Source organism: Thamnophis elegans, chromosome 1 (assembly GCF_009769535.1).
Source record: "Thamnophis elegans isolate rThaEle1 chromosome 1, rThaEle1.pri, whole genome shotgun sequence".
Classification (NCBI taxonomy): Eukaryota; Metazoa; Chordata; class Lepidosauria; order Squamata; family Colubridae; genus Thamnophis; species Thamnophis elegans.
Genome location: NC_045541.1, coordinates 110,480,685 through 111,519,416, shown reverse-complemented (window position 1 = coordinate 111,519,416; position 1,038,732 = coordinate 110,480,685). Strand labels below are relative to the sequence as shown.

At 38.7% G+C, this 1,038,732-nt stretch overlaps 13 protein-coding genes and 1 long non-coding RNA gene across 36 annotated transcripts in view; 5 read left to right on the top strand and 9 right to left on the bottom strand.

Moving 5' to 3' along the window:
• TMEM229B (transmembrane protein 229B) overlaps positions 1–32,588 on the bottom strand; it is a 54,047-nt gene extending 21,459 nt beyond the window's left edge. For both annotated transcript variants that reach the window (XM_032236621.1, XM_032236628.1), the window contains exon 1: positions 30,843–32,588. The gene's annotated coding sequence lies outside the window, so the exon portion shown is untranslated. The remainder of the gene's footprint in view (positions 1–30,842) is intronic.
• Positions 32,589–85,501: 52,913 nt separating this feature from the next.
• PIGH (phosphatidylinositol glycan anchor biosynthesis class H) lies at positions 85,502–90,980 on the bottom strand. The gene is made up of 4 exons (XM_032224852.1): positions 90,764–90,980; positions 88,271–88,480; positions 87,262–87,345; positions 85,502–85,995 (listed from the first exon to the last, which is right to left on the bottom strand). Exons 1-4 carry the CDS (start codon positions 90,941–90,943, stop codon positions 85,915–85,917), a joined length of 555 nt encoding a protein of 184 aa, XP_032080743.1. The 5' UTR covers positions 90,944–90,980; the 3' UTR covers positions 85,502–85,914.
• Positions 90,981–93,788: 2,808 nt separating this feature from the next.
• Positions 93,789–104,630, top strand: ARG2 (arginase 2). The gene is made up of 8 exons (XM_032227678.1): positions 93,789–94,189; positions 94,748–94,820; positions 99,059–99,236; positions 100,249–100,408; positions 102,694–102,788; positions 102,912–103,016; positions 103,164–103,300; positions 103,985–104,630. The coding sequence occupies exons 1-8, from the start codon at positions 94,073–94,075 to the stop codon at positions 104,188–104,190; spliced, it is 1,071 nt and encodes a 356-aa protein (XP_032083569.1). The 5' UTR covers positions 93,789–94,072; the 3' UTR covers positions 104,191–104,630.
• Positions 103,195–115,757, bottom strand: VTI1B (vesicle transport through interaction with t-SNAREs 1B). 3 transcript variants are annotated; one of them, XM_032227667.1, is made up of 6 exons: positions 115,526–115,757; positions 111,604–111,662; positions 109,746–109,937; positions 107,518–107,691; positions 106,582–106,643; positions 103,195–103,279 (listed from the first exon to the last, which is right to left on the bottom strand). In XM_032227667.1, exons 1-6 carry the CDS (start codon positions 115,641–115,643, stop codon positions 103,252–103,254), a joined length of 633 nt encoding a protein of 210 aa, XP_032083558.1. In that variant the 5' UTR covers positions 115,644–115,757; the 3' UTR covers positions 103,195–103,251. The 3 variants fall into 3 exon arrangements, with proteins under 3 accessions (XP_032083558.1, XP_032083542.1, XP_032083550.1); XM_032227651.1 differs by lacking the exon at positions 103,195–103,279 and adding an exon at positions 104,393–104,702; XM_032227659.1 differs by lacking the exon at positions 103,195–103,279 and adding an exon at positions 105,642–105,730.
• A 4,556-nt stretch (positions 115,758–120,313) lies between these two features.
• LOC116515511 (retinol dehydrogenase 12-like) lies at positions 120,314–136,650 on the top strand. 2 transcript variants are annotated; one of them, XM_032227621.1, is made up of 7 exons: positions 120,314–120,451; positions 120,864–120,982; positions 125,056–125,211; positions 125,789–125,893; positions 129,086–129,295; positions 132,947–133,136; positions 136,189–136,650. In XM_032227621.1, the coding sequence occupies exons 1-7, from the start codon at positions 120,435–120,437 to the stop codon at positions 136,289–136,291; spliced, it is 900 nt and encodes a 299-aa protein (XP_032083512.1). In that variant the 5' UTR covers positions 120,314–120,434; the 3' UTR covers positions 136,292–136,650. The 2 variants fall into 2 exon arrangements, with proteins under 2 accessions (XP_032083512.1, XP_032083502.1); XM_032227611.1 differs by having other exon boundaries at positions 120,316–120,514.
• Positions 136,651–136,731: 81 nt separating this feature from the next.
• ZFYVE26 (zinc finger FYVE-type containing 26) lies at positions 136,732–185,488 on the bottom strand. Of its 3 annotated transcripts, none has more exons than XM_032227599.1 (42): positions 185,392–185,488; positions 184,202–184,483; positions 183,381–183,459; positions 182,319–182,408; positions 179,797–180,337; positions 178,676–178,806; positions 177,793–177,957; positions 177,551–177,639; positions 176,665–176,825; positions 176,049–176,261; positions 174,027–174,680; positions 173,337–173,423; positions 171,926–171,994; positions 170,178–170,326; positions 168,986–169,184; positions 167,542–167,805; positions 167,304–167,414; positions 165,367–165,531; positions 164,833–165,060; positions 164,337–164,442; positions 160,909–161,648; positions 159,344–159,540; positions 156,279–156,383; positions 155,174–155,296; positions 154,031–154,207; positions 153,667–153,913; positions 152,508–152,606; positions 151,149–151,306; positions 150,780–150,949; positions 149,769–149,797; positions 148,865–148,998; positions 148,160–148,380; positions 147,297–147,444; positions 146,178–146,387; positions 145,142–145,360; positions 142,990–143,187; positions 141,909–142,111; positions 141,510–141,651; positions 141,108–141,167; positions 140,199–140,381; positions 139,577–139,621; positions 136,732–138,395 (listed from the first exon to the last, which is right to left on the bottom strand). In XM_032227599.1, exons 2-42 carry the CDS (start codon positions 184,390–184,392, stop codon positions 138,186–138,188), a joined length of 7,710 nt encoding a protein of 2,569 aa, XP_032083490.1. In that variant the 5' UTR covers positions 184,393–184,483; positions 185,392–185,488; the 3' UTR covers positions 136,732–138,185. The 3 variants fall into 3 exon arrangements, with proteins under 3 accessions (XP_032083490.1, XP_032083471.1, XP_032083480.1); XM_032227580.1 differs by having other exon boundaries at positions 148,865–149,001; positions 185,392–185,487; XM_032227589.1 differs by lacking the exon at positions 185,392–185,488 and adding an exon at positions 185,128–185,208 and having other exon boundaries at positions 148,865–149,001.
• Positions 185,283–199,263, top strand: LOC116515519 (galectin-related protein A-like). 2 transcript variants are annotated; one of them, XM_032227640.1, is made up of 5 exons: positions 185,283–185,361; positions 193,662–193,736; positions 194,928–195,016; positions 197,507–197,687; positions 198,549–199,263. In XM_032227640.1, the coding sequence occupies exons 2-5, from the start codon at positions 193,710–193,712 to the stop codon at positions 198,690–198,692; spliced, it is 441 nt and encodes a 146-aa protein (XP_032083531.1). In that variant the 5' UTR covers positions 185,283–185,361; positions 193,662–193,709; the 3' UTR covers positions 198,693–199,263. The 2 variants fall into 2 exon arrangements, with proteins under 2 accessions (XP_032083531.1, XP_032083524.1); XM_032227633.1 differs by lacking the exon at positions 185,283–185,361 and adding an exon at positions 185,540–185,700.
• Positions 199,264–201,782: 2,519 nt separating this feature from the next.
• On the bottom strand, positions 201,783–215,892 carry PLEK2 (pleckstrin 2). The gene is made up of 9 exons (XM_032233429.1): positions 215,845–215,892; positions 212,970–213,134; positions 211,553–211,734; positions 210,336–210,409; positions 208,917–209,104; positions 208,161–208,262; positions 206,460–206,543; positions 203,577–203,655; positions 201,783–201,910 (listed from the first exon to the last, which is right to left on the bottom strand). The coding sequence occupies exons 1-9, from the start codon at positions 215,890–215,892 to the stop codon at positions 201,783–201,785; spliced, it is 1,050 nt and encodes a 349-aa protein (XP_032089320.1).
• Positions 215,893–222,872: 6,980 nt separating this feature from the next.
• Positions 222,873–232,819, bottom strand: EIF2S1 (eukaryotic translation initiation factor 2 subunit alpha). Its single transcript, XM_032234304.1, has 8 exons — positions 232,704–232,819; positions 230,684–230,925; positions 230,357–230,436; positions 228,573–228,724; positions 228,156–228,262; positions 225,640–225,737; positions 224,794–224,937; positions 222,873–223,397 (listed from the first exon to the last, which is right to left on the bottom strand). Exons 2-8 carry the CDS (start codon positions 230,922–230,924, stop codon positions 223,272–223,274), a joined length of 948 nt encoding a protein of 315 aa, XP_032090195.1. The 5' UTR covers position 230,925; positions 232,704–232,819; the 3' UTR covers positions 222,873–223,271.
• Positions 232,820–233,396: 577 nt separating this feature from the next.
• ATP6V1D (ATPase H+ transporting V1 subunit D) lies at positions 233,397–243,948 on the top strand. The gene is made up of 9 exons (XM_032227568.1): positions 233,397–233,583; positions 236,223–236,340; positions 236,467–236,546; positions 237,837–237,904; positions 238,298–238,342; positions 238,900–239,003; positions 240,236–240,302; positions 242,189–242,267; positions 243,406–243,948. Exons 1-9 carry the CDS (start codon positions 233,543–233,545, stop codon positions 243,548–243,550), a joined length of 747 nt encoding a protein of 248 aa, XP_032083459.1. The 5' UTR covers positions 233,397–233,542; the 3' UTR covers positions 243,551–243,948.
• A 1,872-nt stretch (positions 243,949–245,820) lies between these two features.
• On the bottom strand, positions 245,821–298,693 carry MPP5 (membrane palmitoylated protein 5). Its single transcript, XM_032227528.1, has 14 exons — positions 298,451–298,693; positions 277,969–278,486; positions 265,645–265,853; positions 261,178–261,255; positions 260,097–260,243; positions 258,496–258,657; positions 257,067–257,144; positions 254,886–255,069; positions 253,160–253,231; positions 252,724–252,795; positions 251,145–251,312; positions 250,401–250,603; positions 249,570–249,680; positions 245,821–248,963 (listed from the first exon to the last, which is right to left on the bottom strand). Exons 2-14 carry the CDS (start codon positions 278,369–278,371, stop codon positions 248,787–248,789), a joined length of 2,064 nt encoding a protein of 687 aa, XP_032083419.1. The 5' UTR covers positions 278,372–278,486; positions 298,451–298,693; the 3' UTR covers positions 245,821–248,786.
• A 2,103-nt stretch (positions 298,694–300,796) lies between these two features.
• FAM71D (family with sequence similarity 71 member D) lies at positions 300,797–319,028 on the bottom strand. Of its 3 annotated transcripts, none has more exons than XM_032227555.1 (7): positions 318,572–318,823; positions 316,858–317,007; positions 314,024–314,226; positions 312,925–313,183; positions 310,512–310,759; positions 309,147–309,193; positions 300,797–303,122 (listed from the first exon to the last, which is right to left on the bottom strand). In XM_032227555.1, exons 2-7 carry the CDS (start codon positions 316,939–316,941, stop codon positions 303,076–303,078), a joined length of 888 nt encoding a protein of 295 aa, XP_032083446.1. In that variant the 5' UTR covers positions 316,942–317,007; positions 318,572–318,823; the 3' UTR covers positions 300,797–303,075. The 3 variants fall into 3 exon arrangements, with proteins under 3 accessions (XP_032083446.1, XP_032083436.1, XP_032083430.1); XM_032227545.1 differs by lacking the exons at positions 300,797–303,122; positions 318,572–318,823 and adding exons at positions 303,449–303,746; positions 319,000–319,028; XM_032227539.1 differs by lacking the exon at positions 300,797–303,122 and adding an exon at positions 303,449–303,746.
• A 6,675-nt stretch (positions 319,029–325,703) lies between these two features.
• On the bottom strand, positions 325,704–557,330 carry GPHN (gephyrin). Of its 10 annotated transcripts, XM_032227482.1 has the most exons (26): positions 557,155–557,326; positions 528,974–529,052; positions 486,672–486,729; positions 454,367–454,459; positions 439,680–439,718; positions 438,009–438,057; positions 425,468–425,562; positions 421,558–421,624; positions 413,159–413,431; positions 411,474–411,581; positions 406,048–406,182; positions 386,545–386,601; positions 361,787–361,829; positions 357,928–358,065; positions 353,446–353,538; positions 352,272–352,327; positions 350,497–350,616; positions 348,018–348,076; positions 347,720–347,873; positions 345,313–345,434; positions 336,626–336,713; positions 335,455–335,528; positions 331,365–331,429; positions 330,906–331,009; positions 329,612–329,708; positions 325,704–326,707 (listed from the first exon to the last, which is right to left on the bottom strand). In XM_032227482.1, exons 4-26 carry the CDS (start codon positions 454,378–454,380, stop codon positions 326,574–326,576), a joined length of 2,184 nt encoding a protein of 727 aa, XP_032083373.1. In that variant the 5' UTR covers positions 454,381–454,459; positions 486,672–486,729; positions 528,974–529,052; positions 557,155–557,326; the 3' UTR covers positions 325,704–326,573. The 10 variants fall into 10 exon arrangements, with proteins under 10 accessions (XP_032083373.1, XP_032083305.1, XP_032083382.1 ...); XM_032227414.1 differs by lacking the exon at positions 438,009–438,057 and having other exon boundaries at positions 557,155–557,327; XM_032227491.1 differs by lacking the exons at positions 486,672–486,729; positions 557,155–557,326 and adding an exon at positions 555,557–556,290.
• LOC116515450 lies at positions 556,419–640,519 on the top strand. Of its 5 annotated transcripts, none has more exons than XR_004256257.1 (3): positions 556,419–556,662; positions 617,148–617,284; positions 639,804–640,519. It is a non-coding gene; the product is annotated as an uncharacterized LOC116515450 (long non-coding RNA). The 5 variants fall into 5 exon arrangements; XR_004256255.1 differs by lacking the exon at positions 639,804–640,519 and adding an exon at positions 618,328–618,509; XR_004256256.1 differs by having other exon boundaries at positions 556,421–556,662; positions 617,148–617,271.
• The last annotated feature ends 398,213 nt before the right edge of the window (positions 640,520–1,038,732 follow it).

The following is a 1,038,732-nucleotide window of genomic DNA, read 5'->3' as shown; positions in this document are numbered from 1 at the left end:
AGGCAATTCCAAGTTTGGGCTATAAACTTTCTGATAACAGTTGATAATCAAATGAGTAATCAGCCGGAGCACTATGATTTGCCTTGAAATCTGAGTCATCAGCAGGAGAAAAGCAGAGTAGGCGATTACTTGCAAAAGTCCAGGGTTCAAGCATTACAGAACTCCACAAGCCTGCCCAAATGTCAAGTTGAAGGTCCAGATGCAAGGCAAGAAGCAAGAGAGTCACACAGATCTGAAGTTAGAGAGTTGTTTCCGGTAGAGGAACAAAAACCTGAGGATTTCTCTATGTAGTTTAAGATGCCATGTTGCCTATTAAGACATATTGCTTTTCCATCTTTTCAGCAAGACTTTTGAGTACGTTGGCTCAGCCCTTCATAGCTGATGGTTTGGGCTAGGATGCCCTGATAGAGGATCAGATCCGTGCTTATTAGAATAAGATTTCTCAGGTTCAATGTCTCCTGCAGTGGCTGCTGGTGTCTGATTGCCTTCTGACTCTTCAGGTTGTTCCTCTCTCCGGTGTATTTCTCCAGCCTCTAACTCACAAAATTCAGACAAGCCCATTATAGTAAAATGTCTTTCAAAATCATTATTCTCTCCCCCGGGACTTGAAGTTGAGGTTGCTAAAAGATGTAAAACCCACTGGAGGAAAATCTCCAAGTGGGTAACATCACTACCATCATCCAGCCAGGTCTAGATGAAACCTGATACCTACTAGGTCTATTTGCTCATCTACAATCAAGTCATGAGTGACTGAGGGCTTATTAGCAATAGCACTTAGAATTATATACCACCCCATACAGCTTTACAGCACTCTCTGGATGGTTTACAATGTCAATATATTACCTCCAATGATCTGGGTCTTCATTTTACTGATCTTGGAAGGATGGAAGGCTCAAGTCAACTTTTGAGCCTGATCAGGATTGAACTCCAGGATGTGGCCAGAGTTTGCCCACAAACTTGCATTCTCACCACTGTGCCACCATGGGCTTTTTAAAGAAATAGCCTTGATGTTTATAATCAGCAACTCAAGATCAGAGTTATCAATGACTCAGCCACCAATACCCAAGCTGGGACAGCTAGACCAGAAGTGGAAATACACTTCTAGCACATTTAGAGTCCCTTTTTTGTATCTAACTTTTTCCCTTTTGTAATCCACATCCCTCTGAATACTGTTGGTCAATGGCTCTGAGTAGCTATCACAGGGGGATTTAGCTGAAGCACAGCTGCAATGGGACAGCCCTGGAGCTTCAGGTAAGGAAAGCACACAGCTGCAGCAGCCGGTCAATGATGAGGAACTGCCTTCTGCACCTAATCCCAGAACATGTAGAACACAGAAAAGGCAGGAACAGAGGGGGGTCAACCTGATTACTCATGAGGAGGCAGCCTTGTCCCTCTTGACGGGCTGCATGTGAACCTTGCTATTTAGCACAGCAGATGGATGGAGGCAATGTTGGGAACAATGTGTTCATTTTCTACCTGTCTGTTTCCTGGTTGTTGTGATCCCTGCCCTGAATTGACTTGGATTGTGCCTTGTGAACTCTGGACGTTTCTTGTCTTGTGAATCCTCTTGTGTTGTAGATTTCATTTTGCCTAATGGGTTTATCTTGTTTGGGAAACTTTTAAATGCCATGTGGACTAGCGTTGGTCTGCTTTTGGCTGAACTTAATTGGGACAGTTCTGGGGTTTGGGGGAAGGAAATAGCTGGAGAATATTAATAAACCACTAAACCACTGCTTTGTGTGAGAGAGAGTGGGACAGCACAGATTAACCTATGATTCAGCTGTAAATGTTATCTAGAAACTGAAACCTCTTAAGAATATAGTAGCAAAGAACTAAGGATATAGTTTGGATAGATGTTGCTTCTGTTGCAGATAGGACAAGCCCTAATAATAAGATCATCCACTGAAGAAATCAATTAGGATCTCCATTTACATACCTCCTTCTTCTGTCCTTAGGTGGAGACTTTTCCTGCTCATTTCTCTACATTTGATGTGGAGGTTACCTGGACTCTTCTTTGCTAATGATTGTTTCTAGTCTCTTTTTCCCCCAGCCTTGCAAGCTTTAGCCCTCGCACATCCCAACACAGAGCAGAAATCAAAGAGAGAAATTGGGTTCTCGGGTACCTTTCTATATTCTGAAGATATATAAGAAACATCAGCCAGTTTAGAATAAGGACAGTCTAAGTATCCACAAAGTTAAAAGTACCAATTCACATTTTGTTATTTTGATTCTACCCAAGATTTTCTGATCTATGGACTTGCCATCTTACAACTTACTTGTGATATCCCCATCTCTCTCTGTCCAATCAGTGCATAAACAGATGAGCATACCAGAAGGTTGCCCGTGATTGTTGGTTTTCTTGATATATCACCAAACAGAAGCAAAAGAGAGCAGATGGGCCAATAAAAAACTGAGCATCTGCCTTCCTGCTTTAGAAACCTGGATCACCTCCCAACGTTTTCCCACTGTAAGTAGTAAACCTTCTGTGCCCTCTTCTCCTCCGTATATAGATAGATGTGGACTTCATAATCCCTCAAGACTGTGTGCAGTCGTACTTGGTTCAGTTATATTCCTATAGTTTCAGCTATTCCATGAGTCAGCCCCAGACCATTTATATGGAGAACAAAAAGGGGACAATTTTCCTGTGTCATGCATAGGAATGATCCCTACCCAAAGTAAATTTCCACATCTGAAATAATTACAATGGGTCTGTATGTTTCATTCAAGCAGTAAAATTAACCTATGAAAATGTAATTCCAAGATCTTTACAGCACTGTGGATTTCCCCATACATCTCTTTTTCCTGGGCCATTCATTTTCACGTATAAAAATGTTACAGTGCGGTAAGAAGAAAAAGGCTTGGACTCAAAGGCTAGTTCTTCGGAATGATACATCTTCCTAATACAAAGTGATTCACAACTAGCACTCATACTTCAGGGCTGATCGGCAATTTGATGCCTTCCTTGTTTGCTTTCTCGTAAGTGACATAAGAGAGTATTTTTGGGCATTGCTGTTGCTTCACAGGAGTAACACCCCATTTACATTTGCTGCAGCACCAAGCATGGGCAGGTCATTAGTGCAAGTTTGCTTACAACAGAACTGACTGGAAGCCTCAGGACTCACCAACTCGCCTGTTAAGATACTTGGGTGACAGATATTTGAACCAGTTGTCTGGAAGTACTCGCCACAGTTTTATCAAGGTCCTTTCGCCAACCCCGGTGTTAAATTTCCATCTCAGTGCATTTGCAAAGACAGCAGAAGTGCCAGCAAGTCTTTACAGAAGAAAACAATATTTGGAGAGGGAGGGGAAAGGGATAGATATTTGGCTTCTTTGAAAAGAAAAAGTCGTTCTATATTAACTCACAGAAACTGAGAATCACCCACTGATTATTTCTAATTGTGTTCTGATATATGCTGTTAACATTCAAAGTGACAGTTTTCAGCTGTTCTCTTCCAACCAAGAGTTGTTCTTTTTTATTCTTCCTGCTTATTATCTTTTGCAGCTTAATATTAACCTACCATTTTTTGTTCCTGATGCAGAAGACCAAAGGGAGATGAAGCCATAAACTGTCCATTACCAAACTGATGGCCAAAATGAAGGGGAAATTGAATGTGCCATTAAAATAGCCATCTAAATATTCCCAATCACAGAACAAAAAAAAATGATAGAGATGCTTAGAGTGTCATTTTCTTCCTTTATTCCCTGTTGTACATCCCTCGTAGTGGCGCCAGGACAGATCATCAGGGAGATGAACTTGTCGCTGAGAGACAATAATGACTTCATGGTACATAATCAATCAATCAATAGACCAGTGTTTCTCAACCTTGGCAACTTGAAGATGTCTGGACTTCAACTCCCAGAATTCCCCAGCCAGCATTCGGGGAATTCTGGGACTTGAAGTCCAGACATCTTCAAGTTGCCAAGGTTGAGAAACACTGCAATAGACTTTGTGATTCTAATAATGTGATTCTAATAAGGATTTTCTGTCACAATGTTTATCTGTCATGGTCCACTATGTTTTCTTTGGGGCCAATCCACATTTCTAGGTCCAGTTTTCTTCTGGGCTTCTACTTCCTTTCTCTTATAATTTTCCGAGATGCACCATCCCATTTAGTTAAGCACCTCTTGACACCCTTCGCCAGTTCCTTTTCCAAGCATGCTAAGGATTTCAGAGACTTCAACTCTGATGATTTAATCACAATATTAGCACCTTTACAAACCTATTGCCTTGAAGATTTAAGAAAGACCTCGGAGATCTGTTTCTGAAGAGAGAAATACAGCTAGTCTTCCACTTACAACAGTTCACTAGTGACCATTCAAAGTTACAACGGCACTGAAAAAAGTGACATGATTTTTCACACTTATGACCATTGCAGCATCCCCTCCGTCACATAATTTACGTTCAGACGCTTGGCAACTGACTCACATTTATGACTCTTGCAGTGTCCCAAGGTCATGTGATTCCCCTCTGGCAACCTTCTGACAAGCAAAATCAATGGGGAAACCAATTAACCACTGTGATACTAATTTAACAAGTGCAGTATTCACTTAACAAAGTCATAAAATGGGGCAAAAGTCACTTAACAAATGCCACATAAATTTTGGGCTCAATTGTGGATGTAAGTTGAGGACTACCTGTATAAGCAAAACTGTTAGGTTTCTATGTAGTTATTTGCCTTTCTCCTAGCCAAGGTAAGAACTGAAAACAATTTGCTAATGATGTTTAGGACTTCATACGGAGCATTGTTAAGCTTCTTCTTTTGCTCCCTTTTCTCCAGTTCTCTTTCTGGTTCTTATTTTCTTCAGATTCATTGACTTTTCAAGGAAGGCACCACTTCCCTGCCCTCTATGTATTTTGAGTTCTATTTTTGCAATTCCCTAAAAATAGCTTAGGCTGCTGCCAATTCTCTGTCAATGGCTTTGTTTACACTGAAAACTACCTCTTCTGAACATAGGATCATATAACTATATGGCTGGAAAGAACGTTGGAAGTCTTCTAGTCCATCCCTCTGCCCAAGGTAGGAGTCCTTATTCCATCACGGACAAATGGTTGTCCAATCTTTTCTTGAAAACCACCGGTAATGGAGCATCTACAACTCCAGGAGGCAAGCTGTTCCACTGACCAACTGTTCTCACTATCAGAAAGGTTCTCCTTTATTCCAGGTTGGATCTCTCCGTTTCTCGCTTCCAACCATTGTTTCTTGTCCTGCCTTCAGATACTTTGGAGAACAAATCAATCCTTTCTTCCCTTTGACAGCTCTTCAAGTATTAAAAGACAGTTATCATGTCACTCCCAAGCCTTCTCTTCGTTAGGACCTTGGAAGGCACCTTGGAGGTCATCTAGTCCAACCCCCTGCCTAGGCAGGAAATCCTACACCACTTCGGACAAATGTTTATCCAACATCTTCTTAAAAATGTCCAGTGTTGGAGCATTCACAACTTCTGGAGGCAAATTGTTCCACTGATTAATTATTCTGTCAGGAAATTTCTTAGTTGCTTCTCTCCTTGGTTAATTCCCACCCATTGCTTCTTATCCTGCCCTCCGGTGCTTTGGAGAATACTTTGACTCCCTCTTCTTTGTGGCAACCCCTGAGATATTGGAACACTGCTATCATGTCTCTCCTAGTACTTCTTTTCATTAAAGTAGACATACCTAGTTCCTGCAACCTTTCTTCATATGTTTTAGCCTGCAGTCCCCTAAGCATATCTAGTTCCCTTAGCCACTCATCATATGGTTTGACCTTCAGATCCTTTATCATCTTTGTTGCTCTTTTCTGCAGAGTTTCTAGGGTCTCGGCATCTTTTTTGTATCATGGGGAGCAGAATTGGTCATGCTGGCTACCACTAATCACCTTACTCATTTCTAAGTGCTCACAAATCCACTGCTTGGTTATCTTTTCCAGGTTTTCCCAGGAACTGATGTCAAGATGATTGGTCTGTAGCTGTGAACTGTGATGATGTTCCTATTCTGATTTTTAAACTCTTACTGTGAAACTGAAGTAGTCAACACCCTCCATGAAACTTTTAAGAAGTTGTGAATAGCTTGACAGTTAAATTATTTTCCTCTTTCAATAAAACATTATCAGTTCTAACAAGCTAATGTTAACTCTATTCAAATCTCAGCCAAAGCTGGGACACTTAAGTTTTCCCAGGGAATTTAAAAAATCTACCCCTTGTTCTTTGCTATTTTAACACTACTGTTTCACTCAACAAACTGAAAATCCCTCTCCCTATTTTTTCTTGGCCTGTAATAGCTACTCACAGTGTAAACTGCTATTTTTCTGCAAATACCCACAGTAAGAAGGTATTTCTTACTGCATTGTTCTTTAAGTTTCATCAGTTTTCTTGAGTGCATGTATGCACTGTGTCTAGTGTAATCTACCAAGTGTACCTCACTCAATTGCCAAATATCTTGGTACTTTTATGTCAGTTCAGTACATATTTACATTCAGGAGTTTCAACAAGAGGAGTGTTTTCTTCTTGCAAAACGTTTTAAAGAATATTGTATTATTCATTGTGCAGAGAATTAACACCAATCCTTATAAAAAAATATATGTTTAAAAACCTTTATACAGGTATCCCCCCAACTTACAACACAACTGGGACCATCCATCATGTAAGCAACACAGTCATTAAGTGAGTTGCACCTGATTTACAACCTTTGTTTCCACATTCATTAAGTGAATCACATGGCTGTCCCATTGTCTTTGTCAGAAGATGGTCATGAATGGCAAAGACATGACCTCATAATAATGCAGCCATTGTAAATACATGCCAGTTACCAAGAGTCCAAATTTTGATCAAATGACCATAGATACTCTGTGACAGTCATTAGTGTGAGGATCGGTCATAGGTAACTTCAAGTGTTAGTAAGCAAAGGTTCATAGGTTGAGGGCTACCTTTATTTGCTGGGACAGCTTAAATGATTGAACTACCATGCAATGCTCAAGAAATTATATTTTAATTATTTTCTCAGACAAATATTAAACATTTTGTGAATACCAAATTCCGTTGTTTCCCACTGTATTATAGTTAAAATATTTGTAATATAAGTGATCCAAGTGATCTTATCTTCCTCATTCCCAGCATGAGTAAGGCTTGATAATTTCTCTGCAAGACTGAATCATGAGAGTTGGCTAGTAATCAGCTATAAGAACTCCAGTATTTGAAAAGGAAAACATACCAAGTACTGTAACTTTAAAAGAGGGTTGCACATTTTAAGAAGAATATTAAAAGTCTAGGACCGGGATGGCGAATGTATGGCACGAGTGCCAGAGGTGGCACACAGAGCCTTCTCTGTGGGCACACGCGCCACTGCAAGCTGCTCCTCATGCGTGCCGGCCAGCTGGTCTTCACAATCTGAAAATGGCCCCAATAAAAGCTGTTTTCCAGGCTGTTTGGGGGGCTTTTTAGGGCTATTTTCAGGGTGTTTGGGGGCCATTTTCCAAGCCCAAACAATGGTCTGAAAATGGCCCGGAAAATGGCCAAAAAGCAAGCATGTGTGCACCAGTCAGCTGGTTTTCGGGTTTCCGGCATTGCAGCACGCCTCAATGCATGTGCGTTCCAGTTTGGTCACTCAGTGCTGAAAAGGTTTGCCATCACTGGTCTAGGATGTCATCGGGCATTGTCCCACTCTGTGCCCACACACACACACACACACACACAGGCACAAACATATTAAATTCACAAATAATGACTAATGACATAGGCCCAGAACATCACACGTATCGCTTGCTCGTCCTGATGTTCCAGACACCTCTCCATTAGAGAGGCAGGAAGAATGAAGGCAGAGAGTCACAAGTTTTCCAACAATGCTGGAGTGATGATAAAATGCAACCTCAAGAGCTGTCTAGAGAGGAATGGCATCTCAATTCTATGATGAATGACTAGCCAATGTGAGAAGAAAAACCCAAACAATACAGATATGATTCATGCATTGCAGCCCCAGCAAAAAAGTAACAATGGATAATTATGCTAGGTAGAAAAAAAGCTTTCTACTTTCACATTAGTCTCCACTCTGGAGTGAGCATTTTGAAGCACGAAGAGGTTTTTCCTACTATCATTAAAACTTTTATTTAACCGAATGTTAAGATAAAATCTTAAAGATAAGAAAAAACAACTAGCACAAAGTTCCTCTCAAGCTCATTCATTATTGGCTTCCCATTCAGTACAAGGTTACTAAAGTTATCCAGCATCCAGGTGCCAGATTCTCTTTCCATAGGGCAAAGTTTTAAATTTCAACCTTATAGAAAACAAAAACATTGTCTTACAATGACTAATTTCCTGTAAAACTTTCTGTGGCTGTAGCCTTGTGGCTAAGATGTAATGTCTATCAGGACCTGGAGAGAAAATGGGACTATTACAAAGAGACACCATAGCCTAGAGCAGTGTTGGCAAACCTTTTTGGCACAGTGACAAAACAGGAGTATGTGCATATGCCGGAAACCAGAAGAGCAGCCACCCAGTGTGCATGCACACCGTGGGAAGATGATATTCCAGTTTCCGGCGCACGCATGCACCAGCCACCTGGTCTTCCAGTTTCTGGCATGCATGCGTGTGCGAAGAGAAGCAACCCAGTGTGAATGCACATGCTGGAAACCGGAAGATCATCCTCCCGGTGTGCATGCTGCTCTTCCGGTTTCTAGTGCTCCCATGCACATGAAGACCAGCTGGCAAGCGTTCCAGAACCCGGAAGAGCAACGGGCAACGGTGCCCAGAAAGATGGCTCTGTGTGCCACTTTCGGCATCCTTGCTATAGGTTCGCCATCACAGGTCTAGAGGCAAGACAAGAAACAATGGATGGAAACTAATCAAGGAGAGAAGCAACTGAAAATGAAGGAGTAATTACATAAAAGTGAGAACAATTAACCAGTGGAAACTCTTGCCTTCAAAAGTTGTGGGTACTCCATTACTGGAGGCTTTTAAGAAGAGACTGGACAGCCACTTGCCTGCAATGGTATAGAGTCTCCTGCTTGAGCAGAAGTTTGGGCTTATGACTGTTGCAGCTTTGCCATGTCAATGTGATCAAAATCAGGTACTTGGCAACTAGTATTTATTTACAATGGTTGCAATGTCCTGGGGTCAAGTGATCATTATTTGAGAGCTTCCCAGCCAACTTCCCACACGCAAAGACAATGGGAGAAGCCAGATTCACTTAACAACCATGTCACAATTGTACTACTTCATTTAATAACCACGACAAAGAGGCCATAAAATCTGATGTGATTCACTTAACAAAACACCTTACTTAGCAATGTAATAAAATAACAAGAAAAAAATGAGAGATATTAGCAAAATGTACATAAGAACAAATTTATATTGAAGCAAATTTGAAACTGATATGCATTCTAAAAGTGTTCCTTCATACTTTAATGTAATAAAATCAAATTTGCTAAGTCTGATCATTTATAATCAATAATCAAATGGAGTGATTATTTCTTCAAAGTATTGCTCTGTGAAGTAGGTTAGATATTCTGCTAAATATAATTCAAACCAAATATATAAAATAGAAACAAAAACAGAAATTAAGGACAGAAAATAATATTGAATGGACATAGAAATGAAGCCCATGAAGATGGCTAATTAGATGAACTGAAAGCTACTCCAAAACCCAATCATTGCTTATGAATATAAATTTTCTGAAATTTGGCATCAAGACAACCTGAATTGTGATCTTTGTAATGGCTTCACTTGTATTTATTTACATTTTCTTTGCTTATTTTTCTTGTGTTATGAGAAATTAGAAGGATTTAGAAACATTCACTTTCTGAGATTTCATCAGCCATTATTCACGGAAGGATTTTTGAGTACAAAAGATTCAGATGTTAATGTTTAGCGTGTTTGCCATTATAGACAGCCTGTGTTCCATAAAAGATATTATGGAAGAGGAAAAAGAGAGAGACCGATTTCAAGGTGTATTTAAAAATAGTAGGCTATAAAAATGATAAGGAAAAAGATGTTACACTGGATATACAAATGAAACCATCTGATGTCTTAATAATTAAAAGGTGTATAAAAATAACAAACCAAAAGAGCAATCTGGATAACTTTCCCAAATTGGATTTACGAAAGGGACTTGTTAATATTTTGAAGATTTGTGAGAAGAAATGTGATGAAGGGAGAAGCCATTTTTCCCAAAATTTATGTGGTTAAGTGAGAAATTTGTTAAATGAGTTTTGCCCCATTTTATGACTTCTCACCACCTTTGTTAAGTGAATCACTGCAGTTTTTAAATTAGTAAAACGGTTGTTAAATGAATCTGATTTCCCCATTGACTTTGCTTGTCAGAAGGTCACAAAAAGGGAACACATGACACTGCAACGGTCATAAATGTGAGCCACTTGTCAAGCATCCAAATGTCCATCATGTGACTATGGGGAGGCTGCAATGGTCGTAAGTATGAAAAATGGACATGAGTTACTTTTTTCAGTGCCATTGTAACTAAAGTCATTAAATGAACTGTTGTGAATCGACAACTATTTCTATTCTTTTTCCTTTCAATTGTTCTTTCAATTTATTTCTTCTTTTCAGTACTTTTTATTTTTTTAAGATTTTTGTTCATATTTGTCTTTATCTTTTTAATTATGTTTAATGTTGTACATTTATTATGAAGAAGAATATAAGAGCAAGGTCTAAAAGCTGGCAGCTATAGAAAAGATGATCTCGTTGAAATTATTTTCGAATAGAATATGCCTAGGAAACACAGGAAATTAATGGGATGGGATGGGATGGGATGGGATGAAAGGGAAGGGAAGGGAAGGGAAGGGAAGAGAAGAGAAGAGAAGAGAAGAGAAGAGAAGAGAAGAGAAGAGAAGAGAAGAATTGGAAGGGACCTTTGGAGGTCTTCTAGTCCAACCCCTTGCTTAGGCAGGAAACTCTATACCATTTCAAACAAATTTCCATTTTAGGGAAGGGAAGGGGAAAAGAAAGGGAAAGGGAAAGATCTCTTTATTGTATCTATTTCAGTTGTGGACCTCAGATTTCCAATTAAAAATACAAAGTGGATACCTATCACTCCAAAGTGCAATTTTTCTGAGTAGTCAATAGTCTGTTTTTTAAAAAAAAAATCTGACTCATCCTAGGATTAAATTCTTACTTTGAATTCTTCTACAGAGCACTTTCTGTGATACACATTGGTGTTTGAATAGAGGTGGAAGAAGTGTGCAAACCATCTGGATAAAGGCTTCACTATAAATCAATAGCTGGCAATGAGCAAACAAAGGAGGAGGAAGAAAGAATATTCAGCAGAGACACTGCTTAACAGGTGCTTAGATAGATAGTAAAGGAGAACAAAGTTCAATTTACCCTTTTTATTTTATTTTTTCTCCAATCATGCTGGCTTACCCCACTCCTGACCTTAAAAAGTCTCCCACAGAAACAGGGAGAGAAATTCTCTCTGAAATCCTCAGTTGCCAGTCAAGATATGGACAACTTCTCATGTAAGTGACTCCATATAATTCATATGAATGTTTTAATTCATTTTTAAATTTTATATAGTTGCCTATCTCACAAAACAAGTTACTCAAGGTCAGGGACGTGCAGTCAGGGGAGGCGGGGCCTCACCAGTGTCATGAGGAAAAGAAAAGGAAAATTAAAAGGAAAAAGACTAAGGTAGTTGCTGCCAGACTCAAGAGTCACAGTGGATGACTCTGAGTCTGCTTAGTGCTAACTGCAGGGGGAGGCGAGAGAACTATGGGCCTCCTTTGCATAAGGAATTTTTCACCTTTTAACCCTTGCTCAGAGTTAAGCAAGGGTTAAAAGGCGAAAAATTCCTTATGCAAAGGAGGCACGTGATTATCCCGCCTCCTCCTGCAGAGGGCACTTTGTTTAGAGGCTTTTTTTAAACAGTTAAGCAGAGTCATCTACGTGGTGACTCTAGCAGCAACTATCCCAGCCTGGCTAGCCTAGAGCAGTTCTTGCCTTTTTCTTTTTACATTTTCATCGTGGCGGACAAGAGGAGAGTTGACACAGCTGGAAGGTATGTGGATCGGAGGGAGGGGGCAGGGGGGAGGAATTCAAAATTATTTGTAAGTAATTGTAATTTGTTTTATTATAAGTAATTTGTCTGTGTGTGTGTGTGTGTGTGTGTGTGTGTGTTTTATCCGCCTCTGCTGGCACTTTTTAATTTTTTATTATTTCTACGCCTCGCCATAGAGTGGATCACGCTGGCACCCAGCCATACAGTGGGTCCCATCGTATGGCTGGGGTGGCAGCATGCACTTTAAAGTGCCAGCGTGCCTCCCGCTCCCGGCCATAAAACAGGACATGTTTCGGTCTATGGCGGGGCAAGGCAGTATGCAATTTAAAGTGCTGGCGTGCCTTCCGGCCATTCAGCGCTGAATGGCCGGAAGGCACGCCGGCACTTTAAAGTGCATGCCGCCTTGCCCCATCATATGTCCTGCTTTATGGCCGGGAGCGGGAGCCACGTTCACACTTTAAAAAGTGCATGCCGCTGCATACAGTGGGGCAGCGGCATGCACTTTAAAGTACCAGCGTGGCTCCCGCTCCCGGCCATAAAGCAGGACATGTTTCGCTCTATGGCGGGCCAAGGCAGCATGCACTTTTAAAGTGCTGGTGTGCCTGTCGACCATAGAGCAGCTTGTTCTCTGCTTTAAGGGGGCTTTGTGTGGGAAGGGGGGGGCTCTGCTTGGCTTTCCCCCCTCTCCTCAGGTGCAGCGGGGATGGGGGGTAGATGGCGCATGCACGCGCACTATTCCGGCTGGCGGTAGGGGAGAGGCAGAATGCAACAAGGAAAATCCTGGCGCGCAAGGGCAGGCACAGGCAGGGGGCTCTGCCAATGCCAGCCGCTGCTGCCCCTCCTCAGTGCTTGTGGTGTGTGAGGCTGCTTCGGAGACTGGCTCGGGGAGATGATTCATTTCTTGTGGGGGAGGTGTTCAGACACTTGGCTTAACTCCCCCCACCGCCCCCCTCACCCAGCTATAGTGAGTGCGCACGCGCTCAGAGAGGTGGGCTCTGTGGCGAGCCTTCCGATCCTTATGTGGCGGGGAGATGAACCCCGCAGCTTGTCTTACCCCCCCCTCCCCAAGCGGGTGCCCTCCTCCTCCTCCTTCTGTCCTTCAAAGCAAGAGGCGGGCAGGGTTTTTTTCCGGAGCGGCTTGGAACGGATGCCGGAGGACACAACATTTGACCACCTGCCCCAGCGGTCCTCTTGGAAACTAGGGTGGCTGCGCGGCGCAGTGTGGCGCTCTTGGAAATGTGTGTCATTGAACTCTGGAGAAGGGCTCCTGGCTCTTGAGCAATCTGGCCCGGCTTTAGGACTGCCCAGGGGACTTTTCGACCCTGCCTAGATTGGAGGGGTGGGGGAAAGAGAATATAGAGGTCCTGCCCGCTTGCCTCACTGGCCGTGAACCTCACCGCACATCACTGCTCAGGGTAGCATATTTTCATTTTGCTGAACAATACTTTAAGCAGTTATGCTTCTTGAGATGAAGGCTCGGACAGAGTCAATACCTTATTTTTTTACACTGACAAAGTATCGCTGAAAACAATGTGTTGTTCTTTCTAGGCCCCCAAGAAGAGCTCCTTGGCACATCTACAAGACAATTTTCCAGTAGCTGCCCTCCCAAACCTGCCACACTTCCTGGTGCAATCAGCCAAACCACCTCTTCACATGACTCATCTAGGGTGAGCCAACTTTAATGGTTGCCCTTGATGCCAAACTTCTTTGACTACCACCATTAACGTGACAATTGAGGGCTCATCCTTCACTCTCTTAAATCCCAATCGTAGCAGCTGCTGAGTCTATACGTGATCAGAGTCTGCACAGCTTTAATCCCCAAGGCTTAGGAAATAAATCCGCCTGTATTTCAGGAGCTAAAGTCATGGGAGGCATAGTTTGTGGGAGGTGAATTATTCATGTTCTCATTCAGCTGCCAAAGTATCTATGTTCTTCAGGCTTTAATTTAACAATAATAGCAGGCATCTAATTTTCCTTTTATGGTTCTTGAGGGCACCTGATGAAAACTTGCTTTGTTCAATTCAACAACAGACAATTGAGCTGACAAGGGGGCTCTTACTTAGATCTATCTCTCCTCCAATGAACTGCTGCAATTACACAAAATTACATTGGGGAACTGGGAGGAGGTCGCTCATCATACTTATATGATGGAGAGAAGAATGGGAATGTTGTATACTATGGTCATGGTGTTTTTCCAAAATTTAATTATTGTTTCAATGAATCAAACCATGGTTAAATTTTGTACTGTAACAAGGTTAATTACATCCTGGTATCCACCCAAATGGCATCTCTACCTTATTTTTATTTAAAATCAAATCAAATTGTTATTTATTATGCATAAATCGGCATAATTTCTCTTTTAAACAAGACAAATAGTCTTTTCATTTACACCAACATTTCTACGGCATCTATACGAATTATCATTGAGGCAGCATTTATGACAATTGAAGTACTAACAATAACAAACTCAATTCCAAAAGCAAATACACTGAAATAACAGAAATCCAACTTTGTGCTTAACCACTATGTCTTGTTAGCATCTGGAAAGTGATTGCTCTCCTGGGAGGAGGAGCCAATGTCGTGACTATATGGTCGTGCGGGTCTCAATGCTCTGAGACCGCAGCCAATACTTTTGCCACTGGGTGGTCCAAACGGACCTAAACTGTCCCGAAGAGATGGTGAACCGGAAGAATACGTCTTGCTGATCTTAGGGATATCGCAAAATCCCTGAAAGAAGCAAGAGAAGTTATTCAAGCCGGCGACAAAAAATCCAGCCAAGGCTGACGAAGTCGGGGCAGCTCCAAAACGAAAGGATATGGAAAGTGAAAGTGTTTCTAGCTGGTGAGGAACTTTTACTGTTTTAAAAAGAGCCTGCCTATAAAAACTTAAAAAATAATTTAAATTGAAGAATAGAAGAAACAAGCGGCGGAATTAAATTTGGAATGGTTTTGGACAGTGGTTATCTTACTTTTTAAATGCTATCTTCATAGATGGAATTTATGCAAGCCTTTTGAAACGGATGGATTAAGTTTTCTTCTTCTACCTTTTCTTTATGATTCTCTGTAAACTATAGAGTAAAGTTTTCCTCTTTCATTACTGTGTGTATTTTTCTAATTCATTTAAACATTGGACTCTTTTTTCTAACTTGAAATACAAAAAAGATACAAAAGGAAACTTTTTAACAGTGTTACCGCTACTGGGAGGTTTTTGTTGATTGGAGTTTTGTGTATTCAAAACGGAACACTTTTTTTCTTCACGGATTGTTTTGACTTGGCACCACAATGTTTTACTGCTTGGCTACAGAGAGTGATAAGAAGGGAAGCACACAGATGTCCCTTTGAAGTATATTTCTAATCAGAAAAAAAGTGGAAACAACATTCTTTGTGAATCTATGCTTTAATCTTATTAACCTTCCAAGCTAGAGCAGCTATGTTTGTTAGAATTGCACAACTTCAAAAGAAAATAGAAGTCTCAAATTTGCAAAAGATACTTTCAGAAATACAGAAATTATCAAATATATATGAAAGAATAGAGAAAAAACTGGAATACTTAGAGCACATAACAATAAAATATGATGAAAAAATTGAGGATGTTTATCAAATACAAAACTGGGTGATTGAAACTCAAAAAAACGAAGTGGAAAATGAATATAAAGAGATTAAACCTCTGATATTTATGGCAATTGGTTTGTTCCTGGAAATGGAAAGAATAGAATACTGAAAGAGGAATTAAATGGAGAGGAAATCTATTCCAGAGGGCAAGATATAGAAGAAGATAAAACTAAAGAATCTATGGACTTAAAGAAAGAAATTCTATTGGCAAAAGCATTGATAACACTGCTGACAATCAAAGATAAGCTGAATAAGGAAACAGAAAGAGGGCATCAAGATTATATGAGAGATCTTACAAGCAAGGAGCTGCTAAGAGAAGTCCATACAAAGCTGATCAAGAAGATGATTAGAGGATTGGCACCACAAATGGCAGAAGATATGAGATTGTTTTGTTATTGGAAAGATACAGGTTGATAGATGGAAGAATATAATTTAAAACTAGTTAAACTTAGTGAAATTTATTGATAATAGATATAGCTTAAATAAATAACTGATAATGTTACTAATGTATACAATGTGTAGTGTTATGATGAGTATAATTGGATATGAATATTGAATGGTACCCATGTAAGGAAGATTAGCAATCCCTTTGGATTATACATAAAGGTTAATAATAACCGTCCGGAGTCCTTCGGGATTGAGCGGCCTATAAATTTAATAAATAATAATAATAATAATAATAATAATAATAATAATACTTTGCACCCTAAAAGTGATGATGACCGATTATATCTACCAAGAGCAGAGGGTGGTCGAGGACTCCTACAAGTAAAACAGACTTTGGAAGAAGAAAAACACAGCTTGAATGATTACATTCAGAAAAGTGAAGAACCAATGATTAAGGAAGTAAATAAAGGAGGCCTTTTAAAGACAACTAAGTCAAAAGCTGGATATATGAAAGAAGTAATTGAGAAGCGAGCTGAAAATTGGAAAAACAAAGCTATGCATAGCCAATACTTGAAAAATATTGAAGGCAAAGCTGACCAAAAGCTAACTTGGAATTGGTTAAGATCAGGAGCACTGAAAAAAGAAACAGAAGGCTTTATTTTGGCAGCTCAAGAACAAGCCTTAGCCACAAACTGCATGAAGGCAAAAATTCAACATGTTACCACCAACAGCAAATATCGCCTCTCTAATGAGAAAGATGAGACAGTCAACCACTTGATCAGTGGGTGCAGCAAAATTTCACAAACTGACTACCTACAACGCCATGACCGCGTTGCTAAGATCATTCACTGGAAATTGTGCCAAAAGTTTGGATTTGAGTACAGCAAACACCACTGGGAACATCAGGTTCAGAAGGTTTTAGAGAATGAGAAAGTCAAGATCTTGTGGGACTTCAGAATTCAGACTGACAAGCACTTGGCCCACAACACACCTGACATAACAATAGTTGAAAAGAAAAAAGTATGGTTCATCGACATTGCAATACCTGGAGATGCACGAATTGAAGATAAATAGCAAGAAAAAATCACAAAGTACCGGTACTTGCAAATTGAAATTGAGCGACTGTGGAAAAAGAAATCGTGTGTTGTCCCGATTGTAATTGGAGCCCTTGGAGCAATCCCTAAAGAGCTACCTTGCTATTTGGAAATTTTAAATTTATCAGACTTGAACATTCTGATTCTACAAAAAAACACCCTACTTGGAACAGCTTATATCCTCTGACGTTACCTTAACAGTTCCTAGGTCCTTGGTTAGGACTCAAGCTGTTGAGCTACCAACCAGCCCCAAAGGCTGTGAATCTCACCAAAAATTAACCACATAATAATAATAAAAAAGAAAAAAGAACTAAGTTAGATACAATTAAAGTTTTGATTATTAGGGGGAAAATGTTATGATACAGGATATAGCCAAATAAAGGAGGGATAAGAATAACAATGCATATATAGATATTGGTATAACATAAGGAAACTGGATGTAAACTTTAAACAGTGATTTGGAAAGGAGGATTAGAAAACTTTGTTATTAAATATTATGGATGTTTAGCTAGAACAGGACATAAGGATTTAGTGTTAGTGGAGGATTTTAGAAATAGTAATTGAAAGGCAGGTATGTGGTTATGTATTAAATTTTGGTATATTTTATGATGAAGGACGTTTAAACAATTATAGTCAAATGAAAATGGAGATATAATGTTGGTGACATGTATATTTGAGTTAAAATACTTAAGTTAATATGAACTATGTTTGTTGACTGTGGAAGAGATGCATGAAAGTTTTTTTTTGTAACCAACTGATACACTTTCTATAGCATGTAAAGAAGGATGATGTATTTGTTTTAAATTAATTAAAAAAAAAATATTTTAAAAAGTGATTGCTCTCCCGAGTAAGGTATATAAAGTGAAGCAAAGTTCTCAGAGATGCTTAAAAAAGAGAAGGCACCTCAAAGTATTCTGAATGCCAATATTTTAATGAAGAGGTAGGCAACCAACAATCAATTTGCTACATGGAATCCCCTTGCCCAGCTCCAAATTCAGCATAAAATTTATTTTCAGCAAGGAACTTTCCAAACAGTTCTGCTTAGAACAGGAATGTCAAGCTTTGAATCTATTTTATACATCCATTTTATCTTAAAACAAGTCCCAAACCACAGAAAAGCACCCAATGTTTTTTCCCTGTCCTTTAGGGTGGTGCCACATTATCAGCGGCTGCTTCAATTTTTTTTTTTAATATAGTACACAAAAAGACTGTCCATCCCCGATTTAGGGCTTAAAGGCACTTTGAATTAAGCCCAGGAATAAATTGGAGAATTGTCCAGTTGCTAAACAATCAGAACAAGGTCATCCAATTTGCTGGCCCCAGGCAGGCCTCCAACAGCCATATGATTGCACAGAGGCAGCTCCATTAATGAAGCTATAGGTCCACGTGCCAGATAGGCATATGCAGCAATCCTCCTTCAACTGCAGCTCTAAACTTTTCACCCACAGGCCCCAATCTGACCCATGGAAAACAAGATGAGCTTACGAGCAAGCAGTTCTGCAGCACCAAACTTCTCTGATGTTGGAGGTCGGTCAGACATATGTTAAGTTTGCTCACTCTATTATAACGAGGTTAAGCCTGAAGGTCTTGGACGCCTCTCCTGTGTTTTGAAAAGAAGAAGGATACCTTGACGCTGTTAAAATAGTGTTTTAAAAAATGGTGGGGGGAAGCATTGTCTGAGTTTGGGAAGTTGCAGTCCTTGTACGTATCTCTAAAATAAAATGACAATTTAACAATTGCTGAAAAATGATTGACTCCAGCAATATGTCTTTTGAAGGTACACCAAAGAGCACAACAGAGCATGCGAAAAACAATGTTCAAGAAGTTCTATCTGCTCTCATCTTTTGGAGCAGAAAATCTGATGCCACAATATGACCAAGCACCATCTATTCTTTATTTTTTTATTATTAGAAAAACTCATCAAATATTTACACAGATGACCAAAGGTCTGAACAGTCAGAAGCTTTTCATTTTTCATAGTAATCATATCAAAACTGTATTCAATAAGCTAAAAACTACAAAATAAAAAACCCTAAAAGAATAAAAAGAAAAAAGTGCAAAAAATGCATAAAAAGAAAAGAAAGAAAAAAGAATATAGTAAAGAAAAAGAAAAGAATGTGACATTGCTTATTGTGTTTTTTTTTAATGTTTCTCTTTGCACTCACACTTAGGAATGATGTCCTTTAAGACAGCCTTGCTTGAGAACTTTCCAAACCTGAGGAGGAATTTTAGTAAGAAGGATGCCTTTGTACTTTAAGGTGTCAGTTCTGCTATCTCCTTGGTTCCCGAAATAGTTCTGGAGCCTTGAGAACCAAGAATGCCTAGTATGGTCTCCAGCTTGAATCCTAAAATCAGAATCATAGAATAGAAAGGAGCCATGATCCTGGTGGTGCAGTAGAACAGTGTTTTTCAACCACTGTGCCGCGGCACACTAGTGTGCCGTGACATAGTGTAAGGTGTGCCGTGGGAAAATTACTTTATATATAGTCAGTATAGGCACAGAGTTAATTTTTTTTAACATTTTCTAATGGTGGTGTGCCTCGTGATTTTTTTCATGAAAAAAGTGTGCCTTTGCACAAAAAAGGTTGAAAAACACTGCAGTAGAATACAGTATTGCAGTCAAACTCTGCTCACAACTTGAGTCTGACCCTGATGGGACTCAGCCTTCCATCCTTCTGAGGTCAGTAAAATGAGGACCCAGGTTGCTGGGCGGGGGTCGTTGACATTTGTGAACCATTTAGAGCAGGGGTTCCCAAACTTGGCAACTTTAAGACTTGTGGACTTTCAACTCCCAGAATACTCCAGCCAGCTATGCTGACTGGAGAATTCTGGGAGCTGAAGTCCACAAGTCTTAAAGTTGCCAAGTTTGGGGACCTCTGATTTAGAGTATGCTAGAAAGTACTATGGAGCGGCATATAAGTCTAAGTGCTGTTGCTATTGCATTTACACCCTAGTTCAATTCTCTGATCAATGCAAGAATCCAAAACATGCCAGAGAGGTCTCTATCTAGCTTCTTGAACACATCCAGTGAAGAAAAACCTCCTGCTATTATCTGGATAATGGGCTTTGCTGTCAAACTGCTATTTGTATTAGGAAGCTTTTTTCTAACATTCATTCAGAATCCCCAGTCCCGTAACTTGTGCAACTTCCAGTTAGTAGAATCAGTTTGCTTTGAAGATTTAATCTACAATGATAGAAGCTATTATATGCATGCTGTTCCAAAGTCACTGAGTGAGCAAAATAGGGCACTGGATCTCTTATGAACAAGAAAAAAAAAGGATCCAGTTGTATAAAAACTATCACATCATCTCTATCATATTTTAAAGCAGAACATTTAATTCACTAGTTAAACTCACAGTGATCCAATAGGAATTAAGGTCAGGATGTAGTTGCTTAGCAACTTAGCAGATTAACATTTCCCAACTGTTACCTACTCAGTAGAAGGCAATGGGTGATTTACTGGGACACTTCAATTCTGTTCCAGGTTCCCCTACTGTTTTATGGTTTTATTCTGAACAGGGAATTGGACCTGTTATTTTATACACACTTCAGCTTAATGGGATTTACTCCACTTCTGAGATAAAATGTCTAGGTGGACGCAAGTGGTATCCAACCCATGGCCCATGGACCACATGTGGCCCAGGCAAGCCTAAAGGTTGGGACTCCACTATTAGTCGGTCTCATTTTATTAGCCAAGTCAGCAGATGAATGGGTACGAACTTTAAATATGTTTTAAATCAACTATCATTAATTTTTTTTCAAAAATTAAACGTGTTTGTTGCTTTTTATTTCATTCCACAAAGCAGTTGCATAAAACTGCAGAACAGACACAATACTGCTGCATCGATGAGAAAGGCAATGCCTTGAGATACAATGCACTATATTTTAAGTTAACTATCAGTACAACAGAGAGCAGAAAAAGTTTTGATTAAAGAAACACATTACTCAACTCACTTATCAGTTGAACCTTTTGTTTCTGGCTTCTTAACAGGTTGCATTGCTCAAATCCCTTGAAGATTATATAGATCATATAATTATTAGCTAAACATTTCTCTTCACTGATATGGAAACGTATATCAGACCCTTGATTCTGATCATAGATACTAGGTTGCACGGAACAAGCAACAGACTAAAGTGAAAGAAGCCTTTCTTAACTCTCAGCTAACATCATCAGTTTCTCAAGTTTTATGCCATATATAGAGAATAAGGTGCAATACGGAACGTGCTTAACAAATGAGGTTCTTTACTCAAATGTGTTTCTCATACAGACTCTGAAGACAAAATTGCACATGGAGAGGATTTATTAGGAAAAGTTCCCAATTACTGCAGTGGAGTTAATTCAATAGCAGTAGTCACAGCACAATGTCGTCCTGTTCCTTTCTTTCCTACCAAATTATTTTAAGAATAGTTTGCTAAGATGTGTTTCAAAAGAACTTTAATTTACAACTGTTACAAACAAGCACTCAGTGTGAAAAACGGAATACGTTTTTCAAGTTATTTCATTCCATACTGTGACTGCAGCGTGCAGAAGAGATAAGTATAGAAAACTGTTCTATCAGAATGGTCTATACAGTCTACCTTCTGTTCAGTACTCAGAGAGACAGAAATGCAGGTATTATATTACATCATCCCCTCCCAAGGTTTGATGTGACTTTTCTAGATACCCTTGGAAGGAAATGTCTCTATTTTTACACTGTGTGTATTCTGTGCAGTGTTTTCCATTATATCGATCATCAATAAAAGTGCCTCCTGGCACTTAGAAAAGTGGTAAGAGCTGGAAAAGCTACAAAATATAATTTGAATGGTCTGACTTTGAAGACCTACGCTTTGATGGATAAATATATCTCTTATGATAATACAAATCTGATTTTAGAAGTTGAATTATGAAGGGACAGGACTATATGTAACACAAAGCCAATATAACCTGAGGAGCATCTGGCATATGTTCCTCCTGTCTTCCAAGGTCATTCCCAAATATTGTTATGTGTGTCGGATTCTGGAAGATCTGGGATAGAACCATGAACTCCTAAGCGCCCTCAGAGCCCACTCTGAAATAAGACAGCTCCACATCCCCCAAGACCATACGTCTGGGGAACTCCACTGCCAACCCTGAAATGAAGTCAAGGAGTTCAGACAGGTTAGCCCTTTCATCAACAATTAAATCACAATTGAAGGAAGCCTTATTTCAGACTGACCTGACAATTAGAAGCAGAAGCTGAAAGACTAAATTTCTGAAGATCTGCTGAGTAGAGTTGGATACCGAGGAGCTAGAACTTGAAATTGATATAAGACATCAGTCCCACATTCCCCAAGAATGGCCAGCTCCCTGTCTTCTACCATATCTCTTTGTATCTCTGACCACCATAATATTTCAGCCCATCCATCCCCTCAAAGCACAAATATAGCCCACTCAATTCCCAACACCAAGAACCCCTCATCACCCTGAATTCCATACATCCCAGGAATGGGAAGCCAGACATGCCGAGGCATTTTAGTTTCACTAATTCTGGGTGCCCATTAGGTGGCCATCTCCACATTCCACCCACAAACACACTTCCACACACAGGACCCTTCTCCTGCTACTCTCACCCACCTCGTCAAGGACTCCCTTTCCATTCACGTCAATCCCACCCATCCCATCCTTTGAGTCTCACCCAGACAGGAAAATCAGTCTTCATAGGAAACCCACTGTCCACTGACATAGGCAGCTATCTGGTTGTTAAGACTCCATGCCAAGTGGTCAACAATCTCTGCATTGTTTTCTTCCTCTCTGGCAGAAAAAAAGGCAAAATGGCCCTTGTGGGGAGGGAGGGTGTACAGTAGCCTGCCACTCTACTGTTATCCCTAGCCCTTGTAGGAGCCAGGAAGGAGCCATGGTGGCACAGTGGTTAGAGTGCAGTACTCTGCCCGCTGCCGAGAGTTTGATCTTCACCAGCTCAAGGTTGACTCAGCCTTCCATCCTTCTCAGGTTAGTTAAATGGGGACTCAGATTGTTGAGGGCAATATGCTGACTCTGTAAATCGTCCAGAGAATGATGTAAAGCACAATGAAGATGTATATAAACCTAAGTGCGGTTGCTATTGCTAAGTGCTATAAAACTGTGAGGACAGTCTCTCCGTGGCCTCTTATGCTCTCTGTCATCTTTCCAGAAGATCTTATATACCAGCTGCACGCCCGAGCCTGGGAAAAGAGCAATTCTCCCCCTCAGGACAGAATCCTTGAAGGGCTGAGATTCCAAGTTCCTTTGGGGAGGTTCTGCAGGCCCCTCAGCTTGGAACACACAGGGAAAGGGACTAAATGCCTACCTGGTCACAGTGAAGCACCTGTTACCTTCACACTAGCCCCTCCCTAAGCACATAGGATTTTGATTCTTGAGATAATTATGCATGATATCATTGCCCTTTAAGATAATAATAGGCTTATGCTTTTTTCCATCTTCATGGTCTTCTTTTTCCCCAGAGTTTCTGTTGAATCTGCAATTTGATGGCAATTACAGTGCCGTTTATTTCAGAACTGTTTATTTGGATTTTGTTTTTATTTTTCATTTCATTGTTACTTTTATGTAGTTGTAATGCTACATTTATAATGTGTCCAAAAAAAATTTATAGGCTTTTTTTTCCATTTCAAGAGTTCCATTTATAAGAATTCCTCAGCAGACTTAATCCCTTCCCTTTTAAGTAATAAATTAGAATAGGCAAACTCAGATATGGGCACACAAATAAGAAGCTACATGTTAACATGTTACCACTACAGAATTACTACCTTCTCATACCACAAGATGCCGATTGATAGTAGAAGAAAGACGTATTTTCTACCGGGCTAATAAAATATGATTTATCATACTGATGCATCAACTGTATATTCTTTGGTTCATTCTAAATGAGATTCCTTATTTAGTTTAATCTGATATATCACAATTTTTCTAAAGAGCCTTTTCTCTGCATAGCAGAATACTATCTTTCCATTTCTGCAAAGCAACTTAGCTTCAAGTAGTCTCTGGGTTACAACTATCTGTTCAGCAATTGTTCAAAATTATGATGGTCCTAAACGAATGGTAATGGCCAACACTACAATGCTATTCAAAATTCGGGCACTTGGTGACCAGCCCACATTTACAACCAGGTGCAGCATCCCATGGTCATGATCTCCTGCTCTGCTTCAACTTCCACCAACTTCAAACTGACTCTGCTTCAACTTCCACCACCCATCTCTGCCCTTTTGGCCACCCTGTACTCTGGAGCCTACTTCTGCTTCTTGAGGGAGAAAGTGACTTGTGACTTTTCCTGACAGTTTCCCATTGATTTTTCTCATGGGAAATCAGCAAGGAAGGTCAGAAATTGTGGAAGTGAGATGCTACAACGGTGTAATTGCAAACTGGTTGGCAAGTGTTTGAAACACAATGACATGACTATGGTGATGCTGTAACGGCCATAACTTCCAGAACCAATGTTGCAACTACAAACAGTCGCTGAATGAATGGGTCGTTAAGCAAGATTACCTGTAGGATGAAATTTTAAGTAGGCTAAAATAATAGGATGAAATTTAAGAGAGACCAAATGGAACGCGGAAAAAAACAAGAAAAATGGATAGGTATAGGATAACTAGCTTGGTTTATAGTACTCTGTTCTTTCTCGATCCAGCCAAGTACAGATTTCAGTTACAAAAAAGTAGACTTGAACGTTACAAAATAATTTCTGAAAGGAAGACAAGAAGACCAATGGACAATGTTAGTTAGAGAGGTGATGGGCTTCCTTTCAGGGGACACGTTCAAGCAGAGGAATAGGCAACCACCTGTCTAAAAAGCTTCACTTTGAATTCCTGCTCTGAGTGAAGGAGAAAGGTGGAAATTTAGTAGCCTAAATAACCCTTTCCAGTTCCATAATAGGAAATGTTCTTTCCATGCTTACCTATGAAACAAAGCTGATGTGACAAAAGTCATTTGTTTAAAAAGTAGGCCAATTTTTTGTTTTGAGATTTTGCCAAGAGCTTAGTCTTATAATCTGTCCTAATTAATGCTGGGCAGACATGGGGTAGGATTAATGACACTTTCCTCGAACCAACCCAGCCAGGTTTGGTGACAAGAAAAACTTTTTCTTTCCAGAATATTATTCTAATGATTTTCAAAATTGGAAATGAAGTTAGGATATCACTAACTTAAGTATCACAAAGCTTGTACTAGCATATAGCTTTACCGGTAACTACTATTCTGTCAGGCTAGAAGTTTATTTGCTAAGCAACAGAATGAACAATAATAAACTTTCCATTTACAGAATTGTGCCAGCCATATTAGATAGGCCAGTCTAAGAAATCAATGTCACCTAAGTCTAGAACTATTTTTATAGTATAGTTATAACAACAGATTCTGGCAAGTCTACATTTGCTCCCTGTCTCCCTCAGTTTAATTTCGTACAAATTAGGGACGGGTGGGTTGCTCCCGGTTCAGCCCAGTTTGGCCAAACCGGTAGTGGCAGTGGCAGGAGGCTCCACCAACCTGCCCGGACGCTTCTGTGCATGCATAGAAGCGTTGCATGCACGCATAAGCACGAGCAAACCAGTAGTAAACTGGTTAGCAACCCACCATTGGATGGGCCTGTGTGAGATATTTGCTCAACATCTCAGTCAACAAATCATTTTTTTTTAATGAGTTCATGTCTGAACAATGCCTTGATAGCAGCACTTCCTCCAGTCCTTCCCACCCATTCCCTATGCCCTTACAAGTTACAAGAAATTACCATTTTCCTTTATCTTGAAGGCTGAATCCTGACGCCATATATTGACCTGCAAAAAATGACTTACCTCTATAACCATCATCTACAGATTAAGGGCCTTTCCATACTTTTCAGTTAAAGTGCTGTCCATTCATCCTTGAGTTTGTGGGATATATTTGCATGCAATTTGCTATCTAGCCTCTACTGCATTTGGTCCACCTATTGGTGCTTTCCTAATCATGCATGTGCAGAGCCTGGTAGAGCCCTCTAGTTTTGCTGTGTTCCCTCACCAATATGTCAACAGCTGGTGGAAAAAGATATTGACTGCATCGGATAAAGTAGGTCTAGATGCCTTCCTGTTCTTCTCCCACCCTTCCTATGCCCCACTTTGGTACAACTCAACGGTCAAGGGTAAAAAGATTGAATCACAAAAGGAGCTGAATTACAGGCAGTATTTCTACCTGGGATTCCTTTCCTTTTCTTCTGTCAGCTTCCAGATTCTACAGTGATGTTTCAGAAGGAAACATAGGGAGGAGAAAACAAGATTAGTCCTTCAGTATTGCATCATTTCAGCTTGCTACTCCAGTTCAGCCTTTTTCTAGGACATAGATGAAAGCACTTACGGTACTGGTGGCTGAACAGTTTTATGTTATTAGTCAATTCTGGAGAACCACAAGCACATCACTACTATATCTATTACGCAGGAGACAGGATGACAAAAGATTGGAAGGGAGTGCTTCTATCAGCCAGAAGTGGACAAAAAGTACTGTTCTAATCCCACCAAGTAATTATCCAGCTTCCCATTTCTGATATAAATAGGAGAAGATGTTGTAGCTGGGTTCATTGTTATGTCCTATCCCTTAACCTGCTTTTCCCAACATAGCACCTTCTATGACAGTAGCTGCACTCCAACATATTCTCAAAGAAGAAGAAAATAAAAAACCAATGGGAAGAGGTTTTTTTATCAAAACTTTTCTGGAACCATAGTCCAAACTTAAACAGACACTAAAGGACAGGTCGGTCAGAATTATGTAAAACATAAGCAAGAAAAGAAGAAGTTGCACCAAGTCTCAGTTTCTAAGATTTGGAAGATTTAAAGCTGTACCTATCAGGTGAGATGTAAATAAAAATGCTTCCTGTGCACTAGTTGGAATACTATATTGTTTCCCAGATATACTATCTGACACAATGAAATAAGAATATATGCCCTCTCACACAGCATTTTATTTACCAAATTCCTTTTCTTAATTTGAATGAGCAGCTTAGTAGCAATAGGAGAGAAAGTTTGCATTTGGCTAGAAATTAAAACTGTTGATATGCCGACTCAGAAAACGGAAATGTTAAACATTGATTCCCTTCTAAAAATCACTCCAGCAAGTTTGTATACCATGAAATTTTGTTGACTGAAAAGCTAATAGCATATTTTTTTACAAACACCATGCAGTAGTTTAAAAACTATTTCCTTTCATGGAGGATAGTTGTTTCCTTATTGTTCAAAGGGAAAAATGGTGAGTTTGCATTGAATGAAGTGCCTGATGCTACTGGATTCCATTAGAATTAGAATCTAGTAGATTCCATTGCAGGAGTTGCTTTATGATCACAGATAGTTTGTCCTTTTGTGTAGGTTTGTTTTAATATGTATTTATCCACTGGTTTATAGCAATATTTTCAAGAAGGTCTATAATTTTTATTACTTTGCTCCTCCATCCAGCTTTTGTCAATAAAGAACAACAATAAAAATCCCTGATATTTTTAACTTTAAAATACATTTACTGTGTGTCTATAAACAGGCTTCTGAAGTTCTGCAATTCAGCCATTATAAAACTCTCCTACTTCTAGGATTACATCATGTGTACTTCTAGTAGGAAGTGAGTTGTACTAACAATATAACACTTCTGGGTGTAAACATTAAGAAGTTCAAACTGTGTTATTTCTCAACTCCTACGGTTATAATCTAACGTTTTAGAGCTAGTCCTAGAAATTAAAATAGGTGCTCTCCAGCCAGAATAAAACTAAAAAGATATTAATACCTTCTGCTAAAAAAGCTTGAGCTTGACTGGATAAGCTCCTACATGTGTTTTATACACTACTCAGTTACTGGAGTCTAATAATTTTCTCCCCAAATTCCCCTGTTTCAAACATACATTTTTAATTACCCATTCTGCTTGTTGGTTCTATCATACATAATAACCAGTCCTTTTATTATTTAAAATATGTGAAAAGCAAGAACTACATCATAGATTCTGTGCAATTAACCCAGTCTCCGTATCACTTTCTTCCTTTTCAGTGTAGAAAAATATTGGCTTGTGGCATGCAGATTTCTAAAGTTAAGGATTTTTTTTTCTACATTTCAAGCAACATTGATCGTCAATAGTTTTTCCAAAGAAGTGCAGTACAATATAATATCAAAATTGCTCTTGCGTAGGTGACTAAATACGATCACGGTTCTGTTTAGAATCATGAGCGAAAAAACAAATAATGAAAAGAAAAAGAACAGAATATGGCAATAACTACTTAATCCAGTATTCCATAAATTTCATATTAATTTTAAAAAAATTCTGCATTTCCTAGCTATAACAAAGATTTCAATATGTCTTGTATAGGTCTATGCCTACTTAGACCTCATAAATTAAGTTATATGACTTAAAATAATTTCCTAAGGTTGGGTGTTCAGTTGCAATATCTCCATGAGAAATAGGAACAGAATCAATTATGCTTCAAATAAGAAAATACGAAGGCCTAATTAAGTTTCTTCTTTTTGCATAAATAAATTTTTCTGAAGAAAATTAAATTATCATGCTGTAGTAATTTGTTGTACTTAAGTTTTCCAGTTTACTTAGATAACTTGTTCTTGGAATTGGACATTTATTAAGTTAATGGCTCACAAAAATGCAACAATTTCATAGGGTTAGAAGGTTACTTCAACTGGAAGGACATCCAGTCTCTCGTCCAAGGTTCTGCTTATTCCCCAGTGCTGGAAATTATCATCACTATTTTAAAACCTTGGCTGTTTCAATCAATACAGTCCAACGGGTTTCAGCACAAGATTCTTGGTCACGAAATACAATACATTTTTCTGTGGGATGCTGATGTACATTTAGTGATGTTTTCCCCTTTAGAATTAATTAACTGGGAAAAATAGAAAAAGTAACACTTCTCGGTTTAGTCAGCAAAGGTATTTTTCAGTTTAAACTTTTAAAAGGAAGATATGCTTTTGTTTTACTGATCATAGCAAATGAGGAAAAACTTCCTGGCTTTTGGTATCATATGATATACTGCTAATGATTAAAAAAAACACAGCTTACAGAGGCTGTGACATATATTATTTAATGATTTCTACAGTGATCAGTACTGGCATATTTTTACATGTCCTAAACACAATATTCAATGCAATGATCCTGTTGATTACATAATTAAATATTGTTACTGATTACATAAATACACATTGTTACAATGATGTGCAAGATGTTAGATCAAACCTATCATCTTACACATCACGATACACCCATACCAACTGCACTTAATTTATATCACCCCCTGGGCAAGAATTTCTACTCACTGGATGTACAGAATGCTCTGTCTTCAGCAGCCTCCTTATAACTGGCACCCAAGATATGTGACACTACCATTCATATAATCTCTGGAGAGCTTACCAAAGCATGCTGGTTATGGAGTGCCAGGCATAATCCAACACTTTGGTGGGATCATGTTGGAAAAGTTTTCCCTAAAAATGCAAGGACTCATAGATGTTTCTGAACAATCTAATAAAACTTGCTGTAGGAGCTAACAAGAAGGACCATGGCTGATTTCAGAGGACAGGCTCCATGTTCTGTAACACCAAAATCCATTAAAAGTATAATGGCATGTTGGAGACCACTAACTGAATTATGTGGGCAACATGTGTCTTTATAGATTGGAGACAACCAAGGAAATGGGCAGCCTAGATAGGAGACATACACCATGTGAGGTGTGAGCTATATACTGAGGAAAAAAACCTGGCAAAAGCCTGTAAGTTTTAAGAGAGAACAATGCTTAGATTTGCTTCAAGAGTCACCTATCTTCTCTTCTAGCCTCGGCTTCCCATTTACAAAATGGGACTAACCAGTTGCCAGTCCATCTCAGAGTTTGACATGAAAATCAGTGAGCCCAATGCTTTTTTTTAACAAATAAGAAGTTTTATAAACATGATTTTTTTTAAAAAAAAATTCACGCTGAAGCAATAAGAGTAGGGTCAGAAGTAACAATCTTGAGAGCGGGAAGGCACATACTCCCTATATGGGGCTCTTCAGAATTTGGGGACCTGAAGTCGAATAATGTCAGTGAAAATAGAGGCGCAGACAATCTGAGGAAGCCCGAGGATTTAGCAATTGGAGTACACTCCTACAGCAGCGGGAGGTGACCACGCCGCCTGGGAAGGATGCTAGACAACTGGAGGGCACCGCGTTCAAGCAGACTCTTTTAGAGGGAGAGAAGCGAGAAATACCTAGGCGTGACTCGAAGCTCGCAAGTAGCTAAGCCAGCGTCCGAGCAAGAGGGTTCCCCGCTCCCCCCCCCCCCTTACACACGGTGAGCGCAGAGGACGCGCGGGGGAGTTCAGGGCTCCCACGGGAGCCAAAAAGAGAGAGAGAAAGCGCGCCAAGAAAGCCTCGGGGCGAACTTCTCCTAGCCCGCTCCAAGGCCAAGCCCACCACACAGGATGCAGCGGCTCAGCATCCTTCCCAGGCCGTCGGGGGCGTGGCGGATTGGAAGCCGGGAACCGAGGCAGGAAGATGGGAGGTTGGGGAGCGATTAAGGAACAGGATCCGGCTAAAGAAGGGCAGCCGGGGAAAACCGCCCGTTTGCCTTCCGCTTCTCTTTTAAGCACCTCCTCGCTTTGTTACGGGCTGAGCGCTCTTCCTCTCGAGCGGATCCCCGCGGAATTGCCCCTAGGCTGCGAGTTGCAGCGGGTCAAAGGCGGAAGCCCGAGCGCGCTCATCGCGGTCGCCCTAGTCCTCCGACTCCGAGCATCTGCGCGCACACGTTGCAGGGAGGAGGAGGAGGAGGAGGCCTCTGTGGCTGCACCTACCCGGGTGACGCTGGGCAGCGGGACACAAGGCGGGCCGGCCGGCGCAGGTGCCTGCTCACCGCAGCGCCTCGGCTGGGATCCGCTCACCAGCGCTTCATCCGCCTCAACTCCATGGATGGATCCGAGCCGGCAGCTGTTCCTTTTGTAGCCGCTCTTGCGCCGCGAAGATCAACTGTGCCAATGAAGAGGACCCATAGCGTGGATGCAGTTGCAATGCAAACTGCACATGCTCCTTCCTGACAGCCGGCCGCCTCCCTCGCCCGCAGCCCTTCGATCGCTTAACCCTTTCGCTGCTGCGCCCTGGAGGCGCAGGCTGGGCGGAGGGGAAGTCAAAGGGCGGGAGGGAAGGCCAGGCCGACTCCCTCAACTCGGTTCCGCCATCCCTGCGCTGCCGCAGACCCCCATCCCCGACGTTGCCTTCCCTCTCAGCCCGCCTGCGTGCTCCGCGCTCTGGACTGAGGAGCCGTAGCAAGTGAAGAGTTACTCCGTCCAGGTCCTTGGTTGGCTGTGTTCCCTTCCTGGTTTGAATAATTTACCTCCTGGCAATTTGCGCGCAGCCCGTGTGTTTTCTTCGGCAGTTGGCCCAGGCCCCGGGTCCCCCGTGACTCCTTGAGGTCAAGAGATGTGTCGGTTGGAAGGGAATATCTGTCGCTCAGGGCCGAACTGTGGTGCTCCTTTGAGCTGGGTTATATGCTTGCAGACCTTTCATTACCCCATTGATTAACGCCACCAGTGTTAGTGAATGTAGGGTTTGCTTCCTGCTTATATACATTAGCGTGGCTGCCAACGTTGACAGGTTTGTGGTTTTTTTTCCCCTTGGTAGCTCCTTGATTTCAAAATCAACATTTCAAAAATGTCCCTTGATGGAAGATCAAAGATCACAGTTAAGGCTAGATCCAAGGTGGCTGTAGAACAGAGGTCTTCAAACTTGGCAACTTTTAGACTCATCTCTTAAGTCTTAAAGTTGCCAAGTTTGGGGACCCCTGCTGTAGGAGGTAAAGTGGAAGAAAAGCAGACCTTCCTTCTCCACCTGGCCTAGGTTTGTAGTTGAAATAGACCTGACTGCTCATTACCTGCACCTGTTATGGGGGTGGGAGATGGGAAGTCCCCTCTTGGCTCCCTGAGCCACCACAAGAAGAAGTGCAAAATCATTTGGTTTCTACTTTAAGAATATCAGGAATATTTATCTATTTATTCAATTTTTATAGCTACAATCTCAAAGAAAGACTCTAGAATATTTACAGGTCTAATACTGTGTCTCTGGGGGAATCAGCACCCCAGTAGCTTCTATGCAGTAGGGATTGAATTGGCTGAATACAAGTCCCCTCAACCAACAGGAGCCCCAAGGCAACCCAGAATTGGCAGATTTTCAGGGTGGAAGCAAAGAGGTTCAGCATCCATCTATAACAAGGGTGTCATACTGGTGGGGCCGTGGGCCGGATGCGTCATGCACAGGCCACACCCACCCCATCTCTGCAACTGGAGAAAAGTCACGTGACAGCAACGTGATGTAGCGAGTTTGACACCCGTGATCTATAATGATATGTGGGAAAGACCTTAGGAGACAGGGTGAAGAGATGCTCCCTAGGGAATAGTCAGATAAGAAACAACATATCCTGTACCTGGAAAGTTCGTAGGTCAAGAAATTCAAAAGGTACCCTCCCTAGTTTCTCAGGCCATAAGGGAGAGGGCAGAAGAACTGTACTTTCAGACTTGCAAGATTTTGTAAATGTAGCTTTACAATTATGTAAAATTAGTTGATCTGAACACATTTCCTGTATTTTAACATTGAAATGGAAAATGCTGCATTGATGCCATATAACCTTGTTAAGTCCTGACCTTTTTTGAATACTTTTTGAATGTTGGTTACGTTCTAGTTCCTGATGTTTGGTTTTGACCAATAGATACCTGGAAACAGGGCACAAAAAAGGTGTGAATCTAGGTTCCGGAGTACCAATCCCTTCTACAAACAAATGTACTCTTTCAAAATTCAATATATTTCATTTAACATAGTAATGAAACTGTTTCTCAGATTAATTCCTTTCTGTGATAATATCTACTGTTAATTTGTTAGATGTAGGAATGGGTTTTACAAGACCAATCTTGAAAGTTTATACCGCAATGAGAGGGGTGCACAGGAATTTAAGAATATTTAAGGAAAAACATGAAATAAAGTTCTGTTTTCTAAATGAGATTGTTCTCCCTCAGCTACTTTTGTTTCAATAATTTATTAGACTTTTAGCACTTATTACTCTGCTATAAAAATTAAAGCCCTTGAATAACATTCAATCTATTTGCTGAAGTAATAAAAAAGAAATCAGTAAAATATTTCCCCTACATTTATGCAGATTATTAAGCCATGCTGTATACATAATTTTCACAATACTCAAGTGTCTTCCTGCTTTTGTTTCTCTTGTGTACGGCATCCTGTCAGGAGGAGTTCTGTGAATCAAGCTGGGTGTTTCCAGTGAAGAAAACTTCCAACTTCTTTTATTGAACTACTGACTTGATTTAAGAGACTTTTGAAAAAGTCCCAGTGTTATGTTTCCTCCATGTGAAATCTTTTTCTCAGTGTTTCTTTTATATATTTTTTAAATGTTTTTTTTCTTTTCTGAGAAAAAGTTGAGAAATAAATGAAATAGTGTACAGTTCCTTTTTCTGATAGCCCAAAAGGCCTTTGTCTAAATGCATCTATTGTACACAAAGAGAAATAAATTAGACTTCTATGACCTGTAATTCTGGTTAGGAGTACATGAGCCTCTTAATTGAAATATGAGGAAATATGAATCGTCTCTTCACAGAATACCTTTCAGCACAAGTAGAGCAGTTCATCTGTTGGCACCTGTTAGCTTGTTGCCTTCCAAAGGAACAAATGTTATGGATAAAATACCACTGTAGCAGGACCATCTGAGTTTTCCTTTCTGAAGATCTAAGGGTCTAAGTTGTGAAGTCTATTTCTGTATGTTGAGAATACAAATCTTAAAAACAAACATATAAAAATAGGACCAAGAATTATCATGTTTCTTTTTAAAAAGGTCCCCTAACATGTTTCTTTAGAGGAAAGCATAGTCAGGATGACACGTTTTCAAATAATGCAACATCTACATTTTTAATTTGCAGTAAAACCTTGTTATGTCTACTGGAAATTATTCCCAGATAATGTACAATGTTGTGGTTAAAAAATAGTTACCAAGAAGAAAGAATATATTTTTTATCTAATTATAAAATTACTTTTATAATAGGAGATTAGTCTTATATTATCCTATAATGCAATAATTGCGACAGATAATTTGGGTGGTAGTGTGGGAACTATCACAAATCAGAATCATCTTTCTTTTGGGTAAATATAGTAACTTGTCTTCTGAGGGACTGACGGATATTCAAGAATTCCTGTTGAATATTTTGCCACTCCCATTTCTTTTCAAATAATTTTCAGTTGAAGATAGGACCTTCAAAACTAACAATTGTCATGGTCCCTGACTGCAGTGGTGCTATTCTAGATCTCTAGAATAGCACCACTGCAAAGGTATAAAAGATCATTACTGAACAGTTACTATTGGAAATAGTTGCCCTCAGTTATGGAGCAATATTGAACTAAGGACTAGAGAAGGGGTGTCAAACTAGATTTCATCCAGGGCCAGATCAGTATTGTAGTCCTCTGTGGGCCAGCCAGAGGAGGTGGAGGGGAGAGACAGGATGGATGCCTCCTGCAGCACCCTGCCAGCCAAAATGGGGTGCGGGGGGGCACATGTGGCCCCTTCAGCCTGTTTTGGCTGCCAGAGGCACCACAGGCCAGTCCTTTGCTATTTCCAGACTGGAAGATTTAAGCACATCGTGGGCCAATTCCAGCCCACGGGCCTTTAGTTTGACACCCCTGAATTAGATCTTTGTACATTCTTCTTCAGGTTCTCTGAGAAGTCTATGCAACTCATTTTTAAAATGACAAATCTTCAAGCAGCGGTATTCTCTGGCATTCAAATATTTTTTTATCTTATGAAACTTGCACAAAATATGTTTACTCAAGGTTTTGTTGACATTTTATTCTCTCTCTTGAAAGGCAATGGAATTAGGTTTCAGTGTATCCAGTTATCCAGTTTAGGTTGTGCTTAATAAAAAGAAATTGTCGATCTGCGTTCTTCTGCTTCTCCGAGGGAGGAGGGGCTACCCCCTCCATCTTGCAGCCGCATGGCCAGCCGTTTGCTTTCTCCTTCCGCTTGTCTCTCCTCTCTTCCAAGCGCGTCAGGAAGTCCCGCCTTCAGAATCCTACAATAGAAATCTTGAGCCTCCGGAACAGAGTTAAGACGAAATCTTTGATTCTCAAATGTAACCGTGATGCCGGCAGGGGCCTCCCATCTGTATCGAATCTGTTGACTCCTAAGCTCTTTAGTTAAAAAAGTGTAGTCCCTTCTTGCTTTCAACATCTGGAAAGGTATATCTTTGAAGACAATCACGTCCTGGTCATCAACTCGGAGACTGTTATTATGAAACTTTTGCACAATCGCGTTTCTAGATTCTTTTGTAGAGAAATGTATAATTATGTCCCTCGGGAGCTGTCGCTGTTCCGCTATCAATGAGTTCTGGCGATAGATTTTCCGAATCTGCCAATCAAAGTTAAGTCCCGGGCTTCCCAGCGCATGGCTGAAGGCTTCAGCAAAGGTCTGTTTCAAATTCTCTTGCTCCTTTTCACGGAATCCTCTGACTCTTATTGAGAATGCCTTCCTATTAAAATTTAGCATCATAAGCTGTTCTTCGTTATTTCTAATTTTTTCTTGTAAAATTTGAATATTGGTAGTCAAATTAAAATTAGCCTTCTCCAGACTTTCCAATTTGTTCTCTATTTCAGCAGAGTAATCTGACAGGGCAGACACAGCTGCAAACGTATTCGCCTTCATTTGATTAACTTTAAATTTTAGATCATCATAAAGTTGCAATACAAATTCCTTAATTTCTTTCTTAAAGGCATTAAAGATTTTAAAGAGATATTCCTGTGTTAAAACTTCTCCAGTAGAGGGCGTAGGAGACAAAGGCTGTGTTTCCAAAAAAGATTCTTTAAATTCTTTAGACACATTTGTAGCAAGACGCTTCTTTGATCTGGGTGCCATAATAAATAAACAAGTAAGCAGCGCTTCGCTCCCCTCTATTTCCAAAGAAAAAGAGTTTATTTTGTTAAGGAGCGGTCTGCAGGAAGATAAACCCGGCTAAGTACATCCAGTAATCATCCACGGAGAGAAATCGCCATTTTGAAGTCTATTTAAACAAAGAAGTCTTTAAGACGAATGGTGCTGGTACTTAAGATAGTAATAAAAGCATAAATCTCACAGGGGTGGTACCCTCCCGTATCAAATCTAGCTTGAAAAAACTTTGTTTTGTCCTGGGGGGGGCTAGCCTGTCTGGGGCTGCCAAAAAAAAAAAAAGGCAGCTGAGAAGAAATGGCCGGAGATAAAAGCTCCGCTTCGGCTGGATCTAATCTCTTCCACAGCCAAAAAAAGAAAAAGGCTGTGGCTTACGAATAGACCCTAGTCTACGGAGCTATCCTCCCTGCCCCTTTCTTAGCCAAAAAGGGGTGCTATCTATGATCTTATTTAGATATACAGACCAGATCTCTGAGGAGCTCGGTGGAGCCCTCCTCGGCAACAGGCCACGCCCCCAGGAAGCTTCTTCCAGACTGGAAGATTTAAGCACATCGTGGGCCAATTCCAGCCCACGGGCCTTTAGTTTGACACCCCTGAATTAGATCTTTGTACATTCTTCTTCAGGTTCTCTGAGAAGTCTATGCAACTCATTTTTAAAATGACAAATCTTCAAGCAGCGGTATTCTCTGGCATTCAAATATTTTTTTATCTTATGAAACTTGCACAAAATATGTTTACTCAAGGTTTTGTTGACATTTTATTCTCTCTCTTGAAAGGCAATGGAATTAGGTTTCAGTGTATCCAGTTATCCAGTTTAGGTTGTGCTTAATAAAAAGAAATTGTGATGGAATGACAGACAATAATTTCAAGACAATTGCAATATTATCTTCCTGATTCTCACTTTGGCAATTATTTCTGAACATTTAGGGTTCCTTGAAAGAAGATATTTCTCATTGTATCTATTATTTAATGGATAGTTGAGCAGGTTTCAAAAGTTGCTTGTGATGCAAAGTCTGTAAAATGTAAAATTCATAATTTGCATGTGTAAATTATGGAGCAAACTCCATCTATTATTCAGACATATGCAATCTCATTCTAAAAAATGGTATGTCCATTTTGTTATGCATAGTTTGTGATCATTATAAAATTATCCCCCCCCCCCCAAAAAAAGTAAAGGGTAAGGACTTTCTGTTTTGGAAAAAAATCCTATTATTCAAATGCTACACAAAACAATGGATTTTATCCACTAGCAGAAAGCACAATAAGGTCAATGATTTATCGAAAATTTAGGCTCAAGGGGAAAACAAGTATGAAAATGTGCTATAATCAATTTCTATGGGGTTACAAGAACGGAAACTGCCTCGACAGTTAGATGAGAGAGAGAGATACATACATACATACACAATGTCTCAGCATGCAAATTTGAGTCTTAATTGAATTCTGTCTGTCAGAATAATAACTAAATAGCAATTAAATTTATTTTCAGAGGAGCTACCACATGACTCAGTTTCTCATATTGCCATCTTAAACACACATCCCAGTTCTATTAATCAGCCAACCATAGATAGAAAATAGCTATACAGGTAATCCTTGTTTAGTGGCCACAAGTGGGACCAATAGCTTAATCTAGGGGTGGAGAAAGATGGCCCCTTTATAACTTGTGGACATGGCTGGCTCAGGAATTCTGGGAGTTGAAGTCCACAAGTCAAAAGGGCCGTTGTTCCCCACCCCTAGTTAATCATTAAGTAAAGTAGTGGCTATGACTGCTAATGATCTCAGTTTCACTTTTCTTTGTTTTGCACACATAACACACGTGTGTAAATGTGAGGATTGTCCTCAAAATTACTTTTTAATCACTGTCATAACAGCAAATAATCACCAAATGAATCAGTTGTTAAACAACAACTACCTGTATATATTCCTCGTGTTCTAGGAAGTAATATTAACCAGTAAATATTGATATTATGTTGAATATATTTTGAATGTCCAAATATCAACTGACATTCTCTTAGGTTGTGAATTATTATCATTCAAAAAATATCAATAAATGGTGCTGTTTGTTGAATTTCTAACATTTGCTATAATATTTTCATTATCTTTTTCCATGAACTATAGATAAAAGAAATGCCTAGAATAGAGACTATTGCTGGGTGGGGAGAGGGTTGATGGATAAATTCAAATGTCAACAACATACTGAAATTTGTCTATGGGTGTGGCATCAGAAAATATCAATTTACCAAAAAATAAATTCAAGTTGCTCCCCATTACTATTCCAATACTACAGAATGCGTTGTATACCCGAAATTACAATCTTTTATTTTTGTCTAGTAGAAGGTATACCAAATGAAGCAGTCAGCTATAGCCTCTTGTCCTTTTTTATTTTCTAAGGCTTAGAGAACCTCCTTGAAGCTCAGAAGCATCCTTGAAAATAAAGTAATCCTAAAGGCTAACACTTAGCTATACAGGATTTCACTTTTTCTTTTATTTCCCATGCCCGCTTTAAAAAAAAAGTTACTTTAAAAGAGATAGGTAGGGCAAGGAGCTTGGCAGATGTCAAGAGAGATTTATCTGAACCAGGCATGAAATCCTATTATCTTTGCTACCGGTTTGGAACTGGCACTTCTGTGCATGCGCAGAACCTTCTGCACATGCGCAGAGCATTCGTGATGATGTCTGGGTGGGTGGGCGGAGCCTCCCACCGCCACCACTACCGGTTTGCCCAAACCGGGGCGAACCAACAGAATACCACCTCTGGCCTGAACATAGTACATGAAGCGAAAGCCAGTTGAGTATAGTAGTTGAGGGATCAGCTGGGTGGCCTTAGGCCAGTTGCTTTTTCTTGGGAAGGGCAAACCACTTCTGAAAAATCTTGTTAAGAAAACTTCAGGGACTTGTCCAGACAGTCTCAGAGAATTTGGAAACGATTGAATTGGGGGGGGGGGGGGAAATAGGAGAGCTACAATGAAAATTATTAGTAGCTAAACATCAGAAAGAGTTCCAGAGCACTTTGTGAGACTGGCATTTAATTATGAGGCACAACCTTTTGTGAACAGCATCTAATAAGGTCACCTACAGTTCATTAAAGCTTATACCTCATAATGAAAATTGTTATGCTTGACAAGTGTTAACCAGATTCAAGAAGGCAGAGGCAATGTTGGTAAAGAAATGAAAGATCCTTTGGCAAATAAAAAAGAGAGTAAACAATGTCTCAGCCCTGCGAATGGTGGGGGTATGAGTGACTCAGAATATCTGCCTGAATTTTATATGGTATAATTGGGGCAGAGGAAAACAGGCAAGTTTTCAGGATTCTACTTTTATACCCTACAATGATAAAATACGACTTCTCATTGCAGCATCTGTTGCACCTGACCTACCTAAAAGGACAGACAATGTTGATATTGATGGTTGTCATTAGCTATCACTGATCTTGGAGCAGTCCTAATTATTAAGGGTAGTAGTCAGTGGTGGGATTCAGCCAATTCGGACCTATTTGGGAGGACTGGTTAACTTTCTAAGCAGTTGGGAGAACCGGTTGTTGGATGAAATTTCCTTTTGTTTTTTTGCACTTTATAGGGCTAATCCTGTAAGGTAGGCAGGAAGGAAACATTCTGGTGTTGTTTCTAATCTAATCTTTATTGCCCTGCTTACAGAAACTGCCTCTCTGGTTAACCCTTATTACATTGTAACAGCTAAGGCAAAGTGCCCATCAACATGAGTGATGTGTTGGCCACGCCCACACAGTCACATGACCGCTGAGCCACACCTACCCAGCTGGTCATTAGGGCAGAGAACCGGTTGTTAAATTATTTGAATTATTCAAATATTCAATAACTGGCGATAGTCCTTTCTTCCTCTGCTCTGGTAGCACAAATGAAGCAGACTAGCAAAATTTATGATAAGGCACCTCTGATCATTCTGGACTTTTTACAGGATTCACAAATCTCTTGAAATAGGTCATTTTCACACATCCATCATGCCTGAAGGGGGATCTATGTAGCATAATCAAAGACAGTAAAGCTAAACTATGATATATATGTTCTATTTCCTAAATTCTGTTCCAGTTCTCAAATTTGTGCCTGATGCATCAGTTGTTGAAATATATGGTTACAGTTTTCTCAATGCGAAAACCTGCTCTGTGAAGAAATACATCATGTGGATCTTGCTTGACTAAATATTGGCCAGAGATTTCAAGAGAAGTGCTCTTTCTACAAAAAAAGACTGCCATTGGATTTAGCTTTCCGTCCCTTCATTTTAAATAATTCCTTATTTAAGTAGTCTGAAGGTTGAGTCTGCTGACTCATATTGTCATTGGGGCCGTTCAGTTTTGGAAAATGATAGCAATCTATAAATATTGATCCATACTTTAAATACGGCATCATAACCTTCATTTGCATCCATCCGTTGAACAGGAAGGGATTGGCATTCTGCAGAGGAAAGATATTGTTAAATGAGAGTTAATTAGGGTAGGATTACTTAGACTACACTTTTGGTATGTATGAGAGGCATTCAGCAATGGCAAAGGATAAATATGAACTGCTTAATATTGTATGACACTTTCCTTGGTAAGCAGTAGGGCATTCAGGAGAACTTTGATATGAATCAGTTTCCATGGGAGGAGGACATTATTATTTTTCAGTTCTGTATTTCAGTTCTTAGAAATAATGTTCTGACAATATGAGTGGATAAATACACCTACAAAATATTTATCTTGTCGCACTAAATAAATTGAGCAATAATACCAGCAAGGTTGAAAACAGATTTTTCTCTTAATTTATTAGCTGAAAAACTGCTGTTAATAACTTTCTAATTTGAATATATAACTTATATATTGCAAGTTGTATGTTGATTCACAGCAGCAACAGTTCAGGACAAAACCTAACCCTCTTCTTGTGAGCTGTTGAAGAGGTGATGTTTGTTCCAAATGCCAAGATTGCTTTATAGATATAATGCGGAGCAATGTCTCTTCTGTTGTGTTTACAACCAATACTGGTATTTCATGTTGTGAAAGAGGTAGGAAATATCCCGAATGTTTGTGTCCATTTTATAGCTTAGGTAATTCCTACCATTTCAGTTTGGTGTGTGTGTGTATAAACTGTATGCATTTCTTTCTTTCTACCAAAAAAATAGATTGCAATATTAGCTTCTGTGCTCATATCTTTACATCATACTCCCTTGAATGTTTTGGAGCAAACTATTGATCTTTTATTTATTTCTTATTTTAAAATGGAAAGGCATTATTTCTTAAATATAATAGTTTGTATTCAATTTGCAATTATCTCTTCTTTTTACTTTGCTGTTTCAAACATCACTTTGTTTTTGAAAACAGAATAGGTTTCCATTTTTTAACAGAGTTGTTAAAAGAGAGGGGGAGAGGGAAAGCCCCTAAGTGATAGCATTATCTTCCTTAGAGACATCAATATTTGTGAGGTAACTTACCTCAGGTAAGTAATGCAAAACAGGCACTGGAAGATGAGAGGGAGGAAATTAACAAAAATAATATTTCCTTCAAAAAACGTGTCCTTTGAATCATTCCACTACTAAGATATCAGGATCCTAGGAAACTTTAAAAATTGAGATTTTAATTTCATTCATATATCAAGTTTTTGAAATCATATTTTGCTACTTCGAGTTGAAATCTCAGTACTAGAGGAGAAGCAGTGTCAAGACATGACTATTTTAATCTCTGAGAGGCTCCTAGACCCGTGATGGCGAACCTATGGCACACGTGCCACAGGTGGCATGCAAAGCCCTTTCTGTGGGCACATCCCAGAGCCATCAGCCCAGCTCAGTTCTGCTTCGCAGGTGGGTGTTCCTCCCACTGGCCACCAGACATTTTCAGATGTCTGCTGCACATGCGCATAGGTGGGGTGCATGCAGGGGGTCACGCATGCATGTGCAGGGGTGGGGTGCACACTGGAGGGTTTCACGCATGGATGCACAGGGGAAGGACATGGGGGGGTCACACACATTGCATTAGGGGGGTGCACAATTTCAGCACTTGGTGCCAAAAACGTTAGTCATCACTGTCTTAGGCATTTATTATTCCCTCCGGCACCTTTGTGTTGCTTAGACGATTAACAAGTCCTGTTGAAATAATTAAGAACCAAACAAATCAAAATTTCCCAATCCTCCCCCATCTCTTTCCACTACCATCTAAATCAAGGATGTCAAACTTGCAACAACATGTCGTCATGTGATGTATCACAATTTCCCCCCCCTCTTTAAACCGGGGTGGGTGTGGCCATCGTGTCACACATCTGGCCTGTCGCGGGTTTGACACCCCTGATCTAAATTAAACAATATCCTGAAGTTCATTGCTGTGAATTGGTGACTTGTAATCAAAAGTCCTCTGAAATAAAATCACTGAGTTGGGCAAGAATGGATGATACAAATAATAAATCTAAACCAATGTAAGATAGTTGAATGCATTCCTGGGATAACATTGTGTGAAATGGTAGGATGACCAAATGACTTTGTTTTCTTTTTGGTATATGCGATACTTGTATTCATTCCTCTGTGATTCTAATCTAGTTTATCCTCACAATTGCCTATAAAATTGGATCAAGTCTTGCTACGTTCAGTAGAATTTAACAGTACAGAGGTCTGAAGCCTTATTCAACTTAATAAATGCAATTTTCAGTTTGCTATTCCAACTGTAAGATTCTCAATGCGCTTATTTAAATCAGTAATGTTTTTTTTTAAAAACCCTTTTTAATTTGGTAGTAAGGAAGTTTACACACTTGAAAACAAGTAAAAAACCATGATATAGGTAATGAAGAAGGAGGGATGTTGACAAGCAGTCCTCATTCACAAAAACTGACTGACAAGCAGTCCTCATTCACAAAAACTGAGAGCCAAGGTGGCGCAGTGGTTAAATGCAGCACTGCAGGCTACTGCTAGATCAGCAGGTCAGCGGTTCAAATCTCACCGGCTCAGGGTTGACTCAGCCTTCCATCCTTCCGAGGTGGGTAAAATGAGGACCCAGATTGTTGGGGGCAATATGCTGACTCTCTGTAAACCGCTTAGAGAGGCCTGAAAGGCCTATGAAGCGGTATATAAGTCTACTGCTATTGCTATTGCTATTGCTAACTTGAATGAGAACTAACTGAACAACATTACAGTAAGGAATCAAGGCATAGCTACATAAGTCCTCCTGGGTAAATTTCATCCTTGTCTCTGGCTGGCTTAACCACATTAATACAAAGGAACTCGGTGCCAGATATCTCCAGTACTTTGGCCTACCTGTATTTTTGTAAATGTTATATGTTCCTGAAAATGCTGGAGATCTAAATCTTGAAGTACTAGTACATGAGGGAAGGTATTGTATAGTTGCCATTACAGAAACTTGGTGGGATGGAACTCATGACTGGAACGTACTGATAGAAGGATACAAACTCTACAAAAGAAACAGAGCTAACCAAAGAAGAGGGGGAATTGCATTATATGTTAGAGATCACGTCTTCTTCACAGATAAGCATAATGCTAAGGATGAAAGCCTGTTAGAATGTCAACATAAAAGGAAAAAAAGAACAACATTGCCGTAGGTGTATACTATAGGCCACCCAACCGAGCAGAAGAAATAGATGAACTTTTTGCCAAACAGTTAACAAATGTATGTAAAAAAAAAATACACCACAGTAGTAATCGGAGACTTTAACTATCCTGGGAGACAAACTCTGCAGCAAGTGGGAGATCGAATAGATTACTGACCAACCTGGCTGACAACTTTGTCACCCAGAAGATAGAGGAGGCAACTAGAGGGACAGCTATACTGGATCTTATTCTTACCAACAAAGAAGAAGTGATAGGATTGAAGTTGCAGGAACTTAGTGGGATAGTGACCATGTCATATTGGAATTCAATATAAAACAGAGACAAGCAAAAGAACAGAATTAAACAGATTTTAAAAGAGCTGCTTTTGACTAACTCAGAGAATGCTTGGGAAACATCAGGGGTGGAATTCAGGAGGTTCTGACAGGTTCTGGAAAACTGGTAGCAGAAATTTTGAGTAGTTCGGAGAACCGACAAATACCACCTTTGGCTGGCCCCAGAGTGGGGTGGGAATGCAGATTTTGCAGTATCCTTCCCCTGCCACGGCCACCAAGCGATGCCCATAGAACTGGTAGTAAAAATAATTGAATTTAATCACTGGATCCCATGGATGAAAATCTTAAAGGGGAAATCAACTCAAGAAGCTTGGGAAACCCTGAAAAATATGATTCTAAAAACTCAGTCCAACTCAATACCATTGAAAAAGAAAAACAAGACAGCCAAGAAAAATCCAGCATGGTTTTTCTAATCAACTGAAAGAAAGAAAAAAGGATAAGTACAAAAAATGGAAAGGGCGACAAATAACTAAAGCAGAATACCAACAAGTTGCCTGAACCTGCAAATATAAAGTTAAGAAAGTTAAAGATCAAAATAAATTAAGACTTAAAACAAATGTCAAAAATAATAAAACAAGCTTCTTTCAATGCATAAAAACAAGAAAAAAGTCAAAGAAACAACCAGTCCATTAATGGGGGAAGATGGCAGGGAAGTAACAGACAATAGAGAGAAATGCTTAGTGCATTCTTTACATCTGTCTTCACACAAAAAGAAAATACAAAGCAACTTACCAAAAACCAAACTGTAAAAGACAGGCTAGGAATGCAAATTAAAATAAGCAAAAACAAGGTATAAAAGAATACCTGTTGGCTCTAGATGGATTCAAATCTTCAGGTCCTGATGGACTACACTCTAGAGTTTTGAAAGAACTGGCAGACATGATCTCAGAACCTTTGAACCACATCTTTCAAAGTTCTTGGAGCACAGCAAAACTACCTGAGCTGTTGTGGTCCCTATCTTCAAAAAAAGGGAGGAAAACAGATCCAGGAAATTACAAACCAATCAATATCTGGAAAAATCTTGGAGAAGATAATCAAGCGAAAAATCTGCAGACATCTAGAAACAAATAAAAATATAACCAGCAATCAATATGGATTCATCAAAAATGAAATGATGCCAAACAAATCTTACTCCATTCTTTGACAAAGTGACTAAATTAGTAGATCAGCGAAATGCCATGGACATAGATGTTCAGTAAGGCATTTGACAAAGTAGATCACAACCCACTTCTGGTAGAAAAATGTGATATGGACAACATCACCACCAGATGGATTTGTAACTGTACTCAATGTGTAATCCTCAATGGAACTACATCCACATGGAGGGAAGTAAGAAGTGGGGTACCCCAAGGTTCAGTTTTAGGCCCAGTATTCTTCAATATCTTCATAAATGATCTAGATGAGGGAATAGAGGGGAACTCATCAAATTTGCAGATAACACTAAGCTGGCAGGAATAGCCAATGCCTTATTTCTTAGAACTTACATTTCATTGATCTCAGAAGGCAACGTGTTACAGAACTTCAGGATAATTATATAGTGTTCTGTTTAAAAATGCTATCTAAATTGGAAACAATTTATTTTAAACAATATTTTTGCTATGATGTAGAATAAGACAATTGAATGCAGCCGTCTTACCACTCTCACTTCGTCCTGCCCCCCTCCCCCCCTCCACCACTGCCCCACCAGAGGCGATTCCCCCCCCCCCGAGGCATTCATACTCGGCTGGCCCTTTGCCGGCGCTCCACTCACACTACTGATCTACTAGCACTCTTTCCCCGTCCCCTCATCCCAGGCCAGTCATGGGCAGACCCTTGTCTCTGGCCAATTGTCTGTGTGGGACATTTAACCATGCATCCCAGCAGCCAATCCATGTGCTAAGAGGTGGGAAGTCTTGGCTGCCAGGGTGGCAAGGGACATGGTAGTTACTTTGCTATGTGCACTATGGGCTTGGGATCTAGTGGAGTGGGGTAACAGGATCCAGCCTAAGCAGGCTGGTGTTCTTTTTTTTCTTCCTATCTCCTTGCCCCCCCACTTTGAAATCCCAAATCCAAAAGGAACAGTCCCTGGCACCTTCCATGCGAACTAGCACAGCGAAGTTTTGCACATCCAGCAGAAGGAAACAAGCGGCGCCACTTCCCCCAAGCTATTGCTCAAGTGAAGAGGCCCAGGTGCTCTTCAAACCACCAAATTTCCTGCCATGCAAGATATCTGGCTCCAGGTGACTCCTGGTGCTCAGAGTGCTCGAAGCAAGGAGGATTAGAGTTTCAGGATGAGGGAGGACGAGGGGAACAGCCATTTTTAACCCCACCATGTGGGGGAGGTTTCAGTGCCAGTTTGCAAGTGGGAGTGGCGGAATTCTATGCTTGGCACTTATGGGAGTGACACACTTTCCTCAGCAGGAGAGGAGCACCAGCTGAGGGCTAGAATGAATGCCCACAATGGGTCAGCTGGGGGGGACTGGGGGGGGACTGGTAAGACGGCTGCGTTCAATTGTCCTAGACTAAGGTGACCAGATTTTCAGATTGGGAAAAGACCTTTGACCGGGGGGGGGGGTTTGATTAAAAATTTTATACGAAGCAACAAAAATTTTCATACAACGCAAAAATAGTATTGTAATATTTTTTTTATTTCAACATAACTACAATTTACAAATATAAATTGTAACTGTTGCCAAACATCAAAATTTTGATCACTTGACTATGAGGCTGCTGCAATGGTCGCTAAGTGTGAAAATGGTCGCTAAGTGTGAAAAATGGTCATCAGTCACTTTTTTCAATGCCATTGTAACTTTGGTCACTAAGCCCATTATACCACTTTTCTTGCCACAGTTCTTAAGTGAATAACTGCAGCTGGTATTTTGTATTTTGGATAGAATCTTTTTTTAAATAGCCTAAGACAATTTAAAAAAAGAATCCACACAGAATAAATTGAAGTAAAACATTTCAAACTATTCTTTCTATGCACAATATATTTCAAAGTATTGTGCATAGAATTTTTAAACATGGTTTCACTTCAATTTATTTTGGATAGAATCTTTTTTTAAATAGTCTAAGACAATTTAAAAAAAGAATCCACACAGAATTTTAAAAAATCCTATGCACAATAAATAAAATATTATTTTAAAATTCATTAAAAAATAAAAGAAAAAAACCCAGCTCACTTACCAGCAGGCTTGCACTACAAGTCAACCCAGAATGATGTAGATGTTAATACAAAGAACTGAGCAAATTGAAATGGTGAAATTAGTCAGGGAAATATTTTTCAAAGAAACTTTGCCAGCATTTTGGAGCATACCTCCAACCTCTGTGCCCCTCCCCTCCAGAAAATCCAGGAAGTAACACTCGTGACCTCTCTAGCCAAGTGTTTCCTGCAGCCCTATGGTACTTGGTCATTTTTCTTATAAAATGAGGTAAAAGGGGCACGGGGGGGTCCGTTTTGTTGCTTTAACATTTTAATATCTTCAATGAAAGTACTGAGACAGAGAGAGGGATTAGACAGGGTGTCTTTTGTCTTGCCCCGGTTAGGATTTCTTAAGCAAATCCACTGGGCTTTCAACATGAAGCCAGAAAATCGGGACTTTTTTAAAATGGCGCGGGACACGGGACAAATTGTTATAAAGCGTGACCGTCCCGCTGAAATCGGGACGTCTGGTCACCTTATCCTAGACCCATTATGATGTGCCATCAAGTCAGTGTCTACTCCTAGAAGTCACATAAACTTTTTTTTACAAGTTCTAAATTTAAGGATAGAATTTTAAATATAGAATTTGTTGAAAAGAAAGAAAAAACAATATTTGCCCATTAAAATGATTCAGCAGCATAGAATACAGGTAGTCCTCAACTTAAGGTCACAACTGAGACCAGAATTTCCACTGCTAAGCAAGGTGTTTATTAAGTGAGTCACACTCAATTTTGTCTTTTTTTGCCATGGTTGTTAAGTGAGTAAGTGTTGTTAAGTAAATCACACAGTCGTTAAGCAAATCCAGCTTCTCCCATTGCCTTTGCTTGTCAGAAGCCAGCTGGGAAGGACGTAAATAGCAATCCCATGATCCCAGGACTCTACAGTGTTGTAAATTCATGCCGGTTACCAAGCACCCAAATTTTGATCACATGACTGTGGGGTTACTGCCAAGGTCAAGTGTGAGGACCAATTGTAAGTAACTTTTTTCAGTTATCATTGTAACTTTGAACTAAATAAATGGTTGTACGTCAATTACATATGTGTGTGTGTGTGTTTTGAAGCTTTTTGTGAGTGTAGAACTCTTTCAGTTACATCTCAGACATTTGATCATGTCTCGTCAGTTATGAAATGAATGTCAATTTTTTCATCAAACCTGAAATTCTTGTGGCATTGCTACTTGGTCAACTTAATTTGATCAAAGGTTTTGCCCCTTTTGTGTCTTGAGATCAAGGAATTCCTCACCAGTTATTTATTTCCATGTTTAGGTATTTATTTACAAGAGTTCGTAAGCTGCCTCACTTTATATTTTAAGGAGCTTATAATACAATAGAAAAAGAGTAAATCAGAATAATATACAGTAATAAGGATATAATCACACTCGTCAACATCACTGCTCCTATGCAGATCACTAAACACGCCTAACCAGAGTCTGATATATAATGTTTATTTTCCAAAGGCTCCGTGTAAGGATATGAATTCTGGATTAGTCATGAAAGCCAGCTTGGTGACTTTAAGCCAGCCCTTTCCCTTAGCCCAACCTTCACAAGGTTGCACTTGCGGGGAAAACAGATAACAACAGTACTAGGTATATTTGCTGCCTTGAGGAAAGAAAGGGAGACAGGTATCAGATGGGGTAAAATGTTGCAATCCAACTGCAATTCTCTCTTGGTGGTTTGTTAAATGAGAGGCCTATGTTGCAGCAGTTTTTCCTTCTCCTATTTCCAAACTCTGCTTAGTCATTTTTTCAAAGTTTTGAGTGTTGCACTCAGTTGGCATTGGTGCCAGGGAGAAGGAAATGGTCATTTGCATCAGGGATGGGTTGCTGCCGGCGTTACTGCCAGTTCACAACCCGCACGCACCATGCATGCTGCACACACCATGCGTGCTGCACGCACGTGTGCTGTTCGATGTAAATTGTTCTGCACGCATGCGTAGAACAATTTACAGTGAAGTGTGCATGTGCAGTCACTAAAATCTAAAATGGCTGTGCCCAAGCGGCAGCGAGGGAACCGGTTCGGGGGTGTGGCAGGCCTGGGTTGCTGCCAGTTCTGCAACCCAGGCCTGAATTCCACGACTGGTTCGGTCGAACTGAACCGAACTGGCAGCAACCCACCTCTGATTTGCATCCCCAGCACCTATGCAACTATACATTTTCCCTCTGAAGCGCAGGATTTTTGAATTCTTTTCTTCGACTTTGTGATAGTATTCCATGGACTGATATTTTTCTTCTGAGTCATAATCATGAGCACAATGTTTCATTGTCTGTTGTGATGTGAAAAAATTCTTAACCTTCAGGTGTACTGACTGGTAATTTCGATTTTGGAAGCTTTCATATCTGTCCTCAGCATGTGAAGAACACATCTTGCATACCTCTGATATTGAAGAACATCAGTAATGTGATCCATACATTCCGTGAAATGCCAATCTTAACAATTTTCCTTTGAGTAATCTGCTGATTGTAGGTCATCAATCTTTCTCATGTGACACTTGTTTGTTACTGTCAAATGTGTCCACTCTGGATCACACATATCAGCTCTTCCCAGTTCACTCCTTTACATTTTTGGCTCCTGTAATACATCAACACAGTTATCAGAAACAACCTGCATTAAGAGATGAATATCTGTTAGAGAGATCCTTGTAACGGTCCAAAATTCAATCATGCACATTGCTTAATATACGTTAACAAGTACTCAATGCAGATCTCCATTTAATAAACAATAACAATACAACCTTTCCTCACAGCAGCTTCCAGCCAGCTGAAGTGATAGATGCTAAAGAACATGTCAGATCTTCTAGTGCATCAGTACCGCCATCTGGTGGTGACATATAGCACTGGAGGCATTCTTTTTTCATTCTGCACTTGTACATGACTCTTAATTGCTATTACTTGGAGAAAGTGTACTGGTGCGCTTGAAACATCAGAGCAGATACTCATTTGATCTCCTCAAAACAAATGGGCTGTTGGGAGCAAAGGATATCTGCTACACTCACCCTTATCACATCCAGGAAAAATGTGTATCTTGACATGATATAAGCAACACTATGTTACAACGCACAAATACATTCCAATCCTAATTTTTTGGGTCAATTATGTTTCTTGTTTTCTAGTACACAGCAGTCTGGCCAATACTCTAAAAAAATAAATATGAATGAGTCTTGGACTGAAAAAGAACAAATAATTCATAAACATTTTTTCAACATGCTTGGGGGTGGGCAATTTTAGGTATTCCTTATAAACAAACAATTTATAAGAACCCAGGTTATATAGACTTTCAGAGTTATGCTTTCCCCAACTCAGTAATTTATTTTTAGTTCCTGTGGAATCTGGGTGATGTGTAATTAGATATTGGTTAGGAATGTTTACCCATTGATGTCACTAGTTGTACATCATCACCCGTATTCTGCTTCAAGTTAAGTCTTCCTATTACTGTAATACCAGAAGGTTCAAAGCCAAAGTCTTTATTTGCTTAACTATAAGCCTTCACGAAAGCATAAACTTTCTCTTTCTCTTATCACCCCTCCCAGAAAAATGAAATATCCTAGGAAATATTGAAAAGGCAGAATATTTCTCTGGATGTGAAAAGAAAGAAACATGTTTTAAAAGACAGAATAGCTCTCTGTAGCTTCCTGCCCATCCCCACTTTGTCAATGGGCCATTAAGAAGGCCAAGCTAGTCCCTTTACATAATAAAGACTTCTCCACTTCAACTCCAGGGGAGAATGGGATTAAGGAACTTTACCCAACTCATCACATGGCATCTGAGAACTCAACCAAACCTGGATTCAAAACACAGCCTAGAGAGTTGCCCCTGCATGGCCCCATGGGAGTCTGACAACCAATCAGAATACATTTCTTACACAGGAACAGGAAACAGAGAGGTGGGACTGAACAGGTTATAAAAAGCCTAGTAAGCCCCTTCCTCAGCTCTTCTCTTCTTCTCCACCAATATTGAAGCATGTGATCACCTTTTCTGTTCAGGGCTCAAGCCATGTGGTCCTGTCCACCAATAAACCATCTTTCCAAGCAGCCTCCATTCTCCAGTGTCTTTTTCCCCACTTGGAGCCAAACCCAGAAGGACATTTCTTTCATCACGTCTATTCTGATTAAAACATTACTCAGAATATTTAAAGCATTACACATCTTGGGTGCCAAACTACAAGAAAACTCAAGATGGTATATGGAGAATTTCCTCCAATTTCTTCCTACCACAAAGGTAATTTGGGCTGAGAGACAGTGGCTAATCCAAACTCATCCAGTAAGCTTCCATGGGCGAAGGAGGACTTGAACCTCAGTCTCTCTGGTCCTACTCCAACATCTTAAAACTACATGAAACTAAGCTTCCAAAGCTTGTATTTATTTATTTTATTTTATTTTATTTTATTTTATTTATTTATTTATTTATTTATTTATTTTGTCAAGCATGTATTAGATTAGATAAGTATAAACATGATTTTGAATACATGAAATGGATATGAATAAAGTGAACATTAGGACAGGGATAGTAGACACGTTGGTGCTCTTATGCACGCCCCTTACAGACCTCTGTCGACAGTAGACAGTCTTAAGCTGTGCAACTCCAGCTATGTAGTTAATGTGTTTCATTATGTCATGGAATCCTATAAAATTGAATTAATGGCAAAACCAGGGTTAATCAAGATACAAATGCAGTTAGAGAGAATACAATGAATCTGATCTTGGTTTGAAGGTAACAAGTCTACATCTTTTTAAAGTATGTCCCATTAAACTTCATGGAGACTTAACTTCTGAACAGGAAGGGAGGATAGGTTTCTGTTCAGTTGCTAAGGCAATTGAGACACAAAAGAAAAGCAAGAGTAGGAAGGAATGGGAGGGAAATGCTTGGCTTTTGTTTCTAGGGGGATCTGCTTTATACTCATAAAGGTCACCTCACAGATAATGCCAGCCCCCTAAATCAAGAGTGTTCTTTAGTTCATTTAATTAGCTGACATCCAAGTAGTTCTCATTCTTCCTTCTCTGTTCTGATCTAATCTGAAGACATCCATAACCAGAGCAGCTGGAGTTGATTTTTGTTTTCTGTGATATATGATGTGTCTGACATCACCCGTCCAACATTTACCCCATAGCCTGTGGACTTGAAGAAAGATACAGAGAGGCCTCTGGAATGCAAAAACATACCATACCATAAGCAGCTCTATCTTAGCCACATAATGACTGTACAAAACTAATCTGCTTCAAAGCATATCCTGCTTTGCCTTCACCTTTCCACTCCTATATCTCTGTCCTCCATTTCTTATCTCCTTTATAATCAAGACAGTCTCGAAAAGATGCTGTCCTGATTATTTGAATGTTGGTTTTATTATATTGATGTTATTATAGGAATTTGCCAATCCCTCTGTTGAAGGCAGAGGGATGAAAACCAAATCACCTTGTTGCCTATTAAAGAGTTTAATTGTTAATTTGCATCTTATCTTAAAACCAAGTTTTTAAAAAGAAAAAAAATCAAATTTATAATAAACGTCTCCATTGTGTGTGCAGAAATGGGAGAATGAGTTATATAAAAGGATGGAAAGTTCAGCTGTTTGAAGTGACTATTATAATTTTAAAGAGGCATTAAATGAATAAATGCCATTGAAACAGAAAGAATGAAAGAGACAGTTTTGCATATTCTGAAGACACCAGTTACTTGGAAAATTACCACTTTTGTTCTGCTACAAAAAAAAAAACCTCACATTATGTTGTGAGTGGAGTTTAGCTTGAAGGCAAACTTTACCTTTTTTTTTCTTAGTTGAAACTTGCTAAAGATTATTAACAAAACCCACAGCAATTTAATGATCTTTTCAATCAATATGTTTTTTTAGGGCAGCTGGAGGTATTCACAGAAAATCACTGCTGGGGTGGATAGGGCTGGGGGGGAAATGATTTGTTTTGCTGCCACTTAGTTACTGTATGGATTTTTACAGCCCAGATCTGATACCCTAGTAGTTTAATCCTCCCAAAACAGAATCACTGATTCTCCATCGTAGCCAAATATCAATTTGTCAGAAGTCAAATGACCACCTTCTCTGCACCCGCAATAGTTCAACATCAATCCCCCTTCCTGCCTTTGTTTTTTCTCAGCTGGCAGATACTCCTTTGGGAGGGAGGAAATCAATAGTGGTTATTTTATTACTATATTTCAGTTAACTATAAATAATGATTAACATCAATAGAAAACTCACAGCCACAGCCTGCTGCCCGGCTATTCTCTAGAGATGGGGATCATTAAGAATGAGAATTTTTTCCTCAGACAGATAATTATTCCAGTATAAAATTCAACAAATATCTTGAAAAGGATCTTTTAGTAATATAGAATGGGGAGCTGAGGGAGAAGATGATTCTCCCAAAATTTAATGAAAGCACTACCTACTGTGATCAAGAGGTCATCTTCCTACTGAAGATGCTTCTCCCTGACTCTTGAGAATCATTCTTCAGCTTGTAACATTCCCTTCCTACATATAGGAATTGATGTTTTCATGGCAGGTGGTGGTAGTGTGAGGCTTGGAAGGAAATTCAAGTTCTGCTTGCTTCTTTCAGCATATCTTTCTCTGGTTCCAAACCATAGTTTACAAGATTCTATATCCTGGAAAATTACGAAATCCTACTAAATGCCAGAACAAATACAGGTAGTCCTCACCTTATGACCACAATTGAGCCTAAAATTTCTGTTGCTTAGTGAGCAATTTGTTAAGGTGATTTTGCCCCATTTTACAACATTTTACACCTTGTCACAGTTGTTAAGTGAATCACTGCAGCTGTTAAGTTAGTAACATGATTGTTAAGTTTATCTTGTTAAGTCTAAGTGCTACTGCTATCTGTCTTTCCCATTGACTTTGCTTCAGTGGTTGGCTGCTGCATGGTCACACGGGATCCTTAGCTGGATCGCTGGTTGGGCCCACCCACCCGCCCTTGTGCTATGCTTTCCATATATAAGTAACTTTCTGGCTCATTCCCCCTGCCCACGCTGCCCAGCTGAGTTCAACACCGCCCCTGCTGTACTCAATGGAGCTGCCTGAGTTGATTAGCAGTATGTTTGAAGCTCCGTTTCAGTCCCAAAGGGGCACATATGAACGAAGCGAGCATGCATGTGCGCATGTGCTCACACGCTCCCAACCAGCAAACCCATTGTGCATGTAAGTGCAGCCCACCTCTGCTTGTCAGGAGGTCACAAAAGGTGATCATATGACCCGGGATACTGCAGCTGTCATAAATATGAATCAGATGCCAAGCATCTGAATTTTGATCATGTGGCCATGAGGATGTTGCAACTGTTGTAAACATGAAAAACAGTCATAAGTCACTTTGTTCATTGCCATTGTAACTTTGAATGGTCACTAAATAAACTGTGGTAAGTCAAGGACTACCTCTATAGAGTATAGTGTGCAGTTTGGGTTCCTACACATGCAGGTATATCCACACAACACAGGTTTGTTTGGTAACAACTTCACTGTGAATGTCTGTTTCTTAAGCACATTTTAAAAAGCCAGTCCCTTCATTTTATTTTTAGATGTTATGTTGTCTTATATGGGGTGAAAATAGCCCAATATTGGCTTGAGAGCGAAACTGATTGTAGCAGATCCTACCTAGGAAAACCACTGATCAGTCTTTGTGCTTTTAGAAATATTTATCACACCATCTAAATCCTCAACACAGATGTTGATTTGATCATATGAATTGGTTTATCTATTGAAAGCTCTGCCTAGTTATGCAGAGAGGTAGAACTCACTGAAACCGCATTCTCATGTGTGTTATTGAACGTATTTATTGATAGCGAGAGCATCATTTCTGTTCTTTGCTAATTAAAACTGTAAAAGTATGGAAACTGGACACATATCAAGTAGACCAAGTTTTAAGACATGAGGACAATCCTATATTTCTTGCAGTTTACTGAATTGGGTCAGGCAGAATTGCCCAGAATTGTCTCTTCTGTAGCCAGTTGAACTATTTGGTTAATTATAATTATATAATAACAGAAATAATAATTTATATGATGTTATGATTCTTCAATGATTCAGTGAAGGGTAAGGAAGCCATCCAATGAACATTTAAATTTACAGGATAGTTTTGCTCAAGATTCACTGGGCTACTCTGACAGTTGCATATGTTTAGAGCAGTGTTTTTCAACCACTGTGCCGCGGCACACTAGTGTGCCGTGACATAGTGTAAGGTGTGCCGTGGGAAATTACTTTATATATAGTCAATATAGGCACAGAGTTAAATTTTTTTAACATTTTCTAATGGTGGTGTGCCTCGTGATTTTTTTCATGAAAAAAGTGTGCCTTTGCACAAAAAAGATTGAAAAACACTGGTTTAGAGTACAATTCAAATAAACATATAATTGTGTGTATTTTCCTGCAGAGGGCAGTAGCACATAACACTTAGATGTATCTATTGACCATGTTTTATATTAGCACTCATCAAAATATAAACATCTACCTAGTTTCTTCCTAAACCACTGCAATGTTCCAAAAATAAATTCATAAGAAGGAAATGGTAATATTCTGGTCTTCATAACTAATATTGCATTGTTGTAAAATGCCACCCAATTGCCTATGTCCTGAAAAAGAGATTAAAAGAAAAATAATAAAGTGTTTATACTGTTGTGATATCAGCAGCCAAAACGTGGGTATATAAGAAGCTACTTTACAATATAGTCCATCTAGCTGAGTAATGTCTTCCTAATTCTCAGCAGCATCCCAAACCTTACACTTGCCATTATTTTTACCCTGCTTGCTTCATTGAGCTCTAAAGAGGCTTCCAAAGAGAGTTCTCTGAAGCCTATGATAAAAGAATCAAAGAGGAACTTGTTATCTCCAGTCATTCATTACCCATACTTTCTATCTGTCTCCATCTCCCAGCCTTGAATGGAAGCTTTTATTGCCATAATGGAACTGTGAAAAAGGTCAGATTTAGAAAAAAGAAGTGTTCAATCAGTGCTGTACGTGCATGTTTGAGTGCAGCTCTTGTCATTTGCAAGACACTCAATATGCATTTCCATTAACTGCAAACATAGATCATAAGAACTAATGGGGTGTGAGTTGCTAACAACAGATATCCACAAGAGAAAATATGTGTCCATTCTCACCATGCACTTATAATGCATATGGATAAGTTGAATGGAAATTCATGAAAGTAAATTTTGTGGAAAATCAAATTCGCTGTTGCTTCAGCTATGTAGTTTCCTAATTTATTCTTTCGATTTGGCAGAAAACAGTCAAGCAAGAAGTATAATGTTAATGTCAGTTTCCTGTGCTTCTTTTAGAGGACTATGATATCTGAGCCCGGCTTTCAGGCAAAGGGTGGGAAGTGATGAATGGAAATCAAGCAAAGCCAAAGCCAAGATATTATATGCTTCTTCTCTTGGTTGCTTCCCCAAAACAACTGTCTGTTGCTTCAGGGGCTGGAAGAAAGCAGCAGGCAGATGGCTCTTGGTATAATCTCTTTCTGAGTAAAAGCAAGACAAGGTCAGACACACAGGGGGAAAAATGATAAACTCTGCTATTTATTTAACTCCCAAGGGATTTACTTGCTTCTGCTCTCAATGTTGCTAGGCCAGCCTGCAAAAGGTGAGATTTGGGGGGGGGGGGGGAGCTGTCCTTGTTTTTTAATTCCTCTAAACTAACTGAAGCAGAATTACAGAAATTTGGATGCCCAAAGGGTTTCAGTCTTCTTTTTTGTTACATTTCTATTCATTAACTTTGAGAGCAAGCAAAAAAGAGTTCCCAAAGACAATTAGAACAGACAAAATGACTTACATAAATAGATATGAGATTGAAATACTGAAGCGAAAGCCTGACGGATCCTGATGAATTAAGCTTTAGTTTGGGTCTCTCTCATTTGCTTTGTGGAAGTACTTTATTGCCAGAACCTCGCCACCAAAGACTTTCTGTCACCCCTGAGTACAAGTGGTATATTGTGGCTGTTGCCCATTCCAGTTATCTTATGGCACTCTAATGAAGCGAGGTATCAACTTTGAATTTTAAGTACTGTTTGTACTAAACCACACCTTTGTCCTTCCTGCTGTCACAGAAACCACATTCCAAGCCATCAAATACGTACTGACTAATTGCTGGAAGAAACAAAAAATTAGCTCAGTGGTCTGGATTATAAATTGGGCAACAAGACATATGAAAATCAAGAGGCTTATCACAAAGATCTTTTAAGAGGATATTCAGTCTGTTCAGTCTAGGCCAGTTATTAATTAAAAATGCCTAAGAACGTGGATGTTTGCTTTGATCTCATCTTAGATTTATTTGGAACTTTTAATTTAGTGGTGCCAGTTGTCATAATTTACCACTGAAACAAAACAGAAATACTCATTTCAAAATTCCTCAAACTTCAAAAGATTCAACATTAGAAAAGAAGGTTGTGTTACATTCAATCTTGGATGTCACAAAAATGAAATGTTGTAGTAATTTTAAAGACTCACAGAAGGAGCTTCTCTTTTTAAAATGGGTTTCTGCAAACTGCAACATGTTTTAAACTGAGTGAGAAGAATAATTTTGGTATATATTGTGCATTTAAACAAGTAACAGATCTACTGCAAAATTCCATTCTGTTTATCTTGAATCACATAAATATACACAGGAACTAGTTGTCTTCTAAAGTTCATGGTGTATGATGGTAGAAAAAGAGAAGAAATAGTAGAGGGTTCACATAATATGGGACTTTGATACTAAGAGTGTTGGGAAACCGAAGTGAGAGTTGGTAGGGAAGAACTCCATGAAGTGATAGAAACAATTAGAACTATAAAGTGATTAAACAATGCTAGTTGATTATCTTATCATACAAACTACAGTAAGCATTGAAGAAAATAGAGAATAATATTTAAGTTAAAAAAACCATAGCCCTCTTTGATACAGTATTTTTTTTAAAAAAAAACCACCTCTATTCCATGGAAATTACAGGAAATGAAAAAACTGTACATGTTATATTTTTAAATTCACTTAAGCATCTCAAAACAAATTATATTCTCCACTAAGTACCTACATACCTAAGTTGACCTAAGTCCATAATAATGTACACTATAATATATTTGCTAGATCATCAGGTGCCACACAACTTCTTTGTATTTTAGTTTTCTTTCTAGAAACAATTCAACCACAGAGTCACAGAGAGCTCAAAAACAAACTATCACACTTTACACAAAAATAACACAAAAGCTACAGAATTGACTCACACACAATCTCACGCATGATCAGCTGTGACAATCAGCTGTGCCACACAATCCAGAACCTTTTAAAACTTTTTGAAAGCATTTTTTACCACCTATTCTCCCGAACCGGTAGTAAAATAATAGTTTAAAAAAAGTTTTAAAAACGGTTCCGATGATCAGCTGTTTTGCTGATTCCGCCTGATTGTTGGAACCTTTTTTTTTACATTTTAAAGCATTTTTTACTACTGATTCCAGCGAATTGGCCCGAACCACTAGCATTTCACCCCTGGAGTAAACCTAGTCAAAGAATTTGTCCTCATGAATCAACAATCGTACATATTGACAACAAATAACACTCCCATAGAGAGGAACTGGACTACACAGGACAGTACACTGGTTTTTTTTTATTATTATAAATCGAATGTGGTGATTGAACTTAATATGGATATGTGGAAATAATGTAGCACAAGTGTCAATGAGATTTTCAGTCATCCAGGTCATGGTTATCCAAAAGGTGCTTTCCAAAAGGCAACTGGCCTTTTTTTTTTTCTTTGAAATTTTTTTGCTTTTCATCCAAGAAGCTTCTGAAGAACTGAAGAAGCTTCTTGGATGAGAAGCAAAATATCTTCAAGGAAAAAAACAAAGGAAGTCCATTTGCCTTTTGGAAAAAATCTTTGGGACAATGTAACAGAAAAATACCACAATTGTAGAAAGTACTATAGATACTATTAAAATGGATATTCCCCTGGCCCTTACCTGTAAGATTAGCATTATATAGTCCTGCAGTGGTACAGCTACAGTTATTCAAAAAGCAGAAAATGCAAATAGCACATATTGAATGAGGATGTAGCTGGCCATCTTAAACCTCTGGTATGTAAACCATGGCAAGGAAAAATGATTGAAACCAGTGACTCATGGTTTAATCACAAATGGAGTTATGAAAGAAAAGAACTGATTAGATTACTCAGGCAAAGTAAGATAAATCATTGGTAGAGGCAGTGAGGGATAAATGCCAAAATATATCAAGCACTGATAAAGAGGATTAAACAAGATTATCATAAAATCCAGTGGCAATAATTAAGTGTTATGTCTACAAAATAATTATGCATAATTCCATAGTCATAAACTTTAACATAGAAAACAGATATAGCATCAGCAAGAACAATGGCTAAGAGAACAATGACATCCATTAGCTCCTTCTTTGATTCAAAAGGAAGCCAGTTAGTATAACCTGTGCTGAAGACCTTCAAGGGAAATATTTTATAATATTTTATTTATATACTGCTCAGGTTCCTTCTGTGCGAGAGAATGGCAGTTTCAAATTTGAATGAATGGATGGATGGATGGATGGATGAAACAACCTCACAGTTAATAAATGGGCCCCCAAAATGGAATCTCATTAAACTAGAAGGATTAGAAGTGGTCCATGCATACCAGCATATATGTTGAGATTAGAAGTGGCCCTCCCATCAATTAATATAAGGATAAACACTAATATTATAGGAAATTAGTCCTCGTGTCCTTATTTGGCAAAGCAATGCCATCGTGTACAATTTAGCAGCAATAGATTGGTGAATTTGTAAAACTATTCTTATAATTTTCACAAATAAAGAACTGTTGAACAATGTAACATGTCACACTCTGTCGAGGGGCTACTTATTTTTAAAAGATTTTAGACAAGATAAATATCAAATATGTAAATCTAAGTTAGCCAAGCATTATTCATTTTTTAAAAGATGGACAAGGCAAATCATATTATTTATAATTTCTTATATTCTATTCCCTGAGACAAGCTGTCCTAGAACTTGGTTTTCAAATAATGTCAACACTGTATTTGGATGGAAAATATAAAGGATTACCAATTATACATTGTTTATGTATTTGTAATAATACACAGGCAGAAAATCTGATCCATTACTTATTACATTGCAAATTGTATCAGGAAGCTAGAACTAGATTCATCATGCCTTTGTTAACCCAACTGAAACAGTCTGATGTAGATGAACATGTAACAAAACCAGTTCATTGTTAGCAAATGGCTGTAAGGAATATACGAAAGCAGATTTTGCAGATAGTGTTACTAATATTAGAGGTCATGTAATGAACTTATGTAGATTGTTGCAATTTTATATGATTTTTTTTTAAACTCTGTGGTTGAAAATAAATGTATACACACACACACACACACATACACAAAACTTTTTAGAAACTTTATGAAGATAAAGAAGTATCTTGCCTTTGTTCCTCAAAGAATGGCAGAAGAGACACCATACAGTCTTAATAAGGTTGAAGATAAGGGGGGGGGGGATAAAGTCAGATATGAAGCAAGATGTAGTTTCACCTATCCAGCCATCAGATTGTCAGCATAATCTTCTTCATGCCTTAAGTTCTGTTGATCATTTATGGGGCTGACTGACTCCTGTGTAAATAAGTATAAAGTTGCAGCCTGCTATTATAACCTAATTTTTCCTAGTGAAAACCTAATTTTTGCCAGAGTTCAGGACCATCTGACATTCTACAGCAAAATGTGATACCTAGTCTCATTAATTGCATTAGAGGTGTCTACAGATGTGCTCAAAAGAGAGGAAATGACAAAAGCAATGTTGTGCCATCATGGTGCAAATTCTGACTCCTTTGGGTGTACACTACAACATCGCACACATCTATAAAAACATAGTTTCCATCACAATAGAGAGACATTACTTTTGTCATTTTGCAAAAGTTTTGGCTTTCACAGATGCCTCTGCACATTGGTAGCATTAGTTCTTTCTATATCTGCAAGCTCTGCATAAGAGAGACAATCCCTAAGGTTATATCTAATTAATTTACATTGCAACAGAGTAATTTAGCCTCCACCTTTAAGTTAATGTGGAGTAATCTATTCACTATATTTGTTCATTTAAAATGTTTATATCACCATAAATCTTTCAGCCAGCTCTGGGCGACTCCCAATCAGAATTAAAAGACATATAAAATTACATCTGATTCTTGGAGAGTTTATAGCATGGAAAGTATTTGTCTATAAAGCCGTCAAGAATCGGACACAAATGAATGGTTAAAACTATAAAATCACATTAAAGCTATAAAGTGTGACTTATTAAAACTTTAAAAACAACAAAAACCTGGTGCCAAATCAATTCTAATATGTAATTATCTAGCCGCCTCCCAACGTTTGGGAGAAAAGTCAGGTTTTCAAAGCCTTCTGTAAGGCTAAAAGGATGTAAGCTTGGCAAACTTCAGGGGGCAAATGTTCCGTAGGGCAGGGACTATCATAGAAAAGTCATGCTTCCGAGCTCCCATCAGATGACAATATTTAGGGGAAAGGACTAGAGCACATCTCCCCTATCCAACCTGATAGGAAAGGTACAGTAGATGTTCTTAGGCAAGGGCGATGTCACAAACAGCCTGCCCCTGTGCCATATAGGAATTAAAGGTGATGATCAGCACTCTGAATTGCACCAGGAAAGAAACTGAAAGCCAGTACAGCTTGCACAAAAGAGGTGCTACATGGGCAAACCTAGGAGGCCCCATTACTGTGAGCACTGCTGCATTCTGGACCAGTTGAAATTTCTGGATGGTCTCCAAGAGTAGCCTCATGTGAAGCACATTGCAAGAATCCAGACAGGAGGTGACCAAGGCATGAGGGACTATGAGCGAGGTCTCCTGACCCAGGAAAGAGTGCAATTGATGCACTAAATAAATATGTGCAGAGCCCCCCTCCGCACCCAAGCACAGTTGCCACCTACTCCTTCAGCAGGAGCTGTGAGTCCAGGAAGATCCCCAAATTGTGCACCAGCTCATTCTAGGGAAATACCACCCCATCCAGACTCAAGGATGAAGAGTCATCTCTCCTGGTTGGGCCTAAAACTCACAGCCACTCTCTCTATATTTATATATAAATATGTAATAAACCCCATACTGATGGATGACCTCCCTAGCAGTTTCATATAGATTTTTTTTAAGAGTGGTGAAATTTTGAGCTCTGAGGCACACACCCCCCCATTTCAAGGGCCTCAGCTTGACCTCTCCTCTCCTACCAATACTGACTGGAACTGGCTGTGGAAGTAGGACAAGAACCACCATATCATGGTGCCTCCCACACCCAACTCCTGAAGCCAATTCAGCAGAATACCACAGTCAATGGTATCAAAGTCCTCTCTATCTAAATACATGACTTCTGTTATTCAACCAGTATGTTATACCGCTATTTTTCTATCGTTCAGTAAATGTCAGCTTTTTGTTGTAAAGATAAATAGAAGCTGGATATCAGCTTTAATTTAATTTAAAACATGTATTTTCCGTTTTTCAAATTAAAATAACAGTTATCTATCTATCACATTTGACTGAAAGCTGAGAACATCTAAATCAGGGGTGTCAAACTCAAGGCCCGGGGGCTGGATACAGCCCATGGGATGCTTAGATCTGACCCACAGGGCCACCCTGGAAACAGCCCATTTTCTCTGGCAGAGCTCTCGAGCCACCACAGGCACCCCTGACTTGTCACTTGAGTGACGTATAGCTGGCCACCCCCACCCCGCCTCCTGAGGTCAAACAGAATGCTGATGCGGCCCTCAATGAAATCGAGTTTGACACCCCTGATCTAGATTAATTGGTAAAAGCTATTACAAGCCCAGCCATATAGCGAAGGATCATTCTGACCAGATATCCTGTTCCAGAAATGGTGTACTAGTCTAAGTCAACGAAAGATTCCTCATACACAGCACTAACTAACCTGAACATCAAACACTAAATCCTGGTTTCAGGATAGTGCTAAACTATAAACCCACCTCTTTAGATAGAGTACAATTTTATAAAAGAAAAAAAATTATATTTGAATGAATGTTATGCCATAGTTAATTAACCTGATTTAATTTCTGCCCATTAACCCCAATTTAGACATTGATTCAGATGTCTCTAGTCTCAGTTCTTTGTCAAATGAGATTATGAACTGGTCATGAATCAAAAATACATTGCTAGTGAATTCTTGCAGACTAAAATTATGAACATATAGGTATGAATCAGCCTGAGTAAAAGGTATCCTTAATTTATAGCACAGAACACAATTTGATGATTCACTACTGCTGTTTACTGATGTATTGTTTTTTAGTTAAACATTTAAAATCAGTTTCTGCAAAAAATGTTTGTTCTGGGAAATCAAGGAAAACCAGTGATGTATTTTAAATTTTCTGTCTTTTTAGTTTACCTTATTCATCTAGATCTCCTTAAGAAGTTCAGCTGGTGAATAAAAAGAGGTCAGATGGCAAAATTCCCTGAAAATGACAGATGCCTGGATTAGCATAAATGGTGCTTTGCATTAGAGACACAGCTCTTCAAATTCCTGTTGTAAGCCACTAATATCCATGAAGAAAATAAGGCAAAAACTATGTATGTGCAATGCATCCAGTGTTTTTCCTTACCAATCAGCCATACATAAAATAAATAAAGTTGTGGTTAGCCAGTACTATATTTTATATTGAGATCAAAAGATAGTATCTCTTTATCTCTCACCTTTTAATGTTTGCAATTTAAAATTGCTGTAATACACTCCATGGAAGTCTAAAAAAATATTATGTTATTTATTTGAATAAAGATTTTATTATACACCCTACTCCCTGAAAAAAAAACTCAAGATAATTAGTACAATCTAGAAAACGTTAAAATAAAAAAAGTTCTCAAAATCCCTTAAAAAATAAACCACAATAACAAAAGATCCTAAAATTGTATGCCATAAAATTATGCATTTTACCTTTGCTCTTTTGTTGTCTGTTTCTTTCATATCTCAATTTGTGCAAAGGTCATAGATGGAATATTTAGAGAAAGAACTGGACAATCTACATATATGACCCTTATTCTAGCAGTCTTGGGATATAGTCTGGCTAAGTAGATTTAAAAAGATTTAATTTGTATTTATTTAGCGTATGACATACAGTACATGGATAACAGTAATACAATTGTATAGGAGCACCTAATACTATGGCCTGCATATAATAGAAATATGTAGTCGGTTTTTCAAGGTTTGATGAATTCAATAAATAGTATATTAGTTGCATTGTAAAGTAAAATATTTTAAAACTATTAAATGCTTCTTTTAAAAGTTATTAGGATGTATAGACTGAATAAATTCAGTTCAGCCATGGTAGGTCACTGAGAGACTTTAGATCAGTTTTCAACCCATTATCCTTCACATAGAAGAGCGATGGGGGTGAGCATGAAAGAAGAAACATAATCTGTATTATACAAGGTACAAATAAACTGAGTGGATGTGCAATTTTAATGAATATTGTGAGATCTTAAATTAGAGACCCTTCTTTAAATCCCAGTATGCTGAATAATTTCCAGCCAATGTTTAATGGACAGGGCTTCTGGGCAATATATTTCAAAGTATGATATAACTAGACTCCAAGGATTGCAAATGATATTTATACTTATATATGTATATCTTGCATTTCTAGACTGCTGATCTCCCTCAATGAGGAAAAAAAATATTGCCTATTTTTGGAAATCTAATATTTATTCGATATGTAGTAGCCCAAAGGTTGATGAAAAAGGGCTTCATATTTCTTATTATATGATTGTAATATAATTTTTAATGCAGTGTCTGCGATACATCAGTCACTAGAGACTTGGCTCAGTTTCTTAATGCTGCACCAAATGATTTGTCCCCTGATTTAGGAATTTTATTAATTGTCGTGACTTTGAATCAATTAACTTTACAGATTGTTCTGCTGGTAGTGAAAAACACAGTATATTATTTCCAAATAAGCTGCTTATAATCAAAATCTTTTTGAACCCAATTAACTTTAGTACCATCTTAACCCATACCTTTAACTTTCTGAAACAAATCTGAGAACCTCCAAATTCATTGTCCCATCTTTGAAATCATAAACCATATTACTTAATATATGTATATATTGATTAATCTCAAAAATTGACTGTATATATCACAGTATATATCTTTAGTGTAAATATTCATTTAGTCAATGGTTTTAAAAAATCATTGCATCTGAATTGTAATTCAGCCATAAACTTGTCCCTTTCTTCTCATACCATATCTCTCACATATTCAGAGAATCCAATTTCTTGAAGATCCTCCTAAAAAGAGAGTGAAGTCTGCAGAGTTACTTACAATACAACAATACAATAGCAGAGTTGGAAGGGACTTTGGAGGTCTTCTAGTCCAACCCCCTGCCTAGGCAGAAAACCCTATACCATTTCAGACAAATGGCTATCCAACATCTTTTTAAAGACTTGCAGTGTTGGGGCATTCACAACTTCTGGAGGCAAGCTGTTCCACTGATTAATTGTTCTAACTGTCAGGAAATTTCTTCTCAGTTCTAAGTTGCTTCTCTCCTTGATTAGTTTCCACCCATTGCTTCTTGTTCTACCCTCAGGTGCCTTGGAGAATAGTTTGACTCCCTCTTCTTTGTGGCAAGGCCTGAGATATTGGAACACTGCTATCATCTCTCCCCTAGTCCTTCTTTTCATTAAACTAGTCATACCCAGTTGCTGCAATTGTTCTTCATATGTTTTAGTCTCCAGTCCCCTAATCATCTTTGTTGCTCTTCTCTGCACTCTTTCTAGAGTCTCCACATCTTTTCTACATCGTGGTGACCAAAACTGAATGCAATATTCCAAGTGTGGCCTTACCAAGGCATTATAAAGTGGTATTAACACTTCACGTGATCTTGATTCTATCCCTCTGTTTATGCAGCCTAGAACTGTGTTGGCTTTTTTCACAGCTGCTGCACACTGCTGGCTCATATTTAAATGGTTGTCCACTAGGACTCCAAGAACCCTTTCACAGTTACTACTGTTGAGCAAGGTACCACCTATACTGTACCTGTGCATTTCGTTTTTGTTGCCTAAATGTAGAACATTACTCTTTTCACCATTGAATTTCATTTTATTAGATAGTGCCCAATGTTCAAGTTTGTCAAGATCCTTCTGTATCTTAAGCCTATCTTCTGGAGTGTTGGCTATTCCTGCCAGCTTGGTGTCATCTGCAAATTTGATGAGTTCCCCATTTATTCCCTCATCCAAATCATTGATGAAGATGTTGAAGAGTACTGGGCCCAAAACAGAGCCTTGGGGTACTCCACTGCATACTTCCCTCAATGAAGATGCAGTTCCATTGAGGACTACACGTTGAGTGCGGTTGGTCAGCCAGTTACAAATCCATCTGGTGGTGATACTGTCTAACCCACATTCTTCTACTTTATCTAGTAGTAGGTTATAGTCTACCTTATCAAATGCCTTACTGAAGTCCAAGTAAATTATGTCGATGGCATTCCTCTTGGTCCACTAATTTTGTCACTTTGTCAAAGAATGCAATAAGATTAGTCTGGTGTGATCTGTTTTTGACAAACCCATGTTGTAATTCAAATTATGGACTGAGTATTGTTCATATTATGGAGCAAGTTGGCTCAATGACCAAGTTATTCTGTAAGTGGCTACCTAGTTCAGTGAAAATATGAGTATATGATTGTCTTTTCACAATAACAAAAGTCTAAAGAAGCACTTACAAATTATATCATGACAAAGGCTTGATAAATGCTAGCGATGGCTGGAAGTTTTGTTGTACTGTAGTCTCACATTTTGTTTGAAAGTGTTCTTTTTCCTTTGAAACTATGTAATCAAAAATATTAAAATCTAAGAGCCTGGAACATAGTTCCCAACCCTCTCTGTTTAAGTGTTTAAGCTCCTGTGATTTATTTGTCTGAAATAAATATTTTATTCTGGAAAATAGGAAGGAAGGAAGGAAGGAAGGAAGGAAGGAAGGAATAAAGAAAGAAAGAATATAAAGTAGATCATTCCATACAACAATATGTGTTTTCCGATAGTCTTAGGCAACCCCTGTGAAAGAGTCGTTCGACCCCCAAAGGGGTCCTGACCCACAGGTTGAGAACCACTGGTCTAGAGGACCAGTGCAAAGATGATTCTTTCTCAATGTGAATATATCTTGACATAATACATCTGAAAATGCATTCAAGAATCTCGTGTTTTTGCAGGCATTTGCTTCACCACTGTTCACTTGAGGGGAAAGAGCATTGATATTCTGCTGATTTGACTGAGTGTTACCATGGCAGCAAAATTGGACTACAGAGCAGGATTTTTGACCATCCTTCTCACTTTTGAAACTTTAGTCAAGTGGATCACATGAGCAGTCTGCCAAAGATCATCAAACATATCGTGCTTGTCATCATTCTTTATATGGCACCTGTGGCATTTGATCACTCAGAACAGAGTAACTGAATTTTGAAAATCCACATTTCTGTGTTTGTTTTGCAATGAATTAATATGGGGATCAATTGTTTCATCTGAATTATAGAAACAAATCTGAACACTCATTGTATTGTTAGATTACATGGTCCCTAAGACATCTTGAAGTATGCCTGAAACTCTGAAGGCACCGTGAAGTTACACTTTTACTTAATGTAAAACAAAAGGCAGCTGTTCTAATATTATCTAGCCAGATAATAAAATTGTAAAAATAATTTTAAAAATACTAGTTATTTTAGAATTTTTTTAGCTTTTACTTCCATGAATTCAAAGATTTGGCACATTGTCAAAAAATAGCACCTGACCCTTGATTAAGGTGACCAGATTTTCAGATTGGTAAAGAGGCACACCTTTGACTGGGGGGGGGGGTTGATTAAAAATTTTATATGGAGCAACAAAAATTTTCATACAACGCAAAAATAGTATTGTATTAATTTTTTTATTTCAACATAACTACAATTTACAAATATAAATTGTAACTGTTGCCAAACATCAAAATTTTGATCATGTGACCATGAGGATGCTGCAATGGTCGCTAAGTGTGAAAATGGTCGCTAAGTGTGAAAAATGGTCATCAGTCACTTTTTTCAATGCCATTGTAACTTTGGTCACTATACCACCTTTCTGGCCACAGTTCTTAAGTGAATAACTGCAGCTGATAAGTTAGTAACATAAGTGAATCTGGTTTCCCCATTTGACTTTGTCAAAAGGTGATTATATGACCCCAGCACACTGAAACCATCATAAATACGAATCTGTTGCCAAACATCAAAATTTTGATCGCGTGACCATGAGGATGCTGCAACGGTCGCTAAGTGTGAAAATGGTCGCTAAGTGTGAAAATGGTCATCAGTCACTTTTTTCAATGCCATTGTAACTTTGGTCACCAAGCCCATTATACCACCTTTCTTGCCACAGTTCTTAAGTGAATAACTGCAGCTGGTATTTTGTATTTTGGATAGAATCTTTTTTTAAATAGCCTAAGACAATTTAAAAAAAGAATCCACACAGAATAAATTGAAGTAAAACATTTCAAACTATTCTTTCTGTGCACAATATATTTCAAAGTATTGTGCATAGAATTTTTAAACATGGTTTCACTTCAATTTATTTTGGATAGAATCTTTTTTTAAATAGTCTAAGACAATTTAAAAAAAGAATCCACACAGAATTTTAAAAAATCCTATGCACAATAAATAAAATATTATTTTAAAATACATTAAAAAAATAAAAGAAAAAAACCCAGCTCACTTACCAGCAGGCTTGCACTCCAAGTGTACCCAGAGTGATGTAGATGTTAATACAAAGAACTGAGCAAATTGAAATGGTGAAATTAGTCGGAAATATTTTTCAAAGAAACTTTGCCACCATTTTTTCTACACTTCCAACCTCTGTGCCCCTCCCCTCCGGAAAATCCAGGAAGTAACACTCCCGGCCTCTCTAGCCAAGTGTTTCCTGCAGCTCTATGGTACTTGGTCATTTTTTCTTATATAATGAGGTAAAAGGGGGGCGGGGGGTCCGTTTTGTTGCTTTAACGTTTTAATATCTTCAATGAAAGTACTGAGACAGAGAGAGAGAGGTGAGTCTTTTGTCTTGCCCTGGTTAGGATTTCTTAAGCAAATCCACTGGGCTTTCAACATGAAGCCACAAAATTGGGACTTTTTAAAAACGGCCTGGGACACGGGACAAATTGTTATAAAGCGTGACCGTCCCACTGAAATCGGGACGTCTGGTCACCTTACCCTTGATAAATGCACAGGCTGTTTCAGTCAGGAATTAAGTATAGTTCTAGCATTCAAAATGAACATATATATTTTAAAGAAATATCCCTCTAAAATATTCCAATATATCAGAGGGAATAATGAATTACACAAGGACTGTGTCTGAGGGAAATGTTATTGAAAATATTGCCCATAATGGCTGTGAATATCATCCTAATATCATCCTAACACTTAACAGATAACAGAGTTAGACCATCTAGTCTAACCCCCGTCCAAGCAGGAGACCCTACACTATTTCTGACAGATGGCAGTCCAGTCTCTTCTTGAAAGTTTCCAGTGATGAAGATCCCACAACTTTTGAAGGCAAGCTGTTCCATTGGTTGAGTGTTCTCACTATCAGAAAATTTCTCATTTCTAGATTGAATCTTTCCTGGATCAGTTTCCATCCATTGGTCTTTGTTTCTGATTATTTAATTCCAGAATGAAGGGCATAAAACATCTTCCAAATCTTGAAGCAATCTTATCATTATTAGATTGATATCATCCAGGATTATCTTTCATGCTAGAATTTTTTCTAGAGATATTTATTTAAATCTTGGAACTGTATGTTTTTGCTAATGTAGCTCAAAGTCAATAATTGAATCAAGTCCAATTTACTTCAAGAATCAAATTGTGGAATTAAGAAATAAAACTGTTAGGATATTGCTAGCTTTAAGTATAGGAGCTATATTTTGTCATGATCAAATTAAGAGCCAGCATTTTGTTAGGTTTTGAAAATTCTCAAACTGCACCTTCACAATTAGCCAGATCGATCGATCTATCTATCTATCTATCTATCTATCTATCTATCTATCTATCTATCTATCTATCTATCTATCTATCTATCTATCTATCTATCATCTATCTTTCTTTCTTTTTCTTTCTTCCTTTCTTCTCTCCTCCCTCCCTGCTCCCTTCCTTTCTGCCTACCACCCTATCTGCCTGCCTGCCTGCCTGCCTGCCTGCCTGCTTGCCAGTGTCTCAAGAGATATACCATTTAATTGCCCTTCACTTTGTTTTTTATTTTTGGCCTTATATTAGGAGGTCACAGCTAAGCCTGAAAAGCAAGTAAGAGCTTGAAGGGATTATTGGCTCAGTTGCGATTATATGTATTAAATTTCCTTAAGAGTTCATAGAATGTGGAATAGAATTGCATTAATGATATATGACTAGATTTTTATAGTTCTATGGTGTAAGTTTTCTTTTGTAATTTTACAGAGAGAGATCCTTCCAGATATCAATATTGGGTAGCATATAGGTAATGTAAATATGTCAGTAAATTAAAAGATCTTGGACATGACATTATGGTATAGAACAGTGTGTCTCGACCTTGGCAATGTTAAGCTTGATTTCTACTTCCAACATTCCTCAGCCATCATGCTGGCTGGGAAATTCTGGGAGTAGAAATCCACACAGCTTAATATTGTCAAGGTTGAGAAACATGGGTATATGATCTATTAGGCTTCCCTGATAAAATTTCTCTGTTTACCCTGAGTAACATTAAAGATACAAAATCTTTGTAGCTTTTGGTTTCTTAATTTTGCCCAGTTTTGTGGGCCTTGTCAGAAATATTGAAAAGGAGGGTTTTGGTTTTCTAATATAAATGTCATAAACATGCTGACTCATATATATATATTCATTTATTTCTGCTCCATGTTTGTTTTTAGCTGCACCCAGGATTAATGAAGCAGTCATTATAACTTACAAAGAAAGGAGATTTACTTATAGGGATTACATTTGAGGGATAGGCAAAGGTCTAGTTAAGTACATCCTATCAGAAAGAGAAGCCAGGATCATGTGCTTGGCTGGAAGAGAAGAAAGGCAGAAGGAAGCTACCTCAGATTAGCCTTCTGTTATGAAAGAACAGCAGAGTGATAAACAAAGACTTGACACAGAATTCCTGTTTACCCCTTACCCTTGTGATCAAGAAATGCTTAAGATTCGGTGCCATTCAATTTGGATGTCAACAGTACTGAATCTCAGAGTACTCCTAATCTATGAAACTGATCCTCCAGACAAATACAACTCTATCCAGAACAGAATATACTCCATCTTGAATCTATATAATGCTCTGTTTTATCTGGATTGAGTCTCAATAGTCCATTTCCATTCCATTGTTGCATGGGACACAGCAGCCATGTGCTTCTAGACAAAGAAAACAAGTATTCTCCTGATGTTAAAAGACGTATTCTCCTGATGAAAGCTGTCTGTCTCCAATTTTGTACAGTTTGATAAGCCCTAGTCACCTCAAGGCTGGATTACTGCAACGCGCTCTACATGGGGCTACCCTTGAAAAGTGTTCAGAGACTGCAACTAGTCCAGAATGCAGCCGCGCGAGCGATATTGGGTGTACCTAGGTACACCCACGTCACACCGATCCTCCGTGAGCTGCACTGGCTACCTATTGGTCTCTGGATGCAATTCAAGGTGTTGGTTATTACCTTTAAAGCCCTACATGGCTTAGGGCCAGCATACTTCCGAGACCGCCTACTGCCACATTCCTCCCAACAGCTGGTGAGATCCCACAGGGTGGGCCTCCTTCAGATGCCGTCAGCCAGACAATGACGGCTGGCGGCTCCCCGGAGGAGAGCCTTCTCTGTGGCTGCTCTGACCCTTTGGAACGAGCTACCCCCAGAAATCCAGACCTTGCCAACTCTCATGGCCTTCAGAAAAGCTGTGAAAACCTGGTTATTCCGGCAGGCCTGGGGCTGTTGACCTCATTGTTGAGGTCCAGCCCCGATCGTAACGAATGTAAATGTGTTGTTTTTAACATGTTTTATATATATTGTGGGCAGTTCCTAGAAAATTAGGGCTCAGGGCAGAAGATAATTTAGCTATTGGTATTACATTGAAAAGGCCCCACCTATTTAAAAAGAATAGAAAAAAGCAAATGAGCTGCAATGTAGTACAGGACTTACTTTGGGAGGAATTTTACCAAAGTGAAGGCTGAAAGATTGCTGTTGCCAGGTACCACCAACTTCAATATCCAGGAAGAAAAGGGCATTTTTAAAGCAATGCTTTAATTAAATTTGACATAGACTTAACACACAGTGTGGCATTACCAGCCGACAGGCAGGTATGTTCTGACTAAGCAACAGACAGTGAACAATAAAGAGCTGCCTGCTGAGTTTGACTGCTTGCATTTTCTTTCCCTGCTTGAATTTGAAGATGTGGTTGATTCATTCCCTGCACCGCCTGCTGCTTTTGTCCTCAAATAAGGGAACCGCCTAGTCATATCCCTCCCTGGGTATTCAGAACCTCCAACATAGAATCAACATTCAAGAATCAGACAAGTGACAAAATCTTTCACTAGACTATAATTATCCTCAGCTCAAATAAAAACTCTGAATCTAGTTCAGCAGGCAGGGCTTTCTGGCTAGGACGTGTCGAGGAGTTTTGCCTTTTGGGAGTAGTGTTGGGAGAGGCTATTTGCTACAGCAGATTTGAATTAGAGGAGAGAACATGGCTTTCTTTGCCTCTTTGGAACAAAACAACTACCGATCCATAACTGAAACTATACAAAAATTCACATCCAGCCTATATTTTGCTCTAGCGGCCTGTAGTTTTAAAGCAAAAAGGCCAGACTAGTAGAAGAAATATCCTAAAAGGTCAAGGATATTCTTCCTAAATAACAATACCTCAGTTTTTAAAAGGGGTTATGGGAGTCTGCTCTCCCTTCAGTAGGGAGAAATTAGACTAATACCAGAAGTTCCACAGGAAAAAAAATGCCAAGGATCATCAAAAAGAGCATCCCAAAATGCTCCTCTCACAATAATCATTTGTGAGGTCAGAATAGTCCTGTCACTGCTGAATTAAATGGAGTAATTGGACTAACGCAGATCCTCTAGAAAACAAAAGATCCTTTAAGGCTTGTGAGTTTATGAAAGAACTCTTAACACTCAAAACTCTAAAACACCCCCCCCCCCTTTCATAACAATTACTTTCCCTTCTGAAAAACTATCAGAATACGGTGGACTCTTCTATCCAATGGTGGCTAAGAGTCCTGACTTACTTTATTAAAAGTCCACTGGATTCAAATAAACTGCTCATTTCCAGTTTTGTGTTGGTTATTAAAGGGGAGGGTTTATTGTTGGTGGCAGAATGTACAATATATAATCCTGATGCTAGTTAATAATACTAATTGTTAGGTGATGTACAAATCTCTGTGCTCTGAAATCCTATTGTATTGGATGCTTATGGATTCCATGTCAGCTTTCATGTTCGGAAAAAAGCCAAGAGAGAAAGAAGAGGAAAGAAGGGAAGAGAAAAAAGAGAAAATGGAGTGGCTGGGGAAAAAGGATAGAAAATGAAATTACATGTGTGTGCAGACCAGTTAAGATTTCTGGTCTGGAAGAGAGGGGAAAAATAGGTCCATGGACAGCTTGCCCGGAAGAATAGAAGACCCACAAACAGGACATCTATATCAAAGACCCAACACAGGAAGGAAGGTTTCACCAGCTGTTGGCAAAACCCTAGTCTCTCTGAAAGAACTGGATAGAAGACCTTGAGAGAGATTCTGTCTCCAGTGAAAAAGCAGTAGGTGTTTGGCTGTGCAGGTCCAGGAGAGTCAAGCTGTGCTGAGCACACTACAGTAAAAAAATCTAGCCCATTCCTTACTTTTCATTCTCTCTTAATAAGCTCCCAGGGGAGGAGGAATCAGGAGAGCTAGAGGGGGGTAGCTCTGGGAGGAAAAAGTAAGAGGAAATCTGACACCAGGTGAATACCAGAATTGCACTGCACAAACCTGTTATACACACTTTTTGTTAAGTAGCTTCATGTAAAGAGTTAAAAAGCCTCCTCTCTCTTTTTTCTGTGTCAATTGCCAAACCAAAGTACATTCTGGTTGAAAAAAACAACCTCATCGCTATGTGATATCTTGCAAAAAGTTCAATGCTATTGAAGTCTTTTATTGCTGCTACTTTATGGTATTTGTCTTGTATTTCTAACAGAAACAGCTAAACGCAGAAGAAGCCAAAATTGTTCAGGAAAAAGCTGTGGATGTTAAAGACGTGGTGACAACTAAATTAAGAGAGGTAATAGCCATACTTTGCCACACTCTTTAAAGTATATAGTTAGTCTGCAGATATACATAGATACCTTGTGTCAGTCTCGCAAAGAAGTCCAGATGGATGCACACCCAAAAATACTAGATCTAAGTTTATTGTAAGGTTAACAGAATCTTGCAAGTCTCCAAGTTCCTCCATCTCCACTTTTACAATCTCTTCTGAGACATTTGCTATGGCCACATTTCTTCTGAGGACTCAGTTGCTACTTACAGTTGTGTACAGTAGTTTGCAATTCTTCTTCCTGTCTCGCAAGGTCATTCCCTCATATTACACGTTGACACAAAACAGACTTGCATTGCCACTTCTAAGAAGCATCAAGGCATGTGAAGTTGTGGGGGGGGACTTTGATTGTGCAAGCACAGCTACTATCTTAATTTGTTTTTTATTCCCCTCTGGAAACACCTCAAGGATGAGGAACAAGGTGAACCAATAGTGTTTCCTTCCTGTTCCCTACAATAAAAATGTTGTTATTAAAATTTCACAGTCATGAATATTTTTGCTTATGCTTTCTCTGATCAACTAAACCTCCTACAGGATGTAGCTGAGAGAAACTCCATTGATCTTATCTCCACCTTTTAGTATTATTATTACCATTATTATTAGTTCTGCTCCCAACCTATTCCCCTCTCTTTAAGCTTCTATGTGATGAAGCCTAGGAAGAGTGACTAATTCTTTGAGCTCCCATTGTAAATTTATTCAAGTTATTGCATTACATAATTGAAGAAAATGTTCAGTTCTTGTCTTCCTTCTACGCTTCTACAGGCAATGATGACAGCCTTGTAAACATGCTAGTCTTTCAACTTAATTAATACGTCAGTGACTGATTAAAAAACTGCTTGGCTACAGAGAGACAAACAAAGCAATTTTCCTAAAACCTATGAAAGATTTTTAAAATTTCAATAAAGCTCCTTTATGGGAGGTCTAGTGTGTTAAACAACAATACTTGTAATTAGTTTTTTCTTTTATTGCTTCACAGCTGGAATTGGAAAAGTATTGCCACAATATGAAGCTGAAAGAGCAAATCAGAGCCTTACAGGAAGCTCTGAAACGTAAATGAGTATGTTGTTGTTGTTGTTGTTATTATTATTATTATTATTATTATATATTTTTATTCATTAAACATGAAACTCATTCAAGTGAACATTTAAAGATGTGTCACAATTACCATTGTCTGCTACTAATGGTTGATATGGGTTGTTGCCAAAGTCTTAGGTATCAACCAAGAACCTTCTTAAAATATATGATGTTCTTTGTAGCGCAGTTTTTTGCAGTTCCGCTGGTGTTATTGCAGGAAGCTGCACTTTCTTGATGTGTTTTGTAAAATTCTTGCACATGGTACCAAGTACCCCAATGACAATGGGTATCACTGTTGCATGTTTCACCCATAGCCGTGTAGTTTCGATGGCCAAGACGTGATATTTCGTGATTTTTTTCTAGTTCTTTTTCTTCGACTCTGGCATCTCCTGGTACAGCGATATCAATAAATTGTATGCTTTGGCCAACAACCGTGATATCTGGTGTGTTGTGTTCCAAATGATGATCCGTCTGTATTCGAAAACCCCACAAGATCTTTACCTTCTCATTTTCAATAACTTATTCCACTCTGTGCTCCCATGACTTTTTGGATACAGGTAAGTTGTATTTTTTACATAATGACCAGTGGATTAATTTAGCAACTTGGTTGTGTCTAGCTTTGTACTCAGTTTGTGCAATTTTGCTGCATTCAAATATGAAATGTGAAACAGTTTCGCCTTTGTTGTTGCAAAGTCGGCAATTTGGATTGTCAGTGGATTTTAGTATCTTCGCTTTGCAGTGCTTGTTCTTGAGCAGCCAGTATTAAACCTTCCATTTCTTTCTTGATGGTTCCCATCTTAAGCCATGTCCAGTTGTCATCACATTTTCCTTCAATGTTTTTCAAGTGCTGTACATGCAAAGCTTTGGTTTTCCATCTATTTAATCTGTCATCCAGCTGTTTTTCCTTGTATTCTGCCTTTGTTTCTGTTGTTTTTATACTGTTCTCCATTTTCACAGCCTGCAGCAACTTTTCTGTACTTTGGCTCACATAATCATTCAAACTTTGTTTTTCTTCTTCCACAGTTTGATGGATTTGAAATAGCCCTCTGCCCCCTATTTTTCTTGGCAGGTACAACCTGTCGATGTCACTTCGGGGATGTAAAGCGTGGTACATATTCAAAAGTGTGTGCATTTTCCGGTCCAAGTTTTCCAGTTCAGCCAAAGTCCAGTTGATGATTCCAGCTGAGTAGCATTTTACTGGAACTGCCCATGTATTAATGGCTTTAATTATGTTTCCAGCATTCAGCTTTGATTTTAATATTTTGTGGACCTTCCTGATATACTCCTTTTGCATTGATTCTTTGATTTTTCCATTCCAGATTTTATCTGCTTCCAATATGCCTAGGTAATTGTAACCGTCATCCTTTGCTAATGCTTTCACTATGCTTTCATTTCCCAGTTCTATTCCTTCTATTTTTTTCCCATTTTTCTTCACTGCATGGATAATATAGCACATCTTTCAAGTCCAAAGTTCATTTTGATGTCACTGCTGAACAGTTGAACTATGTTGAGTATTGATTTAAGTTCAGGGGGGCTTTTCGCATACATTTTAAAGTCACCCATGTATAGTAGGTGGTTTATCTTGCCATGTTGGCTTGAGATTTGGTATCCTAGTTTTGTTTTTTGTAGGATTATTGTCAGTGGAATTAATGCGATGTTGAACAGCAGTGATGAAAGTGAGTCCTTCTGGAAGATTCCTCATCTGACGTTGACTTCACCAATGTTCTCCTCATTTGCTATTAGAACTGTTTTCCATTTTTGCATATTTGCTTTCAAAAATACTTTGCTGATTCCAAAGTTTTCCATGCAGGTGTTAATCCAGCTGTGGAGTAAATGAGTCAAACACCTTCTTGTAATAAATCCACGCCATATTTAAATTTGTTTTTCTTCATTTTGCATTTTAGTACCATTTTGTCAATGAGCAGCTGATCTTTTGTCCCTCTTGATTTTTTTATAATTTTCTTTTTGTTTTACTGGATACAAACTGTTTCCCATCAAGATGATTGAATACTGAATTTTCCAGTATTCTTGTAAAAAGGTTGAACGTTGTTGACAGACAGTTAGTTGCTTGGTTCTGTGCCCTTTTCTGAATCTTTCATTATCAAGTATGATGATAATGATGCAAATGGGAAACAAGACACTTCAATTGTTTGTAATGCCTTTATGATTTTTCTGTATAGTGGTATAGGAGAAATAAGACTAATTATAGCTACGTGGCAGGTTTACTGTCAGCAAACTATACAATTTCATTATTTAGTTGTATTATTTTTAACAAACTTTCAGAGGCTGTCTGTACAATATATTTTTGCTATCGTAATGCTAAATTTAGCTTTTTCAGTCAGATGTAAAAACTGTTATTGATGTCACAGGCCAAGGCTAAAAGAAAAAAAAGTGTCCCCTTTTAGCTAATAAAAGAAGGGGAAATGGGCACCTTAAGGAGGAAAGGGTATCGTAATTCCAGCAACAGGTCATCTGTACTTATTTAGACCATTTTTACCACTTTACAATCCTCAAAACACAGAATTGCCTGTTGAAGATGGGATTTTAAAGATGTGTGATAAAAGGGATGATAGCTAGGCACACCCAAAACAGAAATTGAGGCTAAGAGAAAGTCAGGGCAACTAGATCTGAACTCCAAATTTGGAGAATCAGGAGCTGTCAGCAAAGTGGAAGAGTTTTCTCTTTCTCATGAGTGCCCTCTTATGGTGTCTAGAGTTTTGTAGCCAAGATTTGATAGATCTAGAGAAAATACGGTATCTGTGCAGGGAATTGGGCCAGTCTTTGAACACATTTAAAATAAAATCTAAAAATAAATCTAAATACATTCTAATTACTTACCTCCACTAAATCAGAGTGCATAGTTTTTAATTTATGGAACTCTGCAACACTCACATTCCACACTTTGTGACAAGATATTTTCTTCTCCTTCGCTTTCTCTTGCAAGAGAAATATCTTAGAATGGAAGGAGATGACATTATAATCAATTGGATACGTATGTTCTACTTTAACAGAAACTCTAAAATTTTCCTTGCTAGCTCCATTAGAGGAGGTTAAATGCATATGCAAAGTTCGCAGCATTTGAAGAAGAAAACACTAATACATATATTGCTGATAACAAGATTTGGTAGAATAGAAGTGAAGCTGTCTAAAATGTTAGGGAAAATACAGTATATAGATTATCTAGAACAGCTCAAATAATAGATAGATTTTCCCCTCTTGACATTAATACCTATATTGTAAAAGAGTGATGTGAACCATGTCTCCTGGAAAGAACCTGTAATCGTATGTAATGGATGCCAGACAGTGGTGGGTTGCAAGCGGTACGCCCCAGTGCAGGTGTACTAGTGCCGGGTACCATTCCGGTACAGTGCTCCTGAGGACCCACCTGCCCACCCATCATCCTTACCTGTCTTTAAACTCTTCGTCGCTTACGCGCACGCACACGACATGTACAGCACCTACGCAATGCTCCACCAAGCAGCTGGAGCGTCGTGGAGGCATCGCTGGAGAGTAAGATGCATGCCCGTGCTACGTGCGCTGTGCACATTCATGTGGAGGACATCGGGCCCCGTTGCAACCGTACCGGTTTCAACAGGATCAGGAACCCACCACTGATGCCAGACATATATGCTATTACATTCCTCACAGAGGTCAAATTTAAAGTATGTTTTATTGTGTGTTTTGCTATTTGCTTATTGCTAGGGTTTATATGACATACAATTAATATGTAGCCATTTCCTTATTTGGTTATAATAAAAGGGTAAAAGTAAAGATTTCCCCTTTCTAGTCATGTCCCACTCTAGGAGGGGTGCTCATCTCTGCTTCTTAGCTGAGGGAGCCAGCATTGTCCAAAGACATTTCTATGGTTATGTGAGTATACACCGAGGTGCACAGAACGCTTTTACCTTTCCATTGAAGTGGTACCTATTTATCTACTCACATTTGCATGCATTCGAACTGCTAGGTTGTCTGGTGCTGGGGTAAGTAACAGGAGCTTAACCCATCACACAGTGTTCAGGTCTTGAACTGGGGCTTCAGCTTTAACTGCTAAGCCATCATGCCCCTTTTTGGACTATAATAAGCAAATAAGCAAAGGTAATAAGCAAAAGGTAATCACCATAAAATATGGCTTACTAATTGTAGGGGCAGCTTACCTCTAAATTTTCTTTTTCTAATATGCCCATTAACTTGATTTTTTTCCTCAATGCCTCTAACTATTTACATTAGAGTAAAACCAAGGTAGAAGTGGATTATTCCTGTAATTTGAGGAAGATTATGAGGTTTATGATGGAGAGAGAGAGAGAGAGAGAGAGAGAGAGAGAGAGAGAGAGAGAGAGAGAGAGAGAGAGAGAGAGAATCACACACTCTTCTCTCTCCCCCCTCCCTCCCCACCCTCCTTGTGCAACTCTGGAGCTTTTCAGGGTTTGAGGCTAGACTGTTTTCCCATACATAAGAACCCTGCTTCCTACTTTCCTGTCATAGTGCATGAGATTGTAATCTTTCTAGTGTAGTGTTTTTCAATCTGAGAAACTTTAAGATATGTGGACTTCAACACCCTATGGGAATTATAGGTATTGAAGTCCATGTGTCTTAAAATAGCCAAGGTTGAGATACTCTGCTCTAATTAGAAAAGTATCTTCCAATTAACATCCATTATAGTCCAACTGCATTCTGAAATGAGATCTTCCACGGAAGCTATGTGTTATGTTTTACTAAATAAATAAAAACGTTTTAAGACCAAAGATATTTGTGAACTTGTACAAACATCTGTATTTTCTCAATTCTTTTGCAAGAGTTTCAATGTTTATTTGCAAGTTACCTTTTCCTGTGCTACTAAGTAAAGATTGTTTATTGGTTTCTTCTGTTCACTAATTTAGATTTTTCTTTGGGAAACATCTTCTGCTGTGTTACAGCAAGGGTGGCCTGCAGACATCTCTCACCACAGAGTCTTCAGAAGCATTACAAACAGAAGCCAGCAAACTCTTCAAAGAATTAAAGAAACAGTATGATTATCTAAATACACTATTCAAACATCAGAAAGAGGATAGGTGTCAAGGAAGTATCAAGAATAAAGCCAGAATAAAACCTGCATAATTGTTATTGTATTTCTTTTCTGTTTTGTAATCCAGAATAATATTATTTAAGCAAAATAAAATAAATGAGACCTACGTGAGTATGTATGCTGTTTGAAGCAGCTTTCCAGAATCTTCAATATCTCTTTTAATTCATTCAGATTCACCCTCTAAATACATCTTTTCCATGAAGCCTTTGGCACAACTCTCTAGTTCCCATAGTTCACCTACCGTGTTTCCTGAAAATAAGACCCAACAGGAAAATAAGTCCTAGCATGATTTTTCAGGATGCTCGTAATATAAGCCCTACCCCCAAAATAAGCCTCAGTTAAGATCATCAGTCAGATGACGCATTTAGTACTGTATTTCTCCAAAAATAAGACCTAACTGGAAAATAAGTGAATCTCTAATGAGTCTTTTGGAGCAAAAATTAATATAATACCCAGTTTTATTTTCAGGGAAACAGGATATAGCCATTCCCAAACTAGATTTGCTGGTTGCACAGATGAAAAGAGAATCTATCAACTGAAGGATATAGTAGAAGGCGCCTTATTGAAACTTGATCTAGAATCCAGCCCATGCATGAGCAACTGAAACAACTACAATCTGCCAATTTGGACAAAAAATATTTGATCAGTTTATCTAATTATTACCTCATCTAATTATTTTTGTTTCTGTTTTCCTCTTGCTCCTTTTTTTTCTTCCCTTGGGAAAATGGCTCTTTTCTTAATAGGTTTAAAGCACTTTGTATCCTGATGTTAGTTTTTGTTTGCATCTAATGTTGACTTTCTCAGTTCATGTGCTTCTCCTTATTCCTCTTCGTGTTTCAGTCAGCTGTTCATCAATGTCACAATGGAAGCTCCCTGTATTGATTACCATGTGACACTAACAGTATTACAGGTCTGCCTTATCCCTAATAAATTGCAGAATGAAATCAATTGCCAGCTAATTAAAAAAAACCAATTGAGAGGCTTGGAATCACACAGTCACCCACTCTGACTGTTGTGCCCAGCAACAGAAAGTAGCTTTTACATGCTGATGGTTCTGTATCAGAGTTAAAGACCTATCAGATGGCAACTTCTTCAGATGACACATTTCAGTACTCTAATGACAAGAGAATAGATTCTGACTGGGCTGGCCCTCTCAAGATAATGAAAGCATAGTCTCGCTTGGCTAACTGAAAAGAATTTGTACAAGTAATTCCTGAACAGGAACTTTAGGAGTTCTAACCTGATCAGTTTTCCATTAGTTTCATGCCCCTTTTAGGTTGCTAAGGTTTTCCAAAAAATAGCATGTTTTGTCATAGTTTTGGTTTTGTTGATGCTGAAGAAGCTGTTGGAGGATTCAACAGTCCTGAATAATTTTTGTTCAGTCTCCAACTTCCCTTCTTAGTGAAAATTGTTGAAATAATCAGGATGCAGCTTTAGAGTCCTGGAGGAAACTGATTGTTTTGATTTATTTTAGTCAGGTTTCAAACAAAGACACAGCATTTGGATGGTACTGGTTACACTTTTGGATAACTTTTGGCAGAGCTGAGATGTGATTATGGGTATGTGTGTGCAACCATTCTTCTTGATCTCTGATTTTGATACCTTCCAAAATGTTATCACTTTGGAGTTCTTGTGAGCCTTAAATTTGAGTGGCATGATGTTTCTCCTCTTTTTCTCCAAATCTAATCAGAAGTTAGTGGGAGATTGAGTTGGACGCCTTTGGTATATAGGAAGCTACAAACCTCAATGTTCTTTCCCAAATATAAAAGACTGGGTTAAGGTATCTCCAGTATGCTGATAAACACCCAGTTGTGTATCTGAATCCTGACTTAACCAAGTGATGCTGTGAAATGGTCACCAAGTGGCCTCCATGTGATCGTGGAGGTGCTGAAGTTGAAGGATAGCTGGAACTTCAAGAACTGATCATAATCACCACTCATTCAGCACTATTGTACCTTTGAACCAAATGTGCGGTCACCAAATGTGTGGTCATTAACCATACCAAGGATTCCTTGTATTTGATAGCCCACATACCATTATACTTCTCAGAGCTGCTGCACTACTGGGAAATCTTTATGGACTCCCAACTCCTGTTGAACAGGTGGCAGTTGTAGCCAAGGCAGCCCTTGCAGAGATTCATCTTGTAGGCCAACTTTAATTTTTCTGAAACACTTTGGGTAGTCATGCTTTGGTCATCCACATATAGAATATTGTTGTGTGTTGCATATGGGACTGCTGTTGAAGACCATTTGGAAGCTTGGGCAATTATGGACAACCCTTGGTTTGCCACATATCACCTCTGATTTAGGAACTGCACCAGTTACCAATAGGCTTCTGGGTGCAATTCAAGGTGCTAGTTACCATCTTTAAAGCTCTTCTGGGTCTGATTATTTGAGACCTATCTTCCGTGGCATCCTGTTTGATCTGACAGTCAATAAGTTCAAAGACTCATGGATAAAATAGTATAATCTTATAAGATCCAGGAACCTGCCCTCTATGCCACCGTTAATGCCCTTTGGAACAGTATTTCCCCCAAGATCGGTATTTCCCTGCCCTGTCCTTATTTTACAATGACCTGATTTCCCCCACCCCCCCACCAGAACCAGTATGTTCAAGCAAAAGAATGAAAGCCAAGCCTGCAATGCAGTGTACCCTTGAGGGTATGAGTTACTTACTTCAAATAAATACACATGACATCCAGTTGGACAGGATATACCTCGACAGTTTTATATTCATTTAAGCTATGTGCAAAGGATATACATATGAATCAATTACACATCTTGTGGACCAACGTCAGGAAACAATAGGTCAAGGCCACAAGAAGCTAAATATTTGGATAACGACAGTAAGAATCCAAGACTAGTGATAAGAGCAGCTGAGCAACAAAAGTTAGATAGGTTTGTGGAATGTTTTCTTTCGTAAGTTTTAAGGAAAGCAGGATGTTAGATGTAAAAGATGCTTAAATCTTAGCTCAAGTGTTCTACTGTAGGCCTGTGTATTGCTCAGATATTTTAGTGTGTGTGTGTTTGTGCATGCACAAGCGCACACACACACACACACAGAAGCTGAAATATATCTCACTGAAATATACAGTATCATTCCCACTGATGTATTTTAATGCATATGACAAAATAAAAATTGAATTTCATAAAATGCTTTGGGGATTTAGCAAAATTATGAACAAATCTAGATATATTGTAAATGACAGTGTATGACATTTACCAACCAGATAATCCTTTGGCTTCCACTGTATAATTGTATTTTCTTTTCAGTCACAAGTACATTCTTTGTAATATTATAATCACTGATTAATTTTCCACGTGCCCACTATTGCCATTAATCACTTCTAAATAAAATAATTTGACTTTTTGGTTATTTAGTTACTGAGATTAGCTTTGTACCAAAAAAAAAAAGTCATAGTGATAGTTATTTTCAGGTATCCTATTTTAGATAAGAGAATGGCTAGTAAATAAATATATTTAAATATATATTTTGCCTTAAATATCCTTTTTGCCTTCCTTACCAGTTAATGTTAATTCTGACCAACTAATTCTTAAATCAGAAACTAATATGTGGAAATTGGGATATCAATTTCCTGTCAAATAAAGGTACCTTTTATTACAATAGATCTGTTAAAAAGTGGAGCTAAATGTATTTAATCTGGCAAGCGTATTCATGATCTTTGAGCACTCCCAATGGTCTTTTATGCAGTAAAAGCACAGGAACTTGAAAAAACATTTGTTCCCAAAGGAGCAAGGATATTATATGTGTGGTTTATCTATATATACAAAAGTAAACCTTGATATGCATCTTTAGTAAAAAGCAACACAGCAGTCTAAAATAAGAAATATTTTATCAGCATGGCATGGTACAATTTATTTTTATATCGGGTTGAAAATTCTTCAGTTCCAGTTGTGTTTGTCATAATTATAAACTAATTTTAAATGCCCATTTTATAAATAGAAAATGGAGATTCCAATATGGAAGATGTTAGCTGGGGCTCTCTTCTGGTTCATACAAGTTCTCATATAAATAAATTATTATTTATTTATAGTTTGTTTCTTTTAAAGTATAGCAACTTTGACAGATATTTCATTTCAGTATAGCAAAGTTTAATACTGACCATGTCACTAGCCCTAACTGGACATTAGAAAAACTGGTGAAAAATTAGCTTTACAATTATGCTGTCCCATGCATAAAAACTGTGTTCTGTATTAAGATGGAAGTGGTGTTGATAAATGAGATTTTCACTACAATAAGAATATTTTCTTTCACCGTATTTTTTTAATAGGATGTCTTTAGAGATTCTCACTCATCCAGGTCATGGTTGCCCCAAAGGTGCTTGTTTCCAAGAGGCAATTGGACTTTCTGTTTTTTCTTTAAAAACGTTTTGCTTCTCATCCAAAAAGCTTTTTCGGAGCTGACGTTTTGCTTCTCATCCAAAAAGCTTCTTCAGAAGCTTCTTGGATGAGAAGCAAAATGTCTTCAAAGAAAAAACAGAACGTCCAGTTGCCTCTTGATGAAAAAGCAAGAGGCAACTGGACTTTCTGATTTTTCTTTTTCTTTGGGGCTTGTAACTGGAGCTTTGTTTCTCAGCTTTTGATGTAAAAATGCACTTTAGGTGTAGATGTCTGGACAGATGAAGCTATTGTTTAAGAAGCAGGTGTCTAATTTTCCAGGTTTTTTTTTTTTTGTAAAATCAAAGTGCATCCTCATGAAAAATCACTTTGCTTGTGAATTCCATAAATACAAATTATCTTAGCTAGCAACCAGAAACTACATCTACCATTATCCACTAATACAGTGGTTCCCAAACTTGGCAACTTTAAGACTTGTGGACTTCAATTCCCAGAATTCTCCAGCCAGTTCAGCAGAATTCTGGGAATTGAAGTCCACAAGTCTTAAAGTTGCCAAGTTTGGGAACCGCTGCACTAATACATACATACATACATACATACATACATACATACATACATACTGAACAAAATTAAGTCTGTAAAAGGAATACTATTGCCGATAGCATATAACTCAACATTATCAGAAAACAGATTCTAGTCTTCCATGGAACTTTATTTAGGAAGGGGGAAAAAACTTTACTTTCATCTTATTTCTGCTGAACTTTCCTTGTAGATTTCCAGTCATTTAGACAGGGTTAATTTTTGACAGGAAAAAGTTATCATTGAGCTTCTTACATCATGAGGTTGACCGAAGAAAATTTGGAACCTGGATTAGTAATTTTGTTCTGTGACATTTCTTCACAGCTGCACGTTCAATCCTTTCTCAAAAAGCCACTAGCAGTTTTCAGTTCCTCGGTGGATTTGAATCTAGTCTTACCTAGTTGTCAATCAAGTTAGGGACGTTGACATGGTTGCTTTGGAAAAGCTTCACCTAATAACTTGGGGAAAAGTTGTATTATTGTGGTTCTTCTGTCTTGATAAAAAGTTTCACATTAAAAGATGGTATCAAGATTTTTTCCTCTGCTCCAGGATTTCTTGGCAACTTTTGTATATGTCTACAAGGCAGTCTAGACGTGGCATGGAGCTCTATAAATAAAAATAATATTTTATGTGAATTTGCAGCTGAAACTGTATAAAAATGATACAGAATCACTATAAAATATGAATTCTTGGATTTTACAGGACAATCACAACAACCAATTGAACACATTTATAAACTTTCCCAAATTGGGAATTCCTTAATAAATCAACCTTCCTTCCTAGAGAAAGCTCCAAATGCACAACTCAATTTTAGTTCTCTGTACAAAATTGATTTACCAGTGTAGTCTACAGCTCATGATTCCACGGCAATGGTTCTTATTACATGTTTAACTCCAATGCTTGCATACTGAACACTGTATAAATTCCATTGACTTTAGATATACTGAGGATTTACTCCATATATATCTATCACTTGCTTTTCTAAGTTAACCAAAAAATAATAATTATAGTTTTTGTTCCCAAACTGCAAGTTCCTGATCTCAAGGGTAGTCTACCTGCAGATAGAATGGGAAGAAATAAATAGAGGGGAAATTTTTTTTGAAGGCCTGAATTCATCAGGTCCAACTGAATTATTCTTATTCAGGCTAGAATTCCATCTTTCTCAGAACAAGAAATATTATAACATATTGCTAAAGAATATATAATATATAATAATATTTACTGTTGCTGAGTTATGTAATAATTAAAAAACAAATTAATTTATCAATTATTTTTAATCTACTCAGTAATTTTCTATGCTCTGCTCGCTAGCTATTTTTTTTACTTCTGAAAGATCTTTTAACAGAATAAAGTCCATTTGGAAACTTTCTTTGCGGAGAGATACAGAATATCTAGAAGTTTCATAGAAAAAGGTTAATTTAGTACACTCCGTGATTATAGAAGTGTTTATAGACTCAGTGAGGTGGTAAATTGTATTCTTTAGAGTTGATATAACTGAGAAAAACAAGAACTTAAATGCATCAAAGGGTGACAAGGGTTACTACTCCACCTACCTGTGCAAAATTAACTATCTAAAAAGTTCAGCAGTCAGTCCATGCTCAGCTGAGCACATCACTGCTATATCTAAAGGCATAGTTATTGCAAGTCAGTAAGTTTCAAAGATACACATATTCTTTAACATGGGATTGAGAAAAAGATCACGTAAAACGCTGTTCTCTAATGTAAAAATATTTTTAATATTTTTACAATTTCTATGTATTTTCCACAGAAGAAATACTGAAAAGAAACAAATGGCTTCCAAGAAGCGTTTCCGCAAGAAAAGCATATGGTATGATAGGTCTTAACATCCTCAGCAATACACTTTGTACCTACCTGAAATAGTGGCACTACTTCAGAAACAGCATGAGGTTCAATAGGATCTTGGAGAAGGATGCACAAGTAGTAGATAACTTTTTGCTAAAATTAATAGTGTATAGATAAGATAGTAAAAAATATAATTATCACAGCTATAAAATCTGCTCTTAAAATAACAATCCTTCAGAAGAGATTGCTATCCACACTACGTTCTATGGACATAAAAATATACAGGTAAATAATATTTGTGTCAGTGGGATTCTTTAGAACAGCATTCAAATAGGAGTAGAGAAGCTTATAACTAAGAATAGACAACACAGAAATCTCCCTTTTTAAAAAGTTCCTTCAGTATCAGCTTTTTTTTTTAATAAACACCTTCTCATTTCATGTATCACCTCAAGTTTTCATTATTGACTATGGCTGGGTTCAAATATGTATTATACAATATAAATATTATATATTAGTATATACTAATATATGTACTAAACTATGATATGGTTTGCCAGATTGTGGTTTAACTTCCTGCAAGAAACAACATATTGTTAAAGAAGAGATTATTTACACCATTGTGGCTTTGCATGATACTGGGTCTCTGTATATTGCATTCTCACTCATTTTCTGATTGTTAAAACTGTTCCAAAGGTATAGTGATTTTTAAACAGAAAGCAACTTGCAATGAGTTATTTTTTAGAAGAAAGCAAACAAGTCTATTGCTCATATCGGTAGTACATATCTGCCAATTATATCTAAAATTTAACTAGTTCTCATGACTGCGCCATTTCTGGAATCATCCCAATCCTATTAAGTTCAATAGGTGGAGTGTCCTTCAGAGTTCTCCCATTTCAAAATTAATAAGCAATGAAACAGTATTTTACAATGTAGAACAAGCACATGAATCACTTCTTTTCCTCAGATTCTTTTCACTAGGAATATGAAATATTCAAGTTTTTCTTTCTTTCTGAGATATCTCTTGTTAATACAATTGTTAATAAAATTTCTTTGTAGTGTAGGAAAAGGATTTCCTTACCATATAAATGGCTTCGTTGATGACCACATCTTTGACCTGGTTCATCTCTATAAAGGTTGTGCTTTCTTTCCCTGATGCATAGGACGAGGTCATCTGTATTCCAAGCGAGTCAATTATCAGCAGAGACTCCTGGTCAATTTTCACAAAGTGCAGGTATACAAGTAGGCCAATCAATGTGATAAATATAGAAGCAGAGAGCACCATAGTGTTCTGTAATAGAAAACAAGTTCTCAAATGGACGAAAACAAAAGTCATTTTGTATTCTACATAATTATACCGTAATACTATGAAACACTTTCAAAGGAAAAGCTGCTTATTACCATTAAAATCTATATGAGCAGCTCATGCACTATATTAAAGAGTACAAAATGAAATTATGCAGACACAATAAATAGTTGCCTAAGCACAGTTGTACATCTGTTGTATATTTGTGTTTCATAAAACAGATATTACTTGTTCTTATATCAGAGGTAAAAATAGAACATCAAACTAAAAATATACATTTCTGGCAAAATAAGAATATGCTTATTTTTAAAACAGAGGTACAAGAGTAGAGTTGAAGACATGACACTGATAATTACATATAGTGCAGATAGAAGGTCCCAAACATCTTTGAATTGTTTTTATTTACAATAGTTGTTTTTCCTGGAAGGCTCTTAATATGTTTTTTTAACCAGTACTAAAATCATATGCAGCTTCATTTAGAAAGAGAACCATATTAATTTCACAAGACATGATGGATTTTATATTGACCTGCAGGTCTAGTTAAGAAACTGTAGATAAACAAATTTTAAGATATTTGAATTAATACTTAAAGACCCTCTTGGGAAAAAGGTGGTTCATGAACAATTTATCTCATTGCAGATAAAGAGATCGTTGAGATAGGTGAGATGAGCAGAAGGTGATGCGGCACTAGAAGAAATGTTTTAAAATACAAGGAAATAAATGTGAAAAAGAGTTGTGTTCTTTCCTCACTTTTGGGAACTTTATTTCAACCAAATGTGCTTTTTGAAGAGGCAAACTGGACTTACTTGTTTTTCTCATCCAAGAAGCTTCTTCAGCTCTAAGGAAACATCTTAGATGAGAAGCGAAACGTCTTCAAAGAAAAACCAGAAAGTCCAGTTGCCTCTTCAAAAGAACACGTTTGGGACAACCATGACCTGGATGGCTGAGAATCTTCAGAGACATTTTGTTCAACCATTGCTCAACTGAAAATCTTACAGAGCCACCAGACTTCACCCTATATCATGTGCAACCAAAACAGAAATGTTGATTGTGGATGATGGAAGATGAATTCTAGTGATTCTGAAGAGCATGTAGAGCAGTGTTTCTTAACCTTGGCAGCTTGAAGATGGGTGAACTTTAACTCCCAGAATCCCCCTGCCAGGCTAACTGGTGGGAGAATTCTGGGAGTTGAAGTCCACTGATCTTCAAGGTGCCGAGGTTGAGAAACACTGATGTAGAGGGAGAAAGCCTCAACTGTCTTGTTGCCAAAAGACAAATGGCATTGAAAATCAGTGACTGGGGACCAAGGCAAGCAGGAGGGATGGGGACGGACCACATGTCAACAATGGCCTCATGTCCCATTTCTAAATTGGAGGGAAGCTGGGTAGTAGCTACTATGAGGCAGGACTAGAATGGGTCAAAGACAAAGCTGTGTGTTAATATCCTGACAAACTCTATGGAAATTCTCAGTCATCCAGGTCATGGCTGTCCCAAAGGTGCTTTTTCAAGAGTCAATGGGACTTTCTTGTTTTTCTTTGAAGACATTATACTTCTGATACAAGCAGCTTATTCAGCTCTGACTGGATGGTGGAGAATACAGCACCAGCTTACCACAATATAGAAGCTACTATAGAAACTATTAAAATGAATCCCAAAGGTGCTTTTTCCAAGAGGCAACTGGACTTTCTGGGTTTTCTTTGGAGACCTTTCACTTCTCATCCAAGAAGCTTCTTCGGCTCTTGAGAAAAGCACCTTTGGGACATCCTGCCAAAGGGTTAGGAGGACCACACACATAAGGTGGCCTGGTGATAAACGTAGTACACCAGCTTGACAATAATAACCACTAAATTCAATGGTCAGTCTTTCTCTACCTTGACAACTTGTGTAGCCCAATGCTGGCTGCAAAATTCTGGGAGTGTAAGGCCACACCATTTAAAGCAGAGGTCTTCAAACTTGGCAACTTTTAAGACTTGTGAAATTCAACTCCCAGCTATGCTGGCTGGAGAATTCTGGGAATTGAAGTCCACAAGTCTTAAAGTTGCTAAGTTTGGGAACCCCTGATTTAAAGAGAAACCCTACAAGACACTAAGAGCCCATCAGCAATCTGAAAGGGGATGGAGGATTGTGGGGCTGCCTGTTCCCGCTGAATTCTTGGGGAGTGGGGTTCCCACGTAATGGCGGGCCATTAACTGCCCCTTCGCTCCCCGAGACTGAGCGAACTTCCGGTTTCAGGACCAACTTGAAGACGAGCGGCGACTCGACGGCTACCTGGATGACGACGAAGAGCCCATAAGCCACGAGCCAGACGCAGCACGTGACGGCACTCAGAGAGCCCAACTGCAGCCGCGGGGAGCGCACCTGCAGCTCCCGACAGGAGGCGCTGTGGTGGAGGGGCCGCAGCTTAATAGGAGCCCCGGAGACCGATAGGTATTCCCGCTCTTCCGCCATGTCGGAGTCGGGGAGCGAGGCGAAGGCGGTTCGCAGATGCGCAGAGCGGCTCTTTTTCTACGCTCCATCCTCTCTAGCCGGCTGTCGCTCGATGGTAGTTCCGCCTCTCCCAGCTAGGAGCTGTCTGTTGTGCTGGAAAGGTTGGAGAGACGGCGGGGAGGGCTTTCCTTGACTGCTTCAACCTCCCTCCCTTTACACAACCGGGACCGGAGCGTAGGAAGTGACAGCCCACCGCCCCCCAAAGAAAGATCTCCGATTCATTAGGTCCTCCTGGTCTTCTCTTTCTCGGGCAGCGTTGTGCTTGCTGTTCTTGGTTCTCAGTCCCGAGAAATCGAGATGATCCGGCTTGGATGGATTTTCTTTTAAATTCCGATTGGTTCCTTGTCCTGTGGTTTGCATAGACCCACAGAAAAAAAGAACCTTGTAAAAATTATCCCTACATTGACGTTGGAGAAATTGATGTCTTTGAATTTGGAAAAAAAATGAGGAAAAATTTACAGAAATGAAAAAAACCTCCTCTTGATGCTAAGAATGATATTATTTATTTAAAAGAAGTGGGGAAACACAGCATCATGTGATTCCCAGGGGGGATTGTAATACAATTTTATACAATGTATAATTTCATCTCATAGAATACTTTTTAAAAAAAGGATTTGCTTACAATAACTGATATTTTACTCACATGGCAGTTTCCTCAATACATTTTATTCATAATTACAAAGCTTACTTAATTGTACAGTTTAATTGTAATCAATCAATTGATTAATTGTACAGTTATAGTGTATTTTCATAAATGTGTCACATATCACACATATTTATTTCATTTATGTTATACTTGTTTTAATTTTTTTTAAAAGCAGACTGGCACCAAATACTAATCTCTGAAGCAGGTACAATTAAAAACAATAAAACAGTATTAATTTTTAAATATTTTTTTACTGATGTGGGAACTGAATCACTTGGAACTGAGCATTAGCAAATATGATTGCAAAACAGTCCTGTGTTTTTCCGTAATCTGGACAGTAACTTTCCATAAAGTGTAGAATCTCCTCAGAATCTGTGGTGGAAACTCGTCAGTACTTGTTCTGTTGTGGCTCAGACAAGTTAAATTTAATGCAGTCCAATCCTACCTTTCCTGTGCCAGATTTTATTCAACATGACTTTGGGCTAACTGGAAATTCTGAAAGTCTTCATTTTAGTACTGTTCTGATTGGAAGAGGTTGATATAAGGGTCTACAAAACAAGATTTCATCAAAATCACATGCGCTGGCTAAATTCAGCATTCTGAACTCAAGGCTTAATTATATCTTATAGACATAATTAATTGCATTTCTGGTTAACAATAAAATAGCCAGGCTATCTCTTAAGTGAGGAACATCAGAAAGACTAACCCCATGTTAAACACTGTGGAAGGAAGAAAGCAAGTCTGTTGTTTTATACATATGTGCCTAGTTGTGAGTAAGATCCAATGAGCACAGTGAGATTTATCTTTAAATAGGCATTTATAGCTTGATGCTGTTAATTCTACTAACAACTATTTGAGAACTATTGGAATGCTGGAAGCTAACAGTTCCACGCTGTATCCCATGACTCAAAGAATCCTGAATTTTAGCCTGTTAGAGAATTGGCAAGACCAGATTCTATTCAGCCTGTGCCTACCAAAATGGAGCTAGATATTCACCAGCACTTCATAACCTGATCTACATCAGTAACTTCTTTTCATCCTTACTTTTCTTAGAAAAACAATTGTGAAGCATCTTTCTGGAAAGATGGCAATGCTTTTAGATTGCAAAAAATTAAAACAGATAGTTCGACTCTGGTCAGCTCTGAGTTATTTCCAGAAATGGTAGTAGACACAGGAAATACGTGTGAGATGTAACCAGCTGACAGCTGACTTCTGTGGAAATGGTGTATGTCCAAAAATCCACTCTTAGATGTCTTGGGCTGCAAATGTGGCAAAGGGAACAGGTGGAACTCATGTGACTCCTCATTGAGGAGTCATCCAACATGTTGGGTAAGGTTAAGCCCTGAGTAAGAGGGGTCGCCCTTAAGATAAGCTTTTATTATTTCCTGTAGAGGCTGAAATAACCCGTCAGTGTGACATCGTTTCCCAACACTAAAATCTTACACCTCATAAATAAAAAGAAGAACTGAAAATGATGAAATTATGTTTGCGTGAGTCTCATCTGTACAGACGCTCATTTGTCTGAGCGGAGAATTCAGTATATGTTATCTTGAATAATTACAACCAACCAACCAACCAACCAACCAACCAACCAACCCTGTATCTTTAAATCTTCCACGAGAGCCACTAAAATAAATTGCTCTGAATTCAAAGGAAATTGTCCCCTCATCCCTTCTAGTCCAGTACATGTACTGCATTGATCTGTGAGCCCAACTTTCCTTTAAAAAAAAAGGAGATATCTAACCTGGTTTTAGGAATGTTGTGGGGGGGGGGTTTATGGAGCTTTTAGATTGTGTTGTTTCTCTTTGCCATATAATATATGTGGGTGTATGCATAATTTTGTATTTATTTATTTATTTTGTCATGTTTACATAGTGTATATTGGAGGTGGTGACACTTTGAGAGCTGTATGCAATGAAAATTCATTACATGTTTGACGATTAGTGTACATTCAAAGTGACATTAAAGTTATTCTTAAATTCTAAGTCTAAGGATGAAAGGGAGCGAAAACCTGAATTCAGATTTTTAACCGAGAAACAGGTAACTCGGCTACTCCTCACCTTAAAATAATTTGATTCCACAAGAAGAAGAAAAAAAGAAAACCACCCAGGTAGAAATGTCTTTGGGGAGTTGGGTGGGGGCAAAATTCCGGAACGACCTGTGAAAGCCAGAGGGAGGTCAAGAAGGAATGCAGAAGCCAGGAGGTCTCCAAGCAGCTTTGGTCACGTTCGCTCGCGTCTTCCGAGGGGCTCGGAGGCACGCCCTCGGCCAGCTCTACGCCGATTGGCTCGTAAGTGGGCCGAGGGCCAAGGGGCGGGGCCAAAGGCGCAGAGGCTCGACAAATCTGCTGGTTATAAAGCTTCGGGCTCAAGCGGGCGCCGGCGCCGGCGCGGTAACAAAGCTGCTACTTGAGCGAAGCTCTCCTTCCCAGACCTCTCGCCGCGATGGCTGTTCGTAGCAGTTTCTCTCGGCTCCTCCAGCAAGCGGGCTCCCCTCTGCGGGTCCCTCGGAAGCTCTCTCATTCGGTGGCCATCATTGGGGCCCCCTTCTCCCGGGGCCAGGTAGGTGGGCATCGCGGGCAGGGGATAGTCCAGACCACCGTTTTGTCCGTCCGGGAATGCGAGAGGTGGGGGAGAGAGAAGGGGGGAGAGGCGTCCTTTGGCCCTTTCCCCCCGGGAAGGGGGCGCGGCGGGGCTTGTGGACCTCCGCCTTCCCCAGCCAGCAGCCTAACAAAAGGAAGGGAACTTGATGCCGCGTGCTGGGCTGGGGCAAAGGGATGCTCCGAAGATGAATGATCTATTTATCGTTCGTGTCCGATCCAGTCGATCCGCGATGATGCTCCCTAAGCAGGAGCAAGGCTGCTGCACCACGCGGTCGTGTCGCAAAGCCTGCAGCGATGAGGAGGGGAAACGGGGCGGCGGTGGGTGTCGGAAGGCAGGAAGGAAAGGTTGGGATGGAGCTTTCTAGAGAATTTGGCTGGCTGGCGGGGAAGAGGGGTGGCGGCGACAGAGGATGCTCCTGGGAACTGGAAATTTCCAAGCGGCCTCGTGGGCTCATTGATGTCACTTCCCACGACTGTCGCTTGTAATCACGGCGGGGATCCCTTTTTTGTCTTGCAGAAAAAAAGAGGAGTGGATCACGGTCCTGAAGCGGTGCGGAATGCGGGACTGGTTGGAAAGCTCTCCAGCATGGGTAAATGGGAAGGGGAGGATGGGAGCCCCTATCTTTCAGGAAGGGATCTGAATTCTCTGTTTCTGGTCCTGCCCAACTTCCCCCACCCAGACGTTCACATGCTATGATTCACTATGAGTCTACCTTCTGAAACATTAAGGTTGTTGCTCAATCTGGTGTCTTCCAGATAATTTTGTGCCTATTGTTCTATGTTCTAATTGTTCTAATGTTGCCCAGCCCTCATCCAGTTTAAGGAAAGGAAAAATGTATGTTTGAACAATTATACTATATTACACTCAATCCACAGCCCATATCTTATGAATTCCCTGGCTCATTGAGGTGAAGATAGGAAACCATGGAAAGGCTTAGTCCAACACACTTGAAAGACATCATAGTGGAGATTGACTTATGAGATCCTACTCATTTTCAAGGCATAGATAAGGAGATCATCAAGCAAAAGGGAATAGATTGAAACAGACTTCAGTAAGTGATCGAATAATTTGAAACAGATTTAAATAATTCCAAAATATACTGTGCTATTCAGTCTTTTTTAAAACCACAAAGATTTCGAACTAAATCTTTCTAATCTCCAAGTTAAATATGAACTTAGTACTTGCCTCTTTTTGAAACCATCAGATTACCACAAAGATAACTAACACACACAGTAGAGGTTTTTAAAAAATCCGTTATCTTGAATTAAAGCACAAGTCACACATTTACACTAGCTGATATGTACTGGATCATCCAGAGCTTAGCTTTGTGGCAGTCACTAAAAATGATTAGTAGTTACAACATTCCAGAGATTCTCGAAGGAAAACTGCATTTCAGAGTTTAATAATACTTCAGTGTAAAAAGTTAATATCATTTTGTGAGGATGATGCAATACATGTCCATTATTAATTAAGAAGTTTCATCAAACATTTCAACTCCTAATTTCTTTTATTAGAGGGGCTGTTAAATGCCAGAGGATAAAAAAATGTTTATTCAAAAGTAGTGAAATAGGAAATTTTTCAAAAGTAGGAAAGATGAGTAAACTTTATCTGATGTTAAAATTGTAAAAATGCCCTTAACTGTAAAGTTTGATGAAACCTTGACGTTGAAAACTGAGTCATAATTATTGAGTAATAAAAATAAGGAAGTAATCTAAGAAGTATCTGTAGGAAAAAAACATATAAAGTATATGGAAGGAAGAAATACATAATATTTAGTTGAAAAATGAAACTTTTTTTTAAAGTAAACTAAGTTAAGGACTACATTAACAGTCTTAATGCCACTCGCCATATGCAGCATCCCCTGCTTACAGTGTCTTGATAATTTGGACACATTTTGATTACAAGCTCAATCTTCATAATGAAAAGGAATAATTAAGTGCTCTAAAAATGTTTAAAAGTAGTAAGGCTGAAGATTTAAATGAAATAACTGAAATTTAAATGTGGTTTTCTTGTGGAGGTGCTGTGTGATTTGTCTATGTGAGAAAGCTACTGCTCTGACTGATAATTGAAACAGTGCTGTTATTGTTCCTCTGTATAAAGGAAAAGTTAGCAAGAGTGAATACAAAAACTACAGAATTTCTTTGTTGTTAAAAGTGCCTGGGAAGATGTTTGAACTTTGAAAGTCTCTAAGAGATGATAGTCTGAGAAATGCAATGTAGTCCAAGCCTTTGTTTTATAGCAAGCCATGAAGAAATAGATGCATGCGAAAAATAAACATTATTATGCTTTGTAGATTTAAGGAAAACATAATAAAGCAAAAAAACTTGAAATATACAATATAGAGTTGAAATTGGCTGATGCATATACGTGCATGTACATCTATTCATAGAAGTAAAATGCATGAAGAGGAAAGATGCTTAGTGAAAGAGTTGGCACTGGACAAGGAAAAAGGGTTTGTAATGACTTCATGGATAGAAGAATTTATGGATAAACAGATAGAATGCTTGTAGTGATTGTATGGGTGTGTTACTTGAGAATTTGAATGTGGAGTAGGTGCAGATTATTTTGGTTGAGAATATCAAAATGATTTTCAGCATATGTTAAATGATGCAACAAGGAAAGTGAATTAATGCATTGTATCAATGTAGTTGGGCTTGACAGGAAATATAGAGCAATACACAAATTGTGAGAAGATGTGTAACTTGATAGTATATTTAATAAAGATAGGAGAATTAATGAAAAAAAGTAATGATGGTACAAATGCTGGTAGGAGGTAACACATGTTCAGTGGTGAAAAATAAATGTTTCTTCAAAGAAGGGGAAACTGCAGTGTATAATAAAGTACTTTTGTCCACTTCATTATTCCAGAGAGTTGGTATCAGTGGTGGGTTCCGGATTCCATTGCAATTGGTATAGTTGCAATGGGGCCCAGCATCCTCCACATGAATGTGTGCGGTGCATGTGCACATGTGCACAGTGCGCATGCGTCTTACCATCCAGCAATGCCTCCGTGACGCTCCAGCTGCTCGGTGGACCGTCATGCAGGTGCTATACGTGCCATGCGCATGTACAGAAGCGCCAAAGGGTTTAAAGACAGGTAAGGAGCGCAGGCAGGCCCTCCAGAGCACCATACCAGAACAGTACCTGGTGCTCCAGGCAGGCTCCGGTATGCCTGTACTGGGGTGTACTGCCTGCAACCCACTACTGGTTAGTATGCCTTATAAATAGGATACTTCAGGTGCATTTGTGGAACAAGAAAAAGTAGTGTTGACAAGTAATGGGTGTTGAATAAATGTAAAGTGAATACAATAAGTGACCAATATGAAAAATATGGTTTATTGATATGGAAGGAAGGAACAGGGGTTGACTTGCTCTTGAACTATGTGAAAGAATAGTGGTTGAGAGGAAGAGAAGACTAAAGAAATCATGGTTCGATGGAACTGGTTAGATCACAAAGAGAGAGCTAACAAACCTAAAGAAGAGGCAACACATACAGTGGAAGTGAGGATGGTAGGCAAGAGTATAAAGATATGCAGAGACGTAGATCATGCACACTTCATACTGGATCATTACATTGCCCTATACATGTGACACACTGGCCCGACAAATGTGTGCACGACAAAAGCATGCCGACAAAACCGTGGCGTGAAAACTGCGACGTCAACGCGCTGACAACAGTGCGCCGACAGAAGCACGATTTAAGTTAAAGTAAGGGTTAGGGTCAGGTTTAGGATTAGGTTTAGAGCGCGCTTCTGTTGGTGCGCTTCAGCGCTCATTTGTCAGCGTGGTTTAGAACTTGCGGTTTCGTCGGGCACACTTTTGTCGGGCGCCCTTTTGTCGGTGAACCATGTGACACTACAGATTAGCATCTGTATAGCAACCTTCCCCAAGTGCATGTGTGGGACCAAGATTTCCTCAGTAGCTGGATCTTTAGGAAGTCTAGGAATTGGTTCAACACATCTGAAGGGCACCGTAATGTAGAAGATTGTTACTTTAAATCAGTGGTTCCCAAACTTGGCAACTTTAAGACTTGTGGGCTTCAACTCCCAGAATCCTCCAGCTAGCTCTTCTGGCTGGAGAACTCTGGGAGTTGAAGTCCACAAGTCTTAAAGTTGCCAAGTTTGGGAACTACTGCTTTAAATAAATAGCCTGAAATCAAGCACACCTTGCTGCAGTATCTGTGATGACAAGGTAACCATCGATCTAATGTCTCCATGGAAACCTTTTTTCTGTCCCAACTGACTTTAATTCCTTAAAAGTCCTTGCTTTTTTTCAGTAGTTAGAGCAGTGCAAAACACCAATCGCTCTGTTATGTTTATTCCTGTTAATGTCTCTCTGAACTAAGTGTCACTAAATGTTCTTAGTAAATAAAATACAGAATGTTTGCAGCTCAGTGCTTTAGGTGATGGTTGTGTCCCATAAAAAGAGAAAAGGGTAAGTTGAAGTTTGTTAGTTTAAAACATTTGTATAGCCACCCCTCTTAAAACAACACTGGGTTGTTTTAATGCTTACAAACAGCAAGTATTAATAAGCATATTAAGTTAAGTGGATGGGGGTAATGCACCTATCTTCTGGCAAATGAAGTGCCATGATTGGCAATAGTTATCACAGCAGTTTGTGAGAGTGCTCTCATATTTTCACAATTTCAAGCATTTTCTTTGCCCAAAAAATTTCTACTTCTATGCCATAAGATTCACTTACAGTAACAGAACTCTTTGGGAATTATTCATAGGAAAACAATAGCAATTCTAAATTCCGTCATATTCTGTCACCAAACAAAGGTAATCTATACAACTCTGCTTTCTTCTCCATTCTGCTCTTTCCTAGGTTGTCAGGTATATGATTTTGGAGACTTAAGTTTCACCCCAGTGCCCAATGATGAACTGTACAATAACCTGGTCAAGTACCCACGCTCTGTAGGATTAGCTAGCCAACTTCTGGCTGACGCTGTGAATGGAGCTGTGACAGCTGGGCATAGCTGCATAACCATTGGAGGTGATCATAGGTGAGTTAGGAAAAGTGAAACTACCATATGACTTTTATATAAAGACCATTGATGTACATGTTTTATATTTACACCCATTAAATGCTTGCTTGAAAGTAACTCATATGAATAGTATAAAAAGAAGTGTTGAGCCCTAAAAATATTTTGGTTATAGCAGTTGGTGAAATTCCACAAATGGAATCTGGCAACACTAGATCTGAGAATGATTTGGGGGACTAGATGACGTTGTATCCATTTAAAGTTATACTGTAGGACCTACAGTAATGGTAGGTAGGTAATGGATATACTACTATTGTACTAAACAAAAAGTGCTCAGGTTATTTTAAAAAAAAAAACCTCTTTTACAATTAAAGAGAAACACACATCTGCTTCCATTACCATAATCTCAACTAGTCTAGAATAACCTTCCTATTTCAATCTAATCGTAACATTATTTGAGGAAGCCTATATTACCATAATGCCTCTAAAATTCCAGCTGTTGGAGAGCAGTGGGCTATGGTTATCATGCTTAGCCTGAGGATCTGGTTGACACTTTAAAAAAAAGATTTTCCATCTGATACATATTGTGGACACTTTGGACTATTGACTGTAAAACATGTACTTAGCATTTTACCATCAATGAGGACTCAAATTGTTGGGAGCAATATGCTGACACTGTAAACCGCTTAGAAAGGGCTGTAAATCACTGTGAAGCTGTATATAAGTCTAAGTGCTATTGCTATCTCGGCTATCTAAATGGTGCTGATTAAGCCGATGTAGACAATGCAATAGCGTAAAGTTATATACTGATTTCACATTTATCCCTTTAACCCCTCAGTGGCAAGGCATTGTGGGCAGTGCCTTGCATATCAATGCATGTATGCATGACATGCATTGATATGAATTTAAGCGCTGTTATCTTATACATTTGATTTCCAAAGTGATTTGGTTACCCACACTTATCAGATATCCTAATTCCACTTTCCCCAATTTAGACAAGGCTGATATAAATCTGAACTGTTTTCCCTTACAGTTTAGCACTTGGTTCCATCAGTGGACACGCAAGGCAGTATCCACATCTCTGTGTGATCTGGGTTGATGCCCATGCTGATATTAACACTCCACTCACAAGCCAATCAAGAAATCTCCATGGACAGCCGGTTTCATTTCTTTTAAGAGAACTTCAGGATAAGGTAAGTTGGGATTGCACAGTGATGTAACAAGGAATGGCACTTATTGAGCTTTCAGTACTTTTTTTTTTTAATTGGAAGTAAATTTTAGAGTTCAGAGGTAATATCATATTTCTCCTAGTTACTAGTTTGTAGGGGCATATGTCCTGAATATCCAAGAGTGGTTTTTCTTTGGGGTATATTATTGGGGGCATAATTCATAAAGATGCAAGCACCTCTATATTGAGTTACTCAACATGATTTGAGATTGGGTGGCTATGGGTTTATCATATGGCAGTTATGGCTAACCTTTTCCAGACCGAGTATCCAAAGCACACGTGCGCCCTAACCCCCCAAATGTCATGCATGGTGTGGCTCCTGTGCATGCATCCCATCTATGTGTGTGCGCCCCTCACATGCCCCCACCCCCACACATGCAGCCTTCCTGCATGTGCCTTGCCCCCTGAGCGTGTACAAGTGGCCACACACATGCACCCCATCCCACACATGCCCCCATGCATGTGCGGCAGGGACACGAAGACCAGCTGACTGGTGGGAGGCACGGGTGCATGTGCAGTGGAGATGAACGATAGCTCAAGTGTCCACAGAGAGGGCGCTGTGTGCCACCTCTGGCACGCATGCCAGATTCACTATCACGGCTATATGGCAATTCTATTATACAATCCTTTCAGAATAACACATATGTGCTTACATAGTCCGCATTTAGTGACTGCCTCATTTAGCAACCATTTGAAGTTATAATGATGGCAAAGCAAATTCCTCACATTTATGACCTTTGCAGGATTGTATATGTAAAGCAAAAGTAAGCTGAAGTAAGAAAGATCATACGCAGGGTCACATTTTTTACTTAGTGACCACTTCGCTTAACAGACCCAATTGTAGTTGCTAAAGGAGGATTGCTTGTATTTTCTACCTGTTAGGAATAGTCTGTTATTTGATGAATTGTAGCTGAAAGTTAATGGCTGTATATGCTGGTATTCCTGCAGTTTTCCTTCTAAAGGAGTGATCATCCATGGATTTATTTTCTATATCTCCCCTACCCCCAGTAATTTAAGAAGCACTTGTTTGATCACACCCATTTGAAAAGTACTACAGACTCAAGATATGGGGGAGAATTCGTTAGCTAGATTTACTTCCTGTTTTCAGCAGCTCAACATGGTTATCATTCTTATCCAAACTGAGAAAGTTAAAATAGCATTGTAGCTAAATACTCTTATTGCATCTAACTGTTGGAAAGTTATACAATCAGCTAAATCTTAATTGCCCTTAGGGCAGGGATAAAAGTAACTTGGCTTCATCTTTTTTTTAAAATGCTCATTAACCCTAGTCAGCTTGGCAATGGACTCAAAAGAGGTTTATTGAACAGCGCACACTCAGTAATCTGAAAGGGTACAGCGCGATCTGATGTTTTCATCAAGATAATGAAATTTCCAATTGTTTTGTATAGGAGTGCAATGACGTATAGGAAAGAGGCATCTTTTGCAGTGCAACACTGCTTTCCACCCCCACATTCCTTTTTTCACCTCCCCGTGGAGCCCTCTGGCCATCAATGTAGTTCATAATACAGGTAGTCCTCGACCTATAACAGTTCATTTACTTTGAAGTTACAACGGCACTGAAAAAAGTGACTTACAACCAATTTTCACATGTATGACCATTGCAGCATCCCCACGGTCACATGATCAAAATTCAGATGCTTGGTAACTGACTCAGACGGTTGCAGTGTCCCGAGGTCATATGATCCACCTTTTGTGACCCTCTGACAAGCAAAGTCAAGGAGGAAACCATCATGTTATTAACTTAATAATTGCCGTGATTCACTTAATAACTGTGTCAAGAAAGGTTGTAAAATGGGGCAAAAATCACTTAACTGTCTCGCTTAGCAACAGAAATTTGGGGTTCGATTGTGATCGTATGTCGAGGACTACCTCGACTATTTCAATATTAGAATGTTTTCAACAGCTTGTGTTTTGGAGTCCAGCAAATTTTATGAACGAGATCAAGTTCTTTTATTGGGATTGTTGATATCCGTTTGGTCTGGGCTGGAGAGAAAAAAAAGGGGAAAAAATGTGGTATCTTTAATCTATTACAAGTTACCGGTATTTTTGTGGAAGAGAAAATGTTACGACTGCAGCAATATCAACTAAAACAAGTCCTCTATAACAAGGTATTGGAGGTAGGGGCAGGAGGGAGTCTATACTAAAATCATGTTGAGTTGGCACGGTCATGGCATTCGAATATTTCCTGGACCAGATTTTGAAGGACCATGTTTTCCCCTTATTTTGAAGGTGCCAGTGCTTCCTGGATTTTCCTGGCTAAAGCCCTGTCTTTCACAATCAGACATTGTATATATTGGCCTGAGAGATGTTGATCCTGCTGAACAGTAAGTACATGATAGCTAGTTTAAATGAATACTTATTCCCTTCCTCCCAATTTGTGGCAAGAACATTGCTATAGTCTAGAGTGACTGCAAGGGTATTTAACTTTAATCTTTCTCTCAAAACAGTTATATTCTGAAAAATTATGGCATTCAGTATTTTTCGATGAGACATATTGATGAGCTTGGAATCCAGAAAGTGATGGAAAAAACGTTCGACCATCTTTTGGGAAGGTAATATGTTTTGAAGAATATTTGTTAGGCAATTAAATAAGCAAAAAACCTGATCATTAGTAACCATTAGCCATAACCTACCGATTACTAGGATAAGTGACCTATTGCAGGACAACTGTAAACACAAGTATTATCATCTTTTGTCAGAGGGCCAAGACCAATCCATCTGAGTTTCGACATTGATGCCTTTGACCCATCACTGGCTCCAGCAACAGGGACAACGGTCTTAGGTGGATTAACATATCGTGAAGGCATGTTCATTTCTGAGGAAATACACAACACAGGTAAAAACCACTTATGCATTTTTTAAAAAAAATGTGGGTTAAGGTAACAAGAATCACAAAAATTTTAATTATATGCTTGCAGGATATCTGTACTACAAAAATATTCAGAAATGTTTAAATCAAAATGTTAACAAAATAAATCTAATAGAAGCTTGGATTCTTTTATTCTCTCTCTCTCAATAATTCATGAGGCATCCTGGACTGAAGACGACAATAGCAGTGTTTTTCGAGCTTTCAGATGGCACCTAATTTAGTTTTCCTAGTTAATAAAACAAAACAAAAATTACAGGCTGTGCTGCCAAATTTTAGCATTAAGCTATATGGAAATGTAACTTCGAGAAGACAGCGTTCCCAGTTCATCCCCCAGTTGTTATCATTACTCCATTTTTTATTTGTGTATTTATATTACACTTCTCCAACCTTCTTGACTCAGTTTAAAATTATCAGGGAGTTTTAAAGACATATATCATATTTTAAATATTTAACCATTCATCTGCTCCTGGCAACAACAAAACATAGAAAAAGGAAATAAAACTATTGGAAATTTCTATTGCTCTGGATAAAAGGAGGGTTGAAGTACGATGCAACATGTAAGATCTGCTATTTGGCTGAAGAGATTTTTTTTTTTTAAACACTGCAAATTTCTGTCTCTTGCTAAATAACTCACTGCCTTCACTTTCTCAGGCCTGCTTTCAGCTATGGACCTTGTAGAAGTAAATCCATTCCTTGGAGCTTCACAGGAAGAAGTGAAAGCAACAGCTGGTTTGGCAGTAGATGTGATCGCTACAAGCTTTGGGCAGACGAGAGAAGGAGCACACATTGTTTTTGAAAATCTACCAACACCTAGTTCGCCGGATGAATCAGAAAATGAAGAGCAAGTTCGGCTTTAGGATCTCCCAAGTGGCAGCAGATGCCACACAAAGGGCATTATGTATAGTTCTGCTGATCTACTAAACAAGTGGACAGAACAAAATGAAGTGTACTACATTCTGAAGTCTTCACTCAGCTTTGGAGATTTTTTTTTTCAGTTGGGAAGTCAAACTGTGTCACAAATTAATCAATATCTTCAATATAAATGACTATCGTATTATATTGCAGATGTAGTTCAGTTTGTCTTTTCTCCAGCCACATCTCCTCCCAGTAGCACTGCACCATTCTCAGGACACGTCAAGACTGACAAGCCAGCACTACATTTTAAACGTAGTAAAATACAATCCATCTTTTCAATCTGTAGTCAAACAAGCTATTGCCAAGGAATGTCCATATAGTGGATTGAAGACAGCAAAGGAGAAAAGCTGCATCTCTTCAAGCCTTAGTGAAGAACTTGTAGTAGACAAGACCTCCCAAGATGATTACCTCCAGGATGATGATGACAGAGAGTAACAATTTATTTGTCATAAGCCTAGAAAAAAATAGACATGACCTTTGTTGGTTTTTTTAAACTGCAAGTCATTCCCTTTTATGGAGTTATGGTGACCACAGAGACCATCCAATTTCATTTTAGGTAAAGCAAACCCTTTGCATGTTTATTCAAAGGAAGATCCCTTTATGTGCTGCGGATTGTAAAGATAATCCTAGGTAAATAGGTACAGAGTTACAGCCACTGTGGAGAAAATTAATCATGGAGAAGTACAGTATTAACTATTTTTATTTAAAACATCATGGTTCCTGAGATTCCTTATAAAACATCAAAATACTCTTGCTAGGAATTATAGACCCTCCCTGGAGAAAGTATAAAAGAATAGAGGCAGAATTATACTTCATTCCTAACTGAAGAGGTAAAACTGTAATAATTCCAGTTTTTGGCAAATGGCACGAAGAACTGAAAACCTGATAATTAATGGCTTGAATATTGTTTTTAGTACTTCCCTTTTGTATAGCCAGTTCTTTCAATAAATAATAAACCTTACTGAATGGAAGCCCCTGAGTATTTTTTCCCCTGCTAGCGTGCTAAAAACTGCTGCTGTGGATGTGCATGTGGACATGAGGGAACTACAGAAGAATCCTTTGAGGTCTGACTGCTCAGACCTCTCTCCATGGGGCCTTAGTCTCCGAAAGTGGCCAATATTTGTAACCAGGCCTCTTGGAGAGCTTTAAAGAACAATCCAGCTAGTCACTTGACAAGATGTAGAAATTAGACCTTTCACAGCATTTTATATAGTACAGGCAATCCTCTACTTAATGACTACAATTGAGCCCCAAATTTATGTTGTTAAATGAGACACTTGTTAAATGAGTTTTGCCCCATTTTATGACTTGCCTTGCCATAGTTGTTACATGAATCACTCCAGTTATTAGCATGGTTGTTAAGTGAATCTGATTTCCCCACCGACTTTGCTTGTCAGAAGGTTACAAACCGTCATAAATATGAGTCAGTTGCCAAATGCCTGAATTTTGATCACGTGAACAGGGGCGGGTGCTGCAAAGGTCCTAAGTATGAAAAACTGTCATTAAGTCCCCCTTTTCAATATTCTTGTAATTTTGAACGGTCACTAAATGAATGTAAGCTATGGACTACCTGTACTTATATAGCTTATTTTCTTTTGTTTCTTCCATTCTGAGAGGTGAGAGGCATCTTAAATTTAAGGCATATCCTATTTTACTATTTTCTTCTTCTTCCAAGGGGAGGGGAGAGGGAAATCAACCTACAGTATCCACTTAAAAGAATATTATAGTTAGAGAAATATTTGTGTTCATGATAGGATTTTTATCTATCATATTCCTTTAGCTATCTGGCAATCACTTCCTGTATGTGCCGCATATGAAAGGAGGAACTTGCAAAAAAGCCTGCTCCTTCTCTCTCTGTAGCAAAAGCTAAATTACCAGATCTGCGAAAATCCAGATGACCCCTAGATGGAAACAAAGAGGTACATTCTTGCTGCTTTCTGCTCATTGTCCAGTGGTTTGCAGCCTAGACATGGTAGCCACAGCAAAGCTTGGATTTGTTTAGCATCCAACTCACTAATGCTCCTTCACTGTTGGACTTCATATTTAATGCACCAATGTCTAAAGGTGCACCAGCCATACAAATTATAAATCAATCAATCACTCACTCACTCACTCACTCACTCCCTCACTCCTAACTACATAGACCTACAAATTGCTGAGCTTGACCCCTGAACATTGCCATCTTTCCCACATCTATATATATAAAAAAGCCATTCTTTCATAGGGACATCGAAGGTAGGCCAAGCCTCTACTGAATGAATGAGCTTCACAAAAATCCCAAACATACGAAACATTCTGATTCAGGGCACATTTTAAAGCATCATTTCACCAACCTTCTTGACATGGAACGTAGGATCTTCCGACTTCTGCTTAAATTTTCATTTGTGTTTACTAACTGTAAAGAAGAAGGAAAACACAATGAACTCCCTCCTGCTTGGTAAGGGATTAGGGTGCCACTTTTGAAAGTTCAGAAGCATTATATGTTAAGCAGAAAGCCAAACTTAGAGAAGGATATTTGGCCTCTGCTTTAAATAAGATAATGACTGGAACATATCTAGTCAGCTTAACACAGAACGACCATAACATTCTGTAATAATAATTTTAAGAAGTATGACACACCCCAACTTATGTATTTCGGTATTTTTTCTTTTATGCTAATAATCTGAATTATGTTTCTGATAACAAGACCAAACAACACACTATCCAAGGTAAAATCTTGGTCTTTTCCTGAAGGAGGAAAATATTGATAGTGAATCACAAAGATATCAGATAACCAAGCAGCAGCATTTTGGGATTGGTTAAGATTCCATCTTCTGTGTCAGAGCACAGACCATGACTAAGTTTCATTATTGGACATTAACTATGTATTTATCTATCTAGTTTCTGAGATTTCAGCAGTATATTAAAAGAGAAATCTTATCTTTAAAATAAATTAAAACATATCTAAGGAAAATCAAACCCAATCTCAAAAAAACAGTATTTGATTCTTTAGAAAAAGTAGACCCGTTTTATTGCCAGAAGAAAAAATATTCTTTAACTATATTGTTACATTAAATAGTTGTCTAAGCTAAATATTGCTATTTCATTGCAGTCTCCCCTCAGCATTATCCCCATCATGAGAGAGAAAAGCCCCACAGAAAAGTGATACAGGAAGAGAGAATTGCTAGGAGAGTGCAAATATATATTTTTTCATAAAATCAGAGAAACCTATCTGTTGATAGGAGAAGAAAAACAGATAGTTCTGTTCCAGTGGCATTTTGAAAACTTACTCTGCCTTTGGTGCGTTCCAGCTGTTCACGCTGCCCACCTAGTTCTTCAATGATGTCACTACCAATTTGATCAGTTTCTGCGGCAATTTGGTGTGTCCGATCCAAGCTCTGAGTGGCTCGATTCAAGCTTTCTGTTCCCTGAAGCAGTAACACCCTCTGAGACTGCATCTGAGTCTAAGAGACAATTAAGACCTATTTAAAAAGGCAGAAGGGATATTTTACCTTTCAGTATGTTCTTCCCTGAGAGTGGAGTTTTAACTCATGCTAGCAATGTAATAGAATAAGTTTCCTATTGATGAGAGAAACAGCCTATTTTTTTGAGAAAATATTGGCAAAGACACCGAGGTGATCCCATTCCCTGTCCAAATTATCTCTGATGACACCTAAATTTTTAGTTTGATTCTGCAATCAAAAAATGTCCCCTATACGACAGCAGAAACTATGCATATAGGTTATTCACACACACACACACACAAACACACTGATTCAAGCAAATGCTATCAACATTTTCTTAGAGTATTTACAATCAGTTTCCCCCTCTTTCAATATAGATCATTCAGCTATTTTCTTAGGGGAGTGGCCCCCAACATTTTGGCACCAGGGACTGGTTCCAAGGAGACATTTTTCTGCGGACAAGAGAGAGCGTGGTTTTGTGTGCTTCTTGCATCCCACCAATGGGGCTTCGCTTGTTTATGTAGCCCAGTTTGGCATGCCACAGACCAGTGCCGGTCCACGGATTAGGGTTGGGGACCCATGTCTTAGGGGACATTGATTCAGACAGATATTAATAGTGTGGTGGACTTAGACACTATACAGTTTAAATGGCATTAACCTAGTAATTCGAATAGTGATGAACTGTATAAACGCTTGCAGTAATAGTCAAATGGCACAGAGTGTATTAAAAATGAAATTTTTGTCAATGTACTACATATTTGACTTAGTAATCTTCAAGATGTGTGACTACTTCATTAGACATTCCAAAACCTAGTGTGCTTACTACTCACTTCCCTTGAAAGGGAAAAAGAAAATGTTTATGTAATAATTTCAGTAGAATTTTTGAAAAATACCTAAATTAAAGTGTTTAAAAAAACAACAACAACAACAACAAGACTGCTTGTACTGAATCAGAAACAGAGAAAATGCTGGTCCTCCAGCTTGTGCCTTTGGTCAGTCACTTTCTCCACTCAATGTACCTTACAGGTTTGTTATTATGGGGAAAATAAGGGGGATTCTAAGACATCTTAAGTTGTACAAAATAAAATCAGGACACAAATCAAATCAATCAATTACAAATTAAAATACACCCCTGTTTAGCGATAATCAGCATATGAAAGACGCATCTATTCTACACGCTCACGAGCAGCACTGAACAGAGAAATAGCTTAATAAGCATTGCAATGTTTATATTATTTATAGTCTGCTGCATTTTATATATTACAAGACTGAAACAGCTGTCATAAATACATGCTAGTTGCCAAGAGTCTGAATTTTGATCATGAAACCATAAGGATGCTGCTATGATCCTAAGTGTGAAAAATGAATGTGAGCCACTTTTTCAGTGTCATTGTAAATAGTCCCTAAATAAATGGTTTTAAGTCGAGGACTACTTGTATTATCAATGATCTCTCAAATTTGGAAATGAGAACTTGGTTCTGTTTTCTCTTAATTTGCTAAATACTCCAATGCGCTTAAAAAGACCTTTACTATTTGCAGAATTTTATAAGCAGCAAAAATCCCTGAAATCCAGGAATAGCAATAGCATTTAGGCTTATATACCACTTCACAGTGCTTTACCAGCCCTCTCTAAGCGGTTTAGAGTCAGCATATTGCCCCCAACAATCTGGGTCCTCATTTTACCGAGGGATTTTTACTACTGCATTTACTTTTCAACTAAGCCCTCTTATTCTTTCTTTTCTTTATATCCCCTCATTTTTTCCAAGAAGAATCTAAGCTTGCTTCTAATCTACCGAGGCATTAAGGGCAGATAAACTTGTGTGTTTTAATAATTTTGTATTTTCTAATTGTTTTCCAAGTCAATTTGTCTCTTCTCCTATAACTCTTAAGTTTTCACCATGAGCTCAGGCACCAGAATATAAATAAGATAAACATTGCAATACTTATTAAGCTATTTCTCTGTCCAGTGCTGCTATGTACCCCTTCCTAAATAAAAACCTCAAGTATGTTGACATCAGAACAAACTCTAAAATAATTGTATATCTAGTACTTACTCTCTGCTCATTTTCCTTAGAGAAGATACCAAACTTTGAATTTCCCCGGGCACTCGGAGCTACTCCCAAATCCGTACTTTTCATTTTCCTATGAAATGTGCTAAGGTCTCCTTTGTAAGTTCTAATTTTAATCATCATTTGATTGCGGAAGGACACGGGGGCATATTTCAGTTCTTCTTCCATTTCCTTTAACTAGAATAAGTTTTAAAAGTAAACATTTATCAAAATCCTTGTTACATTTGTATTTGAAACATGAAATCAAGACTGAAAATTATTAATTTACCAGAAACATCACATCACAGACCTAATTAAAAAAAACTACCCAAATTTCTTATGAATCATATTTCACTAAAATATAAAATACAATATATATAGTAATTCACTTCTTTATTTCTAAAATATGTATCCTATGTTTTTATTTTAGAAAAGTTACCCTTTGCCTGACCAAAACTGAGCTTATTTAGAAATAGCATTCTGCCAATTTAAATACATTTCATGCAATGACAATAAAAGCCAAAAATGGAGAAAATGTTTTAAGTATTTTCATGTTACTTATACAAAGCAGTGAAGAAAATATGCTTCACAAAAGGTTATAAAAGGTTTATAAAACATATATCTGTTTCAAATGTAAAAAGCTACAGTGTGTAGGAAACCACCAAATACCTCGGGCAAAAGGCTAGATTTCAACCATTTCCCTATCTTTTTATGAAAAAAATTAACTACTTTGAAGTGGACACAGCTAAACACAGTGTTGTTACCATTCTGATAACAAAAACAAAGACCAGACTCAAAAGAATATTTCACATTGCTCCATAGCAAACTTCATTGTAAATAAATACAATGCAATCGTCTGTAATGCAATTATCTTTGTAGTGTTTTAAAGATAAATAGTTATCTTTAAGTCCAATTAAAAAAAATTAATATTCTAGATGAATTTAAAACTTTTTTTTAACAGAAAGCAGATTAATTTGTTCAAATGGGTATTGCAAATGCTGGCTTTGGCTTGTCTGAACAAATCATGAAATGGGAAGGAAAGAAAAGAAAATGTTTTTAAAACGAATTATTTCAATCAAGTGTTTTTCAGTCTTGGCAACCCAAGTTGAAGTCCCCATGCTAGTTGGGGAATTTTGGAAGTTGAAGTCCACACCTTAAAATTGCCAAGGTTGAGAAACACAATATTAAGCACTTTATTAAGGTCCACTGTGTTTAAATCACTCGGATTAGTTTCATATTCACTAGGACAGTGATGGCAAACCTTTTTTCCCTCTGGTGCCAAAAGCGTGCACGTGCGCTATAGTGCGTGTGTGCCCACACCCATAATTTAACACCCCCCCACGCCCCTGCATATGCGACCCACTGCATACCCCTGCGAATGTGCGCACGACCCCACCCCCCCGCGCCATATTTTGGGCCTAGCAGGCCGCCCTGAAGCCTCTGGAGGCCGGAAACAGCCCATTTCCCGACTTTTTGTAGGCCCGTTTTTTCACAAGCCCTGTACTTACTTGGCATTGTGTGGAGACTCCTTGGAAGGGAAGGGCAGCATAGGTGGGCCAACCATAAATCATCTTGCCAGTGCGTGCATGCGTGCTGAAGCAAGCTAGGGCAATGGCTCATATGCCCACAAATGTGGTTCCGCGTGCCACAGGTTCGCCATCATGGCACTAGGATCAATGGTGGGTTTCCATTTTTTTTACCTACCAGTTTGCTCGTGCACACGACACTTCTGCGCATGCACAGAAGGGTCCGGGTGGGTGTGCGGAGCCCCACACCACTGCCACTACCGGTTCATCCAATCTGAGCTGAACCGGGAGCAAACCCAGGGTTCTAAAGCTTTTTAAAGAATCGTTCATATTCTTACCGTTTCATTTGCTTCTTTTAGTTTTTCATCAAACTCTCGGATTAACTTTTTTTTCTCCTCTACAAGATAAATTTTTAAAAACATAAATTTTCACCAAAGGACAAAATATTAGCAGTACAAAAAGAATTCATACACTACCATGTTTCCCCGAAAATAAGACAGGGTCTTATTTTCTTTTGACACCCCCCCCAAATGTTGCTTAGGACTTATTATCAGGGGGGCTTATTGGTTTGGGGTTGCCAGGTGGCTGTTCTCTTGCGAGCGGGGTGCCTGAAGAGCCAGGCACAGCCTCAGGGGCAAACCGCTGTGTTGTGCTGTCGCAGCAGCGCAACAAAGCTGCTATGAGGTGACCATGCTCACGAACAGCCACCCAGCAACCCCCCTTTCTAGCCAGGTAAAGCACCACTTACCGACCCAGTAATCTCAAAGCACTACGCTCATGGTGCTCTGCCCGGCTGGAAAGGGAGTGCCTGTTCTGCCCCAGCTTGCGTGCTTCCCAGCCTCACCATGCCCTGGCCCAGCTTTCCCTGCAGGGCCAGGGCATCACCACCACAGCGCTGCTGCCGAGTTCTGAGCACAACTGGCTTCCAAACTCCGGAGATCCGCTGCTGAGTCTTCTGGCAGCGGCCACTTTTGGACTACGCTCTATTGTTGTGGGCCATCTGCAGGAACACTCTCTGTCCCACCCGAGTCTTCCAACAGCCAGCTCACAACCATAGAGCATAGTCCCAGAGCATCCACTGCCAGAAGACTCAGCAGTGGATCTCCGGAGTTTGGAGTCCTATTATGCTTGGAGCATGGCGGCGGCGGCGGCGGAAACAGCATGGGTGCCCTGGCCCTGCAGGGAGAGCTGGGCCAGGGCATGGTGAGGCTGGGAGGCACGCAAGCTGGGGGCAGAACAGGCGCTCGTACAACCTCTCTTTCCAGCTGGGCAGAGCGCCACGCGGCTTAGCGCCTTTGGGATATTACTGGGTTGGTGAGTGGCACTGTGCCTGGATGGAAAGGGGGGTTGCCAGGCGGCTGCTCATGAGAGCAGCTGCCCAGAAAACCCACCCCCTGCTCCAGCTGGGCACAGCATCACTCACCAATCTAGCGGTATCCCAAAGGCGGCAAGCAATGTGAGCGCCTTTGCTCCCTTTCACCCCCAGCTCCTGTGGCTTGGTGCTATCAGGCTATCGCTAGGTTGGTAAGTGGCGCTCCGCCTGGCTGGATGGTGTGTGTGTCCAGGGAGCTTATTATTGGGGGAGAGTGTATATTTTTGCCCACAGGAAAAATATGGCATGGACTTATTATCAGGATATGTCGTAGTTTCAGGGAAACATAGTAGATATATTATTTATACCTTTGTTGTGCTTGCTCAAGGTTTTATATTAATATTCGAAGCGTTTTCCACCTCTGAAAGTGGCAACTGTGCTGTCACTTTCAATAATTAGAGGTAGATTGTCATATATATATATATGGAGCTGCTCACTTTTTACTGGATCTCTGACTAAATGCCTTTATGAACTAAGATTTTTTGGTGTTGATCTCTAGGACAATGTCTCTGGAAATAAGTTCTCAAGCAGCATAACAAAATTATAAAGAAAAACCTTCTACCAATCATACATAGCGTACATATGTACATACACATATATGTATACGTACATTTGTGTGTCAAGGCTCCGACTAATGAACCCAAGAAGCTGACATTGTCAATAAATTAAAAAACCACAGACCACTCATTTTAAATAATGACTTATTTTTCCTATCATTTTTATTCAAATACATTCATGTGTCTCCAGAATTGTCATCTCTAGTTAAGCAGATCCCATACAAAATGACTGTTTTTGTACCTTATTAGATAATGGGCTACATTCAAAGATATTGCTCTGCTGAGGGAACAATATAGGCCCCAAAGCAATGATATTTTTTTTCTTCATACATATCCTGAATCTGTTCTGGAGGGTACATGCAAGGTGATACCTATTATATTAACCTGATTGGTTCATATAATTTTGTAAGCAATCCACAGATTTAGTTCATTGACACTATTCATGTCCTTTTATTGTCAGCTTTACTTTAAAAACTTTACACAGCACTCTTCCTACCCAACTAAATTGCCTGCTAAATAAAGGATCCTAAAAAAAAACCATGTATCACTTAACCCTACCCTTATCATGTACTCCAATCAGGACTAAATAAATTATTTTTAAATGTTGTTTTGAATTATTTTCAGAACAGATAAGTTTGGCAATACCTCCCCTCATCTCCCAAATTCCCAGAGATTCATGTAGCTTTTGTCTTTATGACATTTAGGATATTGATTTTCTTTTTTATATGTATGGTGGCCAGAGTCATTAGGAAATCAGGCAGCCTCAAAATTGGATAAATAAGCACATAATACGATAGTATGTAGCAGCTGCCAAAAAATAAAAGCAGAAGTCTTCCTAGGCTGCATTAATCAAAGTATTGGGAAAGGTCAAGAGAAGTTAAGATTCCTCTCTGCTTTGCACTCCATTTTAGAAAGCACACTGATAAATTTAAGGTGTCCAGAGAACAGAGACCAAGGTGATAAAGGACCTGAAAGGAAAAATAGTTGGCGGTGTTGGCCTGGAGAAGACTCTGGGATGATATGCTAGCTGTTTTCAAGTATCTGCAAGGTTGTCATGTAAAAGTCGAGGCAGACTTGGTGAATATCATTAAGGCATTACAAGGCATTAAAATTCATTGGGGCATTGAATATTGGATCATTGGGGCAAATAAGAAATGATCAATGGAACAATCTACCTAAGGAGGTGCAGGAGTTTCCTTCACTAGAGGTGTTTAAGCTGAGACTGGATGGACATGTATCTAGGATACTCAGCTTGTAGATTTATGTATTGCACAAGGGTGAATTTCAAGTTGTGTGAGGTTACAAGAGTACAGGTAGTCCTCGACTTAGGACCACAATTGAGTCCAGAATTTTGTTGCTAAGTGAGAAATGTGAGTTTTGCCCGTTTATAACTTTTGTTGCCACATTTGCTAAGTAAATCACTGCAGTTGTTAAATTAGTAATACGACTGTTAAGTGAATCTGGCATCCCCATTGACTTTACCAGAAGGTCGCAAAAGATGATCACACGATCCCAGGACACTACTTATATCTCTTGTGTAACTCTACACTGTCTATTTGTCTTTATTAAAACATGACAACCAGCTCTCCCCCTCTCTTTCTCACACACACACAATTACAAGAGATGTGAAGACTGTAATTCAATGCTGCACCATGCAATTTGTACCATGTAAACAAGTCAGCAAGTAAACAGGTTAGAAAGCAACTGCGAGAAGGGGGGATCAAAGGCGAAGAAAGAAGCCTAGCCCTGAATATGTGTGTTTTTTCTTTTAACCTGAATAAACTCTCTCTATATGGTGAAAATGCAAAGCTCTTTTGTCCTCCCCCAAGGGAAAGGGAGAACTTGCCACAGCCAATTCGCAGTGGGCACCCTGGCGCAGGACAACTCGCCACGGCCAAGACAATTCGTTGTGAGACAATTTAACAATTCTATTTAATTATTTAAAATAAATAAAAAATATTTTAATTTTTGCCATTCACATTTCATTTTGTCCCTCCTTTTGCATGCTTTCTTTAAATGATTCTGTTCCACCATTGTTCTTTGATATTAGTGTAACTCTTGTCCTGCAGTTGAGCTGTCCTGTGGCGAATTGTCATAGACCCCTCCCCGAATCATCAGCCTCCCGCTCTGGTATCTGAAGGGGGCACCGATTGGTTTCCGTTTTACCGGCACCCGATAACCCTCGAGCTCCCCCTCGTCACCTCGGGCAGCGACCTCCTCCCTTGTTTGGGAACCTCCGCGTCATGGCCCGGAGAGGCCCGGAGCCAACCCGGGGAGAAGCTCCCTCCCACAGCCACCCCCGCAAGACTGGAGCGCTGCTTTCCTACGTACCAACCGCCCAGTTCCCGCGCAGCCTCTCCGGGGCGCTTTGCAACTCCCCATGGAGGCTGCGAAAAATCTCGTGCAGCCGCTCCAGATGCTCCGAGGAGCCGATGCTGCGGTCCGCCATCCCGAGGAAGTCAGGAGACAACAGCTTCCTCCCCACCCCCCACCCCCGATCCGACGCCGCCCGGGGATAACTACCGCCTGGAAACCATCCTCCACCGGCACTTCCGGGATAAGGGGCGGAGCTTAGGCCACACCCTCATCCTCCGTCCCTAGCAGATCGTCCCGCTAGAGTGACTAAAGCAGTGCCTGGAAATAGTGCTGTCAATCGCAACAGCGCCGCCATCGTTGCGGCGGAGAAACAGCCACCTCTCTGAGACGCGGGGAGGGGAGGGGGAGACAATGTTTGTATTTGTTATTCATACGAGGATAGCAGCTGAATAGGAGAATAGATGCAAACCCCTTCCATATTGATGTCAGAAGGAACCTAGCTGTAAGGAGACAAAGTTAGGCTGCCACAAAGAAGAGGGGGTGGGGTGGGGGTGTCAATTTATTTTCCAAAGCACCAGAGGGCAGGACAAGAAACAATGGATGGAAACTAATCAAGGAGAGAAGCAAACTGGAATTAAGGAGAAACTTCCTAACAGTGAGGACAATTAACCAATGGAACAGCTTGCCCTCAGATGGTGTGGGTGCTTCATCACTGGAGGTTTTTAAGAATAGGCTGGACAGTCACTTGTCTGGAATGATATATGATCTCCTGTTTGAGCAGGGAACTGGACTAGAAGATCTCCAAGATCCTTTTCAGCTCTATTCTGATTCTGATTTATTGCCCAAATCTCCTCTGATCATTAGGAGGCAAAATTCTATAAAGAACATGGAAGTGGTTTGCATTTGTTCTCCTATTCAGCTGCTACCCTTGTCCAACCTTCTTTAACTTTTCAAGGTTAGTCATGGATCAGAGAGGTCAACTGGAATGACACAATAAATCTATTGTGCTAATTTAACTGAAAGTAAAGGTAGTCTTCGAGTTACGATCACAATTGAGCCCCAAATTTGTGTTGCTAAATGAAACATGTTGTGAGTTTTGCCCCATTTTGCAACTTTTGTTGCCATGGTTCAGAGGTGGGTTCCTACCAGTTCGCACCTATTCGGTAGAACCGGTTCGTCAAATCTACCGAACTGGTTAGAAGAGGTTCCACCAGTGGACCCGGAAAGCAGGCCGCACCTACAGAAGAGGTTCCAAAGAATTTTGAAACCCACCACTGCCATGATTGTTAAGTGAATTGTTGCATTTGTTAAGTTAGTTACATGGTTAAGTGGATCTGGCTTGCCCATTGACTTTGCTTGTCAGAAGGTCGCAAAAGCTAATCACATGACTCCAAAACACTGCAACCATCATATAGATGAACCAGTTGCCAAGCATCTGAATTTCAATCACGTGAGCATAGGGATGCTGCAACAGTTGTGTGAAAAATGATCATAAGTCACTTTTTCAGGGCCGTTGTAACTTTGAACAGTCACTAAATGAATTGTTGAGGACTACCTGTACCAGTGGATCCCATTAAATACTGTGTGGATATTTTTTAAGTAGATAATACATTTATATTCCAACTAAAATATGGTTGGTAGTGAAATGGGTTTTTGGGGGGGCCTAAAGCATAACTGTCACGCATGCTGTCGCCCCAGTCAGATCACTGTGGTATTTCTTTTGTGAGCTTCTGTTACCCTGCAAGCAACAAAACAAGCTCACGAAAGAAAAAGATCTTACCCCTTGTCAGGCTCTCGCTGTTGCGATGCCCTGCCTCCCGCCAGCCAGCTGGTCTTCAGGTCCCTGCTGCACATGCACACACATGTTCCCTCATGTCCGCACGCACCTTTCAGTTTGGGCATGCACATGCAGGGCACTCAGTGTCTAAAAGGTCACTGTCCTATAATATCTTTAGCATGTAACAAGTTTCCCTCATTATAAAACTGAGGGGTGTGTTTTTAAAATATGGTAATTAAGCAAAAGCACAAAAGTTTATTTATCACTGGACTGAATCCATGTGCACAGAGTCAGATACATTCCTCTCTTATCTTTGCTAGTGTGCAAGCAGAAATTTACAAACCTTCTCTTTCTGGTTTTTCAGGATTTGGCTATGGGTACTGCTTAATGGTGGGTTTCCATTTTTTTTTTTTTACTACTGGTTCACTCGTGGGTACATGCATGCGCAGAAGCATCCGGACGGGTGGGCAGAGCCTCCTGCCACCACCGCCACTACCCACCTTTATACTGTCACTAATGTCCTGTTATTTAAAGTGCTTATTTCATTTATGTTGCCAACATACCATTGTGTGATTATTATCATTTATTAGATTTAATGCAACCACCAACTACAATCAACTCTGGGTGGCTTGCAAAATACAGTTAATAATTAAATCAATTAAGAAAATAACACAAAACAGGACAAACCAGACCCAAAAACAACATTAAAAACAAGCAGAGCAGGACTTATTCCCTCAGCCCAAGCAAAGCCTGGTTTTAAAGGGCTTTTTCGAGCCCCAGGAGGGAAGGTAACAACCATACCTGGGAGCAGGGATACTCTTCTAGAGGGTCATGGCCATGGCAGAGATGGCATACTTGACAATATACAATATTTGGGCTCATTTCATCTCAAGTGCATAAACTTCTTTAAAAATCACAATAACTTATTTCTGAACTAATCTCTAGAAAAAAAATCATCTATAAACCCGATTTTATTTATTATCATTATTATTACTTATACTTTATATTTCTTAACCGTCCATCCTTCTTGGACACATTTTGTATTTTGCTAAGCAAAGTGAACAGACATGTTTTCAACATAAATCTAATTTGCTGAATGCCAGGCTTCCACAATTGGAACCAGAACTTCAGTCACTTAAGTGATGTGGTCATTGAGTCATGCCAGATTTTACCATCTTTTTTTGCCATTGTTAGGTGAATTTGGATTCTTCCACTGACCTGTTGTTGGAAGCTTTCTGGGAAGGTCATAAATGCTGATCCCCTGATCCTGGGACACTGGAATTATCATAAATACATGCCACTTCCCAAGTGCCTGAATTTTTTTATGACCGTAGGAACACTACAGCAGTTGTGAGGATCAGACATGGGTCACCTTTTTCAGTGGCATAACTTTAAATGGTCATTAAATGAATGGTCATACATCAAGGACTACCTGCATGGTATATATCCAGAAAAGGAGAAAGATCTTGTATATGAGCATACTCTTCTCATATTTCCCATATTTCGTTTTCACTAAAGTTGTTATGATTTTCTTCGTTTCTTTCAATTGTATCTGTTCGTTGTTCTTCTTGGTTACATTCCCTTCAATGTTTTCTCTATATACATACTGTATTTTACATTATCTTTTCTCATCCTCATTTTGGGAAGTAATCATACTCTGATATACATTTTTTTTTCATGCCAGGTTCTCTTTCACTTGATCATTTCACTTTAGCATCCTTCTTCATACTTTCCATTTCCTGGTCACCAGATGAGATCCATAGACATTGACTTCTACCACCCTTCATGATGCAGGCCAGGTGACACTTTTGCATAACCCTTTTTAGTAAGTTAAATATACAGTAGTGTAGGCTAGGTTGCCAGTTTAAATCATACACATACCATGTTGCATTCCCTGAAATAATAAGGACAATAGTAGTCAGTTTTGACCTGTATGACACATGCACAAAGTCCAATTTTACCAAAATTGTTGCTCATGGTATACCTCCTGTGCAAGCTAAGATCGCTAATATAGAGACTACTTTCAAGGATATCCTGGGGGTAGGGGTGGGCGGGGAAGGGAGGGAGTGTAGATGTCTTTTTTTTAAAAAAATGCATTATACCAGGAATTCATATTAAAAAGAGTTGGGGCTTTGATTACTTGGTCACAGGAGCCATCTTGACTTGTTTTGATATCTCTTGCCCCCTTCCCTGATGGATTCTCCTGATTCTCTTGCAAACCAATATATAGTTCTCTTATTATCCCATCAACTGAGAGTTACTTGTAGAGTCAAGGAAAACAAAACATTAGACAGTACTGTGCATACAATCCTTGTTGTGACTTAAAAGACCCACAAAGATGCTGAATTTCACATCGCATAAAGCGAATAGCACTTACTCCCACCCCCACCCCACCCCAATAGAAAGGAAGAGGCTACATATTCTCGAAACCCGGAAAAACTCTGGTGTTTTGCATCACCTATGGAACGATCTCCCCGCGGAGATTCGTACCCTCACCACTCTCCAGACCTTCCGCACAGCCATTAGAACCTGGCTATCCCGCCAGGCCTGGGGCTAAGATTGTACCCTCCCGAATGGTATGAATGTTGTGTTTTCTTTTAATTATGTGTTGTCGTATATGTAAAAATTTGTTTCCCCTTTCCCTTTTGGATGTGAGCCGCCCTGAGTCCCCCCAGGGAAAAGGGCGGCATACAAATAAACTCCTGAATCCTGAATCCTGAATCGCACTTTCCATTTTATATTTCAGATCGGCTCGTAGACCACACGGCCTCCTACAGCTCCAACCTTAAACCTTCTCAGGCAACGCCAGATGTAAGGGCAGACCTGCTCCTGCCCAAACCGAAACGTAGACGGCACATTATCACATTTCAGATAATGACATTTCTCCAGGGACAACGTTTTGTATGTGGGGGGGAGAAGAGAGAGAGAAATTGAGCATCCTTTCCAGCCCCGCAACCTGCAGCGGCTGAAGCCATTTCACCGGATATCCAGGCTGGTTCGCCGCCTCTTCAGTGCCCGCAGCGCCTCCCCTCCGAGGGACCTCAGAAGTAGCGCCTTTATTAGCCTCGCGAGGCCGCGCCTTCTTTTTGACGGAGCGATTCCACCCTCGCAAGAAGCGAAGCGAACGGATCAGACAAGTCGGCGACGATGCTGGGATTCCTGGGGTCCGTGTTGCCGCTCTTGGCCTTGGTCCCTCTTTCAGTATTTGTGCTAGTGCCGTATGTCAGGTTTGTAGTGGGGTTGATTTGACTTAACTCTTGTGGCCTGGAAAACTCTCGCCAGTGCAACTTCAAAAAGGAGAAAAAAGCTGATTTTTTTTTAAAAAAATCTTTAAATCGGTGAACTCTATAATATAATGTCCTATATTAGCGCTCTCTCGATTTCTGGTGAATTGGGCTTTTCCCTGTTGTATGTGCGGAGTATCCTCACCCCCACCCCCTCTGTGAGTGTGTGGATGTTATATGCATAAGAAGCTAACTTGGATTGCTATGACAAATTGCATTGCATTGCGAGTACTTCAACAAGGGACTGGATTTTAAAACCTCACCCATTTAAATGACTTATTATAATTTACAGGAAGTATTTTGGAGGAAGGGTGTGCAAGTCTGCAGCACAATTGAATGGGAAAGTTGTAGTGATCACTGGAGCCAACACTGGTATAGGGAAGGAAACAGCGCGAGACCTTGCAAGAAGAGGCAAGTTATTCATTTGTGTTTATCCCTTATATCCCCCAGAAATTGTAATAAAAGGAATTCAAGATGGGCAGGGAACTTTGGCTTTCACAGCAGAATCTAAGTTCATCATTAGTAGAATGTAATACAATTTTAGGAGATTCAGATTTTGCGAAAAATCTCTTTTTAAATACATTGTAATATAAAGTGGCAGTAATCCTGCATAAGATGAAAATTCTTATGCAACACAAGTCAACCTTCATGCTTGCATTCAGAGGTATGTCTTCTTGTCTCTAGCAGTCAAAGTCAATTAAGGTAGTTACATTGATTAGCTAAGGCTGCTGCAGCTTACAAGGTTTTTATTGACACGTACTGTGAGATTCCTCAAAATGTACAGGCTGTGCTGTTCACTTTGAATCACACTATCTCTTTTTAGCATGCAAGAATGTAGTTTAGCTCATGATAAAATTAAGCCACTTTTTTGTTCACTCAGTACATTATACCCTGAACTGAAATAAACAGGCTGAACTTGCACAAAACTCAGCTAAGATTTAGAGCTGACTTGGGTAAACACATTGTATGAACACAAGTCAGGTCTCCACAATAGTGTTCCCCTTTTTTGAAATAGACTTATTTCCATTAACGTCCTGCTGCTGATTTTGACATCAAGTGAACTGTACAATTCAAAGCAGGTAGTTCTTCTGTTAACAACAACAGTTGAGACTCAAATTTTCATCTCTCAACAATGCAGTTGTAAAATATGATGTCATGTGACTGCGTTGCTTAGTGGCAGCAGTCCAGGTATTTCCAGTGGCATTGAATTCCACACTGTCATTAAACAAGAATGGGTTGTGGTTCTATTTGCAACCTCCTGCTGGTTTCCCCATTGACTTGTTTGTAGGACACCACTAAAGAAGGTCACAAATAGTGACCACACAACCTTGGGATGCTGCGATGGCTGGAGCTCCTTCAGCACCACTGCAAGTTTTAGTGATTGTTGAATGAGTGGTTATTAACCAAGGACCACCTTTAATTCTGACCTAGTTTACCATTTACAATTGGTACTATAACTTGAGCTAGCTAGATAAGTTCTGATCTCCATTCATGAAGATGAGGTAAATGGAAGTAGTTGTGTTTTTTATTTTCTTCTTATTCTTTGTTTATTGTGTGTTATAGCTATACTGTTCTTCCCAACAAATGCATCAAAAGCTCTATATTTAAATAGTGAACTTATTATGGGTATGTGCATTGTATTTATCTGGAATTGCAGATCTTTGTCTTGGTTGGAGATCTCAGCATTTCCACATCTGATACCAGGGGGCTGCTTGCAATATTTATGTATGTATGTATGGAGCATATGGCACACAGTGTCAGGGAAATCTACACATGCTAGACACAATGCAATCCTGACAGCCTATATTGGTAGTTCATTCTGTTGGGCGCCTATGTGCCTATTCTTGGTGCACTGCAAGGGACTATAGGAAGTTATCACCCAGCCCTCTCCCAGAAAAATGAAATATCCTAGGAAATATTGAAAAGGCAGAATATTTCTCTGGATATGAAAAGGGAGAAACGTTTTAAAGACAGAATAGCTCCCTGCAGCTTCCTGCCCCCACCCACTTTGTCAATGGGCCATTAAGAAAGCCAAGCCAGTCCCTTTACATAATAAAGAGTTCTCTCCTTCAGCTCCAGGGGGATGGGATTAAGGCATGATAATGTTGGTCCTTTACCCAACTCACCACATGGCATCTGAGAACTCAACCAACCTGGATTCAAAATGCAGCCTAGAGAGTTGCCCCTGCATGGCCCCAGAACCCGCTCTGCTGGGATGCCTGCCATTGTCCCAGGGCAGATCTCCATGGCGTTTCTTTCGTGAGCATCTGATTCCCTGTAAATGACAAAACAGAAGCTCACAAAAAAAAAAGATCTTACTTCTTGCCGTGCTGCTGGTGTTGGGATGCCCCACTTCCCGCTGGCCAGCTGTCCGCGCACTTACATGTTCACACGTGCACACATGTTGGTGCATGCATGTGCACATGTCAGCATGTATGCATGTTCGTGCGCACGCACACACCTTTCAGTTTGGGCATACGCATGCACAGTTTGGGCACTTGGTGTCTAAAAGTTTAGCCATCACAATATAAATTAAGGTTAGGAAATGCAGACCTCTTTGTTTTAAGTCTTGCAAACTCTTGAATCTTACTCTTATTTTTCCCACTTCAAGTAAGTCTATCGATTGATGTTTGCCAGTCTGGCAAGCATTTTTATGAGATTATAATTTGTGCCATTTGGAATAGGGAGTTCATCTTGAGTGATTAATTTATTGGTATTACAACATAGAATCATAGGGCTGGAAGGGACCTTGAAGGTCTTCTAGTCCTGCTCAAGACAAAAGACGTTATATCATTTTGGTCAAATGGTTGTCCAGTCTGTTTTTGCAAATCTTCAGTGTTGGAACACCCACAATTCTGGGAATCAAGCTACTCCATTGATTAATTGTTCTCAGAACATTTCTCCTTACTTCTAGGTTGGATCTTTCTTTGTCCTGCTTTGTAGTGCTCTGGAGAATAAATTAATCTCATCTTCTCTGGGATAGCCCTTCAAGAACAGGAAGTTTTCATGCCCCCCTAATTCTTCGCTTTGATAGGTTAGATATACCTTACCTACCAGTGATGTGCAGTGAGGTTTATGGTTGGTGAGCCACTGACACAGTGGTGGGTTTCACATTTTTTTAGACTTCTGGACTTCAACTCCCAGAATTCCACATCCAGGCATGCTCAGTTCCGATTTAAAGCGACACCATTTGTTTTTCTCCTTTGCGAAAGAAGTTTCCTTCTTTCATTTTCTTTTTCTTCTCCTTTTCCCTCCTTCCTCTCTCTCTCCCTCCCTCTCCCCCTCTCTCAAACACACATGCACACACATACACGGAAGTTGGGTTGCACTATCTCTCCTACCCCCTTCTCTCTCTCTCTCTCTCTCTCTCTCTCTCTCTCTCTCTCTCTCTCTGTCTCTCTCTCTCTCACACACACACACACTCACTCACACACACACACACACACACACACATATGTTGGATTGGATATCTTTTCCAATGTCTTGAAAGCAGCTCCTCTGCCATCCCTCCCATTCCCCTGCTACCTTCCCCAAATACCTCCCCCATTGCAAATGCAGCCTGTTGTCTGAGTGGGAAATGGCTGGAACATAATAAAGCCCACCCACTCATCTCCTGCTGTCAGGCTGGGGTGAGAGGAGAGGCAGAGAAGCTGGAGGAGAGCCGATCCGAGCCTTCCAAAAGAAAGAGGCTGGAGGAAAGTGTGTGTGCTACAACATGGCTCTTTGCCTGGCTTCCTGCTTCTTCAGTGCTCGCTTGGGCTCTCCCTCCTCAAGTGTAGTTTGATTTCAGGCGGAGCCATGTTGCCTTTTCAAACTTGTAAACAGTGAAGCTGGGCTGGATTTTTATATAGTTTTATCCAGCTGTGTGAGTGTGTGTGAGAAATGGATGAGGGCCTGGGGAGGAAGTCATTACACTTGGGGAGGGAGAGCACCAGCGAAGAGACCACAGGAGGAGGCAGGAAGCCAGGCAAAGAGCCATGTTGTAGCACACACACTTTACCCCAGCCTCTTTCTTTTGGAAGGCTTGGATCGGCTCCCCTCCAGCTTCTCTGCCTCTCCTCTCACTCTCCTCTACCCTACTTTACTCTACACTACTCTACTCTACTCTCACGACCTTGATGTTATCCCTCTATTGATCCAGCCCAGAACTGCATTGGCTTTTTTGGCAGCTCCTAACCAAAAATGTTGGTGATTTTTTCCATTTAACCAATATTTATGTCTTTCCACAAATTATTGCAATTGTTTTGAATTATATCCTTGATTTAGCCTGTCAAGAAAAGTCCCAAGGTTTTTAAAAATTATTATTTTTTCACCCTCAGTCTCTTTTTTTTCTTAAAGTCGTATTCTTCAAGGATTATGTCTATTGTTATCTTTATTTTTGCATTAATTTTGTTTCTGGAAAATTGTCCCCAAATGATAATTTGGATAGTAACCCTCTATGCATGTAATTTCTTGTGCTATTTTTAGTATTTTAATGGTTGCAGGTGCCAGAGTCATCCTTGCTTGCAGAGATATGGCAAAAGCAGAAAAGGCAGCCCATGAAATCCGGATCCAGACGGGAAACCAAGAGGTTACAGCAAAAAAACTAGACTTGGCAGACACCAAATCTATCAGAGAATTTGCCAGTAATTTCTTGAAAGGTATGTCTCAGGCACATTGTTTTCTCGGTGTGTGTGTGTGTGTGTTTGTGTGTGTGTGTGTTACCTTGGGCAAAATGATACCTGATTATATTTGCCTAAAAATCCAGTAGACATGATAAAATTCAGGCATGCTTTTTATTTATTATGTATTTATTAAATGCATATATGCTGCCCATCTTGCTATCCAGAGCAACTCTGGGTGGCTTAAAGACAGAAATATAAAAACAATTCTAAATACCAAAACAGGTTAAAAACAGTTTTGGTTTTTGAAAACAACATTAACATGTCTACAGATTCTAAAATTAGACCTCTGCCGGCATAACAATACTTCAACTAGTAGGATTGCCAAAGCAACCCTAAAGGAAGTACTATACTGAATGAAACAGAAGAGGAGTTGCTGCTTCCGGTCCTGCTTTCTGGAGTGATTTTGTAGGACCAAATTTTACCTTGTCAAAATGTTCATGGGAAATCTGAAAGAAATTGAACTGTGACTATGTTTCCATGACTCCAGTTCCAGTATTTTTTTATCTTGGGATTCTTTATTCATATGACCTACGTGGGGTTTTTTTTCTTGCAGAGGAGAAAGCACTCAACATACTCATCAACAATGCAGGGGTTATGATGTGCCCCTATTCAAAGACAGCTGATGGTTTTGAGATGCAGTTTGGAGTCAACCATCTTGGTAAGGTTGCTGAATTTCATCTCTTTGATCAGTTTTTCTCTTAGAAAGATTTGTTTAAGCCCTTCCCCCCCACCCCCTTTTGTCTTAAAGTTCTATGAGAAGTTAGAGTTTTGGGCCGCACATAAAGATTGGAAAGATTTGTGTGCTTCTGCACGTGGACGCATGCAGGGAGCATAAACAAGAAAACGAGTGTTGCGATGTTGCAGTGCTAGGTCTGCCTCTTTTATATAAAAATTGCAAAGTTGCATCCACATATGTAAAAGACTGAGCTTACATTGCAATATTCATTTTATCTTTATGAAATGGTTGAACTCTGCAGAGGCTTTTCACGAGATTGTACTTGTTATATAGAGGAACAGATTTTCCTTAAGGCTCTGTGAGCCCTGATTGAGATAAGAGTTATTGCTTCTCATTTATTTAAATTAATAGTAATCACATTATCCTAATTATTCTCAAGGAGATTACTATTTTTCTTGATGACACTGTGAATTTTTATTTTTAATTTTCAAAACAAACACAACACATAAAATCTTCCTTTTTTACATACTGTAGAAAGTGTATCAGTTGGTTATAAAAAACTTCCACAGTCATCAAGCATAATTCATATTAACTCAAGTATTTTAACTCAGATATTTAAACATGTTACCATCATCATACCTCCATTTTCATTTGACTATAGTTGTTTAAACGTCCTTCATCATAAAATATCCCAAGGTTTAATACATAACCACATACTGGCATTACATTTACTATTTCTAAAATCCTCCAATGACACTAAATCCTTATATCCTATTCTAGCTAAACATCCATAATATTTAATAACAAAGTTTTCTATCCTTCTTTCCAAATCACTGTTTACAATTTACATCTCATTTCCTTATATTGTATAAGGAAATGCGATGTTATATAACATACATACATACATACATACAACATACATACATATAGTTGTATTTGTGCTGATAAATAAATAAAGGGGGACTAGTATAGATCTATTTCAAGCTATTTAGCTCTCATCAGCTAGCCATACCCTTACTGGGATTTGAACCTGGGCTATATTACATGCTAGACACACATCTTAGCCATTAGGCCACAGGCTCTTATCCGTTATCAGCGAAGCCAGGGTGAAAGGTATCCCATATTTGGTCATACCGGGGGTTGTAAAAATCTAATAGATACCTTTCACCCTGGCTTCGTTGATAACGGATAAGAGCCTGTGGCCTAATGGCTAAGATGTCTGCCTAGCATATAATATAGCCCAAGTTCAAATCCCAGTAAGGGTATGGCTACCTGATGAGAGCTAAATAGCTTGAAATAGATCTATACTAGTCTCCCTTTATTTATTTATCAGCACAAATACAACAAAATGTAACAAAAAGGCAACAGTAAAAATATTGGGTTTCTGCCTGGATGGTCTCTTGTGACGAGCCGAAGGACAGAGAATGGAAGTAGTGATCTTCCTCCCATATTTGGTCATACCGGGGGTTGTAAAAATTTTATATATATATATATATATATATATATATATATATATATATATATATATATATATATATATATATATATATATATATAAATCTTATATATATATATATATATATATATATATATATATATATATATAAATCATATATATATATATATATATATATATATATATATATATATATATATATATATATATATGTTACATTATCCCTCCTTTATTGGACTATATCCTGCATCATATCATTTTCCCTAGTAATCAAGATTTAACTGAATCTAACTTAATTCTTTTTTTATTATTATTAACCTTTATATGTAATCCAAAAGGGTTTCTAATCTTCCTTTCATGGGTGCCATTCAATATTCATATCCAGTTATTACTTATCATAACACTACACATTGTATACATTATTATCATTATCAATTATTTATTTAACTGTGTCTATTATCACTAAGTTTCACTAAGTTTAGCTAGTTTTAAGTTATACTCTTCCATCTACCAACCTGGCATGATCTGTTTTTGACAAACCGATATTGGCTTTTGGCTATTACTTTGTTTGCTTCTAGGTGCTCGCTAATTCATTGCTTGATTATTTTTTCCAGAATCTTTCCTGGTATTTTTTTTTTTTCGTTTTCAATAACATTTATTTTTGCATTGCAATCCTTTAAGACCTATTGTTTGCAATTTTTACATGCTAAACAACTCTTCCAGTCAAATAGGAAAGCCCATTTTAAAACCAAAAGCAGAATACATACCCTTATTCATGTAAGTTTACAAGATAATAGCCCAATAAAAGATATTATCATTTTCCCATTACAACACTGAATGTTTATAATAGAATGTTGAAAGAGTTTAATCCTACCACAAACCTCACCCTCCTCCCTCACTATTATTTCAACATTTGGCATTTGGATCTTGCAACTTCAGTACAACCTCCTCCACATTATATGCAGATTCTCCAAAACAGAGATTGTGGCTTCTCCTTTATCTTCCAGAAGAATTCCGAGATATTTCCTGGTATTGAGGTCAGGCTGATAGGTCTGTTGGTTCTCTGGATATGACTTGGTGGGCATGGCTTGGTGGGTTGCCTTGAGTGATGTAAAGTTGGCCATGCCCACTTAGTCACATGACCCCACGCCCACCAGGGCATGGCCACAGGGGAAAAATTGAATTTTGCCACTGGAAATTAGATAGATAGATGATAGATAGATAGATAGATAGATAGATAGATAGACAGACAGACAGACAGACAGACAGACAGACAGACAGACAGACTTTGAGATAGAGATAGAGATAGATATAGATATATAAATTGGATTAATTCCTTAAGGATAACTATTTCGTTTATTAATTATCAGCCATCTCTTGAGAATAGACCTCTCTGCCACACACATTTTTGCTTTATTTTTGACAAATTTTACAAACATATGATAGCTTATGTATCATTGAACACTAACAAGAATTGAGAGAAACAGTGTCATGAATCGCTATGAATTATGCAATATTGTATTTTTCCTTTAAATTTCACATATTTTTTTCTTAAGCAGCAGTTTTTCTAATACACTTGCAGATATTTAGTAGCATGATATGTTGTGATAGATATACGGTAAATCCTCATAACCCATATGTTTAATAAAAACTAATGCATGCAGATCTAACAAAGCAACCACAAAACTCAAATTATTGTTCATAATCTTTCCTGTTAGGCCATTTTCTTTTAACATTCCTGCTAATAGAACGCCTGAAACAAAGTGCACCGGCTCGTATTATAAATGTGTCTTCGTTGGCTCATCATATGGGGAGGATTCACTTCCAGAATCTCCAGGGTGAAAAGTTCTACTTTCGGGGCCTGGCATATTGTCATAGCAAACTGGCCAATATTCTTTTTTCACGGGAATTGGCTAGACATCTACAAGGTGAGCTGAAAGTTTACATTGTTTTTAATTGGCAATGTTATTTAGATGCAAAAACTAATGGAAAAATTGTAAGTAAGACCTTTTTAAAAAAAATTCCAGTTGTTGCTACCAATATTTAAAATAGAATGGCAAAAATTGCCCGGGATTAATCTGGATACCGTGACCACCTCCTGCAACATACCTCCCAGCGCCCAATAAGATCGCACAGGGTGGGTCTCCTCCGAGTACCATCGACTACACAGTATCGTCTGGCGGCTCCTTGGGAGAGAGCCTTCTCTGTAGCTGCCCCGGCCCTTTGGAACGATCTACCCCCTGAGATCCGGACTCTCCCCACTCTCTCGGCCTTCCGTAAGTCTGTTAAGACCTGGCTGTTCCGGCAGGCCTGGGGCTATTGATCTAGATTGACCTTCAGCCCCATTAAGATCGAATGCATGTTGTGTCCTCCTTTTAACTCGTTTCTGTTATATATTTTAAACTTTTTAAAATGCTTTTAAACTGTTTTTATGTAAGCCGCCCGGAGTCCTTCGGGATTGGGCGGCATACAAATCTATTAAAATTGGAAATTGGAAAATTGGATACAAATTTCATCTTGCAAACACAGCAGCGTGTTGGAACAACCTGCAAAAACTGATCTGGCATCAGATTAGGATAGTGAGGAGGTTGGGGAGGAATATGGGCTAGTCCTGGAGTCTGGGGAAGCCTCTGATGAAGGCTCTGTGTTGGAGGCAGAGAGGGGGCCTGAGCAGTATGTCAGTTATCAGCTGCCTTCGGAGTCAGGCATCAGTGAGGCAGATGAACAGTTGGAGCCTGTTCCCATTGTGTGCGTGCACGCAGAGTTGCCAGATGAAAGGAACCAGTCAAATACCCCGGGACACTGCAACTGCCATTAATACATGTCAGTTGTCAAACGCTCAAATTTTGAACACATGATGATTTGTTAAGTATGAAAACCAGTCAAATACCAGTCATGTATTTTTTAGGTTCTGTCGTAGGTTTGAACATGCACTAAAAAAATTGTAGCTCAAGGACTACCTGTATATATGCACAGAACAGAAATACCAGTGTTCTGACCTAGGCTTCCCAAGAGCATGAAGCAAACTCCTAGTCCCAACATAAACCCCTTTTATTAATTTACTGTGAATTCTGCGCATTCACATCCAACAAAGTCTTTCGAAGGAGGATTTACAGTCACAGACCTTATCTGGCTTGGAGAGCTGCCAGGCCAATATTTACAAAACTGGCAAGGAGTCTTGGAGAGTCACGAACCAATTAAGCGAACTAATTGTCTCCTGCAAACTCCACTCCCCTTTCACTCCTCCTTATATTTCCTCTGGGAGGGGTCAATCATCGTCCCCCTGTGGCCTTACTCCCAAGTCTACCCTTGTTCCTTAGCTGTTTTCATACTTAACAAATTGTTATGTGTTCAGAATTTGAGCGTTTGACAACTGACATGTATTTATGGCAGTTGCAGTGTCCCGGGGTCATGTGATCACCATTTGTAACTTTCCCAGCTGGCTTCCAACAAACAAAGCAAATGGAGAAAGCCAGATTCACTTAACAACTGCACAATTCACTCACAACTGCAGTGATTCACTTAACAGTTGGCAAAAATGTCACTTAATTCACTTAATAACTGTCTTGCTTAGCAATAGACATTTAGGCTCCCATTGTGGTTGTAGGTCAAGGACTACCTGCACTGAATGCTGTGGGACTAAGTAATAAGAAATAAACTAAGTAGAGAGGCTTCTACCATAGTTATGATTGTTTGCACATAAAGGAAGTCATGGTCACCTTTAGCCTAACTGTCATTGAATGGACTACGAATATGACTTATTTATTCTTAGTTTTAGCGTGCATGTATTTGATGTGGACACACAGGTGACATAAACTTTAACTGTATGGCGGCCTTGGTGTTTTCTGAACTTGGTTATATGCTTACAAGCATTTCATTACCCACCAAAGTAACATCTTCAGTATGAGTGGATGTGGGATTGCTCCCTGTTCATATTTAATAGTTTGCTCTTCCAGTTTGGGGTAGAAATGTGATTTTTTTTCTCCTTAGTTCTTTAATTATGGCATTATTTTCTGCTTCATTGTTTGCTTGGCATTAATCTATGCTTATCTGGGTACTGGGTGCTGGAAAGGTATGTTTTTTTTGTTTCCTTCTTAATTTTTTATAAGTTATTTGGCTAACATAATCGAAAAAATTTCAAAACAAGCTTTAATATCTCATCCTATTATACTGCCCACAGAAAACCAAAGACCTAAAAATAGAAGATGAAATTATGGTTTCATTTTATGTTATAGCACTCTTAATGTCTGTGGAAGTGTCCTTGGTTCCCAGGAGATAGTATTTTGTTTTGGCTACAAAACCCCATCTATCTCTATTTCCCCCTCCCTATCCCTCAGTTCCAACATGGCAACACTAAAGCCTCAAAATGGCTCTGGCCAGGTCAGATTCAGGGTTGACATCAGGACTCATATAGAGGCCATAATATAGCTTCTAAAAACTATACTAGTCCCACACATACAACTACCATGTTTGCCCAAAAATAAGACAGGGCCTTATTTTCTTTTGACCTCTGAAATATGCCCTTGGCCTTATTATTGGGGGAGGGGGCTTATTATTTTGGAGCCAGGCTCTTTGGGAACCCGTTCGTAAGAGAGAAGCCGCCCGGCAACTCCCCTCTCCGGCCTGGCAGAATGTCACTCACCGATCCAGCGGTATCCCAAAGGCACCAAGTCATATGAGATAGGGGGGCAGGAAGGGGGACCTGCACTTGCACGGCTTGGCACCTTTGGGATACTGCTGGATTGGTGAGTGTCTCTCTGCCTGGCCGGGGGAGGAGGTTGCGCAAGCACCTGTTTCCCCCTGTTTGTGCGCCTCCCAGTCCTGACCACGACCTGGGCCAGCTCTCTCTGCAGTGCCAGGGCCGCCACCATTATCCCAACACTGAGGATGGCTTCTTCTGAGAAGCCATTCGGGCCAGCTGCCTGCTGCCGAGTCTTTCAGGAACCGTGGCACTTCCCATTCTATGGTTGTGGCTGCTCAGACTCAGCATGAGGCAGCTAGCCCGACTGGCTTTTCAGAAGAAGCCATCCTCAATGTTGAGATGGCGGTACTGGGCCCTGGCCCTGACCCTGCAGGGAGAGCTGGCTCAGGTCGTGGTGAGGACTGGGAGGCACGTGTGCAGGGTTGGAATAGGCACTCGTGCAACTCCCCCTCCGGCCAGGCAGAGGGCCACTCACCAACCCAGCGGTATCCTGAAGGCACCAAGCCATGCAAGCGCTGGTCCCCTGGTGCCTTCGGGATACCGCTGAGTCGGTTAGTGGCACTCTGCCCGGCCGGAAATGGGGGGTTGTCCATTGGGCTTATTTGGAGGGGAGAGCTTATATTTTTACCCCAAAAATCTGGCATGGCCTTATTTTCAGGACATATCATATTTTCGGGGAAACATGATAAAAGTATGGCACCAAGGACTGCAGAGTTTAATCTTGAGTTATATATATTCTCTTCTATTCAAACTCTTTAGTTTACGCTGGCATCATCTTTTCCTTTTTGTAATTTGAACAAAATCCTCGTTGTTTGTTTACAGGCTGATCCCATTATCAGTGCATTTTTTGAATACATGCCTGGTTTATCTCCTACAGGTACTGGTGTCACTGTAAATGCTTTGCATCCAGGTACAGTTTTTTCTGAACTTGTTCGTCACTCCTTTACACTAAAAGTTTTGTGGAACGTATTTGCTATCTTTGTGAAGACACCTTGGCAAGGAGCTCAGACCAGCATATATTGTGCAGTGACAGAAGAACTGGAGACAGTCAGTGGAAAGTATTTCAGGTGGGTTGATGTGGAACGACTGGCATTGGAATGTGGTGAGAGAGAACAAAGCTTGACTCCAAACTTAGGAGAAAACATTCTTTTGGTTTTGCTGTAACCATCTGGTCACCATATAAGGCTTGGGATGGGGAAAGAAGCTTTGGATAACCACTTCAAAATAAACCAGGATACAAGCAGGAGTTATAATTCCTATTGGCCTTATTTTGAAGCATCAGTGAGGCTGTCCCATGGACTAAGTGCAAACATTGGGTATGGGACTTATCAAGCCTTTAATAATGAGTTACTGATGCATTCTTGTACCTTTAATAAGTAGAGAAATCATTCAGAAAGAATAAATCTCACCTGCTGATTCTAGCCTAACAGCACTAGTTGTCTCTTTAAAGCAACAGGTTTCAACCACTGTGCCATATAGGTGTGCATGGGAGCCAAACTACATGACAGGAAAAGTGCTGCACAGATGCACAGCAGAATTCCTCCCTGAGACAGGCAGATTGCCTCCATTTCTCCTCCTGAGTCCCAGCAACTTGTGTTGTGAGGGACTTTGTTTTGCAGCCTGAAAGTCCTGCCTTTGAGATGTGTGCTATGAGATGAAAAAGGTTACAAACTACTGCTTTAAAGGATTAGAAATGTGAATCTAGTCCCACTGCATAGAAATTCATGGTGACATCAGCCTCAATGGCTCCCTTAGCTAGTGCTAAGGATAAAGACCCAAGGTTATGTATGTGATATCCACATAACAGCCACTCCAGTTGAGTATGTGTTCCGTCGAACTATGGGCATGTGTTCTTCTAAAATCTGCCAGGATACTTGTGTAAAAGGAGATCCAGTAGTCTAAATTGTATCTTGATGCATTAAATCAATGATGGCATTGTACAAGGAATGTGCAAAAGAGTCTGGGTTTCCACAGATCAGTTATTTTACAGGTGGTCCATTCTTGAAACATGTATAATATGAACAAACAAGGTTGCTCTGGATACAGAATGAAATATGATTGTTCTGGGTGATTAAAAGAGTAGAAGAAAGCCAAGGCAGTGGGAGTGGCTAAGGGGATGCAGGGAAAGGAGTGAAGATGAGGGGAAGAGGGGAGAATGTTGTGGGGAGAGGGAAGGACAAATGCATGAACTGTGAAGTTCCCAGAAGATGACCTAATTAATTTACGAGCCTCGAGAAAAGTTCAAAAGAAATCCATTCATTTATTAGGATCAACATTCTGGCGTGTACTCTTGCAGAGCCAAAACTGATTTACACTAAATGGTGCCTGAACTTTACCCATGTCCTCTCCCCTCTGCCTTGGTCATAACTCACATTCACCAACAAGATGCTATGGCAGGTTATGGACATGCGCATTCACATTCTAATTACAAGAATATGAGACCTGACTCTAGCCAAAAGTATGCATGGAATTCCCCTCCCGTCTCTATGCCACTTGATAGTATTCATGGCAACACTTTACAAGTTGACATGAGCCTTACTGGTTTGGTGTGTGGGGAGAGGTCTTTACTCCTGGCAACTGCCTGGACAAGTCCTGCATTTTTCTTGGCAAGATTTCCAGAAGTAGTTTGCCATTTCCTTCTTCCTAGGGTTGAAAGAGAATAACTGGCCAAAGTCACCTAGTGTTGTGATCCACCAGTGGCCAGTGGAGTTGGCAGCAGATTCAGACAGTGAGGCGGTTGGAGAGGAACATGAGCTGGTTCTGGAGTGAGGCGGTTGGGGAGGAACATGAGCCAGTTCTGGAGTCTGGGGAAGGCTCTGATGAGTACTCTGCGTTGGAGGCAGAGATGGGACCAGGGCTGTCTGACAGTTATCAGCTGCCTTTGGAGTCTGACATCAGTAAGGCAGATGAACAGCTGGAGCCTGTTCCCAGTGTGTGCATGCACAGAATTGCCAGATGAACAGCTAACGAACAAGGATAGGCTTGGGAACAAGGCCACAGGTGGACGGTGAATGGCTCCTCCCATAGGGAATAAAAGAGAAGTGAAAGGAGATAGTTGTTTGCAGGAGACAATTAGTTCATTCCTGCATTCTTGCCAAGTATTGCGGCATCTGAAAGATATCAGCCTGGCCACTCTCCAAGCCTGATAAAGATAGGTAATTGTGAACTATCTTGAAAGATTGCGGGAGAGGAAAGACTTTGCTGGAGAGGAATTCACTGTAAATTAAATAAAAGGGGTTTATCGGACCAGGACTTGGCTTCGTGCTCTCTGGGGAAGCCTAGATCAGAACACCTAGCTGGCTTTGGGCCAAAAGCAGAACTAGAATCCATGGCCTTCCAAGCTCCAACCTGGTACTTTTAATCACTACACCAAATTGGCTTTCAGTCTTGATGAATTTGCCTTATGAAATTCAATATAGGTAGTCCTCGACTAACAACCATTTGTTTTGTGACCTTACGAAGTTACGGCACTGGAAAAAAGTGACTTGCCGTTTTTCACACTTACAACCATCGCAACATCCCCATGGTCACGTGATCAAAATCCAGCTGCTTGGCAACTGGCTTGTCAGTAGTGTCCTGGTGTCATGTGATCACTTTTGGAGACCACCTGACAAGTAAACCCATAGGGAAGCCAGAGTCTCTTAACAACCCTGATATTAAACAATGACAGTGATTCACTCAACAAATTTAGTAAGAAAGGTCGTAAAATGAGGCAAAACTCACTTAACAATTGTCTTCCTTAGCAATGGAAATTTTCAGCTTGATTGTGCTTGTAAGCGGAGGACTACCGGTATTCCTCTGGCTTTATTTTGGCTGAACTGCAGCTGTTCCAAAGGGGGATATGTGTGTGTGTTGTAAATCTACATTATATACTGTATATATAGTATAAATCCTGTGTTAGAAAAAGGAAGGAATGCCGATATCTTGTATTAGTAATGTCTATGGTTCAGGCATATGCCTCTTACAATTAGTATGCTTTATGGCCTTTTATTGGCTAAGCCTGAACATATTAATTATAATCATTTAATATAATTATGCTGAAATTAATATAATTAATTAGAATAAGAATTATTAATGCAATGGAACATTACTAATATACTTTCTTCCTTTATATCACAGTGATTGTAAACCAGCATATGTGTCATCTCAAGGACGTAATGATGAAACAGCAAAGAAGCTTTGGAATGTTAGTTGTGAACTCCTTGGTATCCAGTGGAATTGACCTACAAAGGCCAGCTGCACCTGAATTCCATATTTTGTATATGAGACTCTGGAAAAGTATTACTTTCATGGAATTTTCATAGATCGATATAGATCACATTCAATTAATTCAATTAAAATAGAATTGTTTAGTGGATGGAACTATCCACTCCATGCTGAAGGTTTCCTGATTCCCCCTACAAAAAAAAACAATCCTTAGTTTTCCTGGGTTTTCTGGCAGTGTGAATTATGAATTGTTTGATGTGGTTTTGTACAGCATTCTTGGCTAAAAGGTTGCTGGCTCATTTGTGATTCAGTATGGTATGGAAACATTGGTACAAAATTGCACCAATTATTAAAAAAAAAAGTTTTTAGATGGTTGCAGCATGGTTTTGTTGTCTTGGTTTCTTTCAGGTTGAATTATTCTGTAGCTACATATGTAACAAGAAACAATATTACAAATTAAGACAGAAAGTTGTCCACATTCTTTATTTTCTCAATGAGAGTTTAACACTTTTGTTCATTGGAAGTTTAGAATTCCTTCGTTACAGTTTCCTACAGGATAGGTCACAGGACAGGTTTTGCTGGTGAGAAAGGGATCTTTGAAAAATTCTAAAGAATCCGAGTAACAAACAATATAAAGTGCATAAAATGCAGTGCAAAGAGTGGACCCAACAATCGCCTCTATTTTCTCTCCCCCACCAGTCTTTCCTTTCTTCCCTTTGGAAGGTATTGATGAGAAGAATTTGGAGATGAAAGTACAAGCCATGTTACTTACTAAACTCAATAGGCAGTATAGCTTAACACACAGCAAATAATGAATCTTGTTCCTTTCTTAAGGTAGTAGTAGTAATTAGAGTCACAAAAAGCCCACTCAGATCTGGGACGCATGGCAGTTGAGCTTGATAGCAAAAGCAGATTTTATAACTCTTAGATTCCTAATAGGATAACTTCTAAGACCCAAAGGGTATGAAACGATGGAAGCTAAATATAGCCTTCCCAAGTTACTTAACCTCAAGGTTATTTCTGGCTGCCAAATCCAATAAATTAAGGATTACTACACTTGTGGCTGTGAGCTGTGGCTATTGTTTCCCTGAAAGAGCATAGCTTACACCATTTGCTAAAATTAGTAGGAAAGGATGGTTCATCTAATCATTGTTTTAAAAAACCCAAAGATTAAACCATCCTGAATAATTTCTTACAACTAATATTTTGATAACAGTTTGAATTTTTTAAATTAAAAACTTGTTATCAATTACAATCATATCCTCTTATATAGAGTGTGCTGTGGTCTCCCGTTTTCTAGATTATGTCACTGAAAGGACAATGAGAACTTCAGACTGCTTCAGGGAAAGGTATCAAATATGGGTAAAGGTTCCAAATGGGAACTACTATGCAATCTTTATCATTTCTTCCTCCATTTTCTGTGTTAACTGGTTATTTCCTTGCCTCAGATAGTAACTGGTGTAGGCTTACAGACCTGTTGTCTCTTATGGACAGAATTCAATTACAGCTCCGTGCTATGAAAAGCAATAGATCACTGGGCCCATCTCAAAATGGGCACGTTTCTTTTATTGATTTGGCTGTAGCTTTGCAGTGTCGGGAATCACAAGCAGAAAATCTTGTGGATGTGGGATTTGCATTCATAAAACAGTGAAGGAGAGAGATCTCCATGATCATAAAGTAAGACACAGCTGAAGCAGCACTGAAAATATGAAGTATGTAAAGAATAAACACCCTGAAGTAGAGGTAGTTGGTTGTCACTGCATCATGAGTGGCACTTTTAGGCAGTTGATCCTTTCCCTTTGAGTACAGGCATTCAAGCCACTTCTTTCCAGTTTGCAGCCATGATTGAATCTAGAACAATGTAATATTTCCCCTTTTTTAGAAACAATGACCCAAAATTTTTCTGGGAGTCATTTCTTGGAATTTTGGGTAAGCCAGCTTCTCGGCTTAGTGTGATGTACTGAAAGCCACTGGGTGCAGATGGCTTGCACTACATCATCCCCACCGTCCTCTGCCATTTGTTGTATGTGTTGAACCAACTGCACCGCTCTTACATTTTCTTGTTTTACAGAGATAAGGTAGGCAGAACGTAATTTATGGCATTTCAGGTATGCCTGAATCTGAAACAGAAAGAAAAACAATGTGACTTGAAATTCTATAAGTAGGATATTGATCTTGGGATGCACCGGTTTTCCTTCACTTCCTAATAGTTTCTGATATAGATTTTAACCTAAATGGTTAGTCTGTAGAAGACCGAGAGGTGTGATATAAAGAAGTCTGCACCGGGAAGCGAATATCTGCAAGGCCTGTTGCGCACAGACTTCTCTTTCTTATTGGAAGAGCTTTCCTTTGGGATTACTGCCAAAAGATGCAAAGCAGCAGAGACTGTGTATAAAGTTTGAAACAATGCATGCATTTAGAATGATAAGAGTTGCTTTGTGGGCCAGGCACTGGAATGTATTACAAAAGACTTACTGAGTTAGAAAACACAATGGGTTTATTTACCAACAGAAGAGAGAGAGAATCATTGTGTGGAATAACAACGGCCCAGAGTGCACAAAATGTTCATTTATCATTATAAATATATAGTTGTATTTGTGCTGATAAATAAATAAAGGGAGACTAGTATAGATCTATTTCAAGCTGTTTAGCTCTCATCAGCTAGCCATACCCTTACTGGGATTTGAATATATATATATATATATATATGCCTTATCAGTCTAAATATTTATGCCCCTGGGTTTAATTTTGTCAGATTCTTTTCATTGCTGGTAAAGACAGGGGGGAAATGGCATATTCAAAAACTCAGAATGCCATATAGATCTTTCATTTTCTGGATTTTCCAGTTGTACAATTTCAGATTGTACCAGGCTGAATAATCAAAGTCTTCATGTGACTGCACACCTTGATTTATCAGTATCCGTGCTCACTGATTATCATTAAATTGTAAAGTAGTATGTTACTTTACATGCATGCTATCATTTAATGAATCAAGATTTAGGGCAGAGATAAATATTTGCTTCCCTTTAATCTTTATATATTTTGGAAATGCATGGAACAACTCATTTCAAATTAACTTTCTAATAATGTTTAAGAAGAATGCATCACTATGAACATCAATGTTGGTAAAGAATTATCAGTAACCACATTCATACACTTTTGAATACGATAGCCCTAGAATAATACGAATAGATAAAAGATTGTATCTACAAGAATGAATGAGCAAACACACCATATACATAAATAAGAATTTCCAAAAATTACTTCATATCCAGGAGAAAAAATTCCTTGTTTTACTCACCTTGTTTTCATCACTGTCCATATCCTGGATTAAATTATCCAACTCCTAGATCCCAGCAAGAAAATAAAAATGGTAGAAAGATCATGAGATGAATTGTTAAGCATTGCTTACACTGATATGATTGCTTATAGATTGCTTTCAATTAACCAGAGAATCAAAGAAGCAATTATAAATGAAGTCCTACCCACTGAAAAAAAATACAGTAAGCAGCTATTTCATTAGAAGCTTTTATTGGACTATGTGAGCCAATTATGAGACTTAAAGGGATGCCCACAACTGTGGCATAAACATATATCCAACCCCTTTCCAAAATGATATCGTAACTCTCCTCATTTAAGCACTAGATGGGGTGCTTGAGTATCCTGTTAGCAAATTGTAGGTTTAAGACATAAGGATGACATAACTCACTTATTGGCTATGAAAGAATCAATAGCAAAGTGGACTTACGTTTGGCTTTCTAAATGTTCAATAATAATGTAAGATAGAAGAAAAAATATCTGTGTCTCTTCCCTAACACTACAAGAAGCACAACTAGTGTTTCCCTTTTTATGTTAATTTGTATTTTAATGTAAGATGTTAAAACTTAATAAAGATAATTTTTAATAAAAGAAGTCACTGTTACCTCAGCAGGGATAGAATCAAATTCATCCAAGCAACTGAGGATGACATTGTCCCCATCATTTTTATCTGCAGCACCAGATTCCTTGATACATTTAATGAGCTGCCTGATCTCACTGTAGCTGTGTTGCTTCACCAGCTGCCTAGCCACTTTATTGTATATAGCAGCAACATCCAGCTGGAAGTCCTAAGAAGATAGACAAAATATTACTTCGAGAACGATGATGTACTGTACAAAGAAATAAGCTAGTTGACATTTCAATCATTAAAAGGGACATACAAATAAAAACTGAAAGAATGATTTGGTTAACTTTTCTATACTGTATTCCCAAAAGACACCTGTTAAAGTTTTGAAGGGTTTTCTGAGAAGGACAAAGGAAAAATGAGAAGAAATCAAGTTCTAGAACTTAATGGAAGGGATTAAAACCAAGTTAAAAGTAAAGAGAAGGAATATAAAATTGGTTTATTTGATCAATATTAAAATAGATATGTGGTTAATCCTGGTAACACTTAATGGTCTTTTGCTGATAAAGAATGCATCATGAAGTTTTAAGATATTGTTTATAATTAAGAGATAAGATATGAGAAGAGAGCTTTTGCTCTATTTTAAGAGAATGATAAGTTACATTTGTGATGAAGGGCGAAGTTACTTCTTTACACATTTCTTTTTCTTTTCCATTTTCTTTTTTTTTCATTTCATTTTCCGCATTTTGTAATTTTTCTTTTTAACTCACACATATTCTAGTTTATATTAGTTTCTATCTTTTCAACTGTAATATTTAATAAAAGTATTATTAAAACTTCAAATGAATATCTAAAATTACATTAAAATAATGCAGTGGTTTGCTTGAACTATTTCAATGTCATGTGTAAAGAGTCAACGTTAGATATAAAGCTTCTTCGTTCAATATACCTGCAGTATTCTAAATGAAATCCCAAATCCTTCTTCAATGTTTTTGCCTTCCAACATGACCTGATGAAAAATTGCAGCCGCAGAAAAAGAAACAAAAGGGAAAATTGAGTGACTTATGTGAATGAAAAGCCATCTGGAGCTTTGGGAAAAGCTCCTGTAATAACAACGTATTATATTTTTTCCCCTGAATTTCAGCCATAGAATTGCCATGTTAAGACTACAATGAAATCTCTGAGTCACTATTCTTTCAAATCAAAATTCACAATGAAAATGCTATGTGACTTTTTGGGTTAACTTCAATAAACAATCTACATGTTTTTGGTGTGGAGTTCACCAATCTCTGTTCAGCCTTCCATTTCAATATGTAAAACCACACTAATAAATTTAAGTGGAATTCCATACCTTACAAGCAACCTCAATCTTCATTTGATTGTTTCCAAATAGGGTAGGCACAGGTAAATCACCTACAGATAAAGTTCCCGACTTTTCACAACGATGGAGGAATTTTGTTACTTCCATCTGAAGTTCAACTGTATTGATGTGCCTAATTTAGGGAAATATATTTTAGTGCATATTCTAATAAATAAATGCAGACCATTATTAAAAATAACATCCAAAAGAAAAATTTTAGATGAAATTCAAAACATGAATTAGAAACCTTAATTAAAGTGGGCCATTCAGGTAAATCTGTGTGCTCTTACAGAAAAGTCCTGAATTAAATGTTATTATATTACCACTAAATAGTTTAATAACAAATTGTTGACTGATAAAAACGTTGCCCAACTTTTGTTTTATTAATACCTTGATACATCCGGAGCAGACATTTTCTTGCGAAAAGAGCATGCAAACTTTTTTCTTGCTGAACTTCTAGAAACTTCTTGAAGATAAACTTTAAGATGGTCCTTGACCTTTAAGAGCCATTTTTGCCTTTCTTTCAGCTCAGTGTAAGACTTTGCCTTGTCTGTGAAAAATCTAATGCAGGTCATAGCAGCACGGACTTGATCCTGGAAAATAGATAGGTTTCTGAACACAAACGAAGCTTTCAAATTATATTATCTGATCAGTTGAGATAACATTTGAGCTTTATTCTTCAAAATAGGTTCTGGTATAATTCTGAGTTTGGGGAGCTACTGCTTAACATATTTTGCTATACAGTAGAATCTGAACCTGCTCAGAAAAGTCTGTGTATATTAGATACTTCATGTAATCCCGTCTCCATTGTAAATACTGAGAAAGAGAGAAGTGATACCAGAACTCTTCGTAACTCATTTATGCCTTTCCATCATTTTGTTCTTTCCAAAAAATCTATTTAAAGGGGGAAAATTCAACAAGACATCCAAAGGGGTGTCATTTGACTTTTATCGTTTCAAACTCAAAAGAATCCTCAAATATACAGGAATACATATATATGAACTTATGTCAGAAGTCTACCATTTATAAATAACTTCACCACATATTAAATATTTCTGAGGCCATGAGACTAGCCTTTAAATTTTTCTTCTGCAATTTTTCCCAAACCTGAGGTAACCCCGTCATCCACAGGTATTCTTTTTTTTTTTTAACTGGGAATAGCTTTGAAAAATTCTTCCAAATAAACAAAAGCATACCTGTATATCCTAAAAAACTGATATAAAATCCCAATTTTCTACAAAAGAAGGTGCTGGTGAGGTTGGTTAGGCTGAGATAGAGAGACTGGTTCAAAAACACCTAACCGGCTTTTATGCCCAAGGATGATCTACTGTAAAACTACAGTCTCCTACGGTAGTTACTCGGCCAGCAACTTAACTACTACAACAAACTGGCTAAGTACCACATTTTTATGTGTAAAGTTCTCAGTAAATTTTGCAATGCTTATGTTATAGGAAGACATTTCAACTCTTACTTTCATAAACTGCTGCAGTTCATACAAGATATGGTAGTAATTCTTTTTCTGCAAGTGTTTGCAGGCTGCAATGAGATAGATACCCCAGCTCTCTAGTCCTGGATCTATGGTTTCCAGCAAGTTCTCCAACATGTGAAGTTTTCCACTTTTATAACTTGGGGTAAAGATGCCTTCGATAAATACATCTGGTGGACTTTCCTTAAACAGTAAAAAAAAATCCAACTATTAAATCAGCTGGTACCATCTATGCCATTAGTCTGAGAAGAAAAGCTTACATGATCAGAATGTAGTTAGTTATATACTGCTATAAAACAGAACTTTATTTTTCTCACTATCAAAATGTTTTTTTTATGCGAAAGTGAACACAGCCACTGCAGAAACATTCTCTATTCAACAGAACCTTGGATTCTAAACAACCAATGAGTAAGTGTAATTCCAGGATATCTGCCGAGCATCAGGCAAGGGAAACCTAAGAGAGGCAAGCTAAATTGAACTTTCTCTTGGTACTCTGTGAATAGTTTCTGAAGAATCTGCAGTTCTAACAGTGAAAAATGAACTTCTCAGGTGATATGTCTCCGAGCACTCCCACCCTTTAGAGGGAGAGATATTTTTATGAAGTGATAGGTTCTCTCTAAGAAAGAAAGTAAACTGTCAGGCCTGGAAGCCATCTTTTGCATTGGTCCTTCAGGTCTGCCACATTTCAAGTTGTGGGAAAATGGGAGGGGGGTTATATGGAGTGTGGGAAATAAGAAAGTCACAATAACATTCCTTTCTCAGAGAGTCAAGGGCATTTTGCCCTGCACCTGGAGGGGCATGGCTGGGAGGCATCTCCAGTTGGGACGGTGCCTGATTGGGCCATGTGATGGACATGTGGTGTTGGGTAGTTTTCAGATTCGGATTTTCTCAGATGTGCCAATACGACACCTCTAGTAAAATGGAACTTTGAGGAATTTCAAACCTCGGAGTCTTCTTTAGTTGGGGATGTTACTTGAAAACCGACATAAATTGTAGGGTTTATTCCTAGATAATGACAACAAAATAACAAATAAGGTTGTCTATGTTCTATGTTCGAAGGTTCCAACAGTGACTAAGATACTTATAATTGTGGAAGAATTGCCTCCCACCATTTGCTAGTATAATGGTAACTTCATTTTATTGACAGCTATTTTAGATAGATTAGATGAAGCAAATGCAGCAGAGCTTCCCGCATACAGTTATGCCTCATATAAAAATATGAATCACAGGAAAGTTAAAACTACTTCTATTGAGTTTGGATTCATCAACTTGCAAGTCTGATTCTTGCAAGTTGCAACTCCTCCTGCTTATAGTTTGGTGACTTAGTGAGGTAGCTGCCTGAGCTGCATTCAAATGTCATCTCATTGTGAACTTGAAGAAAGCTCTAGCTTCTTCTGCCTAAGCCTTGAGGTTGCTATAAAAACAGGAATCTTATTGGGGAAGAAGATTTCCAGAAGATTCAACAACAACAAACTAAATCAATCAATTTTGTCCTTCTAATAGTATTCTTTATTCTATTCGCCAACATACTTTAACAGCTGGATTAGAGAAATATCAACAGATAATAAATTCAACACTAAGGGAAAGGACAGCGCCTACCAAGTAGTTTCTTAATTCAAAATACTCATTCAGACAAGCTTTTTAGAGATCATCTAAGAGTTTAAATTTACACATGTGTAGGATACCTGAATTATATCGAAACATACAGGTTTTAATTCAAGGAAAAGTGATATCATCCAAAGAACACTTTTACTGTATATCAATGAAGATTTGGGCAAACAAAAAGTTGGGTTAAAATGCACATTTTTGGTTATTTTATTTCAGTTTTCTTGTCATTTAGGTTGCTGTTTTAACAGGGGATACTTTAATTGTTTAATGATAGCTGTAATTGAAATTTTTAAGAGGTATTTTGATTAAGTTCTATAAATTAATAAATGAATGAACAAACAGTTGATGGACTTGCCGTCTCTCTCCCATTCCCAAGGACTATTCTCCAAGAAAAATTGCAAGGGTTAACAAAAACAAATTTATAACCAACAGAATATGAAAGTTATAAAACACGCTTTGGTCAATTTACAGACATGGACTTTATTTTCCAAGTCCTTGATCAGATTCCAGTAGAATGGAGTTTCCCTACCTTATTTAACAAATGCAGCAGAGCTTCCCGCATACAGTTATGCCTCATATAAAAATTAATGATTGCTAGATTGGTGCCATAATTGTGCAAGTAGAAAAGGCATTCCTGATAATAGCTGTTGTGTTGCATCTTCCCCTCTGGTGTCATCTCTAGAGACAGGCTTCGTGTCCTCAGTATCGCCTCCAGTTCTTTCAGAGTGGCAAAATAGTCATCATCCTGCTATTAAGGGTGAGAATCAGAAGTCACAGGCTGAATTCAGAACGTTTATCGACAGAACACTGAAAAACATTTTTCTCCTAGTGGAAATGGGCCACGTTACCCCACAACTGCTATTTTAGAAAAAATAGAGATTTGAAACTGTTTGTGAAACAGAACAGAAACTTTATGAGGAAAAAAGGGAGGAAGTAATTTCCTCCTTCCCAAATCTTCCGGAATGGGAGATTTCTAGTTACTTTTCTCTTAGGCAGGAAATCTGTCATACTTCGACAAAATGTGTTAGAAGCTGTGAGGACAGAGGAGGCGTGGAGAGGCTGAGGTAAATTAGAACAGCTTTTATTAACAGAATGAGAGTCAACGGTAACTATTTACACTCGCATCTTGCCCTGCTTGACAGTTATTTATACTAGAGCTGTCAAGCAGGGCAACCAATAGAATCAACAGAAACAACCTGAGCTTAGCCAGCTGCGCCTTAGCCAATCAGGTGCGGCTCAGCAGTTGCCGGCTGTCAGGACTTCAGACCGGTCGCAAGTCAAGGGCATAACAAAATGGCAGGTTTTAGTAATGAACCATATCTTGTTTTTATATTCAAGTACACATTCTACTGCAATTAACAATGATCAATAAGCTATACAGCTAATTAAAACAGACATCCCAAGATAATTTATTACTCTTTTTAATCACAGCTTTCTTCAAATAGTTCATAGAAGCATACACAAATACAGAGTCATTGTCCTGTCTTTTATCCTAACAACCCAGCGAAGACTAGGTTATTCAATGCCTCCAGTATTCAATGCCTTCAGCAGGAGTACAGCCTTACCACTGAAAGAAGGGGTTTCACTGTGGTTTCTAGATACTGAACCACTTCTTGGACCAGACGGGAACCCAAACTGAGTTGATTCAAATCAAGAGGGGATTTTAAGCATCGACTGAACTTCTCTCTGGCAGCAGTCAGGTTTCCAGCTTTAAGACAAGCCATGCCCCATGCATGCCATGCTCCACCGGGATCCAGACCAGTCTTAGTAGAAACCTAAAAATCAGGTTACCACAAAGAATTAAGATTTAAAAAAGATTCATTCTTACAATAGCTAAATTATTTAAAAAAATATAGACTTGCTATAGTTAAGTTATTTAAAAAATATAGACTAAGATAACTAAAAAGGGCATTTCATAAGTACTGTCCACATGCACCAGAGGTTTATACCACTATGGATATAACAAAAGCCTACTGACTGTCATTAGAATTACTGTTTGCCTAATAAAGGTTAGAAATATACACTTTTCTCTAAAAAGAAGAAAATCACTCTGAGAATTTCTGTTCACAATATAATATTTCCTTTTTATCAAATAATCATTTGTTTTACTGAAACTCAGATGGTAGAATACCTTTTTCAATACCTCAAAAAATGAGTAACTTTTTAAATAGCATTAGAGGTAAGTCACAGCTTATAGGAACTGAGTATAAATGATTATAAAGGAAGCTGATTAATAAATTATACCTGAATAGGAATAGCATGGTATCAGAAATTCAATCTTAGGTAGGCTTTTCAAATATTGAGGAGATATCGGATAATTTACCATTTTAAGATACATAGCTCAATCTTAGCAGCAAAAGTGGCATCTAATACATGTTACATTTTATAATGGGACAATGAATTTCTTAAAGAATTTACAGATCCAATAATTAAAAATAATATTTGATCAATTAATTATATTTGATTAATCTATTTATTACTTTGTAGTAATAATTAGGTTTTTCTTAATCTAGAATCAAAACCAAAAAAGATTTCCAAGGTTGAAAACTTAACTCAAAATCTTTGATAAGAAAGAGAATGAAGATAAAATTCTTTTCCATAAAGATGCCTTCCCACTAAAGACAGAAGTGTATTAAGGAATCCACAGGCTATACTTCACAATTACATCATTCCTATAGTGTTACCTCTACAGACAGTTGATAGTATTCCGCTTGCAAAAGTTGATTTCTTAGCCTACTAACTGCTGCAGGCTCTAATATCTGATCCAGAGATGGAACATGACGATAAGCAGCAGCTACTAAAATATTCAACACATCCACCTTGCTGAGGTAACTGTTGTGGGAAGAAAAAAGCAAAACAAATGAAATGCATTTGATTCATTTTACTCAGTTTGGTTCTTGAAAGCTTCAAATGTATTTTAATTTCAAGAGGAAACTTGCAATTCAGAGGAGGCAAGGGATCAATTATACTATTTTTTTCTTCTTTTCAGGTCGTCTCCTAAAAACAGCTCACAGTTTATCCAAAATAACACACAATTAGGGCCTCACATTTTGATTTTATTCTTGTGAGAAGAAACCCCAGTTGCAACATTTTCTTTCATATTGGCTAATTTTGAGGCAATAAGGCATTAAGACTTCTTGAGGCATTAAGATTCCTTCTTAAGACTAAATATAACAGGGTCCATTTTATAAGCTACATAGATGGTTCAGCTACGTATCTGTTCAACATAAATATGTGCTAAAAGTCCAGGATAGTTAATAGCAACTAAATTGGCTACAGTGAGCAAGTCAGTGGATTGTTTTCTTCTCTGTTCAAAAGTTTGCACAAATATATTCTGTCACATGGCAAGGCAGGTTTGGACATTCTTAAAGTATGTAAGTCATAAACTCTGCACATAATCCCTGAAATATAATAAACAGCATAAAAGAAACAAGGGCATTATTTGTGAGCTTGCTTGTGATTTATCTTGCAAAACTCTACAAAAAGATTAACTGAAGACAAATCATTACAATGGAAAGATTTTCCAGAAGGCCTACTGACATCTTACCTGTCACAAAGAGCTAACTCCTGGCTCCTCCCAGCTTTTACAAACATCATTTTGGCACTGAAAAGCAACTGTTTCATGATGTCTATGAGGAGACTAGCATCCACTTCAGGGTTTGCCAGGCTTCGAGACAATTTGCAGCAATAGTCTATCAACTGCTGACCACAGGCAATGCTGTCAGAATGCAGTTTGAAGATGGCAATACACAAGGATGCACTAGGAGCCTGAATATTAGAAGAGGGAAAGAAATAAAGAAAAAAAAAGAATGAAAGTGTGACTGTCTCTGCTGGTAGATGAGGCCAAAAGAGCTCCATATAGGTTAGGTGAAATAAGTCATGAGACAAAACCCAATACAGTTAAAGAATATTCTCTACTTTAAAAGGCAAGGAAGTAATAATTCTTCACTCTAGTTTCAGAGAGATGGTTTCTTTGTCTATCATCCATCCATCAGTCCATCCATCCATCCAGTTTACTCCCACTTCAGTTCAGAGGGACTTTAAGACAGTTTACAAAAATTAAAACATAACAAAGCAATAATCAACAATATTCAACTATTCTGCAATGCAATAATCTAGAGATCTGGCAAATCCATTGTCTACTGCTTGAAAGTTAGTTTCAGTAATTTTCTAAAACCTCAGTAATGTCTCTTGGTCTTTTCTGCCTGTCCTAGGAGACCATAGGAAAGACAATTTAGGAGAAGTTACTTACCTGTTCATAAAAGAATTCACTGCGCATCGTTTTATTGTCTTCTTCCATCAAAGAAAGCTGCCATTCAAATTCTGCTGGCTTCGGTATTTGTACAACTGCAGAGTAATCTGAGCGTTCATTATCAGAAGATACAACTGCTATGAAGAACAAAAAAAACCACTTTAAGATGAACTAAGTTTAAGAAACCACATAGCTCAACGATTTGGGGTAAGAATACACTTGATAGGAAAGTAACTCGGCATATGGTCTTTCTTTCCTTAAACATTAAACTTGTATATTTATTCACACATTGCAAAGGACATTTTTTTCTTATTGCATGTTTCCAAAAACTCCCCCAATCCCTCTACATAGTCTGCCTTTAAAAATATTTGGCTTTGACATAAGCATTGTATTTCTCATGTTATTGCAGGAATAAAACACTCAGAGGGACATGATGGCTAAATTCCTAGCAGGTTTTTTTTACTTCATTCCTGACTTTACTTATCTAGTGACAAAAATGCTATCCATTGCTATTTCTCTTGAATTTATTCTGATATTTTCTTGCACTGTTTTGTTTCTGGCAGCCTTGAAACGTTTGCAAAATTGTAGTATTCATTTGGTTAGTGGTCTCTTTATAAAAAGTATTTTTAAATTAAAGGATTTTTAACCAAGCCTAAAGAATCATGGCTCAGCTTTCTGATCTTGAAATATTTTTAGGAGGCAGCTAGTTTAATTAATAATTTCATCCGTGTTATTAGTCCTACAGCAGCACAGACTAGAAGGTTTACAATTCTACTACAATTGAGTTGTTGATTTCTTGTTAAAATGAAACAAGGTTTTTCTTTTTCTTTTTCTTTTAGGTTACCTATAGGCTTGTACTAGAAAGAGATCAGAATTATGAACATGGCCTATTATGTGTTCTTACCTTCTTGATTCTGATCCTCTTCATTGGAACTATTAAAAAGAAAAGAAAGATGCTTCACATCCATTCTAATAAGTTTGAAAAATTTATAAAATTTGAATATTGCAGCTAATAAAATTAAACCACACATTTTTCTTACAAACTGGTTCCTTCACTAAAGAAAAGCCCTAGTCATGAAGACTATATAAAACCCATCAATGCAGCAGCTCTCCTGGAAGCATCATAGGGATTGTTTGAAGATTATCCTCTAGCTGTATGCACAACCACTACTATAGAAGCCAAAGACATGTATCTCTCTTAATTGTTTGCATTGTCCTAGTAATAGTTTCTTCTTAAGTAGAAGGGGAAATGTTTGCAAGTTTGTTCACAGTAATCAGCTAATTAACTTCATACTATAATTCATTTTGCCTCAAGGTGAAGAATGTAAAGATGTTTCAGGGCAGATATGTACTTCCACTTTTGTAGTACTACTGTTAGAATATTTTCAGCATTGTTTTATAAATTAACCTTGTTAATTTGTAATTTTATGTCAACTCAAATTGTCTCAGAAAAGGCAAGATAAGATTTGTACATACATAAATGTATGCTGGGAAGAAGGGATCTTTTTTCATGATTCTAACATACTACCAGTAGCCTCCTAAAAAAAAGCCTCTAACATGTTCATTCTTCTTCTCTGCCAAGCTCTTAAACAATGTCATTTCATTCATGAACTCTCAGAATCAACATTCACAAACAAAACAAAACAAAAAAGGAAAAATGTGAAGAGGTATGTTCCCGCACAAAATGTAACCATTAAAAAAGTAAAAAAGAAAGCTAATTTTTATAGACAACAATAATATATTCATTTAATACACCTCCCCTCCCCCAAAAAACCTGGTGCCTTATAAACTAAAGTCTGAAGAATCCCTTGTCACTATAGCCATCAGGAATTATGGAATCTGAAGTAAAAATGCTTCTCCCACAAAGAACTATTATTTCAAGGAACAGAAGGTTGTGAAAAAATTCTTTACACACATTTCTGAGTCTTGGGATGTAGTTGTTGCATATTCCTTGTTGAAATAACTGTAGCACTGATCACACACACGAGCTGGGTTTTCCTTACAAGCTTCCACAACCATGTTCTTGGTAGAACAGGATCTGCACACCAGCCGCCCACAGCGTCTGCAGTGATGCCTTCTATTAAACTGAGGTATGAAAGACGACATTTGAATGAGCAACAGCATTCCTGCAGTTACTGTTTAATCCACCCAAGAAATCTAATCTTGGGATCTTTTGTAAGTAGTGAACAATTTGACTGAACAGTGCTAAATAAAGTTCTCCAAAGACATTAGATAAATACTCATTCAAGAGCTTTTGTTATACCCAGTTCTGGAATTCAATTACCATTGTAAAGCGTTCTGTTTTGCAAACCATGCATGTGTCTTCTGTGTCATCTGGAATCCACTGCTGTTTGGGTGGGGGCTTCTCTGGTGGCACGAAGTCCTGAGCACACGCAGCTTGCTGAAGGCTTTTCTCTTTTGGGTTGGAAGCATGTGTTGTATCTAAAAGATACAGAAAAGGCAAACCAGAGCCAATGTACAACTGAATTGCTGCTATCATAAGGACCAGATAATGCACTGGGTGTTCTATTGCAGAATACATCATCTTTAAAAAAATCTGTTCCTCCTTATTACTAACAAAAAGAAGGTTCAGCTCTCCAGTTATATAAGATTGTCTTGCAGACAATATATACAAAGATATGCTCCATCAGCATAGCATTCACATTTATTTGAACGGAAGAGTAGGTTTTCATCCAAATCAAGAATGTCTAAAAATCACAGGAAGAATGACAATAGAAGCAAACTATTTTTCTTTCCTCCCTAAACATTCTTTTTTGGAGAGTTTTACATTAAGGGAAAATTTGCTTTGATTCATCTAGTTTTTTAGAAAAGAAAATGCATGTTCGCATATGTACAGAAAACTCATACTGGCATATTGGAAAATGTTTCTCTTTGTCTTCAACAAAACTTGGGAAACTGCAATATTAATTTGTCATCAAGGTTTTGCTTGGAAACAACCCAACTGATACTTGGGGAATTATATGTTAACATATAGATGAAAAGTACAGGCTTCCCTGAAAAACAAATACTTTTAAGTGCAGCTATATTTGTTATTTACTGCATGGGAAATTAAGAAATGTACAAAGAATTAAAAATAGTTGCAGATGAGTTACAAGCTACTTAGATTACATCATGAAAAGAAAATTGACTTGTTGAGTTCTGAATAGCAAAACTGAACAATTGCAATGGTCTATGGAAATTCTCAATTATCCAGGTCATAGTTGACCTTTGGGATAAACAACTGCAACTTTATATATATTTAAGAAATAACATTAACAGTTTTTTATTTATTATATTGCTGCTGTTTTATTGAATTTAAATACTGGCTGACTCCGGATCAATTCTGGGTGGATCACAATATAGCAAGATAAAATAACCATGCAGTAAAATACAGAGAACAGAAAACAAGCTAGTGAATTCAACCAACATCAAAAACAAATAGAAACATACCCATCAAATGGCTCCAAATACTTTAACCCAAGGCCTGAGAGAACAGACAGGTCCATAAAGCCTTGGGATAGCAGCACCACTTTGTATAAATTGCTATATTTGTTTCCCTCCACAGTCATAAAACCAATTAGAAATAGAAAATTTTTTTAAAAAAGAGAAAGAAAAGAGTTTGGGTGTTAAATCTTTCTCTCACCAGGAGAACTAGCTGGAAAATGCTCTGTTGACTCTGACTTAGATAAGGTGTCAGATTCAGATCCCGGACATAAATTCTCTTGAATCGGAATAAGAGAATCTAAGACAGAAAGAAAATGCTGTTAAGAAACTGAGCAATTTATATTTATCAGTAAAGATTAGATAAACTGGGTCAAAAAACAATTGTTCAAACTTGTTCAAAAACTCAGGTGACAGAAGTGACAATTGATTTTGTACAGGCTGCAGATTATAACTTTTATTATCACTTCTTTCTGTGAACACATTGACACACCTTAAAAATAAAATTCTGATTCCTGCATTCAAAAGAATATAAATATATAACCACACACATACATGCACGCACACATATATATGCTATACAGACATGCATATACACATGCGTGCGGGGACACACACAAATAAATAATTCATCAAATCTGTGGTTCAGATCTGTCTCCAAGTAATAAGAGGAAAATTGATGTGTAGGGATTTGTATATACTTTTTATGTATTAGTTCCTAAACATTCTTTAGTTTGAACTTCTTTTGCTTTATAAATGCAGGCGTTGCTATATAAGGAGCAGTAGCAACAGTGACTTTCGTTGTAATAAAGTTAGCTTTTCAAAGAACATGAGATAGAAGAAGTATTAGTTTCCATATCAGGCCCCAGCAATTATTACAACTTTCTCAGTTTTCCAAGTAGCTCAACTCTCATAATTTATGTACTACTTAATTACTGTTGAGAGTTTTGTGCAATGAAGCCCTGCAAGGTTTTGAGATTGAGTTAAGTGGCTCTAAGCTATGACAGTTAAGGAGCATGTAGACCAATTGTTTTCCCACACGAGTCACATTTTCAGGATGATTATCTTTAGATTAAAGTGGGGGGGAGGGAATCTAAGTGAAGAGAAAAGTCTGACTCATTTAATTTTCTGCAATACAAAGCAGAAAATAGCAATACTAATGAAACAGAAAATTTGGAAAAATGAACCATGAGTATGGGAGAAACATAAATGTAGTATTTTCTGTTTACTCTCTTTATACATTAACAGTTCTAAAAATATTTTATGATAGACTGAAAAGCTATCTGTGGTTTTCCGGTGGAGCCAAAAAAAACCCTTGGTTTTTCACCATCACTGATGGGAGATTTTCAAAACATAGTCACCTGATCTCTTCTCTCTTAGAGAAAATGGAAAGTCAAGAGCTTTCCCAGCATAGCTGGATAGCAATGCATCAATGTCTCCTGTGCTGAAGCCTATCTTCTGACCAACCAAGAGCTGGTGCAACATCTGCACAGCCACAGCTGCCCAATCCACTTTCATGTTCATCAATAACTGTTCCAGCATGAGCAGCGGCTTGCAGGAGAGGTGGGAATAGTTAGATCGAGAAGGCTCAGGAAGAGTCAGCAGTACCTTGAAAAAGGAGAGAAAGGAATACAGTATCTTGACCTACCGAGAAAAGAACTTGCAACTCAAGAGTAGAAAACAACAGTCTTGCAGCTAGTTCTTGAAATCATCTCTGCTACTTACCTTGGATCCCACGTAAAGAGCTTGAATTTCATTCTGGCGCATAACTGTCAGGTGCTGGTTGAAGTATGTTGTGAGATAATCCGCAAGGAAATGAGAAGCTGCTAAGCTAGGATATCTATCAAGACACCGTTCACTTATGACAAACTGAATGTCTGGATCATCTATCCTTTGCAAGAGCTGCAAAAAATTTACATACATATACACTTTATATAGATTTTAATGGATCGTATCAGTTAGAACAATTAATCAGTGGAACAACTTGCCTTCAGAAGTTTTGGAACTTTTTAAGAAGATGTTGGATAACCATTTACCTGAAATGGTGTAGGATTTCCTGCCTAAGCAGGGGATCTCCAAGGTCCCTTCCAACTCTGTCTATTCTATTCTATTCTATTCTATTCTATTCTATTCTATTCTATTCTATTCTATTCTATTCTATTCTATTCCAACTCAATATATCGTGCTGCCTAGTCAGGTCTACCTTCTGCCTTTCTAAGGCAAATACTTTTCAAAGTCTTTCACAATTTAGACAATAATTTCTGCCTTAATCAGTTTGCTTCACCATGTCAGAACTACTTGAAGCAAATTCTTTCACCTTCCTGCATACATATTCTGTTAAGAGTTATGCTGCAAACTCAAAACACTTAATACACATTCAAAGCTTTTACAAAGCTTCTTTGTAAAATAATGTACTATATATAAAGGAAGTCTATCAAAACTGACTCTCTCTCTCTCTCTCTCTCTCACACACACACACACACATATGTGCATGCACAAACACACGGGTCATGGACTAAAACATATCTGCATCTATTATTATTTAACTGATTCCACAATTCTTTCTAAGGACACATGCCAAAATACGCAGAGTAAAACTAAGGATAGTTATTGTCAATAACTGTTGTGACTGGTCATCTAGCGTATTTCATAGTGTCATATGGAAATGTCATAGCCCTAACTCTTGCATTTCTCTCTGTCTATTGCACTACAAGTTCATAATCGCTGTCACTGTCACTGTCCTACTCCATACCCAAAGTCAAATATTTTGGCCTTTGAAGAAAAAAACAAAGTAGCACCCAATCTTCGAAGCATGTGTCCTTTTTTGGCACAAAAAAAGAATCCTGGAATATCTGAGAGACCAGTTACCTGGAGAGCCTTTTCCATATCTCCCATTTCCAACAAATGAAGGAGGTGTTCCTGGTGAAGGCTGATCAAATGATCCCTTGGGATAGAATACAAGCGGCCCCATTCTTCACATAATTCATAATCCTGCAATAAAAATAAACTTAAAGATAAAGGTTCCCCTTGCACATATGTGGTAGGCGTTCCCGACTCTAGGGGGCAGTGCTCATCTCCGTTTTAAAGCTGAAGAGTCAGCGCTGTCTGAAGACGTCTCCGTGGTCATGTGGCCGGCATGACTAAATGCCGAAGGTGCATGGAACGCTGTTACCTTCCTACCAAAGGTGGTTCCTATTTTTCCTACTTGCATTTTTACGTACTTTTGAACTACTAGATTGGCAGTAGCTTGGACAAGTAACAGAAGCTCACTCTGTTACGCGGCACTAGGGATTCGAACCGCTGAACTGCCGATCCCTCTGATTGACAAGCTCAGTGTCTTAGCCGCTAAGCCACCACATCCCTATAAAGAGCACTTAGAGACTATAAATTGAAAAGTTTAAAAATAAAAGCGTTTGGCAAGGCTATCCATTTATTCTACAGATTGCCTTCCCCAGGCTTCTGCCCTTCAGTTGTATCTGATGGGACTTCCTGTTCCAAAACAACATGTAGACCAACCCATCTGGATATAGAATGATGTTCTTTCTCTGATCGTTAAGCAAAAATCATGGTAAAGGTCAGAGTCTCTGCTCCTTGGCAACTGCTTGGTTAGGTCCCTGCAGTTTCCTTGCAAGGTTTTCTTGAAATTGGCTTTCCATTATTTTCTTCTCAAGGCTCAAGATAGAATGACTGGCTGAAAATTACCCAGATGACTTTGTGCCCAAGGCAGGACTATAATTCATGCTCTCCTGGTTTCTAGCCTAGTGCATTTAAACCACTACACCAAACTACTTCCTTAGTTCTTTTCTACTACAGAATTATAGTTGCATGGATTAAAGAAAAAGCTCCGCGTTTTACCTTTTAGAAATGGCTGACCACAGTAAAGAAACCAAATGGAATTATTAATTCTGGACAGAAAATACATGGGAACTAACCTCAAGAAGAAAAATATGAAACACTGCTGGAAATGTCCTACCTTTGCTTCTAAAACCATTGCCACAATGGACTGGGGATCTTCTGTGCAGGTCCTCTTTAGATCCTGCCAGTCATGCCAGATGTGGACAGCCTGTAGTCTAAGAATCTGAGAAAATAAAACCAAACAAAACTGAACAGGCACCGTTACGAAAATTATTCTACAAGGCTGGCCAGTACCTGAATTTCTTTACTAGTTAAGTTAGTCTCTACTTACAGCTTCTTCTAAGCGCTGCTACCTACGGAGCTCTCAGGCGCATGAGATAAGGAGCCTCCATTCTCTCCCTTTCAATGCAAATAACCTTTCCACTCTTTCAATGCAATTAACCCTTCACTAACCAGGTAACCAGCTTCCTCTTCCCATCAGTAGATTTATGAATTTTGGGAAGCAGAAGGTACTGTATTTTTCGGAGTATAAGACACACCTTTTTCCCTCAAAAAAGAGGCTGAAAATCTGGGTGCGTGTTATACACTAAATACAGTATTTTTTGCCTCCTGTCCTCTTTGCCAAAATGGCCGTGCATAGCTTGTAGGAGAGCTCCTGGGGGCTGGGAAGGGCAGAAATGAGCAAAAAATGGCCTGTTTTTTGCTCAATTTTGCCCCTCCCCCCAGCAGCCAGGAGCTATAAGCTTCCTAATGTCCTTTTTGTGACAAAAAATGGGCAAAAAACGGACAAAAAACAGTTTTTGTGAAAAACTGGCCTTTTTTGCTCGCTTTTGGCCCTTTCACACACCCCCAGGAGCACTCTACAAGCCTCCTAAGGGCTATTCATGACATTTTTTTTTTGAAAAAATGAGCCCATTTTCGTGAAAAACAGGCCACTTTTGGGAGGTGTGCAGAGTGCAAAAACTTTTTTTTAAAAAATTGCCTCTTCAAAACCTTGGTGCATCTTATACTCCGGTGCATCTTATACTCTGAAAAATACGGTACCTCTCATTCTGACCTACATGCTGTTACTCATATGAATTCACAGATCTCAGCCTCATGATCAATTGCCTTGGCACCAGGGGTGGGTTTCTCGCCCCGTTCCAACCGGTTCGGTTAGAACGGGGCCGCCAGCGTCCTCGTGCACGTGCGCGGTGCACGCATGCATACTAGCGTCTGCGCAATGCTCCAGCTGCTCCTGGAGGATTGCGCAGGCGCTGTATGCATCCTGCGCATGCGTGGAAGCGCAGAACTCGTCAAAACCGGGTAAGGACCGCGGGCGGGCGAGCGGGCCCTTCACCGTTCCCGGAAGTTACTTACTTCCGGGTTCGCCGACCAACCGGTTCGCAGGGAACGCCGCGAACCGGTTGAAACCCACCCCTGCTTGGCACTGTATCCTAGCTACAGATGCTGGGAGTGGAGGGGTGGGTGGGGAGTACTATTAATGTGGATACTAAAAAACCCAGAGTTACAGACATTACGATGAAGTGCCTGTCCTGCCACAGTCCGTCATGGGAAATGTGAATGAGAGTTCCCCTGTGTGAATATGCTTCTTCTGCTATTTAATAAAGTTGTATATGTTGCTGTAATCTTGGGATCATTTGTCCATTTTATCTACTATTTCCTGGTGAGTGGTTATTGTCTTTCCACAAATAGGCACTTAGGATCAAATTTTAATTTTTTTTCCAGGAATAATTCTAAATTAGAAGTGAGCAACCTTTCATAAACAGAAACACTGTAGTTATTACTAGAATTATTACTAGTATTTTTTTAGTCCCACCATCGGTTTATACTGCATTTTGCATCCATAAATATGTATATAAATTAAACCTGAGTGTAAGAAAAAGGGAGATAAGAAAATGAAGAGATAATAGTGGAACTGTCCCCGTCCCCTTCACTGAAAAAAACCCATCCTCCTAAATGGTAAATTCTAATCTTACTTTTCAAGTTGATTTTTTTCTAAAATGTAAAAATAGAAAAAAATTTAAAAGGTTATACATCTTTTTTAGAAAACTGTTTTAAACTCTCATATACTTTCTATGTGCTCTCACAATAGAAAAATCAATTTTTAGAATACCAAGATTGTACTACATAATATACATTTTTATTTGCAGAAAACCCAGGCAGCCTATCAAGTAATAACTAAGTAATTTCTACTATCCTTAAAGCTAATATGGGAAAACAAAGAAATTGCATCTTAGGGTACTTCAGTGTTCAAGAAAATAACTTATTGAAAGATGCATTAGGAGCGGTACATACACAACATTAGAAATTGGCATTCTGGCCAATAATACATTTAAGTACTGAAGTAATAACTTCCAATCACTTGACTTAATATAGTCAGTCACTCTCACACAACCTAGCCAACCTCACAGGATTGCTGTTGTGAGGAAAATCGGTGGAGAGTTTCATGACACCACTTTGAACTCTTAGAGAAAAGAGGCAGACATGCATAAATATACTAACACAGACCTTGTGGAGAGAGCTTAGCTAATACGTTTTCCGTTCAATAGGAAGCAAACAGTTTGTATAGAGTGGTAGTAGTAACTATATAGCATTGAAGAATTATTCTGAAGTAAATGCTAGTAGAGCTGATAACTTGATCCAGCCACCATAATCTCTCCTTGGTCAAACCCAGTTCACTTAAGATTATAATGTTTATTCAGTATACTGATGTAAGGAATTTCGTTGAAGAACTGTGTATGTTTATGCTTGGCTATTATTTATCAATTACATCAAAATTAGTTAATGAATGTGTACTTTGAAAACATACCTATTCTGTCTTTTTTTCTTTTCTACAGACGTGCTCAAAAACCATTCTCCTTTTTATGAAAATCAAGGAACATTTTATTAACTCTCTTCAGCTTGTTGGTAATTTTACTTGAGATATTTACTGAACCACCTCTTCTCCACAGGCTCTAGATAGTTTACACCCAACAAACAAAGAATGCCTTGAGTATTTTCCACTTTCATCCTAAAAAATGGAACAAGTGCCTGATAAAGAGCAGAAGCAGCTTTCAGGCATGCTTCCCAAAACTGAAGGAGGTTTGATGCACACAAAAAATGTTATTTCCACATTCAGCAAGAGAAAGGGACAAAGGAACTCAAGAGGAGTACTCTATTCCAAATGCGATGTCTCCATACCTTTTGATAAACTTGAAGCTCCTTGATTTTGCTTTGCAGATCAAATTTGAGTTCTTCAGTTACTTCGGGGTCACAGGCACAATAAGCTAATATTTCCAGACAGGCCTCCAGAGGCCATCTATCCAGGTACCGAAGGGACAATCTGCTCCTCAGCACGGCATCTCTCACTGGAAATAGGTATTGCCATCCATTCTCACCTGAAAAGGAGGTATTTTTCAAAGACAGAAGCAGTCAGTGCATTTTAGCTATGAGGGATAAACCTTGTAATGAATAACCTAGTACTAAGAAAGTGATAACTATGATTGTTGTTGTTAATTGAGAAGTCGTGTCTGACCCATTACAACCCCATGGACAATGTTCCTCCAGACCTTCCTGTCCTCTACCATCCTCTGGAGTCCATTTAAGCTCACGCCTACTGCTTCGGTGACTCCATCCAGCCACCTCATTCTCTGTCGTCCCATTCTTCTTTCGCCCTCAATCTTTCCCAGCATTAGGCTCTTCTCCAGTGAGTCCTTCCTTCTCATTAAGTGGCCAAAGTATTTGAGTTTCCTCTTCAGGATTTGGCCTTTTAAAGAGCAAAGTTGATCTCTTCTAGGACTGACCAGTTTCATTGCCTTGCAGTCCAAGGGACTCGCAGGAGTCTTCTCCAGCACCATAGTTCAAAGGCCTCAATTCTTCAATTGAGGCCTCACAATGATTAGGAACATAGAAAACTTTCTTACACAAACCACTTGCTCATGAGTTTAGTTTTGGATGCAGGAACTAACATCTCTATTCCTAAAGGTTTCTTTCCTAATTGTACCTGAAAATGCCAGATATTTTACCTGGGTCCCCAATGCAAAATATATGATCAATTGTAGCTTCCTCCTTCATTAAGAGTATGCCTCTCTCTTTTTATAAAACAGAAATAACTGAAGGAATGAAGGCAATTATACATGTTGCAGGATCCAATCGGGACCGGTCACCATGATCATGAGTTTTGTCTTCTGAGCTTTCGAACATGCGCTGGAGCCCATCCTCTGGGAACAACTCTCTAGCAGACAAACCCTGCTAGACAGATGTTCCCTGAGGTTGAGCTCCAGACAAAACCTCTGGTCCCTGTGACCGACCCAGATTCGATCCTGCATAATTGAAGGAATTTATTTTCATATCTCCTTTATCTTCTCCTCGCCACCTCAATCAGATCATCTGATAGAGAATGAGCCCGTTGCTAGATTTTACGGCTGAATGAATATAGAGCCTAAGTGGCGCAGTGGTTAGAGTGCAGTACTATAAGCAACTTCAGCTGACTGCTAGCTGCAGTTTGGCAGTTCAAATCTCATTGGCTTAAAGTTGAATCAGCCTTCTATCCTTCCGAGGTGGGTAAAAGGAGGACCCAGATTGTTGGGGACAATATGTTGACTCTGTAAAACACTTAGAAAGGGCTGTAAAAGCACTATGAAGGGGTATATAAGTCTAAGTGCTATTGCTAATGCATTTTCCCTCAAAAGCTAGAAGCTTAAATCACTCATTTGCAACTTTATATCCAAAACACTATTATTTACAGAAAGAGTATAGATTTTTACCATCAGCTGTGGCACAACTCAATACAGCATCCCGTACAGTGACCAGCTCTTGCATATCCTGGCTGTAGAAATCCAAGATTTTGAGGGCCCTGGACCAATCCCTTGCCGTGAGAGCTTGCTCAAAGGCCTCCATTAACACTTCAACAGCCATGGAGGAATGCAATCCCAGGAAAAGCAACGAGATATGTGACTGTCCACAAAGCTCGCTAGCCAAAAGGATTTCTTTATCCTGAGGATCCTGTAGAGGCTCGAACATAGTAAGGAGAAAAGTTTCTAGGAAGGGGAATTCCTGTAACAATATTTCACACTCTTTGGAAATCTGATCCATAGACAAGGGTGCTTCCCTTTTCCCTCGGAATTCAATCCATGATAAACTCTGTTTGGGTGGCTTTGGCACTTTTAAGGCAGTAAGACAAGCCAGGGTAGCTATGAGTTTTGACTGGGATTTCAGAAAATTGAGGGTGGAAGCGGTGAGTGAGTGTTGGTTAAGTTCAGGCAGAGAAGAGAGGGGATTGCTCGAAGTGTTCTCAGACTCCATGGCTGGATTATGCACTGGAACCTCAATATCTGGCAGACAATGATAGGCGTGCAAATGTGCTAGGCTACTGATGTTTGTCAAAAGGGATCTAGTCTGGTTGCTTTGCATGTTGGTGCAGAGAGGCAGTGGCTTACAGCAATAGTTGATAATCACTTGCTGCACATTTAAGTTCAGTTCTTCTTTAGCTAGCAGCAAAGACAACCTGCAGATTTGAGAACACATAAAAATAAATTTGGCCTTATATTATGCATTCTCTCTCTCTCTCTAACATTACACAAAAGGAAAAATGGTTATGGATGAGTCTATGTCACCAAATGAACATCAAACACCTCCAAATAATAATTAAACATCTAAACACATACCGTAATGATTGAATAAACAGGGGAATGTAGTCGAACTGTCTGTGATTAATCATAATTTAACTGGAACACTCTCTTGGGATTTTGTAAAATATTCCTTCAATCTTTTAAAAACAGGATTTCTTTTAAAAAACACACATTAAGCTCTAAAGACATACTCCGCAACTGTTACAAGTGGACTTGGGGGAAAATGTACATATTTATCTTCTTGTTTTAGGTGGAAAAAAATTAAATATTGAAAAATGTCAAACACAATTAATTAATCTTACAGCCTAGAGCAGATTCAGTGCTGATTTATTTATTTGTGATCTCCCACCCCTCTCAGGTTTAATACAATAAATTATAGAACACAATATGTGTGTGCAATAATCTGATTTTAACATTTCCCATCTTAATGATAAGTACTTCTATATTAAAGACTGACAGATCAGAGCGGGGATCATGCAGAAATGTATCTTTTTATTATGCTTTTTTCACTATGTCATAAAGATTATTTCAGAAGATTTTGTGCTATAAATAACGTATATTAATTAAGAAACTCATTTGATATTCTCTGCTATAATCCCTACTTTATCTAGTATACAAAAATAGACTTTGAAAAATATTTTATCTTTTATCATAGCATCTAACATTATCTCCAAATAACATAGTGACTTTAGTCTCAATTCTACATTTTAGGATTATGTACTAGGACATGTGTAAATTACTTTGTCCAAATCCCATACAGGAAAATCACATTAATGTTTAGAACAGTTAAAACAAAGTTACAGTAATCCTTGACTTATGACCACAAATTGGGATCGGACTGCTAAGCAATGCAGTCATTAACTGAGTCGCATCCAATTCTACAACTTTTTGCCACTTTAACAGGTGTTAAGTGAATCACCGTAGTTGTTAAGTAAATCACATGGCTATTATGTGAATCCAGCTTTTTCCATTCCCTTTGCTTGTCAGAAGCCCCCTGGGAAGATCAGAAATGGCAATCATGTGACCACAGGATGCTGCAACTGTTATAAATACAAGTCAGATGTCAGCAGGGGTGGATTCCTGCCGGTTCTAACCAGTTCGGTAGAAGAGGTTCCACAAATCTACCGTGCTGTTTAGAACTGATTCCAGCCGCTGCTCCACGCCCTCGTTCTCTTTACCTGCCCGCCCACCTGCCACTCGCTCCCCGCGCCCATCTGCATGATGCTTGCCCCACCCACCGCTCACTGATTGGCTGGCTCACCAATTGCCCCGCCCGCCTCTAAGAGCCCTATCTAAGCTCATTTACCTTTTTTCCTGCTTGGCTCTCTATTGCTGCCTGCTGACACCAAGGAGGCAAGTAAGCTGCAACTAAGCGCGGGGCAGGAGGCGGGGAGGCCAGCTGGAGCCACCTACCGCGGCCCTGCACTATAAGAGAGTCCGGTGAACTTTTGCAGCCTTGCAAGGATCCCGGGCTCGCTTATAGCACAGGGCCGCCAGCAAGCACAGGCATGGGGATGGCGAAGGGAACTTATGTGGCGCGGCTGGTGTCTTTGGCAAGTTCGGGGACCCCGCAAGGCCTTTGCAAGGTCCCCGGACTTGCCTAAGATGCCTGGCCACCAACAAGCACGGGCGTGGGGGTGAGGATGGCGGCGGGAGGTTACCTCCTAGGTGCCGGCCGTACCGTGCAAACTACTGCCCATCGCCCCACAAGTCCCGGGAGAGGAGGTCTGGCTGCCAGCAAAGGACTTCCACTGAGGCAGCCTGGGCGGGCAAAAGAGCGAGCGAGCGATAGAGGATCAGAAAGCTCTTTCGCATTGTGCGGACGGGCGCAGGGAGTGAGCGAGCGGCGACCAGATGGGCAGGAGGAGGGAGCGAAGGGGTGGGCAGGCACTAGAACAGGTTCTAAACAGCACAATAGATTTGTGGAACCTCTTCTACCGAACTGGTTAGAACCGGCAGGAACCCATCCCTGATTTGCAGTGAATTCATCTCCAGCAAAGTCTTTCTTTTCTCCAGCACAGTCTTTCAAGATAGTACACAATTACCAAACTTTATCAGGCTTGGAGAGTGACCAGGCCGATATCTTTCAGACCCCGCAATACTTGGCAAGAATGCAGGAGTAACCAATTGTTTCCTGCAGACACCCCTGACCTTTCACTCTTCTTTTATTCCCTTTGGGAGGGGCCATTCACCGTCCGCCTGTGGCCTTACTCCCAAGTCGACCCTTGTTCCTTAACTGTTCCCTTTGTCCAGCAACTCTGTGCATGCACACACTGGGAACAGGCTCCAGCTATTCGTCTGCCTTAGTGATGTCTGATTACAAAGGTAGCTGATAACTGTCAGGCGGTCCTGGCCCTATCTCTGCCTCCGATGCAGAGCACTCATCAGAGATTTTCCCAGACTTCAGGACTGGCCCATGTTCTCCCAACCTCCCCACTGTCCGAATCTGCTGCCAGCTCTGCTGGCTGATGACGGGCCACAACACAGTTACTAAAGAAGAACTACCTGTAATATTTCCAAAGAAGCATGTTCAGCCACTGAGCACCTAAATGAAAGACCTTTACCTGTCAGGAGCAATCTGTTTCTCAAATAGAAGCTGGGATAGCAAATGAGATGGACTTTGTTGGAGCAAAATGAATGGATTTCCAACTTGGATCTCTGCAGATTGATCTAGAAGCAAAAAAAAGTTATTAAAAAAAGAATGTATTGGTTTCAACTTTGTCTCATTCTATGTCCCCAAACTCATCTTCCACATTTCTTGCCATGCAGTAATGCTTAGAGTTTGTTATGATCTTTTTGCAGTATTCCAATTTCTGTTACACATCTGCAAATTAGTTTATAGATTTTACCAAACTAGCTTAATAAAATATACTTAAAATAGCAGAATAGTTCGGTGTGGACTCATATATAGGCAAAAATGAATGCAATCATTTGAAGTTCCTATTTATTAATATGCTATTTTTATCCACTCTTTTATTGATCTGCTTTCTTTCATTACTAAAAGTGGATCTTCTTGAACTAAACCTACATACCTTGCTTCAATAGGGTGCAATCTCTCACCTATTTCTGGTGTGAGGCTTCGAAAGATAATGGCAGCCAGCTTGTTAATATAATCAAAAAATATTTGTACATAGGCAGTCTGCCCATATCCCTCTGGCGTAGTCACAGCATATTGGTCCAAGATTTTTAAAAGATGTTTGATTTGACTGCAAACTGGATGTGCCTCTAATTCTGCTGGTTTCAGAATAGCTTGTTCTACCAAAGAAGCAAGCATGTTTCCCTTGGAGTCTGTAAAAACAAAAAGGATTAGATATTACAAATCTGAGAAATCCAACTCTTTCCATCAATAATAGATTTGCAGTAATATTGAACTGAAAGAATTAAGGAATGGCTATTGTATTTATATTTTTATATTGCAAGGATTTAACAGTTCTTTTATTGATTGAAATGTTAAATCCCATTTTAATTACAAATCTATTTTTGGAAGCTGCCTTGAGCATTGTGTAGGTCAGGCATAAATCTAAATACATTTCGTACCAAATAATAGAGTTAAACATTCATGAGCAAAAAAAGGTAATTCGCCCGCATATATACCTGAAAAACTATCTACGTGTGCCAGATTTTGCAGGATTTCATCCAAGCGTTGTGACAAAACAAGCTGATTAGTAATACAGTCCGCAGTGAGATCTGGGTAACAGGTCTGCAGCAAATCCACTATGCTGCAGTGGAAATTACAACTTATTTTCTCATCAGAAATTTCTGTTAGGAAACAATGGGAAAATTCATTATTATAAATATTTCAGTCTTACTTGTAGCACTAAACACATATGCAAAAACATATAAAATAAATTAAATGTCATGAACGGGGTGATATGATGGATTTTTTCAAACTGTCCTATAATCAGTTCTCTGTGTAGTTCATATACCAGAATTTACAGTTCAACACTGAGAGGAAGAGAAAGAGGAGGAGGAGGAGGGGGGGGGAGTTGAATCCACACATCTTAAAGTTGCCAAGTTTGAAAACAAACTTTCCAAAAAGGACTACTAAACGTTATCTTCCACTAAGTACCATTCTGGCAATTCCCCACTGGCAACAAGGGAACTAACGGGTAATCAAACAAACCAATCTTGGTGCTGAGTCTTTTTAACTGCTGAGCTTATATTTTTGTATATGTAAGCAAAGAATGGTTTTGCTGATACCAAAGACATCTATGTTTATAATATAGGTTGTAAACCAGTCACTGTTGAGGGATTCTTAATGGTGATCTTGAAGTGGGGATAAGCCTAAATATAACTGATTAATAAAATGGGAGGTTTGCATCTATCTATCTATCTATCTATCTATCTATCTATCTATCTATCTATCTATCTATCTATCTATCTATCTATCTACATCTACATCTACATCTACATCTACATCTATCTATCTATCTATCTATCTATCTATCTATCTATCTATCTATCTATCTACATCTATCTATCTATCTATCTATCTACATCTATCTATCTATCTATCTATCTATCTATCTATCTATCTATCTATCTATCTATCTATCTACATCTACATCTACATCTATCTATCTACATCTATCTATCTATCTATCTATCTATCTACATCTATCTATCTATCTATCTATCTATCTATCTATCTACATCTATATCTATCTATCTATCTATCTATCTATCTATCTATCTATCTATCTATCTACATCTACATCTATCTATCTATCTATCTATCTATCTATCTATCTATCTATCTATCTATCTATCTACATCTATCTATCTATCTATCTATCTATCTATCTATCTATCTATCTATCTACATCTACATCTATCTATCTATCTATCTATCTATCATCTATCTATCTATCAATCAATCTATCTATCTATGCATGCATGCATGCACGCACGCACGCACGCACACACACACACACACACTCTACCAAGATTCTATAATCCAGTTTGGCTGAATGCCTTTTAATTTTGTTGTCTTTTTTTGATGGCAGACAGAATTTTATAGGAGCTTGGGGCAGCAGGGAAAACAATGATGCAACACAATGTCCAAAATTAAGTGCTTGCATATGGTATCAGAACACAAGAGTGAAAAGGCAGGGGAAGTGTTGCCACATTATAGAACACATCCTTTTTCCATTGCCATGGCAAGCTATGGATACCTGTGTTTACGTCTCACTTTTGCTAGCATTTCAAAATATCTAGCAATAATGATAACTCAAATCTTACATACTGTAAGAGCAAGGAAAAAGAAAAACACCTTAAAAAGTAAAAGTGTTAAAAATCTGAAGAAATGAAATGAAACTAAAGTTAAAGGAATTACGCAATGAATACAATCAAAACAGATCCTCAGGAAGAGTAATGAAAAACAGAAGCAAAAAATAATTATTATTCATGAGAATATGGCCACTTAAAGTGGCCCCAATGAGCCACCTTATGAAGCGGTGCTAGAACACAGCTGTAAGAATGGAGAATAGTGTAAGTGTGAATGAAGTAATGACACTAAGCAAAAAAATTACTTGATTTGGGCTGTCCTTGTGGTATGTTGATAATTTTACTTATTTGCTGGAGAACTGCTGGGAAACCTTTCAAGCCATAAGGGTTCTGGTGAACGGAATCAAGTCTTCTGCCTGTTATTAGATATAAGACGACAACCCATGAAGACAATATATTAGAAGTATATACGCACTTTACTACTGTTTTCCTTATTTAACTTTTTTGAATTTTTAAAATACCAAACAGAATAGGGAAATTTACCTTTGATTTCAAGGCTATTCTGCAATTTTCTCTCTGCTGTTTCTAAGAGCTGCTTGCAAGTTTTCCATAAATTGCACTGAGTAGTTGCCAAATCGAATATGGCCATAGCAGAAGGACAAAGATCTTCCAGAACATTATTCAAAGGGTCAGTACATTCCATCTGGATGCTACTAGTCCAGAAGTTCTCTTGGAGCACGGGTTCAAGGCTTTCTGAAGGGGCAAGAAGCTTATCCGTAACATCTGAAATGGAGTAAAACACCATCCCTTGGGAAACCAAAAATGAAAGTTGCGTTAAAGGATTTGGAACTTAACTTATTACAGGTTTTCAGTCTTGAAGCCTTTTTTAGATTTTCCTTCCACTTTGCCTAACCTCACAAGTTCATTTGCATACAAAAGACAGTGCCATTGGATTTCTTCAGTTTCTAAGTCCTTACTGTACTTCTCCCATTTCAAACTGATTCGGGGATTCCTTTGATCTTATGGCAGGTGTGGATAGGGAATAAAACCCAGGAAATTCCAATAGCAACAATCTGAATTAAGTCCAGAGCTTTGATTTGCTTTGGTTTGTCTATTACTATTACTATTATTTGCATGCATATATACAGTATATACACAGAAGGTGAATGAGGGAAAAATGAGGAACAGATGCCAATGATAGAGAAAACATGCTTGAACTAATAACTTCTAAGATACAGTGATACCTTAGTATTCAACTGCTTTGAAACTCATCGAATTTGGTACGCAAAACATTTTGAGGCAAAACTTTTGTCCTGATACTAATCGTTTGTTCGGTACTCATTGCACAAGCCAGACTTGTTGGTGTTAGCTGGCATGTGACTCATTGTTAGGTAAGCTCCCCGTTGGGAGAGCGAGTACAATAGCTCATGGCACTCAGATCAGATCAGCCCAGCATCTAACAAACAGAGAGCTAACAGTCATTCTGGCTCCCTCTTATGGCCGATTGAGGAAAACAGCAACCAATCACATTTTACAGCATGATTTAAAGAAACAGATACAGCATTGTTACATGATTTATATATTGCCAACCCAACCGTTAGATTATATTCCTAACACTCATTACATGGGAAAATTTTGGTACTCATCATTTTTGGTACTAATTGTGCCTCCCGGAATCAATTAATGATGAGTACCGAAGTATCACTGTATAAAGAAGTAAACCTCTTCTTTACTATAATACTCACAATATCCCAAATCTGTCTTCCATAATCAATTGCAGGGAGAGAAAGAGATTCAACATTTATCTGTGCAACTTCTGTCATTAGACGACATACAGCTCACTAGCTATCTATGCTCACTTTATCATTCAATCTCATTTAAAAATAATAGATAGCAAATTGAAATTTAATTCTGCTGAAGTTACATATGTATCATATTTATGTGAAGCGTCATTTCCCAGGGCCTCATTTGAGTAACCACATTTTACCAGCAGCTGCTGCATTTCCAATAGCCTGTAGAGTGGAACGGCCACTGCCGGTCTGTTTTAGGATTCCAGATCCCTCCGATGACTGATGTTCAATCTTGTGTTCCACTTTTGCTAGCTCCCCAATCACTTCTTGGTAACGCTCCAGGAAAATTAGTTCACCGTAGGAAGCAGACGTTTCCAAATCAAACATAATAGCAACCTGATATTACAGAGTTAAGAGGCAAGGTATGCTTGTTAAGTAAGATTTTAAAACATATTTAATTCTTGACAAAAAAAATAATAATAAGCTCAACTTTATTCTAATAAATCTTTCTAATTTCTCTGGAAGGATATAGTCAAAGAAGTTTTATAAGGCATGTATAATATTTATAATTTATTAAAAAAAAGGTCTGCTGGGTAATTCAACCTTCCCCAATTGCCTTTAATTTTATTATAACATTAAAAAAAAACTTTTTTAAAACTTCAAGAAATTATTGTCTATCTGAATGGACAGATCTTTTTTTTCTGAAGAAACAATGCTAATAGGTTTTGAAATGTTCCTTTTCTGCCATCAAATACACACTCGTCAAAAATTCATCTCAGTTTTCTCAATTAGCACAGGTGAAAGAGTGCAGAGAAGAGCAACAAAGAAGATTAAGGGACTGGAGACTAAAACATATGAAGAACGGTTGCAGGAACTGAGTATGTCTAGTTTAATGAAAAGAAGGACTAGGGGAGACATGATAGCAGTGTTCCAATATCTCAGGGGTTGCCACAAAGAAGAGGGAGTCAAACTATTCTCCAAGGCACCTGAGGATAGAAGAAGCAATGGGTGAAAACTAATCAAGGAGAGAAGCAACTTAGAACTGAGGAGAAATTTTCTGACAGTTAGAACAATTAATCAGCTTGCCTCCAGAAGTTGTGAATGCCCCAACACTGGAAGTCTTTAAGAAGATGTTGGATAGCCATTTGTCTGAAACAGTATAAGGTTTCCTGCCTAGGCACGGGGTTGGGCTAGAAGACCTTCAAAGTCCCTTCCAACTCTGCTATTGTATTTGTATTTGAAAACAGACTGCTTGGAGTATATAATGCACAAGGAGTAGATCAGAATAATGGGATATTAATTTCTAAACTTTCTGTGGAGAGAGTAGAAATTTATAGTAATATTCAGGAATCCAGCTGATTTCTGTCGATTGAGTTTCTGTGCCATTACCTGATGAGCTTCGACGTAATTTTCTTTCAAGATGCATGCAACAAGAAGAGATTCTGGTGGGGAAAGCATGGCTGGGATGAGGGAATTCTCTGGAGGCTTTATCCAGTATTCTGCATCACTGCAGTCAGAGGATACACCAGCACTGCCTTCTAAAAACAAATTAACAAAAAACGCCGGATCCATTATTAGGTTCACTTCACTTCCCCAAGCAAAACACCAGTACAAGGAGGAATGGTTTTAGAGCAGTCCCTGTTGTCATCAGATGGTTGCAAAATATAATGGGAAAATGTAATTTTGTTTGTTTTGATTAGTTATAAAGTATAATTGTCACTTTTTACAGTTGCTGTTTCCATAATATCAATGAATGAATGAATGAATCTGTTAATTATATGTTTGAAAGCCACAATACCAAAACAGATTGAAAACTGAACTGACAAATTGTCAAGCATTTACAGAAGATGAAAAAAACAGCCATAATTTAGAAACCAAAGCTGCCATTGGAAATACAGGTAGTCCTCAACTTACAACAGTTGGTTTAGTGACTGTTCAAATTTACAATGGCACTGAAAAAAGTGACTTATGACCGTTTTTCAGACTTAAAATCTTTGCAGCATCGCCATGGCCGCTTGATCAAAATTCATATGCTTGGCAACTGACTCATATTTGTGATGGTTGCAGGGCCCCAGGGGTCACGTGATCAACTTTTGTGAACTTCCGACAAGCGAAGTCAATGTGGAAGCCAGATTCACTTAGCAACCGTGCTACTAACTCAACAACTGCAGTGATTCACTTAACAACTGTGGTTAGAAAAGTCGTAACATGGGGCAAAACTCCCTTAACGAACGTCTTGCTTTGCCACAGAAGCTGGGGTTGTAAGTCGAGGACTACCTTTATGCAAGAGAAAAGGCAAAGCCTCTGAAAGGAGGAGCATGGGTAAAGCATCTCTTTTCAAACTCTTAATGCCAGCTTGCTTGCAGGACTTGTTCACCTGGGCTGCAAGCTGCCTTTTGTCTATTTCCACAATCACACAATCTTCTTGGTTTCACTTTCTTCCAAGCAACTGTACGAACTTTGCAAATGAACAGGTGTTGTGGCCTGCCAGCAGCCAAAAATGCTGGCAGCAGATTCGGACAGTGAGGAGGTTGGGGAGGAACAGGGACCAGTTCTGGAGTCTGGGGAAGGCTTTGATGAGGGCTCTGTGTCGGAGGCAGAGAGGAAGCCAGAGCCGTATGCTAGTTATCAGCTGCCTTCAGAGTCAGACATCAGTGAGGCAGACGAACAGCTGGGGCCTGTTCCCAGTGTGTGCATGTGCAGAGTTGCCAGACGAGGGGAACAGCTAAAGAACAGGGGTTGACTTGGGAGTAAGGCCACAGATGGACGCTGAATGGCCCCTCCTAGAGGAAATAAAAGAGGAGCGAAAGGGGAGTGGAGTTTGCAGGAGACAATTAGTTTGCTTAATAGGTTCGTGACTCTCCAAGACTCCTTGCCAGGTTTTGCAGATATCGGTCTGTCAGCTTTCCAAGCCAGATAAGGTCGGTGACTGTAAATCCTCCCTCGAAAGACTTTGCTGGATGTGAATGAGCAGAATTCATAGTAATTAAATAAAAGGGTCAGAACAACGGGTTGCTTTAATGAGTAAACCTGAGTATTTTGTAAAACACATTTGAAGATTTTACAAGCTCTCTTAAGGTAAACGTTCCTGAGACAGAAGCAACGTGGGTTTCCATGATAAGAAAGCTCTTCCATACCTGATGTGCTGGTGACACTTAATTCACTGCTGGAGCTCTCCTGTGATGAGTTTGAAGTTCTTTTGTGTTCTGAAGCAGGGGGAAAAAATGGGGGGGGGGGGGAAGGTGAGTGAAGCATGTCACTTTATTTTCATTGCAGCATCTACAGACTAATTGAGAGATGAGTAGTAACACTAAACATTTTATCCAGTCTAGATAAATTCTTATATTATTACCTTGGGTTGGCTTAGAGAATTCGTATCCAGAGTACTGTAAATTGCTTTGTGTTAGGATAATCTATACTATTTTATCTAATTTGTACAAATTGTTATTTTATACCCTGGTCTTGTATATTAACTTCATGACAGCACAGCCATTACCCAAAATATCCAATATTAGTCTCCAAACTATGCAAATACAAGATATAACACAGGAGAAGGAATATTTAAAATAGTCTGCCTTTAAACAAAATGTTTTACAGCAACAGCTTATCTTATATTTGGAGGGCTTTGTTCTCCCTGATATTGTCTATACGACAGTATCTTATTATGTTCATGTAAAATATAATCATACACATGGAATCATGACTAGTTCCCACCCTGTTCTTTAACTACTGCAGGACTAAGTAGCAATTTTCTTATATCTAAGAAGCAAATTCACTTTAAAATTCAGCTGCAGCAAACACAACTTGGTTGTTTTGGACAAAGCAAGCTCCTTCTTAAGCATTGCTGAACGGTATTTCCAATCCAGCTATTCTGAATGTTTGGATTAATCAGAATCTTTTGCTGAATGAGAGATAGGGAGATAGGAGATCCCAAGAGTTTAGATCTAGAGAGTCTATTCGGAAGCATCCGTATTTTTAAATTTTTATTTGTCTTTGCATCTAAGTCTATAGTGAATACTAAATATAGTATATTTTTTCTCATTTACCCCCAATTTAAGATTGCAATTATGAACCAGCATTGGTTGTAAGATACTGTAGTGAATAAAGAATATGGTCTTGAAAGACAGTAAGGCAGGGCCCCTCCCCCTAATTCCTATGAAGTTAAAAGGGAGAGAAAAGGTAGCATGTTGAGGCTTGCAACATCCTTTTATTAAGGTTGTTCTAATAAAAGTAGGGTTAAAAAAAGCTTTAGGTCTGCACGGTGTCTGTGACTAGTTTGCCCCCTCTTTTATCTTCATGCGAATTAGAGAGGAGGAACGTCTAAGATGTTTTCGGAGACCATTTTCTTGGCCTGGGCACAAGTGTCATTTATCTGATCATGGCATTGGTAGTGGGTCTTCCCTCTGTCCTCCAAGACCATCTTCATTCACTACACAGTTATAATATAGATAAATGATCAGAGTCCAGAACCATGAAGTTCTGACTAGCAGAAGAAGCAATATATCTGTGACAGTGATATAAGACTCATAGCTATTTCTACCATTTTACCTGGCTTTTGTCTTTGAGACTGTGTGTGCTTTTTCAAGGATGCTTTGGTGAAACTATAGTTTATTCTAGTTGGACCACGATGACTACCTGCAAAAACACCATTAAGTTGTTGTATAATTGCCGTTTTATCACAATATACTATATGTTAGATGAAAGCAAAAAAAAGATATAAATATTGAGAGTGCTCTATCTCTATTTGGGTAATTCTCCTTACAGCTTCTTTGTTTTAAGCAGAAATATGGCTGCGTTGTGTGATGCATCTTAGCCAGAAGAATGAAAACTCATCATAATCAGGCTTGCACCAAGGAATACATTCTGATCCACAGCTGTCTTCTTTTCAGAGACTTCTAAAACTTAGTTACATTCAAATATATTTCGCTCAGGTATGCTTGGGGAAGACAAAATGAACTATTGTAACACATCATCCTCAATATCTGGAGTACATCATACAATAGGTTTAAAGGCCCACACAAGAGAGATAACATTTTGTAATACAATAGAAATACATCACGCTGCTGTATCTTCTCCCTGTTCTTTTCCAAACCAACTTTATTTTGTAGGCTCATCTTTACATGGATCTACTTCTTGACTTTCTGCACAGGATCTAAAATTGCTTCTTTTTAAGCTGTCACCAAGAGAAGCCCCTATCCTTTTTGATAAGAATGAACGAAATCTCTTAATAATTCTTACCTGTGTTTTTGTTGCTGAGCACTATTCTGTGCCGCCACTGAGCTTCAGAAAGATACTTGGAGAGTTGCTGCACACGGCTGTTAAAGCTCTCCTTATTTACAGATAAATTCAAGCTATCTAGCAGAGCCAATTCCACCGTAGGGATGTGTCTTGAATCCCACACAAAAGAATCCTCAATTTCTTTCAGATGCTCCATGAGCATTTTGAGAAATATTTCCAAGGCTTCCTCATCCACTAGAAATCCACATATATTACTGGTGAAATGTTTCAAATCCAAATAGCTCAGCCCAAAGGAACCACAATTTATGTTGCTTGATTCCAAATTGAATAATGCTTGGCTGCTCTTGGTTGCAGAGAAAGTGGGCGCATGGACTGTCATCTCAGGACTGACAGAGTGCTGAGGACTTGGCGTGGTGGATGAATCTTGGCTAGCACAACGCTCTGCTCTCTTGCCCAAATGGCTTTTTTTCCTGAAGCCAGCATCTTCTGCATTATCTTCTTCTTGTGGACTGACACCGTAGAGATCACTTGAAGAAACGAAGAGCAAAGAGAATATATTTTCCAGGAGTTCCAACCTTAGAGGAGAAGGTACGCTTCTTAAATAATTCTGACACTTGGAGAGATAGTGAGGAAAGAGACTTGCATAATCTGTATCTGTGAAGACAAAACAGTTAAGTGAACAGATTCAGTATTTTTCTCCAATCAACAACTCAGTTTGAGAATAGCTGAAATAAATTTGGCTGACTTTCCCATAATGTAGTTCTCTGTGATAAAAAAAACATTTTTTTGCCTAAATTGTTCTTGAAATTAAGGAAATTATATCCATTTCCTCATTTTCTATCTTGTATGAGAAAAATCCTACAGCCTTGGGATCCTGGAAGGAGCTATATCAGTGGTGGGTTTCACATGTTGTTACCAACTGTTTGCCCCACATGCACGCACTTCGCGGGTGCAAGCGCCCCTTCCATACATGCACCCAGCCTTCCGCGCATGCACCCATCTGCAATTTCTGCTACCGGTTTGGGTAAACTGGTCTGAACCAATTGAATACCACCTCTGAGCTAGGCTGCTTATGTGGACTAAGCTAAATAAACACAACCAGCCCAAATACAGCTCTGAGAATTATTCATAAGGAAGTGGGAAATTAAACTGTAGAACCTTCCTTGTTGTACCCTGGGAGCTGGGCCATAGCTGTAGTGGGAAAGGCTGATCTCAATATAACGAAGAATATTCTGAAATTCAGGGGAACCTGAGCCCTAAGCATCTGATTCTTTTACTGTTCTTATAAACTATATTTTCTGCAAAGCAGAAATCTCTTCTAAACTTTAAAAATTTAATGTTTGACCTTTTTATAGAAATGCCCATACATTTTAAAATTGAGATTTATAATTGATTAGACTAGAGATTGGGAATCTACAAGTTGCCATTTTAGTGTGCACCAGGTTGAAGAAAGTTGGGCTAAATAGTATCATTTAATTAGAGAATGCTACAAATGATGTGATCCATGATGTTTTTTCTGCTGAATGTGGTTATTTTCTAATTCTATAATTTAGTGTCACTCCCCAAAACTTTGGACACCCCACAAATACATAAGTTGGATAAAGGAAAGAAAGTACAATATTTGTGTACAAGGGAGCTGTGGGGGTGCAGTGGTTAGAATGCAGTATTGCAGGGTAACTCACTGCTCACAGTCAGGAGATTCTGACCAGCTCAAGGTTGGCTCAGTCTTCCAAGTCATTAAACGAGGACCCAAATTGTTAGGGCAATATGCAGACTCTCTAAACTGCTTAGAGAGGACTGTAAAGCACTATGAAGCAGTATATAAATCTATGTGCTATTGCTATCCAACGTTATCATCAGAATGTGCTGTAATACTAGAATAGATAATATTTGCAATGACTAACCCTGAGTTCTCACTGAATAAAATTCTGAACATTCAAAACAAAAAGTTCACTTCAAATAGAGCTAAAGGCAGGATGCATAAAAAAGCAGCGTAAAATTTAATTACAGGTTCTACAAGACCTGGGTAGAGAAGTTGACTGGGAAATTCATTCTTCTCCAGAAGTTTATGAGGGAGCTCAGTGACAAAGTAGTTTGCACAGTGTCTGCAATTTGAACCTCTGTGTGATTTGACACATAATGCATAGATGGCATACTTCATGGCACAAAATGCCTTGTAAAGAGTAAGATTATGCTGTTGACTCAGAAGGCGAACATCTGGCATCACTGCTGAATCTAAAATAAAAGAGAAGACACACAAAAGCAGACATAAGTTAACATTGGCATGCGTGATTTTTAAGACTCAACAGCTGATAGCTAATAAGTTCATAGTTTTAAAACAAAATCCTACAGCCTTCATCTCAAGGACCAGAGGTTTCTTTGGTTTTCTTCTGTGAAAAAGGAGAAGTAGTTTTGATTTCAAAGCGGGAAAGTTCATGTTTTACCTTCCACTATCCTTCATCATCCAAAGCTAGTGTTTCCTGGTAGTTTCCAAATTCAAGAAGGCCTCAAAAAAGCCATAGCAAGGCTAAGATGAGCAATACAACTTTAAAACAAGGGAAATAGGACCAAACATATTTAAGTAATAAAGAAGACATTTTGGCCAACCACATTACAATTTACAATTACATATATTTACCTTGAACTTTTGTGTACTTAGTTGGGATTTTTTGGAAAAGCTCAATTACTGCTTCCTCATTCAAGGCTAAGAGGTCTGTAAGTTGGTACAGAAGGTAAAGGGAAGAATGGCATTCCAAACTATGAAGATGCTGCAGAAGAACATTGTCCGGGATGCAATTACTATAGAAGGAAGCAAGCATAGTTTGAATATCAGCAAACGCTGATTTCACCTCTGGATTTTTTTTCTAGATAAAGATACACAACATTCCCAGAGTTGATTTTAGTTAGTCTGACTAGTGTCTTTTTTAGCCCTTAGCTTCAAGAACAATTTAGGCAACATGTAGAATACAAAAAAATATTAGTGACAAAGGCAGACCTATATATATATATCAGAACAGCCACATGGCAAGATAAGCAGCATATAAATTTAACAAGTAAATAAATAAATAAATAACATACTGCAGTTCTACAAAATCGTTTGTTCACTTAGCAGGAGCCTACAGAATACATATGATGCACCGACAATTTAACCCTGCAATACAACTACACCAAAGGTTGACCCCATCACATTACTTATAGGATACAAATTTGCTTAAGTAAGCAATGATGGAGATAGATACCTCCATAGATAACAGAAACAGAATAATTAAACCAGCATAGCAGAATGAATGCATGGAGGAATGGATGTATCTACTCTAGTAAAAAAGTATAGATGAGAATTGCAAGGATTGCAACTATACCCAAATACAGCTACTAGCCTTTTCCATTCAAAGCTACAGCCAGAGACCAAGCATGCACACGTGTTAATGGACAGTACTCTCATTGTGTTTCAACACCAATAGGTTTGACTGTGGGGGAAGATCTTTCACCAAAAAAATAAGCCAAATACTCCCATGCTGTGTTACCTATTCTGCTGTATGCACCACTCAAGAACCTCCACCTGGGCACACAACCCATCACAGAAGTCTTTTAATACAGAGTCATTGTAGAAACCCTGTTAAAAACAAAGGGGGGAGGGGGAGAAATCATCTTCTTTAATGCTTGCTCCGAAAAATGAAATAAAGAAGGAAATGAGCATGCTCTCTGACTTCTCTTTTGAGAAACAAACTGGGAGCAAAAGTGTACTTTCCAACAATGTCTGACTTGCCTGAGATTTATGTAGGGTCTGCAGCAGCATCTTTGCCGATTCTAAGCTGCAACACTGCGTCCAACCAAGCAATATCAGGAGGCGACTGAGGTAGCTGAATTCCTGTGTCAGTAATCTGCTGAGGCTTGAGAAGTCTTCCCTTTTCAGTAAAGTTAATGCTGTAATCTATAAGGGGGAAAAATGACTTCTTTATTCTAAGACTATGGAATGCTGGAATTATGGCTGAGAGATGAAAGTATAGGTTTAATATGCCAGAAAACGCCCTGTAGATAAAATCAAATTCACACATTCTGACATACATTTGAGCTCTTTTATTCATAAAATAGAAACTGGTATCACCTGCAAGATTATGTATGAAAACAGAAAAATTGGAGAGAGTGGAGAGAACTGCATGTTATTCTTCCATCGATGAATAATAATGGAAGATCTAAAGATGACCCTGGTGGAAAAACAGGATAATATTCTGAATGAAAATAATCCAGGGAAAGCATACTCTTGAGTAGCTTTGAAATGACTATAGGAATACAGGATATATGGAAAAAACTCATTTACAGACTTGTGTTGACATGTATGGAGCAGAGTCCATGAGTACCCACCTTAAGGCTGTGCAAGATTGAACAATTCTGGAATAATTTATGCCAGAGAACTCCAGACTGATCTTTTTTCCAATCTGGACCACGTAAACAGCCAACATGGGAGGTTTCTGGCCTATTTCTGGTTTAAAAAAATTATAAATACCACTGGTTCCTAAAAGTAGAATTAAGTGCACTGTCTTGCTTTTTGTTTCAGGCAGCAAAATATCTCAGGACAGGTTTAGCTCTGAAATAGTACTGTTTACACAATTAACTTGTTCAACGTTTCTTATGTCTCACTATGAATTTACCAGAATTTGTTCCAAAAAGTGTTTGTTGCTGCTAAGATAGTAGAAATAAGCAGCTTTCCAAGAATAAGCATGCTCATGATCCAAAAACAATGCCATCACTACCCGTTCAGCATCCGGATGTTCAGATGTACCTGGAATATTCAGAAGTATAATTAGTTTCGCATATAATCAACACACAGGAGATTTATACTGGCAGTGAAAGGAATTATTTTATAGAACTTTTGGTACTTGCAACGGCAAAAAGTACAATTTGCCCAAACACAAGAGGCAGGGATAAGAAGAGCAGCTGTTCTTGTCCTACTACATTCAGTTCTGTATTGTTTAATCACCTATGTTAGTAACAAAGACATTAATGATCTGTGGCTTATTCTATATACAAGTTTTAGCTATCAATAAACTACCCATAAGCACTATTCTTCCTTAGACCAGCAACTGATTTCTTCAGCTGATCTAAATATATTCGCTTCTTACTTTGTCTAAAGGACCAGAGTTTAGTCCTCTTCAAATTATTATATCAGGTATGGACCCCCTTAACTTTCATGAAGTTCTCCCCAGCATACTATGGTCGTCCCCTTGAAATTCAGGAACAAAATGGCCAATTTTTGGTATTGCAAGTTTGGGGTGTATGTGTGTATGTTATTCCTTACTAAAATAAGAATGGAAGTGAATAGACTCTGGGAGGTAGCATGCATCAATTAGTAATCTAAAACAATCTCAAACCTCAAAATTGTGCTATAAAAATTCAGTCATCCCCCCCCCTCCCCATTTTGGAGGCATAATTTTGAGCTGGGGTGTTTTTTGGGGGGAGGGATTACAGCATAGAAATTGAAATGACTTCCTGTCTATTCCATCCTTAATTCCCCCCCAAAAAATAGGTGGGGAAAAAATAAGCTCTAGCTCTTCCTGTGAAATCATCAAATCCTTCCTGTCATCCAGCTCTTCATCTGCTCACTGAATAGTGGCTTCTAATGCTCCAGTAATGGCTGCCGATTCGTCAGCCTTTCAGCATCAATTCAGATGATCTGGAGGGATGGGGACCACACAGAATCCTGGCGAGGGCTGGACAATGCCCCTTAGCCATAACGTGCAGTTAGAATTCAAGAGTATACAACCACACCAACCTTTGCCTGGTAACTTTTGACTCAACAGTTTTTCTTTCATCTTCTCAATAAATACACTGCCAAAGAGACTAAGCAAGGCATGGCTGTCTTTTCGTAACATGCAGCTGAGTAGCCTCTCCTCTCTAAGAGGACTCTGCTCAAACCAACAAGCATCCAGAAGTTCTCTGCAGAGGAGCCTTAACTCTCTCGTCTGATTGTCCACCTTCAAATTCAACATACTCAGGGCGTTATAGATTTCATCTGTGACTTTATTCCCCTCTCTCTCCAGTAATTCTGGATTTAGCTGAAGACGCTTCAAACATTTGAGTGAATCCCAAAGGAAGCTGACAAAAACGTTCTGTGGCAAGCCACTTTGTATTACTGAAGAGCTACATTCCACAGGATCACGCTGAAGTAGTTCCAGTATCGATTGCAATTTCCGGGGAGCCTGCAAGAGCATTTTTTGAAGAGTAGACATCAGCTCCACACCAAATTTCTGTACTGATCCATCTCTTTGTTTCCTATGCAACAAATGATTGTCCTCAAATGCTTCATAAAGTTCCTTAAGGGGGAAAAATAGCTAGATAAGAACATTTTCTTCCATAAATATATTATATATGAAAACTATATCAAATACATGTTAATGGTCAAATGCATTTTCTCAGTAGAAAGGAGAAAAAGCCCATATCATGTAGAAACCAAAAGTCTGTAGAGATTCTCAGTCATCCAGGTCATGGTTGCCCCAAAAGTGCTTTTTCTGGAGGCAACTGGACCACTCCCCACTATCGTGTCAGAGCTGAAGAAGCTTCTTGGGTGAGAAGTGAAATGTCTTAAAAAAAACCCAAGAAAGTCCAGTTACCTCAAAAAAAAGCATCTTTGGGACATGTAGAAACCAGTACCTACCTGTAAACACCTATTTATTTGGCAGTTGATAATGTTGCAGTTAGCTGGATCCCCTGGTCCAGCCCTATGATTATGAGACAGCCTCTGGTCTCCTTATTCCCAAAGGTACCAATACAATATCAAAGAGGAGAGATGAATTGAAAATTTACTTGATTCCCTCCAGGACAACAAGAAATCTTCATGGTACCAGACGGTATTACAAAGGGAACCACTTAGTTCTTCTACTAATTTTGCATTCATGGTTATTTAACATGAATGATATTGATAGGATGGTAGTTCTGAGTTTGGCACCATCTAAATGTGCTGGACTATAATATTCAGATAGTGGTTTGAAATTAATGAGAATTCTAACTCAATCCTTCAGGATATTACACTGTAGAAAACAACACTGTGATTAGATGTAGGGATATTGGGATAAATAATTGAGTATCAAACAAACACCCAGAAGAAAGTGGTGTCACTGTCCTTGCTGTGGCAATTAGTCACACTAAAATAATTCAGTTAAATGCTTAATAAAAGAGGTAGGGTTTGCTATTCTGCTGCATATAAGAACAGGAGAAGAATATTCTATAACCTGGAGAGGACACAGAAACAAATCCAGAAACATAAACTTCTGACTGTGAGAGACTATTGAAAAAGGCCTCTCTTGGTGATCTAAGTAACCAGGCAATCAATCCATCCTGATTTTATAGTTATTTCATGGCCTATCAAATGTAGCTGTCATAATAATCTTTCGCATTAAAACTTTGGATAGAATTGAATTGCTGTTGAAAAAGACAAATATGTTGAGGATTATTAGTTTAAGTTTATTTTATTGATTAGCCACTGGGCCATATTAAAGTGCAGAGTTCCAGAGACAAATGTAAAGAGTATTAAGAAAAGGAACAACAACAAAAAAAACAAATAGAACTGTCAATATAATTCCATTGTGCAACAGTATTTGAAAATTCTGATTGCTGCACTTTGAACAATAAAGTACTAAAAGTAAATATATGGAAAAGGCAATCAAAGCGATCAAAAGGCTAAAACAACTTCCTTATGAAAAAGACTTATATATGGAATGCAGATGGCATATAAGAAGATGTGTAATAGGTAACATTGGACAGGTAATGTTACACACAATAGACAAAATAGAAAGAAAAACATTTCTTTCCCTCTCTCAAAATACTAACTAGAGCTGTGGTTGAACTGAACTGTGGGAGATCAGAACAGAACAGATTTAAAAAATTACTTATTAACATTGTGCAGTCAAGGTCTATGAGTCACTATCACATGATATAATGTTATTTAACAGTTTGAAGAGTCAAGATAAATCTAGGGAGCCATCAGTTGCTGGTGATATGCAAGGTGGCCATAATTTTTTCCTGTATCAGAGGCATTGTATTTCTCAACAATGGATCCTCAAAGAAATATGTAGGAGGATCCTGATAACCTCAAAGCCTACAGTAGAAGGCTCCCTTGGTTGGTCACTTACATTTTTACAGTAAGTGTAACACTGAACAAATTAGCACTCTTGTCTATCCAGCAAAGTTCATATTATATTAGTGTTCTGAATTCACATCCAGCCTGTATGCACTATATACTGTGTTCAGACATGTCTGCAGTGGAAACAACCTGTTATCTTTAAAAAGGAACCACACCTTTAAAACACCAAATGGGACATCCTTTTCCAGTTCTTCTAGGAGAAGCAAGAATTCAGTTTCTCTTTGGAGAACTGCTGGGACAGTTTTCTAGAATTATTAAAGAACAGATAAGAAAATGTAAGAAAAATATAGCAAGTACAAATAAGAATTGATACATACATTGTGGTATATAGTTTCAGATGTTTAACACCCAGCAATATCTATCTACCGTGATATTTCTCTAAACAAATGGACTGCAGTTTTATTTGCAATTGCTCCCTCAACTACTTACTGGTATATGAACCCACGTTTGGCTCAGATTCAAGGGTTCCACTGATTTTAGGTATGCATATAGTTGGGGAAATTATGTTTGCTACTCCCAGATTATTTAATTAACTTAGAAAACTGCTCAATTTCTCATTAAGTGAAGAGGTGAATCTGCAATGGCAGCTTTGCAGTCAGGAATTGCACATTAGACTGATTTTCAATGCACAGGAGCAATACAATTTAAAAATATGAGTACCTTTGCAAAAATTCAAGAGTGTATTCTATTATGAGAATTACATTATAGGAGTATTGTATATTGATACAGTAATTATATTATTAGAGGGTATTTTTGCCGTTGACCTCTGGTGACTGCTAAAAGACCCTGAGGTTTTATGGCAAGAGTTTGGAAGTGATTTACCATTCCCTGCAAGGGAACCCAGCTGGCATTGTGTCTAAGGCTTGTGTCCATGGTTTCCTGGATACTAACCTGATGACTTAACCATTACACTAAATTGCAGCTTTTTAAAAAAAAAATGCATTTTTTTCTATTGAAGCAATTTAAGTAAGAATGCAATATGCCTATTTTGATTGCAATCCATTTTCCTTTGCATTGTTCAGAATTATTTGCTGAGCTTCTTCCTAGCCAGCACTAGTTTAGTTGACTTATTTGGCTTAGGGTAATTGAAAAAAAGTCTTAAGACTTATTATTGTAATTACTCCAAAGTTGATTCTTATATTTCATTGCTACTGCAAAATTTATTTCTATCTTGGATATAGTATTTTTCTACATAAGACTAAAATGTTTGTCTTTACCTGTTTGTGTGATAGCCATTCCTGCAATACAAGCAGCCAAAACCAAGCAAGTTTTTGAGGACTGTGCTTTGATTCACTCCTACAAAAATAACATGTAATCAAGAATACTATATGTTTTTTTTAAAAAATACTCTTAATCATGTTTTAAACTGCAACCATAGCAGGAATTACACAATAGTCCAGAAAACTGTAATTCCCACAATTTCACCGTAAGCACACATTGTAATCTCACTCTTCCTAACTTTCTACGATCTCAGTCACTTGGACTTCTTCCATCTGCCATAACTTTTAGAAAATCTGCAGCAATTGAGCCAATTTAATTCTGAGAATAAAATAATGGAAAATATTTTTCCAGGGTAACCACCAGGAAAGTGATTTCCCTATGTGTTCCATTAGCTTCCAAATTCTATATACTCTAAAAATGTAGTAAACCATTTAAAAGCTAACATGCCGTAGTATTCAAATCTTGTGAATATCAGTATGTTAGCACCACCAGCAGATTTAAAACTCTGGAGTTTCTTTAATTCCTGAAAAATATTCCACATTAGTGCTAAGCATCAGAAAGACTGCTCATTCTGCCTCTAACCACAATATGCACGTTAAATTCAAAATAAATTTTAGCTGGTCTACATGGAACAACATGAAAAATAATTTCAGGCTATATTACATTAAAAATCTACCTGCAAGATAAGCAATCACACTGAAAGCAATTAAAAATTACTTGTCCATATGCATGTACAGGATTGCATTATTACATGTTATAAATGATGAAATCCTCTTTTCACACTATTTTCACCCATTTGTGATTGAATATAACTTACCTCAAACGGGAAGGGCAGATTATCAGGGCATGAAGGATTTTTTCAACCTTTTCAGAGCCATCATCTTGCAACTGCTGTAACTGAGGGACACAGGCCCGTGCAAGTTCCCAGTCTCCCCTTTGCATACATTCAGAGAAGAACCAGAAGAGTCGTTCAAGTGATGCTGCTTCCTCCCTACCAAATGGATACATTTTCCTGCTTCAAAAGGCAAAACCTTGATTCATCAGCTCCTACTTTTAAATATATTTCATATATATACAGCTCTTGCTTACAGTGTATTTCCTAAAATGAAAAGATTTTGGAAAAAGGGAAAAAAGAACTTTAGTCTTTCTCAAAAGTTTTAGCCAGCTAGAAAACTACAGTAATTGTTTTTTTTTATTTAAAATTCTAAATTCACCACTCTCCCTTGTAGCTCAGCAGGTGGAGAAAAGTTTCTTTATTGACTGATTCCCCAGTCATTTACCAACTTTCCAAATCCTGACTCTGCCAAAATCTGCACCAAAAATCAATAATAACTTGCAAAAACATCCTTGTTTACATACTACTGATTTCCCTCAGCAGAACTACTTAGCTAATTCTGCTGGGAAAGTGTGTACAAACAACGTTTGCAATATTATTTTTGCAATTAGGAGAAATTGTAACTAGAAGTCTTCATTAAATCAAAATTTCCAGGCATCTATCCTTCCTGAGGTCTAAATGTATCCAATTCACATGGTTTCCACTTCTTCAACAAGTACTCTGAAATAAGTCCTCTAACTCTAGCAGACTGGTTAGCTCCCATAAAGACTTGTTTTTCCTCTGGCTCTTGGCTGCCATCTAGTGGTCGTCCAGACTCCGGCAGCCAGATGGGGTGGTCCTACACCTAGGCAAAGGAGGAATACTGTAGAGCTTTGACATTAAGCAATGCCCCACTGGGGTCTGACTACCTCAAAAACTTTTCGAAGCCGCACCCTCATGAGTAAGCCGCCGTCTGCATCACAGCAAACGCAGGAAATAACAGGGGAAGGTCTGCCCGTCTGGATTTGCTGATGGACGCGCCGTCTCTTTTGATGAGAGCAGCCCTTGCAAAACTTTCCCAGACATGAAAGTCGCTGCTTCGGTCTTGGAGTTTGATCTCTCACGGTCCCCTTGATCCCTCAAATCTCCGCCTTGTAAAAGAGGTAACTGCTCTCGCCTCCAGCCTGACTCACCTGGGAGAACCCCCCAAAATAGTTTTACTATTTTCTGCGCAAGCCCTCCTTCCCGATGCCATCGAGCTTGATGGCCGCAGCCATGTTGAACAGCGGGTCAGGTGATCTAACAGGCCAGTGACGTCACGGGCGGACTGGACGGGAGATACGCCATTGCTTCGTCGGGCAACGAGTCAGAGCAGGCGCCGTCATTCAAACGGGCAGGCAAAGCCGGCGCTCACGCTTTTCCTAGAGTTCTTCGTCGGCGTCTCCCGTCTTCCTACCTGTTCTGTCCTGTCCCGCGGAGGGTGCGAGTGCGGCTGCGCAAAGGTTCTTGGCTTTACAGTTATCCCGAGTTGCTCTGTACGAATCCTGGCCTTAGCGGCCGTGTCCGGCTTCCTACATCTGGGATCTCCCAACCCCGCGTATGGAGCAGACGCTGCTTCTTCCCTTCAGACTCTTATAGGAAAAGGCAGGAAAGCAGAGAAAGGATTTCTCTGAGTCCTGAAAGGTGGAGGCAAAGGCAGTGATTCCCCCTTCCCTGGTCTTTTCTATCCAACGTGTATGTTCCTGTGGGCACGCACAAGTCCATGAAATTTTGTTATAGTATACAAAACTGATTTGCTCCCCTCTTTAAATTTAAATTTCCTAGTCTGGTCTACGTCCCCGTGATTTCTTGGTAGTCTCCCATTCAACTACTAATCCAACTCAAGTTTAGTACTTTCCTCCAAGGCGAATTGGGGAGTGGAACCTGTGCTGTGAGGTCCTTCAATGAAAAAGAATTAGGAGTTACTTTGAGCAAGAGTCTCAACCGACATTTCCAAATGGCAGGTCCATTTTCTTTCCTAGTGAAAAAGCCCAACACTCTAGGACAGTGGTTCTCAACCTTTAGATTTAGATTTAGATTTTAATAGCATTTATAGGCCGCCCTTTTCCCTGAGGGGACTCAGGGCGGCTTACAATAACAAGGAAGGGGAGTGAAGACAAAACATAAAAAGAAATGTGCAATAACTGAAAAATACTAAAAACACAACATTCTCTCAGCATTCGGGAGGGGCGGAAGAGTTTATCCCCAGGCCTGACGGGCTAGCCAGATCTTGAGGGCTGTACGGAAGGCCTGGACTGTGGTCAGGGTACGAATCTCCACGGGGAGATTGTTCCATAGCGTCGGAGCAGCAACTGAGAAGGCTCTCCTCCGGGTAGTCGCCAGTCGGCACTGACTGGCGGATGGAATACGGAGGAGGCCCGCTCTATGCGATCTGATGGGACGCAGGGAGGTTATTGGCAGAAGGCGGTCTCTCAAATAGTCAGATCCACTACCATGGAGCGCTTTATGGGTGGTAAGTAAGACCTTGAATTGCACCCGGAGATCCACAGGCAGCCAGCGCAGCTCGCGGAGGATAGGTGTTATGTGGGCGAACCGAGGTGCGCCCACAATCACTCGCGCGGCCGCGTTCTGTACTAGCTGAAGTCTCCGGGTGCTCTTCAAGGGCAGCCCCATGTAGAGCACGTTGCAGTATTCCAGCTTAGAGATCACAAGGGCTCGAGTGACTGTCGTGAGAGCCTCCCGATTCAGGTAGGGCCGCAACTGGCGCACCAGGCGAACCTGGGCAAATGCCCCCCTGGTCACAGCCGATAGATGGTGATCAAAACTCAGCTGTGGATCCAGGAGGACTCCCAAGTTGCGGACCCTATCTGAGGGGTATAAATTTTGTCCCCCCAGCCTGATTGATGGTACGGTGGTCAAATTATTGGGAGGAAAACACAACAGCCACTCGGTCTTGTCTGGGTTGAGCACCAGTTTGTTTGCTCTCATCCAGTCTTTAACAGCTTCCAGACCCTGTTCCATCACGTCCACCGCTTCATTGAGTTGGCACGGGGCGGACAGATACAGTTGAGTATCGTCCGCATATTGGTGATACTTTATCCCGTGCCTCCGAATGATCTCGCCCAGCGGTTTCATGTATATGTTAAATAGGAGGGGGGACAAGACCGACCCCTGTGGCACCCCACATGTTAGGGGCCTCGGGGACGATCTCTGCCCACCCACCAACACCGACTGCGACCTGTCCGAGAGGTAGGAGGAGAACCACTGCAAAACAGTGCCGCCCACTCCCACCTCCCGCAGTCGTCGCAGAAGGATACCATGGTCGATGGTATCGAAAGCCGCTGAGAGGTCAAGGAGAACCAGGATGGACGCAAAGCCTCCATCCCTAGCTCTCCAGAGATCATCGGTCAATGCGACCAAAGCAGTTTCTGTGCTGTAACCTGGTCGGAAGCCGGACTGGAAGGGGTCAAGATAGTTTGCTTCCTCCAAGGTACGCTGAAGCTGGAGGGCCACCACTTTCTCAACAACCTTCCCCACATAGGGAAGGTTGGAGACTGGACGGTAGTTATTAAGAATAGCTGGATCCAGAGACGGTTTCTTCAGAAGGGGTCTCACCACCGCTGCCTTAAGCTCGGTGGGAAAATGCCCCTCCCGAAGAGATGCCACAGCAACCGCTTGGATCCAGCCTCGTGTCACCTCACTGCTGTTGGCAACCAGCCAGGAGGGACACGGGTCCAGTACACAAGTGGAGGTACTCACAGCTCGCATAGCCTTGTCCACATCCCCAGAGGCAACTTCCTGAAACTCAACCCAGAGATGGTTTGCCAAGTCTTTCCCCTGTGTCTCAGCTGGCTCTGCAAGAGTGGAGTCCAGGTCCGCTCGAAACCGGGCAACTTTGTCCGCCAAGAACTGAACATACTCCTCAGCCTTACCCTGTAAGGGGTCCCCCGTCTCCCTCCTATTTAGGAGGGAGCGGGTTATCCTAAACAGGGCGGCTGGGCGGGACTCGGCGGACGCTACCAAGGAGGCAATGTATGTTCTTTTTGCCGATCTTAGAGCGCGAGTATACTCCTTGGTGCATGCTGTTACAAGTGCCCGGTTCAATTCGGACCTGTCTAATCTCCACAGGTGCTCTAGGCGTCTCCTCCGGCGCTTTATCTCCCGGAGCTCCTCGGTGAACCAAGGAGGCCTCCGGGGGCCGCTGACCCGGAGGGGCCGTAGTGGCGCAATCCGGTTTAGAGACCCCGAAGCTGCCGAGTGCCAGGCAGCGACAAGGGTCTCAACCGAACTGTGGGCGAGAGTATCTGGAATAACCCCAAGCTCCGTCTGGAACCTAATGGGGTCCATCAGTCGCTTGGGGCGGAACCACCTGGTCGGTTCCTCCTCCCTACGGTGGGGGTTTGGCCTCCGGAAGTCTAGCCTCAGTAGGCAGTGGTCTGACCATGACAGGGGTATGATCTCATTACCCCTCAGACCAAGATCGTAACTCCACTGCTCCGAGAGGAATACGAGGTCGAGCGTGTGACCCGCTGAGTGGGTTGGGCCTCGAATTACCTGAGTCAAGCCCATGGCTGTCATGGAAGCCATGAACTCCTGCGCTCCGTCAGAGCGTTCACCGAGCGAAGGCAAGTTGAAATCCCCCAGAACTATAAGTCTAGGGAACTCAGCTGCCAGCTCGGCTACTGACTCGAGGAGCGAGGGGAGGGCTGCTGCAACGCAGTTGGGAGGCAGGTACGTAAGCAGCAGACCCACTTGACCCTTGAGGTCCAGCTTCACCAGCAGGGACTCACACCCGACAAGCTCCGGAGCAGGGATCCTACGAGGTACTAAAGACTCCCGGACTACAATAGCCACACCGCCACCCCTTCCCTGGGCTCTCGGCTGGTGTAGCACCTGAAATCCGGCTGGGCACATCTCTACGAGGGGGACTCCTCCCTCCGTGCCCAGCCATGTTTCAGTAATACATGCCAGGTCTGCGCCCTCATCAGTTATCAAGTCCCGGATGAGGGGGGCCTTATGAACCACAGACCTGGCATTTAGCGACAGCAGCCTGAGACCAGGGTCCTGATCACTCGCGCCATCTGACCTTGGAGTGGGACTCCTAGGGCCGGAAGGAGGGATCTCTGTAATATAGCGAACCCTCCTTCCCCAATGATGGCCTGCCCTAAAGTCCCCGCCGTATCTGCCTCTCCCTGTTATGACCGCAATGCTCCGACCCTCACCCGTGGATATAGCCCCCCCAACCACCCCAATGGCCCCCATATAACCCGCCAGGTCCTCCGAATCATTCATACTCAAACTCTCACACAAGCAGTCCTCACTAATAGAATAGAATTAAAACACAAATACAGCTAAATAAAGATAAAAGTGAGATCATTCATACAATCAGACAATCCCATGCACTCAACATACCAGTTAAAATTAGAAAATGATAGGGTTGCGCAGGTTCAAGATAGTATTAAGTTCGTAATAGTCCAACGTAATAGTCCACCCTCTCCTGAGGGGGGGAGGGGATCACACCCTAATGGGGGGCTCCACTCTTCTCCTTCTTCTATGCCCCAAAGAAAAGTCCACAGCCGGAAGGTCAAAGTTCGATGATATACAAGGTAGTCGTGTGTAATAAAGGGGAGGCAAAAATGCATGATGTTTATAAGCAAGAATTGTTCAATCTTATTCCCCTTAAAGTCCCAGTGAAAATCAGCGGACCACATAGGCGAAAGTCTCTTTCCTAGGGTTGTGTAATACCCATAGTCTGGTGGGCCAAGATCTAAAGCTGGCCCCAGCTGCTCAAGGCGAAGGGGGGGAAAGCGATGGTTTTCTTGATACCCAAACCTTGTCCCTACTGCTGCCATTATCTGTTGTTCCCAATATTCCTAATAACAAGGAATAATGATTCAGGCAGCTGCGATGGTAAATGGGACAAGGCTGGGGGGAGGGAGGGGCGTCCGGACCTTCTTCCTCCTCCTCAGATCGAAACGTCCTATTCAAGACTCCATCTTCTGTCCTCCGTTCAGTCCCCTAGCCAAGCAGGCAACGGCCCAGGGACCCTAGGAGCGGACAGGCAGCTGGCAGCAGTCAGCAAAATAAAACGGGAGGGGGATGTCCGGGGGGGGGGGGCTACGGGCTGGTAAACGCAGCCAATCACCCCAACCACAACTCCCGATAGTCCTTAACAGGTTAATCCTCGCCTTCAAGATGGTTAGATGGTAAAATAATTAATTAAACCCCCCAAGCTCTCCGTACAAATCCAAGTCTGTCCCGACCAGCAGGGGGGGGGGAGCGCCGAGAAGCCACAAAACGCTGAGTCATCAGCGCGGCGTCGCCTCCACGACGCCAAAAAGACGGCAAAAGGATGGCAAAAAGATGGCAAAAATCAATCAACTGAGCCCCCCCAAGCTCCCCGCACCACTCCAAGCCAGGAAAGGGAGGGAGCAGGAAGGGGGGGAGAGCCGAGAAGCTGCAAACGCCGAGAAGCTGCAAACGCCGAGATCAATATTCCCAATATTAAGACCCTTTAATACAGTTCCTCATGTTGTGGTGACCCCCAACCATAAAATTGGTGCCTTGGTTCCTAAGACCATCGAAAATATGTGTTTTCCGATGGTCTTAGGTGACCCCTTTGAAAGGGTCATTCGACCCCCAAAGGGGTCCGGACCCACAGGTTGAGAACCACTGCTCTCGGAACACTCCCAGAGTTCAAAACACCGTTTTATTTTAAACCAGTGGAATTTATACATAATTGATAATTCTACTCACTCACTCCCTCTCTCTCCCTCTCTCTCCCTCTCCCTCTCCCTCCCTCTCCCTCTCCCCCTCCCCCTCTCCCTCCCTCCCTCCCCCCTCTCTCTCCCTCTCTCTCTCCCTCTCTCTCTCTCTCTCTGTCTCTCTCTCCCTCTCCCTCTCTCTCTCTCTCTCACACACACCACACACCAGAGGTGGCATTCAGTAGGTTCTGACCAGTTCTGAGGAACCGGTAGCGGAAATTTTGAGTAGTTGAGAGAACCAGTAAATACCAACCCTGACTGGCTCTACCCCCATTATTATCTGCCTCCCGAGTCCCAGCTGATCGGGAGGGAATGGGGATTTTGCAATAACCTTTCCTTGCCCTACCCACCAAGCCATACCCACAGAACCAGTAGTAAAAATTTTTTAATACCACCACTGAGATAGATAGAGATGGGTGGATGGATTGATGGATGGATAGATAGATAGATTTTACATATAATTATATAATTATATTTGTGAAACAATAGGTTAGGAAATAAAAATTATTTGACAAATCTATCACTTCACAGATAATCCTGGTGTCAAAGAATGGACCATTTTATCAGAGAAAGGTTTCGTTCATGGTTGCTATCAAATCTGGCCAAGCAAGATGTAAAGCATTTGAAAGGAGAGCTATTTCATAAAGTTGGTTAGCACAAAAAAGTGCTAATGCCGCAGTTCTTTTGGGAAGGCTCCAGGGACTGCTTTTAAAGCACGTCATAGCTGTCAACACATGTATGTGCACGCCCAACTGCTTGAGATCATTGTCAATCCCAATGAAAATGATTGTCCATGTAAGCACAGCCAGCTATCTTTCCACATTATATCCTCTATAAACACCTTTTCCTCTTTTCGTATCATTGAGACTCGGATACTCAGTATAAGTGTCTCTGGAGATTCTCAGTCATCCAGGTTATGGTTGTCCCAAAGGTGCTTTTTTCAATAGGCAACTAGACTTCCTGATTTTTTTTTTCTTTGAAGATGTTTCTTCAAAGAAGAAGCCACCCAGAGTCCCTAGGGAGTGGGTGGCATACAAATTTTTATTAAAGTTGCAAAGTTGTAAAGTTTCACTTTTCATCCAAGAAACTTCTTCAGCTCTGACTGGATGGTGGGGAATGGAAAGATTTGTACTACTTGAAGACAGATAAGTCATTTGCATTCTTTTGGAGAGTAATCAAGGCCACCTGGAGGTTTATTTCTCATCAGGGTCACCCGAGTAGTGCAAATGGGTGTGGAGCCTTCTTGGAACTATTGAAAGGACTGTGTTATAGACTGGAAATAGATCCCTCTCTTCTGTTGAGAGAAGGCTACTCAATTTTGACATAGGTGGCCTCTTTGATTCCTCTTTCAAACCAGTGATCCTCTCTGTCCCAAATGTGGACTTTGCTGTCTTCAAAAGAGTGGCCTTTGTCTTTTAGAAGCAGATGGACTGCTGAATTTTGTCCTATACTGAGTTTAGTTTCACAGAATGTTCCTACCTTGCAACTTAAAGATGCTTGGGGGGGAAATGAAAGGAAAAGAAAGAGGGCATTTGCAGTGGGATGGGCAGTGGAGTGGGAAAGTAAGGGGAGTTTGCTTCTCCCAATCTGGGCAAAAATGGAAGCAGTGCCTACTGAGAGATTAAGGATTGAATGAAGCTTCTAGGGTTGAAGACTGAAAAATCAACATAAGATGATAAAAAAAACCCAGCAACTGCTGTCCAGCAGAGAACATTGTCCAGAAAAAATGGATGCACAGGGAAGGGGAATTGCCAGGCGCTGCAATGGATCTGAGGCTGTTAGATGAAGAGCAAAAAGAGTTGGAAGGGCTTAACACAGTTTGGGCCAGAAAAAAGGAATTTTGAACCAAAGCTGAAAATTCAGGTGCAGAGTCTACATGCAATAGGCTGAGTGTGGGAAGAGGAGGATGACATTACTTCCTCACACAGGAAGTGACCTCTACTGGCAATGGGTCAAACAGTATGTGCAGAATCTCCCCTAAGACCATTCAGTTTGCTCCAGGATTCTGTAATAGTTTAGTTTCCAAAACATTAACATTTCCAATTGTACATTCCATGAATATAATATCCGTTATTTATTTACCATTACATCGCATTGGTATTAAGCTTGTTCATCTTTCATCCATATGATTGCAATATCTGAAAATCAAGTTCATAAAGACATTGGAATTGTTGCTGGTTGATCACATATTTAATTATACTGTTTATTGTGTCCTGAAGAGAAGAGACCCTTTGTTGGAAACATGAATGTGTCTGAATGGAGACCACCAAAATCTTTCATTATGTGGCACAATATTCTCCAAGTATTGATTTATAGACGACATCATCTTCTCAGAGATTTTTTCTTGGATGGTGCTATGTTATGGTTAGAACCATGCAAAAACTACTTTTTAATTTTTTATATGTTCCCCCTTCCTGCCTTATCTGTAAGCCGCCCTGAGTCTCTCGAGAGTGGGCGGCATACAAATCCTAATAAACTAAACTAAACTAAACTAAACTTTTTGTTGATCCTTGGGAGAGAAGGCAAAGCATCTGAGCTTCCTTCTTACTATTCTGGTTGTGTTTTGAAGATACTGACTATTGTGACTCAGCTATATACAAGGGTGAGGTCTAGCTGGTGTTTTTCAAAGATTATGCTCTTCATGACATTCCCTCTTTATTCTTATCCTTTTTGTTTCTTATGTGAATGTATAAAAACAGGAACAAAAGTTTTTGGATCGTTTTTAAAGAACATAGCAAGCCAAAAAAATGACAGAAAATGACAAGTCCACAAATGTAAGTAAACAAAACAAGACCTACTTCTGAGTAACTTTGTTTAGAAGGGTAAAAGAAAAAGGTGTATTTTCTGTTTCATAAATTTGAAACTAACTAGAGAAAAACTATTGATGCCTTGCATTAATCATCTTTTGTTTTAAAATTGAAATTAATTAAAATTGCTTCTTGATATAACTATTTTATGGAAATGATTGGCAAAGTTAAGAATCAGAAATATTTGCATAGCCTGAAGTATTGTTCATTTGTGAGATTATTTAGGCTTCAGTATAGCCAGGGAAAACTACAAAATATGCACGGTTATCATAAACATTTAGAACTATAGATTTTGCAAAGAATTTAACTAAACGAGAGTTTCTAATGTGTGGGGGGATTAATGCCCAAAATGATTTTATATACAATATTTAAGTATGAATAATTTGCATTTGTATAGAGAGGGAGTGTATAGAATAGACATACATCCCTGTTCATTTGAAATACTTAGAAAGTATCTCTCCGTACTGTGTTCAGTGTTTTTCCATTGCTGAACAAGATCTGCAACGAAGTAATAAACAAGTTGAACAGAAAATGGAAAGGAAATAGTAATCTTGATTTACCAAAGCTGTGGAATATAATTAGTCTGAAATGAAATTCTGTGTATAAACTGTAGTATCACAGAAATTGCTCCAGGGGCCTAGATCATCTAAGTTGCACTATATTCCAGCAAACCACCTAAAAAATATAAGGGTTCTAATGGTGTGATGAATAACACAGTGTTGAGTTTATTCAAAGTAGACTTCAATGAAATCCATTTCACAGAACTGAGCTGTCTTTCCATTTTCTTCTTTATTGCTGCAAATTTTCAGAAAGGCATTTACAGATAGGAGAATAAAATCATTGCATAGATAGGTTTGTAGCTTAATGATGAACATGATTGTAATTGTTGCCTAGTTTTCCATGTCATTATGTACTATAGAATTCTAGAGTTGGACACCAAATTCAACCCAATGCCCCATGCAGGAATCTAAATTCAAGCCTTCCTTGTGGGATGGTTTTTTAGCCTCTCCTTGAATAAGTCTAGCAAAAGAGAGCTTAACATTTTTGTGGGTAATTAGAGCTATTATCGAAACGCTCAGAATCTTAGTAATTTTTTAATATTATAAATGTCATCTTTAACCACATATTTAGAATGTTTTTTTTTTAAACCGCATTCAGGTAGAGAAGTATGTTGGTGAAATTAAGGGTGGACTGAGACCAACTATGAAAATCACTATCATGGGAATGATATATCCTAAGCCCAAAAGGTAAGTATGTGACCTGGTATTCGAGCTGCAGTTAAATTGCCAAAACACATTATTTGAAAGACAAGACTGGCTGCTGGATTCTCTGATAAAAAGATTCTTTCCTTCTCTCTGAGAATATAAAAAGAATTGTGGAAGAAAAATACATTTCTTATTACTGAGCAAGGCATTTTATTTCCAACAATACTTTTTTGTAATGTAACTTCCAAATTGAGGCCAATGGGGGAAAATGGGGGGAAAGATGCATTCTGAATTGTAAATATTGCATTGAATAGAAGATTGGATTAGATCAGAGGTATCAAAATTTTAAGAGACAATGTGGTCATTTGGGAAAGGTATCCAGGGTGCCATCAAATACATGTATAAATGAATTTTGTGTGTACAAGTTTTCCCCCCTTTGGTTTTTCTCATTTTCTGAATTCTTCTGTCTTGTTCACTTTTCATCAAGAAAATACATTTTCATTCATCACTCATTCCGTAATTTAATATATATATATATATATATATATATATATATATATATATTTATGTAAATTTATATCCTTCTCAAATTCATGGCTCTTGGTGGCTCTCAACAGTTAAAATACCACAAAAATGTATAACAATTAAAAACAACACACACATAATCAGCAGCCAATGTACAAACAGAACAACCCACAATAAATCAACACAACCATTCCATGGGCTCTGCCACACATCTGGATCCCTGAGTTTGGTGACAAAATCTGTCTTAAGTACTTATAAAAGAACAGCACATTCATTTTATCATCTTTTGCTTGAATTGGAAGAACATTTTTTTAAAAATGACATTCCATGGGTAAATAAACTGAACAATGGAAGAATTCCTTTGTCACCCACACCTTTTCTGTCCATGGCAACTGTTAATGTAATTGCCAGCACCTATTTTTTCTTCATTTGCTCTAAACTCTATTTTTATTTCCTTCCTCAAACAATTTACATATCACTGAGACTCCGGATGCATCTGAAACATTCTTCGATTTAAAATCTATCTGTATTTGTACAACTTAAGGCAGTATACATAATGCTCTCTCCTATTTTTCCTACAACAGCCTGTAAAGTGAGTTGGGCTAAAAGTGTTATGAGCCCAAAGCTGGTTTCTGTGCCAAAGGAAGGGCTAGAAAACACAGTCTCCTGGTTTCTTGTCCAATGCCTTAATTCTACACAAACTAGAAAAATAGTTTTATATACGGTAGTATTTTTATATTAAAATACATTATAATAATGTATTTTACTAATACATTTTAAGCTTAGGATGCTGTGGATTTTGTTGGTTTTTCTACACCCAGACAAACAACATCATTAGTATTACTAAATCTAGCTGGCAAGAATCCAGCTCCATACCAGACAGCAGCAATGATTTAAAGCAGTGGTTCTCAACCTGTGATCCATGAATGCTTGGGGACTGCAAAGGCTTCAAGAAATATTATGATTTAAAACTTGAGTAAAGTCTTAGTTGGTTTGTGCCCATGGTCGATGGCCACAAAAGATATTTAAAGGCGGTCTGTGGTGAAGAAAAGGTTGAGAACTACTGATTTAAAGCATTTGAGAAAGCTTTACTGTCTTCTAGTGATTACCTGGATTTCTGCGGCCAAAGTCTGCTAGCCCACAAATACATGTTTTCAAATGACATACTTCTGGTGGGTGTAACAGGTTCAATTGATTTTTTTTAACCAAAAGGGGGTTATTTTCTGCTTCTATTACACCAAGAGTCAGATTTATATCATACTACACAAAATGATGTCACCATCCCACGTCTTTTATACTGTTCAATTTGAATTGTGCAAATTGTAATCTGTCTGATTGATAGAATCACATGGATAATCCAAACAATGTTGCAAATAAATATGTAAGGAGCTCTCTATTGTTGCCTTCCTCTTTATTTTCCAATTTCTTGTTTGTTTGTTTTTTTCAATTATTTTTTTCCAACTATTTTCTTTTCATACTCACCCACAAGTTAAGAGGAGTAAAACTAACTGAATAGATTTGTTTACTATTGCTCAGAGATTTTGATTTGGAAGCATCTATGCAAGACTTCGTTGTTTAATTGTAATCATTTTTTGGCTATGAGTTTCATTCACTTTTAGTATTATATTAACAAGGCTGAGTTAGGAGAAATATAATTGCTTTTTTATGGCTGGTAGAGTACATCATATTTGCTACTTATTGTAGAAATAAATGACTATGTACACATGGTTGGAAAACGTTTGGGGTGGAATTTCGTAATTTAGTGGTTGGGAAGATGCTGCTTCTTTTATAGATTCTTTATATTTGAGGGGTTATTTTATTCTATGGCAATTATAGTGTTTTATTGTACAGATTGTTTTTAACATTTGGTACATCCCTTACAGCCTAGTGATAATGGGTGGCATGTAATATTATGAAGGAGAAAGAGAAAGAATAGCTCTTTATAAAACATGCTGTCATTTTGCATTGCTAAAATCTGTAGTTATTTAATGCATTACTTTCTTGTAGTTTTTCAGTGACTTTGCTTTGTGACTCCAAGGATGATCACACAACCAGGGATATTGGATTATTACTTGTAGTCAGCTTTAGTGAGAAATCTATTGTCCGGAATTCACAAATTGCTGGGAAATGGGGCAAGGAGGAAAAGACAATCCCCTACTTTCCATTTACAGCAGATGACTCATTTAAGGTAATATCTTTCTCTCCCTCCCTCTCTCTCTCTTGGATTTGAAGTATTGTACATTCTAATAAGTTTATGCCTGGCAATCTGTTGTCCAATTCTTGAGCGGTTGCTGTGGCCTAGAGTGCAAGACGCTTGCCTCCCACTCGAAAAAGAGGCAGCGATAGATGTTTATGAGGCATAAGGAGAAAATATCTGTTGTGAACTCCACATCGGTGTCAGGAAGAGCATCTGGCCAGAAGATGCTCAGCTCCATTCAGTTGCCCTGACTCCATCCCAAATAATGTAAAAAGGGGGGAAAAACTATGTTACCTAATTCCCATTAACTGACAATCCTCCAAATCTTCAACAGCAACATTCTCCAGCTCTTCAAATCTTTTGACATTTCACTCTGCAAGAATTCTAAAATCTATAAACAAGGTCAAAAATATTGACAAAAAAGTATGGTTCCAAGCTGCAGTTACAACATACTTACAAGTTATGTTGTAAGTCACTCAGAATTATTGGATATGTGATGGGTAGCAACTAAATTTTAAAACAAACAAAACAGAAGTTGCCTACCATGCTTTAACCTGGAGTGACTGAATTTGTGACCACATTCATACAAAACATAGCCTTCTGTTTTACTTTCTACAGGAGCAAGAAGATAAACTAAACCAATAGTTTCCAGCCTGTTGTTTGTGGTAACTGGTAGTCTTTAAGAGTACTTGGTGATGGGTGCATTTGTACATGTAGCCCAAATCTTATATCTTAGGAGTTCACTGAAGATTGGAATTTTAGTGTTCTTGCTTGAAGTATTAGACACTTTACCTGCGAGATGTGTGCATGCCAACTTTCCAACAATTTCTTTAGCCTGTTGTTCATTTTCAGATGGAACTTTTATGTGAACATCAGCAGATTCGAATCCTGCTTGACGGACGTCAGTTGTGTAGTTTCAATCACCGTGTGCAGCCTGTGCAAAGGATGACTGGTTTGCAAATCTCAGGAGACCTCAAACTTACCAAGGTGGCTTGAAAAAAATAATAAATCCAAAATGCCCTTCTTCAATGTTGAGCTACCAACACTCAGCAGGTGTTAGGCAAAATGACCAACTGCAAAAGATCCTAGGAGTTTTAACCCAAAGCCTGAAGGGTCACACCTTCTCCATCTCTGTAATAAATAATCCCCTATCATTACAGCTGTTATTACGGCAATAGATGATTTTTCAATTTCTTCTTTCTTTTTTTTTTGCCTTTATGTGTGCATCTGGAAATGTTATGTTTTCTTACAATTCTACCCCCTCCTGCCAAAAGAATTTAAATGTTTTTTTTTAATTTAGTTCAGAATTCTGGGAGTCTTGCAGGTCTATTCTGTTACATCTGGTTGAAAGCTTTGGGATGAGAGAACTGCAGGTGCACAGAGATTTTATATTAATTTCTAAGAGGAAGACAACTATATGCAAAAGATGTTTTCAGCATATATTTTTTTAACATTGTGAAGTAAGCTACACTATGTTCATTGGAGCTTGTTTCCAGGGAAATTGTATGCTATGTTGAAAAAAATGAAAATAAAATAATTGTGTGTAACTATCTCTATTTTATTTAAATAAAAACAATATTTTTGTGTTGCACTGAACTTCATCTCACTTTTCTCTCCAATTACGTTCAGGGCATTCTCTTAGCAAAAACAAACAACAACAATATTTGATTTGAAGAGTAGATTCCAGTGCTGAATCAAGCTTGTGCTACAAAAATCAAACATTTTTATGTTATTGATGGTTACTGTGAAAATCATTTTATACACAATTGTCAAATGAGAGCATCTTTTCCTAAAAGTCCAGGCTCCTATTATGTTAACTGGGATGTTTTCTCCCAACATTGTCTACACATGGTTTTCTACACAAAATTTCTCAGCCCTGCCTATCTTACAGGGTTGTTACTAAGGGGATTGGGGGGGGGGGGAACCATGGGTGTTGCCTCAAGCTCCTGCACAAAAGTCAGAATATAAATTACATAAAAAATAAACAAGCAAGCATTTAGACATTATAAAAATGCAACTTTCATCTTGTGAAGATAATTAGCCAAACAATAAGATAAAATTGGCACTCTTATAATTTTAATGAAATAAATAAAATAATGACTGTATAAATCTGAGGTCTGAATCCAACTAAAAAACAGTTAAATTAAGTCAAATAGCAATGCTGTGGATAACTTTAGGGATATGCTAGAATAAATTTACTACATAACTTCAAGGATCTGAACATCCAGAAAATAATTATTTTGAAATTTTAGGGGTATGTGTTGACATCAGTATTTGAAAACACAGTCAGTCCTAAATGCTCAGTCAAAAGTTTTTTCTGTTAATGTTCCCTTTAAAGTTGTTTCCAATGAAGCAAAACAGAGTCTTTTCTAGGGTGGTTAGCAAATCTGCAAGTGGACCACAGATATTCATACAATTTTATATAGGCCCGTCAGGCCTGGGGACAAAGATAGCCGCCCCTCCCGAATGATGAATGAATGTTGCTTATTATTTTTTACTATATGTGTCTACGTCATTGTTTGTATTCCCCTTCCTGATTTTTATGTGAGCCGCCCTGAGTCCCCTCAGGGAAAAGGGCGGCCTACAAATGTTAATAAACATTCAAACATTCATTCAGAGTAACATATGTAAGAGACTTTTTGGAACCTATAACTACACACTTAAAAAAACCATCAGAAAGAAAAAAAATACAGATGCAAACAGAAACCATGTTCACATAGTACATTAGAATATACTGAATAGTAGACCTAAAAGCTTCCTAACACTGTAATACTTTTTATTAAATATAATTGCCAATGGATATTCAGAGTTGTTTTGGAATTAAGAGAAAAGGAATTTTGTTTGAGATGTAGCACTTTCCCAGAGAATTCTATATTCAGGAACATTAGACTCAGCTTTGAGGTATACTTATCCAGCTTTTTAAACCTAGTAGCACCGCTCAAAATGCTTTCACTTAGTGGGATCTCAGAGTCCTCAAATGATTACTTTTTAAAAAGAAATTTTAGGAAGCTAAGGAATACGAGAGTAAAAAAATGGTTTATTTTTTAAATAAAAATATGAACATCTAAATCACCACTCAGTGTTTACACTCATGCAGGATTATATACAATGAATGGAGGTGGAATTGGAAGGGGGGGGCATGGCAGCATCTGGAGTCCTCCATCACAGTGTTAATGGTAAAAATATAAGTGATCTTTCTAACACCAATTCTAGGTAAGTTTATGCTCAGATTATAAATACAAATTATATCTTAAAACATTTTTCCTCTCTTACTCCCACCCTATGAGAACAGCAGCCAGTTGACCGTTCAGCACATGAGGCTTCTCATATTGCCCCCCCTCCATGTATTTTATAGAAATGTCCCTTTTCCAAGGAACTCAATGTAGTACCCGGATAGCTGTTCAGTTCCATCTCTCATTACAGGAATCCTGTAGGGCAGGTCTGACTGACAACATAATTGATTTAAAGTCATGCTGGGTCTGGTTATGAGGCAAGCAGCAAACTTTGTTCTCTCAGGAAATCTAGAGCACTATGAGTTAGAATTCCATGACAATATTAATATGATGAGTTTGCTCCTGTCTTCAAAATGTAAATGCTAAGCTTTCTTATATCACAGAAACATTCTTGGTCTCCACCTTCCCGAATAATGCTGTCATTCTTGAAGCTTCCCACAAGTTAAATAGGAGGGAAGAGGCGCTGCAAGTATAGAGACATACAAAGACATACAGTAGATAATTAAGGAATTTGCATGAAATCATTTTGAAAGAGCCAGATTTGGTCCCAGGATGCTGGATTTGTTAGTTTCTCCTCAGCAGCCAATTTAGCTCTATTTCAGAGTTCTGGGTAGTATATTCCAAACTGCAGACTAGTGCCAAGCAATCAACATGCATATTGCAGAATTTATGGAACTTCTGATGAAGTGGATGTGCGTCCTTGCCTCAGAGAAAAAGCCTAAATATAGTAGATCTGTCAGGTACTAACTTCATGCCAGGCTAAAAGAACTTAACCAGCAATCTCAAAAAAAACCCAGTTCCTTTTTATGCCCCTGTATTAAATTGTCCCATAAATGCAACGTTGGTACATCTCCTATGTTAGTGGCTTGATTGCCTCAATCCAATTAGCTCTTTCCGCCTTGGAACTAGCCTGTATGTAGTAGTGAATGTCATTCTTTGTGATGATTTTGAAGAGGTTGCCCTGCACATTTCCTTTCACTCCTGCAAAAGAAAAGAAAGTCATTGAATAGGACATACGGACAGTCTTCAACTTACAACCATTCATTTAGTGAGCGTTCAAAGTTACAAAGGCACTGAAAAAGTGACTTATTAACATTTATAACATTGAAGAGCCGAGGTGGCGCAGTGGTTAGGGTGCAGTACTGCAGGCCACTTCAGCTGACTGTTATCTGCAGTTCGGTGGTTCAAATCTCACCGGCTCAAGGTTGACTCAGCCTTCCATCCTTCTGAGGTGGGTGAAATGAGGACCCGGATTGTTGTTGGGGGCGATATGCTGACTTTGTAAACCGCTTAGAGAAGGCTGAAAGCCCTATGAAGCGGTATATAAGTCTAACTGCTATTTTTCACACTTAGGACGATTGCAATACCCCCATGGTCATGTGATTAAAGTCCAGACATTTGGCAATATTTATGACGGTTGCAATGTTTGTAGTGTCCCAGGGTCATGTGATCATCATCTTTTGCAAACTTCTGGCAAGCAAAGTCAGTGGGGATGCCAGATTCACTTAACAAGTGTTAATAATTTAACATCTGCAGTAATTCACTTAACAACCATGCAAGAAGAGTCATAAAATGAGGCACAAGTAACTATCTCGCTTAGCGACAGAAACTTTGGATTCAATGGTGGTCATAAGTTGAGACTATCTGTAAAGAGAGCCAGTTCGGTGCAGTGGTTAAGGCTAGAAATTGGGAGACAATGAGTTCCAGTTCCTCCATGAGGCAAAAAGCCAACTGGGCAACCTTGCACCAGTCACTTTCTCTCAGTCCTAGGAAGGAGGCAGTGGCAAGCCACTTCTGAAAACCTTGTCAGGAAAACTGTGAGGACTTGTCCAGCCGGTTGCTGGGACTCAAAAACTTACTCAAAGGCACACACACGCACAAAAGACAAAGAGCTGCTGAAGTACCAGCAATCTCTCAGAGGGAGAATGTCAGAAGATGGTGCCATAGAAGACTCACTGAAGCTGCTTTTCCATTCTGCATTACATGTACTTTGCTTAAGTCATGCGTATATAAAATGCTTTCAAAAGTGAGACAAATGGGCCATGTGAGCAACTAAGCAATGCTGCTTACGTTTTTCATTTCTGCAGAGAAACCACAGCCATTTCTGCTGCTGTGATGGTCTTCCCCTAAGCTATCCTGGTGAAGTTGTGGTGTGTCCATGTGTGTGTGTCCCCCGTTTTCTCTTTTGGGCAGCTGCTTTTGCTACGGCTTTGAGAAGGGTGTGCTTTTGTTTGTGTATAATATGGCTAAAATGAGAGGGAGTTAGGGTGTGGAGCATCTGTATTTTAGGTAACCCCACTCCCACTTCTTTTAAGAACTGGCCCTAGCAGAAAATCCGATCCATTGGATGGGCTCTAGGAGCTTTTTATCACAAGCATTCCTTAGCAGAAATAGTTCTATGCTGGGTGATAAAAGGAGTTCCTGGCAAAATCCTGATTTCCATTTGCTCTCTTGTGTTTTGTGCTTGTCCTATATTGTGTAACACATGGTCTGGAAATGAGACAAGGGCAGAAGAAGGGGAGTGGGCGGGTAACATTGGCTGCTTCCAATGCCCCTGCAAGTAATGAACTCCAATCTTTATCAATGAACAAAAAAAGAAAGCTATCAAGATAACAGTAAAACTGCACCTTGCAAGGTAAAAACTTGCCTGTAGGGACTCCATTGTCTTCCAGTGCTGAAATAAGACAACCACGGAGAGAAAATCCCCCAACTGGTTTGTTATCTTCCTATAGGAGAAAAAAAAGTGGACCAATGTGAGTAAAGCAAATAATCAAAATGTTACATTCCAGAGGTGGGTTCCTACCAGTTCGTACCCATTCGGTAGAACCGGTTCGTCAAATCTACCGAACCGGTTAGAAGAGGTTCCACCAGTGGACCCGGAAAGCAGGCCACACCTACAGAAGAGCTTCCAAATTTTTTTGAAACCCACCACTGGCAAGGATCTTGTAACTTGACAGCTTTAAGACTTGCATGCTTCAATGTCAGAGTTTCTGAATAGCTACTTGGACCGACCTAAGTACTAATTCATAATTTCATATGCGGTCACATGGGCGGCAAGCCACTCCCATTTGATCACATGGGTGGCAAGCCACTCCCACAAAGGAGGCCACACCCACAGAGTAGGTTCCAACAATTTTTGAAACCCACCACTGTTACATTCCCTTCAACAAATTTGACATAAGCAGTTAAAGTTTTGCTTCAGTTTGCTTCTATTTAAGGAGATGCTCTACAGCAGGGGCGTCAAACTCCCGGCCCGCGGACTGGATGCATCACGCGCTGGCCACACCCATGCTCTGTTTAGCGAAGCAGGGGAAAGTTGTGATACGTCATGTGACACTGCCATGACGTGAGTTTGACACCTCTGTGATAAACCATGATAATGTTAGCATGTGGACACTGCCTTCTAAGCTCTGCCACATGTGATTCAGGACATCTTAACATAGTTGCCATTGTCAACTTGGCAGAAACTGAAACAGAAAAGTAGTGATCATGTTTTTCGTCTCAGATTTTAGTTTCAACAAGATGAGAATAGCAGCATCTTTATATTTGTGTGACACATTAAGCCTTAGGTATAATCTCCACAGTTGATTAAAGGGTTTCAACAACCTGGGGATTAAATGGCACTTTCACAAACACTTTACACTGCCTGAAGGCACTCCTATGCTGCCAACACTTCTATTTTTTTCAGTCCTTTAAAAAGCCGTCTGAAGACAGTCTGGACTTTACTTCTCTTCTGCTGACTCATAAGAACAAGTAGCAAAGAATCCCAGCCATGCCCTGAACCCTCACTATGGTTCTGGAGAAAGAGACATTCTTACCACCTATGCACAGGGAAATGTTAAAAATCTCTTAGGTTCCTCTCCCCAACCTACTCCAATCTTGATGTATTGTGTAACTATTTTGTCATATGCAAAATCTCAGAGTGGATTGGGGGGGGGGGTTGAGGCTATTTTGTTTAAAAGAGTGTTAGGGTCAGCTGATAGTTAGGAACTAGGAGTTGGGATAAGGTAAGACTTCCTACAAAAGGGTTTCTTCACAAACTTCAGAGAGTTGCAAAATTTAAAAGATGACTACAGGTAATGAGCATAACTGAGACAAGCAACTCTGTCATTAAGCAATGCGATCATTAAATGAGACATCGTGTTTTACTCTGGCTTCAAACATAGATGAGTTTGCCCAGATCTCGAGCATAAGCAGCATAGAATTACAGACTACAGGAAATGACTTGAGATCTAACCAACTCTGATAAACAGTTTATTTATTTAAAAACATATACAGTAACTGCCCATCTTATATCGAACTCTGGGTGGCTCCCACTCAGCAAAACCTTCCTAACACTTCTTCCTAACAAAATTATGGAATAACGTTGTAGAACTCTAAGCTGAGTAGCATTAAAAATCATTAGATTGCACAGAAATGAACAGGTTGACATTGAGAATAAAGGACAAAGAGGAATCAGTGTACTACAGGACATGGAGGCGATTTTACGAGGGGTTTGAAAAAAGGTATAAATAGAAAGAAAAAGGAACAAAACATGAAATAAGTATCTCAGATGACACATGATTAATATAAGGGGAGGGAAAATGAAAAAAAATATTAAAATGTAAAGATACAGGTGAAAAAATGATATGAATTGACATATGTTAAATAACAATTATAAAAATTTGAAAGGAAAAATAAAAATTTTTTTACAAAAAAATCATTTTATGTCAAATCTGACTATTTTTCTCCTGAACTGATTTTCATTCTCTAACTAGAGGAGAGAGAGAGGGGGGGAGGGAGGGAGGGAGGGAGGGAGGGAGAGAGAGAGAGAGAGAGAGAGAGAGAGAGAGAGAGAGAGAGAGAGAGAACAGGACTCCTATATGTATCGCATTTGCATGGGGGGAACCTTCAGCAATATGTATCTTGCTGAAATTCCATAATATAACTTGTCTCATCCCCAAACCCAATTGTGTTTTTTTCAATGACAGAAAGCAATAACCACAAGGTATATCTGTTCCCAAAGCAAATGAGTTATATTAGGCTACTTTTTATTTATTTTATTTTATTTTTATTTATTTATTTAGATTGTCACTCATGTACAAGATAACAGGAATAAGAATAAACAGGAATAAGAACACAGGAAATGGGTACAAATAAATGGGGACAGTAGGACAGGGACGTTAGGCATGCTGGTGCACTTTTGAACACCCCTACTGACCTTTTAAGAATGGGGTTGAAGCTGAAGTAGTCATTGACAGGTAGATTTAATTTAATACAGATTTAGATTTGTATTTAATTGGCACATCCATTTACAATTAATATGGAGACAAACTACAACACAGTGCAAACTACTCAACATGTACTCTAAGTATTATGGGCCATTTAGGATCCAGTGGAGATCTTAATGGATCTGCCCCCAGCCTTACTGAAATCCATTCAGAATTCATTCCTCCTACCCATCAGCAACAGTCTTAAGGCATTGGGGGGGGGGCATTCTCCAAAGGCACACATGCAGGGAGTTTCGAACATTGCAATGCCATTGTCTCACCTTTGTGGGGTCATAATAATGTAAGAAAGCAGGATCAGACCTCAGGACAAAGCGCCTGACTTTCCAGTTCTTCCTCTTGTGCCCCTGAAAGTTGGAAAATAAATTTAATTTTCTTTCTCCAAAACACGGATCTCTTGTAATTGTCAATAGTAGAGAAAGAATATGGCATTATCTGTTTACTCCCTTTTATCTTTGCAGAAGACAAGCTAATGGATAATTCAGGTAGTTCTCACTTAATAACCATTCGTTCAGAGACTGTTTGAAAGTTATGATGACACTCAACAAATGATACTTATGCCCGGACTCCAGAGTTACAGCTGTTGAAGAACTCTTGTGGTCATCGGATAAAAATTCAGGCGCTTGGCAACTTCCTCTTGAATTTGAAACCCCCATGATCAGTGGTGTGATTCAAATTTTTTTACTGTGGGCATGGCTTGGTGGGCGTGGTAGGGAAAGGATACTGTAAAATCTCCATTCTCTCCTCACACCTGGGGAAAGTTACTGCAAAATCCCTACTTCTTCCCAATCAGCTGGGATTCGGGAGGCAAAGAATAGATGGGGGCGGGGCCAGTCAGAGTTGGTATTTACCAGGTCTCCGAACTACTCAAAATTTCTGCTACTGGTTCTCCAGAACTGGTCAGAACCTGCTAAACATCACCTCTGCCCAGGATGCGCTTCAACAAGCCTCACCCACCTGATCTCCCCCCATTTTTTGCAGGTCCTTTTGCTCCTGCACTCCATGGTCCTTACCCTCCTGTCCCTAACTGATTTTCATCATCTTCTTACTTCTGCTGCTAATAAAACACACCTGGACTGGCTCTGTGAAACAGCTGCTGGCACTCAAGGCCACCTTCTTGAAGTTGTGTGTAGCACAAGTAATCTTGTGAGACCATTGAAGATGGTGAAGGTCAGTTAGGGGTGGTAGAGCACAGTTGATCTACTGATTTTATTATTACCAAAAAGCTGCCATAAATGAAATGGTTAGAAATATTTGATACATTGAAATATGTGAAGAAATACCATAATCCACCAAGTTGTTTGAATGATCCTAAATTTTTTGCCTACATTTTTTTTTGCCTAATTTTTTCAAGGGCCTTTGCATTCCCCAAATCAATGGCTGAATTTACAATAAGATTAGATTTTATTTAATTACATTTAACAAAAATAAATAAATATCATTAAATAAGATTGTTCTCCAGCATGTACTTAAATAATCTCCCCCTACCTGTCATATTACAAATTACAATTTGTAAATAAATGTTAGTGGCTTTTGAGGGCCATTCCCTAAGCTTTCAGAAGTTATGTGTGATCCTATTGCCTGCCTTCTGGTGTAGACTGTGCTGTGTAGAAATAACATTTTGCCATGCCAAAAATAAGACAATGATGCTTGCGTGTCACTTTCTGTATCAGACAGAAAGAAAAACTATGTGTTCATTAAGTCGCATATTGTGGTTAGAAGATTGCTTCTATTTATTCTCTATTTCTAACACTTCTTTTCAACAGAAACTTAGTGGGAAGAGTTTCAATTAGGTACAATCTAAATCTTGTTCATATGTTAATTTGTTAATTGTATATTAATTAAATTGTGAGGGTTTCCTATTAAAATGCCATTTTATTTCCGAAAGAGCTTTAGAAGATACCAATTAAATATTGCCTCATCCCCATCCCATGATTATCTTGAAATTCTAAAGTCATGGTTACCTGTTTTATCAAAAAGCCTTGCTTTAAAATTGTGCCACTCAGTTCAAGTATGTTAATATTGAGCTGTTCTTTAGTATTAATTTTTTTCTTATAGCTTTCAGCCTGCAATAAAAACAAAAGCATTGAACTATGTTACTAAAGAGTCAGTACAAGTTTTACAAATACTGATTTCATCCTTCAGCATGATTGATTTTCATTCATTTTTTCAAGCTTTAATCTCCAAGTTATTCTCCTTTTCCTCCACCTCCACCTCCTCCTCCTCCTCCTCAGCCATTTTAATTATTTTTTAATAATGGGAAATTAAAATGGAAGGCAAATCCAGAGCTGCCCATTGCAGACTACTTGGCTGTTGTTGCTATCTTTATCCAAAGTTAAGAAGATAGCTTATTAATATAAGATAGTGCCCACCAGGAACAATTTTGCAGTGCTTAGTTGTTACTCCTAAAGCACATCCTGACAAACAATCACAGTAACAAAAATGCACAATCCAAGGAGAGATTTCATCCTTGGGAGCTGTGTTCTCCAGGGTTATATTTACATCCAAATCTATGTAGGCCACACCTATGCAAAGTCCAATTAATATCATAGATGAACGCATTGAAAGTATTTAGAAAGTACAAGTCATTTATCAAGATTTTATCATTTGTTTGCCTGCTTTTTTTCTATTTGACTGTGCAAAGTAAATTGACACAGCTAACTTCTGAATCTCATCTGTATACAGGAGGAGATTAAACTTTCAGAGTTTGCATCACTTACAAATGCATACAAGGCAGTAGAGTCATCCAAAAATTGCTCAGTCAAATCTCCATTCCTTATGGCTTCAGTGCTGCGAACTCCCACAGGTTTAATAAAATTTTCATCCATCAGCACAGAGGCCAGTGTGACTGCTTCAAGCCGGGAAGCTGCAAAGCTACTGGAAATCAACCAATCCACCAGTATGGAGCCTGAAAGGAATAAATGGAGTTAATCAGACAAACAGTATCTACTGCCATCTGATCTCCAAGACAGGTAGAAGGGGAGACAGCAATACTATGTCCCTCTGATAAATTTTATACTGTATGTTGCTGCCAACATATATTTCCCAAGAAATGTCTAGTTTAAAAAAAATAGAGAAGAGCAGACACTCTTAAGATTAACTTCTGGGTCCAAAAATATCCATCAGTACTTTCACAGTTAAAATATGTTGCTCCCTTCTGTATTAATAGATTACATTTACATATTCTCCTTTAATTATAATTTTAATTCCTTCTAATTTCCTCTAGTGTCCAATTTTTAAAGTTTCATCATGTTTTTTGAAGAAAAAAAAAGAATTAAAAAACAAAAACATTTTTCCCATGGGAAGGATTCTTATCTCAAATTTATATGGACTCATAGTCGGTTTGTAATTTTCCAAAAGCAAAGTTTTGGAAAATGTCACCCTTTTTCTGTTTATTAAAAAAAAGTTGTTTTACAAAAAATAATCCTTAAACTCTATTCAAAATATCTTTTGCTAAGTATTGAAGCAAAATCACCCATTTTTTTCAAACTTTTCAATCCAAAAGTTCCTAATAGCTGAAAAGTTAACAAGGAATCTCTGAAAGTGATTAGAAAGGGATGCTGGTAAACTCAGTATCCTTCTGAAGAGGCTGATTCTGGTTTGACCAAGATGGCTGTTCTCTCATCTTCCAGAGCTCTAAACCCACTATTGTTTTGCAACCTACTCATGAGGAACAACTATATAGAATATGTATGTGCAATCTCAAGTCCACCATGTGTCCAGAGAAGAATTATGAAGAGGGGGGGTCTACTTGCTGGCTCTTCTTCCTGTCATGATTGTTGGCTCCACACTTAGTGGAGCTGTCTTCAGTTCTCCATTTTTCCCCACAGAAGTTCTTAGTGAGTTTTATAACTGATTAGTGAGATGAATCTGAATCTGTTTGATTTAATTTAGCACTCTAACCACTAACATGCTTGCTCTAGTAGCTTCATCTTCTAAAGCATATTTCCATGCAATTTCTGAAATGTGCCACCTGTTTTTTGTTTTTTTTTGCAAGCAATGGAATAAAAGAAATTGAAAATGCATTCTTTACTATTTTTCACACACTTGATAATTAAAACAGGTTCTGAAAATGTTTTCTGGTAGAAAATGTCTCTATGGAGGAGCATAATGAAGAATAAAGTTGATAACATATCTACCTGTAAAGCTTTCTTTATACAAACTGCCTTGTCTGATTCCGCTGCTGTTGTCATACATTTTGTCCACAATATGACTGGAGGAGAAAAAAATCAAGAGAGAGTCAGTGAGAAACAAACAAAAGAACCAGTTTTGTGAATTTATCCACATTCCACAGTTTTCAGCCATAGCATGCTTGCAATCAAAAAATACTCAGAACGTGTTGGGAATCCAGTGCTGCTTACATGCAAGTCGAATTAATCCATTTCTCTCAAGGGATGGCCATCCTCTATGGCCAGTAACCATGATCTCTGCTTTATTACATTGTGTTACAAAATGTTATGATGTAGTATGGAAGACTAGGATGTATTCATAGATGAGTTCCAGAGGAACTGCATCAGGAAATTTTGAGTGTATGTACAGGAAATTTTGTATACATGCAAAGAGGAGGCTGTAAACCTATTGTTGTGGCCCTCCAGCGCCCAGCAGAGTTGGTAGCAGATTCGGACAGTGAGGAAGTTGGGGAGGAACACGGGCCAGACTTGGAGTCTGGGAAAAGCTCTGACTTGTGCTCTGCATCAGAGGCAAAGATACGGCCAGGGCCGTCTGACAGTTATCAGCTACCTTCGTAGTCAGATATCAGTGAGGCAGATGAATAGCTGGAGCCTGTTCCCAGTGTGTGCATGCACAGAGTTGCTGGACAAACAGAACAGCTAAGGAACAAGGGTCAACTTGGGAGTAAGGCCACAAGTGGATGGTGAATGGCCCCTCCCACAGTGAATAAAAGAGGAGTGAAAGGAGAGAGGTGTTTGCAGGAGACAGTTAGTTCATTCCTGCATTCTTGCCAAGTATTGCAGCGTCTGAAAGATATCGGCCTGGCCACTCTCCAAGCCTGATAAAGATAGGTAATTGTGAACTTTCTTCAAAGACTGTGGGAGAGGAAAGACTTTGCTGGTGAGGAATTCACTGTAAATTAAATAAAAGGGTTTATTGGAGCAATGACTCGGCTTCATGCTGCTGGGGAAGCCTATGTCAGAACACCTATAACCTTTCAGATGTAGATGAGCTACAATATCAAGTATCCCTTGCCACTGGCTTGGAAGCCTAGGGTTCCGGAGATCTTTGGCTCAGTAACAAGAACTATCGCCTTCTCATTCCTAACATACAGAAACCATCCTTGCTGTTTTCAGTTCAAACCAGCAGCATGCAAAAACAAATTGAGAACATATTTACCACGTACTTCAAACTGATATTTGTAGGAAGTTTGAAGGAGTTTCTCATGAGATGAAGTTGCTGAACTTGCACTGGATTGCCAGCATGAATAGCACCCGTGATATCCAAAGCCCAAATGTCACGCTCTTCTCGAGAGCAACAGTCAAGGAAATAGTCTGTGTTGGTTTTTGTCCTTAGCTTAATAACTAACTGCAAAAGAACACCATAAGAAGCAGGGTTTATAGGAATAGCCATAAAAGAAAAGGGCCTTACAGCACACATCTACATATTTGACCCCAACCGAGAGTTATGTTTTATTGCTAAAAAAAGACATTCCCCCATTAAATAAATTAGCCAAATGAGCAAGAGAGAGTTAATGATGATGATGATGATGATGATGATGATAACAACAACAATAACAACAATAGTAACAACGATAATAATAATAAACATATGGGATCTCATGCATTTAAAGATCAGTAGGATAAAAAGCTCATCAGATTTGAAGAACATCATTAGGTTAACATACAAATTTCAGTATAGCATTCAATTGAATCTGAATGAGAAAATTATTTCAATGGTTCTTTCCCTGTTCCTGATTTTCAGCCTTGAAAACAATTCCCTGCTAAACTGTTGAAAATGTATCAGGTTGTCTACCTTTAATCTTCCATTTTACTAATCAGAAAATGCAACCCTACATTACCCAACAGATCTGCAATATGCAGGGAAGCAACACAACAAGTCTAAACTAATAGAGAACAAGTAGATTTTTGCAGCTTGGGGGACAATTGTATATTAAAATTGCATTAGGTTATTGGTTAGATTAGATCAGTTAGATTAAGCCAGCAAATACGATCACCTGAATTAGTGTAAGAACCTGATTAACTATGTCTAATGACTAAAGAGTGATTGGTTACATTGACTGGATTCACTAGGTTAGAATGATACAATTATAGAATTAGAAGTGCTCGTTGGGGAAATCCCAGTTAAAGCATTGCAGAGAGACAGATTCTGGCCTCTGCTTCACCACATCCAGTAAAAGAGTTCAATGTTGTTATGAGTAACTGGTTTCCCAGTTGTACTATTCCAACATTTTCCAACATTGCCCATTCTCCACTTTTTTTCCTGCCATAATATCATTTTGGAAAGAAAGCATTCCTCTTTGAAAAGAAAGCAGCTTTCTCAGAATATTATGCCAAGTCATTCCCAAAACCTAGGTCAGGGATGTCAAACTCGCAGTGTCATGGCGACGTCACATGACATATCATGATTCCCCCCCTTTGCTAAACCGGCCATGGCTGTGACCAGTGCATTATGCATCTGGGCTGCAGGCCGTGAGTTTGAAAACCCTGACCTAGATTGTTTTATTCCCTAATTGCTTTGTCTCATTTTAAAGTCAACTCAGTAGTAAGAGAACCAAGCAAAGAATCCAACATGGAACTTACCGGCCTATTCTCATAATCCAAACACGGGCACGTAATTGTACAGCCATCCAGAAAAATCTTTCCTTTGGGAGAAGACTCCTGCTTTCCTCCCACCACTTTATAATAGAGCAGCCTGTCCTGGAGAAGAACAAACCACCTTGCTTTCCAATTGGGGACAACGTGACCCTGCAAACAATAAAAAGAAAGAAAAAATAGTGGTTTCTGAAGCTGCTCAAAAGCAGCTCTACCTGCTACACTAATTACACAAAGCAACACGTTTATTCCAACTCATAAATTATTGCATTAATACATTTCTGATTGACAGAACTTTGAACAAAATCCTAGAGGCTGTTACACTTATTTAAGTTTTTTCCATTATGCTTCTATTAAAATAACCCAAGGGTTATTTTAATAAGATCTATATTTTAGAGCAGAACACAGATTCATAAAAGTAATTACAATGTTCATTAAAACCATAGAATAAATATAACCAATATTGCCCCACTCACATTTACAACCCATACAGCTATTTTTTTTTTAAATGCCTTCAAGTCTAGTCTTGTTTCCAGGTTACTGTCTCCACAAGCCCCTGCAGTTTTCTTGGCAACTGCATTTTTTAAAGGAATGATTTGATATTTCTTTCTACCTACAGCTTAGAGTGTCTGACTCAAAGACAACCAGTTGGCTTCCTGTCTACAACGAGTCTAGAACTTACGGGCTCCCATTTTTCAATCTTGCACCTTTAACCGCGATGTCTCTCTACTGTTACAGATGATACTATATTATAATAAAAACTAAAAGATTTTGAATAATAGAGGTATTTCATTCTGAAAGAAAAAAAGCAACCAGCCCATATTTACTGAAAATTAGGTAGAGTTGTGTTTAATCTGTTAAAAAGACTTTCAGATAAAATGTGAAATTGATAGTGAAATGGCCCTGCCCTCTTCATGGAATTTTACTAACAGTCCAGAAGGTAATATAATTTGTGGTATTAGCCTACATTTCCTCATTGGTTTTCAAACTGCAACTGGACAAAAATCCGAAACTCTCCCCTTGTGAAAAGTGTATTACATCTTCTTTCTCCTAACAAATCTGGACACCAATAAGACTGGGTGTTTTCCTTTCTCTATTCCTTGCTGTGTACTTCTTTCAGAACTTATAGGGAAGTGCTGAAGATGGGAGAGAAAGGAATGGCTTTGGAAGCAGAAATGGAAAGGTGAACCAGGTGAGAAAGGAGTGGTGCCTTCAGACCCTCATCCACCACTATCAGGAACAGCTCCTCCCACTGTATTTTAGACATGCATTTTCCTGTATATACCTGTCGAAAAATTGCACTTTTGTCCCGGTACATGTGCTGCATTATATAACTACCCTTCCTCATTCATAAGACTGCTGATAGAATTGTCATACCTTTTCTCTCTTTTTCTTTTACAAGTGATATCTATTTAAGGAAAAGAAAGCATGGCTTTCTGAGGTCCGTTTGATTGGTAGGAATAGAAGCTCTCTGGCTCAAAGCCCTTTTAATTCTCAGTGGATGATATATGGATGATAATTCTCACTGGATGAACCATGTAGCAGTGGGAAAAGCCAGCATTGTTTATGAATGGATCACAGTGTTTTTTGGACTTTCCATAAAGCTCTGAGAAATCATTAAATTCTTACAATATATTGCCATAGGTGATTTCAGAGAAGGCGTCTATTGTACAATCATTCTGTCTAGCTGACAGAATTTTATTCTGAGATGGAAGGTGTTAAAGCACAGATCATCCTTCAGATGTAATCTTTTCCTTTTCCCCCCTTTTCTCAAAAAGCTGCTATGGACAAAAAAATGCCATAACTCTTCAGTGCTTCTCATTTGGTAGCGTTAGGCACTATTTGCATGGCTCAGAATGTAGGAATCTAAAACATTAGGCTGTTACAGTGGAAAACTGTTTTTATGACAGAAATTGTGACAAAATGTCATAAAAAGCCACGATTGAAAGTACCTCTCAGGAGATTCAATTGCAGGTCTCAAAGTGACGGGGGGGGGGGGGGGGGGGAAGGGATGAGAGTTTAAGTGAAGAGCTGCTGACTTCGCATATATCAAACATTTTTAGGTTAATTCAAAAGATCTCAACAAACACAATGCACTTTTAATACATTCCAATTGTTAACTGATTAGGTGCTTGTGATCTCTCTCTCATGTAATCTTCATTTGCATAACCAACCTGTCCTTCCCTCTCCAACTCATTCCATCATTCTAATTGAAATCTTATATCAGTTTAGTTGCACTTTGCATTTGTTGAAGTGAGCTGACAAAAGTTTGCCTTTTATAAAAAGGGTTAGTTGGAAAACATGTTACCACACTCTTTCTGAATTTTTGCTACCAAAGATCAACACAGCTGTCCTCCTACCACACCTACTGTAAAGGTGGAAATATGTGTGCTGAGCCTCAAACTGCTCATCAAAATACTTGCTACATCATGCCCATTGGTGGTGCTCATTGGAAATTCCAAAGAAAAATGTTACATTTCTGAAAATGTAAAAGTCAACTGCACATCACTTACAATGGATCTACAATAATTCAAAAGCTGCAAGCCAAGGGCCCATCTAGGGGCTGCCTAAGAACATGAATTGGAAAAAGGAGGCAAGGCTACAAATGAAATTAGAACTACGAAAGAAAAGGAAGAGAGATCAATTTTGTAAGACATGTTATCCCAGTTCCATTCCTTCATCCTTGCCTATGACCACGGGAGAGCGTCCAGGATCATTTTGTTATTTCTAAGATTTATAACTTTTTTTCCTAGTCAGTTGAAGATTACTACTCGTAATCATTTAAACAATCATAAATAATCTTATTTAAACAAGGTGTTATAATTAAGCCTCCGAGTTAGAGATCAGGGGGAGGAAGTCTTACCTTTTTAACTAGAAAGCCCTCTTTCAGGATCCCCCTCCCTGCTTCCATGGTGGGCAAGAGAAGAAAGCGCCTGTTGAGAACCTTGCAGACAGCTGCAAACCGGTTCTTCTGAAAGTGAGGTTTTAAGAGGCAGGCTGACTTTCTTCAGCCCCACTCCAGAGTGACGCCTGGTCCCCTCCCTGCTCAAGGTAAAGAAAGCAAACACTGAGCTGGCAATGAGAGAACACCTGTCCTTATGGTGAACAAGGTCGCTCCTATTTACAGTTGTAAAGGCTCAAACCGATGAGTGCCTCAGGTAAGATGAATCAGCCATCTGATTACACATCACGGGAAGACATTCCTGTAGTACGTGGAAGCCAAGAATTTACCGCGGGCCACAACGTTTTGCTTGCTGGGAGTTTCCAAGGTTTGATATACAGTAAAATGCCCTGATTGTTAGTGTATTGCATATACTTCTGAGTCGGTGGGATGTGGGCAGCAGTATGTTAGTTTAGAAAATAGTTTCTAGAATAACAATCCTGGTTTGTGCGGAGTAGCCTGAACAACATGCTTGGGATAAAACTAACCTTTGGTTGAGGTGTTGTAGCAAAATTTGGCCAAAATTGATTGCACTGTTTTAATGTAGGAATGTAATGTAGGAATGTAGTGTAGGAAGTTAGTACCCACTCCGCTCCTAGAAGAATGAAACATCCTAGGAAATATTTAAAAGGCAGAATATTATATTTCCCTAGATAAGAAATGGAGAAACATGTTTTTAGGCAGGAAACAGACTCTCTTAATAGCCTCCACCTTTGTCAATGGGCCATTAAAATGCCTGAACCAGCTATTATGCTATTCTACATAACAAAGATCTCCCCTTTAGTGCTAGGGTGATGGGATTAAGGCATGATAGTATTAGCCCTTTACCCCTCTCACCACAGGGCACCTGGGAACACAACCAAGCTTGGGACTCAAAAGACACACAGGCTACAAAGTTAGCTAAGACCCCACCCCCCATCCCTGGGAGTATGACAACCAATCAGAAGACATTTCTTACACAGGAACAGGAAACAGAGTGGTGGGGATGAACACAGAGTATAAAAAACTCAGAAACTCTCAGCAAGCTCCTTCGCTTCTTTTTCTTCACTCAACATCTTCGAAGCATGTGATCCCCCTTTTCGCTAGGACCTCAAGCCATGTGGTCCTGTCCACCATTAAAACCATCATTCCAAGCAGCTTCCATGTGTCTTTTCTCCTGAACCCAGAAGGACATTTCTTCCAACAATAGAAAATGTTACAAATGGTTTGGTTGGTCACTAAATCCACACTTTCTCTGTCTTACTAAAATATTATGTTAAAGCCTTGATCAAAACCAATCAATTGGTTTTGATCAAGATCAATTTCTATGGTCTGGGGATGAATATGGAATATAAAAGGAATGCATGATAAAGAGCAAGAATTGGCAGATGACATGGAAGAAAGAAAAATATGTTATGTATCTGTGCAGTTAAGAAAAAAGAAGGATGTTATAAATCTTAGTAAAGGTGTCCTAATGTTGTGGAATACAAATGATGAATATGTGCAGGAAAGTGGAGGTATAGATTTAATTATGAGTGAAATGACTAGAATGAATGTCAGAAAGGAGAAGAATTGATGTCATCTAAATCAGGGGTCTCCAACCTTGGCAACATTAAGTCTGGTTGACTTTAATTCCCAGAATTCTGGGAGTTGAAGTCCGCCAGGCTTAAAGTTGCGAAGATTGGAGACACCTGATCTAAGTTGTTGTTGGGCTGTAGGAATGTAGAAACTTCTAAGTTGGTGTTAGTTGTGTATTACCTCCAGTGAAGGATAATAATGAAAGAATCAGAAATGTTTTGGAAAAAAAACCCAATGCAACATTTTGAATGAATGCAATTCAGGGGAAAAATATTTTGCTAGGCATTTCGAATGTATGAGTGGAAAGGAGATGAGACAGTACAGAAAAATTTATTGGGAGATTTGGAAACATAAGTAAGAGAACAATAAGTATCTGTTAGAAAAATATCTGTTTATTCCAAATACTTGGAATCATGGAATTATAGGGTGGTTGGAAGGGACCTTGGTTTAAGTGTGTTTCTTTATATGTAAACATGATAGAATAATTAATATAAACCTGAAAACATTATTTGATTATTAGGAATGGTTGAGGTAATTAACGAAACACAGTAAATTAATGAAAAGTTGTAAATAAAAGACAATTTTTTGCAAGCGTAAACAGTGGATTTTGGGGAATGTATGAACAAATATTAGAAGATAGATCAAATTTTTATTATAATGAATAGAAAACAGACATATGGAAAGAGGATGTGGAAGCTTCTTGGAAAAAGGTAACAAGAATTATGTTACATAATATTACAGAAGTACAGTATGCGTATTTGATTAATGGGAAGTGTGAAAAAGATGTTTTTACATGATGAAGTGAAAGAAGCTGTGGTTTAAAAAATGTATATAAGATGTATGCACAAATGCTGCAAATGAAGATGAGACAACAATATATATTTTTAAGAAATGCTTTAAGTGCTTGGTAGTAAGGATGTCTTGGTTGGAAATACATTTATACTTTTTTGTGCACATTATACCATGTTATTGGTAGAAAATCCAAATTATTTGCAATGAGACTTAAATTGTATAATGTAGTGAGATATATGGCTCTAAAAATTAACATATCAAAGTTTAATTTAGCTCTGTGCCATGGAGAAAATAGAATGAATGATTGCAATAATAGAGACTGTGGTATACTGCAGTTTGGTGTAGACTGCATACTGGGAGTTCATTAGTTCTACTTTCACTTTAGCCACAAAGCCAGCTGGGTAAGGCCAGTCACTCTCTGTCACCCCCAGGAAGGAGGTAATGGCAAATCTGCTTCTGAAAACTTGCTGCGAGAACTGAGTAGTCTTGTTTGGACAATTGCGAGGAGTTAAGGCACCAAAACAACAACAATAAATAAAAAGAAAGAAGTCCTATTTATATTATAGCCAGACATTTTAATCCAGATTTAAAATTAAAATATATACAAGAGATCTTTAAGGCAAACATGACATAACCTTGGAACAAATAGTAATTGGGTATTTCCAAAATTTCGATTTGCTACCGGTATTTTGTTTCCAGAATAGGAGACATTTATGAGGCTGAATGCTTCCTTCTGTGTCTGATAATGGGTAAATAATCATAACACCACCACCCCCGCCCCTGAAAAGGATAAAGATAGCATAAATTAAATAAGAAATGCTTCAAATGTTCTCTTTCTGGCAATAGATAACCAGATGTTTCCAAGACATCTACGGACTCTCAAAGGAAAGTGCATCTGAGCAATAAGGACAACATGATTGGACATATATGTAGTCCTTGACTTATACCCATTCATTCAAGAACTGTTCAAAGTTAAAATGCCCTGAACAAATGGTAGATATGACTAGTTCTCAGGCTTTTGACTGTCCCAGGACCCCTACAGTCAAGTGATTACAATCTGGGTGCTTGGTAACTGGTTTGAATTTATGACTAAATGCAGCACCTCATAACCATGTGACCTACATTTGTGACCTCCTTGTGGCTTCCTCAGAAATTTAGTGGGTTAGCTGAGGATAAGTCTCCCTGAACCAATCCCCCAACCCCTCTGCATTCACACCAAGCTGGCCACTTAAGTACTCCCATGCACCCTTCCCAAGTAGTCTTGCTGCACCTCCCTTCGGGATTGGGCTGCATATAAATGTGGTTAATAATTATAATAATAATTTTACTCTTGTGTACCCTCACACACCCTCTTTGACCCAGTCATGTGGTTATGAGGTGCTGCACCTTCCTTGCACATTCTTCCCCATCCAGCAGCAGCTGCCACTTACTGCTTGCCTGTGTGCAAGCCATCTGGGACTTGCCAGCTTCCCCCAACCAAGTCAGTGGTAGCATGAAGTTGCCTTACTTGTCAACCATGAGATTTTATTAATGAAGGCAATCAGTTCAGCAGGGAACTGCCATTTTGCTAAGTTGTGGAAATTTCGGTTCCAACTGCCACTGTAAATTGAGCATTACTTGTACACTTGCTCAACTTATCTTTGTAGGGGAATAAAACCATTTGTACTTGGGCCTACGTCTAGTTAAGAATGTATAATAATGTGCTGTACTTAACTTTCCAGAATAATAAGGCTACATTAACCTATAAATTTATATGAGTATTACTGTTAAGTAGATCCATGCACATTTGTTAAAAGTCAAGCCAAACCAAGATGTATAAATTGTTTTTTATTGACCTTTCTGTGAAGATCTCCACATGCAGGCAGTATCTCTGACAAGAAGTATAGGCAGTTTCCCTTTGTCATTCCCATAAGTCCTAAAAATTGCTCCAAAATATATGCAACCCTTTTCTATGGAAAACTTTAAGAACAGTGATGAAGCATTTTACACTCCTGTTTGGGTGGAAATTGATGCTTCTTATAGCAATTGTATCCTACCTTGAGACTGTAGTGAGTGACTCTATACTCTAGTCTAGAATGTTACAGGTATGGTGAAAGCTTTAAGGTTAAGGCAGAGGTAGTCAACCTTTTTATACCTACCGCCCACTTTTGTATCTTTGTTAGTAGTAAAATTTTCTAACCGCCAACCGGTTCCACAGTAATGGTAATTTTATGAAAATCTAATGAAAAATTTTAAATAATGCTATGAGTTTTTTTTAAGTCAATTAAATTAAAAAAAAGGAAAGTGCTTCAGTATCGGACAAAACCCCTACCGCCCACCATGAAAGCTGGAACGCCCACTAGTGGGCGATAGGGACCAGGTTGACTACCACTGGGTTAAGGTATCAGTGATACTTTTCCCTATTGTGAGATTTTCATGTTTTCTAGGGAAATACTTTTATGGTCAAAGCAAGATTTCAAAAAAAGAAAAAAGCATCCTGGAGATAAGAAAGTAGGAAGGAAACAATTGTTATTCTCACATATCTCCTGATTACTGTGCTTGCTAATAGTACGAGTCACAGACGATGTAGCATTAGTCACTAAATCAGCAAAATGTCAGGAAATCTTTGCAGACATAGTATTATTATGGAGTGGGTGGGGGACTTTATGACTGAGTTTTACAATACACTCCAATAGCTTTCTTCCTATTTTACATGAGTCAGCCCTATGTAAATATTATGTATCTAATATGTATTTATTTTTTAGGTCAGGCTAGAGGTGGTCTAGCTCCTGTATTCTTGGAGGCTCTCTGATCCAGGCATTCAAGTCTATTTACTGAACCGTTCATTGATGGCGAAAGTGTATCTAGCCAGATATACCAGACAGCTAGTTTGGTCTAGTGGAGAGTGTAAGTCCAAGCCCTGCCTTAGCCGTGGAAGCTGGCCAGGTGACTTTGGACCCAGTCACTCTCTCACAGCCAAACCCATTTCTCAGGGTTATTGTGTGGAAAATGGGAAGAGGAAGAGGTCTTAGATAAATCCACTGCCTTATTTGTAAAAATAATGATGGTATATGAATAATTATCAAAAATAGATCTGCCTTCTAGTTTCATGGGGTACTTATTTTACACCTTTGCCCTTTTAAACCTTTTGGTTGAAAAGCCATCCTTTTTTATATTCATCCTATTATCTTTGCCTGATCCCCAATTTTATTACTGTTCAATTTATAGTTTTCTAATAGTTGATCGATTTTTGTGTTTGCCCTGACGTTTCTGATGCCAACAATGCCTAATTAACCCCCACTTATATTTTATTTCCCAACAGCACTTGAAATATTTATGAACTATCCATTGTATGAAAATTGCTACTCTAAAAAAATGTACAGAGGGCAAACATTGTAATTAGTTCTTAAAGATACATGTCCTTACTAGTTTGCATTCAATCAACCTATACTTTACACAAAAATAAATTCCTAGACATTGGGGAAAATGGCTGTCTTCTCACTCTACAGATGTAAGGAAGGTTACCCAATCTATATACTATTTAATACTGAAATGTCCTTTTTTACTGCTACAAAGAACTCTTCAAATATTAAACACATCCCTATTGAAAGAAAACATGTAGGAACCTGTATGGATGTAAAACTAAACTCAGACAGTGATGTCAGATCAGGTAGGTCTAATCAGTTCTCAAATTACCCTATCTATCTTTAGGACTACAGATTCACCCATAGTGGGAGGAACTGACTGTAACAAACCATCTGTTGATGTTGACGTCAAAAGTTGTCTGTAACACTGAAAATTTATCTTGAGACAGAACTGGTTTTTCCTCAAAGAGTGCAGAAATTCTCATAAGGAGTTAGGAGGCCAGATGAAGAACTTTAGTAAGCAAGGATTTACTAAATATGAATTCAGGACAACATTTTGAACCCTTGTAAAATCAGTTTGTTGTGGTTGTATGACACCCAGTGGTAAGAAAAAAAAGTATACTATTATAAGCTACCATTAAAACATTTGTTGTTAATATTAGAAAAAAGTTGATTTAGAAGTCTTTACCAGCTTTTGATTTTGACATACCTAAAAAGATAATTCTTATATAAATAGCACAGTATTTAGGGAAAAAAGTAATGACATTTAATAAAAGTTTTATCACATATAATCACTATGATAGTATATAGAAAAGAAATTTGATGTGGCATATCAGCAAAAAATCAACACAAAATTTACCTCTCTCCTAATAAACTTATTTAGGCAACTGAATGCAGTATTTCTTTGTTCTATAAATGAGAGAAGATTATGGTTTACCTTGCAGAATAGGGAAAAATATTTTGTTCTGAGGTATCACATACTCAAAATGTAAAAGAAAAGCCTACAAAATAAGAAGAGGAAGACTAGTGCATTAATTCATCAGAGTATTAAAAAGGAGTATCTAATCTTGCTGACGTTGTACATGAAGTAGCCCTAAAGTTACTTGTATAATGACAACTGATTATAAACTAAGTAGAGATTAGGATTTATCGGTTAAAGACATGCGAACTGCCATCTTTAACAGCTAAAAGTCACTCTTTCCTCTTTAACTTTTTGCACTACAGATTTCTTAAAATGAAAATGAAACGAAACCCAAGTAAATATCCAATACATTTATTGAATGCTTCAGTGTGGTCTGTGGAGGAATATTGGTTTCATCCTCAGAAACTCGCTGATACAACATAGTGAACCAGTTGCCAATCTGAATGGATAAGACGTGAAAATATTAAGAAGAGTCATCAAAGTACGCTTGGATTATTTAGGGGAGAAAGGTTTTAATCTTCAGTGGGAAGTACCTTCCCAATGAGAAAATCAAGCAACATATTGTAGCAGATGGTTTCTTGTATGTTCAAAATTTGGTCTCATTAAAAACTTGAAAGTATTTCAAGTCTGTTCCTGTGGCATTTTTAACAATGAAATCTCATCAGTTGACTCTAAGTGTTTTTAGTTATTTGCATGAAGGCATAGTTTCCATCTATTTTGCCATGCCAATAAATTTAATCTTCAGTTTTTGCTTCCATCTCCTCAGCATCATCATCACCATCCACTTCAGCATTCTCCCGCTCCAACCTTTCCAACTGCCTTGCAAGTTCAGTCTCATCAGTGTCAGTTACCACCTTGGGCTGCAAAGACAAAGTGATCAATACATGGTTATCTTTCAGTGCAATTCGGCATCTGTTTAAGCACATGTACTTTTCATTAAACATGCAGTTGACTTGTCCAAATATAAAAGACAGCAATTATCAACCTGCTATATGCAGTCAAACTCATTTGCAACTGCAATGATAGCCCCTGGAAGGGACTGCCATCCAGTGATAAACAGCTGCTGCCTATTTATGGTTTAGTATATTTCATTTTTTTAATCAATGTAGATTTCATTGAACTCTTTCCATCTCCATCAATTAGATTGTGTATTCCTTGAAAAAAAGAGAGAGCTGTACATTCTAAGCCCTTAGGAGGAAATACTCCTGCTTGCTGTAAGAATGGACAGAAATATAATACTATGAAGGCCATCTACTGGAACATTTATTGAGATTTTATTGTCTAAAATAGGTGAAATGAACAAATACACATCATGAACAGATATAATGTCATATGAAAAGATGAACTTGAAAGTTATTTAGCATACAATCTGCAGTGCACTGTTGAATTAAGGAAAACAATCTTAAAAGTTACAATTACTACCAAAATTGGGGGACAAGAGAGGGGTGGATATCAAAAAGACTGCATTGAGCTGAATTCAGGAATGTTCATTAGAACATTAGATATTTGTTTTAATTAGTTGTATTCCACCTGGAGTAACTTCTTAGCCATATAAAGTTAACAAATAAAACTGATATTAAAGTAATTAAATATATCTTAGTTTCAGTCGGATAATTTTTTTTTGTTCTTGTTCGGTTAATTTTGGGAAATGCATGTTTTGGCCTCAAACAAAATTTATGAAAAACCCACGAAGAACAGTTCAGTGCTAGCTTTTACACCAGTTTGAGGTTTTGATTTTCCAGTAATGAACATTCCTGAATTCAGCTCAATGCAGTCTTTTTGATATCCACCCCTCTCTTGTCCCCCAATTTTGGTAGTAATTGTAACTTTAAATTAAAAATTTAAAAAAATTATTAAAAAAAAGAAAGTACTGTGACTAGAGCTTTAAGGCTTTCTTGTGTCTTTCCAGATTTCTGACTTATCAACACTGTGGTCAAACAGACCCAATAAAAATGGAGCCGAGCAAGCAGGAAGTATATGAGAAAGAGAGGAAAATATTTTTTTAGTTTTCTGAGGCACTTCTGCACTAGTAAAAAAGGAACATATGCTTTGAAGCATTTTCTAACAAATTAAGTACTTGCTCCTGTTTGGAGACTGCAAGAACCACTGGATCCTCCCCACAATTAGCCCTGAGGATCATAGACAAAGGTGTCTGCAGGGGGAGAGGGGTCAAAATGTCAAGATAACAGCTGCAGCATGCCTTTGTTTCACTGTAAGTGTCCCTGATCCAAGCCTAGCTGAACACACAATACTTACATCCATTTGCACATTAAAGACACCTCTTTTCTCTTCAATTTTTTCTTTAATGACAGCCATGGCTTGGCTGAGGACTGAAAGGCCTTCAGTCCTTTCAAGTGTTGTTGTGGTCATCACATATCGAGGAGGAGCTATAAGATTTATCTAAAAAAGAATGAGCTAGTATTAGTCTTGCTTTCACAAGTCTTAACCTGCTCCTCAAAGCTGCTGATAAAAGATGCTTTACATCATGAACAAATCCCAAAAGAACCCCAGGATTTATGTCATACAGCTCTTTTCCTGAAGGAGTCCATTTCTAGTATTTTGGGGAAATATCACAAGATAATAAACTTTTAAATGACAAGTATTCCATAATATACAGGCAAGCTGCATTAATTACAGGTTCTACATTTATCAATTCACTTATTTGTAATCCCCAAATAAGTACTCATGGCATTGTTGAGGTTATTTGTGGACATACAGAGCAACAAAATATTGGAATCAACCAAACCAACCACATTCCTAAGGTTTCAGCCAATTCAGCATTTGTAGCGTTTTAACAGAATGTAACTACCATTAATTTCCAGTAAATCTCTTTAATTTTCTGCCTTAAGGAAATCTTTTTTTTCCTAGGCTTTCAAAATACAATGGTTTATAACATTGGTAAAACAATTAATCCAACCGAGCCACTGTAAGATTGTAATTGGCTTTCTTGGATCAATTCAGAGCTCGCCTTTCCTCTCAACCCAATTCCTATACATTTACAGACTAAGCAGTATGACGATTAAGCCACAGGAGAATGTTATATTTTTTTTAATATATATTCAAGATTTTCCAGAACAACCATGTCATAGGTTATCCACTTACTTTGATTGGCATGCTCTCTGTAGAACAGCTTAGGCCAGCTCGCAGAGCTTCCTTTACTGCATCTATACCTTCATAACCATAACAGGCCACTTCAATATCTAAAAAAGCCAAAATTTTGATGTTAAAAATGTTTAGAAAAATTAAAATCATTAGCAACTAAATATATATAGTTCAATAACATTGCATTTTGAAGATTAATGCTAATGAAAAATAAAAATATTCCTAACTACCAAGAAGCCATAGGCTAAGATGATCCCAAGGAAAATCATGTTACAATTGTACTTACAATAGAATAGAATTCTTTATTGGCCAAATGTGATTGGACACACAAGGAATTTGTCTTTGGTGCATATGCTCTTGGTGTACATAAAAAGACAAGATACATTCCTCAAGAATCATAAGGTACAATGCTTAATGATAGTCATAAGGTACAAATAAGCAATCAGAAAACAATCAATATCAATATAAATCATACGGATACAAGCAACAAAGTTACAGTCCTACTGTACTTAATGTGCAACATGGTTAGGTTGGAATGTTTGAAGCAGAAGACACACGAGAAATTCAATTCTCTCTGTCTCTCTCTGTCTCTCTCATACACACACACTCTCTCTCTCTCTCTCTCTCTCTCACACACACACACACACACACACATGTTGTTAAGTGGTTTGGTATTTGAATAAAACCAATTTTCCCCTTTACCTTTCATATGGGCATTTATTTTTATTTTTAAAGAAATTAGTTGTCATGTTAGAAATAATTTGAGCTGCTTAAAACAAGTTTTTTTGGGGTGGAGAAACCTCATAAACCACCATTGGAAATTTTTGCAACAAAAGCATTTAACTTGTTATATAATTTAATCACTGAAAATTATAATTTGGATCTTATTACTTGGCAGAAATGTTCCACATTTTCCTAATAGGAAAATATGGAATATTTCTGATTAATAATGATAACAGAATCATATAATTTACATCTTTAAATTATAACAGTAAATTAGTAAGCTTCATGTAATATGAATCTATTGCCTAATATCTATATACTCTGAATTCAGATGATTCAATTAAGTGATAAACTCTTAGTGGCAATACTGTGTAAAACTGGGCAATCTTCTCTAGTTGTATATACAGTTATACCTCATCTATCCATTAAGATCTGTATGAGCCAGGGCTAAACATTTAGGCAGCTGGCTTAAGCCATTTTACAAATTTTCATCTTCGTCCTTTTATTAGCCTCCATTTGATTTCACTGTTCTGCAAGCTCTTTTCCTTAATTTCCTTCTTCATCTTTTAAGTGCTTCATCTTTCATAACATCTAATGAACACCTTTACATCTTCCTGCCACTGAATCTCTGATTCCTTACATTTTCAGACACTTTCCAATTCCCGTCTACTCAAAAACATGTTCCAGAAACCTATTTGAGAATTTCTGGTTCTTTTCCTTCAGAAAATTAAATAACTGTTTGGATAACTTATTCAACAAAAAAGTGTTATAGTTTGAAATATAACACTGTGAAATTCACTTTCCTAATCTATACCCATTCAAACATTTCCCAGTCATGCTTACTGTTCCAGTCCTCAATGAGCCCAAGATAATCACATGTTCAGATAACAATAGTTTTAGATTTACCATAAAGCAAAAAGCAGCATTTAAAATATCATAATATGTTCACCAATTGACATATTCTAGTGCAGTAATGGTGAACCTTCCTTGGCTCACATGCATAAGTGGGGGGAGCACAGGGGGGCAATAGCAGTAGACTTTATAGCAATAGCAGTAGACTTATATACCGCTTCATAGGCCTTTCAGGCCTCTCTAAGCGGTTTACAGAGAGTCAGCATATTGCCCCCAACAATCTGGGTCCTCATTTTACCCACCTCGGAAGGATGGAAGGCTGAGTCAACCCTGAGCCGGTGAGATTTGAACCGCTGAACTGCTGATCTAGCAGTAGCCTGCAGTGCTGCATTTAACCACTGCGCCACCTTGGCGTTGTGTGTGGGCGTGCCGCACCCATAAAGCAATGAGCGACACACACCCCTCCTGTGCGCATGCGTACACTACAGGCGTGACCCATTTTTTTGCATGCTTTTTTCGCCCTCCCCAGGCTCCAGAGGTTTTATAGGAATCGGGGGAGGGCGAAAACAGCCTCCCCGTCCCCCCCCCCGAAGCCCTCCGGAGGCTTCAGGGACCTTCGGAGCAGTTAAAACGACCCTCCGAGAAACCGGAAGTCCATTCCTGAACTTTCGGTTTGCCCATAGGGAAGCTCATGAAGCCTCCTGAGGGCCTCCAGGGCGGGGAGGAGACTCTTTTCGCCCTCCCCAGGCTCCTATAAAGCCTCTGGAGCCTGAGGAGGGCGAAAATGGCTTTAAAAAAGGGTGAACTCAGCTGGCCAGCACGCTGACAGGGCAGCGCCTTGCGTGCCCTGACAAATGGCTCCACGTGCCACAAGTTCGCCATCACTGTTCTAGTATATAGAATGTTCCAGCGACTTCACCTAGGCAGTTTAGGGGACCCACCTGCTCGAATTTTGACTGCTTGTGGTGTCAAACGTCTATTGATATTGTCAATTAGCACACGCTTTTCATCTTCTGTCAAATCCAGCCCATCGAGGATTGCGGGATCTCTGTATAAAAAGAATAATCAAAGAAAATCTTACCAGAATTTCCTAAATTATATAAAAGAGAACTGTCAAAACAACAAACTATGCAAATATTTAAACACATTTCTTCATCCTGAAAATTAGCTTTGCAAAAGATACAAGTAGTTTATAGATAGAAGCAGGTTAGCATGCTGCCCTATCTTCAAAATGCAGAAAACCTGACTTGTTGAGTAACAATGATAAGGGTACAGGAATATGCATAAAAGTAAGCAATGCACAAATTTATCCTCTAATTTCTAAATTAGTGAAATATTAGAAAGGCATCTTTACTTACGAGACAGCAAGTTTGAAGGCATCATATGCGCCATATCCAGGCTTTCTGTACTTGTCATCAAATACCCAAGCAGTTCTCTGAAACAAGCTCTCCAACTGTTCATCTTTTGTATATTCTAAAACCTCAGCAACATGGCGGAGGATGCTGTAAACCTGTGTAGAAGCATTGCTATATTTAATGCAATGAATCCTAATCCAATGAAACAATATAACAATATTCCATGAAAATTGAAAATTCCACAGAGGAGATGCCTCTTCTTAACATGTCAAATATTTCATCAATGTACTCACAAACAAATTTTCTGATCCAGATAAAATTTTCAGGGCCTTGTGTCCTGCCATGGTATGTTTTTAAAATCTTGGATATACCTGATATATCCAAAGAGATCAGAAGTTAAACAATTCTTTTAAAGCTAGGGCAACTGTGTTAAATATGAGGGTGAAGGTTAGTTTCCAAACATTTCATTACGATAGGTAACATCTTCAGTGGAGTTTAGGGGATTTCAGTGTTTGCCACAAAGCCCTTAGAAACAGAAGAACACTGACAATGACATACCCTAAACTCTGCTTAAGATGTTACCTAGCCTGGTAACAAAATGTTCAGAAACCAACCCACAAGCTTGGAGAACGAACCTTCACCCGCTTCCTACACTCGAGCTACAGATATGCACCACTTTTGTGTTAAATATATCCTAGATAAATTTATTTACTAAACGGTGTACAACTTTTCTTCTCTTTGCCGTGGAATGGATAAATTAAAAATCCAATTTTCCAAAGTTAATTTACACTTGCAGAACAAACAGAAAAAAAAGTAAAATTCTACCACTCCAGAGTTATTGACAGTATAATTGGAAAGCTCTGTGGTGTAGAAATGTTTAGGTGACACGAACTCTCTATAGAGACTCTTTGTACATTACTACATTCCTGATAACAGCCATAATTTGGTCACATTAACACATTATACTGGAAATCGGCTACTTATCAGTATACACTGAATACTGATAATGCTGAACTGGACTTTCCTATGTTTATAGCTAATTGGACCATCTGCACATATATGCAAGAGCATATATTGTCCAACACTGTGGTATGAAAATATATTGTTCATAATATATATGGCACAGGTAGTCCTCAACTTATAACTACTCATTCAGTCACCAGTTACAATAGTTCTAAACTTATGACCATTTTTCATACTTATAATTTAGAATTTAGAATAACAGAATTGGAAGAGATCTTGGATGTCTTCTTGTCCAACCCCCTGCTCAGGCAGGAAACGCTATACTATTTCAGACAAGTAGTTGTCCAATCTCTTCTTAAAAACTTCCAGTGTTGGAAAATCCACAACTTCTGGAAGCAAGTTGTTCCACTGGTTAATTGTTCTGTCAGGAAATTTCTAAGAAATGTCTTAATTCTATATTGTAGCATCCCCAGGGTCAAGTGATCAAAATTCAGATGCTTGGCAACATGTATTTATGAAATTAAAGTGTCTAGAGTCATGTGATCACCTTCTGACAAACAAACCTAAAGAGAGAAGCCAGATTCACTTAGGGCCAAAAAGAAAAGATTGTAAAATGTGGCAAAACCAACTTAACAACTGTCTTAGCAACTTAATTTCAGGCTCAATTGTAATTGTAAGTCAAGGACTACCTGTATAATTTTAGTTGTATGGCTCGATTTTGTTTGTCTTTATTTTAACAGCAAGCAAACAGAAACTTTTAGCAGAATTAAAATGTATCTCATTATTCAACAGCAGGACAACAAATGTTTCTTACAAAAACTTACAGTTTTTGATTTGGTGAATTTGTCTTCACATTTAATTGCCTCTTCTGGAGACACTCTTCTTTTTGAAAGGTCAATGTAACCTAAAATAACAAAAAATATTTTTAAATATATTAAGTCAACTAAAAAACTTTCTAAGTCTTCTCTCATTAAAAAGCTATGTATAATTATTAAGTGCAACAGGAAAGATCTGTTCTTCCAAATTACTGCATACCATCCCTTCTAGTAGGCTGTTCTACAACTTTAGTTCTCTCCTCATTGAATATGTTTGAAAACCATAAGTATATTCCTATGGATTGAAAAAGTTGCTGTATTTGTTATGTAACTCACCTTTCTCCTTATCAACTCTTATGACAACAACACATTCATTTCTGCCAATTCGGATGAGTTTATTTATAGAACGGATTCGTCTCCTGGACAGCTCACTGAGTAAGATCATGCCCTCAATGTTGTTGTATTCCAAAAGACTAACATAGGCTCCCATTTCTGCAATGGACCTGACATTGACCATGACAACATCTTCTACTTCAGGAAATTTATGCTGGTAAAATCTACAGCTTAATCCAGGCATCCTGCAATGATAAATCAGAAGTCATAAGTATAAATATGTTTCATAATCAAAACAATTAGTAATAGTGAAGTATAACTGAAAGCAGAGTAAAGAATAATATCTAGAGCTTCACAATGACTGGCTAGCAGTTGTGAACAATGGTCAGGAAAACCTTGTTTCTTTAATTTGTCATTAATTTCATTATTCATTAAAGAATAACTTACAGCTATGAAATCCAAGATTGTATCTTTGCAATAGATATAGAAAATATTTTAAATTAGATTAACACATAAGCTCACTAAACAGCCTTATAAAAATCACTCTCCCACCATTATGTCCAGATCTGCATTAACATGCAGAAATCTAGCTGGCATGTACATAAATGTGCATGCTGTCCTAAAAACCCTAGCACTGACTCAGGCAGAGAGATACAGAAGTAAAATATTTTAAACTTTGACACCCCTCTTCATGACTGTAACAGCTGTCTTCACAACTCCAGAAAGTTCTGGAAGTCCCTTTTCAATTCCAAAACCAGAAAGAGGAGTGTGCACCCTACTTGTCAGCTGTCTGCATAAAATCTGTGTTAAGCCAAATGTCACCTTAGAAACTCTCATCAGAAATTAAACAGGGTGGTTATAGTTGGTGGTAAGTGTGATCAGTGGAAAGGAAGACTTGTGTGTTTATTCTGTATCTGGATAACTATTATTGGTAGATGGACTGTAGTATCAGCAGCCTTCCTATTTTTTAAAATCTCTTACCTGGTCAGGCTGGTTAAGGAAAGGCAATCAAGTTCTGCCCAAATCATTAAGTTACTTATATACCAAATGGGAGAAGAAATAACAGAATGAGTTGGAAAGGTCCTTGGAGGCCGCCTAGTCCAATCCCCTGCTCAGGCAGGAAACCTTATACCATTTCAGACAAACAGTTGTCCAATCTCTTATTTAAAACTTCCAGTGTTGGAGCATCCAGAACTTCTGGAGGCAAGTAGTTCCACTGATTAATTGTTCTAACTTTCTCCTTAGTTCTAGGTTGCTTCTCTCCTTGATTAGTTTCCATTCATTGCTTCTTGTCCTGCCTGTAGCTGCTCTGGAGAATAGTTTGACTCCCTCTTCTTTGTGGCAGCCCCTGAGATGTCGGACCACTGCTATCATGTCTCCCCTAGTCCTTGTTTTCACTAGACATATCCAATTCCAGTAACCCTTCACTATGTTTTAGCCTCCAGTCCCCTAACCATCTCTAGAAAAAAAAGATCCTTAAGTGCTTGAGCCCGAGCAAAAGATCCCAACCGGAGGGGCTCAAACGTACCAAGCATGCCAGTTTGAGGACCGGCGCTTAGAGTCATCTTTATCCCTCTCTGCACCCTGGGCCGACATTGGCACCTGCGGCGGTTACATCTCCGGCGCTGATGAGTCCTTTTTTTTGCGGGCACCACCGCGCAGGCCTTCCCTCCCTTCTCTTCCTCCGCGGCCGGGCTGCAAGGGCGCGTTTGTGACCCAGCGGGGCACGGGGGTTGCGGGGCAGGGAGCCCTTTTGTGACATATTTCGAGGGCAGGCCGAGGGTCAGGGAAAGGCCCGAAGGGACACCACAGAAGCCCATCCCGCTGGTTAAGAGATGCTCTTAAGGCCGCCAGGCCTCTCACGGGTAGCCCAAGTGGCTCCTCGCGGTTACATTGGGGGAGTTTTCGACACAGCGACCCCTTTCCTTCCGCTTGCTGCCCGCAGCCCGGGCGAGGGAATCAACAAAGCAAGTCCCTCACGAGGCATGAAAGTCGCAGGGCCGCCCCACCCTCCCCGCCTTACCTGTCCGCTCTACAAGCCCCGAGCGCCAAACGCTTCTTCGGACCAGACTCTCGCCAGCCTCACGTAGCCGACTCTAGCTTCAGCGTGCCTCGCACAGCGCAGCCGCCGACCCGCCTCTTCCTGTTTCGGGAAGCCACAGGAAGCATTTTCACCAGCGGAAGTGGAAGTCTATGGGATATTCCGGGATAGTAATGTCGACTTCCGGTCTGGTCTATTCTGTTGGGTTTCCTCATGTTAATCGCGCTTTCTCAAGATCCACCAAGTGACCAACTTTACTAAGCTTTGAGACTATAATAAAAGTTTCTACCTTTAAAAAAGCTTGCCAGTATTTTGGTATTAATCCACGTTGAGCAATTTTAATTCAAACAATTCAAACGTCAGCAACTTCCCCCAAATTCCAGATCCACGACTACTTTCAAGTTTGCCACTTGATAGATTCTTCTCATAGTCATTCAGGGTTTAAGAAGGAGGAAGAACTCTGATCTTCTTCCAAGCAGTCCGCAATGTCTTTTCTGCACTAGAATCAGAAGGCTTTTTGTTTCCCTCTTTTACTTCCTGAAATCCCAATTAAGGGGTCGCTGAGACCCACCGCCTTATTCTCGCCTGCCTTATAAGTTCTTGACTTTTTTTAGCTCTATGTTTTTGACGTCAACGACACGCTGCGTCGCGTCGCGCGCAAGGACGCGGGGAGAAAAGGGGCGGGGCTAACCGCGGGAAGCCGAGTTGGAGGGCTTGGTGCCCTTGGTAAGCAGCGGGAGTCACGTGATCGGGCTGGTGAGCCGAGAGGGAGAAGGAAGTACTTTCCCGGTGGGCTCGGTCCGTCGCTCAATCTTGGCAAGATGTCGGGCAAGGACAGGATCGAAATCTTCCCTTCGCGGATGTGAGTTGCCTTCCTCTTCTTCTGCCCGGTCCCGTGGACGAGGATGGATGAGCGGCGGGGGGGGGGGCGGTTGTCGCAGGGCAGCGAGTTTTTATTCTTAATTCCTGAGCTCAGTCTGAATTCACGAATCCCCCCGCCCCCCTTGAAATCTCTTTCTCCTAGTGTGTGTGTGTGGGGGGGGGGGGGGGGGGGGAAGCTGCTCTGTTTTCTGCCTGCCGGTCGAGGGGAAGGGAATTTGCAGGAAGAGATGGCTGGGTTCGCTGTGCTTTGGTTACAAAAACCGGCCCGGTGTGGCAATTCGTTTGGACTATTTAAGGCTGAACTAAAATAAAAGTGGCTTTGGGATGTGTATAGGTGAATAATAAGACATTTTTGTCCTGCATCAACATTTCAGCATAGCTGCTATCATCATCATCATCACCATCATCATCATCATCATCATACCTTTATAGGGGTATGCATAAGCGCATCAGTGTGCCTAAAGTCCCTGTCCTACTGTCCCCATTTATTTGTACCCATTTCCTGTGTTCATGTTTATTCTTATTCCTGTTATCTTGTACATGAGTGACAAACTAACTAAATAAATAAAATATTGGAAGCTGGGGGACGATCTTTCAGCCTCCATTCAAAATCTGCAGAAAGAGAGTAAATGTTGATCTTCAGTGAGTCCTTGGAAGAAGAATATTTCTCATTCTCCTCCTCGACACTTCTCCGCCCCCCCCCCCTCAGTTAGGAGCAAAACAGAATAAACAGGTTAAAGAAAACGAAGAAGTGAAAAATACATACATCGTGTTGTCATAAAAATAAATGCCTTGTTGTATGGTCGTGAAAATGACTTTGTATGGAACAGGATTGTTGTCATTGAATGTGAACATTTTCAGGGCAAGGGCATTTGTTGAAAGGACTGAATTCAGCTTTGCTTCCTTTCTAATGTGTGGAATATAGGAATAAAGTATGACCTTGCCAGAAAGGGTTGGCATGGGAGAGAAAAATCTCAAAAGTAGTACTCTAAAATGTTCATAATAATAAGAAGGATGATAGTAATTCTGAAGTTTTTAAAAAAACACCTAATACTATATAGTTGTGTCTGCCTTCATCATCATTTCAAAGTAATGGTTATTCCACCAGTGTATTTTAAAATAAAATTCACAGATTATGTTTACAGATTGCATGTAATCTAATGTATGTAAAAAAGATTTGACAGCTACTTTGAGGGGATTTCATGTAGTCCAATTCTGTCGTGTTTTAGAAAACAATTCTACTAATTTTATATTTTTGCATTATACTGTCCACCAAATTATATTACTCAGAATCAGATATGTAGGTAATCTTACAATATTTCTATTAGTTATAATCTTGTGCCTATACCGGTAATAGAGTCATATCTATTTATTAATGGAAGTTTTGATCTTTCAAGATTTTTAATTCATATGTGCTGTGTTAAGTATCTGTTTAGTAAACTTTTAAGTTTTCAGTAATATTTTATTATTTAGAGAAAGAAATATCTTTCTCCTTTTAAAAAATGTAAGGTCCAGTAGAAAATGTCATTATTATTTACTTCTTCACTGCCCAACTCCATAATTGAGAGAGATATGGATTATAAAAACATTTTGCTGTGAGGAAGACAATTAAACGTATATGAACAGTTCTGAGACATGTCCATAAGTAAATATTCCTATTGGCATAAATCTTGCATAGATCAGCCATACTTACAGTACATTTATAGAATAGACTAGTGGAAGACACTGTTGACAGCAAACAGAATGATGTTGAAAAATCACACACAAAATCTTGTTCTAGCTAGTACGTATATCAGTCTGCTAAGTAGGCAGTGGTAAAAACTAGCTGGTACAAGAATATGAAATCTCTATTTTGCCTTCTTTTAAAAGGTACACTTCTGTTCTTGAACTTGCTTTCAACTTATTAAAACTCTTAAAAGAAACTACATTAATTCTCCTTGGACAGTACTTATACCCACCCCAATTATAGTTTACTGTTAGGGTACTAATTATTTTTCTTCAGTAGATTTGGGTACAGACAATTAGTAAACTAGTGATATTTTGAATTCATTGGAAACTTGAAGCATGTGGAAAACCAGTAGTGTCTAACCTCTAGGTGATTGGGGAAGTGTGGAAGCCCAGACATTGCATGTGACTTATTATATACTAATTTCCAAGAACAAATTTCACCATGTGTTATATTGCCATTCTTAGTCTCCTGAATTATTAATGATTTAGATCTTATTTGTCTTGCTCTGAATGATAGTAAAGAAATAATGCCAAATATGTCTTTGTTGAGAAATTTATTCATATGATGGAAAGATCATTCCTATTCTGAAAATTCTCCTGTCAGCACTTCTAACTTTTCTATAATCTCCTTACAAAAGAATTTTCCTTCATTGCTAATTTGGAGTTTATTCCCTTGTAAATATTTTGGGATTGTAATTAAGACTGCAATTCCATGCTTGCTTACCCAGGTATACTTAATAGCGTATTTATTTTAAGCAAAGGATGCTGCCCCAGGCCTGCGTTCTAAACGCACTCTCAGTTTCTATGTGCTACAGAATATTGTGGTTTATTTTCAGAGGCATCCATCTCAAGTGATAGAATAAAAAGTCTCACTTTTTCTGATTTCGATAGGGCTCAGACTATAATGAAAGCCCGTTTGAAAGGAGCCCAGACTGGTCGCAACCTCTTGAAAAAAAAATCGGATGCATTGACTTTACGATTCCGACAGATTTTGAAGAAAATTATTGAGGTAAGGAATTTTGCTTTGCTTTATTCTTAAGCTTAATATTATTAAACTATTTTTGTTCTTGCTAACATTTATCATTGTACTTTTTATGTTGAGTTCACAAGCTCTTCTTTTCTGTTATGTTTGCAGACTAAGATGTTGATGGGTGAAGTGATGAGAGAAGCTGCTTTTTCCCTTGCTGAAGCAAAATTCACAGCTGGAGATTTTAGGTGAAACTAATAAACTTGGGTGAAGGAAGTCCATGTGAGATGCCAGCCCTATGCCTATATATGCCTATGCCATCCAGCTCATGGTTGTCCCAAAGGTCCTTTTTCAAGGGGCAACTGGACTTTCTGGGGGCGGGGGCGAGGGTTGAAGACGTTTTGCTTCCCAGGTAAACCAGAAAAAGAAACATCTTCAAAGAAAAAAGAGAAAGTCCAATTGCCTCTTGAAAAAGCACTTTTGGGGTGCCAGCCCTATCTTGAAAAATGAATCGGTGAACTTTGGCGTTTGTAAATGGAATTATGAGGGAGTAGAACATTCTGTAGCAGATGCTTTAAGAAAGAATGAAATAAGTACACTCGTAAGAAGAATTATTTCAGAATAGGATTTAAGAAAAACAGGGCAAAACAAAAACAGTGAGGAGTTTGAATTTGTGAAAATTATTGGCTAGCAGAATTGTGGCTATTTTCCAACAAGGCAGGCAGCGTTTACTTGTGGGCTGCAGAGTTTTCCCTATTATGATTCAGATTTCCTACATGCAACATGTTTATATATTCAAACATTCATACACAAATGCTGCTTAAGCTTATATATACACCATATTTTCTCACCTCTTCCCAGCTTCCACTGTACTACTGCAGATTGCCTATTAACAGCAGGAAATAATTGATGTCAAGGTTCAGTTATTTGATTCCTGGCTATTAATGGTGATTGGAAATAGTGTTCTGTTTCCTGCTACACCGAAGGAACATTAGCAGGACTTTCATGGTCTGTGGTTAAGAGCTTTATGTTGTTCATCCATACTTTAAAACACATTCAGCAAACATGATGAACTGACAGTCATGGTTTGTTGTGGTCACCATCTTGAAAATTAAGTTTGCCTATATTACCATGAAAAAAAGTTATAGAAATCCACTTTATAAACGGAACTGTGTTGATTTTTCAGGTTAGATCATTCTGTCATTTTTGTTATAAAAAATACCACATAAGCCTTAAACATTTCTGCAGTTTTCACCATCAATTTGATTTTTAATATCTGAAAAAACTACACTTGCTATTTTGGCTCTTTTCTAGATTTTATGTGAATTAGTTTTATCAGTAAGAAATAATCATTGAGTAATAAGACATGCATTTTTGTCAGACATGCTAGCATTAAGTTCTCTGTTTTTAAAGTTCTACATTAGTTAGTTAAAACTGATACAATATGGTAAAAATCTTTTGGCAAATAATTTTAATGCACCTTTAGGGAAATCTGTTGTGTAGCTATGCAAATTAAAATTTCTTTTTCCCCCCTGTAGTACTACTGTGATTCAGAATGTGAACAAAGCTCAAGTCAAGATCAGAGCTAAAAGAGACAATGTAGCAGGTGAGTCATATAGAAGACTGTTTCTCAGTCTTGGTGCCTTGAAGGTTTGTGGACTTCAAGACCCAGAATTCTCCAATCAGGACTGGAGTTGAAGTGCGCACATTTTCAGAGTGCTGAGGCTAAGAAACAGTGTCTTAGATCAAGCTGTCCTATTATTTTAAGCACAATTTAAAATGCTGGTTTGGAATTCTGAGAGTTGAAGTCCACATATGTTAAACTTGCCGAGGTTGAGAAACACTGGCTAAATGCTCACTGCGGGCCATCACTGGGCCAACCAATTATGTCTCCTATAGAATTCAGTTTGGAATCACTGGAGAGAACTGGATGATGACTGGAATGGAAGTTGGGAAAAAGTGTACTTTTTACAATCTGTTGTTGTATGGCTTTTTACAGGTGTGACTTTGCCAGTTTTTGAGCATTACCAAGAAGGAGGAGATAGTAAGTTTGTATTTTTTTAAATTGGTGTGTTATCAATAAACTCTACTAAAATTTTTGATTCTTATGACATATCTTACTAAATAACAATAATCCCAGGTTTTAAAATTTATTTGTAAGAAAAAAATGTTTATTTAGTTTTTACATAACCAAGGAGATTTTAAGTTCTGGAGGAAGGTAAACAAGTGAAAGGAAATAAGAGATATTTGAGACTTTCTGATCATCTCTTGAAGCATCTGATACTTTTTAGTTATAATCCCAAATGTTGGTAATTTCCCAGAAAAGTCAGTATTAAACTTTATTTGTTTATATTTCATTTATTTAATTAAAATAGCTTTTATGCAACTTGCTTACTAAATTCTAAATTTATTAGATTTTAGTGAAAATTATTTAGTAAGAATGGCTTATTAAATTTATTCTTATATTATTGCTAGCAAGAAAAATGAGTCAGTTGACACTTTCCCTCCATATAATTAATCTCTTTCTGTAATGTCTTCTTTTGGCTTAAAAGTTTATTGAAACTTTAATGAATTAGCTAATCATCTAAATGTATTATTTAGGTTATGAGTTGACTGGTTTAGCCAGAGGCGGTGAACAGCTGGCCAAGCTGAAAAGGAACTATGCCAAAGCAGTAGAACTCCTTGTAGAACTAGCTTCCCTTCAGGTAGGTGGAGACAGAATGCTGTCAAAAAGACATTTGAAATCTTCACTTGGTGGATGATCATTCAAGGGATGATCTGAACTGCCAACTATTTTCATTAGGGTCTTATTTAATACTGTATTTTCAAGTATATCTAACAGCAGTTCTTTCCAAGTTAAATGACACAAGAAGCCACATGCAATATCCAAGCTAAAATGGCAATGTTTTAATGGTGCTGGTTTCATTGGTGCTGGTAATAGTAAAGGCTTTAATTTATATGAGAAAAACAGATTGCAACATTTAGGCTTGATTTTCAAACTGCCTATCTGACCATTGCACATAGTTCATCATCTTTCAGGTCCTAGTATGCGTGCTCACACTCCACCTCTCCAACGGGATGGGATCCCACCTTGGCTGGCATGCCGGCCCTCATTTTCACTGTATCCCCAAGCTTTTGTCTGCAGCCTCCTGTGAGCACCAGTTATCCTGAGGGAAATTCGAAGGGAACAACTTTGATTAGTCTGTTGTCCCTATAACGAGGTCAGATGACCGATTTGCGCATCAAAACTGCTACGGACCTCCACCAGAGTTTCCTCTGGCCCAGGCATAGTTCATTGCACAAATTACAAATCTGTTGTATCTGGTTTCCTGCTATATTGTCTTGTCTTTGAAACAAGCCTGTAACTTTATCTATTTTGTGGATGCATAGACTCTTCCTGAGATCTGTTAAGAGCACTCTATAGGCCATTATTTTGCATATTTGAGTAGAGTTCCACATGGCATAATCTCTTCTCCAAGCCTTTGTAAAGTTTTGAACTACAGACGAGTAGGCAAACTATTTTCCTTTTTGATGTTTTAAACTACATTTCTCATGATCTGACTCCCTGGTCATTCTGGTTGAAGGGCCGTAGGGATTGGAAGATTGGAGTGGGCAAACGTTCTAAGAACACACTTCTGCACCATTTAGATATCATTGGTAATGACATTTGGGAAAGGAGAGACTGTGTATGAGGTCATTTGATACCTGTCCCTTCATTTAAAGAAATGTGCCTATGAATTTAAACAAACGGGACCCAAGTATACAGAATCATTTTCCTCTTTATATGTGAAATGCCAGGCGAGTGACTATGTTGGTATTGTACCAGTTTTTAGGAACATACCTTTGGTTTGTCTGGAGCTAAATTTATGAAAGCCAATCTATCACTGTTAATCATGATAATATCTTATTTTCCACTCCATCTCATTTGCTTTTATAGACATCATTTGTTACTCTGGATGAAGCAATCAAGATAACAAACAGGCGTGTGAATGCTATTGAACATGGTAAGTAAAACGTGATGATATGGAAAGCTGTGGGTCATTTCTGTGCTGGTTGCACAATTGGTATCTACTCACTCCCTGAATCATTAGACAGGCATTGTTCCCTGATATGTTTCATAGTATCAGAGTTTTAATGTCCCCACTGTGACTGGCTTCTCCTCCAGATCAGACTGACATGCAAAAAGGTCTGCTCGATCGGCCAAAGAAGGCCCAGGGGAGCCTGCCATTGCAATGGAATCACCAGAGGAGAATTCCTGGCCTTCATTCTCACTCTCTAACATTGGAAGATCCTGACCAGGTTGAACCCTGAGCGAGTGATCCCCAGGGGAAGCAGGCCTGCCTGTCTGGGCCTGTAGATGACCCCTAGAAAAATGGCATCTCTGTCTAGGCCCGAACGCTGCTTAGTCCCTTGCCTAGAGTAAGGCTTGCTTGCTCTGAAGGCCTCCCTGGCTGCCTTGCCAGCCTGTCTGGTACAGGCCCTGCTGGTGGAAGGACCAACCTGCTGTTCCTCAAGGGCCCTGTCTGCCATGATTAAATGTGGGGATGTAAGGCCTGAAAGGAAACTTTCCCCCACTCACCACCTCAGACAAACAGCCTTAGCACTCTGGTGCAGAGGCACTGAAGGCAAGGGCAAGTGAAGCTCAACAGTCCTTTGATTGTGAAGGAGAATGGTGCGAGCTCCAAGCTCCCAGCACTCACGCACGTTAATTAATGTGGGGCACGACCATGTGGGCCACCAACCTCCGCTGCTGCCCTCAGCTGTGATGGAGCAGCTGTGAGTAGGTAAACCTGCCAGAAGTCCAGACAGGAGGCTTCTAGCGGCGACCTGCAAGAGACAGGCAATCAGGCTGCTGCAGCTGCTTTTCACGGCAAAAGTAGGTCAACAAAATGGTGGCTGGAACTTTTACCTTCTCAAAATGGCCACCACCACATGGGACCCATCTAAAATGGCCACCCGCCAACACCGGAGAGCTCTCAGGCTCCGTGCCAACATCCGGTTCACTCAGAAGCACGGTCAACAGCAACGGAGGGCTCAGCAGCGGGATCACTGCGATTGCGCTGGCATCGGCACTCCGACCTATGCGCCTTTCCCAACAGCTGCCTGCAGCCTCACGGTGCCCCAGCGAACCCAGGACACCAGAGGGGCTGAAATTGGTGAGAACCAGGGAATTAAATTCAAGGGAGACTCACCAAGCCTGCTCCAATAATCAGGAAGTAGAATAGAATCTTTTTGAAGTAAATAGAAAATTAGAGAGTCCAAGCAGCCAATTAGGAATGAAGAGAAACTGGAAGCGCGTCCACTGGACTCAGCTGAAAATCTGAAGTCTAATCGACACCAAAGGCATGGCTTAAAGTTTCAATTCAGTCCTGGGCAGATTGGCTGTATTTAACCCATGCTTGGACTCTCTAGAGCAGCGCCCAGGAAAAGAAGGAATTTACGTACAGATAGTCCTCAGCTTATGATCACAAAGGAACCTTTTCAGTCTTAAGTTGTAGTTGTTACTGGACTTAATTCTACAACTGTTTTTACACCATGATTATAGTTATTAAGTGAATAACATGCTCTATAGCAAATCATGTGATCGTTAAGCAAATTTATTCTTCCAAATGGGTATTGTTTGCTGGAAACTGCCAAAATACCGTCACTATGGTTTACTGCAAACTGGCTGTGAATGTGAGCCATGTGCCTGAAATGCAGTGACCAAGGGAGGCAGCAGCTGTAATTTCAAAGACGGGTCATTAGTAGCTGTTTTGAAATCTGCCATAACTTTGAACTGTTAAGGGATTGATCGTAAATTGAAGACTATTTGTATAAGCTTTCATATCCCACATAGCACAAGCTCTTCTTTTAAAATTGTGTGTGATAGTAACAACTATCTTTTATGCAGTGATTATTCCTAGAATTGAACGTACACTGTCTTACATCATAACCGAGTTGGATGAGCGAGAACGAGAGGAGTTTTACAGGTGAGTCAGCAAGTTAGATATTGAGTATTTTGAATCTAGGAATATTTTTGGATTTCTGATACAAAGTGCAGATCATCAAAAATGCCTGCATTAAAAATCCTGTAGAAGCCAGAGTTTATCATCTTTACCCTCCAATTTTGGCAACAATTAACCTTGGAGTGAAAGCAACATGGTCAAAGTTACTAACTGAGCTGTGATGGTTGAGGTGGATTTGAACCTGGATCTCCTTGTTCCTTATCCAATATCTTAAGACACTACACCATAGTGTCTACCTTAACACTTGCTGGGAGACTGAAGGGTGTTTTGTGAGGTGGTTAGTTTCAAAGCAAGGCTTTGTGGTCATGAAGTTGCTACATGTACTAGGTGTCCTTGAGAATTGCTAGAGGACCAGCAACTTTGACCTTAAAATCTAATCCAGGAGACTAGATTTTAAAGACAACTCCTTTTTGTGACACATGTAAGGGATTACAAGGTCCATGATTGGGGTGCCATTAATGAGAGGACCCTACTCCTAACCACATTGTGAACCAAAATCTGAGCACAGCCTTTCCAACTGATTTTAGTGGACACTTTGGATGGTATATAGGGTGATTTTTAAGTAGTTGGATATTACAATGCAAAAATTATTATTGCAAACTATTTATGGCATATCTCAGTACTGTGATGGCTTCTATAGTATTTTTTTTTGAAAGCTGTCTTTTGAGTTAGTTAATCATTGAAAACAGTTTGCCTTTGAGAAAGTTGGTCATTCCTACTCAGTTAATTTTGCGTAGGTAAAGCAGACTATGTAATTCAAAGCTTTGTTTGGAACAGACTAAGCCAGATTAACTAAGGGATACCTTCATTGTTTCTAAGGTGGATAATGTGAATGATATTTACATGTAATCCAAGCGAAATAACCCAAGATTAGATTCTTGTGTACCTTGATAGCCTCCTTTCCTCCTCCTTCAATGTATTCCTGGCCATTACAATAAATAAGAATCCACATTCCAGTTGAAAATAACTTTTAAGTTATTTTTCCCATCCTTTCTGTAAATGGGGAGGGAGGGGACTTTGGGTAATATTGTAATTTTCTTACATTTCCATTCTAAAAGGATGAATAACAAAATCACTAAAGTTGATCTCATATGCCTCCCAGGTTAAAGAAGATCCAAGAAAAGAAAAAGATACTGAAAGAGAAGAATGAAAAATTGCAAGAATCACGGAAGGCTGTTGGAGCTGGAGCGCAAGAACCTGCTAATTTGCTTGTAGAAGAAAAAGATGAGGATCTTCTCTTTGAATAGCTATGGATATAAAGTTGTGACTGAAATCTAAAAGCCGTGCTAATCTGTGGACCTTATTTATGAAGTTCTTTCTTTGATGTATTAGCTTGAATATTCCACTCCAGACCTATTCAAGGAATGTTCTTGTTGTGGAAAATCGCTGTTTAATTAACTACTTGCATGAAGCAGGATCCATTTCCATTTCCTATCTGTCTTCATTCCTTTGGTATAGTTTCCCTGTGTACTGCCAAATTCTTGTAATATTTTTTATTCATGGTCATAGATAGAGACTAGTGAGCATTTCAGAAATTCTTAACTTGGAATTATTTTTTTCACTAAAGAAGAAACATTCATTTTAAATTGTATATCAATTGATTGTACTGTAAAATCAATAAAGAAATATGGCTAAATGAAGCTTATAGGTGTTTGTCAAACTTCCTTTGAGTGAGTGATTCTCAAGAGTGTGGTCCTAAAAGTCTCTTGGGTGGTTTACCATTGCTATCCCTCATTCATCAGCCAGAAACCAATGGCTGCTTCAGTCTGCATCGGGTGCTAGTTGTCTTCTTTGGTATCATGTAGCTCTTGACTTAACAGTTCAAACAGTATCACCCCATTTAATTGAAAGACTAAGTGATCGTCACTAGTCAGTACAGTGCAGAACAGATTAATTGGATAAAAATGGATTACCAAAAAGTAATTTGTTTGCTCTTATACGCATTGAAAGCAATGTGATTGCATTGGCGGCCTGTTACAATTCTATCTTGAAATCCCTTTATCTCCAATCTATTATACAAGGGAGATGGGAAGAAAAAAAAGTTAATTTAGTAGACAATCTCTTTTTCCTTGAGTCCCTTCCCTATCGAGATTGGAGAGAAAGAAATTTCAAGATAATGTCAGCTAGATGCCTGTGGCAGGCTGCAGCATAATTGCATTTGCTTTTGATGAGTGCAAGTAAGCAGGTATTGGGGCATTCCAAAGGGAGGAAGGGGTAATTAGTTAAACGAAATTTGAATTTGTGAAACTGAGTAGTCTGGTTTCTTTCCAGTGGAAAGCACAGTCATGATTTCCTATTTAGCTGAAGTCCCAATTGGGGAAGAGTATTTGTATGTATGCTGATATCAGACTGACTAGTGGAAAATCCTGTCTTTATAGATCTTCTGCTTCTGCTTTATTTTTGGATACATACTAGTAACCAGTCTGTGAAATATATATCAGAAGAGAAGCAATGGAGGAAAATGCAAGAAGGGTAACAAACATTTAAGAGTTTAAGAAACAAGAATTTCTTGATTGAAAATAAATAATTGCATGGGACAAATAGAAATGTGAACTCTTGCTGTTCCCCTTCCCTCTAAAGGCAAATTTACAAATTTGCATAAGGCTCTCATGTATGCAAAACATAACTCAATGCAAAGTAAGAAAGAAGTGAACTTTATTTTTGGTAAGCAAATAAATGGTGCAAGATTTGCTAATTCTTTCTCAGAGGACAGTGAAAAACCTTCACAATTTAACACACAATATTCAAGTTTCATTTGTTTAGTCCGTACCTTACTTGTCATAAGGTTGTTACAAGCTGCATTTGAGCTGTTAAATCAGGTTGAAAATATTCTCAAACTTACTCAAGGATTAAGAGTTTTTATTTAAATACTTTTGGGCAAACATAACATATGGAAGAAATTACCATTGAGAATCACCTGTGTAGTTAGTAATCTCTACTAACTTACCTTTTTCTGCAAAGGTGGAGGGCGGACAATGCATAGAGAATATTGGTTATCATGCCCCAGTTTGCTTATCTGATGGATCTGAATTGTACTCTCACAGATAATGACTTGTGCCAAGATAGTTTCCTATTGAATCATTAGAAAAAAGTAAATTGGACTGATGCACTTGAATAGTGAAAGAACTTCAAGCAAGTATAAAAATCAGGTGGCTTTTGTCTCCATAGTACATTGTGGCTATAGGAAATGCCATTACATCTCTGCAATAGATGATATCCAATTTCATCTGCCAGCTGAAGAGATACCATTGGTAGAACACATTCTTCCACAACTGGTAACTCCGTGGGCACTCCAGAGTTTGGGGACTCCTTGGAACAAGTCTGGATAATGTCAGTGGAAATAATTTTGTACATGGTTAAATTCAATGATAGCTGAGAGGGGTACAGTAACTGCACTTTAAAGTGCTTGAGGCCTGTATGAATACAACACTTCCCTATTCTCTCTTAAAACAACCTGAGCTTTATCCAGCTTCTATAGGAGCCTGAATAAAAGGTAACTGCTTTAAGAATTTCACTAATTTTTAATAAGCAGATTCCTTTAAGTAGTGGCCAATCTTTTTTTCAGGTTTGCCAGAAAAACCTGAAACACTTTAATAAAACAGGGATGTTATGTTCACAAAAGGGAATTTGGAGTCACCAAAGCATGCAGAGTCCGAATAGCAAAACTTCCCATAATCAGCCTTCACCGATCTAGTACTTCCCATATCTCTTATGACTGCAATTCCAGAATTCTTTATCTTGGCTATGCTGCCCAGGAATTCTGGGACCTGTAGCCCCAAATATATCTGGAAGCACCAAGCTGGTATAAGAATATTTGGAACAATGCTGGTGATATTTATCACAACAGACTGCATTGCAGTTTTTATAATTCATTCCATACACTCATCTTTATTACAATATTTTGTAATAAGCCACTAAAATAAAAATATATTAACAGTTAACATTTACTTGAAGTCAGGAAATATACATGTTTACATTAGCATACAGTTTACAGCATTGGTGCATTGTCACAGTTACCTTACAAGCCTCTTATTGTCCTTATTAGACATGGTTACATTCATGCCAATGAAATAATGTTTACTTGATTAAAAATGTTCCTGTTTCAATAGCCAAGAAAAATCCAGTACACTCATTCAGCATATAGCAAAACACTTAAATAGTAATCAATGTCTCTATTTTTTTCTAATCATCATGCATTTTGAAAGACTTCAAAATGCATGCTTTCAGCAGCAGAATAAAGGAATAAATTTGTTACTACAACTGATCTATAAAATACAATTTTAACAATCTTAATACCATTATTTGGCTTTGTTGCATCTGTTTAACTGCCGTAAATATTTTCTGTAGTCTTTTAAAACCCATCTAATATTTAGTAATTTCTCTGTTCAGCAAACTCTAGATTCTTAGATATTAAAAGGGCAACAAAAACGTAACAAAGGGATTGTTTTGTGCATCTTAATATGTAATACACTCACTGCTGTGTCACATCAATATAATTAATTTATCTATTGCTCCAGAATTATAGCAGAATTCATTGCTCCTGGATTATACCAGAATTCAAGTATGATAGTGAAAAAAGTTGTAGGTTGGTATTCTACATACATGTAAATGTTACACCTATTGCAAAAAAAAAACAAATACAGATTTTACTATCCACAATGCAATCATTTCATCCTAATACTTTGTTTTAAATTGTGCTTGATTCTGGGTGATTTCATAGACCTTTGCTTGAAATATTCTTAGAAACAAAAACTAAAATGTTTCCCTGCCTTTTTCAACTTCTCAGTTTAATCTTTTTCTGATTATTTCCTATCCAAGACTATCCTTGTTAAATTTTTCCAAGATTAGCGTAGAGTAATTGAAATATGGTCATTTTGCAACAATAATTATGAAGAACAGGACATACATGTTCAAAGTTGTATGCCTGGTCTACAAACTTAATTATGCTTTAAATGTTCAAGATGCATATTTATGTCTCAGGAATTATTCCAAAGGCTTTACTGGATGAGGCACATTACTAGGTGATTATTTTACCATCAGTTTATAAATATAAGAATAACAGAATTTGAATGGGAGGGAACTGTTTTATATTTCCATTTTTTATTTTTTCCTCTTTTCTTGCTTGCTGAGGGATGCTTATAATACTGAACAATTTCAGTTCTTAAGCTAGTTTTTCCAAACAGTTGCTACATGCCATAAAGCATGTTCAACAATGAATAAAAAAGTATTATTCTTGCTGAGTTCTTTTCTATTTCATATATTATGAGGGGGGAAATGAAATAACATAAAGAAATAGCTAATACTTCACTTATTCAACTACACATTGAAGTAATTCCAGTGTAAGACAGTATATAAAAATAAAAGCTATGGTTGAGAAAAACATTTATTAATATTCACATTCAAGGGTGCCATGAACAATAAAGTAACAAAACTAATCTATTTCCAAAACAGCTATTACTGGAGAAGCCGCCAATATTTACCCAATGGACCTTTTCAGTAGGGATTTCTAGAAAAGAGAATAAGACAAGTTCCTAACATCCATATTATGTTACTGTTCCAGGGCTATAACCCGATTACTTAATACTAATTCCAACAGCCATGAGATGTCTTGTACCTACATATAAAAATACAAGAATATATGCTAATATTCACTATTCCCAACTCTAGTTTTCATTTGTTTGTTTATGAAAACAATTTTACATTGTAAGGAAGCAAAGCCTTGTAAAAAATCCATATAAGAATTGTCATAAAAATATAGCTTCCCTTCTAAAATGCTCCATAGTTCTTTGGGATACCAGTGGCTTCCAATCAAGTGATGTAGACAAAAGGGGGAAAATCCATAAAAATATCACATCTCGAATATTGACTTATACATAGAATTCACCTTTAGTGGAATCTCATTTAATAAGCTATCAATCTGATTTACAAAGTATCTAAAGACAAAAAAATGTTTAATTATTTACATTATACATATTTTAAAAAAATTACAGTGCTATTGGATAAAGGAATGTTTAATTTAAAAAATTAAAATTAAATTTAAAATTTAAAAAAATTCAAGCCTAAGGACAACTCCATATTAGTGGCCCCTTTATACTATGAAGAAGAAAATGTGCAGATTAGTTCCTTTTTCTTCTTGATTATTTCATCCATCCAATGTTTCCTAAAGGTATTTTTGAGAGCTACAATATTTTCATTAGATCATTAAGTTACCAGTGTAAAGTAACCTATATTAGTAATGATCATGGACTGTATAAATATACTTGCTTGAAGACCAAAACTCTAGTCTAGACAAAAAGAAGCTGTTAGAAAAACCTTTTTAAATAATTAAAATGTGGCTTGTTCACACTGTGTCTAATTAGAAGTAGAGAAAGCCAGACATTCTACAATCACAGCAACATAGTTGGATTTGAGGATTAAACAAATTAGTAAGGATGAAAAGGATGCAATTGGCAAAACCCTTTCTTCATTGGCGTGGCTCTGTTTTCATCGCAGCCAAGAGGATGGAACCCACTGAGGTTCTGTATCAAGTTTGTTAATTAAACGAAGCAATTCTTGATATGCTTTGTCAATATCAGAATTCACAATCGCTGTATCGAAGTAATGGCCATTATTTTGCTCCATTTCTCTGGTTTTCTCTATGATTTCTCTTAGTTCTTCTGGCTGAAATTGAAATGGAAAAAAAATATCCTATATCAGTAATATTTATCTTGCTTTATAAAAAAACAGAACTCATCTGCATAAGAGAAAGGAATATACAAGGCAGACAAATGTTAGGATAAAAACTACTGATTTTCTTTTTTCTTTTTAATCCAAATCATTTCTTACAAGTTTTAACAAACAGTGGAAATTTGTGAGGGGGAGTCCAAAGAAGTCTATCTTTGTTTTCTCCTCGCTTTTATTAAATTTACCTCCCTATTAACCTAGTAGAAGTCACTATACAAATTTAGGATAACTTTAAGAACTAGGGGAAATTATTTTGTTAACCACGAGATCATTAACAGAAAAGGGAAATCAATTAAGTTAGAACTAAACTCTAGTTGCGCTAGTAGATTAGAACATAAGCATATAATTTCACTAGTAGGTTACAACATAACTATATAATTTCCCTCTTTAAATATTACTAATGTGACAAGGGCACTCAGCCATAAGGGTAAATTGGGATGTTACTGGAAAATATAACAAGGCTGAAAACATATAATGATATACATTACAATGATAGGAGTTTTCCAAAAATTTAAACAACACAGTTGAAAACATTAATATTACCTTTGGAGTTTTGCCTTCTTTGGCCAGCAATGCACGAAGCCGTTCTTGTGAAGGAGGTGCAATGAAGATAATATATGGTTTCAAGTCTGAATTTCGTAAACTCTTCAATGACTAATGTAAAAATCAAATTTGTACTATTAATATCCATACCAAACAAAATGAAACTATCAAAGATTAGTCATAACATGATACAAATTGGAAACAGGAACTGGATTTGGGCAACTGAATTCAGGACTAGTCTTCTTAATATTAGCGTATTCTATTCTATTCTAAATATTGGAAGTGTTTATTGTGAGTTGGACTAAGGAGAAATTTCCTAAGGGTGAGACCAATGAAGCTCACCACGCCCATCCAGTCGGTCATTAGGGCAGAGAACCGGTTGTTAAATTATTTGAATTCCACCTGTGGTTCAACTATTAAGTTTTTCAGCGTTACTGCCACATAAATTGATTCTTAATACAACTTAGCCTTAAATGCAGCTAATATAATGTTTAAATTTCTTAACAAAGCAGAAAGCATTTCATGGTTATCAATCATCACAGTACAATAAAGTTTAATCAAAAATAGTCTGAAGCTGTTTGGTCTAAAGCTTAAGGCACCAGCTTAGAAAGACTATGAATTTGTCCCGCCTTAACCATGAAAGCTGGCTGGGTGAACTTGGGCCAGTCACCCCCTCTCAGTCCAACCCACCTCACAGGATTGTTGTGGGGAAAATAGGAGAAAGAAAGTGTGCTGGATAGGTTCTCCACCTTGAACTATTGGTAAAAATAGCAGGGACATAAACAAACAAACAAAATTTAAAACTTTAGAGTCCAAAACCTATGTCATTACCTGTGTATGAAGATTTAAGAGACATATCTTTCCAGAATTGATCACCTGCCGGACAGAGTCTATGCTGGTACCATACAGATTCTTCTCAAATTCACCATGCTCAATAAACTTTCCTGCTGTAATATCCGTCTCAAATACTTGCCGTGATACAAAATGATAATCCCTGGCAGCTACTTCATTGTCCCTCCTATTTCGTGTTGTATCTAAAAAAGATCAGTAAGTGGACTTAATAAATCTTGAGTAAGAAGGTACATAAATAGTATTATAATGTATCAATTTCTAAGTCTTTATGAAAAAGAACTGCAAAAACTATTTTTCAGTCAAGCGTCCTTGAGCTAAATTAAGAACTTTTAGTTTTATATTCAAAAGACTACAATTCTTTAAATGAGTTCAAAAATTGTTACGTGTTGTAACATATGACATATATTGTTATATATAACACACTTCCATACACGCAGCTGAATTAAGAACACTGCTGAACACAGGATGCAGAGAATGTCACATGCAATTGAAATTATTGAAACAAACATTCTTAAAAAATGAAAAATAACTAAATTGGTAATGTGAAGTTTTTGTGAATGAGATGACTTCATGTTTATTAATCACATATATAATAACAAATACACAACTATGTAAGATTAGACTAAAGCATCTTCCCTCAATACCACTATATGTCGAGTGTAGTGAGCTAGAAAATGACATGTTAAGAAATAGAACAGAGAGATGCCCATAATTTCAACTTACGAGGAACTGCAGAAGCAAATCGGTCAGCTTCATTATTCATTAATCTTTGCCACAGTTCATTTTGACCACAATTCTGGGGACCAATCAGGACAATAGGTCGTTTCCTATTTGCTGGCTGGTGATAAAGTGACATTTCTTCATAAGTCAAAATCTCCTCGTTGTCATAATCTTCAAAAACAAAAATCCAGAATAAATGTACAAATTTTAAAAGCTTATTCTATTGTAAAAAAATAATTCTTGTAGCAGTAACAGGTTGCTAAATATAAATTCTATTTTGCAAATATCAGAACTCTTTGGATTTTAACAATAATTTGAAGTTTTCTCTCATTTCTTTTGCTGCTACTCAGCTATTTTTTACAATTATAAAATGATAGATGATAAAGAGAAAATGATAGGTAGACAGATATCCTATGTATAATAATATGCATAGTGCCTTCCTAGTCAATTGAAAGTAGTACTTCAATTGACTACTTGAAAGTACTACCACGAAAGTAGTATGCATATTATAACAGGATGCTTATATAGTTAACCCAATGCAACATTTGTGTCATACATGCAATAAATGTTTCTGCATGTATTGTGAAGTGTTATATTACAAGTTGCTAATGTTGATACTAAATTACAATGTGCACATAATTCAAAATGCTATTTATTAGTAGTTATTAATAAACTGTGTTGTGTGGCTTCGAATATAGACACACACACAAACACACAAATATATTTGCTTAACAACCAGGGAAAAAGATCACACAGTCAGGCATGACTCACTTAAGGACTGCCTTAAGTGATGGAACTTCACTTGGAGTTCCATGGAACAGGAATTCTAGTGGTAAGTTGAGGATACCTGTAGCCCTGAAGATTAGAATCATTTCTGAACTACTATGGAGACACTGAACCCTCAAATAAGAGTTACAATTTGGTGGTAATCATGAATGTGTACAAAAACCAAACAAAAAGGACAAGAGAGAACATATATAAGATATATCTTAAATATTTTAAATGGTTCTGTATGACTAATTTATTTTTAAAGCAAGCAAGTGAGCTATCGTAACTATTGTACATTTTGGTAAACCCCCCCCAAAAAAGGGGGGGGAGAAAGGAAAGTTTTACAGGTATCCTCAACTTATAACCATTCATTTAGCAACCATTCAAAGTTACAAAGGCACTGAAAAAAATGATGTACAGCCAATCCTTGCACTTACAACCACTGCAGCATCTCCATGGTCACATCATCAAAATTTGGGCACTTGGCAATTGGTATTCATTTACTGTATAACAGTTCAGCATTCTGAGGTCATGGTTCACCATTTTTGACCTAGCCGACTTCGGACAAGCAAAGTCAATGATGGAAGCCAGATTTGTTTAACGATCACATGATTCACTTAATAACTGAAGTGATTTACAACTGTAGAACAAAAAAGTCCTAAAATTGGGTGCAATTTACTTAACAACCACTTTGCTTAGCAACAAAAATTTTGGTCCCAATTTGTGGCTGCAAGTTGAGGACTACCATATCCTATTAACACTTCATTCATCTAGAAAAAAAGTATTTTGAAGTTGGTTAAAACTCTTTTCTTACCATCATTTTTGTTGGCATTATACAGAACTTTCTTCCGTTTCTTTTTGTTCTTTTTTGCACACCAAAGTTTTCCTAAAAACAACCATAAAACAGTCAGTTACTCAACTCAGTCTTTGTAGCTGTTTTTTCTACACAATGCTTGTGAAGAAAAATTGCATATAAGAACTTCACTTAAGAAAGACTATGTTAAAGTTGATATATGGACTTCCAACTCTCAGAATCCCCAGGGCAGACATCCGGAAAGTTGAAGTCCACACACTTTAAAGTTGCCAAATTTGAAAAACATTGAGGTAGATGTTAAAAAAAAGGGGATACTTAAACCCGATCACCTCTCTTAAGACAAATCAATTGTCCAGATAGTAAATCCATCTATCCGCTACAACTATTAAGAACACTAAGGTTGCCAACAGAATTTTTTTTGAAGTTTTCCACTTGCCTGATTTTTCTGGCTCTTTGTCCTCTTCTATAGTTTGCTTCATTGCTTCTCTTTGCTGCTGAAAACTTTTTCCTTCATGAAAGAAAATATGTATAAGAATTAACACTGAAAAAAACATAACTTTCTTATTAAAAAATATGTTATTTTGAGAGCATTTCAAAATCGGTTTGAAGAAAACTGCCATTGTTCTAAGCATGTATCTTTCATAAAATTGTATGAAGAATATTCTTCACACCTTGTGAGCAATTTTCTTTCATCTATTTGGCTAGTCAAGACAATGGCATAAAATGGATTCATGTTCAAATTAATTCTAAAACCACTTCTTATTATGGGATTGGCTCATCTCACTTCCTCTGGCAGAAGGGGCTTGCTATGGATCCAGTTTGCTGATGGGGTCCAGAAGAACCTATTTTGGAACATTGTGCCCTGCGAGATGAGATCTGTCTCCACCCTTTCAGCCTTCTGAAAAGACCTGAAGAACTGGCTCAGCCAATTAGTCAGGGGTCCTGTGGGGGCATCCCTCATTGGAGATAGTAGATTGATTGAGAAGATCATACCTCCAGCCTGTTTATATATTGGTTCCTTTTTAACTCAGATTTTGTTAACTTTTAATGATGTTTTTAATGTTTTAATATTTTATATGTTTTATGATGTTGTAAGCCACCTATAGTCATTCAACAATAAGATGGGCAGCATATAAATTTAATAAACAGATGCTACTCTATTAATTTATGTTATGCAATTTTATTGTATTTTATGTCTACTTGTTTGTTTTGATGTTGATGCTCATATTCATTTAGTTGTGTCTGACTCTTGGCGATTCTTTGGGCCAGGTCTTTCAACATCTTCCGATCTTGCACTGCTTTGGGTTTTTTCTATGCTCTGGCTGGTGTCAGCTTTCATGCTGTCCAGCCACTGAGTTCTTTGGCGGCCTAACTAACTCTTCCAAATTTAATTGCTTTTTCTAGTGATTTATTAATCATAGGTTAATCTATTTTCATTGTAGTGTTCTCTCATCTAAAGGACTGATAAAAAGAGCTGTGATACTTTGCTAGTCATTAATATGGTACAATACTAAAATGCTCTCGTTCTTGTGAAAGAGTATAATTTTAGCAATTTAAATAATATATTCCCAAACTAATGTTTATTAATAGGTCCATTCTACCTCGCTGTATCTTAAGGAAGCAGTAGGATTCCTGCATTATGAACATGAATAAATTTAAATTTATTATTTGCTATATATATGGTACGAGACATTTAAGTTGCAAGCCTCTGCCCTACAGCGAATATTCCCTTTGTAACTTCAATACATTTTATACATATTTTATTTAAGACCAATAGCACACACATATTTTCTTCTAATTTCAATATTACTGATTACATTTCAAATATACATGAAAAACTAGTTTTAAAACATGATACTACTGTTGAAGATAAAACAATAAAATGAGCATATAACCAAACATTAAGTTTAATTATTAAAAACCTAGGGGAACACCAGGTCACTAAATTGCTGGTATTAACTGTGCTATTGCGTCTGCTTTTTGTCAACTCTTCAAAAAAGGAATAATGATTATATTATATTAGAAGGCATAATACAAAATAAAGAAAGTCTTTGCTCAAGAGACCAATATGAAGCATTTGAAATGTTGTCATTCCCAGCGTGGGTGGGTAGATATTTTATGAGTGTCCACATGAATTGTCTGCTTTTCTTAACATTAAGCACCTGGAATGAGGCCTGCCAAAGGCTGATTTTCTTCATCTCCATCTCGATAAGCCTGCCACCAATTTGGATCTTCCTGGCTGATCACATGAAGTATATCTCCTTTTTGAAAAGACAGCCCTAACTCTCTGCAAGGGACATAAGGGTCATCAGAAGGATCGTAGTCAAAGTGAGCCTTCACATGAATCTAGGACACAAAAATATACAAACACAAAAATGGATAGGCAATTCTAATGATTAACCTTACTTCAAAAACAGATTAAAACTCCTAATGGACACAACATCTGATGAGTTCAATAGATTCCTGGAATTCCCAAGGAATGTGGAAGGTCTTCTATTAGGTTCCTTGCTGAATACTGGAATATAGAGACGACTAGGGCGCTTAACAGGATAGGCCCTGACTAGGCACTTCCTGTCCACTACTCCCATGCAGTTCTTTGGTTTATTGAAAAGCATAGTGAAGTGAAGTAGGCAAAGAGACAGCTGGAACGATGCTCAAGAAATGACTGTAACCTGACATTGGTAGGAGCCCAGGTTCAAAGCTATGCTGTAGTGATAAGGGCATGGATAGCTCGGCAGCTAATGGATTCTTCTGGGGAAGGATAGTCTGGAAGGTAGTCAGTATAAGTTGCTACTGTCTGGATGAGAATTTCATAGATAAAATTATTTGCTTGTGTTCTCAATTAGACGATGGATAAGCAGAACTATAGAAATGTTAGAAATAACATACTATTATCTGGGATGCTTTTGGACTCACAGATCCCCCAAAGTGAACAGAGTGCTCTGCAATCTTAGCTTTGCCATTTGTGAACTGGATCTGTCCCTCATCTGATGAATTAAAGCAGTAAGGCAGGAGACTCGAAGTTGGATCTCACCTGTGATTAAGTGGGAGCTATCAGAAATCCTTAAAGAGGTATTTGTTCGCCCACTTCTCAAGAAACCAGGCTTGAACAATTTCTACTCTTTTACATTCTTTTTTTGGGAGGAGGAAGGGACTGGGAACATAGTGGGGTCAATACACAAAGGGCTCTGGAGGATATGGACTAACTAAGACCCCTGGCATTCTGGCTTCAGACCTGAGCAAAGGGTTGGAAAGTGCACTGGTTATTCTCATAAATGGCAGTTCTTGGATAGAGGAGGTTTGACTACCCTGATGTTTTAGATTTTATAGGATGCACTATTATAAATTTATTCATGTTAAGAAACAAGAAGGCTGCCAGCTCAGGAGGATTTTTTCTTCTCTGTTACTAGTCCTTGTACTTCTCCCAATGATTATCATGGGGAAGGGGCAACGGATACTAAGGAACCCACTAAAATGTGTATGTCCCAAAGGTGCTTTTTTCAGAGACAATCGGACTTTTTCTTTGAAGACGTTTCGCTTCTTATCCAAAAAGCTTCTTCAGCTACCTTGTTTTCCTGAAAATAAGCCCTCCCCGGATAATAAGCATAATCAGGCTTTTGAGCGCATGTGCTAAAATAAGTCGTCCCCTGAAAATAAGCCCACTCTGAAAATATTGCAATACAGCAGCAGCCACGAGGTGACCATGCTCGCCGCCTCCTGCACCTCAAAAATAATAAGACCTCCCCGAAAATAAGGCCAAGCACTTATTTCGGGGATCAAAATAAAATAAGACTCTGTCTTATTTTCAGGGAAACATGGTAAGATGTGGACATAACAATCCAGAAACCCTTTATTATCCTCTCCTATTTATTTTCTCCTGCCTGTTAGAAAAGAAACTCACTCTTCAAATTACTGCTCCAGACATTTGTAGAATTATTTAAGACTCAGAGTATTTTTAAATTAAATTTCTTTTTCTTCTCATAAAGCCTGAATACTTCTTTTAAATAATAAATTGGGGCAGGACTCTAAGTAAAATTCAAAATGTGAATTTTAGACTGCTATAACCAAGCATCAAGGAATTGCTTAGTTTTTGAAATGTCAAGTGACTCTGAATAACATGTCTTTAGATTTTAATGTTTGGTTTTAATTTACTTCTGCTTTAACATATATGTATAGATACATTTTTATCACTGTAAGCTGTCTGGAGTCCCCCTATGGTAAGATGGATGGCCAATAAGTTTTATAAACAAACAAATATAAATAAAGAGATTTTTTTTAAAAAAACCCCAGAGTTTAAACGTCAACTGTGAATCTCTGTTATGTGAAGTTCACATGTCACATACCACTGTCTCCTTAGTAGGTGGAGGCTTATTCTGTTGGCTTGGAATCAGCACAAATGTCAGAGTGCCATGCATATCTGCCTGTGAAGAAAAGCATTAGTGAATTGTAATTTAAATTAATCTTAGGTTTCTTGGTAAATTACTGTTCTTGCCCAACTGTCTTCTTTCTGTATGCTGATCCTACATTTCACAACTCCATTTGGACGTATTCTGATATAAAGTGTTGCATTCTTCTTCTTTTAAAAATCGGCCAAGTGTATCAGACCTAACATTACAAGCAGTTTAGCAATGAGAATAGTACCATTATTGAGGTTATACTTCGGAGACAGAGTATCCCCAGTTTTTATTTATGAATTAGCTTTTTATCAATATTCCAATATATTTTAATCTGATGGATTCTGACACTATAAATACTCTGCTATTATTTTCATTTCTTTATGCCAAAGAACTTTTAGAAGAGTTTTTCAAATAAAGAGTGGGATATGATTTATTATTTATTTGTGTTTATTTATTTATAATCTCTCTTTATTTTTTTTATAAATAATTCAAGGCAGTAAACATAAGTAATGCACCTTCCTCCTCCTATTTTCCCCACTACAACTTCACTGTACCAGTGAGATGCATGGCACAACTATTTTTAATTAATAAATAAACTCTCTTAGATGACCTGAGCTGAGCGAAAGGGACTGGGCCAAGATTACCCAGCTGGCATTGTACTCAAGGTAGGAAACTTGTTTTAAATGATTAGGAATGCATATGCATTAGGCTGTATCTCATCCATATCTTAATGTACTGTTAATCTGGATGTTTTCTGGGTTAATATTTGTTTATTGAGTTCAAACCAATTAAATTTATTTGTAATTGTGTTGTGTTCTCTACTGTTCCTTACTAACAATATGATAATCAGCCTTTCTTCGTTCAACATACAGATATTAAGCCATTCTCATTATATCTTAAGATATACATGGACATTTTGGTTGGTAAAATGTATTTAAACCAGAAATAGTTACAACACAGAGATTAAACATTCCAGAAATATAAGCTTAGAAGCTTACGTACGCCATTAAAGTTCAGCCTAAACAAAAATTTTGACTTCCATAAATGGGAGTTGATGAAGCTTCAATAACTGATTCTTTGAAACTGTTGCCATTTGTAATTGGCATGCTAAGGATAACATTAGAAGGTTTTCTTTGCCCCACCCTTTTTTCCCAACTGTATTGCCTGAACAAGTCCCCACAGTTTTTTTTGGCAAGATTTTTCATAAGTGGTTTGCCATTACCTCCTTTCTAGGGCTGAGAGAAAATGTCTGGCCCAAGGTCACCCAACTGGCTTCTTGCCCAAGGCAGGACTAAAACTCATGGTCTCCTGATTTCTGGCCCAATGCCTTAACTATTATACCAAGCCATTATATCAAATAAGTGACATAACATACCAGCAAGTCAAAAACCTCATTAACATCTTTTCCACGAATTTCAGTTCCATTGATTTCCAAAACTTCATCACCTTCATGTAAGAGCCCACTCTTTTCAGCAGCACCTCCCTTCACTATTCGACTAATGATGACAGAATCCATTTCATTTCGCACTGTGGCACCCTATGTAATAGAAAGTGAACATTTGAGATGATAATGAGAAATATCTTATTATTAAAATTAAAAAGTTTGATTTGAACTAGATTGAAACCACCACTCAGGCACCTTAAGATCGCTCTATCAGTCTATTCCAGTGTTTCTCTACCATGGTAAATTTAAGATGTCTAAAATTCTACTCTACATGCTGGGGCTGGGAAACTTTGAGAATTGAAGTCCAGACATCTTCAAATTGGTCTGTTCTATTCCACAGAGCAACACAGGAGACAGAAAATCTACAAAAGAACCATGCATATTTTTGTTTGTAAATGATATTCTGCAGTCTTTCAGGTATAGGCTAAAAATAGAAAGAAAAGAAAGAAAACCAGAAAATACAGTTTCTAGGTAATGTTTAGTTTCTATTATTAGCACAACAACAAAAACACAAAATGCCTTATGGCATCTTGTGCCAATCATTACAAAAAAATATTAAATCTACTAATAAATGTGCAACATCATACTTAGGTTTTGTGGCTCACAGAGCCAGAAAAAAATAACCAGAATTTTTTTTTTTCATTTTTCTTCAACTTATCATATGGATATAAAGTGACAAAAACAAAAGTATCCTTTGAGAAGAAGAGTTGTAATACAATGGTAAAGATGCATGTATCCTTTCAAGATATGGCAGGTTAGGAAACACATCACAGGTATTCCAGCAAAACTATTTTTATAAGGTATAATAAGCACAAGTGTGAAATGATATCAGTTTCTTTTTATCCAACCTTTGTGGCAAATAGAATCAAAGGGATTGTTTTGAGTTTATTCCTCAGGCGTTTCATTTTCCCAAATTGTGTCCCTTAATGACTCCTTCTTTCCAAGATCATCTCTACAATCATTTCTATATGCTGTGATGAATATGAGTGCAATTACAGAACTAGTGTACCGAGGCAGAGGAAAGCAATCCTGCTGTGTAGTTTATCCAAAGCACAGCAGTTTACTGAAATGCATTATAAAGATTCATAAAAAATTCTGTAAGGCCAATTTTTTTAGCATACTTTATATGGAAAACAACAGCAAACCTAATAGATGCCTTAAATTAGTCTTTAGCATATTCATATATTGGAGGAGATTGAGAGCTATGTCTTATAAACATCAAAATTATGTTCAATTTTCAATTCAATTTTGCAGAAAAATACATATGAGAAACCAGCACTTGAATCTGTTTAAAATAGATTAGAATTTTCAGGAGAATCTGAAAATGTGAGCAAAAACTCATTATTTATCAGTCCACAAAGCCAGCAGTAGAGTGGAAAAATGATTTATACATTTTTATATATCCGAGGGAGAGCATTTATATTCCTTTTTTTAGATAATGTATCATAATGTACTATAATGATCAGACCAAGTATTATGAAAAATATGGGAGTATAGTCAATGTTTCTCCAGATCACATTTAGTATACTTACCAATGGAATATCTCTAGCTTTCTCAATGCGAACAATTTTAACTGTTTCTCCTCCATACACCCCAACATTTTCATATATCTTTTCATCTGCCACTGATTCTGGTTGCATTTCCTGCTCAGCAACTTTATCATGAGCCAAAAGTAGTGCCTGGTGCAAAAAAGTAAACTTAAAATTTATTATAGTAAGTTGTACCACTGTGTTTATTATAGTATGTACCAAATAGTAAGCAAGAATGGGTAAAAGTACCACAAAAATTCAGTACTGGAATGCAATATTAATCAGAAGACACTTTTCTTGTATTTTCTTCTGATTCAATATGGGTGGACAGTCAAATTAAGGAATGGTACAAATACGGGCAGTTAACAACCGTAACTGAGACTACTAGTTCCACATATGCATGCAACAGCAGTTCTGGTTGCAGTTGTTATGCATATTTGTTAAGGGCATGCATGTTTGTTACATGACAGCAATTGCTGCCAGCTTGCCCACTGACATTATTTGTCAGAAGCCAGCAGTTACGGGCCAGTTGCCAAGTGCCTGAATTACAATCATGTGATCACAGAGACAGAACAAGGATCCATCATAAATTTCTCTTCAATGGCATCATAACTTCCAAAGGTTGCCAAATGAGTACTTGCTATGCAATGACTACCAGTATTTCTTGAATAAGGTATAAAAATTAAAGCAGCAGGAAATTATTTTCCATTTATTATTCCATTTTATTATTAATTCATGTTTTACTATGAAAAACAGCAAATAATTGTGCTGGCCATTATTGATGTCAAGTCTGATTCTGGTACCATTAAAAGTACTCACATGTTCATATTGCTAGCATTTTATAACTGACTCTTCAGAAATGTTTACAGTCAACAAATCAATTTGTTTTACATTTTGATTTTTCATCGTTACACAAATACCAGTAGAAATACACTTGTAGTTATCTCAATTATGTAATTACTATTTCTTTGAAATTAGAGTTTTACCATATGGAAAGAGGAAAAAAAGTTGATATCTATATATGTTGTTTACAGTATATTTTAAAAAACTGAATGTTTTATACTTTAAAACAGATTATTCCTACCTGAACATGAGGAGCATTCAATAAAGAATTAAGTTCCAGCCCATCTTTTTGATGGCTTGGTCTCAAAACATTTTGTACCTGAGAATTAGAACACCAAAAATTCGATATCAATTACCATCCATCATAAACAAAATACTATTTTACTTTTCACACAAGAACACCTTTTCTATAAATAGCGTAGTATATTACACATTGGTTTCCTAACAATTTTTTTAATACAGTAAATGGATAAAAGAAATCGGAGACCACATTCATTTTTAATATAACACTCCCTCAGAGTATTCAAAGATCAATATTCCAATTCCAAATGTCTCTGGAAAACAGCCATCTAAGTAGATCTCCAACTCCTAAGTGTTCCATCCTGAATACCGTATTTTCACGACTATAAGCCGCACTGAAAATCCTAAAATTTGATCCAAAACCGGCAGTGCGGCTTATAACCCAGTGCGCTTTATATATGGAAAAAGATCGAAAATCTCTCCCTCCTGATTTTACGCTCAAACTTGAAACTCGCAAGCGAATGACCGCGAGCAGGCACGCACACGTCCCTTGGGTCTCTCCCTCCCTCCTTAGCCGGGAGGCACCAAACTGCGCCCAGCCATCCTCACTTTGTCCTGGTTAAGGGTGGGAGTGTCTGAGACGCCGCTGGGAGAATGTCCACTTTGGGTTGCCGGGACAGCAAATTTTAAGGAAAAACGCAGCTGCTGGAATCGGTGCACCACCGAAAGTTCTCTGGTCTGGCTGCACCCGAGCTGGTGAAGCGCCCTTGCGATCGGAGCAATCGCGCGGCTCACCTGCACTGGCTGTCTCCCTGGCGATAGGCGGGCGGTTGCGAGCACTCCATCAGCTTGGGTGCAGCCTGACCGGAGCCCTTTCTCTTCTCAGAAATGTCTTCTCAGTGGAGCTATAGCAGCCTGCATGCCCCTTTCAGGTACTTTGACCCCCCCCGGGAGGGAGGGGGCCAGCCAGAGGGGCATAAAGGGAGCCGCAGCTTCTCTGTGAATGGAGGGGAAAGAGTTCGGCTTCTCTCTGCCATTTAAAGGCTGCAGCAGGGAGAATCCCAACTTTTTTCCTCTCCCTCCATTCAGAACGAAACTGCTCCAGCCTCCCCCACCCCCACGTTGCCCAGTAACCCTAACCTTCGCGCTCTTCTCCGCGTTCTCCTCGGGATTGCAATAGATGTCCAGAAGCGGCTTTTGGGGCTAATGGGGATTGGATTTCCAGCTCGATAGCCCCTGTCCCTTCTGGATGTCTATTGCAGTTGTGAGGAGCCGAGGAGAGTGTGGAGAAGAGCGCGAAGGTTCTTGGCGCTCCGGGAAGCGGGAGAGGCGCGCGGTTTGGTTTATCCTCCCTGGATGTCGCAGTAGCAGCCCTAAACTCACCGATCTCAGTGTTTTTCGCATCGGGGTGTGCTGCAAGAGGGAATGAGTGAAGAGTGAAGACCTTTTCCAGCCAGCGCAAAGGACTCCCCCGGACTTTTTTTGCTGAGCACAGGGCGACGGGCCCGCACCTCCACCACCAGCAATCCGGAAAGGTCTTCACTCACTCTCTCTTGCAGCATGCCCCGATGCGAAAAACACAGAGATCGGTGCGCTTGGGGCTGCTGCTGCGATGTCCAGGGAGGATAAACCAAGCCGTGCGCCTCTCCCAGCTGCTTTCGCGGCTTCCTGGAGCGCCAAGAACCTTCGCGCTCTTCTCTGCTCCTCGCGACTGCAATAGATGTCCAGAAGCGGCTTTTGGGGCTAATGGGGATTGGATTTCCAGCTCGATAGCCCCTGCCGCTTCTGGACGTCTATTGCAGTTGTGAGGAGCCGAGGAGAGTGTGGAGAAGAGCGCAAAGGTTCTTGGCGCTCTGGGAAGCGGGAGAGGTGCGCAGTTTGGTTTATCCTCCCTGGATGTCGCAGTAGCAGCCCCAAACTCACCAATCTCAGTGTTTTTCGCATCGGGGTGTGCTGCAAGAGGGAATGAGTGAAGAGTGAAGACCTTTTCCAGCCAGCGCAAAGGACTCCCCCGGACTTTTTTTGCTGAGCACAGGGCGACGGGCCCGCACCTCCACCACCAGCAATCCGGAAAGGTCTTCACTCACTCTCTCTTGCAGCATGCCCCGATGCGAAAAACACAGAGATTGGTGCGCTTGGGGCTGCTGCTGCGACGTCCAGGGAGGATAAACCAAGCCGTGCGCCTCTCCCAGCTGCTTTCGCGGCTTCCTGGAGCGCCAAGAACCTTCGCGCTCTTCTCCGCTCCTCGCGACTGCAACAGATGTCCAGAAGCGTCGGGAAACGTGCGGCTTATAACCCGGTGCGCTTTATATATGGAAAAAGTTTGAAAAATTAACGTTAATTGATACTGCGGCTTATAATCCGGTGTGGCTTTTGGTCGTGAAAATACGGTAAATGGAATCCAACCTATGTGTTTATCCTGAGGGCAGGGAATGCTGAAGTTCTCCATCCTATCTGAAGTAAAGGGGATAAGAGTCTAAGGCTGCTCTTTTTTGGTGGTTTCTCCCACGCTATGAAAATGCCTCAAAGATGCATGGAGTTCTCGTTCTGCTAGGCTTTTGCAAGACATCAAATGCTATTTTATATTATCATTGTTTTACCTCAAAGGTGCTTTTTGAAAAGGTAAACTATTCAGTTTCTTCACTTCTTGGATGAGAAGCTTAACATCTTCAAGGAAAAACGAAGTCCAGTTGACTTTTGAAAAAACATCTTTGGGACAACCATAACCTAGATGACTGAAAATCTCCACAGATACATCATTGTTTTAATTATAATGGTTTGGTAGGACTACCTTGATAGGCTAATTTCTCTTTGCTGCTGCTAAAGTTTGGTGGGCTGTTTTTCAGAGTGAAGTCAAATCTTTTTACTTATGTTTTTAAAAAAGATACAAATCTGTTAGAGAATTTAGTTCTTCTAAAGAAATGTTTAAGATGGAACATCTGTTTTCTTTTTAAAAGCAAGGTATTTCAATGCAGATAGTCCTTGCTCAAGTATGTTAATTGAGACCAGGAACTCCATTACTTTACTGCATGACTGTAAGTCAAAGGGAACAAAGAGAGTTCCAGTTGCTGTTGTTAAGCAGGAACTATGTAGATCATTAAGCAACGCTCTCACATGACTATGTCTTCCTGCTGGCTTTCCCATTGACTTTACTTGGGAAGCTGGCAAATCACCATCAGATGACCCAGGAAATTTTGATGGCTGGAAATCCAAGCACCCAGATCACAATTATGTGACCACAGGAGCACTGCAACAGTTGCAACTTAGAGAACCTGTAATAAATATCTCTTGTTTGGCTTAGTCACAAGTTCAATAGTTGCTGAAGAGTAGTCATTAATCAAGGACTCCTCTGACATACAAATCTGTGTTTGAATTTGTTATACAGTGCCTCAGTTATTTTGCTGCAACTATTTTACTTTAGCTTTTTGCTTTATTATATTTTTTGTGGGTTCTAGTTAATCACCTATAGTTATGTAGTTAAGATGGCAGCCATATAAAATCTCTAAATAAGTAAATGTTCAAAGTATTCAATACTCCTAATCTGGCAATATTGAAACATGCCAATTTCTTTACAGTGCTTCTAATAATTAATTCATAAGTGATAAAAGGGTTCGGATGTTAACACTGAAATAGCAAAATACAATGCAGATTGTAACAAATGTTTATCCAATTATCTGTAAATATTTGAAAACTTAAAATGACCGTAGGAGTTATGCAATTTTTTAATATGAAATGTATATACCAGATCTATATTTTTATTTAAAGAAGTTTAAACATTATTCAGTAATTTGGTTTTGCTATACAACCAAATTTAGAGAATGAAACACTACTTGAGGGCATTAAATTGTAGCTGGAAATCAATTATAACAAATTTGATATAAAAATAGAGATGTGTAATTTCTGTGAATACTATTGCATCTATTTATATCTTTAAATACTTTTAATTTTACAAAAACAGTTGAGTGCTAAATAGAATAGTATTTTCTCAATCTGCCCGAATCCCAAGAATTATTGGAGGATCCAAGCAGGATTGAGGATGTCTGGTCAAAAAGCTGCTGTGTCATGCCACAAGGGTTTTGGGGAACTTCTATTGTTTCAAAGTTTATTTGATGTTCCTATAATGATACAGTGCTATTTAAGAAACACATACATGTTCCCTTGGACATGCAGAATTGTAATCTTAACTACTGTATTAATGTAAAGAAATACTTTACATACTTTTATATTTCTTTAGAGAATGAAACTTCACATTTCTTAAATATAGTCTTTAAAATATGAAATAGTATCTTGCAAACCTAAATTATCATACATATTACTTCTGAGATCTAAAAAGCATTTTCTTCTAAACAAGGAAAAGCAAATACTAATTTAATTATGGAGAACTTTTAATGCCACACCTAAGACCACTTTGGAACAAAGTAATGACTAGTACTTTAATTACTAAAATAAGAATGTATACCATACATACCTCTTGTGCAAGTTCTTGTGCATTGGAGATAAGAGGATATGGGGGACTTGCTTTGTTCATGTGCACAGTAACAGCATTGTGTATCTTAAATGCATTTTGAAAGTCAGTATTTTGCACAAGCTGTAAAATGAGAGCAATTTCCTCCTGACTTTGTGGATCTATCAGCGTGTGTTGGACGTGTTTAAGAGAACACAGCAGCTCATCAACTTCTGCAAAGGGAACAGGTGCACTAGTAAGCATGGATTTACTAAATAAATGAAATACATTTGGTTAACTAGCATTATCTCACTATCTACAACAGTTATTATTTCCTACATGAAAACAGTCTGGTGAAAACAGTCTGGTGTTTATGGGATAATCTTATGATTATCCCATAAACAAACCATATAGAATCAGGTAAACAAAGTCTTATAACAAATTAGCTACAAACCAAACACCCTTAAAATTCATCTTTACTTGATAAAGTATGTTTATCAATAACACAAAATAATTCCATAATGTTTGACAAGGCCAAAGATAATTAAATAAAATATTGAGTTTGAAAATTGCCTGCATCCAGCAAAAATTACAAAGAAAAACATGTCCACCCTCATCCCCAGTGCATCCTTGTGGAAGAAGGATAGCCAGTGGTCTGAAAGGCTCTTGACCATCTAAACCCCCACCCTCTACCCCCTTGGTCAAAAAACCCAACAGAGAATATGGAACCCATATCCTTTCCAGTATAGCCCTACAAATATGCATAGATGGAAATTGAGAGGAAAGGAGAAACACACAGACTCCCAGATACAACCTGTGAATTCATTATGCAGAATAAAATACAGATGCCTCTTTTAATTATTGGGAAGAATCCCAAAAGTAATGCTTCACTTACCTTACCTTGTTAAATTTATATCACTTCCTTGGGCCTCAATCCTGAGTAAGTTATACTCGTTTTCTGATTTCCAAACTCATATGAGATATCAATGTAGGGAAAGTACTGTCATACTACAATCCCCATAACGATTATCAGGAGACAAGCTGAGAAGGGAATCTACTTCAGGAACTTCCTACCTTTTTCTGTATTTTTATATTACATACTTGGGAGGTTCTACATAATCTCAAGAACAATCTGCAGAATTGCTCTTATTGGTGCTACTAATTAATTATCCTGAACTTCAAAGTTTTTAATAGCACTGTACTGTGTAAGCTAGTTTACACCTTGGAAGGAAAATTATGCACATGTCAGCAATATAGTTGTACTATGTTTTTTAAGTGGCTGAAAAGTCAAGGAATTTAATTAGAGAAAGTGAAGAAGGGAGGAAACAGGAAATTCTGATTCATGGCACACCCTAAATTCTGAAAAGATAACAGAAGATGAAAACATTTTCTCATCAAAATAAAAAAGTTTTATCTCACTTCATTACTTTTGGAAAGCACAGCTTTAGACATCAATTGTTCACTATCAGGCTTTAAAATGGCTAAATCAATTCTAAAATTTGATATGAGGTTATTTAAAGTCAAAAGACTTGTCCCTGTCAAGATTAAAATACTGCAGTGGACATCAGATCACCATTACTTCTATCCTGCCTGGCAATTGATCTCTAATTTTCAATTTATTAAACTTAGGTCACTAACATGGGTTCTCTAATTGATTTAGAATAAAACTATAAATCTAAAAATAAACCCAAAGGTTTTTTTTTTAAAAAAAAAGTAAAGTCAGTGAAAGCAGGCTTAAAATTTAAGTTTTTACAGCTTTTTTAAAAGCATAGAAGCAAAGAAGTTAAACCCATCAATACAGTAGGGCAACCATTCTAAAGAACTAAGATGATTAAAAGTTTTTTCAAGAGAAGCCTAGGGCAAATGTAACTAAGTCTCCACAGATAACTGGGCTGTGAGGCATGGAATCATACAGTTACAGAAAGCATTGTCTCAAAGAGCTTGGCCCTATACCTTATAACATGGGTGTCAAACTCACAGCGTCATGTTGCAGTCACATGACGTTTCGTGGCTTTTTTCCCTTTGCAGAACTGGAGTGGGTGTGGCCTGTATGTGACTTTATCCTGCCCATGAACCACCAGTTTGACACCCCTGTCTTATAAGGTTTCTTTAAATAATAAGCAGCATCCTGTAAGAAGTCAGCTACAATGCAATGTATTGGGCCTGTATATAATGTAGTTCCTTTACATTCTAACTGCTGAGTTCTATCAATTTCTAAGTTACACACAAAGGAAGTACTTTGTGAAATTATTCATGGGTGGGCTTCAAAACTTTTAGCAAAGGGTTCTCTGCCTGGTTGCTGGGTGGGAGTGGCCATGGTGGGGGTGACCTAGTCAGCCTCCTGCACCATGGCAGGGGCAGTGGGTTTTGCCCTGCCCTGGGCTCTAGAGTCTTCCTTTGAACCTCTGGGAGGGCGAAAACTGCCTCCCCAGGCTCTGGAGTCCCTCTGGAGGCCAGAAATTTCTGGAGTCCCTCTGGAGGCCCTAACTTCCAGTAGGCCCATTTTTCACGCACGCGCCCCTGCACTTACCTGCATCCAAAATGGGCCACGTAGGGACTCCTGGGAGGGGCAGGGAGGGGCCAGCCAGGAATGTGATTTGGGGGTTCTCCGAACTGCACAGAATCTTAGCTAGAGGTTCTCTCAAACCCCTGTGAACTCCCAGCAGCCCACCCCTGAAATTATCCAGTAGCTATTTACCAACCCCCACTCCTCAGTTCATTATACAAATGTGCTTTTTAATTCATGAACATATGTTTACAAACACATACAATGAATAATTCATATTCCAAAGAGCAGCAGAGGACAATAAGGATAACACTACAAAAATAAGAGAAATAAGAGATTTCTTTTTCAGCATGACAGGAAAGTCTATTAGCTGAAGAGAAAGGAATGTGGCAGGATTATCATAAATAAATGTTATATAATACATCTCTGAAGAGCAACGCAGAAAATAAATCTACCATACAAAATGAAATACTTTCTTATTTTCAACATAATCAAACAAACATATAAAAGGTTTCTAATAGAGCGGATATCTCCACATCCAGGGCAATTACTGGCAGGACCTGAATATGACTACTGTCATGTGACAAATATGCCTTCATGAAAAGTTACTTCTATATCTACAATATACCTGGGATATATAGAAACCAGGTATTTTGGAGACAAATTCATTTTACTTATCATTGAATTAGAGTTCAAGCAATACACTAACATGTGAAATGATTCATTCATTTCAAATATGAAACTGTGAAATCTGAAGTGTCACATTCCTGATGTACATTAGCAATCATACATTATTCTCTTGCAAAATAAAAACATTGTAACTGTATGCTTACATAGTCAAAAATATTTTAAACAATAACAGCTTAAAGGAAGTTAAAATTTTATTTTGAATAACAATGCTGCTGAATGTTGAAAGATTCCGAAAGATTGAGAAAGAAGAAAATATACCTTTCAGATAGTAAATTATAATATAATCTCCTACAAAATAAAAACACCTTTTAAATGTAAAACCTACAAAGATAAATTATTGCTGTTTATCTGAATAGCAATATTGATTCTAAGTAGAAAAATGCTACATTTAACTTCTAGTAATTTTTATTAATATTAGAAATTATCTCAGTTGTTAAAAAATGCTCAATAAATGAAGTAAAGAAATGATAACACAGTTTTACAATTCACCTATGTTAGAACTTTTATCTTCAGAGGCCACCAGGATATTTTTTCTTCCATGTTCCTCTTTTTTCTTTTAAAGTCCTTCCATAGCATAGAATATAGACTGGCATTTCTAGACAATTTTTTCAAGACTATTTTGATACGCAAACACCACTATTATTGAAATTTAATAGTTAAGATTCTAAGATGAGCACAGATCTTCATCTCTGTAAACAAGAATATTTCTATGAATGTATCAGTCTGTTTTAGCTGCAAAGGACTAAGGACCAAACTGGAGTTATGCTAAATATTTCTCTGCAATTATCAAAAGCAAACAATATGGCGAAGGAACTAATAATTAGTGGAACCTTATCAGATATGGAGAAGAAAATGTTTAATTCCCTGCTAAATCCTTTTTCTTAGAGTAGTTGTACAAGATAAAAAAGTGGATTAATGACAAAGTATTGTTCTCAAGGCTCAAAGTTCTAGACCTATTGAAGAAAAAAATTAAGAGACTTTTCATACCACAGACTGATAGTCTACAAATACATTCAAAGGATATCTTTATTTTGTAACTAAAATAACTTTAAAGTCACTTTTTACTGCAACCATATGGAAATAATTTCACAATATTTCCCTGATGTTTGATATATCTTTACCTTTTATAAATGTAAGTCCTAATGTTATATAAAAGAAGTCTGAACAAACAAGTAAGACGGAAGTTTGAGACTTGTTGATTTTATATGGTTAACAAAGACATCCACTACCAACATCCCTTAGTGCAATCATTCAGTTAAGGGAATACCAAGGCGACTTGTTCTTAACAACTATTATTGATTTAGGCAAACCTTCCCCTATTTAAATCACTTTCTTTAAACTGATGTTTCTCCTATTCGGTTAAGAGTATCATGTCATACTCTACTCAAAAAAGGACTTTTCTGAAGCTCTGATAACCTTTAGTACATTGATGGCAAACTTTTTTTCCCTTGGGTGCTGAAAGCGCGCGCGTGGGTACATACCGACACCCATAATGCAATCCCCCCTGCAGGCCCCGTCCATGTGTGCATGACCCCCTGTGCTCCCCCCATGCATGTTCCCTTGACCCCCGTTTGGGTTCTAGCAGGCCTCCCTGAAGCCTCCTGGGACCAAAACCGGGGGAGGGCGCACCCCCCATCCCCCTTTTTTAGTCCCAGGAGGCTTCAGGGAGGCCTGCTAGCACCAAAATGGGGGTCGCACGTGCATGCACAGAGGAAGCGCACACGCATGCACACAGTTTTAGTACCCAGGGAAAAAAGGTTTTGCATCATTTCACTAAAGGTTATCAGACTTTCAGAAAAGTTTTTTTTAAGTGGAGTATGGCATAATTCTCTTATCCAAATCCGCACGACCCCTCCCCCACCACTCACGCATGCACACACAACTCCCCCACCCTGACACAGGCGCACGCCTCTCCCAGTAGAGACCTGAAAATCAGCTGGCTGGCGGGAGGCACATGTGCAGTGGAGCTGACCTGAGTGATGGTTTGCATGCCTGCAGAAATGGTTCCGTGTGGCACTGTGGCACGCGTGCCATAAGTTTGCCATCACAGCTTTAGTTGCAAAATGTTTTTAAAGGGTTGAGCAGCAATATTTTTTACAATACTAAAAACATAAAACAAAACATAAAAACATAAAAACAAAAAGCCTATAGTGTATTTTGAAAATTAGTACAGAAAATAATGTTTTTGACCTCTTGTCCATACACCCATACAACCCACCTGGAAGAGTTTTTCTAATTAGTAAAAGGACATGGAAAATATCTTATATCCGTCTATAATTGATATGGTGGATTTATCTATATTAGTATCCTCTGCATCACACTGAAACTTAAATGAACTGAATAGCGATAAAAGAAAGCAATAATGCAGAATCCAGAAAAAATATGCACAAAAATTCTTCAGGACTTATTTTAAAATCTTAAAAGGATGCTTGCTATTTATATAAACAGATAAATTTCCCTTGCTGCGCCATTTTGTGTGTCCGTGTGCATGCGCAGTTTGTCTTGGTTCTGGTAACGACCAAATCGAGTGCCTACTAAAGTCCTGGAACAGATTACGGTCAGTACTCACTGTATGTGATGACATGGCAAGAATCTTCAGCAGTATACAACTTATTTGACTATTCCTTTTAAATAGTTAGGACTAATTTTAATGTTTTAAGAGTCATTTCTATTTTTATTCCTTCTTTTTAATTCCAAGAACAACCTTCTAATCTTTTTTTTAAAATTTAGGATGTCATATTTCAAGATTCTCAATGCATATGTCATGTTTGCCTGTTGGAAAAGTTGCCTGTTTAGGGATCAGTTTTAATACTGTGCTTAATACAGCTAAAGATATATATAGAAAATAATGGATCTTAAACACGTCTTATGCATGAAAAGCCATAGGATTACCCTGGTTTAAGAACACCTAATAGTTATTTTTTAAAGGATTCCTGTTATTACCTTGGAGTAACTTAGCTATGCTGATGCAGATTTTAAAAATTCTAGAACTAAAAACTAAATTTGGTGTACTTGAGAATGTTTCTTTATTTATTAAAAGGATTGTTTCTCTGTTACGGCTTCCGTTCTTTGGGATGGCTTTTCTGTGTCAGTGAGATTGTCTCTATTGATAATTACATTCCAAAACTAGTTCGGAGATATTTTGGTGGATTTGGGAGTCAGTTGTGACACCATGATTGCAATTCATCTTAATATTGCTATATTTTATAATTGCGAAAGAATAGTGAAATTTGGCAAATATAAATTAAATTAAATTGGTAATTAAATTAAATTGGTATGAAACAATACCTAACATAGGAGTGGATTGCATATGTTTGACTATATTTAAATAAGCTGTATGAAAAACTGATTTCAAGCACTTCTTGAAGGAGGAATACTAATTTTTGGAAACATGGATAAGATTTTTTTCCTCCAAACATGCATAAATGGATAAATCTGCTTTATGTAAAAGTAACTCTGGATGCTCTCTCAAAATGTCTTAAACTACATGCTATTTCTATCCGTTTTTGCATTATGGTGACACAAATATTCTGCATGGAAAGAAATTACACAAGTAGGCACATACTAGGGAATACACATGAAAAACAATATGTTGGCAATGATAGTAGCAAGCACACTATGCAAACAGCCCAGTGTATTTCTACTGTGTGCCTGCTTACTCTCTTGTAATTCTTTCCTCTCCAACCTCTTTGCTGTGCTGTGGGAGGAAGAGTCAGACAAAGAAGAAATTGCTTACATGTTGCTTTCTTTCCTTCCCCACTCCTCTCTCACAAAGTAGATATTGGTTCTTCCCCCAATCAATAGTTTTACCACCACAGAACAATTTTACTAAGACTCTAAAGATAAGGGCATTTCACAGTTCTTTCCCCTCTCTATTCCTATTCTCGCTACATTAGACTTATCTGTTATCCATGCCATTTCTATATGCTGCTTGGTTGGCATCAGAAACAGTAGGAAAAAGCAAAATAAAGACAGATAACAATGTAGATTTGAAACTTCTGCTTCAGAGTATCTCTTTAAAGACAACAAAAATTGGGAATGGCAATGAAGAACTGCACAGGTGTTAGAGAACATCTTCATAAATATTGTTGCTTATAGGGAAGGCCTACATAAACATTATATGTTCAGAGAAAAAATGTTGCTGATTATTGCTTTTATATTTATGCTGATAAGGCATAACTATGAATTTCCATTGCCTGGTATCATTCCAATTGTAAGTATACATCTTTTTGCCTATTTTTATTCTCTTTGACCTTTCAAAGTTCATTTTATTAGTCACGAAGAAGGGTTTGTTAAGAATCTTGTTTTCTTACTTGCTCAGTATGGAATAACATGGATCTCATGTTCAAGCATGGCACGTACTTGCCCGTTTTCCCCAGTTGCTCTCTGGAGCTTAACTGCTGAAAAAAACCCCAGTGCTTTTGAATTTATAGAATTTTTCCAATAAATTACATGGTGGTTGGTGAATGGTTCATTTCTAGGTACTATACTGAAGATTTCAATATAAGAAGTCCATGCAATGCAGCTACATCATACATTTGTCTTTGCAGATCCCTGTAAACCTAATTAAATTTTTCTCAAGCAATAGATGAAAGCTCTGGTCTGCCAGTTGGGGGTCTTTCTGGTTTGGGATACTTTGCAATGATAACTCATGCCCTCATCATCTTATTAATGGAATTTACATGGGTTTTTAATGAATAGTAATTCAGGAGCTGCAACTAATTCAAAATGCAGTGGCCTGGGTGGGAGTAGATTTATTAGTGTTTTGCCTCGTGCTAAAGTCGCTGCCCTGAGTACCAAGACGTTTCTAGATTCAATTCAAGATGTTAGTTTTGTAGCCTACATGAACATTCTCTCCTGACCTGAATCAGCTCTTTGAAGATCTACTTCAGATTTCTTTGCCATCTAAGGTAAAAAGTGGGAGCCTGGAGTTTCAAAGTTTCCAAACATCCACATTATGGAATACCTTGCCCTCCAATATGGTGCTCCCCACCTTGCAACCTATTTTGATCAGTTTTGGTTCAGATGGTAGAGTTGGGCTACACTTGTAATTGTCTAATTTTCTTAGGTTTGGATGGATATTTTTTCAAGTGAAAGATCTTGAATGCTTCAGAAAGGAAAATAGAGTAACATTTTATCATTAAAGATGTATAAAATTGGTGGCGAAGTGCATAGTCCACCTCATTTATTCTTTTTTTTTTATATTCAAATGTTTTATTTTCATTTTTTCATTTTCATTTCATATAGTCACATATATACTGTGCATGATTGGGGCCATATAACATTGGGCAATAAACACAGCCATCCTTGTCAAAATTACTCCCCAAAATACAAAACCAATATACCACTTCAACCCTCCATACACCCTTTCTTTCTCCCCCCTCCAACTTTCCTTTCTCCCCTCCAACATTCCCCTCTCCTACTTCCCCTCCCCCTCTATCACTCCTTTCTCCCAATACACTCCCTCCCTTCCATCTCACCCTCCTTCCGATCCTCTCTCCCACCCTCTCTACCCCTCCCTCTCCTTTCCCTCTGCTCCTCCCTTCGGTGTATTTCTACTATCTATCGATATATTCAGCTTCTTATTTTTACACTAAAATTAAAAAAAGCAACAGTGTACAAGTGCAATCATGTTACTTTAAAATCTGGCACATACTATATTTCCCCCTCCCCCCTCCCCCCTATGACCCCACCTCCCTTCCCCTCTCCCGACTTCCCAGAGCCCGTACACGGTATAGCTTTTTATCAAACACAGTCTAAGATGTATTAAAACCAAGAAAATTAAAAAAATAATAATAATAAAGAAAAAAAAGGGAAAAGAAAAAAGAGAAGAAAAAAAGTCAGTAAAATCTCTGCGTTGAACTCAGCTTCTTACCATTACACAAACTTTAAGCAGTTGACATTGTTCCTAATCTTAATTGTTTGATTACCTGCAGGATTTCCCCAGAAGTTATTTGTTGATTCAGCTTTTGCCTGTACTCTTCTCTAGCTAGGGGCCTTATCTCTTTATCTAAGTATCTGTCTATTTCTAAACCCTTAATTTTGTCCCCTTTGTGCCTCCTTCCTCTATAACACAATTTGGATACATTTCAAATTTTTCTTTTGGTATCCTCTTCCAACTCTTTTCGTTTTTGCCCTTGTTTATGTCTATATATATTTTTTATATTCATCAGTACTCCTCTCATATATGCTTTACTTACATCTCCTACAAATTCCCTGAATATACCCTTATTCATATTCAGAACAAAGTATTCAGATAGCAATTTTTTACAATCATTAATATACTTTTCATATCAAAATAAACTCCCATTCGACCTCCAAGACCTTCTTGCCTGCACACCTCATTTATTCTTAAGGCACCTTAAGGTACATAAAATGTAAACCATTTACAGTATTCTAATTGGAAAATGATGGAAACTTTTTGTTAAGGTTTCCATCAGTTTTCAACTGGAATACTGTAAATGGGTCGAATTTTATTCCAGCAGAATGCAATAATCTCAGAACGTATTGAATACGGCTGTTCTTTTGAGTTTTTGGTATGATTTTTTATTTTATTTTATTCATGCAATGTATGAACTGGGAAGGATGCCTGCCATTCCTTGGTATTGAAGTATTGAAATATTTTTCATTGTTATTTTCTTTTTGGGAAAGGCAGATGTCACAAGCAGAAGTAATTAAAAGTACAAGTCACAAGCAGAACATTTCCACATATGGGAAAAATCCAAGTGAAATCTGGAGAGCTTTTGTCAGACAGCGTACACAATTTTGAAACTGACAGTTCAATAACCTGGTAATAGAGTTTCCCACACAGGAAGTCCTTGACTTACAACTATTTGTTTAGTGATTATTTGAAGTTACAAAGGTTTTGAAAAAAGAGACATAACCATTTTTCATTTACAACCCTTGCAGCATTTCTGTGGTCACGTGATCAAAACAGGGACCCTGGCAACTGGTATCTATTTATGAAAGTTGCAGTGTCCTGTGGTCATGCGATCACCTTTCCAACCCTCAGATGAGACATGAACTCATGGTTTCTTGATTTCTATCCTAAACCAAATATTATTTTGCTGATGTACAGATATATCATATTTTTCAGAGTATAAGACGTACTGGACTATAAGACGCAACAAGATTTTGAAGGGGCAAATTTTTTTAAAAAGTTTTTGCACTCTGCAGACCTCCAAAAAAAACCCGGCCCATTTTTTCGCTCATTTCTCCCCTCCCCAGCCCCCAGGAACACTCTGAAAGTCTCCTAAAGGCTATGAATGGCTATTTTGGTGAAAGGGGCGGGGTTTTGGGAGGCAAAAAATGCTGTATTCAGTGTATAAGACATACCCAGATTTTCAGTCTCTTTTTTGATGGAAAAAGGTGTGTCTTATACTCCGAAAAATACGGTACATAAGACAATTTTATTAAAATATAATTTTAAGATTCTTAGAGTGAATGCCTAAGCAAGCATTCTTTATCATAGAAATCATACAATTTATTTTGAATTTTCACATTAATTGTTTTTAGTTCAATAACTCGCTTTTTATTAGATAGTCCTCACTTACCAGGTGCTCATTCAGCAACTATTCAAAGTCCTGCAGTCATGTGACTGCCAAGAGCAACTTCACAAAAGACTTCAAAGAAGCAAAGTCAATGCAGAAGCCAGCAGGAAGTTGCAAGTCAAACATTTGAAGCTGTGCTTAATGACTACAGATGATTCACTTAATGACTGTAGCTGGAACTGACATCAGATGTGTGGCCATATTATGTTTACAAGAGACATTTCCTGCAAGGATTTTTTTTTTGATTGCCCCAAGGAGATTGCTACTACACTTCAAATAGAACAGTTAAAAAGATGGAAATCTCAAGTAAAACATCTTCATAATTGGATAGAACTGTCTGAGAAGCTGCTTGGAGGTGTGGAGAAGTAGAAAGTCTTGAGATGTTTAAACAGGCTGCACACTGGTCTGGTTAGAACTAAAGATTACATGGGGAAAAGGAAATTTCTCCCTGAAGATGGGGATATTCATGGCAAATGTGGCACTATTCAAACAACTATCCATCTTTTATACTGCTCTTTGGGACTGACTTGCACACAGAATGACTTGCTGATCAGAAATATCTCTGCCATTAACAGGGTTCAGTACTGGACTAGAACTATACTATTTATTTATTTATTTGGAGTTTTTATATGCCGCCCAATCCCAAAGGAGTCCGGGCGGCTTACAAGAAATATAAAAAACACATAACGACAAAACAATTTAAAACAGACACCCCTCATACATTCATTCTAATTGGAGCCGCACCTCAACAGTGAGGTCAACAGCCCCAGGCCTGGCGGAACAGCCAAGTTTTTACGGATTTCCTGAAGGCCATCAGAGTGGGTATGGTCCGGATTTTCGGGGGGAGCTGGTTCCAAAGAGTCGGAGCAGCCACCGAGAAGGCTCTCGTCCAAGGGCCCGCCAGCTGACATTGTTTGGCCGACGGCATCTGAAGGAGGCCCAATCTGTCGGATCTTACTGCCGCTGGTAGGTATGTGTCAGCAGGCAGTCTCGAAGGTATCCTGGCCTAAGCCATGTAGGGCTTTAAAGGTAATAACCAACACCTTGAATTGAGTCCGGAGACCAATGGGTAGCCAGTGCAGCTCACGGAAGATAGGTGTAACATGGGTGTACCTTGGCACACCCAATATCGCCCGCACGGCCGCATTCTGAACTAACTGCAGTCTCCAAATGCTTTTCAAGGGTAGCCCCATGTAGAGCGTGTTACAATAATCCAGCCTCGAGGTGACAAGGGTACGAGTGACCATTAGAAGCGCATCCCGGTCAAAATAGGGCCGCAATTGGTGCACCAGATGAACTTGGGCAAAGGCCAAATATATATGGATTTATATTTTATTAAAGTTTTGAATTTTGTTTCAATATTAAATTAATAATATCCCCTTTTCTAGTTTCTGCATTTCTGGCATGAGAGAGACAAGACAAGATCTTATGATTCACTTTATGATCACACTGCTTAACCAGAGTTGCTCAGTCCCCATTATGGACTGTAAATGAGGACTAGCTGCATAGACACAATCTCTCAAGCCTAAGTAAATATTCATTTAGAAGCACTAAAATTCCCATTGCATATAAAATAAATTGTTCTACTTAAAATATACATACCTAGGACTTTCACAGCACAATGTGGGCTCTCCAGAATTACTCCTTCTCCTGTGTCAAACATAGGGTTGTCTATTCCAGTCTTGGGAGGAATTTGTGCCAGCTTCTTCAGTCTCATAGAAGAATTAAGATCAAGTTCTTGTTTTTTCCCATCTTCTTCCCGCCTTCGCCTTAGGTCCTCTTGCTGTTGTCGAATCCGTTCAAGTTGAGCACTCCGCCGTAATGGCATCATGCGGTTGCCTAGATCACCTGGGCAATCCACAGCCATTTCCCTGTGTTTCTGAGATTCTTCAAGAGGTGCAAGATCCATAATTCTTGTTTCACTGTCTGAATCTTCTGTTACATGTCCATTCATATGAGAAGTTGTCATTGTTCTATGTGAGAAGCTATATGGCTTGTCAGACATAAATTTTATTATAACACTTCTTTTCTTGGTAGTTCCACTTAAAATCCATTATAATGTTAAATAATTCTTCTTATGCATGACCAGAGGAATACGAAAAAAATCTCCAGGAAGAAATCTGAAAAAAAGGAGATTATATCAAAATGAATAAAGTTAATGCAGAAAAACTAATGCTTGTATTTAATATTGTGTGTACCTTAATTTTCTAGAGGAAAACTATGTCATGGTATACAAAATTTCCTTGTTTCCAACTCTCAAGTAAAAACCTACTTCTGTTTAGTGGAGCCAATTAAATTAAAATTTGAAAAAAAATGAAATTACAATGGAGAAGAAGCCTCAACTACAAACTCACTTAAACTATGAAAATATGGAAATGTCTAGATGAAAATGCACGCAGACACATATTCAGGTCACCTATATTTGGATTAGGTATATATAGGAAAGTCTTATTTTTGTAAATGTCACTTTATCCTATCCATTTTGTTATTAATACATGCTGATTTGCAAAACAAAACCACCATGATGATCACTACAACATAAAAAGACTTAATAAAACAATTGCCTGTTTGTAGCAATCAACCTCTTTTACTCCCATTTTTAAAAGTTTTTCATTAGTTCAAAAGGGTGGTTTGTTTTGAAACTTATACTTGATCTCAGCACATCTTTTACTGTCACAAACTAAATTTAATTTATTAAAGGATAAAAATGCACCTCCCTGTTCATGTTGTCTTACATTAGATGAAAGGGCTATCTAGTCCACTGTTTGTTTTTAATAGAACTACCACATGTTCATGGAATAAATGTGATGGCTACTATCTGACTGTCCCTTGAGATCTGGCATGTGGTCACATTGCTCCTAGGCTTCTAGTTATTATGTTTGCTACTATAGCCAATAAATGCCGATAGCTTTTATCTAATATACTAAAACTCTCCTGCCTGTCTGGGCAAAGCGGTGAATTGCAGGACAACAATTTTAAACCAATGTACCTCAAATGGTCTACTTTCAAGAATGCATCCAGAACCCATGACTCCTATGGAATTAAAACTTGGCAAATTTAATACAGCATTTAATGACATAAAATTATCATAAAGTCTTACAATACAAAATATCCAAAAATATTTCCTGTGGCCAACTCTTGAGGTTTGACCTGCAGATACATCTCTGAATATCTCCATGAATTTTAAAGGAATTCTCCAGTACATTAGGTCAGCTATTCTTGAAGGCATTGAGAAATCTGGTAAGGAAACATCCCTCAAAAAGGGCTTCAAAACACCAAATACCAAATGAAATTAGCTTTTTCATAGACTGTCAAGGTTAGGCAGGTTAGCTAACTTCTAGCTGTCACATTATGTAATAACTATCTCTTAAAATATGTCCCTGCTGAAAAATAGTTTGCATCATTTCATGAGTGACGTTTATTGTTAAAAGTGAATATGATTATGTCAACAGATATAGCCATTTATTTTAATTCATTTATATTACACCTATTATTCTTGATGTTAGTTAAATTTCAGATGTTTTTGTAATAAAATTGGCTCAAGAGTATCCTCACTAAATAATTTAGTTGAAAGAACTAGCTATCAGAAAGGTTTTCTATTACTGTTTACAGCAGTGGAAAATGTATTTCAATATGAATTCTTTGTAAACTTCTGAGCTACATGAAAGGATTTCTTATTGCTTCACAGCAAATCATCTTCCTATATACTATATACATAAGATAATAAAGTGTGCTTATGCTAATAAAATTTGTAAAGCAATCACAATAGCATTTATATACAGCTCCATAGTGTTTTACAGCATTCTGAGTGGTTTACAATATCCACATATTGCCCCCAATAATCTGGATCCTCATTTTACCTACTTCAGAAGGATGGAAAACTGAGTCAACTCTGAGCCAGTAAAGATCAAACTCCTGGCTGTGGACAATTAGCCTGCAATACTAACACTGAGCCACCAAGCTCTTTTATTGTGTTAAGATCTAGTTATAAAACTGATGTATGTAAAAAGCCAAGGTTAACTAACCTTAACCAACATAAGTTCAACATTTAACAGTTCAGCTGATCTTCAGGTATAAGCAGTATTTATAGGAGTACCACATAGAACACCACAGGGCTTTAATTATATACAGTATTGTTCTTAGACCATGGAATTAACATTTTAATGTCCCTTGGCCTTCAAGAACTATAGCTCAAACATCCCTTGCTCTCATTGTAACGTCCTGACAAAGGTCCATAAAAAGAAAAAAGAAAAAGAATGCACACTGTTATCTTCATTGTAGCAAAGTCCTGGTAAATATATTTCTTTTAAAATAAAAGCAAAGTAATAGTCTTCCTACAAATGAAATGTTTCAGTTTTAAATTGATTCTATGCACTGAAATAGAAAAGAGAAAAAAGAGTGTTTATCTCCGATAAGCAGAATAAGAACCATGTGTAATTTTCATAAATCATTGTCATTAACTATTCAATACATGCAAGACCATAGTTTTTTATTCTAAACTATAGCTTGCATATTATAATCTTATGAGAGAAAACATGCTGGCAGTAAATGGAAACTTATGGCAAATCCCAAGAAAGGGTCAGAGCATTTGTACAATGAATAGTGATACCTCCGTTAATATGAAATAATAAGATTGATCAAATCAAAGAAGGTGCTATAACAGGAACCCACAATAGAAGCAACTGTCCATGAGAAGAATAATCAAAGGAAGAGCATCAAAGAGAAGTGTTGATGCTTTCCAAAAGCAAGTAAGAGGCATTCCAAAGAGGGAAGAAGTGCTGGTAGAGAATGTAAATAATCCTGTTACAGTAGAACCTCTGGTTACGAACGCTTCTGACCACGACCAAATCGGGTTCTGACCAAAAAATTCACACACAAATTTTTGCGGCCAATTTCCCCTTCTGCACCATTTTTTTTTTTTTGGTAAGTGCCAAATTTCCAAAATTAGGTTGAAGTCACAACCAAATTGGTTTGCGACCAAAGTTATGGAACAAATGATGGTTGTGACCAGAAATTCTACTGTATTTTGTTTCTCCAAACTCTGTAGAAAGTACAAGAAGATTAACTCTTCTTGACATGGTTACTGATGCAATAGGGAAGACAGTAAAAGATTTAGAAATTTCAGGAATATCAATGGAAAATTGCAATGTGATGATGGGATTCTTTACTTATTTTTGTTGAATTTCAAAAAGTAGATTTTAAGCAATAAGTGGATTCCATCACATGAGAATGGGACAAGAAGTTCAAGAGGGATGAGTCCTGGGACAATTTAAAAAAATCTAATGCAGAATAGAATGGAAAACAACAGAAGTCGTCAAACTAGTTATATGAAAAGCTTACTAAAATCTAAAAACAAAGGACACATATAGACAGTAGAAAAAGGTAAACTGACATGGCATGTAGCCCAGAACTGTAGGGGGAATCCTTAGCTGAATGTTATCAACTAAGTACTGAAGAAATACTTTGGCCAATAATTTTCTTGAGAAACCCTGATGGAAGAAATGAAATGCAAGATAAATGGATGACAGCAAATATCATTATCTTCAAGAGAGACAGGGCGAAAAGGATCCAAGGAACTAGAGATTTTAATCTCTAGAGCAGATTATAGAGATCAGTTTGTGAGCATCTTGAAAACAGAGCAATAATTACTAGAAGTCAGCATCAACAATGACAAATAAATTTGTCATGAACAAATTTAGCCACAGTAATCATAATCTGTTTTCTGACTGAAAATCTTTGAAAATAGATTGTACACATATTGTCAATATAGACAGTCCTCATTTACCAACAGTCTTATGCAGCAAACAGGTACAGCTAAAAAAATAAGTGACCAATTCTAGTATTTACGACTGTTGCAGCGTCCTGCAATCTTGCGACGAAAGACAAAGGAAAATCATAAATTGTGGTCACATGATTTTTTACTTAGCAGTTGTGTTGCTTTTCTTAATGACTGAAGTGGAAGTGAAGAACTTAAGTTTATCATGGTAACATGATTTTCCACATAGGAAATGAGTTATTGGTCTCTATTGTGGTTGCTAAGCAAAAACTACCTTTATATATTCATAGATCTGGAATGGGCTACAGAAATAATCTGGTCCAATCTACTAAGAGCACGATCTACTACATCTCTGCTAGATTAGCATCTAATCTCTGCTTGAGTTCTTGATGAAGGATTCACTACTTTATAAAGCAGCCTGCTCCACAGGCTGATAGTTTGTACAGTCAAGAAGATCATTTTAATATCTAGCCTAAAATTACTTCCTTGTAATTTGAACACAACACTGCTTTTTAAAGCAATAAAAATGTCTTAACCCGCTATACCATTGAGAAGTTGCTCAAAGGAACTGGTCAAGTTTATAAATCAGTAATGGGTCACTAATAATGTCAATAATATTTAGGCAAACAGATATGTAAAATTTTATAGGAGAAAGATTTTTGGATCCTATAAATAGTCAATAGAAACTGTAAGCATTCATACATAACACATTATTTGTAATTTGTCAAAAGTAGTTTAAAAAATAATTTTTAGCTATCTTTTAAGTATACGTTTCTTTTTAAAGTGTAATAAATATTTGGAAACAGAAAATAATTTGTAATATGTAAGATATCTCTTCAAAAAAGATTCATGAAAATTTTATTTAACCACAATATCATCAGCACAATCTGTCGTTAGCTATTATTCTAAGAAACACCATAGCAGTTTATCTATGGAAGATTATGTATATATGTAAAATAAAAAAGCATTAATTGAACTGAATCAAATGTAGTATTGATAAAAAGAGCCAAGGTCTTAATCAAATTTGTTTGCTGCTAATTTTACTAATTTAGAACCTGCTTAATCTGATGGTTAAGGCACTAGGCTAGAAAGCAGAAGAACATAAATTCAAGTCTTGCCTTAAACATAAAAGCCAGATAGGTGACTTTGGACAGTCACTTTCTCTCAGCCCAATCCACTTTACAGGGGAGGCTGTTGTGGGGAAAATAGGAGAAGGAAGATGTTCTGAATATGTTCACCACTTTGAGTTACTTGTAAAAATAATAAAGTAGAATATATAAATAAATAATCTAGAAATTGATTTACGTTTACATTGATTTAGGTGGTGAGAAATATTTAATTTAACAAGGATTTATTTTTTGCTACTAACAGTTTTTACTAGCAATATAAAATTCTTATGCCAGTATTGTAGAGTGTTGTCATTATGCAGAAAATAGAAGGAAGGTGCATTAGATATGTTTAGTGCCTTGAGTTATAAACAATGAAGGTGGGATACAGATAGATGGATGGATGGATGGATGGATGGATGGATGGATAGATAGAAAGAAAGAAACAATGGTGTGTGATTTTATTCTTTTTTCCCCTCTCTTGTCTTTCCACCTTTAGGCAGCAGCTGGAACTTCTCATTTAGGATAGATTAGCATTCCTTTGGCACTCTCTGCAACTGAATGTTTGTTTCTATAGCAACTGCTTTCCCAGCCAAGAAAGGGGGGGAAATTACATCATGAAGTTGTATCAAGCCATTCCTCTCTCACTACGGTTCTCAGGAGATTAACCTTTTAAACTAAAAAAAAAAGAAGAGTAGATGTTACACAGTACAGCATACTTCTAGCAGTTAACAGATCAGTTGGCAAATGGGTAAAACACCGTAGTATTGATACCAAAACCTCTGAAGAACAGCATATAAAAATATGCTTTATTTAGTCAGTCACTTGATATTGCTTGAATACTTTAAGGAATCAGGTGAGGATTAATTTTATGCTATACATTTAAAACTAGATTCAATCCAAAATAATGTATCAGTTATATAAATGCTGCATAGATATTACTGAAATCTTAAATAGGGAAGTATTTTAACATTTGGCTGTTTCTTTCAAGGAGATACTTGCAATATTAATTGTATATAGAATTTATCTATATATGCAAAATAAAAGATTCAAAACATTGACCAAATAATTTTCACTGCAAAGAAATGCCATTACAGTAATAATCCATCCTGGATAATTTGTATTTTAAACAGAAACAGACTAATTATGATTTTTCAATCTTTAGGAAAAAACCCAATGAAATTATATTTGATATTATCACAAACAATTTACATTGTTCTAGATAATTAAGTATCAAATTCCTTACAGTCTTTCAAAAAGGCATGTGAAGAAATATCTAGATCAGAAGGCAATGTAGTGCTCTCCAGATATTTTGGAACTATACTTTTTCATAAAATGTAGTCAGCATGGTCATTCCCCTCCCCCCGCAACTTATAAGTTCATTTAGTGACTTTTCGAAGTTGTAACAGCACTGAAAAAGAAGGCCATTTTTCACACGACTATTGCAGCATCCCCATGGTGATGTGATCAAAACTCAGACTCTTGGCAACTGACACATATTTATGACTGTTGCAGTGTCTTGGGATCATGTGATCACCTTTTGTAGCCTTCTGACAAGCAAAAGTCAATGGGGAAGTCAGATTCACTTAGTAATTAAGTTACCAATGTAAGAACTGCAGTGATTCACTTAACAACTGTGGCAAGAAAAGTTGCAAAATGAGGCAATCTTTACTTAACAAATATCTCACTTATTAACAGAAATTTGGGGCTCAATTGTGCTCATAACTATATGAACCGGATGCAATCAAATTGTTTATTATGAACAGCAGAGGAAAATAAGTAAATCTTCACAGAAGCAAAAGACACTTCAAACCTAAATTATATTTAGCAATAGCAATAGCAGTAGACTTATATACCGCTTCATAGGCCTTTCAGGCCTCTCTAAGCGGTTTACAGAGAGTCAGCATATTGCCCCCAACAATCTGGGTCCTCATTTTACCCACCTCGGAAGGATGGAAGGCTGAGTCAACCCTTGGCGCAGTGGTTAATTTATTCAATTATGGCTGAATGAAGACTCTAGAACAGGGGTATCAAACTTGCGTCATCACGGCTTTGTCATGTGATATATCACAACTTTATCTAAATGAATGCATCCTCAAAAGATGATTGCCTATCATCCTTTGAACGTATTATAATTGTGATTCCCTTCTTTTAACAAGTATAACAAGAATAGGGAATAACAGGAATATGAATAAATTTAACAGATTACTATTTCTCTTTCTGTATGAGTTTGGAAATTTAAAGAAATTACAATATAGTAAATTTATACTGTGAAATTTAGAAGGCTGCCCACTAAAATGAAGACTTTGAGTGGTAGACCGATAAAACTTGGGAAATAATTATGTACTTCTATAACTGTAAAGCAAAATAAAGAGCACTTTATTTCTTGGAACACTCCTGAATATTTTATAATTTCATAAGGAACTTTCAGCCATTTGATCACGTATCCTACTTCAATTAGGAGTGGCTTTTCTGAGTCATCAGTTTAGTTTCATTCAACCTGTTTTGCACTGAGTAGAACTTTCAGAGTGTGCAATGAGATAAATTATTTTGCAAGCCTCATCTCTTCTGTATTATTTTTTTCTGCCCCAGAGAAAAAGAACTTTGCTCTCTAGTAGTTCAATGAGGTCAATATCTAAAGCATTTCTTCTGAAATCAGGCTACAAACCCTTTGTAGATTAACTACAGAAAACTCCTTACACTGTATCTTTACAAAATAATATCAGAACATAATAGAACTTTCCTTCCCCAGCCATTCTGGTATTACAATGATAAATGTACTGTAACTAAAGAGAAGACAGAAGTCATACCCTCTTGAACCCAACACTCAGTGAGGGAACAAGCAGCCTGCCACAATACTAAGTTACTTCTAAAAAACAAAACAGTGACATAAAGATAGCAAAAAAAAAATCCCTTTATGACAAATAGCAAATTACACCTTATTCCTTCTCCCCTCCCACCATTTTTGCAAGTATATATGTATTATAATTTTTCCTGGGGCTATCAATGCAAGGCACATCTTACTTTTTTGGATATTCCTATAACAATATGATGTCTTAGAATCTTGTAGACATAGCTTACAGACATAACAGTGAACTAACATCAGTTACGAGGCTTACAGAAATAGGTTTGACTTCACAAATTTGAAAAAAACCAGCCAGTTGGAAATATGCTTTATATGTTTGGAGAAGTTACATGTGGAAAATCAAGTAACATTGTATACTAACTGCAGTCAAAAAATCTTTAGGTTGATATATATTTTAATTGAATTACATGGAAAAGTTATCATAACCATTTATCAGATAGCACGAATGGATTTTGCCAGCAAGATTATGTCTCCTTGAAGGTCTTTCCTTGAAAATGCAAGAGTCAAGGGAAGGGAATTTAGCTTTTAACCATAGAAGTAAAAGTCTACCAATAATCATTAAAACAAGAAAAGAACAATAAAACTAAAATAGAATATATTGACTGTGTTCAGTCTAGAAATGATCTTCCATATCTATTTTTGCCTTTACCCTCTTCACTGATGTAGAGATTTTCTGTTAGAGCATGTTGCTCTTACTGATATCAGCCAATATGACAGATTTCCAAAACTCAGAATAAAAATATAGTCAGTTAATAAGTAAAACATATTGAGGTACTGTATCTCTTCTATTCACTTCAATGGGATTGATTTAAATGTGTGGGAATGCACAACTTCAAGGTGTTGCCTGATGTATTACTGCAGGACCCTCCTAAATTTCCTCAGGAACCAGTCATGCCAGTTAAAAAATCATATGAATATTTTTGCATTCTATTTTGAAAAAGCCTTCAGGGCTACAAAGAATCTCAATCACCACACCCAAAGTGAGTATCAAGAAGATAATGTTATAAAAATCCTCACTGTAAGTAACTTATCTCAGACACTGCCGTATCTTTACATGCCACATATGAACCCACTATGTCAAGCAAAATATATCTTGGACCTACTATACTGACTTCAGAACTTTTCAGTTTTTGGCTGATCTTAGTAGATAGATCAAAAACCGCCAGTAAAAAGAATGTGAACTATTCGCAAACTGAAAATCAATTGAGAATTGAAAAATCTATTTATATCTATGTACAGTATATCAATACCAGCATTATGAAGTGGGATTTTCAATCTAACAAAGTTTTTGTTTTATATTTATATATTTAAATATGTACAAGTAGTCCTTAATTTATGACCACAATTAAGCCCAAAATGCAGACTTATATGATAAGCTTGATACTAGGATTGCCAAAACAAAGGACGATATGGTGGGACTTGTAACTGTATTGACAGAATATGTTGCTGGAATGGAAAATAAGCTAGAGGTTCTTGATGAAGCCAACACTAACTTGACATCCAAAATTGAAGTGGTGCAACAAAAAGTTGAAAACGCAGAAAAACAAATTGTTATGATACACTACAAACAGATGGAGCTTGCATTAAGAATCAGGGGGCTGCGTGAAAACGAACAGGAGAACTTGAAGCAGATTTTCTCAGAGGCCTTTAATCGTCTGGTGGGAAGACCGGGGATCAACTTTGACTGGCAGATCGAAAAAATTTATCGTATTAACTCTTGGGCGGCAAAACAGAGACAACTTCCTCGAGATGTAATTATATATTTTACTACAAGAGAGTCTAGAAACGTGATACTACAAGAGTCTTATAATACCAGGTTACAAATTGGCGGACAGGACTTGATTGTCTTGAAAGAAATACCACCCCAAATGCTAAGAGCCAGGAGAGATTATGCTTTTCTAGTGGAAGAACTCAGAAACCGTCAGATACAGTATAGATGGGATGTGCCATTTGGTATTATAATTACATTTGATAAGCAAAAATATCGTCTCAACTCTGTATGGGAAGCCCGAGATTTCTATCACAAGACCCTGAAGGTGGGACACCCTGAATCATCTGGATCTGGAGAAAGACTACGAGAAGGACAAGATAAACAGCAAATCATACAACTACCAGACAGAAAGCACCATTTCCTCCTTCCGGAAGGGCAAGGGACCAGAGAACAAGGACCTAGCCGTACGACTACCAGACGAATGGGAAAACAAGGCAGATTGCAACAACCTCAATAATCATCGGCCATTGATCAAGGAGTTATGTCTGAACTCTTTACAGAAGAGAAAGAAAATATTTTACTATCTCAAACAGTTCAAGAACGATATAACTTGTCTGCAAGAAATTCATATTAAATTAACTGATCCAAAATATCTGTTCAACCTCGAACTTGGTCAACATTTTGTGACCTCTGCTACGCAAAAGAAAAATGGTATAGTTGTATACTTAAGAAAAGACATTAAGGCTGAGTGAACTGAAGCAGATCCCTTTGGAAGATATATCGCATTAGACCTAATTCTAGAAGGGAAAAAGACTTGATGGACAACTTTGAATTTTATACAAATCACTAATGATTTATCTTCTAGGGTGAAGAAGACAAAGACTGCGGCGAGGGTTCTCTTGGATCATAACCCAGTCTGGACGGAAATGGGAAGGGTTGTGCAGGCAAGAAGGTCTTGGAGGTCGAATGGGAGTTTATTTTGATATGAAAAGTATATTAATGAGTGTAAAAAATTGCTATCTGAATACTTTGTTCTGAATATGAATAAGGGTATATTCAGGGAATTTGTAGGAGATGTAAGTAAAGCATATATGAGAGGAGTACTGATGAATATAAAAAAAATATATAGACATAAACAAGGGCAAAAACGAAAAGAGTTGGAAGAGGATACCAAAAGAAAAATTTGAAATGTATCCAAATTGTGTTATAGAGGAAGGAGGCACAAAGGGGACAAAATTAAGGGTTTAGAAATAGACAGATACTTAGATAAAGAGATAAGGCCCCTAACTAGAGAAGAGTACAGGCAAAAGCTGAATCAACAAATAACTTCTGGGGAAATCCTGCAGGTAATCAAACAATTAAGATTAGGAACAATGTCAACTGCTTAAAGTTTGTGTAATGGTAAGAAGCTGAGTTCAACGCAGAGATTTTACTGACTTTTTTTCTTCTCTTTCTTTTTTCTTTTCCTTTTTTTTTTCTTTATTATTTTTTTTTTTAATTTTCTTGGTTTTAATACATCTTAGACTGTGTTTGATAAAAAGCTATACCATGTACGGGCTCTGGGAAGTCGGGAGGGGGGAAGGGAGGTGGGGTCATAGGGGGGAGGGGGGAGGGGGGAAATATAGTATGTGCCAGATTTTAAAGTAACATGATTGCACTTGTATACTGTTGCTTTTTTTAATTTTAGTGTAAAAATAAGAAGCTGAATATATCGATAGATAGTAGAAATACACCGAAGGGAGGAGCAGAGGGAAAGGAGAGGGAGGGGTAGAGAGGGTGGGAGAGAGGATCGGAAGGAGGGTGAGATGGAAGGGAGGGAGTGTATTGGGAGAAAGGAGTGATAGAGGGGGAGGGGAAGTAGGAGAGGGGAATGTTGGAGGGGAGAAAGGAAAGTTGGAGCGGGGAGAAAGAAAGGGTGTATGGAGGGTTGAAGTGGTATATTGGTTTTGTATTTTGGGGAGTAATTTTGACAAGGATGGCTGTGTTTATTGCCCAATGTTATATGGCCCCAATCATGCACAGTATATATGTGACTGTATGAAATGAAAATGAAAAAAATGAAAATAAAACATTTGAACATCAAGCCCAAAATTTCTGTTACTAAACAAGACAGTTGTTAATTGAATTTTATAACTTTTCTTGCCACAACTGTTAAAGTTAGTAACACTGTGAATTTGGCCGAGGTGGCGCAGTGGTTAAATGCAGCACTGCAAGCTACTTCAGCTGACTGCAGTTCTGCAGTTCGGCTGTTCAAATCTCACCGGCTCAGGGTTGACTCAGCCTTCCATCCTTCCGAGGTGGGTAAAATGAGGACCCGGATTGTTGTTGGGGGCAATATGGTGACTGTAAACTGCTTAGAGAGGGCTGAAAGCCCTATGAAGCGGTATATAAGTCTAACTGCTATTGCTATTGACTTTGCTTGTCAAAAGCTGACCATATAACCCTGGGACACTGCTACCTTCATAAATACATGCCAAAGGCCAAACATCCAAATTTTGATCACATGACTACCAGGATGCTGCATCATGTGAAAAATGGTAATAAGTCACTTTTTTCCAATGCTGTTACAACTTCGAACAATCATTAAGTGAATTGGTTATCGAGGACTACCTGCATACTATTCACTTTTCTAAGATTAGCAATAGCCATTATCTTCTTACTATACCATGCAAACATCTATGGAAAATCACAAGCATGTAATGAATGCAAGAGTATCATCAAGTCCATTTTCTCAGCAAGTTAAGAGATACACCTTCTTCAGTTAAGAAGGCAATGCATAATTATTATTAGCAGGAATTCATAGCTTTTTCTTGCATATATTAATCAGTCCTCTTTTCAAATCATGTGGCAACGTATTTTGCAACTTATTTACGGTATGCACTGTATTTTATAACTCCTATAAATAGTATTTAAACTCTAACAAAAGAGCAGAGATAGTCTTCACTTAAAGATACTAATTGGGACTGGCAACTCTGCTGGTAAGTGAACCAGTCACTAAGCAGAAAATCAAATGAGTGCAAATGTGCTTTGTAGCTGGAAAGAGACAAGATTATTCAGTTTGGCTTTTATTTTCCTTCTAACCATTCCTGGCCCTTTGGCATTCTCAACTGCATGGTTACTGTCTTGTACACATCAAAAACAATGTGATTGTGCTGCAGCCTGGGGCTGGAACCAAAGACATGGTATACAAACAGCTTACTCTCTTGAAATTCCCTTTTCGTCAATCTCTCTTCTGGGGGCAGAGAGCAAGCAATTTATGTAGGCAATCTCTACTTTGCCTGAAAAGGTTTGCCTTCTTTTTGCCACTGAGGTTGCATTGCTTTTGATGTATACAACGCTTGCTCAATTTCTCCCTTCCTCATCTTGACAGCAGAATAGAGGAAGAAGACAGCCAGACACCAGAGATGTTCTGACTATAATGGTGATCACATGACTGAGAAATGCTGAGATGAATGGGCTATAAAGTTTTTTAAAGCACTGTTTTAACTTTAAACAGTCACTGAATGAATGGTTGGTAAGTAAGGAGTACCTATAATCAGAAGAAAAAAAAGACTCTTGGAACAGGAGACAAGACAGACAATCCTGAGAGGACAGAGGGAGTGTAGTGCCCCTGTAAGAAAAAGAGCCATGATAATTGATGACTTTGCTAATTTATTTCCCAGAGGTTTTAAAGAGATTGAAGTGCCTAGTCAATGGGCCCCTTGGCAAACCAATTCTATCTCCAGGGTTTGTCCTAAAATTTATTTCCATAAAACAGTCCTGAATAAATGAATGAAACATTTAGCACTGATATTTTAGAAAGATAGCACAGCAGGTTGTAATCCCCAAAATTTTTCAAGTTGTTCACAAGTAGTTCGTTCATAAGTGCATTTTTATTTATTTAAACACACGAGTTTCATTTGCTTTACTCATGTAAGTAAATAAAGGTTAAAGTAAAAGGAGAGGTGGGGGGGGGAAGGGAAAGAACAAATTTGCTTATTATGAATTCTTCTCTGGAGACTATAGTAAGCTATTAGCCCTCTCAGGTAAACCAAATAGAAAACACAACCAGATGATCTAATTCTATTTTATTATAAGACTACATTGACAGAATCTTGCAAGTACAGATCTCCTACCATTTCTTTTAACAGCCTGATCAATTAGAGAAGATTATTCCTGCAATTGTAGACTCCTTCTCCTCTTGTCTGGCTGTTCCCTAGACAGCATCTTTTACCCTGTGTCTCAGGATCGTTCCCACATACCACTACATAAGCCAAGCATCCATCCACTTTCCTTCTTTTCACGTAACTGAGTTGCATCCTATTTATGGCCAATTCTCTTGCAGTCAAAAACAAACCTTTTGTTTTAGCCACTGATAATTGGTAAACTCATTGGTTCAAGTTGTTTTTCTCAAGTTTTTATTTTATTTTGGAAGAACATTTAAAATATTTTTCAGGTCTCAGGGAAACCCTACATAAAAATCTAAAAAAACCCTGAAAACTTCACAATGCAACACACTTCTAACTTACACTGTAGCTTTGCAATGCTGATAACAAAACAAAAGAGCAGGCTGGCAGCTGAGTCCTGGTTCATAAAAAATCCCTATCAGTACAATTGCTAATATTACATAGCATGGGAAAATTAAAAGTTTTTCTGCCAATCACAAAGTCTCATGGAATCCCAGAGTTTTTTAATTAAGAAAAACTAGAACTGAGTACCAAACGTATACAACCAACAGACACTTAACCTAAGTAAATTTCAGTATATTATACATAACTCCTAGTTGGTGCTATGGAGACATGTTTGCTTGCAAGACAGACTCTAGTTTGAAGATCCTAGATCCATGATGGCGAACCTATGGTGGCACGCGAAGCTATTTTTGGTGGCATGTCAGCTGCCAGCTCCTGATTTTTCGCCCTTCCAGAGGTCCAGGGGAGGCTTTTTTCACCTTCCCCAGCCTTTAGGAAAGCCTCTGAAGGCTGGGAAAGGTGAAAAATGGCCCCAATGGGCCAACTGGAAGTTGGTTCCCAAACTTCCGGTTGCCCTATCAGGGCCATTTTTTTTTTTGCCCTCCCCAGTCTCCGGAGACTTTTCTGAAGCCTGAGGAGGACAAAAAAAGGCTCCAATGGCACAAGTGGAAGTTTAGAAACAATCTATTTCCAACTTCCAGGGGTCCTCCATGGAGCTGGGGGAGGCCCTTTTCACCCTCCCCAGACTTCAGGAAAGCCTCTGGAGCCTGTGGAGTGTTCATGCATGCACGCAGTGTGTGTGTGTGTGTGTGTATCACAAGCATATGTGCAGATGGGCGGGAAGGATTGAATGGTCAATTTTGAAACGCTGTAAGAAAAAGGTTCACCATCACTGTCCTAGATTGTATAGAATATTGTAAACATGCTGTGACTGAACTCAAATTACACTAGTGGCATATTGACCACAATTAGCAAAGGACACAAATGATCAGATGTTTTGACTAAGAGACAGATTATTGTTAGTGTCAAGAGTGAACTACAGAAAAATTGACATCGAAGAAAAGGAAAAACGGGAAAGAAAGTAGGGCTGAAGGGAGAGAAAGTAGGGCTGAAGGGAGAGAAAGTTTTCTTTGTTACATGTTAGCATTCTATAGTTGACATTGTTTTCCTTTTAGTTTAAAATTTCTAAAGCAGTTCTTCAAGTTATCTACAGCATCTTCAGAATATGGAATATTACAGTATCAAAGACTCAAACAGTTGTGTATGACAGAAAAAAATACAGGAAACATTGCAAGTTCACTTAAAATAAACAAAATACTGAAGTATGAAAATACTGGTAGAAAACTAGTGGTTCATTTTGAGGAATTAATGTTTGTTGAAATTAACTGAAAATAGTTGTTAACAACTGCTGTATTCACTTAACAACTGCTGCAAAAAGTCTTAAAATCAGTTTTACAACTATTACAATTTATGACTATAATGGGTAGGCTCTATTATGGTCATACCTCAAGGACTATCTGTACAGATTAAAATACATAAAGGACAGTGAATGGATTGAAAAGCAGAACATCAAAAAAGATATGTGGTTAAAGTGCATAAGATTCTCAGAAAGAAAGATGAAACAAAAGAAGATTAAAGAAAACCCATGATTTGAGATGTATGTACTGCATGTATGTGGTAGAAACAATCATTTGTAAGAACAGTCATTATAAATAAGGTAGACTAGATTTTGTCAGATTTCCTTATCTCTTTCTTTTACTTACTATCTCTTATATTTTTTTCTGCTCTTTGTATATTATGGATGAGTATGTAAGGGAATAATATGATGTATGTATGTACCTCAGAGGTCCCAAAACTTTCCGGCTTTAAGGACCAGCATGGGGAGGAGGGGAGAGATGGAATGGTTCTGCGTAAGTTTCGGGTGAGCATATACACACAGTTCCATTTTCACGAGCAGAGAGCATATTTGCCTGCTGCTCACGCAAATGAAGCTGCACGCCGCTTTTATGGCCTGTTTCCAAACTTATCTGCTGCTTGTGCAAATGGAGCTGCATGTGTGCACTCAGAGCCGCTGCTCACATATGTGGAGCTGAGCCTACACGTTTGCCCATTTCCATGATGTTTCCAAACTTGCCCGCTACTCGCATAAATTGAGCTTTCCGGGTACATGCTTGCCTGCTACTCACACATGGAGCTGTGCCTGCACATGCTCACCTGCCACTTCTGCTCTCTGGTTCCAAATGGGCTGCAGCCAGGTAGTGGGCTGTGGCCTGGGGGTTGAGGACCCCTGATGTATCTTGCTACCTATGGATTGGAAAATATGCTTTTTCCTAAACTGGAATCAGATAAAATATGGAATTTTAAATTTTGTTTCACACTGAAATATTTAAGCAGGGACAAATTAATAGCTTTACCTAAATATTGCTCTCAAATGCTAAGCAAAGAAAAAAGGAGATCTATAGTGCAGAAACATTTAGCTTCTGCTTCTTCAAGTATTCTGGAGGTTGTCCATTATATTAGAGAAAGGAATGAAAACAAATAACATCTGCTTTACATGTTCATCCCTGAAAGATACAGTCATCATCATAATCATCATTAAGTACCAATTCTAAAATTCATGTTTATTTGGATAATACTTCACAAGCATCAAAATTAAAAAAATAAATAATGTATACAACGTATTGCACAACATTTATTATTTATTATTTTATTTGAAGCTGATACATCAAAGCTATTATGGTGATACTATATTACTCAAATTCTGAGACTATTTTCAATATTTCCTTATTTAGCTATTTTACTTATTCTGACCTTTGCAATTTCATATTCACTGACAAGTACAATCAATGGGGAAGCCAGATTTACTTAATAATCATGTTATTAACAACTGCAGTGATTCACTTAACAATTGTGGCAAGAAAGGTCGTAAAATGGGTCACAACTCACAACAACAGAAATTTTGGGCTCAACTATGGTGGTAAGTTGAGGACTACCAATAAATTGTTTCAATGGTCACAGTTTGAATTATTAGATCATCCAGCAGGAACAGAACAGTCTAAGTCAGTGATGGCGAACCTATGACACGCGTGTCAGTGCTGACACGCGTAGCCATTTGGGGTGACACGCACAGGATTTCATGCGATTCATCCTCGGCTCCTGCACGGCCGCCGAGGATGAAAGAATCTGTGCTGGAGGAACGGGGGGGGGGGCGGGACGTGTGATCTCCCCGCCCACACTCACTTACTGTATCGCCGCCGCCCCTTTCTGAGCGCAGGGGCTGCTGGTAAGGCATGCGTGCCGTGCGCACACACGTCATCAGCGCGGCGAGGGAGGACCCGCAGGAGAGGAGCACGGGAACAGTGCGCGCCTCTCTCCAGTCAGGCCGGCAGAGAGTCTACTCCTGGGACTGTTGGTTACGACCGCACCACAGCAGGGAACAGCGGAGTGCCAACGGGAACTGTGAGCGCCATTATACATTTTTGTAGTTTAAACTATAAATTGCGCAAAATTATGTTTTTGTCGAAGTGACACACAACGCGAGTTATGCTCGATTTTTTGCCGATTTTTGACACACCACGCCAAAAAGGTTGCCCATCACTGGTCTAAGTGATCAGCTCTTACATCATCAATGTCAAAATATTGATGATATTCTTATTAAGGCATTAAATTTAGAATTAATCTTGTCTGACTGAAAATGATTAACTTTCCTTATTAAAATGGGAAAAGGAAAAAGTTATTTTCTTCCTTTTCTAATATGTATATTTAAAAAAGAATCTTTTTATGCAACTTAGAATCACAAACTGTGAATAGGCAGCCTTATAAATCTTTTAAATAACTAAGCAGTTAATTTCTCCCAAAAGCATTTCACATGGCAGACAAAACATTCCAAATTTGAGCTAGTGTTAGGCTTAACTTATCATTAGAACTATGCCAAACCACATTTTCAGCTAGCTCAGGAAAGTCTAACAACAATTCAGGAATGCAAAAGCAAACAAGCTATATTGGATTTTGATGTAAGAAAATTAGCCGCCTTTCCAAACATCATTATTCAAGCCAGTTAAAATATGACAGCAATAAAAATCACCATTTTTAAAACCAATGCAAATCACAATATGATCCATAAATTACTAAGTATTTTAATGAGAGATTTAAGCATATTGTTCTTAATTTATATTAGTTTTTCAAATGTTTTACTGTTTTCCAGAGTTAGGCATATAATATGTGAAACCATATAAATTAAACAAATGAGCATTAATAATATGGCATATTGATATCAAAGGAGGCAATTTTTTTAACCAATAAAATGTCTGCTCAGAAATATATTCTACTGATTTCAATGTAATTTATTTCTAGGTACGTATAAGATTGCCTTAACTATACTACTATAATATCTTAGTAACATTATTTGGGAAAGAACTTTTAAAAAAAAATCTCAAACCTATTATTTTAGAAGCAGCAGCTGAGTATGCCTAGCAAGAGATTTCATGAGAAACTTTGATGAGAGTATTAAGAATATGGCTGAAGTCCATTATTTGTTTACATTCTTGACTCACTGGTATGGAACAAATCATATGCACTGCTATTTCCAAATCATCTGCTTTTAAAGATTGAGATTTCAACAAAATGCTTTTTAATTAGAAAGCTTTTAACTATTAAACAATCCAGAATTGTTGATTGAAAAGGGATATTAATACTGCTTTATCCTGTCACTTCAGCAACAGCAATTCACCAGATAATTAACTGACTAATCAGTTTAAAGAAAATAAATATCAACAGACAATATATTATTTAAAAATATCCGTTAAATTTTTTTCCAGGTACATTTAATTAAAAAGACAATGCTCTATCTTGTTATTCTCACTTGCATTTACATTTGTTGGAGATAGCATCCTGTGTGATTAGAAACAAAGCTACTAAGACTTTTCACCACCACAAATAAGCCTAACCCTTACATTTTTACTCTTTTATAATAAAATATAGCTAATTTCCATTTAAATAATGTTAATCAAGTACTATAGAAAGAAAATAATTTTAATTCAAGGAAAACAAAATACATTAAGTGCAAATTTTTACTAGGACCTGTAACTTTTTGGAAATTTGTCTTAAAACAGCAAAGATTATGTCTATTGCTCTTTTTGCAAGACAAGATATAATGAAAAATCATTAATGTATAATAAAAACTCATCTACTAATTATGTCAATGCGGACATATATTAAGGAAAAGCTAAACTGCTTCAATTTTCTTGTATCTTGACACAATCAATCCAGGGAATAATTTGATGCTTTTGGAATTACCAGGATACAATCAGAGGCGCAATGCACATGTTCTTTGAGGTTCCTTCACAATAATTTAACTCTAGAAAAATCACAAAAACCCCTTTGCTGTATGCAATGTTGTTGGGCATACGGTCGTAATTCCTTTTGCAAAAACAGGTTAGGACTTAATAGCTTTACAAGGCCAATTCGCCAAACATAGGACTTCCAGTAGATCAGAGAAAGAAGTAAGGCAGGATTAAGGGCAGGACGCACAGAAATAGACTCTGGGCAAGGCAGCAATAGAAATAGCTGCATCCAGGAATCCTGAGAGACAGAAACTAACTCCTCGTTCGTGCCAGACACCCAGGAAGCAGCCTTTTAAACAAACAAACAAACTCTGAGTCCCACATACCTGGCGACCACTGCAGGATTAAACACTTGGATAGATAAAGACAGCCGCTAGTAAACATTCGAGGAAAGACCAGGACGTGAAAGAGCCCCCTTACAATTCCTACTCGGGAATGGAGAGCAAGAGAAAGAGAGCAAAACACAAACACAATCAGGAAGGGGAAAAAAAGGAAGATGGAAAAGGCGGGGCTGGGGGGCGAGAGTGCAGGAGGCGTCCAGGCTACACCGATGAAAGTTCGCGCGCGCACAGCACCCGGGGGGGGGGGGAGTTTGTTAGGAAAAGGAGCGCAGTGCGGGGGAGGGGGGGGAGAAGAGAGGAACAGCAACCTGTGGGCCCCCAAACTGAAAGCAGAGCCCTCCCCTCACAGGGACCATAGAGATTCCACAAAGGCGGCGAAGGAAGGTAAGTGGGGCGAATGCCGGGCGCCGTTGGGGGGTCCCTAGAGTCGGCGGCCTCGGCTGAGGCACCTGTCAGGTAGCAGCAGGACCAAAAGAGGAGACGCGGGGCCTCACCTTCACGCTCCTAACACCAGCACTGACGGACAAGGAGGCATAGCCAGGTGCGAGGCGAAAGCGAGAGCCACGCAGCTCCCGCGCCACTCCGGAGCTCTCCCAACCAGAGGCGACGAAGGGGGGAGGAGGGAAGGAAGAGAAGCTCCCCGGTTTTGCCTTCTGCCGAGCGAGAGTCAGTCAAGCACCGCAACTTCGGCCACCTCCCGTGCCGGATTCCGACCACAAAACCGCCGTCCCACTAGCCCCCACCCCTCCCACCCCGCGCGCATGTGCACAGCAGCTTCGCTCGCCCTCCGAGCCTCAAGCCCCGCCTCTCAAAGGGAGCGAGGCGTGATTGGGGAGGTGCGCCGCTCCTGGGCCGCGGAAATTTGCGTGACGTCGCGGCGGCCCCGAACGAACTTGCCCCGCCCTCGGTAGTCCCCCCCACCTTCTCTCTCTCCGGCTTTGCTTGATTGACCGGCGTCCTGCTGGGTGTCTTTAGGTAGCTGCCCCCCCTCACCGGTAAAAATAGGGGCGGTGACGTTTCTTATAGCTGTATTTCCTTGGTGAGGGCAGGGTGCAGACCGGTTTTACTTCTCACGCTTTTAAGTGGACCTGTATAGAGCAGCTTTGAAATGTTTGTCTTTATAACGTGTAGTCCTTTTAATTTGTTAAATGGTTTAATCAAGCATCACCTTTCTCAAAGAAGCGCCTTGGAGGATTAAAGGCAAAATGTTGTTTAGAGTACGGTGACATATTTGGGGCGAGGGGGGCGGTAAAGGACAAACCTGGAAAACGAGCAAATCTGAAAGAGGCTCAAAAGGATGTATGTATGTATGTATGTATGTATGTATGTATGTATGTATGTATGTATGTATATATGTATATATGTATATATATACATACATACATACATATATATATATATATATATATATTCACACACACATACATATACATATATATATATATACATATACATATATATATATATATATATATATACACATACATATACACACACACACACACACACACACACACACATATATATATATATATATATATATATATGTTGTATTTGTTCTGATAAATAAATAAAGGCACAAATACAACAAATGTAACAGTGTTGTATTTATCAGCACAAATACAACAAATGTAACAAAAAGGCAACAATAAAAATATTCTGTCTGGATGGTCTCTTGTGACAAGCCGAAGGACAGAGAATGGAAGTAGTGATCTTCCTCCCATATTTGGGCATACAGGGGGGGTTGTAATTCATATATGTATATGTATGTGTGTGTGAGAGAGTGTTTGTATGTGTGTGTGTGTGTGTGTGTGTGTGTGTTTATGTTTACTTTGAAGGAACATTCGAGAACAAAACAAAGGAAAAGTTTACAAAAATATTTATTCCAGCAAAATATCTAAAAAACATAAAAGGCTATGAAGTTATAAGTAAGCATCAAAGAGATTTTTTGTAATAAGTAAGTCTGCATTAAGTGGTATCATTTCTACAGGAATAGTAAATGGCAAAAAGGACAAAGGTGAGTTTCTGAAGAAAAAAAAATCTAAAGGACAACTTTCTGTAGTAAACAACTGCCCTTTGCAGTAATTGACATATGGTTATTGTAGTTTAAACTAATAATTAAAAGCTTATCACAATTAGGAAAGAAAATATTTTTTATTTTTTTTATTTTTATTCTCTCTAGCCATTTGTCTCTATTAAAATAGCCCAAAGAAGAATATGTGTCATCTGTGAATGTGGTAGTAGAGAAAACGTTGTCCTTCCAGTGTTCATGCACATTTATTTCAGAAAATTCTTTCAGTAAACTAGAGAGGAACTATCAGTCTATAACTCTCCTGCAACTGATTATGATGTAATAATTCACTTACTGCAGAATATTTCATAATGACACATCATCTGTGTTTTTTTGAAGTACAGTCTGGAGAATGCCTACAGCAAATACAATTTCTGTTTCATAGATGATTCATCCTGTTGCCTCTGAAGAATATTTTTTGCATTATGTTAGTTTTATGAAATTATTTAATACATGTAAAGTAAAGGTAGTGTGCTAGTCATTCCCGACTCTAGGGGGCGAAGTTCATCCCCATTTCAAAGCTGAAGAGCCAATGCTGTTCGCAGATATCTTTGTTGTCACGTGGCCAGCATGACTAAATGCCAAATGCGCACAGAATGCTGTTATCTTGTTCCCTATTTTTCTACTTGCATTTTTATGTGCTTTCAAACTGCTAGGTTGGCAGAAGCTGGGACAGATAACAGGAGCTCACTCCATTACGTGGTGCCACGGATTCGAACCATCGAACTGCCAACCTTTCGATCGACAAACTCAGCATCTTAGCCACCACCTCCCTTTTATTTTTTATTTAATCTATTGGGCATTAAATCACGAATCACAAAACATGACTTTCCCACAAAAAGTTAGGATGCGCATGATTCTGAGTTCAGTTTTCTTGGCAATAATATGTAAATAATCTGCTATTATTTTTTCTAGTTTTTAAAAAAAACTTTCCAGTCTAATATACAGTGCTGGTAGACTTCCTGGATATCCCCCATTCTAGACTTGATTTTGTCTAACTTTCAAACTTTGATAACATCAGCCTGCTATCTTTGCCATTTTGGGGAGAGAATACTTGTCAGAAAAAGTCTGCAGGATGTGAAAAAAAATGGATGGCAAAGAAGGGATAAATGGAGCACATGCATCCCTCGACTTCCAGCTGCCCACTGTTGAGTTAAACTTCATCAGGAAAATGCTTGCTCAGTAACCTGAGGGCCAAGGCTTTGTTGTATCCAACATTTAGAAAAAAAACAAGACCATTTCCTCTCTCACTAAATGCTTTCATCAGTTCAAGATGAAATTGGTCCTTAGTACTTTGGCAGCAAAAGGACAGGCAGTAAAGGAAATGAAAAAAATAGCTGATATTTTCATTTCAGCTTCTGGGGTTCCAACTACTGGCACTCCTATTCATATTTCAACTGCTGCTGCTACTACTCAGTATCTCTCTTCAGTTTTTTTTCAATGGAAGCAAATCTATATCCTGTTTGTTTTCATTGCTACTATTGTATACTTGTAAATATAGGTAGTCCTCACCACACCATGGCAATTGAGCCCAAAATGTAACAACTGTTGCCACAGTTGTTAATTGAATCACTGCACTTAGTAACTGCAGTGTTAGTAATATGGTTGATAAGTGAATCTGACTTCCTATTGACTTTGCAGAAGGTGGCAGAAGTGATCATATGACTCCAGGACAATGCAACCGGCATAAATTTGAGCCAGTTGCCAAACATCTGAATTTTGATTACTGACCATGGGGATACCGCAATGGACATAAATGTGAAAAACAATCAGAAGTCACTTTGTTCAGCGCCGTTGTAACTTTGAACAGTCACTAAACGAAATGTTGTAAGTCAAGGACTATCTGTAAAGCCATTAAAAATATTAGTGATCTTTCTTCCAAGTGATGCCTGTGCTGGAACTTCTTCACACTGAGAGACATTGAGAAAGCATAGCAATAGGTAAGCACTCATGAAATTACATGAGAAAAGAGGAGTAGCTTTTTGGGGGGGGGAAACAGGATACATAGCAGAAGTGGAAAGTCAGTGGCTGAATCATAGAATGGTTTAATTATTTATGGTCTCCTTTGTTCTGGAAACAAATATACCTTATTCAGTAAACCATGAATAAAGAAATCTTAGTTTATTGTATTTACTGGATAAATAAATAAATAAATAAATTTTATATATTTAAAGTGGGAAAATGTCTGTATGGTATACCTGTCTGGCTATTTACAAATTTGTTTGATAAATGACCATAAGCATCAGTAAAATATTTTTATTGGGCTTAAAATTAGGAATCAAGATTTTTCAGTAGAAAATTATAGAAAAATGATTAAGAAATTCTATGTTGCAAGTAGACTTTTGATTCAATCATAAATGTAAAGATATTTCCAAATAAACTATGTAAAATGGTAGGAAATATATTAAGCATGCACAAGTTTTATAGCAAAACTTTGCAAAGAAATCCAACAACCATCAATTGTAGATGATAGGAAAGAAACATTAACCATTGCCTTTAATATATAAAATAAAAGCATTTTTTAAAAAATAGATTTTTGCTTTGTTTAAACAATAAAAACTAGAAAGGCGCCTTTAAAACATTAAAAAGCTTTTGACATTAGAAAAAGGATACCAGAAAATGTGGAAAGAGATATCATGATTTTATGAAACAGTGAATAATGAATACATCTTTAATAATTAATTAAAAATATAGTTATTCATACATTTTGTGAAGGAAGTCTGATTTAATTTGTGTTTATTTTCTCTTGTATTTTTAAAGGTTTTTTTTTAGTTTTTGTATATTGTAGATAAATAATTTAATTAGAATGAAATAAAGAATTAACACCAGTCGTCAGGTACACGCATTTTTCTTGTGGGTAAATTATTTGTTTAAAAACCCAAAATGCACACTGATATTTCAATAGTTTTATATACTGGAAGAGAACACTCATACAGTTTCTGACTTTTACTCCATTTTCACATTGATCACGTTGTTTTCTTCTTTCATTTTGCATCTTCAGCTTAGTTTCTTTTCATATCAATTATATGACAGCACAATTTTTCAATATTATTTGTTATAAAGTAGTTCAGAGTGACTGATATTTTTTAGGATTCCTGTAAAAAAACAGGAGGAACATGAGGAAAATATAGCCCAGAGAAACAGATTAAAAAGTGTAAGAGAAAAAGAGAGAGATAGAGGAAAAAGCATCAAAAGGAAGTATGTGTGTATAGCCAGATTGGGCAGGGCTTTGAGGATTTAGACAAAACTGACTCGCTTTCCCAGCTTTAGTCAATTATCCATCTTTTAAAATTGTTAATTAATGTTTATAATGAGAAGTATACCTACTTACAGGCTAGTTTTCTTTCATCCATTTCAAAGATACAAGAGAGTTTTTAAAATCAGTTGTTTTATCCATTATAAATTGCTGCTGTGTATCTCAGTTATTTGGTATAATAAGAACATAGCTGTGATAGTTCTGTGAAATACAATTTTAAAAGTAGATCTTATGGATGTTGAAAAACTGTGGAAAGCACTGTTTGAAAACAAACAAACTCCTTGGCATGCATGTATTGAGAAGAATGTATCAAAGTAATGGGTGGGGGGTGGGGGAGATGAAGTGTGTTAGAGGATCTGAGGTACAAGAAAAATGTAAATTTTTGAAAGCATAGTGACTTAAAGCAGAAATGGGACAGAAAGGACAACCAGAGGGAAAACAGCTACAGCTACACTGGAAATTACTAAAGAATTTGAGAAGTCCAGGACAGCAAGAAAAAGCAATGGTGTGGGAAAAGGTTGGGGAAAGAAAAGAAAGATAATAAGGAAAGAGTCAGTTTTTACTATCTATAGAAGTGATCTGCAAATACAAATATATGTGTGTGTATACCCCGTTTCCCCGAAAATAAGACCTCCCTGGATAAATAGCCCAATTGGGCTTTTGAGTGCATGCGCTAAGATAAGCCCTCCCCTGAAAATAAGCCCTCCCTGAAAATATTGCAACACAGCAGCAGCCATGAAGTCACCACGCTCTCTACCTCTTGCACCTCCAAAATAATAAGACCTCCCCGAAAATAAGGCCAAGTGCTTATTTCAGGGTCAAAAGAAAATAAGACCCTGTCTTATTTTTGGGAAAACAAGGTGTATATATAGATATATAAAACTACATTCATTTATTTTTATACAGTGGTACCTCAGTACTCATTGTTAATTGGTTCCAGGAGGTGTGATGAGTACTATTTTTCTCAAGGGAAAATGTAGTGAGTCACAAGGCAGCCGAACATAGTTCTTAGCTTTTGTGTTGAGTACCAAACAATGAGTGGTTGTGATTTTTTAAAAATAGAATATTGTAAATATGACTATGCAATTTATGCAATAAAAATTAAATTACAAAGAATTAAAATTCTAATTGATAGCCCAGACAATGATAAAAAAGGTTAATGTTTCTACAACTTAGGCCCGAGATAAAAAGTGCCATCACCCCCATTCAACTTCTTTGAGCACAATGCAAATAGAGATCCTGACAATAAAATTTGAGTACTGGGATGCTTCTGACTAAGCAAGATACTAGGCACTTGACATATAATTCTATCAATATACATTGCTAGTGCCACTTCTTACCCCATTTGCATTATATACTTCCAATGTATACTGTGTATATAATCAGGAGTTCTATTTATGTTATAGATATTCTTTCATATGTTTGAAGGATTGGTTTCATAAAGATTTGCAGAGATACGTACATAGGAATAGGAATGTGGATTTGGATTACTGTTAGTCACAGAACATGAGTATTCAAAAGAAACTACTAAGTTAATAAAGGTCATTTTGATTGGTTTTCAATCAGCAACACAGTTTCAAATGTCAGTAAAGGTTTAAGGGTGCTTTATGTCTTCACTTGCTCTCCCCCCCCCCCCAACTTATCCCAGGCCTTTTCAGGAAATGCCTCTCCCATTCTTTCTTCCATCTAAATGTCAACCTGCCTCCTCATGAGGGGCATGTTGTAGTACTATGGGTTAGCTTCCACTATCTGATTGGCTTTTCATGAGCTGCTTGTGAGTCACTGACTGATTTGAAAAGTTGAGTTGGAGAGGGTTTTTTTTTTGGTAATTGAAAGGCAGACTTTTAATGCTTAGGAGTTTAAAATAGAATTTCTGATTAAAGAATTGATTTTTTTTCTGATTTCTTTGGTTTTGCAGAGAAAATGTGCTTGGGAATAATGAAGGTTGGTGACCAACCTCCTTGTCACTAATTATGATTTGCATGAATGAGCTTTTGATAGAACTAACCATTTTCTGTATACTGTATGAATACAGATCCTAAAGCATGGTTGTGGCCTGTGTAAAAACCTACTTCTGCTAATAAGTTATCCTCTCTGGGTTAGGTAAACAGGCTAGAAAGTAATTTTCAGTAATTCTGAAGAAAACAGCAGGAAAAAATGGGCAGAGTTTTAAAGAATTGGCAGATGAATGAAATAATAGAAAGAGAATGAGGGGCATTCTCTTCTATTTTAAAAGCTATTTAGCTATTATTAAATACTGTATATAAGTTGTTTCATAAGTTTCACAGAGAAATCTCCCATCTATTATATACAAGTGTCTGAAAGTATGCATGGCTCACATTAGATCAGTGTTTGCAACCTTTGTGTGAACTTCAACAACCAGCCAGCTTAATCATTGCTAAAAATTCTAGGAATTTAATGCATTCAAATCAGAGTTGCAAAGATTGTGAAATACTGCTTTAGATGAAGAGAAGCGCTGCTGATGTCATTCTCTTGAGTACACCTTCTGTGATTTTGGTTCAATTTGAGTTAATGAATTGGATAGAATCTACACTGTGTGTTCAGAAGCTTTCTTACTGAATCTTTATTGTTCAAGTTTTACAGATGAAAATAATACAAATTTGATTTACAACACTGGATAATGTGACGGTTCTCCCAAGTAGAAGCAAAATTCTAGCTATACTCTGTTTCAGAGTTGTGTATTGTAAGCACAACATATACGTTTACACGTATTCCTGTTGGAATAGTCAATCCCAGGTATGATCATTTTAAACGGGACCATTGATAATTGTGGAGAAAAAAAAATGAGGAAAAGCAGTCTTTAGAATTGCAGTAATTATTGGGTTTTTGATTTTTGGCTTTGATTGCTTAAAATGACTCTTATGCTGGAATATTGTGGAAAGTTTAAATAAACCCAATCTAAACTGTCAGGCAAAATGTATGTATCGCATGTCTGGGGATGTTGTCAGTTAAACCTACCATGCCTCTGGAAAAGCCCAAATTCAGCCAGAAATTTGAAATACTCAAAATGTCTGATGAGGAGAAGGACTTCAGAATCAGGTTGATTCTGCTCAGACTTAGGCCTTAAACCATCCATGTAATTATTAGTGGTTGCCTGGTTGCAGTTTGCAGTTAAGAATTGTGGTTGGTAGTGACAATGAAAAGGTGCAGGACATAATTATGGTATTACTTTGGTAATTTAATATACAAAGATCTAGGTAGTTTCCACAACCTGATTCAGTAGATATAAATTTTGAGATTGGGGAGAAATGGCTTTGTTCTCCAGATACAAAAAGAGAATAGTGAGGAGTTTATTGTTCCCAGTCTTGGGAGCATGGGGTTAAACTCGGTGGATAATTTTGGAAGAGAAAGTGATATACATCAGGCCTGAGCAGAATCAATCAGAAAAGAGCTGGAAGGGAACTTGGAGGTCTATTTCAATAGCAATAGCAATAGCAATAGCAGTAGACTTATATACCGCTTCATAGGCCTTTCAGGCCTCTCTAAGCGGTTTACAGAGAGTCAGCATATTGCCCCCAACAATCTGGGTCCTCATTTTACCCACCTCGGAAGGATGGAAGGCTGAGTCAACCCTGAGCCAGTGAGATTTGAACCGCTGACCTGCTGATCTAGCAGTAGCCTGCAGTGCTGCATTTAACCACTGCGCCACCTTGGCTCAACCCGCTGCTCAAGCAGGAGACCCTATCCAACAAGTGATTGTCCAATCTTTTCTTAAAGACCTCCAGTGAGGAAGCACCTACAACTTCTGAAGGCAAACTGTTCCACTGGCTAATTGTTCTCCCTGTTAGGAAGTTTCTCCTTAATTCCAGTTTGTTTCTTTCCTGGATTAGTTTCAATCCATTGTTTCTTGTCTTGCCTTCTGGTGCTTTGTAAAATAAATTGACCCCCTCTTCTTTGTAGCAGCCCCTCAAATACTGGAATACTGCTATCATGTCATCCCTAGTCTCTTTTTTCCTCTAGACTAGTCATACCCAATTCCTCTAACCACTCTTCATATGTTTTTATCTCCGGGCCTTTAATCATTTTAACTGGTTTTTTTTTTGCACTTTTTCCAAAGTCTCAACATTTTTTTTGTAATGAGACCAAAACTGGACACAGTCTTTCAGATGTGGTCTTACTAAGGATTTATAAATCTGTACTCATCTATTAATATTTAGAATTACTCAAGGCTGCCTGGGACACCAGAATTGGGGGTGTGGCAAGTTTTTGTGCCTTCTCAAGGTGGATAAGAGGGCTTCAGTGATAAGACGTCTGATAAAGGAATGTTATGTTAAAGGTAAAGGAATGATAAGTTCATGTAGAGAGCTATGTTTCATTTCTCTCTGTGAGTAAATAATGAGTTTGGGTGCAGAAACAATAATTGGTACTGATGCTGTAATTGTGATGATGAAATGTGCTGTGAAAAAGAATTAAAACCAGGAAAGACTGGTGAGGGAAGAGTGCATTGATCAGTGCCACAAGGGAATATTATGGGACTGGAATGATGAAAAGAATAGTAATGTAGAGGAATTTAAAGGATCTGAGACTTTCCACAGGTAAAATGGGTGGATTTCATCTGTATTAATATTCCAAGCCAATGCATGGATTGAGGAAGTTGGGACCAACTATTTAAAATGTTGTTCAAATCAGTAACTGAATATGTCCTCTTTAGTATACTTTAAGGTTTAGTAATCTTATTACTAGTAACGTTTATTTGATTTTACTCAGAATAAAATATACAGTCTGTCATGCAAAACACTTCTGGCTTACATGGAGTGTTAAATGTACGATTAGGTACGATAAAAAGTACAGTAAGAAATCATAAAATGTAATAAAACCAGTAGCCATGAACAATTTTAGAGGCTTCCTAAAATGCCAAAGCAAATTTAAAATTCATCATGTGTTTAAATTGTAATAAAGCCAGTGCATAGCCTATTCCAAGAGAGACTATTGTAAGAATGAGTGCCATAACAGAAAAAGTTTCCTGCTGATACCAAACATAAATTCACGGGACATTTCCCAGCAACAAAAGCTTCTAATGATTTCAGTGGCCTGTCAAAGATATATAGGAAGAAGTATTTTCTCCTGTGCGGAAGCTCAAGACTTTATAAATGATTAAGAATGCTTAAGGCTGATGCCTTTCACTCTAGCTGCATACTTTGCAGAAAGATGCCATACCAAATTGCATTACAGATAGTCCTCGACTTACAACTGTTTGTTTAACAACAGTTCAAAGTTATGGCCTCAGAAAAAGTGATTTATGACTAGTCCTTGCACTTACAACCATCACACCACCTCTGTGCCACATGATCCCAATACAGGCATTTTTGGAAGCCAACTTGGATTTATGACCAATTGCAGCATTCTGCAGTCATGTGATCATGATTTGCAACCTTTCCAATCTGTTTCAGGCAAGCAATATATCAACTGGATTGCTTGATGAATGTGTGGGTTGCTTAATGACCATGATAAAAATGGTTGTAAGCAAATCCGATCACACAATGCCTTGCTTTACGGCTGCACCAACTTAATGATGGAAATCCTGGCCCATAACAAGTTATGGTTGTAAGTTGAGGATCATCTGTAAATTTTTCTAATTTAAGTTACCACTGAATAAATCACTAGAGGTAAGTCAATCTTGTTCAGGAATTGATGCTGCATATAAGGCAGAGGTAGTAAAAATGCTCTTTATCGCTGCAAGATCTTGATATTTTCACAGTTACATAATTCTGAAAGCCGTTTTAAATTGAATATTAGTTCAATTATTTCTTTAACCTGGAAACTGCCTTTTCCTAAGAGCTTTCCAGTGTTTCAAACTTTGCCTGCTGGCCCTAATCCACTTTGATATGAAATTTATTCCTACCTGAAGAATGCAGTCGTTTTTCACTTCTGGAAAAAGATGCCCTTTCCCTGCAAGCAATAAGGACAGTCAAAACTAGTAAGGTTCTATGGTGAAAGTTAAAGCTGAATTATACACAGCAGCAAATAGATATTCCTTGCTTTTATTAAACAAAAGCAGGGACATTTGAAGTAGGTAACAAAATTGAAAGTTGTAATGGCTTTGAAGGAATCAAGCCCCATGTTTTGCCAGAAGAAGAGTTCATAGTGTGTGGGGAGCTGGCTTACTCATCTCCTTTCAGTGCTGTTTCCTTACAAATTTCCCTGGTTCACCTCAACAGTGTTGGGATCTCTCCCAAACCTATGATAAGGAATCAATTGTTGCTGACTTAAAAGTTTGTATAGCTGTTTATTTAGATGTTTAAAAAATTGTAGGCCTCTTTGCAGTGTGATAAACAGTTGCAGAAGAACACGAGGCTATTCATTGATATTTGTTCCGTATTAAAATGCTTTCGCCCAATTTACTACTTCAGGTAAGCTATATTTGGACAGGCAATTTTATCATTCTTTGCAGAATTAATCAATTTGTAATCAATAGAGAAGAAAAACCCATATCTTGCAGTTCCAAACTCCAATACAAATTCCTTCCTCTACAGAAAATGTGAAATTCTAAATTGTTCATGTCAGCTAGGGATTATGGGAGGTGAATTTCAGATAATTGGAGGCCATCAAATTGGGGACTGCTGCTGTATTTTATTGCATTGTTTGGGTACATTTTGTTTAATTTTCCCCCCAAATGCAAGTTAAAAGAATATTAAGAAATTTGAGATTGTACAACCAGAAAATGTTAGATGAGTGCTCTATTAAAATAGTCCTGTGTAATGCAAAATGTCCGTTGTTTAAAGTTGATAATAAATCTGAATATAAGCTCATCTTGGTTTTAGATTTATATTACTTTCATTTTAGACATTCAGATGTAGAATTATCTTTTGGTATTTTCTTCTTTCTGATCTAGATCTAAATTCGAAATTCTATGGTTCACCATCCCTTTGGTGTGCTTAATAACTGGGGTCTTAGGACCAAGGAATATGTAAAGTGCTTCAATAGCTGCATTACAAACCAGATGTACTGGTATAAAAACTCTACGCTGAAACAGAAGGTGGAAAATATATGTATTGTACATATGTCTGCATATGTCCGTATATCTATATGTGTGTGTATGCCGGTGGTGGGATTCAAATAATTTAACAACTGGTTCTGTGCCCTAATGATTTCTTCCAACAACCAGTTCACCAAACTGCTCAGAAAGTTAACAACCGGTTCTCCCGAAGTGGTGAGAACTGACTGAATCCCACCACTGGTGTATGCACATCGACCTATATTCACTTACCTAGATTTTTTCTTTCTAGTAGGTGTTCCCCTTAATTCTTGACTAAATTTGTTTTGTTTCGCTGAGTCTGCATGGGGCTGTTTCATGTAGCTGTCAGAAGATACTATTGTTTGGCTCTTGTTCTGAAATTCTGCAATAGAACCTACAACATCTGAATAGGTGACACGCTTGGAAGATGCTTTCTTACTCAGTTCTGTTGCCTCTTGACTGGCTCCTTGATTTTTAAAAGATTCTATTGTGTTTTTTTCCTGAGGAAGAAGGAATAAGAAAGCATACATCATCGTGCCTTATGTAGCAAAAACTGAAGACCTGGTATAAAACTCAGTACAGTAAAACTACCATTAGTTTCTGTGAATTTGCTATGGAGATGATTCAGAGTGCAACCTAGAAGATTTGACCCAAATATTTCCCTGTAGATTAGGAAGAATGAGAGGCACAAAATGAGAAACAGAAAAGAATATATGAAATCACATTATCGCAATATTTTAATAGGCTTAAAACTATTATTAGATTTGATGTTTTCTGTCCCAAAGGTGCTTTTTTAAGAGGCAATTGGACTTTCTGGTTTTTCTTTGAAGATGTATGGCTTCTCATTCAAGAAGCTTCTTCAACCGAGCTTCTTGGATGAGAAGCGAAATGTCTTCAAAGAAAAACCAGAAGGTCCAGTTGCCTCTTGAAAAAGCACCTTTGAGACAACCATGACCTGGATAACTGAGAATCTCCATAGATAAGTATGATTTATATTTAACTGTGCTGTCACTGATTTCCTTTAAATGATTTCTGCTGTGCAGCTTATTTTTTGCATTTTTCTTGTCACTACATGTAATAATTTCAGTTAAATATATATAACTGCACACTAAATCCAGTTATTTGGACTTAAAAGGTCTGTGGGTTAAGATTCAGAAGTTATTATTTTTCATTGTTTTTCAGAGATGACATGGTTTCTTTCACGTAGAAGTTAACCAAGTGTATGCAGCTAATTCTAGACTTTTCAAATACTTGCATTAAGGACAGCTCAATCTTATACTGAGGTCAGAGTGTCCTGATCTTGTATCATGTGTAAGCAGTCTGCTTGATGCTGTTTGCAGACTGACAGTAAAAAAGACATGGGATTGAAAAAAAAATCCTCTCCTATGAAACCTCCTTAGAATAGCTCTTGAGAAGTCTATATTTTTATAATATTTAAGGACATAATAAGCTGCAGAATTCTTGAGATGTAACATTTCAGTCTTTTGGTAGCCAATTTTTTGGTCATCAAAAGACCCTGGCTGCAGATCATGCGTGAAGTGTTCAGGTCTAGCAACACAAAATGTTTTTAATTGAGTGACATTTTTACTAGTGAGATGTGATGTATATAATGCTGGTCAAATGTCAATTTTGTCACTCTGGAAAATGTATTAATTAATTGAATTACTGAATTGAAATCTGGGTTTTCAAAAAATAGAATGTTTTTATTTATTCATCCACAACTTAAAATTTCTCCAGGATTTAATTTTTTTTCTATTACTTGTGATGCCTTTTATTGATGGAGATTCTCAGTCATCTAGGTTGTGGTTGTCCCAAAGGTGCTTTTTTCAAAAGACAATGACATTCCTTGTTTTTCCTTGAAGAACTGAAGAAGCTTCTTAGATAAGAAGCGAAACATCTTCAAGGAAAAATAAAGACAGTCCAGTTGCCTTTTGAAAAGGCACCTTTGGGATTGCCATGCCTTTGTGTTACACATGAAACACCTTAGGAGAATTTTTTTTTTAAAAAAATTGTACTGCAATTAATTGTGAAACATAAAATTGCCCAATATAAAATGTTTTTGAATTACCTCAGTGTGTATGATATATTGGTTTATTTTACATGTTTAATTGGTTTAAAAACAGTATGACACAGCAAAACGTGTAATTTGCTTTGGGTGACTATATTCTCTTTAAAGATTTCCTTCTGTCATAATCGTTTTTTTTAGGTAGGGATTCTTAAGGAATGAGTTATTTAGCATCTGACCATCTGTCTATCTCTTTATCTTAGTGGTTCAAAATTTTTCTTCTGCTTAAATAGGAATTTGAGCCAGGCCAACCCACTAACCAATACTTTTATTAAGTAATGCATGCTTATATTCCCAATCTTCTCTGAACACTTATAAGACCATTTCAGAGTAAAGCAATGAAAGCATAGCAAAAAGAAAATCTTCACACCAGTTTTCAGTAATATCAAAAAAAATTAAAGGTCAGTTTATATATAAGGTACTTTCCCTAACATGGTAAAGAAATTGACAGCGAAGTTACTTTTTAAAAAAATTCAGTTTTACAAAAGCACCAATTTTACTGAACAATTGATATATGTGGTGTTTGAATGCTCAGGGTCTCATTTCCGACAATATTCCTGATTTGTGAAGAAATGTTGGGTCCATCCAGTAAACACTCACTTGTATTCCTGTTTTACTCCTGATGGCTTTATTGTCGTCCTGAGTTTCAAAATCCTTGTAAAGAGTATTAATTGAAGGACCTTCAGATTTAGATTTCAGCAGATTGATGAGCCGTACCCACTGAGAGAATATCTCACTCTGCTTCTGTGGTGAAGCACAGAGTTCTAGGTAGTAGGCGCGACCATTCAGCAATTTAAGCTTCAGCCGTTTCTTATTAGCGGAGTGAATGGAGAGATCTACAAACTGCAAAGGCAAGAACCTGCAACAAAGTTGTCATATCAGTTTCAGAAAGATAATATTTTAACAATTCATTACTTTGTACAGGACAGGATAAGTTTCGGCAGTGGTTTCAAACAGATTTCATTATGATTTGGGTTGCCTAAAAACAGTACATTTTATGAAGGAAGACAGGCAAAGTGAGTGCATATAATAGAAAGAAGCCATTTAATAATAGACATAATCCAGACAGATCTTCCAACTTCTTGAATGATAAGAAAAAAGTAATAATGCAAAAATGCATAACATTTTTAAGGTACAATTCTAGTTTTGCACTATCGGGCAATCTGATTTTATAATGTTCTATGCACATCTTTCCCCACTTTACATTGGTGCCAGTTTCCGTTTGGGTGACATCTCATCAGCGCCATGTTGCTTGTTACTTACTTGGGCCATTTAGATACCATATCATCTAGACCAGGCCTGTCAAACTGGCGGCCCTCAGGCTAGATGTATCGTCCAGGCCACACCCATCCCACCTCCACAAAGGCAAAAAGTCCCGATGCGTCAATATGTCATGTGACACGAATGAGTTTGACACCTGTGATCTAGACTATATTTTTCCATTTTATTAAGAAAACCATCATCAGAAAAAAAAAATAGTTTGGAAGTGGTTTGCCATTGCCTGCTTCCTAAGTCTGAGAGAAAGTGACTGGCCCAAAGTTACTCAGCTTCATTTGTGCCTAAAGTAGGAATAGAACCCACAGTATTGCTTTTCTAGCCTGGTGTCCTAACCATTATTTTTATTTTATAACATAGTTTCTCCAAATCAACTTATGGTAAATAACTATATACCTGAGTATTTTTTTAGTAGTTAACTCACCTGGTGAGTACCAGTTCTTCTTTAGAATGTGAGGGTTGGGTAGATGGTGGATAGGCTGAAAGGTCTTCTTTGGAGGAATAGGGAGATGAATTGGCAAGCAACATGACATTTGGCTTTGACAATTTTGTGCTAGAGGCACATATGCCCACAGTCACATAGTTGGGACGATTATGAAGGTAAATTGATCCACCTTTCCTATTTACCTAAAAAAAAGAGAGTAAAGTTTGTTCCAAGCATAATAAAAAGTACAGTTAACAGAAACTAACATAATTTTGGCATGCAAGTGAATGATGAAATTTAAAAAAAGCATTCTAGCAGAGCAGGAAGAAGTAAAAGATGACAATAATGGTTAAAGTATATGAATGAACTCAAAATAGATACATTCTTAGAAAAAAACCATGTTATTAAAAAAATTATCAAGATGATGAAACAGTTACTCATATAGTCACCACAAGATAAATCCACCTCAATGACTTGTCAAAACAGAATTAGCATATGAAATGATTACAAGTTATAAGCAAGTGTTAAAGCACAATGCATGAAGAGAATTATTCATGGGAATTAAATAGTTATAACAAGGTCCGTTTGTTGAGTGGAGCTGAAGAGTACATTAGTTCCTGGATAAAACCTGCTTAGCTATTATACAACTGATAATTTATTTTTGATTGAATTAGAACTTTGGTTGCTTACCAAAACATTAGAATTATGTTTTGCTAATCACCCCAAAGAGCATATATATATATACAGTATAATGCTAAAGCTAAAGAATTGCAGCATTAGAATAGCTACGTGACTTTATTCTAAATTTTATACATAAACAGAAACATGTATCTCTTAGAAATTGAGTCTAAGTAATATATCACAGTAATTAATTAGTACCTATTTTTATTTAAATTCAGTCTTAGAAAATAGTACAGATTTACCACTGGTAAAGCAAATCTATACCATAGAGTTAATTTCTCTTAAGAGGGGTCATAGTTGGCACACCAATTTAAGCCAATACATTTTGTATTCTTCCTTGAAGGAGAAGGAGGAGGCTTGAATGGAAAGCCAGGAGATCAAATCTGAGGTCTTCAGTCAGAACTGATCCCTTAGCATCTAACACCACCACTTTCTCCAAGACCAAAGGGCTGAAAAGTACAGGGTTACCCTGAATTATGACATTATTCCTTGAGGTTAATAGGTTCCTTAAGAGTAGCCACTGGACAACTCTCATCAGCTTAGTCCAGTGGTATGTCAGCTGCCTATTGCAAAAGAGCCTGTGGCAGGCTAGTCAAGCTGCTGGAAGTAACAGTTGTGACAACCTCATTTTCTGTCCAGACACCCTGAGTATTGTGCTTATCTAGATTATGGAATTTTTGCTTATTTAGCAATGCTTTTCAATTGCATTTCACTCACTGACAGCTTGATCACTCTGTTTAGCACACTTTAGTGACACAAATTGCACATTTTCTGATCTTGGCTAGCTCAATATCTTTCCTTCCCTTCCTCCCCTGAGGTTATGGCATAGAAATTGAAAATTGTCCCCTATGCTAAAGCAGTCTCTTGAAACTTCAACCCATAGCATTGCATAATCCTTTTCTCGTAAGAGTTTGAAGCAATTAGTCCAACTCCTTGCATAAGAATTCAAAGGATCTGAGAAACCAAGCATGAAGATATGAATCAGATCCTCTATTAGGATCAGTGGTGGGTTTCAAAATTTTTTGGAACCTCTTCTGTAGGTGTGGCCTGCTTTCCGGGTCCACTGGTAGAAGCTCTTCTTACCGGTTTGGTAGATTTGACGAACCGGTTCTACCGAATAGGTGCAAACTGGTAGGAACCCACCTCTGATTAGGATTAATATAGTAATTTTAATATCTTTCCTGAGTTGATCAGCTGCTAACTGGAGAAGTTCAGTTTAATTCAGTTTTGACAGAATTTTGTTAATGTGGCCCAAACCAAAACAAATTAAACTTGATTCTGGGGAGCAATTTAACATTAAGAGTACTTTTGGGAGTTAAAGAAATAGTAATGTTGAGTGTTGCTGCTTTATTTTTTTTTATAGTTTTATTAAAAAAATGCAACCACTGCATATTCAACCAATTGTTATATGAACTGAGTAACGAGAGATGCATGTCTTGTAGACTAGGATATGCAAGCAAAATATTTCATATGCTTTACATAGAATGCAAACCCTTTGTGTATGTTGCAATTTTGATTTAATATATACAATGTCTGGATGACTTGAGCAGCTTTATACTGGGAATGAAAAGAAGGGACAGGAGGGAACCCTAGGAGGATCCACAGCTTAAAAGTTCTGGGGTTTAGTAATGAACCTTAAATTTGGAATGGACATGGTGCTTCAATAGGGAATGGAATTGCAGCAAAACTATATAACTACTCATAAAACCTACCCCCCCCCCCAAAAAAAAGATATTGCAAACATCTGTGAAAAAACATCTAGAAATTTTTTGGCATTATTATACTAGTAATACAATACTAGTATTATATTAGTACTAGTACTAATACAATACATTACAATACTAGACTTGAAGATCAATAAAAAATATTTAATCCAAATTGGTTGAATTGAATTGAATTATTGGAATTCTCAGTATCCAAAGTGATTTCTTAAAAAATTAGTTATTTCTTGTTTCAAGGCAGAAAAGAAAGAACGTTAAACAACTTCTCTGATAAAAGCTACTTAATCCTGCTGTTCTATATTGGTATTGAGGGAAAAGCCTGAAGGGACAAGTGGTAGGATAACTTTTCTATCTATCTTTCTTACTTTTTCAGTTCCTGTAATTGAAAATCTTTCTACCAATTAAACAAATGCACTTCAAAAAATAAATTACCTGAACAAATTTACTTTCAAATACAGGAGCAGATTTCAAGGGAATATATTCTCCTTTGTCAAGAACTTTCTGAAGATCTCCCATAGCAGGTTTGCTGATTTTGTAAATTGTGTTTTTAAAGCTTTTAAAAGTGACAGCTGCTTATTATACCTAAACACAAGACAAGAACAAATGATATTCTTACAGAAGAACTATTTACTACTGGATATACTGCTGCATTCACTATTTCAGACTATTGGTGAAAGTTCTATGAAAACATTGAATTTCAAATCTTTTGAATAGCATATCATGCATTGGAGTCCATTAATATCCTGAATGTTTAGTGGTGATTTCTGTACACTCTGACCTCTGGACAAGGTAATGTTCAGGCATGTTATTTTAGAGATATTTGCTGCCATTTTGCTCCATCTGGGCTAAGATGGAGTTAAGGATTCAGAGATGAGCCCTTTTGAGGGCTTTCAGATAACCACTTTTTAGTTTGTAATTTTAATCTCTTTATGTTTTATAATTGTTTTTATTTCTATATGTTTCTATAAGACAATAAACATTTGATAAATAAGTAGGCCACTAAAATTATCTAAGAAAGGTAAATTATTATATGAGGATTAAGACTTGGCAATATAAGAAGAGATTTTAGTAGGTTCTTCTGAAAAGTTTCAGCAATGTTGGAAGTGATACTCTCTGGGGAAGCCAAGCCCTGCAGTGTATGTATGTATGTATGTATGTATGTATGTATGTATGTATGTATGTATGTATGTATGTATGTATATGTGTATATATGTGTGTGTGTGTGTGTATATATATATATATATAAAAAAACATATATATATCTGTCTGGATGGTCTCTTGTGACGAGCCTAATGACAGAGAGTGGAAGTGTGACCTTCCTCCCATACTTGGGCATACCAGGGGTTGTGACTTTAAAGTATATACCTCCCACCCTGGCTGGCTGATAAAGGAGTCGTTCTCTGTAGCTCAAATGGTTAACTCCCTGCCTGGGAGGCAATAGAGCACAGGTTCGATTCCCAAAAACTTGGGTATGGCTAGCTGATGAGAGCTAAATAGCTTGAAATAGATCTATACTAGTCTCCCTTTATTTATTTATCAGCATAAATATAACATATATATATATATATATATATATATATATATATATATATATATATATATATATATATATATATATATATATATATATATATAATGTATTAGGACAGATACTCAGCAGTTAGATTGAACGGAATTCAGCAAATGGTCTTTTGGATAACTTGAAGCATCATTCACAGATAATTATAGAGCCATGCATTTTATAAAGCACATTTGGTTTGTTTATAGAGAAATGGGAAAATTGTTACTTTTAGATTATGCATTGTTTTCAGTTTACAGTGTATGAATTTCTCCTTAATATACGTATATTTGTTGAGACAGAGTTTTTACTTATGGTGTTTTCAAGTTCATATATTGATTTTTGTTGGATAAATTCACCTTAAAAAGTGTGCATGCCAAACACATTTTTAGCATTCCTGTTTTGGATTTAAGCAACTAATAAACCCATCCTCCATAAGCAGGTAAAGACATTTTCATTATTGAGTTTTAAAACATTATTTTTTAGCCTAGAATTAGAAAAATGGCAGGCCAATAATCAAACATATATGTATATATATCTGTTACATTTCAACAATGAAAAAGTTACCAATTTCTAATAATTTCTCACCTTAAAAGGAGTTTCCATTTGGGGAGAAGGGTGAAATATATTCAAAGAGGTAGGGAAAGCAACTGAAATCATATGATCAAAACTTTGACATTTTTAACCATGTGTCCCAAATGTAATGCACACAAAAAAGAGACTATTGCAAATGGCATCTTAAATTTTTGGAACCCCACACAGTGAATGGCTTGGCTACTAAATCTTATTTTTCTTTCTCTTTTTATAGGCCGTTGGATTTCTCAAGATGAACAGTTAAAAGAAAACCAACAACACCCTCCTCCCAACAGTTTCTAATGGTCCATTAAAGGTCCAATGGTCCAATAAAGGTCAAGAAGCAAGTGTTCCCTTATAGAATTTTCCAAACAATCATTGGCATTCAGAAGTGAAATAAAGTTGTGTCACAATAGGAGCATATGCAAAACAGGAGAGCTTACCTGATATCATGCAGTAAGGTGTAGCTAGAAATGACAGGTATTGGTAAATATAAGAATCATGGAACTGGTTGTTAGGAAATGGCTACATGTAACCTCTTTTTGGTGCAGTTGCTTTCTCGGTCGATGGCTTTTTAAAATTTGTGTGTGAGAAACTCCAAAAAAGCAACCTCACTGTTATCTGATATTATTCATTAGCCTTGACACAATATTTAATACAATGGTGAAATTCAATTTTTTTTAACTAATGGTTCTGTGGGCTTGGCTTGATGGGCATTGCAGGGGAAGGATACTGCAAAGTCTCCATTCCCACCCCACTCCATGAGAAGGATACTGCCAAATCTCCATTCCCACCCCACTCCAGGGGAAGGATACTGCCAAATCTCCATTCCCACTCCACTCCAGGGGAAGGATACTGCAAAATCTCCATTCCCACTCCACTCAAGGAGAAGGATATTGCAAAATCTTCATTCCCATCCCACTCTGCGACCAGCCAGAGGTGGTATTTGCCGGTTCTCAGAATTATTCAAAATTTCCGCTACTGGTTTTCCAGAACCTGCTGAATTTCACCCTTGATTTAATACTAATTCTTTATACATTCTGTTTCAGAACATACACATTTAGTTAAGAGTGAAATACATTAAAGAGCAGAATGGACCAAATATCGACATCATCAGTTGTTTTTGACAAATGCTAGAAATGAAGAAAATAAATACTGAAATCCTTGAGACAGCACATATATGGTCAGTAACACATAATAAGCATTATCCCTGCACGCTATCATAATTGGATTGCATTGTGGAATTCTTAGAAGTATACCAAGTCCATTGCACAGTTCAGAAATTATTACCAGATACAATTCAATAAAATGATCTGAATAGGGATGTGAGAAAAAACAGCTGAGGACATTTAATCTGTGGACTATCTTCAGCGTTGAAGATTACAGGCAATTATCTTGGCCCAAACTGATGATAGTATTATTTAGTGGCAACCTTTTAGTTATTAATGGTGAAGAACACAATGAAAAATTGTTCTTCACCAAGTCATTCAGGGTTCTAACTCCTAAATATGCTTGTAGAATTAAAATAGCTTGTATTCAAGCTATTTTGTTAAAGATGGGCCTTAATCAAAAATCTAAAAGTTCACAATATTAAGATTAACAGCATTTAGAATGTGTCATAGTAAAATTATTCAATATACAACAAAATTCTTACATAAAACTGTATAGATTGTCTGCATGTTTCTGGATTTTTCTCTGGACAGGAGCAAACAGTGGATACAAGGAAAAAAAGATTTGAAAAATAAACCAACCTATCCAGTCCCAGCATGTTCTGAGACAATAATGCCTTATTAGCATATTTATGTCAGACAAAGGAATCACTACAATGTTTGCTTAACCTTTTCATGGTGAGAGAAGCAAGTGTTTTCTCCAAGAATCATAGCAAAAATTAAGTTCCTGAGTATGTTTGGAAAGGTAAACATTTCTGTGTATTAGGCACAGAGTCAGCATCATTTGGCTGGGTAAACTTCAGCAAAAAAAGAAGTATCTTTAAAAGCAAATTGTAAGGTAACATAGCAGTTTGGTTCTTATTAAATTCATGCTATATAAAAATAGTTGTTAGATATTAAAATGCATGCTTGAAAAACAGTCTGCATTAATTGTGTGTTCATCATATCCTTAATTTGAGACTTCTGTGGAATAGATTCTCAATAGAAAGTTAGCTCGATTATTTTTTTAATATGATTTTGTTAAGCATACAGTTAAGATTTCCTAGATGAGCACAGAATATATTGTAATTATAGTGAATTGTGTGGTGGTCTTTGTTATTGTCCAGAATTTCAAGTAGTGTCTTCCAATCACAGATCGCTACTGCAAGTTTTTGCAAGACCTTCTATAGTTTCATTGATGTAAAATATAACTTTACAATTCTTCAACAACACAGCTAATGGAAAGTGTCTTGTTCTTGTAAGAAAGTTTCTTGTTCTTGTAAGAAAGACTTAGGTGAGAAATAAAAAAAAACTGACTATATCTTCAGTTAGCGTGAATTCCTGGGAGGAGTGGAAAGCAAAAGAGCAGCTGAAACTCTAAGATGGTTTTATGAAGGAATCTGATTGAGGAAACCTCAGTTTGCAGATCACAGATTGGGTGCTTGGAGTACATATATTGCTAACTTCTGTTCTTCAATCTCACCTCCTCCACCATCCAATTCTGCAAATAATAGTAATTTCATTTAAACAGAGTTGCTTACTCTGCTTTTCCACAGTGCTGTTGTTTGCTTCCACCTAACAGCACAAGTGTTGGTGTGAAAATGGAAGCGGGCAGTGACATTCAGTACAATCTTCATCCTGTATCTTATAGGTAACATACTACTTCCATCCAGCCATTTCAAGTGTTATAGAATTGACAAGATAATTTGTATTGTTGACTCTTCAAATTTCCTTTTCAATGGTTAAAAAAATACGTCTCTTGCAGATATTGATAGTTATTGATTATATCCAAAAATTGTAGCTCTAAAAGTAAGCCAATGGTTCTAAAAGGTTGCATTCTCAGCTTCCTTTCCATCTTCCATTTTCCATTATTTTCCAAGACCCCAAAGCGTTGCATAGAATACATCTATTTTTTTAAAAAATCTGTTTTTCCTCTTTCTATTTGTCTTAGAAAGGTTGTGCTAATAATTCCGATTCAAGGTTGTACAGATTTATATGTTGGCTCTCATGAGTGCTACTTTGTTTCTTTAGGTAAAAGGTGAATGAGAGCTATGCTGAGCGAAATTCAAAACTCATGACTAAATGGTTTTCTTGGTGCAAAGAAAGCTCCAAATGAAGGAAATTTCCCACAAAGCATAAATGACTAAGTTTGGTCATGTTTGCCTGGACTTACAACTTCCTCATTTTTCAGAGGAAAGAAGCAATAGTTAGCTTTGTAAATCATTGGCATTCAGGTGTGATGATGGAAGTGAGAATTGATGGAGAAGGACACTTTCTGCACATTAATATTGGAGGTGTTATACTCATCAAAACTATAGAAGATTAGTGAATATGATCCGTAACAAAGAGAAGTGAAATCTTTAATCTCATCAAGAAATAAAATAAAGATTTCAAAGGCAGAATTTGATCACGTTTATAACAAATATTTTAATATTCCATTCAAGATTATGGGTATTCTTAAGAATAAATGGTTAAGAGCTTTGCTTTCAAACGCAATCAACCACATTCTATTTTCACTTTTCTCTGACAGATGAGTTGAAGAGTTTATTATGTTAGTAATTTTCACAAAGAGCACTAAACCACTTTCAGATGATAATTTTCAGTTCTAGTCAGTTCCCATAAGGGTTGAACTGGTGACATATGAGAGACTGGCATATATTAGCAAAACTCTTACTGTAGCCATCCAGTTATCTTTTACATATGACATAAAGGCTGACAAAATTTAATGTCCTTCTGTAAGAGAAAATGAGAAATATAATTGTTATAATAATGCCTTAGAAATAGGTCTGGGGGAAAAAGTGATTATTCATTCTGTTCACACACAACATATTTATTTTTTTCACACATAGGTGACTTCTTTTGTGATCTAGAAAGGATTTTGATACCAACTGATCCATACACAGAGAGAAGGCACAGCTAAATTTCAGAACTGAACAAGGGATGGTGAAAAAGAACTCTTAAGAGAATGTAAAGACAAAAAATGTATGAAAGGACATGTTAGAATTACATTATATTATTTAAAACAACAACAATATACCTTATTCCCCTAAAAGCACATCATCTAGAAAACAGGTGGAGGACCAATGGTTCCCTACATATTGGACTACCATTCTGTTAAAATTGAACTATTATCAAAGTGTACAAAGGATAGCAGTATTTGAACATTATTTATATAGCTAGTCCTTGATGTATGACTAATTGAGCCCAGAATTACGGTTGTGAATTTTTGTGATTATAAGTCAATGCATCATGTGATTGGACCTGCTTTCCCTCTCCACTTTTTTTGTGGCAGTTGTTAAGCAAATGCCACAGTCATTAAGTGAATCCCACAGTCATTAAGCAAATCAGTTGTCCCCAATACTTCTAGCAACCATTTTGCTGGAAATTGGAAGTGAATGCCAGAAACCAGCCAAAAAATTACAACAAATTGCAGTAACGTGGTCATGGGATGCTGCAAACAGCTGTAAAGATGAGTCAGTTACCAAATACCCAAAACATGACTGATGGTAGTCGTGATGGTGGTGGTGCAGCTATTGTAACTGAACAGTTGTTAATTGACCAGTTGTAAGTCAAGGACTAGAATAGCAATGGCACTTAGACATATACCGCTTTATAGTGCTTTACAGCCCTCTCTAAGCGGTTTACAGAGTCAGCATATGACCCCCAACAGTCTGTGTCCTCATTTAATCCACCTCGGAAAGATGGAAGGCTGAGTCAACCTTGAGCCGGTGAGAATCGAACCGCCAAACTGCAGTAGCCCACAATACTGCATTCTTAACCACTGTGCCACTACGGATGTACTACTTATATTGACCTGTAGTTATTAAGAAATAACAAGGTCTTTCAGACCATTAGCTTGTTTGACATCTGGACCTTCTGCAAACTGTTGTTTTCTTCCAGAAATAATTTCTCTTGCTTCATTAGATCAGCATTTCTTAACCTCTGTAACTTCAAGATGGGTTAACTTCAACTCACAGAAGTACCCAGCCAGCATAGATTATTATCAGCTAACTATTTTGCTCCTCTCCCTCAATGTTACATCTTTCCTTCCATTCATATACAGTGTTTCCCTATATAGTTTCTCTGTATAATTTCTTTGTATGGAGTAATTGGCCAGTACATAGCTTAACATTATTTCATCAAATTTTTACTATTTTTCTGATTTTCCTGATGGCAGTTGAAATATCAAAGCTGATGTGAAGTTAATAAATAGTTGTTTAATATAATTAAGATATTAGTGATAGATGTCTCAAAGGTACTGTTTTTTTAAAAAAGGCAACTGGACTGTTTTTCTTTGAGCAAAGAGAAGCTGCTTTGCTTCTCATTCAAAAAGCTTCATCAATTGTGACTGTATGGTAGTGGGGGATGGAAGGATAGCTTCTGACAGGATGGTAGGGCGGAATGGAAGGATTACAGTCATTTGGTCATTAGCACTCTCTCTGAGAGCCATTGAGTCTACTTGGGAGTTTGCTGTGAATATATTCCTTTAGAACACAATACTCTATATATCTATTCAGAATTGAAGGAAAGGTTAAAAAAACTGCACAGAAAGTATAACCCGAAGAATATAGATATAAGGTGAAATATAAGATAAATTTCAGAGAAGAGATATTAGTAAGCATAAGGAAGGGACCTGTCAACAGGTATAGTATAGCAAAAAACTTACTTTAGCACAGGAAACAGTGAATGAACATGCCAGTGTTGGCAAATAATCTTAGAACACTGAAGTGTGAGAACTACAAAATACAAACAGAAAGGCATTTTTGGTGGAGAGCAGAAATTTATAGATATACACAGGAAAAAATCAGACTCAACAGTATCAACGACTGCCCAAAGAATCAATCTGGATTAAAGCCATTTGTAAAACAAGATTTTTGAAATACAAAATGAGATTAGGTAGTGATTTCTTTCCAAGAGTTATACAAATGTCTTTGTGCTATTATCAACAAGTGGTGATATTATCTTCATTCGTAAAAAGATGTTTTACCTAACTTAAACAAAAATGAAAAGCAATGCATTTTCTCTTAATCTGCTTTTTTTGTAAGTGTCCTGTTTAAGAAAGCACACTTTTATTTCTAATCTGGTTATGATGTTCAGTGAAAAGGGCAGATAAATCCAAGGAGTTATTAGAGGGCAATTATCTAACTCTAACTATTGACATTAAGCTAAACAGTGTTAAACTTTCATTACTCTACTTATTCTTCTTCTAGAGAAGAAATATTCACTGTCCTTGCTTGGCTTATTCCCAAATGGAAATAGGATTGCGGTCAGTCATGAAGTGCCATGGTCAATATCAAATCAGTTTTAAGCTCTACATTCTACATTGGATAGTATTTCTACTAGCCTTAATACTAGTCTAGAATAAAATGTATTTCTCATTTCACCATATTTTTTACAGCTTATTAGCAACAAATGTTAAGGCAAACTATAATTTATGTACCTCTTTATGGAATTTTAAAAAACAAGTGTTTTAAGCAGTCATGAGAGCAATAATGCTATGTGGGGGGAAGACCTAAACTCAAAATATTTTTTCACTATGCAGCATCCTAATCTTGCAGATTATCTCATTAGTTATTCATACTGAATTTATTTCCTTCACTTACTTAACACCTAGAAGTGTCACATTATGCAAATGACTATGGGCCAATTATACATACTTAACTGCAATAGTGTTCCTGAGGCATATAATTTTTAAAACATAGAAATATTCCATACAGTTGTTAAACAATTTCTTTTGCTTACGTCAGTTTCTTAGATGATTTAAATCCTATATTTTAAGTTAATCGGTATTGGTGATGTCCATAAATTATACTGTTAAAGTATCTTCCAAGGATTGCAGTTTTAAGATTACTCAAGAAAAATAACACAACCTTATTAAAACCTTTTAAATTCAAAATTTATGCATCAGCAATTTTTCCTCTCCAATATATTTGTGTTCATTTAATTTTTGAACCCTGTGTCCTTTCCCCAAGACTGAAAACAGGCTTAACACAATCACCTTTTAAATAATGATTCAGGATTTTTTTTATTCATTTAAATTTCAGTATCATTACAGAAAATGTTATGGTACAGAGTTGTTTAACATTAGTTTTTATTTCTTATTTAATTTCCACATGAATGCTGGTAACACTAATATCTGTACAAGATCAGTCTTTGATTTTTTTTTTTTAAAGATTTTAATTCTGTACATTTTAAATGTATTGGTTAAAAAGGCTGTCAGCACTTAAGGAAGCAATTTTTGTTTGTTTGTTTGTTTAAACAAAAGGTATCCAGTTACTGCCCAATAGTACTGAGCTGGGTGGCTGCTGGGATGACAGGTATCCCTGAACGCGCAGCAAGGAGGAAAACCTTGGGGCTTGATCGGGTTCCCAGGGCAGCCACTCTGCTTTTGGCACTGTGCACATCAACACGAGATACGATAAAGAACAAGCAGAAGCTCTTGGTGAAGCAGTTATGAAGCATACTAATAAGGGAAAATCCAAGTGTTGTCTACACTAGTATAAATAAGCAGACAGCCTTGTTTTAAGAGCATAAGTAGTTGAATCTTAAAGATGAGAAAAAACACAAGTTCTGCAGGCACCTACCGCTGTCTACTAAAAGCTACTGCTATTGGAACTAGCATTGAACACACAAAGCAATTGCAAGAAATGAAAAAGTTGCTTTGATATAATCAGAATAAATTCTTTTAAGATTTGTTTTTGAAGTTTTTTTTAAAAGGTATTTATTTAAATCCATTTGAAATATAGTTCAAGGTGTTTATACTGATCAACTTTTATCCAATTCAGAAAAACTAGCTGTGCCGTTGCATATTACAGGATACAGTCAATGATATGTGGACATGCATCAAAACTTTTCTCCTGCTGGTAACATCATAGTCTTCCAATGACCATGACGTCAACCACCTCTCCCTTATGAAGTTCCACATACTGCTCTGTCTTTGGAGGTAGCATCAACAGTCCATTGGCACTGCGCATACTCATCAGACGACTGCTCATCTGATTCCCTATGGAAAGCCAAAAAAATCATTAGCTATAGAACAAGAAATGAATTGTCAGCCTTTCCCCCATAATATTTACAGTACAATATTAATTTTCATTACCAAACAGCATTATAATATGGGGTGAACTATACCAATATTTCTTTTGTCAAAAATAATCTTTTTAATCTTAATGGTTTTCCTTTTAAATTATCATCTGAGAATTGCATACTGGCCACGGATATGATAAACCCAGAAGTTAATAGGGCCAAACTACAAACCACCTTTTCAAAGAAGTCTTCTGCAATAAAGCAAACAGCTTAAAAAGTACCAATTGTGGTTAACGCAGTCCTGTATTACTACAACTCTACTGCTGCAGCATGGAGTTTATTAGGGATCAGATACAGTATTCTTTCTCATTACAGCTGCCTAGATTTGATAGGAAACCAAAGCACAGTGCATAACACCAGAACTATTTCTCTCCTTTTAGGGCTATGCAATTTTTTAAAAAAATTGTAAGCAGCCTACAGATGTTACTGATAGCCACTGAGAAGCTTACATTATTTTATTTTGGTAACCCAAAGTGGATTAGGTTTCATGATTTAGTCTATTGAAAGTTAAACTGATACTTATCTCTTCAAAGGATTAATTATTAATTATTATATTACAGAATTTAAAACCAGATGGTGAATAATAATACTGAAAGTTGTTGTTATAATAAAATGACTGGAATGACATTTCTAAAATAATACTATCACAATAAATGTTCATGGAACATAAATCAACATTTAGATATTTATCTGATTTATTTCTAGGGTGCACTGGTGGTAATCTGACTTTTGCATTGGGCAACATGTCCAATTTTTCAAGGCGCAGCTCTTCTCTTCGCAATACAGTAATATTACAGCAAAATCATCTCTTCATCACTTTCAATTAAAGACTTTTCAGCTAGGCTTTTTTCTTTGAGAGACACTTGGAAAAATAAGGAAGCAAAACATGATTAAACTATTTTTCTTTTACATGGGAATATAGGAAACTTGTTTATTGAATCAAACCATTGGTCTGTCTTGTCTAATGCTGTCAATGCTAATGCATTTTTCTAGAATATTATGAGGATTCTTTTCAATTAATGGCAGGTGATGCTGGGATTGAATCTGAGAACTTTTGCAAAATGTGTGTGTTCTAGCTGAACCACACATCCTTTAAGTACAAACTCATTTAAAAGTATTCAAGGGCTGATGCTTAAAGTGCAATTTTTTTTAACATAAATGATCCATTACAGTAATTATATCACAATTTCATATGCTCCTAACAAGATTACTGAAACAGCTTTTCAGAGAAGAACTAGCAACAATCTTTTTGACTGCAAAACAGATTCCATAAATGTACAAAGAATAATTTATTATGTTTTATGGTGGAGGAGGCCCAATTAAAACTTTAAAAGGTTTACTGCAATGTTTGAGACTTTTAGTCCTTCTGAAGAGTCTTCTAACATAAATATGAGTGGGGAAGGTTAATATTGACAGTGAATCTGGCAATGAGAACATGCACACATTACATTGTTCTTACTTGAAGTTGCATTCTATACATACAAACATACATACGTGTATATTTCTAGTGTATATAAATTAAAAACTTACCGTGTTTCCCTGAAAATAAGACAGGATTTTATTTTCTTTTGGTCCCCCAAAATAAATGCTTGGCCTTATTTTTGGGGAGGTCTTATTATTTTTGAGGTGCAGGAGGCGAGAGCGTGGTCACTTCATGGCTGCTGCTGTGTTGCAATATTTTCGGGGAGGGCTTATTTGAGCGCACAGGCTCAAAAGCCTGATTGGGCTTGTTATCTGGGGAGGTCTTATTTTCAGGGAAACAGGGTAGCATTTTTATTTCGGAGAGGGAATTTTGGGTGAGGGTGTTAAATAGGAAGTTATGACAGCTACGGAGTCACTATTACAACCACTTGAAACTATTTCTGTGAGATTCTTACTGTATGGCAAGGCTGTGCAAATCATTCAATGAGGTGCTTTGCTTGTGGAAAAAATGTTCCTCTGCATCTACTACCTAACCCTGTAAAGCAGCCAGGCTCAACTTTTGACTGCCTGTTGGATGGTCTCAAGGATTAGATACAGAAAGATGTTTTATTCAGAAGCTAAGGGTCTTGTTGAATTATTTGCAATACCTACTAATAGTGATTGGAAAAGGAAAATATGGGATATAATAATATAATTGAAGGGTTTGCACCACAAGTTAAGCTTGTTTTAGTTTTAGTTTTAGTTTAACACAGCAAGTTAAGTTTTAGTTTAGTTTAACACAGCAAGTTAAGCTTGTTTTAGTTTTCAAAATGAACATTTTCTCCAAGTAAAGAATCCAGATGCAAAAGTAAAATACCTATTTCATTCCCTAGCCAGACATCTGGTTCATGAATTTTCGTATCAGGAAGCACCAATTTTGTTAATTACTTAGTACTTAAAGGAAATGATGTTCCCGACAGTCAAATAAATCTTTCAATTTTATATATGTAAATAAAATATGTTCTCCTCTCCCCCACCTAGATATTTTCTACATACAATGAAATATTTGATGTCAAGACTTCAAAAGGCAAATAGAAGACACTAGATCTAAGTTGCATCAAGTATACAGTATAATTATATATGCATATAATGGAGACTGAAACAATCAGAAGATGTTCATGCTTCTTGCTTATTTTATAACTGGGTGAGATTCATGAGCCTAATTTGAAGCACGAAAGGATAAAGGCTGGAGAGGGGAATTCCTTAATACTTACATGTTTTTGTTTATGGTTTTAAATATTACATGCTATTCAAAATTAGAGAAAATACCAATCATTTGTGTTTCGTTACATTTCATGTTTCAAACTTGTGAACTCAACAAAAACTGCCAAAGGCAGAAAAAGGTAGTGTAAGCACTAACCTGTACTTTGTGCCCAAGGCAGTGGTTCTTGGTGATGCCAAGTCAGTATGCACCGATGGTATTCTGGACGAGGGTCCAATTTTACATCACATGATAACTGTAGAAAACACACAAATTGAATATAATGACATTAAGAAATTTAAAATGCCCCTCTCCAAGGGCACATATTTAGCTCACAGATGCAAATAACGTGTATGAAATAAAGAGGTTAATTTGATTGGACTAGACCAAATACATGTATGTTGGTTTTGCCCCAAACTTCACTCTTAGTATCTCTATGAATTTATCCTATCATACGTCCTTGGCTCTTTCCCCAAACAATGTTGTTGCCAAAGCAACTTTTGATATTCTAAACCAAGGAAGGTTCGAGATAGAAAGGCAATGGAGTAGATACATTTCCATTAAAAAAGGTATTAAATATTTACCTATTATCAGTAAAAAAGCTATGCAATCTGAAATAGTACATTAAACTGATAACTGTAAAATACAGAAAAAAGGAATTTAGGAAGATTATAAGGCACTGGAACAAATGAATAGTTTTTCTGTCTCATAAAAAATCTGTATTTTTTTGGTGAAATTTGGATTTGTAGGAGCTGTATAAATCTTTATAAACTAAGTTCAAATTGCAATGCTATTATCACTTTGCAAACTAAATATTTTTATACTACAGATTCCTGTAAGGAAAGTTAGATAGGCCATAGGTTTTAAAAGGGTTGTTGGGGAAGAAACAGCTGTCCATTACTGACATTCCTTGGGCAAGAAACTGTTCAGGGATGAGCTGTTCTTTGCTTTTTATCAGCTATTCCAGGCCCACAGGGACTTTAATCTTCCTCTAGGCCTAAAGAGAGAAGATTAGGACAGGCAGGAAGGGACTCTTACTTTATGTCTATGTAAAATTCACTAATGCCTCATGTGGACTTGAAAATGGTGTCTAATAATGATTTGGAGGTGTAGAGATTAGCTGCATGACCAAGACTTTTAACTGAGCATCTTTCCTTAGAAGCAATTTTTTAAATCATATCCTTATTTTACTGACAAAATAGGAGCATCAATATTCTATTAAAAATAATACAAAAATCAATGGTAAAATCAATAGTTTACTGATCAAATACTGTCCACTCTCAATAGTTATGATTCATCTTAAATGCATTTCTGTAGTGCTTTCTCTTTTTACAATACCTCACCTGAATTCTTTGAGCTCTAGGCTATTTTAAGGTTATTTCTTCAGCTCTGAGATACTAGTGCAACTAAGCAGAGCACCTCAAAAACTCACCTTTTATTTGAAAACTCTTACCCTGGCTTTTATAATAGTTGGACGAGGATCCAGAATTCCTTGCATCTTCCTCAGTGCTGGGACAACAAAAAGATTGCAGGTAACAACTGCTGACACAGGGTTCCCTAAAGATTAAGAAACAGTTGTTCGATAAGTTACTTGAGAATTGTTTCAAGAATAAGAACATTTGTTACTTTTGAAATAAATTGTGCTTCATAAGCAAGAGTCTTTTCAAACCTTTTTAAAGGAATATTTGATGAACTGAAGAGCAAGAATGATTGCTAGCATAGTCGATTAAAAAACACTTTTGATTCAGAAAAATAAGACCATTGTGATTGTTACATATGGAAGATATAATGATTGACAGCATGACTAAGATATTTGCAGTAAGGAACATGACAATTTGCACAACATTTGGTTTAAAATTTATTTGGTATGTATGAACATAAATGAAGAGATTTATAATTTAATATGCCTTACCTGGGAGCGCGAAGATGATTTTTCTTACCCCATCAATATCCAAGGTTGCAAAGGTTGTAGGTAACCTAGGAAGTGATGCCAATTGTTAAAATTATGAACTAAAGCCTTAATTGTAAAATTTGTCAATAACTTTAAATATTTTTATTGCCTCATTTCTGCTATCTTCAACATTCTTGGAAAATGCAATGATTCTCTTAAAATACTACACAGGAAATAAATGTAAATTAATAGTATTTCACAATTCCATCATCTTTCCCATTAGAAAGCCAGAGTTCAGCTAATAAAACCCACCAAATTAGCAATATCTTGTTAATTGCATGACTGATTTTTTCAACATGAATTCATCTTTGTTATTGTACATCGAGTCAACTATTTTCATTTGTAACCCAATTATTTACCAGATGATTAAAGTGTATTAGTAATAATGTTCCAAATAGCTTGTTTGCTACATCCTCCAACTTCACTTTCCAATGCTTAAGAATTATGTTCCATTGTTCAATGAGATTCAATTAACATTCCAAAGATGAAGCACTTTCAAAGTATTTTACCTTTTTAAAAATAAAAATAAAGTGTAGCTGTATAATTTGGAAATAAATCAATGAGATGAACTCACAATTTACTGCAAAGGGATTTAGTTTTCAGTGGTTTTTATATGCACAATTAAAAGATTTATTATAGATAAAAAGTAATTGGAACTGAAAAACAAAAGGAATTTGAAAATGAATTGTGTACACACGAACATATGATTGTTAAAATGTATAAACTTTTGCTGAGGTTTGAAGCAAAAGAACAAATTAAAGAATGTATGATAAAATGGGCTAAGAATTCTGGTTTGGACTAATGGAAGAGAAGGTGATGGAAATAACTGAAATCCAAATGGTGTTACAATTTAAGAGAGAATTTTTACAAAACGAGATGGGATATGATATCAGAAAAATAACTAAGATGTATAAAGGTACTTCTTATCAATGCTGCAACTGTGGAAAACATAAAGGATCGTTTTACCATGCATGGTGGACTCGTGAAAAAGCAAAAAGGTATTGGATACTGTTGTGGCCCAGCAGGAGCCGTTGGAGCTGCCACCAGACTCCGACAGTGAGGGGCCCTATGAGTCGGCCCTGGAGGATGTGAAGGACCCTGGACAGGGTTCCGACTCAGAGCAGGGCGCAGAGAGACTGGTTGGCCACCAGGTGGCGCCTGAGCCTTGGACCAGTGGGGAGGAGACAAGGGAGAGTGATCCAGAAGCCAGCAGTGAGTTGTTCCTGGATGCACGCCATCGAAGAGCTAATCAGCGTCAGGAAATACAGGAGGTAATTGCGCTCAGCTGGTGGTCATTAGGCTCCTCTCCAGACTATAAAAAAGATTGCTTGTGACGCCCCTCTTGCAGAAGTCAACGCATTGACTAAAGAGAACGTAACTAACTTGGCAGGCTGGATTGCTGCCAAGGTTTGTCTGAATTGCTGCCAAGGTCCTTATCTGTTTGTTTGCTTGGCTTTCAGCAACCGAGATTTTGGCTTCTTGCTATTAAAAGTACATTCTAGTTAAGCTTGCCTCGGTTTTCATTACTGGATGGAGGAGGGGGTCAGAACAGGATACTAATACATATAATGATACAAAGAATTCTAAAGATTAACCATTCAGATAAAATAAGAAATGTTAGTACTAGGACTTATAATAACTAATTAGAAAAGATCTATGGGGGATTGGCTTTGCATATGGTAATTGTAATAAAAATACTACATGCACAAAGATGGAAAAATACTGAAACACCCACAACTGAGGAATGGATTGTAAATAGGATAGAATGGCAAAATTGACCTGTTTGATCTGGGGTAAGATAGCAAGTACTTTAATTAAAGACTGGAAAATTTGTTATGGATGTTTTGGTGTAAATGAAAAGAAATGAACTGGTGATTTATGGATCTGCTGATTAAAAAGAGTTGATTATGGGAAGAAAAGAATAATGCTGAAATTTTAATGAAGAAGATAATCATTTAATGAAGAAGATAACCAGAAGATCAAAAACCATTTCTTTATCTATTTTGTATTTCTTTTTACACTTATCTTATTTTTTCACTTCACTAAAATTATTTTTAAAAAAGGAAATAAGTTAATGAGAGCATCTTACCCTGTGTACGTGATTAAGATAACAGCCTGACTTCCTAAGTTGTAATCATGTGGTTAATGGAAAAGTGAAACCAAGATCTTCCTGCCCACTTTAAGGAAACAAGACCACCATACCAGCTATCTTTTGAGAGACCAGAGACATGTGGATTCTTAAATCAAACATTAATATGAACTCTGAAAAATGGCAGTATGTTTTGGATTAGTATGTTTAGCATTTGGATATTTAATATATGAGAACGCTATACGAAAAAATGCTACCTGTTGAAATTAATTACAGTAGTGTATAATTTCAACAGGTAGCAATATGGCTCTGCTTACTTTATGTATTTATTTATTCAATTTCTATAGCCACCCATCTCAATCAATGACTATTTTAGTGGCATCCATTCATTTTCTCCTCTATATTATTAAAGTTTGTTTTATTTAGTGGTTTCCATCACTAAAAAAAAATTATCACTGAATGTGTATTAGCACTAGTAAAGGAAGTTATAAAAATATTTGAGGCATCCCCGAAATGTCAATTTATATGAATTAGTACATCATAATACTCGATAAGCCTGAATGTGTAAGAAAAAAAGGGGAAGAGGGAGAAGCTGGAGGTAATGTTGCAAGAGGAGGAGAAGAAAATATCTTTTTCCACAACTAAACAGGTTATTATATTTAAAACAAATATGTGCAATGCAAAGCATACTTTGAAAAGAAAAGAAAATGACATCTACACCACTGTGTAGCTCTAAAATGCTCCATTTTTGGGCTGAAGCCACAAGTATTTGCTCTAATTTAAGAACACAAAATCCTTATATTTAGGTAAGATCATCATTCCTCCCAAGGGTGTGTAGTCCAGACATCAGACATTTTCATATCATCAATCATCTGAATGTTTTAATGAAGGGAAAGAGTGGGAGAGTCCAGTCCTTCCTGCTTCTTGTTTTGTTAAATAAATCTGATTCCAGATTGAAGTTTGTTTCTCCCATGATAAATTTTGAGCTTCCTTTGCCCCTTTCAGTTTTTCCTATTGCTGTCATCTGACATAGGCCAGAGCCACCTTGATAAACTTGGTATTTACAATATTTACTTAAAAGGAAGACAACTCTGAATTTAAAATGATCCTGCAAAGAAAAATATACCCAAAAACATTACAAACATAAACACACATCCCAATTCTCCCACTTTGTCAACCTCTGATTACCAACATCAGTTGAAACCAGTTATGGAGGTTTGAGGTTATCCTTTTTCATATATGTATAGTGTGTGGTGTGGCGTGGTTTGTGTGTGTGTATTTACCTTAACTGAATCATTGCTCATTAAAATGAATTGCCTATAAAAGTATCCTGTTTACAAAGCTGACTGATCCCTGTCTGCGTATACCAATCATTTTCTCAATTAAACAATTCCCAATTGTCAGTCGCAAGAAAACAAATAAATGCATCTCTTCCCACTGCTTTCTTTTGGCGTGAACAGCAAAAAAGAAGCAAAACATGCTACACATAGAAACAGAAATGAATGAAAAAAAAAAGAGGGGGCACAAAATTAAATGAAGATGAACTGCACTGACCACACAAGGAAAGACTGAGAAAGCCTTGTTGAGGTATTAAAAATGCTGAGCAGGCAAAGCCCTCTCAAACAATCTAAGTTAACATTCAAAAGCATCCATGCTTTTTAACAAGATCCTATCTGACTAGTACTCCTCCTTCATTCTTTTGTTTTCAACAGGTTCTTCTATCTTAACAGGAGTAAAATGTTCTTCTTCTGCACCATTTACAGTGAATTGTATGAAGATATCTTACTAATAATTAGCATGATTATTTAGCAGCACTTGTAATGGAATAATTTTGGAGAATAAAGTGGCAATGTAATATTTCTTATTAGAACATGGTTTCTTGGGTTATTAGGCAAAGCATTAAGCTCTCAATATTGTCCAGATTATATGCAAGATTAATGCTACATAAGAAATATTACTTACCCTGGTTTCATAAAAACCCTGCCAAAATGAATCTGGGCATGAAGATCAATATCCAGCACCTGTTTAAGATAGTCCTATTTGGAAAAAAAAAGAACCAAAAAGGGATTGTAGGGTATTAATTAATATATTTGTAAGATGAACCATCATCCAGTCCTAGAAGCTAAGGAGGCATAGATCAAAGACATAGATAATATATTTGTTTCAAGAATAGGCAACCAGAATTTTCAGGCTAAGATAATGCACTTGTAAATTCAAATTTCAAACCATCTATGCAAAAAACCACATCAAACATCTAATAAATGCTCTTTTCCCTACAGTTTGGGAGAGGGCAAAGTATCAGAAAGTTTTTTTAATTAAAAAAAAAACCCAACCTCACCAACTTCCCAATTTTGGTTCTCATTCCACTCAAGACTTCTTTGAACCCTACCAACAGATTATTCAAATCCTTGCAAATCTTGGCAAAAAGAGATTGCACACCCCAGTTTATTGAATTTGTATATAATTTCCTCCTCAAATGGTGTTAAATGATGTCAATATAAATGTCTCCATATAACAACGTAATAAAACTGTTAACAACATAAAAGAGCAGCACAAAAGTGTAATTTTGCAAGGACGGTAGAATGCTATTGTTCCTTTATTAAGAGGTATCAACTGCTCAGATGTTTCAGAACTGATTAGTATATCTGAATCTTTTTTTATTTTTGAAGTTTATCCAACATACTATTCCTCTAACAACAAATGGCAGGGAACATCATGATCCAGAGCATTTAGACTTTGCACAGATGTTGACAGTGTTTGAAGCAGGAAAGACTGCTTTGAATTTGGCATTACCAGCACTCTGTACCTGCCAGATGCTCCTTAAAGAAGCCACATCTTTCCCAGAGCTTGTATATATTTCTATGGGCTCAGAAAAGTTTACATTTGAGATAAGGAGATGGCAATAAGCTGTCCTGTAAGGAGAATCAATGACAAGACAAAGGGTACTCATGCTGAGTCTGAATACTGGCAGTGCTACAAGATTGCTGTCTTTTTGATGGCCTTAATATCAGGTCCTTAAGTTCAGTACCCGAAGATTTCCCTCTATTACTTATTTCTAAAAGAGTTTTCATCCCACTACTTTATTTTAAACTTAAACCATTTGCTTTGATCCAATACCATCCACCACACATACCTTTTCTCCCATTGACACCCCGCCTGATGTGATGATGACATCAGCACGGCTGATTCCTTCATTCAAGGCGTTAAGTAAATCATCTGGGCTGTATGATGACAATATGAAAATAGATTAATGGTAACATATGTGTAGATTTTTATGTACTTCAAAGGAAGAAGTACAAAAAGTTACAACTTTTATTTTCATCAGCAGGAAGAATATAAATTACAAGAGGAGGACAATCGAGAAACATAATAGGAGGCACAGAATTTTGTATGTTTACTGGGAATATTAATTGAATGCAGAAGAGATTTCTCTGGCCTGCAATAAGCTATTTCAGGCTGACTCCCAAGAGAGAAATATAGCTACTTCAAGGTTACTATACCACTATAAATTAAATTGATGGGATATAGCAGAAAGTTAAGCAGCATTCAGAAAAGGAGGAAAAGAAGAATTTTTTTTTTTAAAAAAAACAGTCTCCAAAAATCTCAGAATTCATACAGAGGCCATGAAATGAGATATATCCATGGTATTTGTGGCTTCTCATTCCTACTCCAGAGCTGTTACAAGACACAAGTATTCTGCTCAGACTGAATTATTCATGAAGTTCCTTCTTATTTATGGCTGCAGATTGGTCTTATCAGCACTTGACAAGATCCAATCCACAGCAAAGAGTCTGCTGCTGATCTACTAAGTCTCATAGTCCTATTTCTTCTCACTTGTTCCTCTTACATTATTAATCTTAAACTTAATATATAAATTTAATTCACTGTAATAGGCGAACTATACCTTAAGAGCTGTTTTGGTTATAATACATACTACTGCAGCTAATTAACAATAGGCCCTGCATTATGGAGGGGCCCCTTTAGGCAGACCATTTTGTATTTTCAGCCTTATGCACCGCATAACTGCCCTTTTCATACCGTAACTGCCGCACATAGTCTTTTCATTATGAGGTGGATGACAAATTAATTAATTAAATTAAGAATTAAAAATAAATACATTGGTTAGAACAGTTTTATTCTTGCCATGTTAATAGTGTAAAAGCAACAAAGAAAATGAAAAATAAATCTGTTAACTCTGATAAAAAATATGCTGAGATCCCACAATTTAACATTTTAATTCTTATCATAGCACTACTGGGACTACTGGATTAAAATGGGATTTGCTTTGGCTGTTCTGATAATGAAACACATTTCCTTGAGAATAAGCACAATTTGATACAAAGAAAGTAACATTTTCTTTTAATGTTATGGACATGAAATAAATGAGCCCATTTAATCATTTAGATTAAATCCATGTAAACGTTTTAAAAATAAAAATCCTGTGATAACTGTCTCCTTCCGTTAAAAGTATTCAGGAACTAATGCTGACCTTATTTGCCACTGACCCATCATAAGCAGTCCTCTGGGTGGTCATTTGTCCTTCCTCCTGAATTACTGAGACCTGGATGCAAGATCCAGATCAATAGTCTCCAATGATCTTTTCTTCATTCCATACATAATGTCAGGCTTCTTCTATCAGCCAGGACTGAAACTAGTTTATTACAAGAAACAACTGTCTCAGAGATCTGATAAATAAGATTTATTATGAAGACCATAGTAATAGCTCAGCCATTGCTCTCAGGCATTGCTCTGCTTCTACTTCTCTAAGATTCCTTTTTAGGCTGGAAGAAGCTTCACTACTATCTCAGTATAACTTCAGTATTTATTGGTTTTTATTTTGCTTTTGCTTTTCTTCAGGTTGTTCTCAGCTGTTTCTGCTTCTCTTTATTTGGTCCCCTGACGTCTCAGCTAATGCTCTTTGCTGTCGTCTTCTCAGACTTGTGTTTTCTTCCTTCCTGATAAAATTATAGTCTCCAGCCACCTACCTCAATTTCTGCAATAACTCCCAAACATGCCTACTTTATAGGGATAAGATTTTGATAATTCTGGTGATAATAACATGGAAAAGTAAGTATTCTGTCATATAAGTTAGTACCTGACAATTAGAGAATCTTCTGATTAGATTTTTTAAAATGTGAAGGAAGGGGAGAAAGAGACTTTATTTCAAGCATCTTCCTGGAAAGCCCTATTCAAAGACTGGGGCATTCCAGAATGCAGCACACATGTGGCAATCTGAGTTACAAGGGAAAGGACTGTATGCTGAAGCTTTCTCAAAAATCACATATAATGCTAGCTTTTTCTTTCTGTCATCACTGCCTCATCACATTTACTTCTGAATAAGACAAATCAGTAGATAGTTGTGAATTTAAATGGGATAGTTGTGAATCTAAATGGAAAAATCAGTAGATAGTTGTGAATCTAAATTGTCTGCTAGTACAAACTTTAACCTTACCGATATTGTTGCAAATGTTGCATGGTGTTCAGCTTACATACTTTTTATCATCCTTTACCCAGAATAAAACTATACTGATGAAGAGGGAAAGTAGGCAGCCAACTCAAAAGGTCACCTTAGAAATGTACTGAATTTCCAAACAGCAACATTAGTGATTGCTCCGCATAGCACAAAGCAAATAAAACAGATTGCTAATACAGATCGACATGTAATCCTTTGGTGGCTCAATTCTTCATTTAGTTAAAGTAGTGCTAGAAAGAATTATTTTATATGAAATATTATTTCTTATATTATGTACTGTTCATAGAACATATTTCCAAGACCAAACTGTGATACCTCTAGACAGACTATATCTGAATCAACAGTGATGTCATCACACCTAATCAAAGAGACATCATGTTTATTTAATTACTCTATTGTTCTCTACCCCTTAATTTGTAAATAAGACTATCAAGCAACACATAGTGAATTATAAATCAGCAGTATTATGAACAAGCAATATAGGTCAAAACAAACAACAAACTCTGAGACAATGATACAATACCAGAATTAGGTTAGAGAAGCTGGTTGTTATTTTCAGGTATCCAGAAGGCTGCAAAAGCAGAATAACAAGCCATCTTGTTCTCTACAGTTTCTAGCCTTCTCTCGTGAAGCATAAGATAACATGCAATCTGCTGTAGATGGGGCTACCCTTGAATTGTATTCGGAAGCTTCAGCTGGTACAAAATGAGGCTGCACAAACTATATTAGGATGCCCAGAGAAGGGCACATGGCTCATCTCTACTCCATGAATGCGAATGGGCACCAGTTTGCTTCTGGATCCAATTCAAGGTGTTGGTTGGAGCCTATAAAGCTGTACATGGCATGGAGCCAAATTACCTACAGAACCAGCTTCACCTCATTACATTAGCCTGCCACATATGGTCAGGCAGGGAAGGTGTGTTGCAGATCTTGTCAATTAAAGAACTCCAACTTTTCTGGCAGCCTTTTCTGCCATCCTGTGAAATATTCTCCCTCTGGGGGAGAGGCAGATGCCCTCACTGTGCTGACTTTCTAAAGAGGAGTTAAAACAAAGCTCTGAAGCCTCATGTGAGGAGCCCAAAGAAGCATAAAGCTATGGGGCTGGTTGGTGCCCTGAGAGCTACCCCTTCACATTTTTCACAGGATTTAATTGTTATTCTTGTCTCCTTCCAAAATTTTAATTCTAACATTCTAACGTTTGTATGCTGTTTTCGTATTTCAATATTTAATTGTACCCTGCCCAGATTCTTTTCGAAGAGATGGGTGATTCAAAAATGTGAAAAACAAGCAAACAAAAAATTAGGGATCCAATCTGGGACAGTCACCGGGACCAGAGGTTTTGTCTTCTGAGCTTTCAGACTTGTGCTGGAACCCATCTCCAGGGAAGTTCGCTTTCATTCGTGAAATAAAATTTAAGTATCAGCTAAGAACTTTCTCTGTGTGGCAAATGGATGTCAGGGGACAAAGTATTGGCTTGGCTTTTTCTTTGAACTTTAAGTTTCCAGCATGGCCATTCAGTTTCAAACATTACATGTTTAACAAATCAAGTACCGTATTTTTCAGAGTATAAGACGCACCCTTTTCCCTCAAAAAAAAAAAAAAGGCTGAAAATCTGGATATGTCTTATACACTGAATACAGCATTTTTGGCTTCCTAAAACCCCACCCCCTTTGCAAAAATGGCCGTGCAGAGACTTTAGGAGGCTTCCAGGTGCTCCTGGGGGCTGGGAAGGACATAAATGAGTGAAAAATGGGCCATTTTTTGCCCCCCAACCCCTAGGAGCACTCTATAAGCCTCCTAAAGGCTATGCATGCCCTTTTTTTGGGACAAAAATGGGCTGTTTTATGCTCATTTTTACTCCCCCCCCAGCCCTAAGGAGCACTCTACAAGCCTCCTAAAGGCTATGCATGCCTTTTTTTTTTTGACAAAAAGGACTCATTTTTGCAAAAAAAAAAAAAGGGCCATTTTGGGGAGGTCTGCAGAGTGCAAAAACTTTTTAAAAAAATTTGCCTCTTCAAAATCTTGGTGTATCTTATACTCCAGTGCATCTTATACTCAGAAAAATATGGTAAGTTTAGTCAACACAAGTCTTAGTTCAATAAGCCAAAGTAGAGCAAAGTTTTACTTGACCTTCATTTAAAATCTCTCTTGGTTAGATTACTTATTTCTGCTGATGTGCTTAATCCCATATGAGAAATTTTGCTTATTAAATCTGGCAATCACCCATATTAACCTGATTATATCACTAGTTTAAAAGACATAGCTATTATGAAACAATATGGCATGAGAGGATGTGGGCATTGGGAGCTGAATCAAGTACAGTTCCAATTTATTTCTCTACAGATCATTAACAAATTCCACAGATCACTCCTAAAATACACTCCTATAATATCTTCTTGCTTTAATCTTTTTTCTTCAGTTGATTTGGTCAACTGCTGAAATTAGTTTTTATCATTCAAAAATACAATTCTCACTAAACGAGGAGTCAGTAATCATAAAAGAGCTTTGGAAACTCTGTCTCCAACTGTAACAACAACAGAGTGCTATAATGCCCCCAACCAGTGGTGGGTTTCAAAAATTTTTAGAACCTCTTCTGTAGGTTTGGCCTGCTTTGTGGGAGTGGCTTGCCAGCCATGTGACCGGGGTGGGAGTGGCTTGCCAGCCATGTGAACTGAGTGGGAGTGGCTTGGCAGTCATGTGACTGGGTGGGCATGGCCAACTTGTAAAATGTGATGAAACTCACTTAACAATGCTCTTGCTTAACAACCAAAATGTTGGCTCAGAAACTCTGGCATTTGAAGCACAGAAGTCTTAAAGCTGTCAAGTTACAAGACCCTTGCACCCCTAACCCTTTAGAAAAAATCCCCCCAGGGGTGTTCAAACTTGACAGCTTTAAGACTTGTGGACTTCAACTCCCAGAATTCCTCCTCTGTCTCTTCATCTTGATGATGTGCGGATGGGCGGGGGGAGGGAGCTGGAACCGGTTCTAAACGGCACTGTAGATTTGTGGAACCTCTTCTATAGAAGAGGTTAGAACTGGCAGGAACCCACCCCTGTCCCCAACCCTTTCTGGATCTGTGGACTGGCAGTGACGGCGGTGGGGGATGTTTTTGCGTGCAAGGCTGCTGCTTACACAAATAGAGCTTCACTTGCATGTTCACCTGCTGCTTGTGCAGCCTGGTTCCCAGTAGGTTATAGCCTGGTACTGGGAAATGGACCAGGAATTGGGGACCCCTGCTATAATGAATTGTTTTAGAACAATGGTATCATGACGTTATACAAAACATACCCAGAAAAGATGGAAAATAATAGAAATCTGTAATCTATCTGAAAGTAAACAAAACAAAACAAAAACAAAAACAACCCTAAGCTCTGGGTTCAAGAAAGTTATCGAGGCATGAAAGCATTCTTCCTGCTTATAGTTTTGCAGTCAAACTCTTATTGTACAGCTGTCATAAGTAAGTTCTGAGCTCCATGGTGTAGAGGCAAGATTTTATATAAGTAGGAAAAAACCTGATCCTGTTCTTGACAGAGATTTAAAGAACTAGAAAGATCAGATTTACTGATTAACTTGTATATGTAACCTGCTAAGGAATCTTGAGTTCTAGCACCAAGAGACAGAGTGAATCAAGATTATGAGTAAGTAGATTGCCCATAAGCCCACAAAAACTCCAGTGTTGCAAACTGCAAAGCAGATGTATGGGACTTGAACTGTATTTTAGCTTAGCCAATAGAGAAAGAGACAGAGGCAGAATGCAATAAACTACAGACTTGATTTACTGCTTTGAAAACAATCTGGTTTCTGCTTATAACAGATTACCCCTTCCTTTTTATAATCAAGAAAATGAGAAATGAATAATGCAATATTCTCTCAGAGAAAATGCTGATAGTGTCTTAAACAAGTCTGATGGATGCAATGAAAAAGAGAAGTGGTGGAGTTGAATTTGTGTCCTGCTACATTCAGTTTCCATCCCTACTTGTTCAAACTGCAGGTTTGATTCCCAGATTTATGTTGAGGCATGTCAATTAATAGTAAATAAGGAGCCCTCTTGTTTTAGTTTACATTTTTTATCCTTCCAACTATAAATAAACCCTACTAAATTCAGTGGCTTCCATGCTTTAATATGTATACTCTGTAGTTTTAGACATATAAAGTGGAATAATGGCATATGGCTATAATTCCTAGCATGTATTTTTATATCTTGTATTGGGAGTCAACCCCACAGCACTGTGATTCTTAATTTGATTTTAATATTAATGTTTTGTTTGCTTGCTTAGAAAATTTAATCTGATTTCAAACTTACATCTGACTTTAAATAAACTAGACAGTGGACAAATGTTTAGCATAACTATTTAATTCAGGGATGTGAAACTGGATTTCTTCGAGGGGCCAGATCAGCACTGTAGTTGTCCTCCGCAAGCTGGGGGAGGGACGGGATGGATGGCAGATGGGACGGATGCCTCCTGCATCACCCTGCCAGCCAAAACGAGGTGCTGGGGGGGGCATGTGCAGCTCCCTGTGCCCGTTTTCACTAGCAGAAGCACAGTCATTTGCTATTTCCAGGCTGGCTCCACAGGCCAAATCTAAGCACCCAGCAGGCCGGATCTGGCTCATGGGCCTTGAGTTTGACACCCCTGATTTAATTGATTAAAATCATATGAATAACATTCAATTTACAACCGTTCATTTAGTGATCGTTCAATGTTACAATGCACTGAAAAAAAGACTTACGACCATTTTCACACTTATGACCAGCATCCCCAGGGTCACATGATCAACATTTGGACACTTGGCAACTGGCATGTGTTTATAACATATGCAGTGTCCCGAGGTCATATGATTACGTTTCACAACCTTCTGATCAGCAAAGTCAATGGGGAAGCCAGATTCACTTAACCTGTGTTACTAACTGAAGAACCACACTTTCACTTGCCATTCACTTACTGAGTGGCAAGAAAGAGCATAAAATGGAGGAAACTCACTTAACAACTGCCTTGCTTAGCAACAGAGATTTGGGGCTCAATTGTACCTGTATATCTTGATGTCTTTCCATAAAACATAGCTTTCTTTTCAAATTGTAGGAGATCACCAGGCTGAGCCCAAGGAAGAGGTCAAACAATTTTGAAATTTTAACTTTAAAAGTTTTTAAACACTCAGATTACCTTAATAAGTTCACATAATTAATGTAAAATTGATTGTCTTTAAAATAAATAAAACTCCCACTGACTCATCATTTATATGTTAACACAAGAAAAAGTAGACCTCCACAAAAGTTGTCTATTTACATGAAGTTCATTGCAGTTCAAGGGAATGTCCTAAACAAAAGCGATGACTATAATGAAGATGAGAAAAATTCCTGCTTCTAAAAATTGGGAAATTTAAGGGCACACATTTTCATATATAATCAAAGAAGACACAACGAAAATAGAAAAAATATTATAATACATGATATATGACATTCACCAGATTGAAATCTATAATCAGAGAAATTAATCTAGTCTACCTTATGTATATCTAAAAGCATTATTTAAAAAACAGCATGTTTTGACAGGGCATAATGTCACAGAAACCTTTTTACCAAACAGATAGTCCTTTATTTAACATCACAATTGGGACTGCTAATCTATGCTTTGATAAGTGAGTCTCACCCAATTTCATAACCTCTTTTGTCACCGTTTATAAGCGAATCTAGCTTCCCCCCATTGATTGTGTTTATTGGAAACCCCGCCGGGAAATGTTGCAAATGATGTTCACATGATCTTGTGACATTGCTGCCATTGTAAATACATGCTGGTTGCCCAAATTTTGTTCACATGGCTGCGGAACACTGCATCAGTCATAAGTGCAAGGACCAATCATAAAGCACTATTTTCAATGCTGTTGTATCTTTAAAAAGTTGTTAAATGAATGATAATAAGTTGATGATTACCCTGTATTGATATTTAGACAATCCAGTTATTCATGCTAGAGGTAGCCATTGTTGTATTCACTGCTTTATTTCTGCTTAGATTGTAGAGATGGCCAAAATGCTTTTTGCAAAGCAATGCATTAATGCAATAATAGAATTTTAACCAAATCTTGTTCTGGCCATCCAGAGCTACAGTCTTCAAAAGAAGCTAGTTTTGGAAAATTGAAGGATAAGAAATAAGATTCTTCCCATCAGAAGGATGAAATGAGTGGTAATAGTGATAACTACCAGCAATATACTGGTATGTCTTTCAAAGCAAATTAACAAAAATAACAGCTAAATAAACTTTGGTCCAATAGGTAAAAGGTGGCACAATTTAACAAGATATAAAAATAATAATAATGCGGTAGCAAAAGCAAAGAGTTATTTTGCACATACTTATCTCCTACAATCCCCAGGTTGATTGTCGGATATCCATGCTCTTGAATTGTTGCTAAAAGAGTTGAACGATTACTATCTCTAATCTTTCCTGGTAACAAGTCATCTTCAGGATTCAATAGCTATAAAAAATAGTAATAGTATTATGTGGGAAATGGGTCAAAATAACTAATTAGGAATAGATTATAGTCAAATTAATTGAACCGTGAAACCACATTTGTTACATAAAATAATCTTAAGACTGTGAACAGGTACTCACTTATAATATTTGTGTGCACCATTACAGTGAACAAACAATTTCTTGAAGATTTGTAAAAGTCTAAATTCAAGCACTTTCCGAGATATTAAAAGAAGTTGCTAAGATCTTCTTTGAAGTTGTTGAGAAGGAGAAATGTGTAGATGGAATTTTATTAGCAATATTTTATATGGTTGGGATGCATATAGCCTTGCATGATGCTTTCCTAAATTAAAAATGTCCCTTTTATCTCAATTATTCTTCTGCTACTTCTCTTTCGCATCATCATCCATTCTTCCTTTAATTTCCTACTGAGATTTTATCTCTGAAAGTATGCACGTAGCTTCAGTGATGATGTTACCTAATTTGGATAATGAAATATCTGCAAGCAAACAAGCAAGCTCAGAGAGCACCAAGGACCCCTGATCTCAACCCTGAGCTACAAATATTTTCCTTTATTGGCACAGAGTTTCAAATCTGCATATACTAGATTGCATCCAGCTATGTTTATCAATCATGTGATTTTGCTGATGAAAAGTCATTTTGTATCTTTCTGCACATTGTAGGCCTGCAAAGTGGCTTCGTGTGAGTTAAAGGACCTTTTGAAGCAGATTTGTAGACAGCATGATGGAGAGAAAATTCTACCACAGGGGCATAAAATCCATTTATGCAACATGAAATAAAAGTTATTCCGATTTTGTACTGCTTAACTGTTCAATGAACTGAATTCCATCTCTGGCCAGAATCACTGCCATTTCTGTTTCCCACTTCATAATTCACACCAATTTTGGTTTTTTTACTTGTGAGATTCATACAGTGATACATAAAAAAACTAATTCTTTTTGAGTTTTCAATATTTCAGCATAAATATTATCTAAACTTTAATCTGTCTTCCATAGAAGTTCTACAACTAAATAAAAAAACCCAATTAAATAAATGTATAAAAACATTGCACTTGTTCATTTATTTGTGGATGAAAATGATTCAAACCTAATATCTGTGTGGGGCAAAAGTATGTGAACCTTTGCTTTATGTAACTGTTTCCCTACCCCTCTCCTTGGGCAACAGTAACTGCAACAAAATCTTTCCTCCAACTGTTGATCAGTCTTGCACATGGGCTTGGAGGAATTTTAGCCCATTCCTACTTTCACAATAATTCAACTTGGGGATGTTATTAGCATTTCTCTTATATGCTCACATCAGGCACTTCCACAATTTTTCCAGAGGTTTAAGGTCAAGACTTTAACTTGGCCGTTTCAAAACATTAACTTTGTTCTGCTTTAGCAATTCCTTGGTCATATTACTTGTGAATTTTGGATCTTTGTCTTGATGCATGATTCACTTTTTCTTGAGCGTCAGGGCACAGACAGATGTCCTGATATCTTCTTATAGAGTTACTGACACGATTCAGAATTCATAGTTCCATTAGTTGAGGTAAGCTATCCTGGTCCATAGGCGGAAGAGCAGGCCCAAATGGCAATACTGCTACCATTATGTTTTACAAATTCTTTGGAATTATTTTTTTAACCTTTTCCTGCCTGATGAGCAGGAAGGTTGGAGGTCCTCAGAAATCTCGTATGGGGGCATACTTCCCCATTCCTGTGTTGTAAAGATAAGACTTTGATAGTGAACATACAGAATTCTGTTCTTTAAATAAGGCAGGATACCCAATCTGACACCTAAGAATCATTCAATTGATTGAAACAATTGACTTTTATTTCCTCTTCAAATGAACTGATAAACCTACTTTAAGATACTCATATTTTTTGTATCTTTAGATCATTTTCCTCCATAAATAAACTAAAAAGAAAGTTTTGACTCATTTCTTGGGTCTTCTTTATCTAATTCTAAGATGTGTGGAAAACAGATACATTTTTAGGAGGAATGCAGGAATTTTATGCAGGAATATTTAAAATTCAAAAGGGTTCAGAAACTTTAAACTCCACTATACATACAATGTAAATATACTTTCTACTGTTCTAAAACCAGATATTTTAAAGCAGTATATTAAATCTTTAAAATGTCTATTTTACCAATAAAGAGGCTGCAAAAACTGCAATCAAAGAGATTGCAAAACTATAATAAATATAGAACTACCGGTATAGTACCATTCTTTATGAAGAATTCTATCATGCTTTTTTGACAATTTATAAATATTAGATATTTTCTTACTTCATTCCCTGTAGACATTACAGCAACTACTGGAAACTTGTTAACTTCAACTTCGGTTACTCCAACAGTTGCTAGTAGACCTATCTCTGATGGGCCCATATGGGTTCCCTTGGCCAATACACATTCACCTCTTTTAATGTCGTGTCCTATAGGTCTGAATATGCCCCCAAAACAATAAGAGAGAAACTGTTATTAACAAAAAGAACACTTCCTTTATAACATTTCAAAAGCTATTAATATTATAGGTATTGAGTAGTTATTTTTCATTTTAAAATGTAAAGATAAATAATTAACTAACCTGATATCTTGACCCGGTCGAGCCTGCACCAGAATGCGTACCTCGAGTTCTTCAGTGCCCTGTATTTATGGAAATAAGAGAGATTCCAGCTTACATCACAGTATGGTATGAACACATTAGACTTGTTAATGTGGGCTAGAAGTTTAAATCTGTTAAAGGCAATGACTAGCTTTCCATAAAACAGTAAACCATAATATGGTTAAATTCTTTCTAGCTTAAAATGTTATACTGAATCCCTTATGGCGTATTTATCAAATACTGATTAAAATCCCAAGTCAGTGTTATTTGTGAATCAATATTAGCATTCAATTACAACCCTGAATATATTATGACATCAATAAACCTTAAATTAAATTAATAAGTACACTAATCTTAATACTCTATATTTCTAAATCTCATAGTAAAGATAGTTTAAAGGAGTTAAAAGTACAACAGTATTTCTCAAACTTGTTTAATAGACTTTATACTGTACTTTTTCTATATATCAAGCATAAGAAAAGACTGCAAATTTCATTTCTAGTATTTCTCTGAATGCAGCCATCAGTCTTTTCATTCCTCTTTCAAAACAATCAAGGCACCACTAAAATAGATTCGATATTCAATGCAGTCTTCTAGGTGGATGCACATTTTTTGTGGGAACAAAATATTCCAAATGTGATCCGATGTTCCAAATTTGAAATAAAGCACATGTGATTTGAGAGTTTTATTTCATGCTCTTTTGCTCAATGCTCAGAACAAAATGTAACAAGCATGACCAGCATTATTATTGGGCATTGTGATTGGGCTTTCTGGTGCTTGAATTTTTCTTTATTTTCTAGTTTTCTCCGTTGTACTATTATATTTATTCTGTTAATGCTTTATACTGATTGGGATACGGTAGGAACAATAAGTAGGCACACAACTCAGAGCTGAAGAGCCATTGTTAACTCAGTTTTATTGCCTCATCCTGCCAGTTTAAAAATTTAGTTCCTATAGGAAAATCAGAACTTATGTAGGGGGTTACATATTTGATTGGTGTTCTGATGCCATTCGCAGAAAAGTTGCCTATTACAGAAAGTAAATAAATAAAACTAACACTAGGTAACTAAATATAAAGATGTCTGGCTATATTTAATACAGTTTCACATACAGAGTGCTAATACTGCTGAGGTTTTAGATTATAAATATATAAAGACAAAGTACTATGTTGATGTTTTGGCTTGAGTTTTGATACTTATGCACTTTCTGTTCTGTTGCTATTAGAATTCAGGGTGTGTCTAAATGCAAATTTTGATTATTTGTAGAACCTGAGCAGTACAGAGCGTTGTTTTATTATTGGAATGTAATTATTTCATGAATGGAATGTAATTATTTCGTGCAAAGGTAAAAGAGCAACTTATTTTTTTTGCAGCTACAAAACACAAGCAGCCAAATAAGACTAGCAAAGAGCAATAAAGTAATTGTTCTTCACTAGACCTATTATGAAACAGGATGACTGCTAAATAGATAGGATAAAGTGTTAGACCATAATAAGTGCTAATTACCACTGAATTCACAAAACCTCCCAAGGAGATGATTTTCAATTTGTTAGGAAATCATTAAAAATCCCTTTTCTTTAATGTTTTTCAAACAATTTAAAAAATATCACCTTGTTCAAATATTCTGTACATTTAATGAGAGTCAGCATGAGCTGCCAACCCCATCGTTTCTTGTGTGCTGGGAGGGGGAGATAAGGGAAGAGAGGAATCACTTCTTTACCTTTCGTCCAAGACCAATTCCAATGTACAGAACTAGCAGTTGTTTCTGAATTCCTGTTATTTTCTATGGTTGGAATTTAAGCCATTTAAAATACAGCCAACTGAAAATGTTCTGAGGGAAGTGGGAAATGTTTTTCCTTTATCTCAAAAATGAACTTTATGCATATTTATTTATTTACGATTATTTATATGCGGTTTCTTCTCATATGTATGGTCCATAGCAGAGGTGTCAAAATGGATTTCTTTGAGGGCTGGATTAGCATTGTAGTTCTTCTCTGCAGGCCGGCTTGGGGGGGAAGGGATGGATACCTCCTGCAGCACCCTGCCGGCCAAAACTGGGTGCTGGAAGGTGTGCGCAGCCCCCCCCCCCCACTTCATGTTCGGCCTCTGCATAGGAGGCCAAGTGGTCCCTTGTGCTCCATTTTGGCAGGCAGTGTGGCAGAAGGCCATTCAGGCTAAAACATTTTGGCTGCCAGAGGAACTGAGGGCTGGTCCTTTGCTATTTCCAGGCTGGCCCTGCAGGTCAGATTTAAGCAGCCTGTGGGTTGCATCCGGGCTGCGGGTCTTGAGTTTGACACCCCTGGTCTACAGTCTCTAGAATGTACAACTGCTGACACTGTTCCTCATTTCAAATGTGTGAATGTAAATTTGTATCTATGTCGTGGGATTACAGACTGATGGATGATTCCTTGGAGCTGCCCTGCTGCAGATATAGCAAGAAAGAATGTTTTGGTAGCACTCACATCATCAGATTCCCTGATAAGCTCTGTGTCTTCCACTTGCACCACAGCATCAGCACCACAGGGTATTGGAGCACCAGTTGTAACTCGCATTACTTGACCAGGCATTACAGTTTGAGTTGGCTAAAAAAATACCAAAAAATATCAATTTATTTTTAAAAAATTATAAGAAAATTTTATTACACTTTGCAGTTCAATTCAGGATGTTAATGAATATACTACCCCCAAATTATGAGACTATAAGGTGGTATCAAGGGAGTTTGTTTCAAAGAGGAACTAAGAGAAGAAGTTTCTTTTGAGTCCAGCACTTTATTTCCGAGAAACACATATACAAAGTATTGTTAATTTATTCTTCTCTTCTATTTCATCTTTTTTTTTTAAAAAAAAATGACTGCAATAGAAGTTTTCAAATACAGTGCATAGAAAATAAACTTCAATCCCCTTTTATCCCCTGAAAAAATATCTCTGAATGATCAAGAACTGCCTAACTGTTGTCTCACAACAGTGCCAGTTCCTTGATTTCAAACTCAATTCCCTGTGAATGGATCTTCAGTGGTCTTGTCCTCTGGTTGCTGCTACTGACGGCCAGGTCAGTGTGTAATAGCCCTCCCCCCACATCTATAATTTGATTGTGGATGAGATGCCGACCTGTCATTATTAGCAAGGTCTGGATGTGAGCTGTCCTTTCTGAAATTTGCCAAGCTGTATTTTGAGTCTGGCATCAACCAAGACTTGAGTTGGGGTGGGGAATGGCATTTTTCAACAGGAAACCTTTATGGCTTTCAGAGGTCCTGCCAGAGGTCACTGATGGTGAGAGCCTGTTCATTAAGTTGACCTCTAAGGCTCAGCTGGGAATTGTTGCTGTTGCACCAACCTCCTTGCTGCATAGCAACCTCCCTGTCTGAGTTCCATTTCTGGGTTGGCAGTGGAGTTTTGGAGAAACTTCATGGCTCTAGGACTTTAATCTACCCTCCCTAGGAATGGCCTCTGAGGTGCTTGGGAGTTCATGGGTTCCATGACAGCCATGGATCTTTCCCAGATTATCCACAGTCTGACTCGAAACCGTGATCACACTTGGGATATGGTCTTCCTGTTGGAGCAGTGGCAACGTGATCTGACATTGGGGATCCTCACCGTGTCTCCTTTGCCTTGATTTCTATTGAATTCTCTAATACTACTAACCACTGGAAGAGAGGAGGACCCATTAGATTGATATGCTTGGCAACAATTTAAACTTGTTGTACTTTAAGAAATGGAACGTTAAAAGAGCTTAATGTTTACATGACAAGAGAATATTCATGCTATAGATCTCTCAAGAACTCTTTTTTTCCTACACTTCCAGTGAAGCCACAAATAAATATCCTACTAATTTGAAAGAGTAGGTATTGATTTTATTAACTTTTAATCTAGAGGCTCCTTATTTTGTTGTGTGATTTTATAATTGCTTTGTATTATTTAATTGCTTTGTTTATTTAAATTTTGGAATTTGTGTCAATGACTGTATTAAACATGCTAATTGCCTTTTTATTTCATGTGCATAGGAACTTAGTTATAGGCAAATGATAACTAAGTTTTCTATTAACTACTATTGCTAGATTTTATATGCATGGAGGAAACTATCACCACATTAAAATATGTAATTCTAGAAATACAATAATTCATATAGCCTTTGTGTTGTTTACAATAGTCATTAGAATGGTTTCATGTTATTTTTCAAGATTATTCTAGTTCATAATGAACAAAGAATAGAAAAGGGAAGCAAAATATATTGTACCTACCTGCTCACCAGCTTGGGATTCCCCAATAATGAAACGATCCCCTGGTCCATCAGCAGCTGAAAATTAATATAGGACCATGATAATTGATAATTACAGTTATCAATAAAATATGCATTATCAGGCTCTTTATTTTTGCTATGGCTATTTCTGACATTATAATTCCTTTTCCCACATATATTTTTGCATAACAATTTTGATTTGACCACTTTCCTAATATACAATGTAACTGTACAAATTAAGTTACTACTTAACATACATTATACATTCTGCTTTATGTAAACACCCTAGTGTCACACCCTAATAATATTTCTTATAGAAATATTCCTTGGGTTTACTTTCTGGGAGCAAAATTACAATTTTTACTTATGGCAAAAGGCAATGAATTATTTTATTGTGCCATTTATGTTTTAAAAAATTATATGTATGTAAAAATCTTGTTAGGGTATTATCGTTTTTGCCATATTCTTATTCATATGTCCAACCAATAAATCAGAAATGATCTGGGGTAAGGATGCCATGGAATGGAGCATATGTGGAAAATTTGATTCTTGCTCATTCCTCTTTTTACAGTACCTGAACCACATCCAATCTTTTCATGAGGATTTCTTATGTCTATGGAGAATGCTTTAGGAAAGCATTAGAGAAAGCATAGAGAATGCTTTAGGTGGTGGGAGATGAAAAGTGTGCCCAGAATGCTTCACTGAGAACAAGTCAGGGTGAAAGATCTATTGGTCATAGAGTTCTACTCTGCACAGGATATACTAGATATTTTTATTCAGCAACATACTTTTATCTGAATAAAATTATCCTGAAATCTTAAAAAAAAACACCTAAGGGCCAATTCAATAATAGCTAAAATCCTTTAATGGGATGGATGGATATTTTCTTTTATAGCACTGAAAATTAACTTTATTATAATTAAAAAACATATACATAAGCAAACTAACTGATTTGTAATATTACTTCCAATTTATATTGTGTAATGATAAATTAAGCTTACTTTAAATAGAGTATATATACTCTTAGGATGAATCAATGTCATTAAGATAAGGACTAAAATGCTGTTGAGGACTATTGAGCCTGTTTTTCCAGGCAACATACAGAAACCAGCACTCTGCTGTGATACTAAACTGGAGAAAAGCATCCTGGCATATTCATAATTGTTAACATTCACCTCTGACAGCGTAGCCATCTTTTACTGAAGCTGGAAAAGGTGGAAGGTTATCTTTTGCATAAACATCTTGGGCAAGGACTCTGCCCATTCCATCTAATACATAAACACAGGGGGGGAAAGAGAGCATACATGAAATTCTGATAGCAAAAACTTTATTTTCAAAAAAACTCTTTCAAACTTTATCAAAATTTATAAGGGAGCATTTAGAAAAATTTCCAAAGTTTGCCAGCCAGATTAAGGGAGATGTATGGAACTAAATACACAGTGCTAAAAATAGTAACTTTAATATAAAATGAGTTCTGACTTCTCTATTTAAGTGTGCCCATATTCCTTTCAAGGACATTTTGAATACTTCCCTTTTTAATTTTATTCTCAATAATCTGTGAAGAGGCACGGAGACATACCACAATAAAAATAATAATAATTGGGAAAAAAAAAACATTTGCAAAGAAGAACATTGGCTATTGTAATTAGACTAAGAATAGAACAGTAATATAATAATGTAGATTTTAAGGGTGATTATGTATTTGCAAAATATTTTGATCTCAAAAAATTCTGATCTTGAGTCAGTTATTTCATAAGTTCAAAGACCAAAATATAACATGCATCCTGAGAACTACCATTCTGTTGGAAGATTCTGTCCAGTTTCCTCCTGGAAGGCTTGGGCCTTCTCCCTGCAGGCCTACTTTCCTTTCCTTTTTGTGCAGCTACTGAGAACTGCAGTGAGGTGCAGCTACTGGAGAAAGCTAGTCAATGTCATATTTCTGAAGGTAGAAAGACCCTCAGAACATTGTGAAGTCTGGGGCTTGTCTTGAGAAGTTTCTGAGGCTCTTTCTAGTCATTGAAAACATTGTGAGGGATGTGGACAAGGCCATGAGGGCTGTAAGTGCCTCCACCTGTGTACTGGACCCGTGTCCCTCATGGCTGGTTGCTAACAGCAGTGAGGTGACACGAGGCTGGATCCAGGCGGTTGTTACCGCCTCTCTTCGGGAGGGGAACTTCCCCGCCGCGCTAAAAGCGGCGGTGGTGAGACCCCTCCTGAAGAAGCCATCCTTGGATCCAGCTGTTCTTAATAACTATCGTCCAGTCTCCAACCTTCCCTTTCTTGGGAAGGTTGTTGAGAAGGTGGTGGCCTTCCAGCTCCAGCGGTCCTTGGAGGAAGCAAGTTATCTTGACCCCTTCCAGTCAGGCTTCAGACCCGGTTACAGCACAGAAACCGCTTTGGTCGCATTGACCGATGATCTTTGGAGAGCCAGAGATGGAGGACACCCCTCCATCCTGGTTCTCCTTGACCTCTCAGCGGCTTTCGATACCATCGACCATGGTATCCTTCTGCGACGACTGCGGGAGGTGGGAGTGGGAGGCACCGTGTTGCGGTGGTTCTCCTCCTACCTCTCGGACAGGTCGCAGTCGGTGTTAGTGGGGGGGCAGAGATCGACCCCTAGGCCCCTAACATATGGGGTGCCTCAGGGTTCGGTCTTATCCCCCCTACTATTCAACATCTACATGAAACCGCTTTGAGAGATCATTCGCAGGCACGGGATAAGATACCATCAATATGCGGACGATACCCAGTTGTATCTGTCCGCCCCGTGCCAATTCAATGAAGCGGCGGACGTGATGAACCGAGGCCTTGAGGCCGTTATGGACTGGATGAGGGCTAACAAGCTTGTACTCAACCCGGAAAAGACCGAGTGGCTGTTGTGTTTCCCTCCCAAAAATTCGACCAGTACTCCATCACTCAGGCTGGGGGGTCAAATTCTACACCCCTCAGAGAGGGTTCGCAACTTGGGAGTCCTCCTGGACCCACAGCTATCCTTTGACCACCATCTGACGGCTGTGACCAGGGGGGCATTTGCCCAGGTTCGCCTGGTGCGCCAGTTGCGACCCTACCTGAACCGGGAGGCTCTCACAACAGTCACTCGGGCCCTTGTGACCTCTAGGCTGGAATACTGCAACATGCTCTACATGGGGCTGCCCTTGAAGAGCATCCGGCGACTTCAGCTAGTCCAGAACGCGGCCGCGCGAGTGATCGTCGGTGCACCTCGGTTCACCCACATAACACCTATCCTCCGCGAGCTGCGCTGGCTACCTGTCGATCTCCGGGTGCGCTTCAAGGTGCTGCTAGTCACCCATAAAGCCCTCCATGGTAGTGGATCTGCGTACTTGAGAGACCGCCTTCTGCCAATTACCTCCCTGCGACCAATTAGATCTCACAGATTGGGCCTCCTCCGAATTCCATCTGCCAGCCAGTGCCGGCTGGCAACTACAAGGAGTAGAGCCTTTTCAGTAGTAGCTCCGACCCTTTGGAACGAGCTCCCCGTGGAGATTCGTACTCTCACCACCGTCCAGGCCTTCCGCATAGCCCTTAAGACCTGGCTAGCCCGTCAGGCCTGGGGACAAAGATAATCGCCCCTCCCGAATGATGAATGAATGTTGCTCATTATTTTACTCTATGTTTGTCTACGTTATTGTTTGTATTTCCCTCCCCTGATTTTATGTAAGCTGCCCTGAGTCCCCTCAGGGAAAAGGGAGGCCTATAAATGTTAATAAACCTTCAAACCTTCAAACCTGCTCACCTTGCAATGTTCTAAAGTTCTTTCTACCTTTGAAACTTTGCAAGCACCAGTGGTAGGTTGGGGAACAAGTGCTAGTGGTGGGGCAGGAGATAAAGACCAGCTGTGAAGTGCTCCAATAGTGAATTGGAGAGAAGACCTAGATTTTCTAGGAGTGGTTGGGAGAGGGGAAAGCCCAAATGTTCCAGGAGGTGGGGCAGGGAGAAGGCCTAATTCTTCTGGGCATGTTACGGACGGGGGGGGGGGGGGAGAGAAATCTGTGAACCAGTGTGTCTATTGAAAGTCTTGAGGAAGCATATGTGCCAATGTCACCATTGCCCCTACAGACCTTCAAGGTCATGGAAATTTTTCTCAGGAAACACCCAAGTCCCTAAGATGACATCCAGTGTCCTCAGAGGAACTCCAAGGGCTCCAAGGGAGGTGGATAACTATTTCTGTACTTCTTTATCTTATTTAGAGTGTGCCAGCTTGTCTGGGTGAAGTGTGCCAGTGCTTCTGGGTGGAGAAGTGGACAATATAGCAAACATATAAATATGAGTGTCAAAATATGTTCAGGGTTCTCCCTTGCTAAGGAAGGCCTGTCTTTATTTAGCTGAATAAATGCATAAAGCTTATGAAGGTAAATACCTGGACCTAGTCTTTCTTTATACCAAATCTGAAATCGGCAAAATACTGGGACTGTGATTATTGAGCGAGGCACTCATATGGGCATCTTGTATAATAATTGACCTAAATTGTGGTCTCAATTGTGATTGTAAATTAAGGACTACTTGTGCAGCCTTTCAAAATTGTTTGCTTACATTGATTTAGGCTGATTTCTTGAGTTTAGGGGATGTGTGAGTGGGATACAGTACCTGATATATAGTTGTAATGTTAGTGTATGTAAAGTTATGTATGCAGTTATGTACTGGTAATCTGTATGTGTACAATATTATTTCATTTTTTGGTAAATATTATTACACAGATTGTTGGGAAGCGATTTCCTATAACATAATCATGGATGCCAAATAAATGTACAACTTACTCTCTTTTTTACTTGACATGCAGCAGGAAAAGAAACTGATGGTAAGTATGATTAATAACTGTGTTATTGTGATTATTCTTCAATCTGGATTTTTTTTCTGTGAAAGTACTATTACTGCACACTTCTGCTGACAAAAGCAAATGTTTTAGCTAAAACTTTACCAAGCAGCAACTAGATAATATATGTAGCTCAATTCTCATAATACAAATATAATAAATTACTGCTGCTTCTGTGGTTCTTTAGGTTACAAAACATTCTTTGTTCCAGATTTTAGTTTTTATTTCCCTATCTTTTTTTTAACGCTAGCCATTTTCCTGCTAGACTGAAAATCTAAAGTAAGCGACATTTTTGCTATGAATTTATTAGGTAAATTCCAGGCATTCTACAAACTATTATCTCTTGGATTCAGCTCTTTTATAATTAGTAGAAAAATATCCAGCCAAGAGAACTGTTGCTGTAAACAGTGAAGTAAGTTATGCATAACTTAAAATATAAAAACTATGGCTGTGCAAATCCTTTCAAACAGTTACTTTGCAATATATGCATAAAATACCTTTCTCCAAATCATTAAAGCAGCTACATTTTTTCCTAGATGCATGCAGCGGCTTTGTAAACTACTCTTGGCTGTTTCAATATAGAGGGCTGTTCTTGCAGATGGATAGTAAGCAGACAAACAAAACCAGTTGACATTACAGCTATGCAGGTCTAGAAAAAAACATGACTGCTTTAATGTTTGAGAGAGAGGTACTTTGTATGCATTTCTGTGGATTGTGAAGCACACCTTTCCAAGTATTTGCTCAGTCCTAATAAAGAAAATGTAAATGAAACTTAAACAGTTCTTCCTTTATTCTTCTTCTGGATGCCAGAACTGATACTAAATACCTCGATAATTGATTATTTCTGTTCCAAGCACTGGAGTCATCTCCAGAACTGTAATGAAGGCTTTGTCCATAGATGTTAATGGAAATGGAGACATACGATGTCTTCTTGCTACTTTTGTAATGTCTACGGCACTGTGACCTGCAAAAAAGCATTAAATTATAATTAATTTTTAGTAATAATATAATTAATATTTTCCTGGAAAGATTGATAAATTATAGATATAGGTAATCCTCGAGTTACAACTGATTGAAATTATGATGGCCTTGGAAAAAGCGAGTTACAACTTGTACCCGTACTTATGACTGTCACTATCTTCCTATGGTCACATGATTGCTATTTGGGTCTTGGCAACCAGCTTGAATTTATTACTGGTTGCAGTGTCCTGAGGTCACCTGATCATGATATGTGACCGCAATATGCTTGATTATTTTTTTTTTTCACAGAAAATGTTACCCTACTTAGGAAAGTTCTTAGGCTATGCATCAAACAGTTGTAGAACTCATTAGAAACCATGGTTAGCACATCAAACCAAAACACATATTAAAACAATATTTTTTACAAAATGATTTTTTCTAAAGTGGCCATTCTTATTCTACTATTGAGCTGAAAATACTTTCCAACTCTATGAGAAAAAAATCTTCTTCCTTGGAATTATATATTATTCAGATAAGATTGCTCTAACTTCCCAAATCTTGCTTAAATGAAACATCTTCCATTTATTTAAACTCTATACAGCCTCCTTGGCTTTTGTTTGTGTGTTTGTTAGATTTTTAAGCTCAAACTCAAAGAAGCAAACATACTTAACACTGCTTTCTCATTCTATTTTTCACACACCAACAACCCTGTGAGATTAATTGTGCCTGGCACAAAGTCACCCAACCTAAAACAGGAATAAAACTCATAGTCTGATTTGGTGCCTTAATTGCTAGACCAAACTGCTAATGTGATTGTGAGTTTCGGTAGCTTTATATAAGGCCGTGGTGGCAAATCTACGGCACGCGTGCCACAGCTGGCACGTGAAGCTCTCTCTGCGGGCATGCGAGCTGTCACCCCAGCGAACCTCCACTGCGCATGCTTTCTTGCCTCCCACCGGCCAACTAATTTTTGGGTCTCTGCCACGCATGTGCAGAGGAAAAGGCGTATGCAGGAGATTCATGTACATGCACGGGGGAAGGAGTGAGTGCGTGGTGGTTGTGCTCCCCTCGAACCCTGTTTTTGGTCCCAGGAGGCTTCAGAGAGGCCTGCTAGGCCCAAAATGGGGCACAGGGGGGGTCGCATGCATATGAGCATGGGAGGTGTCACATCACATTGCATTATGGGTGTGGGCAGACACATGTGCACTGTCACGCATGTGCGCACACTTTTGGCACATGACGACAAAAAGGTTAGCCATCACTGATCTAAGGTATCTATTTTCTTTCACTTTAGGGCACTCTGGAACGGCTTTCTCCTGTGTTTTTTTATCATATAAATAAAAACAATTAAAATTTGAGTGGCACATGCTTACTTTGTTGCCTGCCTATGGAGTTGCTTCCCCCCCCCCCATTCCAGGTACTCTGACCCTGCCTGCATTTTGGAAAAGGCTCTAAAGACCTAGTTTTGTAGACTGTACTATATGATCTCAAGTTGGTTGGTGAGAAACTTGGGTTTCAGTTGGCAATCTGTTAAAAATATTGATTCATGTAATTCTTAGCAAATGTTGATACCTGGCATTAGTTATCTGATTGTTTCAGATGAGACCATATTTTAATAAAGAAGTTTTGTCAGTGGGCTTTCTATACAGGCTGATTATTAGGTAATTATTTTCTTTAGTAGGAACAAGAGCCAGGAAGCTGTTGATTATTTTCTGTAAAACAATGTTGCTACAAAGCTTTTTTTTTTTTTTTTTAGCAATATGTAAAATTATTGAGAGATTCTAAATATTCTTCTCAGAGGTATTTATTACACCTAGAGGCTTATGTTATGGGTCCCTTGAATAAAATTATTGGACCTTTAAGGACATAATTTCTTTGATATTAACAAAATTAATAAACATATAAAACATTCATTATTAAAAATACAGAATCAGGATAGGATGATGTAAGCTACAATAATTGGGTCATCACAAGATCTCCCTGGTTTTCTGAGGCCTGAAGACATAGCCAGGTTTTGAGGAGCCTGCAGAATGGTAAGTGGAATGGAGTTAACCTTACTTTTGGGGGGAGTTTCCTTAAGACAGATTTTACAGCAGAGAAGTGATATTCCCTGACTGATGGGACCCACAACATGCCTTCTTTGTCAGATCTGGTGCGATGGGCAGATGTAATCAGGATGAGGCAGTGTATAGCAACAGCACTTATATAAAGCTTCATAGAGCTTTAGCAGCCCTCTCTAAGCAACTTACAGAGTCAGCCTATTGCCCCCAACAATCTGGCTCCTCATTTTACCCACCTTGGAAGGATGGAAGACTGAGTTAACCTTGAGCCTGGCAAGATTTGATCTGCCAAATTGCAGGCAGCTGGCAATCAGCAGCAGTAGCCTACAGTTCTGCATTCTAACCATTGCGCCACTGTGGCTCTTATAAAACATTGTTACATTGTAAGGCATTGATTGCTGGGTTTGTTATAATAAAACACTGAAAATTAAATTACATTTTCATTAGATGCATGATATCCAAATTTGGGAAATAACTCTGTCTAAAAAAAAACATAAGAAAGAAGTTTGAAAAACTTCTATGGTAAAATTACTCAAATTTAGTCATCTTCTATTATCTATATTAATAGTATTTCATAAATATTTTGAAAATTGTACCTACTTTATTGAAATTATATTTCATTGATTATTTGTGACTACTTTCTTGCATTTATTTATTAACATAAAAGATATCTCATTGTGTTGGTGCATCTGGTCATTACATTTCACTCTGTCAGCTGGATTTAAACTTATAACACTCAGATAATAATTTTATCTTAAGAATTCTATTCCTAAATATTTAACTTTCCCTTTTTTACAGTCAATCACTATATCTTTTATTATAGAGATTCAGCCGTCCAAGCTTCAACAATTTCATTCAAGATATTTATTATAAACTGATTTAATAAAAATAGAACTAAAATAACAAATTATAAAGCAACATAGTGAAAACAGAAGCATTAACTTAAGAATCAATAAAGCTAAAAAGATAATTAGTTTTATATAAATTATTTAATTCAATAATTTGGATTGCATGACTGTTTCATGGGTGCATTCTGATGTGTTCACCCACATATATAACTTTGTCATAGTTTATCATTCCAGTCACAGTTTAGCATTATTGACAACCTGTTTTAATGACTGCATTAAATGCAATAATAAAACAACAGTCCAGTAATTAAAATTAATCATTGTTAATACATATAATTAATATGCAGTTTACTGAATATAAATGTCAGGTTCTGGTTTGCGTGTCCAAGTTTTCTGCATGTAACCTAAAACTGTATTTCTCGAGTTCTCTCTAGCCTGAAAGCAGAAAACTGTTAACTGACTTCCTTTTTCCTCTTCCAGAAATTTCTGCTACATACATATCCCGATGGGCGGAGATGTCTTTACAAAATATTTATTTTACATTTTACTATATATATTTATTCATGGCTTTACAAATGTCATAGAACATCTGTCCATGACCACTGGATACAGTATTTTGCATATCTTTCAGTTTTGTCTACTAAGATCTCCTCATATATACCCATGTGTACACTGCAGACACAAAAGCCTAGAAAAATAGCTTTAAAAGAAGTTCATTTGCATCACTTTCTATGGTGTCACCAAAATCATCCCGGCAAAACTATACCTTCTCATGAAGGTATTATATTCCAGAAGAATACAAAGATGCAACACTTACTTGCTCGGAGGATGTTCTCCTTACTGCTGCACCTGGATTGGACCTGTAGAGAGAAGGACAGAACTGATAAAGCAGAACAAACATTATAAAGTGACTACAGGAATATAGTGGGCAAGCTCCTGGGACCTGAAGACAGAGGCTATTTTCATTTTTTAAAATCTTCTTACACAACTTATATTTAACAAACTGTTGATTAACAGTTTGAATTAAATATAAACAAGAGAAACTAAACCAATGTACAAATTTTGTTTAAAGCTGAACCATAATATATATATATTAGTTATGCTTTACCTTTACTACAAATATATTAATGAGAAAAATATAATGTAATCTATATTTTACTTCAAATATGAAATACAGAAATAAAATACTGTTGGAAGAACTTGAAGCTAATTGTAATAGATCATTTAAAACAGGACAAGATAAAAACATTGTACTTAGCATTTCTAGCTGTTTCATAATTTGATCAATTATTTCCTAAGCACAAATGTCTTCAAAACTTTGATGTTATTGTTTTGTCTTAAACATGATATCTCATTATACTATAGAGGTGGCTCTTGGTTAATTATCACTTGTTCAGAGACTGTTTGAATTTATGACAGTGCTGAATGAGTGGTACTTACGAGTGGTCCTCAAAATTCTGGGCAACACAATAACCCTGCAATCACATGATCCAGACACTTGGCAACTGGCCCAGATATTTTTTACTATCATGGTGTCCCAGAATCACGATTATGATTTGTGACCTTCCCTACTGCTTCCCACAAGCAAAGTCATTGAAGAAGCCAGTAGGAAGTCATAAGTCATGATCACATGAGGTACTCACTTAACAACCCACAGTAATTCACTTAATGATGTAACTGGGGATCTGCCGGAATTACTGTTTGTAAGCAACATGGTCACATGACATCATGCTTTATGACTGCATCACTTAGCAATGGAAATTCTATTCATAATTATTGCCCTTAAGTGAAGACTATTGTATTATTATTTATCAGAGGGTCTGTTGTAGGGAAATCAATCAGAATGTTTTTATAGAGGACTTTTGAGAAACATAACATCTTTTTTGTTTCTTATTTAATATACTGGTTGGGTTGCACTCCTGAAAACAACTTTTGAGTGGTTTTCAGAAGTGCTAGACTAATGAATAATAAAGGAATGCTGGCACTTGATTTATTCCGTTTCCAAGATTCTGCATATTATATTATCTGTTCTATACCATGTCTACAGTATGCATGAATATTAACCTAAACATATTCTAAACTGGTATGTTTAGCTTAAAGAAAGCATGTTAGCAAATACAAAGTACTATCATCAGGAAAAGGGTTTGGATTTATTTGAAAACAGGATAAGGATCAAGGTGTAGAAGTTTTGCAGAGGGGGATCCAAACTTGAAATCAACAGCAATGTTCTGACTGTGAGAGCTCTTTTAACAGTGAAGAACCTGATTCTTAAGTTGTGGGTACTCTACCATTGGACTTGGTGAAACAAAGATTGGGTAATAATTTGTCTAGGGCAGGGGAGTCAAACTCAAGGCCCGGGGCCAAATCTGGTATGTGGAGCTACCCTGGAAACAACAAAGGACTGGCCCGCGGTGTCTCAGGAGCCCTTGGGAGAGGGTTGTAGGAGAACGTCGCAGCAGAAAACGGAGCTCGGGGACCGATTTTCGCTGACAGAGTGCTTGGGCCACCAGAGGCACCTCAAACACGAGTGATGTTAAGCTGCGTCCCCTGCCCCCCATGGTCAAACACAACCCTGAAGCGGCCCTCAATGAAATCGAGTTTGACACACCCCTGGTCTAGGGTGATATAAGGATTCATGCTCTGGACAGGGGATTGCATTAGAAGACCAATGTGCCTTCTAACTTTATGATTCTATGAATCTCTTAGTTCCTTGACAATAAATCTAAATAGTGGTACTCAGTGGGATTGTTTCTTGCTAGGTTGTATTTTGTTGAGAGGAGTTAGAAAATATCACATTTTTCAAAGATCTCTGAATGAGGGAATATAACTTTTGCATGCACTATTAATCGCACAACCTACATTTCCAAATACTTGTTTCTTCTAAAAAGAAAAGAAGCAACTTAAACTATGATTCTAGATTTCAGATTCCAGATTCTAGTTTTATTTTGTTGTGGCCCACCAGAGGCCAGCGGAGCTGGAAGCAGATTCGGACAGTGAGGAGGTTGGAGAGGAACATGGGCCAGTCCTGGAGTCTGGGTGCAGTTCTAATGAGGACTCTGTGTCAGAGGCAGAGAGGGGAACAGAGCTGTATGTCAGTTATCAGCTGCCTTCTGAGTCAGACATCAGTGAGGCAGATGAACAGTTGGAGCCTGTTCTCACTGTGTGTGTGCTCAAATTGCAAGACGAAGGAAACAGCTAAAGAACAGGGGTCGGCTTGGGAGTAAGGCCACAGGTGGATGATGAATGGCCCCTCCCAGAGGGAATAAAAGAGGGGCAAAATGAGAGTGGAGTTTGCAGAAGACAATTGGTTCACCTAATTGGCTCGTGACTCTCCAAGACTCCTTGCCAAGTTTTGCAGATATTAGCCTGGCAGCTCTCTATGCCAGATAAGATCTGTGATTGTAAATCCTCCCTTGAAAGATTTTGCTATATGTGAATGAGCAGAATTCACAGTAAATTAATAAAAGGGGTTTTGCTTCATGCTCTTGGGAAGCCTAGGTCAGAACATACTTGTCAATGAAGAACATTTAACATGAAAAGTAATGAGGGAGCAAACAATTATTGAGGTTAAAATAAAGATACCTGTGTAGTTCTGCAGCTACCTCTGAGAACAAAATTGTATCTTATAAAATGTCTGTGGAGATCCTCAGTCATTCAAGACATAGCAGTCTCAAAGGTACTTTTCCAAAAGGCAAATGGACTTTTTTTCTTGAGAAAGAAGAACAAAATGTTTTGCTTCTCATCCAAGAAGCTTCATCAGTTGTGATAATGGGGGGAGGGAGTGATGGAAGGATAGGTTCTGACCAGATGATTGGGGGACAGACAGACAATAGAAGGATTATATTTCTTTGCAATCATGTAGTCATTAGCACTTTCTTTGAGAGCTCTTGAGGCCACTTGGAGGTTTATCTTTGCCTACAGGGTCACCTGAATCAGAGTGTGATTGGTTGTGAAATCTTCTTGAAACTGCTGCAATCTAGCCCTTGCAGCAGTTTCAAGAAAATTCTACAACCAATCACACTCTGATTCAGGTGAACCTCAGGGCAAAGATAAACCCCCAAGTGGCCTCAAGAACTCTCAGGGAGAGTGCTAATGACCAGATGACTGCAAAGAAATATAATCCTTCCATTCTCCCATCACCACCATCTGGTCAGAACCTACAGTTCCACCCCCACCCCCCCATCCAATCTCAACTGTCATACCTATTCTTCCATTCCCCCACTCCACCATCACAACTGATGAAGCTTGTGGATGAGAAGCAAAATGTTTTATTCTTCTTCCTCAAGGAAAAATCAATCCAGTTGCCTTTTGAAAAAGCACTTTTGAGGCACTTATATAATGATGAAACAATTATGGATTTAAACAACCCAAACTTCCCTCTTTCTTCTGTTCCACAGCAGCTTGCCCAAAGAGACATCTACCTTAGGCTGAATTTATACCTTTAACATAAATCTACTTATTGCAATTAAATAACTTAAGCCAATGTTCCAACCTATGGTGGCCTTTCCTGGAGAAATGTTACATTAAAAAAATAAAACAACAACAACCGAAAACAACACAAACTTTCCTACCATAATTATACAGTAATAGTTTCAATTTAAAAAGTGGCTCAGATTTCTTGTCCCCCCCCCACCTCCAACTTTCCCAGGATGATTAAAATCAAAGTAATAATAAAAGCTAACAGGTTGGTTTTTGTATCCTAGATCTACTATAAACAAAATTCTTAAATAATACATGTCTGCTGTGTATGAATGTGTTTGTTTGTGTCTGTGAAGCATGAGTGAGAGTGAAGATGGGTTGTTTTGGATGGATAGTGTCATTTTTTAAAAAAATGGCTTCATTGCAGAAGTGAAAACAATAATTGAGCAATATCAAAAGTGTTTAAGCCAAAGACCTATCAGGAAAATATAAGGATAAAACATGGAGTAATCTGGGAAATGATAAAAGGAGAAACAAGTATGATCATACAACACAGAAAATGAGATGATGTTAACGACAATAACAAAGTGAAAATCAAGAGTTTTGAACACAATATAAAAACAGAAGGATCCCCATACCCTAGAACAGATGTTTGTGAATGGAAACAATCCCTTAGAATAGTAATAATTAAATTAAGTTGCATTCTCTAGTCTGACTGATTATTGGAATTGCCCAGCTAAGCAGGGGAGGAATCAAGCGGGGTGTTAGCTTTGAGTCATTGAACAGTTGCAAGAAAACAAGGACTGATAAACCACCACCCTGCCTCAAGTTCCAAGGAACCTTATCTATCTGTTACCAAGTGAAGGCAAGCAGTCTGTAGCAATCAACTTGTAGTCAATTTGAACTCTTCACATGTTGACCTTTTGCTTGTATCTAACATTAAATTCACCATTAAGCCCATTTACAGTGAAGCGACTGCAGGGAGAAAATAAAAAAAATGTATAATAATAATGCAGCTGAAACTTGTATGATTCAACTATTGTTAAAATGACAAATCTGTCGACTGGAAGAACTTTATTGTAGAACTGAATTATCAGTTTACCACTCATAAAATTATTAGATTAATATTATGAAATTTTACCTTCTGTCCATAGAAGCAGTGATGAAAACTGCATGGGATAAAATGAGTTTCATAGATTTTTTTTTAGTGGAAACCCATCTAATAAGAAGCTGTTACTAGTTAGCAATTCCATTTTAATATATTGTATACCATTATCTTCGAACTTAGCATGGGTTTTATGTCAAAATAGTTACACATATATAAGAAACTTGTGGTATAGGAAAAATAAGTGCTTGCCTCCCACGTATTTCCAAATGTAATACATGAAAGAACTTTTTCCATTCTTTTTCTATCCTCATGGACATCCTAGGCATCTTACTGCAAAGCAATTGGCAAAACTTTATTTTTAAAAGTATATATTAAAGCACAAGAGGTAGAATATAAGAAAATAAAGTCTTTTATTTCCTATGCTTTTCTATCCAAAACATTATGAATCCTATATTAGCAAAATGATGCATGAACAACAATATGGCTGCCACTTATGTTATTCTACATATCTAAAGAAAAGTGATTATACAGATAACTGATATGATTATTTTTGTCTACATCGCAATGGTTTCTATTCTGAGACATGGCTGAATATAATAGAGCTTTCTTTAAAACAAATATATACAGGATTTTGTTGGCGCAACCCATTTTTCTATGCAAGTCTCTTCACAGAAAATAACATGTGCATGTCTTTTGTATTATGATTTCAAATATAATCTTTTCTTTCCTTGGTTCTGAGTTCCAATTAGAAAAGAGGTTTAGGCAAATTGTAGCTACATTCTGTTGTTTAGTGAAATATTTTTTTTAAAAAATGATCCAACTATTTTCATGGTTTTGAAGTTAAATTTGTCCAGTTTTGAAAATACTAATAACAACTCAATAAAAATGAATATTAAGTCACAGATGAAATTGAAGGAGATGGAAAATAATGCATATATGATACTTATTAACAAGAAGGTCAATTATGATACAGCTGAATTCTGCAACAGTGATAAATGTTAAGTTTTAAAAATCCATTTTCATCTTTCATTTAAAGTCAAAGAGCCTCTGAGTGCATAGTCATGAAATATTCATGTTAAACATAAAAATTAAAATAAAAAGTTTTACCAGACCAAAACCACAGTATAAGGAAGCTGAGGAAAAATGCTGAACACGTGCCTATAATCTTTAGGAAAGTTTCAAGAAATTACTTACCTTTACTATATTGTAACAAGATTAGCACAGAGTAAGTACAGTTAGAAGCTAAGAAGTCAAAGTGTTCTACAAAGATGGAATTTTTTAAACTTAACATAAAAAGCTAATTCTTATAAATAACTTTTAAGTTCATATGGAACACTAATAACAAAACAAGCCTCCCCACTAATTGAAAGCTATTTTTCAAGAACAGTAGAAATATTTAATTTACAGAAAGGGTTACTATTCATCATCAAAAGACATGCAATATGTAGAAGCATCACTAGAACTCTGAGAGGACCACTACATACATATTGTATATACATACAGAGAATATTAGCCAAGACTGAGGAAAATGTCATAGATTAGATAAGATGTAATGAAGGAAGCAAGATAAACCAAGCACAGAAGCAAATATGATGTGAGAGTTATTTTCTTCTAACTAACCTCAAAACATTAGATTTACTTTATAAACAGGCAATTCATCTATATAGCTCTCTTTCCAGGTTTGCATTAGCCCAGAACAGTTACTGCATCTATCATTTTGCCTGGGGTGAGAAATTATGAAGGGTCAGCTGTCGTTAGTACAGGATGGAATACCACTAGAAAATTCTAACATTATAGAATAAATTCAGAGGCCAAAAACTATCCTGGAAGAAGAAATGGAAAACTATTTCTATGACTATCTTAAGGACTGTGTTAAAGAATATTTTATCACACAAAAAAATCATGAATACTGAACTTAATAAAAATATAAAATATCTGCTAAAATTATAATATTTTTCCTTCAGCTTAAAATTGTTAATTTTAATATAAGAATTTCCTTTTGCAATGACCACATTCATGCTTCAACATATTAATATTTGGGACCACAGAGGACAACTGTTACAGGAAATGTTCCTGGAGAACTACCAGCTGAAATTAACAGTCCTGAATTCATTCAGCAATGATTTTTGCAAAGCACTCAATGTAGTGAAGAAACATTTCTCTAGATCTATTCTCTATGTATATCATGTTTGCAAATTTTGCAAAAAACTTTAAAACAAAGTGCTGCCAGTTAATTGGATAATTGATACAAATTATATATATGTATATGTTTGTGTGTGTGTGTATGTGTGTGTGTATGTATGTATGTGTATATATATGGTGTAGAGAAACTCATGAGAAACATGTTACAGTTGCTATTGAACAAGGTAACCTGTAATTTCTGCAAAAAAAAAGTAAGACCCATTGTTTCTTTTTTGTGAAATCCTACCCCCAAAAACATATATTGAAATTATTGAATTGTCTCCCAAAATTAGTCTCATATGGATGACAAACCAATTTTATACCCATCATCCACTGGACTAATGACAGCATTGCAGTCAGTGGCTGCTTTATATAGAGAATTCTTGCTGATTAATTATAACAAGATCAAGAATATGATCTTTAAAAATAAAGTCTAAGAAGACAAACTGGGTCATTAAAGAACATACGATCAAACAAGTGGTATTTTTAAAGCATTTGTACATGATTTATTAAGCTTCATGTAGGTGGCCTGAAACTGACGGTTACACAAAATGCTCAGGCAAGTGCTGAGTCTGCTGTCCTATGAGGCACATACTGTAGTTTATTCTAAGTTTCTGAGAAAGGTAGTTCTCAGTGGTCCTTCATATGAAGCAGTGATTACTTCCAATCAAAACTGCAATCAAGCATACAATATGACTAATTTCTGTTGTTAGATAATAGATAGAAAACACATGCTTCAGATTTAAGCTATAGTTAAACATCTTCTATTTAGTTAATTTTTCATTTTGATTAGATGTTAGACTAACTCTCCTATGCCATCAATGCTTTAGACACTACTGCTTTTTGTTATGCAGTATTTGCTGCATACCATGAGATAAAAGTTGATTACTTGATTTTAATGGCTGTTTTATGTGTGTTTTCTTGTCTGTCTGTCTGTCTATCTATTATCTATCTATCTATCTATCTATCTATCTATCTATCTATCTATCTATCTATCTATCCATCCATCCATCCATCCATCCATCCATCCATCCATCCATCCATCTATCTATCTCTAAGAGCCACGGTGGCGCAGTGGTTAGAATGCAGTACGGTAGGCTACTTCTGCTGCCTGCTGCCTGCCTGCAATTTGGCAGTTTGAATCTCATCAGGCTCAAGATTGACTCAGCCTTCCATCCGTCTGAGGTGGATAAAATGAGGACCCAGATTGTTGGGGGCAATATGCTGACTCTGTAAATCACTTAGAGGGGGGCGTAAAAGCACTGTGAAGCAGTATATAAGTCTAAAGTCTAAGTGCTACTGCTATTGCTAAGTGCTAGATCTGAGAATTTTTGTCTTACAAATCTGCTTATATGATGTTAAGTAAATAAATTATAAACTCATTACAAGGACATAAGTCAGTAGTGACTCTTATTTTGAGATGCAGACATTTTCACATGTCCACAAGCAGAATAAGATATAGACATGTTAGTGTTTAAGCCACAGTGTAACTTAAAGTAGGTAAACTGTTGATGGAAACAACTTCCTTCCACATAGAAATTACAAGCATAGATTTATTCAAATAACTGTAAGAAGTTTCAAGAACTTCCTGCTTTGAATCTGAAAGGGCTTAACAGGCCAAACACAGACTCATGGACCACCCCTCAAATGTAAACTCTGTATCAGTCATAGGATTACAATGTACCTTTTGGAGAGAAAATAAATATTCTTTACTTTTTAAAGTGTCAAATGATTTGTACGTGTACGTTCTTTAGTAAGTTGAAATGTAAAAAGGATTTCAGAAAGTGAGAGAGATTCACAGAAAGGAATGCAGAGTAAATAATTGACAGAAAAAAATGATAAAAGACAAATAGTTGATTTAAAAAATGAAACTAATGTTAGTTGCATAATAATTTTTCTTTTTAACAACTTATGGCATCTCCTTCCTCAAGGGAAATAAGGCATCACCTTCTTCATTTTATCATACTGTTACTTTATCCTTCCGAAGAAAACTAGCAGACACATGATTTAATAGCAAAAGAAATGACAGATAAGGAAGTTCAACTTTTACCCCGTATTAGACATGTTTGTAGATGAAATATTTGAATTCTGTTCAAGCAGCTGGAGAAAAGTTTTGATAACTTGTGTTTCCTTGTTTCCTTGTAACAGAGGTCTGCTAAAAAGTAATATAAGATGTTACAGAAAAATGTATTCTCTTTTGGGTTTCATCTTGGGTGCATTCAAACTATCTACTACAGAAGAAAAATTTGAATTGATACTGTGAAAAATTAATTGATGAATAACATGAAAAATGAGCTTGATGCAAAATAATTCTGCCAAAATTTACTAATATATTTCTTTAGAAACAGTTTTCAGATTGAAGCTTTAGTCGCTATTAGTATTTCCAAATGATATCAAAATTTAACTGGCATTATCAATGATTAGTAAATGATTCATCTTCAATATAAATAGATATAAAGTTAATGTTTGATCTCAAAAAGAATAACTTTTGAGATATGGACAGAAGTGAGACCAAATCTACCATAAAGCATAATTAAGATATGTCTTGGATTAGATGAATTGGCTAACATATATGCTAGATTTTTGAAGTAATCTATTATGAGAAGGGATGTGATATGCTAAACTTGTCTAAAATATATACCTAAAAGAATTTGTGATATAGAAAATAAATGTCAGTACAGTATTCCATAAACAGTATTAAAATAAAGTTCAGGAGAAACAATGTACAATTTGTTTGCTTCTGATCAAGCAAACCTAGGTTAAAGGCCCAAGCATGGAAAGACCAGAGACGTGCAGTCAGATGAGGCAGGGGAGGCACAGCCTCACCACTGCCATCATGAAAATAAAAAAAAAATGTAAAAGGAAAAAGGCGAGTGCTGAGGTGAGGTTAGCTAGCTGCTGCCTCACCGTGGATGTCTCTGCTTAACTGTTTAAAAAAGTCTCTAAAAAAGCGCCCCGTACCATGAGGCAGGAGAACTGCGTGCTTCATCTAGTCTGACTTTTTAGGCGTTTTATGATCGCTCGAGCAGAGTTAAGCAAGGGTTAAAAGCAGAGGTGGGTTCCTACCGGTTCACACCTATTCGGTAGAACCGGTTCATCACATCTACCGAACCGGTTAGAAGAGGTTCCACCAGTGGATCCGGAAAGCAGGCCACACCTACAGAAGAGGTTACAAAAATTTTTGAAACCCACCACTGGTTAAAAGCCTAAAAAGTCCAGAGGTAGGTAACGCACACAATTCTCCTGCCTCATAGTAGAGGGCGCTGGTTCTTCCTTTGACTCAGTGGCAGCAGTGTGATGAGTCCAGTGCAGTCATTGGTTCCTTCCCTTCCAACTCTGTCATTCTGTTTAAAGCTACAGGGTCGCGCCCGCTCTTCCTCTCTCTTTCTCCCTTTCTGACGCCCCCCACCCCCACCCCATGCTCCCTCTTTTCCTTCAGATTTCCTTTTTTTTCTTTTTTCTTTAATAAATGCAATGCCAGTTGCCATTTGGATTGAGTCTTCTCTGTTGAGTTAACCTTGCATGAATTGCAAAAGGAGGAAGATTGGGGGGGGGGGAATGCGAGCCTATACCAAAGCTTCCAACAAATAGGTGGGTTAATCAGTGGGGTGTTGGGGGAGAGGACAGAACGCCTGAGCTCCGCCATGGGCGAAAGAAAGCGCTTTATGCTAGTGAGGTTTCCCTGCGGCCCGGGCCAAGCTGCAATGGTGGATTGGCTCAGATCTGGCACTTCTTGGCGGGCTGGAAGGCAAAGGGAAAAGAAAGTGTTTTGCCATGCTGGGAAACAACATGGCAAAAGAAGCAGTTGGCAAGGTAGCCGGGAGAGAGTCCAGGAGGAAAGGTACGCGTGTGGAGGAGAGGAATCTAAGGCAAAAGCAGCACGTGGCTCTCCCCAGACGAGCTTCCTCTCCCCTCGCTGCTTTTCTCTGGTTGCTGCATTTTGTTGGAAGTTACCCTCCCCCGCCTGCTGGAGCATGGATGATAATAACGCTTTATTATCCAAGGTGGGCTAATAATAGAATCCAGTCATTTCTGCTGAGCTAAGGCTGCGCTTATTCCCTTTTAACTGTCTGAGGTTCCTTTGGTAACAGGTGGGGATGGCTGCTCCCCCCCCCAAAAAAGCTCCAGGAGGAACACATTTATTCTTCATTTTTTTCTACCCACCCCTAGCTAAATAATACCTGATGTGCAAAGCGGGGTGGTTGGTTGAGCAGACCTGGATGTGAATTACAGTTATCTGCCATTGAGGGCTTTAAGTATACTGCTGAGGGATACACTGGGGGAAAGAGTAGGAATTATTCCTCCCCCCTTGCCTTTCATCTCTCCTCCTCCTCCTCCTCCTCCTCCTCCTCCTCCTCCTCCTCCTCCTCCATTCCATTATGCAAACATCCAGTGCAGGCAACACATATTAAATTAATTATTAATATTTAACTTGCCTTGAATATATTCCAAAACTTCTATCCAGGGTTGTAGTGTATTCCCTGATAAACGTTATTACTGATAGCTGTTCATTTCCAAGTAGAACTGAAGTAGAATATTATTTCTCGCCATTTTCTATGCAATTGCAAAAAGATCAAAGATGTCACAGTCCTCCCTTCATGATGATCATTTGTCGTGTCTTAATAGGAGACAGGTAGTCCTGAACCTATGACCACAATTGAACCTAAAATTTTATTTTGCACAGTAAGACAGTTAAGTGAATTTTGCCCCACTCTACGACTTTTCTGATTGCAGTTGTTAAGTGAATCACTGCAGGTGTTAAGTTAGTAACACGGTTGTTAGGTGAATCTGGCTTCCTCCATTGACTTTCCTTGTCTACTGTCAGAAGGTTGCAAAATGTCGGATGGTTGCACAAAGTGATCACGTGACTCCAGGACACTGCAACCATCCAACATTTTGCCAAGCATCTGAATTTTGATCATGTGACCATAGGGATGCTGCAATGGTCATAAGTGAAAAACGGTCTTAAGTCACTTTTTCCAGTGGTGTAACTTTGAATAGTCACTAAATGAACAGTTGTACGTTGAGGACTACCTGTATGCTGTTGAAGTACTGAAATGTCTTTGTTATATTTTGTAAATGTAAAATGTTTCTGTTCCTCAGCATCTTGGGTGATGATGTCAGTGCCTCACCAGCCATAAACCTTACCGCACGTCACTGGGAAAGACAGAGTAAAAAGTGCTTCTCTTTAAAAAAAAAGATTTTCAATTTGTAAAAACAGTCTGCAAATAGTCAAATATGTTTTAATTAAAAATCTGTAAGATTCATTTGGTACCTTGCTGAAATGTTAATCAGTAAGATTAACAAAATCTCATTACAATCCCTTGTTTCTCACTGAAAAAATATTGGCCAAGTTCAAAGAACTATACAATAGTTCCATTTGTCTAAGATAGTTAATTTTGGTTAATACCACAGAGCAATGTTCCATCCTCATGAGCTCACTAAAAAAAGCAAATTCCTTTGAAATCAGGAGATGTTCAAAAGCATTTTACATGACACAGGGATGTGTTGCACAAGGTTAAAAAAAACCTCACATTAGATGTTTTTGTTCCCATATTGATTAAATATCAAATTAAAAATTTGTACAAAACAATAATGTATTTTTCTAAAAGAGAAATCTTAGTCATTCCTTTCAATTAAAACAGAACCATGTTATTGATTGCAGTTATAATCTTAAATTTCATTACACTCATGGAAGCATTCTTCAGAAAGAAGTTGCATTATTAAGATGATGTTGCAAAGTCTACATATTGGTTTTAGATAAATACAATTGCTTTGCATTGCAAGAAACACTGGATTATAAGGATCTTCATTTTTGGATCTTGCTTATTGTTTCACAAGGCCTCTTTTATAATGTGCTATACTTCACAATATTTGAAAAATATGTATTACCTTTTCAGTGAAAGATTTAGAAATATAGATCAAACTCCAAATTTTAAGGGCTCTCTGAATAAGAGGTATATTAGCACTTAAAAAAAGGGTTGTGTGCTCTTTATAATGTATTGTAATTAACATTCTTTATAAATGCTGCACTTAGGAATTGATGCACAGTGCCTACCATTTCTTTTGGTTTGCCTCTTTAATATGACTTTGAAAAACATTTACACTATGTATAATTTTGACAGAAGTCCCTTTTTCTATGCATTTAGGTAACTACTAAATTATTCAAGCATTGATACATATCTATAAAAAATTCTAATAACTACATAACACTCATACCCTTAAGTCCAACTGTTTTTATATAATTTATTATAGTATCCTACAATCTAAACTACAAAATGTTTAATTATGTAGATTAAATTAGCAACCAAGAACTTTTAATAACACAGCTTCTTATGCATTTGCATAAGAAAGTTACATTTCCAAGAATCTGAAAGAACTAATGAGGAAAAAGATCTAAGAAAAATATAAAAAAAGTAAGAATAAAGAGGAATATATGAAAATATAAGAAAAACTAGATGCAAAAGGTATGTATCTAATAATGCAAGTTTACATCTAGATTTCCTCAAATAATATTCATTAGATAGACAAAGAAAGAACATATGCATCATCAGATGTTTATAGAGAATGGGTTACATTTTAGATACATGACTCTTACAGAATGATAAATTTACATATTTTTAAATTATTAAAATATTATTTTTCTGTTCTAGTTCAAACAAAGCATGAAACTCATTTGAAATGCTTCTTTTCTTCCCAGAACTTAAGTTTCCAGGAAAATCATATTAAAAGATTTATATTCCAAATGTCAGGAAGAGAGGGGGGGGGGAGAGGGAGGGAGGGAGGGAGAGAGGGAGAGCTGGATTCAAATATTCACTCAAGATGGAACTCAGGTGATTTCTGGCTACTACTGTTTCTCAATGCCTAATTAATTAGGTGAGCTCACAAAATGAGAGGATATATTAAATATGTCATCTTGAGCCCTCTTGAGGAAAAGCAGGATGAATATGTAATTTTTGTTTATTGATACCGGCAGATCTGACATTGACTCTTGTGTCCTATTTAAAATACTGATCTGTCATATACTATTAAGCTCACTCAAACAATGTGTGTAGATTATGGTTTTCCAGTGTTTGTCTTTGGCTTCTATTATTTAGACATATATGGGCAATCACAACTGTAAATCCACTAGAGCAGAATGAAATACAACATCATGACCCTAGCTAAATTAATGATAAACTTCCTTTAATCTCCTCATATATCAGACAACCTATTATTAAGACTCTTAAGAGATTTTTAGGAGATATTTAAATAGAAAAATAAAATTTCAGAGTGACAAGATTCAAGTCTACTTTATGAATAAAAGCTGCATGATATACTATATAGCTGTCCAAAGATCGTTCAATTAAAACCAATACCTGCCCATCAAAATAAAAAAGGGTATTATGTGGTTTCTGCTCTCTACTAGCTGGATGCCAATAATGGATATTTTTATTTACTTAATGTTAGGGTCAAAGACTAAAGCAAATAAAGCAAAGACAGGAAGAAAACTATAGAATGAGACCAACATATACAATCAAAGTTATTAAGACAGCTGAACAGATGCCTAAGTTATTCAGTAATTTTCATAGAAATTAGCCATCTTTTGATCTCAGGAGGAACTTACAATAGAAAATAATTAATTATTTCAATTTCAATTGTTCACTGCAAGCAATGGACAATATGCATGTGATGTATGATTAAGCAGTGCATTCCCAGCCATGTAGATGTGTTTATAATGAGGTAAGGGTGTAAGTAGGACATTGGGGATAGAGGCTAAAATATTTTTCAAGCAGACGTTTACATTGTTTATGGGCCACTATTCTATACTTTGAGAAGAATGGTATAATGACTTTTTGTATTACAATTTGGTACATCTGCTATATCTTCAAGTAAAAATAATAGTATGCCACAATATATAACTAAAACTCAAGAAAACTAAGGGGAGGTGCTTTATTCTTCCCAAACTATTTATTATATAACACCACTAAACCTTTTCATAATGGTTGTATTAAGTATCCAACATATTTATTTTTATTTTATTTATTTGTATCCCGCTTTTATTATTTTTACAAATAACTCAAGACAGCAAAATATCCAATACACCTTCATCCTATTTTCCCCACATCAACAATCTTGAAATGAGGTTTCAACTGAGAGAGGGTGACTGGCTGTAACATGTGTCACTACTAATCTTATGATGCATACACCAGATATAATAGTAAAATTCAAGCACTGTAATAACTGTTGTTTTTATATGAGCATTTGAATTTCTATGTTGGAATTGGGAGCAAAAGCACTCAAGATATATAGTGCTATACCATGTTAAATGAAGAGGAGTTAACATAAATTGCCTGGTACTGAACACTGTTTTAATATATTCACTTATGATAGAAACAAATGAACTCATTACCAAAAGATTGCTATTACATCTACAATTAGAGTACTAAAATTAGTAGTCTCTGGATAGATGGGTTTGGTCTCATCTCAGTGGGATCCCAAAATGGTACCTTCCATTGACTCTTATGGACTACTAAATCATACTGGTAGACAATCCAGACATCTTTTTCTAGAGCTTTTCTAATTCACTGGGATTTTATATATTATAATATATCTGTTCTCCATCCTATGACCCTTCCTGATAATATGAAACCCCACATTTTCAATTCATAGTTACCCGGTGCATCTCCTAACCTTCTCTGTCTCCATAAAGAAATGAATAAGTGAGCAGATATTTAAACACGGGGTAGATTAATGGATAATTTATTGTGACATGGCTAAATATCTTGCAAGATGTCGAGCACGGCAGCAGGCTTTGTTAGAATGAAAAAAAAAGACTTGAGAATAATAACTTTGGAAATGTTCTCTGTGTTTGCAAAATTGCATGCAGAAAATATTTGTATACCTGAAAGGAAAAATGCAGCGAGATCTTAGACATTATTTTTATAGTAATCATTTTGTGACGATGTTGGGTGCATGATAAATTTGTTAGTACAAAACTCTTCCAGAACAGTATTAAATAAAAAAAATCTTTCCATCCTTTTCACTCCAATAATAGTTATCAGGGAAGCATGATTTATGGATCCTTCTAGAAAATTCCAGTTATTGAAAAGCTTCTTCTAATATTACCATTCCATTGAATAAGTGTAAATGAAAGAACAATCTTTCACTTTTATTCCACTCTCATTTATGAAACAGATAAAACTTCATACTCATACATGGAAATATAATTATTGAACTATGTGATCTATTTCTGAAAGACCTGACTATTAAAAAATCCTACAAACAAACATTTAATTAATTAATTTCAGTAAATTATGTGGCCACCCATCTCACAGTAGTGACTGTGGATGGGTTACAAAATTATATAGTACTTACTGACTTTCTGCATAAAAACTTTTCTTTAAAAAACTGCACAGAATTTTGGTTTGTATGTAATTATACAATATTATTATAAACTATAAAAATGCTGCAATTAAAAATTGTTCTATGATTAAGTGGCTGATTGGTATTAAGTTAGGCTGGACATGGTTGCAAGGTGAGCATGCATAATAAATCCCACAAGGTGATTTTCTCTCTCTCACTTCTGCATGGGGAAGACCAAATGAAATAAATTAATTAAATCAAAGGGTGATGAATGAAGAAACTGTACTATGAAAGAACACGTGCAAAGTATACCTCAGAAACACTATAGGTGGATGAGCACGAAGGGAGCCGAGCCTGGTTATGCAGTGGGGAAAAGAAAACATTGTTATAAAAGAGGTGATGACATAGTAAGGGTCTTAAAATGTTTTCTGTTTAGGTGGTTCCAGCACTGAGACATAGCAGAGGTTTTGTGTTTTCTACAAATTAGATTTCGGATATAAAAATATTTTGAAGATTAAGCCATTTAAGTCAGGAGTCTGGTAGCAGTTTTTCTGACAAACAATTGTATTAAAAGGCATACAATTTTCATGAGCTGCAGCTCACTTAATCAAACACATAAAGTGGTTAATTGGTACAATTAAATTGGAGTGTTTTTTTTTAAATCACAGACTAAGATGGCTTTCCATCTACAATGACATTTAAAGTAGAATATTTAAATATGAATATTTCAGGACTGTAATTATATATAATTCAATTGTTAATTCATAATTGTAACAAATATGGACTTTCAAAATGTGTGCTTAAGTCCATAAAATGTACTTTAAATTTTATTTGAACAAGTTGTGTGAACTAATCCAATTTTTTTTAAGAAGTGAGCTATCAGAAAACGATAAACGAATCTCATTTTTGCAAAAGCAAATCCCACTTATTTGACAGAAAGCATTTTTGGTAAATAGAACAGCAGTTCTAATTTCTCCATAAATTCCTCTTTATGAATCAACCAATGCATTTTATGTCTTCTTATGTTCAGTTCAGGACAAGGTTCACATAATCAAAAATGTTTTTTCCAATAATCCAAGCAACTTGGTTATATCATTGGCTGATGTTTTCTTTTATCTATTTGTGGAGTTAAATAAGTATATTCCAGTGCATACAAACTCAATTCATATATAATCACTGCTTACTATGACATGCCTGGAATTACCATGGTCACATTTTCTTACATTCACACTCGCACTCAAACAAATGCTTTCTGATACTTTGTGCCAGTTTGTTGATAAAGATAGAAATAATTCAGTTATCACAAAAAAGTTTCTCACAGAAAGAAAGGATGGGCTGGCTTTATAGATGTTGTGTTAAAGGAAGGATTCAGTAAGGACTCCCGGCAGAAGAAAAGAAGAGAAATATTGGAGGATTGGAATGAAGATAATAGTGAGTAACTAAATCAGATTAGACAACTCTGATTGTTGAAGTTGGGTTACTGATTTTTGTGAAGAACAATGAGCAAACACTATTTTGTACTACTGAGAGTTCTTGTTTGAGAGCAGTTCTGCTGAGGGGAGCAACTTCTGAAGGGAACTGCTGGGCACTATGTGGAGAATGATGTAGAAGACCAGAAAAGGAAGAACTTCATAGGGACAAGTCACCCAATGCAGGAAACTCTTGATGGAGGTAAAAATGAACACAAGGAAGCACAAATGTTTTACTAGGCAGAGAAAAGATAGTTACATGACTGAGAGACAGAAAAATTCCACCTATCTCTGGAAAACCTCCCTTTTTATGGAGCAGGCCAGATGGAGCATAATGCTTATATTTGTTTTATTTATTTGTCAATTTCAGGTATTTCCCATCTCACCCTTATTTTCATGTTAAACTGATACTATAGCTGGTAATATGTGTGTGTGTGTGTGTGTGTGTGTGTGTGTGTGTTTATGTGTGCGTATTTTGAGTTACTTTAGGGCTCCAATCTTGAATACAGAAAAAACCTTGCAATTTAAAGGGCTTTGTTGTTTCATTTTTTCTAAGACTTGAATGAAAGGGAAGAATTCACAGTGGAATGCAATTCTGTTAGATTGTTATCAGGCAAGACTAAGAAAATGAAACTTCTTGCCACATATTTAGGCTAAAAACCTCAAAGAGATTTCTTGTATTGAATTCTGTCAAATCCTATAAACCCAAATATGTTTCCAAATATGGAAAGGGAAGAATCATAATGACTAAAATTTACAAACATTATTCTGTGTATGATTTCACTAGGCAATATAGGAGTATTATTTTGTGAAGTCTGACAAAGTTTGAAGCCAGACTTTGTGAAGTTTGCACAAAATTGGTGTGACATATAAAACTATATACCAATTTCTGTACCTTTAATAAAACGTTGAGTAATTATATGTTATTTATTTGATCTATAAAAATGTTAAGTGACTAATATGTGATGACATACTTGAATTGAAAAGGAAACATTTTAAGAGATAAGGCCAAATGTAAAACTCACTACTAGAATAGAAAGGAGACATGCTCACAGTAATGCCTATCTATTTGGAAGGTATGTGTTTACAAGATAGTGCTGGGATGCTATGGCATTGTTGGATATCTTTCATGCTTGTGGATATCTCAATGTAGTCAGCAATGGATCAATGTTTGATTACAGTGTGGAGTGGGAGTGGCTGCAAGATCCTTCTGTAAAGATTATTTGAATCCTCAGTGGGATGAGAAATATAGGCTTTAAGTTGTGGGGGGGATATATTTCTATTCTGATAAGAAGGATAAGAGTGTTTTCTTTTTTTAAAAGCTAAGTAGCTGCAACTAACTTACAGCTTGGATATGCTTAGCAATCTGACTACTTTTCTATTCGTACATCTGAGCAAAATTCTATAGGAAAATTATTAAATAATGAAAGAGAAGAAAGGTAGTGATAACCAACTCCAGAGATGATTCTGATGAATTCATTCCTCTCCTGTCCACCCCACTCCACAAGATTATTACAACAATCCTATGGGAAGGATCCCTGAAGACAGAAAAGAAAAGGTAATGTCACTGATCAAGATATCTGCTCAGATAAACTCTTCCCATAACTCCAATAAGGAGTTTTCTTCTATATTCTACTATATTCTATATTTTTTAAAAAAACATTTACTCTATTTATAATTTTTATATTGAATGTTAGCTGTTTTGAGAGCTAAGAGTATCGTTATCCTGGAAATTGGAAGATAATATCAATCTACTGAAACTTCTGGGAATTTTGCTTAACCCCTCAAATTATTATTCCCTCACTCCTCTGTCTGTGAGGTATAAAGCTGCAGTGAATCTCTATAGGGAATAGCTGAGAGAATTCATTTTGAGAACTGGATAGAGACTTACCAACAGGCAAACAACAGAAATTTTCTAAATTCCATGAAAGTAAGGAAATTTATAACACTAAAGTTGACATTTTAGAATCCAGGTCAAACAACCTGGATAACAACCTGAATGAAGTGAAGATGGCTCATATACAGTTATCATTCCGGAATACAGTGTTGTTTATAAAAGTTATCTCAGTAGGCAAAGCATTCATTCATTCGTTCATTCATTTATTCATTTTACACCATAGTTCTGTTATGAACCTTGGAAGCAAACATAATAATAATAAAAAAATCTTGGTTAAGGATTAAAAGAAAAAAGAAAAAAAAGGAAAGAATAGATGGTAAACTAAAAAAAATCTCCAGTGAATGAGGTATATCTCACTTCCATTATCATTTCAGTCAACAAGATAGTAAATTGAGATGATGCCTTCTCAATTTATAAGTGCTCTTGGAAGGGCTTGGATTTAAACTACTCTCTAAAGATCATCAGCACATCTAATTTTATCTGGGAGGCTGTTCCAAATGATAAGTGCTGGAAACCTAAGGTAGTGTCTCCTAGTTCATCTCCTCTCATTTTCCAAGAAGGGCATTTTTAGCTATATTCTTAATTGTTGGCAGGCAACCTTCTAGTTAAGGAATGCTATTCCAGAATACCTAAGTGCCAAATCATATAGAAATCTGGAGTTATCTTAGCTTTATGCCTTAGGCAGAAAAAGGAGGCCTCAGTTATATACCTCTTAGATTACTGCAGAAGTGAGGAATCTTTTCAGGCAATTCATAAGTGTTAAAATTTAGTGTAATTTTGCAATCATGAAGAATTCCATTTTTTTAGAGGTATTTTTTATTTATTTTGTGGGGCTACAGGCTCTACTAAAGATACAAAATATGTCCTGGATCCAGATTGTCACTCCAGGACTATTGTGATGCTCTCTTCGATTACTTTTTCTTGAAATAATCTCCAAATGTAACCAAATAGATAGGTTTCCGTCACAAGTTTATTCACAATATTCGCAGACCTCTTACTGCCTGGTGATGATGATGTGCTTTAAAGTTGGTATTAACTCTTAGCCACTACATAATCTTTTTCAGGATCTAAATGCCTATACATTGCATAAAATTGTGAAGGATTTATAGCTCTATAAGTATTTTATTTATTCATTCATCAAATTTATATGGCCATTCATTTCACAAACAAGGGATTTTGGCCAGCATATTGCTGAACTACAATTCCTAGCTTCCTTGACCACTGGTCGTAACTGTAGTTTTGTTTCCAAATTACCTTAATTGTAGGGAGATGGTTTGCCACCATGTTTTTTCAAAAATTTAAATATAACTTTAAATCTCAAATCTCTGATCAAAATGTGGAATAATTTAATATCATTATTTTTATAATTGTTGCTATATACTCCTACCACATATAAGATTTTGGAGAAGTTCTAACATCAAAATAACATATGCCGAAAATCAGGATCAGTACTAAAATTTTCTGTTTCTGTTTATCAATACTATAAATATTAGAAAAATAATTTGAAAATTATATTTCACAGAAGAAATTTCTGACAGAGACCTTTATGATCACATAGTTAGTTCAATGTTAACAAATTAACAAATAAAATTATCTAACACTCACATATTTTCATTATGTTGCTATTCTAGACACAAATCTGTGATGTGATCAATAAATACACAATGAATAAATTGAATGAATGAATAAGATGGGCATTTTTGTAAATAGGAGGCATATAATTAGAGGAAATATGGTCCTGATTAGACTAGTTCTGTCCCAGTTTATTTCATCTATGCAGTTAAAATTTTAACTTGAAAGATTTGGGCCACAATGGTTATTACATAAGAGGTATGTGTTTCCTCCAGCCAGTGTTATTTTTCCAATTGATTGACCAATGGTAAACATAATAGACTCAAACTGCTTTTCCATTGAATAGGAAAAACCTATATAAAGGCTGGGGGGCAATAAAGAGAAATAAAATAATATAGTAGACATACTGTGTAGTAATCAGGCATGACATATTAAATTGTAAAGCTCTAGATGTGAAACAGAAATATGACAAAAGTGCATATGATTTAAGTTTACTTCTGAGATGTTATATGTTGTCTAGTATTCACATAATCTACTTTCTGTCTTAGTCCCAATCAATTATTCTCCAGATATCTTATAACTTATAACTTCAGGGGACGTGACTACTGCCACTCCCGGTTAGAGATTGGTTTTGGTGCAACGAAGCTGAAGGAAAGCAGATTCAAAAAAGCTGGGCTAGCTTATTTATTTTTGAATTAGGAAATGATTGCACACCACAGTTGAATTTGGAGACAAAAAGTGATTTTTTTAAATAGCAGTGAGCCCAGAAAGTAACTAACGGTCAATTATTTAGGGAAATAATAATCATTTTATGGTATAAAACCTGAATTAGAAAAGGAAACAGAAAAGGGGAAAGAAAAAGTGGAAGAATGATGGGATAAGAAAACAAACCAATCACATTTGGTATTACCAGCCAGCAAAAATTTATTAAAAATAATTCACCGAGTGAAATCGTACATTTACTCGGAGAGAGCATCCTTTGATATTCCCATCTAGGTGATCTCTGAGCTCCTCCAGCTTTCGATGGAGCTATATGTAAACATCAGAAAATGAATTGAAAAAGCCACCTATTGCCTTTTCATTTTCTTTCTTTCCATTTTTTTTTAAAAAAAGTGATGATACAGTGCAACACATTTGCCATAGCCTTTGTAATACATGTAGCATAATACAAAAAGACTAGCCTTTTGTTAAGATAAAAATCATTTGGTTAAAATAGCAACTATTTTTTAAAGTGTAGACGTTAATTAGCAAATACATATAGTTATTGCTACTGGTACTCTTCTCAATAATCATATATTGATTCCTAACCATCAGAGTGCTAAACATTTTCAGAACATTTTTAAAAGAGTCCTCATACAATTTCTATAATAATAAGATTTCTGAGTAATTATCTTTATTTCATCCTTGTGTTTTGGGTCTATGCCAATAATTCAAAAATAAAAATATGAACTTTAAAATACTTCATTCATATTTTAGCAAAAATGTATAAATGTCTAAAAATGCAATTTGGAGACTGAGTTCTCATTGGTTGTTTAATGTGGATTTATTTATAATGGCTAACCTATTAAATACACTGTTTGGCATTGTTTATTTATTTATATAAAGCATCAATTAATGTACACAATGTATACCTCAATTGCATTATAGTTTTAATTCTTTGAAAGAAGAATCCCTAGAGAAAGGCATAGAGGAATGTAATATTATCATTAGTATAAGTATAATAGCATTTTTATATTCATTTTCATTAGATTATTTTTTGGAATTGAATATGGGAAACAAATGCATAATTACAACTTTGTCTTCCCCCTCTTTATGCAAAGTGCAATGACACTTTTACAGAGAGCAACTCTATTGAGCAGTATTAAGAGAAATAGTAAGATGGCTTCTCTTGGAATAAAGGTGATACACACACACCACACACACAAAAGAAAATAATTTTCAAGACAGAAAGCTGAGATGGCAAGAAAGTGCAAAAAACAACAGAAAGAACTTAGTGCTCCATGTGGTGCAAAACACAGTTGAAGTAATAAAGTGAAACGCTTCAAAGTTTATAAATAATAATTACCTATTTATACTGCTGAATATTGTCAGGATAACTATGCTGTGAGCTTTCAGCATTTTTATAATCCAAGATATTAAACATTTTTCCACTACATTCACTGATTTGTTAGCCAGCTCTATAAGAATGTATAAGTTAACATATCTTAATATGATATACCACACAATACAATACAATAGCAGAGTTGGAAGGGACCTTGGAGGTCTTCTAGTCCAACCCCCTGCCTAGGCAGAAAACCCTATGCCATTTCAGACAAATGGCTATCCAACATCTTCTTAAAGACTTCCAGTATTGGGGTTTTCACAATTTCTGGAGGCATTTCTGATTAATTGTTCTAACTGTCAGGAAATTTCTCCTCAGTTCTAAGTTGCTTCTCTCTTTGATTAGTTTCCACCCATTGCTTCTTGTTCTACCCTCAGGTGCCTTGGAGAATAGTTTGACTCCCTCTTCTTTGTGGCAACCCCTGAGATATTGGAACACTGCTATCATGTCTCCCCATGTCCTTCTTTTCATTACACTAGACATACCCAGTTCCTGCAACCGTTCTTCCTATGTTTTAGTCTCCAGTCCCCTAATCATCTTTTTTGCTCTTCTCTGCACTCTTTCTAGAGTCTCCACATCTTTTTTACATTGTGGCGACCAAAATTGGATGCAGTATTCCAAGTGTGGCCTTACCAAGGCATTATAAAGTGGTGTTAACACTTCACATGATCTTGATTCTATCCCTCTGTTTATGTAGCCTAGAACTGTGTTGGCTTTTTTGGCAGCTGCTGCACACTGCTGCTGGCTCATATTCAAATGGTTGTCCACTAGGACTCCAAGATCCCTCTCAAGATGGAGATTAGTTTAGTAATGTCTAATATTTAATTTAAAAGGGAATTCATTCAAAGAAATATCACAAAATCTTTATTTTTCATTTAAATGAATATACAAACATGTGTCCGAGTTTGTCTAATGTATTAATACATAAGTACTCTTGAAGAATAAAACCTAAGAACACTAATAAAAAACAACAATTTAGTTGACTTTCGAACTGAAGAAAAAGTCTTGTGTCTATTTAGATACACTTGAAAGTGCATCCATTTAAACTATCTTTTTCCACTTAAAAGGAATCAGACTAACTCCTTCACTGCAATTATATAAATTTAAGAAGGTGGTAGATTATGCCTCAGAATCCTTCTCTACCTAGAATGAACAGAATTTGCTACTTTGCCATCTGAAGTGTTCATGATTCTAATCCAAAAATAGGTTAAGGAAGCTAATTTCTTTTGCAGAGGTACAGTATGATTCAGAAATAATAGTTTGGCAACTTTCCTTTAGCTAACTGAGTTATGATAGCTCTTGTATAGCACAGAAACAAATAAAAAGTGATCCCATAGTGATTAAAAAAAAGTGAAATAAAAATAAGTGGAATGGTGAGAAATATCGAAGCTCCACCCTCTTCCTTCCCTCCCCACTCCCTGTAAAAAAAAATGTGTAGGCTATAGAAGAAAACTTGCAAAATAAAATTTAGAAACATATTTACTTTGAGGGATCCAACTCTACTAGCAACTCCTTTGCTTTCATCCGGGCGTCTAATTTGCTACAATGAGGGAAGATGGATAAAAGAGACAGAAGAATAAAGAAAAAGTAAACTTAAAAAAATTTCCACACAATCAGTTAGCAGTGCATGCAAGACATTACTTTGACTTTCTGACAAACTTCTAGGGAACAAGGACACAGACTCTTATTTCTGGATCACATGATGACTCGTTTGCTGAGTTCTTTCTTTTTTCTAACGATACAGGTACTGAAATTGTACACACTGTACTTACTAATTATTGTTTTAATAACACATAGAATGTCGCAAGAGTCTGGATTTGATTCATGAAGCATTGACAGAAATGTAGCTGAAATGTATGAAATTGTGCCATATGCTATATAATTTAAGCACAGACCCGAGAAACCTGCTATTGTAGATTGAACACTTAGCCCTGCTAAATATGTGATAATTGGCAGAATAATATACAGCTGCCCCATGTTAAAAAAAAGAAAATATCAGCCACTTAGTTCCCAGTTAAATAATTTTGCTGCCCACCAGAAAATTTTAATGCCATACCAAATGCCAAGACACATCTATTTTTTTTACTACTAGCCTCATTGTATCCTACACTGTGCAAAACAATTAAGAAATGTTTATCAAGAGGTTGGATTTCTAACAAGAAAGTTGAAAACTAAATAGAAAAATATGCATACATACATCTATACATGCATACATACATACATACACACACAACAGCATAGAATTTTTATTGCATTTGTTTTGATAAAATTTTGGAAACAACCCTCCCCCTGCAAAGTCTAAAGTCTAACATTTTGTATGGTATATCACAACTTGACGAAGTTAAGTCTACATAAACATGGTGAAACATTCCCACTGGAATGGGATAGTTAACAAATAAGGTAGCATAATACCAAAGCCATAAGTTGACCTTGAATTCTAGAATTTCTGAGAATATTTTGACAAAATTACAACCAAAAATGAAATTCATATTTCATAAGAGGATAAAAAGAAAGCTGAACCAGTTTTGCTCACTAATAATAAATAGGGAGATAGGGACTCCAATCATTCAGCTAAAAAACTTATGTAGGATTTTTTCTGATTTAGTATTTCTGTGCCTTAATTCCTCATTTATAAAACTGAAGTATTTAATCATGTATATCTTGATTACATACTAATAGACTATGGATATATGCAAGTAATAAGATGAAAAAGAAATTCAGAAGTGAAAAGCTTCATTGTTTTATTTCAATACTACTTTCTTAATTTCTCTTGTTCAAGGATAATTATATTAAAGAATATAGAAAGGGTGTAATTCAATATTTATTTACAAAGAACTATACACTACAATTATACATGTACACAGTGGGACCCATATTGAAAGAATATCAGTTTTTAAATAAAAAAAAGTCCACTTGTGATAAAGAGATAAAATATATAGGTATTTGCACTGAAGCCTCAAAATATGAAAAGGCTGAAGATTGTATTCCAAAAGTAAATTGATCCATTAATGTACTATTTTCCATTACTAATTTGGATGTATGTCAAGTTAAAAGAAATAACACACCACCGTTTTGATAACACCAAGTTACAGGGCCTCAGATCTTGCAAATGAATGAAAGGCACATGGCGTCTGCCATCTAAAATAGAAAATAAAGAGGACCATGACAACTTTTTTCATCGGGTTAAGCCAGAAATATATTTAAAGGCATAATTAAGGTGTTACATATATTGTATTTAGATAGATGGAATCAGAGATATTAAGATTTGCCACCGTGTATGCCTTTGTACTTTCGTAAAATATGATTTGGAAAGCAGAGGATGAATTTCCCTAAATTAGGGATAGAAAATGTATTCATAATTTTCTACAGTTGTACACTTAAAATTTTACTCACTACAAATGTACATGAAAACATGAAACTCAGTGAAGGCATAGGGACAAGACAGATAGAGGAAAAATAATGTAAGAATTACTTACCTTTAAGATAAAATTTTATGTACATCTACTTCTGCATACCATAGCACTCCTTCATTTTGTATCCGGTTAACTGGTTAGTCTCGTTTATTAGAGTTGTAAACCATTGATTACCATTGTTTTGCTAGCTATGATCATTTGCTGCTAATTTATTCCAGATGCCACCCAAAAGACCGAAAACAATAGAAAAAGTTCAACCACTCTTTTCCTTCTCTGTTGCATCATCAGTGATGAAAATGGCAGTAAAATCATCATCTTTCTCTCCAAGGCAATGGATTTGAATTTGAATTTGAATTTGTGTTTATTTGTATGCCGCCCTTTTCCCTGGGGGGACTCAGGGCGGCTCACAATCAAAAGGAAGGGGGGAAACAGACTTTTACATATAGACAGTACATAATTAAAACGCAACATTCATACCATTCGGGCGGGTCACAATCTTTAGCCCCAGGCCTGACGGGATAGCCAGATTCTAAGGGCTGTGTGGAAGGTCTGGAGGGTGGTGAGGGTACGAAGCTCCACGGGGAGATCGTTCCATTGGGTCAGGGCTACCACCGAGAAGGCTCTCCTCCGCGTGGTGGCCAGTTGGCATTGGCCAGCGAATGGAACTCAGAGGAGGCCTAAATGATGAGATCTAATGGGTCGTGTGGAGGTGATCGGCAGTAGGCGGTCTCTCAAGTACCCAGATCCACTACCATGAAGGGCTTTATAGGTGGCAAGTAGCACCTTGAAGCGTATCCGGAGATCGACAGGTAGCCAGCGCAGCTCGCGGAGGATAGGTGTTACGTGGGTGAAGCGAGGTACACCCACAATCGCTCGCGCGGCTGCATTCTGGACTAGCTGAAGTCGCCGAATACTCCTCAAGGGCAGCCCCATGTAGAGCACATTGCAGTACTCCAGCCTAGAGGTCACAAGGGCACGAGTGACTGTTGTGAGAGCCTCCCGGTTCAGGTAGGGGCGCAACTGGTGCACCAGGTGAACCTGGGCAAATGCCCCCCTGGTCACAGCTGACAAATGGTGTTCGAAAGTCAGCTGTGGGTCCAGGAGGACTCCCAAGTTGCGGACCCTGTCTGAGGGGTATAATGTTTGACCCCCAAGCCTGAGAGATGGAATATTTGCCAAATTGGCGGGAGGGAAACACAACAGCCACTCGGTCTTATCTGGGTTGAGCACGAGTTTGTTAGCCCTCATCCAGTCCCTAACGGCTTCAAGTCCCTGGTTCATCACGTCCACCGTTTCATTGAGTTGGCACGGGGAGGATGAGGGTCTAAGAATGATTAATGCCCCGATTGCTTCTTTTCAAATGTCAGTCAATACTAAAATGTATGCAGTTCAGAACAGGAAATCTCAAGTAGAAAAACACGGGATTCTGACACATTCATAACATTGGAAAAAGCTAATGAGGTCTTGTAGACTTAGAATCTTATTCTTGCCATTTTAATTTGTTTATTCATAGATTAATAGAATGAACTTAACATGGTTGTCTGATCTGTTAGAGAAAATCTATAACAGGGAATATTAACCCGGCTAGAAGATTATCAACTGAATTTTGAAAGAGCAAAACATATTCTTTCCTCTCAAGTACTGTTGACAGGACTTGGGAGTTTCTCAAAACTAGAGAGAAAAGCAAAATTAAACATGATTAATCTTGAATGACTCTTCTAGATGATCAAAAATACATGTATAAAATAGGATGTTTTCTTATGAAGAAAAGGAACCTATAATCTTAGGGTTTTTTTTGTCTGAGATAAATAAAAATCTAATATAGATAGTTCTAGCTTACTGACCACTTATTCACCACCATTTGAGATTACAACTGTGCTGAAAAATAAGACTTACAGGTCTTCAAAGTTGATGCCATTGCAGCATCCCCATGGTCACATGATTGTGATTTGGGTGCTTGGCAACTGGCACACATTTACGATAGTTGCAGCATCCCAGTGTCATGTGATTGCCATTGCAAATTTTCACAGGCAATGGAGAAGCTAGGAAGAAGTTGCAAGTTGCAGTCATGTGATCTTGCATTATTGACCCAGGTGATTCGCTTAATGACTACAGCCAGAAATGATGTAATAAATTGGCATGGTCACTTTTCACTTAAGGAACATAATGCTTAGTGACAAAGTTGCCAATCGCAATTGCAGTGAATGAGTACTACCTGTATGAGATTAGATACAAGATATTTAAGATTCTATTGACAATCTGGGATGACTATATTTTCTACTGTCCATCAACTGTTGACATCTCTTGAATGCTTATATTATTACAGTATATCATTTTCAACAGAGTGATAGCAACTCTTAGTCCTTATTAATAGTGTGCTTTTGCTTACTTTGCAATTGAGTTTTTTAGAATATAGGATAGTCCCATTTTTTAAATGACATTTTTATACTGGTAGTGCTTTTTTTGTAAGATTATAAATACACATTTTTATTATAAATATAATATGACAAATCTTTTCTTTTTATTTATCAATGAATGTTTTATATTAATCTATATAGCTGAATGGTCAGAGAAATAAACAGATTTCTTTTTACCGAATGTATGACATTCAGATTGGTTATGTGCCATCAAGCTGTTATCAACTCTTAGCAATCACTGAGATAAATTTTGTCCTTGACAATCTATCTATAACCTAGTCATGATCCTTAGTGATGTCGTAACACAAGCTTTCTAACCTTCTTTCATCTTGCTCCAAGAAGCACTAACCGCAATTATATCTAATACATTTCCAGTAGACTAATATAAAAGCATGTCTATTTATTTATTTCCCACTTTATCGGGTATATATCATTTAAAATGGATTCTCTTGCCATAATTCTATGAGACCTTTGTAACAGTTTTTACTAATCTAGAAAAAGATCTGGTGTTCCGTTAGAATTACACTTACTGCCTTGATATATTTATGCTAAAATTTAACACCATGTTTAAAAACTCTGTTGAGTTTGCACTTCCCATTATTGTCCATCCAATTAAGTCACATTTTACATGGACATATCAAAGACCTGATAATATTAGACTTTTAAATAATATAATAGTGTTATTTAAGTTTCAAGCTGTTATTATTTCGTTGGATGAGAAAGCTTTAATATAAGTTTTTTGTTTTTTATTCTTATACATCTCATTTTGTGAATGGTTTGATTCCTGGGTTTCATACACTTCAATACATCTAGTCATAACAATATTATTTTTAATAATTACAATTCATTTTCATTTTTTATTCTACTAACACATAGTTTCTACTGTCACCTTTTATTCCTAAACCTTCTCATAATTCTACCATACTTCATAGACTCTTAATTTCAATTTTTGCTATTTCCCCCCTCATTTTTCTACCTCTATTTTAGCCCTCTTCCCCCCACCTTCCCTTGTCATTCTAGTAATCAAAGACGTGATCTTTCCTTTTCTTTTAGTTCATTTATTCCATCTACTTTTAGATCTGTATTTTGACTATGGCCTCTAATTTTCAATCCCCTCATCCTTTCCCCCCATTGTTTTATTCTATAATTGCTTATTATAACCTCTTTTTCTCTTCCAGTTATCTTCCTGTTTCTCCCATTGCCTTTTCACATCTTCTAAAATATTTTTCTCCTACTCTAATCCTCTTTTCACCATCAATTTTACTAATATCTTTTTGTTGTTATCTTCTTGTTGTTTCCCAATTCTGCTATCTCCTCCATTCTTTTAGGTACTTCCATTCTTTCTTCATTGTCCTGAGGAGTTGTTATTCTTTCTATTATTTTTTCCAGTTTTCGATCTATACGAACCATAGAGCTGGATATTTCCATCACCTCCTTACGCTGTTCTTTTGTGCAATCCTTAATGTCTTGGTATGACAGCTCCATATCATTATCTCCACTGATTTCCATTTTAGTCAATCCAATTTTAAAAGAAAAATCCAGGGGGTTATCCATGTCTTTTCCAATCCCTTTTATTTGCTCAACAGTATTGTAATTTTAGAGTTTAAAGTCAATTTGAGGTAAATCCTTATAATCCAACAAAGATAAAAATTCCCAAGGTTGCACAGTCCTCCTCTTAGCAGCAGATGGTGCTCATGTTTAGCTTCATATTGCCTCTCTGCGTAATGCTAATAATCCATTTTTAATTATTTTAGATTGAAAATTCAATTAATTGGTAATAAAATGTAATAGTAATAAAATAAAAACAAATTTCAGATCAGATTCCAGTATTTCTTTTTAATAAAAATACCTTTTCAATGTCACCTCTTCACTTTGAGAGTTCAATTTTTAGACTTAGTTTTATTTGACAAGTTTCTCTTCTTACATATTATGCCTTTTTTTAAAAATGCACTTATTCTGCTGTTAGCAAATACTTCAATTATGCTTCCCCTTTGTATTTCTTGGAGATACTTTCAAGAGAAATTATTCTTTTGCCCAGTTCACAAGCCACTTACTTTCTCTACTTCTGCTCCGTCTTGGGTATTCTGGTCATCTTTAGCTTCATGGCAGCCATGTTTGCTGCTGCTGCTCCTCATTGTCTGCTGAGGGTGCTTTCCAAGTCAGGGAGGGGAGATGCGGCACCCCTCTATCTGTTAGGCAGTCCCCCTTTGCTTCGCCTCCCCTCCGGAGTGGCTATGGTCCAAATTCGAACCCTCTGACAGGGAGAGTTTGGAGCTGGCTGCTGAGCTCGCACACCAGGCTTCCGATATCACTGGAAGTCCAATCGGAAGTTGGAGGAGAAAGCTTTTGGAGGTCCACTGGGAGTTTGAGGGTAAATTATGGATGATTCCTCTGCAAGGTGCTACCTCTTTCTATACTTTGAGTAGTAAAACATAAATGAAGCTTAGTATTTGTATTCTCTCTCTGCAAGACAACAGATTGGATGAGCCAAAAGAAAAAAAGAAGCTAAGTATTGGGGAATGGCTGATGGAGCAAAATATGAAGAAAAGATAACTGCAAAATAAGGCTGATAGGGAAATAGGAAAATATTATAACATCTATTAATGATAGTACATTCTTTAGGAAACTTAAACTGGATATCATCTATCTCCTTTCTTTCTGATTAAAGAACAGTTTGGCTGCAGAATCTAAGAGTTTGGGAAAAGGTCAGCAGTGATGGGATTTGATTAATTATGGATTTTTCCAAAGTACATGTTTTATAGTGTTAAAGCATCAGGATAGAAACTGGCATCCTCTTGAGTTCTACTAGTCCCTGGGAACAAAGTCAGCTAGGTGGCCTTGGGCCAGTCACTTTTTCCAGCCCTAAAATGGAGGCAATGGCAAATTATTTGTGAAAAGTCTTGCCAAGAAAACTGCAGGCTCTTCCACCTATATATTATTTAATTTTATGGTGTCTAATTTCATAGATGTTGAATGTTACGCTATGTTCCAAAAGCTGCAGTGGCTGAAAGTTTGTTTCTGGGTGCAATTCAAGGTATTGGTTATCACATTTAAATACCATAGCAGGCTATCTAAGGAACTATCTCCCTCATGCCAGCAGAAGGAGCATACTGCAGACACTGTTGGTCAAAGTGAGAAAAGCTAAGGCTCACAATGAAGAAAAGCTTGCCACAAAAGTAAAAAAAATAACAAAAAAAGCTTCTTCCAACATGTTAAAAACAAGAAAAAAGTCAAGGAAACAATTGGTCCATTGCTGGGAGAAAGTGGCAAGAAAATGACAAGCAACAGGGAGAAAGCAAAACTATTTTACTCATTTTTTGCATCTGTCTTTACACAAAGGGAAAAAACAGTCCAACCTACCAAAAACAGCACCACAAAAATCAGATTAGAAACACAAGTTGAAATAGGGAAGAAAATGGTAAGTGAGCGCCTGTCTACCCTAGACAAGTTCAAATCACCAGGACCAGATGGATTACACATCAGGGTTCTGGAGGAACTGGCAGATGAGATCTCAGAACCACTGAACTATATCTTTTAGAGATCCTGGAGCACCGGGGAACTGCCAGAGGACTGGAAAAAAGCTGATGTGGTTCCCATCTTCAAAAAAGGGGGGGGAAATAGATCTAGGAAACTATAGACCTATCAGCTTGACCTCAATACCAGGGAAGATTCTGGAAAAGATAATTAAGCAACGAATTAGCAAACACCTGGAAGTAAACAAAATAATAGCCAAAAGCCAACATGGGTTTGTCAAAAACAGAATATGCCAGACTAATCTTATTGCATTCTTTGACAAAGTGACAAAATTAGTGGACCAGAGGAATGCCGTCGATATAATTTATTTGGACTTCAGCAAGGCATTTGATAAAATAGGCCATAACCTACTACTAGATAAAGTAGAAAAATGTGGGTTAGACAGCATCACCACCAGATGGATTTGTAACTGGCTGATCAACCACACTCAACGTGTAGTCCTCAATGGAACTGCATCTACATGGAGGGAAGTATGCAGTGGAGTACCCCAAGGCTCTATTTTAGGCCCAGTACTCTTCAACATCTTCATCATTGACTTGGATGAGGGGATAAATGGGGAACTCATCAAATTTGCAGATGACACCAAGATAGCAGGAATAGCCAACATTCCAGAAGATATGCTTAAGATACAGAAAGATCTTGAGACACTTGAAACATTGGGCACTATCTAACAAAATGAAATTTAATGGTGAAAAAAGTAAGGTTCTACATTTAGGGAAGAAAAACAAAATGCACAGGTACAGTGTAGGTGGTTCCTTGCTCAATAGTAGTAACTGTGAGAGGGATCTTGGAGTCCTAGTGGACAATCATTTAAATATGAGCCAGCAGTGTGCAGCACGTGCCAAAAAAGCCAACAAAATTCTAGGCTGCATAAACAGAGGGATAGAATCAAGATCATGTGAAGTGTTAATACCACTTTATAATGCCTTGGTAAGGCCACACTTGGAATACTGCATCCAGTTTTGGTCACCACAATATAAAAACGATGTTGAGACTTCAGAAGGAGTGCAGAGAAGAGCAACAAAGATGGTTAGGGGACTGGAGGCTAAAACATATGAGGAACAGTTGCAGGAAATGGGTATGTCTAGTTTAATGAAAAGAAGGAGTAGGGGAGACATGATAGCAGTGTTCCAATATCTCAGGGGTTACCACAAAGAAGAGGGAGTCAAACTAGTCTCCAAAGCACCTGAGGGCAGAACAAGAAGCAATGGGTAGAAACTAATCAAGGAGAGAAGCAACTTAGAACTGAGGAGAAATTTCCTGACAGTTAGAACAATTAATCAGTGGATCAGCTTGCTTCCAGAAATTGTGAAAACCCCAACACTGGAAGTCTTTAAGAAGATGTTGGATAGCCATTTGTATGAAATGATGTAGGGTTCCTGCCTAGGCTGGGGGTTAGACTAGAAGACCTCCAAGGTCCCTTCCAACTCTGCTATTGTATTGTATTGTAGAATTTCGGTTGATTGGATCCAGGAGAAGGATATTTTCTACTGTGGCTCCTGCCCTTTGGAACATCCTGCTCCTTTGAACAAGAGTGTTCATTATGAAAGCTTCACAACATACAAAACCAAGATTTTAAAACTGCAAGAAATAATTTTAATTAGTGAGATGAATGCAATATAGCTGTTCTATTCATCTTGGAAGATAACAACAAATTATTCAAGTCAGCTTCCGTAAGGACAGCAACAAATATTAATACAGAATTTGATACACTAAGTCCAAAATTTAGTATTTCTCAAATAAACTATTCTGTATATAGTAAGTTTGTTTTCATTATTATCTCACTAAATATTATAATATCATTATAATTTCAGAACAATAAAAACACTGATAGTTTTTGTTATTATAGAAATGGCTAGTACATATAGTATTAAGTATGTAAAAGTAAAAGGTTGAGGTCATAATGTTGCTATCTTATTCTACTGCACTAAAAAGAGCTGGAAGTCAGTGTTTTTCTCCCCCCCCCTTTTTTTTTAACCCTATACTTCTTTTCTTTCCTTTTCTTCCCTTTTCCTTTCATTTTCTCTGGTATTTTATATCTTGATAAACTTAATATAATTATTAAAAGGTAAAAAAAAATCTTAACAGCTTTGCTTTTCATAAATAACTAATAACATCTGGAGAAATTTTATTTAATTATGATTGAAGCAAATACAAATTAAGATAAATTATAAGGGAATATATATTATTATAATTCATACATATTTGTATTTCTGAATTAGTACAGAATTTTTAAAAACCTATAGTTAAAGGAAATTATGTAAGAAATTAGATAAAGCAATATGTATGGAATATATGCCATGTAATTTCAGAAATCAATTAGAGATTATTGTCTCTTATTCCAGGTTAACATATTTTAATGTGACTTAAAAAGACTATTCAGAGAAATAATTATTAAAATACCAATACTCTTTTATACTTAAAAACACCTAATCATAAAATGAAACACTGTAATTATGTGTACAAGACAATACTGTTTTGTAATCAATGTTATAAAAAATGATATTCTCTGCATACATAGAGAGATACGAAGAGTATTTTAAAATGATTTAAAAATAAATGTTTACATTTATCCCATGCTTAATTGTATTTAGATTCAATGAATACAATAAAAAGATTAAATTCAAAAATGCAACATTCAATATACTGAATTAATAATTGAACATTTGAAAATGATTTCACAATTCCAAAATGGAAAGATTTTATAACCTCTCCAAAGTCTTTTATGACAGAAATATTTTATGATTGTTATTGGTGAGAGTTTATCAAAAAGTAATGCTAGGATGGATTTTTAATTTTCCTTTTTTGTCAAAAATAAGCACATAATTATTTTAGCAATACCAAGTGAGTAAGCATCATATCTATGTTTTGCCATCATAAGGAATAATTGTTTTGCTACCCCAGTGTATGTATATTGGATCAGTATTTGCAATAAATATATAAATATTTATTGAAATATATATTCTGTTAAGACTCAATAAATTTCTAAATGCAAATCTGAGCTGGGACTCTTAATTTTGCCATATTGAACAATTTAACTGCCATAGAAGCAGTTGAATATAGTTGCCAAGTCAATCAATAGTTTCTGTTTTGCTGATGAACATTTTCAGAACTCTCCCATTCCCCATCTCTAAAAAATACATGAAAGTAGAACATTTCTTTTCAAGATACACAATAATATTCACACATTTCACACCCCGAGCTTTAATTTGTACTTTTCTTAAAACATACTAAATAGCCTATGAGCAGCATGAAGGCTCAAAAGGAAAGTCATAAGCTGGAAACAGTTAAAAAGGGAAACAACGTAACTGTAAAATGGGTGCAGGTGGCACAGAATTGAATAATTATTCTTCTACAGCTGGAATTAACCTGAAGGCAAGTAAGTTAGCATTGTATTTTTAGGATGTTTTAGGAGGTTTAGAGGCATTTTAAGAACATGGAAAAACAACAAAAATGATTAGAAAAGTATTCTTCTTCCACCAATAGCACAGAGTCAATGAAACTCTTCTGTGGTGTTTGGAAGATAAGAGGCCAAAGTAGAATATCTAATAATTTACAAAAATATGGATAGGTGTCAGATTCTGAAATCCAGAAAAAGGCCAAATTAGCACCACATATTATCTGGACCTTCTAGAAATATATAAAAGAACTTGGATACCACAACACTATCGTTCTATGCTAAATATAGGTTTGGAAGCAGCTTATATGAATAAATATGTAAGTTTTGCATTTCAAGTGTCCTTTTTCAACTATGTTTCTATTTGAGGTACAAGTAGTCCTTGGGCAACAGAGGTAATTGGGACTTTGATTGCCTTTGGTAAACAATCTAATCAAAAAGTGCAATGTCATATGACTACAATGATTATCGATGACAATTCTGAGCAATTTAAATACCATCCAAGATTATTTTGGTATGATATACAGCGCGACAGGAACAACCTCATTTGGTTTATGCCAGGGGTGTCAAACTCAATTTCATTAAGGGCTGTATCAGGGTTGTGTTTGACCTCCGGGGGATGGAGTGGGTGTGGCCAGGGTGGGTGTGGCCAGATCATTATCACTCCTGTCGGGGGTGCCTGTGGGTCCGAGTGCTTTGCCAGAGAAAATGGACTCCCGAGCACCGTTTTCAGCTGTGACGCCCTTCTGCAACCCTCTGCCAGCGAAAACGGAGTCTGCGGCCCTTCCCAGCTCCATTTTCGCTGGCAGAGCTACCATGGGCTTGTCCTTTGCTGTTTCCAGGGCAGCCCTGAGGGCCATATGTAAGCGTCCTGTAGGCTGAATCTGGCCCCTGGGCCTTGAGTTTGACTTATGGTTTATGCCATAAACCAGAGGTGGTTTAACTTCAATTTTCAGATATTTGTATTTTATGAATTTCTCATATTTTATCTTCTATTCTACTGTCCCCTAATATTGCCACATCAATTATCCACAACTTCTTCTTTTCAACCACAGCCAAATCTGGTATGTTATGAGCCAAGACTATCAGTTTATATTCTCACAATATTTTTACCTGCTCTTTTTCAACTACTTTTTCAACTATGTATTCCCAGCAATTTTTCATTACTGGAACATGTTATTTTTTACAGGTGTTCTAGTGAATCCTTTTGGTGACTGTCAGGTCACTGTTTATAATCAACTTGTGCAATCTTCCTGCATGAGGTAAGTATTTTACTTATTGTTTCTTTTATTTCTTTCCACAGTTTGATTTTGAATTATCTGATGATTTTTTAATTCTGACCTTGATTCCATTAGTTCAAATAGTGTGCTCTTGAGCAGCCAAAATCAAACTTTTTTTTAATGTTCTAGTTGTAAGCCATTGCTAGATTTTATCTTTATTTACCTACCCTAAATCTTTTGTAGAAATTGATTGCACAGTCATTTTCCTTGCCAACATTCTGTTAATGATTTTATATTATTTAAATATTCATGTTTTGATACATCAATGCTTGTATTTTGATTGATTATTTTACATAATCAGCCAATACGTGCTTTTTTTCTTCAACAGTTTGTTTCTACAGAGCAGGAATGTAAAACATACAAGTAGTCCTCAACTTATCATCACAATTGAGCCAAGCATGTCTGTTGCTAAATGAAACATTTGTTAAGTACATTTTGCCCTATTTTATGACCTTTCTTGCTTAAGAGACCTTAACAGTTGTTAAGTGAATCAGTGCAGTTGTTAAATTAGTAACACTGTTGTTAAGTGAATCTGGCTTTCCCATTGATTTTGTTTGTCAGATGGTTGCAAAAGGAGATCACATGACCCTGGTACACTGCAGTTGTCATAAGTGTTTGAGTTTTGATCATGTGACCATGAGGATGCTGCAATGGTCTTAAATGTGAAAAATAATCGTATGTCAATTTTTCAGTGCCGTTGTAACTCTAAATGATCACTAAATGAAATGTTGTAAGTCAAGGAATACCTGTAGTGAATAGTCATTAATAGTCATTTTCTTATTTTTTCAGTCCTGATTGTTCAGTTCAGCCTTTGTCCAGTCGATAATTCCAGCAGTGTTTACTGAATCACAGGTATGGCCTGTGTATTAATGGCTTTGATGGTGTTTCCACCATTCAATTTTGTCTTTAGTACTTTTCTTATTTTTCTTACTTTTTTACTTGGATATATTTCTTTAGTAATCACATTTTTAACCTACCCATGCTAGATGTTATCCAACTATTAAACGCCCAGATAAAAGGTTTCATCTTGATAGCTCCTGATAATTTGACTATTTGGCATTTCAATTCCATTCCATTTCAGTTCCATTACTGTTCAATTTCATGACTGCTACTGTAGCACATTTCTCTAAGTCAAATTCCAGTGCTCTATCTATGCTAAAAATTCCTAAGATATTTGACAATGGATTTTGACTTCTGATTTTCCAAAAATCATTAGAGCATCCATCTAAAGCAAGTATGAGATTTTATTGATATACTTTGCCGTAGTACAGACAAGATCATTATTAGTATGTTGGGTCACAGAATCAGATGTTTAGATTGGATTTTGCATTTTAATCCACATATCGAGTTCTTCTCAAAGATCTGGAATAGGCAAATGTTATTGTTTGATGGTGTTAGAAGTATCATCATAGGATGTAATCTGTTTCAAGTAAACCAACTTTGCAATTGGCCAATTATGATTTTGTCAATGCTGAAAGTATTAAAGTGGTGCTCCAGATGTTTGGGAATTGCACGTATATTATTGGTATTAACTTTGCCTCTTTTTTTTGCCACAGATGTTCTACTTCTATTTGCAGATTTTTGTATTTTGTAATTTTCTGTAGTTCTTCTCTCTTTTACTCTTCAGATTCTGCAACATCCACTATGCAGACTTTTTTGTCTTTCTTATTAAAGATTAATTCTTGATGTTATGTGGAGGATACTTATTTGGTTAAATTCTAAAGTCCCAGAGCATTTAGATTCTTCATTTCACATTATTATTATTTATTATTTTCTATGGCTACATCTTTCATCCGTTTGTATATTTCAAAAGTTTTTTTCAACTAACTATTGGCACTTTTAATTAATTTTATGAATATTTGCCATACTTGACTTTACAACTGTATATTAGATTTTATTAAAAATAAACTTTTAATAAATCACTAGCAAGGTAAAAATAATTTCCCAAACAATGTAGATAGGATATGGAATTAGTAAAAGCAAAAAAGCATATATGTAAAGTATCAATTCTGACAAGTTTACTACATGAATCAACTGATCAAATATAAAGAGAAGAAAAAACAACGGGTTTTCAATTTGCTGAGCTCACATATCAGAATGCTCAATTTTTCATTTTATACCTAGTTAGAATAGCAACACTATGAAAAATTCAAACCTTTGGAAACTAAATACCCCTTTGGCTAGATTAATAAAATGTTTAACACTGAAGATAAAAGCTTAGTCATAATGACTTTTATTGCTGTAAACTATTTTTCCAGATGCACTAAATCTAAAATTTGTATAACAAAACCAAGAACATTCTTTTCCAATACAACTATTTTTGTACTCATTCAGCTTCTGTCACCTCCCCCCCTTTTTTGATGTTGTTTTTTTTGGAAGGAGACAAAGGAATGTCAATGAATGTGTAGGTTTTGTAGGATATTATGGCTTATGAGTCAGAATGGTTGGCAAATGTAGATGAAGGGATAAATTAATGGTACACATGGTATGTCAGATTTTATTAATTGCAGTTAATAATGTGATGTTTTTGTGTGATCTATTTTTGAACTGTGGCTTCAGACAGGTATGTACACAACACTTATTGGGAGAACACTTGGTTTCAGATAAAGCTGATAACCTGATATTAGAAGTGTTGGAAGCTGGACTCTGCATGAAATTTGTCTCTATTTATAATTTATTTTTTGTCTACTTTACTTTTGGGGAATTGTGTAAAATTTAGTGTCATAAAGGGAACAATGACGTCCTACAAATTCATTTGAAGGAATTGGAAATTTATCCTAATCTTATTTTTAACTTTCAGTGACAGGAGGGTTTTTTAATATATCTACTTGGAGTTTTAAATCATTTAATATTTTTATGAGTTACTAATGAATGGGAAAAAAGAAATATAATAAGTTAGAAAGAATTTCAAAAAATATTCAATACTTTAGCTCAATAATAATTAGCAAAAATAAATATTAGTATTGTTAGTAGCTAGTTAAGCAAATTAAATGTATTTTATTTAGCCCAATCTAAATTGTTTCGATGACTTGACATGTGGCATTCCCTGATAATAGTAAGGACACAACACTGCTCATATTGGGCAAATTTGAGCTAGTATGTCAGAAATGCAACCAAATTTTAGTCTAACAATGCACAAAACATTTCACAAAAAGCTAGGACCTTGTGATTAATTAGGAAGATACATGCAGTGAACTGAGACTTGTGAAAGCCCCAGTTCACCACAGCTGTAAATGGCATTCATGAGCTGATTTTGAAATGACTATGGTGTGTGAAAGATTATGATTTGGGATATAAGAGTATGTGATAAAGAACACGAATTAATGAAATGAAATGAAATAAAATGAAGGCAGGGTGTAAATCCAAGATAATGCTGAAGAAGGTAACATATATGAATGAAAGTTTGAACTTTCAAATAAAGTTAATATGTAGGCAGAAGTGAAAATACAAATTTAATTGGAAAATAAAAGGTCAAAAAGCATGAAGTCAAACAGAAATTCTTATGTTAGTGATAGTTCCATATTATGTTCCAGAAAGAATAAGAATTGAATTTTTGGGGGAAAAACTGTATGGAAAAAAGAATTATTCTAATAGATTACAAAGGTGATAGTGAGAATGAGATGACAGAGTACAGAAGAAGTGATTGAGCCCTTCAGAGCCAGAAGAATGAATGAGAATGATGACTGGCATGAATTTGCTTAGAAAAAAGGACAGCTCTAAATACACGGCTTAAGCATAAAATGAATATAGAAGTGTGACTGGTTTGACTATGATGAAAGGCAGAGAGGTGAAAGATAACAGGCTGACAAGAGGTTCTGAATGTGGGGCAGACCCTTTTTGGGATAATGACAAGTGTGGATGTGAGGAAAAAAATGAACAAGGAAGGAAAGAAAAAGAGGTGAAAAAAACTAGAGTGAGAATAGAACTGGAGAAAAAAAAAGTCCTAAATGAAAAGTATTGCAAAATATATTAATGTAAGCTTCCAACAGAATGAAAACAAAGTGGCCATAAGAAAGATGATATGGAAACTGATTTGGAAAAGAACAAAAAGAAATATGGTATAAAGTGCCACACAAGTGTGTGAGGTTATGCTAATTGGAAGTATGAAGGCTTGTAGGAAGATCAACTGAAAAAGGCTATTATGAGAAAAATGTCATTTAAATGAATTATTGCTGTAAAAAAGGTGAAAGGAGAATTACTGTATAATGCATATGGGGGGGTGCCATTAATGTTGCTCTATGCAAAGAGATAGGAAACAAAACTGTCTGTTTAGCAAAATTTTGCGTGAAAGTGTATGAGTAAGAATCATTATTAAAATTTGGAAGTGCATCACAACTTTATGCCAGGGATACCCAAATCAAATTTTTACTCTTCAGTAGGTCATTGAGAAATATGTGACCGTCAGAAAGGTTATAGTACATTTATCATTTTAAAGAAGGCATATGATAAAGTGAATTGAAAACATTTTCACATTCTGAAACAGAGATATAATATGTTTATTGGATTAACTCAGTATAAGGTGCATGAGTAGTGAATGAGATTGGGACATTGAAAGAATTTTTCAAAAATTTAACCTATCAATCTAGGGCAAGAGCATTTAAAACCCACAAAGATCAAACTATCAGGAAAATCAGGAACAGGGAAACTCTGTCAAGTGGGTTTTTAAATGAGGAGGGAGAAAGCCACATTTTGCTTCCTCTCTTTGCTCTTTATTCACATTGGAACACTTTCTCCAGGGCTTGCACAAAGCCACCTAAAAAAAGAATCCCCAATACATAATCTGGGTTGGAGGACAAGCAATTTTACAGCAAACTAAACTATTTAAAAGTTTGTAATTGACATTCAATCTAATTTAAAATATATTTGACTATGTCATGGGAAATCATATTCCAATAAAGTATGTATAAAAGTGTGGTTGCAAAGAATTCAATCATTACATTTTAGCTCATTTATATAATTTATATAATTTAATAATTTGTATTCCTTGAAGAAAAAATAGTATAGATTTTTTCATATTAGGTTGCAGAGCATAGATATCCATTTTATTTGAGTGTACATGCCCTGTACAATATCCAATTTCAAAATAACTACTATTTCAAATTCAAAAATAAATGTGCAACATCTACTTTTATAAAAAAGAGAAATTAAGGCACAGACCTCAAAAAGTCTACAATTTTTATTTATTTCGTTCATCCAAACTTAGTACATTTCCAGACATAGATAAATCCTCATTTTAATGGATTTTTTGTTTAGAGGACTTCAGATACAAAATTTCCCTCTAGAAAATCACTTGGAAAAAATGTCAAAAGCCATTGTACTTGAAGTTGTCCAGACAAATAATATTGATTAGGTTATTTGCATCTATTTATGTCATCTATATAATATGGTAACAATGCGAATTGAAGAACTGAACCAGATGAAGTTGATGAAAATTTATGGATTCAACAAATATTTGATTCTGAATAACCATTAAACTGAGGGTTTATTATACCATTATCTTGTAATTGGTCTTAATTAATTTTGAAAAGAAAAATGGATAATCTCAAAACTAACAAGAAAAACAATACAAAGCTCTAAAGGATCAATTAAAAGTTTTAACACATTTCTATATCAAGCCTACTTTTGCTATTCAGGAATATATGTATTATCCAACATATGAAATGCATCATAACATTGAAAAAATATAAATTAATAGCTTGACATACCTTAATACGGCTTGCAGAAATAAATAAATAATAATCACCAGAGATTTGTAATTTCAAAGAACCATGAACCAGGAAACATTTCATTAGATTTATTCTGTTTTCTGTTAAATATGCTAGTATTAAAATGCCAGAAATAAAGCCTTTTCATATAAAAGAGCAAACAGAAGAGAATTCATGTTCCAAGAGAAGCTATATATTTCACTAGATTTGCCATTTGTCCAAATTTGCTGTGGATATACTGTATTATGCCAAGTGCATTAGATCACCTGCAAAAGTCCTGAACAATCCATGTGAAATAATATCTAAAGCACAAACGTGTCATTTCATAGGCTGGCATTAAAACTTCCCATATAATTTAGAGTTTCCAAAGAGGAGGCAGCAAGTATCCAAGTTGGGGCAAAACTGTTGTCTTGAAAATGCTTGAAATACAGGTAGTCTTCGACTAATGGCCATTCATTTAATGATGTTTTGGCGTTATAACAATGCTGAAAAATGTGACTTATGATCTGTTCTCAAAGTTACAACCATCGTATCACTCCTGGGTTCATGTGATCACTATTTGGGCACTTGGCAACAGGCACACATTTATGACAGTTGTAGTGTCCTTATGGTCACATGATCATTGTTTGGGATCTTCCAGCCAGCTTTTGACAAGAAAATCAATGGGAAAAGCTTAATGACTCTGTAACTCACTTAACAACTGTGGTAAAATGGTTGTAAAACTGAGTCAGGTCATGAGATAACTTGCTTAATGACCATATTGCTTAGTGACCAAAATTCCAGTCCTAATTGTGGTGTTGGTTGATGACTACCTGTACATTAATAGGACAGTGAGGCAGAAAATGCCAGATCTTGGGTATAAATGTGTTTACAAAAATAAATTATTTCCTTAGTTCTCTTTTTCAAGAGCAATTTTATGGATTAATAGAGCCCTGCAAGAAATTCACAGCCTCATGGTTCATACTGCAATAAGAAAAGAAAGCACTTTAAAATATATCTTTAAAAATAGGTATGAAAATTGGCAAGCTTAAAGGAAATAAACACCAGTAATGTAAATATATAAACTTTTACACACACACACACACACACACACACACGTGTATATACAATATAGCACTATCTTCACCTTTTTGATGATTCTCAACAATATAAAATCTTCCATGCGAACTACCTTTTAGCAGCAGAAAACATTTATCAAGACAGTTCCCACTTCTGAATGCAGGCAAGCTGCTGTACTTACTTTTGGTGTGGGACAGGAAGCAGTAGAGAGACGAGAAGTAGCTTGGGCACGAGGGGATTCTGAAGGGGTAGTGCTAAGTGAGGCTGTGTCTCGTGGGAGCACCTGAACACCACGAGATATGATGGAATCTGGAATCTAAGCATGAAAATAAATTGAAATTAAATCTATTTGAAATTATGTACATAATTCAGAAAATAAAATGCTTCCATACCTCAATATAGCTTAAAACCTTTTTAGAGCTGAAATTAGTTCTCCCCTCCCTCTCTTTTTTCTTCAGAAAAGAAGTCAGAAACTTTCTTTTCAGTTAGCATTTTAGAATTAATCCGTTTAACTAGTTATAATGTGGAATACATTACCTAATAGGTGGGAAAATATACACTGAAGTAATAAATAATTAAAATCTGTTGTTCTCTGTTCTTTCTCAAAACACATCTTTCTTTAATTAACTTAGCAATCTACCAGGAGGCCTAAAAATCAGGCAGAAAACCTCATGATTGATTGGATAACTTGATTGGCAATTTTAGCCAAGATTGATTTTAATTGATAGAAAAGGAAAATCGGCTTTGTCTAAGAAGCAATAACTTCCAACTCCGCTTTATGTAAAAGCAGCAGCAACTTTTTAATTGTTTGGAATGGTAGCATTAAAAAAGAAAGAGGGAAAGAGAGAGAGCTCTTAGACCGTTTCATAAATTTCTAAACAGCTTAGCCTTAGAGGATTTTTATAGCAGAATATCCCACACATTTAAAAATGATAAATTAATCTGAAAACAGGATTGAAAATGTTTTTCTTAAAAAAACATGAAGTAAGATATTTTTAACTAAATTTGCTGATATTTCCATTGATAATCACTATTACCTAAAAGTGTTTCTTTCTGGTTGCCAATTTCAGAGCTTTGGAGGGTAGAGATACATAGATACCCTTAGGCCTCAGGATGAAAATATCTAGCATTTTCTGAGCCTGGTTGCCAGGATACTGTACCCCTTGGTGACACCATGCAACTTATTAATAGTATCTGATCCCTTCTGAACCAATAGCACTTAAAGTATTTACTTTATCATTTACTGGGAATCTTAGTCATCTATGACTTTAAAAATCGTTTTATATTTGCATAAATTTATTAATGGTTACAACCAGCTGCCTAGAAAACAATAACAAACATGGAACATAAAATATTTAAAATAAACAAATTAGGAAAATACATAGGACTGCAAACAATATAATTAAGCAGAAGATGTAATATTATTACCAAGTCAATTAAGAGATAAAGTGACAGTTCTGCTCTGTAATTAGTTCTATTTAGTTTATTAATGGTAATATGAGATACAGTCAAGAAATTTGCATATTTGACTCTTATCCTAATTTAATTAACATAGTTGAATCTATCTCCCTACATAAAAATATATATTATGAAAATATACAGAACACATTGTCACCTATAGTGGAAATTTTTACTCAAATTCCAGATTACTGAATTCTGCTTTGGTAATTAAAGTATGTTTTTAAGGGGTTCTTATTTTTTGTTTTACAAACGCTTTTAAACATTTCCCTCATAAGATGTTTTTTGTATCTATAAGCATCTTACTTACTTATTATATTTTATGGAAATATTTTTAATTTGGTCTGTGTGTATATCTAAGTCAGTCTGTCTGTCTGTCTGTCTGTCTGTCTATCTATCTATCTCAGTCTCTTTCCATCCATCCAAATATTTTTTTAAAAAAATCTAGGTTTCTATTTTAAAATTGAAATTAAAATTTAAAATTGTATTAAATTATTTAGCTGGTTATACCATGAATGATATGTGGAGTCCTTGGTGCTCTCTGAGTTTAGCTGTTATACTTTCTCTATTTCTTTCATGAGTTATTTGGATCTAGGTGCTTGTTTGGCAAAATAATTCTACTTAATGAATTTATTATCTTCCTTTTCTCATCTTCATCTTACTCCTTTTCTTCCCTTTAAATTTAGGATAACGCACCACAATATTTTCAACTCACATGGCTTATTCCATAAATACAAAAAAAAATGCAATGCAAGAAAGAAACAACAAACATAACTAACACAAGCAATATGCAACGTTAAAGAGAAATGTTGACAGACACTATATAGAAAGTTAAAGGGGAAAAATTGAAAAATATCTAATCATATGTCTAATGTAGCCAATAATATTAAAATGTTCAGGCATCCCCCCCCCCCAATTCCAGTTAGGCTATACTATATCCAGTAACCAAAACCTGCCTTATAAATTACAACTGAGAAATTACTTAGCCTTATTTTGGAAATATTAATCATTTCATGTTTTTCTGTGTTTTTATTTAAAAAGAAACCTTAACATCAATTGATCTTGTTCTTTTTCTCCTCTCAGGGCTCAGTGTCATCAATTTAATTTCTTATGTTACAGGTAAATTATAATACATGCTTCTCCCCAGTGATCCAAAGTGCTTCAAAAACGTGAAGATATAAATGTTCAAGAGCCTCCTTTGTTATTGAATTATTCTAATATTAAGTACTCCTAGAGTACAAAAAAAACCCAACCCAGGGGAAAAAGTTCGTATAAATTTATTTGAAGTCTTAAGATTACAAAAAAATTGGAACAGTATTTTGTTCACACATATTTTTAAATGCTGAGCTGAGTGGACTGAGGTCAGTAACTTTTAAATCTAACAATATGCAGTGTCTTTTGAAACCTAAAGTTAAAGAAACTTTGAAAGATCTGTACAGACTTTTTCCTATTTGCTATAAATAGATTCTGAAGTCTAAATCTGTCTCTTTAAAAGCAGGAAGATCTCCATTTGTACTTTTTCATGTTAGAGATTGTCAGCCTTCCCAAGTGGACCAAGCAGGAAACCTAAGCAGATGAGCTAATTTTACTTTATTGCAGGTTAACAGAAACTTGCAAATCTGATATTACAAATCTCCCATAGTCTCTTTTATAAGGTGAGTAGTTAGGGAAGTTCTTTTCTGAGTTGCTTCCTCAGCCTATTACACAGCTGCACACTATGCTTCCTCTTTTCTGACCATTCTCTAGGCAGCATCCTTTCCTCATCTCCCAAGATCATATGCACATGCCATTACAGAGACTTTGAATGTAAATAAAAATTGCTTCTTTAATGCTTTAAGAAATCACATTAAAAATCAGTAATTTCCTTAAAGCATGCACATCTTTTTTTAGGCTATCTCAGAAGCTTGCAAAAAGATACAATTGCTTTAAGTAAAGCTGCATTCTTAAAGCACCTTTTGAATAATTTCTGAAGCATACCCAATTCTAATATTTAATTCTGAAAGTGCTGCACCATTTTGATGGGATTTAGATTTAAATTCTAAATCACATTCAGAGAAAATATAACTTCATCAAGAATGTACAATAAAGCATAATTTTGTTTTATATTTATTTCAGAAATCACTTTTTAAAAAGTTTCACAAATAACTGCTTCTTGATGTAAGAAAATAGTCTAATTTTATTTAAGTGCAATTCTATTCTTTTCTTTATATTAGTATTTCAAGAATGATTAATAGAAATGTATTGATTACATAAAAGATATTCTGATGAAATAGACATTTTGTGCTACAACTACCAGTACATATTTAACAGTGATTCTATACCAGTAGGGTATTTCTTTTCTAAAAATCTTTTCAATGTCTGCTGAAGATATAAAAGATATAAAATAGAGAGGTTGAGAAAAAATTGAGTGCTTGTTTATGGATAAAACCTGGAATGGAAGCAAGCAAGCTTTCCCTTAAACATAAAACCTAGGAGTGAGATTATATAAACCTATACAAATATCCTTCCTCTAAACCAGGGGTGTCAAACTCGTGATGTGTTGTCATCACGTGATGTATCACAACTTCCCCCCCTTCGCTAAACTGAAGTGCGTGTTGGCAGCGTGTGACACATCCAGCCCGTGGATCGCAAGTTTGATATTCCTGCTCTAAACAATCACAGATATATCATGAGGAAAAAATCCCTTTCACCTTTCCAATCTAACCTGAGGAAGGATGGAAAAGGCAACAGGCTTACTGCATTTCATTTGTGTTTGTAAAAAACATAGCTCTTCAGTATTCAATCTGGATGTTTCCTTCTGCCAGATCAAAGTTCAATGAAGGCTAGGATGCATGGTATTTATTTATTTAGTGCTTGTAGTTGACAATTTCTTAATCAACAAAATGAATTCGTTACACATGAGTATGTTCACAGAATTTTTAGGATGATGACGAACTGATCAGCTATAACAATAGGAGTGGAACAACAAGTTTTTAAAAGCTAAAGGGACTTATTTTAGCTTGTATTTTACAAAAAGAAAAGAAAATTGGGGCTATAACCAGTTTGTTTTCTGAATCAGCATTTATATAAAAGAAAATACTATATTTTTTATTATAATGAAAATTATTCTTACGGATGTGCAAGTAAAGTCTAACTGTCTATTTCTTGTGAAGGAATTGTGTTTCAATTCCCATTCCTCCAATAATAAGTTAGGCTACTACAAGGAAATGGAGAGACCCCTTCACACAATACGTCTTTCCTTTATCCTCCTATATTTTGCAAGGGACTGGGAAAAGAACCTTCTTTCTGAATTGTAAAAAGGGGAAAGGGAAAAGAAGATACATACACCCGTCCCAGCATGGCTCTTCTCCAAATAGAAGCTGTCTACCTATAACAACCGTAGTGCAGACATGAATATTCTAGCTGCTTATAGGAAAAAAAATATTAGGGAGGCAAGCTTATTCATGGTAATTTTATTTAGCTAAGGATTTTTTAATGATACTCATAATCACAGCTTTCTAATGCTAGCAAATATAGGTTTTTCAGAATTAGAAAGGGGTTATCATTCAGATTCTAATTATAATGCAACACAAGATTTGATACTTGACCAATTTAGAAGGGAACAATGACAAATATATGCAAGGCAACTTAGATATTCTCTCTTCAGTTTCTATTTTGTGAGTGATAAAGTTTTTTTAAAGTATTGGAATATGATGAGCAAGTGTTTTTTTTTTTAAAAATCAGCATTGGATAATCAGTAAAAGCATCTACCAGAAATATCTGCATATTATCCAAAGCCAAGTAATTTGAAAATCCATACACCGTGACTCCTTTGAAGTACAGAAGAATATTTTAGTTTTATGGTATACAAATATGATGTTTAAAATTTCTGAGCAGTCTCCAGAGATAAATAAATCTAAACCAAAACAAGTCTTCAATCAGAGAGCAATAAAATTTAAAATTAATACTTCACAGCTAAAATAAATGTTAACTATTATCTATTTAATAAAAATTGACAGAATGGAAATTTAAAACTTGTTTGCTCAGAGAGCAAAACAGTATGTCATTGGGAATAAAGAAAATAACTGTAGCTCCTTGTAACATACAATGAGAAGGCAAGCAATCTGACTGAAGATATTTGTGCGAAACATTCTGGTAGGTGTGTCTTACCGGTTCTCCTGCACTGTCTGATGAGTGAGAGGGATAACAGATGAGACCAGGAATGGGATGTTCACCTTTTGCCATGATAACAGCAGAACTGGTATAGGATGGATGCTTCTAATGTACAATACATAATAACCATGAATGCAATGGCAGGAAAATAAGAAGCTAAACAAGCAAAATGGTGTACAGGAGACGAGGGTGAAAATAGGTGGCACACACCTAAATGCAATATATTTAAATTAGCACAGTTTAGTTCTCAGGTATTTTCCGTTTTTAATTAGAGTCTCATTCTATTAACCAATTCACCTCATATATTAAGGAAAGAAGGTACACATGTGTACCCCCTGGTCCCAATCGGGTTTTTTCCTGTTACAGAGTAAAGATAAATGCTGATTTCTTTGTGACATCCCTTTGAGTAAAAAGCCTTAACTAGAGGGACCCACAGTCCACATCCACATCCAAGCAAGGGGCTCACTGGATGAATTAGGGCTACAGGCCAGTCATTTTCTTAGATCAACCTACTTTACTAGATAGTTGTGGAATAAATGTGGGAATACCTCCACTTACACCAGCATAATATCTATAGCTCTTCATGGGAAATTATTACATATAAATGTAAAAAATGGAAACTAATACAGGTTCAAAAGAAACCTTCTGTTGCACAGACTTCAATGCCCAGGAGTAAGCTGATTTTTTTCAATCACTTACCTGTAGCATTTTAATAGGACATACGTTTGCTATCCTAAAAACAAGCATATGAGAATTTTCCTTGCCTGAAAGTGTAAAAGAGCTGTCTAGAATACTGGAGTTAGCCTGGGGAGACCATGATCTCAAATACTATTATGAACTATAAATAAATATTTAGCTTCTACTGTTGTCAATTGATAGGTTCCAATATATTAACATTTGATTAAATAATTTAATCTGGACATAATGGTTTCAGCATTTACTTCATACAGTGAGCTGTAACAGATATCATGACCCAAACAACTATACTACCATTCTGAATTTGGTTACTGGAAATAAATCATTTGAAACTTAGCTGAGATAATTTCCAAAAAATTATACGAAATTTAATAGTTTTAATGAAAGCTTGTCATTATGAAGTTTGAGCAGTGCTCTCAAAATTTATTGAAAATTTTGCAAAAGTAGCAGACATTTTTTTGGTAAATATATAATTAACTTGAGGATTTGGTACTCTACAAGATTTCTACTGCAAGATTTCCAGAAAATGATTATAAATGAACTAGTGCTAAAAAAGGCCCCACTCCCACATAATTGGTGTTTGACAAGACAAAGACATCACTCACAACCGTCTTTTATATACCTACAGCACATTCTCTCCTCTTTCTCCTTTCTTGCAATCCTGTGAACCTACTGAAATGTCACATTGTGTGACTATGAGAATATGGAAATGGCATTCAATGTGGCATAAACATTTCAAATGGAAAAAAAACTAGCAGCAATTGAGAATCCTACTTCCCCTTTTGATAGATGCATGACTGAATATCTTTATAATTCATTTTAAAAAGTGAAGGCAGCATAATATATATAGAAAAAATATGACTAATCATCTAGAAATGTTATTATTGTAGCTACAGAGTGAAAAAAAAATCAGCTTCACTCTTGATTGATCTCTGTCTATATGAGATAGAAACTTATGTGCTCCTTTTTACAGAACCTCAACTCACCTTTGCTGCAATGGCTGCAGCAGTTATATGCGAGGAGGAACTATCCTCTGTTGAAGCAACTCCACTATCTTTTTTCTCTTCCTCCTCTTCCTCACACTGTACACCTTTGTCTTCTGTCTGCTTGTGAGGGCTGATGGTTGGAGGAGGAGAAAGAGGTGGTGGTGGTGAAGGTAGATCTTCAAGTTCATCATGAACCTCTTTTACTTTTACAATGGCATCCCGTAAAAGATCAATGGCATGAGGTAGGGCTGGTAGTATAAATTGAAAGCATTCCTGTGCATAATGAGAAGAATGACAGTGAAAACTTACCTAGTATATATTGAGCAGTTATATTAAAATTGAATAAAGTTCCAAATTAGCATTCTTTTGATGTGTTTTTGTACCTTTAATGGAAAATTTTGAATTTACCAGAATGATGTTCTTTTTTAAACCCCACAATATCTAGGATTTCCTTTCCCCACTTTTTAAGCATATTTTAGATGGCTTGCAAAATAATAAACATGTTTTAGATGAAGCAAATGTTGCAAAAGGTTAGATACTATCCAATTTATTATTTAAATAGCATTATGTAATGTAAATTATTTTGCTTTGTAGCATATTTTTAAAAATATTAGTTCTTAGTATTTTTAGTATCCGTATTAGGAAAGATAAAACTCTAACATCTTAATTTTCAGATCCATGAACCATTTTTCCTTCTGGATTCATTTTGATGTTGTAGTGAATAAATCTTCTAATAAAAAATCTGTTATTAGAATTTCTTGGTTTCATCATTCCACATATTAAAAACTTGGAATCCCTGAAATTATTGCAGAAAGTTGTCAACAAAAATCTAGATAAAGAAGTACTATTGTTAGCAGTTCAAGGGAGTTGAAATTATCTCTCAGTTAGATCCTAAAAGATGACTGCCAAGCTTTATTGAGCATAGATTTATACAGGACAGGACAGTACTTTTAACACCATTATTTGTATTACTTGCTTTTAAAATTTAATATTTATTGACAGACATATTAAAGAAATTAGTTTAACTTGGCTTAAAGGACAAAGAAACATTTCTTTCATCATTACTGTGATAGGGCACAATAAAAAAACTAAAAATAGCCTGCTGTGGTTGTATTAAAGTCATAGTTACTAAAATTTTAATCTGATCAGCTTTAAATATTTTTAATTCTAATATATCACCTCAATTCTTCATTGGTGACAATTTTATTGGTTAGCACATATCCTTTTTTAAAAATTCTATCCCCTCCCTCCCTTGGTGGTGAATATATTAAATATTACTGCCTCGTATTTTTCTCCACAACAACAACCCTATGAGGTGGGTTGGGCTGTGAGAAAGTGAGAAAGTTAGCCAGCTGGCTTTCATGCCTAAGGGAAACCTAGAATATAGTCTCCTGGTTTCTAAGCCAAGATGTTAACCGCTACACTATGGTAACAATATCATACCAAACCATGGTATACCACACTGCACCACACCACACACTGTATCACGCAACACTACACCATTTCTTTCTTCTTATTTAACATTTTCTCTATTATTTACTGTACTTGGCCCGACTACTCTTATAATGCTATTGATGTTTCAGAGACATACTGCCACCTGCTCGCTATATTTGCTTTAAAAAAATCAGTTTACTTTGTATTACTAAAGGAGATTCGGTTTACACTCTTTAATTAAATGATTGGAGGGAGAAGGCTAGGAAGACATGCAATAACTACCTTTATTCCTTTTCTTTTTAATATATGTAGGGAAAAAAAGAATGAAAATTAAGTCGTTTTTCTGATCTCACAAAAATGTAAATAATCCAGCATTCTGTCTGATAGCTGTTGATAGATTGTCCCTTTTCAAACTACCTATGATTTCTTTATCTTACATTTGTGATTTCAGATTAATAAAAGATATATTAATAAAGGGAAGGTGGCAGAGGTAGCTTCAGGAAAAATCCCTGCAACAGTGTTTTTGGTGCTCTTTACTGACACAAAATTCTAAAAGTTCAAAATATTATATTTCAAAGATGATGATAAAAAAAATCAAACTGAACTCTTCTCTGCTTATATACAATTATAATTTATACTATAAGTAAAGAATTGGAATATATAAAGAAAAAGAAACTAAGACTCTAAAGATAGCCATTCTAGCATATCAAAGAAAAACAGAATTATGGGATTTGCCTTCTGATTTGATGAAAATACGTGAAATAATCATATAGAGTAATGGTTTCCAACCTTTATGGCTTGGCAGGGGTTGGGGTTGGGGAGAAGGGAACCTGTTTAAGTGGCAGGCTGGTGTGTGTGTGCACCAACCCTCCGCTTCCACAAGTCAAGGTGTGCAAGCACCCATGCCCCAGCTAGCTGCTCACATGGCCCAGTTCCAAAGAAGCCATGGTAGTAGGCTAACAGCCCAGGGGTTGGAGACCCCTGATATAGAGCATTGCTTGAGCTAAAGAATGAGGAAACCTTTGCCACTGTTTGCCAATGTATAGGTTCCATTTCATGGATCAAGTTCTTTTAATAGTCACCAGTGATCCATAAAGTTGACACCATCCAAAGTCAAGTTATCAAGAAAATATATGTCTAAATTTGAAAATTCACAGGTGTGCAAAATTTTTTTTTCAAGAGCTGTTTTGGTTATTCCACGTAATCTTTATGTTTTTTGGTGGCTGAATCCGAAAATGACCTCCATTTTGTCATAGAACATCACGTTTCCTGACAATTTAGGTAACTATGTTAAATAAGGCAATACCTTAAAATAAATGGAAATAGACTTATAAAATTAAAGTTTTATTACAATATTTTCATGAAATCCTTTTTTGAACTGAAATGAGCTCACCTACACACACTAAACTCGATTCTTCTTCCTTGTGAGGCTCCTCTTGGTGCATTTACGCTTGTGAGTAACATCTGGAATCTCTCTCTGAAGCATCCAACAGTAGTCTGCCATCATTGTAATGCTCCATTTTCCCTGGTATCTCCTTTCTATCTCTTTAATGTCTTGGTTGAATCGTTCACCTTGTTCCTCACTCACAGCTCCCAAATTTTCAGGAAAGTAGTCAAGGTGGGACTGGAGGAAATGCACTTTCAAACTCATCAGGCAACCTAAAGCTTGAAATGCTTTTAGCATTCTTCCGACGATCTTTTTGTAGTGAGGATCTTTGTTATTGCCTAACAATTTCTGTACGACTTCTTTAAATGCAATCCACACTTCTTTTTGAGGATCTGTCATGGTATTGACAAACTCTTCATCAACTATAAGCCTTTTAATGTCTGGTCCGACGAACACACCTTCCTTCAATTTCTCCTCTGACAAGCATGGAAACTTGATGACTAAGTATTTGAAGCATTCTCCATCTCTTGGAAGTGATTTTACGAATTGCTTCATCAATCCCAATTTTATGTGGAGAGGTGGTAGAAGAACTTTATGGGAAGGTAACAAAGTTTCTCAGAGGACATTTTTTTCACCGACTGTTAGCACCCTCGGCTGCCAACTCTTCTTGGTTGAGTGATTTTGTTGGTCTCGACTGTCCCATAGACACAGAAAACAAGGGTATTTGGTATACCCAGCTTGTTGCCCGAGCAGCATGCACAAGACCTTCAAGTCCCCACACACTTGCCAACCATGGTCTTCATATTTAAGTTTACGAAAAACCAATTCCAAGTTCTTGTAGGTTTCCTTCAAGTGTACGGAATGACCTACAGGTATGGAAGCGTAAAAACCGTTGTGGAGTAAAACTGCTTTGAGACTTCTTTTTGAAGAATCTATAAAAAGATGCCATTGCTCTGAATCATATTGGATTTTAAACTGACCCATCAGACCTTTGACATCGATGCAATAAACCAACTTGTCTTCCTGGGCGAAGTAAGGAATGGACTCCTTTTCACAATGTCTGAACCATGAAGATGACACTCCTGGCAACAATAAATTCCTGCTTTTCAGCCTTGATCCAAGAAACTCAGCGGCATCTTTGGGCAGATTAAAGTCTCTTATCAAATCATTCATCTCCTCCTAAGAAAACAATTTTGGTCTTGTATCATCTTCAAAGTCAGAACTTGATTCATCATCTGGTTCAGGTATGACTTCACCTTCATTGGAGCTAGGTATCTCTTCCAAGGTAGCAGGGGGCTTGGGTACTGGTATATCTGTGCCATGGGGGATGGGATGAATCGCTGAGTGAAGATTGGGGTATGAAATGGAATGCTTCCATTTGGAATTAAATCTTTTCACATCGCATGAACAAAAGTAACAGTCATCACTATGGTTCTTTTGCTCTCGCCATACCATAGGAATCCCATAACGGAAAGATTTTTCTTACCGTTGAACCAGTTTCGGAGGTCCTCAACACATTGTTTGCACACTTTATGAGGCGCCCAAACTTTATCTTGATCTCTAATTTTTAGTCCAAAGTATGCAAAGTATACTTTTTTCACAGTCTGTAATATTCTACTGTTGCTTTAATACTGTATATTCACAACAGATGAAACAGAAACTGTCTGGCGAATTAATACACTTTCACGGAGCCATAACATAACGGTTGAAGAATGACGAGCTAACATGAATTGTGATGAAAAAGTGTGAACAGCCTAGAACCAAGAACCTGATGATGATTCGTGCAAAAGTGTGGCATGCAGGAGAGAGCAGCTCTGTGTCTGTACACAAGATGTCACAGTGCTGGCCAGGCCCCCTGCACTGACCGGAGATGCTGCTATCTGCCCTGTGTCTCCCTCCCACTAGATTCTTCAGGAAAGATTAACCCCTTCTACCATTAGAAGTACAAACTTAAAACTTGCTTAGCTTACGTATATATTGCTGACCATCAGATTTACAGTGCTATATTTTTTACATAACTCAGACAAACTCTCTAAGGTTTTTTTGGCATATTATATCTTAAATGCACTTATGTGAATTAATTAATAGTAATTTGGACTTTAAATTTGGTTAAAATACCAAAAATTATTTTTTGGGGATAAATTTGAAGACAATTTTGCATGTTGTGGCAAATCATGACGTCTAGGAGTTTTTTCAATATTTTATTTGTTTTCAGCACACCAAAATATATGGAAATTAGATGAAAATAATCAAACAGCTTTTTAGTCGCAGACATGTGATATACTTTTTATACAAATAAAGATAAATTAAATGTTAGAATACCTTCACCCCATACAAGGAAAGTTTTGTTTGAAGGAAATATACCGTTTTAATATATTTCACTTAGACACACTAACAAATTAAAATAAAAAGTGTTCACCAAATATTGACGGCAAATTGTTAGGGCTTCTAAGAGTAAAATTGCTTCAAATCTGATTTTGGCTTGATAACTCACAATATCTAAGAATGTCTAAATCTTCTTAACTATACTGACAGACCTGAAAAATTGTTGGTGTAAATTGTAACTATGAACTGAATATTATCCACTCTATTGAGCTTACAATTTTGTGGTTTTCTAACTACACAAGTTTCACAGCTCTAATTGTGCAGGTTGTGCACACACAAAGAAAAATAGGAGAAGCACAATAAGTGCAACAAATTTATTTATTTATTTATCTATATAGAGTATAAATAGTGATACCTTCCTCAGAACAAACAAAATAACCTAGCCCCACCTATACGCATGATATTGTCTCATCCATTTTGTATCATCCTACCTTCCCCCTCCCCCAATTATATCCTGGATATGGGGAATAAACTTTAACTTTTGTGTTCTAAAAATATTATAAAAATATTTACATTCAGTTGGAAACTGTATGTTGCAGTGTAATCCTATAAATACACAGGTTTTAAAACAAAAATCCTACTATTTTTTATTATTTGAAAGTTTTATAATGACTTTCATGACAGACAAATGTTTACATAGAAAACACAGAAAATTTTCTTGACACTATTTAAATACTAAAAAATCAATATATATGCAGATTCAAATTTTAGATCAGAGATACATTTTACTGTTTATGTTCAACTTTCTATTTTGGTATTCTTAAATTTGTCTATTTAAGTGAATCCTTATATACTCTCAGGATGAAATTCCTCAAACAATTAACAATGTTGAGGGTATAGTTATACCAGTGAGGTGCGGTGAGGTTTATACCTGGTGAGGCTCAGCTGGGCATCCTTTTGCGAAACAGCTCAGCAGGGCAGCGGTCGGCCTCGGCGGGGGGGGGGATTTGCATCGCGGGAGCAACCAAGCGCCCGGGTCTGCAGCAAAGGCGCTTGGTGGCTCCCGCAATGCAAAGTGCCCTGCTGCCCCCTCCCCGCTGTCCCGGCCTGCATCCGCTGCTTCTCCAAGCTCCGCCACTGGAAGTCCCGGATCGCCTCTGGGGGAAGGCTGAGTGAGAAATGGAGCGAAGCTTCTCCGCGGCCTCCCAGCACTACGCAGAGGCTCTCAGGAGCGCATGCCAGAGGCCGGTGGCCCGGAGCGGCCCGGCTATGAGACAAGGGAGAGCTTAAAGTAGCTGCTGCCGCCACCACCGCCTCTCACCTCCTGCTTTGGTTAACACTAAGCAGACACCAAGCCACTGTGACCTGGAATCTGGTAGCAACTATCTTGGCTTTAATTATTTTAAAAAATATATTTAAATTTCTTTCTTTTTCCTGAGGAGACTGGTGAGGCTCCGCCTCCCTTGCCTCTAGTGACTGCACGTCCCTGAGTTATACTTATTTTAAAAATTACAGTGTTTAAATTTCTGAACAGAAGATGGAATTAATCAATTAACTAGAAACCGCCTACATAACATGGGAGGCTGTGAGGCTGGCATGTTATTATTGTTTGATAGTTAAATATATACTTATTTATTGCTTATTTGTTTTGTTAGAATATTCAGGTATGAAGAAGATAGATTGCAGAAAATTATTCTACAAGTTTTTTAATTCAAAAAAAATATTTGTATTGCGAGAATTGAATTCAGATGTCATTTCCAAATTATAGTTTGTAGCTGAGTTGGTTCTAAGTCTAAGATGATTCCAGAGAAACATAGAACAATGATCCCTTCTGTCTGGAGGTCACCTGAGCTGGTATCTAAAAAGTAAATAACTATGTTTGAAAGCCTCCCATAAGCTTTCACACTATACCCTAGAATTGCACTGTATCTGAAAGTGTTAAACAGTAAATAATAGTAAATAACTTTTCATACCATATCTACCAGCCAGTAGATAAAGTTGCAGACATATGTTGGCTGTCAGGCATTTATATCAATGAAGTTAATCCAGACATTCACATTATTATCCTCAGTCTAAGTATCCAGTATTTAGTATTTAGTTACAGAAGACTCAAAGATGCTAACGAGTGAATAATGTATATAGTGTATACTCTATTCTATTCTTATGTGCTCAATTTAATGTAAAATCAATTTACTGAGATCTGTGATCTGGTAAACTATGCTTTGAGTAATTTTTCTTAACAGGGAGTGAAAATTGTAATAAAATTCTGGTATGCAATCCAGTTTTGGAGAGATCACCCAAATCATTGTTTGCCAGTTTAGACTTCACAACAAAGCAGAAGGTGTACAGCTAAATACGGTTTATGAAAAGAATGAGATACAAAAATGTTATGGCTATGGTTTAAGGAGATTTGAATGTATTCAGTGCTTTAATTTTAAATAATGAATGTCACAAGATGTTAAAATATATGCTTTGCTAACTTTATTTCAAAATGGAAGTGAAAGGAACAGTTACTAATTAATTGGAGTTTAAAACCTTCAAATGCAAATACTTTCATTTAATAAGTGGAAGCAATGTTCCGCAAGTAAAAACACTGAGTTTGTCAGCTGGAAAGCTGACAGCCTGAGTTTGAGACCCAAGAACCACACAATATGAGCTCCCATTCTTTGCCTTAGTTTCTGCCCATCTAGCAGTTTGAAAGTTTGTAAATGTGAGCAGATTAATAGGTACCACTTTGGTGGGAACAGCATTCAAAGTGCCTTTGTCGTATAGCCATGCTGGCCACATGACCATAAAAATGTCTTCGGACAATGGTGGCTCCCTTGGTCAAGAAGCAGAGATGGGTATTGTGTCCTAGAGTCAGACACGGCTGGATAGGGAAACCTTTACCTTAATAAGTAGAAGTAGGATATTGAAGGTTTTACAGATTTTAATCCTAAAATGAGATCCAGTGTAGTATATGGATAAAGTGCTGGACTACTATTGGGAAATTCATGTTCTAGTTCATCCTCAGCAATGAAAGTTCCCTGGCTTTTGAGTCAGTCATTTGTTTCTTATCTCAGCTATCTCACAGAGTTATAGTGGGGAAAAATAGATGGAAGGAGTGCCTTGACCTCCTGAATGAAAGGTATTCATTAGAATAATGCTCATCTTTCCTGCTAATTACACTACATTAAAATATGTTTACTACTTATGGAGGTAAATTTTGTAATCATCAAAGTATCTTTAGTTCCTCATAAAAAACATTGCTTACCTGTGATCCTTTCTTGCTACCTGGAAGGTTAATTATGAGAGTTTTCCCTCTGATTCCACACACAGGTCTGGGGGGGGGAGGAGAAAAAGAGGAAAGCGATGAGTACCAAGTCACAGGAAATTAACAATTTTTTAAATAAAACAATTTTAATCAATCTCAAAAAAGTGAAGTATTAGCATTCATTCAGTGGAAAAAAGTTTTCATAAAAATAGAATTGATTAAAGAAACCTTCATGATCAAATTAGTTTTACTTAGCTAATCAATAAAATACTAGCCTTTTCACACATATGCATATAGGTAGTCCTGGACTTAAGACCATTCTTTTAATGACAGTTCTAAGTTCTGAATGTGCTGAAAAAAGTAACTTATGACCATCCTCAAAGTTACAATTGTTGCAGCAGTCCCACAGTCATATGATTGTAATTCAGGCCCTTGGCAACTGGCTTGCATTCATGATGATTAGGGCATTTTGCTGTCAGATGAACAAACTTATTGTAGGCTGCATGGGAACATTTAGCTGTGATACTAAGACAGTTTTGTGCTTTGCTGTAATGTTTTGTTTCACTGTTGACATATATTGCTTTTATTTTGGGTTTAAAATATGCAGCCATTTAAATGCTTTAGAAACAGCTAAATAAGCTCATTTCAATAGGCTTACTGTTGCTCAATGATGTTAGACCTGCTTATGTCAGCTGTCCATCCCTGCATATTGGTATTTTCCCTAAAACCCTCATCAAGTGAAAAAGATTGATAGTGGATATGAATGATCAATTGATTTTCAGGCCACTCTTATCAGAATTTATTTAGAACAGCTTTCATATCTATTTGTGTACATAATATTAAAAACTATGTCTAAAATACAAATAACTGTGTGTTTTTCAAATACAATGCAACAAAGGTTTTCTGTAAGCAGCACTAAATCCAAACGTAAAGTTGTTTAAATCAGTGTTTTTCAACCTTTTTTGTGCAAAGGCACAGTTTTTTCATGAAAAAAATCACGAGGCACATCACCATTAGAAAATGTTTAAAAAATTTAACTCTGTGCCTATATTGACTATATATAAAGTGTTTTTCCCACGGCACACCTTACACTATGTCACGGCACACTAGTGTGCCGTGGCACAGTGGTTGAAAAACACTAGTTTAAATGTCTAGGTATATACATATACATATACATACACATACACACACACACATACACACACGCACACACGCACACACAGCCTTTCCCCTCCTTGGATATCACTACAGCCTAGACATATATATATAATATATATAATATTATTCCAAGAACAGCCTTTCCCCTCCTTGGATATCACTACAGCCTGGACATTTAAACAACTTTACGTTTGGATTTAGTGCTGCTTACAGAAAACCTACCATACATCATGACCTATAGACTATATAAACAACACAGGAACTAGAGCCAACAACAAATCCAGCTCCCAAGTTAGTTTCTAAAATAATGACAATAATATCAATCACAAGTACAATAACTAATTCAGCTGGATCATTTTTCAATGTGATCTATCATTTACAAGCCACCTCTTTTGTTGTCCCTTTGTGTACTATATAGGAAAACAAACAATCCTGACCCCAAAGAATAAATATCTACGATTAAAATAGAATGAAGGAAATAATCAGCAGAAGAATATTCAATACTAAGTCAGTCTGTTACTGATCTTATAGAACAAAAAAGATATTTCATGGATGAAGTTCTGAACTATAACTTACCAACTTATTAATTCTATTTACATGAGAATGACTAGAATACATAGAAAAGTTTATCTTCTTCTTTTGTAAATTAAACATTTAGTGGAAAAGACTCAGGCAGCACTAGACTCCCAGTTTCTATCCTGATGCCTTAACTAGTACATCAGACTGGCTTTTCCACAAAGCTTCAATACACACAAAAAAGTGCTTAGTGAAAGAAACCAAAAAATAATATGTAATTCCCACTCGAACGATTTTGTTTCCGTCTATCCTTTTACAACATTGTTATCTAGTTTGGAACATACTTCACATGGCAGTTTGGAACATACTTCACATTAACATTATGTTAACTCATAATTATATATTGTATTATCTCTCCATCAATCAAATATTCATGCATGATGTACTGTTGTGGCCCAGCAGGAGCCGTTGGAGCTGCCACCAGACTCTGACAGCGAGGGGCCCTATGAGTTGGCCCTGGAGGATGTGGAGGATCCTGGACAAGGTTCCGACTCCAAGCAGGGCGCAGAGAGACTGGTTGGCCACCAGGTGGCGCCTGAGCCTTGGACCAGTGGGGAGGAGACAAGGGAGAGTGATCCAGAAACCAGCAGTGAGTTGTTCCTGGATGCATGCCATCGAAGAGCTACTCGGCGTCTAGAACAATTATGCAATTACAGGAAGTAACTGCGCTCAGCTGGTGGTCATGAGGCTCCTCTCCAGACTATAAAAAAGACTGCTTGTGACAGGCCCCTTTTGCAGAAGTCAACGCTTTGACTAAAGAGAATGTAACTAACTTGGCAGGCTGGATTGCTGCCAAGGTTTGTCTGAATTGCTGCCAAGGTTTGTCGGACTTGCTGCCAAGGTCCTTATCTGTTTGTTTGCTTGGCTTTCAGCCACCGAGATTCTGGTCTTGCTATTAAAGGACATTCTAATTAAGCTTGTCTTGGTTTTCGTTACTGGATGGAGGAGGGGGTCAGAACAATGTACTATATCAATGTCAAATATTTATGTAATTTCTTTCAAGACAAATGCTACCATTTTTTTCCATTACAGTCATAACTGAAGTTCAGTCAAGTGCATTACTTAATCACATTAACATGATAAAAATTATCGTGTTTCCCCAAAAATAAGACAGGTTCTTATTTTCTTTTGACCCTAAAAATAAGTGCTTGGCATTATTTTTGGGGAGGTCTTATTAATTTTGAGGTACGGGAGGCCCATTAATCTCAGCCTGCAGCCCATGGAGGGCCAGAAGTTCTGTCTCTGTTTCTGGCACAGAAGGGGTGTGGTATCTAGGGTTTGCAGGAGGGGCCTCTGCGAGGCCATTCCACATGGATGGCAGGTGCATGTGGAGTGCGTGAGGCATGTCCCCCCCTCCTTCCCAGGAAATGGCGGGGACAGACTGCTCATGCAGTTAGATATTTTAGGGAAGGGTTTATTTTGGGGGGATGGCTTATTTTAGCGGATGCGCTCAAAAGTCCGATTGGGCTTATTATCTAGGGAGGTCTTAGTTTCGGGGGAACAGGGTGGTTCAGACTCATTTAAACCTGAGATTCATATACATTCTTCACAATTCAGAAGTATTTTCTGTGAGCACTATGCACATTTATTTATTGATTTGCAAGAATTCTTTTAAATGTCTGCTAGTATAAGACCCTCATAGTGAAAACAGGGAAATCGGTGCTAACTGGGGAGAAAAAGAATTCTGAAAAAAATAATTGCTACATAACAGGCATTTTGTTATAGTGGTTAAGGTTGGACTGACACCAGGAATGCCCACATTCTCATCCACCTCAGCCACAGAAGTTCACTGGGTAATATGGATATCTCTCCCATATGAAAAGTAGGCTTTAGGCAAGCAGCTATCTCTCAGTGGCCGCACTATGGGATCGACAATATTTTAAAATATTGTTGTGTAATCTACTGAAGCAAAATATGCAAAATAGTTTTGAAACCACTATATAACTACACAGTTACTATGTGAAAATTTTGCAATAGAGATTCAATGTCTTTTCTTTCTGATCTGTCAAAATACTAGACAAAAAGTAAAAGAAATAAAAACCATAAAACTATAAAAGAAGCCATTTGGATATTAAAAGGAGGAAGGAATGATGAATTACTTTTGTTTATTGCAGCCATTCCACTACCTTAGGTTTTCTAGAGAAAAACTTTTTCATATTTTTGTTAGCATTCTTACCTAGAGAGCATGCCCAGAGGTGTAACATTAAGTGATCCCATCAGCATTGCCAAGGCCATCCCTGGGGCCTCCCGTTCTATTACTTCTTTAGTAGCCTGTAATCAAAGATTAAACAGTAGACTGAGTGAAAACTACAAAAATAAAATAAGCTAAATTAAATTTCACCATCCCTTTCTTAAAATCAGTGCAACATGGGATTTGATTGTGAATCAATTTGGGCATACAATCATTATATACTTATCTCACTAAAATCAGCTTATGCTGATATCACATTCTGCCACAATGTCTGAAATTTGTTCTGTATCAGAAACTGCATCTTTCAATCACTCACAGTTTTGCATTTATAAATATTAAATATTTTTGTCTGTTTCTTAAGATTTCTCCTGGAAATCCAAATATGCTGAACATTTCAGAAAATTATTAGAAAGGATTGGCTCATATGGTCCTTCAAAATGGAGATGATTAAGTATTTTCTTTTCATGGAAGATTTATATTCTGTCTTTTTCTGTTGTTTAATGATATAATAGATCTCTTTCTAATTGGAAGGCATTTGTATACTGAGGCAATCTTTGAGATTAAAATGATAGCTAGCTTTCAATTATACTGTGCTCTTATTTTAAAAAAGAAAAACCTAATTTAAAATGAAAGTTGTAGGTAATATAAATATATTTAAACAAAGTATAGAATTATAATCCCTGACTTTCAATCAAATGCACAACTCAATACAAAAAACATGGTTGGCTGTTATGGTATAAACTAATGCGAGGAGAAATAAAATCAGACAATTGCATAAGATTAGGCAAGAGAAAAAAAGATGAGTTTTAAGGCAGAAAATCCCTCCCTATATAGATGATCTTTATTTGTAGCAGGTTAGTTTTATTGCTAGATTCAGGTTCCTTTGCTTTGACTTTTCATGACAGATTTTCTAGAGCATTTATAAAGGATAGGAAATCTGAAATTTAGGTAACTGGAAAATGTACCAGCTACCACAAATTAAGGACAAGATTACTAACTGAAAACATTTGTTGATGACATAACAGCTAAACATAGTATATGGGCCTCATGGCCCATTTTAGCTATTATCCTGTACACGTTGGTCCCATATCTTAAATTTCACATCATTTATGCCCCTAAACTTCAGGCAGGTTTTAATGAGAATGCAATATTGGTAGAACATAAGCAGCTCTTAAATTGGGTAATTCTGGTTCCAACTCTAAATTACTTTCTTCCCACATGGCATTATTTCCTACTCCTTTCTTCTTTCACTACTTCACTAGGTGGAGAAAACCATGTTATTTAGATTCTGTTTTATAACAAAGAACAGAAACATTTTTTCTGCTTCTTTCTTTCTTTCTTTCTTTCTTTCTTTCTTTCTTTCTTTCTCTCTCTCTCTCTCTCTCTCTCTCTCTCTCTCTCTCTCTCTCTCTCTCTCTCTCTCTCTCTCTCTCTCTCTCTCTCTCTCTCTCTCTCTCTCTCTCTCTCTCTCTGCAAGTTTCTTCATTATTCCATCTTTGGAAATAAGAATACTACTTCAGAATTCTATGAACTGGACCAACATTGCTTGGTCTAATTAATTATTACTATCTATTTAATTATTATTGACAAATATATGAATCACTTTAGGAACAATAAATGAATGTTGTTAACTTAATAAAATATGCCTATATAATATATAAAATTATATAGTGAATAATAAAAAATTAATGAGAAAATTGAATTTTAAAGTAATGGATATTAAATACAATAAGTTTATAAAACTCAGATGAGAATTCATTTGCCACAAATAAATGATCAAATTAAATTCACTCTACTATAATTGGTTTTTTTACAATGTAAAGAAGCCATTGGGGAGGCAGATGTCCAGCATTAGGATAAATCTCTCCTTTTGTCCCACTTTCCCAAATTACCCCCTCCCCATTTTGAATTTTTTGTTTCTCTTTTTGTTTTTCTCTCTTATTTTTGAGGAAAATTTATAGACCCCAAATAGTCACAATCGAGCAGTCCTCTCTCAACAGAGGTGGAGGGATACGACATCATCTATCCAGTCTATAACATAGTCCATAGCTCCACACCCATTTGTACTATTTAGGTGAACCTGGTGACACAGATAAATCTCCAGATAGCCTCAATGACTCTCTAAAAGAATGCAAATGACCAGCTGTCTGCAAGGAGTATAAATCCTTCCATTCTCTACCACCCAGTCAGAGCTGAAGAACCTTTTTGGATGAGAAATGAAATGTCTTCAAGAAAAACAAGAAAGTCCAGATGCCTCCTGAAAAAGCACCTTTGGGACAACTATGACCTGGATGACTGAGAATTTCCACAGCCAACCCAAATAGTACTTGTATATTTTTAAGCATGAAAATGTAAAATGAATGTAGGACAATAGGCCGAAACTCACAGTTGTGGCTATAACTTAAAAACCAGCTGAACAGCTATACCGAAAGGACAAAAGCCACTCAGCAAATGATGTTTTCAGCAATAGACAAGAAGGAACCAAGTGATTAAGACCCAGAAGGAAAAGAAAATAAATGCCGGAACGATTCATGAAGCAAAAACTTTTTAGGGATTACAAAGGGTCCTGGGGCATACCACTTATTTAAATTCTTCTAGGTTAAATAAGATTTAGGTAAGTGAGGCCTGAATAATAATAACAGTTATTGAAAAGAAGAGAGTCTGGTTCACTGATGTTGCTTAATCCGATGATTGTAGGATTGAGGAAAAACAGTTGGAAAAAATTATGTATATAGGAAAATGCAGATCAAAGCTAAATGCTTATGGAGAAAAGAAATCCGTTGTTATACCGATCATGATTGGAGCCCTCAGAGCAATACCTAATACTTTCTTGTAATATGGATATATTGAATTTATTAGACCTAAACCCTAATTTTACAAAAAAACAAAACAAAACCCACAACCCCATCCTGTTTCAAATTTAAATGCTAGCTGAATAATTCTTAGATCCTTGGTTAAGACTTGAATTATTAAGTTTTAGACTGTGAAGCTAAAGTAAATTACTCCCACACAATAATATCCCAGTGAAGCATTACTTTGATGTGGTTGTGAAGTTTACATACTCTGAGGAGGACGACAGCTATGGTTCAACCATGTTTGTCAGAGTTCATAGAGGAGCCAGATGAACGAGACCTCTTCCATAAACAATAAGTGAAATGTAATTTACAGAAGCCTATACCAGATCGGCTATTGCCTGGATCAAGAAGAACCCTGTTGGATGTTGGAGTTCCTTGACATCTGGGGACAAGTGGGCTACAGAGTGCATTATATAACATCCCTTTTATCTATTAACATTGTTGAAATAAAGATCAAAATATATGTTTATTAAAATACATTGAAAAAGTTAAATTCAATGGGGTGAACTAATTTTTCACAATCAACAATTCAGAAAACTCTCAGACACTGAGAGAGAAACATAGCAAGGAGCTGAGAGAAAGGAATTCAGTTTTTGTTTGTTATGAGTATTCTTTTTGGGCTTATGACATTTGCAATTTGAAAAACATATTGTGACACACTTAGTACATCACTGCCATGGGATATTTGTCTATTTACCAAATGATTGGTATAGTGGATAATCGCTAATCACAAAATACCAATTTACAGAAGGCTAACTAAGAACTGATTGGCATGCCAGGTACTTCTTTGTGTCTGTGATTATTTTTAATTTATCAGTATGTCCCTTTACCCTCTACAGATAGTACAAGGTTTGTGTTAGAAAATTGTGCTTTGCCTTCGAGTATGCCAATTTTCTTTTAAAATACTTTATTGAAAACAGAGCCTAACAAAATTGAATCTAATATATGTCTCTGAAAACCAGGTGCAAAGGAATGTAAAATTAGGCCCTGCTATTCAAGAAACAAGTGGGAATTGTTTTGAAGGATTCCTTATATTGTTTAATCCCATTTTAAAAAATTGTCTCAGGATTAATGGAGATCTTTTCAGTTCAGTGATCTGGAAAAAAAAAAGTATCTATCTCTTACACCAGGGATGTCAAACTTGATTTCATTGGGGGCCACATCAGGGTTGTGTTTGACCTTGGAGGGTCAGGTGGGTGTGGCTGGGGGTACATAGCCATGGTAGGTGTGGCCAGTTCATCACTCATGTTGGGGGAACCTGTGGTGGCCAAATGCCAAGGCAGGACTTCCTGGAGATTCTCATTATAACCTTCCTTCCTTCCTTCCTTCCTTCCTTCCTTCCTTCCTTCCTTCCCTCCTTCCTGATCTAGGCTTCCCGAGAAAGCATAAATCACAATCTTAGTCCCAAAAACCCCCTTTTATTTATACGGCTGTGAATTATGTCATTCACAGCCTGCAAAGCTTCACAAACAGTCTATGAAGATTCTAACAGATCTCTGCTCGAGTTGCCACAGTCTTTCAGGAGAATGTTGATAAGCACCCACTTTATCTCTCTTGAAATGCTGCCAGAGACCTAAATGACAATTGGTTTTGTAAGGCCAAACTTATCACAGAGTCAAACTGAACTTCTCAAAGCTTGAAATGACCAGATGAACTAATTGCTTTATGCCAAGGCTCACGTCCCATTTATTCCTTTTATGCCTTATCGAAGGGGACAATCATTTTCAAGCCTTACTCCCACGTCGACCCTGTTTTCTTAATTGTTCTTGCCTTCTGGCAGCTCTGCGCATGTGCACACTGGGAACAGGTTCTCACTGTTCTTCTGCCTCGCTGATGTCAGACTCCAGAGGCTCCGGAGGCAGCACATAACTATCAGATGGCCTTGACCCCCTCTGCCTCTGACTCAGAGCCCTCGTCTGAGCCTTCTTCAGACTCCAGGACTAGTCCATATTCCTCCCCAACCTCCTCATTGTCTGACTCTGCTGCCAGCTCTGCGGACTGCCGGCAGAACACAACACCTTTCCTTCCTTCCTTCCTTCCTTCCTTCCTTCCTTCCTTCCTTCCTTCCTTCCTTCCTTCCTTCCTTCCTTCCTTCCCTTCTTTTTCCTTCCCTCTTCATTCTCCTTTCTTCCCCCCTTTCCTTCCTTGCTCGCTTTCCATCTTTCCTTCTTTTTTTGTCTTTCCATCTTCCCTTTCTCCTTTCCTGTCCCTTCTTGCATGCTCAAATGCAAAAGGGGAAATATTTCTCCTTCTGTTTTGTTTTTAGTTTGCCTGGACAGCTCTCTATCAGCAGAAACGAGGTGCAGGGGTGCTGCGTGCAACCCCCGAGCTCCGTTTTTGCTGAGGGACACCAATACCAATGGCCAGTCCTTTGCTGTTTCCTGTGGGCCAGATTTAAGCACCTCTGTGAGCCTTGAGTTTGACATCCCTGCCTTAGAAAAATGGATAATAAAGTATTTTTCTTAAAATACCAATTAATTATAATGAACTACTGACACAAAAATGAAATCTGATACTATTCTGTTCTTAACTGAACATGAATATAAACAAGGAACAGATAAAAGGTAACCAAGTATTAAAATCATGCAGCAGTTTAGATTCAGTTTGTTTTCAACCTTGCAGAAATAGGAATATGGCACCTTTCTGCAATGTGCTATATTCCTGTATATATAACTATAGATATGTACTACAAATACTGTATATCATTCAGCTGTATCAAATATTACCAACCATTGACTTGAGAAAACAAGTAGTATCCACATACTGACCGCTTATTCAGTAACTATTCAAAGTTAAAATGTGCTATAATAATATCATTTGAATAAAGTAAAGATTAAGATTGATAGAAGTAAAAGGAAGAAATATAAAGTTTGTTTCATCAAGGTTAAAATAATATTTTATTATTTCTGGTAACCTTTAATGGTTTTGCTGATACCAGGACTTAAATGACTATACTTATAGATAAGAGATGGGATATGGGAAGAAGAGATCTAAAAATTGAAATATTGCAGAATACAATATTCTGCTGACAGAGACAGCATCATAATTAATGCATAGATCTAGCCGTTACAATAGGGGTGTAAAACTGGCAACCTGAAGGCCAGATATGTCACGCACAGGCCACACCCATCCCAGCTGCGCAAATGGGAAAAATATTGTGAAACATCATGTGACGGCAATTTGACGCCGTGAGTTTGACACATGTGCTCTACAGTATTTTGTCCTTACAAATACCGTATTTATCGGCGTATAACACGCACCGGCGTATAACACGCATCCCCCATTTTAACACAAAAATTTGAGTAAAATTTTTTTTCATTAAAAATAAATGACTTGGAAGCTCGGAACTTAATGTTGGATTAAAATTTATAACATTAGAACATGAATTATAACATTAACTCCTCAACATAAAGTGCCTTCCTTCCTTCCCTCCCTCCCATCCCTTTCTTTATGTTTTCTTCATGCTTTCTTTTCTTTTTCCTCTGCTCTTTTTAAATCCCCCCCCCTTCTTCTCCTCCTCTACATTTAGGTTGGATTAGTTTGTACAACGGTCATCAAACTTCTGAAGTAAAAATAAATAAATAAATCATATTTAAGAAGAAGAAGAAAAAGGAAGATGTTTTTAGTTAAGTCAAACGTTTTAATAAAAGTTTCATCTTTTAAGATTTGTCCAACACATCCAATTGTAACCTTAACAGTAAAGAATATCACCCCAGCTGCTAAAGGTTCAACCAGTCTGAGAACCATTGAAAAGACAACAGTGCAAAATCCAAAAGACACAACTTCCTCACCGCCCTTGCTTTGGTACCAAATCTTTGAGGAAGGGGCTCCAGAAAGAAGGAGGAGGAGGAGGAGGAGGAGGAGGAGGAGGAGGAGGAGGGAACCAAAGAGAGGCTTTTACCGAGTCTGCGCCCCACAGCCAGGACCGTCCTTGCGCCTCAAGCCGCGTTTCTTCCCCGCAAAGCCCTTCGGGCAACCCGAGAGTTCCTTTTGGCGCCAGAAGGGCTTTGCAGGAAGAAACGCCGCGTTTCTTCCTGCAAAGCCCTTCTGGCGTCAAGCGGAACTCTCGGGTTGCCCGAAGGGCTTTGCAGGAAGAAACGCGGCTGGAGGCGCCAGGACGGTCCTGGCTGTGGGGCGCAGACTCGGTAAAAGCTCTCTTTGGTTCCCTCCTCCTCCCCCTCCTTCCACAGTTTGTGTGACGCTGCCGCCAGGCTGAGAGCTGCCGCTGAAACAAGTTTGGGGAGGTCCTTTGCAGGCAGCCAGTTCTAGCTGCCTGCAAAGGACTTCCCCACGTTTGCTTTGAAAGAAACCTCTGCGCGGGAGTTAGAAACCTCTGCGCGGGGGTTTCTTGCCATGTGCGCGGCCGCGCGGCCGCGCACCTTAGAGGGAACAGTGGACCCGGCGTATAACACGCAGTATCGGCGTATAACACGCAGGCAGGGTTTAAGCTTGCAATTTTAGTTTTAAAACTGCGTGTTATACGCCGATAAATACGGTATATGAAACTATAGATCTATAACTATAATCTAGATATCTATTAAATACCAACTTATAATGTCCTGGGTTTACTGTATATCTTACATTTCTAATACCTCTTTTTCAATTATTAATTAATGTATTTTACATTTTTATCACACGCTGTTAACAAAACAATTCTTAAACAAAACAGTTCTTAATTTAAAAAAAAGGTAAAATAAAATCAAAAGAAAAAAAAATAGAAAAACCCAACCCATAACAAAGAAACAGAAAAGAGGGGAACCTTTATATATTATATTTATTAAGAGTCATAAATACAGCATAATATAATAAATACAATATATTATTGTAAAGCATCAAAATGTCTCTGCCATATTAAGACATATTGCTATATCCTTCGATTAGGAAAAAATAGTGCTTTTTCCAAATAAATAGATGACACATTTCTGACAACCATTCCTTAACAATTGAAATAATATAATGTGCAATTTCTCAATATGATTCTTTTAGCACCCTCAATATTAATATTCTTCTAATCAAAATCTATCCCAATGAAATAGTTTAAAGCATGACTGTGCCAACTTACAACAGTTTTGGAAGCTGCAGTTGTTAGGTGAATCTTGTCACATGACTATCATTTGCAACTATATATATATACACACACACACACACACACACACACACACACACACATACACACACACATATACATATATACATACACATATATATATATGTCTAGTTATATTAAAAACTCAGTGTATGTATATGTATATGTATATGTATATGTATATGTATATGTATATGTATATGTATATGTATATGTATATGTATATGTATATGTATATGTATATGTATATGTATATGTATGTATATCTATCTATCTATCTATCTATCTATCTATCTATCTATCTATCTATCTATCTATCTATCTATCTATCTATCTATATCTTTGCCTCCTTGGACCACCAAGACTTAACTAAGATTTAAATCACAACATTTCTTAAAGCCTTCATGGACTTCCCAGTTATGATATTGTCCCGTGTCCCCGCCCCCCAGGAGTCCACAGACCACAGGTTGAGAATTAGATTAGGACAGGGATGTCAAACTCATGTCATCACAGTGATGTATGATGACTTGTTTCCCCTTTACTAAACTAGGCTTGGGCATGACCAGCATGTGACACAGTCGGCCAGAGGGCTGCAAGTTTGACAGTCCTGGACTAGGCAATCTCTGCTTTTATTTTCAGTTGTTTTATCTCACTTGCTATTTTATTGATATAGTTTTTATTTCTAGCATGGATGCTTTAATTTTTGTTGTTACATTTTTTAAACGTGTATAAGATTTCTGAGGGTCATCTTCTCTGCTTCTAAAAGAATCTGCAATGGAATGCTCAAGTTTGAAGCAGGGATGCATAGAATTAAATATAGGGTTTGAAAGTTATTTTTGTGGTACTAGCTATATACAAAAGAATCTCACTAAATAAATAGTAGCTCCATCTTCCTGGGGTTCAACCTAACCTGGCTCTTCTCATCTGTAGGTACCAGGACAAATCTTTCATTGCATAACTGGAGTGGTCTGGAGATGTAACATACAGTCGAATAACATCAACATATTGAAGATACCAATCTGAACCAATATACAACCTCTCCCAGTGGATTTTTACAAAAGTTTAAAAGTAAAAGAAGTCTAGCATTTTGTCACTTACAACCACCAATTGGAACCATCAATTGAAGAAGGATAAAAACAATTGTAGTGTCCCCAATCTCAATATAATCCAAAAATGATACTTAATAGATGTATCAAAGTCAGTTTAGAGGTCTAAAAGGATTAGAAGGAACCTATTTTCCCCATCTAGGTCTGAATCTTGACTAAAAGCATTCAATAACCAATGTCTCCAAGAGAGCTTTGAAGTTGCTTCCCTAGCACACTTCCAATAATCTTCCTAAAATGGAAAACCTGGAGACAGGGTTGTAGTTATCTCCTACAGTAGTTCCAATAGTGTTTTAAGGATGGCATAGCACAGCCTCTTTCAAGTCTATATGTAATACTCTCTCACACAATGATGCACTGATTATTTTGGGAATCCAGTTTACCATGCCCCTCCTTTTGTCCTCCAGGACAGCCAGAAAGGGTATACATCTAGTCCATAAGTGGTAAGGGTCATAATGAAAATCCTGCCTATAGCACTGGCACCCAAAGGCCTAAAGCTGTCCCAAGTACCATGGTCAGACATCAGCCTCCACTATATAACACCTTTATGCCAAATCAAGAGACTGAATTATTTTATTAGTGAAATATTATTCATAAAAGTCACAGCTGCCAAGTGTGCAACTTATTAGCATTTCCCTACTGCAAAGGGAATGACCACTCAAAACAAGGCAGCTGGCCAATAGCCCTCTGATGCAATAGGATTCAGGAAATAATATTTTATGGGTTACATGTATCTGTGTAGTGAGTAGTCATTGACATTATATCCCCTCTTTAGACTGGATTTTTCATATAATCTCAATTGTTGATACTTTAACTTTCAAATGAATCTTGAAACAATATTCTTTCCTCATTACTTCTCATCAGTGGTAGGATGCAAATCCTGTTCCAACAGGTACGGTTGGAACAGGGCCGGCAATATCCTCATGGATGTGTGCACATGCGTTCAAGCGCCTTCACGATGCTCTGTGATGCTCCAGCTGCTCTGCAGAGCGTTGTGCAGGTGCTGTAAGCGCCATGTGCCTGTGCAGAAGTGCAAAAGCCTTTAAACTATGGTAAGGAGCTTGGGTGGGTGGGTGGGCCCTCCGGAGCACCGTACCCGAACAGTATCCAGTGGCTCCGGTACGCGCGTACCGGGATGTACCGCCTGCAACCCACCACTGCTTCTCACCCTTTAAATGGCAGGGTTATAATGCAAAGGCTTAATAAAAATATAAAAGCTTTGCATCTGGTCATCTGTGCTTCAGGAAGATGCAGGAAATGAAAGCAACTAAAATGGAAAGGCTCTAGAAGCAAAACAGCGCTAATAATAGCATTATCAATAGATTAGGTTAACTTAAGGCAATATATATACCAAATGATTAAGAAGATGAACTTCAAGCAAGTTTTGTTAAATATATATAAATGCATCAAACCTTGGCTAAAACATGCACTGTACAAAATTGAACATAGTGAGAGCAAAGACTACACCAATTAACATGCCACTGGTACCATGAGATTTGCAGGGAGCAAACTGATAGTGACTGGAAGTCATGGCTTGGCAAAATTAGTTGTACCTAGTTAAAGAGGAAAGAACAGTCTATTAAATTTGATGTACAATTATTTTTATGTGTATTTTTTTTAATTTACAAAAGCTATTATAAATCTTCAGTGATTCTACTATTTATTTGCTTATTTATTAGGATTTGTATTCTACTATGCTCCTAAGAAAAAGTGGTTTACATGAAATAGTAAAAATGTAACTGACAATTAACAGCATTAACATCACACAAATAACAATAAATTCTAAAAATAACATCACATAAAGTTTAAAACCAATCCCATCCATGTTAGCATACATGTATTATAATTTTCTCAGCTGCTATCTATATTTCATTTTCTTTTGTATTGCGTTTGTAATTTGGTTTAAATAAATGTGATGGTTGTTCACCACCAAGAATCACTTGTTTGAGATGGCAGCCATATAAAACAAACAAAGATTAAATAAACAAACAAAAAAAAACTATAGGAATTAATTGACTACCCTATTATATCATTTATATGTACAAAAACACACTTTGAGAAAAAATTACAAACTGTACACATAAATAATATGGAATTCTGACAGTAATATAAAGTAATCTGAAGTATTAAGTTTGTAATTTCTGTATTGGCAAATCAATTTGCCTATTATATAGTGATCCAGTAATATACCAATTCTACACAAGAGTATAAAACTCAGTTTCAAACATACAAATTAATTTTCTAGATGTAATTAAAAATCCTTGCAAATGCAGTCTTGTGTGATTCTTAGACATTTAGCTAAATTGAATGGCAAAGCTAAAGATAAGGAGATTTTCTACTGGGGAATTTTTAATTTGTATTTCAAAAATACCAATTTAAAAATCTCAACTAAAATGGCAAAAGTCTAGAAGAAATTAATATACTGAATCCTTAATTTTGCAGTTCTTAAACTGAGGTGAGGTAGGATGAAGATAAAAAAATAAAAATTCTGCTTTAATGGTAAGAGAAAAATGTTGCAAGTAACTCAGTATTCTTGTTTTAGTTTTACTAGGAAGAAATTAATTAGAGTACTGCCAGCCTCCCTCCTCCCAAAATTAAAATCTTATAAGTATAATAGAGAAACTTCCTTGAAAGTGATGCTAAAAGATTTCAGATGAAGAATTGTAATTTAGATTTATCCATTTGAGCAACAGATTTAAAACACAGTTGAAATGACATACACAAGTCAAAGGGCAAAATGAAGTGTTTTTCAAATAGAAAAATCAAGAACAGAATTTTATTAAGAATTGAATATCACGAACAATGACAAAAAAGCTATTCAAACTATGAAAAAAGTTGCAAACAGAAAAAAATTCAAGAAATGATACATCAAAACTCAAGAATGTGTGTTTTATTTAATATCTGAGTTGGAACATCATTCTAGTAACTAGGAACATTTGTTAAAAAATACCTGCTCCTTCAGAACACATACATTTTCAAATGATAGAATATAGAAAATTTTATGATGCAGTGGCTGAATTCTAATTCTATCATAATGAAAGCTACCAGGAAAGCTTTGAATTAAAACCAAGAATTTTGATATTTGTGACTTAATTTAAAAAAAATGCTGCAGCAAACAGAAGATTTCTAAGAAACCAGAACAGGATTAGAATTCTTCAAGAGTGTTTCTCAGTTTTACTACATGGAATTTGTGTCCATTTCAAATTATTAATATCAGGGAAAAGCAAAACCAGATGTACAATAATTGTCTTGTTATATTGGAAATCACTGCTACTAGCAATTTAAATATACTTTAGTTAATATGATGCCATCAATACATGGTTCAGGAAACAAGATTCTCTATTAGTTGAATGACAATGTGAGAATGGAAATTTATGTCAAGTCAGAGATTATACTGTATTTTTTAGAAGATTAAGAGAAAAGTTCCCAGGCAATTTCAATTGTGTGAAATCTTAACATTGAGACTAAGGAGAAAGACCTACTTTGAAGTTGGGGTTCTTTCTCAGAAGGTCCTTGCATCTTCTTGGAATACTGCATGGAAAGTTGCCAGAAGATATTTTAAAGAGTTTGTTACTGTATTTTGAATAGCTAATGCCTTCTAGATTTTTTTCTTAAATAAAATAGAGTATTCAGTAAAATGTTTTCCTTACAATTCTCTTTAAAAAGGTATATCAAATGAAATAATATCCCTAAGAAAAAAATAGATGATATATGATGGGCTTACACCAGCTATTCCATTGAGAGCCCTTTCTAGCTTTTCTCTAAATGTATCTTAGCATTGCTGGACTATTTTTCTATATCTTATTTCTGTTTTTTTTGTAGGCTATACACTTTGTTAACCAGAACAACAATTAGGACCTGTTCATCTCTGTCACTCATGTTAGTCCAAGAACAGAACTGGCATAAACTGGACATGACAACATATTACACAAATACTAAAGCAAATGTAGTCAATAAACATTCCTTATCCTTTTTTTAATACAGCCCAGTGGAAAGCATTTTCACTTTGCTCTATTTCTAAACATCAAATCTCCCTGCAGCAAATCCTTATAGATAGTCTTATCAGTAAACGTAGCAAAGAAAAAGCTATACAGTAGAAGATCTACTCTAAACTTTGTAAGGGTAATATTCTGATTAAAATATAAATAAAGATACATTCTAAAAATCCAAGCATATGGTACTGAATAAGGGTAAACTGGAGCCAGATCAAAACATTTTTCTCTTCTTCACATTTTAAATTTTTTGATGGAAGAGTAAGCAGTATATAAACAAGAAAGAGCACACAATTGGCAAATGATTGGGATTGCATAGAAATGGCAGTAGTAATGTGCAGTCAAATTCTAAGGTATCATGTGATCAACATAAGCTAGTGGTCAAACAGACAAGGCAAGAAAAAAAAGGCAGACATAGCAAATTGACAGAGCAGGATCAATTAGCAGATGCACAAATCTTCAGGACGGCAATTCAATGAAGTCAGCAGATGCATAATATCATTGGAAACAGTGAAAAGAGGGGAAAGGTTTGACAAGAGGTAACTGGGAGTATCCATCAATAGTCACATACAAGTGGCAGCCAGAACTCATGGGCAAAATGTTAAGTGAATACTACAATCAAAGGTAAAGAAGACCAATTCCAGGCAATCAAGCAGCAAACAGTGCATTGCAATGCCAGGTAGCCAGCAAGTAGGCAAAGCAGAAAGAAAGCAATGAGAGCCATATCATTTTTTTAAAAAGCAAAGACTGAATGGGCCATGCCCATGTATGATTAGAAAAAGCAGCTGCCAAGGAAGAAAAACAAAGCTCTTGATTGGGGCTGTTAATACACTATTATTCTGGTAACTAAGATTACTGTAAGTAAAAGAACCCCAGAATTTGGATGCTCTTGTTCTAATAAATAATATAGGGCAACATAGCTATATGAAAATTCACAAGAATACAGAACACAAATGGAGATGAGGCTAAGCCTTAAGCCTGATGGAGATCTGGGGATCCTCCAATGAACAAAATTAAGAACATGTGACTCCACAAGGAAAGTTTAAAAATGAGTACGCATCTAAAATTGTTTTTGATAAATGATGCCAAAATAAAACAAACAAAAATACTAGCAATGAACTGGATTAGAAATCATTGGCTGGGATTGAAGATATTGCTTACCCCTCTCTGGAGCCCACAAAATGGGAATGTTGGGAATTTCTGCAGCAGAAAAACAGAAGAGAAAAAGGGATTTCTGACTCCCAGATTCAAGGAAAAGCAGATCAGTTAAGGGATGATGATGTGCTTATAGCATAATAAGAACTGGTCAGAACCTTTGCTCATTCCCAGATGCAAACATTTTCTGAGATTTGAGAAAGGTTTGAAAAGCACAGAGCATTTACTATTGTAATATTCCATCTCTATTCACAAAACGACACCACTTACCTGTAATTAATTTTCTTAGGAGAGTTGCCCCCATAAAACCTACACATGGAATGAGGCAGTATCTTTCAATGAAATATGCCACAAATACAAAACAAAACAGACTGTTCCAAATGAATAGACTGCACCAAATAGTAGAAATATTTTGTAAGCAAATCAGTACATTGGATTAAAGTCAAATTCACATTTTTGCTTTACAAAAAAAATTGGTGTTTTGCAATGAGACTTGCTTGCTGCAGTTAAACAATGTTTGCTTGCTTATTTATTTATATCCCACCTTTATTATTTTATAAATAATTCAAGGTGGTGAACTCATGCAATTACTCCTTCCTCCTCCTATTTTCCCCACAACAACAACCCTGTGAGGTGAATTGGGCTGAGAGAAAGTGACTGGCTCAAAGTCACTTTGAGCTTTCATGCCTAAAACGGGACTAGAACTCACAGGTTCCTGGCTTCTAGTCTGGTGCCTTAACTAATAAAACAAATTAGCTCTCCAGTTCTTCTGTATTGGATAACAAGGCAAACTTTTTTCATTAAAAGAATAGGAAATATGAACAAATTAAGTGTGAACCTTAAAAGAGGACTCAGGAATCCTTGAATTTAATATCACCTAAATATGATACATTTTTTAATTCAAAAGCAGTATAACTAATGAATCAGTTACCCTTTGTGATTTCTTTAAATGATAAATTAATGTGTCTATGTAGAAGAATGCAAAATAGACGAAACAAGAAAAATATACTAATGCATATTATTTTGCTTATGTTGCCCTGCTTTCCTGAAAATAAGACCTCCCTGGATAATAAGCCCAATCGAGCTTTTGAGTGCATGCGCTAAAATAAGCCCTCCCCTAAAATATTTAACCGCATGTGCAGCCAGTCCCTGCCATTAATAATGAAATTTGTATACTCTTCCACTCTCAAAAACTCTGGGCAGCTTACAAAAATTAAATGAATTGCAATAAAACATAAAAGATAAAGACAAAATATGGTAAGAGCAATGAAGTGATTCTCCCTCAACACAGATCTGGGTGAACATCATATAGTCTGTGTGTGTGTGTATGTGTGTATGTGTATATGAAACTGATATAAAAAGCTTATTGTTATTTGGATTTATATAGTAATTGGACAGAAGTATAAAACTATGTATGAATGTACAATGTTGTATCATCACTTTTATATAATTATATCTTATATTTTACTTTAAAAAGAATATTAAGGAAAACTACTGTGTTTTCCCAAAAATATGACATGTCCTCATAATACAGCTATGCCACATTTTTCTGGTGGGCAAAAATATAAGCCCCACCACATATAAACCCCCTGGACAACCCCCCACCTCTATCCAGGCAGAGCACCGCTCACCAACCTAGCAGTATCCCAAAGGTGCCAAGCCGCGGGAACCTGGGGGGAGGCAAAGGTGATCGCGTTGCTTGGCACCTTCAAGATACCACTAGGTTGGTGAGCAGCGCTATGCCCAGCCGAAGAGCGGAGTTGCCAGGCGGCTGCTCTCTTGTGAGTGGGCTACCAAAGAGCCGGGCACGGCCTCAGGGGTGAATGGCTGTGTTGTGCTGTCGCAGCTGTGCAACATAACAGCCATAAAGCGACTACACTCACAAGCAGCCACCCAGCAAACCCCCTTTGCAGCCGGGCACAGCGCCATTCACTGATCTAGGGGTATCGCCAAGCCGTGTGAGTCCCTGTTCGCTGCCAGCTGCCTGCAGAGCGTACAACCATAGAACATGCGCCCACAGCGGCTACTGCCGAAAGACTCGGGTTGGAAGCCGCAGAAAAAGCCAGTGCCCTGGCTCCGTAATGAGAACTGGGCCATGCATCGTGAGGCCGGGAGGTGGGTGAGCGAGAGCAGAACAGCCACTTGTGCAATCCCCCTCTCCAGCCATGCAGAGCGCCATTCACTGGCATTTGGAAGGTGCAAAGCCGCGGGAGCTGGGCGGTGGTGAACAGGCGCTCATGCGGCTTGGCGATACCCTTAGGTCAGTGAATGGCACTATGCCTGGCTGCAAAGGGGGTTTGCTGAGTGGCTGGTTGTGAGCTTGGTCGCTTCATGGCTGTTGTGTTGCGCTGTCGCAGCAGCGCAACACAGCCATTCGCCCATGAGGCTGTGCCCGGCTCTTTGGGAGCCCGCTCGCCAGAGAGAAGCCGCCTGGCAACCCCAAAACAATAAACCCTCCCCCCATAATAAGCCCAAGCCATATTTTGTAGGTAAAAAGAAAATAAGACCCTGTCATATTTTTGGGGAAACACGGTAGTTAGTAAAGTTATGTGCACTGTATTCATTAAAGAAAGAATTAAAGCATGTATCATGGATAAACATGAATGTGAGACAACAGATTACTTAGGAATGCATTATATATACTATTTACAAATAAAACTCTGAAAAGAAAAAAGGCTGTGATGTACTATATGGCAGGACATGGTCATGATCAAATATAATTTTCTCTTCCACAAGGAGTGCTGCAGCTACTGTAACTAATATGAGATTCTAGATTTAATAGTCTTATGCACTCTTAACATTTCAAATAAACATGCCTCCCTACTTTTGTTATGAAACACACATTTCTCTTATCCCCATTCCCTATCACTGGCATGCTTATATGGTACTACATCCTAGGTATATCAAAACTATATGCTTAACAATATGGTACTACATCCTAGGTATATTAAAACTGCTATAACAAAAGCTACCAAATTTGCTTTTGTTTCCATACATTTAACCAGGCTTTCTTGGACTAATAAACACATGCACACCCACACACTCATACCTCAAAAATGTGTCTAAAGAACAAACAAAATATGTAATCATATATGTTAGGAATGTGTTAATGTCCTGTTTCCTGGCTGTATTACTAACTGGTCAAAGTATCTTGTTCTGATATTCAATCGGGATATTTTTAGTATTTTTTATCATTTTTATTGTTTTAAAATGTTTTTTTTAAATATTTTTAATTATCATATTTTTTCTTTTTGAATGTTAAGCTGCTTAGAGCCATTGATTGAGATGGGCAGCTATAGAAATTGAATGAATGAATGAATGAATGAATGAATGAACAAACAAACAAACAAACACATAAATAAATAAGCATTACTGAAAATAAAATATTTGTATATACTCAAATAAATGTCAAGGCTGTTCCACATATATTCTACAACAGCCTTGGATTCCGGAATAGTCTGCAGAGTCAAAATGAATGGATCATCAAACAAATTAACCCAAAATTCTCCCTCAAGGCACAAATGATTAGGCTTAAATTTTCCTACTTTGGACTCATTATCTAAAGACTAGCTCTTTCAAGAAGGCTGTAACACTGGGAAAGGTAGAAGCAGAATGAAAAGGAGGATTACCAGCAACACAGCTGATGGACTAAGTTTCAGTTGTGATGAGTGTATGGTTGGAAGACGTGAAGTTTAGGAAGAGATAAAATCTATCTATGTGGTCGCTAAGAGTCAATACTAACTTGATGGTACACAATTCATCAATCAATTTTAGACACAAGGAATTTGTCTGCTTAATTTTGAATATCTACATCCCATTAACTAATCCATAACAATTGATTGGTATCTAGGGAATTGTTTGCCTAATACGCTCCAAAGCCGAGAGTGGCACTGAAATAAATGATATCAAAGTAGTAATAGCCATGTTAATGTCAAAGGTAGCTCTATATACATGAAACTCGATGTAATAACCAAACTAATAGAAACTGAAATAGTTTGATGATTTCCTCAATTGAAAGGCAAATTTAGCAGTTAGTAACAAGATGGACAGTCCAGAAATAGAGCAAGAGTTGCTCATGAGAGTTGAAAACACTGTTCACAGCATCTATCTCCATGAAAGCCTGCTTTTACAATGCAACCTGTACCTGGGATGAGCAACTTTATTATGTGCTGGTAAAAGGCTGATAATGAAAACACATATCTATTATACAATTCCACTCCAAGACAGAGGTGGCTATGGATATGCCAATTAACAATGGTAATTTGTTTCCCAATTGTTTTCAAAAACTGCCTGCTACACCACAGATGTACTGAAACAAGTGAAGTTATCCATTGGTCTACCCACTTTTAACTGATATGAAATAAAGGTCCCTGAAATTAGATAAATTAACACTGTTTACATAGACATGTCCATGAATATTCTTGGCAAAAAGTGGAAAGGAATAAGCAAAAAAGAAGGAAATGAAGGAATAATTCTGTATCTCAGAGGGAGAAAAAGCAGAGGTTCCTCCCTACAGTGACAGTCACAATGAAACTGAATGCAAAGGTGAAAACATGTTGCTTTCATAGTGGGTTACGACCATTTGCAAAATATCTTTCATAGATAACAAAAGTTCTAAATGTGCCTTTGTGGAATTGCACAGTGATGACAAAGAAGATCAAATCTGTTCATTTGAGGCAAAAATAGCTGACCTGTAAAAGTGATGTAGAGATTTCAGGAATGTGGTAAAATTAGTCAGCTTTCTTGTGGAAAGAACCCCATGTTCAGAGAAATAGGGAAGAACTTCATAGAAAGAATCTGTATCTTCAGTGGTCAGACAACTCACTTTTGTGCACATACACAAAAATACTTCAAGGAATTGACATTGTAGTTGCTCCTAATACCAATAAATATACACATAAACTGGGTTGTGATCAATCTGCTGTTGCAGATAATACACTTATTTAACCTGGAAATGAGAAATTAGAAAAAAGGGGTTAGGTTAGGCCTATATAATAATCTCACTAGCAATAGCAATAGCAGTTAGACTTATATACCGCTTCATAGGGCTTTCAGCCCTCTCTAAGCGGTTTACAGAGTCAGCATATTGCCCCCACAGTCTGGGTCCTCATTTTACCCACCTCGGAAGGATGGAAGGCTGAGTCAACCTTGAGCCGGTGAGATTTGAACCGCCGAACTGCAGCTAACAGTCAGCTGAAGTGGCTGCAGTACTGCACTCTAACCACTGTGCCATCTCGGCTCATAGAAAATGTGTTAGCCAGTGAAAAAGAAAATATCAAGGATTAAAGCAAAACATTAGAAATAATATTATCTGGATTATAACACAATAAATTAATGAATTAATATGGGGTTTTTTGTTCAGAAGAAAAATATGGATATTAGAGCTGTGCATGATGTAGAAAAAATATTTTATTTAATGTCTGGAAAAGATCACTGCATTCTACAAGTTCTGCTGAATAGTCTTGGGTCAACCATGGTTTAGCAGGTTGAAACACCTTTCTCAGTGACATTTGTATTTATTTACTTTTTATTTATTTACTTTATATATCACTACATTCCACATGGCATCATAGCTGTACACTATAAAAAAACCCAAATCATCAGAACTTAAAGCAGAGTAGAGAGATGATAATGCTTAACATCTCCAAAACCTTTCATAAATTATTCTAACCAGAAATATTCCAGTATGGCATAAACCCATGGCATGTCAGATCTCAATCTTTCCAAACCCCTTTCCTATTTGCCAACAAAATCCCAGCTTGGTGTATCTCATTAGCTTTCCTGCCTCTCCCATATTCCCAGCAATTTTCTTTCCATTCCTGCTGCAAAGGCACATAGGACCATAATTCATTTTAGATAACAAGAAAACTCAACAGGATTGACTAGCAGTCACTTAAGTAAAAATATATATATAGTCTAAAACAGACATTCATAACTGATACCTTCAAGGTATGTTGGACTATAGACTCCCTTATGCTCAGCCAGCAAGCCCATATTTAGAAACTGATATTTAATATCTGGAGACTGGAAAATACTGCTATAGAAGAGCTCCCTGCAATTTTCTTCAATGAATAAGTGTTTTAGTCAGTCAACAAAATAATAGAAATCATGTCCTAGATTACCGATAATCACTAAAGAATTTCTGTTATCACCTTAAGAAGAAGAAAAAAGAAATCTGAAAGTTCCCACAAATTGTGTTTGTCTACATAAAACATAAAGTGGGAATAAAAAAGTCTTCCTAATATAATCCCATTTAAAAAAATATATTAAGATCTCTCCTACCTTCCTTCCAACCCAAGGGAGCTATAAGTAAATAGGAAGTGCACTTGGAGAGTAAATGGTCAATACTCAACCCATGGAAGGGACAGGGAAGGACAGGAAAGACTCTGAAGCAGGATGGATAAAAATTGATGATTTAAAATAATAATATTTTTTTTTTAAATTAAATCGGATTTTTAAAAATTTAAAACAGATTTTTTTTAATCAAATTTATTTTAATAAAATGCTTTGGCAGTAAAGATTTATCTAAAGATAGTTTTCAATTTAAGATATATTAATAATTTAGTTTATTCAGCATGAATTGGAGCTTAGTTATGTAGCATGAGGCTACATATTCTGCAATATTGGGACTGCTGGTGAGTCAATAGTGGGTCAGAGGAGGAGCCGCTGCAGGACAGAGATGACAACTGCTCTTTAAAAATGATGATTTAAATCAAGTTGATTTAAATCAAGCCTTTTTACTAGTGATTTAAATTGTGAAGCATAGATAAGTGAAAGGCAATGGGACACTGATAGTAACTATTGGGGGCGGGGGAGGGAGGCACCAAGAAAATCAAAGGCTTGCAAGTTAATAGAATGTGCCCTGTTGGGAGCAACTGAAGGAAGAAACCTTTTTTTTCAACTGATGTCCTTGGCTGTGTTCCCACTCCTCCTCTATGAACCAGTGTTGCCTAGGACACCCTATTTGGACTTGGGTATTGATTAATCAGTCCCATTTTGTCCCATGCATAGTCCAAAGCATCCAAATTATGCATGCTTAGATTTGGGCGGGGAATAATTAAAACTGTTTTCCCATACACATAATGTTTTGTACATCCTTAATATCTGTATACTTGACAAAGCTTTAGAACCTATGCATGATTTTAATATATCCGCTTATAATTCTCATTGTGTTGTTGAGTCAACGACACTATGAGGATTATAAGCAGATATATTAAAATTACTCCTACTTGCTAGCTTCTTATTCTGAGCCATATAGCACCTCCAGCTTTACGAAGCCAAGGTGCACTAGTGAGACAATATAGAAAAATTACAAACAACTAACTTCTGCTGGTGCTTACTGACATTCCGCATTTATCAGTCAGAAGACTCAAATCCACTTTAATATCGATTCCCAATGGAAAGTCAAATGGGTTGCTGAATGCCCAGACATAGGAAGACATATAAATGACCCCACAAAAAAGGGGCCAGACTTTGAATTACCATATCAGCAATAGATAATCTTGAATAGGATTTGTACCTCACACAGCATCTACAGGGACTCTCTGTATAGATGGGGCATAGTATCCTCCCTTTAGTATGACTGTGGGGTCCTAGGTCAATCTGTAGATCACATTGTGACCAACTGTAAGCTGAAGACATAAATGAGTCCAATATCTGATTTTTTTGCTAATATACACATATCTAAATTCTTGTATGATTTTAGTGTGGTGTGATGGTGATTTTATGCCTGTGAAAGAGAATATGTAGAAAACTATTGCATATTTATTTATTTACACAATTTATAGGCTGCCTGATTCCCAATGATAATAGTTGGCTAACAATTAAAAATACAAAATACAAAACAGAAACACAAAAAATCATAAATGCCTTCCCCCAAATAATATATAACTAAACTCATCCAGCAACTATGTTAATCTTTACTCTGTCACAGAGTCTGTAAGAATAGTCATTTACAGCTTCCTAAATGTCACCAGGATGGGAGATATCAATCTCTGAGGAGATATCATTCCAGAGGGCAGGTGCTGAGACATAAAAGGCACAGTTCCTGAGTCCTGGGCACCACCAGTCTACCTAATCACACAGGACAGGCAGAATCAAGTAGAAAGAAGTGTTACATCTCAAATAACCAGGCACTCTGCCATGAAAGGCTTATAGGTGATAACCAGGACCTTGAATTGCACCCAGAAGCCAAATGGTAACTAGTGCGGTTTATAGAGTGATTATGTCACACTGGCATAATGCTCATGTCACTGCATTCTGGATCAACTGCAGCTTCAGCCTTTCCTGAGGTGACTAGAGTGTGAATGACCATTTGAAGAATCTTTCGATCCAGAATAGGAAAGTAACTAAGTGAAGGCAAATGTCAAGAAGTATGTTTTGCCTTGTTATGTTTGCCGCCGGGCAAAATCTGTTCCAGATGGCTTGCTGCAGCCTCTGAATTCCCCTTTGCAACTTTCCGACACAGTGCCAATGGATTTTATTACTCTGAAAAAGAAGTATACTACCATCCTAGAAGTGGTTGATTTGTTTAAAAAAACAATTCATTTCATTCCTTGCAAGAGCCTCTGATCTGTTCAAAAAACATTACGAACAACTTTTTAGGACATGTGTTTAGGTACAAAGATCTAATCAATCATATGATCTCATATCATAGATCTCAATTTACCTCCAGATTTTGGAAGGGCCTTTCCCAAATATTAGATATAAAAATCCATTTGTCATTTACTCAACATCTAGCGATGAACAGATAGGCTGAATTACTGAATCATATGCAAGAACAGCATCCACAGAGTCTCTTTATCAACAAGACAATTGGGGCAAGTTGGTTGCCACATGTAGAATTTGCCTACAGAAACTTTGTAATCCTTACATTGGCATGTCTCTTTTTCAAGTGACTTATAGTTTGTACCCAAATGAAACTCTTGCATCTGAAGTTTTTCATAATCCAGACTTCTTGTGGGAAAGGCAAACTATACCGCATCTCTTAAAGAACAGCTAGATTTGGTAAAGTTTACATACAGGTGAATTGCAGATACAGACAAGAGAAGCCCAAGAGGGATTTGTTGTGGCTCTTTATGAAGTTTTTGATTGACTCTTCAGAAGCTGGACTCAAAATTTAATGGTTCGTTCCCAGTGATTCAGTATCTAAATTCCAACTGAGCTTTCATTTCAAATTGCCTGCATTGATGACAATTGATCCCATTTTGTATCAGTTATTGTTTCTGCTGGGACCATATCCCTGCAGTTTATGCCTGAATTTAACTTCACATCCTGCTGTTCTGTTTATGGGGATCGGTTTGGAATTTCCAGAATGTGTTTTCCCTGTTGTTGGCAATCTCAGACTGATCCGGTGGGGGTGGCAGAATAAGGACTTTGACCCCCTCTGTATATGTATGTATGTATTCATGCTTGCTTATTTATTTATTACCTATTCTTAGGAAGGGATTTATTTTATTTATGAAATTATAAACTGTTTTAGTTTAGGCCTAAGTGGAAGCAGCAACCTCAGCCTAAGCAATAAGAACAAGAAAATGCCCCAATATAGAACAAAATATATAATTATGGTAAAATAAAATTAATAGAAAATTCCCAGACATCGGGGGTTTTACAGTGAAATCTGAAAAGGCTTTTTGTAAAGTCAAGTTTTTATGAGCTGTTGGAAGGTCATAAGAATAGGAACTACTCTTGCCTTGGTGACCAATTTTTTTAGAGGACAAGATTCTCCAGAGAGAATGCCCCTCTTAAGTCTCCTTCTGTAGCAGCACTTGTTCAGTGAGGACATTCAGTGACATTGTGTGTCATCTATGGGATGACTTGTCCCATAGATAAGAAGTACTGAAGCCAGAAAACTTTACACATTAAAGTGCATTGCACTTTGAAAGTATCAGTAAATAGTACAATGCCCATAATATTGTCAAGTGAGTCTACTTATAAATAAGTAGGTCACTGTATTTGGCACAAATGAAAGCTTTCAAATTATTTTTAAAGCCCATCATAAGTACTGCATGAGTTACCATCACCAGAACATCCTGACCCAAACTTTAACTGGCTCACCATTTGTATCTGGTGAACAGTTATTGGTCAAGAAGAAAAGGATAAGTGAGGGATTCCAGATTTGTACCTGAGGTCTGTCAGGGAGGTACAGGTAAGGGAGACCCTTGAGAAGGTCTTTTGTATGAAGCTGAAAGAAAGTCTGAATAAGTAATTAGGAAATATCTTATTTGAAGATAAGCTCAATTCCTGCAACACAGGGAAATAAAATATTAGAATACTTGTTGTCAAAAACTTTTAATTGGGTACTCAGATTATTAAGACTACTGGAATAATGGGTCCATTTGGCTGGAAATGAATGGCAATGCAATATTTAGACTGCAACTAGAAAGTCTATGAAATCCTGTGAAAAGTAATTGGGAACATTATCCATGCTGTTAGTTGAAGATTTTATAGATAAGATGAATACTTGTTAGCTAAGGCTCTTGGGCTCATCTCATTAGCTTTGGAAAAAATATCTTATTTTGGACTACTTATTTAATTCCTCAATTAGTTAACATATGGAAACTTTTTTTAGGATTACAGCTTGAATCTTAGCAGAAGAATAATGTCTCGAAAAGCTTATAAAAAAAATAGCACCGCCTTCCTCAAACAAAAAATGTCATTTATAGAAAACCTTCCACCTAAATACCCCAAGGAGTCTGAAACTTTTTTGAATTTGATGCAATTATAGAGAAAAGGGATATCTTTCATAAATACATGAAAAAGCTAAAGAAGATAGTTTCCTGAAACAAGGTGTAATCAACTCAAAACAGATAAAAATGTACAAAGAAATAATGGATTTCCATGATGAAATAGCTCAAATGTAAAGCGTGCTACTCAGAAATAATGTAAGAATATCATTTTTAATGTAGAGCAAGAAAAAGACTCTAGTGCTCTTTATGAAAAAAACCCACTTTTACATGATATTTTTTCATTGTAATCTTAATCTAGAAAATGGATATGCATACTGTTTAGATTTTTACTGTGTTTCAAAATTAAATCTCAGCATATTTGTAGTTAGTTTTCGCTACTTAACATCCAAAGTGGTATTCTGTAGCGTTCATGAAACATCTTTTTGGGAAAATACTGCAATACAGATAATAATTTTTCCTTATCTACATCTCAAGTTAATATCCTTAAACCATTTAGTGTGGAACATCTTGCAGGAAGATGTAAAGAGATAAATCTTTTTTAAAAAAAATCTGGCAATGTTATGTTTAATTATTTATATAAAAGATTTATGGCCACCCATCTTATGAATCATGACTCAAGGAACTTAACAGTTATAGTAAAAACAGAAAAATAAAACAATCCAACAAACAAGAAATATTGTTGCCAAACCAACAATATCTATCCAACTATATAGTTTCCAGGCTCCAACCTTGCTATTTCAGTGCCTGAGGGAAAAGCCAGCTCTTAACAACTTTCTCTAAAACTAAGAGGTTTTAGGAAAACCTTAGAGGAAAATATCTATAGTATACATATAAGAGAAAAATATCTTTTATAAAATAGATAATTTAAAATTATAAATTGCTAGGATTGTATCAATAGCAATAGTATCTTCATATAGAGAAAATACTAACTGGTCTTCCACTGTCTGATTACATGATAAGCAAAAGCTTATCTGAAAACTTGGTGGAAGAGCCAAAGTAATAATTACCTGGATCTGAATCATAAGGTAGAGAATATTCACAAGGGGTTGTGACGTGGTAGAGAAGTTTTAAAAACTTGCCATGATTCAGAGTCAGCAGGAAAATATATGTAGTTATTGTGCTGAAGAATATTGTGGAGTTCTACGGCACAAATCCAGCAGGAATGTGATTTGGATACTTTGAAATTATAATAAGAACACCAGTCAGTTAACCTCTTGGCAAACAAAAACAAAACTAAAGTATCAAATATGTTAAGAAGCATCACCAAAGAGGGGTGTAAACTGGTCTCACTCACTTCACTCACTCACTTTGGCTCTGGAAGCCATCATAGATGAGAGAACAGAGACTAAGTCTTCACATATGAAATTATATTGAATTTGATTCTCTTGCACATGTTTTTAGACTTCTGATGACAAATGAAGAACATCTCTTCTTTATGTCTGATTATTATTGTATTAGAGTATTCCGAAATATTATTTCAAATGCTTTTTTGATTATCATAGAATTAGATAGCTCTTCCAAAAATGGAAGAAGCACTGGAGAAGACAAAAATGGATTGCTAGAGTAATGTCTTGGTTAAAAACGGAAATGGCTTGGAAAATGTTGCAACTGAATCATGAGGTAAGCCTTTGGAAAACCTTGAGCATGATATAAGTACTGATTGTGACGTTACTAAATGTATTACTGGTGTGGCTGCCTAGGAAGTTAAGAAAGCTCTCTAAAGATGAAAGAATAGTTTCTTTGGCTTGCTTAACCTAGATTTTAGATGTAATATCTGAAAAGACTAGTTCAAGCTGTGGAATATTGGGAATAATAATTTAAGCACTTTAAAAAACAAACAAACAAGAGAATAAATGTGATTATCCGATTCTGCATCAAATTCAATAAAATAACCCATAAATATTTGTTGATATTTAATACATAATAATTTTTAAAATTGTTTAAATAATATATTTATTAATAGAAGCAAAAAAGAAAAAAGCCAGTTTGAAAGGTAAAGATAAAATCATCAATATAACTAATCAATCAAAACTTTCTTTAAGGAAAAAAGCACATTAGAAGACATCAGTTCAGCGGCCTTTTATTCACTTTAGGTTTACAATATTGGGTATTTTAAAACATTTTCTACCAAAGCACATATACTTTTATTCATTCATTCAGTATGATACTTTAAATCCATCTTTCACCAGTAATCCTTTGATTCCACCTTTTTTATGAAAAGAATACTGCTTTGGAAAAAATAAAATAAAAAATGGAAAATTCTCAAATTTCTCTCCTACTTCACCTTTATTTTTGATATTATTTTTAGCATTGTAAATATTGCAGTTTACTTTGGGTATATGTTATTTATTTATTTATTTATTTATTTATTTATTTATTTATTTATTTATTTATTTATTCATTCATTCATTCAAATATTTGTGTGCTGCTGTATTCTAGAGATTCTAAGCAGTTTGCAATTATTATAAAACCAATGACTAAAATCTCCAAACCCAATAAAACAGCAAACCTAAGTTAATCAACATTTCAGTTTAAATAATAAACAGTTTTGTGGTATCTTTAAACCTAATCAAGTCTTTATTATAATTATATTATAAGAGGTTTGGTGGTAGTAAGAGTATCATTCTCTTACTCCTACAATTTTGAATAAATCTAAAATTATATCACTGGAGCAAACTATCACAAAAATCATTTGATCTGAGACTCTCTAAATACATAAAAATTATGTCTGTTTTATTTCCCATGGATACTTCCACGCTGTAATTTACAGAAATGTGAAGAGTGGTATCACCATCAAACGGGTATTCCATCTACCTCCACCCAACAGGACAACATCAGTCTATCTAACTTTAAGTGATTTCCTTATCCAAATATGTAGGGCATTACAATATATAATTTAACTTCATAGAAACCATTAAACAACAAATGATAGATGTGCTAAAGAAACATAATTTTGTCACAATATGCATTAAGAAGCATCTAGAATGGTAATATACATAAGAAATATTACTTTATGGACCATGCCAAATATCTCAAATGAAAAGAGCAGTTGATCATCATACCATAAATATTTCTAAACAATAATATTCTGGTATGAGAGCAGAGTTTGCAAAAATAAAGTGAACGGTACCAACCAAATTAAGACCACAAATAGGAAGGTGAGGAACTTGCCACAAGGATAGCAGGGTCCTGTTTATAATTCCCCCAAGACACACTCTAATCTTCCCAATCATCTCTAAATTTGAGGGTGATAAATTTTAAATTTATTACTTTTTAAGAGATACTAACTCTACACTCACACACAAGGTGGTCATAAAGTTATATAATTATGCAAAACATTTAATTATATATGTTGGCATTGCCTCATTGTCCCTGTCCCCCACCCAATAACAAATTGTCATTAAATTGTTATTCAGTTGCTCAATTGTGTCTGATTCTTCGCGACTCCATGGACCATAGCATACCTGGTGTCCCTGTCCTCCACTGTTTGCCCAAATTCATGTTCATTGCATCTGTATTAAATTACCCTTTTCTTTTAGTGTATAGGCTGGTAAAAGATTATAATAGGACGTTTGATTTGATTTGCCCTAAAGATTTGCAATATTTTCTACCCTGAAAATCACTACCTAAGAAAAATCTCCATGTCTGAATTAAGGGTATATGTTACAAAAGATAAACAGGAATACTGCAAAGTAGCCTAGAGACAAAATAGAAACCTGTTGATGGAGTCAAGTAAAATAAATTCTATGTTCTTCAGTTGTTTAATAAAGGTATGTTTATTTCTTTAAGAAACAGAATATTCATAGTACATCAAATATACAAGTTCCAAAGCATGTGTATGTATGTATGTATGTATGTATGTATGTATGTGTATGTATATGTATATATATATGTGTACGTATATGTATGTATATGTATATGTATATGTGTATAATATATATAAATATATATTATTAGTGTTTGAGAAATATTAATGGTTTAAAATAGGAAAATGAACTATCTCACCTCAGGTGTGACATCTCTTGGTGCAAATCCTGTTCCTCCAGTTGTTAAAATCAAGTTGAGTTCTTTTTCATCACACCAGTCTATCAGTGTCTCCTGAAAAATGCAAAACAAAATTAGCAGCTGCTCTTTTTCATAGAGTTTTATTTATTGGTTTAATTAATTTAGAAAATGTATTTGCCATCCATCTCATACCCAACAACTCTGGGCAGCAGAGTTTTGCAAAGTTCTCAGGCAGCATGATGCCATGACCCTTTAAAATTGTATTAGTTTGTGTGATACCCTTCTAAGAATGATTCTGATAGTTGCAAAATGAGCTGAGTGTACATGTCATTTTTACCAGCAGCTACCCAAATGCTATATTTTGGTGCTATATTTTCTTCCTGGTTCAGAAATGCCCCTGTCCCTAGCTGCATCATGTTACCAGTGTACTATAGCATGTTATTCTTTCATCCTGCCTTTCCCAGATGTTAAAGCTTCAGAGTTACTGGGTTCCCTATCCACCTCCGTTTCAATCTACATGGCTATGAAGAGATATAGATACCACATGCCAAGTCCTCCCATAGATGGGCTGTTAGAGTTATCACATTGGTTAATTCTAGCCTTGGGTGCATAATGCATATGCTAAGGAGATCCAATTTTGCCAAAATTGAAAAAATACAGTTCCCCAATTCACACCCTAAATAAAATCTCCACGATAAACAGCAATCAGAATTTATCTCTGCTTATTTATCTCCTTTTTATACAAACAATAGGAACCAGGATTTATGCCTCCTTTGTTATTTTTATATTGTCATTAGCACTGTACCACAAACAATGCAATATCTTGCTAATTACTTTTTGCAACAATTGTATCAAAAGCCATCTATGTGAAATTTTAGCAAGCTGGATGGGGCCTCAATTCACTATTGTCATCCGAAACAGTCTTCAAAAATAGGATACATATTGTACTGAAATATACAATATACAGTATATTAAGGGATAGAGTATGTGATACATTTTTGGTTATAAACAACATAAGCAAATATATATTGTTTGTGGTTTTAAACCAGGCATCCTCAAACTACGGCATGCAGGCCGGATACGGCACACCAATGCAAAGTATCCGGCCTGCGGAGTGGTGGGATGAAAAGGAACTGCCAGCTTGTAAAATAGTGCTTTAAAAGTCTTTAAAAGTGCTTTAAAAACAGCCTTTCCGATGTTTTTCACAGCCACGTGATCCAGGGCTGGTGGGTGAGAGGAAAGGGGGTGGTGCTGGCTTACAAAGCAGCTGTCAGCTTGTAAAGTAGTGTATTAAAAGTGTTTAAAAGTGCTTTAAAAACACAGCCATGTGGTCCAGGGCTGGTGGGTGAGTAGGGAAGGGGCTGCTGTTAAAGTAGCACTTTAAAAGTGGGTGTGTGTGGGACATGTCTCCACATCTCCTAGCTTTTTCAAAATCAGCTGAAGTTGGTTAACACTAACTCAAATGCAACCACACTATAATGCCTGAAGGAGAATTCACCCACTGCTTTGATTCTTCCCATATATAAAGTACATCCACCAAATTGGTTGCTGAACAATTTTGTAGATATTCATATGCGTATATATACACATGCACAAGTTTGGCAAAAAGCAAATCAGTTTGTGAATTCTCCTGGCTTAAAAGACCTTTAGCCCTGCAATCCCAAATAAGCAGGCCCACCCTTCCCATTGAATTAATAGTATATTTATATTGGTTACATTTTTTCTTCATTTTAAATATTGTGTTATTTCATGTTTTTTTGCACTACAAATGAAGATGTGTACAGTGTTCAAAGAAATTTGTTCATGTTTTTTTCAAACTATAGTCCGGCCCCCACAGTCTGAGGGACTGTTATCCCTCTTTAATTCACCATTGGGGTGTGTTTGTGTGTGTGTGTGTGTGTGTGTGTGTGTGTGTGTGTGTGTTGATTCTCGCCTTCTTCCTCCTGCTTCCAATGTCTCTCAATGCCCATCTTGGAGGTTTTAGTTGCAGTCTTAATTGGTGCAGTTCTCAGTCTGGTTTATTGTGTGGTCATCTGATCAGGAGTTATTCTGAAGGAAATCCTGTTTTTTTAAAATGGCCTATTTTAAGGAGCATGAAGCTGCTGTTGTAATTAAGTTAGGCAAGTGGCAAGAAAATTTGCACTCTTTTTCCCTTTGGGGGCGGTCTTAAGTAAATAGATTCCTTGGGTTGAGCAAGTATAGCAAGGAGAAAGGCAAAATGAACTGCTAAATTGGCCACACCACCCAGTCACATGACCACCTAGCCATGCCCACCCTGCCGGTCCGTCCCCCCAACAGTCTGAGGGATCGTGAATCCGTTCCCTGTTCAAAAACTTTGAGGACCCCTGTTACAAACAATAATTGTATCTTTAAATATGATTATAAATATTACTTTATTGTGTTAAAGGATGTGACAGAAGTTATATTCTTCTAAAATTCCAAAAAGAACTTATGGAGGTTGAAAATGTCCTGATAGCAACAGCCCATCCAAAACTATCAATCTCCTTTGACTGTATAATGGAGCTATTGCTAAATTCCCAAGAATATATTCCTTTGTTAGCTAGCGATATGAGCCAATGTTTCACAGATGGGTAAGCAGTTTAAAGCTCTTGGGAATTCATAAGCCAAAGTGATTAAACTAGAGTAATAAATATAGAATTTCTATAAGAATCAAATGAATTAGATTTGGAGGCAGCTAGGAAAGTTATAATGGCTCCAATCTGAGTACCAGTGACATATATTGATTGACCGAATGGATTGTGACCTTGATATTATCACTGTCTTTCAGCCCAATCTATCTCACAAGATTGTTGTTGTATAATAAAATTAAGGGAAATATCCATCCACCTTTAGGAACAAATTGGCATATAAACCACATTTCAGAGATGTTGAAGAATTTCTGAACAGCATATTGTAAGTATCTCAGAAAATATAATACCTTGGGCCAAAAAAAAGTGTATATGGCAGAATTTCATATTGTGATGGCATATGGGAATGACCTTGGGAGACAGAGAAAGGAGACACAACCAAGGGGATGGACAGATAAAAGGCAGCTGAACCCACAGTAGGATTGTGGGTGGGGCAAGGGGCTCAAAAGAGACCCTATTTGTTATGTTATGGAAGAAAGTCCTTGAGTGATGAGGGGAAGAGATGATGCCAAAATAATGATTAGACAGGACCTCCCAGTGCCTTAAAGTTCAGAGAAATTATCTTAGCAAGGACTACTTAATCAAGCTGTTAAAAGTGATGGTTGGAGATTTGTACTTTCAGACTTGCAAAATTCAGTTAAAGTAACCTTATAATAATGTACAATTAGCTCATCTAGTTGTATTTTTTATCTGGTGAATCTGGGAAGGCTGACATTACTTTCTTGGGCTTTAAAGGAGAAATGAAGGAAAGATGTACTTTCAGACTTGTAAGTTTCAGTTAATATAGCTTTATAATAAAGTACAATTAGCTCATCTACTCATTTTTTTCTGTCAGATCTACGTATCTTGTTAGGCTGACATATACAGAAGAGGAAAAACAATCAGGAACATTCTACTTTTTCTGAAACTGTAATATAAACCCCAAGTTTTCTTGTAAGTAACAATTCTGCACAGAGTAGAATAAGGATTAGTAAAAGCACAGAGGAAGGAAGGAATCATGCTATTCCCTCAGAGAACTGAGATCAATGGAAGAGCTAGTGTTCAGAAGTGGTGGGTTCTCCATCACTGGAGATTTTTAAGAAGAGACTGGACAGCCATTTATCTGAAATGGTATAGACAGGGTCTCCTGCTTCAACAGGGGAAGGGGGAGACAAAAATACCTCCAAGGTTCCTTTCAACTCTGTTATTCTGTTAATGGCAGAGTTAGAAAGATGTACTGGTATGAACTCCCTTTAAAGGCAAAAATGTAGGAAGGGAGTTCATATCACTACATCTTTCTATCTCTGCCATTATCAAAATAACAGAACTTCATTGTCTTCACTTTTCTTTCTTTGATGATCCATGGCTGTGAAGTTATTTTAGGGTGCTTAGAATTGAAGAAAGAGTTCCACCTCTGCTACTAATTAGGAAATGTATTATTTTGTTTATGTAACAGCTCAAATTTCTCTTTCATTTTCTTTTTCCAATACTTTACAAAATATTTTTATAAACTCTACCATTTACTATTATCTGTTTCCAACTTTCTCTATTATCTCTGTCCTTGATTAAGGTAGTCCTCAATTTACAACCATTCATTGTTTAGTGACCAATCAAAATTACAAGGTCACTAAACAAAGTGACTTATAACTGCTTTCACCCTTACAAGCATTGTAGCATCCCCATGGTCACATGATCAAAATTTGGACAGTTGGCAATTGGAATGTATTTATGATGGTTGAAGTGTCCTGGGATCATGTGATCATCTTTTGCAATCTTGACAAGCAATCTTGACAAGCAAAATCAACGGGGAATACAAATTCATTTAAAAACTGTATTAACTGTAGCGATTCACTTAACAACAGTGGCAAGAAAGCTCATAAAATGGGGCCAAATTCATTTAAAAACTGCCTTACTTAGCAATGGAAATTTTGGGCTCAATTGTGGTCACAAGTTGAGAACTATATATATATTTTCGCCAAAATTTAAAAAATTCAACCCAAAAGTCTGCTTTTGATGGGGGAAATGCTTTTTTTTTGGGGGGGGGGAGAAATGGTATTTACATGCACCTATGCTAGTCAGAATTTAAGGAAATGAAGCTTTGCCTAGGTTTGCTTAATAAACATATTCCAGTCAAGAGGCAGGCCATGTGTATTTTAATACTACTCTGCTTGTCTTATCTCTAGTGTAGATTATCTAATTGTAGCAACTGAATTCTCAAAATGTATTATCTGTCTTTTAAAAACTGAAAAGAATTTTCTTTTACTTTATTTCTGAATGAAACAATTTATAATTAAAGAAGTAACACAGCATAGTGCACAAATTAAATTTATTATGTAGTCTTCAAAAGCACCCCACAAGAGAATGCATTGCAATAGTCTAACACTGAAAGATGCTGATAAGTGCAGCCAGCCCTCTTCTGTCTAGGAAGGGCTAGACAAACATATTGGCCAAACTGCCTTTTGGTGGAGCAATGGAAAAACCAATTTTAGAAACAATAAAATAAGTATGATCCCTGCTTGGAATTAGGCATGTGCCACGGGGCTAGCTTATTTTTCCTTACCATCTTTTTCAGAGAAAAGAATATGAAAAAACAAATTTCATGCAAATTGAGAAGGGATTGTCAAATAGTTATTAAAAATTAATTGCAAACTTTTTATCACAAACTCTAAAATTACTATTGCTGAAATGAATGTGTAAAGCCTAAATTCATATTCTTTTTCTAGGTCAATTAACTGTTGTATAAAAACAAAAGCAAAAACTAGAACTATTTGCAAAATAAGTTGTGCGTTTCATTAGTGCAGTAATATAAAACAGATTATCATCAGCTATTCTGGAGATGGCCACTCCTTACATTAAAATACATATATATATACCTTATACAAGGTATAAGGTATATACCTTGGTTCAGAGACTACTGTATCAAACCAAACATCACAAATTTATACAAAGTTCATATCTCCTATTTGGAATTTGATTTTCACAAATTAAAACTTAAATAAATTAAAAGACTCCTCCTTGCCAGTTATTTTTCCCAGCAGGGTTGCAAGCATTTGATATACAGCCCTATGATTATTCCCAGAACATTTAGGGCTAAAACAGCAATTATAGATTACAATGCACAAAAATAGCTAGCTTGCTTTTAGTTGGTAACAATTTTTTTCTTGTAAATTTGAGATGTTATTTTTTTATTATTTCAATATTTTAAGGATATGAGAATGGCTTTGTTAGAACTAAGCAAAAGTCTATCATATCCAGCATTCTAATATCCCACATATCCAACTAGATGCCTAAAAGAATACTACTAGTTTATACCATGTAAAAGTAAAAAGTGGGGGTTTGTTGCTGTTATCTTATTCTACTGCACGAAAGGGAGTTGGAAGTAAATGCCTTTTCTCTCTTTTTTCTTTTTTCCCTACACTATTTCTTTTGTATTTTATATTATAAATTAATAAATACTACCGTGAATGAATAATCACCCCATCACACTCTGGTCTTTAACAATTTACATTTAGGTTCAAAATACTTTTGACACTGAGGAGACTCTGCAGCATCATAATAGAACCTGATCAGTGGGGGGCTCCTGTGGGTTTGCTTCGATTCTCCCGAACGGTAATTTTCTGAGCAGTTCAGTGAACTGGTTGTTGGAAGAAATCCTTTCTCACTTTACAGGGCTAATCCTGCAAGGAACATAGGAAGGGAAGATTCTTGTGTGCCTGTATTTGTAGACTAATCCTTATTTTAATTGCTGCCCCTGCTGCTTTAAAGTGTTTTCAAAAACTGCTTCTGGGTTAAGCTTTGTTACATTGTAACAGCCTTAATGGTTCTTGGCAGTATGCCCAGACTTTCTGCCTGTAGCTGAACTTCTTGGGAGTGTTCTCCCCCTGCCCTTGAGTTTTTTTGTGGTACTTTTATTCCTGGGGCTTGAACAGCTATTTACAGAAGGGTTGGCATAGCCATAAAAGAAATGGCTGAGAGACAGATGCAAGCTTGGCATTGTGTCTGATTTTTTTTACTGCCTTTCTGAGGGCAGATTTTTCCTTAAATCTAGATCAGTGGTTCCCAAATTTTTTCAGTCCACCACCCCCTTGGTGCTACAAACTGATCCTCAGTGCCCCCCACTCAGTGGTGGAATTCAATTTTTACTACTGGTTCTGTGGACGTGGCTTGGTGGGTGTGGCTGGGGGGTGTCATGTGACTGGGCAGTTTGCACGACGAAAGGAAGATAGTAACAATAAAATTCAAAACTGTAACAATTAATTGCACATTTATTCAAAATCCAATTTAAAACCTTTTTAGTTAATGATAATTCAACAAAATTGTTGAACATGATCCAGTGATACTAGGTTTTCAAAGTCTGATAGTCATTTATCAAGAACCTTAGTAACTAGTAACTTAGTAAACTCAGTAAAATTAAGTAACTACTTCACTGTTCAGTAAATTCTTAATGTGATGGATGGGCTTGAGGAAGTGATACCAGTTTCCCAATGTCTGGTTTTAAGTCACTTAGCAGGAGTCTTAAATCACCACGTTCAGTAATCTGGAGTCAATTTCGTTGCTTGGAGAGAAGTTGGATGACCACACTGAAGCCACGTTCCACCAAATATGATGTTGGAAATGCAACAAGTAGCTTCTTAACCACTGTCCATAGTGCAGGATAGCGATCAGAAATTTATTTCTGTAACCAAAACTCTTGGTACGACTTCTTAAACTTTGGCTTCAGCTCAATGTCATTTTGCAGTTCTATGAGTTGTTCCTCCACTACCCCATCTTCCTCAGTATCTGAAAATGGATTTATTACCAATTTGGAATGTCCATCAAAAGAAGATCCTGATATCGCTCAGACATATCTTTATGCAGCACGTCCAAATGGTCACAAAAAACTTGAAGATCATCATCTTGTACCCCACATTTCTCTTCTAGCTAAGACAAGCTCGAAAATTGGTATAGCTCGTGACGGCCTATATTGCGCTTGAATAGAGTTAACTTTGAAATAAACGTAGAGATGACAGATTTGGCCTTAATAAGATTGACCAATTTCCAACTGCAAATTTACTTCATTGAACTTTGCAAATAGTTCTGATAAATAAGCAATGTCATGCCTGATCTCTTTGAGTTCACCACTGAGCAAAGCATTCTTGTCTTCAAAAAACTCCACAACAGCATCAAAAAGATTGTAAAAGCGTCTCACACAGTTGCCTTTTGATAGCCAACAAACTTCTGTATGAAGCAGCAAATGATCAAAATCTTCATTACTCTCAACATAGAGCTCTCTGAATAGTCAATCATTGGGAGCATGTACTTTAATTTTGTTAACTGCAGTAATGAAAGTGTGTAATGACTTGTGCAAGCGATCACTGAGGTTTTTTCCAACCAGATGCTGGCGATAAATGACAGAGTGAATGGACATTTAGCACTGCTTTTTTCAAATAAGCAACGCACCCACGGTAGCGACCAGTCATTGATGATGCTCCATCAGTTGCACAAGCTATATGTTGGTAAGTGGAATTCCCTTGTCTTTGAAAAACTGCTCAACAACATGAAATATTGACTCCCCTTTAGTATCTGTTTTTAGTTTTCTCGCAAATAACAACTTCTGAGTCAAACTTTCATCTTTAATAAAGCGCACATAAGCAAGAAGCAAAGATTCATTGCCTGGCAAAGTTGATTCATCCAGCTGTAATGCAAAGTCTGTTGTCCGTAGTATGCTGCACAATACACCTTCCACATTCTCAGCCATTTCATCTATGCGTCTTTGCACTGAATTGTTGCTGAGAGGAATTGTCTTAATTATATCATGTGGTGACTTATATAAAACAATACTCAGAACCTCACTAATGGCTGATAGGATGAGTTCTTCACCAATAGTATGTGGCTTTCCAGACTTAGCAATCAGCAATGAAATGTTGTATGATGCACACAAACCATCAGTGTTTTGTTGGGAAGCATTGTAAAACATGCATGACAGTGTTGGGCGCTTTTGCAAGTTGTCACAAAGTGATTGAAAAAAAGTTAGGTTCTTGTCTGCCTTGTCAGGATGTGCCTTCTTCAAATGTTCATTCAGTCTGGAAGGCTTCATTGCCTCATTAGAAAATACTTTTTTACATAGTAGGCACCGTGGCAGCTGCTGGTTTGATGATGCTGGTATAAATCCATACTTCAGATATTCCACACTATATTGTCTACATTTCTTCTTTGATTTTTCTGCTTTTGCCATTTCTCCTCTGAAAATCAGAATACTTATAATATGTGTGTTCGCATCTGGCTTAAGGCTTTGCTAAATGAATAAATAAACCCTACCAACTCCCTGTCTGCTTTCTCTGTGTAAATAAACCAGGATGTTGCTCTTTACTCTGCAGCAAAGCAAGGATTCTGGAGCTTGATGTCTACAGGGAGATTCTCAGTCATCTAGGTCATGGTTGTCCCAAAGGTGCCTTTTCAAGAGGCAACTGGACTTGGTTTTTCTTTGAAGGTGTTTTGCTTCTCATCCAAGAAATGTCTTAAAAAAAAATCAGAAAGTCCAGTTGCCTCTTGAAAAAGCACCTTTGGGATTTTGAAGCATGATGAGATGACCAATTAAATAATGTTTTGTTTTACAAAGTCATTGTGGGCACATTGTTTGCATTGGTTAATTAAGAAAGCACCAACATTTGCTTGAATTATTTGATGAAATTATTGCATGGTACCTAGGGATTCCCAATATGGAAAGTGAGAATGGGAACATTTTAAAAGATCTATATGTTCTTGGGTTATAATTTTCACTAAAGAATCATGGGGATGGAAAGGGAAATATAGACAATGGAGTCCAATCCCTTCCTCAAGAGATTGGAAGCAAAGAATAACTCTAGCAAAATGTAGCCTTTTACCTCTTTGGGGAATTATTTTCTTTTTTTTATTATTATTGTAATTTTTTTCCCCCAATACAACTCATGCAGGTACATTACATTTTCCACACTTTTAACTTACATATTTGTGATTCCTTATAACTTCTTTAAGCTAAACATTTTAGTACAAATCAACGCATTGACATATATATCACTAATGCAGTTTCCTATCTCTTCCATTGACATAATTAACATCTTTTCATAAGTAAAGTTCAGTTGTCTCTCTCTCACCTCTCTTCCTCCTCTCTTCCCCTTCTCTCTCCCTCTTTCTCCTTTCCTCTCTTTCTCTTCCTTCCGCCTTCCCCCTTTCTCTCTGTATCTTCTTCCTACTCTCCTTTCTTACTCTCCCCTCTCTCCAACTTTCTCCCTCTCACTTTCTTTCTCCCTCCTCCCCTCTCTCACTTCTTTCCTCTTTCCCTCTCACTTCCTTCCTCCTTTTCTTCCTCTCTCTCTATATGACTTCCTCCCTTCCTCTCTCCTTCTCTTTCTCTCCCTCCCTCTCTGCCTCCCTCCTCCTCTCCTTGTAAAAAAAGAAATAGCTTGGCAAAAAAGAAAAACTTTTCCCCCTCCTTCTGGCTGCTCTGTTGCCCCCCTCTCCCGCCCTGGATTTTAAACTGAATGCTAGGCTCAGCTCTGCAAGGGACAGCCCAGACGGAGGGAAATAGCTTGGGAAAAGAATAGATACCTTGGCTGGGGCATGGGAGAGGTAGTTAGAATAGAAGCAAAGGAAGACTCACCGGCACAGATCTGCTGGGCTGCGTGGTTGAGATAAGTAAGGGAACCAGGGAGCAGCAGCAGCACCTGTGCCTCTAGGCAGGCAAGGTACGAAAAGGAGTGAGTGGGAGGGACAGGAGGCGAGGGTGGAGCCAGTCAGTGGTGCATTTTACCGGTTCTCCAAACTGCCCATAATTTGTCCTACCGTTCAGGAGAACCGGTCAGAACTGGCTGAATTTCACCCCTGCCGGAAGTGCTCAGCTGACTGGCGGCCAACAGAGCCCCAGGCAGAATTGCGTCCTGTGAGGGGGGCACCTCCAGCACTCCTCTGCCACCTCCCTTGCCTCTTAGTGCCCGCTGCTGCCCCCCTTGCCTTAGAGTCCCCCTGCCGCTCCCCTTGCCCCTTAGCGCCCCCCTAAGTCATCCCACTGTCCCCCAGGGGGCGGTACCCCCCACTTTGGCAACCACTGATCTAGATGATTACCTTAGGACATGATGGCGATCCTTTTAGGCACTGAGTGCCCAAACCATGCATGCATGCCCAAACGGAAAGATGCTCATGTGCACAAATATGCACATGCAGAGACATGCATGTACACATGCAGAGACATGCACATGCACATACATGCTGAAACACACACATGTGCAGACATGTGCAAATGTGTGTATGTGAGGACATGCGCATATGCGCAGCAGAGCCCCGAAGACCAGCTAGCTGCCAGGAGGCGGTCATCCCAATAACAGCAGCGTGGCAAGAGGTAAGATCTTTTTTGTTTCATGAGCTTCTGTTTCCTTGTTTGCAGGGAAACAGAAGCTCATGAAAGAAATGTCACACAGATCTGAGCTCGGGCAACAGCACATGTGCCAGCAGAGAGGGTTCTGTGTGCCACCTCTGGCACCCATGCCATAAGTTGGCCATCAAGCCTTAGGAATATCTTGTGGAGTGAGACCAGCTGGTATCTTTAAGTGGTGCAAATGGATCTAATGATTGCTTCTCCTAGGTGCTTTGTCAGTTCACTGAGCACAGGAATCTCTTGTCTATGGGGATTCTTCAGTCATCCAGGTCATGGTTGTCCCAAAGGTGCTTTTTTCAAGTGGCAACTGGACTTTCTTGGCTCTTGAAAAAGCACCTTTAGGAGTCTCTTGCATTGCTTCAGAGTGGCCAAGCTACATGATTGCTCACTGATAATAAGTGGATCCTCCTTTGAATTTTTTATAGCCTGCTCTCATGATAATATGGCATAGTAACATGGCACTAATTGTAGAAAGTTACACACCCCCTCCTAGGAGAATGAAATATTTTGAGAAAATTAAAAAGGAACAATATATTTCCCTGGATGAGAAATAGAGAAAAATGTTTTCTCAGAGGGAGGAGCCATCACCTTCCTTAATAGCCCACAGCAGATGTCAGCACTTAGATAGGCAAAAATTCCCTGCAGGAAGGTCTGAACAAAAACAGAATGGAATTAGCCCAAAATGTTAATTTGTCTCTTTAGCTTGGCATTTTGTAGCCCAAACATGCCCACCCACTTTCTGGGGAGCTTAAACGACTTTTCTGCTAAGGGTTTCACTTTATGAGCAAGAGTTGCCTGTATTTTAACTATTTTAATTCCTCAATGTACTCTGGTGCCTGATTTGTAACTCTGGGTTGCAGGTATTGCTGAGGAAAAGGAAGGTATTCAAACAGAATGGTTTAGCTTTCCATGACAGCTGTGGCTCATTGATCTTCAGTGTGTATCCCCCCATTTCTAATCTACTGATTGGCATTTATGCCAGCTGAGTTCAGCCTTTTTTAAAGCCATTTTTCGCCCTCCCCAGGCTCCAGAGGCTTTATAGGAGCCTAGGGAGGGCAAAAACAGCCTCCCCCTCCCCCCGGAGGCCCTCTGGAGGCTTCAGGAGCTTTCCTGAAGCATCCGTAGCGCAAAAAACCCGCCCCTATGGGCAAACTGGAAATTCAGGAACAGACTTCCAGTTTGCTCGTAGGGCCAGTTTAAGCCTTCTGGAGCCTTTAGGGACCTTCCGGAGGTTTCCCTGAAGGCTCCAGAGGACAAAAAACAATCCAACAGACAAGCCAGAAGTCACACAGGGCCATACAGGGCCTCAGGGGTGAGGTTGTTTTTGCCCTCCCCAGGCTCCTATAAAGCCTCTGGAGCCTGGGGAGGGTGAAAAAAGCATGCAAAAAAAGGGGGGGGGGAGCGCCTGTCATGCGCCTGGGGTATATCACGCATTGCATTATGGATGCAGCACACCTGTGCATGACCCCCCGTGCTCCCTCTGCTTATGGCACGCAAACCAAAAATGGTTCACCATAGCTGGCCTAGAGTAAACCAGAGGCATTCATTATACTATAATCAGACTGCTACCTAAAAATCTCTGTCCCGTAGATCTATCAAATAAGGGAAGCAAGAGTAAAACATTTAAGTAGTATTTTGTGACACAAATGTAGTTTTCAGATCTTGCTCCCATCCTCATAAAACGTAGGGATGATGAAATAAAACTGAGTAAAAGTTGAATCCTCAGATCCCAGGTAGAAGTTATTTTATCACACACTTGAGCAACAAAGTCTGCATCTCGTTTAGTATGACTGACTTCTCTGACAGACTTATTCCTTATAGATCTGCCAGATATCTAAACCAAATTATTGTTGCCAAATTAAAGAAGTAGAAAATGCTTCCACCAGTAGAGGCGACACCATATAAAAGTATCCCATTTAAACTCAGACTTTACTCATGTTTTAAATAAGCCAGTAAATAACATGTTTTATTATATGGACCATTTTGGGTCAATACTCATCATGAGCTGTTAACTTCATGCCTAATTAAATATCCTGGTCATTCTAATCAATTTTAATTAACATTTTTTACTTTCAGACTCAAATGATTCAATTTCCTGAAGTGTGGCCAATTTTTTTCATGAAATAAATAGGTAAGACGCAGTTTGCTCATCTGTTTACCTAATTGGCTAATTCATATCACTTTTATGTATGTAATATGTTTTATGCACTGATCATAGCAAAGATTATTCTTTTGTGGGAGGCTGAAAAAATCACCACAGCTATCTTTGTGAAAAATTCTTTAGCCTGAGGAATTAATGAATTAGATGAAGAAATATTAATGGTGTATCAGAAGATTGACAATTATTTGCCACATTCAGTTACTGAAATACACAAGTTGGAATATTAATAGCATTAGAGTCACAGGTCTATCAATGGTACCAACAATATTTCAAATCATTCTCAAATTATCTGTTGTTTTCTTCATTTTCTGAAATTTGCCAACTATCTTATTACTAAAAACCTTTCCCTCACCACTGGAAAGAAGATCTTGTGGTTACAGTTTTACTAAGCCACTTTCATAATTCATGAAGTAGGACAGCCATGAAGTACTTCCTGAATAAGTAAGCAGCCATGTCTTTTTATAGTTTTGTACAGTTGATTCCGAAGCTGATCCTAGCTGTCTTTGCATCAGTGTAACATGCATATTGCAATAGTTTCTGAATGAACTGTATATGTCTAGAAAAAGATGATGCTGTTTTAATGAGTCAGAGAATCAAGAAGTGCTTCATATACACTCTTCCACTCATTTCAAAGGATTTGCAGAGCCCTATTCCTTGCCATTGTATGGCTGATCTATGAGCACCTATTATCCTGTATTAGGGTTCATTTAATAAATCAAGTGGGATAAAACAGTACAGAATCTAAAGCCACTAAAGTGTATTTATACTAGACAATAGGATAATGAAGTCTATATGTATGGTAACTTACAGTGACAAATATATTGGTGGTTTTTTTTTAAAGTATCAGCAATAAAGTGCTAATAGGTTCAGCAATAAGTCAGGAATTCCACAAAACTATGAAAGATTTGGAGACAAACACCAGTGTCAGATTGTCAGAAAGTTGTTTCAGAGCTCTGATGCTTTCAGGCAGACATTTAAATGCTGGAACCGCCTGGCCTCCACCTAAATATAATTGATGCTGAACAGAACTAAGTACAGAAAATGAGGTGTTAACGATAACTTTATATTTTCTGCCTTCTGATATTTGATACTTTAAGAAGTCAAATATCCTCCTTGTGAGAAAAAGTCATCTGGAGCAGATGTGGCTGGTCTCCTGTCCTCTCCTTATCTAGAGAGGTATCAAAAAACTGGTTTGCTAACTGGTTCTTTAGACAGTTGATGGTTCCACATTTTCAGAGACCACTTCACTTTGCCATACCTACTCTAGAAGCCTCAGAATACATTAACTTGTAATTAAACTATAATGTTAATCTATTTTTGCATTAAAATAAATATGTGAATGTAAACCAAAGCACTTTTTCTTACACTTTTTGTAGCACCCATATAAGCAACTACCTCAGAATTTAAAACTGAACACAACTTCAACTTTTAATTTCCCTCATTTTTTATGATTATGAAAAGAGAAAATCCTTTTCCAGAAAAGAATTGGCATTATTGTTGTAATTATTATCAGTACTGTAGTCCTTCAAAGTATCTCCTGTTTCACAAGTCTATTACACAAATCTCCAAAGCCTGTATGTATGGTAAAAAATAACGTTTATATATTAATTTTGTTTTTAAAAAGTTCAAATATGATTATGTTTTTAAAAAAGTTCAAATATGATTATGTTTTTTAAAAAGTTCAAATATGATTATGTTTTTAAAAAAGTTCAAATATGATTATGTAAATGGCTTAATGACAAACTAGTTCCTATCTGGTTCTTCCCACTCTCAACTATCACCTAATTGCATCTATTTTATTAGACTACAGCAGAAAGAAGTATTGAGAGAGAGCTATAACCTGGTAGGTTTTTTGGCTCTCATCTCGAATTGTTTCCACTGTGGGTGCTGAGGTTATCTTCTTTTCTTCACATCTTTTTTTTCTTTGCTTCTTTTATATTGTGAAACAGAGAGAAAGAAGAAAATTACATTTGTTGATCTTTACAGAAGTTGCTTTGGAATACTCCCAGCTTTATATAAATAAGCATAAATAATTATACACATTTGTTTTTAATTAGTTATACCATTTATGTTTTATTTATAAATATTCATTTACCTTGGGTGACATATTTGGCCCAGTCAAATGTAAAAAGACACAGTTAAACAAGACTTCTGCAGCTATTAGACTGATTAATTTGATTGAATGCCAAATGATTATGGGTTTGTCAATTGGACATAATCCTAATCAGATATAAAATTATTTGAATGATTTCATTAACATATTTAATTCAATAAAAAGTTAAACCATAGACTAATGAGGAAGCTGCAGTTATTTCATTATTTGACAGAATGGAATGAAAACAACAGGGATGGTAAACCCTTTGGAATATGTTGACCCTGCAAAGTCTTGATTTATTAAAAGAAAACTGTTAAAGGGATTCAAGGATTTTATGGCAGTACATTTTGAAATATTGCCTCTATATCATTTTGAGGACAGGAATAGCAAAAGCAAGATAAAAGACAGTACAGCAGCCTTGAAATTGTCCAGAAATGACTATATAACTAATACTCAAAATGCCTTATACTAACATTAAAGCAAGTACTGAAGTTTCTTGAAGAAGTGGGAAGTTATTAAAATTACTCTGATTATTATGTTTTCTGGGCTGATATATCTCTTAGTAAAACCCACTTATAGATTATTTGGGGAATATGCTCTGAAACATTTTTATATACTACTGTTTTATAATGTTATGCATACAGTTGTAGTATTTTATAGCATAATATAGTATTTTGTGTGTATTCATTGTGATATTATAAAAGACTGAGTTGGAGAAGTGGGAATCAGCATTTCTCCCATTAGTTATTGTATGTATTTTATTTATGTACAATTTATTTAGGTTTGACACACCTTCCCCAATCTCAACACTAGGGAGAGAATGGATAAATTTGGTCTCAAACAGGGGTGTCAAACTCGTGGCCTGCGGGCTGGATGCATCACACACTGGCCATGCCCACCCCTATTTTAACGAAGAGGAAAAAGTTGTGATATGTCACGTGACAACAACTTGACACTGTGAGTTTGACACCGCTGGTCTAGAACTTAGAATGCAGCTAGCTAGCTAAATAAAAATATTTTTTTCTGTTCTGCAGAGGCAAATGTTCTCTATATACATAACTTCTGTCTTGTCTGCAATAAAGTAGCTTGTTTACCTACATTCTGTCTGTGAATTTCTGCTGGAAACAAATTATGAATACTGGGTTCAGTGTCTAGAGACTTGGAATTTAGTATAAAACCTGAAAGAGATAAACAAATATCTGCATAATATATGCTAATATATGCAATAGCCTAACAACAAACAAACTATTTCAGATCTGTACAATGAATCACTCTGAACCTCTTTTACTTTCACTCTGCAAGTGAACATAGTCACACAAATTCTACAAGAAAAATAAGATCTCAACAGAAGAGCAGTACTTCCTCAAACAGTCCGAGAGATAGGTTTTATGAAGTGACAAATTCTCTGGCCAGTTACTCATGTCAGTATTATGCTGTCCATCACTCTTCCTCCTCCTCCTCTTCCTCAGCTTTGCTGATATTGGATTGAAAGCTGCAGCAGTGTTTGAGAGTCTGCAAACTCTGCAGGAAGTCCAGTTTTCAAAGTACCTGAATTTCTCCAAACTGACTTAGAAGCACACATTTCAATTAAGTCAGATCTCCTTGAAATTGAATCAGACATTTGAAGTTTTATATGGTACATTAAATGACACCTAAATACAAATGATACATCTTTATGATTTCTTATGTGGTCACTCATAAGAGTCTGTACACCTCTCAATTTAAATCAAGTCATACAGCTAGCCTACTGTCTTTTCACAAACTGCAGAAGGATACAGTTGGAAGGAGTCATTTAGGCCACTAAATCCATCCTCCTCCTCTGTACAGAAACCCAAATTAAAACATCTTTGACAGGTAGCTTTATATCCTTCTGAACACACTCACTGAAGAATAGCTGATCACGTCAGTATTCAGTATTCTCCTGCTCTCCTGACAATTTTTTCTTCACAATCTGAAACTACCTTCCTGTAATATTAAATCCATTATTTCATGTCTTGCATTCTGGAATGATAGAAAATAGTCTTTACTTTTCTTATATTTAGGACCTTTTCAGTTACTTGAAGATGGCTTTTGTAACCACTCTCAGCCTCTTCAAAGTATTCCCGATTCCATCAATATATCTTCACCAGTCTTCTTTTAATTCTATAATTACTCTCACTGTTTTTCCTCTTTCAAAGATATGCCACTTGATTTTAATTTGTGATACTCCAAATTTGACACAATTATTTGATGTGATGTAAGAATACATCACAATAGAAGTATTATGCAGGACATAAATATTGCACATATTAGTGAATAATAGAATATATACAGCATAATAAATCAAAGTTCTGACACAGATTCCTGACTGAAATACTTGTTTTTGTTGAAAGAACTACCTGAATTTCAAAGCAAAATCCAGGGATTCTTTCCCATGAACCTTTCCTAGTTTCTTGGGAAAATTTTAGCTGTTTAAAAGAGATGTCGGGGAGATAGAAAATACCTACTTTTTCCTGCTCCGATAAAGGAGCTTTTTGCTTCATGTCCATAGAGATGTGCTTTAATATAAAGAGTTCAAATCTCTTAAATTCAGCAAAAGGGAAGTATTGGGACATCTGCCTTTATGTGAAAGCAGTCATGGTTTCCCCAATGCTAATTCTGCTTGAGATGAAGAAATGTGTATTCCTAGTCTGGTAAGTAGGCTGTCATTCTTGTGAATGCAGGCTGGCATCACAATAATTGCATTTAAATGAGTCCACACTTTCCAGTGATTCAGAAGGCTTATTGCTGCTTTCTATCAGCTTCATTTTAGGTCTCTGTCATGGGCAATCATAGAGAACTACAACAAATAGACTAAAACAGCTCAGTTTTCACAGACACAGAAAATAGTTTTAAAGACATCAAAATAGGTGGACTAAAACTGAGTATACACTGGAATAACTAATGGGAAAATGATTTGAAAATAATTCCAGGACAGTAAAAAAAAATCACCAATAGTATAATTAACCTTGAATAATATTGATAATTCTAATAATAACAATGTAATAATGATCAGAATACCAGCAGTAGTTTAAATTTAAATGGTTAGGATTTGGAAATAAAATGTTGCCTACGTTTTGTACTTTCCTTTCCTGTTTTTACTTAGATATAATAATGAACTAAATACGGAGTAAAAATATATATATTAAGCATATCTTTACCATGTTAATTTCTGACAATACAATCACTGTCTCAATTCAAAACACTAACCAGGGCCACAAATGAAGTAAAATAGCTGCATGTGTACATGATGGCAGCGACAAATGGAAAAAGCTTTCAGAGCAATTGCATTAACCCTTCAAGAAAATGCAATTGCTTTACTACTTCAATGAGGAGTGCTTCACTCATGTCAACAGATGTTGCAAAGCCCTAATTTAAAATGCTTTTGCACAAATCTAAAACCCCGTTGTGGAGGAAGCATCAAGTATGGCTGCTTGGATACATGTCCAAATTAAAAGGTCAGAAGTAAAGTAAGAACTAAATAGCATGTATACATGAAAGTGGACAAAGGGAAATTCATATAGAAGCTCTTAACCAAACTTCACCCCTAGTTTGGTTCTGAAATTAGTATAGTTATTATTTTATGTGGTAACCAAAATGAATAATTTCAACTATTGCTGTGGTGTTGGGCAGGAAGTGTAAACTTGATTATGATTGCCAATGCTCCCTGCCAGCGTCTCACAAGTAAGGTCTGCGCTTATGGGAAACTGGCAGGGTAGGTTGCAAGTTGCTTGGGAAAGTCTCCAACCTGTGCTGTATCTCTTGTACATACTCTTATTGACCTGCAGCACATCCCTTGTACACCCTTCCCAATCTCCACAGTTCAACCCTGTACATTCTTCTTAACCCATGTCTTTCCTGACTCACATGAAACCACTCATGCACTCCCATCTACTCTTCGTGACCCGTATCATTCCTATCTGCTTTTTATGAGCAGCATCTCTTGTGCCTCCTTCTTGACCTCTGTGGGACCTGTGTACCGTCCCAGACTTGTGTATCACTTTTTGTGAACCCCTCACATAAGTCAATGGGGAAGCTGGAAGAAAGTCTAAACTATGGTTGCTGATGCTCCCTCCCAGATTCCCATAAGCAAAGTCAGCTTATGGGGAAGCCAGCAGAAAGTTGCAACTCTAAGGCCAGTAGGCACATAAATGGCTGCTGCTCGGTTGAGGAGGGAAGGAGGAAGGCAGAAAGGAAGGGAGTAAGGAACAGGAAGGGATGGAAGGAAGGAAGATTTCCAATGGCCCCTGTCAGCTTCTCACAAATAAAATCAATGTGGAAGATAGCAGGAAGTCAGAAATCACTTCTGCTCCCATTGATATTTTTTTACTCACCCATGGTCATTTTGTTTCTCTGTTTAGGTAATGAAATATCTCTGAAACAATGACCATGACTGTCTACTAGAGACATAAAATTATACTAGTCATATTCTTTTACATATTTAAGAGCTCTAATAGGTTAATTTGGTGAGTCATTACAAGTTCTTCCATCCAGGAAAGTGTATCTTCCTGCAAACAATACTCATGAAAAAAATCTGGAATAAATTATTTGAATTGCTAATTTTTGCATCTCATTAAGTTGCTCCCATATAATTCCTGTAGGGTGAATCCATGCCTTTAAAACTTTTTTTACGAAGTGCAAATTATCCTCCTGGAACATCACAGGTTTCAAAATACATGCTTTTCAAAGTGAATGGAAGCAATTGGATGTAAAAAAAAACACAATTCTACATCCAGTCTGAATGGATGTTTTCTATATTTAATGAAGCAAAGTTAACATTAGAAATTATTATATTATTTTTCTTCCAGTTGATAGTCCTATTGCAGGAGCTGACCAGGCCGAACTCAAGGGAGGGGTCCAAAGGGGCCATCAGTGTCGAGTCCCTTCGCATCCAAAAGAGATCTGAGTCAGACCACCTTGAATTCCATTGATTCTTATCTACCACTTCTTTGCCTTGACCATTTTAGTTCAGATTCTTGTAGAGACCATTAGGTTGCAATAAACTTATTTATTCTTATATATATCCTAAACTTTCTGGTTTTCCCATGCGTAACACCTATATTTAAGGCACATAAGAATTTAAGTCAGAAGCTGATTTAGCCAGCATTTTGTATTACACACAGCTCATATCCAGGATATGAGAATGATAGCCTTCTTCAAGTGTGGTTCCTTAGCAACTGGTATTTAAGGCATGCTTCCTTATTTAGGGGTTAGTACCGTATTCAGTCATCAAAACTAGAAACCATAATTATTGCTGCATGTTCCAGAATTTGTCTGGGCTCAATTTAAAATCACAACAATTTGCAGCTATCTCCAATAAGTGATTTCCATCGTTTTTCTAAGCATAACTTAATTTTTTAATAGATCCTAAGTTCTAATTTTTCTAAAACAAGGATAAATAGCAGGAGTTTTGAAACTGAAAAATCCTGGCAGCAAGATCAATATGCAATGGGCTAGTGACAGAAAATTAATAATAAAATAAAAAGTGAACTCTTTATTGTAAATGCAAAATTATCAACTTTCAAACAAAGAGAGCCTGTCTATTGTGTTTAAAGGCACTGCATTAGAAACTAAGAGATTGTGACTTCTTTCTCTTATCCCTAGAAAGAAGGCAATGGCAAACATCTTCCAAAAATCTTGCCAAAAAAACTGCATGGAGTTGTTCACACCACTTTGAATCAATACTGACTCAAAGGCACACATGCACACATAAAATACAAATAATAATAATAATAAAAATAAAATAAAATCTTGAATTTCATAATTATTTGGAACATTAATGCCTAACTAAACGAATCTATATTCAATTACTGGGATTGGGTTGTACTTTGGATAAAAGAACCTGGATCTGGAGCAATTGGTATTACGTGTAAATATAGATTTATTATTTAGCCTATTTCCACACTTGCTTTTTATTGCTGTGTAGAAAGAAAAAGTTCTCTTACAAAGATATGTTGTTGCAAATGGTATACCCAGTGCTAAAGTGGCAATTTCAGTACATCAGCTTTAAAAGCTCTTGCCAGCAATTAATATGTTCTACATTAGGAAATATTGTTTGCAGTGCAAAATCAGCTAATTTTAATTTCTTAAAACTTGTGCTATAAGAAGCAGCAACAATATCAGCAGCTTTTGCATTTATTTAGCTTTTTCTATTCCCCCCCCCCACACTTTTTCTGTACTATTTGCAATTGTACCATTTGTAACCAGTTATCCATATCTGGAAAAATATTCATATCATATACATATTTATGGGCCTCATAAAAAGCTTATATAAAACTGATATACATGCGCTGAAGGGCACATATCTCAAATCTGTCTTGACAACATGATTGTTTTCCATTTTGAATGCTTGGCCGAAACCACTTGAACACCCAATGAATGTTCTCCTGTCAGCTTTCCTTTGGCAATATGATTTCCAGAGGAAATTCAAAGTTAAAGAGATTTGAAACACACATGCAATTCTTTATTAATTCCCATTTATGTTAATGAAGTTTACTCCTAGGTAGGTGTACAAAAGAAGAGATCCTATTAAACAGATCTCTTGGAGACACACACACATAAACACAAATACTTTCTGCAGTGTGAAGTGAAGGAAATATTCCCCTCAATTGCTCTTAAGCGTTAGAACTTACAATGTTTGCTGGAGTTTGGGAACTGACAAGGGGGTGTGTTTTGTGTTTATGTGTGTGGCAACAGAATGGTAGCCAGTAGCCTCCTGAATGGATGCTTGCAAATGCTGCTACTGTATAGCAAGTGAGACAGGAAGATCAATCTCAAGGTAAGAGCAGATGGCTTACACTGTGTTTGAGGTTGTTGGATTTTTGTTTGTTTGTTTAATCCATCGTGAGATTTCCACCCCTCTTAGTCCCACAGACCCACTTCAAATCTTTGTGGAATCCGAGGGTTCCATGGATCGAAGTTTGAAAACTGATACTCTATAACTGTGATGGTGAACCTATGGCATGTGTGCCACAGGTGGCACGCGTAGCCATTTGTCAGGGCATGCGAGGCGTTGCCTTGTCAGCTGGTCAGCGCGCACGTGTGCCCTGGCCAGCTGAGTTCAGCTTTTTTAAAGCCATTTTTCACCCTCCCCAGGCTCCAGAGGTTTTATAGGAGCCTGGGGAGGGCGAAAAGAGCCCCCCGCCCCCCAGAGACCCCCCGGAGGCTTCAGGAGCTTCCCTGAAGCCTCTGGAGCGCAAAAAACCCCCGCCCTATGGGCAAACCAGAAGTTTGGGAACGGACTTCTGGTTTGCTCATAGGGTTGGTTTAAGCCCTCTGGAGGGCTTCCCCTTCCCCTTCAGGGAAGCCTCCTGAAGGTCCCTGAAGCTTCCGGAGGGTTTAAACCAACCCTATGAGCAAACCGGAAATTATTTCCGGTTTGCTCGTAGGGTTATTTTTTGCCCTCTGGAGGCTTCAAAGAAGCCTCCTGAAGGTCCTTGAAGCCTCTGGAGGGCCTCCAGGGGGGGCATCCAATTTTTTGCCCTCCCCAGGCTCCTATAAGGCCCTTGGAGCCTGGGGAAGGGGAAAATAGCATGCAAAAAATGGGGGGAGCACCTCTCATGCACGCATCCACACTGTGGGGGTGTGTGTGTGTCGCACATTGCATTTTGGGTGCAGCATGCCCACGCACAATCCCCCCTATGGCATGCGAGCCAAAAAAAGTTCGCCATTGCTGCTCTATAACATGCAGGTGTCAGGCCTGCAGTCATATTCCTTGCTGGATCTTTGGCTGGCCACATTCTCTATTATTTTACTATGCTTTTTCATAGTAGGGAATTGGGAGGGGGGATAGTAAGGAGTAGAATGTGTTGTTGTCAAAATAAATAAAATCCTTTCTAGAAGCCCAAGGTCATCTTTTGTTCTCTACACTTCTGAGCCTGACCGCAACTGGATGGGTGGAACTGCCAACATGGCAGTGGAACATTGGACCATATGATGGACTTGTGGGTGTGGGGCAAGATCATGAACTTTCAACTGGGTGGGAACCCCGGGAAGCTTTCAGATTCAGGTTTCCACAGATGTGCCAACATGTCTCTATTAATAAATTGGAACTTTGAGGAAAGCTCTGCCTTGGATTCTGATTTAATTTTGGATGATATTTGGAACACTGACAGCATAATTAACAAACAACACAGAATTTCTACCTATTCTGACATTTTGTCTGAAATATCATTTCTCAGTAACCAATATATCACAGATTCATATAAGAGCCCGGGTACATAGGCAGTTTTATTTTCAATTCCATTTTTGTGACTCCTAGTAACATACTGGGATAAGAATTGTCATTTTATTGAATTGTCATTTTATTGAATATGATGCAGAATAAAAATAAATGAGCCCTTTTCATAACTTCTTTTCCTAGTCCATCTCTTCTATTTAGACTCTGTGTATGTGAAAATTCAGACTTTTTGTTCAAATATATATAACCTAATGTAAAGTATACATTGCATTAAATTATATTTACTGGCTCAACTCTTATTCACCCAGTTTGGAAATATGCCTTTATAGTACTCTTCATGGTTGATTTCAAATGCACCACTAGAATAATTTGATGTCGCTAGAAAGCCTAACTAATTCATGTTCACCCTGATGTCAGATAATTTATAAGCAAATTAAAAAGTATTCGTTCCAATTTAGATATTTATGAATCTAAAGAAATTGTACTATGCAAATTATACTCTGTGATTTGGAAAACAGTTAAGTGTGTTCTTCAAATCAAGGCCCTAGTATGTGTAAGTTAATTTATCTCTAATGACATGATGCACTGATATAAACTGTGTTTCGCAACATGTCAGAAATAGTGTCCCATCACTGGTTACCTAGTTAAATATTTTGCAAATTGCAGAGGGTAGTTTGCAAATAACACTACTCCAGATATTGGCAAAAAGACCCATTGTGGATCTACAAACTACAGCAAACCAGGCTACTTTAAGAAGTTTGCAATTGTTAATTCCTGAATAATTTACTATTGAGAATTACATGAGCAGTTCATGCTTGTAAGCACTCTTCCATTATAAGCTTCTCATTCTATATCTGAATCTATGCTGTATTCTCATTTCATGCTGTTAATTTTCCATTACATTTGGAAACTTCATATAGGTCAAAATTATGTCAATGTTGGGAGAAGAGCAGTATGTGGGAGTTGAATTTCTAAATAGGCATATAGAGAGTCATAGAAGCAAATGTTCAGAAAGAGTTATGTAACAGAGCACCAAAACATTCCTTAAACCTAGAAATGCTGATAGTATTAAGAAAGAGACCAAAGTTGCAGTTTTCCTGATTTACTATGAGGTTAACAGGGAGAGGAAGGAAAGCATAATCAGATGTACAAGTTGTTATTATCGCCATAAAGTGTAGGTCTAATCTTCCTCAGAGTCAGGTTCCTGATCTGATCTACTTCAAAGGGCTGACAGGCTAGTATTTGGATCTTTAATCATCAGGAGAAACATATAACTTTGTTTTGATTCAATTATCATAAAGCATACTCCAATATTCTGAAAACCATTTTAGCACTGCATTTATTAATTTGGTTTGAGAGCCGCCTAACACTAGAACAACTTTGTACAGCTCATTTTTTATTAACATAAGGAGTTATATGTCCAGACAAACAACACCTTAAACAAGCAATCAGGTACTACAAGCAATAAACCTTAAGGCCAAGAAGAACAGTCAGAGTTTTAAGGACTTCTGGAACATTATTAGGGCAGTAGTACATGGAAATCTGGGCAAATATCTGTTCAGAAAACATTGTAATAGAATAATGCCATTCAGATAGTATTATTTAATTAAGTGGATCTGGAATATTCCAACCCTGCCAAATCTTATCATGGGAAAGAAACCCTAGGAATTAGATGGTACTTCCAATAATAAAGCTCTATGTCATGACAAGATTTATAGGTGATAAAGAGCAGTCTGAAATATAACTGTCCAAAATAGATTGCAGCTCCCAAACTAATTCTGAATCTGTCTAATGTGCATTAAAATCATTTGTCTAGACAAGTAATAGCATGTTCAGGATGACATAATCCTGAAAAATGCCATATCGTGCATTATCCCATCAAGCCTGAAACAGTATGCAACATTTGTACAATCACATTATTGCAATTTGCTGCTAAGCTGGTGCTTGGAGATCTACAGACAAAAATGCTTTAAAACAAAACAACCTGATAGAAAAGATAAAGTTAATATTTTGGTTTGGCTGAAGTAAATTTAACAATTTAATATTTAAACTGATAAAGTGATAATTTATTCAGACAAAGCTGCTGTTATTAAATCTGCCATATAAGAAATTTATTTATAACAAATAAAGGTATTTAAAATAATACTCTTGTTCTATATAATGTTATGTCCATCATTAAAACTATTTGTGCCAAAAACTCATACCTGAATAATTTCAGATTAGAATGAAAATGGATTATTCTAGATTTATTGTTAATACCAATCTAATGTGAGAATCAAGAAATACAGCCTAGTGATCTATTAGATTCAATAAGTCCTAGGGATGATAGAAAGCCCCAGAAAAAAGAGATATGAACCAAAGTTTTCAGCTAGGATGGTTTAAAAATTTACCAGAAATATTTGTAATCCTGCTGAGCTGTTGCTAACTGTGAAATATGTTTTTGCAAAATATGTACTTGGATGGATACATTTAAAACAGGAAGAACTAAAAGTAATGTACATAGGTGTTTACAGAAAGTGACAGTGAAGTTGTGAAGTGTGTATGTGGTTAGAAGAAAAGTATAAAGGATAGGGTTCAAGATCAGCTTGGAACATTGTAGGACCTGCTATACAGGTGAAACTCGAAAAATTAGAATATCGTGCAAAAGTTCATTTATTTCAGTAATGCAACTTAAATGATGAAAGTAATATATGAGATAAGACTCATTGCATGCAAAGCAAGATAGTTGAAGCTGTGATTTGTCATAATTGTGATAATTATGGCTTACAGCTCATGAAAACCCCAAACCCACAATCTCAGAAAATTAGAATATTACATGCAATCAATAAAACAAGGGTTGTACATAGAACAATATCGGACCTCTGAAAAGTATAAGCATGCATATGTACTCAGTACTTGGTTTGGGCCCCTTTTGCAGCAAATACTGCCTCAATGTGGTGTGGCATGGAAGCTATCAGCCTGTGGCACTACTGAGGTGTTATGGAAGAACAGGATGCTTCAATAGCGGCATTCAGCTCTTCTGCATTGTTCAGTTTCACGTCTCTCATCTTTCTCTATGGGGTTCAGGTCAGGCGAGTTTGCTGGCCAATCAAGCACAGTAATCCCATGATCATTGAACCAGGTTTTGGTGCTTTTGGCAGTGTGGGCAGGTGCCAGGTCCTGCTGGAAAATGAAGTCAGCATCCCCATAAAGCTCGTCTGCAGAAGGAAGCATGAAGTGCTCCAAAATCTCCTGGTAGACGGTGCGTTGACCCTGGACTTAATGAAGCACAGTGGACCAACACCAGAAGATGACATGGCTCCCCAAATCAACACAGACTGTGAACACTTCACACTGGACTTCAAGCATCTTGCAATGTGTGCCTCTCCATTCTTCCTCCATACTCTGGGTCCTTGGTTTCCAAATGATATGCAAAAATTGCTCTCATCAGAAAAGAGGACTTTGGACCACTGAGCAACAGACCAGGTCTGTTTTTCTTTAGCCCAGGTAAGACGCTTCTGACGTTGTTTGTTGTTCAGGAGCGCTTGACAAGAGGAATACGACATTTGAAGCCCATGTCCGTATGGGCATGTATGGTGGCTCTTGATGCACTGACTCCAGCTTCAGTCCACTCCTTGTGAAAGTCCCCAACACTTTTGAATGACCTTTTCCTGACAATCCTCTCCAGGCTGCAGTCATCCCTGCTGCTTGTGCACCTTTTTCTTCCACATTTCTCCCTTCCACATAACTTTCTATTAATGTGCTTTAATACAGCACTTTGGGAACATCCAACTTCTTTTGCAATTACTGTTTGAGGCTTCCCTCCTTACGGGGGGTGTCAATGATGGTTTTCTGAACAACTGTCAGGTCAGCAGTCTTTCCCATAATTGCGATTCCTACTGAACCAGACTGAGAGACCATTTAAAGGCTCAGGAACCCTTTGCAGGTGTTATGGCTTAATTAGCTGATTAGAGTGGGACACTTTGAGCCTAGAATATTGTATCTTTTCACAATATTCTAATTTTCTGAGATTGTGAATTTTGGGATTTCATGAGCTGTAAGCCATTATCAACACAATTATGACAAATCACGGCTTGAACTATCCTGTTTTGCATGTAATGAGTCTATCTCATATATTAGTTTCATCTTTTAAGTTACATTACTGAAATAAATGAACTTTTGCATGATATTCTAAGTTTTCGATTTTCACCTGCATATCATTGGATTCCATTGCGATTGCTTGTTAATACAAATGTATTATTGCTATTAATCTTTTATATCTATTCATTTCTTATGTTCCAAATTATTAGAAACAATAAACCTCTGATCTTAAAGTAAGAATTATTGCTTGTGTTGTTGTCTTTATTTCCTATTGGAATTTTCCTATGACACTAGTGGTTGTGGAATATCACAAGTTACCTGTGGGGCAAAATAGCAAAATATCTGAATGTTCAGTGCTAGATATTAAGATTACTTTGGTTAATTTCTTGATCAATAAGGGAAAAATTTGGGGAGAACTTTTTCTTGCCTTTTGAGATTGCCTCTCGATTTTTTTTTAGTCCTTTGTGTCATTTAATGTTCAGAAAACAATCAGTCAATATTATGATGGTGTGAGCATAAATCAGCCTTTTCCAAGATAATGCCTTTCAAATGATCTGGACTACAATTCTTAGTTGCAGTCCACTACACCTACAGGATGCCAGCCTTGAGGATTACTGGTTAGATTGTCCTTCTTCCATTTAAACCTACCTAAGTCTTAACACTGGGTGGGGGGGGGGAGCCTACTTCGATTTGTCATTAAAATATATCTGACAGAATTTCCTTTTGGCAACACTGATTTTTGATATGATAGTTTAAAACTTGGATAGCAAGATGGACGGCATATACATTTAATAAATATATAAATGAAAACAATTTTTTTAAATAATCTGCACATATAATTACAATAAAATAAAAAGAATTATAAAATTTGGGAGCATCAAATCAGTATTTAAAGAAAGTGAGATAAATATATGTATTAAATATTGTATATGTATGTGTCCAAAAAGGGGAAGAACGTTTAACATTCTTCCAATTATCAGGCACAGATACAATCTTCTCATGTTAAAGATGTTGTACAGCTATTTCATAAATAGGCCAGATTCATATGTTAATATGTATACAGTTACATTATCTACAAACTCAGTCACTGTTAATATTTTATTCAATACTTAGAATGTAACTGATATGGAAGTGTAGTCCAAGATGACATAACTTTAAAAAATATATGATACCTTGGACTAAACGTTTTGACAACTCCAAAAATATTACTCTTAAACATGTTGTTGGGATGGATGCCAATAATCTCTGGCAAGACAATATTTTTCTCATAGGAAGCAGTAATTAAACTAGTGTCAGTTTGTAAAAATAACTTTCCTGTATCATAAAAATAGATAGGGAGAAAGCACATTCTGCTAAATATTAATGCAAGTATGTTTCTACAGTCAGAGCAACTAAGATGATAATGCCAAATTGTTACATATCAGTATGTCTTGAACTTGGCCCCTCTTACTTTTACAAGTTTTTATCAGCTTAATTTTGGCTACAGTGCATTACCAAACACTCATTAACAAAATCAGTTAAAATCTAGGGTTGCATTTTATATAGTAAACCTGTTTTAGCCTTAGTTACTTTTAACTTTAATATTAAATATTATGGCTTAGTTTGTTCTATGAACCAAGTCTGTTCAATTAGCTCGCAATTTGGTTTACTGAGAAAAGCTCTTGAAAATAAATTAAGGCAGTAACCAAATCAAGTATATGGATAAACCTAGCATATCAAATTCAAGATGAGAAGCGTTAATAAAATGCACTACAAGTATCCAACTGCTAATCAATTATTTCCTTTAAATACTGTAGCCTGTTTCCATAGAAACAATACAAAACCCCAAAGTGAAAAATTGGTCTTATATTATTGTTGCTACTGTTACACTTTTCTGCCTGATAAAATTCTCTCAGTAGTTTACAAAGGTGTTTAAACTGTTAATAACAATAACATTAACATCAAAAGCCATATGAAGCAAATATTATTAAAATATAATATGTCAGTGAAATGAAGAAGCTTAAAATCAAAAACTAATTGCAAAACTGTTTGGAAGCAGCAGGGCAATGGCTTAGGTTAGCACTAAAGAAAGAGAAACAGATGAGCTAATTTTGAAGGGGACATTGTTCCATAGGTATGGTCCCACTGTTAGAAAAATATACTTCCCCGTATCGTATCCACTAATTTCATATATAGTCCTTTAATGGAGGTAGCAGGATCTTGTGCACACTTTAAATGTAAATTTTCCGGATCGTACCCACTCTCATGGCCTTCAGGAAAGCTGTTAAACCTGGCTATTCCGGCAGGCCTGGGGCTGTTGACCTCATTGTTGAGGTCCAGCCCCGATTGAACGAATGCATGTGTTGTGATTTTAAATCTGTCCTTTTCTAATTTTTTTTCTTCCTCTTCTTCTTTTTTGTAAGTTGCCCGGAGTCCTTCGGGATTTGGCGGCATATAAATTTTAATAATAAATAATAATTAAATAATAAATAGGTGTTGTGGCCCAACAGCGGCCGGCTGAGCTGTTGGTGGAATCTGACAGCGATGAACACTATGGGACTGCCCTGGAGGCTGAGGAAGACTCTGGGGGGTGTTTGGAGTCAGAGCAGGGACTAGAGAGGCCTGTTGGCTACCAGGTGGTGTCTGAGTCAGGGAGCAGTGAGGAAGAACAGAGGGAGGGTTTCCCTGATGTACGTATGTGTAGGGCTGCGAGGAGGAGGGAGCAGCTTTGGAAAAAGGGTCACAAAAGGAAATAGGAACAGGTGGCTACTGATTAGCCCCTCCTGGAGAGCTTATAGGTGGGGCGACAGGAGGGGAATTTTGCAGGAAACAACAATTTACTGATCCAGCCAAAGAGAAAGATTGGAAGAATTTCGTGAGTTCAAGCCTTGTTTCATAGAGAGCTTTCTGGGCTCCCAGCCAAGGGGTTGCTTATCTCCCTCCTTAGTTGTGGCAGACAGACAAGTCTGTGTCCATATATATTGTAGAGGCTTGAGACAGAACAAAAGGCAACATAATTTAATTAATAAGAATGTTTCCTAATTTCACAAATGTATATTTGGAAAATTTCTTAGAACTAAGTTTTCTATTCATAAGCATTTGTATGGATCTCTTTTTTTAAAAAAGCATTTTGATTAGATTATAGAACAAGATACAAAAAATACGAAAGCAAATAATAGGACATAATGGGGAGAAAAAAGGGGAAAGAAAATGAGGAGGGTGAGAAGGAAGAAAGTGTTGACTTCCGACTCTCTCCGTTGCAGTGTATTGGTATGGATCTCTTCAGCAACATGTACAGTATGCTATAAAATTCTATACATAGTTTACATTATATGTTATATTAGATTACTACTATTATATTAACACTGTTTTACTTGCATTAGCACTGTTACACTAGCATTGATGATGTTACCTAGTTTGGGTAATGAAACATCTGCAAGTAAACAACCAAGCTCAGAGAGCACCAAGGACCCCTCATTTCAACCCTGACCTACAAATATTTCCTTTATTGGTAATTTATGTTACATTTGAAGCAAATACATACTTATTTTGACTGATGTGTAATAGTGTGGACTTTATGGTGAAGACTAGTATTAAATATTTAATTTCAGAGAAAAGAAATTAATGCAAACTATATTACCTAAACTTAACTTTTAAGTTAGCTTACATTTGTTAGCTTACATTTGTGCTATTTAATTGAGTAAAAGGCACAATCCATGTAACTGTTTAAATGTACATCAATCTTATACTGGTATTCCAATTACAGGTAGTCCTTGACCTACAACTACAATTGAGTCCCAAATTTGTTGCTAAGTGAGACAGTTGTTAAGTAAATTTTCCTGTTTTATGACTTTTCTTGCCAAGGTTGTTAATTGAATCACTGTAGTTGTTAAGTTAGTAACCCGTTAAGTGAATCTGGCTTCCCCCTTTGCTTGTCAGAAGATTGCAAAAGGTGTTCACATGATCCAGGGACACTGCAACCATTATAAATATGAACCAGTTGCCAAGGATCCATATTTTGACTACATGACAATCAGGATCAGAAGTGGGTTGCTGAGACCCGGTACGGTCATACTGGTAGTTGCCTGGAACAGCTGAGAGTGTAACAGTACGGTGGCTCTTTTGGCCTACCTGCCCACCCACGCTCTATACCTGTTTTAATGGCAAATGACAAAGTGCGCACGAGCACACAGCGTATGTTGCCTGCGTGAGCCCAACAATCAGCTGGTTGTCGCAGGGGCGGTGGATTGCGCACGAGCACACAGCGCAAGTCAGGCGTGTATGCAAACAGAATGTGCGAGTGCGTGATCACTACTGGTAGTGACAGTAAGATCAACCCATGGGGATGCTGCAATGGTCATAAGTGGGGAAAATGATCATAAGTCACTTTTTTTCAGTGATGTTGTAACTTCAAACAGTCATTAAATGAACTGTTTTAAGTCAAGGACAATCTGGAGGAGGAGGAGTATAAATTGTATAAATAAGTTGTTCAACTCATTAATTGATATTTTAATCTAATTTTGCAGAAATATAGGTAAAATAAAGAATATTAACTCTTATAACCCAATATTATACTAATTGTTGAAAAAGCAATTTCATTAATGCAAGAGTCATTGTGATTTCATTAAAAATATCTTTAACAGTGTGGAAGTAAAATACATTCAAATACTAAAACATTTACTAGATAAATTAAGAATAGTGATATTATGTTCATAATTATATATTAAGATTTACTAATATATTAAAGAGTTGAGCAGTAGCATAATTAACACTATACCTTGATTTCTTCTATCTCATCTGGTACTATCTTGTATGCAGATACAGTTCCACCTAATCTGAAATTTGGAGAAGAAATATTCTCAAAACCAGTAGTACATATGAAGAAATAAATATGTTAATATTAACAACAAAAACAATCTTTGTGATTACATCTAGGATGAAACTTGGCTGGCCAAGGAATTATGCATAGCAGCAAGGGCATACAACATCTTGAAGAAAATAAGTGAGGCTTATTTATATGTTACCAGATGTAGTGGTGTTTTTTCACAGAAAAGTTTAATGAGGATCTTACTACAATTAGGTTTGAAAAGTTGAATATATATTTGCTGAATTGCTTATTTGCATATTACAAATGTTTCTTTACCATTTTCTTTTTAACATGTGCAAGCAGCAGATGTTAATAAATAGTACAAGCAGCTTGAGTATTATTTAAGTCTTATGTGTGAAAATACATTGTTTGCCATTCCACTCTAACAATATCAAAAAAATGGATGCTCAACTGTAACCTATTAATAGTACTAATAATACTTGAGTAGAATTCAATACCACTGAATGTCTTGAATGTCATGCCTTCTATTAAGAGGTCGTCCATATTTACTCTATAGAAGATTCATATTCAGATTGTTATCTTCTGTACCTTCTTGGTCAAAATTAAAGTGACCAGATTTTAACATTGGTAAAGTAGGAACACCATTGAGCGCCGGGGGGGTGTGTGTGTGTGTCTTGATTAAAAATTTGGGCAAAAACCAAAAGCTTCTTTCTTGACAGCGCTTTCAAGAAAGAGGCTATTGGCCGCTCTGGCGGTATGTCTGACACACACACACACACACACACACACACACACACACACACACACCAAAGAATCCCAGACAGAGAAATGTGATCCAAAAAGGAAAGGAAAGTATCTGAATTAGGACAGGCAAAGACGAGAATTCCCGCTTGAAGGAAACGAGAATTCCCACTTGAAGTTGGCCTGTTCTTCGTGGCAGCTGCCCTCAATTAGGGATCCCATCTAATTCAAGAGATCAATTGGCCATTTTTCTGGGATAATTGATCCCTGGGCCCCAACAACGTTGTCAAGTGCTGTCAAGAAAGAGGCTTTTGGCCGCTCCGGTGGTATGTCCGCCATTAAAATGGCCAATTAATGGATTAAGATCTCTTGAATTAGATGGGATCCCTAATTGAGGGCAGCTGTCCTAATTCAGACACTTTCCTTTCCTTTTTGGATCACATTCTCTTCAGCCGATCAAGAGGCGTGTTGGGAATCAAACCCAGTTTGGGGCTGAGGAAAAAAGTGCCGGTCATCCTCGCCAATCCCTTGTGGCTGCTGATTGCAGAATCACCAGATCAAAGCCCCCGCGTCTGCAGCCCTGGGATCCTCCGCTTCAAGATCTCCCTCGCAAGCTTCAGCAGCTCTGATGACAGCTTGGCACACTTCTTCTTCTCCGCACGCCCCCCTCCCCTCCATTCTTTTCCTCAGTTCCCATGCCCTGGCAGGTCCGCACAAGTTCCTCGCCTAGTTAAGCATGCCTTGGATCCCAGCCCCGGGGCTGAACAGCCTAACCCAGAAAAAAACATTATCACTTTTTGTCTTGCCCCGGTTAGGATTTCTTAAGCAAATGCACTGCGCTTTCAACATGAAGCCAAAATCGGGACTTTTTAAAAATGCCACGGGACGCGAGACAAATTGTGAAAATTGGGACTGTCCCGCCAAAAGTGGGATGTCTGGTCACTTTAGTCAAAATCTACAACTATTCTATGAATCTTGAAGACTTAAAGGATAACTTTCCTAAAATTTCTCCTATGCCACAGATACAGAGCAACATGAGACTTTTGAAGTACTTACGGATCGTTTAAGAGTTATAGCCAGCATCATATATACTGAAAAAGTTACAAGATCTGTTCTAGTATGTCACATTAAATTGATAAAGAGACTTGTTTTTCAGAATACTATGCAATAGCTCCAAAATACTATTAACCCATTGTTTATAACTTCTAGTAAGCCTATGCTAGTCTACTGGTCATACTCTCTATATGCCTATGTACTTTGCACCTGGAGTGCTATTACTTCATCCAGTTCACATGGCAACCATCTCTAGTTCTAAGAAACACTTTGTGTTCTCCGAATCAATTCTTGTTAAGTCTTCTTAGTGGTCTTATTCTTGCAATTTTCCATATGCTGAGCAACTTGAAATCTTCCAAATCAAATCTTTGTTCTTTACTACTTATTTTGAGTGAGTCACACATAATCTAAGTTAATACATTTCTTCATATCTTCACTTAAATACATAGCCAAGGCACACCTACCCCCCTTAAATATATATGATAAATACATAAAATAAATGTATGGTTTAATGGGCTTTGGAGTCTGCTGAATAAGGATATGCCATTGATAATGATGGTAGAGGAGAGTCAAAGGCTGGATAGACTGGGTAGTTCTGTCAATGGGATAAGTAGGGAAAAGGAATGAAATGAAAATGAAGTGACAGACTGAGGGAAAGAGAGAAAATGCCTTTAGCAAAATGGGATTGTCATTCATTGTAAGAAATTTGTTCAAGGATTGTGCTTTGCTTTGTAATCCTTTTCTTGCTAAGTAAATCTTTTTTTGGCCTCAAGTGATTGTCTCCTGCTGTTTATGTGATTATTTATTAGATTTTTATTTCATTTTATTTCTAGTCAACTCAAAGCAGCATGCATAATCTAATGCTTCTGCCCTTCTATTTTCCTCACCACATGGGAGATGATTTGGGTTGGATTGTGAAGAGAATGACTGGCTCAAAATCATCATGGTTTTTATATTCAAAGGAGGACCACAATTCATGGTTTACCTGGTTCTAGCCCAGCTCCTTCTTACTACACCATACTGGCTCTCAATGTTGCACTTGAGAGTTGATCATTTCATATTTTACTGATTAACTGTGGCACAATGCTATGGATGTTAATACTGAGTTGAAAATAGTTACACAGACTACCTGGTGGCAGGCACCAGAGACCAGTTTCATCCATTTTGGAAATGTCAGGTAGTCAGATGTTATTCTATGAGATTCAAACAGTCTATCATGAATTCAACTCAAGAAACTGTAGTTTAGATAGCCATACACAGTGTGTTGGTAGATTTATTTATTTGATTTACAGAACTGCCCATCTCACAGCAGTGACTCTGGGTCATGTACAAAGATTTAAACCTCCAGAACAATATAACACCTTATAAAAGTAACCTTCCAACCAAAAAAGTCACATGACCCTGTTTGATGATAGGACCTGGAGCATGCCTTCACTGCTGGATCTGGTGGGGTGGGCAAAAACAATGAGTGGCAGGCAAGCTGTCCTGCCAATAGGCTGATCCTTTGCCATGTGGAACCTCTTTAGGTGGTGTGTAGTATCTCAATTTAGATCTAGAAGCCAGGGTACCAAAGGCCACTTGGAGACCAAGGAGGGCTAGGACTGATACCTTAACCTCATTTTAAGCCTGCCAATGGGAATACTTAAGAAAGTCTCTTTATCAATGCTCAGTCAAGCTAAACCTTTGTCCTCCTCTAACAGCATTCTAGGCATTTCTATTCTGTTTCATCATCGGATTTCCTCTGGGGTAATTCACCACAAGCAGGATCCAGTCCAAGGACAAAAATCACCCTCTTATTTCTAAATAGTTACTTTAACACTTTAATACAAATAATAACATATATGAATATTTGATTGATCTTTATATAGAAGTAATATACATGAATAATAATTATTATAGGAATTCCAGTAAACCAAATAAATACCCAGATAGTAAAGGGTTTTATGGGCTTTTCTGGACAGAAGAGACAGCTAGAGGAGAAAGAAAACACAGACCCAAACTTCTTGATAAACATGGATACTATGTTGTTACAGAACAAGATCATGCTGCAATGAATAATTCTGTGATTGGTCTGAAGGGAAATTTAACGTGACAAACAATTATATGAAAAAAGATATGGACATACAAATAGAATTGATAATAATTTATTCCCTAAAGGAGATGTACAATCATTGAACCAGGAAATGGATTTGGATCATTTTTTTCTTACTGGGTATATAAAGAATTTGTTAAGGTCTTTAAGGATTTCACTGGAAGGATAAAACATAATGACAAACAAATCTGCTAAAGTTCTAAAAGATTTGTGGCTACAAAAACACATGAACATTTTATTTATTTAACATTTAAGTGTACATACTATCATTTTTAGAAAAGATATTATCTAGCGACTATCCAGTTTACATAATTGAAAACGCTTAGCGCTGTTTAAACCATCATATATGTTGTATTTGTGCAACAAACTGAGCCACTAATTCATTTTGAAAACCTTACTAAATGAGTCACCTCAATTCAGTGTTAACAGTCTAAAAATAATTTCATCCAGCTTTACTGTTGTCATTTACACTAGTCCTCCGATATCACTTCAATTAAATAAATCTTCCCTTGTTCATATATTTAAAGACTTTTTACTAAGCCAAAAAATGAAAGAGTTTTCCTCCTAAGCATAAATCTGGGATGGCGAACCTCTGGCACACGTGCCAAAGGTAGCATGCAGAGCCATTTGTCAGGGCACGCGAGGGCGTTGCCCTGTCAGCTGCACAGCATGCATGTGCGCACTGGGCAGCTGAGTTCAGCCTTCTTTAAGCCATTTTTCGCCCTCCCCAGGCTCCAGAGGCTTTATAGGAGCATGGGGAGGGTGAAAAAGCCTCCCCTGCCCCCCGCGGCCCTCCGGAGGCTTCAGGAGCTTCCCTGAAGACTCTGGAGCGCAAAAAACCAGCCCTATGGGCAATGTTCCCTCTAAGGTATGCGGTTGCACAGCGTGCACATGGCAAGGAAAACACCGTGCAGCAGTTTCCAACTGCTGCCGCAGTGATTTTACTGTCCAGGCTCTGGAAGCTGAGGGGCCTCAGATTTCGTCCTGTTGTGTTAGCACAGGCGCGGGGGGTACGGCAGCAGAGCTTACGTGGCCTGGCCGGTCTCCTAGGACCTCCTAGGTGCCGGTTGCGCCACTCAAACTACCATCAGTTGCCCCGTGTTCAGCAAAGCAAGTGCGGGGAAGTTCTTTGCAGTCAGCTAGAACTGGCCGTCCACAAAGGACCTCTCCGAACTTGTTTTGATGAGCACGGGGCGACTGACGGTAGTTTGTGCTGGTTCCGCCTGTTCAAACTACCATCAGTCACCCCGTGTTCAGCAAAGCAAGCCCGGGGAGGTCCTTTGTGGGTGGCCAGTCCTAGCCGCTTGCGCCCGGTGTGCGGCTGAAGTGAAGCACCAAAGTCCTTGCTGCCACCGGAATAGCTGCTGCCGACTCCTCCTTCTCCAACAGCACTGCCGGATTTGGCACCCACCGCTGCGGCTGAAGTAAAGCCACCAAAGCTCCCACCAGTGCCCCGCCCATGGCAACAGAGCCTCCCTCTCCGCTCGGAGCACCTGAGTTGGGTGCCGCGTTACCCCTGCCCTCCTCCTCTGCTGTGCTTTTGAGGAGCCATGATGCTTTTTTTACCTGCGGTGCGGGAGCTGGACGGCAGGTGTGGACCGACCGTGGGAGCGGAAAAGGGCGCCGGAGCACTGTCAAAGGTGAGGTGGCGAGGAGGAACCCGACGGCGGCACCATCGTGGGAGCCAGTAGGAAGGCGGTGGAGGGGGTGGGAGCAGGAAAAAAAGGCCTCATGGCTTCTCAAAAGCACGGCGGAGCAGGAGGCTGCGGCAGGGGTAACATGGTGCCCAGCTCAGGTACTCCAAGCAGAGGGGAAGGTGCCACTGCCATTACCATGAGCAGGGGGCGCCAGCGGAAGCTTTGGCGGGTTCACCTCAGCCACAGCGCCGGGGACAAATGCGGTGGTGCTGTTGGAGGAGGAGGAGGCAGCAGCAGTTACTCTGGTGGTGGCGGGGGCTCGGCAGCATCTTCAGTGGCGGCCCTGCCCCTGGTGAAAAAACCGAAGATGGAGCAGATCCAGGCTGATGATGTCACTGCAGCTGCCAGGTCCGCACGGAGGTAGCCAGAGGGGCGCCGAGGCGAAAGAGCAACATGACTGGAGGAGGAATTCTGGGAGTTGACGTCCACAAATCTTAAAGCTGTCAGCTTTGAACACCCCTGGATTTTTTTTTCTAAAGGGTTAGGGGTGCAAGGACAGCTTTAAGACTTGCACATTTCAATGCCAGAGTTCCTGAGCCAACATGACTGGAGGAGGAATTCTGGGAGTTGAAGTCCACAAGTCTTAAAGCTGTCAGGTTTGAACATCCCTGGGTTTTGTTTTTTTCTAAAGAGTTAGGAGTGCAAGGATCTTGTAACTTGACAGCTTTAAGACTTGCATGCTTCAAATGCCAGAGTTTCTGAGCCAACAGTTTGGTTGCTAAGCAGGAGCATTGTTAAGTGATATTGATATTATATAACACTTTTAATTAAGCGGGTACCTTGAATAAACATAACTTTGAGTTTCAAATAATACTGATTTTGTTGTTGTCTTAGGTGATATCTGTGAAAAAAATTCAGGTGCTCAGGCATGAAAATGTGCCGCTCAAACACTATACTTTTCTGCTCACACTGAAAAAAAATTAGAGGGAACATTGCCTATGGGCAAACAGGAAGTTTGGGAACAGACTTCCAGTTTGCTCGTAGGGTCGGTTTAAGCCCTACGGAGGCTTGAGGGACCTTCAGGAGGCTTCCCTGAAACCTCTGGAGGGCTTAAACCGACCCGAAATGGGGGAGGTTGCACCTCTCATGTGCACATGCACACTGGGGGGGGGGGGGTTGTGTGCATTATGGGTCCGGCATGCCCACTCACGACTCCCCCTGTGCTCTCCCCCTTATGGCATGCGAGCCATAAAAGGTTCCATTGCTGGCATAAATAGACAAAGCACTGCTTTGGATTTGAGAGTGCCTACAATCTGTTTGCAACTCCTAAAATCAACTGTATCTCTTTTCCTGAACAAAGACAAGTTTAATTCAAAGATCAAGTTTAATTCAAGGACTTTTAGATACAGGTTTTGGATGTAAGTTTGTGTGTATGTGTACCTAATCATTCTGAATCACCTTTAGCCTAAGAATTCAAAGAACTGCACAGCTCTAATGCATATAAATCTTATTTTTCCCAGATGTATCTTATATATGGCACAATCTCTTGTCTATCGTATTTAAAGAAAATTAATTTTTGAAAAGTTGGATTAACTCAGAACATTGCAACAATTAACTTAACTCAAACAATTCAACTTTATGGAAGATTAGGTGGAGGGTTAAGTAACCCAAACAGCAATTATTTCATCAGTACAGTACACTATGCTCAGTTAACAACCATAACAAAAGCTATCTTTGATGTAAAGAACCAGGGAATTAGTGTAGAAAATTATTAAAAGGGCAGTGGGAATTACTAAAGGACTTCATGATGGCTTTTGCAATCAAATTTAGTAATCTCTAATTGCTTCGTGGTCTGATTGAGGACACAGAGCTGCCACTGACCTAAATATGAAGATACATCTTATCACAGGAAATGGAAAAAAATATTTTCAAGGAAAAAAGATATAAATGCTGACAACCATGACTGTCTTAACCATTAGTGAACTGTGTTTATACCTGAAACAGCCATTTGGGAGCTTTCATAATCAGCAGAATTGACAGAAAAATGAACAGGAGAGACTCCATCTATGACTGATACAGACATACGGTTTCTAGCAAAGTCCTGCCTATGCTCATCCTGGAACATAAACTTTTGTACTTCAAATATGATTTCGTTTACAGGTAGTCCTTGATTTACAACAATAATGGAACCTGGAATTTCAATTGTAATTTGATGGTCATAAGTTGAAGCACCCACATAACCAGATCTGATTTTACAACATTTTTTGCAGTGGTCTTTAAGCATATGCTGCTTTTATTAAGTGAACACTGTGATCATTAAGCAAATTAATGAGTAAAAAGGCTGCAAACAACCAAAAAAGCCATAAAGATGAGCTGGTTGCTAGCCACCCAAAATGTGGTTGTGTGACTGCAGGGTATGTGCAACCCTGGGAAGTCTGGACCTGGGTCATATGAAGATTTAGAGACGGTCCACTGTAACTTTGATGGTCACTAAGCAAATAGTCATTAAGTGACAACCACCAGTAATGAACTTGCTGGAATATTGGTAATCATAGGAGGCCAACCTGCAACCAAAAGTAAGCCAGACTGGAAACAAAATGCACCACTGTCTTTGAATTCTTCAATCCCAGAGGATGCCAAGGATAGTTTTGGCGTGAGTTTATTCAAAAATATGTCTTACACATAGATAGTCCTTTGGAGTCAAAGAAGATGCAATATTGTGCAGTTCATTTGTGGACACAGGAGTGGCTCTGCAGTCCCAGTCTGGAATCACAGACTCTAGCACAATGGGGGTATTAGAAATCCATTGTTATAATAAATATGGGTCTTATTCTGTGATGCCACTCCCAGTTTTCTATCAGTTTTTGGCAGTGCCTATCTTCAAAGCCAGTGAAGGCTCTGTAGCACAAGGTTGACCAGTTGGTTCTGTCATCAATCACAGCTGCTAATTCTCACAGTGACAGAGGATTTCCTTCAGTCTTTGTAGCACTTGCATGGATTACCAGGAAGTCACTTCCCAGTCTCCAGAACAGAGCAGGTAAAGACATATACAGTATACATTATACATTATGCACACACACACACAGAGACACAGACACAGACACACACACAATATATATACACACACATCATCATCATCCATTCTGATGATGTGTCCCACCCACTGCATTAGGGCTCTGATTATTAGGGACACAATGCTGGTAGACTTCATACAATCTAAGACCTCCAGATTGGAGACATGGTGTTGCTAATGAATACCAAGCATAGAACAGAGAGTGTGCATGTGAAATTTCTCCAGTTGTTCGATGCATTGTTGATGCAGAGCCCAGGGTTCACAATCACAGCTCTGTAGATTTTCAGCTTTGTGTAGATATAGATTAGAAGTGTCAAACTTGCGGCCCACAGGCCAGATGCATCACATGCAGGCCACACCCCCCAGCTCCGGGAAGGGAAACAATGTTGTGAAACATCACGTGATGGCAACATGACACTGCGAGGGTAACCCCCGTGATACAGCTGTTAGGTTGATTGAGAATTTAAAACACAATTGTCCCAAAATGATTCCCTTCACTCAAAATGATGCTTCCCAAGTATTTGAAGTTGTTTGCATTTGTCAGCTGGGTGTTGTCAATAGTGATTTTTTTTTATTTTACCGGGGTGATACTGAGCATGGGCTGGTAAAGTACTTCAGTTTTGTTCAGGGTGCTAGTCTGGTCAAAGAGCATAGTAGTATCTGAGAATCGATATAACTGTAGATCACTATCTTTGCACACAGAAGTTTTTGTGGGTATTTCCAAATACCCTCCAAGAATAGTCCCATTGTAGAGCGCATTTCAGTAATCCAACCAAGAGATGACTAGGGAGTGAGTGGCCATGCACAGGGCCTCAGGATCCATATAAGGATGCAACTGATGCACAATGCAGTTGCATAAAGGCCCTCCTAGTGACAACTGCCACCTGCTCTTTGAACAGAAGTCATGTGTCCAGAGCCATTAGGCAACACTCTGCAGATGCAATAAGATTGGAAAAATAATAATGGTTCAGTTGGATTCATTCTTAGCTTTCCTCACATGGTGCTCTAGCCATCTTTGGAGCATTTTCAGTGCTCAATGGGACTATTCTTGAAGGGTATTTGGAAGCCGCAGTTGGTGCAGAATGCAGTAGCAGGCATAATCCTGGGAGCTCCTTGGGCTGCACGTGTAACGTTCTTACTGCCCAGGATGCATTGGTTACCAGTTTACTTCTGGATCCAATTCAAGTATTGGTTTTTACCTTAAAATCCTACATGGCATGGGACCTCAGACAACCCCCCCGCCCCGCACTCTTGCTATTGGAAAAGGCCTGCTATGAAGCCCATCTGTTAATTAAAGCAGGCGGGGTCAAGAAGAACGTTTTCTGCTATAGCCTGATCCCTCCCTCTGAGGTCAAGTCCAGAGATGACAGATTGACGTCCCCCCAGGATCATACTGTAAGTCTGGGGAACTTGATCAAGATGTCTTCCACATTGTCTTCGAATATCTGTAAGGCGTTTTGGTCTAGAGCTTTGTAGATCTCAACAGGAATGCAATACTACCCTGTAGCTTTATTTGTATTTATCTGTGAGATTGTTTCTTGATCTCATCAGTAAAGAATGGCCTGTATCCAAGACTGGTAGCTGACGAATCTGCTATAAGATGACATCAGGGTCAAATGTAGACAGGCTATTGAATAGGTTGGAAAAATGTTCAGTTCAGCGGTTTTTCAATCCTTCCTGGACTTTGATCAAGCTCATCAGAGGACAACAAAGGGGTAGCATTCTGATTTAAAAGGACCATAAATTACTTTTATAGTGCTGAAGAACTGCCAATATGTTATACCTTCTAAGTCTTTCCCTGCCACCACTTGCCTTCATTTCTTGCAGTTCCACCTGTATTTTGCATTGCAACTGTTTAAACTTAACTTTCTTTGAGATAATGATAAATCATTCTGCCAGTCTGTATAGGCCTTGTTCTTGGACTGAGGCTGCTGAGATGGTCATGGTTTTCATCCATCAAACCAGTCTTGATCAGTCCAGGTTTTCACTTGGAGTATTGTACAGCTGTCACACACTCTGTATGATAACATCTTTACACTGTGTATTTTTCAGAACAAGTTCCTACAAGCAGTACATTGCTAGATAATTTTTCATTAAATACATCTTAAAAACTTTGGACTCGGCCCAGGTCTTGCAGTCTGCTGATGCTGTGTATCTTTCAGGCTCTGATACCTTCTCTTGATCCAGCAACATGCAGGCATTTCAGGCTCCAATGATAAGTTTTGCTTGATTCGTTTTCTTGATTCTTGACTGATAAGGACATAAGGAGGCAAGCAATGTTTAGGGAACTTCTTCTAACCCTTTCTTTCGCCTCCTGCCAATTACCTCCTCGAGACCCATTAGATCTCATAGATTAGGCCTCCTCGAGTGCCATCCGCCAGCCAGTGCCGGCTGGCCACTACGCGGAGGAGAGCCTTTTCAGTAGCAGCTCCGACCCTTTGGAACGATCTCCCCGTGGAGATTCGTACCCTCACCACCCTCCAGACCTTCCGCGCAGCCCTCAAGATCTGGCTATCCCGTCAGGCCTGGGGGTAAAGATTATAATTCGCCCCCACCCGAATGCTGAATGAATGTTTTATTTTTTTAATTACATGTTATGTTATATGTCATTGTATCCCCTCCCATATAAGTTGTTAGCCGCCCTGAGTCCCCTCAGGGAGAAGGGCGGCCTATAAATAAACTTATTCTAATTCTAATTCATGTGAGGATAGACAGTGCTATCCTAAAAAGGGCTGCCGAATTACCCTGGATGCTGTTGGATGTCTCTGCTGCCCCAGATATGAAGACGAAGAACCAATGGTCCAATAGTCACCCATGTGCAAGTTTGTGACTACAACTACTGGTGGTCAACTGCAGTCATTGCTTTTACACACACACACACACACACACACACACACACACACACCACTGTTTGGAACTGAGGTGAATTGGGTTGTACATGAAGATGAATTGCACAACATAAACCTTGGTTTATGATGGTGTTTTAAGTCAGCCACTGACTGGATAGTCATGGCGTCTAAATGTTTGTCATGTTCTTAGTTCTCCACAATACCTGACGGGCCTGCTTTCTTGCTTGCTGGACTGTTGATCAGTCTCCTTGGCTCAATCTTCCAGGGCCACGGTTTTCACATTGGGATAGACAAATCCTTTAACTTACCAAGAATTGAAATCCTGTCAGCTACCTCACCTGGTTTAGCCTATCTGCTGAGATATTTTCCCATAGTGTGAATGCTGTGTATGTTATTGCTACTTGGAGACACAGGTGAGACATGAGCACGAGGGGGGACCAAAGCTGAATGAGCAGCCCTAAAATGGCACGACAGGCTGTTCCACACAATTAATATATAAAAAATATTATTTCAATGAAAAGAAACTGAATTATATTAGATAGAGCAGAAATGATTGCGCAAATCAAACTAATAAAATTTAGTTTGTAAACGAATAAATTTAGAGATGTTTGTTCAAAAGCAAACTCACTACAATTTTCTTTTCAAATTCATTAAATAAAAAAGAGCTTTGAAATGAATATATAAATGGCATTTAATACCGGTAATCAAAATAGTAAATGTTTGAAATACTTCATTTTAATGAATTTCACTTGATATACTTCATTTCAATGAGTTCACCATTCAATTGCAAAAGTTGTCTGTACACTGTATGCTTCTGTGAATGTATTATATGCCATTAGCTATTTTAAATGAGTAAAATGATTAAAATCCCCATGCATAAAGTCTCATTCACATCTAACAGTTTTCTTCCATCATTAATTTGTAAACTCAAGGATTTGCTTGTATGTTCAACAATGCTTGCTGATTGTTTAAAAATTTGTGGCAATTTGTTCCTCTCTATACAGATGATTTCAGTAACCTACTACTACTGAACTCTGGGAGACAATTCTGCATATAACTAGTGATAGTAACTAGTGACCCAAAATTGCAACACATTAAATTTTATTATCCATTTTTAATATGAAAAAATAATGAATCATAAAATCTTATTTTTTTCATGAACACTCACACAGAAGTTGCTTGCTATTGGAAAAAGTACATTCTAATAATGAATAGCTAAACAGAATAGGAAATTGCATTATCCAAAACTCTAAAAAATGAAGTGAAAAATATTTTAACCACACTTTTTTCAAATCTTACTCCTCCTACAACCCAGTGAACTGCGTGGATGACTTTTAAGTACTTATATTGTAGTTAAGGTTTTAATTCTAAAAAATTTCTAAACTCCATACTACTTGCAAATAAATAGATTGTTAAAATGGCTCTATCATAACAAATAAGAGGAAAAAAACACCTTCCTTTTGTTTATAAAGTAGTGATTTTAGTTTGCTCAAATGATTTAACTGTGGAAGTCACTAATTTAAACTGACAAATCGGAAGTTTAATTAGATTAAAAGCAAAAATTTTCAATGACTTTGAAAATCCCAACGAGTTATCAGATTTAAGTACTCCTTCATTACAACAACGTGGGACTGGAATTTTTATCACTCAGCAATGTGGTCACAAAGCATGATGTCACATGACCGCAGTGCTTAGCAACATCCCAGCAGTCCCAGTTGTCTTCGTAAGTCCAGATATGTGAGCAGGTATGCGGAAAGTAGAGGATTTTCCAAGGAGCTTGGGGCTACTGGAAAAGGAGACTCTGGGAGGTCCACCTCAGGCTGCACACAATTTCAGGGGATACTGCAGTGCAGTACGAATGCAGGGAGGCCTGGGAAAGAATACACTTCAGCTCAGGGGAGTCTTGACACAATGTAGCTCTGGCACTGCAAGAAATCCCTGAACTGCAATGCATAGCCACAGCCGCCAGTGGATTCCTCAGCCAGTCCAGCCTATGTGGTGCATGGCCGTTGTGGCCCAGAAAACACCAAATACCCAGAAAGTCCCAATAGTATGGTGTAAAATAGTTGCTCCAGGAAGTCCAAGCCACCTCAACCCAGTCACTTTGCTGCCCTGCACCTCAAGACTCCTGCCTCCCTCCCTGTGTGCAGTCAACTTAGTGACCTTCATTGTCTTTTTCATTCTGCCAATGAGGCAGATCCAACCTAGCCCTTTGTGATACAGCTGCTGGCCACACTAGGCTTTCTTCCTGAGCTACGCATTACCATTTTCCAAATAGTGTATGGATTTGTCCAAATCACATGCAGCCTTCTCATATGACTTTGGAAGGATTCAAAGCTTCATGAGAAGGTGACACACAATTTGGGTGAGTTGCCAAGCACCCAAATTTTGAACATGAGACCATGGGGATGTTGTAATAGAATTTGTGGACAGTTGTAAATCTCAGCACCATCATAATTTTGAACAGTCGCTGAATGTATGATCATAAGTAAAAGTACCTGGTTGGCTAACTCATTAAACAAGAAAATTAAGATAAAAATTCATAATAGAAATATGCAGAACTTGAACAGAAGCTCCCATAAAACATTAATGTATTGTACAGACAAATAATATATTCTTTATATATTTCTTTGTTTATAGATAAAGTTTTTGAGATATAGTTGGTGGAGTCATGACTCCCAGAAGTATAAATCCTTATTATAATAGAGACTAGACATAGTCTTTGTTTATGAACAGTTGATCAACACTTTCAAAGTTACAACATTTAATGAGGACTTAAGGACTGGTTCTCAAAGTTGTGGCCATTGCAATCTTTGTGCAGTTATGAGATCAAAATTTGAGTGCTCAGCAACTGGCTTGCCCTTTCATTGGTTGAGGCATGCTGTGGACACACAGCCATGGTGGTGCAGTGGTTAGAATGCAGTACTGCAGGCTAACTCATTGCTCACTTCAGGAGTTTAATTCTGAATGGCTTAAGGTTGACTCAAACTTCCATCCTTCCGGGGTTGGTAAAATGAGGACCCAGATTGTTGGGGTCAACATGCTGACTCTCTAAACTATTTAGAGAGGGCTATAAAACACTCTGAACTGATATATAATCTACTGCTATTGCTATAATCATAATTTCCTGATGACTTCACACAAGCAAAATCAATGCAGAAGCTGTCAGGAGGTCACATATCATTCCAGTAAGTTGTTCCACCTTCTACCACTTTTTCTCTCAAGGAGCCCTCAGGAGGCAGGATGAGTGTGGGCCCAGGCCATAGCACCTACACTCCCCACTGGCTGCAGTTGCACTGCAACACATGCATCCTACCCACCTACATTCGGTGGAACTCACTTGCCTGCCAGCCAGTTTGTGAACCATCCAAGAAATGTTTGTTGGGCCCAGGATTTGCAACTTCCTGTCAGATTCCTGTGATTCTCCATTGATTTGCTTGTTGGAAGTCATCAGGAAGTTGTAAGTCATGGTCATGTGAGGACTTAAGGATCTGTGATTCTCGTTTAACAGCCGGGATTGCCATCACTAATTGATACAATCCTGTGACATCACATTTTACGACCACATTACTTAGCAATGGAAATTCCAACCCCGATTGCCATTGTAACCTGAAGAATACCTGTAGATAATAAATTCTCCCTCTTACTTCAACCCTGAAGAGAATTCAATTGGAGATACAATTTCAAAATAAGCGCTCCTTTGGGATGCCCCAGAAAGTGTTTAGCAACATAGCATTCAATGAAGTACCATAAAGTTATTTCATCCATCTCTTGAAACTTCACTCAACTTGGCAAGCAAAATATTTTACAATGATTTCTTCTCCTATGTCTTTAGTTCTGTCAATTTATTTGTTTATGGTCCAAGAACAGTCATGAAAAATAAATCAAATACCAGAGAACAAATGAATGAATGAATGCACACATAATACAGAAAGAGAGGGTGGCAAACCTGAAACAATAATGTATGGAGGCACCAAATGGTATATTTAATCCATAACTCTTGACAGAAATTTTGCAACCTTTCTGGATGTAACTAGAAATTGGTCACAAAAAGGATGAACACTTAAAATATTTTTCACAATTAATACAATGAGCTTTAGCAGTACATGACAAGTTTACGCTACAGATACAATTGATTTTTGTAAAGGAGGCTAATATATCTACCAATTCTAATCCTAATGGTTAGAACAAGAGTTGAGACAAGGGAGAAAATACCCTATGTGGATAACTTAAAAATCTCTTTAAGAACTTTAAGGGATTGTCCAAGAGGAAATATATCTGTGATAAATAACATGTATCATTCATATGGATAAATAAAATATCATCCATAACTCAGCAAAATACAAATGTGATTTTTAATGGACTAGAACTCAGGTCTTCTTCTAGAACAGAGGTCCTTTGTCTGCAGGAGGAATTCTAATTTAGCTGGGATTTCCCTGCTGCTTCTGGTTGTACCCCGTTTCTCATGAACAAAACTGATAATAGCCTCCAAAACTGACAGATGATTTCATTCAGTGGGTTCATGTAGTTGTTAAACGGAAGAAGATTATTAAGCCTTGAGTCACTCTACAAAAAAAGGATTGCAGGTACAACCTCTCTCCTCTTGTTAACACCAATGGAACCAATCATGAAGGAAGAGAACCACTGTGAAACAGTGCATTTGTAAGCATCCACCCATCCTGCCCTAAAGGTCCCCATCTGATTAAGAATCACTCTGACCCCAAAGCAACAGAACAAATGAGCAAAACAAGCAAGCAAGCAAATAAACAAACAAACAAACATACAAGCAAACTTCAAGCCTTCAAGTTAATTTTCATCTTGTTAAGAAACTTAAGTATTCAATTAATAAGCATCCGATGAATGTACTCTGAATTAAGATGCATAGAAGTTAATGTTTTATAACTTCTTCAGTCATTGTAACAAAACCAATAAATCAGTAACAGTCTCTGATAGTTTGAATGCTGTCCAGGAATTTGCAAAACCTTTGACCAGAATATTTCAACATACCACCATGTCAGTAAGCATATTCCCCTTTTGGAAATAGTGTAAAATATTGGAAGTTAGGCACATTGACAAAACAATTTCTTTTATTATTATTATTATTATTTTATTTATTTTTTAATTTGTTTTTTTAATTGAAAATTTTTATTAAGCTTTTACAAATATTTACCTCCCTCGCCCACCCGAGCCCATCTCCCCCCCCAACCTCCCCCCCCCGACTTCCCAGATCAAATACAGGGTATAAATTTTAACAATCATATTCTAAAATAAACTAAAAGAAATGTAGCTTCATCTTTCATTTGTGCTTTAACTCCTCTTTTGTTAAGCTAACTATAAACAAATTATATCATTCCTTTCTTTTTCAGTCATAAGCTATCTGGAATTTCTTAGTCCCGTATTTATTTTGAATATAGTCAATCCATTCTCCACTCCAGTTTGTGTTTCTCATCTGAGTGATCCTTAAGAAATGCTGATATTTTAGCCATCTCTGCTAAGTTTGTTACTTTTAATGTCCATTCTTGACAAAACAATTTCTGATTGCCACCTAATATACATATTCTCCATGACAACAATGTACTCAATTCACATTAATCCCCAAAGCAGTACTATATTTTATTAGCTTCAATAAACTTTCTTACTCCACTGACTAAAGAGCAAAATTAAACCTGAGTTTTCCTTCCAACAACACTAAAGGCACTCGGACACCAACTGTCAAGACAGATATAAAAATAAATATGCATGACTTGAAATTGAAAGAGGCTGGTAGAGACCCAGAGGCTTGTCTCCAAACTTACAAGGCACATTTTATCCATGTACCCTACCCTACGACAACTCTTATTTGTAAGCATAAGCATCTCTTCAATGGAGCAATTTTTAAGCAAGGTAGCCTTTTACAATTTGTTCATTGTAAAACAAGCAAAGCATTAATTCTCCCTAATGCTTATCAGAAAACATCTTTAAAATTAGGAAAAAGAAAAGAACTTTAAAAGATTTTAAATGGGCTGTTAAATGAAAAACAAAGCTATTAAGCAAAGAACTTGGAATAGAAAGGATTTTATAAGGAAAAAAACCCATGCTTTTGTATATTTAGATGAGCAAACAAGATATCACTAATGTGACTGTTGGGAAATTGGAGATTTTCACACATAGTGCAGGCAACTCTTCCCCCCTCCTCCTCCCATCCATTTTTTAAAAAACTTTTCCTGGTGATATTCTCTGGTAAAGAGTGAGCTTTCTCCTGCAAACGTCCTGCAAGCAAAGAGTGGGAAGGTGCCAAGGAGTATAGCAGTATCAACAATCATATCAATTCCTTTTGGGTACCCCATTGCTTTTGGGAAGCTGTCAGGGAATGTTGAAAATGAGGATCATGTGACCATGGCTGACTGCAGCAGCTTGGTGGCGAGGCCAAACAGCAGAAAAATAGTGGTGCTGAAGCAGCAAAAAATAAAAATAAAAAATCTCCACATTTTATTGCCTTGGGAATAATGGGCCCCCGCTTTCCATAAGATAGCTCATTTCAGATATCTTTGTTGACAAATTTTTGCCCTATGATGCAGTATTTTGCCCAATTGATGGTTACAAAGTACCAAACAGACAGATATAGGTGTGCGTGTGTGTGTGTGTGGCGCGCGCGTACGTTTCAAAGCCTTCTTATTCCTGCAAATATATGTAACTTATATAAATTGCTGTAAGAAATATAATAAATAATTTCTAAAGCATTAGTGGCATTACCTTATGAGTTAGGAACATGGTGAACTGAGTTAAATGCTGGGTTTTTTTTTCTTTTTTTTAAGATATAGAAACATTGATATTAATGGAAATACCAAATGAAAATATATGCATTTAATAGATATAATATTTACTTTAATATATGCAATATCTCTCCAGAATAGTGTAATATAAAAGTGGATTTTCTTTTTCACCACATCTGACGATCAGTTTTTAAATAAGGAAATCTAAATTTGTAGAACTTTCATAGCATAGTTAGGTGTATCTCTTAACATACAGTGGTATACTTTCAAACTGTAAAACAAAAGGATGTGGCATTTCTAATTTAGCTAGTAAGACAGTACTAAAATAAACTTAAAACTATACATTATTCTGATAATTAATTTAAGTAAGTTATATAGCTGCCCATCTAACTAGGGTGACTCTAGTCTAGACAGTGTACACAATTTATAAAACAAATGACAAAAACCTTATTATACTGTAATAAGCCCCCGCTACCCCCAATTAAAATGTTATTTATTCTTAATATTTAAAACAGGTAGGATAGAATATTTCCCGTAAAAGAGAAGAGGAGAAAAAATCTTAACAAAGGCAGGAAGCAGTCTCAATCTTCCTGTCATAGGAAAACATCCTCAGGCAGAAGCTTGAAGAGGAACAGAGATTCAGAAGAGACTAGGCCAATGTATTCAAGCAAAGAGACTCCAAATAAGCAACACAATTAGGCAAACCAAAATTGACAAGATTAGCTCGGACTAGGATTTGCATTTCCCCTTTTACCTGTAGAGCCAGCCATGACCCCTACATGACCCCATGGCAACAGCCATTAAAATATTAAAGGGCACATTCTTACACAAGGACAGGCATCTCAATCACAAAGTACCAAAGAATATAAAAATCTACTACTCTCACAACCCCATTTTGGTCAGCGACCCAGAAACTTTGGTCACTGAAGTTCCTGGTGACCAAATAAACAGACTTCTTTTCCTGCAGCCTGCCTCCATTTTATCTCCAGTGTCTTTTTCCCGGCTTGGAACTGGACTGGATTTTACTTCCAACAATACCATATACTGTACCTAATGCTAATACCTACCCAGCTCCTGCTAAAATTACTGAAACAATAACCAAACCACCTGCCAACAAAGCTCACTTAACTTTGGAACATATGAGAATGGGCGTTGATCCTTACCTGATACGCCCATTCTCTCTGAAGTGGAGACAGTAGCCAGACTGGGTTTGCTCTGTCCAGTAACCAATGGGACTGGGTATACAATCTACGATGTCATCATGCACTGGTGCCTCCTCCCAGTTTTAGATGGAGACTGTAGACTCATGTGAGAATTGAGAAAAAAAATAACACTGCAGAAAAGCACTCTCTCCTTATGTAAAAAGCTTGGTTCAACTAAGACAAAAATAGAGTGGGGCTGCCTGCTGTCTCCATTTCAGAGAGAATGAGCGTATCAGGTAAGGACCAACGCCCATTCTCCTATGTCAGTGGAGATAGAAGCCAGACTGGGACATAACAAACGAAGGGCTCTCCACTAGGGAGGGGAAATGATGATAAAGTCTGTTAAGGCACATGTACTTGTTGCAGCATACTTGTCTAATTTGTAGTGGCGTATGAAGGCCATAGATGATATCCATGTGGCCGCCTGGCAAACTTCCTCGATGGACGCCTGAGTAGACCTTGCTGCTGTGGTTGCCGCACTCCTGGTGGAGTAGGCTGTAATGTTTTGTGGAGCGGGGGGGGTTGGTGTGGGGGGGGGGGGGGGGGGGGGGGGGGGGCTGTAATGACTGAAGTTATAGGTTAGTTTAATGCAGCCTCTAATCTATCGCCCCAGGCTTGATGGTGAGGTTTGGTCCCAAAGAGTCTGACAGAACAAGACGAAAAGGTATTCAGAACATCAAAGCGAGGCGATGCGGTTGAAATAAATTCTAAGAGCCCTGCGGACATCAAGAGGTGCCATTTGCACTCCAGCTGGCATGGAGGAGCTGGGCAAAAGTCTGGTAATGTCAATTCTTGGGGCCTGTGAAACCTGCTGTTGATTTTTGGTTGTAGGCAGGGTCAAGGTGTAGCACAACCTGTCAGGGTGAAATATGCATAGATCGTATCACACTGACAGGGCGGCAAACAGGCCTAGCTGATGTTATGGCTACCAGAAATAAAGTTTTTAAAGACAATAATTTTAAAGATGCGGATCATAAAGGTTCAAATGGCTGTGAGGTGAGAGCCTCTAGAACCTTAGGCAAGTCCGAGGTTGGGTACTGTGAATGACAGGAGGTCGGAGGTTAGAGACACCCAGAGGAATCTCCGTACCAGTGGGTGAGCTGAAAGGTATTCTGTAGAAGAACAGTCCAGAACTGAAAACAAGGCCACCACCTGTCGTCATAATGTGTTTGGCATGAGGCCCTTATCCAGCCCCCTCTGTAGGAAGTCCAGTATTGGGGGATGGAGGCCTTGAGTGGGTTGATAGATAGGGTGGAACACCAGCATTCAAATGCCGCCATGTGGCATCGTAAATACAGTTTGTTGAGTTTCTCCTGGACGCTTGTATGGTTGCGATGACGTTGAGGGAGAGATTGTCAGCGGTTAAGGCCTGCTGCTCAATCGCCATGCAGTTAGTTGCAACCACTGGAGGTCTGGGTGTTGGATTGACCCTGGTGGAGGGCGATTTGAGACTGGGGAATGCACAATGGTGGGGAGATCGAAAGGGTCACGAGGTCGGCGAACCAGGGGCAGCGTGGCCAGTGGGGCGCCAGAAGTAAGAGTTCTGCCTTCTGTTCCAGGATCTTGCAGATCACCGTTGGATAAGTGGAAAGCGTACAGGAGGCCCCTGGGCCACTGGCACCTGGGGGCATATACCCCTTCTGAGCATGGGTCCGCGAACCTCAAATAGTACCTGGGGACTTGATTGTGTTGTCCGCTGTTGCAAACAGGCCAAGAACTGGCAGGCTGAACTGGAGCATGAGTAGATGGAAGAGGTTTGGATAGACACTCCACTCTGCCTGACCTATTGTGGCTCGGCTTAGCCAGTCCACTTGGATGTTGGAGACAACCTGAGGCATGCTAGGTGAGCTTCCGCCCAGTGGCAAAACTGGTTGGCTTCCTGCATCAGAGGCCAGCTCCGAGGTGCAGGATGCGTGTCTCAGAAACAAGTGACTCTTTTTCAGATTCACCCCGAATCAGTAGGCCTGATGTGCTGACCTGGACAACAGCAGCATGTTGTCCAGGTAGCAGAGAATCCTGATGGGAGACGATCTGATGTGGGCTGCTAAGGCAGCCAACACTTTCATAAAGACCCTTGGAGAAGAGAGAGGCCAAACGGGAGGTCCGGTATTGATAATGCTTCCCCCCATAGGAGAACCAGAGATATCTTTGGTGGTCTGTGAATATGGGAATGTGAAGATAAGCTTCAGTCAAGTCTATCAAGGTGAGGAAATTGCCGTTCCTGACCCACTCCAGAATGGCGTGGAGGGAGTGCATTTTGAACCGCCGATAGACAATGTGGCGGTTCAATGATTTTAGGTCTAGGATCGCTCTCCAACCCCAGAAGCCTTTGGCACCACAAATAGGCAGGACTAATATCTCACTCCTCTCTGGTTCAAGGGAACTGGTTGGATGGCCCAAATATCCAGCAGATGCTGAATGGCCTGTCCATCAGAGCCCGTTTGTGAGGGAACTGCGAGATCGGGCATTGCTCGAAGTGCTCCTGAGGGGGTGGAGAGGAACTCTAGAAGGAGACTGAATTTGACAGTTTTGATGACCCAATTGTCTGATGTGGTCTCCTCCCACTGGTGAGTGAAGAACGCTAGATAGCCCCCGATTGGGAGCAAGTCCAGGTAGTCATTTTCCTCCTCTGGAATTGGCGATTTCGTCCACATTGATAGGACTTCTTGGGGGGGGAATGCTGGGAGTTTCTATTGGACCTGTCCTGATTTTGGGGTCTCTGTCTGGGTGGCAAAGACTGTCACTGTGGACTGGGAAAAGAGAATTCCCCATCTGCCCCTTGTAAGGGCGACCTCCTATAGAAAGGGGTAGGGCAGTTGTCCTGCTTTTTATATATGGAAGAGAGGACTTTACGCTTATCCTTGGATTCAGTAAGGCACGGATCCAAGGTGAGAACACGCAAATGGGGGAGGCTGCCAGGTGCCATTTGGTGGATGTCAGCTTGCCATGGTTTAAGCCATAGCAGCCTCCTGGCCATGACAGAGGATGCCATTGCCTTGGATGCAAAGCAGCTGCATTCAGTGAAGCATCCGCAGCATATTCAATAGCAGCCCTGATTTTATTCAGATCCCGATGATATCTGGTATCTGTGGTGGCCATTCTTTTCTGGAGCTGCTGGATCCACACTAGGGCCGCCCAGGAGAAAAAGGAGGTGGCTGTAGAAGCCCGCAAAGCCCAGGCACCTGCCTTATAGCCCTTCACTAGTGTCTGTTCTGACCTTTTCTCCTTGGGCTTGAGGACTTCTTCAGGAACTCCAGAAATTACCCTAGGCAAGGACAAGGCTACGACTGGAGCATCAACTAGAGGTGTCTCTAGGAACTTGGAGAGATCAGGAGGGATGTTGTAGAGGCGCTTGTCCAAGTTGGTGGGAAGAGGACCTGCTCCTGGAGATGCCCACTGCCGCTGCACCACATTCATGAAAAGTTTTGGAGATAGAATGACCTCTTGGTTCAGAGAATAGGGTGTTGGGATGTTCTGCAGATGTTGTGTCAGGAGTCGAAGCCTGAGGAGAAGAAGTCAGGTTAACTGCCTTTTTGGCTTTAAACAGAAGTGATTTAAAGCGATCAGGATTAAACAAAGCAGCAAATGCTGGAACGTCTGGGGTGATGCCCTCATCATTCGATAAGTCCGAGTCTCTGAGAGTATCCTGTTCTCCAAAATTGAAGCTTGACTTGCTGAGGTGGAAGGAGGAAGATGTCTTGACCCCTTGGAGGATGTGTCTGTGCCTGCCAGATGACCTAGAAGAAGGCCTCTGTTGAAGGCCCGCAACAATGCCTTGTTTAATTGCCTCAGAGATGATTGAGGCTATGTCAGGGGGGACTGCAGCTGAGGCCTGTGGGCCCGTGCCTTGGAGGAAATGAAGGGGACCTGATGGAGCAGAAATGCCCTGTTCGAACAAGCTATCGCTATTCAGGGATGCACAAAAAAAATCCCTCTCGTGTCAGGCTGCGAGAAGAGGAAGAGAGCTCCCCCTCAGAACCAGGAGACATCTCAGCCAAAGAGGGGCAAGCATCAATAGGAGACAGCTCTGGAGGATATGGTGCCACAATTGTGGGAGGGGAGATAGATCTGGCCCCTTGAGCCGTCTGCCTTTGGGCCCTTTCAAATTATTTGTCTCCTTTCCTCAGGCCTCAACAAAGCTGTTGAAATTTTGGCAGCTTTGCCCTTATCTCCATTACCCTTAGCCATACTTTTACGGCTGGTTCTGACCCCAGAAGGCCCTGACTCCTCTAGGTCTCTTTGAGGGGGTAGGGCCAGAAAGGGCATTGGAATCCCCAGATGAAGCTATGAGGCAAATGGAAGGGGCCACTAAGAACAAGGTTCCAGCAATAAAATGGAACAATCTCACCACAGCCGAGATGAAGGTAGCTGAAGGAAGCCTCTCTGTAGTTCCACTGAGCTCCGGTGAGGCTGATGGCCACAAAATGGCACCCGCCGCTCTCCTCACCTCAAACAAGCTGTTAGAACCCTCAAAATGGCCACTGTGGCATTTCGCGCCTTCCGTGGTTTCAGTGGTACCCTTTCAAGTCAGATCTTCAGCCGCAGCTGAGAAAAGCCGAAAGGAGGCAAAGCGGTCTCCCCGGGCAGCCTCTGAGCCGCAGCTTGTGAGCCTGGTGGTCAACACGGCTAGAAACGCAACTCCCTGCGCTCCAGAGCAAACTCGTGGGCACGCGAATCTGTGGAGCCATTGAGAGTTAACAGCCAGGCCGGAGGCTCGAGGCCAATTTTCAAATCTCCCGCTCAATCTGATGGTATGGAGAGCAGGAGAAAAAAAAATTAAAAAGTAATTTTTTGGGAAAAAGCCAATTAAAAGTACCTTTGTTGAAAAAATCATAAATTTAGTAAGGAGAGATCAATTCTCACAACTGTACAAGTTGGACTGAGTCTAGAACTGGGAAGAGCCACCAATGCATGATGACATCACAGATTGTAGACCCAGTCCAATTGATTACTGGACAAAGCAAACCCAGTCTGGCTGCTGTCTCCAGTGACATAGGAGAATACCCAGTCTTTAACTTCTAAAGAAAGGGCAACAGGGTCAGGCCCATCTAGATTTCAAGGGATGTAGTGTTCCACAGGACAGGGTCAGTAACCCCAAATGCTGTAGGGCAGGGCTGTCGAACTCAAGGTCTGGGGGCTGACCACCCCTCACCTCCCAAGGTTAAACACAATGCAGCCATCAATGAAATCGAGTTTGACACCCCTGCAGTAGAGTATCAGGGCAGTGGTATATTAACCATTAAGCAGGCTAAGCACATGCTTAGGGCACCAGTCCCAAGGCCCCCCCACAAAGTGAGAAAAAAAAACCCAATGAAGATTTGTACAGTATGTACAAAGGAGGGGGACATGGACATTGTCAGTGTTTAGGGCACCAGTGAACCTTAATCTGCCACTGTATCAGGGTGATGACTTTCAGGGAAAATAGGCATCATTATTGTAAGCAGTATAATCCAAGAGGACTAAAACATTTTTTAAATCTTGGGAAACAAATTACAGTACTATTCAGAAGAAATAGGCAGGCTCCTCCTTGTTTTACTAGGATGCAAGAGGGAAGAAATGCAAAGCACAATCAGACTTGTAAAATACCTTTATTATCTCAATAAAATCCTGTTTATCCTAGTCTTCCTGTGGAGATTGTTTCCTGATCTGGTCTATCCTTAAAATCTGATATTATGGTTGAGCTGATATTGAAACCAAAAGCTACTCCTGCCTGAAGATATGTACATTCTCAGTGAGCCTTGATGGTGAAGTGGTTAGAGTACAGTACTGCAGGCTACTTCTGCTGACTGCCAGCAATTTGGCAGTTCAAATCCCACTAGGCTCAAGATTGATTCAGCCTTCCATCCTTGCAAATTGGGTAAAATGAGAACCCAAATTATTGGGGTAATATGCTAACTCTGTAAACTGCTTAGAGAAGGCTGCAAAGCACTGTGAAGTGGTATATAAATATAAATGTAAGAGCTATTGCTGTATTCTCCAAGCATTTTTAAAAGCATTTTTTCACTTTCTCACTTTCCAGTATTTTCCCATATATTTCAGTATGTATTTAAAACTACATTGTTGCTTATTGTTAACATTGATTTATTTCAATGTTTTATAATAAATAAATATAAATATATGGATGAGAGAAAAGATTCATGACCATTTTGTTTTTCCAGCACAAAAAACAATACAGGCAGAAACCAATCTGTTCAATACCTGAATATATCTCATGTTTAACTCTAACTGAAGCAAAGAAATCTAGGTTAATTTTCTTTCCCTCCCACAAACCTATTCTCAACTGTTACATACAGAAGAACAAAGAAGCTTGGCATTAAAACAACAGCAGAGGAGAAATAATTTGGTTATTTTCTTTAAAAAGTTCTTGTGTGAATCCAGAAGCTGAGCTCTGAGGTAATAAAGCCTTGATATCTAACTTCAAATTAGACTCATGTACCGTATATACTCGAGTATAGGTCGATCCGAATATAAGCCGAGGCACCTAATTTACCACAAAAAACTGGAAAAGTTATTGACTCGAGTATAAGGCTAGGGTGGGAAATGCAGCAGCTACCGGTAAATTTCAAAAATAAAAATAGATACCCATAATGTTTTTGAATATTTATTTCAAAGAAAAACAGTAAACTAGCGGTGTATTCAATGAAATACTTCACTCACCTCATGATGCTGATGTCCCGCTGTGATGATGATGTCCCGTGCAGCCGCGGGAGCGATGTCCCGCCTCCTATGACACACGGCACAGTGATTCCTTTCATTGGATCACTGTACCAGAGGAGGTGGGACATCGCTATGTGGCTGCTTGCCATAACAAGGAGGAGGTGGGACATCGTTGCAGAGCGGCAGGAGGGGGAGGAAGGGGAATCGTAAGACAGCCCTGCATTACATTAGAACGTGAGGAGGGGGGATGGTGCGTGTGCGCGCTGCGCGGCAAACTGACACAGAGGGAGGGGAAACTCACAGGGGCACTGGGCCATTCACGAGTGTCACCCAGCGGCATGGCCCCGCCCCTTTTTCTCCTCCATTTCGGGCAAATTTTTCACTGACTCAAGTATAAGCCGAGGCGGCTTTTTTCAGCCCAAAAAGTGGGCTGAAAAACTAGGCTTATACTCGAGTATATACAGTACTCTAGAAGCAGAAGCTCTTGATTTATACACAAGCATGCCAAGCCTGTGTGACCCAAAGATAAAGTGTTATTATATGACAGGTTCAGAGACTAAAGTGATTTTTTTAGAATATCTGTGAAGTGGATTTTTCTCTTCCCTTTGCTGAAGGAGAGGATTTAATATATAAAAATAACTGCTTAGTTCCAAATAAATTGAGGACACAGAATTATAGGGATGGGAGGGACCTTGGAGATATGCTAATTCCTTGCTCGGTGCAGGACTCCTCATACTGTGCCATTATATAGTTTTCCAATATTTTCTTAAAACTTTCCATTGATGGAGCAGTTATAATACAGGTCACTGGTTGTTCAACTGCCTAATAGCTCTCACAGTCAGGAAATTCCTCCTTATTTTAAATTTGGATCGCTCACTAAAAAGCTTCCACTGGTTCTTGTCTTACCTTTTGGTACTCTGGAAAATAAATCCACAATCTTTGCCCTTTGACGTTATTTATGTATTGGAAGACTGCTATCATGTCTCCCCTTAGCCCTTTTTCTTTGGGCTAAACATGATGAGTTCCTTTAACCATTTTTCGTAGAATTTAGTCTGTAACTTCTTGCCATCTTTCTTGGTTTTCCCAGCATTCTTTCCATTTCCTCAGCAATTTTATTGTTTGTAATAACCAGGATTAGACACAATATTCTAGATGTGGTCTAACCACTGCAGAAAGTAGAGAAGACGTATCACTGTATTTCTAATGATGCAGCCCAACTGCATTAGCTCCTTTGACAGTTTCAGCACATTGATGACTCACGCTTAATCCAGAGAACACCAAGATACCCAGGTCCTTTCCATAAGTATCCCCTATCTTGTACCTGTACATTTGATTTTCCTGTCCAAGAACATAACTCTATGTTTTCCAAAACTGAACATTTTATTAGATAGAGCCCAATGTTCAAGCTTATCAAGATCCTTTTGAATTTGTATCATTACAAATTTTACGAGAATCTATTCTCTTCTACTTATTTAAGAAGATGAAAATTGAAATTCTGTTTATTTGGTCAATGACCAGCAAACATTTAAATTTAAAAATTTAAAAGAACTACAACTCGAAAGATAAAATACTAACATAATAAAGACAAAATAATATATAAAATGTGACATATACTACTATAACATCCATTACCTGTTGGAGCAAAAATCTAAAATATTAGAATCTATGAAGTAAAATACACATTATCTAAACACAAGATAGTATGTATTAAATTTAGAGTTTAAATTTTAAACAAAAGACATGATTATTTCTATAGCTAATTATGCCTTATTTTCATCATAGTTAACACAATTTGTTTATTGCACAAGTGATAAAGGGTTTCAAATCTTCACATAGAATTTTTCTGTCCTTCCTAGAAATGTACATAGATAAAAAGACCTCTGTACATACCAGTATATAAAAAGATATTTGATAAATTTACAGTATAAAATTCAATCTCCTTGTTGCCACACGGGTAGGTACACTTGGTTAATTAATCTTTGGAGTATGTAACTTGCAGCAGTGCAGATGGTAAGATGTTATGCCTGGCTTTGAAAAAAAAGTCAGATTATCTTACTGGTTCCCCCGTGTCCTTATTATCCAATTTCTGCCATATTGGGACAACCTATTAATTTCTGCCATATTGGGACAACCTATTAATTTCTGCCATATTGGGACAACCTATTAATTTCTGCCATATTGGGACAACCTATTAATTTCTGCCATATTGGGACAACCTATTAATTTCTGCCATATTGGGACAACCTATTAATTTCTGCCATATTGGGACAACCTATTAATTTCAGCCTGAAATTAAGTATCTTTTATTCTTTGGATGAACAGTTGTTTCATCATATTCTGAAAAAAATAGAAATAATACAGAAAGTCCATATAATGCCAATTCCTGCTCTATAGCCCATTTCAGAGACAATGAAAACTAAAACCATAGGGATCAGTCTGACTGGCAAGAATTGAATTTGGAACCAGTTGTTTATCAAAATCCACCAGTCACCTACCTGGATTGAAGACTTTCTTGTCGCAAACATTAATATTTGCTATTCCCTGCAGTGAAGATTGATCTCAAATATTTTAGAGAATTTTGAAAACAGTGCATCCTTCTCTGCATAAATTCCTACTTGTGCACCATAAAGAATTTGGATTTATGAAGTGGTGAATATCTACTTTATCTCTTTCAAATCTTATTTACTACAGTACATATTTTATGATATTGATGTTTATTGCTTTCTATGGTTTTTACTATGCTAATATCTATAAACTTATAAAAGTTTTTTGAAATTTTCTATAAATTTTCTTTCCCGCACTTTTCCCTTTTCTTTATAGACAAGCTTGAATTGCTCATTTCCACCTTGTTATCAGGGTATAAATATTCCACTGTCCCAAGCTTTGGAATGCCGAGAAACAAGTTCTTTTCGTCTCAACCTAAGGCATAGTTATCCTTTAGCATATCCACAGTTTGGACTGCCCTTGTTTTTGATTGCTGTTTTTCAGACTTTTCAGCAGATGTCTAACCTGGGTTGCTTGCTGCTGGGACTGCTAGCTGTTGGCACTGCTGCAAACTCTACTGGGACTGCAAACTTTGGCACTGCTGCAAACTTGGCATGGTTGCTAGCTCTGCCTCTCTGCTCACATTTCATGGCTGCTTGAATTTATAAATCAACTCCTGCTCCTCTGTAGATCCAGCTGCCCACTGCTACACTTACTCACTAAGCCAGTTTGTCCAGCTTTGTCCTGAATATCTTTTTGGTGAGCTCAGGTTTCCACTTCGGTGCATGGTTAAGGTATCAGGCTAGAAACCAGAGAAATGGTGAGATTGAGGCCTGCCTTGGGCATGAAGCAAGCTGGCTGACCTTGGGACAGTCACTTTTCTTACCTGCCAAGTCAGTTCTGAAAAGTGTTTGCCAAGAAAAGTGCATGAGGACAGTTGCCGGGAGTCCAATCACTTGAAGGCAGAACGTTGGATAGTATATGTAATATGCTATTATACATACAAATATTGTATGAACTACATATGCAATATGTAAATATTTTTAATATGTCACTATTACATGTATTTGCAACTTAAACTGTAGGGACAGATCTGTACTTAATCGGGAACAGCCACACAAAATCTTTTGCAGGATCCAATCTAGGTCAGTCACCAGCACCAGAGCTTTTGTCTGGGAGGAAGCTCAGGGTAGTGCAGGGAAATACATACACACACACACACACACCACACACACACACACACCACGCACGCACACGCATATACTGTGTTTTCCCGGAAATAAGATCTGGTCTTATTTATTTTGGGACCCAACATAAGCACCATGTCTTCTTTTGGGGGGATGTCTTACCCATTTATCTTAAGACCACTGCATCCAGGCCTCCCACGTGATTTTTTTTTTCATTTTATTAAGCATTTATAGGCCGCCCTTTTCCCCTGAGGGGACTCAGGGCGGCTTACAATATAAGGGGGGGGGAGTGCAGGACAAACACAAAAAGAAAATGTGAATAAAATAATTAGCAGTAAAAACCCAACATTCATTCACATTCGGGAGGGCGAGAGTAAAGTTCTTATCCCCAGGCTGACGGGATAGCCAGATCTTGAGGGGCTGTGCGGAAGGCCTGGACGGGTGGTGAGGTGTGTATCTCCACGGGGAGGATTGTTCCATAGCGTCGGAGCTGCAACTGAGAAGGCTCTCCTCCGCGTAGTCGCCAGTCGGCACTGACTGGCGGATGGAATTCGGAGGAGGCCTACTCTATGCGATCTGATGGGACGGAGGGAGGTAATCGGCAGAAGGCGGTCTCTCAAATAGCCAGATCCACTACCATGAAGCGCTTTATGAATGGTAAGTAGGACCTTGAAGTGCACCCGGAGATCAACAGGTAGCCAACGCAGCTCACGGAGGATCGGTGTTATGTGGGCGAACCGTGGTGCGCCCACAATCACTCACGCGGCTGCATTTTGGACTAGCTGAAGTCGCCGGATGCTCTTCAAGGGCAGCCCCATGTAGAGCACATTGCAGTATTCCAGCCTAGAGGTCACAAGGGCTCGAGTGACTGTTGTGAGGGCCTCCCGGTTCAGGTAGGGCCGCAACTGGCGCACCAGGCGAACCTGGGCAAATGCCCCCCTGGTCACAGCTGATAAGTGATGGTCGAAACTCAGCTGTGGGTCCAGGAGGACTCCCAAGTTGCGGACCCTGTCTGAGGGGTATAAATTTTGACCCCCCAGCCTGAGTGATGGAACGTCGGCCAAATTGTTGGGAGGAAAACACAACAGCCACTCGGTCTTGTCCGGGTTGAGTACCAGTTTGTTAGCTCTCATCCAGTCTTTAACAGCCTCAAGACCCCGGTTCATCATGTCCACCGCTTCATTGAGTTGGCACGGGGCGGACAGATACAACTGTGTATCGTCCGCGTATTGATGGTATTTTATCCCGTGCCTCCGAATGATCTCGCCCAGCGGTTTCATGTATATGTTAAACAGCAGGGGGGATAAGACCGAACCCTGAGGCACCCCATAAGTTAGGGGCCTCGGGGATGATCTCTGCCCCCCCCACCGACACCGACTGCGACCTGTCCGAGAGGTAGGAGGAGAACCACTGCAGAACAGTGCCGCCCACCCCCACCTCCCGCAGTCGTCGCAGAAGGATACCATGGTCGATGGTATCGAAAGCCGCTGAGAGGTCAAGGAGAACCAGGATGGACGCGTGGCCTCCATCTCTGGCTCTCCAGAGATCATCGGTCAATGCGACCAAAGCGGTTTCTGTGCTGTAACCGGGCCTGAAGCCTGACTGGAAGGGGTCAAGATAGTTAGCTTCCTCCAAGGTACGCTGAAGCTGGAAGGCCACCACCTTCTCAACAACCTTCCCCAAGAAGGGGAGGTTGGAGACTGGGTGGTAGTTATTAAGAATGGCTGGATCCAAGGACGGTTTCTTCAGGAGGGGTCTCACCACCGCCGTCTTGAGCGCGGTGGGGAAGTGCCCCTCCCGAAGAGAGGCGGTAACAACCGCCTGGATCCAGCCTCGTGTCACCTCACTGCTGTTGGCAACCAGCCAGGAGGGACACGGGTCCAGTATACAGGTGGAGGCACTCACAGCTCGCATAGCCTTGTCCACATCCCCGGAGGCAACATCCTGAAACTGTTGACACCTGTCAGGCTGCTGCCCAAATTCTTCTGCGGCCGCTTGTGGCCAGACGTCATGTGGCATATTGCACTGCTACGGCTGCATATAGCAGGCAGCTGTGTGGCATGGTGTGCCATTGCGTGCGTGAGTGGTGGCACAGGCGTGATAAGCCATGAGGTGCCCTGTCATGAGTGGAGGCACCAGCGCGAAGTGCCACATGGCATCTGGCCATGAGTGGCTCCAAGCAGCCGCAGAAGTCAGGCAGCAGCGTGAGAGGTGTCAGGAATGGAAGGCCTGGCTGCAGTGGTCCTAAGGAAGTGGGTACAGGGCGCATGCTTGATTTTTATGCATGTGACTCACCCCACCTTGTACAACCAGACCGAGGGGGGCAGTTTAACTAGGAGTTATTTTGGGTAGGGCTTATATTAGACACAGGCATGAAAATCGGGCTAGGGCTTGTTTTTGGGGGTACATTGTATTTTCAGGGAAACACTGTAAATGTGTGTGCATGTGTGTATACACACACACAAATATTGAAAATAAAGTGTCACATTCATAATATTTCTTTTTTATGTTTCAGTTATATTTAGGTCCTGATTGTCATGTTTATTTATTAGCAACAAATTGTGTGATTTTCAAAGTCAAAATGTAGCCCACAGTGATCCTGATTTACGGGTTAATGGCCCCCATTTCTATTTGCTTTTGACAATACCACTCTATACCACTTCGCCCATCAGAATCAATTTACCTTCCTACACGTAAAAACAGTCCGGAGAAATAATTACAGGCAACAGTTAATAGATTCATTCCATCCTCTCTTGATGTTAGCATTCCCAGAGTCAAAGGGCAAGTTGGCCTGTGGTGAATCAGAACTGGAAAGTTCCCCCTCTCATCTTATTGAAAGGCAAGTGTCACCATGGCCTCTAACATGGCAAGAAGAAAGCAATCTCTTTTCTGCCCTGTTGGACTTTTGATGCCAGTTGCCATACCCTTTGTTCTGAGACCCACTGCTTAGAGTGGCAGGCAGAAAAAGATAGAGGGGGCAGGCCACAGGGGCAGTTGTAGTAAACCACACTAGTGTGTAAAGGATGTAACATTACAGGAGAAAGACAGATGGATATGGCTTTCTCCTGTAACATCTCTGATTCAGAATTGCCTTTCCAATGTCTCCTCTTATGATAGAATTCCAGAAGATTCCTCACTGACAAAGGCAATTATAGATGAAAGACGATGGAATATTAATTTACTGTGTACCTATGTAGAAACAATAAACTTTGAGTTGAGCTTTATAAATGAATGAGCAGAAGACAAAAATGTAATAGAAAGCTACACTAAATCTATTCTTCTTGGCCAAATATAACTGTTCCATTAAGAGGACTTAAATAGCCTGTCTCTCTTATAAAAAATCCAAGACACAAGGAACAGTGGATGCTGAAATTCTGAGCAGCAAGATGCAGGGATGGTACCCACAGACTGACTATAAGGGAGACATGCCAGCAGTGGTGGGTTTTCAATTTTTTTTCCGAACCTACTCTGTGGGTGTGGCCTCCATTGTGGGAGTGACTTGCTGGCCATGTGACCTGGTGGGAGTGGCTTGCCGGCCATGTGTTCTCTCTCTCTCTCTCTCTCTCTCTCTCTCTCTCTCTCTCTCTCTCTCTTTCCTTCCTTTTGTCTCTCTGTCCCTTTTTCCTTTTTTTCTTTCACCTCTCTCTCACTTTTTTCTTTTTTTCTTTCTTTCTTCCTTTCTTTCTCTTTCTCTCTCTGTGTGAGTCTCTCTGTGTGTGTGTGTGTGTGTGTGTGTGTGTGTGTGTGTGGAGTTGTGGGTTTCAAAAAATTTGGAACCTCTTCTGTAGGTGTGGCCCGCTTTTCGGGTCCATTGGTGGAACCTCTTCTAACCGGTTCGGTAGATTTGACGAACCAGTTCTACCGAACTGGTGCGAACTGGCAGGAACCCACCTCTGCATGCCAGTAGAGGAATATGTTAACCACAGCAAGAATATTACATTTGTCTTATTGCTTAGTTTCAGGATTATACTACAGAGGAATGGAAATGGAAGATCATATTCAGATTTAGTGACATGCATCTGGTAGTCTGTTTTGTAAGCCAGGAATATATCTGGTATAAAAACTGAATAAGGATAAAAATGTATTCCATCTGATCTGATGTGAGGATTTCTGCTTTCTGTAAGCACTCCAAATACTTGTGAGGTGTGTGTATTACACAGGGTGGACTGATCCCTCCCCAAAAAATTGTCACTGCTGGAAAGCTGCTTTTATAGCAAACAACCCCTTATTGAAAATATAATTTCTTTCAGCTGAAAGTAACCATCTGAAATAAAATGTATCTCAGGGGTTGCCACAAAGAAGGGGGAGTCAAACTATTCTCCAAGGCATCTGAGGGTAGAACAAGAAGCAATGGGTGGAAACTAATCAAGGAGAGAAGCAACTTAGAACTGAGGAGAAATTTCCTGACAGTTAGAACAATTAATCAGTGGAACAGCTTGCCTCCAGAAGTTGTGAATGCCCCAACACTGGAAGTCTTTAAGAAGATGTTGGATAGCCATTTGTCTGGAACGGTATAGGGTTTCCTGCCTAGGCAGGGGGTTGGACTAGAAGACCTCCAAGGTCCCTTCCAAGTCTGCTACTGTATTGTATTGTATTGTATAAGGCATACGGCAGGAAATCGTTCCTTCTCTCTTCTGATGCTTGGAGAAGAATGCTCTTAAGGTGAAAGCCAAGGCATCCATTTGTACACAACGGCATAAGAGAGATTCAGATAATTGGGTACTGACTGGGAAAAGAAAAGCAGTTTCAAGCTTTGAAATGCTTCCTGGTTGTAGGTAGACTACCTGAATTTGACCTACCAAATAAAGGAAGAATTCTGCATAGAAATTAACGAAGTCCAGAAAATGCTGGTTATCTTTCATATTTCTAGGTGCCTACCCTGAGAGTATGAATTGTACTTTTGCAGGATGCATTTGTATTCCTACTGAAAAGTTTTGTATCCTAAATAGTCCAACTGGGGGAGATCAAACACACATCTGTCCACTAATCAAAGTGATTGTATATGAAAAGTAGTTCCAAAACATTTTTGCTGTTAGTTTCATGCAAAGTTGGTCTTCTGAGAAAAAATAAATCGTATACCAAGCACAGCACTACCTGTTTTTTCCCCCAAAATATTAGAAAATATTTGATTTATGAATCTAAAGAAGATCTTGACATAATTCGTCAATCAAAATCAGATGGATATACAGTATGTCTTATAAAGAGAGCAGCAGAGAAACATGTATGCTGATATAAAAGGTTATTTTTTATAACATCCCAATAAGATTGTCGAGGCTAGTGTGTCCTACCTAACCGTGGTAAAAGCCTGGAAAAAATATAAACTATAATAGAAGACAGACAGAGCAAAGGCACATTCTGACTTTAAAATTTTTAATAAAGAGTTGTAGGATTAGTTATTAGGTTTACATTACTTTAAAAATCAATTCCATATATACTTAAGAAGATACCCAGCAACTTCAAATCTTAATTAGTTAAGTTGACTTAAAATGGTCTCTGAGAACTAGTGAGGCCAGATCTACTTAGGGAAAAAATTAACTTTCAGCAGAAATTAGATAGATTTACTAAATTAAAACTCTAGCATCCAATTTGTCTCTATAAGTAAGGTAGCATTTTAAAAACATATTAGAACTACAAGAATAGTTCCAACAGACTTAGACTAAACAGCTTCCAGGGCTTCAAACTTTGTTGAAGTCGAGAAGTAACTCTTATGGTGTGCAGAAATAAAACATGCTCCTTTTGAAAAATCTGAAGACAGCTGTCCAGATATGGCCAATGGTGAGGGGTGACATTAATTTACTGCCTTGAACTCTGAGGCAGTCACTTGCTCACTGAAGCAAGTCATACTGCAATGAATTTTTGGATCATATCATTGAAGAAATCCACACTGGCTGATATCACATGAAACACCTAATTGTTTTTTGAAGTCCAAGTATCACTAGTGAGTGAGATCTGTATTGTGAATTTATATACTGTATTTTTCGGAGGATAAGACACACCAAAGTTTTGAAGAGGCAAATAAAAAAAGTAAATAGGTAGATAGAGGGAGAGAGAGAGAGAAATACAGTAGATAGGTAGGGGAGAGAAGAGAAATAGAGATAGAGAGAAATACATTAGGTAGGAATAGAGAGAGAGAGAGTAGGTAGGTTGGTAGGTAGAGGGATAGAGAGAGAGAAAGAGAGAGAGAGAGACTGAGAATGAGAAATACAGTAGGTAGGAAGAGAGAGAGAGCAGGTAGGTACGTAGGTATGTAGGTAGTTAGGGGAGGGGGAGAGAGAGAAATACAGTAGTTAGTTAGGGAGAGAGAGAAAATAGGTGAGGGAGGGAGGGAGAGAGAGAAGTACAGTAGGTAGATAGGGAGAGAGAGAGGGTAGGTAGGTAGGTAGATGTTTCCAGGTGTATTTATCCATGTGCTGGAGAAAGAAATCGCTGACAATCTGCAGCACCTAAAACTTTGTTTCTGCTGGCACAGCACTTGATCAATGTAATTCTCATCAATCAGTTAAAGAGCTTTCCGAAAAGGGGGGGGGGATTTTTGCACTCTTCAAACCTTCCAAAAATGGCCCATTTTTCACAAAAATGCCCCCCCCCCTCTTTTAAAAAAAGGCATGAATAGCTTTGGGGGCTTGCAGAATGCTCCTGAGGGGGTGGGGCACCAAAAATGAGCAAAAAATGCCAATTTTTGTGAAAACGGGCTTGTTTTTTGTCAAAGAAATTGCATGCATAGCCTTATGGAAGCTTATAGAGTGCAGCTGGGGGCTGGGGGGCATTTCTGCCCTCTCAAGCCTCCAGGAACTCTCTGAAAGCCTCCATAAGGGTATGCACAACCATTTTGGTGAAGGGGCGGGGCTTCAGGAGGCAAAAATGCTGTATTCAATGTATAAGACGCACCTAGATTTTTAGCCTCTTTTTTGAGGAAAAAGGTGCGTCATACTCTGAAAAATACAGTACTCCTTATAAAATCCAAGTTGCAATGCAATTTATTCATCATCCCTCCCGAATGGCTCCCCCATTCTCACAACCTCACTGCCAGACACATACATGCTCTGTGATGTTGTTAGTCTCCAGTTCCTGAATGTTTAACTTCAAGTGTATTAGAAAAGCAGACAGTAATTTTAATTGGTTAGTTTTTGGAATATTTGACTACTACGCTGTTCACCCTTGCAGAGTCTCTTGCACTCTTTTCTATGGATTTGGTAACGTCAGTATCTATTTAAAAATGTAAAAAGAACCTCTACTGTGGTAGGCCTGCTAAATTTATAAGTGAATGTTATTAACAGAACTTAATTTTCTTATGCGCTGTTGTAAAACAGAGGTGGTTAAATAAAGGCCGAATAAGAATGCTGTTAGCAGACTCATGTACTAGGCAAAGAGTTGGGTTAAATGATCTGTAAAATACCTTCTAATCTGATATTCTGTGATGGTTTTAGTGATGCAGAAACATGTTTGAAGTTTTTGATTTGATGATTTACTGCAGTTCTTCTGTAGCACTTCAAGTGTCAGAAAAAGTAAGTACATGACTAACTTTTGTTATGTACACTACAGAATACTCTGATGATAAATATAATTTATATTTAGGATGGATGGCAGCCAGGTTGAAATTTGTGTATATGTGTGCTTTTCCCAGAATGGGATTCTTTTTTTTTTTCCAGATAGAAACTATAATCCTATTTTTGGTGGGTAGCCCAAGGTGACCAGATTTTCAGATTGGTAAAGAGGGACACCTTTGACCGGAGGGAAGGGGGGGGGGCTTGATTAAAAATTTTATACGGAGCAACAAAAATGTTCATACAACGCAAAAATAGTATTGTAATATTTTTTTAATTTTAACATAACTACAATTTAAAAATATAAATTGTAACTGTTGCCAAACATCAAAATTTTGATCACGTGACCATGATGCTGCTGCAATGGTCGCTAAGTGTGAAAATGGTCGCTAAGTGTGAAAAATGGTCATCAGTCACCTTTTTCAATGCCATTGTAACTTTGGTCACTAAGCCCATTATATTATCTTTCTTGCCACAGTTCTTAAGTGAATAACTGCAGCTGATAAGTTAGTACCATAAGTGAATCTGGTTTCCCCATTTGACTTTTTCAAAAGGTGACTATATGACCCTAGGACACTGAAACCATCATAAATACGAATCTGTTGCCAAACATCAAAATTTTGATCGCGTGACCATGAGAATGCTGCAACGGTCGCTAAGTGTGAAAATGGTCGCTAAGTGTGAAAAATGGTCATCAGTCACTTTTTTCAATGCCATTGTAACTTTGGTCACTATACCACCTTTCTTGCCACAGTTCTTAAGTGAATAACTGCAGCTGGTATTTTGTATTTTGGATAGAATCTTTTTTTAAATAATCTAAGACAATTAAAAAAAAAATCCACACAGAATAAAACTATTTTAGAAAATCCTATGCACAATAAATAAAATATTATTTATATTATATTAAAATACATTAAAAAAATAAAGAAAAAAAGAAAAAAACCCAGCTCACTTACCAGCAGGTGCTTACAAGTGAGCACTCCAAGTCAATCCAGAATGATGTAGATGTTAATACAAAGAACTGAGCAAATTAAAATGGTTAGGGAAATATTTTTCAAAGAAACTTTGCCACCATTTTTTCCACACAAGCAGACCTCCAACCTTTGTGCCCTTTCCCTCCGGAAAATCCAGGAAGGAACATTCACTACCTCTCTAGCCAAGTATTTCCTGGAGCTCTATGGTATTGAGTCATCTTTTCTTATAAAATTGAGTAAAAGGGGCAGGGGAGGGGGTCCGTTTTCTTGCTTTAAAGTTTTAATATCTTCAATGAAAGTACTGAGACAGAGAGAGAGAGGTTAGACAGAGTGTCTTTTGTCTTGCCCGGTTAGGATTTCTTAAGCAAATCCACTGGGCTTTCAACATGAAGCCAGAAAATAGGGACTTTTTAAAAACGCCCCGGGACACAGGACAAATTGTTATAAATCGTGACTGTCCCACTGAAATCGTGACGTCTGGTCACCTTAGGGTAGCCTGTAAAGTACATATTTATATATTGGGGTGGGTGTTGAAAGAATTTAATGCTTCCCTCCCAGCAACCATTGGATGGCAGAAAAAGATCAGACTTTCTATCTTCTCTCCCTGCTGCCATCTGTGTTACACCCCATCTCAGCATTCTACTGTTTGCTACATCTAACCATGATATTTTAGATTTGCTTCTGATTCCATAATGACATAACTCAGAGCAGAAATTGGATACTGAAAATGAGCTGGAATGGAATGGAGCAACAAAAATTACAGAGCAGTTTATTTCATTCATAAAGAACACCATATTTTCAGTTCCATGCATACCTCTATCCAGCAGAACTTAGTAATACGTTCAAAACAGGCTTTCTCACCCTGAACCAAGATCAAAACGAACAGTGCTTATTATTTACTGACATTTAAAGTTGTTTAAAGTGTTTGAAGCAAGTGATAGTTCAATGGTTTTTTTTCTATTAAAATGACCAGTCTTCATTCTCCTACCCTATTTACTTTTGACTGTCACTTTTAAAACTTAGGCCATGCTTTTCCTCTTCCAATCCAAAACTCAGACCATGGATAATTATTACCCTACAGACTGTTTATCTACAGAAATACACTCTTTTTCAGAACACTGCACTTACTTCCATCGACTAAATATGTAGACATCGATAGTAATAACATCCTTACTATTATTATTACTACCATACCTGGCCCTCTATCCTAATATTGGCTGGCCTCAGACCCATCATGTCTATCATCTGGAAAAAGCCATATTGGAAAACACGTTAAAATTAATATGCCAGCAGTCTTATTCTAAACAACTCCTTCAAAGGGATGATTCTCTTTTAGGGCACTACTCTTACCTGTCAGATTTAATCCAAGACTTTTCTTGAGAAAGTCAATGTCTAGACCAGGGGTATCAAACTCAAGGCCCGGAGGCCGGATCCAGCTTGCAGGATGCTTAGATCTGACCTGCAGGGCCACCCTGGAAACAGCCCATTTTCATTGGCAGAACTCTCAGGCCACCAAAGGCACCCCTGAAAAAAGTGACATATACCTGGCCACCCCTACCCCGCCTCCCGAGGTCAAACACAATACTGATGTGCCCTCAGTGAAATTTAGTTTGACAACTCTGGTCTAGATGCTAATATTTTCTAGACCATAAACTAGAATGCAGCTGCCAACAAGCAATAGGATCTAGGGGCTAGGATAGATAAAGGCGCAGGAAGTTAATGTTACATTTATAAATATTGCTCAGTACGTCTCCCACCACTTTTCCTTTCCCATATCTGGATTATTTATCAAACCAGCCTCTTCCTCCTGGTCAAATCCTAGCTAAATCCTCCAGACAGAGATTAAGAATTACAAGAGAGTATTAAAAAGATAACTGGAGAGACACTCTAATTGAAGCAATATATCATAGAATTTCTCAGAGAAAATCTCAATCAGGAAATCCCCATTTTTCTTCTTGCTGACTTGATGCTCATGTGTCCATTGATAAAAATACTAAGATATCTATGTCCTGACACAGATGGTATGTACACGTCTATATTTTATCGATCTCAATAGATTGTTTGACCTGGATTCCCTTTCATGAAAGAACATAATTTTTCCCATTCTTTCCCTCAACCCTTTTCCTTTTCGTTCTCCATCTGTTCAGAAGAAACATTAAAAACAGAGGACACTAAAATGTTCTGTGATATTTTTATATCCTTTTATACCAATTTTGTGGTCACAAAAACACAACTGAGAACTTTTTAACCAATTAATGGGAAAGAAATAATGCACCCTTTAAAATGTAAACAAAGCAAACCCCTTAGAAATATGGAGTATGATCTCTCAGGAAACTGTAATTGCAGCTGTGATAAACCATCAGGTGAGTAATCATGGACCTTTGTCTCTTGTGTAAATGGTCCAAAATATACTAGTTAATCTTTCATTAATAGGCAACAAAAGAGTTACAGTTCCAATAAGCCAACTATGTTGGGTTCTATATTGACAAAGATACTTGGGGTATGATATTCTACTATGTGAGCCTCATTAAATTATATTACTGTATATTTAGTTAGGGTTAGAAAGAAGGCTGGTCAATTCTCCGTATAAACATTAGTTCTTGACTTTCCTGGTTTGTTGAATACCTTGTTGAAGAACCCCCACTTCTCTGTAGCTACTAGCTGTTTTCATATATTCTTTCAGCAGAGATCTTTCAGATTGAAATACTTGTTCTTTCTCACTTCTACTCCCTACAGCCATGAATTGCCATCCTCCATCAGCCAAAAACCAATTATCAGCTATATGTTTTGACCTTATATACTATTTTTTTACTATAAACAAGGTCTTAATATTGTAGGAAGAGAAACAGTAACAGAGTCATGGCAGTTCAATTCCCAGTACATTTTAGCAAAGCCAGATTTCTGACCAACCTGGTTACATTATAACCTAACTCAGGATTAATTGAGAATATACATATTACAAAAGAAATGTAAATAAGGCAATGATTTTGTACGACATCCAAGAAAGAAAAGGAAGATGAGGAGCAGAAATAAATGATACAAGAAAGTATTTCTTTAATCTCTGAAAATAACTTATAGTGAAAAGTATGCTTTTACAGATTTTATAAATTATGTATGGAATCTCATAATAAATTAGAATAAGAAATGTTTGCCAAGATTTCACTGAAAACCACGTCTGAGTAGCCAGGTGGTATGCATTCTACTAACTGCTCTTCTTGGCACCTCCCACTCAAGTTCTTTCTGTGATCTATTTACTGCTTACTATCATATAGAAATAATCAAGCTTTTATATCCTAGAATCTTAGCATTGCAAATAATTTTTGATGATTTAGACTCAAATATCAGCTAAAGTGTTCCATACTGTTTCAGCTCTATAATGCCTTGGAAAACTTCAATTTCTATGAGACATTCCATGCCATCATTATTTAACATGAAACATATTGGTTCAGATATCAACCTTAGCTCCCAATTTCATAACTGTGTGAAGCTAAAGTCAGAATGAAAGATTGCCTTAATTAAAGTTAACTCTGGAAATGTCTTATGGTGCTTCTTATTCTGAAAGTTCTACTGAAACTTGAACAGGAGATGATGAATTATTTTTACATCTTTGCATGTACCTATGTATAATGTTCTTTTGTATAAATATGAATCATGCAAATGTTTTTTTAAAAGGTTGCTTTAAGAAATGTGTTAACATCAGTAAATTTCCCCATTAAAGCATTAAAAGTAACCACATACTTCAGAAAACTCACTCAGCTGCCTGTATAAGCATTTCATGCTATTTTTAAGCTATTCAATTGAAAGTGCTGTCTATGTATACAAAAACACCCATAATTAAAGAACTTCATCAAAGCAGTAGCACAAGTTTTTCATAAGAAGTGATTGTTAAAGAGTTTGAGAAGAGCATTTCACTTTGGAAATCAACTTTTTGAATGTTCCACATAGGCTTAATATATGTGTTTATCAATTAGAAATCTGTTATTCACCCTTGAAAATAAATACTCACAAAGAAGGATCCTGGATGAGGTCTTTAAGGTTTATCCCACTGCGGTCTTCTGCAAGGTTCCTGAAGCAACTGTCACTCACTAAAAAGAAAATAATAAAGAGAAATATAAGAAATCAAAACAAATAAGTTTCATGACAAAACGTTAGCAAAGTGCCCAGGGTTCAAATACTGCAATATACTTTTATTTTAAGGTTTAAATAAATTTGCAGATAAGATTATAAAAAAAAAAACACCCAATGTCATGCCAAAAAACTGGGTAAGAAAAATAATTAGTTATTAGTTAAATGCTCCAAGTTTAACCCCTCAACCAAACCCCCCAAAGCCCACCCTACATTGTTTAATTCTGAACAAGTCACACAACTTCCTCAGCTATTAATTAGAAGACTATAAGTATGACAGTGATGTATCTGTTTTCTTTTTATTAAGCAACCTGCAAAACAGGCTTTAATGGTAAAATATATTCTGGGAAAATGTTATAAAATAGTACTTCGAGGAAATGACATTTATGCATTGTATTAATTTGTCCTTGTATTAATTTGTCATTGAATTATTAATAAGACAATGACATTTAATTACTTTCAAATAAGTGAAACAAATTACAATATTATACAGTCTGAATTTAACTCTTTGCAAAGACTAAATGCTAATCCATTGCAGTATTCTAACTGATTATGCTGCTTTGTTAAACTTTATTGGATGCTCCATCTGAAAAGATACCCATAGTTTCCAGGCATAACTAACAGACTATTTAGAGTTTGCAGAAGACAAAAAAGGTGAACAAATATACTACCATAACTCTATGAAAGATAAAATTACATTTCAAAATGTTCTAAATTAATGCCTGAAAACCAGGTAAATTATGTGGTGGCTAACATAACTGAAAATAGTAATTCTAGCCAATTGCAGAAATCTATCACAGCTAAAATAGAAGATGATCTATTCAGAGTTTACATAAGGTGAAATGAGTATTTTATCCAGATTCCATTACAAAAAGATGCTGCCAACATTTGCAAAAATCAGTATTTAGGCTTAGTTTCTACATTCCAAATTACACCTAAAGGCAACTAATATAACTGAACACTGAGTATTAAAATGAAACATAAGATATACATCAGAAATTCACATTAAAATCTTCAAGCAGCGGAAAGCATCCAGATATTTTTTCCATTATATAGTTTTTACATTTACAGGATTTTTTCAACTTATGACAACAATTGAGCCCAAAATTTATGTTGCTAAGCAAGGCAGTTGTTAAGTGAGTTTTATCCCATTTTACAACTTTTCTTGCCACATAATTGCTGTTATTAAGTGAATCACCGCAGTTGTTAAAGTTAGAAACATGGTTGTTAAGTGAATATGGCTTCTGACTTTGCTTGTCAGAAGATCGCAAAGGGTGATCACATGACCCCTGGAATTGCAACTGTCATAAATACAGAAGGGGGAGAGGCAGAGAGCAGGAGCAAAGCCAATCCAAAGAGAGAGAAAGGGAGCAATGCTGACACACACAAAGAGAGCAAGAGCGTAATCAATCCAGAAAGAGAAAAAGGGAGCAACATTGATCTAGAGAGAGCAAGAGAGCGAAGGTAAACTAGAGTGTCGTGTAAGAGACCGAGCCAGTGACCAGAGGGGCGCCAGCTACACCCAGGAGGCTGAACTGAACAGATGAATAGAGATGATTGGGTGAATGATCGGAACAAGAGATCCTGAGATTCTAGATCAGTGACTGTGAGCTGAAGGACCCAAACTATTGAGGAGAAAGGGAACAGGGGCAGTTGGATTTTTCTGGCCACTTCGGGGTTGGTGCTACATCTTGGTACTTGACTACTTTCAAACTTCCCTTATTTCAAATCCATCTGGACTTTTAGACTATTTGAAACTTTCCAGAATCTAAATTCTAATAGCTCTTTTGCTGTTTATTTTTTAAAAAGTGTCCTTAAACTTGTATTTAAAATGTATTTTGCTAAGGACTCATAGGAAGCTTACAATATCAAACTGTTGATCCAAAGGTTCCTAATAGCCAAAAAGCAGTTAGTTCCCCAAATAATGACCTTATGAAGCAGTATTGATCAAATTGACAGAGTTTATAAGCAAAGTGTGAACACCTCAATCCAAAACTATAAATTCACATTATTATTTTCCATGTTAAGGCAATAACCATTTATGATATATTGCTTTCAGATACCTAGATATGATGATAAATTCCATATTTTTGTACATACTTCAGAATTAAATTCATCTTTTAAATCATATTATTTCATAAACTATATACACAAAACATTCATGGAAATTAAATTACAATGGCACAATAGTTGAAAAAGTCTATATCACATGTGTTAGTATATCAGCATTTTATACTTCCAGCCTAATGAAGTTGAAATCCAGTTCCTGGGATAGCTAGTTCACATGAAATAAAATCTATTGAATTGTCCTTATCTTAAAAACATAAGAAATATAAATGTATTATTCAAATGAAACATATTTGATATTTTAAGACCCCCCTCCCATACCATTTATTTTTATTTACCTGAAACATACATTTTAAAGAATTAAAAAGAAGAAAAAATTGCAAAAAAATATGAAAACACTAAATAAAAAGATAAAATTAATAAAAATACAAAGAAAGCATTTGTGAGGGGAAACGATGGCACAGAGGCTTAATGATGCTGGAACTGCTCGCCAGAAATGATCTGCATTCTGACAGTTTGAACCCAGGTCCATGAGACAGAATGAGTTCCCATCGCCCAGTCCCTAACTCCTGCCCATGCAATATTGCCAGTAAATAAATGGGTACCACTTCGGTGGGTAAAAAAACCTCGCTGTGTTCATGTGTGTGTAGAACGGACGGCAGCACCAGACCTGGCTGGACAGGAGGCAATGCAACATGAAGCCAGGTGAGGTAAGACTGGTAGAGGAGCCCGAAGAGCCAGCAACCAGAGTGCTACTGGTTAATTGGTGTAAAGCTAGTTCGCCCCCTTCCTCCCCCGTGCACTAAGGATAGATGTGCAAGCCCAACAGAATGAACTAGCAATCTAGTCTGTCAGGACTGCATTGTGTCTAGATGTGTAGATTTCCCTGACACTATATGCCATATGCTAAATAAATAAGTATCTATGATCTTCTATAGGCAAAAGAATGCTTTTCCTAATACTGGAAAAATTTGACAGAACTTTGACAAGAGTTGCTGTTCTGTAACTGTAACAAAGGGGCCTGTATAAAAGACATATAATTAGCATTTAGCTCTTTTATTGTAAGAGGTGCTGAAAGTCTTTAACGGTTATTAATAGCCACTTGAAAAATCAGGCTCTAGATGCCATAATACCACTAAATTAGATTCTATGAGCTATCTAAAGATAAAATAACTCATTACTAAAAATATCTTTGTTGGTGGAAATATAATGAAGTCTCTAGCAAAAGACAAAATGAAAGCATTCAACTCTAGGACTACATCATACTCAAATCATGCATCATATACGTACGTCATACCCAGTTTGGGGTAGTGGTTAAGGTGTTCGCCTAGAAACCAGGAGAATGTGAGTTCCAGTCCACCTTAGGCATGAAAGCTAGCTGGGTGACTTTGGGCCATCATTCTCTCTCAACCCATCCCATGTAACAGAGTTGTTGTGGGGAAAATAGGAGGAGGAAGAGGCATTAGGCATATTTGCATCTTGAACTACTTATAAAGTAAGCAAGCTAACAAGGATTTTCATCACCTTCTCTTTGGGTAGATCCAAGCTTTGAAGACAGTATGCTTTATTATGCATCTGCCCACCCTCCTGCAGCACCACCAAACTCAGAAGGCAAGCAGGCATGGGGGACTGCCAGGAAAGCCACATGGAAGGCAAGCATGGAAGGGCCATGGGAAAAGGAGAAAGCTGTTAGCTAGGCTACTGTCTCCCAAAGTCACCAGCTGGGAAACTTGCCAGGCCACCTGCCCCTCTCTGCCTCATCTTCGTAATGCCGGCGGCTTTGGGAGACGCTAGCCTATCAGAGACAGAGGTGGTGGTCCGACAAGCTTTGCAGTCACACGACTGCAAAGCTTGCTGGGCCATCCCCTCTCCATGCCAGGCTAATATCTCCCGAAGCCAGCGGCCGTGAAACTTGCCAGTCTGCTCCCCTTCCCCACCTCCCCTTCGCAATGCCGGCAGCTTCGGGAACCGCTCACCTGGTGGGGACAGGGCCCCAACAAGCTTCACAGCCATGCGACTGCGAAGCTTGTTGGGCTGCCCCCTCCCTGCCAGGCTAACATCTCCCAAAGTTGCTGGCTGCAAAACTTGCCAGGCAACCCCCCCCCCCCGCCTTTCCTTTGCAATGCTGGAAGCTTCGGGAGATGAGCGTCCAAGCACGTGGATCAGTTCGGGGGCGTGGCCAACCAGCAATCATTACTGGTTCTGCGACCCAGGCTGGCATACCACTACCGATTCGGCTGAACTGGTCCGAACTCATAGGAACTCATCTCTGTCTGAGCTACACCACAAAGTCCTTTGCAGGGCAAAAATCAGCTCCAGCCTGTCCCAGAAGCACTGTTGGGTGAAGCTAAAAGCCACCATTATGGTTGAAGCTGCACCACGGGAAGCCGCAACCCCATAGAATGAAGCTGCCACTCAGCAGTGTGATGTGAACCCATCATCCCTGATACCCCGTGTCAGTTGTCCCTGCACTCTGCCACCATCCCTGTAGCTTTATACACTTTTTTCTTTTAAAAAACCCCACCTTTTGTAATTATGTATCTGTAAAGATTTGAATATGCTCATCGATATACACAAAAATTCAGCTGCAATTCTTCTGAAATTTCTGGCGCCCTCTTTGGTCTCTCTCTCTCCCTCTCCCTCCCTCCCCCTCTCCCTCTCCCTCTCCCTCTCCCTCCCTCTCTCTCTCTCTCTCTCTCACACACACACACACTATAAGAGAGGGGAAATTTCACCTTTGAGGCAATTTTTTAATGTTATTGCCCAGAATTTAGAATTTTCTGCTGTAGGCATTTTCATAACCATTTAAGGGGCAATTGAAATGAAATGCTCATTTTTTCACTCAAGGCTTGTTATAATATATTGTAGACTCCTGGTAAGAAACTGATTTAGTTCATACTTACATATAGACTGATAGTATCTGCCATTAGAACTTTTTATCAAGTGAGAAATATCATAAAATGTAAATTTTCTGGGTACAATCCGGACCACAAGCCTACAAACATGTAACTAGGTAAAAATTATCTATAGACTTGCTTTTTTACTACTTTGATATATAAATGCAGTATTTTATATAATTTGAAATATAATTGTCAAGGTTTCATAATCTGGCAGCCATTTTTACCTGCAGGCAAACCTATAAACATAATATGAAGGTCGAGTCTTATTTACTTAAATCTTTTCTAAATCTTCAGTTAGAGAATCTTCAGTTAACCTTGACACCCCCACCCCCACCCCTTTAAGATACTTAATTTTACAGAGATTTCTGTTGTTTTCTTGGTAAAGAAGATTGGATAGATTTAGTCCAATAAAATGTATGGTATATTTCCTAAATTTGTTTGCTGGTCAAGAATGTGATCCCTTTAAACAAGTACATAGAAAAAATGTACTTTTTAGCAAGGCTGTGGAAATGTTAAAAAGATGTATTTCAGGATGCACTGCAACCCTAACAATTATTTTTTAATCATTTCATTTATATAACAAATTTGTATGACGCCTGCCTCTCAATAATTTTGCGAGGCCCACAATTTAAAGAAGGAAAATACAACCACCACCATTAAAATTAAATTAAATTAAAACAAAATAAAATAACACAAAATATGGGGAGAGAGACAAAACTGAATAAGGACAAAGTAAAGGGCCTTAATTCTCTCCTTAGAGCCTAGGTCTCTAAGGTCCTTCTTAACAACAGAAGAATAGAGGTCATCTAGACCTCAAGGGGAACCTCATTGCAGAAACCAGATGCTGCCACAAAAAAGGCATACTTTTGTGCTCCTGACACAGTATATTATGTAATCAAAGGGATCTGCAGTGCATCGATCCTGTAAGATCAAATCAACTGGGGCAGATACTATGGGAGATAGATAGTTTTCAAGTAACCACACCATATACCATGTAAGGCTTTGGTATAGAATAGGTAAGAATAGGTAAGAATAGGTAACAGTCAGCACCTTGACTCACATCTGGAGCAAATGGGCAACTGGTACACCTCACAAAGCACACAACTTATATGGACATATTTAAGACATTCCCATCACTGCCTAAGCAGCTGCATTCCAAACCAGTTGCAGCTTCAAGATAGTCTTCATGGGAAGCCTCGTGTAAAGTAAACCAAACAGGAGGTGACTAAGGCATGGCCGACTGTAGGGAATGCTTCCTGGTCCAGGAATGGACACAATTAGCACACAAGATGATTTTATACAAAGGTCCCCCTAGCCATGGCTGTCACCTGTTCTTCTAGCAGGATCTGTGAGTCAAAGAGGAACCACATTGTGCACCAGATCTGTGAGGGGGAGTATTATCTCATCCAATCAAAAATATCAATTCTCCTGATTGGAGGGGGGGGGGAGATGGGGGATGGGACACTTTGATTCTTTCTTGCTAAGGTTGACTTGCAGCCAATTTCTCCCCTCCAGCCCCTTATAGCCTCCAGGCACTAAGCCAGCCCACAAACAGAATCATTTGCCTAGAATAGGGTAGTCCAACTCTTCTCCCCCATTAATACTGACTGGTATCCGTCAGGGAGAATGGAGAAGAATCACTGCAAACAGTGCCCCCTACTCCCAATCCCCAGAGTTGGTCCAGTAAAATACCACAGTTGATGGTAGCACAAGCTACTGTAACACATTTTGTCTCTTGATTTTACTGGACAATCTATAGTATATTTCAATGTAGATACCCCAAATCATTAATAACAGTTTTAAAAATCAAAATCTCCCACATTTTGGCAATTTTATGCAAATATTTTTTAGAAGCCAGTGTCTTTGTTCAAAAGTGAGCTTCAATGTCCAGAGCCAGAAAAATTTGCTGATTCTAAATTACTAATGTTCCCAAACTCTCTACAAATAAGCAAAGTTACATTATAACCTCTCTCCAAGGTTATATCAATATGCACACAAGACTTACTAAGAGTATTGATCAACACAGTGTTTCTTCACAATGACTCTTTGCTGTAAGAGCCTAGCTTTGGCTGCAGAACTCTTTTACTACCAATTCTGTTTGCCATGTTCTTCTGTGAACTTGCATTTTTCTCCTATACAAATTTCCTCTTTCTAATATCCTTTCTCAACAGCGGCAAAACCTTTTCATTCCCCGACACACACCCTCTTTCCTCGAGACATATCACCTTTTTTCCCGATAGATGTAACAGCTTGCATTTGCTGCAAATGTAATTTAGGTCCCTTCAAGCAGAAAAAAATGGCATATAAACTGTAGATTACCACGATAGCTTCTTTATGGTGCTAAAAGCTCAGGATAAAGCTAATCACCATTTTGAAACTTCCACCAACTTTGTTTCTAAAGCTTTTACGCAAAACTCTTTGTTGGTTTAGTTCAGCCCAGTCATTCATTCCAAATAAAATAAAAATATTCTCAAGAGCTGACCTGCTATGGCTATTGATATATTAATTGTGTATCCACCGAAATATCTCAGGCAAAATGGGAATACATAGAACCCTCTAAATAACAGGAAATCACATAACTTAGCAGTCAAAATATATGCAATGCTTCCTTCCATACCGTGAGATCAATGGCTCTTTTTAGTAGTATTTGGAAACTGAATTAGAGGCAGAATCACAAATTTCAAACCCATAAAAATTCATACAAATACATACACACATTTATAATGTCAAAGGCTTAGTATACAAGTACTATAGCACCATGCCAGCTGCTCACCCTCAGTTGCAAGATGTTAGCATACAAGTGTAGTGCATCATATCTTAGCTATATAATTTGTTACAGTTTGCTGTGTTTGAAAAAATATAGATAAGCAAGGGAGGGTGTTATTCATGTTCTCCCACAAATAATTTTTAAGTCTATCTCAGGATACTTCTATACAGTGGAAGATCTATTGCATTTGCAATCACATAGTTTTGCATATACACCTCAGAGGTGGGTTCCTACCAGTTCGCACCTATTCGGTAGAACCGGTTCGTCAAATCTACCGAACCAGTTAAAAGAGGTTCCACCAGTGGACCCAGAAAACAGGCCACACCTACAGAAGAGGTTCCAAAATGTTTTGAAACCCACAGGTACTTGGATATGGTTATTCTACACTATCATGCTCATATTTATAAAACTCAGTGCCTCTGTGAAAGGTAAGGAAGATTACTGCGTTTGTGATGCAATCAGAACATTGCGTGTGTTGAAGTTGTTTTAACGCAAACCAAAGATGCCTTTTAAAAAACAAGTTTACATCATATTCTTATGCATGCCAGTGCTGTGTGTGAGGTAATTTAAGGTGGTTCTGATAAGTGTCGTCGGCATCTTCATATCTGGTCATGTGGGCAGCAAGCCACTCCCATCCAGTCACATGGGCTGCAAGCCACTCCCACAAAGGAGGCCACACCCACAGAGTAGGTTCGAACAATTTTTGAAACCCACCACTGATACACATAGTGAATGAAGAATAATACTGGGTCATTTCTAGAGAGTGACAAAATTACCATAGAGAATCATAAACTTGACTTCCCAAATAAGGAAGAGCAAATCAAACTAATTAATAATTATAGTTTTCAATGCAGTGGAAGCATGATGAAGCAAGACACTAATAACAGTAAAGAAACACAGCAGAGATATATTTAATATATAGGAAGGCCTAACTTATTGACTGCCTCATGCAGCGACCATTCAAAGTTATGGCGATGCTGAAAAATAACTTTTGAGAAGAGAGTGCTCATTTATAATCTTTGCAGCATCTATCTCTCTCCCCCTCCCTGAGTGTATGTATATGTTTTTGGCCTGCCTATCTCCCTCAAGCAGTTAGTACATGTTGTTCTGTGCTTGACTCTTTTTTCTTTCTTCCCTCCATAGAGTCAAAAGATGCCTAAACAAGAGATTTCTTTAAGCAATCTCTCTTGTGCCTGATCCATTCACTGCCCCACTCCCAATGAAGAGCAGAGAGATTGGAGAAGAAGTTATTATAAGAGAGTAAGCAGGCACACAATGGCCAATTCACATTAAAGGAATGCCATAGCACCAGCAGTTTGCTTCTCTAATGAATACAAACAGAAACATTAATTATCTTATAGCTATTCACTGAATATTCCAAAGAGCAGAGGAATAGGGAAAAAGAAAAGCTGAAGTCTTAAGCACAGTCACGGTCATGTGATTTTCCACATAACAACCACATTTTAGTTGTTATGTGCTAGCCCTGAGCGCTACCTATACTAATGCTTCTATATTATGAAAACATAAACTATATATATATACCAATAAGTTTAATATAATAGACAGCCAGACAAAAAGAAAGACAAAAAGATAGATGGATGAATGGACGGACGGGTGGACATGGACATAGACGTATATTAAAGTTTCATCAATGATTATACTGTTTGGTAAAATAAAGTACATAAGCAGATTCTGGGAAATCAACAACAGTACACAGGTAAGAAACATATATCACAATCTGGAGTTTGGGAGAGAGCAGGTGCAGGAGAGACCCTAAATAATATGTTCTGTTAAGAAATATGTCTGATAATTCACCTCTTGTTTAAACATCATCTGGAAGTCCAAGTTTTTAACTTTGTTGGAGGAAAATATAAAAGAGCAACACACTAGAAAAGGCAAAATGTTTCTGCTCAAAACAGAAGTTCCTCAGAAGAAATACAGAGAGAGGGAGGGGACACTAAAAACATGAAGAAATGGAAGAATTTGACCCAGAGAAACTATAGGTCAGCAGGTATTTACTACCAATTGAGCTGTGAAGCCTAAATGATCAGACTCATACAGGTAGAATTCAAAGTAGCTACTTTATTGTTCTGCACCTTCACAAGAATCTTCCCAGACTGGCAGATTCCTCTAGGAAAGATTAGATAAGAGAGAAGACATTTGGGGAGGGAAGGGTCAGACCTCGCCCTCTTGTGTTTACATAAAGTGTCCATGCTAATTCATTTGAGATCTCCAACTGGGACATTTGCTGTCCAAAATCAGCTCAGGAAATAGTATGAGGAAACCTTACCAAATCTTGCTCCATGGAATAGGGCAGAAGGCACAGCCCCCCCCCCCCCCACCAGTTAAAGAAACACCTGAACCATTTTGTGGGAGAAGAGGGCCCAAGTGTGCTGACCTGACATAAGATAGCAGGAGCTGTTTTGTCTTCCGGATCTCTGTATCCAGATTACAACAGACAAGTTGCCAAAACTCTTGAAAATCTCATCAAAATTATCCCTTCCTACTACTTGACGACACAATCAAGAAAAAAAAAAGCAATACATAATTCCTCTCCCCCAGAAAATAAGGTTAGAGGCTAAAATCAAGGCAACTCAAGGAGAGGTTAGTCAGCTGGTGGAATTACCAAAGGCTACGAAGATTAAGAATAAGACTCCTGAAAAAAATACAAGGGCTTGACTCCATCTGAAGCCCTACAAACTCCTATGCAAAGGCTCATCACATTGGCTATCAGGCTAAGAAAATACACTAGAGAAGCAGAGGCCAAAAGGATAAATGCTGTGTTCTTTGAAGAACTTTTCAAGATGTACTCCCAACTGCAGTGCAACAACACAGAAATAGCACAATAGCATAAATTGAACAGTACTGGAAGAAAATATGGGAGCAAGAGAATGCAATATGGCTGTAGGACCTGAGAACAGAGCACAGCAATTATTTAAGACAAGTACTAGTTATCATCACAATAGCAGACTTATAATTGTGGGTCAAGAACATGAAAAGCTGGACACCTGGCTTGGACACCACCCACACCTGATTTAAAAAAACTAATAGCAGTACATGAATGCCTAGCAGCAAAGATGACCCAGCTGCTGGAAGCAGGTTCGCACCCAAAATGGCTAATTCAAGGAAGAACAGTGCTGATCATGAAAGACCCCACAAGGGAATAGCACTGTCTAACTATCAGCCAAAACCTGCTTCCATATAATGTGGAAAGTTCTATCAGGCATCATAGTCATCAAGCTACAGGATCATATGGGTCAGTACATGAGGTCAGCTTGGAAGGTCACTGGAAACAATTATACCATATATTCACACCATATATTCATTTCATATTTGAAATATGTTTGTCCCTCTCTTAGGCTATTTATAAAATGCAGATCTTTCACTCTTCATGACTAAGTTATAGCATATATCTGTGATGGCGAACCTGTGGCACGCGTGCCACAGGTGGCACACGGAGCCATTTGTCAGGGTACGCGAGGCACGAAAAACCGGCCCTACAGACAAACTGTAAGTTCGGGAACGTACTTCTAATTTGCTCGTGGGACTGGTTTTAGCCCCCTGGAGCCTTCAGGGGCCTTCCCGAGGCTTCCCTGAAGACTCCAGAGAGCAAAAAATGACCCTACGAGGAAACCGGAAGTCATTTTCTCCGGAAGGCCCCTGAAGGCTCCGGAGTGCTAAAACCAGCCCTATGAGCAAACCAGAAGTCCATTCCTGAACTTCCAGTTTGCCCGTAGGGCTGGTTTTTTGCACTCCAGAGGCTTCAGGGAAGTTCCTGAAGCTTCCGGAAGGCCTCGGGGGGGGGGCGGGGAAGGCTGTATTTGCCCTCCACAGGCTCCTACAAAGCCTCTGGAGTCTGGGGAGGCCGAAAAAAGCACGCCAAAAATTGGGGGGAGCGCTGGTCATGTGCAAATGCATGCTGGGGTCGTGCACATTGCATTATGGGTATGGCACGCCTGCGCACAACACCCATGCACTCCTCCTGCTTTTGGCACGCGAGCCAAAAATGATTCGCCATCATGGGCATATATTGAAACATAATTTAAGTAAAACACATTGTAATTTTACAGTAATTTCAGCTTCACAACAGCCCATATGGCCTTAGATGTTCTTGTCATACTATCAAAGAAAACTAGAACTGCTTTAAATTATTCCTTCAGCAAACATAACACAATCAATTTAATTACAATCAAAGCTTAGTAAACATACAGTTACTAAGTTACTATGTACACTTACAACTGTAAACCTACTGTTGTAAGAACATGAAACTATACATCAACGTGTTTCTTTTGTCTGTGTCACATGGAACTGTTCCACTACTTGAAAAATATATGTTTTGGGAGTATCTGTAGATTCAATAATAAAAAAATAACTGTGAGAAATCCATTAGATTTAATATATTTGATTATTATTATTCCAACATGAATTATGGCTGTCTTGTTTTGGCCTAATATTCACAGTAGCGTTAATATGATTTAAGGGAACGTACCGGTAGTCCTCGACTGACAACACTTAGTGACTGTTCAAAATTACAATGGCACAGAAAAAAGTGATTTATGACTGTTTTCCACATTTGCAGTATCTCCATGGTCACATGATCAAAGTTTGGATGCTTGGCAACTGACTCATATTTATGACAGTTGCAGTGTCCTAGGGTCATGTGATCTTTTTGCAACCTTCTGACAAGCTACATACATCAATGGAGAAGTCAGATTCACTTAACAACTATGTTACTAATTTAAGAATTGTAGTGATTCACTTAACAACCATGGCAAACAAGGAAGTAAAATGGGACAACATTCACTTAACAAATGTCTCACTTAGGAACAGATAGTTTGGGCTCAATTATGGTTGTAAGTCGAGGACTACCTGTAATACAATTTATCAATGTCAATCTGATGTTAAACAATATATAAGGAACGAAGAGCTTCGAAATTCTCCTTCTATAACAAATAGAATCTTGTGGTTGGAAAGAAATAATTAGTTCCATCATAATATTTTAGATGGAAGAAATGTGTTCACTCCCACTCTTTGAAATAGTCTTTTATTAACATAATTGAAAGATTGGTCAATATTATTCTACGTGGACTGGGTTTAATTTACGGTTAAAAACTCTTACATATCAATCCTTTTTTGAGGGATGAGGGAGTAGTGGGATTTATTGTAGCTATGGGGAGTTTCCTCCGCATTTTTAAAAACCTTTATTTTGAATTATGGCTACTGTCTTTTTCATTTATTTATTTATTTATCAAATTTAGATACAACCCATCTCACCCTCAGAATGTCTCTGGACAGCATACATATACTTTTATACAATGTATATACTGTATGTTTATACTTAGCTTCTTGGATGACAAGTGAAACATCTTCAAGAAAAAACAAAGGAAGTCCAGCTGCCTTTTGAAAAGCACCTTTGAGACAATCATAACCTGGATAACTAAGAATCTCCATAGATGTTTACTTTTATACAGTATTTGAAGGATTAGCAAAAGTAAGAAATCTGAATATTCACATTTCAGGAAAATTGGACATATAGATTCCAATAGAAGTAAAATGTTGAGTCTTTATTTTAAACTGCCCAGGTCTTTTGTTTGAAAAAAAAATGCAGGTGGGAAAGAAAAAAAGGTGCATTCTTAGCTAACACATTATGGAATTTTCTAAAACCATATTTAGATGGATTTTACAATCTCTCAATAGAATAAAAAGAGTAGCAATAGGGAATAATTTGCATATTTCAAATGAAGCAGCAACATTAAAACCCAGTTAGTTTACAAATATCAATTCAGAATGACTAACAGAAAAAAGACATAAGGTGAAACCACTATGATCCAAAGACAAAATAGAAGTCAGAAAATAGATACATATTCAACATAAGAACAATCAGGATTAAAAAAATAACTAACATTTGATCACATTTTTGTGACAGTTATATACTGATAAGCCAACAGTAAATTAATCTATAATATCATTAATATTATAATATCAACTTCAACCTGATCATTTTTACTATAATACCAACACAGGTTATTCCTAAAAATAGAAGTAAAATGAAGCTTAACATTTCATTTTGCCGTGTTGTGATCCAAAGTTTAATTTTTGTAATATTCAACACTTATAATGATTAATCATATATATGAGGTATTGATTTGTCTTTCAGCTCTGTAAGTCAACTTCCTTACAATATCAATTTTCATTTGAAAACACTAATTTCTGACCTTTATAGGGAAGCCTTCATATGTTTGCTAATTAGGACCAGTGCTTCTGATGTTTTGTTAAGATGTTGAAAAGCCCAAATATTTTTCTTTTACAAAGTCCAAGGAGATAAAATTGGAACATGTCTTTCATGTCAAGTTAACTCTGGAACAGGCAGATTAAAAACAGAACTTTGACAGTGAAAGCATATCAGTGTTTAATTAATTTTTCTCTTTCTTTCTTTTGTAATGCAGAAATTACAGCAATTCATCCCAACCAGAGATGTATATGTTTCCTAAACATTTGCCTGTTGGACTATGGCTCAAAGTAATAGAATGAAAGGTGATAAACTTGTTCACTATTACACTATTGCAGAGCATAAAAAATAGATTTTCCATTATTCACTGGTCTAAAAATAAGACTTAGTCAATTATAATCATCAACCTTAAATTAAAATAAGGCTACAGTTCTAAACGATCTTACTTGAAAAGTTAACATTATAAAAATCAATGGTCCTTTCTTTAGGAAAAATGTGCTTTGAATAGGAGCACTGTTGAGAATATAGTTATTTTATTATACAAATTAAACATGTCCACGTAGTCTATATTGCCAATGGAATTTGAGCAGCCACATACCGATTTGCCAGGTACTACAATCTCTAGAATCTACTAATTTGCAAAGAATAGTAGGTTTGGGTTAAAACTGGACTTTGGTTGCACCTGTGGCATACAAGACAAAATGACTAGCACTCTCCAAAATTAATTAAGAATGTGGAAATGTGGAAGTGGAGAATACTAGAAAGATTTTATTTATTTGTTTGTTTAGATTTCATATTTTTAAATTGCCCATCTCACTCAGAGAAGGGCTCTGGCGATGTACAATATGATCAGTAAAATTAGCATTAAAATCAGAATAATTTAAGATTAAAAAGTTTTAAAATTATAAAAATAAAAAATTCAAAAGATGAGAATGTATGTAATATAGAATATCTAAGATTGGTGATATACTATACACCTTCTCAATCCTATGAAAAATGTGAAAGTCTCAATCTTCCTAGTAATAAGAGAAACAACTAAAAACATAAGGAGATAAATATTTATATGTTCCTCTAGAGATAACCATGAAATATGGAAGATTGCAACTTGGTAAGTAAGATAAATAGATGGTGGAGTGGACAGGAGATGCGAAGTGAGATATGAAGAATGTCATACTTAACTTAGACTGGAAGACAAGAAGGCAGAGATTCAAGCTCACAACTCTTTGATATGTTAATTATATTACTAATACAAAATCCATAATTAAAGGAGAAAATAATTGCCAAACATAAACCTCACATACACATATACCCACATATTTCATTGTGCCATTGTATTATTAATGCAATTACTATTTGTGTTATTAGTATGTTATCATTGTCGACTACTATTTATACTTATTCTGGTGTGTGTATGTGTGTGTCCTTTTCCCTCTCTCAAATCTTTCAACAGATTTAGAGTTCATAGTTTCTCTGCAGGAGGTATAACAGACAACTGATAAGAAATCCTTTGGTATTATCAAAATATTTTTGAAGTACGTTTCATGTCACTTGAATATTTAACCCTTTAAATTTATCAATTTTGCAAGGTTTATTTTCTGACATATAATGCACCACAGTAGTCCTCGACTTACAACCACAACTGAGCTCAAAATTTCTCTTGCTAAGTGAGACATTTGTTAAATGGGTTTTGCTCCATTTTATGAATCTTGCTACAGTTACTACGTGAATCACTGCAATTGTTAAGTTACTAAGACGGTTGTTACTAACTTAACCCCTTTAACCTTGCTTATTAGAAGGTTGCAAAAGGTAATCATATCACCTTTGGACATTATAACAATAATAAATATAAGTCAGTTGCCAAGCATCTTAATTTTTATCATGTGACCATGGGATGCCTCAACAGTTCTAAGTGTGAAAAATGGTCATATCACGCTGCTGTAACTTCAAACGGTCACTTCTGCTTTAAGTTGAGGACTACCTGTAATTCATTATAATCAGGAAGCCTTTTATTCCAAAATGAAGCATTAGCCTTCAGTTCAGTGTAATTAAAGAAAATATTGATTTATGATTTTACATATACAAATTCATAAACTATATATATATATATATATATATATATATATATATATATATATATATATATATATACACATACATACATACATACATACACACACACACATACATACATACATACATACATACACACACACACATACACAAACTTTATTAGTCAGGTTTTACATTCATTTTATGTTGTTCACTCTTTCTGAGAGCGCCTGGCCCCGAAAAAGTACTTCAGCTGATTATGATACCACACATTGGATTATTTTCAGTCACTTGCACAGTTTTAGACTTTCAACAAGTAATTGGAAAGTCCTGGACCAGATCCAGAGAAACACAAGCAGAAGAAAGTAAAAAGAGCTACTTTCTCATTTAGCCTTGTCTTCCTTCTTAGAGACCTCTGAAAAGCCCAATGGCCTGCTGCGCTCTTGCTGGCAGGACTGAAATAAGAGAGAAAGATATTTCTCCCTTGCCATTTTTAGATAGAATTTAAAACTAGTTGAAATAGATCACATGCTGGTTGGGGGACATTCCAGGGAGGCAAGAAGATCTACAGCTCCTGTCACATATTTCTGACCAGCTACACAATTTGCATTTTTTTTCCTTCTGATAATACTTTTTACAATTTTGGGAGAAGGAAAGGGGGAAAGAAACTGAAGGATCAAACTAGAATGGGAAAACATTTCTGCTACCAGTATGATGTCACAGAATTACCACATACAAAGTAGGATCAAAATTTTCTTCCATTTTTTGCGAAAACGGGCCCATTTTTTGCCAAAAAAAAGGGTATGAATAGTCTTTAGGAGGCTTGTAGAGTCCTTCTGAGGGGTGGCCCCCACAAAAATGAGCAAAAATGGCCCATTTTTCACAAAAATGGGCCCATTTTTATCAAAATAAGGGCATGTATAGCCTTAGGAGGCTTATGGAGTGCTCCTGGGGACTTGGGGGACAAAATTGAGCAAAAAATTGACCTGTTTTTCACTCATTTCTGCCCTCCCCAGCCCCCAGGAGCACTTCCTAAAAGCTATGCACAGCCATTTTGGTGAAGGTGCCGGAGCTTCAGGAGGCAAAAAATGCTGTATTCAGTGTATAAGAGCATCCAGATTTTCAGCCTCTTTTTTGAAGGAAAAAGGTGCATCTTATACTCTGAAAAATACAGCATGTGTGAGTGTGTTGGTTGTTTTGTACTTATTAGGAATAGTACTTAAGACTTGTATACCATTTCATAGTGCTTTACAGCCATCTCTAAGCAGTTTACAGAGTATATTGCTCCCAACAATCTGGTTCCTCAGAAGGATGGAAGGCTGAGTCAACCTTGAGCCAGTCAGGATTGAGCTCCTAGCTATGGGCAGAGTTAGCCTTCAATACTGCATTCTAACCATTGTGGCACTATGGCAGTGATGGTGAACCTTTTTTGGCTCGCATGCCAAAAGCAGGGGGAGCGCAGAGGGGTTGTGCGCGGGCGTGCCACACCCATAATGCAATGAACACGACCCCAGCATGCATTTGCACATGACCAGCACTCCCCCCTATTTTTGGCGTGCTTTTTTTGCCCTTCCCAGGCTCCAGAGGCTTTGTAGGAGCCTGGGGAGGGAGAAAAGAGCCTCCCTGGCCCCCCAGAGGCCCTCTGAAAGCTTCAGGAACTTCCCTGAGCCTCCAGAGCACAAAAAACCAGCCCTATGGGCAAACTGGAAGTTCAGGAACGGACTTCCGGTTTGCTCTTAGGGCTGTTTTTAGCACTCCGGAGCCTTCAGGGGCCTTTCGTAGGGGCTCTGGAGGGCAAAAAATGACCCTACGGACAAACCGGAAGTGACTTACAAGCAGCCCCTGAGCAAACTGGAGGTACATTCCCAAACTTACGGTTTGCCAGTAGGGCCGGTTTTTCGTGCCTCACATGCCCTGACAAATGGATCCGCGTGCCACCTGTGGCCCACATGCCATAGGTTCGCCATCACAGCACTATGGTTTATTAGGTTTTCCAAAGTATATATTATATTTTCATTTGCATATATTAGCTCACACTACTTTATTATTATAATCATCTTAGAATAATCTCCCTCATTAGTTTAAATGCTGTGTGTGTGCTTGTGTGTGTGTGTTTGTGTGTGTGTGTGTGAGCTCTTATCCTGGCATTCCTCTGACACATCTTTAAAATATATACAAACATTATATTAAATCCACTTATAATCTACAAAAATATTCTAGGCAAATATTTAAAAATTCTGATATTTGGTATGTCCAAACATATGCAGCAATAAATTGAAATGAATATAAAATTTGAAAAACACAAAGTTAGGTGAAACTCAACTGACATACAGACCTTCCTTATTTTATATATTTAGGAGACCTTATGGGAAAAACTGCAATATTATTTCATGATTGGTAATATTCTATAAAAGCAAAATAAGCTATTTTATAAACATGCAAAAGTGTGCTGCAATATGCTTTACACTAACATTGGAAAAATTGCTTTGGAACATAAGGGAACATGATCACAGCATCTATTATCACTCATTGAAGGAGTTGTGCTTGTTTTAATAAATTACATGCTCATCTGTTCCAAACCACCATTTCCCAATCAAGTTCAAAGGACTGCACAGTCTTACTCTTATATTTACTATCTTGCAATTGCAAATGATGAAAAATGCAAAAAATGCAAAAAAACCTAGGCTGAGGCAAGGTCTAGGGATCATTCCTATTTATAACTTAATTATAACTTAAAGGTTAATTTATAACGTTTAAACTTTTAATATTTTATCACAAATCTATTGGATCACCTCTCCAGGCATAAAACTCTTCAGATGTCATGACCTGCAGGAAAATCCATTGTGAAAAGCCTATCTTTTTTGCATGTGGAAAAGAGCCACTCATGTATTGCTTTTCAGTTATGATTTTTTTTCTCAGAAATTACATTCACCTCCCACGTTTTGGTCTAGATGTAGAAAAGATGTAGAGATACATCTCTTTCATAAGCTTCCTATTGTTAATTTATTTTTATATTGATATTTTTATATTATTAATATTTATGCTTATATTTTGTCGTTATATTTGTTAGTTGCAAAATACAAATAAATAAGTCAATTAAACCCTCGGCCACTGTCACATCTGCTGTTTTATCTAGGCAGCTAGAACAGAAATCAGGCTACGTCTCGATTAAAGTGGAATTCCTACCACATTATCCATCACTTACAGTTCAAGTACAAAAATGAATATAAGTGTATACAAGTATACATGTATTGAACTGGCAGAAGTTTCCTTCAAACTAAAGAAACTACATATCATCACCTTCTAGCTAAGGTTCTGCAAGCAACTGAGCTTCATCATATCAAGTATCCAGATCATTCCCCCCTAAATGCCTTTCACTTCCCACTTCCCACAAAACTACTTGCAAATTTGCCTTCTTCTGTATTCCAGCCTATCTAAAGCAAGAAATTAGCAAAATGCTTTATTGAGAATTCAAATCAGGTGTTATTTTATGAGAAGTGTTTCTGAACCTTTTAAACTGAAAATAGCACTGTTGTGAGCGTGAAGCAATTCTGGAATAGCATTAGCACACTTCCAGTAAGGTTGAAATAACTGATTTCAAATTCAAAACTGCACAACTTTCTCAGACATCTACCTCTACCCTGAAATTTTACTTACCACAGCAATGAACTGAGCCAACCAGATGCTTTCTCTTAGGACACAATGTTAGGGCACTGATACAGCGGAATACTTACATCCTTAGTGCTTCATGGTCCTCACTGGATGTGCACTCACATTACAACATCTACCTGGACAAACTTGCTGACCAGTTCAGAGGCTTCTGTTGCCTTTTTTGGGTTTGAAAAACACAGCATCACTGACTGCAGGAAGTTTTGGAAAACCTTTAATCATTCTCAAAAGGCAAACCATATTTCATGTTTGCTCACTCTTTGTATGCATATGGAATGAACTGTATGGGGTATTTTTTAACGTTTTAACACAACTCCTGATTCAAATCTGCACTCAAATTATATTAATCTTATAAATCTCTGTAGCCCTAATTAGACTTCATTTTTTTTGCTGCAGCATCAAGAATATATATATGCTAGTTTTCCTATTCAAAGAAGAGGGTAGAATAAGCAGCAATGCTTCCACCTGTACACATTCTCTTTAAATAAAGATATTCTAATAAACGGAATAGCAAACTATTCCAATGCAATTAACTCTTTTGCTACCTGCATTTATTTCACATAATTACTATTGTTCCCTATATATCTGCCAACGATGAACAAGTTTCATAAAGCCATTACAAAAGGCTCCACGTTTTCAACCAATCCTGATAGCAATAATTATTTCCACCTCTTCACATGAGTCAAACAGATGCACCCAAACCCAAATCTGGACTATATGGCAGATGGGGGCAAGCTGGTGAGATCCAAGTTCACAATTAACTCTTTGGTGGCTTGTGTGGTAGGAACCCAAATGCAGAGCTTGTATTTCTGAACTCTGCTTGATCGTTGTTTAAAGTTTTGACTATAGCAGTATAATACTCTTGAGTAGATAGTGGTACCAAATTCAAAGAATTTTAGAATTAGAATTTAGAATTTTATTAGAATTTGTAGGCCGCCCTTTTCCCTGAGGGGACTCAGGGCGGCTCACACAAAAACTGGGAAGGGGGGGAATACAGCCAGTAGGACAACATGTAATAAAATAGCAAACAACATACATTCATCATTCGGGAGGGGCAACTATCCTATCCCCAGGCCTGACGGGCGAGCCAGTTCTTCAAGGCTATGCGGAAGGCCTGGACGGTGGAGAGGGTGCGAATCTCCACGGGGAGCTCGTTCCAAAGGGTCGGGGCTACTGCTGAGAAGGCCCTCCTATGTGAATCATACTATTTGCATCCCCCCCCCCCAAAAAAAAACCTTAACTAGGAGTATTCCTGGAAAAGCCTGGGTTTTGATTTTTTCAAATGAAGCTTTGTAATGATGTTCCACTGAATGATGCTTCCTTTCTGGATCATAAAGATAAGACAATGCTTGGTCAGTTGTCAATTTGCTGTGATTAAACTTCTCATCTTCGTTCTCAGAGAATGAAAACTGATGGTAAATTTCAGACCTGAATCCTATATTTCTGTCATTACCATGTAAGGATCCTATGTTGCACAAACATTCTGATAATAACATCAGAATTACACATTAATTTCTCATCGGTATGATAATTATTGAAGAGAAGTAATATCCTTTACAATCAAAAGCCAATAAATCACAGAACACTACATTACACATATGTAGAAAAGTGAACAGGTACTTATTTTAAAGTAGAAATGCTTCTCATAGCAATATTAACGAAGAGATTTTGGCCAGAAAAAAATTCTGACTAAATGTCACAGTATTATTTTGCTGATGAACTGTCTATTGATTTACAGACAATGTCACTGGTTTATACGTCAATTCAGTTATGAAGTGACCTCACAGTCTTAAGCAAAATATTCTCAAAATGCATTTGTTTCCTTCTCCGTGTATAATACTGAGAAAATGCAATCTTATTGGGTTGTCTTACCTATTTTGGAAATGGATTAGATATATTTTGAATATCTACTAGAGCACCTCAATTTCCTGTGAATGGAACTACTGTATTTTTTGGAATATAAGATGCATGGGAGTATAAGACGCAGCAAGATTTTGAAGAGGCAAATTAAAGAAAAAGTTTTTGACTTCTGCAGACCTCCCAAAAACGTCCCGTTTTTGCTGAAAATGGGCTCATTTTGTGTCAAAAAAGGACATACATAGCTTTTAGGAGGCTTATAGAGTGCTCTCTATAAATGAGCAAAAATGAGCAAAAACCAGCCTATTTTTCAACAAAAATGGGCCCATTTTTTGTCAAAAAAGGGGCATGCATAGCCTTTAGGCTCATTTTTCGCTCATTTTGCCCTCCCCAGCCCCCAGAAACACTCTGGAGGCCTTCTAAAGATTATGCATGGCCATTTTTGCAAAGGGGGTGGGGTTTCGGGAGGCCAAAAATGCTGTATTCAGTGTATAAGATGCACCCAGATTTTCACCCTCTTTTTTGAGGGAAAACGGTCCGTCTTATACTCTGAAAAATACGGTATCTGTACAAGGTAACTCACTGACAAAAAGAAAGGGATAATTTTGCTCATTCCTGTTTCCCTTCTAGAAAGCTGAAGAACCTAAAGCAGGGGTGTCAAACTCATGTCGTCATGGTGGTGTCTTGTGACATATCGGGACTCTTTTTCTCTTTCCTAAACCAGGCATAGGCGTGGCCCAGCATGTGATGCATCCAGCCTGTGGGCTGAGAGTTTGACAGCCCTGACCTAAAGCAGCAAGAAATATAATGTTGGGAAGCACAGGAGGAACTGGTAAATAGGAAGCTCACATTAAATATGAATCCTTTGCATAAACTAACAAGTGACTTAGAAACTAAGCTTCTACCAATTGCTCACATTATGCAGAAGTTAAGACAGCTGATTTAACTTTTTTCATTCCATTTATGAATGTGCAAGTAAAGTAAATTTAACTGTGATTTGATATATACTCATAATCATTTAAACAAATATTATCAGTTTTTTTCAAAATTGAATTAGTATTTATAAAGTAAACTGTTAATATTTTTATATCATCAATATTCTTTTCATTCTCTTATCGAATCTGATTAAGCGGTACAGTGCTTCTACGATGATTTTTTTTCAACTGACAATCAACTGTATGAAACTGCAGATTCATTAAATATGCACAACACAGAACAGCTTTTCATAAGCAACTTGAATTCTGAGAACATAAATGTTCTGTTTCAGTTCAATAATCTTTATTAAACAATATCATATTATTATTGCGTGACCCGACAAAAAGGTGAACGACAAAATCACACCCGACTAAACCGCGTCGCTGACGTCATCAACACGGCGACAACAGCCAGCGCGGTTAAAGAAGGGTGCTTTAAATAGCGCGTTGAAAGAAAGCCGATTTAACTTAAGGTAAGGGTTAGCTTTAGGGTTAGCTTTAGGGTTAGCTTTAGGGTTAGGTTAAGGGTTAGGGTTAGGTTAAGGGTTAGGGTTAGGTTTAGAATTAGGTTAAGGGTTAGGTTTAGGGTTAGGGTTAGGTTAAGGGTTAGGTTTAGTGTTAGGTTTAGGGTTAGGGTTAGGATTAGGTTTAGGGTTAGGTTAGGTTAAGGGTTAGGTTTAGAGTTAGGGGTTAAGTTTAGATTTAGGGTTTACAGCGTGCTTCTTTCTCCGCGCTGTTGTCGCCCTGTTGATGACGTCAATGACGCGGTTTAGTCGGGCACAGTTTTGTCGTTCGCCCTTTTGTTGGTGAACCCTATTATTGATCTCACAGTTAACAGCATCTTTAATACCTTTATCTTTAATAATCATATTTTGGTATAGTTTTCCCAAGCAAATGGGGAGAAGTGTCCATAGTCAGGACACTTTCTCTCAAATACAAACGTGCACACACACAAATACAGAGAGTCTCGTATGCACTGACATACAGATAGCACCAATCACCTAATAATCTAGGAAGGAGTGTGAATAGCAGACTTATGCTGGAACAGCTGAGGAAAACACCAATTAGTCAACTCTGCCTCTCTTCCTAACACTACACATTTGCATTTTAGGAAAGGGAGAGACTAATCAACAAGAGAGCATGAAATGGGGGGGGGGGGTAGTTTTGTAGACTCTGCAGAAGAGAGCCAAACACCATAAGCACTGTCTATATGTAACTAGTAGCATTGACTGCAATAAATATTTGCTATGAAGGATACAAATTGTCAATTTGCTCCATGGAATTTGCTAAAATACAAGTCATTTAAAGAAATTATAATCTGATTTAAAAAGAAAAAAAATGCTTGAAAACCTATTAAGGGTAGAATAAGTCTATACATTAATATATTTTTATCATTAGTTATTATGTGATAATTTGGACATCTGAGCACTAGTATGCATTTTCCTTTATCTATTTTTGTTTTGAAATCTTTATGACATATACCTAGACACATAAAAGACTTTTTAAAAGTGACTTTGCCTCATTTTATTTATTTTGAGGAACAGCAGTTTTTCAACCCAGAAATGAGAACATAATCATTATAAAATATCCTACAATATTATTTATAACTCATAGTATTTTATGTTTTTAAATTATAATGCTATTTTTACTGCAATCAATGTTCTAAAAGTTATGTAGTACTATAGAATTCAAAAACACAGAACATTCTCTTCCCCTCCCTCCCTCTCACTCTCCTTCTGTATGTGGCAATGTCGTGGTGGGTGGGTGGGTGGGTAGATAGATACATTGATTGATTAGTGCTTTATGTACTTAAAAGGGAATGGAACAACTACCTTTTGAGGAAAAGCTATAAATTTTGCAGCCCAAATACAGTAACTTTACTAAAGGAGATCATGATAGAAATGCACATGCACTATGGCAGCACTTAGCCAACCTTGGATGAACTCATCCAAGGCTAGTTTAATGCTGCCACATGCTAAAGCCCAATATTTGTAATCAATTTTCCCAGTTTAACAGCAAATTAATGAGCTTGGAATATATAGATTAAATACTCCCTATTTTTGAAAAGTAAGATTCAGCTATCTTCAGAAAAAATATGTATTTATCAATTTAATAACAACAATAGTTTTGACTGGAAATTCTTAATATTTGTAAAATAAGTTTGTCAAGTATTATTAATAATACCAATGTAAACTTATACCAGGAACTCCTGCAATGAATTATTTCAGGAAATAATGCTGTTCATTTTCCTTTACATTAAAGTAATTTATTATTCTATCTTCTGTAAAAATGAAATTAAATATGTTTATTATTGTACCATATTACCATAAAAGTGGCCAATGCCCCTCCCTAGTAGGGAGACACAATGAATATAAAACTAAAATTCTGGACTTCAGGTGCCCCGCTTTTCAGGAACTAGGGCTGAATTCCTTCAACTTAGTTACATACAGGAATGGGGGTTAAGAAAACACTAACAAATATATTTAATTACTTCACTGATATCATAATTTAAAAATGTAACTTGTGTGTGCAGTGTATTTGGCTACAGTTATGACCTTGTCAGATTACTCTATTAAGCAGAAAACAATGCTAGACACTATTTTCTTATTTGAAACTATTATTGTTAAAATTTCAGTATGCTTATAATACTATAAGATCACTGACATTTGCGACTATACAAGAACACATATAAAATAGATTTACGACTTGTTATAAAAAAAGCCCAACTATTCTTGCTTTAGTCTCAAAAGTCATATTAAAAAAGCAGTAAATATTAAACTGGCAGAGCAATATAATGTAGTATAGTGATTAAGACAATATTTCCTAACTTTGACCATTTCCAGGTGCGTGGCTTTCAAATTCCAGAATTCTACTGCCAACATGGTCATTTATGAGAATTCTTGAAGTTGAAGTCCACACGCCTGTTAGTTGCCAAGATTAGGAAACATTGGTTTAAAGAATTAGATTGGTACTTGGGAGACCCAGTCTACAGAATTGGAACCTGCCTGGTGACTTTGGGCCAGTCAAAATCTCGAATTTGTTGCCAGGATAAATGATAGGAGTGCTGTGAATGATGCCTTGAGCTTCTGTATAAAAGGCAGAATGTAAACCAAATGAGCAAGTAATGCTAAACTCCAAAATGAAATTTGAAATACATAAAGATTTCACATTTATCTATCTCTTCCAATATGGCTATAGTCTCTATAAATAAAGTTGCCTCCAAAGACATAGGTGGAAAATCCAGAAATTTGATTTTGGTTTCTTGCCAATTTCTACCTGCTATACTTATGTCTATGCACACAGCACAGATGGTTAATATGGTGTACATTTCTTCCTATCAGCAACTTCAATAGTTTTATATTCTACATGCTACAATAATAAAGAAAAAAAAAAGGAAAAACTACCCCATTTCATCAGCAGCTAACTGATAACGAATATCAGAAACTAGTAGTTTCAGTACTAAAGGAAAAGAACAGCGCATCATCAGACTCAGGGATTTCCCTCTGTCACATTCAGGCTCAGGAAGGTTCCAATTAGCTATTCATAGACAGACCATAGACTTCCTCAAAATCTGGGACAGCCAAGCATGCAATACGGCAACGCAGAACACTGTTTTTAAGAGAGTCATTGATTTCATACCAAGCTACATAAATATATATATCCAATATATATATATAAATATATATCCAATTAGCCATTCAATTTAGCTTCCCACTATTTTATCTTCTTTCAATCTACTATTTATCTTCTCTCATTTTTCAGTACAAACAAAAGCAAGTCTCATTGCCCAGTTTAGAAAAATGTGTTTAAAGTGCAGAAGAAACAACTCACTTTAGGAAGAGAATTCCACATCTCCAATTTATTTAATAGTAAAGCCATTTAGCTAACTGTTCACAAAACACCCTAAAATGACAAATGGAAGGAAAAATAAAAGTGTTGTTTTATAACTCACCACAGAAATAGGCAACATGCGGAAGTTATTTTCCAAAGGCAGGGCTGGCATCTCTAATCAGCACCCATTAGGCACAACTAACAATATTTCAGCATCTCAATAACACCTTCACTTCCAGCCCCTTCCACTGAAGGGCATCCTGCTAGAAGCCTTCCTCCTCCTCTATACTTCTACTCACCTTCTCCTACCAAAGTGACTAAATAAATGGCAGTTCAAGGATATTTATCAACTCAAGAAGCAACAATGAGAGAGAACAGCTACTGTCTCTCCTCACTCATCCTTTCTCCCCTAAGGGATCAGCTAGGCTCAGCCCCAACTATTTTCCAGTGCAGTGCAAACATAAGAGATACAAAAGGCAGAGCTCTTTATCACCATCTCTTCTACAGAACCACCCAGGCAAGGAAACACTGGTAAAAAGAAGGGGCCACTTACAGCCACTTGGCTCACATGCTGACTCTGAAAAGATTCGACCAGCTATTTCTACAATATTGCTCTGGGAGAGGAGAACAGCTCCTCATTACCCTGGTGGCTACTCTTTCCCGGGTTGAGTGATTATTCCTTGATTTGGGGGCTCCTTCCACTCACTTATCTTTCCTCCCGGGCGGTGCAGCTGGAAGGACCGAACACACCGGGCCCATTCCCAGCTGCCAATGCCACCTAAAGATAATGTGGAGGCGTCAGTAAACTGTCCCTGGTTGCTCCGCTCGCAAAAGGCTTCAGCGGAGGAGAGGTGGAAGAAGCTAACGGAGCAGCGGCTGCTGTTTCTTCCTCCCCCCCCCCCCCATTCCCCAGCAACGTAACTGGGAACGTGGGCCCACCGCGGGCAGGTTGCCCAGGGCTTCCACCCAAGACTCGTGATCGTGACTTCCCCCACCCCTCCCCACCATCCTTCCTCCCTCTCTCTCCACGCTTCAAACGCTCGCGGCTTCCCCCCCGAGTGGGGAAAGAAGGGAAGGGCTGAAGTGCCTTCCACCGAAAGCGCTCCCCCCGGGTGGGGACAGTGGCTATCCCACTCCGCTTTCCTTCCCGCCGGGATCGGGATGCCGAGCTCGGAAGCCTCCCGGGCTCGACACTAGGGGAGGAATCACGCTGCCCGTCCAGCAAAGGTACTTTTCCGGAGACTCCCGGTTGTCCCTCCGCGCCCCAGGCAAAGCCGATATCTCAGGGCTGGTGTGTCCCCCGTCCCCCCTCTCGCTCCCCCAGGTTATTTACGGGCCAGTCCCCAGCGGGAGCGGCGAACTCGAGGCTGCGGCACTAAAGAGCCTCCCGCCCGCATGCGGCAACCAGAGCAGCGCCCAATCCCCACCGCTGCTACCGTTGCCCGCCAAGGCGGCAGCTTCGCCCGCGCTGCCTCCTCGTTGCCCCTCAGCTGCCCGGCCAGCCCGAGCTCGGAGGTAAGTGCGAGAAAGGAGCCCGGCAAGCGGCGCTCGGGGTCCCGGTGCAGTGACGGCGGCGGGGCCACAGAGGAGAAAGGTGGCAGCGGCAGCAACGTCGGCGGCACGGCGCCCGCGGCGGGTACACCCTGCACGGAACGGCCTGGCGGAGAGCCGCAACCGCCCTGGCCACCTCTGCCCGGCTTCCCCGTCGCGGTTCGTTACCTGTGAGAACCCCGACACGGATTTGATGGTCGTGGTTCGTTAAAATCATCCCCTCCGACGCCATGTTTCCCAGCGCAGCCACCGCACTGACAGGGAGGCGGGGGGGGGAGTTGGGGGGGGGAGAAGGAGCGCGAGAGCGAGGAAGTGTGGGGGGAGGAGGAGGAGGGGAGAGGGAAAACGGGTGAGGTGGAGCGAGGGAGGAGTGGGGGGCGGAGCCGGCCTCCAAAGAGGCGGTCCCTGGGAACGCGCGCGGTTAGGCCGAACTGCACGGAGGGGGCGGGCCCGGAAGGGGAGAAAGGCGGAGCCTGTGGAAAGGTCAGACGAACCAGAGCTGCCCAAAGGAGGAGCCAAATGCAACGCGGGCGAGATTTTAGCGAAAAAAGAGGATTCCTTTGAAACGGTCGGGTTCAGTCGAAAGCAATCGAGCGCCGAAAGCTGGGTTAGGTAGTGGCTTCTCTTATTCTGCTTCGGTCTTACTCCTTCAGATCCGATTGAGTTGCGAGAAGAGCCGGGGAGGTCCTGCTGTAGCGGTGCGGAGGGAATACGAAGTTGATGGCTATTTTATTTTATTTTTTGCGCAGGAAACATACCAATTTCGCCTGCCGGCAGATTCCCCAGTAGCTCTTTTCAATATTCATGAAAACAGCAAGACTGTGTGGAGGGATCACGTCCTGCCTTTAAGCTGGAATATGCCAGCATTCTGTGGCGTGCACTTGCACTGCGCCGACACATGCATCAGTCACCATTTTTACATCCACATGTAATTGACTGCAACGCGAAACATTGGCATATACCGCACTGCATTCATACGTGCAAGCTGCCGCCTGCACCTATTGCGATTGACGGTTACCCGGCACCTCTGCAAACAGGTTGCATTTATTCACATTACATCCACGTTTATTGCTCTATATTGTATGCACGGCATATACACCCCACGGGAATTTCTTGGTATGGCGAAGCGTAAAAATGGCAGTGAAATGGAAGAAGGTCTGTGTTCGGGCAGAAGCTATTTGAGCATTTAATTCGCGTGTCAGATCAAGCCTAATACAACGTGTTCTCTTACTTTCTGTTCACATTCACTGCCTCGTGTGAACCCACCACTGCAGTTTTACACACCTGCACGGCTTGCAAATGCATACCGCAAATAGTACCTAATTGTACTGTACCATATTTCATTTGCTATGCATAGACACAATCTTTGCTACCACATGGATAAATGCCTTGATGCCAGAACGGAAATTAGCATTACCTGACAATGTGGTGTCAAATCCGAACTATAACAAATTGCCCCCTCCCCAAAAAATAGAAAAAAATATTATTCCACAAAAGTCCACAGATTTTAAATAGATACATCTTTCCATGCATACATTCTGGAGCATTTTAGTTGCTGCTTCACTAAGGTCAATGGTTGCACACAGACTAAATGAAATATAAATTATTTATGCAACAAAAATAAGTTAGAATAAAAAGAATAGTTTTTTACAGTTGGGCCAAAAGCTTTATTTTCAAATGTAATAAAATGCAAACTTTGTATTAAAGAGTTATTAATGTATCTGATTTTTTAAACTGTGTATTTAATCTTACTCTGTTCCAAGAACTTGGAGCATAATTAAACAGGAAGGGAGAAAATGGAAGTACTCTGGCAAAAGATGTCAAACATCAAAGCAAAAGCTTAAAAGAGCATGAGGAACTCCCAAATGCAGAACACAAATGTAACTCCAACCATTTAAAAAAAAACCTATACATCAGGAGCTTATCATAGCGGAACCTATCATCAAAAGAGAATCCTTTTCATACCTCATTGTATGAAGTCCATATAATATTTATAGCCTAATACTCTGTGTGTTTACTTGAAACTAGCTTTTGCTATGTTCATTGAAGCTTATTCCAGGGTACATATTTATAGAATCCTAATTTTATAGGTACATCTCCAACGTGCTGTTCTCTTTCAGACTGAGTAGTGCTGTACAAAACACAAAAAAGCGTAAGCCAAAGTAATTGAAGACATGAAATAAGGAAAACTATTGAAGCATAACTTTGTCTCTTCCATCCTCTCTAGTCACTTTCTTTCAATACATTTCTGTTATTCAATTCTCATTCATTCTCTCTATGGCCAAACCATCTCAACATTCTTCTTTCTTACTGATCACTCACTTTATATTCACTCCACATTCATATTTGATCCCATTTCCTCTTGTTTTAACCATACATTTAAGTACCTCATTCCTACTGTATTCAACTTACATTTATGTTCCTCCTGGTGTACCAAAGTCATACTTCCATGTAACAATTGTAACATTGTGAATTTTATTATATTACACTATAAAGACATTTTTGTTTCTTTCAAGACCAATAATACCGTAGCATGCTGCATGCTACCCATCATCTTTCTATCAGTGTTTGCACATCTTAAAAAAAAAATCTCTATCCATTTTCCCATCTTTAGTAAACATTCTAACACAGTACATAAGTTCATATGCTTTGCTCCAATCTGATTGTCAAATTCACTTGCTATGATTACAGTATTAAAAACTAATACAAACGAAAAGAAGAATTAAAAAAGTAGAAGGTGCATAAAAAAGGAAAAAATAGAAAAGAAATAAGAAAAGAACATAGTAAATAAACGAAAAGATATATATAAAGAAGTGGCTTCCCATGTTATCAAAAGAAGTATGAAAATTTTTAGTAACTTACTACTTCATCTTACAATACAACAAAAAACCTCTTCTTTCCATATCCCATATCCCAATTCTTATCTATAAACAAATCCATAAAGCATTGTTATTTCAGTCTTGGTATCAGCAAAAACCCATTAAGCAGTACCAAAAATAACAAAACATCTATTTTAACCTTGATCAAATAAACCTACTTTATATTCTTTACTTCTAACAATCTTAATTTTTAGTCCATTCAATATTGTAAAACTCGATTTCTTTCTTTCTTTTTTCTTTTTGTTCCTTCTAATGAAATTCTTTAAAGCTGTAACAAGCCTCTTTAGTAAATCTGATTTAGGAACGTTATTCAGGTCACCCTCTTAGTTTATTATTTGTATGACTAATTTTTAAAACAGCTGGTTTCTTTTGTATCTCAAATGTAATATATACATTCCCTATGATTGCTGTATTATGTCTTTTGTCAATTCATTTTCAATTCAGGCAATCTTGATTTGATCTTGTCAGGTAAAATCTTGTTTCTCTTCCATATCATCTTTTAGACACAGCTTTTCCATAGAGGCAGATGTTTCTATTGCACTATTAGTGATCTATTACTATGTTCTTCTTTAATTATAATTTTTATTTACCTCTATAATCCCATTTTTAAAACTTTATGTTTTTTTTAAAAAAATCAAACGAAAGCTACATTTTCCCACAGGAAACCTTCTTTATAATTAATTCAAAACTCTTCTTTGAAATTTACCTGGACTCTAAAATAATTAAGCTTTTAAAACTCTATAAAAGTAATGTGGGGGGAGAGAATCTAATTTCTACTACAGATGCCTCATATATATATATAAATGCACCATTCAGCAGTTCATAAAAACATTGCATTGCTTCAGCAGTTTATTGACTCTAGGAAGGACAATGCTGTCTGCTATTTTTAGTAATAGACACCCCATTTCAAGTATGTCTTCCAACTTCCATATACATTTCAGTTAAAGACAGAGTTAGGAATGGAATTCATTCTTAATTTAGGGACTCTCTGTGGTGAAGGGCAATAATCTGGTCTGCACCCTCTATACCAAATATAAGCTATAATGCCCTTCTAAAATATTGCTTATTGTTACCCTTTTGTTATCTTTGTATCAGGATCACTAACTGCACTACTCCAAACATTAGACACAGATGCACTCTTCAGGCACACATTAAATAAATCTCATTGGAATTCTATGAATAGACAATATCCTACATAATTGTCCAATAATGTCATGACCCATGTCATTGTGTCTTACTATACACATCTCTGAATTAAAATATTAGACATTAATTCCTTAAGTCAATTTTACAGGCTCTTACTTGTTTTAAAGAAATTCTTGCTGCTTTAAAGCTTCTCCCTTTGAAGATATAGTGTTTTGCAATCAATAGTAGCAAATAGAATTTTATTTGTTTTCATTAGTGCACATTCAAATTTACAAGATTTTCACTGCATCCAATTACCACAGTTGATTATTAATAGAATTCTGTTTTTGTTATCCAAATAAACTAAATAGCTCAATGGATCATTAATGCATGGACAATATTTATTTCATTTATCGCTGTGAATTTTTTTAAAAATTAAGTGTTACTCACTAAAATTGTAACATCAAAGAGAGCCAACACATCCAAGAACATTCTGCCAGTTAATACCAACTAAAGCGACTGTTATCTATCATTTTCTTAAAATACAAATGTCTGAAACTCACTTTTGATCTCACTTTTAATTTATTTAGCTGTATTTGTGTTTTAATTCTATTAGTGAGGATTGCTTGTGTGAGAGTTTGAGTATGAATGATTCGGAGGACCTGGCGGGTCATATGGGGGCCATTGGGGTGGTTGGGGGGGCTATATCCACGGGAGAGGGTCGGAGCATTGCGGTCATAACAGGGAGAGGCAGATATGGCGGGGACTTTAGGGCAGGCCATCATTGGGGAAGGAGGGTTCGCTATATTACAGAGATCCCTCCTTCCGGCCCTAGGAGTCCCACTCCAAGGTCAGATGGCGCGAGTGATCAGGACCCTGGTCTCAGGCTGCTGTCGCTAAATGCCAGGTCTGTGGTTCATAAGGCCCCCCTCATCCGGGACTTGATAATTGATGAGGGCGCAGACCTGGCATGTATTACTGAAACATGGCTGGGCACGGAGGGAGGAGTCCCCCTCGTAGAGATGTGCCCAGATGGATTTCAGGTGCTGCATCAGCCGAGGGCCCAGGGAAGGGGTGGCGGTGTGGCTATAGTAGCCCGGGAGTCTTTAGTACCTCGTAGGATCCCTGCTCCGGAGCTTGTCGGGTGTGAGTCCCTACTGGTGAAGCTGGACCTCAAGGGTCAAGTGGGTTTGTTGCTTACGTACCTGCCTCCCAACTGCGTTGCAACAGCCCTCTCCTCTCTTCTCGAGTCAGTAGCCGAGCTGGCGGTTGAGTTCCCTAGACTTATGGTGCTGGGGGATTTCAACCTGCCTTCGCTCGGTGAACGCTCTGATGGAGCGCAGGAGTTCATGGCTTCCATGACAGCCATGGGCTTGACTCAGGTAATTCGAGGCCCAACCCACTCAGCGGGTCACACGCTCGACCTCGTATTCCTCTCGGAGCAGTGGAGTTATGACCTTGGTCTGAGGGGTAATGAGATCATACCCCTGTCGTGGTCAGACCACTGCCTACTGAGGCTAGACTTCCGGAGGCCAAACCCCCACCGTAGGGAGGAGGAACCGACCAGATGGTTCCGCCCCAAGCGACTGATGGACCCTGTTAGGTTCCAGACGGAGCTTGGGGTTATTCCAGATACTCTCGCCCACAGTTCGGTGGAGACCCTTGTCGCTGCCTGGCACTCGGCAGCTTCAGGGTCTCTAAACCGGATTGCGCCACTACGGCCCCTCCGGGTCAGCGGCCCCCGGAGGCCTCCTTGGTTCACCGAGGAGCTCCGGGAGATAAAGCGCCGGAGGAGACGCCTAGAGCACTTGTGGAGATCAGACAGGTCCGAATTGAACCGGGCACGTGTAACAGCATGCACCAAGGAGTATACTCGAGCTTTAAGATCGGCAAAAAGAACACACATTGCCTCCTTGGTAGCGTCCGCCGAGTCCCACCCAGCCGCCCTGTTTAGGATAACCCGCTCCCTCCTAAATAGGAGGGAGACGGGGGACCCCTTACAGGGTAAGGCTGAGGAGTATGTTCAGTTCTTGGCGGACAAAGTTGCCCGGTTTCGAGCGGACCTGGACTCCACTCTTGCAGAGCCAGCTGAGACACAGGGGAAAGACTTGGCAAACCATCTCTGGGTTGAGTTTCAGGAAGTTGCCTCTGGGGATGTGGACAAGGCTATGCGAGCTGTGAGTACCTCCACTTGTGTACTGGACCCGTGTCCCTCCTGGCTGGTTGCCAACAGCAGTGAGGTGACACGAGGCTGGATCCAAGCGGTTGTTGTTGCATCTCTTCGGGAGGGGCACTTCCCCACCGAGCTTAAGGCAGCGGTGGTGAGACCCCTTCTGAAGAAACCGTCTTTGGATCCAGCTATTCTTAATAACTACCGTCCAGTCTCCAACCTTCCCTTTGTGGGGAAGGTTGTTGAGAAAGTGGTTGCTCTCCAGCTTCAGCGTACCTTGGAGGAAGCAAACTATCTTGACCCCTTCCAGTCCGGCTTCAGACCAGGTTACAGCACAGAAACCGCTTTGGTCGCATTGACCGATGATCTCTGGAGAGCTAGGGATGGAGGCTTTGCGTCCATCCTAGTTCTCCTTGACCTCTCAGCGGCTTTCGATACCATCGACCATGGTATCCTTCTGCGACGACTGCGGGAGGTGGGAGTGGGCGGCACTGTCTTGCAGTGGTTCTCCTCCTACCTCTCGGACAGGTCGCAGTCGGTGTTGGTGGGTGGGCAGAGATCGTCCCCGAGGCCCCTAACATATGGGGTGCCACAGGGGTCGGTCTTGTCCCCCCTCCTATTTAACATATACATGAAACCGCTGGGCGAGATCATTCGGAGGCACGGGATAAAGTATCACCAATATGCGGATGATACACAATTGTATCTGTCCGCCCCGTGCCAACTCAATGAAGCGGTGGACGTGATGAACCAGGGTCTGGAAGCTGTTAAAGACTGGATGAGAGCAAACAAACTGGTGCTCAACCCAGACAAGACCGAGTGGCTGTTGTGTTTTCCTCCCAATAATTTGACCACCGTACCATCAATCAGGCTGGGGGGACAAAACTTATACCCCTCAGATAGGGTCCGCAACTTGGGAGTCCTCCTGGATCCACAGCTGAGTTTTGATCACCATCTATCAGCTGTGACCAGGGGGGCATTTGCCCAGGTTCGCCTGGTGCGCCAGTTGCGGCCCTACCTGAATTGGGAGGCTCTCACGACAGTCACTCGAGCCCTTGTGATCTCTAAGCTGGAATACTGCAATGTGCTCTACATGGGGCTGCCCTTGAAGAGCACCCGGAGACTTCAGCTAGTACAGAACGCGGCCGCGCGAGTGATCGTGGGCGCACCTCGGTTCGCCCACATAACACCTATCCTCCGCGAGCTGCGCTGGCTGCCTGTGGATCTCCGGGTGCAATTCAAGGTCTTACTTACCACCCATAAAGCGCTCCATGGTAGTGGATCTGACTATCTGAGAGACCGCCTTCTGCCAATAACCTCCCTGCGTCCCATCAGATCGCATAGAGCGGGCCTCCTCCGTATTCCATCCGCCAGTCAGTGCCGACTGGCGACCACCCGGAGGAGAGCCTTCTCAGTTGCTGCTCCGACGCTATGGAACAATCTCCCCGTGGAGATTCGTACCCTGACCACAGTCCAGGCCTTCCGTACAGCACTCAAGATCTGGCTAGCCCGTCAGGCCTGGGGATAAATTTTATTGCCCCTCCCGAATGCTGAGTGAATGTTGTGTTTTAGTACTTTTTAGTTATCTCACATTTTTTTTTCTCTGTAATTTGTCTTTCACCCCCTTTCCCTTACTATTGTAAGCCGCCCTGAGTCCCCTCAGGGAAAAGGGCGGCCTATAAATGCTAAATAAATACGAAAAAAAAAAATACGAAAAATACGAAATCTGAAACAGGTATCTGAATGTCTGAATATATTAATTGACATTAATTTTTAAATGGGGAAGTAACATTGAAAGCAAAAGAAGACAATTTTGTTTTAATTCCAAGAAACAATTGTCTACAAATAATCAGTTCACATTTATTTAGTTTTCTCATAACTATTTTAGAAGAAAAATAACTATAACTGCTGAAATAACAATGGCTATTTTAATTGATCAGAAATATATCAAGAAACTAAGATTAAACTACTACATAGGGGAAGGATTAGATTATAGAGACTAAAGATGAGTAAACATTTCAAAGTTTAAAAGTATATATTGAAATATTTTGTCAGATAATGGTTACTAGCTAAAATCAAAATAGGTAGTCATCAGTTAAACATGGTAATAGGGACTAGAATTTCCATCAGTGAGTGATGCAATCATGAAGCAAGTGATTACATTGCTCAGTGATCATAATCCCGGCACTCCTCGTGCTGTTATGTGCGGGTCATGGCTTGTTAAGCAAGCCCCAGGTTGCTTACTAGTAGGCCAGCAAGCAAGTAAGACATGCTGCAAGCATGGAAGGGGGGGGGGAGGGCGCTCGGATAGGTGCTACCAGGGGGGAGTGGATGCTCAAGTGACTGGAATCAGCTCAGTGGGGATGGGGATGGTACGGGAGGGTTGAATAATTTACCAGAGTGACCTACGACTTCTCTCATTATCTGTACAGCTTTCAATAACCATTTTTAAAATAAAAATATTTTACCAGAAAATCAACATTTTTATCACCAATTTATTCATTTTCAATGAACTAAATGTACTGAACTAAATGTAGAGCCATATTTCCCCAATACAGACCATTGCATTTGGAGGATATCAAGTTTGATAAAGTTGATTTAAGAACTTGTTCGAAATTATCAGAATTTCTTTTTTCTAATTTTTTATTTGTTCAAAAAATTAAATACAAATTCTAAAAACAAATTAACAATTTTTTATTTGTTCAAAAAGTTAAAATACAAATTCTAAAAAAATAAAGTTTAACAAATAACAAAAAAATGGATAGAACATTTAAAAAGTGCATTAAAAAGGACAAAAACAATAAATATTATGTCCCCTGGTTGATTACAGATAAATATATTGCAACAATGTTAGTTTCTCCCCCTTGCAAAGAAGCCCACAATCTATAAACTTCTACATCTATTTACAACCAACTTAGCCTGTCATCTATCTTCTATATGTAACAACAAAATAGTTAACAGTTAAATCAGCAGCAAAGTTAAACTTCAAATTCCTCTGTTAATAATCTGTCACTGTATTTAACTTGTAGAAGATCTACAATGGCTTTTTATCTGCCACAAATCACCACAATCATTATTTCTGATCCATCTGGGATCAAATATATTTGTTTGGTTCTAAAAAATAAAACTTGCCCTTAAGATTTTTAGTGGAAGTTTTCCCCTACAATATCTCACCTTCCAATATCCTAAACCCCTGCTGTAAATATCTATACCACATCTGTTGTTGAAGCAGTCTCACTAGGTATAAAGTCTCTTGTCAGTTGTTGTCTGTTTAGGTATAATAAATCCATTTTCCAAAATTGATTCCTCTACACAGGAAAATCACTCCAAATCGTTTACCAATTGGATGTGATATGTCCATCTTCTTAAAAGAGTCCACTTCATCACTCATCAAATCTACTAATTCTAAGTCTGTAAAATCCAGGTCTTCAAATTTCTGTAAGATGCCTTCTTCAAAGCTTTTTCTTCATATTTTTCTAGAGTATTTTGGTTCAAAGAGCATCTTGTAGTACTATAATTTCACTCTGAAGCCAGGAGGAAGGGCAATCTAGGTGAGCCTATCTTCACTGTTTTTTCTGCTATTACCTAATCATTAATTCCAAATCTGAGCATGTAGCTCAGTTACATTGTTGCTGAAGTCTTGTGCATATTTACTCAGAACAAAGTCCTAGTCATTTGTCTGAAAATAGGCCATCATGCGAACAATCACACACTGAATCAAATATCTGTGGAGATTCTCAGTCATCCAGGTCATAGTTGTCTCAAAGGAGCTTTTCAAAAGGCAACTGGATCAAATAAATCAAATGGCGTATATACAGTACTTTATATTGATAGAACTTTATCTAAAACATTTATAATGCTAAGAACTTTATGAATATTCTGCTGACACAACAATAAAATGTTATAAATATGGAGTGTCATTTCCTGGAATGCTTTGTTTGACCAAAAATCAGCCCAATATTGTTTAAAGACAGTATATGTAGTCAGATTTTAAAAGCTTACTTTATCTTAAAACTCTACTTCTTCAGGTAAATTAAAATGTCCTTTTATGACCTAAGAATCACATTTCCTTATAGTTGAGTGCTAAGGAAATACAAGTGTGATTATTATCATTAAGGCCTAAATTGTCAGAAATTGTTAGAAATGTTATCTGATGTGGAACAAATGTTCTTGTAATGAAAAAAGATGTTTCTTTATATAAGAAAGAATGTAAGATCTTTTGAAATTCATGATTTTTAAGGCACACCACACTATTAAATATGAGATTCTGAAATACGTAGGGAACTACTTCTTTATAGTACTTAGATGTGGGACTGGGAAGCCACCTGAGGATATTAGAGCTGCCCTGAGGAATTGAAAATCAACCTGGAAAAAAAGCAATGGCAAAACATTTCCGTAATATACAAAGAAAACTTCAGAGATACTTGGATGTGTACAGATAAGTCATCTGGAACTCAGCTTGACCCAAAGATAACTTGATTTCCTTAGAAAATCAAATCAAATATTTGATTTATTCCCTTTATTGGTTAGGGTTAGATTAACACATTGTGATTGGCAATGTTGAATTAGTTATATTTTGCTAGTAAATTATTCTTTCAGGAAATTGTTGACTTTATATATAATTCCCTTTGCAGTCCCCCGAAAATCTGCTTCTGGGGCATTGGGAAATCTTGAAAAATAGTTTTTGGGTACAATGCATGGTGTTGAACATGAAGGGGAAGTGACATAATCCTGACCTATATGTCAACAGAGGAGCAATTTGGGGCAGTTTAAAGAAGATCCAAACTTGTTAACATTCAGATGACATATTTTTCAAAGCTGGATTCAGAGGCATCCACGGGATGTCAAAAACATCCAGATGGTAGCTATGACCATACAATTGAAGCCCCTCTCCTTTTGATGTTTCTCATGCACATAAAAAGTGGCAAGGTACCCATCATTCAGAAGTGACTACCTTCCTCACTTTGAGGGATGATCAAAACAAAGCCCCCAGTGCAGATTCAAGAGAAAAAAATCTGGCTGATCTTTAATGTTGTTTGCAAAGCTATAGTATATAGGTCTTGAGCAGACTCTATCTTTGCCTTTATACTAAAGCACCAAAATTGTAGTGTTACATAACAAGTCATGTTTTAACAAGAAATTATATATGTATAAGGACACACTGACTTTTACATCAAAAACACTCACTGTGATTCTTCCAGTAATGCACTTCAATATAAATGTGGGTAATTGTAAGTCTTTTGCAAGCTGATGCCTTTCAGCTGAGCTGGGCTGGGAATTATGGGAATTACCTCCCATAGCACCATTTTGGTAAAGGTGGGAGATATGTATGAACATACCTTACTTTAAATGAACTTCATTTCCTCCCTTCTTCCCAAGTAATAAGATTAATTACAGTGATAAGTAGTCTCCCTCCCCCTCCCTCCCTCCTTTTGGTTTAATGGTTAAGACACCAGTCAAGATATCAGTACAATGTGAGTTTTAGTCCTACCTTAGACATGAAAGCCAGCTGGTGACTTTGGGTCAGTCACTCTCAGCTGTTGATGTCAGGCTTAGATGAGAAGCTGGTCAGTCATTCCTGTTGCAACCAATAGATCAACACTCAGTTGCTCCAAACAAAGAAAAGAAAAAAGAAAACTGCACTTGTAGGAAAGTGCTAGGAATAAAAAGTGATAGTTTGATAATAACCTGCTCTATGGGGCAACATATCCCCAGAGATCCACATGGCTTTCATCTTGGCCCTCTTTTGTATCTGAAGAGTAGAGGGGGTCATAGACAATTGAAAAGGGGGACAAATGAGTGGGATGAGGAGGAAATCCTAACTGCTTAACTTTCTTGGCATTCGCAACAAAATTTGCATTGAAAACCTGCCCCACAAAAGTATAGAAACATACATGTACATAAGGTTACATTTTCCAGCATCAGAAAGATGGGTTTTTCAGTTGCAGAAATGTGTTAGAGCTGGTTAAGAGGCAAAAGCCTTTGACATGTAACTGATTAAGGTCCTGTCAATTCCAGGCAGCAGGGCAAGCCAGAGGGTACTAATCAACTAATTAAGGTCACATTGCTGAGCTTGTTAAGTTGCCATTAGCACTTATTAGGGAAGCACTGCCACACAGAGAAAAACTGCTCCAGAAGAAGTACTCAAAAAGTGGGACAATATTTGATTCTAGCTATGGCTGGTGGACAGAGGATGTGTCCTCCTTTTGCCAGACATCTAGCAAATCCTCTCTTCAGGCCATCTTTAAAAACCTACTACTACTAGGTTTGGGGTTGGTGTTTGGAAGAATCTTTCTATATCTATAATAGAAATATAATAAGAAAAAAAGAAATATATAAAGAAATAACTTCCAACCACCACCCCAAATATAAACAAATTTAGTGACTCTTTATTCCCTTTAATGTTTCAAACAGTTATATCTTCATATCCCATATCCCATAATTATCAGATCCATAAAACATCATCTTTTCAGTCATGATGTCTGCAGAAATTCTATAAAGAATTACCAAAAAGTAACATTACAGCTTGTTTTAATCTTAACCAAATAAAACAACTTTATATCCGTCTTTTTTACTTCTAACAGTCCTATTTTTTAATTCATTCAAATATTATCTCAGGATTTGATTTCTCTTAGTTTCTTCTTTGTTCCATTGCATAGAATTCTTCAAGGCTTTGCCTATAAGCCTCTTTTGTAAAGCCTACAAGCCTCTTTTGTAAATCCAGTAGAAAAAAAATATCCAGGTCACTCTCTTTATATGCCATTTGTGTTTCCTTTTTAAATTTTAAAATTTCAAGCAGTTTCTTTTGTAGATACATTGAAACATCTTTTTTCTCTTCTCTTAGCTGTCAGTTATAAACCCACTTTTGATACCAAGTCTATTTTATCAGCTAAAATTTGTTCTACATCTAAGATTTTTTTCAATATCTATCCATAGAAGCAGGCATCATTACTTATAGTGTTGCTATGATGGTTACTATTTTATGTTTCTATTCTTCAAAATTCTCTTTCCATATTTTCATTTTCATAACCATCTTGTAGGCCTATATATCTACTAAAATCGTTTGCTGCTTCTAGTATCCACTTTTTGAAATCATGAAATTGTTTTGTAAAACCAAAGCAGGATCTATTTCCTATGACTAATTGTTTACACTTTATAATTAATTCCAAAAATTTCAATATTCCATTTTTTCATGGAGTCTTAGTCCATTTATAACTTTCTAAGATCAAAATCTTACTTGTTTTTTGCTGTTTATTTCAGACTTTTTACATTCTTAAGCTTATAATTAATTTTTTTTATTTTGATCAGGATTAAAAACAGTTTTCAAACTTGCCACTCCAAAGTTCTCTGATAGCTTAAAAGTAATGAACATATTCTGCTAATGATTAGAAAGCTAGATTTGCAAATTTAGAGACTCCTTTAAAAGTCTATGCTGCAATTGTGAGCAAGATGGCCAATCTTGTCATCTGTTGGCACTCAAACTTGTGAAAAAAACAGTCAAGAGCAGTTGTCCAAAGCAAAGTAATCTCCTATCATCTCCTTATCTAGAGAGATTTCTACTCACTAGTTCCTTGATCTTAGCTGTGATAATTGGCTCCATGCTTGCATACCTCCTCAGGAAACCTCTGGATGGAATATTTTCTAGTGACTTGGTGAAGTGGAACTATGTGGCATTCTTTTTTCTTTTTCTTTTGTCTGCTAGTTGTGCTTCACTTTATGTGTATAATGTTCCTATTTTATTTCATTTTGTTTTTGGTTCATGAAACTTCTCCAGGAGCTCAGCAGCCTAGAAATATGGTAATTAAATTAAATAATTAACATGTGGAAAAGAGAAACAATTTTTAGATCTACCTTTCAAAATATTTCAGTGTGCATCCATTTTTTCTGATTTTTCTGCTTTATTGCTAAAATGTACATACTGTATATACTCGAGTATAAGCCTAGTTTTTCAGCCCACTTTTTGGGCTGAAAAAAGCCGCCTCGGCTTATACTCGAGTCAGTGAAAAATTTGCCCGAAATGGAGGAGAAAAAGGGGCGGGGCCATGCCGCTGGGTGACACTCGTGAATGGCCCAGTGCCCCTGTGAGTTTCCCCTCCCTCTGTGTCAGTTTGCCGCGCAGCGCGCACCGCACCATCCCCCCTCCTCACGTTCTAATGTAATGCAGGGCTGTCTTACGATTCCCCTTCCTCCCCCTCCTGCCGCTCTGCAACAATGTCCCACCTCCTCCTTGTTATGGCAAGCAGCCACATAGCGATATCCCACCTCCTCTGGTACAGTGATCCAATGATAGGAATCACTGTGCCGTGTGTCATAGGAGGCGGGACATCGCTCCCGCGGCTGCACGGGACATCATCATCACAGCGGGACATCAGCATCATGAGGTGAGTGAAGTATTTCATTGAATACACCGCTAGTTTACTGTTTTTCTTTGAAATAAATATTCAAAAACATTATTGGTATCTATTTTTATTTTTGAAATTTACCGGTAGCTGCTGCATTTCCCACCCTAGGCTTATACTCGAGTCAATAACTTTTCCAGTTTTTTGTGGTAAAATTAGGTGCCTCGGCTTATATTCGGGTTGGCCTATACTCGAGTATATACGGTAGTAATCTGGTTGTTTTTTCAAGAGGCAACTGGACTTTCTGTTTTTTCTTTGAAGACATTTCACTTCAGTTCTTCAGAATGGAAGAAGCTTCTTGGATGAGAAGTGAAATGTCTTCAAAGAAAAAACAGAAAGTTCAGTTGCCTCTTGAAACAACCATGACTGGATGACTGAGAATCGCCATAGACATTTAGTAGTCTGGTTCCTATGGCCACCTGTTTCAGCAGTGTAGATGGCTTAATTTTGTCTCTGGTAAAAGGTATTATATAGCCTGTCAAGACACGCTCTTCTCAAATGCTTGCTTAAGTTTCTGGTTTGTTTTCCAGTGCTACACCTTTCTTTAATAAATATGCCAAAGGATTTGTTCATTACAAACAGGTCAAGTAGAAACTTTCCCACAGAACTAAATTACAGCTGAAATGAGTCTCTCTAATCCGTAATAGTCATATCACTTTTTAGCTAAATATTAGGTTCATAGGAAGATCTTTTGTATGCTAAACCATTTATTTGGATTTTATGAAGTATGTTTTTAAATAGTTTCTTAAGTTAGATGTTTATGGCCAAAATAGATGTTTTTCAGCACCTGTGGATTTAGTTTCCAGTTAGCTCTGGAAAAGATACTGCAAGAGAGCCATGCTAGTCAGTAGTAGTCAGAAGTCAGAAAGCATCTTTTCAGACTAACACATTTTATTAACAGACATATATTTTAAGTTACAGCTCACTTCATCAGATCATGGAACGCCACTCCCCAGTCTTCCCCCGTCTTGCAACCCTGCATCAGTTCAGCCATTCCATGTTCATGATGAAGTGAGCTCATGAGAGCTTATACCGTTTAAGAATACATGTTAATCTGAAAAGGTGTTAGCAGCAGTGGTGGAATTCAAATAATTTAACAATTGGTTCTCTGCCCTAGTGACTAGCTGGCTAGGCATGGCTCGGTGAGGTCATGTGACTGGCTGGGTATGGCCAACTCAATGTCACTCACATCGATGGATGCTTTGCCTTAGCTGTTACAATGTAATAAGGGTTAACCGGAGAGGCACTTTCTGTAAGCAGGTCAATAAAGATTAGGCTAGAAACAACACTATGTTTCCTTCCTGCCTTCCTTACAGGATTAGCAGTGTAAAGAGGGGAAAACAAAGGAGATTTCTTCCAATAACCAGTTCTCCCAACTGCTTAGAAAGTTAACAACTGGTTCTCCCAAATAGGTGCAAACTGGCTGAATCCCCACCACTTCTGATTTTTAACTAGCACTGAGGTCGTGACTGCAACAAACAACAGATGGATGTAGCAAAATAGCAGCTAGGGAGGGTTATGCCAATTTTTTCAGCCTGGGGGTCTTCAGATGTGTTGACTCCAGCTCCCCAAATTCCCAAACAGCATGGTCACGGCAATGCTTGCTAAAATTCTGGGGAATCCAATATTTAAAATGAGGTTAAAGGAATTGGGAAGGCATTGGGAGCAGGATGTCGTCTCACCCCTCTCCTTTCTCTAGTGCAATCTTTTCCTCCAACTGGGATTCTCAGAAGTGTTTGCTTTCTCAACAGCAAAATAAAAAGTGCCAGCCATTCTCACAAGAAATGTTCCCCCCTCCCCAAGTTTGCAGCTATTAGGCAGTAACCGAGATTGCCAGACTAGTGTCTGCTGTTGAACATTTAATTTGGTGTTCAGGTGATAAATCACATCACTTCTATCAGTATAAATCTGATGCTCCCATTCAGTAGGGTCAATGGCCTGTCTCTCTCAAATGGAAAAAGGCAATTTTTAAAGCCTTGTTACCTAACCGAGTAATGAGATGTCTGCAAGAAAACAACCAAGCTCAGAGAGCACTGAGGACTTCACAAAAAGGCCATAGTCTAATTTCTTACTTTATGTGTTTCATACTGATTGATTCATACTGCCAGTCATTTAAAATAATGTTAAAAGAATAAAGAAAAAATAGGAAGAACCATCTGCACATTTCAGCCTAGATGAATGATACTATTGCCAATAAGCTTGATCAGTAATGGTAAGCCTTTAGGCACACAGTTGCCAAACTGGTAGGTGTGCGTGCCTGCACACACATATACACACACATGCATTTCAGCGCAGTGGAAACCTGACGACCAGTTGGCTGATGCACATATGTGCATCAGAAACCTGACAACCAACCAGCTGAGCTGGGGCGGACGTGCCCACAGAAAGGGCTCTGCGTGCCACCTCTGGCACGCATGCCATAGGTTCACCATCTTGGAGCTAGATTGTATAGTACAGCGATGGCAAATCTTTTTTGGCTTGTGTGCCATAAGTGGGGGGAGCACAGGGAGGTCTTGTGTGGGTGTGCCGATCCATAATGCAATGCGCAATCCACCCCCAGTGTGCATGCACGCATAACAGGAGCTCCCCCATTTTTGCATGCTTTTTCGCCCTCCCCAGACTCCAGAGGCTTTATAGGAGCCTGGGGAGGGTGAAAACAGCCTCCCCCACCCTCCCCAAAGGCCCTCTGGAGGCTTCAGGGACCTTCAGGAGGCTTCCCTGAAGGCTCGGGAGGACTAAAAACAATCCTATGGGCAACCCAGAAGTGACTTCTGGTTTGCTCTTAGGGTCGTTTTTGCTCTCCAGAGGCTTCAGGGAAGCCTCCTGAAGGTCTCTGAAGGCTCCGGAGGGCTTAAACCGACCCTACGAGCAAAACCAGACGTCCGTTTTCGAACTTCTGGTTTGCCCATAGGGCCAGGTTATTGCACTCCGGAGGTTTGAGGGAAGCTCCTGAAGGCTCCGGAGGTCCTCCGTGGGGGGCGGGGGGAGGCTCTTTTCACCCTTCCCAGGCTCTTATAAAGCCTCTGGAGCATGGGGAGAGCGAAAAAGGCTTTAAAAAAGGCTGAACTCAGCTGGCCAGTGTGAGCATGCGCGCTGGCCAGCTGACAGGGCAACGCCTCGCGTGCCCTGACATATGGCTCCCTGTGCCACCTGTGCCACGCATGCCATAGGTTTGCCATCCTGGGTATAGTAGATCCTCATATTCTCATAAACACACTCATATACACAACACTGAGGTACAAGGTAGCCCTTCATTTATAGCAGTGCATTTAGAGACCATTTGAAGTTACAACAGCACTGAAAACAGTGGCTTATGACCGTCGTTCACACTTACGACTGTTGCAGCAACATCATGGTCATTCAGATGCTTAGCAACTGATTTATATTTATGATGTGTGTCCTGGAATCATGTGATCATCTTTTGTGACTTCCTGGCAAGCAAAGTCAATGGGGAAGCCAGAGTCAGTTAATAACCGTGTTATTTTAATAACTGCTGTGATTCACTTAGCAACTGTGGCACAAAATGGGGCAAAGTTCACTTAACAAATGAGGGTCACACAGGATGATACTTGAAACCTGTTTTTTGTAGTTGTGTTGCATTGTCTAACTTACATGGATTTTCTTGTATTTTAAATTTGCTTTTTCAATTGTACTGCTAATTTCCCCTAAGCCTTAACTTTCGAGAAAAGCCTCTCTTTTGGAAACCTGGACTGGCAGGAGAGCGTTCGATATCTTGTAGATCACAGTTTCATTTTTAGCTGCCCTCAAGCCTCCATGAACAAAGAATGTAGTCAAGCTCAACCTTGGGAATGTTCTTCTTACCAGAGGTGATATTCTGCTGATTCGCCCCAGGCGGTGGCAGGAGGCTCCGCCCACCTGCCCAGATGTCATCACAGACACTCTGTGCATGCTCAATAGCGCATGCTCCTGGTTCCAAACAGGTAGCGAAGATAAGAGGATACCATTACTGCTTCTTTGCCCACGTTTCTTTTATTTTTATTCAAAACACAATGCCCTTTTCTATGGTGATTCTCACATATTATTAGATGCTTTAATCCTTTTATTGTAACTGGACAGATGACTGTTTCTAAACCAATCAGCTTTTGCTTTGAAATTCTTTGTTGTGCTAACCATAAAAGTAAATTTAAGCCATTTTTCCTTCTCACAGGGAGACCCCTCTTTATCAGAGTACTCTAATGAATTACTCTTAAATGATCTTCCCACTTGGTTGCTTATTGGGAAAGGTAAATCAAGGCATAACCTATGGCCATCATCACAACTATCTCACTTAGCAACAGAAATTTTGGCTCAGTTGTGGTCACAGATTGAAGGCTACCCATATTGTGTTTTAAAATACCAAGATGTTTTATGTGGTAGGTAGGATTGGTGGTCTTAAAGAGTATGGAAAACTGTGAGTACTGAGGAATAATGTTGGAGTGCAAAATAAATTCTAATAGTATGCAGTCATGATTATCAGCTGTGTTATCTGTAACAAAAATGAGCGCTTGTGGGTACTCTTATCCAACTGAATCTTCCTAAGGAACCTGATAAATATTCTTAGATAGACATTACAAGGAGGTGTTGAACTTAAAAGCACCAGTGAAGCATAAAAGGTGTAAACATGCTGAATTCACACATCAGGGCTAAACTACAAAGTGATTACCTTAATTTTCAGTTGCTATTGTTGCAGCTATTATTATCTTTATTATGCTTTCTCCTGAAGAAGAAGAATAAATACAATCAACAATCTCCCCAAACGGTACATCTTTCTCTCTTGGAGGAGTTTGTAATAATAAGGCTGCACAGAAAGCAGTTTGGGTAAATAACACCGTGAGCATGAGACTCAGTGAGAAATCTAGTAGCAGTTTCCAAAACTATCAGCAAGAGCAGATTGGCCTGTCTTCTAAAAAGAAAAGAAAAAGACAGTCCTCCTCCATTTTACACCCCAAAACCACAAGAAAACAAGCCAGAATAGTGCTGCCTTCAATTCTCTATATATAGGTTCCTCATTTGAAAACACAATGTTTACTGGAAATCTTGTATTGTAACCTGAATCCTCTGCCTAATAAGTATGATTACTCAGAGTTCTGAGAAGCTTATTTTTGGAAGAACCTGGAATCTACTTCAGGTTGCTGCAAGAGATACCTGTGTAATTCTGCACACTACAGTAGGTGGTATTAAAGAAAGTATATTTTATTAGATGTATGTATGTTTCTCCATCTAAGGAACACAGTGGCTCAGTGGCTAAGACATTGAGCTTGTCAATCAGAAGGTTGGCAGTCCAGCAGTTCGAACCCTAGCGCTGCATAACGGAGTGAGCTCCTGTTACTTATCCCAACTTCTGCCAACCTAGCAGTTCGAAAGCATGTAAAAATGCAAGTAGAAAATAGAGACCACTGCGGTAACAGTGTTCTGTGTGCCTTTGGCATTTATTCATGCTCGCCACATGACCACGGAGACATCTTCAGACACACTGGTTTTTTTGGCTTTGAAACAGAGATGAGCACTTCCCCCTAGAGTTGGGAACGACTAGTGTGAAGGGGACCTTTATATTTATCTTTTATGTTTCTCCAAAATGGTTATTTGACTATAATGGAGCACTTTTGTACTAGATTATAGGGGGGAAATGCTTTTTATTTATGAGAGCTGAGATGTACACAACAACACTATCTGGTATTGAAACCAGAGAGTTGTGTTATTCCCACCCCACCCCAGACTGGGTTCCTGCCCACAGTGCTTAAGCCCAATTGTACATATCAAGGTGGAGATGTGCATTATGCAGCTCTGCATAGGGGAGAAGGACCTCAAAGGCTTTGTGCCTACCCCTTGATATTGAAAGTTTTCATAGGTAAAATCAATGAACCCTTTATATCATGTTCGTAGGTTCATTTTGTAATCTTAGTATAATTACTTTTCCAGTGCTCATCAAATATTTCATAAATGTCAGCAAAAAGCATGAAATATGCAGTATGTCATGTTCATACCAATAGGTCAGTGTTGACTATTTGCCTTCACAAGCCTGTTTTGTAAACAACTTCCTCTTTTTACTCATAGCTAGCTGTAGATCCTGCCTTTTTCCTTGCAGATGCTATATTTGGGATTATTTTATGCTTAGCCAGGTCATTTGAAACTTCTGCTTATGAATGCAAAGCTATTCTATGATTGACATATCCTATGTGTAATATCTTTTGATTCTCATTATCACTAGGAGAGAGATTACTTTTGGCCACGATGCAAACTGTTTGAGAAGTCACAGAGAGTATAAAAACTAGACATATCCAGTCCATATCCAGTGGGTCTGAGTGCTTTTTTAAGTATATTTAAAAAAAATCAAATACATGGTTAATAAAATTTACTGAAAGTAGATTGCCGTGCCTTTGACATTTGCTTCTGGGCTGCCCAGAAGGGATTCCTTTCCTTGTCTCAACCATTTACTGCTCACCACTGCTCTTGGTTGTGGCTTGCTTTGCTTCCTTGTCCCATCAATTCCACATAGAGGAACTAATCGGAAACAACCAACCTATCATAATGGAGGTTTGATTTATTTGTCAACAAATGCCATCAACACTTTCTCCCTTGTTCTGACAAAGATACCTATGGGCATGTGAGTTCACACGTTCAACTTTATATTCCTAAAAATTGCATCTCCTTGATGTTCTTCATCTATAAAGTGGATGGTGAGACACTGCAAAAAGCAGATTTCAACAAACGGAACTTGGATCCATTCTGGAAAAATGAGCAGGGAATACTGCTTAGTCACCTTTTTCTATTCTTCTTCTCATTTTCTGCTCTGGTTCTCTTTTGGCTGTTTCTTCACTGCTGTTGCTATCAGCAGGTCAATGGCTATCTGCTGCAGATACGGTGCTTTCTCCACTGTGTAAGTCAAGGGAAATCATTCTGCCTTTTAGATAAGCGATATGCACCCCCACTTGTCTCACTTATTACATATATGGCAAGAGGGTGAGGCATGGTGGGCAAGGTCATGACTCGGTAAAACAGCAAACAGGTGCACTATAAAGAGCTTATAACACATCTGATGCCCTTATGAATAGCTAGGTCTGCTGATGCTCAAGGATGAAAGTGAATTCTTGTATTTTTGGCAAATAAATAAGCACACTTAAATTCCATGAGGAACTGTGAGAAAGTTAAAATTCCTATAAGACTTTGCTGCAAAGTGATTTACTTTATTATTATTATTTTCAGTTAGATCCCCATCCTCATTCCTCTTTTTTTTTAAAAAAAATATATATTTTATTCATTTTCACATTCCATTTTACAATCACTTATATACAGGGTATTTGCTATAAGAAAAAAAAAAACACAACTCATCATTCACAACCCCACCTGACACTTCCATCCTCCATACACCCCATCTACCCCCTCCAACTTTCCTTTCCTCCCTCTAACGCTCCCCTCCTACTTCCCTTTCCCCTCAAACCTTCCTTCTCCCCTTACTCCCAACACGCCCTCCTTACATTCCCCTTACTCCTTCCTTACTCCTCCCTCCTCTTTCCCTCTACCTCCCTCCTTGGTGTATTCCTTTATTCAAGTGTTGTTTAGTATAATCTAATAAAAAGTAAAATAACCCAAGGAAAAAAAAAATTAAAGAAAGAAAAAGAGAAAAAAAAAGGAAAAAAAAAAAAGAACAACCGTATATAAGTGCATTCTTGTTCTTATTGAGACTATGTTAACTCCCACCCACCCACCCCCCATAAATCCCCATCCCTACTCCTCCCGACTTCCCAGGGCCCACACCTGGCACTGCCTTCTATCTAAAGTATCTTATATTCATATGGATTAAAAATAAAAGCAATATATTAAAGGAAAAAAAAAAACCAAAAAAAAAAAAAAGAAAGAAACTCTTTGTGTTAAGCTCAGCCCCCCATCTTTATATATGCTTAAATAGTGTAAGTCATTCTATCTATATTTTATTCTCGTCTCTTGCTTCTTTGTTATTTACCCCCGACCTCCTGTAGACTCTCCCATTCCTCTTCCTTAACCTTGTATTCAGATAAACATTTATCCAAATTTGTATAGACATCAATATACAATCTAACTCAAAATAATCCCTTCTAGTAAAATTTAAGCAGCGTGGATCATTCCACATATTCAAATATTACTTTACAGAAGAATAATCAAACGTTCCCTTCTTAACCTTAATTTCAAACAATAATTCAAAATAATCTGACCAGACTTTCCCTTCTTGGTAAAGTTTAAGCAGCGTGGATCAAGTATTACTTTACACAAAAATCAGTTTGCATTCTATCTTGAAATGATCCCGACCAGCTTTCCCTTCTAATAGGATTTAAACAACGTAAATCATTCCACGTGCATTTTGCCCTCATCCCTTGCTTCTCTGATATTACCACTATCAAATTTATGCAGACATTAGTTTAAAATTTAGCTCAAAATAATTTCACCAAGCTTTCCCTTCTAATAAAAATTAAATAGCATAGATCATTCCACATATTCAAATAATACTTTTCAACAAGAATCAGTTTACCTTCCGTTTAAAATTATGTCATCCAGCTTTCCCTTCTAACAGAATTTAAACAACATAAATCATTCTGCATTCATTTTACATATATACATTCAGGATCACCCCACCAATATACGTAAATCATTCCGCATGCATTTTACCCTCATCCCTTGCTTCTCTAATATTGCCACTATCAAATTTATACAAACATTAGTTTAAAATCTAGCTCAAATAATTTCACCAAGCTTTCCCTTCTAATAAAAATTAAATAGCATAGATCATTCCACATATTCAAATAATAGTTTCAACAAGAATCAGTTTACCTTCTATTTTAAAATAATCTCTTCAAACTTTCCCTTCTAACAAGATTTAAACAACGTAAATCATTCTGCATGCATTTTACATATATACATTCAGTATCACCCCACCAATACATTCCGCTTTTTCTGCCGGAGAGAGGTCGCAAACCCCATTCAATCCACACTTTGTGAATATTTTAGAATGTCTAAATCCTCAAACTCCGCTTTTCTGCTTCTCCCGAGTGAGGGGGAGCTACCCCTCCATCTTGCAGCCATGTGGTCTGTTGCTTGCCTTCTCCTTCGGCTTGTCTCTCTCTTTTCCAGTGAATCAGGAAGTCCCCGCCTTCAAAGTCTTGTAATAGAAATCTCGAGCCTCCGAAACAGAATTGAGACGAAGTCTTGATTCTCAAATGTGACCGTAATGCGGCTGGGGCCTCCCATTTATATTGAATCTGATGATTTCTAAGCTCTTTAGTTAAAAAGGTATAGTCCCTTCTTGCCTTTAACATCTGGAAAGGTATTTCTTTGAGACAATCAAGTCCTGGCCATCAACTCTCAATCTATTACTGTAAATTTTTGCATGATCGCGTTTCTGGATTCTTTTGTGGAGAAATATATGATTATGTCCCTCGGGAGCTGTTGCTGCTCCGCTACCAACGAATTCTGGCAATAGATTTTCCGAATCTGCCAATCAAAGTTAGTCCCGGGCTTCCCCACGCATGGCTGAGGGCTTCAACAAAGGTCTGTTTCAAATTCTCTCTCGCTCCTTTTCGCGGAATCCTCTGACTCTTATTGCGAATGCCTTCTTATTAAAGTTTATCATAACGGCTGTTCTTGGGGTGTCTCTAATTTTTTTGTTGTAATATTTGAATATTAGTAGTCAAATTAGAATTAGCCTCCTCCAAACTTTCCAATTTATTCTCTATTTCAGCGGTATAATCTGACAGGGCAGACACAGCTGCAACGTATTCGCCTTCATTTGGTCAATTTTAGACTTTAATCACCATATAGCTCCAATACAAATTCCTCATTCCTCTAAAACAGTGTTTCTTAAGCATATTTCTCTCAGGGCCCTTCCCACTTTTAAAAATTATGGAGGACCCCAAAAGAGCTATTGTTTGCATGTAATAATTAGTATCATATCCCCATATTAAAAATCAAAATGGATGCAGCCACTTCCACTCCTCCTCCTCATGATGTTCGATTGGATTTTAGTATCATATTATTTTTCAATCTAAGCTGGCAAATAATTATGATTTCAAATACCCCTGAGAGAGTATTGGGGACCCCCGGGAGTCCGAGAACCACATTTGAAGAAACACTGCTCTGAAGAAAAGGTGGAGATCCCTTTTGTTCTCACAATACTCCCAACTGGTAAGACAGATAGAACTGAAGTAATGATTCGTTCAAATCACCCAGTGAGTTCTCATAGCTAAAGGTAGATGGGCGCCTGGGTCTAGTTTAGCAAAATAACGGTTTAGTGTAATACTAATTCAAACAATCGTAGATCTCATTTCATATTGGTTATTCTGAATAATTTCAATGTAAATATTGAGGCATTTGGGGGGAGGAAACAAAAGTTCTTTTGTTTTTACTTGGAAACTGCTTCTGGACTTTGTGCTTGAGGTGGAAAAAAATGAAACTATGATTTTAGGTTTTACTGATTAGATAGATTGTTGTTATAGAAATAGTTAGTTTATACTATTATGGACAAGTAAAAAATTGAGGTTTGATGTTTACTGTCTTATTCTACTGCACCAGAGAAAGTCAGAAGTCAACACCCTTTCCCCCTCTTTTTCTATTCTTTTCTACACTTCTCCCTTCCCCTCCCTTATTTTTCCTACTGTTTGCTTTTGTATTTTGTATTTTTTATTATAAACTAATAAAAAACTGTAAACAACAAAAAAAGGTTTAAAAGGTTTTTTTTTTTTTTTTTTTAAAAAGACATTTGCCTCTTTGCTCTTTTAATATTGTAGAGAGAATCATTTCCGAAAGCCAGTGTGGTATAGCAGTTTGGTTGTTGAACTAAGACTTTTAGCTAATTACCTATCAATGAGAGAATCAGCATTTCGTGTACAAGTACTAAGCTTATTTAAAGTTTTTTTTTTGTCAGGAACTCTGTCAGAAAAAAAATTTGAAAATCCAATTCTAATGTAAACCGGATTGCTTCTATTGCATACCTGTTCATATTCTCACATTATATAATAGGCAATGCTTCTCTTTTACTTTCCAGTCACGATGAGCAATAAATGGGATGATCTGTGCTGCTTACCTTACTAGTAGCAAGATCTCTCTGCCTTGGGCAAAGAGCAAGGCAACATGTCTTTTAAGGCTCTTTCTTACAGCTGCATTAATATGCACTCCTCCAGGCCTTGAGTTGGTAGAAAAAAATATATATCAGTGTAATTTGTGCTGTCTCAGCAGCCAAGTTGGTGGGAGGAAGGAGAAGTATGTGGTGAAGTGGGAGGATGCTTCCATGGCCTATTCCCCAACTCACCAATCTGTCAGCCAGACTATTTCTAGACAAAGATTTATCAATATCGCAGAAGCTAATCCGTGCATTTTATAATCTTATGCAATAATCTGCATAACAAATCACATGCCTGGTGCAGAGATTGTAAAGAGCATTAACTTGCTTTTTTGCTGATTGCTTTAAAAAAAAAAGAAAACAGGTTTATTGGTCTTTCAAAAGATTGCTTAATATATGTTGAAAAGCAGGCCTAAAATACTTTTCTGATGAATCATAGAGCCAGGCATGTAAGGAGCCTATATAATGCCTGAAAAACTCTAAGCAAATCACCTTTCAGGCATTATGCAGGCAAATGCTTCCATGGAAGCCAAGTGCCCGATCTCTCCATAGCCCAAGACATGGAGGACCATTCACTATTGCCGGACAAGAAAAGACATGCCATAGCAATCAAAATGGTCAAATGTCCTTATCATGAATCTTTGTTGCTCTTCTCAGCACTCTTTTTGGATCTCAGCATCTTCTTTGCATTATGGCGAACAGAACCAGACCAGCATTCCAGGTGTGGCCTCACTAGTGCAGCATAAAGCAGTTCTATCAATTGATGTCTAATGTATTATTTACAATCTTCCCATAATTATAATTATAAAGTCTTAGTAAAGCCACACCTGGAATACTGCATCCAGTTTTGGTCACCAATTACAAAAAGATTTTGAGACTTTGGAAAAAGTGCCAAGAAGAGCAACTACGAAGATTAAGACCTAGAGACTAAAACATATGAAGAGTGGGTTACAGAATTTGGGTTTGGCCAAGTCTAAAGAAACAAGAATTAGGAGGGACAGGATAGCAGTCTTCCCAATATTTGAGTTGCTGCCACAAAGAGGAGAGGGTCCATTTATTTTCCAAAGCACCAGAGGGCTGGACAAGAACAATGGATGAAAATTAATCAAGGAGAACAACCTGGAATTAAGGAGAAGGTTAATTGTGAGAACAATTAACCATGGAACAATTTGCGTCCAGAAGTTGTAGGATGCTCCATCATTGGAGGTTTTAGAGACGGTCACCTGTCTGAAATGCTATAGGATTTCCTGCTGAGCAGGGGGCTGGACTAGAAGACTTACCAAGTCCCTTCCCCCTCTATTCTGATTCTGATTCTAATCTATGTAATCTAATTATCTAACTCTAATCTAATAACTCTGTAAAGGAGTGCAAAATAATTTTGACAAAGAAATGAAGAAGCGTCAGCAATATTGTTCCATTAGAACATCCCAGAAGGCGAAAGCTCCAAAAATGACTCAACATAATCCCCCTTGATTTCTATATAGCAGTGTTATCTCAACTTTAGATATGGTGGATGGGACACCCATAATTCTCCAGCTGCCACTTAAAGTTGCTGAGCTTGAGAAATAAGGTCAAAGGGGGCAGACTTTCAAGTTTCTCTTACCATCTGCACCATGATTGGAATTCCAATAGTCCTTGTATGGGGTCTATTTCTGAGTAGTCTTCTTTGCAAACGCTGACCACAATGCAAGTCATTTGTTTTTATTCTTCCTGTCTGAAGAGGTTGGGGGCTGATTATATCTATTTTCAGCAGTTCATGCATTGAAACAAACAACAGAGCTAAAGAATCCAAATTCGGATATGATTTAGAGGACAAGTCCTTTGGGGGATAAAGGGTATGCCTAAAAATAACTCATAAACTAGTGCTGAAGAAATCCTGAACTTCCAGTTATGGGAGATTTATAGTTACCCCCCAGACAGCATGAATTGTTTGGAGTATTGTATGTATATGTCAGTATCTGAACAGATCTCTGCCATTGACCATGTTATCACCAAGATAGTGTCAGCCTTTTGAGGTAGTCTGATGAGAAACTGATACACATCACACTACCTTTATTCTAAGGCTATAGTAACAGGGACTATAGAGGGATGTGGTGGCTCAGTGGCTAAGACACTGAGCTTGTTGATCAGAAAGTTTGGCAGTTCAGTGGTTCGAATCCCTAGCGCCATGTAATGTAACGGACTGAGCTCCATTACTTGTTCCAGCTTCTGCAAAACTAGCAGTTCGGAAGCACATAAAAATGCAGTATAAAATAGGGACCACTTTGGTGGGAAGGTAACAGCATTCTGTGTGCCTTTGGCATTTAGTCATGCTGGCCACATGACCACAGAGAAGTCTTCGGACAGTGCTGGCTCTTCAGCTTTGAAATGGAGAGAGCACTGCCCCTTAGAGTTGAGAACGACTAGCACATATGTGCGAGGGGGGACCTTTATCTTTACCTTAGAGCAATAGAATCTTACAAATATGAAGGCACATCCTTCTTCCCTTGCCTTTACTTTCCAGGAACTAGAGAGGATCTTTTCTGAGGCATTTTCCATATCTCCTATTCCTTCTGTGGGCTGAAATGTCTCTTATCTGACTTTTGCCATGGCTGTGACTCTTCCTCCCCCTGTCTCTCAAGGATATTCCCACAGATCATTACAACAGTCAATGAGGTGTTGTGGGCAAGACTTACACCAGGAAAAGAGAAAAAGCACTATTTGAAAATGAGAATAACACATGACTAATGTAAACTAGGGTGGATTGTCAAAAATGAAATAAAAAGTGAAATGGGCTCTTATCAAGATAAATCACAAAGGAAATAGATCACCTGGACTCTCAGAAACAACAAGGGTTAGTAGGTTTGTGCACAAACAAAAAGAAGATGAAGAGAAAATGCTATATTTTCTATGTCATTAATCCATGCCATTCTCTCTCTTCTCTTGAAAACAAAAAATCTGTGAACAGCTTTATATAGGGTGGGAAGGTAGAGAAAGAAGGTTTTGGGTGATGACAGCCTGATGAGAATTAATGTTGGTGCTAAATAACTATCAGAGGAATATTCATTACTGTACATTTATATTAGCAATTATGTGAATTCAGGAAGGACTACCACAGGAGTTCCAACCCCTGGTCCACAGACCACTACTGGACCATGAGCTGCTTAAAACTGGGCGTGGAAGTGAGTGCAATGAGTGCGCATGCCCTCTATTTGTATGAGAGTTGGCTGCTTGTGCAAATGGAGCTGCACACATGCTCTCACCAGCCGCTCTCACTGGACCGCTCCCCCTGGAAAAGTTGGGGGACTCTGGACAACCACATTTGGGCTGTAAGGAGATGCAGAAAGTGCTAGCTCTTTGCTGCCATTTATAGATCATCTGCATTACTGCATCTACATCTATAGCTCTAGATCAGGATTTCCAAAGCATTTGGCATTTTGCCTACTTTTCTTTTCTTTGTAGAAACCTTCTTCCCTCCCTACATGAATGTCTATTAAATGTGTTCCTCATTTTAGACGTCAGACCTTCACACCCTTGTTTTCAGCAATCGGTCTCCAATCAACCCATCAACTCAGCCAGCCCTGAGCTTCCCATTGCATGTCCACTAATCTTTCTGGCATACCTGCCAGCCTTGGCATTGCCTCCCCACTCCCAGCTCTTCCAATCAGCATGCCATTCACCCGCTGATCTTCCTGACGGTTAGATCTTCATGTGAATATTAGTGTACTTTAATGTGATTATTTAGTAAAAAAAAACAAAAAACAAGACGCTGAGCTTGTCAATCAGAAAGGTCGGCAGTTCTGCGGTTCGAATCCCTAGCGCCATGTAATGGAGTTAGCTCCCGTTACTCGTCCCAGTTTCTGCCAACCTAGTAGTGCGAAAGCATGAAAAATGCAAGTAGAAAAAACAGGGAACCACCTTTGTTGGGAAGGTAGCAGTATTCCGTGCGCCTTCAGGATTTAGTCATGCCAGCCACATGACCATGGAGATGGCTTCGGACAGTGCTGGCTCTTCGGCTTTGAAACGGAGATGAGCACCGCCCCCTAGAGTCGGAGAATGACTAGCACATATGTGTGAGGGGAACCTTTGCCTTTTTAATCTCTTAAAATGCCTCTCCTGGGAGGAAAAAGCCTCAATTTGAAGCCACTGTTGAAGAACAGCAACATTTTTCCATCCTTAAAATGGTAACCGCATGCGAGAGCGGCAGGGTCAAGAGGTTCAGCAGATTATTGTTGGATGACATTATAAAAGTGCCTCTACCAATTGCGGCTGAAGGAGACCTTGCCCAAAATTGTACTCAACTTCATCTTATTCAAGAGAGAGGAGGCAGCTCCTCTTTCTCCTGTTGCTGGCCAGAAATTTGGCAGCCAGAGCATGCCTGGTCTTTACTCTTTTCATTTTATTAGGCCAGCAGTGGATGCTGTTATGCCGCCATCACAGTTCATTGCTTTGAGGGATATATTTCTACCAAGGACGGTTCAGGCATTATTTATAGCAGGCTTGGGCAACTTTTTGTGACTGCCAGCAGCACTTTGTAATGAGAGCTATGGGAGCCCAGCAATGATGCAAAAGCATTGCAGGAAAGGGACGGGGCTAGAATTTTAGGCTTCTTCTCCCATTTTTGAATGTTTTAAAATAATAAAAGCCTCGTGTTACTGCTGCTGGGGACAAAGTACATTTATTTTATTTATAACATTTGCCATTCTAGTTGTTTGCAGCCTGGCAGAACATTGAGTGAAAACCAAGTTGCTGTTATTTGGGAGTTTTCTGCCAAATTTTGGCGGCATGATGGATGTTTGGGTCTGCAGAAATGGGGCTCGATTACTAATGGATGAATATTCAATATGCAAGGGGATAGAGAGTCATGGCAAGAACTTTCACCCTATGTGCCACATAGGTTCCCCCCCCGCAGTTGTTCACACTTACTATATAATGAGTTTTGCATGTTAAGTGGGCAGCCAAACAAATTGAAATGCAAGTAGGTTTTTGAAATAGATTTGTACGTAGAGCTGTACAAAACTCTTCAGGCATTTACGCGCAAGGTTAGGACATATTGGTGGCTTCAGGGCTATTTTTATGTTACAGTCCTAGGTGCCAATCAAAGTCACAGCTGATGAAAGATAATACCATATATGCAAACTGACCTTAGGTTTTGTGTAATTACAGGATCTCATGCTGTTATTTTGCTGATGTGCTATTGTTTCTGTGAGTTTGGATGGCTTTTGTAAGGGACTAGGTAAATGTACAAAAAAGAAGACGCAGTATCCTGATCTCTTCCAATATAGAATAGAATAAGAGAGTTGGAAGGGACCTTGGAGGTCTTCTAGTCCACCCCTCTGCCTAGACAGGGAACCCTATACCATTTCAGACAAATGGCCATCCGACATCTTCTTAAAACTTCCAGTGTTGAGGCATTCACAACTTCTGCAGGGAAGCTGTTCCACTGATTAATTGTTCTAACTGTCGGGAAAATTTCTCCTTAGTTCTAAGTTGCTTCTCTCCTTGATTAGTTTCCACCCATTGCTTCTTGTCCTGCCCTCAGGTGCCTTGGAGAATAGTTTGACTATATGTCCTTATATTATTTGTCACTATTTACAATTTGATTTGATTTGTATAATAATCATTGTAACTATATAATTAAAACAATGACAGTAAAAAAAGAACTTCCATAGAATCAAAAATCAGAATATAGAGTGCTACAAATAACCACAGAGTCCACTAAACCAATAGATCATATTTAACTTCTTACCTTCTGGATTCATACAGGTAGTCCTCAACTGATGACCACAATTGAGCCCAATATGTATGTTGTTAAATGAGAAATTTGTTAAATCAGTTTGTCTCATTTTATAACTTTCCTTGCCACATTTGTTAAGTGAATCACTGCAGTTGTTAAGTTAGTAACACAGTTGTTAAGTGAGTTGGGCTTCCCCATTGACTTTGCTTGTCAGAAGGTTGCAAAAGTTGATAACATAACCCCAGGATGCCGCAACCATCATTAATATGAACCAATTGTCCAGCATCCAAATATAAATCATATGACCCTAGGAATTCTGCAACGGTTATAAATGAAAACCGGTAATGTCCACTTTTTTCAGTGCTGTTGTAATTTTAAACAGTCACTAAATGAACTGTTGTAAGTCATGATTACCTACATAGAAGTCAAATCAACATAGATTGAATGATGCATAACATTTGTTAGTTTGCACAGTTTTAAATCTTTAGACTCAGGAATAGGGAACCAGAGCTCTTGAGTTTGCTGGCATATACGGTAACTCCAAGCAAACCTTACTTATGCTGTCTAACTGGCAACTGTAAGTCTACAGTGACTGGAAGTTCAAGATTCCTTAGCACCAGTTTATCAATTACTTATAGCAAAAAAGGACCTGTCCCCAAAACAATGTCCTAAGTGTAGTGGATGCCTTAACTATGTGTATTGTTTGTTGAAATGCTGAAAGTAGATGTACTCAGCAGCGGTGTGTTCCAGATCCCGTTGCAACTGGTATGGTGCAACGGGGCCCAGCGTCCACCACATGAACACATGTAGCACACACATGTGTACTTATTATCTGTGATGCTCCGCAACGCCTCCGCAAATGCTCCAGCTGCACGGCGGAGCGTCACACAGGCACCGTACGCTCCTTGTGTGTGCGCGGAAGCCCCAAAGAGCTCAAACAGGTAAGGATGGCGGGTGGGCGGGTGGGTCCTCCAGAGCACCATACCAGAATGGTACCTGGTGCTCCCGGCAGGCACCAGTATGCCCACGGAGTACCGGTCGTAACTCACCACTGCTACTCAGCCTCTACATCTTTAGGCAGGAAGAATAAAACAAATGGACTTGCATTGTGTCAGCCCTGCAAGCAGATGAACCGTAGTGGCGGTGGGAGGCTCTGTCCACCCGCCTGGATGCTTTTGTGCATGGGCAAAAGAATCACACGTGAGTGCGTGCACGAGCACTAGTGAACCAGTAGCGCTGGGATTTGCAACCCACCTCTTGCCTGCAAGGAACCCTACTCAGAAAACAGACACCACAATGACTATTGCAATTCCAATTCATTGGATTTCACCACTGAGGCTTGCTGGCACAGTGGTTAAAATGCAGTACTGCAAGTTAACTCTGCCAACTGCCAGCTGTTCATTACTGACCAACTCAAGGTTGACTCCATCCTTCAAGGTCAGTAAAACATAGTAATGTTTGCCATCCTCAGCACTTTTATGATTGTTGGGAGCAATATGTTGACTCTGTAAACTGCTTAGAGAGGGCTGTAAAGCACTATGAATTGCTATATAACTCTATAGCAGTGTTGGCTCAGTGGTTAGAATGCAGTACTGCAGGCTACTTCTGCTGACTGCCAGCCTCACCGGCTCAAGGTTGACTCATCCTTCTATCCTTCCATCTTTCCGATGTGGGTAAAATGAGAAACCAGATTGTTGGGGGCAATAGGCTATAAATCACTTAGAGAGGGCTGTAAAGCACTGTGAAGTGGTATATAAGTCTAAATGCTATTGCTATTGTTGTAGGGTATAATAACAGAAAAGTGAAAGCCTTTTCCTTCTGATGCTACATAACAGTATTTTTCAACCTCAGCAATTTTGACTGCTCAGTGGGATATTCTGGGTGTTGATATCCATGCATCTTAAAGGTGCTGAGGTTGGCAAACACTATTACATTGAATCAAGGTGGGATTCTGTTGAGTTGTTTTTGGATGCTTTAACCTTTCTTGGGACTATTTTAATGGTATAGTACTGCTCATGGTTCTTCCATTTCTTTGTCAAAGTTACCCTTGCACTCCTTTATACATTGACTGGATTAGATTGGATTGGATTACACGTGGATTGATAGTACAGCTTTATATTCTACTAGTGATGCTGCATTTGGAATACTGATCACAATACAGAAAAAGAAGCTGAGACACTAGAAAGAGTGCAAAGAAGAGAGACAAATATGATATGGATGCAACCGAACAAAGAGAAGATTTAGGGGTAACATGAAAATTATCTTCCAATACTTGAGTGGCTGTCACAGAGAAGATGTGGTTGACTTATTCTCAGTGGTGGGCTGCAACCAGTTTAGATAGAATAGAATAGAATAGAATAGAATAGAATAGAATAGAATAGAATAGACCATAGTGTCGTTTTGAGGGTAGGAGTTGAAACTATTTATGTTTAGGATGCCTGGGGTCTGTAAATATTTTCACGGCCCTCTTTGGTCCTCAATGGAAGGCAGGTTGTTTTTTCTGCAGTTCTAATTATCCTCTGAAGTCTGTGTCTGTCTTGTTGGGTTGCAGAACCAAACCAGACAATTATAGAGGTGCAGATGACAGATTCATATTGCTGTGTAGAACTGTATCAGCAGCTCCTTGGGCATTTGTGCTTCCTGAGTTGGCGCAGAAAGAACATTCGTTCTTGTGCCTTTTTGATGATGTTTTGATGTTAGGTGTCCATTTTAGGTTTTGAGATATGATAGAACCTAGAAATTTGAAGGTCTTTACTGTTGATACTGTGTTATAAGTGGTGGTAGTATGGTAGGGTTTCTCCTAAAGTCTCCCACCATTTCTACGATTTTGAGTGTGTTCAGTTCCAGATTGTCCCAGTCGCACCACAACGCTAGCTGTTCAACCTCCCGTCTGTATGCGGTTTCAGCGTTGTCTCGAATGAGACCAATCAACCATTTGCAGGTAGTGGTGTCGGTGTTGGCACAATTGCTGAATTTTATTCATGTCCTTAGCATCTCTAGATGCAACCCAGGCTGATTCCAAAAGACATGCCTCCCCCTTTTTGGCTATGGGCTTGTTCTGATTTTCTTCCCACTTTGGGTTTTCTATCTAATCAGGTAATTACCCTCAATAGGAGTATTATAATTTACATTACCTAAATTTAAAGTACCTAATTACCTTAGGCATATTACTTAAAAAGAAAACATTTTGTGTTAGAAGTCAGAAAGGACATACTTTTTAGTTTTCCTATTAATGGGGATTACGTGATTAGTTGAGCATACTGTGTTGCAATAATTTGGCATTCATCACTAAATCTAAACCTAATGATCTATGTTTAGCAATATCCGTTTCCATCTTATTATAGAAAATGGTATTGCCAGCTAGTTAAAAGACAAGGATGTGCTTTCAAGAGTGATAAAGTAGCCTTTGCAGCTTTCATGTCTGTACAACAGTGGTGAGATTCAAATTTGTTACTACAGGTTCTGTGGGTGTAGCTTGGTGGGCATGGCATGGCTTGGTGGGTGGGTGTGGCTTGGTGGGCATGGTTTGGTGGGTGTGGCAGGAGAAGGATACTGTAAAATCTCCATTCCCTCCCCACTCCAGGGGAAGGTCACTGCAATATCCCCATTCCCTCCTGATCAGTTGTGACTCGGGAAGCAGAGAATAGATGGGGGCAAGGAAAGTCAGAGGTGGTATTTACCAGTTCTCCAAACTACTCAAAATTTCCTCCACTGGTTCTCCAGAACTGGTCAGAACCTGTTGAATACCACGTCTAGTGTACAGGTAGCCCTTGACAGTTCATTTAGTGACTGTTTGAAGTTATAATGGCACTGAAAATAGCGACTTAAGACCATTTTTCATACATATGACCATTGCAGCCTCCCCATGGTCACATAATCAAAATTCAGACACTTGACAGCGGATTCATATTTATGATGGTTGCAGTGTCCTTGGATCATGTGACCACCTTCTGAACCTTCTGACAAGCAAAGTGGGGAAACCAGATTCACTTAACAGCTGTGTTACTAACTTAACTGCAATGATTAACAAATGTGGCAAGAAAAGCCATAACATGGTGCAAAACTCACTTAACAAATTTCACACTTAGCAACATAAATTAGGGACTCAATTGTGGTAGTAAATCGTGGACTACTGGTATCAACAAGTAGTAATATCTTGACATTAATACATACATCTGTTTTGAGTTTTGTTACTTATTCTTACTGTGTTTTCCCGAAAATAAGACAGGGTCTTATTTTCTTATGACCCCGAAATAAGCGCTAGGCCTTATTTTCAGGGAGGTCTTATTATTTTTGAGTTGCAGGAGGTGGTGAGCGTGGTCACCTCATGGCTGCTGCTGTGTTGCAATATTTTCAGAGAGGGCTTATTTTCAGGGGAGGCTGTTCCGGCAGGCCTGGGGCTGTTGGCCTCTTGATTGAGGTCCAGCCCCGCTTAGACTGGGTGCATGTTGTGTTTCTTTTAATTTGTTGTGTCTTATTTGTTTTAATCTTTTTAATATTTCTTATTTCTGTAAGCCCTCCGGGATTGGGCGGCCTATAAATTCAATAAATGGAATGGAAATGGAAAAAAATTATTTTAGCGCATGTGCTCAAAAGCTCAATTGGGCTTATTATCTGGGGAGGTCTTATTTTGGGGAAAACAGGATAGTATCATATTTTGTCTCTCTCCTTCTCTCTCTCTCTCTTTCTCTCCCTCTTTTTTTTCTCTCTCTCTCCTTCTCTCTCTCCCCCTCTCCCCTCTCTCTCCAGTTATATGTGCGAGAGAGAGAAAGAGAAAAACTGACTGTGTAGCTATTTACACTTTGGCAGGTGATCTCCAATTATTAATGAGCTTAAATATGCAGTTTTGAGAAGAAGGATAAAATTGGGCTTTTTGTGGGAAGAGGCTTGTTACATGTTGAGCTCTAGAGTTTTCCTGTACTCTTTTTTTCATGCTTCAGTGAAGTGTATTTAGCAGCTCTGGATTGGATTGTTGATGGTCTCAATGCAGCATTCTGAATATATTAGCTTGATTTCAGGCAGAGCTGCCCATATCAGACACGAGAGTCCTACTCCCTCTAGTGCAGCAAATGTGCATCCAGGAGGCACTCTGTTTAAATCAGAGTCCTCAGTTGTTCAGCAATTATGCAGAAATAAAAAATATATTTTTAAACATTAAAAACTTTGGAATCAAAGTAAATCTAAAACCAAAATATGTAGCATTAAAAAAACCTCACGGGCACTTTTCCTGTTATTTTACCATATAGACTAGTGAGTGAAGTATTAAAAGTCTCTAAATAAATAGAGAAGCTGAGATCAAATATGTATTTTATCAGTAGGTCCGCATTTAGGCTTCAACATTAGCTTGTCAATTCTTTTCATTCTGTGTAAAGTGAAAAACAACAACAACAACTGTGAATTGCCCTTTGGAAGGAGTTGGATCTCTAGCTGTCACAGCTCCAACTTCTTCCAAAGGGCGACTCATGATTTTTTTTCTCCTTTCACTTTAGATAGAGAAAAAAGAACTGACAATCTAGGGGTATCTTTTGCAACCTCAACAGGCAACAATAGATAACGTTACAGAAAGAGAGAAATTGCTCTTGAAGATAAATTGTAAATTGTAAATTTAATGAATTTATATGCCGCCCAATCCCGAAGGACTCTGGGCGGCTTACAAAATACAACACTAAAAAGATAAAAAGTTAAAATAGGGGAAGAGAAACAGATTAAAAAACAGCACATCATACACTCAATCTAGGTGGGGCTGGACCTCATTCATGAGGTCAACAGCCCCAGGCCTGCTGGAATAGCCAGGTTTTAGTGGCCTTTCAGAAGGCCGAGAGAGTGGGAAGGGTCCGGATCTCTGGGGGTAGCTCGTTCCACAGGGCCGGAGCAGCTACAGAGAAGGCACTCCCCCGAGGAGTCGCCAGCCGGCATTGTCCGGTCGACGGCACCCAGAGAAGGTCCATCCTGTGAGATCTTATCGGGCGTTGGGAGGTATGTGGCAGAAGACGGTCTCGCAGATATCCGGGTCCTAGGCCACGTAGGGCTTTAAAGGTGATAACCAGCACCTTGAAGCGCATTTGGAGACAGATAGGGAGCCAGTGCAGCTCGCGGAGGATAGGTGTAACATGGGTGTATCTAGGTACACCGGATATCGCTCGCGTGGCTGCATTCTGGACCAATTGTAGTCTCTGAACACTTTTCAGGGGCAGCCCCATGTAGAGCGCGTTACAGTAATCAAGCCTTGAGGTGACGAGGGCGTGAGTGACCATTTGAAGTGCCTCCCGGTCCAGGTAGGGCTGCAACTGGTGCACCAGGCGAACCTGGGCAAAAGCCCCCCTGGTCACAGCTGACAGATGATGTTCTAGAGTCAGCTGCGAGTCCAGGAGGACACCCAGATGTAAACCTGAACCACACGATCTATGCAATCAAATCATTCACTAACTTATTACACATTTTATTTAATTATTTTTACCCCTGCATACCTAATGGGCATTCAAGACAGCTGAGAATAGCAGTCTCTAGGAATAAAGCCCATCCTGAATGATTTCTCTTTTAGGACTTGGTCATATGAACCAGGATTAGAGATGGACTACAGGTAGTCTTTGAGTTAACAATCACAATTCAGTCCAAAGTTTGACATCTATGAAGGGTGTTTTGCCCCATTTTATGACCTATCTATCTTGCCACATTTGTTAAGTGGATCACTGCAGTTATTAAGTTGTTAAGTGAATCTGGCTTCCTCATTGACTTCGCTGGTCAGAAGGTCGCAAAATGGGGCCACATGACCCCAGGACAAATATACACCAGTTGCTAAGCTTCCAAATTTTGATCATGTGACTTTGGGGGTGCTGCAAGGGTCATAAGTGTGAAAATCAGTCTTAATTCTCAGTGACGTAACTTTGAATGGTCACTAAATGAACTGTTGTAAGTTAAGAACTACCTGTAGTTTAGTTTGCCATGGGGAGGAGGAAGTAGAGATGGAAACAGATTCAGGGACTGCTGCCAAGCTAAGATAAGAAGGATTTACACTTCAGGGTTGAGGTCCAGAAGCAATTTCTTTTTCCCCACAATGTAATTTACTGATAGTTGCTGGGCCCTGATTGGGATTAGGATCCCCACTAATTCCTGTAAAATGGAAAACTGAGCTGCATTACCAGAAATTTTGAGAGTTACCACCCCAACATGTAAGTGAGCCTCTCATCTATGCTTTATCCACAAATGTGTTCTATTTTAGCTCTGCCATTTTGGTGTATATTGCTGCTAGAATTTCAGATTTACGTTTAGCTGTCATGGCAGTGGCACTTGTTGGAAGAAATGTCCATCTGGGTTCGGTTCCAAGTGGGGAAAAAGACACTGAAAACATGGAGGCTGTTTGGAAAGATGGTTTAGTGGTGGACAGGATCACATGCCTTGGAGCTCCTGGGTGAAAAGGGAAGAGATGCTGAGAGTCCCTGGGTTTTATGCCCTCTCTGGGGTTTGAATTTCCTGGGGCACAGGAAGAGTATCCTGATTGATTGCTGTCAGAGGTAACTCTGTAGGTTGTCTGTGTGCTAAGTTTGGTTGAAACTTGGTGGGTGGTGCAACGAAGGGCAATGAAATAGCTTTGTTATGTAAAATAGGCTGTCTCAGACCTTAATTGCCCATTGACAAAGGTGGGGGGAGATATTAAGAATGAGTCTGTTTCCTGCCTAAAACATGCTTCTCCATTTCTCATCCAGGGAAATATAATATTCTGCCCTTTTAATATTTCCTAGGATATTTCATTTTTCTAAGAGAGGCATGGGTGCTAACTTCCTACACATTCCTTGTATCCTTCTTTTCTGGAATTTCCTTCACTACCATTTCTTGTCTAGCAAACACCTCCTTTAGCAACCATTTGCAGTTACAACACTGATGTAAAAGTAATTTTACAACCAGTTTCTAGCATTCACAATCTTCACAGATCTGTAAAGGAAAGGAAAGCTGAGGTAAGATCATAAGCCCACTCACAATTTCACTTGGCAGCCACTTCATTTAATGACTGAATTGCTGATCCCAATTTTGTTTGCTAATTGAGGATTATCGGTACTACTGATTCTTTAACTTACTGCATGCATACCCAGTATAGAATTTTAATCTAAATAATCCAATAGAAAACTTGACAATTGCCTTTGTGGAGGGTGGGAAGCAATGTTTAAAAGATTGAAAAACCAAACAATAGTTTTATACTATGCAGAGCAATGGCCAATGTAAAGACAAAATAACATCTGATAGGACAGGTAGTACATATAACTATGGTACTTAACTAAAAATAAATAAATAGCCAATTTCCTTGGACTTGGAAAATAATGTTTGTTATCATTTCATGAGTCAGTTAAAGCAAGAGTCTCCAGCCCCTGGGGTGTAGCCCACTTGAAACTGGGTCATGGGAGAAATGGGCAAGCATGAATGTGTGAAGCTCCACTAGCGTAAGCAGTGACCAAGCATGCACACGTGCTCGAATCTCCATTAGCATGAGCAGCGGCAAGCACACGCATGCGCGCAAAGCTCCTCTCACACAAACAGAGGGCACTTTGCTTGCATACAAAGCTCTATTCCCGCAAATGGAGCTTCGCACACGAACACAAGCAACCTCCACTCAAGCACCTTCTGTTCACACGAGTGGAGTTTCGCGTGTGAGTGCAAGCACTGTCCGCTTGTGCGCAAAGCTCCATTTGTGCAAGTGGAGGGATTGCACGCTGCTCACACAAATGGAGCTGTGCATTTGTGGACATGTGACTTCCACTCACATGCCCTCCTGCTGGGCCAAACCACCAAGTTGCAAAGGTTGGGGGCCGCGGAGTTAAAGGGTTCATTTGCATGCCAGATGATTGCCTCAGCTGCTTGTAATCACTTGGACACCCTTTTTTTTGCTTTGAAAGATGGATTAACCTTTTCCATAATTAGGAAAACATTAAGTAGCAGCTGTGATTAGTTTTAAAAACCTTCTTGATTAGTAACAACAGAGAATTGCCTTTTGCAACTTGTAACTGTAAAAATAATTTAGTGGAATTATGATAGATTTCCTAGGATAAGAGAGAACAGCACGATACGGTATTAAATTAAAACAACTAAGTTTAGATTGTGGGTTGGTAAATCCAGGAAGAGGAAAGGAACAGACTGGTCAATACTACGCAGTGGTGAAGAAAGAACATGTAGTGAAAATTTCATTTGGAAGAAGGGAGCAGAATGAGAAAATGTCATCAGCTCAGTATTTCTTATTTCTCAGCCCGCTTGTTTATCACAGTTCCAAGCACTGTGACGTCTTGTTTTATTGGATTCTTTTGCAAACAAGTCCAGGCCCAGCACATGGTTGGCATCAAATGCCTGGCAGAGATCCTTGATCTGAACCTTCCTAGAAAAAAGATAAAGATATAGTGATGAGCGCCAGATACCTGAATCACAGCCATGTGAATTTTCCAAAATGTCTTGAAGCAATGTTCTTTCAAGACATTGTGAGAAATTGTCTTTTCTCCAAATGTGACAGTATTGCAATGATGGAGACATAGCTGCTGGTGCTGGTTAACATGCTGGTGTGGTGATCTCTTTGCAAAAAAGACTTTCTATTAGATCCATATCAACAAGCCAATTACCTCCAATAGACCGATCAGATCCCACAGATTAGGCCTCCTCCGAATTCCATCCGCCGGCCAATGCCGACTGGCGACTACCCGGAGGAGAGCCTTCTCTGTGGCTGCTCCGACCCTCTGGAATGAGCTCCCTGTGGAGATTCGAACCCTCACCACCCTCCAGGCCTTCCGCAAAGCCCTTAAAACCTGGCTGTTCCGACAGGCCTGGGGCTAAAGAGCTTTTGCCCCCCCCCCTCGAATGGTATGTTTGTTGTGTGCTTTTAAATTGTTCTGTTCGTCTTTTTTATCCCTTATCTGTACCCCCTTCCCTGATTTGGATTGTGAGCCGCCCTGAGTCCCCTTCGGGGAAAAGGGCGGCATATAAATGCAATAAATTCAATTCAATTCAACTTGGTTATAAGAGTCAACTCAACATTCATTATTAATTTCAATGGAAACGCTGATATTTCATTGTTCATCTCATGCAGGGGTGGGTTGCTCACAGTTTGGCCTGGATTGGGTGAACCGATAGTGGCAGGGGCAGGAGGCTCCACCCACCCGCCCGAACGCTTCTGCGCATGCGCACATGTGCGAACTGGCAGTAAAAAAATGGAAACCCACCACTGATCTCATGGAATCTTGCTCACTTGGCTTGTAGGCGATATACTCAGAAGAGTGGTTAAACAAACTGGATATGTTTAGCCAAAAGTTAAAGGGGGACATGATAGCAGTGTTCCAATATTTAAAGAACTGTAACTGGAAGACAGGGTAGATTTTTTTGCACAAAGCTCTCAAGGGTAGGGCAGCAACCAGTGAATAGAAGCTCCACAGAGGGAGATCAATGAAATAAGGAAGAGTTTCCAATCCATGAGAGCTATTAACCAGTCAAACAATCTGTCTCTTGGAGTCATGATACTCCATCATTCATTAGAAAACCATTTACTTGAATGGGCATATTTTTCATTTTTGTTTTGGCATGTTTTTGTTTTTGTATTTCTTTGCTATAATAAATTAAATTTGAACTGATTCCTGCACTGGGCATGGGTAATGTTCAAAAGAACTCAAGGTCCATTCCAACTTATGTTTCTGTGATTAAGATTCAGAAGGAACTTATAAGATGAAACATTGGGCAAAACTCATCAAGATTAATTTCAAAACAGACAAATGAAAAGTCTTGTATTTGGGTGGGAAAAATCAAATAGGATGGGGAGAACAATATTTGACAATAATGCTTATGAAAAGGATGCAGCTCTAAAAGCATCAAATGCAATTTTAGGCTGCATCAATAGTAATATAATGTAAACATTTTGTTATGCCCATGCACTGGCATTTCATTTTAGGAAGGAATGAACAAATTAGAATATTTCCAGAGGACAACAAACAATATCATAAGGGGTACATAGAAAAATACTTCTGAAGAATAGTTGGAGATGTTGGTGTTGGGTGCTTTTAAGTTAGAAAGCAGAAAATTGATAAGAGACATAATAAGTGAATTCCAGTATCTCTCATACAAAATGAATTGTTCAGTATTGCTCTAAAAGACAGCCCAAGAAGCAATGCATTTGACATTAAAGAAGCAGATTTGGGTTGGACATCACAAACAAACAAACCCTAATAGTAAGAGCAATTCAACAATGGAACAGATGTACCCTGGGAGATGGTAGGTTCTCTTTTGCTGGAGATTTGAACAGAATCTGTTAGTGATCCTGTAGTATTAGATTGCAGGCTAGATGATTCCCATGGATGCTTTCAACCCTTTCATTCTATGAATGTGAGATGGATAAACCAGTCCCCTTAGTTTTTACCATCTTAAAATAAATTTTGTTCTATTTATTAATGACTTTTAAAAAAAGAACATGCATGCAATGTACATTTTTGCAAGCAATTCCTTTAATATATAAAAAGTAGTGTATGTTAAATATAACATAATTATATATAACATATATATACAATATTACACACACACACACACACACACACACACACACATCTTATAAAGTTTATATATATAAAGTTGCCATTCATTGCAACTTTAGCAGGGTCCTTTTATGTGATATGAAGCCCTGGGGAATCCAAGTATTTTAAAGAACTAACCAATATAGAAAGTTGACTTCTGTTTCATTCCCAAACAGCCTGAACTTTTTAGCTGAGAGACAGAAACCATATATATCCTCTTCAATTGTAGCTGACCTGTGGCAAGAAGGCTGACCCAGAATTTTAAAAGAATAAATCAATAGCTTTTTAAAACGATGCAGTCCATCAAGCCTTAGTAATGTTCTCAGGGAACTCCTGAGAATTTCCAAAAATAAACAAAAAATGCAGTTAACTGTCAGGTTTTCATTAAAGGAAACTAAACTGAAGAGGAAAACAATTGTGCTAGATTTCCAAAAGGACTGGAATTAAAATAACTTCAGTAACTTGCGGCACAGCCTTTCTCTAAGGACATCTCTTCCTCCTACCAGGTCAGAAAGTGTAGGCATGCTCCTAGTCCTGTCCCTTAAATATTACCATCTTAAGGGAGCTAGAAAGCATGTTGTTTCTGTGGCAGGCCCTGCCCTATGGAACACATTTTCCTCTGAAATTCAGCAGACTCCCACCCTTTCAGCTTTCCGTAAAAGCACTGAAGACCTGGCTTCTCCCCCCAAGCCCTAAGGGAAGATAAGATGAGGTAATTGCATGTGGAAAGTTTGACTTAGTGCGAGTTTTTGTTTTTAATATGTTTGTTTTTTAGATTTAATATGGTTTTAATGGTTTAATTTATCATTGGGAACTGCCCAGAATTTGTTATAAGATAGGTGGCTATGTAAATGTTTTAAATAAATAAACTTTGTCATCAGCAGTGGGATTCACTTACCTTCCCTATCAGTTCGCAAATGTGAGCATGCGCAGAAGGTCACGCATTACGTCGGGGCAGATGGGCAGAGCCTCCCGCAGCCGCCGCTACTAGTTCACTCAAACCGGAAAGAAAAGGCTGAATACCACCTCTGTTTGTCATATATTAAAAGCTGTTGCAAATAGCATAAAGCTTTTGAAACAAACATATTTTTCCACCATTTAACAAAATAGGGACAATGAGTTGAACAGAATTTGGATTATCTTCTTGAGCAATGGTGGCAGCAGAAATCAATCAGTAAATTACTTAGTAAGGCTACACTGTATGTCAGTCACTAGAACAGGTTCTCTAGATAGAACTGAGACAAGAGCCATTAGAGGTAATAGGGCGTTGGGGTATCTCCCATGTATATTGTTGGGTCGCCCAGAAATTATCCTAATTGAATGTGAAAAAAGGGGCCAAGTGGCTCTAGGGGAGGTGGGACTAGGAGGAAGCAAACCTGGGGAGTCAAGGCCTATCTTCTGCATATGCTAGCTGACAATGCCCTTGAAATCCTGATAATCTGACTTGCATTCCTTCAGAATTGGAGCCACCACTCCTGTTGTCCTGTTGTCCAATGTTGGATATGCAATCCATATAAAAAGGAACATTGCTTTCAAAATGTACATAATTTTAATTTTACTTTAGTATCTCTAGGTAGCAAATTCAGGTGTGGATTTACACATTTCATAGTCCACTAAGCATGGATATATAGTATGCAAGTATATCATTTCAAGAAACTTGCCTATAATAGGCCTGGAGAACAAATCAGGCTTCATCAATTTGTTTATTTAATAAACAAGTTAGTATGACTGTCCATCTAACCAATTAAACATTGGACAGTAAACAAAAAATAGAACCCAAGAAATATTCAAAAATTCTCTTTCTTTCTCTCTTTCTCTCCCTCCCTCCCGCCCTCCCCATCTCTCCCTATAGTATTTGTCCCTCATTTCCATCCTCTGACAGGCCCATAATTCATAGCATTTTTGGAGAGCACTTTTTCAGCTCTTTGATGTGAAACTCCACTTATTCTTACATCACAGTCAAATGGAGCTATTGAGAAAATAAATTCTACCTTAGCTTCGTTGCTTTATAAATTATAAGGAGAAAAGTCAGCCTGATCTTTTAACTTACAACTGACTTCACTTAAAATGACTTAGTTTATGCCTTTACTCAGCCATCATTTCAGGCCACTAATCATCTGTGCGGACTGCCAAATCTTTCCCAGTCCTCCCATTTCCTTTCCTCTTATGGAATTCTCTGATTCCAAGGCTGAAAAAGAGAAACTAGCATAAAATTCTGCAATTTAGAAGGCAAGAGGATATCAACTACTTGGCACTAGGGGCTACTAATTCATAGCAAAGAGTCAGAGCCTGACCTTGCCTGAATGTCAAGGCTTAAATCATACTGCCTATTTAAGATTGTTGAGCAGCTGAAACTGGCACAACTTCTTGGGAGCAGTGGATGTTAATGTCTCTAATTAAGCAAAGCTAGGAACTCAGGCTATATAAATATATATATTTCAGAGTCTATCTTTGTTGGAGTGTTTCTCCACCTTAGCAACTTTAAGGTGTGTTGACTTTAATCAGATGCATCTTCCTTTCTCTCTCTCCTGTTGTGGCTAGTACTGTGTCTGTTCCTCTATTTTTGTTTCTTTGTTGATTGAACACCACTCTCCCTTTTAACTCTCTCTACCTCTCTTAGCTTCACTTAAGTCAAGTGGTTATGGCTTGTGAGGATATTACAAATGAAATTGAATTGTCGAAGGAAACAAGGGGCAGGCATCTTTTTTTTTTTTTTTTTTTTAAAGATTTTATTGGTAAAAAGAAAATACAACATCCATAACTTGTAACAAACAATACAACTACATTTCGAGATATTCCCATACTATCAAATCATTATAAACATCAAAGGTTAGGTATCTTTCCCTCCCTCTTTTCTTCCCTCCCCCCCTTACTTCCTTCTCCCCTGCCTTCCCTCCTTTCTTTTCTCCTTTCCTCCTTTCCTTCCCCCTCCTTTCTCTCCCTCGGTCCCTCCCTCCTTCTCACATACCTTTCCTCCTTCCCTGCCTCTTTCCCTCCTCCTTCCTTTTCTCTTAATCTCCCTCCTTTCCTCCCTCCTTCCTTCCTTCCTTTCAACTCTCCTTCTCTCTTTCTTTCCCTCCCTCTTTCCCTCTTTACTACCCTCTTCTCTTCCCTCCCTCCTTCCTTCCCCAGTTTTTTCTCTTTCTTCTCTCCTTCTTTCTTCCCACCTTCTTTCCCTTCTCTGCTTTCTCTTCCTCCTCTTTATCCTTCCCCCCTTCTTCTGCCTTTCCTATTCCTCTCCTTTCTCCTCTCCATCCTGACTTTCCTACTGTCCTCCCTCCCTCCCTTCTAACCTTTGTTACATTTGCATATTTTCCTCTGCTGAGGACAACCTGGTTCTCTTTCCCTTTCCTTGCTTGAAGAGGCAAGGATTATAAGTCCTCTCGCCTCATCTAAAATGAAGTTTGATCGCTAGTTTCATGCAGGTAATTATAGCGGATTTCCTATCAGCTTTTTAAAGTTTTCCCAACATTGTAGCGTAACAAAATTGCTCGACGGTGGGTTCTCGCCCCTGATACATTTCTCCTTTCGTTTATCTCTCAGTTGTTGTATATTGTTCACTTGAGTTATTGGTTTAATCGTATTAGGTTAGTCAGCTATCTCTTTTTATGTCTAGGTCTTCACTGACTCATCAAGCCATTTGTATAGCTTCTCCCAGACTGTATAAAAGTCTGTGTCTTCTTTGTCATTAATTCGCATCGTCAGTCTGTTCATTTCTGCTAGTTCTAGAATTTTATTCATCACCATAGTGTTGGTGGGGGCATTTTCACTCTTCCAGCACTGTGCGTAAACAATCCTTGACGCTGTCAGAATATGGACTAGGAGGTATTGGTCAGATTTGCAAATTTTTTGATCTATTATCCCTAATAAGAAAGTTTCCGGCTTAAGACATAGTTTAGTTGATAAGATTCCATTCAGCCATCCTAGTATTTGCTTCCAATATGCTTTGGCTACCGGACACGTCCACCACATATGGTAGTACGTGCCCAGCACCGTTTTACATTTCCAGCATATGGCCGAAACTTTTGAAGACATTTTCGCCAGTCTTGTCGGTGGAAGATGCCAGCGATAGAACATTTTATATATATTTTCTTTATAGGCCGTCGACTTTGTCAATTTTAGGTTCCATTCCCAGACTCTTTCCCAGTCGTCTAGGTCTATTGTGTGGCCGATGTTTTGGGCCCAGGTTACCATGACTTCTTTTACTCTTTCTGCTTCCGTTTTTCGAATCAGTAAGCAGTTGTATATTTTTGAAACTAATTTCTCATCTGGTCCAATTAAAATTTTATCTAATTCCTGGTTCTTGTTCTGGAAGCCAGGTTGTGCTAGATCGAATTTGTGTTTGTTTTGAATTTGAAGATATGGCCACCAATCGATGTTTATTCCCTTATCAGCCAAATTTTCCCTGGGGTTTAGTTTGTTTTGGTCGTCTAGCAACTGTTGGTAGGTAACAATTTTATCCAAGTTTATCAAATTCGGGTATATCAGGGCTTCCGTCGGAGATATCCATTTAGGTAGTTGCGTGTAGTATCTCCTTCTAATTTCGAGCCAGTCCTTAATCAATACCCCCCTTAAATGGTGACTACTAAAATAATTGTGGATTTTATTTCCCTCGCACCATAAGTAGTTGTGCCACCCGTATTGCAGGTCGTGGCCCTCTATTGTTAAGATTCTTTTATTAGCTAGCATTACCCATTCTTTTATCCACATAGTTGTTGCTGCTTGATGATATGTTTTCCATTCTGGTAATCCCATTCCCCCTTGAGTTCTTTTATCCTGCAGGTGCATATATTTTATTCTGGGCTTTTTACCATTCCATATAAAGTTTCGAGTCATTTTGTCCAAATCATTATAAAATTTTTCCCCTAGCTTAACCGGTGCCGTTTGAAATAGGTAGAGGATTTTTGGCAGAACATTCATTTTAATTACTGCGACTCTTCCCATCAGTGATAGTTGTAGTTTTGACCAGGTTTTTAAGTCCTTTTGGGTATTCTGTAACAACTTATCATAGTTGTCTTCTTTTATGGAAGAGCATTTCGCAGACAGCCAGATCCCTAAATACTTAATTTTTTTAGTTACCTTTAATTCCATTGTTTCCTCTAGTTCTCCAATCTGGTCTTTGGGGAAATTTTTTATAATCATTTTTGTTTTTTCCTTGTTTATTTTTAAACCGGCCACACACCCAAAGTTCTCAATGTCCTTCATCAAATTCGGTCCTGAAAGTAAGGGGTCTTCCACGATAAAGACCATGTCATCCGCGAAGGCCTGTACTTTATATTGTTCTTTTTTTATGGTCAAGCCCCTAATTTCCTGATTTGATCTTATCCGATTTAAAAGGACCTCTAGTGACGTAATAAATAGTAGTGGGGAGAGCGGGCACCCTTGTCTAACACCCTTTCCAATTTGTATCCTCTCCGTTAGTTCCCCATTGACTATAATATTTGCAGATTGCCGTGAATATATAGATTCTATAATCTTAATAAATTTATCGCCAAATTTCATCATTTTTAGTTGAGTGGTTAGAAAGTTCCAATCTAGGTTATCAAAGGCTTTCTGAGCGTCGACAAAGATTAATGCGAGTTGTTTCTCGGATCTTGTTTGATAGAATTCCAGGGTATCAATTATTATTCTTGTATTGTTTCTAATATGTCTTTTTGGGAGAAAGCCGTTTTGATCCGAATGGATGCTTTGATTTAATATTATTTTTAGTCTTTCCACCAATATTGATACAAAGATTTTGTAATCTGCATTTAACAGGGATATGGGTCTATAATTTTGGACCTTGCTACTGTCCGCCTCTTCCTTTGGTATTAGGGTGATGTAAGCTTCCCCCCATGATTTTGGGACCCTACCATTTTGTAATGCCTCATTACATAGTTCTAATAATTTGTCTTCCATGGTATTTTGAAGTTTTTTATATATTTCCGACGGAAGCCCATCCGGCCCAGGTGTTTTATTGTTTTTTTGTTTTTGAATGGCCTTTTTCAGTTCTTCTTGTGTGATTTCTTTATCGAGCATCTCTCTCATCTCCTCCGACAAGACTGGAAGCTTCTGCTTTATAAGGTATTTTCTAATGTCTTGTTCATTAATTTCGTCTTGTTTATATAGTTTCCTATAATAGTTCTGTACTATCTTTTTCTTTTCTCCTATTTCTTGTTTCAAATTCCCCTCCTCGTCATACAGTTGTTTAATAATTCTTTTGACCTTCTCCTTTCTTATTTTGTGGGCCAACCATCTCCCAGTTTTATTTGCATGTTCAAAATAATTCTGCTTCATTCTCTTAATGTTTTGTGCTATTTCCTCTTGGGAGATCAAATTTATTTGGTGTTTAATTAACTCTCCTTTTTCCCTGTGTCTACTATTTTCTGGCTCTTTCTGGGTCAGCAGTTCCGTCTCTCTTAATTCTTTGTTCAGTGTATTAAGTTTTTCCCTGTGCATTTTGTTTCTTCTTATTATATAGGCTATGGATATTCCCCTCACAACTGCCTTCATCGTGTCCCAAACATTTTGTATTGAGGTCTGCTCTTTACCGTTTTCTTTAAAGAAATAGCCCAATTCCTTTTCTATTTGTTGTACAAATTGTTTCTCTTGTAGTATGTTCTGGTTTAATGTCCACCTAGCTTTTATCCTTGCCTTCCCTTTCCATTGCCATAAGACTGGGTGATGATCGGCCCACTTGTTGGTTATTATTTCAATATTTACAGTATCCATGAGTAGCTCCGAGTTTGACCAAACCATGTCGATACGGGACCATGAATTATGTGGATGGGAGTAAAACGTGTACTGTTGCGTCTTTCATTCATTGCTCGCCAGACATCATAAAGATCTAAATCCTTCACCATATTTACATAGGCAGACGGTAGTTTCCTTCTTGTGCTTTTCTTGTGAGTACCCTTATAGTCCATCTTACCGTCTGCTATAGCGTTGAAATCCCCTAGAATACATATATTTTGCCACTCTATTTCATTTATCCTCTTATATAGATTAATATAAAATCTCTCTTGTTTTTGATTTGGGGCATAGATTCCAACTAGTAAAAATTTTTTCCCACCATTAATTATCTCCACCATTAATACCCTACCGTCTTTGTCTGCATGTATTAATTTGGGGTTCAACCATTCTTTTATATACATCACAATTCCTCTTTTTCTGGTTTGTGCTGACGAGCAGAATGTTTTACCTAGTTTTGGACAGACCAACAGGTTATTGTATTTTTCTTTAATGTGGGTTTCCTGAAGACAGATTACATCTAACTTTTGTTTCACTAGATCCAACAGTACACGTTTTCTTTTGGAAGTTATGTTAAGACCATTTACATTTGCTGATAGTACATTCGTTTCCCATTCTTCAATTCCCTTACACGTTATTCGCTTTGAGGGCGCCTTTGGATCGAGTCTCGATGGGTGACCTTGCTCTCGAGTCTTCTCTGCCATCTCTCTCTCGTTCTCTGGCCTCTCCTGGCCCCCGCCCCTCTGGTTGAGTTTCAATTATAGTGTCCTCCTGTCTTAAAAGTCCTTCTTTATTAAATCTCTCATCGTCTGCTAGTAAAAGTTCCTGGAATTCTTGAGCTTTCGCCAAGGTGTCTATTCGGTATTTCTTTTCCCTCCATGTTATCAACATTCCTTCTGGAAGGAGCCATCTGAACTGGATTCTGTCTCTGTTTAAACGTGTGGAGAGGAAGTTGTATTTCCTTCTCTTCTCTCTGACTCTCCGTGGAGTCTGTTTTAAGATGAGAATTTCTTTACCTTTGTATGTTAGAGAGTCCCCTCTTATTGTACTTAGAATGTCCTCTCTCAGCTGTCTTCTCAACACCCTCACCTGGATCTCCCTTGGAAGCCGGTGGCGTCTCGCGAAGCCTGTATTGACTCTATAGGCTTCGTCCAGATCATTAATAACCTCTTTTTTCGGCCTGCCAAGGACTAATCCCAGGATTTCTCCAATCAGCTCCCGGAGGTTTTCATCTTTTGCTTCCTCCACGTTTTGTAGTCTTAAATAATATGCTGATCGCTCTAATTCTAGCTGGAGGATGGCCTCCTCCAGGCTTGAGTTTATAGATTCCAGATTGTCCTCTACTTTGTCTATCCTTTTTTCCGCTATTTCCGTTCTCCCCTTAACATTTTGGATTTCCTGCTCATTTTTCAGCAGCGCTGTTTGTATTACTCCTATACATTCCTCAATTTTTCCCATATTGTTTCTTACTTCACGCATTTCATTCTTTACTCCCTCCAGGCCTTTGGCGACACTTTCACCCATCTTCAATATTGTCTCTTGTAGGGAGTCCATTGTTACTTCCTGGTCTTGCAGGGTTGGGGCTGCCTTATCTCCCGTTTGCCTGCCCTCAGGGGACTTTTCCCTCACCGGGGTAGATAGGGGAGTTTGCTTTTTACTCCCTTTAATTAAAGTTACTGTTTTTGTTGCCATTTGCTTTGATTCAGCTCTTCCCCTTTAAGGTGTAAGTCTAGTACCTTCTGAATGCTGTTTGAGTAGTTATACAGAGCCCGGGGTACATACAGGGTAATTAAGCTGGAGCAGGGCTGTGAAATATAGGCTCAGTTAATTCTATAGTATCTGGGAGAGTCAGGAAGAGAAACGTTTCAGCGTGATACGACAGGGTGCAGGAGAGGCCAGAAAGTATTTAGAACTCACCCATCAATCTCTTCCTGTTGTCAGTGTAGTGTTTTCCTTCTGCTGTCTCTGGCTGTAATATGACACCGTGTACTTCAAACCCTTGTGATTAAACTTCTTTCCTTTTTCCCAGGCAGGCAAATCCAGCTGACTGCCTTTCTCTTCTTCGTCTCGTCCTCTGTTAATCCTCAAGTTTAAATAGTCCAAAGCCTCAGTCTTCTTCTATCCACTACGTCAATCAGCTTTCACAAAGGTTTACTGTTTGTATTTAATAGCCGCTGCAGATAAATGCGAAGGGGCAGGCATCTTTTGATCAATCTGTGTCTGGATAGCTCTTCCAATAAATCATATATTCCAGTCTGCTTGTCCTGCACCAGGAGGGACCAGCAGAAAAACACGGCTTGGAAGCTGCAGATGAAACCCTGTAGGATTCTGGGCTTTGACATAATCCAATTGTTGTTTGAGGAGGTGCTGAGTGAAATTTATCCTGGAGAAAAGAGGAGACTATACTATATTATGAACAAGCAGGAGGTAATTAGCATGTTTCTAATGGTTTTATTAACTTGGTTGTACATCATTTAGCAGGTACTGCCAGAACTGAGTGACTGTAAATTAGAGAAAGATCTGCAGAGAAGAAATTTGTAATTTGTAGCTGGTGCATAAGTGGAGGCAAGATTCATTTCAATTGGATAGTCTGGAGCTAAAACATCCATAATACCTAGGTCAGGGGTCATAACACATTTTGTAGGGCCAGGATTTAGGAGAAATTAGAAATGAGAAGCCACAGCAGCACAGTGTCTGGTCATGGATAATTGTTTCAAACAAAGCAGTGTTTCTCGTTCTTGGCAATTTTAAGTTGTGTGGATTTCAAAGAGGGGGGAGGAGAGGGAGAGGGGAAGGATAAAATAAGAAAGAAAGTAGTTTAAATGCAGAAGTTAGCAAGATCGTTCAGCCCAGAAAGAATATTTAGGTAAATATGGAAGAAGTATGTCTACCTCTCAGAATTGCAAAATAAAAAATAAAATAAAAATGCCCAAAATTCCATTGACAGGAAACAACAGAAGGAAAAGGCCTAGGATATAATTCTGTTGTTGATACACATAGATGTTCTGCAGTAGACAGAACTCTGTGTAAAGCAATTTTTTTTCTTGTTTGCAATAAAGCAAGTGATCTAATCAATTTGCACCTCTATAAATTTTCAAGTATTAGCTCACTACCAAATGCAGGGTTGACTTTCTGGAAAAAAGATTTATTGACATGCCTGGTATGAAGTTAGACATACTGTACATTTGGACATGGGATTGTTACATACTGACAGACAGTATGGTAGTAGTTTCCACCAAGGTCCTCTGATCCGGCAGGAACATACTCAAAGGTCTTCGCTGGATTGTACATAGTGTTCGCTAATAAAGAGCTGTTGTTACTTTTAGCCTGAGTCTGCCTCATCCATTCACCCGATCTAACAGGGATCATATCCTATATTGGTGGAATATGGCATTCCTTGATCCGAGAAACATAAAGGATAAGATGAAAGAATGAGATCGCAAGGACTCCAGCCCAGCTCATGGGAGCTGATGAAATAGATCTTTCATCTAAGCATAGTTGGCTTCTTTATTTTTATGTAGTTGATTTGATTTCTATAGCTACCCATCTTCAACAAATGACTTATGCAAGGTATCCTTCATTTTCTCTCAGCAGACCAACTCTTTATTCAACTGGCTAGTTGGCTAAAGCAGTGGTCCCCAACCTTTTTATCGCCGCGGACCAGTCAGCCTTTGATAATTTTACCGTGGCCCGCTGAGCGCGCGCAGGGGTGGGGGGGCATTGTTCTGCAGTGATCATGGCCCCCAGCCATTAATGTCTAAACTGCTGCAAGATATACTTAAATATTGATAAAATGTGAGGGGGTGTACTCACTTCTGTGATATCTATCCATCCATGTCTGTCTCTGTCTCTGTCTCTCTCTGTGTATGTATGTGTGTATGCATGTATGTGTATATATCCTCTATCTATCTATCTATTTATCTATTTATCCATCCATCCATCCATCCCTCTCTATCTATCAATCACCTATCCACCATCTATCTATCTATTCTAGCTGGCTGGGCAATTTGGGGAGTTGAAGTCCAAAAGTGTTAAAGTTGCTGAGATTGAGAAATGAGGACGAAACAAAAGGGAAGAGAATGAAACAAGGTCGTAGAGAGAGATTGCAAAATGAAAGGGCAACTTCTCTTTTTATTTCCTTCCACCCCCACCACCCCCACCGTGCCTCTCTGGCAATTGGCTGCCCAGGAGGTGGGGAGGGGAAGATGTTTCACAGACAGCTGCCACCCGCCCATCTCTCTCTCTCTCTCTCTCTCTCCGCCTCCCCATCTGACCTCGGCTGCTCCACGGCGGAGACCCCAGAAGGCAAGCAAAAAAAAAAGGGGGGCTCAGGAGTGGGGGAAGAAAACAAACCCCATCACGTTCCTATCTGTGAAAGCTCCCCGCTCCCTTCCTGGGCAGCCAATTGCCAGAGAGGCAGTGTGTGTACGTGTGTGTGTGGGGGGGTTGGCAGCCCGCGGCGCGCCTAGTCCGCTGTGGAACGCGCTGCCACCCGCCCAGCGCTCGCTCTCTCGCTCTCTCTCTCTCTCCCCCCCCTCCAATCTCCCGCTTCTGCTTCGGCCGGCCAGCAACTTGTCCCCGCTTGCCCGGGGACTGGCCTCTGATTGGCTGGCGGGGAGAAAGCCTCGCCAGGGAAGGAGGCAAGGACTCCGTGGTGATGTCATGGGGACGGCGCCCCCAGGTAGCGGCGAACTGAACGCGCTCCGTCTCCACGGGCTACCAAGGCGGCCGGGCGGGCGGCCGGGGTGGGAGTGGGGTTTGGACCGGAGAGGCGGCTCTCAGGTTCGAGTCCCGGGGTTGATCTCAGGCTGCGCGTGTGGGTGAAGAGGCAGCAGGGATCATGGCCCCCGGCCGCTGCAGCGATCATGGCCTCCGGCCGCTGCGCGGCCCGGTGCCAGGTACTCCACGGCCCGGCACCGGTCCGCGGACCGGGGGTTGGGGATCACTGGGCTAAAGCATGGCAAGGAATCAGTGGTGGGTTTCAAAAATTGTTCGAACCTACTCTGTGGGTGTGGCCTCCTTTGTGGGAGTGGCTTGCCACCCATGTGACCAGATGGGAGTGGCTTGCCACCCATGTGACCGGATATGAAGATGCCAACGACACTTGTCAGAACCACCTTAAATTACCTCACACACAGCACTGGCATGCATAATATGATGTAAACTTGTTTTTTAAAAGGCATCTTTGGTTTGCATTAAAACAACTTCAACACACACAATGTTCTGATTGCACCACAAACGCAGTAGTCATCCTTACCTTTCACAGAGGCACTGAGTTTTATAAATATGAGCATAATAGTGTAAAATAATCATATCCAAGGACCAGTGGTGGATTTCAAATTTTTTTGGAACCTCTTCTGTAGGTGTGGCCTGCTTTCCGGGTCCACTGGTGGAACCGCTTCTAAGCGGTTCGGTAGATTTGACGAATCGGTTCTACCGAATAGGTGCGAACTGGTAGGAACCCACCTCTGCAAGGAATCCTACCTTGCTCTGTTGAAATGGTTGCCAGCATTTTCTCATCAACCTGATCTCAGCACGTGCGGCCTCTTCATAATCCACCTTGGCAAAGTTGGTGTACCTGCTTTTTTCCCCCTTAGGACTCTGTGGCTGCTACAATTAATCCTGTTGCCGCAATATATTTATGGCACCAAAACACAGGAGTATGAATAAACAAATCAACTCCTCAACTGCAAACACATTGTAGATGAATAAATGGTCTTGAAGAAATGCCTTCTAAATCTCTGAAACAGCTGTTTGTATAATTTGATAATATAGATATGGTAATATGATAGTTTGTCACTGATGTTTCTGTCTCTCTAGCCCATGCAAACATTTGTATATAATAATAATAATGATCACAAAAGGACCTTGGGATTTCTCCATGTCTAACTGGAGAAAGCAAAAAAAAGAAATATGGTTCAGATAAGACTAAAGCAGTGTTTCTCAACCCTGGCGACTTTAAGTCCTGTGGACTTCAACTCCCAGAACCCCCCCCAGCCAGCACAGCTGGCTGGGGAATTCTGGGAGTTGAAATCCACAGGATTTAAAGTCCCCAGGGTTGAGAAACACTGGTCTAAAGGAAGAACAAAGCTTGGTGCTGTTCAACATTTTTATAAATGATATGGACAAAGGACTTGAGGGAATGCTTACCAAATCTGTAGACAATACTAGGAGGAATGGTTAATATTTGAGAGAGGAGGGAAAAATTCAAAAATATTTAGGCAGGCTAGAACAGTTAAGGTAACATTAAGTTAGGCAAGTAGGAACTAAGGAAAACAAATGTGGAGAATGAGGAAATTTGGCTTAAGAACAGCACATGTGAGAAGAACTTGGGTGTACTAGTGGATTGCAAGCTCAACATGGCCCAACAGTGTAACACAGCTACAAAGAACACCACTAACATCTTGAAGAGGCCCATAAAGCCCAGATTGCGGGACGTAATTATCTCTCTTTAGACTGCCTTGAATACCCCACTTTAAAAGGGATATTGATAAGTCTAGAGAAGGTCTACCAAGATGGTGAAAGAACTGAAAACCAAGCCCTAAGAGCATTGGTTAAAAGATCTTGGTGTGTTTGGCTAGCAAAGGAGAGAGCTGAATGGGAACATGACAACTATATTTAAACACCCAAGGTTACCACATTGTAGAGCAGGGGTATCACACTCCTGTCATCATGGCGGCTTTCCCCCCTGCGTTAAACCAGGTGGGGGCAGGGTCAACACGTGACACATCCGACTTGCAAGCTGTGAGTTTGACACCCCTGTTGTAGAGGTTTAGGACGTATTCTTACTTGCTCCAGAGCATAGGTTATTGTATGGTGTACTTTCTCCCTTTATTGGAGGTTTTCAAAGAGAAGCTAGAGTCATCTAACAAGGATGGTACATTGAAGCTTCAGTAAGCAGGCAGTTGGACCTGATGGCCTGTTACATATCTTCCAACTTTATAATTCTATGAAATCCCTATATGTATAGACTATGTGTAAAGTCTATCTTACAACCTGCACATTCAAAGTAACATAATAAAATCATATTATGGTAAAGTAGCATTTAAAATAATATTTAAAATAATATCCATGAAAAAAATATTTCCCTGAAAGATATTGTCATCCAGTGGTTGTCTGGAGTTTTTCTGCCAAAATATGGCAGACTTCGTTTAGCATGCTCTTTTCCTGAAGTAGTATTAGAGCCACAGAAAATTAAACTCTGTATTTATTATTTAGTCAGTTTCACATTGTTTCTTAAGTTTCTTATTTTTCTAAGATGGTAGATTTGTTTCATATTAAGATAATCCTTTAAGTAACTAAATACTTTGCTCTTATGGTGGCTGATTAATGCTGGTCTGCTGGGGTGATTTTGCTATTTTACTTTGCAGCCAAATAAAGTTTGGCATTCTCATAGATTTCAATTCTGCTAACAGAATCTGCTACCAATTTCTCCTTCTTTAATTGCCTTGTTGTAGCTGTCTACCACAAGAACTGCAAATCTTCAATGCCTGGAGAACCCATACCTTGAAGTAGAATTTCTGAACAGTGTTTGTTTTTCCTAAGGTCAATAAGTTGCAAAGTAGGTCAACCTTTTGTTGCAATAGCATCCCCCCCTTATTGGCATGTGGAGAAAATTACGCTTAATAAATTGCTCTTCCAGAATTTTGGATTCAGGTTCCATGTGCAACTTATAGGAACAGAGCCCCCCCCATCTATATTATCTCCACTCTGTACATCTGTCCTCTCAATTTTGGAATTATGTATGTGAAGTGATCAGGAATGTGTAGCCCATATTTCTCGATACAACATCAATACAATTCGCAAGATCATGACAGATAATAGTGTATTTCCTCTGTATTCTGTTCTCTGAACTGGGAAAGCATAAAGTTTACTCCATACCCAGGGGTGGGTTCTGGAAGGCGCTACTTCCGTTCTACTTATGGCTGTGCTTTATGCGCTTTGCACGCATGCATACATGCACAGTTCAATAAAAATGTTCTGCGCATGCACCGAAGCTAAAAACAAGTTGGTGCACCTACGGCGGCAGCAGCAAAACCGGTTTGGAGGCGTGGAAGGCCTGAGTCGCTGTTGGTTCCAGAGACCCAGGCTGCCAAACCTCTATCGGTTCAGCTGAACTGGTCCGAACCAGTAGGAACTCACCACTGTCTCTATCTGAAGAGATCAAGTCAGCAGCCATACAAGATAGGAAATGTTTGAAAACCGTATAATATGTTTGTCTTGCTCTTGTATTCATACTGAAATAACAATGGAATAATGAGGGCATTTCCAAGAACTGGATGAAAGAATACCTTAAATCACACTGGTATCAAGGAGCATGACATATTTGGATGAGTCTGAGGCTTTCTGAAATGTTTATGGATTGCATACCGTAAAATGATTTGTGTGATCAAACCACATGCATAGAGTGCTTCTTTCTTTTCTCTAAATAAGCAAGCATTTGATATATCCCAGGGATGTGAGAAGCAGCAAGAGCTTTAATTATACTTATCTGGGGCATGTAGCAACAGCTATGATGTTCAGGTTATTTCTACTCATCCTCTGGTGAGTTTGCTGGTGAGCCAGATCCCTGCCAACATAACAATGGAAAACTCACTGCTGAACCTGCAGAAATACAGACATTATTTCTATGGTGAGAAAACTCATTTTGAATGAAATGGCTTCCAGCCATAAGCTTCTGACTCATTCTGTGACATCATCCCCAGGGAAACTACAGCACCCTGTTTTAAAATACATATAATTAAGCTTACTTTTGGAATTTTAAAGTAGAATTTTAAAAATGTCCTTAAGCCACTATGGGAACATATCAATAGGAACAGTAAAGGTGTCGTTGAATCTGTTTCTTGGTTTCTGACTTCCCAAGGTTTTTTTTTTAGGTCATCGAAAACAAAATCCACACTGTATTGTTTGAGCTACATCAAAGATTCTGTATAATGAGGAAAAAGATGAGCAAGTAGAGAAGAAACCATCAAGATACAGTACATTTGTGTGTATCTGAATGAGGGGTGTAATTTATTCTCTTGACAAAAAGACAGTGAGATTAGTGCAGATCACCAGTCCCTATTGAGAGGAAGAGGGAGAGGAGGGCGGGGGAGGGAGGGAGGGAGGGAGGGAGAGAGGGAGAGGGAGCTTTCTAAAGTACAGTACCAAATCTGGTGTGCTGCGTACTGAATAACTGATGAAGCGCTGCAGCATCTACGAAAGGAGAAGAGAACATTTGTTGTGCATGCTAAACAAGAATTAAAAACAGTCCAGCTCATGTTTTTCTCTCTCTGTATGCCCATGATATTAGCCAAGCATCATCAGTTTTTCAGTCCTTTTCATGTTGCACTGCAAATTAGACACAAAGGGAGGTCATTGTGATTTGCTAGTTGGTAACTGTGCATATGATACAGCATTATTGCTTGGATTTGCTAAAATTGACAGTAACTTCAGACCCTCAAGGGAATACCTGTGCAGATAAAGCACTTACACAATAAATTATAGTAAAAACAGGTATGCTGAGGAAATGAATATATATGAGAGCTGAGCTGAGCTGAGCTAATGAAATAAACACTCAAGCACAAGTTTAATTGATTCCCAAGAAAGCAAACTGAAGTTATTCTGGCTAAAATATGTTTCTTATTTTCTCTTGTTCCCAAGAAATATGCTGTTCTTTTATTATCTTTATATAGAAGATATACAACATTTAAGGCACTCAACTATACACTATGGGTTTTAGTACTGCCTTGGGCATAAAGCCAGTTGGGTGATTTTGTGCCAGTCACTTTCACTCAGCCTATGGAAGGAGGCAATGGCAAACCACTTCTAAAAAAATCTTGCCAGGACAACTACCCTGTTCAGGAATATGATTGAGTGTGTGTGTGTGTGTGTGTGTGCGCGCACACACACACATGTGGTAATTGTAGGCTCAACATGCTTAAATGTATGGATGTATTCTCCAGGAAAGCAGTCATTTTGGCAATCAGATCAGCAGACAGAATTGGCTATTGGCATGGCACGTAACAATAGTAACCATGGAAGTACAACTCTCTTATTTTTATTATCCTGTTATCGGCTCTGGGGTATCCTTTGGTGCACAAAAGTGGGGCCTAAATTCTTTAAATATATCTGTTATTGCTGCACAGATAACCATTAGATGGATGATGTCGGCCAGATTGTATAGATCAGTGTTTCTTAACCTTGGCTATTTGAAGATGTCTGGACTTCAACTCCCAGAATTCCCCAGCCAGCGAATGCTGGCTGGGGAATTCTGGGAGTTGAAGTCCAGATATCTTCAAGTGGCCAAGGTTGAGAAACACTGGTATAGATACAGCAGCTTGGAATGGAACAAGATGGACAGATTTTAAGTCAATGGATTGTTCATTCAGTGGAGGCCACTGCTAATGCCTTAGAGCATCGGAAGCATTGAACCACAAGTCTTGATTGATCACACTTTCCATCATATTGACTTCTGAGTTTCAGCTAAATACAAAACAGGCCTTTTTAAAACAGCTCTGAGCTTTATTAACCTTGCTTTTTCCTTTCAGGTATCCAGGATACAAAGCCTGAAGACGCAAAACTACCAAAATGAAAATGAAAAAGCAAATGAAAGACAGTGCTATTAAAGCTCAATGTTCTTTTGAGACCATTTCTTCTCTTTTCAGTCAAGAGGTACTTTTTAAAGGTATTTGATTGTGGCCAGCTCCATAGGAAGCACTGCAGGAACCATTACATGACACTACTTAAAAGTACCTGTACAAAACCAGGATTTAAAGTCCGGGTTGCGTTTACTTTTTTCGTGTAACTTTGCTTTGGCAGAAGATTAAAATATGTTAGCATAAAAGGTGCTTAGCTGATAAGTACAATATGGTAAGATGATATAAAAATTAGATAATAGTTGCCAATTATTGGGAAGGTTGTGAAAGGAGATTCCAAATAGTAGGTGTTTATGTTTATGCAACAGGAAGGACCATTGGCCTGATTTTGTTTGCATTGCACGGTTTGCCAATCCCATAGATAAGCTGCAAAATGAACCACAAGGTGTGGTAGTTAGTGTTGATATCTGGATTATGGTACTGCATACAAGACAGCAAAGTATGATATCTTAGGTTTCATTTGTAACATACATGCAAAAAATGATTGCCATTGACATAAATGGAACTATTGAATTAGGTTGACATGACAATTGGCTCTGTTTCTGGTTTGAACTGCAGCCCAAAGCTGGAGATATACAATAAGCAAATTCTAAAAGGGATAATATGCAGGATTTTACTCTTGTTGCAATTAATCAGCAGGCAAGACAAATTCTACCAAATGTATAATTCTTATTTTCAAGTCTATTCCAGCACCAATAAGGGCTATGAAGTATTTTAAATTCTCTGCTTTATGGTATCAGTGAATTGTAATCCAACACCCATATTTAGGATGACATGTTGCCTTTGTATGGCAAGCTACAGAGATCTGGCTGAGTGCCATTGTGAGATATCTGCAACATGCTTCACTAATAAAAATGCTCAAATTTGCTTAGATCTGAATATTGCTAGTATTTCATCAATTCCTGCCGCTTTTTGGTTAGTAATATTTTGAGCCCATTTCTGAACAGTCAGACTCCAGTTTCCTGTCAATTATTTGTCTTTTTATTTCTATAAGTGTTCTATGTATGTCTTCTTTTTATTGTTTTTCATTAGATCTTTGCATTCCTTTATCATATGCATCTTTTTTAAATAGGTCTGTACAGTAGCCCCTCTGAAATGCTAGTGATGTCCTACTTGAAAACCATCATGGATCCGCTGTTAGACCCACTGCAGTTTGCATACTGAGCAAATAGATCGACAGATGATGCTGTTAATATGGCTCTGCGCTATATCCTACAACATCTTGAATCACCAAAGACCTATGCAAGTGTCCTCTTTGTAGACTTTAATTCAGCATTCAATACCATCATGCTGGACATTCTTCTAACTAAACTAAATCAGCTAGCGGTACCTGAACACACTTGTAAGTGGACCACAAGCTTCCTAACCGACAGAAAGCAGCAGGTGAAGCTAGGCAAAATCACATCAGATACCTGTACAGCCCTCCCCCCCCGATCTGTGTGCTTTCTCCACTTCTTTCTATATACCAATGATTGCATCTCAAACGATCCATCTGTTAAGGCATCTGCAGATGATACGACAGTGATTGGCCCAATCACACTTAGCCAATAAAGAATTCTATTCTATTCTATTCTATTCTTTAGCGCAATTATTGTCCCCCTTTTCTTTGCTTATATATCTCTTTTACTCTTCTTGTTTTTCTTTAGAATTAACAATTATTTGGGATTTTTTTCCTGTCACTTATTTTTTCTGTTTTGCATTTTGTCATTTCACAATAATATTCAATATATCATTTCAACTATTACAATATAAGCTGTTTTCATTTGCTTCCTATTTAATAGTTTCTTGAATTTCAGTTGAGAATTCTTTAGACACTTCGTTGATGAAATACAGTTCACTGAATTTGTTCCTTGCTTTCCCTATATATTCATATGGAATATGCTGAGATAGTATATTGTTGTCCTGATAATTTTGTCTTTTTTTAAGGGGGTAATTTTCCAAGAAGTAGTTCATGAACTGAGCTTCAGTCAGCACCAGGTTTTGTTTTGTTGACTAGAGTTCCTCTTCTATATAGGAACAGCTTAGCTCTCTGATATTAATGATGGTTAGCCCATTCGTTTGGTGTGATTTTCATGTCTGCAGTAAGCATTCTGGAGATCCTCTTAATTAGAAACAACCCAGTACAAACAATCAATCAATCAATCAATCAATCAATCAATCAATCAATCAATCAGTGTCTGTGTGTGTGTGTGTATGTGTGTGTGTGTGTGTATGTATATGTATATCAGTGGTGGGTTTCAAAAATTGTTCGAACCTACTCTGTGGGTGTGGCCTCCTTTGTGGGAGTGGCTTGCCGCCCATGTGACTGGATGGGAGTGGCTTGCCGCCCATGTGACCGGATATGAAGATGCCGATGACACTTGTCAGAGCCACCTTAAATTACCTCACACACAGCACTGGCATGCATAAGAATATGATGTCAACTTGTTTTTTAAAAGGCATCTTTGGTTTGCGTTAAAACAACTTCAACACATGCAATGTTCTGATTGCACCACAAACGCAGTAGTCATCCTTACCTTTCACAGAGGCACTGAGTTTTATAAATATGAGAATGATAGTGAAGAATAATCATATCCAAGGACCAGTGGTGGGTTTCAAAAATTTTTGGAACCTCTTCTGTAGGTGTGGCCTGCTTTCCGGGTCCACTGGTGGAACCTCTTCTAACCGGTTCGGTAGATTTGAAGAACCGGTTCTACCGAATAGGTGCGAACTGGTAGGAACCCATCTCTGATGTATATATATGTTTGTGGGTGGGTGTGGGTGAGTATAATTAAATTTTCCTCTTGCCTCAGGCTATATTAAGCAGCTGAATATTTCTTTAACTCAGTTACCTCATAAACACCAGTGTCTTTCATAATTGTCCTCTGCTCTTCCTATTGGAAGTAGCCTTTTGGATATTTTCTTTCAGTACTCCCAGTATCATGTGGTCACTGTTCTATTCTGAATATCTTGTTGTTAGGGAAGTATGCAGTGGAGTACCCCAAGGCTCTGTTTTAGGCCCCAAAACAGAGGCCTCTGTTTAGGCCCTCTGTTTACTCTTCAACATCTTTATCAATGATTTGGATGAGGGAATAAATGGGGAACTCATCAAATTTGCAGATGACACCAAGCTGGCAGGAATAGCCAACACTCCAGAAGACAGGCTTAAGATACAGAAGGATCTTGACAAACATGAACATTGGGCACTATCTAATAAAATGAAATTCAATGGTGAAAAGGGTAAGGTTCTACATTTAGGCAACAAAAACCAAATGCACAGGTACAGTATAGGTGGTACCTTGCTCAATAGTAGTAACTGAAAGGAATCTTGGAGTCCTAGTGGACAACCATTTAAATATGAGCCAGCAGTGTGCAGCAGCTGCCAAAAAAGCCAACACAGTTCTAGGCTACATAAACAGAGGGATAGAATCAAGATCACGTGAAGTGTTAATACCACTTTATAATGCCTTGGTAAGGCCATACTTGGAATACTGCATTCAGTTTTGGTCGCCACGATGTAGAAAAGATGTGGACACTCTAGAAAGAGTGCAGAGAAAAGCAACAAAGATGATTAGGGGACTGGTTAGGTTAGGTTAGGTTAGGTTTATTAAACTTGTATGCCGCCCTATTCCGAAAGGGACTCAGGGCGGCTGACAAACCAATAGGGAAAGGGGGCAATACAAAAGACAAAACAAGACAACAAGAAGTACAAAGACAAATTAAAAACATCTCAACAGCCGCAACAGTTCGAGTGGGGCTGGGAACTCTCAGCCCCAGGCCTGCCGGAACAGCCAGGTCTTGACGGCTGTGCGGAAAGCCTGAAGGGTGGTGAGGGTCCGAATCTCCACGGGGAGATCGTTCCAAAGGGCCGGAGCAGCCACAGAGAAGGCCCTCCTCCGGGTGGTCGACAGTCGACACTGGCTAGCTGATGGAATCCGGAGGAGGCCTAATCTGTGGGATCTAATTGGTTGCAGGGAGGTAATTGGCAGGAGGCGGTCTCTCAAGTACCCAGGTCCGATACCATGTAGGGCTTTAAAAGTAACGACTAGCACCTTGAAGCGCGTCCGGAGTCCAATAGGCAGCCAGTGCAGCTCGCGGAGGATAGGTGTAACGTGGGTGTACCGAGGTGCACCCACAATCGCTCGTGCGACTGGAGACTAAAACATATGAAGAACGGTTGCAGGAACTGGGTATGTTCTAGTTTAATGAAAAGAAGGACTAGGGGAGACATGATAGCAGTGTTCCAATATCTCAGAAGTTGCCACAAAGAAGAGGGAGTCAAACTATTCTCCAAGGCACCTGGGGGTAGAACAAGAAGCAATGGGTGGAAAATAATCAAGGAGAGAAGCAACTTAGAACTGAGGAGAAATTTCCTGACAGTTAGAACAATTAATCAGTGGAACAGCTTGCCTCCAGAAGTTGTGAATGCCCCAACACTGGAAGTCTTTAAGAAGATGTTGGATAGCCATTTGTCTGGAATGGTATAGGGTTTCCTGCCTAGGAATGGGGTTGGACTAGAAGACCTCCAAGGTCCCTTCCAACTCTGCTATTGTATTGTATTGTATTATCTATTGGCAGAATATTAAAGCTGCCATTTCTTTCAGTTTTCTCTAATACCTTGACCATAATGGATGATTCTTTTGGAAATGTGTACTCCAGAAATGTGTACTTCTGAATAGTTCTGGAGAACCGGTAGCAGAATTTTGAGTAGTTCGGAGATCCAGTAAATACCACCTCTAACTGGCCGTGCCCCAATCTATTCTCTGCCTCCTGAGTCCCAGCTGATTGGGAGTCCCCTGGAGTGGGGAGGGAATGGAGATTTTATAGAATCCTTCCCCTGCCACGCCCACCAAGCCACATCCACAGAACCGGTAGTAAAAAAATTTGAATTCCACCACTGGTGTACTCCCAATATTATAACTCATTATAATGAGTTATAATATTGGGAAGTACAGGCCCCCTTCACCATTACATTATTGGAAAGTACAGGCCCCCTTTACCATTACAAATAATGATCCATGAAGCAAAGCTCAAGTTCTATTAACCTTTAAATGAAGCTCAGAAATTAGTAATCTACTGATGTGTCTTAATCAAAACCTTGGACTAGAAGACCTCCAAGGCCCCTTCCAACTCTGTTATTCTATATTTTATTTTCTTCACAAAGAATTCTAGTAGTCCTCTATCAAATCAAACATTCTGAGAAAAAAAATGGAAATGAGTTTTTATGTATGAACATCTTACATGAATTCATTGCAACATTTTATATTCAGATGGAAAATATAGCAGCATTGTAAAATATGAAAGTTCACTGGCAAACTATGATAGTCTGTTTGGGATCAATTAGACAACAACAAAGCATTTCCCCACTTTTTATTATGTTATTATAAATCATAATACTTTGTGTGATTTCAATATACATTTATATAATATAGTTGAAAATTATTAATATTCTATCATTTAGATAGTTTAGAATCTTTCTTTATTCACCTTCAAATTGAAGGAGCACCTTCAAATTAATTATAAAAATATAACATTCAATACTGAGCAAATAAGATCAGTATAAAATAGGTCATTAAAAATATAACACATGTAAAAGGGGCTGGGGGAAGAAGTTTTGAGGAAGTTGTTCCTCCATCTCAGGGTTGACCTTGGAGGATGATGGCCGTATAATAGGCGACTTTCTGTGGGTGTGGCTTTAACCCACTCTTTCTGTGCAGCACTTTTGTCAGAGAAGCATCTTCGTCTTTAGGCTCCATGAAAGATAATTTGTCTCATTAAGAGTAGCCACAGGAAATCCTCCTCCCATTCCTATAACAGCATTGTGCCATCTTTACAGGCCAATATTCCTCAATCTCTCTCAGACTCACAAAGAAACTTTTACCTAAGAAAAATACTACTGGCACTTCAGGGCGCTTCTGGGCCCTTAACTTGTCAGGGAATTGTGCAGCCAATGTACAAATGGAGTCAGAGATGCTGACAGGAACTTGTAGTTTTAAATAAATAAATATATTTACAGTAAATAATAAGGATGGTCAGATAAATCAATGCAGGTGTCAGGCCTGCAATTATATCCCTTTTAGGATTTTTGGCCTGCCACACTCTCTCTTATTTCATTATGCTGTTTCATTAGTGTAGTAGTTGGGAGGGGGGAATAGAAAGGAGTAGGATCGTGGAATGTTGTTTTCTAGAAGACCAAGGTCATCTTTTGTCTCTGCAACTTTGCACCTGACCGGAAGCAGCTGGGTGGAGATGCCAGCGTGGAAGAAGATGATTGGACCATGTGATGGATTTGTGGGTGTGTGGACAAGATCATGAACTTTTAACTGGGTAGAATCCCAAGAAGTTCTTCAGAATTGCGATTCCACAGATGTGCTAAGATGTCTGATTTATTAAATTGGAACTTTAAGGATCATTTTGCCTTGGACTCTGATTTAATTCTACATGATACTTGGAACGCTGACAGAAGGCTTGGTAAATTACATGAGGTAAGTTACAGAGACACACAGAAGAAAAAGACAGGAAATAAGAAAACTTCCCCTTTTCACTCATAGCAACCAATCATAGTTCAGATTCCCCCAAGCAGTGGCCAGCTTTCTTCAAATATAGCTTCAACTATAGCAATTAGCTATAACTGTGTGTTCTTACTCATTGTCCAATCCTTCACTGCTCCAGCTATTGCATTTTAAATATCTTAACAACTTTCCTGCAGAATTTTGGTGGTGTTTGATATCAATTTGGTAATGCATCTTTTGTATTGGGGTCAATGTTTTAGACACCCCGTGACCGGTCTCACTGTTTCATGTAGGGCCACATCCACCTGTTTTGCCTCTTTTCATCTGTACCAAACAGAGCTGGCATATTATTCAACAGAGCAACATGGGGCTAATTCAGAAGTTCTTTATGTGTACAATTGGGGGCCCCATCTTGTACTTATTATTTTACTCAAAATGATGTTCCTAGTAAATATTTTCTGTTTGGTATTAAAACAATGGTTCTTAAAGATAGGTGTGTAGTCCAGAGTTACTCCCAGATACTTTGGAGTGGTGCAATTCCATCATATCTCACAATTTTTAAGTGGAAAGCACAAAATTGTGTTTTTAGGCAGTTTGACTTCAGCTGGTTTTCCTTGTAATATGCAGTCATTACGTTCACAGACTTGTTCAGTTTTTTATTGACAGACTCAAAAGTTTCACTTTAGAATAGTTTAGAATATTGATAATAGAAAAGAAAAAGAACAATCTATCAATGTTTATTTCAATTTAGTATATCCATTTTACAAACATAAAATTATTTGGCTTTTTCATCCAAAATTGAGTATAACATTGAGAAAGAATCACTACAACTTACATCAGAATAACTGTTGTAAATTGACAGTTTCAGTCTTAAACTGATTACTTATCATAGCCTGCCTTGTTGTAATGGTATGTGGGAATGACCTTGAGAGACAGAGGAAGAGTCACAGCCAGGGGAATGGATCCACTCTAGTTTCTTTGGCTGTAAAACAATGAGGGAAAAATGTACTTTCAGATTCTGCTAATATAATTTTACAATAAATAGAATAAGTTCATTTGGCTATTCTTCCTGCCTGGATTATCATGCAAGGCTAACATCAATCTTGCAATTCAATAGCCACTGCACTATGAGCTTTTGCAAGACAAACTTTCATTCCTGTCAAAAATAAAGCTAATACAACTAAATATTAGCTAGGTAGTAAGTAGAGTTTTATGAAAAATTCAAAATAACTGCTTTAAATTATGACCTTATTCCATTTTTTAGTCCGTGACTTAGTGTATGCACAAATACTGATAGTAAAGAGTTCTCTATCTCTTTGCCAGCATTTTGTGATCATTTGGATTTTTACAGCTCAGATTTGGCAGCCTTATCTATCATCGATGCTATTATCAGGTTTCCTGCATGTGCAATGGATGGGAATAAAAGATTCCTAGCCTGAAAGACTGATTATATGGGACAAAAATTCTGTACTCCTGGGAGAAACAACCTGTGATACTTTAGATGTTGATGACCTACAATTGTCAATATTTCTCATCCCTGGTTACTCTAGTAAGAGCTGGTGGAAATTGTAGTTCACTAACATCTGGAAGGTACTGAATTTATTCTCTGCAAGCAAGGAGATGAAGATGTAGGCTGTCAAAAGTAAAGAAATGTTGACATCATCAATAGGTATTCTATTGATCCATTTAACTAAATCTCCAGAGAGTTAAGATAGTCAAACTGATAATATACAACATAAAATTATAGCATTTACACAGCGATTTAGAATTTTCGAAGTTGTAGCTATAAAATCTATACCAGTAATCTTTATCATAGGAATGTGTAATTGAAATAATTCTGAATGTATTTATATTTTATTTAAATGGCAAAGTAGATCTGATAGTGGTGCCATCAAATTATATCTTTTCCCCCCTCTTGTGGATGAAGCTGCAATTTAAGTGGAAGTCAGATTCAGAGAGAATCCATTTATCTTAGTCAGAATATACTTTCTCATGAGGGAGAGAGGGTTCACATTCTAAGGGAGGTATTCCCTATATTACATATAGAAAAGTATTGGTTCTTTTAAAATGAAAAGGAGAACTCCAGGAAAGGAGAACCAGGACAGGGAAAAACAGAAGACTAACATCATTCTTCCTGGCAGAACTAACATACTGGAAAATCCCCAGGAAGAGGGAAATCCAGGAACAGTGAAACAGTGGTACAGATGCTTTAATACTATTAAATTTGAAGAAATAGGCAATCAATAAAGTCAAGAATTTGTGTTAGATCTTTTCTTTTTGCAGTGTAGTACTAATTTTCTGGAAACCTTTTTCTAATTGATAAAATCTTTGTCAGCTTTTGTTTTATTTTAGAAGATAAGCTCAAGGATGGGAAGTATTTTTTAAGAACTGGTGCATAAACCAGTCTGATAGCATTTTATTTATTTGATGTTCTGTCCACTGGAATTGGGAGACTTTTCATGGATTGAAGCAATTGGAGATAGATGCAACAAAGTATACTTTTTTTTATTGGTATGCACAAACGCAAAAGATTCCCAAACAGATCAAGAAAGAACCCCTCCCGAAGGGAGGCGGTAACTATTGCCTGGATCCAGCCCCGTGTCACCTCTCTGCTGTTCGCAACCAGCCAGGAGGGACACGGGTCCAGCGCACAAGTGGAGGTACTCACAGCTCCCATGGCCTTGTCCACTTCCTCAGGAGTAACGAGTTGAAAATCAATCCAGAGATGTCGCTCCAGATTCTCCCCCAGTGCCTTGGCTGGCTCTGCGCAATTGGAGCCCAGGTCCGTCCGAAGCCGAGCAACTTTATCCGTGAGAAATTGGGCGTATTCCTCAGCTCTACCTTGCAAAGGATCGCTCGTATCCCTCCTATTCAGGAGGGAATGGGTTATCCTAAACAAGGCGGCTGGGTGTGACTCAGCGGAAGCTATCAGAGCGGCAATGTGAGTTCTTTTTGACGTCCGGATTGCCCGGAGGTAGGCTCTGATGCAGGATTTTAATAGTGCTCGGTCTGACTCGGACTTACTGGATCTCCAGCGGTGCTCTAGGCATCTCTTTTGGCGCTTCATCTCCCGGAGTTCCTCAGTAAACCAAGGAGCCCTCCTGGATCCACTGCCTTGGATCGGCCGTAAAGGCGCAATCCGGTTGAGAGCCTCTGATGCTGCTGAGTTCCAAGCAGCAACCAAGGTCTCAGCTGGACTACGGGCGAGAGTATCAGGAACAACGCCAAGTGCCATCTGAAAGCCCAAAGGGTCCATAAGACGCCTGGGGTGGAACCACCTAATCGGTTCCTCCTCCCTACAGTGGGGGGTTGGCCTCTGAAAGTCAAGCCTCAGTAGGTAGTGGTCCGACCATGACAGGGGCAAGAGCTCACTACCCCTCAAACCAAGATCCCAACTCCACTGCTCCGAGAGGAATACGAGGTCAAGCGTGTGACCCGCTGAGTGAGTCAGGCCCCGGATTACTTGGGTCAAGCCCATGGCTGTCATGGAAGCCATGAACTCCTGCGCTCCATCAGAGTGCTCGCCGAGCGAAGGCAAATTAAAGTCCCCCAGCACCATAAGCCTGGGGAACTCAATTGCCAGCTCGGCTACTGACTCGAGGAGCGAGGGGAGGGCTGTTGCAACGCTGTTGGGAGGGAGGTATGTTAACAACAAGCCCACTTGATCCTCGAGGTCCAACTTCACCAGCAAGGACTCACACCCGACAAGCTCCGGAGCAGGGATCCTACGAGGAACTAGAGACTCTCGGATAACAATAGCCACACCCCCACCCCTTCTTTGGGGTCGCGGCTGATGAAGCACCTGAAAACCCTCTGGGCACATCTCAGTGAAGGGGACTCCTCCTTCCGGGCCCAGCCAGGTTTCAGTAATATATGCCAGGTCTGCCCTCTCGTCTAAAATTAGGTCCTGCACTCCCGCATCCGTGGTCCCTCCACCCACCCCCATAGCCCCCGCATTCCCTGGCAGGCCCTTCAAATCAATCATCCTGAGGTTGGGAATAGGCCCAGGTCCCCCCTAACACTTCTGCAGAGCACTCAGTGTGGGGGAAGCCTGGTTTCACTCCGAATCCTCGCATACACACCCAAGCGCTCACTCACGCAACCCCCACAGGAAATTAAAAATACAACAATATAATAAAAAAAGGGATTACACTAAGTTAAAAAAGGTGGGATCATTCACTCACACACACCCACATACACGCTACATACGAGAGAAATTGCGCAGATATTTAAAAAGATGTTAATGTTGGGCGAGTAAATCCATACGTAGGATTGTAAGTTCATGGAACGAAGGCACAGTAGGCCAGTCAAAGCCGATGAGGTACAAAGGAGATAGGGTGTCCTCTTTCTCTGATAGTGTGATGGAAGAGAGGTAATAGTCCAGGTGGCTAAGATAGAGTTCCTGCGATGGTAATGGGCGGTAATGGTCGTAGTCCGGGAACAAAGATGTAAAACTGAGAGTCCAATGGGCTTGGTCCATAAAGATGAACTGGGGGAGCCAGCTAGCATAGCTGATAAAGGTGGTAAAAAGAGAAGCCCCCCCCCAGCCACAGAAAAGGGGAAACTGGGGGGGCCTTGCCGCAGCGGAAAGTCCGGTCAGATGGGGGTGGGAGCATCCAAAGGGGCAGCAGAGATAACAAGTAATAGCAGTTGCCCGCTTCTGTCCGGCACCACACCACCCCATAACCCCCCTCCTTAAAAGCGGAGGACCAGCTGATCTAATTCCGCAAGTCCCAAAGGCTCTCACAAACCCAGTAAGATGGAAAAACGGACGTTGCAGTTTGAAAAGCGCTGAGGCGGGGAGGAGTTCAGGAGGGCCGTAATGGCGGCCGCAAGCTAGCCGCTTGATCACCCTAGGCACCATTCAGGCTGACCACCCCCTCACCAGGTCCACGCTGACAAAACAGACCAAAAATTCTCTTACGCTGTCTGTTGCATATTCAATATACAAATACCAGCTGCGACCTGATTGGCTGGTCATTTTGACAGTTGGTCTGAGTGCTAGTATAAATACCCTGACCGTTCAGGGAAAGTTCGAATCGCTTGTCATCTTGTCATCTGGTACTAATAAACATCATTACTCTCATGATCCATGGCTCCTGCATTCCTTTCACCCCCAATCTTTAAAACTCTCCAAAGACGCCAGATCTTTCAGGCCTCCCAGGTCCCCAAGGTCTCTGAGGACTCTAAGACACAGGCAGAGAACACCGCCGCTGCAAGAAGCTATCCGCCGCCGCCAACTTCACCCCCTGATCGAAGGAGGTCTCCAAGACGGTCGCGATCACACAAGGTAGAAACCGGCCAAAGGCAGCCCCACTCAAGCCGATCGTCTGGCTGGGTCCCCTGTAACATCCTCCTCCTGCTGCTGGGGTCGCCGCCAGAGTAATCACTAGGCAAATAGTATTTTCTGGTGGTTTCGTTCTGCCGGAGGCCATCCAAAACCCGCGCATGCGCAATCTCGCAATCTCAGAATGACATGGTCAATAAATAGCAGAGAAGCTCAGTGCTTACAGAACATATTTCCCCCCCAAAAGCCATTACAAAATAAGCATAGTCCTAGTCAGTAGCTACGTGATGTATTGTTAACCATGATTTTCTGATTTGTTTTATTCTTCTCTTTACATTTTCACCATAGGAAATCACTTATTAGAGTTATTCCTCATCTAAGAATCTGAAATGTTTTCTGTGCTAGTTCTGCACCAACACTATCCATTTCCAACTGCTCCTTCTTCCATCTTCCATGCTCTGAAAAATTCCTCTTCCTGCTTTCCTTATTTTTCTCAACCCCATCAAAATATAAATTACTGCAAGTATCAGAAGAACCAACATTGTTATGCAGAATTTCATAAGCCGAGTTTTATGTTTTATGACAGGCTTCTCTGCCATTCCCTCAGCTGATAAAGAGAAAGAAAATTGGGCTGATGTCACAAGTAGGAAAGCTGCCCTGATATTTGTCCTAGTTGTGACATTTTAGTTCTAAAATCTCTCAGTGATGAGATATCATCTGCCTTTCCCTCTTTGCTTCTTAAAACAAGTAAAAGGAAGTAAACAAGTATTGAGATTCTTTCATGTTTTCTTGAGGCAACCCCATTCTAATGCTTGACTTCAGTGTACAGCAGGGGTGTCAAACTCAAGGCCCGGGGGCTGGATCCGGCTCATGGGATGCTTAGATCTGACCCACAGGGCCTCCCTGGAAACAGCTCATTTTCACTGGCAGAGCTCTTGGGCCACCACAAGCACCCCTGACTCAAGTGACGTATAGCTGGTCACCCCACCCCGCCTCCCAAGGTCAAACACAATGCTGATGTGTCCCTCAATGGAATCAAGTTTGACACTCCTGGTATACAGATTTAGTCCATAGAGCTAGGCAGCAACCATCTGATTTCTTAGCAAGCTTCAGAAAATGGTTCCATATATTTTCTGTCCAATAGCCCAAGTATCGTCTAGATAGATAATCCATATCTTAAATCAGAGGTCACAGGAAAGGATTATAACTGTTATATATTCTCTTTCCTTAAACGTTCTACATGATATGTGAATAGCCTACAATCAATAAAAGCAATGCTGCAAAATAATGAAAGACAGTTGGAAACAGTGTAAAAAACTCTCCAAAGACACAAGCAAAGATATAAATATCAATAAAAAGAGTGAAAATTAAAATAAGGACACTAGTTTTAAAGTTGAGTGCTGTAATTATCCTTTTCTAATAATGGTCTGCATTTACTCCTATATTTAGTTTTCCTTAGGTATCCATTTGGTAACTTTAATAGGTACATGAAATTCATTTTTTTTTGCTTCTGAGGTTATTAACCATTTCTTCATCATGTCTATCTCACCATTTTATTTCATTCTTTAAATACGAGTTATTGGCTAATAATTAATATGCCACTCTGCTTAATGATCTTATATATCAGTTATTAATCTGTCTTCTGGAGGTTTCTTTGTGTTTGCATGTTTGACCTTCTCTTAGACATTGGTGGTTTGGCCTTCTCTGTTTGATTTTCTATTTTTCCAAGTTTTTAAAACATAAGTCGCAGTCACTTTTTTCAGTCTCATTTATTCTTCTCACTGAATGATTTCACAATCTTTAAATATTTTCAGTATGGTTGATTTAAATATTCACTCAGATCTAGAAAAGGAGATCTGCATTGTCAAAATAGTTGATTTGTCTGAAAATACATGCTTAGACATATATTTACTCTAATACTTTCTTGTGCACTATTGGGTCCAGTGGCTAGATACATTTTTTTTGGTATAGGGTGACAAGAAAGAACATTACACGACAGTTACTCTGTTGCCCTATAAATTTCTAAGATATCCATTATTGTTGGGTTTTGCAGCACATCAAATTGAAGGCAAAAAGGTATTTTGGATGTGAATGTAGCATCCCTCTGCAACTCCTTAAAGCAGCTGCAATGCAACCCTAGGAAAAGCAAATCTGATATGCTGCATCGCTGTGGTCTCCTCCGTAGAGGTTTTCATCTAATAGCTGAAAGTGGCTTCCATGGAGCATGTGCAGACCGGCCCCTTCTAGATATTGAAAGTGGCAGAAGAGAAAGTAAGGTGAATCAAAGCTATCTCACTCTGGTCTACAGCTTGGTCTAATGTAAAGCTGCATTAATGGGAAAGGAACTGATTCAAGCACATTGTCTTGCTTTAAGTGTCAACCTTTGTTTGCATAAGGAGGATCTTTTGAGTTCATTGAGGCTTCCTGTGATGTTCAGGGGTTCTTGGTGCGCACGTAGATTGCACATGTTCCTCGATAGGAGAACAGACCTCCAGCTATTGGCAAGTGCACAAAAACTGAGAGTTCCTTTCAGGATGTTAACTATACAGATTGAATTCTTTGTTTCCTTCAGCTTAATTACTGCTTCTGGGTGCCAAAGAGAACATGTCTAGCAAAGAGCAAAAACAATAAAAATAAAAAAGATCCTCGGTTCACCCTCTGAAAGGACCATCACTGGTGAAGCTCACTGCATCATGGGGGGAAAAGCAGAAGCTATATATAGGTTGGCCTAGGGCAGGCACAGAAGCCACACACAGTGATGCTAATCAGAAGCCAAATAAAGATGCTGTCAGAGTGAATCAGCTGGTGAGTCAGCAAAGCCTCAAGAAAGGGAACAGCAGGCACAGCTGTTGCTAGGATACTAGCCTTGCAGTCAAAAAAGTAGCACAATTTGGTTTTTCCTAATTGGTAAGTCCCCGTCCTCCTCCCCCTGCCATTTACTTTCATCTAAAATAAAAATTGGGTTTAACTGCAATATGACGTTCATTTACATTTTACCCATTTTTTTTAAATGTCACCAAGGAGCCCCTGTCCCTCAAAAATCTCTACAAATAAGGCAGCATTAGCTTCACATGCGTAGGAGCTAAACTACAGTCTCATTCTTTATATATTGTCTTTAATTTCAGGTAATTCTTTCTATATTTGTTATGCTAATGTGATGCGTATGAGTTAGCATTCAGACCTTGGAGCCTTACTTTTCCATTATTATGTTTTAAATTTTGCATCATATTCTGTAGTCTGCTTACCTAGATACAGTTATATGCTCAAATATGAAAACTGCCATAAGGAGAATTCTTGTATTTTCGGGATTGTGCTGGATTCATGAAATCTGTGTTCCTTTACAGCACAGTCCTGTGCATGTACTCAGAAATAAGATCCACTGAATTAAGTGAGGGTGGGAAATCTATAAATATTTTGAACTACAACTCCCAGCACCACCAGTTAGCATAGGTAATAGTAAGAAGTGCTGGCAATTGTACATGAATGCAGTGCTTTTATTACAGTATATAGGAGTTTTGCACAATGCTAGTTTAGGATATGACTAGACTGAGTCTGAGGAGGGGGGATCAAATGCATCATCAGCTATAAGTCCCTTTGCACTCACAAGAGATCTAAGTCCACACACCTTGAATTCCTGTGACTCTTACCTACTGCTAGTTTGCTTGGGCCGTTAGTCGTTCAGATTCTTGTAGAGAACTTAAGCTTGCAATAATTCTTTACACAAAAACTGCCTGGATCTCCTGATTTCCCTGGCACTTGACAGCTGGTATATTTTCTAAAACATAAATACATTTTCTTTACTGGGGCTTATTCACTAATAAAAGGGAGTGGATAAGCAGCTTGGTGTCATCTGGACATTTTGGTCAACCATTACCAACACCCCTTCTTCTTTTGCCCTCAATCTTTCCCAGCCTTAGGCTCTTCTCCAGTGAGCCCTTCCTTCTCATTAGGTGGCCAAAGTATTTGAGTTTCATCTTCAGAATCTGGCCTTCTAATGAGCAGTCAGGGCCGATCTCTTCTAGAACTGACCTACTACAAACTACCATAGGAAACATAATGTTAACAATTTGGAGGATATCTAGTTGGCTACCATCTCAATATATTTAGCATTATGTCCATAATATCATTAATGTAAATACTGTGTATGCATAGTTTTTTGGTTAAATGTGAATTGGTTAATAAAAGCTCTAGTTGAAATATTAATTTTAATAGTTTCTAACCATGGAAAAGAAAATTGAACTGATGTAAAATCACAGATAACCTTTACTGCCTCCAGAGATATAGACAAATGGTAAAACCCGAATAAAAATATATTTACAAATTGCTAATGAATATGACAATTTTTATTGTATTGTTTTTCTTGATGTTCAACAGATATTAGCATTACATTTCCTTTTCATAAAAGGTCTTTATGGGTTCTATCCGGGGGTGAAATCCTCCCGGTTCGGCCCAGTTTGGCCGAATCGATAGGGATGTTTGCCGTTGGTTCTGTGAACTGGTAGTAAAAAAAAAAAGCTTCTGAGGATCACACAGCTCAGCTGTGAGCCACACGATCATCGGAAGCTTTTCCCCCACTTGTTAAAGTATTTTTTTCCTGTCTATTCACCCAAATGGCAAGAAAAATATGCTTTAAAAAGTGAAAAAAGTTAGCCATTGAACAAAGAATGTGACATTTGTTGCCAATCTGGATTTCAGAACTGCTCCGAAGAAATTAGCAATATGTCTAATGAAACATCAATACAAATTCATTGGATCATACAGCATTGTCCAGAAGTCATGTTATCTATAAAAACTAGCTATGAAACCTACATTCCTTGTACAACAAATCTATTCTAGTATATCTTTATACCCAGCTCATACATACATACATACATATCCCTGTTACTTTGTTTCCTGTGTTCAGCTCACTACATGTATGTAGCTCCTACTTACTGGGATATGGATAATAATATGTTGGCTATGAAGATAATCTTTACATTAAATATTAAAACTTTTATGGCACACATTTGCTGTAAAGCTGGGCTTTGGTTGTCATTGTTGCAAATAAAAGTAAGACTATAATAAGGAAAGAGAAACAAAATGATTTCTAATTATCATCAAATATATGAATAAATTTAGTGGCTGTTCACCCCCTCAAACATTACAAACATTTATCTCTTCATATCCTGTATCCCACCTTTATTTATAAACAATGGACAAAACATTAGCCCTGGTGTCAGCAGAAAGTCCATAAAGGGTTATTTTATTTTAATCATGATCAAATAAACAAACTTTATATTCCTTTTACTGCTAACAGTCTAAATTGGTAATTTATTCCAACATTGTCATAGGATTTGATTTTTCTTCATTTCTTCTTTGTTCCATTCCACAGAGTTCTTCAAGATTTTAACAAGCATCTTTTGTAAATCTAATAGGAAAAAATTATGCAGGTTACTCTCTTGGTTAATCATTTACATTTTCCTTTTAAATTTTACATCTCAGCCAATTTCTTTGTAGATCGAGGGAAACATCTTTTTTCTGAACCATTCTCTTCTTCTGTCACTTGTAAACCCCTTTGATACCATTTATATCTTGTCAGCCAAAATTTATTCTACATCTATATTTTTTCCCCAATAACATCTTTTGGATATAGTTTATCATAGAAGTAAACATCATTATTGACCTTGTTGCTATCATGGCTACTATTTTCTGATTCCATTCTTCCAAACATTTATTCAGTATTTTCATTATTAGAGTATTTTGCAGGTGTGTAAACCTTCTCTCTGCCTAAAACTTTAGCTTCCTGTAGTGTTCAGTTTTTGAAATCATGACATTACTTAGCTTTATTTTGTCTTGTTCAAACCAAAACAGGATCTATTACCTGCAAACCTTCTTGTTCTTAATGATTAATTCCAAAATCTTATTGAAAAAGTTTCAATATTCCAATTTTATCTGGACTTAGTCCATTTAAAACTTTCTAAAAGCAAAATCTTAGTTACCTTTTTATTGTTTTTTTCAGATTCTTTAAATTCTAAAGAATATTTATTGTTTTTTGTTATTTTTTTTTCTATTCAGGATTGAAGACAGATTCATCAAATGTTTTCAGACTTTTTGATCTGAAGGCCTCTAAAAGCTTAGAAATATTTAATCAGTAATTTCCAAAAGTAATTAGAAAGTGAGGTTTGCAAACTTGGAATCCTTTAAAACAGGGGCCTCCAACCTTGACAACTTTAAGATTTCTAGAATTGAAGTCAACAAGTCTTAAAGTTGCCAAGGTTGGAGACCTCTGCTTTACAAGGCTTTGCTGTGGCTGGGAAAAGATGGCTAGCCTTTTCATCTCCCAGTGCTCAAGCTCGTGGAAAACCGCTATTCTACAGTATCCCTGCAAATAGTGCATGTGAGCATATCTCTTGTCTACTGACCAGCTACTCTGTCTTTGCCATAGTGGTCATTTCTGCTTTTGCAGAGCTGACTTCAATTTGCAATATATTCCATGGAAACCATCCAAACAACAATGGTGTATGAAAACTTATAAGTGAACATTGTAAAGAATATGAATTAATGAATTAATGAAATGAAATAAATAAATGAAATGACATGCTTTGAGTTGTGAAACTATGAGAAAGAGGAAAGATGAAATACAGCTGAATGAATGAAAGGCGTTTGATCTTGTGGTGTGGAACTCATGTAGTCAGACATGAAAATGAAGGTGTGCATTTACTAATTAATTAATAAGATGTGAACAAAAATAGGAATTAATAAATTAGCGATGGTTGTGTATTATGCTCCAGTGAATGACGATAAAAATAGAAGAACCAGAGTTTTGGGAAAATTCATTCAATATTTTGAATGGATGTAAACTCAGGGAAAACATTATTTTCTTAAGTGCCATGAATGAATGGGTGGGAATAAGATGAGAGAATAGAGAAAAAAATAATTCCACCATTAATGGATGCAAGAATGAATGAACATGGTGATTGCTTATTGAGCATCTGTTGAAGTATAAATCTAATTATGCATTATACATGGCAAAGGAAGAAAACAAAAACCAGGAATGAATTTACAGTTCATGATAAAAGGTTAATAAAGATAGTGAAAGCTGCAAGGGCAATGAGAGGTTCTGAAGATATTTTGTAAGACAAGAATATATTTGGGTTGGAAATGTACATGGAAGAAAAGGAAAGAAATTTAAAAAAAACCTAGGGTACTGCACCAAATAAAAATATTACTTCTGTTTCTACTATTAAGCTAGAGTGAAAGTACAATATGCAGGAAAAGAAAATACAAATTCCATATGGAAAAAATGCGTGGCACGACAAAACCGCGCTTGTCAAAATAGCGGTGATAAAACCGCGTCGCTAAAGCCGCGACGTCATCACCGTGTGTCATCACCGCCACGACAACAGTGCGGCGACAGAAGGACGCTTTAAAACAGCGCGGCAGCAGAAAGCCGATTTAAATTAAGGTAAGGGTTAGGATTAGGTTTAGGGGTTAGGTTTAGGTTTAGGTTTAGGTTTAGGTTTAGGTTTAGGTTTAGGTTTAGGGTTAGGGTTAGGGTTAGGGTTAGGGTTAGGTTAGGCTGAGTGCTTCGGAAGGCGCGGATTTGCCCTCCGTCCTTATGTCAGCGCGGTAAGGTCGCATTTGCTTTAGCGATTCGGACGGCGCAGATTAGCACTCGCGCTTATGTCTCCGTGGATAAGGGCTTTGCGGTATTGTGGTGGAACCGAAAAAAAATATGACAAGATAGAAATTGCAAATCTCATAGATTAGCATGATGGCTATTGAATCTCTGGCAATGCTACCAAACATTAACCAGGTTAACCAACTGATCCTCTGCCCATGTTGTGTGAAGTCGAGCTTCTGTGCCAGAGGGATATAACAGGAATCCAAACAAATATATTGCCTTCTTTACTCATTGTGAATGACAAAATCCTTGCATCCATATGGTTTCTCCAGTGACCAAACTCACACCAGATAATTATTACCCTAACAACTGAAAAAGCTGTAAAGTAGGCAAATTCCCTTCTGATTCAAGTCAGCCTGGATTTGGACAGTTAATGAATATTATGGCACACCTGAGAACTATCTTTGAAGTTGCAGTCAAGCCAGTGACAGCCCACTGTGATATTTGCTGCCTTTGACAGGACAAGTGTTTGATGTAAGAATATGCTGTTGAATTTCAACTTCTAAATCAGTGCGTAGGCGGGAATGAAACAGGCTTGGAGGGAAAGATAAAGTTCCAGATGAACTAAATAATCAAGACATCCTAGACCAGTGATAACAAACCTTTTTTCCCTCGGGTGACAAAAGCACACACACGCACTATTGCACTCGCCTGAATGCCCATCCCCATAATTTAATGCCCCATGCACATGTGTGCATGACCACTCCACTGCTGCCCTGTGCATGCACACACAGCTTTCTTGGAGCCTGGGGAGGGTGAAAATGGCATCCTCCGCCCCCCCAGAGGCCCTGCTTTCTGACTTCCAGTGGGCCCGGTAGATCCATTTTTTGCCCTCCCCAGGCTCCAGAGACTTTCTAGGGGCCTGGGGAGGGAGAAAAACAGCCCAACATGCAAACTGGAAGTTCAGAAATATTTGGGAAGTCTGTTTCCAAACGTTCCCATTCAGGGAAGCTTCTGGAAGGTGAAAATTGGTTGAAAATCAAAGCCAAAAACCAGCTGGCCAGTGCACACATGCCCTGGCTAACAGGGCAATGCCTCGCGTGTCCTCAAAAATGGCTCCATGTGCCATCACTGTCCTAGGGACAATGACTTCATTAATCCTGGTCTGCTCTTGTGACAAGTTTTTGAAACCCTTCCCCCTTCCCCTGCTATGCAGTTGGAGCCCAGCAGACCCCCAATGTCTGCAAGAGGAAAGTTCTATTGTCATACCCAAAGCTAAATCTAAATCTAAATGAACTGGACACTTTACATAGGAGTGTTGTTACTTTGGAAGCATCAGCAAAGCCTCATAGTTGTAAGGAAGAAGGGAATTTGCCAATTAATGCTATAAATATTTCAGATCTGGCATGTCAAGAAACATCTGTATTAGATTCCAGAGGCTTCTAGAGGGTCTCATATATGAAGAATAAGCATTGGCATTTAGTTTTTCTTGTCACCCTGAAAACCTAGTCTGAAAACCCAAACTGCTACTGGAATACAGCTGCTGTCCTTTATAGTTTTTGGCACAAAGGAAAACTTCACTCATCAGATGGAAATATGCTTTTCCTACTCTACTTGTCTAACCATTAGAGCTTTGATTACTGATGGACAGCTTTACCACTAAGGCTTAGCAAACAAGAACCTCTAACACTCACCAAAAGCAACCATTTAGAATTTCTGCTGCTTTATTTAGCGTCCCCATTATATTTTCCAGTAATTCTAAGAATGCACTGGCTTCAGAATCTGCATATTCATTGGTGTCATAGTGATATCATATTTTATTCCCAGGATGCAAGACTCATAGTCTGCAGGGTCTCAAACACACAATGTCTGTCTTCTCTCAGCAGGTATATCTTCCTAGAAATTAAAAAAAAGAGCTAGGAAATTGTTTGCCAGATGCCTGTGATGAAATGAAGAGGAAAAAGGATTGCTGCAAAAGAGAGATCTCAGCCCAGGAGTGGGTGGAAGTGTGAGAAATAAACTCAGAGCTTAATTATTCTAGGTGCAAGTTGAGCAGGAAAATTGCTTTTGACAGGCTTTCAAGATTTTGTTACATTATCCTTCTAGCAATAAAGATCTTTCCAGAAGTTCAAGTGGTTCTTGTTTCCTGAGTTTGCCAGCTTCACAGAGCTAAACAACAGCACAAACTTCATTAAAAAATAAATAAATCAGAATTGTGGTGGATGTGGAAAAAAAAACCAGAAAGTTTTGGGTGCAAATACATATAGCGATTCAGAAGATTTTAAAGACTAAAATACAATTGAAATCAAAGGTTTTCCTTTTGCGACTGATGGATAGGCAGCTTTGTTTTTATGTATGATAACTGCAGTGAGATTAATGTGGACAGAATCTTCTTTTGCTTTTATATATGATAACTGCAGTGAGATTAATATATGTTCAAAAGAAGAAAGACCCACCTTTACCCAGAAATGGTTATTGAAGATGATGGAACTTGCTGAGATGGCCAATTGATAGAACTTTGATTATTCAAGAGAAAGCAAGAAGTAAAAGGGAGAAAACTTGAGACTTTTCTTTCTATAGCATTTTGTCCAACTGGGATGCTATTACCTATAGCGGATCATAAGCTATGGTAGCTTGGAAGGTGCAGAAGGCTTAGGAATATTGGTTAGCTGTTTAGAGACAGACTAGAAGTTTCATTGGTGAGAAAATCATGGATTGGCTGAGCTTAGGAACTGAGGCTTGAAGGGCCAGGAAGAAGAAAGCAGACTAGATTCAGAGAGATGAAGAAGGAGAACGTCCTATCCACAAAGAGAGATTAAATAGCCATGATGAAGATAGTAAGAATTGCTACATGAGATTTTAGCAAAGGCAGATATTTGCCATGAGCATTTTTCCAAAGAGTGGAATTTAGATATCTTTAAGAAGACTATTTTGTCTTTTGCGTATGAATTGCTAGCTTTGAGGAAATCTCCTAGGACACAGGGAGAAGCAATGCACTGAATCCTTCTGTTGCTTAAATTTGTTCTAGTTTCTCTCTGTATATTTGTATCATCATTGTTTCTCTAATGAAACTAGTTCATTAGAGAACACTAGTTCTCTAATGAACTAGTTTTTAACTGTTTATATATCTAAAAGTTGGATATTTTTTTCTTATTTGGATGCTCCAGGAAGGAAGAGGAGGGATATATCAAACTCAGAACATCCCTGCTGGTGGAATATTTGTCAGAAGACTTGAATCCGAAACAGACGCAGACTCTTGAGAAAGACTGAGGAAAAGATTCTGTGTTAAAACAGGAGCTACATGTTAAAGAGCACAAATAAAATCATCAATATAAATGTTGATTGATTGATTACATGCTATCAAGTTAATTGTTGACTCTAAAGAACCACATAGATAGATCTTCTCCATGATGATCTGTCCCTAACCAGGCCCAAGAAAACTGCCAGGATAGCATAAATGTTAGAGTCCAGGGGGAAAAAGATGAGAAGGAAGTCATAGGAAATGGTAAGGCTGCAGGCGTTGACAGTTGGAGAAATGTTTAAATGCAAATAATGGTTTGCTTATGGAAAGGCTGTGCAACCTGATTAATACGCATGTGAAAACTACATTGTTGCTTGGAAAACGGCAATGTTACGTTCTGTTGCTCAAAGGGGAAGGTAAGAAGCGTAAAAGCAAAATTGTGTGTGTGTGGGATTAATTATTACTTATTAGATGTGCTTGAAAAAAATGTTTGGCAAAATTTTGGTTGAAAGGATATGAGAAATAAAAATAAGCAACATTTGGAAAGTGTAAAGACATGTTATTCTACATTTGCTGATTTAGAGAAAGTGTAGAGTTAAAGTTTGAATTATGCTATATTTTGCATGACTCTACAGTTGAATGTACATCAAAAGAAGCAAAATAGTTACTATATATAACTGAGTATGTTTCTGCTCAACTTGTTATGGATATAAATTAGACATGTTGTGAAAAAGATAAAAGTTGAGTGCAGTGGGAAAGGATTACTTAAATGTGGTAGAACAAAAGAGTAACAGGTTTAAAAATGAAGAGTGATGAAGAAATTCAGAATGAATACAGATGTGAGTGACTAGTATGGAGAAGGGATGTTGAGGTGGTTTGGTTGTACAAAGAGGAGGTCACATGAGAAAACAAATATGTGAAGAAAGAGTGAATTGGTTGAGAAGAATGTGAAGAGCAAGAAATTTGTGGCAGGATGGAGTGGATTGAATATTGAAAAAAGTAGCAAGATGATTAAAGAATAAAAGGTGAAACATGCATGGATGTGATGAAATTTATTATATATAATATTATATATAATATTTATTCAATATTATATTCTGTTATATTTAAGTTGAAATTGGCATAATGTGTTACAGTTGAAGCCTAATAATATATTTTAACAATACAGGTTTATTTGTATTTATATTTATGTTTATCCCACTTTTATTATTTTTATAAATAACTCAAGATGGCAGACAAACCTAACAACACCCCTGTGAGGTGACTTGGACTGAGAGAAAGTGACTGGCCCAAGGCCACACAGCTGGCTTTCATACCTAGAGCACAGCTTTTTGGTTCCTAGCTGATGCCTTAACCACTAGACCAAACTGGCTAAACAAAAAAGGCCAGTGTATAAAAAAATAGAATATAACTGATAGAACATCTTGTTAACAGACTAATTTGTAATTTACTTGTGGGCATCTATGTCTATGGGATAAATAACATACACAGAAAAGATACGTTATTAAAAACATAAGGGAATAAGATGTTGCCAGGTTCTAAAAGAGCATACGTGAATTAAAGATAAGCAAAACATTTAGCTTATCTAAAGAGTTTCAGAACAGTCTGCAGAACCATTAATATTCTGGCTGTTCTAATGTTTAATCTAGCAGTTTTTGCAGCATGGAGCAAAGCTTCTTTAGTGGCTCTTGTGTAGAGATCTCTCATTTGGGATTCGAAAATCTAATAGAGAATTGAAATTCTGAGGGTATCATATATGCTCTCATGAAATGGCTATCATTGGTGAGTGTGCTTGGTTATAAAATACCTATTTCCTGAAAGTTAAACTCAGAAAAATAATCTGAACACAATCGAGGCACTGTCCCCCCTCTTTATTCCTAAAGGAAACCCCATTATTTTGAACTCATTGTTTCTTGATCCAACTTTCATTTCACAAAAAGCAAAATGTCTTGGTTAATTCATTCAAAGAAAATGTAGCATAGAGTTTGAACTCCAGATACCAAATATTCACACACACACCTGAACATAACCAAATATTGATATCACAAAAAACATAATGGTAAATTAAAGAAATACATACACAATTCGCCATCCACCATCCACCTTAAGCAAAGGAGCATTGTTGGGCGTGACCCGACAAATGCACGCACGACAAAGCGCACCGACAAAACCACGGCGAGAAAACCGCGATGTCATAAACGCACCCACAACAACGCGCCGACAAAACCGTGCCCACAAAAGTGGTCAAGATTTTTTTTAAAAAAGATTATACAAAAATCCTGGTCCCAAAATCAGTTTCTTTTGATGCCACTGAGATTGGTTTGTTTCAATGCCAAGCTTTTGATCTTATTCAACATTTATTGATACAATAGATACTACAGATTTGTTGTGTAGGTATAACTGTAATTTAAGAGTTTGTGACTGGGTTGTTTGTCACTGAAGTGATTATATTGTAAGACTCAACAGTTATAATTTGTATGTATTAGTGCAACAAAGACATAAACAAATACATTTCCAAATGCATTTGTTCAGGTTAGTCTGTAACCTGAATATACTGTAAATACTTGCAGTAAGGTAGAGAGGAACCAATCTTATTTCCAAGAGAGCAAAAGAATTTTCATTCCTACCAGGAGGTGGCACTGTTGAACAGTAATAAAACAGGGTTGCACATCTGGCACAGAAAATCTACAGAAGGTTTTAAAGACTTAAACATTTTTTTTCTAAAGTAAGACTCACCAGATAATTTTTTTGCTGCATCACAAAAAAACAAGGAACTTTCAGTTAGTATTAATTTTGGTAAGGGACAGTATATTAGAAATCAACCAGCTACATTCTGAACAATACTTGAAGACCACTGACGTACTGTTGGTATTTCTGATGGTTTCCTTCAGCATTCATTTAATATACAGAAGGTAGAAAAGGGCCTCATGTAAACCAAATTTGGTATCATTGAAGATGTGGGGAGAAAATAGGAGAAATGATTAGTGAAGAGGACAGAAACTGTCTTGTTATTACAGAAGACAGATATAAGGTAAAAAGAAAGATTCCCCTCACACATATGTGATAGTCATTCCTGACTCTAGGGGGCAGTACTCATCTCCATTTCAAAGCCGAAGAGCCAACACTGTCCGAAGATGCCTCCGTGGTCATGTGGCCAGCATGACTAAACGCCAAAGGCACACAGAACACTGTTACTTTCCCACAAGGATGGTTCCTATTTTTCTACTTGCATTTTTACATGCTTTCAAACTGCTAGGTTGGCAGAATCTGGGACAAATAACGGGAGCTCACTCAGTTATGCGGTGCTAGGGATTCGAACCACTGAATGGCCATCCTTTCTGATCGACAAGCTCAGCGTTTTAGCCACTGAGCCACCGCATCCCTTAAGACAGATATAGTTCTTAGTGTTTTGTCAGGCATTCAAAGCTTAACCTCACATATTTATTTAATGGACTTGGAAATGACTTTTGAGGATCATCTTCCAGTGTGATGTAGTAGAGTAAATGGAAATACAAAAGCAATCCTAATATTTGCATTTTTAAAACTCTGGGAACATCTCTCAAACAATTGGCCTTTGAACGTTAGCATTTCAGCCCTTGATGGAGAGCAGCAGGAAATACTTAAAACAAAGCCAGCATGTTACAGATCTACAGAGCTGTCTCCAGTACCCAAATGAGCTCCACCTCTGGAGATGGATCTTATTCATTACTTCTTTCTGGAAAGTGTATAATTCCTCTAAAGAGGCTGGAGAGTGTTCTCAGTTGCCTTCCCTTGCTGCCAGCATGCAGAATGACTCTCTTGTTCTATTTCGCCTGACTTAAACTCTCACCTAAATTGCTGCTTGTGGCTTAGCAATAGCAATAACAAAAGCGCTTAGACTTATATACCACTTCATAGTGCTCTTACAGCCCTCTCTAAGTGGGCTCTGTTCTACCCCTTTCCCTTAATTCTTTGGATTGCTCTAGGGCAGGGGTGTCAAACTCAAAGCCCGGGGGCCAGATCCAGCAGCACGCTGCTTAGATCGGGCCTGTGGGGCCACCCTAGAAACAGCAAAGGACTGGCCAGCGGTGCCTCTTTCAGCAAAAAACAAGAGCTCCATTTTCGACTGCGATGACCTCCTGCCATTCTCTGCCAGTGAAAATGGAGCTCCGGTGGGTGGGGGGTGGGGGGGTGCATGAGGCTGTCGCAGCTGAAAATAGAACTCTGGAGCTGTTTTTGCTGGCAGATCACTTGGGCCACCACAGATGCCCGCCACCCAAGTGATGTCAAGCTGGCCATGTCCACCCTGGCCATGCCCACCACCCCAGCCCCTGAGGTCAAACAGAACCCTGATGCATCCTTCAATAAAATTGAGTTTGACACCCCTGCTCTAGGGTGTTCTTCTTTTCTTCTGTTCGCATTTCAGCTCCACTTGTTCTTTGATGTTCCCCATGGCCTGGCACAAGAAAGGGCTTGTTTATAAAACAAAGCAAAATCACATAGAGATCTGACGTGGTAAGTGCACTTTCTCTGCTATGGAGCCTAATCAACTCATGACAGAAATTTTCTTGCCAAGATAACTGTGGAATCAATGGAGGATTTCATATTCTAGTAAGCACCATTTAATGCTATGCTTTGTGACTCATTGAATAGCAAGCAATCGTGCAGAGTTATGCCAAAGATTAAATAAGTCCTATGTCAGTACATTGGTGGCTTTTTATGTTGCCTTTTGACTGACAGCTTTCTCTAAGCACAATGGAAAGCCAGCAAGAATACCACCAAATTGTTACATGGATTTGGCAGAACGAGGGTTTTATTTGAATACAAGACTGCTCTCATATCAGCTGCAAGTGTCATTTCAAACTGCAGGCTCCTATGTGAGCGAAGTATAATGCTATTGAGTTGTGGATGTTCTTTCTGCCTATCACCAAATAACAAGACAAAGTAACAAAATACATCTGATTGACATCACAATCCAATAAATGCTTGCTTGTTGAAATGTAAGCTTACTACATTCAATGGAAGTCAAAAGCAGGGTTTTTCCAGATCAGCTGCTTGCCCCCCCATGTCTAAATCATCTCCAAAAGTAATTAACTTAAGACATTCCTTTTCCAGAGAGAGCCGAGGTGGCGCAGTGGTTAAATGTAGCACTGCAGGCTACTGCTAGATCAGCAGTTCAGGGGTTCAAATCTCACCGGCTCAGGGTTGACTCAGCCTTCCATCCTTCCGAGGTGGGTAAAATGAGGACCCGGATTGTTGGGGGCAATATGCTGACTCTCTGTAAACCGCTTAGAGAGGGCTGAAAGCCCTATGAAGCGGTATATAAGTCTACTGCTATTGCTATTGCTATTCCAGAGTTCAACTTCTGCCTCCACTTTGGCTATAGTAATGACCTGGTCTTCTGCTTGGACCACAGAAAACATAGACCTGAGTGGTAGAATTTTCTGTTTTCTACTGCTGTCTTATACCAAGAAAACAAGTACCAATGGACTCTCCTTCTGTGGCCTGACTTTCTAGGACTGGTAAAGACCATTAAAAAGGACAATAGCTTTATGGTCCTTTGAGCAAGAAAGAAAACATTATGGAACTCTTCTCAATTTCATTCCATTAAAAGAACAATAAAAATGGCCAGAATTTTACCCATGGGGAAAAAAACCCACGTCCAGCCTTTTGCAGCAGGTTGTCCAGTACAAAATGACCTTTTGGAAGCATAAAAAAATGGAGATGGGACACCTTAAGAACATTTTTTGCAAATCTTCGGAGCATTTCAACAAAATAGACCTATTTTTGTGTTGATCACCAAAAATGCACTTTTATGTATATATCATTACTAGCTGATAACCTGGCGTTGCCTGGGTATTTATTTAATGTAATCGTGTATTAAACAGGGCAAACAAATATAGTGTCACGCGACCCCACTGCACTGCCCCTGCCTGTACATGACCCCCTCGTGCCCTGTTTTAGGCCTAGTAGGCCTCCCTGCAGCCTCCTGGGAGCAAAAATGGACCGCAAGGAGGCTTGCGCTGCATCCTTGAGCCCCCTCCATACCCTCCACATGGGTGTAGGACCCCGTGCATGTGTGTGCCCTCTGTGCATGTGCCTGTGCCTCCGCTATGTGCCCCTCCCCCCATGCATGTGAGGCAGAGACCCCAAAATCATCTGGTAGGCAGGAGGCGCATGTGCATGCGTGTTGGAGTTAAACTGGGCAACAGCTCGGGTTCCTGCAGAGAGGGACACACACACACACACACACACACACACTGAGGAGTGTTAGGGGTGTCTTACCCCCACAGTATTTTTTCCCCGATAGGAAGTAATCTGTGTACCAAGTTTGATTGAAATTGCTCAAGGTGTTCCAGAGTTATGCTGGAACACACACACACACACACACACACAGAGAGAGAGAGAGAGAGAGAGAGAGAGAACATCTGTCTGTCTGTCTGTCTGTCTATATCTATCTATCTATCTATCTATCTATCTATCTATCTATCTATCTATCTATCTATCTATCTATCTATCTATCTTCTATCAGAAACGTTATTGGAGTAGCATCTCTATCAGTGCTTTGACAAAGAGCCATGGACCAAGTCCCGCAAGACTGTCCAACTATTGATACTCTTTAGATGACAGAACTGTCACCAGAAAAATCGATGAGGTATGTCTGCAAAACCTCAAGACAGTTGTCCCATTACCCACTGATGATGTTACCTAGTTTGGGTAATGAAACATCTGCAAGAAAACAACAAAACTCAAGAGAGCATCAAGAACCATTCATTTCAACCCTGAGCTACAAATATTCTTCTTTATTGTTACCTCAAGACAGTATTATACAGGTTGATGCATTATAGCCTTAACACAGGACAAATGTGTTCTTTAGAGTGTATGCATCAGTGGGATGCACTTCTAAAGCAGAAGTGTCCCAGATATGGGGGGTGGGTTTGTTAATTACCATAACAGATTTCTGCCAAATTAATTTCATACCCTCTTAACACTTTAATGCAAGCAAGAAATGCACGGCGGTGGGCAGAACATTGCAAACAGATGTTCACAGAAATGAAGAAAATGGTGACATCAGATCTGAGTTATAAATCACACTTAGCAGTGAAATGGCCTGTGATGCCTAAGAAGATGGCATTGACACAGTTATGTCACATGTTATGAAATATGACAGTGAATGCCCAATTGACTTTGCATCATGCTTTCTTATAGATGCAGAGAAAAATTATGCACAAATTGTCAGGGAAGTGCTAAGTTTGGTTTGGGGGTTAAATGTTTCAACCAGATCATTTACAGAAGAGAGTTTATCACATCAGTTACTAGTGACAGTCTACAGCCATCACAAATGGATTATTATAATAAATCTACAAATCTAATAATAAATTATAATCTACAAATGGATTCTGCTGACAGAAGCTGCTTCAATGCAGTATTGGGCTTTATTTTTTGCAGAGCGCAAATAGAAAATAATTCAACAGGATGCACAATCATGCAAATATCGATGGATGTGTCACTGACGTGTAGAGGAGAAACCATTTGGGAAATCTACATAAGATGGAGATTCTTTTGGCATGTTTTCTTTCACAGATATGGAGAGTTTTCCCAACACAGCTGAAATCATTCTGAGAAAAATTAGGGAAGGCCTAATATCAACATTGATTATAATATATTCACTGCCATATTAGCTGAGCGTGCAAATAACTGCCCTTCAGACCAGTCATGTTACATTTGAAAGAGGAAGCAGATTTATTATAAATGCATTTGAATACATTTACAGTAAGAAAAAGAACGCTGAAGTAATATTTTAATGCATAAAATTATTACTAATAACATTAATAAACCTTTACTAAGATTCAACATTGACATTTACAGAAAACCCACATACAGAAATCAGTATTTACATTTTGATTCTCACCACCTACTGGAGCACAAAATGGAGTGATTAGAATCCTACACTATCCGGCTGAAAGTTTACCTACCAGTAAAGAGAGAAAAGAACAAGAAGTAAAACACATCCAGGAATCCCTCAGAACTTTAGGTTAGTCTTACTGCGCCTTCATCAAATCCAAAAAAAGACCCAGAAAGAGCTCTTATATTACAGAAAAAGAAGAGAACAACAAATGTAGCAATGTAGTCAGTCATTCCATACGTTGCAGAGGAATATCTGAAAAGCTCAGGAGGATTTTCAATCAACCTAACATACATTTAAACCCAAGATTACATTAAGGCAGAAGCTTGTCCATCGCAATTATAAAACACCCAGACAAAAACTGAGCAATGTGATATATGCAATACAATGCAGTGAGACATGTGTAGATCTGTACATTGGTGAAACAAAACAACTACTTCACAAGCACATGGAACCCAAGCAGGGGTGGGTTTCTCGCCCCGTTCCAACCGGTTTGGTTAGAACGGGGCTGGCGGCGTCCTTGTGCGCGTGCGCAGTGCACGCATGCGTACTAGCGTCTGTGCGATGCTCCAGCTGCTCCTGGAGGATCGCGCAGGCGCTGTATGCGTCATGCGCATGCGTGGAAGTGCAGAACTCATCAAAACCAGGTAAGGAGCATGGGCGGGCGGGCAGGGGGGCCCTTCACCGTTCCCGGAAGTTACTTACTTCCGGGTTCGCCGACCAACCTGTTCGCGGGGACTGCCGCAAACTGGTTGAAACCCACCCCTGAACCCAAGGGAGGGTTTCTGCCAGTTTTACTACCAGTTTGAAACCCGTGCACAACGCTAGTGTGTGCATTGTTCAATGTAAATTGTTCTTCGCACATGCGCAGAACAATATACAGTAAACTCTGCATGTGCAGTCACTAAAAATCAAAATGGTGGCTGTAAGGGAACTGGAGTGGGAACTGGTTCGGGGGCATGGCAGGCCTGGATCATTGCTAGTTCTGTGACCCAGGCCTGAATTCCATTACCTTTGCGTGTGCACAAGAGTAACCAAATCTTCTAGAATATAATATGGAGAAGTATTTTGATGGGATACATACATTGCATTAAGTTATTCTTGTCATTAATTAAGCATGCCAACAATTTTGTATGTTTGATTAACTTGGGCTACCCAGATATGTTGAAATTCTTGCAGGCTCAATGGTGTTAGTTAGTTAGTTAGTTAGTTCTCCTAGAAGTTTCAGCAAAGTAGTAGGACTGACTCTAGTGCCTTTATTTGATTAGTAGAAAAGATACAACACTGTATCTTTTCAACAGTAAAACAGAAGTAGGACACTGTTTCTGTCAAGAGCAACCAGGGAAGTGATTGCTGAGTGTAGGTGACTGAAGATGGAGAAGATAGGTTACTCAAAAAAGGCTATATATAAGAAACAGAAGATATCATCTTTAGATGAGTTGAAACCCTAAAAAAAAAATGAAATTGTTGTAAAAAGAAGTTGAAGTTTGACCTAAAAGTGTTAGAAGGATTGTAACACTCTTAGTGGGACTGCTGAGCAAATGTTTGAATTCCTATGTGTCACAGACCATTTGCCAGATCAGTGGAGAATGGTACAAGATTTATTCCTCATTATATGAGTCATACTCCCTACTGGTTTAGGCTTTCTCCCTTGCTTTTTTCACCATGATCCAAGTTCTGTGAAATAAACACAGAAAACCTGCATGTTTATCATAGTTGTCAGAGAATCTAAAAGAGCAAATGATTTTCAAACTAATTAACTGGGACTCTGGATTCCTACTATATACATAGATCTGCTCAAATTGCTCCTGCAAAGATCGGATAGAATACTAGATGGCAAGCAAAGAGATTCAGAGAACATTTTAGTCTTCCCTGACATCTACTGGTCATTTGAATGTTGCATGTCAGATCTGGTAGCCCTGTGCCTTTTGCAAGGAAAAACCTGCCCAAATAAAAATGCCTTTAAGCAACTACTTTTAAAAAGCCACTCTTATGCTTCCACATTGTATCTGATTAGCACCCTGCAAGGTTCTTAAAAGCAAACAAATGTATAAGGGAGACTGTTAAACAGTTTTCAAGTAGTTTTTTATTTTAAAAAAATCCTTCTGTCAGCTATTTTGGATAATTATTTAGTATCATTATTGATGGTTTTTGAAGTCATGTAACAATATGATATCTATTGTTTTGAGTATCTTTTTCATTTGCAAAGTCATCTAATTTATCTCCTTTAAAATTGGATAGACTGTTATAAGAAAATGGGCTTTATATATTCATCCATATAGTAGGGCTATATTATTGTTATCCTTCTCATCTTTTCTACTAGCTTCTCCTATTGGTATCTTATGATTATATTACTTTGTTGTTTGTATGTACACCAAGAGCTTCGGCATTGGGGATAAATTCCTTGTTGGTCCAATCACAGTTGACCAATAAAGCTGTTGTGTTGCATTGCATTGCACTCTCCTCTCCTCTCCTCTATTCTTGTTCTGTTTTGTTCTGTTCTGTTAAATTGAATAATATGTTTGGGATTATAATTTTCTCAAAATATGTCACATTATTTTTGAATGAATATGTCTATATGCAGACATATGATTATAGGGATTACAAGGGAGAAAATTGCCATTAGGTTTCTGGGGAAAAGTTAATGTAATTGAAATGAATAATGTGTTTAGAGGGATTACAGTATTAGTTTCTATTAAATATTTTACAGATATTGTAGAGATATATTGAGAAAAAATTATGGAAAGCAAAATCTCACTCAAAATCTCACTCAAATCTCTTTGTCTAAACTGAGATTTTTTAATAATGCCAATTGCTGCATTTTTACAGATGGAGTCTTCATTTTAACATCTGTGTTCCTGCAAAATGAGAACTTTTTTGAATATTTTATTCTATTTAATGTATTTCTATCCTGCTATAATAAAAAAGACATTTGGTGGCATTTCTAGGGTAAGTAGTACAATTTAAAATATTCTAAATTGTACAATTCCCAACATCCCAAAAGTATAACTAGGAATAATAAAACAACACTAAAACAAAAACAGTTACACATTCTAAAAAAATATATCAAGATATCATCAAATTAAAGGAAGGCTCTCCAAAACAGCTTGATTTTCTTTTTCATAATTTGTTGTTAAAGATTTTAATTACAAGAAAACAGTTTGGTTTTTAAGAGTTTTTGAAAGATCAGTGAAAAGCAGGCCAGCCTAATCACCAGAGGGAGGCTGCTTCATAATATTGCTCCAGAGAAGGAATGTTTTCTTGCTTTTGCCATCATCTTTACCAATCATTCCTCCATTGTGGATATTTCAAAGTTTTCCCATTTTTGTGCATATAATATAATATTGCAGCAGTAGTCATATATAGCAATAGTCTTCTGTGGCTCTTTTCTAACTTTCTGTCCGCTAATCCCAGTAAAAAAGTTCTGGTTTCAGAATATTAAAAAAATATTAATTTTTGAAATTCTTCATATCTGAACCCAAAATGTTTTGGCCTTGTTTCAAGTCCACCAGGTATGAACTGCTGAAGCCACACAATATTTTCATGAACCATTGAAAAGTGCTGAGAATAGGCTGTATATTAAAACTTCATGAAAATATTGTGTGGCTTCATTGGCTTTAGGAAGGAGAACAATGTCAATCATTTTAGTAATAGAAGGTCATTCATAAGTATGACTTTGTCTGTACATTAGATGTTCTGAAAGTGGGAACAGTTTGTAAATGGCCTTGTTCGAGAGTCTGGCCTCTGCACTATAGCAAATTAAGATGATAAAAAGAACCATGAAGAATGTGATGTGAGGTCACAATGCAACCACCAGCCTTAGTTGTGTTCCAACATCAAACACAAGTATGTAACTCAGGGAGGTTCTGTTGTGTATATTTCATCCTTTGCCTCTTTCATCTATCCTGTTGATACCTATGCACTGTAGACAAACAGCAGTAATTTCCCAAAGTCATAGGTACTTTCAATCACCTATCTGTGCTGCACCTTGGGATTAACATTGTATTTAACAAGTAGCTGGATCTATTTCAAATGAATCAATATCATACATCCATATTATGTTTTCCTGCAAGCTTATTAACAAGGCAGAAAGATGGAACAAAGGCAAATTCCTGCAGAGGGCAGCAGTTCTTCAAATTTCAACCACTGCCTCTAAATAGTTATAAATGGAGAATGGTTGTGAGTAGTGTATTTTTTTTTTATCTGAATGCGAAACACTTCAAAAGAGTTGACAAAAACTGACAAAGCATCTGACAACCCCATCATCCAAGAAAATGCATCAGTTCTGAGTTTATATCTGCAAGCTTCTTTTAAACATGCAGTACTTCTAACAGGTGTAAAATCCTACTCCAAATTTATCCTTTGTTTCTGTAGAATCACCTACACTACAGAATAATCCTTCGAGTTTTTCAAGAAAGATGCCTATTTTGTTAAAGTTGGTAGGATGTGGTGACTAGAATGTTAGACTAGAACTAGAGACACTATTTCAATTCACCATTCAGCCATGAATCTCACTTGGAGACTTTGGGTCAGTGATTACCTCACAGCTTAATTTATCTCAGGAGGTGGCTGTAAGGATGAAATTGCAGGATTTAGGTGTGTCACAAATGCTACCTTGAGTTATTGGAGGAAAGGTAGGCTATAACCATTGTAACTATACAAATCCCAAGATAAACTACAACTTCTCTAGCAAAAGAAATGCAAAGAGACTGTGAGGGAGGCAAACATAAATTTTGAGGAATGTATTACCAAAACTGCAAAGACTTACAGTATAAGAAAAGAATCCTCAACTACATTAGAAGCAGGACACCAGCCAAGGAGGCTGCTGGTGCCTTGGATGAAGAAGGGATCAAAGGTGTCTTAAGAAGATAAAAGGAAATTGTAGAGAAGCTGAAGGAAATTATTTGGATTTGTTTACACAGGAGAAAAATTGGGGCAGATCCCTGAGCCTTAGCAACTAATCTCCGGGAGGGAGTCAGATTAACTGAGCCATGCTGTGGTAACAAGGGAAGAAATGCTAAGGCTTATTGACCAATTGAATTCATTACCAGGCCCTGATGGCATCCACTTGAGGAATATTAAGCAGCTTAAAGCTGACATTGTGGATGTCCTAACTAAAGTATGTAACTTGTCTCTATACTTGGCTTCTGTAATTGACGACTGGAAATTGGCCAGCATAACTCCAATTTTTTACAAAGGGTTCCTGGGGAGATCCAGGCTGTTTCATTTGTGTTTCTGCTATTAAAGATAAAATTACCAAACATTTGGAGACTCAGGCCTTAATCCAGGATACCCAATATGACTTCATTAAAAACAAACCCTGTCTATTTGAAGATTTGGAGGATGTTATTATTTATTTATGTGTATCCTGTCTTTATTGGTTTTTTTTTTTTTTTACAAATAACTCAAGGCATCAAACTTATCCAAACATGCCTTCCTCCTGTGAAGTGAGTTAGGTTGGGAGAGAGCATCAGGCTCAAGGTCACCCAGTTGGCTTTCATGTTACAGCAGGACTAGAACTCATGATCTCCTATCTTTTAGTTTGGTGCCTTAAGCACTAGACTAAATTAGCTCTCTATTAAGCAGGTGGATAAAGATGAGTGAGTCTTTTGCTTAGATTTTTTTTAAAAAGCCTTTGATTAAATTTCTCATCAAATATTTCTCAGTATGCTTAACTGCCATGCAACAAAAGAATCTTCTATTGACTTCCTGGGAGGAGCCTGCTGGTGGTGGCAGCAAAAAATCAGCTGCCTCCGAATTCCTGGCTACGTACCTGTTTAGAGGATCTTCCATCTGACGTCTTATCAGGTTTTCTTATCCTTCAGGCAAGAAGGAAAGAAGAAACTGTTTTGCTGGCAAATGCTCTTCGATTTTTGCAGCTTTTGTGCTTGCAGGGAAAGGGGGGCTAGCCCAAGGCAGAACGGCTGTCCGTGCTGGGAACTTCAAACTGCCTTGTGCAGGACAAAGTAGGTCTCCCCCACTCAGTTCAAAGTTTTGTTTGATTTAATCTTATCACGAGCTGAATCCATTTCCGTGCACAATAATTGTTTATCAACATTTTAGCTTCTTTTCTTTTTCTCCTCCGAAAAATTATTTACTTAGAGGCTTTTAAAATGGCGCCGAGCAGGCTGGTTTCTCCGGTAATAATGAACACTTTTTGTTAATCCTCACAAGAATTCACAAGAATTCAAAACAAAAGAGATTGCTTATCATATGTTTTGGTTTCACAATAGGTCAGCAGAAGCTTTTTAATTAGCTTTATTTCTACAAGAATGTTACTCCTTCACTAACTTTGCTTATCTGGAAGTTAAATGGTGATGAATCTGCTGAACGGTCTTGTTACAATGTTTACTCACTGAAAGTTTTGCCAAGCCTTAACTTCAAAATAAAAGGGGAACTCAGCCTCTTTACTTAAAGCTGCATATTCAGGCAATAGAGTTTTATTAACTGCAGGCAGATAAATTTTGAAATGGCTTCAAAACCAAATATTAACTTGAAGTTGTAAATTTTTTTCTTATTACTATTCAAAATACCAGCTTCAATTTTGTAAAAGGCTTTCTTATCCAGCTGCGTTACAAGATGGCGATTTTATAGCTTCTGCGTTTGATATATGACACACTCAATCAGTTCTATTCTCCTGAAGACTTCTCCTTATTAACTGTTAAAAGTCTATAAATAGTATCCCATTTAAAACCGAGGGGAGCAGAGACTTTGTTTGTTTGTGCGTTTTTTTATAATGGCTCCCAAATCGAAGCAGTCTAAGCGTTTCCTTAATAATACATCTCAAGAAATTGTTACAAAATCGCTGCCCTTGCCTCCCACGCCCTCTACTGGAGATCTCTTAACGCAAGAATTTCTTTTTGAAACCCTTAAAGAGTTCAGACAGGAAATTAAACAACTTTTATCGGACTTATATGATAAACTGGACGCCAAGATTGCTCAAACAAGGGAAGATACGATCAGAGTTATGACTGTTATGACAGGCTATGTTTCTGAAATGGAGGACAAATTGGAACTTTTGGAAAAAACTAATTCTAATTTGACATCTAAAATTCAAACGTTACAACAGGAAGTTGAAAATGCTCAAAAACAACTCGTTATGATAAATTACAATAAGACTGCGTTTGCAATAAGAGTCAGAGGATTGCGTGAAAAGGAACAGGAGAATTTGAAACAGACCTTTTTTGAAGCTTTCAGACGTTCGGTGGGAAGTCCGGGATTTAACTTTGATTGGCAGATTCAAAAAATTTATCGCCAGAACTCGTGTGTAGCAAAACAACGACAGCTTCCGAGGGACATAATTATATATTTCACCATAAGAGAATCCAGAAATGCGATAATACAGAAGTTCTACAATAACAGGCTGCGAATCGATGGACAGGACTTGATTGTTTTTAAAGAAATACCATCTCAAATATTAAGAGCAAGGAGAGACTACACTTTCTTAACTGAAAAACTCAGAGATTCTCAGATACAATATAAATGGGAAGTGCCATCTGGTATCACAGTCACATTTGAGAACCAAAAATATCGTCTCAATTCTGTTTGCGAAGCCCGAGATTTTTGCTACAAAACTCTGAAGGCGGGACTTCCTGATTCACCCGGACTTGGAGAAAGACAAGGAGAAGGAGAAGATAAGCAGCGGGACACGTGGCTACAAGGCGGAGGGTGTTGCTTTCCCTTTCCGGAAGGGCAGAAGGGTAAAGAATAAAGATCCAGCTATGCCTTTAAAATACTTCTTAAATTTTTAATTTGAATAAAATTTCAGGACTCCTGTCTGGTATAAAATGACAAAGCTGTATACCGATGAAGAGATATTGAGACTGAAAGAAGCGGTGCTGAATTTGGACATATATTGTATGGGACTTATATAAGACTTGTTTGAATCTTAATTTAAACTGCGCATGATCTATTCTTTGGGGCGAGGAGAGCGGAGATCATAGTTTTCTTGGATTGTGGTTTGGGATGAATGGAGTCGGGTGCGTGGGGTAGATGGAAGGGTAGTGAAATTTCAATTAGATTATCTTGATCCAGAATGTAAGCTGATTTTTGTATAAATTGTTATTTGAATACAAGGTTAAGAAAGATTATCTGGAGAGTCTACACGAGGGTGGAGTAAATATGAGAGGAGCAATGGATGAGGATAAAATATATATGCGGACACGGGTAAAGGCAGGATGGGAGGTATAGAATTTATATGCGGAAGCAGGTAAAGACATTGTTTAAGATTTTAAAAATAATGAGAAGCTGAGTTTAATGTTAGAGAGTATATTGACTTCTCTTTCTTGGGGGGGGTTCCCCCCCTTTTTTTTCTTTTATTATTCTTTTCTTTTTTGTTCTTTATTTTTTATTATTTTTTATTATTTTGTAACTTCTAATCTATTTGGTTTCAATATACTCCAGACTTTGCTTGATAAAGAACGATACCGGGAATGGGACCTGGGAAGTCGGAAGGGGGTCAGGGAGGGGGGTTCAGGGGGTGGGTGGGGGGGAGGGTGGAAGTATAGACTCAATTTTCAGAACAATGAATGCACTTGGATACTGTTGCTTTTTTTTCCTTTTTTCTTTTCTTCTTTCTTTTCCTTTTATTTTTCTTTTGTTTTAGTACAAAACAAATAGACCAATGAATACTAGAAATACACCGAAGCGAGGTGTAGAGGGAAAGAAGAGGGGGGAATTAAGAGGGAGTGAGAAGGGAATGTAAGGAGGGTGAGATGGTGGGAAGGGGAGAAAGGAATGGCTGAGGGGGAGGGGAAGTAGAAGAGGGGATTGTTGGAAGGGAGAAATGAAAGAATCTTCTATTGTGACCAAAGGACGGGAGGGGGGGGGAGAATAAATGGACATTTCTTACAACAGAGGGGTGTAACTTGTAGGGGTCTCTCAGTGTGCTGTCCTAATACTGGTGTTCTCTAACATATTTATAAATAATTTAGAATCAGGTGTGATGGTGTAGCTAAGTTCACTGATGATACTATATTAGCCAGACTGATAAAACCAATATGGGAATATGAAGAGTTGCAAAAGAATCTCGCCCACATAAGGGAGTGGGCATCAAAATAAGAGATATCATTCAGTGCATAAAAAGGACCTTGGAGGCAAAAGTCCTAATTACTCATGTAAACTAATGGAATCAGGTCTAGTAGTGACTGAGGAGGAAAGAGATCTTAGTACCAATGAACAGTTCAATGAAGGTTTTGATACTGTGTGTATCTGCTATAATAAAGGTCAAATAGGGTGCTAGGGATGAAAATAAATGCTACTGAAAATAGAGATACTAATATTACAGTGGTGGGTTCCGGATCCCGTTGCAACCGATATAGTGCAATGGGGGCCAGCGTCCCCCACATGCATGCGCACAGCACATGCACACATGCACACATGCATCCTTACCTCCATGATACCTCCGCAACGTTCCAGCTACTCGGCGGAGTGTCGTGCAACCGCCTTATGCTCTGTGTGTGTGCACGGAAGCTCCGAAGAGCTCAAATACAGGTAAGGACCTCAGGTGTGTGGATGGGCCCTCCGAAGGACCATACCGTACCAGTACCCGGTACTCCCGAAAGGCACCGGTATGCCCGTACTGGGGCGTACTGCCTGCAACCCACCACTGCAATATTATAATGCCCATTTATAAATCAATTTACTTCGGGAATATTGTATGCAGTTGTGGTTGTTGCACCTTGAAAAAAGTACAGTGGAAACTTCAGAGAATGACAATTGAGATTATATTAAAAGGCTAGAACAGTTTCCCTATAAGCAAAGGATATGACATTTGGGGCTTTTTAGTATACAAAGGAGGCAAACGAGAGAGGGTATGACTGAGGTGTACAAATTATGCCTAGTACAAATAAAGTATACAAAGTATACAAAAAGGAGCTATTTTCCTTTTTCCAAATTATTAGAATCAGGAGTCACCTAATAAAAAGTGAATCCTGGAAGAATAAGGACAGACAAAAAGAAATTATAGGAATATATACTTCATAGGAACTCATAGGATAGGAATATTCTTTATTGACCAAGTGTAATTGGACACACAAGAAATCTGTCTCCAGTGAATAAGCTTGCATGCATACATATATGTATACACAACATAATGTGTAATTATACTTTGGAATTCACTATCACATGATCTTATATTTTTACTGTTTTTCACATTCATGGCTGTCATAAATACTTCTTTTCAGCTCAGACAGGACTGTGAAGAAAAGTTGAAAAAGTTAGAGAGTGTTTAGTCTGCTGGGAAGAAGATTTCTATAACTAAATGCCTGCAGGCCCTGTGGCCAGAGTTGATGAAGCAGACTTCCTTTCTGTTCTTCCAAAGAATAGAAGCGAAATCAAAAGGTTCAAATAAAAAAGGCAATGTAATAGGATTTTTTTAAAAAAATCTGATAATACAAATTATTTTATGGGGGAGAAGACTGCTTTGGAGAGTAATGGTTTTTATGCAGAGCTTGGATGAATGGGACTTACCAGGAAGGCTATAATAGGTTATTTCCATTTGTGTAATTGCCAGTATTATGATTCTATATACTTGGTCATCCATTTGCTAGAATTTGTTTTCTGGAAGAGACAATTCAGTGAAACAGGAACAATGTAACATAGTTATTTTACTTGTAATCCTTAAAACATAGCCTGGAAATGTAGGTTTGGGAAACTACCAATCTTCTTGGAATGCTTACTTAACTTCCCTGTGTTATGCACATATTCTATTTTTAATCAGTGGAATATAGGGTACTTGATTAGACTTCGGGATCCAGGCTGTCTGCCTGCTTATTCATCCATTCATCCATCCGTCCATCCATCCATCCATCCATCCATCCATCCATCCATCCATCCATCTGTTCATCCATAGAGTGTGCAAGCGTATGCACATGCATGTACACATACATACACTTGCGTGGGACTGTGGCTTTATAATCTACTTGATTTATTGCTATAATGCTGCCATACTCTTCTCATGTTATGAACAGATTTAGGACCTCACTTCCATTGTAAGTGGATATCCTGGATGTGTGTGTGTGTCCTTCTGATTTCATTAATAGATTTCTTATAGCAAAATAACAGCCTCTATGGCAGCCTCCAAGTTATGAAACCTTGCTGTAATCTACAGCTATCAACACTAGTAATATTTTCTTGCTGTTCTGGGTCTTCTAAATCAGTTTACAAGTGTCCGTGCTTTGGTAGATAACATGGCACCACATTCTTCTGGAGAACAAAAATATCTCTCCAAGTACATTGCAACCAGGGGTTGCAAAAATTTCAGCAACAGGTTCTCTGCCTGGTTCCTGGGTGGGCGTGGTCATAGTGGGTGTGGGCATGGTGGGCATGGCCTAGTCAGCCTCCTGCACCACAGTGGGGGGGGGCATTTTTGCCTTCCCCAGGCTCTGGAGGCTTTCCTCGAGCCTCTGGGAGGGCAAAAACTGCTTCCTCCAGGATCTGGAGACCCTTCAGAGGCCCTCTAGAGGCCGGAAACTTGGCTGCTTCTGGCCTTCTGGAACTTTCAGGAGCCCCATTTCCCCCCCTCTCTAAGCCTCCATGCAGGCCCTGCACTTACCTTGCATCCAAAATGGGCCACTTGGAGACTCCTGGGAGGGTCGGGGTGGGAGGGTCGGGGTGGGGCCAGCCATAACGTTAGCTACGGGTTCTCCTGAACTGGGAAAACTCATAGCAGACCCCCCCCCCCTGCATTGCAACTGGGGCTTAAAACAGAGAACATTCTACCTAAGTTTGGAATGCTTTACCTACTAGAGACACTGTGGACTTTCAAGTGGGAAATTCAGGGTGACATTTATTCTTTTGATTACAGGCGAAAGAAACAAGTTACACCTGATTTAAAACAACAACAACTTACATGAGGAGCAGTACTCTTGAAAAGAAGTATGAATATCATCAGCAAAAGTGCATTTGATTAATTCCTTCTAGGACTGTTTTCTGTGTTACTTTTTTGGTGGGGGGTTGTTTTGCTTCTGTTCAGTCTGGGAATCATTGCAAGCTGTCACAGCTTATATCCCCAAGTGATTAATTTCTTCAAGGAAGTTACAGCACGGGACCAGGGAATTAGAAGAAAAAGTGCAGGGAAATGTAGAGAGGCAGAAGGTGTTTTAGCTAGGAATCTAGGCCATTCGTGGTGAGAGCTAGATGATAATGAATGTAAGGTGACATCCAGGAGTGGAACACTTTTTGTTTGATTTAAAAAAAATCCTATTATATATTCAGCATTCTTTTTGGAGATGATAAAGTGTCTTTTGAAAAGAGAGGGGGGGAGAGAGGGTGGTATAATTGCAATGACACCTGATTTCTTGCTTTTCACAACTTTTACCTTTTCTACATTTCAGAATAAGCCTGCTGAAATAGATAAGTTCTCGAATGTCTATTACTCACCCCTAAAAGCCCTGGAATATTTCTGTGTGTGTGTGTCAGTGTGTCTGTAGGGTTAATAATGTCAAAAAATGTAACCATTGTCAAAGATATATGATAATAAGATATGTAAATACTGCTTTGGGAGAGCAAGCATGCTCATATATATGCGTTGTGTGTAGTTAATTCCTTTTTTTCGATTTTCTTCTAATGTAAGGTGACCAGATTTTCAGATTGGTAAAGAGGGACACCTTTGACCGGGGGGGGGGGGGGGGGGGGGCTTGATTAAAAATTTTATACAGAGCAACAAAAATTTTCATACAATGCAAAAATAGTATTGTAATATTTTTTTATTTCAACATAACTACAATTTACAAATATAATACGTTTATTTACATTTATATTTATTAAATATATTGACAAAAATTATGTACAGTATAATTTTACTCTTTGGCATATTTCCCACTTGAGTGAATTTTATGGAATGACAAACATAAAACGCACAAATACTTTCAAAATCATTTAATTAGAAGAACTTTACTGCAACAATGGCTCAAAATCAAAAAAATCCACTATGTGAAAACCCCAAATTGGCTATCACCAACAGAAAGAACGACACACCCAAATTTTACAGATTGGAACAAAATTCTAAGATACAGAGATCTAATTGACAGACAGGGAAATTTAAAAACAATTGAAGAATTGGCAGATCAGAATATGAAAGTTGATTGGCTAACCTACCTCCAAATTAAAACTAAATACAATAAAGACACTAAAATATATGGTATTGAAACAGAACCACACGAATTGGATAAAATTATTCAAAGTCCGGACAGAAAGATGATAGGGAAAATATACAAATTCCTCTTGAAGTATCAAATGGAAGAGGAAATTGTAAAAGAACCAATGATAAAATGGGCAAAGAACTTTGGCTATAACATTGAACTAGACAAATGGGAAAAATTTTGGGGAATAAATTTAAGAATGACACTATCAATCCCATACAAGGAAAACCAGTACAAAATGCTTTATTATAGATGGCATCTGGCACCGTCAAGGTTGGCCAAAATTTCAACAAATACCTCACTAAATTGCTGGAAATGTGATTCGATACATGGCACATATTATCATTTATGGTGGACTTGTGAAGAGGCAAAAAAATTCTGGAAAAGGATCAAAAATTGGTTGGAAGAAATAACAAAGGTTAAGTTAGATTGGAAACCTGAACTCTTTCTATTAGGAATTATACCGATGAAATACAAAAAAGAAATACAATATCTAATATTATGTATACTTACAGCAGCGAGGATCGGTTTCACCCAGAAGTGGAAAAATAAACTAAACCTAAATGAAGATGAAATAATAAGAAAAATTATGGACTGTGCCGAAATGGATAAATTAACAAAAGAAATACAGGGAAAAGACTCTGGACTCTGGAGGGACAAAGGCTAGTGGAGGAGGCAGGGTGGGGGGGGGGAAAGCCAGACCATGGCGGCTACTGCCAGCCCGTGGCCTCCCTAGGCGAGAGGTCCTTTAAGGTCTCCGTGTCCACATGTGGAATTCGCTTCGCCTGGGCAGCTGCGGGAGGCGGAGCTGGCAGCTATGCACTGGGCTGGGCAGCAGAACTGGGAGGGGGCTACAGGGGTTGCTGGCATCGCAGCGTGAGCTGCCGAGTCACTTGGCTCACCCTGCTGCGACTGGCGGGGACGGCGATGAAAGCTCAGGCTCCGCTCCTCCGTCTGGGGCTGCGACTAATGGGGGCGGCCAAGCGCTTTCCTCAAAAACATTCATTGCCATTCCCACGACCTCCCGTCCCTCCCCGCAACTCCCCAGATTTTGGAAGCTGGGTGTGTGTGGAAGGTGGGTGTGCGGGGGGAGGAAGGAAAATGCAGAGACCGGCAGTGGAGAAACATTGCTCTAGAAAACAGAGCTGGTGACTGGGTTTTCCTTCTTCTTCCCCTCTCTCAGGTTGCCCGGTCCCCCCCCGAGTTCCTCTCATGAGTAGCTCACAAGGGAAGGCCTTCCCTTGCTAAAGGCCACTGCCGCCCACCTGAAGTGGCGAAGCCTCCCAATTCCCACCGGCACCGCCGGAGTTACTCACCAGGGCAGTGCAGCAAAAGCAAATGGCGAAGGCGAAATGAAATGGAGACTCATGAGTTGTGACTCGCGCGGCGTGCTTAAAGTTTTCCATCCCAGCCAGCTCACTGATTGGCTGGAGTCCAGGCCAATCAGTGAGCGGCAGGCTGGGCTGGCTTAGATTTTTAGTGTAGAATAGATGGGGGAATGGAATGAGCGAGCTAGCGGCAGCTGATGGGTGGGGGAGTGAGCGAGCACCAAAATAAAGCGTGGTCTTTTGAGAACGGCCCGGGATGCGGGAAAAATTATGAAAAAGTGTGCCTGTCCCGCCAGATGCGGGACGTCTGGTCACCTTATTCTAATGACACCCAAATGCTAAATATACCATTTATTTATTTATTTATTTATTTATTCATTCATTCATTCATTCATTCATTCATTTATCCACCTTTCTTATTTTTACAGAAATCTCGCGGGACGAACTTATCCATATTCCGGAAGTTGGGTCGAGAGAGAATGACTAGCTCATATAGCTTTCATGGCTAAGGCAGATGAAAGCCAAATCTCTCTCTCTCTTTTTCACCTCTTCCCTCCCTCCCTCCCTCCCTCTTAGTGAGACAGTGATTGAGGCCTTTGTTTATCTGTTTTATTCCTCTGCAAGGAAAACACATAATTTCTCCCAGTCCTAACAACCTAAATTATAACTATCATTTTTTTCCTACTTCTAGGATTTTAAATGTTCCAACATGATGAATAGCCTATATGAATGTTCTTTTGAAATTCCTCCAAACTCACCTCAACATTTTAACTTCTCTGATTTGACTGCTTTGCTGCAGGTCAAATGTTTTTTTTAAACAAGTTTTATTAGAATTATACGGCTAAATACTTTTGATCATGTAGGCCTCAGGCTCCTAGGAGTTATATTGTTTTGTCCCACTTCGAGTCTATGTACCTCTGAGATTAAGTGGACTTTAAGAAAAGAATTCTGAGGTACTTAAAGCACTATTTAATGAACTACCAATATATATTTAATACAAAACTATCTTAATTTAGCAGTTTCAAAAATACACAAAAGAGTGAAAGACAACTGCAGTTTCATCTCAACTATTACATGTTACATTTTTAATTAAGAAACCATATCCAACACCAAAATAAATGCAATTGATGTCATTTATTAATGACTATCAAAAATATAAATGCCAGTTTTTCCTAGCAAATATGTTTGATAAGAAGCTCAGTCAGAATAAGGCCCTCAGTGCAAGAGAGCCTTATTCTGTGCTGAATATTAGTTAGACTCAAATGGCTTTGCAATGGCAGGTAATGACTGATCTCCCACTAAAACTTCTCAATTTCATTTTAGTCTGATGCCATCCATATTCTAGTCATATTTGATTGAATGTGCATCATCTTTAATTGGGCTTCTTTTTATACATGAAAAAGTGACAAAGTCTGGTTTTAGGACAATTTTAGAGTATTTCACACATTGCTACCAAACATACATTCAGACTGCCCATCTTGACTTCTTGATGAAAACACCAGGTGTCTCACCAAAGAATTTCACCAAGATACTCTGGGGAGAGATGGTATAGCTCATCTTTTGTATGTCCAAATTTTTAAATTTGTTATTTATAAATCAGGTGGCAGAAGGCATTTCTGTGAGTTCCCAGATGGCTGGTTCCCATAGGAATGTATAGCTTGAGCATGATGGTGTAAGGGAACTAAAAAAAATAGCACTAATGTGGGAGATGTAGCAGCCTGAGCCTGAGGGATGGGTCAAACATGTCATCAGTCATGAGTGCCTTTGTGCCCACAAAAGATTTTAAGTCTAACCTACCCTGAATTCCTTCTATTCTTATCTCCTGCTAATTTCCCTTGGCTGCTAGTAGTTGACATTCTTGTAGAGAGCTCAGGCTTACAATAAATCTTTATACCCATTTGAACGGTCTGGATCTCCTGATTTTCCTGGCGCTTGACAACTCATTAATCAACACCACGGCACCCTATGGTTGCACTAAAATTAATCTAATCAGTACCTGATGTTCAGGTATTTGTTATTTTCAAAGCAATTCCCAAAGTCATCTTGCTGCCATAGAATAATAAAAGGCACCATCTGATTGCCAAAGTCACCCAAACTGTATGCAGTATGAAGTAGAAATCTCACAGCCATTGTCCATATCAGAAGTGGCATATTCAGTCAGTTCTGACAGGTTCTGGAGAACCAGTAGCAGACAATTTGAGTAGTTGGAGAACCAGCAATAGGCTTGCCCCGCCCCCACTGCTTCCCAGCTGATCTTCTTTGTTGACCTAAACAGGAGAACGGAGCTGAAAAGCAGGTTAGTAGGGTGGGGAAGTAATCTTCCCCCAGTAGAAGGGAGGGAATGGGGATTTTGCAGTATCCTTCCCCTGCCATAGCCACAAAGCCACACCTGTAAAGCTATGCCCACAAAGCCATGCCACGCTCACAGAACTAGAAGTAAAAATCTTTGAATCCCACCACTGCTTCATATGTAATGGTCAGTGACATGCGGTGAGGTTTATGGCTGGTAAGGCAAGTGGGCAAAAGCCGCCCTATGTCGGACACAGCGGAAGGGCGTTCGGACGCCCCGCCGCTGTGTCTGACATAGAGGCATCCTGCGTCTATGGCGGACACAGCTCTGGGATGCCCCGCCACTGTGTCCGACATAGAGGCATCCCGTGTCTATGGTGCACACAGCACCGGGGCTTTCGGACCTTCACTTTCTGATGAACTTCTCGCCGCCGCCACGCTCTGCCGCCTCGCCCCCTGCCTCCTCTGATGAACCTCTCACCGCCGCCGTGCTCCACCGCCTCACCCACTCCTCCGATGAACTTCTCGCTGCTGCCGTGCTCCGCCGCCTTGCCCCCCGCTTCCTCTGACAAACAATCCCACTGCTGCGCCTCCGCTTTCTTCAGCTTGGATGGAGCCAGGACACCCAAGCTGCTGGCGGCAGCGGGGGCCACCTGAGAGGCACTTTTTAAAGAGGCTTTTTAAACAGTTAAGCACTAAGCAGAGTCATCCACTGTGACTCTGGCAGCAACTACCTCAGCCTTTTTCCTTTTACATTTTTATTTCTTTCATGATGACAATGGTGAGGCCCTGCCTCCCCTGCCTCCCCTGACTGCACGTCCCTGGTAATGGTATATGGGAATTAGCCAGGGAGACAGGGTGAATACCTGTAATCTAGGCAATAGTCTGGTACAAATCAGCTTAATTCACAGAGAGAACAGCATGGGAAACGTTTCAGAAACATTTCTCCCTAGTTTCTCAGAGGTTAAAAAGCAAGGAGGGAAGATATGCTTTCCGTCTTGCAAGATTCTGTTAAAGTAATCTTACAATAAAGTAGAAATAGTTCATCTGGGTGTGCTTCTTATCTGAACTACGTCGCAAGGCTAACAAACTTTCTGCTCTATCCTCATGCAGGTAGTCCTCAACTTACGACGCCTCATTTAGTAACCATTCAACGACACTGAAAAAAAGTGACTCATGATCCTTTTTCACATTTAAGACTGGTGCAGCATCCCTTTGGTCTCCTGATTAAAATTGAGACGCTTGGCAACTAACTCATATTTATGATGGTTGCAGTGTCCCGAGGTCACATGATAGACTTTTGCGACCTTCTGACAGACAAAGTCAATGGGAAATCCAGATTCACTTAACAATCGTGTTATTAACTTAACTGCAGTGATTCACTTAACAAGTGTGGTAAGACAGATTGTAAAATGGGGCAAAACTCACTTAACAAATGCCACACTTGGGGTCATTTGTGGTCGTAAGTTGAGGACTACTATACGTAAACTTTCTGACTGGGTTGATCACTGTACACACCCAAATGATGAAGCCAATCCTTGGAACTTCTATTCCCTACTGCCTCTTAATAGTTTACTATATACCCCAAAACAAGAAAACTATAGATATTTCCTTCCTTCCTTCCTTCCTTCCTTCCTTCCTTCCTTCCTTCCTTCCTTCCTTCTTTCCTTGTGCTAGAATCAGCACTATTATTTCTCCCTTCCCTTAATCTCTCGTACTAGTTCAGCAACTTGACAGGCCACTTAGCTCCCTTGCAGAAAACATATTGGCTGGTTTTTAGCTTGGCTTTGTGTGAGCTTTGAAGTTCTGGCTTTTGTGCCTGAGATTGCTGGCATTTTGTCATCTCAATGAAATAACTTACTGTTTCCTGATAGATAGCCTTTCAGTTAATTAAAATGTTTCACTGTATAGATGTTACGGTGATGTCTTGGCCAAATATGCTTCCTTCCTTCCTTCCTTCCTTCCTTCCTTTGTACATATATTTATTTTCACTGACAAGTTCTTGGAAAAATCTGAGAAGGGTTAATTACATGTCTTTTCTCTCTTTTTCAGGGATGCATCATCTACCTTAAGAAATACTTCCTTTATCTTTCTTCTTTTGTTAAGAAGGCCTATGGAACCATCACAACATGTGCCACTTTCTGAAGGATTATTCCAGTTTGTAGCTACTATGGATAAGTACGCATTGCTCTATAGTATAGTCACCGTTGTAGATTTGAGAACCTGAATCCTTTGGAGATGCCTGATGAAGAGGCAGATTTACCCAGGTATCTGGGAACAATTCAGTCCTATTGGACCTGAGAAAAGTGGACAGGATTAAAAAAGAGAATTAAAAGCAAGTTAAAACATCACATCTCAAAGCTTCCTGGGAGGTAAAAAAAACATTTTCTGCTCATTCATATCCAGCAAAGTCTTTCAAGGGAGGATTTACAGTCACAGACCTTATCTGGCTTGGAGAGCTGACAGGCTGATATCTACAAAACTTGGCAAGAAGTCTCAGAGAGTCACAAACCAATTAAGCAAACTAATTATCTCCTGCAAACTCCACTCCCCTTTCGCTCTCCTTTTATTGCCTCTGGGAGGGGCCATTCATTGTCTTATCTGTGGCCTTACTCCCAAGTCAACTCTTCTTCTTTAGCTGTTCCCTTTGTCTGGCAACTCTGTGCATGTGCACACTGGGAACAGGCTCCAGCTGTTTGTCTGGCTCACTGATATCTAACTCTGAAGGCAGCTGATAACTGGCATAAGCTCTGGCCCCCTCTCTGCCCCCAACACAGAACCCTCATCAGAGCCTTCCGCAGACTCCAGGACTGGCTTATGTACCTTCCAAACCTCCTCACTGTCTGAATCTGTTGCTAGCTCTGCTGGCCGCTGGCAGGCCACAACACATTGGTGCACCCTCCACTTAAGAAGCCACCCCTTGACCCTAGGACATGGTGCTGCAGGTACAAGAGGGTCCTAGATAAAAGAGACTATCTGGACTCCTTTCAGTCAGGTATCAGACCTGGACATGGGACAGAAAGACCATTGGTTGTGCTTTTGGATGATTTCTGGCAGGAGTAAGATGTGGGTAATGCTTCATCCTTGCTATTCTTGATTTCTTAGCGGGTTTTAATACAATCAACCGTGGCATCCTTTTGGGAATACTGGTGGGGTCAAGGAAGAGAACCTTGTCTGCTCCTGCCCACACTTATGGAACATCTTGGCTCCTGAGGTGAGGTTGGCCCTCATGCTTCTGGCCTTCCGGAAAAGTTTGAAGACCTAGCTCTGCTGAGTGGCATGGAGATCATGGAGATCAAAGTGCAGCATGCCCCTGGGAGTGTCTTGAGGCATTCTCTCTGCCTTTTAACTTACCTTTTAGCTTGTTAATTCTGTTTTTAATTCTATATTTCACCCTGTGTTTAATTATATATATTTTAATGATTTTATAATTTTTGTTTGTAAACTGCCCAGAGTCACTTAGACAGTGAGATGGACAATATCTAAATGTGATACATAAATAAATACAGTTATGAGTTCTATCATTTCAGTAATGTAATATTTTTCCTGCCTCTTTATCCTTCACAATCAGCAATGGACAAGAAAGATGACCGTAAATATTCTACCTTCTACAGAACCAGGATAAGAATGTCTAAAACAACATTTCAATCTGAAGGGTTAGATTTTTATTACATTTATATGGCGGCATATTTACTCTTGACATTTGGACAATGGGTAGTTAGACCATTGAGCAGAGATGAAAAATCCTTAACAAATAGCAGGTTTATGACACAAAGAAGTAACATGCAATAGAAAGGTTTGTGCTAAAGTGGGAATCTGGGTATTTTACAAAATGTGTAGCCAGCAAGGATGAGGATGATTGATTTATTCATGCCTTATACTTGTCCATATATTTGTCTCAAGTGGATTGTAAGATACATCCTCTCGTGCAACATTGTTTGATGTCACTCATTATTTGAGGAAGAACAGATGCTCTTAAGGATTTTAGGTGGTTAGAAATTTCAGTTGAGTTTCATACCAAGCCTGGGATTTTATCATTTGGTAGAGGTTTTAATATTGCTTTTCCTGTACATTACAGCATACTGTTAATGCTAGAATGGTTGACCCAGAGGCCAGAAAAATACTATTTTTCATTTTTTTCCTTATTAGCTTTTGAATTGTCCTGATCTTTGACTTGCACTTAAGGGAGTGCTTTTTTGAGTGCTGAATATTTATGCAATCATAACTGTATTTCATACCATTGATGTCAAGCGCAACTTGTCAGAAAGCCTTCTGAAAATGCAAAATGAATTTCACAAACAGCTTCATACAACATGCCACCTGTTCCATTACACTGAGATGTTTCCATAAATCCACTGCTATTAGATATTAACTATCTTGTAAATCCCAAGCCAATAATCAATCGGCTCACACCTACTTATGGTAATTGCTCTATAATTAAACCATTAGCAGTTAGAATGGGGATAACATTAGATGTTCTTAATCAAATATTTCCTCTAGGCTTTCTGTTCATAAAAATACCTGATGATACATAATGCTTGAACCATGTAATTGAAAATTGTTAACTAGACCACCATTATTTCCAATGACTCTTTTACAGCCCAGGCCTATTAAAGTCATTATCATATTAGTAAAATAATTTAATAACTGTATGTTTGGAATACCATTCTTGCTGTAATTATTACCTCCACAAAAGGTATTGAGAGTGAGGTGCCGAGGTGGTGCAGTGCTTAGGGTGCAGTACTGCAGGCCACTTCAGCTGACTGTTATCTGCAGTTCAGCGGTTCTAATCTCACCGACTCAAGGTTGACTCAGCCTTCCATCCTTCTGAGGTGGGTGAAATGAGGACCCAGACTGTGGGGGCGATATGCTGACTCTGTAAACCGCTTAGAGAGGGCTGAAAGCCCTATGAAGCGGTATATAAGTCTAACTGCTATTGCTATTGAGATTTTAGATTAAAATCAATACATATCATATGTTTCTTTATGTGTTTGCTACTAATGGGCAACTTTAACCTCTCCAAAATATACTTAAAGTTTATGATTTCCAATAGAGGACTTTAAAGTAGGAACACGAGCATGCTGATCTATGATGTTTAAAAATCAGAAATGGGAACCATCTAAGCAATCCAGATGTTGGAACGAGCCTTGGACAGCAAACTTATCATAAGAAAAAATGTTTACTGCAATGCAAGAACATCTGGAGAGCCACATGTTGCTTAGCTCACACTTAAAAGGAGGGACGTATGGTTGATCTATATAATTTCCATGCTGTCTTTCAATTTAGAAAGTCCTAAAATGTCTTACTTACATTAAACTGTTCAAGCGTCAGTTAAAACATGCAGTAAAATGATTTATGAAAATACCTAATTAAACAAAGTGCCTGGATAGGTAATATCCTTTAGACATCACCAATTATCTCACCTTTAAACAGAAGAAAGGGAGAATGGAAAAGTGTTTGTCAGCCTTCTTTAATTTAGGGGATAATTAATTGGTTGGATTCTGTGGGCCAGATGCTAGAAGGATAAACAGGCCATCAGAGAAGGGACAAACTTCCAACAACTATAAGACTTTTTGTCACAAAACTAAAGCAAATGATAAATTTTGATAACATCTAAACTGAGGCAATAAGATTTGGTCTTCTCCACATGTATTCTCTATCTGTAAGGTTTTAAGAAGCCTTTGGAATGTAAACCTTTAAACACTGGGAGGCAGATAGAAGTAGTACATGTCACAACCAGTGCTCCAATACTTCAAAGCATAGCTAGGTAGGTGACCACTTTAGAACAGGTTCAGGCTAACAAAAGCATGGATTAATCAGCAACTGTGTCTCTTCCTGCTCTTTTGATACTTAAGGGAATAGAAATTGCCCTATTGTGAAGCAGTGATTGTGATTGATTTCTCCAATAAACTATTTCTTTGTTTTTCTTCCCTGATGAGTCTATTTTGAAGTATCCTTCAGAGATGGTTTGCTCAATATCATGCTTCTTGTAACTTCCGTCTGTGAAATCTGAAATTCTTGAGGCCCTGATGTTCATGTAGGAAAGCATTTTCTCCTAAGTCGATCTACAGTGTTTCTTAAACCTTTTTCCTGTCCTCTTTCTTTCCACTTTGAAAAATTATGGAGGACTCCCAAAAAGCTTCTGTCTGTATGGTTTTACTTATTGAAATTGACCGTATTAAACCTATCAATGCATTAGCTGCTGCTCCTACCATGATTGTTTAATGGGATTTAATATTGTATTAAATTCATGACTGTCCATTCATGACTGACTTAGGAGGGCGGTGCTCATCTCCAATTCTCAGCCAATGGAGCCCCTGTTGTCTGAGAGACCCTTGCATCATCACGTGGCTAGCACAAAAGTACCAAACGCTGTTACCTTTCCCACCAAAGCAATACCTATCTGTTGTGGACCGGCAGGAGCCATTGGAGCTGCCACCAGACTCCGATGGTGGAGGGGTCTTATGAATCGGCCCTGGAGGAGGTGGAGGACCCTGGACAGAGTTCTGACTCCGAGCAGGGCGCGGAGAGACTGTTTGGCCACCAGGTGGTACCTGAGCCCTGGATCAGTGGGGAGGAGACAAGAATGAGTGATCCAGAAAATACCTGTGAGTTGTTCCAGGATGCACACCGTTGAAGGGCTACTCGGCGTCAAGAACAACTGATGCTCATTAAGATCCTCTCCTGATTATAAGAGACTGCTTGTGCCATGATTTTCTGCAGAAGTCAGCGTTAACGATTAACAAGAAACAAACTTGGCAGGCTGGATTGCTGCCAGAGTTTGTTTGCATTGCTGCCAAGTTTGGTAGGACTTGCTGCCAGAGTGCTTATCTCTTGTTTATTTGGGCTTGCAGCCAACGAGAGTCTGGACTGATTAAAAAGTATTCTTATTTATGTTTGTTTTTGGCTTTCGTTCCTGGACGGCGATGGGGAGGGGGGGTCAGAACACCTATCTATTTATTCACCTTTGCATGCTTTGAAATGCTAGGTTGGCAGCAGCTAGGGTGAGAACAGGAACTCATCCTGTCAGAGCGCTCCTTTCTCAAATATGGCTTTAAGCTTTCCAGCTGTCAAGCAAGCCCAGTGTCTTAATCAGTGAGCATTGTGCCACCCCATTTTTCAATATTTTCAATTTAGAATGGTAAATCATTTTAATTTGAGGACCCCTAAGAGGGTCTTGGGAAACCCCCAGGGGTTCTAGGAACACAGTTTAAAACCCTGCTCTAATAGTCTATTTAGGAAGTTGGCAGAAGCTTACTGAGTGATTTTTGGGCTATTCTTAGCACACCGTATCCCACAAGATTGTTGTTGGGGAGGAGGAATAATAGAAATGGGAGTACATGTAAACTGTTTGTTAGGAGGAAAGATGGACATAATTCTAGCAAATAAAAATAAAATAAAAAATTGAAGGAAACAAAATATAACATCTCTCTTAGACAATATCAACAGACATAAAATAGATATTCCTGACCATATTGACCATGATCAATACTAGTAGATTGAAGAAAAGTGATTGAGGAAATCAGTGATAGCCTCTCCCACCTATGTAAACTTCCATTTTGTTGTAATGACAATCTCAGTTGGCAGCTGAGCCAAACGCAGCAATGTGGTCACGTTTTTCATTCACTCTAGGCCCTTGATTTGCCAGCATTGAAATGATGAGCCAAAAATGCACATCAAGAAGAAACTCTTAGATTTGATTTACCCAGAGCAGTAAATGTTTTTTACTTTCTTAATTTACTTTTTAAGTATAGTTAATTGAGAGTTCCAGAATTCAAGAGTTTGTGCCTCTTTTCTAGAACTGACATGCATTATAAACAGGTTTTAGGCATTAGGCTTTTACAATCAGTGAGGGTGAAGCTTCATTCTCCGAACCTACGGGTTGGTTTCTGAACATTTTGTTAGGTAACATCTTCAGTGGAGTTTAGGGGATGTCAGTGTTCTTCTATCTACTGTGGTCGTAGGTCTTGTGGTGGGTCAGGTGTGAGTGTGTCTTGTGATGGGGAGGTTATATCAGGTGAGGGTCATTGGGAGGTGAAGTGCTTGTAGGGGGGGGGCTGCGCAGGTTTGATGAGGGTCGGTGCTGTCTCTGGTTAGCTGTGCAGTTGATTTGGATTCTGAGGGGTTTGTAAGCTGGTTAAAGGAAGAGGTGGTATTCAGCCAGTTCTGACAGGTTCTGGAGAACCGGTAGCGGAAATTTTGAGTAGTTCAGAGAACCAGCAAATAGGCTGACCTCGGCTCCCACTACTTCCCAGCCTCCCAGCAGATCTGGAAGCTGGGGGGGGAGGGATGGGGATTTTGCAGTATCCTTCCCCTGCCACGCCCACTAAGTCATGCGCACAAAGCCACGCTCACAGAACCGGTAGTAAAAATTTTGAATCCCACCACTGGTTGTAGGTGAATGTATCTTTTCATGGAATTGCTTGTAGAGTGCCAGGCTTCGATGAACTCACGAGCATGGTGAGTGGTAGTGTGGCCAATTATTTTTGTGTTGCTCCAATTGAACTCCAATTTGGTGTCGGTGTGAGTAGAGATTAAGGAGCATTGTAGCATTTGACTGCCAGCCTTTGCACATGGATCCTGGTTTTTAATTGATATGATGGTTGTCTCACGTAAAATTGGTTGCAATTGTTACAGTTGTGTTTGACAGTTTGCTATTATTTTATTTCAGTTTCCAAGTTTTATTTGCAATCTTGTGAATACAAGAGAGTCATGTTAAGGTCACCAATTAATTGCCCCTATGGTTGCTGGTTTTTTAAAATACCAGTTCAAGTATCTGGGTATCATTTTCACATTTGACAGTAAAACCAAGAAATCCCCATAATAACTTGGTTAGATCAAGTTATTGGTTACAGGATTGCTGCTGTTGCTACAGGAGACAAACATAATTAGTGCTCTGGAAATTCTTGACCAAGTAAAAGCTCTGAACTCAATGATACCCACCCAAATATTATTTATATGATGTTTAAATACATTGCAGAAATATTGCTAAAATATGTTTAATCTTAAATACAAAACAGGATCAAACTGCAGTTAACTTTTTTCTCCACTGAGGGGAACCATTTCTTATTTTTCTAAATTGCATTTCCCCCCTTCCTCTTTTTAGTGAAACCATTCAACAAAAACAACTCATCAAGTCCCTTATGCATGTTATCTTAGAGGGACACTGTTATATTTATTGGGGCTTAGTCCTTGATACATAGCCAAGTCATTGGCTTGAAGTAGCCATGAAATGGTCTTAAAACCTGAATACTCTTAGAAAGGAGGAAGCCTCATTGGACATACAGGAATAGAAAACAAATTTTCACGAGACTCTGATGGGGATGGAGTTCAGAAGATTCTACCAACCCCCAGTCATATGAAAATAAAATTCTGAGCACTATGTATACAAATGGTTATTTTTAAAAAGGGTTCATATCGTAGAAATTTGCAATGAAAATGCACTAGAGAAAAATTATGTTAAAAAAGAAAAAGAATTTAGAGAATATGCATGTTAAAAGGATGCATAGTGGGGAAATTTGCATAGAAAATTTATCTGGATTAGGATAACTCTTACCATTTATAAATGCAGATTTTTAAAAGGAATGTTTTAAAAACCTCAATAGCTCAATAGATTAAAATACTGTGCTATGAAAAAGTGATATGATATACCAATAAATATATGGAAACACTAAAATAATAATTCATAGAAATGAATTAAACATTACTACAGTCCAGTTCTTTGAGATTTTATAATACAAATACAATATAATACAATACAAATATGGTACAATATAAGTATGTTGCACCTTTATATAAACTTTCCTTCCCATCATATGTAATATGCCTAAGAGATATCGTTTACATTAAGCCCTTTCTTCTATAGGTTATCTTGTTAAGACTGCATAATTTAAGCTAGATCACTTTTATAATGGTTTCCTTTTATTGACTGTAAGATCAACCTGTTAGTTGACGTTGATTAATTACATCAGAAGCTCTTGATCCTAAAATAATCATAGTGATCATCTGAGTGGCTATGTAGAATCTTCTTCGGGGGCTCTTGACCTGAACCCTGAAGTCCAGCTCTTTACCACTTTACAGAAAGTGCAGAAAAAGAAAAAATGTAGATTGAAGGCAAAGAAAGAAGATATGTCATGGGGATGTCAAACCTGTGTCGTCATGGTGGTGTCACATGACATATCGGGACTTTTTCCCCCTTAGCTAAATCGGGTGTGGGTGTGGCCAGTGCGTGACACATCCAGCCCATGGATCTATCAGTCCTGATATATCACTTATGCATTCTAAAAAAGGATAGGCAGAGACAGTTCCCCTCCATCTCACAATTTTTAAATGATCAATTGAACAAAATGCAACTAAATTCAAACCTGATACAAAAATGTACTTATTTATTAAAACTCATAACTAAGCTAAGGAATGACACAGCTATCATGTGTGATGAAGAAATCGATTTCAGGTCATTTAAAAGAAACTGAACAAATTCAGAGGATCAAAGTACCATTGGTTCACTAATCTTTGTGCTCTAATAATATACTGCTTCCGGCATAACACAGGGACTACTAAGGAGTATCGGTTATAAGGGCTATCACACTTTCCATTCTTGTGAGTTTCAGAATGCAGTTAATTGATTTGCTGTGATACACAGCATGCTGGGCTAGAATGTGGCTGGATCCTGAAGGGATTTTTTAAAACATTCTTTCAGAAGCTATTCGCTTAATATAGTTGACATCTATTTTGGATCACAAAAAAGTGAAATATTACTTAAAGACAATGATATCCATTGAGATTTTCTGAAATATTAGAATTCTTACGAACGGTTGCATTTTAAAAAGAAAATTTGAATTCTAATTCCTTGAAAGTTTAATCGACATTATGTTTATGTTTAAAAATATGAACGCTGTCTTGCCACATACTACATACAATTCTGTCTGTCCCAAGCATTAGTAAAATGTAGGGAAGATTGACAAAAGTAATGATCAGCAGCTTCTTGGAAGCAGCAAGAGATGCCTAATGTATCTGAATCATTGTCCCAATTTTGAGTAGTTTTGAGACTGCTTAGCACTGAAATGACTTCAGGGACTTTCTTTCATGTCAAGAAGGAATAATTTACCATCAAGAGCTACTTTCTAATGATTTCAAATTGCTGACCCAGTGATTGCAGTGCTGGAAATAAAAGGATAGTTGAAATGTGGTTCTATCCTGCCATAAATTACATATACAGATAAGAGAATATGAAAGAGTTATTTAGTTTTTTAAAGTGAGCATAATTAAACTTGTTTATAATTAAAGGGCACAAATAACAGAACAACAGATTTGGAAGGGACCTTGGAGATCTTCTAGTCCAACCCCCTGCTCAAGCAGAAAACCCTATACCATTTCAGATAAATTGATTGTCCACTCTTTTCTTAAAAGATTACAGTGTTCGAGCACCCACAGCTTCTGGGGTCAGTGGTTCCACGGGTTCATTATTCTCACCCGTCAGGAAATTTCTCTTTAGTTCTAAGTTGCTTCTCTCCTTGATTAATTTCCATCATGCTTCTTGTCCTGCTTCAGATACTTTGGAAAATAGGTTGAACACACACACACCTTCTTTGTAGGAGCTCTTAGATATTGGAATACTGCTATCATGTCACCACTAATCCTTCTTTTCATTAAACTAGACATAACCAATTCCTGCAACCATTCTTTGTATATTTTAGCCTTCAATTCCCTAATCATCTTTGTTGTTCTTCCCTGCATTCTTTCTAGAGTCTCTGCATCTTTTTTTATATCATTGCAATCAAAAGTAAATAAAGTTCCATGAAACAAGATAAAGTGCAGTTTATTCTAAAACAAATGTAAATAAAGTTCCAAAGGACAACCTTGTCAATGAATTGTATATTCCTAACATGTGCTGTTTTTTGAAATGTAAAGCTAATTTTTTTAGAAACCATTGATCTTTATTCTGATAGTTGGGGTACCATTTTTTATCAGGAAGAAGTTACCGTATTTTTTGGAGTATAAGATGCACCAAAGTTTTGAAGAAGCAAATTAACCAAAAAAAAACAAACCCAAAAAAGTTTTTGCACTCTGCAAACCTCCCAAAAATGGCCCAGGTTTTTTTTTTGCAAAAATGGGCCTGGTTTTTTTTCCAAAAAAGGGCATGAATAGGAATAGCCCTTAGGAGGCTTGTAGAGTGTTCCTGGGGGGGGGGGACGAGCAAAAACAGCCCATCTTATGCTCATTTCTGCCCTCCCCAGCCCCTAGGAGCTCTCTGAAAACCTCATACGGCCATTTTGGTGAAGGGGTGGGGTTTCAGGAGGCAAAAAATGCTGTATTCAGTGTATAAGATGCACCCAGATTTTCACCCTCTTTTTTGAGGGAAAAAGGTGCGTTTTATACTCCGAAAATACGGTATATTGAAGCCATTGTCACACTCTGAAGTTAACATGGCTTGGAACAAACACCATTCCATGGGCCATATCTGAACCCCAATTCCAGTTTTTGCAGCCCAATAATCCTTCAGGATCATGTTGGCAAAGTCTGACAACATAGTGCACATTTCAACAGTATTTTCTAATGTGGTTGTAAAAAGAACCCTCCATATATGAATGGCTGCATTCATCAACAAACTTATGAAACCCCACTCCCACCCCGGTACCTGTAAGAAAACATTCATAACAAGCTGAATTGGTCAGACAGAGCCCAGTGGCCCAGTAAACCAAAGTGTTGATATTCGGTGGCCATATCTCAAAGATAATGATTTGCCAGGCTGACTAAGGGGGAAGGGATAAATAGAAACAAGGTTAGCCAGATTGTGGAAACATTCCAATGTCATATTGTAATTTACGCTGCCTTTTCTTGACTTGGCTTTGAAATAAAGTAGGCCACAGGTGCAACATGTAAGCCCGTGATGGCAAACCTCTGGCACGCAGAGCTCTCTCTGTGGCCACGTGCGCCATCGCCAGCAGCTCCTCTGGTTTCTGCTGTGCATGTGCGCTGGCCACCTGGTCTTCACGCATACGTGAGCACCGAAACCGAAGACCAGCTGGCCAGTGCACATGCACCCGTGCCTGTTTCGGTTTGGGCACTTGGTGCCAAAAAGGTCCGCCATCACTAATATAAGCTGTGGTTTATTTTTGCTTAATGCTCAATAAACTGGAAATGCTTTGTTGGGAGCTCTAAATTGTTGTTCCATACCTAATAACATGTTGTAAGTTCAGAGTGATTTGGTTGCTGTAAGCCAGGTTTTGGCCACAACATTCAGCAATCTGTCACCTGTTCATGAAATTAAGCCCTGGTCCATTAAAAAGTGGGTCCCAAATGCTATCCCCACTCAATGCAATGATGTTCCACGTGGTGCCACTTTTGCATGCTGTGACCGTCTGAGACTAGAAAACTGCAAATGTATTTATTGTCAGGCCTGCATTTATATTCCTTTTAGAATTTTGGCCTGCCACATTTTCTCTTATTTCATTATGCTGTTTCATTAGTATAGTCAATGGGAGGGGGAAATAGAAGGAGTAGATTGTGGAATGTATTGTTTTTCATTCTTTACTAGAAGCCAAGGTCATCCTTTGTCTCCGCACTTTCACACCTGACTGGAAGCAGCTGGGTGGAGACGCCAGCGTGGAAAGAAGATTGGACCATGTGATGGACTGTGGGTGTGGGGACAAGATCATGAACTTTTAATTGGGTTGGATTCTGATGTAACTTCCAGAGTTAGAATCTTACAGCACGATGCCAACATGCCTGTCTTATTAAATTGGAACTTTAAGCATAGTTTTGCCTTCGACTCTGATTTAATTCTGCATGGTATTTGGAATGCTGACATTTATGAGATTAGAAAAGAACAATGTGCATATATTTTGTGAGAGAACTACAGAAACTTTCTCAAGAACTAAATGACATACCTTAGGAAAAGATTTCCTAAGTCAGGGATGTTAAACCTCAGGCCAGATGCGTCACGCGCTGGCCACACCCACGTTCGGTTTAGTGAAGGGTAAAAAGTCACAATATGTCACATGATGACGCCATGACGATGGGAGTTTGACACCCCTGTCCTATTGATAGGAATTTGTTTGAACCTGGCTATGATCTATCCTATAGCTTTACCAGCTATAGGATAAAAAATAAAGACTTGGAATACAGCAATGTATTTTGAGATTTCAGGAAAAATTACATTTTTTCAGGAATAAGGAGCTGAAGAGATGGGAATCGTTTCATTGCTGGCACTGGTTATCCCCCCCCACCTTTCTCCTTTTATTGCTAGAGCATACGGGATGTTTGCTGAAAGCTTTTGCTGATATGAATTCTTTAAGAGTACAATTGTATATAGTAACATTTGTGCCTCAATATTTTAATCTCATGGGAAACTTTCTCTGTCCCCAGTGAGTTTTTGCTTGCTGCCATCTAGGAGGTGATGAACAGAAGCATCTGTATCATTTCCAATTGTACTTTGAGAACTTCATTACATATAGAGATGTCTTCATCAATAAAAGTGAAGGTGAATAAAACATTTCTTGCAATTAACAGGATGGGATGAGACTTCTGTCAGTTGATTCCAGCTTGTTTTTACTACCTTAGGCAATCTAAATATGTATACAAAAGTTAGGAAACATCAATACTGTATTTGTATTGAGACTGCCTTGATGCCTCATATTATATGAAATCAACCTTGAGAAATTGATCTTGTTTATTGTGAAGGGATACAAGAACACTGCTGTTCCCTTCTTTATTATATCCTAATGAACTATTATATTTTCAGTACTTAGATTACACAAGATTTTTACACTTTCCTTTAACCCTTTAGGAGATAGGAAAGCAAAAAATGACAACCTAGTGCACATTTTTAAAGTTAAAAAAAGCAGGGAACCAGAATATGGCCTTCCAGGAATGTACAATAAAACAAATTCCTTTTCTAGTTTGGCTTGCTCTCTTTTAAGACTACATTCACTGCTTAGGGGCTCAGTGATCTTGCAGTCACATTCCTAATGAGAAGTCAACAAAGTCAAAGCGATGGGTGTGACTGGGTGACTGAAGCCTATCCATTCTCAATGTGCATTGCATGCACTGCATACATATGGAATGAGGCTATAATTCTTTAGTAGCATCCATTATGCTGATGTTGTTGACCCAATATCCCGATGTCTCTGGTCATAACATGTTTTAAATTTTGACCAGTTCTCTAATGTTAGGTATTTCTAGAAGCATCTAATCGCGTTAGGGTGATCTATATGTGCTGGAAATTTCCAGGTTGGAAATTTACATACAACTTCCCTTTAAGGGAGTCTTCAAGCACATAGATTAACTGTCAGACTCATTTTTCACACAAATTATAAAAGAACTGTACTGTTTTTGGAACCTAGCTACTTCTGGGCCAAGGTTAAGCATTAGTGGTTACTTCTAATAGTCTGGAAGGCTCTGAACCAGGGGGCCCCAAACTTGGCAACTTTAAGATTTATGGACTTCAACTCCCAGAGTTAATACTGGGAGTCTTAAAGTTGGCATGTTTGAAGACCTCTGTTCTAAACCCAATATCTGGTGCAGTATCTTTTCACATATCAACTACCTTTCTCTTAAAATCTTCTACAAAGAACTCCTAGTGCATTTCTTACAGGGCAAGGAAGCCATGATATCTATAGAAGACAACACATTATGGTAGCACCATAATTTTGCAAAGAGAAGGCATGGCAGGGAAGAAGCCCACAGTGCCAACATCTGAGAAGAAGACAGAGGCAAAAGAGCACTTTAAAAAGATTGGAAGTAATACATCAAGCAATTGGTAGTCTTCTTTCCTACGTTGCAGATTAAATGTTCTGTGGCACTGTGGAAAAAATAAAATAATCAAATACCTATTTTGTCTCCTGAAGGATGCAGAGCATAAACAGTAATGGAAAGAGAGCAGACCTTTTCCTTCTTTGAAGACGTTGTCTGCCTTGTTCATTTTTGATTTTTCTGATGGAAATGTTGGCACCATGGGGCCATTCTGGATTGCCCAAGGAATCCCCCAACATCTAAAATAATATTTCTTTTCTTCATCACTTTATCAAGCAGTAAGATGTATTCACAAAGGCAGGATTTTACATCATTAATGAACCAAGCATAACATGTTATTTGCATGTTATTTCCCCCCAAAATGAAACACAAGAAAATCAACCTGGTGAGAAATTTTATCACCTCTCTGATTCTATCCCAAGGTGGTATTATTAAATTGGGCAGAGGGCTTCAAGAAAACTTTCCTTTCTCTCTTGGTACAATCTTGGCAACAGCAGGAGATGATTATGGAATGTAACCCGGGGAAGCTTTCTGTAAAATGTTAGAATATTACATAAAGCTCAACTCTACCTGAAGATAAAGCACTAGCCTCAGAGTTTGCAGAGATCTGGCACTGATTTATTGCAAAAGATAATTACATATTGACAGGTGATAATTCCTTTCAAAAGGGAATAAATTGATAGTGGTTGAAAATGAACTTTAACCTGGATAATTCTAGAGAAGAAAATAAATATTGGTGCAGCAATTTTTCCATCGCATCCTGATCAATCTGTCTTCCACTGAGCCAGATGGTTGATCCATTGCCCAATATTGTTTCTCTGATTAGAATGAGCTCTTCTGGATTTTAAACAGAAGTATTTCCCCGATGTGTTAGATTAGCTCCTTTCAGCTAGAGATGGGGGAAAAAAATCCCTTTTGTGAACAAAGCAAGTGCTGAGGCATTGAAAACAGCAGTCTCTGTAGCCAACTGTGATGATGCCCAAATAACAATAGACATGCAATGATGTAATCATACAGATGGTACAAATTATGCATTTGACATCTGACACAACGATGTAAATCACAGCATTTGTATAATTATGTCATTCTGCCTGTGTTACTCATTGTCTCCCCTTGTCCCTCTGAGGATGCCCACATTGAAACTTAAGCATTCTTCCTCTCCTCCCACAATTCTCAAGGATCTTGATGAATTAAAATAGTTGTGGCTCTCTATACCTTCACTCTCCACTGATAAATCCTTAAACAAATATAACCCTTCTATTAGCTGCCTCATTTAAATATAAGAGAGCCAATTTGGCACAGTGGTTAAGGTTCTGATCTAAAAATCAGGAGGTGATAAAAGTTCTAGTCTTACCTTAGATATGAAAGCCATCTGGGAGACTTTGAGCAAGTCTCCCCTCACGGTTGCTGTTATAGGGAAAATAGAAGGAGGAAGAAGTATCATGTATGTCCCCCAACTTGAGCTACTTATAAAAAGAATAAAGGTCAGATAATATATAAAACCCTTAAAATCTAACCCATAAGGGAAAACTTCATGATGGTAAGATCTGTAGAACAGTCCAGCTTTGGAAATTGTGGGTTCTCTATCTCTGTCTCCCTATCTCTTTTTATTATTACTTTTCAAATGTTTTTATTAAACAGTTTTTTCCCCATTTTTTTAACACAAATATCATCTTTGCAACATTTCCACATCGGTAAGCCTCCATTATACTCTTTTTATCCATCCATCCATCCATCCATCTCATCCATCCATCCATCCATCCATGGAACATGTTTTTTTTTTAACAAAAAGTTTGTTGCTCTGGATTGCACAGGTTAATGCATTAAAAAAAAATAACCTAACTCCTGCTTCAGCTTTTTGTTATTTTTTTCATGCGTGGGGATAGGGATGGGGCAGGACTCTGTATGTTTATCTATGACCTTGCAGAGCCTTTAGTGATGCAGGGGAAAATAATCATCAAATTATGTAAAGAGGCTTCAGTACTAAACTCTGCAATGGCAATGGCTGAAGAATGTATGGGATAGAGGAGTCAGTATCCATGGCTCCATTTTTCTAATTTCATGTGAATTAGTATCTGTTTCAGGAGTACCTAAAAGGAGGAAAATGCCCATCCCTTGTTAGGATAAAATTTAAAGATTAAAGATTATTTCAGGCTGAGGCATTTTCTCTTTATATTGTCAGTTTTCCCGAGAATGGGAATTTGACTTGAATAAGATCTAGGGAAGGACTGTTTTGTAACTGCAGTCAAAATAAGATTTATTACAGGAAATCATTATAGGAATAGGAAAGCCTAGCACCTAGATAAGGAGGACACTTCAAGAGCACACTCTCTGTGCATGATTAACCTGGAAAGAAAGGCAAGAAAGTGATATATTAGGCCAAGAGCAAGCGGAGTGACAAATAAAAAAAGGAGAAAAAGAGATAATCCTTGACTATTTAGCCTACTGTTGCAGTGGTGGGTTTCCATTTTTTTACTACTGATTTGCTCATGCATACACGATGCTTCTGCCCATGCACAGAAGTGTCCGGGTGGGTAGGCGGGGCCTCCCGCCACCGGTACTACCGGTTCGTTCGATCCGGGCCGAATCGGGAGCAAACCACCTCTGCACTGTTGGCACCTGATGGTCAATAGATCATGAGGTCCTGATGAGTCAGTGTCATTGGAATTAGATATCCCAAAAAAGTAAAAATAAATATTCTCAACTTCAGCAACTTTAAGATATGTGGAGTTCAATTTCACATTGTGGTAGCTGCAGGAGTTTATTTAGAGTGTTAAAGACATGATTTACCACTGTATTTCTGTGGGATTTCTTCTTCTTCTTTTTACTTTCCCATGTAGCCAACAGCCCTAGAATTCCCAGGTGTTCCCTGTCCAAATAGTAGCCCTGACCAGTCATGCTTAGCTTTGAACATCACTTCTGCGCTTCCATCTGGTGAGATTTATTAAGAGAACCCTTGAAAATGTAAGATGATTGTTTCCTCCCACTCCTTGACATTTAAAGAGAAAAAACACCCTTTATTTGTTTCTCCATATTGCTGTCACAGTGTGCATTTAATTTGTTCCCTTTCTTACCTTTCTTATGTATTTCAGTGCTAATTTTGATTTTAAAAATTGAGGGCTTGTTCCCTAGGGGGGTTCCAGCTTATTGAAAACAGAAAATATGTTCTCCACCTTGAAAACAAATATACAGTAATTTTTCCTTAGTTCCTAACAGTTAAATCTAAATGATTATCTTCTATGAAACAGGGTCCCATTATTGTTTAGTTTATGAATCATAAGGTATTTCTCTTGTAACTAAGTGAAAAAATAAAGAGACATAAAACAGGGTGTTCAGAGTTATATAATAAAGGGCCGATTACAATTCATTCAAAGCTTTGGGGAAAAGCTTTGGCCTGTTGGAAAAGCTCAGGAGTGCTTTTGTTGGGCATAGAGGCCATGTTTGATTGTCCTCATGCATTGATAAGTGTCAGTCCAAAGAGGAGGAAAGACTATTTGCAGGATGCAGTCCTGGTTGTGAAGATGGATTTTGTCCCTAACAGTTGCCATTTCACCAGAAATTGCAAGGAGCTTTCTTTTTTTGGCTCTGACAAAAATGGAGCTTTCTCTTTCTCTTCCTCCATTCTGTCCCTGACCTTCCTGGCTCTGTGGATCGGTGATGGTGGTGGGGTGGGGGAGGAATGGTTACACATACCCCTGTCGCTTGTGCATATGGAGCTTCTTGCACTCGTATGCTCGCCTTGCTCAGCTTGGTTCCCAATGGGCTGTGGCCCAGTAGCAGGCCACAAATGGGACTTGGGAACCCCTCATCTAAAAGAGCCTAGTAGCCCCTTGGCCAGTGAACAATTCTTACTATTTAATACAATCATAGCAATTAATAAAGAGACTTCTGATGTTTTGCTGCTAAGAGTCTCCTCATACAACATTCTGCCTAAAGCATTTGCATATTTGAAGAAGGAAAACAGGTTTGTAGTAGAAGATATTGGCACAGATCATGACATCATAAGAACAGACATAATGTTGTAGTCCACTGGCAACCGGTGGAGCTGGCAGCTGAGTCAGACAGAGAGGTTGGGGAGGAACATGGGCCAGTCCTGCATTCTGGGGAAGGCTCGGATGAGGGCTCTGCATCAAAGGCAGAAAGGGGGCCAGGGCTATCTGAGAGTTATGTGCTGCCTCTGGAGCCTCCAGAATTGGACAACACTGAGGCAGAGGAACAGGCTCTCCCTATTCCTAGTGCACACATGTGCAGAGCTGTCAGAAGGCAAGAACAGTTAAGACAGAAGGGACAACTTGGAAGTAAGGCTTGGAGGTGATTGGCCCCTCCCATAGGACATAAGGGAGGAGCAAAGGCACATGAGCCTTTGCAGGAAGCAACTTGGTTTATGCTGGTCAGTTTACCTTCTGAAGCTCTGTTCTGACTCTTTGCTCTATGTGGCCTTGCCAAGATAATTTCCAAATAAGTCTTCGGCAGCGTTTCAAGGAAAATAAAATGGGTGCTTATCAGCCTTATCCCAAAGGACTTTGGGAGCCTATTGTAGGACTTGTTACAACTATTTGGGACTCATTATGGGCTGTGAATGAACATAATTCAAAGCCTTTGAAATAAAAAGAGGGTTTTGGAGACTAAGAGTCAGAGGTGGGTTCCTACCAGTTCACACCAGTTTGGTAGAACTGTTCGTCAAATCTACCGAACCGGTTAGAAGAGGTTCCACCAGTGGACCCGGAAAACAGGTCACACCTACAGAAGAGGTTCCAAAATTTTTTGAAACCCACCACACACACACACACACACACACACACACACACACACACACACAGACAGACAGACAACAGACTCACACAGAGAAAGAGAAAGAGAAAGAAAGGAAGAAAGAAATAAAGAAAAAAAGAAAAAAGAAAAAAGAAAAACAAGAAACAAGAAAAAAAGAAAAAAAGAAAAAAAAAAAAAGGAAAAAGGGACAGAGAGACAAAAGGAAGAGAGGAAGAGAGAGAGAGGAGAGAGAGAGAGAGGGAGAGGGAGAACACATGGCCGACAAGCCACTCCCACCAGGTCACATGGCCGGCAAGCCACTCCCACAAAGGAGGCCACACCCACAGAGAAGGTTCAAAAAGTTTTTGAAACCCACCACTGCTAAGAGTGTGCTTTTTACTGTATCAGGAAGCCTAGGTCAGAACACATAATTCACAGGTCACTTCCACTATAGATGGGTGCAATGGTACCATCACACTTTTCCAGTCTTCTTTGTCCTCCAGAAAACTGTCTGAAGGATTGTTATATTGTCTCTAAATGAGAAGTATAGTCACATATGAAATGCTGAGGGTTTGCTGCAGGCAATTGCACAATATAACAATCCTAAACAATGTAACAATCCTTCCTACTGCCTCTATCCCCCTATCAACCCAGCTTAGCTGTCTCTTTTTGGGGGGAAGGTTGAAACAGCTCTAAATAAAGTGCTGGGATGAACCCATCACCACATTTATTTTCTAAAAAGTTCTACATATGTATGATAAATGAATGAGTGAATGAATGAATGAAATATAAGGATAGATGGATGGATGTTTGGTCAGGGAATATTAGAAAAAACCAAGATGCTGAAAGATGGTATGGTGCACATACCGTATTTTTCAGAGTATAAGACGCACCGAAGTATAAGACGCACCAAGATTTTGAAGAGGCAAATAAAAAAAAGGTTTTGCACTCTGCAGACCTCCTGAAAACGGCTCTGTTTTTTGTCAAAAAAGGGAAGGCATAGCCTTTAGAAGGCTTGTAGAGTGCTCCTGGGGCTGGGGGATGAAAACAACAAAAATGCCCCCATTTTTTGCTCATTTTTGCCCTCTCCAGCCCCCAGGAGCACTCTGGAAGCCTCATAAAGGCTATGTACAGCTATATTGGTGAAGAGGGCAGGGTTTCAGGAGGGGAAAATGCTTTATTCAATGTATAAGATGCACCTAGATTTTCACTCTCTTTTCTGAGGGAAAAGGTCCGTCTTATACTCTGAAAAATACAATATATATTTACATTAAAAAGAATTCTGGAAAAAGTTGGGTGAGTGAGGCTTCAGAAGGTATGGGGCCAAAATTCTTGGCTGCTGAATGCTGTTAGATCAATGGCCTTTATAGTGATTGAAAGAGACTTTATATTCTCAGCTTGTTTTAGGTCTATCTGTAATGCAGCCAGGTTACTAATGACTTCTCACAGTTCTGATTCACATCATGGTGGACCTGATGGTGAATCTGGTCCTCTGCTAATCTTTCCAGATACGTTGACTCATAAATTGGGATGCCGTTACCAAGATCTGTGCCTTTGCCCATGCCAGACTGTGTAAAATTAACAAGGGTTTAATTTAATTTAACCTTTAATTTTAACTTAACGTTTAATATGATTTAACAAGGTTTCTGCAATGAGCTCATCTTTTCACATTACTGGATGTTTGTCCTTCAAAAACCAAGAAATAGACTACAGGTTGGCCAAACATTTACGGAGTAGGTACATATTTTAGGAAAAGATAACTCAGTGTGTAGGGAATATATTATGATTGACAAAAATAATAAGTAATGAGGAATACATACAACCAATAAAACCACAATCTCTGCCATAAGTACTGTATTTTAACATGTCTATTTGCATCATTATTTATATCTCTGTTTTAAACCCTTTTGTAAATAAAAATGTCTAATCTTCTAATAACATAAAACAGAGCAAAATGCATTTACTTAGGAATTAAACTGGGCTACCAAACAGAATGTTATTATTAGCATGGGAAATATTCCTAGTATTTATTACCTACCATTTAACACATTCAGATGTTCTCTGTATTGCATTGCTCCCAAGAGGATGTTACGACAAACATTTTATATCTGTAAACATGGAGATCTAATGATATCCGTATCAACTCTTTGATGTATTAAGTAGGCACTCTGGCAAAATAAAGAGACTGTACCACCACCTGTAAGCTACCAATTCAGAACTGTATGCTTTTATTCTACCTTTCAACAAGGAAAGTGAATTTGCATTGCTCCTTAATAAATCATCTGTAGTTCTGGTCTTTCTCCAAACTTCAAAGTATTAAGGTCAAGATTTACTTAGATGGGAAAGTTGTACTTTTCTGTCCAAAAAATTTGAATATGCTTGTTAATTATGAACATGAATTTCAAGCTGCTGTATAGTAATAGCACAAATTATAATGGCAATACATTTATGATTGCTCCTTTATTTAATTTAGTAAAAGGGAGGTGAGAAGTGTTTTTTAATACTTCAAAAAGCTGAAGGCAGCAAATTGGTTATTAACATGATTATGAAATATTACCAAAATGGTCTTATCTTATCTTTATAAAGGACACATAGAGGCAGTATAAAGGGTGGAATTAAATATGAAATTTAAACGAATATTTTCCCAAGAGTTCAGAATACAAATGCATATGCAGCCAAGGCAATATGAGAAAGGTTTTTTTAATTTTTTCCCCAGGCTGCGTAATCTTGTTCAAAATATAATCTCTTCGGTTCAGCGAGAGGAAAAATAATTCTGACTCAAGGGCTAATGTTTTTCTATTGCATCAGGGGTATGACCTCAGGAGATGGAATCTGCAGATTTGAGAATTCAACTGATCTAGCCCGCAATCCATTATGTTGTGGTCACCATAAGATCTCTGGGGTTTGGGCAAATGACTGCCATTTTATATGTCAGTATTTCCTCTAGTGGGATGAACGATGTGTGATGCTCAGTGGCCTTCTCTAGCATTTAAGAATTTTCTTTTAAGATGTACTTGATTTGAAACTATGAAGTTTAAGCCATGTGTTTCTTCTCTCACTGATTTTAATGTATACCAAGTTGAATCTGATCCACCCACCCAGTGGTGGGTTGCAGGTGGTATGCTCCGATATGGGCGTACCGGTGCTTACCCAGATCACCGGATACCGTTCTGGTATAGTGCTCTGGAGGGCCCACCCACCCACACTCCTTACATGTCTTTAAATTCTTTGAGGCTTCCGTGCATGCGCACGGCACGTACAGCGTCTGCACGATGTTCCGCCGAGCAGCTGGAATGCCGCAGAGACTCGTGGAGGTGTTGCTGGAAGGCAAGATGCATACGTGCCCTGCACGCATGTGCCTTGTGCTGCGCGCATCCATGTGGACGACGCCGGGGCCCATTGCAACTGTACTGGTTGGAATGGGATCCAGAACCCACCACTGCAACCACCCCATAGAAAACTATTCAAAACCATTACAGCATACACTTCTCCATGTAGTACAGGTAGTCCTCAACTTACAACCACAATTGAGCCCAGAATTTATGTTGCTATGTGAGAAATTCGTTAAGTGAGTTTTGCCCTATTTTACAACTTCTTGCCACATTTGTTAAGGGAATCACTGCAGTTGTTAAATTAGTAACACGATTGTTAAGTGAACCTGGCTTCCCCATAGACTTTGCTTGTCAGACAGTTACAAAAGATGATCATATGACCATGAGACACTACAACCATCATAAATATGAACCAGTTGTCAAGCATCCAAATGTAAGTCATGTGACCATGGGGATTCTGTAGTGGTCATAAGTGTGAAAATGGTCATAAGGCACTTTTTTCAGGCCATTGTAACTTTGAAAGGTTACTAAATGAACTGTTGTAAAAAAAATCCAACAATATTTTTTGATAAGCCACTATCTGCATATTAAATATGAAAGCATTAAATAAAATGACTCTCTAGATGATCCTTTACTATATCTGCTAAAAGTAATAACCACATTAACCTCTTAAAATGTAAAGGTTCCCATTGCACATGTCCTTGTTGTACCTGACTCTAGGGGGTGGTGCTCATCTCAGTTTCAAAGCTGAAGAGCCAGCACTGTCCGAAGATGTTTCTGTGGTCATGTGGAAGGTGCAGAGAACGCTGTTACCTTCCCACCAAAGGTGGTCCCTATTTTTCTACTTACATTTTTACATGCTTTCAAACTGCTAGGTTGGCAGAAACTGGGACAAGTAACAGGAGCTCACTCCATTATGTGACGCTAGGGATTCAAACTGCTGAACTGCCGACTTTCTGATCGACAAGCTCAGGGTCTTAGCCACTGAGCCACTGCGTCTCTATCATTAACCTCTTAGGACAATGTTAAAAAGGGTGAAAGAAATAAAAGTGATAGCAATAATAGGAAAAAGGAATGTGTTAAAGGGAGAGTAGTTTCAATTCTGCAGTGATATTCAAACAATGTAAGGAAAATGTCAAATCAAGCAATGCATATTTAGTCAAAGATTTTGACATATAGGTAGAAACAAGCGTCCATATTTGAAAGTAAATACAGAGAATCACATCTTTGTAAAATAGTAAAAACCCTTGTAAACATTTCGTGACCAGTTCTGTAGGCCCATGTAAGAATTTTGAAGTTTTCATGCAATTAATTAATGAAGTTTTACATGGCCACCTTTACAAAGGCGGGATGGTCTATTTTGATGATATCCTTATTTACACGGAAACACGTGAGGAACACGTGAAATTGGTTCGCACAGTACTAAAAAAGCTTCGTGCAGCGGAACTGTATGCTAAATTGTCTAAATGCGAATTTCACCAGGAGAAGGTGGATTACCTGGGATATCGCATCTCCCACGAAGGGATAGAACAACAACATTGACATTGGGAAAGGCTATTTCTAACACCCAATTGGCCTATATTCATAAATGTATATGCATTAGAAGTGTGTAGAATATACAATTTTGGATGAACAATTAAATAAATGCTGGGTGAGTGAACAGGAAAAACAAATAGTTTGATGTGGGAATTTGATGGGAAAAGGGAAAAAACAAAGAGAGAGAAGAAGCAAGAGGCGGAGAGACTGCTGATTATATGTAGCTGTTGGATTGCTTTCTGACAGCTGCTGATTTCTCATTTTTCAAAATAACTTTATTAGGATTTAACAAAGGATAAAATCTAAGAGAAACTAAGTCAAATGTTTGTGTGTGTGTGTGTGTGTGTGTGTGTGTGTAAATAGAAAGAATATAAGGAAGTAACTTTTCAAATCTCCTTTGCAGCATTTATAGGTATAAATGTAAAATAACTTCTTACTCTATGGTTATAGCATGGCTTTCATTTTTTCTATAATCTATTGTTTTTTTCAAATAATCAAATCCTTACATCAAAAGTTTATTTTTTTCTGTTTCACACAAAAAAGCCTGTAAAGGGTTTCAAGTCAATGTTAAACTTAGTTAATGTATTTTTTTCTGATCAAAGATATCAATTTGGCCATCTAGCAAGTTCAATCATCTTCACCATCCATTACTCTATTGTGGGTAATGTCAGGTCTTTCCACCTTTGACAGCTGTTGATTGCCCATTGTATGTGATTGGAGCATTGCTTTTTTGCTGAGCCAATTCAGAAAGTTTCAGGAGACATAAGGAAGCCGGTTTTCAGATACTGAATTCACAGAGGATAGTAAGCAAATGGGGAGAACAGGAAGAAACTGGAGTTTGATGGAAGGAATCAAGGAGACCCTTTTTTCCTCCTCTTCTGTTCATCTAAGTCACTTGCAGGAACCGCTCTTATAACTTAGAAAAGGTGCCCAAGTTTGTTTCCTTTTGGAAGATGACATGAATTAAATGTGCTGCAATTGCAGACAGAATGCCTTCATGAAAAAGAAAGTGAAGAGACTGATATAAATTGTCCACCTTCTAGCTTATGAATTAAAGATGAAGAATTTCTGGAGTGGACATAGGAGGTGCTTGTGGAAGGAGAACATTGCCAAGAAACCTCCTATAATATAAAAAAAAATCAGAGATGGCACAAAAAAAGATAGAACAAGAATATGACATGAAGGACCATGATGATCAAGAAATGCATTGGAGTGCACATGCATTTGTACTTTTAAAAAGGATTTCCTGTAGATGATGTTACTGTACCTTTGGGTTGAGTAATAACTGCAGGACCCAGAAGAGGGCCTTCTCTGTGTTGGCTTCCTACTTCAGAACATCATTCTTGCAGAGATTAGACTCCACTCCACCCCACTTTGACACTCTTGCAGGTCCAGAGGACTTGATTTTGCCAACAAGCCTGGGGAAGCCAGAGGCCATCAAGTGGTTTGTTTGAAGTGGTTCTGCCTGTTCCTGAGAGGGGGGTATTGTCCAGAGGTGGTATTTAGCCGGTTCTGCCAGTTCTGGAGAACAAGTAGCAGAAATTTTGAGTGGTTCGGAGAACTGGTAAACACCATCTCTGACTGGCCCCACCTCTATCATTCTCTGCCTCCCAAGTCCCAGCTGATTGGGATGAAATGGGGATTTTGAAGTAACCTTCCCCTGCTGTGCAGTGGAAATTGAGACTTTACAGGATCCTTCCCTGCCATACCCACCAAGCCATGCCACGCCCACCAAGCCACTCCCACAGAACCCGTAGTAAAAAAGTTTGAATCCCACCACTGGTATTTTCTTTATTGGGTTTTTATTTTTTGTAAGCCACCCAGAGTCACCAATGTGAGTGGGCAGCTATATAAAATTTCTAAATAAGTAAATAACTGCTCCAAGTTTTAAGAACTGAGGGAGAGGACTGCAAAGAGAAACAATCTCACTTTTAGTTGAATAGCAATCTGTCATCTGGATGGTCTTTCAAGCAAAGTGCTGCCTTCCTGGGTCCCATATTTAGAATATGATAGGAGGACTCCAACACTTATAAATTTCTTTCTACTGATTCATGTGGAAAAGTGAGACTCAGCTATGGAAACACTGCAAGGAGCCACCATCCTATTAGAACCTATTCTTCCCTCCCTCCAACATCAGAACTGCTGAAGCTTCTTGGATGAGAAGTGAAACATTTTCTTCTTTTTCCTCAAACAAAAAACAAACAGTCCAGCTGCCTTTTGAAGAAAAAAAAGCACCTTTGAGACAACTCTGACCTGGATGACTGAGAATCTCTACAGACATACTGCAAGGCATTGTGAAAAGTTTACCTTCTTGCAAGGAAAAGAGAAATCATGAGAGCAGAGATGCTGTGCTTTTCCTTTCTTTCTGTTGAAAGGATCCAGGGAGAGAAAAAAAACCATTGGAAGAAACAAAAGATAAGAATATTGGAAAAAAATGATATTCAAGAAGCCATTGAGGATTTGTCTTCTTTCTCATGACCTGATTGAGAGTGGCTTCTTTTTTGGATATTTTGTGGGTATGTTTGTCTTTGGGCTGATTATGACTTTTTTTCTGTCTTTTATAGTATTGTTCTTGCTTTTGGGACTATAAACCACTCAGGGTCTTTAGAAGTCAAGTGGCCTTCAAATTGTAAATAAATAGCTTTTGACAAGAGATGAAAGAAAAATGTGTTTGGACAGTGCCTTGCAAACATGATTCAGAGAGTTTTAGACTGAGTTTTGGATGAGTGGAAGATAGGGCGAGATCACGACTTGTGAATGTGACACAGGATGTGCAGAAATACAAAAATGCGTAGGTGGCTGCAGAATGAAGACCCAAGACTTTCAATAACATTATATAAATGGGAACAACTAAAAAGGACCTGAATTTGTAATGCAGAAAGTCAGATATGATTTAATAATCAACAATGAAATATATTGGGAGAAAGTTCATGAGAGGTTTATATAGACTGATGGATTTCAACTTTTTCAAAAGGAATAGGTATGCAAAAAGGAGTATGGGTGGAAGAAAATGCACCAGGTGTAGAAATCCATGAATTGGAGCAGTTTTGGGCCAGTCAAAAAACATTTGGGTAAGAATTCATGAACTGAGAAACAATAGTATTTTATCCTTGTGGGCAGCGGTATGATCTGGATTGTCCATTTCTGAGCCAGACTACAGATTACAGAAGGTAGGACACAATAACAGGAGACTTCAATTATCTGGATATCTGTTAGAAAAACTAATTCATACAAGACTGCAGTATATATACAAAATTCCTCAGTAGTCCTGTTGATTGCTTCATTTTCCAGAAAGTTGAAGAAGAAACAATGAACTGATCCTCCTATATATGATCCTCATCAATTGGGAGGAGTTGGTTTAAGAGTTAAAAGCTGTAGGAACTTTGGAGCAAAGCGGACTGGGTCTAAGCTGTATACAAATGCCATATTTTAGATTTAATGAAGAACCAGCTTCAAGCAAGGTTACAGAAGCAGTAGGAGGAAACCCAGGACAGAAAACCTCAAGTAAAAGGGAACAAAGGATGATAGGGAACTTGTCATAAATAAGATATTGGAAGTGCAATCATCTACTATTCCAATGAAAATAAATAAAATAGGAGAGTCAGTTTGGGAACCTACTGTAAATGCATAAGGAGCTATAGCCTAAGTGTAGGAGATAAATGGACATACTCTGGAAAGCCACAGAGATTACTTTGGAGAAGCTATGCAGAGCCGGATATAAAAGTGAGTGAGTGTAAGATGGTAGAAACCACATCAAGTAGCAGAATGTGAAAACATTTAGAATGGTTTGGTTTGGTTGGTTTATTAGCATTTGTAGGCCGCCCTTTTCCCTGAGGGACTCAGGGCGGCTCACAGAAAACCAGGGAGGGGGGAATACAACATTAAGACAACAACATATAATAAAATAGTAAACAACATACATTCATCATTCGGCGGGGTAGCGATTCTTATACCCCAGGCCTGACGGGCGAGCCAGTTCTTCAAGGCTATGCGGAAGGCTCGGACGGTGGAGAGGGTAACGAATCTCCACGGGGAGCTCGTTCCAAAGGTCGGGGCTACTGCTGAGAAGGCCCTCCTCCTTGTAGTTGCCAGCCGACACTGGCTGGCCGATGGAATACGGAGGAGGCCTAGTCCTATGGGATCTATAGGTCGTAGGGAGGTAATTGGCAGAAGGCGGTCTCTCAAGTATCCAGATCCACTGCCATGTAGGGCTTTATGGGTGATTAATAGCACCTTGAAGCGCATCCGGAGATCGACAGGTAGCCAGCGCAGCTCGCGGAGGATGGGTGTTATGCGGGTGAATCGGGGTGCACCCGCGATCACTCGCGCGGCCGCGTTCTGCACTAGCTGAAGTCGCCGGATGCTCCTCAAGGGCAGCCCCATGTAGAGCACATTGCAGTATTCCAGCCTAGAGGCCACAAGGGCCACGAGTGACTGTTGTGAGGGCCTCCCGGTTCAGGTAGGGTCGCAACTGGCGCACCAGGCGTACCTGGGCGAATGCCCCCCTGGTCACAGCCGTTAAATGGTGGTCGAATGACAGCTGTGTATCACAGGAGGACTCCCAAGTTGCGGACCCTCTCTGAGGGTTGTAAAATTTGACCCCCCAGCCTGAGAGTGGAATATTGGCCAAATTTGGGAGGAAAACACAACAGCCACTCGGTCTTTTCTGGGTTGAGCACAAGCTTGTTACCCTCATCCGTCCATAACGGCTTCAAGACCACGGCCCATCACGTCAACCGCTTCATTGATTTGGCACGGGGCGGACAGATACAGTTGAGTATCGTCCGCGTATTGATGGTATCTAATGCTTTGATTGGTCACAAACTGGAATTGACCCTACAATGTAATCACAACACTGGAAGCTTGAAAAAAGCAACAGTAAACTGCATCAATAGAAATAAAATATCAAGGTAAGTCTCTGTTCTGCACTGGCCTTATCTAGAATGCTTCGTTCAGTTGTGGGCATTATATTAGGAAGGACATTGATAGAGGAGAACAACCAAGATGTTAAAGGACCCTGAAGAATATGTCGGAAGTTTGGGGGGCAGTTTATCCTGGAGAGGAGAAAACTATGGAGAAAGTGATAGCAAACTTCAAATATCTGAAGGACTCCCATATCAGGAGTGGCATTCTACTGGTTGGACCAGTTTGGGAGAACTTGTAGCTCCAAAGATCAGCTTCGCTCCCACTAGCAAGTGCCCCCCCCCTTTCCACTCCTGCACTTACCTACCTTTATCTTCTCAGCTGAGTCGTGCAGGCGGAGTGGATTGCCGCATCTCAGCTCTTTTCCTTCCCAAGCAGTAATCCCGAAGGTAAGTCTTCTTAAATTGTGCATGCAGCACCCAGCGAACAATTGTTAAACTGGTAGGATACCACCCTTCTCATATAGAAGGTGGAGCAGAATTGTCAAAGCTTTTCCAAAAGATAAACTAAGCTAATCTAAGACAAGACTAACAACAGAAGACGAGAAACAATGGGTTAAATTTATGAGGAAGTAGATTAGAGTTGAGAGCCAGGTTGGTACAACGGTAAGGCATCAGTCCAGGAGACCTTGGTTCTCGTCCTGCTTAGGCACAAAGCCAGTCACTCTCTCTCAGCCCTAGGAAGCAGGCAATGGTAAAGGACTTTCGCAAATCCTCCCAGGAAAATTGCAGGGACTATTCCAGGCAATCTTAGGAGTCAAGACTTACTTGACATTAAAATATATAAACAGGTTAGAGTTGAACATCAGGAAACATTTCTTACTGTAGAACTTGTCAACAATGACACAGACTGCTTTGGGAGAAGATAAGGTCTCTGTGTGTAGCCATATATCAGAATCCTATAAGAGTGGATTCCTATATTGGGTTGGGGATTGAGTTAATAGTTTCCAAGGTACCTTCCAGGATATATATTCTATAATTCTTTAAAGTAAAATAAAAGCAATACAATGAAATATAAAATTTAATATTAAATATGTTACTCACTTCTATTTTGTTAATTTTCCATCTATAACCATAGGTGTCTCTCCTGTTCTCTGACACATAGACAAGTACATATCTCATGAGAAAACTACTTGAGATGAGGAATTTATAGACTAGTAATAGGAAAGCCAAGGTTTCCTATAATTAAAGACTTGTAGTAGGCTCTCCTTTGTTATGGAGAAAAAGCAAGTTGGGTGAGGTGCTGTAGAACAAAATGAGAGACCTAAATTGAATGGGAAAGAAGGATCAAACAAACGTAGGCAAAACTAAATCTTTTATACAAGGAAAACAGAAAAAAAGTGTTATCTGTACATTATTGCTGCTAATTGCCAACAGGCATATAGACATAGAAAGCTGATGCATGCAATTTAAATTCCAAAAGAAAACGTTCTTTTTGTTTATTTTTTTAGATCCTTATGCAAATGTTCATTTCTTCAGTTATGTTAACCCAACCATCTTGGCTTATTTTCAATAATGTTTTTGTGTAACAGATATGTGACTATATGCCACCCAATCATAACTCTGCTTCTTCTCATTCTTTCTTTAGAATTCAAGCCTTTCTTACCAGAAATTATAAAATTCTTTATAATCCCATGAACATGATAATCAAATCTGACTTCTTAGCCACCAAGTATTTTTGGTTTTTTGATGGGTCATTTTTCTATAACACATATATTTCTACTTATTTGTTTATTTTGGTTTAGCTTTGGCTCTCAAGAATAAACACCCAGTAGGTTCCCCTTTGCTAAGTTGGCATGATGACTGGTAGGAACTTCAAATCAACTGTTTTTGCTTTCAATTAAACTTGTTCTTACTGTGCTCTTCTATACTATACTACCAGATTTCGATTCAGCCTTTATGCCAATGTTTCTTCTAGATTTCATGTTTCAGGTTGCAATTTCATCTTATATTTTTCAGTCGTTTGGGGGATAAAACAGTTGGCACACTGGTAAAACCACAGATAACTTTTTCATTTATTTGATGGAGCTTATATAACCAGGTTTTCAGCAGAGGTTGTTGAAAGGGGCCAAAATAGCAGCTGCTTTTCATTTATAGATTCTGTGCACAGTTTCACCCCACTATGTTTCTCATGCTGGTTGTCACCTCATCAGAATTAGATTAAATATGCAAAGGCAGCATGTCACCGTAAACAGAACAGCAAAATATCCTTGTTGCTCCATCTATGCAGGAAATTTGATTTGGAAGCATTTATGGAGATCTCACCATCTGCTATGGGCCCTTATTGTTTCTTCAGAACCCCCCCCTTTTAAATATTAACTTAATGGGAAAAGGATTAGTACAAGCATCTCTTTCACTAAATTTCCAAGCATTGCCTGACAGTTTAAATTAACAAATATACAAATGTTGCAAACATGAAGAAGGGGAACCAAGGGATGGGAAAGGGAAAAGAACCTATATAATCATAAACTTTCTTGTTTTTTCTTCATCATTATGCAGTTTCTTTTAGTAGAGGTTGTGTTTGCCCTCAAAATGCCTCATGGTTGTAAAGGTATGAAGGATTATGAATTGCTTATGAAACATTTATTACAATCCCAAAGCATAGGGTGTTGAACTTTCAAGGTTGGTCTGACTTGCAATTTGGCTGTGATAAGATACTTTTATATCCAAATGAAGAGGGGAAAGTCAATTCAAACTTGAAAATGGCTCCCTGTGGTCTTCATTATTTTATTTATTAGCCTACCAACTTCTAAGTTAGACAGCATAAAACAATAAGCCAACAAATAGACATCCTGGTTCAAAGGGTTACTAATATAAATAGATTTTGGAAAAAGTGAAAAGAAGAATAACTAAGACGATTAAACGCCTAGAGACTAAAAGATATGAAGAATGGTGGCGGATTTGGGTTGGCTAGTCTAGAGAAAAGAACGGACTAAGGGGAACATGATAGCAGTATTTCAGTATTTGAGATGCTGCCACAAAGAGGAGAAGGTCAATTTATTCTCCAAAGCACCTGTGGACAGGGCAAGAAACAATGGATGGAAACTCACCAAGGAGAGAAACAACCTGGAATTAAGAAGAAACTTCCTACAGTGAGAACAATAACCAGTGGACAGCTAGCCTTCAGAAGTTGTGGGTGCTTCATCACTTGGAGGTTTTTAGGAAGAAACTGGATAGTCACTTGTCCGAATTATTATAGGGTCTCCTGCTTGAGCATGGGGCTGGACTAGAAGACCTCCAAGATCCCTTCCAGTTCTATTTTGATTCTTAACCTTTTACAGTTCCTGGATCCAATTGCTTTCTCCCAATCTAAGTCCACAGCTACTCAAAGTTTAAACTTGTCATGGCATTTTTATGCGATTGCCAGAAAATCTACAGTACCTACAAAACACTGAAATGCATTGCAGTAAAACCTTACAGTTTTCAATTATGACTTTCTAGCCCATCCTTTTTGCTCAATTTCACTCTGTGACTATTAATTAAAGATACCAATCATTTAATAGCAAGTGAAAGATTTCTTATGTTTCCAAGAACAAATGGTGACAGGCAGAATGTAAAAGTGGCACTCTGATTTTAAAGTTTCTGCACTCCAGTTAATTACTTACTGTGATATTGTTTTGCATGATTTTCTTTTCCCAGTAATTGAATGTATCACTGAGTGACTTTAATGAAATGCTTGTTGGCTGACTACATTTGTTACATATCACCAGGTATGTATGGCTATAGCTCCTTGAATCTTGCTTGGTGTCTGTTGTGCTGATAATTCATTACTAGTTTCACACAGCTTTAGAACATAGTAGGGAGTAGACAATTTCAGGAGGCATCAATCTTCACCTTTTTAGTGTGTCTGTATGTGTGTGTGCAGATATGTGTATAATTAAAGGAACAATTTGATGCCCCACTTACCTAAGAGCTAATATTATTGCATATTAAGATAAAAGAGCACACACTTTGCCTGCAGAAAATTTCAAGTTCATCTCCAGGTCATCCTGAGAAAGAAGCCCATAGATCAGGGTGTCAAACTCAGGCCCACAGATTTGGCCCATGGGTTGCTTAGATCTGGCCTGTGGGGCCACCCTGGAAACAGCGAAGGACTCGCCCATGGGGCCTTTGCTGGATGCAGAGGATAAGGGTGCTTAGGGTCGCAGCCTCCTGAGCTCTGTTTTTGCTGTGCAGAGTGTTGCAGAAGTCTTCGCAGCCGAAAATGGAGCTTGGGAGCCCATTTTTTGCCGGCAGATCACTTAGGCCACCAAAGGTGCCCACCATACAAGTGACATCAAGCGGTTCACCAACAAAAGCAGCGAAAGCCTTTTCCGCGCCGACAGAACCGCGGAGGTCAATCCACGCTGGTCAAAAGCGCTAATCATTTTGCGACAGTAGCGCGCCGACATCTGCGCGCAGATGCAATCGCACACACATGCTTCAATTCAAATGCTGTCAACGCTGTCAATGCTGTCGCTGCTGTCAACTGTCAACTCCTTAAAATGTTAAAATGCGGACACATCACGCGCACAATGAATAGCAGGCCGACATCTGCGCGCGTGCAATCGCGCGCACATGCTTAAATTCAAAACACTGTCAACACTGTCAACTGTCAACTATTCACTCCTTAAAGCGGTTAAAACACGGACATAATTGCGCGCAAATGTTTGAAATCAAAACGCTGTCAACGCTGCCAACTCGTTAAAACGTTAAAGCACCGACACAATCGCACGCTGTTGAAATTGGAAAAGAAAGAAAAAAACTTTATAATAAACTGGTGCTGTGCCTCTAAAATCAAACGCGTCAATAAAAAAGCGTCAATGCTGGCAACTCGTAAAATGTGTCGCCGCTTATTTTCATCGCTATTTTGACGAGCGCGCTTTTGTCGGGTCATCACATCAAGCTGGCCACATCCCCCTGGCCATGCCCATCCCAGCCCCCCTGATGTAGCCCTCAATGAAATCAAGTTGACACCCCTGGCATAGATGATAGACTGTAAGGTTTGTAAAGGTTGGGAAAGCTGGTGGAGAGCAGCTTTTTCTTGCTATTTTCAAGCTTGAGGGCTTAGCTTCCTCAGAATTTTGTGATTAATGTATTTGCATGTCTTTGCTTAGTTCACTTTCTGGATTGAAGAGCAGAAGCACTGCCTTTCACCCTCATCAGATTGCCTGATCCTTGAGAATAGTGACTACATTGATTTTCAGCCACAATGTGCCATTTGGGCAAGGAAAGCTATTGAAAGGGAATCCAAAGTTATCTTAGAAATGTCTCATCCTCCATGAATCTGGAAGATTTGTAATTTGTAATAATAAGGCCATATCCAATGGAAATTTTCAACTACAACCCAGTAATTATCTAAACAATACGCTTTGGATTTTACTCCAAATGATCATTATTCATTCAGCATATTCTTTTTGATAGCAGTCTATCACAAGAACTCAACCCAGAGTTTTCATTCAAAGTACAAATGGCCAGGCTTTGAGCCATTTATATGAAGACTCAGCTCTCTGGAGAAGGTTCTAATACTGGGAAAGATAGATGGAACAAGAAAAAGATGACATCAGTGGTAGTGGTCATGTATACACTGTTGGAAGACCCGAAAGACCAGGTTAGGGACAGATTGTCATGGAGAATATCATAATAGATATTGAAACTAGATGATATCTAGATGATTACTAGGATTCAACAATAATTTGATGGCAGAATGTAGGGCACTGAATTTCTCACTTTCGGTGTAGTTGCACATGCAACATAACAGGATTTCCTGCAAACAAATATTATGTGTCTTAATTCCAGATGTGTTCTCTGAAAGCTTCTGATTTATGTATAGATTGACTAGCATAAACCGGTTCCACCACAAACCGGCGCTCGACGAAACCGCGTAGCTGACGTCATCAACAGCGCGACAACAGAGCGGAGACAGAGCTAGCTATAAACGCTAAACCTAAAATAACCCCTAACCGAAACCTAACCCTCCTAAAACCTAAATCCTAATCCTAAACCTAAACCTAACCTTAATCTAACCCTAAACCTAACTCTAAACCTAACCCTTAACCTAACCTAATCCTTAACCTAACCCTAACCCTAACCCTAACCCTAACCCTAACCAACCCTAACCCTAACCCTAACCTAACCCTAACCCTAACCCTAACCCTTAACCTAACCCTAAACCTACAGCTAAAGCGAACCTAACCCTAACCCTTACCTTAAGTTGAATCGGCTTGCTTTCAAAGCGCTATTTAAAGCGCCCTGCTTTTCTCCGCGCTTGCTGTTGTCACGCTGTTGATGACAGTCAGCGACGCGGTTTAATCGGGCGCGGCTTAGTCGAGCGTGGTTTGTCGTGCCACGGCAGTAAACCATAGTATCCTTGCTTTTCCTCTCCTCTCTTTCTGTCCCTTCCTGAGCTCTCCTTCTCCCTTCCTCACTTTAGTAAGATCAACCAACCGTCATTTCTTAAACCAGAGTATTGTAGGTTTCTTCTAAATAAATATTTTGCAACAAAGCCTCTACACGAATGCCTTTTTTCTTCTCATACATATTCTGTTACACTGCATCTAGACTATGAGCATGAGATTTCCTCTTAGTTCCTCACAGTTGCTGAGGTATTTATTACTGTAATTTTGACAGCTGTTCTCAAACACCCAATTTAAAGTAGTAAAAGACTATATGCAGAAAGGTTTTCCTTCTAGCAATTCCCTTCTAAAAGGAAAGGGCCATGTAGTTAAAATAAGACTAGTGTGAAATAGTTGAGAATAGACATGGAGTTTGGTAGCACCACTAACCAATTTTATTAGGGGATAAGCTTTTGGGAGCAATGCAGAAAATGCTACTAGGTTCTATGTCTATTGTGGCACAGACTAAGCTGCTCTTTCCCCCCTTAAACAATTAGGAGAGATCAATGTTTCCAAGTGAAGTGGATTGCTTGCAGAAGAAAAAATATGCAAAGAAAAGATAGGACATCCTCCTGAAGGTATAGTATAATAAAGTTAGAAAACCTGAAGAATAGAACATCTGTGGGGAGAGGAAGAAATGGTGTAACATAAATAAGACTGCCGCATTTGTTGTGAACACAAACTGCCGCATTGTGTTGTGAACAAAACTTTTTAATCAAACAATTGCTGAAGAACACTGTAGGTGCAATCTAATTTTATCTACAGCAGTAGAAAGCAACAACAAGGCATAAGCCTAGACTTATATAAAGGCTAGGGAACTAATTAGAAAGTAAACTTGGTCATCTCTACTAAAGGAAATTTTGATAACTATCGTCCCCAGTGGAAGCATCATCCATTTAATCACAGTTTTGAAATAAGTTCCTGCCTTCCGGGTGAACTTCTGCTGATGGCAAATAATTGAGAACATTGACATTTACTAAGGTCTAATTATAGTCAGACATCAGGTTATGAGATAAATCAGCCTTTAGACTTCATGAGATCATGAAATGTCTTCTGGAAGCCTATATGACAGCTACACTGAGTTGAGGAAGTACAGAACCACAGATACTAGGATGGTTCCCATTGATCTTGTTTGTGGATAAGAAAGATCTTTTTAAAAAACTATCCAACCCATATAAGAGCTTGCTTTTGCAATATAATTGTAAAGATCTGTGAGAGGCAGGAAGAGAAGGGGTTAAGAGATGAGAGAGGTGGAGATGTACTTTCAATCATACAAGATAGTATTAGTACTTCAAGTTGGAGCTTCTGATCTCAATCTTTCATTTAAATACATCTCTCCCCCACCTCACATTTATATACAAGAGATTAAAGAAGGTCCCTTCTGAGGTGTTTGCCTGACCATTGTCTAGTTGTCGTCATTGTCATTGTCTGCTGCTGCTGTTGCTCCACTTATCTCACAAAGCTATTCTCACAAATCATTACCATAATACATCAAGGTTGAGAATTGTGGCAGTTAATCATATTTTTTACTAATATTATCTATTATTTTATCCAAATAACAATAATGAGAGTAGACTTCATATTCTCTTAATGAATGGTAGGTGATAGTCAGGGGTGAGTTCTGGCAGTTACTACTGGTTTGCTTGTGGGCATGCCACGCATGTGCATGTATAGTGCAATAAAAATTGCTTCTGCACATGCGCAGAAGCAAAAAACAAGATGGTGTCATCTATGGCGCCACTTGGAGAACCAGTTCAGGGGCGTGGCAGGCTGGGGTTGCTGCCGATTCCAATGATCCATTACCGCTAAACTATAACCGATTCGGCTGAACGAGTTTGAACTAGTAGGAACCCACCACTGGTGATAGTAGATGTTATAAGTCCCTAGTAAAAAAGACCTGGTGGAATGTTGTCCATGTGGTTGCAATGGATCGGATACGACTTCACAACTAGCAACAATAAAAGAAGATCATCAACATCATCAACCTATACTGTCCTGAATATATCTGGAAAAGTAGAAAAGACAATATTTTAATGAACTGTGGTACAGGTCCTTAATGCAAGTGTAACATTTCTATTGGCAGCTGTGCTTCCAATTACAGGTAGTCTTCTACCTGTTCACTTAGTGAACATTTGAAGTTACAATGGCACTGTAATGACCATTTTCACACTTAGTGATCAGGCAATGTATTCATACCATGGCAGACAGATCTATTTCCCAGAGTGGGAAAGGTGGAAGTCCACCCATTGAGTTTTTGCCCTGGTCAAAGAAACCTCTGTGTTGCATCACATCACCTTGTGAGTATGGAACTGGAAGCCTTCTTAAAAGAAACAAGGCAGGTTCAGCACGAGAGGAAAGGATGTCAGATCTCTCAATACATACATCTAGGAGCAGAGTGGGACAATATTTTTATTGCCAGCACTAGAATAAGCAGAGTGAAATGTGTACGCACATGCCAAAGATCTCAAATGAACACACGGCACTCTACAAAAGGATAGGCAGACGGGCTGTCCTTTCATTCTGAAGGCTCATTGGCTTTTGTGCCATTATCCAACCCCAGGGAAGGCAGAGAAAACCCTCTGCTTTCAGTCTGCATTATAATTATTCCATTTAAATTACTCTCCTCCTTGAAGAGAGAACTGTAAAACACAGAAGCACTGGGATGACAATTGCCCCTTTCATTTTGTATTTCAACCTGCTAAGATAATACTGCGCCACAAAAATGCCCCGCTGAGCCTATATATGCAGACTAGTCTCTTAACTGGATCCCCATCAGCCCAGTAATAGGCAGGCCAGATGGCAAAGTACAGAGATGCTTGTTTAACTCCACATAGCTCCAGCAAAGCTGTGAGTACCCTCTGTTTCGGAGCAGGAATGCAGTTTTGTTATGGAAAAGTTTTGCTAATTTTCTAGCAGCGCACCCAAAAAATATTGTACTGAAATGTTTAATGACTCAGACTGGGTCACTCAGTGAACTAAAGCCTGGGTTCACCTATTGCCCTGAGCTATAAATGGCTTTCTTTGAGTTTGGCTCTGCGCTATTTGGAATCCAGCCAGGGTGATTTATGAACTATGGCTTGTTTATTTATTCATAATCTGAACCCATTCATTTAACATTAAAATAATCGCAATGATTAATACAATGATACTACGTGTACAGTGTTTTCCCCAAAAATAAGACAGGGTCTTATTTCTTTTGACCCCCCCCCCCGAATAAGAGCTTTTGGGTCTTATTATTTTTGAGGTGCAGGAGGCCCTTTAACCTCGGCCCGCGGCCTGTGAATCACTGATCCAGAGAGGGGCCAGAAGTTCTGTCTCTGTTTCTGGCACACTTTGCCAGCCCTAGCATCGCTGGGCCTGCCATTCTTTTTGTGGCTGCCCACTAAGAGAAGGGGGTGCGGTAGTTTAGGGTTTACGGGAGCACCCTCCACAAGGCCATTCTGCGTGGATGGCTGGTTGCATGTGGGGCATGGGTGGGTTTCAAAATTGTTTACTACCTATTTTGTGGGTGTGGCCTATTTTGTGGGCATGGCTTGGCAGTCATGTGACTGGGTGGGCGTGGCCAACCTGATGTCACTCTCCAGGAGATGTCATTGATTGGGTAAAATGTGGTGAAGCTCATTTAACAATGCTTTTGCTTAGCAACCAAAATTTTGGGCTCAATGTAGTCATAAATCAAGGACTATCTCTGCCTTCCTCTGCATGGCAGCCTTGTTCTAGTAAACTCCTCTCCTTTCTGGGAATTTTCCTGTCTGTTAGAGGCACCAAAAATAATTCAGACAATGTAAGGTTTCCTGCTGCAGCAGGGGGTTGGACTAGATGACCTCTGAGTAGCCTTCTAGCACTAAATGCTGTGCTGTTTCCTTCCTTCCTTCTTCCTTCCTTCCTTCCTTTCTCCCTCCCCTCTGTGGGAAGCAGCCAACCCCCCCAAATAAAATATTACTCCAGAAAGGCTCATTCCACATTCCTGCCAGGTAGATAATGAGATAATGAGCCTATAGAAGTTTGTCTCCATTCACAAGCAGGGAATGACTTTTAGAAACACAAATCCCATATTGCACAAACCCCAAAACTTCAAAAACATAGAACCATATAAGAATCCTACCTTTTATCAGTTTTGTTCAGTTGACCCAGAAACAAACTGCTGAATGTTACTTTGCAAACTTCCTTTTGAGCATCTTTTCAATTTAAACCAGGTTTCAATTTTAAAGTTTGCAGCATTAAGACTTGTGGACTTCAACTCCCAGAATTCCACAGCCAGGCATGCTCAATTCCAATTTAAAGTGACAGCATTTGTTTTTCTCCTTTGCTGAAACCCAGCTAAAAAGTGAGATTCCTTCTTTCTTTCTTTTTATCTTTCTTTCTCCCTTCCCTCCCTCCCTCCTCTCTCCCTCCCTCCCTCCCTCTCCCCACTCTCTCTTTTAGTTTTTCACCTCTTCTGGTGTACCGTACTGGGAGGAACCTACCTCTGATGTGGGGTATGTGATACATGCTCCCCCTTCCCCCAGGAAATGCTGGAGACCGGATGTACATGCATTTAAATATTTTTGGGGAGGGCTTATTTTTGGGGAGGGGCTTATTTTAGTGCATACGCTCAAAAGCTCACTTAGGCTATTATCCGGGAAGGTCTTATTTTCAGGGAAACAGGGTACTTAGAATTATTCAACAAGCACAGCACACAAATTGGGATTGTACCATAAAGGTAAACACTAGAGGGCAATAATCCTTCCCAGTTAAAAATTCTGTAGAGGGAGTTGGAAGCATCTTAATTTCTGCCTAGGTTTTAAGCTAGCCAATATCCAAAATGCCCCTTTGATGACTAGCTGAGGAATTTTGATAGTGAAGAGTTGCTAAATCCTGGATACCCTTCGTTCAGTTGGATGAATCCGAGAGTTTTACAGCTGGTTGATCAGAGTCTTGGGAAATGAATGAATAAGCCTTTATTACTATCTTTAATGAACCAGCAAAAATCACAAACACACTTGCGGAATTGCAAGGGTAAGCTTTTAGGGGGGAAATTAAGCTTTGAAGGACAGGATGAAAAGATGCCTCTTGCGCTGGGGATGTAACAATTATGATAGCCTTGTATGCCATGCCTGGAACAGCAATGCTCTGGTCGTATTAACCCAGGATGATAGCAAAATGTTTTCTTCCCCTACAGCTATGTATTGAGCAATGATCCTGTCTAAGTTGAATCCAGGGTTGCTGTAATTCTTTTCAATGAACTCTGAGGAATGGACATTGAATGCTGGAAATGACAGGATGGGATTAATAAAATGTATAATTCTTAAAGTGTAGATAGTCTATATAACCCAGTGTTTGTCTTGGGCTCCAGATTGCTGAGGAGTTTTGCCCTTAAATGAGAACCACACGGTATGCAGATCATGAAGAGATAATAGAGAACGAGAGATTCTTTCGGCTTCCTGATTTGCATTCTAATCACCTTTCGTTCTCTTGAACGTAGCAAGCCTTCCTATAATTTCTTCCTATCTTGTCTTCATCATTTTCTACACTGTAGTGAAATTCTTCTAAGAGTCCTATTTCAGCCTGACAGTTTTGCTGAGGGCTGTTTCCAAAGGGTATGTGAAATTTAAACCTCTTGGACAGGTTTTACCTGTGGCCAAAATAAAACTGAATGTCGGCAAACTCATTATCTTCAACTTCAGCATCAATTCAGTAGACCACAAAAATGTGAATGTTCCCTAAATGCTATTAGAGGCCCTTCCTCTACCAATTTATCCTGCTTCTCCTTCTGCCTTCACATTTTTACAGTCATATGCCACACATCTACTGTATGGCTTCTTCAAAATCCCCCCTCCTTTCCCCCCTATTCTTTTAACTGAAGGTCACATTTGGTCTCTTGAGAGGCATGGGGGGGGGGAAGCCTCCAATATGTATGGCAAAACCTAAAAATAATGTTAATTTAGATGAAAAGAAATGGATATAATTATCATATGACTGTTCTTTATGTATTCTATACATTTTCCCCTTCTGTCTTGTTAAAAAATAGTTTAGTAGCAAGGTAGCAGATGGAAAAGCTGAAGAAGGTTCCAAAATGAAACAAAAGGGAGAGTTTTCATTTTCCTGCTTTCCTTCATTCTTCTTCATCTTTGCTCAATCAACATTTCCATCTGTTACTGGCCTGTGTTGGCGTGTCAAAAGTTTACAGTTTGCATTGCAATAGCAGCGATAGGAGTTATTGATTTAAGATTTTTGACATGCTGGACTGATACATCTGGAGGTCAGCAAACTGGAACAGATTAAGATTCATCATATTGCATATTTGACGGTAAATGGTGGCAAATAAAGAAATAGTGCAGCAAGGGATGACAACAACACAAGTACTTTACAGAATCAGTTTGCCTTAAGTGAGTGGCTTTGTGGAAGACCTCTTCCACGAAGAATGGTATGGCCAATGTATTTGGGTCTCATCCTTCACAGAACCCTGATGTTGCTTCACAAAACACCTAGCAATGCTTGAGAGGTTTCTGAGTTTAAAAGGGCAAAGGGAATGTTGAGCCTTACAGAAAAGATGCGAGTCCTGGAAAAGTAGAAAGTGTGAGAAAGAAACTTGAGACAACTCTCTCTTGATTGTGTTAAGTATAAGTTGAAGTAGAGATGGGCTTTGAAAGTTTCTCTAGCTGCAAACATTCCAAGTTTCCTAATGACTCCTATTTCCTGATATCAGTCTTAAAGGTATCATTACTAATTCATCAGAGAGGCAATGGAATTTTCTTTCTAGATCTATAATATATCAATGGATCTTTGAAGTATCCTACAGTCTACAGAACAAGTGGCCAAGGCAATATTAGAACATCAACAGTATGTTCTAATTCTCATTCTCCTAGAAATTTTTTGGACAATTTTTTGGGTTGGATGGAGGCTCAAGACCAATTCTGAATTTTCATACCCCAGTATGAATTGTTGATGGCAGGTAGGGAGTGGAATTTCCTACAGATCAAACTAAGATCACCTTTGAGGGTCCTTGGTGCTGTCTGAGCTTGGTTGTTTTCTTGCAGATGTTTCATTACCCAAACTAGGCAACATCACCAGTGTTAACTTAGCACTGATGATGTTACCTAGTTTGGGTAATGAAATATCTGCAAGAAAACAACCAAGCTCAGACAGCACTAAGGATCCCTCATTTCAATCTTGAGCTGCAAATATTCTCCTACATAAAATCATCTCTGTTCTTAGCCTGGTAAAAAAAGGGAACATTTCAGAAATTAAAAACAACTGTGCCAGCTCAGACAAGTATCAGAATTTCATGCAAAGATTTAGAGCTGCATTTGACCAGAAGAACAACTGTGAAGTATCAAGAAAGGCAAGGAACTTGCTGAGTTCGTGAATATCACTGATTTCCACTTGCATGCCAGAAATATATGTCGGAATAATTTTGCTCTGATCAATCAATTTCAGGAAGGACTTTCTGAGGAATGAATTGGTGAGGTGAGGCAAACAAGAGAATTTGGCAGAGTTATTTCAGCATTGCATGGTAATTCATGGAAGAGTTGAGCAATGGAGGGAATAACAGAGTGAGATAGTTTCACAGCTTTTTGTCAACTCTGACATTTCATGGACTCTTGGATTCCAATGGTGTGAAGCCCATGCTGATATGCCCAAGGAAGCAGCAGAGATTCTTCAGTAGAAAAACAACAAAATGGGACCTTGGATTGTGTTTTTGCTGTAGTGACATAGGACACATAGTGGTGGCTTACCCTGTTGTTTCCTTGTTTGGAGCTGGCTGAAAAAGTATCCTATGAAAATGTGGCTCCTCTTGTGAATAAATGCCCAGGACATGCCAAAACTTTGATTTCGGTAACTTCACAGTCACCTTTTCCTAATCGCTCCATAGGTGCCTTCAGATAATAAAGTTCTAATATCCAACACCTGTTAATTGCATTTTAGAATAGCCATTAGTGTTTGTACTTCCCTGACTTGGAAATCCAACTCCCATTTTTTTAGGCATCTAATACAACTGCAACATCATAGATGAGGTTATTGTTCCACTGTTCACATAATTGTGAACAAAATATGTATGGAGGCAAAGATTCTTCATGCAGAACCTTAAAATCAGGTCCCAGCTTATGATAGACAATTCTTCTATAGCTTAGAGTAGCTTACTGGAAAGAATTTTTGTAATTGTATGGGACTCCCTCTATGCACATCTCAATTGTCTTGTGAATAAACTGACTTCAGGCATGTAATTTGATATTCACAGATGCTAAGGAACTATTTATTTCTCTTTCAAAAATATCAAATATCTATCAGTCCACAATAGAAAGTGTCCTCACATGTTGCATTTCTGTATGTATGCTGGTTAAACTGTCTGCAGACAGGAAGGCACTACAGAGAGTGATCAATTCAGCACAAGAAACCATTGGTTGCCCTCTGTGACCATGGATGACATTGCTAGGTCTCGCTGTTTTAGCAGAGTAAGGAAGATACTCAGCGATGATTTACACCCTCGTCAGTGTCTCTTTGACACCTTCTATCATCAGGCAGAAGAAGACCATCGAAGCATAGCCAGCCGAACAATAGATTTACACAATAGTTTCTATCCTTGGGCTGTCAGACTCTTAAACACAACCATACTCCACGTACACGCAGAAACATATGACTAATCTTTCTTTCTTTCTTTCTTTCTTTCTTCTTCTTTCTTTCTTTCTTTCTTTCTTTCTTTCTTTCTTTCTTTTCTTCTTTCTTTCTTTCTTTCTTTCTCCTAATGACTTGCATGGGATTATTCTTTGTACCATGTATGTTGTTTGTGTTTTTTGTCATGGATTGCACCAATGAGGATAGAACCAGTTTCATTGTATACATGAAGTACAATGACAATAAAAGCTATACTATACTATCAACAATACTATTTGCAAGTATCTGAGCCATCTCTTGCCTGCATTGCTTTTTCAACCTTATTTCTTGTTAGAAAAGAATGTAAATTTTGCTGATTTTGGGGGGAAGGGGAGAGGAAGCAACTACTTTGCCTCTTCATTGGATATGTTGCATCACTAACATAATATCTGATTTCAGATCCCACTAAAAGGCAATATGCTAGGTAACCATTAAAAAAAAATCTTCTCGGCAGCATTCTGAAGAAATTATTAATCTTTACTTCCTCTCCTGCATTGCTCCCTTATAAGAAAATTAATTCTTCCTGACTATGATTACAGTATAGCCTTCTAAACTCTGTGATGATTAGGGACTATTATCCACTGCCTCTAATTGCAGATCTGCTGGACTGCATTCAGAAACATGTATTTTCATTAAATTGGACTCAAGAGGAGCTTACAGTTTGATTGGATATAAGAGGGACATGAGTTCTTAACAGCCTTTGACATTCAATATGGCAATTTGAATTCACAGTAACTGCCCTGCAGTGTTCTCTGGATTAAATGAATGAGATATTCTTAGATATTTATATACACAGTAGTAGTTTATCTGGATGAGATTTTGATCTTTTCAGAAATCTCTTCTCTGAATTCTACCCAGGTTTTCAACACCTATGTAAAACAAATTCTGCACTAAGATTTATTTATTTATCTTTCAATTTATATGGCCACCTATGAATTTGAGATAGTTGCCATTGGTGGTGACAACAGTTAAAAATAACCATATAACAATATACAACAATAAAATGAATGCACACATGATTGGCAATTAAAACCAAACAATCAACAGCCAAATCGGCATAACCATTACATAGGCTCAGTCATACATCCAGATCCCCAAACCTGATGATACAGCCAGGTCTTAAAGTTCTTGTGAAAGGTTAGCAGAATCAGGGCTAATCTAATTTTTGTTTCAAAGGGCAGGTGCCACAACAGTAACCCTGTTCACAGTTAACAGAGTATGTCCAAATGACATCCCATAATAGATGGGACCTGGAACATACCTCTTCTGTTGGATATGTGATGAGATGGGTAGACATAATTGGGGAGAGGCAGTCCTTCAATTAAACCAGCTTCATGCTATAAAGAGCATTACTGCTCAATACCAACATCTTGTATTGAACCCAGAAACATATTGGCAATCAATATGCTTTCTTCCTAGTGATAATCAGTTTAGAGGATGGAGTTTGCCAGGGTATTGGTGGAAAAGTTGCGGGGTGTGCATGTCCTTTGCTACTTCCCAAGATGCTTGATGTCAGAGTAACCCTTCCAACAAATCCAATATTCAAACATCTAGAATTCAAATTATATCTATATCTACAGTATGTAAAGGTTCCCCTTGAATATATGTGCTAGTCATTCCTGATCCTAGGGGTGGTGCTAATCTCCGTTTCAAAGCCGAAGAGCCAGCGCTGTCTGAAGACGTCTCCGTGGTTATGTGGCTGGCATGACTAAATGCTGAAGGTGCACGGAACACTGTTACCTTCCCACCAAAAGTGGTCCCTGTTTTTCTACTTGCATTTTTACATGCTTTCGAACTGTTCGGTTGGCAAAAACTGGGACAAGTAATGGAGCTCACTCCATTGCATGATGCTAGGGATTCAAACCACCAAACTGCTGACCTTTCTGATCGATAAGCTCAGTGTCTTAGCCACTAAGCCACCGTGTCCCCAGCATCTATAGTATCTCTATATCTATCTATCTATCTATCTATCTATCTATCTATCTATCTATCTATCTATCTATCTATCTATCTATCTCCCCCCCTCCATATATATGGCTCATGTTTGCACTGAGACCAAAGTGGATATTTCCTCTCCTTCATTACTATATGTAAGAATGATAGGAGCAAATTCTGCCAACAAAGCCTTGCAAGGCATCAGTGAAAAGTCTTTGTGAATTTATCGAGGCATTAATGTAGATGGAACTCAAAGCCCTGGAAGGACGTTTAAGGTTGATACTTTAGAATGCCAATATCTGTACAGTTTGAAACTAGAACTCCTTCACTTACATATAGCAATAACAATAGCACTTAGATTAATATATCGCTTCACAGTGCTTTAAAATCACAAGGAGGGGGTCTTCCAGCGTGATGTCACTGTGCTAGGGTTGAGGAACGGTAGCTCCAGTAACCTCTAACTCAACTTCTTTTTTTGTGCTCATTTCTGAGCACTGCGGATCCTGAAGGGATCGGCACATTCAGGGGAAAACTCTGAAGACACTGGAGTTAGACAGGGATGCCCCCTCTCTCCTTTGCTGTTTATACTAACAACTAGATAGGATGAAATTCAAAGAAAAATTTACAAAAATGATAGAAAAACTTTATAACACTTAGACAGCCAAAGTTCTGATGAACAGAGAACTAACAGAGAGATCGAAATAAAAAAGGGAGTTAGACAGGGATGCCCCCTGTCTCCTTTGCTGTTTATACTAACTCTGGAAATATTATTAATGAAATTAGAAAGGAACAGGGAATAAAAGGTTTAAGACTTAAAAATGAAGAATATAAGACCCAAACCTATGCTGATGACTTAGTGTTTGTTTTAGAAGATCCACTAGAATATCCAGTCCAAAATTAATTCAAAAATTAGAAGAATATGGTAAAGTAGCAGGATTAAAATTAATAAAAGAAAAACAAAAATGATAACTAAAAATATGACAAAAAACAAGAAGAGGAATTGGAATTAGTAACTAAAATGCAAATACCCAAGAAAGAGAAATACTTCAAGAAGGAGGATCCATGTCACGATGTTACAACGTGCGGTCTCGATACTCTGAGACCGCCATTGTTACTTTTGCTGCTGGGGGGGTCCATTGAGACCTAAACCATCTCGTAGAGATGGTGATCAGGAAGACAAAGCCTTGCTGGTCTCAGGGATATTGCAAAATCCCTGATAGACCCAAGGGAAGTGCTTCAAGCCCGCAGTAAACAGGCAGTCCCTAGGCTGATGAAATCGGGACGCTCTGGAAAGAAGGAAGTGAAAAGAGAAAGTGAGTCCATCTGGTGAGGTATTTTTCCTATTTTGCTAAAGACTGCCCAAAGAAATGTTTCTTTAAAGCCAAATTAGATCCTTAAACAAAAGAATAATGCTAATGGGATCGCTGTGGAAAGTTTTTTTTCTTTGTCATTGTAACTATTTTTTGTGGATTGAAATGCTCGTAATATTTTTCATCTCTCCTCTTAAAGTGAATGGATTGATTTTTTTCTTCTTCTTCTTCTTTTGCTTTATTTTTTGACTTCTGGATTAAAACTTTCCTTTTTATTTTAACAATTCTTCCTACTACTTATTATTAAACCACACTAAAAGAAATCTAAAGAACTTTGTTTCCTACAAAGGTGAAAATTAACTGCCACTCGGAGTTTTTGAAACAACGCATCTCTTTTTTATTTGACTCCACTAACTTTGCAGCTGAAGGGTTTGCAACTTGTTTACAGAAGAACTGATAAAGAACCAAGGGTGCAAACTATTTTCACAGGTGCCTCTGAGAATTATTTTGGCAGGGAAAGAAAGAAAGAAAGAAAGAAAGAAAGAAAGAAAGGGGGGGAACAGAACCCTTCCCCTTTGAAGAGCATAAAAGAACTTGTGTTCAAGTCAACCTAAAATAAAAAATAAAAGAGGCCTGAAAGACTAGAGTGGCAGTGGCTATTAGTTTTTTTCTTTCTTTCTTTCTTTCTTCTTTCTTTCTTCTTTCTTTCTTTCTTTCTTTCTTTCTTTCTTCTATTTTGGAAACATGGATCAATATTCAGATGAGGAAACCTTTAAATTCCAAAATATCTTGGCTGGAATTCAAAATTTATTGGAAGGATATGGGAGAATTGAGAAGAAGTTGGAAAGACTAGTCTTCCTCACAGCAAAAGATGATGGGGTTGGAGTCCCCAAAATTAAAGGGGAGAATGAAGATATAGAGGATAAAGATAAGACAATAGATGAATTTATTAATGGAGCAAATGAGGGTGAAAATGGAAAGAAGGGAATATGCAAAAGGGAATTTGACGAATTGGAGCTCTACTCCAGATTCCAGGACACAGAAGAGAAAAAAATACTAATGATGATAGACATAAGAAGATAATTTTTTTCAGAAGCAAGATTGACAAATAAAGACAAGTTAACTTAGTAGAAATTGGTGGGCAAGGAGTTTATCTGAGAGACCCTTCAAGCAACAAAGTGCAGAGAGAAACCTATAAAAACCTTATAAAGGAGATAAAAAGAAGACTGACTCCACAATTGGCAAGAGAGATAAGACTGTTTTGTTACTGGAAAGATACAGGTTGACAATGAAAGTTGGTAATAAAAAATTAGTTTTGTCATTATTGGTGATTAATAAGTAGGAATTTTGTAACTCCTTAGATTGTTTTAGATTGTTACTAAATGTTTACTCGCTAACAATTAATTAACCATTAATAATAATAATCAAATGATAATGGATACAGCATAATGATCTATACTGTATACGTATTGACAATTTAGTAAAAGAAATTTGGATATAAATTGTAAATTGTGTAAATTGTGACTTGGGAAAAAGACCTATAAATTTTATTAACAAATTTTCATTTAGATCTTGTTATAAAGATGTAAAGGTTTTTTTTGGGGGGGGGGTGAGGGCTGATGAGAGGAGATGGGGCATAAATAGTAAATGTTTTTAGCCAATTATAATAACAACAACACTAACAATATATACATGCTATGTTATTGGCTAAAGTAACTTGGATATAAATTTTAGTCAGTGAGTTGGAAAAAAGGGGGGGAGGCTTAGAAACTTTATTAATTGACTTTTACTTAAAAGATGCTATAAAGTATTTGTATTTGTATTTATTAGTTTGTTATGCTGCCCACTCCCGAGAGACTCAGGGCGGCTTACAAGTAAAAAGGGAAGGGGAAACATACAAAAAACAAAACAACATTAAAAGGTCCACAACATTCACAACTTAGGATGGGGCTGGACAAAGTCAACAGCCCCAGGCCTGCTGGAACAGCCAGGTCTTTGTCGCTTTGCAGAAGGCCGGAAGAGTAGTAGGGGTCCGGATCTCAATGGGGAGATCGTTCCATAGGGCCGGAGCAGTTACAGAGAAGGCCCTCCCCTGGGGAGTCGCCAGCCGACATTGACCGGCAGATGGAATCTGGAGGAGGCCTAGTCTGTGCGATCTTATGGGCCTCTGGGAGGTAACTGGCAGGAGGCGGTCTCTCAGGTAGCCAGGTCCGATACTATGTAGGGCTTTAAAAGTAATGACTAGCACCTTGAAGCATGTCCGAAGACCAATGGGAAGCCAGTGCAGCTCGTGGAGGATAGGTGTAACGTGGGAGTACCTAGGTACACCCACTATCGCTCACACGGCTGTGTTCTGGACTAACTGAAGTCTTCGAACACTCTTCAGGGGCAGCCCCATGTAGACCGCGTTACAGTAATCCAGTCTTGAGGTGATGAGGGCGTGAGTGACCATCTGAAGAGCCTCCCGGTCCAGATAGGGTCGCAATTGGTGCACCGACAGGTGATGTTCTAGCGTCAGCTGCAGATCCAGGAGGACTCCCAAATTGTGAACCCTCTCTGAGGGGTGTATAATTTCACCCCCCAGCCTGAGAGATGGAATAGCTGGACCATCCTTGGGAGGGAGCATCAATAGCCACTCAGTCTTGTTGGGATTGAGTGCAAGCTTGTTCGTTCCCATCCAGACCCTAACAGCCTCCAAGCACTGGCACATCACTTCTACTGCTTCACTGAGTTGGCATGGGGCAGACAGATACAGTTGGGTATCATCCGCATATTGATGATATTTAATCCTGTGCCGGCGAATGATCTCACCCAGCGGCTTCATGTAGATGTTAAATAGGAGGGGGGACAGGACCAAACCCTGCGGCACCCCATAATTGAGGGGCCTAGGGTTGATCTCTGCCCTCCGACCAACACCGACTGCGACCTGTCCGAGAGGTAGGAGGAGAACTACCGATGAACGGTGCCTCCCACTCCCACCTCTCGCAACTGTCGCAGAAGGATACCATGGTCGATGGTATCGAAGGCCGCTGAGAGGTCAAGAAGCACAAGGATAGAGGAGTGACCCCTATCCCTGGCTCGCCAGAGACCATCGATCAGCACGACCAAAGCAGTTTCCGTGCTGTAGCCAGGCCTGAAACCCGACTGAAAGGAATCCAGATAATCGGTTTCATCCAAGGTCCATTGGAGTTGAAAGGCCACCACTTTGTCAACAACCTTCCCAACAAAGGGGAGGTTGGAGACTGACGATAGTTACTCAAAATGGTTGGGTCCAGAGAAGGTTTCTTCAGGAGGGGTCTCACCACCGCATCCTTTAGAAGGTGCGGGAAGGAACCCTCCCGAAGAGAGGTGTAATGTTATTGGAGGATTTTTTGAAATAGTAATGAATGCCATTATGTGGTTGTGTCTTTAAGCATGAATGATTTGAGGTAAAAGTATGTTCAAATAATTGTAGTCAAATGAGAATTGTGGTACATTGATAGTAAGATATACAAAGATTTTGATTTAAAGTGTATAATCTAATATGAACTATAAGTAATGACTGTGGAAGAAATGCATGAAAGTTATCTGTAACCAATCGACACGCTTTCTACAAGATGAAATGAAGGATGATTCTTTTTTTGTTTTTGTTCAATTAAAATAAAAAAAGAAAGTGAAATACTTGGGGATCTGGGTGTCGGCAAAATGTTCTACAATTAAAGACGGCAATTATAATATACTATTATAAAGAAAGGTTTAGAAAGCTGGAAAAATATTCAGATATCACTAATGGGACATATAGCCACAGTTAAAAGGAATATTTTACCAAGACTTTTATTTTTGTTGCAAGCAGCACCAATTAATCCAGGTAAAACTTTCTTTAAGGAATTAAACAAAATAACTGCTAGGTTCATCTGGCAAGGATGAAAAGCGAGGATTAAACTAAAGTCAATGCAAGATAGCAAGGGGAAAGGAGGCTTAGCACTACCAAATCAGGAGTTATATGCATTAGCAGTAACAACAACATGGGTGAAGGATTGGTAATTGCTATTTGAAAGAACAGGAAGTTCCTGTTCATACTGTATTGTGTAAATGTAGTGTACATCTAAGTTTTGTGTGTGTGCATTTTGTATGTTTGTAAATAAATAAAAAATATATTTAAAAAAATCACAAGGAGCCTACCTTTGTTTTCACTTTTATCCTCACTTCCAGATGTTGACACTCGGGCTCAAAGCCAACTTCTTCTTCCGAATAGTGTGTGGCATTCCATTAGCTTGAATGTCTCTTAATCTCTCTGTACTCTTATTCAGCCAAGTGCAGGATTTGTTTTTGGCAGAACTCAAAGGCTGGCATGGCCTTTCAGAAAAGAGGATGGGCCACAACCTTTCCTTCCTTGCAGTCAGCAGAAACAGGCTGTCAGAGGGGCTTCTGCAACACCTCAGTCAAGAGACCTCTTTTGTGAGCACATTATGTCAGAAAAAGTTTCAGGAGGTTAAGTGAGGCAGCTACTTCAATAGGAGAACTGCTTAATGAGGACTTACATAACTTTTTTTTATAACAGCACACTGGCAAAAATGTCATCTGGCTCTAATGGGGTCTTTTAACTGATCTCAGTACACAGCCACCTACTGAGCAGCTGCAGATGATCTATTGCTCTGTACTCTGCATGTCCTGGAGGGGGAAAAATGAGGAACCACTGAGTATGTATAGATTGCTGGACCTTTTCCATTTCATTATACAAGAACCCAGTTTTAAACTATTGTAAATTGTTGATGAAGGAAATATATCATGAAATGCTCTAATTTTTACCTATTATCTACTTGTGGTTTCACTGTCAGGATTCCAAAAAAACACCCCCAAAGAAATAAAACTCTGAGGCTTGTGGTTCCTCAAAGTTCCAATTTATTAGAGATGTCATGTTGGCACATCTGGGAAAACCCGAATCTGAAGGCTTCCACGTTTTCCCACCTAGTTGAAAGTTCAAGATCCTGCCCCACATGGTCCAATCTTCCACTGCCACGAAGACAGATTCCTTCCATTCACATCCGGCCAGGTGCAGAGGCAAAAGCGACCTTGACTTTCTAAGAAGAATGTTATTATGGCTACACATCATCCAACTCCATATAATCCCCCCTCCCATTTTCCCACAACAGAAAGTAAACAGTAGAAAGTATAGCAGGCCTAAAACCTAAAAAAATAAATGGCTTACAGGCAGCCTCCCCTCAGAACAAAAGTGTGCCCTGTAAAGAGAATAATGCAGGGGGTTAACATTTACTAACTAGCCACCTCTTCCCCTGCAGGGGACCTTTTGGCTTGCAGGTCTGACATTCACTTTGTCTAAGAAATAAGAACTCAGTTGTTTTGTTCTGAGTTTGGCTGCTGGGTAACACTCGGTGTTTGGCAGGCAGACTGTAACATGCAGAGCAGGACCATAACTGTTCTCTTTCCCTTGCAACCAGTGGTGGGATCCTCCCAGTTTAACAACTGGTTTGGTGATTGCATGATTTGCTGCATCTGTGTGTGCAATTTGAAGAAATCTTCACTTCCAGGAGTAACACAGCTGATTCACACCGCAATCCACTCTGCTACGCAAATCAGTTGAGAAGATAGCATGGACGGGCGGACCCATCTGATCAGTTCACTCCTAGCTGATTGTCAGAGCTACCGGTTCTCCCAAACCGGTCCGAACCAGTAGAATCCCACCCCTCCTTGCAACCCTTCTGCACTTTCAAATTATGCTCTGGCCGATCTCTCAATTTTCTGGAGCTGGTTTTTGGTGGGTGGTAACAGGGTTGGAGTGGAGGGGTTGGACCTTGAGAGGGAAGGAGAACCTATTGTCTTGGGAAAGCTGCTCCATCTCTACTTACTGTAGTTGAAATTATCACCGCAATTTTTTTCTTCACACCCTGGCCAAGGAAACCTTGCAACAGAATTAGGATAATTAGAATTTGAAGTTATGAGAAGGAGTATGCCAACAAATAGCTACTGTAGCTATTATTCTCCTTAGAGTCTTTGCAACATGTTGTTCTGACCACAAGGTAACACTATTTTATAGGATAAGTGATGAAATCAAATCACTTTGCCTCTTGAAGCATTTGTCTGAGATTGCCTTCATTATCTGGTAAGCATATATCCCACTTACATATTGATTAAAGGCCCTCACTTTCTCTTCAATGGCCTGCTTTTTTCAAGCATGGTTATACACTGCATTTTCTGCTCATAAAGTTGGAGGGGGAAAATGGATTTTGCTGGAAATGAGTAATTGGATGAAAGAAAACAAAAAAGAGGAAGGAAAAATACCAGTTATTGTGTGCTTACACAAACCCCAAAGACTCCTTTCTGAGTTTCATTTTATTTACAGCCTTCTCGTCTCAACATAATGGAAAACAGACTCCTACCCATCTTTGCTGATGTATAAAAACTGCCACAGCTCTTCACGGTACCCAATAAATTCACAACAGAAACGGGAAGGTAATGGGCACTTGATGCAATCCATGAATCGATGCATATCACTCACAGTACATTGATTGCCAAAATTAGTTAATTCAGGAGGAATACGATAATCCTCAGATCCAGGCATAAATCTTTCCAAAACTTGCATGCATTACTGCCACTGAGTCAAACGATATCTATCTATCAGGCTGCTCAACTCTCTGCCCTCCTGATTTAGATGCTAGTCATTTTCCCGCTTTCACTGAAATGGATATATATCCCTATTAAATCTGCCAAAGAGAATCCAAATGGCAGCATTCAATAACATTGAGGTAATCTGTTGCATTTATTTACTGAGCCTCTTCTAAGGATTATAAATCCCCAATTACATGGTGTTGCTTCCCTTGTTATTTATTATAATGAGAACTAATGATCTTCCAAGGGTATCTATAAGAGTGGTTGTCTCCCTCTGCTATCAATCTACATCTTTCGTGGTACTCTCCCCCCACCCCACCCTCCTGTTGCCATGGTGGTTTGAAGAAAAGATGCTAAACTCTTACGAATGGATTCCTTGCCCCATTACAGACCATTCGTGACCATCTTAGATGTTCTTTCAAATGACCCTGTGGAAACAGAAAGCATTTTGCATACTGTAAAATGTTGGAGCTGCAGCTATCAATCTCAATGATACTTGAGAAATTGGATCATTTTTTAAAATTATATGATAGATAGTGTTGGAGCCACAAGTGCAGGAGACTTCCATAAACCAAGAATGCTTGCATTTTCTCCCTCATTTTTCTGGCACTCATTTCATCTAGACTTTTGTACACAACAGTTGGTTCATCAAATTTATTTCTTCATTTCAATTTGTTCACTTGTTTCAAATACCAAATGAATGTAATTAGTATACAGCTAGTCCTTGACTTATGACCACAATTGAGCCCAAAGTTTCTGTTGTTAAGCAAGGCAGTTGTTGAGTTTTGCCCCATTTTATAACCTTTCTTGCTATAGTTGTTAAGTGAACCACTGCAATTGTTAAGTTAGTAACACAGTTGTTGAGTGAATCTAGTTTCCCCATTGACTTTGCTTGTCAGAAGGTCGCAAAAGGTGATCACATGACCCCAAGACATTCCAACCGTCATAAATATGAATCTGTTTCCAAGCATCAGAATATTGATTACGTGACCACGGGAATGTTGCAACAGTCATAAATGTGAAAAACTGTCATAAATCACTTTGTTCAGTCCCGTTGTTAATTTCAAACTGTCACTAAGTGAATTGTTGTAAATCTAGGACTACCTATACGCACTTTTCTATGCAAATAACACTGGTGCAACTTTCCTAGTTGAATCTTTACTAGTTACGCAAATTTATTAGCATATCTTAGAAGAGTTTCGCTAAGAGCTAGAAGAGAGATTTGAATTTTAATCTATACCAAATGGATGTACTAAGGCTAATCCGAAAGTGAAACGCAAAATGAAAATTGTATGCCATTCATCCTGCTTCTATTGTGTTTGTAAAACCCTTGACTGCTCTTCTGATGCTGATGCTGTCTTACTGTCTGTAAGCTGCTATGACAATATAAAAAAACAGACCCAGCTTCCCTGTGCCCATATAGGTTTGGAAAGGGCATTCTTGACACTTTCCTTAAGGGATACTGTATCCCCAGAAGAAAAGACCCAAGGTTAGAATTTGAATTGAATTTGAATTTGCTCCTTTCTAGGAAGAATTGGTCCTTTCCAGTGAGCTTTTGACTGTTAGTTCAGATGATTATTGTTGGGTGGTTTTTGGAGTTGTTTTGCAACTCCAACCAGATGTAGGTGTGTATGTGTGTTTGTGTGTGTGTTCGTGTTTGCTTTTGAGTCAGTTTCGATTTCTGGCAACTGCCTGGACAAATCCTTGCAGTTTTTTTGGAAAGGGGTTTCAAAACTGGTTTGCCATTGTTTCCTTCCTAGGACTGCGAGAAAGTGGCCCTAGGTCACCCAGTTGGCTTTGTGCTCAAGGCACCACTAACAACTCACAGTCTTCCAATTCTTACCATGCTGCTTTAACCACTACTCCAGACTTTGGGGATATCTTACAAATATTACAAATATGATTCTTCCAAGTACCTGAGCTGGGGCTGATAGATCTACATGCAATGGAGTTGTCCTAAGCCCACCAGCAGGTTTTCCTTCAACGGGAAGAGAGTGGGGGGAAGCATCATTTTAGTTTTCTCTTTCTCTCCAAAACCTGTTGTCTTCGTTGTGGCTCAGCAGTGAAGGGAATGAGCAAATGAACACTCCTGGATAACAGATTACAGCAAATATACGCCAGGTTTTGCTTTCTTTCCCTGGTAAAAAACAAAAGCAAAGTGACACATTGGGTCCAATTGAGAATGCATCCAGTCACCTAACACAGCAGGGTAAAGCTGGAAGAAGAAAGCTAAGGCAATTAGATTATCCAGTAAGTGTGCTACAACAGTGTCAATAATGATAGAAGACTGGGAATCTTTTGCTGATTGGAATCTGGTATAGATCTTCATTCAGAAATAAGCCCTGGAGTAATGCAGGAGATTCCCAATGACATAGTAAAATATTTTGTAATCAAAGGGATTCCCCCGCCCCCCTGATATACAGTATAACATGGGCTAAGAGCACCAAGGAACTACCAGAGCACTGGAAAAGTTCTGAAGTGGTTTTAAAAAAAATGGATCCAAGAAGCTACAGACCAATCAGCCCACATCAAGACCTGGGAAGATTATGGAAAAAAATAACCAAGCAACAGATTTGCAAACATCTAGAAATGAGCAAAGCTATTACTAAGAAGCCAACATGTCAAAGCCAGATCATGACAGGCAAATCTTATTGCATTCTTTGAAAATGTGACTAAATTAGTGGACCAGACAAATGCTGTAAACATAGTATAAAACTGTACTTCGGTAAGGCATTTGACCATAGCCTACTTCTTAATAAGGTAGAAAAAGGTGGCACAGACAGCACTACCATCAGATGGATATGTAACTGGCTGACCAATCTCACTCTATGGAACTGCATCTACCTGGAGGGAAGCATGCAGTGGAATACCTCAAGGTTTTGTCTTAGACTCATTCCTCTTCAACATCTTCATAAATGATTTAGATGAGAGAATAGAAGAAGAAATCATAAAATTTGCAGATGACACCAAGCTGGGTAAAGTAGCCAACACTGTAGAAGATAGTCTCAAGATCCAGAAAGATCTTGATAGAAAGATCTTCAAAGTCCCTTCTGACTTTGTTATCCAATAATTCTGTATTTCTGCAAAAATCTTGAATAATAATAGTGGAATGTTTTTAAGTGGAATTAACAGAGTATAGTTTGGAGTTCTGTGAGAGATAAATTGTACCCTGATACTGTTGTGAATAGATGTGACTCATATTTTTTTTATCACTAGACCTTAGATTTATCATAAGATTCAATAGTTTATGATCTGAGCAGGGATCCTTTGTATATTTCACATTTGATATTTGGGCACACACATTTCATTTCTTTCCCCATTCCCATCTCTCTTTCTGTAATGCTGCATCTTAAACCTATATGCATCACATTTGTATGTACTTTCACAAAACTGGTTCAGGGAACTGGTTAAGTTAAACCCTTCGTGATGCAGGACCAGGTTATTTGAAGGATCACTTCTCCCTGATTACATCTGCCTATCTCATTAGATCTGGCAGAGAGGGCTTACTATGTGTCCTATCTGCTGGGGGTCTTATATTTAACAGCTCACAGAAGGTGGACCTTCTCTATTGTACCACCTGCATTCTCCCTCTTTCTCGAAGTGAGGTTAGTCTATCCCTATAACTGGAATCCCCTCAAGTCCTGGATCTGTCATCAGGCTTGGGACTCTCTGGGGATTGGTAGCATTTTAAGATGGCTCCACAACTGCTGTTAATATTCCCTCTCTTCTGTGCCTTATATTTTTAACTAGCTGATAACCTGGCATTGCCCAGGTATTTATTTCTAGAGGGGAAATGCCCAGACCAAACGTAATTTCTAATGTTAAATTTTCCCCCTTACCGAGGGAGCCCCCTTGTGGAATACTGTGAAGCTGTTACCATGGCAACGCCACTGCACTGTACAGTAGAAGCCAATTTATGGCAGTACAGTAGAATCCATTTTAAGGCACAACAGGCTGTATCTTAATAGAACACCCCTCCTCCAGGGGGTGTTAGGGGTGTCTTATCCCCACACTATTTGTTTCCAGAGACTAAGTCATCTGTGTACCAAGTTTGGTTGAAATTTCTTGAGGCGTTCCAGAGTTATGCTGGAACATACACACAGATAGCCATTTTTAGATTTTATATATATATATATATGTATGTATGTATGTATGTATATGTATATGTATATGTATATGTATATGTATATGTATATGTATATGTATATGTATATGTATATGTATATGTATATGTATATGTATATGTATATGTATATGTAATTAGTGTAATTAGTGTTATTATATATATATATAATTTGTGTCTGTGTGTGCGTTGTGTCACAACCTCTGGTATGGCCAAATATGGGAGGAAGTACACTGCTTGCTTTCTCTGTCTATCGGCTCATCACAAGGAACCATCACAACAGAAAGCCATTTTTTTTACTGTTGCCTTTGTTACATTTGTGTTGTATTTGTGCCTTTATTTATTTATCAGCACAAATGCAACACACACACCACAGACAGACAGACAGACAGACAGACAGACAGACATACATACATACATACATACATACATATATATGACTTTTTAAAATAGATTTAATGTTTTATTTAAATGTTGTAAGCCACCCGGGGCCAGGCTGAAATCTTCATTTCAGCTTCAAATGTACCAGCCCAACTTCTTTGGGAAGAGAACAATTTGCTCTGTGTTGCAACAAAACCTCTATGCATCATCTTGTGATTTCCTTGTTTCCTAGTCCCTTCCCTTGGAGCACTGTTCCTCAACTTTGGCAACTTTCAGATAAATGAACTTAAAGAATTTCCTAGTTCCCCATTTTATTGCTACTTCATTGCTTTGATCCAAACAGTTGCACCCTAGAGTTTATAAGGAATCTATGGGTACTTGAATTTTTCAAAATGCATAGTGCTTCATTTTTTTATTTCATGTCTTTCTAATAAACTGGAGTGATGAGTATAAGGTTTAGAAGATAATGGAGACAGAGACTGCAATCTTAAACTTAATGGGATTTATTTCTGAGCAGACGTTTTAAGATTGCATATTCAGCTGATTAAATCCATCCTGAGCATTCTGAAGGAATTTGTGCGTCTTTTATAAAAGCATAAAGAGCTGTTGGGCTTAATAGAACTTAAGGATTTCAGACGTGAGGAAAAAAGGGGTTGGTGAATGAGGAAACATGCACCCTAATTAACTTGTGGCACTTTATCAGACTAAGATAAAAAAACAAAATGCCATTTATTGGAAGTGTTTTCCATTCCATTCTTCAGTTACCCAAAAAAATAATTTCGTGTTCAGGATAAAAATTGTTTTAGTTCTTAATCAGAATTACGTTCAAAAGCTTTGGAAGAAAATAATTGAGGCTTCTATGGCGCAATTTCAAAGAACGGTGTAACTCTTAAGGGGGAAAATGCGGTCTTTTGATGGCATAAATAGTATCTAGCACACTTCTAAATGTAAGACATTATTACTCATTAACTCGAATCCAAAACAAGCGGTAATGTGATTTTATTCATCTACTCATCCCGCTCAGAATTATATTTATACCATGTCTTTCCTTTAAGAAACTAAAAGACACTTATATGGTGTCACTTCTCATTTTATCCATGTATTGACAATCTTTTTAGCATTATATTTACACTTTAATCAACTAAAACCATATTTTAAATATGTTCTATTACTAGCTGACAAAATATGTTTTATAGTTTTTTATAGTTCAACAACCTGTAGTTATGCAAAAACTTTTTGAAAATTGACAACCTGGAGTTAATTAGTATGACGCTATCAAAATTTCACCTTAAAAACTCAAATTGGTGACATAATCAGTGAACAAGTAGCTGATCTGAGTCAATCCAGAAGGATACTATGGTATCAAAAGCCATAGAAAAGTCAAGTAAGACAAGGATGGGTGCAACCCAGACCCTGCCCTCACCAGATTATCCAAAATCATAATCAATGTGTCTCCCATACCCAATCCTGAATCACGACTGAAAGCAATCCAGATAATTCACTCCATCCAAGGTCCACTGAAGCTGCTGCACAACACCTTCACAATGTCCTTCCCCCAAAAGGGAAGTTAGATATGAAAGAAAATTGTCCAGTACAATAGGGCCCAGCAATGGCTTCTTGAGAAGAGGGTGAACCAAGTCCTCATTAACAATTGAAGGAACAACTCCCTCACTCAGGGAAATATTAACCATCATCAGAACCCACTTGCATAACACCCCCCGGGTCACTGTAGCCAGTAAGGAGGGGCATGGTTCTAAATAGCAAGGGGCTGGGCTCAAAGCTGTAAGGCTCTTATTCACTTCCTTAGATACAACAGATATAAAATCTTTCCAAATAACAGGCAAGTCTCATCTTTAGGCATCTCCACTGCACCTGCAATAAAGCCGGGATCCAACTGAGAATGAATCTGAGAAATTTCACCCAATGAATGCTGGGAAAATTCCCCTGCGCCCCTATGCAAAAGGTTGTCTGAGCCATCCTTCCTGGAGGGCTTGGGTTAACTGAAACTGGGCTGTGAAATGTGTATCTCTGGATGCAATAAAAGAGAAGTCATAACATTTTACCACCTTTATCACAATTAGCTAGGCCTTAATAGCAGCTCTAACCCATGTTTGGATATGTTTGTGCCTTGTCAAGTACCAGTGATGTTTCCAGATCTTTCTTCTTTCACTTTTTCTCCCTCAACTGTTCTGTAAACCAGAGAGAGTGCTAGAATCCTCAGAGGAGGGTGGTCACATAGGCATGATTTGAGCCAAAGCCTCATCTGCCCCCTTATTCCAAAGGGCGATGAAAGTTTCAGGTGGCTTGTGAACCAAACAGCAGGAACAACTCTCATTCCCTCTGGAACCCACCCATGTCCATTACTTGCTGGGGACAGGGCAATCTAATGGATCCAGCCTTTCTATAGTGGATAATGGTGCTAGAGAATCCCAGCATAATCAAGGCATGATCTGACCATGCCAAGGGGATACCAAAAGCTCCCCAAATTTCAGATTACACAGTGATTGTTCTGACAGGAACACCAGATAGCATTTTATCTTATCTATATTCTAGCCAAAAGCCTTCCTAATATACTGATAAATGTTTTTTTGCTTTTAAAATAGTTTTGGACTATTCCCCATCCAATTATTGCAGGGACACTGACGAAGCATCCAGGCAGAACCAGGGAGATTCAATCAGCTACTTGGTCATGATAGAAGGACTTTGAAAGCTTTGCACTCATTGAGATGTTTTAAAGACATACTTTAAATGAAAGCTTCTTGAAGCAAGTATTCCCTTGAAACTCCTCACAGCTTAAAAAAATAAACTAAATTATTATAGTTAACTTTTTTGATCAATTATTTAGAATCTGTACACTATATTCCTGTACTCTGTGTTTAGCCTGAAATTCAGCACACAGATTCCTGTGCCAATATGCTCATGAAAAAAGTATTCCTGGACTAAAAATGTAGGGCAGGATGGATTATATCTGCAACTCACAGGTTGTCTTTGTTTTGATAATGAACAAGTAATGCTTGTCAACCTTGAGAACATTAAGATGTGTGGACTTCAACTTTCAGAATCTCTCAGCCAGCAAACTGAAGTCAGGACATGGATAGGATATTTTATCCATAGTAACATGTCAGTGGACACTTCTTCATTGTTAAGCACTGTGAAATCCTCCGGGAAGTAGTACTGAGATCAGAAGCTTCTGTGTTTCTGAGAGCAATGCCCGCAAGAGACTGAATTTCTGTTAGTCAACTCTCCTAATAAGATCAAAGGAGAAATAAATCAAAGCATAATCCACAGGATATGAGGGCAGGTGAACCTCTGCAGCTGTGAGTCATCCACTCACCTAGAAGGAAATCCAAAATCAAACTTAGAGGAAGGCAGTGAGAAATCATTTCTTATCAGCCTTCTTAACATTACACTTCTGCATTTGTTTGGACATATATTTGCTAGATGATGAGACCGCTCCCTCATGGGCATCTGGAAGGGGGAAAATGATGAAGGAGGAGAAAAGCATTAAATATTCTCAAGTAGGTATTAATGTATTAAGTTATTAAGTGTGGCCAGATCAAAGCCACAGTAAAATCTAGTTATTAATGATGCTACAATTGAAAGAGAATGTTATATTTTATAATCACACACATGCAGGCAATCTTCACTTAGCGACTCGATTGAGATGGAATTTTTGTTGCTATGCAAAGCAATCATAAAATATGCCATCCCAAAACCATGCCACTTAGAATTCTGCCACTTCTGGCTGCTGTTGTTAAAGAAATCTCACAACAAAGTTAAGCACATTGTCAATGGTCGCTCTTTATGATTTCCTGATTTTTCATTTCATTTCATTTATTGAATTTATAGGCCGCCCAATCCTGGAGGACTCTGGGTGGCTTACAGAAATAAAAAATATTAAAAAAGGATTAAAACAATAAGAAACAACAAGATTAAGAAGAAACACAACATGCACCCAATCAAAGGGGAGCTGGACCTCCATCAAGAGGTCAACAGCCCCAGGCCTGCTGGAAAAGCCAGGTTTTAATAGCTTTACGGAAGGCCATGAGAGTTGCTTGTGAGGAGCCAGCAGTGAAGATTGCAAATTGTGATCACATGACTGTGAAATACGGTGACTGTTATAAGTGTGAGATCAGCTCATAAACACTACTGTTTAGTGCAGGCATGTTAAACTCATGGCTGCGGGCTGGATGCATCACACACGGCTATACCCACCCGCATTTTAGCGAAGGGAAAAAAGTCATGATATGTCACATGATGACAATGTGATGATGAGAGTTTGACACCCCTGATTTAGTGCTGTTGGAAATTCAGTTGATCACTGAACAAGTGGCCATTCATCAATGGTGAGGTGCGACAAGGGTGAATGCAGCCTGGATGCATGGGCGAGAACTCACTAGTGTGTTATATGACAGACGAATGCCAACCCATCTTAAATCAAAGTTTTACAAGACAACCATCCACCCTGTTGCATTGTAGGGCACTGAATGCTAGGCAGCAACAACAGGGACTGAAAGCTATTTCCATGCCATGGAAATGTGAATATGCCATTGGATATTGGGCAACTTTCTTCTTGACCACATCAATAATGACACCATTTGACAGCATTTTGGTATGGCAACAGTTGTGGGTTCCTACTGGTTCAATCCAGTTCGGACAAACTAGCAGTGGTTTGATGGCCTGGGTCGCTGGAACTGGCAATGACCCAGGCCTGCCACGTCCCCTGAACCAGTTCTCCAGGTGGCACCTCTTGTTTTTACTTCCGTGCATGCGCAGAACATTTTTTATTGCACTGTGCATGCACATGCAGCACGCATCAAGCATGCCAGTGCCTGCTGGAACCCACCCCTGTATGGCACCAATTATAGAGAAAATGAGAGAAGGCTGGCTCCACTGATATGGACATGTCCTGAGAGCAGCACCTTCCACCATTGCCAAGATTGTCTACCAACTAGAGGTCAATGGCCGACAATCTCACAGACATCCAAAACAGAGATGGCAAGATACCTTCAACAAAGATATGCAAGCCATGGGCCTGAGCCCTGGAAATGAAGCTAACTGTGCAAAGTGGCATTCAATGATCTGAAAAGCAGACCCTGCACTAGTGGGAATACACTAGGAAGAAGAAGACTGAATGTGTGGCCATTAATTGAGGACCACCTTCTGTAATTCTTAAATATTTATGAAGTGGTTCTTGGTAGAATTCAGGTTGCTCCCATGCCACCCCCTTCCCCATTTTCCATTTCTGGGAACTTTTGAAAACTGAATTATTCCAGAGTTCTAGAATGCTCAGGATCACTTATGTGATTTTTATGATTTTAAGTGTTTGTTTTGGCTTACTGTAGATGCTTTGATTTTGAGTGCCTTGTTTATTGTTGCATTTAATTACTTTAAACCTCTCAGTCTGATTGATTGAAGAGGGTATAAATTTGATCAGTAAATAAACAAATGTTTGAAACGTCAACCCAGGAAGGAGAAGAAAGTAGCAAGAAAAGGAAAGTGATAGAGTTTTAAGAAGATAATAGAAAACAGGAAAATTTACAACTGGGAAAGTGGTAATGGTAAACAGTTCAATGAAAGTGTCAATGCAGTGTGCATCTGCTGCAGAAAAGGCAACAGCATGTTAAGGATACTAAAAAATGGTACTGAAAATAGGGATGCTAATATCTAACATGATTATATAAATCAGTGGCATATTTTGTGCAGTTCTGGTTGCCACACTTTGAAAAGTTTATAGTGGAGCCAAAGAAAGTTCAGATAAGTTCAGTTAAAGTGATCAAGGGGCTGGAGTAGCTTCTTGAACTGGAAAGATTATGACATTTGGGACTTTTTAATATAGAAAAAAGGCAAATAAGAGAATGGTTGATGCATACGACATTATGCATGAATAAAACAGACAAGTAAAAGCTACTTCTCCTTTCCAAAATTCCAAAGCTTATCTGATTCAATAAAATTGAATTTTGGAAGAATTAGGATAGGCAAAAGGATTTTAAAAAAATGCATCCTATAATTCCAATCTCAAATTCCCTCCCAGCAAATGTAGTGCTGGTTACCAGTTTGGCTGGCTCCAAAAGGATTGGACCGATTCATTGGGGAAGAATTAGCCTCAATGGCTGTGTGGCTACTTCTGAAAGCCATCTTCTAGTGAGTTATCCTGTGTAGTTAGTTAGTCACTGGGAGAACAGGTTGCTTGACAGAATGGGCCAAGGGTCTGATTGAGCAAGGTATTGTTTATATTCTTATGTACTGAAAAGTAATTGTGGAAGAGCTCTAAGAGGAGCAAGTGAGATTTATTTATTTATTTATTTATTTATTTATTTATATGAATTAAAAGTTCAATTTATTAACTAAATTATTAATTAAAGATAAAAAGAAGATGGTTTTTTTTGGGAAACTCTACAAATGTATTATAGAATGACAGATCATTTGTTCAAACAGAAAGGATCTAACTCTGCTAGGAAGCGAGATACAAGAAGCAATAGAATAGCCTCTTCATAGAAAAACATCAAGCATCAATGAAATGCCCAACAAATGTTAAACTGTAGGAGAAGAGACACTGAAAAGTCTTGTTCTAGATCACCAATAGAATAAGTGAACTGCAAGAGGGAGTTCCCACTCCCCTCTCGACTGGTATGGCTGTGTGATTTTCGTGTATTTTAATTATGTGTACTGTGTTTATGTTCCCTTTCCCCCCTGAGTTGTTCGCCGCCCTGAGTCCCTCCTGGAGAAGGGCGGCATACAAATAAACCAAATACAATACAATACAATACAATACAATACAATACAATATACACATTACTGAACCACCACAATAATTCCTCATACAAACAGAGCTTAGTTTGAAATCTTACAAAGAAGAACACAGCTGTATATAGAAAGAGAGCAGTGGTGGGTCCAGATTCCATTCCAGCATGCGTCTTACAGCATGTATCTTACCACCTCTGCGAGCCTCTGGGACGCCCCAGCTGCTCAGTGGAGCATCGCTCAGGTGCTGTACATGCCACGCACATGCACGGAAGCGCCAAAGACTTAAAAGATAGGTAAGGAACTCCAGCGGCCCATGGGCCTTCCGAAGCACCGTACCGGAATGGTATCCGGTGCTCTGGGCTGGCTGTGGTACACCAGTACTGGGGTATACCGCCTGCAACCCACTACGGAAAGAGAGAGAGAAATACCAATAATATATGGATTTATTCTCTGTAATCTGATAACAAAACAAGAAAAACTGATGGAAGCTTCTTGGAGGGAGATCAAACCATGAAATAAGAATGAATTTTCTGCCCATAAGAGTTATGAAATAGTGAAGGACCTGTGTTCTGGAGTTATGGGTGTCCCATCACTGGAGGTTTTCAAGAAAAGATTGAAATATTTGTCTGGCTTGTGAAAAACTGCCCTGGGCAGGTGGATTACACTAGAAGAGCTCCTAGGTCACTTCCAACCTTAAGATTCCATGATTTTGTAAAAAAGCAGATTTCTATAAAGACAGAAGGTCATGAGATCAGACAGTGAAAAATATATGAATGACTAGCCAAAGCATTGTGAATGTAATATAACTGGCTCTTTGGACTGGCAGCTGCAGTGTGGTAGCAGTTGGGGAGGGGAGGAGACGGATTCATGTGTGTGCCTGTGGCTTGCACAAATGGAGCTTCGCACCCTCATCCTCCAACTGTTAACCCTGAAGCTGACCCAACCAAGGCCATTTTGCGGCTTCAGTGTTGCCACACTGCAGCTGAGGGATGGAGTGGGGGTGTGGAAAATAGAGATAGTTGGGGTTGTATAGCCAAAACAAAATACTTTCTCCTGGGAACCAAGGACATTCCCACAGTATGAGAATGTCAGAGAGAGGAGGAGTGGCAACCGGATGGAAACTGATTGGACCATGTGACTGATGGTTTGGGGAAGGGAGAAAACTTTTAATTAGGTGAAAACTGCAGGACCATTCGGTTTTCACCAGCTTGTGCCAATATGATATATTCAAATAAACTATTCTTCGAGGAATCTACCTTCCTCAGAGTTTTATTCGTTATGGGTGCATTACTTGGAACCATGACAGTGTCCTTGTTCCCAATGGGCCATGGTCCAATACTGGAACTGGCTGGAATAAAAATTGCGGATCACATACTAAATAGTTTGTGATATTCAGGTGATGCTACTTTATTAGCTTAAAATATAAAATCAACTTAGAAGAGGTCATTATAAAAATAAAAACAGGAAAATAAATTTTCTGGACTAATCTTAAATATGGGGAAAACAGAACTAATGTAACTAGCATGCTTATGAGCTTTCGGTTGATGAGAAAAATTGAAAATATTAAATCATGTTGTTTTATGAGATTCAAAAATAGATAAAAGTGTGTTGTAGAGTATTTTGATCCAAGGGAGGAAGGCAGTGACAATATTAGGCACAATCATATGATTGTGATTCTGATGATTCTGATCTATAAAGATCAGAATGATGAAAGCTATGCTTTTTCCAGTTCTAATTTATGACTGGGAAAGTTGGATGGGCTAGAAAGAGCTACTTTATTGGCAAGAAAAAGATGGTTATGGTGATAGATAAAGTTGATGAATAGAATCAAGGCTATCTCTGAAAGAGCTGAAGATTATTGTTGGGGAAAGGTCGAGATGGAGGGCATTTGCCCACATAGGTCCTAGAGGTTAGGCCCAATTCATTTATACCTAATAAAGAAACAGGTCTGCTCTGCTATTGCAGAAGATTGTAAAAACGATGGGGAATAGATGGTGTGCCCTGTTTTCCTCTGGACTTTTCTGTCTAAAAAATAACTTCTTTTCTGTATTCTTGTGCATGACATAGCTTGGTAAGACTTTAGGTTTTTCAAAAGCTAGCTTCTGGCCTTCCATGCCCTCCCTCTATTTTTCTTAGTTAGCTCTTTTCCCCTGCCTTGATGCCACCTAGCTCAAGAACTTCATTGAATGTTTTTCTTTCCAAAATGTTCTGCCAGACCAAAGGCCAGCCACCTGTGGTCAGGAGAGTGTGATTTAAGAAATGTACACCTTCTGTCTGAGGTGTACATTTGTTACCTGAGAGGGAATAAGTATAGCTCTGCTTAATTAGAAGTATGAATAGTTGCAATAGTACACTATTTTTAAGACCTTTCTGGGAATGAGATTCAACATGGCTGTATTAAATAGTTTACAATAATCTGTAGAAAGTATCTGAACTTGCATCTGACAAGGAAGGCCCTAAAGAACATGAGATTCTATTCCGTGTTCATATCCTTCCATTGACTATTTGCCCATTCTTGTTGCTTTGTTTATGGATATTTTCTTTACCTGGCATAAAAATTGTTATTCTTTTCTTCTGCTTTGTTAAAAGAAAAAACACTTCAATTTCCCCCTCATTTGAATGTTCATTGCCTTCCAATTCATGAACCAACTGGGCACACATTATGGCAAAACAAAAAGCTGTAGAAATGTCTGTCTCTCTGCGGGTATAAATTAAAGTTTAACTTATCCATATCTCATGAATTATGAACGCTGCTTTCCTATAATAATTTTTCATCAAAGCTTATTTTTTTAGTCCACACATTTGTTCATTTGAATGATTTTCATTTAACAATGTTACTTTAAAAATATATTCAGAGTTGTTGTTTTAGGTGTAAATGTTAACAAAGTAAACAAATTACATTAAACCAATGTGTTGAAAACACTATTGATTTAATAAATACAGTTTAAAATGTTTTCCACACTTACTCTTTGCCATTCAGGATTTAGTAAAACGAATAAACAAATAATAAATCAGGAAGGCATAAAACATTAAATTTAGCTGGAACAAAAGTGCAATTTATTATATTTCCTTATACTTTAGCTATTCATGAGTTATGAAGAACACTTGCCTTGCCAAAATCCATTTGTGGTATAAAGAGAATAGAGGATAAAATTGCTTGATTAGTCAAAAATATCCTAAATAAAGATATTACAAAACCAGTTAGATATTGCTATGCTGTAAAAACAGTGTGGATGAGATGAAAGTTATTTTTGTAAGTTAGGTTCTCCTGACTTTGCTGTCATACTCTTTTATTGCTAAATGATTGTACAAATCATTTTTATATATTTAGCATATGAGAGCATGACAAAGAGAAGTAAGCATATACACACAATCCACATAATTATGCAGAAAACATCTGTACAGCAATGGCCTGATAACTGAATGTCCAGTTCAGTTATCCAGGCAGTCACCTCTGGTGTTGATTCCTGGGGAGCAGAAGTCACCTGCTTCCATAGCATCTCTTAAACTACATGTGCTCCCTGGGTGGTGCTAAATGGGTAATAGCAATCAGATGCAGCCGCACTGCCCTATTAGGCCTCAGAAACAGAAAAGTAGAAATCATGGTTGTTATAACTTTGTAAACAATACAAGCCCATCAGTGGTTAGAGTGCACTACTGCAGGCTATTTCTGCTGACTGAAGGCTGCCTGCAATTTGGCTGTTCAAATCTCACCAGGCTCAAGATTGACTCAGTGTTCCATCCTTCCGAGGTTGGTAAAATGAGGACCCAGATTGTTGGGGGCAATATGCTGACTCTGTAAAACTGCTTAGCAATATAAAGCGGTATATAAGTCTTAGTGCTATTGCTATCACATTTCTTTACAACTTCTTCAACCAGATGTTTGCTGAAACCTATGGAAGGAACACAGGGGTGGGTTCCTACGTAAACTGGTACTGGTTTGCTTGTGTGCACGTTTTGCTCATGCATGCGCCACCTACGCATTGCTTGCGCATGCGCAGTTCACTGAAAATGGTTGTGTGCATGCGAGAAGACCATTACAAGGTAATGAACAAGATGCCAGCAATGCCAACAGAGACCAGGGAACCAGTTTGGGGGCATGGCAAGCCTGGGTCACTGCTGGTTCTGTGACCCAGGCCAGATTATCACTACCGGCTTGGCTGAACCGGGCCCAACAAGAAGCAACCCACCTCTGAAAGTATAGGTCAGTACCTCCGGACTGCCAAAGGATGGGGAGGCTGTACTGAATAAAAGTCTTTGTAAAGGAAAGGCTTGAAGAGATGCATTGAAAATGAAGTGGATACCCTTTAATTTGGTGAGATGTGCCCTATTGTTTTCTTCACAAGAATAGAGAAGTGGCTTACTATTGCCTTTTGCTGGAACGTTTTTGGTCTTCTTTATATAGTCTATGGCCCTGTGATATACTGATATATCAAGTCCTAAACATGATGTAATGTTCTGAGATTTCCCCCACTATAATAATCCCATGAGGTGGCTTAGGCTAAGAGTGATTGGCCCAAAGTCTCACAGCTAGCTTTTATGCCAATGGTGTGACGAGAACTCACAGTCTTGTGGTTTCTAGTCTGATACCTCAGACCAAAGTGGCTCTCACAAGTGTCTTCCCTCTTGCTTTTCATGGTACAGAAGTCAAGGGGGGAATCTTCCCTAGCTTCACAAGTGAGGGCAGCTGAGAGGAGTCTGGTCATTCAGTTGGGAATATTTTTGGGAACACAATACGCCACAACCAATAAGGAGTAGTTTAAGATAGAAAACAAACAGCCTACAGATCCTCTTGATCTCCTTTATACATTCATATCCATGCAAGATATTATTCAGATGTCCTACTATCCATTGTTTAATTCTGCAAAATTAGACATCAGGAACAAGTGATTTGCCATTTCCAAACTGCAACATACCTGGGATTGCTCCTACAGAGTACACAAACAATTTTGCCACAACTAGTCCCAAACAACTATTTTCAAATGTGTTGTAGATTGGAGAGGAAGAAACAACATGGGCAGAGACTAAGAACCTGTGAACAAGGCTCCTAACCTTCTGGGAAATGAAAATTTAATAAAGAACCATCCTCTATGGGCCTCACTGGAAAGGTATCATCCGTCTCCTCTAATTTATGAACCATGGATTAAAAGAATTGGAATATCTGATAATGTCTCATTATGATTGCCAGAAGAACATTATATTGATATCAACTGATTTAATATAATTGATTAATTGAACATTATATTTTGAATATATTGAAAGCCTGAAAGAATCTGTCGAAATGATGAACTTTGTATTTTCTTTATTGTAAAAGAAAATAGAATGTTGACACACTTCAGTGATTGAGGATTTGTGAATTATTTGCACCTTTTTGGAATACTATTTTAATGTTTATGTATATATGTGGATACATCCATAAATATGAAAGATAGTAGTATTATGTTGAATTAATTTTGAATCTGACTTGGAAGAATTATGGTTATATCTGGCATGGGAAAGTGGGATCATCAAAATAGTTTTTTTGAGAAACTAGAAAACTGATGTTATTATAGATATTAAAGATTGATTTTTAGAAATGTGTAATTTATTTGTTTAGAAGACAGTATTTTCCATTAATCAGAAAATAAATAATATGTGTTTTTGCTATCAATTTCATGATGATTTATAACATTAGAAATAAAGTAAAAATAACATCAGATAATTATAATTGTATGAGGTATTTTCTATTAACCAGTAATTTCTACGCTGGGTAAATATATTTAAAAATATTACATATTTATTTAAATATTGAATATAATTTTTTAAATATTCATATTTAGATGAGAAACATTAGTTTTATGGGGAGCCCCTTTATTTTTGGCAGGTCTAGTCTTTGTTCTGTCTAGAATTTTCTTTATATAATTTATTAATTGTCTTGTCTTCATTGCTTGTTATCTTCTGTATTTTTGTTTATTTTTTGTAATTCAAGAAAGATGGGATTTGGCATTAATACAGAGTTACATCTTTATCATTTGTCGGTTATTCTACAGTGTTTCCCCGAAAATAAGACGGGGTCTTATTTTCTTTTGACCCCTGAAATAAGCACTTGGCCTTATTTTCAGGGAGGTCTTATTATTTTTGAGGTGCAGGAGGCTGCAAGTGTGATCACTTCGTGGCTGCTGCTGTGTTGCAATATTTTCGGGGAGGGCTTATTTTTGGGCAGGGCTTATTTTCATGGGATGGCTTATTTTAGCACATGTGCTCAAAAGCCTGATTGGGCTTATTATCTGGGGAGGTCTTATTTTCAGGGAAGCAGGGTACAAAATTTCTACCGGAGGAGAGAAATCCTATCAAGCCTTTCTCAAAGTTGAGATGACTGGTCATAACTGAAGTGAAGCTTTCCTTCCTTCCTTCCTTCCTTCCTTCCTTCCTTCCTTCCTTCCTTCCTTCCTTCCTTCCTTCCTTCCTTCTAGAATTTGACTTGGCTGATGCTGGGAGTGGTAAGAAGAATTGCAATGGGCAGCCTACACTGTTTTTTTCTGCACCCTTCATGGTGCTTTAGGCCAGAAGTCTCCAACCTGGAGAACTTTAGGACTTATAGACTTCAACTCCCAGAATTCAATTGGAGTTGAAGTCCACAAGTCTTAAAGTTGCCAAGATTGGATACTCCTGCTTTAGTGCAAGTCAGTCTCTTCTCTCTCTCCCTCCCTCTCCCTTCCTCTCTCTGTCTCTTCCTCTCTCTCTCTCTCTCCCTATTCCTCTCTCTATCTCTCCCTCCCTCCCTCTCTCCCTTTCTTTCCCCCTCTCTCTCATGTGTGTGTGTGTGTGTGTGTGTCTCTGTGTGTGTGTGTGTAGGGCAAACCTATCAGTTTCATGCAACATAAGAGATTCTGGCAGGTCTATTTTTCATGCAAAAAATCTTCGGTTTGGTTTCTGGCATTTAAAGATCAGACAGGAAGGATTCTTGCAGAAACCATGAAGATCTCTTGTCCCTGACCTACATGAATTACAGTTCTGATTCAGTATAAAGCTTACTCTGATAATCCCTTCGAATTTGATCCTGCTCAGAGAAATGGGGAACCATCCATACAAAATGATAGGAAAATGTTTTCATATTATTCTGGTTCCCCCCACCCCCACCCTTTTACAGCTTTGATTTAAGACTGAGATTTTAACATTCTTCTACCTCAACCTTAGTGCAAATATTTATGCATGCAATTCTAGACAGGATGTATATTTAGAAATGAAAAAGCAAAATCAAGAGATGAGGGTCTTTTTCCATCCAGTTCACAAAGTGCTAGATAAAAATGCAAAACGCCCTTCAGCTTTTAAAGTTTTAAATGTAATGAGCCAGTAGCACATTATTTGTCCTTAAGATTGTTTCAAGTGCAAATAGATAAATTCCTAGGCAACAAGAAATACAAACTGCTAGAAAAAAAATTGTAGTCACTGAAATGTTAATCAGTATCATTAAGAATGATAGTAAGTTTGCTCTGCAGAAATAGCTTGAGTTATATAATGTGGCTTCTGCTGTTTTTCAAAATTGTTTTTTTTTTTAAAAAAAAAAACTTCTATAGTGAGATAAAGACAGTAATATACTGTTGATAAATGTGTAATTTTAGGAATTTTATTATGGAGCCAGTTTGGGTATACAGGTAGTCCTCAACTTATGACCACAATTGAGCCCAAAATCTATCTTAAGTGAGTTTTGCCGCATTTTATGACTTTTTTTTGCCACATTTGTTAAATGAATCACTGCAGTTGTTAAATTAGTAACATGGTTGTTAAGCAAATCTGGCTTCCCCATTGACTTTGCTTGTCAGAAGGCTGCAGAAGGGGATCATATGACCCTGGGATACTCATCATAAGTGTGAGTCAGTTGTCAAACATCTGAATGTAAATCCCATGATCATGGGGATGCTGTAATTGACGTAAGTGTGAAAAATGGTCATAAGCCACTTTTTTCAGGGCCATTGTAACTTTCAATGGGCATTAAGTAAACTGTTATAATGAGCCGAGGTGGCGCAGTGGTTAAATGCAGCACTGCAGGCTACTTCAGCTGACTGCAGTTCTGCAGTTCGGCTGTTCAAATCTCACCGGCTCAGGGTTGACTCAGCCTTCCATCCTTCCGAGGTGGGTAAAATGAGGACCCGGATTGTTGTTGGGGGCAATATGCTGACTCTGTAAACCGCTTAGAGAGGGCTGAAAGCCCTATGAAGCGGTATATAAGTCTAACTGCTATTGCTATAAGTCAAGGACAACCTGTAATGGCTAATGCACCAGGCTAGAAATCTGGAGACCATGAGTTGCAATTTAATTTAGGCATGAAAGTCAGCTGGGTGACTTTGGGCCAAACACTCACTCTCAGACCAAACCACCTCAAAGGGCTGTCATTGTGGGGAAAATATGAGGAGGAAGGAAGATTAGTATGTTCACTGCTTTGAGTTGTTTATAAAAATAATAAAGCTAAAACATCTTCCCACCTAAAGTGTTTTATGATTGTGGAATTTTGAAAACAGAGACACTGATCAATATCAGAGGGCGGGGCAGGTATTAAGTCACTGTGACAAATCTTGGTGAATTCAACTCCAGAAGATACTAGCAGCATACATACACAATGCTCCTCTGACTGCACATTTGTTCGGTTTTCTGGATGCAGCCTCTTGAGTGAAGCAATCATTTTATGTGTACAGAGCTGCTCCACACCTCCCATCCCAAAGCCTTCCTTCCTGCAATGCCATAAAATCTGTATCTTAAATGCTTGATTACCTGTGGGTTTCCCAGAGTTCATTAGGAGGCAAGTAAGGGGAGTTAATAATAGAAACATGCATTGGCCTCCCATCTTTGGTTAAACTTTGACTTTGTACGTTTTGGTTTGATTCGGTTCAATATGTGAAGTTTGGTTTATGAAAATGGTGAACAAGCTTTTTTTTTTTTTTTTGTAGACAAAGGGCCACCGAAGTGGAGTCCCGTTACCTCAAGATGTGACTTGAGTAGACCAAAATGTTGGGCTTGTTTTGGGAGGTTTCAGGGAGAACATTGGTCCAATTTGTTAGAAGAAGCAAATGAGTGTCATAAAGTTGCAAAATCTATTATTTTCTCCTTTAACTTTCAAAACAGTCACAATAACTCCCTGAGTTTTGATTCTATCAACTATGGAATACTGGATGTATTGTAGAAATAGTAGAACATAACTAGTGGTCATGGATTGCTCATGGCTGATTCATTGATTAGGGCATTCATTGTTACACAAATTGTGATTTATATAATCATTTATATAATTAAATAAAGCCTGGATCAGGTCAATCCAGCAACCAAATCACAATGATGGAAGTTATTCAACCTTCCATCCAATCCCTTGACCAGTGCAAAGCCTGCCATTCAAGAAATAGATACAAGATTCCTGGAAGTCACTACTTATCCTCTCTTGAAAGCTGTCTATGGAGATTCTCAATCATCCAGGTCATAGTTATCCTAAATGCTTTTTGTTTTTCCTCAAAAGGCAACTGGGCTTTCTTAGTTTTTTTCCTTTGAAAACATTTCACTTCTCATTCAAGAAGTTTCAGCAGTTGCAAGTAACTGATAAGTTCTCCTGAAAATCTTTCCCCAGCCACCTACCTCATGGACACTTTTTAGAAAGTTTGCACTGTTGGACAGTTCCTCCTACACTGCTTCTTTGCATTCCTAGTCTTGCTTTTCAAATAGAATTATACATTTTTCCACACCAAGGGCTACTTTTGGCCTTACATTGTATGCCAAAGACCACAGCACTCACATTTTGATTTGCATCTGCAAATTGCACTCCAAGAAATACAGACAACATTTAAATGCAACAAGCTTATTAAGATTCCTAGAGATCACAACGAAGTATCCAAGTATCCACAAGGAAGACAAAGAGGGGGAGAAGGTATGTTGTAGCATTACAAAACAGGAAGTACTATTCTGTACTTCCATAAACTATTTCAAGTATAAAAAGGTGTAGTTTATATAATAATATCATAACTTTGTTCACTGAGAACAGAATAGCATAGCATAGCATAGCGTAGCATAGCATAGCATAGCATAGCATAGCATAGCATAGCATAGCATAGCATAAGAATTCTTTATTGGCCAAGTGTGATTGGAAAACACAAGGAATTTGTCTCCAGTGCATAAGTTCACAGTACACATATAAACAGCAAGTAATAGTCATAAATCAGATAGATGTAGTTACACTACTTTTAAGTGGCTTTGGGCCTCCCGTAAGTAGACACTTCTACTTTAGGACAGGGCAATGGGGTTTTTGAAGGGCCTTCACAGTAGCAGTCCTCTGAGAATCCTTAGGGTTCTTCCAGTCACCAGGTATAATAGGAGCAACTGCATCATTACTTAGCGGCAAGCTCAGTAAGAGGCACTGAAGTTCTGACCTTGCCATTTGTTTCCTGTCTGAAAGGTTATTTTATACCCACCTCTTCTTAAAAGATTTTTATCTGTCTTCTGATTGAGGTGTGAGAGGATGACATCTAAATGAGCATTCTCTCCCCCTCCTTAGGCCTTGCATATAAATAAAGATGTGGTCATTCTTTCCTTGCCCTTGCCCAATTTAATTGGCTTCTGAAAAGAACCATCTCCAGGCAGCTCATTCATCCTGCTGACAATAAGGAACATGCTTGCTTAATCGATAAAATATACCCCTGAGGGAAAAGGAATAAAGAGGTTTGATCAAAGTTATCTTCAGGAGAAATGTCACCTCATGAGTGGATTTTTTTAAAAAAAAATTGGACTCTAGTGATATAAACAATGATTGAGACTATATTTCACTGGATGTGAGCCGACTTACTTCTGAGTAAACCTACATACATTTCCAGCTGTCTGACCCGCAAACCACCAATACATGTTTATTGAAAAATATAATTGATTGCCTTCAGTGGGTTTTCTTCCAGATAAATGTGTATATTGCAATTAAAGCATGTACTTTGATGTGCCCTTGACTCCTTGCAAACAAGAGAGAAAGGAAAAAACAAGAAGCCCTCATCTCCTAGAGAATAAGCAAGTACATTCCTTACATGTATTTCCTTTCCTGAAAGGAAGAAATGATATAAACGTTATAATCTGTAGAAACACAATTTTGGCAAATACAAAACTCAGAACGTCTTTGGTTATCTTCCCCAGTACAAACAGGATTTTTTTTAGAAGTGTGATGGGGATTTTATAAAATAAGGATGAGAGGTTTATTGCAATAGCTGCCTTTATCTTGGGAGTGATACTTATCTCTCTATTCTAAAACATGCTTAATGTAGTAATAGCTTATAGTATACAACAAGAACAAATAGGAACACATATTTTTCTTCCATTTAAAGTTTTAACAAAATGAAAGAGGGAACTGTTCAGTGCTGCTTTTATTCTGGTTACCTTTTCAAGGATAGAGTGAATAAAATGAAAAAGCAGAGTGTTTGGAATTAAAAAAGCTCTCCATTTGAAAAGAAACAGGGACTCAGATTCAAATCGTTTGATTTTGAACTTTGGATGTAAATAAAGTGAGCTTTAAAATGCATTTCCATTTTCATTCAATGTAGCAGGTTAAAATTGTTTTGAACATGAAAGTGATTTTCCATTATCCATGAAGGGAATGAAAACTCACATCATATCTGGAGCCTGGTAAATGTCAGCAGATAGAGTGAGTTAGAAAAACAACAACAGATAATCACATGAAAGGGCTAAAAATAAAAACAGTAATGAAATTGGGACTGAAAAACCTTCCACTTTTCAAGTCAGTATATTATTTTCAATGATCATTACAAGGTTGAAAGAAAATGAAGGGGGACAATTTGATTTTTTTTATTTACTTGATTTTCTCTTGTGACTTTTAGCAAGAACTGGATCATAACATGCTAATTAACCAAGTTAATTCCAATGAATACATTGAGCTTCAAGTAATCATTCAGAATGTTATGGTTTTACCAAGGAGGTGACAGGTTGTCAAACCTGCTAAATAAAAAGTGAGCCAGGAAAAAAAAATATGGCAATTCTGTGTGGCAACTTAAAACTTAACAGTAGATATAGCCAAAGGAATTTAATGTAGCATCAATGTTAACCTTTCAGTAAAAAAAGAATAATACCAATTGAAATACTTTAAAAAATAGGGATGAATGTATATTGCTATTCCATATGTATTGAGGTTACAGGACTATCAAATTCCACATGTAAGCTGCCCCCATACCATTGTGTGCCTTTCTGGGGTTGACTCTGAACCTGATTGATCTATTAAGAGGAATTTCTTTGAAAAGCTGATTTAGTTTGGCTCTGTTCTGCATTGTTTGAAAATGTACCAGAGTTGGTATTTCCTTTGAATCACCATGGTACTGCAAGCATTAGGTGGTCTGTTTTTCCAAGGGCTGGAATTCTGGTCTCTACTCCTGGCTCTTGAAACCACATTTTGAATGTAAAAGTCTTCAAAGTTTTAATGTTTTAGAATTGTAAGCATCTCTCATAGAGTACTCCTAGGCATCTCTACTTAGACATTACTCTCAGTAGCTTAAAAATTATCCATATCCAGGTAAGTATAAACAAGATTGCAACCTTAATTATTTGCAATAGTGGTGAATATCTGTAGATTGGGTGTAGAATCAGGGTGAAAGTTCACTCTCATTCTCTGAGGGTGTGGGTTGGTTTCTAAACATTTCATCACCAGGCTAACCAGCACTGACCCTTACCAAGTCACCCAAACATGACTTCACCACCCAACTATCTTCACCTGATGTGACCTCCCCATCATAAGACCCATCACAAGAATCCCACTGATGACTCACACCTGACCCATCACAAGATCCTCACTTGACACACCTACACCTGACTCATCACAAGACCTACTGACCACACAAAGCCCTTATAAATAGAACACTGACATCACTTAAACTCTGCTGAAGACGTTACCTAGCCTGGTCATGAAATGTTTGAAAACCAACCCACAAGCTTGGAAAAGGAGCCTTCACCTTCAGCCTTAATTGTTTTTATAGTGATGAGTTGCAAACAAAATTTCATGAACAACCATTTGCCAAATATCAATGGTAAAAAATATATATATTAAGGAGTCCCTGTGGATTTTATTCCACTAGTGGTTGCAGACTACAGAGGATGGTGCTCATCTCCATTTCAAGGCTAGTGAGACAGTGGTGTCCAAACACATTTCTGCAGTCATGTGGACAGAATGTCATCATGGAATGCTGTTACCTTCCCACCGAAGTGGTACCTACCCCATTTCCCCCAAAATAAGACCTCCCCGGATAATAAGCCCAATCAGACTTTTGAGCACATGTGCTAAAATAAGCCCTCCCCCCAAAATAAACCCTCCCCTAAAATATTTAAATGCATGTACAGCTGGTCCCTGCCATTTCCTGGGGGAGAAGTGGGGAACATGTCCCACATGCCCCACATACATCTGCCATCCACACGGAACGGCCTCACAGAGGCTGCTCCCACAAACCCTAATTACCATGCCCCTTCTCTTAGTGGTGGCCACATAAAGAATGGCAGGCCCAGCAATGCTAGGACTGGCAAGAGTGTGCCAGAAACAGACAGAACCTTTAGCCCACTCTAGATCAGCTGATCTGCAGGCCAGGGGCAGAGGTTAAGGGGCTTCCTGCACCTCAGAAATAAGACCTTCCTGAAAATAAAGCCAAGCACTTATTTGGGGGTCAAAAGAAAATAAGACCCTGTCTTATTTTGGGGGAAACATGATATTTATCTACTCACATTTGCACACTTTCAAACTGCTAGGTTGGTAGGAGTTGGGGCCAGGGCGGGAGCTCACCTCATCATGTGATGCTTGGGTCTTGGACTGCTGGCTTTCCTTAACTGCTGAGCCACGGCCCTGCCTCAAATATCAATGACCATTCAATAATGTCAGGTATCAAATACTGTTATAAATAAAACATCAAATACTGTAAAAAAAAACAAAATGCAATTACATGCAAACTGTCAAATGATGGCAGCTTTTCAATCATGACAGCAGTGATATTAATATAAATAGACTTGTTTTTCTTTGGCTGTAGATGTGCTGATACCCTGACCCTAAGCAATTAATTGTGATCAATGCCATTAAATAGTAAATAGTACTGTATATTTCACCATGTTATGTATTAATTAGTACCTGTTATTTTAAATGCATAGTTAATATTTCATGGCTCCTTATTTTACATTATGCCATTCTAATTAACTGTAATATATTATTTATCAATTGTTTTATTTTGTGTTGGTTCTGCCCTTAGTTACAGGTGAATAATGAATAAAACTACTGCTGCTATCACTTCCAAACATTTAGTTGCTTTTTAAAGATGAGAGTAGTGAAGTTCCTAACAATGACAATTGTATTTACATGATAATTAGTAGCTACTAAATTTTCTTTTGCAATTAAAATACAATAGTATTTCATCTCAGGTAACAAATCAGAAATGCCCATCAACAGTTACTAACAAATATAACTGGAATTAGCTTTCTCATTAAAGTCTACCTTGGGCAATTAGTTACAAATCTCAGCTTCTGTCCCTTGGTAGTAAAGAAATGAAATCAAATAATGTTTATTCAATCAATGGCCAACAAGCTCTGTAAATATAAATCACAAAAGTAAAATCAAATGGATGAGATAAAATATTTGCATAGCGAGGCATCTCTATAATAAAAAAATGTAACAGGTGCTACTACAATGCTATGTTAATTATTTGTGCAACTATAAACCTGAAATATTGCAATCTATGAAATAAAGTAAAATTACATATTGCCTAAAACAAGACAACTAATTTGGGAGAGAAGATAAGAATACCTAATATCCCTGAAGAATTTACAGAGTAATAATACATGCAAAATGGAATCAATCTCCGTGTCACACATGGATGCAAAGAATAAAGTTTAATGATGGCAAATGTAAGCAGTTTGTTAGAGATGTCTAGGAATTAGGGGAGCTTCAGCTACACGTCTGGGGGAAAATCCTTGTTGGAACTATATAGATGAACTTGTTTACAATATCTCTGACAACCAGTTTGCTTTTTCTATTCCCTTCCATTTGTAGGTTTTTCAAGGGGAAAAAAAACTTCTATTGTTTAAGTATGCATCCTGCTTTTGAGAAGATAATTTCCCCCTTTAATAAGAAGAAGCTTGTCTTTGAAAAGCAGAATTGCAGGGCTGGGAACTGTAAGAAATTTCCACATAAGAACGGTACTGAGGAAAGAAGAAACATGACAATCTGGTCCTCTGTAATGGCTATGCAAATGGAATTTTAAGATATCTAAGTCAAGCAGAAGTTGGTGTCCATTAGCATTAGTATATCTGTGGCTATTTTACTTGGCCTCTGCAGTGGAATTTTTTTTCCAGCAAAGCATTGCAAAGGTGGACAACCTCCAGCATCCTTTCAATGTTGAAATAGGGTCCTGTACTTCACATGTATCTCACAGTGGAATGGCTGCCATTTATATTTTGTTTGAAATGGAACTTATATTCCAAGAAAGACGATATATGCAACATGAAAGTTGCATCCAATGGAAGATGTGTGTAAGGATCTGTGATTGTCCATCATGTAGTCATTTTGTAGTCAGGCAATTTGTTGGAACCTAAAGGTCTCAAAGTAGAGATGTGTCTACTGTCCCCAAATGATGCCTATTCTAATCATGCAGTTTACTTGCAGCCTCCTCCTAATCAAAATTTGGTACCAAGGTTATATTTTGTGGTAGAAAAAGATGTTTCATGTTCCATGAGCTGTTATTTCAGTATCATCTCTCAGGAGAACTTTCACAAACCTATGCAATTATTCCTGCTACACCACCCTATCAGAAACATGGTCTGGGTATTTATGTATCACATTTCAAATGTTTGCAACAGATTTATCAGAAGTACAAATGTGGGAGAACCACCTTTGGATCTATTACTTCAGAAAAGTGCAATCTTGTCCGGAGCCAAGGTGGAGTTGTTTTGGAGCTGGAAGATTCTAAAACAACAGTCAATCCATCTGGCTCAGATTACGTCTCAATCTATCCCCCCCCCCCAGCTGATCTCTCAAAACTTTCAGAGTCAGGTGGAGACTTCTGTTGAATTTCCTGGACAAAAGGCAGTGTGATGGCTGGATACAAGTTTGATTGTGCTTAATTACTGTCCCTCCTTTTACTCTATATAATTGGGACAGCCTGAGCTGTTTCTGAATGTTATTGTCAGGTTTCCGAAAGATACCCTAATTGATTCACGAGTCTCGAGCCAAGTTTCAAAAGAAAACTAGTCATTTATTAGGAGCATCATTTGGCAAGACCTTATTGCAGTCAGATCTGAGCCTCATTTGAATTATATCTGAAATTTACCCCTGTTCCTCCCCTCCCCTCAGTCTGTGTCATAAATCACATTCCCCAATGAGGTGCCCCCTCCCAAACCTGCTGCAGTAATCTAAAATCCGACTCTAGCCAGAACTAAGCATGGAATGCGCTCCCCCTCTTTCCTCACCATGGCAACTTTATCTTGTTTCTCTGGATTTACAAAATGTTTCAGCCTCTTTTGCCTAAGTAAAGGTTCTTACATATTTTCTTCAGTGTCACCTTCCTTACTTCCTTATGATGACCACAATAGATCCTTCAAGGCTTTCTTGTGCCTTTAATCATTTTCTGGCAAAATCCATAATTTATTGTGACTGTTTTTAAGTGTCAGTAAATTGACAATAATGTCACTGATCTGTAATGGCTGTGTCTGCACAGCATATACAACCTTGCTCTTGAATAAAGCAGGATTTAAACCAGCCAAATGTTCTAAGTTTGTAATACATGCTAAAAATTCAAAATTTAATTAAGGTTTCCGTTAATCAATCTTAGCATTTAGTATTAGGTCTTTAACTGATCTGATTAAGTGTGTGAGTACAAACAACAAATGTGTAATCTTGGTCTAAACCATCAGAACCATTTTCAAGGCACTGGTCTGACCCACACCTTAGAAAGAATTTTGAGGTATTAAGCACTATTAACCAATCATTCATCTTTCTAGATCTTTTTTTATATGTCCCATTTAGTAAATATGAAAATAGGACATATAAAATGTCCTAAACAAATAGGTAAATAGGTTTATTTATTTAACATATTGCTAGGTAAATAGGTAAAATTAGTAAATAGGCCAGGTAAAACATATCCCAAGAAAGAAAAAAATCTGGAAAGGTGGGTGATTGATTGGTAGTACTTAATATTCTCCTCCACTAACAGAAGATTTTTTAAAAAAGTATATCTACTTTCAACAACCTATTTTATATGATTCCAGAAATGGATAATAATTCATTAAAGGTTAACTTCAGCTTCCAATTATACTATCAGTTGCCAGATAAGTTACTCTTTCCTTTCTTCAGATGCTATTCCCGGTTGCATTAGCCTACATAGATCATGTTTAACATGAAAAAAAAGTAAATATGAGATCAATAAAATGCTCAACACATTAGAAAGCAGCAAAAGGCAAAAAAGATGTGACGACAAACCTATGATATTGACTTGTTCCTTTTTTCCTTTTGAATGTAATGTTGAGGGAAGCTGGATTAGAAGAAGATAAGTGTGGTCTTAAAATTGGAGGAAGGAACATCAATAACCTATGCTCTATGCTGATGGCACTACTCTGATAGTTGAAAAAGCAAATGATTTGCAAGGTCTCATAATAAAAGTCTAAGGAACGCAGTGAAAAATGGAACTAAGATCAAATATAAAGTAGACCAAACTAATGGCAACACAGGTACAGCTATCAGCCTTGGGACTGACAATTAAGGTATTGAAGTGGTGGATAGCTTTCTCCTTTTTAGGATCAATTATCAATAGTAAGGGAACCAGCAATCAAGAAATATGCTGCAGACTGGTAAATGGTAGAGGCTTTAGCAAAGATAGTAAATTTATTACATTTCACATGTTAAAGTTTCATAGTTAAATTATGAAATTAGCTGCCTTTAGAAGAGCAATTAACACTAATTCCAATAGCTGTGAAAGAATCCTAGCCAAATGAATGGAGAAGTGGGCTTCAGTTTGTTCAAATCTTGTTGGTTGTGTGTATATCAACTTCTGCATAGGAGGCAAGGTATCACAAATCATGGTGGATATTAAAGGAACAATGAAAGAGACCAACTCTTATTTGCAATCTTCCATCGTATCTAGCTGGACACTCTGAAGCTCAGAAATCTGAACTAAATTCTAGGCTTTGGGCCTGAAACAAAAGGCTTATGGCAGGGTGGGCTGCTGGTGGTCCTCAGGGGTTCAGGAGAACCTCTAGTTGAGATTCTGTACAGTTCGGAGAACCCCTAAATCTCACTCCTGGCTGGCCCCGCCCACCCTGCTCTGCCCTTCCCAGGAGTCCCCACGTGGCCCATTTTGGATGCAGTTAAGTGCATGGCACGTCCAGAGGTTGGGGAGGATGAAAAATGGGCCTACTGGAAGTTCTGGAAGGCTGAAAATGGGCCTGTTTCTGGCCCCCAGAGGGCTTCTGGAGCCCGGAGAGGCTGTTTTCGCCCTCCTGGAGGCTCGAGGAAAGCCTGCAGAGCCTGAGGAGGGCAAAAATGCTCACCCAATGTGTTGCAGGAGGCTGACTAGGCCAACTGGGCATAGAACCCCTTCCTAAAATTTTTGAAGCCCACCCCTGGCTTATGGATTGTGGCAACTGGCTTGCAATTATACTTTCTAAAATAAATTGCTGGGTCAAATGCCATACATACACACTTATTCCTGTCCTTTTCCTAATCATTGGTTTTCTTCTGCTGTTATGTCAGGGTTCCATTTGCTCTTACCCTAAGATCCATCCAACTTAGATGGAAGTTCAATGGCTAGATAATGAACTATAACATCTATTCTATTGCAACTCTATGCCACCATAGTGTGGCAATTTTATAACGGTTTTATGATCCTAAATTAATATTTTAGCTTATTTATTGTATTGTTTTAATATTTTACATACACATATATGCGGATGCTTTATTGAAACTTATATTTGTAATTGTATCCATAATGTGTTTTATTAGTGTTGTACATGCATATTTACAACAGGTTGCATGACCTCTGTAGATGCCATATGCTAAATAAATACATAAATGATAAATAATAATAATAAATAAAAGCCCTGAAGATGCCCAAAAGGCATTCCAAACCTATTATTTTCCCAGGCCTAAAGTGGCTAGAGGTAAGATTGTTTTCTCTTTTTTCTAATGCATATCACTTCAACGTTTCTTTTATTGGTCTAACCTACTATAAAGTATCAAGAATCATTTGAAGTTAGGTATTTTTAAAAATCTATAAAAATAAATAAAATTAGATGATCAGCAAATCACAGTGTTGGAAGGAAAATCCTTCTGGTTCAGATCCAAGATGGGAAGGAAATAAAATGGAGGCTGATTGGAAAGAAAGTTTAATGATCACCAGAACCAACAGGGTTTGTGGTTCTGGGTCAGCTGAACGATTAGCTAGATGAGTGCCAGGATTTTTATGCAGCTCCTGAAATGCTGCTGGCGTGTGTGTTGTGTTGAAGCAATGAAGTGGCTTCTGTTCTGAAAGGGTGTTGGAGAATTCCTATTGTGGCTAATGCCTTTCGTCCTTTGCTGGATTTTGGGTGAGGGGCTGCTTTCTAATTGTACCATTCTGCTTTTTTTATAATTAAGTTTTTTATTTTTCCATTTTCATAACATATAATCACATGTATACTATTACATAGCCAACATCATATTATATTATTAAATGTTTACATCAATTCACCTTACCACCAGCTCCCCAAAACAATTATTGGCTCTTCTGCTCTCCATACACCATATTTGTACCTTATCCATAACTTTCTTCTCCCTCTCTCTTCCCCCTCCCTACCTCCTTTCTTCCCTCTGTCATCCTTCTTCTCTCTACTTCCCCTCCTCTCTCCTTCTCCTCTCTCTCCTTTCCACTCCTTCTTTCTCTCCTCATCTTCCCGCCTGCCCTCTCTCCTATCCCTTTCGTCTTCCCTTACCTCTCTACTCTACTTCACACTCTTCATCTCATTTACTTGGTGTATTTCAGCTTCTGAGCAAGCGAGCTCCGTTTTATGTTGATGGTATTTATAATTCCTTTTCAGTATACATATTTAATGTTGACATATATCTTCCTCCTTTTTTAAAACATGGCCGAGATGTAGACCTGGTTACAATTCCCAGCTATTCTCATCATTATATTTATATAATTATATATCCTTACACACACCCAATTTGTGATTCTGTCTTTAAATCTCAATAGTTTCCCATTGTAATTATATTTCATGTTCCCTCTCCTTTTTTCCATATCTTGGATTAGATTACTCTTAATTGTCTATAAATGGCAATCCTTGCTGTTCAATGTTCATTACAATTCCCTTAATCTACTATATAGAATAACAAATGATACACATCTCACTTTATTATCATCTTAAATGTTTTATACATACACATATATACATACATACATACACACACAGACACACACACACACACACACACATACATACATACATACATATATCCATGTTTATTCAATCAGTTAGCAACTCCATTTTATTGTCATGTTTAGGAATAAACGCCTTATCTTAACTTCATATTTTCCCATATAACAATTTCTAGTTGTCTGATTTTTTCCTATTAAGTCTTTTGTCCCACTTCTTTCTTCCTGCCTTCTCCCTTTTCTTTGTTTTGGCTCTTCAATTTTCCCCATTCCACCATCAAATAAATCTTTTATGTTTCTCTTTGTTGGGGCATAACCTCCTATTTCAATTTTCCTTATGCCACTGTCAAGCTCCAAAACATCTTTTGTCTGCTTTTTATTCCCTTTTGTTGGGACACATCCTCCCTTTACCATTTTCCTTATACTACTGCCAAGCCCAATGGAGTTTCTTGTCTGCTTTTTATTTCCCATCATTTCTACTCCATCATTATCTTTCTCCTATTCTTCTTTCCTTTCTTCTTTAAATCCCTGGGTTCAGAATTATATTTAGGCTTGATTTTAATGATTTTAATGATTTTTGCATATTTTTTTATAATTCCATGTAGTTCTTTAAATTCCCAGCTTTCCATGATGTCCAGTTCCAAAGTTATAGTTAGTTATACAGTTCTTCTTTCAGAGTTCTGGTCCACCTTAATTTATCTATTCAGCTGCTATGGGGAAGAGTGACGGGAGCCTTCTTGGTCTTTTGTTCTTCCTTAAATGTCCAGTTCCAAAATTGCAGTTAGTTATGAAGATCTTATTTTGAGGTTCTGGCCCACCTTAGATTTAATTCAATTTATGTAAAAATGGAAGAGAAGCTGGAGCCATCTTGATCTTTTCAGAAAAAAAAGAAGAAAAGAAGAAAAAAGTTTCCCAGTTTTTTCCCTTGCTACCTTCCACCTCTGGTTGGTTATAGCTGCTCAAAATATATTAATTGGAACAAACTTGCAAACAGCCAGACTCAGATATGTTTCTCTTTGCCTTCTGCTTTTCCAAATTCTGATTTATGGCAGCTGGTTAATTAAAACTTCCCGCACAGTCAAGATTAGGTTATCAGTTATCAGTGAGAAGATAGTGCTTTTTTCTTGATTTTTCTCCATAATTGGAGTTGCTTAAGATATATTAGTTGGAAGAAGTTCAGACAAAATCCCTCGGAATGTTTGGTTTCTATTTCAAATTCAAAACCAAATTTAAAGTTTATATTTGAGTGGGTTTGTCACTTCTCTGCTTTCTCCCTTTCTGTCTGAATTATTTCAAACAAATAGCTTGGGGGGGGGGTAGTGTTTCAACCCTCCATTTTCCCCTTCTTTCTTTCCTTTTGCCAAAATCCAGATCTGTCTATTAATATTATTTGTACTCTCAAGATTCTTTGCCTTTTCCAAGTTTTGATTTATGACTGTGGGTTAAATGAATCTTCTTACTGGTCTTTCACCTTGTCTCCTGTACATTCCTGTTCAGTGCTTCGGCTGGAAGCCAGCTTCTGGGCAGCCATGTTGCCATGCTACCTCTAATTCAGAGGGCAAATCTCCAAACTGCGAGAGACCTGTTGCCTCCCTCTGGGTCTGATGAGACGCTGCCCCTTCTTCGCACCCCCTCCAGGGGGTTCTGATCCAAAAAGGATCTTGGAATAGATTTGTCAGACAGGGTTCATATGAGGTTCTTGAGAGCTCACCCCCCCCCATGTCTGTCCAGCTGGAGAGCTTCCGGTCCACCATACCATTCTGCTTTTGTTAGCTGTAAAACTTTGCTACAAGGAGTTTTGAAATATCCTCTCTTGAAAGGATTTCTGCCTGCAGCATTGCTTTGCTTATACTAGCCATCTAAATAATTGGTGTCCTCCATCAATGAGCTCTTTATCTCCTTAAGTGCTGGCATCTGCTGTGGGCTATTAAGAAGGACTGGGGGCTGCTTTCTGCCTAAAAACATGTTTCTCCATTTCTTCTTTAGGGAAATATAATATTCTGCCTTTTTAAATATTTCCCAAAATATTTCAATCAGAACATGGGTTGAAAGTGAACAATCTCATAATGCTCTTTGGCAAAACAAGTGTCCTTCTCATAATTCCATGAGTTGCCTTTATTGCAAATGAGGGTTATGAACCCCCCCCCCGGGGGGTGGCTTGCTATCACTATTACTGCTGGTTCTGGGTGCAAAAAATCCCATGGTTTCACACCCATGCGCATTTGCACCTAAAAGGTACAGACCTTTTAGGTGCAAATGCGCACATTACAAAAGGGAAAAAATTAAATTTTGGCAATGAAGATTGTTCTGCGCCAAACAAAAATCAACATGGTACTGCCACTGCTAAAACTGGTTTTGGGGCATGGCAGGCTAATACCTATTTGTCTGAACCGGTCCGAACTGGTAGGAACCTCTGCCACCCACCCCCTTTAAAAGTATTGATCCCTAAGAGATTCACCTTTCAGGTTTTTCAAGTTCTAAAAGCAAAGGAATACTAATAACAATTTTAAAAGCAATGCCTATACCAGACTTAGGATCTTAATCCCAAGGACCTTCCTTCCTTCCTTCCTTCCTTCCTTCCTTCCTTCCTTCCTGCCTGCCTGCCTGCCTGCCTGCCTGCCTGCCATCTCAATATATAACTATGAGGGGGCTCAGAGTATCATACATGAAATGATAGAAAACATTACATTTTTAAAAAATGAATTCAGATTTAATGGTTATGAAAATGGAAGGCCAAATATTTATGATAATGGATTAACCTAAGTACTAAGTGTAGCATAAATGGATACAACACAGACCCAAAATGAACATGTTTATTACGTTTTGCAGGCATGTTGAGAGAGCCAACAAAGAACATTAAAATGTAACTCAGTGCAGATGCTCTCAAATCAAGAGAGAAAGTCACCAACACCATCTGTATCTATAAAATTCTCTCTGCATAAATTAAGCCAAGAGAAACAAGGAAACACATGTATTGGCATACACTGTAAGCTTGAAAACATACTTGGTATGTTCAAGCTGAATTAAGAATATTGGTTTCAACAGAATTTATACCAAAAATGCTTCCCCCTCTTGAATTTATTGTCTTCCTTGCTCTGCTTTTGCTACACAATATTTATATTCGTAGAATTAAAACATTTATGTTAGCATGTATCGAAATAAATTAACAATGACTATCCCCCAGCTCTTCTGAAATAGGCATCACTTTTCTTTCTTTTGCTAATGCATTTTATTTTTGCCGTGGAACAGGAGATGTTAAATGTGCTGGAAAATGTGAAGGCTTACTATAGTAATAGCAATAGCAATAGCAGTTAGACTTATATACCGCTTCATAGGGCTTTCAGCCCTCTCTAAGCGGTTTACAGAGTCAGCATATCGCCCCCACAATCTGGGTCCTCATTTCACCCACCTTGGAAGGATGGAAGGCTGAGTCAACCTTGAGCCGGTGAGATTTGAACCGCCGAACTGCAGATAGCAGTCAGCTGAAGTGGCCTGCAGTACTGCACTCTACCCACTGCGCCACCTCGGCTCTTACTAAGATGTGTGTATCTGGAAACACGGCCACAATAGTAGTCAGATGAAGTGATTGTTAGAAATAAACTCCAACAAATCTAGTCAAGTCACTAAACAGGATAAAATCTAACACTTTTAAAAGTCTAAAACTATAGCTGAGGGGGAAAATGCTGGGATCTGACAGAATGAGGCTCAATGCCCTTGTCATAGATGGTGGCAGCTACTAATTTCTTAGGATATTTTAGGATGGTTTTAATCTTGGTGCTAAAGAAGAAGCGAGGCAGAACATGTTAAATTGGCATATACAGTGACTTCTAGGTGTGCCAAGCGAAGGAAAGGTTCCATTCAAATAAGAACATAATCCTATGTGTGTTTGTGCTGACACATCTTCTATTGTGCTCCAGCTTTTTTCTATAATAACTATGTGAAGCATTATAATTTTAAGATTCAGTCTTATCTTCAGCTGCCATTGAGTAAGCCCAACTGTGCTCAAAATGTCTTCCTTCTGAAGAGATTTATTTATGATTGTGCTTAACTATCTTAACTAGCCCGCTAAAGTAGCACAAAAGGGAACAACCTGTGGCCTGCACCATATTTGTGCTGCCTCAGAGCTCTTTCCAACCATGAATGTTTCTTTCTGTTTCTCTCTCTCTTTTTAATTAGAATTTTTCAATAAAAGTATACAAAATTTTTAAAAGGCTAAGAAAAATATATATAGAAGATAAGAAAAGAAAAGCAATTTAGAAAGAAATCATAGACTTTTGAGACTTCCTCCCTTCTTTCTATTGAGTAATTGCCATCTTATTCTTTCCTCTTCCTCTTTGACTCTTTTAGTCCCCAAATCCATAGATCATCAATTCAGTCTTTTCTCCTTTCAACAAAAAGTCCACTTAAGGCTTCCATCCTTTAAAAAAAAAGTCTTTACAATTCCCCCCCTGAATAAACTGGTCAGCTTTGCCATTTCTGTAAGTTCCTGCAATTTTATAATCCAATCTTCTACTGTGGGTATTTCATTTTGATTCCATCTTCGTTCATACAATAATCTTCCTGCAGTTACCATATACAATATTAGTTTCCCATATTTCTTTTCTCATGCATTATCCATTAAGTGAAATAAAAAAATTCTGGTTGCATTTTAATATTAATCTGCAAAATCTTTTGCGTCCTTGTATGAATTGCACCCAAAAGGCTTTTTGGCAGGTCTTAACATGCATGAGATAAAGCTCAGTCTTTTCATACTTCTAACATTGGTTTGATACTCTTTTATACATTTTTGACAGTTTAACTGGTGTCATATACCTTGCTGACCCTGCTGTTTTGAAGCACATACTTATAATTCAAACTCCAAAACAAAATAATTCACAAATAAAATCTCTCTCTGTCTCTGTCTCTCTCTCACACACAAACCAGAGGTGATATTCAGCAGGTTCTCACCAGTTCTGGAGAACTGGTAGCGGAATTTTTGAGTTGTTCATGGAACTGGTAAATACCACCTCTGACTGGCCTCACCCCCATCTATTGTCTGCCTTCTGAGTTCTAGGAGGGCTGCCTGCAATCAGGAGGGGATGGGGATTTTGCAGTATCCTTCCCCTGCCATGCCTAGCAAGCCACACCCACCAAGCCATGCCATGCCCACCAAGCCATGGCCACAGAACTGGTAGTAAAAAAAATTCAATCCCAGCACTGAGACACACACACACACACACACACACACACATACACATACACACATCACAGAGCAAGATGTGAAAAAGCAGAACATCCAAGCCCCATAGTGAATGTGTGTGATCTGGTAACACCCGTTTTACATCCTGGCCCCTCAAATGATTATCAATGAATTAGCTCCATTTGACACTGAATAAGCACAGAACCATAAAACCATAAGGGGGATGGGGCCTTATAGGTTATCTAGAATTTTGTTCAGGAATCCACTAAATTGTCTCCAATAGTAATCATGCAGCCTGCTTGAAAATATTCAATATTTGAGAGTCTAGCAGTTTCTTAACCACACTTACTCTTGGGAAATTCCTCCAAATTACCTTTAGCCTTTGGATGGCACTGCTTTATCTTCACTCCATGATCTATGGGGAAGCTACTTCATCCTGTGTTAGCACTGAGTAGTTTGTAACAGATATTGCCTTAGATAATTCTCCATAAAATTAAAGGAAGGGCCAAGGGATTGGCAGCTTCCTTGTGCCAAACAACTAGATTGACCGAGGCTTTGAAAAGGCTAATGACGCCCTCTTCCAGTGATTGCAGGAAAAGCTGTGTGGAGTTACAAGTCAGCCATTAAACCATCACAGCAGAGCTTCAAGGTGGCTGCATGGATCAGTGGGTGTGAAGGTAACTAATGAATTCAGTCCGTTGATTTCACACAGAGTTCTCTATGGAGGCTATATCCTTGTGATTACATTGCTCCTAGAGTATGTCTAAGCAGCAGGTGGGTATAAAATGAAATGGCTTAGATTAAACACAGGCACACTTCCAAATGTCTCAGACATAAAACACAACATGAATGGATGGTTACAGCTCTACCTCCCCCTCTGCTTCCTTTCCAAGCACTTCCGCCTGAGCAGAATTCAAAACTAGACAACAGGGAACACAATTATGCCCTATTTTCTATCTCTGAAGAAAAGCAACAATAACAACAACAATAATAACGTATTCTTCTCTGAAAGTAATGGTTCTCTTCCCTTCCTTTTTAACACTTTAGTTTCTGTTGTTATTAATTTCAGTTAGGGATGGAAAGGAAATAAATAAATGAATTTCCCACAGTATACAAATAATAAACAAATAATAAAAATGAGAGAGGGGGAGTGGTAGAATAAACACATAGGTAATTTTTCTAACTCAATAGTGGACTTTGTAAATTTAAGCCCCTCCTGTGCAGCAGCTCATTTCTTACCTCTGTTCTATTGTTTTTATAAGATAGGTGCCCAAAAGCTATGATAGATAGATAAATAGATAAATCTTACACTATCCATATCTGCTTCTCTTCTACCTGAGCCTATTGGTCATGTTTTAACTGGCAATTGGTCATGTTTTAACTGGTAATAAAATGGTTGTAGGACAGCTCTCTGCAGCCACCTTGCTGTGGCCAACTCGCCATAGGGCAACACCATAAACCTGGGCCTTCCATTCTGGTTTCCAAAGCTGGCCCGACTTAAGGGAGGAGAAAGTTCCCAACTTGCTCTCATTCTTCAAAGGTTTCCTTGCCTTGCTTTCCAACACACACACACACACACACACACACACACACACACACACACACCTGTGAAAGGTAGGCTAAGCAGGCATCATTGTTTTACACACACACATTCACCATTCTGAGTTTGGGGACTGTTATTCGCATCTGAGCCGGCAAGCTGCCAATCACACCTGGGCTCGGGGAAAAGGACCTCTCCTTTGGTGTGCTGCACTGGACTTGGATGGCTCCCAGGTGGGGAGAGGGGCAAGCGGGATGGTGACAGGGCAACTTTCTCCTGGTGGTAAATGGAAGGCTAAGCAGAAGCAATTGTTGCAGTCTGGGTGCTTTAGCAGGAAGAACCTTTGCGGCGATGGCCATTGGGAGTGATTTCCGCTGTCATGTTCTTGCTTGCCCCTCTCCCAACCCAGGAGCCCTCTGGAGTCTAGCATAACATGCCAAAGGAGAGGTCCTTCTCTCCAAGCCTGAGTGGCAGCTTGCCAGCTTGGAGGTGGATAAAAGTCTCCAAGCTTGGAATGGTGTGTTTGTGTGTTCAGAACAATGATTCCCGTTAGCCTGCCTTTCAAGGGGAGGGCACTGGAAGCGAGGCAAGGAAGCCATTGGAGAAGGACTGCAAGCTGGCAGGAAATTTCACTTCCCTTTAACTGAGCTGTCTTTGGAAACCAGAGTGGAACGTCCAGGCTTGTGGTGAGTTGTCCTCACAGTGAGTTGGCCGGGGCAAGGTCCCCTACAGTGAGGTGGCGGTGGGGTAGTTGTTCCATCTTGTGATAAAATGGTAAGTACCCAGTATACTGCCTTTTCTATGTTCTTTTATTGCTGCCACTTGTTTTTCTCAAAAACAGGCAGAGAAACAAAATAGTCCATGGTCCAATTTGTTATATTGTTTATATGCCATCAACTTTTTTTCAACTCCTAGTACACACAATTTCCTTCATGATGATCTATCCCTAACCAGGCCTATCCAGATCTCTAGCTCATTGCCACTCTAGCTGAATCCATCCACCTTGCTGTTGGTTATCTTCCTTCCTTCCTTCCTTCCTTCCTGCCTGCCTGCCTGCCTGCCTGCCTGCCTGCTGTCCGTCCGTCCGTCCGTCCGTCCATCTGCCTTTCCCAGCATTAGATGCTTTCCAGAGAGTTGGGTCTTTGCATAATGTGTTTGAAGGAGGATTTGAGCCTGGTCATTTGTACTTTAAAGAAGAACTTTGGGTTCATCAATTGTTTGATGATCCACCAGTTTGGATGATCCATTGGGCCACTTTGAAAGGTGTAGAAAAGCCTCTTTTAAGTATGGCCACACAGTAATGAGAGCATCACAGCAAAGCCTCTTTGTTTCAAAAGGAAAGGGAAGGGGGAGAAAGGAGTAAGGATCATGTGGGAATTTACATCAGTAGGGAACTGGTCACCATATAGCTACAGAGGAAATCTACTTTTGCTGTATTTCTTCTGGGCTAATTCAGTTCTGAGGTTAGTTGGCTCGGAGGCAAGCTTCCAGAAGCCCCATTGGAGATGGAAATGCTCTTAAATTCAATTGCAGTGATTTAGGTCAAGAGGTTTCAAACTTTTTCATGCTGCAGAACCTTTTACTTAAAAAAAAGAGAGAGAGAGAGAGAAGCACACATTCCTGGAACTGCTGATCAAAATGCAAAGCTTTCATAGTAGAAAACTGGCTACATTTGAGTGTGTCTTTTGCTGAAAGGATTGTGCCTAGTTTCTCATAGGACCCCATCAATTTTTCACAGAACTCTATGGTTTCAAAACACAGTTTGAAACATTCTTAGTATTTAGTATTTTTAAAATATGTTGTTGTGTTACTGTTTTGGGTTACTGTAATTTGAAATTTTATATAGGTGTTGCTTTCATGCTTTTAAGAGAGGCTCTCTAAGCTGGTCTTCCCCACTGATAGTAGTGCTGTGACGTAGGTGGAAAAATTGTCTTCCCATAAAGACAATTGCAAAAGGCAATAACAGAGTTTGGTTAGATGCATATTTCTTTCTGATATATCTACATGCAGTTATGTGTGAGATGAACTTGAGAATAATTATGATCATGGAAAGCTGCCTCAACATCTGTGAACTGGGTTAAAGGAGGAAATGGAGATTACCAGGAACCTGTGATGATGTCACTTTATGTGCCACATCATTTATGTGCCATGGGAATCTCCTCAAATATTTTTTTCCCAGGTTTTAGTAACCATGCGGTACAATGACCTCTCTAGTTGTGTGGAAATCCAACAATACCATTCAGCATCTATAACCAAGTAAATAGGGAACTTACAGCCCCAAAACAACCACTATGGTTTAAAAAAATAATAAAAGTCTTTCTTTTTCTCCATTTCTCCTCAAAAGAACGTAACAAAGAAAGAAAGAAGCATGGAGTTGCTTTTCTCCTTAAAAGCCCTTTCTCATGATTTATAGTCTTTTAGAACAATGTAGTTCATGCAGATAAAACATTGTATAGAGTGAATCAGAGCTTTCTAGAGCTGAAGCAAGGATTGTATTCTTTTGATTTAAGAATAGAGTTAAAAACCTTAGTGATTGATTAATGTGAAACAACTTAACTTGAAAATTCTGATAAATAATGTCCCATAGATTAACTAGTGCCGAATATAAATACAGATGTTCAAGATTAAATGACCTGCTCACAGGTTCTGTTTCACTGACGTAATGCATGATTTTTAAACATTAAATATAAGGCCAAGTATGTTCAAAATAGTCTTTGTGAAGAAGGGTGTGTGTGTGTGTTATTGTAAAAAACATTGTCCTACAGTTACTAAGTTGGCATAAAATCATACCCTACACATATCTCAGGAAACCAGATGTCTGGAATGGAATGGGAAGAAGATGTTATTGCACATACTTCATGGGGAAAGAATTTTTAAAAATCTGGAAAAAAAAGTTTTGAAAATAAAGTTAAGGATTTTTTTTTAAAAAATCTCTATACAAGACAATATATCCCAGAACTATATAAACTTTTCATGTGTGTTAAAGTGGAACTTAATTCCCTTTAAGTACTCCATGTAGAATATTCTTTGAATTTCATAAAACAAGATACTGTGAGCCTCCCTGTTGAAACAGCAACAGCTAAGTAATATAATTTCAACTTTTTCCATTATTCATTTCTTATAATTCTAAATCAAGCTGAGTGAGGAACAAATTAATTTTTTTTTAAATAACATAACTCCTCATATGATTTTCCGCGATCTGTACCTAGCTGCATGTTAACATTTCAGGAAAGAAGAGGACTACTAAAAGATAGTAAATTAGCCCTGATAGCTATTGGGGTGGTGGTGGTGGTGGATCTAAGTCTCATATCTATCTATCTATCTATCTGCCTGCCTGCCTGCCTGCCTGCCTGCCTGCCTGCCTGCCTGCCTGTCCGTCCGTCCGTCCGTCCGTCCGTCCGTCTGTCCGTCCGTCCGTCTGTCTGTCTATCACACTGCTTGTCAGAATTTTCAAATTACATTCAAGCGTTAGAAACTTTTCTAGAGAGCTAGGTTCTTACATATGTCTCCAAAGTACCCTATAATTATTTGAACCTACTTTTTTGGGTCCCTCAATTGAGAATTTGGTTGATGACCAAGTTGTTTGTTTTCTTGGTTGCCTACTGTATTAATTTTCTCCCACACCAAAGTTGAAAAGCATTAATACTCTTCCCAATCCTGCTTCTTCAAAGTCCAACTTTTCTTCCATTAGAGTGCCAGAGGGAACGTGGTTTGCATAGTTCTGATCATTGTAGGTGTCAACATGTCATAAGAACCCTACATCCCCATTCTTTTTCTAAACTGCAATTGTCATATGATAGTCATGTATGAGCATTGTGCTCTATGTGAAGAATTAGAAGTCTATTATACGGTCCCTAGGAAATCTTGAGGCCTTTCTTAATTAATTCTATTGTATTTGAGAAATTAAAAGATGTAAGGCATATTTCAAAGATATTGGAATGGAAATATATTTTTTCCTTTTTCACAAAATACATTTATATATAATTACAAATTTTTTCAAGTACATTTGTAATTCATGGCGAATCAGGTTTTAATATTTTAGATCTTTCTAGTTATTGTAAGAGGATACTTAATTGTGTAATGCTAAGGAATGATAATATATTCAGTTAGAAGACCCTTTGATTTCATGATTTAGCCCAGGAGCATTACCAGGATGCAAAACTTCTGAATAAAAAAAAAAAATCAGCTCAGAAATGTGTTTGGATTATTTGAAATCTATAGTATTTTTATTTACAGTTAGAGAATTTCAAGTTAAATAATTATTAATTATTTTTCAGAACTTTGTAATAAAGAATTGGAATTAACATATTAACAAGTCAATGGCTAAAACTCTTAAAGAATATAGCCCTTACAATATCATTTAGACTTATATTCTGCTTTACAGTACTTTACAGCCCTCTCTGAGTGGTTTACAGAGTCAGCATATTGTCCACAACAATTTGGGTCCTCATTTTACCCACCTTAGAACGATGGAAGGCTGAGTCAACCTTGAGCTTGGTGGAATTCGAACTGTCAAATTGCAGGCAGCTGGCAGTCAGCAGAAGTAGCCTGCAGTACTGTATTCTAACCACTGCACCACCGTGGCTCATATTGTGTAAGTTTCCTACAATTTTAAATAATCTACATTCAATAAAATATTTTTTCACTTTTATTGGAGACTTCAGAAATAAAATTAAAAAGGAGATGTGATTGAAAATTAAACTGGAGATGGATAGATGGATGGGTGGGTGGGTGGATGGTAGATGGATGTTAGTGAGGAGGGGAAGTTATAAGGTAAATGCATCTGTGTAAATCCTAAGTGACAAAATTCACTCACAGAACAATAAATTCAGGATGAAAGAGGCCAATCAATTTAATTCTCATCAATCAGTTAAAGAGCTTTCCAAAAGGGGAAAAAAAGTTTTTGCACTCTGCAAACCTCCCAAAAATGGCTGTTTTTCTTAAAAAGAGGCATGAATAGCCTTGGGGGGGGAGGGTTTGCAGAGTGCTCCTGGGGTGGGGCAAAAATGAGCAAACAACGGCCTGTTTTTTGCAAAAATGGGCCCGTTTTTTGTAAAAAAAAATGGACGAATAACCATATGGAGGCTTATAGAGTGCTGCTGGGGGCTGTGGGGGGGACAGCATGTTTGTTGCTCATATCTGCCCTCCCCAGCCTCCAGGAGCTCTCTGAAAGCCTCCATAAGGTATACACGGCCATTTTTGTGAAGGGGGAGGCAAAAAATGCTGTATTTGATGTATAAGACGCACTCAGATTTTTAGCCTCTTTTTTGAGGAAAAAAGGTGTGTCTTATATACCATAGCCTTTCCTGAATTATTTCCCTGGGGAACATGTAGTTCAAAGAAATGTGAGAATTTGGACTTCCTGGGAGGAGCCTGCTGGTGGTGGCAGCAAAAAATCAGCTGCCTCCGAATTCCTGGCTACGTACCTGTTTAGAGGATCTTCCATCTGACGTCTTATCAGGTTTTCTTATCCTTCAGGCAAGAAGGAAAGAAGAAACTGTTTTGCTGGCAAATGCTCTTCGATTTTTGCAGCTTTTGTGCTTGCAGGGAAAGGGGGGCTAGCCCAAGGCAGAACGGCTGTCCGTGCTGGGAACTTCAAACTGCCTTGTGCAGGACAAAGTAGGTCTCCCCCACTCAGTTCAAAGTTTTGTTTGATTTAATCTTATCACGAGCTGAATCCATTTCCGTGCACAATAATTGTTTACCAACATTTTAGCTTCTTTTCTTTTTCTCCTCCGAAAAATTATTTACTTAGAGGCTTTTAAAATGGCGCCGAGCAGGCTGGTTTCTCCGGTAATAATGAACACTTTTTGTTAATCCTCACAAGAATTCACAAGAATTCAAAACAAAAGAGATTGCTTATCATATGTTTTGGTTTCACAATAGGTCAGCAGAAGCTTTTTAATTAGCTTTATTTCTACAAGAATGTTACTCCTTCACTAACTTTGCTTATCTGGAAGTTAAATGGTGATGAATCTGCTGAACGGTCTTGTTACAATGTTTACTCACTGAAAGTTTTGCCAAGCCTTAACTTCAAAATAAAAGGGGAACTCAGCCTCTTTACTTAAAGCTGCATATTCAGGCAATAGAGTTTTATTAACTGCAGGCAGATAAATTTTGAAATGGCTTCAAAACCAAATATTAACTTGAAGTTGTAAATTTTTTTCTTATTACTATTCAAAATACCAGCTTCAATTTTGTAAAAGGCTTTCTTATCCAGCTGCGTTACAAGATGGCGATTTTATAGCTTCTGCGTTTGATATATGACACACTCAATCAGTTCTATTCTCCTGAAGACTTCTCCTTATTAACTGTTAAAAGTCTATAAATAGTATCCCATTTAAAACCGAGGGGAGCAGAGACTTTGTTTGTTTGTGCGTTTTTTTATAATGGCTCCCAAATCGAAGCAGTCTAAGCGTTTCCTTAATAATACATCTCAAGAAATTGTTACAAAATCGCTGCCCTTGCCTCCCACGCCCTCTACTGGAGATCTCTTAACGCAAGAATTTCTTTTTGAAACCCTTAAAGAGTTCAGACAGGAAATTAAACAACTTTTATCGGACTTATATGATAAACTGGATGCCAAGATTGCTCAAACAAGAGAAGATACGATCAGAGTTATGACTGTTATGACAGGCTATGTTTCTGAAATGGAGGACAAATTGGAACTTTTGGAAAAAACTAATTCTAATTTGACATCTAAAATTCAAACGTTACAACAGGAAGTTGAAAATGCTCAAAAACAACTCATTATGATAAATTACAATAAGACTGCGTTTGCAATAAGAGTCAGAGGATTGCGTGAAAAGGAACAGGAGAATTTGAAACAGACCTTTTTTGAAGCTTTCAGACGTTCGGTGGGAAGTCCGGGATTTAACTTTGAATGGCAGATTCAAAAAATTTATCGCCAGAACTCGTGTGTAGCAAAACAACGACAGCTTCCGAGGGACATAATTATATATTTCACCACAAGAGAATCCAGAAATGCGATAATACAGAAGTTCTACAATAACAGGCTGCGAATCGATGGACAGGACTTGATTGTTTTTAAAGAAATACCATCTCAAATATTAAGAGCAAGGAGAGACTACACTTTCTTAACTGAAAAACTCAGAGATTCTCAGATACAATATAAATGGGAAGTGCCATCCGGTATCACAGTCACATTTGAGAACCAAAAATATCGTCTCAATTCTGTTTGCGAAGCCCGAGATTTTTACTACAAAACTCTGAAGGCGGGACTTCCTGATTCACCCGGACTTGGAGAAAGACAAGGAGAAGGAGAAGATAAGCAGCGGGACACGTGGCTACAAGGCGGAGGGTGTTGCTTTCCCTTTCCGGAAGGGCAGAAGAGTAAAGAATAAAGATCCAGCTATGCCTTTAAAATACTTCTTAAATTTTTAATTTGAATAAAATTTCAGGACTCCTGTCTGGTATAAAATGACAAAGCTGTATACCGATGAAGAGATATTGAGACTGAAAGAAGCGGTGCTGAATTTGGACATATATTGTATGGGACTTATATAAGACTTGTTTGAATCTTAATTTAAACTGCGCATGATCTATTCTTTGGGGCGAGGAGAGCGGAGATCATAGTTTTCTTGGATTGTGGTTTGGGATGAATGGAGTCGGGTGTGTGGGGTAGATGGAAGGGTAGTAAAAGTTCAATTAGATTATCTTGATCCAGAATGTAAGCTGATTTTTGTATAAATTGTTATTTGAATACAAGGTTAAGAAAGATTATCTGGAGAGTCTACACGAGGGTGGAGTAAATATGAGAGGAGCAATGGATGAGGATAAAATATATATGCGGACACGGGTAAAGGCAGGATGGGAGGTATAGAATTTATACGCGGAAGCAGGTAAAGACATTGTTTAAGATTTTAAAAATAATGAGAAGCTGAGTTTAATGTTAGAGAGTATATTGACTTCTCTTTCTTGGGGGGGGGTTTCCCCCCCTTTTTTTTTCTTTTTATTATTTTTTTCTTTTTCGTTCTTTATTTTTTATTATTTTTTATTATTTTGTAATTTTTAATCTATTTGGTTTCAATATACTCCAGACTTTGCTTGATAAAGAACGATGCCGGGAATGGGACCTGGGAAGTCGGAAGGGGGTCAGGGAGGGGGGTTCAGGGGGTGGGTGGGGGGGAGGGTGGAAGTATAGATTCAATTTTCAGAACAATGAATGCACTTGGATACTGTTGCTTTTTTTTTTCTTTTTTTCTTTTCTTCTTTCTTTTCCTTTTATTTTTCTTTTGTTTTAGTACAAAACAAATAGACCAATGAATACTAGAAATACACCGAAGCGAGGTGTAGAGGGAAAGAAGAGGGGGGAATTAAGAGGGAGTGAGAAGGGAATGTAAGGAGGGTGAGATGGTGGGAAGGGGAGAAAGGAATGGCTGAGGGGGAGGGGAAGTAGAAGAGGGGATTGTTGGAAGGGAGAAATGAAAGTTGGAGGGGTAGAAGGAAGGGTGTATGTAGGATAGAAGTGTTATGAGTTGTTTATTGCTTCTTTTTTTTTTAACTGCACAGTATTTAAGTGATTGTATAAAGGAAAATGAAAATGTAATAAAAGAATCTTTGATTGACAAAGAAATGTGAGAATTTTACTTATGTGCAAATTGAATTATGAATAGCTTTCTTAAATTATTTCTATCATGACCTTTCCTGAATTACACTACCGCTTGCTCAGTTTCTCCAAGTGAACTTGCAGAATGAGGCATATGAGAAAACAAGGCTACATATTTACCTAGAAATAAACTCCATTTAGAGTAATGGGACTGATTTCAAAATAAACAAACATAAGATCCCTGAAACCCCCAGCAATAGGTATCCAATGATTCCAACCTTTAGTTTGTTAATTCTAAGAGTTTCTGAGAATGTAGCAATTCATCATATTGCTAAAACGGATTACTCAATAGAGATCAATAAGAGCCTCTTGGAAAAAGACAGATGGCTCACTTTCTTGACAAAACTAGCAAACTGTATGACTGCTATATTGATATAATACCAGAAGAATTTTATACCCATATATAACAGTATGCACCAAAGTGCTGGTCATTGAGGAGATCAGATATCGCTTTTCTAGCTTTCCATCTGTGTCTCTCAGTGCAAATAAAAACTTAAGTCCCATGCCTGCTACTCAAGTTGAACAGATTCAAACTGACTTTGAAGACATGTAGCCAGTAAAGTCCAGAAGGGAAAAAGAACAATTTTCAGAAACCCTCCAATATCTTCATTGGTTATGGGCCCCAAAGACATTATAGCCTCACACTTGTGGGAGTAGTTTAAACTTAAATGAGTGGCTGCATTTTTAAATTTACAACTTGGCATTTTTTTCTCACTGCAGAAGTATCAACAGCTTTGGAGATCACAGTGGGTGGAACAATCATGTAAACTGTTAGGAATATAATCTAACGGTTGGGTTGGCAATATATAAATCAAGTAACAATGCTATACCTGTTTCTTTAAATCATACTGTAAAATGTGATTGGTTGCTGTTTTCTTCAATCGGCCATAAGAGGGAGCCAGAATGATGTTAGCTCTCTGTTTATTAGATGCTGGGCTGATCTGATCTGAGTGTTTTGGAAGCTGGCTGTTAGAAAGTGCTGTGAGCTATTGTAAGTTTTGCAACTGCTAGCAAACTTTGAGTACCGGACTGACTGTATGATTATGGACTATGTTATTTGGATTATATCTTAACTGAAAGACATTGATGACTGACTGTCTTATCCGTGTATGACTTGGACTGTTTGATGGACTCTGATACCTCCATTACCACGAAAGTAAAAGCCTATTTAAACTGCAGTGCCTCTGTATGCTGGTTTGTGTGTTCTCCAACATAACTCTCACAACACTTATCTGAACGCACGGACTCGCTCTCCCAACGGGGAGCTTACCTAACATAAACATGATTTGAACATGATCAACAATTCTGCTTACTCGTTGGGAATCTTACTTTACTTGGGGGAGTCTTACTTTATGAGACTCTAGTGAATCTATCATAGAACTAGCATTGTTTTCTGTCACAAAACATCGAGAAATTGTACCACCAATTTATAGTGTCAGTGATTAGAGATAGGTTTCGATTACCACAAAATAAGAAGCTTGGGTAGCATTTGTGGCCCTAGAGATACCACCTGTTTAACAATGTTCACTGGTTGGGAACAGTACAGCTGTCAGAAAAAGAAGAAAATGAAGAACAGTTTTGTCACTAGAGTTCTTCCATTAATAGGAAAATAAAAATTTGAGGCTTATTGATGGGATGTGCAGGTGGAGAAAGATAAAGTGGAAGAGCTGAAAAGATCCTTTGTGGCCCTTTTCTATATATCTGGTAAGCTTGAATCAGTGATCTTAAGAAACTGTGAAATGATTTAACCAATTTCATTAGTTCTCCCCTAGTTCTGCCCTGCTTCATGAGGTCCAGGGACTTCAAAAGGAGAAGAGAGAATAAAGTACGGCTTGCTGTATTATTTCTACAAGTTCATAGAAACAGTCTAGAACCCCAAAGGGATACTAGGGTGTTCATCCAATTGTCTCTTCCCCTCTGCTTGAGCCAGGGTTCTCAGCATCATATTTGATCAGGCTCTCCTTATGGAGCAGAAGACATTATGACTGTAATTATTTTGATAATACAAAATTATATTGTTGTTGATTAGCCCTGGAGGATAAGAAATAGAAAAGGTGTCATTGGGTTATATACAAACAAGCAAACAAACAAACACACTTTATGAGGAAAACAGCCTGCATTTTGATCACAATCGTAAAAAGGTCGCAACTATTCCAAGAATCCCTGTACTACAATTGTTCTTGATAATCATGGAACAGTTGGAGAACCGCTCCATTAGAAGCCAGGGAAGACTATTTCAAATTCCAGCATGAGGCCTAAGTGCACTTTTCTCTGTCTGGTTGCCTGATTGTAACAATTTTCCCTTAAGAGATTGAAGGCTGCTTGCTGTGGAGACACAATTGAAGCAAAAAAGACCCTTCTCTGTGTCTGCAAAACTCTTTTTCCAGCTGCTTCCAGCTAGGCATGGTGCTTTGCAAAATCAGGAGCTGGCAATTATATTGTGGGAGGACAATTACTTGGCAAATACAGTCCGGACTTGTCAAATCTGCTACTGTATTGCCTTCTCTCCCTTACCTGGTGCTTAAGGATACCTGACAAAGTATTGGAAAAACAGTGCCAACTCCATCTCTATAGTTAATGAGCCTTTTTGCCTTTGAAATAACTGCCAGTGGGAAGATAATATCCATGATCCTCCCCCTCTTGCTGTATCAGAGGGAAAAGAGAGGAATAATGAAAAATATCATCTTAGTTACTCTCACAAACAAAAGATTTTGCGTTTGTGATTTGCCATTCTGGACTGATAAGAAGAATTCAATTTGCATTGTATCTTTTCACAGGTGTTTTAATCCCACAAAAAAATGGGAACCATCTCCTGTATATGCCTAAGATTGTCATGGTTCCTAGGGGCCCTCAGATATATGCTGATTTAGCTGATACATCTTCAGTAAATATAACTGGGCCACGGTTACCCCTCAATTGTGGTATAAATTCTCAACATTTTGTGTTAAACAACCTCTTGCAAGGAATTGCATCCATCTAGTTACTCTGACATAAACCCTATCATTCCTAAAACAAAGGGTGGGCAATCCGAGGCCTCAGAACTTCCATATTGCCTTGCTGAAGAGAAACAGAATACTTGCTTATCACTTTATTATAGAAAACACATAAAAACTGTAAATCAAGCATATCTAACTCAAGGCCTACAGGCCTCATCTGGCCCAGACCTCATGCAGTCCTAGTAATGCAATCCCACAAGATCCTCCCAAATAAAGGAAGCTTGTTATTTATGTACATTAACTATATGTTTTACACACACTCACACACACTCACACACACTCACACACACTCACACACACACTCACACTCACACTCACACACACACACATCATTCAGAAAGTATTCAGACCCCCTTCACTTTTGTCAATTTTATTAGGCTGTGGCCTTATTCCACAATCGTTGTGATTCATATTTTCCTCATTAATCTATACTCGGTCCCCCATAATGACAAAGTGAAAATAGAATTTTAGAAATGTCTGTATATTTATTAAAAAGAAGAGGCTTCCGGGGTGGGACCTTGCTGATGGCGGTAGCTTAACGAGCTGCCCCCGGGTTCCTGGCTGCGTTATCTGCCTAAATACCTGGTAGATAAACTCATTCTTCAGGCAAAGAAGATGAGAGAGAGATCCAGCTGGCAAGAGCTTTTCTTTGAAGTTTGCAGCTTTTTTTTTTGCTGCGAACGGAAGGGGGGCCTACCGAAGGCTGAATCACACCTCCGAGCCAGGAACTTCTGCCGTAACCACTACAGCGCAAAGTAAGGAACCCCCGCTTAGGACAATTTTTTTATATATCTATTTGAGATTAATACAAGCAGAGTCCGTACCCAAGAACCTTATCTGTCCCCCCCCCTTTTTTATTTTTTATTTTTTTAAAAAAAGAAAGAGCTTTCTTTGTGCATCAGGTTTCTAAAAAATTAAGCTCCTAAAATGGTGGATGCCACATTCTTAACTGTCCGACAGAGAGAAAGATCAAAGGAACAGCCAGCTAGCATTCTCTGACTAATTAGTTTTGTTTCTCTGAAGAGCTACCAAGATTTTTTTTTCTTATCAACTTTTAAAAGCTGTAAAAGCCTCCTTGTTAATATAGAGACATTCTAAACAGAGATGAATATGAACTGTTTCATTACAATGCTAATCTTTTGAAACTTGCTTTGTTACAATGCTCTTTTCTGAAACCTTTTGAAAAATTTCTAAGAACAAATAAAGGGGGGACTTAATACTTTCTTCTCTCGCAAGTTATACAACGGGCCAGCAGAGTTTGAATAATTGTTGAATAATTGTTTGAAGAAAAGAAATAATGGCATCAAAATCAAAGTCGGGGAGACGTCCTTTTAGGAATACACCTCACACACTTGGCAAAAAGTTGCAGCTTTCACCCTCTACGCCCCCTACTGGAGATTTGCTAACGAAAGAATTTTTTTTGAGACTCTTAGAGAATTTAGAGAGGAGATAAAAAAAACTTAATGCAGACTTATATGATAAGCTTGATACTAGGGTTGCCAAAACAAAGGACGATATGGTGGGACTTGTAACTGTATTGACAGAATATGTTGCTGGAATGGAAGATAAGCTAGAGGTTCTTGATGAAGCCAACACTAACTTGACATCCAAAATTGAAGTGGTGCAACAAAAAGTTGAAAACGCAGAAAAACAAATTGTTATGATACACTACAAACAGATGGAGCTTGCATTAAGAGTCAGGGGGCTGCGTGAAAACGAACAGGAGAACTTGAAGCAGATTTTCTCAGAGGCCTTTAATTGTCTGGTGGGAAGACCGGGGATCAACTTTGACTGGCAGATCGAAAAAATTTATCGCATGAACTCTTGGGTGGCAAAACAGAGACAACTTCCTCGAGATGTAATTATATATTTTACTACAAGAGAGTCTAGAAACGTGATACTACAAGAGTCTTATAATACCAGGCTACAAATTGGCGGACAGGACTTGATTGTCTTGAAAGAAATACCACCCCAAATGCTAAGAGCCAGGAGAGATTATGCTTTTCTAGTGGAAGAACTCAGAAACCGTCAGATACAGTATAGATGGGATGTGCCATTTGGTATTATAATTACATTTGATAAGCAAAAATATCGTCTCAACTCTGTATGGGAAGCCCGAGATTTCTATCACAAGACCCTGAAGGTGGGACACCCTGAATCATTTGGATCTGGAGAAAGACTACGAGAAGGACAAGATAAACAGCAAATCACACAACTACCAGACAGAAAGCACCATTTCCTCCTTCCGGAAGGGCAAGGGACCAGAGAACAAGGACCTAGCCGTACGACCACCAGACGAATGGGAAAAAAAGGCAGATTGCAATAACCTCAATAATCATCGGCCATTGATCAAGGAGTTATGTCTGAACTCTTTACAGAAGAGAAAGAAAATATTTTACTATCTCAAACAGTTTAAGAACGATATAACTTGTCTGCAAGAAATTCATATTAAATTAACTGATCCAAAATATCTGTTCAACCTCGAACTTGGTCAATATTTTGTGACCTCTGCTACGCAAAAGAAAAATGGTATAGTTGTATACTTAAGAAAAGACATTAAGGCTGAGTGAACTGAAGCAGACCCCTTTGGAAGATATATCGCATTAGACCTAATTCTAGAAGGGAAAAAGACTTGATGGACAACTTTGAATTTTATACAAATCACTAATGATTTATCTTCTAGGGTGAAGAGGACAAAGATTGCGGCGAGGGTTCTCTTGGATCATAACCCAGTCTGGACGGAATTGGGAAGGGTTGTGCAGGCAAGAAGGTCTTGGAGGTCGAATGGGAGTTTATTTTGATATGAAAAGTATATTAATGATTGTAAAAAATTGCTATCTGAATACTTTGTTCTGAATATGAATAAGGGTATATTCAGGGAATTTGTAGGAGATGTAAGTAAAGCATATATGAGAGGAGTACTGATGAATATAAAAAAAAAATATATAGACATAAACAAGGGCAAAAACTAAAAGAGTTGGAAGAGGATACCAAAAGAAAAATTTGAAATGTATCCAAATTGTGTTATAGAGGAAGGAGGCACAAAGGGGACAAAATTAAGGGTTTAGAAATAGACAGATACTTAGATAAAGAGATAAGGCCCCTAGCTAGAGAAGAGTACAGGCAAAAGCTGAATCAACAAATAACTTCTGGGGAAATCCTGCAGGTAATCAAACAATTAAGATTAGGAACAATGTCAACTGCTTAAAGTTTGTGTAATGGTAAGAAGTTGAGTTCAACGCAGAGATTTTACTGACTTTTTTTTTCTCTTTCTTTTTTCTTCTCCCTTTTTTTTCTTTATTTTTTTAATTTTCTTGGTTTTAATACATCTTAGACTGTGTTTGTTGGGAAGCTATACCGTGTACGGGCTCTGGGAAGTCGGGAGGGGGGAAGGGAGGGGGGTCATAGGGGGGAGGGGGGAGGGGGGAAATATAGTATGTGCCAGATTTTAAAGTAACATGATTGCACTTGTATACTGTTGCTTTTTTAATTTTAGTGTAAAAATAAGAAGCTGAATATATCGATAGATAGTAGAAATACACCGAAGGGAGGAGCAGAGGGAAAGAGGGAGGGGTAGAGAGGGTGGGAGAGAGGATCGGAAGGAGGGTGAGATGGAAGGGAGGGAGTGTATTGGGAGAAAGGAGTGATAGAGGGGGAGGGGAAGTAGGAGAGGGGAATGTTGGAGGGGAGAAAGGAAAGTTGGAGGGGGGAGAAAGAAAGGGTGTATGGAGGGTTGAAGTGGTATATTGGTTTTGTATTTTGGGGAGTAATTTTGACAAGGATGGCTGTGTTTATTGCCCAATGTTATATGGCCCCAAGCATGCACAGTATATATGTGACTGTATGAAATGAAAATGAAAAAATGAAAATAAAACATTTGAAATGATAAAAAAAGAAGAAAAAACTGAAATATCACATTGGTGTTAAAATATTCAGACCCTTCACTCAGTACTTTGTTGAAGCACCTTCGGCAGCCATTACAGCCTCAAGTCGTTTTGGGTATGATGCAACAAGCTTTGCACACCTGGATTGGGGGATTTTTTGCCATTCTTGATTGCAAATTCTAGCTATTGTGCCATAAAGTCCAGATCGATGGAAGGCTGCATTGATGGTTGTCCTTCTGGAACTCTGTCCTATCTCCACACAGGATTTCTGGAGCTCATTCAGAGTGATTATCTGGTTCTTGGTCACTTCTCTTACTAAGGCCCTCCTACCTCAATTGCTCAGTTTGACTGGGTGACCAGTTCTTGGAAGAGTCCTGATTGTGCCAAACACCTCTTCCATTTGAGAATTATGGAGGCCACTGTGCTCTTAGGAAATTTCAGTGCAGCAGAAATTTTTATTATAGCCTTCCCCAGATCGGTGCCTTGTTATAATCCTGTCAGTAATGATTAACAGAAATGGGGTCGAGGCACCTGAGCTAAATTTCAAGTGCTGTTGCAAAGGGTCCAAATATGTAATGTGATATTTCAGGTTTTTTTTTCCTTTTTAACAAATTTACACATTTCTAAAATTCTGTTTTCACTTTGTCATTATGGGGTATTGAGTATAGATTAACAAGGAAAAGATGAATTTCAACAACTGTAGAATCAGGCTGCAGCATAACAAAATTGACAAAAATGAAGAGGGTCTGAATATTTTCTGGTTGCAGTGCAAATATATGTTATATATTTTATACATTGTGCAACACATTTATTTTTCACTCAATGTGGCCAGACAAGCCAAAAGTTGGACACACCTGTTGTAGATAGAGTCATAAAATAGGCTCAATATACACACAGAGAGGAAGAGAAAGAAAAGAGATTTTAAAAACTTAAACTCTCCCACTCTAGAGTAGAAAACCAGAAAATCCTTTCCCCATCGATGACTTCTGAGATACTTCATTATCATGTTAGTGTTAACCCTTATCTCTTATAAAATATGGTAGGTATGGTCCACTTCTGGTTTTACATAACTACAATGGTTAAATTATCCACATCTATTTTTTTTTCTCCAAATGGATAAGTTACCGTAGTTCTTCAATCAAGGTATTCTGGAGAGGTAGAATGATTTTGGAGTTCTGCCCATTTATATCCACTGTAGGCCTGATCCACAGCCTTTGAAAGTGTCAGCAGAAAAATGTAAACATCAGTCCAGCATGAAAAGGATTAACTTCAGGAGCTTGTCCCAAAAGACAAATCAGCAGCATGGAGAACATCAACTCTTGCTTTCCACAGCAAAATTAGGAAATTGTGCTGACTTGGTTTTGGCTTTAGAAGCTGTCTCTCTGTATTTATGTTCCCCTTCATGGAGGCAAAACGAATAGATTAGAGGAAAGATTGCAGAATGATCCACCGGGCCTTGAAGACAAAGCAGAACATTGAAATACCAGGTTTCCTTTCTTGTTAATTAATCCTAGCAGTTCATTTATTTATTTATACAGCAGGAGGAGTCATTTGGGAAACATCTACTCCCCCCTCCCTTTAAGCTCAAGGCAGGTTGCATCCTTCTTTCTTCTCTATAAGGCTGCTGATTCAAAGAAGCTATTTTTCTTATTTAAATATGCAGAAGCTTTAATTAATCTGTACTGAAAGGATAAAGCAGACTATTTCATGACAGAAATGTGCTATTCATGATAGAAACACAATTCCAGATCATTTGTGATGTGAAAGTAATCTGATTTTTGTTATTTATACAATCACTTTCAGAAGCTCACAAAATCTAACAGTTTTTTGAGGGGTGGAGGATTGGGCAACCTTAGCTCTCTAGTGGAGCTGCTGAGAGTTAAGCATTTTCTGCGGCAATGTCAGATTTGGTCACCTCCATTTTACTGGATGAGGAACATCTCCAAGCTGCTGTTCACTACGAACCTCAGTATAAATAAGGCTGTTTTTGTAATTAACAACTGTAATATCTGTTTATTCAGTGGAAGGTAGGAAACAATGGTTTCTATGTAGCAGTTTTTAGCTAATTGTTGTGCCACATCAACTGCACTAGCTAATCATTCCTCCTCATCCATCATCACTACCACCACCACCACTATAAGAATTGGGCATCACTAGATGGCAGCAAAAAGACACAATTCCACTTCGTTGTTGCCCTCTATATTTTTGCTGCCTAGATCTGGTAGACTTATTTTCAAGTCCATTTAGAGGTGGGTTCCTACCTATTTGGTCCAGTTCAGATGAATGGGTAGTAACTTCGGAGGACATGTGACTACACTGGTTCTATCTTCAGCAGTGCCAGCTTGGTTTTCTGTTCTGCACATGTGCAGAACAATCTTCATTGAAAAAAATGTATTTTTATTCCTTTTTTAATGTTGTGCGCATGCGCAGATCGTTTTAAGCAATTTTTTTCGGGCGCCAAACTGGTAGTGATGGCAGCCGGAACCTACCCCTGAGTCCATTGTATATAAACCAAACACCTAATGGTCCTTCTGGGCATAGAGGACATTCTGAACACCACGAAGGTTTAGTGGAATGTGGATTAATGGAATTGTTTTATCTGCTACAAAATTACATATTTGTAACTTAAAACTCCTCTCTTTCTAATTCTGCTTTTATTCTACCTTATGTCTTCTTCCTTTCTGGGTTAAACTTGACGGGAAGATATTACAAATGTCAACTGGCTTCCCTTCCAGTTTAGGAAAGCTAAAAGAAAAGCAAATGCATGATTTGGCAGGAATTACAGTCATTTAGGTGAAATGCAAATTTTACTACCCCATTGGACTAATGGCAACCAAACTCTGTGCTTCTATAGGTATATTTTAGGGAGCGTGCTGGTAGGTTCCCCACACTTTATCCACTCCATTCTTATTTTACTTGCTGGCAATAACACATTTATGAACAGTAGCTAGTCTAAAATCTGTATGTTCGCTTTGTCCTAGAATGCAGAATTTTTCACAAATAATTCTTTTTAAAAATAAAACATGCAACTTTGGGTTCATTCTAATTCCATAATGCTAAGAATTAAGCTGGTAGTGGCCTCTGTGTGCCCAGTTAACTAAGCACATGAAGCTAACTTTCACCCCACGTTTACCCTGGAGCTGGGTTTTTCTTTTCCACAGCAGCAATGCTGTTGTTTCTCTTATGTATTTGCTTGCATCCGTTAACAATCTACTTTTGTGTCTCTGCCTCATTGACCCTCCATCTCATTTGAAAACTCATACGAAGCAGGTTTCCTGTTCCTTATAAATTCTCTTTCTGTTACATGGAAAACAAAAGTCAGTAGTGTACAAAAAGGAGACATAAAAATTGCACTGAGTAACTTTGCATTTTATATACAGGTGTTGTTTTTTTTAGTTGCATGCACAAGTAAGCCTTCTTTCTGGACATTGGTAGTGTATGCATGGATAGCATGGGATGAAGAGAAGGCAAATCAGTATGCATAATGAGGGGCAAGGATAGTGGTTAGAATGTAGAACAGCAGGCTACTGCTGCTGACTACCAGCTGCCAACAGTTCAGCAGTTCGATCCTCACCTGCTCAAGGTTGACTCAGCCTTCCATCCTTCCGAGGTCGGTAAAATGAGGACCCAGATTGTTGGGGGCAATATGCTGACTCTGTCACCTGCTTAGAGAGTAAATCATTGTGAAGTTGTATATAAGCTTAAGTGCTATTGCTATTGTTCCTCCCACAAATATTGATTTAATTCTTTCATTTGTAAGGCTTAGGATTGAAAAAGAAGAATGGAAAGAAGAGTACAATGAGTTGCAAGTAGAACAATCAACTGATCAATGTAGAAATTCACATATTTTGTTCATATGATATCCGTAAATGATGAACTAGAAAAATGTTTATGCTTGCCAAAATTGAAAGAAATAAGTGAATAACAGATAATATGGATGACTTATATTGCATGATTACAGTACTGCCCTTGAAAAAGCTAAAAGTTATATTAGAGAAAGACTGAGAAGGTGAACACTTGCCTATGCGTTCAAATCAAATGGAAGCTTAATTCAATAACACTTAACTCATCTACCCAGAATGCAGTTATATTATTTAGTAATCAACAGCTGTTATAGCTATGAGATCCATGCCTGAGTTGCTTAATTAAATTATCAAATAATTCCTTTATATTACTTCTACATATGGTTTAAATCATTTTCATCAAGCTAAGACATTTTGCATATGTTGAATGGAGTCATTAATTTCCTATCACTATCCTGTTTATATCTAAAAGACAATCAAGTTGATCATAAGGATTGAAAGTTTGGATTCATGGGCTAAATGTACAGGCGGGGAAGGATTTTTTAACTCTCAGTACTTACTTTCTTTACACATTTTAGCTTGTTTAATGCTACATCAGAATAAGCGCAATCCAATCCTTTCATCCAAAATGCTGCAGAAAGTTAAAAAGTAGAGATTTGTATATATAGTGAATTGTCCTAAAAATTCCAGGTGTAGTTCCAGGTGTAGTTAACATTGGATAAAGGCAGGTATCTCTTTAATGGCTTTTACACTCTGATGATGTTAGCATATTATATTATATATTAGCATATTATATTACATATTAGCATATTATATTATATATAAGGGGCATGCATAAGCACACCAATGTGCCTATCTTCCCTGTCCTAACAACCACATTTATTTGCATCTATTTCATGTATTCATAACCTTGTATGTACTTATATCCATTATCTTATACATGCTTGACAAACAAACAAACAAAATAAAATAAATAAACATTGCTGCCTTGATAAAGGGTAGCTACATCTGCAGTAGCAACAACTTTTTCTCCTTTGTTGACCAATTTCATCCAAGTAAATGAACAAGTAAACAAACTATAGAACAGTGGGATGCTGACCTTCATTCAGATATTTCCTGTAACAAATATTGAGGTACAAACACTTTAAATACAACTCCACTTATATGATTCTAGGAAGAGGAATAACTGGAGAACCAGGGCTGCTAATACTCAACTGTAGTTTCCTTGCTGAGCTATAGGCCTTGGCAAATGCCCAACAATACCAACTTCTTAAATTAGCCCTGAAATTGAGTTATTACTGTTGCAATTCTCTCTACAGATAACAAGCAAATATATCAAGCTACCTCATTCAAACAGAATTTGAAAGAGAGAAGGCGAGACAGGCAAGAAATAAAAACAGCCAATGATAAGTTTAAAAGTGAAAGAGAGCAAAGACAAAGTTGGTTAGAAAGACAAATAGACAAATAGATAATAGAAATAAAGCAAGAAAAATGAGAGAGGGAGAAAGACATTTTACAGTCATGTACGGAAATGTCTTTAGTGAGAAGTAGAAATATGTATTTGAATCCCTAGAGAAAATTAAGAATCAAGTAATAACTTTAATTTATGAAGATTATGTCTCTACGGAATATCACTAAATGATTTCCCATCCTTCCCTTTTGCTTATGAATTTGACTTAGCTGTATTTGTTAATTTCTTTTGCAGTCATTCTCAGTCTCAGAACCATGAGGTTTAATGGTACCATACAGGCCATCAAGTCCAATCTCCTGTCCTGTGCAGGGATTCAAATTATAGCATCCCTGACATATGACTCTTTAACCTTCCTTTGAACAATAGGAAACTTTTCCAACAAAAGAAAGCTTTTCACTTCTTGGAATAACTGGTTCCATTTTGAAACGCTGTCCATTATTGACTCACGGTTAGGAAATTTCTGATATTTAGTTGAAATCTTCCTTCTTGTAGCTTAAATTAATTGCTCTGTGTTCTACCCTTGGAATGGGAGAGAACAGATCTCAGTCTTTTCTATATGAAACCAGACTAGTCTTCTCAAGACTAAATATAACCCAATGCATTAGTTTTTGCATATAAGACTTAATTTTTGTTCTCTAATCATCTTTATCCATGCATACTGCTAATATACTCAGTTTGTCCCTTCACACTGCACCTCCTGGTAGATAATCATTCTTTGATGTAGGTCTGCAGAATTTATAAGTCAGATGTACCCAGGGATTTCAAAGTGATAATTAGCTTCTTAAATTGCATTTGGAAGCATGTTGTTGTTAGTAGCGAAGTCCTGTCCAACCCATGGACATCATTCATCCAGGCCTTCCTGTCCTCTACCATTCTCTGGAGTCCATTTAAACTCACGCCTACTACTTCAGTGACTCCAACCAACCACGTCATTCTCTGTCATCCCTTTCTTCTTTTGCCCTCAATCTTTCCCAGCATTAGGCTCTTCTCCAGTGAGTCCTTAGGTGGCCAAAGTATTTGAGTTTCATCTTCAGGATCTGGCCTTCTAAAGAGCAGTCAGGGTTGACCTCCTCTAGGACTGACCAGTTTGCAATCACTTGCAATCCATGTGACTCGCAGGAGTGTGCTCCAGCACCATAGTTTAAAGGCCTCAATTCTTTGGCACTCAGCCTTTCTTTTAGTCCAACTTTCATAGCCATACATTACAACTGGGTATACTGGTAGCCAATTCAATTTCCACTATTACATAATGACAGCAAGTGACCTGTAAGCATGCAGAACATTGCTTTTTGGATGAGCTGAAGTTTCTGGGTCATCTTCAAGTGCAGCTCTATAGAATAGATCACAACAAACTATTATTCTAATATCTTTTTCACAAGTACTATTACCAAGGCCATGTTTGCATTTGATTTATTTTTGTTTCTTATTGCAGAAAATAAATAGGACACTTTTATACAGTATATATGTCAAATGTCATTCTATTACTTTCAAACATTTTTCCACTATATCAAGATTACTTTAAATGTAAATCTCTCATCTAAAGTATTAACTTTCCTACTCAGTATTGTGTCATATGCAAGTCTAACAAGTATTCCTATATTCCTTTATCCAAAACAATAAAAGTAATTAAGAGCACAAGGCTAAGTATTGAATATTGGGGCACACCATTCAATCTCTCTTGTTCTTAGTCTGATGATAAAGCAACAAATGAGCATCCTTTGTGTTTAACTTATAAGCTGCTATATATTCAACTAATTATCATGACATCAAGTCCAATATAATTAGTCAATCTAGTAGGCCAGTTGTTCAGAGCAAAGATCTCATCTGTTCATCATTTAGGGCAAGCCATTACCGGGGAAGGAGGGTTCGTTACATTACAGAGATCCCTCCTTCCGGCCCTATGAGTCCCACTCCAAGACCAGATGGCGCGAGTAGTCAGGACCCTGGTCTCAGGCTGCTGTTGCTAAATGCCAGGTCTGTTGTTCACAAAGCTCCCCTCGTCCGGGACTTAATTGTTGACGAGAGGACAGACCTGGCATGTATTACTGAAACCTGGCTGGGCACAGAAGGAGGAGTCCCCCTTGTAGAGATGTGCCCAGAGGGATTTCAGGTGCTTCATCAGCCGAGAGCCCAGGGAAGGGGTGGCGGTGTGGCTATTATTATCCGGGAGTCTCTGTTACCTCGTAGGATCCCTGCTCCGGAGCTTGCCGGGTGTGAGTCCCTGCTGATAAAGTTGGACCTCAAGGGTCAAGTGGGTTTGCTGCTAACGTACCTGCCTCCCAACTGCATTGCAGCATCCCTCCACTCGCTCCTCGAGTCAGTAGCCGAGCTGGCAGTTGAGCTCCCCAGGCTTATAGTTCTGGGGGACTTTAATTTGCCATCGCTCGGTGAACGCTCTGACGGGGCGCAGGAGTTCATGGCTTCCATGACAGCCATGGGCTTGACCCAGGTAATCCGGGGCCCAACTCATACAGCGGGTCACATGCTCGACCTCGTATTCCTCTCGGAGCAGTGGATGCGTGATCTTGGTCTGAGGGGTAATGACATCATACCTCTGTCGTGGTCAGACCACTGCCTACTGAGGCTTGACTTCCGGAGGCCAAACCCCCACCGTAGGGAGGAGGAACCGACCAGGTGGTTCCGCCCCAGGCGACTTATGGACCCTTTGAGGTTCCAGACGGAGCTTGGGGTAATTCCCGACACTCTCGCCCACAGTTCGGTGGAGACTCTGGTTGCCGCCTGGCATTCGGCGGCATCGGAGTCTCTTGACCGGATTGTGCCACTACGGCCCCTCCAGGTCAGCGGATCCCGGAGACCTCCTTGGTTCACCGAGGAGCTCCGGGAGAAGAAGCGCCGGAGGAGACGCCTAGAGCACCTGTGGAGGTCCAATAAGTCCGAGGCGAACCGAGCACTTTTGACTACCTGCACCAAGGATTACATCCGGGCACTAAGAGTTGCCAAAAGAACGCATATCTCCGCCTTGGTAGCGTCCGCCGAGTCACGCCCAGCCACCCTGTTTAGGATCACCCGCTCCCTCCTCAATAGGAGGGATGTGGGAGACCCCTTGCAGGGTAGGGCTGAGGACTATGCCCAGTTCTTGGCGGACAAAGTTGCTCGGTTTTGGTCGGACTTGGACTCCACCGCCGTAGATCCAGCCGAGACACAGGGGGATTACTTGGCAAACCATCTCTGGGTTGAGTTCCAGGATGTTGCCTCTGGGGATGTGGACAAGGCCATTCGAGCTGTAAGTGCCTCCACCTGTATTCTGGACCCGTGTCCCTCCTGGCTGGTTGCCAACAGCAGGGAGGTGACACATGGCTGGATCCAGGCGGTTGTGACCGCCTCCCTTCGGGAGGGGCACTTCCCCGCCGCACTTAAGACGGTGGTGGTGAGACCCCTCCTGAAGAAACCATCCTTGGATCCAGCCATTTTAAACAACTATCGTCCTGTCTCCAACCTCCCCTTTATTGGGAAGGTTGTTGAGAAGGTGGTGGTCTTCCAGCTTCAACGGGCCTTGGAGGAAGCTAGCTATCTTGACCCCTTCCAGTCCGGCTTCAGACCTGGTCACAGCACTGAAACCGCTTTGTTCGCATTGACTGACGATCTCTGGAGGGCCAGAGATGGAGGCCATGCGTCCATCCTGGTTCTCCTTGACCTCTCAGCGGCTTTCGATACCATCGACCATGGTATCCTTCTGCGACGACTGTGGGAGGTGGGGGTGGGAGGCACTGTTTTGCAGTGGTTCTCCTCCTACCTCTCGGACAGGTCGCAGTCGGTGTTGGTCGGGGGGCAGAGATCGTCCCTGAGGCCCCTAACATACGGGGTGCCGCAGGGTTCGGTCTTATCCCCCCTACTATTTAACATATACATGAAACCGCTGGCCGAGATCATCCGGAGGCACGGGATAAAATACCATCAATATGCGGACGATACACAACTGTATCTGTCCGCCCCGTGCCAACTCAATGAAGCGGTGGACGTGATGAACCAGGGTCTTGAGGCCGTTAAGAACTGGATGAGCGCTAACAAACTGGTACTCAACCCAGACAAGACCGAGTGGCTGTTGTGTTTCCCTCCCAACAATTTGGCCGATATTCCAACACTCAGGCTGGGGGGTCAAATTTTATACCCCTCAGATAGGGTCCGTAATCTAGGAGTCCTCCTGGATCCACAGCTGACTTTTGATCATCAGTTGTCAGCTGTGACCAGGGGGGCATTTGCCCAGGTTCGCCTGGTCCGTCAGTTACGGCCCTACCTGAACCGGGAGGCTCTCGCAACAGTCACTCGAGCCCTTGTGATCTCTAGGCTGGAATACTGCAATGGGCTCTACATGGGGTTGCCCTTGAAGTGCATCCGGTGACTGCAGTTAGTCCAGAATGCAGCCGCGCGAGTGATAGTGGGCGCACCGCGGTTCGCCCACATTACACCCATCCTCCGCGAGCTGCACTGGCTACCTGTCGATCTCCGGGTGCGCTTCAGGGTATTGATGACCACCTTTAAAGCACTCCATGGTAGTGGATCTGGGTACTTGAGAGACCGCCTCCTGCCGATTACCTCCCTTCGACCGATTAGATCGCACAGATTGGGCCTCCTCCGAATTCCATCTGCCAGTCAATGTCGACTGGCGACCACACGGAGGAGAGCCTTTTCTGTTGCAGCTCCAACCCTGTGGAACGATCTCCCCGTTGAGATTCGTACCCTCACCACCATCCAGATCTTCCGCACGGCCCTTAAGACCTGGCTCTCCCAGCAGGCCTGGGGATAAGTTCTTAAATTACCCGCCCGAGTGTTGACTGTTGAATGCAAGTTGTGTTTTATTATTTTATTTTGTTCACTCACTGTTTGTCTTTTATTATTGCACCCCCTTCCCTGTGATTGTAAGCCGCCCTGAGTCCCCTCAGGGAGAAGGGCAGCCTATAAATCTTAATAAAATGATAAAATGATAAATGAATGGTCACCTCCAGATATGTAGCCTCAACTTCCATAATTCTCAACAATGGCCTTTCTGATTGTGGAGCATTGGAAATTGAAGCCCATGCATCTGAAGAATTTACATGTTGGGGGATAATATATTTTAGATATATTTTCAAGATAGTTGATTTCGTTTAAAATAGCTGCATCCTTTTTTTTCATAAAAAGGCAAAAGTAGGATTTTTTTTTTAAAGAAAAGAACACAATCACTCTTGCCTGTTGTTTTGGTTTTCCCTTTCCTGGAGCAACCAGCCTAGCATCCATGGAAGACATTTTCTGCTGCTTTTCTGCTTTGCTATTTCATGAGTATTTACAGAATATTTCTTTCCAAGAAATTAGGTTTGTTGGCTTGTGCATAGCAGGAACAAAAAAAGCTAATTGAACAAGCAACATAAAAAGATATTCTGGTCTGAATCGTATTTTCTGGATGTTGCTATTCAGTTTATTTTCAACAATGAGTGGTTAAGATCCAAGCTCAAGTGACCCATGCCTTTTTATAGTCTATAACATAGTTTACAGATACTAATATCTTACAATTTCTTTACAAGCATTGATTTGCAAGTGAATATGAGAACTCATTCAGTTGGAAAGCAGTATGCCTGAAAGCATGTCAATGGATTTTCTATTTTAATCAGTGTTTATTTACATATGCAAGTTATATGTAGTAATGATCATGCATGAGTTAACCATCCTCTTCTGGAATAGTGTGATATGGGCTATGGTAAGAATTATCTTTTAGTCAGCTGTATCACAAAGTGACCTGTAATGGAGCTAGTCATTGCCCAGATGGGCTGAACAACATGAGGATTAAAAAAAACACAATTGGTTACTGGAACAATATAATATTTTTAAGACGTACAATTCTCATAATTCTTATGCAAACTCTAGAAAATGGGATTGTTACTGAACACTTTTTCTGACACCCCAAATTTACCTTTTTAATCATTTAACTACTGTAAACCAATATGATAAATTTATTGCTATTGATAAATATTCACAAGAGTTCATAGCCCAATATCAGGGCACATGCTTTTTGTACGTAAGAATCCAGGGTCAATCTTAAGTTTTTTTGGTTTGATGGATTTCAGGACCTTGGACAGCTGCTTTAAATCAGGTTATGACTTTGTGATCCTAGTTAGAATATGTTATGGTGAATTATGGAAAATTAGCCTTTACTTTGTTATTGTAATGAAAACAGTTGCCACACTGCTGATTTTTTCAAGGACATATCAAGTAGGGCAAGGGAATCAGGAAATCTAAACAAATCTAATATTTGTGACATGTCGCTGATGAGTTGTTTATTTTTTCTATTTCTGAATGTGAATAGTATCATCCCTAGATAATATGTGTATATATTAATGCATGTGTGTGTATGTGTTACCGATCCAAATTGCATATTTATATTATATGAAATAATATCATACAAATCAAGTTTTTGCAGTCTTAATCATTTGTTATGATCAAAACTGGTCTTAATTCCCCCCCCCCCAGCTCTAGCTGTATTGTGGCTTCAAATCCCTGAATGGTTAAAGCAATTTCATGAATTGCTGCCCTAGCACGATGCTTGTGCCAAATAAACTATTTGTAGCTATATATAACTATCTGATACACAACTTATTTATTATGTGGACATCTACATCTAGGTTCAGCTTAACTGTAAGAAAGAGTACGTCCCTATTTATAATTGACAATATAATATTTTTATTGATTGATAGTTATTTAACAATGTATGTCCCTTAAACAGATGTTTGCTGGACAAAAATGTCATTTTTACTGTTTTTCTATACTTGAAAAAGATGTACTAGTTTTTGCTTCTGGTACATCAAGCACACAAAGCTTTCATCAAGAAAAGAAGGAGGGGCAGATGAAGACTCTAATTCTATGACATATTGAATGTTGCTATAGTACTCATATATAGGATGGACAGCTTTTTAAAAAATGCTGCTCAAACCTATCCTGTTTCTCTCTCTCTATTTGGGCAGAGGATGGAATCTCAACAGGTGTATTTCACAAATGACTTCTTTTGGAATCTCTTCCTTAAAATGATTATAGCAGGTGCAGGATTATTCTTCCATTTTCCATTTGATCACCTTTGCGATTTGTTTGAACCCTTCTATGAACTGAGTTGAGCTGTCCGCTTTGAACAGTTTCATTTTTCTATTTATATTATTACACTTCAATAAAGCATAACTTGTAGTATGTGATAAGAATGCAAAAGCTGCTCAGTCTGAAAGAGGTGTATAGAAACACAGATTTGGTAAATTCAATTTAGCACTGGAGGGGAGAATAATCACCACTCTTTGACATTTCTACATCTGCATGTGGCTAGCTTAGTCATTTATATATAGTAGGCATTGTTGATAACAATTCTGGTATTTTTAACTTTTGCATTAACTGAAAACAGCTATTTAAGTGAGTGGTCCTAAAATGGCTGGAAATTAAATCAGTAGCTTGTCAATTTGGTTCTCATTAACTTTGGGGAAGATCATAAACAGTGTTTATTGTAATATCTCCCAAAAGAATTGGTACTAAAACCCAGTAAATATTTTATATTACTGTATCTGTTCTGGAAACTGTACATTAGCACTTTACTCATTTAAATTTAATTCTTGGACATTGGGAAGATTTTTTTAAAAGGCTGTTTAATTTGTGTTTATCAACAATTACATTTTCTAACTTGGCCATTTGCTTAGTGTCACCTGCTGTTTTTCTTTTCTAGTTCATGAACTGCCTTCAAGTTTGCAATTTCACATAGCAAAATAATAAAAAAAACAAGTCCATGCTTATACGTGCTGAATGTATGTTCATTGGTGTTAGTAGAAAGAATAGTAAATGTACATGTGAGTAGTGTCAAGTAGGTTTGTCATAGGTCTGCAGTTAATTATTGTCACTACATTTGTACAACTAAAACATCTGTGATATTCTGATCTCTCTCTTACCACCAAATGTTCTTAACACAAGGAAAAACCTATTATATTCAGGAACATAGTAATTACCATACTGAGTCAGATGAGCAATCCATCTGGTCTAAAATCGTGTCTTGGCCAGTGGCCAGTGCCAGATGCTTTAGAGAAAGTTGCAAGAAATCCCAAAATTAGTAATTAATAAGCATAGGAAAAATCCCTATCTACAGTAGTTTTTTAGAGAATGGTTGGCCTATGCCTTAATGAAAGAATTTGTGTATGTGCTTATATTTGTTTATCTAATTCTTTAGCTAAAAATTGCAAACAAAATGTCCTTGGTAGACATTTTAATATATCTCTATATCTTATTTTGGTTCTTTCTTTATCATTTTTGTTATTCTTCATTTGTATGCATTCTGATCTAGTACATATTCACTAGGGAACTTTATTTAAAGTTGGTGTGCATACAATTGTAGCCTTGACCCTGTATATGTTTATTCTAAAGCAATTTTCACTCTCAGTGGAGTCTTCTTAACTATATACATAAGTGCTGGAACAAATAGTTAGACGATTTATTTATCAACTTGACTGAAATGGGAAGAAGTCATGGAATTTCAAATACAGTATAAATTACTACATGGGGATAAGAAGGGACAAAATAGCAAGCAATTCATTTGCATTCTTGAATATTAAAGGAACTTACTGGCAGAATCACTATCCATTATCTTTGACAAATCCTGTAAAATGCTCAAATAGGAAGAGAAAAAAAACACCTTAAGAATTATAATCAGTGGGACATCAATTTCTGAAAAGTTTCTATAGAGGACCAATAAGTGATTGAGCTATAAACATCTTGACAATAATTTGATGATGATTAGAAGTATCAAGAAGAAATACTGCCATACAGTTTCTCTCCCTCCCTCCCCACCACTTTTTTAATTACTTCAGGTAATTATGGAAATACTATAGACAAAATAAATATTGGATTTCAGCAACATGAAATGTAAGTTAGACAAATGTAGATTGAATAAATATTAGGTGGATCAATAGATAACATGAAAAAACTATATTCAAAGAAAGCTCATCAAGGATTCTTTATCAGACTGAAAAAAAAATAGGAATGAGATATCACAGTTTGGTTCCTGACCTCAAATGTATTAATGGCTTGGATGCTAAGGGGAAAGGAATGCTTATCAATTTGAAATTCAAAATGGTCTTGATAATTCAAAGAAAGAGGATGAAAAACAAAATTTAAAATGATTTTCATCCTGGTGAAACTGGATGAAAGTAATCAAATGAAATTAAAGAGACATAAATATGAAGTTTTTCACTTAGAGAAAAGAAATAGAATGCTAAGCCTAAGACAGAAGTTTGGCAATATAATGCAGAAGGAAGATGCTGGATATTATAGCTGATCTCAAGCTGAATATAAGAGAACCATATAATGTGGCTGAAAGAAAAGCAAAAACATAATACTGGCCTATATCAAGAGAGGTATATTTTCCAAATCAAAGGAAGTAAGAATTCTACTTGATTCTGTATTGATCACATCCTACTTCAAGCACTGTATTATTTCTGAACACCACAATTTAAGGGCTCAAACAGGAACAATTTTAGACAAAACAATGAGACTTAGAGGACTGGAACAGAGGGCAGCTACATCATCACCAAGTTTGAAGCTGACTCACACTCATCTTTTCTTAATGTTTCTTTTAATTGTTGTTTTAAAGTGTTAAGGGTATTTTGCTGTTAGGATTTTGCTTGAGGTTTTTTTCTGATGTATGTGAGATGGGAAGCTAAATACATTGAGCAAATAAATACCTTCAGATGTAAAATGCTCCTGCCAAGAGCCTGCCCATTTCATAGCTTTCATATCACAAAAGGGAAATTGCTGCAGTACAATTTGAAATGCATTACAGCTGAGCTAGAACTCAATTCTACTGAAAGGGAGTTGAGGTTCCACAGCCTGGGATTCCACAAACTCAGTGCTAATTTAGAAGTGGTGCAAAGACAGCATGTGGAAGTGCCCTAAATCCTATAAGGAATGAATAGGGGCACAGTACTTGCTTAACCGTGAGAAGAGAAGTGTAAGAGTATTCTTCAAAGACTTCACTGGATATCAATCTGAAGAAGGCCACTATAGTTCCCCCAAAGGGCAGAATACAGAATTATATTCCTTAGGTACAGGAAAATGTATATGATTGAACATTAGGGAAAATGTCCTAAGAGGAAGCTCAGGTTAACGGTAGAACCAGTTACCTAACTTGGCTCCCCTGTCTATTATGTAGGCTTGAATGTGGATTCCTGCAATGTGCTGTGAGTAACAAATGCTCTATCCCAATTCTATGATTAAGCTTATAACTCTATATTTACTCATATAAAAGAAAGACCTACTGATACCAGTCGTCTGTGTCAGCACAGGATGAATGTGTGAATTTTCAGCTGGAAGGCTGATCTGAATAACTGTTGGAAAGGAAGAACTGTAACCAACAATCTACTTGGACAAGTTATTTATTCGAGCTATTCTACATAGAGAACTAAGTAAAAAATAATAAATTCCCTTCAATATGTTCCTAATGCATAAAATTACACTCACTTGCCATATTTACATTTGGAAAAAATAGCTGGGATTAAAAAAAAAGTGTTCTTGTGAATTGCTGTACTGCATCTGTGCATCAGGGTTTCTTATTCTCGTGTGTAGATATCTGCTCCCAAGAGGGAAATCCTCCCTCTGATCAGCCTCATGGATTCTGGATTGCAAGTGTGGGTATCTGGCTCAAGATCAGTGACGTGCAGTCAGGGGAGGCAGGGGAGGCAGGGCCTCACCACTGTCATCGTGAAAAGAAAAAAAAATTAAAAAGGTAGTTGCTGCCAGAGTCACAGTGGATGACTCTGCTTAGTGCTTAACTGTTTAAAAAAGCTTCTAAGAAAAGTGCCCTCTACAGGAGGAGACGAGAGAACCACGTGCCTCATTTAGTCTATCTTTATGATCACTTGAGCAGAGTTAAGCAAGGGTTAAAAGGTGAAAAATTCCTTATGTAGATGAGGCACGTGGTTCTCTCGCCTCCTCCTGTAGAGGGCACTTTTTTTAGAGGCTTTTTAAAAACAGTTAAGCAGAGTCATCCATTGGAGACACTGGCAGCAGCTAATCCAGCCTTACTTCAGCAGCTCTTGCCTTTTTCTTTTTACCTTTTTTTACATTTTCATCATGGCAGACAAGAGCAGAATTGAAATCCTCTGTGACACAGCTGGAAAAGGGAGAGTAAGTAATTTTGTGTGTGTGTGTGTGTGTGTGTGTGTGTGTGTGTTTTCCCTGCCTCTGCTGGCCCGCGGGCTGGCACTTTATTTCCCAGTCCCGTGCTGGCACTTTATTTCCCAGCCCCGGGGCACCTTTATGTGGTTGGCCAAACTCCTGCTCTCCCCGCAAAAGGCAGCCTCACCACCACCTCTCTTTATTCCCTTTGCCCACTGTTGGTTAAGAACAAAGTCCATGGTGGGGAAGCTGCTTGTTTGTCTGTCTGGGATTTTTTGGTGTGTGTGTGTGTGTGTGTGTGTGTATACCACCGGAACAACCAAAAGCCTCTTTCTTGACAGCGACCAAAAGCTGCTTTCTTTCTTTTTGCCTCACCAGCCATAAACCTCACCGCACGTCACTGCTCAAGATAGAGTCAGATTCATTGCACACATTATAAAGAGATTTACCCACTAAAATGCATCACATATCAAACCCATATAATGTTTGTTGTCTGAAACAAGTACACTCAGTTCTGAAAGCAGCAATAAATCAATAAAAAGAGAATGAGAGGAACTAGAAAGGTAGTTAATAAAACCTTATCATGTGAAATGGAAAGGTCAGCGTTATTAGTAGATTGGAAAAGGGTGAAGGCCCTCTTGTGATTGCCAGCAAAAGAAATAGCAGTGGCTGTATTGTATTGGAACACCAGTGATACATGATATGCATGAAAGTGTTACTTTACAATAACATCAGAATTACTATTCAAGGAAAAGAAATTATTTGTATATGCTATAATGCCAATTTATTAGCAGTGCCCTTTTTCTTGCTGTGGAGGTATGAGAATGACTAAGCATTAGCATATTTGCATTGTGTTTTCACTTTATGATGCATTTCATTTTAGTCGTGTCCCCCCCCGCTCCCGCTCCATTCATATTGAACTACTCTTTAACCAGGATTTTTTTTAAAACTAATGAGCATATTCTCTTAATTCCAAACTGGAGTGTTATGGGTATCAGTTTTAGAATAAGTTTTCTAATTCCAGACTGTAATAAGTGGATCACCAGAGACTGGATATCCTGGTTTCTCAGCCAGAGCTTCTTCTCCTATGTAGGACAAATTCTTCTTCCAGAGTTAGTTTTGATATTCACATGACTTCTTCCAAGAACAAAGTACTGTATCTATCATATTATATGGTGTCTTCTTTCTCACTTTTGCTTATGCTACTGAAAGAATTGTTGTAATTATTTACGGGATACTACTGGTAGTTCCTACTAAGGGAGGGTTAGGATTTTGGCAAGGACAAGTGGATTGGTGGGTTCTGAATCTGATGGTATGTTAAGCGATAGTGAAGTATATCTAAGGTAACTATCCTCAGCTATAAAACCCTGGACCTTTGCTACCATCTAGTGATCCTTTCTATCTACATCCTAATAGCAATAGTACTTAGACTTATATATGTACTGCTTATAGTGCTTTACACCCCTCTCTAAGCAATTTACAGAGTCAGTATATTTCCCCCAACAATTTTGGTCCTCATTTTACCCACCTCAGAAGGATGGAAGGCTGAGTCAACCTTGAGCCTAGAGATATTCGAACTGCCAAATTGCATGCAGCCGGCAGTCAGCAGAAGTAGCTTGCAGTACTGCATTCTAACCACTGCACCACCACGGCTCAGTTGGTCAGAAGGTGCTGAAGTGTCAATGTCACTGTATTTGGATTTCCAACTACAGTACATAAAGTCACTTTCTTCTTATCCCTTTCTTCCCCTTTGTGTTTTTCCTCCCACTCTAATAACACAGTACAGTAGCACCTATCCTGCTGTTTTAGCTAAGCCTGCTCAATCATTATGTAAGCATAAGTTTGCTCTGTTAATCTCTTTAATTTTAATGGATATGTTCTCTAAGTCTATCTATGCCCCAACTCTTTTGTTTGATGACTTAAATAACTTAAAAGTTTTTCTAACCAGATAGAAAATTTGAAAGGCACCCTTTTATGTTAGAAGAAGAGAAAATGAAGGACTGTAGAATGTCCTCTGGTAATTCTAATAAGTTCAACATAATTGAATGCCAAATCTCAGGACAGGTTTTTACCCATTATAGAAAGACATTAGAAGCTACAGCCTAGGTTAATCCTTTAGCCATCACTGCTTCCCAGAATAGGGAAAATGAAGGATTATTTAGGAGAAAGGATAATAGCTGTAAGTACATTATGAAAGCTCAGGGGAAGGAAAAGCAGAGAGACCAAGGATATGAAAAATAAGAGGCGAAAGCTAAAGGAAGACTGTGTTAAAAATGACCCAAGGCACAGATATATTCTCAGTTTTGGTTAAAATGTACTAGATGATTAAAAAGGAATGTGTTTTTAGAATTATAATTAAGCCCTTATCAAGCTTAATAAGCAGTACTGGGTGTGATTTGATAAAACCTAATAGCCAATATTCTTGTATCTCTCCATTTAGCAAAAGCGAGTGTGGAAATTAAAATAGCAATGATTAGTTTTGAAGAGCTTAACATTCAGGGCTTCTTTCATGAAAACTTTCTCAAACCCATTTTCAGCTAGTTTCCAATCTGTCACAATCATATCCAAAGCTATGATAAAGATAGGTTATTTGAAGTAACAAATCTAGGTCTCTTCCAATAGATTTGCATTGTATGCAGCTAGATTTATTCAGCTGGATTTGAATGTATTTGCAGAAGACGCTAAGAACAAGACAAAGTAATCTGCCTTATTGTTAATGCATGGGACACTTTTTTCTGGAAGCCGAAAGCAAATGCTGGTTTCTGGGGGGGAGGGGACACACATAAATAATAGTCATGTGATTACGGAGCATTCAAACAGCTGTAAATGAGATGGGGATGCCAAGCATCCAAAATGCGATCACATGATCATGCGGGGGTGGGGAGCAGATGTCATGTGATCTCATTTTGGATGCTTGACAACTGGACCCATTTGCTCCATGTCACATGACTATTATTTATTATTATTTAGCTTTTCAGGAATCTGTCTTGATTTTAAACAGTTACTAAGGGACCATTCATAGGTTAAAGACTATCTCTAATAATGTGATTCAACATAGGAATTTTATATTGCATACATATTTTATAACTTTTGTGAGTCAGGACATTCCTGTTAACATTTGTTTAACCCATTCTTGATTAATCCTGTTAAAAATAAAATAATAATTTTTCAGATGTAGCAAATATTGGATGTTTTACAGACACACAAAATGTTTTGTTCAAGGGGGAAAATAATTTACACTTCTATACAGTGTTCAGCTGCTCGTAATGGTTTACATAATTGTTTCATTGTAACTTAAAAAAATTAAGTGGTTTACCCGTAATGAGGATGGGTTGGACTGAACTTGCAAGAGTGGATGACTAATGTGAATCTATCAAAAACACAGATGACCATGAGATGGCAAGAAAGGGATATAAGCATGAACTCTTTGCTGCCATCTAGTGATGATCAAAATTTTTGAATTTTGTTGAAAATGGTAGCCCTACCAAAAGGGGGGAACTGCATGGTGTTCAGATGTTGCTGACTTTTCCAAATACTTGCTGATCTGTTTGAGCTAATTGGACTGTTATTAGGAAAATTGGGGATTCTAGTTCACCATCTGGAGGTAACAAGTTGACAAAAGCCATCTTAGGACAGAAGAATCATGGTTGAATAAGAGAAAAATCTTTTTTTTTAATGTGAAAGTAGAGCTTCAGTCACTAGGCAAAGTGAAAAAGCTGCCTTTCAGAAATTCTGAGCGTAGTTCTGCAACCAGCCAGATGACTGGGTTTTCGCATTGCACTAAAACATAATTGCTCTGCTACTTTGTGATTTAGTGTGAACTGAGACATTGTGTTTTGAAAACCATTTTTATGGCTTGTGTCTGTGAGAGCTCAGCCAATTCTGATGTATTCAATAAATCATGGTTAAATCAATCATGGGCTTACACAGTGTGGAAGCTCAGCCCTATAAAGCAGTTACAATATGTTCATCTAATAAATTATTAGAAATCAAGATCCATACTGGAAACTTCATAGCTCAAAATCATTTATTCACATCAGCCACAATCCATTCTCTTGAGTTTTGCCAGAGTGAACAGTCAGAGTTCTGCTGCAGCAGGTTAATTAAGTTTTTCTTTTAAAAAAACCTCCACAACTCTGTTAAATTTGCTGCAACTTCTAAAAATGTCAATTTATCTAAAAAAAGAGGTTTTTCTACCTTTCTTCTTTTTCTCTCTGTTTGAATGGCATAAATATTATACATTAATACAGCTGTACAGGCAGATGCTTTTGTTTAGGGAGTTTTCTTTGCCCAGACTAAGAGGCAGAAGATTGACAGACTTTGCTAATGCTCTTTTAAAAGTTGACAGATGCATTTGTCAGTTTCCTTCTCAAGTATAATATTCAATTTTTTTTTTAATGCTTGGGTTCTTTCCATCCCACTTGTAAAGAAATGTGTGGGCTTCTTTGTAAGTTTTGGTAAACACAGTTCTATTTCAGTGGTGGGATGCTGTCGGTTTAACAACTGGTTCGGTGAGCGCATGTGTGCTTTGCACATGTGTGCAGTGCTGAAAATGGAGCATTTAGAAGCTCAGCTGTTTACCTTTCAACTCTGCAACAGTAAGTAAAACAGCTGGGGGGGGGTGAATCAGCTGTACTGCGTGATTCAGATGAGCTAGAAAGCAGGAAATAAAGGATAGGATAGAGCAGGCCAGGTGGGTGGAGCCAGCTGATGGTCGGAGCCATTGAAACTGGCTGAATACCACATCTGTTCTATTTTCAGAAGAATTCAAAATCTGCAAGATGGCAGATGCGGTCATGTGGCTGAAGCCCAGCCCTTTTGTATTTCGTATCGATGCATCCACAGAAGACGAGGGTCTTTCTTCACAACGTCATAACCAACATTTTGCAGATCCCCCCACCCCGTACACACCCACACCGTACATCCCAGGACATACGAATTTAATAAATTCATATTTTAAAACTCTTCAATTAAATTCCTACCCATCTTCAGATCAAAAGTAATTCAGCCCTGCAAATATTGCTGTTTTGCTGTGATTTGAATGCTCAGTGCTCAAATCATTCTGCCTAGATGGATGAATCTGTTTTGCTTTTTGCCATATTTGTGGGGGAAAGCCCCCAGCAACCTCAAGGTCTTCCCCTCTTGTTTATAAAGAGAATTATACATCCATTAGAGATGCTTAGAAAATGAATTTTCCCAGGGTCATTTTAAATACTTTATACAGAAAATTTGGAAGTATGAGCCTCTTTTTTCAGACATAATAAAAGGAAGAGTAATGGAGGAAATGAGGTAGAACATTCTTAATATCTATTCTCTAGGTATGAAAAGAAAACCTTGCTTGGGTTTTTTGGCATACTCTGTATTACATTGTGTGGTGTTGTATGTGCTCATGAACTAATTAGCAATTTGTTGTCATAACATTTTAGCTAGGTCAATATTTTATCATTTTCTTTGATCTCAGAGCTTATGTTTATTCTCTGGGCTAAATTTGGTGTATGTATGTATGTATGTATGTATGTATGTATGTATGTATGTATGTATACACACACACACACACACAGAGTATACAGCAATTATGTTGACCATTAGAATTAAAAAAAATAAAAATTAAATAAGAAGACTAATAACAGATTAAGGAAGATAAAATGATAAAAAATAAAATACAAGTACAGAAAATTAAAAAACTGAAAGAAAAGTGGAAATATAATACAGTAAAGAAAAAGTAAAGAATATAAATGAAATGACTTACCCCCTTTATCACAAGTATATACAACTTTAGTAACTTATCACTTTGTCTTAAAATATATCAAATTATCTCTTCCTCCTATTTTATCTCCTAGTCATAAACAAATCTTTAAAACCTCTTTGTTCAATTCTAATCAGCAAAAATCCATTAAGGGTTACTGGAGATAATAGCATGTATATTGTAAACTTAATCAAATAAACCAATGCTGTATTCCTTCCCTTTACTTTAACAATCTTAATTTTTAATACCCTCAAATAATGTTCTAGAACTTGATTTTTTTTCTTTTCTTTGTCCCGTCTCACAAAGTTCTTCAAACTTTAACAAGTTTCAAACATTCTTTCCCCATATCCTTGTCTTATCTATAAATAAATTTTAAAGCTTCATCATTTGTCCTTTTCAGCAAAAATCTATTAAAGCAGCTCTGGCTTAAGTTCTCATTAGATCATCTTTCCTTTCAGAAAAAGCATTTACTAGCCATTGCCAATTTTCTTAAAGTCCGATTCTTTTTTTTGGCTGTTGTAGGAGGTGCAACATTTTCTAAGTATAATTTCGGACCAATTTCCTGCTAATCAGACAAGCCTTGTAGGTTACAATTATAAATGTCTTTGAATGTGTATCTTTGAATGTTCATGCTTATTTCAATATTATCTGTGTACTCTGTCTCACGTACATCTGCTGGAATCTAGGCTTGTTACATGTCTATGTATAAAATCACATTGGTCTACCAATAGAGCATTTTTAAAAAGTATAGCCATTTCTGATTAGGCTAAATAAGCTTTTGAGGAAAGCTGCAATGGGGTCACTTGCATGAGCATGGACCAGGCCTTTCAACTTCAAGACTCATCATGATAGAAACATCATTTTGGTCTCGGGGAGCAGTTTCTTAACAGAAACACAACTGTAACTCTGCTATAGAATGAAGATCTTCAACCATAAATTACTATTTGATGGCCTGAGAAGGGGGGCAGCAAAATGGTATTTTTAATCAAGTCTCCAAGGTTTAATGATGGTTTTAACCAACTGGAATATTAAAGCCATCCTAACTATAATTACATTGTTGACTGTTGATTTGGGGAAGAGACAAAGGGGAAGAAGATTAACTCACAAATAGGATCATTTGCAGGTGTGAATAGAATAGCACTTCATTACAGGGCAATGCACTGGAGTCCTTCAAAAACAAAATCAGGCATTCAAGAGGGAAGCAATATATTGGAAACAGAAAAGCCATTAGGAGGGAAGGAGATGGTTTAGCAAAGGAGAATATTGGCCTTTTACCAGCAAATGTTTTTATTTTTCTTCCTCTTTGGCTATCCACCTCCCCTCCCAAATCTTTTGTTTCAGTTACATTTTCCATAATAACATAAATCGCTGTATCTTCTTCTCTTTTTGACTTGCTAAGCAAGAGTTGCTTGAGAGTCTCAAATTAGATATAAATCAATATAGTGTATGAGTGTGCTTGTTAATTTGCAGCAATTTACCTGCTGACAATTCACCAGATTTTGTCTGTTCTTCTATGCAGCAAAATTATAAACCAGATCAGCAATCTTAGAGATAGCTGTAGTACTGGACATCATACTTCATTTTCTCTGGATTATGTCAAATATTATGCTCATTATGTTAAATATCACTGAAAACAAAAGAGTGGTTATTGGCTACAGCTTGATCAATAATATACTGTTGTATGTCTATAAATGGATAGCTCTGGAAGATTCTGAAATAGTTATCTCCCTTTGCATTTTTGCCCCCTCACCGCCCCCACAGATTGTGCCGTAGAACGCTCCCCAGGGCTAAACTGCCAAAGCCCAGATGTATTCTGTGACCCCCGCAGGTCAGAGAATGTGGATAGCATTAATCCTGAGGATTTGGGGGAGTGATAGACTTCTAAAAAAACGTCTGCTTGGAAACAGTTTTCAAGGAACAAGAGAAAGAATTAGAAAGCTTTGTTTCAAAAACATCTTTGTAAATGATGAAAGCTCCCTGTGACTGAATTACCATATGGGAGGCTTTTATTAGCAAACATGCTATACTTAACAACCAAAGCCATACCAATAATCTAGACACTTTAGACCCTCTCAAATTTATATTGGTTCGGCTTTTAGAACATCAGGGTTGGTCATAAGAAGTTTAATTTTTTTCCTGGCACAAGAAATATCTATTTAGAGTGGAAGCAAAACAGCTAGAAGGCTTTACTTGGTTGCTAGTGAAATGCCTGATGGATTGTACACATTTTCTCCTAATAGAGAACATGGCAGCAATCACTTCTGAGCAAAGGAAAAGGTCAGATCATGATGTGGCACAAGGAGCCAAGCATCATTTCTGCTGCCATTGTTGTCACACATTGTGGGGAGGGGAGGAGTGTGCCTCCATTTGCAATTCCTGACTTCTTCCTACAAAAAAATGGCATCACTGCCTCTGCTGGTTTGGAGAGTTGGAACATTTGCTATTTCAAAGTAGGAGGACTTTGCTGGTCTCGATCCAAATTGGCCAAGATAAAGCGGTGTGCATTAGGCAGGTAGGAATAACAATGTCCAAATCCATGATGCATTCTCTCTGTCCAAAGCAGTTTCAGTATTAATCTATTTTCAGTGAACCCAAAGCATAAACAAAAAGATGTCCGTGAAACATCATTAAATAAATGAAATTGGTGTATTAAGATGTTATTTGGCCTGAGAACAGATCCTACTCTGCTATTATTTGTGAAACAGTGAAATATAACATTTTTTTTAAAAAAAAGACTGCTTCTTTTCAAGGATATACAAGTTTCCTAGAGGATGCAAAATATACTGAAGCTTGTAATGTGCATTCACACAGATCAAGATAATTAATGCACATGATCTACATTGATACTTGAACAACTACTTTGAATATATATATTAGAAAAGAAGTAGAAATTTACTGAGATTTTCATGGGGGTTTTTTTTGTCCGTTTATTTTGAGAAAGGTAAAGAATAAAACCCTGCTTAGCATAGGAACATCTTATTTTACCAGGATGTAGCAAATTATTTGGGGGAAAGTATGTGGTTTCTCACTTCTCACTCAAGGACTAGTATCTTCCAATTTGTCTGATTCTTTCCTGAGACAAGACATTCAACCTACTACTTAAAATCACAGAACATTGTTCTTAATATTGCAAACTTCCTGCATATTTACCAATAAGTAGGTGCCATTAAAATGCAACCTATTGCTAACATGAATGAACAGTAACAATATCCAGTTTACGTTATGTACAGATCAAACCAATTTAACCATTTGAATTTCCATCTAGAAATGGGATCTTCATCTTAGATAAAGGTTAGTGACATATGTCCAGCTGACACCGTTAGATATAGAAAATCAGGTGAACATTCAAAATGCAGCCAGTAGTGCAAATAGAAGATGGAGGTGGGGGGTCTAGGGAATCTATATTGGTATCAAAGAGATAATGCAAGGAATACAAATATGAGAATCATTCTGATATGACTTCATATAAGCCATGCATATCCAAATGCTGTCACATATTATCACCAGGAAGAAGAGGACAGTAGTGAAACACAACAAAGGAAGCAAAGGCAAAGGGAGAGTAACTCTAATATAAGTTTTAAATTTAAATTTACTGTACCAAAACCCAACAATATGTGTGTATATGTATGTGTAAAATTCCAAATGAGCTAGAGTCACTTTTCACACAATAGATTATTTCAGAATATAAGAAGGGTACAAAATAAATAATATTTATAATTCCACTTACATTATATCTGTAATATGATTTACATAAGAATAGGCTAGAGATAATATAAATGTCAACCTATTAGGCCAATGTAAACTGTCCACTATTAGGAGGAAAGGCTAAGCTAATTAAACCATGATTTGAAAATATCACATAATCATATGTCCTTCAATCACATTTATTTTCTAAAGTTAATTCTCAAATGAAAATGAAATCATAAATTCTCAAACATCTTCAAAAGTGTCTAAATGTTTTTCCCTAGTAATAAAGTCCATAAAAGGTTATTGTAAAGAATATTAGAGGGATATATTTGTTTATTGTGAACATATATTTGATAGGTGACACTAGCAATGCTTATGACAATGGAATGTTTTAGCTTCTAATATTAATTAGTTTTTCTACAGAAATGGGTTATTCTGTTCTTTCAGGAAAACCAACTTAATATCACTGACAGATCAGTACAACAACTTTGAAAAAAGAAGAATAAAGAAATAGAAAATCAAGAGGGAGCTAAAAAGAAAAAAATTCCAGGGTAAGACTCAGATCAATCGTAAATATGGAACGTCTCATCTAGTCGCTGGAACGAAATGCGATTTTCTATTTGCTTTTTCAAAATTGACTTTCACAATTGTTATTAGATGCTGCCTGCTTAGCAATTGTAGCTTTACAGTCTTAGATTGCAACTGGAAATTTAAATCTAAGAACAACTGTGTTTGATTTTAGAAATAGATCTATCGACTGTAAATATAGTTTAATATAGAAAATAGTCTAATGGTCAATTATTTCTTATTCATTGGATAAGTCATTTGAGAATTAATCCCTGTATACTCCTTACCTGTATAATGTGACTTTAAAATAATTATTGTTTCTGACCCAGCTCCCCAAATATGACAAACCCTCTGTATTTAAATCAATGATTCCTTTATTAGCCCCGACAAAAAGTTTCTCTTTCACCGCAGGCTAACAAGTCTGTCTGGCAGGGAGATGAATAGGTGTCTATTTTATTCTCCACCCACTGCCTTTTATCCCCATAGCCAGGTGGGGCTTCCCTACCAGCGGTAGCTCTTCTTTCCCAAGTATCGGCCCACAGATTTCCATTGCTCTCCTCTCCTCTTGCCTTCTGCACATCCAGGTGTCAGGCACTAGATCCAGCTGTTAGTCCTCTTTCTCATCAGCCACCTCCAGATCTGGGCGCTGTTGTTGACTCTCCATCTGAGGACTTTGTTTTTCTCTCTGTCAGCTCCATTCCATTCCCCCCACCACCACCCCGGGAGCTCTCAGGTTGCCTTGATGCTGACCCTGTAATCTTTTATTCATAGTCCTTTTCTAACCAATCATAAATCATGTGCTTTGTGATGCATGCAAAAAGAGGGTGGAGCTTTGATTGTAGGGGCTTCTGGCTGCCATTTTTTTTGACCCTGTACTTGTGAATTTTCATGTGCTGACTATTTCAAAGTAAAATTAATAAATAAAATAAATAAACAAGGCCAACATCTCAAAAAATTGTGAACAAACTAAGAAACCCCTAAAAGTAAGAACTGAAGGACATTTAATGATACACCCACATTACTTTTCAGAGATTTGTAGTCTTTTTAATAAAATCTTTATGGAAAAAAGGGACATGAAATTTTAGAGCTATAATTCTGGGGTAGAGAACAAAGAGGAGCATTGAAACAACTTTATGAACAACATAAATAAAATGGCACTAAACATCTTAATTTTGAATTACATTCATACAAGATATTTGTTTGTTTTTATTTTGTAGTGTTCTTGACAAGGGGCCTATCTAAAATGCTTTTATGCATTACATTATTCCTACTGGCACTTGAAAGACTATGTCTCATGTTAGTATACTAGGCTTGTAAACATCAGGGTTTAGAATGGTGTACTCTCATGCAATATTTGAAGAATGTCATTATGTTTTTGCACAATAGAAGTAAGGAATAGTAAGCTAAAGAAATTAAAAGCATCAGAGAAGAAAAGGAAACATCATTAAAACTAGTTTATATCAATATCATTCACTAGATTTCTTCCATGCTTCTATATCCTTGATATAGAAGTCTTGCTTAACAATGTCTATTAATTTACATTCATTGCTTCTTGTTGAATATTTCTAATTGCATTCTTTTCATTTATCTGAACAAACATATCTATATTGGCTTTTTCTTCCTTTCATCCCATTCACTCCTCTTCTCACTCTATTTGGCTGTAGTTATACCTCTTTTTGTCTACCTGAACAAACCACTTCAACATTCTTCCTTCACACCAACTGCCCACTTTTTGTATTCAAATTACATTCATTCAACAACATGCATTGTATGTATTGTATTGCATTGCATTGCATTGCATTGCATTGTATTATTATAATTATTTATGCTCTAGGCAGCTCATCTCTCTCTTAAAACTTATACCATATTCCTAGCTGCATTCCTAGTCCTGCTTTATTCAACTTACTTTTATTTTTTCCAGATCACATCCACCACCCTCTCTCTCACACAGACACACAGAGAGAGAGAGAGAGGGAGGGAGGAAGGGAGGGAGGGAGGGAGGGAGGGAGAGATAGAGAGAGAGAGAAAGAAAGAGAGATAAAAGGGGACTAAATCATAATCTTGTATAAAGAACTTATCATACATAAAGTCATTTATATAAACATTCATTCCTCACAAGAGACCACATTACATTCCTCTATTTTTTCCATCAGCATTTTTAACCATCACATTCCTGTACTCTTTAGTAAACATTCCACCTATATATATACCTATACTATTTTTTCACTATTGATGTACTTTTACAATTATTTTGTTTCAGTGTTGTGGTGGCAATGCAGAACACCACTGTTATTTTGAAGGATTAGCAACACATTTTGATTTCTTTTTTTTCCTCTTAGGAACAATCTAGAAGTTAGAGCTCATTCTGAGCTAATCTGCTTGTTTTTTCCCTCTTGTTTGCTGAATAAAGCGAGAAGGAGCAGGAGAAGTCACAAGTTTTCTATCCTGAAAGTTTCTGACTTTTGAGTTCATTGTGCCACCTGGTTAGGGTCAGCTTGCAGTCTCTTGATCACAGAAGCAAGGCCATAAATTATGGCGCAGTTATAATAAAAACTTTAGTATTGGCCTTCAAGCAGGTAGCTTCTGCACAGAATCTAGCTTTGGGCACTGTGGAAACTGGCTGCCCTTGATGTATCCTTATTCAAGAGTTCCAGACAGCTTGTAAAGATTTGGGTATCATCTTGCTTGGTAGGTGTGCTTTTTATGTTATGATTGTAAGTCTAATAATAATAATGTCATGACCACGTTGCTAAGATCATTCACTGGAAATTGTGCCAAAAGTTTGGATCTGAGTACAGCAAAAACCACTGGGACCATCAGGTTGAGAAGGTTTTAGGGAATCAGAAAGTCAAGATCTTGTGGGACTTAAGAATTCAGACTGATAGGCACTTGGCCCACAACACACCTGACATAATAATAGTTGAAAAGAAAAAAAGTATGGTTCATTGACATTGCAATACCTGGAGATGCACGAATTGAAGATAAATAGCAAGAAAAAATCACAAAGTACCAGGACTTGCAAATTGAAGTTGAACGACTGTGGAAAAAGAAATCGTGTGTTGTCCCAATTGTAACTGGAGCCCTTGGAGCAATACCTAAAGGGCTACCTCGCTATTTGGAAAATTTAAATTTATCAGACTTGAATATTCTGATTCTACAAAATAACCACCCTACTTGGAACAGTTTATATCCTCTGACGTTATCTTAACAGTTCCTAGACCCTTGCTTAGGACTCGAGCTATTTAGCTACCAACCAGCCCCAAAGACTGTGAATCTCACCAAAGATTAACCACATAATAATTTAATGGAGTGTTCATTGCCTCTGGATCCAAGAGAACCAATTGCTAGATCACTGCCTGAAACTTGGTAAAACAGAGTTCTTAATACATACTCTAGAGTATATAGAAAATTACATTACATAATATTGAGACACAGCATGATCTCAGTTTTCCATTTTATCTCCTTCTTCACTCTACTGCTATCGCTTCCCATCTGCTGTATCATCTCCTGTGGTTCTTGCAGAGTATACTGGAGTTCACTCAATTTCCTCTGTGAAACCCGGTTATATTTGTCTATTACACATTGATTTTCAGATTCCTACTTGCAGATTATAAAAGGAGTGATTTCCTGTCTCAAATCCCGATAACAAGGAATTATAGAATACTAGTCATTCAAAATTTAATGTCACTATCAAGTAGACACTTTCAGAATACTTTTTGTAATATTGCAATTCAGTAGGACACACACAGGTATGAGGCATCTGGGGTTTCATAGAATTGAGGGTTAGAATAGATCTTTGCTCTATTTTTTTCTGGATTGAGACATCTGAAGCCTGGATTCTTCCAGGTTAGCACTGAGTCAGCAAATCGATAGCCCAAATTTGAGGAGAAAGTAGTTTTTTTTACTTCTTGAGCGAGTGGATTAATTCCTCAAAATAACTCTGTATTCAAGAGAAAAGTGCTACCGAATATCAGTACAATGAAGGGAATAGCAGGAAAGCTATTGCTCTTAGGCATCAATTATTTATTGTTTTACAGATTTTCAGATATCTATCCCTTCAGCCTTGATAGAAGCTTAACCGAACATTCAGAAACCTTTGCTTGTGCATCTGCAGAAATTGCTCTGGGCTATTTTGTATTTGCTGTATGTTTTTCTGCAGGGCAGCAATCATGTTAAAAGTGAGCAACAGTAATTTATCCTGTGTTATGTATCTGCCATGCAACAAGATAAGCGCCAGGTTAGGGTATGATTTCTGTTTTAATGTAATCCATAACTGTTTTTATATGTTAGCATTCAGATCATTTCCTTTATAAAGATAAAAATATCAAATCTGTTTTCATCTGACCAATTCTAACCAAAAAGTCCATTGACAATTGCAATTATATTTATTTATGTATTTATTATTTTTGTCTAAGTTCACATAAAATAAAATAAGTGCTGTACATTGACTCATTTTCATAAATTTCCTCTGCCTGAAAACCCTTTAAAGCTAATCGCTAAGCAAACTCATGATTTTGTAGATTGTAAATTGTAGATATCTAAGTTTCAGTTTCCTAAGGGGTCTAGGTTGTAGATATCTAGATGTATAAAATCTTGTAGGTATCCAGGTGTTTAACTATTTTAGTATTGGGAAAACTCCTGACAGATTCCTTAGTCCCTGCCAGGACCATAGGCAACAAAGGAGAGCAGAATTCTAACTTCATAGGTTCAAATTACTACAGTCTGAAATCTCATGTGACACTAAGTATTAACAATGGTGGCCAAAAAGTGTAGGCTTTGCATTTCTGTCTCTTCTTTTCTTGCTCCAATTTCCTCCATCTGACTCCTAATTCACTGGAAAGATTATCTTTGGTTGCATCGTTAATAATCTTTGAAACCCATTCCATTCCTATCTGTTAAAATGCACCTGCTGTATTTGTTCACGTGCAGTAGATTTCAAAGCATATTCACCAACAATTTTGGAGATATCTGACAGCGTGGGGGTATTGCCACGTGAGATTTGTAATCTTCACCATTACAAAATGCTTTGGACATCTCCATGATCAATGTGAACCCTCAATTATCAGCTTCTCATTTGTATTCTAAATTTATGCTATGGGGAGTTGCCAGTAAAAGAAGGAAACTTTATTATATCTTGTGTTTCGTTCTCCCTTTTCCTTTGGAAAAATTAATTTTGTTGATAATTTTGCTTAATGAGCTACAGAGTAATAACTCATATCCTATTTGCATACTCTGGCTTGTCAAGTCACTATTTTTCATAGATTGATGACTACATTCAGCAGAGTTTGCAGTACTTGATGATTGCATAATACATAAATATTTTTGAAGTATAGAATTAGTGTGAAACAGTATTTTTTTAAAAAAACACAGACTAGATTTTATACCCTATCTGAATTTTCTCATATAACTTTCCATTACACAAAACCAGCATGGTAAAGATATTGTGTCGGATTTGTCTAATGCAATTAACTCAATAGGCAGCAGATAAATGAAAGATGGGGAACCTGCAGCTTTTCACATGCTTGAAAATAATGCGACTTTGATCAAGGCCTCCAGGCTTTTTCCAAAATGCTTCAGAAATATAATGGTATATTATTGTATGGTATGTGTATGTGTATGTGTATGTGTATGTGTATATGTGTATATGTGTATGTGTATATGTGTATATGTGTATATGTGTATATGTGTATATGTGTATATGTGTATATGTGTATATGTGTATATGTGTATAGGTATATGTTTATATGTGTATAAGTGTGTTTGTATATATGTATATATACATCGTGTGTGTATGTATGTATGTCACTCGTCTCTTGTGACAAGCCGATGGACAGAGAATGGAAGCAGTTAGCTTCCTCTCATAAATGGGGCATGCACAGGGGTTGTGACTTTAAATATATACCTTCTCCCTGGCTCAGCTGATAACGGATCAGAGCCTATGGCTTAGTGGTTAACACATCTGCCTAATATGCAATACAGCCCAGGTTCTAATCCCAGTAAGGGTATGGCTAGCTGATGAGAGCTACAATAGCTTGAAATAGATCTATACTAGTCTCCCTTTATTTATTATCAGCACAAATACTACACAAATGTAACAAAGGCAACAGTAAATATTGGGCTTTCTGTCTGGATGGTCTCTTGTGCCGAGCCGATGGACAGAGAACGGAAGCAGTTAGCTTCCTCCCATAATTGGGACATACCAGGGGTTGTGACTATATATATATATATAATATATCTATATATATATATATATATAGTATGTATGTATGTATGTATGTATGTATGTATGTATGTATGTATGTATGTATATTATATATATATATCTATATATTATATATGTATATATTATATGTTATATATATATATGTATATATAATATATGTATATATGTGTGTGTGTGTGTGTGTGGTGTGTGTGTGTGTGTTTTTATTTGTGCTGATAAATAAATAAAGGGAGACTAGTATAGATCTATTTCAAGCTATTTAGCTCTCATCAGCTAGCCATACCCTTACTGGGATTTGAACCTGGGCTATATTGCACACTAGGCATACTAGGCAGAGATCTTAGCCATTAGGCCAAGGCTCTTATCCGTTTATCAGCGAAGCCATATATATATATAGTTTGCTTGCTTGCTTTAGTTGTTTCTTCATGAGGTACTATAGTATCTTCAGCAAACTGATGAGGTCAATAGACATGAACACAATAATATTATCATCAAATAGTATATAGTTGCATTGCAGTATATGACTGAGACATTACACAAATGTCCTCATCAGCCTGCCTTCTTTTTCCCAACCTGTTAAAGCTTATGGACCTGCTATTTATTCTAAACAACAATAAATTATATTAATCTGTTTGGCAAAAATAAAGATCTTGCCGTAATTATCTTTTTGACTCTTCCTGGTTAACTGTAGGTTGAGAAATGGATATGGCCAATATTATTGAATCTGGATTTTCTATCAGAAATTGCAGCTGCTGCACCGCCCTCAATCTAAAATAGAAGAAAGAAATCCTCAACCCTTCTCAAGACCTAGATTCCTTTGAGATTTTATGAATGTGAGAAGCCACGTAAATGCAAATCATAACCTGTGAAAACCAATTATTCAACTTCAGATACTCGAAGTTTGCTTCCTAATTAAATACAGTAGGTGCAACATGGACTTGTTTTGGATTTCCCTTTTTCAAATTCTCTTCATCCACTGGAGTTCAAAGAGAAAAAAATTGGCCAGAACTACTATCACAACATTCCTTATATTATATTGTGTGGAAGATGGTATTGAGCATCATGGTACCAAGATTAATAGTGACAAAACCAAAGGCTTGCATTTACTGCTGTTTCTTTTTTTAACTGCATGTGCAAACTGAAGAGTTCATTCTACTTTCATATTCCATATTCATGGGGAAAAATTCATAAATAAAGCTATTTTTCAATGATCCATGAGCACTCTCAGCTTTGTCTCTGGCATTATAAGCATTGTGCTAGTTTTTTCTTGTTTATGTAGAAATTGCAAGTTAGAACATTTTAATAATATAATAATAGCCTATCCCATTCACCTCCTAACAATGAAAGAAAAAGTATTTGAAGTGTTTAAGTGATTAGATTGAACTGTGACTTAATACCTCTTTTAGAGACTGGATATTTTATCTGTATGTGATGATGCTTGACCCACAAAGAGCTGATATTGTCTTAAAAACAAAAGCAGGCCTTTTACCCAAAGGAGAATGTGTATTGCATAGTGTTGAAGAGATTTACAGTGAAAGAGAACTTCCTTCCCAATGAAGTGTTATTTCAGTTTGAAATGTAATTGTGTTTCCTGAAAAGTTTTGCAGAAGAAATACATCGTGCACTTGTTCTTTTAGTATCGTTTGATTCAACTCTAACGTTAAATGTAAGCTTTAATTAAACTATTTCATTTGCCATTAGGTTTCAAAAATTTCATCTTGTACTTTTTCAAAGAAATTCTAAGTGAACCAAAGCTATAAACAAAAATTAGGCAGGTAAAATATAATTTCCATCAAGCAAGACCTTATAATGTGGTGGGAACTCTTGCATTTTGAGCTCCATTTCCATTTTCTGGAAACTATATTATGATTGAAATTCAATAATTCAGGAATATCATGTTCTTTTTTCCCCACCAAACAAATACATTAAAATGTAAAAATGTATGCAACGAATAAAAATTGTGCATTTGTGAAAATAACATATTCTCTGCATAGTACTATTAGGGAAATATTCATTATCAAATGTATATGGCTGCCTGACTCCAGATATGCAGTGTATAGTACCAGACACAAATAGAAGAACATACAAGAAGAAAGAAAAAGGATGAGCAGGTATAAGATAAAACAAACTTCATCTCAACATGCAACATTCTCACAAGGATCTACTACCCAACACAGACCAAAGTCTGGACAAAATCTTGGTTTACAGGGCCCATCTAAACAAAGTAGAGATGGGCAATGTGAATCCTTGGGATGGTGGAGAGGATGCTGTTTCAGAAGAGAGCAACGTTAAGAGAAGACCTTTTTCTTGTGTCCTATCAGGCAACATTGATCCCAAACATGCCAGCTTTAGATGGATCAAAGCTTAAAGCCTACTTTGACAGCTGTTTCTAATAAGATCTTCATGGCATTCTTTTATCTTTTATAGATAAAAGAAATAGTCTGTTTAGACTTAAATACCGTAATACTCTCTCTCTTCTGTGTGTGTGTGTGTGTGTGTGTGAGAGAGAGAGAGAGAGAGGGAGGGAGGGAGGGAGGGAGAGAGGGAGAGAGGGAGAGGGGAGAGGGAGAGGGAGAGAAACAGAGAGAGAGAGATTAAGTACAGATGACCAGGCTATAAATAAGATTAAAGAGAAATGAAATCAAAGTGTGCAGACTATAATACCATTACACCAGTGGTGGGTTTCAAAAATTTTTAGAACCTCTTCTGTAGGTGTGGCCTGCTTTGTGGGAGTGGCTTTGTGGCCATGTGACCGGGTGGGTGTGGCCAACTTGTAAAATGTGGTGAGACTCACTTAACAACGCCCTTGCTTAGCAACCAAAATGTTGGCTCAGAAGCTCTGGCATTGAAGTGTGCAAATCTTAAAGCTGTCAAGTTACAAGACCCTTGCACCCTTAACCCTTTAGAAAAACCCCCAGGGATGTTCAAACTTGACAGCTTTAAGACTTGTGGACTTCAACTCCCAGAATTCCTCCTCTCGCTCTTCATCTTGATGATGTGCGGATGGGCGGGGGGAGGAAGCTGGAACCGGTTCTAAACGGCACTGTAGATTTTTGGAACCTCTTCTATAGAAGAGGTTAGAAATGGCAGGAACCCACCACTGCACTACACTGATAATTTCTTTAGAACTGATGTAGGTATGTACATAGCAGAAACCTTTTGATTGAGATATCCATGAATTGTCCCAATTCATTCTTCTCAAAACTTCATGCAAATTCATGCAAACTTCAGAATACAATCACATACTTAAATCTCAATTTTTTCCCTTGGCATTTTATGACGCAGTTTTCAACAAAAGTTACCAAAAGAGAGAAAGTCCAAGGAATAGTATGGCCTGTTCCATTTCAGTTTAAAATGAACAACTGAAGATCTGAGAGAAGCAAAATAGGCAATGGTTTCCTGGTCTTCAGAAATCAATTTTAACAGCACATATTCCATTGTCAAAGCCCCAGTCAAAATATGTCTGCATGATACTATGGCTCTAGCTGCTTTTTCATCACATTGAGGGGACTGCATTGGCTCTGGATATCTGGAGGCAAATTTTCCAATTGTATTCTTCAAAACACGATTTTATATGCTAAATCTCTGCATTAGAATGAAGCAATCAGATGAACTGCAAAAGATAATTACAGTAGCAAGGCAGAGTCTAAACTGTTTTTTTTTAAAGTTTCTAAATATAAAAAAACAAAAAGGAGGCCCCTGAGGTGGAAAAAATTCATCTTCAGAATAAACCTATATACTATTCTAAGAATCAACATTTAGGGATTGAAATAACTGTTCATTACAGTTCAATAGAAAGTACACCTGGGATTTTAGGTGCTGTCAACTAACAATTATAATATGGGCATAGGTCTGGCCAATTTTTAGAATCCTTGACAGATACCTTGCTAACATGTTTTTCAGGTATTAGGGAGGAATCTCTCCCTCCCTCTCTCCATCCATCCCTCCCTCTCTCTCTCCCTCCCTCCATCTCTCTCCTTCTCTCTCCCCCTCCCCTTCCTTCTTCCCCCCTCTCTCTCCCTCTTTCCCTTCCCTCTCTCTCCACCTCTCTACCTCTCTCCCCTCCTCTCCCTCCTCCCCCTCTCTCTCCCTCTTTCCTTCCTCCTTCCTCCCCCTCCCTCTCTCCTCCACACACATTTCATTCTCTTACAGTTTAATCAGCTGATATTTTATATTTATTTTACTGTGTTCTACAAATCTAGGTGAAAAGTTAATATATATTTTAGTCCATGTATGATATGCCATATGCTAAACAAACAAACAAACAAACAAACCAGTTTCATTAAACAAAGTTCAGGTTGCAACTGTCTTATTATTTATATATTTATACATATACATTATATATGTCAGTATATTTTTTTCAGAAAATCTTTGATTCCTTGTTGAAAATATAACCAGAGAAGAAGAAAAATATCCATTTCAGATGTATACTTTAATAAAACAAATATTTGCTATGGGTTGAAGCTGGTTGTACTTCCGCATTTAAATTTAATGTAAAATTTATGTTTGTTTAATCTGAGCTTTCTGGTTTCAAAGCAGCCTGCTCTTAAGTATTGCAGAATCAACAGTTTAATTCCTCTGATATTCTCTCTGCATTTGGGCTCCCAACATTGGACAAATCAAAGGGACTCAGCTACATGCTACACTTTTCTTCCCCCTCCTCCTCTCCTCTCCTTCTTTCCTCCTCCCTTCCTTCTCATCGACAGTTAGATGTTTAGATTGGGTTTAGCATTTTTATCCTTCTATCTAGTCCTTCCCAAGGACCTAGGATAGGCATCTTGTTTGATGTATTAAAGGTATCAACACAGAATGAAAGTTGTTGCATGTGTAGGACCCCGCCCCCTGAAGAATTTAATATTTGAGAAATATTAAAAAGGCAGGATAAAATATTTTCCCTGAAGGAGAAATAAAAGAAGTCTTAAGGGAGACAGAAACCAGTCCCAGTTTCCCTCCCCCAAGTGAGGTCTATGTGATATTAGCTAAAAAAACTAATATTACATATAATATTAGCCAAAATTACTAATGCAATCCTTGGTTGTAGAAACAGAGACCTAGAATCAAAATCATGTGAAGTATTAGTTAGTACTGCTTTATAAATCCTTAGTAAGAGCACACCTGGAATACTGCATTCGGGTTTGGTCACCACACTAAAAAAGATGTTGAGACTTTGGAAAAAGTGCAAAGAAGAGCAACTAAGACGATTAAAGGCCTGGAGACAAAAACATATGAAGAATAGTTTCAGGAATTGGGTATGGGCAGTCTAGAGAAAAGAAGGACTGGGGTGACACAATAGCAATATTCCAGTATGTGAGAGGATGCCATGAAGTAAATGAGGTCAACTTGTTTTCCAAAGCACCAGAAGGGAAGACTTGAAACAATGTACTTTGGAAACTAACCAAGGAGAGAAGCAATCTGAAATTAAGGAGAAACTTCCTAAGAGTGAGGACAATTAATCAGTGGAATAGCTTGCCTTCAGACATTCTAGGTCAGTGGTTCTCAACCTGTGGGTCGGGACCCCTTTGGGGGTCAAATGTCCCTTTCACAGGGGTCACCTAAGACCATCGGAAAATACATATTTTCAAAAAAATAAGGAAAACATAAAATAATTTTATGGTTGGGGGTCACCACAACATGAGGAAGTGTATTAAAGGGTCGCGGCATTAGGAAGGTTGAGACTCACTGTTCAAGGTGTTTCATCACTGGAGGTTTTTAAGAGACTGGACAGCCACCTATCTGAAATGGTGTAGGTTTGAGTAGGTTTGAACTAGAAGACCCCCAAGTTCTTTCCAGCTCTATTATGATTCTTTGCTAATCAATATTCTTGCAGCATGTTCATTGTTCCTTCAACTTTGAAGAGGCAGCATTTGCTTTCTGTTGCTGTCTTTATTCTTGTTTACTTGTGCTCCCCCCCATTATTTTATATAGCATTTTCATTAACCGAAATATAGTACTAATTTTTATTAGAACATCTTATATTTATTTGAAAATATCTTGTTTAATTTCAGTGATGATACATCAGCAATGATGCCTGCTAGCTGGGAAATTCTGGGAGCTACAGTTCACAAATCTTCAAGTTGCCAAATTTGAGAAACATGGGTTTAAACAAAATATAGGTTTCTGTTCTGATCCTCCTCATCCCACAAACACACACTCCGAGCCAAAGATAAGTTATGGTATTTAATTAACAGACAGACAGGTCCTTGGCAGCAAACCAGCACAGACAAGCTTGGACAGCAATCCAGCACAGATAAGCCATGGCAGCAATCCAGCCTGCCAAGCTCACAATAATGTTCTCCGACATTAGTTCCTGCGTTGACTTCTGCAAAAGGGTGTGTGCACAAGCAATCCTTTTATAGTCTGGAGAGGAGCCTAATTACCACCAGCTGAGTGCAATTACCTCCTGTACTTGCACAACTGTTCCTGATGCCTAGTAGCTCTTTGGTGCTGGGCATCCAGGAACAACTCACTGCTGACATCAGGATCACACTCCCTTGTCTCCTCCCCAGTGGCCCAAGGCTCAGGTGCCTCCTGGTGGCCAACCAGCCTTTCTGCACCCTGCTCAGAGTCAGAACCCTGTCCAGGGTCCTCCACATCCTCCAGAGCTGACTCATAGGGCCCCTTGCTGTCGGAGTCTGGTGACAGCTCCAACGGCTCCTGCTGGGCCACAACAGGTTTCTAAGTGTTATTTCTCTCTCTCTCTGTTTGTCTCTCTTTCTGACATATACACACACCATACCACACCACGCTTTCTTTCAGGGTGCTTTGTTCTATTTTTTTTTACTTCATATCCTACAGCAGTTTTGGAGGCCAATACAAAAAAAAAATAACGTATGAGCTGAGACGTGCCCCTGTGGACAAGGGGCCATTGAAACTTTAGGTCACATGCTGCTATACTGCATGTTCTATAAGGATTCACCAACTCATTTTATAAAGGTAAAGATGAAGGTGAAAGTTCCCCTTGCACATATGTGCTAGTCGTTCCCAATTCGAGGGGACGGTGCTCATTTCCTTTTCAAAGCCGAACAGCCAGTGTTGTCCAAAGATGCCTCTGTGGTCATGTGGCCAACATGACTAAATGCTAAAGGCGCATGGAACACCTTACCTTTATAACACCTTACCTAATAAAATATCCAGGAAGTACTGATCTTTTTACATGCAACTACTGTTATCCGATCAGTGTGAAGTAGTTTCTCAATTCTGCTGTGTTGTACATATAATTAGGCAAACTTTAACTGCCCACTGTTAATCTACCACCAATTGCAATATATTATTGTCTTTTATTTTATTTATTTTGGAAAGATTTATATTGCCACCTACTAGCTCATGCCAACTTTGTTATTATTGTTTTATTTGCTGGTCTTTGACCATAATAAAAGTTGTTTGATTTTATTTCATGTCTGTGGCCTCCTCCCACAATAGTCAATCAATGCTTTCAGCTTATCTTACTGATTTGTTGAAAGAGTCATTATAGTGAAAGAGTGATTGTAGTGAGCCAGTTCTTATTTACTGAAAAAAGTTTTCTGCTAGCAGAATTCAGAATTTCCAAACTCTGTAAAACTAATCCACCTTCTCTTTGGAGACACTGAAAGCCAACTAGGCTAACAGGCAGATTAACCATGTATGCCAAAGGGAAATGTCAGTTAGCTACCTAAAATACCAGATTTAAGTTATTAGCTAAGGACTTTGTCAGGGTAAGGCAGCATTCACTGATTGGCTCCAGGCTGTTGGGCTGATGATATTCTCACAGAACTGCCTTTGAAGTGACCACTTGAAGTGATTATTTATCTCCCTAAACCTCATGCAGTTAAGTCCATGCACCAATGGGGCCTTCAGGTGCATGAGGCTCAGTGGTTGTCAGTCTTCCCAGGTAAATCAGACAGAAAACATGGCCAGATAAGCTAATTCTATTTTACTGTAAGGCTACATTAACAGAACCCTGCAAACCTGAAAGCATAAATATGCTGCTGACATTTTTAACTGCCTGATCCATTAGGATGGCTCTTTTCTAAGTTTTCTTTTTAGCCATGAAGCAACTGTGTTAAACTCTGCTTGTTTCCCAGGCTGCATATTTCCCCCTCATCTTTCAAGATCATTCCATTAAAAAAAAGTTTTGACAATGAAAATTCCTGGAAATCAGTGGTGGGTTGCAGGGGGTACGCCCTGGTACGTGCGTACCAGAGTCTGCCCGGAGTACCTGATACCATTCTGGTACAGTGCTCCAGAGGGCCCACCCGCCTGCCAGAGCTCCTTACCTGTGCTTTAAGCCTTTGGCGCTTTTGCACACGTGCATGGCACGTATGGTGCCTGCGCGACACTCTGCCAAGCAGCTGGAGCATCGCGGAGGCTTGCAGAAGCATTGCAGGCAAGTACGATGCATGTGTGTGCTGTGCGTGTGTGCACGTGGGAAATAGAATGGCTGCCGAATTCCACCGCTCCGAATGCTTGCGACCAAGAAGATATTAACCGTGGCGCCCAGGACCCCTAACATGGTAACGGAGGGGTTCCTTTTGGGCACCAGCCTTCAGCCTTCCCAGGGAGGTGGTCGTTTAGGGAGGGGACCGCCCTTAAGCGGCTCCAGGAACAGCTCCGGAACGACGAGATCCCCCCTGGCGTGGCTTTTTGCATCGGACTTTCTAAACAGCTGGGAAGCGGCGGCGACGGCTCTGTGCGAGAGGCGGAGGCTTTGGCCCTGCCGTTTGGAGGAGTGCCGAACCCCCTCACTGACTGACCAACATCGTGGGGCTGGCTTATGCCCCGAAGAGGAGGTGGGGGCCCAGGAGAGATGTCTCCACTGGACTGGGACTGGGACCGGGAGGCAGAGGAATTGATTTCCTGTCTCCGTTACAGCTTCGCTCCTATCCCCCCCTGCATTTTAAAAGGGCGTTTTGCCACGATTTCATCGCTGTTTCTGCAGGACCTTAAAAGGTCTGACCATCTATCGGCTTGGCTTAGGAGTAAAACTGGAAGAACTAATTTACGGACTCCCTGTGGCAGCCATTACCATCAGCTGCCACCACTACAATTATCACTGCCTCAGGAGTGCTGTGTTAGCTGGGAAACTGAACTCCCTCTAGTGGCCATCACGGGTACTAATCTGAAACCTTTACCATCATCCAGCACTATTACATCAGAGAGGCAGTGTGCCAAGAACTTAGACTCCCTCCAGTGGACATTGTTAGTATTTCTTTTTGGACATATACTTTTCTGGACCATTTACAGCGTTCTATCGGACTCCCATTAGACCTTATTAACGAGAAGGCCAATCCTAAGATCCTGCCTTCACCAATTCGCACAACCGTTTAACCGCGCAATTTTTATCTGGTATGATGAGTGCATGGGATTGTATGTGCTTGAGTGAATGATCCCACTTTTATTATTCATTATCATTGTATTTTTATGTGTTTTAACTTTCTGTGGGGACTGCTTGGGTGAATGAATGAGTATGTCTGATTCGGAGGACCTGCCGGGAGAAGCGGGGGCCATGGGGGTGGTTGAGGGAACTAGAGACACGGGAGAGGGTCGGGGTATTACGGTCGTAACAGGGAGGGGCAGATACGGCGGGGACTTCAGGGCAGGCCATTACCGGGGAAGGAGGGTTCGCTACATTACAGAGATCCCTCCTTCCGGCCCTGTGAGTCCCACTCCGAGACCAGATGGCGCAAGTAATCAGGACCCTGGACTCAGGCTGCTGTCGCTAAATGCCAGGTCTGTGGTACATAAAGCTCCTCTCGTCCGGGACTTAATTTTAGACGAGAGGGCAGACCTGGCATGTATTACTGAAACCTGGCTGGGCCCAGAGGGAGGAGTCCCCCTTGTAGAACTGTGCCCAGAAGGATTTCAGGTGCTGCACCAGCCGAGAGCCCAGGGAAGGGGTGGGGGTGTGGCCGCTGTCATCCGGGAGTCGTTAGTTCCTCGTAGGGTCCCTGCTCCGGAGCTTGTCGGGTGTGAGTCTCTGCTGATAAAGTTGGACCTCAAGGGTCAAGTGGGTTTGCTGTTAACGTACCTGCCTCCCAACAGCGTTGCAGCAGCCCTCTCCTCGCTCCTCGAGTCGGTAGCCGAGCTGGCAATTGAGTTCCCTAGGTTGATGGTCCTGGGGGACTTCAATTTGCCTTCGCTCGGTGAAAACTCTGATGGGGCGCAGGAGTTCATGGCTTCCATGACAGCCATGGGCTTGACCCAACTAATTCGGGGCCCAACCCATTCGGGGGTCACATGCTCGACCTCGTATTCCTCTCGGAGCAGTGGATCTGTGATCTTGGTCTGGGGTAACGACATCATACCCCTGTCGTGGTCAGACCATTGCCTACTGAGGCTCGACTTCCAGAGACCAAACCCCCACTGTGGGAGGAGGAACCGACCAGGTGGTTCCGCCACAGGCGACTCATGGAACCATTAAGGTTCCAGACGGAACTTGGGGTCATTCCTGATTCTTTCGCCCACAATCCGGTAGAGACTTTGGCTGCTGCCTGGCATTCGGCAGCATCAGAGGCCCTCGACCGGATTGCGCCACTGGCCCCTCCGAGGCGGCGGATCCCGGAGACCCCCTTGGTTCACCGAGGAACTCCGGGAGATGAAGCGCCGGAGGAGATGCCTAGAGCACCGATGGAGGTCCAATAAGTCCGAATCGAACCGAGCAATGGTAACCACCTGCACCAAGGAATACACCAGAGCGCTTAGGGCAGCGAAAAGATCCCACATAGCCACCTTGGTTGCGTCCGCTGAGTCCCGCCCAGCCGCCCTGTTTAAGATAACCCGCTCCTATTAAATAAAAGGGAGGCGGGGGAACCCTTGCAGGGCAGAGCTGAGGATTATGCCCAATTCTTAGCGGACAAAATTGCTCGGTTTCGGTCGGACTTGGACTCCACCCCTGCAGTTCCAGCCGAGGCACAAGAGGATCAGATGGAACATCTCTGGGTTGAGTTTCAGGATGTTACCCCGGGGATGTGGACAAGGCCATGAGCGCTGTGAGTGCCTCCACCTGCGTACTGGACCCGTGTCCCTCATGGCTGGTTACCAGCAGCAGTGAGGTGACACGAGGCTGGATCCAGGCGGTCGTGACCGCCTCTCTTCGGGAGGGGAACTTCCCCGCCGCACTGAAAGCGGCGGTGGTGAGACCCCTCCTAAAGAAGCCATCTTTGGATCCAGCTGTCCTTAATAACTATCGTCCAGTCTCCAACCTTCCCTTCCTTGGGAAGGTTGTTGAGAAGGTGGTGGCCTTTCAGCTCCAGCGGTCCTTGGAGGAAGCAAACTATCTCGACCCCTTCCAGTCAGGCTTCAGACCCGGTTACAGCACAGAAACCGCTTTGGTCGCATTGACTGATGATCTCTGGAGAGCCAGAGATGGAGGATTTCCCTCCATCCTGGTTCTCCTTGACCTCTCAGCGGCTTTCGATACCATCGACCATGGTATCCTTCTGCGACGACTGCGAGAGGTGGGAGTGGGAGGCACCGTGCTGCGGTGGTTCTCTTCCTACCTCTCAGACAGGTCGCAGTCGGTGTTAGTGGGGGGGCAGAGATCGTCCCCTAGGCCCCTAACATATGGGGTGCCTCAGGGTTCGGTCTTATCCCCCCTACTATTCAACATCTACATGAAACCGCTGGGAGAGATCATCCGCAGGCACGGGATCAGATACCATCAATATGCGGACGATACTCAACTGTATCTGTCCGCCCCGTGCCAACTCAATGAAGCGGCAGACGTGATGAACCGGGGCCTGGAGGCGGTTATGGACTGGATGAGGGCTAACAAGCTTGTGCTCAACCCAGAAAAGACCGAGTGGCTGTTGTGTTCCCTCCCAAGGATTCCACCAATATTCCATCTCTCAGGCTGGGGGGTCAAATTCTATACCCCTCAGAGAGGGTTCGCAACTTGGGAGTCCTCCTAGATCCACAGCTATCGTTCGACCACCATTTGACGGCTGTGGCTAGGGGGGCATTCGCCCAGGTTCGCCTGGTGCGCCAGTTGCGACCCTACCTGAATCGGGAGGCACTCACAACAGTCACTCGGGCCCTCGTGACCTCTAGGCTGGAATACTGCAATGTGCTCTACATGGGGGCCCTTGAAGAGCATCCGGCGTCTTCAGCTGGTACAGAACGCAGCCGCGCGAGCGATTGTGGGTGCACCGCGGTTCACCCACATTACACCTATCCTCTGCGAGCTGCGCTGGCTACCTGTCGATTTCCGGATGCGCTTCAAGGTGCTGTTAATCACCCATAAAGCCCTACATGGTGGATCTGGATACTTGAGAGACCGCCTTCTGCCAATCACTCCCTGCGACCAATAAGATCACACAGATTGGGCCTCCTCCGTATTCCATCGGCCAGCCAGTGTCGGCTGGCAACTACAAGGAGGAGGGCCTTCTCAGTAGTCGCCCCGACCCTTTGGAACGAACTCCCCGTGGAGATTCGTACCCTCACCACCGTCCAGGCCTTCCGCATAGCCTTGAAGAACTGGCTAGCCCGTCAGGCCTGGGGATGAAGATAGTTGCCCCTCCCGAATGATGAATGCATGTTGGTTACTGTTTTATTATATGTGTCTTTGTTATTGTCTGCATTTCCCCTTCCCTGATTTTATGTGAGCCGCCCTGAGTCCCCTCAGGGAAAAGGGCGGCCTACAAATGTCAATAAAATCTCAAATCTCAAATCTCACGCGCCATGTGGGTGACGCAGGCCGTTCCAATTGTACCGGTTGGAATGGAATCCGGAATCCACCACTGCTGGAAATGTAACTCCACCATGGGTCAATTATACAACAAATTTCTTTTTTCACCAGCTGACAACTTCATTTGTCATAAGGTGGAAGAAGGGGTCTATTAACCTGGATTTAACCCTACCAACAATGAGAAATTGCATATGTAAAGGTGGCCACAGCCTTAGCAAAAAGTGTGTTTTTTTAAAGTTCATGATATCAAAGGGAATAGAGAAGAGTTGGATTGTATATTGGATTTCAGAAGCAAATATTTTGATGAACTAAGATAAATGGTAAATCAGTTCCAATGGTTAAGAATCCTGAATGAGTCCAGGAAAAATGAGATGCTGAAAATGGAAATTCCAAACAATCCTTACAAGAATAAAAAATGGAAGACATTTCAGAAACCAGAAGGCATGTCAGAAGAAACCAGACAGTGCTGACAATAAGAGAAATGGAAAGATAAGCTTATAACCAAAGAAGGATACAAGGAAGTCACTGAAAGGGATTGTAAAAGGATTGTGTCAAAAAGGCTAAAACTCAAATGAGCAGAAGTGTGCAAAAGATAAAGGCTTGTAGATCTGTGGTGAGAAGAAAAGGGTAAACTGCCAATAAGTGATAGCCAGAAGGCAGAAATCTATATTTATATGTATCTTCTCTCAGAAGGGAAACAATTCTCTGCCTGGCCATTATTATGCCACTACTGGAAGGAGAGGAATCCACCTCAGGATGCACCAGGAGACGATAAAAGAAGACTTGGGTAATTTAATTTAATTCAGAGACAGATGGTCACTTCCTAGAGTTCTAAAGGAACCAGAAGAGGTGATTGCAGAATTGCTACCTGTAATCTTTGAGAATTTCTGGAAAACTGGTGCGGTTCCAGAGAACCTACAAAGAACAAACATTGCCTCCTGAAGTGGAGGATTCCAAACAGTGCAGACATGTCAGCTTGGCATCTCTATTAGGCAAGGTCCTCAGGCAGATTATTGTTAAACAGCATGCTTGTGAACTTTCGTACAAGAATGCAACAATTAACAGAGGTAATGTACGTTCGTCAGAAGCAAGTTATGCCTGGATACTTTTTTCTCCTTTTTTGACAGTTACTAGCTTTAATAGATCGTGCAGATGCCATACTTTGACCGATGAAACATTAATGATATACTCATTAATGAAATGTAGAATAGATGATATAACTGTTACGAGGATTCATAATTGGCTGAATAATAGTATTCAGAGAGTACTCATGAGTGGCTCCACACCAACTTGGAGAGTAAAAAGGAGTCAAATGCATTTGTGGGATTCAAATAATTTTATATGTATCTTCTCTCAGAAGGGAAACAACTGGTTCTCTGCTCCCTAATGACTGGCTGGGTAGGTATGGCTAGGTGGACATGTGACTGGGTGGACATGGCCAATTCGACATCATTCATATTGAGGGGCATATCACCTTGCCTGGCCCCTCCTCACCCCTCCCCTCCCAGCCACTCCTTGTCATGCCTTGCTTCGCCCGGCTTCTCCTCGTCATGCTTAGCCCTGCAAAAATGCATATGTATAGAATGGGGGAGACTTGGCTTTGCAGTAATATACGGGAAAAGAATCTGGATGACATAATAGATCATAAGTTGAATATAAACATGAACCATTGTGATGCAGTTGCTAAAAAAAGGGAAAGGCTATTAGATCCTATAGTAATTTACCCATTCAATTCTCTGTTGGTCAGGCCTCATTTGCAATATTGTGTCCAGTTCTTCAAATGATATCTCTTTTTTTTTCCTTGAAAATGTTTGGTAGGACATTGACAAACTGGAGTGAATTCAGGAAAGGCTATGAAAAGAGTAATGGGTTTGACAACCAGGTTCTGTGAAGAACTCTTAAAATAACTGGGAGCATTAAGCTTGCAGAAGAGTAGACTGAAGAGTGATTTAGCAGTCTTCAGACTTCTAAAGGTTATTATATAGAGCAGAAAACTTGTTCTCTGTTATCCTAGAGACAGGACCAGAATCAGTGGACTGAAACTATGGGGAAATAGATTCCAGTTAGCTACCAGAAGGAATTTCCTGATAGTAAGGGTTGGCAATTAGTAGAATAGGTTGGTGTGTTCATCAGTACTGGAATCTTCAAACAGATGTTGGATATGTCTGAAATGCATTAGCATACATCCTGCATCTAACATGTAATGGACCTCTTAATCTCTTTTGAACTCTTAGGATCTTCTGGTACTAAGAAGATTTCCTTTGAGGCAGGACATAAAGTGAATCAGGATATAAAAATAAGATATGACAGAAAGAAGGAATAAAGACTTGCTTTTAAGACATGTACAAGAACAGGAAATGTTAAAAGACTAACCACAAGAGTACAAACTAGCCGCAGAAAGTTACTGGAAAAGCTTAGGCAAGATATTTAGTAACAGGAATATGTTACATTCCCATGTTCTGCTGCTTTTAAAAGATATATAAGAACTGTCTTTTCTATCAGTTGTTGTTCAGATGTTCAAATGGCTGCCTTGCATAGCTTGGTCTGAACCTTGATATCATAAATCCACTTCTCCTGATCCCGATATATGAGTCCCTTAATTTTCTGCAACACCTTCACATGTTCTTCCCCCACTTCTCTTTGATAATGTATACGTCTCCATCTATCATATTTGTATTTTATTCTTTAACTTTTTCTGTTGTTAATTAAAAAGCAATAAAAGAGCAGGTTGCCTTCATCCGAACAATATGCATATCTGATTTGATTTAGCTATTGCTGCTACATCAAGAAAGGAGATGGTAATGGAACTGTCTGCCAAATATGCCAATTTCAAGAATGTATCTTAAAGGAGTCAACCTGATACCTCTGTATCCCTCAGGCCCTGGCCAGAATATCACACAAGTTATATGTATGCAAACCCATGTTCACAGCTGTCTATATTTTATGGCAATTACTACCAAGAAATTTTAAATCTGCATCCCTTACTGTTAATATTTTATTTTTCCCTAAACCTATGTATGAGGTTTTCTCTGGCTCACTGGTTCCACCATTCTCTGGATCCCATTACTCATACTTTTTAAGGCAAAAAAATAAGAAAAAAATAATCTGAAGAATAGCTGAAAAGACAATGCATTTGGTTATTTTTAACAATAGATAAACAGTGGTTTATAAATTGTTATTCAAGCCCCATAGTTTTTTCCACATCTCATCACACTGTTCATTATCACTTCTGAAAGGTTAAGTTAAAGTAGTAAGAGGTGGGAGAGGTGAGATATGCATGGATAACCGACTCCCAAACGAACTATATCAAATGTATAAAGGGTAATTGCATGCACTTTAATAGTTCTAACAATGTGAGACCTGTAATCTGGCTAACAACTTCTAAATATTCATAAATACCTCCCTTGCAACAGGGTTTCCTCCATTTGCTAAGGATACATTAACCTTCTCTTATGCATCTAACATGTCTGAGATTATGACAACAGAGGCAAGCAGGAGAAGGGTTTTCTTAGAAAAAAATATAAATCTTTTGTGCAGCACTCTTCAGAGCAACAATAAATAGAATATTGTAGCTGAAATACTGCTAACAAAGTCCTAGATGCAACTTTGCCCTGTAAGAAAGAGCAGTGTTTCTCAACCTTGGCAACTTTTAGATGAGTGCACCCATCTGGTTAGCTGGGGAATTTTGGAAGTTGGAGTCCACACATTTGACAGTTGCCAAGATTGAGAAAGACTGATATAGATTAAAGTCCTTTGCTAAATGAAGAAAATTGAATTCACTCAAGAGAAATGACACATTGTCCCTTGGGAAATCATCTCAATGATTTTGTTGAGTCATATAGACATTATTTCTAATGACAATAAACAGAATCATGACAATTATAATCCATAGGTTCTTTGAGGCACAGATAGGATGAGAAGGGCAATCAGCCTCTCCTTCAAAGGACAGGGAAATAGCTTATAGACAGTTTCAATTTAATGGGGCAATTTGATCTAAAAATCTAAACCTGGTCAGATTTGTTCCATATTTTTCAATATTTGATAGGAAAAAAGATTGCCCAAGAAAATCATCATCATCATCTCATCATCATCATCACCACCACCACCACCACCACCACCACCATATCATCATCATCATCTCAATCATCCATAATTGAAAAGCTGCCTCCATCAAATCAGACTTTGAGAGATATACAATTTCTTTTCAACATAAATTAACAATAATCAACATACAACATAACAGTAACAATTAGTAAATCCTCACAGGGGGAAATGGTAAAAATTAAAACACTTTTAAAACACTCCAAAATTAAAACACTTTTTCTCACTAGAGAGGGAAAAGACTAGTTTAACTGTCTTAGCTGAACCCTAGCCAAATGATGCATATCTTGCTGTTAAGACAATAACACCCACTTTATTTGGGCTAGTATATCCAGTGGTGGATTATGACCGGTACACCCCAGTACGGGTGTACCGGTGCCTGCCAGGAGCACCAGGAACCGTTCCAGTATGGTGTTCTGGCGGGCCCACCTGCCCGCATTCCCTACTGGTATTTAAGGTTTTCAGGGTTTCCGCACACGTGCACGGAGTGTACAGTGCCTGCGCAATGCTCTGCTGAGCAGCTGGAGTGTCATGGAGGTGTCGTGGAGTGTCACGGGTTGTAAGTACGCATACATGCACTGCACATGTGTGCACGCACTGCGCACGTTCATGTGGATGCCCGGCCCTATTGCACCATACCGATTTGCAACGGGATTCGGAATCCATCATTGAGCATATCCCAAGCATCACCAAAAACCAGATTTACTCAAATACATTCATGTTATTCTATGAAAACTAAGTTCTCTAACTTAGAGTCTCCCTTGCAAGTGAACACAATATTGCTTCTATCCCACCACTAAGGAGATACATGCAATGTACTTCCATTACCCACCCAGGGTGAGGTTCTTTTTACATCAGAATCACTGAACTTTCTCAATATAATCCTAAGGAATAGAGGTTGAAGATAAAATCCCTGGAGATGCTCACTGTAGCAAAATTATGGCCTAATCCCAAATTTCTCTGGGATGGTCTGAAGATATTTTGTGTATCCATCCTGCTAAGATAAATAAGTCAGAGTTTTATGGACAATCCAGGAACCTCAAGATCACCATCTTAAAAAAAAATCTAGAATAGAAAAGGATGTGGCCAACACAATGGGGCTAATTGCTCTCATTAAACATCCTTTGTTCTGTCTAATTAACAGAAATGCAAACAAAAGACTACCTTAGAAGAAAGCAAGCACATACATTTTGAGAGACAGAAGGATAAATAGTGTAAAGACACTTTAAAAGTATTGCTTGAAGCTATGGGAATCTTTGGTTAAAAATGAAGCTTAATTACCCAAGGAAGTGTTTATAGGATGAGAAAATGTTGAGTTATTTGTTTTTGAGAAAAATGCAGGTATGTAGGAATGTATGTAGTAGTAGGCAAATTCTTTGGGGAACATTTGTATTTTTGGTTTACAATAAAAATGGTCTGATTAGCAAGGTAGGAGGATAAGGAATGAAAGAATATGAATTGGAATAGTACATCAGAATATATAGATCATATTTTAGGTTAATTATTATTATTACTACACACACACACACACACACACACACACACACTATCAACATTATTATATCTGTAAAGACAACCATTTGCCCTCTGTGTCCTAGCCAAAATGCTGAATTTTTTTAATATTTGAAGCCCAAAACAGCCCAAAACAATTCTTTAAGAACTGATGCCTTATCTTCACCTTTGATTTCAAGACAAACCACCTAGATTCCATATTCTCTGCTGTATCTTTTGATTGACCAGAAGAACCAGTGTCTTGCCAGTTTAAACTTAATTTGTTTGCCATCTTCTAATTAACAAAATTAGTAGGAGAGTACAAAGCTTCAAAGGGATGTTTTGTCATAATGAAATTTCAAGGAAACATTTCTTCAAAGCAATGTTACCCTTCTGTTTCTAAAAGCAAAGTGACTCCTCAAAGGAGGCTTCTGAATGGCTACTGGAAATGCTGGGTATTCAATGTGCATCATATCTCTTCTTTGTCTTGCTAAGATGCCATGGCATACAGATATTCATTTAGAGCTTTGGATGCTGAAATGTGTGTGTGTGTATTGAGCACCACAGTGGCCTAGAGGTGAAGACTCTAACTTCTCACTCAGAACGTTGGGAATTCAATCCTAAGTAGGGGCAGATGTTTCTTTCTCAGAACATAAAGAGAAATATCTACTGTGAATTCTGCAGAGGCATCAGGAAGGGCATCCAGCACACTCAGCTCCATTCAGAAAAGAAAAAAAAACATTCAATTGCCACAATTCCACCTCTAATAAAAGGAACTAAAGGGTTGTAAAAAGAATGTATGTATGTATGTATGTATGTATGTATGTATGATATGTATGTATGTATGTATGTGGGTTCCTGCCAGTTCTATCTACAGTGCCATTTAGAACCGGTTCCAGCTCCCTCCCCCGCCCGTCCACATATCATCAAGATGAAGGCGAGGGGAGGAATTCTGGGAGTTGAAGTCCACAAGTCTTTAAGCTGTCAAGTTTGAACACCCCTGGGTTTTTTTTCTAAAGGGTTAGGAGTGCAAGGGCCTTGTAACTTGATAGCTTTAAGACTTACGTGCTTCAAATGCCAGAGTTTCTGAGCCAACATTTTGGTTGCTAAGCAAGAACGTTGTTAAGTGAGTTTCACCACATTTTACAAGTTGGCCACACCCACACCCACAACATGGCTGGCAAGCCACTCCCACCCATTCACATGGCTGGCAAGCCACTCCCACAAAGCAGGCCACACCTACAGAAGAGGTTCTTAAATATTTTGAAACCCACCATTGGTATGTATGTATGTATTTGTATACTATTGTACACTATTTACCACTTTTCATTTTTATACAAATGTGGGACAGAAAGAAAGACTAGAATCAGATGCAGATAATGCTCTAGGTTGCCCATTCTGATAACTAGTTAATCTGCTCTCATTATTGAGTAGTTGCAGAAGTAGTATTCAGCCAGTTCTCTCCAGTTCGGGGGGAACTGATAGCGGTGACTGCGGGAGGCTCCACCCCCCCCAACATAATGCACGAGCACTGCACATGTGCAGAAGGCAATGCGTATGCGCAGATGAGGCACGTGCACTCACATTTGCGAACCAGTAGGGAAGGTAAGTGAATCCCACATCTGAGTAGTTGTGTGACATGAGGATTTTATCATCAAATTCCAGGACTGAAGTCCTTACTTAAAAATATTTTTTTCCATGTAATATTGTTTGCTAAAACAGAGCCCCGCTATACATGAAGCCGATTTTTGTGTATTAGTTATAGATAAAACTTTAAATTCTGGGATCTGATTTTTTTAAACAAATGATTGTGATTTCCTTGGGCTTGTGTAATATCCAGGTAATATAGGTCCTGATAACTGCAATTGGAACTAGCCTTTATATCGTAGCCCTGCATTAGTCAAAAGGCATTGTATTTCTTCTGAAATAAATTTAAGATTGATGTGGAAAATATATGCTTTCATCAAATAGGAGGAAATGGTGCATGGCAGGGGATAAAACTGTTTGAGAAAGATGACTGATTCACTGATCATTCCAGGTAGCTTTCATCTTAAAACAGCATTAGATCTGAAGCTCTAAAGACTGTCAGATACTCCGACATAATGTGAAAGATAGTGAAAGAGGAATCTCTCTGGTTTCTGAAGAGGGTATTCTTCTGCCTAGCAGACTGACCATCTCTCTGTGGCTACCTCCTGTTGGGTTGTTATCAATTCCACATAAGGAAAGCACCTCTCATAATAAGTTAAATAATAAAAATACAAAACTCTGAGCTGATCTTTAATTAACTAGAGGTAAATCTTCTCAGGCATGCTGTGAAGAAGATGCTTTTCTCACTAATCAGATTGCAAAGTAATTTGGGGAAAGCTTTTGTTACATGAAGGAACTAGCTCTTCATGCTACAAAAAAGAACCCAACTGTTAAAAACACACATTTTAATTCTGCTGTTGTAGAAAATTGTCAATAACACAGAAATAATTCTTCTATTCAGGAGTCAGTGATAGCGGACTTAAATTAATGACTTTCTGAAGAGTCACTTTCATAGTACAGTCATCCAATGAAAAACAGGAGAGATTTTTGAGGATTATCTGGTCATCATGAGCACAACAAACTTAAAATAATTATCAAACGTCAAAAGTATATTAATTAGTGTATATATATATTAATCCTTTCTTTTAAGAAATCACTGGTAACTTGGTCACTATTTTGGTTTTCACCATAAATATTGCTTTTGATTCTATTTTCCAGTACAGGGTTAGAGCACCATGTTGGTGATAGAAATCTTGAATCTGAAACTTCTTCTACTTCCATTCTTCCTACATCCAGGAGCCTAACATTGAAAATGTTTTTTGTGGGGATCACAGAGCCACAACTTTCAGAGACATCCTCATTTCTCACAATCCCATGGCTAAGAAATAATGTATGCCTGTCCCAAAACTGGAAAAGATTTATTCTTTCCTTCCTATTAATTCCTATCTCACTTCTTGCCTGCCAATGGATTGTAGCATCCATATCAGGAGTATCTAGTGATAGAGCACTATTTCTTGCTTCACTATTGAGAATTTCCATTACCAGTTCACATGAAATGACTGCGCAGTGGTAACCAAACATTAATCTTGTCTATTAAGTGATTAATAATAGCCCTGAATCTGAGAACAATGATTTAATGCTTCTTGTCATAAAGGTTCTGAAACTTATTCTGCCTGATTCAACTATGATTCAAAGTTATTTTTCATAATTTTTACTAATAGTAGAGAACCAATAACAGAGTACCAAGTTTTCCTCTACACTTGGAAATGTAACCTCTTCTACTCACAGTCCAAAAAAAAATTTAATAAGAAAGTAACAAATTAATTAGATTAATAGAGGACCAAAAATAAATAATAGCAAATGATGGAATGATTAGTGGGTCATAAGTGTATCTTAACAACAGCAACAACAACTACTAGAATTGCAAGCTAAATTATTTGAATTATTCTACTGTGCGGATAAAGAATAATCTAATACTAGAGGGGGGGGGGGGAGAAGCCTACATATTTATCTGCAGTATAATAGCAATAGTGTCAATAAAAGCAATGGAAATAATAATTGATTTAATAATTGGTTTCTTTAATTAAAAAACAATAAATTTACTTCTGAGCAACTTCATGGAATTTTACAACAATTCTACATACTGAAGGAGTGCTGTATTTGTCATTTTAACCTAATGTATGATTTGCTTTCTCTTATGAGAATACTCATTTGTTCCCCATGCAAAGGGAAGGAAGGAATAGAAAAAGATGGTGGAGTTACTGATAAGTCACAAAACATGGCAGCATATAGTCCACCTTGGCTGAACCTGAACTCAAAAGCTAAGCAAGATTCAATCTGATTAGTTCTTGGATGGAAGTACAGGACCACGAGAATAGAGTACATTAGAAAACTGGAAAAAAAAAAACCAGAAAAAAGCAATGGTAAACCCCTGTTTTATTAATGCCAAGAAAACTATATAGGTGTATGTAAATGGGTAAGTAGGAATTGAAAGAGACTTAAGTAACAGGTAGCAAATATGTAGCTGATGTTGACAGGTATTAGCACTAAGCATGGGTGATTAGCACTTTGAGTAGATCAAAAAAGAACAGATTGTAAACAACATTTGGAGGAAAGAGAAACACCCAAGAATGGCTAACCACTGCCATTTCATGTCATAAAGCCTAAAAAGATGTATTCAATAATCAACAAGAACTAAGCTGAATTGAGGTAGTCTTTAATTTTGTTACCGGTGGTAGTACCACCACTTTTAAAGATACATATATGACCTGAAGTCACCACTTCACTTTGGTTAACTTTTTTGGCTAAGGTGAAGAACTTTGGATTGATGTGGTTGAATTTTGCTGCATTGTTGCCATGAAATTAGCTTGCATACAAATCAAATCCATTTTAGAATTGCATATATTCTCCCAGGGAGATTTATGTGTATGTGTATGTGTATGTGTATGTGTATGTGTATGTGTATGTGTATGTGTATGTGTATGTGTATGTGTATGTGTATGCGTATGCGTATGCGTATGTGTACGTGTATGTGTGTATGTATATAAAACCATGGTGTTTTATCTATCTATCTATCTATCATCTACTATCTATCTATCATCTATCTATCTATCTATCTATCTCTATCTACCTACCTACCTACCTACTACCTTACCTACCTACCTACCTACATACTACATACTACATACATACATACATACACCCACATACTTTATTTATAGTCACAGACCAAACACGAGTACAAAAGAGACATAAGAGAATTGATCATAGCATCATAGTAACCAGTCACCAAAGCTTAACTAAGGAAAGTTACAGCGTTCTCCTCTAAAGGTTACAGCTCTTAAGAAAAAATTGGAAACCTGAGAGGTGATGTATGAGGAGACATCTCCAAGGCAATATACAAACAAATTACAGCCATTAAGTCTAGAAGGGACGATTTCAGAAGAGACAGTAACTTAGATGTGTCGGTATTATACATGGGGCAAAATAGAAGGACGTGCTCCACAGTTTCAACCTCGGCTCTGTCACAGGGGCATAGCCGCTCGTTAATTGGGAACCTCTTAAACAACCATCCAAAAGTGCTGAGGGCAAGACATTAAAGTGAGCTAGGGAAAAAGCTCTTCTATACTTGGGAATGGTGTTAAAGTATAAAATAGGAAGCTATCCTCAATCCATAATTTAAGTGGTTGAGAGTCGGGGGAGCAGGTTTTGTTGGCTCTGGCTCGTAGATATTGTAAATCAATGTCCACAAGCCATTGGACTACCCTAAATTGGGGTCCTTGAGGTCGTAGTTTCCTAAGGCATCCTCCGTAAAACCTAGCAGATGAAGTTTCTTCAGCAGCTCTTTCTCCCAGCAAGAAATGGGAGTCCGCGAATGCCAGAGAGAGGTAGCTCCCAGGAAATGCCAGAAAAAGCACCCGAAACCACCATTTAAAGGTGTTACTCCAGGCCATACATTCCACCAATCGAATGCCCAGTTCCAGGTACTCGGGGCAAAAGCAACACAAGGGGGAAGACCCAGAAGTTTTCTAAGAAAAGCAGCCTGGGTTCTTTCAATGCAATCCTTGAAGCCCCATATCCATATGGGGATACCGTGAAGGGTTTGGGCCAACATTTTGGCTTTGTAAATATGTAGGGCAGAAGGAATGAACTGGCCACCTGGGTATAAAAGAATCTTAAACTACAGGAGGCCGGGTTCAGCACCTGGGTGTGTTGTCTAGTCCAGGCACCAGTGTTCTGAAATTGAATACCTAAATACTTAAAATGGAAAACCTGCTTAACAGCATTGCCACTGATATCCCAGTTTTACAATTTCCGGGCTCTAGTAAACAGTAGTACTTTTGATTTATCATAATTAATAGCCAAATGGTTTTCAGCACAGTAAGACCCAAATGCAGAAAGTAATCTTTTCAGTCCTGGCCTTGACGATGAAAGGAGAACCGCATCATCAGAATAAAGAAGAAGCAGGATCTTTGTAGTTGTCAGCTTCGGGACGTGGGACTCAATATGTCCGATGTAACTGGCCAGGTCAGATAAAAATATATTAAACAGAAGAGGAGCCAGAACACATCCCTGCCTTACTCCATTCTTAATCGGGATAGGATTAGAGAGTTCTCCCTGCAGACCACCCCTGACCTGGCTGGAGGTCTGATTGTACAAACCATGGTTTTATATTCCCCAAGTCCAGGCTTACTACAGTGACATAATTGCAGGGCATTTTCAGCAGTCTCCTGTGCTATCTTTAAATCACAAATTTGATTTTGGAGGATATTGCTGTTAATGCATTCAAGACTTGAATTGCTATTTTTTTTCATTTTAGTCCTTCAAATGAGTAATAGGATTTGAAAGCCTCCTTCCCCAGGTGCCTCTCTTATGCACAATTATTTTACTTATTTACTTCTGAGCAATTTTGGAAGAATTATGTAACTTATTGTTATGAATTCTTAGAATAAACAAGAGGAGAGTTACATAAATCAACTTATCTCCTTTGATATCTGAAGTAAATTCTGAAGAATAAATAGGGATTCCTTTATGTTCTTTTGCTGTGGATAAATAAATGCAAGCTTTCACTGTGAGCTGCTTCTGTTGAGTTTCTGACCATAACAAAATGCATTCTGCCTATATACACACATATTACAATGCATGGTGCTATGTAATCTTAAAATCTTTGGAAATTAACACTCCCCCCCCAAAAAAATAAAAAAACCATACTTGGTGTCAACATTTTGTAATGACAAACAATGTTAACCTTAGCTGAGAATCAAGCTAATCTTATTAGGCGCATCAACTAAATAGAGATTGAGAGTTGCTTTCCCAAGTGTCCTTGCCTGGCTTTGCCAACAATTTTAATGAAGAGTCTTGTGATAGCTGCGCCCAACCTCACGTAGATCATATATCCAGACTGCTCATCATAAACACCGATGAAATATAAATGATTTGGTTATAAGACTGACACTTTAAAAAAAATGGATTGAAGTAAAAGTTATGCACCTTTGTTGTTCAGAAAAATGAAAAACTGATAGAAGGGATGAAAGCTTTCAGATTCTTCTCTTCTTTAGCTCTTTATTATTTCAGGAAATGCAAATACAAAAATAGGTATTGTCTTACTTTGTCCTTTTGAGGGCAGTTGTTCCCAAACACTCTCTCTCTCTCCCTCCTCCCTCTCTCTCTCTCTCCCTTCCTTCTTCTTTCTCCCCCCCCCCCTGGATATGCACACAACAAGCAGTGAATGGGTTATTAAGTACAGGCAATCCTCAATTCACAACCACAATTGGCACTTGGGGTTTCAGTCATAAATCGTTATAGTTGTAAATTGAAGCATCACATAACCAGGCCCAACTTTCCTACTGTTTTACGGTAATTGTTAAGCAAATCATGTGGCCATTAAATGAATCACATGATTGTTAAGTGAACCATGTAGACCAAAAAGGGTCACAAATTATGGTCATGTGACCACGGAAAGGGTGATGAAAGAAGTTGCATTAGATCCTCTTGTAAATGAAGTTTGACGAGGAGTTCCCAAACACTATGTAAGCTGATAGAAGCAAACTTCTATCAGCTTACATATAATTCTCAGAAAGCTTAAGAGACCCAGTCACCTTCTGTACCCATATCTTCTCTTTGAAATTCTAAATTGTTTTAACTGATGCATAAAGCATGAATAGGTATTTTCTTACTTTACAAACAAGTTTGTTTGGTGAGCTAATTTTGTTGGCCTCATATAAGACAATGCAAATTAAATTTCCCTTTTCAAATGCAAAGAACACCAACATAAAAACTGGGGTGTTAACCCAGCAGTGGGGGAAAATGTTATCCCACTGTAGTAAATCCAGAATCTTCTGGATCTCTTTGCTTGAAGCTGGATTAATTTAGTAATCCCAATAAATGCTGTGAATCCTGCATTTTACTAGAATCCTGGGAATCACTTCATTCTGATTATTAGCATATCAAGTCACAATTATCCAGACCAACTGTGCTGATTAGAGTTGACAGGCAAAGATTAAGAGCCATGTTTTAACCCAGGTTGCCTAATCATAGATCTTAATCATGTTATTTGGGATGTAGGCAAAAGCCCTTTCCCATTTGCAAACTGCCTCCATAGAATTCCTCTTAACCAAGAAGATAGCTGTATTTTACAACCAATGCTCCTTTGCCTCGTTAATTTCTCTGATTCCTGAAATATTTTATGATTTTTTAATTATTTATAATAAAAGGAATTTATTGTGGGTGGCTTTCCATCTATATAAACAGATACCAATCTGAAAGCCTCCCAGTTTTACCCACCTAGTTGAAAGTTCAGGATCTTGCCCCCACAACCACAAGTCCATCATATGGTCCAGTCTCCCACTGTCATGCTGGCAGTTCCACCCATCCAATTTTGGTCAGGTGCAGAGGTGCAAAGACAAAGGATGACCTTGGCTGTCTAAAAAAATTTTGTTATGGCTACATATGGCTATGCAACTCTTTACAATCCCCCTCCCATTTTGCCACAATAGAAAATGCATAGTAGAATAATAGAAAGTGTGGCAGGCCAAAGTTCCAAAAGAAAAGATGGCTGCAGGCATGACAAGCCCATGTGTGTGTGTAGGGGGGTGTCTTACAGACAGTTTGGTTAGAAGCCATTGGGAAAGAAGAACATATACAAATGAAATAGTCCTTCCAGGGAAGAAAAAAAGAGAAACAAAACCAGAATGAAACTTTGTAGGAGCAAGAAAATCCCTAGACATAAAATAGTAGATGTTTATAAAGGATATTTTACTTCCAGGAAGAAAACAAAGGAAGTAGAGGTAGTCCTCAACTTACAGCAGTTCATTTAGTAACCATTCAAAGTAACAAGGACACTGAAAAAGTGACTTACAACTGTCTTTCACACTTACGACCATCGCAGCATCCCCATGGTCATGGGACTAAAATTTGGATGCTTGGCAACAGGTTCATATTTATGACAATTGCAGTGATCCCTTTTGTGGCCTTCTGACATGCAACATCAATGGGGAAGCCTAATCCACTTAGCAACACTGTTCCTAACTTAAAAACTGCAGAGATTCACTTAACAACTGTGGCTAGAAAGGTCATAAAATGGGGCAAAATTCACTTAATAAATGTCTTGCTTACAACTCAAATTTTGGGCTCAGTTGTGGTCAAGGACTACCTGTATGATACAAAAATCTTACAGAAGGAGATTCTGTAAGATGAAGAGAAAAAGCTGTAAAAGAGAGAAACAAGCCAGTGATGGGAGAGTAGAAACAAATGATGAGGAGAACAGGGACTGAGATGAAGAGAAAGAAGTGAGCATCAAGGATGGCAAAGAATTAGAATTTGGTGATTGAGTAGAGAGAGGAAAAAGATCCTGTGGGATGTCAGCAGGAAATGAATGGGGAGAAAGAGTATCTGGAAATATCAAGTTAACTTCAGAAAGGTATTTCTGGAATAAAATGAGAGTGCATGGATATCATGGAAGGAACAAGACAGGTAGCAAATGCCAAACAAAAGAAGTTGGGAAAACAAAAATAAAAAGGAGCGGGAAAGAGTGAGTGAGCAAAAGGGGCTCAGTGGGTAGTTGACAGGAAGAGAATGAGAAGGCACAACCAGGAAAAATGAGATATGGAGGTAGACAATCAAATGGACAAAGGAGAAATCAATGGCCAAGTCCAAAAGCGAGAACTGGAAGCACAAGAGTGTAGTATATGTTATAGAAGGCCCTAGCATATGCCCTCCCCAAATGGCCAGATGGTGAAGCCAGGTTCAAAAAACTTCTTCCTCATTGTGTCTCACTTGCATTTTGAAAATTCCATGCAATACATATACTTCTTGAGTGGGAGCTGAAAGTCCAAAGGAACTCCAGAACCAAAGATGGAAGATCCACAGAACCAGAATCTCCAAAATTTGGATCCACTTGGTCTTGCTTGGCATTAGCCAAAGCTTGTGGCACCCCAACCAGACTCCCACAGTCTCCACAGCATCACTCAGGCAACTTGGGGTGGAGTGGAGATATAAAGCAGAATATCTGTGGTGACTTTCACTGATGTTTCCCCAGATGTGAGCTTGGAGGAGGATGAACCAGTTCCAGGCACATCTGTAGGGGAGTTGGTTAGTGGCTCTGAGCAGCCATCTGAAAGGGATTTGGCCAATGCACAGCTGCGGCACAGCTGCGGCAGTCCTGAGGAGGGGAAAGTACACAGCTGCAGCTGGTCAGTGTGAGGAAGAGGAACTGCTTTCTGCACCTGATTCGAAAACAGGTGCAGACCTGAGAAAAGACAGGAGCAGCAAAGGTCACCCTGATTACTCACAAGGAAGCGGTCTTGCCCTTCTTGATGTGCTGCACCAGAAGCTATTTAGCACAGCTGGAGGTGATACTGGAAACAATACGTTCATTTCCTAGCTGTGTTTTTCTTAGTCTTGTGATTCCTGCCTTGCTTTGGATTGACACTATCTCTTGACTTGGATTGGGCCTTGTGAACTCTGGACTTTTCTTGCCTCATGAATCCTCCTGTATTGTGGATCTAACTTTGCCTGGTGGGTTTATCTTGTTTGGGAAATTTTCAAGTGCCTTGTGGACTAATTAGCCATTGCTCTGTAGAGGGATTACAATCTACAGAATGCCAATGTGGCTTCAGGATCCAATCTCTGCTCATTTTGTATGTGTATGATATAGCAATAGCACTTAGACTGATATACTGCTTCACAGTGTTTTGCAACCCTCTCTAAGCAGAATCAGCATATTGCCCCCAACAAACTGGCTCCTCATTTTACTGATCTTAGAAGGATGGAAGGCTGAGTCAACCTTGAGCCTGGTGAGATTCAAACTGCCAAATTGCAGTCAACCAGCAGTTAGCAGAAGTAGCCTGCAGTATTGCAGTCTAACCACTGTGCCACCACGGCTGTTTAATGTACATACAAGCAGCTCAGTTGGATCACAATGCCTCATCTGTTCTGACAGTTCCAGACACATCCCCACTCTTCTGCAAGATACCCTGCTTTTATCTTCCTTTTCCACTCTTAAGGACTCCCTTGACTCAACAGTATTTTTCACTCTACAGCTTTGGTTCCTTGCCTGAGATTTTACAAGGTTTCGGAATGAAAACATTTAAGGTTGTGGAGACTTAGTGATCTTGTTAAATTTCTGCAGTTTTAGGATGCCCTCTGGCCATTGTGGATGATGTGATAGCATCTGGAGCATAGAAAGGTGACTGATCTGTGAACCAGTCACTAAACTCCCCCCCCCACACACACACGTTGATCTGCCTTTATTTTCACACATTGACAATTGGACAAGGTTAAAGTGGTAACCAGTTTATTTACTTACTTATTTATTAAGACAATTTATATGGCTGCCCAACTCACTCTTTGTAACCCTGGGCAGCTTACAAAAATAAAACTCCAGTACAAAAACCAATACATCCCTAACTGCTATGACAACAACAATCAGACCAGCCACCTTGATGGACTTCACATCATTCTGGGGTCCCCAGGCTCACTGGGAGATCATGTCTTCAGGGATTTGCAAAAGAATGTCAAAAGTAGGGGCCAATCTTATCTCTGCAGTTGAGAATTAATAATAATTCTTAATAATGCAGGCATGGGCAACCTGTGGTCCCTCTCTCGGTCTTGAAATCCCTCTGCCCATGACCCAGGGCTAACACTTGTGTTTTCTGTTATTCTAAATTGGGAAAGCTGAATAATGTGCTGCTTAATGTGGTAGAATTTTATAGCACCTTGGCTGCAGTCTGCTATACTGCAGAAAGACCTAGAGTGTTCACCACCAAATCCCACTGCTGTTTCTATATGAGGTTCTTTATTTCCTGAATAATAGAAACATTTGCAAGGATTAAATTAGTGGGAAAGCAACTTTTCTCTCTCTATATCCATATGACATTCTTGGTGCTCTGAGTCCATGATATACTGTAACCGATACGTAATCTTACACACAGTTTGTGAAGGTCATACGTAGAAAATTTGAGTGAACTTTTTTCTGAGAAAACATGAATAGCATTGATGAATAAATAATTCATTGTGAAATGAACTTTCTGACTAATTGCAAACCTGAGAGGTTTGAGGTTTTCTTTTTTCCTCCCATCTAACTTCACTGTAAAAAGAAAACTTGTTTACCAAAGAATTCCTGAACATTAGCTATAGAATTTCTTCTGCAGAATGGTGTAGTGGATTCTATTATACAGCATACTTCGTGTCAGTTATGGAATATTGCCTTACACAATTATTTATTGTAGCTACACAAGGCTAGACAGATGGATTATGAAGCACACACTATCTTTTAGATAATCTTGCAAACTATTCTTAATTTTTCCTTTGGGATGATTCAACAAAGAGGTGATCATAATCTCTGGAAATTGTAACCACTGCAATCCAAAGACATGTGGAGAACATGCTTATTATTTTATCTACTATAATAAAAAAAAGTTGATTAAATGTATTTGCCACCTATCTCGGGATACTCTAGGTGGCTTACAATACAATAATAAAAGGAAGAAAAATGAAAAGGTATGCAAACAGAAGACAAATAATTAAAGTAAATAATGACAAAGGAACACAATGAGACCAAAAAGATGGATGGGCAGAGAGTAGAGAGGAAGGGGAGAAGGTAGAGACTGCCATCAATCTAGTAGCCATCTCCAGTTAGGCAGAAGTGCTGATGGTTTGGGGAAAGTAGTTTAAAAGAATCAAAGAAATAATCTTAAAAATAATTAGAAAACTATTGGCAAATTTCATTGCATTCATTAGTTACTGTACTAAAGATCTGCATAAAATATAGTCAAGGTTTTATTGTTGTCACCATAAGAATACCAGGGCGACAATGACCTTAACAGATCTGCCAACATTTTAATCTGCTGGCAATTTGCCTCTCAAGGCAGGTGGGTTGATTTTTGAATGTAGTCCTTGGGATTTATTGCTCCATAAAAATTTAATAGTTCTCATTTGTAATTCCTCAGGGCTGTTTTTGGTATACTGATAGCATTTGAACTAGAAAATTATTATTAGTATCTAACGTATTATTACTGTTTCTGCTTAACCATACTAAGGCAATTTTATTCTGCCTGCCCAACTACATAACATGTCAATTAAAAGCTTTGAAACAACAGGAGCAAGAAATAATGTCGCGTTAGGGTTGCTGAATGTATCAGCAGGTAAAATTGGAGGGGCAGAAGGAAAGGCTGAATCAGATCTAACAGGGATATACACAATAGAATCGGACATCAAAATAAGATTATGTTGGGACATTTCCTTCGTCAACCCATGGGGCTGTGTGATATTTCTTGAAATGTATAATTTGGAGGATTTCAACATACACGTTGTGGCACTTTAAACTGCTGCAATTCATTTTTTAAAAATTAATTATTTGTAGTACAGGTAGTCCTCCACTTATGGCCACAATTGTGCCCAAAATTTCCTTTGCTAAGTGAAACCGTTGTTAAATGAATTTTGCCTCATTGATGACTTTTCTTGCCACAGTTATTAAGCAAATCACTGTAGATGTTAAGTTAGCAACACAGTCGTTAAGCGAATCTGGGTTCCCTTTTGACGTTGCTGGTCAGAAGGTTTGCAAAAAGAGAACCACATGACCCTGGGACACTGCAACCGTCACACATAGGAGCCAGTTGCCTAGCAACCAAATATTGATCACGTGACCACAGAGATGCTGCAATGGTTGTCAGTGTGAAAAATGGTCATAAGCCACTTTTTCAGTGCCGCTGTAACTTTGAACGATCACTAAACAAATGGTTGTAAGTCACAGACTACCTGCATTGACATCCCTACCATCTCCCAATGGATGTTACTGAAAGCAGATAATAATGAACATGATATAAATGGAACATAGTTAAAGTAATGTCTTAAATGTATACTGAAACCAGAGGTGGGTTTCTGCCGGTTCACCCCAGATCGGGCGAATCGGTAGTGGCAGCGGTGGGAGGCTCTGCCCACCCACCCAAACGTTTCTGCACATGCGCAGAAGTGTCAAATGCGTGAGCGCACACATGAGCAAACCGGTAGTAAAATTGAAATCCACCACTGACTGAAACATATAAAAAAGGCTACTTGGTAAACATCTCCTTAGATGTCAAATGTAAGTACTTAAGTAAAAACGCTTTTACCTGCTGGCCAAAGAATAAGAGAGAATAAATTATCTTGGCTTCTTCTGTCAAACAGCACTAAATCCTGAGAGCAAACACTGAGAAGATCATTTTTGTATTCATGTTATATTTCTTTCCTGCATGATAGGATTGAGAGAAGATGCTCTCCTGAAGTTCATAATGAGTGTAAAGGAGGATGCAATCCTCCAGAAAGCCTAGTTCAAAGAAGTGTAGGACTCTATGAGTTTTAACCAAGACTTTGAAGTCTGCCATTGTGTCAGAAAAGGTATTATACACTTTAATAAGAGATTAACTTATTCAGCATAATAGAATAACGTTCAGAATGTTCAGAAAAGGGCTTGGTCAGTTGAGGTTTTTGAACACTATTTAGAAAGCAACCTCTGGACAACATGCTAAAGAACCCAACTGGGATGTAACTAAAACATCTATCTGAATGGTTATGCAAATGCCGTCACAGCTACTGCTGTGAGTCTGAATTCATGAACATATCTACAACAGCTCTGAGTCTATGAGGAAAGTACAGAATAAGCCCTATTTTAAATAAACAAAATAATCCATAAATCTTTGAAAAGCTCCATGGGGCAGGGAGCCTGTCTGATGCTGGCAACAATCCTTTTGAAGATTCCAGAATAAGACAACTCTAGATGAAAACAACAATTGATCAAGTAGGAGATGACCTGAGAATTAAATTTATAATGTATTTCCCCATCAGTGTGTATGTTAGATGGGTTGTCTTAATATTGGCTGAGAAGAATGGAATTGGGTTCTTTAACATGGTGTTCAGAGGTTGCTTTCTAAATAGTGTGCAAAAACTTCAGCTCATACAGCCCATTTCTGAATATTCTTCTATTACACAGAATAAGTTATTTTCTTGTTAAAGTACATTCATTAACCATCAATCTCTTTTCTGACACAATGGCGGACTTCAAAGTCTTGGTTATAACTCATAGAGTTGGAAGCAAGTGAATGGCCAGAGGTGCAAAGAGACACTGCTCTTGATCATTAACCATTGTTTGGGAAGACTGCTTGCTTGATAAATGTAACACCTTTTCTGAAGCATAAGTAAATTTCCCCTTTCTCTTCCTACAGGAAATGATCAAATACAACAACCACAACTAGGCTCTTCCTACTTACTATGTAAAACCACATGAAAAACGAACGTAACTTCATTCACACTCTTATTTACCATCTTGACTTCTTTTTACCATCCGTCATGGGACCTCTGTTTTCTGCCTTTCCTTTTCTCATTGACTCCATCCTTCCTCCTCATTTCCATTGCTATTCAATGTTTCCTTCCCAACATGTTGACTTCTCCCATTTAGCCCATCTACTTACTGTTTCTTTGCCATTTCTGCTGAAAGGAAGTAAGGTGGTGTGCGTGTATGTTTGGGCACGTATAATAGCAAAAGCACTTAGACTGATATACTGCTTCCTAGTGCTTTACAGCCCCTTCTAAGCAGTTTACAGAGTCAGCATATTGCCTCCAACTATATGGATCCTCATTTTACCCACCTCGGAAGGATGGAAGGCTGAGTCAACCTTGAGCCGGTGAGATTTGAACTGCTGAACTGCAGCTAGCAGTCAGCTGAAGTAGCCTGCGGTACTGCAACTCTAACCACTGCGCCACCTTGGCTCAGCTCATAATACACTTGTATTATGTGTGACACCTGAGATAGAAAGAATAGTTGCAGATGGAAAGTCAATTAATTTTATAAATGGGGTATTTTTATTTTATTTTATAGGCAATTTAGCATGGATTAATTCTATAAACACAGATAGATGAACAAATGTTCCACATGCATACAGACATGGAGTTGGTGAAACCTCTAGTTTTGGTTCCAGTTGCAATTGACAACACTGCTGATAACATGGGGAGGCAAGGGGCTATTTTGGCTTGTTATCTCTAATCTATATATCATCTGTCTGTCTATGCATCCATCCATCCATCCATCCATCCATCCACATTCACATGCATGTGCACATGGACACACATACAGAAATTCTTGGATAGGTAATCAACATCACCACTGCCATATGTACATATAAGGCAATCTAATGTTTACTGTTTTATTTAATTTTTTAAATAAAAAAGTTAATAAAAGGAGCACGCTATAAAAAGCAGTTTGATCTATACATGAATTTTTGTGACTGGCAATGCCATCTCCCTGATACATATAAATGGACATTGTGGATATCAATTTTATTTCAAAGAAGTTGCTTATTCTCAGTTGTTCTCAATAATCTCATACTTTTTTCTTGAGTTCACTGGATAATTTGTTAACTCACCCTATTCTGAGCACCTGAGGATGGATTTGGATCAGAATTAACTTTATAGTAGTCCTTCAGTTCTATTTTGTTCTAAGAAGTGTAGTTCCTGTTATGTTTCCAAACCATGGATACTATCAACTGAAGAGAACCCAAAGAAGGATTGGTCTTCTCCATTTCTCATTCATGTACTTGTCCTGGGCTGACAACAAGAGTAGGCAGAGATAAAGCAAATCTGAAAGTTTAAAAAAATATAATTGTAGCAACAAAAGGACAGCCTAAATTTTCTCCTCCAGTAGAATAGGGCAAAAATAGTTTGTCGTTTTCCCTCTCCCTCCCTTTCCCCTTCTCCTTCCCTTCCTCCCTATTTTCTATTTACATGGCATATTTTAAAGAATGCATCTCAAAAAACTAAACCAAGAATATTATTTAATGTGCCTTGCTTGAAAGAGACTATATAACTTCCCAAGAAATTGTTGGTTTTGAAGATCCTTTCTCCAAATGTTTGAAGCTGCACAACAATGAAGCAATAAAATGAAGCTTTGATGTACATTGGAAAGGATTTTCCTTGGTACTTCAAAAACCTGTATTAGAAAGGCTGAAGTACATTAGTTCAAGAATCACTCAGGTCTTTTCATAATGTAGTAGCTGCTTTATCAGCCATGAAATATTGGCTTCACGTTAGCCTAATTTTTTCAAGTCTACAATTGCCGCTGGGGAAATTGCAGCCACTATCAAACGAATTTGTTTTTAATGTGTCCCATTAATTGTTAATGTTGTTTTCCCTGTTTAATTTGCAAACTTTCTAAATAAAACATTTCATGAGGAAGGCAGGGAAATCTGCTATTTCTCACACATTTTTGAAACTCTGCTCTTATCTTGACTATTTTTTCCTACTATTCATCTGCCAAAGAACCCATAGATTCCCACCACCAACACCACAAGGTGACAAGATAAACACAACAGCTGGAATAGGTCAATAGTTGTGTAGTTCAATATTCCTTTTCCAAGGGTGGCCTATCCAGTACACTCAGCAACCCATACCCAAGGTTTGAGGGCCACCTGCAGCCTCAGCATCTGGCTCTCAGTAGTACATTATTTCTGAACATGACACTTCCTTTCATCTTTTTGTGGCTGGAGGTCTATCTACAAATCCCAGCTACATTTGCTAACTTCAATAATTTGTGCATGGATTATGTGTGTAAAAAAAGACTGAGGCAGAAGGAAGCTATTGCTGAGGGCAGAAAGCAGTATGGGGTTACTTCAAGAGCCCTGCTGGAAATGAAGCACTGCTCATATACTTATTTCACAATAGTTTCTCAAAAGTATTTAAATAAGATAAATCCTGTTAATTCCTGCTTTATTCATTCTTGCCCCACTTTTGCTACCTTCTTTTTGAATCTTACCTTTTCTCTTGGCGTTGCCCAAGGATTGGCATCCACTATCATAAAAAGTTGCTTCTGACATATGACTGCAATTGTTGGTGTGGCCTAGTCCATCAAAGGCCCACAGATTATGCAAATATCCTTTTATCCTCTACACCATGTTAAACACACTCAGGCAAGATTCTGTTTTACTTCCTTCACGTTGATGAAAATCAGCTCCTTCTTTGTGCTTAGTGAAATCATGGGACTGTGACCATCATGTATGCTATCACAAATGATAAAAGTATCACTGTTTAAATAATAAATATTCCAGTGGTCCAATGTAAGAAAAACACATGGGTTGTCCATTAAGGTACATAAACGTAACATACATATAGCTTTCCAGTGTTTGTGGCAGTGGTGGGTTCCTACCGGTTTGGACCGGTTCGGCTGAACTGGTAGTAGTTTGGCAGCCTGGGTCGCTGGAACTGACAGGCCTGCCATGCCCCTGAACTGATTCTTGTTTTTCACTTCTGCGCATGCTCAGAACAATTTTTATTGTGCTGTGCATGTGCACACAGCATGCATCAGCGCACCCACGAGCAAACCGGCAGTAGTGCCCGCTGGAACCTACCCCTGGTTTGTGGGTAAAATGATGATTCTTATAGACATCTGAAGACATATATCCGAATGTATAATTATGCAAGGAGCCCAGTACTAATATCTGGAACCTTCCTGTTGTTGCTCCTTCTTATGAGGGCTGTGTCTTTGAACAACCAAGCACTGCAAGAATGAGAAGACAGAAAAGCTTTACTTACCAGGTGATTGTTTCGATTTAGGCCAGAGACAAATGCAAATTTTAGACAGTGGTAATTAGTGAGATGTAACTATAGCAATAGCAGTTAGACTTATATACCGCTTCATAGGGCTTTCAGCCCTCTCTAAGCGGTTTACAGAGTCAGCATATCGCCCCCACAGTCTGGGTCCTCATTTCACCCACCTCGGAAGGATGGAAAGCTGAGTCAACCTTGAGCCGGTGAGATTTGAACCGCTGAACTGCAGTTAGCAGTCATCTGAAGTGGCCTGCAGTACTGCACTCTAACCACTGCGCCACCTCGGCTCTTCTAGCCAACTTGATTAAGCTTGACTACTGCAGGCATTTCTCCAAATCCCAACAGCCTTGTCCATCATCCCCTGTCCTCCCTAGCTCAACCCCTTTCCTACCACTGATCACAAAAGGAAAATTCTGTTTGTACATTGAAGGCTGTATGGCGATATCCTACTTTCTATTTGCAAGTGACCATGATTAATTGCTAGCATCAACGATAGGAAACCAACTCTAATTAGAACCAGATTAAATATATATGCTAAATGTTGTGAATTAATTCATCATACCAGCTTTATGTTAGAAAAATATTTACAATATCAGACCTTTGGCTGCTCTAAGCTAACCAAATTCTGCAGAGGGGGGAATTAAATATAGATGATAGAATTGGAAATTGTCTTTTATACGCTGTGAGTCTTTTTCTTACATAAAAGCAATTTGTTTGCTTTTATTGGAAAATAAATAAATTATAAGTTTTTTAAAATGATCCCCATTTGTTGCCTCGAGCAAATGAAAATTAAGTATTGGCCGAGCAATTTGCGAAACAAAGTTTTCTCACTCGTCTTCGTTTTAACCAAATGGGGAAGATAACAGGTTTTCCTGTTCTTACTTACAATTAAAGCTTCTGAAATAGAGAAAAGAATGGTTCTATCTATTTCAATGTCAGCTTTGCTACACTGTAGTTGTTCTAAATAACAAAAGGAAAAATATGAATTTAGAGGCTAAGTCTATGTTCCTAAAGTTCTGAAACTGTTTGTGTAATAGTGAACGGGCTGGGTCGGTGCCTATGGTTGGAACTAAGCATTGTAGGAAGTTAGCAACCCACCCCTCTGCTAGAAAAATGAAATGTCCTGGGAAATATTAAGAAGGCAGAATATTATATTGCCCTGGATCAGAAATGGAGAAACATATTTTAGGCAGGAAGCAGATTCACTCTTAATAGCCCCCACCTTTTAATGGGCCATCAAAAAAGCCTGGGCCAGCTATTTTACATAACAAAGATATCTCCCCTTCAGCTCCAGCGTGATGGGATTAAGGCATTTACCCATCTCACCACAGGGGACCTGGGAAGAAGCAATGCTCAATGAAACCTGGACTCAAAACAGCCTAGAGAGTTGCCCCTGCATGGCCCCAGTGGAGTCTGACAACCAATCAGAATACATTTCTTACACAGGAACAGGAAACAGAGAGGTGGGGCCGAACAGAGAGTATAAAGCCAGGAACTTTCAGCCCTTCTCTCTCTTTTCTTCTTCACTCAGCATCTTGAAGCATGTGATCACCTTTTCTGTTCAGCACCTCAAGCCATGTGGTCCTGTCCACCAATAAACCATATTTCCAAGCAGACTCCATGTCTCCAGTGTCTTTTTCCCCACTTGGAGCTGAGCCCAGAAGGACATTTCTTCCAACAGTATAATATACAAAATTGTCTGCTATAATGTCCTACCTGTCAATGATTACTTCAGCTTCAACCATAATAATACACAGGCAAACAATTGATACAAACTCAAGGTAAACCACTTCAAACTTGATTGCAGAAAATACAACTTCAGCAACAGAGTGGTCAACACCTGGAATGCTCTACCTGACTCCATTGTTACATCCTCTAACTCTCACAGCTTCAACCTTAAACTGTCTACCGTGGATCTCACCCCATTCCTAAGAGGTCCATAAAGGGGGCTTGCATAAGTGCACCAGCATGCCTACCGTCCCTGTCCTACTGTCCCCATTTATTGTATTCATTTCCTTTGTTCATGTCCATGTTCATACTTGTACCTGCTATCTTGTACATGTTTGACAAACTAACAAATAAAATAAAAATAAAAATGTTTGGCCATAGAAGATTGAGGGGAGATAGGATACAGTCTCAAATATACTGTATCAAAAAAATGTCACTTGGAAAGTCAAGACTTATTGTCTCTTGTCTCAGAATGCAACACATGGAATAATGAATTTAAAGTACAGCAAGGTAGATACCAATTGAAAGTCAGGAAAATACTTGGGATCCAAATTCAAGCTGGGGTTGAGTAAGAACAAATCAGAATGACATCCAAACAAACTGTGCAGAAATAGCAGTTAGACTTATATACCGCTTCATAGGGCTTTCAGCCCTCTCTAAGCGGTTTACAGAGTCAGCCTATCACCCCCACAGTCTGGGTCCTCATTTCACCCACCTCGGAAGGATGGAAGGCTGAGTCAACCTTGAGCCGGTGAGATTAGAACCACTGAACTGCAGATAATAGTCAGCTGAAGTGGCCTGCAGTACTGCACCCTAACCCAGTGATGGCGAACCTATGACACGCGTGTCAGTGCTGACACACGTAGCCATTTGGGGTGACACGCACAGGATTTCATGCGATTCATCCTCGGCTCCTGCACAGCCGCCGAGGATGAAAGAATCTGTGCTGGAGGAACGGGGGGGGCGGGACGTGTGATCTCCCCCGCCCATACTCACTTACTGTATCGCCGCCGCCCCTTTCTGAGCACAGGGGCTGCTGGTAAGGCGTGCGTGCCGTGCGCACACACGTCTTCAGCGCAGCGAGGGAGGACCCGCAGGAGAGGAGCGCGGGAACAGTGCGCGCCTCTCTCCAGTCAGGCCGGCACAGAGAGTCTACTCCTGGGACTGTCGGTTACGACCGCACCACACTTATCTCAGTTCATGGCAGGGCTGTGGAGTCTGCTGCTTCCAGCTCCACGTCCTCATCAACATGCCGCTCCAGCCCGCCCCCGCTATGAATATTCATATTCTTCGCCCTCGCGTCACTAGGAATATTCATAGCAGGGGCGGGCTGGAGCGGCATGTTGATGAGGACGTGGAGCTGGAAGCAGCCGACTCCACAGCCCTTGTTCACAGCACCCCAAACAAGTTCAATAATATCAAGGGCAACATACGAAATCGACTGATGAACAAAGAAGTTACTAAGCAGGTATGTTAAATAATTTGTTTTTGGTTTATTAAATACAATTATATATTGCAATTATACATTTTTGTAGTTTAAACTATAAATTGCGCAAAATTATGTTTTTGTCGAAGTGACACACAACGCGAGTTATGCTCGATTTTTTGCCAATTTTTGACACACCACGCCAAAAAGGTTGCCCATCACTGCCCTAACCACTGCGCCACAAATGATTAATTTTATTCCCAAAAGCAAAGAGGTTTGCTTCTGGGGATAGCTAAAGAGAGAATGAGGTACAGAGAGGTTGTTTTATAGGGGGATGGTCCTTGGTATGGGCTTGAAGGTATGTAGGTGTGTGTATGTGTTGACTCCAGTGTGTGACAAGGGCATTCTTAATTGTCCTTCCTTTTGTCTGTCAAGTTGCCTTTGTTTGCTTTTGGGGCAGCCTATTTGTGGTTTGGGGAAGTGTGGATGAATGGGGTCTTTTCTAGTTAATTCCTCTTGCCCAGGTAATTGGTTTTACTATTTATCAGTTGATTGCGTAGCAGAGATGTGTTTTCAGTTATCTTTGCAGTGATCTTTGTTAAAATGCACCTATTTGATTGCAATGTAATTTCTAGTCTTGGTCAATTATTTGAGACTGTGGGAGAAAGAATCTGCTATGTTGACTACTGATTATTAACATTCTCTTAAATGTTAGTAGCCATAACTTAGTAGCCATAAAAGCTATCCAAAAGTAGGATTAGTAACCCACAGAAAATGGAGCCTCCTATTCACTAAATTATTCAAACAGAGGCTGTGCAGCCATCTGCCAGGGATGTTTTAATCTGGATTTCTGTAAGTAGGGGATTGATCTAAGTAGTCTAAATGACCACTTCCCTCTTATTGATTCTATGATAATACAATTCTTAATTTAGCGACTAGCAATGGCTCCAAGAAAAACAGAAACGGGGACTTTGTGAGTAGGCCTGAAATTTGTGTTGACAAATCTTCAAAGTTAGGAACGCCATCTAATATGAAGTTTTGTGAGTGATTTAAACTTTCTAAAAATAAACACCGAGTTCAGAGTCCATTGTATTTTCTATTTAAACAAGTCTTGCCTCAATGGTGTCTACTTTGGCACAGTCTTGAAACTCAGCTTATTTCTTCTAATAAATGTCACTGCTTATGCTCGGTGTATTATGAGGGCTAATTGAAACAAATGCTATTTCATATACAAAAAACATGTTGACTTAGTATATTTAATAATAGCTTTAGGTTCTGGTCAGCATGTTTTGTCCAGAGGAATAACTTTAGCTGGCTTGATGGGCTATTTCTATATTCATGGTTCTCTGGGTTTCAATTTGGGGATGTGCTTAGCTTAGACCAGAAAATAAGTTGTTCATTTGAGTGTGAAGTCTAAAGAGGAGCATACAACAAACTGCAATGTGTATTTGACGATCTTTCTCAGGGCCATTCTCTCTTGCTGTTGAGTAAATCAATATTTGCACTGATCTTCAAGAAGATTGGAGGGGGCGGGATAAGATTCTTTAGACATTACATGAATGTACTGGATTTTTTGTTGTAGAGTTAGCTCCTTCTTCCACATTCCTTTTAGCAATAGCAATAGCACTTAGACTTATATAGTGCTTCCCTGGGCTTTACAGCCCTCTCTAAATGGTTTACAGTGTCAGTATATTTCCCCCAACAATCTGGGTCCTTGTTTTACTGACTTTGGAAGGATGGAGCAGACGGGTTCCTACCGGTTCGGCTGAACTGGTAGTGGTTTGGCGGCCCGGGTCATTGGAATTGGCAGCAACCCAGGCCTGCCATGCCCATTAACCAGTTCTCCTATGGCGGCGCCATCTTGATTTTCAGTTCTGTGCATGAACAGAACAATTTTCATTGCAGAAATGTATTTTTTTCCTTTTTAAACATTTAGCGCATGCACAGACCTTTTGAGGTGCAAATGCGCACCGAACCAGTGCACCAAACCGACAATAATGTCGGCAGCAACCCACCCCTGGATGGAAGGCTGAGTAAACCTTAAGCTGGTCAGAATTGAACTCCTGACAATGACCAATGAGTTAGGCTGTGCCGAGTTATTGTAAGTTATTTCTGTGAAAGGTAGGAGCTTTGCCCAATTGGTTTGCTGATAGTTTACATAGCAACATAGATATAGCTCCACTATTGTGTTAGTTCATTCTGAGGTACTTGGATGGAACCCTGAACTAACCATGACTCTATGTCTCTTTTTCTTAAAGTAATATCAGATTCTTTGTAGAGGAGAAACATCTGCCTGACTTGGCTGCAGTCAACTCCTCAGTGTAGCAAAGGGGCAGATTAGCAACAGAAACATTTCAAAAGAAGTGGACTAGTTCACAGGGTTATATACAGCATCTCTCTTGGCAAGACTTAGCATGAGTGTTCTTACTGCATTCCCTGTCCATGCTGTGATTGTGTGTGGGGAGACTTTTTGCCAAGTGACTTCAGTTCTATATTTAGAACATTGTGGTGGAACACAATGACTGTGGCACCTTGTCTTTGAAATGCCTTTCCAAGGATGGCTGTCCTCCTTTCTACTACACTACTTTCCCAGTGTTTCCCAAATTACATTTATGTCCTGAAATTGCTAAGAAATTATTTAATGAGTTTGAATAAGCAGTATGTGAGGGTTTTTTGTTGTTTTGTTTGCCAGTGTTTCTTATTTTCAATAAGTTCATTTATGTTCTCAGAGTTTTTCTATATTTACAGTAACCTATCTGGACTCAGTAGTTAAGCAGAGCCTGGTTTGGTAAGTGAGAAATCTATTTCTACCACATCTGGGCTGAAAAAAATCTAGATTATTTTCTAGGTGACAGCCAATAGTTTCTTTCTTCCTTTACTTTACTTTCCTCCCCACTCCCTCTTCTTTCTTTCTTTCTTTCTTTCTTTCTTTCTTTCTTTCTTTCTTTCTTTCTTTCTTTCTTTCTTTCTGTCTGTCTTTCTTTCTCTCTCTCTTTCTCTCTCTCTTTCTTTCTCATAGAGTATAAATTCATTTGAAAGTCTACTTTTTAAAGAACAAAATGGTACAATTTCTTTCAAACTTTTGCAGTTTCATTATAGTGTCTTCCACAAAGACATGGCCTTTCATTGGGCATAGAGAGGAAGAGGCACAAAGTAATTGTTATACTTCTTATGTAAGGTAGCTATAGTTTATCTTTCCTGTTCAGTGTAATGATCCTTGTCGTAGGGTGTCTAAAGCTTGAGTAATTGGAGGTCTGATGATTTATGGTAGACCTATATTGACCCTACATTATTTTCCCCACAAATATTCATGCCACTTTCTTTAAGTATGTCTAAAAAAAAGAACACATACTTAAATTGTCCATATTAAAGATTAAATGTTAGTGAGAAAGTAATCTAAAGTTCTGGTTGAGACCTAGGTTTTATGAACACCATTTTTCTCTCTCTTCAGAGGAACAGCTGAATGTTCTTGAAATGGTACATTCCAAGCATAGGGTGAAGACCTCAGTTAAGGAGATGAGTTTAGGTAGTGGTTGAGTATTAGATTATGTCACTCATACCTTTAACATAAAATCAATGGCAAATATATTTGTGAGTAAATGATGTAGGATCTTTAATAATCATATCTGAAAAAATGCACCTTTTTTATTAAGGTGAGACAGCCATCCTATATATTGAATTATTTAAAAATATAACAATGGCCCAACATTCTTTGTCAGCAAGGAGGAAGTGATGTTGTGAAGGGCTGTCAGGAGCCTCCAGGATTCCACACAAAAAGGTTTTGTTCATTTACCAAGTCATTAAACTGAACACTGACTTTATGGTCATCATTTTTTTTCAACTGGCATGTAAGGAAGCTTTATAGCTTTCAATAAAGCATTCACATGTCTACAAAACCAGTTTGATTTTTTTTTTAATTAAAGCAGCTTCTGAAAATATTGATGATCTTTTTCACCCTTTAATGCAGACATAAAAACAAGTTAAATTTACTTATTTCAGAAATCTCATTGAGTTAATTATCAGACCTCACATGGCAAATTATTTCATTCAGATTCTATTATAAAACAATCAGTAACTTATTTTCTCAGTTGTTTCCAAGTAAAAAAGGAAAAAAATCCTAAACATTGTAGATGTACAATTCATGCCAAAATTTACTCACAATAACAATAATAAAAACCAATATTGTTAAGTTTTTGTAAAGTTTTAACCAATCCCAGACTGTGAATCAAATTGAAGATAAATGATGATGATGATAACAATAATACAAAAATGCCAAATGACATCAACATCTGGCTGTGCAGCCAACCAGTATTATAGTTTTTTTTAATTTACACACTTCCCAATTTTTGGCAACCTAGTAGGAATTAGTTCTGATTTCATGACAATGGAATTTCACAATAAAATGATAAAATCCAATTTTATGATAATATCATCATATATATTTGGAAGGGCATTTTGGTATTTGGCATTTGCAGCTTTTTTTTTTTTTGAAGCTTGTTTTACTGATACACTACAATTGTAATGGTAGCAATTCTTTCCTGGGAATTTGACAGGGTTGAATCTTTTCTTCTTCTTCTGCTATACCACTGGTGTCAAACTCGCGGCATCATGTTGCAGGTGGGCGTGGCCTGCATGTGACGCATCAGGCCCACAGGCCACCAGTTTGACACCCCTGCGCTACACTATGACAATAGGAAATAGTAACATACAATACTTCAGTTCTTTTGGTGGGAACTTTTCCCCTCTGGATGATGTTTTTTTCCCCAAGTTTGGATTATTTTATCTGTCATTGTTTCACTACAAATCACTTTGATTAAAGTTCAAAAGGCCACATATGAATTGGTGGATATGGTGGAAACGTGGTTTGATAGGAAGACATGAAGGTAGAAGAGATAAAGCAAATGATACTGGTGTGATCTAGGTTTAGATTGCCAATCCTTGTTTACCCTTTCCCTTGTTTGAGGGGAGTCATAAGTGACTGTCGCTCCATCTCTATCATCTAATTCACACATTAAACATATATGTAGTAGTGTGAAGGTTGAGAAAATCAAGAGGAGATCACGATTGCACAACTGTATAATTAAACCCACTTTTTACATGTTTTCCTGCCTGAGCAGGGGGTTGGACTAGAAGACCTCCTTTCCAACTCTGTTATTCTGGTATGTGTGGCATGCACAATGCATGTAAAAAGGGGCAGTCCTGACAGCCATCTTGATTCTCTCTCTCTCTCTCTCCTCTCTCTCTCTCTCTCTCTCTCTCTCTCTCTCTCTCTCTCTCTCTCTCCCCCTCCCTCCCTCCCTCCCTCCCTCTCTCCCTCCCTCCCTCCCTCCCCTCTCTCTCTCACACACAATAGATAACTGGGAGAAAATCTTCTTATAGCATTCTTCCCTAATCTGTCATCCTTAAAATGGGCTGCACAACAACTCCGAGATTGCCCATGGCCAGGATGGGGAACTGCTGTCTTAAATATTGCACTGACAAGGAATTTTACTTATCCTGGCAGTCAAATATATTATCAGAGATTATCCTGGAGACTGTTGGGGAGAGCTTCTGTTGGGGGGGGGGGTACCTTGTCCTCCCTAGATAGCTGTGTATGAGAGATGCTACTGGTTCATAAGTCATTTTGACAGGAGAACACTTATAGATGTTTGGGTTTTTTTCCCAGATATTTAAAATCTTGTTTAATGCAAGTTTTATTATTTCTAGGTTTTTAAAAGTTATTTATCACTCTGTTGCTTTTATTTCTTTTAATGTTTGGAAAAGAAAGAGACCAAAAGTAGACGTGTATGCATGCAATTTTCCTGTATATCAATAAATAAATAACGTTTGAGTCTGAATTGTGTTTGTCTATGTGTTTGTGTGTGAAATTTCTACAATGAGTTTACAATTACTGCAGTAACCATTATGTTGAGAATGTTAAACGTTGTGTCAGCAGTACATCGATAATATTCCATTATCCAATTTTCCCCCTGCTTTGCTGACTGAACCTACTGGGTGATATCAAGATTTACCTGCAGAGATATCTGCTAGCAGAATAGATAGAAATGGTAGCTGAAGAGCCAAAGGAGGGTGAACAAAAAATGGGGAAAGAGAGGAACCAAGTTATACACTGTTTAAAAATTAGATTTGGGCAAAGAAGTCCATACATACAAACATAAGTCCATCTTTTGCTAGTCTTTTAAAGGCATATCAGGGACACCAACTCCAATGTTGGCTAAGTCACCTCATAAAGATAAAAAAGAATAAAGAAATATTAGCTGAATATTAATATCATTACTTAACATGATATTGTATTTATTGTAATCCTCATTTCTCAGTTGGTTTCTGGATGTAAAGTAGACTATTTCTAAGAGAAAAAAGCATCACCCATATAGAAGCTAGGGAGTGGTTTGAGATTGCCATAAACTTCAGACCCTTAGGCTGCTTGTGATTTTCTAGACCATTTTATGCTCTAGCAAAATGCCTCCAATGCTGGCATAAAATTGAGCCACCCTGAAGATAACTCTGTGTTGTTTTTGAGGTATTTCATTCCCTCTTATACCCTGGGAAAGATTGTGGTTTAGCAGAAAATCCACCAGTGTAATGTGAGATCAGCTGGATCTTGGACACTCTGCCTATTTAGGCCAAGTTGCTTGGCAGTAGAGGTTATAGAATGAAATCTAGATGCCTGAAGTCAATAGTGAGCTAGGCAGGGTCAATAAAGTAAAACCCAATCCAGATAAATCAGATATTTATATATATTTCCTATTTCTAAATCACCCATTTCACTCAGATATGCTAATAAAAGAAAAAATACCATAATTTTAACATAGAGGCATATAAAGAATAGATATGGTAGGGATTCCAGAAACACTCTTTATTGTAATGCAGTAGAATACATAATCCTGAAAGCCCATCACATTTTTCTCTGCCACATTTTAAACTAAGCATCAAACTTGGAGATTTTTTCTTGTGCTTTCTTCAAATTAAGGACTTCTTCAAGTGCTCCTTCTACAACTTCCTTCTTCCTTCCCCAAGAACAGCTCTAAATTCCTTTGCATCACCTTCACGTTAGAACTACTGTAGTCTCCTCTCCTGCCTTTGAAGACAAGCTAGATGTGTAATCAAGGACAATGGATAATGGACTGACTCTCCTATCCTCTCTGCTTGCTCTAAATTCTGGGAAATGTCCAATAATGGTCCATTGCCTTCAATGATCCATCTAGCTGCCCTTCTTTTATCAGATTAAGAGCAAAGGTGACTTTGGTCTTGTCTGTAGAAAATGCTTGTAGTTCACCTGCCACAAACAATGCCAGTTGCTGTTTGTATATCCACTTGCTATTGATGCTGTAGCAATATCTTGGCAACTTATTCTATAGACAACCTTGAGGATTCATCATCATAATGCAGATCTGTGAAACAGTTTTTGATGTCTCTCTGATGAGAGAGTAATGGGGTATTCAGGATTGATGACAGCCCTTGAAGTAGGTCAAGTCAAGAAATAGATTCCAGGAATAAGAGACTCTTGAAAGCCTGTCTAAGTTTCTCTTTATTCCATCTTATACTGAACAAAATCAAATTATGTTTACTTTGAATTTATTTTTCACACTTCCTTCAACTTTAGGACTATGCAATCTCTTCTCCGTGTATCCCCTTAAAAATTCTCTCATACCTTCACCAAGATCTATTCTTTTACAAGAACCTACTCCAGGTAGCATTGCAAACTTCTTGGCCATCTTGTTTAATAATTAAGGGATGGTAATGCATTCACTTTTGCTGTTCCACTTAACATTTTTTTGCTTTTTTAATTTAAATTAGCACACATGTTTTTCAACTTTAATTGTAGTCAGACTTGTTCATCAGAACTTAGTTTTTATTTTAACCAACTAAATCCGTAATACACCACTTTTTTTTTAAAAAAAATTTTATTACATAGACAACACATACACACAACAATAAAAAAGAAAAAGAAAAAGAAAAAAAAAACACAAAAAAGAAAAAAACCATCATCACATACAGCATGTTGTTTGGTTACAGGTGTTTAACATTTATCATTCTTATACATTTATTATTTCATTTAATAGGTTATGATATACAGTTTGGGTTGCTTTGTTTACCATCCCTTCCTCCTGTTATAACACCACCTTATTTTCCCTTTCTTTTCTCCCTCCCTCCCTTCTCTACTTTCTTCCTTCCTCCTCTCCTTTCCCTTCCTTCTTCCTGTACCTTTCTCCTACTCCTGCTCTTCCCCTTCCGCTTCCTACCCTCTTTCCTCCTCTTTCTCTCCTTTCCATCCTCCTCTCCTTACCTCTTTCTTTCCACCCTCTCTCCCTTCTCTACTTTCTTCCTTCCTCCTTTCCTTCCCCTTCCTTCTTCCCTTACCTCTACTTTGCTCCTACTCTTCCTCTTTCCCTTCCTACCCTCTCTCCTTCCTCTTCTCTCCCTTCCATCCTCCTTTCTTTTCCCTTTCCTCCCTCCCTCCCTTCTCTACTTTCCTCCTTCCTCCTTTCCTTCCCCTTCCTTCTTCCCGTACCTTTCTCCTGCTCCTGCTCTTCCTCTTCCCCTTTCTACCCTCTCTCCTCCTCTTTCTCTCCTTTCCATCTTCCTCTCCTTACCCCTTTCTTCTTTCCCCCCATCTTCCTTTCATTCTCTCCTCCTCTCTCCCTTTCTTTTTCTATCGTTGTTGGTGTATCTATTTTAAATCTCAGTTTATGTTTCCTTGGGATGGTATTTCCGCCAACCCAGACATACTTTAGTATCATTTCTTATTCCCTTACCTGTGCTAATCTATTCTAACTATATTTCACCCACACACACTTTGTATCTCTCTGTTATATATATACTATATATTTAATACACACAACAATAAAAAACACATTAAAAAAGAAAAATACACCACTTTTTGAGTAGTTGTACATAGGTATACATTGTATATGCTATTGACTGAGATCTATTGAATGACTTTCATTCAATGTGTGTCTTCATGCATTCCTTCTCCTTGTTCTCCCCCTCCCTTTTATTGTAACTTAATATTCCAAACTAGACAAGCTCTACCTGTTTTGGGCAATAAGTCCTATTTTCTATCCTTGCCATCTCCAATTTAAAACAAAATCAGTAGCAGTATTGGGAAATTTGCCAAAGGTCTTGAGGAGTCATTGTCAGTGAGAGATTAGATGGAGCATAGAACTGACATGGTATAAGGAACTTTTATGTATCAATCATCACTCCTGTACTAATTTATTATTGGTTCTGTGGTTTGTCTTTAACCATAACAGTTCTGAACAATTTAAACTAAAATAGTTTTATCATATGGCACAATAATATTCTTTACCCAGATTCTTTGGGCAAAATGTTTCTGGACCTCACATGGAGGTCAAGATATGTGATGTACGAAGATTGATAGTATCATCTAATAATAACCAAATATAAATTTGCTCCATCCAAGTTTAAGGTTTTTTTTTTAAAAAAAATCAGTTATTTTGTAAGTAAAATTATTATAATTCACTTGCCTTGTGTTTTCCAGGAGGTCTAGAAGAAGAGATAATCTAGAAAAATTAATTTATGAAGTGTATCTGTTCTCTTTGTGGCTATGATTTCATATGATTCATTTTTGAAAGACATTTGTCTTATAATATACATCATTGCATTGCTTATACAAATGAAAGGCATTACATTACAACTTTACAGACTCTATTTTGAAATGGGAACTCAGGAAGACTATTTCCATTCCATGTTTTGATCCAAAGACATGGATGTTTTTTCCTTAGCAATATCAGAATTATGTTGGCATCAATAATGGAGTTGGGACACTGAGACTGTTAATGGGATCTCAACATCTTGGAGTTAGCAAGAAAACATGCAAACTGTGCAGGCAGTACCATGATACGTATAAGCTTAATTTGGGGCTTAAATGCAGAGATTAAACCATTCATCAGATTACACTTTTGAATATGGAGAATATTCACTTAAACCATAGATATATACAGGTAATTCTTGATTTCTAACCAAAATTTCTATTGCTAGTCAATACAATTTTTGCCTCATTTTTGGACCTTTTTTCCCACAGTTGTTTAAGCAAATTATTGGAGTTGTTAAATGAATAGAATAGAATAGAATAGAATAACAGAGTTGGAAGGGACCCTGGAAGTCTTCTAGGCCAATCCCCTTAGGGAGGAAACTACACCACTTCAGACAAACAGTTATCCAATCTCTTCTCAGTGTTGGAGCATTACAACTTCTGGCAGCAAGTTGTTCCACTGATTAAATGTTCTAACTGTCAGGAAATTTCTCCTTAGTTGCTTCTCTCCTTGATTAGTTTTCACCCATTGCTTCTTATTCTACCCTCAGGTGCCTTGAAGAATAGTTTGACTCCCTCTTCTTTGTGGCAGCTCCTGAGATATCGGAACACTGCTATCATGTCTACCCTAATCCTTCTTTTATTCAGACTAGACATACTCAGTTCCAGCAACCGTTCTTTACATGTTTTAGTCTCCAGTCCTCTAATGATTTTTGTTACTCTTCTCTGCACTCTTTCTAGAGTCTCAACATCTTTTTTACAGCATGGCAACCAAAACTGAATGCAGTATTCCAGTGTGGCCTTACCAAGGCATTATAAAGTGGTATTAACACTTCACATGATCTTGATTCTATCCCTCTGTTTATGCAGCCTAGAACTGTGTTGGCTTTTTGGCAGCTGCTGCACACTGCTGGCTCATATTTAAATGGTTGTCCACTAGGACTCCAAGATCCCTCTCACAGTTACTACTGTTGAGCAAGGTACCACCTATACTGTACCTGTGCATTTTGTTTTTGTTGCCTAAATGTAGAACCTTACTCTTTTCACCATTGAATTTCATTTATATCATGTGGCTGTAAGTGGAGCTGGCCTTCCCAGATTTTGGTGGTCAGAAAGTTACAAATGCTGTTCACCTGAATCCAGGACAGTTGTCATAAACACGTGCCCATTGCTAAGTGCTCAAATTCTGATCATGTGGCTATGGGGGGGTGATGCGACAGCTGTAAGTATGAAAACCAGCCATTTTTTTCCATGCTGTTGTAACTTTGAACAGCCATTAAACAAATAATTGTAGGTAAAGGATTACCTGTACAGGTAAGCCAAAAATTAGTAAGTTTTCACATACACACTCCTAACACCCCAATTGAAGTTCTCAAATTGGTAGGGCGATCATTTCATACATTTTTAAAAATTTTTTGATGGTTTGCAGGGGGGACACTAAACCTCCCCACAGTTTAACTTAAACTTAGTACATTTCAGAAATTATTTAAAAAGAGAACAGTTTTCTATTTCCTTTCTTGGCATGCTACACTTGCATAATCGGAAGAATGCTAATTGATTTCTCCTGTTGCTACCTCTAAACACTGGTCTGTGTGAGGCACAGGAAGGTCAGTATAAAGTATAAAAGCTGTGAATTGATCTAGTACATAGAAATGCTTGTACATGCTTCAAAGACTTAAGCCTATCCTAATTCATTAAAATTTAAAAGCAAGATTTGTCCTAGTCTTGCTCAGATTGCTAAAAGCTGAGCTGAGTCTCCCAACTGCATAGAAGGACCATCACAGATGTATAACATCTCATTAACACAAGGAAGAGCAACATTAATTTGGCCCTGTGGTAATGGTGAGAATTGAGAAAGTGAGACCTTGAGAGATGCAAGGTAGCCTTGCCACATCAGAACTCTGATAGGCACACAGTTTAATGAAGTAATTCAACTTATCCCCTCTCTTATTTCTTGCAGAGAAAGCAACAAAGATGGTAGGGTTTGGAGGGTAAAGTATATGATGAACTTTCTCCAATAGGCAGAAGGACTAGGAGTGACATGAATAGAATAGAATGGAATAGAATAGAATAGAATTCTTTCTTGGACAAGTGTGATTGGACACACAAGGAATTTGTCTTTGGTAGAAGACAATAATAGAAGTCTTCTAGTATTTGAGGAGCTGTCAGAGAGAAGAGGGCATCAACCTATTTTCCAAAGCACCTGAGGGCAGGATAAAAAGCAATGGATAGAAGATTATCAAAGAGAGATCCAATCTAGAATTTAAAAGAAATTTCCTGAAAATGAGAACAAATAATTAGTGGAATAGTTTCTCTCCAGAAGTCATGGTACTCCATCACTGGAGGTTTTAAAAAGAGATTGGGCAGCCATTTTCTGAAAGTTATGGGGTCTCCTACTTAAGGAAAGCTCGGACTAGAAGACCTCCAAGGTCTCTTCCAATTCTGTTATTCTGTATTCCTGTTGAGGTCAGAGACACAATTATACTATCAGTCCTGTCCCCGTTCCCCACCAGTCTCCCGTATACATGGAAGTGTCTATATGGTGATCCAGAAGCAACAGAAAATGCAAAGCATTGATTCAGTTCTCTACCCTGAATTGGGTTTTGTTTCAGTTTATGAATCTGCTTTGTTGAGGTGATCCACTTTTATTAGATAAGAACACTGCTTCCAAGAGTTCTGCAGCTCTATATTTTATCTTTTAATGAACTAATGCTTTGCTTCTTCTCTCATTCCTTGTCAATCTATGAAAAATCAGCAAGATTATCCGAGCCAAAGGATTCTTGTGACCCACATTCTTATGATACTAGAATGATTATTTAAGTATTCTGAGTGTAAGCACTTCTGAAATCATTAACCTCCATGAAGATACATCAGCTATGCCAATATCAGAAGAACTAAATTGCTGCAGGGCATTTTAAGAACTGTTTCAATATTGATAGAGAATCTTTGTCCAAAACATAGATTTTTAATTAATTCCCTTTTAGGCAGGAGTCCACTGACTTTCTTGGTTTCCATTGTTAAATTATTCTCTTTTTATAATTAAAGCAAGAGGCCAAGATTCAGATGACAATAGGAAAGAAAGAGCAACGGATGGGAGGGAGGGAAGGAGGGGAGGAAAGGGAAAGGAAGGAAGAAAAGAAGGGAAAGGAGGAAAGGAGAAAGAGCACAGCAGTGCAGAGCAGAATAAAGCAAAGCACAGGACAGGACAGGACAGGACAGACAGGAAAGGAAAGGCAAGGCAAGGAAAGGAAAGGAAAGGAAAGGAAAGGAATGTTGCACGATAGGTATTTTTTATTATAAGCACTTATTGGAATAGTTATTGTTTTCTGTTTTGGTTCATGTTAATTCCTCCTTCTTCCGATGTTCATTGCACATAGTTACCCATTTAAGGGGAGTTTTGTTTTCTCTGCCCATATATAAGACTAATTTTCAGGTAGCCCTCTCCTTGTGTCTAATCTGCTGATTGCATGAATGTTCAAGCCTTAAAGTAGAAAGAGTCTGTCCTACTGATTCTCTCATTTAGTACAATAAAACAGTTCCAGGCTGTTATATATGCTGTACCTCCTCCTTATCCCACCCATCACTCCAGCAGCACCTTTGTACATTACTGATTACTGCATATTACACACTTCAAGCATTTTTTTAAAATGTAGAAATAACAGCCTGTTTTGTAGTGGAAATCTTTGTCAATATGGATGTCTTGTTGAATGAGCTTATTTAAATATTGAGGATGAATACATTAAATATTTAGAGATGGAAGTCTTTATTGAAATGGGTTTTGCATTGCTTCCTATTAAGTTGGGTAACCACTTGCCACTTTATCTTATATTCCTGACCTGGGGAATGCTGGAAGTAAACAAGTTGGGGAAGGCTGTCAATCTCATGCCTACCCTCTCTGTGTCCTTAGCCATGTTTCTTGGCCATTGTTGGAAAGAGAAGGCGGAGCTAAATAAATGTGAATATAATTTTCATTTGGGGCAGAGTATATGAGAAAGATAGCCACCAATTTTTATACAGAATTCTCAGACTGTGGTGATGGACATGTGGATCATATATAAAAAGGTAAAGGTTCCCCTAGCACATATGTGCTAATCGTTCCCACCTCTATGGGGTGGTGCTCATCTCCGTTTCAAAGCCAACGAGCCAATGCTGTCCGAAGATGTCTCTGTGGTCATGTGGCCGGCATGATTAAATGCTGAAGGCGCACGGAACCCTGTTACTTTCCCACCAAAGATGTTCCTATTTTTCTACTTGCATTTTACATGCTTTCAAACTGCTTGGTTGGCAGAAGCTGAGACAAGTAACGGGAGCTCACTCCATTATGTGGCACTAGTGATTTGAACTGCTGAACTGCCGGCCTTTCTGATTGACAAGCTCAGCGTCTTAGCCACTGAGTCACCCTGTACCTATGGATCAAATATAGAGATCTCTAAATGCTGTGATTGGGTAGTCTTTCCCTTTATACTATATAGAGAATCCCAAAAATTTTATTTACGTGTTTGACCTTGCTGGGTGCCAATATTGATGGGCAGTGATTGATTTTGAGATTCAGGGTTTTATAATAGAGGCAAACAAATATTTTCAAGAAACACTTTCACAATGGTTTCCTACAAAGAAGTACATTGGTTTGGATAAAATGCCTCGTAGGCATGAATTCTGGAGACACTTAAAGATACCTCAGGAGGACATTTAGTTGGGGAAACATTTAAAATGTCAACAGGTAATCTCATATTGTAACATGTAAAACTAGAAGTTGGCATTGACTGAAGATGGGCTGACAGCATTTTATTTTACACTTTGGTATCCTATAGTTCTGTCCATAGAAACTAATGCTGATTATTTGGGCAGTTGAAAGATAATAAGAACAGCTATTGTGCTCCCTTTCTCTGTTATACTCCAAGGGATCAGACAAAAAGAAAGAAAAGCATCTTAAAAATTTCATATTAGATTGATATAATGCCTCTGGTGTCCTCCCAAGGTATGTGTAAATAGGTTTGAGTGTTCAAAGATAAGTTCTATGGGGCACCATTTTTTAAAAGTTTTACAATCATAGCAGTTACATGAAATAAAGGTTAATGTTAACTGACATCTTTTTTTTTTGTTTCATGCTGTAATCTGTGTAGCTCTGTTAATGGATTTCTCAAATGCAGAAATTCACATTCTGTTGCTTCTTACACATCTGGTTGTTCCTCTCCTCCAACTGATGAGCATATTAATTCATTCACACCATTAAGCAGAAGGTGACTTCTTTCAGAATATAATATTCTGTTCAGTGATGAAAGAGAACAGTGAACTGCAATGCTTGCATTAAACATTATAAAATGTCATGCTGTGATCTCCAGCAGAAACTCTCGGGACTTGGTTTTATACCTAAAAAGAGTGTCCAGAATAGCAGTCAATTAGGAAATTCTAAAGGATATTTTGCTGGCGTCTGTGACCTTCCATCTCAAACTAATTCTTCTAGCAGTATATTGCTTCAACAGTCTGGGTCCTCATTTTGCCTGCCTCAGAAGGATGGAAAGCAGAGTCAACCTTGAGCCCTTCAGGATCTTTCCAATAGCAGTGCAGAACTTCAGATAGAAGGTAGGGTGGGTAACCTCTGCCTCCAGTCTGTTAAATTAACTTTTCTGATCCACAATCAAATTTTAAGGCACTTCGTTAATGTTTAATATTAGTACAGGTAATTCTCAACTTACAATAATTTATTTAGAGACCATTCGAAGTTACAAAGGAACTGGAAAAAGTACCTATGCACATTTTTCACATGACTGTTGCAGCATTTCCATCGTCATGTGATCAAAATTCAGACACTTAGCAACTGACTCGTATTTATGATGGTTGCAGTGTCCCAGGGTCATGTGATCACCTTTTGTGACCTTCTGACAAGCCAAGTCAATGGAGAAATGGATTCGCTTAGCAACCATGTAAGTAACTTAACAATTTGCAGTGATTTACTCATCAACTGTGGCAAGGAAGGTTGTAAAATGGGGCAAAACTCACTTAAGAAATATCTCACTTAGCAACATAAATGTTTGGGCTCAAATATGGTTGTAAAAACATGTAAAAACATGACACATTCTAAATGCTATCCTTAAGCTTAAATGATTTACTGAAATATTTACAATAAAACTTAAGTATTCCTTCCTTTTCCCCCTCTTGCCCTAACTAAATCTGATCATGTAATTATCTCTGTATCTCAGTGGCTTTGGGGCAGGAAAAAAAATACAAGTAAGGTCGTTTTCCAACAGTGGGTTTTGGTACATATAATTGTATTAAAGACCAATACCATGAGAAACACTTTCTGAACATTGTTTTACAGTATTGGGAAAGTATGACTATCCTTTTCAGCTCCCTAACTCTTTGTAACTAAATGTTCTTTGCAGATTGCTTCTTATGTATCTCCTCTGGGCCTAATGGACAAAACGAGTTTCATTGCACATCCATGTTAATCAAGTTCCCCTAACCTAGTTTAAGAAAAGAATAAAGGTGGAAGCAAATCTTTTTGCATAATAAAGATTTTTTTCCCCCTGGAAGATGTTATATTCCCTATTTCAAACCAGAAAATGCTTCTTCCTCACTGCCCTTCAAAATATTCTTTTGAATTTTAAATTCATGGAGGATTTGTTTTGTTCTGTTTTGATTGGCACACGTGTATTTTGAATGCTCCAGGTCACTGCTAGCTGTGAAAAGACAAGAGAAGTCAACTGAATCGGCCTATAACCTTAAGCTGCAGGGGAACAGGCTCTCAGAGCTTTCATTGGAATAAGTCTCCAAGCATTGCAGCATTAATCTTCGCAAGCTTGCTTCAGGTGGTTACATCCTTCACCATGACCCTGGGGTTTTGTGACGAGAGATGGTATAATCTCTCAGTGCCATGCTTGGGGTGACAAGGAACTGTATCATTTTGCTGTAAAATCTTGTTTTTCCAACACTTTGAAAACAAGCTTTGTTTTCTTTGAAGATTTCTTAATCACAATAGAATGGTATGTTGCTCAACCTCATATATCAACATGTACTTTCAATTATTATTGAAATGATAACCTGAAAACAGTACAAATATGTATTACTTTTTCTACTAATGTCAAACCCATTAAAAAATCTTCATGGTTTTAACAATCAGTACAAAACAGTATAGGCAATTCATAGAAACCTTCAACGCTGACTATTGTATTTGCCTAAATCCCCCTAAATTATTGCCTCCTTCTCAATAGATTGCAGAATACACTTTCCCCCCATTATTTTATGATAATAAATGGATCAAACAAAGAACAAACATGCACTGCATAATGTTAGCATTAGTGAGTACACAATAAAAAGAAAAAAAATACCCTAGACTATGTTGAACATTTTACTTCCCTGCTTCCTTGTCAAAGTGACAATTCAGATATTGATAAACAAGCCATACAAACAACCCATAGTTGCAAATCAAGTGTAGAAGTTGTCTTCCAAAATGTATAATCATTCTTTTAACCAATTCGCATGCCTGAAAAATATACAAGTCTTTAATAGCCAAAAATTATAGCCAAGAAGAGCTTTAGCATACAGTGATAGAAGGCTTATAGAAAACATTGTGCTTGTATTAATGTTGCTTCCATAAATGCAGTTCTTCCCAAAGTATTTCCAGCAGCATTTGGCCAAGTTACAGTGGAAGAAGAAGAGCAAGTTCTTATAAGATTAGATGGGTACATATACATCTCTTGTCTGAATGTCTGAGGAACCATATAGTTGGGGGCAATATGGTGACTCTGTAAACCACTTAGAGAGAGCAGTAAAGCACTGCGAAGCGATAAGTGCTATTGCTATTTTTGAAGCCATGTCCATATATTCTGAATTTCTTTCCTTTCATGTTTTTTTATTTGTTTGTTTGTTTCAAATAACGGGCTCAGAAAGAAAAGTTTCTCTTAGGTTTTTGAGCCAAGGTGGCGCAGTGGTTAGAATGCAGTATTGCAGGCTGATTCTGCTGACTGCCAACTGCCAGCAGTTCTCACCCGCTCAAGATTGACTCAGCTTTCCATCCTCCCAAGGTCAGTAAAATGAGGACCCAGATTGTTGGGGGCAATATGCTGACTCTGTAAACTGCTTAGAGAGGGTAGTATCTAAATCTAAGTGATATTGCTGTTTGAAAAATTGCTTCATTTCACATGTCTCCCTGCACAGGTTGAATCTTGTAATCTACTTTCTTGGGACTAGAAGAGGATGGAGGGAAAAAAAACTTTAATGGGTGACCCTCTAAATGGATATGCCCCCTCTGAAGGTTCAGCTGCGAATTTTATTATGCTATTTTCAAAACCACCTGGAGGTTTTCTTTTTTCTTTTCTCTTTTTCAGTTTTAAGTGCATGCTTTTTCTTTATAGCTCATCTCCTTTTTTCCTCTTGAGTATCATGTTCTGATGCTGCTTTATCTTCATCTTCTATTTTTAGAGTTTATCTGTTTTCCTTATATTAACCAGATAACTTAATGGAGGGCATAAGAAGATTTCTTTGCTGCTGATAAGAAAACAGCAGGCAGCAACCTACGTTAGCTGCTATTCTCAGTAGTATGAGTTTGGAAGTATATACAGAAATAAGACATCCTTGGAATCAGTAAGCATACCAGATATTAATTTACAATAGCTAGACAATATTTTTCTCAGTAATATTTATAGTTTTGATAAGGCATTTGAAACTTGCAGACGGTTGCAGTGGGCTGCTGTACTCACTGTGTTTGGCCAGCAAATGCATACAAAGCTACAGGTCTGTGGAGATTCTCAGTCATCCAGGTCATGGTTGTCCCAAAGACGCTTTTTTCAGGATACAACTGGACTTTCTTTTTTCTTTTGAAGACGTATTGCTTTTCATCGGTGTGGTGTGGGAGTATAGTGTGAGAGTAGGAATGCATTTCCACAGTGGGGGAAATTGCAGACTACAGGAACTAGGAGCGCTATTCAGGTGATAAGAGAAGGTGACTCATCATATTCAGAAAGGGCAACTAGATCAACCTGCATCCAGGAAGATGTTGGATAGTTTGAAAGGAGATAAATGAGAACATTGATTAAAAAACAGAGTTTCCCCTTGAAACCTCAGAATTAGTAATGATCTTGGTGATTCATCTGTACTGGATTTGACAGGTTGCAAATTTACATCCACAGTCTCAATTACAGTGGCAACAGGTGAACCATTGAAAGACCCGAAGGACTATGGGTGAACTATTCATCCTGGAGAAAATCTATCTGTGAAGTCACTAAAATTGACAACAGTTTGATGACAGATAATGAAAAAATCAAAAGAAAATCATGCTTTTAAGCTATTGATGTGTTCTTTGGATTATGTTTTGGTTTTCTGTACAGAGTACAGAAAAGATTTCATAAGCTTGATTTGCTTATCTCCGAAGGAACTTCCATCCAGGAAAATGTCTACAGAGATTCTCAGTCCATAGAACTTCTATCCAGCAAGTGAAGAGATTCCTACAGAGGAGAATGTCATTAGGAAAATATTAGAATCTGCAGAAATGAACAGATTAACATTGGTAATCAAGAGAAAGAACAAACTGATTGTTTATACTATATGAGAATCATTTTATTGATGATTAAAAAATAAATATAAGAATTAGAAATAAAGATAAATGAGTAAAATATAGAAAATGTATTAATAGAGTTAAATAAATCAAGAAGAGGATTATTACAGAATTAGACACTTAAAGTATTGGTATTAAACTAAGAATAGATAAATAATGAATATGACTGTAAATTTTAATTGTTATTGCACAAAACAGACGACAAACTGTTTAATGGAAGATGAATTGCTTGTATTAAAATAAAATTTAAAAAATTATAAAAAAAGAACTTCCATCCAGCATCTAATGTTTCCATGTTTCTCATTGTTGCTGAGTTCTGTTCATAAAAGAGTAGGCTTGTTTCAGAATTAAGTATACATGGCATGCATTTTCATACAGTAATAAGGTAAGGATTATCTTCACAGCTGGTCTAAGATGTGATATAATACAGTAAAATATAAAAACCCTTTGTGTAAATGTCAGATAGGAAAGAAAGCTGTTTCTGATAGATTACATTCAATTTGTGTCTGTCAAACCTGTAGAATAATTGTCATGTCCTTTTTCAGTGTATTCAGCATCAAATATATAAAATGCTGTGGATGTTACTATGAAACAAAGTATCAGGAATACATAAGATGAAATTTCCCTTAAATTCTCAGCCTCTTCAGTCTGATCGTATCAAAAACTTATCTTCAATCTTTGAAAGGAATACTATTTGAGATGTTTCTTTTTGCCTTGCCATGTCTGCATTCACAAAAGTTGCAGTAGGAATTTGGGGAGTTTTTCAGCAGTACAGCAGACAACAAGGTTATTCTACGTAACCACGAAGAAGGCAAACTTTCTTAAGAAGCTTAGATGCTTCCCTAAGTGAATTTGTAAGAAAAAAAAAGATAGTTGCTTAGTGCCTTTGGAAAAACGGATATGAAAAATACAAACCAACAACAAAACCAAAATGCCCGCCCTGAATCAGAGAAAATCATGTTTGAATTGGCAGTGAATTGTGACCAACTCTCCAAATATTTTTCATTCCAGGACTACTCTTTTAACTAGAAATTACCTTCCTTCATACAAAAGGAAAATGGAATGTGTAGTTTATCTTTATTAGAGAATGAAAGGGTTTTACGAATTTGTGGAATGTATCTACTGTTCCAAAAAGTACCAAAATAGTCTCAGACCAAGATGAACAGACAAAATCTTCTGACGCACTGCTCCATTACTTGCACTGAATGTACAAATGTGATTCTGTATTTTAACACACATTATTTAAGGGGTTGAACTTTCAGTCCTGAAATCAAGTGACTATTAATAATAGTGGTTAAAAACATACTTTGCTCTCCTATAAAAGGAATAGGAAAATTGATAACTTCCAGAAATGTTCAAATACAGTCCGTAATCCCATAGCCATGCTTGAATATAATAAAAATAACAGTCCAAGACATTTGGAGACACCAGTTTCCCCATCCTGTTCAAGAGCAAAAGTCCTCAACTTCAACCATAGTTTCTGAACCAGAATTTCCATTGCCAACCAAGGCAGTCATTAAGTGAAATGCACCTGATTATATGACATTTTTGCCATGATTGTTAAGCAAATTGTGATGGTTGCTAAGTGAGTCATGCAGTTGTTAAGCAATCTGGCCCCTCCCAATCAACTTTGCTTGTCGGAAGCCAGGTCGGAAGGTCACAAATCACATGACCTAGCAAGCTGCAATCAATGTAAATTCTGTGTTTCCCTGAAAAATAAGACCCTGTCTTATATTTTTTTTCCACCAAAAAGGCACCAGGTTTTATTTTGGGGGGTGGTGTCATCCACTAACTCACCTCACTTGGGCGCATTTCCCCAGGCCTTCTTTTTGCTGTCAGAGGCCTTCAGGAAGTTCTTCTGAGGCCAGCAAGGCTTTTCTGAAGGCTTCTGCAGCTGATAACAGAGTTCTGGATCAATCCGGAGCTCTGTTTTCGGCTGCAGAGACCTTCAAGAAAGCCGTGCCGGTTGCAGAAGAATTGGGCTGGCAAGGCAAGTGTTGGGGTGTGCGAGGCCTGGCTGCAATTGTCCATTATTATATGCAATTATTAGGGCAGCTCCACCCACCCCCCATCCCCACCCTAGCTTAATTTTTACCCTTGTACCCTGGAGTTGGTGGGATCTTAATTACAGCTTATTTGGAGGACTTATATTGGGCGCATGTGTACAAATCAAGCTAGGACTTACTTTCTGGGTAGATTGTATTTTCAGGAAAACACGGTACATGCCAGTTGCCAAGTGCCTGAATTTTGATCACGTGATCATGTGGAGGCTGCGATGATTGTGAGAATGAATCGTAAGTCACTATTTTCAATGCCGTTCTAATTTTGAACAGTAGCTAAATGAAAGATCGTAAGTTGAAAACAGTCTGTATATAGTTGTTAATAAGGATTGGTGGCTTAAATCTAGCCCATTTCCTGATTGGCAAATTACCAAAATTACACCTGAGGACAGAATTCATTATTTCCCCACTTCAAGTAAATCCAAAAGGAAACAATTCCCAATAGGCTTTTTCTGTAGCAATGCCACTGTCAGCACTAAGGAGGAGGTGTCACTTCTTAGATGACATCCCAAGGACACCGATAGCCCCTTTTTTCTTTCAGATTTGCTCAATGTAACAGATGAAGAGCAATTTGATGGGGAAAGAATCAATGAAAGTATCCCTTTGAAGCAGTTGGATTAGAACAACCCCACTGCTTGAGTCAGGAGGCTAATTTCCAATACATGCTCAGAGCCCCCCACTTTTTTTTGCTGAAAAGAACTTATTTTCTGATGACTACAGAATCTTCAAATATCTATTTTTGCAAAGCAGATAATTAGGAGCACATGCAGATATCAGTCAATGGATTCCAATGATTGTGTTATGTTAACTTTCTTTTTCCAAGTGTTTTGTTGAAACTACAACTTAAAATTCCCAGTTAACATGGCGAAGGTTGGGGAAAAAATACACAGTAGAAATTTCATCTTTACTTCTACTCAATAAATTAAAGTAACAGCTTTCCTGTTTAATTTAACAGGCTGTACTGTTATGCAAATGATTTCCATGACTTTTTGAGATTAACAGATTTTTCAACTTCTCTAAGAAAACCACAACATTGTTGTTAGCTTAGTTGAACTATCCATTCTTCATTTTAGTGGCAAATGAACTCTCCTGCTTATTTGTTTGAGGAAAAACTTCAAAGAATTGTATGACATTTCTGTCTAAAGACTGTTACAACTCTAAGCTTTAAAGGTGAATTTGTTTCAAGAATTCACCTATGAGATCATCCTTAAGTAAAATAAGTCAGAATTATTAATGAAAATCAACATTCTAGTTCTGGGTGTTCATAGCAATGCATTTTAAAAGAGCATAGCAAAACATAGCAAAGAAATAGGTATAAGAAGAGATGAAGACAGCTCTTGACATATTATTTACTTTCTATTTTCATGCTTGAAGAATAAGAAACCAGCAAAGAGAATTCAAAGAAGAGACACACAAACAAAGACTAGACTAAAGGCTAGAAAATAGGCCAAGTGACACATGTCCATGAACTGCAAAGACTTGAAGCTTCCCAACTACTTTATTGAGTCTGTCATTTATACCATTATAACAGTTTGGTTTGGCACAGCAACCAAACAGGATAAGTACAGACTTCAATGGATAGTTAAAGGTAAAGGTTCCCCTCGCACATATGTGCTAGTTGTTTCCGACTCTAGGGAGCGGTGCTCATCTCTGTTTCAAAGCTGAAGAGCCAGCGCTGTCTGAAGATGTCTCCGTGGTCATGTGGATGGCATGACTAAATGCTGAAGGCGCATGGAACACTGTTACCTTCCCACCTAAGTGGTCCCTATTTTTCTACTTGCATATTTACGTGCTTTCAAGCTGCTAGATTGGCAGAAACTGGGACAAGTAACGGGAGCTCACTCCATTAGGCAGCACTAGGGATTTGGATCACCAAACTGCCAACCTTTCTGATCGACAAGCTCAGCATCTTAGTCACTGAGCCACCGCGTCCCCTTAAATGGATAGTTAGGACTGCAGAAAAAAACAACAACTACAACGAGCCTGCCTTATACTGAGGACCTGTATACAGCACAAACTAGAAAGCGGGCTGAGAAAATATCTATAGTCCCCTCACATCCTAGAAATAAACTGTTTCAACTTCTCCCCTCAGGACACTGCTATAAGGCATTATATAAGGTGACCAGACGTCCCACTTTTGAACAATTTGTCCTGTGTCCCGCGGCATTTTTAAAAAGTCCCGATTTTTAGATGGGCTTTGCAATACTTACAATTAGGGTTTTTTACCCAGGGTGCATCCGGCTTTTCCAAATGCCCTGGAGGCTCCCAGCTGTTTCACCCACAGTGGCCAGGCTGCGGCTGCTCCATTCCTGGAGGGGGATGCATTTGGGGGGGCAGGCTGAGTGCTCTCGGCCCTGGTGCGACACCCCTCCCAGCTCGGCCCTGTGCTTTGCACATACGCGCCTGGAGCGGAAATCCCTGTGGAAGGTAGGGCCTTGCAGCCCACCATGGCAATTGCAACAAGCCCCCCGGCTTCCCCGGGCAGCATGGCCACCCTGCTCCCCGCTGCCTGCTTGAAACGGCTTCGATTGGGGCGGCTCTGCCTCGCCTTCCGACAAAGAGGCAGCCGGTGCCCGGGAGCTTTGCTTCGGAAAGAAGCGGGGCCGGCATAGCAGGTGGGCTGTGCCCAGGGAAGGAGCTGAGCCTGGGGTCGCAGCCTGCGGGGCTTTTACAAGATGAGGACAATAAAAGGTGCCATTCTCTTCCCTTCCTCCCTTTCGCCTCCCTCCCTTCTTTCCTTCCCTCCTTCTCTCCTTCCTTCCTTCCTTCCTTCCTTCCATCCTTCCTTCCTTCTCCTCCCCTCCCTCCAGTCCAGAGGAGAAGCAGCTGCTTCTGGAACTTCTTGAGAAGTTTCCTTGCCTGCTTTTCTCCTTCTCAAATGCCTTCCGATGACTGGCCAAGCTCTCCTCCCTGGAGTCTCTTTCTTCTGCCTGGGAATGGAATGGGGAGGGGGGTATTATTGATTAAAACTTTTGCCGCCCGGCACTGCGGCTGAGGTGAAGCTGCCAAGCTCCTGCTCGCACCCCCGCCCTTGGCAGCGGTGCCTCCCCCTCTGCTTGGAGCACCTTCCTCCATGCCAATCACTCTGCTAAACACCTAATCCCCACAGCACTTTCTTATGTCTAAGGATATTTACCCAAATAGTAGGGCTGTATTGCTATTATTCTTGTCATTTTCTCATCTTTCCTTCTACCTTCTCCTATTGGTATCTTATGATTTATCACTTGTTGTTTGTATCTTATGATTTATCATTTTGTTGTTTGCCTTTATACTGAGAGCTTATGCACCAGAGACAAATTCCTTGTATGTCCAGTCACACTTGACCAATAAAGAATTCTATTCTATTTCAGGATTTTTGTATTCAGGCCCAAAGTTTTGCTAGATTTCTGGCATTAACATAAATCTTATGACATAAAGCAACTATATGGACTTGTGAGCTTTAAAAAATTTATAGGGAATTACACAGATACTGTTCCACTGGGATTGCACATGCCACATAGTTGACCTCTAGTTTGCATGACAGTCTTTGGAAATGTTTGACAAGGATGTAGTAATCTGCAGGAAATAAAAGGTTGAGAAGCATTGCTTTGTGCCCACCAATGTTTCATTTTAGCATTTTCCCCAGCAAGCTATCTACTTTAATTTCAGTTCTCATTATTTTGTCTTTTTAGCCAAGGAAAGGATTAGTTCAATGGTGGTCTGGCTTTAAAATTATTGGTGCCAGGATAGACTGCATTAATGAGCAAAATGTGCTTGTGGCAGAAACTCTGCGTGTGAGATTCAAGACTACAAATCTAATGAGGCAGTGTGACAAGTGAAAATGCACACATGACATCATCCAAGACCCAGGCTTCCTCAGTTTATTCAAATTCATTTCTTTTCACTGATGGCTTTTCCATAGCAATCTAATGCTGAAAATGAAACTGTCATTGGAATTCCTCTTGCACCTTTTACATCTGGCAGGCCTCCCAGCTCTTCTTTTCTTTTCCTTTTTAGTTCCCTCACCCCACCCCCACCCTTGTCTGGGCGATGAGTGGGTAAATGCATTTCCTGCTTTTGTTTAATTTCTGTTGTCTTCTTTTGTTGTAAGGTTTCTGATCTCTGTCCCCCGTAAAGTAAGGGTTAGCCTTTTCGGCTGCAAAGGAAAATGAATCAGGCTCAGTGAAGGTGGTTTCCAAATAGTAATAGCAATAGTACTTAGACTTATATATCACTTTACAGTGCTTTACACTGTCTCTCTAAGTGGTTTACAGAGTCAGCATAGTGTCCCCAACAATCTGGGTCCTCATTTTATCCACCTCGGAACGATGGAAGGCTGAGTCAACCCTGAGCCTAGTGACATTTGAACTGCCATTGCAGTCAGTCAGTCAGCAGAAGTAGCTTGCGGTTACTGCACTCTAACCACTGTGCCACCACAGCTCATTGGAATAAGAAGCTATTAAGCGAAGGATTCTGTTGATTGGTTAGGTAGCAACTTTATGCAGGGTTTTGAGCTGAAGTAATTAGCAGTATACTTTTATTTTATTTAAATATCTGGGGGCTCTTGGAAGATTAGTATTGTCCAACCACAATATTTTTGGACATGAATAATCCACAGTGCCATATTATCAGAGGTGGGTTGCTATTAGTTTGGCCTGGTTTGGCCAAACCGGTAGTGGAATGTTGGTCTGAGTCACAGAATTGGCAGCGACCCAGGCTGGCCATGCCTCCGAACCGGTTCTCCAGCCACCACGGCAGAGGTGGGTTCCTACCAGTTCGCACCTATTCGGTAGAACTGGTTCATCAAATCTACCGGACCGGTTAGAAGAGGTTCCACCAGTGGACTGGAAAGCAGGCCACACTACAAAAGAGGTTCCAAAAATTTTTGAAACCCACCACTGGTCCTTGGATATGATTATTCTACACTATCATGCTCATATTTATAAAACTCAGTGCCTCTGTGAAAAATAAGGATGACTACTGCGTTTGTGGTGCAATCAGAACATTGCATGTGTTGAAGTTGTTTTAACACAAACCAAAGATGCCTTTTAAAAAACAAGTTTACATCATATTCTTATGCATGCCATTCTTCACTCCACTGAATCCTGCGCATGTGCGGGTTTGGAATGGCGGCCGGGCTTTTTCGCTCTCTGTAATCTGGCGAAAAAGTACCGAGCAGCCTTCCAAACGGTCCGCAAAGTTTCCAGAAAGAGCCTCTGGGTGAGTCTAAGACCTCCAGCATTGAAGGACCGGACGGAATTTCAAAAAAAAAAAAAACATCGCTCCCGAAGGCTTATTTCAGCCTCCACTGCGCCTAACAGCTGAGCAGTCTAACAGCTGAACCATCGAGCGAGGGCGGCGACGGCGGCGACGCACGGACGATCGGCGTCCTTTAACATCTTAGATACCTTGGTGCCCTTAGATGCCCCCGGTGGTCGCCTGCCCGATCGGGTGAGCCCTGGTCCTGGAAGGTGCCCCAGAGCAGCGGAATGGTGGCAGTGGGAATTGGATGGAAAATGGCTGCCTGAGCTTCTCGCTCTCACGATTGGGTCTCCCCCGCTGTTCTTCTTAGATCTAAACAGCGTGGGGCTTGGAGAGGAACCCTGGACTTTCACCTACAGCTAGAAAAAGGAACGGTGAGCTTGGGGGATTTGAAATTGGCAATTACCATCTTCATTATTACCACCACCATCGCGGTAAAGAGGAGGAAATTATCGTGGCTTGAGCGAGCGAACTAAGTGGCGATTTAGCCACTACCATCATAGCTCGCCTGAACGCCCGCCCCTCCCCTATCTTGTATTTTGGTGCCTACCTCTCTCACCGTTGGAGCCTCTCCTTTTACCCCTCCCGTGTCTCGGACAATCTCTTTCCCTGTCTGCCCCTGCTACTGCGGAGCCATGCTTGCCTGCCTATTTATTCTTATTTAATACGAGCTTTACTGCCTGGCCTGCGACCATCGGCATTGGCCCGGAACAACTACCCTTCTCCACCACTTGCTACCACTGCTACTTTGGAACACCTAATGTGAACAACGACCATCTGTTTAACATTTGACATCTTATATATATACTTATGGTGCATTTGGTTTGGGGAAAGGAGTGATAGAGGATGGCAGCTTCAGGGACAGGAACTTGGCGTTTTAAAAACTGGGCACTAAGCTGGCACCCCCCCTTCCCCCTTTTAACTGGTTCCAGTCATTTGTAGACTTTGGACATCTAGACTCTGGCCGTTCCAGGACTTCAGGAGAGGGGGAGGATAAGATACCCCCCTGCATACTACCGTTTTATCTCCTATGGACCGTTATTGTTTATTATTCCATCCTTTATCTGGACTTGGAGGGTGTGAGATTGCAAAGCTGGTGCTTGCTAATACCTGGGGCCTGCGCTTTGCCCCCCCTCCATCTACAACTATTCTACAGAATACGGACCTTGGACCTTGGCCTCGGATTTCTCTGGAACTGGAGGAAGGGAGGCTGGCTCTTCTGGAACTCATAATTTTAAATTCTGTGTTGCGCAATTTTAAGCGGGTATGTTGAGTGTGTGGGATTGAATGTGTTAGTATGAAAGACCCACTTTTAGTATTATTATTGCTGTATTCTTTTTGTGTTTTAACTATATTGTGGGGACTGTTTGTGTGAGTGTTTGAGTACGCCTGATTCGGAGGACCTGGCGGGGCAAGCGGGGGCCACTGGGGTGGTTGGGGGAATTATGCCCACGGGAGAGAGTCGGAGCATTGCGGTCATAACAGGGGACTTTAGGGCTGGCCATTACCGGGGAAGGAGGGTTCGCTATATTGCAGAGATCCCTCCTTCCGGCCCTATGAGTCCCACTCCAAGGTCAGATGGCGTGAGCAATCAGGACCCTGGTCTCAGGCTGCTGTCGCTAAATGCCAGGTCTGTTATTCATAAGGCTCCCCTCGTCCGGGACTTGATTGTAGACGAGGGGGCAGACCTGGCATGTATTACTGAGACATGGCTGGGCACGGAGGGAGGAGTCCCCCTCGTAGAGCTGTGCCCAGACGGGTTTCAGGTGCTTCACCAGCCGAGAGCCCAGGGAAGGGGTGGCGGTGTGGCTATTGTAGTCCGGGAGTCTTTAGCTCCTCGTAGGATCCCTGCTCCGGAGCTTGCCGGGTGTGAGTCCCTACTAGTGAAGTTGGACCTCAAGGGTCAAGCGGGTTTGCTGCTAATGTACCTGCCTCCCAACTGCGTTGCAGCGGCCCTCCCTGCGCTCCTCGAGTCAGTAGCCGAGCTAGCAATTGAGTTCCCTAGACTAATGGTTCTGGGGGACTTCAATCTGCCTTCGCTCGGTGAACACTCTGACAGAGCGCAGGAGTTCATGGCTTCCATGACAGCCATGGGCCTGACCCAGGTAATTCGAGGCCCTACCCACTCAGCGGGGCACACACTCGACCTCGTATTCCTCTCGGAGCAGTGGAGTTATGATCTTGGTCTGAGGGGAAATGAGATCATTCCCCTGTCGTGGTCAGACCACTACCTACTGAGGCTAGACTTCCGGAGGCCAAACCCCCACTGTGGGGAGGAGGAACCGACCAGGTGGTTCCGCCCCAGGCGACTGATGGACCCTGTTAGGTTCCAGACGGAGCTTGGGGTCATTCCAGATGCTCTCGCCCACAGTTCGGCGGAGACTCTTGCTGCGGCCTGGCACTCGACGGCATCAGAGTCTCTGGACCGAATTGCGCCACTACGGCCCCTCCGGGTCAGCGGCTCGCGGAGACCCCCTTGGTTCACCGAGGAGCTCCGCGAGATAAAGCGCCGGAGGAGACGCCTAGAGCACCTGTGGAGGTCCGATAGGTCCGTATCGAGCCGAGCACTGTTGACAGCTTGCACCAAGGAGTATATTCGGGCATTGAGAACCGCCAAAAGATCACACATTGCCTCCTTGGTAGCGTCCGCCGAGTCCCGCCCAGCCGCCCTGTTCAGGATAACCCGCTCCCTCCTAAATAGGAGGGAGACGGGGAACCCCCTGCAGGGTAAGGCTGAGGAGTGTGGTCAGTTCTTGGCGGACAAAGTTGCTCGGTTTCGATCGGAACTGGACTCCACCCCCGCAGATCCAGCCGAGACACAAGGGAATGACTTGGTAGACCATCTCTGGGTTGAGTTTCAGGATGTTGCCTCCGGGGATGTGGACAAGGCTATGCGAGCTGTGAGTTCCTCCACCTGCATACTGGACCCGTGTCCCTCTTGGCTGACTGCCAACAGCAGAGAGGTGACACGAGGCTGGATCCAGGCGGTTGTTACCGCCTCTCTTCGGGAGGGACACCTCCCCACCGCGCTTAAGGCGGCGGTGGTGAGGCCCCTCCTGAAGAAACCGTCCTTGGATCCAGCAGTTCTTAATAACTATCGTCCAGTCTCCAACCTCCCCTTTGTGGGGAAGGTTGTTGAGAAGGTGGTGGCCTTACAGCTTCAGCGTACCTTGGAGGAAGCTAACTATCTTGACCCCTTCCAGTCTGGCTTCAGGCCCGGTTACAGCACTGAAACCGCTTTGGTCGCATTGACCGATGATCTCTGGAGAGCCAGAGATGGAGGCTATGCGTCCATCCTGGTTCTCCTTGACCTCTCAGCGGCTTTCGATACCATCGACCATGGTATCCTTCTGCGACGACTGCGGGAGGTGGGGGTGGGCGGCACTGTTTTACAGTGGTTCTCCTCCTACCTCTCGGACAGGTCGCAGTCGGTGTTGGGGGGGAGGGAGAGATCGTCCCCGAGGCCCCTAACCTGTGGGGTGCCGCAGGGCTCGGTCCTGTCCCCCCTGCTATTTAACATATACATGAAACCGCTGGGCGAGATCATTCGGAGGCACGGGATTAAGTACCACCAATATGCGGACGATACACAGCTGTATCTGTCCGCCCCGTGCCAACTCAATGAAGCGGTGGACGTGATGAACCGGGGCCTTGAGGCTGTTAAAGACTGGATGAGAGCTAACAAACTGGTGCTCAACCCGGAAAAGACCGAGTGGCTGTTGTGTTTTCCTCCCAAAAATTCGGCTAACGTTCCATCAATCAGGCTGGGGGGGCAAAATTTATACCCCTCAGACAGGGTCCGCAACTTGGGAGTCCTCCTGGATCCACAGCTGAGTTTTGACCACCATTTGTCGGCTGTGACCAGGGGGGCATTTGCCCAGGTTCGCCTGGTGCGCCAGTTGCGGCCCTACCTGAACCGGGAGGCTCTCACAACAGTCACTCGAGCCCTTGTGATCTCTAGGCTGGAATACTGCAATGTGCTCTACATGGGGCTGCCCTTGAAGAGCATCCGGCGACTTCAGCTAGTTCAGAACGCGGCCGCGCGAGTGATCATGGGCGCACCACGGTTCGCCCATATAACACCGATCCTCCGTGAGCTGCGCTGGCTACCTGTTGATCGTCGGGTGCACTTCAAGGTCTTACTTACCACCTATAAAGCGCTCCATGGTAGTGGATCTGGCTATCTGAGAGACCGCGTCCTGCCAATTACCTCCCTGCGTCCCATCACATCGCACAGGGTAGGCCTCCTCCGAATTCCATCCGCCAGTCAGTGCCGACTGGCGACTACGCGGAGGAGAGCCTTCTCAGTTGCAGCTCCGACGCTATGGAACAATCTCCCCGTGGAGATCCGTACCCTCACCACAGTCCAGGCCTTCCGCACAGCCCTCAAGATCTGGCTATCCCGTCAGGCCTGGGGATAGGATTTATTCTCACCCCGCCCGAATGTTGAGTGAATGTTGTGTTTTTATGGTTAATTTTTTTATTCACATTTTTTTTCTTTTAAGTCTTGTCTTGCACTCCCTTCCCCCCATTGTTGTAAGCCGCCCTGAGTCCCCTCAGGGAAAAGGGCGGCATATAAATGCTCATTAAAATCTAAAAATCTAAATCTGTGTGTGAGGTAATTTAAGGTGGTTCTGACAAGTGTCGTTTGGCATCTTCATATCCGGTCACATGGGCGGCAAGCCGCTCCCATCCAGTCACATGGACAGCAAGCCACTCCCACAAAGGAGGCCACACCCACAGAGTAGGTTCGAACAATTTTTGAAACCCACCACTGCACCATGGCATGCTTTTTTTGGCATTTTTAAATGTTCTGACCATGCAAAGTGCACACTCAACGAACTGGCAGTAACGCTGGCAGCAACCCACTCTGCATATTATGAACAGGAAGGCATTTCTGAGAAACTTTAAAAATAATATGTTTTCTGAGGTATTACTGTGAGAATTCTTCTTATAAATATAAGGCTATTGGCACAATAGAACAGTATTATGGGAATGATGATCAATTATCAACACCGCTCACTCATTCACAAAAAAAAAATGAAGAAAATTTTTTTGGATTTACTGTATAGGAAGGAATATAACCTTAAGTTTAGATCTTGAAGGTTAGAGGAGCTGAAAAAAAAGAAATTCCATGCTCAGAAGGGAGATCATGACAGATTTGAGGAATCATGCAGTTTGCAGAAGTACAACTATCTTTTTTTTAAAAAAAATCTGCAGGGAGAAGCATAAAACACCCTTGAAAATATAGTATGGTTTGGAATGTCAAGGGGGGGAAACTCCAAACCAGCTGGGAAGTAGAGTGGAATACAATAACTAAAAAGAGTGAAGGGAAGACCCAGCAATATAACAAGGTTAACAATGAATCATTTCTCTGTCTGCCTAAGTCATTCCTTATTTCACACTAAGAAGGAATTTCAAATTGTCCACAGAGACAAAAATAGAGCTACCAATAGAGACCCTGGAGAAATGTCAGATGATGATCCATCTGAGATTCAGCATCAGGAGGCAAGCCATCCTCAAAACCTTAAAGATAACTACCAAAGAGAAAAAGTGTTTTCTTTTTAAAAAAATATGTTTTTCACATGGGGGAGAGAGAGGGAGATGGAGAGGGAGAGATAGATAGATAGATAGATAGATAGATAGATAGATAGATAGATAGATAGAGAGATAGAGAGATAGAGAGATAGATAGAGAGATAGAGATAGAGATAGAGATAGAGATAGAGATAGAGATAGAGATAGATATAGAGATAGAGAGAGAGAGAGAGAGAGAGAGAGAGAGAGAGAGAGAGAGAGAGAGAGAGAGAGGGGGGGGGGATTTTATATTGTAGTTAGCTTATGATGAGAAACATGAAATGTAATTCTACACTGGCCCCTGCTTTTGGAGATCAGAATGGCCCCAACCAGTGATGGGATTCAACTTTTTTTACTACTGGTTCTGTGGGCATAGCTTGGTGGGCATAGCTTGGTTGATGTGGCTTGGTGAGTGGGGCAGGGGAAGGATACTGTACAATCTCCATTCCCTCCCCACTCCAGGAAAGGTTACTGCAAAATCCCCATTTCCTCTCGATCAGCTGGGACTCGAGAGGCAGAGAATAGATGGGGGCGGGGCCAGTCAAAGGTGATATTTCTTGGTTCTCTGAACTGCTCAAAATTTCCATACCGGTTCTCCAGAACTGGTCAGAACCTGCTGAATACCATCTCTGGCCCCAACTCTGTTAGCCTTTTGTAAGTCTTAAAAACCTGATTATGTTGCTGAGTCTGGAGCCCTGAATGTGCGAAGGGCCCCGTTTCCTGGATTTATTGCTAATGGGCCAATATCTTGCTCTTGTGCATCTTGAATTGGATATTTTTAATGTTTTCACTAGTTTTGATGTTTTTTACTGTTTTATTGTTTTAAAATGATTTTTAAGGTTTAATTGTAATATATTTCTGAACTGTATCCTGCCCAGAGTCATTGACTGAGATGGGAGGTCATAGAAATCGAAGAAACAAAAACTAAATAAATTGTGTGATTGGGCATTGCTCAGTTTATAAGCAATAATCTTTCATTAGTTTGGATTAATTCTGGATAGTGATACAGGTGGCATATAAATTTAATTAATAAATCAACAAACAAACCTATTGGAGATCTGGCGGTATTAAAGTGTAATTAGTTGCTTATACCCCTAAACTGCCATAACATTTCAGCTGAGAAGTATACATACATACATGCATATGCACTGCTGAAGTCAAGAAGGAGATTTTCCATGCATGAATATTCAATACAGGAAAACAATTCTCTCTGGATTTCATTTCATTGTAACACACCATTATGACACACACAGAGATAGCCATTTCCCACAGAAAACACTGGGAGCCACAAAACCTGGGTAGCATGACTGGGTGGGAGTGATGTTGATTTGGACACACCCACCCAGGTTTGTGGCTCCCTGTGTTTTCTGTGGGAAACTGGTCCAAATGGTTCTTTGAGTGTTTATGGTTGCAGACCCATGGTATAGACAAAACCCAACTTTTGTGTTCTGCCAAAATAATGTTGTATGCATTTGTATGTTGCAGTTGTAGGGATATATGTAAAAGATATAAATAAAACCAGCTTGGTCTAGTAATTAAGGTGTCTGGATAGAAAACAGAAGATAGTGAGTTCTAGTCCCATATCTACTGCTTTAAGTTGTTGGTAAAAACGATAAAAGTGGGATATAAATCCAGCAAGTAAGTAGTTTCTCCAATTTTCTTCCATGTAGTGTGTTGAGCACAAATGCAGTTATAAACTAATCAGAAAGCTATCCTTAATTAATGATGAAAATTTCACCCTATGACTGGGGAGAAAATCAACTCATTACTATAGAGAGAACCCTGTTCCCCATTGTATTTCTGTTTATGTCATATGTAAATAAAACAACTTAGTTTTTAACTGGGGATATTTTTTTTGCAACATGTGATTGCCGTAATATATTAATTTTCCATTTCATACTTAAGAATTGCAGTTCCCATTGGTTCAGTTTCAGTACCTTAAATCTCCATGGAATTAAGTACTCCAGAGTCACATTATTGTATATTAGGAGGATTTAAAAGAAATGTTATGATGTACTATTATACTGGGGAACAAAAAACTTGCGCATGACTTTGGGACTCATGTATTCCTGATAAAATTATAGTGATAGAGTGTCTTTGGATTTTTCCTTAATGAAAAAAATGATTAATGCTTTTTTTACTGACATAGTTTTGTCATATTGATCACTATGACAACTTTTGAGGATGTGTAAATAGAACCTTAATGCTGTTATATTATTATTTTTATGATATATTACAATTCCCATTTATTTTATGTAGAATACATCTGGGAGTTTTGCCAGCTGAAGATTGAGATAAAATTGCTTCGATAAACAAAGTTTTGCAATTCGGAAAAATGTCCATCCCCTCTTTGCCCAAACTGGAACTTTGGATGTGTTGGAAAACAACTTCTAAGATTTCCAGGTAGTGTAGTCATATACACCACTGCATGGCACTGGGGATGTGACTCCTATGCTGGGACATTGGCTTCAACAGATCCCAGGATCAATGATCTAAAAGATGAGCCACACTCTGTCAAAGACCTAGGAGTCCTCATTTCGAAAGATTTAAGCCCCAGAGCTCACTGTAACAACATTGCCAAAAAGGCACTCAGAGTTGTCAACCTTATGTTACATAGTTTTCTCTCTGGTAACACTAACTAGGGCATACAAAACCTTTGCCAGGCATATACTTGAATTTGCTCACCTGCCTGGAACTCACACTGCATTTTGGACATTAAAACATTAGAGAGGATCCAGAGGTATTTTACAAGAAGAGTACTCAATTTCTCTGCTTGTAATAAAATTCCTTATACTACAGGCTTGAAATGTTAGGATAACCTTGAGCTACGCACGATTATCTGCCATAACATCCTACCTGTTAATGACTACTTTTACTTCAACCACAATAACACAAGGGTTATCAATAGATGCAAACTAAATGTAATCTGTTCTAATCTTGATTCCAGGAATAACATGTGGAACACCCTACCTGATCCTGTTGTTAGTTCCTCTAACCCCCGTACCTTTTACCTTAAACTGTCTACCGTGGACCTTGCGCTTTTCTTAAGAGGTCCCTAAAGTAAGGTGACCAGACGTCCCAATTTTCGCGTGACAGGCACGCTTCCGCACAATTTGTCCCGTGTCCCGGGGGGGGTTGTATTAAAAAGTCCCGATTTTTGTGACCGGACCCGGAAGTAAGCCTGCCCCGCCCCCAGTCCCAGACAGCCGGTATTTTGTCCCTTCTATCTCCCCGTTGCTCAGAAAAGCAACTCTGGGAAGGTCCTTTGCTAGCAGGCAGGTTCTAGGTCGCCTGCCGCCACCAAAGGACCTTCCCAGAGTTGCTTTTCTGAGCAACGGGGAGACAGAAGGGACAAAGTACCATCCATTTTCCCCGTGCCATGAGGGCAGCAGGAAGACTAGGACAAGGATCTCCTCTTGGCTCCAGCCTGGGAGAGAAGCAGCAGAGAAAGGTAAACCAGCATTTTATATTTTATTTGCTTTATTTGCTTTCAGCCCGAGCAGGGTGGGGAAAACACCTTGCCAGAGGCTGCTGGAGAACTCTTTCCGAAGAGAGGGTTTGGGAACTGGGCGGGTGAGATTTGTGTCCCTGGGAGATCTGCTCTTCCCCACCCCTTACCTCCGAAGGGGAGGCCAGGCGTGGGAGAGAGTGCTAACGATAATGACCGATTCCCTCCTTTTTTTGGTGGGGGGGGAGAGAAGGTAATTGCAGAGCCTGGACTGAAGTTAGGAGGCTGACTCGCTACAATAAGCGGTGACCATTATTTGGAGGAAGAAAAAAACGTAGCAGTGCGATAGAGATTTGCTCTTGCAGAACCTGCATCATCTTTTTTTTTCCAAATTTTAAAAAAAAGCCTTTTAAACATTCTTATTCCTAAAGGCAAAAAAAACCCATGAGGCTTGCTGGAGAACGGAGCGGATGTGACGTGCGAGGGGGAGGCGTGGTGCCGTGGTGGGGGGAGATGTTGCTGAAATAATTCCATGTATCAGGAACTCGGAGGTGGGGGGGGAGGTCAGTGGGACGCCTTTGCCGGCCAGACGCCAGCCGTCTCTGAAGTTGCTTTCCTTTCTAACTGAAGCAACAGATGTTTCCCCTGCTTAACATCTCAGCGTTTTTCGCATGGGGCGGGCTGCAAGAGGGCGTGAGTGAAGACCTTTTTCTGGATTGCTGCAAAGCAAGTCTGGGGAAGTCCTTTGTGCTGGCTAGAAAAGGTCTTCACTCACTCCCTCTTCCAGCCCGCCCCATGCGAAAAACGCTGAGATCGGCGCACTTGGGGCTGCTGCTGCTGCGACATCCAGGGAGGCTCAGCTGGTCTGAGTAACATGAGGGATCGCCCTCATGTTACTCGTCTTCCCGGATGGGCTCTTTTGTTCAGCCTGTAATTAAGGTTCTTTGTTATGTCTTAGAAAAGATCACCTTGTTAAAAAGAAGGAAGAGGCTCCGGAGCCTGGTCCGGATCCCCTCTGCAGGTTGGGAGGGAGGGAGAGACACACAGAAAGACAGACAGACATAGACACAGAGAGAGACACACACACACAGAGTGAGTGATTGAGTGAGTGAGTGAGAGAAGACAGACAGACAGACACACACACACACACATATACACACAGAGTGACAGAGAGAGAGGAAGGGAGGGGAGAGAGATAGAGAGATAGAGAGGGAGGGAGGGAGAGAGACAGAGAGAGACACACAGACACATATACACACAGAGTGACAGAGAGAGAGGAAGGCAGGGGAGAGAGGTAGAGAGATAGAGAGAGAGGGAGGGAGGGAGACAGAGACACACACAGAGTGAGTGATTAAGTGAGTGAGTGAGAGACAGACAGACAGACACACAGAGTGACAGAGAGAGAGGAAGGGAGGGGAGAGAGATAGAGAGATAGAGAGAGAGGGAGGGAGAGAGACAGAGAGAGACACACAGGGTGAGTGATTAAGTGAATGAGTGAGTGAGAGACAGACAGACACACACACACATACACACAGAGTGACAGAGAGAGAGGAAGGGAGGGGAGAGAGATAGAGAGAGAAGGAGGGAGAGAGCTTTCAATTTGTAGGGATGTAACCTCGCTGTTTTTGCCTGCTCTCAAAAAAGATGAGCAGGGTTGAACCTGGCTCATAATTGGAGGAGAACCCACCTGGGAATCTCAGTACTGTATATTTAATAGGAAAATATTAAAAATTGTCCAAAAACAACAATGACAATTTCCATACTACTGCTAAGAAAATTACGACACGTCAATAAAATTATAGGAGCTGAGTTTAACTCAAGAGAAACTTTTCTAAAGGTAGACAGTTATATAACAATTCCAAAGCTTGTTCTATATGAAATTTAATGCTACAGCAGAATGAAGTAACACTGAAGATAAGTGCAGGTAGTTCTCAATGCACGACCACAATTGAGCCCAAAATTTATGTTGTTAAGTGAGAAATTTATTGAGTTTTGCCCCATTTTACAATTTTTCTTGCCACATTTGTTAAGTGAAAAAAATTTTTTTTTAATCAAACCCCCCCCCCCGGTCAATGGTGTCCCTCTTTACCAATGTTAAAATCTGGTCACCTTACCCTAAAGGAGCGTGCATAAGCGCACCAGCATGCCTACTGTCCCTATCCTATTGTCCCCATTTATATGTTATCTTTTTATGTTCTTATGTCTATGTTTTGCTTATTCATATCCATTTACTTATGCTATTTTTTCATGTGTGCATGTCTATGTCTATACTGAAATTTGTTTCCTTGTACTTGTTGATAGGTAGGTAAGTAGGTAGGTAGATAGGTAGGTAGGTAGATAAATGTAGCTCTCTGTCCAGAAGAATGCTAGGAACAGCTAAGAACCCTCAAACTCCCAGGCCCCCGTTAGAGGACACCAGATACATACCAAATATAGGGATGAGAAGAGAATTATATATTAATTATAATATGTAACTATATTATGTATATAACATTACATTAGTTATAGTTAGTTATAGATGTATTACCCATATTTTTCGGAGTATAAGATGCACCAGAGTATAAGATGCAGCAAGGTTTTGAAGAGGCAAATGGGGAAAAAAAGCTTTTGCACTCTGCAAAATTTCCAAAAACGGCCCATTTTTCGTGAAAACAGGCCCGTTTTTTTTTTCCAAAAAAAGGGCATGAATAGTCCTTAAGAGCTTTGTAGAGTGTACCTGGGGAGGGTTTGGGGGAGGCAAAAAGGAGCAAATAAGGGGCCATTTTCTGCTCATTTCTGCCCTCCACAGAGCCAGGAGCTTTCTGAAAGTCTCCTACAAGCTATGCATGGCAATTTTGGTGAAAGGGAGGGGTTTCAGGAGGCAAAAAATGCTGTATTCAGTGTGTAAGACGCACCCAGATTTTCAGCCTCTTTTTTGAAGGAGAAGGGTGTGTCTTGTACTCTGAAAAATATGGGTATATGTTTGAGCCAATTTGGTCTAGAAAGCTAGAAACCAGGAGACTGTGAGTTCTAACCCTACCTTAGGCATAAAGGCCAGCTTTGACTTTGGGCGAGTCACTCTCTCTCTCTCACCCCATGTTATTAGGCTTGGAGAAAAAGATAGTTGGACAATTCCTGTCATAATTAGTAGATCAATTTTCACTTTATTTGAAAAACGTGAACCCTGCACCAGCAGAAAAACGTGAGGAGGAAAATGTAGGATGAATTCTGGAGGGGCATTTTTCATTCATTTTAAAAACTATCAGTGATGTTGGTGAGATTTTTGCCTGAGGAAAAGCTTCAGATTCTGCCATCTGCTAAGATTATAGGTATACATTTGTCCAATAATTATCTTTTAGCTTAAATGCCCAGATTCATTATGATGATGTTAGAGGGCACTTCTTTAACAACAAACAACAGATTGCGCATATAAGTCAGGTTTCAAATCTTTGGCGAAAGGGTTCCAGATGGCAAGAACAAGGGAGATCTTTGCTTCAGAAATTGCGACCACCTGGATGGACGATGATAGGCTGAAACTGTTTGATTATCTGAAGGCCAAAAAGTTCAGTTTAGGCTCTGAGCCACAGTTTATGGATCCATGAATTATTCTTTTAATTGATGGATCTTTCACTTATGTAGATTTAAACATAAACTTATACATAAAATAAGCTTAAACAAATCTGGAAATCAATAAATAATAATTAAGAAATAAAAATATTAGTGACTGAAATTTTCTTGAAAATTTATGTTGTGGTATAATTACATATAACCAACCTTTTTTTTACTAGCAGAATCACATTATATACATGAGCTTCCACAAATATAACCGTATGCCTTTTATGTTATAAGTATAGTAAATACATAGGTGATAAATATATGGGTGATCTGACTTCTTTGTTCCTTTTCAAGTCCAACGTAGCAATCTTTGCACAATCTCTTATGATATAAAGGAAATGTAAACAAGTCTGAATTGTCGAATCTGATCCTCTAATGATTGCTTACTCGGTTTTGAAGCAAAATTTCTTTTGGAGGAACAGGACCCAAGGGAATAAGAGAAAAAACTTATTTCCGAAATAGGATCCAATTGGAGTCACACAGGTCTAATTAATACCTAAAATAAAATAACATTGTGAGGGAGCCTGTATCCTGGGGGTAAGGGCACAATGTGTAATTGCATGTTTGTGAGTCAAGATTCAGTTTGGGACTGCCACAGCTGAGATTCTTGTGTAAACAACAGAGTCTGAAGGGAGCGGGTTGTGAGCGATGGGTTTTAATGGCATTATTTGAAACTGGGAAAGGGAGTAATTGGGTCAAATGGTTTAAGAATGCTTAACGAAAGAGTAGGATGAATTATGTAAATACGTTTACAGAGAAAATGATATAGAGTTTTTCTTAGAGGACAAGTTGTTCTAGTCCAAGCGCTACATTCAGACCATGACCAAGCCTACTTTTTTTGGTGGCAATCAGATCAGCAAATAAGGTGTTGGTACAGACTACTTTCCCTTTTAACTTTCAGAGCTCAACAGGCGAAAATGAAGGAAAATGGGACTTTGAATCACCCCAAAGTAGTAGTCAGATTTGTGGTGATTTTGTCCAGCTATCTAACTCTCCAAGAAGTATGCAAACAAGGATTTCCAAAGCCTGCAGAGAGAGGGTGGTGGATATCTATGAATTCATATTTATTAGCAATTCTTGAATGTTTTTAAAGTGAAATTATTTGTTGCCTTCCATAAAAGTTCACAGAGTCACAATGGCAATATATATTCAAGGGTTTGTCACTGAAAATTAGACTTCTCAACAGAGCGTGTGTCTTGGAAACCTTATTTCAGAATGACAATCTACAAGAGAACAGCAACAGAATCTATAGGAAAAAATGAAATATAATCTAGTGTATATTTACTTCTTTCAATTGCCACAGTCCCCAGTTAGAGCTAAACTGAGAAACACTGCCCTAGATGACTGAGCCAAAGCCTTCCTGAAAATCATGGGGACTGAAGATCATTACACCTGGAGGTCAAAAGATTGAAGAACTGCTGAACTTCTTTCCTTGCTTCCAACTCAGGAAAATGCTAGAATGCATTGAAATTCTTTCATCTTATTTCCATGCATATATATGCAGTCAGAAAATCAATGCTAGCACAGACAATCAGTTCTGGAAGTAGATCTGATTATGCTGTGGTTGCTGAATGGGTCAGGCTCAATCAACTTGTTAGGTAGTATATCACAGGAAAAGTAATATATAACCTTTGGGCATTTGCTTATTCTGATCCCCCCCTCCCCCGATTCTGGTCATTTCCTGAGATGCACATAATACAAACATTTAATAAAAGAGAAAAGCCCACTTTATCAACTGGGGAGGCTTCATCTCTTTTGACCGATGGAGAATAAAATGAAGGAAAATTGATTTTATAAGAATGGATAGCAAAGATGCTAATATTCAGCATATATTTTTGATAATTTCTTCCCTTTTGGATTTCAAATTTGTCTTGCACCTGAATCCACCATTAGGAATTCATAGGACTGGGGTGCCAAACAGTTTTGTTTTGTCTATCCCTTACTATGCTGTCTTTGTCAGAATTCTCTTTTTAAACTAGGTTTAGGCAGGGTTAATGCTAAAATGAGGGGTCCACGGGCAAAGTGCAGAGAATTGCAGAAAATGGCTTTGTGATTTAATTCACACTGCTTTCCATTTCATCTGCACCAAAGGAATAAGCCACAATTACATTATGAGGCAGAGCGGGCTTGGTCCTGCCTCCTTTATTTGAGATGTGAATTTCAATTTTGCAGCTTAGGCTGTTAAAGATTACGAGTGGTATAAGATTCTATGCAAAACGGACAGGAGGCTGAAAGTGAAAGGCTGAAACTACAAGTTTACAAGTAATATACTTAAGGGATGCACATTTGGACCTTTTACTCCTCTTTGATTTTGCAGTAGCAAATGAAATCTATTCGGTTTTACCTTTCTTTAATCAAAATTGGTCCCAACCCCAAAATCCAAGATTGTTTTTTTTTAATATAAAAGTTTACACCAGAATGATTTATATGTAAAATTTCCCTACAAAATTAAAATGTAGTTGTTAATGGAGGGGTGGGGAGATGGTTTACATTTAAAAAAATAGAATTTTAAATTGACATTTAAAAATTAAATAAATGTTACCAGCTGCATTAATCACAATCTATTAAAAGAATCTGGAATTTCAAGATATACTAAATGTGAATAATTATAAATTAGTCTTTATTTTTTTTTAAAATTCTAGAAATCAATTTATGTGCTGAATTGTTTTATATTATGGGTGCAAACCAGCCTGGCCTGAACAAAACAAAACAAAGTATTGATCACTGTTAATTTTAATTTGAAATCTTTTTTAAAAAATGTATTGTCAATTTTAATTGAGTTTGGGATATTCCATTTAATTTTTTTTAACTTTTATATTATGCGTTTCTTTTAATTGTTGTACGCCGCCCTGAGTCCTTGGGAGAAGGGTGGCATATAAATCTAATAAATCTCAATTTCAATCTCAAACAATACAGACAGACTGGATCTCTTATTTTTGAGTTCCTTGGAGAAATCCAAGCTGGGCTTGGAAGAATACTGAGATTTTCTATAAAGTTGCTATGTCAAGAAGCTGCTTAAAGTTCGACTTGGCTGCAATCCAAAACTCAGGCTGTTTACGATGATGCTATACCATATTCAGCAAATGAAAACAATGCATGAAAGAAACAGACTTAGTCCAAGAGAAAATAACAAAGAAAATTAGTTAAACAAGGAGAAATCTAGATCAAGTTTAACAAGTGAGATCTGAAACAGGGTCTATGAAGGTGTCTTGTCTCACAGGGGCTAGATAGTGTGAAGGGTAAAGTGATGCGTATAAATGGTTTGAACCTCCTAACAGGACCAGGCAATCCCAACTGTGGTTTGATTGGAGTGATGATCAGCTGATGGTTTGTTTCATAAAAAGTTAAGTGAGGCAGAGCCAAACGATGATGCCTGATAAATAGAGTGTGGCTGTTGTTCCTACATATTTGGAACATTGCTTAAGACTCAAAGGATTTTTTTGGGGGAAAAAACTTCAAAAACTTTAGAAAACAGCAATTTTCTGACCTGTTCTGGTACTGCCCAATCACATAAACAAGAACTTTTTAAAAAAACTGCCTTTAATTAAAAGATCTTGGATTTAATTGATAATGTGTTCTTTTGCTAAAAAAATTGATGCAACTTTCTCCTAATCTTGGGAGTAAATAGAAATTATAGCACTGTTTATAAAGTGTCTCCTTGGGCTGAGTTTCAATATATTAATAATTTGGAATACACTTTTTGCCACTGCTGGACTCTCATACATGCCATTTAATTAGATATTGTTCTTATTTATCTTATTTGTTTCCAATAGATTTTAATATTTTATACTCTTGATAAATGTAGTAACTGGTGCTTCTTTCTAGTGTTTTGTAAAGAGATATAATTAAATTGGGAAAATAGCTTGGGAAGGGATAAAGATTTCCCTTTTAAAAAGTTAAGGACAGATTTGCAACATCCTGCTCATAATTTGGTCCAATTGAGATGCTAGAGACATACTTCCATACAGAGGGAATATGTCCTTTACTAGCAAATTGGCAAGACTAGGTGTTTTCAATCAATTTATTTAGGACTATTGATAATAAATCATAACAAAAGCTTCTGGCATAATATATATTAAGCGCAGACATGATATTTTATATTTATGCATTTGGGATTTAAATGCCATTTTTATATTAGTTTGGATCTTACTCAGTTTTAACTTTCTTAATTATTGTTTGCTTTTGTTGATTCTGGTATTTTTATGCTCCAGAACTATTGAATAGAGTGGGATGTAAATGTAGTTTGTAGCAAACTTATTTGATGAATAGAATAACAGAATAACAGAGTTGGAAGGGACCTTGGATGTCTTCTAGTCCAATCCCCTGCTCAAGCAGGAAACCCCATACTATTTAAAACAAATAGTTGTCCAATCTCTTCTTAAAAATCTCCAGTGATGAAGCACCTATAACTTCTAAAGGCAAGTCATTCTACTTATTCTTCTTCCTAGCATTACTCCCACACTATGACAGAGTCCACTTGTCATCTCCATTTGGGTTGATCCAGGGGCAATGCCTATATCCTTCATGTCCTCCTTAATGCGATCCATCCACCTTTTCTTGTGTCTGCCATGGGGTCTCTGGCTGCCAGGAACCAGACACATGGCTGTCATTGCCACTGTCATGCCCCCATTGGAGCTTGAATCTGCAGGGGAAGATGGGCTGACTGAGATCAAGGGGGCAGCTTCATTGGTTTTGGAAGAAAATGGGGGGAGTGGGGCCAGTCAGGCCAGGGCCTTTCAGGATTAGGATGGCTTGTATGCAAGGAGGAATGAGGGCAGAATGACCAAGAGAGGCTAATCAGTGAACATGAGAGACGGAGCCCAGGCAATGAGCAAGGACTACCCCCTCTTGATCCTTGAGCACGAAGAGTGGAGAGAAGGTGAGAACAGCACAAATTGAGCCAGCTACTTGGGAGGAGAGCATGCTGCCCCTCTTCACAAGGTACACCTGGGGCCTGAGACTTAAGGAGATGCTGTGGGAAGGGGCATTTGGTGGGAATAAATGCTGAATTCCTGGAATGTTGAGTGTCAACATTTGAACTTTCCTGGATGTCATTGATAGTATGGTCAAATCACATTAGTCCAAGGCACAATTGGCACATTCACATTTCTACCACATGTATGGCATGCTCATACTTTGCCATCACTGGCCAGAATTCTGATCCATAAAGGGCAACTGGATAAGTCATTCCACTGATTCATTGTTTTAATTATCAGGAAATTTATCCTTAGTTCTAGGTTGGTTCTCTCCTTGATTAGTTTCCATCATTGCTTCTTATCTTGCCTTCTTTGTGGTAACCCCTCAAATATAGGAACACTGTTATCATGTCAGCCCCATATCCTTCTTTTCATTAAAATATCCAGTTCCTGCAACTGTTCCTCATGTGTTTCAGCTTTCAATCTCCTAATTATATTTGTTGCTTTTTTCTGCACTCTTTCTTGAGTCTCAACATCTTTTTTTTTGTGGTGATCAAAACTGGATGCAGTATTCCAAGTGTGGTAATACCATTATGGAGTGTCTATCAAGATCACAGAAATGTTAATACCACTATGTAGAATTACATAGATTTAATTAATAAAAATTGAAAATTCTAAATTTACCTGACTTGAACATTCTGATTCTACAAAAAACCACCCTACTTGGAACAGCTTATATCCTCCGACATTACCTTAACAGTTCCTAGGCCCTTGGTTAGGACTTGAGCTGTTGAGCTACCAACCAGCCCCAAAGGCTGTGAATCTCACCAAAGATTAACCTAATAACAATAACAATAACAATAAATAAATAAATTGAACAATGACATATAGCAAGCTCACATTTAATTTAAGCAGATACAAAAATTCCAGTGATAAAAATGTTGGAGGCAGCTCCAAATTTGTACATTAAGATAACTCATTTTTCTTGTTTTACACTTATGCTATTTGTGACAAATTTGATAGTTGTTGGTTTCATCTTAATAGTTTTTGTTGTAGCAAGGAGATTATTCTTGAAAGCTTTGGATCAATCATCACTACTATCACATTTTAAACTAATTCAACCCGAGGGATTAGAGAAAGCAATATTACAAAGAATGATACAAATTGTACAGAGTAAAATAAACTTATTATTCCGTGACATGAAAACTACCCAAATACTCTACTCACAGTAATGATTAAAAATTCCCTTGAAGCATAAGGAAAATGTGGTTTCTGGAAGAAACAGTTTCCACAGCTTTAAAGCAATACCCTCAGTGCATAGATCTTTAAAAAAACTTTATTAAGTTTCATAGAAATATTTTAAAAAACAGAAAAGATTAAAAAGAAATGGAGATCAAAGGAACAAAATGTTAAAAAGTGACCAAAAAGTACAAAAGAAATTTGACTCTACTTTCTTCAGTACAGGTACAAATATAATAAAATAGCTATCAAGCCTGTTTGCACTTGGAAGTCATTTTTACTATATATTTCTTTTCTTTTTATTTATCTCAATGTTTCGGTTTTTCCCCTTCTTTGCATTTTTACTCTCTCTTTTTATGCCCTTTTCTCTCTCTGAGCTTAGTTTCTATTAGTTTTTATCATTGTAATAAAAAATTTCAATATATGCAGTATATGCTCTTTCCGTTGGGGTTCTGTTTCCTATTTAATTCAGTCATCCCTTTGTCCTCTTGGAATTCAACCTCTGGTTTCAGAAATGCTGACACTGCCTCAGTCTGACACTTTATAATATCATCACTAGACAAGAAGACTCCTTGTTTGAGGACAATTGCCCTGACCTCAGAGTCAGGCTCCAAGCGACCAGCAGATCAGGACCCACTGGACATTCCACCTACTGATTCAACATCCACTGCATCCAACACTGATACCCCTCTTCAGCTAATCCTTCAGCTAATCCTTCTGGCACCAACACAGGTGTCAAGAGGTTTAGGAACCCACTCCAACTTGAGAATCTTGCACCCCTCAGAGCAAAGACCTTCTGAGCAAACAGCAAGATGTTGACTTCACGAACAGACCCATTCCCTCATTTTTGACATCCACTGTGCACACTAGACAGGGAGAAGATTTAAACTGTGCAGGGACTGCCTTCCATTGCTGGAAGCAATGTTGACATCTAATTGTGTGCTTCGTGAATTCCTGCTCTGGACTCCTGCTTTGTTTCAACTTTGGAGTCTCCTGGCCTTTCCTTTAGTACTTTGCAAGCTGTTGTATTGTATTTGATTACAGACTGTTTGATTCAGAATACACCTTCTGCTCAGACTTTAGTAAGTTGTTATCCACACAGATGCTCTTTTTCCTTCTTCCCCAATTCTTTTTCTGTTGCTTTTCTCTGCATCTCCACAGACAAGCCTTCTTGTTGTTTTTACAAGCCTTTTGGCAACCATATTGGTTATAAATGCTCTATTCCAGTGATGGCGAACCTTTTGTGGCTCGTGTGCCAAAAGCGGGGGGAGTGCAGGGGAGCCGTGCACGGGTGTGTCATACCGATAATGCTATGCGCACAACCCCAGCATGCATGGGTGCATGACCAGCACTCACCCCCCCATTTTTGGCGTGCTTTTTTTGCCCTTCCCAGGCTCCAGATGCTTTATAGGAGTCTGGGGCGGGGGCGAAAACAGCCTCCCCCTCCCCCGGAGGCCCTCCGGAGCGTGAAAAACCAGCCCTAGGGCAAACCAGAAGTTTGAGAACAGACTTCCGGTTTGCTCTTAGGGCGGGTTTTAGCCCTCTGGAGTTTTCAGGGGCCTTCAGGAGGCTTCCCAAAAGGGTCCAGAGGGCAAAAAATGACCCAAAGAGCAAACCGGACATCACTTCCAGGTTGCTCGTAAGGCTGGTTTTAGCCCTCTGGAGTGTTCAGGGGCCTTTTGGAGGCTTCCCTAAAAGCTGCAGAAGGCAAAAAACAACTTTACAAGTTTGCTTGTAGGGTTGTTTTTTGCCCCCCGGAGACTTCAGGGAAGCCTCCTGAAGGCTATTGAACACTCCGGAGGGCTAAAACCGGCCCTATGAGCAAACTGGAAGTACGTTCCCAAATTTCCGGTTTGCCCATAGGGCCAGTTTTTCACGCTCCAGAGGTTTCCTTGAATGCAAAATGGCCTCAAAAGAAGGCCAAAGTCAGCTGGCCAGTGCGCACATGCTTGCTGGTCAGATGACAGGGCAATGCCTTGCATGTAAATGGCTCCATATGCCACTTGTGGCACGTGTGCCATAGGTTCACCATCACGGCTCTACTCCTTCCACAGTATGTTTTTCCCCAACACTTCTGCAAGTCTCACCAATAAACATCCACATCATGTCTGCACTTTGCCTGCCAATTACATGGGCGTTTTCTCCCTTCGCTGAAGCCTGCACATGAAAACAGCACAACAATTTGTGACAGATCATTAAATCAGCAAGTTGTTGAGTCAAACACTGTGTTCTGAAGAAGCATTTTGTTCCAGCTCTTTAAAAGTTTTCTTCTATTCCTTCAGGGTATACAAGTCGGAAAAAAGTGTCGGAAAATTGAAAAAAAACTGTTGGATGCCTTCTTGAATGGAAATTAAAGTTAGGACTAAGTGACTTGTATACGGTGTTGGTAGGTTTAAAACAATGTGTGTCATAAACAAAAATAATAAGGGCTAGCACCAATATCTTAGATGATAATTATTCTGGACAGCTACTAAAAATATATTTTACTTTTTAAGGTTCACCTGAAATTAATAGACTCTAAAGACAGCCTACCTAATGATTTTCCTTCCAAAGCAAAAACTATTATCCTATGTATACATCTTAACTAGTTACTAGTTAGGGGATATTTAACTATATACTAGTTAAGGGAAATGTTAAAGAAATGATTCTATGGAAACTTTGCATCTATTTTTTTTCCATTGAAAGATTTCCTGTGGAAATAATCATATGGTAAATGTTTTATCTATGTAAAACTTTATGGCGATAATGCAATTTGAAAAAACTTCAAATGTTCTAGCTTTGAAATGAATCAGAAGACTTGGAATCATTCAGAAAGATTCAACCACAATTTGGAGGTTTGATGGACTTTCCAACATGTTGGAAGAAATATTCAAGTCCAGTTCCAAGCCGGGAGAAAGGCACTTAGACAAAATGGAGGCTGGTGGCTGATTGGAAAGAGGATCCATTTACCGATGAAGCAGAACCACCAAGCACATGTGATTCTGGAGTTGAATCTGAGGGATTTTTATACCTTCTCTTGGGCTTTGCACTTGAACTTCCTGCTCCTGTGCAAGAACATGTATTCTATTTGCTGTTATAGGGTCATAGTTGGCTGTATAGGTTGTCTGAGCTTCCAGGTTTGGTTGAAGTTTGGCTGATGCAATGAAGGGGCTTGTTGGGCAATTCCTATTAGTTGAGGGCTAACCCCTACCTTTGTTCAGACCTTCTGCAGGGAATTTCCTTATGAATAGAGCTATCTATCTCTTTATCTGTTAAGTGATAACATCTACTTACGGCTATTAAGAAAGGTGGAGGCTGCTTTTCAAGAGCATGTTTCTCCATTTCTCATCCAGGGAAATATAATATTCTGCCTTTTTAATATTTCTCAAAATATTTCATTCTTTTAGGAGAGGAGCGGGTGTTAACTTTATACAAATGCTTTCTTTCTTCATAGACCCACAAAAGTCAGACTCTTCTCATAAGTTGGATGAGTGTTTTGAGATGCTACGGCTAACACGAATGCCCTAACCCAGTGGTTCCCAAACTTTTTCACTCCACTGCCCCCTTAGTGCTACAAACTGATCCTCAGTGCCCCCCACCAAGTGATGGAATTCAATTTTTTTTACTATCGGTTCTGTGGGCGTGGCTTGGTGGGCATGGCGGGGGGTCATGTGACTGGGCGGTTTGCATGACGGGAGGAAGATAGTAACAGTAAAATTCAAAACTGTAACAATTAATTGCATGTTTATTCAAAATCCAATTTAAAAACCTTTTTAGTTAATGTTAATTCAACAATATTGTTGAACATTATTCAGTGATACCAGGTTTTCAAAGTCTGATAGTCATTTATCAGGAACCTAAGTAACTAGTAACTTAGTAAACTCAGTAAAATTTAGTAACTACTTCACTGTTCAGTAAATTCTTAATGTGGTGGATGGGCTTGATGAAGTGATACCAGTTTCCCAATGTATGGTTTTAAGTCACTTAGCAGGAGTCTTAAATCACCATGTTCAGTAATCTGGAGTCAATTTCTTTGCTTGGAGAAAAGTTGGATGATTACACTGAAGCCACGTTCCACCAAATATGATGTTGGAAATGCAAAAGGAGCTTCTTAACCACTGTCCATAGTGCAGGATAGCGATCAGAAATTTCTGTAACCAAAACTCTTGGTGTGATTTCTTAAACTTTGGCTTCAGCTCAATGTCATTTTGCAGCTCTATGAGTTGTTCCTCCACTACCCCATCTTCCTCTGTATCTGAAAATGGATTAATCACCCAATCTGGAATTTCCATCAAAAGAAGATCCTGATATCGCTCAGACATATCTTTATGCAGCATCTCCAAATGGTCACAAAAAACTTGAAGATCATCAATTTGTATCCCCCCTTTCTCTTCTAGCTCAGACAAGCTCGGAAATTGGTATAGCTCGCAATGGTCTATATTGCTCTTGAATAGAGTTAACTTTGAAATAAACGTAGAGATGACAGATTTGGCCTTAATAAGATTGACCTCATTTCCTTGCAACTGCAAATTCACTTCATTGAACTTTGCAAATAGTTCTAATAAATAAGCAATGTCATCTCTGATCTCTTTGAGTTCACCACTGAGCAAAGCATTCTTGTCTTCAAAAAACTCCACAACAGTGTCCAAAAGATTGTAAAAGCGTCTCACACAGTTGCCGTTTGATAGCCAACAAACTTCTGTATGAAGCAGCAAACGATCAAAATCTTCATTATTCTCAACACAGAGCTCTCTAAATAGTCGATCATTGAGAGCATGCACTTTAATTTTGTTAACTGCAATAATGACAGTGTGTAATGACTTGTGCAAGCGATCACTTGTCGTTTTTGTCAAAAAAAGGGGCATGCATAGCCTTTAGGAGGCTTATAGAGTGCTCCTGGGGCCTGGGGGGCAAAACTGAGCAAAAAGTGGCCTGTTTTTTGCTCATTTTTGCCTTCCCCAGCCCCTCAGGAGCACTCTGCAAGGCTCCTAAAGGCTAAAGGCACAGCCATTTTGGTGAAGGGTACGGGGTTTCGAGCAGCAAAAAAATTTTGTATTCCGTGTATAAGACGCACCTAGATTTTCAGTCTCTTTTTTGAAGGGAAAAAAGTGCATCTTATAGTCCACAAAATACTGTAACTTAGTTTTTTAATAGTTGCTCAAACAGCAGCTTCTTTATTATTCCAAAAAAGGAAAAAGGAAAAAAAAAGCCTACCTTTGTCAACAATTCATTCAAACCCCACCAGCTCAGGAAAGCAAGTGGTCAGAGGATGACGTGTTTGTCAAATTTTAACAACAGCTTATTTTCAAACAGCTTCTGGGTTTTTTTTTGTTGTTGTTTTTTAAATTAGTTGGATTATAAGACTTTCTGCACCGGCTCAACACAATGTCTCAGTAGGCAAAAAGAAGTGGATGGAAAGATTTTAAAAAGTTATTGTGGTAAAATAACTGTTTAGCTGAAACTTGAAAGAATTGATTGCTCTTTAAAAAGTCTTCCATAGTTACTTTTTGATTGGATTCAACCCAAAAAAATGAAGCAATATAGGCATTTTATTGTATGTATTTTTAACAGGAGTGGATGGGCGCGTGTGAAATTAAATTTCAGAGCTAAAATTAGTTTAATTTTATTTTCTTTTAATCTCAAATTAAGATCACCTTATCACATTTCTATGCTTACTTTTAATTGGATCTTGGTTGATTCACATCTTCCCGTTTATTAGCCTCACATCAAAAGCAAATACCCTCCTGTATATATACTGAAATTTCACCTTGTAACATAAAATGTAGTCATTTATAGAAAGTCAATTTGGTTTAAAGAAAAGACTAAATTAACATAACAATTTTAAGCTAGATAGTTTCTATTGTTAAAAATGTAGGTGTAACTTGCTGCAGAAAACTTTGCTGAAGAAATCAGTCAAAAAGACTTAATAGGCAATGCAGCCAATCAGACCCCAAAACTTCACTTATACAGCCAGATGACCTTGGCAAGCTGTAGTTGTGTGATAACACCTAAATTGTAGAATGAGCTCCAAAGAAAATGCATGAAGTTATGAAGAAAAAGTTTTGTCGAGCACCTAGAAAAGAATATTTCAAAATGACAAATGTTGAGAATTGGAAGGATTTGTTTAAGTCAGACACATTTTTTTGTAAGCGGCTTATAACAATAACCTTATTTATGATCTCCACATAGTAATAATTCCGTTGCTTTCAACTCCTTAAATCAGGCAAAAGTCCAAAGGACTAGTCAGTCAGTCAGTCAGTCTGTCTTTATAGTCCTCCATGCAAACACTTTTGTTTAAATGGAAGGACATCCCTGAATCCCTTGGCTCCTTCTCAAAACTGCTCAATATGCAGAAAACAATGCAAAGCTAAAAGGGCAATGTCAGGAGAAGAAGGAGCCATACAGCCCACTACTGATTAATCATGTCCAACTTTGATGATGTATGAAGATGCTGTACCTCTCAATCTCCTTATTGCTATATCAGTAAATTGGAGAATTTATCTATTCTTAATTGGCTAGTTTGGCCAGGTGATTCAGTTTAGAAATCACTTGTCATCTTCCTTAGATGATGGCAAACTGATAAACCTGACAATCAGAGGCTTCTGTAAAATCTAATGGTTTTATCAGTAAGACAAACAAGCATTGCAAAGCCTTTATATATGTACATGAAACATTATGGCGCATACAAAAAGGAGGAAATATTAGAACAGAAATATTAAATAATAAAAAGTATGGATTTAGCTAAAGTGGAAACACAAATATAAATCAAGATAATGACACATGTAAGGGCTTTCTATTGCTTATATAAAAGAAGTTGGCTAAAATTTGAAAATCAAAGTAGAAATACAAATGATGAACCAAGAGAATAACCTGAACAAAGATTTTTTTCTGGATTTACAAAAAAGATTCGTTAAAGCCTCAAAGAAGAAAAAGGGAAATTGAACAGAAACCAAATCCTATGACAACATCCGAATGAATTAAAGATCAAGATTGTCAAAAGAAAAGGAAGAAATATAAAATTGGTTTGCTTGTCTAAGGTTACAATAAGACCTGTTTCTATAAAGGTCTGGTAACCATCTGTTGATATCAAGGCTGAAAAGCTGATATCTTACGGATTTCAATATAGCTAGGGAAAGGGTCGTAGGAAGAAGAGTTACTTGTAACCTTATGAGGTTGAAGAGTTATCAAATTTATTTATACTTGTGATGAAGATCACGCTTCATATGGTATCTTTCCTTTCTTTTCAGTTTTCTTACTTTCTTCTTTTTTATTTTTCCTTCTTTGCTCTATTTTTTTCTATTTCTCCATTTCTCAGAATTTAGCTTAGAAGATACTCTTTTATTGTCATTTTTTCCTGGCACGCATTAAAAATGAAATTTTATTGCCTGTTCTCAAAAGTGTACACATACATAACAGGCATATACACCAGTGGTGGGTTCCAGATCCCATCGCAACCGGTATGCTGCTATGGGGCCGGGCATCCACCATGTGCAGGTGTGCTGTGCACGCATGTGCACCTACTGCCTGTGGCACTCCAGCTGCTCAGTGGAGTGTCATGCAGGCGCTGTACGCTCCATGCACATGCACAAATGGCTCCCTTGGGTCAAATACAGGTAAGGAGGGCAGGCGGGTGGGCCCTCCGAAGCACCATACCACAATGGTACCTAGTGCTCCCAGCAGGCACCAGTATGCCCATACCAGGGTGTAATGGCCATAGCCCACCACTGATACACACATTATATACACACACACACACACACACACACACACACACACGTATGTATGTATGTATGTATGTATGTATATATGTATATATGTATATATGTATATATGTATATATGTATATATGTATATATGTATATATGTATATATGTATATATGTATATATGTATATATGTATATATGTATATATGTATATATGTATATATGTATATATGTATATATGTATATATGTATATATGTATCACAAAGCCTTCTCCTAAAAGGTAACAAGGAAAACAGGTCGTGAAGAGGATGTGTGGCATCCGAGACAATCCTGCAGACCCTGCTCAAACGTTGCTTATGCCATGTCCTGGATAGAAGGAAGTGAACTACCAATAATCTTTTCTGCCATCCTCACCACTCTCTGCACCGCCCTCTTGTCTGAAGCAGTAATGCTTCTAAACCACACTGTAATGCCATTTGGCAGGATGTTCTCGATTGTCCTCTATAGAAAGTGGTAAGGACAGGGGGAGGAAGATGTAATTTTCTCATGAGACACAGAAAATGCAGACGCTGCCGTGCCCATTTCACCAGTGTCTCACTGTTGAGTGACGATCCAGCCTACTCATTAGCTGCACACCCAGAAATTTGAAGTTGCTGACCATCACAAAAAGTATATTTACTTTTACTATTGTAATAAAAATTTTCAAAAATAGCACTAGCATTAAGCACTTAGACTCACTATAACAAGGCAAAATTATGCTATGGTTTCTTTACATTTCAAGAACAAATGAAGTCTTCTGTTTCTTTCCAGGAACTCATACAGCTGCTTCAAAGATTCTCTCAGTTGACTGAACATGTATGGGTTTTGCCCCCTTCCTTTCTTTTCTTGCTTGCAAACACATAATCAAAATGTGTTTCAATTACTCATAGCCTGGTAGCCATCTTGGGACCGACTGGCACAAAACTATATTTAGAAAATGTATAGAAGTCTTTAAGGGATACGGGGTCTCACTTGGTAGTTGTATCGTTTTAATGAAGAAGTAATTTGAATTTATAATTGCTCATGTGAAATGAGAGTTACATTAAGATTTTATCCAAGAGAGACCAATCTTAAAAGTTGAATGAACTGAATTTTTAGCCAAACATTCTTGTAAGGAGTTAACCTGAATGATTTAGGTATTTGACTGAAGTGGAGGGAAAAAAGAGTTTTGCCTGCACAGTTATTTCTGCACCCTATTTTGATATTCTTGTGATATTAATATCAAAGCATCTCTGCAACTGGACAAGGAATAAAGATGAAATACTCTTTCATGTTATTACATCTAATAATTAGGCAACATTGCAAGATTCCCGTGGAGCACAGAGTTCAATGTTCTGCAATTTCTTCAGTAGTTAAATGTGAAGCCTATATTTATAAAGTCAATTTCTTTCCTAGAACAAGAGCCAAGGTGGCGCAGTGGTTAAATGCAGCACTGCAGGCTACTGCTAGATCAGCAGTTCAGCGGTTCAAATCTCACCGGCTCAGGGTTGACTCAGCCTTCCATCCTTCCAAGGTGGGTAAAATGAGGACCCAGATTGTTGGGGGCAATATGCTGACTCTCTGTAAACCACTTAGAGAGGCCTGAAAGGCCTATGAAGCGGTATATAAGTCTACTGCTATTGCTATTGCTATAGTAAGATCAGCAAAACAAGATTTAAACCTCCTCCTACTTCATTGCTTATGTATCACTGAAAACACACATGTATTGAAGAATTTGCTTGTGGTAGAAAAAAGAAATATGTCATAAACCAAGCATAAGCAGCATTTGAAACAAGTGGAGCTCACTCTCTGACTTAATAATGGGATACAAGAGCTCCATCAGTGATGTGATATCATCACTAGGAGGTGTTCTGATCTAGGCTTCCCAAGAGCATGAAAGAAACTCCTAGTCCCGACAAAAAACCCTTTTATTAATTTACTGTGAATTCTGCTCATTCACATCCAGCAAAGTCTTTCAAGGGAGGATTTACAGTCACAGACTTTATCTGGCTTGGCAAGCTGATGGGCCAATATCTGCAAAACTCGGCAAGTAGTCTCAGAGAGTCACGAACCAATTAAGCAAACTAATTGTCTCCTGCAAACTCCACTCCCCTTTCGCTCCTCTTTTATTTCCTCTCAGAAGGACCATTCTCGTCCACCTGTGGCCTTACTCCCAAGTCAACCTCTGTTCTTTAGCTCTTCCCTTCATCTGGCAACACTGTGCATGTGCACTGGAAACAGGCTCCAGCTGTTCATCTGCGTCACTGATGTCTGACTCTGAAGACAGCTGATAACTGGCATATGGCTCTGGCCCCCTCTCTGCCTTTGACACAGAGCCCTCATCAGAGTCTTCCCCAGACTCCAGGACTGGCCCATGTTTCTTCTTTCGAAGACTGGTAACTTGAGTACTGAAAACAAAATATTTTTACTTTCACTACTGATTATCCTGGTCTGGAACTTTAAAGTCTCACAGGTTTTTTTATAGAAAGTGATAAGAAATAAAGCACCATGTTTCTTCTCTCTGGCCTCCTCACAATCTGAATTTGCTGCCACCTTTGCTGGCTGCTGGCAGGCCACAACAGGAGGCAAGGAGATCTTTGAGGCTCTTTAAAGATGGGAATCAGAGCAGGCAATCCACTCAGATAACTCTCCCCTCTAATCCAAGAAAAATGCCTGCTCCTCCTTTCCCACTTTTTTTGCCCAGAGTAGAAACTTTAAGTAAGGATAAGAAACACTACCTTCCAGAGACTTCTCACTTGCATTTCTCCCCTTAAAACCCTTTTTTTAAAAAACTGAAAAATAGGCTAAAAAAGTTTCAGGAAAAAAGGACAATTTCTGACTCTTGCAAGGGATGGATCAAGAGTGGGAATGGAAAGTCAAGTGTAGGAATGAGATTATGAAGCCTCCCGCATCAACCACTTTTCTTCAGTTGCATCAAATTATGGCGGCATGATCTCAATCCCCTGGGTGGAGATTCATAAAAACTGCAAGTCTCAGTTTGTCTATTTCTTCCTAAATAGTAGAACAGATTATAATCTCCAGCAGCACCGATGTAACAGAGCAGCTGAAAATGAAATGCAGAGAATCATGGATCTATACAAAATCCATGGTCACAACAGCTGTATAGTAAACACCAGTTTAGACTGGCAAGGCTGAAATCCAATTATAACACCTCAGAGCTTCATATGCATAAGTTAAATTCTGTTATCCATTTCAATTTAGAAAAGGAATGTTGGGCACAAATGGGGTCATTAGCTCTTTAGAGACATGGTAGAAAGTACAGGACTGCTATGCAGTGACCGCTGTAATGAGTTTAGGCAAGTGGTTCATATTTCACATGTCTTGTAGAACATAAATAGATAACCATTAGAGAGTAATCCATATATTGCAGATATGTTCTTATTCATGTGCACTAGATAACTGAGTCAAGGGATTTATTCAAGTTGGCAATGTGATAAATGATATGGGCATGGAAGCATGGTGCATGGGACACTGCCATTTTTGCTCTGCTACATCATCATAAAGAGTCCTGCTAGCCTTGGCTGCTATTTGTGCCCTACACCCTTCTAGGAGAGCTGATTACCACAAGTAGGAAACTTAGATCTTTTGACTCCCTGCATTCCTCCCTGCCCTGTATGCTTTTTTGTGTGATTGAACAAGCATAGTTTCTTGCTGATGTGTAAATTTCTTAGGAAGGAAGGTATTTAATCCACCCAGGGGTCATCCTACCATAAAACAAGGTTTCTGGTTTTGATTTAAATTCTTAAGATGTCCTTACTAACAAAAGACATTGTGTAAACATTTGTTTGTATCCAAGTGCTATTGCTGTATAGTATATAAGCAGATATTTGATAGGACTTGTGAGAGATAAAAGTCCAATGCTTCTGCATAGATCTAGGTTGATTGTAAAAACTCTCCACTATGGATTCCATATTATAAAACAGCCATTTTCCTTTCCCTTATGAAGGTTATTACATCACCATAAAAAGATTTTGAGGAACACAGATTAATCTCAGATCTCTGGTTAGGAACTATTGGAATACAACCTGCAGTTTTGACACACAAAGATACTATTTTCTGGCCCTCTGTCAATGTCTCCCTTTGCTTTGCATGCTATCCAATTATAGCATTGAATCTATACTCTTGCCAGTTGCCCCATCTGTATATTGCCTTGTTAACAATTTGCTGTTCCTTTGGGTAAAATAGATCAGCAGATGTTATAAGAGATTTGACAGATAGTGACAAGGGTGCTTTTGTATGAGAAAGAGGAGGAGAGAGAAGTCCCTATCCTTACAATGACCATTTATTTTTCAAATGGATTTGTTGATTGTCAGCACTATTTGTAAACTGGTTTAGTGGGTTATGGTGGCCTAAATAATTGTGACAGATGTATCAAGCTGCTTTTGATTTAAAACAAACCAAACTAAAATTATGCATGCAACATTTAAGAAAAAAAGGTTTTAAAACATCTTTTAAAAACCTAAAGCTAACCCTAAGGCAGGATAGCAAGACGTTGAGAGAAAATATTTTTCCTTTGGAAGGAGGGGAAATAAATAATATATGCCGTTGTGAAAGCAGTATATACTAAACAAAGTATATAACCACTTCTCCCTATATTAAATAAATACATTCAACTCCCACAGCCACAATCCTGATTTCTTTAGGTCCAAATCAAAGGAATAAGCTTACAATTAAGACACCAGAGGAAGGGAGGAAATCCCTTTGCTGTGTGCAAATTAGTTCACCCACAAAGAGCTGAAATAGTTCTATTTTTCTGGTTAGGGAACCCCATCTGATTTAATCTGATTAGGTAAGAAAATTATTACCCTGAGACGAAAAAACATAATAACACAAATAAGGAAGATCATGGTGGGAAAAAAGAAACCTAAATCTTTTAGCTACAAACTTAAAATGTAGCAACTAAAGCCGCTAAGAATTACCTAAGGAGACCTGGAGAGCAAGCAAAATAGGAGAAATGCTGTATTTGCTCCTTTGGATTTTATGATTTAATGGTGGAGATTTCACAGTATGGGGAAAACTGTTGAAATAGAATTGGCTCCGTGACAAATATGAAACTTCTCAACTCCACTCTTCAAAAATCAAGATAGGGGCTTTTCCCCTACTCACAGGCAGGAAGAAAATATTTTTGTGAAATCTTTCCACTCTTCTCATTTTCATTTTCCACACAGGAAAATAGTGTACTGATCTAATATTGTTATAACAATGGGTTTTCTTTACCATCACTGATAAATTACTCAATGTTCCCAACAGAGAGCAGGAAATTTTGAAGCTATTACCCGTTCATATGATCACCACTGTAGGAATAAAATCCTCTCACGAACAAAAGCAAATATCAATATACATGTCCCAGGATAATGTCGCAAGATCCAATCTGGTCACCGGGACCATAGTTTTAGTCTTCCAAGTTTTCCAACTCACGTTGGAAGTCATTTTCAGGGAACTTCTTTCTCGCCAGACAATTCCGTACTATACACGGAACGGCCCAGGGGAAACTTTCTGGACAGAAAGAAGTTCCCTGAATATGGGCTACAGCACAAGTCTGAAAGCTTGGACGACTAAAACTCTGGTCCCGATTACCAACTTAGGTTGGTTCTGGCATAAAATCCCCTTTGTAGAATCTTTGTGGAATTGCAATAGCTAAAAAGAACACTATGTAGCCTTCTTGCATCTTTAAGGGTCCAAAATAGAATCTGAAGATCATCTTAATGAGTTGACAGAAGGACAACTTATACTGCTAGAAAGGTGCATTATGACACTTAGGGAAAAAAAAGATGAGAGGTACATAATAATCAAGATGCCTCAGAAAATTAGAGACACTTGAAGTGGTTCAATAAACTGCTAATGCAGAAGTGGGTGACTTACAGACCATGGACTTTATATGCTTCCCAGTAACCATGTATGACTCCAAGCACCCTGAAAATGTGCTACTAACAGGGGCTCATTTTGCAGAATTTGGAGGAGTTTAGGATGAGGATAAGAAGCTCTTGCTCTTATTCCCATGGCTAAAACCATGATTATTCAAACATTGCCCATCTCATAGTAATTTTATAGAACTATACAAATATTCAATTTAGACATTCAATTTGAAGTCAATTAGATTGCATCTTTGAGTCAAATCAATTTTCTGAATCAAATGAGAAAGTTGATTGAAACTGTTGACTTGAATCAAATGGCTCCAAATCATTTATGTACACATAGAAACAACTTTAAAAAATACTAATTTTCTAAATCAAATTGACTCAATTTGATAATTTGATTTGAACATCCAAATTAAATTAGATCTATTTTCCAAATCAATTGAAACTGTCAAATCAAATTGGATTGATTTTGCAAATAAAATAGACCATTCAAATGGGATTTTACCTGATTCACAGATGCCTACCCAGGCAACAGCTTCTCACAATATTTGCAAACTGTTTTTTTTCCCTTTCACTTAGAGCAGTGATGGCAAATCTCAGAGCAAACCACAGGAGATGGGTGTTCTTCAAGGAATCAGATCTTATAATGTAGGGCTTTATAGGTCACAGCCAGCAAATAAATTGTACCTAGAAGCAAACTGGCAACCGGTGCAGCTTATGAAGCAGGATTATAATATAGACATTACTGCACACATGGCTGCTTCCTGGTACATGTAGAACTTTTGAGTGGTCTTGTCTGTGGAGATTTTCAGTCATCCAGGTCATGGTTGTCCCAAAGGTGCTTTTTCGCTTCCCTTCCAAGAAGCTTCTTCAGTTCAGCTCTTCTGGAGCTTTTGAGTGGTCTTATGAAGACAAGGATTGAACTGTAGCTTTTGAACAGTCTTTGATAGGAATCACTCAATGTTAAGCAAGGACTGAGGAATCTGTGACTTATTTCTATCAGTCCCATTCAGCATATCAAATAGTATCTGGACAGTCACTGGCTTGCTACTTCTGATTTAAGGAGGGTTTTTTTTGTCTCCTGATAAGGCAAAGTTCTCATAGTGTGTATTCCTTCAAATAAAAATACAATCAGAATTACCCTGTAGCAATAACTACATAAATGACAAATAGTCTGAAGGTCACAGCTGGACCTCTGTATGCATGGGGAACATAATATTCAATCCATTTGCAATAGTTTATAATAAGGTCAGCAAGTTCATAATGGTGAATCTGCTGGACTGGTAACCAAGTTAACATGAGTTCTCTCCCTTAGGCATGACAGCCAGCTGAGTGACTTTGAATCATTCTTTCACAGACCAAGGAACTTGATACAGCTGTTGCAGGGAGAATGGGTGGGAACATTATGGATGCTTCTTTGTAGTGTACAAAATAAAGGGGGCTATAAATCTAGTGATAAAAATAAACAATAAACTAAGAGTATGTGGAATGAGGAATAATGCATCTGTCCTCAGTGAATGTGTTTGCTCCCAAGCTGTGCAGTCTGTTCCAATCTGTCTTTGCCCCATATATTGAAAATACAGCCAGTGAAAATGGACTTAGGATGCAGTCCAAGAAAATGAACTAATCTGTTCTGAAGTGTTCATATTGAAGTGGGTGTGAAATGTATGAAGTTCATGACAGTGATCAGTAAAAGCCATAATGCTTTCTGTCGATGAAATATCAAGGCAATTTAGAAAGGTTGCTGTTCCACTGCTATCGAAATAAGAGGGAACTGCTTGGGATAATAACTTGTCAACAAAATAAGGTATGCCCAGGAGCAATGTCATTTCTATCTCTGAAAGCACAATAGAATTGCTTTCTTAAAAATGGGGTAGAAGAAGGCATGTGGCATATACTGCATGCCACAAAAACAAACATGCCTTCTTTTAACATTTAACACTGAAATGAGTTCATAGACATGGTTACAAAACCCAAATACTTATTTGCTAATTAATATAATAAATGATCGAGATTTTGCCGAAATTTAAAATGCTGGGGCTTAAAATCAGTGTACAATTGACTGACATGCATTTTAGACGATGGCGTATGTCCATGTGGGAAAAGGTCACCTCTGAATGTGAGTTTAAAATGATGTTTGCATTTATTGCCTTTGCTTACTTTTTTGTTTCTTTTTAAATCATTAATTGTTCAAGAGATCCTCTAGCTAGGATTCTGTCCGGTTCAGTGAACCCCCCCAAATGCCACCCCTGGCTGGCTTTGTCCACCCCACCCCATGCCACTCCCAGGAGTCTCCACGCGGCTCATTCATCATGTAAGGTAAGTGCAGGGCCTGGGTGGAGACTTGAGGAGGCCAAAAAAATGGGCCTACCAGAGGTTCTGGAAGTCCGGAAACAGGCCTATTTCCGACCTCCGGAGAGCTTCAGAGCCTGGGGGAAGCAGTTTTAGCCCTCCTGGAGGCTCAAGAAAAGCCTCCAAAGCCTGAGGTGGTTGAAACACACACACACACACACACACACACACACACACACACACACACACACACACACACACTCTATGGTGCAGGAGGCCAACTAGGCCCATCCCTGGTAGATCAACATGGTGGAGATGGGGGCATGATCTACTGGATCCAACTTAAAGGATAGGATTTCCAAGGAAAAAAGAAGAAAAACTGTTCCTGCCTTTTGCCCTAGCCAGGAAAACCCCACAGGTCATTAAAAGTAGTGAGTCTTCTGCCCTACTGTTCCCATTCACTTCAATTTGGAGTGCTCTGCTTGGGCATGAAGGTTCAGTTATCAGGCACTACAGATAGGAATCAAGCAGGGAAGCAACTTTTGCTCTTCTGTGTTGTTTTTGCTGCTGATGCATTTTGTAACCACTGAGGCTTCAATAATAAATTTTGATTAGAGTTCTTCTCAGTCTTTCAATCAATTCATTCATTTCACTGGGACGTGTGGGTAGAAGGTAGATAGTGAAGATAAAACAGATAGAAGAGAAGCGAGTTTATTCCACTACCTAGTGGAGAAAGAAGTTGTCATTGTCTGTTCCTAAACAGCTGCCATTCGAGTGACATAAACTGTTCACCTGGCTTTTCAAATTACTGTAAGAATGTCAAAAGAAGAGAAGCCTGATTCCTTTTTTGCTTCAGGCACAGCCAGTTTCTTTGGTGAGTGTCATCTTTTGGATGGTAAATCTGAATGCAAAGATTGTCTTATTAATGATATTTGTGAACTATTTTGAGATTGTTTTGGCTAAAGAGCAAATGGTAGAAAAATCAACAATAAATAACCAGGAATGGATGCTAGCATCATTCATAAAAAAATCTGTTGTAAGAACTTAGTGAACACCATAAATAACCTGAAGAGAGTTCATTAGATCAGAGATCTTAATTCTGAGCCTAAAAGAGAAGTTTCCTTTTTCCTCTCTCAAAGGTGAGGGAGGCCTGAATTATCACTATTTAAGCATGTTGAGATAGTACCATACAGTAACAGTGAATGGAGTGAACAAAAAACAGTAGTGATACTACTGAATGTGTGTTTTACTTTTAAACTGTCCAATGTTCTTTCCAATTATTGCTATGTAAGGTGTTATAGCTTAAACCCTGACCAATCTTGTCTAGGTTTGGGAAATAAGTAAGGTTAGTCTTTATTGATACTAGGATGGAATCTCAAAAACATAGAAGGCAATGGTAAGCCACTTCCATTTGTTGTCAATCAATGGATTCAAAAGATTTTTATTACTGGTTCTGTGATCATGGCTTTGTGGGAGTGGCATGACTTGGTGGTCGTGGTGTGGTGGACGTGGCTTGGTGGGCATGGCAGGCACTGCAAAATCTTCATTCCCTCCTCACTGCAGGGGAAGCTTACTGCAAAATCCCCATTTCCTCCCAATCAGCTGGGACTTGGGACACACACACACACACACACACACACACACACACGCACACATACACATACACACATGTACACATATACACATATATACATATATATAATTGTATGTAGCTCTGAGGCAAGCAGATGCTTTGTATTTCTCTGTGCAGCAATTTTTGGAGTGCCCCAATATTTATCCCTTCAGTAATTTATTCAGTAATTTGCAATAATATAGGCATCACTTTATTCTGAGTCAGATTTTGTTCTATCTAGTCCAGGGATGTCAAACCTGATTTCATTGACAGTCACATCAGGATTGTGTTTGACCTTGGGGGGATCAGGGTAGGCGTGGCCAGTGTGGGCATGGCCAGCTTTATGTCACTTGTGTCAGGGGCATCTGTGGTGGCCCGAATGCTCTGTCAGCGAAAATGGGCTTCCAAGCTCCATTTTTGGCTGCAATGGCTTCCTGCAACCCTCTGCCAGGGAAAATGGAGCTTGGGAGGGCTGCACATGCAGCTCCATTGACCAGGTCTAAGCACCCTATGGGGCGGATCCAGCCCGCGGGCCTTGAGTTTGGCACCCCTGATCTAGTCCAACAAAATTTGCACTGACTTGCAGCAGTTTTCAAAAACTTTGCTTAGCTGAAAACAATGAGGATCTAACATATGACCCTCTGCACATAGAACCTGTGTTCTAATGCTGAGCGATGGTTCTCATGTATCCATGCAGATTCAGCTGTTTTCTGTAACAATTTCTCTCTTCTTCACTGGTAGGAAGCAAGGATATGAAAGCTGGAACTTAAATATTAGTACTTATGAGTTTTAAATGATCAGCTCCCAGATGTGCTGGTTCAGCACATTATAATGGACAGCAATATGACAGATGTGCCAGCCACTGCAAGTTGGTTTAATGGAAAATTAAGTTCACATACATGGGAGCAATTTGAATGGCCTATATTCTACAAGGCTTAACCCTTAATAAAAATGTTTATGTTTAAGATGCCACAATCCCCGCTATTATTTCTCTTTAAAACTTTACTATTACCTTCACCTTTATTCATTCTTAGAAAGTGTAGACAGACTATATTGTGCTTCATAAAAAAATACTGAATAAAAGCATCAAGGGAGGAAGGGAAAAAAATCATACCAGTAGGTAGTAGAGAGGGGAAAAAAACAGGTTATCAGGCTATATGTTGGGCTTAGATTTAGCAATAGCAATAGCACTTATATACTGCTTCACAGTGCTTTACAGCCCCCACTAAGCAGTTTAGAGAGTCAAACATATTTCCCCCAACAATTTGGGTCTTCATTTTACTGACCTCAGAAGGATGGAAGGTTGAGTCAACCTTGAGCCAGTCAGGATTGAGCTACTGGCAGCCGGCAGAGTTAGCCTGCAATACTGCAATCTAACCACTGTACCACCATGGCTCATAAAGTATCCTTAACACATAGGGCATATACAAATTATCATCAAACATCATCAACATCATTTTCCTAGCATTATTCCCGCAGATGCAGGATCCATTTTTTGAATTGACAAAATACAAATGTATACGTATATTTATACATACATAAATATATATACAAATATATACGAATAATATACCTATCATATACAAATGTTAAATACAGAATGTATACAGCATTTTGTAATAGAATCCATTCTATGAAGCCAAATATTATAATTGACGGAATAAAAACAGCAATATTTCAGTAACAGAACGGTCCTCCTTTGCCATTTCAAGGACAAACAGATTTTTTCTGTAGGAGCTTTATACAGCTCCTACATGCGTGAATGTATGAATACATGTATGTAGCTCCCACATAGGAGCTTTTGTCCCATACAAAAGGTTTTAAGGTACCGCAGATCTCTGTTTGTTAGCTGCAACTGAAATCCACCTTTCTGGAAATTGTGGCCCCTTTTCTTTTCGAGTTGTGCTGCTACAATTGGATAAAGCAACATGAGATATCACGATAAGAGCAGTGCTGGGATTCAAAAATTTTTACTACCAGTTCTGTGGTTGTGGCTTGGTGGGCGTGGCATGGCTTGGTGGGCGTGGCTTGGTGGGCATGGTAGAGGAAGGATACTGCAAAATTTCCATTCCTTCCCCACTCCAGGGGAAGGTTACTGCAAAATCCTGATTCCCTCCTGATCAGCTGGGACTTGGGAAGCAGAGAATAGATGGAGGTAGGACCAGCTAGAGGTGGTATTTACTGGTTCTCCCAACTACTCAAAACTTCTGCTACCGGTTCTCCAAAACTGGTCAGAACCTGCTGGTTACCACCTCTGGATAGCAGTGTAAAGATAAGGATGGGAAAGTTTATAGGGAGACAGTGTTTCTCTGCAGCTTTATTTTTTTTCAGTCAGATGCTACCGCACCACCACTTTCCCATATAGGAGCAATTGTTTTCCTACAATTTTTAACATACACATTTTGCTATGAAGCATCCCAAGGCACTAATTATCAGTTGCTTTATTTTTTAAGAGTTGAGATTTATAAAACAATATAGCTATTGTTTTGGAGCCTTTCACCACCTAATCTGTCTCCCCAAACTTCTTCTCTTAGATGGGGAAAAGAGCATCGTTACAGATGTTTCCAAGGAGAGAAACAAATTTACAGGCTGAAACTTCCAGAGAGGATGGAGGAGCACCCATCACTCTTCAAATTTTATTAGTCATAGGCTACATTGTCAAATAATTGATACTTTCCTACATTGCAAGACAGCACTTTTTACCAGCTTCAATTGTATGTACACATGAACTACATGTGGTAAATAGGGGAATATCAACCCTGTATTGCCATGGATTTTTTCTTCTTCTCCCATATAAAGCTGAAAATGGGAAGGAAATTGCAACCTTCTAACATCCTTGGAAATGTCTGGGAGGCTTAAAAACATGGTTGTTGAAAAACTGTGCTGCCAAAAAACAGCAAGGAGTGAAATGACAAGGAAGAAAATGTAGCTGGGCTATTTGTGTTGTGGTCAAAGAACAAGTATGTCCCCTAAAACTATATAGCGGAATATCTCAAATGTTATTCCTCTTGAAAAGTCTTGGTAGAGCACTATTTGTTGCTAAGAAAATTCACTCAGAGCTTTCACCTATGCACACACATACCTCCAGGGGAGGGCTGCTGGGGGTTCGCAGGGGTTAGGCAGAGTCTCTAGATAAGATTCTGTGTAAATCCCACTACTGCCTGGCCCCACCTACCCCACCCTGCCCTTCCCAGAAGTCCCTATGCGGCCCGTTTTGGATGCAGGTAAGTACAGGACACGTCCGGAGGGTCAGGGAGGGTGAAAAATAGGCCTACTGGAAGTTCAGGAAGGCTGGAAACTGGCCTGTTTCTGGCCTCCAGAGGGCCTCCAGAGCCTGGGGAGGCCATTTTCACCCTCCCAGAGCAATGGTGGTTTCAAAAAAAATTTAAACCTTTTCTGTAGGTGTGGCCTGCTTTATGGGAGTGGCTTTCTGGCCATGTGACCAAGTGGGAGTGGCTTGCTGGCCATGTTACTGGGTGGGAGTGGCTTGCCAGTCATGTGACCAAGTGGGAGTGGCTTGGCAGTCATGTGTGGGTGGGCATGGCCAACTTGTAAAATGTGGTGACACTCACTTAACAACGTTCTTGCTTAGCAAACAAAATGTTGGCTCAGAAACTCTGGCATTTGAAGCATGCAAGTCTTAAAGTTGTCAAGTTACAAGACCCTTGCACCCCTAACTCTTTAGAAAAAAACCCAGGGGTGTTCAAACTTGATAGCTTTAAGACTTGTGGACTTTAACTCCCAGAATTCCTCCTGTCGCTCTTCATCTTGATGATGTGCGGACGGGCCGGAGGAGAGAGCTGGAACCGGTTCTAAATGGCACTGTAGATTTGTGGAACCTCTTCTATAGAAGAGGTTAGAACTGACAGGAACCTACCCCTGTCCCAGAGGTTCGAGGAAAGCCTGGAGAGGGCAAACACCACGACCACCACCGCCACCGCCACCACCACCACCACCACCACCACCACCACCACCTAAGGCACAGGAGCCCGACAAGGCCATGTCCACCATAGTCACGCCCACCTAGCAACGGGCAGAAAACCCCTTGTTAAAAACTTTGAAGCCCACCCCTGCATACCTCCTTTCATTCATGAATATTAATTGTATGTTGTCTTAAGTGGCATGAAATTCCTTAACTATACCCAATAATAAAAAAATACATAAACATGTATTCATGCATAATGCAAGTTATGCATGCTATCCATCTTAAGCAAATAACCTTTAGGGGGCTAGCTATACAAAACCAAAATAAAATATAATGAAAAATGTAATTAAAAGCAAATATAATAAATGCAAACAGCCAAGACATCCAGATCTCTCAGAAGATTATGTCATAGGATGGGCACCATGCCATAGAAGGAACAACTGCTTAGTCCCACAAGATTGTGGTTTTTTTCACTCTGGGGTCTGAAGCATGACCGTCCTGTCAGATCTGGTGTGGCAGACAGACACTATGGGAGACAGGCAGTCTTGCAAATAATGTGCCATATGCAGCTGAAAACTGATAATTAACATCTTGTATTATAACTTGAAGTTTGCTGCTTGCAGCATTACACGGGCAAATGAAAGTTCACTCAATATCAGTATCATGTACACCACTATATTCTATCAATCAATCAGAATAGAGCTGGAAGGGATATTGGAGGTCTTCTAGTCCAGCCCCTGCTCAACCAGGAGACCCTATACCATTTCAGACAGGTGGCTATCCAGTCTCGTCTTTAAAAGCTCCAGTGATCAAGCACCGACAATGTCTGAAGGCAAGCTGTTTCATTGCTTAATTCTCCTCATTGTTGGGAAGTTTCTCCTTAATTCCAGGTTGTTTCTCTCCTTGATCAATTTCTTTTCATTGTTTCTTGTCCTGCCCTCTGGTGCTTTGGAAAATAATTCTAGATCAGTTTGAAACTTCCAGATTCTTTTCAAGGACATCCCATGTGCAGTGCACTGAATTTATCCAAATGGAAGCGATTAAAGTGTTCATGACCATGCGCTGCAGAGATCCGATGACCAGCTGGCTGGCGGGAGGCTCGCGCACATGTACGGCAGAGCTGAACTGGGGTGATAGCTTGCATACCTACAGAGAGGGTGCTGCATGCCACCTGTGGCATGCTTGCCATAGGTTTGCCATCACGGCTTATGGCATGGGTCCAAGGTATCTAAGAGCCATTTCACTCCAATGGAACTAGCCACCTCCACTTGTACCAGTAGAAGAAGCCTGTTATGGACCCCATCTGTGAAGGAATTCTGGCAGGCAGGGTCAGAGGGGGGAAATCCTATGTGGTCCTGCCCCTGTCAAACACTCTACCACCAGTGGTAAGAACTGTTTCCATCATTTTGGCTTTGTGAAAGGTATTAAAATTTGATTTTACCGTTGGCTAATGGCCCCAATAGAGGTACTCACTGCTGGAGGTGAAGAAGATCTCATCCCTGTGCTACATGTCTCTTAGTCCTGAGGTTTTTGGTTTTTTCTTTTGGTACAGTTTTGAAGTTTTAATTTGTATTTTTTAAATATTTTAACTACTTTTCTATTTGTCTTATTATAATCTGAAAGATGCCCAGAGTTGCCCTATAGGAGGGATGGGCAGCATAAATATTTAATAAATAATAATAATAATTCAGCCAACTTTATTATTCAGTCTTGGTTGCAGTGAGCATATTTAGTTTTCATAAAAATATATTGAAGGAAAAGACAGTGTGATTATTTGTGCTTTGAAGAGGCTAAGAAAAATCAGTGTTCCATTGAGCATTATATAAGAGACAATCTAGAGAAAATACAAAAGGGAACCATTATTTTTCTTTTAAGGCTATTCAGTTTTTTAAATGTTTCCCAAAGAATAATAAACAAGCGTACTGTGGAATGTCTTCAAAATTAATTTCAGACATGGAAAGAGAGAGAGAGAAATTGTTAAAGAGAACAACAATTCTGACTTCGCTGGAATCATTAAGCAAAACTAATTAGCTGGTTTGGTAAACAATATTGACAGTGTATTTATTTTTCCTTTTGACTGTAAACGTTTTATTGGTTTTAAAAAAATGAAGTAGAATGTTTTAAAAATATTGAGGCTGATCATTAGTCTAAGCTTGTTAGATTTGTGATAAACAAGAACTTAATTAAAATGTTTTAAAATGCAAAACTTACTGGCAAATCTATGAAACAAACAAACAAACAAAAAACCCAAGTCTGTGGTATAGGGAGGATTCCCAGAAAGTTATTTGAAATCAAACATTAATAAAATATACTTAAATAATAAGTTTTTAAAAATCATCTAATAATGTACATTTTTCAATTTATCCCAACACAATAGTGAATGTGTTGTTGGGAAACTGCCAGCTAGACTGGAATGGATAGTCAAATTTATGAGTTTTGTGACTGAGCAAGGACTCTAAGCTAAGCCCGTGTTTGACTCTCTCCCTTCCAGTCTATCTGGCAGTTTCCCAATGTATATCTAACTGCAGTCATTCAGTTGGATCAAATTTTCATCACTATGACCTTTTGTTGTCTCTACTTCCCTTCCGAATACAAGAAATGGGAAGGGTAGCTGATTAGGGATCAGAGGTTTGGATAAATGAAATGAGAATATGTATGATGCCTATAAAGCAAGAACCAAGATATACAGTGAAGGCAAGATGGGATTATCTAGTGGCTATACAAAACTGATCTGGCTGAACTGGTAGTTAAGTATTTATTTAATAATGGAGATTAGTTGTTAAGTTGTTATCTACAAAGACTATAAAAGAAACTCCCAAATAAAAGGCATGTATAAATGATACAACTAACAGATATTTATTTAAAACAGTACACAATAAAATGAAATACATGTATTCCAGTGGTGGGATTCAAAAATGTTTGCTACCGATTCTATGGGCATGGCTTGGTGGGTGTGGCAGGGGAAGGATACTGTAAAATCACCATTCCTTCCCCACTCCAGGGGGAAGGTTATTGCAAAATCTTCATTTCCTCCTGATCAGCTGGAACTCGGAAGGCAGAGAATAGATGGGGCGGAGCTAGTCAAAGGTGGCATTTACCAGTTCTCCAAACTACTCAAAATTTCTGCTCTCAGTTCTCCAGAACTGGTCAGAACCTGCTGAATACCACCTCTGATGTATTCCCCATTCAGCAATCACAATCTTTAAGCAACTCAGTCTTTAAGCGAAATAGTCCCTACATGAAACCACATGATGTTTATTATCTTACTTCAGTTTTTCTTTGATCTGCAGACCCGCAAAAGTCATAACTGCCAGGATTGGTCACAAAGTTATTTTTCATCATTGTTGTAACTGCAACTGGTTTAATGAGGCAGTTGCTAAATGAGGCATTCCCTGTAAGATAAAAGAGCCTAAAGCCACATTCAATCCCTCTACTTCCTGAGTTAAATTACAATGGAGCTACTATCGGGGAGGTATTAAAGGACTGAACCTCTAAAATATGACACTCTTCAGTCCAACCTAAATACTCAGAGATGAGGGGAGTTGCTAGCCTGGAGTATCCGCTCTCATAAAAAGGGGCAGCACAACATTACATAAGCACATGTTTTGATATTTCATCCAGGCTTAGATATTAATGTTCTAAGGGGGAGGTACTATACAACTACTATATTTTTCTTCCAGCACCTTATGGCCTATGACTAAATGAAAGGCTCAGGAGAAGTAGAAGATTTTTAAATATATACTTATTTTGATGTAGAGAAAGCCTTGCAAAGTGGATCTCTCTCACAATGGTTTGAGGCCTTAAATTTGTCTCTCTGCTACTTCAGCAAGGACCGCTTGTAAATTTTCTGTAAAGATTTTTTTTTTCAAGAGCAGAATGATCAGAAATTCTGTGGAAAGAGTGCAATAGGCTAAGTTCTTGGATTTATCTTTTTTCAATACAGGGGTGACTCTATCAACAAAGATGGATAGCATAGAGGCCATCACCAAATACAATTTTTATCTAATATTTTTAATGAAAGATTCTGGTGTGAGTTTCAACAGAAGCAAAGCCAAGCTCTGAATGGAAAATGTAAAAGGTATGAAGCAAGAGGCTCAGAGTGAAGTTCTTAAATACGTTGATTGAACCACTTCCATGGCACTTAAGCTTTTAAAGAGACAGCGCTGTGCCCAGATAATGGGAACTTCAGCACCTTTGCCCTGAGTAGCTTGAAAGCAGCTGGAACAAAATTATGAAGGTCACATCAGGCAAAACTCATTAGAGCCTTTGAAAACTTTTGGGACTTTTGAGAGATCACAAGATTCATATCTCCAAGCAAAGGAGGATTGAAAATAGGCTCTCAAGCATTTAATGCCTTGGTCAATTTTATTATATATGGCTAATGCTTCTCTTAATGATAGAATAGAATAATAACTTTATTGTCACTTTGAATGTATACTAATCGGCATACATTAAAATGAACTTTTGTTGCATTCAGCTCTCAAAGGGTCACCACCTCTAATATATGCTACATAAACATGACTAAATAAATAAACAAACAAATAAATACAAAATTATGTATATACCCACATATAGTATATGATACAGAGAAACAACACAGTCTAATTCAGATGTATAGATGTACATGGCAAAAAAAGTATTTTGTGAGTTTACCAGACCGATGGCACAAGGAACAAACCTGTTACAGAATCTGGTAGTCCTGCTAGAAATACTTTGAAACCTCCTCCCAGAGGAGAACAACAGAAACAGACTCTAAAGTATGTGTGTGGGGGTCTCTAACAATGCTTTGAGCTGTAAGCAGATAGCACTTATAAGCAGTATCCTGAATGACAGGAAGCGAGCTTCCTATAATCTTCTCGGCTGTCCTTACTATTCTCTGTATGGACTTTCTTTTGCACAACAGATAATCATCAGAACCAAGTTTGTTTTGGAGGAGTTGATTTTGAGTTCTTCGTGATGATGAAGGGCTTGCAGCTTTCACTGAAGGCCAATCAAAATTAATGAAAAGAGCACCTCATCGTTAGCCTATAATAAGATGGATATAAGGTTATTCTCTAGCATGGGAGGGTTAGAGATGAAGCTCATTATTGGACATGATTTTTATGATAGGATCAAAGTGAAAGTTAGACAAAAATGAGACAAGAATACACCTATGCCTTAACTCAAATAAATGTTTTCATACAGTGTTAGAATCAAATGTAATAAAAGCCAATATATAGGGAAGGTTTCTCTTATCCTTCATGGCCTCATTCTAAAGATCAAGTTGGAAGCTGATCTTAAATTGGTAAATGCAGCATAAGGTATTCCTTTTGGAATATTTTTTTCAACAACTGGTGCCATCTGGCTAGGAAGGCAGCTTGTTCCCCAGCCAATGTATTTTCATGCATTACCTCATAAATACATCTCACATAGAGATGGCTAGCATACAGTTGATTAGTCAGGCTTAGTAGAGTGATGGGAAACAAGTGGCCAGGTTCAGCATATCTCCTCTCTTAAAAATTGGAACTATTGTGGATTGGTCCCACTCTTTAGGCATTTGTGAAGATGGATTGATACAGATAAATAAAGACACTAAACAGGAATCCACCAGTCTATATTCCATTTCAAGAATTCTGTTGGAAACAGAACTTCATCAATTATTTCCCCACTTTTCAGTTGTGCTATGAGATTGAAGATAATAATAGGAAGCTAACCATAGGAAGGATCTGAGATTATGAACAGAGGACTCACATCACTAGAGATAGAACTAAATAGGTTGTAAAAGTTTTGAACCAAGGAACATGTTCCATAAACACTTAAAGGAACTGACCTGACAACAAGATTCAAAAAGCAACCAGTAGAGATTCCCTCTCTGACAGCTTGTGCCATTTGTTCTCAGTCAGCCATTCCATTTCTTATTTTCAATGAGATTTCAGTCAGTTCTCCAGGATACTATCCACATACCGTAGAAGGCAATGGTGGATTCTGGATACCTTTGCAACTGGTACGGTTGCAACGGAACCCAGCGTTCAGCACATGAACATGCGCAGCACGTGCATACATCCTTACCTCTTGTGATGCCTCCATGAGCCTCTGCAATGCTCCAGTTGCTCGGTGGAGCATTGCACAGGTGGTGTGCACGCCATGTGCATGTGCAGAAGTGTGGAAGAGCTCAAATACAGGTAAGGATCTTGGGTTGAGTGGGTGGGCCCTCCGGAGCACCGTACCGGAACGGTACCCTGTGCGTGCACTGGTGCACCCAAACTGGGGTGTACCACCTGCAACCCACCACTGGTAGTGGGATTTTATAAGGGAACCTTATGTACTTCCTCAATCTTAAGCACTTTTTCCAGCTTCACCTGAAGGAAGGACAAGAAGCAATGAATGGGAACTAATTAAGCAGAGAAACAATCTAGAATTAAGGAGAAATTAGTGACAGGGGAAGGAGTCTATAAAATCTCCATTCCCTCCCCACTCCGGGGGGGAGGGTTTACCCCATTTCCTCCCAATCAGCTGGGACTCAGGAGGCAGAGAATAGATGGGGGAGGGGCCAGTCGGAGGTGGTATTTACCAGCTCTCCAAACTACTCAAAATTTCTGTTCCCGGTTCTCCAGAATTGGTCAGAACCTGCTGAATACCACCTTTGAATCTTATAGTAAGCAGCAAATGATCTCTGTAAAAGAGAAAAGTTATCTAAAAATCAATAAAACTGGGGAACAAATTTGGATATATTACTAAATAATTGAGTGTGCTGAAGTCACAACCCCTGGTTATTTATCAGCACAAATGCAACACACACACACACACACACACACACACACACACAGAGATACATACATACATACATACATACATACGTGTGTGTGTGTCTGTCTGTGTGTGCGTGCACGCTTGCATTTTGTTCCACTTATTAATAAGGCAAATTATGAAGGGGTACAATCAAGCTATACTGGCTCAAGTGAATAAGAACAGTGGTCCAAGATGTCACACTAAGCCAGTTGAAAGAAGGAGAGCTGAGGGCAAACAATTTTAATCATGCCCTGTAGGCAGATTTGATCTTTATGTCAGAACTGTGACAGGTGGCAGAATCTAGCTGACCTTCGCTGATCTTGAAAAACCAAAGCAGGTTGACCTTGTTTAATACTTAGATGAAAGGTAGCAATGGTAACCCATTTACCTATTGTTGCCAAGACAACTATAAGGATGTGCCAGGATCTAAACAGATTTGTATTTTTTATCCAGTCTCTAGTTTATTTCACTGAAGAAATAATGCAGATAAAAAAGATGACTACCACTGCATCAGCTGCAAATATAATGATGCCAATTTTTTTTATTTACATTTATCAGATTTACAGTATGCAGCTGACCATCTCATGAATGTGACTCAGGACAGTGTACAATAAAACAAAATAATCAAAACAAAGTCTTACAATCGTGACATAAACATGATATCCCATAAATGCCATTTTTTTTTCTTATCTCCTGATGACTTTCACAGATCTGTAATTCACATTTACTCCTCCAACAGATGCCCTGGATAACTAGGTTCTTAACATTTGCATTTGAAAGGTGCAACTATCCTATAACAAAGCAGAAAAGCAGAAAATTTTAAAGTAAACCTTTAAAAAAAGTGCCAACAGCTATTTAATATGAAAACGTGTGCTAAGTGAGAATAGGACCAATATAAAGTATTTCAGAAAGACAAAGAGGAACTCTGGTAAGGAATAGAAGCAAGAAAAAAATCATTCTTTTTCAAACCCAAATCAAACAGGATTCTTTATGTATAATTAATCTTACTGAATTAAGAGTGCAGGTTTTTTTATTTTCATAGATTTGCCTGTGGTTGTTTTTCATGTATATTTGGAAATGTATATTTTCAAAACAGGAGATAAAATTAATGATCAGGCTACAGTAAATCTAATACTCTTTATTAGATGTTTTATCAAGTAAGAGGTACATTATGTTGATTATGAAAATAAAAACTATAGAGAAGTGATAATTTAAAAATGGATATTATGGCCATAATTGTTTTGGCTGGAAAACAAGGAAATGAACTGTTTACTTCAGTCAGTGAGGAGGTTCACAGGAAGGAGGAAGAGGAGAGGAAAAAGGAGAAGAAGAGGAGGAGGAGGAGGAAACCTTGAAAACCGAAAGACAATCCAGGGTTAGTGAAAGAACTACTTCAAAAAACACGCATTTAGGTACTGTGAAAGCACAGCTAAGTGGTATTGTATTACTCTATATATTTTTATGCTGCTGTAGAAGCATCTTTTGGAAAGACCTAATCAATGAGGGGTGTCTTTGCCCTCCTGAACATATACTTCAATGCTACCTTCTCCTCGTGGTTTGGTGCAGCTTCTGGTTTGAGTTATGTAGTCTTCTACCATCACTCACTTTCTGGGATGGTGTCCATGTTCTTCCTGTCAGTGTTACAAGTAGTGTGCCCATAGAAAACAAACTCAGAGGCACTTGAGCTCCTCAAAGAACAGTTTATTGGGTACCTCATATTGGCACAAACTGGTGAAAGCCGACTCTGGGATTTCCCGTGACTTTCACCTAATTATAAGTAAAAGGTTTCCCTTCCCCTCCCCCCAAGTCGCTGGTCACACTGTCCAATCCACACTGTCCAATCCACTTGGTTACTTGCTCCTCCTCTGGCCAGCCATGTGTGAGCGTGTCCTTGGTTCCCACAGGAAAACTTTATTGTTTTGGCTACAAGACCCCATATAACTATTTCCCTCCTCCCACCACTGTGTGGCAACCCTGAAGCCTCCAAAATGGCTTTAGCCAGGTTCACTTCAGGGTTGACACCTCCCATCCTGTGGGAAATAGGGAGTTCTCACACTCTGCAATGATTTGCCAGTAAACTGGGCATAATGATGGCTACTACAATAATTATAGTGATATTGATGAAAACATATTCAACATCATTTTCTTGACCCTAATCCCTTAGAGGTGTATAGCCTGAGAATAATAGTTGGATGAAATTTACGTGACCCATCAAAACCGCGTTCCACAAAAGCGCGGTCGACGAAATCGTGTATGTGATGTCATCACAACGCGATGAAAAAGATCGAAAAATTGAAATAAAAATTAAATTACAGCAAGCCGATTCACATAAAGGTAAGCGTTAGGTTAAGGGTTAGGGTTAGGGCTAGGTTAAGGGTTAGGGTTAGGTTTAGAGCGTTAGCGTTACGTTTAGCGTTAGGTTAAGGGTTAGCGTTAGGTTTTTCGTTAGGTTAAGGGTTAGGTTTAGGGTTAGGGTTAGGGTTAGGTTAAGGGTTAGGTTTAGGGTTAGGTTTGGGGGGGTTAGGGGAAGGTTTTCGCTTTATTTTTACATTTTTCGATCTTTTTCGTCGCGCTGTGATGATGTCACATACGCGCTTTCGTCGACCGCGATTTTGTCGTCCGCGGTTTTGTGGTGGAACCGAAATTTAATTGTCACTGAAAAGTCATAAACATTGCAAGCATCAATCTACCATAATTGCCAAGGGGAGATTAGACACAAATCCAAGAGAGATGGGAATCTGAGGTAGAAACCATTGAACAGAATATTCTGTATTTCTGAGATAAAAATCAGAAAAGTGTTTCTGAAAACAATCAGTACTTTCAAACTATCCGAATCCACAAAGCAGATGAGTATACTTTAAAAACAAAGGAATCTGACTACAAATCCTTGCCTCTAACATTTACCTGAGAGAAGATAGATTTTCCCCAGTTCACTTCTCCCTCTAGCTAAACCTGATTAATTTCTAGTCCACCTAGATTGTAACTTTTGATTAAAGTTTTTGGAACAATTTATCTTAGCACCTGCTGACTCCCTAGAGATTTTTGAGTCTCCAGTCAGTTTCTTATCTCACCTCTAGCCTAGAGACATTTTACTGTCTCTTAAAACCCTGACAGTACATTCTGTTTCTCCAGAGCCTCCTCATTGTGTACCAAAAATATTTTGGGTCCCTTGAAATTTTTCTTGGGTCTAACTTAGTACCTTTCTTTACATCCATAGAAATGTATCTTTGCTCTTAGGTTCGCTCCCTCTTGAACATCAGTTATCTCTCTCCTGCTCCTGGAAACTAGCTCATACCAAAATCCTGTTTCTCTTTCCAATCTTAATCTTTTAGCAATCTTTCCTTCTCTTTCCTCCAGTAGTTTTTTTTTCCTCCTTGGTTCCACCTCTCCCTACTTATTTCTCAAAATGATCTCAGGAAAAGCTTTTTAAAGATACAGGGAAGATCTGGGAGGTCTTGAAGGAGTTCCTCTTCGTTTTACTCTGGCAAAACTCTTTCCCATCCACCACCTTTCTGGACCTTCTCCGGTAGCTCCAAAACCTTTGTTTTGCTTAGCCAAAAGAAAGACCTATGGGTGACATCTAATATACATTCTTGCACCTGAAGTCATTTTGGATTCTCCTGACTGCTTTCTGAGGGAACTGTGTATTTGTTGTAAAATTGAATGAGGAGGCGAGAAGGGACTATCATGCCTTATTTCTATAAATGCAGATTCCCCGTTCACTAAACTACCTGGGAGCAGAACAGGATTTTAGGGTTTAAGTACCAAAATACTTTGACCCAGTTTGCAACAACAGATGCATCTTGAATAGATGCTACTTTGCCTCAAGCTGCAAATATCTTCCGCCACCTCTAAATAAATTACAGCAGTTTAGCCAATATTCTACACTGAAATAATAGGAAGCAAATTGGGATTTCAAGTAGAAAATAAAAATTGTGCAGTGGTTACACTGAGCCAGACTGTAGAAAGTAAGGGAAAGAAGAAGAGAGAGATGTACAACATTGTACAACATTGTTGCCAAGCCCTATCTGTAATATAAGCAAATGCTTAGGCCAGTGATGGCTAATCTTTTCCAGGCCGAGTGCCCAAATAGTAATTAGTAATTTACTAAATTTGTATGCCACCTAATCCCGTAGGACTCCGGACGGCTTACAGAAACAAGATAAAAGTTAAAAAGTTAAAAATAAAAAGAAACAAATTTAGAAACAACACATCATACATTCCGTCTGGTGGGGCTGGACCTTGTTCGTGAAGTCAACAGCCCCAGGCCTGCCGGAAAAGCCAGGTTTTAGTGGCTTTTCGGAAGGCCGAGAGAGTGGGAAGGGTCCGGATCTCTACGGGTAGATCGTTCCACAGGGTTGGAGCAGCTACAGAGAATGCCCTCTCCCGAGGGGCCGCCAACCAGCATTGTCTGGTCGATGGCACCCGGAGAAGGCCCAACCTGTGAGATCTTATCGGTCGTTGGGAGGTATGTGGCAGGAGGCGGTCTCTCAGATATCCAGGTCCCAAGCCATGTAGGGCTTTAAAAGTAATAACTAGCACCTTGAAGCACGTTCGGAGACCAATAGGAAGCCAGTGCAGTTCGCGGAGGATGGGTGTAACATGGGTGTGTCTAGGTACATCCGATATCGCTCGCGCGGCTGCATTCTGGACCAACTGTAGTCTCCGAACACTTTTCAGGGGCAGAGGGCACAAATACAATGCCTGTTTGGTCCCCATGCGTGTCCCTTCAATTCATGTTCACCAGCCCTCCGTGTTCAGCAGAGACCTGAAGACCAGCTGACCGGCGGGAGATGTGCGTGCATGCGCGGTGGAGCTGAACATGGGCGTCCACAGAGAGGGCACTGCATGTCACTTCTGGCATGTGTTCCATAGGTTCACCATCACAGGCCTAGGCAGTATAACTATATGGGAATATTTTAAATGCCTGGTTATTTTTTTTCTATTCAGAAAAATTGAGAATTCATGAATTAACCCAGATTAATTTAGCTAGACTCATCTGGAGTTGTTGCAGGGGGAGGGGGAAATCCAGAAAAAGGCAGTAGTAAATCTTTTCTCTGCTTAAAATCTGCCCAGATGTTTCCATGTAGATAGCAGTCTTACTTGTAGCATGCTTTTTAAAATTAATTTAACTTCTATTATAAATAGATTAAAAAGTGCCCGTGACCTTTATTATGTTTGATTTATTCATAAGTAATTTCAAACAATGCTAAGACATCAATATTAATAACTCCCAATGCTCTTTCTATCCCAAAGCATCATATTTTTTTCCATTAGAAAACACCTCCCAGTCAGCTGTCCTAGTAACAAACTCTCCAAAGCTCAGGTCTTTTTGGATCGGGACCAGCCTTTCAAAGGAAAATGTGGAAACAGAAATAAATCTACCCTCCCACTGCTAATTTTACTAGTAACTGCTCATCCAACCAATTTGTCTCTCCAGATCCTCAGCCCCCTCGCTTAATACATCTTCCATGGCTGTTGCAACAACTGCTAGTGATTAACAATGCAAGGAGATAATTGCTTTCTTGCCCTTCCATATCTACTTTCTCCCATGACTTTAATGAAAGAGCAACAGCATTTTTCTCTGGTCCTCTCACTTCTATCTCTTTCTTTGCACATCTCCCTCCCATCCCAGTTACATGCTGCTTCCAGAAGCCATGAGAAATGTAATTTCCCTAGGGCAATAATATACATGCTAATGTCAAGAGCTTTGAAAAACTGAAGTATATGTGTAATTAATAAGGCCAGCCCAAGATGTTCCGTTGCCTAAGGAACATGACAAGGTGCAGCTGCCTCCAAACTGACATGTAGAAGTGAAGCGTATGATGCCATCAGAATTTACTGTTTATCAGCCCTTCTAGCAATTGGATGTGAAGACTTAGATCTTGATAATTCAACATGAAAGTAAATCTTCAATGACTCAAACAGCAATATGCTGATTCCGTATCATTTTGAATCATGTTTTTCCCCTTTCTTTGCAGCTTTACTAGGTTGACAGAGAGTCAAAGACTGAACCTCAGACCTGCCACCACTTAAACCTCTAAATAGAAACAAACATTCCTTGGTTCCATTTATTGAGAAAGGTACAGTTTTGTTAGAAGTCAAGTGTATTGAAGTAATGCAAAACCAGAGCTGAAAGTCGCATGCCAAAATCCCTAAGTTCAACTCTTCCCTCTCTTAGCTACTTCCCTTTGCCCAACTCCATACAAAGTTCAGGCAAGGTGTTTTCATAACGGTCAGTCCAAGGACAGTTTGGTATGCAGCTGGTATGCTGGGTGACCTTGAAGCAGCATCTAGAGGAGACACAGCACTTACTTTTATTTTCCCCCAATCCTTTCCCCTTACATTTCCTCCTCCCCATACTTCATGGCAGTGTGTCATAGCAGCAAAGCACAAGCAAGCATAAGGTGTCAGCTGACACTGAAGCAGATCAAGAAACCAATAAGAACTTTTTACAAAACGAAAAATGATGCACTGTAATTCAATAGTATAGGGGTTCTGAGGCTCACACTTTCATAAAAGCATAAGGGGCCAGCATGAAATTCCATTCTTTCCAAAGACATTGGATCTATTCTGAAAACAGAACAATATCATTAAATAGCATGGTTGCCTGATAACTACATTACTGTAATGCCATGGGAGACATACTGCCATTTCTTTCCATGTTATTGGGATAAGAAGTGTCTGGACAAAATCTTGCCAGACTGAGCACTTTACTAGCTGCATCTACAATATATTCTGTGAACTATTGGGGAGGCACTGTCTTCCTCTTCTTTCTCTCACATATAATATCTGGGCTACATTGTCTCTTACTCCTCTGAAATGCAACCCATCCCTCCTGATGCTGGGTAAATATAACCAGTGGTCCTTCAATTGCCCAGTAATAACCAGCACCTTGAATTACATCTCGAAGGGTGACACATGTGGAAATGTTGAATTGCATAAAACTTTGTGGGTGGCTGCATTTTGAACCAACTGAAGCTTCTGGATGCTCTTCAGAGGCAGCCACATGTAGAGTGCATTATGGTGGTCCAAGTGGGAGGTGACTAGGGCATGGGTGATGTGTCTGCTGTTGTACAGACAGTAGCTTAAAACTGATCACTGAGTGATCTATCCATGTCAAAGGAATAACAAACCTTACACTTTTGGATCACCAGCTGTCAGCCAACAGAATACCAAATCCAGCATGTAGCTAGTTAGCCAAAGACATAATTTATATACCAACAAGCTTCACTTGATGGGTCTTCAACATTCCTCATCCTGCAAATGAGCTATTTAGTCAATTACCTTTGCCACAGGTTTCCTCTTAAAGGATGCTGGGCGCACAGCGTGGTCATCAAAATCATGGATCTAAGGAAGATTTAGAAGTTTAAGACTTGAGTGAGTCTATTACTTAATATCGCTATTGAGTAATAGCAATAATGTGGGAGGTCTCGTGGCAAAAAAATATGGTACAGATTTATATCATGGAATGATCAGCAAAAATGAAAGATCTCAGCTAAAAAAACAAAACAAAAATGCCTCCCATTTGTGCAAAGCCAGGGCTTGATACAAGTCACTGCATTTTTAAGTTTCCAGTTTCACCAAATTAAAATAAAAACTAAAATTTTAATTTCTAATGGTTGCAGTGGAACCCAAACAGTTCTGTTATATGCAGGGTCTAACAGGAGAAGTCAAAAGCTCAGATTTTATGCTTTAGTCCGGAGATGCCTTGTATCTTGGTATTAGCACAAAGGGTACATTTTGCATTCTCCATCATCATCATCACCCACCATCAGCATCACCATTTCTTCAAATTGGAATGAGTTGCCTCTCATTTTGAACTAGATAATGGCCTGCTTTCGATTTTTAATGAATAAAAGGAACACATATGCATCAAATGGTGCCATTATGTGAATACAATTTTACAAGCAATTTCAGGTTCACAGTAACTTTCCTGTAATGTGAAATGAAATTAGTCTCCAATATCACATGGAATGCCCATTCCATGTAAGTTACTTTCCCCAGTTAGTAAACTGTGAATAGAAGGCAATGTGTTATGGTTTCCAATTTAAAAAGATTTAATAGCATATTTAAGTAATAATTAAAAGCTCTGTTTAACACTCTAGGTTGTAAATCCTCCAGCTGCCGTCATTTAAACCAACAAAGTGTCTCAATTCAATATACAAAGGTTGGAGAGCTCAAATCTTTAATTATTGTTATACATGCAGAGTTATTTTTAATTAATAAATGCAAGTGATTTTACAGGAGAGGGAGCAGGAACTCATCTAAAGAGAGCTTAGGCAATGAGGTATCCTAAGGGAAGCATTTATTCTTGGGCTAAAAAAAAAATCACAATAATGAAAAAATATAAATAAAAAGAGAGTCTTTTTTTTTAAAAAAACCAACAGACTAATTAATTATATTGCAGTGGTGAAGAAATGAACTGAGGCAGCAGATTTGTTCTTCTTCAAGACACTAAGCGCTAAAAGTAAACACTAAAGGTTAACACTAAAGAAGAGAACTAAAGAAGGTGCCATATGATGGCAAGGAAAGGAAAAACGAATCATATCAGTGCTGAAACTATCATGATTCTTGACAAGTCAACAGTGTTATGTTTCGCTTATTGATCTACTTGGTCATAGCAGCAAAATCTGGATTCCAATTGCCCGTTGGTAGTCATGTATTCGTTGTTTTTTTTAAAGAAACCCTTTCTTTCTACAACCCTATAATCCCTATTTGGGATAGAGTTGGGGCAACTGGTTGGAGCTGAGCATTTACTAGCTGGATGCCCTTCCTGATGCCTATGCAGAGTCTGCAACATGTATTTTTCTTTCCTTTCCATTCTAAGAGAGAAATATCTGCTGCTACCTAGCGTTGAATTCTCAATCTTCCGAGTGGGAGGCGAGCATCTTTGCCACTAGCCATCATGCCCCCTCTGTCAGGTATCTAAATACTGTTGACTTAAATTTCCAGAGATGTGTCAAATTTTATTCAATTTCCCAAAGTAATTGAAAAGTTATAGACAGTTACCTTGGTTTTTTTTAAAAAAAAAAAAGTATAAACATCCTTAGTAATGATTAAAAATAATACTCTTTCAGTGCCCTGTAATTGGCAGTGGACTTTGCAGATATCAGTTGGAAGGCAAGGCACAGTTGGGCTGAAATCAGCAAGGAATTCCGGACCTATAGACTAGGCTAGAAAATCTAAAAACACCAACTAGAAAAAGGTTAATACTGTTGCCAAATAAAAGCATGGATGTTTCCATGAGGTCACCAGGGCCCAAACCCAAACTTGAAGACAACTTTCTTTTAGCACATATACACACACTGTTCCCCTCCCCCATGCCTCTTTATCTAGAATCTGTCTGGTTCTATTCCCTTACAACTGACCTCTAGAATTGGGTTGACGAGTTTGAGAGACAATGATTGGTTCAAAGTCAGTTTCCATGATTGACAGTGAAATTAACCTTGGTGTCCCTGGTTCCAGTTGAATACCTTAAGACAGCATCCCATTGACTATCACTTAGGACATTTAGACCCATGGATCATAATGCAAGTCTGTTGAATGTATATAGCAAAGTAAATAGATATGTTTATCTAGTTTTCCTGCTGAAACAAGCCGGAGATTTCTGATATTATATGTTGTAATGAAGATGCGTCATCTCTAATTCTCAGAACCTGGCATGCAGCCTCATTTAGAATCTCTCCCCAAATGACTGCAGCATCACAATTATTTTTTAAAAGCCGCTCCCTAGTTTGGACGGCAACTTCTGGCACATTGTGGCTCCCTGCTCTGCACAGGCAACTTCACAAAGGTGGCCCTCGGTGCTCTCTGAGCTTGCTTGTTTTCTTGCAGACATTTCATTACCCTAACTGGGTAACATTGTTAGTTACAGTGTTAATAACGAGTGTTTGTATAAACCAAAGAATGTCTAAGACCGCCCCCCTCTCACACAGACAGGCAAGACGCCAGAATATAAACTGACAGCAAATAGCACTCCTTACTAGCACTGATGGACTGGGGTGGCTTTCGCTTATCTTCCCTGCCGGTTCACAAATGTGTGTGTATGCGTGCACACTCTCTTTGCTCACACATGCCTTGCCCATGCATGCACCCAGCCTTCCACACATGTGCTTTGCTCAAAAAACATCCGTAAATAGGACAAAATATAGCCAGGGCAGGTTGGCAGGCCCACCCGCAATTTCTGCTACCAGTTTGGGCAAACTGGTCTGAACCAGCTGAATACCACCTCTGCTGATGGTGTTAACTAGTTAGGATAATGAAATGTCTGCAAGGAAACATGCAAGCTCAGAGAGCACCAAGGATTCCTCATTTCATCCCTGAGCTACAAATATTCTCCTTTATTGGCACAAAGGTGGCTTCAGAATTTTGGGACAGTAGTTGAATCTATGCTAGGCTCGCTCAGAAGGACTTCTTATGAGAAAAAGGGACCACTCTATTTCTCCTGCAGCTCTTTTTCCTATTTCATCCTTGTCCTCTCCCCTACTACACCTCTGTGATCTTCCTCATTATGGAATTCACCCACCTGTTAGCAATCAAAACTTACCAGTTTGTCTATCCACCTGTCACTTTGGAAGAATTTGGAAACATGTGTCTTCTTAAAGGCCACTAAATCTGTTATTAAATTGTGCTTTGCCAATCATGCATTTCATGGCTGTGAAAACCAGGTCCTGATATCTCCAGCAAGTCATTCTAACCTGACCATGGAAGGGCTGTTCTCACAGCAACTTCAGTTGACCAATAGGGCTTGGCAGTTGCTTGATGTCATCACCCAGATGATGAATGAGACATTGTAGATTGATTGAGAGAAGATGAAAAATACTACCTTTAAACTGGAACAATCATGACCAAATTTAGGCTGCTTTTACAGTAGGCTGAGGATAAGACAGGGACTGGGCCATGAAGACATGTCCTTTAAAAAGAAAGAGTGAAGCATCTTCCTGCTGCAATTACTGCAGTCAGGCATGACAATAAATCCCAAAGGAGCAGAAAATTATACCAGCATGAAATTAGCTGCCTAGGTTGCATTTTCTTTGCCTGCCATTATTGCTTCTAGTCTGATTTAATTGTTGCATGGTGCCATCCTGATTATTAGAAGATGAAGTGGTGGAACTCCATTATACCTTCCTTTCCCTTTTTCCTTTTTAAAATAGTTCTTATTAAAAGACTTTAATAAGAATTAATAAGAAATTCCCAAAAAATGTAAATATAGTACATGTGAAAAAGAAGAAAAAGAAAGAGACAAAAATTAAAAGAAACAGAAAAACAGGATTGAAAACATGAGATAGATAGATAGATGATAGATAGATAGATAGATAGATAGATAGATAGATAGATAGATAGATAGATGGATGATGGATGGATGGATGGATGGATGGATGGATGGATGGATGATAGAGATATAGAGATATATGTTTCTGATTTTCTTCTTGGCAATTATCCATCTAACTGTAATAGAACCTCTCTCTCTCTCTCTCTCTCTCTCTCTCTCTCTCTCTCTCTCTCTCTCTCTCTCTCTCTCTCTCTCTCTCTCTCTCTCTCCTTTCTTTCTATAAACTATTCTTCCTAATCATAGAAACCATAGGTCACAAAATAATTTTCTTCTTGATGCAAAAAGTCCATAAGGAGGTTCCCAGTCACTGATGAATGTCAGTAATGACCTTTCTCTAATCAAAGGAGTCACTTTTGCCATCTTGGTAAGTTCAATAAATTTCACCAACCATTCCTCCATGGTGGGTAATGCTGAATTTTGCAGCACAAGGAAACAACAGCCAATCACGGGCCATCAGCACACCAACCAACCAATAGGAAGGCACCACATAAATAGCCCAAAGCACATTTTCAAGTAGAGAAACGTTCCCTGAAGATGGGCTCCAGCATAAGTCTGAAAGCTTGAAAGAATAAACCTCTGGTCCTGTTGATCTTGCAGTGTTCCATTTTTCCATCTTAAGCCATCTGAATCAGAACCAAAAATAGAGCTGTAAGGGACCTTGGAGGTCTTCTAGTCTAGCCCGCTGTTCAAGCAGGAGATCCTATACCATTTCAGACAAGTGACTGTCACTGCTCAGTCTCTTCTTAAAAACCTCCAGTGATAAAGCGCCCAACAATGTCTGAAGGCAAGTGTTCCACTGGTTAATTGTCCTATTAGGAAGTTTCTCCTCAGTGATCTGGGTTATTAAATAATGAACTCCACTATACCTTCCTCTTTCTTTTTCTCACTGCCACTGCAATAGGAGCTAACTGATAAACAGGAGTGCCGCAGTGACTCAGAGGTTGGTCGCCACTGCTAACAAGACCCAGCAAGTAAGTAAGCAGAGTTAGAATTCTCTTTGAGGCCAGATTTAGTTTCTAAGTAATATGAATGTTACTCAGCATGGGACTTCTGCAGTGTGCTTTGAGGTCATGCATGTAAACTGGACATTATGTCTTCGGAAGCACAATGGGACTGACTTCTGGACTGAAGTAAGTGTGCAGCCTAAAAGGTTTTGAAATGCAAAAGGACATTGTGTTCAAGCAAACTGATATTGCTACTTCATGCTAAACCCTTTCTTTATTAACTGCCCAGCTTTTTATTGTGCCTATTTTAATCCATTGCTAATACAGTGTTTGTCAAATACCAACTTTTCATCTTGCTGAATTAGTACCATCCTTGATGGATCACATCAGCGAGTATTTTCTTTGTGTTATATAAAGCTTTCAGAACTGGAGGACATTTTATATTCCTTTTCATTTCCTCAAAAAGCCTTTTTCTGTAGCTTTCTTTTTGTTGTTGTTGTTCATTCCTTGCAGATCAATTTTCTCAAAGGTTCACACATCTCCATTAGCGAATGCAAAATTTTGACAGGCGCATATTTTACAATAAGTTTTTCAACATGTTATTTCAGAAGTACAGCCTGTCAAACGTGAAAGGCCTACAGGCTCATTGGGTAACTAGCTTTCCAAAAAAGGTTCTTGAGCTGCAAAGACTCTGCTTTCTCTAGGTCCAGTGATGAAAGCAGAATGTATCTACTGTATGTAGTCATCTTTTTCCTAATTTTTCCAGGTTGGAGTAACAATTAACTTTCTCTGCATCCTAATACTAAATCCAACCAGCATATGATTGTTGGAAATATGGGGCATGAGCTCACTCCTCACCCTGTCTCCTATGATGGAAATAAGCAACTTAGTGCCTGATAACAACTGGCTAAGGCTAACCTTTGAAAATTTAGACAGACTCAGAGCTGGTTATTACTTGAATGGGAGACCACAATAGAATTCTATACTACTCTATTCTATTTTAAAGACCAGGTGCTGCAACAGAAAAGGTGGCAGACTTTAACAGAAAGAGCCAGTAGCATGCCTCTCCTATTGGACTTGATGGAACAGGAAGACACAATCAGTGAAAGGCAATGCCTAAATAAAATAGGGTTGTCCACAATTGTTCCAGAAGATAGACAAGAAAGAATGAGTTTCAATTATAAACAAGTAGAAATTGATTGGTCAACAATCTACCTCAAGAGGTGGTAGATTTTTTCCCCTGAAGTGTTTAAAGAGAGGCTAAATGGTCATATACAATATCATTAATACTATAGTAGGGTTTTGTTTTGTTTTTTGCACTGGCCAGGATGTTGAACTAAATTTTTTCCTACAGTGTGTCCTTCTATTCTTCTTTATGATTCTATGCTTACATATCACCATAAATGAGATTTAAGATTTAAATTTAATATTTTTTCATTACTAAAATATTTCAACCTTCAAAGTAACCTTCCAGTTTGAAGCTTTAACATAAATCTCTTCTATAAAGTACAAGTCATAAAGAAATTAAAACTAACCTTCAGATGCTCTTGAATGAACACAAGCTGGTAGCAAAAAGAAAAAGGGCATCTTCAGTCTTGCCTGACATCTAAAGTTCTGTTCTTCAGACTTTTAAGCTGGAATCCTATACCCAGATTCCTCAGAGTAATCCATAATTCCATTGAATTTACTGGGATAGATTTGAATATGTGCATAGATGTGTTTGTTTGCTGTGAGTGTATGTGTGTCATTCTATGCGATATTTACAGTTATCATTCATAAATAAAACTCTTCTTACTAAAACCCTTGAGTAGTCACTTTCAGGATAGCTCCATTGAGATCCTTTGGTGTAGTAGTTAGGCTAGAAACTGGGGGCATCTGGAATTCTAGTTCCACCTTAGGAACAAAGCCAGCTGGGTGATCTTGGGCTAGTCAGACATTCTGCCTACCAGGGGTGGGTTCTGGCAGTCACTACTGCTGGTTCGCTCATGGACACGCATGCACAGTACAATAAAAATTGTTCTTGAGAGACCGCCTTCTGCCGATTACCTCCCTAAATCGACCAATTAGATCGCACAGACTGGGCCTCCTCCGAATTCCATCTGCCAGTCAATGCCGACTGGCAACCACACGGAGGAGAGCCTTTTCTGTTGCAGCTCCGACCCTGTGGAACGACCTCCCCATTGAGATCCGTACCCTCACCACTATCCAGACCTTCCGCGCAGCCCTCAAGATCTGGCTCTCCCAGCAGGCCTGGGGATAGGTTCCCAATTTACCCGCCCGAGTGTTTGATTGCTGAATGAAAGTTGTGTTTTTTACTATTTTTTCTTTGTTCACATACTGTTCTGTTTTTGACACTGCACCCCCCTCCCTTGTGGTTGTAAGCCGCCCTGAGTCCCCTCAGGGAAAAGGGCGGCATATAAATCCCAATAAAACTCAAAACTCAAACTCAATTCTGTGCATGCGCAGAAGCAAAAAACAAGATGGCGGTGCTTATGGCGCTGCCTGGAGAACCGGTTCAGGGGCATGGCAGGCCTGGGTAACTGCCGGTTCCAGCGACCCAGGCCACCAACCACTAGAAGTTCAGCCAAACCAGTCCAAACTAGTAGGAACCCACCACTGCTGCCTACTAAGGAGACAATGGCAAGCCAATTCTGAAATATTGCCAAGAAAATTACAGAGATTTGTCCAGGCAGGAGTCAAAAGGGCACGTGTGCGCACACACTCACACACATATATATAAATGCACACCCACAAAAGAACCCTCCATGAACAGCTATTTTAACGATGGAATGACGATTCCAGAAAATAATCACTCCTTGTTCTTTTTAAGAATCAAGAAAATACATTTTATTATCCTGAGGAAAGTGATGCATTAGTGGACTCATAGTACAATAAAAATCTTGATTTATTGAACTCACTTGTGGGATGGGTTCCATTATTCTCAAAGGTCTGTTAAATACAAAGTATATTGTTTGGGTAAATTTATATCATTGTTGTTCTGCATAGTCATTTGTAATTCAATTGCAATGGAAGGTGCTGGCATGACTTTTAAAGCCCTACATGGCATAGGCCACATTACTTGCAATATCATGTGTCTCTGAAGGTTTCTGATTGCTCCATCATCAGATTTTACAGAATAGGCAAGCTCCAGATTCCTTGTACCAAACAGTGCCACCCTATGGGACTGAGGAGGCATGTTCTATAGTCTGCCCAGTGAGATTTGATAGCCTCAAACCTCTCAACCTTCTCGAAGGCTGTTCAAAGTTAGCTCTTTCCCCCAAGAGCCAGGGCCCATACATGGGTGTTTTGTGAAAATAGGAATATTTATTTATTTTTCCATGCATTTTTTTATTTTAATTAGTTATAGCCATTGTTTTTGCATGTATGGTTTGCTGCACAGAGTTATGTATGAATGGTTATATGAATTTTCTAAACAAATAAATAGCCTTGGTTGTCATAAAGCATTGTGCAAATATTATACAATGTCTTGGCTATTTATTTATTTATTTTTCCATACATTTGAATATTTTAATTAGTTATGCTTATTGTTTTTGTATGTATTGTTTGCTACCCAGAGTTACGTATGAATGGTTATATGATTTTTCTAAATAAATAAATTGCTACGGTTGTCATAAAAGTAAGATAGACTTAATGTACTACTTTGGATGTGGTGGACTTGTCTGTTATTTCAGATGTTTGGATGTAAATGTTGTCTTCTGCATCTGTTAAATAGGGAATAATTAAATGAGATTTTATTGTACCACCATTTGAAGGAATAATTGCTCATTATATTATGTACATCTCTAATGAAACAGATTTAGTTCTGAAAATACCAATATTCCATTTTGAGAGTTTACTTAGTTCAATGTAAGAAAAAAAATGTAAAATTTGAACATACCACCTTGGGAATCTAAATAAAAACTTTTGTAGCCATGTAACTAGAGATATTGCTTGTTAGATAAGACTTCAGATTCATTACTTGTGGTATTCCCCATTTTGCTTTTGAATTGAATTGATCATCTGGCTTATAAATGCAATATCCCTTTCATTTCATTTCTAGTATTGTTCTCATTAAAGCCACACTTGTTTTGTTATAACTCTGAACATCCTCTGCATCCTAGACACATAATTGTATAATCATAGTGATCTTAAAAACCTAAATTGGAAGAAATGCTGAAAGTAACAGAAGGCACCAATCTTCGTGGTATTGATAATAGAAGCCAGTTGGCTTGTCCAAGGAGCAGCCCGTGTTTATCTGATTCTGATGCATTGTTTTGCATTTATTTTTCTATCTGAGATTTGCCATTTTCAAAACTGAGCAAATCTATGAACAAAGCTTGAATATACTACATGCCTTAGCAGGCTCCATCTTGAATACCAAACAATCACTATATGAAACAATCAGCTCTTGTGTGCATACTTATTTCTCTCCTTTGCCCGCGTTTCAAGGCAGAATCAGCATTTGGAAATAGTACTTGATTGAATTATTGCCTGGTGGCCTAAACAGAACATTTCTATAAGAAAATTCTGTGATTTATCAGATGGAATTCACTCTCTCTCCCTGCCATTTTTAATATTGATCCCCATAATTATTAATTCTCATTACTTTAAGGAAACGTCTGAGACCAAGGAAGTGATCAATGAAATATCTCCACCATATGCATCCCAAAAGAAGGATTATTTTATTACAGAGAGAAGAAAAGGAAGATAAAGAAAAGGAAGGGGCATAAACTCAACGTCACCAAAGATTATAAAAAATCAGGAGAATTTATTCCAGCAGCTTTTTTTTCCACGACACCTTCAAAGAACTACTCATCAGAAAAAAAAGGGAAAGAGTTGTGGAGAAATCCATTGATCAACAAGATTAACTTTCTCTTGAGGCCTCAGAGGGAGAGAACAACTCCTTCCATCTCATTGGAACCCATCTTTCTCTCTGAAAATATCCCAGTATCCTGAGATCTGCAAGGAAGGCATTGTTGCTGCTATCTGGTGGGACAACAACTTAGTAATGAAGAATTGCATAGCATCAAAACCTGGCTCCTAGCAAGTAAAGGCTTACTTTGGAGTCAGGAATATGTCGTGTTCCATAAGAGCTAATGAACATGGTTGGACTTTGGATCTCTCCATCCAATAATTATATATAATGATAGATAGATATTATATATTTATATATAAATAATTTTGGAGCACACTATAGACACACAAATAAAATAAAATAAAATACAAAACAGAAAAACATATGTGTAACTGTAACAACAAAAAAGAAACTTATGTACAAGAAAGGGGGGAAAATGAATCAAACATCAAGCTTTTTAAGCTGGATGCTTAGATAGATAGATAGATAGATAGATAGATAGATAGATAGATAGATAGATAGGTAGGTAGGTAGGTAGGTAGGTAGGTAGGTAGGTAGGTAGGTAGGTAGGTAGATAGATAGATAGATAGATAGATAGATAGATAGATAGATAGATAGATAGATAGATAGATAGATAGAATGATAGATGATAGATGATAGATGATAGATGATAGATGATAGATGATAGATAGATAGATAGATAGATAGATAGATAGATAGATAGATAGATAGATAGATAGATAGATAGATACAGAGGAGGGAGGGAGACAGAGAGGGGGTAGGTAGGTAGGTAGGGGGGTAGGTAGGTATGATAAATACTCCTCCCCTTTACATAATAGGTCTACAGGCATAACTTTCACATTCCTATTTTTGGAACTAGGTTCTGATTAAACTTTCTTGTCTGGTTTTTCAACCTCAGCCTTCTTCATGATTCTACTCCATTTCTGTTCCTCTAATTGTGCTGCTGCTGTCATTTCTGATTCCCAGAATCCCAGGGTGGGCTTGGGCTGTCCTTTCTTCTTTTTTTTCTTTTTCTTTTGGTCTTCTGTCATGAGTGTCTCTAGTAGTCCTGATCCTGGCTTGTAGATTTCATTTCATGTTTGCACGCCACTTGGCAGGGCAGCTAAGCAATAGTTAGCTAACAGGCAAAAAGAAAATACAGAATCTATAATGGCATTCTCATCTCTTCTCTGCTGGAGTATATATTTTCTGTGGTTATACATTGTAACCTAAATGCTAAAAAATACCTAATCACCATTTACTTATAAAAACCGCAGAGGAACAGAAGAAGGATAATAGAAGAAGATGAGCATAGCTTTAATCCCAGAGGAAGAAACAGCAATAACCAGTCTATGGAGATTGTCAGTCAACCAGATCATGGTTGTCCCAAAGGTGCTTTTTCAAGAGGCAACTGGACTTTCTGGTTTTTCTTTGAAAGACATTTCACTTCTCATCCAAGAAGCTTTTTCAGCAAAACATCTTCAAAGAAAAACCAGAAAGTCCAGCTGCCTCTTGAAGAAACACCTTTGGTACAACAATAACCTACATTACACTGATAGCATGACTCTGATAACATAGCAGATGATATGCAAGCTTTAATAATGGACGGTCAGAAGCACAATGTAAAAAATGGGACTAACATTAATTATAAGGTGACCAGATTTTCAGATTGGTAAAGAGGGACACCATTGACCCGGGGGGGGGGGGGGTTGATTAAAAATTTTATATTTTGTCAAAAGGTCACCCCAGGACACTGAAACTAGCATAAATATGAATCTGTTGCCAAACAAAATTTTGATCACGTGACCATGAGGATGCTGCAACCATTGACTTATAAATAGACTAATGTTCTTAAAACCTGACCTAAATTACTATATATTTTAAATAGCTGTAAAGCTATGCTGAAAAAGTTGTTCTCAAGGTATTGTGATAAATTCAATAAAAAGAAGGGAATTCTTCATGAACTTAAGGAGAAATGAGAGTATTGGATAGTAAATGGGCAAATAAAATTACCAATCAAAGAGAATATTTGCACCTCAGGGTTGAAATGAGATGTTCTCTCCTATTCTTTCCTCTTCCTCTCTTCTCTCTCTGTCTCTCTCATCCTCTTTCTCTTTGTCTCTCTTCTCTTTCTCCTTTTCCATTCTTCCTTCACTTATTCTTTCTTTCTCCCTTCTCTCTCCTCTTTGTCTCTTTCTGTCTCTCATCCTATTTCTCTTTGTCTCTCTTCTCTTTCTCTCTCCTTCTTTTCCATTCTTCTGTCACTTTCTCTCTCCTTCTCCCTTCTCTCTCCTCTTTGTCTCTTTGGATCCCTCTTTCACTCACTCACTCTCAAACAAACACAAACACAGAAGTTGGATTAGATATATTTTCCAATGGCTTGAAAGCAGCTCCTCTGCCATACCCCCCGCCATTCCATACCCCCCGCCATTCCTCTGCTGCCTTCCGATCCAAACCTTTGATTGCAGGTGGAGGCACGTTGCCTTTTCAAACTTGTAATCAGTGAAGCTGTGCTTATATACTTTTATCCAGCTGTGTGTGTGTGTGAGAGTGTGTGTGTGTGTGTGTGTGTGTGTGTGTGTGTGTGTGTGTGTGAAAAGGCAATGTAGCTCTGCATGCAATCAAACTACACGTGGGGAGGGATCTACACTTGAGGATGAAGTTTGAATTCCTCCCCCTCCCTCCGATCCACACACGTACCTTTTCCAGCTGTTTCAGAGAGGATTTCAACTCTGCTCTTGCCAGCTATCATGAAAAGAAAAAATGTAAAAGGAAAAAGGCAAAAAGGCAAAAGGTCAGGCTGAGCTAGTTGCTGCCAGATAACTCTGCTTAGTGCTTAACTGTTTAAAAAAGCCTCTAAAAAAGTGGTCTCTACAGGAGGAGGCGGGAGAACAACATGCCTCATCTATGTCAGGAATTTTTCGGCTTTTAACCTTTGCTTAACTCTGCTTGAGTGATCATAAAACACCAGACTAAATGAGGCACGTCGTTCTCCTGCCTCCACCTGTAGAGGACGCTTTTTTAGAGGCTTTTTAAAACAGTTAAGCACTAAGCAGAGTCATCCACTGTGACTCTGGCAGCAACTAGCTCAGCCTTTTTCCTTTTACATTTTTTTTTCTTTTCATGATGACAGTGGTGAGGCTCTGCCTCCCCTGCCTCCCCTGACTGCACATCCCTGCCATAGTTAGCTAAGAAAACAATGACTTGTAGAACAAACCAATCCAGGGTACTCATCTAAGGCACATATGATCAGGCTCAAATTGTCATATTTTGGACACTTTATGCAAAGTCTCAGCTCCCTTGAGAAAACTATAATTATGAAAAAGTTGAAAGGGAGAAGAAAAAAAGGCCAACTAAGCAGCAAGTTGAGTGGATTCTATTATAGTAGTAATGGATACACCACTGGAATACCCAAAGTAGCAGGCTGGGGGCAGATCATCCTGAAGAAAATCTGTCTATATGGCTGCTAAGAGTCAATATCAAATTGATGGCATACAACCAATTATTGCTGTTGTTGTTTTGATAAGATTAATAATGTATTCAAAGGTTTCTGAATAAGTCACTGTAATTCATCCCATCAAGCTGGTGTTAGAGAGATGACGTGTCATATTTGACTAAATTTTGTTTTAATTTTAAATACATGAGTTTTTTTCCCGTTTGCTCACTATATCATAAAAGATTCTGCAGTACCACCAAACATATGTTTGGTGTTAAAGTTTGTATGTTAAAATTAGATGGTTTAAAAAATGCCAAATAGCAATATAAAATTAATATCAATGCTCGATCCAACTTATCCTGCTGTTAAATCTTCTGTGAAATGCCTTATAGGGGAAATTAATTACGAGCAAATAAAAAAAATAAGTAAATAAGAAATTAAGATAGCCAGGTATAAGGATCCTGAATGGACTCAGTTCATCCATGAAATATTTAATTTGGGAATTAGTAAATTAAATGTTCTGAGGAGGGAACAGAAAATAAACCCAGTTATGTTAAGAAAAATCTACTTAGGTATCCTATGACAACTTACATGAAGGAATTTTGGGAATGGATCAGAGGTGGGTTGCAAATCCCGGAGCTACCGGTTTTCTTGTGTTCTTGCACTCTCTTGCATTTGTGACGCTTCTGGACAGAAGCGTCTGGGTGGGTGGGCGGAGCCTCCTGCCACCACCAGAACCAGGCCGAACCAGGAGCAGCCCACCTCTGGAATGGATGAATCAAGGAAAGGAATTACTTTAGTCACCTTGTCTGCCTTTTTCTAAGCAAAAGAAGGAAATAAATACTATGGAAAATCAACCATTTAATTTCCAGATTATAACAGTGTGACTTCAGGGAATTTGGAGACTGCCTGCTGACCACACTTTACCCAATCCTGCCCTAGAAAAGTTAGCATGTTTTTTTTTTCATTTTTTCATCTAGTTCGTTCAAAAGCCTTGTTGCTTCTCAGTCATAATTCCAACAGGAAAAATTTGCTGTTGTTAAAAAACCTTTCCAGAGGATTATGAATATAAAATTATTTCTAGTAATTATGAATTTTTCAAAGATTTCAAAAGCATTTATCATTCATTAAACCAACTCCCATTTTGCTTCTCTGTTTTGTTTTTATCTAATGAAACACCATCTTATATTTTATTTAAACTGTAAGTCATGGATCAAGGTATAACAGTGCAATAAAATATTGTGTTTTCTATTACTGCATGAAATAATAATGTCTTTCCTTGTCAGCTTTTTGAAGTAGATTTTTTTCAGAAAGGTTCTCTATAAAAGAATGACCTCTTTGTAATCAGAAAAGATTGGATTCTGATTTTTTTTTGCTGCACTCAATGTAAAATAATTAAAGTCATTAGGTTAAATCTATTTTTGAATAATATTTGTATGGAACAGAATTAAAGGGAACATTTTCATGTAGGGATATCAGAATATTTATTAGGAGTGGTGTGGTGGCCTAGAGGTGGAGCTCTTGCCTCACAATCAGGGGACTGTGAGTTTGATCCTAGGTAAGAGGCAGTCATTTCTCTCTCTGAGAGTATATAACTGCTAAAGAAAAATCCACATTGGTGACAAGAAGGGTATACGGCCATTAAAACACTCTGCTACAGTGGGTTTCAAAAATTGTTCAAATCTACTCTGTGGGTGTGGCCTCTTTTGTGGGAGTGGCTTGCCGCCCATGTGACTGGATGGGAGTGGCTTGCCACCCATGTGACCGGATATGAAGATGCCAATGACACTTGTCAGAACCACCTTAAATTACCTCACACACAGCACTGGCATGCATAAGAATATGATGTAAACTTGTTTTTTAAAAGGCATCTTTGGTTTGCGTTAAAACAACTTCAACACACACAATGTTCTGATTGCACCACAAACGCAGTAGTCATCCTTACCTTTCACAGAGGCACTGAGTTATATAAATATGAGCATGATAGTGTAGAATAATCATATCCAAGGACCAGTGGTGGGTTTCAAAAAATTTTGGAATCTCTTCTCTAGGTGTGGCCTGCTTTCCAGGTCCACTGGTGGAACCTCTTGGAAGCGGTTCGATAGATTTGACGAACCGGTTCTACCAAATATGTGTGAACTTGTAGGAACCCACCTCTGCTCTGCTAGCTCCCTTCAGTTGCCCAGACCTCATCCTGCTAGGGATTATGGGGTTGTTAAGAGAAGAAGAAGATATCAGAATATTTATTACATGTAAACTGTACACTACTTTTTCAAAATGTCCTGGGTGAAGGCCTTGATTGATTTCCCCCCCTTAACTGAATGAACAGCACCAATAAAATGTCTTCCACCCTCCTTACTATCAAAGAAAGAACTGAAGCATTGGTTGTGGCCAACACCTGATATTCAGTGGTGGGTTACAACCAGTATGCCCCGGTACGGGCGTACCAGTGCCTGCTGGGAGCACCGGGTACCATTCTGGTACAGTGCTCTGGAGAGACGCCCACGTTCTTTACCAGTATTTGAGCTGTTCAGAGCTTCCGTGTGCACACACTCCGCCAAGCAGCTGGAGCATCGTGGTCGTACCAGTTGCAACAAGATCCGGAACCCATCACTGCTGATATTGTATTTATAAACATAAAATTAGGAGAAATGTGTTCTTTTGATTAGAATAGACCTTTCATTTAAATCAGTTTGGGGTTGTAATTGTAAGTTTATTTATAGGCCGCCCTTTTCCCTGAGGGGACTCAGGGCGGCTTACAACTTGTGGGGAAGGGAATACAGACAGTGACATATAAAAACAGTACATAATTAAAAATAGAAACAACATTCATCATTTGGGTGGGGACGAATTACAATCTTTAACCCCAGGCCTGACGGGATAGCCAGATCTTGAGGGCTGTGCGGAAGGTCTGGAGGGTGGTGAGGGTACAAATCTCCATGGGGAGATCGTTCCAAAGGGTCGGAGCTACTACTGAAAAGGCTCTCCTCTGCGTAGTTGCCAGTCGACACTGACTGGCGGATGGAACTCGGAGGAGGCCTAATCTGTGTGATCTGATAGGTTGCGAGGAGGTAATTGGCAGGAGGCGGTCTCTCAAGTACCGAGATCCACTACCATGAAGGGCTTTATGGGTAGTAAGTAGCACCTTGAAGCGCACCCGGAGATCAACAGGTAGCCAGCGCAGCTCGCGGAGGATAGGTGTTATGTGGGCGAACCGAGGTGCACCCACAATCACTCGCGCGGCCACATTCTGGACTAGCTGAAGTCGCCGAATGCTCCTCAAGGGCAGCCCCATGTAGAGCACGTTGCATTATTCCAGCCTAGAGGTCACAAGGGCACGAGTGACTGTTGTTGAGCCTCCCGGTTCAGGTAGGGTCGCAACTGGCGCACCAGGCAAACCTGGGCAAATGCCCCCCTGGTCAAAGCCGACAGATGGTGGTCAAAGGTCAGCTGTGGGTCCAGGAGGACTCCCAAGTTGCGAACCCTGTCTGAGGGGTATAATATTTGGCCCCCCAGCCTGAGTGATGGAACACTAGCCAAATTATTGGGAGGGAAACACAACAGCCACTCGGTCTTATCCGGGTTGAGTACAAGCTTGTTAGCCCTCATCCAGTCCCTAACGGCTTCAAGACCCCGGTTCATCACGTCCACCGCTTCATTGAGTTGGCACGGGGCGGACAGATACAACTGGGTATTGTCCGCATATTGGTGGTATCTTATTCCGTGCCTCCGAATGATCTCGCCCAGCGGTTTCATGTAGATGTTAAATAGTAGGGGGGATAAGACCGAACCCTGCGGCACCCCATATGTTAGGGGCCTAGGGGTCGATTTCTGGCCCCCAACTAACACCGACTGCGACCTGTCCGAGACGTAGGAGGAGAACCACTGCAAAACAGTGCCTCCCACCCCCACCTCCCGCAGTCGTCGCAGAAGGATACCATGGTCGATGGTATCGAAAGCCGCCGAGAGGTCAAGGAGAACTAGGATGGAGGCATGGCCTCCATCCCTGGCTCTTCAGAGATCATCGGTCAATGCGACCAAAGCGGTTTCTGTGCTGTAACCAGGTCTGAAGCCGGACTGGAATGGGTCAAGGTAACTGGCTTCCTCCAAGGACCGCTGAAGCTGGGAGGCCACCACCTTCTCAACAACCTTCCCAACAAAGGGGAGGTTGGAGACTGGATGATAATTGTTAAGAACGGCTGGATCCAGAGATGGTTTCTTCAGGAGGGGTCTCACCACCACCGCTTTAAGTGCGGAGGGGAAGAATCCCTCCCGAAGGGAGGCGGTAACAACCGCCTGGATCCAGCCCCGTGTCACCTATCTGCTGTTGGCAACCAGCCAAGAGGGACACGGGTCCAGTACACAAGTGGAGGCACTCACAGCTCTCATGGCCTTGTCCACATCCCCAGGGGCAACATCCTGAAACTCAACCCAGCGATGGTCTGCTAAATTATCCTCCTGTGCCTCAGCTGGATCTGCAAAGGTGGAGTCCAAATCCGACCGAAACCGAGCAACTTTGTCCGCTAAGAACTGGACATAATCCTCAGCCCTACCCTGCAAGGGGTCCCTCGTATCCCTCCTATTTAGGAGGGAACGGGTTATCCTAAACAGGGCGGCTGGGCGGGACTCAGCGGACACGACCAAGGTGGCAATATACGATCTTTTTGCTGTCCTAAGTGCCCTGATGTACTCCTTGGTGCATGTTGTTAAGAGTGCTCGGTTCGACTCGGATTTATCGGACCTCCATAGGTGCTCTAGGGGTCTCCTCCGGCGCTTCCTCTCCCGGAGCTCCTCGGTGAACCAAGGAGGCCTCCGGGATCCGTCGCCTCAGAGCGGCTGTAGTGGCGCAATCCAGTCAAGGGACTCCGATGCTGCCGAGTGCCAGGCAGCAACCAGAGTCTCCACCGGACTGTGGGCGAGAGTATCAGGAATAACCCCAAGCTCCGTCTGGAACCTCAAGGGGTCCATAAGTCGCCTGGGGCGGAACCACCTGGTCGGTTCCTCCTCCCTACAGTGGGGGTTTGGCCTCTGAAAGTCAAGCCTCAGTAGGCAGTGGTCTGACCACGACAGGGGTATGATCTCATTACCCCTCAGACCAAGATCACAAGTCCACTGCTCCGAGAGGAATACGAGGTCGAGCATGTGACCCGCTGAGTGGGTTGGGCCCCGAATTACCTGGGTCAAGCCCATGGCTGTCATGGAAGCCATGAACTCCTGCGCCCCATCGGAGTGTTCACCGAGCGAAGGCAGATTGAAATCCCCCAGGACCATAAGCCTGGGGAACTCAATTGCTAGCTCGGCTACCGACTCGAGGAGCGAGGGGAGGGCTGCTGCAATGCTGTTGGGAGGCAGGTATGTTAACAGCAACCCACTTGACCCTTGAGGTCCAACTTCACCAGCAGGGACTCACACCCGACAAGCTCCGGAGCAGGGATCCTACGAGGTGCTAAAGACTCCCGGACAACAATAGCCACACCCCCACCCCTTCTCTGGGCTCTCGGTTGATGAAGCACCTGAAATCCTTCTGGGCACATCTCAACGAGGGGGACTCCTCCCTCCGGGCCCAGCCAGGTTTCAGTAATACATGCCAGGTCTGCCCTCTCGTCTAAAATTAAGTCCCGGACGAGGGGAGCCTTGTGAACTACAGACCTGGCATTTAGCGACAAGAGCCTGAGACCAGGGTCCTGATTACTCGCGCCATCTGGCCTCGGAGTGGGACTCATAGGGCCGGAAGGAGGGATCTCTGTGACGTAGCGAGCCCTCCTTCCCCGGTAATGGCCAGCCCTAAAGTCCCCGCCATATCTGCCCCTCCCCGTTATGACCGTGATGCTCCAACCCACTCCCGTGTCTGTGGTCCCCTCAACCACCCCCACGGTTCCCGCGTTCCCCGACAGGCCCTCCGAATCAAGCATACTCATTTATTCACTCAAGCAGGGTTACATAATGCATGTATTGAATCCACATATCATGCAATGGCATACAATGGTTATCCTTGTTTTTATTTACATGTTGTGTAAGCATTATGATTTGCAAGCTTTGTGATGTGTGAGCATTGTGTAAAGTTTATGGCTTAGACTTTTGTGTAAAATTCACAATTTGGTTTATTACTAAGCTAAATAGTACTTTGTGCCTGCACAAGTGCTGATTCTGAGTGCAAATTTGCAACAAAATATGGGTTAAGATTTCTTAGCCATCTTTATGGGGTCATCATAGCTCTGGCACTCAATAAATTTGGCTGACCCAAGATAATTTTTATGTTTCTGTATAATGTTCAGGAAATGTTCCTTAAGCTATTGGGTTTTTTTTAAAACCCATCTTAATCTTCAGTCTAACGGAAAGGTGACACTTTTAGTATATTTTAAATGCTGTTAATGATTCCCCAGATCTTGTCATCCATTTCAATCATTAAATGAGAAAGAGATTTTACAGACTACAGTACATTGCATCAATGCAGCAGGAGCAACACAGATACTCTAGGTTGTAGGGTGCTGGCCCCTGTCTCATCTGCTGCAGATGTATATTTATTAATCATTGAAAGCCAAACAACAGCAATAACAGACAGGCTGAAAATTCATTCAACAGAGAGTCCCAGAAACTTTAGGCCACTGCAGAAAAGGCTAAGTACTATCTTTGAAAAATATCAAGCAAAGGCTCAGTAGCTGGATGGAGGCAATTCTCAACATAATATGTATCCAGACCATTTAGAACTCATGTGAAATGCTCCAGAAATTGAATTGTTTGCTCCAGTGTCTCATAATGATTGGAATTTGAACTGGACAAATGGAAGATGGGAAACTCGTCCCCGATCTGTCCTGACTGCTGCAATGAGTGATTAGTGTGAGAATGGCAAGCAACAACTGTGTCCTGCCACTGCATCTGGACCAGAAGGTTAACCTAAAGAGGAAACTAACCCAGCCTTCACATGATTTTCCCCAAAGATTTCATGCAGATGCTGAAGAGCATTGGATAAAAATGTTACAACTTCCCTCTAGCCAGTGAGGGATAATGCAGGAATCTCTCAATCTTCCAGGACCATTACATTCACATGAAACCCTCTCTATTCTATTCAGGCAATCCTGAAGGTATATGTAAGTACTTAATAATAGTTTCTCTACTGACTGCAAGAGATATTCTCTGGATAGTAGACCCAGAAGATAGTATTCTCTGTGCTATCTTCTGAATAGATGAGCCAGAAACTAACTCTTGCAGTGAGTAGAAAAACTATTAATGAATTTATCATTTATAAATTTATAACTAAATTTATAAATAAATAAAGACTTAATTCTTTCTTTTGTTTTGATGAAAACAATATATTACATCATTCTGGTAGTTACACAATGTTAGACCATTGTGACTGAAAGCATTGTTACACTATTGTAAAATGAGCTTTCAACTTTTTTTTGTAAATGCTTTAATATTACAGTATCCAACCCACCCCATTCCCTTCGATCCTGTTGATTGCTTCTGTCCCCAGCCCAGCAGGGTGAACCATAGTTTCAGGGATCCAACCAATGCCCTAATTAAAACATGAATCTCAAGCCGAGGTTCAAAAGAAATCCAGTTATTTACTAGGAGCATCATACCAAGTGACGCTAACTCTGACCTCACTTAATTCGCACCTTGGCTCTGACCCTGTTTCCCCCTCCCCCCAAAGTGTGTCATCAGTCACATTCCCCAATGAAGCAATTTTCCAGGTTGTAGAAGTCACTCCCTCCGGCCACTGTAGATCTCCACAGAGATGGCCTTGACATTTGCCAGCTGGAATGTGCTTTGTTTTGACTGAGGTGCAAACTCCTTGATACAGCTGCAAGGATAGATTCCACATCCCCCTGCCTATGGCAACTCGAGAGCAGGTCAAGAAAGGTTCGCGAGTTGACACATAGACCTTTTGGAATTCAGAAGTAATGGCCACACAAGTATGAGTATTTAAGGCTTTATTCCAAGAACAGTATAGTAAAATAACGTAACACTAGACCTCAATAAAAGAATAGCTAGGAATGTTACATGACATCAGATAGTAATTTATGAACATTCAGGACAATAGGAATATAATAAGGCAAAGAATTTTAAAAAATTACACCTCTTCTGCCAATCAGGGAACCTCAAGAGATGATGCAAGTGGATCCCTTTGAAGCCAGAAAATATGCAGCATTATCCTTCTTGGATTGACATTGATATTCCATTCCATGAAAGTTCTTAACTAGCTTACATAAGCTTTTAACTATCATTATACTCGTTTTGTTGGTCCCATCTCACTTGAGTTTGCCAAGACAAGTATTTCATTCTGCTGCTTGGAATGCTTGGCATTGTCCTGTCAAGAATAAGATCACCAAGTAATATTTGTTTACATTAGGTGGTGATGAGACCATGTCCAAGTTAAGAATATTTGACTGGCGATGAGCAAAATCATTTTATTCCCAATAGGTGTTCCACCAAAAACGAGGGAAAACAAAGTGTACCCATGCGTAAGTCTTTAGTGACTAAATTAAATCCTTGCTTATATTCTGTATTGAGAGCCAGTTTCAGGTAATGGTTAAGGAATCAGGCTATAAATCTAGAGACTGAGTTCTAGCCCCACCTTAGCTACAAAGTCAGATAGGTGACCTTGTGCTAATCATTTTCTCTCTGCTCTAGGAAGGAGGCAATGCAAACCACTTTGGGGCAGAGAAGGAAGAATACCTTGTGAAGAAAATGTCAGGAATTTGTTGAGGCGTTCTCCAAGAATTGGTCACGACTGAATGGAAGAACAAAAAATCTGTACTATATGTTCAACCATTACATAAGAATATGAAAAAAAAATTATCTATCATGAATCCTTGGAAAATAGCAACATATCACTGTTCAGTTCCTCCTTGCCAGTCATCTGATGAATCACCCATCTTGCACCGTTTTCATGCAAGTTGGTGGTACAATGTTTATAGCTCAGGATGGCAATTGGCATCATCTACCAGCAGTTGGAGAACATTCATTCCAAGCAGCTTAGCCAGGCAAAGAAGCCGTGTAAATTGGTAGAATTTGGGATCCGTGACCAAAATGAAACACTGAGTTATGCCAAATGGCCCTAATTTAATTTAAACATTTTAAATGTATACTCCGCATATGAAACCTGAAGTTCAGAGGGGGATGTTCTTACTGAGGACAAAACACTGAATAAGTTGAACAGAAGTGCGGAACAACTATATCAACAGGAAATTCAAAGAACATGGAGTTTAGTTTACATTCAGTGACAGAATGGGAGGATGGGGTGGAAAATAGATAAAATGTCAGCGAAAATTAATGTGAAATACAGAGCAGATGTGGGAAGAGAAGAGTAGATGTAAAATATATTTTTTCCTCCTAACTAAATGAAAGCATAAAGGGAAGTGGACAAATTGTGCACTCAGTTCTGTTTCCACTAACATTGATGGCACTTTGCCCATAAAGTTAAAATTGGGCATTATATCATATTGATGTTTAAGGGCAAAATATCAGTTGGTGCAAAAGAGGGATAACTCTGCTAAAAGTCTGATTACTTATAACCAGCTGACTACAAGAATTTGTTCATCTCAATCAAGCGATGTGCAAATTATCATTCCATGAATACATCATTATGCTTCAGTTGGGCTAACATCAAATTGTTTGAATGGCAGAATGAGAGTATAGCAGTAAAAAAAGGAGGAGGGAATGCTATGAAATTAGAGTTTAAGAAAAAACAGTTGCACTCTCAGGGTGATATTCAGAATTTTTTCTGTCATTCTAAACAAGGATTGCCTGTGCTTAATTGTGAAATCTTTTTTGCCAATCCAAGAATAGAATAGAATAGAATTGAATTGAATTGAATTGAATTGAATTGAATTGAACTGAATTCATTATTGGCCAAGTATGATTGAACACACAAAGAATTTATCTTCGGTGCATAGTGGTTTTGTTAGAATAACAAATGGGTTATGATATCATGTGTACAGTTCAACCCATTTAGAGATGCTGTTTGGGGCCAACTTGCTTTCTTTTATCTGCTGTGTTATCTGCAACACAACCATTAGGTAAAGGTAAAGGATCCCCTCGCACATATGTGCTAATCGTTCCCAACTCTAGGGGGCGATGCTCATCTCTGTTTCAAAGCTGAAGAGCCAGCACTGTCTGAAGATGTCTCTGTGGTCATGTGGCCAGCATGAATAAATGCTGAAGGTGCATGCAGCACTGTTACCTTCCCACCAAAGTGGTCCCTATTTTTCCACTTGCATTTTTACATGCTTTCAAACCACTAGGTTGGCAGAAGCTGGGACAAGTAACGGGAGCTCACTCCGTTACGCAGTGCTAGGGATTCGAATCGCCAAACTTCTGACCTTCTGATCGACAAGCTCAGCATCTTAGCCACTGAGCCACCACATCCCTAATGCAACCATTAAATAATTCTAAAAAAGAGAATGTCTTTGAACACATCTAAAGCACAATTCTATCATTAGCAAGGATACTAAACTCTTTTTTCTTTCTAACCAACAGAAATGTACACACACACACACACACACACACACACACACACACACAAAAGATCCTTTCCCACAAACTTTCCCTATTTTCTCTGCTTTTGTTTCTCTATTTTTCCATCTTATCTTCATCAGTGGCAACACCATCTAGCTAATCTTAGCTCAGAAATTAAACTGAGCTGGACGTGGTTAGTACCAGCTGGATGACAGTGGAATTCCAAGTCTGGAAGCTAGAATGGGAGACATTCTTTTTTTTAAAAAAAAAAAAGAGGCCAGCACACTTGCCGTCTTAAAAACTCCTGGGATGAGAATAGTTTATTTTTATTATCCTTTTGATCCACCCCCACCCCAAATAAAGATGGATAATAGGTTGAATATACCTTGTCTGGTTTTGTCCAATGCAACACTATGAATTAGGAAAACAATCTCAAAGTTCCAGCCTGCACCCTTCAAGTGAGGTCATTGCATCATTATCATGCTGCTTTCAAATAAAAATGCAACCTGTCCCAAACAGAAGTTGGCCTTTTCCTGACTTATAACCAATATTTAAATCATACATTTCTCAGGAAGTGAACTCTGAAGTGCAATACAAATCAGGAATGTTATATTTAAGAATATATACAGCTGCCTTATATCAAATCAGAGCACCTGGTATATAGGTCTATGATAGTCATATGGAAGAAACTGGCTTTTCTTTAATGCATGCAGTCTTAAAAAGGGTTGGTTAATCCATTCTGGATGGGACACGATTCAGCCAAAACAAATTCTGAAGGAGCCTCGCAAGATGAGTTAAGGCAAGGCTTACACACTGTCCCTCCACCTGTGGTGGCACAGTAGTTAGAATGCAGTACAGGTAGTCTTCCATTTACAGTAGTTTATTTACTGACAGTTCGAAGTTACAACACCGCTGAAAAAAGTGACTTATGACCGTTTTTTACACTTACAACTGTTGTGGCATCCCCATGGTTGAGTGATTAAAATTTGGATCCTTGGCAACGGGTTCCTTCTTACGACAGTTGCAGCATCCCGGGATGATGTGATAATCTTTTGCAATCTTGTGACAAGCAAAGTCAGTGGGGAAGTTAGTTTCACTTAACAACTGTGTTACTAACTCAACAGCTGCAATGATTCACTGAACAACTGTGGCAAAGAAGGTCATGAAATGGCGCAAAACTCACTTAACAAATGGCTCACTTAGTAGCATAAATTTGGGGTTTAATTGTGCCAAAATTGTGTTATAAATCAGGGATTGCCTCTATTGCAGGCTAACTCTTCCCACAAACAGGAATTCGATACTGACCAGTTCAAGGTTGACTCAGCCTTCCATCCTTCCCAAGGTGGGTAAAATGAGGACCCAGATTGTTGGGGGCAATATGCTGATTCTGTAAACCGCTTAGAGAGGGCTGTAAAAGCACTGTGAAATGGTATATAAGTCTACTGTAAGTGCTATTTCCTCTTTCACATGGTCTGTCTAACAGCAGCCAGCCCACATGCCCACCAATCTTTCCAGGATCTTCCATGTCCTCAGTCACTGCTGCATTTGAAATCAAGTGTTACCAGCTGCATCTTCTCCCCTTTTTTCAAGTCTTTGTGGCAGGTAATCATAAATGTGTTTCTTAATCCCAACAGTAAAAAAAAAATCTTTATCATTCCTTGAATTCTTTAAATGTGAGGCTTACAGAGGTTGAGAGGGAATAATGAGAAACAAAATCCAATCTGAAGGAATTTAGACAGGGAAAAGCTGCACTAGAATAATATATGGGTAAGAATCATTTTAATCTTTCATGGGAGTTGAAGCAATTCCCATTCACAGAAGAAATTACTGTATAAAACATATTCCCTTTCACTAAATCTCACCAAACATTGAAACAGATACATACAACAACAACAAAAAAAGATCCAAAAAGCAGCTATCATTTTATTTAAAAGATCCCATGTTGGAACTCACATAGGCAATTGTGACTCTACTTAAAGGCCTAAGAGATACACATTCCTTGTTATGACCATTTAGAGAAATGACAGGTGATGTTTTGGAAGAATAGCCAAACAAAAAATATGGAGCATATTGGGGTTTTCATGCAGATACAAAAAAGAATAAAGGAATTGTATTTTTTTCTTAAACATCTGGAATTGCAAGTAAAGTTTAACAAATCTTTAAAACCAGTTTGGTCTAGTGGTTAAGGCACCAGGCTAGAAAGCAAGACATCATAAGTTCAGCCTTAGCCATGAAACCCAGCTGAGTCACTTTGGGCCTGTCACTCCTTCTCAGCCCAATCCACCTCACAGAGTTGTTGTTGTTGTGCAGAAAATAGGAGGAGGAAAGTGTGTTGGATATGTTGAGTTATTTGTGAAAATAACAAAGACAGGATAAGGTAAAGGTTCCCCTCACATATATGTGCTAGTCGTTCCAGACTCTAGGGGGCGGTGCTTATCTCCGTTTCAAAGCTGAAGAGTCAGCACTGTCCGAAGACGTCTCCATGATCATGTGGCCGAAGGCACACAGAATGCTGTTACCCTCCCACCAAAGTGGTCCCTATTTTTCCACTTGCATTTTTACATGCTTTCGAACTGCTAGGTTGGCAGAAACTGGGACAAGTAATGGGAGCTCACTCCATTATGCGGCGCTAGGGATTCAAACTGCCAAACTGCCAACCTTTCTGATCGACACGCTCAGCGTCTTAGCCACTGAGCCACCGCGTCCCTCTCAAATAAATAAACAAAAATACTAATAAACAAAAAGGACAAGTGTTTAGTGATGCAACTCAAGCATTGGAAACTAATTAAAAGTGTTACATGAAAGTTTAAATTGCCGAATCTTTAGAGAATAACTTAATTTTGAGTAGATGGGACTCTATCACCAGGTATTAACAAATAAACTGTCTAGATTTTAATATCTAGCTTTGCTATACTCTTTTCTCTCTCCCTTCCTTCCAGAGTAATAGGTAACAGATATTCTGCCTCAATATCCCCAAATGTGATTGATAAAAGAGTCAGTGTACAAGAAAAAAATAAGCAGGCAGTCTTAGAGGATACTAAGGGGCAAACCTCATGTTATTCTGAAGATGTATTTTATTATATTTATAATTCCAGTCCATCCTTTCTGGCATCTACTGTATATCTGGGTAGGATTTTGAAGTATCCAGGCCTAGTTTTGTTAACAGCAAAAAATCATAGATGAGAAGGAGAATAAACTAGGGATTCATCTCAATTCTCTTTCATTCAGTAGCAATCTTGTGTTTTGACTTGAATCAATAACATAACTCAACAACACACTCACGCTTTGTGTTACTGCCTTGCCAGTCATGATTCCTTGGGGTGCAGAATTACACAGTGCACATATAAAAAGAGGAGAGATCGTAATATTGCAACATTGTGACCTGCTGATTCCCCTCGTTGCTCTGTAAATTCTCCCCATCTCACATAAAGAGTTCCAATTATTTCTTTGCAAGAAGCAGACACAAAATGGGAAGCCCCCAGATAAGACTACTGGGGTTATCTGCAGGGAGTGATTAAAAAAATATGGCGGCTGCAATGTTGCAATTAAAGGTGTGCCATGTTTTATGTGCATGACATAAAAAAATGGACTTTGGATTGTAACTTCTTGGCTTGAGGTTTTTTTGTCCATATCATGTAGACATACCCGGGTATGGAAGTATAGGGAGTTGGCTATAATTGTTGGCTTTGTTTCATTTCTCTACTTATATAGTGCAGGAGAAAGAAAGAAATGATTTTGAGTGGGAAATTTCTAAGAAATGTTTAAGCTCCCATCCCCTTTGCCATATCATGGTCTAAATTTGAATTTAAATTTAAAAATTAGAAATACAGAAATCTAGATGAATTGTCTGAAAGCTTGTTGCAAGATTTGGTAGATTTCTGTGGCATTCATCTTGTTTGCTTGAATATTTATAGAAATGTTGTTCTCCTAAATTAAAGTAACAGGCTTGCCAAATGTTATAAAACTTTTTTTAATGTTATCCCTCCTTCATTATTTTTTTTATAAATTACTCAGGGAGACAAAATACCTACAACTCCTCCTATTCCCCCCCCCCCAAAAAAAAAACCTGTGAGATGAGTTGAAAAAGAGGGACTGGCACTCAGCTGGCTTTCATGCTTAAGGCAGAATTAGAACTCACAGTCTCCTGCATTCTAGACTATCAGTTTAACTACTTGGTTTTGATTTATACAAGTTGGATTTTCTAAGGATGTTTGAAAAAAGTCAAATAACATTTGAAATTACACAACCAACTTATGATAAAATCAATCAAACAAAAATCCTAATTTTTATGGTTCATCATGGAGTCAGCCAGAAGTTCAGACTGGATTTGGCATTATTGTCTACCTTTCGAGTTTTTTCTAAGGACCTGGAATAAGAAGATATGGATATTTGTTACAGATATTGTCACAGGAGGGAAGCTGTTCCAAGTAAAGCCACCTTTTGCAATTGACTGATGGTGAATTTGTCAATACCGATGGTGATCAAGTGGTGCTTCAGTTGTTTTGGATTTGCAACCAAGTCACCTATGACTATTGGGATGTAACAAATATACAGTGATTGAAAACAAATTATTATTATTATTATTAACATTATTAATGTTATTATATTTATTTGCCACCTATCTCACCATGGGCTACTCTAGGTGGCTCACATATCATGAAGAAATAAAAAGGAAGTTTAAACAACGCAAAAGTAAAATAATAGAACAATAAAACAAATGGGTGTAGTAAAAAAAAAAGATGGGCATGTGGGGAGCAGAGATTGGAGGGGGAAATCTGCTGTAATTCTACTAGCCACCTCCACAGTGACCAGGAAATAACTAGGAAATGGCAGAAAAGAGATGCCAAAATCATTAATCTCTTGCTGGCATCTACTGGTCATTTCATAATTTGCTTAACCATAAAGTAAACTAAGATATCTTTAATGGTTTAAATACTAAATAAAAGGATGAGCTCAAGGTAACTCTCCTTTGAGCTGAATTTGACTAGAGGTACTTTTCTTCGTAGCAATGTAGAAAAGACTTAGTGGTTTTTGTTTTTTTTTCCAATTCTCCATTCTAATCTCATCTAAAGCTCTGAGATTTCATGGAGATCTGAACCCTAACCTTCTATTAACTGAAACAGTCTTTTCAAGATAGGTCAAGACCAAGCAAGTACCATTAGTTGTGACATCTAAAGTTCTACTTCCTCCTGTGTTATCATATCCATCCTAACATGGAGGTTACAGTATTCTAAATTAATCAGGATGAATAGAAGGACCACACTCTCGTCATAAAATACTTCCTTCTATGGGGTGGGTATTTATGGGTTGCTTTATCATTATTAAATATTTAAGACCACCAGCTTCCATAACTGAGTACAGTTTACAATAAAAATATATGTACTCTATTAAAAGAAAGTATCAACATTAAAAGTTTGGATTGGGGGTGGGGAAGAGGAGGACTTTTAAAATGCCACTGAGAAGGTCCATTTTCCAATAAGGAATGTGTTCCCAAAATCAAGGACAGGGAAATTAACCCAAATGTCGCTGTTATTGAGGCAAGCTTGTTTCAATGTATGAAACAAATAATTCAAAGCTGACAGTGATGTGTTAATTATCTGGCAAGCTGCTTCATCTTTTATTATTTTAATCTTTTCATAATGAATGTTTTTAACCAATTTTCTGAATATTGATTGTTGCTTTGAACACTACGGTGGTAAGTGAAAGGATGGGATATAAATTGTTCTAATAAATTAATACGTAGATATTTATATAGTGGGCCACTCTCATATATCACTGTAGGATTCAACATTTTCAGTTATAACTCATTTTGTTCGCTAAGAAATTGAGTAATTGCTTGTAGTAGAAGAGGATTTTAAGCAATCCAAATAAATTTTATTGCACATATCCAGTGATTTATGTAAATTACAAAAACAAATGTTATCAGCCTTAAACACATCACACAGAGAAGGCCACCCAATTTTAAGCAATAGAAAAAGGAGTCATATTGCTATTGCTATATCCATTAAAGTTCTGCTGTTAAGTGCAATTTTTATTTTTTAACAACCATAAATAATCCTGCCTAAATTTGACCCATGGATGATACCAAAAGAATTTATCTTTCAAATGATAACTTGAAATATATGCTTATATTTAAGATAAGATAACTTTATTGTTATTTTTTAACTGTGAGTACACTGGCCCATATTAAAAAAGAAATTATGTTGCCTGCTCTCAAAAAAAAGTATATATCTACCCAAACACATACATAACACTCATATACACATGCTATATACATTCATAAATATATACCTGCACTCAGAGATGATGCTCTGAAGTCTGTAACTGGTTTGCTTTGCGCATGCATGCGCCCTTCTTGCACATGTGCATCACATGACACTAAGACCCTATTCTGGTCTGTAAAGGTAAGTAGAACAGTGGTGGTGGGGTGAACAGCTGTGCCGCATTATTTATATTTGCTAGAAAGCAGGATTTCCTACTTTCTAGTGAATATAAATTACATGGCACAACTGATCATCGCACAGCTGACAATCAGTTGTGCCACACATTTTTTTTACTACGGGTTCAAGTGAACTGGTAGCATTTTTTACTCCCGATTCGGGCAAACTGACCCAAACCGGTAGCATTTCACCCATGACTGTACCTATATATATTAATCACTTTCCATTTTGAATCCATAGTGGAAAAAGGAAGCTTGAGAGTTCAGAGGGGACATATACTTTGTAAGTCCAACAAAGTCAGCAATTGATAATTATCAAATTCTCAGGTTTGATAGTGGGCTTAATATATCACTCTGGGCCTTGAGGTGGTTTATTTCATCTTTGGCTTAGCATGTTGATGAAATCCATTGGTGTTAGTACACCATATTCCTTTTTTTAAGTGATGCTATATGAATCCATCATGTGCTTTAGTCAATAATCCATGGATAAGGAAGCCATAGTTTCATGAATTAACCAATCTCAAGGTCCTTGTTTTCTGTTAATGTTAAATATTTAGATTCTTGCCTAGAAGGATGCAGAATGGACTGCATATTTATCTACGGAGCATATCTTAATTAGATTTTGTATTTTGAATAATTGAGAAAGAGCATATTTCCTTTCCAACTATTCTTTCTTCTCCTATGTTGTCTCCCTTGCTTGTTTTTACTTCTTCTGATCAAATGGCACGATGAGGAAGGATGAGCCAAAAAGACTGGCAGCTTCAGTATAGCCATCATATAATCATCTGGAAATCTAATTTATCTTTTATTTGGGCACCCTGCAACCATCTGCTGCAAAGATCTGCCGCAAAATAACTGCCAAGCAGAACGGGCCCTCCAGTAATTGCTTTTATTGGATTGACACAGGCTACAGAGCTCATCTGTTGCTCTCCAAGAATGATGAAATAAAAACTGCAACTATTTTGACTCACTGTCATGAGAGACAATGCAACACATGCCATTCATGAGCTACTGTACTGATTGGGGGAGAGGAAAGATTCTAAAACCACATACCATCCAAATCAGAATTAAAGAAGAAGTATCTAATTTAGCTGCCCCAAGAATTCTGTATTATTGGTATGGTTCTGCAACTTCATTCTTATCTACATGGAAGCCATTCCTATAGCACTAAGTAGGAGTTACATCAGAGTAAATATGGCTTGGATTCATTACAGCGGCTTCATTCTGGCAGAGATGCCACTGAAACTTGGATTGGCTGAAGATCCATCAAAAACTGCACTTAAAAACAGCAGAAACTATTTCACTAGCAATTATTATGTTCCCACTAAATGTTGCTTGCAATTTCACCTTTAGGGCATGGAATTATGCTCATGTAAAAGATCTGTAAGAAACCAAAATAATTTAGATAAGAACGGTTGACCCAATCATCTATAAACATATTCACTCCACCTGCCCCAATATGCAATTGTTAATTTTTAAGGAACTAAAAATAGAGGAAGATGATGCACACAATAAATACTGAGTAGAAAAGAGTAATGAGGTTACAATTGCATCAGAACAGATAAGAGGCTGAATTAGCAACGAATTATTGCTGTTAACAATATGTTTTGCCCAATATTTGAAATAGGTCCAATGTACATTCCAGCCAAGAATAAACTGGAAAGTACAGAGTTGCAAGGAGGGAGTTTTGCCCTATGCTGATTGCATGCTGGTTAAGCCTGTGCTGAGTGAGAAGTGGATCAGATACATTTAAGGCAAACTTTGCCACACAGCCAATTAAAAGCCTGCAGCAGGAAGTAAGATTTGCAGCTAGGAGAATTTTCTACAGGCATTCCCCTCTAGTCTAATTTACAGGGAAGTTAGAAGCCATCAGAGTGCGATAGCAGAGCCCAGGAATATAGATATTGTCTATAGTGGCACAATAACATTATTATACAAACAGCAAACCATGCAGATATTTCTGCAGCAAAGCTGAGCTTATATTGCCAGAAATGGTTCTTTGCCATAAATAAAATAGTCCAGCTTTCAATCATCTAAACTTGGCCAGTTTAATATCCCAGTTACAAATGATGACTTTGGGAACCAGCATCCAAATTTTGTGATACACAATGCCTGTTTATGGACAGTGTCATTAGCGAGCACGCTTAGTATTCCCCAACAGACTTCCTGTCTACTCATTTGCCTAATCATTTCTTAAAATCATTAAAGTTCATGGTTATCATCCCACAATGCGACAATTGGACTGTAGGAAACTACCATGGAACTTTTTCTCTCTTACATCTGACCACTTCCCTTGGCAATCTCTTTTTTTCTGCCCTGTCCCAATGATCTTAAACCAATATTTGCTTCCTAATGCCATCCAAGGTCAGCTTGTATGAAGTATGAGCTCCCAGACTCTCATCACCTGAGTCAAGCATCCAAGATGTAGATTCTCTTCAGAACACTCAGCAATACAGTGGTGATACTGTAATGTACCTGAGTGATACTGCCACTAATCTGATGTACAGTATCTCCCTTGGACTCTATATCAGGGCTATGTACAGCTGGGACAGAGGAAACACACGGGCTCTGAGACACCCCCCCCACACACACACAAACAAACACACACACACATATACATACATGCATACATACATACATACATACATACATACATACATACACTTCTTACCTCTACGGGGAGGAAACCTTCCTGCTCACCAGATCCTACCACATTTTAAGCCGAAAACACCAGCCTGAGGATGGCGGGTGAGACCTTGCCGAAACGTTGCCAAGACAATTTCAACCTTACACGGGAAAAGACCCAAATGCACCAAGACCTGCATGCATGCATGCATGCATGCATACATGTATGTATGTATGTAATGTCAAAGCACCTGGTGTGCCCAAAATATATCTGCCAAACATGTAAAACAGCCCAGGTTTGAATCCCAGTAAAGGTATGGCTAGCTGATGAGAGCTAAATAGCTTGAAATAGATCTATGCTAGTCTCCTTTTACTTATTTATCAGCACAAATGCAACACACACACACACACACACACACACACACACACACACACACACACTATATGATCTAGAGGCCAGAGGTCTATACCAGAATATAAAATGCAGATCTTTTTCTACCTGGAAGGTAAGATACTGCTATTTTATAAAAGACTGTTGCAGAGAAATTGAGTTTTATGTGGATGTGTGTATCCAGGCAAAGAAATGTTCTCAAAGACTATGCATACATGGCTGTGTTTCACACGTGTGTCCTGATAGTGCTGAGAGCTCTACGATCAAAGTCTAATTGTAGAGCATTGATACAATGTACTCTGTCCTTGCCTGCTGATGTTAAGCTTCAGGATGCCTTTTAAAAAGGAAGCAAGTGCCAGTATAAAATATTTTGGGCTTCCAGCTGCAATTCAAGGTGCTGTTTAATGACATGGCACAGGGCCAGGTTAGTTGCAGGACCAGCTGTCTTCAGTTTTAATATCAGAATAACACATTCCACACACTCATTCAGGCTGGGCATGTTCCTGCTCCCCTTTTTTGCATCAATGTCATATGTAGGAAGCATTGCCATTTCTGCCCCAAACTCAGCCTTTGGAATATCTCCCCTCATGTTTCAAGTGGCCCCAAGCCTTGCTAGCCTTTCCAAAGAACTAAAAACTAGTCATTTCCCTCCCCACACAGGCATTTGTAAAAGGATGTTAGATGTGCCCGTCTCTTGGCCTTAGGATGTGTATAATGATCAGAATGCATGTTCTGGATTTGTTTCTGTTGTTTTTCATTGTTTTAAATTTCATGTTGGATGCCCAGAGTCACATTGATAAAAGTTGGGGTCTTGTATGAATGAATCAATGAATGAACGAATGTTTTGAAAATACATCTCCCAAGAACATATGACTGCTCCAAACACTCCTACAGTTAAGGCATGCTTCAAGTTCCTTCTTTTAAATCTTGACATCTTAGGTGGCAGTCCTTAGAGGTAGTCCAGACAAAAAGCACCAACCATGAGTACTAACCCCACCTTCCTTGTAAGGTTACAATAACAGAATCTTGCAAATCTGAAAATACATCTTTCTCCCCTCATCTTTGTCCAAGAAACCATAGAGGATTTTCTTAAATGTCTGCCAAATTCCCAGGGGTAGGATTCAGCTGGCTCGGATTGGTTCAGGCGAACCGGTAGTTCCAACGATAAGCTGGGAGCGAACCAGTTTGCGCCGACGATCAGGTCAGCCTGCCCACCCACCCCTGCACTTTACTTAGCTAAATCCTCTCAGCAGAGTCACACAGCAGAGCTGATTGCAACTCCTCAGCTAGGTTACTCCACAGAAGTAACATGGAAGGTAAGTTTTATTAAAACCGTGCACGTGCGCGAAACACGCAATCAGTGAACCGGTTGTTAAATCAGCAGGGTCCCACCTCTTCGTACTCCCCATTTCTTCTGCTGGCTGAGACGCTTCTTATCTGATCATTGCCTACCTGCTGTTCTCTCTCTTACATTCCCAGAGGAATCTTGTCTTTTCTGGGGTTGCCTCAGATCTCTGGAACAATCCTCCCCCCCCACAATATATTCTGATATTCATACTGATCATAATTAACTTTTGGCCATTTCCCTGCCAAATTACCTGGAGTGATTTTCATTTCCCCAAAAGCTACAGAGACAAAGCTCTAAGCAATGAGCAGCAGTGTCTCCTGTCATTGTTCTTTTACTTTGAAAAAATAGCCTATATTTGGCAAAAATGTTTAAAGTATGGTTAGTACAAGCTGTTCCTTTGCATTAAGTCAAAACAACTAGGAACCATCTGCCGAAATATCTTGAAATGAATTGAAAAGCCTAAAGGTCACAGAGGAAGCCTGTGTTTGGAGCTATTCCCAATTGATTGTATCCCTCAGCACATTTCACAAAATCTGCCTTAGCAGCTAAGGGTCTTGCAAATTCCCCTGGGCACATAAAATCCAGATCTCTGCCACCTTGGATGATTCTTAAAGTCTCGGTCAATTATATTTTAAAAAATACAAGAGATGTATAAGGGCAAACCAGAGGTATTAGAATCTTGCCCAGAGATTTCTACGTACATATCTTAACAGCAAAAGTTTTACTTGAAATTAGCAATTGCATTAGTGCTTTGTTATTTCTATTATTTATATTTGCAGGATTTCCAAATGAAACAGGACGGCCATTTAACTGTTATTGTTGAATTTCTATTTGGAGCAGAACCTCAGTGTAGGAAGCATGATGTTTTCATCTTTAATATGCTCTTTCTGTTGAAGTGTGTATAGGAGTGTGCCCCATTTGTGCCTGTTTGTTTGCATTGGGAGAAAGTTTGCAGAAACAAAGTGAAACTAAATGAAACCCCAAAATTGAAGTTTTTATTTCGGTGCAAAGAGGTAGGCCACTGGGTCAGGAACAGGGAACTACCTGCTTTAAAAAAATCCTACTAATAGTCAGGGAAATCAGAAGATCTAGACAGTTCAGATGGTTATAAAGATGTATTACAGACTTATACTTGTTACGAGAATCTGAACTACTAACAGCCAAATCAAATTGGAAGTAAATAAGAATCAATGGAATTCAAGATGGGCTGGATTTCTTGTGGGCATGAAGGCACCCGAGACTGCTGACACTTTTGACCCCTCCCTCGGGCTGGGACTGGTCATCTCCTATACTAATATAGTTGTTTTTCACTGAATTTTCTCTTGCAATTATTGCGTTACTTCAACCTGCTAGGCTTCAATGGGACTTCTTTGCCAAAAACTTCCTGTGTCTACTGTTTTACCCTACTTAGAAATCTGAGAAAGGGAAGTTAGAAGGGCGTCCTGCAGGACAATTCAGCTACATTGTGGACCTGCTGAATGGAAGCATTAGCTGAAGAAAAGGACAGAGCCTTTTTAGTCTATCCAACCCCAAAAATTACATCAGGAGAGTGGAGGCTGTACCTGTTGGTCTCCACCAGAACCTAGCAGAATCACTTAATGCAGGGGAGCAGACAGAAAAGAAATATCTAAATATTTAGTTATAAATATTTGTTTATTTATTTATTTAGAAGTAGATAACCAGACTGTCAAGAGAGTCTGGAAAGAGTGCAGAGAAAAGCAACAAAAATGATTAGGGGGCTAAAGGCTAAAATGTACAAAGAACAGTTACAGGAATTGAGTCAGTGGTGGATTTCAACATTTTTAGAACCTCTTCTGTACATGTGGCCTGCTTTGTGGGAGTGGCTTGCCGGTCATGTGACCGAGTGGGAATGGCTTGGCAGTCATGTGATTGGGTGGGCATGGCCAATTTGTAAAATGTGTTGAAACTCACAACGCTCTTGCTTAGCAACCAAAATGTTGGCTCAGAAATTCTGGCATTTGAAGCACGCAAGTCTTAAAGCTGTCAAGTTACAAGACCCTTGCACCCCTAACCCTTTAGAAAAAAAAACACAGGGGTGTTCAAACTTGACAGCTTTAAGACTTGTGGACTTCAACTCCCAGAATTCCTCCTCTCACTCTTCATCTTGATGATGTGCGGACAGGCGGGGGAGAGGGAGCTGGAACCGGTTCTAAACGGCACTGTAGATTTGTGGAACCTCTTCTATAGAAGAGGTTAAAACTGGCAGGAACCCATCCCTGAATTGGGTATGTTTAGTCTAATAAAAAGAAGGAATAGGGAGGGCATGATAGCACTGTTCCAATATTTGAGAGGCTCCTACAAAGACAAGAGGGTCAAACTATTTTCCAAAGCACCAAAAGGCAAGACAAGAAACAATGATTGGCAACTAACCAAGGAGAGAAGAAACCTAGATCTAAGGAGAAATTTCCTAATGGTGAGTTATTAACCAATGGAATAGCTTGCCTTTAGAAGTCATGGGCACGTCATCATTGAAGACTTTAAAAAAGAGACTGGACAACCATTTGTCTGAAATGATATAGGGTCTCTTTCTCAAGCAGGGGGATGGACTAGAAGACCTTTGAAGTCCCTTCCAACTCTATTACTCTGTGTTGTTCTCTATTAATCTGAAGATGGATCAAATCAAGCTGGGGGACGGTTGTTGCAGAAAAAAATAACCCCCTCCCCCAAAAAAATCCCCTGAATGCATGGGAGAGTGAGTTGGGCAAAGGTTTGGGATACTGCCAATTCCCACCCACAGCAAAACTATGAAGAGATTAGAAACAATTCCCAAAACTGGGCTTTGCTTCCCTTTGCAGCTTTGTTTAATTAGGGTCTCTTGTTTCTCTAGTGCAAGGATAACTTCCTTTCTGTTACTAATCTGAAACGAGTGTTCAGGTTTTGATCTAACAATCAAGCTAACTTTATACTCTTTTCCTTTAAAAAATCCAAGTTTATAATTTTGCAAAATCCAAAAACAATTTAACTGTGGAGAAAACCAAGGATTCGTGTTGGCCTTAGGAATGGGCAGTAGTTAAGCCACAGATTACATCTTCCTTATTTTCAGCTGCTTACTAACCCAATCACAAAATGCTTAAAGGAATTGATGGGACTAAGACTGCTAAAATGTATTTTAGCTAAATCCGGAAAATGCCTGTGATCTAAACAATGTGAGGGACGCAGTGGCTCAGTGGCTAAGACACTGAGCTTGTCGATCAGAAAGGTTGGCAGTTCAGCAGTTGGAATCCCTAGCACTGCGTAATGGAGTGAGCTCCCGTTACCTGTCCCAGCTTCTGCCAACCTAGCCGTTCGAAAGCACATAAAAATGTAAGTAGAAAAATAGGGACCATCTTGGTGTGAAGTTAACAGTGTTCCGTGAGCCTTCGGCGTTTAATCATGCTGGCAACATGACCACAGAGACGTCTTCAGACAGCGCTGGCTCTTATATGTGTGAGGGGAACCTTTACCTTTTTAAACAGTGAGAGTTTGTTTCACATGCCCACAAATAAACAAAATTTATGCTAGGATTAATAATGTGCCTCTCCATCTGTGTGCATACATACATATACACTTCCTTCTGTGATACGTACATACATATACACTTCAGACTTGCCTACAATCCAAGAATGGACATTGAAAGTCACAAACTTAGCCGAGATGGCTAAAATATCGGCATATCTTAAAGATCACTTAAATGAGAGATATAAACGAGTCTGGAAAAAATGGATTGATTATATACAAAATAAATACGGGACCAAGAAATTCCAGTTAGCCTATGCTTAAGATCAGAAATGATTTAAACTGTTAAAAGTTAGTTCAGTAAGAAGAAGCTAAGGTCAATGTAGAATGTCATTAATTTCTTTATTTCTTTTTTCTCAATAGATTTTAGACTGTGTTAGTTAAAAATCCATACCGTGTACGGGTTCTGGGAAGTCGGGGGGGAAGGAGGAGGGGGGCTGGGGGGTGGAGGGAGGGAGGGGCACACAAAAAAAAATTGTACTTCAATGTTTCAATGATTGACGAATGATGAAATATTTGTGTTTTTTAAAAGACATACATATACACTTCCAAGTTATCACCAATCTTGACGATTAAGTGCGTATTGTATAACTTCTTTGCAACTGTGTCATTTCCTACTACAAAGCCTTCAGAAAGGAGATGTATAGACAAAGGACATTGAAAGGACACTTACACTTGAGTGGCTGTATAAAATAGCTGATTCTAATGATCGCTTTGCAGGCAGAGAAGATGGAGAGGCTATAAAGAATTAAAATGCTATTAAAGGTGTCAGGATGCTCTTTATAACTTTTATGTCTGAGAAACCTGTTTGCAACAGGACACGCTTTCATCATTCTCTTTATAATTTATATCCAACACCAACGCTGGAAGGGACTCATCAGTGGAAACAGATGAGTTAGAGTTGTTGAGTGTAGTTAAGAAGAGACAGAGAGAGAGAGAGAGAGAGAGAGAGAGAGAGAGAGAAATTCTCTAGCCCCAAATTATTCAACAACTGATGAATTCAGAATCCAGAGCAGATTGGTATAATTCTGAGTAGTTTTTAACTAACTCAAGGTAGAAATTATTCAAACGTGCACAAAGAAATGCCATCTTGAATAAGTATTTCAGGAATTTTGCCACCCATAGAAAAATATTGCCAGGATATGACTATTTTCTGATTCTGGCAGGTTAAATCTTCTTTGAAAACTCAATAGAATTTGTGCAGCCATAATCTAAAACAATTCTTCAAAATCCGAGTAAAAAAAAAAATAGTTTGAACTTACATAGGCAAAGATCTCCTTTCAAACTACTCAAATATTTCTTATAAACCTAATATCCATTTAAGTTTATCAATAAAAATGAAAAGTTGATGTAAGGGCTGTACCGTATGTTGATAATATACTGCAACTTCACAAAGAATTCTAAACATTTTCTTCAAAGAAGTTCTTACCTGTATAGAAACTTAAGTGGCAGCCAACAGGTCCCACAATACCAAATAGTAACTTTTTCAGTTTTAGACATGAATGTCTCTTTTTCACCTAGATTTTAAAAAGTAATTTGTCCAGAGTTACACACACAGAGAGAGAGAGAGAGAGAGAGAGAGAGAGAGAGAGAGAGAGAGAGAGAGAGAGAGAGAGAGAGAGAGAGAGAGAGAGAGCATTCTAAAAACCACAAGAGGTAGGCTTGCAATTTTGCATAGTTTTAGAATAAGATTTGTGTGACAAGTCACATTTCAAACAATGCAGCCAAATGTCCCAGTGTTAAACAAACAAGAGAGAGTAGTTTGTCAGTAAAGCATGGGTGATTAGAAGCTCTCCTTTCCTCAGTCGTTGGCTGAGCAATGGCCATTTGATCCGGCTGCAGTAAGGAGGAGGACAGCAGGAATGATATTCCAAGTTCAATTCAGCTTAATCGGAGTCCTTGGCTTTTTATAGCTTTCACTTCTAGGTGGTCAGATAAAGGGAACTGGGTCTTCTGGGTGCTTTATAGGTATTTGGACATAAGGGGGAGGTTCACTGGAGTCATTTGTGATTCCTGGTGGCTGCCTGCACAAGTCTCCACAGTTTTGTTGGCAAGATTTTGGAAGTTGTTTGTTGTTGCCTCCTTACTTACAGTTAAGAAGGAATGACTGGCCTACAGCAATTCAAATGGCTTCATGCCATGGGACTAGAACTCACAGTCTCCTTGTTTCTAGACCGGTGCCTTAACTATAGCTCCAAACTGGATGTTTTGTAGCGATTACATCAATATATATAATAGCATTATATTCCAAACTGGGATCTTTTTGTTTTCCTTTTTCTTCACCCCCACTTTTTTCTTTTGCCTTCTCTGTTGTGTTTTTAGACTGTAAGTCATTCCTTATTGATTGGTAAGTCTCCCTAACTAAAGAGCAGAATGTAAATGCTGCAAACAAATAAATAGGGAGATAACAGTTAAACAATTAGAATACCAAATAAAAATCAATAAAGTAGCATCCTGCATGCTACCTACTTGAGTTGAGGCTTTAATTTCAGAGCGTATGTAGAATCCCCCATTGAGAGAATGATCTGAGAAGGAAAGAACATTTCTGACCTAATTAGAAGTCAGATGATTGCCTTTTTCAACTGTCTAGACTGCATGGATGAGGATTAAAAGTATGTGGGGGAGACTTTGTAGACATACAAGTGTCCGACTGTTTCATTTATTTGCTTATGTTACAATTTTTTTCCACCAATAAATTGAAAGAAAAAAATGCAAGAATGAAAAGAAAGAAAAAACCCTAAATTAAGGAATATATGAATGACATCAAATCTTCTTTTCAATACATAATTACAATCTTATTATCCCATCTCCCTTCTAGATGTTGTACAAGTCCCTTTAGCTCTTCATTTAATCTATGTTTTTCTTAATCTTCAAATCCATAAATCACTTCATTTATTTCAGCAAAAAGGGTTTCCAATCTTTCAAAATCATTCACCATGTTTCTGTGTGCAGTTGGCATAGACCTTCATGACTATGGATGTGTGTGAGGTTGTACATTTAGCAAAACATCTTTGCAAACATCTCTGTATAAATCAGGCAAAGATCCCCGGTCATGGGTTGCTGATTTTGTTATTATGAAATATGAATAATGTAGACTAACATTGTCTTAATAAGAGTATTTTTTTCAAGACTTATTACGTGTGCAAAAAGGAAGAGATGTGCAAAAGGAAGAGATGGACTTCAAAACATTTTATGGTGTTGTTCTGATTTCTTCCCCCATGTCGATTTGGGAGTCTATCATCTTATTTTGGGTGCTTCATGCTTCATTTCTAAGTAAGGAAAAAACTATATTTTTCTTCTTTCTCTGTACTACCCATGGTTGATGAATTGTGGTGCCTAAAAGGTGAGACATCCGAGGGAACAATCCCATTCCCACTTTGTTTTTATTTTTCAACAATTGAGGGAGAACAGCCTTTTTACAAAAAGAGCTGTGGCAGCTACTGATGCTTCTGATAAATTGCAAATAACAATTTAAATCCCTGATTCATTAGAGATTCCAGATAGGAAATAAGTAACTAATTAGGAACAGCTTGTTGCTTTAAAACCTGTCTCTTGTGATAAACAATAGTACAGAACCATTGACAAAGGGGACGAGGGGAGAACCAGTAGATGTTATTACATTGATTTTGGATACTTCAGATAAAAAGTTAAAAGAGATAGTTACTGACTCTCTTGAGAAAATGATTAATCAGCTGGAAATTGCTATAAACAATATCCCATAAGCAGTGGTGGGTTCTGGATCCTGTTCCAACTGGTACGGTTGGAACAGGCCAGGCGTCAGCCACAGGAATGGGTGCAGCATGCATGCATGCATCGTACCTATCAGCGCTGCTTCCTCAAGCCTCCATGATGCTCCAGCTGCTCAGCGGAGTGTCGCACAGATGCTGTACGCGCCATGTGCATGTGCGGAAGCACCAAAGGCTTTAAAGGAAAGGTAAGGAGTTCAGGCAAGTGGGTGGGCCCTCTGGAGAACCATACCGGAACGGTACCCGGTGCTCCAGGCAGGCTCAAGTACACCCATACCGGGGCATACCGCCTGCAACCCACCACTGCCCATAAGAGTTGAAGGGCACTGAAATAGAATACAAATCTCCAAGATGAAATTATCTATATCAGTGATGGCAACCCTCCTAGACACTGAGTGCCCAAACTGCGCGCCCACTGAAAAGTGTGTGTGTGCATGCACAAATGTATGTATGCACGGGCATGCATGCATGCACAGCAGAGACTCAAAGACCAGCTGGCCAGCAGGAGGCGGGACATCCCAACAGTGGCAGTGCGGCAAGAGTAAGCTGACCAGATTTTCAGATTGGAAAAGAGGGACGCCTTTGACCGGGGGGGGGGGGGGGGGCTTGATTAAAAAAAAAAAAAATTGTCAAAAGGTCACCCCAGGACACTGAAACCAGCATAAATACGAATCTGTTGCCAAACAAAATTTTGATCACGTGACCATGAGGATGCTGCAACGGTCGCTAAGTGTGAAAAATGGTCATCAGTCACTTTTTTCAATGCCATTGTAACTTTGGTCACTAAATGTTTTCCCCCTCCCCGAGACTCCTCACTTCTTCCTTCATCCCTCTTGCTTATCTACCTTCACCTTATCCGTCTTCTGCTCTTTCCCTCCCTTCCTTTCTCCTTCCATCCTCTCTTCTTTCCTCACTCACTCCCTTCCTCCTTTTCTCTTCCTTCCTCCTTCCATTCTTTCAGCTTCATTTCTTTTGCCTATCTACCTTCTCTGTCTTTCTGCTCTTTCCATTTCTCTCTTCCTCTTCGCTTCTGTTCCTTCCTCCTTCCCTCCTTTCCTATTTTCCTTCTGCCTATCTACCTTCACCTTCTCTGTCTTTCTGCTCTTTCCCTGTCTTCCCCTTTCCTCCCTCCCTTCTTTCCTTTCTAGTTCCATCTTTTCTTCTTTCCTCTCTCCCTCCCTTTTTCTTTTTTCCTTCCTTCCTCTTTCCTCTTGCCTATCAACTTCATCCTCTTTGTCTTTCTGCTCTTTCCCTCTCTTCCCCTTTTCTTCCTACCTCCTTCCCACTTTTCTCCCTCCCTTCTTCTTTTTCTTCTTTTTTTCTTCCATCTTCCTCTTTCTCCTCCCATTCTTTCTCCTTCCATCCATCTTTTCTCCTTCCATCTTCTCCCCCCTCCCTTCTTCTTTTTCCTTCCCCCCTCCCTCCTTCCTTCCTCTCCTTCCCTTTCTCGCACACAGGAAGGGGAGGGGAGGCTTTCTAGTCGCTTTCACAGCATAATTTCTTTATCTAACTTTTAAAAAACAGTGTGCAAATCAAACTTGAGATTTTCGTAACCTGCGAAGCACCAAGTTATTATCTTCTGTTGTTACAAATTCGCAGCTACTCCATTCTTTCCGATAGGGAACTGCATTTCCCAAGATGCCTCAAGTCCTCAAAGCGCTGAACGCGGTTTTGCAATTGACTCCAGCGAGGCCCGGTAGCCACCGGCTGGGGTGGCTGTCAAGGCGCTGAAAGCGGAGCAGACGCACCGTTTGTTACTGCTTCCAGCAATCGAGACGGACGAGGGAAGCGGCGGTTGCGGGAAGCAACCAAGCCTTGCAGACTCGCTTCCCACCGCAGCACAGGGGCCGCACAGGCGTGATTGCTTCCCACCCGGAGGTGGCGGCAAGAGCAATGCGTTGTTGTTGTTGGGACCAGCCTGCTCGTCCATGGCTGGAGCCGGGCAGCGACTGTAAGGACTGCTCGGGTGAGGTGCGGAGGAAGAACGGAAGGTCCCTAACGCCCGCGATGACGGCTCCAGCCATGGACGAGCAGGCTGGCCCCAACAACAACAACGCGCTGCTCTTGCCGCCACCTCCGGGTGGGAAGCAACCAAGCCTTGCAGACTCGCTTCCCACCGCAGCACAGGGGCCGCACAGGCGTGATTGCTTCCCACCCGGAGGTGGTGGCAAGAGCAGTGCATTGTTGTTGTTGGGGCCAGCCTGCTCGTCCATGGCTGGAGCCGGGCAGCGACTGTAAGGACTGCTCGGGCGAGGTGCGGAGGAAGAACGGAAGGTCCCTAACGCCCGCGATGACGGCTCCAGCCATGGACGAGCAGGCTGGCCCCAACAACAACAATGCGCTGCTCTTGCCGCCACCTCCGGGTGGGAAGCAACCAAGCCTTGCAGACTCGCTTCCCACCACAGCACAGGGGCCGCACAGGCGTGATTGCTTCCCACCCGGAGGTGGCGGCAAGAGCAGTGCGTTGTTGTTGTTGGGGCCAGCCTGCTCGTCCATGGCTGGAGCCGGGCAGCGACTGTAAGGACTGCTCGGGCGAGGTGCGGAGGAAGAACGGAAGGTCCCTAACGCCCGCGATGACGGTTCCAGCCATGGACGAGCAGGCTGGCCCCAACAACAACAACGCGCTGCTCTTGCCACCACCTCCGGATGGGGTAGATTGATGGGGTATTTTAGAATTCAATCAGCGCAATAACAACTAAACAGGCAGGCATGCCAAGTGGCACAGGACAGGCAAGAATTTACCAGGGGCTTTTTAATTAGGGGTGGAGGGAGATGGACCTCAATTCAGGACCGCGTGAGGGAGTCCTGTTTTTTCAAGCAAGAATTCTCAAAGAGCAGTTGCTGCCGCGAACGAAAAGCAGTTTTTAACCCCAAGCGCGATGCCACGAATGTCACTATTTCCATGCAAGCCGCCACCACAATCCTTGCAAGCCGGCAAGAAAGCGGAAGCAAGAAGAAAAAAATACATAAATAGCCACCCTCCCAAGCAGCCGGAGCTTGCAAATGGCGACATTGCAATGAGGGTCGTACTCCTGACCCTCTAAAACTCTCGGGAAACTCCTTCGCAGCCACGGGGGGGGGGATCACAGGAGCAGCCCCACTGGCGGGAGAACGATGGGACGGCTGCGAAAAGGCACAAGGGGAGGGGGAGTTTCACAGCAAGGGTCTGTCCCGCCGCTCGCCTTAAAGTTCTCGCCTAGCCGAACTCTGGGGTTGCAGCCGCTGCTCGCCATTCCCTCAACTCAGAGTACGGAGCGCGCGCAAAACCCTGCCAGGCGGGACTCCCCGCAAACCTCTCGCATATTTCCCCCCCCCGCTTGCTCCGTCTTACCAGATTTTGGGGGGTATCTGTAGAGGAAATTGGACGGGACATCCACCTCTTCCACTCCGGCGTTCTGCCGGCTGGTGAGCGCTCCCATGCTTCAGGCACGGCGGCAGACAGAGGGTATCCGGGGTTGCAGAGGGGGGGCAGAGAGGAGGGGGGTGCGTGCGTGCTAAGCGGACTCCAGCCAATCAGTGAGCTGGCTGGGATGGAAAACTTTAAGCACGCCGCGTTTTCCATCCCAGCCAGCTCACTGATTGGCTGGAGTCCAGGCCAATCCAGTCAGTGAGCGGCAGGCTGGGCTGGCTTAAATTTGTAGGTAGGTAGGATAGAGAACAGAACGATGAGCCAGCCCAGCAAGCTAGCAGCTGATGGGCGGGAGCTGCGAGCGCCAAAAAAAGCGTGCCTTTTAAAAAGGCGGGCGGGACGCGGGAAAATGCATTCAAAAGCGGGGGTGTCCCGCCAAAAGCAGGACGTCTGGTCACCTTAGGCAAGAGGTAAGATCTTTTTCTTTCGTGAGCTTCTGTTTTGTCGTTTGCAGGGAAACAGAGGTTCATGAAAGAAATGCCACAGAGATCTGACCTGGGGCAACAGCACTCGTGCCAGCAGAGAGAGCTCTGGGTGCCACCTCTGGCACCCATGCCATAGGTTTGCCAGCATGGATCAATATATTGAGTCTCCTGTATAGAATTGATCTAGAGGTTTTTAAAAAATATTTCCCACAAAGTTGAGCAAGTTTTTCATTACAGCTGGAATATAAGTTCAAACTTGAAATTGTTTCGCATATTGGTGTTTGATGCTATTCAGCCTGGAGACCCAGCCCTGTTGTGCTGAGATTCCTCAGGTCATACATGATAATATTTTATAGTTATCTTAAGAAAGAGGTCTCTAGAACGGCAGGCTAAGAAGATAACTGTTTTCTCTTGATTTGCCTCAATAGAGAGTCCAGAAAAGTGAGCTGTTCAGCAGGGCTTGTTTAATGGAGAAAGGAATCCATTTTTCCCCTATTCAGCCAGGTTTTTGGTTTTTTTTGCTTAATATTCTGATTATATAAATTGACCAGAACAAATATCTACACAAGTGTTATAACCTGCCAACGTACTAATTGCATGCTTGTGGTCTTTTTAATCTGGAAGCTAAAGAACAATTGTAACACATATCTAAAACTCCTTTCATACTTTTATATATGTCTATCCATCACACTTTTGAATTAAGCAATAACACAGCAGGCGTTTCTACAATTACCATTTAGCTACTCCTTCCTGTATTATTGCTAGCTTGACTCTAAACCCTCTTTTTAAAAATCCTGTCTGGAATGAGACATTTGGCAAAAGCTGCCAAAGGGTTCAGTGCACGCTGGAGGCTACTATCTACTGTCCCATTAAATGTTGTGCCCTCCCAATTTTTTAATCCCATGAAAGCAATAGCCAATTGCTTTCCTTCCTTTGTGAGGGTCTTCCTGGACATGTTGGCTGTGTATGTGCATGCATACTCACACACACATTAAGCACAAACTGGGTTTTTAAAAAAAAAAATCCTTCCTCACATCACGGTTCTAATACATTGTACACCTTCCTAGAGCATCATGGTTAATATTTACATTTTTATGACCTTTGGGAGACTTTTAAATACAACCACAATCACTCCATGCACACGCTAGTTTTTTTTCTTTTTCTTTCTTTTTTCGTTTCTGTTATAATTTTTCACCAGTGAGGTTAAAACCAATTTTGTTATATTTAAGTACAATGACAATAAAGATTATACTTATACCTTTTAATGTGAAGTTTGTCTTACCCTATTTCACTATATTCTTTGTTCTCATTTTTTGTCTTTATACATTACTCAATATATTTCTTTCAACTTCAATTTTTGAAGAAAACATATTTTTCTCAGCCACAGCCCCTTCCGTTACCTCATTCCAAGAATCGTTTTCTTTCGTTTGTTTGTATTTCCTTCATACATTTCTGTGATAGTATTATTTTTCCTTGTACGGTGATAAGAAATTATTTTGTCTTGTAATATGCTTTCATATAGGCCCCTTATTTTTACTTTGTTTTCATTCTTACTGCGTTATTTTTTTTCTATGTTCATTTCCCCCAAGATGAGGTAAGACCACAACACAAAAAAGTGCTTATCCTACATTCAAAAACTTTTGAAATCCTTTAAATTTCATGAATTTCCTGAATCTTTCATCATAAAGACTCAGGTAAATCAGGCTCTTAGACTGATATTCACTTCTTCAGTATGTGTAAAAATGAATAAAGATATGCTCAAACCATATATTCAAAGGAGACCTTTTCTTAAGCAGAAAAACATTAATTCAGAATGTTGTACAGCTCTTTTCAAAATCCATTCCAAATTCTTTCATTGTGTTTGTTAACTGGAGCATGCACATTTTATTTTATTATTTTATGTTGACATTTATAAGCTGCTCCAATCTGTCCTGACACTAGCACTAAACTATGAATTCCTATTTTTATATGTACCCACAGTAATCTAAATGACAAACGTTTATACTTCCTGACACACATTTTAGCCCTTTAATTTCATAATTACAGTTGTATTTACTTCATTTCTTAATAATTTACTTCCCTTACATTCCAGTTTACAACCTTCCAGATGCTATGGTTGGCATAGAGAAGATCTCCTCCAGTCATCCTGGCTGCCTTCAGCTGAGTGAAATTGACACATGCCTGTCTTACAACACTTCAAGCATTATCTGCAAGTATACAATGCCCAGGAGTTGACAGTGTTTCATCATGGAACCTCTTCTCTTTAACATATTGTAGCTTTTCATATCAGATGACTTCTTCCTTTCCATCAAGAAGTCATATAACATCATATAGTAAAACTAAAGTGTTAAAAATTTAGGAATCCTGAGTATTGAAGTGCAGCCAGAAATTCAGTGGGTAGAAACAGTGAGCAGAAGCATATGAAAACAGAAAACCAAGGAAGGTATTGCGTTCTGTTGTTTTGCCCAGTACAAAAAACAAAGCTTTAAAAATAAAATTCAATCCAAGGATCCAAAACAGAGGTGAGTTCCTACCAGTTTGGCCCGGTTTGGCTGAACCGGTAGTAGAATGGTGGCCTGGGTCACTGGAACCGGCAGCAACTCAGGCCTGCCAGCCTCTGAACTGGTTCGGCGTTACCGTCGCCATCTTGTTTTTGGGTTCTGTGCATGCGCAGAACAATTTTAATTGAACTGTGCATGAACGCATCGCATGCACGAACAGGCAGCAAATCTAGCCGGAACCCACCCTTAATCCAAAACATTTAAAGCTGCTATATATGAACGTACATTCTTTCTGAACATTAAAGGAAATCAAGAGTAACAAAATTTCATAGATCCCGCTCACTTATTGATTGATTGTATGGCACATATAGATACAAGGGGGACAACAACTGTTCAAAGGCGGCAACAATTGTTTGTGGGGGCACAACAGCTGTTCATAGCCATGACATTCGTTAAGTCACACATGTACTTGGATGGTACTAAAGAACAGTCACTTCAAGGGAAACACCTGAAGCTTTGAAGATAAGGCAGCCAGTTAATCGTAGAAATTCTAGTAATCTCCTGGCTTTATCACAACCTACCAGTTTATGCATTAAGATTAAGGCATGAACACAAAAGGCCCTTCTCAGGATCTCATCCATGGATGCTATTTGAAACTAATCCTAAATTGTGGTTATGCCACCATAGCACACTTCACATTTCCCCCCTTGAATTTGGCATGTGGTCAGGATTGTCTGCTGTCATTCTTTCTTAATTAATTTCAGTAGGCATTTTACTTTCATAATGAAGACTGCAAGTTTTGACATTTGAAGGACTTATTGCTAAAGAAACAGCCTATTCAGGATTGACCTTTGCCTATTTGTAATGGTTTTTATTTTATCCTTCTGGCCTTTTAAAATGCATGACTGGCTTTATTATCCATCATACAACTGATAGGGCAAGCAATTTTGTATGGATTATTGAAATCATTATTAAACAGTTCCTTTCGATCATTTTTCCTCCAAATTGTCTTGTAACTGTATGCCTTGCAAGGCCTTAAGTGCCAAGTGAAAGAAAAGATGGGACGCAAAAGAATTAAAGGCTAGGGTACAGCAAATGGCCTAGTTTAATGGCCAACTATGAACTGCTCTGTTGTATCATATATAAACAGCAGGGCTATGTAATCTGTGATGGAAAAAGGACTATTGCAGCAAAGAATTAAGTTTTCTGTATCTCCTTTTTGCCATTTAGTGGTTGTCTGGGTATTTGCAGGCCAAATACAAGGTCCAAAGAAATAAATGAAGTAATTTTGATCGCTTCAATAGCAAATTGCACACATAGCATGATTCAGAAACCTGTAGGCTTGCAAATTATGGCACACCTGGCTTGGGCCTTTACCACCCCAAGAAGACTTTGTTTTTAAAATGTACAGGTAGTCCTCAAGATACAAATGGAATGGAGTCTGCCTATTCCATTCGTAACCCAAGGATTAGTGGGAGTGAACGGGATTACTCCCTCCTTTCTCCCATGCATTCGGTAATTGAATGTGTGGTTCTTTAAGTGCCCATGAAATATTCGGGGGGGGGAGGCCAGGGGGGGGCTACTGATGGAACAAGCAACCTGCCTAAAACCATGCAAGCCGTCCCTGACCCACCAAAATACCTCATGCTCCCCACAATTGCTTTCTCCCCCTCCCCAACCTGCTGGGATGGATTACTTACCTTGTGAAGATCTATCAAGCAGTCTCCTCTCCAGCCTTTCAGCCATGTGCGCTCCTCTGCAGTTCCATTCGGGCCTCCACATGCTGCGCCCAGCAGGTTGCCGGATGAAATGGAGCTTCTAGGGACTGGATCCCACCCTTCAATGCTCCATTTGGCCCTCCGCAGGCTTCCCCCAGCTCATTGCTCATTGCTCATTGCAGGCTGAAATGGAGTTTTTGAGAATCGGACCTCAGAAACCCATGGGATTCAGAGATCCCATGGAATCTCCATTTCGGCCTGCAACGTGCCAGGCGAGGTGTCCAGAGGCCTGAAGAAGCATCAGAGGAGCAGATCTGCCCCTTGGAAGCTCCATTTTGGCCAGCAATGTTCAGGATGAATGTTGCAGCATCTCTGCGGTTGTTCGTAAGGGCGAACAACTGCTGTGATGCTGCAAGATTCGTAGTTTCGGGACTTGTTCACAAATACTATGGGATGCTTATTGCATAACTTTGAATGTTCGCCAAGGGAACACTCATAACTCAGAGATTACCTGTACTTAGGCCGACATGCAGATAGTCCTTAACTTACGACCATAATTCACTCTAGAATTACAGTTGTAAGTCATTACAGTTGTAAATCACATCCATGTAAGCAGATGTAGTTTTCTGGCCATTTTTGCAGTGATTGTTAAGCAAACCCTGGTGTTTTTTACCAGCAACTGGCAAAAAGTATTACTAATCATAGTCATATGACTGTGGAAAAGCAATAACAATCCCAGAGCTGACCCACACAACATGCGGTCAAATGTCTATGGGGTGAGGGGGCACAGCAGCTCAACGATTTATAATGGCTGACAGGGCTTTACAAATTGTATACCACCTGTTCTGTAAATATTGCAAGTTTGAATGGTTGTAAAATGACTGGTTGTTAAACGAGGACTACCTGTATATATATGAATGGAATATATTACATTTTCTAGCATCAGAATAAATGATTTTTCAATCACAATATTTTTACAACAAATCTTTATTTTCAAGAACATATGCTAGCATGAATATAGTCAGCAATAATATGCTTTTCAAAGTTCTCCCACGGAAACATATGAGTCATGTGAGCTACAGATTATAGTGATACAGATTTGAAGGGGCTGGATTGAAGCTGATTGCTGCAATAAATAAACAAATTAAGTAATGTAAATGTAGGCTGTTGAGTCTGGTGACAGAAGAAAGAAACAGGCAATTTACAAGGACATACTATAAAAAGTTTCAGTGATTATTGTTGTAAAAGCACTTCAACTTTTGTTAAAAAAAATGTTACTGGTAATTTGTGTAACATTTAACGTAGGATTTTCAGGACAAGTACCAAAGAATGAGAATGCCAAGGGAAACACAAGGACAGCAACAAACTTTCATAGGAAGTTTTTTTTTAAATGTCCCCAAATAGCCTGCTCATAGAATCAGGAAGTGGGCCTCCTTGATCTTTTGAGTGAGCCCAAACAGCAAGGGCAGTCTCCAGAATTCATCTTACAAGAAACTGGGTTTGCAGGACAAATCTTATAGCCATTTTCCTTACTCCTCACCCTTTAGAATGATCACCTTGGTGCTTGGGTGATTAGCAATACAGATATCTGGTTTTATGTTTATTGCAGAGGAAGGGATTATAAGAGAGTAAATAGGCACAGTGGAGAATAACACTGAAAGGAATGCACTGGCACTCCCTGTTTGGACGACGCACTTCAGAGAAGTACTTCAGATGCTGCTTCTGAAAGCAAATACATGTTAAGAAAAAAACAACAACCTTGCACTCCTTCAATGAAGGGCTTAAAAGGAATGAAAGAATCCCAAAATACTGATATTCTGAAACATTTAGGAACACAAGAAGGTCTAACAGAAATTCTCACAGTTGGGTGACAAAAGTCAAGATGGCAATCATGAACATGTGATCAAAGTCTCTTCTTTTTTATTACTTTATTCATCTATGGGCTGCCCATACCCTAAATGGCTACATGTGAGCCAAATGTATAAAACAATTGGGGTTTTGGTCACATGGTCATGGACTTCATTTGGACTCTTCTGACCCAACTTGTGGCTCTCCCTGAATCTGGATCTTTTGAATGTAATTGTCAGTCCTGCAGTCGTATTTTCTTTTGGGTCTTTGGCCTGCCACAATTTCTATTATTCTACTATGCATTTTCTATTGTGGGAAAATGGGAGGGGGGATTGTAAGGAATGGTTCTACCACAAAACCGTGGACGACAAAATCGCGGTTGATGAAAGCGCGTATGTGACGTCATCACAGCGCGACGAAAAAGATCGAAAAAGATCAAAAAATGTAAAAATAAAGCTAAAACCTTCCCCTAACCCTCCCAAAGCTAACCCTAAACCTAACCCTAACCCTAACCCTTAACCTAACCCTAAACCTAACCCTAAACCTAACCCTTAACGTAACGAAAAACCTAACACTAACCCTTAACCTAACACTAAACGTAACGCTAATGCTCTAACCCTAACCCTAACCCTTAACCTAACCCTAACCCTAACCTTTAACCTAACCCTTACCTTTATGTGAATCGGCTTGCTGTAATTTAATTTTTATTTCAATTTTTCGATGTTTTTCGTCGCGTTGTGATGATGTCACATACGCGATTTCGTCGACCGCGCTTTTGTGGAACGCGCTTTTGACGGGTCACGGTAAGGAATCACATACTATGTAGCCACAACAAAATTCTTTCTAGAAAGCCAAGGTCATCCTTTGTCTCTGCACCTGACCGGAATTGGATGGGTGGAACTGCCAGCATGGCAGTGGGAGATTAGACCATGTGATGGACTTGTGGGTGTGGGGGCAAGATCTTGAACTTTCAACTGGGTGGGGAAAACCGAGAACCTTTCAGATTCAGGTTTTCCCAGATGTGCCAACATGGCTCTCTTAATAAATGGGAACTTTGAGCAATACTTTGCCTTGGACTCTGATTTACTTTTGGATGCTATTTGGAACCCTGACATTAATGTTTAGTTGTATTACTGACAAATTAAACAAATGAAGATGCTGTACATCAAGTTAAACAACTGTTGAGCTCACATAACCCAGGTTGTCTCCTCTAACTCACAAAGGATAGCTAGATTTCAGAAACCAGGAGACTGTGAATTTGGTCCTGCCTTATGTATGAAAGCCAGCTTGGCCAATCACTCTCTGTCAGTCCAAACCATTCGGTTAGCTCTGGGAATCCTAATCACCAGAGTGAAGGAAAACACAGACCTGAATAGAGTCATTGGTTTCTTTCTCTTCAAATCGCTTTATTATTAAATGAAAATTCCCTGTTTTCATCAATTGTGCAAAACTGTTTCAATTCTGTTAAGGGAATAATAAGAAAGATTTCTCTCTCTCCCTCTCCCTCCCTCCCTCTCTCTCTCTCTCTCTCTCCCTCCCTCCCTCCCTCCCTCCCTCTCTCTCTCTCTCTCTCACACACACACACACACACACAAACACACACACAGAGAACTTCAGGGTGCAAAAGATATGACTTTCCATGAAGCTATAGTCTCTCCAAATGTGCAAGCATATATATCTAATCCAATAGCCATCTTCATTTCTGGATGGATCTGGGCTGCAATTGTTGGTCAACATTCAACTGAAGAGTTTTTGCTGAATGTTTATGTCATCTTTACTTTGATTTACTGGGCTAGCCATAGAGAGAAGGATTTGTCAATAGGTTTGTCCTTATTTGAGTTAAAAGTAAAGAAAATTGGATAATGACTTTAGGGGTTGGCAATAAAATTGTAATGACCCTTAGAATACTTAATTGCTTTCCTAATGATCTCTAGAAGATAAAGGGCAAATGTTTGGGGTGTCACTGGCTTATTTTCTTCATGCTAAGTTCGAAAATCTGCGCCTCTCTAATGCATTCTCCAGCAACTCCCCTTTAATCGCATAGCAGTTGCCGTGACAACCGGGGTCTGCCTCTCACCCTCTCAGTAGAGTCAATAAGCAGCTTTAATCATAAGTAACCTTTTGCTGCTACTACCTGAATTGTGATCATGCAAACCATTTCTCCCAAACTCATTGGGAATGGGTTTCCAGTTGAATCCAGAGGTGAAAACGAAGAACTTGTGATCAAGTGCTAGATGTCCATGTATGTCATAGAAAGCTACCATAGTAAATTCTTTCTTGATGAAAGAAGAAGAAAATCTTTGTTTTGGGTCACAGTTACTCAAGAAAAGAGTAAATTAACTAATTGAAGTAAATTTTAAAAAGTTGTCTGTTTTATATAACCACTTTGTTTGGTCAGCATGGGGTTTTGCCTACAGCAAAGCAAACACAGACATTGTACAAGGGGTAGTTTGCACTTTAATGAAAATGATTAAAGTTTCCTTATCTTTCCTATTATTAAGTAGAAGTTTGCACTTTCATTAAATTAAAGAGTCTCCCATATCTCTCCAGTCATTAACCAAGATGAATAATACAAAAGCTGTGGGTTTCTTTGTTCCTGCAAGGAATATGTAAATATTCTATGGAGTATTATTTTCCTTTTTTCCAGGGCTTTCAGCAACCCTGCTCTTAATATTTCCACATCCATTTGCTTCCCTTTCTTCTATTAGTACACAGAGTAACGTGTAACATGATCAAAATGCTCTTTCTATGTCCTGTTTGGTTTATGCAATGTCATTGGCCAGCAGAATTAAGAACTGGTTGGTTTAGAGCAGTGATAGCTAACTTTTTTGTTGTCATGTGCTGAAAGTGCACGCATACACTCATTATGCAATGTGTGCACAACATCCCCATGTGCACCGCCTGCCTGCGGTACACACACAACCCCCCTGTGCTTCCCCTTTCCCGCACATGCACGGGTGCCCCTCTGCATGTGCCCCACCCCCACACATATGTGTTTGACCCCCCTCACATCCATACAGGTCTCCTGCATGCACCCCGCCCGCCCCCCGCGCATGTGTGGCAGAGACCCGAAAACCAGCTGGCTGGCGGGAGGCACACGTGCATGTGTGGTGGAGCTGAGCTGGGGTGATGCCTCGCATGCCTGCAGAGAGTGCTCTGTGTGCCACCTGTGGCATATGTGCCATAGGTTCGCCATCATGGGTTTAGAGTGTGTGAAAGAGCCAAGGTGGCGCAGTGGTTAAATGCAGCACTGCAGGCTACTGCTAGATCAGCAGTTCAGCGGTTCAAATCTCACCGGCTCAGGGTTGACTCAGCCTTCCATCCTTCCGAGGTGGGTAAAATGAGGACCCAGATTGTTGGGGGCAATATGCTGACTCTCTGTAAACCGCTTAGAGAGGGCTGAAAGCCCTATGAAGCGGTATATAAGTCTACTGCTATTGCTATTGCTATTGTATCCTGGAGCTCAGCAAAAGATACGATGATGCAGCTAAGCGGAGGCAACTTGGGATCTATGGCTGGACTCCATATAACAAGGTATGCAGAGAATTTCAAGAAATATTCCTTGGATTGCTGGAGAAGTTAATCAAGGCCACCCACCCACATATCTTCTTTTTTCCATTCCATTCCTATTGATGTCATCAGCCTATTGCTGGTAAACCTGCTAGGTTATCTGATGATGTCATGCAGTTTCCCCCATCAAAAGTCTTCCAGATGTGTAAATAATGGAAATTCCAAAATTTCCAACTAGAAAGGGAACACTATGAACTGTACTTTTAGCCATGTAGCTAAATTTTCAACAAGAGAAGGACATAAGGGGATAATTTTTTATATTACTTGCCTATAATGCATCAGGTAAAGATTAAAAGGTCCAGGTAGACAGAAAGAAAGTAGACAGTGTTGTTAGGGATCATTACTTTTTTGACACCAGGGTACTTCAGCTTTGTGGAATACATTATGGTGTTATCCTGATCTGGTTTTTCAGATATACTGCAAAATATGAAGCTTCTCCAGAAACCTACCCTGGAATTATAAATCTTCAAAATTTTGAATCAGGAATCATTGATCAGGTCTATTTGTGGTACCAGAATTTGCTCCTTGAATTGTACTGAATGTCATCAGTTAATCCTGATCTGTATCAGATGTTTCCTGTTACACAACTGATTCACCTATCAATTAAGCTATAATGTACTGTATGTTTTTACAGCTTATTAGGATGGGCAAAATTAGCTGTTGTGGTTTGTGTGGTTAGCTCAGTATATAGCTCAGTATGTGTAAATAAACCAGTAGAATCTGAAAAATGTTTAAATTCTGATAAGAGGGAGGAATATTTCCATCCAGTTTTTATTACACTACAACAACTTCCATTGTGATTCATAAATTGGTTACAGTGGCTTGGATTGCTGAGAGTTGGAATACTGTGTTTGTATCATCTAGAGAACTTTGGTTCTCTAGTCATGATTTACAGTCTTCCAATAAGAGTTTATTGGTAATGTGTAGCTTTCCAATAATTAATTATAGTCTTCTGATTATCTGTATTTGGAATCATTATCTTCCATGACATGTCTAAGGATTAACTGCAATACCGTTTTACTGCATCAGTGCTATTACCTCTCAGAAAGGCAATTAATCTCAAAGACCAAAGAACAGAGGGTGATAAACTTTAGAACTGTACTGAAACATTTGTATGTTTCCTTTTATTATGGCATCAAAGGGTACACTTTTCACTGGGATGAAGGCTAATCTTTCATTATATTACCAAGGCACAAAGAAAGTGTATAAACAAAAATAAAATGTAAACATAGATATAAAATAGAATATACAAGTTACAAAATGATAAAAAAAGGTAGAATAGAGCAATGATATAAAGTCTTCAATTAAGCAGCTTAAGACCATACAAAGTTCATTGTCAGATGCCTCAAAGACATTCAACTAAATTTTAGACACCTCCATTCTTACCAGCACTGAGAAGGCCCGGCAAATTGTCCTGTAGTGCCACAAGGAAATACCTCCTTTCAGCAGCGAATACTTTATCTCATATAGCAGAATCACTACTGGAGATGTCATGTATTTATGAGGAATTTATTGGTCACCCAACTTTGGTGAATTCTGGGCAACATATAAAACTAAGGGAAAAAACATAAAAACAGCTGAATTTATTATATTAGACAGCTGAGATTAAAATGAACTAATAAAGAACAAAAGTCAAGAAAACATAACAGAGGCCCTAGGCAAATAATAAGCATCAACCCAGGGATCAAAGCCAAGTTTTTAAGAATGAAGGTGAAATACATATTCAGAAGTTTTGTCTTCTGAGTTTTCAGACTCGTTTTGGAGTCTGGCTAGAGATAAGTTCCTTGAAGATGGACTCCAGCATGAGTTTGAAAGCTCGGGAGGCAAAACCTCTGGTCCAGTGACTGACCCAGATTGGATCCAAATTTTCAAAGCTTTTCTAGGAGAGAAGGTCCCATCGATATGTCTGGAGGGATGTAGTTCCAGAAGGTGAGGGATGCAGCAGAGAAATAATGTTTCCTAAATCCTAGAAGATGACTATGTCTAATGCAGGGGATGGGAGCACTCTTACTCTGCCGAAATCTGCTGGGCAGACAAAAACAGCTGGCAACATTAAACAGGTGATTCTGGAATTAAACCATGATGGGTTTTATGAATCCAACTCTGCACTTTCAATTTGACCCACAGTTCAATAAAACTGAATCGCTTCACATGGCTTAGCATAAATACAGCCTGTTAGCAATTCAGCAGTTCTGATGTACATTCACTGCAAGTTCTACAGGGTATTCAAAAAAGTCCCCTCCCTCCTTGCTCTCTGCTCTCCACCCATCCATCTTTTTGGTTATCCTATGGTGTGTTCCCATTGCATTCTTTTTTCATTGTTTATTTTATGGTTCTATCATTTTACTTCTGTTCTGTTTACACTCCTTTCATTTTCTTCACCTGCATTATTGTAAGCCGCCTAGAGTAGTCACATAGCAAAATAGGCGGCAAATGAATTCAATAAATAAATATCAGCATATGAATGTTTCAAGTCAGGCTAAAATCCTTCTGTGTTATTACTAACTTTTGAACTTCTGGTTTCCATTACTGTAAACTAGCTTCATTATTGTACCAAGCAACTGCTTTTGTGAGGCTATATTTGGTTGCTGTCCTCTGTACAGTACAATTTAATCTTTTCTCAGAAATGCCATTTCAGTCTGCAATAGCAAATGACTCGGAAAGTAGTCTATTCATGAAATGGTCTAGATTAGAAGAGGTTCATTGTGGTTGAAGTTTTCAGAGAAAATCACCTGCTTTGTTAGGTGGATCACATCTTTAGAAAAAGTGCAATGCATTGATACTCTTAGGCTGAAAAACTCAGTGAATGAAAATCATCAGTAGAGTGAAACTGAAGAATTGGAATGTAAAGTTTAGCCATTCAATATAATTAAAATAACATAACCAGAGAGCATAGATGATAGGTACATTGATTTATCTCTTTGTAAAATCATGCTGTTCAATTTGTAAGATTGACAATACGATGCAGCGAAATATAAGAGTTTTTTTTTAAAAAAAAACACACCAGAAACTTCAGTTTATCTGTCCTCTGCTTAGTGGACCTCTCCATTCCACCTAGAAATGCATCAATATGTAATTAAATGCCATATTTTATCACAATGAACCCATAAAATGTGCATAGCACTTCATAGGTTTCAAAAGTGAGAAGACAGATAGGACCTTCCAACTTTCAAAACCTTGTAGTTGAAAATCGACAAAATGAAGTATAGTTTCTTGTCAAGAAGGAATTCTCAATTTGAACAAAGCTTCTTATTTACAAGTGAAATGTTTACTTCAATAAATTATTCTCATGTGTGTCTATGCTTTAATAGTTTGGTTGCTTTTATTGTTTCTATTATTGTTGCAGTCCTTAGCTGAGGCAGCTTTGTAGTATTCAACAAATAACTCCAGAAATAAGCCTTTCAGTTGATTTGGGAATAATATTACACTGGACTGATGAAGTGTGTTAAGCAGACTGCTTGATTCTATAACGTATCAGCCCTGTTAATGAATTCCTTTAGGACTTGTGGCAAGACATTTTATTTTCCACACGTTTGTTTGTAAAATGGGGAGAAATGCATTTGTTTTGAAACCTAAGGTGAAGAAAAGAGTTAATTGCATTAACTCAATTTTACCTGTCTTATAGAATAAGAGGGAATAATTTAAAAATCCACAGAGCTATTCCACAGCAAAGGAACAAATCTGTAGAACTGCAAAGTTTGTAAGAATGTGTAAGATTGTATGTAGCTTTGTTAATTACTAGAGTACCTAAGGAAAGACAACATTTATAGATCAATGCTACACAGAAGAAAAAGTGGAAACATGGTATTGTCAGCTTGAAGGGAAATTTAAACAGAAAAAGTTACACTTCATAGTTGCCTACAATTTGGCTTTAAATAAATACTCCCTAATCTTTCCCAGCCACCTTGAAAGAGTTATTTCTCTTACGCAAGGCACCAGACAGAGTGAGCATCACCTACGGCAAATGGATTTAATACAATTTAGGATAGAGATAACCAGAATGGGCCACAGCCAAGAAGTTATTTATTGGAGATTGAGCATGGTGTCCTTAAGATTTTAGGACTTTTTCCAAAGACTGAAATATTAGCTTCCCTGAAAATGACTCCCTGGATGGTTTTATTATTCAGGTCCAACCCATATAGTAGATCACTAGAAAGAAAAGCTTCCACCTAGCTGTGGGTACATTTAAAGTGCATGTAGATGTCCCTCTAGTTGTTTTGGATTAAAAAGCCTCTACTTCCTTACATTGGCTGGAGAGTCTGAAAACTGTAGCATAAGCTATCTTTCCCTAATGTTTTGACTACTTAAAGCCGTGATGGCAAACATATGGCATGTGTGCCACAAGTGGCATACAGAGCCATTTCTGAGGGCACACGAGACGTTGGCCTGTCAGGTCCAGCATGCATGTGCAAGCTGGCAACCTGATTTTTGGCCTTGATTTTCAACCATTTTTTGCCCTCCGGAGGTTTCCCTGGAGGGAACGGATTTCTGGTTTGCACGTTGGGCTGTTTTTTGACCGTTTTCCACTAGGCGAAAAACAATAGCAATAGCAATAGCAGTTAGACTTATATACCGCTTCATAGGGCTTTCAGCCCTCTCTAAGCGGTTTGCAGAGTCAGCATATTGCCCCCACAGTCTGGGTCCTCATTTCATCCACCTCGGAAGGATGGAAGGCTGAGTCAACCTTGAGCCGGTGAGATTTGAACAGCCGAACTGCAGAACTGCAGTCATATGAAGTAGCCTGAAGTGCTGCATTTAACCACTGCGCCACCTTGGCTTTTGAAAAACATATTGCCCGTTCGGCTGTTTTTCTCCCTCCGGAGGCTTTTCTCTAGAAGGAAAAAAATTGCCCAACGGGAAGCCCGAAAGTCCATTCCTGAACTTCCAGTTTGCGTGTTGGGCTATTTTTCACCTGTTTTCCATTAGGTGAAAAACGTGTTGCCCGTTTGGCTGTTTTTCTCCCTCTGGAGGCTTCAGGAGGCAAAAAGGGCAAAAGGGCAAAAAATGGCCCAACACACCTTCCATAAGTCTGGAGCCTTTAGTGAGGCCTTCGCACATGTGCACAGAGGGGGGTGTTTGTACACGCATGCATGGGGGAGCGCATTGCATTATGGGTGTGGGCACGCACACGGGTGACACCCCCCCCCCAGGTTCCCCATGCTTTTGGCATGCCTCGACAAAAAGTTTAGCCATCACTGAAGTAAGGAAACTTGTATGGATACGCACTACCAAAGATATTGAACAAGTTAAAAAAAATATCAGGTAGCTAAACATGAAGAGTTTAGCTTGAAAGGAACCAAAGACACTATATAGATTTATGAAATAATACTATATCACCCAGATGACTTGGTTATTGGCAGTAGTGAAGGCAAAGGGGATAACTGCCTCTTTCCCACCCTTTAAAAGTCAGGTGGCATAGAGCTCCAATAGGAATAGCCTGGGCGGAAGGCAAGAAGGCACAAATGAGGGAGGAGCCATCACTGTGCTGTTGTTGCTCCACCAGACAGCAACACCAGACTCTTCTGGTTCTAGTTTAATCACAATGAAATAGAACAAGAAGGGGCTGCACCACTTCTTCTTGTGGTACAAGGAGAACCACCACAATTGACGCAATGACAGGGAAGAAGCAGTCACGTGACTCCCCTCCCTTTCGCCTACATACTTCAATGATGGAAACTGGGAAGGAGGAGGTAGTGTCTGTGCTTTCTCACCACTGGAAAGTCCAGTCTAGGAGGTTTGACTTGGGGCCAAGAGAGTTCCACCTACTTTCCAGTTGGCAAGTGCATATTTAATGTGCAGTAGAATCTAGAATCAGCTGGAGCTGATTAATGATGAAAAAGATTGTGCGCCTCAGACCTGATTCCTTTCCTCCTATTAATCTTGATCAGATTTGGTAAGAGGAATGTAGCATTCCTTCTTCCTGGTACTTTACGGTATATCACATTCTATCAAAAATATAATGTGATCCACAGTGACCATCAAACAAAGAGTATTTGTTTTTTTCCCATTTCACCTGGAGCATGAAACCAGCATTTTATAGTCTTAGACCTTAGACTTTTATGGTCTATTTTATTTGCCCTATATAGAATGGTATTGTTGGCAGATGATAAAATGTGTTATATTGCAGTGTGAGGAACTGAATGAAACGATTAGGTTGTCTAGCGGGGTTGCCAGAATAATGGAAGCAGCATTGGCATCTCTAAATTTATTACAGAATGTCTCTTTTGACTTTCTGTGATCATTATTTTAGAAGAGAGAGATCTTTCTGCTACCCATAGTAAGATCAAGCTTAGCATTTAGGGCCTGAAATTGGGTCCAAGATGCAAAGATGATACCTTGAAGCATCTTTTGACAGGACCTAAAACTTAACAAGTATCCCACCATTCCTTTTTAAAATGTATCGTAGTATAGCTTTCTTTTAGATCAGTGTTTCCCAAACTTGGCAACTTTAAAACTTGTGGACTTCAACTCCCAGAGTTCTCCAGCCAGAAGAGCTAGCTGGACAATTCTGGGAGTTGAAGTCCACAAGTCTTAAAGTTGTCAAGTTTGGGAACCACTGTTTTAGATGGTACCTGCTGTAAACTCAAAAAATCTCAGCCAAAATCATTTTGTATTCTGATAAGGTCTATCTAAAGGGTACTAATTTAAGGCCACTATAGTGGATTCCTCCTGGATTTATTCTTGTATTGTGTCATGGTCTAAGCAGTTGAGTTTAAAAAAAATGCTTTCTTACTTAGTCACTTGGTGTCGTTTTAAGAAATAGGCAACATAGCTTAGAATGTTATATTTCACATCTGTTGACATGAAACAGTAATTAATAACTATATCTGCATAACTAGTTGTCAGTTTTTTGAAATGCAGATGCTTTTTTTCCAGGCTAATCCAATTTTCACAGCTGTCCAGATATAAACAACAATCTGTAGAAATATCTTCAGATTGAAATTTGGCTGTGTATAACGCACTATCAAGGGAAACTACAATCAAGGGAAACTGCAATCTCCTGACTAACAAATAAAAATGATATATAAGGTATTTAACAGTAATGCTGATAAACTTGGAGATTAGAGAAGACTCTAAGAATAGCAAGGAGAGCCAACAAAGTAACCCAGTTTTCACGCATGGCATAAATGAGCAGGCTAATTTGTATAGATTATGTGAAAATTTAGGTCTCTGAAGAAGTCTATACTGCTAGAAAAGGTGGAAGGAAAGAGAAGGACACCAACATTAGGATAGCTGGGCTCAATTATAGTAGCAGAACAGTTGGAGACAATTCCTCCTGGAGAAAATTTAACTGTGTGGTTGCTAAAAGTCAGCACTTTTGATGGTGCATAATAAATGAATCAATCATTTTGTCTGAAGTTTGCAAGCAACTTTGCCTTTAGAAACCAAGTCAATTGGTATAGTAGAAGGGGAATTATCTTTGAAGAAAGAACAATGGTATCATCTGCTAAAAATGGTACTTTTTGTACCATTACAGCATCTGGTTGTCCAGTTTTTTGCAGCCCACAACTATGAGTTCTTGATCCCACAAAATGTCTAGTGGAACAAAGATTAATAGGAACAAAGTGTGTTTTCCTCTTTAAAAGATCTGAAATTCAGTTGAAATGCGCTACTCATTTAGAGTATAGTCAATCATAAGTAGCTCTTTCCCAGTAGTCGTTGAAATATTTGTTTTCAAGATTCTTGGCCAACTCAGACATATGAAATAATGCTAACTTTTCCCCTCTGGCACAAAATAAGCCAGCACAATTTTTTCTCTAGGTTTTGAACTGAGACTCATGTAATTTTCACTGATCTGCTTATCCCCACGTAGTTCAAACTGCAGGGTGTCTGCTTAGGGAAGCCCAAGGCTAGTCAACTTGGGCTCCTGCCCTTTGGAACATCTTACCCTCTGAGTTAAGAATGGCCCCCACCCACTTTCTTGGAAGAGTCTCAAGACATGGCTCTGTCAGATGGCTGGGGTCCCAATTGGGGAGCATCATACTGGAGGTAGCTAATTAAATAAGATACCCCCCATGCATCCAGATGCCCCCTTTTCCATCTTGGGTCAATGATTTTATTCTGTTTATATTGTGCTTTTATTGGTTACATTTATATTTAATCATTTTCATGTTTTTTGTTATAAGCTGCCTGGAATTGCTTTAAAATGCAAATAAATTTCCAACAAATAAACAAATAAATACATAAATATGGCCAACCTATAGGTAAGAACGTTTTGTAGTCCTGCTCTAGCAGCCATAATATAGACTGTCATAAAAAAGCCAAACCATGGAGGAAAAGAATCAAGCAGAACCTGGCTGCCTATATTCTCCCTTTTCTTAGATCAATTTCCTAATTAAGGATACAGTTAGTTTTGTTTTGTTTTGTTTTGTTTACAAGCCCAGCTCTGCCAAGTTGCTCAGCTCTCTAATAAATAGTTGTCTTTCAACTGGATGTAGACCTTTACTTAAAGCACATTTTATAAGATAAAGGAATGCAGTGTGAAATGCAGTGAAACTTCCTCCAGATTATCACGCCCAGAATTGTTGTGAGATTTCATCAATGGGTGTTTGGGTTTCCCTTGGCACATCTTTTTTTTTTTTTGCAATGGTGTCTCCAACCAGAATATTTGCTCCCTGTTATAAGCAATAGAAAATGTTCTCTCAGTTCTATTTCTCATCTATTGCATTAAAGTCATAATCTTATACATGTTTGCATCATGGGAGCATTCCATTCCGATATACAGAGCATGTATGAAATTGTTGAAATATCCAGGAAGGGGCTACAAATTGAGATGGTAAGCATTTGTTCATATAGTTGCCAGGAGTCAATGGCATCCAATTCAGTCTGGGGGTAAGATTTTATTATAACTGTCCTTCACAGGATTTGTAGCATTCTCTTTACTTTTTGTACTGAAACAAAGAAAGATTCATTTGTATAATATAACTTCTTAAAACCTCTCTCTCTCCTGCTACTTTTCCTTCAATTTTCTTTGTCTGCCTTGAACAGTGTTGATATTGATCTGATAGTATTAGTGGATTTATCTTCTTATCCTGCCTGAAGGAGACTTCCTTGCAATTTAAATGTATATTGCTTTTTGCTTTGGTTTATTTTAAACCATCTCTTGCGAGACATATACTTCCTTCCTTTTGCAATTTTAATTTTTAAAAGATTATGCCATTTCATTTTCTGATCAATATTTTAAAGCGAAATCTCCTGCTAGTCAGGAAAACTCAAATCTGAATTTCGACTCTTAACAGTCTGAATGTGTTTCTTTAGGAGCTACTACCTAAGGACTTCTTCAGGAGACGGGTCAGGCAAAGGCTCAGAGGGAGGCATGAAGCAAAATATAAGGCTGCAGGCCTCACATTTCGTTGTGAATTTTGTAATTTGTATGACAGTCAGATAGTTAATTTAATTCATAGCACTTCTTTTTTGTTCCACACATCTTTTCTGTCTGCCTCACTAACTGCCTGCTGTTCTTTGCTGAATATTAAACTTGACTCCATGCCTTTGTTTTGGCATCAGTGCAGAAGTGGTTGGTCATTATTTTATTCTGATTCTTTTTGTACATTTCCTAGTCTACTGTTTCTTGCTCTGGTATTCCCCAGTAATTTCTCATCCAAGCGTCAATCAGACCTAACTCTGCTTAGCTTCAGGGGTGGGATTGAAAAATGTTAGCAACTGGTCCTCTGCCCAGTTGCTGGGTGGGCATGGCCATGGTGGCGTGGCCTACCCAGCCTCCTGCACCATGATGGGGAGGCGTTTTTGCCCTCCCCAGGCTCTGGATGCTTTGCTCGAACCTCCGGGAGGGCAAAAATGGCCTCCCCGGCCTCTGGAGGCCAGAAACTTCTGGAACTCCAGGAGACCCGTTTTTCACCCTTCCAGAGCCTCTGTGTGGGTCCTGCACTTATCTGGCATGATGAATGGGCCGCATGGAGTTACTCCTGGGAGGGGAGAGGCAGGGTGGGCGGGGCCAGCCAGTCCTTACAACTACCAGTTCGGCGAACCAGATGTAAAATTAACATCTGGTTCACCCAAACCAGCTGAATCCCACCCATGCTTAGCTTCCAAGACTACAGGAAGTTGGTCAGGTGTTCTCACTTGCCAACAAACAACAACAATGGTTTCATTGAACTTGAAATCAAGTTCCAGTGATCGGTCCCCCAAAATGTACAGTTCACTCCCAGAAACATTTAGAGCCCTTGTCCCTAGAAATGTCTCATCTGGTGACAATTCCCTGTCCAGTAGATTCTTGAAAGCAAAGAGTCCACTGGAATGACTGGGACAAACCTGCAAACTGAAATGTACTACAACAGCACGTGTGTGAGAGTGGGTGACTGCAATCGGTATTTCTAACATCTCTGGAATCTACTTGGGAAAGATCTTTTAGCCATATAAGAGCATTACAGATTATTAATCTTACAGGATTCATAGAAACACTTTCCCTTTTCCAGAGAGATTTTGCCAGCCGGAATTTACTTTCTAACTGCCAATCTCACCATTGTGCCATCTTTGTTCCTTCAGAGACACGTAATATGCCATGAATTTTCACCAGTAATAGTTTGTATTTCTTTTTATCTATTTAACTGTAACATTTAAATAAAAATATTTAAAAAAAAGAGAGAGAGAGGTCGTCTTGACATCTTTTTTTTTGTAATGTGGCAACCAAAACTGGAAGGAGCAAAGTCTATTTACCACCTTGAGGTATTTGTAAAAATAATAAAGAAAAAAAAAAGAAAGACTTTTGCAAGCCTGTAATTTAAGGCAAAACAAATAAGCAATCAATGTCATAAAAATGTCAGTAAGCTTTACGCTGCCCTCATTCAGATTTCCCAAAGCTGTAATCTCAGGTGGTGACAACCAGTGCATGGAAACATCCAAATACTTTATTGCATTTTAATCGGCTGCAATATAGAGATTTCTAGCATGCGCTTTTATCTGGTTTGATTTCAAGGGCTCTGAACAAAGAATGAAAGCCGTTATCAATTTTATTGGTAGGTCAATCAAGGAAAGCGTTAATGGCAAATTATACCTCCAGACTAATTAGCGAGAATGACATTATAAAGCAAATGTTTATGAGAGTGCCATTCATTTTTGCTTCAACTGGTTTTTAATTCCTGATCAAACTTTCCATGTTTTCTTTCTAGCAAGGAGAACCACAACAGTTGAAGCCAAAAGAATGCAACTTAAGATACTATATAAGCATGTTGGAAACATACACATAGGCAATCAAAAGGGAGTTTAAAGGTTTTTAAGAAAAATAATAAATTGGCTGGAGTGAATAGCTATGCTGTTCAGAGCTAGTCTGGAATGCAATGGCATAAAATTCTTAGTAATAAATAAATTGAAATAAGTAACTGCCTAGGATAGTTTTAGATGGAAAATGAAAGGAAACATACTTTGCTAGGTTATCAGTAGAAACACCTGCTGATGTTTTTGCAGTCCGTACTCTGGCTGTACGGACAATTCATAAGTTCACATATGACTTCCTAGAATTACATCTAATATCAATTCATTTCCTAACTTGGCATGTTTTTGAGTCCTAACTCAAGTTGATAGTTTTTCTTTTTGCAAAAGCCACTTTGACTTTGGTGTAACCCCAGCATTGGAAATCAGAACATGCCTGTGTTTCCAAATTGAATGAAATGGAAAAGATTGAAGATAGCCTTCCATACAGATCCGTTGTATCTTTCTATTTATCCAATTGCATTCGTTACTTAGCTTTAAAATGTCAGTACCGCCTTTCAGGATGGTTTACCAAAGAAGACTTTATCAAATAAAACACAAACTTAATTACATCAAATCTAGTTAAACATCTCTGGGATAATAAAAATTCAATTTGCTTTCCTTTATTAAGATTACTTGGATGCCAAATTAACCAGACTGTGTAGGAAGTGTCTACTAACACACTAAGGAGACACTATCTGTTTTTTCTCCTTTCCCCCAAAATTAGATGACTGGAACCTGTAGGAGAGCCTTCACTGTATTCTTAATATGCTATCTAAATCAAATATTGATGATAGTCAGTTATGTCCTGAAGCTGAAGAAGAGATGCTGTGGTATAGTAGTTGATTGACCATCTGTCCCATCACGCCCCTGGCTGTCTATAGAAGGATGACATGCCTCCTGAAGGAACAGATCCACAACTTGGAGAATCCCTTGGAATCACAGGTCCAGCTGGATCAAGTGTTAGAGATCGTGATGAACGTAGGCTTCTGCCAAGCTTAAAATGGTGCATCACTGCAGTCCTTCTTGGAGTGGAAGCCTCTGACAACATTTAACTCACATCATTATTTCTAGATAGCATTAATATTGTGAACTCTACCTGAGGTGCCCTTGAAAAATATTCTGAAACTGCAATTGATGTAGAACGGAGAGCTAACAGCCTGATGGATGAAAGGGAGTATAGGAATATAGCATCTATTAAATGGGTACAACATCAGCTTCCAATTCAAAGTGCTGATATCAACCTGTGAGCTTGGGCCACATTGTCTTCAGGACCATAACCTTCACACCACTGTTCCCTCTAAGATGCACGGCTGCACGGCTGCGCGGCTGCGCATGTGGCAAGAAAACCCCACGCAACAGTTTCTAACTGCCGCGCAGTGATTTCTGCCAAAGCAAACGTGGGGAAGTCCTTTGCAGGCGGCTAGAATTGGCCGTCCGCAAAGGACCTCCGCAGACTTGTTTTGATGAGCACGGAGCGACTGACGGTAGTTTGTGCCGGCCGTGGCCGCTCAAACTAGCGTCAGTCGCCCCTGTGTTCAGCAAAGCAAGCCGGGGAGGTCCTTTGTGGGCGGCTAATCCTAGCCGCTTGTGCCCGGCGCTGCGGCTGAAGTAACCCCCCAAAGCCCCTGCCGCCACCAGAATATCTGCTGCCTCCTCCTCCTCTAACAGCACTGGATTTGCCGCCCAACAGCGTGGCTGAGATGAAGCCGCCAAAGCTCCCGTCAGCAGCACCCCTGCCTCCCCCTCCACGCGGAGCACCTGAGCTGGCCCGCACGTTATCCCTCCCCCTTCCTCCTCTGCCGTGCTTTTGAGGAGCCATGAGGCCACGGGAGCTAGTAGGAAGACAGTGGAGGGGGCGGGAGCAGGAAAAAAGGCCTCCTGGCTTCTGAAAAGCACGGCGGAGGCGGCAGGGGTAACCCAGAGCCCAGCTGAGGTGCTCCGAGAGGAGGGGGAGGCACCGCCGCCGCTGCCATGGGCGGGGGCGCTTGCGGGAGCTTTGGAGGCTTCACCTCGGCTGCAGCGCTGGGCAGCAAATGTGGTGGTCCTCTTGGAGGAGGAGGGGGAGGCAGCAGGAGTTATTCTGGTGGGGGGGGCTCATCGACATCTTCAGCGGCAGCCCTGCCCCCTGTGAAAAAACCCGAAGATGGAGCAGATCCACGCAGATGACGTCGCCACAACATGACTGGAGGAGGAATTCTGGGAGTTGAAGTCCACAAGTCTTAAGCTGTCAGGTTTGAAGATCCCTGTGTTTTTTTCCCTAAAGGGTTATGGGTGCAAGGATCTTGTAACTTGACAGCTTTAAGACTTGCATGCTTCACTGCCAGAGTTTCTGAGCCAACATGACTGGAGGAGGAATTCTGGGAGTTGACGTCCACAAGTCTTAAGCTGTCAGGTTTGAAGACCCCAGAGGTTTTTTTCCTAAAGGGTTAGAGGTGCGAGGGTGTTGTAACAACAGCTTTAAGATTTCCGTGCTTCAAAAGCCAGACTTTCTGAGCCAGCATTTTGGTTGCTAAGCAGGAGCGTTGTTAAGTGATACTGATATTATATAACACTTTTAATTAAGCGGGTACCTTGAATGAACATAACTTTGAGTTTCAAATAATACTGATTTCGTTGTTTAGGTGACATCTGTTAAAAAAATTCAGGTGCTCAGGCATGAAAATATGCCGCTCAAACACTATACTTTTCTGCTCACACTGAAAAAAAATTAGAGGGAACATTGCTTCACACTGATTCTTTCCAGTCTGTTCAGTGTTTTGGTATCTTGCCCCTGGATGTGAAGGAGCCAATTGGGCCAGAAAAACAAGCCTAGTTGAAACTAGCCTAGCACTTTGGAACAAGATATGGTTGGTTGGATGGTTGATTCATTTCCACACTTATTTACCGTATAAGACAGCCATTAAGACTTGGCTCTTCCAGCAAGCTTTTGGAAACTGAATATCTGATGCTTTGCACTCTAGTTGAATGTCTGGTTACTGCTTCCATTTAAATTCTTAATTCTAATCTAATCTAATGCGCTGACTTTTTATTTTTGAAAACTGTCTACTGTTTCTACATTTTTGTGTATTATAAATACTGGGAAACAAACATTTAAGATAAAACACTATACACTTTCTTCAATATCTACAGAATGAGATTCCACTATGGTCTAGCACAGTGTTTCTCAACCTTGGCAACTTGAAGATGTCCGCACTTCAACTCCCAGAATTCCCCAGACAGCGAAGTCCGGACATCTTCAAGTTGCGAAGGTTGAGAAACACTGGTCTAGCAGATGAGGCATGAAGCTAGAAACGGGGAGACTATGAATTCTAGCCCTGCCTTGGAATGAAAGCCAGCTAGGTCAGTGGCCTCCAACCTTTTGAGCACCAGGGACCGGTTCTGTGGAAAAAGGATTTTATGTGTACCAGAGGGGGCATGGTTTCTCATGTGCTGCCTGCATCCCACAGATGGGGCTTTGCTCGTTTCCATGGCCCAGTTTCTGGCATGCACTGGGGGTTGGGGACCCCTGAGCTAAGTGACTTGGGGCAGTTACTTTCTCTCAGCCCAACCCACCTCACAGGGGAAAACACGAGGAGGAAGGAATGCTTGCCACTTTCAGTTATTTATAACAAAGGTAGAATAAATAAATAATAAAAAATAAAAGAAATAAATAATTAAAAAACAGAACAAATAAAAGATAATTTTGTTCAGCTTCATGGAATTGATCAATGGAACATTTTAACTGGTTAATTTTCATGTAAACATTTTTTTTTAAAAACAAATCACAATATCGTCACACCATCCTACAAATGATAGTGCTAGATAGCCGCATAAGTGGAAGCAAATGTTAAATTTAATAGCCTCAGAGAACTTTGATTCAAGTGTGCTCTGACCTTTTAAGGTTTCAAATTTACCTGCCTGAAAATCAATGGGAGTTTTACAGCTGCCCATTCTGAGAACAGATTCAAAGGCAGCTAGCAGATGTGAGCACAAGATACTTTAGCTTAATAAAGGTTACTTGATCTACTCTGGCCTTAATTGGCTTCCTCTAGCTTTTGGAAAAAAAATCTTAAGCCTCGTACCTTACATAAGGAAGCTTTGGGCACATCCTGCCAATTGTTCCCTTTCAAACACATTCAGACTATTAATGTCTCCATTAAGAGTCTTCCAATGGCACATTTGATCCTTTTCTCTTCAAAAGGTACACCATGCATAAAAGGGAATAACACATACACAGTAATACATTTATAGTGGAAATGTTCTCAGGTTCCTTCATATTGCCTCCACTCTCAACTATTTTCAGCCCTCAGAAACCATAGGTCAGGATTACTTTTATTGTCAAAGCTATATTAATAGAATTTTGCAAGTCTGAATGCACTTCCTCCCTCCCTCACATTATCTTCATGTGAACCAGGAAGAGTCCTGACTGAGACTATTCTCAAGTTAGTTGCTTGATCTGACTCAAGCCTTGCTAATTGTTCAATGTCTTAGTTACAGCTCTTCCTCCAGTCCTTCAAAACCATTGCATCTATATCAGTGGTGAAATTCAAAAACTTTTACTACCGGTTCTGTGGGCGTGGCTTAGTGGGCGTGGCAGGAGAAGGATACTGCAAAATCACCATTCCCTCCCCACTCGGGGGCCAGTCATCCTCCAGTCCTTCAAAACCATTGCATCTATATCAGTGGTGAAATTCAAAAACCGGTTCTGTGGGCGTGGCTTAGTGGGCGTGGCAGGAGAAGGATACTGCAAAATCACCATTCCCTCCCCACTCGGGGGCCAGTCATAGGTGGTATTTGCCGGTTCTCCCAACTACTCAAAACTTCCAATTCCGGTTCTCTAGAACCTGTCAGAACCTGTTGAATTTCACTCCTGATCTATATCCTCTATAACTGTTGTTATTTACCCTTAGTCATATCCTACAGCAATAATATCCGAGTAGCTATTTGAACCTGGTCCATTCAGTATGGATGATCATATGAAATCAGCTGCTCAGAGTGCAGGTTAGCTATTGTAGACCTGGAATTTATTGGATAAAATGGGAATAAATATTGATAACTTTAGTTATAAGCAATTATGTAGCTATATGCCCAGTAGTTCACCATACAATTATAAGAAACTTTTTAAATGAAGAAAGAAAGCAACCTACGGTGAAACATCTTCATACCCACATCAACCCAGATACTTATGCCAGATCAGTCTAGGTCTACCAGTCTGAGTGACAATTTAGTCACTATCTGCAGTGGCCTGGACATCATTCCCCAAATTCATTCCTGACTTTATTCCTGTACATTGAATAGATTACTGACCTGCAAAGGATCTCCAAATTATGTGCAACATTAAATGGCACAATAATGCAACAGAAACAAGCTATAATTTTCAACTCATAAAAGCAATGCACCATTAGTCACCATTATGTAACTGGACCATGTCAATTGCTGAGATTAATGTAGAAAAAAAATCATCTGTATCAACATTGGGACCTGTTTAACTTCTGGAGGAAGAAGATTCAAGAAAATGGCCTTAGAGGCTTCCGGGGAGTGGCCTGTCGCCATCGGCAGCTTAACAGAGCTGCCCCCAGAATTCAGGTTCGTTATCTACTCAATATCAAGAAGATGACTCTTTTTTCAGACAAGAAAAAAGCAGTGAGGAATCTCAGCTGGTAAGAATCTTCTTTGAAGTTCACAGTTTGTTTTTTTGTGAGCTGTGGACGGAGGGGGAGGATCAACCCAAAGCTGAGTCATTCAACTCCGACCTGAACTTCGCAGCTGTTATTCACAGCACTAGACAGGACCCCTCCCCCTCAGGACAATCTTTAGAAAAGAGACTATTAAAAATCAATACGAGCAAAGACCAAACTTGTGAACTTTGAAAACCTTTCTCTATCTGAAATACCAGCTTCAATGTTATAAAAACCTCTTTTGTTTAATTGTCTTCAAAATGGCGTTTACAGCTTCTGCATTTGTTATCTCCGGCTTCCTGCTACAGAATTAAAGAAACAATCTCTTATAATTTAATTAGAGCTACTCCCTTAAAGCTTTCAAGACTCTTTGTTGTTGATACAGGGACATTCCAAACATTCCAAACGGACTTTCTCTTTTGAAATCCTCCGTAAAACCCCTTGGAAAAAAAAAAAAAGAAGGAAAAAAAGGGGGGGGATTTCTTTTTCTCCACATAGCACAGTGGATTAGTAATTTAGAATAAATAATTAAAACTAAAATATAATGGCATCTAAATCAACCTCTGTCAAATTACCTCCGAAAACGTCTCCCATACCTGGTACAAAGTTGCAGCCCCCACCATCTATGCCCCCTAGTGGAGATGTACTAACAAAAGAATTTTTTCTGGAAATGTTCAAAGAATCCAGAGAACAGAACTTAGAAATGTTTAAAGAATTCAGAGAACAGAATCTAGAAATGCTTAAAGAATTCAAAGATGAAATAAGGAATGAGATGGAAGTTCTATATGACAAATTCGATACCAGGGTCACCAAAATGAACGATAATATGATGGGAATTGTAAATGTGATAACAGAATATATTTCTGGAATGGAAGATAATTTAGAAACTCTCAATGAAGCTAAAACTAACCTGATATCCAAAACTGAAGTGGTGGAACAAAAAATTGACAATGCTGAAAAACAAATTATTATGATACAGTATAAGCAGATGGAGCTTGCATTAAGAGTGAGGGGGCTGCGTGAAGAAAAGCAGGAGAACTTAAAGCAAATGTTTTCTGAAGCTTTTGACCGTCTGGTGGGAAAACCGGGATCCAATTTTGATTGGCAGATTGACAGGATTTTTCGTGTTAACTCATGGGCGGCAAAACAAAGGCAACTTCCCCGAGACGTGGTAATATACTTTGTTACAAGAGAATCTAGAAATATGATACTACAAGAGTCTTACAATACTAAGCTTCAAATTGGTGGACAGGACCTGATTGTTTTGAAAGAAATACCACCTCAGATGCTAAGAGCCAGAAGAGATTATGCTTTTCTGGTGGAAGAGCTCAGAAAGCGTCAGATACAGTACAGATGGGATGCCCCATTCGGTATTATAGTTACAATGGACAAACAAAGATATCGTCTCAGCTCTGTATGGAAAGCTCGTGATTTCTATCATAAGATTCTGAAGATGGGATACCCTGAACCTTCGGGATATGGTGAAAAACCACGAGACGAACAAGATAAACAGCAAACCACACAACCATCAGATAAAATGTATCATCTCCCTCTTCCGGAAGGGCAAGGAGTCAAGGAAAAAAGATCCAACCGTAAGACCACCAGACAAACGGATAAACAAGCTACTATGCAACAATCTCAACAATCGTTGGCCACTGATCAAGGAGCTACTGCAACAAGCTCAGAAGCTGTGGGAGGAGCTAAACCAAAGGTGAGACAGGCCTTGGGGAGGCTCTAAAAAAGCTTCAGGCAACCAAAAATGACAACTAAGATTTTGACATGGAATGTTAACGGACTGAACTCTCCACAGAAAAGAAAGAAAATATTTCATTATCTCAAACAGTTTAAGAATGACATAATTTGTTTGCAAGAAACTCATATCAAATCAACCGATCAAAAATATTTGTTTAACCCCAAACTGGGCCAACATTTTGCAACCTCAGCCATGGAAAAGAAAAATGGCATAGTAGTATATTTAAGAAAAGATATTAAAGCTGAGCTAATTGAAGCAGATCCCTTTGGAAGATATATTGCATTAGATTTAATCTTAGAAGGGAAAAAGACGTTACTTTTGGGAATTTATGCTCCTAATCAACAACAAGATGGATTTTATAGAAATCTCCACGCTAAATTAGTACAGTGGGACTTTGAGTCTTGTATATTATTGGGTGACTGGAATGGCGTGACCGACACCAAAAGAGATAAGAAGACAGCTCGCCCGAACACCAAATTTCGAGCTAAGTTACCCAAAGCCTTTTTTGACATGCTGGACGACTTTGAATTGCGAGACGCTTGGCGCGAGAGGCATGCAGAAGAATATGACTTTACCTTTTTTTCCAATAGACATCAATCTCTTTCAAGGATTGATTTTATACTAATTACAAATGATTTACTTTGTAGGGTGAAGAAGACAAAGATTATGGCGAGAGTTCTTTCAGACCATAATCCAGTCTGGATGGAATTGGGAAGGGTAGCCCAGCCAAGAAGGTCCTGGAGGTTGAATGAAAACTTATTTAGATATGAAAAGTATGTTAATGATTGTAAAAAATTGTTATCGGAATATTTTGTTCTCAATATGAACAAGGGTACATCTTTGGAATATGTATGGGATGCAAGCAAAGCGTATATGAGAGGAGTATTAATGAATATAAACAAAATACATAGACACAAGCAAGGGCAAAAACGAAAAGAATTGGAAGAGGAAATTAAAGGGAAAGAGTCAAAATTAACATTGAATCCAGGAGATACAAAGATTAGGGAAACAATTGCTATATTAAAATCTCAGTTTGATATGCTGATCTCTGACCAGGTAGCTACTAGTTTATTATATGCTAAACATAATACTTTCTGCAATGCAAATAAACCCGGTAGGTGGTTGGCTTATCAGATTAGAAAAAAAAGGAAAGCTCGAAATGTATCCAAATTGTGTTACAGAGGGAAGGAAGTGTTTCAACAGGAAGAGATTCAAAAGGTATTTCGGGAATTTTTTACAGAGTTGTATAAAGGGGATAAAATTAAGGACGGAGATATAGACAAATACCTAGATAAAGAGAAAATCCCCCTAGTTAGAGAAGAACATAGGCATAAGCTGAATCAACCTATAACCTCTGGGGAAATTTTGCAGGCAATTAAACAATTAAAGTTAGGGAAAGCACCAGGCACAGATGGTTTAACAGCTGTTTATTATAAAAATCTACAGTTAGAAATGGTAGAACCCCTCAGAGAACTATTCAATAAAATTCAATCGGGAGGGAAAGTGCCTCCTTCGTGGAAGACTGCGTTCATATCGTTGATACCCAAAGAAGACCAAGACCTTACCCAACCAAAAAATTACAGACCTATTTCATTACTCAATGTAGATTATAAAATTTTTACTAAAATATTAGCAAATAGGCTAATGGGGGTAATTCAGCAACTGATACATACCGATCAAACTGGTTTTATACAGGGCAGACAGATGAAGGACAACGTTAGATTAATTATCAACGCTTTAGAATACCTGGGAAAGAACAATCAAATCCCGGCCGCATTCATATTTTTGGATGCGGAGAAAGCCTTTGATCGAGTTAATTGGCAATTCCTGCTGAAGACATTGCAAAAAATGCAGATAGGAGATGGCTTTTTACGGTCAATTGGTGCAATATATCAGCAGCAAACAGCCCAGATCATTGTCAATGGAAGTCTGACAGACTCCTTTCAAATTGAAAAAGGTACAAGACAGGGCTGTCCTCTGTCCCCATTATTGTTTACTATAACTTTGGAAATACTGTTGAATAAGATACGGGGCCTGGGCGGTCTAAAAGGGATTAAAATTAGACAGCAAGAATATAGAGTCCGTGCATTTGCGGATGATCTGTTATAATATTGGAACAACCGCAGGAAACTAGTAGGGTATTATTGAATACGATCAATCAATATGGTCAAGTCTCAGGATTTAAAATAAATCTAGGGAAAACCAAAATAATAGCTATAAATATGACTATCAAACAGAAGGAAGAACTGGGGGCGATGCTAAGATGTGAGGTAGTTAAAAAAGTTAAATATCTTGGAGTTAATATTTTAATCTCAAATGGGAAATTATACAAGTATAATTATGAATCACTTTGGCATAGTACACAGTTGGAGTTGAAAAGGTGGGAAAAACTGCATTTGTCCTTGCTGGGTAGAATAGCGGCAGTAAAAATGAACATTTTACCAAAATTTTTATTTCTTTTTCAAATGTTACCAATACTTAAAAGAGATGCGAATCTTTTAGAATGGCAGAAGGGTATCAACAAATTTGTGTGGGCAGGAAAGAAGCCGAGGGTAAAGATGAAAATAATGCAAGATGCACGTGAAAGAGGAGGATTGAAATTACCTAACTTAAAATTATACTATGACGCAGTGGCATTATCTGCAATTAGTGATTGGATTCATCTAACTAATGACAGAATTTTGAATATCGAGGGATATGACTTGTTATATGGTTGGCATGCTTACCTGTTATTTAACAAAAAAACGGATAAGAAATTTAAAAATCACATCTTAAGAAATGCTTTATTGCGGGTTTGGAAAAAATATCAACATAAATTAAATGATAAAGTGCCCATGTGGGCAATTCCTAGACATGCAATTGAAAATATGAATGTAGAACAAAAACACGATAGAACCACCTATAGACAACTTCTTATCTCAGAAAGAGGGGTGATGGAACTAAAATCTTTAGAGGTACTTAAAGAAGAGAAGGTAGTTCAAACGTGGTTTCAGTATGGTCAACTACAGGCTAGGTGGAAAACAGATCAAAAAATTGGCTTTGTAAAAGTTGAGGATAATTTGTTTAAACAAATAAGAGATCAAAGCTCAATGCATATAAAGAGGATATATAATGTATTAGTACAGATGGATTCTGAAACGGAACTGATTAAGGATTGTATGATAAAATGGGCTCAGAATATCGAGGAACCAATAATGCTTGAAACATGGGAAAGAATCTGGGTAAGAAATGTGAAATTTACACAAGCACAAAACTTGAGAGAAAATTTTTATAAGATGTTTTATAGATGGCACCTAGATCCTAAAAAGCTTGCCTCTATGTATCCAAATGTTCAACCTAAATGTTGGAGATGTGGTTCTTGTGATGCTACATATTTTCATATATGGTGGACATGTCGTAATGTCAAGGCATTTTGGATAAAAATATGGTGGATCCTGCAAAACATCTTTAAAAGAAGGATAAAATTTACCCCCCAGTTGTTTTTACTGGGTATATGTATTGATTTTACAGCAGCAGAGACTAATTTGATTCTGTATTTAATAACGGCAGCAAGACTCTTGGTGGCGCAGTATTGGAAGAAGAAAGATTTACCTACAATTCAAGAATGGACTTTGAAAGTTATGAACTTAGCCGAAATGGCCAAAATCTCAGCATATCTCAAAGAACATTCAAACGAGAGATATAAACGAGACTGGAAAAAGTGGATTGATTACATAAAAAGTAAATATGGGACTAAGAAACTCCAGATAGCTTATGCTTAGTATCAGTAATAATTTAAATTGTTTAAAATTTGGGTAACAGTAAGAAGCTGAGTTCAATGTAGAGATATTTTAGACTGTGATTGTTCAAAAATTATACCACGTATGGTCTTTGGGAAGTCGGGGGGAGGGAAGGGAGGTGGGGATTCAGGGGGAGGGGGGAGGGGGGAAATACAATATGTGTTAAATTCCATGATTGTATTTGTATACTGTGGCTTTTCAATGTTAGTGCGAAAATAGAACAAACCGAATATACTGGAAGGTAATAGATACCGAAGGAAAGAGTCGAGTGAAAGAAGAAGGAGGGTGGAGAGGGTGAGAGAGAGGAGGAGGAGAAGGGAGGGAGGGAATGGAGAGGGAGTGATAGGGTTAAGGTTAGAAAGAAGGGGAGGGGAAGTAGGCGTAGAGGGGTGTGTGAGAAGGAAGAATGAAAGTTGGAGGGGGTTGAAAGAGGGTGTATGGTAGGCCAAGGTGGTATACTGGGTTTGTATTGTAGAGGGCATTTTCTATATAAGTGAGGGCCGTGTTTATTATTCAATGTTATATGCCCTGATTAAGCACAGTGAATATGTGATTGTATAGAATGAAAACATAATAAAATATATATTAAAAAAAAGAAAAAAAAAGAAAATGGCCTTAGATTTCATTTTTAATCTTATTATGGATATACAGATCTAGTTCTGATATTTTTAACTTGGCCAAGAGCACTGAATAAATTCAGGACTAAATAGGGAATTCAGTTAATATTTTTACAGTATTCTAACTACTGTCTTACAAGGCAGTTTTTAGGGAAGGAAACCTGAGCCAATGATATAGGAGACACCCAAATGCTGACCAAATGCTCTCACTGGAGGTAAAGCAGTCTCTGTGGCCTTTGTAAGCTTTTCATTCCTTTGCATTTCTTTTCTGCATTTATCTTTAAACAGCTGGTGCTCTATATAGCAGACTGAGGAGAAACTGGGAGAACAGGGTATGATAAAATTAAGTCACTGATCAACCAATGGAGAGAGAGGATTAAGAAGGAAGCCAGAATTTAGGATTAATCGGGTCAAGAGGAAGGTCACCTGAAGTGTAGGAGTGTGCCAAAATGGGGGGGGGGAATGTCTTGCTCAAAAAACACTTAACTGAAGCAAGTCATTTCTCCACAAGCGATTCAGGGGTGGTATACACTTCCCTTCCCTACCGGTTTGCAAATGTCTGCGCATGCTCAGGGCCTAAAAGGGATGCTGGGCATGGGTGGGCGGAGTCACCCATGGTTTCTGCTACCGGTTTGGGTGATCCGGACAGAATAGGTAGAATAACACCTCCAAAGTGATTTCAATGGGTGGGCAGAAATAGGTACCTTTTGCAGGACTGGAGATCACAAACTTCTCCAAACCAAATTGAGAGTTGTGATGATATTGCAGGGATGGTCAGGGATGAATTCTTCAACCCATCCTTTCATCCTTTTTCATACTTTTAAGGTTAGGAATGCAAGCAGGAAATCCGGTAAAGTGCCCCAGCTCACAAATTCCAAAACATCCTAAATCATCATCAGTCAAGATAACAATCGCTAACTGCTTACGCCAGCCTATGCCAATCAAGAATGTAAATAAATTTCATTTCCCTTAATCTTAGGTATGGTGGCATAGAGATTGTAACAAATAATGTCCTACACATCAAATAGGTACAAGACAAGTGGGGGGGGGGAGGCACTAATAAAAACTTTTACATTCCCAAATCCAAAATAAAAGTTCAAAGCAGACTGAAATCCAGCTGGTAAATTTACTATTTTAATCTAAAGAACCCTAAAGTCCAATCAAGAGAAGATTTTGCCAAAAACTCACAGTGCATGAAAGACCTGTTACGACTTGTTGCTTCCTCAAAGGCATATTTCATGAGGAATTTCAACTAGTCCTTAATTAATACAATACTAATTTCACATTTTAGTAGCTCTGCTAAAGTCTCTGCTTTGCAAGCAAGGGATATTTCTAATGAGCGGTTACAAAATGCCAGCAGAGACTGGTTTAGATGTTTCCAGTCCTTTCGTTACTACTGCAACGTGCTCTACATGGGGCAGCCCTTGAAGAGCATTCGGAGACTTCAGCTTGTCCAGAATGTAGCCGCGCGAGCGATCGTGGGTGCACCTCGGTTCACCCACGTAACACCTATCCTCCGCGAGCTGCACTGGCTGCCTATTGGTCTCCGGATACGCTTCAAGGCGCTAGTCGTCACTTATAAAGCCCTTCATGGTATTGGACCTGGGTACTTGAGAGACCGCCTGCTGCCAATCACCTCCACTAGACCGATTAGATCCCACAGATTAGGCCTCCTCCGAATTCCATCCGCCGGCCAGTGTCGACTGGTGACTACCCGGAGGAGAGCCTTCTCTGTGGCTGCTCCGACCCTTTGGAACGAACTCCCCGTGGAGATTCGAACCCTCACCACCCTCCAGGCCTTCCGCAAAGCCGTTAAAACCTGGCTGTTCCGACATGCCTGGGGCTAAAGAGCTGTTGCCCCCGTCTTGAATGGTATGACCGTTGTGTGTTTTTAAATTATGTATTGTTATGTATCGTTCTTATTTTTTATTTTTTTGTCTGTCCCCCCCCCCCTTCCCTGATTTGATTTGTTAGCCGCCCTGAGTCCCCTTCGGGGGGAAAGGGCGGCATATAAATATAATAAATGAATGAATGAATGAAGAAAAAGAAAACATGATACTGTATATACTCGAGTATAAGCCTAGTTTTTCAGCCCACTTTTTGGGCTGAAAAAAGCCGCCTCGGCTTATACTCGAGTCAGTGAAAAATTTGCCCGAAATGGAGGAGAAAAAGGGGTGGGGCCATGCCGCTGGGTGACACTCGTGAATGGCCCGGCGCCCCTGTGAGTTTCCCCTCCCTCTGTGTCAGTTTGCCGCGCAGCGCGCACCGCACCATCCCCCCTCCTCACGTTCTAATGTAATGCAGGGCTGTCTTACGATTCCCCTTCCTCCCCCTCCTGCCGCTCTGCAACGATGTCCCACCTCCTCCTTGTTATGGCAAGCAGCCACATAGCGATGTCCCACCTCCTCTGGTACAGTGATCCAATGATAGGAATCACTGTGCCGTGTGTCATAGGAGGCGGGACATCGCTCCCGCGGCTGCACGGGACATCATCATCACAGCGGGACATCAGCATCATGAGGTGAGTGAAGTATTTCATTGAATACACCGCTAGTTTACTGTTTTTCTTTGAAATAAATATTCAAAAACATTATTGGTATCTATTTTTATTTTTGAAATTTACCGGTAGCTGCTGCATTTCCCACCCTAGGCTTATACTCGAGTCAATAACTTTTCCAGTTTTTTGTGGTAAAATTAGGTGCCTCGGCTTATATTCGGGTCGGCCTATACTCGAGTATATACGGTAACTTCTTACACTATTAAAGAAAGGTGAAGTTTCAAGTTTTAGTTCAAGTTTAATTTTATTTATAGGCCGCCCAATCCCGGAGGACTCCAGGCGGCTTACAGAGAGGGAAAAGAGAAGAAAATAAAAGAAAATAAAAAGAAAATAGACAAGTTAAAAAAAACAGCATAGATACATTCATTTCAATCGGGACTGGACCTCAACAATGAAGTCAACAGCCCCAGGCCTGCCAGAATAACCAGGTCTTGACAGCTTTTCTGAAGGCCATGAGAGTGGTGAAGAAAGGACAGTTTCTGTTAACACAGACAGGACAATTGCAATACTGGGAAATGAACATGTTGATTCATGAAATGAGCTCCTCTTAATGTTGAGCAAGACTTATTTCCAATTAAACAGATTTAAGATTACAGCCAAAAAAATAATCAGGGAATTCTTAGCTTATATTTCATTTTCAATGCATTAGATTGCAGATAGCTATATCCTTCTGCAAGGTGGGAGAATAGCATTAGCTTATCTTACTAGGTTCATTGATGATGTTTCCCTAATATTAATACACTTTTTTTATTTTGCTGAGGCAGCAGGTATAAAATACCCCAGCTGAAAAAAATAGAAACATTCTGATATGTGGCATTCTAATTGCCCTATCAAAATTCCAGTATGCCATCAACATGGGATAGTGCACTTTTCGGCTATTTTTTTTGCCAGAAAATAGCAATAGCACTTAGTCTTATGCTTCGCAGTGCTTTCTAGCCCTCTCTAAGTGGCTTACAGAGTCAGGATATTGTCCCAAACAATTTGGGTCCTCATTTTACCCACCTCGGAAGGATGGAAAGATTAGTCAACCTTGAGCCACTGAGAATCGAACTGCGAACTGCTGGCAGCCGGTAGTCAGCAGAATTAGCCTGCCATACTGTATTCTAACCACTGCACCACCACGGCTCAGTGACTACAACACTTGCTTAAACCTTGGTATTGCTTTTGCTAATTGTAAGCTTTCTGACCACTCCAATGTAGAATCCCAGACCCACCCATTCACCTGACATTCCTTAGTCCATTTTGCTGGATTGTCTCATTAATGCTCCATTTGCAATGGCAATATGCTTCCCTCTTATCCGTGCCATGGAAGGAAAAAGCAAAAATTGCATAAAGTGCTATCCTTACAACTTGTCTTTAGTATGTCTTGGCACTGAGGTCAGACAATGCTGATTTCCAGCAGACAAAGAGAAAATGATGAAGGAACATTATTTGAAGGGATTAAAGATCAAGCTTTTTTTAAAAAAACCCCATAATAACATAAATTTATATACGTGGTGGCTTCTGGTAGCAATTAATGGAATTTCTTTTTCATGAGGATTGAATGAGGAGGCTTTTAAGATCTGTTTATAAATGGGGAAAGTTATTTTTTTTTCTTTTGCTTTATATCTTACAGAAACTGATAATTTGGAATACAAAATGGATTTATCTGACTAAGGATAAAATAGATATGTTACTATTTCTGGTAGCTCTTAATAGACTTTTGCTGATTAGGACTGAATTGTGAGCTTTATATAATTTGATTATTGATATGGGATGAGATGTGGGAAGAAGAGATCTTTTTAAATTAAATATTAGAGAAGGTTTTAAGTTACTGAAATTGTTTATACTTGTCTAGAGGGAAGGGAAAGTCATCATTTACAGTATATCTTTTTTAAAAATCTCTGCACTTGTTTCTTTTTTATATTTTTCTTAAAGTTTGCATTAGTTTTTAATCTTTGTATTTGTAAACTTTAATATTTTTTAAAAGAGTTTCATAACTCTTTTTTTTCCTCTGGAACTATAGGTAGTCCTCGCTTAGCGACCAGAATTGGAATTGGCAACTCGGTCTTTAATGATAACAGTCGCTAAGTGAAATTGTTTCTTTGATCTTACTTCAGTTTTGCTTTACAGACTTGCACAGATCATAAATTCAAGGATTGGTCACAAAGTTACTTTTTCAACACCATCATAATTGCAAACAGTCATTAATCAAGCAGTCCCTAAACAAAGAAAGAAGAGGTGGGGGGGAGTAATTAGTGGATAGACTTTAACATGGATCAAAAGTTGCAGGGAATCAAATAATGCTCAATTTCATTGAAACATTTTAAATGCTTATTATTTTGGTTCCACCACAAATGTGCGAACGACAAAAGCGCGCCTGAGTAAACCGCGGTGACAAAACCGCGCCGACAAAACCGCGCTGACGAATGAGCGCTGAAGTGCGCCGACAACAGCGCGCCGACAGAAGCGCGCTGTAACCCTAACCCTAACCCTAACCCTAAACCTAAACCTAACCCTAAACCTAACCCTAAACCTTACCTTAACTTAAATTACGCTTCTGTCGGCGCGGTTTTGTCAGCGTGCTGTTGTTGGCGCTCTTTTGACATCACGGTTTTAGCACCGCGGTTTTGTCAGCGCGCTTTTGATGTTTGCGCATTTGTCGGGTCACGTATTATTTTATCTTAGTCTTAAATTTTAAATCTTAAAATTTAACACGTAAAACTAAATTCTAAAAATTTAGACAGACTAAAGTACTAGAATGATTGTTGGTAAACCAAATGAAGCAACAGCATTGAAAAGATTGAAATAACAAGCTAGATAGGGACCAAGAAGGACAGGTATCAAAATGCTTTACATATGAGCACAGGGATATTTCCCTAGGAAGGTGCTTTACAGATGAGCCCTTGGCCTTCTCTTTATGTGCCCCCTTGTCCCATCATTGATGACAAAGATCAATTGGAAAGGACTCAGTAGATGGCCTTGTAGGGCCAATGCCAGGGTTTAGGCTTTAACTAAAGTATATGTGAGACAAAGAAGTGAAAGAGATGCTTTATTATTTGGAATGAGCTAATGAGCTTGTTTTTTAACTTTACCAATTTTGCACCTGGAGTACACACTAAACAATACACTAAACTAAATAAGCTACCTGTTTACAACTTGTTTTCCCACTGTGGGATTCCATTTAATATAAATTACTGTAATTATTTCTAAAGGAACATCAATTTAGCATACATAAATTGTTGACAATTTTGGGGTAGACATGAAGGAGGTTCATTAAGGAAGGCATGGGGGATAACTTAAGCCATGACTTTTAATACCAGCAAAAATAGAAATAAATGTTGCTCTGCTAATAGTATGAATTGTAGTAACCTTCCAAGCCAAGGGTCCTGCAGATCATTTGACTTCAAAGTTTAACAACAATTCTAGACAATAGACCTAGAAGAAGTCCTATTAAGCTGTAACTGTATCACATAATAATGGAAGCAATAACTCATTTAGGCAGAAAAGAGCAAAAACTGAAGAAATTCCAACATGTATCAGTTCATCCTTGAACAAAAGAAGAGAGAAACCGAGATTCATCTTTGTCTTTCTAGCTCGCAGTATATAATAGAAGGTAGAGCAAAAAAAACCTATGGTTGCTCAATTTTCCATTCTTTGTCTTTGGAATCATGTAGTCAGGTCTCATGGTCCTTTGCTCAACTTGAATGGCATTTCTAACTCATTGGCTCACTCAGGTAATTGAGGTGTAGTCCTTAAACTGTTAGACTAGGAACAGAAGCTGGATTAAGATCATCATCAGTCTTAAAAGCTCAGTGGATGACTTTAGGATGGTTATTCTCTCTCTGCCAAACATTTCTCATAGGATTGATTTGGTGGGGGGAAATGAAAGGAAGGAATGGTCTCAACCTGAACCTCTGGAGGAAGGCAGTATACAAATCTAACTAAAGAAACAAAATTAAGATATATTTGTTATGGCACTCCTGGGAGCCATAACATAAAGCTCCCAATTCCCTGCTGAAAGAAGGGAATACAGCAGTATCCCCAAACAGCACCTTCTCCTTACTTCCATCACAACTAATGCTTGCCTGTAACTACTGAGAGACCAGATGCTCTGAGCACCATTGATTGTCACAGGTACTGATTACAAGGGTGACAAAGGGTGGTTTTAAAGTAAACACTGCTATGTTAATCATGGCATCTCCATGGAATACATGGCATCAAAGGAAAAGGTTAGACAGCTCTCACAATTTTTCTTTTTGGGGAAGAAGGAAACAGAGAACCATGAGAGTTAGATTTTGCTGGTCTTTTTTCAGCATCCTCTCTTTCTCTTTGGTCTGTTGTTTGGCAAATGATGGATGCCAGGTGCTTGTTGAGAGTCAAGTCCAAATTGATAATTGTAGACTTGAGGTTTGGTCCAAGAGTTAAATTGCTACAACACTATGGCTGTGAAGCAACATAATGCCTGATTCTAAAGAGCCAAGATAGAAATACAAAAATTTATGTCCACAACTAAAATGCTAAACCACCAAGACAAAACATTTTTAAACTTTAAAATAGTGCTATAGATGTTATTTTGGTCCATATTTAGGAGAAACAATTAAGAATTTTAGGGTGTCTATTAATAATAATTAACCCTAACAGATAAGAGAGAGTTCTTCAAGTTTCTAGACAAATCTGGGAAATATTGAAGGAGCTCATTTGGATCATTGTGCTTGAATAGATTGGGGACTTATCAGAATGTTACATGGTTATTTATCCACCTGGAACAGCACAGCACTTCACAGCCTTGTGAACTGATAATATCAAAGAAGTCTTGAGAATTTCCAGAAAGGACTAATTTTTCCTTAGTCGTCACTTGATGCGAGATAAAAAATGGAAGGTTCAACTGACATTCACATTTTACAAATGTCTAAATTTTACTTGCCGATCATTTTAGTAATGCCTCCCAGCACAATTTTTTCATGGCTTTCATTAATCACATATCTAGATTTATGCAAGAGTTCTCTTAAACCTCACCCTTCCTTAATGCTATGATTTGAGGGAAAAAACAAAACATGCTCAAACTCCAAAAAGCATGTATGAGACATAAATATGATTTTAATGGCTTGTTTGCACATATCATGCTAAACCAGAATGCGGGTCATTTTCTTTTGGTTTGGCACAATGTCCAAAATTGCCCGTTGTGTAACAAAAAAAAACCATAGTTTCTTTCTGGGTATGCTAAGCCAAACACAAACAAGTCTGATTGGGTTTTATTTGCTTGGCTTGTTTTATTTCTGTACTGATTTAAATTATTTGCTATTCACACCCCAGCCAAAGTTCTCTGAGGAGCTTATAGGGAAAACAAACACTTAGCACAAAACATCTAAAGCATAAAGCATAAAAATAATTAAAGTGTAAAAACAGAACATTTTTAAAAAAAAAGAGAAATGCAAAAGTAAATTAACCAGGCAGAGTAAATGACAAGCTTTTTACCAGATAAAGAAAAGCAAATCAAGACAGCATCATTTAAAAAAACCTGGGTGAGAACATTCACAAAATGGAATGACCCAAAATTCAGCCTCTGCCTAAGTTTCTTTCAGCTGGTGTGGTAATCCTGGAAACCACCCTTTAAGATGCTTTGATGGTTAGGCAGATTCACATATATGGAAAACTTCTGTAAGATGGAGGGAACCTTCCACTGTTCAGATTATCTTGCACTTCTCCAGAAGCATCAACCATTAGGCATGCTCAGGAAAGTCAAAATGATCACCACAATAATGTAATCCCAACCCCACTCCTTTTTTACATGCAACATGCATAAAAAGGGACAGGGCTTAAATCATATGGTCATGGCTGTCATACTGACATTTTTGATCCCCATGCAATTTTCTATTAATTCTTCTACTTTTAAATAAATAAATAAATAAATAAATAAATAAATAAATAAATAAATAAATAAATGAATGAATGAATGAATGAATGAATGAATGAATGAATGAATGAATGAATGAATGAATGAATAAATAAATAAATAAATAAATAAATAAATAAATGTTTAAGTTGCCTCTTCAACCAGGGGATTCACAATAAGTTATTGAACACCAAAACAGCAACCAAATATGAATAACACATCTGTACAATTTTTAGGTAGATCAGTATTTTTCAAAGTTGGCAACATTTAAGTTTTGTGGACTTCAACTCCCAGAATTCTCATGCCAGTTGGAAATTCTGAGAATTAAAACTCACATATCTTAAGATTGCCAACTTTGAAAAACACTGATGTTGCCTATGGCCCAGTGATAATTGTTTCTATAAGCCACTAGAAAAAGAAGCACCTCCCATCGACAAAGGTATCTCCAGTATATGTTCAAAAAATCAAGATGGCTGAAAATGCAGATTTCCTTAGTCTTAGTACTCACAGCCACTGCAGAAATTAGCACCCTTTCCTTGATATCCTCACAGCCACCCTGTGAGGAAGGTTAAAGTGAGAGATAGTCAAGACTATGTGGGAATTTGAGCCTGGTTCTATCTGGTCATATTCTGACAACTATATGCTCCTCAGCAGAGATTGTATTCAGCCGATTCAGACCGGTCCACTCAAACCAGTAGTAGAAATCGCAGGTGGGCCTGCCCACCCACCCTGGCTCTATGTCGTCCTATTTAGGCACATTTTCAAGCCGTACGCATGCGTGCAAGCCACGTGCACGGTCAAAGCGCATGCGCGGAAGGCTGAGGGCATTTGTGGACATGCGACACATTTGCAAACCAATAGGGAAAGTAAGTGAACACCACCCCTGCTCTTCAACCTCCTCTTCTCTCCCAGTTTAACATTTGGTAAATTGTACACCTTTTCTCATCTATCTAGATCCTGAAGAGATTGGTTATTGTCTTATGAAATCTTTGAGGTTTCCTAAGGTCTAAAAGATCATAAAAATGCCAAGCCTTCGTTGATTGTTTCATCAAACCTCAGCAGGAGTCCCCTTCCTGCTAAACCTGCAATCTCTCTGGGGATGTTTCATGAAAGGTAGCACAGTCATAAAAGTATATTAATTGAATTAAAGTGGCATCAAAGGCAAGGAAGTAAGCTGGAGCCTGAATAATTCTCCTTTCACACCTCCCATATGCTAATCGTAAAAACAGCCGTCTTCGCCTTGTTGCAGTGTCCAAACAGGCCAAGGCAGCTTGCACTGAACACATGGAGCTTAGCGACTCCATGCCAAGAATTAAATGCGAGAGCTGCTTGATGAACAAGTCATGAATTGCCCCTATTTAGATGCACAGCTTCACCTCTAGAGGATGTAGCCTATTCTCCAGTGTCTAAGAATCAGTCCTCTGTTTCTAAAAAATGTGATTAACAGCTTGTGTTAAGTACCCTACTTGACCATAATTCGGTTAGCTCTGGGAATCCTAATCACCAGAGTGAAGGAAAACACAGACCTGAATAGAGTCGTTGGTTTCTTTCTCTTCAAATCACTTTATTATTAAATGAAAATTCCCCATTTTCATCAATTGTGCAAAACTGTTTCAGTTCTGTTAAGGGAATAATAAGAAAGATCTCTCTCTCTCTCTCCCTCCCTCCCTCCCTCTCTCTCTCTCTCTCTCTCCAAAATTTTGAATAGACTATGTTAATAGCAAATTTTGTTCTGGAGAATATTAATATTGTTCATTGAAGAAAGGCAAACTGACCTAATTTTCAAGGTAGAAAAACACAGCACTGCTATTTAAAAAATAAATATAGCCTTAGGGAAACAGGAATATCCACTTTATTGGGGGAAAAAGTTAAACAGTCCCTCCCGAGGAACAAATTAAGCATATGTCATGACCTACTTAAATGTGTCATGTTTGAAATAACAAGAAATAGAACTGCTCATTTAAAGGGCCCAGGCCATAGAAACTCAATAAATAACAAACTAAAGGCAAGTTAGTCCTTAAAATCCTCCTAGGGACAACATTTCTGACGGATTCCTCCTTAAGCGCTGCTTAATATGGCTCAGAAGTCAAATTCATATGGACATTTGGGTTTGCTTTTTCTATGTCTAATTGTGCTGTAGAGCAGAAGAAATGACTGTGGGAAAACACAAGCAGACAGCTGAAGCTCCCTTATTTTTTACACGCATGAGATGTATACCACACAAGTGAAAAGGGGGCAGGGCTTGGTTGGCCTGCCATTTTGACCCTGTTGCCCCCATTGTAGGTGCCCCTATGGCAGAAGAGGAGAAAACAAGAGAGAAAAACCCATTCAGCTGTTCATCATAAATTGCAATGGCATTTACTATGATGCTTAGTTCATTCCATGCTTCCTTGAGGATTGTTATCATTCTTAATCATTCATTTGCTTTCAATTTTTTGTGACCCAATAAATATCAGATAAGCCATCTTTTCCTGTCTCTGCAGGAGTGCTTGCAGGGTATTATAAAAAAAATGAAGAAGCCAAGATGGTGGCAACAACAGTGTGATCAAAGCTTTGTCTTTTTTTATATGCACCAAAGTTTCTGCAATGTTTTCCATACTACTTATCAGTTACATGTAGGACTGTAATATCATCTTATAATATTTTAAGCCGGCGGTCACCAACCACTGGTCCACAGACCACTGGTGGTCCATGAGAAAATTTTGGTGGTCCGTAGAAAAAGTATTTGCATTTTTATATTGCACTAAACACTATTTATTTTTTAAAAATTCATATTAGTGATCCACGGGATTTAAAATTATGAATTTAGTGGTCCCTGAGGTCTGAAAGGTTGGTGACCCCTGTTTTAAGCTCTTCTGCTGGCATTTTAACAAGCTTGAAAGGTGGGGTATAAATCTAACAAACCCTCCGGGAGTTAGCAATGTTAGTGATGTCTTCTAGGTCTCATTTATCTTCACTTTCCAGAAAATGTCTGTTTCTAGTTCAGCCATCAAGCCTTTGGACTTATCAATAATCACTATACAATACTTTTGAGACAGGTCTTCCTTATATTTTTGCAATTTTTAAAATCTTCTTTGCTCAGTTGGTATTTTCCTTGTCTTTTATCATGCTCATCTTTGTGGAAACAGCTTCCTTGATTTCTTTTATTTTCTTCATTAAACATCTTACCTACCCAATTGATTATTCACCTCAATGCCTTTGCATTACTTTTTGTTGTTGTTTAGTTGCTTAACTAATGTCTGATTCTTCACATTATTTATTTATATATAATTTTGTCTCTTCTCATTCTTCTCTGGAACTTAGCATTTAGTTGGACAAATTTATTTCCTTTTGCCTTCTGCCTTTCTTCAACTATTCCCAATGAATCTAGACACAGATATTTTATATTCTTTTACTTTTTGCACTTCAGCATTTTTTCTTTGCTTCATATTTATTATTATTGTGAATTATAGTGCTTCCCTCAGCTTTGCCCCCCACTGCTAATGTCACAATATTCTCACAAGTCTCGCCCCTGGAGACTGACCACAAAATTTTCCCTTTCTACAATCACTTTGTAGCAAAAGAATATAATTGGGCTACAAAATTACAGTGTCAAGGGCATACTGACCTCCACATCAGTTTTCAATAGGACCTTAGTGCAATGTAGTATTTTGGATTCATTTCCAAATAGATGCTTTAGAATATGCATTAATATGACAATAACATCTCTGTGACTTTTTAAAAGTAACATTTTTTTTTCAGAATCCCTTGGCAGCCATGCAAAATGATGCAGCTGCTTTGAATAGTTGCAGACAGATAGTATATTCTCACCTCAAACCACTTCAAAACAACTTATGGCAACTGAGTCTGAGGAGCCGCACAATCCATTAAACCCTAAGAAATCAAACCTTTATATATCCACTCAGAAGTCAGCCATGTCATATTCAGTAGAGTTTATTCTCAGACAAATGGGTATACCGCCATCGGGTGATTTTTTTTTTAACAGTCATCAGAAATTGTCAGAATTAGACAAGCATGCTGACTATTCTTCTTTTCCTCCAGAAAGGCGATGCAAGTTATAGTAAAACAAATGTTAGCATATGCAACACCACGTGATCAACAGCTTTGCTTTCTGTGATCCATAACTCTGGAATATGAAATGACATGTCAATAGCCTCTGTTAACTGTGTGTGTTGAATAGTTCTGTTAAAATAATGTGTACTGTTTTCTCCTTACTTTCCCTGAGGACAGCTGCTTCGTTAGCACATCATAATGAAAGGTATTAATGAAAAGTAATTTTAAGAAAAAAAATGTCAGGTTGATCCTTGGAAATATAGAAAAGAGAAGTAATAATTGAAGTTGATATTCGTTTTCCGCATTTATAAAGCTGCACAATTTTGTGATTATACTATGTTTAGAGTTATAAAGTGAAAACCTAAAGAAAGATAACAGCAGAGTAATTGAATGAAGCAATATAAAAGTTTAATATGTTATTATGGTTGGCTACATATGGTAGTTAACCAGATGTTTAGACCGGATTTGGCATTTTAATCCATCTATCAAGTTCTTTCCAAGGACTTGGAGTAGGCAAATGTTGTTTGATGACATGAGGTGGGTTGCTCCCGGTTGGGCCCAGTTCGGCCGAACCAGTAGTGCCAGCGGCGGGAGGCTCTGCCCACCCACCTAGACGCTTCTTGTGCATGCACACGAATACAAGCAAACCCGTAGTAAACCGGTTAGCAACCGACCACTGGTTTGATGGTATGACTGGTACTGTTGCAGGATGTAAGCTATTCCAAGTAAAGTTGCCTATTGCAATTGACTGATGGTGATTTTATCAATGCTGATGGTGTTCAAGTGGTGCTCCAGTTGTTTTGGGATTGCACCCAATATACTATCTTTGCTTTCTAAGTTATTTTGCTTCTGTTTGCCCTTTTTTTAATTCTGTGATTTTTTTTCTAGTTCTTTCTCTTCTAAGCTGTATCCAGTAATTGTCACATTCATTATCCAGATGTTTTGCCTTAAAAAAAATCAACAATTGGGGTGCTTGCGTGTTTGAATTTAAATGTCCCAGACCAGTTGAGTGTTTTCATTTTCTAATTGTCCATTTTGGAGTCCCACAAAGATATGTTGCGATTTATTTTGGGGTCTCAGTTTTTCCTTTCAGGCAAATGATACTTTTGTAGATATTCCAATATACCATGTTGCCATTTTGTCATGCCTTTGTATGTAGTCAGTCTGTACCAGGGGTGGGTTCCTGCCAGTTCTAACCAGTTCGGTAGAAGACCTTCCAGAAATCTATCATACTGGTTAGAAGAGGTTCGTCACAGAGCACCTGCCCTGCCCCCTCACTTGCTTGCCCCACCCGTTCTGTCGCCGCTCATGGGTGGTAGCTTGTGTGGCGTGGCCAGCCTCCTATGATGTCCCTGAAGTTGCCTAGGAGGTTTGGGCGCCAGCAAAGCATGGGAGTGTTCCAGGGCTTCCCCACCCCCCCACTGGTTCTCCACCTCCCTTCCCAGTGAAGTTTTCCAAGGTGTGGTTTTCCTCCCATCCCTTGTGCCTGGCTCCCCCTTAACTCCAGTAAGGAGGAGAAGAACCTTTGGGAACTGAAGAGGAGGCAGAGGGAGGAGGCATGCACACGAGGCCATGCCAGCTGAGCAACCAGCAACCGGCGGAGGCAGTAAGGTTCTTTGGAGCGCCGAGAACCTTCCTGCCTCTGCTGGACTTCGCACTCTTCTCATGCACTCCTCGCAATTGCAATAGACATCCAGAAACAGCTTTGTGGCTAATGGGGTTTGGGCTTCCAGCCCAACCGCTTCTGGACCTCTATTGCAGGCACAAGGAGCACGCAAAGTCCAGCGGAGGCAGGAAGGTTCTCGACGCTCCCCAGTCACTTTCATGGTTTCCCAGAGCACTGTGCTCTTCTCCGGGCACTGGGAAGCCGCGAAAGTGACTGGGGAGTGCCAAAGACCTTCCTGTCTCCGCTGGACTTCACGCGCTCTTCGCGACTGCAACAGATGTCCAGAAGCGGTGGGGGCTGTTGGGCTGGAAGCCCAAATCCCATTAGCCACAATGCCGCTTCTGGATGTCTATTGCAGTCGCGAGGAGTGCACGAAGAAGAGTGCGAAGTCCAGTGGAGGCAGGAAGATTCTCGGCACTCCTGGAGAAAAGCGTGAAGCTTCTATGCTTAATTTTATGTTAGGGTTATTAGCATTATATAAACTTGTTTGAGATGGGTGGCCATAGAAATTGGAAAATAAATAAATAAACATTAGGTTTATATCCCTTTCTCTGATTGGACTCATGTTAAAAATGTCTGCCTTGGTCACAAATGTAACTCTAGGCTCCAGCCAGGTCTGATTTAAAGCAGGGGTGTCTAACTTTGGAAACTTTAAGATGTATGGACTTCAACTCCCAGGAATGCTGCCTGGGAAATTCTAGGAGTTGAAGTCCACCAGTTTTAAAATGCCTAGCTTGGACACCTCTAGTTTAAAGTGAAAAAAGGGGGTCAGAGCACAGCAGTGCTTTCAAAGACACTTCCCTGTATTATCTGTGCACAATTTGATGAAAATTTCTTTCCCAAGGGGGATTTATAGCCTCCTGAGAAGCTGCTTGAAGTTCACACAGGAGAGGGTAAGCATTTCTCTTGAGAGCTTTTCCTCACAATGTGATGGAACAATAATAAATGAAACAGGATTTCCAGCAGCTGCCTTTGGTTTTTTCCCCACCGCATTTTGATGGGCAGCTGTTTTTTCAACCTCCTCCTCTGTTTGTTGTGAAAGGGAAGAAGTCGCCTTGTTTTTAATTTTGGACTGAGACTAAAACTGTGTGGATCCTGATTGGAATATAGGTAGATTCCTTGACTTAGGACCATTTGTTTAATGATTGTTTGCTTGCACTGAAAAAAAGAGGGTGTATAATTTTTCACACTTATGACCATTGCAGAATCCTTGTGGTTACCTGATAAAATTCAGACACTTGGCAAGTGGCATGTATTTATGATGGTCATGTTGTCCTGGGGTCATGTGATCACATTTTGCAAACAAAGTCAATGGAGAAGCCAGATTCACTTAGCAACTTTGGCTAGAAAGGTTGTAAAATGGGGCTAAACCAGGGGTCTTCGAACTATGGCCCGCAGGCAGATACGGCCTGTCAAAGCCATTAATCTGGCCCGTGTGGGACCATGAGGCTGCCCCGCTGACATTACCCCACCTACCCCCCGCCAGCCCACACCTGCCGTCTGGAGATCGAGGAGGCCAAAAACAGGATGCATGGGTCCGTTTTTGAATGGTAGAGTGGCACTGGAGGCCAAAAATGAGACTCACGGAGACTCCCACCACTTCTAAGCCTGTCAGCCAGGCCACCTTACTTGCTGCCTGGTCGCCTGCCTGCTCCTTGCATCCATCGCATAGGAGAGCTGCTGATTCTGCCTGCTGGTAAGTGACCCGTTTTTTTTTTTCCTTTATGCTTTTAATGGTTTTTTAAATTTTTATTTATTGTGTCTAGAATATTTTTTAATGGTTTTATTTGCATGTACTTTGGGAGATTTGTCTTTCTGTAGTGAATTCGCTACAGAAATAAACACAAAATCTCACAAAGCTGCTTTGCACCAACCTGGCCTGCCCATAGAAAAGCAGCCACTTTGAGACACATAAATTTGTTTTGTTTTTCTATGGGCAGGCCAGGTGGGTGCAAGGCAGCTTTGCCAGATTGTGTGTGTTTCTGTGTGATACCTGGTTGTTTAGGTAATTGTGGTTCCTGGTTCTGTGAGCTTCCCGGCACTGTCCTTTATAATTTCCCACAATGTCTTGATGGTTTTTATTCCAATGGCTTTGTCTTTCCTGTCCTTAGGATTAGGGAAAAAAACTGGTTTCATCTGCAGTCTTTTGGGGGGAAATTGTTATTTTTTGGTGTTTTTCTGGCACTGTCATAGTTTGCTTGTAGGGGGGGGGGGGTGTAATGTTCCGCAGTTATCTACACATTAATAATGATCAAGTACTAATATTTCCTTATACATTTTGGTGACCTATCCTTACATGATTGGTGTTTTCTTTCATACTTTTAGATTTCTAATTTCTGTTTGTTAGTTAGCAATTGATAAAACAAATCCCACATGAAAAAGTATTTAAAGCCTTCTTGATTTTAATTGTCAATTTATTCATTCCTGCACATTCTAATATTTATTTATTTTCACCTTTGTTTTTCCACTGTTGTGCAAACACAATTCCAGCAGCTGTTAACATGTGCAAAATTAAATATTTATTGTATTCCCTTTGAAATACACAACAAAATATTACAGTTTTTAAATCCATATCTTGCTTTACCATTGCTTCTAACCATGACACCACTAACTCTTGAATAGCTAGTTGGTCTGTCCTAAGTACTGAACCTAATTCATATATTCCTGTTTTTTGAACTGAGGAATAAATTTCAGAAAAAGAAATATGTATTGCTCTGTGAATCTACCTATGACATTCATTCTTGATCTAACTTCTTAGATGAAAAACTATATCTTTCTGTTTGTTGGGGGACATCCTTCCTGAAAAGACTGTTACCTGTAGTGTAATCCTCAGCTTACAACCACAATCGAGTCCAATATTGTTTTATTTCTTCTGCCGTTAGTATTATTTAACAGGATGAAGAGGCAACAGAGTATGACCGCTAGGACAATCATCTTTCCTATGTAAGTAGCTGTTTTATTGCTTTGTGTGCTTGTTTCATCCTTAATATAGTAGTGCAAGCAATTAAAGTCTTCCTTTCTGTATCTCTTTGTGCAGGCCATTCATTGGAGCAAGGTGGTCAATGGGTGACTTCAACACACAAAAGGACAGTAATCTTCCTTTTCTATTATTTTGTGTGCTGGTTTCATCCTAATGCAGTGCATGCAATGAAAGAGTTCATTTCTGTGTCTCTTTTTTGTGCAGGCCATTCGTTGGAGTCAGTGATATTGAAGACTGGCAAGGACAGTCATCTTCCTTCTGTAAGTAGCTCTTTTATTGTTTTGTGTACTTATTTTAATCTTATTTAAGTAGTAAGTACACAAAATAATACATTTCCTTTTTTATATCTTTTGGTAGATCATCCTTTAGGGCAAAGAATTCAGTGACATCGTCTTGCCCCCTCCCATCCAGTCACATGACTGCCAAGCCACTCCCACCCAGTCACATGGCTGGCAAGCCACTGCCACCCAGTTGCATGGCTGGCAAGCCACTCCCACCCGGTCACATTTCCAGCAAGCCACTCCCACAAAGCGGGCCACACCTACAGAAGAGGTTCCAAAAAACTTTAAAGCCCTCCACTGGTCTGTACAATTTTCTTGCAACAGCTAACTAAGTGGTGCACTGTTTCTTCAGCTTCTTTGCAGAGCAACATTTGTGGTCTATTGCTGTCTTATCAGTTCTGGTTTTGTATGCATTTGTTCTGAAAGTTTGGTCTTGTGAAGCCAGATTTAGCTGTGTCTCTTTCTTTCTTTTCTGCTCCTAGCCATTGCTATGCCTTGTTTTATCCTATACCTATTTTTTAATTCACTGGCCATGTAATACTTTGCCTGGTCATGTCTCTTGTCTAGTCTTTATTTGGCCTTTCTTATAGGCCAGTTTGGTTTCTCAATGCAGAAGAAAGTGGCCTGGAGTTTCGGGAGAGAAGACTCCTTTATAAAGAGCAGAGAGACAGCAGAGTTTAGAATGTTGGATGGACCAGAATAGAGCAAGGTTGGACCCTCTCTAGCAATTTACAAAATACTGTATATCTATAGTTATTGCAGATAACTTCTGGCAAGATTCTTTCTGTCTGAAGGTGAACAACAATAAGGAGACTACTCAGAAGTAACTCCATATATTATTCTTGGTTCTTTGGGCCTAACACTGTCAGTACTCAATTACCCTTCACTGTATTCTAGCTTCAATGCATCTTTTTACTGTCCTCGCAGTGCCCTTTTTTCTTCTTCAGTTGCCTGGTGTACTTGCAACATTCCATGCCCACCTGTTTTTCTTGGTAAATACAATCTGTCAACATTACTGCAAGGAAGAAGGGCACGATTTATTAATTTTTCTGGTGTTCCAATCCAGGGCTTTGAGCTCTGTTTGAGTCCAGTCCACTATTCCAGCTGAGTACTGTATATAATGATTGGAATTGCCCAGGTGTTAAGTGCCTTTGTGATATTTCCGCCACTGATCTTAAAACGTTAAGATCTTCTCTGCTTTCATGATGTCCTCCCTTCTAACCTTCTTCTTGATTTGGGTGCACTTGTTGTCAGCCCAGATATTTATAGTGATCTTCTTCATCCAGACTCTTCATGTTATTTCCATAGGACACCTTGATTCCATTAGTCTTCACTTATTTTACCCTGTGGAAGGTAAGGATGAAACATTTGTTCTGTCCAAATTCTATTGCAATATCTTGGCTATATATATGGACAATGTTGAGCAGTGATTTTTCATACAGCTTAATATTATTCATGTAAAGGTGTGATAGCCAGACAGATGTTTGGTAGCGCTGGCTTGACTTTTCAGTGTTGTTAACAAAGGAATTGGTGCAATAACAAACAGTAGTGGTGATAGTGAGTCTCCTTGAAATATTCCTCTCTTGATATTAATCTATCCCAGTATATTATTAACACTGACCAGCAACTGTGTCTTCCTTTGTGCCATTGATGTTTGCACAAAGCTTCTGATGTTTCTGCCAACTCCTATTATTTCTAAGCACTTAGTTAGCCAATCATGAGGCAGGGAGTCAAATTCCTTCTTATAAGCAATCCACGCTACATTCAAGTTGGGTCTTCTTTTTCTTGCAGCTTTCCGAAATGATCTTACCAATTAGGAGCTGATCCTGTGTTGCTCTACTGCAGGGATGTCAAACTCACATCATTATGAGACATATTGGGACTCCCCCACAATTGCTAAACTGGGCGTGAGCATGGCATGCACGTGACACACCTGGCTCATGGGCTGGGAGTTTGACAGTCCTGCTCTACTGTTTCCTTTTTGCTGAGAAGGAGCTTGTTTTCAAGTAGATGTTGTTGGACTGCACCAGCTATTACACCAGTCAACAATGTGAAAATTATTGGTAAACAGGTAATTAGGCTGCAGTTGCTTGATGCTCTGCACCCTTTTTGTTGAATTTTGCATTATCTGGTAGGTTTTGCCAGATGTCAACTATTAATCTTCAATTTTATCTCCTTGCAGTATGTTGTTAAACTGGTGGCAATGAGTGGGTGCAGACCAGTCAGATTTTGGAATTCATCTTTACCTGATGCTGACCAATTCTTGCTTTTTCCTTGTTTTTTTCTCCACCACTTCTGCTGTTATTACAAGTTCTTTCATTTCATCTTTTTTATTCTCATCTTCTACTTTACCCAAGCTTCTTTCCTGCTGTATCCCTTTGGGTAGTCACAAACAGAACTGCATTGTTTCTTGTTTGTCAGGTATTGACTGGTTCACAGAGCTGATGTGGCTGAAACTAAGTAAGGCTAGCTCCCACCCCTTCCCCCTTTATCATTATTTTTTGTTGGCTGGAGTGAAGGGAATTCCTTCCCTGACAAGGGAGAGAAATGGAAAGAAAGATATTTCTTTCACATTCTGGGGATGGAGGTATCCATTTAACTTCAAAAATGAATCGAGATATATTTTTTTGTATTTTTTCTACATTATTAGGCCTGCCATATAGCTCTCACACCCATTGACAAAACTTTCTGAGATGCCTTTAAAAGATGGCAGATGATTGGGAATGCTTCTACTGCAGCAATAAAAGTTTCTTGCCAACTATTCTATCATTTCCCCTAATGGATTTTTTTCTGAAAAATGCCAGATTTAGAGCAGGCACTGTCTACCTTCCTGTCAAACACTACAGGTTCATTTCATTATAAAAAGCCTCATATGGAAGTACACTTGATACGGCCACTACCTTTAAGAAAGCAAGGAGGATTAGGGGTGGGAAGGGGAGAGGGAATGGAAATCTATAGATTCCCTGCAAACTGATATCCTACAAATATGGGATGAAATTTCTTCCTCATAACCACAGAAGAATAAGAGATGCTTACCATAAAGCCCTACAATCCACCACACTGCATATCCATAGGAGCCAGGGAGAGATGACAAAAGGAGGGATGGAGGGGGGGGGAGGGATAAAACGTGCTGTTGTGGTGATGCAATGTAAATCCATTCATGCAATGTAAAATCCACGTTTTGTTATTTTGCCATGCTTGTGGATAGGAATAAACAGATGCATACCCAATAGTTCAGTTTGAATTCCATAATGTCAGGTGATTGCCATTGGGTCCTTGCAAAAATCCTTTCTCTGGAACCTGGCACTCTCACAAGATGCAGTAAGATAAGTTACTGTAAACCGCACAACTACAAACAGATGAAGGACTGTTTCTAACCTGGCAAAAATTTGATGGTATGCATATGCAAAGTGCCACATTGCAAAACCCGAGCTTCTTTCTCCAACAGTTTGCAAAGGATTTCTTGCCACCTCCTACTAGTTTCTCTTTACAAATGGTTCACTCCATTTTGAGGTTCCTCGTTCCAGCTCCAATTCTCATCGGTAATTTTTGAAGCATCCTTTAATCAATAGAAAAATAATGACAAAAGGAGGAAACCATGTAGATCCCAGTCACTAAGAAATGGCCTGAGTGGGTTTTTCATAAATAGTACTGGCATAAAAAAAAATGTAATTGATATAGAGAAGAAAACTTGAGCCAATGTGCAACTTGCAATCAGCTAAGAAATGGCCCAAGTGGTTTTTTCATAAATAGTACTGGTAATGTAATTGATACAAGGAAGGAAACTTTAGCCAATGTACAACTTGCAATCAGTAAGTTAGCCTTTTTTCTGTCTCTAAATCTTCCAATTGTTGAAAGTGATTCACTCGGCCCTGCAAAGATGAATTGAAGTGATGAACCGAAAGGAAAATTAAACTTTCTCAAAATAGCTTATGCAAAATTACAATTCAGAAGATAAAGACATTTAAAAGAGTGAACAAAGTTTGTACTTCTACTTAAAACTCTGCATTGAAAAATACATTCACAGTATTTTTCACTGTTAGTTCTGCTCATTGGAATATTCAAACTATACTTAAAATACCTTTTTTACAATCAATCTGAGGGAGATGGGCAGTTAAGAAGTATGAAGTATAAACAAAAATATTCAGAAAATAGTCTTCCTTAATTTGGAATCCTCCAGATGTATCAAAAGTTTACCAACTCCCCATCTTCCTTACCATCATTAGGTAGGAATTATTGTATCAGTAGTCTACTGTAAGTGAAAAGCATGAAATTCATTAAGAAAGAATCATATCCAATACTAATGAAGAGTTTGTAAAAGCTTATGCGAAAGTATAACAAGATCAGCCCAAACACAACATAGATTGTAAAAATTATTACCAGAAAATAACCGCTATTCAATAGACGGAGGGTTTTTTTCTTCTGGCAATTGATCATACAGTGTTGAAATCAGAGAGCTTACAGTAATTGTACTTAATTTCATGTTGGATTTATAGAATTATAAATCCATAGAATTAGATGAAGTATTTAGGTTATTGAATGGAATCCCATACTCAGGCTCAGAATCCAAATTAAAGCAAATTGCTGTATAATTTTCACCACATCCAGTGTGTGTGTGGGGGATGCCCCTCTGACTTTAGGAGAAAACAAATTGACATTATATTTGTATCTGTCATTATTAAATTCAGCCCCTGCTATCCAGTTCACTGTGTTGATTGAAAGCAAGACCTGGCTTTCTTTTTTTGCTATAAATGAACACTGGTAAGTCTTGAAGATTTCTCTGGAAGAATATTCATATCTCATCCTTTTAAATTTAAATGTTTCAAATGTTCACTTTAGTATTCTTTGCATGATATTATAGCAATCCTCACCTTCCTTTCTGTAACAAATTAACATATATCTTTTGTACCATTTGTGATCTGAATCCCAGTCTGATGTTACAGTTGGACATGGCTTTATTGCATGAAAATGATGTGCACTTTTAACAGCTATTACAAACAGGAAGATGGCACTTGGATGATATATAGTGATGTATAAGAGGTATTATGGACGTTTTTCTTATACCAAAAGAAGTAAATGCTGGAACTAAAGAGTTAATGAAAATACCAAAAGATGCTGAGCCCAGCATCAAGCACTATTTGAAACCTCTCTTCAGTATGTTTAGGGAACACTGTACAATTATAGGATTATTTTGGAACAGGAATAGGGCTTTGAGGCCCTGCAGATCTTTTTCAATTAATTCAACTCTAAGGCAATAGAAGTGTAGTCCATAATAATTTGAGAGAACAGAGGTTTTCCACAGAAGTTAGTACATAGGCAGGCCAATTTCTAGTGCCTCATTTTTAGTCAGTAAGACATGTCAAAATGATGACTGATTTTAAACATCCTAACTGAATGGCTGGTAAATAATATTAGGAATGGGTTAAAGACTTATAGCAAAGATAGTGGATTGATCACTATGGATGCTGGACTGTATCACCTGAACAAATAGGCTCCTTTGCATGTTTGTACCTAGTCCCTGGAGCCAAAAGCAACAATTCTGACTTTCTTTCTCAGTCTCAGGAATACCAGACACAGATACTGAATTCAACAACACAGATCATATTTTCTAATCTAGTTTCACTTTCATTTTTCAAGCAATAAAACACCAATATAGGTCCACAGTGAGTTCTACAAGCAGCATTAACATACAGTATTCCCTCAGTCCATTCAACCTGTGGAAATGTAATTTACACAAGAAAAAGGAGAGGACAAGAATAGAGTTGCTTTAAGTTAGCAGAACATATGATTAGGGCCTTAGACACTGAGAAAACATGAATCTTTGATTGTCACACTTAAGATATTAAACATAAAGAAATCATGGCAACTTCACATGTGAAATATCAAATCAGTTGATATCATTCAGGAAAAATGATTATATTTTTGTGGTGAATCTCCAGCTTGGCGGGGGGGGGGGAGAAATGAAGAGACTGGTGGCAAGCTTAGATTCATTGCAGGGCAGAAAGTGATGCAGAGCTGATCCTCCCTCCCTCGCCGCCCCCTGCCCCCCCCCCCCCCAATCTCTGGCTGTTCCCAAGAGAATGCAGTCAATCTGACAAGATTCTTGCAAATAAGTTAACAACAATAAAGAAGCAACTTGATCAGCTCATAGTGCCATTCTGGTTCCTTGCACCCTGACAATTATTTTTTTCATTAGATATGGGGACAAAGTAAAATTCCTCACACCTGGATTTTTACTTACTATATCACCTGACTTTGTATGTTGTGATGCATGGACAATCCCTTAATTGGGGATTTAAATACAACCTAATTCTGCTATTATTTTATTGGTATAACATGAAAGAAATAGTTCAATATTTGGAAGAGTGAAGAGCAGTGTTGTCTACCCAAAATCACAAATTAAAATGTTTTACATAGGTTTACCCAAGTTTTAATCTATCCAGATGAACTTAGCTGCTTTTACATACTGATATCTTTGTAATACAGCAAGATTTTAACAGTATAGGATAGGCAAATAAAATAAAAGGTACCAGGCTCTGTGGGTTTGGATTAGCTTCAATGACAACTATTTAAGTCTGCATGCTAGTCATATGTTGTTCATGCAAGCAGCCTAGGAAGTACAACAAAAGATATTTCATTTCTCTTGCCTAAAGGGCCATCCAAATCTGGAGCTGGCATAGACGATGACTTCTTTCACATGCCAAATTGATTTCCTACAAATGTTGTCTATTTCCTTTCACTTCCATCAAATACCATTCTTTCAAATGCTCTCCTTCCTTCATATCTTGTTCTCAAGTTTGCTGCCACCCCTTTGTTATTAAAGTGACAAATTGTGTTTGAAGAATAAATGTACTAATCTTTTGGGAAGGTTAAAGACTGTATGGTCTTGTGAAATATTCCAGGAACTGCATAAAGATGTGGCAAAAGACAACAATATGGCTGTGTCAAAGCTAGAAGTAGGTTATCTTGGATCTTATTTTTCATAAGATCCATTTTTAAAAAATTAATTGCATACTCTTATCCCTTCTTTCTTAGTCTTAAACTGATGAAATATAATTGCGGTCTAGTGAAAACCGATATCACAGATTAAGGGCAGGAGCTCTATAAAAAGCCTCAAGAGAGGCCTGAATTTCAAAGTCCACACTCATGATTTAAAGTTCAATTAATATAGTAGCGTGGGGTTTTCTCCAGGATTTAACTCTATTCTACCAAGTTATGGGAGAAAAGGGCACTGCCACACATTATGGAGCAGGAAAAAGTTTTTTTTTTAATAAAACAAGGCAAGGCAAGAACAACAGTCTGGTTATTTTAGGCCCATGATACATAGAGCCATTTCTGAGGGCACACGTGGCGTTGCACAGTCAGCTCCAGCATGTATGCGCACGCTGCCAGCTGATTTTCAGCCTTGATTTTCGGCAGTTTTTCGCCCTCCGCAGGCTTCAGATGCCTCCGGAGGGAGAAAAACGGCCCATCGGGCAACCCGGAAGTCTGTTCCCGAACCTCTGGTTGGAGTGTTGGACCGTTTTTTCACCCTCCACAAGCTTCAGGAGGCTTCCCTTCAGAAGGCTTCCCTGACGCCTAGGAAGGGCGAAAAATGGCCCAACGCGCCTCCCGGAAGTCCAGAGGGGGGTTTGTGCATGCATGTATGGGGGGAGAGCATTGAATTATGAGTGTGGGCACATGCATATGATCCCCCACCCCCACCCCATTTTTGGCATGCCTCGACAAAAAGGTTTGCCTTCACTGCTTTAGACAGTACAATGCATTGTACCAGCCATGTGGAAATAGCTAGATGTTCACACTTTACATATTTATCCTATCTAGGTTTCCTATGGAATAGTTTACTACAACATAAAGCTCTTATATTGGTAGACATATATAAAGATAATTTGGGGGGGGGGGAATCCAGCCATTTATTTTTCATGGCTTATACAGGTGAAATTTGAAAAATTAGAATATCGTGCAAAAGTTCATTTATTTCAACTTAAAAGGTGAAATAGAAAGCAAGATAGTTCAAGCTGTGATTTGTCATAATTGTGATGATTATGGCTTACAGCTCATGAAAACCCCAAATCCACAATCTCAGAAAATTAGAATATTGTGAAAAGGTGCAATACTGTAGGCTCAAAGTGTCCCACTCTAATCAGCTAATTAAGCCATAACACCTGCAAAGGGTTCCGGAGCAACAAACAATGTCAGAAGCGTCTTACCTGGGCTAAAGAAAAACAGACCTGGTCTGTTGCTCAGTGGTCCAAAGTCCTCTTTTCTGATGAGAGCAACTTTTGCATGTCATTTGGAAACCAAGGACCCAGAGTATGGAGGAAGAATAGAGAGGCACACACTGCAAGATGCTTGAAGTCCAGTGTGAAGTTTCCACAGTCTGTGTTGATTTGGGGAGCCATATCATCAGCTGGTGTTGGTCCAGTGCTTCATTAAGTCCAGGGTCAACGCAGCTGTCTACCAAGAGATTGTTGGAGCACTTCATGCTTCATCCGCAGATGCTGACTTCATTTTCCAGCAGGACTTGGCACCTTCCCACACTACGAAAAGCACCAAAAGCTGATTCAATGACCGTGGGATTACTGTGCTTGATTGGCCAGCAAACTCGCTTGACTTGAACTATGAGGCATTGCCAAGAGAATCTATGGGGCATAGAGAATCTATGGGGCATTGCCAAGAGAAAGATGAGAGACATGAAACCGAACAATGCAGAAGAGTTGAAGGCCGTTGTCTTCCATAACACCTCAGCAGTGCCACAGGCTGATAGCTTCCATGCCACGCCGCATTGAGGCAGTAATTGCTGCAAAAGGGGCCCAAACCAAGTACTGAGTACATATCCATTTTATGCTTTTCAGAGGTCCAATATTGTTCCATGTACAATCCTTGTTTTATTGATTGCATGTAATATTCTTGAACTATCTTGCTTTGCATGTAATGAGTCTATCTCATATATTAGTTTCATCTTTTAAGTTGCACTACTGAAATAAATGAACTTTTGCACAATACTCTAATTTTTTGAGTTTCACCTGTATATTGCTGTTTATGAACACAAGAAAGGATTTTATAAATTCTGCAAGATATTGGTATCTTTCTAAAAATGTAGATGGAACAATTTGTATTCCAATCCTGGCCCGAAGATTACAGAAGTTATCATCAATCACCCATCCTACATAATCTGGCTTTCTTAAAGGGTGCAAAGTTTCTGATTAAATGAAATTATTGGTAGATATTTCAACAGCATAATCTGAGAAATATAAAATGGCCGTAATGGTCTTTTTGGTCATGGAAAAAACTCTTCAATGTTGTACAAATTAAATTAACATTTATTGTGAAACTCATCAAGGTTGTTCCTTATCTCTTCCTACAATTTGGAGCTGGAATCATCGGTTTGTCTTATTAGACTCTTTTGTCATATTCAAAGAATGCAGATGGCAGAAATGGAGCTGAAGTTATAGCAAATGGCTTCTGTATTTTGGGCCTTTTAAAAATAAACAAAGATTTTTGCCAGATTTCTGGAAACTGTACAGCAATATGATGAAAACAGTACAGGATATTCTAGTCTGGAATCTATTGTTTTTAATCATTTGGTTATGTCCGACTCTTGCTGACTTTATAGGCAAGTGCTCCATGCTATCCTTTCAAGCACAGCTTCTTTCAGTTGTTGTATGTTCAACTTTGCGTTAGATTTGATGGAATATATTACAATCAATCTAATATTTTATCAAGATGCAATGTTTCCTAAGGACCCAGGAAACTTTAGGCTTTGTCAATTGCTTTGATTTTATTATTGAATATATATATTCATAGGAAAGCACTCTTCTTGGTAGCTTTGAATATTTCAAATTGTTTAATATAGATGAGCAATTTATTGTTTATTAATCCGATTTTACTAGATTGTTTAAAAATACTTAGCAATTTCTGGGAAGGAGTCAGCGTGAAAATATTGTGAATATCATTGATAGATAGATCATAGAAATGATCTTCTAAGAGAGATGTTGAGGTTACTTCTGCTTAAATTTAGTTAACAAAATGATAAATCAATGATTAACCCCACTCAGTTATAACTTGTATGATTTTTTTTAATTATATGATTTGTCATATTTCTTTATTTCTATATTGTATGTAACAAAATGTTACTGATTATATATGGGCCCATATTTGGCATGTATGAAATACTGGCCAATACTAGATTCTAAGTGTGTATAGATGTAAATATACAGACACCCAGAGACACGTGTATATTTGTGTGTGTGTTTTTGTGTATGTGTGTGTTAGCTTTTTTAATGTATCTACCTATGAGCAGTTAAAAATTGAATAAATAAAATTATACTTGTTAACTTTGTGTGACTTTTCTTTTCATATTTTTAAATTTAATTTAATTTAAAAAATACTGTTTAGGTTTTATTTATTTAGGTTCTAAGATAATAGGAACTGGGTTTTATTTCCAACACTGAGGGTAATCAGACACATTTGGACACTGACGGGAAATAAATTAATATTTGATCTTTGCTTTCTTTATAAAATGTTCCTTTGGATAAATTCTTATTTTAAGATACCATTTATATACATTATATAGGCTGAAAATGGGACACATAACTTTAATTGTATTTATACTTAAAAGTTAATTCACCAAAGAATTTATTGGACTCTTTAGTGAACGCTTTAAAAAGATTACTTGTTGAACTTTTTCTATTAGAGATGCAATCAATTTTAAGGTATATTATTACATATGCTTTAATCCATGCTATCCTGTCTTTGGCAGCTTCCTATTTGTTGACTATTTTTAGTCTGGTGAACAACCTTGTGGAAGGAAATTAAGATTGAAAATTTGAACGTGTTCCTAAATCTTTTTCCAATAAATTGGCACAAATGACCAGGCTCAGAAATTATTTTAGTTTGGAAACATTATGCAAAGACTTAGCTCTTTGGAAAAGGCTTTCATGATGGGAAAAATGAAAGAGAAGAGGGAAATCAGCAGCAAGGCAGATAGACTAAGATAGTAGTCATGGGTACATCATTAGAAGGTCTGAAAGACCAGATTATAGACAGATTGTCATGGAGGAAATCTATCTTTGTGGTTGCTAAGAGTTAACATTGACCTGTTGACACATAATCAATCTATCTACAAAGAATTCCGGATTTACTGTGTTTGGACTGTTCTCAAAAAAATCATAATGTCTTCCTATAGAAAGACAGGTTGAAGAATTGTGTCAACTCTTAAATCTTCAAACTGATTTTCTATTAACTTAGAAGAGCGGATAATGTCATTCTGTGTGATCAAGGTTTCATTTGTTGTTGAATAATGGAGCCATCACAATTTTTTCAACAATCAGTGTAATGCAATATTAGCTTTTGGTCTTTGTTAACTATTTTATGCTTTTTTAGTTATCTATCAAAGCAAGTCTTTAGAAAGTCTGCATTTTATGTAGAAGGTCAGCCTCAAATAAACAAGCTATGACATAGTATTCTTGTACTTATAATTTTCAGACTATTTAATATAGGTATTGCATTTTAGGAAGCTTTCATTAAGGAAAAGATTTTTGAAATGACATTTGTTACACAATCATTCAGAGGATGATATGCCATTTTGGGCTCCATTAGAGAACTCACTGAAAGGGATTAAGAACACATATAAATGAACCATCTTTTTGTTATCCACCAGGTCATTGTACTTTTTATATATTTATTGCATAATACTGTGATACTGTACTAGTTGCATAAAATGCACCTGCATCTCTAAAATTATGTTATTTATTGGGAATGTTCTTACAGTTTTTGTAAAAGTTATCTCATTTCAAAGAAATCCACTTTCTATTCTAATATCTGTAGAGAACATTACTTTCTGCAGAGGTAATGTGACTGCTCACAAGAGTAGATACATTTCTATGCAACAATCTCTTCATAAACTGACTCTTATGTAAGCAGCTTGCTATATTTCTAAAACTTGAGTTGTCATATGCCCTTTGGAGAGCCAGATAAATCCAGTTATATTTTAAGAGAACCTTTTAATACCCAGAATCAGAAATATTATTTAAATATAATTGCATGCCATGTGGGCATGTTTTTTAACTAATGCTTTTAAAAAAAAAGCTATTTTTGACCTAACTTGCATTTTAAGTTTAAATCAATTTTGAACCTAATTTCATTTACTAGGTCAAGGCAATTCTGTACACTATCTATGTCAAGTAACGTACCATATTTTTCGGACTATAAGATGCACCAGAGTATAAGACGCACCAAGATTTTGAAGAGATAAATAAATAAATAAAAAAGGTTTTGCCCTCCCCGGCCCCAGGAGCACTCTGCAGGCCTCCCAAACCCTCTGCATGCCCCATTTTTTGTGAAGGCAAAAACAAGCAAAAAATGGCCTGTTTTTCACTCCTTTTTGCCCTCCCCAGCCCCCAGGACCAGTTTGCAGGACTCCCAATCCCTCTGCATGTCCATTTTTGCGAAAAACGGGGCAGGGTTTCGGGAGACCAAAAATGCTGTATTCAGTGTATAAGATGCACCCAGATTTTCACCCTCTTTTTGTTTGGGGAAAAAGGTGCATCTTGTACTCCGAAAAATATGGTACTTGAATTAATGGTTTTTGTGTTTCCAGAGCTGGAGGGAGAAGTTTTGGAGAAAAGTACTCGCCTCCTTTTAGATTTTTGCTGAATATTTGTGTGTCTTTGCCACTGAATATTAAATTCAGTTTAATATAGATCATGTAGATCCTGTTGATATGCAGTATAAAGGGAATCTGAGTGAACAAATAATAGCAAAGTGAAGAGCTGTGCCAACCTCCCTAGCTCAATCCTTTTTAATTGATAACATCATTTAGGGTTTGGTAAACTCCCAAGGACAGTCTGTGACTCGTTACTAGTAGAATCCCTGACTGGTTGTACTGAGCCAGACTTCAGTCAGAATGCCTTATTGCCTCTTGAATGGCAGCTGAGAATCAGCTATGTTGTCCTCTTTGGCCTCAGAGTCAGAGAAGTCTGGAACACTTCCAAATTGCTGGATGTTTTTACGATTCTCTGGATAATTTTATACTGTGCACTTCAAATAACTGATGAGATCGATAGTGAAACTGCCCAAATGTGGCCATCCTATTTCCATCATGAGATTATGTCTTTCAATCAGTGCAACAGTGGAAGTTAGGAAATAAGTTTCCAGATCTGTTATATCTTTGACTTTTCCACACTGGCAATCCCAATTGAATTTTTTCTTTTAATGAAATAAGCACCAAACTGTACCATTTATCCATTCATTCCCTTTAGTACTACCATTCATATGAAATACTGATAACATTTAGTGGCAAAAAATGCAATAATGAAAACATTTCCATTAGGCCAGGGGTGTCAAACTGAAGGCCTGTGGGCCAGATCCAGGCCGTGGGGTGCTTAGATCTGGCCTGCGAGGCCGCCCTGGAAACAGGAAAGGACCGGCCCACGACGCCTCTGCCAGTGAAAACAGAGCTTGGGAGAGCTGCACACGGGTCATCCCAAGTTCCGTTTTCGCTGGCAGAGGTTTGCAGGATGCTGTCGCAGCCGAAAACAGAGCTCAGTAGCCCATTTTCTCTGGCAGATTGCCCAGGCCACCACAGGTGCCATCAACACAAGTGATGTTGAGCTGTCTATGCCCACCCTGGCCACAGCCACTCTGGCCTCCCAAGGTCAAACACAACCCTGATGCAGCCCTCAATGAAATAGTTTGACACCCTTGCATTAGGCTCTACTTTCCTTATTCCTAAACATTGGATATAACACAGGTAGTCCTCAACTTAACAACCGTTTAGTAATGGGTCAAAGTTACAATGGCACTGAAAAAAAGTGACTTATTACCATTTTTCACACTTACATTCACTGCTGCATTCCCATGGTCACAGGATCAAAATTTGGACACTGGTAACTGGCGTGTATTTATGATGGTTGCAAAGTCCTGGAATCATTTGATTGCTTTTTACAATCTTATAATAAGCAAAGTCAATAGGGAAGCACGTTTCACTTAATAACCATGTTACTAATTGCAGTAATTCACTTAATGACTGTGCAAAACAGGTCATAAAGTGGGGCAAAACTCATTTAGCAATCAAAATTTTGGCTCAGTTGTGGTCATAAGTCTAGACTATCTGTATTAACATCACTTAACAACAGCTCTGTATTTGGCCCAGAACCTCTTTGGTCTACAGGCCTCATGATTTTAAAATCTCTAGTCTGCTTTTGGGTATGCCTTGCCTCCCCCCACCCCCACCCCCCCACTATTCTTAGCAAAATCTTGCCTGACGAATTTGAAAACTTGCTGGGAATTTTTGGTGGGGAGGGAGGGGAAAATGTCATTTTGGGTGATACATCACCTAGTGATGAGTTTGGGCCTTTTTTTCACTGCAAGGGCCAATAGTACTATGATACAATGGGGTGGTTGTTTTTTTGGGGGGGGGGGTGGAATTTGAAGTGGAAAACTATATATTTCATAAGCTTTATATGAAAAGTGTTCATGAAATAGATCATAAGGTTATACAGTTATTCAAACGCAATCCATTTTCTGCCATCTTCTCGAGGAAATGCTATTTTTCAATGGAGTGTAGCTAAATAATTTATACATGTAAAAAGCTGACTCCCTGACTTGGAGAGGACCGGTAAACTTCAATGCATATATGAGAGTAAGCCAAGAAATTCTTACTACTATCACAAGGAAAATTATGATAAAATGGCCTTCTTTTCAAGTATATAAAAAAGGAAGAAATGTACAAATGGGTGACTCAATTGAAAGGAGATTCACTTCCGAAAAATCTGAGAGATCTGAAAGAAATTCAGTATCAAAGGACCATGACTGGCATTGCAGTCTTAAATGTTATTGCATCTTGGATAAGGCTGGTGAGCGGGGCATGCTGAATGATATGAGGGGCACTCTGATACTGGTATGAGAAAAACTAGTCACTTCTAAATAGAATGACTGGGGGGAAATTGGAAATGTGTGGCTTAAGACTTCAAAATTGAACTGTGGTTTTTTTTTACGCTGATTTCCTAAAGTGGCTACAATATGCTGATGGGAATGATGTAGCCATTAGACTTAACAATTTTGAGGTCTTCACAACTTGCTATTATAAATATTACAGGAGGGCACATTTTACTAATCACATTCATGAAAGGGAGACTGAATTAATGTTTTCAATTTTGTGCTTGTGCACAAACATCTACCCTCCCCAACCTGCTGTCCTCTTAGCTAGGAGTGGGTTGATTTATAGCCACAACACATCTGGAGGAATTGCTGATATATTCACTAGGATAGGCCACATGGATATCCTTAAACTAAATAGATGTTAGTTCTGAATTAACATGCTGCTTTTAAATTTTTTTCACAATTAAAGTTTATCTCAGAGATGATGTCTCTCCAAGATAAGACTCATCATTGAAATGTGAACAATTACAACACAATCATAACTTTTAACAAAGTGCCAAATTATGTTTCCCAATAATATTTAAAAATATTTACAGAAGATGATAAAAAACAGAATGCTTTTCTGCTAATGGTAATTAAATTTTGTAATTTCATAAACAGGGAAAATGGTATATTTGCTCAAATAAAAATACATTGGAACAGCTGATGCTTCAAAGTGCTCATGTGTTCAAAGAAAATTCTAATATAATGCTAGAAGTGCTTTTCCATTAACCCTTATCATCAGGAGGGGAAATTACACTCAGCTTTTAATCTCTGTAAACTGCATCAAGCAAATGACCCTTTATCCAAGAATCAGAACATTAAAGCACAGACAGCATAGATGTTTGGGGCATTTGAATTCAAAGAAGAGATGGAGAGACTGCATTATGACACTGAACTGGTACCAGAATGATCGAAACTCAAAGTTTAATTTTCAATATTGACAGGCACTTAGAAATAGATATATTTTAATAATCAGTCCCAAACAGTAATTTTTACTATTCCATAATAATGAACTGTTTTATTTTTCCAATTCATTAGCTAAAACAAATGTCACTTTAGGCCACTGAAGGATAC

What these genes read in the sequence shown, in the direction of transcription:
- PIGH (XM_032224852.1), bottom strand. Translation starts at nt 90,943, where the DNA reads ATGGCGGAAGAGCGGGAATACCTATCGGTCTCCGGGGCTCCTATTAAG. An exon ending in TCAACGAAGCCATTTATATG is followed by an intron (nt 87,346 to 88,270) that starts GTAAGGAAATCC and finishes TATTAATTTTAG; the next exon opens with CAAAAAGTTATCTACTACTT. An exon ending in AAGTAGTGCCACTATTTCAG is followed by an intron (nt 85,996 to 87,261) that starts GTAGGTACAAAG and finishes TTTTATTTATAG; the next exon opens with AGCTCCATGCCACGTCTAGA.
- ARG2 (XM_032227678.1), top strand. Translation starts at nt 94,073, where the DNA reads ATGGCTGTTCGTAGCAGTTTCTCTCGGCTCCTCCAGCAAGCGGGCTCC. An exon ending in TGGAAAGCTCTCCAGCATGG is followed by an intron (nt 94,821 to 99,058) that starts GTAAATGGGAAG and finishes GCTCTTTCCTAG; the next exon opens with GTTGTCAGGTATATGATTTT. An exon ending in TGAGGAAATACACAACACAG is followed by an intron (nt 103,301 to 103,984) that starts GTAAAAACCACT and finishes TCACTTTCTCAG; the next exon opens with GCCTGCTTTCAGCTATGGAC.
- VTI1B (XM_032227651.1), bottom strand. Translation starts at nt 115,643, where the DNA reads ATGGCGGACCGCAGCATCGGCTCCTCGGAGCATCTGGAGCGGCTGCAC. An exon ending in GCGCGGGAACTGGGCGGTTG is followed by an intron (nt 111,663 to 115,525) that starts GTACGTAGGAAA and finishes TTTATCTTGTAG; the next exon opens with AGGAGAAAAAAAAGTTAATC. An exon ending in TGGAACGCACCAAAGGCAGA is followed by an intron (nt 106,644 to 107,517) that starts GTAAGTTTTCAA and finishes TCTTCTTTACAG; the next exon opens with TTAGTAAACACAAATGAAAA.
- LOC116515511 (XM_032227611.1), top strand. Translation starts at nt 120,435, where the DNA reads ATGCTGGGATTCCTGGGGTCCGTGTTGCCGCTCTTGGCCTTGGTCCCT. An exon ending in TGCCAGTAATTTCTTGAAAG is followed by an intron (nt 125,212 to 125,788) that starts GTATGTCTCAGG and finishes TTTTTCTTGCAG; the next exon opens with AGGAGAAAGCACTCAACATA. An exon ending in ATTGGCTAGACATCTACAAG is followed by an intron (nt 129,296 to 132,946) that starts GTGAGCTGAAAG and finishes TATCTCCTACAG; the next exon opens with GTACTGGTGTCACTGTAAAT.
- ZFYVE26 (XM_032227580.1), bottom strand. Translation starts at nt 184,392, where the DNA reads ATGTATCCATTTGGTAGGGAGGAAGCAGCATCACTTGAACGACTCTTC. An exon ending in TAAGTACACAAAAGTTCAAG is followed by an intron (nt 176,262 to 176,664) that starts GTAAATATATGT and finishes CTTTTATTTTAG; the next exon opens with ATTCAGCAGTGATGCCAGAT. An exon ending in TTGATTCTATCCCTGCTGAG is followed by an intron (nt 139,622 to 140,198) that starts GTAACAGTGACT and finishes GCTGGGATCTAG; the next exon opens with GAGTTGGATAATTTAATCCA.
- LOC116515519 (XM_032227640.1), top strand. Translation starts at nt 193,710, where the DNA reads ATGACAGAAAATGACAAGTCCACAAAT. An exon ending in AAAATGACAAGTCCACAAAT is followed by an intron (nt 193,737 to 194,927) that starts GTAAGTAAACAA and finishes AACCGCATTCAG; the next exon opens with GTAGAGAAGTATGTTGGTGA. An exon ending in ATATATCCTAAGCCCAAAAG is followed by an intron (nt 195,017 to 197,506) that starts GTAAGTATGTGA and finishes ACTTTCTTGTAG; the next exon opens with TTTTTCAGTGACTTTGCTTT.
- PLEK2 (XM_032233429.1), bottom strand. Translation starts at nt 215,892, where the DNA reads ATGGAAGCAGGGAGGGGGATCCTGAAAGAGGGCTTTCTAGTTAAAAAG. An exon ending in AGGGCTTTCTAGTTAAAAAG is followed by an intron (nt 213,135 to 215,844) that starts GTAAGACTTCCT and finishes TATTGTTTGCAG; the next exon opens with GGTCACGTTGTCCCCAATTG. An exon ending in AGACAATGGAGTCCCTACAG is followed by an intron (nt 201,911 to 203,576) that starts GCAAGTTTTTAC and finishes TTTCTTTTGCAG; the next exon opens with GAGTGAAAGGAAATGTGCAG.
- EIF2S1 (XM_032234304.1), bottom strand. Translation starts at nt 230,924, where the DNA reads ATGCCTGGATTAAGCTGTAGATTTTACCAGCATAAATTTCCTGAAGTA. An exon ending in AAGAGTTGATAAGGAGAAAG is followed by an intron (nt 230,437 to 230,683) that starts GTGAGTTACATA and finishes TTGTTATTTTAG; the next exon opens with GTTACATTGACCTTTCAAAA. An exon ending in CAGAGAGCATGCCAATCAAA is followed by an intron (nt 224,938 to 225,639) that starts GTAAGTGGATAA and finishes ATTCTTTTTTAG; the next exon opens with ATAAATCTTATAGCTCCTCC.
- ATP6V1D (XM_032227568.1), top strand. Translation starts at nt 233,543, where the DNA reads ATGTCGGGCAAGGACAGGATCGAAATCTTCCCTTCGCGGAT. An exon ending in TTCACAGCTGGAGATTTTAG is followed by an intron (nt 236,547 to 237,836) that starts GTGAAACTAATA and finishes TCCCCCCTGTAG; the next exon opens with TACTACTGTGATTCAGAATG. An exon ending in TAAAAGAGACAATGTAGCAG is followed by an intron (nt 237,905 to 238,297) that starts GTGAGTCATATA and finishes GGCTTTTTACAG; the next exon opens with GTGTGACTTTGCCAGTTTTT.
- MPP5 (XM_032227528.1), bottom strand. Translation starts at nt 278,371, where the DNA reads ATGTCTGACAAGCCATATAGCTTCTCACATAGAACAATGACAACTTCT. An exon ending in ATTTGCTTCTGCAGTTCCTC is followed by an intron (nt 250,604 to 251,144) that starts GTAAGTTGAAAT and finishes GATCTTTTTTAG; the next exon opens with ATACAACACGAAATAGGAGG. An exon ending in AAGAAGGCAAAACTCCAAAG is followed by an intron (nt 248,964 to 249,569) that starts GTAATATTAATG and finishes TTTCAATTTCAG; the next exon opens with CCAGAAGAACTAAGAGAAAT.
- FAM71D (XM_032227545.1), bottom strand. Translation starts at nt 316,941, where the DNA reads ATGGGAGATCTTCAGAAAGTTCTTGACAAAGGAGAATATATTCCCTTG. An exon ending in GAAGAACTGGTACTCACCAG is followed by an intron (nt 313,184 to 314,023) that starts GTGAGTTAACTA and finishes ACTTTGTTGCAG; the next exon opens with GTTCTTGCCTTTGCAGTTTG. An exon ending in AAAACGACTGCATTCTTCAG is followed by an intron (nt 303,747 to 309,146) that starts GTAGGAATAAAT and finishes CAAATTCTTTAG; the next exon opens with TAATTTCCAGTGTAGCTGTA.
- GPHN (XM_032227414.1), bottom strand. Translation starts at nt 557,218, where the DNA reads ATGGCGTCGGAGGGGATGATTTTAACGAACCACGACCATCAAATCCGT. An exon ending in CAAGAGATGTCACACCTGAG is followed by an intron (nt 439,719 to 454,366) that starts GTGAGATAGTTC and finishes TTTCTGCTGCAG; the next exon opens with AAATTCCCAACATTCCCATT. An exon ending in CGACCGGGTCAAGATATCAG is followed by an intron (nt 347,874 to 348,017) that starts GTTAGTTAATTA and finishes GGGCATATTCAG; the next exon opens with ACCTATAGGACACGACATTA.